This window comes from Dasypus novemcinctus, chromosome 9, assembly GCF_030445035.2.
Source record: "Dasypus novemcinctus isolate mDasNov1 chromosome 9, mDasNov1.1.hap2, whole genome shotgun sequence".
Classification (NCBI taxonomy): domain Eukaryota; kingdom Metazoa; phylum Chordata; class Mammalia; order Cingulata; family Dasypodidae; genus Dasypus; species Dasypus novemcinctus.
Window position 1 is genome coordinate 92,327,758 of NC_080681.1, and position 930,261 is coordinate 93,258,018.

Below are 930,261 nucleotides of genomic sequence, written 5' to 3' on the forward strand. Positions count from 1 at the left end.
GATTTAGCTCTAAGTTGATTCTAGAAATTAATGATCAATCAACTGTTTATGTTTTTCTTTTTAAAGATTTAGACTTTTTTTATTCGCACCCCCCCCCCCCGTTGTCTGCTCTCTGTGTCCATTTGCTGTGTGTTCTTCGGTGTCTGCTTGTATTCTTGTCAGCCACACCCAGAATCTGTGTCTTGTTTTGTTGCGTCGTCCTCCATTTGTGCAGTGCCACTCCTGGGCAGGCTGCACTTTTATTGCATGGGGCAGCTCTCCTTAAGGGGTGCACTCCTTGCACGTGGGGCTCCGCTGTGCAGGGGACACCCCTGCGTGGCAGGGCACTCCTTGCGCACATCAGTGCTGCACATGGGCCAGCTCATCACACGGGTCAAGAGGTCCGGGGTTTGAACCTAGGACCGCCCATGTGGTAGGCAGACGCCCTATCCGTTGGGCCAAATCTGCTTCCCAACTGTTTATGTTATGACGATGAAGATCTTGTTTCCTGAATGGCAAAGTGTCACACTTTGACTTTCATTTTCTCAATTGAGTTTATTTTTTTAAATTGTCATCTGTTCCTTTATTCTCTTTTTATGCTGTTTATATCATTTATTGATTCAAAGGAGAGAACTCTTTCCTGGGACCTGTCTTCCTGCTCTAATCTAGCTGGTTGTTCTCATGTAATCCTGGAACTTCTCTTCTCTGTATGTGTTTTACATCCTTGATTCCTGTTTTCTTTTTAAACTTCTTAATTTTAAATAATTTCAAACTTGCAGGAAAGTTGCAAAAATAATATAAAATCATTACAGAGAACTCCAATATACCCCTTACCCAGATGTCAAGACTTAGCAACTTTTAACATTCTGTCACATTTGTTACATCTTCTCTCTCCCTCCCTCCCTCCTTCTCTCCATCCATCCATCCATCCATCCATCCATCCATCCATCCATCCACCTATCTATCCATCTATCCATCTATCCATCCATCTATCTATCCATCTATCTAATTGCACTATCTACCTATCTTATAAACATTTCAGAGTAGGATGCATACATCATGCTCCTTTAACATTTAATTCTTCTATGCATAGTTCCTAAGAACAAGGATTTTCACCTATGTAACCACATTAAGTACAGTTATCAAGTCTGAGAAAGTAAACACTGATATAAAACATGCAGTCTATATTCTAGTTGTTTCACTTGTTCAAATTATGTCCTTTAGGGCATTTTCCTCTTCCATTATAAGATTCAGTCCAGATCATGTATTGCATTTCATTATAATTATCTCTAGTCTCTTTTTCTATCTTTTCTTGAATTGTGGCAACACAAATACAACATGAAATCTCCCATCTCAACCACTCTCAAGCAAGCCATGCACTGATATTATCTTGTGCTACCCTGACCTCCATCCATTACCAAACTTACCATTTCTACAACCAGAAACTCTGAACCCATTATGTTTTAACTCCCCACTCTGCCTCCTCACCCATCCCTGGTAACTGGCACTCTAATTTCTGTATACATGAATTTGCATGTTCTAGTTATTTCATATAGAAGGTATTAGACAATATCTGTCTTTTTTGTTTGTCTTATTTCACTCAATATGATGTCTTCAAGGTTCATCCAGGTTGTAGGATATATAAGAATTTCATTTCTTTTTATGGCTGAATAATATTACATTATATGCATGTACTACATTTTGTTTATCTGTTCATCTGTTGACGGACATTTGGGTTGTTTCCACCTCTTGCTGTTATAAATAATGCTGCTATGAACTTTGGTATACAAATATCTGTTTATGTCTCTGCTTTCAATTCTTTGGGGTATATACATAGAAGTAGGATTACTGGTGCATATTGCAGTTCCGTGTTTAACTTTTTGAGGAATGCACAAGCTGTTTTCCACAGTGGCTGCACCATTTTATGCTCCCACTGAATACATATGAGGTTCCTTTTTCTTGGCATTCTTGTCAGCACTTGCTATTTTCCTTTTTTTTTTTAATAATAGCAATTATAGTGGATATGAGGTATTATTTCATTGTGGTTTTGATTTGCATTTCCCTAGGAGCTAATGATGTTGAACATCTTTCCATGAGCTTACTGGTCATTTTGTATATCTTCTTTGGAGAAATGTCTATTCAAGTCTTTTGCCTACTATAAAATTTTTTAAATTAATTTTATGTATTTTAAATTGTGGTAGCTTCTCATGGCATACTCCTGAGTCCATTCACAAGATACTCTGTTGTACTTATCTCTGTCTGTTTTATAGATCTATGCAATCTCTGGCCCTAAGGGGTCATCTGGGTTTGGATCGCATAGCAGTGAACAAATGGATAAAAGAACTTTAGAAATAGTTAAAGCAGGAGACAACTGTGATCTTAGAATATTGAGACAAATGCTGCCATTACTGTTAATATTTAGATGATAAATTCTTGTTGTAAATGCAACCTTAGGTGGTTTGAAGGGGTAGTCTGTAGGAAAATGAATTGTCAAAAAGAATACACCACCTTGATAAGGGTTGTCATCAGATCCCATAATTGTAGCTTGTCACCGAAACATATCATCTTCAACTGGACCTGCAGAACTTTGTACTGGGGTCACGGGCCAAATCACTAAGTTCCTTATTAATCCATTTTGGTGCCACAGGCTGTGCTTTTTGTCTGGCTCTGCACTTTCTTGGTGCACACTCAAAATTCCAGCCTAAACATTTAATTATTAGAGCGGCAGGGAAAGTCTATCTTTGTCTCACACCGGTTCTGCCAGATACCAGCACAGTTTTACTAAACGGATTGAAGGTTGGATTGGGAAGGAGGGGACTGGAGGAGTGTCATGGGATGGGGCGAGGGTAGACAAGCAGCAGAGACAAGACTCCTATGTTTCACTTTTTGAGGAACCACCAAACAGTTTTCCACAGTGGCTGCACCATTTTGCATTCTCACCAACAATGTAGGAAGGTCCTATTTCTCTGCTTCCTTGTCAACATTTGTTATTTTCAGATTATTTAATATAGACATTTTAGTGGGTATGAAGTGTTATCTCATTGTAGTTTTAATTTACCTTTCTTTTAATAGCTAAGAATGTTGAGCATCTTTTCATAGACTTATTGGCCGTTTGAATATCTTCTTTGGAAAAATGTCTATTTAAATCCTTATCTTATTTTTAATTTTTTTTGGTCTTTTTTTGTTGTTGAGTTGTAGGAGTTCTTTATTTATTCTGGTTATTAAACCCTTATCAGATACATGATTTCCAAAATTTCTTCCATTCTTCAGGTTGTGTCTCACTTTCTTGATAATGTCCTTTGATGCACAAAAGTTTTTAATTTTGATAAAACCCATTTGGTCTATTTTTCATTCTTTGATTCTAGTGCTTTTGGTGTAAAATCCGAAAATCCATAGCCTACTACAGAGTCCTGAAGATGTTTCCCTATGTTTTCTTGTAAAAGATTCAGAGTATTAGCTCTTATATTTAGATCACTGGTATATTTTGAATTAATATGGTGTGAGGTAGGTGTCCAATTTCATTCTTTTGCCTATGGATATCCAGCTTTCCCAGGATTGAATGGATTTAACACCTTTATTAAAAATCAGTTGACCATAGATATATGGGTTATTTATGACTCTCAATTCTATTCCATTGGTATATATATCTGTCCTTATGCCAGTACCACATTGTTTGATCACTGTAGTTTTATACATTTTGAAATAGGATATGTGAGTCCTCCAACTTTGTTCCTCTTTTGCAAGATGATTATGGCCATTCAGAGCCCCTTGAGCTTCCTTATGAATGTGATGATTAGATTTTTTATTTCTGTAAAGAAGACTATTGGAATAGCATTGTATCTGTAAATCTACACTTGGGATAGAATGAAAATTGGAGCTATATTAAGTCTTCCAATCTATGACTATGAGCATGGGGTATATTTCCATTTTTTAGGTTTTACATAATTTCTTGCAATAATGATTTGTAGTTTTCAATGTACAAGTGCTTTATATCTTTGGTTAAATATATTCCCAGGTACTTAATTTTTTCAGTTGCTATTGTTAATGGATTTTTTTTCTCAATATTCTATTCAGATTGTTTATCACTGGTGTATAGAAATCCCACAGAATTTTGCATATTTTCTTGTACCTTGTCAATGTGCTTAATTCATTTATTAGCTCTAGTGGCTTTGTAGATTTTTCAGAATTTTCTTTATATAGAATCATGTTATACACAAATAGGGATAGTTTTAATTCTTCCTTATCCATGTGAATCCTTTTTTTTTTCTTCTTTTGAAAATATATTTTGTGTCATTAGAGAATTTGTGTGTTTACAGAACTTTTTATTTCTCTTTATTGCCTAATTGCTCTGGTTAGAACTTCCAGTAAAATATTGAATAGTAGTGGTGAAAGTAGGCATACTTGTCTTATTTATCTTAGCAGGAAAGTTTTCATTCTTTTACCATTAATTATGATGTTAACTGTGGGTTTGTCATATATGACTTCTTATGATGTTGAGGAAGTTCCCTTTTATTCCTAGTTTTCTGAGTGTTTTTATAAAAAAAAGGGGGGGTGCTGAATTTGGTTAAATGCCTTTTTGTATCAGTTGAGATGATCATGTGTTTTCCCCTTCATTCTATTAATGTGGTTTATTACTTTAATTGGTTTCCTTATGTTGACCCACCCTTGCACTCCTGGGATCAATATCACTTGGTCAAGGTTTAGAATTCTTTTAATGTGCTGTTGGATTCTGTTTGCTAGTATTTTGTTTAGATTTTTTGCATTTATTTGCATAAGGGATATTGGTCTTTACTTTTATTTACTTGTGATCTCTTTATCTGGCATTGATATTAGGATGACAGTGGTCTCATAAAACAAGTGTTCTATTCATTTTATTTTTTTGGAAGAGTTTGAGAAGTATTGGTGTTAATTCTTCTTTTAATAGTTGGTAAAATTAACAAGTAAAGCCATCTTATCCTAGACTCTTCTTTGTTGGGAGGTTTTCGATTAATGATTCAATCTCTTTTCCTGCTACTGGTCTGTTGAGATTTTATATATATTTTTTTTGCATCACTTCAGGTAATTTATGTATTTCTAGGAAATTGTCCATTTTGTCTTGATTATCTAATTTGTTGGCATAAAATTGTTCGTAATATTCTCTTATAATCTTTTTATTTATGTGGGATCAATAATATTTATTTCTCTCCCCTTCCCCCCCACCCCCCCAATTGTCTGTTCTCTGTGTCCATTTGCTGTGTGTTCTTCTGTGTCCACTTGTATTCTTGTCAGTGGCACCGGGAATCTGTCTCTCTTTGTTGTGTAATCTTGCTGCATCAGCTCTCCATGTGTGTGGTACCACTCCTGGGCAGCTTGCACTTTTTTTGTGTGGGGCAGCTCTCCTTACAGGGCATGCTCCTTGCACGTGAGGCTCCCCTACATGGCGGACACTCCTGCATGCCACGGCACTCCTTGTGCGCATCAGCACTGCACATGGGCCAGATCACACAGATCAGGAGGCCCTGGTTTGAAACCCTGAACCTCCTATGTGGTAGGCGGGTGCTCTATCAGTTGAGCCAAATCCGCTTCTTGACTCTGTTTTTATATGCTCTTTTTCATTTATTTCCACTCAAATCTTTAATGTTACTTTTCCTTCTGATTGCTTTGGGTTTAGTTCAATCTTCTTTGTCTAGTTACTATAGGTGTGAGATTATTTTACTGATTTTAGATTTTTCTTCTTTTTTAATGCGCACATCTAGAGGTATAAATTTCTCTCTGAGCCCTGACTTAAGTCAGGGCTTAAGTTTAGTATGTCATATTTTCCTCTTCATTTGTTTCTAGATGTTTCCTAATTCCCCTTATGATTTCTTTTTTTATTCTGTTTTTAAAGAGTGTATTTAATTTCCACATATTTGTAAGTTTTCCAGTTCTTCCTCTGTTACTAATTTCTAGCTTCATTCCACTGTGGTCAGAGAAGATTCTTTGTACAATTTCAATTTTAAAAAATTTATTGACTCGTTTTGTGGCCTAACATATGGTCTATCCTAGAGAATGATCTCTGTGCACTTGAGAAAAATGTGTATTCTTTTGTTGTTAAATGAAGTGTTCCAAATATGTCTATTAGGCTAGCTGGTTTATAGTATTGTTCAAGTCCTCTATTTCCTTATTGATCTTGTCTAGATGGTCTATCCATTATTGAAAGACTCATATTATTAATGTAGAACTGTCTATTTCTCCCTTCAAATCTGTCATTATTTGCTTCATATATTTTGAGGCTGTATTAGGTGCATTTATATTTATAATTGCTTTATTTTCTTGTTGAACTGACCCTTTTATCACTATGTGGTATCATTTATTTGTCTTTTGTAACAGTTTTTGACTTAAAGCCTATTTTGTATAATAGTAATTTTGCTACCCCCACCCCCTTTTGGTTACTATTTGCAGGGAATATGTTCTCCTTTCTTTCACTTTATTTTTTTAAAGTTCTTTAACTTTTTTTCTCGCCCCTCCCCCCCCCCACCCTGTTGTTTTTGCTGTCTGTGTCTATTTGCTGTGTGATCTTCTGTCTATTTCTCTTTTTGTCTTTTCTTCTCATTTTCTCCTCTAGGATTCACCAAGATTTGATCCTGGGGGCCTCCGATGTGGAGAGAGGTTTCCTGTCACTTGTGCCACTTCGGATCCTGGTTTCTGTTGTGTCTTACCTTGACTCTCCCTTTGTCTCTCTTTTTTTGTTGCATCATCATCTTGCTGTGTGGCTCACCGCATGGACTTGGCTCACTGCACAGGCACTTGGCTCACCACATGGGCATTAGCTTGCAGTGCAGTTTGCCATGTGGGCACTGGTTCACTGTGCAATTCACAGCATGGGCAGGGGCTCGCCACACAGGTCTGGCTTGCCACACAGGCACACCTTTACCAGGAAGCCCCAGGGATCAAACCTGGGTCCTCCTATATGGTAGATGGAAGCTCAAACAGTTGAGCTACATCTGCTTCTCCTATCTTTCACTTTAAACCTACTTCTGTCTGAATGTGTGGTGAGTCTCTTGTAAACAGCATGAAGTTGGGTCATATTTTTTTTATCCATTCTGTCATTCTCTGCCTTTTGACTGGAGAATTTAACCCATTTATATTTAAACTAACTATTAATAAGGCAGGGCTTTTGTCATTTTGTTATTTGGTTTTTTAAGTCTTAACTGTTGTAAATCCACTTTCTTTTGTCTTTCAGTTCCTCATTCCTACCCCTTTTTGTATTTAGTTTCTCTTTTATAGTGAATCCTTTAGAATCCCTTTTCATTTCCTTATGTGCTCATTTTTCTGATATTTTCTTTGAGGTTACTATGGAGTTTGAATTTAACAACTTAATCTATAACAATCTTGTTTGATTTATTACCAACTTAACAATAGCATACAAAACTATATTCCTATGCACCTGAATCCTCCACTTTTATGTTTTTCCAATAACAAATTATGTCCTTATATATTGTATATTCAAAACCATAGACTTATCACTACTTTTTAGTATTTTAGATATTTTAAGAAATAAAAAGTGGCATTAAAAACCAAAAATACAATGGTATTCACATTTATATTTACCTATGTAGTGACCTGTTTAAGTTTCATAGGCTCTTCCAGCAAATACCATGAAATCGATTGGCTTAAACAATGATAATTTATTAGCTTACAGTTTTGAGGATGAGAAAATGTCCAAATCAAGGCACCATCAAGATAATGCTTTCTTTCTGAATACTGGCTGTCAGTGATCCTTGGCTCCTCTGCCACGTGGGAAGACACATGGCAGTGTCTGCTGATCTCTCCCTTCCTTTCTAGAATTCATTAATTTCATCTTCTTTTTTTTTTTTTTTTAAGATTTATTTATTTCTCTCCCCTTCCTCCCCGCACCTCCACCCCCCACCCCGACCCCGATTGTCTGTTCTCTGTGTTTATTTGCTGCGTCTTCTTTGTCTGCTTCTGTTGTTGTCAGCAGCACGGGAATCAGTGTTTCTTTTGGTTGCATCATCTTGTTGTGTCAGCTCTCCGTGTGGGCGGTGCCATTCCTGGGCAAGCTGCACTTTCTTTTACGCTGGGCAGCTCTCCTTACGGGGCGCACTCCTTGCGCGTGGGGCTCCCCTACGCAGGGGACACCCCTGCGTGGCATCAGCACTGCACGTGGGCCAGCTCCACAAGGGTCAAGGAGGTCCAGGATTGAACCGTGGAACTCCCATGTGGTAGACAGATGCCCTAACCACTGGACCAAGTCCACTGCCAATTTCAGCTTCTTGCTTCTGTGGCTTTCTTTCTTTTTGTCTGAATTTCATTCTCTTATAAAGAACTTCATTAATAGGATTAAGAACTGTTCTGAATGAGGTGGGTCACACCTAAACTCAAGTAGCCTCATCAAAAGGCCCTACTTACCATAGGGCCACACCCACAGAAATAGATTAAATTTAAGAATATGCTTTTCCCGGGAACATACGGTTTTAAGCCATCACATTACCTTTCCTATAGATCTTTATTTCTTCATACAGATTTGAGCTATTGCCTAATATCCTTTTACTTTCAGTCTGAAAAACTCTGTTTACCATTTATTATAGGACTGGCCTAGTAATGATGAACTCTTTCAGCTTTTGTTCATCTGGGATGATCTTAATCTCTTCCATACTTTTGAAAGACAGTTTTGCTGAATATATAATTTTTTGGTGGAAAAATTTCCCTTTCAGCACTTTATACATACCATCTCACTTCCTTCTTGCCTCTATGGTTTCTGATGAGAAATCAACACCTAATCTTATGGGGGCTCCCTTGTGCATTATGTATTGCTTCTCTCCTAAGGCTTTCAGGTTTCTTTATCTTCACATTTGGCTGTTTGATTAAAATGTTTCTTTTTATTTTTACTGTTTGGAGTTCATTGAGAGTTTTGGATGTGTATATTCATGTCTTTTGTTAAATTTGGGAAATTTATAGCCATTATTTCTTTTAATATTCTTTCATGCACCTTCCCTCTGTCTTTTCTTTCTGGGACTATCATAATGCATACATTAGAATGCTTGATGCTGTCCTACATGTCTCTTAGGCTCTATTTACTTTCTTTCCTTCTTTTTTTTCTTTCTGCTTCTCAGGCTGAATAATTGTCTTATCTTCAAATTCACTGATTCTTTCTTCTGTCAGCTACAATCTGTTGTTGAACTCCTGTAGGTAAATTTTAACTTCAATTTTACTATGGTCTTCAGCCCCAATATTTCTGTTTGGATCCTTTTTATCATTTCTACCTCTTTGGATACTTTCTTTTTGTTCATTTATTATTTTCCTGATTTTGTTTAGTCCTTTGTTTGTGTTTTCTTTTGTCTCTTTGAGCATACTTAAGACAATTTAAAAAAGACTTTGTCAGGGAAACGGACTTTGGCCCAGTGGTTAGGGTGTCCGTCTACCATATGGGAGGTCTGCGGTTCAAACCCCAGGCCTCCTTGACCCGTGTGGAGCTGGCCATGCGCAGCGCTGATGCGAGCAAGGAGTGCCGTGCCACGCAAGGGTGTCCCCCGTGTGGGGGAGCCCCACGCGCAAGGAGTGCGCCCGTGAGGAGAGCCGCCCAGCGTGAAAAGAAAGAGCAGCCTGCCCAGGAATGGCGCCGCCCACACTTCCCGTGCCGCTGACGACAACAGAAGCGGACAAAGAAACAAGATGCAGCAAATAGACACCAAGAACAGACAACCAGGGGAGGGGGAGAACTTAAATAAATAAATAAATCTTTAAAAAAAAAAAAAAAAAAAGACTTTGTCTTATATGTTCAACATTTGGTCTTCCTTTTTAATGGTTTCCAATGCATTTTCTTTTCTTTTTTTTTTTTTTTCAGGTAATTTATTTTTATTATATTTCACAAAATTACCCATCCACAGCAGATTGGAAATTTAAAAACAGAAAAATTAATTCTTGACCACAGACAATTTGGAAAATGTTACTTATGGTCTCATATCTAATGATACCTTCTTGGATTACTTTATCAAAAGTAGATTCCATCACTTTCTAGATAGGAAATGAATAACTAATTTGTCTTTAGGTGTTTGTAACGGTTTTGTGGCTGTGTTTAGGGAAATACAGACCAAAACATGTATGGATGACATGACATAATGTCTTCCTGGATTTGCTTCGGAGTAATCAGGATAGGGGAGGGAGCAGGGACGTGAAGGATACAAGATCCACCACGTGCTGATGACCGCTGGCGCCATGTGAGTGTTTATTAGACGTCCATCAACTTCTGGTATGTCTGAAACATTCCGTAATAAAAAGGAAAACATAAAGCCAGTTCTCCTGCCACGCTGGTTGCCTGCACAGGCCTCTTCACAACGGCAGGTGGCCTTTTTCCTCCTCTACCTTCCGCCCCAGAATGCAAGCTCCAGCAGGCACGGGCTGCTTTTCTGCCGTTACCTCCGCTTCCTTATATTTTTTCATAATTTCCAGAAAATTCCGTCAGCTCTTTGTCACTTCAACTATTTACCAGTTCTGTCCATTCCTTTATTATTTTCCTAACCTGGTACTGTATCATTTTATTCTCCAGCTTCCTTTAGATAGTCCAGTGTCTCAGGAATACTATAAACTCTCCAAGCGCAGCAGGGAGGGGTCGGCAATTCAAACCATCGAGCCCTCACCTGCTCCGGCCGGGCTCCGGGCTCCGGCCTCACGGAGGCGTTCTGTCTCCTCTTCCATCAGCAAGAGAGGGCGGGCACCTTCGGAGCTGGAGGGCCCTCAGGGGGCCGCTGGCTGCCCCTTGGCCCGGGAGGGGCCCGGTCCCCCTGCTCCTCGGACGGGCCCTGGACTCTGGCCCGCAAACGCCGGCGCGCGCTCGCCTCCGACACGTGCGCGGAGCCGCCTCCCGTTGATGAGCATCTTCTAAAGAGGCCGTCCAGGGGCCAGCGCGATCAGCCTCTCCGCTCCCTGCAAGCAAGCCCGCCTGGGAAACCAAGTGAGGATCAGAGGATTGCTCCATGCGCAGAGAGACGAGATAAGGCGGCCGGCGTGACGACGGAGCCCCGCAGCTAGCAGCCCCAGGAATTCAGCCAGGCCGAGGGTCTGGACTCCGGAGAGGACACTGTCCACACTGATGTTCCTCCAGACGGCTCAGAAGCCACGTCGAGATTAAGCTGACGTTGCAGCCTCTCCTGCTTTTCTCAGCTCTGTGTCAGGAATCCTTCTCTTATATGGGAGACCTCCAAAATCCCGTGAAAAATCCATGTGTACAGTCATGTTGGTATTGGGGAAAGTGTCCATACAATCCATTGATTTTTTTCCCCAAAAACTGTGTATCTCTCTACACATACACACATATATGCAATTTTTAAATTTTATCTTTTATTTCAGGGGCTTGAAATCTCATGTTTCTACCATTCAAATGATCTGAAAGGACAAGGAGTGAGCCCAGGTGAGGAGATCAATTCCACATGTTGGAGCACCATGGCTGCCGACATCTTCCAGGGTTCAGGCTTCCTGGGTTCCTCTGGGCTCAGCTCCTGTTTTCTCCACAAGGTCAGCTGAAGACTATCAGGTGAACGGCTCTGTCTCTCTCCCTGGGGCTCCAGCTTCAGCATCAAACTCCAACATCAAAACTCCATTAAAAGCCCCCCAATGCATTTTCTTGCTCCTTTGCATGGACCATTATTTTCCCTTTCTTTGAATGTCTTGTAATCTCTTTCTGCACACTGGACATTTTAATTCTTTAATGTGTTATATGTGGAATTCAGTAACTGAATTGACTCTTCCTTAAGCTTGTATCCAGCTAGAGTTATTACACAGATTTCCCGAATGTCAGGAGCTAACAACAACAACAAAAAAAAAAAAAAAAAAAGGAAAAAGAAAAGAAGACTAAGAGACAGATAAAGTAGATACAACCCCAGGTATTGGTACTTTTGAGGGATAAAGAGACCCATGGGTTCTATGGTCATGGCAGATGGGGTTCACTGCCATGGCAGATGGCCCTTCTTTGGAGCTGGTGTTTCTGCATGATGGAATTGGACTCAGAGGGGATCTCTTCTCACAAGACTTGCATGCTACTTTATTGGAATTGTAGTTGGTGCTGGGGTTTAAGATATATTTAAGGGATTTGAATCTCTGGACTGATAATAAGACACCCAGGCCCAGATCCTCAACAGATTTCAGCTCCTACACTTTGATTTATTGGACTTACCCCACTCAGCTAACATCAAGTTGAAGAAGGTCAACCACCACACCATGGAGCCTAGAGTGTCTACAACTGAAAGCAGGAGGAGTGCATCCAGTATCCATGTGGAGTCTAAGCCCCCACTTGACATAGATGTGCAATGGACACAACCAATCCAATGTCCACAGAGAAAATGTGGAATGGGTGTGGGAAGGGTAGCCATGGTGGCTGCTGGGTTTGGGGAATGGGAGGAAGAGATGAGATGTGGAAGCGTTTTCGGGATGTGGAGTTGTCCTGGGTGGTGCTTCACGGACAATTACGGGACATTGTAGATCCCCCCAGGGCCCACTGGATGGAACGTGGGAGAGTGTGGGCTATGATGTGGACCATTGACTACGGGGTGCAGTGATGTTCAGAGATGTACTTACTGGGTGCAATGGATGTGTCACGATGATGGGAGAGAGTGTTGCTGTGGGGGGAGTGGGGGATGGGGGCGGTAGGGTTGATTGGGACCTCATATTTTTTGAATGTAATTTTTAAAAATAAATAAAAAATTTTAATAAAAAAATAAATAAATAAAATAAATAAATAAAAAAAAGAAAGAAGAAAAAAGAAAACCTCTCCTAATCTATCAGATTAGTTTGTGAGTGCTCTCCTTCAGAGGAATCTAAATGAGTCTAAAGAACGCCCCTATATGACAGCATAGGTCCTCTCTAGTCTTTTCTGAGTGTGAGTCTTGTTCTGGACCTAAGCTCATGACCATAGAAATCCCCCCATTTACAGGGACCTGAATGCCCTTTTTCCCTAAGAAATAATAGTTTCTCCTCTTGTAGGTTCCGCACTGTATGTTCCAGACCTCACATTCTTTGCCTTAGCCAGTTGCAATTTGACCATTCTCCTACTGCATTCAAGCTGCCCTGTGAGCTACTCCTATTCATAGGGCAAGTTTTGGGATGGTAAACCTACAACAATTATCCTAGTTGAGATTTTCAGGCTGCCACCAGACAAATTTACACTGATATACCTGCACCCTAGTGTGTGCACAAGGTTTATTCTGCTCCCTCCATAACTGGGACCAGGAACTTTGCACTGGGAGTGCAAGTTGCATTTGCAACAAGCTAGCAAGAGGGCAATGAGGTTTTCTTATGGTTTTTCAGTTTCTCTTTTCTTTATTTGGCACTTGCCCAGTTACTACTATCCTTTCATTGTTTTCCTGAGCTCTGGGAAAGATGGTTCTACTAATTTTTGCTTATTGTTTAAAACTTCCATTGAGGGACACAACTCTGAAGTGTCTCACTCCCCCATTTTGGTAACGTCACCCCTCTTATCTTTTTTTTTTTTTAAGATTTATTTATTTATCTCTCTCCCCTTACCCCCCCCCCAAGTTTTTTGTTCTCTGTGTCCATTCACTGTGTGTTCTCTTGTGACTACTTCTATCCTTATCAGTGGCACCGGGAATCTGTGTTTCTTTTCGTTGTGTCAGCTCTCCGTGTGTGCGGTGCCATTCTTGGGCAGGCTGCACTTTCTTTTGGGCTGGGTGGCTTTCCTTACAGGGTGCACTCCTTGTGTGTGGGGCTCCCCTATGCGGGGGACACCCCTGCGTGGCATAGCACTCCTTGCTGCTCATCAGTACTGAGCGTGGCTCCACACGGGTCAAGGAGGCCCAGAGTTTGAACCGTGGATCTCCCATGTGGTAGGCAGATGCCCTATCCATTGGGCCAAGTCTGCTTCCCCCTCTTATCTTTGATTTCTTAAAACTGTTGATTCTTCTTTATTGGTTTGTTCCTTGTGTTGCTGAAGCCTGACTTCAACAAAATTCCTTAGAAAAGTTCTGTGGAAGATGAATATTTTTGGTCCATTTATATCTGAATGTATTTTTATACTACCCATACATCTGATAAATAGCTTGTCTGGGCAAAGCAATCTATGTTGAAAATAATTTTCTTTAAGAATTCTGAAGGCATTGCTCTCTTATATTCTATTATTCAGAGTTTTTGGGGAAAGTCTGATAGAATTATTTTTCTCTCCTTAAATTTATTTATTACGAAATATATCACACATGCAGAACTCAATGATTTATCACAAAGTAAACATTTGTGTAACCAATACTGTGGTGAAAAAAAGTGAAACATTGCTAGCCTCTCCCAGAAGTCCCCCACTATACCTCATGCCCTCTTGCCAATTACTTCTCCTTTCCTTCTACCAAACGTTATAATTATCCTAAATTTTATGGTAATTTTGTCTTTGCTTTTTCTTTAGAACTTTACCAGCCATACTTACAGCCTTAAATCCTAAAGTTATTTTTGCCTATTTGTAAAGCTTAAATATGTGGAGAAAAGAATGTATTCTTTGGGGCATAACTTCTTTCCCTTAACATAATGTTTCTGAAATTATCTAGCTTGTTGTAGGTAGCTATAGTTTGTTCATGTTTCATTATTATGTAATGTTCCATTGTTTGAATATACCCGAAGGTATTTATCCTGATATTATGTAGAGCAAATTCTCGTACCTTGTTCTTCAGGAATGCCATTGCCATTTTTGTTCCTTAAATTTCCAAATAATTACTAGAATCAGTTTGTCACAAAATTAATCCGTTATTATTTTTATTGGGATTTCATTGAGTTTGTAGATGAGTGTATTAGTTTCTTAGCTGCTAAAACACCTACTAGTCAATGGGTTGATTTTGGAAGCTAAAAAGGCTTGCTTCCTCTTGGACTCAGTATTTTCTGGCTGCCTGGCTGTCTCGGGTTCCCTTGGCTCTTCTGTCACATGGCAATGTACAAGGCAGTGTCTTCTTTCTCCTCAGGGTTCTGTTAACTTCCAGCTTCTGGGTACTCCCCGTGGCTTCTTCTTTCTATGTCCAATTTCCTTTGCTTATAAGGACTTCAGCTATATTGGGTTAAGGCCCACCATCAATCCGTTTGGGCACATCTTAACTAATAACATCAGCAATGGTCCTATTTACAATTGGGTTGACACCCATGGCACCAGGGGAAGGGATCTGAGTATGCCTTTTGTGGGGGTCATGATTCAATCTGTCACAATTATTTTCGTTATAACAGATCTTTAAATATCTAGTTTTCAGTTCACGCACATAGTATAGTACTCATGTCAGTTATCTATTTCTGTTTAACAAACCATCCTAAAACTTAGTTGTTTAAAACAATAACGATTTATTATTTCAGTCTATTCTGTGGAGTTAGACAAGTCCTCTGCTGGGAACTGTCTGGGCTGGAAGATCCAGGGTGGCCTCATTCGCACCTTTCACAGGCAGTCAGCTGGGGCGCCCTGGTTCACCTCCCCATGGCCTCGTTCCCTTTAGTAGGCCAGCACAGTTTTTTAACGTGAACTCTCAGAGTAGTGTTCCAAGAGGCCAAAGCTGACTTATTGAGTCCTAGGATCTGAAACGCACACATATCATTTCTACCACATTCTATTTAATCAAAGAAAACCACAAAGCCTACCTAGATCAAGGAGCGATGGGAGTTGCTGTAAAGAATCTGTGGCCATATCTAATCTCTCCTATCATTTTAAATTCATCTTTCATTTGTCTCATTTGTAGTTTTCACTGTGGATACCTTGCACATATTTGTTCAATTTGTTATTGACATATGATGTTTTTGATGCTATTGTAAATGTTATTTCTTTTTCAAAAAGTTCATTGCTATATAACTTACATACAATAAAATGCACAATTTTAAGTGTACAGTTTGACGGGTTTTGAGAAATGTTTATACCAATGAAACCACCACCCAATTAAGATATAGAACATTTCCATCACTTCCAAATATCCTTCTTGTCCTTTGCAGTCAACCTCCTTCTACCTTGGCTTCAGGCAGCCACTGATATGCTTTCTATTCCTATCAGTTAATTTTGCCTTTTCTAGAACTTCACCTAAAAGTAATAGAACAGTATATACTTTTTTGTGTTTGTCTTCTTTTGCTCAGTGTAACATTTTAAAGGAACATTTGTGTTGCCACATGTATCAGTAATTTCTTGGTTTTTATTGCTGAGTTGTATCTCATTGTATGTATGTTCCACAGTTTGTTTATACATTCTCCAGAATATGGACATTTGGGTTGGGTTGGGTTGTTTTGGTTTCTGGCTATTCCTACTAAACTACTACAGCATTTAGTTACAAATATGTGTGGACATATGTTTGCAATTCTCTTGGGTAAAAAAATTAGGAGTGGAATCACTGGGTTCTATGGTAAGTATATATTTAACTTTATAATAAAGTGGAAAACTGCTTTCTAATGTAGCTGCATCATTTTACATTCCTACTAACAATGTATGAGAGTTCCATTTGCGCCACATTTTCTCTGATACTTGGAATGGTCAGTTTCATCACTCCTTGTGTCTCAGATTATTAAACTGGGATCATGTTTCTTCTTCTTGTAGTTCAACATATAAAATTTCCCTTAGTGTGAGTTCACTGGTGAAAAATTCATTTGGTTTTGGAATATTTCAAAATGTCTTTATTTTGTCCTAATTTTTAAAAGGAATTTTAGTTGGCTGTATAATTTTAGTTTGGTAATTATTTTTCAAGCCATTAATAACATCAGTTCATTGTCTTCTGGTTTTTATTGTTGCTGTTCAGAAATCAGCTATCAGTCTATTTGAGGATCTTTTATATGTAATACATTTTTTTCCTCTGGTTACTTTTAAGATTTTTTTTGTCCTTGGTGTTTGGCAGTTTCATTATGATGTGCCATGTTGTACATCTACTTTTATTTATCCTTCTTAAGATATGCTTGGCCTCTTGAATCTGTGGATTGATGTTTATTAATCAGTTCTGGAAAAGTATCAGTCATTGCCTCTTGAAATATTTCTCTTACCCATTTTCTCTCTTCCTTCTCTTTCTGGAACAGGAAACATTAAACAATGGACCTTTTCACTTTGCACTCTGTGTCTTTTAACCTATTTTATGTATATTCCACCTGTTTTTCTCCCAATGTTGCAGTCTGGATACTTTTTTCTTACTTATCTTCTAACTCACTAATTCCCATTTCAACAAATCTCAATGTGTCTAAACCCATTTTTTGAGGTGTTAATTTTTGTTATTTTATATTTTACTTTTCAAAAGTTTTATTTGATTTTTTTTCAAACCTTTTAAACCACTCTTTATAGTTTCCTTCCCCATCTATATCTTATAAACCCTGTCTTTTATTTGTTTTCAATAGTAAGCACAGTTATCAGTGCTTACTATTAAATTCCAGAGGTCTTTTTGGTCTTTTCTGTTGTCATGGGGTCTGCTGATTTTACTCATGGCACTTTGATTTTTTTCAACTTCTTATTTATCTATAAACATGTGCTGCTGAATGTTCTAAGGTAAAGGCCTGGACAGGGGTTGACAAACTTCCTGTAAAGGACCATACAATAAAAAGTTATGGGTTTCCAGGTCACATGCAGTATCTGTCACTTCTTCTCTTTCTCCTCCCTTTGTGGCTGCTGTGGCTGTTTCTCCTCCTTCCTCCTCCTCCTCTTCTCCCCACTCTCCTCTCCCACCCCTCCCCTACTCCTCCCCCTGCTCCTCCTTCTCTTCCGTCCTCTGACATCTCCTTAAAAATGTACAAACTATTTTTAGCTCATGGGTCTAACAAAAGCAGGCCATGGGTTAAATTTGTCTTGTGGGCTGCAGTTTGCTGACCCAAGATGAAGATATCTTTCTCCTAAAGATTTCTGTCTCTCTTTTTTTTTGGAAAGATTTATTTTATTTATTTCTCTTCCCCTCCCCCGCCAGTTGTCTGTTCTCTGTGTCCATTGGCTGCATGTTCTTTTTGTCCGCTTCTGTTGTTGTCAGCGGCATGGGAATCTGTGTTTCTTTTTGTTGTGTCATCTTGCTGCATTGGCTCTCCGTGTGTGCGGTGCCATTCCTGGGCAGGCTGCACACACTGCGTGGCTCTCCTTATGGGGCGCACTCCTTGCGCGTGGGGCTCCCCTACGCGGGGGACACCCCTGCGTGGCACAGCACTCCTTGCGTGCATCAGCACTGCGCATGGGCCAGCTCCACACAGGTCAAGGAGGCCCGGGGTTTGAACCGTAGACCTCCCATGTGGTAGATGGATGCCCTATCCATTGGGCCAAGTCCACTTCCCTGTGTCTCTTTTCAAGTATCTAGGGTCGCTATCAGTCTGGGACCAATTTAATAAAAATTATGGTTTATTTTTTATTGGATCACTTAGTTGATGTATTAGGGCAGCCAGTACATGAAAGCATTTTGATTTTAGTTCATCCTTACCTTGAAGTAGTAGCCCTTTGGGAGCCCTGCCAGGCAGGTAGTAGGTGCCTATTAGGCAATACAATCTGTAGGATTTCCTTTAGTGTGGGCATACTGGTGGGCTTTTATTCTGACCTCCTGTTCACAAAGCTTAAAACTAAAGTTCAAATTTGCCAGAATTTGAAAAAGTTATTGAGCAACAGTAGCTTCAGTGTTCACTTATTTTTTTGAATTTCTGCTTTTCTTTTAGTTTTGGCCCGGCACTTATTTACTTTTCTCATTAGGTCTTCAATGCATTTTTTTTAACTTAAGAAAAAGAGGGTTTATTCTTTTATTTTTATTTTTTACAAATCAGTTTTATTGATACATATTAATAAAGTATAATCCATCCAAAGCATACAAGCAATAGTAATTGGTATAATCACATAGTTGTGCATTTTTCACTTCAATCATTTTTAGGCCTTTCATTATTCCAATAATAATAACAAACAAAAAACCAAACAAAGAAAACTCATTGCCTCTCAGTCTCTCTATGCTTCTCCTGCCCCATACAGAGCTGCTACTCTGTTTCCTTCTCTCTAGTTTATTTGTTTTATGTTTTGTAAAAATGGTCTTATATATGCAATATCACCCATATTCATATTTGACATGAGGTTTCACTACGTTATATAGTCCCATGTTAACATTTTTTAGCTTTCCTTCTAGTTATACATGACCTTAGACTTTTCCTCTTAACCATTGTCATACCCATATAATAGTTCTGCTTGTTACAAACACTATGATGTGCTTTCACCATTTCTATTTCTTTCCAAGGATTTACAAACACTTTTTTTTTTTTTTTTTGAGGTACCAGGACCAGGGATTGAAACCAGGCCTCGTATGCGGGAAGCCAGTGCTCAACCACCGAGCCACATTGGCTCCCCTGAGTTGCTTGCTTTCTTTTGTTTGCTTGTTGTTGGCTTTTCTTTTTTTCCTAGGAGGCACGAGGAACTGAACCTGGGATCTCCCATGTGGGAAGCAGGGGCTTAACTGCTTGAGCCACATTTGCTCCCTACAAACAACTTTTTTTTTTTTTTTTTTAAAGATTTATTTTTTTATTTATTTAATTCCCCTCCCCTCCCCCGGTTGTCTGTTTTCTGTGTCTTTTTGCTGCGTCTTGTTTCTTGTTTCTTTGTCCGCTTCTGTTGTCGTCAGCGGCACGGGAAGTGTGGGCGGCGCCATTCCTGGGCAGGCTGCTCCCTCCTTCGCGCTGGGCGGCTCTCCTTATGGGTGCACTCCTTGCGCGTGGGGCTCCCCTACGCTGGGGACACCCTGCGTGGCGCGGCACTCCTTGCGCGCATCAGCACTGCGCATGGCCAGCTCCACACGGGTCAAGGAGGCCCGGGGCTTGAACCGCGGACCTCCCATGTGGTAGACGGACGCCCTAACCACTGGGCCAAAGTCCGTTTCCCAACAAACAACTTTTTAAAAAATCAGTTCTGCACAGACTAACCCTCAGCTTTCCATTCTCTATTCTCATTCTATTTTCTGGTGACTTATATTCTAACTATTAATTCCATGAATTTAAACAATATATTTAGTTCATAACAGTGCACTCAGATTGTATTTGACCTTTTGTATCTTCACTCAACATAATGTGCTCCAGGTTCATCCATGTTGTCATATGCTTTACAACTTCATTTCTTCTTATAGCTGCATAATATTCCATCACATGAATATACCGCAGTTTGTTTATCCATTCATTGGTTGATGGACACCTGGGTTGTTTCCATCTTTTGGTAATTGTGAATAACGCCATTATGAACATTGGTGTGATGTCTGTTTGTGTCTCTGCTCTCAGTTCTTCTGGGTATCTATCCAGCAGTGGTATTGCTGGGTCACATGGAGTCTATATTCAACTTCCTTAGTAACTGCCAAACAGTCCTCCACAGTGGCTGTGCCATTCTACATTTCCATGAACAGTGAATAACCATTCCTATCTCTCCATTTCCTCTCCAACACTTGTAGTCTTCTGACTTTTTAATAGTGGCCATTCTAATAGGTGTGAAATGATATCTCATTGTAGTTTTTTTTTAACCTTTTTTTTAAACCAATCAATTTTATTGGTACATATTATCCAAAGTGTACAATCAAGGGTATTTGGTATAATCATGTAGTTGTGTATTCATTACTTCAATCATTATTAAAGCAGTTTCATTATTTCAATAATAATGATAAACAAATAAAAAAGACAATCAAACAAGAAAATTTCTCCCCTCTCAATCTCTGTTTCCTCTGCTGCACATAGCTGCTATTTCTGGCTATTGCACAATTATTTTTTAAGCAATTTTATTGAGGTATATTCACATACCATATGCTCTATCCTAAATGTATAATCAATGCCTTTTTTTAGTTATTAAAAAGTCCTTTATTGTAAAATTATAAAATAAATAGAAAAATAGATTGAAAGAAATTAAAAATTTTAAAAGGGAATGCAAGGCCAGGTTATATTTAATATAATCAATTATAAAAAATAGATAGCATAGCAATAAACATTTATAAATGTAAATAACAATTCAAATATAATAGAAATAAATTATAACATAATTCTAATTTTTATATTACAGCTCTAACTATTGGACATAATAATCTCTAAGAAAGAAAGAAATTATTGGTTTAGTTATTTAATTTCCATTTAGGTCATAATGGTTTCTAGATAATCAAATTCCATTTGGGAATTCTTCACATCTTATTGGAATGAATTACAGTGGATAATAATTTGCCAACTCAATTTTATGAGGCAGAATATCTCAAAATCTTGTTCAACAGTAGTCATGCTAAATCATTATTGATCCAGATAGTTTATTTTAAGTAAAGAGTATGAATAAGAAAGGGTTAAAGAATAATAAAGTATCCAAAAATATATCTCTTCTCCAGTTCTTGTCAATTAAAAGCAAGTGTTTATTTTGTATTAAAAAATTACAGAATACTAATCACAGGAATAATTTTCCAGTTGCACTGAGTAATTATTGTTCATATACTACAATGCTTTTATTTTACATTTATTTGGTTTACTCCAGCTCTTTTTCGGTTACTATTTGCATGGAATACCTTTTTCCAATCTTTCACTTTTAACCTGGTTGTGTCCTTACATCAGAAGTGGGACTCTTGCAGACAACATAATAGATGGCTCATATATTTTTTTATCCATTCTATCAGTCTGTGTCTTTAGATTGGGGAGTTCAATCCATTAACATTCAGTAATATTACTATAAAGGCTTTATTTACTTCATCCATTTTGTCTTTTGGCTCTCTGTTGTCATATCATTCTACTGTCTGTCTTCTTGTCCTTTAGTTTACCCTTCCTAATAATCTTCATTTCTAAACTATTCTCCAAATGTCTTGCCCTTGCTTTTTCCTTTTAGGCTGCAGCACTTCCTTTAGTATCTCTTGCTAATCTGGTTTTTTGGTAACATATTCTATCAGTTTTGGTGGGTCTTTGAAGACTTTGAACTCATCCTTGTTTTTGAAGGACAGCTTTGCTGGATACAGAATTCTTCACTGGCAGTTTTTTTTCTTTCAGTAACTTAAATACATCATACCATTTCTTCTCTTCTCCATGGTTTCTGATGAGCAGTCAGCACTTAATCTTACCAATTTTCTCTTGTATGAGATGCTTTAATTTTCTGTTGCTGCTTTTAGAATCCTCTTCTTATCTCTGATATGTGTCATTCTGAATAGTATGTGTCTCAGTCTAGGTCTATTCTGATTTATTCTGTTTGGGGTGCATTGTCCTTCTTGGATATTGATATTTATGTCTTTCATAAGGGTTGGGATATTTTTGGCCATTATTTCCTCAAATATTATTTCTGCCCCTTTTGCATTCTCTTCTCCTTCTGGGACACCAATAATGTGAATGTTTGTGCGTTTCATATTGTCATTCAATTCCCTGAGACTATGTTCCATTTTTTCCATTCTTTTCTCTTTTTGTTCTTCTGTCCTTTCCAGTTCAGATGTTCTGCCTTTGAAATCACTAATTCTGTCTTCAAGCAATTCAAATCTTTTCTTACGTGCCTCTTGTATTTTTTAATCTCATCCATTGTGTCTTTCATTCCCATGAGGTCTGTTACTTTTCTTTGCAGTCTTTCAAATTGTTCTTTATACTCTCCCAGTGTCTTCTTAATACCCTTTATTTACTTAGTCATATTTTCTTTAAATTCTTTGAAAGGAGTTAGGAGAGTTGTGTGATTATCACTGATAAATTTTATTAAATCCTGTATCTCTTCAGATATTTGGTTTATTATTTTGGCTGGGCCATCTCTTCCTGTTTCCTAGTATGACTTGTAGTTTTTTTGACATCTAGGCATCTGATTATGTAAGTGAATTTACCCTGATGGCTAATTTTACTCTCTTGTCTATTGTTTTTTTCTTTGACAGTTCTTCTTTGATATTTGGATCACCTTATTCTGTCTTTAAAATTGCCCAGGTTAAGTTTTCAAAATTGGGCCTGGGACTCACTAGGGGGCATAGATTTTTCTCCCAGGGGTTGGATACAGAGAGTGTGAGCAGTTTTTGTCCAGCCAATTTTCATACCATCTAGCAGATGGTGCTAGTCAGCATACCTTCCCACAGAGGTGTTTCAGTCTCCTTTCTTGTGTTCCTGTTTTGAATCTCCAGATCAGAGATTCAAAGCAGACTCTGCTGGCCAAATTCACTGAAGAAAAGCACCCAACCTCCTTTCCCTTCTCCCTGAAACAGCTGACAGGGAGGAAGATGTCTGTTCCTCTTTCAGTTGCCTGCAATGAGCCAGGTGTTCTACCCCAGCTTAATATCTTGGGGGTAGGGGAGGGGTACCCTCCCTTGGGTAACTCATATTTGTCATTTGGGTTTCTTTGCCTCTCTGTCCCTCACCCTCCTGGGAATTGTATAGCACTGTCTTGGTCTGCCGACCCCCAAAGCAGGTCCCTTGAACAGTTTTTGACTCTTTATCTGCTATTTTTTGAAAGCATTCGGCTCTACCTGTTAGCCCATTGCCATTTCCCCATGATCCCCTCTCATTGTAGTTTTGATTTGCATTTCCCTAATTGCCAGTGATGCTGAACATTTTTTTCATGCTTTTTCACTATTTTTATTTCTTCTTTGGACAAATGTCCATTCAAGTCTTTTGCCCATTTTTTAATCGGATAGTCTTTTTATTGTTGAATTGTAGTATCTCTTTATGTATCATAGATACTAAACATTTACAGAAGGTCTTCGATGCTTTTAAGAAATTAAAACAATATTTTAGTTAGTATTTTCTGTTTCTAACAAGAGGGATAGTCCAAATTACCTTGCCTATTATAATGGAAACAGAAATGCTGGATAAAGTAAATCTCTTTCTTTCTAAAATGGCCTTGTGGTACTTTGAGGCTTTTATGGACCCCAGAAAAATCATGTCCTTTGAGTTGCTCCATTCCTGTGGGTGTGAACTTCTTGTAGATGGGACCTTTTGATTAGGTTACTTCAGTCAAGGGCCTTTTGATTAGATTACTTCAGTAAGGCAGGTCCCAGTGTGGGTCTTAACCCTCTTACTAGAGTTCTTTATAAATGGGATGGATATGGAAAGAGACAGAGAGAAAGCCAGATGAAGTCAGAAACTGAAACAAAATAACCTGGAAGAGAAGGAAGACCAGCAGATATTGCCATGTGCCTTACCATATACCAGAGGAGTCCAGGATCACTGGCAGCTGGTCTTTGGGGAGAAAAGCATCACCTGATGAAGACTTGATTTGGACATTTTCATGGCTTCAGAACTGTAAACTCATAAGTTAATAAATGCCCATTGTAAAAGCCAAACCATTTCTGGTATATTGCATTCTGGCAGCCTAGCTAACTAAAATTGATTTTGGTATCATGAAAATAGGGTGCTGCAATTGTAAATACCCAAAATGTTAAAAAGGCATTTTACCTGGGTAAAAGGCATTTACCTTTAAAAAGGCAGGAAGAATTGTGAGGTGCTTGATAGAAAAGACCTAGATTGCTTTGAAGAGACTGTTGGTAGAAATATGGATACTAAGGGTACTTCCAATGAGTCCTTAGACAGAAATGATGAATGTGTCGTTACAAAGTGGAAGGAAGGTGATTCTTGTTTTCGAGTGGCAGAGAATTTGGCAAAATTGTGTGCTTATGTTGAATGGAAAACAGAATCTGAAAATAACGAGCTTGGGCATTTAGCTGAAGATATTGCCAAACTAAAGTAGAAAGTGTGTCCTGGCTTCTCCTGCAGCTTATAGTAGAATATAAGAGGAAAGGGATAAGCTGAGAATTGAACCCTGGGGCTTAAAAAGACTGATGGTTTGGAAAATTCTGAGCTTCTGAAAAGTGAGTGCTCAATGTATATTGCCCCATGTGAAGATTTAACCAAATGTGGAAAGAACCATTTCATTGCAAGTTGGGATTGGAAATACACAATCCTGTATCCTGGATAACTCCAGAAAGGATTTGTGGAAAGTCCTATTTTCAATGGTTGGGACCCCTGTGTACTACATGCAAAACCAAACTGTTTTTTTGCAAGATCCATTTGAACAGAACCACAGTAGCCTGAACTAAAAGGAACAGAATAGGGAGAGACTGAAGGAATGACTGACTTCAAAGGTAGAACCATGGAAGCTGAGATAGACTGAAGACATCTATTTGCACCAAGAGAATAAGCCCATTTTTGTGTGGAAAGGGTGAGTATTCCCCAGTACTTGAAGGGAGTGGGCCTTCTTCTCTTCTCAGGAAGAGTGCCACTGCCCCAAGCTTCAGAGAGGTTACAGCATTTTCCCGAGAGATTGGGGAGGGTCTGGCCACCAACCTTGTTCTGAGGAGGTTGAACCTGTGCCCCAGAGGTTGGGGAGAGTCTGGCCATCATCTCAGTGTTCTCAGAGGGTGGAGCCTAGAGGTTGACACTCTGATGCTTGTTGAAGGTCGAGCCAAAACATGGCTCCTGAGGAAACACTTGCAAAGGGTGGGGCTGCCACTCTGTCATGCCTCAAGGACAAAGCATCATTCAATAGATGACTCTCAGATCTTGAAATCTAATGGCATAAGCCCTGCGGGTTTTTGGAACTGCTGGAACTTGTGAACCCTGTTTTACTTCCAATTTCTCCTATAGAAATGGGAATGTGTATCATATGACTGCATCTCCTTTGTATATTGGAAGCAGATAACTTGTTTTATAAGTGTTTTAATTTGCCAAAGGGCTGCCGATGCAAAGTACCAGAAATGAGTTGCTTATTATAAAGGGTATTTATTTGAGGTAAAAGCTTATAGTTCCTAGGCCATGAAAAATCCAAACAGAAGCACCATCAGAGATGCTTTCTTACCAAAGTCAGCATCTGTTGATCTGGGTGTGTTACCACTTGGTGAAGCAAGATGGCCTTCAATCTCTGCCCAGTTTTCTCCTTCCTCTCCAGGTTCATCCTTTTATCTTGAGCAGCATGGGCCCAGCCTCTTATGGCTTCATGCTTAAGTAATCCTGTAGTCCTTTTTCTCCTGGCATAGGGCTTGTTTCTTTCCAGGTCTCCAATATCAGTCTTGGCTGTGCTGCTCTCTTTTCAAGCTAAGCTGTAAACTCTCAGGCAAATGGTTCATCTTTCCCCATGGCCTCAGCTGTTTGAGCCTTCTGCTTTCTGTCACATGGCAGGATCAAAAAAGGGAGAACTCTCTCTTCCTGTGTCTGAGTGAGTCTCTGGGTTTCCATTTATATCAGACCCAGCAAGGGGTAGAGATTCAACCTGGGTCATACCTCACTGATGTAGTCCAATCAAAAACCCTAAAGTAATCTTATCAATTAATCTAATCAAAGTCCCCTCAGCTGAATTTAACACAATCAAAGGGTACCACACCCAGAGGGACAGATTAATTTACAAACATGATCTTTCCCTCTTTGGGATTCATAAAATAATCCCAAACTGCCACAATAAGTTTCACAGGTCCACAGCCTGGGGGGGATTTATGCCCCAGGACAGACCACAGCTATAACTAATTTTGATGACACTTTGTACTTAATATTGTTACTGAAATGATTTAACTTTCTTTTGAAATATTGTGAATGTATTTGCATATAGAAGGAACATGTATTTTTGGGGTTCAGAGGGTGCATGGAGTGTGGTACTTTGAGGCTTTTATGGACCCCAGAAAAATCATGTCCTTTGAGCTCCTCCATTCCTGTGGGTGTGAACCTGTTGTAGATGGGACCTTTGACTAGGTTACTTCAGTCAAGGGCCTTTTGATTAGATTACTTCAGTAAGGTAGGACCTGGGGAGGGTCTTAACCCTCTTACTGGAATTCTTTATAAATGGGACGAATATGGAGAGAGACAGAGAGAAAGCCAGAAGAAGCCAGAAGCTGAAGCAACAAAACCCACAAGAGAAGGGGGACAAGCAGAAGTTTCCATGTGCCTTGACATGACAGGAATTCAGGATCAACAGCAGCTGGTCTTTGGGAAGAAAAACATTGCCTGATAAAGCCTTGATTTGAACATTTTCATGGTCTCACAACTATAAGCTTGTAAGTTAATAAATCCCTGTTTTAAAAGCCAGATTATTTCTGGTATATTGCATTCCAGCAGCCTAGCAAATGAATACAGCTTGGGATGATGAAAAATGACCTTCTAAGACTTAACTTATGTTTGTTTTGTTCAATTGTGTTAGTACATCTTAGTGGTAAATGAAACATCACATTAATTGCAAAGTAGAGTGCAGCAAATGCACATTCACTTCAAAAAAAATCAGGGTGAACTTATGACCTTCGCTGATAAAAACAGTAAGAGCAACACTTTCATCCATCAAGAATCTCAATCTAGCACCCAGTATTTGTTTTTTAGCACCATTCTCTGCTAAAATAACCAGGAAAAATTAGAATGATTTTGGAAAATTTTATTATTTGCCATAATCAAGGACAATTTCAAATATATTTGGATTGAGAGAATTTAAAGAGGCTTCCATTCAACAAATGTGACAATTTAAACATAAAGAATACAAATAATTATTATGATTCTTATTACTTAGAATAAATTAAATATATGGAAAACCCATAAATTCATAATAATCTGAAAAGAGAAAAGCCAATATAAAATGCAAAAGAGTAGTTGTAATACAAAAGAAGGGATGGATCTAATAGGTTATTCCTAATTTTCATTGCTTTAAAAAAAGCAGAAGAATATTACTATTTAAAGTGCTGTTTTTTTAGGAGGTATGAGGTATTGAACCCAGGACCTTGTATACAAGCAGATACTCAACCACTGAGCTACACCTGTTCCCCAGTGAAAGCTGTTTTTTTTATTGTTGTTGTTTGTTTTCAGGAGGTACCAGGGATCGAACCACTTGAGCTACATCCTCTCCCTGACTATTTAAAGCAGGGGTTCTTAACCTTTTTGTTAGCCAGGTGAAATGAATACTACTGTAATTTATTTATTGCATACATTTGTAAGTGAAGGAAATGCTAGATTTCAGTTAGAAGTCAATAAAAATAAAGATAATAAGTTGATTTTTTTCAATTCAAGCTTATGGACCCCCTGAAATTTTAAGGGGGTCCTAAGTAAGGACCCCTAATTTAAAGTATTTATGTATTTTTAAAACTCATGTTGGGTTATAAAACAAATAAATCTATTTCATTTTTCAATCTGTGTAAACAAGGAAGAACAAACACAAAAATATGTGAACAAGCCAAGAATCCTGGAGAAAATAAGAAAGTTACCTAGAACAGGAAAGACTGTTGGGAACCATGGGTCAATCAAAATAGCCAGGCAGATAAGGGGTCAACAATTGTTCTTCATCAGTGGTTTCATGTAGTACAGTAGGACAAAGGTGAAATCTAAAGTATTAAATAAGTCAAGTCTCCTGTATTAGTCAGCCAAGGGGTGCTGACGCAAAATACCAAAATTGGTTGGTTTTTACAAGGGGTATTTATTTGGGGTGGAAGGCCCTAAAGAGTCTAACTCAAGGTACTATAAGAGGTATTTTCTAACCCAGAGTCTGTTGCCATGTGTTAGTGCAAGATGGTGGGTAACGTCTGTGAGGGTTCAGTCTTCCTCCTCCTCCCGAGGCTATGTGGTCCCAGCTTCTTCCAATCTCAGCCACAGGCTGCAACAAGTCTTGTCTCCCTCTCCGGGCTCACTTCTCTCCAGGCTCAGCTGCTCTGCTCTCTCCACAAGGCCAGCTATAAACTGCCAGGCGAACAGCTTGCCTCTCTTCTGCCGTGTCTAATGGAGTTTTCTCTTTTTCCTCATGTATCTGCTTCTTTGTGTGCTTCCTTCCCAGGCTCCAGGATCAAAACTCTCTGCCTTGTCGTTTTCTCTGTGAGTTCCTGCCCACCAATGGGGCGAGGACTCGACGTACTACTGATGTGGCCCAATCAAACCTCTCATTATAATCTAATCAAGTAAAAGTGAAATCTTTGAATTCAATACAATTTAAGGGTATCACTAGCCCAGAGGAACAGACTAGTTTACAAAAATAATCAGTATTTCTTTTTGGAATTCATCAATAATATCAAACTGCCACATCTCCCAAAGAGGAGAATTAACTGCACAGGCTATCTTTCATTTAGATGTTCTTGTGAACATAATGAGATTCTGACAAGGCACACTTAAATTTTCATTAATCCTAACAGACTAGGCCAACAGAACACAAGGACAGTCAATTAATTAGGTAATTCTGAACTTGTGAAACTTGGAGAGTGTATCATGTGAGCAGATGTAGCTCAGGGATTGAGCGCCTGATGAGGTCCTGGGTTCAATCCTTTGTTCACCCCCCTCCTCCCCCAAAAAAGAATGTATCATATCTGAGAAGGATACTGTATTAGCCAAAAGGGTGCTGATGCAAAATACCAGAAATCTGCTGGCTTTTATGTAGGATATTTATCTGGCATAGAAGCTTACAGTTAACAGGCCATAAAGCATAAGTTACTTCCCTCACCAAAGTCTATTGCCTCATGTTGCTGACATCTGCCAAGAGTTCAGGCTTCTTGGGCTCCTCTCCTCCTGGGGCTTGTTTCTCTCTGGGCCCAGGGTTCCTTTCTTCCTGGGGCTTGCTTCTCTTTCCTCACAACCAAGCTCATCTGCGTGCTTACTTCTTGGGGCTCCAGCTCAAGACTCTAGCATCAAACTTCAACTCTCTTCTTTTGCCATGTCTGGCAATAACACTACTGATGTGGCCCAGTCAAAACCCTAATCATAATTTAATTAAGTAAATGTGAAACTTCAGACAGACCATTTATAAAAATAATCCAATATCTATTTTTATAACTTTATCAAACTGCTACATTTCCTTGCCAAAGTCTTTTGCCACGTGTTGAAGCAAGATGGCTGCCAACATTTGCAAGAGTTCAAGATTCCTGGGTTCCTGTCTTCCTGGGGCTCATTTCTCTCCAGGCTCAGCTGCTCGGCTCTCTCCACAAGACCAGTTGTAGACCATCAGGCAAATGGCTTGCCCCTCTTCCTGGGGCCTCCACCATGTCTCATGTAGCAGCTTCTCTGTGTGTTTACTTTCCAGGGCTCCGGGATCAAAACCCCAATTTCCCTTCTCTGTGGTACAGTTTCTCTGTTAGCCCCCATGCACCAAGGGACTGGGACTCAACATCCTACTGGCATGGCCCAATCAAAGCCTTAATCATTATTTAATCAAGTAAAAGTGAAACCTCTGAATCCAATATAATCTAATATGCCCAGAGGGAAAGATGAGTTCACAAACATAATCCAATATCAATTTTTGGAATTCATAAATAATGCCAAACTGCTACACATATCAAATGTAAAAAATCTAAACTTTACATGAAATGAGAGGGATTATAAATCTCATTGATGTAATGAGTGAAATTCTATTATAAAAGAAGCTCAGGCCAATAATTGGGGCATCAGGTTTGAATTCTCTTTTGACTGTGTTACTGGGTCCTGTGTCTCAACCAAGAACTAATAGGTTGACACCTCAAAACCTGCAATTCTGGCTCCTCTGAGACAGGCTTTGTTTTTTATTAGTCCAATAAGATGGCTACAACCTAAGAAAGGTATAGAAGAGCTCTGTCCAAGAGAACTGTCTACACTGGAAGTGTTCTATATCTGCACTGTCCAATATTGTTGCCACAACCCACATGTAGCTATTGAGAACTTACAATTTAGCTAGTAGGAACTGAGTTTTTAATTCTATTAAGTTTTGATTAATTTAAATCTGTGTGGCTTATGGCTACTGTGTTGGATATAATATCTAGTGAAATTACTGCAACTCTAGGAAGGTAACTCCAGAAAAGGGGAAAAATGAGAATAAGAATGAGTAAAAAGATAAGAATAAAGATTGCACTGGCTTCCCACATACAAGGTCCTAGGTTCAATCCCTGGCCCTGGTACTTCAAAAAAAAAAAAAAAAAAAGAATAAAGATAATTAAGAAACCAATTTAAATCAGTGGCATTAGTACTTTTGTAAATGAGTCTAACATAACAGTAAATATCAGATTTTAAACACTGTGATTTTGGGGAGTGTTTTAAGTATTTAAAAGAATCTGATATGAAAGTTAGGAGCTTAAGCATTCGGAAGACTGATTAAATAATTTAGTAGTCAGTTTTGTTTTTGCAGAAACGTAACTTGATAAATCCATAAGTATTTTTTAAGTCATATATGACTGAGAGGAATGATTTTAATGTTTAAAAAGTTAAATACTTAGAATTATAAGGTCAATAAATAAGATATTAGACAAATATCCAGGGAGTAGTGAGTATTCCTCTCCATGTACAAAAGGTCCCTGGGAAACGGACTTAGGCCCAGTGGTTAGGGCGTCCGTCTACCACATGGAAGGTCCGTGGTTCAAGCCCCGGGCCTCCTTGACCCGTGTGGAGCTGGCCCATGCGCAGTGCTGATGCGCGCAAGGAGTGCCCTGCCACACAGGGGTGTCCCCCGCAAAGGGAAGCCCCACGCGCAAGGAGTGCACCCATAAGGAGAGCCACCCAGCGCGAAGGAGGGAGCAGCCTGCCCAGGAATGGCGCCGCCTACACTTCCCGTGCCGCTAACGACAACAGAAGCGGACAGAGAAACAAGACGCAGCAAAAAGACACAGAAAACAGACAACCGGGGGAGGGGAGGGGAATTAAATAAATAAATAAATCTTTTAAAAAACAAAAACAAAAAAACAAAAAAAAAACAAAAGGTCCCTGAGCAAGTTTCTTTCTTCAAGATTTTCAGAACAGATTCTTTACATTTTATGTTTCTAAATGTAAGTGCGCCCTGGTTTTGAAAATTCAGGATAAGTTTATGTGCAGTTATCACCCTGAACAGTTATATACATGGATTATGAATCTTTTTATGAAAGATATCTCAAATGATGAAAAGTATTTTTACCATAGCTTTTCTTTAAGGAGTATATTTAACAGATTTAAGACTTTTTTAATAAGATTTCTTATTTATTTATTTCTCTCCCCTTTCCCCCCACCCCCGCCCCGTTGTCTGCTCTCTGTGTCCATTTGCTGTGTGTTCTTCTTTGTCCACTTGCATTCTTGTCAGCAGCACTGGGAATATGTGTCTCTTTTTGTTGCATCATCTTGCTTTGTCAGCTTTCTGTGCATGCGGCGCCACTCCTGGGCAGGCTGCGCTTTTTTTGCATGGGGTAACTCTCCTTGAGGGGCACACTCCTTGCACGTGGGGCTCCCCTACACAGGTGGACACCCCTGCATGGCACAGCACTCCTTGTGCGCTTCAGCACTGCACATGGGCCAGCTCACCACATGGGTCAGGAGGCCCTGGGTGTGAACCCTGGACCTCCTATGTGGTAGGCCGATGCTCCATCAGTTGAGCCAAATCCACTCACCAGGTTTAAGACTTTTGATGCTTACGTATCCACAACAAGAAAGTGCCTTTTACAGAGTATCCCTCGTGAATGGCATCCCCTAGAAGTGTGCCTTGCCAATGGCTGTGCTCCATCATTCAAACACTGATTAAAGAAGGGATTCAGATTTCATGGATGTAGTTCTCCCATTTGTATATTTTTGCTAGAGCTGAAGTACAACTTCAAAGATGAGGTGGGAGTAGAATATAGTTCAGAGACCTCCTGTGGGGTTTCTGTGCCCAGATATGTTTGGGGGGATATTGCTTAATGCATACTACACTAAATGTTTAACTCCACTGAAAGATGGTTCTAGAATTACAACGTTCCTAAAAAAAACCAGCATCCTTTTATTCTCTCCACTTAGCCTTTGATAAGTAAGTGCAGAGTGCCCCTGGTGGATCACTGAGCTTTGTCCACGTGGAGCCCATCCTACCAGTAAGTTCTCTTGAATATTCAATTGCTGGTAAAAATTGCTAATATTATCTTAGCATGCAGATTCCAACTGGCAAGTTGGTGGAGAGTTTGAGTAGGGTCTCTGAAGTCAGACACACCAAGTTTTGAATCCTAGCTCTACCACTTACATCTATGGGACTTAAGGTATATTATTTATTATTGTGTAATTGGTGATGAAGATAAAAATTGATACTCTTTTTTTTTCTTTAAATAGGCTAAAATCCATCAGTGTTTATCCTTTTTCTTTTTTTTTACTTTCTTAAATTGTAGTTTTTTGAAGATTCATAGACCACAAAAAAATTGGTACTATTTAGTGGGTTTTATTAAGCTTCAGTGAGCTAGTTAATGTAAAGCACTTGGTATTATTACTGATTTCTCAATACATATCCAAATTTTATGTACTGAGAGAATCAGCTGAAATCTACCTTGGTCCACAAGGATCACCCTATGGACCTTAATCTCTGATTTACCCAAAATGATTGACTTGTTTTTACTCCAACCAAGAGAGTGTGAATACCCTCATCCTTTGCCCTTTCAATTCTGCCATTCTTTTTTCAAATTACTTTACTGGAATGTTGCTAAGGCTTCTGTCCCCTATTTTCAGTTAGTGAGTTTATTCCCTAGTCCATTCCTTCTCTACTCTCCTCTTTCATGGTCTTTCTCTCTCTCAAACCCCAGCACCTGCTCCCTGACTGAGCTCTCCTGAGAGAAAACAGAAGCCATTGGAAGAGAACTTTCATGAGCTCCCAGCACCCAGGCCCATGCACTCTGCTCTTGTTACAGTGGGTGAAGTGCTTCTGCTCCTATCCATGGGTGATTCTTGCCAGTGCACTGGAGCCCAGCCTCTCTCACCTTTTCAAACACTCCCTGCACCTTTGTTTATCTCCCCTTCTCCTGCATCCTTCACCAATTTTTCGTGCTCCATCTTTTTACCACCAACAAACATGCTGACATCTCTCTCTTTTTTTACTCCCCTTTATAGTAGACTCCTGAAAGTGTTGTGTGTACATATTGTCTCCACTTCCTCTTCTCCCTGCATCTCTTTTCTTATTTTTATTTTTTATTTATTTCTCTCCGCCCCACCCCACCCCACCCCACCCCAGTTGTCTGTTCTCTGTGTCTATTTGCTGCGTCTTCTTTGTCCACTTGTGTCAGCTCTCCGTGTGTGTGGCACCATTCCTGGGCAGGCTGCACTTTCTTTGGCGCTGGGCGGCTCTCCTTAGGGGCGCACTAGTTGCGCTTGGGGCTCCCCTACGCGAGGGACACACCTGCGTGGCACGGCATTCCTTGTGCGCATCAGCACTGCGCATGGACCAGCTCCACACGGGTCAAGGAGGCCCGGGGTTTGAACCACGGACCTCCCATGTGGTAGACGGATGCCCTAACCACTGGGCCAAGTTCGCCACCCTCCCTGCATCTCTTGATGCCTACTCCAATCAGGCTTTTGCCCTCATTCTTTCAAGGACATTGCTCTGGCCAAGGTTCTCAATAACTTCACATCACCAGATCCGAAGTTCAGTTCTCAGTTTTCATGTTACTTGACCTTTTAGCAGGATTTGACACAGCTGATCTCGCCTTCCTTCTCCTGAGACACTTTTGCCCTTGGCTTCCAGGATACCATAATCTTCTAACCTCACTAGCCCTGCTTTTTCAGTCTTTTTCACTGGTATGTCTACAGCTCCCAACAAAATTTGGGGTGTCCCAGAGCCCAGTCCTTGGGGATTCGCTCTTTCCTTTACTTGGGCATCTATTTAATGGAGTTTTCAGTGCCATCTGTGCATTAACAACCCCCAAGTCTTATCTCATGCCCAGACCTCTGCTTTGGACTGTCATTCACATCCAGCTTCCTCCTTGATGCTTCCACTTTGATGTCTATTAACATCTCAAATGTAAAATATCCCAAGGTGAACTCTTGATCCTCCTCCCTAAAATGTACCTTTTCTTATCTCTGTAGGGAGTAGTGCCATCCTTTGCATTGCTCAAGCCAAAAACCCTGCACTCCCCTCTTCTTTTCCTGTGCTAGGCAGAACATGTAACCCATCTCAAGAAGTTCAATGCACCGATCCCACAAGCATCTCTGAATGTCAGCCATGCACTGGGTACTACTTTAAGCACAGGGATTACAGGAGAACACTGGGATGGTAGATTTGTTTTTGTTGTTGCTGTTTGTTTGTTTGTTTTGTTTTGTTTGAGGTACCAGGGCTGGGGATTGAACCCCTAGACCTCATATGTGGTGCTCAGCCACTGAGGCATGCCAGCTCCCAAGTGAATGAGGAAACCAACTTCCTTAAGTAACCACCCTGCTCCAGGATGGAAAAAAGCCCCATTGGTCTTAATGACCACCTTTGAGGGGGCTAGGATGGGCCCCTTTCACTGATGCTCAAGGAAGGTAAGTCACTCACTCAATGTTGTTCATCGACAAATAGAAGAATCAGGATTTGAACACAGGACTGAGCTTTTCCTGGAAGATTTAATTAGAGTTGCTTCTAGCTTTTTAAAAAATAATAATTTCATTGACATTTAGTCCACAAACCTTATAACTGACACATTTTTTAAGTGTACAATTCAATGTTTTTTAGTATTTTTGCTCATTGCTCATTTTTTGTTTGTTTTCTTTTTGTTTTTGTTTTTTGCTTGTTGTCTGCTTATTTTCTTTAGGAGGCACTGGGAACTGAACCTGGGACCTCCCATGTGGGAGACAAGCGCTCAACTGCTTGAGCCTTATCTGCTCCCTGCCTCTAGCTTTTTACAGTAGGAAGCCAAGGTCCAGAGAGGAGGAAAGACTTGAGGGTCAGAGTAGTCTGGTCTTTGCAGTCACCTCCTCAGCAGCCCCTCAGGCATTTGCCAGAGCTTCCTTTTCATCCAAGACCCAAGATTGCCTTAAAACTTTGTATTGCTTTTTTATCTGAAAATATAATAAATTGTCATTTAGTACATTCAAATATTAGAGAAGTGCACTCTGTAAGAAGTGAAAATTCCCCGTAATTCCTCCTCTGAAGAAATCTGCCATTGTTAGCTTAAAATAACCTCCAGAATTTTTTGCTTTACCTATACACACACACACATACGGAGGGCTCATATGACATGTATTGGTTTGTGAACTGCTATTTGCACTTCATTCTCTCTTGGGAATTTTTCATGTCAATAAATGGTGTAACCTCATTCTAACCATTGCATACACATATGTACCTTTATTATACTTTATTTAACTAATTCTCAATTGATGGACATTTACATTGTTTCTTTGGGATACATTTCTATTAAATGCCCTACAAAATGTGGTACTAATTTTCCTTTTTCACTAACATGTAGACAGCACTCATTTCCTCACACTCGTACTAGCAATGTGTATTAAAAATTGTTTTCCAGTGGGAAGAGAATCTCAACACCAGGATCAGCCTGGGGTCAGGAGAGTGAAGGGGTTCAGAAGCTCCTGCAGGAATCTGGAACGTTGCAGGCAGAGCATTTGAGAGAAAGTGCGTGAAGAATGGGCATGCCACCCAGCCCTAACAGCCAGTATTTCCATTCTAAATTCTTTTGTCAAAGCAACTCCCGTTTCACCCCTACTTTCCTCACCCTCATCCCACTTAAAACACTCCAATGACCGGTTGCTTTTTAACTAAAAATATATTCTTTAGCAGGGTCTACAAAGTCTAATGGCTTTTATATGGCTCCTACCCCTCCGTCCTTAGCTTGCAACATGCTCCAGACATTCTGTCCATTTCTCTGTTTCTTGAACAGGTATATCAGGGTAGTTTTACCACTTCCCAGTCCCACCTCAGTGCAGCTAAGGGCTCTTCCTTCTATACCTCCCGCTGCCCCTTTAGGTATCAGGAACATCACCCTATATTTAGGAGTTAATGATTTGCTGGGTGGTTCACCAAGGGAAAATTCCAATGCTATCAGCACACTTCTGGGATCTAGGAGCTGTCACTTTTCTGGTTCATTATAGGTTACTCAGAGACAACTGCCAATGAAAGGCCTCTCCTGAGAGTGGTGACAGCACTGTTTATGTGGCCTCCCCTCCCGGAAGACACAGGGCCACCGGGGCTCCCTGGATCATGGCCAACAGTGCCCCTGGTGCTGGGGAGAGGCGATGCCTGTCACATCCTCCCTCCCATTCCACCGCTAATGCACAAACTCTACATCCTCTCCTTTCAGAGGCTCAAGAGACTTTTTTCTTCTCCCCCGCCCCCTAAACTCAACAATTGCAAATTGTAAGCTTTGGCTTTCAGAACCATAGTTTCTCATATGGGGTTCTACACATATGCCTATTTTAGAAGTTGAAAACCTGAGCATCGACTATTTCTCTCTTTGTGTTTTTGATATAAAAACCAGGATGCCTTGATCTATTTTGACACCATTATAAGGAAATACAGAAAAGAATCATGACTAGATATTGACTTGTGACAGACGACACCTGCCTCTCATCACAGGACATTTGCACATGCTCCGGCTGCGGCTCAGTAGCTTCTCTCTGCATAATGGTGCTCCCTGGCATCCCTCAGGTCTTACCCAGGGAAGCTCTCTCTGCCCATCATCCATTTCCATTACCACTTGGCAACAGAGCTCCCCTCAACAGTTATCACAGTTACAAGTTATTTGTTTTCATGCTTTTTTGATTAAGTGTCTCCCTCTGCACTAGGCTATGAACTTTAAGATGAGGACCAAGTCTCTGTTTCCTCAGCATCTAGCACAGTGCCTGGCTTATAGTAAGCATTCACTATTTGAAAGAAAGAATAAATGAATAATAAGGTAGCACAAATTGTGCCGGAGCTGGCTCATACTGACTTGTGAGAGATGACTGTGCACATTTTCCCCACCTTTTTCCATTCAAAGATGTCATGTTGATAGCTTCAAATTAGCCACGTGGGGGTATTTACACCACAGAAATTGGCAAAAGGTACAAACCAGACACCCCCTTCTCCCAGTCCACTGTTACACATTTACCAGCTCACCACTGAGTCCATCTGATTTCTAAGAGGTTTTCTCCTTAACTTATGTATATTCACTTCTACACTTTTGATGTGATGTTATATAATCTTAATGTATCCATGGTCAGTTCTTGCCAAATTTTCTTCTAATTGACATGCATTCTTTATTCTAAGTAGGCGTGTAATATAAAATCAACAGGAATTGAAATGTGTGATATTTAAATGACTGCCATAATAGAACCTAAGGACTTTGCTGCAAATCACTTCACCAGTATGTGTTAGGACTTGAAGAAACACAACGGCATACGGCAGTCTTCATAGCCGCCTTTACTAAGAAACTACAGATGCACCAGAGAAAATGCATTTATTTTGGTGGCCCAGCTTCTTCCTGCCAAGGGAGAGGCAGTGGACAGGGACGCAGGTGAACTCAGCTCCGGGCCTCACTTCACTACAAAAGGGCTGTGCGTTCTGGAAAATCACCTCACTTCTCTAGCTCTCAGTGGTCCCAAGTGAAACATGACAGGTTGGAATTTAATGATTCAGTCACAGACTTCACTCAAGAAGGTGTGGGTGAGGTTGACCATGCAGCCATCAGGTGGAGACTCTGGGTTATCACATCTTATATTGGCGAAGCTCTTTGTTCATTTCTGATTCCAGCAACTGACTGTCAGCCACTGGGAAGTGTGTCTTGTCCCTTCAGAGTACAGTCCATCTTAGGTGGGAGTGTTTACATTTTATGACAGACTGGTATTTTAGCGAATTCAAAGTCTAAGTTAAAGGATAATTATTATTGAGAAAAGAATTTTGGAGTGAGGAGGTGAGAGTGATTCCAAACCAAAAACTTACTCAGGTTAGCTCTTAAAGAGACAGACTAACTCAACAAAGGTCCTGATTATTTGCCGAGCGTGGTCTTTGCTGCCATCATGGATTTCTTTACAAGTCTACCTTGATGTTGGGTTGTCTATATGATACATGACCCTGTTAAAGCCATTAACGGCCTCAAAGCAACACAGAATATAACTCTGCCCTTTGGTGGTCATGGTAGATTCTGTAATGCTGGCAAAGTAATTGTCTTGATAAATATAGGGGAAAGATTCCAAGTTGCTCAGGAAAGAGAAATCAAAGAGGCATCATTGGCATTTTTAACTGTCCATTCTCCTAAATACACATGACCTTTAAAATACCCTATGTCAGGGGTTCTTAACCTTTTTTGTTCCACAGATCCTTTTGCCTGTCAGGTGAAAACCACAGATCCCTTACTAAGTCCACACTGTACTGTCTATTATTTAATAAATATATCACACCCACACCAATATGTCCCCACAAGAATAATGTTTTTCTGAATTTCGGTTCAAGCTCATGGACGGACCCCTGGTTAACAACCCCTGCCGTAGGTCTTAACAGCGAAACACATTTGGATGATGGGCATTAATTCAGAGAAGGTCCAGGAAGTTTCAAGTCATTTTGGAAAAAAATACGAATGACATACTCAGGCCTTTCTCATTAACCTTTATAATGCCTTGGTCAAAAATAAGGGTCACTGGGGTAATACATCAAGATGTGCAATTTTATCATTAAAAGGGGCCATGAAAGTCACATAGTCTGACCATTCATAAGTGAGGTGAGCCCCTTTATAGTATCTCTGAGAGATGATCATCCAGTTCCTCCTTAAATACTTCCAGCAAACTCATCACATGTCAAGGCTGCAAATTATCAGAAAATATCAGAGAGAATTGGGTCCCACCTTCCAATAATTTACAACTTTGTATGTGCTATTATTCATCCAGCCCTGATTTTTCTCTTAGGCTTTAGGAAAATACCTTTTTTTTTTTTTTTTTTTCAATTGACCTTGAACAATTATTCCAGCTCAAATCTTTTCTGGCATTTACCATCAAGAGCTGTAACTTAGAACTATCTGGACTTCAGAAGGTTCCAAGCTACTTTTCTCAGATTCTTTGGATCCCCTCTCTCATAGTTAATTAGTCTGGAAGCTGAGTGGACCTAAAATTTAAGAGAATTGCCTCACAAATATTAATTCATGTCAACATATGTGGTTGTTATTTTTGTCACTTCCTTTGTGGTCTCCCCATCCCCTACCACTTTATTTAGGAACTATATAAATGTCCAAAAAGTAGATGACAAGAGATTTGTTGTATTGCTGTTCATGGGAAATTTTTAGACTGCATACAATACAATGATTATTGTGCTTCAAGTTTTGGATATAGTTTCCACTTCCTCTTTGGTCTTGGTGCCATGCTGGACAGCGTTTGGAGAAACAGCTATCCGTAGGAGTACTTAGAGTATGTAAAGGTAGCTTTTCTAACTTCAACCCCCCAAGGCTTGTGAGTGGCCAGCCTACTGCCAGAAAGCTTGTAATCACTGTTAAAGATCTAGTGAGATCTAGTTGGGGGGAAAAAAAAGACTGGCAGGACTTTTGGAGGAAAACATCAGTGTAAATGCATGTTTAAAAAGTCTTTCCAAATTCTCACCTATATTTCTCAGTACACATGTTTGGGGTTTGTACTAAAGAGATCTCAAGATGCAATGGCTTAAACAAGTTAGACTTTTTTCTTTCTCATGCAAAAATGGTCCAGAGGCTGTATGGTGATACTGGGGTGTTGACGATCTGAGATACCTTGTTGCTCTGACATCCTTAACATTAGAATTCTATCTCATGGTCCAAGATAACAAGTCCAATTTCTACCATTACATCCCATAGTCTAGCACAAGGGGAAGGGCAGAGAATGCTTTTTACTTTTAAGAGCAGTACGTGGAAATCAAACACTTCTCTTACAATTACATCTAGTCACATACATGGCTTAGATCTTAGATATTTGGCTACACACCCAGCTGCAAGGAACTCTGGGGAATGTCCCTTTAATTAGGTGGCCACGCACCTGGCTAAAAATTGTATTGGTATGGAAGAATTGAATATTGGAGGAGAAATTACAGTCTCTGACCCACTAGTGAACTTAACAACAACAACAAAAATAGAACAAAACCACCAATTAGAGTGACTATAATTAAAGAGTGATTTCATCCAATATTGGCAAGGTTGTGGGGAAACTGGCTCCCTCTATAATGTTGACAGGAGTGAAAATTGGTTGCAGTTTCTTCAGGGTAATTTGGCAGCATGTATCATTCTTTAAAATGCGCATACTGTGTGACCCAACAATCACACTTCCAGAAATTTATTCTATAGAAGTACATGTACAACATGCTAAAGTATTTATCTGTGAGGATCTTCACTGAAACATTGTCAGTGACAGCAAAATAACTGGGAATTTCCCCAAATATCCATCAAGAGGGAGCAAATTTGAAAAATTATGGTGCACCCATATGATTGTATACTCTGTAAATAGAAGAGAATAAAGTAGATCAACAGGTACTGACATATAATTTGTCCAAACTATATTCCTAAGTAAAAAAACAAATTTGAAAGGTTTTGTAGAAACACAGATTCTGTCTTGTGAAAAATTATATACATATATATTTGCATAGATATCAATATTTGTTTGACTATGTGTGGAAAAATGTGATTAGAAAGCACTCCACACTGTTCACCAAGGTACTTCCAGGATATATGGAACTGGCAGAGATGGGAGGAGAAGTTTTTTTACTTTATCCATATATCAGCGATGTTTGAATTTTCAGAGTCACTTTTGTAATAAAATATGCAGATTTGGGGAAAACAGATTTTAAAAAGATTAGGCATAAAATCATTAAACATCTTTGCAAGAAATACAACAAAGTGCTAAAAACTTGGGATATCTCAAAATGTTACAGGAGTTTGGGGACAGGAGGAGAGATCAATCAACACTGAAGTGGTAGATGGAGGCCCTGTGAAGGAGCTAAGAGGCTAAGTGAAAAGAACAGAATACAAGATTCTATACACCATATGGTCCCAATGAAGTATGTGTATGCATATATTTATATCTATACTGTCAATATCTACATATAGAGATTGATATATAGATGATAGATAAGTGATAGTTAAATATATATACAGGAAAATCTTACCCTGAAATGTTAACAACAGTGTTTATCTCTTTATAAAAATGCAACTATTCCTTTATATTTATCAATAGTTTCCAAACGTTCTATAAGAACACTCTTGGTTTTATGAATTTTTTAACCAAAAAATAAAAAATAAAAAAGATTAGGTGATATTTATATAGGTGGAAAGAATGGAAGGAGCTTCCTTGGCAGGTGCTGGCAGATAGGTGGACTGATAAGACTCTGGGTGAGACCCAAACAGAGGTCACAAAGACCCTCATTCTTACAAGTTTCTACAGCTGAGGGAGGAGAGAGACTATTAGCATTTTCTGAGCACCTGCTGTGCCAACCCTAGAGCCAAATGCGTCCCTCTTAACTGTTTGAATCCTTTTCTGCTCTCAAGAAGTACTATTATCTTCAGCATGTGGTAGGAGTTACAGGAAGGCATATATCAGCTCGATGAGAAGTTTAAAGGATACATCAAGATAAATTTCACAGTGAGGGGCCAGTCCAAGAGGTTCATTTTCACAAAGTTGATTTAAAAACCTGGCTGGATGACGATCTTAATGCCCCATTCACATCAAGGGTATTAAAAGGGTGACACACTGTGTCACCATTGGTTGAGAGGATGTTAGGAGGGAGCTGTAGATGTGCTGGAAGTTCTCCCCAACACCAAGAGGAAAGGGCGTGGGCAGAGGTGTTTCAAGGGTGTGGGGTGGGAATGGTTTGCCTCAACAAGGAGATGGATTTTATAGCAGACAACCTGAGCATGTCCATAATAAAAATGAGGTCAGCTTTGGTCGGTTTTATTATGATTTTTAAATTCTCTACAGTCACTGCACCCCTTTATTGCCTGCACCTGGGGCAGATGGCTTCCACCACACCACTACCTGAATATACCGGTATTGGGGGGTGATTCTCCATTTCCTTAAATAAGAGAGAGGGGCTATTCAGAAACTTAATTTATGCCCCTGAAGTTTGCTTACGGGCAGTGGACTAGCGTCTGACTTGCATGTGAGAAATCCAAAGACAAAGAATTAGGCTGGCCAGGTGCCACTGGCTGAGTGGAGAGAGGTGGATGCACTGGAGAGTCCCCTGCTCTCAAAGGTCAGGGCAAAGAATGTTCAGGTGTTTTGTATGTTGAGGATTGAATCATGTCTCCCGTAAAGACATGCTCTTAATCTTTTTTTTGTTTTGTTTTGTTTGAGGTACTGGGGACCTGGGATTGAACCCAGGACCTTGTACATGGGAAGCTGGTGCTCAACCGCTGAGCCACATCGGCTCCCCTGAGTTAGTTTTCTCGTTTGTTTTTGCTTGTTGTTTGTTTTTGTTTAGGAGGCACTAGAAACTGAGCCCTGGGCCTCCCATGTGGGAAGCAGGCATTTAACTGCTTGAGCCACATTTGCTCCCCTGTTTTAAATCTTCAACTGCATTCCTTTGGGTATGTCCCCATTTGTAAGCAGGATCTTTTGAAGTTGTTATTATTAGGTAAGGAATGGCTAAATTGAATCAATTGAATCTGTGTGGCTTTTTGTTGCTGCTGTTGTTTCTTTGTTCTAAGGAGGTACCAGGAATTGAACCTGGGACCTCATGCATGGGAAGCACTGAGCTACACCCATTCCCCCAGGGCAAATCTTACTCTATATAATGAGAGGCCTTATAAGAGAGGAAATTTGGATGCAGTCAGTCTAAAAAGTCACAGGAAGAAGCCAAAAGTCAATGGAAATAGAACATGCAGCCACAAAGAGAGATTGCCGTGTGAAAGAAGGCAGAGATGCAAGCCAAGGAACTTTAAGGATTGTGGCAAGGCCACACCAGAAAAACTATAGACTTTGGGAAGAAAGCCTGACCTTGCAGACACCTTGGTTTTGGATTTCTAGCCTCTGAAACTGTGAGACAATAAATTGCTGTTGTTAAGCCAACCAGTGTGTAGTATTTCTTATAGCATTCCTGGCAAACTAAGACATGCACATGCACAAGGAGATACTAAGGGGACTGACTGTGGGCGCCAATACACACTAGGGATGCCTGGCCAAAAGAATGAAAGATGAGAGCACCCTCACTGATGGGAGAGGTACCATTCCTGAAGAAATCACAGAAATGTCCATGTAGCAGTTTGATATAGTTATGAATTCCAAAAATGGATATTGGATTATGTTTGTAAACTGGTCTGTACCTGGGCATGATTAGATTATGATTAGGGCTTTGATTGAGCCATGTCAGTAGGCATTGAGTCCTGCCCCTTGGTGGGTGGAGACTCACAGATAAAAGGCATGGCAAAGGACAGAGTTGGGGCTTTTTAGTGCTGGAGGTTTTTGATATTGGAGTTTTGATGTTGGAGTTTGATGCTGAAGTCTTAAGCTGGAGCCCCAGGAAGTAAGCACACAGAGGATAAAGAAGCAAGCCCAGGGAAGAGAAGAACACTGAGCCTGGCAAGAAGCAAGACTCTGGAAGAGAGGAACCCAGGAAGCCCAAAACCTCGCAGACTTCAGCAACCATCTTACTCCAACACATGAAAATAGACTTTGGTGAGGGAAGTAACTTACACTTTATGGCCTGGTAATTGTAAGCTTCTACCCCAAATAAATACCCTTTATAGAAAACCAACCTATTTCTGGTATTTTGCATCAGTACCTCTTTGGCTGACTAATACAACCTATAAAAGGAAGGGCCAGTTTTATGCACCTGATAGACCCAAAGCACCCAAAGCCACCATACACAGTATCCATATGTGACAGTGTGAGGCTTTCGTGGACCTCATAAAGTTATGTTCCTAAGTTGATCCACTCCTGTGGGTATGAACCTATTATAGGTGGGACCTATCGATTAGGTTCAGCTAAGGTCCATTTGATTAGATGACTTCAGTAAGGCATAGCCCAGGATGGGTCTTCATCTCCTTATTGGAGTCCTTTATTAATGGGTTGAATTCTGAGAGACACACAGGCCAAAGAGACCCAAGAGCACAGAAGCTGAGAGAGAAAGCCAGGAGAGCAAGAAGCTGAAATCAACAGAACCAGGGAGAGAGAAAGCGGCAGAAGGAGCAACCAGAAGCTGAAAGCCACGAAGCCTGGAGGAGAAGGCAGAGGCCTGCAGACATTGCCGTAGTGCCCTGCCATGTGACAGGGGTCCAGTGTCACTGGCAGCCAAGTCTTCAGGGAGAGAGCTTCATCTGATGCCTTCATTTGGACATTTTTTCTCAGCCTCAGAACTATAAGCTTATACATTAATAAATCCCCATTGTAAAAGCCAACCTGGTAAATGGCAGCCTTTGGCAACATGAAGACACCATCAAATGAGAACTTTCCTGTCACTTCTTACCCTGTTCTCTCCCCATTCACTTCAGACCTTGGGGGTAAGGGGGCTTCAGTATTAGCAGCAAGCAAGTGGTGATGGAGGTAAGGGAGAGAGAGAAAAGGGCCTGATTGGAGTTCTCTACCTGCAACAGGTCTGAGCTCAGCAGAGGAGGATAAGTAGCTGGAATTTAAACGAATTTGGAAGAGATGATAAGTACATAAGATTTGGTCACTCTAATTACTGAATAGAAGATCTTGTATTACCCAAAAGTGACCAGGAAAGTCAAAGAAGTACCTGAAGGAATAGTGGAATATAAAAATGCAGTTGCTTTATGGTGATATACCAAGAGTTACATAAAGAACTTCCTAACAATTAGAACTCTTAACTCCAGCAGACTCCAAGTGACAAGAGGTCAGGGCAGGCATCTGTCTTGTTCTTCACTGCATCATCAACACCTGGCACAGTGTCTGGCATATACCATGTGTCTTGGTTGACCAAAGGGGTGCCAATGCAAAGTACCAGAAATCTGTTGGCTATTATAAAGGGGATTTATTTGGGGCAAGAGCTTACAGTTCCAAGGCCATGAAAAATTCAAATAGAGGTACCCTCAGAGATACTCTCTCACCAAAGCTAGCTACTGTTGACCCTGGCATGTTGCCACATGGTGAAGTAAGTTGGCTGCTGATCTCTGCATAGGTTTCTCCTTCCCCTTGGGGCTCACTCCTTCCTTCTGAGTTGTGCCTTGGGTCTGGTCTCTTGGGACTTCATGGTTAAATGATCCTGCAGTCCTCCCTCTCCTGGCATAGGTCTTGTTTCTTTCCAGGCTTCCTGTATCAGTCTCAGCTGTTCTGCTCTCTTCCCAATTTCAGCTGTAAGCTATGAGGCTAATGACTCATCTCTCCCTGGGAGCTCAGCTGTTCGAGACTTCTCCTTTCTGTCACATGGCAGGATCAAAAATGACAGAGCTCTCTTTTCTTATGTCTGTCTCTAAGTGTGAGTCCATTTATATCAGACCCAGCAAGGGGACAGGGACTCAACCTGAGTCACTCCTTACTGATGTAGTTGAATCAAAAACCCTAAAATCAATCTTAACAGGTATTCTAATCAAAGTCCTTCAACTGAATTTAGTGCAATCAAAAGGTATCATACCCAGAGAAATAGATTAGTCTACAAACATAATCTTTCTCTTTTTTGGGGATTCATAAAATAGTCTCAACCTGCCACACTCTGCAATCAATCCATAGATACACATGGAATGGATTAATGAATATTTAAAAAGCTGAGCAGAGTTCATTGTGAAGGGGTGAGTTCTCTGTGATGGGAAGAATGGAAGCTGGTAGTCCCCTGAGGTGGACCTTGCAGAGGTATCCTGCTTTGTTCGAAAAATTGAACAGAAGGCACCCACATTCCCTCCTGCCCTCTATTTTCATGGCTTTAAGTTCTGGCATGGTTTTCCCACATTGACCATAAGGAGTTAACTTCTAAACCCAGGAAAGTCCAAGATTTAGAAAGAGTATATGTTTTTATTGTTTGTTTTTGTTGTTGCTTTTTAGCAAAAAAGGCAATTATTAAACAAGGTGCACATTTCTTTGCTTAGTGTTTATACATATTATCTCTTATCCTTGAAACAAACCTGAAAAGCAGGTACTACTTTTCAATCCTTAACCTTAGAGAAGTTAAGTGATTTAACCGAAGTCACTACCCAAGTAGTAAGTCACCAAGATGGGATTCAAATATAGGATGAGTTTTTTTTTTAGGGGATGGGGAGTGATATTAGTAACTTGAGAATTCTCTTTTTTTTTCTTGGTCAGACTAGCTATATATTTGTCAATTTTGTTTATATTTTCAAAGAACCAATTTTGTTTTCATTGTTTTCTCTGTTGTTTTTCTATTCTCTACTTTGTCTATGCTTGCTCCAACTTTATTTACTTTCTTCTGCTTGATTTTCTTTACTTTTTTCTATTCTCCATTTCATTTATTCCTGGTTTAAATTTATTATTTATTTCCTTTTGCTTGCTTTGGGTTTACTTTGACCTTCTTTTATTAATTTTTAAGATAAAAGGTTAAGCTAGATTTGAGATTTTTCTCCTTTTTAAATAAAGGTATTTACAGCTATAAATTTCCCTCTAAGCACTGTTTCAGCTGTACCCTGTAAGTTTTATTATTGTGTTTTTGTTTTCATTTATTGCAAAGAATTTTCTAATTTCTCTTGTAATTTCTTCTTTGATCCATTGGTTATTTAATTCCATGTATTTGTGCATTTCCCACATTTCCTGCTATTATTGATTTCTAATTTCATTCCATTGTGATCAGAGAACACACTTTGTAAGTATGATAGTTAGATTCAAGTATAGACTTAGCTAGGTTATTGTGTCCAGTTGTTTGGTCAAGCAAGCACTGGCCTGATTGTTACTGTGAGGATATTTTTAGATTTTAATCATTAGGGAGTTGATTGCATCTATGACTGAGTACATCTACAATCAACTAAGGAGACTGCCATTCATCATGGGAGAGTCTCATCCAATTAGTTGAAGGCCTTAAAAGTAGAACTAATGACTTCAACAGTCAGAAGGAAGGATTTCCATCTCTACTTCAGCCAGCCAGTTTCTCCTGGGGAATTCATTGAAAACCGTTATCAGAGTTCCCAGCTTGTGGTCTGCCCTACAGAATTTGGACTTGACAGCTCCACAATCACATGAGCCAATTCCTACAATAAATTTCCTAATATTCTCACACATACACATATTCTGTTGGTTCTGTTTCCCTGGAGAGCCCTGACTAAAACAGTTTTTGGTACCAAGAGAGTGGAGTGCTGCTACTGCAAACAAAAAACATGGGGAAAAAGTTTTGGAATTGTGTTAATGGCTAGAAGAATTGTGAAGCACTTGATAGAAAAAGCCTAGGTTGCTTTAGAAGGGACTGTTGGTACAAGTATGGATGTTAAAGTTACTTCCAATGAGGAAGGAAATGATGAATGTGCTCTTAGAAACTGGAGGAGAGGTGATCTTTGTTATCAAGTGGCAGAGTTCTGATGGGGGGGTGGAAGGCAGAACTTGAAATTGATGAACTTGGATATTAGGCTGAGGAGATTTCCAAGCTAAGTATGGAAGGTACAACTTGATTTCTCCTTGCAGCTTATAGTAAAATGGAAGAGGAAAGGGATAAGCTCAGAACCGAACTTTTCAGCACAAAGAAACCAGAAACTAATGGTTTGGAAAATCCTAAGCCTACACATATAGCCTCTTCTGAAACTAAGGCCAGAAGTGGCTCTATCAGAGACCTCTCTGAGCTTTAGGGAAGTGAATTCCCAGAGGACAGCACTCCATGTGAGGGTTTAACTGAACCTGGATCCAAGAAGCCATTTCAATGGAAGTCAGGATTGGAAATACAGTATTACAGGAAGGATCTGTGGAATTTTCTCTTGCCTGATTGTTTGGACCAATTTAATGGAGTTTGCCTTGCTGGGTTTTGGAATTGTTTGGAACCTGTGACCCCTGTTTCCTTCTAATTTCTCCTTTCTAGAATGGAAAAATCTATCCTACGCCTGACCTATCATTATGAATTGGAAGTGGATAACTTGTTTTCTGGTTTCGCACGCCCAGGACAGAGAAGAATTGTGCCCCAGGGTAGACCACACCCATTAACCAATTTTGATGAGCCTTTGTACTTAGCATTATTACTGTAATGACTTAAGGCTTTGGGGATGTTGTGATGTAATGAATATTTTCTGCATGTGGAAGGAATATACTTTTTTGGGGGTCCAAGGGATAAACTATGGTGGTTTGGAGTCATGTACTCCAGAAAAATGTGTTCTTAAACTTAATCCATTCCCATGGCTGTGGACCCTATGTAAATAAGATCACTTCAAGTTGTTACTTCAGTGAAGGTGGGGCCTGTATGAATCAGGTTGAGCTTTAATCCAGATTACTGGAGTCCTTTATAGGCAGAGTAAATGTCTAACACAGAGAAAACCATAGGGGGACCTTGTGACTTTATGAAGTAAATGGAACAGAGAAGCCAAGAGAGGCCACCATGTGAATTGCTGTATGACAGAAAATCCAAGGACCATTTAAGCATAAAGCCTCAAGAGGCTGGGCCCATGGAGCTTAAGAGGAAGGGGTGAGCCCAGAGAGGAAGGAGAAGTGCCAACAGCTAGCCACAGAATGCACAGTCTTCTGCGAGAAAGCATCGCTTTGATGATGCCTAGTTTTGGACTTCTAACCTCAAAACCTGAGGCAATAAATTCCCATTTTTAACCATGGTATTTACTTTGGGAGCTAGAAAACTGAAACTGTATCATTTCAATGCCTTAAATTTTTTTATTGAGTTATGTTTTAGACTTCATCTATATAGATTATCCTGGAGAATATTCCATGTGCACTTCAGAAGAATTTCTGCTGTTGTTGGATGGCGTGTTCTATAGATGTCTGTTAGGGTTATTTGCTTTACAGTGTTGCTCAGGTCATCTTTTTCCTTGTGGATTTTTTGTACAGTTGTTCTATCCATTATTAAAACTGAGACCTTGAAGTACAACCATTATTTTTGAATCATCTGTTCCTCCCTTCAATTAGTTTTTGCTTTATATACTTTTTTGACCTGCTGTTTAGGTCCATATATGTTTATAATTTTTATGTCTTCTTGATAGACTTATCTTTTATCATGACAAAATGTTCATCTTTGTTTCTAGTAGCAATATTTATCTAAAGTCTATTTTGTCTACTACTCGTATAGCCACTCCAGCTCTCCTTTGGTTATCATTTGCATGATATAAATTTTTTCTGTTTTGTTAGTTTCAACCTATTTGTGCCTTTTAATCTAAAGTGTGTCTCTTATAGACAGCATATAGTTGGATCATGTATTTTTAATTCATTCTACCAATCTTTGTCTTTTGATTAGAGTGTTTACATTTAGTGTACTTACTGATAAGATGGGATTTGTGTCTACTATATAGCCATTTGTTTCCTCCACATCTTACATCTTTTTATACTTCTATTCCTCTATTATTGCCTTCTTTTGCATTAAATATATGTTTTGTATTAGTTCCCTTGTCATTTCCTTTGTTATATTTTTTTAGTTGTTTTCTTAGCATTTTTTCCCCCTGGGGATTATAGTTAACATCTTAATTTAAGACACTCTAGTTTGGATTAATACTTTCTTAATTTTGACAGTACACAAATTACATTTTTATACATTTTAAGTCCATCAACACAGTTTTATAATTATTGTTTTATGCTGTTTACTTTAAAATCAGATAGGAGAGGGGACAACCAGCAAGACGGCCACAAACTAAGGAGCTCCTAGAGTCAACTCATTCTACAGGGCATTTAGTAGTTACCCAGAGCTATCTAAAGCACCTGTTTTGGGGCTCCAGGAGACCAGAACAGCATCCTGCAACATCCTTAAAAGAAAGGAAGGAAGAGACTGCCCATTGGCAGAGACAATTCAGAAGTAGAGCACTCCACACCATGGAGGCCAGTGCCCATCCTCCACTGGCAGCACAAGCTGTCTTGGGATCTGTTCTGTGGCTGGAATTGGAATTAATAAATTCAGCAGCTAATGTATAATCCTAAGAACAGCTAAAGTTTGAATCTGTCCAAGTCAGAAAGAGGCCCACAGCTGCCATATCAACTCCACCCCGTCACAAGGGGAAGTGTGTGTGTGTGGGGATGGGGACTGAAAATCACAGTGCTGGTCCGCACTGACCATCCAGGTCAGATTGCAGCTATAGCATAAGCCCCAGCCCCACCACTGGCATGGAGGAAGCTGGGGGGACCTGTGCCAGTCTCTCCAGGAAAATACAGGCCATGCTGTGGAGGCTGGTGATCATCCTACTCTGGTGGCACAAGCTGCCTCAGAAGGAATTCTGGGGCTTGAGTTGGAAGCTCCATTTCCCAAAAACAGGGAAGAAAGAGGTCGTTGGCCACCAACTTCAGATACTGTTTAGCAAATTCGGCTGGCTAAAATATAACACTAAGAACAGCTGAAGTTTGAACCTGTCCAAGTTAGGAAGATGCCAGTCGCTGCCATTTTGACTCTGCCTACAGAATGAGGGGAAGCTGGGCTGACTGAAAATCACAGTGAAGTTAGGAACCAGCTCCTTTCACCCAGATTGGCCTGCAGCCCTAGCCTAAGCTTAAGTCCCACCTCTAGCAGGAAGGAAGCCGGCAGGACCTGCACCAGCCTTTCCAGGTAACTGCAGGTACATTCGGCTGGCACTGATTGAATAGTCAGAAGTCTACCAGGGCAAATGTGGTCCTTTTGGACCTGCATGGCATAGATTGCTGCCCACACTGTACTCCATCCCTGCCCCAGACAGAGGAGAAAGGGGCATGAAGTTTAATCAGTCTTTCTGGGCAACTATAGTCTAGGCCTGCATGACTTGGATTATTAAACATGGTTGTGGCTCTGTTTCTACCCCTGGCAAAGGAGAAAGTGGGAGAAGCTTCACAGTCCCTGGGGCAATGAGGGCAGCTTAAGCCTCTACAATTTAAAGCACCAATTACATACTTGGTCCCTACTACACAACAAGCAAGGGAGAAAGGGCAAGAAAACTAAACTGAAAAGAGAAACTGCACCCAGAATAAATACATCTAGTAAGCTAGATGCCAAGACACCAACAAAAAAATTACAATCCACACCAAGAAACAGGAAGCTATGGCCCAGTTAAAGGGACAAGATAAGCCTCCAGATGACATAAAGGAGTTGAGACAAGTCATCATAGATGTTCATACAAATCTCCTTAATACATTCAATGAGATGGCTAAAGAGATTAAGAATATTAAGTAGATATTGGATGCATACAAAGAAGAATTTGAAAGCATACATAGAAAAACAGCAGATCTTACAGGAATGAAAGGCATAATAAATGAAATGAAAAAAATACACTAGAATCATATAATAGCAGATCTGAGGAGACAGAAGAAAGGATTGATGAGCTTGAAGAAATGGCCTCTGAAAGCAAACATATAAAAGAACAGATGGAGAAAAGAATGGAAAAAATTGAGCAAGGTCTCAGGGAACTAAACAACGGGAAGAGACATGCAAACATATGTGTCATTGGAGTCCAAGAAGAAGAAGAGAAGAAAAGGGGCAGAAGGAATATTCGAAGAACTAATGGTAGAAAATTTCCCAACCCTATCAAAGGACATGGATATCCATGTCCAAGAAGCACAACAAACTCCCGTCTAACTAAATCCAAATAGACCAACTCTGAGACACATATTAATCAGAATGTCAAATGCCAAAGACAAAGAGAGAGTTCTGAGAGCAGCAAGAAAAAAGCCATACATAACATATAAGGGATACCCAATAAGATTAAGTGCCAATTTCTCACCAGAAACCATGGAGGCAAGAAGACAGAGGTAGGATATATTTAAGATACTTCAGGAGAAAAACTTCCAATCAAGAATACTATATTAGGTAAGATTGTCTTTCAAAAATGAGGGTGAGTTTAGAATATTCACAGATAAACAGAAACTGAAAGAGTTTGTAAACAAGAGTCTGAATTGCAGGAAATACAATATGGTATGCTACTGTCTGAAAAGAAAAGACAGGATAGAGAGGCTTGAAAGAGAGTCTAGAAATGAAGATTATATTAGTAAAAGTAATTAAAAGTGTCAAAAGAGTGGGGAAAATAAAATATGACAGATAAAATCCAAATACTTAGGAATAAACTTAACTAACAATGTAAAACACTTGTATTTTAAAAACTACAACTCATTGTTAAAGGTAACCAAAAAACTAAATAATTGGAAGAACTTTCCATGCTCATGGATTGGAAGACTAAATATCATGAAGATGTTAATTCTCCTCCAATTGATATACTGATTCAGTGCAATCCTCATAAAAATTCCACCAGCATTTTAAAAATAAATGGAAAACACAATTATCAAATCTATTTGGAAGGGTGAGGGGTCCTGAATAGCCAGAAACACCTTAAAAAGGAAAAACAAAGTTGGAGGACTCCCACTTCTGGACTTTAAATCCTATTACCTAGCTACAGTGGTAAAAACAACATGGTACTGGCATAAAGATAGACACATAGACCAATGGAACAAAATTGATGGTTCAGAAGCAGACCTTCACATCTATGGCCAAGTGATTTTTGACAAGCCTGTCAAACCCATCCAGCTCAGACAGAACAGTCCACTCAAGAAATGGTGCTGAAAGAACTGCAAAGAGGTGCCAAAAGAAGGGAAGAGGACCCTTATCTCACACCTTATACAAAAGTTAACTCGAAATGGATAAAAAACCTAAATATAAAAGCAAGAACCATACAGCTTCTAGAAGGAGATTTAGGAAAATATCTTCAAGACCTGGTGGTAGGTGGTGGATTCTTAAAGGAGATAAAAGGAGTACTGAGATGGACTACTGATGTTTAATGTATGTAGAAGTTTTAATTAACTTTACTGTAAATGTGTGGAAATGTATAGAGTTGATGGTAACACATTATAGTGAGTAATAGCTGACTTTAAGTGGGAAGATGCCTGAAAAGAGCAGTCTAGGGATGTAAATACCAATTGAAAGAAAGCTAGAGAATAATGTAGAGACAGAATAACATTGTAAATCCAGAGGTGGATGACAATTGTGGTTGATGGTACAGATGCAACAGTGTCCTTTGTGAGCTAGAGCAGATATACATCATGTTACAGGGTGGTAGGAATGTGAAGAAGCATGGGAAAAATAAAACTAGAGTGACCTATGGACTGTGGTTAACAGTAATAATGTAATATCTATGGATCTATGCCAAAGGCACACTGTGTTGATAATGGGGGAGTATGGAAAAAGTCTGCAAAATGTACACTATGGACCTGGTAATAGTCCAATGATCTTATATCATAATCTGTAACAAATGTTTCACCATGGTGTGGTGTGTTGATAGAGGGATATTATATGGGAATTCTGTACATATGCACGATTGTTTTGTAAGTTTACAACTTCTGTCATAAAAATATATTTAAAAAATAATAATAGGGTGGGTTGGGGGGAAAATACACCAAATATAAGGTAAGGACTATAGTTAGTAATAAGATTTTGACAATATTCTTTCATAATTTGTAAAAAATATCTCACAATAATGCAAGGTGTTGTTGGGTGTTAATGTATGGGACCCCTATATGATGCTATCATGTTTGCTTTGTAGGTTCACAACTTTTACTATATACTTATTGTTTATGTATGTTCATGTATAAATGATATAATAATAATAATAGAGTGGATTGAGGGCCAAATACAACAAATGAAAGATACTTTGGTTAGTAGTAATATTTTGAGAATGCTCTTTAATCATTAGTTTAAAATGTTCCACAACAATGCAAGGTATTGGTGGTAGGGTGAGGTATGAGAGCCCTGCATGATGTTATGTAAGTTTGTTTTGTAAGCTCATAACTATTACATATACTTATTGTTTATGTATGTTTATGTATTAGTGATATACTTCAGTATATTAAAATAATAGAAAAAATCAGATCTGAGATAAAAGAATTATAGTAAAAAATACATTTAGAGTAGCTTTTGTTATTTCCCCATGCTTTCCTTTACTTGTGCTGTTTATTTTTCCATATGGATTCAAGTTACTTTATAGTGTTTTTTCATTTCAGTGTTTAGGATTTCTTGTAGGGCAGGTTTACTAGTGATGAATTCTCTTTGTTGTTTTTGTTTGTTTGTTTTTTAATCTGAGAATGTTTTAATTTCTCCTTAATTTGGAAGCATAGTTTTGCTGGATTATGGAATTCTTAGTTGACAGTCTTTTTCTTCCCCATTGCCTTCTGGCTTTCATGGTTTCTGATGAGAAACCTGCTTTTGATCCTATTGAGAATCCCTTGTATGTGATAAGTTGCTTCTCTCTTGCTGCTTTCAAGATTTTCCCTTTTTCTTTTTCTTTTGACAGTTTGATTTTGATATGTCTAGGATCTCTTTGAGTTTATCCTTCTTGGAGTTTGCTGAGCTTCTTGGATGTGCATATAAATGATTTTCATCAAATTTGGGGAGTTTTCCACTATTATTTCCTCAAATATTCTTTCTGCCACTTTCTCTCTCTCTTCTCATTCTTGGAGTCCCATTATGTATATGTTGGTACACAGGATGGTGTCCCACAGGTCTCTGAAGCTCTGTTAGTTTTTTATTATTATTATTATTCCTTTTTTCTTTTCTATTTCTCAGACTGGATAATCTCAGTTAGCCTAGTTTCAAGTTTGCTGATTCTTCTTCAGCCAGTTAAAACTTGATATTGAGACTCTCTAGTGAATTTTTCACTTGTTATTGTACTTTTCAACTCCAGAATTTCGACTTGGTTCTTTTATAAATTTCTATTTTTTTATTGATCTTCATATTTGGTGATATATTATTCTCATATTTTCCTTTCATTCTTAAGATGGTTTCCTTTAGTACTTTTAACATATTCAAAAGAGTTGATTTAAAATCTTTGTCTAATAAATCCAATTTCTGTCTTTCTCAGGGACAGCTTCTACTGACTGCTTTTTTCCTCTATATGGACCATTCTTTCTTATTTCTTTGCATGTCTCATAGTTTTCGTTTTTGTTTAAAAGTGGACATTTTAAATAAGATAACATGGCAACTCTGGAAACCAGCACCTCCTGCCTTGTTGTGGCTGCTGTTTGTTTTTTGTTTAGTGGTTTTCCTGAATTAATTCCGTAGTCTATATTCTTTGTAATTTGTGGCCACTGAAGTCTCTACTTGATTAACTTACTGATCAACAAATGGCTAGAGATTTTCTTAAATGCCTTGAACCAGTAAGCCTCTCAGCCTTTGCTGAGGTCTCTGTCTGTGAGTTGGGGCATGTTTTCAATATTTGAGCAGGCAGTTTACAACTCTGTGTTAGCCTTTTCTTCTTGTTTGTGCAGAACATATGCCCAGATCTCAGCATACATCTGTCTTTCTAGATTCCTAGGAATTTTCAAAATCCCTGTACGAACCTCTGATTTTCTAGTTTCTTTTTCTTTTAAAATTTTTGGTCAGCTTTTTGTTTGTTCCAGCTGTTAAACCCATCTCAGGCAACTGAGATGCTGATTGTTTTCAACAAACACCCTGGGAAATTTTTTATTTCATTAATTTTAATTCTTTATATTTCCTTTTACTTTTTTCTTTTTTCAGGTTTTATTTGTTTTTTTAATTGTCTTTTTAAAAAAAGATACATAGATTACAAAAAATATTACATTAAAAAATATGAGGTTACCATGTACCCCACACCCACCCCACACCCACTCCTCTCACATCAACAACCTCTTTCATCATGGTGGCACATTCATTTCGTTTGGTGAATACATTTTGGAGCACTGCTGCACCACATGGATTATAATTTATATTGTAGTTTACACTCTCCCCCAGTCCATTCAGTGGGTTATGGCAGGATATATAATGTCCTTTTTCTATTTTCTTTGGGTTTAGTTTGATCTTCTTTTCCTAACTTCTTTGATAACTGCTTTTCCATATTCCTTCTTTTCTACTACATGCATTTAAAGCTAGACTCTTACTCTAATATAATGCCTTAGCTGCTTTTACTAGTTTTGATAAGTTATTTTTTCATTATTATTCAGTTAAAATATTTTCTGTTTATTATGATTCCTTCCTTTCTATGTGGGCTATGTAGAAATACATTGATTTGTTTCCTAACATTTGGGGATTTGCTAATTATCTTTTCATAATTTATTTCTAGCTTAATTCCACTGTGGTTATAGGACATATTGTGCATTATTCCAATTCCTTGAAGTTTAATGAGACTATGTTTTGTTGGTTTTCAAAGTTTCTGTGGGGGCCCAGAGCCCTGAAGTTTCTCACTCTGCCATCTTCTACAGGGAGGGTATTTTTCAGGAGGTTTTACTATTATATATACTTACATGTTGTTGTTGTTTTAAATCCTGTTTGGAAATCATAGAAATTCTTTAATGTGTGACTATGTCTTTTTTTCATCTTTGCAAAATTATTATCAACTGTTTCTTCAAATGATGCCTCTGCCCCATACCATCTCCTCTCTCTTATGGACTCCTTTTGTTTAGACCTTTTCAACATATCTTTTATTTATCTTATAAACTTTCTTTTTTTCCCCCTTATTTATTTAAAGATTTATTTCTCTCCCCTTCCCCCTGCCCCCAGTTGTCTGCTCTCTGTGTCCATTCACTGTGTGATCTTCTGTGTCCACTTGTATTCTTGTCAGCTGCACTGGGAATCTGTGTCCTTTTTTTGTTGCATCATCTTGCTGCATCAGCTCTCTGTGTGTGCAGTGCCATTCCTGGGCAGGCTACACTTTTTTTTGCATGGGGCAGCTCTCCTTACAGGGTGCACTCCTTGCAAATGGGGTTTCCCTATGCAAGGGACACCCCTGAGTGGCACGGCACTCCTTGCACTCATCAGCACTACACATGGGCCAGCTCACTACTTGGGTCAGGAGGCCCTGGGTTTGAACCCTGGACCTCTTATGTGGTAGCTGGATGCTCTATCAGTTGAGCCAAATCCGCTTCCCTCTCTTATAAACTTTCTGCATATTTCTATCCTTTATCTCCAGACTGGATATTTTATTCTGCCCTTTATTTTATTTCACCAATTCTCTCTTTAGCTGTTTGTATGATTCTGTTAAAATCTTTAATATCATTCTTAATTTCAGCTATTTTATTTTTCAGTTTTAAATTTCCATTTATTTTTTTAAAGATGTGTTTCTGTTCTCTGCTAAAATTCTCTATCTTGTCATTTAATTTCTTGAACTTATCAACTACTGGTATCTTAAAGTCCATGCCTGATAACCCCAATATCTGGATATCCTATGGATCTGTTCTTATTGTTTACTGTCTGTTTTTTCCTTTGAATTTTTAGTTAATTCTTATCTTTTTGTATGACTGATACAAAAAGTATCAGTCTTTTTATATGACTGGATATGGCATATAAAAATTTTAAGACAATTGGATGCTCTGGATGCTATTACCTTCCTATTCAGATTGTTTTCTTTTTTTTTTTTAAAAAAAAAGAAGCTTTAGATTACATAAATCTTGCATTGAAAGTATAGGGGATTCCCATATACCCCATCCCTCCCCCTCCCACACTTTTCCCATTAACAACATCATTTATTAGTGTGCATATTTTACAATTGATGAACACATACTGAAGTATTGCTACTAGCCATGGTATATAGTCTACATTATGGTTTACACTTTGCACTGCACAATGTTATAGGTTTTGAAAAAATGCATAATGGCCTGTATCCATCATTGCAGTGTTATGCAGGACAATTCCAATGTCCCCAAAATGCCCCCATGTTACACCTATTCTTCCCTCTCCCTCCCCTCAGAATTTCTGGTGACTGCCGCTGCCTTTACATCAATGTTACAAGTTCTTCCCTTGCTAGAATAATAATAAGTCTACTTTAGTCTATAGTTACATTCCCCCTTATGTTTATTCCTCATCCCTGAGGATTTGGGGATGGTGATGCCCACTCTGCTTCCACCGAGAGGAGCCTTAGATCCTATTGGGCAGATGGGTGGAACTGTCTTGCTTGTAGTTGTAGATACTCTCTGTTTTCTAAAATGGGCATTGTTCATCATCCTCCTTTAGTTAGTTGTACTGGTGAGTACAATGAATTGGAGAGAGGTGTTGGCTGCAACTCTGCTGAGATTCAGGGCTCAACCAGCATATGAATAGCCAGAAGATTTAAGTCTCTGGGACACATATTTAGTGGGTATAGTGCTAAATATAGGTTCAAATAAAAGGGGCAAAATGCGTAGGAAACTTATAAATGAGTCTAACTCTGATACTTTGGGGGGATAGTTTACCATATACTCCAAGGTAAGGTCCACTGACAGGGTGCTGAATTCCTGAGCTTGTCTACCCTGCCTAAATTGTCTAGATGTCTCTAGAACCCGCAGGAGCCGCCTGTATGAGGTACTGTTTACAATGGCAGTCACTGAGAGCCACCTAAGATTTGCATAAGTTAACCTCTGGAATGAACTCCCAGCTCACTTTGAAATCTCTTAGCCATAAAAACTTACTTGTATATAATATTTCCCCCTTTTGATCAAGGTCTTTTCCAAATGCATTGCTAGTTGGTACTTGATAATAATCCTTTGGTGCCAGGGAGGTTCATCCCCAGGTGTCATGTCCCATGCTGGGAGGAAAGGTAGTGTGCTTATATGCTGAGTTTGGCTTAGAGAGAGGTCACATGTGAGCAACAAGGAGGCTTTCAGGAGGTAATTCTTACATAATACATAATACTGGGCAAATAGGCTAAGTTCAATTTCACAAGAACAAGGTTCAGATCATTTACCTTTGCTTCTGGAAAGCAGTATGTTAGGGCAGATTACTTAATCCAATCAAGGAATATACTGATTAAAAGGTGGGTGTTAGACCTTATGAAAGTTCATCTATTTCTACTTCAGGTTTATTTCAGGAAGTCTACAGGATCCCAACTGAAAGTTGGGTGTATTTACCAGGGACCCTCAATCTTAAAAACTTCTGAATCATTTTTGTTCTTCCACCCCAATGAGACTAACTAAAGCTCTACTCAGTTTCTAAGCCTCTCAGTTGCTGCTTCCTTCTCAGCTTCTTGGCTTCTCAACCACTTTCAAGTCACCACATTTCAAAATCAAATGCCTCAAGAAGAAAAGTGGAGCCAATTATTAGTCACACCTCTCTGGGCTTTCCTTTTATTTGATATCTTTGTCACACTAGTCACTGTTTTTCTGGTAGCACTCTTATTTAAAAATATATATATATCCCCCAGTCTTTCTAGTTGTTTCCAATCAGAGGGTTGATTCCAAATATGCTAGCCCTCAATTGACAAGTTTAATCTTTTGGTGTGGAATCCTGAAAATATCTGAGAAAATTCTGGGCTCATGCTGGGCTTCTTGCCACATGGATTCTCCAAAATCCATAGGGTTATATGTTTGGGAAAAGTTAGGTTTAAAGAAGCAAATGGGTTGACATCTTTGTGCTTCATGTCACTGTCACTATATATTTTCCTTAAAGAAGGAAAAATAAGGTTCAGCATTGGTAAGCACTAGTTTCAACTATACCCTAAGATGAAGTAAGTAATTGTCAAGAAGCCCTCTGAGTCAACAATATAAATTCCCATATGAAAATCTATCCATAGAGATCCAACCTTTAAAATACAATTTGGCCCAAATATGACCAGGTTGTCATGTTAAATATACTAGGTAAAATGGAAACAATTTAAATGTACCACAATAGAAGATTGGTTTAAAAAAATTAGGGTAAAAAAAACTATGGTATATCCATGTAATGCAGGGGTAATGAGGGCAAACAATGGACCATAAACCAATTATTAGCCTGCTTTATACCACCCATGAGTTAAGACTGGCTTTTATATTTTTCAATGGTTGAAAAAACCAAAGAGAATAATAGCCCATGACACATGGAAATTATATGAAATTCAAATTTTAGTGTCCATAAATAAGCCACATTCATTCAATTGTGTATTATCTGTGGCTGCTTTTGTACTATAATGGCAAAGTTGAATAGTTGCAACAGAGACATATAGCTTGCAAAGCTGAAAATAATTATTACCTGGACCTTTATAGAAAAATTTGCCAACCACTGTCGAAATAGAATGCTAAAAAATGATCCCAAGTATTTAATAATAGGGAAGATTTTTACAGTAAATTTTAAGTAAAAAAGTTAGACTTCAAAATACTATTACATTCTTATTCTATTTTTTAAAGAAAGGATATATTATATATATGTTTAAAAAAAATAATCCAGAAGGACATAAAATACATTAATAGTGATGAACAAGGGAAAATGAAATTACTGGTATATTTTTTCCTTACAGTGTCATTTTTATAATCTTCTTTGACCTTCTTTGTATTTTCTAAAATTGCTCGATTAAATAGGCTACTTTTGTAATATGAAATGATAAATATCTTTCAGTTGACTCTATATCTTAGGGAGTTCCGTATTTGCCCATTATCCCAACCCATTTTCAGGCCGTAACACCTCAGTAGTTTTCACCCATTTTCAGGCTATACCACCTTACTAGTTTTCACCTTGGAAAAAGGGGGCAATGTTGCCCTCAGACACCTGGACAGGACAGGTGAGTTTTGATAGGGAGAAGAGGAAAGAGCAAATCAGGGCTGTGGGCTATAACTGGAGAGTGGGCTGAGGTTGACCCTGGCAAGTCCTGGGTAGTTAGAATTTAGGATAAGGGGTTGGGAAAGAGTAAGATGGAAGGAGTTGAATAAGGACTTTGCAATTTTGTTGAGGGTAAGTCCTTATTAGTACATATCCAGAATTTGTGGGGCCTGAGTATTACACAATTTATGTTGCCCTCTTTAGGAAAAATGACTACAAATAGTAGGGAAAATGACTACAAATAGTTCCTGGATCAGGAACTCTATGGCTTGTTTTTTGGGAGAGCTCTTTAGGCAATTGACCAGAAATACCTGTGAATGGCCCCTGATTACCCCCAGGATAGCCCCTCTCTTCATAGAGCCCTCTTCCACTCCCAGCGCCATCCATCTCACACAGGTATTTACACAGGTGAGGGGGCCTTGCAGGTTAAGCCCTGTTAGCTTCATGGGGACCACTTCTGCTAAGGTTTCTCTTTTTAAGTCTTTCAAGCTTCCTCCTGTTAGACTCTAGTCTAGTTAGACTCTAGTAAGAGCTAGTTAGACTCTTAGGTAGTATAACTGTAGGACAGCAATTTTTCCATGAAGTATTGTAGGCTAATCTTGGTTGGGGGCTGTTGATACCCCATGCTTCTCTGATCTCAAAGCTGGGACTTTTGCATTTTTCTTATTTTCCTTGGAAGAAGAAAGGAAACTGAAGCTAGCATTTGCCAGAAAGAAGGTCCATGATTCTGCCTGAATCACATGGGCTCTAGAAAATATGTAAATTATGCAAATCCATTTTGTAAAATAATATTATTGTGGGTAATTCAGAATTTATTGTGAATGTCAAATATGGATTTTGCATGTGAGAAAATTGTAGGTCAAAGGGTCACACTACTAATGCCAGATTTTTAGTTTAAATCTAGGTAAACTACGTAGCTGAGCATTCCAAGTTCTCAGGGTGGGTATCAACGGAAAATTTATTTCAATTTCCAAGTAATCCTGAGTATCATTTGTCATTTTTTTAATCTGAGAAATTAAACATGCATGGCAAACATTTATTACTTAGGTCTCATATCACTTATGTAAAGAAGGTTCAGCAAACATCATTGTAGCATAAGTGGAAAAAACTGATGCATGATAAGGTTAAAGGGATCTATAAAAGGTTCGTGCAGTGAAGCTGATATCAGGGAAGGTCTAGCCAGCCATTTCCTCCTTTCCCTTCCCTGCTGGGTTGGCTGCTCCATAGAGAAAGCGTGAGATTTATTGTGTAAGCAGCTCCTTTCCTAGTTCAGTCAGGCGCTCTGGAGATCTTCTGCTGTTGGTCTGCATGGACTTGTAAGTTCAGTAGGACTCCTGTGGTTGTAAGCAATAGAAATCCAACTGGGTGAGCTCACCTGGAAAGGGGGACCCTATGAAAATATAGGTTTGTCTCATGGAACCCCAGAATGGGAACACAACCTCCTCAGGAAGAACTGGAACCAGGAGCTGGAAAGCAATCTAGGCCCCTGTTTCACTCCAGCCCTTTAACTCTGAAGACAAACTTTCTTTGTTTCTTCCATTCACAGGAGAAAACATGACTCCCAACTTTCAGCTACAGGCAGAGACTAATTTGCTAGTTTCTCGGTCCTACACAGAGGGATTGTCCCAGAGACAGGTGTTCACCCCTGGTCCAATCACATGGTAGAAACACAGCTGTCAGCAGCCTACCTGGGAGCCAGGGGCAGTTCCAAGAGAAAAGGGAGAAGGGTATTGGGAGCTAGGCCAATTCCCCCAAAAGTGGTTATCTTAGGTGGGAATTTTATGAGAGCATTCAAGGCCCTCCCTAAGAGTTGCCCTGAGGACATCAGTCCCCACTTAGTCAAAGTGGCAGAGCAGTCCTTCTCCCCTCCCCCAGGGAAGGCCACCCTGTCCTCACAGTGCTTTCTGAGCATCACAATGCGTAGGTAGTATCAGTGGTAACAGAGTCTTCTTTTTTTCATTTTTAAATTTCTCTCCCTTTCCCCCATAGTCTGCTCTGTGTCCATTTGCTGTGTGTTCTTCTGCAACTGCTTATATTATCAGGCGGCTTTGGGGCGTCATCTTGCTGCATCAGCTCTCTGTGTGTGCAGCATCACTCTGGGGCAGGCTGTGCTTTTTTCACACAGGGCAGCTCTCCTTGCGGGGCAAACACCTTGCGCATGGAGCACGGCACTCCTTGCGCATGGCAGCACTGCATGTGGGCCAGCTTACCACACAAGTCAGGAGGCCCTGGGGATTGAACCCTGGACCTCCGTACGGTAGACGGATGCTCTATCAGTTGAGCCACGTCCGTTTCCCGGCAGAGTCTTGAAGGGGCCAGGATGACGTGCAAAATAGGTGATCTTGTTCCCTGACAGTGCAAGGTGAAAGTGTCTTCAGCAACAGTGGCCTGGAGGGGCTAGGAAAATTCCTTTGAAAACTTTTTTAGTGAATACAGAATTTATATTACAAATTTTTCTAATAAATACTGCCGTTAGCACTGGGAATACAATAATGGATAAGCTATCATCCCTGCCACATAGGAGCTCACAGTCTACTGGGAGTAAAATGCAAGTGTGAACAGGAAGTTGAAATGCAGCGTGGCAGGTGCTAGAATGGAAGGGCATACACGGAGGATGGGAAGGAGGCTGTGGGGACACCAAAGAGGGGCCCCTGACCAGGCTGGATGGCAGCTTGAGGGGAGTTGAGGGGAGAGGGTGGTGATAATAGAGCAGTGTCCATGAAGCAAAGACATGTAAGCTGAGTCTTGAAGGCCACATAGAGATTTGCTGAAACAGCAAGGAAATGAAAGATGAAACAGCCAGAAGAGTAAGTCAGAGTAACAGGGCTAATCCCATGAAAAGGCAGAAACAGCTAGCTTTTACTGGAGGTTAATCCATGCAATATACTCAGGAAACACACGGTCAAGTCCTTACATAGAAGCATGCTAACACTAACTCAGCCAAGTCAGGGAAAGAAAGTAGTTAGGATCAAGGCCAGAGCTTGAAGAGCCTTTGAATGCTATGTTTGGGCTTTAACTATATTTTCTAATGTAACTTAAGAGAAAATGTGGTTGTCTCATCCAATACCTTTTGAAGTGGAAAGTAAAACAGGGCTTGATACTTTTGAAATGATATTGTTTGGTCAGTCTAACTTGATCCTGTAAGATTTTATTTTTATTGATTGATTTTAAATAAAAATGCTCTGCTGTTTACTATACTCATATGCAACTAAATATAAACTAAATATATCCGATATGCAAAATAATGATTTAAAGTGGGATCTGGTATCGGTCCCACTTAACCATACACCTAAGGGAGTTGGGGCAGCTCTGAACTGTTCTTTTCCCATCCTGTTTGAGTGTCATCACTCCTCACTTCATTTGCTGTCCGTTTGTAGGTTTTTCACTTAAATGCTTGCCCAAGTTTTCTGTAAAAATAGAGCCTTTTATTTCTTTTCCTGCCCATTCTCTCTTCTCTCCTCCAACTTCCACCTCTTTCCTCCTACTCATAGGTAACTCATGTTAATGGTATAACCATATACAATGATATATACACACATACTATTTTTACCTTTATTGATTTTATTATATAAGCTTCTCTACATCTTGCTTTCCCCACTTAGCAGCACTGCATGGAAATCCCCCCGACAAAGTAGGCAGAGATGTAGCTCATTTTTAAATGGCTGCATCATATTCTATAGCATGCAATAACAATTATTCAACCATTCTCCAATGACAGGCCTTCACTGCTTTGAGTTTTTTGCTTCTACAGTGCTGCGAAGAACATCCTGGTACACATGTCTTCACAGGTTTTTCACCACTTAATTCCTTCCAAAATGTGCCCCAATTAACCTATTTGGGGAGAAAAAAAACAAAATGTGTTCTGATTTTTTCTAAAATTTTATTTAATTACCCTGGGAACAGATTGAGCTTTCATTATCTTTTATTTGTATTCAATTTCTCATATTTTGGTATTTCTCAATATGTTCCTCTTATGCTTAAGGAAAGATACAGGAGCCCCCAGTCGGGTATTTTAAAAAACTAAACTTTCAGGAAGTCTATTTATAATTTAGATAGAAAAATAAAATGTTTCCCCTTGCCCCCAAAATTCTGAACATAGTTTTAATTTAAGATGTGCAAACTCAAGGCTATGACCATGAAGTAAGAGTTATTTCTAGTTTTTTATGCAGCATTTGAGATACCATTATCTCATACAATCTTTTAGAAATTTGTATAAATAGGTCAAAACAGCACTTCTCAGCTTGACTTCTTGCAATGGTCATAAGGATTGTAAGTAAGGTCAACATTTTAGGGAAAAAGTCTTGACCAGAATTTGGTGGCCATTACTAGAGTCCAGGGCTCAGCAAGCTGCTCCGTGCTGTTAAACACTGGGAACAGCAAGAGCATTTGGGAGAAGCAATTTGTCAAAAGGTTTGTGCTCTTTAACCTGGAATTCCCAGTTCTGAAGTAATTCAAAATAAGTAAAATGTATTTTCACAAAAACATTGTCATGGTTTTATTCATATTAGCAAGAAATTGAAGCAACATAAGCATCCAAAAATAGGAGAAAGGTTAAGTAAATAATTATAGAAAGATTGATGGACTATTATGTAGCTATTATAAAGAAAGATTAGGAATACTATGTAGTAATATTGACAACAGAATAATGCAGGTTACAAGGTTATGTGTGCAAATTGGTTATATCTTCATTAAAATACACGCAAGAATAAAAGGCTAGCAGGAAATATACTCAAATGGTTGAGTACAAAGTAGGGGGAGAAGAGGATTTTGAGTGATTCAAAATTATTTTTCTTGAATTTTCTATAATGATATTATGTCACTTCTATGCTTTTTAGAAAAACAAATTAGGAAAAGGTACTTCTGATGAGATTACAAAGAAAATCACATTTGTGAAAGTTTGGGAGGTATCTGGATCCAAGTGACATAAATGAAGTAGCAATGCAGGTTTTCATAGCAAAAGTATCTTTTGAAGACAAAGGCTATTTAAGAACAGAATTTAAGGAAGATTTTTGTTTTGTTTTATTTAGCTTTTTCAATTTATAAATTCAGAATGAATTTGGCCACAATGGCATAAACTGCAAATAAACAGAAAGAGGAAAACATGATGAAATTGTGATGAAATATGTATCAAACATACAAACATTTTGAGAACAAACACCTCGGTACCCAGCACTCTGTTCTGTCAAAACCTAATGCTTTCCCATTTTGCTTATGATTTTAGAAACTTAAAATTGAATCAAAGCCCTTTGTGAACCTCTTTTTTTTAAGATTTATTTTATTTATTTCACTCCTCACCTCACCCACCCAACATCGTCTGCTCTTTGTGTCCATTCGCTGTGTGTTCTTCTGTGTTTGCTTGAATTCTTGTCATGAGGGACCGGGAAACTGTGTCGCTTCTTTGTTGTGTCATCCCTCTGTGTGTGCGGCACCACTCCTGGGTGGGCTGTGCTTTTTTGCATGGGGCAGCTCTCCTTGTGGGGTGCACTCCTTGTGCATGGGGCTCCCCTACACAGGGTACACCCCTGCATGGCACGGCACTCCTTTCGCACAGCAGCACTGTGCGTGGTGGGCCAGCTCACACACAGGTATCGAACTCTGGACCCTCCATATGGTAGGTGGATGCTCTATCAGTTGAGCCACAACTGCTTCCCTGTGAACCTCTTCTTTATCCCATTTCCTCTTACCCTCTTCAGAGATAATCAATATCATGAATTTCGGTTTAACATTCCTTTGTATATTTTTATATTACTACTAAATTTGTATATATCCCACAAACAATAAATAGAATAATTTTTACGTTTTCTCACTTAATTCCAATGGTATCATCCTGAACACATCATTCTGCAGCTTGCTTTTGCACATGGACACATATAGCTTTAGTTTATCTATTTACCTGAATGAACATACCACAGTTTATCCTTTCTTCTGTTTATGGACATTTTCCATTTTTTTCCATGCTTTCACAAACAACAGTGCAATGAACATTTTTGTCTCCTGGCACACCTGTGAGAGTTTCTCTAGGGGTGGAATTGCTAGACCACAGGATGACTCATCTTCAACTTTACTGGAGAAGGCCAAATTATTGTCTGAACCAATTTATATTTCTATTAACCTGTACCAATTATACCAATTTATATTTCTATTAACTGTACCAATTTATATTTCTATTAACAGTGTGGGGGAGTTCTTCTAGTTGTAAGTATCCACAAACTGGGTGTTATCAAAAGTCAATTTTTGACAATCTGATGGTATGAAATGTTATATAATTTGCAACTCTGATTCCTAGTGTACTCAATTTTGGTGTTAATTTATGGTCCATCATGTTTGCTTTCCTTTGAATTGTCTTTTTAGTTCCTTTGCCTGTTTTCTTACCACATTGTCTTTTTCTTATTGAATTGTAGGAGTTCTAAATGAATTTTGGACATCAATCCTTTGTCAGTTATATGCATCACAATATCTCCTCTCAGTTTGCATTTTGTGTTTAAAACTTTCTTCATGACATAATTTCATTTTAATGATAATTAGATCAAACTTTTACATTATTGCTTCTCATTTAAGAAATCTTATTCTTTTTTTGTAAGAATCCTCTTTATCCATAGTCTTAAAGAACTCTTTTGGAATTTTCTTTTGAAAATTCGAAGTTTTAATTTTCTTATTAAATCTTTAAGCCACCTGGAATTTATTTTATATAATGTGAAGTAAAGATTGAATTTAAATTTTTCCCTTTTGGATACATCATAGCAAAATGCATTAAATAATCCATCATTTCCACACAAATTATAATGCTACCTCTGTCATATATTAAGTTTTCATATATATGATGGTGTATTTCTGTACTCTCTATCCTGCTCCATCCCTAAGCCACTTCCACATCATCTAAATTATTATGGCTGTAGATAAATCTAGCTATTAGGAAGGAAAGTCCCCCAACCTTCTTTTTCAAAATTATCTCAGCTATTCAGGTCTTTTTGCTCTTCCAAATGAATGTCAAGATCAGTTTTTCATCTTGGGATTTTAATAGGATATGCATTCAATTTTAAACTATTTTAGGGAAGTGGACTTGGCCCAGTGGATTCGGCATCTGTCTACCCCATGGGAGGTCCGCAGTTCAAACCCCGGGCCTCCTTGACCCGTGTGGAGCTGGCCCACGTGCAGTGCTGATGTGTGCAAGGAGTGCTGTGCCACGCAGGGGTGCCCCCCACGTAGGGGAGCCCCATGCGCAAGGAGTCTTCCCCATAAGGAGAGCCGCCTAGTGCCAAAGAAAGTGCAGCCTGCCCAGGAATGGCACCACACACACGGAGAGCTGACGCAGCAAGATGATGCAACAAAAAAAAACACAGATTCCCATGCCACTGACAACAACAGAAGTGGACAAAAACAAGAACACGCAGCAAATGGACACAGAGAGCAGACAACTGGGGGTGGGGGGGTGGGGCGGGAAGAGGAGAGAAATAAATAAAATAAATCTTTAAAAAATTTTTTTCAACTATTTTAGAGAGAATTTCTACCTTCACCATATGGAGTCTTCATCATCCTTGAACATATTATGTCTCTCAATTTGTTCTGGTTTTCCTTTATAATTTCTACAATGTTTCATAATATTCTACATAAAAGGTATACACACCCATTGCTAGATTTATTCCTAGGTGCTTTACATTTTTGTTGCTATTATGTGTGATAATGTTTTCCTATTATATTTTCTAATTGACTATTACTGATATTTAGGAAATCTATTAAATCTAAAAAAAAAAATTTGCTAGTACTAAAAATGTGTAGATTCTCTTTAAATTTTATATACAGATAATGAGTCATAGCCAGTTTATTTTATTCAAGTTTTCAAATTCGTAAATCTCTGATTCTTCTCCTCCCCACACCCCCTCCTACAGTCACTTTACCTCCAGTAAAATGTGGTATAGAAGTGGTAGTAAAAATCCTTGTTTGTTCCAACATGTATGCTATTTACTTTATGTTGAAAAGACTATATAACTTTTATTTGTCAGATGCATAGTGTATTTATAAAATAAGTGTTTTGTAAACTGTAGATCACAATCCATTACTAGGTTGTGAAACCAATTTAGTTGGTTGCAGCTCACATTAAAAAAAAAAGAAAGAAAATATAATGGAATAAAACAAATAGTATCAGAATGCATCATTTGTGTTAGAAGTGAATATTGTTTGTAAAATGTGTGTATGTGTGTACATTTTCAAAGTTTTGACATAAACTATATTTCTTGGGGAGCAGATGTAGCTCAGTGTCTGAGAGCCTGCCTCCCATGTACAAGGTCCTGGGTTCACTCCCTGGCACCTGCTAATATATATATTTAACAGGCCATATTTTTTTAAAGTGTGAAAAATGCCACATATTATAATGGTTTTAAATTTTGTTCTTCAAATTTACTATAGTTTTACCAATTTCTTGCTGGTTTGACCAATCAATTTCTGATAGAAATGTTTGAAAAATCTTGCACTCTGATTACAGAATTGTTTATTTTCCCTGTAATTCTGTCTATTTTGTTTTATATATTTTGAAGCTATGTTGTTAGATGCATATAAATTCATGATTTTTATATCCTCTTGGCAGATTGTTTCTATTATTGTTATGTAATGACCCTAATTCCCATAGTCTTTTTGCATTAATTTGACATAAATGTCTAGCTTTATTTGGATACACACATACATGATGTAACTTTTCCCATCTCTTTACTTTTACTCTTCCTGTTTTTTGGTTAGGTTTGCATCATATATCCAGCATGTAGCTGGGTTTTTAAATTCAATCCAATCTGGTAATCTCTGTTTTGGAAGAAAAGCATTTAGTCTAATTAATTTATTGTGATTACTGATATATTTTACCTTATTTTATTTGTTCTCTTTATTAACATTTTCTTTGTGTGTCTTCTTACCATCTTTTTTACTTTATGTTGGATTGGTTGAAAAAATTTTTTGAGGTACCTGGGGCTGGGGATTGAACCCAGGACCTCATATGTGGGAAGCAGACACTCAACCACTGAGCCACACTGGCTCCTCTGAGTTGGTTTTTTTGTTTGTTTTGCTTCTAATTGTTTTTTAAAGTATTTCTTTTAATTTTTCTTCTGTTAGTTATTAATTTATAGATTGTCTTTCTATTCTTTAATTTTAACATATCACATTTAATTTTAAAATCATCAACCCAGGGTCCACAGGATGGAGTAATAAAATATGGAGTAGAGTAAACTTACTGGCATTCTATTATAGAACTATTGTGACTAGTAACGGAAGAAACTGTAGCATTGGTCTGGAGAAAGTGGCCACAGTAGTTGCTGAGGGCAGGAAGAGGGAAGAAGAGATGAGATGTGGGGGCATTTTCAGGATTCGGAGTTGTCCTAAATGATATTGCAGGGGCAGATGCTGGACATTATATATCCTGCCATAACCCACTGAATGGACTGGGGGAGAGTGTAAACTACAAAGTAAACTATAATCCATGTAGTGCAGCAGTGCTCCAAAATGTATTCATCAAATGAAATGAATGTGCCATAATGATGAAAGAGGTTGTTGATATGGGAGGAGTGGGGGTGGGGTGGGGGGTGGGGTATGTGGGAACCTCTTATATTTTTTAATGTAACTTTTTGTGATCTATGTATCTTTTTTAAAAAAGGACAATTTAATTAAAAAATAAATTTTAAAAATATATTATTCTATCCTTCTAAACACAAAGATTTTAGCAGTCACAGTTCATAGTAAATCAAATTTACAAACATTTAAAATTATTTTTTCTTTTTTATTCATATAGCGTAACATTAACCATTTTAAAGTGAAAAAATACAGTGGCATTTAGTACATTCACAAAGCTATTAAACCATCCCATGCCTCTGTCTAGTTCCAAAACATTTTCATTACTGTCAAAGAAAAACCTGTAACCATTAAGCAGTTGAGCCCCATTCCTCCTTCCTCCCAGCCCCTGGCAAGCACTAATCTGAATTTTGTCTCTATAGACTTACCTATTTTGGATATTTCATATAAATGGAGTCATATAATATGTGGCCTTTTGTGTTTGGCTACTTTCACTTAGTATAATGATTTTGAGATTCATTCACATTGTAGCATGTGTTAGCACTTTATTCCTTTTTTATGGCTGAATAATATTCCATTTTGTGTATATACCACAGTTTATCCTTTCACCCACTGTTGGACAATTGAGCTGTTTCCAACCTTTGGCTATTGTGAATAGTGCTTCTATGAACATGTGTGTATTTATTTGAGTACCTTCTTTCAATTCTTTGGGGTATATACCTGAGAGTGGAATTGCTGGGACATATGGTGACTCTATATTTAATTTTTGAGAAGCTGTCTAACTGTTTTCTATAGTGACTGTACTACTTTACATTCCCACTAGCAAGGTATGGGGTTTCATTTTCTCTACATCCTTGCCAACACTTACTGTTTTTCATTTTTAAAAATTATAGCCATTGGCCTAATTTTTTGCTGCTATTTCATTGTATCTTTTATTCTTTACCTTTGCTGTAGCTTCAGTGTTCTTTTTACTAAGTGCATCCTATAGTAAATCTGTCACATATCTATATGGATATGGATGTGGGGAAACAATTCATTTTCATGTTTCTGAAAACGTCTTCTTCTTGTCTTCATTCATAACTAATAATTTAGCAGGATATAAAATTCTAGGGTGATGGTTATTTTCCTTTAGCACTTAAAGGATATTACTATATTATCTTCTGGTCACAATTATTGTTGCAAACAAGTCTGCTGTCAGTCTAATGGTTCCTCTGGGTACTTTGTTTATTCTCTCTCGTAGGTTTTAGGAGTTTCTTCTTAACACTGATGATCTGCACTCTTTCTGTGATGTGCCATGCTCTGTCCACAGAGTATTCTTTCCATCAGAGGACACTTGTCTTCTACAATTATGAAAATTCTCAGCTCTAATCTCTTTAAATATTGCTTCTCCATCATTCCTTCTATCTTCTTGTTTTGGAACATCTACCAGATACATATTGGAACCTCTCAAGGTATCTTCCATGTCTGTCAAGGACTACAGTAAAAAATTCTATTATTACCCTCCCTTAAGTTTTGTGTGTATGTCTCATAACTATGTCCCAATTGACTAGTACCAATATATGTTTGTTTTCAATAATACCCACCCACCCAAATTTGTTTCACTTATATATCTTTTGATATCTTTTGTGTTTCATGACATTTTATTCAATAACAATGGATGTGATGCCTTGGTTTATGTCTTTGAACATTCTAGATATACTCCCCTCCCCCACCCCAAGATGGCTCCCACATTTGTTGGCTCAGTTTTTGCTTGTTGTTTGCACTTGTTGTCTGCTCATTTTTTGTTTGTTTGGTTTTGTCTTTCCTCATTGTCTGCTTGTTGTCTGTCTGTTTTTTCTTTAGGAGTCACCGGAAACTGAACCTGAGACCTCCCATGCAGGAAGCTGGAGTTCAATTGCTTGAGTCACATCCAAGCCTCTAGACATACTTTTTAAAAAGTCTTTGTAAGACTGTTTCATAAAATTAATTTATTTCTAGCATTTGATGTTCCAATTGTAGGTTTTCTTAAGCATTACATTTCTTCATTTCTTATGGCAGTCACATTTTTGGGGGGGGGGCAGGACATACCAGGAATTGAATATGGGATCTCATACATGGGAAGCAGGAGCTCAATGACTGAGCTACACCCACTCCACTGGCAGCCACATTTTGAACGCGAGTGCATGTGCATGCACGCGCACAAAAGCATAAATGCTTTATTTCTCTCATCCTATTTGTCCAGTAGTTTCAGGGATTAGCAATTGCCTCCAGTTGACCATCCCCCAGATCACCAGTGAAGAACCAGGTGAAATTTGTTCTGCAATGATTTGGGGACTATCACAGATCCAGTCATAGGTTAGCAGGCCAGGAAGTTGTACCTGTGCTCTGATTTCTTAGGCCAAGTTTCTCCTATAAAGCTGTAATCCCAAGAAGTGAGTTGATAAATTGAATTTTTAAATAGACTCCTTTCTACAGAGGGAGGAACCCCATCACAGTCCCTGGCTTCATGCAATGAGCCTGGTGCTAGTCCACTATTGTACACAGAGCACTTATAGTTACCGTTACAGGGCAGGAGCAAAGATCCAAACTACCACTGAGTGCTTGCAGACCTGGAACACAACAAATTTGTGGCTTCAAACTCACTCACCACTTTGTAATTCATTTCCAGTTCTGGTCAATGGAGATGTTTGTCTTTTTCTTCCCTCTTCTTATATTTTATCAGTTGTTGTTGTTGCAATGTATTTGGATCAAAGCATCCATCATTGATCTTTCATCTTGACTGGGAGTCTAATCTTCCATTAGAAGTCTTTACATTAAAAAGTCTTACATTCTGTTTGAAAACCCACATAATTTTAGTTACTGAAAGCTATCTATTATAGCTATATAATTATACTTAAAAGTAATCCTTTTTTATTAAAATAATTTTACTTTTATTTATTATAGAAGAAAAAAATTTCAAAACTTATAGGCATTTTTATTGTTTTTGTGAAAATAAAGCAACTTAAACTTCTGTTGTTTTTGATAACAGTTTCTCTGCTCTTCAGAAAGCAAGGCACCTCTCCATGTCAAAACCATCTAAAAAACTCCCATATTTGGCTGCAGAAATTTGTAGAGAAAGTACAGAATCCAAGTGTTGATAGAAGGCTGTGTAATATCATGGCCAAGGGGCTTGGTTCTGACTTTAAGATTTAGCGCCTCTCATTAGTAGCTGTATAACTTTGGGAGAGTTACAGAACCTTTTCATTTACATTTTCTTCATCTTTAAAGTGGGGGTAGTAATGGAAAATAATAGGATTGTTTGAGGATTAAAGGACATGATACATCCAAAGTGCTTATACACAGCACCTGACACATGGTAAGTGTCCCAAAAATGTTAGCCATAGTTTTCGGGACTTGGAGTTGTCCTGGGTGGTGCTGCAGGGACAATTACCAGACATTGTAGGTCCTCCCATGGCCCACTGAATGGAGCGTGGGAGAGTGTGGGCTATGATGTGGACCATTGACCATGAGGTGCAGCGGTGCTCAGAGATGTATTCACCAAATGCAATGAATGTGTCACGACGATGGAGGAGAATGCTGCTATGGGGGGAGGAGTGGGGTGAGGGGGGTGGGGAGTACAAGGGGACTTCATATTTTTTTAATGTAATATTAAAAAATGAATTAAAAATAAATCTAAAAAAATGTTAGCTATTGTTATCATTATGATTAAATTATGAGTTTATGTGTCAATTATTTTTGATAAATAAAACAATCAAATCACAAGGTTATGACATAGCTGGAAAATTAATCTGAAAAAAAAATAACAGCAAAATAAATGTATTATTTTAGAGTGTATCACATGTAGTTTAAATAGTGAAAATCACATCAATCTCTACCACATGAACAAGTTATATCAAACCATAATAATGCATTTTATGAAGAAAATTTGATTAAATTGAATTTTCCAGACCAAAGCAAATTTGCCCCAGCCTCCAGTGGTCAAAATATCACCTTCAGATTTTCCATAACTATGAATCAAAATCCTAACAGGAGAGAATATTTAGTTCCTGTCTTTCATGCCAGTAAAAAGTTAACATCTCAATATTATTCTACTTCTCTGTTTATCTCAGTAGTTTCTATTAATGAAGAGACAGTTCATTTCTTCCTTCCTGAGTTAAAAAAAAATGCCAACAAACGAAAGGATGATCTCAGTCTGAGAAGAACAGTTCAACTATGCGATGACGCAATGCTTATAAATATTGTCCTATTAGACAAGGGCTCAGTGGTGTAAATGGCCCAGTTAAACAATTAAAGCTAACCTACTTGGTCCCTGGGTCTCATACTGAGAACCTAGGGACTCAGTTCAATCCCAGGGAACTCAACTTTAAAGGTTCCTTATTTAACTCCTTTTTAAAATAGTGAACTCTTTTTGGTATGTTTTATTTGGCAGATGCACCGACTGAGGGGTTTGGTCTGTCTGCCTGGTTTAGCATCAGCGCAGCACCTTTTATTGATGGATGCAGTAAGGACGTGTGCTAAAACGAGGCACTGATGCATATGTGAAAGCTTGTCACCGTGCACAGAGTAATGAGACAACTAGGGGAAAGGAGAGGTCAAGAGCGGGGTTTCTGCTGAAGAGAGAAAAAGGGCTGTGACCCCAGAGCTGAATTCACACCACATTTGGAACAAGCGTCAATGTTAGAACACATGACCCCTCTTTCTTTGGAAGCTGGATATGAGCCCAGTCACCCTGGGACTCTAGGGACACGTTTTGAGCCTCACAGGTTCACTTTTAATGCCAGTCAGCACGGTTACCAATTCACTGTTCCTTGTGCTTTCAAAGTGAACTCCATCAAGGAGTCAATGTACCCTCGTTAGAAAGCTGAATGGCAATCCCCTCTGTAACCTGACGTTTAGGGGGTCTGGGCCAAGCCTTGTGGTAAGGGGAACTGTGGCGCCATCAGCATTCTGGTCTGGTTATTGGCAAGGAAGAACATCAAGAGGAAATAGAGGGAAACGGACTTTGGCCCAGTGGTTAGGGCGGTCTACCATATGGGAGGTCCGCGGTTCAAACCCCGGGCCTCCTTGACCCGTGTGGAGCTGGCCCACGTGCAGTGCTGATGCGCGCAAGGAGTGCCTTGCCACGCAAGGGTGTCCCCGCGTGGGGGAGCCCCATGCGCAAGGAGTGCGCCCGTGAGGAAAGCCGCCCAGCGTGAAAAGATAGAGCAGCCTGCCCAGGAATGGCGCCGCCCACACTTCCCCTGCCGCTGACGACAACAGAAGCGGACAAAGAAACAAGATGCAGCAAATAGACACCAAGAACAGACAACCAGGGGAGGGGGGGAAATTAAATAAATAAATAAATCTTTTTAAAAAAAAGAAAAAAAAAAAGAAATAGAGATGGCAGCCAACAAGAGAACCTTGGAGAACTGCATTCATTTTTAAATTTGCAAACTGAATCTTGTTTATGGTTTGGGAGTTTTTTCATTGCCTCTTCTTTGGGTTTCCTCTGCCATCTCTAAAGATCCAAATTATTCCAGTCTCTCAAATGTGAGTAATGTTTTCCTACCTGATATATGCTCCTCTTTCATGGTACTTATCACACTGTACTCCATGTCATAGTTATCTGTGCCCTCAAATGAAATTCAGGTTTCAGGGTTGTGTTCTCTGGAGTCTAGAAAACCCAGCTACTTGTCCTGTGGTCCAGATCCTCAGTCAGCTTCCTGAAGATGATGGTGATGATAATAAAAAGAGGAGAAGGATGTCGATCATGATGATAGAAGCAGCATGTCCACATGAAGAGAGTTTAACTCTGCAAGCAGACTGCCCTTGGTTTGAACTTAACTCTGCCATTTGCTAATTGTGTGGCACTTGGCAAGTTCCTCAACTTAGCCGAGAAAAGTTATTTTGAGAATTAAATAAATTAACCTACATTTTTATGTACTCTATTCTAGAGCACACAATAGATGTTCCAGAAATTCAAATTCTATTTTTCTTTCTTCCTCCCCCTTACCCAGTCCATGATATTTCCTAGTTTAAAAAGCGCTTTCACAGTCAATGTACTAGTTAGGATTCTTTTAGCTGCAAGTGACAGAAACCAACTCAAGCAAAAAAAAAAAAAAGCCTTTTTTTTTTTTCTTATGTAAGTGCAAAGTCAAGGCAAGTCTTGATCCAGGGGTCAAATGATGTGACCAGTTTTCTCTCTTCATTTCTAGGCTCGGCTTACTTAGTGATTGTTCAGTTCTCAGGCAGGCTCTGCCCCTCATAGCAGATGCTGCCAAAGCTTCAGTTTGTATCTTCAGCAAGCTCCGAGGAAAGTACCTTTTCTCTAACTGTTCCAACAAAGTCTCAGGATTTCACCCAGTTGTTTTTCCTTGGGTGGCTAAGATCCCATGCCCATCCTTGAGCCAATCACTGTGTCCTGGGGGAAGCACATGCTGCCTGGAGCTGAGGGTGAGAATAGCCTCCCCAATCTACATGGACCAGGAAAATCAGGGGCTTGTGACCAGAAGAAAGTGACAGAATGACAGTCAGGAAAAACCAACAGACACTGGTTAGCTACATGATTGTAGTGAAGCCAAACATGCCTAGTGAAAACTCCACTTCTGTTTTATGGGAATGTCTGAAAACTCGGAGCTTACATATAGATCCTCCTGTACCCTGGTGGTTTGGTTCCTTATTACTTTCTCTCTGTGATGGAATTTGGTGGGAGGGGGTGGCTGTGAGGTGGAACCCACTAAGCTAAGCAGTCTTAGGAATATGGTGGTTCTTTTGGTATACTGGAAGGAAAGAGATGGCACATTCAAAAGAGTTTAATGGAAAGAATATTTACAGACATATGGGCAGGGCTAACCAACAAGGGGGTAGCTTGAAGCAACAAGGGGAAGGAAGGGGCTTACCAGAGTCCAGTGAGTGCTGGACCTGTGGAAGAAGGGCTTCTGGACAGGTGCCAGGAGGAGCACAGCCACTGCCCTGCCCATGGCAAGACAAGGAGCAGGGGAATATATACTTCACCCTCTCTCTACTCTCAGCCACCATTCTCATGCTTCTGCCTCCCATTGGCTGAACCCAACAGAAGACAGACAGCAAGGGAGCCCTGGTGATACAGTGCACAGGGCAGGGCAGAGAAGGGCAGGGAAGGGACCTGGAGGGAGGGCTAAATGGCAACCATGTTCTGCATGGTTTGTTCTCTGGGAGAAAAGAGTGGTATATTAGATGCTTGGCTCATGATCAGTGCAGTTGGGGGAAGGGGTGTTTAGTCAGCGTCTGGCTAAATTCTGATTTATTCTCTTTGCTTTTGGAAATGTAATAATCTCTCCATCAAAGCTCCATCTATCTGCCAAAATAATGCATGTCCTTTTGTACAAATGAAAGAATCACTGCTATTATGCAAACACTGAAAGGGTACCACATTTGCATGCAAAGGGGAATAAAGAAAAATCCTATTTGCAATAAAATTAATTATACCAATGTGCAAAGAGACACATGAGTATCCATTTAACACTTGGACAGGGGCAGAACTAACTTTCCTTGCCAAACCTGATTAAATAATGGAAGCCAAAGAGAAAATACCCTGAAAATTGAAGCCTGGATGGAATAAACAGGAATTGGGAATTTCTGACCATTTTAAGATTCTCCCCTCAAGAGAAACAAAGGATTGAAATAAAGGTTTTTACAAATACTAATCATGAATATTAATGTTCTATAGCTGATGCCTGAACCAAGATTCTCATTAAAATGGCCTTTTGGCAGAGAAGCGTTAGCATGCAGGGTTTGGACTGGCGGGAGGCTGCACAGAGGATGTACTTGGCATCTGAAACCAGAAGGGAAGTAGCTGCATTAGGTTTAGAACTTGTCAGGTATTTGTTATATGGTTGTGTTTGATTGTCAGGAAATAGGAGCTTTGAAAAGAAGACAAAGGAATCACTTATTCTAGGGTGGAGAAGTTTGAACTGCCACCTGAGGGACAGTCAGTTCATAAAACGCTCTCCTGTGCATCCCTGCCTCCCAGGTGCCACATGTTTTATTGATACTGTTGGTTTGTTTGCCTGTATGTCTCCAGTTGAGAGTCTTTTGGGGGCAGAGACGGAGTGTACCTAGGTCTTATTTAACTCTGTATTCTCCACGGTTTAGTACAGAGTAGGCACTCCATAAATATTGAATTCAGAACTCTATTAATGACTGACCACAGCTTTTCAGAGTCCAAAGTGGCCTTAGAGATCACCAACTTCAGTGGTTTCCAAAGAATACGTGGACTCAGGGTGGGAGTGGTGGTGTGGGGAGGCTAAGGAAGATGAGACGTTTCTGAAGATTTTTCTAAACACATCTCCTAATAGCCCCCCATCCCTAGACCCCAGGGCTCGCAAGTCATTCAGGGTCTAGTGGGAGTGAATGCAGTATTTTGAAATGCTTCATTTTGGAGACTCACTCCCTAATGGGCTGAGAACCACTTGCCCTCTAAGCCTCCCTGCTGTCAGGACTCGGGGCAGCATCAGCCACAAAGCAGGTGCCACCAAATGTTGTTGAGTGAATGAATGTCAAAGAGGAGACTGCTCAGAAGAAGAATTGATCGTATGCTCAAGACCACACACAGTCAGGTCGTGGCAGTCTGGGCACTTGACATGAAAGATCATCATAAATGTTGACCAACTTTCTGCAAATCCCTCCCTTCTACCAAGTCAGGGTAAAAGTTGAAGGCTTTCGTTTGTGAAAAGGGACATAGGTCAGAGACTTCCTCATCTCGGGATGGCCTTCAACAGTGGGGCAAGCCTAGGAGGAAGTGTGGGATTCCCTATCAGAACCTCCGTGGATGTATTAAAATGTTGACACTTATTTTTTCTGGGTCGATTAAGATTACATGCAGTCTTCATGGAGGCAAAGAGAGGATACCATCCAATACCATGAATTTCACCACTATTCTATAATGTTCTCTTGGAAATTACATTGAATTCAATGGCATGGATGAAAGAAATGGGTGCTCTTTTTCACCTACTTACCATTTCTTGGTCTGTAAAACTGATGGTAAATTTATTTTATTTATTTGGTGATAATATATAGCATTGTAGCATATGGCAATTATAGAGTATGGTTATAAGCATGGATTCTGGAGCCAGGTAATCTGAGTTTGAATACTGGTTCTGTCACCTGCCAGCTGTGGGACCTTGGGTCTATTTCCCAACCTGTTCCTCTGTTTCCTCATCTGTAAAGTGGGGATAATAATAGCACTTGCCTCATGGAACTGTTGTAAAGATTAAATGAGCTAATATGTAAAGCTTTTAGAACAGTGTCTGGCATACATTAAGTGCTATCTGAGTGAGAGTTGTTATTATTATTTTGCTGTTATTGTTGTTGTTTTACATAATGTATCCCACGGGAAGATGAGGCTGGTGCTTTCACTTCTTGTCTACAAGCTGTGTATTATTAATAGATCAAGTTAAGACTGACAAGTGAAGTTGTCTTGGTTGTATGACAGTGAAGCAGATGGAGGCTCTTTATGAGAGAAAATGGATTGTTTTCTAGGCACAGTGCTAATATAAATTATTCCTTTGCTTTCTTTGAATCACAGAACCTTAAGCACTGGAAAAGGGCTCACAGTTCATCCCAGCCTGAATAAAGAAGAAACTGACTTGTTCAAGGTTTCACAACTAGCCGTGGCCTGGTCTTCTAATTGCTAGAGCAGTGCTCTTTTTGCCCATCACCATAGTTACAATAATTCAGTGCACGGAAATGTATTCATATACAATGTTTAAAGTGAAATGCACACACTCAAAAGAATCAAGGTACAGACAGTACTTCAGTTTTGCAAGGAGCTGTGGACATTTAATTGAAATACACCCCCTTTTTGAGTTTGAAGGGAGGTGGTGAGGCTACATCAGTGTGCCAAACTTCCTGGTTGCAGGTAACAGAATGAGCTCTGGCTAACCTGAGCAGTCCAGGAGCCTACTAGAAAGATATTAGGGAGCTTGAGAACCGAAGGGAGACTGGAGAACCAGTTTCTGGAAATAACAACAGCAAGAGGTCAGAGAGCAGCTACCAGAGCCAAGGTCAGCCTCAGGTCAGCCTGGTGAGGATGCTGCCGGGTACAGCTGTCACTGGACATTTGATGCCAGGGCCTCTGGACTCTGACAAAGCTGCTGCCAGTGGACTCTCATCTTAGTGGCCGACCTGTTGTGAATGATCTCTGTATCAGTAATCAGTGTTCTCCAGAGAAACAGAGCCAACACGACATGTCTGTGTTTAAAGAGATTTATTATAAGGAGTTGGCTCACATGATGTGGAGGCTGGCTAGCCTGACTTCTGTAGGGCAGGCCACAGGCTGGAAATACTGGTAAAGGTGGTATTAAAGTTTCAAGTCTGAATTCTTTAGGGGAAGCTGGTAGGATGGAAATTCCAGTAAGAGTTATGCTGAAGTCTTGAGGCAGAAGTTTTTCTGACCTCTGGAACCCTCAGTTCTTGTGGTTAAGACTTTCAAGTAATGGAATGAGCCCACCCAATTTTGGAGGGTAATCCCCTTCACTTAAGGTCAACAGATCATGGATGCTAATTTAGTCTATGAAATACAGCCACAGAAACCACTAGACCAGTATTTGACAGAACAGAAGAACATCACAACTTAGCCAACTTGACAACATAAAATGAACCATCGCAATTTCTCACCTGCCTCTGTGTCTTTGCATCACTTTTCCTGATTCACAGACCCAGAAGGAGTAGCCCATTAGCTGAACCTAGATCAGATGTTGGAGATCCAGTGTGGCTGGTAGGTGGAGTTGCAGGCATGGAGAGAAAATCTCTGGCCTCCATTACTTTATGTGTTGGAAGGAAGGTCCCTATCTACAACCAAGATTTACAAAGGGGGATTCCCCCCATTTGGACTCCCTCCAAATGAGAAGGTATTAGGATGTATGGTAATGGAAAAAAGCAAACAAACAAAAAGAACAGATAACACTTGACAATCAGTAAAAACAAGAAAAGATGTATAACCTGGTTGCTTGCCCCTCTCCTCTTTGTAGAGTCAGCCTCCCCTACTCTGCCTGCTTGTTCTCTCTCACTCTTCTCCACCTCTACTGCTTCTCTGTGCTAGAGAGAACAGATGCTCTGAGAATGTCTGTGAGGCCAAATGATTTCTTTTTAATTTTTTTAATTTTTTAATTTTTTATTTATCCTCTCCCCCTTTGCTGCTTGCACTGGCTGTCTGCTCTCTGTGTCCATTCACTGTGCTTTCTTCTGTGTCTGGTTGTTTTCTCTTCTGTCTTCTCTTTAGGAGGCACTGGAAACTGATCCCAGGACCTTCTGACATGGAAGAGAGACACTCAATCACTTGAGCTGAGCCATCTCAGCTCCCTGGTTTGTTGTGTTTCTCATTGTCCTTCCTCTGTGTCTCTTTTGTTGCATCATCTTGTTGTACCAGCTCACTGCGTGGGCCAGCCTTCAGCAGAAGGCCCCAGAAACTAAATCCAGGATCTCCCATATGGTAGATGGGAGCCCAATTGCTTGAGCCACATCCACTTCCTCAAAAGATTCTTGTACAGCTCTTTTTATTTCAGTCATGGCTAGATTCACCCCTATCATCCTCAAGCATCTTCTCACTTGAGGAAGACTATTTATTCCTCTATTCCACTACTTATTCCCATTAGAATGAAACCAACTGCTTCAATGTTACTCCTCCTCCCCAGTCACCTGATCTTTCTCCTTCTGTAATATCATCTCAGCACTGATTATGCCACAGAAGGGAGAGGGAAATTGATGGATCTGAAAAACCATCAGAAAGATGATATGAATCCCCTGGGGTGACAGAAAGTATTCAGGTTTCACTGTATGATTAATAACACGGAGTAGAAGAGGTCTGGGTAGGAGCCAGGGGAGAGGCTAGGGGAAAGTTTTTAGTTGACTTTAATTTTTTTTCTCACTTTCATATTTGTTTGGGCAGATCATTCCCCACTGTATTCTCAAGGTCAAGAAACAGCAGTGCCATGCCAGTGCTGGATGGGGATGGTGAGTTTTATCAAGGCAGGCTTGGACCTGGATGGGCCAGGGAGCAATTTCAAAACAGGTGTAAGCAGTCTTACTGGCCTCTGAGTATTCCCTCTTCTCCACATCCTCCCTCCACAACAGAGGAAGAACATCTGAGCAAGGGCAGTGCCTGAAATTAAGGTACAGGGTGGTTTCCAAGGCACAGGGGTGCCTGGTGGGAAATGTGAAGCAAATAGGTGTGCTTGAGTCCAGAGGTGGTGCCAGGGACTCTCCTCTCTACACCTTCTACCTAAACCTAGACTTCCAGCACCTAATCAGAAGGATCACAAGTTAGGGCTGTGCTGGGAGCTAAGATTGTTATCTTAGTTAGGGCAATGTTAAGAAGAAATGTAACAAAGACACCCCCAAATAGAGTGGTTAAAGAATCATAGAAATGCCTTTCTCTCACACATGACAATTCCACACATGAGTGTTTCAGACTGGTGGACAGCTCTGTTCTATATTGTCGTTCATGGATAAAGATTGACAGCATTGCCGTCATTGCCAACACAAGGCTTCTAAGGTTTCTATAGTGAAGGTTCAGCAGGCCAGCTGGGATTCAATATCATGCAAGGTTTGAACTCATCTACAGGATGCAGTATATGCTCTAAGCCACCACCAGTATCTGGTGGTGTCTCTTTTACAACAAGAATACGTGGGCTAGGAACCAAAGGGTAGAGTTAGGAGTGGCCCTTCTAACTGTTGCATCTACCTAATAGCATCTTTACTTTCCATCTTCACGATCTTGTTAATTCCTAAGAAAGGACTGCTTCCACCAGCAGCACAGCCATGGATATGATGAACTGGATGCTGAACATGTTCTCAGCCACTGTGGGACTCATGCCATTGAACCAATAGGCAGAGAAGGGGATCCCTGCTCCTTGGGTTGTTGCCACACAATGGAGCCAGGGAGACTATGTTTGGATCCTAGAGGATTTGCAAAGACATCTCTTAGAACTTTCATGTCTAATAATAAAATTCAGGAGGACTGACAAACCCAATGTAGAGAAGACTAGTAAGGGCTCAGTTATTTGAGGATGAAGGTGTGGGTTTCCCTACTAACTGAGGTGCTGGTAGAAGGTTAGGGGAATATACAATGAGTAAAGAAAGAGGGAAGCCATGATTATCAGTTTTGTCCTTATGATCCACAAGGGAGACTGTAGCAGTCATGCTTATTTTCTGTTAGTTGATTCTTTTGTTCCCTCCCCTTTCTCTGTTACTTTATATATAAAGAATACTGGTAGCAGCTAACCTCAAAATTTAAGTTCCAGGTTGGAACACTCTGGAAATGACATTACCCAGTATTAACACAGGGGCCTGTGAGATGTGTGCCTTCCTGTGTTTGAGTGAGATGGTCCTCCTTTAAATGAAGGGCAAAAATGGAAGCTGGATAGCAAAGGAAGCCCTCCTCTGCCTTATTCTTTCTCCTGGGAGACTGATCCTTGTAACTGCATCATCTGTTCTCCCTTGCTGGTAGGTTTTCTGTTGGATTCAACACCTGCAGGGGACTGGAGAGCAGGAGGCAAAAAAGGGCAAGGTACTTTTTCCCCACTGTCCCTGCTTAGGAAGCCAATTCTCTGGGCAGGATCTGAATCCCTCTCTGACTACAGGCTCTCTTCCCTGGTTCCAGCTCTCCTGTTCCTCTGCTTGTCTTTTCATCTTTAGGGGTAGTAAGAGTTTCCTGCTATTGCTGGTTTTTGGGTGCCTCACCATTCTTACTCACACCTCTGTAGTGGGCTGTATTAAGCCAGCCAAAGGGGTGCTGATGCAAAGTACCAGAAATCTGGTATTTATTTGGGGTAGAAACTTACAATCACAAGTCCATAAAGAGTAAATTACTTCCCTCACCAAAGTCTGTTGCCGCATGTTGAAGCAAGATGACTGCTGCTCTTTGTGAGAGTTCAGCCTTCTTCTTCAGGTTCCATGGGCCCAGCATCTTCTGGTCTCAGTGATAGGCTGGTATAAGGCTTCTCTCTCTCCCAGGGGCTCATTTCTTACTGGGCTCAGCAGCTCCACTTGCTCCATGGGTCAGCTGTAGATAATCAGGCTCTCTCTCTTCCTGGGGCCTCTGCTGCATCTATGGAGCCATCCCTATTCCTCTCTGTTCCTCTCCTGTGTATTTAATTCCTGGGGCTCCAGCATCAAAAACTCAAACTCTCTCCTCTGACCTGTCATTTTCTCCTAGTGAGGTAGCCAAGGCAAAGCCCCGATCATAATTTAATCAAGTAAAAGTGAAACCTCTGAATCTAACACAATCTAATATGCCCAGAGGAACAGACCAGTTTACAAACATAATCCATTATCTTGTTTTGGAATTCATAAATAATATCAAATTGCTACATGGGTGCATTCATTTTTCATTGATGTCTCTCCATTTCAGCTGTAGGGGATGAGCTCTGTTTCCTGATGGGTCCTGACTGTTAGAGCATCCATTTCCTTCCCCCAATTCCTGAGTTCCTGAAGACTAGGAAATTGTCTGAATTATCTCTGTACACCCAGCACAGTTCCTGGCAAAGACTATCTGGTCATAAGATGTTAAATGAATCAATCAAAACTATGTTGAAGATCTGTCTTTTTCCCATGGATCTTGTAAAGACAGAACAAAGAGCAAACTTAACCAGAAGCATGCTCTTAGATTCCAACTAGTCCCAGAAAAGCAACCAACCAATAAGGCTAGGGATCAGAACATTTTTTGCCCAGACTCTTTCCATATCACCTCTTCCTGATATTCCCAGTGCCTCCAGATATGCTCCCTGTGTCCCAAAGCAATACCTGACAGGGAGGCAGGTGATGCTTTTTCAAATTAAGATGTTGATTATAACTGAATGTCCAAATGCATTATTTTAAAAGGGTTGCATATCCAGGAAGCCAGGTATGTGAAATCTTTCATACGTAATTGCTAGTGTAGTGTATCAAGCAATTTGCTCAACCCTTCAGGCTTCTGAGGTGCTTAATCTCTTTCATTAAGTGACTTTCCCACCTAAATAACCATCCATCCCTGGTCTCCTTCCTCTAGGCTCTGTCGCTGCAGATAAACGAATCTGTGCTCTGGAATTGCCTTGCTAATATATTACCACTTCCAATTGATTGAAGGTGATCAGTGCTGTGAATGCAGACATGAGGGATTACTGGCAAATTAAATATAAGACTCAGGGGTCAGATCTGGGGAGAGAGAGAAGGTAGAGGGGAGTGCTCAGGTCGGATTCAGGTCAAAGAGTCTGGGTGAAAGAGTCAGAATCTGAGCAAGGGGTCCAAAACCATGGGGCACCATAAGCAAAAAGGGACCTGCCATTGAATCCAGGCTTCTGAAGTAGGGCTGCATTACATGCTTCTTTCAGAGATTCTCCCCCTCCCTAATCTGTGTTCCCAATATAGGAACAAGTGGCTAAAGTAAGGAGAAAGTAGATCAGTGTAGTGCCTGGTACAAGCCAAAAATTAACGAATTCAGTTTGCATTTCTCATCTTAGCAGCTTCTTTTGTTGGGTTAAACTAGACAGTCTGACTTTCATTTGTGCTTATGGGCAAATGATGATGCACTTAATATTTTTAAAAAAGTATTTATTTTAAATCACATTTATGATGCACTTAATTTTTATTAGTATACTTACCCTTCAGAGACTCTCAGGACATGAGAATTGGCAGAACCCTTAGAGATTATCCATACTACCTTTATTTTATTTATGAGGAAATAGAGGCCCAGAGAGATTATGTTATCATTAGGACAATTTATACTATAGACAGAAAACTAAACTCTAACAACAAAGGGAACTTACTGGTTCCTAAAACTGAAGAGTGTAGAGGTATATCAGCTTCAAACGTGGCTTGCCCTGGCTGCTCAATAGTGTACCCAAGGCTCCCATTCCTTTTCATGTTCCCATTCTGCTTTGCTCAGTATTCCTCTTATATATGGCTGCCTATGGCTACATTACTTCCAGACCTTACATCGCTGATAAGAAATATATAGCTGGGAGAGGAAGCTTTCCTTTGTCAGAGGCCCTTCCAAGTGTCTTCTCAAATCTCACTGCCCTGACTAGGTTTCATGTCTGCCCTTTAATTACTGTGGCTAGGGACATGGGACAGAATAATTGCTTTAAGTCAATCAGGCTCAACAACTGGACAAGGCTACATAAGTTAGAATGGAGAAAAAGTGGTTTCCCAAAGAAATTTTGGCATTCCGGTAGTGGGAGAAGAGAGGAATGGGCACTGGGGAGGCAAATATCAAGTGTCCAAGGACAGTGACTTACCCAAGGTCAAGGAGCTGGCCATGGCGAACTGGGACTGGAATCTAGTGCTCCTCACTCAGAATTTGCATATGGATGGTTGCATAATTCTATTTAAGTGAGTACATGTTTTGCAACAGACATCCAAATGAAACTATGAATTTTCTTGTTATATTTTGTATATTCTTCAGTTATGATTAACAGTATGTACAAATAGACATCTTGCCATTTAGTCACAATAATGAAGACAATTGTCTGAGTTACTTAATTTTGCATCTCATTAAGCAGTGAAGGCTTTTAGGAGAAACAGGAGATTTTAGACAATGAGAAATATATCATTTAAATAAGTGTCCTTCAGTCTTACAGAGGGATTAGCAATCTTCTAGAATGTTTTGCAGAATTGAAATAAAGTTTTTGGGATCCTATGTCAAATGACTCAAGTGTGGGTCTTCACTTTTTATCTTTCTGGGAAAAATGCTTGTTAAAGTCCCTTATTGAGATCCCTCTCTTATCCTGGATTACAGAGGAAAAGAGATGAAAGGATGGGTTCTGAGCACGTGCCTTGTGCCAGATGCTGTGCTGAGCACTGGGGAGGCCCAGTCCAGTGGGAGATGCAGTTATTTAATCAGATAAATAAGAATAGCATGACAGTAAGTGCAATAATCAGAGAAAGAATAGACTGCCTTCAGAACACAGAGGAAGGCAGAATGTTGGGACCAGGGAGGAGTGAGGGAAAGCTTCCTGAAGAAAGGGGACTCTTAAAGGATGATTGAAGTTGGCTATGTGAAAGCAGGGAGCTGTATTCTATGTAAAGGGGACTCAAGAGCACTGAGGCATGAAACCTCACCACAAGTTTATATGAAACCCCAAGTCAGTCAGATTTGTAAGGGCAAGGAAGGGAATGAGGAGAGAAGATGCTGGAGAGGTAGGCAGGAGCCATGCCATGAAGGGTCTTGAGCCCTGTTACAGAGCTTGGAGTCCAAAGTGGATGCTGGGATGCCTTTAAAGGGTTTTCAGTAAGGGAAACACATGCCTTGTGCCTTAGACATGTCCCTGTATCAGTTAGATTCCATAGTTGCAGGTAACTCTGGTTAGCTTACAAAAAAGAAATGTGTTGAAGACATAAGGAGTCATTCAGAAAACTGAAGGAAAAGCTGAAGAACCCAGGCTCTGAAAGGAGCTCAGGACAGAAATAGCAGGAGTTGACAGATGGTATTCTCCACTGGGAAGACCCAGAGCCAGCCACCTCTAGTCTTTATGCTGCTCGGATTAAGAGTCAAATTCATGGAAAGGACAAATGAGTTTATATGGTTATGAGTCTCCAAAAAAGAGTCGGGAGGTCATCAGAGGGGTCACTCTTACACATGGCTCAGCAGGGTCCCAGAGACAGCCATAGTAGCTACAAGCCCAGGTATGGGTTCTCCTGAGGGCTACAGAGATCGACAGGTTCTATGGTCATGGCAGATGGAGTTCAGTGCCATGTCAGTTGACCCTACTTTGGAGTTTGTGTTCCTGAGTGTGACAAAATTGAATTCAGATGTGATCTTTGTTCACAAGCCTCTCCTGTTACTTTTACTGGAACTTTGGTTGGCGCTGGGGTTTGGTATATGCACAGGGGACCTGAATCTCTGGACTGTCCAGGTGATAGCCAGGTCTTGAGCCTCAACAGACCTGTAACTCCTACCCTCTGGTTTAATGAACTTACTCCAGCCAGCTAACAGGGAGGTGAAGAAGGTCAACCACCACACCAGGGAGCCAAGAGTGCCTACAACTGCAAGCAGGAGAATTGCATCCATCATCCATGTGGAATCTAAGCTCCCTCTTGATATAGAGGTGGAGAGGACATAACCATCCCAGGGTCCACAGGATGGAAGAATAGAGTATGGATTAGAGTGGACTTACTGATATTCTATTCTGGAACTATTATGATTAGTAATGGAAGAAAATGTAGCATTAATATGGAGAAAGTGGCCATGGCAGCTGCTGAGGGTAGGGAGAGGGAAGAAGAGATATGATGTGGGGGCATTTTCAGGACTTGGAGCTGTCCTGGGTGGTACTACAGGGACAGTTGCTGGACATTGCAGGTCCTGCCATGGCCCACTGGGTGTACTGGGGGAGAGTGTAAACTACAATGTAAAGCATAATCCATGTGGTGCAGCAGTGCTCCAAAATGTATTCACCAAATGCAATGAATGCGCCACGATGATGAAAGAGGTGGTTGATGTGGGAGGAGTGGGGTTAGAAGGAGGTGGGGGCTGTATGGGGACCTCATATTTTTTAAATGTAACATTAAAAAAAAGATTAAAAAAAGAATCAGATTCAGATGAAGGACATCTTATTGCCCATCTTGGCAGTATGCCCACCCTCTTGGCCAGGTAAAGTTATCATACCGATAGGCAGTCTCATCAAGACATAGCTTCCTAAAACAAAATCTGAGCCTCGCTACCATAAGAAACAGGAATGCCAGGTATTTCAGGTAAAGCAATGGGCATCCCTCCAAAAGGTATTTGGAAGCTATATTTGAATGGGGACAAAAGGTAAAAGATGATGGGGGTGTAGACTAGGACTATAATAGTATGGCTAGAAAAGAGACTATGGGATTGAAGAATATTTAGGAGATAAAAATAGGTGGTGGATTCTAGAAGAAGAAAGTGGGCAGAACTAAATATGACTCCCAGGTCCCAGCATGTAGTAATAGAGGAGGAGGGGAGTTAGACACCAAGTTTGAGAAACCTGTGGGACATTCAGGTGGATTTTAGGATTTAAAGCACAATAGCTGAACTCATGGGCATGGACCATATAATCTAGGAAGGATTCTGGAAGGAGCCACAGGAAACATCAACACTGAAAATAAGCTTGCCAAGGAAGAGAAGGTCACAAAGACAAAGGATGGAAAAGAGGAGGAGAACCAGGAATATTCAGGGTCATAGAAAGTGGCAAGATAGAGTTTCAGGAGAGAATAGATTTGAGCACTGGTGGGGCAGAAGCCACATTCGAGGAGCTAATGTGTAAAAGGGAGATGAAGAAGTGGGGATAAGTAGTGTGTGCCACCCTTGTAAGACTCTTGGGAGGAGGCAGGACAAGATGACATCAGAGTAAGTGCACCCTCATTATCTCTCCTACAAAAAAATGGCTGAGTGGGGACAAAATCCTGCCTGAGTGAGCTGTTTTGGGAACCCACAAAGTGGGAGGCTTCTGGACATTGATTTGGAGAGAGTGCAACTAAGAGTGATTGCTCAAGGTAAAACTGTGGGTTTCTGGTGCTTATGCCTGAAGCTGTGGGAAGGCTAAACCCTTCCCTTATGGCAGGTAGCCACAGCATTTCCCGGGCCCCGCCAGTCACATGGCAGTAGTCCCCGAACACCCTGTTCCCCAAGCCCTGCGTTTCCTGAGCCCCACTTTTCCCAAGCCCGCATTCCCCGAACCCATGTTCCCCCAACCCAGCACTCCCTGAACCCCGAGCCTGCTGGTCTCAGACAAACTCCAAGAGTGGGAGAGTTCTGGTGAGAGGTGCAGAGGGGTCTGAGGAATGTGGATTCATTTGTCTGGTTCCCCCTTTTTGAGCTTTGAGGAGTATACCAGCTGGCTTGAGGAGAAACTAGGAAGAGGTGAAAAGCAAATCTGCTGAGGCAGCTGGATTTACCCAAACACCCTGGCATAAGGAAAATTGGTCTGGGAGAAGGTAGACTCAGAAAATTGACTAGTCCTATGCAACACATCTAAGGGAGGAGCACAGTAGGAAGTGCTTGGTAGGCTTCCAATAGCATATTTAGGGTTATCAGCAAGGTGTGGGTACTCTCCCTCATAGAGAAAGAGAGACATTATTTTCTGTGGTGAGTTGGTTCACCAGGGTCCCATTTGAATCTCAGAGGGGAGCTCTCACAGGGGCTTCCTGCTGCCCTGGGAGAGAGGGAAGTGAGGAAGGGAGAAAGGGGGAAGGACAGATTCCTAATCAGTTTATTCAATTGCAAAGAGGACTCTGCTTGAGGGCTTGTCCAGGGTTTTCTTTGTTTGTTTGTTTTCTTGTCTTTCCTTGCTCTTTATCCCCCCACCACCCATTCTTTTTTCTTTTTTTTCCTATTAGGTGCTGCCGGTAGTGTTTCTTGTTTGCTGTGCTTCCTCATCCTCAATTTCCTCTTTTCTGTGTGTACTGATTTGGCTACCAACACTATTTCCTTTCCTTTACATCTTTCTATCTTCCATCTACTGTTGTAGTTCTTACATTTCACCTCTCTTTGTTTAGCCCCCAATTTCTCTGGATTTTTATTTCTAACACCTCTATTATGTTTTCTATCTTTTATTAACTCTTTATGTTATTGTCCTTTTTTTCCTCTTTCCCTCTCTCCTGATCACACTGGCCTTTTAATTCATACTATATTCTTCTCCAAAGTCAGTTTCCCATCTCCTTGTAGGAACTCCACTTTTTTACTCCTATAGCTCTACACAGCTTACATGAGTTTACTATTCATTCTCCTAGGTCTTATATGGTTCTTCTGCTAACATTTACTATCAATACTTTTATACTTTTTCTTTTCTTACCTCTTTTACTTTCCTTGGCCCTAATCTTTTTCTTTCAAGGGAAAACTTAGACAAAAACAAGGAAATAGAACAAGAAGAACAAAGTCTCAAAGAGAAGACTTAACATAGACACTAAGAGCACCTAAATAAAACCCAAGACTAGATGGAGAAGCTAATCAACTGAACAAACCCATCAAGATAAAATGATGACCAGGCAGTGGCAAAAAAATTACAAACCATATCAATAATCAGGAAGACATGGCCCAATCCAATGAACAAGCTAAAAACCAGGAAGAGGAACATAACATCAAACAACAAATCAAAGCTCTCCAAACAAATATCATGGACTAACTTAATGAAGTGAAGGAAGAAATTAAGGATATTAAGAAAACACTTGGAGAGCATACTGAAGAAATTGTAACATACACATAAAGATAATGGATATGATGGTAATGAATGGCACAATCAAAAAAAAAAAAAAAACCAAAACACTCTCAGCAAATAACAGCAGATTTAAAGAGGCAGAGGAAAGAATTAGTGATGTGGAAGACAGTACATCTGAAATCAAACAAATAGTAGAATTGATAGATAAAAAGATAGAAAAAAATCCAGCAGGGACTTAGGGATTTGAATAACAACAAACAATGCACAAACATACACATTATAGGCATCCCTGAAGGAGAAGAGAAGGGAAAGGGGACAGAAAGGGTGTTGGACATTCAATGCAATCCCAATAAAAATCAACGCAGCCTTCTTTAAGGAACTAGAAAAACTAACTATGAAATTTATTTGGAAAGGAAAGAGACCCCGAATAGCCAAAGACATACTGAAAAAGAAAAACGAAATTGGAGGAATCACACTACCTGACTTCAAAACATACTATAAAGCTACGGTGGTGAAAACAGCATGGTATTGGCATAAGGAAAGACACATAGACCAATGGAATCGAATTGAAAGCTCTGATATAGAACCTCACATATATAGCCACATAATATTTGATAAAGCCACCAAACCCTCTCAATTGGGAGACAGTGGCCTATTCAACAAATGGTGTCTGGAGAACTGGATAGCCATATGTAGAAAAATGAAAGAGGATTACCATCTCACACCTTATACAAAGATCAACTCAAGATGGATCAAAGACCTAAATATAAGAGCCAAGACCATAAAAACCTTAGAAAGCAGTGTAGGGAAACATCTACAGGACCTTGTAATAGGAAATGGATTTATGAATATTTCACCAAAAGCACAAGCAGCAAAAGAACTAATAGATAAATGGGACTTCCTCAAAATTAAAGCCTTCTGCACCTCAAAGGAGTTTGTCAAGAAAGTAAAAAGGGAGCCCACACAGTGGGAGAAAATATTTGGCAATCATATATCTGATAAGAAACTTATAACTTGCATATATAAAGAACTCCTATATCTTGAAAATAAAAAGATAAACAACCCATTTAAAAAATGGGAAAAAGACTTAAACAGACACTTCTCCGAAGAAGAAATACAAATGGCAAGAAAGCACATGAAAAAATGTTCAAAATCTCTAGCTATCAGGGAAATGCAAATCAAAACTACAATGAGATACCATCTTACACCCATAAGATTGGCAGCTATGAAAAAAACAGAAGAATACAAGTGCTGGAGAGGATGTGAAGGAAGGGGAACACTCATCCACTGCTGGTGGGAATGCAGAAGGATCCAACCATTCTGGAGGACAGTATGGCGGTTTCTCAAAAAACTAGCCATAGATTTGCCATATGACCCAGCAATACCACTGCTGGGTATATACCCAGCAGAACTGAAAACATGGACACAAACCGATATATGTACACCAATGTTCATAGCAGCATTGTTCACTATTGCCAAAAGTTGGAATCAACCCAAATGCCCATCAACAGATGAGTGGATCAATAAAATGTGGTATATACACACAATGGAATACTACTCGGCTGTAAGAACAAACACACTACAAACACATGTGATAACATGGATGAATCTTGAGAACCTTATGTTGAGTGAAGCAACCCAGACATTGAAGGACAAATACTACATGACCTCAATGATATGAAATAAACAAGCTGCCCTAGATAGCAAGAGACTGAACGATAGGCTTACAGGAAATCGGAGGGTGGAGGAAGGATATGAGCCGATGTCTGCAGGGGTGGAACTTAAGACGAGATGGTGGTAAGTATGAACACAAAGAAGAGATAAAATGGGGGCAAGGGGTTGCCTTTGGCTGGGGCTTTACGGGTTTGAGGGTGGCTGGGGAGGGACGGTTGGGTAATGTTGCCCAAAAGTGGGGGGAGGGAGGGGTAGCATACGAACACAGGAGAGGGTTAGGAGGTGGTGGAGAGTAAAATGCCGAGAAAATAATATCAAAATATAATAAAGAGGGTTACCTGTTTAGAATGCTCGGAGGGGAGGGTCTGATGCAGGACGGGCTCCTGGGGAATGTCTAAATGCTCATTCTGCCAGAGTGGGTGACACCATGGGGTAGAATCCCAAGTTGTGAGAGTGGGGGTGGACCCACATCCTGGGGAGGACTAATGCCACCAAATAGAGGGAACTCTATCCCTCGAGAGAAAGGGTGGCTCCCAGGGCATTGGGGCAGATGAGCAAGTTAGGCCCTAAACACTATTCCATCTATCTCTGGAAGTGGCTCCTCAGGAAACGGAGGTTGACTGTCACTGTGGGCACCAAGGTGGAAGGGAAAATGGACGTTAAATGTGTGGAACCAAAGTAAATGGGGGGCAAGGGAGGAGTTTCTGGAGAGTACACAAGGATGGATATAAAACATGTAATATTACACCATAACATATAGGAGACGACAGACTGATAATGTAAACCATAATGTAAAACATAGGAGAACTAAAAATGTAAAGAACTGTGTATCCTAAAGTATGCACCATAATGTAAGCACAGATACTACCATGTTAGAAAGCTAATATCTCAGACTCTGTACATCACCTTAAGTAAATATGATGTGAATAGGGTGTAAGAGTATCGCTGTGGAAGGAAAAAGGTGTTGTGGTGGATGTATGGGAGTGCTGTATATTATATATATGTATTGCTGTGGTCTAGGACTCCTACGAAGAAATGCTGAATAATTAGGGGGGGGGGGGGAAAAAAGGATAGGATGTGGAATTTTTTCAAGTCAACATTCTTTATCTAAGTTCTTTATCTAACTTTATCCAAGTTCTTTATCTATCCTTTAAACCCATCGCTATATGCCATTCCCTAGTAAGGGACCATGACATTATATTGGGCTTCAAATTTCAGGGAGTTCTGGATCACAGAGTGTTTCAACAATGGCAATGGAGGGATACTGGTATGGGATACCAATGACAGGTGATATATGGCTGACAGGGAGCTGTACAGAACATATGTCCAGGGTGCATGGTAATGACTGGATATACTCATAGTGGCAACAATTAAAAACCCAGCAGGGGGGGTACTGGGTTCCTGGCCAGTGGTGCTCTGTCGTGGTCCCTAGGGGAGCAGCGATAGTCTCCCAGGTACAGCGGCGGGGACCGGAAGGGAGTGAGGGTTCAACAGTGAGCCCCTGATGCTAATGACTATGCTTGTGAGCTTATAAACCTAAAATAAGAACAAGGCCTAGAGCAACATTGTGCCTGGGAATTTCCTCCTGTCAGCCTTCATGTTACTCAAATGTGGCCAGTCTCGAAGCCAAACTCAGCATGTAAATGCAATGCCTTCCCTCCAGCGTGGGACATGACACCCGGGGATGAGCCTCCCTGGCAACGAGGGACCACTATCAAATACCAACTGATGATGCAACTGGAAAAGGACCTTATATGGAAGGTTCAATGCGGATCAACAGAATATCCATGTCTACATAAAACAACATGACTTTAAAATGCTGTTTGACCTAAAGTAAGGGGGAAATGGAAAGGAGAAATGAGTTTATATGGCTACGAGTTTCTAAAAAAGAGTCTGGAGGCTGGCAGAAGGATTGCCCTCATGCACAACTGAGCAGAGTCAGAGAGACAGATAAAGCAGATACAACCCCCAGATATTGGTTCCTATGAAGGCTAAAGAGACCCATGAGAGTTATGGTCATGGCCGATGGGGTTTACTACCAGGGCAGATGGCCCCTCTCTGGAAATGCTGTTTATGTGTGATGAATCTGGACTCAGATAGGATCTCCCTTCATAAGACTTTCATACTAATCTGCTGGAGGTGCAGTTAACGTTGAGGTTTAAGATATAGTTAGGGGATTTGAATCTCTGGACTGATAATGTGATAGCCAGGTCCTGAGCCTCAACAGACTCCAGCACCTACAATCTGATTTATTGGACTTACCACACTCAGCTAAGATGGAGTTGAAGAAGGACAATCACCACACCATGGAGCCTAGAGTGATTACAACTGAAAATGGGAGGATGGCAGCCAGCATCCATGTGGAATCTGAGCCTCCTCTTGACATAGAGGTGCAATGGACACAACCAATCCAATGTCCACATAGAAGAGGTGGCATTGGATTGGGAAAAGTGGACATGGTGGACGATGGGTATGGGGAAGGGCAGGAAGAGATGAGAGGTGGGGGTGTATTTGGGACGTGGAGCTGCCCTGGATGGCGCCTCGGGGGTGATCACCGGACATGGTGGATCCTCACAGGGCCCACTGGATGGAATGGAGGAGAGTATGGGCCATGATGTGGACCATTGTCTATGAGGTGCAGAGGTGCCCAAAGATGTACTTACCAAATCCAATGGATGTGTCATGATGATGGGAACGAGTGTTGTTGGGGGGGAGAGGGGGGGTGGGGGGGTGGGGTTGAATGGGACCTCACATATATATTTTTAATGTAATATTATTACAAAGTCAATAAAAAAAAAAACTTAAAATTAAAAAAAAAAAAAAAAAAAAAAGAAGGGGTGTTGGAGGAAATAATAGCTGAAAAATGCCCAAACTTATGGAGAGAGATGGATGTACATGTCCAGGAAGCACAATGCACCCTGACCAGTATAAATCCCAACAGGCTTACCCCAAGACATACACTTGTTAAATTATCCAATGTTCAAGACAAAGAGAAAATACTGAAGGCAGCAAGATAAAAGAGAACCATTGCATACAAGGGAAGCTCCATAAGATTAAGTGCTGATTTCTCATCTGAAACCATGGAGGCAAGAAGGCAGTGGTATGACATAGTCAAGGTACTAAAAGAAAAAATTTCCAGCTAAGAATTCTCTACCCAGCAAAGCTGGCTTTCAAAAATGACAGAGTTCAAAATATTCACAGATAAACAGAAACTAAGAAAGTATGCCAATAAGAAACCTGCCCTTTAAGAATAGTAAAGAGAGTTCTACAGGAAGAAAACAACAACAACAACAGGAGAGACAGAGTTAGAGGAGGGTGTAAAAGCAACTAAAAACAAAAAAAGTGAAATAAAAACAATATATGACATACACAAACCCCCCAAAAATATGGCTAATGTAAGTAAATCCTTGAGAGTAATAACACTGAATGTTAATGGATTAAACTCACCTGTCAAGAGACACAGATTGGCAGAATGGATAAGGAAATATCACCCATCTATATATTGTCTACAAGAAACCCACCTTAGACCCAGGGGTTCAAGAGGTTGAAAGTGAATGGATGGAAAACAATCTTACGAGCAAATAATAACCAAAAAAAAAGGGCATGAGAAGCTATACTAACATTGGACAAAACAGACTATAAATGCAAAAGTATTGTGGGAAACAAAGATGGACACTACATACTAGTGAAAGAGGTAATCTTTCAAGAAGAAAGAACAATCAAACATTTATGCACCTAACCAGGGCATCTCAAAATATTTGAGGCAAACACTGGAAAAACGAAGTGGAGGAATAGATGCCTCTATAATTATAGTAGGGGACTTTAACACACCATTATTACCATTAGACAGAACATCTCAACAGAGAATCAATAAAGAAACCAAGACTATGAACAATATATTAGAGGATCTGGACCTAATAGACATATACAAAACATTGCACCCAATACATGTGCTCTTCTTAAGTGTACATGGATCACTCTCCAAAATAGACAGAGACAGTCTCAATGAATTCAGAAAGATTGAAAAAGTAATTTCTTTGACCACAGTGGAATGAGCCTGGAAATCTGCAAGGGCCAGAGAACCAGATTAGGCACAAAGATATGGAAGTTAATTAACATACTCTTAGATAAACAGTCAAGGAGGAAATCTCAAAAGAAATCAGTAACTACCTTGAAACCAATGAAAATGACAACACAACATATCAAAACTTATGGGATGCAGCAAAAACCGTACTGAGAGGGAAATTCATAGACATAAATTCATACATCAAAAAAGAAGAAAGAGCCAAAATTGAAGACACAACAGCACACTTGGAGGAATTAGTAAAAAACAACAAACTAAGACCAAAGGAAGAAGAAAGAAGGAAAGAAAGAAAGAAAGAAAGAAAGAAAGAAAGAAAGAAAGAAAGAAAGAAAGAAAGAAAGAAAGAAAGAAAACCAGAGCAAAAGTAAATGAAATAGAAAAGGAGAAAGCACTAGAAAAAATAAACAAAACAAAGAGCTGGTTCTTTGAGAAGATCAATAAAATTGACAAAACCTTTAGCTAGACTAACAAAGAAAAAAAGAGAGAAGATGCAAATACACAAAATAAGAAATGAGAAAGGGGTATCACCACTGACCCCACAGAAATAAGACTATCATAAGAGGATACTTTGAAAAACTATTTGCCAACAAGAAGGACAATTTAGAGGAAATGGACAAATTCCTAGAAACACATAAGCAACTACATTGACAAAAGAAGAAACTGATGATCCCAACAAACCATTCACAAGTAAAGAGATAGAAGCCTTTTGCACCTCAAAGGAGTTTGTCAAGAAAGTGATAAAACAGCCTACCCAATGGGAGAAAATATTTGGTACCCATATATCTGATAGGAGACTAATATCCTGCATATATAAAGAACTCCTATATCTCAAAACAAAAAGACAAACAACCCATTTAAAAAAGGGGCAAGAGATTTGAACAGACACTTCTCCAAAGAAGAAATACAAATGGCTAAACATCACATGAAAAAATGCTCAAAATCACTAGTTATTAGGGAAATGCAAATCAAAGCAACAATGAGATACCATCTTACCCCCATGAGACTGGCGGCTATCAAAAAAACAGAAGACTACAAGTTTTGGAGAGGATGTGGAAGAATGGGAACACTCATCCACTGCTTATGGGAATGCAGAAGGATACATCCATTCTGGAGGACAGTTTGGCAGTTTCTCAAAAAACTAGCTATAGATTTGCCATATGACCCAGCAATTCCACTGCTGGGTATATACCCAGAAGAACAGAAAACAAGGACACAAACAGATATATGGACACCAATGTTCATAGCAGCATGGTTCACTATTGCCAAAAGTTGGAATCAACCCAAATGCCCATCAACAGAAGAATGGATAAATAAAATGTGGTATATACATACAATGGAATACTACTCAGCTATAAGAAGGAATATAGTACAAATACATGGGATAACATGGATGAATCTTGAGGACCTTATGTTGAATGAAGCAAGCCAGGCATTGAAGGACAAATACTACATGACCTCTCTGATACGAAATAAGTAAACCAACCTGTCTCAGAGTGCTAGAGACTGGATGATAGGCTTAAAGGAAGATGGGGGGAGGGAAAGGAAGGTTGCAAGCTGATGCCTACATGGGCAAAATCTATGACAAAGTGGAGGTAAGTAGTTGTGCAATGAAGGGATGAGACGGGGACATAGGGATACTATCAGGTGGGGCTTTGCAAGCTTGAGAGGGCTAGGTTTGGGAGGATGGGTCACATGGTCATGGAATTAGGGGGAGTGTTTTAGGGGAGCAGGTGAACACAGGAGATTGTCAGGTATGTGGTTGAAACTATAATGTTGAGAAAACTCTTCAGAAAATATCATAAAAGAAGGGTTACTGGTTTAAGGTGTCTGACAGGGGGTATTGGGCACAGGGTGCACCTGGCACAGGGTGCACCTAGGGCAGGCTTCTAGGGAGTGTGTGAGTGCTCATCTTGTCGTAGTGTGTTATATCAGTGGGTGGAGACCCATACAATGGGTGGGAAGGAGTTGTACCCCTTTCCTGGGGAGGCCTGATGTTCTCAGAGGGGAGGTGTCTCTCGAGAGCATGGGTGGTTCCCAATGGGGGAGAACAGACTAGTGTGTCAAGCCCTCAGCATTGTTGCAAGTATCTATGAATCTTGTCCTTCAAACAGTGAAGCTTGGTTGTCACAGTGGGCCCCGAGGGGAGGGGGAGAGAGGAATAGAATGGATGGAAGAGGGGGTTACTGGGGGACAATGGAAGTGTTGCACGAGATAGTGCAAAATGATGGATACAGGCCATGTTAAATTTCACCAAAAATTTATAAAAGTGTAAAGTCTAAAATGTAAACCATAATGTAACCAAAATTTTATAAAAGTGTACAGTCTAAAATATAAACCATAATGTAAACCATAAAGGAGTCATTGTTAGTAGCTATGTTTCAATATCTGTACATCAGCTGTAGCAAATATAACATCCACATGTAAAAAGATCATTGCTGGGGAAGGAGAAAAGTGTTTTATGTTGAGTATATGAGAATCCCCTATATTGTATATGTGACTTTTCTCTGATCTAAAACTTTTTTGAATACACAATAAAAAAACTGAAAAAAAATTATGTAGACATTGAGGAAGGAATGGAAGAGATTGCTTTGCCACTGTACACATAGGGCAACACCTATTAGAGTGATGAAAGGGAAAACATCAAAAGAAAAGCTTTATGATATTTTTCATTTTTTAATATCCCAATTTATTTTTTACTTTATTTTAGTTTTTCTAAATTATTATGTATTCTATTTCTAATCTTTAAACCTATCATTACTATTTCATGTTCCTACCAATTGAATTTGGCAATATATTAGGCTTCATTTTTGAAGAAGCTTTGTATCACAGTGGGGTTCAACTATGGCAGGGGAGGAGCACTGGTGTGGGGTGTCATTGATGGAGGATACATGGATGGGAGGGAGTTCTCCAGGGCATGCATATAGGGTATATAGATATGTTTGGATATTCACTGGGTATTGTCACAGTGGGTAGAGTTACACATGACAACTGAGGGAATGCTGAGTTCCCATCCTGGGGAGCTCTGTAGCATTCCCCAATAGAAAAGGAACAATCACTGAAGTACAAGGGCAAAGACCAGTGAAGAAGGATGGTCCAAGGATGGGTCCTTGATACTGATGACTATGCTTATGCGCCTGTGTGCTTGAAATTTCAACTAGGCCCAGAGGTGCAGGGTGCCTAAGAGTTACCTTCTGAGAGCCTCCATGTTGCACAAATGTGGTCACTCTCTAAGCCAAACTCAGCATGTAAATTAGTGTGGAACATGATTCCTGGGGATGAGCCTCCCTGGTGCTGAAGGATTATTACCAGTCACCAGCTGGCGAAGCAGAAAACTAGAAAAAGACCTTGAATAAAAGGGAGAAACAGTAAAGACAAATGAGTTTATAAGGCTAAGAGACTTCAAAATGAGTCAGGAGTTGATCTGAGGGGTAGCACATCTCAGCAGGATCCCAGAGACAGCCAAAGTATATACAACCCGAGGTTTTGGTGCTCCTGAGGGTTATGGAGACACCCAGCTTCTATGGTCATGGCAGATGGCTCTGGAGTTCAGTGCCTTGCCAGTGGGCCCTACTCTGGAATTTGTGCTCCTGAGTGTGATGGAGTTGGAGTCAGACATACCTCTCTATGCATGCCTCTTCTGTCACTTTTACTGAACTTGTGGTTGGCGCTGGGATTGGTATATGCTCAGGAGACTCGAATCTCTGGATTATTCATGTGCCAGCTGGGCTCTGAGCCTCAGCAGATTTGCAACACCTACTCTCTGATTCATTGAACTTACCCAGGTCAGTTACCAGGAAGGTGAGGATGGGCAACCACCACACCAGGGAACGACGAGGGTCTACAGCTGCAAGCAGGAGAATCACATCCATCAGTCATGTGGGATCTAAGCCCCCTCTCGATTTAGAGGTGGAGTGGACATCACCATCCAAGGTCTGCAGGTTGGAGGAATAAAATATGAATTAGTGTGGGCTTACTGGTATTCTACTATAGATCTATTGTGACTCTAGCAATGAAAGAGATTATATCATTGTTATGGAGACAGTGAACACAGGAGTTGCTGACGGCAAGGAGAGGGAAGAAGAGGTGTGATATGGGGGTATTTTCGGGACTTGAAGTTGTCCTGAATGATATTGCAGGGACAGATGCAGGACATTATATATCCTGCCATAACCCACTGAATGGACTAGGAGAGAATGTATACTACAATGTAAACTATAATCCATGCTGTGTAGCAGTGCTCCAAAATGTAGTCATCAAATGCAATGAATGTGCCACACTGATGAAGAGGTTGTTGATGAGGAAGGAGTGGGGGAGGGGGGGTTGGGGAACCTCTTTTATTTTTCAATGTAACATTTTGTGTGATCTATAGATCTTTTTAAAAAGACAATAAAAATAAGTTAAAAAGAGAAAAAGCATCTTGGATGAGGGAAGCAGCTGTGGCTCAAGCAGTTGAGCTCCCGTTTACTATATGGAAGACCCGCGTTCCATCCCTGGGACTTCCTGGTTAAAAAAGAAAAAAGAAAAAAAAACCAGGCGTCCCAGACCTGGGTGGTGAGGCACAGGCCCCCACGCCCAGGTGCAGTGAAGCAACACACCAAAAAGAATCTTGGATGAAAAGTTGGAAGGAATACAGCATCAAGGGAGTTTGTATTTTTTTGGGTTATTTGTATTTTTTAAATTGAGATATAATTCACATATAAAATTTGCCTTTTTAAAAGGTACAATTCAATGTTTTTGGAATATTCACAAAGGCGTGTAATCATCACCATTACCTAATTCCAGAACATGTTCATCACCCCCAAAAGGAACCCCGGACCAATTAACACTCACTCCGCATTACCCTTTTCGCCCAGCTCCTCGCAACCTCTAATCTACTTTCTATCTCTATTTATTTAACTTTTCTGGGTATTTCATACCAATAGAATCACATAATATGCGACCTTTTGTATTGGACTTCTTTCACCTTAGCATAATTTTAGGGTTCACCCACGTTATAGCATATACCAGAAAAATTCATTCCTTTTTATGGCTGAATAATATTCCATTATGTGGATACACTCAATTTCTTCTTTTATCAACGGATAGATATTCGGGTTTCCATTGTTTGGCTATAAAGAGCACTGCTGCTATGAGCACTGGTCTACAAGTTCTCGGGTGGAGGTATGTTTTCAATTCTCTTCGGTATATATCTAAGAGTGGAATCGCTGCATTTGTTTTTCGACGGGAGAGACGTGATCCTATATGGACACAGTGCAGAGGGAGAAGTGGAAGATACAGAGAGGGCATGGGTGTTGGGGCGAGGAGGGGGTCGCTGGAGAAGTTCAATTTTCTTCAGCATCACTTTCCCTGATTGGCCTGACCCTAACGCCTCTAATCTATTTCACAACTACTAGCCTCTCCGCACAAACATCTAACTCGCTGATCAAGGAGAGAATCCAGCGCGTGAATAAGGACCCCCCCCCCATCCGTCGGAGCCGGGGCACGGGCGGAGCACCGTAGCAGGGATGGAGCTGGCTGGCTCGTTTTCTGTTGATATTCACAGTTTTGGGTTTGCTCTCGCTAGAGCCTGGCTCGTTTGGGTTTTGTTTTCTTCCATAGATCCTTTCATAGGCGAATAAGGACAATTCACCGGGACGTTCTGAGTTTGACGCCTTGTTCCTCAGGTCGGCCAGAGTCCTCGACCGTCCGGGACAGAAGGATGCCTGGGTACCGGCGGCCGGGACCCAGGGCGCCCGGCTCTGCGTAACCCGCTGCCCTCCGCAGCTACCGCGCACGCGCGCTTTCCGGCCAAAGGGGGGGCGGGGGCGGGGGGCGGGGGGTGGGCGGGGCGAGCGCTTCCCAGGCCAATCGGCGGGGAGCGCCCCCGCCCTTCGGGCCGGTGGACCGAGCTTGACCCCGGCGGTGGGCGGAGGAGGCGGGCGAGCCGCGCGGCCGGGAGGGGGCGGGGCCCGGGCTGGGGGCGGGGCCTGGGGCTGTCAGTCCCGCTCCCGCCGCCGCGCCGCGGCTGCTCACATGCTGTGGCCGCGGTGGCTGCCAGCCCTGCCGCCCGCCGCCCGCCGCCCGCCGCCCCGGCATCCCGAGCCGCCTCCCGCCGCGCCGGCCGGGCGCGCAGGTAAGGCCAGCCGCGGCTGCCGAGCGCGCGCTGCCCCCGCCGCGGGATGGGCTCGCGGCGCGGGCGCCCCCTCCGGGCTGTGTCAGCGCCGCGGCTCCCCTTCCCGCCCGGGGGCGGTCCCGGGGGGCGGGACGACAGCGCTCCCCACCCCCACCCCTGCCGCGCCGCGCCCGCCGCCGGGGTCTCGGGGCAGCGCCTCCGCATCCCCGCGTGGGGGCTGCGCCTGAGTGCCCCGCCTCCCGGGCCGGTTACACAATCACTGGGACTGGGGGCGGGGGTTCCGTCCGCAGCCCCGGCCCCTCCATCTGCCCCCGCGACACCCTCCTGGGCAGAGGGCAGCGACCCAGCGCCACAGCGGAGGCCAGGAAAGTTTCACTTTGTGGTGCGGGTTTGTTGACATCCGAGCGATGCGGGGAGATGGAGGTTGAGCCGCGAGGATGCGCCTCGCGAGCAGCGCTTCCCTTTGCCTAGTGGCCCTGGTCCAGGTTTCCCTTCCAGAAGTCCTACCGAGAGCTCTGCGCGGGCCGGAGGCTGCTGCAGGGCTCACGGGTTTCTCAGCTTCCACGGTAGCGAGCCCTGGATTGCAGCAATTTGGGGGACAGCTTAGGCTCTCGCTCTTCTACCCTTTCTTAGTTTAGCATCGACATTTAGACCCGGTAGGTGAATTTCCGTAGCATTCCCCTGGCACTTTATATTTGTAAGGTGCTTTGCCACCCCTGAGTAATTAACTAACAAGGTGGGAAAGCAAAATAGATCCTGAAACGCAAAGCTAATGCTTCTAGTATAGCACCTCTGGAACAACCGCTGAAAGCTTTAGGCTCTGTTTGTGGTGAGAGATGCTTGAATCAAGGAGCTGCGGCGTGAGCCGTTCGATGTCTTCTGGTTGCCTGAGAAGGTTTTGGGGATAAGGACAAGATTTTCTCTGCCTCTCCTTGCTTGTGCTGTTTATCGAGGCTTGCCAATCTATGGCAGGTTATTTGGTTTTTCTCCCTTAAACAAAGGAGGAAATGATGAAACATTTGAGGAAAAACAACAACAACAAAATTGCTTTGAATAAGTTTGGGTACTTGCCTGGTTTTTAGGTTACACCTCCTGTGCAGAAAACCGTGGCTGTCCCCACTCTCTCCCTTTCTTCCCAATAGGCCTCTATGCAACTTGGTTGACATTACTAGATCCTCAGTCCCTAGACCTCTTGCTACCTGTGGTTTACAAGACCTGCCTGGGGACATCCTCTAAGAGTGGGCTTAATTAGCACTTTTCTCGGCCCATTAAGAAATACAGCTTGAAATCTCTTGTAATCAGGCGCTGTTGTAGTGTTGAATCTTTAATAATATCTGATTCATTTTAATAGTGTTTCTATAATAATCTTTCTATTAGTATGCCGGTTCTGCAATGCCAGTTCTTTTAGTATAGAAGCAGTAATTATCTAGAAATATTATCATGGCAAAAACAATTCTCAAATAGATTTGTAGCCCACTTTCCTTAGATAATTACTGCTAGAGGCTCTTAAGGATATTTTTTCTTTTTAATATTGTTATTATTCCTTAGTGCAGTAGGTGTTATAATGCTTTTGATTTGTGAAGTCTTTATGAGGTCATTCCTCTTTGTAGTGATGGTTTCAGTTATTGTGTCACTTAAATACTTTTTGGGCCAAAAGTATTTGTTTCCTCCATACTAATTTCTTTTTTGACAAGGTTCAGAGCTAACAAGATTTAGTTTTGATTTGCAACCTTAAATACTTAAAAGGAAGATGTTTATGTATTTTGGGGTTATATTAGTGCTATGATGTTGGTAGTGATAGTATATTCTTATTAGCATATATGGACCTATTTTACAGGTATTAAGTTATCTAGTCCTAACAACAATCCTAGAAAGAAGGTACTATTATTATCCCCATATTTCAGACAATGAAATTGAGGCTGACTTACTTGACCCAGGTCACACGAGTAGGTAAAATGACAGCCAGATTGTAACCTAGGCCATCTGAGTTCAGAGTTCAAACCCTTAACCACTGTGTTATACTACCCCTGCAGATTATTCTTTCAACACGTATTTATCCCCACTTGCTGTGTGTACATTACATTACATTTTTCTCTTGGGGTGGAGGGGAGTGCTTTACAATATAATAACTTGCACTGGGTTAGGAGTTCATTTCTGGTCTTAACCATGCCCCCAGCTAATCTGTGATTTTGAATAAGATACCTGATCTCCCTGTATTCCACTTCCTTACTGGTGGAATAACAGCAGTTGAAGCAGAAGAACTAACTAACTTTAACATCCTAGAGAGCTGAAGATATATGTCAGTGTATATAGGAATTAAATATTTTCCTCCCTAAGGCACAGTATAAGCTCAAGTGTCAAAAATGAGTGTGTTGTGTTGTATCGTGTGTGTGTTTGAAAGACATACACTGTGCTGCTGCCAGTGGCTACCTGGAGAATGGATAGGTGAGAGACTTCACTCTAAGTGCTTCCGTATTGTTTTATTTTGTTACTTTTGACATGAAAAAAAGGGAAAAAAAAGAAAAAAGATGACCAGACAGGAGTCATCCTATAGAGGTGGGATAATCATATGCATAAAGACAGAATTTGTAAAGAGCATTTGGGGGTGGGGTGCAGTTCAGCATCACTGTGCAGGAGTCTTGGTGTCAGATGATGGAACCTGAATGACAGACCAAGAGGTTCCCAGAATCATGAAATTCAGGTTCCCAGAATCATGGAAATGTTTAAAGTCATTTAGCTTAACACCTTCTCCCCCCATTTATCCAGAGGGTAGGCCCCCACCTGTACCGGTGCTCCACTCAGTGCTCATCTAGCCCCTGCTTGTATACCTCCAGGATCAAATGTTTGGTATGCTTCACAAATTCATGCACCAAAGGAGCTGGACCTATATCCAGTGTTAGGGAAGGGGAAACTGCAGAAGGCCATACTGGCTTGTGCTTCTGAAAGATAAATCTATCATCAGTGTGAAACTTGGATTAGAGGAGAAAGGCTAAATCTGGGAGACCAGATAGGAGACTTTGGCCAGAATCTAGGATTGAGGTGAAAAAGGATTAAACATGCAGGGCATGGGATTGCAGCGGAAGGAATGGGCCCCTGTACCCAGTGACTGCCTGCCCACTAGCAGCAGGAAGGAAGAAAAAGTCAACATCTCCACTGGCAGATTGGGGCAACTACTGAGTGGAGCTGGGGTGTCTGGTGAGGTGAGGAGGAGACACAGTTTTGTATGTGTAATAATAGACTGTGAATAATGCAAGACCTTTGCACACCAGAAAACAGATTTGCTTTCTTCTCAAAAAGGGAGGGTACTATTTAAATATAGTGGGTAATTCTCTCCGTCTAATGAAGAAAAATAACAGTATTTCCCTGTGGGTGTTGCAGCCTCTTACACTGACTTATTTGACATCATGTTGTGCTTCTGAGTTAAGTGGGGAAACTGGTATTATTCCCACCTCAGAGACGAAGGGGGTGGGAGTGAGGTGTAGCCTAAGCTGGAGCCTCTTTCCAACTCTAAATCTTTCAGGCAGAATTGGGACTGTGGAGTTTTGGTACTGGAGTATTCTGTCTATGAAATGATGTCATTTTCACATGGTTACATAGAGACGGGGCTCCCTGGGGACTGTTTTATCAAGAGGACACTTTGGTGAGGATTTTTACTGATTTTGTTGGGGAATGTTCTTTTAGAGGATTCTGTTCTCCAGTGATACCTTTAGAGCTGTGTTGGAGAGTCAGCATACTTCATGGGGAGTGCATTACAATGGCTGAGAAAGTCATTGGAAGATTTTCTTTCCAATTTAGACATGGATTGTGTGCTACTCTGAAGAGAGTTTGGGGAGAAATGTTTTGATTACTACATTGACTGGAAAACAGGATAATTTTGAGGAAACAAATAAGATTTATACAGAAAACCACAAAGACAAAGAAATAATGATTGTCAGTTTTGTAAGTTCATTTTTCTCTTGTTATTTTATATGTGTCTTGTTTAGGATGCAACATCTCTTAAACATTCATACTTACAAATTTATAAGTTGAAATATGTTGTTTAATAATGTATGTGGAAAGAAATTGTATAATCCCACTTTTTTGCCAGAACAATATTAGTCTTGGTTTTTCACTATCTTTCAGACCAGTGGCTCTTAACTGGCGGCAATTTTTCCTTCCCAGGAAATGTTTGGCAATGTCTGGAGAAAGGTGCACATTTATTTGGTGGGTAAGTTCTACAATGCATAGGACACCCCCCCCAACAAAGAATTATCCAGCTCCAAATATTAATAGTATTGAGAACGAAAAACTCAGTTTTAGATTATAAAAAAAATTCCTAGTGGAATTAAGTGAGGTTAAAGAGATGAGTAAGAGAAAGAAAATATAAAGTGTTTTTTAACCTCTTCGAGGTGATGGCAGGACCTTCCCATCTGAACTCCAGGAGGCCACCAGAACACAGGCATTTGTCTGCTTCCCAGGAGCTATTTCTATAACTGGATTGCTCAATACAGTAGTTTAGAACAGGAAGTAAGGCCCTTGGAGTGGGATGAGGCTGTCGGGGTAATTTGTGGAGGCAGAAGGGTTTATAGGCCAAGAAAGGAAGCTGGGTCCTGCCAGAATAATTTTCAAAAGTTCTAGGGAATTTATAAGAGGTTATTTTGTTGAGGACAGTGAGTCTAGTGCTTAGAAGATACAATCTCCACTCCTGGAGCACATGAACCCTTTAGGCTGTTGATCGGAGAGTCCGAGCCCTTCCCAGATTTTCCTGTGCCCAGGCACAGAGTGGAGAGTGAAGAACACTTGGTTTTCTTGTCAGGTTTGTATCATGTTCTCCTGTTTTCCACCTTTTAAAGACTTTTTATTATTGAAAATTTTAAGCATATACAAAAATTGAGAAAATAGTCTAATGGACCTCTGTTTACCCAATGCCCAGCTTCAACAAATTTTCAACTCACGGCTGATCTTGACAGACCCTTCTTTTTTATTTCTAATTTTAGAAAATGGCATAAATAATTACCGGTTGCCTGCCCACCTGGAGAGTCTTGGCAGTGAAGGAGATGAGTGATTTTCCGGTGCTTGGGTCTCCCCAAAAGAAAACTGATAATGGACATGCATGATTATTAGAGCTGCCGGGGCCCAAGCAATAGGAGTAGGCCCAGACAAATCTGGAATGGATGAGCTCAGCTCTTCTTGGTGGGAAAGCATGGGGATCAGAGATAAAACTTCTCTCTTTTTAAACCTCCTGGGTAGAGAGTTCTTAGAGTTCTTTACTGGCCAAAGGTGTTTCTGGTTCCAGCTGAAGAGGGTTTTCTCAGCTCCTGGAGGAAACATACTTTATGTGTTTCCTTTTTTGGGTGACCCTTTCCTATTTCATGATTATCTACATATGCTTGTGTGGTGTCAAGCCAAGTGCTCTCTGTGTCCCCCTCTCTCAGACCTGATGGATTTTCACTGATTGACTCCTTCCTGTAGATCGTGGAGGTGGGTGGGGGTGGAGGAGTGGGGCATTATTACACGTGGTTCTGAAATGGTTTGCCAGTGGTTGTAGGACCCTCCTGTTCCAGCCACTAGCAGTCCACACCAGGGGACAGCACTGCAGTTTATACTTTGCAAACAGGGTTCTCTCTTCCCATTTATGTCACCCTGTGCCACACACAGGATTAACTTTTTTAGGCCATTGGAGAATTGGCATGCATTTTCTTGATTCAGTGTTGTGTTGTGATATGCGTACACAAAATAGCTTCAGAAGCTGAGAGAGTTCTGAAATACTTAGGTAATTGGAGTCTATGATTTTGATTAGTGCTGATTTCTATAAACTTAGACATTCACAGGCACCTGCATTAGTACGAAGACCTACACCCCCACAGGGCTGTATTTCCCATCCTTATGTTATTTATTAAATGCATTTTACTCTCTCCTTATTCTCAAAGAGGCCTCAGTGGCAGTAGCTTATGACCATTCTGTGCCACTATTGTACATTTTCAGGTATCAGGCCTTTCTATGAGGAGGGTGATTCCTGGTCTGTTAATGATTTTTATTATTTTCTCTGTGCCTCTATTATGTGTATGGCACTTTACTAATGTTAACTCCATTCCTTAAAAGCCTTCTAGGTAGAAATTAGTATTCCCATTTTGCAGGTAAGGAAACCGGGCTTTAGAGAGGTTAAGGAATGCCACGAGGTAGCATTGGATTCAAAATAGACCTTTTGATTCCAAAGCCCAGATTCTTGCCCCCTGCCTTCTGTCTCTCACTATTAAAAATTTGTGGGAGTTTGTACTAGGATTGGTAGAGAAGTAGGGAGGTGCTGTGAAGGGGGACTGAGAGTTCTGGTTACTCTAGCTAATGAAATCTTCACATTGACGGTGGGAAACATTGCTTTTGAGTGTGATAAAGTACCTGTGTCCTATTTTTGTGCTGACCGTATGAAACAGAAATTGCACACTGGTAACCCTGAGCCAAATTTGGTCAGCAGATATGTTTTATGTGGTCTAGAAAGAGTTTTAATTTTTAAAAATTGGATTAGTAGTCATCATTTAAAACGTGGGCAATTTCATGCTGAAATACAGATTTCTGTTTTTTCTCAAACCAGCAGAAGAGCATCTATATGATCTTCCAGGACTCTGTAGGCATTTGAGTTAGAGTAGTTGTGCACATTCTCTGCCCGTGTCAAGGATGTATTCGAGGAGGCTTGTTTTGTGTTTGCATTAAAGATCCAGAACATTTTTCTCTTTTTAGAGAGCTGGGAGTAGGGGGTAGGGTGTGTAAAGGGTGGTTAGCGCTACTTGACATGAATGAACACACGCACAATCCCTCCACTCCTCAGCAATAGCTGATTGGACTCTGGATGGGCTCTTGGATCATGGCAGATAAATCAGATTTGGAATTTGGATACTCAGTTAGCGAGGAGGCGCATCAGGCAGGAAGGACTTGTAAACTGAGGCTGCAAATAATGACCTTGGAAAAGTGGGTGAGTGAGCAAAGAAAGCCACTGCAGAAAGGTGAGGCGCCACATGGCACCAGAGAGGAAAAGCAGTTGCTTGGTGATTTTTATCTTCTACTGTACTTCTGCCATTGGGCTTGTCTGCATCCACAGCATTCATTCAGTGTTGTCCACTGAGTGCTCCTTAGAATGCCTGGCACTTAAAGTACATAAGAGAACAAAAACAGACAAAGGTCTGTTCACAGTGCTTATATGTTGTTGGGGGAAACAGACTGCTCCAACAAAAAAGGAAATGCATATGAAATATCTTAGATGGTGAAATGTGGCAAGAAGAAAAATAAAGCTGGGTAAGGAAACAGAGGCTAGATGTGTGGGTTAGTGTTGCTGTGTTAGAAAGGTTGGGCAAGGAAGGCCTGCTGATGAAGTGATATTTGAGCAGAGCCTGAATGAGGTGAAGAGAAGTGAGCCATGAAGAAACCTAGGGACAGGGCATTCCGGACAAGGCCCTGAGATGGGAGTATCCTTGAAATGTTTGACTGGAATGTAGGGAATTAGGTGGAGAGAGAAGCGGAGGAAATCTAGAGCTTCGCTGCTTTGTTAAGGACATTGGATTCTATTCTGAGTGAGATGGAAAGCCACTGGAAAACTCTGAACACAGATGACATGATCTTATGTCTTAAAAATGTAAATACTGTATGGTGAATGGACTATACAGGGGCTAAGATTAGGGAGACTAATTTAGGAGGTTATGCAGTTGTCCAGCTAAAATACAAAGGTGGGTTGGTCTAGTGTAGAGGTGGGGGTGGCAAGAAGTGCACAAGTTATGAACCTATTTTAGATGCAGAGTTAATTGTAGTTCAAAAAGAAGAGGAAAGAGAATGAGGTGGAAGCAAATATTTGAGCTGATAATGACTAAGATTTTTCTAGAGTTAATAAAAGATATTAAGCCAAAAATACATAAGCAGAGCACCAAAGCAAAGAGAAAATCCTGAAAGTAACTAAATAAAAAGAAAAATTATCCTGAAAACAATGACACATTTCTCAGTACAAACAGTAGAAACCAAAAGACATTGGAAAGATATCTTCAACTGAAATAGCTGACAATCTAGAATTCAATGCACAGAGTAAATATATTTCAAGATTGAGGGCAGATTATGGGAGTGAGTGGTTCAAGTGGTTGAGTGCCTGCTTCCTACACGGGAGGTCCCGCGTTTGGTTCCTGATGCCTCCTGAAAACAAAGACAAACAACAAGCAAACAAATGAAAAAACCAACTCAGGGGAGCTGATGTGGCTCTGGGGTTGAGTGGTAGCTTCCCACTTATGAGGTCAAGGGTTCCGTCCCTAGCCCAAGTATCTAAAAAAAAAGAAAGAAATGAGGGCAAAATAAATACATTTTCATATAAAGAAGTTAGAAAGTTTGCCACCACTTTAATGGGTTTGCCTCACTAAAGGAAATCTTAATAGATATTATACTTTAGGTAGAAGGAAAGATGTAAAAAGCTTAGATACAAAAGGAATGAAGGGTTTAATAAAGAAGGTAAATATGTGGGTAAATATAAATATAAGTGAACATTGAAATATAAAACAAAATTCTAAGATCTTATGTTAAAATGTATAGAATTTAAAATAAGGCAATAGCATATAAGTTAAGAAGGTAAAAGGAATCCAGAGGATTCTAAGGCCCTCGTATGTGGGAGGTGAGTAAACATAATGATTAGCCTTAGACTAAGTTAACAATGTTTGTTGTAATTTTTAGACTAACTTCCAAAGAATAGAAACATAGTATATAACATCCTAACTAACTGAGGGAGACACACTGGAACATAAGGCTACAGAAAGATTGACCCCGGGCCTCCTTGACCCGTGTGGAGCTGGCCCATGCGCAGTGCTGATGCGCGCAAGGAGTGCCGTGCCACGCAGGGGTGTCCCCCGCATGGGGGAGCCCCACGCGCAAGGAGTGCGCCCGTGAGGAAAGCCGCCCAGCGCGAAAGAAAGTGCAGAGCCTGTCCAGGAATGGCGCCGCCCACACTTCCCGTGCCGCTGACGACAACAGAAGCGGACAAAGAAACAAGACGCAGCAAATAGACACCAAGAACAGACAACCAGGGGAGCGGGGGAAATTAAATAAATAAATAAATCTTTAAAAAAAAATAAAAAAAAAAGGATGGAAAAATTTATACCATTAATTAAGAAAAATATCAGATAAAGTAGACTTTATGATTAAAAGTGTTAGTAAAGTTAAAAAGTTCTTTTCACCTGGAAATATCACAGTTTGAAATTTTTATTCACCTAATAACATATCATAATATATTTTATTTATTTATTTTTATTTTATTTCTCTCCCCTTCCCCCACCCCCTAGTTGTCTGCTCTCCACGTCCATTTGCTGTGTGTTTTTCTGTGTCTGCTTGTATTCTTGTTAATGGCACCCAGAATCTGTGTCTTGTTTTTTGTTGCATCATCTTGCTCTGTCCGCTCTCTGTGTATGTGGTGCCATTCCTGGGCAGGCTATGCTTTTTTTGCACTGGGTGGCTTTTCTTACGGGGCACACTCCTAGCACATGGGGCTCCCCTACACGAGGGGAACACCCCTGCGTGGCATGGCTCTCCTTGCACATCAGCACTGCTTGTGGGCCAGCTCATCACACAGGTCAGGAGGCCCTGGGTTTGAACCTTGGACCTCCCATGTGGTAGGCAGATGCCCTATCCGTTGGGCCAAATCCACTTACCTCATAACATATTTTAAAAGTGGCACAACTACAAGGAGGAATAGAAATATTCACAATCAGAGTGGGAGAATGGCGAAGACATTTTAAAGAAAAAGGTCTAGCTTAGAGGATTTGCTCTATGGATAACAAGTCTTATTCTAAACCGAAAGACATAATGACAGTGTAGTGTTGATTCAAACATAAACAAATAGTCCAACAGAACAAAACAGTGCAGAAACCTATCTCTGTATTACGCTTATTTGATGTATTCAAAAGAAACACTGTAGATAAAGGGTGAATTTTTCCATAAATGGAATTGGGACCAATGGATATGCATATGGAAAAATGTAATTTGACTACCACTTTACATAATGCATAAAAATAAATTTTAACCTGGAAATCTCCTAAGGGGAAGGCTGCCAGAAAGATCCTGCAAGACCCTAGCCACGAGATCCCATTTGGAACTCTTTTCAGGGTCAAGGGAAAGCCCCAGATACCTTCAAACAAAAGGCCTCACCATTGGCCTCCTGAGAGCTAACAGTCAGGACAATCAATTAGAACAGCAAGCAGCCCCATCATGATGGAGGGGAAGGGGGAGAGACTTTAAAAAGGCCTGACCCAGGGCCTCACGTGCACGACTCGCCCTGCAGCAAGTCTGCATCTGTGTCTAGGACTGTGTACTCTTTCCTTGTTTCTTAGTAAACTCTTTACTCCCTTGCCTAAAAAAAATAATAAATTGTAAGTGGATTTAAAAAACAAGCAGAAAGAAAAACTCATAAAACTTTTGAATGATAATACGAGAAAATTTCATCATCATCTCTGTATAGGGTAGGACTTTTAAAATAAGATACAAAGAGCTCTAACCCTAAGAAAGGGTTGATAAAGTGCCCTGCATTAAAATGAAGAATTTCTGTAATCAAAACACCATGAGAAGAGTAGAATAATAAGTTACAGCACCAGAAAAGAAATATGTAAATTTCGTGTAAAAAGAAATTTGTAAAAAGGACCATGTCCATTTTATTCACCTCTGTATCCCATTACTTTGTATAGTACCTGAAAACAAAGCTCCAGAACTTAGAGTATTATATACTCAGTACTTATAACCATTCCCAAATAATGGATACTCACCTCTAGAGCAGAAGCTACATCGTAACCCACAAACATTATTTATTGCTCTTTTTTCTGTTGCTTCTTTCTTAGAGAAGAAAGGAGAAATAGAGGTGGTACCTTATTCAGTCAATTGTTAAAAAATATTTATTCATTATATGAACTATGATTTTAGATTAGGCAGATTATTGAGAAGAATGTATAGAAGTATGAAACAAGATTCTATTCCTGAAGGAATTTATACTCTAGTTGGGAGATTGTGACAAATATAAAAAAAGATTTGACAAATCTGGAGCATATTTTAATTATTTCTTTTATTTAAAAAATTTTTTTAACTTTTGTTTTGTTTTTTTCTTTTATGTGTATTTTCTTTTTACTTTTTGTGCACCATATTTTAAAATGCTGTTTTTGCTACAGGAATACATAGGAGAATGGAGATAATACTTCCAAATGGAATTGAAGGAGAGTAAATTTATGGATTGGAAGAGAGAAGGGAAGAAAATATCTCAGGGGAGGGGTGCAGGTGAAGTATGCTTCACAGGAAAAAAAAAGTTGAAGTGCTTTGGGAAATAGGCCAATCTGACCAGACTGGAGAGAGACAAATTAGAAGTATATATTCTTTAAGAATAAATATCAAAGAGTAGCCAGAAAAATTCTGAAAAAAATAGTGATGCTGTAAGCATAAAGGCCATACTAGTTATAAAGATGTATCCATAGATAAAATACTGAAACCTGTTTGCTATTAGAGGCTTTTGCTGTCCAGCAGCAATCATTCTTCTGTTCCCAGAGTATCAGCCAACTTGTTATTACACGGAACCCAGAGTGAAGCTACCATGGAGTTGAGCAGAGAAATGGAGAGCTACTAAATTGAGGGGATAAAAAGCATTTAAACCACACCTGTTTTTTCTTTCATTGTTTAAGCCAGTTTGAGTTGGGCTGTCTCATCATTTGAAAATGAAAACATCAAAACTGATCCAAGAATAGACAGAAAGATCAGGAGACTAGAATAGATAATTCAAAAATAGGCCTGCCCCCGTGCATATGGGGATGTCGCCTCTTTGGCCACTCTTCACCTCAGTCTTCTTTGTTATGGATCCTCTCTTCCCAACTTCTAAAGTTGAAGTATTTTAGGGCTCAGGCTTTGGGCCTCTTCTCCATTCCTAGATGAACCTATCTGTCTTGTGGATTGAATATCTACTGGAACATGACTCCTAAATTTGTATCTCCAGTCTTCATCATTCTCCTGAGATTCAGGCTCATATATTCAGTTACCAACTCAGATTCACCACTTGGGTGTCTAAGAGGATCTGAAACTTAACAAGTCCTATTACCAAACTCCTGATTCCCAATCTCCCCTATTCCAACCTTCCTCCTTTCCCAGTACGGTCAGGCTCAGGAAATGGCTTCATCGTCCACCCAGTTGCTCAGGCCTTGGAGTTATCCTTGATTATTCTGTTTCCTGTAACTCTTACATTTAGGCCATCAGCAAGTCTTGTTGACTCTACCTTCAAAATGCTGCCTGAATTTTTATCATTTCTCCTTACCTCCACTGCTCCCACCATCACCTAAGCCAACATCATCTCTTACTTGGATTATTGCAATGGACTTCTAATTGATCTCTCTACTTCCTATTTTGTCCTCTTACAGTCTATTTTATGTACATTAATTAGAGAATTATTTTAAAGCACGAACAGATTATGTCACTTGCCTATTCAAAACCAAAATCTTCCCATCACATTTAGAATACAGTCCCAAATTGTTACTTTGTTTTATTCTTCAGAACACTTGTCTTGTCTCCAGCTTGGTTTGTGTGTGTGTGTGTGTGTGTGTGTGTGTGTGTGTACCTGTTTGCCTTATTTAATGAAGTAGGGATATTGTCTTATTTAAGCTATATTCCCAGCACTGGAATAATGCTAGGGTCATTATTTGAGCCCAGTAAATATTTGTTGAATGGCTGATTAAATGAAATTAATATATGGTAGAGGTAGGTCATATCATTTTGTAAGAGATTTATTATCTGAATGGTGTTGAGAAAACTGGTTAGCCGTTTGGTAGAAGATGGATCCTAATAAGAGGTTATAATGAACACTTTTATGCTAACATAGTTGACAATTTAGATGAAATAAATAAATTTGTTGGGAAAAAAACCCCACAGGCATACCAATATTAACACAAGAAGAAATAGGAAAATCTGAATAAAGAATTAAATGCATAATGAAAGAGCCCCCCCTCAAACAAACTCTCTTGGTCCAGATGGTCCCCCAGGTGAAGTCCTCCAAACATTTAAAGGAAGTAGCATCATCAATTTTATACATTCTTTCAGAGAATAATAAAAGAAGTAACGATTCTTAGCTCAGTTTCAAGAACATCTTAAAACCAAAATCTGACATAGACATTACAAGAAAAGAAAATTAAAGACCAAACTCTCTCATTCAAAGATGAAAAACAAAACAAAACAAAATATAATAAAATGAATTCAGTGATACATAAAAAAGGATAAAACATGATGATGATAAAGTGGGATATGTTTCATGAATGCAAGGGTAGCTTAACAATTGAAAATAAATCAAGGTAACTCCCCACAATAACAGAATAGAGGAGAGAAATCATATGATTATCTCAATAGATGAAGAAATAGGATTTGATAAAAATTCAATATTGATCCATGATTAAAAGAAAAAAAGTTTTAGCAAAGGAAATTCCTTGATCTGATAGAGCACCTGCAAATAACTTAGAGAAGATGATGTTTCACAATGGGAAATGTTGAAAACCTTCTCCTTGAGTTAGAGAAAGAGACAAAGATGCCTGCTATCACCAGTATTATTTAACATTGTACTAAAAATTTCAACCAATGTAGTAAGGTCAGAGAAAGAAATAAAGGTATATGGATTGGAATGTAAGAAATAAAACTGTCATTATTAGGAGGCAACATGATTGTATATATACAAAATCCAAAACAATCTATAGATAAACTATTGGAATTATAAGTAAGTTTAGCAAGATTGCTGGATACAAGGTCAATATATGCAAATCTGTTGTACTTTTGTATACTAGCAACAGAAAATAAAAAAATGAAGCTTAAAAGTGAAAGCATTTACATAGCATCAAAAATATCAAATTCATAGGATTAAATATAATAAAGATACACAAGATCTCTACACTGAGAACAAGAAACCATTATTGAAAGAAAAAAGAAAAGACTTTAGTAGATGGAGGGATATACAGTGTTCATATTCTGGATGATCTCAATATTGTAAAGATGTTAGTTTTCCCCAAATGGATCTGTCAGTTCAATGCAAAACTGTTCACAATTTCAGCAGGATTTTATTTTATTTATTTTTTAAAAGATTTATTTTTTATTTCTTTCTTTCTCCTTTCTTCCTCCCCCCCCCCCCCCACCCTGTTGTCTGCTCTCTGCGTCCATTCGCTGTGTGTTCTTCTGTGTCCACTTGTATTCTCGTCAGGTGGCATGGGAATCTGTCTCTTTTTGTTTCATCATCTTGCTGTGTCACCTCTCCGTGTGTGTGGTGCCACTCCTGAGTGGGCTGCACTTTTCATGCGGGATGACTCTCCTTGCACGTGGGGCACCCCTACATGGGGGACACCCCTGCGTGGCATGGCACTCCTTGCACATGGCAGCACTGCGCATGGGCCAGCTCACCACATGGGCCAGGAGGCCCTGGGTTTGAACCCTGGACCTCCCATGTGGTAGGCGGATGCTCTATCTGTTGAGCCACATCCGCTTCCCTCCAGCAGGATTTTAAATGGACGTCAACAAAACTTATATGGAAAGGGAAAAGGCCAAGAGTAGACAACACAATCATGAAAGAACAAAGCAGGGAGAATATACATTACAAGGTATTAACACTTATTATAAAGCTATAGTAATCAAAACAGTATAGTTTTGGTGCCAGAATGGATAAATGGCTCAATGGAACTGATTAGAGAGTCTAGAAGGAGATCCACATATTTGATCACCTGATTTACAACAAAGGCAACACTGAAATACAGAGAAGAAGAATGTCTTTTCAATACAAGGTGCTGGGAAATGGACTTGTCCCAATGGATAGGGTGTCCGCTTACCACATGGGAGGGAGGTCTGCGGTTCAAACCCCGGGCCTCCTTGACCTGTGTGGAGCTGGCCCATGTGCAGTGCTGATGCGCACAAGTAGTACCCTGCCATGCAGTGGTGTCCCCCATATAGGAGGCCCCCATGTGCAAGGAGTGCACCCCGAAAGGAAAGCTGCCCAGTGTGAAAGAAAGTGCAGCCTGCCCAGGAACGGTGCCGCACACACGGAGAGGTGACACAACGAGATGACGCAAAAAAAAGAAACACAGATTCCCGGTGTCACTGATAAGGATAGAAGCAGTCACAGAAGAACACACAGTGAATGGACACAGAGAGCAGACAATTGGGGGGGACAAGGGAGAAGGGGAGAGGAAAAAAAAAAATATATATATAAGGTGCTGGACCAATTTAATATCCATATGGAAAAAAATGAACCTTGACTTCTTCCTCAAACCATTCATAAAAATAAATTCCAACTGCTTTGTACATCTAAATAAAGATCTTAGAAGAAAATATGAGAATATCTGTATAACTTTAGAATAGGCGAACATTTCTCTTTTTTTCTTTATTTTTAAAGGAGCTTTAAGTTAGATAAACATTACATAGTAAATATAGGGGATTCCCATATACCTGTCTCCCCCACTTACACATTCCCCCTTTAGCAACATCTTTTCATTAGTGTGCTACATTTGTTAACATTGATGAACACATATTGAAGCATTGCTATTGAGCATGGTCTATAGTTTACATTATAGTTTATGCTTTGCATCACACAATTTTATAGGTTTTGACAAAATGTGTAATGGTTTTTACCCATCATTGCAATATCATGCAGAACAATTCCAATGTCCCTAAAATGCCCCATGTTACACTGATTCTTCCCTCCCTCTCCCTCAGGGGAAGGGAACCTCTGGTGACCACTGTCCTTATATCAGTATTACAAGTTCTTCCATTACTAGAATAATAAGTCTACTTTAGCAAACAATTTTTTTTAAGGATTTATTTTTCTATTTATTCCCCACCCCCCACCTCTGTTGTCTGTTCTCTGTGTCCATTTGTTGCATGTTCTTCTTTGTCCGCTTCTGTTGTTGTCAGCAGAACCAGGAATCTCTGTCTCTTTTTGTTGCGTCATCTTGCTGGGTCAACTCTCTGTGTGTGTGGTGCCATTCCTGGGCAGGCTGAACTTTCTTTCGCACTGGCCAGCTCTCTTTATGAGGTGTATTCCTTGCACGTGGGGCTCCCCTACGCGGGGGACACCCCTGCATGGCACAGCACTCCTTGCGTGCATCAGCAGTGCACGTGGGCCAGCTCCACACGGGTCAGGGAGGCCTGGGGTTTGAACTGCGGACCTTCCATGTGGTAGGTGGATGCCCTACCCACTGGGCCAAGTCCGCTACCCAAACATTTCTTAAATAAGACACAAAGGCACTACCTTGAAAGGATATAAATCAGGATAGTGATTACATTAGAGAGAGGTGATGGCTAGAAGAGGGCAGCAAGAGATTTCTGGGGTGTGGGTCATGTTCTAACTCAGTCTGGATGGTGTGATACACGGAGGGAATTTACTTTGTGAGAGGGCATGAAGCTGTACATTTGGGTTTGTGCACTTTTCTGCAAGTATGTTATACTTCATTAACATTTTTACTTAAAAAGAAACCTGGATCAAACCTGGATTCCTACTTCAATTCTTAAACAAAAGTAGTTAGAGCTAGATCCACTATTTAAATGTAAAATGAAAGTTCCACACTTAAATGTAGGTGAGCATTTTTATAACCTTGGAATCATCTTAAATCAGTTGCATACAATTAATAGCTTCCTTGAAAAAAAAGTTAAGTTGTAATAACATCAAAAGGTAAATGTCTACTGGAGGAAAATATTTGTAAAATTATCATATATCATGTTTTTACAATCAGATCATCAAATATTAAAAATGGTTAATACCCAGTGTTGCTAAGGTTTGGCAAAAAAGTACTCATACTTATTGTTGGAATTGTGTATTCTACAGCATTTTGGGGGAACAGTTTGGCAACACCCTTTAAAATTTAAAATGTGTATTCTCTTTGATCTATAATCCATTTCTAAGAATTTGGCTCAAGGAATACTTGCAGAAGTGTGTAAGTTTTATATATATATTAGGATTATTATTAAGCATTTTTTGGTAATAGTTAATACTGGAAATATCTTAAATGTTTTTTAAGAGGATATTGGTTAAATAAGGTACATCTATAAATTAAAATATACTGTGTTATATAGAAAGTATATAACTGATCTTTATTGACTACTATAATCAGATGACCAGTAGAGATTGGTTGCTAAATGAAAAGAACAGGTTGCTCAACATTTGTGTAGTATGATCTCTTTTAAAGAAATATATACTTCTGTGGAAAATTCTGGGAAAGTATGCACTAAGCTATTAACTATGATGATGAGAATATGAGAAACTTCATTTCCTAAATCATCTATTTGAACTTTTTTATAATGAGCTTATTACTTTTGTAAGGAGAAAAACAATGAAAATAATTATACAAAAGCAAAATGAATTTATTTAGATACAATGAAAATGTAATATGTTCATATACATGTGTGTATGCATATATTAAAATTGGTAGAAATATGCCAAATGTCAACAGTCATCAAATTGCTGATGGTTTTACTTTTATTTTTTATATTTTTTTATATTTTCCAAATTCCCTATGAGTGTGTATTGATTTATTTTTCCTTTTTTTTTTTTAAGGAGGTATTCGGGATCGAACCTGGGACCTTGTACATGGGAGGCAGGTGCTCAATCACTGAGCTACATCCACTTCCCGAGTGTGTATTGATTTAATAATCAAAAGATACTAATTAGTGTTTCACCAGCTTCATGATAAGGATCAAACCCCTAATGAAGTTCATTTCTGTCCATCCTTCCTGACTGTTTTTCCCTTGTTATCTGCCTGCCTTCTTCCACATGCACCCTGTATTTAATTTTTATACAAACCACAAATGCATTCTCATTGTAAATAATTTAAGTAATATAGAGCAAATAGAGAAAAAAGTAGAAGGCTCCTTTCCAAATCCATTGTTCTTCCCAAGATCTTTCTCTGTACATTTGCTAATGTATGTATGGCCATATACAAATACAATCTTTAAAAAAAAAAATGAGGTACTTGTCTCCTACTTCTTAACTGCATTCCTTGAACTATTGCTATTCCTTCAACTATTTATGCTGTCTCACCCCTACGTGACTTTGACCTTTCCTCCAGTTCCTATGCAACCAGCAATTTTAGCATCTAATTATTTGATGTTTTTACTAAGGACTTCAAAAGAGACATAGCATGAAAGGAAAACAGCCATAGTCATAGCCATAAAGGCTGCTGAAGGACTACAGGGCATGTGGCAGAATACTATTTCCAGTTATTTTTCTTCCTCTTGTTCCTTTTAGGAATGGCAGCTAGGACAGTCTATATCCATTGCCTAGGGAACAAATGATAGAGCAGAATTTAGAAATCAATGCTTGGCTACTTCCCTCCCTGGCCCCCACCCCCCAAGCAAGCTCTCCTTTCAGCTTGGCTTTTGATTTTCAACTGCCTGGTCCTCGGGAGCACTACTGAACTTGATGCATCAACAGATTTAGAGGAATGCCTGATGTCTGATGTGTAAGAGAAGGCTTCTCCAGCGCCCCTAAACTCTCTTCCCTATGTGTTAACGGTGCCCTTGGTGAGGAGTTAGAGAGGAAGGCAGAGAGTTAGATGTTTGTCTTCCCTGAGGAGGCATTCTCTGTCTCGACTACCTCCTGAAGGACAGTGATGCAAACCTCTCACAGGGCTGGGGGCACTATTCAGGCCAAGCCCAGATGGTGGTGGCCCCTGGGTCCCATCCCTATCACAGCGCTGGAGCCTTGAAGAAGGGATAGCTGTGTGCCCCGCTGAGGCCGATCAGGTATTAGATCACCTTCCCAGCATTTCCTGAGGCCCCTGCATGGTTTGGGGCACAGAACATGCTTCTGGAGAGGGCATGGGAGGCTCGGACGTTGGCTTAGAGATCATCTAAAGAGGCCTTGCGGTTGGGAGCACTCTGAGCAGACTAGCAGCCACTCAAGGCCACTCATATCAAAACCCAGCCAGCACCACCACCAAAGCAGAGAAAGAAGCCTCCTTTCCTAGGTGACAGAGGAGGTGTGGGTAGAGGGTTGAGGTGGGGGTAACTCAGATAAGGTGCCCCTCTGCCTCTGGGGCCTTGGCACTCACTGTGAGACACCCTGGGATTTAGACTTAACTGTGGGGACATGGGACTGGAGGAAACACCCTGAATTGTCTGGAATTGTCTCTGCAAATGGGGAATTTAAGTATAAATTAGACTGCCAGAGAAAAGTAAAGTTGTATTCCTTACCTGAGTTTGAGAACTGAGAATTGTTCTCATTTCAAGCAGAAGAGAAGAGGTTCAGGTTTATTCCTTTGCTTTGGTGGTGGTGCTGGCTGGGTTTGATGTGAAGAGCCTCAGGGATTTAAGTATGTTCTGTGGAAGCTGTCTCACTTCTCCAGATTTGCTGCTTTGCGGGGCTACTTATCACCAGCAGCATGGCCGGAGTCCAGGCCTGGCAGTCCCAATGGTGTGTGCAGTCATGTCTTTACATGAGCAGAGTAGTGGAGATGACAGAAGCACATGGGGACTTTGTAGACATGACTATGCAGGAAACTTGCCCAGAACCCTCTCAAAGCTAATGCTAAATAACCCAAGAAATGCAAATAGAAAGCCAACAAGGAATCATTTTTAACTTTTTTAGGGAACATGCTGATCACGGACTTGCCTTAATTCAAGAGTTGGTTAAGTAATTTTCAGACTTAAATTTATCATTGATTTAGAGATTTTGAGTTAATTTTGGAAACCACCTCACAATTTCAGCTCCCCCTGGGCCTAGAAACTTCACTTCAGTAGATGTCATGAGAAAACAAGTGAATGGAAATGAGAGGACAGAATGGCTTCACTTGCCCTGGTGTTTCTTTTGTAGTGGTTATAGGTACTTGTAGCTCAGGATCTGGATGTTTTTGGTAGACCCAGCTTCATTGTCTCCTTAGGCAATGGGACGCAAGTACCTACACAGGGCCTCGTGCTCTGCTGTCTCACCATTAGTACAGACTTTGCTGGCCTTTGCTAGAAAACCTCGTCAACTCATTCCCCGTCTCCCCTTTCTCTGCCTCTTCCTTTAGGCCTCTCTGCTCATGCTTTTCTAACTTCCTTGCTCTGTGCGGGGGCTGTTTGTTTTCCTCCTCTTCTCTGAACTCTCCCCTGTTTGCACTTGGTCCCCTTCTTTCCTTGTGATGTGAGCTTCCTTGCTTCAGTGCAGCTCTGTTGTTATTTTGTGGCGTGGCTTTTTCTTTCCACCTCTCAGAATCTCCGCCAGCTGGGAAGGGACACATATCTGCTCTTCAGGAAATGCTTTCCTCTGGTGGAAAAGGACAGGCTTCCTGGCAATGCCAAAATGAAGATCCCTTTCTGCAGGAAACAAACAAAACCCCTTTATCTGTGAAACTTTCTGTTTCCTTCACTGAAAGCTGTGCTTCTCAAACATGAGGCATTATGCCAGGGATGCATGAAATCAGGATAAACTGGCAAATCTTTCTGGATGTTAATTAAAATTTTTGGGGAAAAGTTGTTTCGAATTTTCTTTCTTCCTAAAATTATTGTCACAGATGGGTAGAGGACTGTTATGGAGGGCAACATAAAATTCACCTGGCATTTAAAGATTAAACCAGAAATGTAAAAATTTCATGCTTCTGGTTCAGTGTTTTGAGTTATATCTTCAGAATTCATGTGGTATCTTTCCACTCATCTGCTGTTAGGTGGTAATTCAGTGGAGAATTTTGAGCAGCACGTAAAGCATTCTCTGGAAGTGATAGTCTGCCACAGGTTTGACCTGGCAAATGTGGCACCCTGGGCTGATTTAATGAAATCAGACAAAATTTTGAAATATTAATAGAGGATTGGCTCCTCTGCACCCCTTAAAAATTTCCCTATGTCCCTCCCCTTATTTTGTTATTAATTCATTGCCTGGGGGCATTTGGATTGTTATGGCAGGAGTATAAAGATAAAGAAACAGCCATATCTCCTACTGAGATTTAAAATAATATATATTTTGAAAATTCGTAGCAGAGACAAGCAAGACTTTTTGATTCATAAGATTTGGAGTTTGAACATCAAAAGCAAATCTTTGAAGGAATCAAGGTATAGAGTTATGTCATAAACAAAAGATTGGAAATATCCTATTTCATGACATCTAAGACATCAATTGGGAGGCACATTCCAATTTAAAAGATGTCTACATATAAAGAAAGGTACATCTTAACATTAATAAAATATGGCAGAGTAGATGAAAAGCAAATGTACCTTGCTCTGTAAACTAGCTAAAGAAGAGCTATGCTAGGGACAGCTAGAACCCCAGATCTGCTAATGCTGTGTTCTAGTGTGTTAATGGAAAGAGATCCAGTGCCCCATCTCTTTGCAGTGGGAGGAACTTTGAAGGTGGAGTGAGGCAAATCCAGAGCAGGAATGTGCCTACCTCACATCCCATTTCCACTGTTGTCAGGTTGAAACCATGTGAAGATGTTCTTGTGTCAGCATGATATGATACCACCAAAAGTTCAAAAGGGCAGTGTGGCATGTCTAGGTTTGAGACTATAGAGAATAGCAAAGGAGAATGTCCAAAATGCCTGGCCCTTCAGATAGTTTTAGAGTTTTGGAGTAGTAGAGAAATGGGCAGTGACTGAGTGCAGGCATGCCATGAATCAAAAAGAGCCTGTGATTGAGACAAGAAGAATGCAGTATGACTCCTTTGGACCTGATGCTTGGAGGCCACATGAGGACGGTGGACATCAGTGGAGGATTTGGTGGGTATAGAGGCCAGTGACTAAAGAGCAGGAGAGAGGAAGGCAATATGATGGAGGCCAGGCCTGGATTACCATTATTCAGGCACCAAGTCCCCAAATAACTGAACCACATTTGATAGAACCCTCTCATGAAGGCTGATAGTGGTGTGATATTTTGACTTGACCAAGTTTGAGCTTGAAATGATTAATTTTACCCAGAAGTGACTGAGTTTACCTGGAAATAATCTAGGGACAGCCAAAGATATAGAATTGGGGCTAGGAAGCATCGCAGAGTCATACTGGAAGGTACACCCAGTGAATAAAAAGAAAACCTGAATTAGAGCCATAGAGTAAAAAAGGAGAGTCATCTTTTGCATTTCAGAATCCTAGTTTACTTTGGCATTTGTGGGGGTTCAAATCTACTTGCCTGTTCCCTACCCACATATTCCAAAGAGAAGGACCTCTCCCTACAAAGGCTATGATCTGCCCTCACATTCAGAGTCAATAGGCTTTCCTAGTTGCAAAGGACACCCACATGAGCTGCCTATATTACTTTACAAAGCCCTTCAACAGTAAATATTAATGATCAACTAAGGACCACTAGACATCTGAGGGAAATCAAGAGCATAAAAGAGAAAGCTCAAGACAAACAAACAAGAAGTCATTTTGGAGGTTAGGGATATAATAAAAGTAAGACAGAAAATTTTATAGAGTTAAAAAAAAATAACATGCCACTATGAAAATGGTATTATTAGAGGACAAGAAAGAATTCTCAGAAATTAAAATGTGATTGTTGAAATGTTTAAAAGCAATGGTCTCACAGCTTTGGGGGCTGGAAGGCTTCCTTCCTGCTGTTGGTAGCGTTCCGGTGCTGGCTTGCTGATGAGCCTTGGGCTCTCTGGACTTTCCCGGCACATCGTGGCGTTCTCTCCTTTCTCTTCTGGGTTCCTGCTTTCCCCGCCTGTGCCTTCCTCTTTATAAGGCTGCTGGTAATCTGGATTAAGACCCATCTTCATTCAGTTGGGTCATATTTTAACCAAAAACATCTCTTCAATAGGTCCTATTTACAACAGGTTCATACCCACAGGGACGTGGGTTAAGATTAAGAACATGTCTAAACTGGAGTATATAATACAACCTACCACAAATACTTTGAGTTCTAAGGGAAAGGAAACCCAGAATTCTATATCCAGCCTATGTAATTAGGATGCTTTTGGCTACAGGGACAGAAAACCAATGTCACAGTGGAAATGTATTATCTCACATTACATGAAATTCAGAGGTTGGGCATGACCAGGATTGATAAATTCATAACCTCAATAAGGCTGAATAATAATCAAGGTGCCTGCTGTGCCATCCTTAGCTTGTTGGCTTTATCCTCCCAAGCAAGTTCCCCTCTAGTGACAATATGCCCACAGTAGTTCCAGTCATCACATCTGAGGGATGATGGGAATGTCTCTTATTCAGAAGCCCCAGCAGACTTTCCTTCATGTTTTGTTAACCAAAATTGTATCACATGCTTATTCCTAAGGCAATCACAGGAAAGGAAATGAGGGAACAACCATGGCTGACTTAGATCAGTCAGGAACCACTCCTATGAGCACATGAATGAGGAGAAAAACTGTACAAAATCAGACGCTGTTAGGAATAATATGAGGGCGGGAAGAGATGGTCTTGAAGTCCAGTAGTATTTGCTTTCCCAGCCATATGATCAATTATATGTGAGAGTAAAAGAGACACATTTTCATACATGCAAGGACTCAGGAAGTTTCCTTCCCATTTAACTTTTCCAAAAAATAAAAATTGCTAGAGGATGTTTTTCAGACAAGCAATAAATGATCAAGAAATAAAAATATATTGGGCCCAAGAAACTATGCTAATAACACAGTAGGGCAAAGTAAATAAATCCCAATATAACAGCTGAGGAGCTCACTGGTAACAGAATAGGAAGTAAGAATATCTCCAAGAAGTGGATTCCAGTATATAAACTGTATATTTAAGAACTTTTCAGTGCTTAACAATATGATGCTGACATACGCCTTTTCTTTTTTTTCTTAATAGAAACTCTGGGGAAAACATAAAGCATACAAGAAAGTCGTAGTCCAAATAGGAAGTAAATAGTCTTGGTTCTCAGCAACTGAAGGAGAGAAAGAACAGAGAGTCCATTTGCTCTTTGCTCTTGGAACATTCTTCTTTAAATGGCACAGGTTTTCACATTTCCTTCTTTAGGGCCCAATCACAATTCATGGTTCTGCATTCTTAATCATAATATTTTCAATGAAATTTACTGGTTTTTAATTTTTTGGAATTGATTTAAATACAAAGCATGGGAAACATAATTATAATGATATGTTAGAGTGTAAGATTATCAACTTTGGCCATATTTGGAGTGAAGGAAGTGAAGTGGAGGAAAGCACAGGTGAGTCTTTCATAGTGAGAGTTAACAAATAGTGCTTATAATTAATAAATGAAGAAATAGAGATGTAAGTGTATTAGAGATGGAGGAACCTTTGCAGGAGCTAAAAAGCTGCCTTGCTGCTGCCTTCCTTCTGCTGCCTTCCCTCCTGCTGCCTGGTAGCCTCCTGGTCCTCTGCTCTGATTAGAAGCATCACTTAGATGTTGCTTCTTCCTCAGTAGAACTCTTGTCTCTAAGGAAACTTGCCCAGATTGTGAGGGTGAACTTTTAGAGGTGGTAAAAAGCCAGTATTATCCTTGAAAGTCCCTCAAATTTCTCATAAAAAAGAATAAGCACCATTTACCTGCGGTGCTGGTGACTTTACTATCTCTCAAAAAGCTCAGTAAAGCTGGTCTTTCCCCCACTCAGTTGCCGCTCTTTGGCTCAGCACTAGAAGAAATATTTGGCTTGTGTATGCAGACCATGTTCTACCAAATAAAGTGACTCAATCCCCAGAATCCTGCTTAAAGTGGTGAAATGCTTACGCTTGGAGAGGACTGCTGTACCTGAGCCTGGGGAAGAGCAGCAGATTCTCATCCTCTGCCTCACAATCATTGAAGGCACGTCCTTTTGAAATGAAGTGTCACATGCACATGCAATTAATTGATCACACTTACAACCCTCTCCCTCCATCTCCCTCTCCCTCTCTGTCTCTGTCATGGTGAGGACGATTTCAGGCCCTCTTATGGACAAAATAGACAGCTGTCAATGCAATTTACTTTCTAATGGGAGGCAGGGCACACAGAAACCCCTATAGATTATTATAAGTAAATTATACAGTGCTTCAGAAGGAAATAAAAACTTTGGAAAAAAATAGAGCAGGGTAAGGGGATGTGAGGATGGCCAGGGCGAAGGTCCTAAGGTGGGGGTATTAGAACAGCGAGGAGGCCAGTGGTAGGTTTTCAGTTCCTCTCTGAAAGAGATACTGACATTTCGAAGTAAAGATTCTAGAACTATGAGACAGATAGGTCTGCAGATAAATCTAGTATTTGAAACAAATACAAATGAGTCACTATGGCAGTGTATCAGGATCACCCGAAGGACTTATTAAGACACAAGTGTCTGGCCCCACCCCGGGGTTTCTGATTCAGTAGGTCTGGGAAGGGCCCTGAGAATTTGCATTTTTCACAAGCTCCCAGGTTATGCTGATGCTATTGCTTCAGAACCAGGCTTTGGGAACCAGTACTCTGTAGACAATGGGATTTCTCTAATAGTGAATTCTCAAGTGTTTTTTAAGTCTAATTTACTGACAACTTGTTCAGTACATATCTTTTACATAAATAATGCGTATTCCTCAACAGTTCATGTAATCAAACTTTGGGGAGCTTTGTAGTCCTCCCATCCAACCCTTTGCTTTTCAGGCACTTTAACCCCATTTTTACTAATGAGGCACATGCGTCCTGAAAATGTTGTGGCTTGCCCAAATTACATATTTATTAAGTTTTCTAAAGGATGTTGATGAGTGGAAGTCATGAAAGTAAAGCTTTTCCTTCTTTCTAGACCCACTGATTATGCAAAATCTACTTAAATCCTGTTTTTTATTTGGAGGAGGCAGATTTTGGTTTTAACTGAGAAAATTTGAACTCTTGAGCCCCCACTATTTCCTTGCCACATTTGTAGGGCTGGAGGACCCCAATGGACTCAGCCTGTTTTGAGCTTGTGTGCCTCTGATTTCTGAACTCTTTGGTTTGTTTCCTTGGTTCATTTTCCTCTCATTTTCCCTCTCGCCTTATGCCTAGGCCTGCTCGGTCACCTGGTTGTGGACCTCCTCTGAGAAGGAGGACTTGAAGGAAGAGGTGGCAAAGAGGCCTGTGTCCTCCTTGCCTTCCTTGGCAGTGGCAGTGGCAGTGAGGAGGGGTGACCCACAACGTGGATGCCTTGTCACTCTGCCTGGATTTAGTGCCTAACCTGAGACATTCACATTGACTTGTTCCTTTTTTGGTGGCAAGATTCAGTGAGACAAAAACTACACATTTAACAGTAATTTAATTCAAGTAAAATCTCACACTGATGTCTTGCCCAGAGGCGTATCTGTGGTTTTCCTCTTCATTATGCTCTCAAGATGATGAGAGTAACTTTTTTTTTCCTTTAAAAAGGCATTTGCCCATTGAATTGGTCCCTTTACCTCCCTGCACCTTGGTTTCTTTCTCAGCAAAATGGGAAATGGGATCCTTCTTTATAAAGGAGACTTTTGGAGGTTCTTGGTTTCAGTGGCCTGGTTCTCTGCCAATCTAGGCAGCCTCCTGGGAGGGGCAAAATTTTAGGGTCTGTGCCAGGAAAGGGTGCCTGAAGGACTTGTTTCCCCAAGTGGTTTATCTTTTTTCACCACTGCCCTCCTTTCTAGCTTGATTTGGCACTAGTGTGTGTGTGGATGAGGACCCCTTTGCTGTATCAAAGACAGTAAGTACTTCACAAAGAGGCCCAGGAAACAAGGACTCATTACAGTATGGGTTGTTGTTTTTTTTCCATTTTGTATGATATTATTTTTCAGACGCCAACTTTAAAATTTTAATTTTATAGGTCCCTAATATTTTTTAAGAATTAGTTTAGTAGTTAAAACAAAATGAAACAATCAGACATCTTTGGAAGGAAATACTGAATGATGCTATTAAAATTTGCAGTTTCATATTAGGATTTGAATAAGTGTCTTTCTCATTCCCACTGTCTGCCCTTTATCCTCTGGCCCCAGGTGAAAGGGGAACACCTCTCACTGCTCTGTCTTCTCCTCACATGGACAGGTGAGTGGGGGAACCTAGAGCTGGGATGGCATCTGGGCTGCAGACTTGTTGTAGGAGAGTGGCAGCTATCTTGCTCCTCTTAAAAGCCTTAGATTCTGTCTGAGTGTGCGTGGAGGCAGTTCATGGAGATGGAACCCCCTAACTCACAGAAAGCCGTACTGGTCAATGATGGTGGCGCATTGGAATCACTTGGTGTCCAGCAAACCACCCTCCCCCCCACCCCACTCCAAAATGCTGGTGTAATTGATTGGGGCCCAGACATCTATATGTAAAAGCAACCTGGGTGATTCTCAGATACAGCCAGGGTTGCGAACCACTGCCGTAGGAGCACAGTGCCTAACGGGGAAGCCTGCCTGTCTCTGCATCTGCTCACACGGTTTCTCTCTCTTGGCATCTGGGTAGGTAGAGCAAGTGAGGCTGTCACATGGGCAGATGAGTGAAACTTCCTGACCTGGTGCTATTTGTCACTCCTTCATGACTGACACAGCCGCAGGAGTCTGAGCTGTGAGAGGCCAGGGATGATGACAAGGCCCCTCCTGTTACGTTGGCTGTGGGGCCATCTGGGTACGTCTCACTGAGGCTCTGTTCTGAAGGTGTCTGTTGATAGGAGCTGCAGTGGGTGGCAGGGGAGGAGGAGGTAATTTTGGTCCTGTCTTGGCATGAGGTTCTCTGCATCAACAGGCCGTGCCAAGACAGTTGCTGATTGCCACATTATGTGTCTGATGCTTTTCTTTTTCTCCTTCCCTTCTTCCTTTCTTTCTTAACTCCCTTCTTCCCTCTCTCCTTCCTTTCTTTCTTCCTCCTTTCCTTCACTGACCTACTGTTTCTAAAGGGAACTGGCGGTCAACAAGTGTGAGTTTAAACTCGTTTTAACAGGAAGGACACCTTTTGCAATTTGGCTACTTTCAGTGCTTATGGGCAGGGCATGGGCACCCACCACTCAGAATGGACACAGGCCACAGTGCTGGAGCAGGGTATTGGAGGGCCGCTGCTGGCCAGGGTTACCCCTTCTGGTGATGGACTCTAGGGACGTTCTGGAGGTCTTGGAGAGGGTACAGGGAAGTTGGAGCAATGATAGGGTGCTCAGGAGACTTAGGCAATAGTTATTTACCAACCACTGCAAAAATATTTCAATATTTTACCAACTAGTATGCCTGCATGGGTGTATACTGTCCAGATATCATCTCTGCTTGTGAAAGATGCTAAGAATTCCGAGTTAACCTTGGCTATGCAGGACAAGCCAGGGATAGGTGGAAACAGTGTCAGGGAGTGGCTGTGTCTGTCTTGTCATGGCTGTGTCCTCAGTGTCACATAATAGGTGCTCAATAAATACTTGATCACTGAGCCCCTCTTTCAGCCCTTGTGAGTCTCCTAAGAACAGATGGCAACAGATGCTTCAAAATCGAACAAACACTTATCGAGCACGGAAGTGTGTCAGACACTGCACTGGGTATTGTGTAGAAAGGTTATCCCCAGACACCAGGCTGTGTTGTGGGCCCAGCATCTGTGGAAAGGGAGAGCATATTTTCATGCCAGTAGAATCTGGTGCGTCTTTAACTTGGGGAGTCAAACTTTTCAATGAGCCAGATCGCTCACATCCTTTCTAGACAGCGTGTTCGGGTTCCCTGGACAGTGCTGGGGTTACACCAACAGATCCGTGCTTCTGAGCTGGCAGTTCAGGGTCTAGATTGCTTTTTCACACCTGCTGTTTATTCTGTTTCTGTAGGGTGTTTGTCATTGTCACATTTTTTCTGATTCCTTGCTCACCATTTTTTACTTTATGATTTATCTTGAGTGGAGGCAGTTTCTGGGCTTGGGGTTGAGAGCATAGACTCTGGAGCTAGACTGCCCAAGTTCAAATCCAGCTTCGTCTGTGGGTGTGATCTCCCTGTGCTTTGGCCTCCTCTTCCGTAAAGTGGAAATAAGAATTGGTCCTACCTTGTGGGGTTGTTGAGAGAACTGATATGCGTAGAGCAATTAGAACAACAGTGCCCAGCACATCCTAAGCGTCACATGAAAGCTCGCTCCATTTATGCTCTAACTTAAAATGACCTGATTTCAAAAATGCTAACATAAGACACAAGAGCTGAACCAGGTGAGTCTTATATTATGCTTGGGGGTGGGGGTGGGGAGCAATTGGAGCCTTCTGTTCTCTATTTTAGAATTTAGTGACACATTTCCCTTTTGAACTTTGGGTGAAAATCTTTGGCTGTCTGGAGGGTCTTTTGGGTGCCAGCTGCAAAGCGTCTTTAGTGTACCACTGTCTTCGTTTTCCCCAGCGGCTGTAACAAGCACCACAGGCTAGCTGGCTTAATCAACAGGAATTAACTGTCTCACGATTTGGAGGCTAGAAGTCCACAGTCAAGGTGTCACCAGAAACATGCTTTCTCTGAAGTCTGTAGCATTCTGGTGGTGGCTTGCCAGCCACCCATTACTCAGTCTCTGCCTCCATCACACGACTGTCTCTCTTTCAGTGTCCTACTGTCTCCTACTACTGTGTGCAAATGTCCTTGGCTTATATGGACTCCAGTCAAAAAGGATTAGGGCCCACCCTGATTTTGTTTGGCTTCATCTTAACTGATAGGATCTCTGAAGGTCCTATTATAAATGAGTCCACATCTACAGGACTGGGGGTTAGGACTTGAACATGGCTTTGTGGGAGGTGCTATTCAAAGCGTAACAGCTGCTCGTCATTGTCTACTGTAGGTGAACCGTCATCCACCTGCAGTCCTTCCTGGGTGACTGCCTGTAGGGTTATGATGTACCTGTGATAGTTATTGCTGTCCCCTCCTCTTCCTGCTCCTCCTTTGGGAAGCTGCTCCCCTCCCTCCTGTGGTCCTGGGGAATGACTGGTGTAGGGATGGTCATTTGTCCAATCTGATATACAAAACTGCCTCCCTGGTGCTCTTCTCTGAGATCTAGTAGGGAAGACTGCCCTCTTAGTTTATATTATCAAATTTAAGGATGCTGGCCTGGGGCCTTCTTTCCTGTGGTAGAGAAAGAGTGTGTGTAATGGGAAAGAATGAGGCTAACACACAAAGAGAAGCAGATACAATCAGAGTAGAGTGAGACAGACAGTATAGACAAGAGAACACTATTTGAGTACCTAGATCCACCTTTACCTGAACCATCGACCCATTAAACTTCCCAACTGAATCAATAAATTCCCTTTTTTTTTGCATAAACTAGCTTGAGTTGGGTTTCTGTCATCTAACGTTAAAACAATCCTGATTTGTGTAGTCTGGAAATGTTCGTAATGCTAAATTTTCTGAATGCCCTGCTATGGCCGCATGAGAAAAAGCTGAAAAAGAATGCATCAATGTGTTGCCTGCTTGACTCTCTTCATGAGGGAAGAATGGGTTATTGGGGCACTTCTTCTGTGACAGTCACTGTTCCATCCTCATTGGCCTCCACCACTCTGTGCCTTCCCTTGTATTTCCTCTCTTTGGAATGCTGTTGCCTGTGGCTTTTAGCTTCTTGATAGCTTATTTATCTTTAAAGTTCCACTCAAATGTTTCTCTTTGAAGTCATCTTAGTGTCCTATTCAGATTCATGCTATTCTCTCTCTGGGTTCCCACAAAACTTTACTTTTTCTCTCTCTCAACCTGCACTATGTTATAATTAATTGTTCATGTACCCATTTAACCTCTGGAGCCACCCTAGCTTTGAGAGTCAAATGGCACTGGCTTGAATGCTCATCTGTGTGAGGTGCGAACCCAGCCTTCTCCAGGTTAGGATCCTGGGGGCAGGATGGTTGAGGAGGTGATTTTTAAAAAATTTACCTATATTTCCCTGTATCACTTTTATGATTTCATTTTTACATTTACATCTTTGCTCCAATGCTAATATCTTTTGGTTTAAGGAGTGAGAATGGGGATATACATCAGAAGATTTAAAATAAATTATTTTGGAGGACTTTTGTTCTTTTTCATTTAGTTTGTTTGTAGTTCCTAAATTTTCTACCTTAAGCACATGTTCTTTTTGCAATTAGGAAAAGTATTAAAAAGAATTAAAATGATTTCATATTATATAGAGGGATCAAAATAAGAGTGGCCAAGTTGCATGAGGGAAGTGCTAATGACAGCTTATTTTGTTTACTAAAAATCTTGTAGTATAGAAGAAGACAAAAGCAAACCATTCGTTAACTAATGTTTATTTCAAATTATTTCAAATGGTCAGTTTTAAGTAGTCAGACTTCAAATAAGATTTATTTTCATTTTCAACAATTAACTTTGGCATCCAACACTATCTAATATGGAGCTTAATTTTATATTTGACTCAACTAAGCCATACACAAACAACTTACTCCCAGGATATTAAATATCTTCTGGGTAGTGTACACATGTCCTTTTAAGATTTAAGGCAAAGAGCTCTGTCTGAAATGCTCAGTATTCTCCAAGAATATACAAAATTTAGGAAAAAAATCTTGAGGTCATGAGGGTATATATTTTGCTTAAATTTCCCCCTTCATTTAATAAAATTTGCCAAATATACAGGGCCAAAGTTGGAGGTAAACAAATAGTGATTGTCAGTTTAACTGGGAAAAATTCATTGTTCAGTCTCTTGATTGATAGTATTATACAACGGTGAGGCAAAATTATTTAAAACAATACTTAATTTAGAGAAAATTAAGATTTAATACAAACTTTTTTTTGTCATGAAATGTAGACTCAACATATTAAGTTCTTCATTTTTATAATATTTGATTTCCCTATTCAAAAGTAATCTTTTATTTACCCCCTTGCTAATCCTTTTAAATAGACAGGCTTTTAACACTCTAAGGGGTATTTTATGCATTGATGTTTTGCCAGGGTACCTCAGATGTTTTACAAACACATCTATTTAAATTGCTGACTTTTCCTGTTTTGAAAATTTACTAAACTGATATAACAGGTAGCTCAATTTAACCTCTATATAGAGAACAATCGTTAAGCACAGTTTGATATTTAACACTGCAGCTTAACCATAAAAAATACAATTTATGCTAATATGTTCTATTCAGGACTGTTTCCAGCAAAGCCTACAATTTAGCCACTTCGTGTTCTCACAACTGCTGTTTACTAATAATGCTTGATTTCAACAGAAAAAAAATTCCTTCAATTCAAACAGCATGGGAAATGCGTATTTTGAGGGAAATTAATCATTTGGTGATTCTTTAATCCTTATGCTTAAAGTTTGATGTAATTTTCACTTCTCTGCTTTCTTTCTTCTTGTTATATTATGCTTTGCATCATCACAGAATTAAAACAAGTACAGAGTGTTGGCAGTTTATGCAAGGAATGCAGTCCTAAAAAACTTACATAATCTACAACTTGCACAATTCAAGTCTAATTTTTATTTAGAAATAAATAGCAAATGGGATTTGCATGATTTCAACTGTGTATAAAGAGATTTACTTATCTTTAGCCTTCTCTCACATATCTGTGGTCTTATTAGACTGGCTGAGTCAGGTTTGGGAGTAGAACTTCCCCTGAATAGACCATATGGAAGTAGCCACAGCAGAGTGTTGTGGCAGTTTTAAAATGTGGCACAAATTCTTTTGGCACTCTTTCTGTAAGACCTTTTTTTGAGACCCTACAGTTGGGCTACTCCAGTCACAGCTGTGCCAGTTAGGATGCTCTAGCAGCAAGCAGTAGACACCATGGCTACCAAAGGCAGGAAGCATAAAGGTATTTAGCACTTAAAAGAAGCCAGGAGGGAGAGGCAGCTGAGAGAGAGTGCATTTGGTGGCCTCACAAGATCGCCATCCTTCTACTCTGCTGTCCTTAGCATCTTGACTATGTGCCAAGGCTTGTCCCCTCATGGCCATAAGCCCAAAAGGAACTGGTTGCAGGAAAACATGTAGCACGTTGAATTTGTAACCACAGACTTCAGGGTGACCCTTAGTGCTGCCACTTCTATGACGTTTACCAGTCCATTAACTACCCCATTCACTCATTCAATGGGCGAATGTCGATGGAGCACCAACTTATGCTGGGCAACTGTTTCTTTCTTCTCTCTCCACACTTTCCAACATGTCCTTTTGAGTCCTCACTCTCAGATGATGACCTTGTTTCCTATTTTTTAAGAACATAGAAATAATCCCAAGAGAACTTCCCCATGCCACCCCACCACCACCACCACCACACCCTCCAGGTATCTGAACCCATTCCTGCTGTCCTCCTGCCTGTGACTCTGGATGAACTGGCTGTATTGCTATCTGAGGCCAAGACCCCCAGTTGTATACTAAATCACAGCCCCTCTTGCCCTCAGGAACCTTGTTCCCACAGTTGTATCCTTTCCCCTTCTGCATCATCAGCTTTTCCTTTTCCACTGGACTATTCTTCTCAACATGCATTGCTATAATCTCTCCTATTTTACTCCCTCTTCATTCTTTATTTAGCCCACCTCCATCCTTCCTTTTGCCCAGGGCAGAGCCTGTGGTGCCTTAATAAAAATATTCTTTTAGTAAATATGTGCATTATGTATTTTTCTCCATCTTTTTACTTTCTGACTTTCTATATCCTTATATTTTAAATGAGTCTTTTGCAAATGGCATTCTGGTGGATTTTATTTAATATTCAGTCCTCTGACAATCTGACTTCTGATTGGAGCATTTAGTTTATTCATATTTAATGTTATCTCTTATCTGTTTGGGTTTAAATATCTTATTTTGGCTTGCTATTTATTCTGCCTAGTCTATGTTTTGTTTTCTTTACTTTCTTGCTTCCCTTTTGGTTATTACATATCATTCCATGTTTTCCTTTACTGATTTTGAGTTTATGCATTTTATCTGTAATCTTTTAGAGTTACCCCAGAGTTTTAACATGAATTTTTCACTCATCAAAGTCTAAAACCTATACCTTTACCCTCCTCCTGGATGATACAATGACACTTTGTATTTACCTCCCTCCTGACTATGTGTTTATCACACATTTAATTTCTATCTTCTAAAAAAACCTCATGAGGCATTTTTGTTGTAATTTTGTACAGTCTTAATTTAGATTTATCCATATATTTTATACATTCTCTGCCTTTTATTCCTTCTTGTATCACAGATCTTTCAACTGGGATCATCTTTCTTCTTCCTGAAGACCATCTTTTAGAATTTCTTTTAGTGAGTACCTGCTGGTAGCAAATTACCTCAGTTTTTGTTTGAAATAAACTTTGTTTTGCTCCATTCTTAAAAGATATTTTCACTGAGAATATAATTGTATATTGGAAATTTTAATATTTTGAAATTATTTCGTTGTCTTTGGTTTTCATTGGTGCTGTTGAGAAAATAGCTGTCAGTCATTCCTTAGAAGGTAATCTGTCTTTTTTCTCTGGTTGCTTTTAAAATGTAGTTTTTGTCTAATTTTATATAGATTTGCTGTGATAAGTCTATGGGTGAGTTTATTTTCATTTTATTGTGCTTGGGCTTTTTGAATCTGTGATTAGTGTCTTTTATTTGTTCTGGAAAATTCCCAGTCATTATCTCTCAAAATACTGCTTCTACCCCATTCTCTTCTCTTTCTGGTATTCTTTTTTTTTTTTTTTTAAATATTTATTTATTTATTTTTTAATTACATTAAAAAAAATATATGAGGTCCCATTCAACCCCACCGCCCCCGCCCCCCACTCCCCCCACAGCAATACTCTCTCCCATCATCGTGATACATCCATTGCACCTGGTAAGTTCATCTCTGAGCATCACTGCACCCCATAGTCAATGGTCCACATCATAGCCCAGACTCTCTCACGTTCCATCCAGTGGGCCCTGGGGGGATCTACAGTGTCCCGTAATTGTCCGTGAAGCACTATCCAGGACAACTCCACGTCCCGAAAATGCCTCCACATCTCATCTCTTCCTCCCGTTCCCCACACCCAGCAGCCCCCATGGCTACCGTTCCCACACCCATTCCACATTTTCTCTGTGGACATTGGATTGGTTGTGTCCATTGCACACCTATGTCAAGTGAGGGCTTAGATTGCACATGGGTACTGGATGCACTCTTCCCACTTCCAGTTGTAGACACTCTAGGCTCCATGTTGTGGTGGTTGACCTTCTTCAACTCCATGTTAGCTGAGTGGAGTAAGTCCAATAAATCAAAGTGTAGGAGCTGAAGTCTGTTGAGGCTCTGGGCCTGGGTGTCATATTATCAGTCCAGAGATTCAAATCCCCTACATATATCTTAAACCCAGCACCAACTACAATTCCAATAAAGTAGCGTGCAAGTCTTGTGAAAAGAGATCCCCTCTGAGTCCATTTCCATCACGCAGAAACAGTCTTTCTGGTATTCTATGTGAAGATATGTTGGAGTTTGTTCTCTTTGTTTCTTAATTTTTCTTATGTATTTTTTCTGTTATAGTCTCTCTTAGTAACATTTTGGAAAATTTGTTTGAACCTGTCCCCCAGTTCACTAATTCTCTCTTCAACGATACCTAGTCTTTTGTTTAATCTTTAAATAAAAAATTTTTTTTTTTAAATTTCTGGATGTTCTCTTTGGTAACTTTTCAAACCAGTGATATTACTTTTTAGATTCTTATTCCCTGCAGATATCTTCAGGGTGTACTTTATTTCTTTAAACATGGTAAGCATGGTTGTTTTATAATTTGTGTTTCATTTCTGATGCTGTTTATGTTTATGATACATTGTTTTCTAGAGTGCTTGGATAATTTTTCTCTATGAGTGGCTCATTGTTCTTGAAAAATAATTTGTGAGAAATTGTTTGAGGTGTGGGATGAAGGTTCCTTTCCTCAAGGAGATTTTTCTTTTTTTGCTTCTGGCAGGTGTTGAGGGTCATTCCTAGCATAGTATCATTTTAAAATAAAATTTATGGGTTGATTTTTTTCTGTTTCCTAAGCAGGTGGAGTAAATTTGGGCAACAAATTCTTGCAGCATCCATCGTTTTTCCCCCTAGTTATCCTAGGGGATAAATCCCACGGGAATTGCTTCTTAACTCTCTTCAGGTACTGCTCAAATGTCACCTTATCAGTGGGACCTTCCCTGGCCATCCTCTATAAAATATTATCCCTATAAAGTACTCCTGATATTTCTATTGCACATTATTTTGTTCATAGCACTTTTGCCATGTAAAATTCTCCATGTTTCCTTGTTCACTTGTTTATTGATTCTCTCCTCACACTCTCATGTAAGTTTCAGGAGGGCAGAAACTTGGTTTCATTCATTGCTGTACCCTCAGCGCCTAGAATGGTGTCTGGCACATTGGAGGTATTCAATAATATTTTGTAGAATATATGAATGAGTGAAATTTATCCAAAATCTTAGAATCTTTTAGACATGATTCAGTATAGTACAGCAGACAGATATTTATTGAGCAGAGGGTATGGGAAGTACAAAGCAGCATCTAGAATAGCCTCTTGCCCTAGAGAGGTCTACTTAATTAAAGAATACAATCTCTCTCCCTCCCCAGCACTAACTCATTTCATAAACCATCACATTTTAAATGTCTTTGATGGATAACATTCATTTAATACTTTGCCAGAAAGCTTGCACTCTATAAACAGTTAAGTTTATTGTTAAGTAGGCAGTGATAAATAAATACATTTGCATTAAAATTTTCTTATTCAATATAAAAAATTGTATCCATGTCAGCAAAGCTGTGCCAGTTGTACAACAAATAGAACTTCAATATCATGTTTAGAAACCTTGCTATAATGGAAATGCATATAATTATATTTCTGTTAAAATAGTTTTCTCGTCTTGGGCAAGGAAAAACCTGCACCCAAAAAAATTGGTGTAAAAATTGCCTTCTACTTCTGAACATTCAACAAATAGCTATTTTTTATAAGCAGGCTCTCCTCAGAGTTTTTCAACATTTTATATTCTGAAGGGGACTTAGAGAGGAAGTGCTTCTCTTCCCTTGTTGTTTTTTTTTAAGATTTTTATTTATTTATTTCTCCCCCTCCCTCCATTGTCTGCTCTCTGTATCCATTTACTGTGTGTTCTTCTGTGTCTGCTTGTATTTTCATTAGGAGGTGCCAGGAACTGATCCTGAGACCTTCTGGAGTGGGAGAGAGGCGATCATTCTCCCGTGCCACCTTAGCTCCCTGGTCTGCTGCATCTCTTTATTATCTCTCCTCTGTGTCTCTTTTTGTTGCATCATCTTGTTGCACCAGCCCTCCATGTGGCCCAACCCTCCTGTGCAGGACAGCACTCCTGCTCAGGGCAGCACTCCACTAGGCCAGCACTCGGTGTGAGCCAGCTTGCCACATGGGCCAGCTTTCCTTCACCAGGAGGCCCTGGTCTTTGAACCCTGGGCCTCCTGTATGATAGATTGGAGCCCAATTGCTTGAGCCACATCTACTTCCCTCTTCTCTTGGTTTTACAGATGAGGAAACTGAGGCACAGATAGCATGCCTCAAACAGGCTCACATAGTTAGATAAAGGATCTAGGTCTTGGCTCAGCAGGTTTCCCATCTACTCAGGTTGCCTCTGGTCTGTAAAGATCTTAACTTTGAACCAGAGAAACTAAATTGGTGACACGTTTTGCATGAAAGGATAACTCTTTTAAACAGACTTTTGTGTTCACAGAAGTGTCCTGGTCCTGCACAGAACGTTTTGCTAACATATTAGGAGGCATATCTCCTTCACACCTGATGGGACATGGGGCAAACATCTGACACATGCATCCTTCGAACCACTATCCTTTGTGGCTAAGTGAGACGGCTTTGGGCATTCCATCCTTCTGGTTATTGCCAATTTCCTGTCAGATCTGATCAACAGGAGGAACTCAGCATTTCTCAGACTTAGAAGAAATATCTATTAGACCATTCAGATTCTTTATTATGGTCTTCAAGATTCTGTGTGATTCTGCCTGCTTCTTGGATCCCATCTTGTGCTAGTCTCATCTTCCTATTATCCATTCTTCAAACACACCACACTTTTCACACTTTGTGTTCCCTTAACCTTAGCCTGGAACTGTCTTTCCACTCTTCCCATAGCTGGTTATTTCCCATCCTTCATATCTCATCTTGGAAGTCATCTCCTTGGAGAGACCTTCCCTGCCACACTGTCTAAAACAGATCCTCCTATCGTTCTGGGCCTTAGTACCTTATTATTTCTTACATAGCACCTATGATAATTGTCTATTTACAGTAGACAATTTTACAATTTTACGATTGCTCCTTTACTATAGGGTATGCCCCAAGAGGGCAGGAAACTCATCTGTTTTGTTCCGTGGGCCTAGCAGAGTGTGTTGCATATAGAAGGTACTCAACAACCATCTGTTGAATGAATGAATATATTATTAAATGACCTTTTAGTTAGAGTTCTCTCTATATTTCCTATCCTGTAGCTTGCAGTGGATGTTTTCCCCTAATATATGTCTATTAGCAAAATCAGAGCTTTCAATTAGGAAAATGTACTTTTCTACAATAAACATAACTTTTCTCTGTCTGTCCTCCATAATTTCTTTTTAAACTCTTTATCCCTTTCCTTTGCCTTCTGGGTAATTGTTTTATTCTCCTCTCAAGCCAGTGCTTCTTATCATAGATTTCATTTTCTGAAATGTTGAATCTGCTTCTGGGTATTTCTCATGCAACTTTAAGTTCTGCATTGGTATTGCTTTTTCCCTCATTTCCCCTCTAGCTCTAGCCTGTCAACTTTGATGAGACAGTTTTTGATCTCTTTTTTCCCCATAGAGGTCATGTTCCTTTTATATTTCTTTCAGAGAACAAAACAGTTGTTTAAATTCTTTCTAGCGTTTTTATTGTTGTTGTCGAAGGGTCTTATTTATTTTCTGCTTGCTTATTTTTTAACCAAGAAAAGTTCTATCTAGGTCAAAAAAATATTATTTGGTCAAAAAATGTTTGTAGCTGGGTACTGATTGAATCCCCTCCTTGGAATATGAGAGTTTGTAATTTTTGTTAAACTTTTCTTCTGTCAGATCCAGGTAGGCCTTTTGGTAAGGAAGCCCTCTTCAGGAAACCTTTTTTTTTCTTTCTCTTTCTCTCTCTCTGATTAACAACCAAACCAAACCAAATATCTAGGAGCCAGTCAGTTGAAGGGGAGAGGGATCTGGTATCTTTTTAGCTTGGATGTATTGTCCTGCTTTGTGGTGGTGAACCAGCCACTTTGGTTCCAGGGATTTGGTTTAGGTGTGGCTGGTTTTCTTTTCTCTCCACCCGGCTGCACCTTTGTTTGCTGTTACTATTCCCTGCTAAGAAGGTTAATCTTTGGTGTTATTCCTCCATCCCTTTCCTTCCTTCTTACTCACAATACAGAAAAAAAAAAAAGGATGTAAGTCTGCACTTAAGGAAAAGGTAAAGAAAAGTGTACACCATGTTTGTGTTCCCTACTTTATAATGTTTGCTCTGGTTAGTTAAATATGATTTGTACACCTTATTGACACCTAGATCTTTGTGCTTCTGCTGGGTCACGGTTGCATTGTTATAAGTGATTTTAGAATGGGTTTTTAATTCATCATAGGCATCAATGAAAACTGTTAATGGTTATTCTTTTCCTCCTTTAGGGAATCATTCATGCTGGTCTTTTGTTTTGTTGGCATTTATTGATTCAACCAACATCTATTGGGCACCTACTTTGTACCAGACAGACCCCTGAGTATCCAAATGGTTCCTCCCTCTCTTCCAACTTGTCAAGATCTGTTCGCATTTTAACTAGCTTTTTAAAAAATTGACAGATTTAATGACACACCTTCAATTCTTTCACCTATTTTGTCAGCAGGTAATTAATGAAAATGTTTAATAGTACTGGGTAGGAAGTGACCCTTGTGGAACAACATTTGTTAAATTCCCCCAAGCTGACTTTGCACCGACCTGTTAATCAATTTTGCATTCACTGGTTACATAAATTATAGTTTCCCCATTTCATGATGGGTAGTCATATCAGATAAAATCGATAGCACTAGATAAATTCTTCTTGATGGGCAAGATTCCTCAGATTTATTCTAAAAAATAATAATTTTTTTTACTCTGTTTGTAGCTATTTATCAAAATAAACTAAGGCTGGCTTTCATGTTTTTTTTTTTTCCAGGGGCTTTGAATGCTACAGTAGGCAAGGGAAAGATGAAAGAGGGACTTACTTGCATTAATGACATTAAAATGCTTTTATACATAAGAAAGAAGAAATATATAAAGAGAAGGATTTTATTTTTGAATTCAACTTTTGTATTTCCATTCCGAGAACTTTGGTAATGGTTGTTACTCAAGTATATTCTGACCCTTCCAGCTCCTTTGACATGAACGATGGATATGGCTCCAGTTTCAATGCTGCATGCTTGTTGTTAATTAAAAACAAGCAAACGAGGAACTCTTAAAAAGTACCACAATAAAGAAATGAGTTTTGAAAGTACATTCTTTGAAGTATATTTTACAAGTGGGATAAATATACTCCCATCCTTTCATCTTTCATTCCCTCATTTTTGGAAGTTAGCACTTCTTTTCTTATAATGACTCACCCTAGCAATCCCTACCCTTCCCTTTTCTAAAATTTTAGGTAGAAGAGCCAACTCCTTTGCAGCAGTTTTTCTGGGGCACCACCCCTTCCGTTTCGGCAGCCATGACCTTTGTTCCCTTCAGGGAATTTGTCAAGCGATTGAAATACCTGAGCATTCAGTGGAAGATGAATCTTTGTAATTCCAACAGGGGATGGGTTATATACTTAGGGGCTGTGCAAAGTCAATTGAAATTGGTACACTCTCTGAATAAGAAATACAAATGTTTTACATGTTCTAGCCACATAGAACAAACAGGCTTTACCCTAATTGGAGCATTGATATGAGAATGAAATCCTGGTAAAATGCCCATTTCTTTGCCCACTCCTTCCTGAGTAATTGACACAGTCTTTGCAAAAAAGCATCACGATAACTTGAATTGTGTCACCTAGCTTTCTGTGTAAATGCTTACTTCTCTAACCAGTTCCTGGATGCTGATTCTTCATTATAATGTTGTTATAATATGAAAAGGATATTATCCTTTCTCCTCTCTTACCTTTGAGAATATGTGGAAAGTAAACAATACCTTACATTCTAGGTGATGGTAACAGCTATGTTTATTGAAGGGCTATGTGCTTGATGTTTGGCACAATTCTCTTATTAATCCTCAGACAACTTTTTGTAGCAGATAAAATCTCCATTTTACTTCTGAGGAGATGGGGTGAGGAGTCAGCACCTTAGTGGTTGCATAATTTGTGGAAGGTCGCACAACTGGTAAAACTAGAGCAGAGTTAGCTGCCGGGTTTTCTGATGCCGGCAGCTTCTCCTTCCCCCTGTATGGAGCTCAGCAGAGGCTGGAAAGCTAGTTTGACACACAGCTGAGCCTCTTCCTGAAATGGTGCCTCCTCTTCACCACATCTCTCTCGTCTCCCATATTTCAGGTTTGTTCTTCTACAGATGGGCTCCTGTAACTTAAAAACACAGTTTGCGGTCCCCTTCTGCCTCCCAGATCTCTGAGGGGATGAAGACACAGTCCTCCTGGAATCTTCTGAATTTGTTTTCTGACAAAGCTTGTGTAAGGCTTTTTTGCCTCCTTTCTTTTTTCAGGTGCTGTTCTTTCAATGCTTCCCAAAGCTGACGTGAATTGCACCTTCTGCAAGATGCTGAGGTGGTGCCAAGTTACCTGTAAGAGCTTGCTCCATTCAGAACCTCGCACCTTCCTGTTTTCTGTTCTCTGCTTTCCTTTGTGTAAAAGCCTCATCACTACTCCTGTGAGGGAAGGGTTCCCTTCTCTTCCCTCTCGTAGGTCCTGCGCGCCAAAGCCTACCCAAGCCTTCTGCGTTACTCTGGTCTCTCCTTCTCTTGTGGAGAAGTGGATCCCAGAGTGTGTTTCTCACCGCCATGCTCAGCCATGCAACGATACTCACCTTAAATCTGCTGGGCACTGCTTGTCCTGGTTTTCTTTTCTACTGGCAGAGGACACCTGCATTCCTCAGGGAGTTTTTGCTCAACAGCAGAACCTCTGTTCCAGTGGAATTGCTCTCCTGGGGTTGTCTTTCAAGGCATTTATCAAGAAGAAAACAATGTGATCCCATATGACCTGGTAATTCCTCTCAGGTATACACCCAAAGAAATTGAAATCAGGGACTCAAACAGAGACTTGCGCACCAATGTCCATAGTAGCATTATTCACAGTAGCCAAAGGGTGGAAGTAACCTAAGTGTCCATCATCAGATGAATGGATAAACAAAATGTAGTCCACACACGCAATGAAATATTCTTTGACCATAAGAAGGAATGAACTTCTGAGACATACTGCAACATGGATGAACCTTGAAAACATTATGCTGCATGAACTAAGCAAGGCCCACAAGGACAAATACTGTGTGACTTCACTATTACGAAATATCTAGAAATAGCAAATTCGTAGAAACAAAGTAGGTTAGAGGTTACAGGGGATGAGAATGGGGGGAAGGGAATGTTTTGCTTGGGGATATAGACTGTGCAATTTGGAGATTTTAAAATAAGATAAATTTGAAAACAACAACAACAGTGTGAACTTCGCTTCTTCTTGTGGTTTACAAGTGTGTCAGGGTTAATAATAGGGTTAATAGTAAATAGGGTTGTATCCATTCAGACAGCTCAAGCCTGTGAACCTCCAGTAGTTCCAGACATCCACCCCACCCTCCCTCTTTAACAGCTCTATGGTGTAATTTGCATGCCATAAAGTTCTCCCATTATAGTTCCTATTTGGAATGATGGAAATGTTTTGGTAATGGATAGTGGTGATGTTAGCATAACATTGTGAATATTATTAACAGCATTGAAATAAATATCTGAATGTGATTAAAAGGGGACATGTTCGATTGTATATATAGTAACAGTATAAAAATTTTTTTAAAAATTCCATGGAGCTGTACTACACAGTGGGTGCTATGTTAAACCATGGACTATAGTTAATAGTATACTTATAAAAATGTGATTTAATCAATTGTAACAAATGTTCCACACTAATGCAAGGTATTAATAATAAGGTGGTGTGTGGGAATCCCATAACTTCTTTAATAAAGAAAAAAAGTTCACCCATTTAAAGTGTATAATTCAATGATTTCAAAGTCATACAACCATCACCACAATTCAGTTTCAGAACATTTTTATCACCACAAGAAGATCCCTTGTGCCCAATTGTAGTTAATCCCCATCTCACCTCCAGCCCCAGGCAACTACTAATTTGTCTCTCTAGATCTGTCTTTTCTGGACATTTCATATAAATAGAATCATACAATATGTAATATTTTGCATCTGGCTTCTTTCACTTAGCATGTTTTCAAAGCTCATCCATCTTGCAGCATGTATCAGTAGTTTGTTCCTTTTTATTGTTGAACAGTATTCTATTGTATGGATAGACCAAGTTTTGTTCAGCCTTTCACCAGTTGATAGATATTTGGGGTGTTTCCCCTTTTTGGCTATTATGAATAATGCTGCTGTGAACATTTACATGTAAGTCTTCCTGTGGACATGTTTTCATTTCTCTTGGGTAGATACGTAGGAGAGGAATTGCTGGCTCATATGGTTACTGGTCATATGATTATCTTACGTTTAACTTTTTAAGAAACTGCCAACTCTTGTTTCCCTGAGTGGCTACACCACTTTACATTACTACCAGCAATGTATGAGGGTTCCTGTTTCTCCATATCCTGACCAGTACTTTCCCTTGTTTTTTATTCTGAGAGCCTCACCTTCACTGAATTGCAGATTCTTGTCTGCAGTCGGGTTTGTTGGGCATCCTTTTCATCTATATTTCTACTTCCCAAATGCAAGTCTAAAATGGCTATAGAAAATATAATTTCATAGCATTCATATTCTTGCTCCCCTAACTATGAAAGATACCTTTTCTCCTATAAAGAAGGGAGTAATATCCCATTTCCCAAAAATGCACATAGTGAACGTAGCAATACACTCTGCAGCTAGGAAGGAAATATTCATGTTCAAATGTAAATGGACATTTCTGAATTGGGGAAATCAGTATGTTACTTTCAAAATGCACATATTGCTCAACCATGGGAAGAAGATCACAGAGAGCTCAAGTGAGCTGATTCCCAATAGGCCAGGTAGGAGCTGAGTGTTGTGTGGTGCAGGGGTCTAGGGAGAAAAAAAAATAGAGCAACTGACGGTAAAAGGAAGAGAGAACAGGACAGTGAAAGGTGTAGGAAAATTGTGCGGTTTGGCCTTCGGAATTAAGCAGACCTGAGTTTGAATTGTGATCCTGTCAATAGCTGTGTTAACTTTGGGCAAGTGATTGAGCTTCTTTGAACTTCAGTTTCCTCCTTGGTAAATGGAGGATGCTTTTATCAACCTTGTGGGTACTGAGAGTAGTTAGAAGCATTGTGTAGAGAGCTTAGCACAAGCCTGGTGCACAGAAGGCATGCAGTAATTTTGAGAAGGAGAGCAGTGAGAGCCAAGCTGTGGGTCAGGGAGAATGCCTGAGAGTGTAGGACAGAGGTTCTCAAACTTTAGACTGCCTTAAAGACCACCGGGAGGGCTCGGGCTGCACCCTCAGAATTTATGAGTCAGTAGGTCAAGGCTGGGGCCCGAGAATTTGCGTTTTTAATGAGCTCCCAGGTGCTGCTTGTCTGCTGGCCCAAATGCCATACTTTGAGAACCACATGTGTAGAAGGTAGGACTTGCTGGGAAACCATGCACATGTAAGAGAGGATGCCTACTGCATTTCAGATTCTGTATTTTTAAAGATGAGGAAGACATGGTGCCCATTCTTGACATTTCAGTCTGATGCAGTGTTTCGTGGGTGTAAGGGGACTGAGAAGAATGCATATGATGTCCGTATTAGACTCTGCACAGGGACTTTTCCAAACTCTACCTGTCTCCAGAAGATTCTAAAATTGCACTTTAACAGAATTCCCCATGCTGCCCCCAACAGCTTTGTCTCTTGTTTATTGCTGTATCCTTAGTAACCAGAAGAGTACCCAGCACCCAGTAGATGCTCACTACATGTTTGTTGAATGAATGAATGTAGATTGAGAATTCCCATTGTAGCAAACCACTGCTGCAGATTGGAGGCACTAAAAATATACTCAGGCTGGGGCTCCATAAATGTTGAGATTCCTATAGGGCCTTACTGAAAGGCTCAGGCACCTACCAAGTCAGGGAGGTGCTAATTACATCCTGTAGTTTTGACCAGAAATTAAAGACATAGACTTGAATCTTAATGGAAAAAGAAATAGCAAGAAAAGTACTGACAGACAGTTTCTAGAAATAACCATCCAGTTATTTTATTTGAGAGCCATTGCCTCCTGGTGGTATGATTATTATTATTATTTTTTTACTTGACCATACAGCATAAAACTGTGTGAGGTTATTCCTCAACCACATTTTGTTCTTAACCCCAAATCTCCCCAGGCTCCTAAAATTTAACTTCTGGGTGGAAGCATCCATGTGAGTTGTACTGCCCCAAATGGGGTCAGAGAAACAGAAGTGGTGGGAGAATCAGACAAGGGGACAGACACTGCAGGGGAGTCTCACTGTTTTGCACTTGGGTGGCAAGAGGAAACGTGGAATTTGTCACTCATGCTTTGTGTCTCACTGTATCTAGTACCCCCATGGCATAGTCCTTGCACATTGCAGGTTCTCAGTGAATATATTGTTATACTGGAAACCTCTACTTTATTTGCAAAGGTTATGATTAATGAATTTGATATCGCTGGTGTTGCTGCTTGACATTTCCTGAACTTGCTTTTCCTTTCATGCACACATGCAAGCATCAGTCAGCCTGCAAGCTGCATAGTGACAGTTCTGGGGTCACCTCCTTGTCTGCACCTGCTCCTTTCCCTGGAGGCTGGCAGTCTGGGACCTCCTGATGCTAAGAGAGGAAGGAAGGAAGGCATCCACAAGGAGGGGAATTTGCGAGTCACATCCCTCTCCTGGGAGGGGGGTGCTATGCTCTCCCAGTTGGTGGTAGCAGCAGGTGGTGGCTCACACAAGGGAAGAACCAGGTGTGACCTCTTGATTGGGGAGTTGGGGAGCCATAGAAGGTAATGATGTTCATCCTTTTCTTCATATGCTGTCCTTGCCAAGTCCTGCCCTGAACTCCCTGCCTGAGCTTTGTTTTTGCCTTGTCTCTCTCTCTTTCCACCTTAGTCCACTCACCTCGGCATACCATACTCCATATGCCCCAACTCCTTCCCATTACTCAGCTCACCTATGTTCCTTTCATCTTTGGTTGTAGACAGGTAGGTTGCAAGCACTACAAAAATTTTTAAAGTTGGAAACTTTGGAGATATGTTGAGTACTGCAGTTTTAAATTATTGTGAGAAATATCTTTAGATATAGACTGAATTGGGGTTTCTAAGAGTATACTTGCAAATAAATACTGTACCATAATTTTTATAACATGCTTACATTCAAGATAGTGTAAGATGGAAATTACATATTATATAAATTAGGAAGCAAAGAAAGGGGCAGTGAATTCCCAGGTGTGAATTCTAGGTGGCAGATTAGTAGAGATGGGAGATTTAATGAGCCTTTAGTTGCCTGTTTTGGGGTAGTGGTCTGGAGTGAGCTGGCCCAGCAAGTCAGGTTACAGATTGGGAGCTCTGAATTGGGTTGCTGGCACCGAATGCCTGCACCAGAGCCTACTGCTCATTCTCTCTGAGCCTTTGATGGCTCCTACTTGGTGGTGTGGGGGTGGGAGAATAATAGTGCCTTAGAGAAGAGTGATGGGAATTAATGAATTATGCTGTAAAAATGTTTGGGAGAGCTTCAGGTGGAAAGTGTGACAAGAGTAGTGGTAAACTTCCAATGACCACTTGGGGTAGGCAAAAATGATCTTCCCTTTTTTTTTCATTTATCTCAGTGGGTCATAGCTGCAATCACAGATGTGGAGGTGAGCGTGGTTGACATTAAAGACAGATCAAAGGAAATACCAATCAGGTATAGGAATTCACTGGTCTTGAAATATGTTTCTCTGCTTGGTACATGCTGTTCAAATTCTGACATGGGAACTCTTCACCCTGTGTTAGTGCTGACTGGGTGCACTTCCGCTCTGAATTACTCTCTGGGCACATTGCCCCTTTGCAAGCCCACAGGAGGGCATTTGATCTCTGAACATACCTTGCCAGCTCTCAGCTCCCTGGTGGATCTGCTCTTCGGAAGCGTGCCTCTCGATGGACATTTGTCATCACAGAATCTCTTTATGTGCTCCCTAGTAAGACAAGCAGCACTCCTGCTCCATCTGTCACTGATTAGAGAAACCTCTACCTTCAACCTTGGTTTACTTGGTCTAAAGAAATGCACTCTGAAAGCAAAATCAGCACTATGCTTTCTTTTCTAGGCACAACTAGCAACAGACTTCACCTATACAGTACTCCATAGATAGTGCATTGTAACTGAGGAGAGCCAAAGGAACTATAACATTTTTATAAATTGATATTTCTTACCTCCAAGGAAATATAATAATTTGAACCAGACTCACCAAGTGTGTGGTGAGAGTCACCACATGAATTTAAGGACATATTCTTCAAGCAAAATTCAAATTCATCTAAACAATTTTTACTTAAGGTTCCTATGTGTCACTGTCTTAGTTTGCTAGAGCTGCTATGACAAATACCAAACAATGGGTTGGCTTAAACAACAAATTCACGAATAGAAGTCCAACATCAAGGTCTCAATAGGCCATATTTTTTCCCACAAAGTCTGTAGTGTTCTGGTGCTGGCTTGCAGCATTCCTTGGGTTCCTTGGCTTGCATCTCTGCCTCCCTCACATTGTGATTTGCCTCTCCTTGTGTTTGTTTCTCACATTTCCTCTGAGTTCTGGCTTCTCTGTTTGTATCTGAATTTCCTTTGTTTATAAGGCCCCAGTAAAATGGATCAAGGACCACCCTGATTCAGTCTGACCATACTTAAATAGGATTTTCCAAGATCCTGTTCACAAATGCATCCATACCCTGACTCACCTTGACATATGCAAAGATAGTATTTACAAATGGGTTCACCTGTGGGCTTACATGATGGGGCAGTCAGGAAGGCTTCCTGGAGGAAGTTACATCTAAACAGATCTGAAGAATGAGAAGGAGCTGATCATATTAAGAGAATTATGAGAAGTATTCCAAGCAGAGAGCACAGCTTGCAGGACATCCCAAGGGTCAGATAAGGAGGCCATCACATGTTTAAAATATGAAAAAGTTCAGAATGGCCAATACAATATGTGTGTGGGTGTGTATGGGGGTGGTTATTTGATGTTTGTGAGGCTGGATGGGGATCTGTGGCCAGGCATAACAGCACCCCATAACCACAGGAGAGGATGATTTGGCTTAGACTGAGCATTGAATACAAAGGAAAGGGAAAGGTAGAGAAGGGAATGGAAAGAAAGAAGAGAAAGGGAAGGGAATGGAAGGGAAGGGGGGGCGGGGAGGAGAAGGGAAGGAAAAGGAAGGGAAAGGAAACCAGTGCTCATAAGAAATTGGTAGCAGAGACCAAGGAGTCAGGAAATAGGAGGAAACCCAGATGACTTCTACTTCCCCCTTTCAGTTCTAAACGCCTGTCATTATGTTTGCCGAACCCTTTGGGAATCTTATACAACAATTAGGTATTAAGCTTTTTTTCCTTGCAGCTTTGACTTCTTTCCAGTCTCCACTCCCATCCCAGTTTGCTGCAGACATGTTCAGGTCTCTTCCAGTCTGAGGAAGTTTTCTCTCCTTTTTTCCTAAGCTGCTGCTCTCCGTCATCTCCTGCCTTTACTGCCTCAATCCTTTGAAGGTACTCATTTTCTGTGTCTGTCCTGCCACCTTGCATGCACTTGTTCCTATACCCTCATGATCTAGTTTCCACTGAAATTCTCTCAAGTGGCATTGGTGACCTTTTTCAATGACCTTCTCTGTAGTGCTGTATTCTAAGCTTCTTCATAGCTTTTAATGCTGGCAGCCCCCTTACTTTCTTGGAGTATTCTTTTCAGGATTTCTTGAGGCCTAGGCCTCTTGATTCTTTTCTTGATTTTCCCACTTTATCCTCTTTGGTTCTTATGCTGCTGCTGTTTCCTGTTCTTACTTCTCTAGAAGTTGGAGGTCCCTATGGTTTTGTCCTCTACCTTCTCTTCTTTATCTTTCCTAGCAATTTTACTCGTTCCCATGGCTTAAGCTGCCATTTCCATGTGGACATCTCTCAACACCAGGCTGGCATTTCTAATGGGTGCCTATTGGTCTACTTGGTTGTCTCATCAGTTCCCCAAACCCCCAGTTGTGTTATCCGTCATCTTCTGTCTACACTGATGCTTATTCCTGCTTTTTAGTTTTTGCGAACCTTCCTATTCATCCTCGTTGGAAACCCTGAAGCTTTGTCAAGTGTTCAGGTATCATCAGATTCTTTCTTTGCATTCTGGCCTGTTAGGAATGCCTCCATCTTTTCAAAGTTGAATGGTGAGAGAAGTCACTTAACTTCTAGTTCTTAACTTCCTTTTCTTGAAATATAGTTTCAAGATAAGGAAATTATAAATATACTGTTTCTAATCCATCCTTCAGAGTATAATACTTTATCAAAATAGTCTTTCTGTAGAGCAGCTCTGATCATGTTACTCCTGTATCCCAAACCCTTCAGTGGTACTCCATTACCTATTGAAATACAAGTTCCTTTCACTGGCATTCAAGACTCTACACAGTAAAGTGCTGTTAGATAGACTTGGAAGATGGCCCCCAATGACCTCTGCCTCCTGTGATTCCTTGTGTGGGGCCTGGACCTTGTAACTTGTTCTAACGAATAGAACATGGCAAATGTAGTGGGGTATCTCTTCCATGATGAGGTTACAAAAGACTTTAACTTTTCTTTTGCTACCTTTTTTCTTGCTATCTTTGATGAAGTCAGCTGCCAGCTAGAGGCTTACATGGCAAGGAACTGAGGGTGGTCTCTGGTTGACAGCCCACAAGGAATTAAATTCTGCAATAACCTGTAAGTGCCAACCAATGCGTGACCTTGGAAGCAAATCCTGCTCCGGTTGAATCTTGAGATGATTGTGGTCTCAGCAGATACCTTGACTGCAGCCTGGTGAGAAGTTGGTAATAAGTATGAAATAATAAATGTGTGTTGTTGTAAACGGCTGAGTTTGGGGCTAATTTCTTATTTAGCAATGGATGACTAATACACCCCCCAATCTCTTTGTCTGTTTGTTACCAAGGTCACATACTTTTTTGGAACTAAATTCCATGCTATTTCCACACCATGCTGTGTGCTTCCTTGCCACCATGATTATTCTTGTGTGCTGTACTTTGCTTTAAATATTTTCTTTTGTCTTCTTCACCTGGAAAATTCTTGTTTGCCTTTTTGTCCCAAGTACTTGCATATAATAATGTTTCAATAAATATTTTTAAAATTGCATTATTAAAAAGGATTTCTAAAAGAATAATAATATTTGAAAGAACCCTCTTAGAGACAAAGTGCCTAAAGGTACTCAAAACTTTTTAAAAAATTAATTAAAGAAGTATTTATTGAGGATTTGTCTGGGCTAGGTCTTAGAGATACACAAATGCCAGGAACCAGAATGATTGGTTTGGAACACGGAATGCTCCCTTCAAACACATTTTCCTTCCACCTAGTTAATTCCTGTTTATTTTTTCAGAGCTTATTTCTTAGGTGCCACCCCTTCAAGGCACTCCTTCACTGACTCTTATAAAAGAAGAGAACTACTCATTATATGCATTTGTAGCAGTTTGATATAGTTATGAATTCCAAAAATGGATATTGGATTATGTTTTAAACTGGTCTGTACTTGGGAATGATTAAATTATGATTAGGGCTTTGACTGGGCCATGTCAGTAGGGTGTTGACTAAGGGGTGGGGACTCACAGATAAAAGGCATGGCAAAGGACAGAGTTGAAGGGTTTTTAATGTTGGAGTTTTGATGTTGGAGTTTGATGCTGAAGTCTTAACCTGGAGCCCTGGGAAGTAAACACACACAGAGAGAAGGCGGCCCCGGGAAGAGAGGAACCCTGAGTCCAGAGAGAAGCAAGACCCAGGAAGAGAGGAACCCAGGAAGCCAGAACCCTCATAGATGTAGGCAGCCATCTTGCTCCAACACGTGAAAATAGACTTTGGTGAGGGAAGTAACTTATACTTTATGGCCTGGTATCTGTAAGCTCCTACCCCAAATAAATACCCTTTATAAAAGCCAACAGACTTCTGGTATTTTGCATCAGCACCTCTTTGGCTGACTAATACAGAATTTGAAACCGAGAATACAGTAGTGCTTTTGTAATTACCAAAATGCTGGACTGGTTTTATAAATGGATAAGGGGTATTTTTTGGAGGAATTGTGAGATGCTTGGAAGAAAAGACCTGCAATGCTTTCAAGAGACTGTTGATAGCAATATAGATGCTAAAGAGACTTTTTATGATGCCTTAGAAGTAAATGATGAAACTATTATTGTAAACTGGAGGAAAGGTGATCTGTGTTTTAAAGTTGCAGAGAACTTAACAAGATTAACTCCTGGTATTTTATGGAAGGCAGAATTTGAAAATGGCAAGCCTGGGCATTTAGCTGAATAAATTTCCAAAATAAACCCAGAGAATGCAGCTTGGCTTCTGCTTGCAGCTTATAACGAATGCTAGACAAGAGAGAGATACTGAAGACTCAACTGTCGGGCACAAAGAAAATAGAAAGTGATTCTGGAAATTCCAAGCCTGTGGAAACCAAGCTCCCAGATGAAAGTGCCCTATTTGAGGACTTAGCTAAACTTTTAAAATCAGGATTAGAGAGGCAGTTATGTCAGAAAGACTTCTGTAAAGTTTTACTGTCTGATGGATTGGACCCCTGCTTCTTTTTTTTTTTTTTTTAATTTATCTCTCTCCCCTTCCCTGCACTCCCTCCCAGTTGTCTGCTCTCAGTGTCCATTTGCTGTGTGTTCTTTTGTGTCTGCTTGTGTTCTTGTCAGCAGCACTGGGAATCTGTGTCTCTTTTTGTGTGTCATCTTGCTGCGTCTGCTCTCCATGTGTGCGGCACCACTCCTGGGCAGACTGTACTTTTTTCACACTGGGTGGCTCTTCTTATGGGGTATACTCCTTGTGCATGGGGCTCCCCTGTGCAGGGGACACCCCTTTGTGGCATGGCACTTCTTGCACATATCAGCACTGTGTTTGGGTCAGCTCATCACATGGGTCAGGAGGCCCTGAGTTTGAACCCTGGACCTCTTGTGGTAGGCGGATGCTCTATCTGTTGAGTCAAATCTTCTTCCCCGGACCCGTGCTCCTTGCATGCTAAACCAACAGATTTTTTGAGAGAGCTGAATGAACAAAACCACTGTCAGCTTGGACTAAAAGGAACATGACATGGAAAGGAGAGATTGAAGGAGAAATGATTTCAAGAGGAAAACCATGGAAACTGAGATTGGAATTAAGACATCATCTTGGGCCAAGAGAGGAACACCACCCAGGTGTATAGAGACGGTGAATTTGCCCCAGAAGTTGAAGAGGGTAGATGTTCCTGCCCAATGTTCTGGGAGAATTTCTCTGCCTCAGGGTACAGATATGGTGGAGCACATTCCCCAAGGATTAGGGTGGTTGAGGTCAGCACCCCACAGGTCTGAGAGGGGTAGACCTGTCCTCCATGGTTTAGGGAAGGCCAGGTGGTCAGCTCTTTGCTCTGAGAGGGTTGAGCCTGTATGCCAAAGGTTAGGGGGGATGTTGTCTTCACATCACTGTACAAGGGGCTTAAGACTGTAACCCAAGGATTGGATAAGTTGTGTCAATCACCCCAATACTCTTGAAGGGTGAGATCTAGAGCTTGGTCGACACCCAGATGCTTGATGAGGGTGGAACCAAGAAAATGGCCATTGGGCAAACCTGTGGAAAGGGTGGGTTCCCATAAGGCACTGAGGAGAAGAAACCATCATCTAAGAATGACTCTCAAACTTTGAAATTGAATGGAGGATGCCCTGCAGGTTTACTGAACTGTAGAGGATCCCTGACTCATGTTTCCCTCCTAATTTCTCCCTACTGTAATGAAAATGTTTATGTTTCCTGTTCATTTGTGTATTGGAAGCAGATAAATGGTTTTATAATTTCAGAGTTCTACATCCAGGTGGGACTTTGCCCCAAGACAAACTCTTTCTTTAAATTGATTGTGATATGATTTAGTACTTGCATTATTACTGATTTAAGGTTTTTTTGAATATTATAATATCTTTTTGGAATTCAGAGGGTGGAACATAGCAGTTTGATATAGTTATAAGTCCCAAAAATAGATACTGGATTATGTTTGTAAACTGGTTTGTACTTGGGTGTGATTAAATTATGATTAGGGCTTTGATTGGGCATGTCAGTAGAGTGTTGAGTCCCCACCCCTTAGTGAGTGAGGACTCACAGATAAAAGGCATGGCAAAGGACAGAATTGAAGGGTTTTTAATGTTGGAGTTTTGATGTTGGAGTTTGATGCTGAAGTCTTAAACTGGAGCCCTGGGAAGTAAGCACACAGAGGATAGAGAAGCAAGCCCTGGGAAAAGAAGCACACTGAGCCTGGAAAGAAGCAAGCCCTGGGAAGAGAGGAACCCTGAGCCCAGAGAGAAGCAAGACCCAGGAAGAGAGGAACCCAGGAAGCTGTCAGCAGCCATCTTGCTCTAACATGTGAAAATAGACTTTGGTGAGGGAAGTAACTTAAGCTTTATGGCCTGGTACCTGTAAGCTCCTACCCCAAATAAATACCCTTTATAAAAGAACAGGGTTCTGGTATTTTGCATCAGCACCTCTGTGGCTGACTAATATATCATTCATTGAACCCTGTACTTCTCTTTTAAAACATGTGCTACCATTTAAATTAAATAACTAATTGTGTGAATGGCTGTTTAATGTTTATTTTCCCCTTCTGGACTGTGAGCTCCAGGTGGGCAGGGACTCTTCCTGTCCTTGCTTACCCTGGATCCTTATTCCTGGTCTGATGCCTTGCGGCTAATAGGAAGCCTATCAGTATCTGAATGAATGCAGACCCAGTTCATTCCTAGCAGTCCCTGGACTCCAGAAGGTCACAGTCTGGTTGGGCATCCCAGTGTGGTAAGGGTTTTATCATAGGTAACTGTACTGCGTGTAAGGGGATTATAGCAAGAGGGAGGTAGGAAAGACATCACAGATGCAGTGGTAACTGATCTTGGTTTGGAGGGATATTAATAGATCTTTACAAGGGGGAAGATAGGTGAATTTGGTATAAACAAAGATAAGAAGGATCAGAGTGAATTAGACCAGATGTTGTCCACCAAGTAGTGGTATCCTGGGTGTGCTTGAATAGGTACAGGTTTGCCAGTTGGTTAATCTGTGTAGCTTTTGGGCTGCTGGGAAAGGAGGGCCTGGGGCAATAGACCAATTATTTTCAGCCACAGCTTTGTCTGTATACCCCTGTGTACCCTCACATTATTTACTGGGTATGCCAATACATGGAAAAAGTTGGGAAGCACTGGGTTGTTCTGTATGGTATAGGGCGGATATGCTGGAATTTGGAAAGGGGGAGTTAGGAAAGATGGGCTAGATTGTAAAGGTCTTCTATGCTCTGCTAAGGAGTTTAGATTTAGTACTGTAGGGAATGGGGAGTCAGTAGTAGTTTGCCCATCTCTTCTCTTGCCCCTTCCTCAATCCTGTTAGGATCATCAATAGCCTTTGTGTAAATTTTTATGGATTCCCAGTTAATGAGGTCCAAATTCATAACTTCCGTAATTTCTCCTTAAAATTTCTCAGAGGCACAGCACAAACATCTAAGGCATGGCAGTGTTTACTGTTGTGTTTTGTACACTGGTGCATTGGATCAGTTGCAATTGCATCATAAGTAATTTACTACAACTAGTTAAGTGTTGCTGTTTTCAAATTATTTACTAATATGTTAAAAATTAAATCAGAATCATGTTTTTTCCCCTAGATCACATTACTTTCATTCACTTAAAGCCTAATATTTTCTCTTGTGTTAGAAAAAAGTGATAGAATTTTGTATATGGCCTATAGTAAGATTACCGCAATCTGAGTCAATATCCATGAGAGTGCCATGCTTGTGAACTTGAATCTGTCACTGAAAAAACTGTTTGAGAACTGCTGTCATACTATAATCTTGTCTCATAGTTATCCCCTTAAACCCCAAAGAATTTTTGCTTCTCTTTCCTCCTTGGAAACAGAATGAAAAAATGTCTAGGCCACACCAATGCAGTGGTTCTCAACTGAGAGAATTTTTGCCTCCCCCACTCCCCCAGAAGACATTTGGCAATGTTTGGAAACATTTTTGGTTTTCACAACTTGGGGAGGAGGGTGCTATTGGCATCTAGTTTGTAGATGCCAGTGATGCTGCTAAATAAACATCCTACAATGCACAGAACAGCCCCCTACAACGAAGAATTACCCGCCTCAACATATCAATAGTGCTGTTGTTGACAATCCCTGCACCCAATGAGTTTTGGGTCCTTCCTCAATGTCTAGGGCGATAGTAATAATATGCTTATTAGGTCAAACTACCCTTCTCTCTTAAAATTTTAATCATTTTCTTCTAAGAGGCTTGGATACATTCATGCCTTGGAGTTTGCAGATTTGGTTCTGGACCACTGCAATTCTGCTAATATTGCAACAAAGCAAGTCACATGAATTTTTGGCTTTCCCAGTGCATATAAAAGTTATGTTTACTCTATGCTGTAGATTCTTAAGTGTGCAATAGTATTATGTCTAAAAAAATGTTCCTACCTGTATTAGCCAAAGGGGTGCTGATGCAAAATACCAGAAATTGGTTGATTTTCATAAAGGGTGTTTATTTGGAGAAGGAGCTTACAGATACCAGGCCATAAAGCATAAGTTACTTCCCTCAACAAAGTCTATTTGGAGCAAGATGACTGCTGATGTCTGCAAGGGTTCAGTCTTCCTGGGTTCCTACGTTCCTGGGGGCTTGTTTTATTCTGGCTTCAAGTTTCCTTCCTTCCTGAGGCTGGCTTCTCTTTCCTCTGTGTGCTGACTTCCCAGGGCTCCAGTTTAAGTCTTCAGCATCAAACTCCAAAATCAAAACCCCAACATTAAAAGCCCTCAACTCTGTTCTTCGCCATGCCTTTTATCTGTGAGTCGCCCCCACCAAGGGGTGGGGACTCCACGCCGTAATGATAACTCAATCATGCCCAGGTACAGATATGATTACAAGCATAATCCAATATTTCTTTTTGGAATTCATCAATTATATCAAACTGCTATACTACCTTAATCAAGAGATACTTTATTGCTAAAAAATGCTGTCATCTGGGCCTTTAGCAAGTTGTAATCTTTTTGCTGGTGGAGAGTATTGCCTCAGTGTTTATGGCTGCTGACAGGTCAAAGAGGTGGTTGCTGAAGGTTGGGGGGCGGGAACTGTGGCAATTTCTTAAATAAGACAACAATGAAGCTTGTCGCTTTGATTGACTCTTGTGTTCATGAAAGATTTCTTTGTAGCATGAGATGATATTTGGTAGCATTTTATCCACAGTAGGACTTCTTTCAAAATTGCAATCAGTCCTCTCAAACTCTGCTGATGCTTTATTAAGTTGAGTTTATATAACATTCTAAATCCTTTGTTGTTGTTTCAACAATGTACACAGCATCTTTACCACGAGTAGATTCCATCTCAAGCAACCACTTTCTTTCTTATCCATAAAATGCAACTCCACATCCATTCATATTTTATCATGAGATCACAGCAATTCAGGCACATCTTCAGGCTCCACTTCTAATTCTGGTTTTCTTGCTATTTCTGCTACATCTGCAGTGGCTTTCTTCATTGGAGTATTCAACCCCTCAAAATGGGATCGACTTTTTCTAAACTCCTGTAATGCTTATATTTTGACCTTCTCCCACAAATCACAAATGTTCTTCATGGCATCTAGAATGATGAATCCTTTCCAGAAGGGTTTCAATTTGCTTTTCCCAGATCAATCAGAGGAACCACTATCTATGGAAGCTATACCCTTATGAAATGTATTTCTTAAATAATAAGACTTGAAAGTTGAAATTACTCCTTGATCAATGGGCTATAGAATGGATGCTGTGTTAGATTAATGAAAGCTACATTAATCTTGTCATGCATCTCCATCAGAACTCTCTGATGACTAAGTGCATTGTCAGTGAGCAGTCATTTTGAAAGGAATCTTTTTCTCTGAGAGTAGGTCTCAATAGTGAGCTTAAAATATTCAGGAAACCATGTTGTAAACAGATGTGCTGTTATCCTCGCTTTGTTGTTCCATTTATAGAGCACAAGCAGAGCAGATTTTGCATAATTCTTAAGGGCCATAGGATTTTCGTAATATGCCAATGGCTTCAACTTAACATCACCAGTTGCATTAGCCCCTAACAAGAGAGTAAGCTGGTCCTTTGAAGTTTTGACGCTAGACACTGACTTCTCTTATCTAGCTGTGAAAGTCTAGATGGCATCTTCTGCCAACAAATCTTTTATTTAGTGTAGCCACCTACATCAATTATTTTTAGCTATCTTCTGAATAATTTGCTGCAGCTTCTACAGCACTTGCTGCTTTACCTTCCATTTGTATGTTAGGGTGATAGCTTCTTTCCTGAAACCTCATGTACCAACCTATGCTAGTTGCAGACTTTTCTTCTACAGCTTCTTCACCTCTCTCAGCCTTCACAGAATTAAAGAGAGTTTGGACCTTGCTCTGGATTAGGCCTTGGCTTAAGGGAATGTTGTGGTTGATTTGATCTATCCAGATCACTAAAACTTTCTCCATTATCAGCACTAAGGCTGTTTATCTTTTTGTTCGTGTATTCACTGGAGTAGAACTTTTAATTTCCTTCAAGAACTTTTCCTTTGCATTTACAATTTGTCTAATTGGTACAAAAGGCCAGACTTTTCGCCTTTCTTGGCTTTCAACAAGCCTTCCTCACTAAGCTTAATCATTTCTACTTTTTGATTTAAAGTGTGATTCTTCCTTTCACTTGAATATTTAGAGACCATTGTAGGCTTATCAATTGGTTTAATTTCAATATTGTTATTATCAGCCTGAGGAGAGGGAGAGACAATGGGGAATGGTCGGTCGGTGGAGCAGCCAGAACACACACAATTTATTGATTACGACATTTATTGATTATGTTCTCTGGCTTATATGGGTATGGTTTGTGGTGCCCAAAAACAATTTCAATAGTAACATCAAGACCACAGATCACCATAACAGATATAATAATGAAGATGTTTGAAATACTGCATGAGTTAGCAAAATGTGACACAGAGATACAAAAGTGAGTATACGTGCTCTCGGAAAATGGTGCCGATAGACCACTTGACTCAGGACTGCCACAAGCCTTCAATTTGCAAAAAACGCAATATCTGTGAAGCACAATTAAAGTGAAGTATAATAAAATAAATTATGCTTGTATTCTCGATACCTTTGCCACTCTGGTTAGTGTGAGAAGGTGAGTTTGAATGCAGAATCAAGTTGGTATCCCCAAAGCTACTCAAAGTTGGTTAAGAGTTCTAGTCTCTTACCCTGTCCAATTTTTTTGTAGAGAGAGCTGCATAACTTCCAAATACTCAATATCTGTGATTTTTATGACCATGAAGCCCTGGGGATGGGAGGTGAGGGTATCTAGTAAATACAGTTTTCACAAATGCCAAATGTTTTGTGAGATTTATATTAAAATAAAAAGATGGATTATGGAATAATTAAGGATGAAATTTTCTTTTCCAATTTAACCCTTACTCCATTTTAGAAAATCATTGGGTTATAATTGTTCTTTATATGCTATGATTTTCACACATTCATTTAGATCATGAAACCCAGAAAAGCTAAGCCTTTTGGCCAAAACTGACCCTGGAGAAGCCCCATGTTTTGTTTTGTTTTTAATTTTTCTATTAAGCCCTAGGTTTGAGGTTTGGCTTGATCTGGAGAACTGGACTCTGGCTCCTTCTCTGTTTTGCATGGCTCTTCAGTTTGGTCCTCAGCTCCCATGGGTAAATATTTATTGTCCTTCCCACTTTTGGATTGAAGTTTATTTTCCTGTATTCCTGACTTAAACGAATCATTTGATGCTTTGTAATTTATAACCCTAATATATTGCTTGGATGGAGCACTATCCCTTTCCCCTTTTGATGGGATTCCCTCATCTCTTATCTCAAGGGACTAGTAAATTAATTCTGGGTTGATGGTGCCTCTAATCCTAGTTGAAGGCTGCTGGGAATATTTTTTATCTCTCTATTGTCTTGGTTTTGAGGCATTCAAGGCATTTGACAACGTCTTTGGAAGCTGATTAATGAAAACCCACGAGATCTTTTGTCATATATATTTCAGGGCCCCGGAAACGGGACCAGTGTTCCAAACTGGGCTTAACTGGAAAGAAAGGAGAGGGATTGAATTTTCCAGATAGAGATGTTTTTGGAAAATCCTTGTATTTTAATTATAATAATCATAAAGATCCCTTAATTATTAATTATGAAATACCCTTCAGAACAAAGAATGCTTTTTCTTGCATTCTTTTTTTTTATTTCCCCTTATGTCAGACAGTTATTGCCATAATGCTGCTTAACAAAACAAAAAACAAAAAAACTGAAAAAATCTCAGTGATATGAAATAGTAAGCATTTATTTTTCATCCATAGATCTGCAAGTACTTTGATTAAAGTTTGGTTGATTGTGATAGATTGAATTAAGTACCCCAATTTAGACATGCTCTTAATCCTACTCCACATTCCTCTGGGTGTGAACCTATTGTAAATAGGATCCCTTGAAGATGTTATTTTAGTTAAGGTGTGGCCAACTGAATGGGGTGGGCCTTAATCTACATTAATGGAGTCCTTCATAAATAGAAGTTCAGACATAGAGAGAGAAAGCCACAGGTAGGAGCCAGAAGAGACTATAAAGTAATTGTTACTGTTTTAAGCTACTAAGTTTTAGGGTACTTTGTTCCATAGAAATTGTAAACAGGACACCCAGTGATATTGAACTCAGTTAACTCACTTGTTTTGGTCAATGGAATTTGAATCTTGTACTTCTGTCATCACCATGAGAACATGTGTTGAGTACCTGCCATCAGTACAAGAAAAGTGAGATATGGAGCAGACCTGAACAAAACCTGATGCCTAGGGACAACTCAGCCTAGATCAATGTCTTAGTTTGCTAGGCTGCTATGACAAACACCATACAATGGGTTGGCTTAAATAACAGGAATTTATTGGCTCATTGTTTTGAGCCTAAGAGAAGTCCAGACTTGGAGCATCAGCAAGGCAATGCTTTCTTTCCAAAGTATGCAACATTCTGGTGCTGGTTGCTAATGATCCTTGGGATTCCCTGGCCTATGTCACAAATCAGTGCCCTCTCCTTTCTCATCTGAAACTCCCAAGATTTTATTTAAAACTGTACCTTTAAATGTTTAATAAAATACTGAGCCTTTAAGTATTGAGTATCAGAAGCACAAATTCTCCAGTTGACACTGGGAGTGATAGTGAGTGTGGCAATTGCTATCCCCTAACTCCCCACCCCCTTGATTCCCAGGTCCATATAATTCCTCTTGATTTAAAGTGAAGGACAGTGCCTCACCTGTGTGGGGTGTTATTCCAAGCTGGCCCTTCAGCTGTGATTTCTAAAGGTTATCCCAATTCTCTATCAAGCTAGCAGCTTTTCAATGGTATGATAAATAGTAGGGCCATTGGAACACATGGTCAGTGATCACCGCTGCACTTTATTTGCTGTAAAGTAGATTTCTTCATCTGAAGTAAGTTTACACACTTGTAGTCAATCAGACACTCTGTAAGTTCTTGGACAGTGATGGGGGCTGAAGCCTATAGGCAGGACAGATAAATCCACACCTGCAATATTTCTCAATCCTAATCAGGATGAAGGATTTCCCTTTTCAGTGTGGAAGGGAATCTTCTTGTCGCCAAGTAGCTGCTTGGTATCCTTTAAGAATGGTACCATATCAGGGGCTCAGCACTGACCTTTGTGACTGGCAGGTTGAACTCCTAGCAGCTGAGCTAGACCAGCCTTGGAGACTAGGAACACATGCTGTTGAGCCTATGTGCTTTCTCTGTCCCTGACACCACGGCTGCACTAACCATGAGTCCACTGCCTAAGTACTGGGATGACCAAAGACAGGCTGGCTGAATTCTCCTGTCCAGTGGTTGTTTAGTACTTGCTTTTGGGCATTAATGTGAAATATAGAGCTCTTCACACTTTGCACCCACTCTCCTAGGTCCATTTACATGTTCTTTTACAGACTTCCTTGTTCCCCATTTTCCATTATTATTCCACCCAAGCCCCTGAACTACCAGCCAAACCTTTCACTACTGCCCATGAGTCTTTATAGATCTTCTTACTTTGGGCCACTTTCTCTTGACACAAAGTGAATGAGCAGGTATGCTCCCTGAAACTTTGCCTGTTGGGAGGATTCCCCCTTACTGCTCTCTTTCAGGGGCTGTCGTGCAGCAGTAGTCCATTTCTGACTCACATCAACTAAGCAAGCTGACCTAATTGTGAACCAAGCCTGGAATTTTTTCTTCTCTATCTGCCAGTCATAGAAAGGTGACCACAAGGCCATTGTTGTGATCCAAGGGAGAGGGATTGGTGCAATAGTGGTAACTGACATTGAGGAGGGGCCTGGCCATCTGCTCATGCAGTTTACTTGTGCTCGCTGGCCCTGCTCATGTGAAATACAAGGTGCACTGCTTCCATCTTATGGTGGATTGTTGCTGGATCCTCCTGACCTTATGACTTACTGGGTCTGATAGGACCTAGCTCAAGATTTGCAATTCTGGAAAGTGGCTGTGAACTCCCATTTACCACATGGAGAACCTGGGTTTGATCCCTGGAATCTCCTGGTTAAAAAAAAAAAAAGGAAAAAGGCATTCCAGAAGCAACGCACCAAAAAGATGATGACGCGATCAGATAGAAAAAGAAAAAAGATTTGCAGTTCTGTCTATATGGTTATTTGATGTCCCATGATCAGATGTTCAGTTTCCACTAGGGACCATTAACATCCAGGAGTAGATAGTCCTCTACTGCTGGGCATGGCCTCTCTCCAGAATCCTAGGGGTCTGTGCAGCAACTCTCAGCATGTCCAAAGTGCCACAAAGCATCTTTATCTAGGAGCACAACCTTTAGTACCTTGAGATATACATGGTCATATGGCCCAGATGGCACAGCTGCTTGTATTGCAGCCTGGACCTGCAGCAGCATTTTCTTGCTCTGGGCACCATTCAAAACTGTCAGTCTTCTGTGTTACCCATTTTTCTTTTTCTGTTTGTTTTGTTTATTTTTTTATGTCACCCATTTTATAGATGAGGAATTTTATGTCCAGAGAGGTTAAACAAGTTTTCAAGATCTCAGAACTCATAAGCAGGGGTTCAGGAATTTATGTGTCCCATTTCCATTGTACTGTAATTCCTTCTTCTATGCTTCCAGACCCATTTTTAAGATATCTAGAAACAGAAAAAAAAACCCACCATAACCTCATCTGTGGTATATTGCATGTGGGTGAATTGGCTTGCCCTTGAAATGCCAGATGTAGATCAGTTTTAGCTTTTCAAAATGGGCCCTGACTCAGGTAACCGTATTGTTCAAGGACAGGAGTTGGTGCCATGCTGTGTCCTACCCTGATTCAGTGAGTGACTCAGATTGAGAGTTGTCTAAATCTAGGAGGATTTTTGGATTGCATTTTAACTATTCATCTTATCCTTTAGCTATGAATAGGCCTGGATCATGTACAAACCTTCCTGAAATCCTCCTCCACTAGAGTTCTGAATTTTCTTTCTGTGTCCAGTCTAGGCAATAGGGATCGTTGCATTTTGGACGTTCTTTTTCTTTCTTTTGCCCAGTTTCTTGGATAGTGAAGTTTCCCCAGGTGTTTTTCAATTGATTGGAGCATTGTTTCAGTTTCTCAACTGCTAAAACACATACCATATAATGGGTTTGCTTAACAATAGGGATTTATTGGCTCACAGTTTCAAAGGCTAGAAGGCTTGCTTCCTCCTGAGATTGGTATCTTCTGGCCAGCCAGAAATCTTTGGGGTTCCTTGGCTTTTCTGTCACATGGGAATGCACATGGCGATGTCTGTTCTTTTCTCTTTCTGGCTCTGTTGACTTCTAGCTTCTTGCTTCTCCCAGGGCTTCTCTTTCTGTGTCCAATTTCCTTTGCTCCTAAGGACATCAACCATAATGGATTAAGGTCCCCTCTCATTCAGTGTGGGCACACCTTGTAAAATAACACTCTCAAAGGTCCTGTTTATAAATGGATTCACACCCACAGGACCAGGGACTGGGACCTGAATGTATCTTTTGTAGGAGACATGATTCAATCTCCAACAAGCATAAGGACAGGATTGGCCCAGAGAGATTACTTCTCTTGCCATATCGAATTATGGAGGAGCCAGGACTGGCCCTACGTGTTTTGGTCCCACACTCTTTTCCACTGTGTCAGATTGGGGCCATGTTAAATATGTTTTGTGTTTATTGACAAATATTGAAGAGAAACTAACACCTTTTTCAGTAGTGACTTAGGGAATTAATAACTGTTTGGGACTTGAATCAGGATTAATATAGTAACAATTTTGGATTTTATTTTACTTTATTTGATAAAATGAACCTTTATTTGTATTAAGTTTTTTTTTTCTGGCAAAACTTTTCATGGGTTTTCATGGGATATAGGACAGTTCTCTTCACTTTTGTTTATCGTGGCTTACAGACTTGTGGAAGATAGGTTTTTAAAAAGTTTGGTTAGGGCGTCTGTCTACCACATGGGAGGTCCATGGTTCAAACACCGGGCCTCCTTGACCCGTGTGGAACTGGCCCATGAGCAGTGCTGATGTGCACAAGGAGTGCCCTGCCACGCAGGGGTGTCCCCCGTGTAGGGGAGCCCCACACGCAAGAAGTGCGCCCCATAAGAAGAGCCGCCCAGCGCGAAAGAAAGTGCAATTTGCCCAGGAATGGTGCCGCACACATGGAGAGCTGACACAACAAGATGATGCAACAAAAAGAAATACAGATTCCCATGCCACTGACAACAACAGAAGCGGACAAAGAAGACGCAGCAAATAGACACAGAGAACAGACAACCGGGGTGGGGGGTGGGGTAGGGGAGAGAAATAAATAAATAAATCTTAAAAAAAGTTTGATAAAAACATAAATAATTACCCTAATGTTACTGAGTACAGATGAAAAATAAATCATGGAATCCTTTCATGCTAATGTAATTTCATGTATTCGTTTTCCTTCCAAATGTGTGTGTATATATATATAAGCATACAATTTCGACTAAAAGAAAATGTTAGTTTCCTTCCCCACCTCTTGTAAGGCCTTTTACACCACCCAAGTGACTCACTCTGTCCACCCTAAGCATGGAGGGAGGCATTTGGAGAATTTATGTAGATGAATAAGATCTGAAAGCAGGAACACCTTCCAGTTTCCTTCCTTGCAGGGTTTTTGTTGTGGCTTCAATAATCTGTTTCTAGTGCTATTCAGACTGTACCAGCTTATATTCAGACGAAAATTACAAATGAGTTTCAAACCTATAAATAACTTTTGGGCTCCTACCTCTTTGTATTTCTGTTAGTGGAAATACTTTTGAGTTTTACGTGCCCCTCTCTACACTTGTATGGGAATAAGATCATAGGTCATAACATTTAGATCATCTGATATTTGGGATTAATTTGTACCCCCCTCCCTTAGCATGGCTACTCTGGAGTCCCTGTCATTACGTAGACTCCTGGAATAGATTCAATGTAGAATGTGGCTCCTTTGGCTGTTGTTTTACAGAGATCTTGACATAGGGATTAATCTGTTTCTTGCATAGGATCACTCTGCGTTTCTACTAAGAACCCAGCCCTCTGTACGGTTTCATTTCTAATTTTAACCATACAAAAAACATGTAATCGGCTGCAGGTTGGCATGTGGACTTTGTTGACTGCAGCAGCCCTCCCCTGAAAGGCAGTGTGTGCAGCCTTGTCTTCCTTAGTGTCTCTCTCCAGTCAGGCCTCAATAGAGAGAAAATACTTCTGGGTTTGGGCTAACGAGTAAAAATCCAGTATAGTGCTGCCTTTGCTTTTCACCTTATCCTAACTTGCATTTCCTGCAGAAAACTTATCCACACCAGGGAAGTAACTGACATTAGAGCCGTGTGGTGTTAGCACCAAGGAGGTAATGACTCCCTTGGTGAATTCAGCCTTTCCTGTTGTTTAAATTCTGCTGCAGGTGACTCGGGGCTACCAGTCTAGATTATTAGGGGAGGAAAAAGAGAGGTCCCAGGTGGCCTTTTGTCCCTTCTGACTATGGAAGGGCTCCAGAATTTTCCTTCCATTTCCAGATTTTCACAAGAAATACTTGAAGTCCCTGAGGCCCTTTTCTAACCAGCCTCAGCAGAGTCAATCCTGTGTGTTCCTCATCTCCCACAATGATTGTATTCCGCCGTTCATTTACTATTTTAATTATGAGTTTACTCAATCAGCTTCCTTTCTGGTTAACTTCTCCTGGTAACTCATTAAATCTCTCAAGTCACATGTTTGTTATTAAAGAGAAGAAAAAGTGAAGGAACATAAAGGAGCTGTGCCCTGGGAGAACTAAGTGTAGCTGAGTATCTGGACGCCGTAGTCGGCCCTTCTCCCTGGGTCAAGTCCCATGGGGCACCTGACTTCACGCAGCTTTGCCTGCTGCCGGAGACCAATTTACATTTCCAGTGGAAGTGCTTCCCTCCGACGTACCTGTGCCCTCTGAACTGGGGGGGAGGAGGGGCTCAAAACAGCTACGATGCTACTAATTAAACAGGAATTCCAATCTTGGGTCCCTGAAGGAACACTAAAGGGAACTGGTTCATAACCCACAGTGATCCTTAATATTCCCTTTCCTTTCCTCATCAATTTTTCCAACCTCCCCACCCTACCCCAGCCCACCAAGCTATATCTTTCATTCCCTCTCACTCCTCCCCAAGCTCTTATTATGTAAAGCAGCAGCTTAAAGATGGGGGGAGCAAGACATCTGTACAAGTTACTTCATTTCTTTGGGCCTCATATATCCCTTTGTAAAAGGGATTGATACCTGTTAGTACCTGGCTGTTACATTGTTGGAGGGGTCCCTGAGTTAAAATGTGTAAATGGCACATAGTAATGCTCCTAAAGGGTAGCTAATAGTATAATTTTCAATTCCGCCTCCTAGCCGCAATTTCTATTTTCTCTCTCAGTGGAAACATTAGAGAAAAAATCTGGAAGCTGAGAAAATGATTCCTAGATAACAGTAACAATAGATATCATTTATTGAATGCAACTGTGTACCAAACGCTATGGTAAGTCCTTTATTTGCTGGTTTAATCCTTACCTCGGCCCTGAGAGATAGATGCTATTATTATTCCCATTTCACAAATGAGGGAACTCAGACCTAGAGAGATGAAGCAAATTGCCCTAGGCTACATAGCTAGTCTGAGGTGGAGTCGGAATTCAAACTCAGGCCTGACTGACTTCCAAGTTCATGGTTTAATGGCTTTGCAAAAACCTGCAAGTCAGAGGAGCTGTCAGCCACCCGGCAGTTGTGTGTTCTCTGTGTGGGTTTTGATTACTAAGGGCCATGACCCCCTGCTCAGAAACCTGCCCTTGAAAACAGCTGTGGGAGTGGGGCTAGCCCGCATGGGCTCGGGTGAATCTTCCTAGCCAGTGCCTAGGTGAAGTCTCCAAAGTTCTCCTCAGTATTTATTCAGAGACAGATTTGGGAGAGAAATCTGTTTTTCTGCAAAGGCTGACATTTATTTCTTAATAATCAGTTAAAAATGTATGTAGCTTCCCTAATTAGCCAAAAGAAAGGGTTTCTGTCCATTTACATGTGCTCAAAACTGCTAATGAGTTCTTGGGGATTTAGCACGGACTCTAGAAGAGAAGCAGCAGCCTATGTAGCTGGAGCAGTACGAATAGGTCTTGCCAAGATACTTCGGCTGCAAGGGAACCTTTAACTATTCTGCACACCAGTGCTGTGTCTGTGCTGGGGCATTTGAGGATGAGACGGGCACAGGGCCATCCTTGTAGACTTGTCGTCTGGTGGTCCTCCATCTGCAGGGTCTTCTCTCTGGGTAGAGTCACCAGTTATACAACTCGGCTGTCTCAGAGGCCAGAATGGAATGTGAGCTCTGTGCCAAGCCCAAAGGTCAACGTGTTCCCGGGTTCCAAAAACTTAGCAGTCAGAAGTCTGCGACAGGCTGGGGTGCCGTGATTGATGCCTCTCCCCTGGGGACACGAGAGCCAGAACCATTACTGGTAGTGGCAGTTTATTGTGGTGCTTGTTCTCCCTCCTCCTCCTCATTCTCCTTCTACTCTTGCTTCTCCTCCTTCTCTTTTGTTCCTTTTCTTCTTTCCTCCTTCTCTTCCTCCTCCTCCCTCTCCTTTTTCTTTATTTTATTTGTTTTTTGCCATGAAAGAATGTGTAGTAAGTATGTCAAGAAGATTTGGCATATCATCAGTCATCCCTCAAACATCTATAAAGCACTTACTCTAATCTGGACATGGAGTTGGGGTACGAAGATACGTAAGAAAATCCCTCCTGTGGTATGTGCGCAGTTTAGGGGGAAGAGCTAGACAGTAACATTTATAATAAATTACATGTTCTGAGTGCTCAGTATGTATGTGGCTTTATGCTTTACTGGATCATCTCACTTAATCCTCATAGAAACACTCTGAGGGTAATCCTAGGGTTTCGTCCTTTTACATGTGAGACCGAGGCAGAGGCGGGTTAAAGAACTGGCCCAGGTCAGCTTGCAAGACACAGATCTGACTTGAACCCCGGCACTCTGACTCCAGTCAGCTTTATCAATAGTGCTGTTGCTTCCTACGTAATTACAGCACATCCTGGCAGTGTCCCCTAAGTAGGGTCTAGCAGAAGTGAAATTTGAACCTGGCCTTGAGAGGAAGTTCTTGAGGCTAGAGAAGTGAGGGAAGAGCTTTGTAGGTCTAGGGAACAGTGTGAGCGGAGATGGAGAGATGCAGAAGAGCTGGCAGCCATGGTCTGTGCCCAAGAGCAGGACTGTGGGTGGAAGGGTCAAGTGTGGGGTGGGCAGCATGCTGAGAGGGGAGTCCAAAAAGACAGAGAGGTCTTGGACTGAGTGCTCATGAGATGGAGTTTTTTCCTATAGGCAGTGGATTAAATTGATGCATTAGCAGGAGAGAAGGAAATGGTCAGGCTTGTACAATGGTCATCATAGGACATTGTTAAAAAAAAATGTATAAAGAAAATAACCATATTACTAAAAAATGTTTGAGTTTTAGAAATATAGTGATAGGGTCTTTTTCCTTTTTATTCTTAGATTTATTTTCCAGGTTTTCTTTAATATGTTTGTCAGGCTTACTTAAAATAATGTGTATGTACTTTATATGTGTGAGACATGTACACACACCCACATACCCTTTTGGAGAAGAAAATTGTGAGCTGAGGCAGTGTGAAGGGAGGGGTGAAGTGGATAGGGAGAGAAAGTTTTATTGGTGAGCAAAAGCAATGGGAGAGTCCTGGTGAAAGTTCAGGACTCTGGCTGGCTGGAACATCTGACTCATCTCCACTGATTCTGAGCCCCTCTCGAGGGTCCAGCAGGCACCAGGCACTTCACAAGTACACAGTAGGTCAATGAATGAATGGGCAAAGGAAAGGAAGAACAGATGGAAGCAGTGTGCCTGGAGAAGAAGGCAGGGATTAGAGGACAATTTCTGAGACAGAACCACTAGGAACATCAAATGGATGTGATGGGGCATGCGGCTTCTGAGAGAAGCAGCAGGGAAGTTGACTGGGTTGTTAGCTGTGACAGAGAATAAGGAAGAAATGCCTGAAGGGAGAAACAAGAGATGATGAAGAGTTTGGCTTTGAATATGTTGACTTCGGGGTTAAATCAATATAAAAAATTGAGACACGCATTGCAAAATCTAAATTGAGCATGGAAGACAGATGAACTAGAGAGGGTATAAGAAGACAAACCTGAAGGAGAGCTGCTGCTTTATGCAAGGGCAGGTGACTCATGATTGAAAGTTGTTCTCAGAATTTCCCAGTCCAGGTTCCCTCTGTCCCCATTGTCAAGTTTCCCAAATAGACTTATTTCTAACTACATGTTGGTGAATTTTTATTTAAGTATATCATATATACTTCAAAGTGCACAAATCTTAAGTGTTTAGCTTGTAGAATTTTCTCTACATGAACACATTTCTCTAATCCCCTCCCAGAACAAGAATAAAACACTGCCAACTTACCACCAGTCTCCCTCCTGCCCTTTTGTAGTCGTTACCTACCCACCCCATCAAATTACACCACCAAAGGCTAATTTTGTCTTTAGATAAATGGAATATACAGCATGTTCTCTTTTTATTTGGCTTCTTTTGCTCAGTGTTATGTTTGTGAGCTTCTTCCTCATACATTGCATGGGTGAAGTTTGTTTTCTTTGCCTAATATTATTGCATTGAATGAACATAGTAGAGTAGAAAGTACCCTTCTACTAGTGGTGGATGTTTGTGTTACTTGCAATTTAGGGCTATTTTAAATGACTATTGCCTTTTAGTAGGCACAAAAACTCATTTTGTTATGTATATAGCCAGGAAAGGAATTACTGGGTCATACAATATATGCATATTTGGCTTTTTTGTTATAGGTGCACAGCAGTTTTCCAGTGACTATACCAATTCACAGCTCAATTTGCTCCATGTCCTCACCAACACTGAACATTTTCATTTTAATTTTTTTAGCCATTCTGGAGGCTTTCTAGTGTTATTTCATTGTGGATTTAATTTGAATTTCCCTGATGATTAACGATATTGTGTTCCTTTTCACATGCTTATTAGCCATTAAGTAGTGAAGTATCTTAAGTATTTTGTCAGTTTGATGTCCATGTCTAGTAACTCCAATATTTGGATCAAATGTAGATCTGCTTCTTCTGTCTTTTTTTCCTCTTGGCTTTCAGTCATTTGCTTCTGTTTCCTGGCATGTTTGATATTTTTTATTGAATACTGAACATTATGTATGAAAGTTGTAGAGCCTCTGGATGACATTATCTTCCTTCAGAGAGGGTTTCATTTTCTTTTTGAATTCAGTTGAGGATGGTCTATTTTTGTTTGTTCTTCCTTCTAGGTCACTGCCCTTCTAGAGTTTCAATTGAAAGCCTGGTGTTCATCCAGTCCCTCCTCCTCAGTGGCCCGTAAACTTCATTTTTTTTGGTCTCTACGTTGCCATGAGAGAGCCGAAATCTTCATTCTTTATTTTTAGTCTCTTAGCATCTGCTTTCTGTTTGGTTTCTTGGAGGGTGCTTGCTCACGCACAGCTTAGGAGTTGCAAATGCCTTGAGCAAATTGTGTGCTGAATGTCAAGCCCACTTTTCTCTGATTCTCCTTTCTCTGGAATATTGGGCCCTCCAGTTCTAGCTGCCTTGGTAGTTCTAAAGTCCGATTTTTGTTTCTTTAGCACACTGAGACTACCACAATGTCTAAGTTTTTGACTTCTCTTAATATTTGCCTCTATGGCCTGCATTATAAATTAGCAAACACCTTGTGGGAAGAAGTCCTGGCCAGAGAGTTACCTTTATTTTTCTTTTTTGTTTGTTTGTTTTTGAGAGTTACCTTTAATAATCTTTTCTTGTCTTTGGGATCTTGGCTGCTCAAACGCTGACTGCCCTGGTTGTTCTCCAGTATGGGTGGCTTGTGTTTGTGAGTATGTGGGAGGGTAGTATTTTGTACAAATTTTATAGATGTTCTCAGCTGAAGAGTTAATCTGACACCAACTACTTGATAGTAGCTCAAAGTATAAACTTGCTATACTCTAGTTAAAGAATTCTTAAAAGAACATTTCAATAACCTTCTCTTTCTTCCAGCATTTAATTGTGTTTATAGTCAGGGATGTTAATGTGTTTCTTTATGCTCTGTAAGTGGAGCGAGAGAAGTAGAGCTATGTGTTAGAAAAGGGGTGGGGGGGGGGTTCCAAAGTAATTTGGAGCAGAAAATAGGGGATTATAATTTGAGGATTGAAGGCTAATGATTTTTCCTCTTTTGTTCCCTTAACTTTCAAATGGCTAATAAAATATGCCTTTAGTTTGTGGCCAGATTATTACATGTTTAAAAGTGAATCTATTTTTTTGTTAAGAAAGTGTCATTTTTACTTACATGGACTAATAAGGAAATTTGCTATACTAGCAACTAAGAGAGTTTAAGATTTGGAATTTTAAAACTGAGACATAGGTAAATTCTTCCCAAGTGGTTTCTCAATCTCAGCAGTAGGTCACTATTGCAGCAGTTTTTCCTCTGAGAAGGGAGAGTGGGGTGTGGATGGGTTAGAACACTTAAAAGCTTAAATGCATACATTATGGATCAATGCCAATGCAAAGCTTTGACCAGGAGCAACCATTAGAATCTTAGAAACACTTTTAAAACTCATCAACTATGTGTACCCCTGGTTAAACCAAGCCCAGGGGAAATACAGTCCCCAGGTTGAATGGTACTGTTGAAAGTAACATGATGGGGAGACATAATGTCATGTTCTAAGCAAAATGTCAAGTCTCCCTCTTCCCGAGGTGAACCTTAATGACTGTGGTTGATAGTTTGCTGCATTATTAAAAGGAGTCAGAATTAAGAGGAGTTCCCATGGCTCCTAGTCTTTGCTTTGTAACTAGAAAGTCACCCTTTTCCAGGTATTTTTTATATTATCAAGGAACTCTGGCTTCCTTGAATTCTGCAGAATAAATATAGATTCTCCAGTCAATAACTTCCAGATGCCAGAATTGTCACCAGTGTATGTTGTGGTAACTCTACAGATTTGAGCATTGTAGGTCTCCGAATTGGATCAGAGGTAGATTCTACTTTCAAGAAGTATTTGATGTAGTTGGAGAAATAAACTGGGTACTTAAATACTTTTGATGGTTTATATGTAAGTAGAGTAGATGACAGGGAGCACCAGGAAGCAAGAGGGGAATGTTTGGAACAAGACCAAAGACAGCATTGAATCCAGCCTAGGGAGTTTGGACTCACTAGGTAGGTAGAGGAAAGCCACTGCAGACTGGATTGTTTGATAGTTGTAGATTACTTTTTTTCATTTAAGTTTGATTTTTATTTATGTAAAACATTTACTTGCTTTCAAGTTAAAACCATGAAGTGTGATATATTCAGAGAGACCCAGCTTCCATCCATATCCTTTCCCCACTGTTCTTTTCTTTCTCCTATAGTTAATCTATTTTTATTAGTCTTTGGTTTATCTTTCCATTTTTTTTCTTTTTGAGAATATAAGCAATTATGTATATGTATTAATATTTCTTCTCTTATTAAAAAGTGGCATACTATATATACTCTTCTGTCATCTTGCAGTTTCACGGAAATTATTTCATATCAGTACATAGAGATTTTCCTCATTTCTTTCTGTGGCTGCATAATATTCCATTTTATGGATATATCACATTTTATTCAATCAGTCTCCTATGGATGGACATTTGCGGTTTGTTCTCAGTCATTTGCTATTATAAACCGTGCTTCAGTGAATAGTCTTGTGTGTGTATAATTTTATATTTTGCCAATGTATCTTTGAAATAGATTCTTAGTAATGGAATTCGTAGGTCAAAGGGAAAAGACATAGGCAATTTTGTTATCTATTATCAAAAACCACTCCACAGGGGTTATATACCATTTTACATTCTCTTTAGCAATGTATATGAGTGTCTGTTTCTTCAAAGTCTTACCAGCAGAGTGTGTTATCAAATTTTTGTATTCTTGCCTATCTAATAAGAGGGAAAGGATATCTTGGTGTTATTCTAATTTGCATTGAAAGAAGCCATTAATATTTTAGGGAAAATCTGTGGCTCTTAACAATTTATTAAATATGGAAGATAAAGACAGAATGAGAGGAGTCAAAGAATAAGAAGACCGAGGAAAAGCAAATATCGGGGCAATTCATTGTTTGGGTTTCTCATGGGAAAATATGGATGTATCTATTTGGTCTTTGGAGCTAAGAAAGAGGTCATGACATTCACATAAAGATGGTGGCTGAAGCTATGAGCTTGTATGAGGTTGTCAAGGCTGGAAATGTAGACAAGAGGAGGGGCAAAAAAATGTATTTTTTGATACAGCTGTAATTGATAAGACAAAAAGCAATAATTGGTAAACCAGATCATCTATCTTCTTCATGCCCATTCGCACAGCTGAACTTGCTGGAGAAAGTTACACAACAGAGTTAGCTGGTTGTACCTTAAATTTGTAATCACAGATCACAACTGGACATTTAACAGTTCCTACCATGTTTCCCTGGTGAAATTGTTTTCCTGTTCCCAAAGTAACTATTTCATATCTTTTCCCCTCTCTGCAAATATCTTACTTTCCCTTCCTACTTATTCTCAAATGATGTCATCCCCTATTTTATTTAGAAAATAGAAGCCTTCAGGTGGGAACTACATCATATGTCCAAACACCAATTTATCACCATTGAACCTGGGATCTTCCATGTAGGAAGCAGGTGCTCAACCATCTGAGCCACATCCACTCCCTGTTCTGAATTCTATTCCCCTTCTCCAAGATTTGGTTTCTTTGATCATCTCCCTCCATCAATGGCTCCCTCTCTTCTAGATCATTCCCATGAGTAGACAAACCTGATAAAATGTCAATTGACTTTCACAAAAATACTCTTTTCCTTGACTGCTTGTCTCGCTGTAACCACAACCAATTTTTTTACCCATCTTCACAGTAAAACTTCTAGAAAGAGTTGCCTTTATGCCATGTCTCTATTTTTTTTTTACTCCCGTCCACTTTTCAGTACACTTCAGCCTGGCCTCTGACCCCACAACTCTGTGGTAATGGTTCTTGTCAAATATACTTAGTAGTGACCTCAATGTTGTCAAATCCAATAGTTATTTTCAGCAAAATTTGACACAGTTTACCATCTTTTCCATCTCTAAACATTCACCCCTTGTGGCTTTTGGGACACCATGCTACCTTGGTTCTCCTCCTGCCACACTTTTTCTCTCTCTACCTGATCCCCTCTACCTGACCTCTCAGTTTTGGAGCTTCTAAACGCTCAGTCTTGGCTGGCTCTCTCTCTCTCTTTTTTCCCTCCCTCTCTAACTCCTCTTTTATCTTCACTCCTCCTTTCCCTCTCTTTCTTCTTCACTCCTGTTTCCTCTTCCTTTCTACTCTATCTTTACTCCCTTCTCTCTTTCTCTTGCCTCTCCATGTTCTCCTTCCCTTGTATTCTCATCTCTCTTTCTCTCTCTCTCTTTTCTCTCCTCTCTCTTTCTCTTCACATCCTCTCTTCTTTCTTTCTCCACTCTTGCTCTCAAAATAAAGAGTGAAATTATTTTAAAGGGAACATTCATACAGCTCTTCTTAGCTCTCCCATTCCCCATTGCCTTACGTTCAGCTTGTTTTATGCATTTACATTGTCTACTTGACCTCTTAGGCATTTGAGTTTGTGATCAATCTCTTAGGCTATATAATGTTATTATTAACACACATACTTTTCTTTCTTTTTTGATTGTATGCTCTAAAAGAGTTGGTTCTGCATTGCTTTACTCCCAATAGTGCCTAGCAAAATGCCTTGTGAATAATAGAAATAAAATGTTTTAATGAAATAAGGAAATTAATTCATGCCAGGATTATTGAAAAGGTAAAATTGAAAACAGGTTTACCTTGAAGAAGATGCATCAGTAAGAAGAATTTCTAGAACATTGTTGGACACAGACACTCAGCTTTTTTTTTTTGATTCACTAATTGAATAATAGCAATCTGAAGGTTCCAGATATGGAACCATCACTACCACTACTTAAAATATACTGAAATATCTATATTTTAAAAGATTATTTCAGTTATAGATTTATTAGAAGTAGAAATAAGACAAGCGTTAAAAGATGTCAGGATAACAAGAAAGTGTGATAGAATATGTAGTGACTTATTGATAACAGAAATACTGTTAAGAATAAAATAAAGTATATTGCATTGAGGTGAGTATAACTTCTTCTTTTATGTAAGGCTCAAAAACCATTTTTAAAATTAATACTGTTAAGTGAAAATACTGATGCTCTAGCTCAGGTCCGATGCCTCAGATTAAAGTAAAATTATCAGTAATGGGATCAATTTATCAATAATGAAAACTTAATAATGGGAATTGAACAATGGGAAATTTTAAAAATGACTCATAGTCTGAATATTACAATTTTCTGCCCCTTATCAACTGGGTGGACTTGGAAAAGTCCTATGCTTTGTTTAGTTTTCTCAGTTCTAAAACAAAGAAGATTGGATTTAATTATTTCTAAGGTCTTTTCCAGCTGTAATATAATCTCTATTTCTATAGTACAACAACTGGCTACCAGTTCTTTGATCCTGGTTTGCTTTTCCAGTGTTCACCTAATTGTCGTAAGAAAAATTCTCTGGTAAACCCTAATGGAAACCATTTGTTAGAATGAGGAGAAAAAGACAGAAGACAGGATCACAGGATTCTGTAAGTGCTTCATCCATAGATACATTTTTCCAGTCCTTCCAACAGAGGGAGGAGGTGTGATTACTTATTTTTTTAAAAAAAGGAGGAAGGAAAAAAGAGCAAAGAGAAAATGAAGCAAAAGGGCTAACAATTATATCTTTCCTCTAGTCTCCCACCTTTCTTGAGGCTCGTCAGCACCTGCCCTGTGGACAGCACCACAGCTTCTCCTCTCAAGTTATCACCCCTCTCTGTGCAGATTCCTGGAGTTCATTAATAAAGTTCCCTTCCCTTCCATTCCCTTCCCTTCCCTTTCCCCCTTTTTTTTTTAAATTAGAGAAGTTGTAGGTTTACAGAAAGATCATGAAGAAAAGACAGACTTTCCATATACCACTCTATTATTAATACTATGCTTTAGTGTGGGACATTTGTTACAATTGATGAAAGAACATATTTATAATTGTACTATTAACTCTAGTGTCTGGTTTACATTAGGGCTCACTATTTGTGTTGTGCAGTCTGTGGATTTAAAAGTTTTTTTTATTATAGTAACATACACAGAACCTAAACATTTCCCTTGAATCACATTCAAATATATAATTCAGTGCTGTTAATTACTTTCACAATGTTGTTCTGCCATCGCCCTGATCCATTACCAAAATTTTCCGTATCCCCAAATAGAAACTGTGTATAACTTAAGCTTTAACTTCCCATTCCCTAGCTCCATCCAAGCCTCTGGTAAACTAATTTCCAACTCTATGAATTTGCTTGTTCTAATTATTTCATGTCAGTGAGATCATGCCATGTTTACCCTTTTGTGTCTGGTTTATTTTACTTAACATTATGTCTTCAAGGTTCATCAATGTATCAGAGCTTCATTCCTTTTTATGGTTAAATAATATTCCATTTTGTGTATATATCACATTCTTTTTATCCATTCATTGGTTGATGAACACTTGGGCTGATTCCATCTTTTGGCAATTATGAATAATGCTGCCATGAATATCCATGTGCAAGTATCTGAATCCCTGCTTTCAATTATTTTGGGTATATACCTAGAAGTAGGATTATCAGAACATGTGGTAATTCCATACTTAACTTTATGCGGAAATACCAAACTGTCTTCCACAATGGATGAGTCATTTTACCAGCAATGAAAGAGTGTTCCTATTTCTCCATATCCTCTTGTAGGTTTTGATTTTAAATAATAGCCATTTAGTAGGTGAGAGATGGCATCTCATTGTGGTTTTGATGTATATTTCCCTAATGGTTAATGATGTTGAGCATCTTTACATGTGCATTTTGGCCATTTATATATCTTCTTTGGAGAAATGTCTATTCAAATCTTTTGCCCATTTTTAAATCAGGTTTTTTGTCTTTTTGTTGTTGAGTTGTAGGATTTATTTATATGCTCTTGATAGTAAATTCTCCTTAGATGTGTGGTTTCCAAATATTTCCTCCCATTGAATAAGCTTTTGTTTTACTTTCATTAAAAGTCCTTTGATGCACAGCTTTTAATTTTGCTGAAGTCCCTTTCTCTATTTTTTTTTTGTTGTTGTTGTTGCTTGTGATTTGGGTATAATGTCTAAGAAACTATTAACTAATGTAAGGTACTAAAGATGCTTCCATATGTTTTCTTCTAGGATTTTTATAGTTTTAATTCTGATATTTAGGTCTGTGATCCACTTTGAGTTGATTTTTTAATATGCTGTGAAGAAGGGGTCCACCTTCATTCTTTTGCATATAAACATCCAGTTTTCCCAGCACCATTTGTAAGGAAACTATTCTTTCCCAATTGAGTGGATTTGACACCCTTATCAAAAATCAGCTGGCCATAAATGTGAGGGTTGATTTTTCAACTCTCAGTTATATTCCATTGTTCTATGTGTTTGTCCTTGTGCTAGTACCACACTATTTTAGTTATGTGGCTTTGTAATAAGTTTAAGATTGGGAAGTATGAGTCCTCCAATTTAATTCTTCTTTTTTGAAATGGTTTTAGTTGTTCAGTGCCCCTAACTTTTCCATAAAAATTTACTGATTGGCTTTTCCACTTCTGCAAAGAAGGCTGTTGGAATTTTGGTTGGGATTGCATTGAATCTGTAGATTGCTTTGGGTAGAATCTGACATCTTACAATATTTAGGCTTCTAATCCATGACCACATAATGTTCTTCTGTTTATTTTTAAGTCTTCTTTGAACAATGTTTTGTGGTTTTTCATGTGTAAGTGGTTAGCTCCTTGGTTAGCTTTATTCTCATATATAGGCATACTTTGGAGATAGTGTGGGTTTGGTTTCTGACCATTGCAATAAAGTAAATATTGCAATAAAGTGAGTCACACAATTTTTTTTAGTTTCTTATGTGGTGGTTTGAAACTTTATGTACCCCAGAAAATCATGTTCTGAAATTTAATCCATTCCTGTGGGTGTAAACCTATTGTAAGTAGGTTTTTATGAGGTTACTTAAGTTATGGCATGGCCCAGGGTGGGTCTTAATCCTCTTACTGGAGTCCTTTATAAGAGAAAGAAATTCAGACAGAGAAAGCCATGGAAGCAAGAAGCTGAAGGCAACAAAACCCGAAGAGAAGGGAGATGCTAACGGATACCACTATATGCCGTACCATGTGACAGCAGAGTCAAGGATTGCCAGCAGGCAGTTTTTGGGAAGAAAGTGTTGCCTGGTGATACCTTGATTTGAACATTTTTTTCAGCCTTAAAACTAAGCTTATAAGCTAATAAATTCCCATTGTTAAGCCAGTGCATTTCATAGTACCTGCTTTGACCAGCTTAGCAAACTAAAAGACCCAGTGCATTTAAAGTTATGTTTACACTATACTGCTGTATATTAAGTGTGCAATAGCATTATATCTAAAAACACAATGTACATAAAAACACCATATTTGGTGAATTCACCTGTGAATTCCATCTGGTTCTGGGCTTTTGTTTGTTAGGAAATTTCTGATGCCTGATTCAATCTTTTTACTTGTGATTGGTTTGTTGAGTTCCTGTATTTCTTGAAGAGTCAATGCAGGTTGTCTGCATTTTTAGGATTTTTTTCCATTTCATCTAGGTTGTTTAATTTGTTGGCTTACAGTTTCTCATAATATCCTCTTATGATCCTGTTTATTTCTGTGGGGTCAGTCATAATGTCTCTGCTTTCATTCCTGATTTTATTTATTTGCACCTTCTCTCTTTCTGTTTGTCTAACTAAGGGTTTGTCAATTTTATTGATCTTCTCAAAGAACCAACTTCTGGGTTTATTTTCTCTGTTTTTTTTTTCCTTTCAATTTCATTTATTTCTGCTCTGATCTTAGTTATTTTTTTCTTTCTGTTTAGTTTGGGATTGGCTTGCTGTTCATTTTCTATTTCCTCCCCAAGTGTTCAATTGGATCTTTGGTTTTAACTCTTCCTTCATTTTTAATATAGGCATTTATGGCTATAAATCTCCCTCCCAGCACTGCCTTCATTGTATCTAAGTTTTGATAACTTGTGTTCTCATTTTCATTCATCTCAAGATACCTATTAATTTCTCTTTCAATTTCTTCTTTGACCAACTGATTGTTTAGGAGTGTGTGACTTAGCGTCCATATATTTGTGAATTTTACCCTTTTCCATCTACTATTGATTTCTACCCTCATTCCAATATGACCAGAGAAGGTGCTTTGTATAATTTCAATCTTTTAGAATTGATTGAGAACTGTTTTGTGACCTATCATGTGATCTATTCTGGAGAAAGATCCAAGATACTTGAGAAGAATATATAATCTGCTGATTGGGGGTGCAGTGTACTGTATATGTCTGTCAGGTCCAACTCTTTCAACACATTGCTCAAGTTCTCTGTTTCCTTGTTGATTTTCTATCTAGTTTTTCTATCTATTGATGTGAGTGGTATGTTGAAGTCTCCAATTATTATTGTAGAGACATCTATTGCTCCTTTCAGTTTTGCTAGAGTTTGCCTCATGTATTTTAGGGTACCCTGGTTAGGTGTGTAGATACTTATCACTGTTACTCATTCCTGGTGAATTGTCCCTTTTATTAATATATAATGGCCTTCTGCATTTCATCACTTTTTTTTTTTTTTCATTTAAAGTCTGTTTTGTCAAATGCCAGTATAGTTACTCCTGCTCTCTTTTGGTTACTGTTTACATGAAATATCTTTTTCCAACCTTTCTCTTTCAGTCTATTTGCAGCCTTGGGTCTAAGGTGAATCTCCTACAGACAGCATATGGATGGCTCATGTTTTTTTAATCCCTTCTGTCAGCTTATGTCTTTTGATTGGTGAGCTTAATCTATTAACAGTCAATGCTATTACTATAAATGAATACTTACTTCAACACTTTTAGCCTTTGCTTTCATATGTCATATCTTATTTTTGTCTTTTTTACCCTTTTGGTTACCCTTTCTTATAGTCTTCACTTCTACACTCTCCTCCAAACCTCTCTCTCCTGTCTTTTCTTTTCTGGCTGCAGAACTCCCTTTAGTGTTTCCTGCATAACTAGATTCTTGTTTATGAACTCCCTTAGTTTCTGTTTATCTGTGAGTATTATAAACTCACTGTGGCAGTTTGAGATTATTTTATGAATTCCAAAAAGATATTACAATATTCCAAAAAACCTTAAATCATTTCAGTAGCAATGTTAAGTACAAAATCACATCAAAATCAGTTATAGGAATGCAGTTTATCTTGGGTCAAACGTCCCCTCTGGCTGTAGGCCTGTGAAACTTAGAAAATATATTATCTGCTTCCAGTATATAAAGGAGGGGCATACATAGGATACACATGTGCATTATCATAAGGAGAATTTGGTAGGGAAACCTGCCTCATGGGTGCCAAATAGTTCTGAAAACCTGCAGGGCATACTCCATTAGATTTCAAAGTCTGACAGTCATCCTTAAAATGATGGTTTCCTCTTCTTCTCAGGGCCTCATGAAGGCCCACCATATTCATGAGCTTGCCTAATGACCATACTTTTGGTTCCACCCTCTTCAAGCATCTGGGTGATGACTGAGCTCCAGACCTTACCCTCCAAGAACATTTGGATGATTGCCACACTTTCCCCAATCTCTGGGTACAGTGCCAACCTCCTTAGTACAGTGAGGTGACAGCAACATTCTCCCTAATCAATAGGGACTAGGCTGAATCCCCTCAGAGCAGAGGGGTCATGACCTAACTCTCCCCAACCACCAGGGAATGTGCTTCACCCTCTGTAGCCTGAGGTGGTCGAAGTCTCCCTGAATGATGAGCTGGAACATCCACCCTCTTCAAATGCTGGGACAAACTCACCCTCTCCATACGCATGGGTGGGGTTCTTCTCTTCACTCAAGGAGATATCTTAGTTTCAGTACTCAGTTTCCACAGTTTTCCTCTTGAAATTATTTACCTTTCCATCTCTCCCTTCTCTGTTGATCCTGGTGTTTGGAAATCAGAGGGTGGAGTGCAGCTGTTTGACATCATTTTATGAATTCCAAAAAGAGGAAGATTACATTTGTCAACTAATCTTCTGGGTGTGATACCCTTTGTTTGGATTACATCAGTGGGGCATGATTCATGTAAGTCTCCACTCTATTGCTGTGTCTCCTATAAAGGAGACACAGAGACTCAAACAGACGGAAGAAAAGAGGCATATTTATTCTGCAGTGTGAGAGAGAGAGGATTGCTTAAGCACAAAGCCCCCAAGAGGATGGTCTCAGGGAGCTGCTCAAGAGGAGACCAGCCCTTCTATATACCTGATAGCCTACAGCTGAACTTGGGAAGAGAATGGAATAGGCAAGATTGATATAGGAGACCCTGAAAGAGTCAAGCCTGTGCTGATTGTTTAAATCTGAACTCCAAGAGATGGGAGATTCTGGAGGGGAATGCAGAGACCTCAGCAGAGGTTGGTGGCCATCTTGCTTCAGCATGTGGCAGCAATGCCAGGATCAACAGTAGCTAACTTTGGTGAGAAGGCACCTCTTATGGTGCCTTGAGTTAGACTTTTCAAGGTCTCAGAACTCCAAATAAATACAGTTTATAAAAGTCAACACATTTCTGGTACTTTGCATCAGCACCCCTTTTGGCAAACTAAAATACTCACCATCATATTTGAAGGACAGTGCTGCCACATAAAGAATTCTTGGCTGGCAGTTTTTCTCTTTCAGTACCTTAATTATATCATACCACTGCCTTCTTGCCTCCCTAGTTTCTGATGGGAAATTCACACTAAGTCTTTTTTGTTTTGTTGTTGGAGGTACCGGAGATGGAACCCAGGACATCATACGTGAGAAGCAGTGCTCAACCACTGAGGTACTTCTGCTCCCCAATGAGAGTTGTTTTTTCTGTTTTTGTTTTTGTTTTTAGGAGGTACCAGGGATCAGACCTGGGACCTCATACATGGGAAGCAGGTGCTCAACCACTTGAGCTACATCCAGTCACTGTACTAAGTCTTATTGGGCAACATGTATGTGATGTTTCTCCCCTGCTGCTTTCAGAATTTTTTCTGTCTTCGGCATTTGGCATTCTGAATATTATGAGTCTTGGAGTAGATCTATTTGGATTTATTCTAATTGGAGCACACTGTGCTTCCTGGACACAAATATTCATGTCTTTCATGAGGGTTGGGACATTTTCGGCCGTTATTTTTTCAAATACTCTTTCTGCCACCTTTCCCTTTTCTTCTCCTTTTGGAGCTCCCATTATATGTACTTTGCTGAGTTTCATGCTATCATTCAATTGAGCCCCTGCTCAATTTTTTCCATTCTTCCTCTCTGGTCTTCTGTCTTTTCATTTTCAGCTGTTTTTGTTCTCTATATTGCTGATTCTTTCTTCTGTGATTTCAAATTTGCTGTTGTATGCCTTTATTGTGTTTTTAATATCACTTATTGTATATTTCATTCCCATAAACTCAGTTATTTTTATATTCAAGCTTTCAAATTTTTCTTAATTTTTAAATAAATTTCCTTAGCCATGTTGACCTTCAACTCCATGATTTGATTTAGGAGATTTGTGTGAACTTCACTGATAAGTTGTTCCAAGTCCTGTGCCTTCTCTGGAACTTTGATTTGTTCCTTTGCTTGAGCCATATCTTACTTTTTCTTAGTATGGCTTGTAATTTTTTGCTAATGTTTAGACATCTGATTATGATGGTGAGTTTACTCTGATCGTCAGTTTTTATCTGTTGCTCAGGTATTTACTGTTAAGTAGCTGTGTTTTTACAACTGTTCTTTGGTTCTTGGTTCAACTTCTAGATCTTCAGGATTGCCCCTGTTTAACTGCTCAAAACAGGGTTGAAGACCCAGTAATGGGCTGCAATCAAGTTTCCAAGATCCTTGGAGAGGGGGGCAATAAAGCTGCCAGAATGCCTCTTTTATTTATTTATTATTATTTTTCCCTTCTTTGTGTGCACTTTCCTGGCCCATCAGCAGATGATGCTCTTCTGCAGACCTCTCAGCTCAGGCCTCGGACATTGGGGGAATGCATTTACTGTAACCCAGGTCAAGGCGGGTAGTGTAGAAGCAACATCCATGAGAACTAGCCAAGCCTCACAAACAAACTTTCTCAGAAGCTGCCCTCCTCCCTTAGCCAGCCCCACCCTCCTTCCCTCTGCGTCTTCAGCAACTAGTCCAAGGCAGTAAGGAGGGTCTTTAGCTCCCTGTCTGCTCTCAGGGCAAGCAATATCCAGGCCTTGAAGTGTGAGACCCCTGGGATACAACAGATCAAGTTCACTGGCCAAAATCTGAATTTGCCATAGACTGTGTACCTCCCTTTCCCCTTTGCTGAGGAAGAGGATGCCTGCAACCCCCTTAATCTGTAGCCACCAGGGGCCTCAGATGTTTGCTTCAAGGGTAGGCAGATGGGTGCCAGCAGCTGCTGGTACAGCTTTACTCACAGTATTTTCCCAGACGGCCAAAACTCCTTTCCTTGCCCCCGTTTTCCTCTGGGTGGTATCTAGCTTTTTCCTGGTATCATAAGCCCCACAACAACCCTTCAGATAGTCTCTACCTATCCTTTAGCTGTTTTTCTGGGAAAGAAGTGAGCCCTCTGCCTCTTTAATCTTTCATCTTCCCCAACTAATCACCAACTCCCCCTTTTCATTTCTGATTTTATTTATTTGTTTTCTTTCTTTCTTATTTGTCGGTCTAAGCAAAGTTTTGTCAATTTTATTGCTTTTTTTAAAACTGACTTTTGATTTTGTTGATTCCCTATATTATTTTTTAATTCTCTATTTCATTTATTTTTGTTGTAATCTTTGTTATTTCCTTCCCTCTGCTTACTTTAGGTTTTGTTTCCTTTTCTTTTTTAGATCCTCCAGTTTTAAGGTTAGGTGTCTGATTTGAGAGCTCTCTTCTTTTTTCATGTAAGCATTTAGAGCTACCAACTCCCCGCTAAGTATTGCAATGAGGCTTGGAAAGTGTGCCAGTTGGTGCATTGCATTCTTTAAAAAATAAAATGAAGCCAGTGAGGGCCACATGGAGGGCTTCAAAGATATTAATAATATTCCAGATCTTAAATTGGGTGCTTGGTTCCAGGATGTTATTTATCTGTTGTGCTTTATAATACACATTACATGATTTCTCTTATATCTATCAAATATATCATATTAAAATCCATGAATTGCAATATGTATTACATTAAAACAAACTGAAGAGCCATTCTCATTTAAAGAGATGCCTTGCCTCAAGAGCAATAATTAAGATACCACTATATAAAAAATCCTAAGAGGTTTCAATAGCAAATCTTCCTTCACCCCCTAAAGTATAAAACAAACTGAGTAAAACCAACAGGGTAGTGGCAGAGATCCCTTATGGCAACAAGATTGCTAATAGGAACACAGCACATATTCTCTTTTATAACTAGGTCAACATTTCAGCCAGACTTCTGAGAAGTTCCAGATTCTGAGATTCAGAATATAGTTTTGCCTTAGAGCAGAGTCAGATGAGGACTTCTAGAGGGGACCACAGGCCCTCCCATATTTTTACATTCATGTTATAAAAATAAGTCTAAGAACCAGATTGTCACTGACAGAAAACAAAATCTTAGGCAACATTTTTATGGTGTGAAGTTCACAAATGTGTTGAACTGTGGGCTTTACCATTTGCCTATCTGATCATTGAATTATATGCCTGGGGATGATTCAGGAGCTGCCTAACTGCCCAAATCCTTCCATCTCAAATATTGTTCATCCTTGCCTTCTTTGTGGCTGTGCTGGACAGTGCCAGTCATCCCCATCAACTTCCATGGCTTGGTTACACTGGATTAACTGTGTTCCTTACCCACATGACCTTGCCATTCCCTGGTTTATTAATCAGGGTTTTCTAGAGAAACAGAACCTATAGGAGATATCTGTAAATAGTATGATATTTTATAAAATTGTCTCATTTGACTGTGGGAATGCACAAGTCCAAATTCCATAGGGCAGGCTGCAAATCAGGGGCTCTGATGAAAGTTCTTGATGAGTGTCTTCCCCAGGAGACACTGACTATCTGAAGTAGAGATGGGAATTCTCTCTTTGAATGCTGAAATCATTTCCCCTTTTAAGGTCTTCAACTGATTGAATGAGACTTATTGCTGAAGGCAGTCTCCTCAGTTGATTGTAGATGTAACTAGCTGTCTATGCAACCAAATCACTGATGATAAATGTCTGTGAAATGTCCTTGTACTACAATTAGCTTGACCAAAGAACTGGGCACCATTACCTGGCCAGTTGACACATTAGCCTAAACATCACAGTCTATCACTTATCAACTTGGCATCCATACACATCACCTTAAACTATATACTTACTCTCCAAATAACAACAATAACAAAGATATACACAAATATATATTTCTGCCTAACAATATTCAGTTGTCCTGTGTACAATCAGAAACTCACTAATTCCCTCCAGAATAGGGTGGAAGTCCTTGGTAATATTCACTCTTAAGCTTGACATCCTTAAAACTACGACATGAAACTTATGTCATATGATAAGGAAAAAGGTTTCGGGAAGAAAACAAAGATTTGTTTTATGTTCATATACAAACATACTCCTAACAAAATAAGGAAGAAATATTCATGACCATTACAGTCCTCGTTTCTATAGCTGGACATGCAATCAAAGTTTGTATTTATCACTACCTTTTTCCACTACCTATTCCATGTTCCCCTTACTCTCAACAAGCAGCTCAGCTGGCCAAGGTTCTTTGCTTGGTGGGGTGACCAAAACTATCATTCCTGAAGATTCTGGGCCATTGTTAGTCCTGCTTGGATTAGGTCGTTGCAATTTTCCATTGACTTTAATCACAGGGCATGATAGTACTAAGAGATGCTCTAGGGGATCTACTGTATTCTAGGCAAAATCTTCTTTATCTCCATTATGTAGGTGCAGTCCTATTTCCCCTTGATAGTCAGGATCAATCACCCCAGCCAGTACAGTAATTCCCTTCTTTACATGTTGATTCAGAGACTTGAGGAGCTCAAAGTGGGCAGGTGTCAGTCTTAACTTCCAGGTCAATGGAATTGATGTTGTGTTCCCTGGTGGCAGCACTCTTCCTTTTGGAGCTAAGACCTATAGACCAGCAGAGCTTAAGGTTGTAGGGACAGGAAGCAAAAATTTTCCTAGTGGATCACTAGGGATAATTGTGAGTGGTACCACTGCCATTTCCATCCCTTGATTCCTGGACTCATGATCCTGGCTATGGGAGGAACAGTACCATAAAGTGGATTCTAATTTAGAGCATACACAGCCTTCTGGAGAACATTGCCTCAGCCTTGCAAGGTATTTCCACCTAGTTAGTGCTGTAATTGAGTTTTCAAAAGGCCATTCCACAATTCTGTCAATCCAGGTGCTTCAGGACAATGGGAAACATGCTAAGCCCAGTGAATTCTCTGAGCATGTAACCATTCCCACACATAATTTGCTGTGAAGTGGATTCCTTGATCAGAAACAATGCCGTATGGAATGCCATGCCAGTGAATAGGATATTCGGTAAGTCCACAGATGGTAGTTTTGGAAGAAACATTGCATGCAGGGAAGGCAAACCCATATTCAGAGTATATGTCTATTCCAGTTAGAACAAACTGCTGCCCCTTCCATGATGGAAGTGGTCGATTATAATCAACCTGCCACCAAGTAGCAGGCTGATGACCTCAGGAAATGGTGCCATATCAGGGGCTGAGTGTGGGTCTCAGCTGCTGGCAGACTGGGCACTCAACAGTGGCTGTAGCCAAGTCAGCTTTGGTGAGGGGAAGTCCATGTTGCTGAGCCCATGCATAACCTCCACCCCTACCATCAGGGCCACTTTGTTCATTAGTCCATTGGGCAGTGACAGGAGTGGCCAAGGAAGGAGGCTGAGTGCTAGCCATAGAGTGGGTCATCTTATCCACTTATTATTATTATTATTTTTAAAGATTTATTTTTATTTATTTAATTCCCCTCCCCTCCCCCGGTTGTCTGTTTTCTGTGTCTTTTTTCTGCGTCTTGTTTCTTTGTCCGCTTCTGTTGTCATCAGCGGCACAGGAAGTGTGGGCGGCACCATTCCTCGCAGGCTGCTCCCTCCTTCGTGCTGGGCGGCTCTCCTTATGGGTGCACTCCTTGCGCGTGGGGCTCCCCTACGCGGGGGACACCCCTGTGTGGCACGGCACTCCTTGCACGCATACGCACTGCACGTGGGCCAGCTCCACACGGGTCAAGGAGGCCCGGGGCTTGAACCGCGGACCTCCCATGTGGTAGACAGACGCCCTAACCACTGGGCCAAAGTCCGTTTCCCTTATCCACTTATTATTAAAATCTTCCTCTGCTGAGGTAACCTCTGGTGAGCATTCACATGGGACACAAATATTTTCATGTTTTTTTGTGTTTTGTTTTTTTTTTTGCCATTCACAAAGGTCTATCTACATCTCTTCCCCAGACCTCTTGTCACCAATTTTCTAATCACGTTCCTTCTAAGTCCTAACTATCCAGCCAAACCATTGTCAAGAGCCCATGAATCAAAATTCAAACGTACCTTTGCCATTTCTCTTTCCAAAAAAATGAACAGCCAGGTGCACTGCTTGAAGTTCTGCCCACTGGGAGGATTTGCCCTCACTCATGTCCTTTAGGATATCCCAGAGAGGGGCTGCAGTGCTGCAGCGTCCACTTACAGGATGGGTAGTACTGTATATCATGCAGAACCATTGTCAGCCAGGCCCAAATTTTCTCTTCCTCAGTCAACTGATTGTAAGGAACTCCCCAAGAGGCCATAGCTGTGAGCTGGGATAGAAAAGGTAATGTGGAAGAGTGGTGACCATGGGCATTTGGGCCACTATCTCATGCAACTTACACGTGCCTTTAGGACCTGCTTGAGCCCTATCTCCTATATACTACCTTCACTTTATGATGGAGTGCTGCTGTGCACACCCAACTTTATGGTTGGGTTGGTCAGACAATGCCTAGATCATGATAGGCAACTCAGGTCTCATGGTAACTTGGTGACCCAAAAGTGTTTAGTCTCTACTAAGGTGGAGTATCAGGCCAAAAGCTGTTTCTCAAAAGGAGAGTAGTTATCTGCAGAGGATGGCAGGGCTTTGCTCCAAAATCCTAAGGGTCTGCATTGTGATTCTCCTATAGGAGCCTGCCAAAGGCTCCAGATAGCATCTCTATTTACCACTGACACTTTTAGCACCATTGGATCTGCTAGATCATATTGCCTAAGTGGCAGTGCAGCTTGCCCGGTAGCCAGAACCTGTTGCAGAGCCTTCTCTTATTCTAGTTCCCACTCAAAACTAGCAGCTTTTCTGGTTACTCAGTAAATGGGCCAGAGTAGCACACCCAAATGAGGAATATGTTGTCTCCAATCCAAAAAAAAAAAAACACCAACTAAATGTTTCCCCTCTTTTTTGGTTGTAGAAGGGGCCACCAAATGCAATAGCTTATCCTTCACTTTAGAATGGACATGCCCCATACCACTGGACACCTGGAAATTTCACCAAGGTGGAAGGCCCCTGTAGTTTTGTTGGATTTGTCTCCCATCCTCTCTCACAAAAATGTCTTACAAATATGTCTAGAGTTATTGCTACTTCTTGCTTACTAGGTCCTATCAGCATGATATCATCAATATAATGGTCCAGTATGATGTTTTTGGAAGGGGGAGATGTACAATGTCCCTGCAGACAATATTATGACATAAGGCTGGAGAATTGATAAACCCCTGAGGCAGGACAGTGAAAGTATATTGCTTGCCTTGCCAGCTGAAAGCAAACCATTTCTGGTGGTTCTTACTAAGGGCAGTTTAGAAAAAAGTATTTGCCAGATCAATAGCTGCATACCAGGTAGTAGTGATACCACATCTGGAACAGCAGCTGCAGTTGGAGTCACCACCTGGTTCAGTGTATGATAATCTACTTCCATCCTCCAAGATCCATCTGTTTTCTTCACAGGCCAGATAAGAGAGTTGAATGGGGATGTGGTGAGAATCATCATTCTTGCATCCTTCAAATCCTTGATGGTGGCACTGATCTCTGCAATCCCTCCAGAAATCTGGTATTGGTTTTATTTTACTATTTTGTGGTAGGAGCAGTTCTAGTGGCTTCCACTTGGCCTTTTCTACCATAATAGCCCTCACTCCACAAGTCAGGGATTCAATTATTGAGTATGTCTATTCCAATGATGCCTTCTGGAACTATAGAAATAACCACAGAATGGGTCCAGGGACCCCTGGACCCACTGTGAGATAGACCTGAGCTAAAACTCCATCCATCACCTAATTTTCATAAACCCCTACTCTGACTGGTGAACCACAGTGACATTTCGTGTCTCCTGGAATTAATGTCACTTCTGAGCCAGTGTCTAATAATCACAAAAAGGTCTGATCATTTCCTTTTCCCCAAAGCACAGTTACCTGGGTAAAAGCCTATAGGTCTCTTTGGGGAAAGCTTGGAAGAAATATAAATTTTTGGCAGCATAACAGGATCCTACCCCAAAGGGACCTGGCTTTCCCTTTCATCAAGGAGCTCTGGTTATGTAAGCTGTCTCAAGTCTGGGAATTGACTAAAGGGGCTTCACTGTCTGTTTCTGTAATTCAGTTTAGGGTTTTGTTCTCTCAGCTTAGAACTCTTTTGATTATAGAGATCAAGTAGGAATTTAGTAGACTGCCCATCTATTTTACTTCTAATTACTCCATGATATAGTAGCCAATGCCATAGGTCTATTCAACTCAGACCCTTTTGATTGCTGCTTTGAGTCTGCTTTTCATTGTGGTAGCCACACCCATCTTGTCTTTGGCAATTAAGTGCTGCTACTTGGCTTCTGCCTGCCTGGGATCTAGTCATCCCTTTAGTTTTTAAGGAGACTAGTTCCATGACAGCAATTCCCACAGTAATATGTGACCGACAGAGAAAAGCAACCACAGAACTCTTCCAGGAAGATGGAGTTAGTCTCACAAATTTGTTCCTCACAGTCCTGGTAAAAGGTTTGTCTTCTGGACATTCCTGAAGTGGGTGGGCAGGTCTTAAATGGTGAATCCATTCTTGCATTCCAATATCACTAAGTCTTTAGAGCTCATCTACAGTATACCAGGGTAAATCTTTTGGTCCATGTATCAGTCAGCCACCTGAACAAATTGTTAGAACCCTTTCTAACCCCTCAAGCTACAACACTGAATCCAGAATCTCTGCTTAGCAGCCCCATATTAATTAATTCAGCCTGATACAACTTTATATTCCTTCCACCATTATCCCATACCCTTAATATCCATTCCCACACATATTCTCCTGATTTCTGAGTATATAAATTGGAATGCTCAGGCAGTTCTTTTAGAGTATAGCATACTTCCTCATAGGTCACACTTTGTACTTCACCTTTGGGGGCCTGTTGTGATTTTTGTCTAGTTATAGGCCTGGAATAGAAGAGAGGTATTGGGGTGGGTAAGGAGAAGAATTTAAAGTATCTTACAAGATAATTACCTCAGGGTTTCCTTTGCAGTTTCATCTGGTGAGACAGGATTAATGTCTTCAGGAAGCGGTTAGTCTCCTCAAAGCAGGGTTGAGGATTTGTGATGGTTTCTTCAGGGCAGGGAGGAGATCAAGATTCCTTATAGCAGGCTGGAGATCAGGCAGTGCAGGCTTGAGTTTGGGTGGTATCCACCTCAGGACAGGGAGAAGTTTTAGACTCCTTGGTGTAGGCTGGACATAGAGTGATGCAAGCTTGACATTGGGTGGACTCCTCAAGGCAGACCATTACAGGTTTATCTGACAAAGTCTCAGCAGAATGTAGGGTTTCAGTGGCCCCATTGATATCATCAATCCATTTGTCTCCATCCCAATCCTCAGGGTTCTCCTTCTTTCCAATCAATGCCCTCACTTTAAGTTGAGATTTTAGTTTCCCTCTTAACTCTGTTACTCGGACAATGAGACCCTGAGTCTGGTTTTCAGAGATCTCAAATCTACAACTGCATGAAACAAGATTCTCTTTCAGAGCACACATAGAAACTTTGACATCATTCATGCGGCACTTAAGTTGCAAATTTGAACCCTTCAGCTCATCCCTTTATTTTGTAACTGTATACAGCGTACGTAAGGAACAGCCAGCCAACATCTTTGTAACTTTTAGCTCTACAAAACTCTGTTAAGGTGTTAAAAACACTCTGACCCAGATTATTGCTTCTTATAAGAGTGGGAGTAGTCATATTCAGTGGTGGATATTTTGCATATCTCTGTGGCAAACTCACACAATGGACTGTCAGTGGCCTCTTGATTATTGTAAACAGAGTCATTAATGCCTTTGAATCTAATCAGAGTAAAGAGTAAATTGCAAAAATCCTAGAATCAATTCAGAAATTCCATTTTTAAGATTTTTTTTCTCAAGAACAATTCCCGGTACCAAGTTGTATTAGTCAGTGTTGTCTAGGGAACAAAACTGATTGCAGATATCTGTAAATAGTATGATATTTTATAAAATTGTCTCATTTGACTGTGGGAATGCACAAGTCCAAATTCCGTAGGGCAGGCTGCAAATCAGGGGCTCTGATGAAAGTTCTTGATGAGTTCCCCAGGAGACACTGGCTATCTGAAGTAGAGATGGGAATTCTCTCTTTGAATGCTGAAATCACTTCCCCTTTTAAGGCCTTCAATTGATTGGATGAGATGTCACTCATTGCTGATGGCAATCTCCTCAGTAGATATAACCAGCCATCTGTACAATCAACTCACTGATGACTAAAGTCCATGAAATACCTTGTATTACAGAAGTTCAGTGCTTCCTTGACCAAACAACTGGGCACCATTACCTGACCAAGCTGACACATGAGCCTAACCATCACACCTGGTCTTCCTCCTTTAATTGCCTCCTTTAATATTCATTCTAGGAATTTGGGAGATGATTAGTGAGTACCTTATATGTGTCAGGTACTGTTACAGGTGCTGGTGGTAACAGGGAAAACCATACACATATGCAGATATGTCTCCTGCACTAATGTAGATTAAAGTCTAGTGGGGAGGGGAAAGATAGACATTAAATATCCACATATTTTGATCCATGTCATGTAAAGAAGGTAATGGGACCAAGAAAGCCAACAATTGGAATGACCTACTCTAACTCAAGGGATCAGGGAACTAGGCTCTGAGGTGGTAGCATTTGAATTGCAACCTGAGTAAGGAATGGGAGCCAGGTAAGTGAAAAGAGAGGAAAAGAATTTTCCAGGCAGAGAGTAAAGTATATACAATGGCTTGGACAAGAAGGAGCTCTGGCATTGGATGAGCTGAAAGAAAGCTGATGTTGTACACCAGACATATGCAATGGCATTAAGAGAGGGAAAAAATGGTTATTTTTTCCACATATGGATTAAGCAGCTCTGGCTACAATACTATTTTTATACTGTCATGATGAATGACCATGATCTGTTGTTAAATGAAAAGAATAGTATGCTAAGTGGATAGTATGCTTCTACATATTCTATACATTTTATCAGTTAGTACTCTTTCTAGTTGCAAGTGCTAGAAAGTCCCGTCAAAACTTGCTTAAGCAAAATAGGTGTTTATTTAGTTCCTGTACCCAAAATGTCCATGGGTAGTGCTACCATCAGGCTGGCTTTATGAATAGTTCAAATATTCTATACCAATCAATAGAGATATAATGTGAGCTGCATGCATAATTTAAAAGTTTCTAGTAGCCAAATTAAAAAGTAAAATGAAATTAATTTAAATAAAATATTTTATTTAACTCAATATATCCAAATTATTATCTTTTCAACATGTAATTAATATAAAAATTATTGAGGGAAGTGGACGTGGCTCAATGATAGAGTATCCATCTACATATGGGAGGTCCAGGGTTTGAACCCAGGGCCTCCTGGCCCATGTGGTAAGCTGACCCACATGCAGCGCTGCTGTGTGCAAGGAATGCCATGCCACACAGGGGTGTCCCCTACGTAGGGGAGCCCCATGTGTAAGGAGTATGCCCTGTATTGAGCCACCCTGCATGAAAAAGTACAGACCACCCAGGAGTAGTGCTGCACACATAGAGAGCTGACTCAGCAAGATGACACAACAAAAAAGAGACACAGAGTCCCGGTGCTGCCGAGAATGCAAGAGGACACAGAAGAACACACAGCAAATGGACACAGAGAACAGGCAATGTGGGAGGGGGAGGAGGGGAAGGGGAGAGAAATAAATAAATCTTTTAAAAAATTATTGAGATAATTTTTGTATTTTATACTGTATATTTGAAATTCAGTGTGTCTTTTATACTTACATCATGTCTCAATTTGTACTTGTCACATTTGAAGTGCTCAATATCTACAGGTAGCTAGTGGCTAACATTGTGGACAATGCAGGTCAAGATCTTATATCTTCTCAATTTCAATACATGTGAGAATGAGTTAGATTGTCTTTCTTAGAAGACTGAGCAAAAGTTTCATTGCTTAGAGTCATTTAACCACCTTGAACCAACATTGTGACCAAGGAGAAAGTGGTGCACTCAGTCGTTTAAGCCTGGATCATATGCTGTACCCCAGGAGTGCAGGAGAAGGGTGGGCCTTGTATATGGTGTAGACATTTTTTATTTTTAGCCATCCATTTACACAGCCTGTATCCATTTACCCAGCCTGGGTAAGTATCCATTTACCCAGCCTGGGGTAAGAGTATTTAGGGATTCTCCCCTCTCTTGAGTGGAAAAGGACTGGAAGGCAGATGATTAATGAAGATCATACCTGAGATATGAGATTCCAAGGTTTGAAAGGGGTCCACTTTTATTTTCTGTTTTATATGTTTTAGTTTTCAGGTCCTTACTACCACAATGTAGTGTTATTTATTTAGTCTTATTTTTATTTCAGCATAGTTAGTATTTAGTACTATTTTTAGTATTGCCATTAATATTATATGGGATGATGTTTCTAGTGACTCATATCTACTATTTGCTAGTAGAAATCATGGGAAGACCTAGTTGCTTTATGAAAATTCACCTTTAAAAATGTAAATACATTAAAAAAATTCTTTTACAAACATGCACCTTCTCTTCCCTCTCCCCCGTCTCCCCCTTCCCCAGGACATGCAATCTGCTTTCTGTCTCCATGAATTTGCTATTTCCAATCATCTCTTTTAAGTGATAGCATACATTTTTTTGTTCTTATGTGCCTTGCTTGTTTCACCTAGCATAATGTTTTCAATGTTCTCCCATGTTGCAACATGTCTCATAACTTCATTTCTTCTTACAGCCAAACAATATTCCATTATGTGTATATACAGTATTATCTTTCTCCATTCACTTTTTTAAAAAGATTTATTTTATTTCCCCCACCTCATTGTTTTGCACTCATTGTCTGCCCGTCTTCTTTTTTTTTTAGGAGGCACTGGGAACCAAACTGGGATCTCCTATGTGGTAGGCAGTCAAGTGCCCAAGGGCTTGAGTCACATCCACTTCCCTAGCTGTTCATTTCTTGATAGACATTTAGGTTGTTTCCAACTTTTGGCTATTGTGAATAATGCAGCTATAAACATTGGTTTATCAGTATGTGTTTGTGACCCTGTTTTCACTCTCTTTGGGTACATACCTAGAAGTAGTATTGTTGTTTAAAATGGTAATTCTATTTTTAACTTCTTGAGAAACCACTATATTACTTTTCACAGTGAATGCACAATTTCACATTACCACCAACAATACTCAAGAGCTCCAATTTCTCCACATCCTCTCCAACAATTGTAATTTTGTTTTTTTGTTTTTTTGTTTTTTTAAATAGTACCATTCCATCAATGTTTGCTTCATATATTTTGATACCTTGTTAGGTGCATATATGTTTATAATTGTTAAATCTTCTTGTTGAACTTACTCTTTAATCAATTTATACTTTTCTTCTTTTTCTCTTGATTTAAAGTCTATTTCGTGTGATACAGCTATGCCAGCTCTCTTTTGGTTATTATTTGCAAGAAATATTTTTCTATCCTTTCTCTTTCAACCTGTTTGTTTCTATTGATCTAAGGTTGGTATCCTGCAGTAGTATATAATTGGGTCATATTTCTTTATCCAATCTGCCAGTCTCTGCTATTTGACAGTAGAGTTTAATCCATTTATATTTAAGGTAATTACTGATTTACTTCTGCCATTTTTTTTAAGTGTTACACTTTTTTTTTGTTTCCCTTCCTCTATTACTGCCTTGTGATAGTTTAGATGATCTTTCATAATGAGCCAGTTTGAATCACTTCTTTCCTTTTGTGTAGATTTTTAAGAAGATATTTTCTTTATGGTTATAATGGGAATCATATTTTCCATCCTAAATCTATTACAATTTAGCTCATGTTGATTCCAACTTGACTTCAGTAGCCTGCACATACTCTTTCCCTATATTCTGCCATTCCTCTCTTTTATTTTTTTCTTGTTACACATTACATCTTTAAGCATTGTGTGTCTGGCAACAGAGGTTTATGCTTGCTTTTATGCATTTGAATTTTAAGCCACACAATAAGTAAAAGAAAGCATTTCAAATGAAAAATGCAATAATACTAGCATTTATATTTACCTATATCATTACCAACACTGGAGGTCTTTATATTTCTTTACTCTTCTTTGATTTACTGGCTGGTGTCCTTTCCTTTCAGCATGAAGGACTCCCTTTAGCATTTCCTGTGAGGCAGGGTTAAGTAACAACAAATTCCCTCAGTTTTGTTTGTCTGGAAATGTCTTAATTTTGCCTCCTTTTTAAAGGACAGCTTTGTTGGATATATTATTCTGAGATATCAATTTCTTTCTTTTAGCATTTTAAATATATCCACTCATTGCCTTCTGGCCTCCATGATACAAACTTAACATACATAGCATACACAAGCTGTGATCCTATACCCCTCTATTCCTCCTACTTTTATGTTATTTTTGAAATAAATTATATCTTTATACATTGTGTATCCAAAACCATAGATTTATATAGCTTTTTATGAATTTGCATTTTTGTTCCTATAAATAAAAAGTAGAGTTAAACTTAAGATACAAGAGTACTTTCACTTCTATTTACCTATGCAGATACTTTACTAGAGATCTTTATTTCTTCATGTACTTTATTTATTTATGTATTTATTTATTTTTTATTTTTTATTTTTTTCCCTCCCCTTTCCCCCGGTTGTCTGTTCTCTGTGTCTATTTGCTGGATGTTCTTCTTTGTCTGCTTCTGTTGTTGTCAGTGGCATGGAAATCTGTGTTTCTTTTTGTTGTGTCATCTTGTTGTGTCAGCTCTCTGTGTGTCTGGCACCATTCCTGGGCAGGCTTCACTTTTTTCGTGCTGGGTGACTCTCCTTATGGGGCACACTCCTTGCGCGTGGGGCTCCTCTATGTGGGGACACCCCTGTGTGGCACGGCACTCCTTGTGCACATCAGCACTGTGCATGGGCCAGCTCCACACGAGTCAAGGAGGCCCAGGGTTTGAACCGTGGACCTCCCATGTGGTAGATGGATTCCCTAACCACTGTTCCAAGTCCGCTTCCCTCTTCATGTACTTTTGATTCTACTGTCTAGTTCCTTTCCTTTCATCCTGAAGAACTCTCTTTTGCGTTTCTTGTGGTGCTTGTCTGGTAGTTACATATTCCTTCAGCTTTTGTTTTTCTGAGAATGTTTTAATCACTTCCTCATTTAATAAAAACACTTTTGTCATATATAGAAATATTGACAGTTATTTTCTTTCAGCACTTTAAATATGTCATCCTATTGCCTCCTTTCCTCCATGGTTTCTGATGAGAAATCAACACTTAATTTTTTTGAGGCTCAGTTGTAACTGACTTGTTTCTTCTCTGTTGCTGCTTTCAGGATTCTTTCTTTGTCTTTGCCATTCAGTAGTTTGATTATAATATGTATGAGTGCGACTATCTTTGAGTTTATACTCTTTGGACTTTGTTGAGCATCTTGGGTGTGTATGTTCATATATTTCATTAAATTTTGGAAGATCAGTCATTATTTCTTTGAACACTTTTTCTTCCCCTTTCTGTTTTCTCCCTAAAGTTTGCTTATATTGGTATGCTTAATGGTATCCTGCAGGCCACTTAGGCTCTGTTTACTTTTCTTCATTCTTTTTTCTTCCTAACCCACAGACTTAATCATTTCAATTGCCTTATCCTAAAATTCAATGATTATTTCTTCTGCCAATTCCAATCTTCTGTTGAACCCATCTAGGGAATTTAAAAATTCAGTTACTTTCCACTTCCAGTGTTTCTGTTTGATTCCTTTTTCCATATCATCATTGAAATCTCATTTTGTTCTTTATAATTTTCCTGATATCCTTTAGTTCTTTATCTGTCTTTTCCTTTAGCTCTTTAAGCAAATTTAAGACCATTTTTTTATAAAGTTTTTGGTATGTCCGAAGTCTGGTCTTCTTTGTTGATGGTTTTTAATATTTTATATTGCCCCTGTTTCTTTGTATGCCTCATAATCTTTTGTTGCACACTGGAAATTTTGATATTTTATTGTGTAATTCTGGAAATTAGTACCTAAGGTGTCCATTCCTTAAGCTTATGTTTAGCTAGTTTTGTAACAGAGCTTTTCTTGAATGCTGGAAACTAAGAAAATGGAAATGCAAAGCAAAATAGAAAACAAGGACAAAATAAAACAAAACAAAAACAATACCTTTTCCAGTCTTTGCAGATTGACTTTGTGTTAGTTGGTGCTCTCCTTCAGAGTTTATCCATCTTAACAGTGATCCTGAAGGACAGCCTGAGGTGAAACCATATGATCCTCCCTGGTGTTTTTTGAGCATACATCTTGTCCTGGTTGTGTGCATCTGGCCTTAGGAATTCTTCTAGCTTCCCCCTGGAAAGAGTCTTTCTTCTTTCCCAGGTACTCTATTGTATGTCTTAAAGCCAGTAATCCTTTTCCCCAGGCCATTGAAATTTGATTATTTATTGCTTTGATTTTGCTGCCCCATGAGCTTCTTCTACATGTAATACAAAATCTGAGATGGTGAGTCAGAGAAAGTGTCCTGGTTCAGTCCTTCAGACTGCCACCAGACAGACTGGTACATACATACATGCACCCCAGTATTTGCATAGGAGCTACTCTGTTTCTTCCAGAACAAGGACCGAGACCCCACACTGAGAGCAAGAACTAGAGCTGCACTGATCTGGGGAGGGAGTAGGGTAAGGGACAGCATGGTATCATGAGATTTAAGTAGGCTTTTGTCTTGATTCAGCACTCATCCAATTACTGCAACCTTTAATTGTTTTCTGAGAAAGATAGTCCTGCCAGTTTTTGCTTGTTGTTTAAAGAATCTGTGGGGGGTAGAACTAGGTCAGCTTGGTGATGCTACTCCTATTTTTATTTTTGAAGAAAAGATAATCTTAGGTTTCTTTGCTCTAAAATGGTCAGATCCCTATGGGGGAATGTTCTACTACTGTAGTGTCCACATATCTTGGTTTCCCTAGGAGAGTTCTGGCTTAGGCCTGTTATTAAATGCTAATGCTTTAAATCCATGATTGGCATTGATAAGGTTAATTTAGAATTTAAGAAAATCTTGAAATAATAGGACTCTTTGATAGAAACACTTTTAAGTCCAATAAAAGGCAGAATAATGAAATAATAATGAACTAATGAAATCTCAATAATGAAATCTCTAGAAATTATGTGTTCCAAGAGTTAATTTTTCTAATAACTGAAGATTAATCTCAAAGCCTCAAATATATTAACATTTATATACTTTTGATGAAAATATTACTCTGGTGGAATATATATTTCCACACCTTCTTAAGTAGAAAAAACAACAAATATAGTTGAATTTCTTTTTGACACAAGATCATCATTGTGAATACCAGTTATTGCAGTTTTCACTCAGTGGACAGCAGCCCACTGGTATGTTATGAATGAGGTACAAGCATGCTGGTAAATAATCCCCACTCCCTCTAGTACCCAAGGAAACTGGGTGTGGCTTTGGGTAGCAAAAGCCCCTGAGTCAGTTGCTTCTTGCCACATTCCCCAATGTGTGATTTAAATAGATTCATTTTCTATGTGTATCTTGAGTTAAAAAGTAATGAAACATTAGTTATTATTTTGAGTTATAATTCAGAGATTTGGCAGTGTCTCTGGGGTTATATAGGGTGATTTTCATTTACCCTTGAACGGAATTTCCCCTGGTAACTATTTCTCTTTGTTCTTTGTAACATTCTTCCTCTTTATTTTGCTGGTGATTGTCATTGCTTGTAATTGTCTTTCCCATTTAATATGCTATCTTATTTTTCATATGCTTATTTAGGGTAGGTAAACTATGCCTTGTGGCTTGTCCCTTTTAGTTGAAGATTCGGTAGTGGCTGTTTGCATTACTATCTTTTAAATTAATTTCTGTGCTGTTTAGTATATTCCAGATGTCTAAGATAACCTTACAATGTCACATTATGTCACCTCATTAGATGTGGGAGATATTTTACAGACCTCTATATTCTTAAGAGTTAGTTGTGTTTATACACACACACACATACATAATGCAGTATTATAGGGGAAAAAAGAATATTTGGTATGTATGCATGTGCACACACACACATTCACACATAGTACGAGAGACAGAGATTTTAAAAGCATGGAAGACAATTATGCCCTCTTTACAAAACAACCTCATAAAGGTCAGTTGTCATGCTCTCTCAACAAATGGTTCCTTGTTGCCATTCTGAAACTGAATGTCCTTCTGGTTGGACAACTGGTCTCAGCCAATAAGGCATTTCTGATGCCTTTGTGTTCTTATATAAGGGTGGACCTTTTCCAGCATTGTAAATGGCAGAAAGGAAATGCTCAATGGGCTACATGAAATCTTAATTAATATTATTCTGGGGGCATTCTATTTCAGAAATTAAAGATAAGGACTTTGGCGTCTGACCTGGAATTGGATTCTGGTACTAGCACTAGATGAATTTCCTAGTTCCTCTTAGTATTAAGTCACATTTCTCTCATTGGTATGTTGTAAGAATGAAATAAGAAAATACCTGTAATGAACCAAACAGAGTCTCTGCTTGCACTAAGTGATCACTAAATAAAAGTTATCAGCATGGTTAATAATAATAATAATTAGTAATGTTAATGGTTAATGGCAAAATGGCAAGATTTATCTTTGAGGAAAAAGATAATAAATAATAAGACATAAGTATGCTGTTTTTGTATTGACCTGATCTTGAGTAATTAGTCATCTGTCATGTTTCTCACTAACTCATGGCCTGTGTAAAAGATTCTGATAGTGACTTAAATAAGCTAGAAATCTTATGGAATTATTTTCTTTTTGGCTATACGTGGTGTTTAGTGTGTAGCATCATATTCTTTATCAGGCAATTGTATAATAGTTTACATAGTTTACACAGGTTTTGCCTCCACTTTTAAAAATAGATACATTCTTTGTCTTTTATTTAACTTCTATGGGAATTTTTTCTATACCTTACATTTCTAAAAATGGACAAAGGATAGAGGCATTTCTGAGGCATTTGTCAATCCTAAAGTCCCTTAGGGAAGTTTCCAAGAGGACAATGATTACCTTGACCACCTGCCATACCTTCTGCTGGCTATTATGAAAGGTACAGCCACTTCATTAAAAGAAGTGGGGTTATGGTTTCCACACAGATATGGACAGCTGGGAAGAGCATTGCCCTCAAATCTACAATGAAAAAAACCTCGACAGACAACAGGTTCAAAACTTTTCCTGACCTCATGGTAGTACTGAGGTCACTGGGAAACCAACAGGTTCAGTATCTAGGAGGAGACAGGTGTTTTCAGAGAGAAACAAGACAGTGACTTATCTGGGTAAGAAGTAACTAGACAAACCATAAGAAGAGTTTAGCTAGGATGGTTGGTGAATAGTGGATGCTGACTGAGTACACAGTGGCAAAAGAGGGTTAATCTCATATAGGTTTCAAGTATAGGGGGCTACACACTCTCTTGCAGACTTTTTTCTTCTTGAACCCCACCATAAGCTCAGAGAAATAATTGGGCAAATCTAGAGAGTCTCCCTTGTGGTACACTGCTGTGGGAGGGGCAATAAACTCCACACGGACCCATTTCTCCTATTTCCCCTATGGAAAAAAAGCCTTAATTTGTGGTGTGCATGTGTGGATGGGTCAAATGCTTTCAACCTTAGGGTACTGGTGAAATCCCATTGCATCTGGTGCAACAGAATAGGAAACCATTCCTGACTTCTGGAAAAGGGGAGGAATGCATGCTGTGTTCAGAATTAACCCAAGGGTGGAGCAGAATCACATAGAAGACCACACCTCCAAGACTTAGTGGTACAGTTCATGCCCAAGATTAAGGCTAAGTCAGAAAAACAGATGGGTTCCATCACTACCCCAGTCTCAATAGACTAACAAGAGAAGTCAGGAAAAAAAAGAAAGAACAGGGAGAGGATGTGGCTCAAATCGATGAGTGCCTGCCTTCCATGTGGGAGGTGCCAGTTTCAGTTCCCAGTGCCTCTTGAAAAAAAACTAAAACAAACAACAAGCAAAACAAATGAAAACGCCAACTCTGGGAAGCCTACGTGGCTCAGTGGTTGAGCACTGGCTTGTGACATTTGAGGTCCCGGGTTCAATCCCTGGCCCTGGCCCCTGGTACTGCAAAATAAAACAAAAAAGCAAAAACAAAAACAGATGGAACAAATAAAAAACACCTAGCCAGCTAGCAAGATAATAGACTTTAATTCACTATATTAAAATCACATTAAATGTGACTGATCTAAATATACTACTTAAAAGAGGGATGGTCAGATTTGGATAAAAAAGCAAAATCCAACTATACACTGTCTATAAGAAATCCATTTTAACTATAAGGAAGGATAGGTTAAAAGTGAGAGAATAGAAAAAGTTATGCTGTGCAAACACTAACCAAAATAAGGCTGGAGTTCCTATGTTAATATCAGATAAAATAAGCTTCAGAACAAAGTGATAAAAACATACGTTATATAATTATGATCAATTCTCTAAGAAGAAATAACAATCCAAAATGTGTATGCACCTAATAACAGAGCTTCAAAATATGTGATGTACAAACTAATGTAATGGGAAAAAAGTAATAAACAACTTCACAGCTATAGTTGGGGACTTTAATACTATATTCTCAATAACCTATAGAACAAATAGGAAGAAAATCAATAAGAATATAGATGATCTGAAGAACACTATTAGTCAATTGGACATAATTGACATTTATAGAACACTGTACTCAACAACACATCCTCTCAAGTGCATGTGGAAAATTCACCAAAACAGAATATGCTCTGTGCCATAAAACAAATCACAACAAATTTAAAAGAAGAAATATGATATTTCTATTCTAGTTATCTTTCTTTTATCGATTTCTATAGAAATCGATAAAAGAAAGATATCTGGAAAATCCTCAAATATTGGGAAATTAAACAACACAATCTAAATAACCTACATGTCAAAATGAAAATATTAAGTGAATTAAAAAAATGTCTTGAGCTGAATGAAAAGGAAAATGCATTAAAGGTTGTTTAAGGGTGAAATTATAGTGAATGCTATTAGAAAAGAAGAAAGGGTGGCGGACTTGGCCCAGTGGTTAGGGCGTCCATCTACCACATGGGAGGTCCGCGGTTCAAACCCTGGGCCTCCTTGACCCGTGTGGAGCTGGCCCATGCACAGTGCTGATGCACGCAAGGAGTGACCTGCCACGCAGGGGTGTCCCCCGCGTAGGGGAGCCCCATGCGCAAGGAGTGTGCCCAGTAAGGAGAGCCACCCAGCACGAAAGAAAGTGCAGCCTGCCTAGAAATAGTGCTGCACACACAGAGAGCTGACACAACAAGATGACATAACAAAAAGAAACACAGATTCCTGTGCCGCTGACAACAACGGAAGCGGACAAAAGAAGACGCAGCAAATAGACACAGAGAACAGACAAGGGGCGGGGTGTGGAGAAGAGGAGAGAAATAAATCTTTAAAAAAAAAAAGAAAAGAAAAGAAGAAAGGTCTTCAGTAAGTAATATAAGCATCTACCCTAATTCTATAAAACATTTAAGGAAAAAATACCAATTCTATATAATCTCTTCATAAAAATAAAAGAGTGAACACTTTCTACTTTGTTTTATGAGGCCAGCATTTCTATAACAGCAGAAGTAGACAAAGCATTACAAGGGGGAAAAAACTAAAGACCAATATTCCTCATAATCAGATTTAAAAATCCTGAAGAAGATTGTGGGAAGATGGTAGAGTAGGAAGCTCCAAGAATCAGTCCCTTCACTGAACAACCATTAAACTGGCAATAACTGTCAGATTCAACTATTTTGAAGCTCCAGAGTCTAGTAGAACATTGAGCTGCATCCAGGAAGGAGGAGGAGGTAAAAACTAGTAAATTACAGTAAATACCAGTGAGTTTCAATCTCTGTGCAGTGGCTACCATCTTCCATCCCCAAGCCTTTGGCAGGCAGCACTGCAGTCCACAGCCCAGTTCCTGGTGTAACTTGCTGGGGCCAGGGTGGGACATAAAGACCTAGTTCCTCAAGATTTGGGAGTAAGTAATCAGATTGCTCATCCCTGCTTTTGATCAGCTACTTCAAATTGCTGGGAGCTTGACTCTGAGTGCTGCCATTGTTCCAAACCCACTAGGGCAAAAGTTTCAGGGAAGTCTTAAAGACAGTACCCTTCCTTTAAACTACGGGGAACAGTTAAAGGACTTCATTAACTGGGAACATGCCTAATCAAGAAAACACAGCTTCAAAAGCCATAGGAGGAGCCCCTGGTGTCCTTGATAGCCCCTCCTCCATTTCTTCCCAGATGGTGTGGAATCTACCTGCATTCCCATTGTGGGTTTCTGGCCTTTTCCAGTTGGGAAAGACCGAACTAGAAAACTCCTCTTTGGCTTGCTCCCCCTCATAATATGCCCACCAGGCAAAATCAGCTTGGGACAACTGAAGCAGTGTAAGAAACAATTAAGTCAAACATTCTGGGACAAAGGCTTACTTGCTTTAAGTCCTACAATAGAGCACATGGGAAAGGGAGAAAGTCTATTTCATAGGGAGTAGAGGGGACATTCAAATTCTTGTAAACAGGGAACCCCTAAGGCCACTAGTAAGTACAAGCCCAGGGCAAGGCATAGACTCAGAAAGGACAGGAGAAACCCTGCTCTTTGCATTTTCCTTGAGTTGATACTCTTGATAGGAGGGCTGAATTCTGGAGGAGAGCACTGACCAATGCAAAGCCAATTTGCAAAGTCTGTGAAGGTTGATTTTTGCTTGGGTTTGGTTGGTTATCTCCTGGCACTCAGGGAGATATCTGTCATAATACAATCTGGATACAAACTCAAGAAACAGACAGATCAAGGACTAATCCCAGAAGTAATATTTTAAAATATTAAAATGTACAGTGTGCAACAAAAAATGACAAGACAAATAAAGAAACAGTAAACGATGGCTCACCCAACGAAAGAGGCTAAAAATCCACACTGTGGGCAAACTGGACAAAGATTTAAAAAAGTATTAAATATGGTCAATAAGAAGAAGGCAAATACAGAGAAAGAAACTAAGGGATATCAGAAAAATAATGCATGAGAAATATTAGAATGTTAGTAAACATACAGAAATTTTAAAAAGGAACTAAACAGAACTACTGGAGTTGAAGACCACAATAACTGTAGTGAAAAATTCCCAGGAGGGTTTCAAAGGCAGGCAGATTGGAGCTGACAGAAGAAAGAATCAATGAACTTGATGACAAGACAATTGAAATTAATCAGGCTGAGGAGCAGAGGGTAAAAAGAATGAGGAAAAGGGAAAATAGCCTAAGAAGCCTGTGGGATAACACCCAGTATATCAACATACACATTATGGGAGTCCCAGAAGGAGAACAAAGAGAGACTGGGGCAGAAGGAATATTCAAAGAAATAATGGCAGAAAACTTCCAAAACTTAGCAAAAGACAATGAATATGCATATCCAAGAAGTTCGGTGAGCCCCAAACAGGATAAATGTGAAGAGAAATATACCCAGACATATAGCTGTCATAATGTCAAATGTCAAGGACAGGAGAGAGTTCTGAAAGCTGTAAAAGAAAAGCAATGTGTTATGTACAAGGATTCCCATAAGATTAAGTACTGATTTCTCACCAGAAACTTTGGAGACAAGAAGGCAGTGGGATGAAATACTTAATGTGCTGAAAGAAAATAATTTCCAAACAAGAATTTTATATCTCTGAGACTGTCCTTCAAAAATGAGAAGGGAATTAAGACATTCCCATATAAACAAAAGCTGGGGGAGTTTGTCACCACTATACTTGTCCTAAAGGCAATGCTAAAGGAAGACCTTTAGACTTAAGGGAAAGGACACTAGACAAAGGATCAAAGTGATAGAAAGACCTCCAGTAAAAGTAACCATATGGCTAACTATAAATATCAGTATTTTATACTGTACTTTTTGGTGTGTAACTCCACTTTTTACTTCTTACTGGTTAAAAAATGCAAATTTATAAATGGTAATGATAATCTATTGTTTGGGAAATACAATGTATAAAGATATAATTTGTAACAAGTGCAACAAAAAGGTGGGGGGAGTGAGGGGATTAGGAATAGGATAGGTGTATGTTATTTAAGTTAAATGGTATCAAAGAAAATTTGATTGTTATAAATTTAGGATGTTAAATCTATAACAATTTACCCATATTAACCACAAAGTAAATACATGAAAAAAATATATAAAAACACATGAGATGGGACTCAAAATTGTACAATACAAAAATTAAATAAATATGAAAGAAGGCATTAACAGAAGAATTGAGGGACAAAAAAAAGATATACGACTACAATGACCATGTAGTAAAATGGCAAAAGAAAGTCCTGCATAACCAGTCATTACTTTAAATGTAAATGGATTAAATTTTCCCTTCATAAGGTAGAGATTGGCAGAATGAATAAAAAAAGCATGACCCAACTATATGCTTCTTACATGAGACTCATCTTAAATTCAAAGACACAGGTAGGATGAAATTGAAAGGATGGAAGAAAAGGTACCATACAAATAGTAAGCAGAAGCTCCACTAATATTGTATAAGATAGACTTAAAGCCAAAACCAGTTACAAGGGACAATGATAAAAAGTTCAATTTAAAAAGATGACATAGCAATTATAAATATATATGTACCTAATGGTAGAGCCTCAAAATATATATGAAGAAAATATAAATTTATTTGAAGAGAGAAATAGATGATTCTACATTAATAGTTGGAAACTTCAGTATATGACTTTAATTAATGGATAGAATATCTAAAGAGAAAATCAGTCAGGAAACAGATAGTTTGAATGATATCCTAAAACAAGTAGACATAACAGACATATATAGAACACTTCACCCAATAGCAGTTGAGTATACACATTCTTTCTATTGCACATAGATTATCCGTCAGGATAGATCATATGTTAGGTAACAAAGCAAGTTTCTCAATAAATTAAAAAATGTAAAATCATGCATTTTATCTTCTCCAACAACAGTGAAATGAAGCCAGTAATCAATAACAGAGAGAGAAATGGAAAATTTACAAATATGTGGAAATTAAACAATACATTCTTAAACAACCAGTGGGTCAAAGAAGAAATCACAAGGGAAATTAGGAAATATCTTGAGGTGAATGAAAATGAAAACTCACCATATGAAAACTGATGAGATACTGCAAAGTCTGTGCTGATAGGGAAATTTATAGCTCTAAATCTTACATTAAAATAGAAAATCTCAAATCAGAGACCTAACCTCACAACTGGAGGATCCAGAAAAAGAAGAGCAAACTAAATCCAAAGTGAGCAGAAGGAAGAAAATAACATGCAGAGATAAATGAAATAGAGAATAATAAAATTTTTTTAAAAACCACAGTAAAACAAACAGTAGAGAAAATCAACAAAATCAAAAGTTGGTTCTTTGGAAAGCAACAATATCAACAAACCCTTAGCTAGCCTAACAAAGAAAAAAAAGGACACACAAACTCAAATCAGAAATGAAAATGGTGACATTACTACTGACCCTGTAGGGCCAAAAAGAATTGTAAGAGGACACTATGAACAACTGTATGCCAACAAATTAGATAATTAAGATGAAATGGATGAATTTCTAAAAGCACACTGACTCCTATAAGATCTCAACAGACCAATAGCAAGTAAAATAAGTGAATTAGTGATAATAATAATAATTTAAAAAGTTCCATAAAAGAAAAGCTCAGGGCCAGATGGCTTCAATGGTGAATTTTATCAAATATTCTGAGAAGAATTAACAACAATACTGCTCAAACTCTTTCAAAAATTGATGAGGAGGGAACCCTTTCCAACTCATTCTGTAAGGCCAGCATCACTTTAATACCAAAGCCACATGAAGATGCCACAAGAAAAGAAATTGCAGACCAATGTCCCTTATGAGCACAAATGCAAAAATCCTCAACATAATACTAGCAAACTGAATCCAACAGCACATTGAAGAATTGTTCACCATAATCAAGTACAATTTTCTTAGCCATGCAAGGATGATTCAATATAAGAAAATCAATTAATGTAATACATAACAGTATAGAACAAAGGGAAAAAAGCATATAAGCATCTTTAATAATGCAGAAAAAGCATTTAACACAATTTGGCACCCCTTCTTGATAAAACACTTAGAAAATGAGAATTGAAGGAAACTTCCTCAACATGATAAAGAGCATGTATGAAAAACCCAAAGATAATATCACATTCAATGGTGAAATACTGAAAGCTTTCCATTTAAGGTCAGGAACAAGACAAGGATGCTCACTGTCACCACTGTCACTCAATGTTTTTATGAACTTCTAGCTAGAGCAATTAGGCAAGCAAAAGAAATGAAAAAGGCACTCAAATCAGAATGGAAGAAGTAAAACTTTCCCTGTTTTCAGGTGACGTGATCCTATATACTGAAAATCCTGAAAAATCTACAACAAAGCTTCTAGAACTAATAAATGAATTCAACAAAGTGGCAAGATACAAGATTAACACCTCCATATCAGTAGTGTTTCTATACACTAGTAATTAACTATTTGAAGAGGAACTTTACAATGGCAATTAAAAGAATTGAATATCTAGGAATAAATTTAACCAAGGTTGTAAAGGACTTATACATGGAAAACATTGCTAAAAAGAAATCAAAGAAGCCCTAAATAAATGAAATGGCATTCCATACTCATGATTAGGAGACTAAATAATGTCAAGATGCCAAGTCTACCCACATTGATTTGATTTTATGTAATCCCAATCAAAATTCCAACAACCTACTATGCAGAAATGGAAAAGCCAGTCATCAAATATATATGGAAGAGTAAGGGACCACAAATAGCCAAAACCGTCTTAAAAAAGAAAAATGTAGTTAAGGACTCACACTTCCAGTACTAAAACTTTACAAAGCCACAGAAATCAAAACAGTATGGTACTGGCAGAAGAACAGACTTATAGACCAATGAAATTGAATTGAGAGTTCAGAATTAGACCCTCACATCTATGGCCAATTGATTTTTGACAAGTGTACAGAGTTCACCCAATTAGGGAAAACACAGTCTCTTCAACAGATAGTGTTGGGAAAATTGGATATCCATAGGGAAAAGAATGAAAGTGAACCCCTACCTTATACCATATACAAAAATTGACTGAAAATCAATCAAAGACCTAAATAAAAGAACCAGGACTATAAAATTCCAAGAAGAAAATGTAGGGAAGCATCTTCAGGACCTTGTGTTCGGCTATGGTTTCTTAGACTTTATACCCTAAGCATGAAAAACAAAATAAAAAATAGGTAAATGAGACCACAACAAAATTAAAAACTTTTGTGTATCCAAGGACTTCATCAAGAAAGTAAAAATAGGAGAAAATATTTGGAGGTCACACATCTGATAAGGATTTAATATCCAGAATTTATAAAGAAATCTCACAACTCAACAACAAAAAGACAACCCAATTAAAAATGGTAAAATGATTTTAATAGACATTTCTTCAAAGAAGATACATAAAAAGCACATGAAAATTATGTTCAGCATCATTAGCCATTAGGGAAATGAAAACCAAAACCACAGTGATATACCATCTCACACACAGTAGAATGGCTGCTATTCAGAAATGGAAGGTAAGTGTTGGAGAGGATGTAGGGAAATATTAATAGAAAGCTTGTTCATTTTTGGTGGGAATATAGAATGGTGCAGCTGCTGTGGAAAACAGTTTTGGTGGTTCCTCAGAAAGTTAAAATTAGAATCACCATATGATCCGGCAATCCCTCTACTAGATATATATCCCAAAGAATTGAAAGCAGGGACTTGAACAGATATTTGCACATGAATGTTCATAGTGGCAATAGTGACAATATTCACAGTTGCCAAATTATGGAATCAACCCTCGTTTCCATCCACAGATGAATGGATTAAAATTTTTGATACATATACATCCAATGGAATATGATTCAGCAGTAAAAAAGAGTGACGTTCTGATACATGTGACAACATGGATGTGGCTAAAAGGGGAAATTTTGGAATAAAAATTTTTAAAAAACCCAAAACAGCCTTAGGTCTATATAAACCGTGGACCCTAATGTAAACTGTGGAGTTAGTCAGTAGTACAATTTTAATAATTTCTCAATTGTAACAAATTTACCACAGTAATGGATTTTTTAAAATGGGATCAGATATATAAGAAGTGTGTATTTTCTGCATGGTATTTCTGTAAATCTATAACTTCTCAAAAAATCCTCATCTAAGTATTAGTAAATTGTATCCAGCAGTGTATGCATAATTGAGTGAGTGTGCGTGTACATCAAATACATCATGACCAAGTGGGGTTTATCCCTGGAATTCAAGGCTAATTCAACATTTAACAGTCAATCAAGGTAACTTATCATATAACAGACTAAGTAAGTAAAACCAAATTATCATCTCAATATATTTGGAGAAAGCACATGACAAAATTAAACATCCAGTCATGATTAAAACTAGGAATAGTAGGATACATCCTTAACCTCATAAAAGGCAAATACTAAAATCTTCTAGCCAACAATATATTTAGTGGTGAAAGATTAAATGCTTTCCTCCTAAGATCAGGGACATGGCAAGGATGTTCTCTCTCATCATTCCTATTCAACATCTTACTGGGAGTTCTAGATATTACAGTAAGTCAAGAAAAAGAAGTAAAATGCATATAGGTCACAAATGAAGAAGTAAAATTGTCTATTCACAGTTACATGGTTTTTCTATGTAAAAAAAACCTAATCTACAAAAAGGCTCTTCAGATTTTAGTAAGTTTGTAGGATTTAAAGCCAACTCTATTTCTATATACTATAACAATGAACTGATAGAATTTGAAATTTAGAGTATAATACCCTTTACAATAGTACCAAAATATGAAATGCTTAAGTATAAATCTAACAATATATGTAGAGGATATGTATGCGGAAAAGTAGAAAACTCAGGTGAAAGAAATCAAAGAAGACCAAAATAAGTGGAGAAATATACTGTAGTCATAGACTGGAAGGCTCAATATTTTAAATATATTAGTTTCCCCCAATTTGATTTACAGATTTATTGCACTTCCAATAAAAATTCCAGAAAGTTTATTTGTAGATATAGAGAAGCTGATTCTTAAATTTATGTGGAAGGAAAAGGAATTAGAATTGCCAAACAAAACTGAAAAAGAAGAACATTGGAGGACTCACACACTACTCAATTTCAAGTCTTACTATAAACCTACACTATCAAGACAGTGTGGTATTGGCAAAATGATAGATACATAAATCAGTGGAACAGAATCAAAACCCAGAAGTAGAGCTGCACAAATATAATGAACTGATTTTGACCATAGTTTAAAGGCAATTTAATTAAGACAGGATAGTCTTTTCAAGAAATAAGGTTGGTACAATTGGATATCCCAATGCAAAAAAGGAACCTTAACATATACGTCACATCTTAAAAATGAACTCCAAGTAGATCATAGACCTAACTGTAAAATGTAAAATTATAAAAACGTCTTGAAGAAAACTTAGGAGAAAATCTTGTGATCTTTGGTTTGGTAAAGAGTTTTGAGATACAACATTAAAAGCACATCCCATAAAATAAAAATTATAAATTGGACTTTATCAAAATTTATCAAGATTTGCTCTGTGAAATACAACATTAATAAATGAAAAGGCAAGCTACAGACTGAGAATCTATTTGCAAATTGCATGTGTGATAAAGAACTTGCATGCAGAATATATCAAGAACTCTCTAAACTCTATAAAAAAGTAACGATTCAATAAAACATGGGCAAAAGATTTGAACAGATATTTTACCAAAGAAGATGTAATTGGGCAAATAAGCAAATGAAAAACACATCAACATCACCAAAATTTAGAGAAAATGCAAATTAAAACCACCAAGTACTATCATTATATACTTATTAGAATAGCTAAAATTAAAAACAAAATAAAAACCTGACAGTACCAAGTGCTGACAAGGATGCAGAGAGACTGGAACTCTTGTACATTCCTGGTAGAAATGCAAAACGATACAGCTACTTTGAAAATAGTTTAGCAGTATCTTATGAAGTTAAGCATATGCTTATAAAGTCAGCCGTTCTACTCTTTGATATTTATCCAAATGAATTGAACACTTATGTTCACTCAAAAGTCTGTCATGAATATTTACAGCAGCTTTATACATAATCAACCAACCTAGAAAAAAACCCACATGTTCTTCAACAGGTGGATCAATAAACTGTGTTACATTTATACAACGGAATACTACCTAGCCAAAGAAGGAAAATATTGATTCATTCAACATCACAAATGACTCTTCAATCCATTTTGTTAAGCGAAGGAAGCCAGATTCCAACAGATTCATATTTTATGATTTCATTTATATGACATTCTGGAAAAGGCAAAGTGTAAGAATGGGAAATGCATCAGTGGTTTCCAGGGGTTGGGGTTGGATGTAGAGATCGACACAGCATAAGGGAACTTTGGAGGTGACGGAACTTTTCTGTGCGGTATGGTGCTGGTAGATAGAAGACTCTATGCATTTGTCAAAATTCATGAAGTGTTAATTTTGCTATGTGAAAAATTTAAAAAAATCAACCAGGAACTAAGGAACTAAGTTGTGAAGCAGACTGTATGTAATAGATGAGGGCAATGGTATTGCAAATGTCTGACAACCTCGCTGAAGAAGATGGAAAAGAAAGTTGCTGACCTAAGTAACTTTGGAAAACAGTGCTTGACTGGATACTGTAAGGCTAAAGGCAGAACTGTAAACAGACAATGTGCTCTATAAGATGAATTTGTTTCTCATAGGAGTATGTTTTAATTCTGAAACTACATGCATACTGAGAATAACTAAGTAAGTAAATATATTGTAGATAATGAGAACAACATTTCTAGGTAGCTTTCTCCAAGGAATATATTACTAATAAGCAAAGGAGAATGCTAGAATGAACTCTATGGTATTAGATTGGAGTCAGAGGTATCAGTATTAATTCATGTTTATTTTAATGTAGTTAGATGATAGATATAGAGATGTGTGTATACATGGTTTCGTATACATACACGTATTTCTTAGCTCTGTTTACTGAGATGACCTAGAAACAATGATACCCCAGTAGTAGTGAACACTCCCAGTTCCCAGATCTTGGTTTCTAATAAAAGGAAACAAGACTCCAATAAAAGGAACCAAGACTCCCTAGAAAAGTAGTTGATTCCAAGGTTGGGGCAGGGAAAATACAAGATGCACCTTCTGGTGTTAGAAAGGAAGGAAGTGATATAAAAACCAAGGAGTTAACCTGAAAGAGCTCTCAGTGGCCAAAGTTGAAATAATTTGAGCCAAAAAAAAAAAAAAGCTTATATTGAATTATGACTCAAAGAATAAGATAAATATAAGAGTCCATGTGGATAAAAAATAAAAATTGAATAGATAAATGGGGAGAAAGACAACTCTTCCTTATAGGAAAATTCCAATTGATAAACAGAGAAATTAGGGAAATAGAAAATCATCATTTGAACAAAATCATAACTGCTGCAGACAGATCATCTATGAATGCTAAAAGTAGTAAAAGGTTAAGGAGAAACAAGACATTTGCATAGTCTTAAAATATCACTCACTTCCTCATGCTCCCCACTATTTTTAAATTACAAAGAAAGAAATAATAACTATAGTGGAGAAACCTGGCAGACACCACTTTAACCAAGGGATCAAGGTTACCATCACTTGTAATCAGACATACAGACATCATGCTCTCCCCATCCCAATTTGATGCACTGAGATGAAGGGCTTATTGTTTCTGTGTTAATTCTGACCCCAAATCCATTACCTTCATGTGGAACATCAGACAAACTCAGACTGAGGGCTTGTTTAAAAAATACCTGACTAGTCCTTTTCAAAAATACCAAGATCATGAAAAACACAGAAAGACTGAGGAATTGCCACAGATCAGAGGTAAACAATGAGACATGACAACTAAAGGCAAGTGGGATCCTAGGTTAAATCCTGGGAGAGAAAAAGGACATTAATGGGAAAACTGGTAAAATTAGAGAAAAACCCCATAGCTTAGTTAATAATAGTATTGTTCCAATATTAATTTTCTGGTTAATTGTATTCGGGTTATGTCAGATGTTAACACTATGGGAAACTTGAGGAAGGGTATATGGGAACTCTTTGTATAATCTTTGTAATTCTTCTGTAAGTCTAAAATTATTCCAAAATAAAAAGAAAGAAAAACAAGTAGGAAGGAAGTAAAGGAATCCTTTGTGCTGCAAGAGGATGGTATGAACACCTTTAGACTACAAATGAGATTTGTAAAAGACTCTTTTGCAGTGACCTGGGCATGCTTGTGACCCATTGTGCTTCGTAGACTATAGTTCGAGAATTACTGTGATAGTGTCATCTGACCGGTTTCACAGGAAGACATCCTGGCTCTAGGGGTGTTCTTTAACGCTTTCTTTCTATATTTTACTTTGTTTTTTTTTATCCTTTCTTAATTGGGGTTTGGTAATGATAACCTTAAATCCTTTTTTTTTAAAAAATTACTTTTTGTTAAGCTTTTAAAAAACAATTTCTCTTTTCTTTTACTGACTGTAACCACCCGGGGGGGGGGGGGGGTGAGTCAAACTGGCATCTCAATTGCAGATTCTAACTGTTTGCAGCTAACACAGCCTTTTAAAAAGAAAAACAACAACAACAACTGAATTTTGGGAATGCATGAGTGCTCCTGTTCCCTTTTGCCTATACCAAGGTGCTTCAAACATTTATGCTATTTGGTTGGCCCCTGAAGCCATGTGAGTTTTTGACCCCCAGCGAATGTAACAAATTACCTATAATTTGTGGTGTTTGTTCATGATCTTTGCGAGTCATAGCTCATTTCCAGTCTGACTGAGATTTCAAATCCTCCTTCTATAGTTCTTTAAATTTCCTCTTTACAATTCACTTTTTAATTTTTCCCATGTTTTTCTTTTGAGCATATTCATGTTAGCTATGGGCTGTTGGAAGAGTCCCCTCCCCCTGCCCCAAGTTTATTTAGCCAGGATGCACAACCTGACCAGAAAGAAGCCAGGCGGCCACGCAGAACAGGAGCCATGGGGTCTGTCTCAGCATAGGATTGACTGGTGCCCAGAGTAGCCATTGGCGCCATGTGACGGTCATGTCGCTGGCTGCGCAGGTAGGGGCTTGCTGGATCTGAGAAGCCCGTTTCTTGCTATACCTATTCCTTGACTTGATGCCTCCTTAGAAGGGAATTCTTGCAAACATCACATTCTCCTGGTTCTTGGACCCAAACTCAGCATGGCAAAACCACATCCTGACCTGAGAGAAGAAGCACCAGGAAGTGAGCACAATCTCTGCTTCCAACTTTCTAGCATACTAGAGAGCCCCTATCTCTGGACCTTTCAACTCCTCTTCTTATTCTGAGTTTAGACAATTTTGTTCGTGCTATCCTTTTAATAGATTGGTAGAGCTGTTTCTGAATCTATGGATGTGATTTTAGACTCCTTATCTCTTATAATATCTCTATATCACACTTCTTGGTTGGTACTCAAACCTGGTAAAATTTTATAGTAAAATTGTCTAAAACTGCAATCAGCTGTAGTTCGTAATACAATTGTCAGAATTACCTGTGGAGCTTTACAAATCTCCATGTGCCTGAGACTCTCCTCTAGAAACTTGGTAGCACTTACATTTTTGCCAAAGCTCTGCAGCGTTTCTGATATGCAACTTCGATTAAGACCTACAGACTTCAAGGGATTTTAACATGTATTTTCTTAGTTCTCTTAACATACCTTTTTGCGTCTTAAGTTTAGGACTATTTCAATTAAGGTACTGGGTATAAACAGGATCAGGTATTTTTTTCCCAATCATAAAACAGTTCTACTGGGGAGTATATGCCTGCTGAGGTCCCTAAAGGATCTCCTTATATCTTAGGTAAACAGGAGGTAGAAAGAGGGTTTCCAATGCTTTAACTTTTTGTTTGGTGTGTGTGCATGTCTTTAGATGCCAAATTATTTACCTTTAGGTAACCAGAAGCAAAAATTGGTCTTGGTTGATTTTTTCTGTATTAGAAACCACCACACCAAGGTTCCCAAACAGGCTGAATGACTGTAAGGGAGTAGGACTTGAACCATCTCTTTGCTTTTTCAAACAGTGAACCAATGAAAGCTTCCCTAAAAAGTTAGAAGAAAACCACCACTGGCCTTATTTCACATTTATTTTGAGCTTTCCAGAAAAGGTCATCTAATCTTCCCTCTGGGGGCAGGCCACCCTTTGTGGCATGATTTGGTCACTTATTTTCTACTTTACTCATGATGTTTTTCTTCTCTATCTTTGGACGAGGTTGGGAGTCAGATGGACCTAGGGTTGAAACCTCATGCTGATATTTACTGGGTGGTTTGCCTTTAACATAAGTCTCATGTTCATCATCTGCAAAATAGGAGGAAAATCTGCCTTAGATGGTTGTGGTAAGGATAACATATCCCTATTTTACAGATAAAGAAACAGAGTCAGGGAAGGAATAAGTAATTGGTTCAAGGTCTCATAGGATTTGAACCCATATGATCTGACACTACTCAAAGCTTCTGCCATTCAGCTCTGCAGAAGGCAAACGTACTTCTCACTTCTGCCTCCTGATAGCCCAACTTAGAGGTTTCTGAAAACATTATCCAATGGCCTAGAAGTGGTTATTTCAATTCTAGAGTTAGAATTCTTGAAATATCTTCACCTTTGACTCAAAGCCTTTCAAAGAATGCTGGCAACATGTTCTTCAGGTGACCAAGAGAGAGGGCGAGTGCACATGGAGTTAGGCAAAGAGAGGTTTGCAAGGGCTATGTTTTCATCAGTGTTTATGGATACTGGTTTTCTGCCCCTAAAGGAAGTAATTGTAGTCACTATTTCAAATAATTGAAATTACTACTTTTAAAGCAAATGAATGAATGAACAAAATATTTAGTTAAAGAGATGACAATGGAGATGTTCCCAGCACAGTGCCTGGTTTATAATAAGTGCTTTATAGCTATTAGTCTCCATCTTTCCTCCTTCTCCTTCATTTGGACCTTAGTTTAATGTGTTATTTCCCTTCTCCACAAACTGTGGTCACAATACTCTCCATTACATTTTACTTAATATTGATCAGGTATTTTTATTTATTTATTTATTTCTCTCCCCACCCCAGTTGTCTGTTCTCTATGTCTATTTGCTGTGTCTTTCTTTGTCTGCTTCTGTTGTCAGCGGCACAGGAATCTGTGTTTCTTTTTGCTGCCTCATCTTGTGTCATTTCTCCATGTGGGCAGCACCATTCTTAGGCAGGCTGCACTTTCTTTGGCACTGGGAGGCTCTCCTTTCGAGGCGCACTCCTTGTGCGTGGGGCTCCCCTATGCGGGGGACACCCCTGTGTGGCACGGAACTCCTTGCGCGCATCAGCATTGTACATGGGCCAGCTCCGCACAGGTCAAGGAGGCCCGGGGTTTGAACCGCGAACCTCCCATGTGGTAGACGGGTGCCCTAACCACTGGGCCAAGTCCGCCGCTTGATCAGGTATTTTTATGAGCCTTGTATTTCATTTGAGTGCTGCAACTGAAGTGCTTATTCAAGAATTAAATGAAATTAGAAAGAATAGGAGCTACTTTGGATCATAGAATTGGGTCCCAGATATCAGGGTGAAAAGATGGATTAATTCTAACAATATTGAAACCTAGTAGGGCTAAATGTAAGGTCTTGTCAAACTAACTGCATGAGTGCAGGATGGGAGAGAAGTGTGGATTAGCTGCTGCAATCATAAAAAGTACTTGGGAGTTTAAATTGGCAGTTGTATTGGTGAGGGCACAAATTCAGTCACAAAGACCCAAAATAATGACTTAAATAAGCTCAATGTATTTCCTTCTCACAGACTGTACCCTGTACCTGTACAGGTACACTGTACAGAGTACAATGGTAGCTCCAGGAACCCAAGATCTTTCTTTCTTGTTGCTCTGCGACCCCTTATCCACTTGACTACCAGATCCACATTCCAGCCTATGGGAAAGGGCAAAAGGAAGGAGAATTACACGTTACATCCGCTTAGAGTGCATTGGCTAAAATTTGGCCTCCTGGTCACATTTTCTTACAAGGGAAGTTAGGAAATGTTGTCTTTAGCTGGATAGCCACATTCCTAGCTAAGAAATCTATTATAATCCTTTAAAAATGTAAAAACCATTGTAGCTTGTAGGTTGTACAAAAACAGGTAATGCTGCCCATCAGTTTGCCAATTTCTGTTTTAAAACAAAGGTGGTGGTGATGAGTCTATGGATCACATCTTAAGGTATCCAAAAATATGTTCAAGGGAAGTGACCAGGAAGTTCTTTGGATGAACGCCTGAGAGCAATGACTGAAGGCATTTGGTTACTATTAGCCTGGAGATGGTAAGAATCTTTTTTTTTTTTTTTATAAATATAACCTCTTGAGGTTACAATAGTTGTTTTTTTTTTTTTAAGATTTATTTATTTATTTATTTAATCCCCGCCCCTCCCCTGGTTGTCTGTTCTCTGTGTCTATTTGCTGCGTCTTGTTTCTTTGTCCGCTTCTGTTGTCGTCAGCGGCACGGGAAGCGTGTGCGGCGCCATTCCTAGGCTGGGCGGCTCTCCTTATGGGGCGCACTCCTTGCACGTGGGGCTCCCCTACGCGGGGGACACCCCTGCCTGGCAGGGCACTCCTTGCGCGCATCAGCACTGCGCATGGGCCAGCTCCACCCGGGTCAAGGAGGCCGGGGGTTTGAACCGAGGACCTCCCATGTGGTAGACGGACACCCTAACCACTGAGCCAAGTCCGTTTCCCCGTAAGAATCTTGATATGTAATCCTTGGCTTCAGGTGTTTGGACAGTCAGGTGGTTAGGGGAGATGTTTGTTCTGTCTGTATCCAAAGGGAAGAATAGAATCAGTGAGGAGAATCTCTGGGAGACAGACTGTAGCATACTATAAGGAAGGACTTTTTCATTATTAGGTATCATGTTATGGAGTCCTTATTGCCAGGCACTGTTGTAAGCACTTTACAAAAATGATTTCAGTTTATCCTTAAAAACCCCATTAGGTAAGAACATCCTTACCTCTATTTCACAGATGAGAAAAGAAGCATTAAAATGTTGTATAACTTGCCCAGGAACACATGCTAAGCTGTAGAGCTAGAATAACTACAACTCTCTGCTGTCTACTTGCATGCAAATTAGATGAGATTAGATATGTAAATAATTTAGCACTTACTATTAGACACATAGTAAGTATTGTTGTTGTTAATAATAATACTTACAATCCCTAAAAAGTGGTATATTTCACATCATAGTGGTTGAATTAGTTTCCTATGGCTGCTGTAACAAATTGCCACAACTTTGCTGGCTTAAAACACACATTTATTCTCTTTTAGTTCTGGAGGCCAGAAGTCAGAAACTAGTTTCACTGAGCCGAGATCAAGGTGTGGGAAGGGTTTACTCTCTCCAGAGACTTTAGGGGAGAATCTGTTCCTTATCTCTTGCAGCTTCTAGTGGCTGCCAGCTTTACTTGGTCGGTGGCCTTATCACTCCAGTCCCTGTCTCTGGGATCACATTGCCTTCTCCTCTTCTGGTATCTCCCTCTTCTTCCCCTTTATAAGGGTACTTGAGATCGGATAAACCAGGATAATCTACACATCTCAAATCCATAATGTAAACACATCTTTTGCCAAGTAAGGTAATATTCATCCTCTTCCCATATAAAGGTAGTAGTCACAGGTTCCATGGGTTAGGGAGGAAATGTGTCATTATTTAGCCTTCCAGTATGATATTTAAGCATAGACTAGATAACCACATTTTTTCCTTTCCACTATTAGGGAAAAAACTTTATAGTATTCTATCACTTATCAATCAATCATAACATCTAGTTATCCTGGTAGTACTTTTAAATGAAATATATTTTGTATAAGGTATGAGTTAGAAGTAATTTTTTTCAAATAGATAGCCATAGTCCAACACATTGAATAATACATACTTTCCCACACTGATTTTATTTTTATATTTAATTTTTTTTTATTTTTTAAAGATTTATTTTTTATTTATTCTCTCCCCTTCCCCCACCCCTTGTCTGCTCTCTGTGTCCATTTGCTGTGTGTTCTTCTGTGACCGCTTCTATCCTTATCAGCGGCACCTGGAATCTGTGTTTCCTTTTGCTGTGTCATTTTGTTGTGTCAGCTCTCCGTGTGTGTGGCGCCATTCCTGGGCAGGCTGCACTTTCTTTCATGCTGGGCGGCTGTCTTTATGGGGCGCACTCCTTGAGCGTGGGGCTCCTCTACGTGGCGAACACCCCTGCATGACAGGGCACTCTTTGAGCGCATCAGCACTGCGCATGGGCCAGCTCCACACGGGTCAAGGAGGCCCGGGGTTTGAACTGCGAAACTCCCATGTGGTAGGCAGATGCCCTACCCATTGGGCCAAGTCCGCTTCCCCTCACACTGATTTTAAATTCAGTTTTTATCACTTACCTGTCACATAACCAACAATATATCTGAATCTGCTTTTGACTCCATTCAGTTCTATCGATCCATTTTGTAGGTTTCTTTAATTTTGCTATATAGTCTTATTTACAGTAGCATTAAAGTATATTTTTCTAGTTGATAATCAGGGCCCCCCTTACATTCTTCTTTTCCAATTTTTTTGGCTAATCCTTCATCCCTTGTTTTCTTTGTCATTGGGTATTTCAACTTAAAAATTCTTTCATTATTATTTTAATGTGGATTTGGGAAGGAGAGGAGATAGATGGAGTTGTCTGCTTGCCAACACCCTATTTCTTTAAATTCAAGTGGTTTAGTTATCCCTCTCCATTATTAAAATCATAGTAAAGTTTAACTATTTATATATACACATACATACCTAATGGCTATCTTTCAAAACTTATTTTTAACAAATTAAATACTCTGGGTTATCTTTTTACTTTTCATAACCTTTTTTTTTTTAATAGGCTATTTGAGTGATTTAATTTTTGTGTCTTTTGCACATGCCTTTCTCTTGTCATCACATATGAGGGAAATTATAGTTCAGCTGCTGGTAGAATGCTTGGGTTACAATAATTTTCCCTTAGAATTCTATAAAAATTATACCACTGTCTTTTTTTTTTTTTTTTTAATTTTTTTATTTTTTATTGACTTTGTAATAATATTACATTAAAAATATATATGTGAGGTCCCATTCAACCCCACCCCCCCACCCCCCCTCTCCCCCCCCCCAACAACACTCGTTCCCATCATCATGACACATCCATTGGATTTGGTAAGTACATCTTTGGGCACCTCTGCACCTCATATACATTGGTTCACATCATGGCCCATACTCTCCTCTATTCCATCAAGTGGGCCCTGTGAGGATTTACAATGTCCGGTGATTACCTCTGAAGCACCATCCAGGGCAGCTCCATGTCCCGAAGACGCCTCCACCTCTCATCTCTTCCTGCCTTTCCCCATACCCTTTGTCCATTATGTCCACTTTTCCCAATCCAATGCCACCTCTTCTATGTGGACATTATACCACTGTCTTTTAGCATGGTGTTGCAGAGAACTATATCAGTCTAATTTTCTTTCCGTTTAAGCAGCCTGGTTTTCCTCCCCTATCAGGAAGCTTGTAGTTGTTTTTCTTTGCTCTTGGAGTATCAGGCTACATCTAGAATTGTGTATTCTTTTAGTAATTCTGCTGCCCAGCATTCAATAGACCTGTTTGATGTAAGGCCTTAAAGTGTTTCTTGAGCTTAAGGAAATGTTCTATTATTTCCTTGATTATTGCTTCTCCCCTTCATTAACTCTGTTGTCTCCTTTTGGAACTTCTATTAGACTAATATTAAATATTCTGGGCCTCTTATGCTTTATCTGATTATTTAAATCTCTTTTTCCCCATCTGTTTCTTTATAACATCCCAAAGTGAGCTGGGATCCTGTCCCTAATCAGCCTCTGGCTTCTACCCATATTAGGAACAAACCTCCCATTTTCCAAAGAAGCTGTAGAGCAATCTCTTTGTCCAGCCATTCTGTGTGGAAAAAACCTGGCCTAGTTCCTAATTTTCTTTTTTTTAATTTTTAATTTTTATTTTTAAAGAAGTTTTAGATTACATAAATATTACATAAAAAATATAGGGGACTCCCATATATTCCCATATGCCCCACCATCCCCATCTCCCACACTTTCCCATATCAACAACAACCTTCATTGGTGTGTATGTTTGCTAAAATTGATGAATGCATATTAAGCATTGCTACTAACTGTGGACTATAGTTTATATTATAGTTTATACTCTATCCCGCACAATTTTGTAGGTTATGACAAAATATATAATGGCCTGTATCCATCATTGCAATGCCATGCAGGACAATTTGCCTCTGACCAGATGCCCCACAACTCTTGTTCAGTCCTTGATGTTGTGAGCTTGGGATTTTGTAGGGCACTTTTCTGGAAATCTGTATACTTACTTCTGAGGGGGTTTGTATGGAATCACAAGCCTATCAGCACTAAACAGCTCCGCTGCCCCCCCACATCTACTTCTTATTTTCTCTATATTCTTCAGAATGCCTCCTGTCTGAATGGGCCCTTTCCCTTGTTCCCATTGCCACAGATGTTTGGGTCATGTAAATGGTTTTTGTTTGGGGGGGAGTGGGTAAAATGTACAAATCCATTTTACCATTCTTGAAACCCCAAACCACAGTATGGATGTAGAGAGTAGATTGAAACATCCTATGGAAGGTTGGAAGAAATGACTTCACCATCTCATCTACTCAGGAGTCTATGCATTTCTTTGAAGTCTAAAGAATAAAGCAGCGTAATTAAAGTTTTTAGAAAAAAAGTTCAGGGAGATGGGGTTTAATTTAGTTAGGAAAATGGAATGAGGTGAGACCTAGCATCTTAAACTTAAATGGTAAGTCATGGGAAGCGGACGTGCCTCAACTGATAGAGCATCTGTCCACCATATGGAAGGTCCAGGGGCCCATCCCAGGGCCTCCTGACCCGTGTGGTGAGCTGGCCCACGCGCAGTGCTGCTGCGCACAAGGAGGACCGTGCCACACAGGGGCACCCCTACATGGGGGCGCCCCATGCGCAAGGTCTGTGCCCCTCTAGGAGAGCGGCCCCACGTGAAAAAAGCTCAGCCCGCTGAGGAGTGGAGCCTCATACATGGAGAGCTAACGCAGCAAGATGACGCAACAAAAAGAGACACAGATCCCCGGTGCTGCCTGTTGAGAATACAAGTGGACGCAGAAGAATACACAGCGAATGGACACAGAGAGCAGACAGCTGTGGGGGTGGGGGGTGCGGGGGAAGGGGAGAGAAATCTTAAAAAAAAAAAGGTAAGTCACATTCAACCTGCTAAAGCTATGGCAAAATGAAATAAGCTTAAATCATAACCAAAGTATTTGGGTTGGCCACTACACAGATTGTATAGCTCTTATAAAGTTGTGCAGCAGCATAATGTATTGCAAAGCCAGGTTACGAAGCCTCCTTTTCTGGTGAGTAACTGGAATACTAAGAGCTGTTCTGTGTAAGCAGAAGGAGAGGGACCAAATCACCTTCTAGGTTCCCTGACAGCCTTGGGATATCACGGTCATACTTTAGTGCTCATAATGCTAGATGGGGAATAAACAGCAACAGCAGACAAACTCCCGCAGGTAAAAAAAATCTCGTTTTCACAACCATATATATATATATTTTTTATTTTTAGTGTGAGGAGAGAATGTTTTTGTCAGAAATTTACTTTCTTCATAGCTTTAAAATCTAATGGAGGCATCTTTAGTTTCTTCTCAAATATGCTAGGAAAAAATAGGACTTTTGGCAGCTCCTTCTCTTACTGCAATTGGAGGTATCTCTAGGTATGAGCATAGCTGGAGACTTCCTCCACATCCCCTCCTTGCATTCTCCTCCCCCAGTGCTTGGTAGAGAGAGGAAAGCAGGGAGAAGACCTTGGGCGGAGGCAGAGAGGAGTGACAGGTTCCCTGTGGTAGGTCTGATCCTTGTCACAGAGCCTCCCAGGCTCAGGGCTGTTTTGGCCACGGGAGAGCCAGCTCCCAAGCGGTGTGACTGGTGACATTTCCGACTGCCTGTGCCCAGCCAATCCGTGACAGGCCCAGCTAGCTAAAGCAATGACACATGAAATATGATAATTTTCTGGTAAAGAGCCCTGGAAGGCGGGAGGGAAGGGAGTGTGTATGTGTTTGTGTGTGTGTGTGCGCGCGCGTGAGAGAGAGAGCAGAGAGAGAGAAGGGGGGAGGAGGCAGCGCCTGCGATGAAGTGGGAGGGTGACAGTGCATCCCTTGGTTTCCGTGGTTTGCCTGACAGGCCTAGACGAGGGAAGGAAAGGGCCGTGATGCTAGGGTGAGAGGAGCCTGCCCCGGGGCAGTGGGGTAGGAAATGCTAGTGTTGCTCCTCAAGTAAGCTGCTGCTGCTCAGCAGGGACCCAGGAAACCCGCCCCACCTTTCTGAAGCTCTGGGGCTCCTGCGGGGAAAAAGAATCTGTAAAAGGCATTTCTTGCCTTCCTTCCAAACATAAATAAGGTTAGGAGTTTTTGTTTCTTCTCAGTCCCACCTCTTTAAAAACCAAGACAAAATTCGAATAAATATCATCTGGGTGGCTCAGCTAATTGGGGAATATATTTTTTCTTTTGCAGTTTGGGTCAGAGGTTATTTATCTCCCCCCCACCCCAGCTCTATTTTTCTACATGTTCTACCTAGCTAGCCTTAAAAAGGTTAACTGAAACAAAACATAACACCCTTCTTGTCAACAAAATCTTGAAGAAGGGCCTAGTGTGAATCCTAAAGACTCTAAAGGTTCGGGTGGTTGTTTTGATTTTGGTTGGGGAGAAAATGTGGGAAACAAGATCTGGTCCTAAATTACATTACAGTGTAGAAGTAGTGCCAGAACTATTCTTTGGTTTGAAGACAGGATAGCTGAGCCTGGAGGGCAGGACAGGGCAAGGAGCGCCCAGTGATAACTCTGCGGTGACAGGGATCCCCACTTCCTTCTGCCTTTCTGTAAGTTTCCTGGTCCTTTATCAGCAGGTAGGGGCTGGTGAGGGGTGGCAGAAGGCGCCTGCATTGTTTGACCCCATGAATATGAGTGTTTGGAAGTAAAGGAGCCGAGTGTTTACATAACATGCTTAGTCACTGAAAATCTCATCACTGCAATAAATGTATGCCTGGTTTTATGCTTTGCATTCTCTCTCCATTATATATGTTCATCATATTTTTACAGGCAAATAAAATCATTACCACTACGTGCAAGCCTGACCTGTGTTTTAGGCACTGGAGCGATAGCTGTTCAGAAGTGATAATTGGTGTACTGTATCTTTAAAAGGTTAAAACCCCTTTCAAGAAAGGCCTTGGACCCATAGTGGAACCGACAAGAGAGGCATGGATGGGTTGGCTCTGGATTCAGAAAACAGCTGCTGATTAGATTCTGTGTCTGCAGGCTGAATTTATTCCGTGCTTTACAGCAGCAGGAATTCAAGAGGGATGCTTCTGTTTGGGTTTCTGATCGTGATTTATATTTATTCAGGGGAATAACAGAGGGTGGATCTGTTCCCGGCGCGAGCATGCTCACAACCAGCCGACTCTCCCATTATCCAACTGCCTAGTTTGGTGCTTCAATCTACATGTATAGTCAGCGTGCATGTGTGTGTATACAAGCACGCATGCCCATCTGCACGGACACATGTATGCACAGGTTATTTTTTAAAGAAAATTCTTTCAATAAGGTCTCTACCCCTTACTTGAAACAGGTGTTAATGAAAAAATGCACAAAATCCTGACTGACCGGAATAATTCATGAAGAAGGGGCTGGATCCGTGGGTCAGAGAACACAGGACCAGTTTTCCATCCCAAGACAGAAGGTAGGGACTCTGGATTTTTATTCGGCGGATGGATTCCTTTCGCTTTATTTTATTTATTGCCTTTTTTTTTTTTTTTTTTTTTTGCCTACTGCCGCCACGGGAACCTGGAATAGCGCACAGCGATTCCATTTTGTTGTTGCCTTCCTTAGGCAAGGTGTCAGGTTGCAGAGGAGCGGACCTGCTCCGCGGGCCCGCCCGGGATGGGCGGTCGCGCAGGGGCCGGGTCCCCTCGGTGGACTGAGCTCGGCGCTCGGCCTGGGGCCGGGAAGCGGCGCGCGCCTCCAGTCACCTCCGCCGCGTCAACCCCGGCGGGGCTGTAACCCTGTGCGCGCCTCTGCCTCGGCGCGGCCGCCGCGCGCTGTCGACGCGGCTCGCTAATGAGCCTCAGCTGCTGGGCAAGTGATCGCGTCCTGGCAGCACCTGCATTTTCTTCTGCCGCCCTGGCTGCTGCTTGGGGCTGGTTCCGGCGAGCTCGAGTGGTAACCGTTGCCTGGTTGGTTGAGGATGAGATTCGTATGATGCTGGGTGCCGAGACAGAAGGGGAATATTTCCTTCTACAGCCGCTTAATCCCTGCCCCCTAATATGTGCCTACGGCAAAATCACCCTTCCTGCCCCGCCCCCCCCCCAGAACCAAACTCCTCTTGGGGATTCTTGCCTTACCCCTAGTAAAGCAAGTGACCCTTCCAAGTCAAGCCACACATTTTACCATCTTTTGAAATGAGAATGGCCCCTGATGAGATGGCAGGGTCTGTCTGGGGAATCCTAAATGTATGGACCACTTTAACACACGTAGACACGGACGGATGATTTGGTGGAGCGAACTCAGGGGCCAGTCGTTGTTTGAGTTTACTGCGGCTGGTTCGGGCGCTTGCAGACCAGGACTCCTGGGGCTGGGCCCTTCCTTGAACTTTGCTGGCAGTGGTGGCAGGCAAGAGGGGCTGCGGGGGCCTGGCCAGAGTGCCAGCAGCACCTTGATCCTCTTTCTGCTGCACACTCTGGTTTTTCTGGCAGTCCTTGGCATTTGTAAGGGCAGCAGCCAGGCGCCTCCCCCAGGCACGTGGAGTACTTCAGTTTTGGTAAAACTGGCTTGTGTTCTGGGCATCGATGGGGTGGGGGTGGGGACGGGGGTGGAGAATGAGGTGTGCTCTGAACTCTGGAAATATTCTCCAGACCTTGTTTGTGTGATTATGTAAACCTCAACTAATGACCAGCACACGGGCCCAAGCAGCTCCCCACCATTTCCCAGTTCTGGATAAGCCCCTGGAATGAAGAAGCTGGGTCCCCCAGTTGTTTGTCACGTCCTCATATCTTTGTATGTACGTGCTGGAGGCAGGGAGTTTGGGGAAGAGGGGGAGTCATTTGAACAGCTTGGATGTGAAGAACACAGGGGAAAGACCAGCTGTTTCACTGAGGAGAGGGTGGTGCTGGTTTTGAGTTGGTGTTGACCTGATGACCCTTCCAAATCCCTTTCAGCCACTTATTTCTAGTCTGAACTCTCTTTTGCTAACTTCACCCAACTTGGGCTCTTGAGAAGGTTGGAATCACCCTTGTAGGGCTCCCAGTTTCCTAATTCAGCCCAGAATGAGAATCCTGAATCCAGCGTGACCTCCCAGGCTCGCCTGCTCTAGGTCCTAGCTGTTCTTCAGGCTTCCTGCTGAGCAGTCCAAGTGTGGGGAAGTTTCTGTGCATTAGGGTTTCAGTGTTGCTCTGGGGTTGCGCTGTAGCGTAGGGCCCAAGAGCAGACTTTGGATGCTGGCTATCAGTTTGACATCTGCTCTTCAAAGTCCTGAGCACTTGGAGTGGCTGGAGACCCTTAATATTCTTGCATTAAAATATTGTGGGAGTTTTTGCAAGGTACAAACAGCTGTCCCGCCAAGTTATCTGCAGGGAGAAGGGGAAGGCGTGTGTGACAGCTCTTTCTTCTTCCTTCCCACTTATCAGTTTAGTTGAGGCACCCATAGGATGCAAATTAACATGGAGGTCCTCTTGTCACGCCCCTTAGTGCCACAGCCTAGGGCTGCTGGGCAGAACTTGTTAATTGGGTGGCAAGATCTGGCCTCTGAAGGCTAAGATTGATTTTTTTTGCCTTTGACATCCCAGGAGCTTTGCTTTAAGGACCAACTACTAATGTGTACTCAGTGGCAGCGGATCAAGATGTGTTCAAGTGGCATTATCGTTGAACTGTCTCTGTCCATTGTATTTTAGTGGCAGCCACCCTTCAAGGAGAAATGTAGAAGTATGTACGGCCACTGGCACCTTGCCAAGTGAACCACCAAGACATTTTAGTGGTTGAAAGTTACAGGGAAGAAGAAGACACATTTGGTCTTTAAGTCCTGGCAGATTTCAGGGCCGAGTTTGATGGAAGATAATAAGATAATGTTAAGAAAGTAGTGTGACAACTTGTGGCTTTTACCTTGTCTCTTCCTTCTTGCACTTTGAGTTCCTGATGTCCTTCAGGTTCTTTTCTGCCCTCCACACTGCCCATTGAGCAGCCCTGACATGTTGTTCTTAATCCCATTCTCTGAGCTGCTAAAGCATGTTTCCAAGTCTACAAACATACTGGGAAGAAGGCAGGGTAAGAAACACTGGCTAACTGAACAGGCACCTAGAACACTGGCATTGCACGCCAGCCTTGGTCAGAGCCTTTGGTGGATTTGTTCTTCACCTGTAAAGTAAGAATAACCGTTATAGCCTCTCCAAGCCTGCTGAATATCTTGAGAACAAAATGAGAGGCTGAAAAGTAACATATGGTCTGTAGCTGATGCATATTAAGGCACAACAGTCTGGAACTCACATTTATACAATTTCACTTATCCAGTTAGGACCTAAGAGGTAAGCCAACAGAGATATCGTAAATCCATGAGCTACAGTTCCTATGATTTGATCATCTGAGAAAATTTCAGTCCCTATTTCAGAACTCTTCATTTACATAAAGTTCTAAGAGTCTTGGTTATTAGTTTGTTAAATCCACCTAGCAAATGGAAGAAATTGATAAAAATACTGTGCAGGGGTTATTAAAGTTCTTTTATCAAGCATCAGTAAGAAGTAAAAGCAGTGCAAAAAATAGAAAAATTTTAAAAAATAGAAATACATAAACAGGCACAGGAATTCAAAGCACAGAATTCTAGGACTATCTAATGTAAGTATTTAGTGTGTATGTGTCCATTTAAGAAGGCATAAGAATTTGCGGTACACCTCGATGATTTTTTAGCACAATACTTAAAGGAAAAACTGCTATCTAGAATAACAGAACCCTAAAGTTTTCCTGGATAGCTAGGACTTACTGATCAAAATTATATTACAATGATAAAGTCCTCTAGTTGAACTTAATTGAGAACTTTATTATCTTTTGTTGAAATTTAGCAGGAAACTATTATGTTGTTACTAGTAGTGTTTATGTTCTAGCATTTGATGCTTTGGAAAATATTAAGGAAGAAAAATGGAAACCTTAGCCTGTCAGCGTGACAGGAAGACACACTTAGCGCCCTCCACCTTGGTGACGGTTAATGCTGGAGTTGGAAGAGACCCAATGATGGAAAATATCAGAGCAGGAGAGGTTGAATCTAATGGCATGTTTCTTACATCAGTGGAAGAAATGCAGACTCACCATTATGAGTGTGCTGTTCTGTCAGAAAAAAATGAGTTCAAGATGTCATGGCAACATCCTCATGCTAAGCAATAGCGCTTATTCAATTCAGACAATATGCTCAAAACTGCCAGGATGCCTGAGTTACAGGAACAGTGCTAAGCTCTGTTGTTTTGCTCGGTTACAATTTGCTCCCAAGGAAGGCAAGAGGAAAACAAGAGTAGAGGAAAATGAATGCTGACTATTTTTAAGGAGCATTTAAAAATTCAGTGCATATGTGGAAATTGTGAAGATCAAATTAAAAGTTATCGAAGAGTACTGCTCAGTTTCTAGATGTACATAACATCCGTGTTTAGGTAATCTATTTGAAGAAATTCTTGAAATTGCTAAAAGAACTGTCAACAACAGGTCATTGAATAGGATGAGCAATGCACAGAATGTCCAAAAATTCCATGGGTTTAAGCACAGGGATACTGAGGCCATTAGGGTACTTCCTTAAATCTCAGGAAGGAGAGTTGGTGGTAGTTGACTGACCACACACCTTCCTAAGGCTGTCCCTTCAGGAGGCTCACATTTAGGAATGTGTGCTTGGGGACAGGACAGGAGGGCTGGAAGTTATGGGGTAGACAAGAGTGATGTGAATCTTCTTTTCATTACTGAGCATTACAAAATGCCAGGTATGGCTGGAATTCTTGTGGAAAGAGAAGGGACTAGATGTGCTGTGGGAATAAACTGAGAATGCCCCTCAGATTTGGGGAGTGAAGCCATGGGGAAGCATAGGGAATTTAGCCTCAGGAATCTTGGAGAACTCTTTGAGCACCCATAGTCCCTTGAATTGGGGTTCAGGGTCACCACAATTTGAAAAATAAGTAGTGGTATACATGACTGGGATCCAGAGAAAAAGCTGACAGAGAGTAGAAAGAGATGGAAAAAAATAAAAGCAGTACTTTAAATACAGGATATGCTCAGCTGAGGCTCCGTCACAGAGTTAGTCTGTTCAGTCATTCCTCGGACTTCCAGGCACATCTGAAACTGAAGCTTAGATGCTGAAGCTATCTTAAGATCAGAGGAGCTCTGATAAAAAGGAATGGATTTAATTTCAATAGAAGGAGAATTTTGAAGCCTTGTTCTGAAGTCAAGGTTCAGAACAGTAGACCCTTGACATTTTCAAAGGATAGATCTTAACCCCTTGACTTATCCCCAAATTTGCAAATGCAGAAATATTTGCATAGGCTCTTAAATTCCTTCTGAATCTTGTTTCAGTCCAGAGAGGAGAGGGTCCTGTGCTTTCTCATAGGCCACCAATCATTTGTACCTTTTTAACTTGCATTCAAAAATTAAAGTTTCTCTCCCTTCAAGAGAGTTTCTGTTTACCCCATAGTGCGATGGGATTGGGATGCTGGGTGTTTGACAAGGTTTCCTTTCTAGCTAAATAACTTGATCTTATACTCTGCTTTGCAATACACAGTTCACATTTGTGCTTCAGAGAAAGGACAAATTGCCATGTGATGTGGCTGTTGGGGGTTGTTCACAAATGATTGAAGAAATGGATGTTGAAACTACAAATGCCAAGCAGTGCTGTGGTTCTAAGAAAAATTGTACATGTGTGCCAGCACCTCCACCCCTACTTCCCACTTACCCCTTCTTCCCTGGCCCTCAATACACATCTAATATAGTGTTAGAAATTTCCCCCAACTGTCAGCAGGAAATTGGGGTATCACACAACTGAAGTATATGATAAAGAACTTAAAAGGATAGTGTCACCATTGAAATCTAGGCAAGGGAAAAAGTGAAGCCATTTGCTCCATGCCCTCATTTTAAAGATTTCAAAATTTGAAAAAGCTCTAGGAGATTTTTAAAAAATCACTCTGATTATGATTAAATTAAATAAAGGAGGCTGAGCAGAATGCACTCTGGAGGTTGGGCCTTGATGCACCTCACTGGAGAGATACTTGTAAGAATGTTTCTGGAGTGATTTGCAGAGCAGTGCTTAGAATTTTAAGTGGGTTTAAGAGCTTGACCAATTACAGTTGAGATCATCTTGTCCAGCAGCTAGAAAAGATTTGGCAGGAACCTCAATTTGATGTGAGGATTTCTTATTAAATTTCCTTTATGACCTTCTTTTAAAAATAAATCTAATAAAATATCTACTAGATACAAAAGAATATTATGAACTATATGTAAAAGTACAAAGAGTAGTAATATGACCAACACTTATGTTCTCACCAGTCAATTTAAGAAAAAGAATGCTACTCTTACCTTTGAAGTTGCCTGTATACTTCTCTGTGACAGTTTAAAGTTATTTTATGAATCTCAAAAAGAAAAATTATGTTCTTGAACTAATCCTTGTCTGTGAGCATGGGGCACTTTTGATTGGACGATGTCAGTGAGGCTGGCTCAAGTAGAATTTCCACCTTCTTACTGAAGTTTTGTGTAAACTGAGATACAGAGAGAGACACAGAGAAAGCCAGTTGCCATTTTTTTATCCTGCCATGTGAGAGAGGGCTCAAGAATCACTAGCAGCCAAAGCTTAAGCACAAGCCGCCAGGAGCTAGGGCCCACAGAGCAGCTCTGGCCTAAAGAGATGGATGCATGATAGCCCACAGCTGAAACCAGTCGAGCCAGAGAGAGGAGGCCCGGAAAGAAACAAACCCTAAGCCTGATTGCCCACAGCTGAGCTTGGGAGATGGCAGATTCTAGAGGGGAAGGCAGAGACCTTGGCAGATATCAGCCACTGTCTCCACCATGTTGCAGGATGCAGGACACCAGATCACTTTTGTGAGAAAGCATCTCTGATGGTGCTTTAACTTGGACATTTCATGACTTGGAATTGTAAGCTTTCAGCTAAATAAAATCTCCATTATAAAAACCAACTCACTTCTGGTACTTTGCATCAGCAGCCCTTTGGCAAATTAAGATATCCCATCTCCTCCCTTCTCGGGGATAACCATTTTCTGGAAAATGCATTTTCCCCATGTTTTACAGACTACAATTCCCCATTATAGGTTATAAATTCCCAGGTTTACTTGCATGGCCACATGGGAGAGAAAAAATGGCAAGAGCAGAGAGGAGAGGGCAAGAAAGGGTCCAGAGGCAAGAGAGTGGCGTGTGTGCAGGGCTTGGGTCTCACGGTTTGCCTTGTGAGCTATTAATTATTCCACCCCTTTGCTAATAGCAGGGGAGGGGTTCCAGCTGTTTGCTGTTTTGATTGATCGCCCCACCCATCAATTCTCTGTGAGGGCCCAACGATAAAGTCCCTAGGGAATATCCAGGACTTTTCCTTGCTCCCAGAAGAAGTCTTTGTTCTGGATAGCAGAATCTTGGGGAGGGTCTTCCAGCAGCCATCTTGGGGGTTTCTGATGTCCACATGGACTCTGCCAGGTTCCACATCCATCTATTGATTCCCTATCTTACTAGCCTGCTTCATTTCCCTCCCCTATATTCATATCCCAAACAACATATTATTTAATTGTGCATTTGTGAACTTTGTATAATTTCTGTTATACTATTTGTACTCTTTTGTTTCTAGGCTCATATTTAGTCCATGCATACCAGTAAAGCAGCACTGGTTTAAACAACTGAAATATTCCCATGTCAGCTGGTAAATCATTACTTTCCTAAGCTCCCCCCACCGCCCATTGTCCCCATGACATCTATTCAAGTCATCCCTGCACAACCTTCCTGGCATAGCAGAGGATCTTGGGACCCAGTTCCAGCACTATGACTGGGGTCCCATCTGGCTGGTTAGAGTCTGTGTCAACTGATTGTTAAATGTTTTGCTACTGGATTCATTCATGTTGTTTTGTGTAGCTGAAATTTTTTCATTTTGCTGAATTGTAATATTTCATTGAGTGATTTTGTTGCAGTTTATATATCTACTCTATTATCAATGAACACTTACTTCAAGTTTTTTTTGCTATTCTAAATCTGTGAACCTTCTAGTTCAAGTTCCCTGGTGAGCACGCAGGGAATATGTATAGGAATAGTGTTACTGTTCCCAGTCTATGAGCATCTACAATACTGCTGGAATAATGCAAAATTAATTTCCAATGTGCTTAGCCAGTTTTTATACCCAGCTGTGGTATATAATTGTTCCCATTGCTTTATTTTAAAAATTGGGTAGTTTGCATTTTGTTTATTTACTTGAAGGAGTTCTTTATATATGCTGGAGACTAACCATTACTCAGTGTTGCAAATAATGCTCCCTATTTGCGGTGTTTTTCATTTTCTTTTTTAGTGTCTTTGGAGAGAGAGAAGTTCCTACTTTACTATAAGAAAATTTATTACTCTTTATGGGTTTGATATCCTTTATCAGGATAGGGAAGAATCCTTCTGTAGTTTGCAAAGAAGCTTTTTTAATAATTCATGGAACTTTATAAAATACTTTTTATACATTTATTGAGAGAACTTATGTATTTTTTTCCTTCCTTTAATTTGTTAATGTCTAGTAAACTGAGTTTTCAATGTTAATATTACTTATATAGTATAAATATGACTTGGTTGTGATGGTTCATTTTTGGACATTCCTAGTTTTATTTTACTAATATTTTGTTTAGAATATTTGCATCTATGTTCATGAATGTATTAGACTGTAATTTTCCATTCTCATATTATCCTTGCCTGGGATTGGTACCAGGGTTATGCTAGATTTCTGAAGTGGGTTGTAGAATGTTACATCTTTATCTGTTTTTGGAAAGAGTTATATAAGGCTGGAATTATTTCTTCTCTGAAGACTTTTAACCTCTGATTTATTGTGGGAAAATAGTAAGAACATGGTTTGAAGATGAAACATTTCCATAACTCAGACAAAAAGTGCGGGTTTAGGAACACTGGGCCTTGACTAGACGGAACACTGTCTGGTCAGCATGAAAAATGTTTGCGTGATGAGGCGTTTGAACTTTGTATGACCTGTTCCTTATTGTTGTACATGTTGCACCCAGTCCTTATTATTGTAAATAACAAACAGCTGGTTGTTAGTTCCTAAAGAAATATGATGTGGAAGCTAGGGTCAAGGCTCTCAGTTACAGAAGCTGTGAGTCCCCTGGTCCCATCTTTATTTCCTCTCTTGTGTGTCTCTCTCTGTCCTTTTATTTAGTAAGTTCTGTGTCGCCTTCCCTTCGAGCCAACCTATTGCTGAGCTGGTTCTCAGCACTGATTCAATTTCTTTGATAGTTAGTGGACTATTAATGTTTTATGTCTTTCATTAGTTGTGTGAAATTCTCACCTTGTCCCCTCATGCTGTGAGACATAAAATATGAGGTACAAGATCACCTTGTTTGGTAAATGTCTTCAAGCTGAAAACTGGCTTCAGAGTTTAGGCCTCATTCTGGCTTTCAGATTTTACTTCATTTCTGCCCTCGGAATAGTTTTTTATAACCTTCCAGCTCATCAGATATCTAAAAAGATGTTTTTCTATTTTATCTACTGTATCTTAGTTGTTTTCGGTAGAGTTATCCCTGTACCTAGTCCACCATACCACCAGAAATAAAACTTGGTAGGTTTTCTTTAATATCGCAGTAAGCCCTAATACTTGTTAACAATGAAAAACTATGCTGAGTCTTATGGCAGGATGTATATATCTGCACATAGGTATTTTTTTTTTTTTAAGATTTATTTATTTATTTAAATTCCCCCCCTCCCCTGGTTGTCTGTTCTTGGTGTCTATTTGCTGTGTCTTGTTTCTTTGTCCGCTTCTGTTGTCGTCAGCGGCACGGGAAGTGTGGGCGGCGCCATTCCTCGGCAGGCTGCTCTTTCTTTTCACTCTGGGCGGCTTTCCTCACGGGCGCACTCCTTGCGCGTGGGGCTCCCCCACGCAGGGGACACCCTTGCGTGGCACGGCACTCCTTGCGCGCATCAGCACTGCGCATGGCCAGCTGCACACGGGTCAAGGAGGCCCGGGGTTTGAACCCCGGACCTCCCATGTGGTAGACGGACGCCCTAACCACTGGGCCAAAGTCCGTTTCCCTGCACATAGGTATTATGATCATCTGTTTCATGATTTATTCAATAGATGTGGTGGTATGTTCTTAGGAATGGAACTTACACAGATTCTTTCTAGGCTAAGATAGAAGACCAATTGCTGGTAGGGTATAGATGTTTTATAACTGCCAACAAAAATCTTAACAGAGTAGAAGTGAGTAATATTGAGCAGAGGACTCATCGCTTAACCTTTAAATGTGTAAGTCCATCAGGTACGAGGGAGTTAATTCTTTCTTGGTAACTTGAAAGAACTGATGGATTTTTTTTTTCTTTTTTAAAAAAATTTATTGAAATATATCACTCATACATAAACATACATAAACAATACGTATATAATAGTTGTGAACTTAAAAACAAACGTATATAACATCAAACAAACATATATAACATCTCACCATACCACCAATAACTTGCATTGTTTTTAAACTTTTTTAACTAAAGATTAAAAAGCATTGTCAAAATATTGCTATTAAACAATGTAGTTTTCCCCTAGCCAATCCGATTGTTATTATCCTTATATCATTTATATATGAACATACATAAACAATTAAGTGTATAGTAAAAGTTGTGAACTTACAAAGCAAACATGCATAACATTATAAAGGAGTCCCATACATCAACCCTCCACCAACACCTTGCATTGTTATGAGACGTTTGTTACAAACTATGAAAGAACACTGTCAAAATCTTACTACTAATCATAGTCCTTATCTTACATTTGGTGTGTTTTTCCCCCAACCCACCCTATTATTACTTTTTAAATATATTTTTTTATGACAGAAGTTAGAAAGTTATAAAACAATCGCGCACATGTGCAGAATTCCCAAACAACACCCCTCCATCAACACACCACAATGTGGTTTGTTATTTGCTACAAATAATATCATCTGATCATTACCATGTCCATAGTGTACATTTGGCTCACTTTTTCCATACTACCTCAGTATTAACACAGTATATCTTTTGCATAGATGCAAGAATATTATATTATTACTACTAACCACAGTGCATAGGTCACTCCAGCTGTATTTTTCCCATGCTTCTCCACATTCCCATTACCCTGCAGTAGTGATATACATTTGTTCTAGCTAACAAAGGACACTCTTGCATCTGTACCGTCAACCACAATTCTCACCCACCTCTTGTTTTACTGTGCTATCCAGTTCTTAGATTATTCTCAAGCATTCCGTCAATTGGCATTTACATACTTAGACTACCATTTTCAGTCACATCCCCAGTTATAAGCTAGCTGTTACTCACTGTGTGTTACAATCCACTCTATACATTTCCACACTTTTACAGTACAGCTAATTAAAATGTCTACATACATTAAACATCAGTAGTCCACTCAGTCCTTCTCCTATCTCCTTCAAGAATCCACCACCTACCACCAGGTCTTGAAGATATTTTCCAATAACTTCTTCTAGAAGTTTTATGGTTCTTGCTTTTATTTTTAGTTTTTTGATCCATTTTGAGTTAATTTTTGGATAAGGTGTGAGATAGGGGTCCTCTTTCCTTCTTTCAGCTATGGATGTCCAATTTTTTCAGCACCATTTGTCGAATGGATTGTTCTGCCTGAGCTGTGTGAGTTTGACAGGCTAGTCAACAATCACTTGACCGTACTTCTGAGGGTCTGATTCTGAGCCACAAATTTGGTTCCATTGGTCTATTGTGTCTGTCTTTATGCCAGTACCATGTTGTTTTTACCACTATAGGTAGGTATTATGATTTAAAGTCTGGAGATGAGGGTTCACATTTCCTTTTTATGGTGTTTCTGGCTATTCAGGACTCCTTACCCTTCCAAATAAATTTAATGATCGTGATTTCAATTTTTTCTTTAATGCTGGTGTTATTTTTATTGGGATTGCATTGAATCTGTATATCAATTTGAGTAGAATTGGCATCTTAATGATATTTAGTCTTCCAATCCCTGAGCATGGAATGTTCTTCCAGTTATTTAGGGGGTTAGAGTTTTTTTATTTGTTTTAACATTGATTGCAGTTTTCTAAATACAAGTGCTTTACATCATTGGTTAAGTTTATTCCTGACTATTTGAGTTTTATCTGTCATATTTTATTTTCACCACTCTTTTGACACTTTTAGTTACTTTTATTGATATAATCTTCATTTCTACACTCTCTCCCTGGCCTCTCTTTCCTGTCTTGTCTTTTCAGGCTCTAGCACACACTTTAGTATTTCCTGAAATTCTGGTATCTTGCTTAGAAATTCTCTCAGTTTCTGTTTATCTGTGAATATTCTAATTTCACCCTCATTTTTGAAAGACAGTCTTGCTGGATATAAGATTCTTGGCTGGAAGTTTTTCTCTTGTAGTATCTTAAATATATCAGATCACTGTCTTCTTGCCCCATGGTTTCTGGTGAGAAATAAGCACTTAATCTTATTGGGTATCCCTTATATGTTATGCATTGCTTTTTTCTTGCTGCTCTCAGAATTCTCTCTTTGTCTTTGGCCTTTGACATTCTGATGAGTATGTGTCTTAGAGTTGGTCTATTTGGATTTTTTTGAGTGGGAGTACTTTGTGCTTCTTGGACAGGGATATCTGTGTCCTTCAATAGGGTTGGGAAATTTTCTACCATTATTTCTTTAAATATTCCTTCTGCCTCTTTTCCCTTCTCTTCTCCTTCTGGGACACCCATGACACGTATGTTTGCACATCTTTTGCTGTCATTTAGTTCCCTGAGACCTTGTTCAATTTTTTTCCATTCCTTTCTTCATCTCTTCTTTTGTATGTTCACTTTCAGAGGCCATTTCTTCAAGCTCGCCAATCCTTTCTTCTGCCTCCTCAAATCTGCTATTATATGATTCCAGTGTTTTTTAAATTTCATTGATTGCACCTTTCATTCCCATAAGATCTGCTATTTTTCTATATATGCTTTCAAATTCTTCTTTGTGCTCATCCAATGTCTTTTTAATATCCTTAATCTCTTTAGCCATCTCATTGAATTTATTAAGGAGATTTGCTTGAACATCTATAATTAGTTGTCTCAACTCCTTTATGTCATCTGGAGGCTTATCTTGTTCCTTTAACTGGGCCATATCTTCCTGTTTCTTGGTGTGGATTGTAATTTTTTGTTGGTGTCTTGGCATCTGGTTTACTGGAGTATTTTTTCTGGGTGCAGTTTTTCTCTTTAGTTTAGGGCTTCCTATCCTTTCTCTCTTGCTGGTTGTGCAGTAGGAGCAAAGCATGTAGTTGGTGCTGTAAGTTGTGGAGGCTCAAGCTGCTCTCATTGCACCAGGGACCAGTGAAGCTTCTTCCAACTTTCTCCTTTGCCAGGGGTAGGGACAGAGTCTCAATTGTGTGGAATAATCCATGTACAGGCCTAGACTGTAGTTGCCCAGAGAGACTGATGAAGCTTCACATCCTTTTCTCCCTTGCCTGGGGCAGGGATGGAGCTGCAGGTGTGGGCAGCAATCTCTGCAGTGTGGGTCTTAAGATGACCACAGTTGCCCTGGTAGACTTCTGATTTTCAGTCTATGGCAGCCAAAGTTACCTGCAGTTGCCAGTATAGGCTGGTGCAGGGCTCCTCAGCCTTCTACCCTCCATAGGCAGGGTTGAAGCCTAGGCAGGCTGCAGGCTGATCTGCGTGAAAGAAACTGGTTCCTGCCGACACTGAGCGTTTCAATCAGCCCCTCTTCCCCTCAGGCTGGGGGCAGAGTCAGAATGGTGGCTACTGGCCTCTTCTGACTTGGGCTGGTTCACACCCCACTGTTTCCAGGGTTATCTCTTAGCCAGCCAAGTCTACCAATCAGTAGCCGAAATTGGCAGCCAACCCTCTCCTCCTCCCCTGTTTCTGGGAAATGGAGCTTCCAATTCCTGTCACCGTACAGCTCCTGGGGCGGCTTGCGCCATCAGAGTAGGATAATCACCAGCCTCCATGGCTTGGCCGGTAATTTCCTGGAGAAGCTGGTGCAGGTCCCCACAGCTTCCTCCCTGCTGGAGGTGGCACTAGGGCCTAGGCTAGACCTGCAATCTCATCTGGATGGGAAGAAGCCAGTTCTTACCAGCGCTGGGATTTTTCAGTCTGCCCCGCTTCCCCTCATGCCAGGCGTGGAGTTAAGATGGCGACTCCTAGCCTCTTTCTGCCTTGGACAGTCTGAAGCTTTAGCTTTTCTCAGGATTATACTGTAGCCCACTGAATTTCCTCATCAGTAGCTGAAATTGGTGCCCAACTGTCTCTTCCTCCCCCGTTTTGGGGAAGTGGAGCTTTCAATTCCAGCCACGGAACAGATCCCGAGGTGGCTTGTGCCTCCAGTGGAGGATGGGCACCGGCCTCCGTGGCGTGGAGTGCTCTACTTATAAGTCTTCTCTGCAGATGGGCAGTCTCCTCTGCCCTTCAAAGACATTGCAGGATGCTCTTCTGGTTTCCTAGAGCCCCCAGACAGGTGCTTCAGCTAGCTCCAGAGAGCTCTGGGTGTTTGCTAACTGCCCTGTAGCAGGAGCTGACTCTAGGAGCTCCTTACTCCGCTGCCATCTTGCTGGTTGTTCTGAACTGATGGATTTTTAACTGATCCAATTCTAGATATTGGCTATCCTCCTCTGGAAGGACATTTCTCCTGTATGTGGCTTTTTCCAAACCTGGGACAGAATGAGTTAGGAATAGAGATTGTCTCTTTCCTTTCAGTTACTAAGAACTAGGTCAGAATTACTCACCTTTTGTTTTAAGGATACCCATATTTTCCTGTCTTGGGCTAGAATTCTACCTTCAAACTGCCCTCATCTCTTCATTCTTAATTTGTTATTGAATTACAGGCCTTAAATCCTACAGACCAATTACCTTTTGGGAAAAAATTTGAAGCATCCAATTCTTCAAGACCAGTTCTCTCAGCTGCTAGCAAATAGGACTTTGATGACAGCTGGCATCCCCAGGACCCCTCCCAGTGCCCATGTGGCTAGGTTGCATTTGGCTGAACTCAACTTCCATGCACCTTGGCTGAGGGCCTTTAAAATTCTCTATTGCTATGAAGGGTTTGTCCAAGATTGGCTTTTGATGACCCTGATATGGCTTTCTCCCAGGCAGGTAGGCCCTGCTGCTCACTTACTGGTGTGGCATCTGAGCAGGGGGCAGTTGGGTCACCATCATCCCCTCCTCTTCCTGTGAGTGGTGGAGAGTAGCAGATGGATGTTCCAGCTGCCATGGGTTTCCTGCAGGCCTGGAGGAGGAAGCTATGCCCATCTCATGTTCTGTACTCATTCCTGCTGCCCCCTGCCATGTTAGCCTCTTTGTTCACTTCTCTTCCAGTGAGAATGCCATGTGGGAACAGGTTGGGTAAAGGGTTCCTTCCTTGTCACCATCCTTTGTTATTATTTCATCTCTTGTTACCTTAGAATAGTAAAGTGTTTGCTCCCCCAGTCTCTCTCCCTCCCTCTACCCCCTGCTCTAGCATCTCCTGGCTACCCCCAGCCCCATATGTTTTGGAGAGAACAATTCAAGGATAATGAAGACACAACATTTTTCTTGAATAGAAACAAATGACCTCCCTCCCTCACAAGACCAAGTAATTCATGGAGAGGTGCTTCCTCTTTTTCATCTAATGTATACATACTTCCTACCTGGGAGGCCTAAGCCTCAGAGGGGCCCAGTGAAAGGGCCTTGCAGGCTTGCCAGTCTTCTCTGTGGTCGCTGGCCTGCTTTGCAGAAAATCTGCCTCTGAAGAGTCTGCGCAGATCTCTGATCATTTCCATTCATTTGTAATGGCAGCGCTGGAAATGCTTGGAGTTCAGGGGCCTGTTTCCTAGACTTGGCTTGGAAAGGGAGATAGCAGACTTTTAGGAGAGAAGGAGAAGAAAGGAAAGAAGGGAGGGAGGGAGGGAAGAAAGGGAAGCGAAAGGAAGGGAAGGGAAGGGGAAGAGAAGGGAGGGGAGGGAAGGGAAAGGCAGATATGAACAACTTTCATTTCTAGCTTCAGAGCCTGGCACATCTCAGATGGTACTGCATGACCTCAATCTCTCATTTAAATGTATTTTTAAATTTATATATGATAAAATTTACCTTATTTTAAGTGTACAACTAAGTGAGTTTTGGCATAAATCTACACTCATGTAGCAACAACCACAATCAAAATATAGAACATTTCAATCATCCCCTAAAAGTTCCTTTGTGCCTCTATTCAGTCTGTTCCCACACTTGCCCCTATCCCCTGGCAACAGCGAATCTGCTTTCTGACACTAGAGTTTTGTCTTTTCTAGAATGTCATGTAGATGGAATCATACAATATGTACTCTTTTTGTTACTGGCTTCTTTCATTTAGCACAATGCTTTTAAGTTTCTTATGTGTTGTGTGTATCAGGAATTTATTTATTTATTTTAAAGATTTTATTCCTTTCCTCCTCCCACCCATCCTTCCTCCCTCCCTCCCCCTCGTTGTTTGCACTTACTGTGTCTGTCTTCCTTGTTTCTTTAGGAGGCACCAGGAATGAACCCAGGACCTCCAATGTGGGAGGGAGGTGTTTAATCACTTGAGCCACCTCCATTCCAGTTTATTATTTTTATTGCTATGTAGTCTACTGTATGCATATACCATAATTTGTTTATTCATTCACCAGTTAACGGAGATTTGGGTTGTTTGCAATTTTTGGCTATTGCGTAGAGTTGCCATGAACATTCCAATATAGGTCTTTGTGTGGACATATGTTTCCATTTCTCTGGTGTAAATACCTAGTCAAGTCTCTCTTCTTTTTTCTCTCCAGTGATGGGAATACCCATTTTATGTCTTTGTTCTTATCTGTCTGTTACCAGGTGGCTACTTCTGTTTCCCTTCTTATGAGTGAGCACCGATGAGGATGGGAGTTTGGACATCTTGACCTGTGCTAGTCCCTAGTATGTGACTTAGACACCATATTCTAATGATTTGTTGACCAGTTTGACACCCTGTAGCAGTTTGATATGGTTATGACTTCCAAAAATAGATACTGGATTATGTTTGTAATCTCGTCTATACGAGATTAGGACTTTGATTTGGCCATATCCACCCCTTGGTCAGTTGGGACTGGCAGATAAAAAACCTGGCAAATGGCAGAGTTGGAGGGTTTTTGATGTTGGAATTTGATGCTGAAGCCTTAAGCTGGAGCCCCAGGAAGTAAGCTCACAGAGGAAACAGAAGCAAGCCCCAGGAAGAGAGGAACTCTGAGCCCAGGAAGAAGCAAGACCTGAGAAGAGAGAAACCCTGAACCCAGAGAGAAGCAAGACCCAGCAAGAGAGGAACCAGGAAGCCTGAACCGTCGCAGACATTGGCAGCCATCTTGCTCCAACATGTGGAAATAGACTTTGGTGAGGGAAGTAACTTATGCTTATGGCCTGGTATCTTTAAGCTCTTGCCCCAAATAAATACCTTTTATAAAAACCAACCAATTTCTGGTAGTTTGCATCAGTACCCCTTTGACTGACTAATACACACTCTTACTAACAATTTGGCACAGGGATTAAGAGCACAGGCTTTGGAGCAAGACTGTCAGTTTCAAATCTCAATTCTGTCACATACTAACTTGTGACCATGGACAAGTTACTTAACTTTTTGGAGTCTCAGTTTTATCATATGCAAAATTGGGAAAACAGGTTGTGTGTATATATATTCCTGACCCATAGCAAATACTATGTTGTCAAATGACTTGATAAGAAAGATTATCAGGATCTGAATGCACACACAGTCTGGTCTCCTTTTATAGCGTTTCATGATGGAATTAGATCAGTCTCCCTCCCTGCTCTGTTGTTGCCTGAGACCTTGGCTTCCAGGCACCCATTAGACAATAAACTCTACCTTACAGTGGGTGGTGGGACTTCCCCACCCCATCACCCTCTGGCTCTTCTTCTAGTTAGAATACTAACTGCCCCCTTTCTTGCAAGAATTGAAGTTCTGTGTGTGTTTCCCTGGGTGTTTATTACTCTTTGAAGAACATACAACCTGCAAAGGATCCAGCCTACTTGCTTTATCCCAGTTCCTTCTCTTGGTTCTTAGTCTAGACACATCAACCATGCAGTTAGTAAGGCCTAGAAAGGTTCCTCCTACCCAATTAAATCCTTCTACCCTGGACTGCATGACAAGATTCTAACCCCTATGTTGATTAGAGATGTGGTAAAGGGAGACACAGACTCAGAAATATTTTTACTACAACTCTATCAATATGTCACTATCGGTGCACCATCCCTTGTAGCCAGGGTTGTTGAGGTCCATCACTGAGCATGCCACCTTTCCAAGCCAAGGACTGAGGCTCCCTTTGGAAGGCAGCTCTCCTATTAGAGTGGGAAATGAGGCCTATTGAGTGAGTAATTGGAAACAAGGATTTAACCACACAGCCCCTCATCCAGAGAGAGAAACACTTTCAGGATCTGACTTTTTTCTCCCTCCAAGAATGAGGCTATTCAGGACCAGAGTGATCAAAGGAACTAGAGGAATCAAAATGCGGGATTTACCCTTGATATTTACCCATTAATGCATCTGAGCAGAAGTTTCCTATGAACAGAATGAAGCTTCTGAAATACAATCCTCCTTGGGTCTGTGGGGAACATTTCTAGGGTCTGGGACCTCTGAGTGGTACAACATGATAGCCACCTTTTATAGGGTACTCTGTGTAAAGCATGGTGCTAAACCTTTTCCGTGGATAATATCACTTAATTCTACTTCTATGAGTAGAAGGTGATCATAGCAGTATGTCCTATCTAGATTATGATTTTATTGGTCTGGGCATTTGGACTTTGAAAAGTCCCCCAGTAATTTCAATGTGCAGCCCAGGCCAGGAGCTGCTTTATAGGCAGGGAATGGAATCTGAAGAAGTTAAAGTCACTGGCCCAAGGCCACACATTATTGAGAGGAAGCACAGGATGGGAACACATGCCTGTATGACTGCATTGCTTGGGCTTAGGCACCCACTCTGTGTGCTGATTAGACATCTGTCAGCATTGGCTTTTGTGTGCTGTGTAGGACACATTCAACAGGGATAGAAAGATGCTGATGGCTTTCCCAGTGCTCCCTTGCTGACCCAGTACTCTCTAAGAGTCTGAGTATGTGTGTGCTCAGGTCTGCAAGGCTCCCAGAGCAGAAAGCTGCTAGTCTTGACTCCCGGCTAGCTCAGCAGAGGAGCACGCCATCTGCTCTTCAGTTCTTCATGCTTGCTTACCTTGGTCACATCTGGGTACAAGAAAGCAAGGCCGGATGCTTCTTGATTTCTCGTGTGACCTCTCCCCCCACCCCAACCCTGTAGCCAGGCGTAAATATTTTGGTCTTTCCTGAGGAGAACAGGATAGAAGTCAAGTCAGTTGATTGTCTTTGCCATGCCTCACCTCCAATAAGAACAGCAGCAGTGGGACTAGCAATGTCTGAGTGCTGACTGTAGGCAGCAGGCTCTGTTCTAAGGGTCTTACTCAAATGATCTCATTTAGTCCTTTCAGGAAGCCTGTGAAGTGAGTACTAATATTATCTCTATTTTTCAGGTGGGGAAACTGAGACATGGAGAGTCTGGGGGCAGTGATGAGGGGAAGCCCAAACAATCTGACCCAGGGGCTCAACTCAACCATCGTATTACACTGCACCCATGGACCTAGCTTGCCTTGTTCTTTGTTTTAGGAACACCATTTGATCCCCAGCCTGATGAGAAACTTCTAGGGTGGGGGGCATTTCTCCATTTTATCACTTGGGCACAGAACTGAATTTAGAGCGGATGTTAAGTAAATATTGGTTGGTTGGTTTATTTTATTTCACAGGCTTCCACAATATCACAATACTATGAAAATGATGAACTTGTCTCAGAAACATAATCCAGGTTTTCTATTTGTAATGTAATCCACTTTTCTATTTCTTGACTTTTCTAGATACTCTAAGTACTTTGGAAATAGTAGCATAACACATTCAGTTTTAGTAGCTATACTAAATTTACACCCCTATAATTTTCTAATAAGTACACTTGTCTTCACTTTAGGAGCCTTAATATCTTCCCTTGAAGTATTATTTTCTGGAAAAGATATTACTCTAAATGATAACTGTTTCTGTACCCCTCAGTACCCTGAAATACAGTTGTTGGCTTTGTGGGCTTTTCCAGGGCAATCCACATAAAACTGTCCTGTGTTAGTAGCAAACTTAGTTGGCACTCTGCCCAGACACCCTTGAATCACTTTGATTACTTCTGTGTGTCCATCCCCCAACTTCTGTGGCCTCTGCTTCTAAAGACTTGTCCCTGTCACATTCTTCAAAGGATTGCCCTCTCACAAAGAGAGAGGTCATGCTGGTGGTTTATGCCTCCTTGGTGAAATCAGTAGTCAGTATTAACTGTTAGAGGAATATGAAAGCTCACCTGCCTGGCCTTGAGGAGGATGAACTTGGGGCGGGGAAGGGGTGGTGGTGGTTCAGTTTACACTCCAGGGGTCTCCCTGGGATCAGGCTGAGGCTGGGAATTGACCTGAGATCATGCCCCTCTCTGTCCTCCTTCCCCCATTCCTTTACTGACTTCCCCAGCAGCATTTCCTCAATGACCCACTTGCATGAGAATCCTCACCTCAGGTCCACTTCTCAGTGAAATGAGCTAAGACAAGAACGTGCACCACATCCAACACGGGTTGGATGTCCTTTCTACCAGATAACACTTCTAATCTCTCTTTTAAGCTTTTACGTACAGTGTCGTGCACTAAGCCTAGACTTACCTTCTGGGGACCCCCTCACTTGCCCTTACCACTAGCTCATTCCCATGAGTAGCTCCTGCTTAGAGCCCACCCACTTTCCAGAACTCTCTTTCCCTACTTAACAGCCAAACTTGTCTGTACTCTCTGCTTCTATTTTATTCATTCAGCAATCATCAGGTATTTCTTCAGTCCTTCCTCTGCGTCAAGCATTATACTAGGTACTCAGGGTACAGCAGTGAATAAAACAGATAAGGTGCTTGCTCTAACAGGCCTTATATTTATAGGAAGGGAAGCAGACAATAAACAAGTAAATAAAAATAAACAAGATAATTATAAGTTAAGATAATGGCTGTGAAGGAATTAAGCTAACTAATGTGATAAAGGATAAAGTGTGTGGGTAGCTACCTGAAATATACGCATTTAGCTTACCTCCCACTCATTTTTAAACCCTTGCACTCTAGTTTCCAAGCACACAATGCTACTTACTCCTATTAAGAACACCATTGACCTGCATTTCCATAAATGCTAATGTATTTTTCAGTCTTCCTTTTCCTTTGTCTCTGAGCAGCATTTTATTAAGCCTAATTAAAACTCTAAATTTTCTTTTCTTCTCTTGACTTCTGAGGCACCACCCTCTCCTGGTTTTCTTCCTACTTCTCTGGCTATTCCTTCTCATTCTCCTTTGCTTCCCCTGCACCTCCTCTGCTTGCAGTTAAGTGTGGGAGTTCTCTAGACCTCAGGCTGAGGATTTCTCTTCTTACTATGTACCCTCTCTCCCTGTGAACGCATCACTTCCTGTGGTTTCCATTTCCATTCATCCCCTCTGGACCAGTCTTTGGGGCACCTGATTGAAAATACAACTATCTTCTCAACATCTCCACTTGGGTGCCTCCACATGTGCATGACTCGACTCAACATCTTCTCATACACATCCCCTACCAGCCCCTGCCTGGACCTTTGAATCTCTCCTCTGCAGACATCCCTGTCTCAGTAAGGGACAATGCTTTCCTCTCAATTGCTTAAACCATAAATTGGAACTTATATTCTCCCCGCCACCATCCATCACATCATCAAATCCTATTGATTCCTGTTTCTTAGTATTATGTTAGAATTTATCCTCTTGTCCATTCTAACTCGCATTTCCTTCTCTCTGCTGCAGAGGGATCCTAACTTGTCCCCTACATCCTGGCTTGTCCCTTCCATTCTGTTCTTTGTACCACCCGTGATCAGGTCTGTGGTTTCTTACTCAACTGAGAATAACTGACCCCTGCCCACGTCCCCAGTCTGGTCTCAAGGTATATCCCCTTTTCTCCCTCTTCTTCAGATGAAAAGGACTTCTTTCAGCTCTTCCTAAAATGCTGTTCTTTTCCAGCTCTAGGCTTGCCACATGTTTTTCCTTTTCTCTGGAAGGAGGCCTTCTGTGGCCATTTGTGAATGAGCTGCTTTCTTTTCCCAGAAGTACTGTGATCACCATGGCAATGAGGGATGGGTACTACTGCCGGCTGTATTTCCCTTTCTCTGGGAAATTTTTGAGACATGTAGGCTGTATCTGAGGGGGGTAGTGATGGATGGTGGTGGGATCAGCCCACCCCAGGTCCCGGTGAAAAGGGGGTATATTGTTTGCAGAGAATTTAAAAACAGTAATAAAGCCAACGAAAAGCCTGTGTTCTGTTTACTCTTACCATGCTCTGGTAATTCTAAAACTGTTGCTGATAAAATACTCTTCCCTGCAGAAGCAGACTACTCCTTTCTCCCCACATCCATCACCACCACCACCACAGGGTCTAGAATAACTCTTGGGAACACACCAAGTCATCATAGTAATTACCATCATTTCCTGGCCACCTGTGATCCAGACACTTGGTTAGATTTATTAGGATTCTTGTCACATTAAATCCTAACAGCAGCCCTATAGGACCGGACATTATTGTGCCTACTTTAAAGGTGAGAAAACTAAGGCCAAAGAGGCAGAGTTGGGAAGGATATCGTGACCTGCTGGAGGGAAGCCCTGACCACAGGTGGTCTGTCCTCAAGCAGGTGACACTGGCCTGGGGCAGAGCTGGATTTCTGATCTTGTTTTATTCTTTTTCTTCATGTCCCTTCCAAGCTTGTGCTTCCACTAAATCTGCTTACTAGAACCTTGTAATTCAAAATGAACCCAGAAATGTTCCTGACGAGGTTCGGCCTCTCCAGGATTCTGCTGACAGGGGTAATAGGGCATCCTTGAAGCGTTTTGGGTACAGGGAAAATAACACAGATATGTAGACAGGTTGGGCTGGATTTGAATCCTAGACCTACCACTTATGGGACCTGCGATAGATTATTCTGAAAGCCTCAGTTTCCTCATCTGTAAAATGGTGATACTAATAGTACTTCATAGAATAATTGGGAGAGCTAAATGATGAAATGAATATGAAACATTAAATATTAGACTCTGTAGTATATATTAAGGTCATGGCAGAGTAAATGTTGTGTAATAGATACGTAACAAATATATCAACATTAATTTTTAGGGAGACACCCCACCGTTCGCTGGCATGCTTGGAGACAGACATGGGGACACTAAAAATGGATAACCCTCCCTTAATGGAGAAACAGAATTTCTGGTTGAAGCAATTACCTGGTGGAAGGAAACATTTCTTCAGGAACAGGCACAATCAGTAAATGGAAATATTCCCTGAACATAACACCTCCTTAAAAAATAACATTGATATAATTCAAGGGTTCATGGACGAGAGGCAGAGGTTTCATTTTTAACGATTTTAACTTTTATTGTTTCATTGATACATCCAAAATGGAAGTAGCTCTGTGTTCACCTTAAACTGCTTCTGCCAGTCCAGGTGGTAAGGATGCCAGGCCCTGGGGTTGTACAGCTCTTCCCAGGAATCCTCTTTGCAAACAGGGAGTAGTTGGTTTATTAATTAAGCAGTGGGTTTTTAATGCTTGCGGAATGAATGGAGCTAGTCTTCTAGCCTGGGAACCATAGCTCTTAGATTTTGTTATTTCTCCAAAACAATCAATTCTTACAAAACTCCAGTGAGAAAAAAAGCCTCTGTTTGCCTCAGCAGGAAAGAAGCACCATCTTCTCTCTTCTACCTGTGTAGACGCTGTTACCTTCAGAAACTCAGACTTAGGTATGACTCGTGCCGCTCCAGTCAACGGCAATCAGGTAGATGCCTTTATAAATTCTTGGAGAGGAACACTCTATCTCCCTTGTCTGCAGTGCGTAGGGGTGTAAGCATGTGTGCATATGTGTGCATAAGTGTATGTGTGTCGCCTTCTTCCCTGGGGACAGGCTGACCTGAAGACACAGTTTAGCTCTGAGGACCCTTAACTGAGCCAGAACAACGAGGTAGAGAAAAATGTGAGAAATCCTTGTGGCCAGGGCAGTTGGCAAGCACTAGGTACAGACAAGTGCAAGATGCTGCTTTTTATGACAGTGGTGCCTGCAGTTGTTTTGTGTCAGCCTCCAGAACTCTTCCTTCCTTCCCGTCCCTCCTCCTGCCCCCTCCTCAGAGAAGGACTACTGAGGAAGAAAGTCCTTTCCTTCTGCCATGTTGACTTTGAGTCTATCAATGTTGTCCTAATGGAAATCAGTTTTTCTTATGTTGGTTAAAGAGAGTCTGAATTGGTTTTTCATCCATACAGTGAGAACTCTGATCAGAAGGTGCACCAGGAAGGAAACAAATAAACACAAACGGATGTAACCAGTGTTTCCTGTGGCCAGGTTGCTGGGAGGTTCAAAGACTGCCATTTCCTATAGAGCGCAGGGGCCATATGAGAGCAAAATGATGGGCACCGGTGGTGGCAGGCTTTTAGGCTCTGCCCTGTGCCCAGCCCCTCCCTCTTTCTGCCCTTTCTCACCCTCGGTGTCCTTTTCTCTCACTGCAGAAGAAGTAGCTCATTCAAAGAATCACATCTCCTTGAGAGTACAGTCCTCACCTGCACGCTAACATGCTGTTCCAGGAGGCTGGCCCCTCACGAATGCTGTCAGAATCCTGTCACAGTGGAGGCTGCCTCTTCCTGAAGATGCCGTAATGGGGGCAGTACTCCCCAGGGGCCGCCCTGTGCTTCAGAGGCTACCCTTGTCAGTACTTGGGCTTCTTTTCCACATAAACTGGCTGAGACTGACAGCGCTTTCACAAAAGGATCCAGTTTTCAAATGTTGGACTTGGCTAATTGCTTACTTGCTGGTGCTGACAGACCCAACCACACTAAAACGAGTTGTGGGTTTTCTTTTTTTCCTGACTTGCTGTTGCAAAGTTAGTTTCTGCTTCTGCAAAATAGCCAGCTCAGAAGCTCTCAGCACATGTATGGTTTTTTCAGATTGCTTAGTAAGGCCTGGTTATCTGTTATAGATATATAGACCATAAATTTGAATTTCTTTCCAGATTGATAATAATCAGGACCTTCCAAAGTCAGCCTGCAGAGTACCAAGGTGGCTTCTAGAATTGGGTTCAGGGCGTCATTCTCAGTAAGGCCTATGAAAGCAGGAGCAGAAATTCAGTCTTGTCCTAGAACAGCAGCCATTGTGGTTGAGCCTCGATGTATGAAAACACTGTGTTGGAGTGTGTTAGTATCAACCTCATTGGAGTTCACTTTGAATTTCTGAATAAACATTTTGGTGTTGCTGCATGTCTTGGGTGTGGAAACCTTTGAATGTTTGTTGTTCTCTGGGTGTCATAAGGGAAAGAGAAAAAGCTGGTGGCATGATCCATGGTCTCATTATTCAAGATTAATACAAACAATAGAGGGTTAATGCCGAATGAGGGATGAGAAGGCACATTTGCTGTGTACCTTAGATGAGGGCCTAACTTAGACAATCAATGTAAACTTTAACCTATTGGGCAGCCCTAAGAATGAGCTAATATGAGTATGGGCTGTGATGCAGGACTGCCAGGTGTCAGTCTAGTTTCCTCTTCTTACTACTAGCTGGGTGATCTGAGTCATTTAGTTAACTTTTTGGTAGCTCAGTTTCTTCATCTGTGAAATGGCAATTAGAGTGGCGTCTGCGGTGTAGGGTAGTTAGGAAGATTAAATGAGTTAAGTGCACAGTGCTTTGAATAGCGCCAGCCACTTAGACACTGCTACATAGTTTGTTAAATATATAAATTCTTGTTAACATAAGGAACCAGGGCCTCTGAGAGGTGAGGTAACTTGTATGAGGCCCTGAGCTGGTGAGTTGTGGAGCCGGGCCCTAGGGCTGGGCTTTCAACCTCGACATTATTGATGTTTGGACTGGATATTTCTTTGGTGTGGGCACCTGACCTGTGCAATGGAGGATGTTTAGCAGCATGCCCTGCCTCTACCCACTGCCCAGTCATGACCATCCAAAATGTCTCCTAATATTGTCAGATGTCTCCTGGGGGGCAAAATCTCTCCAGGTTGAGGACACTGGGCTAAGGCTTTAACACTGGGAAGGATTTAGCAGCAGTCTGATTTCTCAGTGCAGGGTTAAAAACCCACTTCCCAGTTATCACATTTTTTCTTTATAAGACCAGCGGCCAGAGCAGGCCAGAACTGTCGCGGCTGGTGTTCACATGCATTACAGCCAAGTGGCTTCCTCCTCCAGGCTCAGGACAGTGGCTTCTCAGCAGCATTTTTGAGCTGTTTTCTTTTCTTGCTTTTGACTGAGTGCATTATCACCAGACCATAAGGGAGGTCGAGCTGTGTGGTTGGTGTTTGAGTTTCTTTCCGAGGCTGTCAGAGGCAGTGTCTGTGCAACCAAACAGACCCCATGCAGGCTTTCTTTGGAAGAATAGCTGGTTGGTTTAATTGGAGTCAAAGTGTGAGTTGTCCTAGGCAGGATGGGCCAGCAGACAAGAGGAGAGCTCATCTTTGTCGTTGCTGTATCGTCATGCCACCTCACTAAGTACTTACTCTCATTTGCTTATTTCTAGGTCTTTTTCTCCACCTTTGACCCTTCCCTCATTCTCTTTCAGTTTCAGAAACTTTAATTTGTGGTAGTGATGGTCTGCGGTTCAGAGTGTCAGGGCAGATGTGTGACATGAGCAGGGTGGTTGCTTTCTTGGCATCCAGCTGCAGGTTCTGCTCTCTGTGCCCCACTTGTAAGAAATACGTTGGCCAACCACTTGGCGTCTCTGACCAGTTTCTTGGAAGACTCATGGTTAACAGCATGTGTTGCTCTTCGGGCTTGAAGGGTGGTGGTGGGGGAGGGGATCCAGTTTTTTAAAGATAAAATGCTAATGTTTAGATCCATTCAAGGAGAGCCATGTTGGTCTTAGTCGAATATTTGTTTTTGTAGGTTAACATTTTTACATCAGTATTCATGACTTGAGTGTCCAGAATTTTTTGTTCTGGTTCAGATCCTGTTTTTCCCTTGCTTTGGTGCAAGCTATTTCCCCAATATGTTCTATTCCTGTTCAACCGAAAGGTGATATTTGCCCTCATGTTAATTGCCAAGTGTTGATGAAAGCTTGGGAAACAGGCAGTTTGCTAGTGCTGACATTAAAATCTTCCACTAAGATGCTTCTTTTGTGAGTTTGACTCCTGCCCTTTTCCCACTGGAGGGCCATCTCCTTTTATAAGCAATAAAATTAGGCCAAGGGAAGACATGATTGTAGGGTGTGTTTTGGAAGAAGACAATTCACCAATAAACACAATTAACCCCAGATCTCTTGAGGGCTGCTTCTTGAGTGAGCTTACTTTCTCAACCAGCCCAAATGCATGCTCAGAACAGAGAGAAAGTAAGTTATCCAGGATGTCTGGGAAGGCTGCAAGCAGGGGTTTCCTCCCCTAACTGGAGGAATCTTCCTTCATTCAACTAATATTTGCTGAGTTCCATCCAGGCGCTGTGTGGGGAGCCAGTGACGACAGCCTGCAGGGAGCTCCTGGCACAGCAGACCCAAGGAGACTCCATATGCAGGGCAGGAGAGGGCAGGCCTGCGGCATTGCTTGGCTCTTGGCGTGGGAGCTCGCGCCATCATTCCTTCTGGCTCTGTGACACCACCATTTTATGGTTGGGAAGCACAGTTAAGAGGAAATGAGTTTTTGTTTTGACAACGTTTAATTAAAGCTCTAAATGCCTAACCTTGGATGCAAACTCTCTTCTGTGAGTGGAAATAGATATGAAACCCGGGTTGGGAGGTATTTTTTTGGGCTTTTAGCGTATGGCTTGCCCAGTGTTTCCTTGGTTGTTTTCTCTGTCATCCTGCACATTTACTGGAATTCTATTTCCTGTTAGCCCAGGGTCTGAGGGGAAGGCCAGCAAGTTTGGATACATAAATCATACACTAGACAAGTTTCCTGGAAAAGAACCAGGTTGTGCCGACAGCAGGGGCAGTCCTTGTTGCTCAGTGTTCTGTGAGATGAGCGTGGTGGCGGCCACCTGGGGCCAAGAGCACGTACTCGCCATCCACCTTCCCAGCTTCCTGCTCTGTCTGGGGCACTGGGAGGTGCTGGTAAGTATAAGAGTAGGACTGTGTGGAGGCTATGGGCCTCCCTGGCGGGCTGATGATGTCAACATCTCTAAATACTGTGTAGTAATCGTTGTGAGGAGAGGGGCACGTGTGGAGTGTTTATTTCCAGTAGAGGGTGTGGTCTTTCTTTGGGCCCATGCAGGACCAGCTCACATTTTGCAGGTTATATAGGGAAGCCTTCCCGGAGACCTGTGCTAGCTGGCCCCCTGTGTCTCGTTGCCTTGGTGGTGGTGTAGAGCCCCTTAGAGAACTGCCTGTCAAGCAGCTGCCCCTCTGGCCCATACCTTTACCAGACTTAGAATAAGGGTTAGGGAATCAGACATGAATGGGCTTAAATCCCTGTGCCACCACTTTCCTGCTGGGTCATAGTGGGGATGTTCCTTAACTTCTCTGAGCCTTAGGCTTCTCACTTGTACAATGGGCCACCTTCTCAGGGCCGAAGGTAAGGATGAAATGAGAAACTTTATACAAAGGCCCATAAAAGCGCCTGTCCTGTGGTGCTTCAATACCAGCCCGGTCCACACCTTGACCAGGAATCAGACCCTATTTGGCTTTGGGGTCCCTCTGTGCTTCAAGCATCTCTTCTCCTCTGGGCACTTGTTTACTTTCCTGGCTCTCTCTAAGTTTCTTGAGGGCAGGGACTGTGTTTAGTTGTCTTCGTGTCTCCAGTCCTGGAACACGGCTTCAGGAGTGCTTACCACCTGCCAGGCCCAGTTCTGAGTACTTTATATGTGTATATTTAATTAATATACCAACAGAACAGTCAAGGAAACTGAGGTACAGATTAATTAAATAACATGTCCAGTGTCAATTAGCTAATAATTGACAGAGGCAGGATTTGAACCCAGGAAGTCTGTTCCAGAATCTGTACTCTTACCCACTATGCAAGCTGCCTCATTGGATGGATTGGCGGATAGGACAGTGCAATTAGGGTTGAATTAATATTACCTGTTAACTCTGCACAAGTCACTTATCTTTTTTAGGCCCATTTCTTTGTTAGTAGAGTGTGGAGCAGGCTCGTGTGAGTAAATGGGGGTAGTGAATGTAAAGTGGACCCTAAGGCCCTGTCCAACGTGGGGTGAGCCGTAACTACAGCAGTGTCACCAGAGTAATGAGCCTTATTCTTGCTGGAGCTGCATCCCAGAGCTGTTCTGGAGAGGTCAGTTGTTTGCCCTCTCCCCAGGGCTTCCCACTTTCTCCAGCCATCCAAACCAAAATATTTGGAAAATGTGTGTCCCTCACTCTGCTAGGCCTTCTTCCTCTAGAATGTACAGAACTTGTACCCTTGGCAGCCCACAAAGTGGGCTGGAGGCCCTCAAGCTGCCCTTCAGCCTTCAAACATGGGAGGACTTGGTGCATGTTTAGGGCTGGGTGCAGGTTTTATTCTCTGGCGAGGTGTCCCTTCAGTCCCGGGAGGAAGGGGAGGCTGGCCTTCAGATCCCTGCGTTTGCCTGGAATTGGCCACAGCTCACTGTGGGGTGGGATGTGGCAGTAGAGGGGGAGGCCTGAGGAAGTGGGTGGTATTGCTGCTGCCAGTAACTCCACAGTGCAGGACTGTAGATAGTCGAGCTGTGCAAAGCTGCCAGGAAGATTCCCCAGCAAAGATCCAGAATGGAACGTACACTCTCAAGTATATGGGTGAGGAGCATGCGTGCGTGTGTGTGTGTGTGTGTGTGTGTGTGTGTGTGTAAAGAGATGACCTTGATCCTGGCCTGTTTTCAGAGCCAATTGTTTCCACTCTTTGCCCTTGCTTAGGTGTGATTTGAAGTCTTGCTTTAGCTCGTGTCTGGTGAAGCCCCTTTTCCTTGTGAGGGTGCAGCCCCCAGTTTGGACTGGTTCTCATTTCCTCGCTAGTCCCTCTGGCCCTTCTCTGGAGCCAGGTGGCTCCACTCTGCTTGCCTCTCTGGTTAAGCAGTCCTCCCTCCTATTGCTTCCCCTCTTCCCATGTGTCTGCCATACTCACCTGGAAAAGCACTCTGAGATTTCTTAGCCATGAATATTTAAAATAAGCAGTGCTGAATAGCAGAACTTCTTGTGATGATGGAAATGTTCTCCATCTGTGCTATCCAATACAGAAACCACTTGCCACATGTGACCATTGAGCCCTTGGCATATGAACAGTGCAAGTAAGGGACTGTGTTTTACATTTTATTTAGTTTTAATTAAATTCAAATAGCCACATGTGGCTGGTGACTACCATTTTCGACAGTGCACATCTAAAGTATGTGGCAACTGAAAGAATTAAATCAGGTTCAATTATGTTGTGTGAGGGGTTTGGGATTACTTATTCTTAATCTGGGCATTTGATTCCGGCAGAATCCAGTTTTGCCAGGTCATGTACTCATGTCTTCAAAAGCTTCTCAGCTTTTGAGGTAGAAGCCAAATATATTGACTGCAGTGACTGGGAGCCTCATTTGTTACTCCATCACCCTTCCACCTACTCCACTAGCACGCTGCCCCTGGTATCCCAGGGTGACCACGGACTGGACACAGGTGTGGTGAGCTGGAGGGAATCCCACGCCAGAGCTCCAAGTTCTGCAGTCCTGGGTGTGTCATTTCCTGACTGGGGTAGTTACTTCACCTCCAGGGATGGATTGAGATTTTGTAGGGCTTGGAGCTTTTGAAATTTGGGGAATCTCTTTAAGAGAAAGAATATAAAATCACAAATACAAGATTAGGCACATTAATGAACATTTATTTAGAATGAAAAAAGAAATCACAACCAATATAAGTTTTGAATAGGTGACATGTCTTATGAACTTCACAAAATCCCCCAAACTAACAAATATTTCTATTAACTAATTGTCTAGAAAATGTTGGTAATATGCTTTATCTTAACATTCTTTGGCTGCATACTCTTCGATCACCTCTTCATATGATGATTTTGTAATTTTTCTAAAGGGAGGTTGAAAAGGTAATTCAGTTTTTCATTTATCATAACTGGCAATTTTTATTGTTGATAGTTACAATGCATAAAACATAACCTCATACACAAACATCCACCTTTTGTTGTACTGCTACAGGTTTGAGGCCTACAATGCAGCAATTTTGATAAATTTGATTTTGCATACTTCCCACCAAAAAGGAAAACATAATGTCTGGTTTATTTATATCAATATTCATTGTATTGCAGAATATATTCCCAACAGGAGACAACTTCCCTTCTTGAGTAGGCTTCATTGAGAATTAAATTCTCCTCTTACCACCTCTCCTGCCTGATGACTGGAAGGATTTTCCAGACTCTCTTCTGGCTCCATAGATTTCAATCCTCTTTTTCCCTCTTTTTCAGTCTTCCACTACCCACATGCTGCAGGTGCCAGGTGTTGCACCCTTGTGTCTCAGTGCGGATGAGTCGCCCCAGTGGGCCGTAGGCGTCTTCCTGTAAACCATTTTCTACGGGGATAACTAGCAATACCTGGACCCTGCATTAAAGGGGTGGTGAACCACAGACATACATCCCAGTGAGCCCGAACTACATTTATCGCCAACTCAACTTCCCTCCAGCTGGCTCTCAAAATGCCTGTAGCCACTGCAGCGCCCCTCAATAGGAGGGGAAATATTAACTGGAGGAGATGCAGAGCGGAGACAGTGCTCTTAAACGCAGTTAGGGGGTCTTACTCTGGCAAATTCCACAAAATTATATAATTCTATGAGTACACTGCGGGGGCCTTGAAAGGGGTTCATGCAAACATAGCCTTGAAACTTTCTTCATTAGCTTCACGGTAAATCCACTTCTGTTCACTGCTCTGAGCCTTGGGATCTTCATCTTTAAAATGGGAAGAGTAAGGCCTCTTTCTTAGTTATTTTGGGTTTTAAGTGAACTGCATTTGAAAGCTCCTTAGCATTGTATTGTGTCTAGAGAAGAGATGCTCAGACCGAATGAGTAAATGACAGAATTCATGTGGTCAGCCCTTTGCTTCAAGCACAGTAGCCCGCTTTGAATTCACAGTGTCCCCTAGACAGCTGAGTGGTCCTAGGGGAGCCCTAACCCAAACCAGAAAGCAGGGTGGAGACTCAGAAACCGAAACCAAGCTCCTGTAAGTGAGACTGCCCCAGGGGATTTTTGAGTGGGTAGAATTGGTAATTTTTCATCAACCAAGTCTTGCTGCGGAGGACAGTAGACAGGAGGACCCTGGGCTTGCTGAGAAGTCCTGGCCCTCCTGTCACACCCCGTGAGACTCCAGCAGAAGGTAGACCTCTCTGGACTCGTCTCCTCATTTTCAGGTGAGGGATTTGGACGTGATAACCTTGAAAATTCCTTCCATTGCTAACCTTGTAGGAGCATGTTGGGCTTGATCCAGCTTCTAGAATGCAGAGATGGGTAGTGGCAGCAGAAACCTCAGTTTTCGCTGTTGTTTTCTTAAAGATTAATTTTTTTAAATTTATTTCTCTCCCCTTCCCCGCACCCCCCCCCCAGTTGTCTGCTCTCTGTGTCCATTCACTGCATGTTCTTCTGTGTCCGCCTGTATTCTTGTCAGCGGCACCCAGAATACGTATCTCTTTTTGTTGCATCATCTTGTTGTGTCAGCTCTCCGTGTGTGCAGCACCAATCCTGGGCAGGCTGCACTTTTTTCGCACTGGGTGGCTCTCCTTACGGGGTGCACTCCTTGCACGTGGGGCTCCCCTACGTGGGGGACACCCCTGCATGGCATGGCACTCCTTGCTCCCATCAGCACTGCGCATGGGCCAGCTCATCACATGGGTCAGAGGCCCGGGGTTTGAACTTTGGACCTCCCATGTGGTAGGCGGATGCTCTATCCATTGAGCCAAATCTGCTTCCTGAAACATGAGTTTTTAAACCTTTAGTGCCTCACTCCAATTGTCCATTCTTCTTCTGATCAGCAACACTTGCCTGTAATCCTAGGATGGCCAGTAGCAGCCACAGAGAACTGTATGTTGATGGCACTGTGGGAATGCTCAAGTACCCTTTCCTGTGGCAGGGTTGCATGTGTTAGAGCTCTGCTAAGCAAGAGACGTAGGCCTCTAAAAAGTCATACTATTTGTAAAACAAGAAAACCATGTCTGTGTCTATGTGCATAAAGAGAAATACGGAAAGGAATTAATCCAAAAGTGCTGCTTTCTACGTGGTAGATAATAGGTCACTTAATATTTTTCTTAACTCTTTTCATTTTTTAACAAAGGTTTCTACCTTAAGTATGTATTATGGTAATTTTGGGGTTAGGGGGTGGGTAGTGGGTGATATTTGCCAAGGAGGGATTTGAGAGCCCCTGTCTTCCCGGGAGCCCGTAGTTGGCAGGTGGTTTCCCATGTTAGCTGCCATAAGAATCATTCAGGACACTTAAAATTGCAGGTTCGTGGAGCCCTATTCCCAGAGATTCTGCTCAGTGGATCTGGGCTGGTACTAGGAATCTACCATTTCCACAAACATCCCATGTGACCTAGGGACCACCCTTTGAGAGATGTTTCTTTGGAGCTGGGTTAATAGAATTGTCAGGAGAGGCCTAACTTGGAGCAGGCAGATGAGCTGAACGTCCTGCACATCAAGCTGAGATGCAATTTTGTCCAGGTGCTGGAAGCCTCATTGAGGCCTAGAGAGCCAGTTGTGCCTGGGACAGAGGCCCCTTTATGAGGGCAGATGGACAGATGGAAGTGGCAGGGGAGAAGTGGCAGGGGAGAAGTGGCAGGTTACTTGTGGGAAATAACCTGCAAAGCTCTCTAAAGAGCAGGCTGAGCCAGCATTAACTTGCTGTCAGATTCTGTCCTCCAGGCTTGGGCCTGTGGGGCAGCGGTCCTCATTAAGCCCTGGAGCAGTAGCACAAGTGAAAAATTCTGGTCTGTTACTTACCAGTTGTATTACTGTAGGTGAGTTACAGTTCTTAGCCTCGGTTTTGCCATTTGTGTAATGTAAATAGTGTCACTAACCTCACAGGCATGAAGGGGAGGATGTAAGTCAAGGTCGATAGCAGGAGGTCAATAAGAATTAGTTGCCTACCCTTTCTTGCCTTTTGGCTGCCTGAGAGGGGGGCGGCACAAGAGATAATAGTAGCCAGTAGGGAAGGACACAGCACAGTTACAGTGCTGAGTCTGATTGTCTGCCTGGGTGGTTATCATCTCAGTTCCTTCACTGCGGGGCACGGTTTTCCTGGAGGCTATTTCCTGTCAGCCCTACTGAGAAGCTGGCACAGCCTGACCCAGCGGCTCCCTTCTGGTCCGTCCTTGCCAGTCAGTCTCTGTGAGTCCTCAGAGCTCCTTGGTTAGGCTGAACCAGCTCCCTGAAGGATGTTTCCCTGCCTGTCCCCAGATTGTATGAGTGGCTGGGGAACCGTTGGAATGGTGTCCCTCAGACTCTGTCCATTAGGACTTTGCTTTAGTCTCCGAGTGAGCCCCGTAAGCAGCCAACTCTAGCTCCCCTCGCCTCGAGTATCGACCCTTATTTTAATCAGGAACTTCCCATAAGTCAACTTAGCGCTGCCCCTTTTTGGTTTTTTTTTTGAAAATTTGTCTTTATTTAACCCTGCTTACAATGCGACAAACCAAGGCTTCAATATAATGACTCCTGTTCGAGCAACTAAACTACAACCCCAAGCATTTAGGAAGAGACTTTCCAAATGAAAGGTCACTTTCTGTTATCCCTTCCTCTGTACGATTCAGCAGATTCATTCAATAGATATTACTTGAGCACAAGCTGTAACAATAATAACCATCATTTATTGGATACTTATTATGTACCCAGGACAGATAGTCCCTGACTTCTAGGAGCTTGTAGGCTACCGGGGATATAGATAGGCAGGCAGGCAGGCGACTGTTTACAGCGTAAGTGGGAAGGAATGGGCTGCGTTGGGGGCAGGTAAAGAGAGGACATCCCGTCAGCATGGCTTTTAATTGCATAATGACCTCTTTTTGTAAAAAATATGATTTCTGCTTTCTCTGCAACTCCTAGTGTAGCCATCCTCTGTGTTTTTCCATGCCTACCTAGAGAACAGAAGATCTGCCGAGACCTGTGTCCAGAGCTGGGATTTTGAAGCTCCTACCCCATGGCAGGGGCTGGGTTGGGCCTGGCTGTAGAGCAGGGTCTGCACAGTCATCGGCTGCCATCTTCCTTTCCTTTTTAAACAGAACAACAGACGTGCCAGCCAAACACTGGGACAGTCCTCTGGCTCCGTTCTGCCCACTAATGTAGCAGGCAGCTGTTTTATCTGAGAGAAACAGGTTTGCCTTGTGGAACGTTTGTTTGGTTTCTTTGGCCGATCATGGGAACACACCTGCCACTTTGCCACTTCCTGCAAATCAAGCAGTTTCTTAGAAAAGGGACACATTCCTTAAAATACATTGTGTGGTTTGGGGGTGAGATATGGTTTCTTGGATTTTTATGATTTAATGTGTCTGCAAAAACATTAAGCCACAAGATAAAAATACACTGACTGCCCTTTATGAGAAACTAGACTTCCCTTAGGATTAAGGGATTGGTCATTTTAGATTTTATGCTGCCTTTTGTTAGGTTTTTACGTGTTGATTTGCTCCTCTTCCTGTTTCTCAGCAACTCTCTTATGTTCTGAACATAACATGATCATCCATTGGGCACACCTTACTACAAGTGAAACAATGCACTTATCAACCAATATAATTTTGACTGAAATTTCATGAGACAAAGGCAAATAATAAAACCCTTTTTCATAACTCTTATTTTTAAAGATTCAACTTTCAGAGCATAAACTGGGCTTAATATACGATCATCCTTAATTCCTATACCTATATCTTAAACACTCTACATTAAGAATCAGTCATTATGGCAAATAGCTAGGAGATAGTCCCAAATGTATCTTATTAATCAAGCAAAGCTAGATTTTTATTTAGTATACTGTACTTATTAAGGCAGGAAGGAGGCTCCTGGACATTTTGCAATTGATTACCTACGTATTTATTGTAAAATTGCATAATCATCACACTGTTTCCAGAAGTTTCTGTCAACTAAGGTTTTCTTGTTGGAAGAAACAGTAGAGCAGTGGATAAGAATAGAAAATTGTGGGGTTGGATAGGCCTAGGTTCAGATTGTGACCTTAGGACATGGCAGTTGGAGCTCCTTGCCCCAGGTACTTGACCTCTTTCATCTAATGCTGTATCTTTAAAATGTTTCTGTGATGGTACCTCCTTTGTTGTGAAGATTAAATACGGTAATGCATGAAAAGTGCTCAGCACAATCCCTGACCCATATTAGATATTCCACAAATACTTAACTCATGATCATCGTTGCGTCATCTTCCCCGACATCGTCATCACCATCATAATTAACATCTTCTCTGTATCAGGGCCTCTGCTCTCATCAACCCCTTTCTCTGAAAGGACCTTAAGTTCAAGGAATTTACGTTGTGGGATGGTGTGATTTAGTATTTCTAGGAAGTTGTACTAAGATAATGAGGCAAGTTCCAAAGTTTTATATTAGAATTTCTAGAGATAGTTAATTTGCCTCTTATAACCTGGTTTGGTTATCAGAAACTTTAGATTAATGCCTTGCCTATGTACTAGAGAGTGTGACACTTCCGCTTTCACAGCTCTCTAAAGCCTGTTAATAGGGATTGATACCTGATCGGAGACTGGGGTGACTTTGGCTCCTTGGATGGGTTGTCTCCGCTTTCCTGTTCCCTGTCACGTTTGAGAGCCGCCCTGCGAGAGCAGGAAGGCCACACAGAGGTCAGACTCCTCTGTCACGTCTCGCTTTTCAGACGACTGCTGCATGCCTACGAGACCTTGAAAACTGATCTTGAAATCCAGGGCTTTGTCTGTTCAGTGTTTTTTTAAAAATTAAAATAGAACCTCTCAAGGGCTGACACCTCTTCCCTCTCCTCCCCTGTGGTAGACTGAATTATGTGCTCCCTCAAAAGACATGTTCCTCTGAGTCCACGTTATTTGTGAACAGGACCTTTTGAAGATGCTGTTATTGGCTAAGGTGATCAAATGAAGAAGGGTGGGTCCTAATCCATATCACTGGAGGCTAGGAAAGAGAGGAGGCCACGGGAAGAAGCTGGAAGTCAGCAGAAGCTGGAAGAGCAGGTGCAAGGAGAGCCATCTCTGTGGAAAAGGAGGCAGAGATGAAAGACAGGCAACCTCAAGGATTGCAGCAAGCCAGCATAGGAGGCTACGGGTTTTGGAGAGAAAGCATGCTGGGATGATGTCTTGATTTTGGACTTCTAGTCTTCCAAATTCCTGTTGTTAAGTTAGTACATTGTGTGGTATTTGTCATGTCAGCCCTGGCAAGCTAAGACATCACCCAAACATGACCTTCTGTCCCAGCAGATGACATGGAGATGTCACCCAAGTGAATGTGGGTAAATGTAGTTGCTATGTAGAGCTCCTCACTATGTATTCACAGTTATTTCCTCCTTTAAGGGGGCAGGGGGCAGAAGTGCCTTTGTTGTCATGCTGATAGCATTCCCTTCTTGGAGAGCAGCAATCAAGAGTCTTATTTCTGGGGAGTGAATTGTAGTAGATCAGTGGTTGAGTGCCTGCTTCCCATGTACACGGTCCTGGGTTCAATCTCTGGTACCTCCCCAAAAAGTATTAAGTCCTAGGTTTAAGCCCTAGCCCTACCACTAATTTTTTGACCATAGGCAAGTTAATTAACCTCTCTGGGCCTTATTTCATTATCTATAAATGGGGGTACCAATAATACCTTCATTGTAGGCCTGTTGTGAAGTTTAATGACCAATATATGTAAAGTGCTTACAGCTGTGTGGGGCACATAAATCAGGGTTATATGAGAGTTGACTATTGTAAAAGCTTTAGTTTTTTCCCCTAGTAACTACTTGGGCCATGAACTTCCCTTATTCTTCTAAAATATGAATGGTAAGTGTGATGTTCTTCCCACACACACAAGATGCTAGAAGAGGAAGTAGAAGCAGAGATTTCACAGTGTGGTACCTCTTGATCTGACGCATGTAAAAGCAATAGGAGTACTATTCCAGGTGGGGAAACCAGAGTTGAAGCAGGGAGAGGTAGGCTGGGGTGAGAGAAGGAGGCTGTTCTCTGGAGTCTGGAGAATGAAGGAAGGTTTGCCTGAGAGGCAGCAATCTCCAGACCACGGTGTTCCTGCTTAATTGAAGGCATGCTGTGAAGTGCTCCAGAATATCTTAAAGTAGAGTTGTTTTTAATTTACTTCATTTAAGAGACTCATGATATTTTCAGGAAGGGCAGAGGAGAAGATAGCCCTATATTCGAAACCAAATAGCCCTAAGGTGTCATACGCAGTGGAAAACTGGGCTCAGTGCCCCAGGGGATCCACCCAGGGGAAACCAACCCTTGCAGGGCTTGGGTATCTTACTTAGCATCTGGGGAAGATGAGAAGGGAGTGCATGGAATTCCTGTGGTGAATCGCATTTCCTGTCCAGGTAGCAAAGGTCACCTTCCATGTAGGAGCCAACAGTGTTGATAGCTTTAGATAAATGGAACAGATCATGCAAGTAAACTGTGACCCCAAATTAATTCCAGAGGGCTCCCAAATCCTTGAGGAAAGGCAGGGGCTGCACCTTACTCATCTCCAGATTTCCAGGAAGGGATCAGGAAATACTTAGGTACCTAAATTATGTATGGATTACAAATCTGGGTTGACCTAAGAAGTAAAACTTAAAAATAGGGCAAGGGCTCATGGAGACATTCCCATATCTCTGAAGGGTCGAGTCTTTTTCACACCCCTTGCTTTCCGGGGCAAAGTAAGAATTAGGTTCCTGCTGTCACCTGGCCTCCACGATGGAACAGGAAGAAGAAAAGGGAGGGAGGAAGGGAGCAAGGGAGGGAAGACAGAAGAAGTTTTTTGTGGATACTTTTGGGTTATTCCAGTTCTGCTTTTTACTTCTGCTTGTTGAATTGGGATCTTGTGTGTGTGCTTGCTGGCAGTGTGGTGTGTTTCCTTTTCCCACCCCTCCACCCCACACCCCACCCACCCACCCCACATGCTATCAATCTATATTTTAGGTTGTAAACTAAAACAAAATTACTAAGTACCACACATTTAGATTATGCCAATGAAGCGATTGTTTGGAGATAATCTTCCTCTTTTTCTTTGTTGTGAAATTATTTCTTTCTAAGCCTTAGGGGTTTGGGTCCATTTTAGCACAGCAGGATCCTGATATACTTTTAGAGAGAATGAAGGTGAACCCCTGCAGAACAGAACCTCCTAAAAATTGGTACTAGTATTTTCGTGTGTCTTAGAGAAAAGTTTTGCAAATTGCTTCCTCTGTGGGGGCAGAGACCTAAATCTTCCACAGTGCCAAGTCATGGTGCTTAATTCATATTTGTGGATTGTTAGATATGCAGTTAATTAAAATACACTTTTAGTTGCATGGTTCCCTAGAAACTTGCTAGGATTCCATGGTGTGTTTTACAAATGAAATTAGGTTTCTTGGGAGTTGTAAAATTATCTATGTATATATATCTTTAAATCTCAAATGTAAGAACATTATTTCTGAATCCAGTTTTGCTTCTTATCTTTCATTTAGACTTTCACCTTTTTTCTCTAGCAGAATAGTCCAGGACTAACCTGTGGTTAGAAAAGACATTATCATGTACTACATGATAATAACATGAACAACATTAGACAGATAAAAAGATAAAAAGAATCCCATCCATTTCCCCACCTTTTATTCTTAGCCTTATTAATAGATGTTTAATAATATGATTTAATATGGATCCCCTTTAGCATAAGCCATTGATTATATAACACATGTAAATCTTACCTTAATCTTTTCCAGCCGATCAAGAATTCGCATTTTAGAGTTACAGGGATGTGTGTGGTATGTGGTATGGTTGGGTGGGGAGGGTGGTTCTGAGCTTCAGAAAGTCCAAATATACCTGGGATAGAGCCCAGAGTTCAAGGGACTTGACTGTGCAAATAGAATGCTAGAATTCATTCGCATATATGGATTTTGCATCTTCAAATAGCCTTCTGCTGGAGAGAGAAAGAGTTCAGTTACAATTACTTGAGTTGGGGTGTGAAAGGCTCTGAGGAAGAATGATGTCTTTGTCCAAGCCTGAGCTCAGAAAAATCACAGCTTCAGAAGCCTGTCCTGCCTCCTGGCTGAGCAGAGGCCCGTGAGGGCAGCCTGGGGCGCCTTGGCCCTTCGACCTGCGCACAAGTGCTTCCAGGTTTGGTATTCCTGCCTTGTTCAGCCGGCATTCCTCTGGGGAGGTTGCGGGTGCTTGGCAGACCACAGGGAAGGGGGATTCCTGCCGAAGGCATTTGGGGTAGATAACAATATTGTGCACCAAAATGAAATAGTCAGTGGCTCTAGGAGTGAGCAGTGAGTGCTCCCTTGAGTTGTTAGAGCCACAGTACCCTCTTCGTGTGTACTGCTTTCCCACTTTTCAGATATGGGAACTCAGGGGGGTGGTTACAGCCTGGGGAGAGGAACTGAGCAAAGTAGAGGTTTGAACCCAGGCCCCAGAGCCTCAAGTCTGAGGAGTTTCCACACTGCCACAGACCATACGTTTCCGTAATGATGCTCATCTCTTCAAAGCTGGTTAAGAAGTGAAGAACATAACCTATGTTGGAAACTTTTACATCTGAAATAGAAACATTGTAAGAGGGTTGATGCTTAGCTATCCTGAAAACTTGGCTGTCTCGGATGGGATAGTTTTCCAAGGGCTGAATTTTGGCCTGACGTTAGGGGAAACCAGATGCCGACTGGAAAATAATATTTTAAAGAGAAAAGAGTCTTGGTCAGAGATTTGGAAGACCTGGGTTTAATAATAATAATAATAATAATAATAATAATAATAATAAAATAATGGCATTGTTTGTTGAGCATTTTCTGTGTGCCAGGCACTGTTCTAAGAACTTTCCGAGTATTCACTTAATTCTCACAAGAATCCTGAGGTAGGTCCTATTACCCTTACTTTATAGAAAGATTTAGTAGTTTGCTCAGAGTTTTACAGGTAACAAGTAGCAGAGCTGGGATTTGAACCCAGACCCTGGAATCTGACTTGAGAATCTGCTTCTTCACTGACACATGGTTCACCTCTCATTGCTGAATCTGGTGATTCACAAACGTTAGGATACCATAGACTCATAAATCTCAAAAATATTTTGGAAAACAAAATCACATTGCCATTTAAATATCATGACAACTACCATTTATTCTTACTATCTTTTCATGTAAAAGAAAGGACTGTATTAAACCAACCACCAGCCCCTGCCCAGCTCTGCCCCCAAACAAAGCAAGAAGGATACATGCTTCAGATTAAAGAACAATCCTTCCTAAGAAAGAAAAGTTGTCAACCGCATTCCAACATTTAGCCAGCTGTTTATTTGGCAAATGGGTCTTGAGTACCTACTGTGTGTTAGGTACTGGGTTTATAGTGGAAGACTAAACAGACTTAGTTCCTCCCCTCATGAAGCTTGCTTTCCAGTGGAGGAGACAGTCATTTAAAAAGTCAGCTGTAAAATTATAAAGCAAATATGATAAGTACATGGAAGAAAATGAACATAGTGCAAGTGTAGTAACTAAAAATAGTCAGTAGTTGGGGCGGGGACATGCTGCTAAGGAAGACGTCTCTGTGGAGGTGATGTGTAAATCGAGATCTGCCAGGTGGGGGTGAAGAATGTGTGTGATGGCTCAAGGACAAGGATGTGCCTGGCGGGCAGTCAGGAAGGACCGGGAGGCAGGTGGGGCTGAGTGGAGTGGAGCTTGGCTGGGCGGAAGAGGTCCAAGAGAGGTTGCAGGGAGCGGGCTGGGTGAACAGGTCTCGGAGGCCCAGTGATTTCACTCAGGGTGCGGTGGGAAACCACTGAGAGGTTTTAAGCTGCGGAGCAGAGTAACGATTGGCATTTCTTTCCTGAGATAACTCAGTATGCTGCTGGGGGAAATGGATGAAGGCAAGCCGGGAGTGTCAAGAGGCTTTTGCAGCCATCCAGGCCAGAGATGAGGCTGGGGAGGAGAAGTCGATGCTTGTCCCAGTCAGCATCCTCAAGTTAGGACAATTCAGGAGGGGCTATTGACAAAGGCGTGGCAGGGGCACCCCAAGGGGCAGTGCAGTTACCTGGGCTGATAGCGGTGGAGTTGTTACCACCCCTAGGCCAGAAGGGCTGAGGAGTGCAGAGCTCTCGAGGCCTGCCTTGGGGGAAGCAGCGATCTTCAGTGCAGGGCCAGAGCCAGGCCAGAGGACCCTGCAGGGAGCAGGTGGGGAGTAGATTTGCTGGTCTCCCTCTCCTCCTCCTCCTCCCTCCCCTCCCTCCCTGTGATCTCCTGCTGCCTGCCCCACTGGCTGCAAACCAGAAGGCAGAGGTTGCCCATTGATGTGGTCCTTCCAGGTCAGCCCTCAGGGCAGAGAGCAGGGTGGGGAGAGTAGAAAGAGGATCTGGTGGGAAAGTGAACGTAGCCGGCACCTGGACGATACCCACATTTTTGTTTGAGCGACTAGGTGGATGGCGGTTCTGTTTACTGAGATGGGACGACTGGGAAAGGAAAACATTTGGCTGGAGAGGAGAATTGAGAGGTTTTCTTTCCTCACAGACTGGGAACTTCCGACTGAATCTCTCAGGGCCTGTTTTTTTTTTTTCATCTGGAAAATCAACAGATGGTCTAAAAGTCCTCCATAGTTCCTTCCAGGTGTTTTCTGATACGAGTCTGTTGAGGGCTTACTGAGTGTTTCTCACCATGGATTTGCTTGAGTCTTCTCTAAGCCAATTCTTCTCATCCCCACCTCTGCCCAGGCACTGAGTCAGAGAGGTGATGGCCAGGCAGGTGATAGAGAGATTGCTTTTGGATTTTTACACATTCAGGAAAGCATTTGACAGCTGCCTTCCTGGTAAAAGCACAACTCAAGTCCCTATCTCTGTGGATGTCAGTTGTTCTAGGATACCGTTGTCCCTGAGGCCTTAGGTGGTAGATACACCAAGTCAGGAAGAGAAAGACTTTTCTCTTTACAGGTTTATATTCCAGCCTGAAAAGTCTAACGCCAGCAGAATTCTCTAAATGAAAGGAAATCAGTGAGAAATCTTCATGCCTTTATTGTGCTTTCTAGACGAACATCTCAAGTGAAATCCGAGCAAGTAAAGCTTTCCCTCTTCCCTCTCTTGGAAGCTTTTAAAAAAACCCAGTGAATAAGAGAATAAAAAATGCAAATAGGCACTTCTGCTATCTGTTTATTTCAGTGATAAACTTGAAGGCACATTAACTATGATTTTTGACCATTTTCTAAGGCAAGAAATAATGATTTCAGTGAAGCAAAGGGGTGGAAGTTTCCTTAAAAGGAAATAGAAGTCTGTAGCATGCAAAAGTTAAATGTCCAAGAGGATGGCAGAGGGCTGTGCTGGTCAGGCTGGTGCTGGGCCACTGCCCTTTTCTGGAGCCATCTCCAAGGCAGTGTTCCCTGGAACAGAGTCGAGGGTGGGTAAGGAAGGAAAGGAGTTGGAAGGGAGTTGTGCAACTGGTTCCTGACTCTAGAATAAGGTGACTAAGGGGCTTCCTAGGTCAGTAGCTCTGAGGAACTTCTTCATGTTCTGAGGAAGTTCCTCATTTGCTTTGGACCCCACAGTTCGATCTTTTTTCATCCTTCTCTTCGAGTCGTGTTTCCTAAATTTCTTTTAAAGTTTCAAAGTCCTGCGATTCACTGCTTTTGTGTAATTATAATTACACATTATATTATTACACATATATTATTCTTTGTCTCCTCCCTTTTTCCTTTCTGAAGGTGATGAGCAGTTCTGGAAGAATTTTTAAGGGGAAGAGAAAGCCCATGTGGAAAACGTAAGTCAGTGAAAATATAGCAAATCTAAAGGTATCTAATTTCAATTAGTGTCTCAGGAAGGTATCTTGTATAAAAGAATGAACGCCTCTGAAATAATTTTGGTAGGTGGTTGTTTTGTAAACATACAGTAGATCCTTATTATTCAGGTTCTGTATTTGTGCATTTGCCTACTCACTGAAATTTATCTGTAGTCCCAGATCAGTCCTACTGGTATTTTCGCAGTTGCCTGACACACACGCTCCTGGCTGAGGTCAAACAAGGTGACGCTGTGCCTTCTTGTTTCAGCTTTCATGCTGTTAAAAAGTGCCCTTTCCATGGTATTTTTAGTGCTACAGTTTTTGCATTTTTATGCTTTTAAAAAAAATTTCCCGGTTTTTTTTTAAACCTGAATTTTTTTCTTTTTTCCTTTTATTTCTCTCCTCCCCTCCCCCCCCCCCCCACCGTTGCTCCGTGTTCTTCTTTGTCCACTGCTATTGTTGTCAGTGGCGTGGGAATCTGTGTTTCTTTTTGTTGCGTCATCTTGTTGATGGGGCAGGCTGTACTTTCTTTCACACTGGGCGACTCTCTGTACGGGGCGCATTCCTTGCGCTTGGGGCTCCCCTATGTGGCACTGGGATGTGTGAAAGCACATTCTTTTTTTTCAGGAGGTACTGGGGATTGAACCCAGGACTTCATACCTGGGAAGCAGGCACTCAACCATGGGAGCTACATTTGCTCCCCTGAAAGCACATTCTTGCCTCTGGACCTGGAAAAGCCTGAGGGCTCATTTGGCCCAACTTGTATTTCAAATGGGTAAAGCGTTGTCATTTTATTTTAAAAAATGTGAAGGAGACAATCTCATCCCCTTTCCTTTAAGTTATTTAACTTCAGTAATAGATTTTTCAAGTTTGGTTTGAGTAGTTTGTGGACTTGGAGAAAATATATTGACTCCTTGGTTTTAACCAATCTTTGTTCTCACTTTTCCAGAAAATAAAAAATAACTCATATTTAATGCGTACTTAGCATGGGCCAGGCACTATTCTAAGTGGTTTGCGTATATAACTATGCAATGTAATCATCTGAAATTGATAATGTTATTATTTGCAATTTACATATGAGGAAACTGGAGCACAGAGGTGCTAAGTAGCTTGCCCAGGATCACACAGCCTAACCCAAGCAGTCTGGCACCATCTACTCTCCTGTTAACTGCTACCCTACGCCAGGCACAGGATAACAACTATAGGTTCTCTCCTGTAGTCAATACCATGTTTTCCCTCAAGGAAAGTAACTTTCTGCCTATTGCTTTACAACTCATTATTTTTCTACATTAAATTTGAAAGTCCTGTGAAATGGCTGTGGCGTCAATTATAACTGTGTAAGACAAACAGTGGGGGTGCATTTGGAATTTTAGAATATGAATGGAACTTATGGGGGCTTTGGTTCATTCATCTGTACATTCATTCAACAAATATTTGTAGATTATTCCAGGTACTGGCAGCTGCTAGGGATGAAATGGTTAACATATCAGATACAGTCTCTATCCCGTGGAACTGGCTGTCTAGTGGGAGAGATGGATAGTAAATCAAAGTATTGTACATGTAATTATATAATTAGGAAATTGGAAAGAGAGAGTAATAAGGAGAACCTGACCCATAGTAGGAGCTCAATAATCATCTGATGAATGAATGAGTTGCTGAGTGAATGAATCACCCAGCCTAATGTTGGAAGTGTCTTTGAGGACGTGGTGTTTTGGCTAAGATCTAAGGCATGAGTAGGGGTCAGCCAGGTGAGAATGGTGCAGTGGGAGGAGGAGGGAAAGGAGCCGCAGATGGCAGACGCGATTGTCATCACTGCAGCACCCTCTCTTTTTGGAGGAGTAGGCATGCTGAGTTTGGAACGTCGGCAATTGCATGGTAATTACCGTCCTTGTCCTCACGACTCACATCCTGAGGACAGCTTTCTCCTTTTGCAGACACCACACTCATGTGCTGCTGCTTTTCAAATCTGTTTAGACATTGTTTAGGCTGTCTCCTCATTGTCCTCTAAATGTACTACCTAAAAGATTTGTTCCTTAATAATTCATATTTTTATACTGTCTGGTGTATTAGTCAGCCAAAGGGATGCTGATGCAAAATACCAGAAATTGGCTGGTTTTTATACAGGGTATTTATTTGGGGGTAGAAGCTTACAGCTACCAGGCCATAATGTGTAAGTTATGGCCCTCACCAAAGTCTATTGCCACATGTTGGAACAAGATGCCTACCAATGTCTGCCAAGAGTTCGGGCTTCCGGGGTTCCTCTCTTCCTGTGCTTGCTTCTCTTTGAGCTCAGCTTCTCTGCTTTCTCCACAAGGCCAGCTGTAGACTATCAGGTGAACAGCTCTCTCTCTCTCCCCGAGGCCTCTGCCTGTGTTTAATGGAAACTTCTTCTTCCTCATGTATCTGCTTCTCTGTGTGTTTACTTCCCGGAGTCCAGAATCAAAACTCCAAACTCCGTTCTCCGCAGTGCTCTTTCTCTGTGAGTCCCCACCCACCAAGGGGGCCGAGACTCAACTTCCTACTGACAGGGTGCAATCAAAGCCTTAATCATTATTTAATCAAGTAAAAGTGAAACCTCTAAATCCAATGCAATCTAATGTTCCCAGAGGGACAGTCCAGTTTACAAACATAATCCATTTTTGGAATTCTGGGTCAATTTTTATTCTCCAAGAGAAACACATTTCCAACTTAATGATGAAAACTAATGGAAGAAGAGCTTCCAGTGTTCAAAAATGTATTTTAAAGATAGGAGTTTTAATATATGTGCTCCATAAAGAAAAATACTTGTGTATGGAAAGAATATTCTGTAGAAGCACTTCTACATGAATGTGGGTTTTGTACTTTGGTGTCAGATCACACGTGGGACTTTGTCTCCGCTGTGTCCTCAGTGCTGGACTTGGGCTTGCCTTGAACCGGCAGCAGAGGCAAAGTAGGAAGAATCCAGGTTAAGTCATTTACCCACTGATGTGCTCTACTCACACGGAGTGCGGTTTCGCTTTCTCCTGGTGAAAAGAAAGCAGTCATCTTCAGTTTCCATATCTTAACTTAGGGACAGTTAGCATCCAGAGCAGATGATTTTTGTTTTGTAGGAGATACTGGGGACTGAACCCAGGACCTCATACATGGGAAGCAGGTGCTCAACCACTGAGCTACATCTGCTCCCCAAAGAGAGTTGGTTTTTTTGTTTGTTTGTTTGATTTTAGGAGATACTGGGGATCAAACCTGGACCTCGTACATGGGAAGCAGGTGCTAAACTACTTGAGCTACATCCACTCTTCTCTCTTAGCTTTATCATCCTTTGTAATGCTTGGATTTCTCAATGTCATAGGGTGACACCCCCCTTAAGTTATTTTTGGTAATGAGCATTAGTCTCAAAAGTCCTCACAAGCAGATCAATGGGAGGGCAAACTCTTGCTTTTATCCTCTTGCCATAAGCAGCATGTAATATGTAACATAAACTGGAGGGAGGCCGGGTGCTAGGGGAAGAACACACCAACAAAACCTTTGGTTTGTATCCCAGCTTTGCTGTGGGGCAGACCATTTAATGTCAGGCAAATTGTTTAACATTCTGTACTTTAGCTCCCTCATTTACAAAAGGGGAAAATCACTGTTAAACGAGCACTTACTGTGCATGGACATTGTGCTGATTATCCCCATTTAACAGATGAGAAAACTGAGGCTTAGAGTGCTTGGTTCCATGTCCAGAAGCAGACCACTGGTTACTGGTGGTGCTAGGATTTGACTCCAGACCTCTCTGTAGCCAAAGCCCATGTTTTCCCTTTCCTTGCTCTGCTCTTGCTTGCATAGCTGTGGTGAGCTTGGAAAAACCATGCCAAGGTGTGTTTTTGTTTTGTTTTGTTTTTCTCTTAGATGTAATTGGTTCACTCAGCTGAAACCTGAGTGTGTCGATACTGCTTTAAGATTGAATAGAAACAAAGAATTTAAGACTGCTCTTTCCATGTATGCCTGTTTTCATTGTTTTGTCAGTCTGTCTGGCTGTTGACAGGACGTTTATTTGCATAAAGGGATCCAGTGCAGATGGATACCAGTGTGATGGCAGTGCTGCCAGCTCTCGCCTGTCAGCTGGGCACTCTGTCCCCATGCATTCCACAAATATTTGTGGAGCAGCTACTCTGCACAGAGTGCTTTGCTCTGGGGATACAACATTGAAGAAATCAAAGCATTTATCCTGATGGAGATTATATTCCAGTGAGAGAAACAAGACAAAAAAGAATACAAAAAATATATATAAACTATTGGTGGCATTGAGAGCTAAGAAGGAAAAGAGAGCAGAGTAAGGAAGGCAGCCGGAGGGACTAGAGGGCATTAGCTAGGTGGAAGAGGTGGGAGATGAGGACAGACCAGTGGCCAGCACTGAAGGGCCCAGGGGGGAGGCATCCTTGATGAGTTTGTTTTTATTGTTGGGAAACATTGGCTTTTACTCTGAGTGAGATGGGAAGCCTCCAACTGGAAGCTTGGAGCAAGGGAGGGGGAAAGGCAAAGATGGAAGCAGGGAATCCAGCTTGGAGGCTGTCGCAGTGGTCCAGGTAAGAAGTGGTGTGGGCTGGAGGGCGCAGTGGAGGGGTGGGGAGTGATTGGATCCTGGCTATGCTGTGAGATAGAACCGGCAGGATTTTCCATACCCCTGGCTCACCTGGCCTGTCCCCATGTAGGAGCCATGGTATGAAGAACCCAGGTTAAGCTATTTACTAATTGGCACCCCCATAGATTGGAGATGAGTATGGTCAGATGAGACCTAAGGTGAGGGGTGGACTTACTGGGCCATGAGCATCTCAAGGTGAGCGGGAGGGAGACAGAAGAGCTCACGATGTGTGTGGCTTGTTTTCTGAATGAAATGCAGCAGAGTGGCCATCCTGGGGCCTGAGCACATGGACAAAGTGCAGCTGGAACGGAATCTGTGGCAATCTTTGGGTGTGGAGGAGTCAGGGAGGGGAGAGGAGGTGGAGAGGGGCTATTTGATGGAGACTAATAAGCAAATGTTGCAACGTCTCCTATAGGCCAGGGGTCTGCAGAATTGGCCCACCTGTGAGTCATATCTGGCCTGCTCCCTGTTTTTGTGCAGCCCCTTGAGCTAAGAATGGGTCTTATATTTTTAAAGGGTCTTTAAAAAAAATCAAGGAACAAAATGCCACAGAGCCATATGTGACCCACAAAGCCATTCACCACCTGGCCCTTTACAGAAGAAGCTTGCAACCCCTGATGTAGCAAGGTGATGGCTTGGGAGAATCTAGGGCCAGGACAAGGAAGACCCCCCCCTCCCTGCCCACCTCTGTGAGAATGCTGGATCGGCATGGGTGGCCCTGGACCCCAAATGGTCCCTGCATAACAACCCTCCCCCTGGGGACCCTCTCTATATTCAACTGCCGTTTAAAGATCGAGTGATTGGAAGTACCTGCCCTGGCTCTCTCTGTCATGGTGCCTGTGAGGATGCCAGGGTCAAATATTTTGCAGACTTTAAAGATGACAATTTTGTGTTGAAAATACTCAAAAGTTGCTCTTCCCTTTCACGGGTGTCCTGACATTAAGCATCCTGGAGAAACAGTCGAAGGCTAAAGCAGAACATGCATTGTGAGGCAGGACAGTGAGTCTTGTCCCAGCCTTTTGATGATCTGTAGATGATGTTTAGCATCTTGGGAAATCTCAGGGTTCTGGTACTGCTGACTATAAAGGGGTGATTTGGTGAGGGAAGAAGCCAGCTAGCATTCCCTTGGGTGCCTGATGGAGGAGGTGTGCTCCTTAGGGAGAAACACACAGCACACCTAGAACAAAGAGAAACTGACCCAGAGAAGGCCAGCTTGGAGAAGAGAAAAGAAAGGAAGAGGCTAAGAGAAGGAAAATTACTTTTTTGAACCCACTTGATCTACTCCAGGTATGTCAGGCTGGTCCTGGGCCCAGAACCAATCAATCCCATAGGGAGCAGCCAAGGCCCCTGTGAGCCCTGGTTATGCGTTGACCTGTCATCTGCTGTAGATAACGGGTTATACCACCCAGGCCTCGCCGTCAGTGCTGGCAGCAGCCAGGCTTGGGGTTGACCCTGAGCTGCAGGTCAGCCCCACCTCCTTGGCTCCCAGCTCTGGCTAAAGGATGGCAGGCTCTTGATGATGGATTTCTATCACCTCCAGGTACAGTGGCAGCAGTGGCTTCCATCATGGACCCCCTGCGTCCCACCTCCGGGGCAGGAGTGAAGCACTAGCCTCGGAGAAGCAGTGGCCTAGATACAGGGGCTGGGTCCTGGCCCACACCCTAAAGGCGTGTCCTTACCCCCAGCCTCTTATTCTCCAGCCCAGATACCAAGGGCTCCGCATCCTACCCTTGAAGAGCTGCTGGTGTGAGTGGGACAGAAGATTCCTGGAAAGTCAGGCCTGGATATGCCTCATGGGGCACAGTTCACCCTGCGGGTTAGTTATCTCTCTCTCTCTCTGCCTTGCTAAGGTGCCAGCTGCCATCACCGCAGGGCGTGGGGAGGAGGCACAGAAGGGCTCAGACTTTGATGCTCTTTTCTACCATAAAATCCTTGTTAGTTTACTTGTCAGCTCCTTTGGGCCTGTTCATGAGTGCAGATCTCTGTGTGATGTTTTTCTGCCAAATCCTGAAGCTATTGGTCTTGCCTTTTGCCTGAAACAGACAAATGGTGTTGACCTTGGGAGTAGCCCATAGTTAAAGCTGCCACTGCTCCTGTCCTTCTTACTATAGCTGTAAATTTTAATTTTTAAGACTATTGATTATAGCATAGCAAAGGTAATGTTCTACAAATGAATTAAACCTGATTCTACTCCTACCTAATAATTTACAGATTAAACTCATATCTAGAATTCCCTGGTTATTTCTTTGCTTTAAAATAATCCTTATCTCTCCAGATTATATACCATGTAATTTCCTCAAATCACTTCTAACAGTGGTCATGATACCCAGATTTGCCCTTCTTTAAAGACAATGGGAGAACCTCTTTATCTTTTTTAGTGTAAGATTTTTTTTGTGATGTATATATCTTCAAAAAAATACAATTTACAAAAATGATCTGGTGGGGGGTAAGGGGTGGGTTATATGGGAACCTCTTATGTTTTTTTTATGTTTTTTAATGTAACATTACTTGTCATCTATTAACTTTAATTAAAGAATTAAAAAAATTTAATACTGAAAAAAATAAAATAAGAAACTGAAAATAAAATTAAAAAGACAATGGGAATAGACATTGATAGCCCAAGACCAGAGGGCACTGTCCGTATCTCTTTTATCCCTGCAGTTCTGGATGTGGCAACTTCCCAGAGCATCTTCTTAGGGAGGGGGTTGGATGGCAGATGTGAGCTGTGTGCCTCTGAGGCCTCAGGATCTGGGATCTAGCCCCAGATGCCCTGCCACTACCTGCGGGGTGTCAGGCAGAGGGCATCTGACGGGAGCACTGCCAGGTGGGTCTAAACTATCGGTCGTGCCCTTTGGTAGTACCAGGTCTCCCTGTCCCTATAACCCTGACCCCATTTTGTCCCTCATCTTTACTTAGCCCAGATGCTGTTATGTCTGATTAAAAGATAGCATTGAGGAGCATGTAAACAAAGGTTTTTTATTTCATTGGATACTATGGAGGGAGTGGATTTAAAACAATGGATGCTATGTATCTAATTTGAAAAGACACTTGAGTTAACCTCAAATAGGGTCAAGTCCAAAGATGGGAAAGTTTGGACACCTTATGATAAGTCTCTTCCTTTTGGCTAACTGCCCAAGGTTCAAAAACTGGCAGGAAGCACACAGCTTTCATTAAACTCTGCAGGACTTCTCTAGGAACCCAGGTTAAGTAGCTCTGAGAAGGGAATCCGCTTATCACAATATGGATGAATGGGCTGGGGCAAGGGTGAGCGTCAGAGGCAGCCAGTGCTGAGCCATAAACCCCTTGATTAGAGTGAGCTGCTCTATCTTGATGCCTATTTTAGCAGCAAAAGCAATTTGCAATCTGGACCTGATGCTCCTTTGATAGTCTTTCTTATCAGAGTTTTTCTTTGAGTCAGCTTCCACTCAGCTGTGTCACTGGATAGCTGTTATCAAGACATCTTCTGTGAATTCCTCTCCATCCTGACACAAGCAATTGTTCCAGTCTCAAAGCCCCCTCCAGAAGAGAAGCAGGTGAGCCAGGAAGACATCTTGGCTGTAATTCAGGGCCTGTTTGTGATGCGTCCAGACCCCCTCGGCCCCAAAGTTATTTATGAGAAACCTGTCGAAGGAGCAAGCAGGCACATATGCCTCTATGTGAGGGGATCAGTTTGAAGACAGCCATAGGTGGCTTAGCTTTTCTGTTCTTTTGGGAGCTGTAGAAATGTTGGTGAAAAGCCACACAATTTTTTGGCTTTCCATTTTCTTATCCATCAGAAGGAGGGTGGGGAAGATGAACACCTGGCTCTGACATCCTCTTTGCAGCCACCCAGCTCTCTCTGGACACTGCCCACATTCAAATGAGAATCACTTCTCCCCTCCCCTTCTCTTACATCAGGTACCCTGCTCCTCTTACCTGACCAACATGTGACAAACACAAAGGAAATTTGGAAGGAAGGTCAGAAAAGTGCCTGCCATTATCTTGAGGTTACTGGGGGGTCTCAAATGGAAGAGTTTAGAGTACCTGTAGGGGAGAGCAGGACACAGACACCGGCAAAAGGCAAAATCCCATTCAGCGATTCTTCTTAGCTTCTATCCACGATCGTGGCCCCTCTTAACCTGCTAGATCAGTTTTGATAATGCATACGTCTATGAAACCCACATGCCCCTCGGAGAACCAGAATTCAAATAATCCCCTTGGCTACAAATGCAAACTTACAGAAAGCCCAGTGCCTAAATGGAATTTCATCTTACATTTGGGAAGACCCTCATTTTCCTGCTTGTCCCCTCTCCCTGAAATGGCTCATGGCATTAGTCCCCGGTGCCATCATGCTACCTTTTCTCTTTTATCCTATTCCCAGGACCTGTGTTATTCTTTGAGATGGAGTTCAGGTTTCTACTTAGTTTAGGCAGGGTTGTCTAGGCAACTAGAAATAACTAGCAGATTCTGGGCTGTGCAGATCCGATGATCCTTGGTTCCTCTCCAGAGCCATGCTAACTCTGGCCATCCATTTAGCGACCGTCTCTGCTCTTTCCATCATACTCACCTGCCCTCATGACACTGGGCTCATCCCTGCCTTTGCCCAGTTTATTTTCAGTTCCTCAGCAGAAGCAGATGGGATCCTGCAGCCTAAGCTACAAGGAAGCTATAGCTGGTAGCTTTAGATGCTGGGTGACATGTGGACAGATGATTCTCTGTCTGGGAATGTGTGTGACAAGCGGAGGAGGAACGCCTGTGAAATTAAGCTTCTGTTTGACTCATCCTTGTTTTCCAGGAACTGGAGGAGGTGTTGCATTTCAGACTGTTCACGTCCATTCCACCTTAAGTGTTGCTTTTTTTTTTTTCAGTCATTGTTCCCTTCCCTCCCACTGTCATTCAGAGTAACTGCAGCTGTGAGCACTGCACTTGGTTACCTTTCTGAAAGGGAACCTGCTTATCTCCCATCTGTAACTGTGGAGGGAAAAAACTTGTGTCTACATCAGCAAAGCTGGGGAACCATCAGATCCCCTGTCTCCAAGGATCTTTATCTGATTCCCTTGCTTGACTCCTAAAATCTGAGTCTCCTAATTTGCCCTTCTGTGCTTCTTTCACAACAACCTGCCTTTCTTGTGTTGAAATCTGTGCTCCACTATCCTGTCAAAACTGTATTCATCTCCCAGACTCCAAAGAGTCTCTAAAGAAATAGGGACAAGCTATGAGGGAGTGAGAAATGTGATAGAGAAAGACTCATAAGGATGCATATCAGGGTGACCAGTGGTTGGGGGACAGGAGGGTGAGAGAGGTGTGGTGGGAAAGAGGAGGGAGAGAGACAGGGCAGAGGGGAAGGGAAAAGAAATAAATAACTTAGTACTTAGAACTGTAAGCATGTGTGCCACTGTGCAAATAATGAAGTCCTATGGCATTTCAGTAGAAGAAAGGATCAGCATTCTGGATTTCTCAGTATTCCTATCTCTTCTCTAAGGCTGATCTCAGCCCATGGTTTGATTAAGTTTTAGGGGAAGGTCAGGAGAAGTCAAATCACAAGGAGTGTGCAACTCATAGGAATTGGTTATTTAGACAGATAGCTGTTTTCATTGCTGTTGGATACAACTTCAGCTATGTTGTTAATTTCCTTCCTGCAAAAATAAGGAAGCATCATCTGTGGCCTTCTGCTTCCAGGTAACATTTGCGTTTTTTAATGCTTTGGCCTTCTTAAGCCCTTTTAAAGCTGCTTTCATTATCCAAATCTAAACTTGTCACTTCATACCCCCTCAGCTCCAACTTACTTTCTTACCTGACAATGCCACCTTCATTCTCACCATCACCAAGTTTTGAAATTCAAAGTTTCCTCTGACTCATCCTTAATTCTTCTCATCAAATTGGTATCCAGGCACCTAAGATAATTTGCATTGCGGTATCTTCGAGATCTGTTTTTTTTCTCACTCGTGTTGCCAACACCTTGTTAAAACCCCTATCACTGCCAGCCTGGGCTATTTTAAAATCTTCTGGTATTCTCATCACCTCTAGTTTAGTCTGCATCCTCACAAAAAGCTAATGTCTTTAAGATTCTCCTTTAATTATGTTAATCTGCTGTTCAGGAGTCTCTGACTGCTCGCTACTGCTCATTGGATAAAGCCCAGACTTCTCTGGGTGGGATTCAGACTTCTCTGAAATCTGGCCTCCTTCCTCCCCATCAAGTGCTCTTGTCTCTGCCTCCCACACAAATCCTTCTCCTGGGCCAGGAATGGCAGCAGCATGTGCTGGGCTGCAAGCCTTTCTCATGCTGCTCTCACAGTCTCTCCTCTTCTCCAGATGCCCATCACTTCTTATTCACCTGCGTAAATCTTCTCCACCCTTCAAGGTTAAACTCAAGGTAAAACTCAAGACCCGCTTTCCCATGAAGGCTGATTGCTGCCTTCTCTGTAGATACCACCTGCCCTCTGGGGCCTCTTTGGCCACGGACCTTTGTGAATATCATCTCCACAATTCAATCGTCAGGTCTTAGAGTAGAGCAACTAGGTCTTGCAATTCTTTTTTACCAACCCTGGTGTTCAGCCCAGTGTAGCATGCTCACAGGCCTCTACGTATTCTTTTGGAGGGAGTAGAGGGCACTGCTCAGGCAAGCTGTAAAGCGGCTTTGCATATTCAGGTATAACATGGCCCCCGCATTGAGAATGGAATAAGAGTTTTCTTTGGGGTCATTAAATCCATCTGCCCACAACTGAAGGTCACTGCAGACCTACAGGTTCTGCACAGCTCAATCCCCCTTCCCCACACCCCTCCCCACCGAAGAGTGTGCTGAGGTGCTGGCAAGAAGGAATCTCTTCCCTCTCCTTCTCAGTTTGGGGTTTCATTCATGTTGGCGGGACCTTGTCCTGGCTTTGCCTCAGTCTGAGTCCACCTCCCTCCTAAAAGATGATCTTCTTTTTGCTTTATTTTGTCAGTCAGTTTTACTGCTCTGCCGCTTTTCAGGTTTGTGTGCTACAGCTGTGCCCTTGAGATTTGCCAGGAGTTTCACCCGACATATGACTTCTTCCTTACAGGAGTAATTTAAGAGATGTGAGTGTTCTGTTTCCAATTGCCATTATGCCTGCGGGGCCAAACCAGCATGAACTCCAACTGAGACAGCTCAAGTAGAGGAGATTTTAGGGGGAAAATCCCCTTAGTGAAAATGTAGAAGGTCCTTTGAAAACATTGCAAAATTCATGCTGAAGAAGTCAGATCTATTCAGACCCATTTCTAATCCAAGAACAGTTTATACTCTAAAAGCAGACAACTGGCAAATCTGGATCCAGGTGTCTGCTTACTACAAATACAGTGGAATTCTCCAAGTCCTAGCAGGGTTTTGACCAGCTCAGGAGAAAATTGCTGTGTAAGTACTTGTGGGGGAGTAGAGTAAAGGGCGTGTTATATGTGAAATTATTTTATTGTACTAAAGCTAAAGGCAAAGCGAGGAAGAAAGTAATGCAAATATGGCACAAAGACTTCCAAGGTGTGACCAGTGGCCTAATTATCTAAAGCCATATTTGCACTTTGACTGTGAAGGTGTTTGTTATCTGTGGCCCTAGAAGGTTTTCCATCTTGTCAAGGGGGTGATTTAAGGCATTGCCTGCTGGGCTGTGTTCTTTCTGTTAGAGGCAGAGTCATGCCACTTTGACTTTTTCTTTCTGGTATAACTTGGGTGTCCTTATGCAGAGTCTCATGCATGATGTTTAGGTACTGAATGACCTTGGGGCCACTGATTTAAAGGGTCATGAGAGTCCAGCTGTTGATTTGCAGAGCTTCTGTTCTAGCAGGTTTCCTCACAGCCTTTGCTGCTCTGAATCAAAGTGAAATAATCCTGGCTTTAGAAAGGACCTTGGAGCTCATCTAGTTCAACTTTCCACAAGGCACAGAGATGCCAGTGCCCTGATGCCAGGGCCGTCTGGCCCTGCTTGATCCTTCCAAGTGGTAGGAAGCACACTCTGGGGCAGCTTATTCTGTTGCCTCTAATGATTAAAATGGACTTGCTTTTAAACATGAACCGGTGCTTCACAAGAGAAGCAATACCAATGAAAAACTGTCGAACATCCCTGATAGTTAAAGGCAAATTAAAACAATGAGATGCCATCCTTTTCCCTAACAGATTGGCAAGGATTTTTAAAAAATATTAGCACTCAGTGTCAATGAAGTTTTGAGGAAATGGGTCCACGCCTGTTTTGGAGGAAACTTTTGGCAGTATGTATTAAAATCCTTAAAAATCCATATGCTGTTTGATTCAGCAATGCCATTTCTTGTGCTTTATTTTAAGGAAATAATCAGGTTTGTGTGACCAGGGTTTAGCTCTAAGGATATTCCTAGTGTTGATATTTATAATAAAAATGAGAGGTAACCTAACTCTCTAACATTAGGGGATTGGTTAAATTAGTGATGCCATATCTTAATAGCCATTAAAGCCATGTTTAGAAGAATATTAAAGACAGTTAAATATCATTTGTTGAGAAGTTAGTATGTGCCAAGCATTGTTCTTAGCATTCTACATGAATTAGTCATCACAGTACTCCTCTGAGTGAAGGCTATATTTTGGCAGTTTTACAGATAAAGATGTGGTCAGGGGCAGAGAGGATGTGACCCCAGGCAGTCTCTCCAGAGCCCATACACTAAACTCTCATGCTCTACTGCCTCTCCTAACAGACACATGAAATAGAAAAATGTACTAAGCAGTATGTAGAGTATGATCCTATTTATGTTTAAAATAGCTAAGACTCCCACTATATACATGAATGTTTATTACTTTAATAATTCAAAAAACTTTGGCTGAAAAATCTATCTTTTACATTCAGCCAAAATCTAATTCTCTATAATCTTTACTAGTTTTTTAAACCCACTCATTTACCAGATTTTCACTGAGCTCTTCCTGTAGGCCACTCCCAATTCAGCAGGTAAAAAACTGGCTAGGGCCCGCTTATCCAGAGCTTCTATGCATGGCAGAGACCAGTGTAAACAAGTAAACAGCTACCAAGGGCTACCATTTACTCATGATAAATGTGTTCCTTGCATTCTTCTAATTAGTGGTTCATTCTATTTACTCTTTAAATTATTTCTATAACTCCGGTAATAATCCTGGACAGCATGCGGCAGTAGTCCCTAGGTGTTTTAGTTTTCTGGGCTGCTTAAGCAAATATCATGAACTGGGTTGGCTTAAACAACTGAAAGTTATTCACTAATGATTTTGAGACTAAAAGGAAAAGTCCAGATCAAGGCACCATAAGGTGATACTTTCTTTCTGAAGACCATGGCATTCTGGGTCTGGCTGCTGGCAGTTCTTGGTGCCTCTGCCACATGGTAAGGTACATGGCAGCATCTTTGATCTCTCCTTTCTCTTCCAGGTTTTGTTTTGTTAATTTCAATCTTCTTACTTCCTGTGGCTTTTTCTCGCTCATGTATGAATTTATTCTGCTTATAAAGTACTCTAGTAATAGGACTAGGGCTCATCCTGGTTGCGCTGGACCATACCTTAACTGAAGTAACCTCATTGAAAGGTCCTGCCTACAATGGTTCACACCAACAAAAATGGGTTAAATTTAAGAACATGCTTTTCTGGGGTACATAGAGCTTCCAACAACCACAATGAGGTTACCTAGCCAGTAAGTGGTGGGGGCCAGGATTCCTCCCCAGCAGGGACTCCGCAGCCTGAGCTCCTAACCCCTGCCTCTCCAGCCTCTCCTCCTACCAGCTCATTATAGTTCAACCACACCAGCCTTCTTGTTTGCCTAGGGGCCTTTGCATTGTCTTTCTCCCTGCCCCAGAACCTACCTACTCTCCCATTAGAATTTTGCATGGCAGACTCCTCTTGTGGCTCACAGAGGCCTTGCCGGAGCTCCTAATCCAGTATGACCTCCCTCTCCCACAGTCATTCTCTGTCACTTTTATCACTTGTTGTCTTTGTGGTACTTATTCACCATCTCACATCATTTCATCTAGTGGATTGTAGGCCCCATGGAAAACATGAGCCTTGCTCATCTTGTTCAGACAGTATCCCTAGTGCCTAGTGTAGTCCCCAGCACATAGTAGGTGCTACAGGAGATGGGGGGGGCTAATGAACAAATGAAGGGTGATAGACACCATAGCCTAGAGTGTGGAGTGTCCATATTGGAGGCTGTGGGAGATAAGCTATTATGGGGAAGGAAGAAAATATGAGTAAGAAAGTCAGACAGACACAGACATACCTATATATCATTCTTCTATTTTGTGAATGGTAGGAAAGAAATATATGCAAGTTATAAGTAACCCACATATATATGGTGGGTATATTCATATGTTACTGCTAGGGTGCATGATCAGAAATAGAGAGACAAGGAAACAGCCATTCCAATGTGGTGTAATAAGTGCTGCCAACAGGAGGGACAGAGTGTGATGGAGACATATAGAGAGGGTTACCTGCCTTTCCTTGGAGCATTAAGTGATTGTTAAAACTTAAAGTTTTTATTGTTTTATAATATTTTGTTGTTGTTCTTTTTAAAACCATCCAAAATTAAGCTTTTATTTTTAGATTATTAAAGCCACTTAAACATCTATAGGCTTCATGACCATTGTCCTAATAAATGATAAAAGAGGGTGCTTAAGATTTCACAGTTAACAAGTTGGAGAAATTAACTTCCAAAGAGTTCAAATATGGCTGTGAATGAACTCTGGTTAACCATCCAACTCACCTGTACTTTCTTAGCTGAAAAATTAATATGAAAAAATAGAAAAACAAATCCGCCTTTAAACTGAGTCTTATAGCTAGAGAAGCAGTTGGGTGGAACAGTGGAAAGGACTTGGGCTTTGGATCTGACGAACCTGGGTGTAAATCACTCCTGCCTCTTTCTTTCTGAGTGACTTTGAGCTGGCCCCTTTCTCTTATCCTTCATCTGCAAGACAGGCATAGTTACGCCTGCTCCACAGGCCTGATGATGTGAAGATGAAACAATATAATGCATGTTAAGGGCTCAGCAGCCTGCTTGGTATATAGTGGGGGTTGCCAAATATCAATTCCCTTCTATTTAAAGTGAAAATTCAGTGTCATTTAGGAAGGATCTAAACATGCACCCTTCAGAACACGCCCAAGAACATGGTTTTTCTTTTTGTCCTGGATTAAGCCAAGTTGCACTTGAATATATTCTTAAAATAATTTAAATTGATTTCGTGTAACCACAGCCATCCTTCTGGGACCGTACTGACCCTTGATATTTTACCAGCGATACTATCAGGCTAATCCTCTTTTCCTTGCTGAGCTTAACTTCTAACGGTGCTGCAGCTGGCTTTCTGTAGTACAAATAACTCTTGTCTTCTGAGAGTGGAGTGTTCAGTTGTGTAGAAGCAGAGCAAACAGAGAGAAGCCAGGCCTTGGCCTGGGAACCACCTGTGTGCCAGGCCAGGCCTCTCCTGGAGGGGGGGAGGGAGGGCTGGGTGGCATGTTTGGGGGAGAGGAATTGGATCAGGAAGGGGAGGACTAAGCTGGGCAGAACTCAGCAGATTCCTTGGCGTGTACTGCAGAAGGATTCCCTGAAGGGCTGCACAGAAAAGAAATGTGCTGTGTGGTTGGCAGGCCAGAAACCACAGAGAACCTGGCAATACTTTTTGAGGATTTGGGAGCAAAAAAGCAGACTCCCTAGGTGGTTATTTATAGAGTCGGCAACAGTAATGATCAGTTAGAAAAAATAAATTATAATTCAGTTGAACCTGAAATAACTTTTCTTCTGCAACCCCAGGCATTCTACATGGGCCGCTAGCACGCCACTCCCTCCCGGGAGTGAACCGGAGGCTGAAGGTCGGCTCCACGCCAGCTTTGCTCCTGCCTTCCCCTAGGCTTCAGAGCAGTCAACAAGGCAACAGGGAAGGAGTTTCTTGCTAGAGACAGGGAGAAATTTGGCTGGATGACGTCTGTCTTTTTCTCTTCTCCACCCCCCAAATTGCCACATGGTCCCCCTCCCTCCCTCAACAAGTCTGTGATACATGGCCCAAGGTGGACCTTTGGGGGAGTGTGGAATCCATGGCATGCTGAGCCTCCAGCCTCCTTACACCGTTTTCAAGTGAGTGCACACACCAGCTTGCTTGCAGTGTCTGTGTTTTTGCTTCAACAGGAGCTTCTTACTGTAACGTCTTCTGAGAAGCTGGCTGCTGACTCTCATTTGACAGGCCCACGGTTTTTCAGCCACCCCCTTCCCCACACTTGGCCAACAAGCGAGGCCAAGATAATGTTCACACTGACAGCTTGGAGGGGTCACCTTGAGCTCGCCGGACCTGCTACTTGGCATCTTGACACTTGAGCATCCTTCCTGTTTCCCCTCTCCCACCCATCTGCTCCTTCTTTTCTGCCCATTCACTCGTTCATTTGCTATTTGCTCAATAAGCATTTATTGAGCACCTACAATATGCCAGGTACTGAGGATGCAGAAATAAATGGTATATATCATTGCTGCAAACTGGTGGCACCTGGGCCAGTGTGACCCACAGGCGCATTTTTTTAATTGGGCTCACAACACAATGTCCTAAGTTTGAATCTGCAGCTGATGTGTAAAGATGGGGAGATTTCACATAAGAACACAGACGCCTGGCTTCTCTTGGAAAATCTGAAGTTCTGGCCATCGTGGGCACATTCCCAAGTGGTCGATCACTCAGGCAGCCACCCCCTTTAGGTAAGGTGGACTGTCTGGGCTACCACACCTTCTGCTTATTCTCTATTGTCTCTAAATGAGAGCCTGCACTGGTTTATGTTACCGTTCTGGCCCTGTGAGCATTTGAATTTGTGACCTCTGATAAAGTCCCTAATCTTAGAGATTTTATTATCCCATGGGGGAGATATGTGGAACCATACATAATTTTAGTATGTGAAAAATGCTTTGAGGACACTGCACTCTGGGAGCATGAGGGAGGAAAAATTGATATTACCATAAAGAGTCAGGGACTTCACGGTAAAGGCAGGTTTGAACCAGGCTCTGCAATTGATTCCTTAGGTGTTCCTCCTCCAGCGCCTGCCTCAGCCAGCTGGGTAGGCCTAGAGTTGGCTCCGCCATCTGCCAGGGCTTGCTTGGAGTAGCAGCGTCCTGCTGTTCCTCCCCATCCCAGCCCAGAGCTGACAAGGCAGGTCTGGCTCCACCCTCAGAGGACAATAGGTGGGCCCCGGGCACAGGCCCAGCGAGGGGTCAGCTGAATAAGGGTCCGTGGCTTCCTGCTTTCCCTACCTCTCTGGCACTTTTCTCTACTCACCCCTTGAAAGTTGGCAGCCCTCCAGGCTTGAGTTGCTTTGGTTCTCTCCCTCTGCACACTCACACATTCATTCCCATTTCCAGGCTGGTATTGCTCCTGCCAGCATGGCCAGCCAGGGTTGTCTGCTGAGGGGTGGTGGGTGGAGACTCACCGCTTCCCGACAGTTCACCTGCAATAGCTCAGAGGCACCCCAAACTTACTCAGCTAAAGCTGCTGTACTCTGACTTTCCATACCCCACGTCCTGGCTTTTCCCTAGGCTTAGTGAATCAGGCTCCGTGGCTTCCTGGTTTTCACTTTTCCTTTTGGTCATTCACTTCCCTTAGCCTGGAATTCCCTTCCTCTCCCTTTCTAGATGTTGGAATCCTTCCATTCTCTAGGCCCCTTGATTCATGACTCCTTCCTGATGCTTTCCTCATTCAGTCAACCACCAGCACTGTTCACACCTTAACATTATTGCTGGAAGTCAAAGAACTTGCCCATGATCCATCCAGCCACCCCAATAAATTAGCATTTCCCATCCAGAAGAGAACTGAGCCACTGAAGATGACATAGTCTAACCTCCTCTCTTCATTGCTCATAAGCCTCACCTCCCCATGTTGCTTTCTTTTCTGGCAAGGAGCTCTAAAACACAACAGTTAATGGTAGTGTTGATGATTTTGAGTCCCTCGACTAGAATGTATGCTCCTCAGTGGCAGAAACCAGTTGCTGGGCTAGGCTTCCCAGAGGACCTAGCGCAGTTCTGTAGGAGCTCGGTTGCTTGTAGTTCAGTAACTAGTTGCTGGCATGAATTGAACCACATGGGTAGAGGGGTTGTGGAGGTACTCTTTGTATGGTACACGTGTCATTAAGGTTATCATGAAGGAAGAGTGGAAACAATTTGAGAGAGACTGGGCAGGGAAGGGTGACATCTGTTATGTGAAGGCACTTTATGGTCAAAAGCTTCTTTGCCCGGAACATTAAAATGTACTCAATGGGAACTTGGTACTACAGTCTCCTAGGTTTGGTAAGGGAGACGTGGGGGAAGGCAAGGATGCTAAACCCCATCTTTGGGGAGTGTCGACCTTATCTATCAAGAAGTCACGGCCGGTTTGCACAAATAATAAAAGGAGGGAACCTGGCTTCTTTAAAGTGCCCAGCTTTTAGTAGCTCTGGGTTATCCAGAGAAATCTGGCCAGAAGTAGAGGGATCTCAACCTGTTCTTTACCACATGCCCTAGTTCAGTTGCATTGACAGTTTCCTCATTCTCCTCTGTCCTGCAGCAGTCTTCTCCTGGTTTCCTGCTGGCCACACCTCCAGTAGCACCTCTGAGTGGCCGGTGCCAGCACTCCAGGGCGGCTGCCATTGGGCTAGGGACTTTCACACAGGAACCTGGTGTCAGGGTTTACTGGGAAGAAATTAGAGAGGCAGCAGACAGGACCGGGGTGAGATGCATGTCTTGAGAAATTTCACATATGTGGATCCCCCACAGACTAAATGGTCTTAATATTAATACTCTATTAATGGCAAGTTATAGTCTTTCGCTGTTTACAGAGAGGTTCTATATATGCTAACCTCCTTGGTCTTCACAAATACCTCATGCCATGAATATTTTCCCCATCCCCACTTATAAATATGGAAACCGAGGCTTAAAGAGATTTAAATGACTTATCTAGGGTTTGAACCCAAATCTTTTGACTTCTAAATTATCTCATTATAGGGTTTGAACCCAAATCTTTTGACTTCTAAATTATCTCATTATTCTACTAACGGTGTTGCCTCCCAAATTCTATATCCAGGTAAATGTGACTCACCAGTACCTTTCTAATGGAAAGGGCACCATAGCTGGGAAGTGATTCAATACCACCCCTAATCCTTGACCTTCCTGTTTTCTTTCTCCTGTCTTTGAGAATGATGGCCTGGGGGTATATCTTCTCCTTTCATTTCCTGTTGAAGCTCAAGGAGTCCGACTCCTACTATTGGTAAGGAGGGAAACTAGAAGGAAAATCTCGAATTCCAGCTTAGGAACCATATTGGGGGAATATCCTCCTGATGCCTTAGGTCCTTTAATTCCTCTGTATATTCATTAAAGATATGTACAGAGAACGTACTGTGTGCCAGGCACTGTTCTAGGTGCTGGAGTTATAGTGGTGACAAGACAGAGATCCCAGCCCTCTTGGAGCTCACATCCTAGTGCCAGGTGGAAATAAGCAAGCAAAGGAAATGCTTTCAGACATTGACAGGGGCTGTAAGAAAACAGAGATGGGTGATAGGAAAGAATGTAACTGGCAGGAGGTGGGAAGGAGAGATACTTGGATTGGATGGTTAAGGAGGAAAGTTACAAACTAAGACTTACTTGAGTTACAAACTGGGGCCAGTTGAGACTTGGAATGAATTTTTAAAGAAACCATATTCTTTGTAGTGGTTCAATTCCATGCGCTGTCATTACTGTGGTCCAGCCACTTTATACCTTGTGGGAGGAATTATCCTGGCACTAGGAGAATCAGGAACTGTTTCTACCATACCCTTAATAAGAAATTACCATAGTATGGAATGAATACTTCAGCATGGAGGACAAGAAAGGGAGGCCTAAATTCACCTATTGCAGAAACTTTTGACCCTTGTGATTCCAAAAATCACAAATGTCAGGAAGTTTCCCAAAACTTGGTATTTATGATTTTGAGGATAGTTTAGGTTCTGCTACTATCTGTGTTTTATTCTTTGAGTAAGTTGTTTAACATCTCTAAACTTAGTTTAATTAATATTACATCAAATAAAGGTGTTTGATTAAGGCAAAGACACTTATTATTCTTTAAAATGAATGCATTTATCAACAGTTTTCTTTGTGTTGCAGCATTCTCTGGCCTCTGCTTTGGGCTGAGTTAGAGGCTAAGTGAAAGTCAGTCATCACTAATGGTAGTAGTTTCTTAATATGAGACTGATGCTACTCTTGAACTCCCTTGGTTTAGATGAACTGTTCTAGAAACACAAATTCTCAGGCCCCATCCCAGATCTATTGAATCATAAATCTTGGCGGTATGACCCCCCCAAATTTTTTTTCAACAAGCCCTCCACGTGATTCTGATGCACACTACAGTTTGAAAACCACCCATGGAGAATATGTGCTTTGTGATTTGGGACTTCCAGTGATGGATTCTTACATGCCAGTCACTCTCATGGCCACAGCAAATAGTTACAATTGTAAGAGGTTTATCCATCTTGGCTTGGCAAAACAGTCCTGTGGCTGTAAAGCAGAAAAGGAGTCCCTGGCCCATGATGGGATTGGGCCTAAACTCTTCTGGTTGACATCATGTCCCAATCCATCACTCTAATCAATCACTGACTTGGAGGAGAGCTCATCCTGGAGGAACCTTGACTGAAGGTTCTGCAGGATTTGCTTCCCTGGAGGCAACTTAAGTAGAGCAATTTGTTGATTATGATTACCTTCGTACTATTTTTAAGTGATGTAAGTTTATAAGTCTTTGTAGAAAGATCTGATTGTACCAGTGTCATGAAGATCAATGTGGCTGAGATTTCTTGGGTCCCAAATAACAAGTAATCTGGTGATCTTGCTGAATGCTGAGTTTAGAATTTTGATCCTCTTTGGTTTACCAGGTCTAAATGTCCACTCATAAAATGAGAATGAGGTGACCAGATAGTCCAGATCACCCAGGACTGTCCCCTGTTTTCCCTTCCCACCCCTCTCAGTCTGGTGTGCTGGATTTGGCTCTGTGTTGCCCACTTCTGCTGGATCTTGTCCAGATGAGGGATGAAATGTCTTGACACTTTCCTGAAGAATGGGAGGAAAGGTGATTCTGAAAGTACAGATTCCAATGCCATGCCAGAGCTGAAGGAAACCAGCACTTAGAAGTCTTCTTACACAACAACAGGAACTCCAAGGAGAGAGCATGCAGGCCCAACAGGGGCAGAAGTAAGTTTATTTCTTTGGTAGGACTTAGAGGAGGGTAGGGTTAGAAGAAGGTAGGGTATGGGAGGGCATAGAAGCAAAAAAATGTGAGACAGATGGGCACAGCAGGAGGCGACAAGGCATGGCGAAGAATATGAGCACGTCAGCCCAAGTTGGCCGTGCCTTTCTGCTCACGCCTTTTGCCCCTCTTTCTGTATCCTTTCATCTCTGACAATGTTGTTCCGTCCTGGAGTCCTAGCTTTCTCCTGCCATTCTATCAATCGTCCCACTCTGGTTACCCCCTTGCACTGTTTCCCTTCCAGAGTTTCCTGTTGTAGCCCACCCACCACCCACTCCATCCTTCTTATCTTGTTTCTGCCCATTATTGACCTGATGCAAATAGGAGAATAGCAGAGTCCATTGTGATAAGCACTCTCCCTGTTCACAGATACCCGCACTGAAGAGTCATCCACATCAGTTCTCGACCAATCCATCCCAGGACCCACTAAACGGAGGACAACATGTCGGGGTCTTTCCTACCTCGCAACTGAAAAAGCTGGAACAAAGGCCAGAGCAACACATAGCCAAAGAAGCAAGATATGTGCAAAAACTTTCAAAGTAACACCAGGAACATTGTCTATTGAATTATTGCCAGCTTTGCCATTGGAATTTGTAAGAAGAGACCTTCCCTTCCCTATTGGATTCCATCATGCCTGAATGCCCTTCCTCATGGAACTTTGAACAACTTATATCCACCTTTGTACTTGGTAGTCCTGTTTCAGATGTGTTTAATCTTATCTGTGAGAAAATACTAAAATTTTCTCCCTCTGAGAGTTGGACTGAACTGTCTTATCAGAAAGTAGGTCACTTTAGCCTAGAAGTACTGCTTGACAGTTTTGTACCCAGAAGTTGCCAAGCTCATGTCACATCTGTTTAATTTGTGAAAGGGGGCCCACCTCTGATAGATGTTACCTTGCCTGGTCAGTGTATTCCCTGATCCACTCGTTGTGCCTTTCTTCCCCTCCCCTGCCCTGTCCCCTGCCCTGTTCCTCCTCCCTTGGGAAGGACCATGCTTATGGTGGATGTGCTTTAGTTGGATGTGTGAGACAGGTTTTGACTGGTGGAAATGACCTCTTTGTAAATTTGAAGGCAATAGAGCATGGCTTCACCACAGGAAGAAAGTAGCCTTAAAGGAGGCCAACCGTTATCTCAGTGTTCTACCTTGTTCTGACTCATAACTCTTAATCCAGCCTTGTTAGTGTCTGTCTTAATGCAGGATAGTTTTTCTCTTCTTTTTTCAATTAAAAGTAACTTTGTTATTTTTCCTTATTGCAAAGCAGTAGGTGCTTATTACAAAAACATCAGAAATAGACAAATAAAAAGGACAAAAACCACCCCCAAATCCTACTTACTACAAAGACAACCATTGAGCTGAACCTTCTACATCCCTTTCTAGGCATATGGTCTGTCTATCATATCTATCTATCTATCTATCTATCATCTATCTCAGTAATGTCACAACACATATATATTTTTGGTAAAATGCTTTATCATTTAAAGATTTATGAAGAGCTTTCTATATCAGCAAGCTCATTTCTATAGTAATTGTGAGGTAGGAGTACTCAATTATAAAGATAGACCATAATTTATTGTCTAGTCTCATATGGTTTGATGTTGTTTCTAACTTTTTTCTATTTTAAACAGCATTATGAACATGTTTCTAGTTGAATCATCATATAATTTCTTGCTAAGGTACAGCTCCAAAAGGGAAATCAAAGGGCAGTTAGCAAAGATTACCACAAAAGCTAAGTATGGAGCCGGCATTAACTTCTTGGTATTCAAATGTATTAGAAACTGGGCCATTGAGAAGTCCACACATGCCATTTCTTAAACATTTTTTTAATATCTGCACTTGGGTAGCTCTGGAGTCCTTTCCCAAGCCCAGACAGAGCATATCATGAATGAAGATGAGCTAAGCAGGTGAATGAGGAGGTGGGGTATCAACCCCGCCTGAATATCAATTCAGGCATATTTTGCAATTCCTTGTTAGATGCTAGGAATTAGTCATTAATTCATTCCTTGCACATTTAGGGAACAGCTTCTGTTGTAGGTTGCCAAGCTGGAGACTGAGAATACAAAGCTGAATTAAAGAAGAACTCTATCCTTAGGAAGATCATAGCTTAGAGAAGGCGAAAGACTATGTCTTAGTTTGCCAGGGCTGTTGTAACAAAGTGCAACAGACTGTTAGCTTAAACAATATGAAATTTATTGTCTCACAGTTTTGGAGGCTAGAAGTACAAAATCCAGGTGTTGGCCAGGCCATGCTTTCTCTGAAGTGTGTAGCATTCTGGTGGTGGCTTGCCAGCAAACCATAAACACAGTCTCTGCCCCCATCACATGGCCGAATGTCTCCCCATCTGTGTCCTGCTCACTATGTCTCAATTTCTTCTGTTTATTAGGTCTCAAGCCATAAAGGATTAAGGCCAACCCTGATTCAGTTTTGTCTCATCCTAACTAATAACATCTTCAGTCTTATTTACAAGTAGCTTCGCATAGACAGGACCAGCAGCTAGGACTTGAACATATCTTTATGGGGTGCATGATCCACTCCATAACAACTAATAACAAACCTTTACTCCTAGTATAATAAAGGGAAAAATAATATATTCTGAGAGAGAAAATTTGGACTCTTTTGAAAGTCCCAAAGAAAAATATAAAAATCCTACATTCTCCACTGACCCATTAATCACAGCTAACATTTTAGATTTTGCCCTGTATTAGTCAGCCAAAGGGGTGCTGATATAAAATACCAGAAATTGGTTGGTTTTTATAAAGGGTATTTATTTGGTGTAGGAGCCTACAGATACCAGGCCACAAAGCATAAGTTACTTCCCTCACCAAAGTCTTTATCTTCACTTGTTGGAGCAAGATGGCTGCCAACAGCTGTGAGGGTTCAGGCTTCCTGATTTCCTCCCTTCCAGGGTCTTGTTTCTCACTGGGTTCAAGGTTCCTTTCTTCCTGGGGCTGGCTTCTCTTTCCTCTGTGAGCTTACTTCCCCGGGCTCCAGTTTAAGTCTTCAGCATCAAACTCCAACATCAAAACTCCAACGTCAGAAACCCTCAACTCTGTTCTTTGCCTTGCCTTTATCTGTGAGTCCCCACCTTTGGTGGATGGGGACTCAAAGCCCTAATCATAACTCAATCATGCCCAGATACAGATAATCCAATATCTATTTTTGGAATTCATAACCATATCAAACTGATCCATGCCCTTTTGATTGTGAGAGCTGTTTTCTTGTGGCCACACTCACTGGCTACAAGCTCCTGAAAGGTATTGCCCATGCCTCATTTGCACCTCCAGAGATCCTGGCACCCTCTTCTACAACTTACTGTGAAATCTGTTAAGTGTAAAATCCAGATGGAAATAAAATTAAAGGTAAAGGGATTCATGAATTGAAGCAAAATCTCAATGTTTTATGTATGTAGGGAAATTTGCATTAATTCATATCCTTCTGTATCATGAAAAATCTTTTCAAATATTTAATTATAAAAGTAGCAATCACATTTCAGAAAACTTGGGAACTAGAGAAAAGAACCATTACCCTATCTCACCATTCCAACCTAGGGTTTGTGTTAAGATGGTGCTGAGGACAAGAGTTGAGGAGTATATGAGTTTTGAGTTTATTTTTCCAGTTTTTAGTTTTTAAATTAAGCATGTTTAGCAGTTAATTATATTCACATTATTTAAAATTCAAATAATGCAAAATGGTATAGAGTGAAAAGTCTATATACCCCAGCCATCCAGTTCCCTGGAGATATCCAGTGGTATCAGTTTCCTTTGCACCCTTCCAGAGCTTTACGTGTATACAAAATCATATATGTATATAAAAGATGAGTTTTAATGGAGGGTTGGGCAATATTATTATCTCTGAATGTTGCCAGTTCAGCCTAAACTATCCTTATTTGATCCTAGTGGCAGACCTGGGTTATGAATGGAGGAGAAAAGGACGGAAAGGGCTGTGTGTGTGTAGACGGTGGGTAGGTGGTTGTTACTTTCACTGAGGGAGAGAGTGAAGGAAAGAGAAGCAAAGGGAAAGGTCATCATTCATTCATCCAATTATAGCATTTCTCGAGCACTTACAATGTGCCGGATGCTATTCTAGGCCCAGGGCATACAGAAGTGAACCAAAAGACAAAATTCCTTGTTCTCCTGGAAATTGTTTAAAAATGGAAGACAGCAGCAATGGACACAACCAATCCAATGTCCACAGAGGAAATGTGAAATGGGTGTGGGAACGGTAGCCATGGGGGCTGCTGGGTGTGGGGAACGGGAGGAAGAGATGAGATGTGGAGGCATTTTCGGGACGTGGAGTTGTCCTGGATAATGCTTCATGGACAATTACGGGACACTGTAGATCCCCCCAGGGCCCACTGGATGGAACGTGAGAGAGTCTGAGCTATGATGTGGACCATTGACTATGGGGTGCAGTGATGCTCAGAGATGAACTTACTAGGTGCAATGGATGTATCACGATGATGGGAGAGAGTGTTGCTGTGGGGGGAGTGGGGGGCGGGGGCGGTGGGGTTGAATGGGACCTCATATATTTTTTTTAATGTAATTAAAAAATAATAATAATAAATAAATATTTAAAAAAAAATAAAAAAATAAAAAAGTAAAAATGGAAGACAGCAGACAACAAACATAAATTAGTATATTAGATTGTGATAAGTGCTATTGAAAAATTAAGTAATATGTGGGAGATGGGGAAGGTCAGGGGACAATTTTAAAGTAAGTGGTTAGGATCAGCTTCATTGAGAAGGCGAATACAAGCAAACACATGGAGGAGGTAAGAGAGCGAGCCCTTCGGACATCTGGGGAAGGAGCACTGTCAGGAGAAGCAGCCGTGAAAAGGCCCTGTGGCAGACGCGTGAGGCCCAGCGGCTGCCAGTGGCACCCCCAGCTGCTTTGGTGACCTCTGCACCACGACTGACAGCTCAGGTCCTAAAGAAGCCCAGGTCAGGAGGGTGTGTTCTACAGGGCTGAGTTTACTCTATCTGAGATATGAGATTTCCTCTCTCTAATGTTGTTTAACTTTACTCCTTCCAGGGTAATTCTGTGGCTTCGATATTAATTTAATTCGAACAGGGAAAGAAGGGAGACAGCACTGTTGCAGTAGAAAGAGCAAGACTGAGACTCTGGTCTGTTTCTGAGATTTTCATGTTGGGCACATTATTCAACCTCTCTGGCGCTCGGTTTCCTCATTTAGGAAATGAAGGGCTGCACTTAGACAGCTTTAGACTTGTCCCCAATACTGGTTCTTGGACTCTGTGACCACACAAGTAGTTAAGGTGGGAGGTGGCATCTGGTGGGCATATAGGCCAGTGTAACCGTGAGGGAGGGACTTCTGCTTGCAGAGGGTTCTGCGCGTGATAACACGAGAAGACGGAACACCTGAGTTTCAATTGGCCTGGAAGAGCTCCGCTTCACCCTTAAGCTAGAATATTCCACCTGAGTAAGTCCAGCTTCCCTGATGATGGCAGGAGATACAGCAAATGTCAGTTGCATTCCCTTTCTTTCTTCCTTTTTTTTTTTTAAAGAAACTTACTTCTTTTTTTTTAGATTTATTTATTTATTTCTCTCCCCTTCCTCCCACCCCCCAGCCCCAGTTTGTTCTCTGTGTCTATTTGCTGCGTGTTCTTTTGTCCGCTTTTGTTGTAAGCAGCACAGGAATCTGTGTTTCTTTTTGTTGTGTCATGTTGCTGTGTCGGCTCTCCGTGTGTGTGGCGCCATTCCTGGGCAGGCTGCACTTTCTTTCGCGCTGGGCGGCTCTCCTTACGGGGCGCACTCCTTGCGCGTGGGGCTCCCCTACCCGGGGGACACCCCTGCATGGCAGGGCACTCCTTGCACATATCAGCACTGCACATGGGCCAGCTCCACACGGGTCAAGGAGGCTTGGGGTTTGAACCGTGAACCTCCCATGTGGTAGGCGGACGCCCTATCCACTGGGCCAGGTCCGCTTCCCACATTCCCTTTCTTTTTGCCTTTCGTGTGTTGTTCCTTGTGAGGGTTGTTTTTCTCTAAGCCCCTTAGCTGAACTGAATCTTAGTCTGCAATGGGGGCCAAAGTGGGGTCTCCTTTTCTTTTTGCTTTTCTTTTTGGTATCAGAAGTTCCCTCCACTCTTCACTATCATCCGTTTGGAAGCCTGGACTCTTTCTTCTGCCTTACAGAGTTAGGCAGTGGGGAGGAGAGCCAGCGCGCCATTGTTCCATGAGGAGCAGAATCACTGGGAATTTAAAAATCAGAGTAAGTGCAAAAGGTTTTGGGAGCAGAGCTGGGGCCTTCAGCAATTTCATTTAGAGGGAAGAATGGTAAACATGAATAGAACCCTTTTTTCTTTTTCTTTTAAAGGGAGTGTCACCTTGGTTCTGGTTATTTTCTTGTTATTTCCTCAGCGTTTCCTCTGCTTTTTCTTAAACTACTCACCTTTAGCATTCTTAGTTGCTGTTAAACAGGGCAACAGAAAAGTGACTTCCAGGATTGAGTTTCTGTTCCCTAACTAGAATTTATGAGAACATCATGTTTCCTCAGCATTATAGAAGAAATGTACATGCCCATGCACCTTCTGTTGAAAATAGATTCTGAAATTTACAATTTGCTTAAATCAACTTCTGATTTATGCTCTTTTCCCAATGCCCTTTGAAAAAACACAAAATTCCCTCTATTTTTTACATTTCGTGTGATGCCCTTTGTCTCCATCAACTGTTGTGGAGAGAAGTTTTATTTGGAATATTCATAACAAGTCTATCGCTAATTATCACTTTAACAATGTGTTATGGCGTGTACCCATGCAGTCATCTGGAAATGCACATATGCCATGAAATTTGGGGATGTGCTGTGTACATTCGTAGCGTTTTATCAGCTCTTTGCTCTGGGAGGTAGAGGCGTGCTAAAAGGGAGAATGAAGGGACTGACTTTGTGTCTGATTGCCTGGGTCCTTCATAACTGACTGCATAGTGACAATTTCCAGGAGAAATTGCTTTTTAGTGTAAGAAAAGCCTTAAATCGAAATGAAAAGCCTTCTCCACATGGAAGCCCTTTCTGGAAAGCTGCAAAGATGGGATCTTGAGGTCACTGCAGGCCAGTGGCAGGTGGAGTCACAGGTTGCTGGCCTGGTGCTTCCCAACCGCTAGCCAGAGGCTGGGGCCAGGACTGCCCCAGTTGGCTGACCTCAGAAGCAAAGGGAACCGAGCTTCACCATCACCGCGAGATCAAAGAAGAATGCCTCTCCCCCTCTTCTCCCTTTTGCCCTCTTTCATCTTGGGAAGGAAAATGTGCTTATGCCGTTCCCTTCTTCAGGAGCCCTGGTGAGATTGAGCTTTAAGTTAAAAAGTCTATCATCACTTTTCCCACCAAGACCTCCTGATGAATGCAGATGAAGTCCAGAAGCTGCCTGCAAGTGAGACCGAGAGTAACGCAACCAAATGGAACAAAATCCCCTGGTCAGACTTCAGGCCTCGTGCAGTGATGAATCGAGTGGTCTTTACAAGGGACTGGTGTTGGGGCAGCAGGGGATGAATTGCCAACCCTGGCTCTGCATGTCTTTGGGGTCCTTTCTGGATCCTGCTTTTAACACTAATGGGGGTTCCAACTCAGTCTCTCCTGGGTATCCTTAGACCATTCTGAGGGATGTAATGTGGATGGTGTAGAGCTCAATCTGTTGTAAGGAGCTTTTTTGATAATGACTTTCACTGTACCAGAAGCCTGGTTTTTCTAGACATTATACTTCACTACTTATTAAGTATTGAGTGCTGACTATATGCTAGGCAACTGTTCATCATTACTATGACAAGGAACATTAATGGAGGACTTATTCGCACCAAACTCTTAAGCACCTCAGGAGAAGCTCCCATTGGATCCAACATTTAGAGGTGAGGAAACTGAGGCACCGATGGTAAGCTACCTACGAAAAGTCAGCAGTTTGGGGCTTGGCTTTCCACAGGCTGCAGAAAGAACAGTGCATGACCTGTGTCTTTTCTTCTTTTAAAGCAGCAGGAGATGCCTTGAGGAACAGTGAGAAGGTCCACAGGGCAGTCCTGACCCTGTGTGGCTGGGGGTGGTCGGCCGCCTCGGTGATGCTGGCCCCGCGTTCGCTTTGTCAGTACCGTGTAGCATTTGGCTCTGTGGGTTTTGCACCTGCTTACAAGGCATTGTAAAAACTGAGCGCGAACTGCTGCGTTCAAGAATCGATTCACTGACCCTCCTCTTGACATAGAGGTGCAATGGACACAACCAATCCAATGTCCACATAGAAGAGGTGGCATTGGAATGGGAAAAGTGGACATAGTGGACGAAGGGTATGGGGAAAGGCAGGAAGAGATGAGAGGTGGAGGCGTCTTTGGGACATGGAGCTGCCCTGGATGGTACTTCAGAGGCAATCACCGGACATTGTAAATCCTCACAGGGCCCACTGGATGGAATGGAGGAGAGTATGGGCCATGATGTGAACCAATGTATATGAGGTGCAGAGGTGCCCAAAGATGTACTTACCAAATCCAATGGATGTGTCATGATGATGGGAACGAGTGTTGTTGGGGGGGGGAGAGGGGAGGTGGGGGGATGGGGTTGAATGGGACCTCACATATATATTTTTAATGTAATATTATTACAAAGTCAATAAAAAATAAAAAAATTAAAAAAAAAAAAAAAAAGAATCGATTCAGTAAACCCTGGAGTTCCGGACATTTGATTTGTTTGATTCCATCTGGGGTGGGGTCCTGGGGAGTTGCATGGGGCTATACTTGAGAGGGAAAATTCCGGGTGTATTTGAAAACACAAGGCTCCACAAACAGACTTTGGTGAAGCCTTCAGGAGAAGGCAGGTCTGCGTGGGCAGGTGTGTCGCACAGGCATGGGGGATGGGCAGAAGAAGAGGGGGGGATTGTAGGTGTAAAGGACAGGCTGGCTTTGTTGTTCCACACGGGCCCAGTCAAGCCACATCCATTAACTGCGCAACACCGCTAAGAGGTGGGTGATTCAGCTCCTTCCTGCGTTTTATTACCGGACAGAGACTTTAACAGCCCTTTGATTTAGCAAGTTAATAAAGTGCTATCAGGCCTCACTGTTTATTAAACCACTGACTGGATCGCCTGGGGCTTGTTGCTTTCTGGGAACCCCTGTGATATTGTTTTAGAATTCAAAAGAGAGAAAGTTGTGGAATTTGCAGGCTCCAATTGGTCTCCTGGCTCTTTCCTGGGCAATCCCACCCCCCCACCCCGGTGTGCCCACTCCTCTCCTTCCAGGGACAAACTTCTGACCATTACCTTGTTCGTGACTGGCTGGCTTGAGTGGCCAGAGGTCTGACTGAGTCTGTGGGTGTCACTTGCTAGAGGTGAATGTCTGAAGGACCCAGTGGTCTCGGTGGCTGGGAGACACGGAGAGTGTTGTAGGAGCCTGGGGTGGGATGGGGTTGTCACCGGAGAGCCTGTGAGGAAAAAGGGAAGGGGAATCGGGCACTGGGGAAGCGATTACTAGGAAAAGGAGCGGAGAGGCCCGGGCTTGGGTTCCTCAAATAGTTTTAGGCAGTGCTGTCTGATAGAACTTTCTGGAATGATGGAAACCTTCTGCAGCTGTCCGATATGATAGTCATGAGCCACATGGGGCTCTAGAGCATTTGAAATGTGGCTCGTGTGCCTGAGGAGCTGGATTTCAGGTTTTATTTCATTTTCGTTCATTTAAATAGTCACACATGCCTAGTGGCTAGCATACGGGACAGCGCAGCCCTGGGCCTTCCCAAGACTGAAATGAGGACGGTGCGGATGCTCTGGAAGTTTGGGCGGGATCATTTGCATCCAGATGGTTGCCAGGTGTTCTCAAAGCTGAGCAAGGCAGACCGTGTTGTTTCCTTTCTTGATTAGGAAAAGGAAATCACACAAAACCCTCTGCTGTAATGGTTGTGTTGCTGTCAGCTGTCCCGTCACTCATGCAGGGCCCTCTCCCCGCAGATGAGACTGCGTCCACCCCGGGTGCCCCCTTCTCCCTGTCGTGGGTCTTCACCCGCACAGAGGGTTCCCACTGCTCCCCTGTCAGGGTGGTAGTGCTCCGGGCCCTGTGATTCCATCCCCTAGAATCCTCCTGTGGGCACGTGAGTAAGGAGGGTACGGTGGGAGTGCCTGCAGGAGGCCCCCCCGCCCCCAGTCAGAGAAGGCTTCGTGGAGGAGGCGGTGAAGAAGCTGCTCAGAGCCTGAGGGGGAGCTCTCCAGGTGCCAGGCCTTTAGAGCCCAAAGGAACCTCAGCCACCTTGGAGACTACTGGAGCGTCTCAGTAGTTCTTGAACCACCACAGACTCTCCTTCACAGTAAAAAATCATCTGAACTCTTCTGTTTTGTTCTACAGGCACTTTATTTAGAAAACTAAGGACAATTAGATGTGTAGAAGCAGCATACAATGAAAGAAAAATTAAACCAGTTACTTTATTGTGTATTACCTCTTTATGACTAAAGCAAAAATGCTTTTCTGCTTTAAGGAAAAAGTCGGAAAAATAGGCCATTATAGTTTTTCTTCATAATAACATAAAGAGCTACAAGAAATCTAATTGTAATGAGAAAGTGGGTGTTGGCTTGCTCATATTCATTCAGAAAGACAGTGGGCTCATTGAGCTCCAGGAACATTACCCACCTGCCTTCTTCTGAGCCTCTTGGGTTTGTGCTAAAGGGTAACACCAAAGTTATTTCCAACACTGGAGCTAATTCACATCCCCAATTTTACTTCCCATGTTTGCCTTAAGCAGAGAGTAACTCTGGAGGGCTGATGCTTTTCTCTGCTTGCTTGTTTTCATCCATAAGTTTATATTTTCTGTGGTGTAGGCCTAATGCTCAGGCCTTAACTTCAGGAGTGGAACTATAGATGGAATCTGAATCTCCGAAGCAGTTTCTTCTAGCTTTCTTCTGTTGTCTCTGGAAAACTGATCTTCAGCTTTGCCAGCTCACTACTATTTTCTTCCAGAAGCACACATTTCCAACAGCCATATATTTCTCCTACCACAGTTTGCCATCCTCTCAAATGTTCCATCTTCAGAACCACTGGCATAGAATTCTCCATTGGGACTAAATCTCACACAGTGAATAGAACCAAAGTGCCCTTTATAGGATTCCAATTCCTCTCCACTATTGTAAGTATACTTACAAAGTTTAAAATCTTCACCACCTGCAACAAGAAATTCTTTCTCAGGATGAAGAGATGCAGAATTGATGGTTGCAAGAGCGTCAAAGGATTTAATTGGCTCCAAATTTACTGCACTAGGAAAAGCAATAGCTCATCCATAAATTATTACCAAAATCTCTCCCTCAGGAATATATTCCACACTACTAACAGACATAAAAATTTAGAGATTTCACTTCTGTCACAGTAGCCTGATCCCAAAGGCAGACGGTTTTATTATCAGCAGATAGAATCTGTTTATCTCCACTACACCATAGAGTCTTTTTAAAATCAGAGGTGTGACCACTGATTGACTTAGGTTCTGCTTCAGGTTTGTTGCAGTCATATGTGTGTAACAGTTTATCCTGTCCTGAGTGAAATCCACAGATTTGACAAAGTGTTTACGAGCCAGGGTCATCAATTCTTCTCCTGAGAGAGCATCCTACCCTGCTGTAGCTGCCTTGGTGGTATCCCTATTCAATGTTTCACCCTAAATACCACCCGTTTGACCCCAGAATGTTCCAGTCTAGTCTCCTGTATCTCCATGGCATAGCATAGGTATGCCAAATGCTGACTGAGAAATAGCCATAAGGGGTGATGCTGCTGAAGACCATGTCAACCACAGTCCTCTTGTGCCCAAGCAGGAGAATGGTGCCTGCCTCATTGCTATGACAGTGGCACATCGAGAGATGGGGCTGGTGACCATTTGAACTCTTGACATGTAGGACCAGTAACAGAGGACTGCTTAGAGTTGGAAGTGGCAGGGAGGGGAAAGAGACCAGAGACCTTCCTAGGACCCTACTTTGTCCTCCTTTGTGGACCCTGAAACACAGCATGAAGAAACCACAGGTCAAGGCTTGCTCCCCACTCATGGCAGACTAAGACAGATAGGCCAAGCAAGTAGTTTGATGAATGTTGTTCATCAGCAGATTTCTGATGATCCATTCCTGGACCTCCCACAAATGCTTGATACTCCTTTTGAGAGAAGATACTTTAGTTGTCAGCTGCTGTGAGTAAACTGTGGGATTTCTGCTCTAGCACCAGATGCCGTTTCTGCCTTTAATCCCATCAGGAAATGGTGTTCTGCTCTGCTGCTGTTTCTCTTTTCCAGTCTGGCGGAGGTTAGCAGGACATCCTAAGGTATGTGTGGTTTCCCCTCCCAGCCACCAGGCATTGAGTGCCCACTACATACTAGGTACTGGTCAGAGTCCTCCACCACACGGTTATTTTATCTCCCTGGCTCAGGTGAGGAACCTGAGTGAGGCTCAGAGAAGTGAGGGCAGGATTTGAAGCCTGTGCTGTTTGCATAAGGAGATGCTCCCTCCCTAGCAAGATGGTGATAAATGCCAACTGTCTTGGACAAATTAGAAAGAGAGTCCTAAAAAGTCGGGGTACCCTTTAAGGGCAAAGCAAGACGGTGTGACTTGGGGAGGGAAGAAGAGGCCAGACCTGAGGCAGACACAAGTTGATGCGAGGCAGCCAAGCACCTGAACAGCAAGTTCGTGAAGTCTGAGAGTGTGATAAAGACAGCTAGCAGTTCATGTGCCACCTGCATCAGAGGGACAGAATTCCTATTCCTTTTATACTCTGAATGTGAAAAGCTCTCCAGCCTGCTTGCTGCCATGGAGGAAGGAATGCAAGAGAGAGACCTGATGCCAATAAGAATCCCCAGAAGTGGTAGGTGGTAGAATGAATTATTCAGGCAGACAACAAGTACCTATTGAGCACCTACTGTATACCAGGTACTCTTCTAGGGCTGGGAATTCAAGGGTAAGAAAGTATAAAAAAAAACGTTCCCTTTTTTTAAGAATTGGAGACAGGCAACACAAAACAAATAAATGAATAAGGCAATGTCACACGCTGACAAGTGCTATGAAGAAGATCAAAAAGCAAGGCGTGATTGAGTGACTAAGGGCTGCTTTTGCTAGAGTGGTCAGGGAAGTCTTCTCTGGTGAGGTGACATTTAAGAGAAGACCTTAATGATGAGGATAAAGCTGTGTGGATGTGTGGGAAGGCGTATTCCAAGCAGTCTTTGTGGAGATGGATTTTTGAGGTGCAAGAGTAGAAAAAGGGAAACCGTGCTATGCTGTTGCAATAGTCTGGGAGAGATGGATGGTGGCTTGACTAGGGCTTTGGCAATGAGAATGGAGAAAGTCATTGGGATATACTTAGGAAGTCGAGCCAACTAGGATTTACTGGTGGTTTAGACATGGGCGGGATGGAAAAAGCCAGGATGACTCCTAGGTTCGCCAGTTATAACCTACCACAGCTAACGCCAGCAGAATGTTCACACTCTTTTTGACTCTTGTGAAGGAAACTTCAGGGGACCACAACATAAATAAATGAGGACTGGGCTGGGTGGGGTGGGAATCAATCCATGTTATCAGTTTCACGGATCTGGGTTTCTTAGGCTTTAGGGGACAGAGAACTCGCTTCAGATTCTCTTGTTGATGGGCTAAATTGTAAGGATATTGGGGAGGCAAGGAAGTCCATGAAGCCATCCTGTCAGCTGCCCAGCCAGCCCCCTTGGAGAAGTGCACCTTGGTGCCCATCATTCCAGGAGCATCTGCAGCTCTCCTGGCCAGGGTACTTCCCCCTGGTCCTGACCAGCTGGGCTCTCTGCCTGTCCTCTACATCTTTCACAGCCACTCCTGCCTCCTTCTTCACTCTCTGTGTCTCATACTACAAACACCCCAGTGGGGAGTTTCACTTAGATTAGCTGGTGCCTCTCAGGGTAGGTCTGCAGTGCAGAGGGCTCAGGCAGCTGGCATCCTTGACATCTCTCCTGTAGGTCATTGTCTTTGGTTTGTGTACATAGTCTTGGTCTAGACATGGCCAGGGCATCATGAAACACAAAACCCGAGAGCTCAGGCTCGGAAAGCCAGCTCTGGCCCATGAGGACAGGGCAGGCACCAGGGTTTGTGAGCTTGCTGGTCCATCGACTGTCCTGTGCACAAATATTGTGTAATTTACAAACACAAGTGTCAGGTGAAGAAGAAGCAACTAACATGGCAGGCTAAGGTAACATCTTCTTTGATGAAAGAGTGAGGAACAGAGGAAATAATCCCTTATTTGTATAATATCTATCCCTAGTGTCTTAGAGTTAACTGGATCTTTAGTGCTGCTTCTTAAGTCTAGCCTGGGAGCAGTGTATTCATCCAGGGTTCTTGGAGGCTGTTTGTTAAAGTGCACTTTCCCCCACCCTACCCCAGAACTTCTGAATCAGAATCACCCCAGAGGAGAAAACCGCTGCCCTAAGGGATACCACTATGATCTTCTTTCTTTTCTCTCTCATCTGCGGACTCTGATTTTACCATTAATTTTCTATATCAGTCCCTTTATGGCTAATCATGGGAGAACAGAAATGAACTTTTTTTCTTCTAGTTCTATAGGAATAAGTTAGTATTTTCAAAATAAATTGCTCTTTATGTACTTCAATTTTCTTTAAGCTTTCTAGATTTCCTTGGAACATACATGCTAGGATCACTTATTCTGGTCCCTAAATCATGTAAACTATATGGCATCATTGCTGTTCTCAAAATCCCCCATAGCTTCACCCCATGGTGCTTAAAATAAGATCCATGGTCCTTGCCATGACCACTGTGATCCAACCTCTCTGCCTGCTGCTCCAGCTGCACTTCCCACCTTACCTCCCTGGTCATTACCCTCCAGCACCACTTAATGTTCTCAAAAACAGCAGTACATTGCCATCTCAGGACATTTGCACTTGCTGTTCCCTCTACCTGGAGTGACTTCCCTGGCCATCCCATTTCAAACAGCGTTCCCAAACACTCAGTATCCTCTTACCCTTCTTATTATTTTTTCATAGCATTTCTCTCTACCTGATACTATATTATGTCTTTGTTTGCCTATCTCTTCCAGTAGAATGTAAGCTCCATGAAGGCAGAGATTTATGTCTATGTTGTCCATTGCTGAATCCCCGTATAGTGCCTGTCACAAAGTAGGTGCTCAATAAATATTATGAAATGAGTGAATTAATGAACTTTTTCACCAGAATACTAATCATGCCTCTGTGAAGAAGCCCTCTGTCTCAGTTTTGTGCTATAAGAACTGGGGAGCTGCTTCTTCCTTAATGTTTTGCCTGAGTAACAGCATCATTGATAGTTGCAGACAACATTTAATGAACATTTATGCCAGACAATGCACAAGATGTTGATGAAAATACATTTGGGCCCCTTATTTTAAAGGGTGAGCAACAGCCACACAAGGCCCATAGAGTAGCAGCAATGACAAGGCCACTGAGGAAGGGCTGCTGTATATCCCCCCTGAAACAGACATCTACACAGACCTTAGGCCCAGCAAAGCAGGGCAATGGGGTATCAGTGAAGATGTCCCTTGTCTCTGCAGAGAACTGAGCAGGGAGAAATTGACTCTTGGTGGAGCAAGAAAGGTGCTGGCAGGATCTAAAAGGCTGATGGGGTTCCCAGATGGCCAGCACCCAGCCTGTCGTCAGTGGCTGGATGCTATCCACCCATTTTGAGGAGGATTAAATGAAGGCATGTTGTGCAAAGTGCCAGATACAGGCCCAGAGGGAACAGGGCCAGCTGGTCTCAGGAGTCCACTTCCAGCCTCATGACCTTACTCATTCTGGGACTGTGCCCAGGGCTTCCTCGCCACACCTCTTACAGATAAGAAAGCAAATCTGGGAAGCAAGGTCTTTACTGGGGTTGTACAAGGTCCTGGCAGTGGTCCAGTCTGACCCTCTGCTTCCCTCTCCTGCTGCTGTTTCCCCATCTGGAGCATGTGGCTCTGCTGATTCACAAACTGGGAGGCTGGTTTCCTTGGAGAGGTCATCAGATCTTTGATTTCCCACCATGGCTGTCCTGTATTCAGTCATTGTCCGGGTGAGCTGGGCACTACCGGCAGATGGGAGGGACTTGGTGAAGCCACTGTGTGTGCATCTTATCACTGTGACCTTGGGGGAGATACTGTGTTCTCTGTGATGCTTGAAGCCAGCAGTACTCAGGGTTGGCTCTGGAGCTGGCCCCAATGCTTTGCTTGGCCATAGGGTCCTGCTGCTCTTTTTGTTAATGGCAATTACAAATATGGCAGAGGCCTCAGAAAGAGCATGTACTTTGGAGTCCAGCATGTGGAGTCAAGACTCTGGGTCCAAGTATTTCCTAAACTGTTTATACCTTTGTGCTTTAGACTGAATTCCTTAACCGGAGCATCATTTCCTTGTCTCAAAGATGAAGATAATGCCATTCTCTTTTGTTTTCCTTTCTTTTTCCTTTCTCAAAGTCATTGGGTCTCAAATATAGTTGGTCAGTGGACTAAAGACCTCAAAAACCAGCCCTCCCTTGTGACCTTTGTATTGTATGGGAAGTTGGACTAGATAAGGTCTAAGTTTCTTGTCAAGGTGGAGCTATAAATCAGTGTCAATAGCAAAATAGTGTGGACATAAGAGTCATTTGGAGAGCCCAGTGAACCCTACTTTGAGAACTACTGTTTCAAGCATTTGCTCCTTTTAACTTATTGAACCACATTATGGAAATTAACTTTTTGGAGATATGATAGAAGGAAGCTCTTGACTTTCTTGTTGCAGAATATTTGAAGAGTTTTTTTCAGCTGAATTATTATTCTGTGCCTACTTCCACTCCCAAGTAAAGAGATTCTACTTCCATTTGTAAGGCTCTGTCCCCAGACAGGGACTTATAATTCAGGGCTCTCATTTGTCCTTAGGTGGGATAGACTCCCAGGATCCATATACTGGGTGCAGAAGCAAAATCTGTAGAGCTAAGCCAGGACTCTCAGTTGGAGGAATAACAGGAGTGGAGGGTGAAAATTGCATCAGTTAGGAGTCAGAGAAATCTCAGTTCAAATCCAGACCCTGGTGTGTACTGCCTGGGTGTTTGGGGTATGTTAGGTAATCCCTTAGTTTCCTTATCTCTAACATGGGAGCCAGAGATTGTTGTGAAGATTAAATAAGATAACATTTAAAGGGCTTGGCACATTGATGGAACATTTACTAATCACCTACTGTACACTAGGCGCTGTGCTGGAGGTTAGGGAGTTGGAGGTGAATTTCTTGCCCTTAAAGACTCAAATCCTAGAGGGAAACAGACTGGTGAATAAGCAAATTCCTGCCCCTGTACTTTTGAGTTTTGTTGTTTAAATTGTGCTTTCACATACACATTATGATTAGACCACCATGGCCATCCAGAGTGGTAGACATGCTCAGTAGGGTCATCTCCATATCATTGATGAGGACATCAAGTCCTGGACATGTAACAAGTAGCTTAGCTGTGGTCTCATCGCCAGTGCCTGCCAGGGACAGACTAAAAGCTGGTCTCTGGCTTTTAGCAGGAGTTCTTGCTTCTATACATTTGCCACTCAGAGCTCAATCCATAGACTGGCAGCATCGGCATCTCCTGGAAGCAGAAATGCAGATCACAGGTCCCACCCCAGGTCTTCTGAATGAGAATGTGCATCCTAATAAGACTGTCCAGGTGATTCACGTGTACATTAAAGTTTGAGAAGCTTTAGAGTGTTCATCAGATCACTACCTCCAGTTGTGGATTAATTCATGACTTGTCCCTAAACCAGGATTCCCACATTTGAAAGAGAGAGAATATCTCTCTTGGGTGGCAGTGTGTATAGTGGCTTAGTGGTAAGGCTCTGGGCCTTGACTGGGTTCAAACCCTGACTTATACTTCGACTTACCATGACTTACCAGGTGAGTGATGTAATCACTCCATGTTTCAGTCTCCTTAACACCAAAATGCGTCGTTGTAGCACCCACCTCAAAATGACTGTGGTTTGGATTAAATGAGGTAGACGGTGTTTTATTTGCTAGGCTTCTGAAAGCAGAGACCATGAAATGGGTTGGCTTAACAATGGGAATTTATTAGATTATAGTTTTGATGCTGAGAAAAATGTCCAAATCAGGCCATCATCAAGGTGATGTTTTCTTCCCAAAGACTGACAGCTCGTGGTCCTGGACTCCTTTGCCACGTGGCAGGGTACATGGTGGCATCTGCTGGTCTCTCCCTTCTCATTAGCTGTTGCTTTTAGCTTCTTGGTTCCGTGGCTGCCTCTGTCTGAATTTCATTCTTATAAAGGACTCCAGTAAGAGAATCAAGACCCATCCTGACTGAGGTGGGTCACACCTTAACTGATGTAGCCCTATAAACAGGTCCTACTTACAATGGGTTCACACCCACAGAACATAATTTTCTGGGGTACATCTCCAAACTCCCACACCCGGTAAGAGCCAGCATTCTTTGCGTGCTCACACCATGCCAGCCTCTGCTCTCAGTGGTCCACATGAGCGGAGACTCATACCTGGTACTCAGGCGCCTCAGTCAGTGCTAGTTTTTATCATTATCTCATGGAACTTAAGAAAGAGACTTTTCACCATCTGTGGCATTTGTGGGAAAGAGGGAACACTCTAAAGCTTCAGTGACCCCCCTGTTGAACAAATTCTTCAGATGAGTGGAGGGTCTCACATGAAAGTTATTCTAGCATTTATGTAATCCAGAAATTGGCATCTGAAAGCCCATGATCATTGGACATTGTGAAATTCTCTGGGTAGCACCTTTCTAGCTCAAAAATTCTGTGATTGTCATGTAGTTTGTTGATGGATCAATTTCGACCTGAGTAACCATGTGAAATTACAGCATGCTGGAATTTATCAGAACCCCTAGCAGTCATCACATTCAGCCACTCTGTTTTGCAGCTGAGAATACTGAGGCTCAGAGAGGTCAAGTGATTTGCTCATGGTCAACCAGGTGAACCAAAAGTGAGTGTATCTCACTTTCAGCACAGTGCTTTTCAAACCGTTAGTGTGTTTATATCTTCTCATTCATTCTTTCAACAAGTATTTGTAAAGACTTGCATTATGTTGGGTGCTATTTAGAAACTGGGGATGTACTGCGAGCAGCATAGCAAGGTTTCTATCCTCTGAAGTTTATGTCCTGGTGGGAGAGCAGGAAAAAAGACAGTGAACAAGAAAAAAAGCAAACTAGACATTTCAGATGTTAACTACAGAGAAGAAGATAAAATGGGGTAATGTGTTAGCAATTGATTTGAGTGGGGCCATCAGAGAAGTCCTCTTTGAAATGGTACCATTTGAGAGGTTCTGTGAATAAAGTGAGGGAATAAGTCCTGCAGGTATGGAGAAGAGAAGCTTCTAGGCAGAGCCAACCTGCTTCGGCCTCCGGGTTCTTAATCTTGATATCAAACACCACATGTCAGCTTCACCAGGAACAGACATGGAGCAGGAGGCTTACTGAGGATTGGGGAAGCAGGATTGCGCAGAGGGAAAAATTGAGGTGTGATGCATTTGCAATAACAGCCTCAGTCAAACCTTTAGGGAGTTCTATAGCTGGAGTGACTCTTCAAAGTTGTCCCACATTGAAGCAAGGGGGCCATGCCTTTGTCCCCATGTAATAGACTAATCATAGCATACAGGCTACCCCTGGGGAGTCTGAGTGGCATTGGATAATGCAGCCTCAATTCCTGGAGACATTTCCTGGAGAGAGACTCAGCTGTGAGCCATCAGCAAACAACCTTCCCTGCAGCTGGGAGAATGACTTGCCTCCATCCTGAAGAGAGGACAGGGACAGCACCACAGCTGGCCACCAGGGCAGCAAAGATTTCTTGCTGGTAGGACTATCCCACTGAATGAAATAACAACATCTTTGCCTTGACTTATTTTTGCTGGCATATTCATTTATTTACCCAGTGATTGTTGATACTTACTGACTTCCAAGTAATGGGCTGGGCACTGAAGGGGCCGAAATGAATTAGGCACGTTTCCCTTCTTTGAGTCCTCAGCCTTTTGGGGAGAAAGACAAGTTGGTGAAGAGATATTTAAGCAAATATCTCCATGTAGTTCTTCCAACCAGTGAACTGTACAAATATACTTTTTCTGTTATGGACACTGCAGTCACTTAGACATCCGTGTTATTAATGAGAGCATTATATAAAACAGGGGTCATGGAAATTTGATAAGCCCATTAGTTAGCCTCTTTGGGGGTAAGGAAGGAAAGGAGAAATAAATTACCTTGTACATTCAGATGGTAGTCAAAATAGCTGATGTTTCTTGAGCTCCTTGTTCTGTGCCAGGCACTGTGCTATGCACTTTATATAAATGAACTCATTTAGGCCTCCCGATATCTCTTTAAGAGAAGTACTACAGGTGAGGAAATTGTAGGAGAAATTGAAGGATTCTTATTTTTTAAATATATTTTGTATTGAAGTATATCATTCATACATGAGCATGCATAAGCAGTAAGTGTATAATAAATATTGTGTACTTACAAAATAGATATATATAACATCATACAGGAGTCTCATACATCACCCCTCCACCAACACTTTGCATTGTTGTGAAACATTTATTACTAACTATGCAAGAGCATCGTCAAAATATTACTAACTAGAGTCCCTATCTTACATTTGGTGTATTTTTCCCCTGATCCACCATATTTTTTAAAAATATATTTTTATTACACAGGTTGTGAACTTGCAAAATAATCATACACATGTGTAGAATTCCCATACTATACCCCTTCACCAACACACCACACCGTGGTGGTACATTTGTTGTAGATTATGAGATAATATCATTAGACTGTTACCACCAACCCTGGTCCATACCATACATTTGACACACTTTTTCCATACATCTCCATTGTCAACAGAGTACATCTTTGGCATTGATGCAGGAATATTATAGTATAGCTGTTAACCACAGTCTGTAGGTCATACCAGTTGTAGTTTTCCCATGGTTCTCCACATTCCCACCACCCTGCAGTGGTGGTGTACATCTGCTCTTGCTCACAGAGGGAAAACTCTTGCATTTGTACCATCATCCACAATTCTCATCCACCTCTGGGTTCACTGTGTTATTCAGTCCCTACATTATTCTTTAGCTTTCTTTCAATTGGCATTTACTTCCCCAGACTACCCTTTTAAGCCACAATCCCATTTATAAACCAGTTGCTACTCACTATAATGTGTTACCATCAACTCCATCCATTTTCATACTTTTACAGTCAAGTTCATTAAAACTTCTATGTACATTAAGCATCATTAGTTCTTCTCAACCCCCCTCTTATCTCCTAATAACCTATACTCTTGGTTTTAACTCCATGTGTTTATTCTTCACATTTAGTTCAGATTAATGAAACCATGCAATATTTGTCCTTTTGTGTCTGGCTTACTTCACTTAGTTTAATGTCTTCAGGATTAATCCATGTTACCAGATGTGTCCCAATTTCATTTCTTCTTACTGCAGCGTAGTATTCCATCATGCATATACCACATTTTTTTCATCCATTCATTGGTTGATGGACACTTGATTTGTTTCCATCTTTAGGCAATTGTGAATAACACCACTATGAACATCAGTGTGCAGGTGTCTGTTCGTGTTATAGTTTTTAGTTCTTCTGGATATATTCCTAGTAGAAGAATTACTGGATCATATGGCAGTTCTATATTTAGCTTCCTGAGGAACCACCAAACTGTCTTCCACAGAGGTTGCATCATTTTACAATCACTAACAGTGAAAGAGTATTCCTGTTTCTCCACATCCTCTCCAGTACTTATTGTTGTCTATTTTGTTTTAATAGTGGCCATTCCATGCGATGTTAGATGATCTCACTGTTGTTTTGATTTGCATTTCCCTAATAGCTAGTGATTTGGAACATTTTTTCATGTGCTTTTTGGCAATCTGTATTTCCTCTTTGGAGAAATGTCTATTTAAATCTTTTGCCAATTTTTAAATTGGATTGCTTGCTCTTTTATTGTTGAATTTTATGATTTCTTTATATAGAATGAAAATCCAACCCTTACCAGATATGTGGTTTCCAAGAATTTTCTCCCATTGAATGGGCTGCCTTTTCACCTTCTTGATGAGGTCTTTTGAATCACAGAAATGTTTAAGTTTGAGGAGGTCCCATTTATCCATGTTTTCTTTCATTTTTCTTGCTTTCAGTGTAAGGTTTAAGAACCCACCACTTACCACCAGGTCTTGAAGATGTTTCCCTACATTTTCTTCTAGGAGCATTATGGTACTTGCTTTTATATTTGGGTCTTTGATCCATTTTGAGTTAAATTTTGTATAAGGTGTGAGATAGGGGTCTTCTTTCTTTCTTTTGGCTATGGATATCCAGTTTTCCCAGCACCATTTGTTGAACAGACTGTTCTGTCACAACTGGATGGGTTTGACAGGCTTGTCAAAAATCACTTGGCCATAGATGTGAGGGTCTGTTTCTGAACCATCAGTTTGGTTCCATTGGTCTATGTGTCTATCTTTATGCCAATACCATACTATTTTTTTTACCACTGTAGCTAAGTAATACGATTTAAAGTCCGGAAGTGAGAGTCCTCTAACTTAAGTTTTCCTTTATAAGATGTTTCTGGCTATTCAGGGACTCTTACCCTTCCAGATAAATTTGATAACTATGTTTTCCATTTGCTTAAAAAATGCTGGTGGAATTTTTATTGGGATTGCATTGAATCTGTATATCAATTTGGGTACAGTTGACACCTTAATGATATTTAGTCTTTTAATCCATGAGCATTGAATGTTCTTCCAATTATTTAGGTCTTTTTAAAATTTCTTTTAGCAATGCATTATAGTTTTCTGAATACAAGTGCTTTACATCCATGGTTAAGTTTATTCCTAAATATTTGATTCTTATAGTTGCTATTGTAAATGGAATTTTTTCTCTGACTTCCTCCTCAGATTGTGCATTACTAATATATAGAAACAGGACTGATTTTTGCATATTGATCTTGTATCCTGACACTTTATTGAAATTGTTTATTATCTCTAGCAGCTTTGTTGTAGATTTTTCAGGACTTTCCAGATATAGAATCATATCATCAGTGACTAGTGTAAGTTTTACCTCTTCCTTTCTGATTTAGATGCCTTTTATTTCTTTTTCTTGCCTGATTGCTCTAGCTAGAACATCTAGCACTATTTTGAACAACAGTGGTGACAATGGGCATCCTTGTCTTGTCCCTGATCTCAACAGGAAAGTTTTCAGTCTTTCACCATTGAGTACAATGGTAGCTGTGGGTTTTTCATATATGGCCTTTATCATGTTGAGAAAGTTTCCTTCAATTCCTATCTTTTGTAGTATTTTTATCAAGAAAGGATGCTGTATTTTGTCAAATGCCTTTTCTGCATCAATTGGTAAGGTCATGTAATTATTATTCTTTGGTTTATTAATGTGTTGTATTATGCTGATAGATTTTCTTGTGTTGAACTGCCCTTGTATGCCTGGTATAAAACCCACTTGATCATGATGAATAATTCTTTTAATGTGTTGTTGGATTTGATTAGCAAGTATTTTATTGAGGATTTTTGTATCTGTATTTATTGGAGAAATAGGTCTGTAATTTTCTTTTTTGTAATATCTTTATCTGGCTTTTTTATTAGGGTGATATTGGCTTCATAGAATGAGTTTGGTAGTGTTCCTTCTTGTTCAGTTTTTTGGAAGAACTTGAGTAAGATTGGTATTAAATTTTCTTTGAATGCTTGGTAGAACTCACCTGTGAAACCATCTTGTCCTGATAGTTTACACTCTCCCTCAGTCCACCCATGGGCCATGGCAGGACATACAATGTATTCGCCTTCATTTTTGAAAGATGATCTTTTTGATGTAAGATTCTTGACTGGAAGTTTTTCTCTTGTAGTATCTTAAATATATCATACCATAGTCTTATTGCCTCCATGGTTTTTGATGAGAAATCAGCACTTAATCTTATTGAGCACCCCTTATATGTTATGCATTGCTTTTCTCTTGCTCTCAGAATTCTCTTTGTCTTTGGCATTTGATGTTCTGATTAATATGTGTCTCAGAGTTTGTCTATTCAGATGGGAGTATATTGTGTTTCTTGGACATGGATATCCATGTCCTTTGATATGGTTGGGAATTTTTCTACCATTATTACTTCAAATATTCCTTCTGTCCCTTTTCCCTTCTCTTGTCCTTCTGGTACACCCATGACACATGTGTTTAGATGTCTCTTGCTGTCATTTAGTTCCCTGATATCCTGTTCAATTTTTTCCATTCTTTTCTTCATCTGTTCTTTTGTGTGTTCACTTTCAGAAGCCATGTCTTTGAGCTCACCAAACCTTTCCTCTACTCCCTCAAATCTGCTGTTATATACATCCAGTGTACTTTTAATTTCATTATTGCACTTTTCATTCCCATAAGTTCTGCTATTTTTTAATATATGCTTTCAAAGTCTTCTTTGTGTTCCCCCCATGTCTTCTTAATATACTTAATCTCTTTAGCCATTTCATTGAATTTATTAAGGAGATTTGTTTGAACATCAATGATTAGTTGTCTCAACTCCTTTATGTCATCTGCAGGCTTATCTTGTTCCTTTAACTGGGATGTACCTTCATGTTTCTTGGTATAGATTGTAATTTTTTGTTGGTGTTTTTGCATCTGGCCTGCTAGATGTATTTATTCTGGATGCAGTTTCTCCCTTTAATTTAGGGCTTTCTTATCTTTTCTCCCTTGCTCATTGTATAGGAGTCGAGGATGTAGTTGGTACTGTAAGCTATGGAGACTGTGAAGCTGCCCATGTTTCCCCAGGAATTGATGAAACTTCACCCACCTTTCTCTTCTGTCAGGGGTAGGGACAGAGCTGCAGCCTTATATAATAATCCAAGTTGGGAAGGACAAGACTATCTGTAATTGCCTGGAGAGACTGATGAAACTTCATACTCCCTCCTCCCCTACCTTGTGTGAGGATGGAGCTATAGTTGTGGGCAGCAATCTATGCCATGTAGGTCCAAAATGACTACAGTCGCCCAGGTAAACTGACATAGCACCAGACCTCCTTCTTGCTGGGGGTGGAAATGAACCCTCTGGAGTGCCCAACAATCTAATCCATGTAGGCCAAATATGCCTGCAGTTGCCCTGAGAGGCTGAGGGAGTACTGTCCCTCCTGTCCTTTAGAGGGTGAGAATGGAACAACAATGCCCAACAGTTGAGTCCCTGTAGGCTGAAAATACCATATGGGTGCCCAACAGTTCAGTCCCTTTAGGCCATGAATACCCGTTGTTGCCCAGAGAGGCTGAGGAAACACCAGCCCCCTCCTATTCTATTAGGGCATGGGATTGTATCCACAGGCACCCAGCAGTCTAGTCCATGCATGCCAAAAGTGTCTGCCATTGCCTGGAAAGGCTATAGAAACACCAGTCCCCTCCTTTCCTATTGGGGGTGAGGATGGATCCACAAGTACCCACCAGTTTAGGCTGTGTGGGCCAAAAGCACCTGCAGTTACTCAGAGAGGCTGGGCAAACACAGTCCATCTCTTGTACTATTGGGGATGGGGGTGGAGCCACAGGTGCCCAATGGTCAGGTTTGTGCAGGCCAAAAGTGCCTGCAGTTTCCCTGAGAGGCTAAGGGAACACCAGCTCCCTCCTGTTCTATGCAGGGACAGAGCTGGAGACAGACTCGAAGGCATGCAACAAACCAGGTCATGTGGGCTGAAAACTCCTGCCGTTACCTGGAGAGACCAAGGATACCCAGCACCTCTCCTGTCCTATTGGGGTGAGAGCATGCAGCCCCAGGTGACCAACTGTTCAGTCTGTGCCAGCTGAGAGCACTTGCAGTTGCCTGGAGAACCTGGTGCATGTTCTGCCAGCTTCCTCTCTGCTGGAGGTGGGACTGAAGCCTTTGCTAGGGCTCTAGGCCAATCTCAGTGGAAAAAAGCCACTCCCTAACCTCACTGGATTTTCAGTCAGCCAGGCTTCCCCTCATACCAGGAGCTGAGTCAAAATGGCAGTTACTGGACTCTTTCCAACTTGGACAGACTCAAACCCTAGCTGTTTCTAGGATTATACTTTAACCAGCCAAGTCCACTAATCAATAGCTGAGGTTGGTAGACAACTGTCTTTTCCTCTACCATTTATGGGAAATGGAGCTTCTAACTCCAGCCTCGGAATAGCTCCTGAGGTAGCTTGTGCCACTAGAGTATGATGGGCACCAGCCTCTGTGACATGGCTTGTAGTTTCCTAGAGAGGTGGTGCAGGTTCCCCAGCTTCCTCCTTGCTGGTGGTGGGGCTGGGGTTTAGGCTAGACCTGCAATCTGATCTGGGTAGAAAGAAGTTAGGACCGGCAAGCACTATGATTTTCAATCAGCCCCACTTCCCCTCATGCCAGGGGCAGAGTCAAAATGGCAGTTACCGGCCTCCTCCTGACCTGGACAGGCTCACACTTTAGCTGTTCCTAGGATTGTACTTTAGCCCACTGAATTTACTAATCAGTAGCTGAAATTATGCCACACTGTGTCTTCCTCCCCCATTTTTTGGGAAATGGAGCTTCCAACTCCAGCCACGAAATAGCTCCCAAGGCGCATTGCGCCACAAATACCCACCTCTGCTGCGTGGAGGACTCTATTCACGAATCCTCTCTGTAGATGGGCAGTCTTCTCCTTCCATAGGTTCAAGAATGTTGCAGGATACTCTTCTGGCCTCCTGGGGCCCCCAAACAGGTGTTTTAGATAGCTCTGGGTGGCAAGAGATAACTTCAGGAGCTCCATACTCTGCCACCATCTTGGCTCTCCCCTTTCCCTGAGACTTAGTTTTTAATTAGGAAACCAACATTTTAAAAAGAGACTAATTAACAATTCTAAAATTATTTGAACCCTTCAAATTTCCTTCTGACTGTTGAGAAATGTCTATGAATATATTCAGTAGTTTGTTTTTTTTAAATCAGTCCATATGTGCTAAATTATATTCTGCCCTTGATAGTGTCATGATGTTTTGGGATAGTGTTTTGTCCCTTAATCCTTCATCTCTGAGAATAATTTTGAAAAGGCATGGAAACAATGGCTTCCTATGCACAGAGGTTTCTGTTTTGCCTGGATTTATCCAGGCTCTTTTCATGACCGGGGACAAGCAATAGGTCCTAGCGGGGAGGCAATGAGGGAAGGTGGAGATGAACTCCCTGGATTTTCTAACTCAAGTCGGTTAATGAGCATGAAAGCAGTTTGAAAGCTATCCAGCTTCCTTGCCTTCTCCTGGCTTCTGGTGGCTGCTGCAGTCCTCAGTGCTCCTTGGCTTGCGTGCACAGCACTTTGATCTCTGTATCCATTGTCACATGGTGTTCTCCCTGTATGTCTGTCTCTGTGCCCACATTTCCTTCTTTTTAAGACCCATCTTAATCCTGGATGACTTCATATTAACTTATTACATCTGCAAGGATCCTGCTTCCAAATAAGGTCACAGGCTCCAGGTGGCCTTGAATCTGGGTGAGACATTATTCAGTCCATCCACTTTATAGGTCATGGAAGTGAGGGGTGGGGAGGTTAAGTAATTTTCCTAAGTCCTACAGCTACTGAGAGTCTGAGTTCAGACTCCAATTCCAGGCTGCTGGACTCCATGAGAAAGACTTGTTGCCAGGTGTCTGCCCCAGAGCTGGGACTGGAGGTGCAGAGGGGACAGACCAGACAGGACTCAGCCTGGTGCAGAGAAGGACAAGCAGAGGGGATTCAGTTAACTCAGGACCATGAACGTGTTATCAGGGGTTTGGGCACCATCTCTGGAGTCCCTGTACTTCCTATGGCTCTGAGAGGGGTTCAGGAGGGTTCAAAGTGAGGTTTGGAAGTTTGCAGGTCAAGTAAGTGCAGGAAGAACTTTCCAGGCAGAGGAAATAGAAGTAACAAAGGCAGGGAGGTCGCAGATATCGTGACTTGTCAGGAAACTAGATAAAACAACAGATGCTTCTCAAAGATGTTCTTTGATGTCAGCATTTAAAGATGCCGAAGAGCTGGCCTAGGAGTCCCCAGTCCTTCCTAGCTAAAGTAACGACAGCTGCAACCATCTATCCTTCTTGCCTCTCCCTTTGTCTTAAACCTCTCTTCTCTCCCTCCCACCCTCCTTTCTCCCTTTCTATACTCTGTCCCTATTCTGTCCATCTCCATATCCATTTCCCAATAAGCCTGTAGAAAAGGCAGGCCCTACTGAAATCACCCAGTGAATTAGAATCAATTAGATGTGCAGAAGCATGAGGTGTAAGTGCAGACTTGAAAAGAACCTTCCTCATGTTCTGCACTGTGATTTGGTTCCATAGGTACAATTTAATTACTGGATTATTTGTCATATTAATGGTCTATTAATACTAAACAAGAGCCCAGTATTCACCCAAAGGTGGAAACAGAGCTGCAGTGGTGGGGGGAGGGGGGGAAGTGGGCCTGATACAGCCCTTTCCATCCCTCCCACTCCCCAGCAGTGTCTCAGGCATCCTTCTTGAAACCCCTAAAGTAGCTCAAAACAATGTGGAAACCAACTTATCTAGAGTTAGGCGTAAGAGGGGCATTAATTTGCAAGTAAATTAGTAAAGTTGGCAAACAGCAGCAGGGAAGAGGTGTCAGAGCCAACCAGTAAGAGCTGGATTGGAAACAATGACAGAATATGAATCAGCTTGTGAAAACAGTTTTGGCTGACACCAGGGAGGACATCCAGTAATGTGCTCTCAGAGTATTAGAAAAGGTGACTTGAATGTTGATGTGTGGTGGGACCAGGAAATATCTCTCCATCCACCTAGGCCCAGGTCTCTTAGCTGATTCAGGAAGAATTCCCTGAACTTCATTGGCAGGAGCCACCTGAGCTTTGGGGCAACCTGGCTACCACCTTCTCTCCATGACTGTTTCTCCTGCCCAGATACAAGAGAGGAAGGAAAGAGATTCAGGCAGAGGGAAAGAGCTGGGGCTTTAGAGTCAAACAGGTTAACGTAGACTCTGCATGGCCTGGGGAAGACACTGCACTTCTTTAAGTTTCACTTTCTTCATCTGTAAAATGGAAATAATAATTCCTCCACTGACGATTAAATGAGTAAAGGTGGCCAGCTTGGTGCCAAATGCATGGAGGTGCTTATTCTCCATTAACCCAGGCACTATCGCCTGAGCAGGTTTTGAAGTCAGTAACTTTTTTCCCTCATTATTAAAGTAAATTACATTAATTTTAGAATATTTGAAGAAAGATACACATACATGAAGAAGAAAATAAAATCCTCCCATTAAGCCACCACCTGGGGACAACCACTATTACTCTTTTGGTATATTTTCTTCCAGTCTCTTCTATATATATATATACATAAATAATGATAAGGGATTTTTATTATATTTGCTGGTTTGGAATCTTTTTTTTTTCCTCCTAATATATCATGACCATTTTCCTGTATCAGTTTTTTTAAAAACATGATTATTAGTGACTAAATATTCTATTATTTGAATCTGCTGTAATTTACTTAACTCTTTCCCCAGTAGCCATTTAAGATATTACTTATTTATTTATTTTCATTTTTTGTTATTATCAATAAAATTGCATTAAATATCCCTCTACTTGTTCTTTGGGCTCATCTCTGATTATTTCATTTGAATAAAGTCTTGGGAGTATATTACTAGGTTAAAGGGAATAAAAGGCTCCTGATACTTATTGCCAAACTAAAATGTTATATCACTTTACACCCCTGATCTGGGTTTTGAAGGATGAGCAATTTCTGAGGTTACATTTCCTCCTCTGTGAAATGTAGATAATAGTATGACCTTGACAGAGTTTTCTCAAGTACTGGATGGGTCTGTATACTCAAAGTGCCCAGCCCAATGCCTGGTGCTCTTCTCCCTTTATCTTCTCTAAAGCTCAGCCTAATTATTTTATGAAGTGAACCATACTGTAATTACACATTCCTTAAAAGTCTAGGGCATATGACACCCATGGAAGTACACTTGAGGTCCTAAATAAAAGCTGCTACCAAGCCAAGATCAAGCACTCTGCTTAGAACCTACTATTTCCTGGACTCCCTATGTTCCTTACTTAGCCTCTCTAGTGGCAGGACAGTTCTCAGCCCGTTAGTTCTGTGATAGTGACTTGGGGAAGCAAACTTTGCAAAAGCAAAGTAAGCCTTTTTTAGAATGTTGAATAATAAATGCCAGATGGCCTATAGATTCTGGAATAGAAAGGTGGCAGTTCCATTTGTGAGTGAGAGGGCCTCTACTAGGGCAAGGGGTAACAGTGGCGCAGCCCAGCAAGGCAGTCATGTCCAGTTGTGGAGGTTGTGTACTACACAACTTTGGGGTGTATCACTCCCATCATGGCCCATGGCCCACCGTTGTCTTGGGCAGCTGGGAGGTAGAGCTGTTCATGGGACCAGCAGAACTTGACGTCAGGTCAAAAGTAATGAGGATCAAATGAGTTAATACATGTAAAGCACTTAGAGCAGGACCTGGCATCTGTTGATCACCAATAAATGTTAAATTGATTCTCTTTCTCATGTTCATGGGAAGAACAGCCTGTTATGAACAGCATGGACCAGACCCCAAAATATCTTTTCTGGTTGGTCAAATAGCTTAGGTATTTGAGGGTTTTTAATGAGCATTGGAGGTGTTGAGGTTCTCAGTTGGCAGATGCGTTGCCTGAGTCACAAGGAAAAATGCCAGGGCTGGGGTCTAGATCACTTATGACATTAGCTGTGTGATCCTGTCCTCAACTGAAAAGAGGATATTACCCTTCCTACTTCACCAGTTATTATTAAGTTACAATACGGTAGATAGTAGTTTGTATAGAGCAAGAAAAGAGTTAGTGAAAAATTCATGATGGAAATTTTAAGTGAAGCAGTTGAGAGTTAGGAAGCATGTGATGATCATCCCCAGTGTTATGGAGTCTTTTGAGAAGGAAAGAGAGTGGAATTCAGAATAAGAAGTTGCGGGTTGGACTCTGGATGTTTCCTTAGGCTAATCTCTTATATTTTCTGCATCTTCATTTCCTTACCTATGATATGGGGGATAATAATACTAAAATACTCACCCTACTGACTTCTGACAAGAAGATAAAACTAGATAAGTTTTAAGGGACCTGAACACTGAAAAGTACTCTACAATGATAATTTTTACTACAGCTTAGATCTGTTGTTAGAGTCTACCACACACCCTCCTTGCTTCTGCTGCCTGCTTTGATGAAATAGCAAGGAACCAGACTTTTGTATGCCACAAGAGGAATGGATTTTTAAAAATATTTGGTTTCAGTGGCTTATGTTCTACTGAAATGAGTTTGCTGGTGTCTTAGCGCCCTCCTGGAATGACCCAGGATCTAGAAATGAAATCTTGTGTACTCCCAGCAATACCAGAAGGAAAGACAAGAGCCACTCTCTCCCCACCCACCTACATACTCACTGCTAATTGGATTTCTTTGTTGTCCTCCCCAAATGCTGGAATGTGCAGCTCAGGCAGAATTCCTCTGTCTTGCGAGGTCACTACTCTGCTTTGGCCTGTGCTCAAGAAAAGTATAGAATGAAATAAAAAGCAGAGCAAGGAATGACAAGCCTCCAGCCAGGAAGAAGCCTGGGACTCTGCCTCCCTTCCCAAACTGCAAGCTACATGGAGAAGTACAGAAGCATTGTGGAATGTAAGAGGGAGCATGGGCTTTGGAGCCAGATGGCCAGCATTCCAATGTGTCGTTCATTGTATGACCTCGGTCAAATTACTCTAACCAAGACTAAACCTCATTTTCTTCATCTGTGAAATGGGGATTGTGATACCCACATCTTTGAGCTGTTAGGAAGATATTAAAGTAGATTACGCAATCTTTGGGGAAAGATGCTCCCTCTTTCCCATTTAGCTTAGGCGGCTGAAGTACTAAACAAATCATGGATACCCAGCCTTCTAGCTGCTGTTCAGGAGCACAGGAAACAGGGAGTCAGGGGCCTAAGGATAATCCACCCATGTTATTTGGGAAATAGCAGACTATCCAGATAGAATTGATCTGAGCAGAAGATTAGAAACCAGGAAAGAAAGATGTGAGAATTGGGCAAAAATTCTCTTCTCCCCTCTGCCCCCACTCCCTCCTAAAAGAAGGACAATACAAGACAAGAAGAAAGGCAGAGGAAGAGCCAATTTTAGAAAACAATTATTCTAGGAAACAGAAAATAATTTTTCTAGCTAATTCCTTTTGTACTATCAAAGAACTGATGTGAAAATAGACTATGAAACAGAAGAACAAAGGTGAGATAAATAGTTATATGAAATGGGAACTGGCAGAATTAAAGGAAAAAATTGATGATGATAATACCACTGCAGAACTTAGAACCCATTGGAAATACCACGGAGTAGAACCCTCACTGTCAAAAATTAGTGACATGGAGGGAAGGCTTGGAAAAATTACATGGAATGCAAAGGAAAAGGGCAAAAGGCAAAACAGTGTGAACATTGTTTCTAGTTCTGGAGAAGAGACAATGGTGATGCAATGTTTTGTAGTTGGTGATCTTTAAGTAGACAATGGAACAAATGGAAAGGAAAAATTATTAAAACGTGTTAGAGGAAAACCTATCAGAAATTAAAGAGTCATCAATTTTCAGAAAGGGCTTACCATGTTTCAAGAAAAATAAAAGAAAATGAGAAGCTTGATTCAGTTCAAGTATTTATTAATCCCTTATTTTGTATTTGTATTTGTATTTGTGAGGGATTGGAGAGAAACAACAACAAAAACTCAATTTGAAATAAAGCCTATCCTCACAAAGCTCATAATTACTGATAGAAAGCACAAAATTAAAACAACTACTGAGTGTTATAATGGGGGATGGCCAGGTGACTCTGTCCATGGTGGGAAGGACTTGGGAGGCAGTAGGCCCAGGTCAGGGGATGCCTTTCTAAGGAAGTCACTTAAAACTGAAATCTCAAAAGTAAATAGGCTGGACTATAGGGAAAACAGAGAAGGGAAGGTTACTGAACATCAACAGCTAATTAAGAATCCATGCAGGGAAGCGGACTTGGCCCAGTGGATAGGGCATTCGTCTACCACATGGGAGGTCTGCGGTTCAAACCCCAGGCCTCTTTGACCCATGTGGAGCTGGCCAAGTGCAGTGCTGATGTGTGCAAGGAGCGCCGTGCCACGTAGGGGTGCCCCCCATGTAGGGGAGCCCCATGCACAAGGAGTGCACCCCAAAAGGAGAGCTGCCCTGCGCAAAAGAAAGTGCAGCCTGCCCAGGAATGGTGCCGCACACACAGAGAGCCGACACAGCAAGATGGTGCAACAAAAAGAAACACAGATTCCCATGCCGCTGACAACAGAAGCAGACAAAACAAGAACACGCAACAAATGGACACAGAGGACAGACAACTGGAGGGGGGGGAAGGGGAGAGAAATAAATAAAAAATAAATCTTTAAAAAAACAAAAAAAAGAATCCATGCAGAAGACTATAGCTCACCTGAGCAAGGAAACAACTAAAATACTTTTAGACCTTTGAACACAGTAGGAAAAGCCCCAAGAATTCTGCATCCAGACAAGTTATCGTTCTCTTCTAAAAGCAATGGAAAATCATTGTCAAAAATGCAGGTATTCCAGAGTCACCCACATGCCTTTTCTGGAAAATCTACTTGATTCTTGTCCTTACAATCCTGCTAACCAGATATAAATCAAAATAAAAATGTTTATTTTTTTATGAGGAGCCATGCTGTGAAAGGATTGATCAAGAGCCTCAAATCCATTTCAGTCCATTGCATAAGATTAGGTTTAGTGTTACTAGTATAGGATGATGGTTAAGAGGTCCGTCTCTGGAGCTAGATCACTTGGGTTTGAATTCCAGCCCCACCACTTATTAGCTATGTGACCCTGGGGCAAGTGACTTTACTGCTCTGTGCCTCAGTTTCCTCACTTGTAAAATGGGAATAATAATAGAACCTACCTCAAAGGATTTAGGACAATGCCTGGCCCATGGTGAATGTTGTTTAAGTATTGGCTCTTCTTATTAGGTGCTTAGCACATGTTTGCTGATTTAAGATAATCAAGTCCACCATTTAGCTGAAAGCTGGTTAGGAGATTTTGACAAGAACACTTTCTAATCTAACGAAGGGGATTTCTTCTAATGCAAGGGGAAATTTCATCATGAATAACACCAGCCAAGCAGATGGAAGGACAAGCTAAATGGGTCTGGGAGTTTCTGGGAGTGAGTGCAAATCAGAAGAGTGAAGCACATGCAAGGGAGTTCTGTGATCAGAATCAAATCTGTTGTCAGATAGGATGTGGGTCTCAATTTAAAATTGAAGTCAGTTAGGATTTATTTGAACAGAATTTATTTCACAACCAACTTTACAAAATGAATTTTCTCATAAACTATCGTAATTATTTCAAAAATGTTTCCAAATTGGATTATCCTTTAATGTGAGTGGAATGAAATTTTAATTATATATATACATATATTTATTTAATTATATGTGTGTATACTATACATAAGGAGAATGGTTGGGATGACCATACATCCAAACATTACATCCTGGTCAGCCTGAGACAATTTCAAGTTTATGCTTTTGCCCCTGTATAATTGTTCCTAGCACATTCTTTCATTACCAAAAGCATCCCTATTTGGTAGGGATGGGGACGGGTGGATGTGACTCTAAAGGGGTTGCACAGAGCGGATCTTTGTGATGATGGATAGGTCTGTATCTCGATTGTGATGGTACATGAATCTACACATGTGATAAAATGACCTAGAACTATACACACACAGTCTACCAAAATCGAACATCAATTTCCTGGTTTTGATGTTGTAATATAGTTACATGAGATATAATCATTGGGGAAAACTGGGTGAAGGGTAAATACGACCTCTTTTTACTATCTCTGCAACCTCCTATGATGCTATATAATTATTTCAAAATAAAAAGTTTAGAAGTATCCCCATTGGAAAATAAATTAAGTACATTGGACCATTACAGATAGTCCTGTTTTGGGCTTGATGAAGAGACTGATGGGTAATATTGGAAAGCTGAATGGGGCAAGAATGTCAAGGGTTTGGTGAACATCTGAAAGTTGTTGAGAGAGGAGGAAACAGTGTTGTGTAGTGATTAAGAGCCCAGGCTCAGGCTTCTCTTTCCAGCAATGCGAGGGACGAGAATGCCTGAAAACCCTCTCAAGTAAACTCTTAAAATGCTGTCTAAAATGTAACAAACTTTTCAGTGCTTAGCTGGGATCCCAAGAAGTCCTCAGGGCTACTGGCCAAGAAAGAACTGAAAACCAGAAGAATAAATGTGTTTACAGTATGGCTGCTCCAAGAATTCTTATTGCTCTTGGTAATCCAGGAGGCTGGATTTTGATGCTCACATGGAAGATAAGACAGAGGGATAGAACTAAGATCCCCACATGAAGAACTTCTAGATACAGAGTACAGTCACTGATTTTCGGTATCACTTCTTATTAACATACAAACTTTCAACTATATAACTCCATTTACCACCCCTCAATCCTTTATGCAACTGTTGTCATATGTATTATACTTACATGTGTTAAATACTCCAAAAGATAGTGACATGGTTTGTTGTTTTAAACAGTCACCTGCATTTTAAAGAAATTGAAGTAAAAAAGTAGTCTTTTATATTTATCATTTCTAGTGTTTTTCATTCCTCTGGAAAACCAAGTTTCTGTATTGTGTCATTTTCCTAAAGCCTGAAAATTTTCCTTTAATATATCTTGTAAGACAAGTCTAATGCTGATGAGTTATCAGTTTTCTTTTATCTGAGTATTTCTTTATTTCACTTTCATTTTTTTTGTAAAACAACTTTATTGAGGCAAGTTTAACATACCATGAAATTCATCCATTGCAAGTATACAATTCAATTATTTTTAGTAACTGTACTGAACGGTATAACCATTATCATAAATCAGTTTTAAAACATTTCATCCCCCCAAAACCTCCTTCTTTCCCATTTGCAGTAAATATCTGTTCCTACTCCCAGCTGCAGGCAACCACTAATCTACTTTCTGTCTCTATAAATTTGCCTTTTATGGACATTTCATATAAATTGAATCACATAGTATGTGATCTCTTGTGTCTGGCTTCTTTCACTTAGCATAATGTTTTGGGACCACCTTAATTCTTGAAGAATATTTTCACTGAATGTAGAGTTCCTTGTTTTTGTGTTTTTTTCTTTTGGCATTATAAAGATGATGTTTCATTGTCTTCTGACAATCATTGTTTCTCATGATATTGGTGGAATTTGATCCTTTGTATGTGATGTCATTTTTCTTTGGCTACTTCCAAGAATTTCTCTTTATCTTTGGCTTTCAGCAGTTTTTCTGTGATATACCTACATGTAGTTTTCTTCATATCTAACTTGCCAGGAGTTCATTAAGATTCCTAAATCTACAGTTTATGTCCTTTAAACCCTTTGGAAATTTTTTAGCCACTATTTTTCAAATATTTTTTCTTTGCCTATTCTATCTCTTCTCTCTTTCCTGGACCCCAAATACATATATGTTAAATCTTTCAATATTGTCTCACTAGTCCCTCAGGATCTGCTCCTTTTTTTAAAAATCTTTTTCTCTCTCTGTTCTTCAGATTGTGTAATTTCTATTGCTCTATCCTTGAGTTCATTGTTTCTTTCCTCTACCATCTCCATTGTGTTATTAAGCCTATCCAGTGAATTTTTATTTCAGATATTGTATTCTATATTTCTAGAATTTCCATTTAGTTCTCCCTTTATAGCTCATGTTTCTCTGCTGATGTTGCTTATGTTCCTGGCCACTGTGAGCATATTTTCCTGTACAACACTGAGCACAGTTATAATTGCCAGTTTAAAATTCTTGCCTGCAAATCCCAATACCTGGTTTATCTCAGTGTTGGTCTCTGATTGTCTTTTCTCTTGAGAATAGATCACATTTTCCTTTTTTCATATGTCAAATATTTTTGGACAAGTATGTTAAGAATCCTAGATATTGTGGATGTTATATGGTAGAGAAACTGGAGTCTTTTATATTCCTGAAAAAATGTGTTGATTTTGTTTTAGAAGGAAATTAATTTGGTTATTTAATTTCATTTATCCTGCTTGGCATCATATGATGAGCCCCAAGCAGGATAAATGAAATTAAAGCTGTACTATGCATATTGTGGTAAAACTACAAAATACCAAAGACAAAGAGAAATCTCAAAAGTAACTAGAGAGGGGATATTATCTGCAAAGGAAAAATAATTACATAGACACAGACAGCACAACAATAATGGATGCCTCCACTCCCATAGAAATATACTTCAAATTGATGAGAAAAAGTTAACTGTCAACATAGAATATTATACCTAGCGGTAACAGTTTGATATAATTAATGAATTCCAAAAAGAGATATTAGATTATGTTTGTAATCTGATCTGTACCTGGGCATGAGTGAGTTATCATTAGGGCGTGGAGTCCCCACCCAGTCCCCACCCCTTGGTGAGTGGAGACTCACAGATAAAAGGCATGGCAAATGACAGAGTTGGAGCTTTTGATGCAGGGATTTTCTGATGTTAGAGTTTGAGGCTGAAAACCCAGGAAGTCAGCACATGGAGGAAAGAGAAGCCAGCCCCAAGAAGGAAGGAACCTTGAAGCCAGAGTAAAGCAATTCCCAGGAATGTAGGAACCCAGGAAGCCTGAACCCTCGCAGATATCAGCAGCCATCTTGCTCCAAAGAGATTTTGGTGAGGGAAGTAACATATGCTAAAAAACAAACAATTTCTGGTATTTTGCACCAGCACCCCTTTGGCTGAATAACACATTAGCCTACCTGTTGTTCAAGAATAAGGATAAAATAAAGAAATACTGCAGAATAAACTTCAGGAAGAAAGAAGGAAGAAAGAATAACAATGAGCTAGGAAATTGGAAAATGCAAATAAATATTAATAAGCATGCACTACTAAAACAATAATGACAAATTTGAAGGTATGAAAATCAGGTAGAACTAAAATATTAAACAACAATCATTATAAAATGAAAGAGGGCTTTTGGGCATTAAACATTCTAAAGTTCTGATAATATTCAGAATAAAAATCGCGCTAACTTCAAACTTTACGTGTACATTTAAAAATTATAAGGCTAAGGAATATGAAGAAGCATTAGGATGTACAACTAAAACAGGATGCTAAATTGAACTTTTGACCGAGGTACCAAGATATAATTGTTACTTTCAAAATGAGGTCCTAGATCAAAATGCAGAGTTTACAAGAGTTTGAAAACCAATTCCATGTCTCTGAGACCCATCAGCCAGATTCAGTATGTGAAAAGGGATCCAGGTGAGAATTTTGAAGGAGGGGATGTTGTGAGGAAGATTTTCGGAATCACTGAAGTCCAATCCCCTAAGGATAGAGAGGCGAATGTGTCTCACCTTTATTGTGAGTGGTGCAGGGGTGGGAGGAGGGAACTCAGGCTGGACTACTCAGAGTACTCGGCTTTGCTTCCTGCAGTTGGGAGACAACATGCTCTGACATAGGCCTGAGAAGCTACAGTGGCTTCTGGCAGATCTCAACTGATAAAAAATCAATATTATACATACCTCTGACCACAAAGCAATTAAGTCAGAAATTAATAATTAATAGATAAGCAATCCCTCTATATGTTACAGATAAAAGAAAGATTCTACTAAATAATTAATGAATCAAAGAATAAATCCTAATGGAAATTATGTATTGGGCTTGAATGATAAGGATAGTCACCATTTCAAAACTAGTAGAAAATCACTAAAAGCAATTCTCAGAGGAAACTGTATAGCTGTAAATATTTACTTTGAAAAGAGAAAAGATTAAAAATTCAATTCAGGAAACAGAACAAATGAGTAAATAAAAAAGTAGAAAAAAGGAAATGCTAAGGATAAGAATGACAGGAAATAAAGAAACAATAGAGAAGTCCAAATAATCAGAAAACAAAAGATAAAGAATCCTTTAGCAAAACAGACTAAGGGGGGATAAATGACAGAAGGAACAAATAAACACTATTCAGAATGAAAATGTTTTTTGGTTTAATGGCAAAGGACTGGATAGAGCTGGGTGATGGGCACAGTGTGTTCTTTTTATTGGTCTCTGTCCATTTCTTTATATTTGAAAGATTTTATCACACACACGTGCGTGAGCACACATACACATAATCTGAAAACAAAACAAGAATGTGGACTTTGCATTCAAGCTACCTAAGTTTTAATACCAGTTTTAAAATTTATTTAGTGAGTGTCTTGGGGTAAGTTACTAAAATTCTCTCTGTGCTTTGTTCCGTCATCTATAAAAATGGAGATAATAGTAGTACTGACCCATCAGCTCCACACTCTTTCTTTCACAAGGCACTAGGATTTCAGGGTAAGATTTCATTGACTCTGAATTTTAAAACTCACCTTTCTAGACTGAAGCTTGCCCCAGAATCACAGCACATCTCTTTCACCTTTAGGCAAGAATATTTACCCTGGAGACATTGAGAAGCTCACCATGGTGCTCTAGTCTAGATCTGTAAGGAGGTAGAGGGACTGTGTGAAGGGGGTGGGGAATGGGATGCAAAAGGGGAAGAGCTGGGAATGTTCAAGGAAAAGAGAACTAATATTTATTAACCACTCACAGTGCATCAGCTACTGTGCTAGATGCCAGACTGTGTTCTGCTTTCATACCGTATTATGTGTTAAGATGTCTCCATGTTCTTGTCCACCTAGTTCACTGCTTCTGACTACTGCATGGTATTCTAATGGTATGCATCCACCATAACTTCCTTATCCTTTTCCTTAGCATTGGGCACTTAGATTGCCCCCAATTTCGAGCTATGAGAAACCCTTATGAATATCTTAATAAAAAATCCTTTACTGAACTAGCTGAACACTTCTCTGGAATTTATATCTTGGCATGAACTTGATGGGTCATAAGGAAGATAAATACTTATTTAAACTAAGTACTCCAAAATTGTTTTCCAGAATGGCTTCACTCATTTACATTCCCTCTAGCAGTGTACGAAGATTTCCATTTCCCTTCATACTCATCAATACATCCTATTATCAATAATTATGATGTGGGGGATTAAAAGTATCTCATTTTTTAAAAATTTTGACATTTTTGTAATTACTAGTGAATTTGGGTTGTCTTAATACATTGTTATCCATTTGGATTTCCCCTTCCATAAATTTTCTATTCATATGCTTTGCCATTTTTCTTTTGAGTTTCCTGTGCTTTTCTCACTAGTTCTCAGGATTTCCTTGTATATTCTAGATATTGAAAACTCCTGTTGTGCTTAGACATCACAGATACCTTCTCACATATGGACACAATCATGCTATGTTATAGATAACATACGTTATAGTCAGGTGTCTGCAGCTTTGCTGTGGTGTCCTTCTTTGGCCAGGGGAGTTGACCCATGGTCACTCAGCAGTAAAGGATAGAATGAGGACTAAAATGCCAGCACTCTCCAAAGCCCATCCTCTTTCTATACTCTACCCAGCTCACCACCCCCACTTCATCCAAAGGTGGAAGCCTCTACTTGAGCAAGGCAGCATTTGGATTTTCAGAAAGGAAGGTGATAGTGCATCCCCAGAAATTGTACTAGGAAGGATCCTGCCAGGGCCACAGAATCCATGTTGAAGTTTAAAGGATAAGGATGCACGATTTTTAAAGGCCTTTTTTGAGCCTCATTTCCCTTAGCATGGGTTAACTATCATCTTCCTTGTTTTAATTATCAGGCCTTAAGCATCTGCCTAAATGGAGCACTGAGCCACAGGTCCTTTTAGAGACCTGGGAATCCCACTGACAACCCAAGCTGAATATTACAAAGCTTCTCCTCTCTCCCCATGTTACCTGCTCAGCCTTGACATCTCAGCAGGCAGTGTCCTCATTTCCCCAGCATCCCACACAAGGAATCTCAGGTAATTCACCTCTGACTCACTTCTGCCCTGTTTTCTGCCAAATCCTGCCCGTCCCTATCCCATCCTTTTTTTCCTGCTGTGTTGGTCTTCATTACAGCTTTTCTGATCCAGTCTTCTCTCTCCAACACCACTTTCCTCCACCCAGAATTATTTTGCCTCTGATGTCTCCATCACCTTTGTCCTGACCCATCTACTACTGTCTGGTCATTCTTCATGGCTGAAAATGTGTTCTGAGGCCTGGACCTGATCACAGCTTTGCTTTTCATCACAGTGGCAATAAAACCTTTCTCTGTCAGCAGTGGATTCATCAGCAAGCATTCAATAAATACTTTCTCTATGTTAAGTGCTATGGTGGGCACCAACAATTCAACAGCAAATGACATAATCCCTGTTTTTCAATTTGCTCACAGTTTGGTAGGAGGCAGGCATATAAGCTCTCAGATGCAAACAGTTTAATGAGTGTGAGCAAAGAGATGTGCTTAGAAGAAATGATTAATTTGGTCTACATGGGGATGGAGATAGCCAGTGAAGACCTCTTATACGAGCTGACACTTGAGCCAAATCTCAAAGGACAGGGATGAATATTCCAGGTGGACAGTGCTATTAGAGGGCAAGGACATGGCAAGATGAACTAAGCTGGCATTGTTAGAATGCAGGTTTCAACCCTGTCTTTCTCATACAGCTGTCTAGAGAACTACACATGAAAATAGATCTTGTGATGTGTTATAGAGATGGATGATATTAGTTGTTATTATTAATAGATAGAAAATTTGCCTTCTGGGTTTGCTCTGAAATAACAAAAATGCTTCGGCTTGGATGGCCAACTCCTCTGGCTGCCTTCCTTGTACTCCACCCCAATTATGCCATGAGGAAAAAGTTGCATGAGACCATGCTTTCTGATAAATGTTGGGATTAAGTTTTCTTCCTTGTTATCTTTATATGTGTTTTGTGTCTAAGAATGAGAACTCCTGAGAGGCTGGAGTGGAAACAGATTAGGGATTTTGGAGTTAGGCTGAACTGTGTTCAAATTCCAGTTCTGCCACTTTCTAGTTGTGAGGCTGTGGTAGGCAAATTACTTAATGTCTTAGAGCCTTAATTTCCTTGACTGTGTAAGGGAGATGCAAATACCCACCATATAGGGTTGTTCTAAGAAGTAAATGACACTAGTATTAAACTGAATTATACCAGAACCTAGCCTATAGTAAATACCCAGTATAGATTACACCTCCCTAGGTAGAAAAGCTACATCTGCAAAATACTCTCACAAAGCACAGTGCTGTATGCTGAGATAAGAGATAGGCTAGTTGGGGGAAATGCTATAAACTGTGGAGTGGACTTAAAGATGGTCATCTCTATCCCTGTGTCTCAAATATGGGCAGCAGGAATTGCCCGCTTGGCTATTAAACTTGGCACCAGTGAATTAAGAAGCTAATGTGGAAATTCAAGTCCATGAATTTGACAGCTATGCAAAGAAATGAACTTTCATGTAAGTGTAGATCATTTTAGTCACTATAAAGTGATATCTGATGTATCACATAGGCTGTAGTGAAGAAGTATGTTCACTTACATAGCAATGTAAGAGCATGAATATTCATGCTTGAACGTTAGGACCACGTAAACTGCACAATAATACTGATTCTAAGGCTTAGGACATGAAAACCTTTATCCCGCAGGGCCCACTTGTCTTTTCTGATGGATCCATCCTTGTCCAAGAAAAGTTGTCAGCAGCCTTTCCACCAATTATCCCTTGATAAAGTACTGATCACCATTGGCCTCTGATTTGTCAGTTATACATCTTATCAGCCTAAATGTAATCAGCTTGAGGCCAGGGGTCTGTCATGTTAAGATTCCAGAATCTAGAATTAGAAAATGCTTATAGTTTCAGGAAGACATGCAATGAGACAAAGGCAGGTAGCTTTTTCCCCAGCTGGGGCCTCTCAGGTGAACTTCACCTTGATGATTCATGGGGATCCAGACTTTGTCTGGGTTTTATGAGGAGAATCTGACTCCAAGGTGGATTGGTGTTACCCAAATTCCTAATGACATCTTCATACGTTTAATCCAGAATGCCAATTTTTTCCCTTTACAAACAGGATCAGTTTGTTTTCTCCCTGTAGAAGAATCACATGGATGACAGATGCTTAGTGAATAAGGAATCAGCTCATGGGGAATTCAGTGGTTTTAAGATTGCTTCTCAGCTAGCAAAGCTTAAGGCAGTTCTTTCATTGGGGCAGGCCTGTTTACTCAAAAACCTTCCTTCTCTTGACAGCACTTGAATAGGCACTGCCAATGTTAGCCTCTGTGGCTGGCATTTTTAACATGTGCTTTCAGGCCATTAACCCTTCTGTTCCCAAGTCTTTCTCCAAGCAGGGTGTAAGACAACTGATTATGTGACCACTTACTAATTCTGTTCCTGCTTCCAAGACCACCTTTGATTAGTTTGGTGTTCCACAACTCTTTGGATATTCACTCTAAAAACCAACAGGTAGCTAATTTATATCAATGGTGTGGGGAGTTTAGTGGTTTACTTCTGAAGGCAATTTTGCTCCTAAGTTGGCGGGAGGGATGGAGGGGCACGTTCCATATGTACCTAGAATAAAATCTAAATGCCTTCCCTTGGCCTGCAAGTCCTTATGTGAATTGGCCTACCTCATCTTCCACTGCTTTCCCCTAAGCTCTCTCAGTCCCATGAACACTGGCCAAGGTCATTCCCACCCCAGGGACTTAGCATAGGCTGTTCCTTCTGCCTAGAAATTTCTTCCACCTGATCTTTATGTGGCTGCCTCCTTCTCAATGTTTAGCTATCAGCTCAACTGTCACCTCTTGTGATCCCCAAGGCAACCTGTTGTTTTTTTTCTTCATAGCACTAATTAACTAAAATTATTTACTTGTTCATTTCTGTCTCCTCCTCTAGGACATAAGTTCTAACTTAGCAAGGCTTTTATCTGACCTGGTCATGGCTGTGTACCTAGAACCAAGAGCAGTACATTATATCATTATATACTAAACAAAATGCTTCTGAGTCAATGCACAATTGAATAAATAGATCTACTGAAAGAAGAAGCAACTCTATGTTTAAAAATGGAAAAACCAACTTATTTGGTACCTATAAATACCTGTAGAATTGAAACATAAATATTTGTGGAACTGAAATACATTAATGCATAAGAAAGCTTTTGCTCGAAGGTGCCATAGGGAGTGGTAAGAAATTAATAATAATTATAAGATTAGCTTGCTGGGAGGCACTGGAGATTGAATGAGGCATATTTTTTAAAAAAAAAATCACCCAAGTTATATAAGCTCTGTGGCTATCATGAGGTGGAGCGGGACTGGCCTTGGAGAAGGAAGACCTGAGTTCAAATTCTCATTCTACATCTTCTTAGCTATATGATTTGGGTATTTCTCTTAACCTTTTGGGCCTACATTTTCCTCATCTGTGAAATGGGAGTGCACTAACTACTACGATGGTTGTGAGGATGGACTGAGATAATGAACACAGGATGCATGACATAGAAGTTGGTTTGATGCAGGATGGGGATAGGGCAGGGATTGTTGTCATGTCACCCCTCTCCCCTTGCAGCTCTGCACTCCAGCCCTGGCCGTGTGAGCAAGAAGTTGTGCCAGATAAATGTCAGCTGAGTGCTGACTGAGTAATGCTCACTCTTCTCCAACCTCTGTGGTCAGAAGCCAGCTTTCCACAGACCTCACAGACATGACGTACTGAGGCTTGAATTTCATCCCTGCCAAAAATATAAAAAAGTCTCCGTCTTCTTGGCTCTTGTTATTCAGCGTCTTCTTGGGATTTCCCTCCGACAGCAGAACTAACAGCACTCAAGGTCAAGAAGTTCAAGAAATAAAGCTCCTGCTGTTGGAGGATGGGCTGTGTGGGGGTGGGCAGGGGGCTGTGATTTTAGAAAGAATGGTCTGTGTGCTGCTGTGGCTAGCAGCAGGAAGGCCCCGGAGCCCCCAAAATCCCTTAGGTGGGAGGCCCACCATGCCGCCTCCTCCATGAGATAGTTTACTGGGCTCTGTGGGTCTGACGCTGTCAAGGGTACTTTGTAGATGGGCCTCATGTGGGAGGGGCTGGCTGCGAAAGACCCAGTGCTTAGTCTCTTCGACCTGGAATGAAGTGGAAGGTGTTTTGTAGCATGAGGTGGGTCCCTCAGCTTCCCTATGTTAATGCTTTCTTAGGTGTCAGAATTACTAAGTGGATGGCATACGCTGGCTCAGAGGGGACTTCTGTTGGCCCTACCTACTTGATGGCTTTGTGACTTCTTCTTTTGGCCTAAAAGGTATAGTCCCTATGGTCAGTGGCAAAGAGAAGATTTCTACAGCAATTTGTATTCACTGGAGGGAAAACTGGCACTTCTGTTAATGGCTAAAGAGTTACCTGGTAAAGAGCATGCAGGCTTATGGCCACTCAGCCTCCCTCCATGCCGCTGGATCCAGCCTGCCATGCTCGGGAGGAGGACCAGCAGGCGGTGTTTGCCTGGCAGATGTGTGAGAAACTCATTTCAGGCTGCCGTGCCAGTACTGCTTTGGGGTCACCAGAAAGACAGGATGTGTTTGATGAATAGTGGCAGGCCTTCCAGATGGAGGCTATGGGCCAAGTGTAGAGTGCTGCTAGATGGGGGAGGGGAGGGCTGGGTGACTAGCTTCAAGTCCCACTTCTACTTCTTACCAGCCTGAAGGATCTTGAACCTCAGAGTACATACTTCTAAAACAAAGGCATCAGACTAGGAGCTGGAGAGAGCTAAGGTTTCTTCTTGCTCTGAGAGCTGAGGCCCCACAGAGCACAGGCACATGCAGGCACAACTAGGTTTATCCAGGTACAAAAGTTTCTCTGCTCTGTATGCTCCAAGGGAGGACTGGGCCTCTGCCTGATTCTAACGAGCTGTCTTTGTAGGGAAGAGAACATGGACTGCTCTTTCCTTTCTGTCCTCAGAGTGTATGCCCCAAGGGAGGTGAGAGCACCTCCATTTTCACAGATGGAGAAGATGTTTGAGTGGTGGATTTTCAGTCCAGTGGCCTGTCTTTTCTGGCCGAGCAGCTGCACATTCTCCCAGCAGACTTGGTATTTGTAATTTCCCTTCCCTGGATGTACTTGAGACTATTTCTCTTACAATGAGGTGTCCGCATGGAAATAATACTGATGTGGTCACCATTTCAGATGGAATGCAAGAAAGCCACTGAGCATTGTCTATAATTTGCACATTTCCCCAGTCAGACTTAACCTCTATTTATTCTAAATCTGTGGCATCTGATTAAACATCTGCCCAATCCAAGCTGAGAAATAGTTTTACTTACGTGTTTCTTTTGTTGGTAACTTTTGTGTGGAAAAGACCCTTATTTAAAGATAACGGCTGACTCTGGCTCCCCCTTGAGGATAGATGGCTGTAACTTGGCAGCCTTACAAAAAACTCTGTAGTGTAGACTGTTGTTTGTGTTGTAAGACAGCAAATAGTTTAATGACGGATTAAAATATCATCTTGGGGGTTCTTTATACCATTGTAAAGATAGTTTGACTAAATACCTATCCCCTGGGCAACTCTTCTTTGTAACTTGGGCACTTGGGGTTTCTCTGAGCATGTCCTTGCTCATCTTTAAAATAAGGAGACTTTGCCAGTTCTAAATTACATGACATTTTTTGGAATTAGATAAGGGCCTGTTTTCACATCTATGATAGCTGCTATTTTGTGAACATTGCCCCTTTTAAGGAATTCACTATGTCCCTAAAGGATAACTCATTTTTCTCTTTACCTTATGCCTCCAATACCTTCTTCTCAATCTTCTTCTGATTTTTGCCACCATTACCCCTGCTGTGTCTCCCTAAGCTCAATGGGAACACCACAGTGGTTAAGAGCAAGGGCCCTGGAAGGACCCAGCCTGTGTTCTGGGTCCCTCACTGGCCAGTAGGTGACCTTGGGTGAATCACATATCCTCTTTGTTATCTGTTCCAATGTCTGTAAAGAGACCTACCTTATAGAGTAGTTGATTAACAAGGAAATGCAGTAAAGTTCTTAGAATAGTGCCTAGTAGAGTTCAAAAGAGCCATCCATTGCTGTTGCCATTGTTTTTTGGGGGGTAAGTTGCAAGTATAACCCAGAGTCACTTTTAGACTCTTCTTCTAAGGAAACCAATAAGTACACACATGGCTCCTGAAGTTTCCAGTGATGCCTGTTCTGGGTGGAAGACCAGTATAGGCCAGTGTCTCCCCCATCAGGGGGACACCATGGTTGGCTGGCAGAGTAGGCCAGGGAGAAGCAGGGCAAGCCAAGGGCTTCAGAGATGGGGTCACAGCCAGGAGGTTGCTCATTATCTCTAGGCAATAAACACTAATTGAGAACCCCAGGTCCCTGAGCAGAGGGACCTGACCCTGCAGCAGATACAAAAAAGGATCTGATCTTTGGAGGACTCAGACAGTAGGAAAGGTAAACAGGTCAGTGAGCAATTATAGTGCCCTGAAGTGCTGAAAAGGGGGCATTTAAGAGTCTGGAATTGATAGGGAAGGATAGGGAGATGTACAAGGACAAGACCCAAGGGAGTATGAACTTGATGAAACCAAAGTCTTTAGGGCTATTATAGGCAAACCTTTACCCATGGGCCACGAGGGCCTCCTGGCTTCCCCAAAGTTAGAAAGCTACTTCTCAAAGTGATAAGAATTTGTCTCTTTTTTTCCTTCTATGAAATACACATAGTATAACAATGTAGCTAATCTTTAAAGTCGTGTATGTGTGTGTATGAACTGAATAATCACCGCTCATCACTGTTTTAAAGGACCCGGCCAGGAATGAGGGTCAGTACCTTGGAGAGCTCCAAAGGTCTCCAAGTAGCTGAAGCTGGCAACTAGTTCAACATGAGGCTGAAGACTGCCAAAGGGATTAGCATGTCACCAGCCACAACCTGCTATGGGCATCGATTGCAAAGACTGGTGCTTCTCCTCCTGGGTGGAGTCCCAAGGAGCAGGCAATGGCAGATGGAGAGCAAATGGCCACAGGATAGGGATTTGGTATCCGTGCTCTCTCTGGACGGAGTCTTCCTGATATCCAGGAAAGACCATTGCACTGATCCTAGAGTCGGCTCGTAGGCTCTGTCACAAGGGTAGTTGTGGAGTTGACTTGCTTATTTGATATAAGAAATTGAAAGGGTTATTGCTGCTAGAAGTCAGAAACAAAGAACTGGGACAACCTGAGTAGCAAGTAGAGTTACTATCTTATAGATATGTAGATTTCTCAAATTACTTAATCAATCCACTTTTTGAGGGTGACCAGGGAGCTCTCTTTGAGATATAAGAGGAGGCCTGGCTTTGAAATGTTCGTGGTTGGCTTTTGACCTTGAAAACTGGAGCCTAACTAAGTTTGATAGAAAACCTGACTGGCTGCAATTTGGGACGATGCACCCAAGTGCCTCTGGTAAATGTGTGTATACTGCTCTTTCCCATTAGATGGCACATCACTTGGATATTTCTCTTCTGGAACATGGTATCTTTAAAAAATTAATTTATAGTTTCAGGAGGGTCCCCAGCCAGGTCTAGACTCTGGTAACATGGTAATGTCAACAATTTTTTCTTGGGGTCCCTCCATTTCCTCCTTAATTCCATCACAGTCCTCCTCATGTTCACTTGTTCCCCATGAATTTATTGAGTATCTTCTCTGTGCAGACCTGGTAGAGGCACCCATGGTCAACTATAACAAACATGGCATAGATTTTCTGTGACAATTCTGAGGATAGGCACTTTGATTCTGTTCATTAAAAGTGATTTCTTCAATGTATGATGATTTGATTTTATGCTCTTGTAAAACATAATATAAATTTATAAATCATGAAAACAGTCTTCGACCAAAACACATCAGAATTTTGCTTGTAAGAAATACAGTCATCATAAGTCTAAGGCAGAGAGAGGGAATGCTTTTCATCTCCTGGGCCAGATCATCCAGTGGAGGTCCACCTGTGTTGAAAAGGTGCCAGAGGCTGTGGTTGAGTTCAGTGGGAGGGAGGGGCATGATTGATTAGTGATGTCTGCCATGAGCATCAGGTAGTGAATGAGCCTGTGGACTGTGTCTTTGCCACTATCTGTTTCAGTTCCAGAGGCCTACTATTCCCAATCTGTTCCTAGTCTCTCTTGTCAATGTAAAAAGCTGTCTGAGTCATCCATGAGGAAGTGTTACTGTCATAACATGGGGACCATCCCAGAGGCAGGAAGGGAGCAGAAAGAGACCCAGGTCTCAACTGAGCCCTCAGGGATGGACCAGAACAAGAGGACATCTGGGCACTTCTCAGAACCCCTTGCACAGCACAGAGTCAGCCCTGTTCTAAACCTTAATTGGTGTTTCTTTGCTTGAGACCACCCCCTTCAGTACAAGCTGATGTTTGGAGGCAGGCATATGTGGCTGTAAATTCTGAATCCTCTAGGTATTCATAATTCTGATCCTCAGTTTATTCCTCAATGAAAATGGTAATAACAGTATGTTCTACCCAGTTTTGTTGGAGGAATCAAGTCATACAATACATGTGAAGCTCCTGTAGTAGTGCCTAGAACAGTAGACATTCCATAAATGGGAGGCCTTATAACAACAACTTATAGGGAATGTGGACTGCACAGTTTACTCCAGATTGGCTATTTGAATAAATGGATTTTAAATAATGGATGTCACTTGTAATTTGGTTAATCATTCCATCCCATTTCTGCTCCCAAATCCAAGAAATAAATAAAGGAAGTGACCTTTACTAAGTGATTTGGAATTTCAGTGGAAAGTTCTATAATTGCTAGTTAACAAGTCTGGGAAACCAGCTCTTGTGCAGTAATTGGAGGTATGCAGGTCAGGACATTTAATTATGGCCTGGCCTCCTGGAATAGAAACCTCACCACCATGACAGCACCTTTCTGCATTTGCCTGATTAAGCCAACAAATTGTTGGTTCCCAGCCCGAACTGGACAGCGACCAGAGCTTTCTCCCACTGGAATCTGCAGGTTAGAATGGGTCAGTCAAATTCCTTTACAAAGCAGCCTATGGGCCACTTTAGGGCAGGTGCAGTGGGACACCCAGAGGGAGGATAAGACATGGTTTCTGCTCGAGAGGCACCTGCAGTCTAGTCAAGAGGACAAGCCCAACAAAGCTGGGTGTGCTAGAGAGCAGGAAAGCCATTTTATTGTCTCAGAGGCAGCAAAGCACACAGTTTGAAGTCTGCCTGCCATGGTTCAAATTTCAGCCCTACTATTTCCTAGTGGTGTGTATGCCTTGGATAAGTTACTTAACTTCTTTGGGCCTTATTTCTTTGACTAAAATGGGGATAATAATAGTACTTACATCATAGGGTTGCTGAGAATTAAATAGGATAATATTTATAAAGTGCGTGCTTAGGACTGTACCTGGTCCCTAGTAAATGCCTATAATGTCTGATATTATTATTTGGTGATATGAATCTAATTATCTGGAAAGGTCAGAGTTATCAGGGAAGAGAAAAGGACCATTGGATACCTCCTCTACAACCTCGCACTCACTGTTGGCTGGAGCCTTGTGATTCCCTGGTCCTTCCCACCTCCCACCCCCAACCACCCACTGGATACTGCCATGCCTTTACTCCTGCTCTGTGACCCCGTGACTCCCTGACTTATTTCTACATAGGCTCCACTTTAGAGGGTCAGACGACACCATCACCACCGTCACAAGTCCTTCCTGTCTTCTTCCTCCCCCAGCCAGGGTTAATAGGCCCTTCCTTTGACCTCCCAAGGCATTTTTCACCTGATGATATTAACCCTTTTCACATTGTGCTGCAGTAGTTTGCTTTCCTGTCTTTTAGCAGTGGTGATAGAGACAGGCAGATCTGTATTTACTTTCTGGCTCACAACTTGCTAGAGGTGAGACACTGAGATAATCACCTCCCATTTCTGCCCTCTTGCCTCTCATTTCTTACAAATGAGCATAACCACCTCTGCCAGAGAATTGTAGAGATGGGGTGTCTGACCCATAAGTGAGTTTCCTGAAGGTGTCTTCCCTCCCTCTCTCCCCACCTCTGTTGCCTGTACCTAGCATGGGGCCAGCACCTGAGAGGTTACTGCTAATTCCTCATCTCCCTTCCTCTCCCCTCCTTTGAGTTCCTAGGATCTAACCCAGGGCCTACGGCACAATGGGGGTAAAGGATGTTTGCATTTCCCTCCCTCCTCCCTACCCTTTTCATATCTTTATATCCAGCCCAGCGCAGGCAGATAGTTGGGGGTCATTCAATACTGGGATGAGTCGAGGTGAGCTGTCCCTGAAGCAGCAAGGTAGGGGTTTCCAGGAGCCATGTGCTTTGCTTGACTCAGCCTTGCTCTACCACAGGAGAACTAAATGTGCTCAAGTTTTGATTCTGAAACAAGTCAATGGGCAATATCTCTCCCACATCTGAGCACAGGAAGGTGGGGGTAGCGAGTGGGAGGAGAACTGGAGGAGGGTGGGCTGGGTTAGGAGGAAGAGAGGAAATTAAGCCCTGGCAGCCCCCGCTGCTCCCTCATTGACCAAGTGACCTAATGATGACTCATCCTGTCCTCCTGGGAGGCGGTGGGGGAGGAGGTGGGGGGGTGAGCACATCACAACCCGGGCTGCTTGGCGACCTTTCTTGGGTAAAGAGGAAAATGTTGAGCTGGGAGACCCCGGCCCCCGGAGTCCTCCTGAGATGCCCCTTCCCACTGGAGACTGAATCAGGCCTGAGAGGTCCTGGTGGCTTCAGCTCTGCCCCCGCCCAGGCACTCCTCGCCCCTCACTGAAGTACCACAGAGGCCGAGCACAGAGGCGTCCTGCCCTGCTCAGCTTTTAATCTCGATGCTGTGACAACAGCTGCCCCTCACTGGCCCCTGGCTGTGAGCCAGGTGCTGGGACGGGCACTTTGCAGTCCCATTACAACTTCTGAGACAGGTGCTATCTCACCCAGTTTATGCATTAGGAAACTGAGGCTTATGGACGTTATTTACCCAATGTGCCAAAGAATGTAGGTGACACAGTAGAGATTCAGTCCCAGCTCTGTGGGCCTCTAAAGCCTCTTAACACCAGAGAGGGATGAAGGGATGGGCACAGGGGACAATGCTCAGGAGAGCTGTGGGTCATCTGTCCCTCCAGGCAGAGTCTGGTTGGTCACCCTGGGTGAGTGTGATGTCACTGAGAAGAGGGAGAGCCCTGAGGGCTGGCAGTTGGCCTAGATGGGGAGGAATCTTGGTGGGAGAGAAAGGGGGTTTGGTAGGAGAAGTAAGAAGAGCAGCCAGAGTCCCTGCAACCTTCAGGAAGGGAGGAAGTGGTGGGCTTGAGCCCTTATCTGGCAGGGAAGACAAATAGAACTAACATTTTGTAGATACCTGCTGTGAACCACTGGGGACTCAGCTTCTTGTCTTGAGGAAGCTTAGTGGCCCGGGGAGGCAGATGAATGAATCGGCAGTAGAAGGTGATACATGCTTACTGTAGTGCTCGATGCCCTGGGGAGTGGTGTGGCAGGTAGAAGTGGGTTCAAAACAATGTGGTGGACAGTTAGAGAGGGGTGCCCAGAAGGGGTAACATTTGAGCTGAATCTTGAAGGGTGAGTGGTTCCCAGGGAAGCCCAAGGGAGCCAGTGTGGAGAAGCATGCCAGAGAGAGGGAGCAGCAGAGGCAGAGCCAGGCAGGTGGGAGCGATTAGTGGCTCTCTGGAGATATTCAAAATAGAAGGAGCTGCTGCAGGGTGAGTCAGGGTCCAGTCAGGAAGCACCTTGGGCTTCATCCAATGGCTCCTGGTGGGTGAAGCAGAGAGTGACAGGCTTTGATTGGTATTTCAGAGAAGTAATTAGTAGCCAGAGCAGAAGATGAACAAGGTGGAGTGAGCTGGTAGAAAGGTTGGGAGACCCTGTCATATCAAGGCTTGGAGATGGAGAATCTTGTTAACAGCCATACCTGAAGCCCTCTGCCACATGGAATCTGGGAATCTTGCTGGGACAGGTGACACCAGCCTCTCGTGGTTACCCCTCCTGAGTAGTGACCAGAGCAAAGGTGAAGCAGCTTGGCCCAGTCCTACAGATGGGGGGGAAGGACAATGGGACTCAGGCCAAACCAAATTCATTAGGGGCCTGCTTTATGCTGCACATTAGGCTGGGTCCTTTGTCCTGCCAGGAAGAAGTTTTATACTCAAATTCATGAGAAATTGGAGGCCCAGAGAGAATAAACTAGTACCTCCAGGTCACATGGCTGAAGGATGGCTGAGCTAGAATTCAATACTGGGCCTTTCTGACCTCAGAGCCTCCCCCCACTATGAGGTTCAGAGTCTTTGGACTCTGCCAGACCATGCTGTCAGCACTTAGAAAGCTGCTGCTGCTACCCTCATTTATTCACTCAACAAATATTGGCCATGCCAGATGCTGGGGGCCTCTAAGGTAGATTAGGCATAGCGCCTGGGAGAGCTTATGGCTTATAGAGAGAGGCACAGATGGGGTGAGAGAGAGAGAGAGAGAGAGGCACACAACCAGAGCACAAGGTAAAAAGTGTCCTAAGAGAGAAATAAGCCAGACCCTCAAAACAGATGATGATATACAATATACATTGGGGCACAGGGAGAAGAGAGTTGGCTTGGAAGCCCTTTTATTCCTCTCCTACTCAAATTTATGTCCTGTTCTCTTATTTCTCAGATTTTGCTCTCAATTTAAAATGAGAGAGCACAAGTTCTAGAAAGATGGTCTTGCTTAAATCTTCTCTTGCCTGGGATGCAGTGATGTATTAATAGTAAGCATTCCCCCTTTGCCAGACCTGTCCTCACTGCAATGCTAGGAGTTGGTACTGTTATCACCCCTATGCTACGTGTGTGTAAACTGAGGGATAGAGAGACGCTACGGGACTTGACCATGGCCAGACAGCTGGAAAGTGGCAGAGGCAGGATTGGGACCAAGACTCTGTCATTCTGTCCTCTTAGTTGGATGGAAATGTGCTGGTATACACCCAGTGGGCACTTTAATTTGAAGGCATCTGACCAATTAGATTCCCAATTGGAACATTAAATATTTAAATTGCTTTTATGTATCTTATTTCTCTGGACACTTTGGACTGGGGCTTGAATGGCCTCATGGTTCACGTGTACAGACTACCAGGAAAGTTCACCTCACTTTCTTCCAGGAGCTTCTTGAAGAATTAGTGCTTGTCATCTAATTCCATTTTATGCTGTAACCACTCCCATATTCAACATGTGTGTGGGATGGGGGTTCTCTAAAACAGTCAAGGATGTGAATAATTAAATTCTCTAATCTAGTTTCTCTAACCATCCTATCAGAGGTTAACCATGAGGGCACTGCAATTAAATGCAGATAAATTTTTCTAGATAGTTGAAGAGAGTGGACTTTTAAAAGCCAGGCAATATTTTTAAATGCATCAGGTGGTGTGGATGAGTTTGATGTGCATAGTAAATTATTTGATCGTCTCAGGAGATCTAATTTCCTTCTCTCCTCTTCCTCTCTCTCTTTTTCTTTCATGTAAAAGCTCTTCTTCATATCTTGGGTTTCTTTAGGGAAATGAACCCAAAGTTAGGGTTAGGACACCAGGGTTTGTAGCCAATCCTGCCAGTCAGTAGAGTGTGGCCTTGAATAAGGCCCTGAGCATTGCTGAGCCTCAGTTCTTCAGCTGTAGGCTGGGAAGGTCATCCTTACCTGGCAGGGTTGTCTTGAGGATTAAACAAGCCGACATGTGTGAAGCACTGGGTACCAAGCTTGGCAGAGAGTGGGCACTCAGTAAACATTGTCTTTGCACCTAAGGACCTTCTAATCTGATGGTATAGAGACAGTCATGAAAACAGATGTACAGAATTGTGGGTGAAGGCCAATCCCAGAAGGCACACACAGGGGCTGTGGGACAACCAGGGACGGAATCACCACCTGCACAGAGGGGTCAAGGAGCATCAGAGATGGGAACATTTGAAGTGGGTTTTATAGAGTAAATAGGAATTGCTGGCTTGTTTATGTATACCCTACCTTATTTCAAATAAAATTTGAAATGGTACAGACATTGTACATGAGGATAAAAATAAAGTTAATGAGGAAACTAGGCACTAGGAAATTAAGTAAAATAAGCTAAAACAAAGCCATGGGCAGGTTAGGACATAAAACTGCTTGTGATGATGAACAAATTTGGCATTCAACTTCCTAGCAATGAAAGCAAAAGGGAACATGATCAGGTTGGCAGTTCCTAGTCATCATGGCAATAGAATAAAAACAAACCAAGAGCCCAGGATATGCACAGCTTTCCCTGGGGTGGAGGCCTGAGACATGTCGCCATGGCCTTTCAACAAGGGGCCTCTGACATGCTGGCTAGCCTCCTTGCCAGCATCACTGTGATGACAATTTCATTCTGGTGCAGTTGCTTCTGGGAGTGCCAGGCAGAGAAAAGTGCTCCTGGCAGAGGGACCAGCAAAGGCCTAGGGGCCCATCTCTACATCTTTGCCAGGGTTTCAGGGGAGCCTGCATCTGGAGGCTTATTCTTGGCATTGGTCTTGGGTGGGGTGACTGGTTGGGACCTATGGGCATCATGGAAGGGATCTGTGGGATCAATGGAAATTCCTGAGGGACTGGAGTACAGGCAGGGTAATTCTGGAGTGTGGGAGCCTTGTTTGATAGCTGGGACAAAGCCAGGGTCAGGGTTTGTGGCTGGGACCTCTGTAGCTGGGTTGGAAACAGAAGTTGGGGCCTCAGGAGTGCAGGAGGCCTGACTGGCTGAGTTTCCTCCTAGTGTTGGCCCCCAGAGGCTGGTCACTTTTATAAAGACATTATAAGACTTTTTTCTTGCATAAGGAGCACACACACATACACACGTAAACACACACACTCACTCAGCAGACTGTCAGGAAGCAATCTGAGAAACTTGAGCTGCCCCACTGGCAGAGCCTCATGTTTTGGGGTTTTTGTCTGTTCTATTTTTGAGGCTGGTAAACTGGTTTCCTGTTTGTGGCAAAATGGATGGGTGTCTCTGTCTGTGCCTGCCCTGGTTCTGGACTGGTCTGAGGGGAGGTGGCTTCACCAGCAGAGGCCCATCTTCTACCTTAGGCGAGTTCCTTTCTGTGCACAGGCCAAAGAGGACCTGGGATTGCAAGCAATAGGGGCACCTTGCCAACTGCTTCCCAGGACACCCAAGCATGTATGAAGTCACCACACTCATCTTTGCAGTGCACCTTTCTGGCAAGACTGGTTCCGTATCATAAAGAGAGGACTTTCACACTCAAGACAAAAAGTAGAGATGCAGAGCAATTAGAAACTTAACACAGAAGCCATCTATCCTTGGAAGGATTTAAAAGAGGAAGAGAGAAAAACTAACGTAATCAGTATTTACTGTGTGGCTGCCATTTTTATAACTCTTACCTCATTTAATGCTTACATATTATTCCTTTATACAGATGAGGAGACTGAGGCTCAAAAATTTTAAGTTTACTAAGGTTATTTGCTCAGGATGGTGGCTCTTTGATGATGCCTTGGAGAGCAAGGTCAACATTCCTATCCCTAATCCCCCCTCCTCTCACCTTTTTATTGATGCTCAAAGAGACAAAAAAGCTTGCAGAAACTTACACAGCTAATCAGAAAGTAGCAGAATCAGAGAGTTGGCTAATTAGTAGTTTCTAGTTCACTGGTCTTCCAAACTGCCTTAGATGCTTGCTAAACTTGCAAATCTGGCACTGGCCAGAGTTTGAACTTGGAGCTAGTAAAGCCCAGCCCAGCCAGCCATGTGAGTTTACATCCACAAATATTACCTCTTTCTCAGAGGAGATGGATGATGACATCCAGGTGAGACCCCTGGGGCTTAGGTTCTGTTTCCCTCCATTGCTCCTTCATATACCCATTCCAGAACCTACAATTCCCCCATTGTCTTTCTGGGTTAAAACAATGAAAGTTCTTCTCAAAATATAGATCTGTTTTATTGGATGAGTATTCTCAGCCAGTGAGTTTCACCTGCTCCTGGGCCCCGGGTGGCATTATCATGAGGAGAACTGAAATCTATTTTCACATGTGTATTTTGTCAGTCAACAGACACTAAAAGTATCACTAATTTCTTGCAAGAGTCCTTAAATTCCCAAGGCTGGAACTACTACCTGGGAGCATCTTAAAGGTCTTAATAAGCTCTTCTCAAATGGTGAATTTCCAGGTTTATCTAACCCAGGGCTGAGCACAGAGTGGGGTAGAAGGAGGTGAAAGCCCACTGGCCTAGGTGGCATCTCCTGGATGGAGATAGCATTAATTATAATTTGTAGTTTCTTCTTCCCACTGTTATGGTAGAAGAAAGGGCAGGAGGGAAGTTAATTAGGTTAGAAGGTAGGTCATTAATTCATTCTTTGTCTCAGGGTAGGCCCTGGCTGGGACATCATGGGAGCGATAGGAAACGGCATACTCTAAGCTCAAGCCCACCCTCTCACTCTGGGCTGCTGTCATCTCTTTGTTCAGAAGGCATCTCATGGCTTTGGTTCTGATACCCTAGGTATGTTGCCAATTTTATGAAAGGGGCACCAGCTTTGCTTTGCATTTTCTCCCCCAAGTCCTTATGGCTGGCCATACTTGAGCTCCTTGATGGCTTTTGGTTTTTCCTTTCTGTTTCAGTGCTCTTTGCTGGAACACCTCGATTCTCCTACATGTGGCTCGCACCCTCCAGTAGGTCAGACTCACATAGTGGTCTCCTGAGTCCAGGAATGTGAAAATGCAAGCTGCCAGGCCTCTTAGGGTCTAGGCCAGAACTAGCATAGCATCACTTCTACTGCATTCTTTGGGCTAAAGCAAAAATCAAGGCCAGCCAGATTCAAGATGGGGAGGTAGACTCTACCTTTAGATGAAGGGAGTGGCAAAGTCATATTGAAAGGGCCTGCAGGCTATTTAGAAATGATTGTACTCTGCTTTATTTGCTTTGAAAGGTAAACTCTTCCGTTCTGAAACCTTCGTGAAATGGTTTCAAAGGAACCATTCTGAATTTGGCATGTTGGAGAAGGCTAGGGGTTGGTGCTCTGGTCCCTGGCTGCCCCAAAGCCCAGGAAGAGGCTGCAGAGTGAAGTTGGTGATGGCAGGTTCTCAGGAATATGGGTACCGCCTTCTGGATCAACATGAGCAGGCATAGAGCCCCTGCATTTCCCAAAGAACTTTCTCAGGATCACAGTTAAGACTGTGTGCAATTCCTTAGGCTCAAGTCACGCTGAATTTTTTTTCTGAGGTCTTCTGAGCGTTGCTTTCCCCTATGCCAAAGACCTGATTGTTTTTTGTCATTTGCAATATGTGTTTCTTAGACTAAAAATATCTTCCCTCTTCTTCCTGGCTGGACGTGTTAGGGTTTTTTGATTATAAGCAACAGAAACAAATTCTTGCTAATTTTATAAGAAGAAGAAGAAATATATTAAAGGGAAATGGCTCTCTTGGAATTGATGAGAGGCTGAAGAATTAGGCCACAAATGAACAAGAACGAAAGGGCTCATGTGCTAGAAACACTTTTATAATCCAAGGACGGTTAACAGGGCACAGGCCAGGTGCTGCAGGAGTGTGGAGATGGGTACATCTATGTTAGCCTCACGGGGCTGTAGACATTTCACAGAGCTGGTTGATCCTGGAGGACAAGTAGGGAAAAGCATTCCAGAGGAGGGAATGGCAGATACAAAGGCACTAAAGCTTGAAATAAGACAGCCTATTTTGGGAACCACAGATAATTCGAGTGTGAATGCTGGGAAAATTATCGGAGGGAGGCAGAAAATGAATCTGGATAGGCAGGCAGAAACCAGACAGTGAAAGGCCTTGAGTGCCTATTGAGGAGCTGGGACTGTATCCTGTAGGCCAGGGTTTCACAGACTGGGTTTCTGGATCTCTAGTGGCCTGAGAGATGTTAATAGATGTCCCTTAAATAAAAGATTCCATGGCCAAATGAGTTTAGGAAGTGGTATCTATTATTATGTATTTTTCTCGTGATAGATCATTAGGATATTAAAGGCTCTGAGAAGTTCTGCATAAAAGAAAATAATGCCAGGAAACCAATAGCAAGGCTGACGTACTGCTCCAGGTGAGAGATGCTAAGTGCTAAGTGCTATCTGTCTGCGGGGATAGAGAGTAATTTCTTCATACCAACCCCAGAGCAGTTATAACCCAGCCCTACAGGATGTTACAAGAGTTAAGCACTTTAATTCTTTGAAGAGGGCATGGGCAGAAGAGGGGTGCTTAAGTGTAAATCACTAGAAAAGAAGATGTTCTTATGGGACGTGAGCTCTCCAACATGTTATTTTCAAACCAGCTTAAATATCTGACCCTTTCTACACTGTTTTCATGACAATACCTCAGTTCTCTTTGGTTTTTGCTGAAAATAATAAGTTTTCCCAGACTCGTGGCCTTTGCTGCCATGATTGAACATCTCCCCATTCTTGGTTCAAATTCCAAAATATCTCCCCTCCTCCTTATTAGACGTTTCCTTGAATTTTTATTAAATGAAAAGAAACATATGATTTAACAATCCTCTTTGCCCCCTCCTCTCAAAAGCAGGTAAGGGAAAAGTTTCCCAGAGGAATTCTTCTTGGGAAGGAAAACAGAATTTACATCAGGCGTGCTGTGGTGGAGATTTATAGCCTGGAGCTTGGGGCGCTTTGCTGTTTGCTGGCTGTGAGGCTCCGGACCCTGACACCTGAGGTTTCCAGAACAGATAATGAGGACTCGGGGGAGAATGCTGTAGCTGGGCCATGCTTAAAAATGGGAAGAGGAGGGGAGTAGGTGTAGCTCAGTGCCGAGTAACTTCTTCCCATGTACGAGGTCCTGGGTCTGATCCCTGATACCTTCTGGAAAAAAGAAAAAATGAGCAAGAGGAGCCTGTCCTAGCTCAGGTCTTGTGCCAGCCTGAGCTGTGCCACGCCTCGGCGTGGGGGCTTGTAGGGAGCAGGTGCTCCTTGCACCTCACGAATGTCCCTGCAAAGGGACCTCCGCAGCAGGAGGCCACTGAGTAGGAGGACTCCGGATTACAGAGAAAGGGACTCAGAGACTTACTTGGCTGTGGTCATCCCTGCTTTTTTCATCAATTTCACAACATAGCTTCTGGAATGACCAGGGGGAGAGAGAAATGAAACAGAAAGGAAACCAAGCCTGTTGAACGCCTGTGGTTTGCCAGGCATTCAGCACTTGTGTGTGTTTTCACTCATTTCAGCGTGTTCAGTCCTCAGGGCAAGCTGATGAAGCACTCATTAATACTACTGTTAGGGAACATGTTGGTGTATGCTGTTGTTTTTTAAAAACATAATCATTTCTTTTATTAAATACAAAATAACCTATCTATTGAAGAAAATTAAGAAAAAGTACCAAGAAGGAAGTAAAAATTGCTGAAGTCTGGAGAGGTTAAATCACCCGCCCAAGAGAGTCCACGATGGATCATGGCTTGGAACTAGAAAGAGGCCACAGCGCCTGCCAACTGCCCTCTTCACCCACTCTCACTCATCCACTCGAATAACATTGATCAAGTGCTTTCGGTGGCTCTTAAAATACCAAACTTTATATACCATATAATTTAATCCCTAATGTTAAAGGAAATGAATTTGTCAGAAGTCAAAGTGACTGGCAGAGCTGGACTTTGACCCCCCCGGGCAGGGCTGCCTTGGCCAGTTCTCTTCCCAGGCCACGGGCAACCCAGGCTCCTACAGATGGCAGTGGGATCATGGCAGACCAATGCTTTCCCTGATTTGATTTTTACTCATGGAGAGATATTAGGTGGGAAATAGAAATTCCAGGCAATGTTCATTCTCGTTCTCCAGGAAGACTAGAATGAACCCTTCAGGTACTAGATTAGGGCAGAGATATCAGTTTGAATTCAGAGATTTTTAATATATATGTGGATAGATACAGAAATACAGGTATGTGTGTATGCATGAGTTACTGTCCACACATACTTCCCAGCTCTGTCCAATGTAAGGTCCTAGAAGCAGTGACACCCCAGTAACAGTGAATACGCCAGTGCCCAGCTATCAGTTTCTAATGCCATTCTCCAATAAAAGCTCCTTGGAGAAGGCTGATTCTAAGGCTGGGGCAGGAAAAAGGCAAAATGAGCCTGAAACATGTTGTAGTTCCAGAAAGTAAGTCCTGAAAAAGAATATGGGGACATGTCTAAAGGACACAGGAGCCAACCTGAAAGAGCTCCTGATGTCAAACCTGGGACAATTTGAGTAACTAAATAAATAATGATAGTGTCAGATTATAACCCAAAGAATCCGTGAGTCCATACTGTTTTAATGAAATGATTGAATGAAGGAATAAATGGGGAAGAAGGGTTAAATCTTCCTTACAGAAGAATTCCAGATGATATATGTAGCTACTCCTCCAGCAAGTTGAGCTTAAATCCTTTCCCCTTGTGTGTAGGCTGGACTTAGTGACTCACTTCCAAAGAATAGAGTATGGAAAAGGAAAAACAGTCACTCCACAGTGGAGAAATCTGGCAGACACCCCCTAAACCAAGGGATCAAGGTTAATCTCACGAGTGATAAGTTATGTCAGTACCGTGTACCCCCTGATAAAATGCAATGAGAGACCTTACCTCTGGGCCATTCTCCTCCCCACACCCCCAATCCATAACCCCAGTCTAACCATGAGAAACCATTAGACAAGCCCAAATTATGGGACATTTCACAAAATAGCTGACAAGTACCTTTCAAAAGTATCATGGTCACGAAAGACAAGGAAAGGCTGAGAAACTGTCACAGATCAGAGGACACTAAGGAGACATGACAGCTAAATGCAGTGTGGTATCCTGGACTGACTCCTGGACCAGAAGAAGGACCGTGGAAAAACTGGTGAAATCTAAATAAGTCTGCAGTTTGGTTAATAGCATTGTATGAATGTCAATTTCTTAGTTTTGATTAATGCACTGTGTTTATGTAGGGAGCCTGGGTGGAAGGTCTATGGCAGGGGTTCTTAACAAGGGGTCCGGGAGTTTGAACTGAAATTCAAAAAAGACATTATTCTTATTGGGACATATTGGTGCAGTTACGTTATGTTTATTAACTAATACACAGTATAATGTGGCCTTAGTTAGGGGTCCATGGTTTTCACCTGACTGGCAAAGGGGTCTTTGGAACAAAAGAGGTTAGGAACCCCTGGTCTATGGAAACTCTCTGTGTCACCTTTTGCAATTTTTTTATAAATCTAAAGTTACCACAAATTTAAAAATTCTTTTCAACTTAAATAGGCAATGCTCCAAAGAAATACAAAAGCCCAATAAACATGAACATGTTCAGTTTCAACAATAGTAATAAATGCAAGTTACAATAATGAGATGCCATTTTCCCCTGCCAAATGGGCAAACATTTTTTCAGCATGAAAAATACTACCCATAGTGCTGTGCAGAGTGCAGGGACCTGGACACTGGGAACAACTGCTGGTAAGAGAACAAATTGATGTACATTTCCAGAGGACGATTTGACAGTGTCTACCAAATAGTGGTACATTTCATATTGGGAATTGATACTAATATAATAATCACAGGTGTGGAAAAGGATTACCAAGAAGGATGCTTTTCATAACATTGTTTACAATAGTGAAAAACTGAAAACAATCCAAATATGCCAGAATGAGGGAATTGGTTCTATAGGGTCTGGTACATCTATACAGTGACATACTATGTAGCAAATAAAAATGATATTGTAGACTATTATTTAATGACATCAAAATATATTTATGATGTAATGGTGAAAAAAGAAGGCCTATACAGAAAGATATATATTTTGGGGGAAAGTATGTAAATGAATGTAAAAGTATAAAAATGAATATAAAAAGATTGAAAGTTGTGGCCTCAAAAGTGATTTTTTTTTTCTTTCTTTGTGCACTCTATTTCCTAAATTTTTGACACTGTTGTTTCTTTCTCAAAGGCCCTATATGCTAAATCCCCTCTAGGGGAATCACTGACAGAAACCCATTCCACTTTGGTAAACTCAGTTTCCCCCCAATTTTTTTTTTCTTTCATTTTTTATGTCCAGAATTGTGCCTAGCATATAGTGGGTGCTCAATATATTTTTTTGAATGAATGAATGAATGCTTATGACCAGAAATGCAAATGGGTACCTGGACCTCCCTGTCCTGGCCCTCCTTCCACTGTGCAACTCCTGCCCTTGCTCTAAAAGCCCCTCCAGCAGGTCATCTTCTCTGCCTCTGTGCATGATCCACAGGAACTTTCTGGCATCCATCGTAGGACACTGAAATGCAAGAAATGGGCATAGGAGTGAGTGGGCCAGATTAAGGAAAGGACCTTTAAAGTAGTCAGAGCCTCAGGCTCGAGCCCCTAGGAGGGCCACTGTGCAGGCAGGTGCCTCCCTGGCAAGGCGGAGGAAGGCCAGCAAGCAAACCGTCTGTGCAGATGACATCAAAGGTAGGCCCCAAGTTGCCAGAACTTGAGGTCTCGGTGGGCATGTTTCTGGGCATGCCCAATGGGCAGAATGTCCCAGGACAGTCCCCTCCAGGTTGGGCCTTTTCTGATGTTTGGCAGTTCTTCCCTGGGTTGAGCTGGAATCCTCCTCCCTGTAATTCCCTCGACCGTTAGCCTGCTGGGGTGACGGCCCCATCATCCTGCCACACGGTGGCTGTCCACATCTGAAAAGTCAGGGCCAGGTTTCCCTGAACCTTCTCCTGTCCTCTCTGCTTGTCTCCCTGACCTTCAAGGACACAGCTTCTCTCCTCGCAGCACTCGGGGGGAGTCAAGAAATACATTCAAACGCAGCTGCCATAAGTTACTTTTCATTTCTCTGTTCAGTTCTGGTAGTTCTCCCCACTTTTCTATGTTTTCTGTCTAGACACTTGATCGTGTGCAGTGAAGCTGGAGGGAACTTCCACGGTGCACATTTGAGTCGCCGTATAGGACTGCCTTTCTCTTTAAACCAAAGCCGTGGTGGGAAGGCAGACCCCAGCCAGGACAGCTCCTGCAAGGCTGCCCCATCTCCTTCAGCAGCTGCTTCCAAGCGCCTCTGCGCCTCTGTGGTCTGTGGCTGCTGGGAGGGCAGCAGCTAGATGTTTTACACTTGGTTTCCAGGTCCTCCTGCCTCAGGGCGAGAGTGCCTCCTCAGCATGCCAGGGAAGGGAACTCAAGCGGAGCAGATGGCTATACGCAGGGCCGAGGCTGGCTGAAGGCAGAGCCCTTGAGGAGGGTTTCTGTGAGCACCAGGGAAGCTGCAAGGAGAATTGAGTGACACATTCATTCATCCACTCAACAGGCAGTTCCTGGGGCCTACTGGGGTGCAGTGTGCCTGGGAGCAGGCTCCATTGTCCTGCAGGATCCCCCATCCTCTCCCAAGGATGTACCCTTCCTCCTGGGCCAGACTCCCAGGCCCAAGAAGATGAAGCTGCTGTCTTGGTTTCAAATACTCTTTGAACAACTTCATTTATGCCCAGTGTTGCCAAGGCCTGGGCTAGATGCTGGAGACAGAGATGAATGACAGCTCCTACCTCAAGCAGCCCAGGTCCTGGGAGCTGTGGGCTGGCAAGTTATTGGTGAAAGCTTAGCAGGACCATACAATAGGTATGTAGGACACACAGAGCAGGAGCAGCGGTCACTTATGCTTGGGTTGGGTTGGGGTGCTACGTGTGTCTGGAAAAGCTTCGTGGACATGTCCCTTGAGCTGGCTCTGGAAAACTGAGCAGGTATTCCTAGGTGGTCAGAGGAGGAGCATGGAGGAGCAGGGAGAGGATGAAATGCCTGAGAAATGCATGATGCATTGAGGAACCATAAATAAATTAGTAGGTTTGGAGCATGAGGTTTGGGGGTGAGGAGAGGAAATGTGTGGCTGGAAAGGTGAGTATGAGCCAACTTAGGAAATGGCTTGTATGTCTGTTATATTGGACGGAATTAAATTCTCTGTGTATAGTAACAACACACGCACACAAACTAAAATATCAGTGGCTTAAACACATAAGGGTTTATTTTCCTTCCTTGCAAAAGAACCAAAGTTAGCTAGCCTAGGGCTGGTTTATGATGCTTCCACAATATCAGAAATATCCCAGACTCCTCTCTTGCTGCCCCTCCATTCACAGAGCATGGCTTCCACCATGAAGGCCACCTCATGTTCCAAGATAGCCACTGGAGTACCAGCCATCACATCTACTGTATATAAAGGAACTGGAGTAAAGGAAAATGTGGAAGGACCGGGCAGCCATCTGCACCTCTTTCTACGACATGAGCCTTCTTAGTCTTCTTAGTTGAGCACCATTTCAGCAAGGTGTTAAAAGACCAGAAAGAATTTTCCCAGCAAAGAAAGGGAATCGTGCATTGTTGGGAAAAGGGAGAACAGGTGCAAAGGCACAGAGGTGAGAGGCTCTTGATGGAACATGAGTGGATCTGAGTGGCTGTGTGTGTGTTTGAGTCTGTGTGATGGGGAGGGGTTCAGGCTGAGTACCGAGAGGTAGGATGGGCTCAGGCTACCAGGGCCCCTGAAGGCCGGGTAGGGAATTGTCTTTATTCTGCAGGAAAGGGAGCATCATGGGGAGACTGTCAGGGGAGCAGTTAATCAGATCTGCATTTTCCCAAGACTACCGTGCGGAGAGAATGGGGGTCAGGGGTCAGTATGGGGGGCCTTGCCCATGGGGCAGTGTGGGGGAATGAGACTCAGATGGAGGATGGTGTTGAGGAATCAGGGAAATTAAGTTGGCTTGGTGGGACGGGGCCACACTGTGAGCCTCAGGAAGCCAGTGAAGGCCTGGAGCCTCGCTGTGGGGAAACTGGGAGCCACTGAGGTTTTGAATGTGCTTTCAACTCCAGGCAAAAGGGTTTCCGAACTGTGGATTTCCCCAGGGCAAATCTTTGGTAGAGGGTGCTTGTTCTCGCCCTGGGAGGAAGGCAAAAGGAAACTCACTTTTACTGAGCATCTACTGTGAGCAGGCTTACCGCTTGTTATCTCATTTTGCAGACACGAAGACAGAAGCAGAGAGGTTAAATCACATGCCCAAGACCCCACAGTTAGGAAGTGGCAGAGCCAGAAAAAGCCGGTTCCACCAGTCAAGTTTGACCCTGGAGTCAGAAAATAGCACAAGACCCTGTTTCATAGTCTAGTTGCTTCTACTCCATGGAATTATTTTGTTTTATATGGCATAGGATTTGACCTGGCTGTCACGTGTGATTGTCTGGTGACAAACCACGTATTCATAAGCATCTTCCACATGTACTTATTCAAATGAGGCCCTAATGAGTCATTTACTGAGACAGCATGACTGGGTGTGTGGGCTGGGGCCTGAGAGGCCAAAGATCTGACTACACGGTGGCCGAGGTCCCAGCCCTTCACTTCCTGTTTGGTTTCTTCCTCAGCGAAAGAGAGGGTTCCGACTAGATCGGTATTTCCCAAATAGTCTGTTGGTTCTGCCTTTCCAAGACTTGCCACAATAGCCCATCTCCTGTGCTATGAATTATTTAAATTCTTTATAATTCAGTATTTTAAAATTGTTGAATTTTGTTCATTTGATTGCTTATTTTCACTCAGCTTTGACCTAAACAATAAGGTGTGTACAATCAGAGGCTTGGAGGAATGAAAAAGGGCAACTCACTTGATTTGATTATGTTTTTTTTCCGATTCACATTAAAATAAACTCATAACTGTCGATAAAATATAATATTTGTCCTCATAACAATAGTAATATGTTTAACTTTCTGTGTACTGAGCATTTTCCTAAGTGCTGTACAATCAAACTCATTTCACCTTTGCAGTAACTTTGAGGCAGGTACTTTATTTTCCCCATTTTACTGAAGCCCAGAGAGATTACATAACATACCCAAGATGACACAGCTAGATGCACTTAAAACAATCTTGTGGCCCACCTGGCACCTGCTCGCCACTTTGGGAAGCACAAGGAAATTCCCGGCAATTCCAAGATTAATCCTGCAGCTGCAGAAGTGGCAACCGGGAATTCTGCTGCTGCCGCTGTGAAGTGTGCCGGCATGACCCTTGCCCGGGGAAGGGGACTGGGCCTGAAGAGGGCCCTGCCGTGGTCATCGGGAGGGGGCGGCGGAGAGGGTTGTGGTGACTTGCTGGGAACCAGGAGCCTCCAGGGCTTTGCTTCCGTGTTCCCTGGAGCTGGGAGGGACCACTCACAGGAAAAGAAAAGGGGTTGGCGTGGATGTGGGACTCGGGTTCTGTGGGAAGAAGGCTGGGTTCAGTTGACAGGCGAGTCAAGACTGAGGAGAAGGTGCCGCTGGCTGACCTTGGGCAAGTTTATAACCACTTATTTAGAGTTTTCCTTATTCCATCAGGCGTCCATTACTAGCAGAATGATTCTCACCATTCCCAGCTGTCTTCAAATTTTACTCCCCTACATTACAAACAGCATGAAGAAAGCTGAGTGCCCAGGACACCCATTCCCTCAATTGCATCCCGGGACAGCGTTGCTAGCAGGGTCCCTTGTGACTAGCCTGTGCTGCCCTGTGACCTGTGCATTTGGCTGGAGATCCACAGTGCTTTGGTCCCAGCTGGGAGGGAGAGCGGCCTGGCCATTCCCTCCCGTGTGCAGCCCAGACCTCTTGCAACCTCCCCCCCCAGTGGGCCAGTGGACCTGACCAAGCAGCTTGGCCTAAGGGTTACTGGCTGCTGGCCTGGGGTGACCACTTTGTCTCTCTGAGTCTCTGCTCAACTAGGTGCACCCAAACCTTCTCGTAACTTTAAGGAGCCCTCAGAGGGGTCACACACCTGCTTATTTCTCTCACTACCTCCGCCCTGTTCCTCAACCAAAATTCTTCCCTCCCAGTTTGAAAACTACCTCACATATGAACGGAGCCTCATAAGAACCGGTCTGGGTATGTGCATGTGGGGGGTAATACACTGAGGTGGAGAGGGGGTTACTGACCAGATGAATATTGTCAGTATGGTTGCCGCTCGAAATGCAGCTTGTGTGACCAGGAACTGAATGTTTAAATTTTAATCTAAATTTTAAAACTAAAGCAGTGAAAAATAACTTTCCATTAAGCACAACTTTATTGTTTTGGAAGGACTACGTTTCACATAAGATGTTTGCATTATGGGGCATGGGTCAGATGTGGGTGTTGTTTTCTACTACCTCATTAAACACTTTTTATATTCATCACTTGATGAAATGAAAATGTTTTGGATACCTTGAGTTGAATGAACTATATTATTAAAATTAATTTCACCTGTTTCTTTTTCCTTTTTTAATGTGGCTACCAGAAAATTACACAAGTGGCTTCCATTTCTATCATATTATGTTGGTGTAGAGCAGGGGTTAGCAAACAGTTTCTGTGAAGGATGAGACAATAACTCTTTTAGCCTTTGTGGGCCCCAGGGTCTCTGTCACAGTCACTCAGCTCTGCCACTGTAGTGCTACAACAGCCGTGGACAATATGTAAATAAGCTCAGTCTTGTTCCAGCAAAACTTTATTTACAAAAACAGGCTTGGCTTTGACCTTGAACTGTAGTTTGCAAACTCCTGGTCTAGAGTAGAAGCAGCCAACCAGAAATGGGCTGTGAAATGTAAAACAGGGATTAAAGAGGACTTTAAATTAGGCTAGGCTGAGAAGGGAGGGCAGGCCTGAGCAGAGGATGGGGTAAGGAAGGACCTCCTGAGAGATAGTGGGGAGAGACTGGACTCTCATTTACAGAGTGTCTAGTGCGTGCCAGATATTTTTCACATATTTTATATGTATGACTCATTTAATCCACTCAATGAACCTGTAGGTACCATTATTGTTCCGTTTTCCAGATGAGGAAACCGAGGCACTGTGAAGCCAGGTAGCCTGCCCCAGACGACAGGTGTGAGGGCTGAGCCAGGATCCACACCACCAGCCCCACTCAGAGCCTGCCCCTTGGCTGCCCTTCACATGCTATGTGCTTTTCTCATTAAATCGCCCAACACTCTTAGGAGGTAGGTGCTGGCAACCAAATTTTACACATGAGCACTTGGGGCTTAGTGACAACCAGCGCTTGCCTGGGTCCTGTACCTCGTACCTCAGCCTGTCCTCAATCCTAGCTCAGCCTTCGAAGCAAGTTTCCTTCCAGTGTATGTCTCCTTCCAAGGAATGTTCCTATCTGCCAAGCTGGGTTTTGATGCCTCCCCATTCTGGACATAGAACCCCTGACATATCTGGCAAAGGTGAGGCCTTTTGACACAAGGCCAGATGCCCTCTCCCTGCTCCTCCTGCATCCCAGCGGGACCCCCTAGAAATTGGGGCCTGGAATGGGTTCCTGGATTTCATTTGGCCTCCATTTCCTAACACAGTGCAAAGAAAAGGAGGTGGCACCTTGATACCCCCTGGAAAAAGTCACTTGACTTTGTGTCTGGGTTCTTACTGTTCCATGGAGGCTGCAGAAAGCTGGGAGAAGCATTTTTCTATGTAAGTATACAAATTGGCTATCATGGTTTATATACCACTTTATATTCTGGGATTCCGCCCCCCCCCCCCCCCATTTAATGTTATTATGGACAATTTCCCATGCCTAAAAATATTTAAAAAACAAAAGTTTTAGCATCTTCCTAATATCCCATGTTATAGATGTTCACAATTTATTGACCTACTACTCCACTGTTGGCTGTTTCGTTTCCAGTCTTTCCTTATTGTAAATGATAAGCATCTTTGTATGCAAATTTTACATCTGTTGCTCTCCTGCTCTATTTTAGATTCCTAGATGTGGAATTACTCACTCAAAGTAAGTGAAATTCTGAATGTGACACACCGTCCCCCGTTCCTTACCTGCTCAGTCAGCTTTAGGCCTCTTGTCCTCTTTTGCAGGTGAGAGGAGAGCTGAGAGCAGCCAGGGGAAGCTGAGCTGACAATATCCAGAGGGCCCTGGAGGTCTGGAGAGAAAAGATTCCAGAGGAGAAGGGGCTAGAAGAGCTGTCCCAGAGAGGAGAGAGCTGAAAAAGGAAGTCAGGGCGGGTTGGAGGAGGGGAAGAGAGTGATCTGAGCAGCTGCCCTGTGGACTGGTACTTGTAGAAGAGAGAATGAGGCCTAGCAGTGTTTAGGAAGAGTGACTGTGACTTGTGCAAAGTACTTTCCCTTTGCTGCCTTCAGGAGACCTCAGTCAAGAATTCACAGTAGGGAAGCGGACTTGGCCCAGTGGTTAGGGCGTCCATCTACCACATGGGAGGTCTGCGGTTCAAACCCCGGGCCTCCTTGACCCATGTGGAGCTGGCCCAAGCACAGGGCTTATGTGCGCAAGGAGTGCTGTGCCACGCAGGGGTGTCACCCGCGTAGGGGAGCCCCACGAGCAAGGAGTGCGCCCCCTAAGGAGAGCTGCCCAGCGCTAAAGAAAGTGCAGCCTGCCCAGGAATGGTGCTGCACACACGGAGAACTGATGCAACAAGATGATGCAACAACAAAGAGAAACAGATTCCCATGCCACTGACAACAGAAGCGGACCAAAAAAAAAAAAAAAAGAACACGCAGCAAATGGACACAGAGAGCAGACAATTGGGGAGGAGAGAGAAATAAATAAAAAACAAATCTTAAAAAAAAAAAAGAATTCACAGTAGTTTTCAAAACTTTGAGGAACTAGATTGTGTTTCCTTTGGCTGTATCATCATGCTGAGACAGGCATTAAGGTTGAAATTTATTTAAGCTACAGGGTTTTCACAGAAGTTATTAAATTACCTGCTAGAAATATTTTTTAAAATAAAAATTTACACTTTAATGAAGAGCTTGTTTGGGGCTACCCTCACTAAAGTGACTAATACTTCTAAAAGAACATTTTCTATGTAAACTGTGATGTGTCAGTAAGAAGAGTAAACTAGAATTTAGGAGGCTTAATTCTAGCCAAGCTCTTGTCTATTAATTTGATTGAGCAAGTCTTTGAAGCTCTGAAAGCCTCTGTCCATTATTTGTGTAACCAGTTTGCCTGTCTCATCCCCCATAGTTTGGGGTGCATCTGCTGTACACTAGAACATCTCCAGAACGCGTACATCTAAGCTTCCTACCCACCTAGGGATAAGAGCAGTAAGTCGGAAGCAGTTTCCCTCCCTATTCTGAGTCCCAGGATTCCTCTAGAGTAGCACTGTCTGATGGAAACGTAGTGTGAACCACAGATGTCAAGTACATGTATTCTTCTAAATTTTGTGGAAGCCACATTTTAAAAATTACAAGAAACAGTTGAAATTAATTTTAATAATATATTTTATTTAACATGTTATATCCAGAATATTATTTCAACATGTAATCAATATAAAAAATTAATAAGATCTTGTACATTCTTTTTTTTTCACCTTTAGAGAAAAATCTCAATTTGGACCAGCCACAGTTCAGTGACCCCATGCGGCTAGTGGCTTCTGCATTGGCCAATGCAGCCCTAGAGCCAGGAGCCTGCCTTTCCCAGTAGCAGCCTACAGGAGGAGGCTCGAGGAAGGGCAGGGTCCTCGGCTTCCTCAGGGCAGCAATGCTCTCTGGAAGCCCAGCTGCCTTCCCAGGCTGCAGGTTGCCCAAGCAGTGTGACCTGGTTAGGCCATGGGATCCTCTGCAGACTCAGGATCCCCATCCTTCACCTCCGACCTGATCCCTGCAGGACTACACTGCCTTTTACTTTTAAGCTCTAGGAACCCACAGGACCTGAGTCTGTATCTGTCCCCAGATGATGAGATCCTTGTCCTGTCCTGCATTCCTTTTGGGAAGAGTGTGTTTCCTTGATGTTGGGCATGACCTTATACCTACCACTCCTGCAACAGCAACCTGCATTGATTCCGGGGGACCTTTCCCCCATTCTAAGAGGGACTCTGCCCTCAGTGGACCTGGAGGATTTTCTGACACTGTTCTTCTGAAGAAACACCCATGTCATCTCCAGCAAGGATGCCTGCCCTACTTATAGAACAGCGAAGTAGGTGACCTTGAAGGTCTCCTCTGTCTCCAGCTGTTGTCAGCTTTTTTCTCAAGACCCAGTGCTCTCAGGAAGTTGTGAGGGAAAGGTAATCCCTCCCTTTTTTCCATTAAGGAACGTGAAGTATCCCAATGACTGGAGAAAGTGTCCTGAAAGCACCCTGGTAGCTGCAAGACTGTCCCCAACCCCCTCACATGTCACTGCAAGCCCCTCCCAGCCTGTATTACCACTCTCCCTCCCACTCTCCTTTTGTTAAGTGGCACATGGAGATATTATTTATTGTAGCATTCTGACAAATAAAAGCCATTGCTCTGATTTACAACCCTACAACCTCCTCTCCTTGACTCAGTGCATGATTCATCTCTTTAATGTGATACTTACCAAGTGTGTGGCTCACTCGGGGAATGAATGTGGATGGATCTTTTCTGCCTCCCCGTCCCGTCTTCTCACTGCTCTTCTTGACCCCAACATACACTCCCAATAAAAATCTAGCCCATGGCAGCCTTAGCCAAAGGACTTAACTTCTTTCTCCCGTGATTCTGTCCTGCTAGTTATTCCATACAGGGCTCCCAGGAGAACTTGGCAGGGCCCCAAGGACAAATGTTGATCTAGATTCAACTGCACTGACAAAGATGCAATTTGGCTTGGGAGGTCCAGGTTTGAAAACCATGGCCCAGGTTACATGGTAAAGACCTCCTGTTGGTCCGAAGGGGGAATGACAGTGATAGAGAGGGAGGCCACCCTTGCCCCACCCCAACTTACAGGCTTTTCAGTTCTAACTGATTATTTAATCTCTTAAATTCCTCCCATAGGCTCCACAGAGTTCTCTTGCTTAACTCCTTATTCATTCATTCATTCTTTTATTCATTCATCCAGTAGTCATTGAGCTCTTCTCTGTCCTCTCTGTGTTTTTGATACTGGGGATATGCAGATGCATAGGAGATTCTTGGCCTCTGAGATTCCAGGTCTAGGGGAGGGAGACTGGCAGTAGTTACAGCACAGAAGGAGAGCTGCAGTTGAGGTCACCATGGGAGTGGGGTGTGGAGGTCCTCAGCTCTACCCAGAGATGTCAAAGCAGAAATGCTTCTTGGATAAGGTGACAACGGAGCTGAAGTTGTGAAGGATGACAAGTGACAGAAGGGCATTCCAGCTAAAGGAACAGCATGTGCAAATGCTCAGAGGCAAGGAAACTCTTGGTTGCTTCCAAACCTGCAGGTGTTCGGGCCTGGCTTCAGGCTAGGAGGCCCATTGGAGAGCAGCAGAAACTGGGCTGGAGTGTGGAAGCTGGACTCATCAGGAAGGGCTGGTGCACCCTTCCGTATGCCATCGACCCTGGGGAACACTGAGGGTTTTAAGGCGACATTATGAAGTTTTAAGAGGTGAAAGAGATCATTTTGTGGCTGTGTGAAAGATGGCCTTCGGGTGAGAGAGACAGCAGCAAGAAGGTGGGAGGGGAGATCACAGTCTTAGAAACAGAGTCTGAACAAAGGCAGCTGAATGGAAGAGATACAGCTCGTTAGGAGGAAGAATAGACAAAGCCCAGGAGGCACTTGGAGGCAGTGGGCTCATTTCATTCCTATAACCATTTACTGACCTGGGTATGCAGCTGATTAAGAAATGGCTTTTTGGTTTAGTGTGGAAAGAGCCAGAGGAAGGAGCTGAGAGTGACTGAAGTTTCTAACTTGGACAGCACCATACATCTTCATGAAAACTTCCTCCACCTGTTCACCTAGACTCACCAGGTATCAGAGCCCCTGATTTTACAGAAAAGGAAAGAGAAGCTCAGAGAGATCCTGTTTTACCCAGATGCATACCTTCCTTGGGCCAGATATAAAGCCAAATGCAATTTTTCAACCTGCTACACAAACCTTTTTTGTTATAAGGGATTTTACTGCCAGTCACCACAGGGAGATCCAGAGATGTTAACAAAATTACAAACAATGGGTGAACAAGAATAAGGAATTAAAATTCTCAGTTTTTGTTATTCCTGATCTTCATTCAGATGTCAGCGGCACTAAGTCAGCCAGCATTCTTTCGGGGGAAAGTGCTCCTGTTCTTGTCTCAGGAATCAGCCCCCTGCTACCTTCCTTGCCTGGCTTAACACAGCTCTCCTCCTTGCTTGTGAGAAGCCCCTAAGTGAACATTTGCAGAATTGACCTGGTTGCTGATCTGGGCTGCTCAGACTCCCGAGCCCCAGGTAGAATCAGGTCGACCTCCCTCAGGTCAGGTGGCGTTAATTTCCAGCCTCTATTTGCATCTGCTTCTACTCTCCACTCTGTGTGAGCTCTGCGCCATCCGGGAGGAAGGGCCCTCCCTGTCCTCCCCCCAGAGCTTCCGCAGAGCTGTCAGAGGGGCCTGCTGTGACCTGGAGGGTTCGGAGGTGGTTCCTGGCCACGGCTGCATTAAGGCAGACATGGACCAGGATAAGCTGGCAAGACCAATTCAGTCTCAGAACTGCCCCTGCCCCTGCCCCTACCCTGTTCCTGGCTTGGCCCTTGCCAGGCTCAGGTCTGGCTGAGCTAGATTCTGCTCTGGGTGCCCTGACTCGCCTTTTTGGCATTTCCTAGGCTGCCGCTCCCTCTTGGCACTGGCTTTCAGCACCTGCTTCTCCCTTGGGCATATGCTCTCCTCTTGGCAGCAGAGGATGGGCCTGTGGCACCGAGACCCGTGACCGTGATCTGACCCAGTACCGCCCCCCCCATGTGGCTACCCCAGCTCTCTCCTCAGTGTGTCCTCTGCACAGTGCATGGTGGTGGTCATCTCCCTTGCCCTGCCTTGAGACTCTGAGTCTCTGCCACCAAGTCTTTTTTGTGTTCCCACTTTGGTTCTCTCTGTTCATTCTACTTGTTGAGTAAATGGATTTGTTGCTCGTGTGACACAATAGGCTCAACTGAGCCCTGCGTGATGCACCCAGTAGCCAGGTACATGCTGCTGTCTGGGGATGATTCCCTGTCCATCATCTGGTGTTCTTCACAGAGGATGGGGAGCTGAGTGGGGTGGGCTGTCATGAGGATTGAATGTGTGGTCCACGTGTGTGTAGGACAGTGCCTGGCACAGAGAAGCCACAGCAGATGTTGGCTCTTAGAGCTACTGTTACTGTTCCCATTTGCCTGGTGACAATGTTGAGATTTGGTGAGGTCTAATACCAGAGCTGACTTGAACTTTAGCCCCATGCTCTTTCCTCTGCAATCATAGAAAGTGAACGCATTTGAACTTTTGTCCGTCATATTAGCTTACTTGATGGGACCAGGAAAGGATGTAAACTTCACCAGTGAAGTGTTAATTCAGTGGTATTTCAGTGAAATACCATGGACCAGCAACATGGCTTCACTGTGTGATGAGTTTGGGGATTTAAATGAGGGTCTGTAGTTCTGTTGGCCTTCCCCTATCAGCCTCCCAGGGGGCAGAGAGAGCCCTTGGCACGTGGCCATGATGCTGAAAGCTGACAAATGCCCAGTGTTCCTGCAGACAGGCCAGAGAGCTGGGACTGTGAAGCCAGAACAGCTGGGTGGAGGCTGGTGGCAGGAGGCAGCACTGAGGCCTTGCCTTGTTCCTGGATAGTCCTGGGGACAATCAGAAGCATAGAGAAGCCCCTTTCCTTTCCCCCTGGGCCACAGCCCAGCATTTGGAGCTTCCTGCTTGCCGGCTGAGATGAGCCGCTGGGAGAGCCCCAGATGGGCCTCTGCACCGAGGCTGGCAGGCTGCCCAGCCTGAGTCCAGGCCGCTTTGCTCCTGCAGCCCTCCTGCCACTCGGGAAAGAGAGCCTGAGCAGGGAGTGGGAGTCCCAGCACTACTGCTCAATATCTGTGTGGCCTGCACAGGCCCCTTAACCTCCTGGCCCCTCAGTGTCCTTGCAGAGGAAGAACATAGTTCTTTGTCTGCCACGGGTTGGTATAAGGAAGAAGGGCAGGGGAAAGGAGGGGTAGCAGGTGGTCCTTCAATATTTTAAGCAGCCGAAAGAGTTTGCAGAAGGAAGGCAGAGTGCTCACTTCTGAAACAAGCTTCTCTGCACTCTCCAAAATGAACAAAATATTCAAAAACAGAGGGAAACTCCCTCTTTCCTGAAATCAGACAATAGCCACAACCTCATACACCCAACCTTGAAGACGGGCATGAGACAGTAAAATCTGGGTGAAATGAAGGAGGGACCCCAACAGCTGGCACCAACCTCAACGTGTGTCTCTAACTCATCTGCATCCTCATTTTTTTCACCTGCTTACCGACGGGGCCACCTTTCATTAACAGACAGGCAGATGGAGCCAAAGACAGACCCAGTCCACCAGGGCCAGCAGTGGGAGGAGATGCCCCAAGGACAGTTGTTCTGACCCTGTCCCCCAGAGCGGGTGCACATACCCATGCACACACACCATTGCTTCCTAAAGAGTCTTTAGTGTGGACAAGGCCCAGGGGTGCTGGGCACAAAGGACCACCCAGGAAATGTCCCAGCCTGCCTCCAGCAAAGGTGCTCTGCTTTTCTCCATGGACTCCAGGCAGGGGTTCAAGTTCTGGGCCCCAGGCATCAATGATAACAGACTGCTTGCCTTTGCAAACCCCCAGGATGCAGCAGACATCCTGTTGTGGACCCCATGAATAAGGCCTGCTGGGGCATCCTCTTTAGTTTTGTCCACATCCTGACTGCAGGCTTTGTTTAAATGCCAAGACATTCATCCCTTGACCATTATTTTATTTCAAGTTTAGGAAGCCAAAACAATTGTAAATTTCCCCTTGCACTGGCTCTTCAGTGATCTATTCACCACTGACAGCAAAAGCATAGAAGCGGGCACAGGGGCAAACAATTGTATCACATGTTACTCCTGCGGCAATTCCAGAGAACTTTCCATCCCTGAGCAGGTAGGACCCTGGGACCCTGCATTGCCTGCAGAGTAAAGAGTAATTGGTAAGATGCTGACCTTTATGGTGGTTTGATAGCAGGAGCAAAGCAGTTTATTCTATGGCACAGTGAACCATGGAATCTCCATATCAGAAGCTCAACTATCAAGACCTTTCATCATCTTCTTAGCGTCTTGAGGTGATCTGGGGAAAAAAAGACATACCAGGCTGTTTTGGGTGACTTGAGAGTTTCATTTAGATTCTGAAGCCAATAACTCTGCAAAGATTAACACAATGTTGCAAGCTCCTCTTAAGGGAATCTGTTTTGCCTCAGATTTTTATGTACCATTGAAATTTCTTCTTCCACAATGACTAAGAAGATGCTTGTCTTATATCAAGAACACGATAGGAGGATGGATGGATAATAATGGAAAGGAAGAAAGAGAGGAAGAGGAAGGGAGAAAGAGAGAGAGAGAGATTGTTTCAAAGCATTCATGCTTCAACACCAGAAAAGAGATTATGATGTGGTACTAAAATAGTAGATAAAGATACTTCTGGAAACTTAAGTGAAAATTCACAATGATCTGAGGTGGGTACAGTGATCCTAAGGTCCCTTCTTGTTCTAGAATGTCTTATTTAACCACTTTCTGAACTGAGTAAATACTGACTTTGTTGGCAAAGATGTGATTTCTTTTCTATTTCTGAGTAATCTACAAAGAAACCCCATGGCTCATTGATTACAAGTCTTTTGGAAACATTTATGTGAAAGTATTTCTAGCAAATCAAAATAGCTACTGAGTGCTTGTTATGTGCCTGAATACTCTCTCACAAAATTATATTCAAGAAGTTATAGTCCTGTAAAATTTAAAACTCAATTTATTTTTATTCTTCGAATTTTCAAACCATTAGTTTCTCTCAATGTATTAATCAGCTTAGGCTGCAGTGACAACCCCAATGTATTAATGGCATAGAACAATAAACATTTATTTCTTGCTCAATTTACATGAGGACGGTGCCATCATTGGGCTTGAAAGGGCTCCACAGGTTTCTACTCTGGGACCCCATCCCAAGAAGCAACCCAACCTGAGGCATGCTCTCCTCTCATTGGAAAGGGCAGGCTCAAGAGTAGCCAAGCTGAACCTCATAATTGTATGAAAAGCTACTGTCATCTCTTCTCATAGTGAGTCATATCACAAAGCCCAAAGCCAAAGAGGCAGAAACATATGTTCCTAGGCTAGTTGGGCAGGTCTATAGAATAGGAGGCCGGGGAATGCAGCATCTAATTGTAAGGAGGGAATAAATAATTGAGACTATTAATTCAATATACCACAATCACCTTTCTTATTTAATGAGCTCTTTGCTTTTTGGTTAAATCCCAGGTAAACTGAATCTTTATGTGCAGTATTGATTTTGTCTTTAACTAACTCATCCCTGGTCTGTGATAGTTTGCTCATTTACTCTTGTTTTAAATTCTTACCTCTACACTATTTAAAATTTACACTGGAGGGAAGCAGATGTGGCTAAACTGATAGAGCATCCGCCTACCGTATGGAGGGTCAGGAGGGCCCAGGGCCTCCTGACCTGTGTGGTAAGCTGGGCCACATGCAGTGCTGCTGCATGCAAGGAGTCCCTATGTAGGGGAGGCCCACATGCAAGGAGTGTGCCCCACAAGGAGACCCCCCCCCGCCGTGAAAAAAAGCACAGCCCTACCAGGAGTGACATCGCACACACGGAGAGCTGATGCAGCAAGATGACACAACAAAAAGAGATGCAGTTTCCCGGTGCTGCTGACAGTGTAAACAGATGCAGACGAACACACAGTGAATGGGCAGAGAGAGCAGACAATGAGGGGAAAGGGAAAGAAATAAAAAAAATAAAAGAAATAATAAAATTTATACTTGGGTGACTAAAGGCCATATAATAGAGAAAACACTTGACTGAGAGGCCAAGGACTTAGGCTGGGCTCAACTGTTATCTAGCTGTGCATTCTTAGACAGCATTTTACCTTCTCTGAGCCTCAGCTTTCTGATCGGCACATCAGAGGATGTAATGACTATGGGAGTGTTTGGGAAAGAACAAAGTACCAAAGAACTGTATGACGGTCAGGGACAGCAAGTAGTGTTTAACAATTGGCCAAAACTGATGCAGGCCCCAGCCCTGGAGCAGCACCCTGGGGGCCTCAGCTACCCTTTTAGATTCTGGACTGTGTCTGGGCAGGCGATGCTGGGGCAGCATTTGAGAATGCTTGGAGCTGTGGCTGCTTACCAAGTGATATAGAGGAGTTTCAATATTTTCCAACCAGTGCAGTTCCTGTTCATTCGAACTGAATGTCAGCCACGTGTGATGTTTGTATTCATGTTCCTGCAGATGGGGAGAGGCAGAGTTGCTAAGTGGAAAGAGTATTAAAGAGTATTAAACTAGGAATTGCAAAGTATTTGCCCCTAGACTGACTGCCACCAGTGACGAAATCCTTATGTGTCCCAGTTTCTTTATCTGTAGAATGAGGGAAACAGTCCCCACCTAGGAGTAGGATGAGATGGAGGCAACGCGAGGAAAGTTCCCTGCACAGCACCTGGCCCAGCGGTAGATGTTTACTGAATCTGCTTCTGAACCTGATCATTGTGACCTGAGTTTGGGTACCAACTCTGCCAATTACTAATTGCATGAACCTCTGTTTCCTGTCAACTCCGTAGAATGTGTCAGTCTATGAGGCAAATAAATGAGGCCTATGAAGTGTTCACAGCAGTGCCTGGTATATAATAAACACTCAGATTACTGTGGTTTTTATTCTCTGTTGGCGCTGGTTGGTTGGTTGAAACCATTCCCATCGCTCTTCTCTTCACGTCTGACATACTTCACTTCTGCTGACTGTCATCTTTCCTCAACTTTATTCTTTTAATCTTTCTTGCTTTTTCCACCTCTCCTGAGTATATGGGACTGGCTTTGAGAGCTGTGATGCGTTTGGCTGCAGGTAACAGAAAATCCACCTAATTGGTTTAAACAATATAGAGATGTACACTGTCACACAGCAGGAAGGAGAGCAAGCTTTCGGGATGTTTGCTTGGTAGCCCAACAAGGCCCAAGGACCCAGATTCACCCCATCTCTCACCTTCTGGCAGCAGGAGTCCTCTCGTAATTAGAAGACAGAGGATGCTGAGGGCAATTGGAGCTAAACGTTTCCTTGTTTAAGCCCAGGTATGAATTTCCCCGGGGTCCAGATACTGGCAGAGAGGGACTGCACAAGCCTGCAGTCATTTTTTAGTAGCTTCCCCCAAGAGTGCTGCCTCGAGAAGTGGTGGGATCCAACAGAAAGCACAGGGTGGAACTGGACTGCTCAGAGCTGGGGGGTCGCAGGCGTTGCAGGTGGCCTGCTTGGGATAGCATCCCTCATGGCAGCAGGCTGAAGCAAGAGGCCCCTGGTGATGGGCGGGATCTCTGAAAAGGCCAAAACCAGGCCCCAAGAGAAGAGTCGGCTTTAAATACCGCCAAGTCCAGAAAGAGGAACTGCCAGCTCTGGAAAGGATCAGTCAAATACAGCCTGTCCGGGCTCTTCATCTCTTCTAACCATCTTCCACCAAAACCTTGAAGGAGCCAGAGGCAGCCCAGCAAAGAGGGATAGACACACTGGGCAGGGCAATGGGAAGATTGCAGCCCAAATTTCTTTCCCATCACCCATGGCCAGCTTGAAGCAGGCGTGAACTGGGAGGGGAGAAGTTTTAATTTTGTTGAAATTTTTTCTTCTATTATTATTATTCCAGGTTGGCCTTATTAATTACTTAAACTGTTTTGGGTACAAGTGACCAGAGGGTCTTTGTGCATATGTATGTGTGTGTGTGTGTGTGTGTGTAAGACTTTCACAGACCAACTATTAAGAACATTCTTTTAAAAAAATTTTAAATTTTGATATAATGTTATATCTATAGAAAAATTGCAAAGATAGTACATTTTAAAAAAATTATTGTCCCCTACCCCAAGGACTCTTTTAGAAATTTGTTTCTAATTGCTCACACAATGAAGTTTTTTTTTTAATTAATTAATTAATTTATTTCTCCCCCCCCCCCTCCGCCCCACCCCGGTTGTCTGTTCTCCGTGTCCATTTGCTGCATCTTCTTTGTCCACTTCTGTTGTTGTCAGCAGCATGAGACTCTGTGTTTCTTTTTGTTGTGTCATCTTGCTGTGTCAGCTCTCCCTGTGTGCAGCACCATTCCTGGGCAGGCTGCACTTTCTTTTGCACTGGGCGGCTCTCCTTACGGGGTGCACTCCTTGCGCATGGGGCTCCCCTATGCAGGGGACACCCCTGTGTGGCAGGGCACTCCTTGCGCGCATCAGCACTGCGCATGGGCCAACTCCACATGGGTCAAGGAGGCCCGGGGTTTGAACTGCGGACCTCCCATGTGGTAGACGGACGCCCTAACCACTGGGCCAAGTCCACTTCCCCACAATGAAGTTTTAAAACCACAGGTAATGCTGTATATCTGTTTACATACTGTAGCCCTTTAGGGGGCCACAAACCATGGTAATATCTAAGATATTTTCACCACCCCAGAATTCAATTTTTGCCCCCTTGGTAGTGATAGTGCCCCTTTGAGAATGCCTGCTGTAGAGAACTCCAAAATACCCTTCACCCAGCTTGCTGAATGCTAACATCTTACATAACCATGGTAGGTTTGTCAAAACTAAGAAATTAACATTGGTACAATACCGTTAATAAATTAGAAATGTTATTCTGATTTCTACTAATGTGCTTTTTCTGTTTCAGGATCCCATCCTGAACATTACATTGCATTTAATTGTCAGGTCTCCTGAGTCTCCTTCTTTCTCTGATAGTTACACAGTCTTTCCTTGACTTCGAGTCTGACACTTTTGAATAGTCATCTGGTATTTTACAGAATGTGCCTCCATTTTGGTTTGTCTAATGTTTTCTAATGATTAGACTCAAAAGACGGATTTGGGGAAATATCAAATCACATCATACCAGGGAACACTTAATAGCAGCATAACTTACTGCTTATATTAACCTTGATCACTTGTTTAAGGTAGTGTCTACCAGGTTTCTCCACTATAAAGTTATTGTTTTCCCCTTTGTATGATCTATTAATTAGAAGCAAGTCATTTCACCCAGCCCACACAAGGGGAGAGAAATTAAGCTTCATCTCTAGGAGGGGAGGAGTAGCAAATAATTTGTGGACATGTGTTGAACCCATCACAGTAAAGTGAAAGTATGCTAATTAAACCCATATAGCAGGAAGCAGATTTGGCTCAAATGATAGAGCATCTGCCTACCACATGGGAGGTCGAGGGTTCAAACCCAGGCCTCCTGGCCCATGTGGTGAGCTGGCCCACGCACAGTGCTGCTGCATGCAAGGAGTGCCCTGCCACGCAGGTGTGTCGCCCATGAAGGGGAGACCTATGCACAAGGAGTGCGCCCCATAAGGAGAGCCGCCCTGCACAAAAAAGTGCAGCCTGCCCAGGAGTGGCACCGCACACACGGAGAGCTGATGCAGCAAGATGACGCAACAAAAAGAGACACAGATTCAGGTGACACTGACAAGAATACAAGCGGACACAGAAGAACACATAGCAAATGGACACAGAGAGCAGACAACAGGGGTGGGGAAGGGGAGAGAAATAAATAAAAAATAAATCTTTAAAAAAAAAACCCACATAGCATAATTTGAGACTATGCAAATATCCTGTATCTCCTTTAAGTTTTACCCACTAATTTTAGCATTCTTCAATTGCTTGCAGCAATTATTACATTGGTGTTCTAATGATTTTCTAGTTTCCTCGTTCCTGTTACATTTATTATTTGGAATTCTTCTGTAAGGAAGAGTTATCCCTTCTCCATTTACTAGTTATTCATTCAATAAATTGTTTATATCAGTATGTACTCATGATATCTATTTTATTCTTTGAGTTATAATGCAATACTATCCTTATTTATGGTGTTATCAAAATTTTCCAGCTTTGGCAATAGGAACTTCTTTCAGATTGGCTCCTGTGTCCTTTTGACATGCTCCCATCCTCTCTCTCTTCCTTCCCTCCAACCCTCCCTTTCTACTTTCTTTTCCTTCCTTTTTTTTTTTTTTTTCTTTTTTCTATTTTGGCACTCTCTTACTTTCTAGCACTGCAAGATGCTCCAAGCTCATCTAGTATTTTCTGTGCACCAGCCCTGGAATCATCCATTTCTCCAATGAGCTCTGTTTCCTAGAAGACTTTTAATTACCCAAGAGTGACCAGGAAAGTCTAGGGATGTGCCCTAGATTTCTTTCAAGAGCCAGAGAATAAGTAGCTCTTCAGGACACATTTAATCGGACAGTGGGAAACAAAAATCACACTGCTTTTTTATTGTGTACTATAAGACCTCTTGTTCAGTTGAACAGTAACCTTGAGATACAGGCCACCTCATGGGGTTTACCAAATTAGCTGAGGATGTACGCATGCTTTGGGAAGTGGGAAAATACTTTCTGAAATTAAAGGCCCATTCTTGTGGCCCAGCATTTTATGTACTATTGTTTTAAGGACCTGAGTTCCCTGTAAGTCATGAGTGAGAAAGATGATTCTTGCTACTAAAGGGAACCTTCTGGTATCTGATTTTCAGCCACTTGGGGGCCATGGTACTGAGAGATACTGATCAGAAAGGGCTTGCCTTGCAATGCCCTCACCAGGTGCTTCTTCAGCCGAATGGACGAGATCAATGAGACTTTTTAACAGTACAAGGACATGAGATCAATGGGACTTTGTAACATCACAAGGACATCCTTTCCTGTAAGGGATGGAATGAGGAGGCTCTGAGGAGACCTCTGGACACCTGGCCATGCTGTTGGCCTGAGGCCCTGAGGAAAAGCCTCGAGCTCAGAGACCAGATTTCACTGGAACCTACCTGGTGAGGCCCAGCAAAGCCAACAGGACAGGTTTGAGACTTCCAGTGAAATATTTAAACTAAATTTGGAATAGCACAGGCAAAAAAAGGAACAAGCAAAAACTCCACTTGTTCTCTGCCAGCTCCCAGAAGCAACTCTTCTGCTTAGAGGAGAAGACAGTTCCTTCTTCTGGATGGGTGGGTTTCCTCCTGGCCTCTTAAGAGGAGATCCTCTTATCTCTAAGAAGGGAACTTTCACTGAACAAGAACAGAAGATATTAGCAAGGGTCTATAAATTGAAGGATTGGATGCCTGGACTGCCAAGATCAATTCCAGCATTTTATAATCCTGAAAAATATACAGATTGTTAGCCTGGCTAACTGGTCTCCAAAGGAGGTTTATGTCAAGCACGGTTTGCTTGAGGGGAAAGAGAGCAAACATGACTCAGAGCCAGGCCTGGGGGCAGTTTTTTAGTCTTCTGACCATAAGTGCTCCTTCTGTGAAGTGAGACTGAATGATGCTTGCTTTGGTCTACTTAGAATACCTTCCTGAGGATAAAAAGTTGTTATAAGAGACATAGACTGAGCTAAGAAGAATGAGGTAATAATGAATCCTGAGCAAGCTCAGCCTGAAGCTTCATGCTCATCTCCTGACAAACAATAGTGTGGAAAAAGCCCTGCATTAAGGGCAGACAAGTTTGGGCTAGATCTACAACATCCTGCTGGCTGGGAGAACCTGTGATTTGAGCTGCTCTTGGGCTCCTGACACACACTAAGAACTCCATGAATATTTGTTGACTGACTGAATGAAGTGAGAGAGGAATGGGGTCAGGCAGTGTGCTTGGTTCAAGGTGTTTGGAAGTGTGCTTCCTTCAGCTCTGGGAAGCACAGCAGGAAGGAAAGCTTGGAGTCATGGGTCCTGAGGCAGAGCCACCCACACTTCACTGCTCTCTGTGCATATCCTGTGAGGTGAGCAGTCCCTTTGATTGCAATTCTTTTGTTAAAAATTCCCTCCCCCCATGAAACCAGTGTTTCTTGGGGAACAGGAGGGACTTGTCTGCTTTATTTCTGTGTCCTCTTCAATACCCAGCATAGAGCTATGCTGGTAGTGAAGGCTCAGTGGAACTTCGTGTAACTGACTATAACATCTTGAAGGGGTTCTGGAAGGAGTTCTGGAAGGAGAAGTATAAGCAGGAGATGGGATGAGGGCACATGAGGATGCCCAGCCAAAGCACCTGATGAGATGTGGGTGTCAGGATGGAAAGCCCGGAGGTCCGGGGGCTTGAGTGAGAAGCATATAGACCTCAACCTCAGGACTGTTGACATTTCAGGCCAGACAATTATTTATTTGGGATGGGGAGGGTGTCCTGTGTATTTTAAGATGTTTAGTGCAGGGGAGATGGGGCTGAGTAGGCCAGAGGCTGAGAGCTCAGCCAGCTGCCAACACTGCAGCTAAGGCTAGTGGGCAAGTGGGTGCAGAGTGTCCCTGGAGCAAAGCAATGTTGGAGAAGCTTTCATATTGTGGGGTTGGTTGGGGACACAACCTGACAGCAAGAGGAAGGCCAAAGAGGGCCCAACCCCAAAGTCAGGCAGACATGGAGCTACCTAACAATTCCAAGAGATTGGCCATTCTTGACATGGCCCCAGTAAGGCTGAGGGCATATGGTGGGTTCTTGAGGCTCATTAGGCAAGACTCCAAACCTGGGAAGGAATGGAGTACTGGGTCAGAAAACCAAAGCAAATGTCCTGCCCTCTGGACTGACCAACACAACAGGTAAGAAGTGCTATGAGGCAAATGCTCAGGGTATGCCCGGGGAAGCACATAAGAGCACAACCTGGTTCAAATCCCAGCTACAGCAATTGCTAGTTGTATATTGCTGGGTAAGACACTTCACCTTTGGTGTCTCATATGTAAAACAGGGAAAGGACACCACCTATGTCCTAGGTGGTGGTGAAGATTAGGTGAGAAGATGCATGTAAAGTGCTAAGCTCAGCACCTGACACACAGCAAGTGCTCAGTATATGGCTGTTGTTCTCTTTGATACACTGCTCAACTGTTCTCAACCTCTGAACCATTGACATTCTTGGCAAGATAATTCTGTGTTGGGGTGGGGGTGGGGGCTGTCCTATTAGTTTTAAGATGTTTAGTGTATCCTTGGCCTCTACCCACCAGATGCTAGTGGCAGCCCCTAGTCATGAAAACAAAAACTGTCTCCAAGCATTGTCAAATGTCCAGGGCGGGGGGCAAAATAATCTGTGTTGAGAACCACTGAACTAACCCCAGGCATGCACTAACCCCTTCTTTAGACAGTGAGTAGTTTTCTAGGCCTCAGTGGCTGGTGGCACTAAAGCTGGTGATTGCAGACCAGGCCTGCCTTGGTCACGATGGCTAAGGCCCTAGGTCTGCCTGGACCTGGCCGAGGGACCCAGTAGAGGAGGTGGCCAGGGACAAGGGCAGGGCAGACTGTTGTCAGTCCAGGACATATGCCTCAGTTGATGGGGGGCAGGGTTGGCTGGTGACACAGTCAGAGAGAAGGAACAGGCACTCCCCAGACACAGGGCTGCCACCCCTTACCCAGAAGAGATGCCATAATACGAGGTCCTTACTGCCCACATGCCACATCCTGTGACAATTGGACACCGGGAAAGCCATCGAACTGCAAGAGGGAAAGAGGGAAGGGGTTGACATTATTGAGCACCCACGGTGTGCCAGACAGCCTACAGACATCATTTCATTGAATTTTCAAACAGTCCCATGACACCCATCCCTTCATTTGTTCACTAGTAAATGCTTATCTGGTGCCTACTATGCACAAGGAAATGTTCAGTGTGCCTAAGATACAGCAGTGAACAAAACAGACAAAACTCTGCCCTCAGAGAGCTTACATTCTAGTGAGAGAAGTTGGCAAGCCACAAAAGGAAATGGGTCAGATGTACAACCTGTCATATGGAGGGAAGTACTGTTGGGAAAGCAGGGAAGGAGGACTAGAGGCACTAGAATGGGTGGAGCTGTGATTTTATATAATGGTCAGAGAGCCTTACTGAGGTTTAGGGCTGAAAGTCCGATTTCAGTTTGCCGTGGTGGAGGTGGGGTGCTTTGGGACTGACTTGAAAACTTGTGCTGGTTCAGGGCATGCCAGAGTTAAGCAACATCAGACAAGCCTAGGGTTAGATCGCACCCCCCCCCTCACCAGGGAGGCCCTACAGCAGGTCAGGAACTTAAGGGTGAGAAAGGACCAAAGCCATAGACAGGGAAAAGGGTTTTATAAATGCCTGGGGAGACGAGGAAGGCTGTAAAAGGAATAAGACTGGTGAGGCAGGAAGAAAAAGAGGATAAATTAAAATAAGCTGAACTGTTCAGTCATGCTTTTCTGGTACTCAGAAACCTGGAATCCACCCGCCCCCCCCCCCCCAAATTTCTGGCAACTCTCAAAGCCCATAAATAAACAAATGTATGTCAAAGAAGCTTGAGGGGTAAAAATAGAGGGGGTTGCAAAATCCAAAAGCCATGGCACTGTACACTCTGAGTGTGGCTTGCTTGGCAGATGGTAAGAAACACACTAATGTTCTCGTTTATCCAAAAAAAGCAAGGCCATAGGCACCCATGCAGGTTCAGCCACTGTCACGTGCCAACTGCACCTATGATTGTGATGACCCCCAGTCCTGAAGAAAGGTTGAGGTTGCTGTTAGAAGATGGCTCCCTGCTGGGTAAAACGTCACCCCTGGGAAGCCTCTTCTAGCCTCCTGGGGCTTTGGTAATTACTGCCCTTAGCGTCCTTAGCAGAGAGATGGTCCCAAACCTCTCTGTGTGGCTGACTCTCTACTCGCCTGGGGACAGGGGCAGCATTTTTGGTTCCTCTCTAAAGCCTCAGGGCCTGCACAATGCCTTCTCCATAAGAGGGACGCACAAAAATGTTTGTAGGATGAAGATGAAGACCTCTTTCCATCAAAAAGGTTCAGATAAGAAGCTTTAGCCCTTGGGGCATTCACCTTTATACACCCAGTCCAGCCAGCCCCTCTGGTTAGCATTTGTAGACAGCCAAGGCGAGACTTCTGAATTTCTCTTTCAACAGCCCCATCTACTGTCATTTCCTCTGCTCACTTGGCAGTGAAGTCTGAGTCACCTTTCGCTCCTCCTGCCCTCAGTGTCCCCCCACCTTGTTCCGAATTTATAAAATTCTCTTGACTCTGCTTCTACAGTATTTCTTACACCTGCCTCCTTCCCTCCTTTCTTGCTGCTTCCAGTTAAGTTGGGGCCATCTTGCCTGGGCTATGGCTGTCCCTTCTGCCTTTCACTGGTCATCAGTCCAGGTCTCTCCCACTCCCACCAATCTTACACTCCCTTCCAGACCAGAATTCCCCAAACCCGGTCAGGTCGTGCCTTGTCCTTGTTCAGAGACTTCCATTGGCTCCTGTTGTTTTCCCTGTCTCATGCCCATTCCCCACCCAGTATTCAGAGCTCCCTCTATCACTTGTCCCTAGCCCACCCTACCCACCTCCTCGCCTACTGCTTTTCCCACATATAACTCCAACTGAAGCCCACTCCCAGCACCTGCTGTGTGTTTCCAGCTTCTGTGCCTTTGTTCATTCAGTGTCCTCTCCTGGAAGAGCCCTTCCCTGCCATGGCTAAATAGCCACATCCTGTCCTTTAAGACCCAGCCCCAAAGCCACCCCTTCCATGAAGCCTTCCCTGACGCTGCTCCTGCACGTCTGTTGGTATTGATCACACCCTTTCCTGAACACCCAGAGCACCATTTTGACATGTCTCCAGCATCAAGTAGTAAGTATCATTTTATGTATCTTCCCTCCCCTAAGATGGACTCTGAACTTTCTTGATTGTATACTTCTCTCAGTGACAGTGTTTTTGAGAACACACTCCAACATGTATATATTTTATTTATAAATTAAACTATTGTATTAATATATCTTGTACTTTCTAAAACACACACAAAAATAGAAATTTACAGAAGGATATGATAAAAAATAAATAGAAGTAGCAGCTCTGGTGTTTTCTTCCATACCTACCATACCTAAGAACTGTGGGTATGCTGCGTTTTGGAACCTGCTGGTCTGTCTGAGGGAAAAGGAATGCTTGGACTGCAGGGGTCAGTCAAGTTGGGGCTGTTCATCAGGATGGGTCAACCAGTTGGGAATGGAAGCAGAGAGGAGAGCCAAAGGCCCTGGAGATGAGAACGCATGGGATGGCTTCTGGCGCCCGCAAGCTCAGAAAGGGCCTAGCAAAACAGATCAAGCCTGACAGTCCATCAAAGCTTCTAGGGACCCCTCAGTGGGAAAGGGACAGCAGCTGAGCAGGGTGGCTGCCCTGGGGATCCCAGGCTTTCTTCAATTACCAGCCTGCATCCCTGCAATCAGAGACCTCAGGGGAATGGGGCGGCCTCCAGCAGTGCTGTCCTCTGGAGAGTGTGTCTCGTCCAACACAGGCGAATCTAAGCAAAGATGCTAACACGGTGTGAAAGAGAGGGTCCCTGACACCCTCATTATTTCACGACTAGGAAACTAAAGCCCAAGAGAAAGGGATTTACCCAAGGTGACCGTGTAAGTCCTCTAATGTGAGGACTTACGTTGCACTTGGCGTCTGGTTGGTGTGTTAGTGTTTACACTGTCAGGCAGCCACACCCCAACCCCCCCAGCCCCCCCACAGGCCCGCATACGCAGAAGCCCAGATGAGGCTGCGTCTTCCAGATTGAGCAGGGGTCTGAGAAGGGGAGGCAGCCTCCGTTATACTCTCCAGCCTGCCCTCCCACCTCCGCCCCCTAATACATGACCTATAGCCTGGTTCTCACTCAGCTCAGTGCAGCCCCTGTCCTGCCACTTCCACAGGCAAGAGTGGTGGCCCTCCATGCCTCTGTGCCTGGCCACATACATTTCCTCTTAGAACATCCTTTATTTCCAACAAAGAGAAGGAACTGAGCATGGCCTACATTTGAGAGGAAAGGTTAAGTGGGGAGACTGATGGGGCAGGGTTGGAGGCCAGGGGAAGAGGACCCATGCCTGCCCCTCACCATCTTTTGAGCTGCAAGCAAGCAGGGCAAGATTGGGGGACCCGGGTGGCTGGGCCCTGTCACTGCTCTGCTCTGCTCCTTCCTGTTTCCTGAAGCTTTGACCAGGCTGTTGGCCAGACTGCAGAACTGGAGAGAGGCACTGTGGGAGAATCTGGGCATGTTCCTGGTCTATATGTGGGAGAGGAGACCCCCAAGACCCAGGCACCCCATGCCATGATCAGCCCCAGGGGTCAATGTCCCACCTGAAAGGAAATTCATTCTTTCATTTATTCAGTCAAGTAGCATTTATTGACTACCTGCTATATAATAGGCTCTGTTGTATGCCCTAGAGAGGATGTACAAAAAGAAGAACAAGCCAGTCACATGTCAGTACTCCCAGGAGCTCACATTCTAGCAGGAGAGATGAATATGCAAAGAAATTATTACAAAAGGCTGCTCGTTCTGAGAAGGAGAACTCCAGGGGTCAGGCTGTGCCTAGGCCTGTCCATGTGAGAACGAGGCTCCCAGCAGAGAAGGCTGGAGAGGGGAGAAGAGAGGTGGGGAGGGGAAGGCTTGGCTGGGAGTGGTCCCCCTGCATCAGCCCCAGCTCGGCCGACTTCAGGCTGGAGCGGTCCATAGAACAGTCTCCATTTAGTAAAAAAACATATAGTCTAGAAACAATATATGATTATTAATAAAAGGTAGAAAATATAAATAAATGGAAGGGAACGTAAATAATCAACCAAAATTCCTTTTCTGTGGAAAAAACTTCATTGTTTGTTGTATTTTCTAGACCTTTTCGTATGCAAATATATATATGTGGGTGTATCTCCATGTATATTGTTTTTATTAAACAAATATTTATTGTGTGCCTACTCTGTACCAGGCACTGTTTGGGAATTAGGGATACCAGAGTAAGTAATACAAGAATTCTTGTCTTCAGGGAGCTTATAGTCCATACATTGTATAAATGTTAAAAAAATTGTATGTTACTTTGAAGTGATCTTTTCCCCTTAACAGTATATTGTGAATGTCTTCCATACCAATAACTATAGCTCTTCATCATCATTTTAATGATTATATAGGATTCTGCTGGGTATATTTATCATAATCTCTTTAACCAATTTTGGGCTTATAGAAGTTGGTTCTAAATTTTCACCATTATAAACAACTTTGGGAATGATCATCTTTATCTACTGATATTTGAGGCCTTTTTGATATTACCTTATTACCTTTTCTTTTTCAAAATCATTTTAGCTAATCTAGCTCCTTCGACATGTACTTTTTTCCCCCATTCTTTCTTTTATTATCTTTTTTTAAAGATACATAGATCACACAAAATGTTACATTAAAAAATATGAGCGGTTCCCACATAACCTACTCCCCCACCCCCACTCCTCCCACATCAACAACTTCTTTCATTTGTGTGGTACGTTCATTGCTTTTGATGAATACATTTTGGAGCACTGCTACACAGCATGCATTATAGTTTACGTTATAGTTTACACTCTCTCCCAGTCCATTCACAGGATTAGGGCAGGATATATAATGTCCTGTGTCTGTCCCTGTGATATAGTTTGGGACAACTCTAAGTCCTGAAAATGCCCCCATAAGACAAATGAGTTTATATGGTTAAGAGACTTCAAAAATGAGTCAGGAGGTCATCAGAGGGGTCATGCTTACACATGTCTCAGCGGGAGCTCAGAGACAGCCAAAGTAGATACAGCCCCAGGTAGTGGTGCTCCTGAGGACAACGGAGACACCCAGGTCCTACAGTCATGACAGATGGCTCTGGAGTTCAGTGCCTTGCCAGTGGGCCCTACTCTGGAATTGAGTGTAATTGAGTTGGACTCAGATGTGACCTCTCTATGCATGCCTCTTCTGTCACATTTACTGAACCTGTGCTTGGCGCTGGGGTTGGTGTATGCTCAGGAGATTTGAATCTCTGGCCTGTTCATGTGCCAGCCATGCCCTGAGTCTCAGCAGAGTTGTAACATCTACTCTCCAGTTCGTTGGACTTACCAGTTCAGCTGACAAGGAGGTGAGGATGGTCAACCACCACACCAAGGAACTGAGAGTCTACAACTGCAAACAAGAGAATCCCATCCATCAGCCATGTAGGATTTAAGCCCCCTGTCAGTTTAGAGGTGGAGTGGGCACCCTCAGGATGGAGGAATAAAATATGGATTAGAGTGGACTTACTGGTATTCTACTACAGAATTATTGCGACTCTAGCAATGGAAGAAATTATATCATTGATGTGGAGACAGTGGCCACGGGAGTTGCTGCAGGCAGGGAGAGGGAAAAAGAGGTGTGGCATGTACTTTTTAAAGGCCTTTGATAATATATTGCCAAACTCTCCCCAAAAGGTGGCACTAACTTAAACTTCCGCTAGCAGTGTATGGGAGTATTGTTTCCATACACCCACACCAACACTGGATGATATCATTCTTTTTAAATCTTTGCCTATCTGATAACTGAAAATTTATATCACATCCTTATTTTAATTTGCTTTTCTTTGCTTGCCTGTCATCAACCTTTGACTCTACACAGGCAGCCAGTGCCCCAGATCTGAAGAATAAAATTTGATACCCTGTAGAATTTCATAAATTTCAACAGAGAAAGAACACAAGTTTGTGTGGCATCTGTTACTGGGTCCTTTTCCTTCTGAAGGCTCTGCACATGCTCTTCCTTGCTTGTTCTTGTTCACCTCAGTATCTGGAGATGAAGTTATCTGTTCAGTCAGCCATACAAGCTCGCCTCCAAGCAAGCACCCCTCTCAGAAAAGCTGGTCATCTTCAAGTGGGCCAGGCCCAAATATTCTTTACAATTCAGGGATGATCTTCCTGTGGCTGTTTCTTATTTTTTATAAAAGCCAAAAGCAGAGCCCAGAGATGTAGCCAAAGACCCCTACTGCAAAGGGCTGAGTGGCTAGGTGTGGCCTTCACAGGAGTCAGAGGCATTGTAAGGAGAGCAAAATCAGGCTACCCAGTGGAAAGAAATGGAGTGGGAGGGAGGGAGGGAGGGAGGAAGGAAGGAAGGAAGGAAGGAAGGAAGGAAGGAAGGAAGGAAGGAAGGAAGGAAGGAAGGAAGGACTTTCCTGAATTATTACTTTTCCTAGCCAAGCTCAGAGGAGGTTCTACAAAGCCTATGGTTCAGGGTTTTTAGTTCTTCCACAGGCCTGCCCTAGAACAAGGAATCACCTGAAGGAATTGTTAAAACACAGACTGCTGATTTGGTAGGTCTGCGATAGGACCCTAGAACATGCATTTTTAACAAGTTCCTAGATGGTGCTGATGCTGTGGGCCCAGGGAACACACTTTGAGAACCACTGACCCAAGCATTGTTCCTTTTTTTGTGGGTTCGTTTTACAGATGAGGACATTGAGACCCTGAAAAGGGGTATGGCTAACTCAAGGTCACACCCCTGAATGATGGCATAGGTGGGAATTGAACCCATAGCCTCCCAGCAGCCTCCTGTAGAGGAGGTCAAGTTGAGAAGACAAGAGCTGTATGGACTGAGAACACAGACTTGGGAGACTGACTCTGGTTTCCCAAGCTGGTGGTTGCCCACCACCAGCTGTGGGCAACTCCCTTCATCTCTTTGGATCTCCACTCACTCATCCGTAGAATGAGGACGATACCAACCATGGCAGGTTCTTGTGTGGATTACATTTGATCCTGTGTAAATAGACCTAGCACCATGCCTGGCACGTGTGAGAACATCCTGCCCCCTGTAACTTCTGTGCAACAACCCTTGACCCACTTGCCCCCCAGCTCAGTGCTATTGTCCCAAAGTCATCAGCTATTGCTGGGCAGCATGGTCTCTGGCCACGTTTTGGCCCAATGAGTCTTAGACTCCGAGAGGAGGAAAGGGCGAGAATTAGAAATCTTTCCGGTTCCTTCCCTGAAGTACACACACCTGAAGGTACAGATGGTGCCTCACGTGGTGTCAGCCCCTGCTCACATTATTTGAACTTCCCTTCTGTCCTCACCACATCCTCCTGGGGTTTTTAGTGGCTGAGCTCAAGTGGAAGGTGCAGGCAGAATTTAAAAATAGAAAGGCACCTACTCATGGTGAAATGCGTGGGCTGAGCTTTGGGTGAGGGGGCGTAAGCACTTGCTAAATTTAGCAGACCCGATTTCCTCTCCTCTCCCCTTACATACGACTATGCAAAACACATGTTTGTTAGTTTCCCTCTGAGGAAGAATTCAAGAGGTGCAAAGGAGAACTTGGCAATGAAGCCTGCCGGGTAATCGCGGCCCTGCACCCCCAGGGGCCCTGCCTCTGATCATTCTTGTTCTGTGAGCTGGGCGTGGAGAACGTTACTGCTCTCACTTTACAAATGGGGGGACTGAGCCCCGGAGAGTCTAAGGGACTTGCCCAAGATCATCTGGGGTAGAGCCTGGATGTAAACTCGGGGTTTCACACTGACTCCCATGGCAGTTCTTGAGAACCCCACTCAAGAGTGCTCGGGCATGATTGCCCTGTGGCCAAAAAACAGCATCTGATGGATGGATGCTTTCCAGGGTTCCGAGTGGTTGGCAAACTGCACGTGGAAAGCCTGCGAGCTAGAGCATGACCAGTGGTGGACCAAAGCCTTGCTATTTGAAGCGCCTCACCTGGGAACTCGTTAAAATGTGGAGACTCAGCCCCACTCCAGGCCTGCGTTTTAAGGTTCCCAGGTGATTCGTGTACACATTTAAGCTGCAGAAGCACTGGCCTAATGCTTTGGGAGGTGTTCACGGAAAGATTCAATTAAAGGAATTCTGGGCTCTGGAAAGTCATTCCTTCACTCCCTCCATTTATTCAACTGCCATTTATTGATTAACTTCCACAGCTGAGGCCTCCAGCTAGAAGCTGGGGCAGAAATTAGCTGCTAACACCTGTTAAGTGCTTGCTGTGTATCTGGCGAGGTGCTTTAGATTTATGAATGTGTTTAGTCCTTACCACAGCCGTATAAGGTAGCTACATCTACTATGCACAGTGCAGAGATGAGGAAGCAGTCTGGAGGGCTGAGGTAACACCCTTCATAAACGGCAGAGCCAGAACCTCACCCGGGCATCTGGCTCTCAACCGTGAGTCTCTGCCACCTCTAGGAACTCAAGAACAGAGCAGCTCAGACCCTCATCAATGCTCAGACTTCACGAGCCAGAAGGGATCTGAGTAAATCATCTGTACCAGGGATTTGGTTTTCAACCGTTTATCCAAGCAGCACCTTATGCAGGTTCTACAAGAGCCAGAGCTGCTCTGTTTGGCTGGAAGTGGCTCCCCGCTCTCCAGGCCACCAGACTTCCCTGGGGCCTTTCGAAGCCCCGTGGAGCACAGGCTGGAAGCCAATCACAAGTGCCCCTTCTTCATTTGCAGATAGGGGTCAGAGTGGTGAGATGCCTTGTCCACATCAGATTGCTAATGCAGCTGTGTGGAACAGGGGTGGACCCTTCTGTCCCAGCAGAGCCAGGACTGGTTTTAATGACATCCCATGGAGAAAATCCCAACCTCCATACACCATCAGAGCTAAGGGCCCTGTCCCTAGAAATACTCTTTTTTATTCCTCTCTCTCTCTCCCTTTCACACACACACCTGATTTGTCATAAAGTTTCAAGGTTTCAGGGAATGCAGAGAGCCCCTGAAGCCCATAAAAGCCCCTCAAGCTGGAGTCCCTGCTTCTGCCTTTGCTGAAACATGCAGGGAGGATGTCGGCAGGCCCCGGGGGAGTGGTCTGCCCTGGGAGCACAGGGTCTGAAGTCACACCTTCTTTTCACACCCACACCTGCCTATTGGTGAACATCTTCTGTCAGGAATTGTTGGAGAGTCAGAAGAAGTCCCTGTTGCACTGAACATCAAGGCTCCTTGTTCTGTCCCTAATCTGAGTGGGGAAGAGAAGGGTGAGTCTGTGTTGACTGGAGGCAAATCCCTTTTGTGGGAACCTCAGGCTTCCTCTGAAGGCAGCAGGCCCTTCTTTAGTGAGCCAGCTCATAGGGACCCTGGTGAGTGCTCAGCAGTGAGCCGCATGCCCTGTGAACATTCGTCCCCTTAAAGTCCTCAATAGCCTGGCGAGATGGTATCATTAGCCCATAGTACAGAGAGGGAAACTAAGTCTGGCAGAGGCTCTGTAAGCTGCATGAAGGACACCACTGGTGGGTGGCAGGGGGTGAGGCATTCTCATGAAGGGGAGGCTGTGGGTTCAGATGCCAGCCATGTCATAGGCCAGCTACGAGGCCAGCAGTGTTACCTTCTGAGTTTGGTGTCTCCATCATTTAATAGTAATGGAACAGCATCAACACCATGGAGTTAGCCTGAAAGTTAGTATCTCTGAAGCACTTAGACCAGTACCTGGCTTGTAGCAAGTGATCGATACATGTTAGCTGCCCTTGTTATTGTTGCTGTGATGAGGGTGATGCTCATGGTATTACTCTAAAATCCACACTCACAATGCCGTCTCCCTGATTGTCTTCTGCAGGTGGGGTGACCCCAGTTCCCCACTGAGCAACTGAAAAGGCAGAGAGAGGAGGAATGGGCTCTCTATGGTCAGAGGTCAAGCAGAGCACATCTGGCTTTAGTGAACCAGGGCTTCTGGTCACCTGCCTTGTCCCCAGCCCTTTGTTTTCTCCTCAGAAGCTGAGGCCCCATCTCCTGCCCCCTCCTCTGTGTTCCTAAGACATGAGGATGGGTCCTGTCCTTTGCAGGAATCTAAGGCTTATAGTATTCCAGGGTCTTAGCATCAACCCAGCCTTTGAAAAAGACCCTGCTCTGACTTCTAACTGGGCTCCCATCTTGTGTTTGAGACCAGTCTCACCCTTTACTCAGCATTTGTTAAATACCTGTTCCATGCAGGTACTCAAGACAAAAAGACAAATAAAATTTGTGTTAAAACTTGCCCTGGCTCAAACTGGAGAAAGGGAGGGTCCTTCCATTACTGCCTTAGCTCCTGGGTTGATAATGTGTCCAGTTCTCTGGCTCCTCCAGGCCAGTGGTCTTGTTCTTTCTGGTTACTTCCTTAAGATCAGTATATGCTTCTGAGTAGAATCACTGGGTCAAAGCGTATGGTACCTGTGATGGTTTGTAGCTCTATAGGCCCCAGAAAATCATGTTCTTAACGCTACTCCATTCCTGTGGGTGTAATCCTATGTAAGTAGGGCCTTTTAATTAGGTTACTTCAGTGTGACCTGGGGGTGAGTCTTAATCCTCTTGCTATAGTCCTTTATAAGAGAATGAAATTCAGAGGAAGAGAGAGAAAGCCACCGAAGCCAGAAGCTGAAAGCAATGAAACCCAGAAGAGAAGGGAGACACCAGCAGATGCCAGCCTCCCTGTGCTTTGCCATGTGACAGGGGTTCCAGGATCACCAGCAGCTGATCTTTAGGGAGAAAACATTGCCTGATAATGCAATTACATTTACATTCTAGCACTAGTTACTGTAAATTCAGCAATAATCTGGGTATTGGTTTTCCTGGGGCTACCAAAACAAAGTATCACAAGCTTGGTGGCCCAAAACAGCAGAAATTTATTCTCTCACAGTTATTGAGGCTGCAAGACCAAAATCAAGTGCCCTCTGAAGGCTCTAGGGGAGGAAGCCCCTTTCCTCATCTGGCTTCCCGCAGTCCCTGGCCTTCCAGGGCTTGTAGCTGCATCGCTCCATCTCCTCACGAACTTCCCCCGTGGCTGCCTCTGCGTCTCTTCTCTTTGTTTAAGAACAGCCATCACATTGGATTAGGCCCACGTTGCTCCAGCTTGGCCTTCGCTTGATCACATCTGCAAAGACCCTACTTCCAATCAAGGTCACATTCAGAGGTACTGGGGTTAGGACTTGAAAATATCTCTTTGTGGCGGGGACACAATTCAACCCCTAACAATCTTGTTTGTCTGTCATTGAAATGTGATCAAGCCACACAGCACAATACTATGTAGCCATTAAAAGTGGTGACGTTTGTGCACATTCAGTGACTTGAGAAGGCACTGACAATGTATTGATGAATGAAAAAAACCATACATCTAGTAGCTGTGCAAAATAAAGCCAATCTGCATATGTGCATAGAAAAGGGTCTATCAGGAAGGACACCCAAATGTGAAGAGTGGCATTATCAGGGATGGGATTATAAGTAAATTTCATTTTCTCTATATACTTTTTGAAATTTTCACAGTATGTGCTATTTTTATAATCAGAAAAAAAAAAATTAACTCCTTCTCCTTTCATCTTGCCTCTGTCAGAAGTGTGAGTAGAAGTTGCCAGTAGCTTGGGGGGGAGGGTCAACCGCCAGCCTAGATCCTGGGTAACTGCCACCACGGTGGGTGCAGGGTCAGGGCTGGTGGGGCCAGGTCCAGGAGCCAGGGGTCCTAGTGGCCCACTGTGTGCTCGGCGCCTGCACTGGGCTGGGTCTCCTCCCCTTCTTTGGTCCTGGGTTCCTATGAAGCAGGGCTGGCAGCCCCAGGAGCCACAGAGGCGCTTCCTCCTTTCGTCTTCTCCTTTCTCCCCTCGGCTTGCCTCCCCTCTCCTTACCCTGAGGCCTGTGTATTACTGTTTTTTTCCTAGCAAATTTTTTTATTGTCTTTTTTTTTAAAAAAGACACATAGATCACACAAAATGTTACATTAAAAAATATAAGAGGTTCCCAATATACCCCATTCCCCACCTCACCCCCACTCCTCCCATATCAACCTTTTTCATCGCTGTGGCACATTCATTGCATTTGGTGAATACATTTTGGAGCACTGCTACACCACATGGATTATAGTTTACATTGTAGTTTACCCTTTCCCCCAGTCCATTCAGTGCCATGTGACCCAGCAATTCCATTGCTGGGTATATACCCAGAAGAACTGAAAACTAGGACCTAAACTGATATATGCACACCAACGTTCATTAGCAGCATTATTCACTATTGCTGAGAGTTGGAATCAACCCAAATGCCCATCAACAGATGAATGAATAAACAAAATGTGGTATATACATACAATGGAATGCTACTCAGCTATAAGAAGGAATACAGTACTAACACATGGGATGAATCTTGAGGACCTTATGTTGAGTGAAGCAAGCCAGGCATTGAAGGACAAATACTACATGACCTCTCTGATACGAATTGTATTACTGTTTGGCTTCTTATCTTTCCCCACTTCCCTTCCTTCCTTCTGTGGCTAGTTTATTGACCTTTAAATCAGACATGCCTGAGTCTACAGCCTTTTGCTTCTTCTCACAGGCTGGACTCCTCCATTTCCTCATCTGTGAAGCAGGAGTCAGGGTGCTCATCTTATAGGGTAGAGGAGCAACTTAGTGTCCTGTGCTGAACAGCCGTTCCAGCCCTGGCTCCCCCGGCCTTCAGTTATGCCTTCTCCGCCTGGTTATGTGCTGGCTCTACCTGGCGTTCTCATCTCTGGTGTGTACGCGTCTGTAGGTCAGTCCCAGCAAGGCATGCCATTTGGTGCTTTGGGTTGCGCAGGAGGTAAGGGTGGGAGTGGTTCAAGACCTGAATGGTGATGAAATAAGTGGGTCAGAACTTCGGCACCAAGGCAGCACCAGAACTATGTGTTATGGATTGAACTGTGTTCCCCCAATAGGTAAGTTTATGTCCCAACCCGCAGTCCCTGAATGTGTTCCTAACTGGAAATAGGACATCTGGCGATGCTGTTAGTTAAGATGATCCAAAATGACTGATATCCTTATAAGAACAGGAAACTGGACACAGAGAGACAGAAAGAGGAGAGAGCACCATGGATTGCTGGGAAACCACCAGACGCTAGGAGAGTCATGGGACAGACTCTTCCCTTCAGGCTTTAATTGAAGCGTGGCCCTGCTGACACCTTGATTTTGAACTTCTGTCCTCCAAAACTGAAACTGTGAGACAATAAATTTGTTGCTTTATACCATCCATTTGGTGGGACTATGTTATGGCAGCCCAGAAGCCAAAACACCAAGCTGCTCCTGGGCCACGTGGTCTCAGAAGGCCTCTCCTCTCCTCTCTGCATGCCTGCGCCATTCTCCTCTCTCCCTTTCCTCTCCAAGTTCTCCAGGCCACAGCCACAGGGATCTTGTCTTAGTTTGGTTCCCCCAGAAATGCACAGAATGCAGAGAGGGGAGGAGAGAACGAGAGCAAAAAGGGAAGTCATCCATTAGAGGGTGTGTTGTCAAGCTGCCTGCCACAAGGATATCTGAAGCCCAGTCCTCCTGGGGAGCTCTGGAAAATGGCACAAAACAGGCAACTCAGAGTTATCCTGGTGGGGAAGGGACCAGAGAGCAGGGCATTATAGCCCTCCCCCACCAGCCATCAGCGCGGAGCTGCCTGAGGGGGGGCATCTCTGCAGGCTGGCAGGGTGTGGTGCAGCCGTTGAGATTCAGGGCCGGCATGAGGCCAGGCTGGCATGTAAGGAAATGAGCAGGGGCCTGGGGAGGTGGGGCCAAGCACCCGCAGTACTCCCTACAGACCTGGCCGGGTTGGCTCATCTAGTGCCAGGCCCCCTTGGGCAGGGCTCCCTGCACCGGACCCCTCACAGATCCTGGAACCTAGGGACAGGCGACCTGAGTCAGGAGCCCACGGTGGCTCAGTGGGGACCCCGCGCCCCCATGCACTGCTTTCCCAGACAGAAGCTCTTGTGCCCAAGTGCATGGGAGTAAATAACACTCAGTCCCTTACCCTCTTCTCAGAGGGAGGAGCTTGAGCAGGAGTTTGGAGCTGGAAGGGGAGCAAGTCCCCATAGGTCTTTCCCCAGGGTGGCCAAGCTGAGAAGAAAGAGTGAGGAGTCAGAGCCACAGTCCTGTTTCCTCGGCACTTATGTGGCTCTGGGAAGTGCCTTTGGGAAGCCTTGGGTTTGTAATCTGAATATGGGCTGACAGAAAGTTGGCTTGAAAAGTGGGTGGGTAATGAATGTGAGGTAATTAATAGAGGCCCAGGCATTTGGTAGCCATTATCATTGTTGTTTGTATGGAAGATTTTTTTGTCTAAATACAGTGAGTGGTTTACTATCTATGGCTCTTTTTACTGCATTAGCCACAGGGAGAAAATGTGGAGCTGGCAGGAGTACATCCCCTTAGTTACTTAGAGTGGGAACAGAAGGGGTGGTGTAGCCACCTCAAATGTGCCATTTGGGGGCCAGAAAGGAGCTTTGAATCATCTAGGCCTGAGTCTTCCATTAGTTCTTTGTGATTTAGCTGTTCATTCAACATTCACTCATTCAGTAAATAGTTGTTGAGGATTATCATATGCCAAGCATCGTGCTGGGCACCAGATTTCTAGGAGCCACCAGCAGTTCTCGAAGCCCTGGCCAGGAGGCCTGTGAAACAAGTTCCCTTCCCCCTTCTCAGGCAGGCTGTTCTGTTTCCTTCAGTGGATAAGAGAGGCATCTGGCCAGAATATTCTCTCCAGATCCCTAGCCCCAGGCCTTCATGGTTGTCCATTGTCCTGCCCTCCACCAGAGTCCTCAGTAACTGGACGTGAGCTCCAGGAAAGGTGGAGCCAAAAGCCACAGTGGCCCCTCCCTTTGTTCAAGGTCAGACAAGCAGTATGTCCCAGTCCAGGGATCTCCTTTGACCTGCGCATGAATGCTGATGTCCATGTCCCCAGGGGTATGTGAAGAGTGCCAGAGGCCAGCAGTACCAAGAGCACAGACTTGGCCCATCTTTCAGTTGAATTGGATACATGTATATTTCATCCATGGATAGACATGAGCATATATCTAAACACGGAAAGATTGTGGAGTAGAATTGTATATGTGCATGGATTTTGAAACACAAGACTAAAAAGACGTTTTGTGCTTGCGGAGACTGCTTCGGTTGATGTCCCTGAACCTCCCAGAGGGAAAGTTTTCTGTGTTCTGCTCCGTTAGGGTTACTTTGATGGAAAAGTTTGAGAATTTCACCTTGGCGATGTCTAGGGGGTGGTGATGCACTGAGCCCTAGCTCCCAGTGGGGCAAGCAGGAAGAAAGGGGCTGAATTGGCACATGACAAAATTAAATTAGACTTAAGGAAGAATTTCTTGGCTGTGAGAGTTGTGAGAGGCTTGAAGGAAATCACTGCCTCTGGGTAATTGGGTTCAAAGTCAGCAGTGAGGAGAAACTGAGGAGTAACTGCTTCCCTCAGCAGTCTTGGGGCCCCCAGCTTTCAGCTAGAGCTCGGCACCTTCCAGAAATGTGATTCGTGAGACTGGCTCTTCTCCTGAGATCTGTACTGCTAGGTCCTCAGGCCTCTGTCCATATGACCCTCACTAGCCACAGTTCACCCTCCACCCCTCCTCCACTACCCCTTTTTCCTTGGACAAGGATAAGTTTGCTCCTTAGTATCTGGTAGCACCTGGTAGGTGAGGTATGTATGTGTTGGGAATTTAGCTCCACGAGAGCACAGTCTTCTTGTTCACTCCTTGATGGAGCTCACCCTTTAAAATCACACTTAACCAGAGTCTTGCTGACTGGTTTGTTTCCCAGCTGCTAAAACAAATACCATACAATGGGACGCTGAACGACAGGACTTTATTGGCTCATGATTTCAGAGGCTGGAAAGCTGGCTTCCTCCCAGGGTCGGTATCTTCTGGCTGGCTTTGGGGTTCCTTGGCTTTTCCCTCACATGGGAATGCACGTGGCGGCATCTTCTTCTTTCTTTTCCGGGTTCCATTGACTTCCAGTTTCTGGCTGCTGTCCTGCCGCTTCCCTCTTTGGTGTCCAATTTCCTTACTTGTAAGGACTTCAGCCCGTTGCATTAAAGCCCCCCTCATTCCGTTTGGGCACACCTTAACTCAAAACACCTTTGAAGAGCCCATTTACAAATGGGTTCAAGCCCACAGGACCAGGGGTTGAGGCCTGAATATGCATTTTGTGGGGGGCATGTCTCAATACTCAACACTGGCCAATACCATCTATTGAACAAAAATGGCACAAAAAAAAATCCAAAGCAAAACAAAAAAACTGAGCTAAATTCAAGAACCTGAGCTCCTATTAGACATTTAACCCCAAAACATAGCTTATAAGGAGTGTCCAGAACTCAGCCCCATCTGACTCTCTCCTAAAGCTTCTACATCTTGCATGACTACTCAAGACACCCTAATAATGGCCTTACTTGATACATGGATGTTTCTTCAAACACCCTGAGCCTCCAGCATCAGGGACCTGGATTGATTTAACTCTTCCTCTGTATACAATAGATGCTTAGTGAAAGTTTGTTAAAATACATTTCAAAAAGACCGGGTGGCCTCTGGTCTCCAAACAGTAGGAAAAGAGTCTTTGTGCTCTCAGGGAGGAAAAGTGATTAAGGATGGAAGGATGTTTGACAAGGGCTGAAATGGAGATTTTTAGTTAATCCTCCTTTGCTCGGAACATTCAGGGCCCACCCTCCTCTTGCCCCTTCCCCTTCTGTTCCTGAACCACACTGCTTGATCAGGTTTGCTCACACTTTTGTGAGGGTGCCTCTTTGCCTGTGTGCAGAAAAGAGGAGAAAAATACAACCACTCAGATATCCACTGTGCCCTACTAAGCACCAGGTCCTCTACCCAGGAACTGAGAAGGAAGTGCGGCAGAGCCTACCCACATTCTGGGGGGGGGGGGGGGGGGGGGGACAGAGCCTACCCACAGTCTGGAGAGGGGGCAGGGAAGCCTTTATGAGTCAGATAGGGTTCACCAGTGGAGGACAGGCAACCAGCTCCCAGGGGTCATCGCCAGCAGACTCAGGGGAGGTTTCTGGAAGACTGAGGCATGTGGGCCTTGAAGGATGGGTGGGGCTGGGTGTTCAGAGAGGGGCTGCTGTTCCTTAGCCATCTCCCCTTACCTTGTGGCTTGGAGCTGCTCAATACATACCCGTTGTGATTGGAACTAGTGTGTTTCACCGAATGTCCACGCACTAATCACTGATTGAGCACGTCCCATTGTTCCTTCCTTCCTTCCTTCATTCATTTGTGGGGCCCTGTCCTATGTTCTGGAGATTTAGCAGCACTGAACAAAAAGACAAGACCCTTTCCTGTTCCTATGGAGTTTATGTGGGGGAGGAGAGGGGTGGGCAGCAAACAAATCACAACTCGCATTTGGTGTGTATCTACCATGTGCCAGGCCCTTTTGAAGCACTTTTTATAGTTTCTTCAATGAGGGTACAGTTTGCATTTTGAGGCGGCACTTCTTTGTTGGACAGGATGTGTGTGGCATGTGGTAAGATTTAGCATCCTTGGCTCCTGCCCGTTACTGTCAGAGGCACTATACTCATACCCTACCCCAGTGACTGGGACACCCCAAATATTCACTTGCAGTTTAAAATGGCCTCTTAGGACATGGTACCATCCTCCATTAGAAACAATGTAATCTCATTTAATCCTCACAACAACCACATGAAATTGGTTCTGTTACCGATCCCCATTTTACAGATAGTGAAACTGAGATATAGAGATGTTCAGATGTCTTTACAAGATCACAAGGTCAGAGTCATGGATTTGAACCCTAGGAGCCTGACTTCAGAGACTGAATTCTTAACCACTCCATCTTACTGCCTCTCAGACAAATATCGAAGCTGGAAATTCCAGCAGTGAGAGGTGCTTTGATGAAATAAACCAAGGGGGTGTGACAGAGGGAGATGAGCCAAACAGGCAGCTTCCTTTGTGTAAAGATTCATGCTGACCCAAGGGGGAGAAGAGAGAGCGATGAGATGATCAGCGGCCAGCCCCTCCCAGTGCTTGCACACAGGCAGTCTGGACATGCCATTCAACTGTGAGTGTGAGTGAGTATGAGTGAGTGTGTATGTGTGTGTGCTTAAGTGCTAGGTACATTAGTGAAACCTCTGCCATTGAAGGGACTATCCTACTCATTGAGGAATAATTATTCATGTGAAGGTCACTCATCAGGAAACTTGCCTGTGAAACAGAGGAAAGGCAATGTTGAAGAAACCAGGCACTGGGAAGGGAGGCAGCCTTCTTTCTCTCTCCATATGCAACCAATGGAAAAGTGACTGATGACCACCGTTGGAGCTCCGAGCCAATGGCCATGGGAAATATGGGAACTTTTGAAGTTTCACGTTGTGTCTTTTTGGTTTGGAACCCCACTGTGGCTGGCATATGTAGGTATTCAATAAATGTTGGGTGGATGGATGCATGGATGGATGGATAAATGGATGGGTAGATGGACAGATGAATGGTCAGACAGACCCAGGTGGAAGAATGGATGGATACAGACATTGATGGATGGATGGATGGATGGATGGACAGATAAGATTGGTAACAGCCCCACATAGAACCTCTGTTTGTGGAAACTAGATATATTCAGGCACCAGTTCACAATGGTATAGAATTAAGGGCTAAATTACTAGTAGAGAGCAGTTCCAAAATGCATTTGCTTATCTTGCCGCAAGTCAAGAATAGGAGAGCATTTTCTATCATTTTTCTTGGCAGAACAACATAAACAAACGCCCTGACCCTCGGGCCTCTGAGTTCACCTTAGACGGTTGAAGGGAAGAGCTCAGATTTGCGGAGCCCCCACTCCAGGTCTGGCCTTCTGCAGACATCACGGCTTTTAGTTTTATGCGCTTTACAAATCAGCCTGCTCAGAGAGGTGTAGCAATGTGGCCTAGGTCACACAGTGAGTGGTTGAGCTGGAACTCAAAACCAGACTGATACCACAGTCCCATCTCCCCCCCGCCCCTCCAGCAGCTCACGGTGAAAGAGACAAATGGGGCCACATTCTTCAGGCAGCAGGTGCATATTGGAGCAGCGCCCCTGTGCAGTGCAGGGCCTGGTGAGAGGCCCCGGGGTGGAGGGTGAGCATTAAAGGGGAAGGACCGGGGTTGTTTCCACTGGGAGCCCAGCCGGGGTGGCTTGGTCAGCAGCAGGGCTGTTAGTCACTGTGGTTGGGTGGGAGGGCGCGGGGAGGGGTCAGGATTGTGGGAGAGAGCGAGCTCCCACCATGGAGAGACAGCTCAGGACCCCAGCTCTGCTGGGAGGAAACAGGGGCGGGGGCAGTAGGGTTTCCCTTCCCCTGACTCTTGTTCCATTGCTCCTCTCTATGCCTGTCTCACACGTTTCAGCTCAGGGCAGGAGGAGGGAGAGGAAGGGATGATGCTGGCGGGACAAGGAAGAAGGAAGGGGAAGAAGCAGCTTGCCTTCTTTCTTCGAAGGCAAACATCTGTTTCTAGGCAGCTCCTCTCTGCCTCGCTGTGTGGTATGGGGCAGGTCGCTTTCCCTCTCTGAGTTCAGTATTTGGCTCACTGAGTTGTCTTAGAAATTAGACCAGATAACATATGTGAAAACGTTGGCCCAGGGCAGACACATGGTGGGAGCCCAGTGAACAGCTCCCTTCTTCCTCCCTTACCCTCTTTGGCTGCTGCATCTGATGAGATGAGAGGCAGGTGCCAGCCTCTGGCAAGGCACAGGGTGACTGAGCCCCATGCCCAGTCCACTGCCCTGCTCCTTCCTGCCTTGCTGTGGGCCTGGCTGGCCTCACCATGTACACTCTTGACCGTCTAAAGGCAGGGACGAGGGGCCTCTGGGAGGGCAATGCTGCACACACGCAGGAGGTACCCGAGGGCTTCCTCCACCATGGAGACAAGGAGACTGAGACCCAGGTAGGGCACCCATTCACCTACCACCTCGGCATCTGCCATGGTGTCAGACAGAGAGGGGGGGCTCCCTGAGTGTTGGCCAGAGGCAGGACAGTCACCAGGGAAAAGAGACTCAGGGCGATGGGGCCTGAGAGCATGGGAGGAGGGGGGAGCCCCTGTCGCCAGTGCCCACTTCCTCATCCCGGCTACTAGCCCTCAGTGTAGTTCTGCATGCAGAGAATGGGGATTGGAATTGGAGAACCTAGATTTGAGTCCTGGATCAGCCATTTTCCAGCTGTGTGACTTTAGCAAGCTACTTTACCTCTCTGGTCCTATCTTCTCATCTCTAAAATTGGAATAGGTAATGTCCCACTGGCACCATGGTTGTGGGCAGTGCAGAGCTGTCTAGGACTGTATATTGGAGAGAACTCTTTGGAAGCGTTTGAGTTGCTGTCATGCAAAAGCACAGCATTGCTGCCATGGCACTGGTGCTGGTGCTCTCTCTCCTAAAACAAGCGGGGGTGGTCTCCTGGTCTGCTGGAGAGCCTGGGCTTGAGACTTGGCCCCGGCTCTTACCCTGGAGGGCCCTAAGCACATTACTTGGTCTCAGAGAGCCTCATCTTTTTCATCTATACAGTGGGTGTGATTCCCCTATTTGCCTCTCCAGGGTAATGTATAAGCACACTGGAGTCTGTGATTGCTAAGTGTGTTATAAATCTTAGGTGGATTTGAGTGGGGTTTTGTGCATGGGGGGTTCTCAAGAAGCTCAGGCTTCCTTCCAAGAGAGGCAGATGGTGGGAGCTGTTCTCTTCTGAAGCCAGAGTTACAGATGCCCAGAGCCAGTGGGCGGTCAGAGGACAGTGGAGTCACTTTCCCAGGTGCTGTCTGTCCATTGCCTCTGCTCCTAGCTAGGATAGCCCTCTGGGACTGGCCTCACTCCCTGGGCAAGTCAGGTTGGTGGCTGTCACCTGTCTGGGGACAGCGGTGCTTCGCTGACCTTATTTGGCTCCTGCCCAAGTCCCAGGTCCAAGGACTTCTCTGAAACAGCCTGGCTTCCTGGAGTTCCCCGTTTGCCACCGGCTGCTCTGCACATGTGATCTCCAGCTTGGCGTGTCGAAATCCTACTACAGTCTGCCCGGAAAGCCCCGGCCGGTGGAGCCTGTGCAGAGGCAGGGGAGGCGCGGGCTCCGTGAGCATTGCCACACTTTGCGGCCCCAAGGTGGGGGCATCGATTTGGGTTCTATTTGCAGACATCTCTGTTTCGTCTACAAGGAGCAGTGGGCAGCAGAGGGAATTCGGGCTTTGGGAGGCCATGAGATTACACCCAGCACAGTTTCATCATATGGATCATGTATTTGGGGAACTTCGTGAAATGTTGTGGTCTGACAGGGCCGTGGTTCATTACAAGTAGAAAGAAGACTCTGGAATCCACCCTTGCAGGGACTTCAGTGCTGATGTGGCATTTTCTGTTCACGACTTCTTTATCCTGTTCTGAGGGACAGGGGAGGGGGAGGCCAGCCATTTGTGGGGCCTGCAAATCCTTACAGCACCAGCTCACATTTCTGCAAAAACTGTTACCCTATTTTACTGATGAGGAAACTGAGGCTCAGATAAGAGACTTGACCAGCCCAAGGTAGTGCAGCCAGTGAGTGACAGAGCCCAAACTGGGATCCAGGACTGGCTGAAGGAAGAGCCACTGCTCTTGGCGAGGGCAGGTTGGCCCTTCTCCACAAGGCCCCAGTGTGAGCCAGCGGGCTGTGTGGCCTGGCGCAAGTAGCATGATACCTCAGGCTCCAGTTCATTTTTGGTTTTGGTGAGAGGGTTCTTCTAGCTCACTATTTCACAAACCTTCCCACGGGGAAGAGAAAATGAATTTCTTTGGAGTTCTGTGTTTCCTCTTAAACATTCTCATACATTTTGTATTCTTCCCTATAATGTATTAGGGTTTTTTAATAATTAAAAAAAAAAAAACAACAATGCCTTTTCTCCCCTAACTCTCGAGGTAGAATTGGTGCTCTGAGAAGATACACACATGCCCGTGGCACAGGACCCCCACCTGGCTTGAGAAACCTGAGACATCAGTGGTTCCCGAGGGCTGGTCCAGCAAAAGTGCCTGCGATTTCTGCCAAGTCCAGGCCTTGGCTGAGGTCTGGGAGGCCCGTGCAGTATGGTTGTGTGTCATGGGAGACCCTATAACAATGGCGGAAGGCCCTGCTCCAGCGCCCTCCTGCAGCACTTGCTCTTCCTGGCCCGTCCTTCTTGGGGATGAGGCCCAGGGCAGGCCCCTTCCATTGGCAGCACATAACATGGGTCTGAGCCAGAGCAAGGTGGGAGAGGGCCCTAACTCCCGAGAAGTGGCCAAAGCTGAGTTTGAGTTTTAGTCGTTACCATCTGTGGCCTTGGGCAAATCCCATGACTGCGCTCTGGTCCTCTGTAGGCCTGGGCATGGATCCCAAGGCTTCTTCCAAGGATCATGGGGACCTGTAAAGAGCTGGGGGGTGGGGCGGGGTAGGAAGGTCCCAGCACGGGGCCTGGCATGCAGGATGTGCCAGGACAGGTTAATGACTCTGCTGTTTTTGAGGACCATGAAGCCTCACAAACTCAGAAGCCATTTCCCATGAAAGGCACCCTTTGCCAAAAATCTCCCTCCACCCTTGTCAGTTTTGTTGAGAGCCTGGGGTCTTCATGGCAACCAAGGTCTTGGATTAAGGCATTGATGACCCTTAATTAAAATGCAGTTGTTACACAGACAAACTGGGGCTGAGTTCCACGCCCTACCTCCCATTCAACTAGCCATGTGACCTTGGCCAAGTCATTTAGTCTCTCTGTGCCTCCTTTTCTTCATCCTTAAACTGGGGATGCTAAGGAGCCAATGAGCTGCTGCAAACAAGACTCTTTTGAAGGTACTCAGAGGCTAGTGGGAGAACAGATGAGTCGAGGGGCCCTTGTAGCCCAGAATGAGAAGTCTATCAACAGGGTTATGCCCCTGGCCCTTTGGGGACACATAGGTGCATCTAACCCACCTTGAAGAGTCAGGAGCCCTTCATGGAGGAGGTGCAGTCACATCTGATGTAGGAAGGATGGCAGGAGTCAGCAAGGAAGAGTGGGGCTGCAGGAAGGTCTCGCAGGCTGCCAGCCTGGCCGGCATGTGCACTAAGGGACTGTCAGGCACCCCCTCCACATCCTCTAGACCACTCTGCCAGTAGTTATTCTTCACCCCAGGTTCCAGATGAGGAAACCGGGCAGCTGGCCTGAAGCTTGGAAGTGGCACGGCTGGGCTTGGAACCCAGGCTGCTCCAGTCCCCAGATCCATGCTCCTAAGTGGGCCCTCCCCACCAATAGCTGGAAAGGAGGGCCGTGGTTCCCAGCTGAGAAAGGAAAGGGTGTAGAAGGCCTCACCTTATTTGCAGCTGGTGCCTGGAGGCTGGGTGGGGGGGCACCAGGATGTGAGAAGGAGGGCAGCTGGAGCCTGGAGGAGCCAGCCCTGGAGAGGGCAGAGGGCCTTGCTGGCCAACCATGCCCACCCCTGTGTGTGGAGAAAGAGCTGAGCCCCCTGCTGGCCCCTCAGCGCGTCACCCAAAGCCTCGCGCCTCTGTACAGGCCAGGCCATTATCAGGCCCTCCTCCTCAGGGACAGGGCCTGCTTTCGGTCTGTTCCCTCCTTTTGATCCAGCTACTCAGGACACCTGTGTGATCATCTCCCTGTCCTCCCCCAGGCACCCAGTGCAGGGTCTGGGAATCACTGAATATTTGCTGAAGGAAGCCACAGTGTAAGACCTGGGCCCGAGGCTGCCTCGCCCATAGCAGATGCTCACAAGATGTTTGGGGCAGGGAAGGGCAGCATTTCACAGGCGAAAAGCCAAGGTCCAGAGAGGCTAATTTTCTCAAGGCCCTGGTTCAGAAAACACCTGGAGAGCCCTGATCCCTGGATGAGAAGGAGTCGGGGGGCAACAAGCCTACTTCCCTCTCTCTGAAGCCAGGAAGACTTGCCGTCCCCAAGACTCCTCCCTCTCTTGGCCAACGAAATCCTTGCAGAGGGCCCAAGCATTTGCAATTTGCCCGCTATCTCATCCACAGGAGAGGCACCTGCCAAGGCTCTGCAGCAGGGAGAGCCTCTCTGAACACCATGGGGCACCCAGCCGAAAGCTGGCATCGGGCTCCTCCGTGTCCCAGGAACCACTCCCGAGATGTGTGCTGAGGCACCGAGCCCGGGCACTCGTTGTTTCTAAGCAGGCGCAGTTAGAAGCTTGGAGCACTCAGATCGCTTCCTAAGTGGGAGCACAGAGGGCTGTTGTGATAACCATCGGCTCCCAGGCACCTGGGCGGGCCCTGGCTGCGGCCTCACTGAACAGAGAAAGGGCGTCAGAGGCGGGCGTCTGCCCCGCACAGCCTACAGATCAGTTTTTAATGAGTTGTCACTTTGACAATGGGGCTAAGCCTGGGACCTGATTCAGTCTTGTTGCCTTTTTTCCCCCCTCTCCTGCTTGCTTTCTTCTCTCTGCAGCCTCCACTTGCTGGAAATGAAAGCTCTGAGCGCATGAATGGCAGGGAGGGAGGGAGGCGCCAAGACAAAGAGATGGCTTTGTCTGGCGGTGAATTTAGATAGCATGTGGGTGGCTGGGTTGAGGCGCAGGCTTCCTTCACCCGCCTGTCATGGAGCTCGCCTTGTGTTGCCGGAGAAGGAAGGAGAGATGGGTTTAAGTCTCTGGCAATGGCTGGGTCCCAGATCAAGGGGCTGGAAAGAGCCCCAGCCTGCCAGCCCTGGGGGGAGAAAGGCAGAGTAATAGGAGGTTGGGAATTGGAGCAGGGGTGCAGGGAGGGCCTGGCCCGAAGCTCCTGGTGCAGAGCGTGAACAAGCGTGGGGACGACGCTGGCCTGCGTGACCTGGTCCCAGCCCCTCGCGCCGCCACCAGCTGCCACGAACTCCCACGTCACTGGGCTCAGTTTCCTCAGAGTCAGGGGAACACTAATACCTTCCTCCTAACACGGTCACGTGGATTAAGTCAAACTGGGGAAGTGAATCCTCCCCATCACCACCCTCCTCCGTCGTCCTCATCACCATCACCGTTGTCACTGTCATCTTCTCACCATCGTCACCATCGTCACCATCAGAGCAAACATTTATGCTTCACTTACTATGCACCAGACACTGCCCTGGGTGCTTGTAAATGTGAGGGAACCTCCCCTTCCGTAGATTCCTAATAGAAGGTATTCCGCGTCGTCAGAAACTTGTTGGACAAATGGCTTGACCTCTGGGCCTCAGAATTCTCGCCTGTAAAATGAGGATAGTAACAGTACCTACTGAAGGGGGGCGTTGGAGGCTTAGAAGTGTTAACGCACACAAAGCACTTGAAAGTGTGGTCCCAGCAAGCTATTCGCGGTGTTGTTCTTGCTGTTAAAGCAAGGGCCCAGACAACATCCCCAAAACCAGATGCGGCAGGTCATCACCTTTCCCGCTACAGCCCAGTGCCCTCGCTCTACAATTTTTCTCCTGCATTCCACACCCCACCCAGTGGCAGCAGCAGCATCCAGACGCCCTTGTCAGGGACCTGTGTTCAGCCCTCTCTAGTCTTCCCCTACCCTCAACCCCACCCCCAGTCCAGGGGAATGGGGGGTGCCACTGATTCTGCTCCTTAGGCTTCCTGTTGCCCACCCTGCCCGCTTGGCCTCCAACAGGCCTGCACCTCCTTTTCCTGCCTCCTCCCCGGTCCCTCGGCTTCTGCGTCTTCCTTCCCATGCTGCCCTCCACTGTGGCAGCCTGAAGGGTCTTTCACAATCACAGACATGGCCCATGACTCCCCTTTTTAACACCGTCCAGTGGCAATAAGTAATCAGTCATCCAATTAGTGGCATCTACTGCCCAGCACCAGCCCGGGCCCTGAGCACAGGAGGGGATGGCTGGAAACATTTGCCAAGACCCCACTCCTTGTGCGTACACTGAATGCACGTTTTATCGCTCACCTTCTCTGGGCCAAACACCGTGCCATGTGCCTGCCAGCCAGCTTGCTGATGCCACCTGTGAGAGAGGTAGCATCGCCTCCATTTTTTAAGGGAGAAAACTGACACTCATAGAGGTTAACTGGCTGGCCGAGGCCACACGGCTAGTATACAGCATGCAGTCTCCATCCCAGTGCATTGGTCTCTGAGGCCAAGGGCACTCTCCCCTCACCACTGCATGGGATACCGCCACACACGCCAGCCTTGGTTGGAACAGCCTCTGCTCGCTGTCTGGAAAGGGCCCTGCGAGTGGTGTGTAGCTGCTGTGGGATCCAGGGCCTGGATAACAGAGCTGGGAGGCAGCAGAGGCAAAACTGTACCTTGAGCAGCTGCAAGGCAGGAAGGAGCATGGGCCAGGGAGCGGGAACTTGAGCTCGGGTGTGGGTAGAGATGTGGCTTCTGTAGCCGCTGAGAGCCAGATGCCCTGGGCCAGGTAATGGAGAGGGAGCAAGGGTCAAGGGAAAGTGGGGAAACTGGAGGGATGTGGCCTCAGGGACAAAGGTGTGGCCTGGGAGGAGGACTAGCCGGGTAGCCAGGGCAGGGTGTCGAGTGGGTGCTGAGATGCGGTAAGGGCAGAGTAAGGAGCCCGGGTGAGCCGCCCCAGCCCTGTGCCATCACCGTGTGGTCTGTTGAGAATCTCGTAACTTCTTCCTCCTTCCTGGCAGTCTTCTACCAGTCCTTTCATTGGCCACTCAAGCTCCCCCGCTCGCGAAGCCTTCCCAACTCCTCTGCCCAGGCAGAGCCCACCCCTCCTAAGTTCCTTAGCCCACCATGTCCAAACTCCCTGGCAGGCTTGTCTCCCAGGTTTGGGGCTGAGGCCAAGTCATCATGGGCCCTTGGGGCCCAGCACAGTCTGCGTTTGTTGAGTGGCTGTCAAGGAGACTGGGGTACCCTAGTCCTGATTCCACAACCAACCCTCAGTGATCTGTGAGAGTCTGCCCCTACCCAGGCCTCAGTTTCCTCTTGTTTACGGGGAGCAGGTGATTGTCAGAAGTTGGGTTTCAGAACCCAAGGACATCCGCATCCCTTCACTCTCCATCTGCTTGTGTTCTCATACTCTCCCCCACCCCCATTCAGCCACTTGGTGGACACAGCCCCATGTGACCTGTTGTTCCATTGCAGGCATGAAGCTACCAGCAGTCCCTGAGGGTGATGATGGAGAAGAACTGGATTCTCAGGGACCAACGTGAAAATTCAATGCCATGACTTTTCCTCCGTGTGGTTTCCCAACATACTCTGGGCTGCTTTGTGTTTGTAGGATGGAGTTTTGCTTCTGCCACTTCATTTATTCCATGAACACATGGTGAACAGTAGCTCTGTACCAGGTCCAGGGCTGGGTCCTGGGGACATGGGTGAACCAGACCCTGGGGACTAGGCAGGCTAGGGGTGCTCTTGCCTTTTGTGGGTGCTGCAAGCCTGGGTGATCTTTGCCCTCCCACCCACCCCAGTCTCTACTGATCCCCAGTAGAGGCTTTCCAGGAGAGACAGGTCCCTGGACAGTGTAATTTGTGGTGCTTGAGAATTCTGTTGATGGGCAGACAGGCCTGAGCAGGAGGGACCTGGTCCTGGAGATCCACAGGAAGAACCCAAAGGAAGACTGAGCTTCATGGTCCAGATGCTGTGTGATGGGGAGTGGGTGGAGATCTGTAAGGGAATTGGTCAGCCCAGGAAAAACACCTGGCAGGAGCAAGTGGAGGGCACCCTGGCAGAGAAGTAGGGCTCAGGCCGGACACTGAGGGTGAGCTTGGGAAAAAACCTGTTGGTCCTCCACTCCTGGCATTCCTTCCCTCACCCACTCCTTCCAAGGCTGCTTTTTCCTTGCTTTTCTTGCACCTGCCTTTGCTGACCCCTTTGCTCCCTCAATCCCATTGTGAGGGCTTTGGGGCCTTTGTCTCCTTAAGCCTCTTTAACACTGCCCTCTGCTAATTTTCCACTCCCTCCTTTCCTCAGTTCAAACCCCAGATTTGCTTGTGACCTTGGGCAAGTTGCCTAAGCTCAGTTTCCATATCCACAAAAGAAGAATGACAATAGCATCTATCTCAGGGGAACTGCTGGGGAAATAACAGTCAATTGGGCAAATATCACTTTTCCCAGCCCCCTGCTCCCATCTTCCATGACCCAGTTCAAGCCCTGCCCTGGCCTCAACCAGTGCCCCCTCTCTGTAGCCCTTCCTCGTCTCCTCCACATAGTCTAGCCCTATCCACAATTCTCCCACTGTTCCTACTATTTATTACTGTCAGTCTCTGCCATGAGCTTGACCTCCAAGTGTACCAGGACCACATCTGATGTTTCTTCTGTTTCCCACATGCCCCCTCAGAGTGTCCAGTCTTCACCCGTAAACGGAGAAATGCTCTTGACCAGTGGAGCCATCTGCTGCTCTGACCAATATTTATTGAGCATGTTTTGGTTTGTTTTTAATCTATTGCTTGTAATAAATGACCCCCAAACTTAGCAACTAAAAGCACTAAACCTGTCTGAGGGTCAGGAATTCAAAAGCAGCTTAGCTGGGCAGTTCTGACTTGGGGTGACTCATGAGGTTGCATGTTGGCCAGGGCTGCAGTCATCCGCAGGCACGGCCAGGGCTGGAGGATATGCTTCCAAGGAGACCTGCCCCTGGGCCTGGTGTGGCAATGAGGGATGCTGGCAGGGGGCCTCGGTTCGTCCCCATGTGGGCATCTCTGCAGGCTGCTCAAGTGTCCTCATGATATAGTGGCTTCCTCCTTGCAGAGAGAGGGAGCAGTTAAAGAGAATGGAGGAAGCCATGAGGTCTTTTTTTCACTTGGCCTGAGAATTCAGACTCATCACACACTATGCTATGGGTGGCACAGGTCAGCTCCATTCAGTATGGGAGGGGTGCAAATGAATCTTTGGAGCTTGCCCGCCGCATGTTGATTTTTCTGTATTGGTTCCCCTGCATGCCACCTAAGAGGCCCATCATGGCCCTGAGATGGCCTCAGGGGGTTGGCCATTGTGAAGCTGGCTAGGTAAGTGGCCTGGAGTTGCTTGAGGGCAAGGAGAAATCTTCAATATTAGAACACAGGACCTCTGTCTCATACTTTGGTCCCTTCATCCAACTTACTCATGCAATCAGTACTCAAACCACACTTTCCTTCTTGACCACTGCAGACAATTGCATCTGTTTTTGAGCAGTCAAATCTGTTCAAAGGAGTGTGCTTTTCTAGGAGATGTGAACACCCTGTCTCTAGAGGTGTGCAAGTACTTGCTGCAGAGCTCCTGGGCAGAGCTGCTCCAGAGCGAAGAGTTAAACAGGCTTCCTTTCAGTCCTGAGTCCACAGAAATCCCCACTTCCTTTGTGACCTCTCTGTGGAGGCTGGGCCCTCACTTCTCACCCCAATTCCCCCCCCCATCCCCCCCCACTGCAGGAAGCCTCAGCTCACCCAATTTGATCCCCTGGTTGGTGCTTTGCTTTATAGAAGCTGTCCTTTACCCCCCACCAGCCCCCCACAACCTCCCACCTGTGGGGCCTGAGTGCCCGGAATCCCAGATTCCCACCCATGCCGCCCACATCCCACTTGGGAGCCTTCCCCGGATAATCAGGGCCATTAGAGGCCTCCAAATGCCACCTGACCTCAGGCCCATGATGGGCCCACACTGGCTGCCCATGCATTATTAACATGCAGAGAGCACGAGAGAGCCTCTTGAATGTATTAGACCCTGATGTCCCTGGTGCATTAGTTTGCAGCATTCATAGCATCTCCTGTTGGCCCAATACGGCCCCGGCCCCCACCATGTCTGCCCTAACATCAGCAGGCATGGCTCTGCCCCCGGGAGTGAGTGCTGATGGCGGGAGCGGGCTCTCTGGGCACAGGCTTCTAGAGCAGGGTGGAGCTGGCAGCCCTGATGCCAGGGACACTGTAGCAGTACAGTCCTGGCTCCTCCCAGTCGTGGAGCAGTGCAAGCTGAATGCTCAGCTCAGCTCTTCCACATAGGAGGACACTGAGGCCCCGGGAGGGAAGCAGCCTGCCAAGCTCACAGCAAGGTAGGGTAGAGCCCGGGCTCCTGATGCTCCCCCAAGGCTGAGCCCTCCTTGAACTAAACCTCGTCAGCTCCTGAGGCCTCAGACAAAGCCTCCCCAAGTGGACGGAGGGCAATTCGAGCAGGAGGGCACCTGCCTTTTCTCCTGAAGGGCCCCTCGAGAATGTATATGGATTCCACGGGGAAGACAAAATTACCTTACTCTGCCGTCACCCTTCTGCAGGTTCAAGGCGCCCGGCTCCGACTGGCCATAAGACCTTTGACAAGTCACTTCCCCCCTCTCAGCTATAGGGTCCTCATCTGGAAAATAGTCACCGCAATCCCTGCCCACTACCTGCCTCCCTCCTTCCACAGCTGTTATGAGCTCAGGATGGGTAGGGGGTGAAAGAGACACTGGAAGATCTTGTAACATGTGATTACACATGGAGAGCAAAAACATACCTTTTTCTCTCTTCTGGCCTCCCAGTGCCTTGCACCTTTCAGTGTGGAATAAGAGACTGGGTGAGTGACCTATAATTAAATTGGAATAACCCAGGAGGCAGAGACAGTGGCTCTGAGCTCCCAAGGCCCACAAGATTGGATTCAGGAGGCCCTGGTCCCAAGTCCAGCCCTTCTACTTATAAGCTCAGGGCCCTTCTTCTCCCTCTCTTCACCTCACTTTCTCCTGTAAAGTGGATAGGAGGTTGGGAGAAAGTAGGTTAGAATTCCTCTAAGAATATCTCAGCTCTGAAGTCCTTGGGGGCTCATTCAGACTAAAAGGTAAATGACTGATATCAGGTCCTTTTCTATGAGCAAGTTTAGGTAGGAGGGGTTCAGAGTCCTGGGAAGCACATGGTACATGGAGGTGGAATGAGGAGATGAGGAAGTGAAGATGAGCTTTGCAAAGTGCCTCCTTTTTCCTGAAAGCCAATGCATGCTCAGAGTCTTCCCCATTTTGCAAATGAGTAAGTAGATATGCAGAGAGTTGGAGTGAGTTGCCTCAAGTCACACCTGGCATGAGGGATAAAAGAGGGCCCAGGTCTGCCCATACCTTTCAAATGCAGTGCAGGAAGTGGATGGGCGAGGAAGGAAAAGGGGCTGCCAATTACTCATAACCTACTGTGTGCTGGGCTCTCCAGGAACTATGCTCCCTCTGGGATCTCAGGTCATTCCCCCCACCCTCCTGGGAGGTGGGCACGGTTATTGTCCCCACTTTACACTGAGGCTTGGGCAAGTGAGCAGCAGACCTGAGGTGCTAGAGCCAATGGGGTAATTTCTGGTTGTTCCTGGATGGGTGTGGGGGTCCACACGACCAGGGCAGCCTGGGTAACACCCAGTCAGCGTGGGGGCCATGACTGAGAACGAGACTGCCACGTGGAGGCCGTGGGCAGGTGATACAGGCCCTGAACAGCAGCTGCCTCTATGCAAATGAGGTGCTTGGTGCCGAGCAAAGGCATGAGAGAGAAACCCCCTTCGCCCCCCCTGTGCCTTGTGACACCTCCACTGCAGCAGACACCCTCACCCGAGGCCCTGAGTCCCCAGGCAGACCCGTTCACAAGAACCATGCCCACCCCTTGGGGAATTCTCCAAGCCCAGCTGGAGGCAGGCACAGCCCCAAAGGCGGTGCTGGTGAGGCCAGCCCTAGAGGCCAGCCCCGCAGCCAAGGGCTGGCAGCAGCACCCCCAGTGGCATTCCTGTATCGTTACCACGGCCAGTCCAAGAACTGCAGTGGGGTCCCAGAGAGCTCCCCACCTGCAAGGTCAAGCCTGGCCTCATCGCTCACCTGCTGTCCCCAGACACTTCACTTTCTGCCCTGCCTCCAGCCTTTGCTAGAGGGATATCCTTTGCCTCCTCCCCTTTTCCATTCGACAGACTCTTGTTCCTGATGCCCAGCAACACGTGTCCCCGGCCCTTTGTGTCATCTGTCATGCTCTTGTAGTTTGCACTTCCTAGCAAGGCTGGGTGCTTCCCAGTTGCTGAGGCTGGTGAATGTGTACCTGGCTCTGTACTGAGTCCTTTAAACACTGGCTCTCATTTAATCCTCACAGCCCTAGGGGGTAGGCATGCTCCATATTCCTGGTTTACAGATAAGGAAGGGGCTCAGAGAGATCAAGCCATTTGCCTGAGATCACACAGTTACCAAATGGGAGAGCTGGGTAAAGAGCTGGGAGTCCATCTGCTGAGCCTATAACTGGGAATAAAATTGGACCTTTGTCAGTCCTTTATTCCCAGGACCAAAACTGCACAGTAAGTGTTGGATAAATGTTTGTTCAAGGACCAAGACAGTGGATGCTCCCCCTCCTGCTACCCCCAGGAATCCCATATTTGCATCCTGCAGCTCTGGGCACATAAGCTTCCCACCCCCCAACACACACCTGTCAGGCGCCAGCCAGGGCCTGCCAGGTGCCACTTGCCCTGCATGGGGCTTTGGCTCAGGAACGCCTCCCAGCAGCGTTGTGGGCTCAGGGATGGTTATCCCCAATTTACAGGGAGGAAGACAAGGCTCGGCAAGGTCTAGTAAACGTCTCAGAACCACACGGCAGGAAGTGGCCAGCCAGACTCCAGCCTGGGGCTTCGGGCTCTGCGTCCCATGTTCCTCCCGGCTGCGGGAGGCGGCCTCCCTTGCCAGAGCTGCTCAGGCTGCCCCTGACCCGGGGTGACGGCGCAGTTGGTCAGCTGGTCCCCTGCCCGCTGCAGCCCTGTGAGAGGAGAGGAAACACCGGTCTGCGGGGGATTCCTCCGGCGTCGCCGCGCCCCTCGGCCACTTCCTCTGGACACTCTCGTTTTCTTTGTCACTCGTTTTAGTTTCTGCTTTTCTTCTCTCCTTCCTTTTTTATCAAAGTCACTTTCACTTCTGCCTGTCAGCGTCTCCCCCACTCCACCCCCACCCCCGACCTTTCTGTTCAGCCCCAGTTCCCCTCCCTCCATCTGGGATCCCCAGCAGCCCCCCCAGTAGGAAAGCGGAGGCTGGCTCAGGTGGCCCCAAGAGCCACACACCTCAGGCTCTCCATGTGACCTTAGGCCATCCAGGTGGCTCTCTGAGGCTCTTCACCTGTGAAATAGGAGTAAGAATCTCCGCCTCGGAGGGTGTGAGGAGAAAATGAGATGGCAAGCTAAGTAGTCCATCCTCCTCTCTATTCATGGCTTCCATTATTTGCAAATTCGCCTACTCGCTGATAACCCAAACGCCAGCCTTCTCACAGTCATTGGCAGAGGTGAGTAGAGTGGTGGAAAACTTTTGAGTCACCTGATGCTTATGTTCCTAGCTGAGGTCAAACGAGGTGACGCTCTGACTTCTTGTTTCAGCTCTCAGACTAAACAAGTGTCCTTCTCACGGTGTATTTAGTGCCAGGCTTTTTACATTTTTGGACTTCTTGTTAATTTTGCTGCTTAAAATGATCCCCAAGCATAATGCTGAAGTGCTGGCTATTGTTCTTAAGCACAAGAAGGCTGTGATGTGCCTTACAGAGAAAACAGGTGTGTGCGATAAACTTCAGGTATCGGTTATATATAAACCTCAGGTATGCTGTTGGCCGTGAGTTCAGGGTTAACGAATCAACAATGTATAATAAATAAGGTGTCTTTAAACAGAAGCATGTGAAACAAGATTCTGCACTGATGGGCTGGTGAAAATGTGACCAGAGGCTCTCAGGAATCTAACCCTGACTTTCCCCTAGGAGCTATGGTCCCAGTCTTATGAATTCAGTGTTCACGGTGACTTGATGGAATAAGACTTCTGCAAATAAGAAGAGTTGAACTATAACTGTGTCTCAGCACCTTCCTCTGAGTTCAGTCACCTTTTTCCAACGCCTGTAGTCATCTCCCTTCCAAGACAGTTTCCCTAGGTTCCTCATCTGGCCAGAGGTAGAAATTACCATCTGTACCCCTGTACAGAGTCACCAAGGCTGGCCTGAAGGTGGCTCAGAGAAAGGATTATCATTTATGTCCCCTTGAGAAGTAAGAGGCTCAACCAGTATAACCCTCTACCCAAAGCGGGGATTCTCTCTGCCGTCCCCAGCCCAGGGGCCTCCAGTTCTTCCTTATAGACTGTCAATGGCAAGGAGCTCCGTGCTGTCCAGGGCAGCCACTCCACTTCTAGACAGCTCTGATTGCTAGAAAGTTTTTCTTTCTAGTGACCTGAGAACTACCTGCCTTCACTGCCACCCTCTGTCTTTGGCCATCCCCAATGGGACCTGTGCTCCTCCCTGTTGTTCCAGATGTTTGAATATTGTACTCATTCCTCTTCAAAAACACCTCTGTCACAACCTGAAAGGCAGTATAGTAGAGTGGTTATGATCTTGGACTCTGCAGCCCAACTTCCCCAGTTCAAATCCTGGCTTGGCCCCTTGCATCCTATGTGAATTAGGAGTTTGCTAGCCACTTTGGGCTCTAGTTTCCTCATCCCCATTGCCTTTATAGTTATTCCACACCAAACTTCCCAGAAGTCTTTAACAGCTACTCAAAGGACATCATTCCCAGACCTTTTCTAAGGCTGGATTCTTTTTTTTTAATTTTTAAAAAATTTTTCAATTTTACATTAAAAAAACATGAGGTCCCCATATATCCCCCAACCCCCTCGCCCTACTCTTCCCATAACCACAACCTCCTCCATCATCATGAGACATTCATTGCACTTGCTGAATACATCTCTGAGCACTGCTGCACTACATGGTCAATGGTCCACATTACACTTTACACTCTCCCCCCGTCCACCCAGTGGGTCATGGGAGGACGTACAATGTCCTGTAACTGTTCCTGCAGTACCACCCAGGACACCTCCAAGTCCTGAAAATGCCCTCACATCACATCTCTTCTTCCCATTCCCACCCTCAGCAGCTACCATGGCCACTTTCTCCATCTCAGGGTTACATTTACCTCTACTAATCACATTAGTTCCAGAATAGAGTATCAGTAAGTCCACTCTAATCCATGCTCTATTCCTCCATTCTGTGGACCCTGGGATGGCTATGTCCACTCCACCCCTCTATCGAGAGGGTGTAAGGCTGGATTCTATTTGGTAATTTCCTTCTTACAACTTAGAGAAGATGGCCTTGTCTCTTAGAGGCAGCCCAACATGGAAAAGAGTCTTTTTTTGAAATCAGAACTATGTTCGAATCTCAGCTCCACTCCCACCAGCTTAGCAGGTCCAATTACCCAGGAGAAACCATGGTCTCATGAACTCCTCAAGGGCTTACAAAAATGTTTGAGACATGGAAAGAAAAATTGGATTCCAAAATATGAAAGCTGCTAATTTGAATATAATAGTTAATATATTCAAGCTTTATTAATTGTTTGATTTTATTTTTCTGAAAGAGGCACTCCCTTTGGAGGTTGGAGTGCTTTGCCTTGCAAAGCTTCCTGATTACAGATGGTGATTGCTGGAGAAATCAGTGCCAAGTGTTAATCCTATGAATTATGGCAACTAATTTCAAAAGTAAAATTAATTTAAAAATTCATATTTTTCAGCAGAAGAATACATTCATTGTGGGATATGAGTGTACTTTTATATGTTTAATATAATGTGAGCAAGACATCTAAAAATTACGGAGCCAGAGTCTTAAAAAAGCCCTGAGACAGCTCACCTAGTCTACTTAAGACACTCTCTCCTCCTCCCTAAGGTGGGGACAATACACTTGTCTTCCAGGGTTGCTGAGCCTAGCATGGAGCGCCAGTAGCGCATCTCACCTGTCTCTGGGGGCCATTGGGGGAAAAGGAAGAGAACTGTTGATCCCCACTTACTGTGCAATAAGTGGATGCTGGCTTATTCTCTATTTATTGGTCCAGAGTATCTGGGTTTTTCACCCAGGCTGCTGCCATCCTTGGGAGGGGGCAGGTACCATCAGTGGCAGATAATAACATGGACTTTGGGCAGCTCTGGGAGATTCTCAGTTTTCCCTTTACTGCTTCATCAGGCAGGTCCACACACACTCTTGAAGACTGGACAGCTCTCCCGGGCCTCAGCAGAAAGAGATGCCTCTGCTCTCTCCCCTCTCAACGGTTTTCCTTGTAAGGAACCATCATCTCCTTGTCTCTGTAACTGGAAGCAGCTCATAGTAGGGATAGGGAGGCACCAGTCCTGTAGGTGGCACCAGGCTGGAGGCTCAGCTGCATGTCGGCTCTCCTGCTGCATCCTTGGTCCAGGGACGCTCTGTCCATCCTGCTTAGCATCAGCTGTTTCACATAGAGATGGTGCCGTAGTCTGGTAGAAAGTATCAAATCTTGGGTTTCAGTTCTGTCTTTCTCATTCACTTGCCATGGGACTTTGAGAAATTTACCTAACTGCACTGAACCTCTGTTTCCTCCTCTGTAAACTGGGGAAATGGCCAGCCCATCCTTACCTTGGGTTGGTGTGGGATTTGAGATCAGAAAGGCTTGGGAGACTGTCATTGTGATGCTGCAGGTGGGACGTGGCCATGCACTTCCTCTTTTGTGTGAGGACCCACTTGGGGTCATTCATTGGCTTGTATCAGGTCCCATTCTGACTTCCATCCCATGACTCCCATCCCATGATTCCCATGCTGTGTTTTTGAGACTGGTCTGGACCTGGGGCTGCTCTTAGCAAAGGAGCAGAACTGTCCCACCTGGAATGTAGCTCATAGCTTCAACTGGTGATCTCAGTGCAGACCAAGTGTCAGCATCTCCACTTAAAACTCACAGAGACAACTGCCTCTCCCTTTCCTCACAGAGACTTTGTCTTTAAAAGTAGTAGAATAAAATAAAATTGAATAATCACCAGGAAAAAAAATGCAGATAAAAACAGTCATTTCTTGTTTCCTTATCACCAGATGGACATCCTCATAATCAAAGTCTGGAATTGGGTAAAACCAGAAAAGGCCCTGGAGATGGCCTAGTGTCCCCACCTTTGACACCAGTACAGAGGATGTACATTGTACAGTTTTGCCAACAAAACCAGGCAGGTTAAATGATTTGCACAGGTTTGGAGAGAGCACGTGTGTGGACTGGGACTGGAGCTCATGTGCACTAATTCTCCACGTGGCATCCAATGCCTTCATGCTTTATCACCACTGCTCTCTGCCTTTGCTCCGCCTCACCCATTCTTGCTCCCAGACCATGACATCAGCTGAGACCATGAAGCCTGCAGCCTCCATCTTCTATCTCAAAGGGTCAGAAAGAAGATGTAAAGGAGCCTCCTGAGTATGTGATCCAAGGCAAATCTCTCTTCTCTGGGCCTCAGTTTTTCCATCTACTGAATGGTGTTCTATAGAGCGTGTCTATTCACTTTTAGTTGGCAGCAGTAGTAGCTCATGAAAAAAGCACATCCAGTGATCCTAGGCTGTATATATGAAGGCCAGCCTCCTTCTCCCAGGAGGAGCCAGGCTTTCCAGTTATTCTCAGAGGAGGAACATTTTGGTAGGGGGAGGATCTAGCAGAGGTAGGGGGGAAAGATTATAGCAAGCTTATCTTGAAGCTGCACTTGCAGAGTAAGCAGACTTGTACTGAGATGTTATGTTTACTTTGGAGTAGCTTTGGCCAGTGACAGTGGATGGTGGTGGAGGGGGGTGCCAAAGCCCACCCGAAAACACTCCATGGTGCTACCCCTGCAAACATGGACTGGAAGATTCTTATCTCTCAGCTGCCCTGGAGGCTTTTGTGATCCTGGGAGAAACGAAATGTTATATTCTTTGGGTGGACAAGCAGATGATAACTGTTGAAGGTGGAAAAACCTACTTATTCTCCATCTCTAAAACCACAACCCAAGGAGGGGTTGAAGTACTCTGTTGGTGGTTTATCTAGTTAATCCAATTGCTTTCCAATCTCGACCAGGAGAAACCTACAGGAGTGCTTCGCCTTGTGCTTTGAAGGCTGTGCTCGAGGTGCTCCACTGCCAAACTAAATTGATATCTGTCTCTTCTCAATTTGCAGTAAGTAGCAAAATTATTACTTATAATTATCTCAATTTTTTGTTTTTTCTTCCATTGGATTTTCTTAGGCACCTGCTACTGCTTGGCTGCAAATGAGTGCTCATAAGCAATAAAATGGAATATATGAGTAGCAAACAAATATTAATGGGAAATATCAGAATCAGTCAATTCTGCTGAGTTTTGCAGCCTATTTTTTTGTGGTGGGAGGTGTGTATGGTTATGGTTTTGTGGTACAGGCATATTTTCTGCTAGCAAAATTGTTTCCAGCTCACATGATGGACACAGAAGTTCAGGATTTCATGGAGTTTGCTCAAGAATTCCTTGACTTCCAGTTGCAGCGATGGTATGAGGATGAAGATGGTGGCAGAGGAATAACAGGGTCCCAGAAAGGGATGGGCTGCCCCATACTCAGGCTCCATCTCTGACACACACCCCCATCCATGGCAATCAAGTCCTGTTGACGCAAGATCTGTCGGATGTGCTCCCTTCTGCACCCCGCCCCCCGGCTGTCATATCTTACCTGAGAACGGTACCTGAGTACTGAGTTAGAGCTGCCAGCACCTCACCATCCCCCTCTCCGGTCTATTCTCCATAGTTCTCCAGGGGGATTCTTCTAAAACACAAAGCTGGCCATATTATTCTCTTGCATAAAATCCTTTAATTGCTCCCTATGTTCCCTCAGCACGTTCTCTCCCTCTCCAGCCTCACACTACAGCCATCCTGGAGGTGGGGCAGTTCCCTTGCCTCCAGGCTTTTGCACATGTGTGTGGTTCCCTCTTCCTAGAAAGCTCTGGACTTAACCTCCCTCCTGTATGTGCACACACATATGCATGAGCCCACACATGCACACACACATACTTGGACTAATTCCTACTTAATATTCAGGTCTCAGGCTAGATGCCACTTCTGGGAAGGCTTCCCTGACTCTCCCCGCCCCACCGAAGGCAGACATGCTCTGGTGCCTGTGGGACTCATTCTATGCCAGGACTTGTCACATTGCAGTTGTTTTTGCTTGTCTGTCTCCCTACTAGACTGTGAGTTCCTGAAGAATAGAGACTGTTTTGTTTCCTGCTGTATCACAGCTACTACATATAGTGGAAATTCAGTAAATACCTGTTGCAGTGGAAGGAAGATGAGAAAGAAGGAAGGGAGGGAGGAAGGATAAGAAGGGTAGAGAGGGAGAGAGAGGGAAAGAGAGAGGGAGAGAGGGAGAGAGAGAGGGAGAGAGGGAGAGAGAGCGGGAGGAAGGGAGAGAGAGAGAGAGAAAGAGAGGGAGAGAGAGAGAGGGGGAGAGGGAGAAGGGGAGGAGGGGAGGAAGGGAGGAAGGGAGGAAGGGTAGGTCAAAGTCTCTTTGCCAATTTGGTGGTCCTGTCAGGGCCAGCCATGACAGCTGTAGGAAATTCCTGTCAACTCAACAAGTATTTCACAAGCACCAGCCACATACCAGGCCTGCAGGAGGAGCTGGGAAGCCAGAGTGGTGAAGGGGAGGGACACAAGAGTTCTGCCCCTGGAGGGAGGGCCCGAGAAGCCTATAGCCAGTGCCCAGCAGACTGGACACACGGCAAAGGGGAACAAATCGAGAGCCCCAGGAGCTGGCAGATGAGGGAGAATGGAATCCATGGGGGCAGGGTGGGGACAGTCGGGGTGGCTGGGGCCGGAGTGGTCCGTGGCGTGCTCACTGCTGGCTTCATTAGCCTTTATAAGTGATGCTGTTTCTTCATCACTGAGCCCAGTTCAGACATCGCCCCCTTTGGACAATTTCCACGCGTCCTTCAACTGATCAGGCTAAGCACACCCACTTCCATGTACCTGAAGCACACCTCTTGCTCTGAGAGGCCTCTGAGCTGGCTGATTGCCTGGATGCCATTCCCAGCACTGTTCCGATGAGCAGAGTGGCTGTGGCTACGTGACATAGCCCACCCTTGCCTCAGTTTCTTCATCTGCATAGGAGAGAATGTAATGGTACTTCCCTCATGGTATTGTTGCAAGTGCTGAATGAGTTCATCTAGGAAAAAACTTACAACTGTGTCTGGCACCAGATAAGGATTGTATAAATATTTGCTGTCAGCATTATTAATTGATCCGTGCGCCTGCCTGCATCTCTTGTTCTAGCTTCTGAGCTTCTTGGCCTCAGAGCCTGGCTTTGGTGCTGCATGCAGCTCCCTCTACATGTCTCATAGGAATTGCATATGACAGGGTTTGAAAAGGTGGAATAATAATGTGCAATATTCAGTGCTTGAATACGATGAGCCAGGGCTGGATGAACATGGTTTTTCCTAGCTTTTCTAAGTGGGTCCAAACAGGATAATCATGTGAATAAACCATCCCATTTGTGGGGCAGCCCAGTGGAAAGAGCTGCAGCATCTCCTTCTTTTTTGGTCCTTTCAAGAGTTGATGCCTGAGGTGTAGGGGGAGCAACCCTTGGGGTGTCAGGAGTTCATTGGGTTCAGTGTCCTGATTTTGGAGGATCCTGGTTGCTCTGAAGACTTTTCAGCATCTGGGACATCTGTGGAGGTCTGCGAGGGTGTTTAAGGGAGGGCAGGGGAGGCAGAGGAAGGTACGAGGTGGCTTGGAGGGGATACTTGGCTGAAACCAGAGCCAGAGCCTGCTGTCTCAGAGGCTGGGCCTCTGGGGAGGAGCACGCAGCTGGGCCCCCACCACCCTCCAAACTCCGAGTCCCTGTGTAAACCAAGCACTTCCCCTCTCGGCTTCTGTTCTTGGCCCATGCAACTCAGGGCAAGAGACAGCCTTGGATGGGAGTGAGGGGGCTGTCTGGAGTCAAATCCTGACTCTGCTACTTAGTTAGCCAGGTGTAGGACTCAGACAAGACACCAGCCCTCTTCAAGGCTTGGTTCCCCCAATGCTGGTGGGGCCACTGGTCGTGTGTGCCCCCTGGAGCTGCTTGAGGTTGACACAACGCTGAGGGAAAGCCTTTTTTTTTAAAAGGAGGTACCGGGAATTGAGCCCAGGACCTGGTCCGTGGGAAGCAGGCGTTCAACCACTGGAGCTGCATCCACTCCCCAGCTCTGTGTATCTTAGCTGCAGTTCTCTCTCCCAAGCCTAGTCACTGAGACATCCCTCTCTGTTACTGTGGCTTTCAGGTGAGACAAAGGCTTTCTGGTGGGGACAGGGAAGTTGGCCAACACCCACAGACTTTGCCGAGCAGTGTAGACTGCCCAGTGACTGCCCGAGGGTCAGGAGCATCAGTTCAAGGGCAGTCTTTCTCCCATGTCAGGGACATACCCATTAGGGCAACAGGGAAATTGAGGCACAAGAAGAAAAGATGATTCTTTTTGACTGTCTCAACTCTTCATAGGTGAATTATTCATAAATGAAATTACGTTTAAGGTAAAGGTGAAAATTGGAGGCAAAGGACTTCTTGCTCTGCCTCCCTACCCTCTATCATTTCCATTTTAGAAAGCCTGACCCTTAAATGGAACCTCTCTGTTGTCCTTCACCCTAAATGTTCCAACATCTGAGCCTTTGCTTTTACTGTTTTTTTGGTTTGGTTTTGTTTTTCACTAGGGAATGGGAGGAAGAGACGAGATGTGGAGGCGTTTTCGGGACTTGGAGTTGTCCTGGGTGATGCTGCAGGGACAGTTACCAGACATTGTATGTCCTCCCATGGCCCACTGGGTGGACTGTGGGAGAGTGTGGGCTATGGTGTGGACTGTTGACCATGAGTTGCAGTGGTGCTCAGAGATGTATTCACCAAGTGCAATGAATGTCTCATGATGATGGAGGAGGTTGTTGTTATGGGGGAAGGAGTGGGGTGAGGGGGGTGGGGGGTATATGGGGACCTCATATTTTTCAAATGTAATATTAAAAAAAAAATAAAGACAAAAAAAAAAAAAGAATGTTGTTGGCATACTCAGCAATGAAGTCTATTTGGCCAAGTCCTTTGTATCCTTTGGAGCATCAGTAAAACTCTCCTCCTTCTCCAGGAAGCCCTCTAGGCTGCCTGGTTGACTTTTGTGCAGCTTTTGTACTTGGCAGCCGCCTGGCCTTGGTTTCTCACCATAGGAGGAATGTCTTTCTTATCAGTCCCACTTGGCCAGAGCCTCTGGGAGGGCCTCCTGCCCTCTGGGTTGGTGCTCATCCCATTAGGGCTTGTTTCAGCCCAGCCAAAAGGGAGGGTTGTCACTCATACCTTGACCACCAGCTCCCACTGCCCTGGGCTGGGTCAAGGTCTTAGGGCAATAATTGCAGCTCAGCTCGTGCCTGTGTGTGTGTGGGGGGGGCACTGTGTGTGAGAAAGAGAGAGAGAGATGTGAGGGATAGAAGGACAGGGGAGAGGAGAAGGAGGGAGGGGAGGAGAGAGTGGAGAGCAGGGGAGGGGATTCCAGCCAGGCTGCTCAGGCCATGTTTCTGTTTCAAGGTGAGAATGAAATATCCCTTATTCCCCATCATCCAACACACCCGGCCAGACTCTCTTGCGGGATGCTAGGCATCCTGGCGGGGGTGGATCAGCCATTCAGAGCCCAGCAGGGTTCCATCTCTGTCACCTACGAGGAGAAATACAAGTTCCTTGAAATTTCAAAATAATAATTATAACAACAGCAAACATTTGGGATGACTTACCATGCTAAGTACTTTACATGTATTATTTTAAACTTCATAACCACCACTTGAGGTAGGTACCGTATCGGTACCATTTTACAGATAAGGAAACTGAGGCTCGGAAAGACGGCATGACATAGCAAACATGAGATGCAGATCCAGACCCAGTCTGCCTGGCCTGCAAGCCCATGCTTGTCTCCACTGCCTGCACACATGCCTAGGGACCTGGACCCTGCTCCCAGCAGCCATGTGTGAGCCCTTCGTCTCGAAATGGACCAGATGCTGCCGAAGGGCCCTGCCAGCTGTCCCGTCCTGAGAAGCTGTGCTTGTGTGATTCGAGTTCTCTGATGCTAAGATTCCATCGTTTTGATTCTGGGATTCCCAGGTCATGACCACAGAGTGGAGGGCTCTGGAATCCTCTGATTGCCGCAGTCTCAGGCTCCATGAGTACAGAGGACAGACACTTCTGTCCGTGTGTCCCCTGCTGTATCCAGGCCTAGCCCAGCCGAAGTGTGGCACTCAGTAGGTACTCACCCAGTCAGTATGTGTTGACCTTGGGACTGCCTCCCCCTCCACAGCCATGAGCCTTGGGGTGATGGAGAGCAGGGTGGCCTTGCATGTCTGACCCAGCCTGACCCCCTCAAACTGCTGGGCTCACATCTCCCTGGCCTGCCCCAACCCCTCTTGGCAACCTGCAGCTCTTCACAGTGCACAAGGGAACGCAGCCCCTCAGCCTGGAATTCATGGCCCTCTGTGTCCCAGCCTTGCCCATTCTCCAAGCCACTTCCTCCAAGCCCTGCTGTGGCAGGGCCACATGCTGTCTCCCCCGCATGCCACGGCCAGTCTACTCCCCAAACTTGTGCCATGCTCGCTACTCCTCTTCCAGAAAGCCTTGCATGACTATACTCATCCAGGAGGCAGCTTCCTCGTCTGGGCTCCTCTTGCTCTCCTGGACTTTCTCACTTCTAGGAGATGCTTGGGAATCAGTATTTAGCTATTTCTCTACATGGTGGGTGCCCCCAGCCTGCAGGAAGCCCTGTCTAGGCAGGAGTGGGGATAGCGCCCCTCTATCCTGATCCTGAATTCTTTTCTTTTTTTTAACAAATCAATTTTATTAATACATGTTAATAAAGCCTACAGTTCATCCAAAGTGTACAATCAATGGTATTTGGTATAATCACATAGTTGTGCATTCATCACTTCAATCATTACTGGGCATTTTCATTATCTCAATAATAATAAACAAAAAACAAACAGGAAAATTCTTCACCCCTCATTCTCTCTCTGTTTCCCCTGCTGTATATAGCTGCTATTTCCGGCTATTCTTGCACATTTATTTATTTATTAAGTTGTTTATTGCGATATATTCACATACCATATGATCTATCTAAAGGGCAGAGTCAATTTTAGAAGTATTTCATTACTCCAAAAAGAAAAACTCCAGACCCCCTAGCATGCCTTCCTAGCCCTACATAAGCACCAATCTTCATCAATTGACTTATATTTAATTTGTTTATAAATGGAATAATACAATATGTTACACTTTATATTTAGTTCATAGTGGTGCTGTCATACAGTATTTGTCCTTTCGTGCTTGACTTGCTTCACACAACATAATGTCCTCCAGGTTCATCCATGTTGTCATATGCTTTACCACTTCATTTCTTCATATAGCTGCTTAATATTCCCTCATGTGAATACACTACGGTTTGATTATCCATTCATTGGTTGATGGACTCCTGGGTTGTTTCCAACTCTGGCAATCGTGAATAATGCCCCTATGAGCATCAGTGTCCAGATGTCTATTCGTGTCACTATCCTCAGTTCTTCTGGGCATAGACCCAGTAGTCCTACCCTGGCCTCTAGCACTGACCTCCCCCCAGGCCTCTGCACCTCTGAGTTCACCCAGTCCATCCAGCTTCCCTACCAGGCCTCACGAGGATCTTTCTGAAACACAGGTCTGCTTGTATCCCTGCTCCAGGGACCCCTCCTTGCTGGCAGCTTCTGGCCCAGCGAACCTGTCACCTGCTCTCAGCACCTCCATGTGTTTTCCCACCTCCTTCCCTTGCCTGGACTGTCTCTCCCTCTCCCTCTCATTCTCATTCTCCAAGATCTGGCTCAAATGTCACCTCTTCCTCCAGGATTCCCTGACCCTTCCAGGTGCATTTGGCTGTTCCAGGGTCCTCACTGCCCATCTCTGGAGGATAGCACCCCCCTTGCTCCAGCTGTATCGATCCCTTGTTTGTTTGTACAAGTGCTTCCATGATCTTCAGGACTGGCCTGATGTAGACAAGTGCTGAAGTTAAGCTTTCTCCTGGTGGGTGGTACCATTTATCGAGTGCATTCAATGTGCCAGGCCTGGCACTTTAGTTTATTGAAGTCCTACCACAGTCCTGAGGTCCTGAGAGCCATTGCCATTTTCCCCATGGTGGGACTGAGGCCCAGAGACATTCAGGGCCTTGCTCAAGGTCACACAGCACGAGGTGAGCCATCTGGGATGGGGACCCACCTGGCCAGACTGTTTCCTCTGTATCACACAACAGTGACTGTACCACATCACAGGCCTGCCTCCAAAACACTACTGGTAATAAACTGCTTTGTGGTTTTGTTTGTCTTTTTGCTGCCCAGTTCTTCCCATATCTGCCATGGGTGCTGCCATCTCAGCCCGTAAATAACTGGCTGGCGTCCGAGGGGCCACAGTCCCCCATCGGCCTTCCTTGCCTTCCTCAGACCTACTGTGGGTGCCTTCCAGGTCACCAGGCCCAAGCACCAGGCCCCGGCCAGCCCTAGCGCTTCTCTGCAGGATGCCTCAGAGAGCTGGGACTCCCCATGGCCAGGTCTGGCCCAAGCTGCCCACCAGCCCTGACATCAGGACTGCAGATCAATAAATCCGTCTCCTGCTTTTCTCTTCTGACCTTCTGTTTTCCCTGGTGGTCCCGGGAGAGTCTGCCAGGCTGGCTGAAAGCTCCCGGTTCAAGAGAAGAAGCTATTTTGGGGCCATCTGTTTGAGGGGTGCCTTTGGCTGGGGTTCCGCAGCTGAGGGAAGCTGCCCGGGCAGTGGGGTGCTGTCAGGGGAGGACAGCAATTAGGGAACTGAGAGCCACCTTTATCTCTCGGCTCAGGGCCAGGACGCGCCATCTCTCCCCTGGACTTGGGCAGCAGGTGAGAAGCCAGGCCTGGCCGCGTCTTGGACACGTCTCGGGGGCAGATGGTGCCAGAGGGGGTGGGGAGGACGTTTTGAACCTCGCCACCTCTCCCCCCACTTTAAACACACACACACACACACCCTTAAGATGGGGTTGCCAGTGACAACCTGGCATATCATCTTCTTTTTATATTATTCTTAGCCCCTCTGTTGCCATGGCAACTGAACAATGCTTTTAAATATAGCAGTTAATTTTTTCGGCTCCAGCAACAAAGTTCTGGTACTGTCCAGAAGGCCAATGCCTGGCTTCCCCCCTGGGGGTAAAGGCCTTTAAAGTCATCTGCCAGGCTGTGTCAGCCCCCGAGGGTGAGAAATGGCTCCCATGGAGGTGGGGGCTGGGGGTGCCGAGGCTGGCAGGGATCCTCTCTCTTCCTTGAGCTGGCTGCACTCCCAGAGTGAGGCTGTGGGGAAAGAACCTGGGTTCTGGAGTCAGACGACCTGGACTCAAACCCCTTTGTGCCCTGGAAAGCTTTGCTCTTCCTTGCTAAGCCGCAGCTTCTTTCTCCAGTCAGTGGGGGGGGGGGGTGCCAGTATCTGCCCCACAGACTGCAATGAGGCCAAAGGTGGAGGCACCCGCATGGGGGCACGTGCAGAGCTCTCAGTAAATGCATTTTGCTCTTTTCCTCCCCACCTCCCTTCCTTCCCTTCCTTCTCCTTTCGCCTCCATTCTCTTGCACCTTTTTCTTACCCCTCCCCCCACCATGCTGAATTATTGATGTTAAATTCCCAGCCAGTAACATCAGAGGGTTAAAATCCGTAACCAGCCTTCCTCCAGCCTCCCCTCGCTCACGCCCCCTCCCTGAGCTGGTGAGCTCATCGGAGTCATAAATCCTACATCACTGCTGGAGAACCCCCGGGCGGGAGGCAGCCGTGCAGGGTCTCTTCTGGAAGGGTTGAGCTGGCTCTGAAGCGATGAGCAGCGCAGGCACCATTCGTGGGAAGTCATCTGGGAAGGAGAGCTCATGGCCTGTGGAGGGGGCGTGGTGGGGAGAGCGCCCTACACCGGTGACTGAGGTACCCTTTCCGGGTGCTCTTAGCTGCCCCCACCATCCTGCACCTGTGCCAGCCCCTCCCCCAGGCTTGCTCACCACCCAATCCTTTCTCTGCATTCCAGAGCTCCGACCACAGGTCTTAAAACAGCAGACAACAAAGTTCTAATGCTTGTAAGCAGTCAAAACACGGCCTGGGCTGCCTGCAGGTAGTGAGTTCCCTGTCACTGGAGAGTTCAACTAGCTGCAGGATGTCCAGGGGGCAGGATATTGTGGGAAGGATTGAAATACCAGGTTACAAATTGAATACACTCTTGTCTCGACCTATAATCCTTTAATGGAAACAATAATATTAAAACCACCATGTAATTTTGCAGAACCTTGAACACCGGTTATCATCCTCATTTACAAAAAAAAAAAGTTGACTTGCTCAGTGTCATCCAGCTGGTAAAGAAACTGACTCCAGGCCTCCACCTTCCCCATTATTCTTTGAGTTCAGCTTTCTTGGCTGGAAGCTGCATTGGGGAGCACTGATTGAGCAGCCATTGAGTGTGCCTCCGAGACGGATAGGAGCCAGAGGCTGCACTTGGGGAGCTGGTGGTCTTGTCCAGGGACAACAGCAGACACAGAAAAAGAAAAAGAGCACTCTCAGGGCCGGCTGCAAGAGCCTTGGGAGCGATGCCGCAGCTGGGAGCCCAGCGTGGGGGGCGGCAGGCAAGGAGGGAGGCCGCCCAGGGCTTGCCACGCCTGCCAGGGACCACGTGTGGCTCCTGTGGGCATGTCATGCCTTCCTTTATTTGATCCTCCCAGCAGCTCCGAGAGAATGACATGGACTTCCAGTTTTGACAGATGCTCTGCTGAGCTCGTCAAGGTCACACAGCTCAGAAGTGGAAGAAGCATGTGTGTCTGACATCCAAGGCTCCCATATCGGTGGAGGATGGAGATGGGAGGAGCAGGCCTGCCACACCCCGACAGCCAGGTTCCGTGGCCTGATGCCAGCACAGGTGACTGGCGAGCCAGGGGTCAGGAGAGCTGCCTGGTGCGTTTCTCCCCTGGGAGGATAGAGGTGGAGACAGTGCTGTGGGGAGAGGGGCTTGGGTGACATGCAGGGAATCAGCCCTAGCCTACGTGACGGGAGACCTGGGACAGGTCTGCATTGCTCGTTCTCTTTGACCCCCTGAGACAGGTCATCTTGGAGCCTTGGTTTCCCCTCTTTGCCCTGCCTTTCTTATGTGCTACCGTTAATTTGTCCTCATTAGCATCAACCCTGACCATCCACCTAAAATACAGGCCAGTTTCGGGAGCCCCCCGCCCCTTCCCTTGATTTATTTTTCTTTATTGCTCTCACACCCCTGGCATTAGAGTATATATCTCTTCATTTATCTGTTGTTGCCTTTCTCCCTATCAGACCTAAATCCCATGAAGGCAGGGAACAAGCTGTGTTCACGGCTGACCTTCCAGCTCCTGACCAATGCCCAGCACATGTAAGCATGGAGGACTTAGTTGCTGAATGAATGAGTCACATTAGGGGAGCTGCCCCTTTGTGCTCCCACAGCCCCTGCCTGTGCCTCCCCCTGCCTGTCACCAGGCACTGCATCTGCCTTTGTCCCATCCATCTCCTCCACACCCTGTGAGGTCCCCAGGGCCTAGCCCAGAGCCTGGCCTCGAGCAGGTGCTAGAGGCACATTGGTTGAAGGAGTGAATAAAAGCACTCCCCTCCCTGAGCCTCAGTTTCCCCATTTTCACTCTGAGTTGCTAGTCCCCCAAGGGGTTTTCTAAGTGCCCTCTTTCAGCTACATTCTGGGATTTGTGACCCATCGGCTGGCAGCTCTGTACCTGCACCTCAGTGTGTTGGCTCCACCGTGTGCTGCTCTGATGCTTGTCCAGCCCTCCAGGGTTGGTCACTGCCCAGAGTCTGCCTTCCACTTGATGAGCAATTACATCCCCAGAATAGCCCGTTGTTTAGAATCAGGTGCCTGGACCCTGTATTTATCTCCAATGTGCCAAGTGTGCTCAGGTCCCTGCCAGCCACGTGGTGGTCATTATTGGAACAGATCATGCCAGCCCTGGCTGCTCAGCTAAAAGAGGTGGTCTCTGGTATCAGGAGACAGCCAGTGCCCAGGTGCAGCTGGGGCTGTTGAGTAAAGGGGATGAAAAGGAAGTGCCCTTCCCTGAGAGCCAGGCACCTGACGAGGTATTTCATATAGTCCTTACGAAGGCCACTTATGGAGATGCTATTGGCCCTCTCCTATGGCTGGCAAGGCTGAGACTCAGAGCAGCCACCTTCCCATGGTGGCCTTAAGATCGTAGAGCTTCCAAGGAGCAGAGCTGGGATTTGAACACAGAGCTGTCTGGTTCCAAACCCCAAGCCTTTCCCACTGTGCTACTTAGTGGCCCCTGGACAGTGAATGCATGTTAGCTGGCATCAGTCCCTGGAGCTGTAACCCAGCCACCACCAAGGAGGCAGCGAGGAAAGGAGCCCCCCTGACAGACGCTGTCATGAGGGCCACATTTGCAGGTAACCAGGCTTGATTTCTGGGCGTCTGCCTTTCCTAGGCCTCCCCATGCCCTGCCTGTTCCTCCTGGTCCTGTAGGATGTGACATCACCATCAGGACAGAAGCACTGGGGGCTGAGAGAAGCCAGGAGCTTGAGGCCAGCCATGCTCATGGGCAGACCGGTCACCAGGAGGCCAGCCCAGGGGTTGGTGATGGGAGGAGGTCCAGTCCAGACCCACAGCAGCAGAGTCCAGGGGGAAAGGGACTGACAGAGGGAGGTCAGGGGGCCCCTGGGCACTGTCACTCACTAGCTTTGGCAAGCTGCTTAATCACTCTGGGCTTTAGATGGGAGACATTAAAGCACCTCCCCTATAGCACTGCTTTGGATTCAGTAAAGTAATCCTTGTAAAGAACTTCAAGGAGCTCCTGGCATTTAGCTCTTGGCTGCCATCATATACTTCTACTGCTGCAGTCCCAGGGACTGGGGAGTCAGGCTTTGGGTGTGAGGCCACAGTAGGACACCAGATCAGGGCCAAAGAACAAGTTGGGTGCTGGCCTAGAAACAGGCACACTACCAGGTCAGGAAAGGCTGAGCTGGAGGCTCTTGAGATGCTCCTTTCTTGTAAGAGGGAGGATTGGTCCAAGAGCAAAGGTGCAAGGGCCCCGCTGTCAGAAGATGGGAGGTGAGGGAGTGGGGGGTCCGACCCTGGCTTGGCCCATTCCATGCGGCTCTGGGGGATCTGTTTTTGTTTCACGTGTATTCAACCTTTTGAAGCACAACCATGGACTGTCAGAGCTGGCATGCCCTTAGAGATCATGTCGACTGCCCAAGGTCATTCAGCAGGTCAATGGCCGGTTCCTGCTTTTCCCCCTGCCTGTTTGCCTTTGGTCAATGAGGGTGGTAGACTAGATGGCCTCTTAGGATCTTTCCCACCTAAAAGTGACCCCTAAGGATTATTTCTGGAGTTTGTTCAATGTTAGAAGAGGGTGATGTGGGAGGTCTGAAGACACAGAGTGTGCAGATAAGAAAGGCAGCAGGAGAAAGCCCCCGATCTCCTGGCTAATGCTTGAAGAACAGGCTGGAGGGAGGAGCTGGTTCAGCTGCTGGCCTTTGGACTTGAGCAGGGCTGTGTCTCACAGGCACTAGGATCACTTGCACACTCCTAGAAGCTCACTGGGGCTCTCCCAGCTCCTGGTGACAATTGCTTCATGACCTAAAGTCTCTGCAAGTCCCTGCCTTCCCCTGCTTCATTCTAGGCAGTGTACCTCCAATATGCCTGTCCAACACCTGAGCCAAACTTGGCCAAGGCAGTCAGACTCTAATCAGTGCCCTTGAGCTGGCAGGGGCTATAGGTGGCCAAGTTGCCCTGGTTGCCCTGAACTTTATCTTGTTTTACTCCATTTTGTTTTATTCTTTGCCTTGGTTACTAGGATGCTCAGAGCTAAGATACTCAGCTAGGCATCTCTCTTTTTAAAACAGGTTTGTGTTTTCCATTATATAAAATACTTGTGTATTTCTTAAAAATTAGAAAATAAAGACACTTACAAAAAATAAAAACTAGAAGGTGGTGGACTTGGCCCAGTGGTTAGGGTGTCCGTCTACCACATGGGAGGTCTGCGGTTCAAACCCCAGGCCTCCTTGACCTATGTGGAGCTGGCCCACACACAGTGCTAATGCGTGCAAGGAGTGCCCTGCCACGCAGGGATGTCCCCCACATAGGGGAGCCCCACGCGCAAGGAGTGTGCCCCGTAAGGAGAGCCACCCAGCATGAAAGAAAGTGCAGCCTGTCCAGGAATGGCGCCACACTCACGGAGAGCTGACACAACTAGATGACACAACAAAAAGAAACGCAGATTCCCTTGCCGCTGACAACAACAGAGGTGGACAAAGAAGACACAGCAAATGGACACAGAGAACAGACAACCGGGGTTGGGGGGGAAAGGGGAGAGAAACAAATAAATAAATAAATCTTTTAAAAAAAAAAAAGGAAACACAGATTCCCAGTGCCACTGACAACAACAGAAGCGGACAAAGAAGACACAGCAAATAGACACAGAGAACAGACAACCGGGGTGAGGGGGGAAGGGGAGAGAAATAAATAAATAAATAAATCTTAAAAAACAAAACAAAACTAAAGCAACACATTTTCTTTTATCCTCAAAAAACTTAATATTTTCATCTGTTTCTCTCTGGGGTTTGTGTGTGTGTGTGTTTTTAATGTCTGGTTTTCATGTATTTGTATTTCTAGGTTGTTTTATTTTTTTAACAAAGGTGAACTCATCCTGTATATACAGCCTTGTGACTTTCTTTTCTCAACCTGGTAACTAAAATGTTTTCATGTTATCACATCATTCTTTTTTTTATTTTTATTTTTATTTTTTTAATGAAGCTTTAGATTACACGAATGTCACATTGAAAATATAAGGGATTCCCACATACCTCACACTCTCCCGACCCCTAATTTCCCCCAATAATAACATCTTTCATTAGCGTGGTGCATTTTTTACAATTGATGAACCCATATTGAAGTATTGCTACTAACCATGGTCTACAGTTTACATTATAGTTTATTCTTTGTTCCACAAAATTTTATAGGCTTTGACAAAATGTAAAATGTCTTGTTTCCATCATTGTAATGTCATGCAGAACAAGTCCAATGCCCTTAAAATGCCCCCTATTGTATCTATTCTTCCCTCTCCCTGCCCTCAGAACTTCTGGTGACCTCTGCCTTTATATCAGTGTTACAAGTTCTTCCATTACTAGACTAATTGTAAGTCTACTTTGTTCCATAGTTGCATTCTCCCTTATGTTTGTTCTTTCATCAATCTTGAGGATTTTGGCGAGTTGATATCCACTCTGCTTCTGATTGAGAGGGGGCTTAGATCCCATGGGATAGGCGGTAGAACTGTCTTGCTTGCAGTTGAAGATACACTCTCTTTTCTGGGAGGGGAATTGTTGTTCATGATCATTTTGTTACTTGTCCTGGGCAGGTCTGATGAACTGGAGAGTGGGTGTTGGCTGCAACTCTGTTGAGATTCAGGGCTCAACTGGCATATGAACAGACAGATTTAAGTCTCTGGGACACATTTTTAATAGGTACAGTGCTAATTATAGGTTCAAATAAAAGGTGCATAAGAACCACGTGTAGAAAAAACTATAAATGAGTCCAACTCCAATATATTGGGAGATAGGTTATTGCATATTCCAAGGTAAGGCCCACTGACAGGGTGCCAAGCTCCTGCGGTTGTCTGACCTGCCTATAGTGTCCAGATGTTTCTAGAGCCCTCAGAGGCCCCCTGATTGAGGCACTGTTTACTGTTAGTGAGAACCTCCGAAGACGTGCATAAGTGTAACTTCTGGAATGACCTCCTGACTCACTTTGAAATCTCTTAACCATAGAAATTCACTTGAATTTAATATTTTCCCCTTTTGGTCAAGGTATTTTTCCAAATGCATCACTAGTTATACCTGGTAATAATCCTTTGGTATCAAGGAGGCTCACCCCTGGAAGACAAGTTCCACACCAGAGGAAAGGTAGTGAGTTTATATGCTGAGTTTGGCTTAGAGCAGGGATTCTTAAGCAGGGCTCTACAGACTCCTTGGGGGTCTGTGGAAAGATTTAAGGGGGTCCATGAGCTTGAAATGAAAAAAAAACAACTTATTTTCTTTATTTTCTCTGACCTCTAACTAAAATCTAGCTTTTCCTTCATTTATGAATGTATGCAATAAATTACAGTCATATTCATTTTGTATCACATTACAGTTGTTGCATATCTCAAAAAATCACTTATGCTCATCCATACTTTGAAATTACAGTAGTCCTTAGACCTGATGCTAGTTGAATGCCAGAACTATCTGCTGCTACATTCTGAGAAGGGGTCCATGGTTTTCACCTGACTAGCAAAGGGGTCCATGGAAAAAAAGGTTAAGAACTCCTGGCTTAGAGAGAGGCCACATTTATCACACCCTTCTTAATGGCCACATAATATGCCATTGTGTAGATCAGAGGTTTGTAAGCTTTTTTTGTAAATGATCTGATAGTCAATATTTTAGGCTTCTGTTTCACTTCATCAGCTCTACCATTGTAGGGCCAAAGCAGTCCTAGATAAAATGTAAATAAGTGGGTGTGGCCATATTTCCATAAAACTTTATTTACAACAAATGGCTGTGAGCTGGAATTGCCCTGCCGCCATAGTTTGTCAAACCTCTGATATAGAGGTATCCTACTTTTCATAGGTGTGTTAGCCATTTCCAGGTGATAGCACTTAGACTTGCTTTCAATTTTCAGTGCTTTGATAATGTAAATAACAGTGCATTAAATTTACTCAGATGTTTTTTCCCCTTAGAATATATTCTTGGGAATTGGGATGACTGTGCCCAAAAGTATGGATACTTGTGAGGCAAAGTTCTTGACGCCTTCTGTGAAATTGCTTTCCAACAGCAGGGATGTGAGAACTCCCATTTCCCAAATGCTGTGAACATGGGCCATTGTCCTTCAAAACATTGACTTCCAGCTGCCTCTGCTCCTTTACATCTAGATTTTGTTTTTGTCCAATGTTTGGGCCTTGGCCTGGGCTTTATTCTTTAACCTTCCTCATGTCCTTTTTGGAAGTAGGCACAATGTAAACAAATAAGTTCTGATTTTCGTAGATCTGCCATCCAGGAGTAAAGTTCATGGGTAAAGCCAGAGAAGCAGTGTCCGGAGTCCAGGCGGCTCTGGCCAGTAGGCTGATAGCAGTCCTTCTCTGCTGGGCCAGGGCCTGCAAAAGGTGGGTCCTGATGGAAGCTTCCAGAGCCTGTGTCATTGTAGGCCAGGCCAGCGTGAGATGAGAGCACCATGGAGAGAAGGGAGCGACATGAAGGAAAGGGAGGAAATGGGTCTTGGGGTCAAGTACGTCCAGGTTTCCATCTGGGCTCTGTCATTTTTCCATCTGTATGAGCTTGTATAAATTGCTTTACCTCTTTAAATGGCCTATTTTGTCACCTGTGAAGGGAAGGAAAAAAGTCATCTGCACAAGATTGCCTTGAGGATTCAACCAGATCCTTTAAATCAGTTCCTTGCACAGTGCCTGACACATAGGAAAGACTTCATGTGTCTTTTTAAAGTTGAATTGACTTGAATGCTAGGGTTTGAGAAGTGATGGGAAAAAATAATGTGACTGTCAAAAGAGAGCTAGAGTATACACCCATTGCCAAGTGCATAAATAATTGATAGATGAATGAATGAATGAATGGGATTTTGAAGCCCAGCAACTCCAGCTTTGTTACTTGTTAGTTGCATGATCTTGGACAGTGCACTTCCTTCTCCATGGCTCAGTTCCCTTCTCTGCAAAATGCATCTAATAAAAAAGGGTGTTTAATGAGTGCTCACAGATGAGGAAACTGTGGCTGAGGGCAGCTAAATAATTTGTTCGATCTCACAGCTGGTAGATGGCATGATCATGAGGATTAAATGAGACCAGGAATGTAAAGTTTCTGGCTCAGTAAAAGTTCATTCCTTCCCATAAGCAGGATGGTCTGCCAGCCTCAGGGTCTTGGCCAGGAAAACCAAGTGAAGGGGGGTTCTGCAGGCACCACCGGAACTGGGGCTGACTCAGAGGCAGCTGCATGCCGGCTGTTAGTTCCTGGCACTGACATTTGGAAGGAACTTTCTCAGTGGATTCTCTGGAGAATGCCCTGCCCAGGGGGCCTTTTCCCAAGCAGCTGTCTCTCCTCCATGGAGACTCATCTGCACTGGGGCCAGGGAGAGAATTTGCCTTTTGACAGCAGCCTTTTGGCCTAGATGGTAGGGTTGCTAGGGTAGAGGGATGGTGTGGTGGAAGCAGCACTTAGCACGGTCCTGGCCCATGGGGTGAGCTCCTGCAGGGTTAGGCCGCTAGAGACCTTGTTAGGCTCCTTGTCACCAGCACCTGGGCCAGGCCAGGTACAGGAAGCTTTACTTCCTCCGTACGACATTTACTCCACCTAACGTACATTCCAAGCTAGGTACAACTATCCCCATTTTGTAGAAGAGACAAGTACAGGGAGGGTAAGTACCCAATCAGTGAGCGTCAGAGCAGCAGAGTGAGGACTTGAATTTCAGTATCTTAACCACGGACTGTATTTACTGCCCCTTAGTGGACATGAAACACCTTAGAGAAAGAGGAAGGGCTTTGAATCCTGGAATGACAACTCTCCTCTCACCTGGACTCGGCTATGTGAAAGGAACAGTGGACCCCGGGTTCATTGGGGCCAGAGCTCCAGCTACCTTTCACCTTGCTTGTCCATACTTGAAGTGCAGACATTTACCTCTTGCCATTTTGTCCATTCATCCACCCAACAAATGTTGGCTACAGATCTTTCACGTGCCAGGCCGTGTGCAATGTGCAGGGGAGGCATCACAACTAATAATAATTACAACTAGCCTTTCCATGTGCCAGGTACTATTTTTTATATATATTAACTCAGTCTTCACAACAACCCCAGAGCTGGCTGTTATTCTCATCCTTTCTTTCTGGATGAAGAAATTGAGGCACAGAAATGATAAGTAATTCTCCTAAGGCCCCACAGCTAACAAAAAAGAGCCAGGATTTGAATTCCAGCAGGCTGTGATCAGAACCCATACATTTAGCTGCCTCTACACTCTCCTGCCCTTTATAGTCCCTGCCTTTATGGAATTTACAGTCTTTCTTTTCTTTTCCAACAGGCTTGCTGAAACAACACCAACAGTAATTTAATTCAGTTTTATTTGCTGCGAAGCAAACCAGGCAGTGAGAACGAATGATCCTAGATTTGTAAAGGGCATAACATCGCCGGGCCAGTGGGAAGGACTCACGGTCATGAGTTGGACCTTGGTTCACATTCCACCATGGCCTTGACCACTGTGCCCCCTCTGGGCACCCTTTGGCAAAGCTTGTCACCTCTCTGTGCACCTCTTTATTTACAAAATGGATTGTCAGTACCTATTCTATCTGCCTCCAAGAATTTTTGTGGAGACTAAATGAGGTAGCAGATGGAAAAGAGATTCAAAATAGGAAGAAAAAAAAAAAAGAATTGGGCAAGGGTTTGCTATTGGACTGAAGTGAAAATTAGGTGTCAGTTTGATGAGTGAATGAATGAATGGTCCTAGCAGGCCCTTGGATTGACTCCCTGGGTGACAAGTGGCCTCCTGCAGGAGATCTGTTGGGGTTTTACAGGGCCCCAACAAGACTCTTTATCCTTGGCCGTGTCCCATGCTCCTGTCCCTTGAGTTATTTCACATCTGATTTTGTGTGTGCCTCCAAGACTGTCCTGGCAACCATTCATTAAGGCCTGTGCTGAGATAGGCCTTGTGCTATGCTTCGGGGGTGGCAGAGATGAATTTGGAATGGTTTCTGCCCTCAGGGGCTCACAGGCTAGGAGGAAAATCTAATAATAATGGTAACAGTAATAACTAGCAATTTTTGAGCACTTACCACATGCCAGGTGTTGTGCTCAGTTTTTATATACATTCTTTCATTTAGTTATTACAACAATTATGTGAATGACTGAAAGTTTTGCCCCCATTTTACATATGAGGAAGCAGATTCAGACAGGTTTATGTTCAAATTCACACAACTCTGAAGCTGTGGAGCTGGCCATGAACCTGAGAGGGAAGAAGTTGTGGATATAAATAACTCTAATGTAAGAGGGAAGCCTCTGCATTCTCCGAGAGGCAGGAGCAGGCCTCCCAGGGTCCAGGAAGAGAAGGGGAGCAGGTGATGGTGGTGGTGCAGCTGTCGATGTGGTGGCAGTGATGACGATGGCAATGATGCTGGTTTTGATGATGGTGATGCTACTTGTCATCCTCTGGTGCCCATTTATTGAGCATCTGCTTTGTTTCAGACCCTGACCTGGGTGCTTTCTACAATCTCATTGATCTTCCCAACAACCTGCTGATGGCAGCATTACCGCCCCCATTTTACCCTGAGGATCCAGTGTGCTCTGGCCTTGAGCTTAGGCACGCCTCGCTGCAGAGTTCTTCCCACTCGAGTGGGAACCCTAACCTGTGGGCCATGGGGCCGAGCATCTCAGAGATGCTCTAGGAGTATTTGTCAAATGAATATTGAATAATTGAATCTCCAAGGAACCAAAGCCAAAGCCTTAAGCATATTTCAAAATATGTGGTGGTATTGTGATTACTCAATACAAGTTAATGGGAAAGCTTTATGTTCATTGTAACTCTTGTAGTGTGGCTTGTTTGTTTTCCAAACAAGAGGATACTAAGTTACAGTTACCATCAGGAGGAGTTTTGAGAAATACTTGTACACCAAAAAGGGTCCTTGTGCTGACAATGGCTGGGAAGCACCATGCCATCCTGCCTAGCATCTTTAAAGTGCTAGGCAAGTGTCTGGCACAGTCGCTCAGAGGAGGAGGAAGCTACCACCTGGAGACAGGGAGCCTGTGGCATTTGTCCTGGGTCTGCAGGTGACTTTCTTAGCAGACCTGAGCTGTCATTCTCAATGACCTCATCTAATAGTCTTCCCCTGATGCTGTTGTATGCATGAATGAATGGCTAAGGGAAGAAATAATGGATGGATGATGGTGGACTGTGTTCAGGGAGCCCAGGAGGAGGTACATTTCCCCTGAAGAGTGCTGGACAGTGGGAGTTCCTCAGGCCAAGAGCAGGAATAGAAGGCCTGGGGCGCAGCAGGGACTGGTGCCTTCTCGACTTCTAGCTCTGTCAGTGAGTTGTGAGGCACTGGTTGTATTCCCGAGAACTTGGTCTTGACCTTGCGATGACCTTGTTGGGGAAAAGGGTTGTAGCTGGGACTTGGCTGGCAGTCTGTTCTCAGTGAGGCTGTCTCACCATTTTTGGATGCATTTTTCAAACTCACATGAAAGTTGACAGATGGCAATGGTGTAATATTCTCACGTTCTCTACTTCCCACAGGCCTCCTTCCAGCTACAGTCCTCCAAGCTCTTAGAAATCTCTGCCACATCTCGGCCATGAGACTACAGCTGGCTTTTAGCAGGTAAACTCCTCCCTTCTCTCTCCTACACCACTGGACAGAGAGCAATTTCAGCCCAGCCCAAAGGCCACTGGGCCATGTTGTGTGGCCAGGAAGTAGGTGGGGATCGCCTCAACCTTGGACAGAAGGACAGGGCCCCACATTGTCCCGACACTTCAGGAAAAAGCCACCCAAACATCCAGAGTCCCACAGCTGGCATTCCTGTAAGCAGCGGCATACAGGGAGGGAGAGCCCTGGGAGGGAAGCCAAGAAACTGCTTCTGACCCCACTTCTGCTGTTACTGCTCAGGAAAATCTCCAGCGTCTACCTTCCTTTCTGGGGCTCTGTTTCCTTGTCTGCAAAGTGAGCGAGTGGGACTCGGTGAACTGGGAAGGCCTCAAGCCAAGGTTCGAGGCTCTGTCCAAGGTCACAGGATGGAGTGGGGGCAGGGGACGGCGCTGCAGTTGTATGCCATTTCCCTCCGACTGGACTCAGTCTTCTGTTCAAATGCTCCCCGTGGAGTGCCTGGGCTGGCCTGTGGATGTGCCAAGGGTTCATGTGTGTACATCTGGTGCAAGGGCCAGTTTGAAGTCAAACTCGACACTGCCCATCACCAGGCCCATGCCTGCCCTCTCCTGGGCAGCACGCCAAGGTCACTAGAGGCTGCCATCTCATGCTGAGAGCAGGGCAGGACCCACCATGGAATGCAGAGTGCAAGGACCAGGTGAGGGGCAAAGCAGGGTCAGAGACCAGGCTAACCCAACAGTGAGGCCCCGTTAGACAGGAGGGCATACAGGGCAGGCTGGGAGGCTCGGTTTAGGAGAACTGGCCTAGAGGGCAGGCAGTAGGCCATCTGTCTAGCAATTGGAGCTGTGGGCAGTTGGAGGCTACCCCCACCGCCAGGCCACACTCAGACTTGCAGGCTCAATTGAGACCCGCCAAGGTGTACAGCAGCAGTGAGCTCGGGGGCGTCAACACCCTCTTCCAGACCTGCCTGCAAGCCCCTGCCTGAGCCTGGCCAGAATCAATGCCTCCTCAGGGGCCCAGGAGGCCTGAGCTCCAGGGGAGAAGGGCCATCCAGCCTCTAGGTGGTTGGAGGGTGGGCGTGAGAGTATCCGCCCACACCTGCCTCCTCAGCCTGGAGACCTGGCCCAGGAGGCTCCTGAGGCCCATGACATTGCTTGGTTGGCTCAGCTGCAAAGCATGCTGGGAGCTTGGGGGGTGTGGAGAGGCTGGGAAGTTGGAGGGAGCTAAAAGTGGGTGGGCTGGACCTGGAGGGATCCTCTGTGCTCTAGCCCTGCCCCTCACCAGACCCATCTCCCCCTCCTGCTTTCCCCTCCAACACACACACACATACACACACACACCCTGCCCCCTTCCCTGCCAAAGTCCCAGAATAGAGCAACATTTTGCACTTCTTTGCGTTCACCCCTGTTCTTCCTTTGGCCTCTCTCTCTCTGCCCTTTTTTCCAGACCAGTGAATAACTCTGGACCTTACATCTTAGCTCCCAGGTGTCCTTCTCTGGTGAGCCTCCCCTGACCACTCAGCCAGCCATAACTAGGCAAGGGTGCTTTCCCTGGGGCCCCTGCCTCACGATACGTCTTTCTCTCATCACTTATACCTCCCTGGGTTTTATCATTGGTTTCCAAGTTCTCTTCCCCACCACAATGAATCCTTTGAAAGCAGAGGCCGTGTCTTGATCATTTCCGGACTAAGCTGTAGAAGTCCTTGGGAGTAAAAATTCTATGTAGGGAAACTGAGGCAGGACCTGATCATCTGGACCTATTTTGTTGCCTTCAGTGCCCTATTCTCTATGCTGGGCATTGAGGCACAGATGAATAAAACATGCTGTTGCTCTCAATCAGTAGTTTCCAGTCTGATGGAGGAGATGGACAAATAGTGACAGTACAGCAAAATCTGTTCAGGCAGGAGGGATGTTCAGGCAGGGAAGACGTAACCTGAAATGCACCATGTGAAGTGGGCTTTGAGGGACAAGTAGAAGTTCACCAGGTATAGAAGAAAGGTTTTCGTAGACTGAGGGGGCAGCAAGTACAACGGCAGAGTGACTAGGGCACAAGGCACAAAAGGAGGAGTGGGTGGAAATGAGGTAGGACTCTGAATGCCAGGTCAAGGATCCGGGCTGAATCCATAAGGAAAGAGAAGGGAGAAGGTCAGCTCCATGGTGCTGATTGAGGCATCTGGGGACGGGGCAGAGGCCCTCTCTCTACCAGAAGAGCTTAGGGTAAAACCTGCTGGACTGAGCAGCAGGCCGGGGCAGAACTCCCTTGCTGAACTGTCTTGGCCTGGGAGGCTCACAGCTCAGGAACCCCACTGCAATCCTTCCAGTCTCCCAAGAGGCTGAGAATCCATTGGCGGTAGCAGGGCTATTTGGCCTCCTGCCTGCTCCAGCTCTCCTCTTCTCCTTCTGCCCCTGAAAAACAACAGGGAGTGACCCTTTAAGGCATCAACTCCATTAGTAAGTCCCCTTTCAACCTTTTCCTCCTCACCAAATAATAACAAGGTGGCTCCTGCCGTCCAGTCATTGTCTGTGTGGTAGGAAACACTTGGCAATTTTATAGCTTTACAGTTTCCTCTCTTGGCAGAGCTCAAAACACTTTTACATCTGTTGTCTCATGGGGTAGTAGAAAGAGCAGGCTCTGGCGCTGAGAGAGCTGGACTCCAGGCCTGTCCTGTCACTCTCTGGGGGAGAGTCTAACTGGTCTGAGCCTCAGGGTCCTCATCTAGAAACCCCTTCTCCTAAGTGGCAGGAAGCCCTGCTGCTCCCACCAACTCAGATCCCGACTGTGCAGCAAGTGGTGGCCTAGAAACACCTGCATGTTTGTGGTTCCAGGGGTGGCATGAGCAGTTAGCACATGTGCCCTAACAGGAAGACAGGGCAATTCACTTGGCTTTTCTTTGAAAATTTAATTTAACAGAACTTTCCTGACACCCTCTTTGTACTGCAAGTAGGTAGACACTAGACACTTGGCACATGGGCAGGAATAAGATGGTCCCTTCTCCAGAAGGGACATGTAAACAGAAGAATAATAATGTACTGTGATCAAGGGTAGTGGTGGAAGCACGTGCAAGAGACAGAAATGGGGAAGAAGATGTAGCCGAAGTGGTTGAGTGCCTCCTTCCCACATCAGAGGCCCTGGATTCAATACATGGTACCTCCTAAAAATGGTACATAGAGATCCTAAAGTAGAGAGAGAGAGAAAGAGAGACATGTCAGAGAAAGGGAGTAATAAATTCTGTAGGGGGCTGTGATTGGGGTAAGCATTATAGAGGAGAGTATATGTGAGCTGGCCCTGGAAAGATTAATAGGAATTTGTCAGATCAGGAAGTGCGCACAAAGGCAGAGGGGCACATTCCAAGCAGAGGAACCAGCAGGTGCGCAGGCATAGCCATGGGAACCTGTGGTGTGTTGGGTGCAGAGGTGGGAGGATGGTGGGGCCAGAATGTCAGTAGTTGGCATTTATGATTACTTGACTGGCAGTCCAGGAGAAGCATCCAGGGAAGCTTAATATCCAGCCCCCGTGTCAGCTCAGATGCCATCAGGAGGGTCATACATACCCTGCCTTGGGACCCACATTTTCAGAGGAACACTGATGAACCCCGTGGTGAGACCAGATGGCCAACTCTAATCCAAGGCCATGGGGAACTTCTTAGGCTTGGGGCTGAGAGCAAGTGGTGATAACTGCAAACTCTGAACTAGCCCTGAAGACATTACTGCGTTTGTGCTGGGGGCTGGGAAGAAATGAATAAAACTCAGTCCCTGCCCCACAGTACAGACAGGGAGGCTGACAGGTCCCCAAATGCCTGTGCTGCAGAACCACAGATGCTCCAATGGAAGGGTATTCAAAGTGCTATGGGACTGTAGAGGAGGGAGCAGCTAACTTAGCCGTAGGCAGGAACAGGGGTGCATCATAAGGAATCTCTGAACCAGACTAAATGAAAGGAATAATTCAAATAGCTAGTGATTACTGAGTGCTCACTATGTGCCAGACTATTCTAGGAGCTTTCTGCATATTTGTCACTCTAGCATCACAATCACTCTAGGAGGTAGAGGCTGTTAACCTCTTTTTCAGATGAGGAAAACTGAGGCCCAGAGAGGCTGAGTAACACACAACTTGGAGCCCAGGCAGCCTGGCCTCGGAGGCCATGCTCTGATGGCCCTGCCTAGCCTCTCTGAAGGCACTGTAGGCACCACCAGGGTCAGGATCACGTCTGTCTTACTCTAGCACAGAGTAGGCACTCAATAAAAATTTGTTTAAGAACAGGAACGCACAAATGCACAACTGATTTGGGCCCTGAAAGAGTTGGGGTGGAGAATGGGGACAGGTGTTCCAGGCAGAGGAGCCCCAGGCGCAAGGGCCTGGAGGCCAGGGCCCCTGGGATTGCCACGGAGCTGGCCAGGGATGGTGTGGGCACAGCACGGAGAGGTCAGGGGCTGGCCTGCCCCATCCCACAGACCTGGCACCTGCCCGCCTTCCCCTGCATACCCTCCCCGCCCGCCCTGGCCCACCCGGGGAAAGAAGGCCATAGTGCCCTGTGTGTCTCCACATCACGATTTGTCACCTGCTTTCCTCAGCCCTGTTCCCTCTCCCTCAAGGGCTTCCACGCACAGATCTGGCAACGAGATCACAAGCTCCCAGAGGCTGGGAGACTGTTGGCCACCCAAGAGGGCTCAGGAAAGACAATTCCAAACTTGCTCCTGCAAGCGATTGCTTTCTGAATGTTTGAGCTTCGGGGAACAGGTTTTCAAAGATCATCCTTTTTTTCAAGCTCCCTGGGCTGGGGCGGAAAAGCTGGGGTGGAGCTTTAGCTCGGTGGCTTCCTAGCTGGGTGCTCTTTGGGTGAGTTGGTTCACTTTTCTGCACCTCAGTTTCCATCTCCATAAAAGGGGAATAAAAATTACAGAATTAAATGGGGCAAAGTGTGGGAAACTCCAATACAGCCCCAGGCTTGGTGAAAAGCAGTTTCTCAGCTTCCTGCTTTGCTCCTGGGGCCTCAGTTTCCTCCATTAAATGAGGGATGGGAGCATGTTGTTCCTTAATGCTTAGCCAGCCTTAACACTCTAGGGTTCAAAGCTGCCAACAGCACTGGCCTAGGTATGTGTAAATACATGTGCATTATATACCTGTAAATGTGTGCAATCTAATCTTTGTGAATTTAATATGTACATTAGATTATACTTAATATAATCATACAATTTACACTATCATTTATTGCATGTACTTCTGATTACAAAAGTAGTATGAGTTTATTGAGAAAGTTTTGGAAAGTGCAGGAAAAGAAAAGTCACATTTGTGACTGAGATGGCGTCTGGGATATTTAGGAAATTCCTCTCCCACCATTTCTAGGCACATACACAGGTTTTTAAAATATATATATATGTATATTTGGGATTATGCCCTGCATTCTGTCTTGTAACTTGAGCTGGGCTATTTGGGCTATGGAACCAGGCCTCTGGGCGGTTCCTTGGAGGAACTGGAGGCAACAGCTGCCACAGCTGCTTGGTGCCCGTCTCCTCCATTCCTGCGTGGGCAGCTGGAGGCATCCGACCTTCGCATATTCTGTGCGTCTGGCGGGTGCACATTTCACACTAATTTTAGCTTAGCTTCTCCAGCCAGGCCCATTGGCCTCAGGGTCTGCACATAATGGACGCCTTATGTAGACAGCTGCCAACTGCGCAGGAAGAAGCGTCCCACCTTAAAATGTTCCTCGTCACCCGCCAGCACTCTGCTCTCGGAGAACAAGCCGGCTCCCTGTTCCTTCTCCCACCAGGAAAGGGCCGTTGTTGATGTTCATGGCCCAGCAGGCCGGACCTGGCGGGCAGGTGGCCCACCAGACACACGGGCGATTGCTTCTCTGGACTGGGCTGTGTTTTTACAGGACAGGCTTTGATTTGAGCTGGAACAGCTGAGAGAGACTTCCTGAGAAATTGCTGGGTGGTGGCGTTTGCAGGGCTTTGGGGTGTTTGAAATGTCCTCAGGTGTGTGTACAGAACCTTCTGGAGCCTCACTTTAAAGCTTCACATTTTGTCAAGTATGTACAATGTACAATGTCCTTTCTTTTTCACTTAAAAAAAATTAGAGTAGTTGTGGGTTTGCAGAACAATTATGCATAAAATGCAGGATTTTCCATATACCACCCTCTTATTAACACCTTGCATTGGTGTGGCACTTTTGTTGCAATTGATGAAAGCACAGTTTTGTAATCGTACTAGTAAATATAGTCCATGGTTTAACTTAGCATTCATTGTGTTGTGCAGTTCCATGGATTTTTAAAAAATATTTGTATTCTAGTAACATATATACATCCTACAATTTCCCCCTTTTAACCACATTCAATATATAATTCAGTGCCATTTATTATATTTATTATGTTCATAAGGTTGTACTACCATCACCACCGTCCATCACCAAAACTTTTCCATCATCCCAAATAGAAACTATACATTTTAAGCCTTAACTCCCTATTTCCTACCCTACCCCATTCCCTGGTAACCTATATGCTAGATTCTGTCTCCATGAGTTTGTTTATTCTAATTATTTCATATCAGTGAGATCATACAATATTTGTCCTTTTGTGTCTGGCTTATTTTACCCAACATGAGGTCTTCAAGGTTTATCCATTTGTTGCATGTATCAGAACTTCATTCCTTTTCACGGCTGAATAATATTCCATTGTGTGTATATACCACATTTTATCCATTCATTGGTTAATAGACACTTGGGTTGCTTCCATCTTTTGGCAATTGTGAATAATGACACTGTGACCATCTGTGTCCTTTTATGTCTCATTTTGACCTCATGAGAGCTGTGTATGTTAGGTGACAGTATTCCCATTTTACAGACAAGGAAACTGAGATTGAGATGGGGAAGTCATTTGCAAGTTGGTGGACGGGACTTCAACGTGAATGTGGGTCTCTCTCACTTCATTCATCGGCACCATATAGGTGGGGAGCTCCCCAGGGTCATACGCTCCTGCTCTGATTCCTTATGTTTGGTATTGTTTTTTCCAAAATGGAAATACTTTAATTTTCACCTTAAAAAATCATACATGTTTATTGGAAATAAACATAACAAGTTGACCTATTTCTAAAGCACAGATCTAGTCACGGGAGCCTCTTGCTTCAAAAAAGTCTCCCCCTTTTCCCCAGCATCAGGCTCACATGCCTTTGCCAGCCACCCAACCCCTACAGCCTGCATCCTGCTGACTCATCCCCGTCTGGGCCCTCTCAGTACCTGGTGTCTCTAGTGTGGCACTTACATAGGGCTGGAGAAATTTCCTTACGATTTGTCTTTTGACTAGAAGGGAGCTCCACTTCCATGTCCCTGAGGCCTGCACTGGGCCAGGCACTTTGTCAAGCATGTCCCCAGCCTGCAGTCCTTCATAAGAAACCTAAGCTTGAATCCAGGCTTACAAATAAGCTGAGGCCTGCCCAGCAGCTGCAGGCCTAGTGAGAAGGTAGCTGCTTGACTGGACTCCTGAAAGGTAATTGCAGGACAGGTCAAGAAGCTCTGCTCTTGTGCAGGCTGGGAGGAGGAAGACGGGGCACACCCACATGTGTGCCAAAGACCCCGGCTCCCTTCCCAATCCCCAGTCCCGTGGTGACAATACAGTCTGTGTCGTAGGTTTCCTTCCCTGACAGTTGCTCCTTGGATGCAAGTCCAGTGGTCTTCAGGAACAATTCATAGGCATCATGGGCCACTCTGGGCTAAGGTTTACGTTTTCTAGGAATGCTCTTGGCTTAGCTAGGCCCCAGAGTAAGACCCTTGGTCTTCACCTCCTTATAGGATTCCTCTCCCCATAATCCTCCAGGACCCCAGAACCTGATGTCATTATTGAAGAGAAGAGGCCTTGAGAGTCCCACAGCCTCATCCAGTCCTTCCCCCTTATAGCTAAAGCCTCCTTTTCTCTGAGCCTCAGTCCCTATCTCCTTATCTGTGACATAAGACTGGTGATTAGCGATACCAACCTTCCAGGGCTGTTGTATTTTATGGGACTTTTAAAAAAGTCTAGCCCAGGGGTAGGTGCTCAGTGAATGCCTAGGTTCCTTCACCTGCAGGGCTCTCAGACCTGAAAGCCTGCCTGAGAAATGCTCGACTGCTGGGTGGGGGTGGTGAGCTCTGGGGAAAGGCACTGGGGCATGTTGCACATGACATATCAGTATAGCAGTGAACCACTTCTCTGATTCTAACATATTCCTGGGGTTGTAGCCAAGGACAAATATCTTGTTTTGAAAGTCCATGGAAAAGTAGATTTTCTAGTAGGTGCATTTCACTTCACAGTCAGAGTCCCAGGAGGATGTCTTTCATTAGTTTGTTCATTCATTCATTCTACAATTATCTCCAGGGCCTTGACCATCTGCCAGGTGTGGCAGGAGATACACAAACAAGCCAAGCAGTGACTGTGCCGTCAAGGAGCTGACAGTCTAACCAATAATTGTAATTCAGAGTTGAAAAAACAAGAAGTCACATGGGAAAGACACAGTGTTGGGGGAGGGGTTTATCATTTACTCAAGGTTGGTTGGAAAATGTTCCCTGAAGAAGGTGGTGCCAAAATGAGCCCATTACAAAGCAAAAAGGAAAAACAACCTCATTCTCCAAAGAATTAAAGGTATAAATTATCCAAGAATAAACTTCAGATGGTATTATTAATTGATCTATAAATTAAGTGAAATCCCAATCAAAATCCCAACAAAAGTTTTATATAAAATGATTATAAAGTGCCCCTTAAAAAAAAAAGACATGGAGTAATAGCCTAGAAAAATGAAGTGTTGGTAAAGGAATAGACCTGTGGCTCAATGGACTAGAACAGAGAGCCTAGAAAAGATATAATTGTACATGAGAATTTATTATATGAAATCATGGCATTTAGAATTAGAAATGAAAAGACAGATGATTCCTAACCTGTTATAAAGACAACCACCTAACTATTTGTGGAAAACACACACACACATAATAAAACTAGATCCATACCTCAGTCCTTGTACCAAAATAAATCCCAGGGTAACAGAAACATGAAACCATAAACATACTAGAAGAAAAACAATGAGGGGATATTTTTATCGTCTTGGGATGGGGGAATGCCTTCTTAAGTATAAACCCAAATCCAAAAGCCATAAAAGAAAATAATTTTAAAATCTATGGGCAAAAAATAACCATACATGTACAAAAAAACACCCCACAGTAATCAAGGTTAGAGGATGATAAACTAGGAAAATTATTTCCAACATGTGAATGATGGACAAAGGTTTAATATCACGGTGATATACAAGGAGCTCTTATAAATGAAGTAAAGACAAATTCTCAGTAGAAAAATGGGCAGAAGATATGACCCAGCAATTCAAAAAGGATGAAATACAGGATAATAAGTATTTGAAGACTAGTCATCAGTAGTCAAAAGATGCACATTAAAGAATCAAGGTGTACTTTTGTGGCCTATTTCAAAGAACAAGGATGCTTTAGGAGATGAGGATTGGGAAACAGGTATGATCAAGCACATTGTGAATTGATACACATTTTTCAGGGAAGATTTAACACTATGTACCAACATTTTAAAATATTCATACCCTTCATCTCAGGAGTCTTCTTCAAAACAGATATCCTCAGGACACAATGAAATAGTGCCCACAGTTTTACGGGTAAGACAGCAGAGCACTTTGATTAAGGATGTGGAATCCGAGGTCAGAGAAACCTGGTTTTCCACTCTGTGACCCTGGAAAATTTAGTTCATATCTGTAAGCATCAGAATCCTCATCTGTGAAGCGGGCATAATAACAGTCCCACCTTCAAAAACGTGTTGTGAGGCTTAAGTGAATAATACGAAATTTTTAGCAGAGGTCTGGGCCCCTAGTAAAGGCCGAATGTGTGTTAGTGATTTTGTTATTTTATTTTTACCACTAAGAATGTTCATCATAACATTGTTGATAATAATAAACAATGGGAAAACCCAGATGTCCATCTATAGGGGATGACTAGTTAAATAATTGAATGGATTTACATAGGAATGCAGCCAACCTATAATAATGGACGTGGAAAGATGCCTTTGGCATATTACTGTATGTTAAAATATAATAACAAACATAGTGTATGTTAAAAACCAGTGTCATAAGCGTGTGGTAAGTATATTCCCAGCTGCATAAAGTTGTACATCTGTGTATCTAAAAGAGGATCTAGAAAGATGGTCATGTAATTGGTCATTATCTCAGAGTCAGGATTTAAAGTGATATTTTTCCTTTTTCCTAATCTTAAACTTTTTAGAGTGGACAGGTATGATTATAGTCAGTCAAAACAAAGTTCTTTATATTTTAGAAACAGTAAAGCTTGTCACTGATGGCATTCCATTGTAAAGATAAAATCCAGACTCTTTCGAATAATAAAAACAGCTAACATTTTCATATAGTGCTTACTAGGTGCCACGCAGAGTTCTAAGCCTTTTACATATATTAATCCTCATACTTCTCATCAAAAAGCTCTGTAATGGGAAGTGGACTTTGCCCAGTGGTTAGGGCGTCCATCTACCACATGGGAGGTCCGCGGTTCAAACCCCGGGCCTCCTTGACCCGTATGGAGCTGGCCCATGCGCAGCGCTAATGGGCGCAAGGAGTGACCTGCCATGCAGGGGTGCCCCCACGTAGGCGAGCACCACACGCAAGGAGTGCACCCATAAGGAGAGCCGCCCAGCACGAAAGAAAGTGCAGCCTGCCCAGGAATGGCGCTGCACACACAGAGAGCTGACACAACAAGATGACGCAACAAAAAGAAACACAGATTCCCATGCTGCTGACAACAACAGAAGCGGACAAAGAAGAAGACCCAGCAAATAGACACAGAGAGCAGACAACCGGGGCGGGGGGTAAGGGGTAAGAAATAAATAAATAAATAAATAAATATTTTAAAAAAAAGCTCTGAAAGATAGGTACCATTTATTGTCCCATTTTACAGATGAGAAAACTGAGACAAAGAGAGGTCAGATAACTTGCCCATGGTCACGTCTAGTAAGAGTTAGAGCCTAGATTTGAACCCCAGCAGTCTGGCTGCAGAGTCCATTTTTTCAACCAATGTTCTGTGAGTGCCTGCTTAGTACCTAGCCTGCCCTGAGCTCTGGGGATGCCCACGAGGATCTGACCAGGCCCCTGACCCCAAAGCGCTTCCAGTCTAGATTGAGGGCAGTAAGAAGGGTACATCAGGCCCTGTGGGCTCGGAGGGGGCGTCTCCAGCCCAGCACTTAGGCCCTGCGGGGCCTGACTCTCTTCTTTTCTAGCCTCCTCCCTCCAGGCCATCCCGGCCCTAGCCCCACCCAACCACTCTTCCCTCCTGAGCCTGCCATTCTTTCTTACACTTCATGGGCCCTCTGACTATCCCCCAGGCTCACCTTAAAAGCCATCTTCTTTCTCAGGCCATTAGGGAAAAGCAAGGGCTCCTTCCCCTGATCTGCCAGCACCCCATGCCCCGCTCTATTTTGGTGCCTCTGGCCATTCTCTTCACTCACTTGTCTCTAGCCCCTTTAATGAGCTTGTGTTCCCAGCACCCAACACAATCCTACAAATGCTGTCTCTCAATAAGAGTGTATTGAATGAATAAATGAACAACCCAATGGGACTACCTAACATTCTGAGCCCCTAAAGGCCAACACAGCCTGGGTTGTAGCACAGCTGAAGGCTGCAAAGCACCAGAGGACTCTGGAAGGTCGAGCTGTCCGGCCATGAGCGTCTGTGACCACAGGATCAGGAGGCCGAGTTGACAGGGCGGCAAGACCAACATACACTGGGGTGTCAGATCCCCACCCAGTGGAAAAAACGAAGAAAGGTCCCATTCAGCTGCTCTTGGCGCTTCCAAAAGAAAGGATGGAGTTTGGATTGGCTGGGCCAGGGACATCTTTTCTAAAATAGCTTCGTGCATATTCATCTGCTCCCTGAAATAGTTGGGTGGCTATTTTAAGCAGCTTCTACTCAGATGCCCACCCATAATGGCATCTACCTTGAGCATGTAAACCGGTAAGAGGCAAAGGAAGGGGTAAGGGAGGACAATGTCCTGAGCTTTTGACAGATTCCCACCACTCCTCCCCCACCTCTCGGTGTGTTTTCCTGTCAGGGACTCTCTTGCATGAAAGTGAAAGTCATGGTTACTATGACAACTTGCCAGAGGAGGTTTCCCATCCAGTGACCTCACTCACCCAGATCCCAGAAAGCACAAATGCATCAGAGCAGCCATAACTTGAGGTACAACGTCCTAAGACATAAGTTGGTTCCTTTACTCCTGAGAGAGTCCCTCAGTGCTCATTTCCTCATACTTTACACACAGTCTTGACAGGTTCCTAGCAGATTTGAAGCAAAGGACAGAGGCAGGACCCTAACAGCAGTGGGAGAGGTTGCCACAGAGAACCCAGCTGTATGGGTCAAGAGAAGAGAACCCTACAAAGGAAAGGTATTCACAAATATTCTGAAACCTCAGTCTGTGCCCAGTGCTGTTTACTGGGGAAACACAGTCCCTGAAATGAAACATCAATAAATAATTGTGGAGTGTATTTAAGCTTTCACTTTGTTCTCCCCTCCCCGCCCAAAAAAAGAGATTCAAAATGAGAAGTTGGAAGTACAATGTAGTAAGTGCTGTAGTTGAGGTGAGGACACAGGGTTCTCTCTGGGGAGGTTGGGAGGTGAGGTGCGAGCTGAGAGGTGAGCTCTCTTGTAAAACAAGCAGGTGGGCACCTCTGTTCCAGGCGGCAGGCAGGCGCAGCACGTGCAAAGCACTGAGGTGGGAAGCAGCAGGTCCGTTTGGGGAACGCCTGGCCCAGGGAGGCTGAGTGTGGGAGCTGAGGAGGAGGTAAAATGATCAGAGAAGAAGCAAGAGAGGCAGAGGAGCCACGTCTCTGGGGCTGTGAAGGCTGCACTCTATCCAAAGAACGTTTGGGCAAAGATCCTCCCTAACCAGCCACATCTGGAGGTTTCCCTATGCTGTAAATTAGAGCAGTGATTGGAAGGAAACAGGATTATGTTGTAAAAACTTAACAGTGAGAGGTGTGAGCTGAAGCTAAAATTTTAACTTGAGCTTATAATTCATTCAAGCTTCTCAGGAGACAGAACAAAAAATAAGATGAATAGGGAGGTGGGATACCTGGGTCCCTGCAGGAGCCCTGAGATGGGCGTGGACTGATGTAAGCAGCCCAGGGCCTCAACAGGCACAGCTAAATAATAGGAAAAATATTCCTGGCTTTTATAAGTCTGCATTCATATTCATATTGTTGCTACAGAGTCACCCAGAAAAGGTCCTTCTTGGTTCAGGACACCCTGAGAAGTCAGGAAAATGTGTGATGCCTTTTAGAAAGATGGTCACTCAAAGGAGTTAAATGAGAGCATGGATGGTTCTTGAGGAGATCCGCTTCAGCCATCTGGAGGACACCCAGCGAGCAAGGCCTGACCTCACGTGACATTCCAGCTGGCTTCTTTGGAGGCTTCAGGAGGCTCCAGGGAGAATCCTGGTGCCCCGAGGAAATGCATCCGTCTGTCTAGTTCATCCCTGTCATTCTTCCATCTGCATGCAGCCTCTTTATTCTCCATTTGTCCATTACTTTATTCATTCATTCATTCATTCATTCATTCATTCATCTGGAGGTAGAGACTGGGGAATCGTTGGCATAAATAATAGTTTCTTCACTGAGTTTCTGGGGATCTGTGAAGCCCGTGGAATTATGAAGAAATAAGTATGTGTCCCATGGATGTTTTCTGAGGCAAGAGCTGATAGCTTTCACCAGATACTCAAAGGGGCAGTTTACCCCAAAAAGGTCAAGAAGCATGGATGGAGATGGGAATTGTTTCACTTTAAAACAAATGACCCACCTTTCAGTAGACAAACACGGTGAAGGAGGGCCTAGTGAAATCCTAAATTCTGCACCAAGCTGTCTCAGAGGATAAAATGGCACTGGGGCCCCTGCCCGTTTCCCCAGCATGGACGGGCGCCCCGTGAGCTTAAACTGCAGCTGAGCCACTGCCTATGAGCATCACGGGATGGGTGGGAGCCCCTGCTTTGCTTCTCTCTCTTCCTTACCACAGCCTCTCGAGGAGGCCCCGTTCCAGTCCGTGCTTGGTGAAAGTGAGGATGCCCTCCTGGTGTGGGTAGATTAGAAGGCTGGAATAAATATGAAAAAAGGAAAGAGCTGGAGTTGCTGAGGTCTAGGTGTTGAATGCAGCTGGGAAGGGAAGGGGAAGCTAAAATTTATTGAGCAGCTACAAAAATCAAGTTGTATCAACCCTTGGTTGAAAAAGCTGCTAGTGGCTGCCTATGAATAAAAGCCGTTAAGTCATATAATTGCCTTCATAGCCCCAGTGATGTAGCTCACAATGACTTCTCAGAGCCTATATCCTCTGGCCTCTGTATTGTTTCCCAAACTCTGACCTCAGCGCCTTCGCAGAGCTGTTTCCTCTGCTGGGAAACATTGTACAATTGCTCAGTCCCTCTCTTCCTTCAGGTCCTTACTTATATACCCCCTTCTTAGTGATGCCTTCTTGGGACCCCGTTTAAAATTGCAATACCTCCCACTGTCACCGCCCCGTTCCCTTTCCCATTTCCCTGTCTTCCTATCCTTCCTTCCTGCCTTCCTCCCTCCCTCCCTTCCTTCACCATTATTTAATTTTATTATTTAAAGTACTATTTTAATTGTTTTTCTTGGCACTGGAGTTCACCAATCCTGTTGGTATTAAGAGTTCCTAGAGAGGTAGTGTTTTCCCTTCCGTCTTAGTTATGCTGAGGACAGAAGTTCTTCCAGGTCTAGTAGTTCTGCTTAGACAACTTGGTTTGTTTTTGTTTTAAGATTTTATGCCAGCAAACTAGTCCCAGATCGCTGACCCACAGAAACCATGAGATAATAAAGGTTTATTGTTTAAGTAAAAAAAAAAAAAAGTCCCTTTGAAATTTCCAAATGAGGAATGAGATTATTTAACTTGTGGATTTAAGTGCACCTATATGGGGTTCTTTTCCTCCCAAGACCCCCCCTTCCCCCACCCCCATTAACCTCTGATCTGCTTTCTGTCTCTGCGAATTTGCTATTTCTTATTTCTGGTCATCTCTTATAAATGACATCACATGCTCTGTGTCCTTATGTGCCTTGATTATTTCCCCGAGCATCATGTTCTCAAGGTTCATTCATGTTGCGGCATGTCTCCAAATGTCATTCTTTCTCATGGCTGAACAATATTCCATTTTGTGTATGTACCATGTTTTGTTTATCCATTCATTTGTTGATGGACATTTGGGTTGTTTCCACTTTTTGGCTATTGTAAATAACACTGGTATAAATATTGGTGTGCAAGTATCTAGCTGAGACCCTGTTTTCATTTTCTTTGGGTATATACCTAGAAGTGGAATTGCTATGTCATATGGTAGTTCCATATTTAACTTTTTGAGGAACTGCCATATTGTGTTCCACTTGATAACACCCACTACCATCTAACACACCTCTGTCTATATGTTATTCACTGACATGTCCCTAGTGCCCAGAAGAATAGATGCTAAATGACTATTTGTGCAGTGAATGAGTCAATTCTTACTATGCTCTGGACTAGTTGTTTTTATGTATTATAATCTCATGTGATCTTGTAATAACTCTGCAAGACAAATTTTATTCTCCCTTTTCACAGATAAGAATACGAGACTCAGAACAATTGGAATCACTTCCTGAGTTCTGAGGACTCAGAAACCTCTGTTCTCTGTCTCTTCTAACCCTGGAAAATTTCAATACAGCCTTCGCACAGGGTTTCTTGAGCCGGGTGAGAGGCTGGATTTGTGCATGGACTCAGTAAATAGTTAAAGGTTGACAGCAAACCCTCATGATCCAGCTGTCTCCTGGCCAGGGTTTAATATGTCCTGGAAGTGGCCAGGTATGTAAACATATGAGAAGCAAAGTAAAGGAGAAGACAACTTGAGGAGGCTTTTGATGGATTCCTACTCCTCCCCTCCACCCCGTTAGGTATCTTGCCAACACTCACTTTCTAGAGATTCCTTAAACGGTGATTTCACGCTTTGAAAAAAGTGGCCCAGAACTCAAGAGTAAGCCCAGAAGGCATCAGGACGGCCACAACTTGAGGCCACCTCCATATGCAGTGGTCTCTTGGTGTGCCCATAGCAAAGGCTGTTGGTGCCCTTCCTCTCCCTGTCATGCACCGTTCTAACACCGGCCCAGCCCGGGGGGTACGGGGAGTATGGGGAGACTGCGAGGCAGGCCCTGACTGCACAGATCGAAAAAGGCCCACACTGCAAACCCCCAGAGTGCCCTGTACTGGCTATTGAGAATTACAGAGATGAGTAAGACACAGCATGCCTTTAGGGAACTTAGAGCCCAGCAAAAGAAAGGGGCAAAAAGCCAAAATGTTCAAGTGTAGTTATTTAGTCTATCCCTCACCTTGCTCCACAAAAGAATTCCAGATGGAAACTGGAAATATGATAAATGAGGTGTGGACCTGAGGACGGTCCTTCTCCCTGGGGAGTCAGGGAGGCCTCAGAAGTGGTTGCTGGAGCTGGGCATGGGGCGAAGCAGCACAGTGCACTTGGTGAGCCATCGGGGGCCTGGTGTGCTGGACTGGGAGCAGACGGCTGTCCATGCAAGGTATGTGCTGTGAGCCTTAAGGAAGTTACAGTCCAGGGGAGGAAACAGGCAAGGAAGCAAAGGCTTGTATGTACCCCCTCACACACACTCACACTCACACACACACACACCTCCCCACCAACTCTTTGCTTTCAGAGACCTGCTCTCAGCATTTGGAAAGCCCCTGGACTAAGGGAGGTCCCGGCATTTCCTGTGGTGCTTAGACAGATGCTTCCACAGGCCTTGGTTCTCCTGGATCCCTGAGCTTCAGGCTGCACCAATCCCAATCCCAAGAGTAGTCCTGGGTTCAGGAGCAGCTCCTTGCATGTAAGCAGCACACGGCAGTTTGCTCAGCTGCTTCACACCTGCCCTCTCATTTTTGCCTCTGTGAAGGAGGGTGGTTCCAATTTTCCATTGTATAGATGGAACAGCTGAACCTCTGAGACTCTAAGTCTTGCTCCTGGGAAGAGGCAGAGCCAGAACTAGAACCCAGGGCGAGGGAACAGAGGCCCTACCCACGCAAGTATGCAGCACGCAGGGTGAAAGCGGGCATGTGATCACATGGTAGCAGGAGAAGGTTCTGTAGCTGATGGGAAATGCTTGGGCTCTGCAGTCAGACTTGACCAGGTTAAAACCACTGGCTGTGTGCCCTCCACAAATAGCATCACCTCCCTGACCTTCTGATTTCTCATCAGTTAAATGAGAATAATGATACTACTTTGTAGGGTTGTTGTGAGAATTAAATGAAATGATGCATGCAGACATAAAAGTAAGTGAAGAGCCAGTGCTAATTAAGCGCTTAAATTGTGGCAGGCTTCATGTGTGTTGTCTCATTTAATCCCCCAAGCACCCTACAAAGTAGATACTCCTACCTCGTTGTACAGATGAAGGAAGCTGAGTTGCAGAGAGGTTACTGAAGTACCCACAGCCAGCGATAATGAAAACTGGAAACTGGCTCCAGAGCCCTTGTGATTAAGCACGAGGTTATAACTAGGCCTCATCCCATTTCATTTACGAACCTTTGGCCTACCGAGACTTGGCTACTTGCCAGATTTAGGGAGGTGACCCGCTGGCCCCAGCAAGAGAGAAGCACCATGGGAGCGTAAGTAGGGAGTCCTGGGGGACCCTGGAGAGGCCACATGAGCCTGGCCCTGGAGGAAATGGTCAGCAGCTGTGGCCTTGGGAAGGCAGGGCTGGAAGGTCATGAGCACCAGGCAGAGCTGTGTGGCCAAGGTGGTTGGTGGCTTTGGACTGAAAATGTGGTGACCTGGGATCTAGCAGGCTGGGCTTCCCTTTCCCACTTCCTTCCTGCGTCGACTGTCTCGCTGAGTCACCTCCAGGAAGTCAGGGCGGTGAGGTGGAGCACGAGGAGCACACTCCCCCACCCCTCCACTTCATGACCCGTGGTCAGCCACTTCCCCTTGCCTGGGCTCAGTTTCCACGTTTGTGTTCGGTCTCTGAGGTCATTCTAAGGGCTTTTCAGAGGGCAGTGCTTCCTGGAAGACAATTTAAGACAAATGTCCACTCGGCTGGTAACCAGTTAGGATTTAATAGTTGCCTTGGCTCTAGAGAAACACCCTGGGCTGCCATGCAACTTGCTAAGTTCTTACAAGGGTCCTGATGGTCACCCACAGGTGGTAGGACCAGGAAGTCAGTGGAGGGGCAAACCCTCCAAGTGGCTGGAAAGGGGCTGGCCTCGAAGGGCAGCCTCCGTGAAGGGCTGCCTCCAATCCTAAGCCTCTTCTAATTTAGGCATATTCTTGGACATTCAGCACCATCCTCAATCCAGCCCCCTCTACTCTGTGTGCCTGAGTTTTCACTGAGTACTGGACTTTGGTGAGGGTCCTCTAACAGATGCTCCAGTCATTCTAGGTGCAGGTATAACCTTGTGAAAAATGCACAGCCAATTTGGACTTTCTCCCAGCTTCTAACAATGGCCACTTCTAGCCCTGAGCCATGCAATAATCCTTTCATTCATTCATACCCAAGAGAAGCTGTTTTTGCAATACAGAGTTCCAAACCGATTGACAAGACTTACCCCCAATGACAGCATCTTCTGAAGTTAACATGGATTCATTTCTGCAATGATCAATTCTTAGCATCCGACAACACCAGCTCTAAGATCTAAGGATGTCAGTGGTTTAGATCTGGGCGTTACCTGGGTAGCTAATAGAGTGGCTGTTAAGGCATCCGTCTGTGCTTTCTACCTCTCTGTGAGTGGGAGAGTACTACGGAGGAAGGCTATAGGACACAGGGACTCCAGAACATAAGGCTCCACCTACAAGTTGGAGTCCAGTTGGCTTGATGTGGCTTTCAAGACCCTTCCTGGTCTGGCTTTGCCTCCTGCACCAGCCTCAAAGTGCAGGTTGCTTCCTGTTCTCGGGGTTTCAGCCTCTCCTCTTGGCTTGTGTAGTTCCCTGTCTTGCTGTGTCATTTCATGTTTTTGTGTCTTTGCACATTTCTCTTTATCTGGACCACCACTTCCCCTCTTTTCTTATCTCCAATTTTGTCCTCCTTATAAATTCTCACTAAATATCCACTTTGGATGTCACTTCCTCCAAGATATTTTCCCTGACCTCTCCCATCTCCCTTGGAACCCCCCTGAACTCTGCGCATATGTCTGTGATTTCCTTTTCATCCCACTTTACAGCTCCTTGGGTACATGTCTGCTCAGCTCCTTGAGCACCAGGATTGTGTTTGGTGGCAGTTGTGTTCCCAGGCTGAGCCCAGAGCCTGGAAGATGGTGGCTGCTCCATCATCATCTGTTGGAAGGAATCCCCTATATATATATTTTTTCAAGTGTACCCCCTGAGATGGCTCCCTCTGTTTGCTCCCTTGTCACGGTCTGCTTATTGTTTGTTTTGTTTTGTTTTGTTTTCTTTAGGAGGCACCGGGAACTAAACCCGGGCCCTCCCATGTGGAAGGTGGGTGCTCAACTTCTTGAGCCACATCTGCTCCCTCCCCTGTATTTTTTTTGTCTTTATTTGTTTTTTTAATGTTACATATATGTCCCCATATACCCCCCACTCACCTCACCCCACTCCTCCCCCATAACAACAACCTCCTCCATCATCATGAGACATTGCATTTGGTGAATACATCTCTGAGCACTGCTGCGCCTCATGGTCAATGGTCCACACCATAGCCCACACTCTCCCACAGTCCACCCAGTGGGCCATGGGAGGACATACAATGTCTGGTAACTGTCCCTGCAGCATCAACCAGGACAACTCCAAGTTCCAAAAATGCCCTCACATCACATCTCTTCCTCCTACTCCCTACCCCCAGCAGCCACCATGGCCACTTTCTCCACACCAATGCCACATTTTCTTCGATTACTAATCACAATGTTCATGAATAGAATATCAGTAAGTCCACTTTAATCCATACTCTATTCCTCCATCCCATGGACCTTAGAATGGTTGTGTCCACTCCACATCTATATCAAGAGGGGGCTTAGAGTCCACATGGATGCTGGATGCAATTCTCCTGCTTTCAGTTGTAGGCACTCTTGGCTCCCTGGTGTGGTGGTTGACCTTCTTCACCTCCATGTTAGCTGAGTGGGGTAAGTCCAATAAACCAGAGTATAGGAGTTGCAAGTCTATTGAGGCTCAGGGCCTGGCTATCACATGGTCAGTCCAGAGATTCAGGTCCCCTGGGTATACACTAAACCCCAGCACCAACTACAGATCCGGTAAAAGTAACAGGAGAGGCTTATGGACAAAGATCACATCTGAGTCCAGCTCCATCACACAGAAACACAAACTCCAAAGTAGGGCCAACTGACATGGCACTGAACTCCATCTGCCATGACCATAGAACCTGTGGGTCTCTGTAGCCCTCAGAAGAACGAATACCTGGGGTTGTATCTACTTTATCTGTCTCTGGGACTCTGCTCAGGTGTGCATAAGGGCAACCCCTCTGATAACCTCCCGACTCTTTGGAGACTCATATCCATATAAACTCATTTGTCCTTTCCATTTCCCCCTTTTATTCAGGTCAAAAAGCATTTTTAACTCCTGGTATTATATGAAGACTGAGATATTCTGCTGGTCCGAGTTGACCATTTTATTCAAGGTCATTTTCTAGTTACATCATCAGCTGGTACTTGGTAGTAATCCCTTGGCGCCAGGGAGGCTCATCCCCAGGAGTCATGTCCCACGCTGGGGGGAAGGCAACACATTTACATGCTGAGTTTGGCTTTGAGACTGGCCACACTTGAGCAACACGGAGGCTCTCAGGAGGTAACTCTTAGGCACCCTGCAGCTCTAGGCCTTATTCTTATTTCAGGTGCACAGGCTTATAGGCATAGTCATTAGTATCAAGGGCTCATTGTTGGACCTTCCTTCTTTTTTGGTCTTTGCCACTGCACTTGTCTCCCCTGTATTTTTGATGTAGCATTTATGTAAACTAAAGCGTCATTAAAATAAATTTTAAAAATTAAAAAAAAAAACATCTGTTGGAAGGGATGGAACTGAACTTTCCAGAGCTAACCAGCGTGTGCTTCTGAAGCCTGTTCCTGAGGTTTGGAGGCAGCGTTATAGTGACATGTGCTCAGGTTGCTCTGAGTTCCTGGCTCTGCCACTAATGGGTTCTGCCTCCCTTTAGGCAGCCCCTCTCCTCTGCCAGGTTTCAGTTTCCTCTCTGAAGAATGTGTTCACTTCTCAGGTCTTTCCAAAGCTAACATTTTGTGAGGCTCCTGGGAAGTCTGGAAGGCTGCTTTTGCAGACCTCCCTGAGACCCCAGTCTTTGGGTGTTCACTAGCACATGTCTCTGGAGTCACTCACCCATTCCATCAGCACCTCCCAGTGCCCACTCAGGGCCAGGCTGGGTCAGGTGCTGGGATCAAGGGGAAAAGATTTGGTCCCTGGGACCAAATCAAGGTGCTCACAGTCTGGTAGAGGAATAGACACATCCACAGTGGTACAGTGAACACAGAGAGCTAGTGGAGGGTCCCTAACCCAGCCTGAGAGGTGGTCAGACCCCAGGGTGCTGGGGCCTGAATCAACCAGGGCAGTGTAGTTCCCATGGAGCACAAAGCATGTAGGCCACTGGGCAGGGCCAACAGCATGGAGTGAAGAGGTGAACTCAGCTGCTCCCCTATGCCAGGGTATGTAAGTATGTGTGCCTGCATGTGTCTGTGTGTGTGCAGGAGAGAGACCAAGAGGACGCTGCAAAGGAGGAGGGCCAGGCTGGCACAATTATATCCCTGAGGCCTCTGGGAAAGGGATTTTGCATTCAAAGCCTGGCTGGTGGAGGCTGAGCTCCCTTGATTAAGTAATAGCCAGGGCAGGGGAGAGCATCTGATGGGGAGGGATGTGTCTGAGCAGGGCTTCACCGTTCCCAGAAGTGAGCTCCGAGCAGATCTGTAAATGAACCAGGATTTGCAGGTAGTCAGAAGGAGCATCCAAGCAGGGGCAGGCAGTCCACTTTAGGGGAGGGGGCACATCTGTCACAAGGTGGGGGCAAGAGAACTTGCCTGCCTCTGGGCACATGGTCTCTCTCCCGGCTCAGACCACACTCCAGTCCCTGCAGCCAGTTGAAGCACCTGCTTATCCTGAGTGTGGTCTCTGGAGACTGGTGTGTTTGTGGGGAGTGGCACAGGCCAGCTGTGCACCTGCCAGCTCAGAAGATGTCTGTGCTCTGTCGCCATGGGAGAAGGCAGTGCCAGTAGCCTTGTCTTCCACAGCTCATAAACTGACCACTGCCTGCAGCATGCTGGGCACACTCAGGACAACTTGCTGGGGAAAGAGCATGGGGCCTTTAACACCAACTGTGAGACAACCCTGGGCCCCCGGGGAAAACTCTTGAAGCCCACTGAAAAAATAGGCTTCTGGGAAATGATGAGGGCTTTGGAGCAAAGCAGGCTTTGAGCCTCAGCATCCCCATCTGGAAAGTGGGAATAATATTAGCGCTGCTTCCTAGAATTATTATTGTGGAGTTTAAGTACTTGGGGAGTGCTTAGCCTAGAGCTTGGCACATAGTAAGTGAGCAATAATTGGCAACTGTGATTATTTCCATAAAAGGCACGCTTCCATGAGGTGTTTCTTCTTTTCGGTTTGTACTCCACGTACGGTCTTTAAGAGATTTGGGATGCCCTCCAGGGGGTTGGGAGCCACCATGAGAATCAGGTGGCACAGAGCCATTCTGGGCAGAAGGTGAATTGTATCATCAGCACCAGTTGAAAAGACGATCCTTCTCCACAGGCTGGGACTGAGACAGCCCGTCCGTCAGTCAGTCCAAGGCGAAACAGTTTGGAATATTGATTTGGGACTTTAGTCTGAGCCAGGCCGCTCTGTACTCTGTGATGAGGCTAAGACCCTGGAAATTGTGTTCCAGGGTAATGTCCCTGATCCTTCACATTCTTTCGGCACTCTAAGTGAAACCAGAGTTTCACTAACTCTGGAGTTAGACTTGGAAGGGACAGGGGACTTAGAGTGTGTGGCAAGGCCACAGTGACCCCTTTGCCACCTTGGACATGCTCAATCCTGATGCCAACTAGGGATCCCAGCAGCTTGGTCCCCAAAATGGCCCACAGAGAAATGACTGTGTGATAGCCTTGGCTGCCTGGGCCAGGGTGGACTGCCCAGGGGACCGGTGTATGCTTTGGGTATGAGAGTGTCTCTTAGAAGGGGCTCAGCAGTCCTGGCTGAGCTCCCCTTCATGGCAGGATCCAGATTTGGATGCTTGAGGGTATGGGGCACAGGGTCCAGCCCATGGAGGGAGCAGCTGTGGGGTCAGTCAGGTGCTGGACCCTGAGCAGAACAAGCTGGGCCTGGGTTTCCCACATCCTCCCACACATGGGAAGGATGAGCTCAGTGATTGGTTGGGCTGTGTAGCAGTTTGACATAGCTATGAATTCCAAAAATAGATATTGGATTATGTTTGTAATCTGGTCTGAACCTGGGCATGATTAAATTATGATTAGGGCTTTGATTGGACCATGTTATTAGGTTGTTGAGTATCCACCCTTGGTGGGTGGGGACTCACAGATAAAAAGCATGGCAAAAGACAGAGTTGAGGGTTCTTAATGTTGGAGTTTTGATGTTGGAGTTTGATGCTGAAGTCTTAAGCTGGAGCCCCAGGGAAAGAGACAGAGCCATTTGCCTGATAGTCTAAAGCGGACCTTGTGGAGAAAACAGAGGAGCTGAGCCCAGAGGAACCCAGGAAGCCCGAACCCTCGCAGACATTGACAGCCATCTTGCTCCAACATGTGAAAATAGACTTTGGTGAGGGAAGTAACCAGTTTATGGCCTGGTATCTGTAAGCTCCTACCCTAAATAAATACACTTTATAAAAACCAACCCATTTCTGATATTTTTCATCAGCACCCCTTTGGCTGACTAATACAGCTTGGGGGGAAGGACTGAGGTTCCTGGTCCACATGGTGCCAGTGGAGCCTTCAGCTTCCCTCCATTCCAAGCACAAGGACAGTCCTCTCACCTCTGCCACGAGCTCTCCACCACCACCCCAGTGCATGCATCTGGTCTCAAGACTGCTGGCAGAGGATTGGGGAAGAACCAGGAGCTTCCATTGCAGGTACAGGCAAAAGAGTCCCAGGCATCCAGATGAGAAAATAGGATCTGCCTTTGTTACTTCCAAAATCAGCTGTGACCTCCTGGACTTGGGTTTGGACCAATGAGTTCAACTCCCATTTCTGCCTCATCCTGTTCTGTGATTCTGACCATGGACCTTAGCCTCCTGGAACTTCAGCTCCTCACCCATCAAACTTGGGCCCAGATGGCCCGCATCATAGAAACTCTAAGATCCAACAGAAGTGAATGCAAGGTCAAAGAACTTGAGGAGTGACTTGGGGGAAAAACAATGGGGGAATGAACTAAGTTTGCCCAGCCTCTGCCCCTACAACAAGGGTCATTAACATTCCAAAATGCCCATTCATGATGTGAGCTTCCTTTACCCAGGATCCACGTGGTCCATCCATGGGGGAATATCTTCTTCTCATCCATGGTCCCATTCTACAAACACAGAATCCCATGCCTAGAAACATCACCAGATTTTTTGCTGTTTCTTTGTCTTGATTATCAGAACCTGCTCCCTCTTATCCACCATCTCTCCTGGGAAATCTGGGTGAGCCTGCTTGGCAGCATGCTTGAGGCCCCCACCTCAAACTACCTCCTCTTTGGGATTAGGTTTGGCCTCTTGGCTGGAGGGCTGTTGTGATCTGAGCCAGTTCAAAAGTGGGGCACAGGGAGTCCTGGCAGCATGGGGCACCTGGCCTGAAGGAGGTAGGGCAGTCATCTCAGGAACTGTAACCTGGAGGTCTGGGCCTTCAGGCACCAGGGCGATGGGTCTCTCTCAAGAGCTTACTCTGATGGGTAGGAAATAGTGGTCCTGCTCAGACTGAATAGTGCCTTTGTGTGGCTGTGCCTCCAGCAAAGAGGCTGGTGGATAGTGAGGAGTGGAAGCAGGAAGCCACCCGTGGGAAGAGGAAAAAGGCAAGGCAGCTTCTTCAGGCCTGCAGGAATTCTGATCCCTGGGCTGAGAGCAGCTCAACTAATTACAGCCTCCCCTAGTCGGTGGGAGCAGCCTTGTCCAGGACTAACTAAGGAGGCCAAGGTTGAGCTGGGGTGTGGGGAGGCCCCATGGGTCTGGTGGCCAGCTGCTTAATGGATTGTCGCAATCAGGCCTCGATGAAGGGGCTGTGCTGCCCAGGCTTTCTCTGGAGTGGAGCCTCCAGGTCCCAATGGCCCAGGAGTGCAGCAGACACAGAGGCCTGCCAGGAAGAGGCTGTGGAGATCGCAGAGAGTAAACAACGGATGCGAATTGCCTTGCACGCCATACTCCATGGAACTCTCCTCCACAGCCACATCACAAAATGAAACCAAAATATTTATTCAGAGCAGCAGTTTTCTCTTTGGAAGGCAACACAGACTGTCCAACTTCCTAGACAGCCCAGCACAGAGGGGCACGCCCTCGCCTCACCCCAGCAAAACCAACAATCCATTAGATGGCGACTCAGGGTCAGGTTCAACCTTGGCAGAATCCTGGCCCATCCTTTCAACACTGTCCAGGGGAGTCTGGAAGCAGCTGAGGCCCATCTGGAAACAGACCCATTCAGTCCACCTCACTCCACTGGAGATCCGCAGTTGCCTAGCCAGCGTTGGACATGAACTGGATATTGAATTTTAGTTGGGAGGTAGTCACACATTCCTCTCCTTTTACCCAAGGCCAGCGCTAATTCTTAGAAACACAACGTATAGAACTATCTTTCTAGAAAAGACTTTTAGATTTATTAAGACTCTCTTAGCCAGGAGCTCTGCTAGGTTCTTTCGCCTATTTTGTCTCATCACCCTCATGGCAGCATTTGAGGCAGCTGTCATTACCCCATTTTATAAAGGAGGAAAAGGGAGCCCAGAGTAGTTAAGAAACCAGCTGGACATCACAGAGGTAGTGAGTGGCCAAGCCAAGCTTTGAGCTCAGGTCCTTAATGTCCTGTTCTAGTGTTCCTTGTCTTCCCTCACACCATTATATTTATCTGTGACCTTGTAGGCTTGTCTTGAGGATTAGACATGATAATTCATGTGAGGTGTGTTAGACTAATGCAAGACTCAGTGCATGTTCATTTTCATTACCACTGTCCTTCCAGAGATTATTTAGTACTGTGGGATGACTTTGCAACTTGGGTGTATGAGGCAGTATTCTCTCAGATGCAAGGGACAACTAAATTGCACCTGGTTTAAGAAAAATCAGAGTGAGACAGAGCAAGCTTGTGTTTTGACTCACTTGTCTCATTTTACTGGGATGGACCAGTGGCTGGATCTCAGGCGTGGCTAGATGCAGGAGCCGGTGTGATATCAGCAGGTATCAGACTCTTATCAGACGCTGATTTTCCTTACACTTCTCACTTTTGCTCCTTTTTGTGTTGATATCAGTCTCATCTGCTGCCTTTGGCTTCTGCCTCCACACAGCATAGCCAAGTGGCTGCAGGGGGTAGAGCAGGGCCATGGGTCCCTGATGGCCCCTGGCCATCACCATCCTAGCTAGTGACCCCAGATGGAAAGAATTCTTTCCTCCCAGCTGTTACAGGGTGCAAAACCCCAGAGTTGTTCACTAGTGGCTTCAGCTTAGGTCAGCTGCCCACTACTGGACCAATGGGCTATTGTGATTGGCCAGACGGGGGGTAGGTAGCCTGCGCACTACTGTGGTCAGGGTGGTGGGGTTCTGTGATGGGCAGCCCTGGACGAATCGTGTTTGGAGCTGGAGAGTACAGTTTGCCAAGATACTATTACCTGAAAAAAGCAAAGAGGGAATACTGGTCAGACAAAAAGCAATGCTGTCCGTTACCCTGGGACTGGCGGAAAAGCTGAGTCGATGATAATGTGATATAAGTCATTTTCTAATGACTCATCCCTTCAGTATTACAGATGAGAAAACTGAGGTTCAGGAGCTTTAGGCCACCTTGTTAATGCTCTGACAATGAATTTCTGAGACCCTCCAGGCTGGAGTCTGAGTCCGTAGTCCTTTTCCCTCACCCTGCTCGGGGTGGAAATTAAGGTGACAGTGACCTTTCCAGGCATCTCTGGCCCCACCCCAGGTCTTTTGGGAAATGCTGGGAAAACCTGAATGACAGAGCTGCTGGGGGGGAAGGGGGTGTTGGGTGCTATTTGACTTTACCTGCCCATTGGCAGTTCCCCAGCTGTCCCCAGTCCCCAGGACTCTCGGTATCCCTTAGGCTCCGGGACATTACCTGGATCCAAGCTGGGCCACGTGGGCAGAACCTGGAGCAGCTCCTCACAGTCAGCAGCAGAACTTGAGACCTTGTGTCGCTCGTGTTGACTCACCCAAAATTCCTACCCACTTTAGCCTCCTCTAGGCTTTTATTGCATGCTGAGGGTGAGCCTCAGCCTAAGCCAGGTGCAGGGAATTCACAGATGAATGATACACTCTTCTTGCCTTCTCAGGGCTCCACGGGCTGCATGCAGACAGCGCATCAGTAATAACGTTGCAGTGTGATCAGGGTTCTGATGACAAAGCTCAGCACTGAGGCAGAGCCCGCTGGGGACCAGCCACTGCCGTGGGTTCCCCTAATCACGCAGCTTATATTTCAGTAAGGGAACCTAGTCATTGGACAAAAAAATGAGTCACAAAAAAATGATGTTACAAATTTTGATAATTGATGGACTCTAAAGAGAAGATGGGCGGTCCTGTAAGAGTATATAATGGCGGGAGGGGGACCGAGGAGGGCTTCCCTAAGGAAGAGACAATCAAGATGAAATCCACAGGTTAGAAAGGAGTTAGGGAGATAAGGAAGGAATATACAGGAAGATCATTCCAGGCCACGGGCACAGCCTGCGTGAAGGCCCTGAGGCAAAGCAGGATTGAAGAAGGGCCCTGTGACTCAAGTGGAAGGAGAGGAAGAGGAGGCAGGCGGGGTGGGCAGGAAGGGTTGGAGCCCACCGGAAGAAGTTTGGTCCTTATCTTAAGAGCAGTAGGAAGCGGCTGTAAGGATTTAAGCAGGACAAGCTTGGGGCCCATGGGGATGTAAAGTCTGGGTAGAGGTGGTCTGGGGTACTGGTGGGGGAGAAGGGACACCCATAGAAGGATGGGTTCTGTAAATCAGAAGCCAGAAGTATGCTTCAGAGTGATTTTCTTGGCCACTCGTGCCTGCTCCCCTAAGAATTCTGTGTGCCTGAAAATTGGGTACAGAGGATGAAGACTGTACTGGCAGCAGGGGAAAGTTCTTGTTCTGTTCCAGTAAGTGTTTTCCTTACCAGCCCCTCTGGGGGCTTTTCACCTGCAGAGGACAGTGGGAATCTCCAAGAGCTCTGCAGAGTAGGCAGTGTCTCCCCATCGGACTTGACCATGGACCCTTTTGTTGGGAAAGGCTGCAGGCAAAGGCACTGCTCAGAGGTACCTGAGTTGACAGATGACAATCTGACCCCTATATGAGGATTAGAATAGGCCATTATAAGAAACACATCGGTGGTCAGAGCGGCCAGTTCTCTGGAGTAGTCCTGGGTTCGGGGCGGGAGGGAATTTCGAGCTGGGAGCTTGGCAGCGGCATCTCTCACCCTCTCCTCCCCTTTCCTGTGGCCCCTTTTCTCCTCATCTCCCTGGTTTCTGCCCTGAGAATGTCTGTGTCCTCGAAATATCCCAAGCTCAGGACCCAGAGAGCCCTGGGCAAGCTAAAAGCTTGGGTCCCTTTGCACAGGATGAAATGCCATCAGGACAGATACTTCAGTGTGAAGGCCCCATTTTTGTCCACAAAGCAACAGCAAGAGTGAGGGAGAGAGAAAAGAGAAGGGAGAGAGTAACGGCTCCTGGATACCCCTTTCCTCTTTGAGCAGAGATTTATTTAATGATCATTTAACAAATGTCAGGCCCTGGCCTAGCCACTGTGGAGAGACTGACACCCATGGTGCCAGCCCCCTCTGGGGCCGCATTTAATTCCCCTTATAACCCTGCTTCTGGCTAAGCCGCAGCCAGCCCAGTTTAGGGAAAGTGCCCTGGCTTAAGAGCCAGAGGGACCTGTGTTAGAAACACAGCTGTGTGCTCTTGAGAACATCCCTCAGGTCTCTGGGCTGTGTTTCTGTCTCTGTAGAAGAAAGACTACTCCACCTTCCACAGAGGCTGGGGCGAGGGCTTACTGCGTCTGGCGTGCAACCTGCCTCCCGGCACGCAGTGACTCTGAGTTCTCATCCTTTCTCTTCCCCATCAGGACTTGGCCAGGCAATTTCTCATAGTCTGGATTTTCCCAAAGTGAGAATTACTCTCTCTCCCCTAGCTCAACACCACGTGCAACTTAAGAGTCACAGCAAAACCGATTTATTTGTATATCAGGAATCCTCAAACCACCCTGCCAGATAAACCGTCCACATTGAGGAGGTCACTCAATCATTTCTATTTATTTTTTTGTAAACTCTCAGAATGAAAGAAAGTGGACACCTGCGGCCTCTTAGTAAGAAACTGAGGCTGGGATGGGAGAAACTGAGGCCGTGTGATCAGAAATCTAGGCTCTGGTTCTGCTTGCTGTGCAGAGACCCTGCCCCTCTGAGCCTCAGCTTCCCCTCCTGTGAAGTGAGGGCAATACCCCTTTCTGCCCCAGGTTGCTGGGGAAATTGAGTGGGGTACAAAAGCAATTTATGAACTGAAAAGTGCTAGACCTGAAAAGTGTCTGCCTCCCTCAAGCTATTCAGTATCTACTCTTGAAAGAGCTTAAAAGGCCCTCTTGGGAAACTCAAATTCTCTCGCTATCCCCTTCCACCTGAGACCACCCATCTGAGAAACCCCAGCCGTTCCTGACCCAGCTCCAACTCTCCTGTGGTTAGAGCAGCAAGCGTGCAGTTCTGGGAAGTCTTTCTCTGGCTGGGTCCCTGGGGAGGGAGCCGATCCCCATTTGGTGGGGGAGAAAGACAAAGGCTGGGGAGGGGGAGGGGGGCCAGCCTGGGAGAAGCTGGATGAATGCTGGGTCGTATTTTTCAAATAACTCCATGTCCACAAAGCTAAAAATGTGGTTTGGCCTTACATATTTTATATGTGTGTGTGTTCCCAGTACATTTCCTTCTAATTTTTAAAACCATACATAACGTCAGGGACATTTAATCCATATGGTTCTGATTCCTTAACATTTAAATCATCCAAATGTTGTTTTGTAGGATCTATTTGCAAATCCCTTTACATAAGTTTTTAACTCCTTCTTTCTCAAGAGCATCAAGACAGGGTCCCTGGGCCAGGCCTTGTCCTCTTCCAGTTTCCCCACTTCCCACCAAAGCTGGCCAGAGGCCTTGATTCCTCTGCTCTGGGCACCAGCCACTGGGGTCCTGCCCTCAGGGCTGGGGGACGCCGGTGGGAGAGGAAGAGTGGACAGGCTGGGGTCTGTAGACCAACTCCACCGCTTCCGGGCATGTGGTCAAGGGCAAGTTAACCTCACCGAACCCACCTTTCCACACCTGTGAAATGGGAGCAATAATAAACATCTTGAAGGTTGTTGGGAGAAGTAAGCAAGATGATGTGTGAGAAGCCCTAACCCAGAGATCAAAGTCTGCCCTCCATAAATGGAGCCTTCACCATGACCCACGGGGCAGGGCCATTCTTGAGGAATCTGAGAAAGCAGTGTCAGGGCAGAGAAGCTGAGACCAGAGGGTGAAGGGGGATACTTCTCATGGGAATTGAGAGCCAAGGCAAGGACCAGGTGACCATGGGGCCCAGGAGCGTGGACGCAGTAATGGGCCTGCACTGAGGTGGAAGTCAGGGAGGGAAGGGGCAGCCCTTGAAGGACCAGGCCAGCCAGGAAGGACAGACAGGAAGGCTGCTCTGCAAGACTGGGGCACCTGAGTCCTTCCCACCTGGAAGGACTCAGTCTGAAGGCCTCTGCACAGACTCATCTCTCATCACCAGCAGACACCAGCCCATCTCCTTAGCCTGGAACTCAACAGCACCCAACCTCCCACCCACCCTACACAGTCTCCACACTCTCTGCACCCTCCCTCCCTTCAGGCCATTCCCAAGCAGTCTTTTTTTTTTTTTAGGAGATACAGAAATTGAACCCACGACATCATATGTGGGAGGCAGGCACTCACCCACTGAGCTACATCCATTTTTCTTAAGTTTTTGTTTCTTCATCTGTTTCCCCTGCCTTGGTGTCCTTTTCCTGTCTCTTCCACTAATAAACACCTACCCACTCTTCAACATCCAACTCAGAAGTCACCTCCTCTAGGAAGTCTTTCCAGGAAGATTTGCAAACAATGACCCTTCCTTTGTGCTCCTCTAGTTTTTATCTTAGGACCTGTGCTAGGAGCTGAGGGTGTGGAGATGGGTGCAAGAGTCAGCACTGTCCAAGGAGCCCTTCCATTCTGGTTGAGGCAAATCCACATTGGATGCACCAGTGTTCTGACAAGGCAGAGTGGAAATTGAAGATGGCACCATGAGGAATGTGTGGCCATTGGGTGTGAGGTGAGAGACCATTTAGGGGGCCCAGCTCCTAAAGGGGCCTTCCCACGGCAGGGACCCACTGGCCAGCTCAGATATGGACTTCACTGGCATCTGTGCCCACAGAACAGGATTTGTTTCTCTGGCAATTCCAGACGGAGCGAATCCCAGACAGAGCTGCGTCTTTGGGACCCGAGAGCAGATGCTCAATCTAAAATTAGGCTGCTGCCTGCGACTTCAGCTAGGCTGCGGGAGCTGATCTGCTTCTTACATCTGTCAGTGTCTCAGTGGAGGCAAAGCGGAGCCCTGCCTCCCTGCTGAGGCCGAGGAGCCGTTATGGTAGCCAGCTGGGGGCTGGGACGCTGCGGTCCACCTTTGGTGCCTCCAGGTCATACCTGGTTGACTCCTCACAAATACCCTGAGAGGGAGCCATAGGAGGTGCAGGCCAGGCAGGGGCCTGCCCCCTGCCCCTTGGAAGCTGGGTCTGTCTGACTCTGGCACTGGAACACTTCCTTCTCCTATGGATGACCCCTGGGAGGTGAAATAACCTGCCCTTCAGGGAGGGGCCGAGCAGGTCTGGATCTCAACTCCAAATTCAGGCAGCAAGAAAACAGCCTTGTGGGAGTGGCGCAAATAGGAGCTGGGGGTCTCAGGCTGCAGCAGAGGGGGATGGCAACCAAGGAAAATCTCTTGGCCTGGCCTGTAGCGGATATTCACTGAGCACGTGCTAGAGAATGCAAGAAGTCAGGACAGGTGGAGGCGCCTGGGCCCCGGGCAGCATCCTGCCTCTGCTAAACCCCATCGTGGCCCTTCTGTCCTCTCTGGGCCTGTTTGCTCACCAGGTAACTGGGGCTGATTGTCCCTGTGCAGCCTCTCATAGAGCCTGGAAGGTGTGATCAGGCCCCAAACTCTGAAGGGCTGCCCAGATAAGTGTGAGGTATGCAACTGTTCAGTCAGCATCACTGGGCGCCTACTGGATGCTGGGCTCCTACAAGGTGCTAGGGTTCCTCAAAGGAGTGACACTGGTGCCTGTCTGCAAAGAGGCACTGCCAGGAGAGTGGGCTTCTCCAAATTTGAGGGGGTGGCAGATGCCCCCCTATTTCAGAGACTTGTGGGAGAGGTGGGGCTCCACAAAAGGCATGTAGGGCCCTCCCGAGGCCCCGGGGAATTCATGGGTGCCTTCCTCCCATGTGCTGTGCTACTTCACTGCCCAGCCCAGACCCCAGCCTGTCTGGCTATCAAATCCACACGTCTGTCTTCCAGCCTGGCCTCCCCGCCCTTCCAGCCTGTCTGGGCTGAGCCGGCCCCCCCCCCCAGCCCGCCCCAGGCGGACACTGCCTCTGCTCCCAAGCTGCCCTGGTCCAGACCTTTCAGAGTGGCACCAGAGGGGACAGATGACCCAGGACGCTGGATGGAATACTCATCCTCCAGTCAAAGGTCTGGGCAGTGGGGAGCTGAGGTGGCAGAAAATTGACAGGAAGGTCTGGGGGAGGCCAGCCCTCAGAGGGGCTCTTCTCAGACCGAGGGCAGGTGGCTGCTGACAAGTTAGGTGCCTGAGGGGACTGGTGGAGGCTTCCTCTGTGCTCCCAGGCTGACACCCATGCCGCCATATTCCTGAGCTATAGGGAGCTTGGGGCGAAAGCTTTCCCAGGTGCCCTGTTTATGGAGCACCTACTAAGTGCCAGCCACAGACCCTCAGAGCTCTCCCAACCTAGTGGGGGTGTTAAACACCAGGACTTTATCATGTTTCGATGGTGTATGCAAAGCCAGTTTCAGAAACATTGAGAAGGGGGGCCGTTAGTTTTTCTGAGGGTAGGTGGGCCAGGAAAAAAGATAAGGGTAAAAGGATACTTGAAGGCGACCTTGTAGGATGAGTTTGCTAAATAGTTCAGGAGAGTTGTTACGGGAGATGAAGGGAAGGGTGGAGAAGTGGATAGGGGAGAAGGAAAGGCATTGTGGGCCGAAGGAACAGCACGAGCAAAAACATGGACTCTGAAGTTCATAGTGTGTTTAAGGACTAGTGAGTTGTCTGCTCAGGGCCAGACCCTTCCCTGGGCATGACTCCATGTGGGAAGTCCCCAAGGCTGAGGGATAGAAGCATCGAAGTTCTCACTTCCTGCCTGGAGAAGTCAGAAGGGCTGCGGTGGGAGGAGAGTCTGAGCAGAGGTGGGACAAGCCCATTTCTAGATTCCTTTGTTGCTATTGGATGAAAGCTCCTAAAAGTAGCGTTCTCTCCAACCCTGGTGGTTCCCATATCCATCTTCCCTTCCCTTCCCATGCCTTCTGCATTACTCAGCTCTTTCATTCACTTTCATCATAGTTATTTTCCAAAGCCTCTCTGAAACCAGACCGTCAACTGCCCAAATGCAGGAGTGTGCCTCATTTGTCTTGCTGTGGGACTCCTTCCTGTCCACTGCCCCCAGCCCCTACCCCAGCTCCTCGCCCTGGATTGGCCACATGGATGGTATCAATCATTGTTGGATGAATGGCTGCCCCAGACTTGCCTTTCCCTCTTATTGCTCCTGGAACTCTTTTTCCTGTCATGCCTGTTACTGTTTACCTTGTCTAAATGTTTATGGGGTATGATTTAATTCTTATTTCCCCCTTCCATTGCTTTATGAGCTATTGGCAAGGACTAAACCTTATTCATCATAGTATCTATCTCCCAAAGAACTGGAGTGGAGGGATGACATCCTTTATTTAGCATCTACTGCCAGCTTCTGTTCTCGATCCTTAAAATGTATTATCTCCTTGAATTTCATCAACTCTCATTTAATCTTTACAACCTTTCTCTGAGATATGTTAATCTTCCCCATTTTTCTAGCTCTGAAAACTAAGGCTCTGGGGAGCTGAACAGCTAGTCTGTGTCAGAGCCAGGACCTGAACCCAGGCCTGTCTTAATTCAAGCCTTAGAGGTTGATGCTCTGCTGCTCCATCTCCCCTGGGCAAGCACAGAGCTGGGTGCAGAAGAACTTGTTGTTATTGGTGATCTTGCAAGTTGGTCCCTTGGCTTGGGGAAAACCTGTTCTTGCAGCTGCCAAGGGAGTGTGGCTTGACTAATCTTCTGATTTCCTGGAACCTATAGCCCCGCCTTCCCCACCTGGGAGCCCCTGGGCCCTATGGGAGTCCCCAGAAATGCTGGTGAAAAGCCAGAAAGGCTCAGGTGGGACCAAAGTCTCAGAAGTTTCGTGTAGAAAAGGAGGTTGCTTTTGTCATTTTGGGAAAACGAGCCCAATGGGCTTGATTCCAACTTGCCTCTTGTTGTTTTTTACTGGACCTGGATGGCTGAAGAGGCAGCAGTTTGACCTTTAACATGCTTTGGATATCCTTGAAGTTCTTGGTGCTAACATGTGGTCACGCACAGAGATGCAGAAGCTGAAGGGATAACAGATGCATGAAACAACCACTGTGCATGGTGGGACATGAGCCTGGACCGTCTGTGCAAAGTGCTGTGGCCTCTCAATGCCAAAACCACCTGGGAGGCTGGGGAAGCCGTCACTAAAGGCAGTGGCCTTAAAGCTAGCAGATATGGGTGTGGGGAACAGTACAAGGAACTGCATGTGCAAAATGTACTTGGTAGGTTCAGGAAGAGTGAGAGATTCTGTATGGTGGGAGCATGGGGTGACTGGGATGGTGCAGAAGGAGGGAGGCTCAAAAGTAAACTGAGGCTTAGTTATTGAAGACACTAAGAGGCAGGATCAGTTTAGCTGGACAGGGATCCAGCTGAATTTGTTTTATAGCATTCCACCTTTGTAGAGAATGGACTGGGAGGGGGGAGGATGGGAAGGGAGACCAGGGAGAAAGCTGTTGTTGAGATGACGGCAGCCTAGTCTAGGGCAGAGGAATGGAAGAGGGCTTGTGCCTTTGGAATGGTGTGGCCCCCATTAGTGAAGATAAGCAGTATGGGAGGAAGAAGATTCTGGTGTCATATACTGAGGTCACAATATGGGAACAAAGTAACAATTGCTGCACACCTACTCTGTGCTGGGTACTCTATTAAGGGTCCCATTACATTTTCTTCTTAAATCTTTTTAATTGTTGAAAAAGTCGAGGTCAGCGACATCATGTAACATGCCCCAGGTCACACAGCTACTAAGCATAGAGCTACAAAGCTGGGGTCTGAACCCAGGCCTGTGTGACCCCAAGGCCCCTGCTGTCATCCACAGCATCAGGCAGAGGAGGCAGCAGCTGAGAAGCTGGAAATGGCCTTCAAGCTGGAGAAGAGGTTGGGGCTGAGCCCACTGGAGCCCCAGGAGGTGAGCGCCATATACTGTGAGAGTCTCTAGGTCTCAGTCACGCAAGGGAAATGGCTACCCATGTGACAAGTAAGGTCTGAAGCTGCATGTGTGCCACAGATCTATTGAGAGAGCTCACACCACACACACCCAAGTAAATAGTATCTGGGTCCAGGGACTCAAAATCATGAGTGGTGGGGTAGAGGGGACATAGAGTTTGGGGATGAGTACGGCGATGATCCATAACCAAGTACAAGACCTAAACGTAAATAAATAACCTGGAGAGCCCACAGCGCAGGTTCTTCAGCTCCACCTTGGAAGCTCTCCCAAGAACAGTATGGCAGACCCCAGCTCCTCGAGAATCCTAGTGTGTTCAAAAGTGTATCTCTAATTTGGTTTTAGGAGCAGGAAACAAAATTTCACAGAGGCAGTCCCGTAGATGGCAGGTTGGATGCCAACCCCACCCTCTGCTTCATCTCTTTTAGCCTATGAAGTCTCTACAGTTGGCTTTACAGCAGAGCCAAGCCCTGTGTTTGTGATTGTGTGTGTGTGAGCGCGTGTGTGGCGTTTCCATGGAAACAACCATTCAGCATTCCAGCCTTGGGGCACCTGGACCACACGGTTTTCCTGAATTATAGCCCCAGAAGTAGAATGAATCTTATCTTCCTCACCTCTCCCTCCATTTTGTGTGTCCCCTTTCCCCTCCCCACCCATACCCCAGACTTGGCAAACAGCAGTGTAGCCTTTAGCAGGCTGCATTGATTGATCTCTTTACCTGTCAGTCTCCATCCTGGGATGGAGCTTCTAGCCCAGGTCTGTGTGCTGTGTGTTCCCAGCTCAGGGAAGGCACCTGACTCAGGTTGGAGGAATGAAGGAATGTGGGAAGGCCCCCAGGGCCATGCTCTGGGAATCTCAAGAGCTGGCCCAGTTACATGCAGGGGATGGGGCTGGTAGGAAGGAACTGGCACCTGGCACCACCTGCCTGCCGAGCTGGGGTTCATTTAGCTACAGGGTAGGAAAGATGCACCAGGCTCCAGGGTGAGGGGGTGGTGGCTCCCAGAGCCCGGGTGGGACACAGCCTGCTCGCCTTGAAGCAGGGCTGCCTGCCCCCACCCTGTGGCCTGGAGCTCTGAAGCCAGAGTCCTAGAGAACCTTCTGGTCTGCAGTAGGAAATGGTGTCAGAATTGGGGTGATGGCTGAGTTTGGAGGTGGGGGCCGGGTGGCTTGGTAATGGGAGGAGCTAGGTGAGGCTTCCCAGGCTGACACTCCAGGCCTGGAGGATGGTCACACTGGCTGGGGCCTGTGCGCTTGACCAGCAGGGTCTGTGGAGGCCTCAGGGGAATCAAGTATGGCTGTGTCCGGCACAATGATGTTGCTGGATAAATGTACTCTCCTTCATCCCTTCCTTTCTCCCTTATGTGTGTTTGAGGATTGGGATGGGGGTGTCCTATGCTGCCTGGCGGATGTGAAGGAGTTTGCTGAAAGAAAGGAATGGGGGAGAGAGATCCCAGACCATGGAAAGTTGAAACAAAGGAGCAGTCCAAGGAGAGAGCCTCAGCAAAGCAGCATTCCAGGAAAGGTGCTTTGGCCTAACCTAACCCTGGCCTAACTTGTCCAGTCCAGTCTAGCTAAGAACCCACCTTCCATACCCGCCACCCAGCCATAGCTCGGAAAATTCCGCCATTCCTGTGGTTAGTTGGCTCTTGGATTTTGCGCCCCACCCCCAACATTCATTCATTCACTTAACAAACATTTGTAAAGTTGTCAGACCTGGGAGGAGAGAAGGCTCGAGATGGAAAGTCCCCTGCAGTTGCCAATCTGGAGGGAGGGGAGGTGATGCCACGCCCAACTGACTGCAATTTGGGGGTGTCTATAGACTTTGAGATGTTTCTGACAACACAGGAAAGTAATTCCTTTTGGAAGGTGTAGGAAGCCTTCCCCGGGCAGGACCACCCCTGGGGGGAGGGGCCACTCAGCCTGGGGCAGGGGCTGGGCCTTCATTTGAGTTTAAGTGTGAGTTGCAAAAAGTCACCCCCTTGGGGCAGATGAATTATAACAAAGCACTTCTCCACCAGCTGGGGCTGCTTCAGCCTGGGAATGATAAGTAGGGCAGGGGGCCGGGCAGTCAGGAGCGGGAACTGCCCCCCAGGCGCCCTGCTCCTGCTCGGTGTTGACTTCCTCCTGGGAAGGCCCTGTACCCAGGGCAGGCTTGAGTCAGGGTGTGAAGGACAGTGGATGGGGGTAGAAAGGACATTTCAGACAAAGGAGATAACCTGTGCAAAGACCCTAAGTAAAGCAGTGAAATGGGAGGGCGGGGGGGGGGGGGCAATAGAGGGGGCTGCAAAGGGTGAGTTGGGCTGAGCTACAGGAGAGGCAGCTGGTCAGAGGGGCCCTGCAGGCCAGATCAGGGAACCCCTTCCCTTTGGGGCCCTGTCAGAGGGAAGATGACCCAGGTATAGCTGGGATTGGGCTGATGGGAGATAGGGGAGTCCGGGGTGGTGGTCTACAGCGGGTGTGGGGTGGTGGGCCTGCCGTGTGCAGGCCCAGCCCAGCCGCTCTCATGCCTCCCTTCCTCCTTCAAGCCCTGGAGCCTGGGCTCCCTCACCCCAGCTCCTCCCAGTGGGGTGCCCTTAGGAAGTTAAGGTGTTCTCCATTTAAGCCAGCGGGCTTTTTGCTCTCACTTGGCTTTGGAGGGAGCTAGTGGCTCAGCCCTGGGCTGTTGTATGGAGAAGGCACAGTAATCTCCAGGGTCTTTAGCCTTGTGATTTGAGGCCATCGTGTGGAGCCCAGGGAAGCCAGTAGCCTCCGTGGAGCCCTGGCCAGCTTAGTGGTTAGTTAGCACCGCCGGAGAGTGAGTGCCTCCTTTAGTTTTCTACCCTGGGCATGTAGTTTCCCCCACTCCAGTCCCCCTTGGCGCCAGACTCCACAGTCTGCTCCTGAGCCGTGCCCTGCCAGCATGAAACCAGGGTCAGCCCTGGTTCTGCTGTGGCAGAGTGGCCGCAGGCAATCACCTGACCTGCCTAGGCCTCAGTGAGGGTGTCTGCATTTTACAGATAATGGTGAGGTCTCAAAGCCTGGCTCCTGCTCCCTTCCCTGGGAAAGCAGATCGTGGGGCCTGGGTGGGGACTGACCCCAGTGTCAGGGTTTGGCCAGAGCTTGGGCCAGCGTGACTCAAGCCCCGACTCCTGATCCAGAAGCTTCTGGGTAAAGTCAGGCCATTGGGAAGCCCCGGGTGCCCCCTTACCAACCCCCACCCTCGGCCGGAGCCCAGGGAGGCCCCGGGCAGGCCTGCCCCGCCCAGCGGCTTTTAGGCCGATTCCCGCCTTGGTAGGCTCCGGCTTCCCGGTGCAGGGCTGGCCCTGGGAAAGAAGGCGGGGTGCAAGCACTTTGGGGACCGCAGTGGACGCCCGCTGGGCCCGGGTGCGGCTGAGGCGGGGCGCCAGGCGGCGGCGCCCGGGGCTTCCCTGATGGCCCTCCCGGGAGGGCCGGGGAGGAAATGACAGCGCGGGAGCCGAGCGGGCGCGGAGGGAGGCGCGGCGCCCGGAGTGACACGGCCTGTCACCGAGGAGGCCGCCCCGCAGCCCCCTCCCGCGGCCTCCGGGAGCCAGGGATTCCCTCGACGAGGAGACCCTCCTCCGGCAGCCGCCCGCCCGCCGTGCCCTGGCCCCACCGTGACCCTGGCCGCGAGGGGATCCCAGCCCGGACGACGGAGGCCACCCCGCGCCCGGCAGCGAAGCCGGGCAAGTCGAGGCCGAGCGGGTCGGGGAGGCTCCCGGGCGAGCGGCGGGGTCCCCTGGGCTCGGCGACAGGAAACTCTGGGGAGTGAATGGAAAGAAGTGGGTGGTCCGGCCTCTGCGACTTCCCCTGACATCACTGCCCAAATAAGGAGCTTCCAAGCGGTCGCGGGGCGGCCCGGAGCCGCGCCCGCCGCCGGCGCCCGCCCGCCAGCCCGCCCCGCGCCGCGTGGGCCGCCAGCGAGCGCCCGGGGCACCGCCGGGCGGAGCCGAGCCGGGCGGAGCCGAGCGAGCGGGCGCTGCCGAGCCGCGCGGAGGCCGGGCGCGCAGCCCAGCGCAGCCCAGTCCAGCGCGGCGCAGGCCAGCCCGGCGCAGCCCAGCGCGGCGCAGCCCAGCCCGGAGGAGCGGAGCCGCCGCCGCCCGGCAGGTAAGAAGAGAGTGAGCGCCCCGTGCGCCGCGCCCCCGCCGCGGCCTGGCAGCTCCGGGAGCCCGGCATCGCCGAGAGGGCGGGCAGCCCCGGCTAGGGCTGGGAGGGGAGGCACTGGCGGGCGCCTGGCCGGTGGGAGAGGGCTCGGCACCGGTGCAGGAGCGCGTGGGTGCCACCTCCCGGGACCCTTGGTGCACGGGGGACCGATTTCACTGCAGCCTGGGGTTGCCTGGTGCACACGCTCTCCATCTGCCTTTCCCATACACTACTTCTTGTCACCTAGGGTGACACCAGCGTTCCCGCGTTCGCACACTCGCGCCTGGCACAGCCCCCTTCGCCGTTAGCGTGCCCAACCTCCTGTGCCTGGCGCAGACCCTTACCCGGCCACGCCACTCACCCCTCGCGTTCTCATTCAGGCTCAGGCACACGCGGTGGGAACTGCTCAGTGGGTTTGAGAGCCGCGCTTCCCTCGGAGGTGGTGGCAATTTCAGACTGTCAGAGCCCACCAGCCTTGGACTTCTCGGTTTCATTCTGGGTTAAGCTAGCGTTGCTCTGGCTCCTCTCGCCCCCCTCTGTTAGTTGCAGGGGGCACCTGGTGCTGGGGTATAGCCTGGGGGCTGAACCTGGCATGGTCGGGGATGGTGTGGCCGCAGCGCAGGGAGCTACTAGTGGCCTCACAGCCTGGGTGCTTCCAGAGCAGCCCTGTGGGCATTTCACCTGGCACCTTCCTCCATGCCTCCACAACCAGTGCTGGGCGCCTGGGCCCAGACACCAGTGCGGGTGACTGCAAACAGGTGCAGGTGGTGTCAGCCTCAGAGCATCTTGCAAGGGGCACAATTGTTTACCTGTAAAAAAATATGTAATGCGTTTATTGAGTATTTGATCAAGGACATAGGGGAAACGGATGCTGCCAAATTATGGGTCTATCAGTTAGTGGCCCTGGGCAGATGCTGTCATCTCTTTCAGGCTGGGTTTTATCATTTGAAAAATGGGGATGAGGGTCCTCAGGATTGTGGTCAGGGAGACTTGAGATCACGTAAGTAAAAATGTTTTATAAATGTAAAGCCCTGTGCATATACCAGTTACTGAGGTTTGGATGATTTCTGGACTTATATTCAACATGGCTGTGCTGTGGGACTTAGAGAGACTCAACACCATCTCTGTTCCATCATTTGAAGAAATAAAATATAGGCATTAATTAATGTTTGATGTACCTGCTAGCATATTTCCCACAGTATGTTCCATGGAATGTTAGTTTTCAAAACTGCTGTACAAAGAAAGGTTTCCCTGTTCATGTAAGTCTGGCAAAGTCTGTAAGCTCTGTTACCTTTCTGGCAAATCACAATCCACATTGGGAAATTAAAGACTCTGAGAAGTCCTGCAGTAAAAGGATCTGTTTAACTCTGTCAAACCCACCATTTTCCCCTAGTTTACTCTGGAGCCCTTTTCAAGCACTCATGCTTGTTCTCTGAGGAAACCGTGCTCCAGGGACTGCCTGTAGAGCTAAAGTGGTGGTGTGGCGTTGGAACCAAACTTTGAGAGCTAAGTTCTATCTGTCCTATTTAACGGAGAGTAAGTAGAAACCCAGAGAAGTTAAATGGCTCTTCTGAGACCACACAGCACAACAGTAGCAGAAGGTCACCCAGTAGTGAGGGGTAAAATAGGGACCAGCACTCAGTTTCCCTATCCAGTGCTCTCACTCAGTAACATCCGGAAGTTGAATATTCTCTTCTGGAACCAGTCTTGCTACTTTATGTGGCTACTCTGCAGACTGTACTGAAAAATATTAAAAGTATAGATGGCATATTATTGAATGAATAACCAATTAAAATGATGAGTGGATACCTACTATGTGCCATTTGCTTTTGCAACGGTAGCCTGTAAAGTTCATCCTGATGTGGAACCTATGAAGCACTACCACCCACAGCATACATCTGTACTCCTACACATTCACACGCATATACCCACTCCTACACACTCACAAACCAGCTCTTGCAGTACACACATTCAAATCTGCTCCGACACACACTTACACACCTGCTTCTACATACTCTAATAAACACATGCATTCCTATACACATGTATACATCCACATGCCCTCTCCTACACATATACTCTCACACACATCCATCCTATCAAGGCCTTGGCCAGGAGGCACTCATGGTAATGGGCATGCCCCCTTGTCCCCAGAGTTGGTGGGGTGCCTGGTGCCAACTCCCCAAAGTGAGTATCGAGCATGTGGGAAACCCTTCCCGAGCCAGGCCAATATTGCATTTCCTCAGTGTTTCCAAATTTCTCCCATTTTCTTGTCAGCTACTGTTTGGTTCCACGTGGTAGGAGAGACTGCCACAGCTCTAGCTTCGACTCTGGTGTTTGTTTTCATCAACTCTCAGAGCTCTGTGAGGACAAGGGCTTTGTCTCACTGATTTATTGGAATCCCCAGTGCCTAGCAGAACGCTGGGCTTAGAGGAGAGGCACAGTAAGCGTTTATTGAGTGAGTGAGTGACTGTCGTCTGCTGGGTGGCGGTGTCCCAGGTCAATAGCAAGGAGGATCCACCAAGCGTGTTTGCTGAGTGCCTACTCCGTCCTAGGCGTTGTTCTAGGGATTGCAGCAGTGAAAACTACTTAATCCTTTGTTTACGGAGCTGGCATTCCTGTGGAAAGAGATATAACAAAAATGAATGATCAGGATAATGATAAATAGTTATACACGCTCTGAAGGAACTCAACAAGACAGAGTGAAGGAGAACGTCCGGGAAGAATGGGGAAGCTAATGACGGTCATCAGGGAGACCTCTCTGATAAGGTGACCTTTATCTTGAGACGAGAATAATGACAAAGTGACAGCTGTGGAAAGATTCTGGGGAAAAAACATTTCTCACAGAAGACACAGAAGATAGAAAGGCCCTGTGGCAGGAATGAGCTGGGCTGAGGCACGGTGAAGTTCACTGCAGACTGCACCTTTGAAGGGGTAATTGCTGGCACCTGATCTGGGACCTAGTTATCTTCACTAAAGCCAGACTGGGTGTGTCCTGGGCCTTGGAGGGGAGGGGGAGGCTGGGAAGGCCTGCCTCTGCTATCTCAAGGGGCTGCCTTCCCCTTCTTGTCCATCCTGCACCCCAAAAATGAGAAAAAGGTTGATGCCTAAGGCCCCTCCCAGCTCAGCCATTATAGAATTTGATGCTGCGTTTGCAGGAGATTTGTGACAATTCAGGTGGTCCATCTGGAGGGATTGTGAATTAGTTGTGATGCTTCCATTATTAATAACCATGATGTCATACATCTGTGCAGTTCTTGATCGGCCGCAGAGCACTCTCTCCTATTATCCCATTGGCTCTGTGGAATAATCTGCAGGGGAAGAGGGGGAGGGAAGGGATGTTGGGGGGGAGGGGGTGATGGAGATCTCAGACGACTGCCGAACACTGCTATGGGCTGGTCCAAGCCACTTCACCTCCCTGAACCTCCTCTTCCTCAGCTGCAAAAGAGGATGACATGAGCACCTCCCTCCTGAGGCTCTTGGGGTGAAGTGAAAACACGCCTGTCGAGGACACGGGCCTGGCGGGTCATAGGCCCTTAGTAATTGTTGGCTTACGTTTTCCAGTGAAGAACCCAGAGCTCAGAAATGACTTTTTTTATCCACTGTCCCCCAGGCCCAGGCCTCAGGGGCACGTCGGAGGCTTCTTAACAATTTTGTTGGATTTGCCTAAGGTTGCAGAGCTGCTCAAGGGCAGAGCCAGACACTCAAAACCAGGACTTTGGGTTCCCCAGTCCTTCCGAAAACATCTCGCTATTGGAGAATAATTTTTCATTAAAGACAAACCTTCATACCCTATTTGTGGATGATCAGAATTATTGTTGCTTTGCTGGGAATCCTAGAGTTGTAAGGTCTCTGGGGCTCTGAAACATGATGTCCTTTGTAAACCAATGAATGAATGTCTTAAGAAACATTTTGGAATCTTCCAGAGAGAGCATTGAGAGCAGTGGTTCTTAACCAGTAATGCCCATGGGCTTTTCACAGAGGACTTCTGAGTTCCGTCCCTGACTGCCTGACTCACAGCCTCTGGAAATGGCCTCTGAGCATGCGGAGAAAGTGCCCGGCTGTGAGATGTGTGGCCTGTGATAAGAAGCCCAGCCAGCTGGGTGCCCAGGAAGTCCGACCGGCCTCCCATCTGCTTCTAGTTTCCATCCTTGGCTGTGTCCTAGCCCCATCTCCCCAGCCCTATGGTGGCCACATGGTAGGAGCACAAGGCAAGGGAGTCCTTGTCCAGGTTTCTTTACCTCTCCTAAGGCTCGGCTCCCTCACCTGTAGTAAGAATGAGCACACTTAGCTACGGGCGGCTGTATGGATTACGGGAGGCTGCCTATGTCAGATGTCTTATTGGGCTTCTGTACCACTTAGCAATAAAGAGCTTCATTTGTTATTATGAAAAATTAACAGTAATAATAAAAACAAGTATCTGTCAGTTGGTTGGTACTAGAGGGGCCACTAAAATTGCCCCAAACACCAGCGTTTTGTGAAGAGGGAACACTGCATGTTATAAACAGCAATCCTTGGGCCAAATAATTATCCGCTCCTGTCTCCCTGGCTCTGGGGACCGGGATCAACCTCACTTTCCACATTGCTGACAGGTCAGGGGGATCAGGGAGGGGGCTGTGAGGTCTGGAGGTCGTTGCTGTGTTCAGTCTGGTCCTCCCTACATCAGCCTGGCCTTCCGGAGACCAATGAACGTGGGGCACGGTTGGGGGCCGAGGACTAAACTTCCAGCTTGTGGGAGTCTTGCTTTGTCATTTAGTCATCAAGAGAGGACTGTGTCCTTCCTGTGGTCTCTGAGCTAAGCACTTGGAGGGAGCCTGGGTCCTCCAAAGCTCAGAGTCTAGCAAATCCAGCTGTCTACTAGAATGGGGCCACTGGTAAATCATGTTTCCTCTCCAACTCTCGGTTTCCCTATATCTAGAGTAGGATTGTTTTGGTGTTGCCACTGGAGTAGTATTTTGTTGTTCTCAGGACTGACCCTCCCTGGTGTGCCTTCTTAGGTTTTTTCCCCCCTTCCTACATGGAAAGCAGGCTGTCAATCACTGAGCTACATCTGCTCCCCAATGAGAGAGTTGGGTTTTTTTGTTTGTTTGTTTTGTTTTTAGGCGGGTACTGGGAATCAAACCCAAGACCTTGTACATGGGAAGCAGGCGCTCAACCAGTTGAGCTACATCCACTCCCCTTTCTTAGGTTTTTGAGTCACTGACTGAGTTGTCAGGCAGAGAGAACTAGGGCCTTGGGATCGGGAATTCTGAAGCTGGTTCTGCCACCTGTTTGCTTTGTGATTTGGGCCAGTCTTTAATTTCTTAGTGTTTCCCTTTTCTTACTTATGAAATGTGGTTCTAGCACCTTCATTGCAGGGCACTAAGAGTGTTAGGTGAGATGCTGGTATAAAGTACCTGACCCTCAAAAAATTCAATTTCCCACTTCTTTTCTGTCTGACTCTTGCCTCTACTCTCCTACACATTGCTGCTTTTTAGAGTCATCTTGACCCATCGCTGCCCAAGCTCACCAAGTCCCAGGAATGGTCAGTGTGGGCACACAGCCAGATTGAGCCAAAAGTGAGCTTGGGGCCATGGTTTCAGCTCACTGAGTAATTGGGGCTAGGTGAGGAGCCAGCAGTCTGGGTTTCTGTTCCTGGTCTGCCCCTGAGTTGCTGTGTGCCCTTTGCCCATCCCTTCCCTCTCTGGACCTTAGTGTCGTCACCTCCAAGCTGGCCTGCAGGGTCCCTTGGTTGCTTCCTGCTCTGAGAAGTCAGCGGTCCTTAGAGGCAATGACGGAGTGAAGCTGCTGGGTGTGGGGATTTCGTCAGCCTGTGCCCTGTTGGGTTGGGACTGATTGTGCAGAGGGGCCAGCAGACAGGCTCTGGACGAAGACGATCCTGTGGTTTCTAATTGTTAGAGCCACTCATGGGAGAGGAGGCAGGGAACGGAACATTAGCTGCATTAAATGAAGTTAAAAGAAGGGCATTGTCCTTTTTTTCTTAAAGAAGCCCCCGAAGGCTCCAAACCACCTGTTTCCCAGATAGCTTTCCTCTCATTTGAGTTCAGCAGTATGTTTGGATGTAAAGAGTTGCTTTCAGGTTACTCTGCAGAGTAGAACTGAGCATCCAGCCGCTCGTTCACCAAGTAGCGGATGAACACTTACTAAGTGCCAGGCTCTGTTGTGGGCACGGAGAGACATCCGCGATCGAAGCAGACACCAGCCGGCGCCCATGTGGAGCTTATATGCGAGCAGAACAGAGGAACATGTAAATGTGTAACATGTCTAACGGGCTAAGTACCACAGAGACAAATAAAGCATGGCGAGGCATTAGGGAACACCAAGGGGAAGGGGTACCTAAGAATGTAGGCTGCTCAGAGAAAGTTTCACTGTTAGGTGACCGTTGAGTAGAGCCTTGAAGGAAGTGTAGAACTGAAGAGAGTGGTTTAAGATTTTTTTCTCTCTTTGGGGAAGAGAGGGAGCTTTGGAAACATCTTTTTTTTTTTTTTTTTTTTTTGAGGCTGAAATGGCCACCTCAACTGGGCAGCCCAGTCTCTAGGCTGTTGACTTTAGGCACAGTATACCAAGTCTGTTTTGTGATCGTTGTTGTAGCAACACTGATAATAACCAGGGCCAATGACTGGGGTGGGCCTTAAGCTTCAAAATTCCTGTCCACATACACCATCTCCTTCATCCCTCTAACAAGGTAGCGTCTCCCTGGCGTGGATGAGGAATCTGAGCCCTAGAGAATAACATGACAAGCTCAGCACCACATCCCAGCGAGACTCACAAACCCAGATTCTGGTGCGACTCCATGCTGCTTCTCCCTGCAGGGCAGCAGGGATCCACCTTGTGTGCAGCGGAGAAAGGTATCTAGTTCTGGAAAACAAAAATAAATCCCTCCACTGAGGAGACCTGGTGATTAAATGCAGTGCAGTACCCTAGGTTGGATCAGAGAACAGAAATAGGGTATATTAGTGGAAAGCCTGAAGATGCAGGAATAACGTCTGCAATTAGTTCAAGTCATGGACCAATGTTCATTTCTTGGCGTTGACAAATGTTCCACGGTGATGTGAGATGCTAACCCCGGGGCAAGATGAGGGGCGGGGCTACGGGAGCTCTGTTCCATCTTTGCAACTTTTCTGTCAGTCAGATATTATTCCACCAGGAGAATGAAAACAAGTAACTAGCCCTACCTACACTCTGCCTAACTGGCCTCCTCAGGGTTACTTAGGAAAGCCATAAAAGATCATTAAGTAAATGAACCCCTGCTGCAAGCTGCATAGTGTTGCCTGTGCAAGAAGGAGCAAAATTATGTAGTCTGTAACTACGTTAGAGGAGGAATCTCTTTTGGGAACTCCCCCTTCCCCCCAAGTGAATTTCAAGGGTGCCATATAGCCTGTATTTTACATCAGACCATACCAGATATGCCCTTTACATTTGATGAAAGTTCATCAGCTCATTTTCGCTTGACGCTCTAGCAGACAGATGGAAAGCTAGTTTTATTTGTGGAGCTCTGTCATGTGACTTAATGAATTGTAGTGACTCACAGCCCCAAAGGAGTTGGTGTGAGGTGGTGAGAACAGAATCAGAGCTGGAAAGGCCTTGAAAGATTACCTCGTTTTCTTTTACAGTAGAAAACATTTAGGCCCAAGGAGGGGTGTCTCGATGGACTGAAGGAAGGAGACCTGGGGTCAAGGGATTCTAAGGTTTGGTCTCAGCCCTGCCATGATTTCCCCTTCACAAAACAAGTGAGCTGGCTTAGGTGGCTCTCTGGGGACCCTCTGGCTGAAAACCACTGAGCCTAGACGGAGTGATTGGCACAGCTTAGTCTACCTGGTGTCCTGGCCCCTGACCGTGTTCCTGAGGGCTGGTGGCCACCCCACATGTCACCTTGGCAAGCAGGCATTTGGTGTCACCCTGAACCATAGGAGAGGCAAAAGATGCTTCGGGGGCAGGGAGGGGGCAAGAATGCATCACCCTGACTCTATTAGAACGCATTTAATAGCTGAAAGAGGAGGCTAGCCATCCATGTGCTCTTCGTTTTAAGAAGGCTCTGATCTTGTGAAAGAAAGAGGTCTGGCATTTCCCATGGGTGTTCTGCAGAAGTTTGCCATGGGATGTATAAAAGTCCTATAAGCAGGTACATTTAGGAAAATTTAAAGGTTTGTGTACTGCAAGACTTCTCAGAGTCCTTAATATGCAAAAGTGCAATGGGTAGCTCTAAAAAGTATGTGTGTGTGTGCACGTGTGCATGTGTGTGTGAGAGGTGGGTATCATATGTAGCTTTCTAAGCTTGATTGACCAGAGAACACCCCCTTTTAAAAAAAAATTAGGGAATAATTGGACTACTGATCCATAGAAAAACACTTGGGAAGACACTAAAGTTTTCTGAGGTCAGAGCTGAGTAAAATAATGGAGGCTAATAATGACTAAAATTTATTTTTGCTATTCAGGATTGTTTTGTAAACTTACAACTTTTCTAATAAAAACAAACAAAAATCTTGCCTTTGCATGTTAGTTTTAACACGTCAGTTTCTGATATTTTTCTGATTTTATTAACTTTCTTTTCTCAGAAGAAAAATGGCAGACAAATAATCCTTCCCCTCCCCTACATACTGTATTTGTGGGAGGCAGAAGTATTGCGTGTGTTTTTTGAGACAAGCCGTGATAATGAGGGTGAACAGGCCCTTGTGACAAATCAGTGGTGTGTCTGTAACCCAGAAACCCACGTGGGACAGTCATGTTTTAGGAGCTAAAAAAAAGCTTCCCTAAATAGTGCCTTTGTCAAAAGTGGCTTTTGCAAGAGGGATCTCCCAGCATGTCCATATATATACAGGTGTGCCTGTGACACGAAGGGTGGGTGCCTCCTCCGGTCAGTGTGCCTGGTTAGGGGAAATGCCCAGGTCAGCAGAACACCCTTTGGTTTGATGATGACTTTTTGCTAGGCTGATCTCCCCACTCCCTGCTCAGAACCTTCCAGGCCTCCATGGAACTCTCAGGCCTGTAGACTGCCTGGCCTGCTGTTTACAGCCCCCTACCACCTGGCCCTCCTCACCCTTCCAGTTCCTTGACTCTTACCCCATGCGTAAGCCCTGCCCCCACCTAAATTCTGTGTGCTCTGTGGTGTCAGGTGGCCCAACCAAGGTGCAGGGGCCAACTCTATTTTGTGATTGCTTCTCACCAGAAACTGAACTTTGATTTCCTTAGCTGGTGTCTGAGAACAAGTACTCTCTTGAAGACTCCACAAATAAAGTAAAGCATAAATAATGGAAAGAGAGAAAAATTAAGGTGGCGTTTTCTTTCTCTCCATGTTAGAAGAGGGAGAGGGAGCTTCAGAAACATCTTTTGAGGGTAAAATAGTTGCCTCCACCATGTGCCTGCATCTGACTATGAGCCTCCTGAGGTCTTTCAGCCTCCTTTCTGAGCTGAAAACATGGGCTGATGTTACCACTTGGCTCTCAGGACTTTGATACAATTCCCTGAAGCTTGTGGGGAGCCTAGAACAATGCTTGATACATAGAGCACTACACATTAGCTATCATTATTATTTATGGAAAGAATTCTAAAGCAGCCAGGTTAAAAAAAAAACCAAATATGCAAAAGATATAAACAGGTAGCTCACAGAAGGAAAATGGCCTGTAAACATGTGACTGGTACTCTATAGTTACTAAAAGCCAAGGAATTGTAAATTATAATGAGATTTTGTGGGGGCGGGGGGTTTGCCTATCAGATTGACAAACATGTAAAAAATAGAAATGATCTAGTACTGACAAAGGTCAAGGGGATTGGGGAGCCTAATTGGTATCTATGAAAATTCAAAATGCCCATACCTAATTTGATCTGTAATTTCTCCAGCTATAGGAAAACCCATGTGTGGAAAGATCCATCCCTTGTAGCATTGTAGTTGAGAGAAATTGTAAATGGTCTCCATATCCAACAGGGGCAAAGCTTAAATCAGTTATGGTTCATTTGTGCTTTGGAAGACTTTGTGGCCTTTTAAAAAGGCGGTGATGCTACAGGTCCTGACATGGAAAAATAATCAAACATATTCTTAATTGAGAAAAGGTTTTGTGTTTATGTTCACTGTAGTTCCAATTAGAAATAAGCTAAACTAGGATTTGTTTCTGTGCTGGTGGAAACAGCCTGGGAACATATCTTGTGAACTCTTCGTAGTAGCTACCTCCGTGGAGTAGGATTCAGGATGATGAAGAAGGGTTTACCTTCTTTGTAAGGCTTTGTACTTTAAATAGTTCTATATTTTAAAAAATTTTTAAGTGAAGAAAACATAAAAGAGAGCTCAAGAAAATGAAGACAAAATAATTATAATCTCTGTACTACAGGGTTATTGTGTGGATTAAATGAGATAATGCTTGCAAAATATCTAACACTTAGGAAGTGCTCAGTCCATGCTTCTAACCTTTTCCTTTCTCATAGGATCTGCATCCTTCCTCCCTGCCCCTGTCAATATCATATCCATCCCAGTGTTTCTTTCCCTGACTATGAGCTCAGTCACACGCAATGGCAGTTCCAGTCATGCCAACATAATCAGAGCTGTGCCTGACCTCATGGAGCCCCAGGTCGCGAAAAGTCACCCTGGCTCATTTTCCAGCAGTCCAGTCCCCTGGGTCCTTTCTCCTTGGCATCTCTGGTCAGGGCTGCCATCCATTACCAATTGCTGCCCGCCTTGGAAGGAGCCTCTTACCCCCTCAGCATACGGGGCCATCTTTATCACCAGAGTCCACGGACGAATCTCATCATCTGGGTCAGTTCTGCTCCCTGGTTTGTTTCTTGGCCTGTTGCCCTTCACAGCCAAGCTTTCCTGTCCCGGGGATGGGGGCTTTCCTGCTTGTCTCCCCCCTAGCTTCCACCTGGCCCTGATGAATTCCATCATGTCTGCTCCAAATCATTTGACTTCCAATTTGCTAATTTAATTCCTGTCTTACAGAATTCTGGCAGCCCTGCCAAATTGGGTGCCAGATGCAGATTTAGTGAGCCTATTTTCAGTTCCTTCTTTCTTGTCTTGATAAAGACACTGAATAGAATGGGGTCTGGAACTGGTTCCCAAGGAGTCTGCGGGGCCCCCCTCCCTCCAACTGACCGTGAACCGGAGGCCTGACCACCCCCAGCTGGGTCTCTCCCTGTCTGATAGGAAGACAGGATACTCTGCTCCTTGGAGAAGGGAGCAATTATTGCATCATCCTCCCAGTTCTAGAAGTCCCAACCTGATTCCCATCATTTGGACTTGACAGGAAATGTATTTGGAGAAAATTACTTATTTCCTCTGGCCTCCTGTCTTCCAGCAGCCATGTGCAGCTCAACAGATGCTTGAGGATTCATCTCTTTAGCAAACACACATGGAACACTTACTGGAGTGATTTCTCAAATTGTGGTCTATCGACTACCTGCAGTGGAATTAGGGTGGGGGCAAGGAGAGGTATAAATACATGGATTCCTGGTGTCCACAGCTGTAGAACCAGAGTGGGAGAAGCGGAGCCTGGAATTCGGTATTTTTAACCAGCAACCCAAGGGATTCTGAGGTCTCCAGAATTACCACGTTATCTCATTTCAAACTCACACCAACCCTTTATGGGAGACATTTTTATCTCCAAGAATAAGACTCAAAGGAATCAAGTGGGTGGCGCAAGGCCACACAGCGGTGGGCAACAGCGCTGGAGCTTCGAGAAGGGGCTTTTCATTCTAAATATAGGGCTCTTCCACCGCCCCCCAGCAGCAGCACAGGGCCGGCACCACTGCCCGTGACCCTGAGGCTACTGCTTGTGGCTCTGCGACAGAGCAGTCTGGGTGCCTTCTCTAGGCAAGCCCCACAGGCCGTATTTACAGACAAGGAAACGGAGACTCCCAGTGTTCTAAGTGCCTGGCCTTCAAGTAGGCAGCCCTGCCAAAGCAGGAACCAGGGCCCACACCCATGTTTGACTCTGGATTCTGTGCTAAGCAACACCAAGGACTGAATGGGACTAAAATGGATTTTCCCTCAAGGAGTAAGAGAAATGAGTGGAGTGCGCTAGCTTCAAGTCAGAGACTGCTTTTGGGCAAGTCGCTGCCCATTTCTGGGCCTTGATCTTGACATCAGTGCAGTGATGGGGTTGCCTGTAGACAGTGACTTCTAAACATTTTAAAAACCAGATCCTCCCTCCACTTTTTAAAACCTAAGTAAGAACCTACATTGAATCCTAATATATACGGACAGACAACTCTGGAGACCCCTTGAGCTGCCCAGGGCTTTCTAGGAGGCAAATTGGAAACATTTCATTTGGCACAGAGCATTGATCATCTCCCTCTCCCCAGTGTGACACCGTGGCCGCAGCCTCAGACTTCAGAGTCTGGTCGACTAGGGTCCCATCTAAGCTTTGCCACTTTCTAGATGTGTGACCTTGGGCCAGTGGTTTCCCTTCTCTGAGTCTGTTTCTTATCTGTAAAAATGGAGATGACAGAACTTGAGTTGCTGTGAGAATTAAATGAGCGTATGTATTAATAAAATACTTGGCATGGTGTCTAACATGTGGAGAAGGTGCTTGAAAACTGTTCATTCTTGTTTTCCTGTGATAGAATAGGTTATAAAATGTGAAAAATACTCAACAGTCATGGAGGCAGTTTCCCAGGACCACAGAGGCACAGGGTCGTGTGAGTGAGTGGCATGGACGGTGAGGCCTGGGCATTTGTTGGTCTATGTATTTCAGCAAATTGTTCTGCTCCTACAGTGGGTAAGTTCTTGTTCTAAGAAGAAAAATCCATGGGAGATGAGGGGGGCTTTTGGAGCAGACGGAGTTTAAACTGGGGCCTTCCCAGAGGGGACTCCCAGGGCAAGAAGGCAGAGTGGGCCAAGAGGGGCTCCCCAGGAGAGACTGGGCTTCTGAGGCTGGACCTCTGGCTGTCTCCCTCCATAGGCCCTGGCCTAGGCAGGGGCCTGGTAGCACCCCAGGGACCTGAGGAGATGTCACGACCAGAGCATCATGAGTTTCTGGCCCAAGGCTTGAGTATCCAGTGGATTCCACTAGTTGGTGGCAAGAAGTCAGAGGCGTGCTGGGAAGCGCATGGGGACCTGCCGCTCAGGGGTGGCGGGGATGAGGATGAGCAGGAGACCCCAAGCTCCCTGCAGGGAGGGCGCAGGTGCAGTCCAGCAGTCTGCATCCCCGAGGGCAACTCCATGCCCACCCCCTCCCTGCACCCCAGCCCCACCCCCACATTCCAAGCCCTCCAAGCCCTCGCCAAGCCCTGGAATGGCCTCCAATTTAGAGCCCCCCGGAACCTCCCCTGCCCACAGTGTCACAGCGACAGGGAGAGTGGAGAATGTGAGAGCATGTGGAGCACCGAGACAGGGGGATGTTTTCCATCTCAGTGGGGTTATTTCTGGCTCTGCTCCTGCTTCTGCAGTCACTGTGGAAACTGCATGTGCTGGGTTCAGTGTGGAAACGAGTTTTCCAAGGGCGATGTATATTAGGCAGGCAGCCAGGAAGCTGCTGCTGCTGCTGCTGGGGGAGGGGGAAGTATGTCTGCCTGTCTGTCTCTCTCTCCCCCTACCCACCCTCTTCCTGTTTCTGGACTGCCACTCTCCAGAAACTCTTTTTGGAGATGTGTTTTGTGTGGTGTGGTGAGCAGAATAACTGGCCTCCCAAATATGCCCCCATTCTAATTCCTGGACCCTGGGAATATGTTAGCTGCATGGCAAAGAGGAATTCAGTTTGCTGATTAGCTGACCTTAAAGTAAGGGGATTATCCTGGATTATCCGGGTGGGCCTAATGTAATCTCCCTTAAGTGTGGAAGAGGGAGGCAGGGAAGGGAGTGTTGGAGAGATGCGAAGGGAGAAAGACTCAGCCGCGCCTTCTGGCTTTGAAGATGGAAGGGGGCTGTAAGCCAAGGAATGTGGGCAGCCTCTCAAAGCTGGAAAAGGCACGAAGGGATTCTCCTAGAGCCTCTAGGAAGGAACGCAGCCACACTGACTTCTTGATTTTAGCTCAACCCATTTTGGAGTTCTGAGCTCCAGAACTATAAGATAATAACCATGTGTTGTTTTCAGCTACACGTGTGTGGACCTTTGTTACAGTAGCAGTAGAAAGCTAATGCATCAGTGCAGCAGGGACGCTGAGACCACGACAGGGAGAGGGCTGCGGTGGGCTCCACGGGGTGGGGGGGAGTTGCGGGTGTGCTCTTTTGTTTTGACCTTATCTGATCCTTTGCCTGGTACCTCACTCTTGGGCACAGATCCCCACTGGCCAGGTGGCTCTACAGGTAGGGAAGTGACCTGCCTGCCTCTTAGTGACCACACGACTCTTTAGACTCTGCCCAGCATCTCCTGCAGGCACTGTCTCCTGAGCCTGGGCTGCCCCCGTCTCCCGCCATCACACCTCCTTCTTCACGGTCCCCTGCACAGTCCCCTCTGAATGGCTTCGCCTTCTGCTTATGCTTTGTTTATGCCACTCCTGGGGTATCTGTTACTTCTGTGACTTTGCGTTGGTGTTCGTGTTTTGGCCACCAGCTTGCTGCCCCACATGCACACACACACCCCTAAGTGAGAGCAACGTGAGAGGCAGAGGAAGGCCACACACCAGGGAGTTGCCAGAACCTGTGTGTAAAATGAGTGGATTCTGCTGGCCAAAGCCAGTTGTGCCCGCGAGCAGAGAAGCCATGCCCTGGGCAGCATGCCGGAAGGATCGAGACTTCAACACAGGGTGCCAGGGTTTCAATCCTGTCTCTGGCACTTGATACTCTGATCTTGGGCAAATCATTCTCTTTTATCCTCATCATAAGCTGGAGGTAAACAAGGCTGACGGTAAAAGCCCTTTGAAAACACACCTCTGCAGGGGTGAGCTCATCGACAGTGTTATTTTTCTCCCCCAGAGGTGCAGCCCAGGAGTAAGAACTCCTCTCTCCACCATGGCATGGGTTGTCCACCCTACCTGGATGCCCTTCTCCCCTTTTCTGAGCACTCTTCACATGCCTCACCCTGGGGAAAACAGGGAAACCGAGCTAGGACTAGGGTGAGGCAAGTGAGGCACCCAGGGTGCAAAATTTAAGGAGATACTTGCCCTTTGGTTGGGCAAGTACAGCTTGGGAAGCTGAAAGGAATCACAGAGGTTGCTAACTCCATGCTCCATTTTATAGAGGAGGACACTGAGACCTAGAGAGTAGAAATGCCTTACCCAAGGACACACCCAAGGGAGCTAGAAGTGGAGCTGGGGTCAGAAGACAGGTCTCTCACCTTCAACTCCAAGGCTGGGTCCACTCTTATTCAAGTTCATGAATGCAGGGGCTAAATGAGTTTATTAATCCAACCCATGCTAATTGAGTATCTGTTCTGTGTTAATACTGTTCTAGAGGTTGGGCTACAGCTTGAGGACATGATAAACAGGGCCTGGTCCTCCACCAAGGAATTTATATTCTTTGAGGAGAGAATAAGTAATTACACAATTAGATATTTAATTACAATGGTGAGAACTGCTCCACAGAGGTCAGAAGGCATGGCTTATGAATGGTTGTGCAGGTGTGTGTACGATATGAATGCACATGGAGTTCCTACTGTGACGCCTCCCGTAAAGGGGTTTACAGTATGGGAGGGGTTTACTGTATAATTTGGAAGACAGGACCAGTGTGACAGGAAGCCTTTAAGTAACAGTACAAGGCTGTGGGGGACAACTGGGCGAGCCAGGCTGGAAGAAGGGCCCAGAATTGCAACTCTGGTTCCTTTTCTTCTAAGGCCCCAGGCCTTCCCCCTCTCCCTTCCTGTTCAATGGTCAGATCACATGAGGTCAGCCCCCCTCATCTGAGAGACTCAGAGGAAGAGTCCTATAGCCAGAAGGGCCTAAGAGGTCAGGAGGAATGAGATGTTGCCATGTCTTGGAACAGAGCTTCTGTTGCCCTGGATTGGGTTCAATGGCTTAGAGGAGCCAGAATCTTCAGAAATAAAGTCTTCTTTGTCTGGACCAAATCCAACTCTCAGCATTGCCTCTTCTCTGAAATGTTGGGGTTAGAAGGAGCCTGGGCTCTAGGACTTAGGCATGCACCCTCCCACCAGCTTAGTAAGTGACCCATACCTTTCTGGGTGTTTCCATGTCTGTGAAGAAAGCTCCTGTTAACACAGAGAGATGAGTGCTGATATTTTACTAAAGTGTCCTGCTTAGATCTTGGGTGAGGCCAGCACCTGGGGCATCTCAGTATGAATATCCTGGGGGCCAGTTTTACTTCTCCCATGCACCAACTGGGCAACTTTGGGCAAGCCCATCACCTCTCTTTATCTGTAAAATGGGAGTGATAAAGACCTATTTTACCCAATTGTTACAATCAAAAGAAGACAGACATGCAGGTGTGGACAATAAGGAACAAGGACTTGCCACCAAATGGGGATACTCTTTCAGGGCTCAAAATCGGATCTAAGTTATATTCCCAGAGTTGGTGACCAATCCTAGTTTTCAGGAAGAACAGAGAAAGCCTCAGCCAACCTCCAGGTGCCTAGGCCAAGCTCTGCCACAAAGGTAAGACCCTCCCCTGCAGATTTTAAGCTGTTTGGAGTCCTGTAGCCAGTAGCACAGAAAGAGAGGTGGCACCTACCCTGAGAAGACCCTTTGGTGGACCACGTACCTCCCAGCTCAGCAAATTAACCTGTTGCTTGGTTCTTGTTTTAGTTTGCTAAAGGCTGCTGGGAGCAATATACCAGAAATGGGGGGGCGTTTATAGTAGGACTTTCTTAGGTTAAAAGCTTACAGTTCTGAGATGGTGAAAGTGTCCAAATCAAGGTGTCATTAGGAGATCGGCCACTGGCAAATCCTGGAGTCCTTTCTCAGATGGCAAGGCACACGGAGGCATCTGCCTCTCTTCCAGATCTTGTTGCTTCAGCTTCTGGCTGCTCTATATGTGGCGTCCTCTCTCCCAGGTCTGCTCCTTTTAGTTCTCCATTTATAAAGGACTCCAGTAAGAGGATTAAGACCCACCCTGGGCCACGAAATCTAATCAAAGGCCCTTAACAGAAATAATTAAACTACAAGTTCCCACCTACAATAGGTTTACATGCACAGGAATGATTAGCTCTAAGAACATGTTCTTTTCTGGGATCCACAAAAGCTTCAAGCTGTCACAGTCCTGGAAAGGGAATTCCTGAATGTGGTGGTGTTGGTAGGGGCGATGCCTGGTTAATTCTTTGCTCTTCTTTCATTCCTTCATTCATTCAGAGTGTTTTTGTTGAGGGCCAGCACTGTGACAAGCACCATGGCACTAAGCATGGGGGATACATGGATGATACGTGTTGTCCTTGCCTTTAAGGCATCACTGTCTGGCAGGGAAGACAGGTACGCAAGAGCATAAATATCACAGTATAGTGTCATCAGTGTTGTAGGAAAGCTGTGTGTGGAGGGTTAGAAGCATTAGAGAAGGGAGTTGCAGCTGGGCTCCTGGAGCAGACGTAGGGGTGGTAGAGAAGAGGGAGCTGCTAGAGCTCCCCCGGAGGAGGAAGTTAAGCTGGCTTTAAAAGGTGGGAGTTTGCCTGGCAGAGAAGCAGAAGATATACCTGAGAGTGGAAGCATGTGACAAAGGGTTCGTAACTCATGAAGAAGGTTGTGTGTCCAGGTATCACAAGGTGGTTGAGGGGCAAGGGGTGAAGGAGAGCATCAGGAGATAGACGGAGCCGGGAGGGCCCCTGCACCATGTGGGAGGAGCCCCCAGCACATCTGGATTTCTGACAGTGGTCAGCAAGTCCCAGCTGTGGTTAAGGAACCCAGTGGCCTAATCAGACCTGTGATGTAGGAATGCCACTCTGGGCAGGATGGAGGGTAGACTTGGGGGGTGAGGGGAGTCACACCAGACATGGGGGGAGGCAGTGAGCCATGCAAGAGGTGTGGAAGCCTCAGCCAAGACGGTGGCAGTGGGGTGGAAAGGAGCTAATAGGCCAGAGAGACCCTAAGGATCTGGTTGATGGAGGACCTGGTGACATGCAAGGTGGGGCATGCGGCGAGGGGCAGGAAGACGGCTCCTGACCCTCCCACAGATGTCTCAGGTGGCTCTCAGGGCCCCCATACTGAGATTCAGAGTCTGACCCTGGACAGGCTGCCCACTGCTCTGGCCGTGGGCTGCTCACCTGTGACTCAGGAGAGCAGGGTCAGCAGGGGGGTGAGGGGGTTTGAGCCCCTTGGGGTCCCAGTCCCTGGCTGACACCCCATCTGCTGAGTCCCTCAAAAAGAACCAGAAGAGAGTGTGGATGCTGTTGGGGCTGATTCACTGTCTCCAGCACAACCACAGATATTTTCCCCTATCACCCAGGGGTAGTAAACTTAAGAGAACTCCATGTTTATTAACTCAACCAAAATTTTATTGTCACCAGTTACATTCAAGGCTCTGTGACTGATACGGAGATGAATCACACACGCCCAGATCCTGCCCTCAAAGAACGTGTGGTTAGACTGTGATGCCGGCAAACATTTGTATTGTATAATGCTCCTAACACATGGGGTAGAGAGGATAAATGCCACAATAGGGAGACCAAATGCTATAAAGGGCCTGAATGAGAGATTGTTTCTGGCTGGAGAGGGTGGGTTCGTGGAAGGCTTCGTGGAGGAGGTGGCAGATGAGCTGGGCTGGTGTGGACTGGACTTGGCTACAGTGAACTGGGGAAGAATGTTCCAGGCAGAAAGAACTGCACGGAAGCGTGAAACTCCAAGGATGTTAGTTTGGCAAGAGCAAGGGACTTTTAGGGGAGCATTTTTGTCAGAGGTAATCTGGCATATTTGTGAAGGTGAAGGAGATCCTAAATTCAGACTCTGTCATAGGGAAATCATAGAGGATTTGGGACAGGGAGTGCATGGTGTGAGCTTGGCGTCAAGACTGTTTGTCTGGCCTTAAGGAGAGGAAGAGCTCATACGTTGATTGGTCCAGATGAGGGAATGGGCATGGGTCTGAGCAGGGACAGTGGCAAAAGAGGGTTCAATCCATGTTTTTTGATATTCATTAAGGATTTGGTTGAACACTGTTATAACCACTTTATGTGGATTAGCTGATTGAGCCCTCCCCAAAATCCAGCCGGGTAGTGCTGCTATTTACAGATTAATCCACTGAGGCGCAGAGATGTTAAATAACTTGCCCAGTGTCGCCTGGCTAGGAAGTAGAGGAGACAGGATTGAAACCCAGTAACTGGTCCCTTAAATCTCTCTCTAAAATGGGTTGCCCAAAGGGAGTGAGCAGATTAAGGAGACTAAGGGTGGCTCTGCCAGGGTTTGGACAGTTTCTTGCAGCAGTCAGACACGCAGCCCGTGGGCTGGCTGGCTCCGAGGGCTGACCCAGGGCTACAGGTCCCTGGCTGCGGAAGCAGCGTCGCCTCGCCCCTGGAAATCGTAAAGGGCCCCAGAGGGCCTGATTTGGTTCACCGACTCGAAACCAGAGCCCACATATAGGTGGTGACAATGTAAATAACTGATGCAATGGAAACTTTCTATGGAAAAAAGGGACCCACTCACGCAGCCACAGAGTCCAAAGGAAGGAAGAACGCCACAGCAGACCAAGCAGGCTCTGTAGCAAACAGCTTCTTTTGGCACAGCCTTTTCTGTCTGATTGAAACTTCACACTGGTGGGAGGGGGTGGGGTAGCGCTGGGCAGGAGGCAGGGCAGGTCGGAATCTCCGCCCGAAGCTTGGCTGGCCCCTGGAGGGCCCCGGGTCATCAGGCTTCCCCTCTGAGCCAAGGAGGCAGCCGTGTGTGGGCAGAAAGCAATTCCCCCTCCAAAAATACACATCCTGTGTTGCAATCTTCTCAGTGGGCCCTGCTGTGGGTCAGTGACTGAGGTTATGCAGTCCCAGGGCCTCCCAGGGGTCTCGGCCTGCCTTCCTTTTTTTTTTTTTTTACATCCCTCCTATGAATAGGCTACAGCAATCCTGCTTTGGATTCTAATATCTTCTTATTTTAGATGACAAAATAATTGTAACTAATAAGTAAAGCAAGAAGATCAGAAGTAACCAAATGAGGAAAAGGAAGAAGGTCATTTTTTGAAAAGTCAGAAAATGTATTATCTTATTTAATTCTCATAGGGAGACAGGGTATGTGCTGTTGCTTCCATTTTGGAGATGAGAAAACTGAGACTGGAAGATGCTAAATGACTTGCCCATGGTCAAGAGACAGAGACAAGTGTTGCCCCGTTTGTTCTAACTCCAAAGCCCTGGGCTCCCTTTCTCCTGTGCAGCACTGCCCACACCTCCCTCAGTTTTCTAGGCCTCGGTTTCCTTCACTGTCCGGTGGTGATGATGGTGCCTACCTACAGCCTCACTGTGAGAATAAGATACTCTAGAGGCAGCCTTGGCACATGGTTGGCACCCAACCAAATTCAGTGTCCTTGCCTGCCTCTGGCTTCTGTCTCTACTGGGGAGACTTACGGACTTTATTGGGGGAAGCAATGTGGGTTTGGGGCTCCTTGGGAAGATCACTGATTTTCTAGCCCATCTTCCCACTAGATCTGTGACACCCTGAGGGCAGGGACCCTCAGGGTCTTCACCCTTGCACCTTGGAGTCTGGCCCAGTGATAGGGAGCATGTTGTTGGTGGCCACTCAGCTAGGTGCAGCTGGACCTCAAATGTGGGTCAGTCCAGAGGGCTTTTTATTGCACCCAGAGAGGGGAGAAGATGTCCTCTCTGTGCCCTTGTGGCACCCTTCCGGTGAGAGAGGCCGGCCACAAGGTGTGGCCTGGTGCTGCAGGAAGCGACTCCTCTACCCTTGCTTGAGCGCTAGCAGTTCTCAGCACCTAGACCTCAAGGTGCAGCTTCTCAGGTCTCGTCGGCACCTCCTCCCCCTGCCGCTCCCTGGTTCTCAGAGACTCCCAGGCTGGGGGCCCTCTCTGTACCATATAGCCCCACCCTCCCCCTTGCCTGCAGTGCCTAAAAATCAGGAATATTTCTTCTGCCTAATTCCAATACTAGAATTTGTGGGCAGAGTATTTCTGCCTATCACTAAATGGAATCCATTACCCTATACTTTAAGTTCCTCTTTTTCTGTCCTCAATACAAATGGAAATGCATCACCATCTATTTTTAAAAACCCTGCCTAGACTGGAAAACATTTCCTAGGTGTTCTCAAAACATGCCTTGTCCACATCAAAGACCCTGAGCTCTGTTGCCTTTCTCAGCTAATTCTCCTTGTTTGGGACACCTTGCTAATCCGTAAGTCAGCTCCCCCATGAGTGAGCAATTTCTGTCTGCAGAACACAGCTTAGAACCTGGAAGGATTCAAAAGTGGCCTTTGGGCTGCCAGATGCACGGGACATTGTTCACAGATTAAAGTGCAGGCACTCCAAGGCAAAGGTGAGTACCCTTAGGCCTTGCTCATAGCCTAGTAACTTTTACTTTAGGTGCATTTCCAGTAAGTTTATCCATTTGGAGTTCCTGCTGCCGCAGTTGAGAGCTAGGCGGTCAGATGAAGAGGACAATGAGCGCCCAAAGCCTGACCATAGGGCAGGAGGCCGGGAAACTTGGCAGAGCCAACCCCGAACTGGAGCCAGGAGGAGGACAGCTTGACAAACAGAGGGAGAGGGACCACCAGGTGTCTGATCATAATTGAAGACGGGCACTGGCATTTGAGTGCCTACTGTGTACCAAGCCCATGCTAGATGTCCCATACACTTTGTCGCATCTGCTCTGCACCTGGGGGAGATGATGTTTTTCAGTTTTTACTTACAAGGAAATGAGGCTCAGAGAGGTTCAGTAATTTGGGTGAGGTCACAGAGCTATTAATAGGTAAAACCAGGGTGTGAACCCAGGTCCTTCTGAAGTCAGAGCTGAATCTCTCTTTGTTATGCCTTGCTGCTTTTCCTGGCACTGAGTAAATGAGGCATTGCGGTCATTCTGTTTCCCCTCCTACTTGCCAAGTATCCCAGGATGATCCACCAAGATTATTCCATGTAATTCTGTCACGTGTGTCCTAGTGTCTTGGATTTTCATGTTTTCTCGTTGATCAACAGCAAAAATAAAAATAGAATGATTTGCCCCACAGTTCCCTGCCCTAGACAGATCTAACTCAGCTTTCCCATATGCCATCCCTGCCTGTCTGCAGATGTCCCACTCACAGGTCCACAAAGGAGGGGCATGCTATATATGTCAGGAAAGGCCCGAGGCCTCAGGACGAGCATTAGGTGTGAAGGCCCCTAACATGAGTCCAAAGTCCTGCTGGCTGCCTTGGCAGCCCTTGGAAGGCAGCTGTGTTGTGACCCACTCCACCATGACCACTGGGTGGGGCTGACCCCTGGTAGGCATCTGGCGGAGGGAGGTTCTTCAGTCATTCATCACATGAACTTCCCCTGCAGTGACGCCAACCCCCATTACCCAGGCCAGATGTGGGGCACCCTCTACCTGCCAGCAGAGAACCCGTGCTATGATGCTTCCATGGGGGAGTGGAAGAGGAAAGGATGGGCCCTCCCTCCTCATGGCTTTGGGTGGGGCCTGCACCCCGACTGGCCAAATGCTTTGGAACTGGTCCTGGCCCTTCCTGCCCTGGGTGGGCACCACCTTGCAGATGGGCCCCTCTTCCCTCAGTGGACCCTTCCCTATTCAACCATTTCCTAAAAAGAACATTTTTACATCATTTTTAAATTACAATTTAAAAATTGTTACAGTGATACATGCTTATTGTTTTTTAAAAAACGGAAAGAGCATAGAAATGCATAAAGAAAAAAATGCATATTCCAAACCCCACCCCAGGGTGTGTTGACAGCTTGGTTTTTTTCCTCCAGGTCCTTTCTAGGATGCACAGTTACAAGATATGTATGTGTCTGGATTTTTCTTTCCCCTTTTTCACACAGTCCCATTGAGAGGAAATGTATGTAGACTGGAAGGTTTACAGTTCAATGTTAAGTGTGTGAACTCTGGAGTCAGAATGAGGTTGACCAGTTGATCGGGTATCTTAGCCTCTCCAAGTCTCGTGAAAAACAGGGGTAGTGCCAGTGCCTTCTGTACAGCAGGCTGTGAGGAATAAGGAAGACTACCTGTGTGAAGTGCTAAACATGGGGCCTGATGTATAAAGTCACAATGACTCTCTCCTTCTGTCAGGAGTATATATTTTTAATTAAGAACAGTTATTGGTCTTATCTATTCCATTGGGTAGATTTCTCATCATTTACTTATTAAACTAATTCCTTCCTGATGGACAGTGAGGTTGATTCCATCTTCACTGTTAAAAATGGTGCTGCAGTCATCTATCTGTGTGCATTTGTGTGTATGTTGGTCTCTCATGATATATATATATTTGTGCGTGTGTGTGTGCATGTATACCTGTCAAGCTGTTGGGTCAGCCTAAATGTTGGTAGACATTGTAAGAAGTTTCTCCTAATCTTCAACCCATCAGCAGGGTTTGAGAAGTCATTTTTTAACACTTCTCTTCAACACTGAATGATAGCCATCATTTTTGCCTTTGCTAATCCAACAGGATTAAAAAGTGTTATTGACTTTTAATATATGTGTCTTTAATTATTAATGAGGCCTAGCATCTTTTTATACTTTTATTAGATATTTTATTTCTTGAATAACGGTCTGTTCATTTCCTCTCTCCATTTATTGGCTATTTAGCTTTTCTTATTGTTTTGTGATTGCTTATTACATATTATGGCTATTAACTCTATTTACATTGCAAATAATTTTTTTTTTTAGAAAGTGTGAGTCAATAATTTTGTATATAGACAAACTAACTTTCAAGTTTAAAAACAACAAGCAAACAGTCATCAACATACAACATGTAACCCAAGGAATATTTTCCCCCACGAACCCATAATTAGGGATTTACTAAAGAATGAGATTTAGACAACCAAACTAACTGAAGAGATGTCAAAAGTAAGCCTGGTGGTGGTGAACATTAAATAGATATTTCCATATAGAACAAAAACTAAAAAGGGAAAAAGACTAAATGAGGAATATAATTGAGAGTATAATACGTAAAGGCTATATGTTCTGAAAATCAATTTTCAAATAATTTTAAGCATTCTGTCATTTGTTTCTTTTTCTTTCTTTTTTTTTTAGGAAGTACTGGGTATTGAACCTGGGACTTCATATATGCAAAGCAGGCACTCAGCCACTGAGCTACACCTGCTCCCCATGTCATTTGTTTCTTAACTATGTTGATGGGACCTTTTGTTATATGTACTGTCTAATATTTTATGTAATCAAATTTATTAATCTTCTTCTTTAAGATCACTAAGATTCAGTTTATGCTTTGAAAGCCATTTTCCAACACTAAAATGTACAAATACTCTAACAGTCCTGGTATTTTTCATGGATTTATTTATATTCTATGTTTATTTCTATATGCATTCCTCTGTATGTATGGTACATGTATTTTTAAAAAATTCAGCACCCTTCCCTACACTGTATCCCACTTTGTTGCTTTTCTTCATTGCACTTAATTACCATTTGTCATACTATTTATTTTCTGTCATACTATTTATTTTATCTACTTGTTTGTTTATTATCCATCTCCCCTGGCTAGACTTTCAGCTCTGTAAAAGACCTTTTCTGTTTTGTTCACTGCTGAATCCTCAATGCCCAGAACAGAGTCTGACACATAGTAGGCACTTAACTAAGTATCCATTGGGTGAATAGAGAGCCAGCCAATTGTTCCAAGTCTTTCATTTAAATAATCCATTCTTTCTCCACTAATTTGAAATTCCATCTTTGACAGCATTTTCTGTTTCTTCTGTAGTTACTGGTCTACTTGGGCATCCTCCCTGTTCTTTAGTCAGTTTTGTAATTTGCAATTTTCTAGAAAATCAGCAGTTTTCAAATTCGTAAACTTATATATAAAATTCCCTTAAATTAAAAAAAAATTTTCACATATATGGTCACATCCCCTTCTTACTGCTTATTTTAATTTTGCCCTTTACTGCTGGTCATATTTGCCAGTGGTTTGTCCATTTTGGTGGTCTACTCGAAGAACCAGTTTGTGGTTTTATATTTATTTTGGTGTGGTTTTTGTCTTTTTCTAATTCATTTATTTTTGTTTTCGTCTTCATTCGTTTCTTCTAGGGTATTTTGTTTTATTCTTTGTCAGTTTCTTGGGTTAGATGCTTAATTCATTTAGTTTTAATGTTTTTTTAAATCTTATAATGAAAGCATTTAGATTTTGTATATTTATCTAAATGCAGCTTTGATCATTTTCCACAGATTTGGAAAAGATGGGTTCTCAGTGTTGTACACTTTTAACTATTCTGTAATTTCAGTTTTGCTGTCCTCTTTGATCCAAGTTACTTTTTTAAAAAGTAGTTTTGTCATGTGCATAATTTACCTATTTATTTTTTGCTACTTGCTAATTTCCAATTCTGTTGCAGGGAGATCTGAGGCTGTTGTCTGTATAATTTGCACATTTTGAGATTTGAGATTTTCTTGTATTATAGTATAAGGACATTTGAAAAAAGTGTTTTCTCTGTTTCTTGACTAAATGTAAGAATTACATTAACTATATCTCTAACCTCTATGTTAATTATCCTTCATATTATTTGGGGAGCAATTACTTGTACCATCAAATTTTGAGTAATATGTTCAAGACTTTTACTCTTCCTTTTTAACCTTCTCCTTGTGCTTCTAAGAATGAATTATTTCATATGTATTTTGTGGTTCTCTTATTCAGATTGAGAGCAAAGGTTCATGAATTTTGTATCTTCTTGGAGAAATAAACCCTTTAGCAATATAAAATATATAAAATGCCCCATTTTATATTTTGCATTCTGTCTGATGTTAATATTGACTTTCCTTTTTTTTTTTTTAGGAGGTACCAGGGCTTGAGCCCGGGACCTTGTACATGGAAGCAGGCACTGAAACCACTGAGCTACACCAGCTCTCTTGTACTTTTTTTTTTTTTTGAGCATTTTACCTATGTCTTTTTTTTTCCCATTTGATTTCAACCTTTTTTGTTGGTTTGTTTTAACCATGTTACTTCCAAACAGGAGACTCAACCTGATCTCTTATCTAAAAATAAGGGTAAATTAAAATAATCATATTATTGCATCCACTAGTATGTTTGGTTTTACTTTTGCCATCTCATGTTTTCCTTTTATTATACTTTCTTCTTTGGCTTTTCCTTTCCTAACTTTCTTGGATTGAATCTCTTTGTTCCTTCCTGTTCACCCCATCACACACACTGTGTGTTTAGAAAGATCTGCATCTTATTTTTCTTCTAGAAATAGTTACCCTTATATATAAAACAAATTTGGAACCCATATTTCTCAATTAATGTCAAGAATTAAATGGGATCCAATAAAATGAGACTGTCATTCTCAACATTTCGTCATCTACATTTATTTAGATTTGACTGTACAATTTATTGGTTTTACTATTCATCTCTGATTTCTTGTCTTTCCTTGTCCTTTCTTGAATTACTTATTCTGATACAGTTTTTGTGTTACAGGAGTAATTTTTTTTTTTAAAGAAAAGATAGGTAAGTGGCATACTATTTTAATATTTGCTTTGAAACTTGACTGAGTAAAGGGTGTTGGGGTTTTAACCCTTTGCCCTCAAAGCTCTGTAGTTCTTGCTCCATTGCTTTCAAACAGTTGATGCAGATATCAAGGCCAATACCAACTTGATTCTCAAAATTTTTGTAGAGACTGTCAAATGTCAGTTCCCTAAATATCATCAACCCAACCTATTGATAAGACAAAGCTCATTTTATTGTTCATGGAGGTAAGGGAGAACACGACCTCCATAGAGCATTGACTGTGGCTCAGAGAAGGGAGGTAAGCTCAGCATTTGTTAATGATTAGAAGTTTCTTTTAAGACAGGTCTTTCAGTGCAGGGACTTGATTAAGACTGTACAAGAATCACAATGCAGTAGTCCAGGACTGGTGTAAACAGTGTGGTGAGGATTTTTGTGGTGAGGCAGGAGATTCAGAGAATCTGAGGGCACAAACTCCGTTGATTGAAGAATTGATGGGTCCTTCAGGAAGTTTCTGTAAATGAATAATCAAGCTACTTGCCCAGCAGTAGTCTCCTGGAATAGAAATGTTATGCTAAAGAAGACTATAAACTGCGGGGTGGGGGTGGGGGGTCGGCGGTCGCGTTCTGTTCTCAGCATCTTTTTTTGCGGAGGAGGGGGGAGGAGTTGGGAGGGTAGTTCCTGATTCCCTCTTCATCCGTGTGTTTCAGGAATTCCATCCAGCCTGCCCTTGCCCCAGCTCCCGCTGCCTCTTGCTAGTGGTTCTTTCCCTGCCCATTTGGGCGAGACGAGCTTAGCTCTGATTAGATTTTCTGTCATTACCACTCATCTGCTTTTCCTCAGAGTTTCTGGCCAGCTGTGCTACTATGGATCTGTTACTTGTACATTTCCCTTTTAATTGCAGTGGCTTTTCAGGGAGAAGAGGTAAACATATGGGCTCAGGTGCATCTAGAACAGGCTGTGTGTGCGCCGCGCACGCAGGTGTGCGTGCCCGGCTGGCGGACGTGCAGCTGAGGACGGCCGCGCTGGGGTGCGCGAGTCGCGGCTCTCGAGACGCCTCTCTGCTCCCAGTCAACAGATCCTCTCTTCTCCTCCAGCGCACTCTTGGTCCTGACCGCATTACCTCACTGATTAAAACGATTCCCTGACCTCACTCTGCTTGCAAGATCAAGTCCAGGCTACTTCATCTAGCAAACCCTCCATGACCTTGCTCCCGCCCAGCCCTTGCCCGCTTCCCACTCACTGTCCCCTCCAGCCCCACAGACGGTGTGCAATTTATGATCACCCTGGGACGTTTTGGGGTGTCCGGTTTAAAATGCCATCCCCCTCTCTCTCATGAACAGACAGCTTCTGTTTTTCTCTCTGCCTGCACCATATTGTAACTCAGAACCTGGAACTCTGTAAGGCATTTCTTTGATTCCTTGCCCATCTTCCCCCAATCACTGTGATCCCCTTGAAGGTAGAGGCTGAATCTTTACCTTCTTTGACACCCAGCTCCTGCCCCCTATCCCTGGAAATGACCCAAAACAGGCCCAGAATGCATCTCTGCTCAATGGCTGAACAACCTAACTCGGTTCTAAAAAGAACCGTTCTGCACTGGCTGTGTGAGACACTGGGGCAGCCGCTAGGGGTGGGCAATGAGTTGGACTGCCGAGCCCCAGGTGTGTGCAGTCTAGCAGGACTCTGTGCACGCTGGACACTGTTATTTATCCTCAGACAGGCCCAGCAGTTGTGCTCTGGGATTCTGGGGAGGCAGCACTTACATCCATGTTGGGGGGGGGGGGTGGCTAGCTGAGCCTTCTGAGGGAGGATGGGCAGAGTTTGGCCAGCTCCACTGGTTGTGGGGGAGGGAAGTCGCTTCCAAGCAGAAGGAAGGGCATACTCAAAGGCTGGGAGGTGGTTTGTAGAATAACAAGTTGAGAAACCAGTGTTTCTACCCTGGAAGGAATACAGCGCAGCAATTTTTATTAATAGATCTGTTGGGGACTAAAAGGCCTGTGGATCATGGAAAACTGCAGAGTAGTGAAAAGTGTGCATGGTTTGGATGACAAAATAAGAAAACGATAGACCAGAATCAGGCCCCAGTCTAGCCACTCCGTGACCTTGCTGCTGAGTGGCGGGGTTGAGCTGGCTGGATTTATACTAGCAGCAGGTATGGTGGGGACCTCGGTCGCCCTAAAATCCATAGAAATCATCAGTGTGGTGTGGTTGTCAAAACACTAACAATTCCAGGACTCGCTAATAAAGAGAATGATGCCCCAGATGAGGAAGGTGACAATGCCCCAGGCCCATGTTCAGGTTACTCCAGACCTAGATTATTGAGTTCCAGTCTAGGAAAATACTCATGGAGTTCTACAACTCATACCACGCGCTGGATATTGTTCTAAGCCCTTTACATGTCCTGACTCATCAAAACCCTTAGAGGTGGGAGCAGATGTGGCTCAAGTGATTGAATACCTGCTTGCCACATGGGAGGCCCCAGGTTCAGTTCCTGGTGCCTCCTTAAAAAAAAAAAAAAACCAACTCAGGAGAACCAGTGTGGCTCAGTGATAGAGGACTGGCTTTCCACATATAAGATCCTGTGATAAAACCCAAGCCCCCAGTACCTCAAAAACAAAAAAAACAAAAAAACCCTATAAGGCACTTGCCATTATTAGCCCAGTTTGTCAGGTACTGCATGGCTAAGCAACTCTCCAAAAGCACAGAGGTAATAAGTAGAAGAGCCAGGCCTTGAAGCCCTAGAAGCCTTGTTCTCAGCCACCCCATCACACTGCCACAGGCAGAATAACCAGAGCTTAGTCCAAAGAGCAGCAGGGTGATGACGTGCCATGGCATACTCAACTGAAAACAACCCAGACTTTCTGGTTTAGGAAGCAGTTTTTTTCCAGCTGTATTTCGTTTGTCCTTACAATGACCCAGTAAGTGAGTTATGTAAAAATGATGCTCACTCATTCATTCAGTAATCACTGCTGAGCTACTGCCCTGAACCAGGGTTCCCCTTGTCCTGAATGTTCTGTTCTGTTTAGCAAGTAGGGAAATACAATGTGCTCTTATGTCTGTTATCACATTTAGTTCTCACTCACACCCTTGGAGCTATCACTTTTATAGGCTGTATTGGTTTTCTGTTGCTGTGTAACAAATTACCATAAACTTAGTGGCTTAAACCAATGTCCATCTATTAGCTCACAGTTCTGTAGGTTGGAAGTCTGGTACGGTGTGTCTGGGTTCTGCAAAATCAAGGTGTCAGTCTGAGTTCTGGTCTGGAGGCTCTGAGGAAACATCTGCCTCTGAGCTCGTTCAGATTATTGACAAAATCCTGTTCCTTGTGGTGGAGGGACCAAGGTCCCACTTGCAGGTTGTCTTCCAGGGTTGTGCTCAACTACTTGAGGCAGCTCTCAGGTCCTTTCCTCATGACCCCATCCATCTCCAAGCCAGCAACCCAGTCTTCCTTTTGGCTCACATCTCTCTGACTTCCTCATCTGTAAGCAGCCAGAGAAAGCTCTGCTTTCCAGGGGCTCATGTAATTATGTCAGGTCCACTGGACAATCTCCCTATATGGTCAATTGTGCCAAGTAGCATAACCTAATCATGGGAGGAAACTGTCACATTCACTGTCCTGGGGATTTCGCAGGACATGTACGCCAGGGGGACAGGAAATTTAGGGCCATCTTAGAATTCTGCCTACCACACAGGGATCGGCAAAGTTAAATGCAAGGTGCAAAGGAGTGTGTGGTGGGTGCCAGGGCCACCTGCCACCCACCAACTCCCCTTGCAGGGCATGGGGATCTGGCCCTGCATCAAGAAAAGCAGCTTGGGCTCCTGGGACCAAGCAGAGATTTGTCTGTGGCTAAAGTAGTTGATGAGAACAGACTCCCCTTTGACCATGCTTTCCCAACATCCTCTGCAGGACTGGAGGCACCAACCCAGGAGCCTTGACTTCGTTCACAGAGAAACCTCAGGAGACACTGGCCAGGCAAGCTCTCCCCTCCAGAAGGAAGAGCAGCGTGTAAGGGGAGGGCAGCAGCAGGAGTGGACATGAATGCTGGTTTTCAAAGAGAACAGCGTTTCAGTTTTGGTCATCGGAAGTGGTGCCTTCAGCACAGGTAAGAAATGGGCTGTCACTGAAGATTCTTGCTGGGGGCTCAGTTTTGGTCTTTCTTGCATGAACTTGCCTGTGTTCTTCCTCTTAAAATTTTTTTTTTTTAATATTTATTTATTATTATTATTTTTAATTACATTAAAAAAAATATATGAGGTCCCATTCAACCCCACCGCCCCCGCCCCCCACTCCCCCCACAGCAACACTCTCTCCCATCATCGTGATACATCCATTGCACCTGGTAAGTTCATCTCTGAGCATCACTGCACCCCATAGTCAATGGTCCACATCATAGCCCAGACTCTCTCACGTTCCATCCAGTGGGCCCTGGGGGGATCTACAGTGTCCCGTAATTGTCCGTGAAGCACTATCCAGGACAACTCCACGTCCTGAAAACGCCTCCACATCTCATCTCTTCCTCCCGTTCCCCACACCCAGCAGCCCCCATGGCTACCGTTCCCACACCCATTCCACATTTTCTCTGTGGACATTGGATTGGTTGTGTCCATTGCACACCTATGTCAAGTGAGGGCTTAGATTGCACATGGGTACTGGATGCACTCTTCCCGCTTCTAGTTGTAGACACTCTAGGCTCCATGTTGTGGTGGTTGACCTTCTTCAACTCCATGTTAGCTGAGTGGAGTAAGTCCAATAAGTCAAAGTGTAGGAGCTGAAGTCTGTTGAGGCTCTGGGCCTGGGTGTCATATTATCAGTCCAGAGATTCAAATCCCCTACATATATCTTAAACCCAGCACCAACTACAATTCCAATAAAGTAGCATGCAAGTCTTGTGAAAAGAGATCCCCTCTGAGTCCATTTCCATCATGCAGAAACACCAGCTCCAAAGAAGGGCCATCTGTCATGGCAGTGAACCCCTTCTGCCATGACCATAGAACCCGTGGGTCTCTTTATCCCTCAAAAGAACCAATACCTGGGGTTGTATCTACCTTATCTGTCTCTTAGACTCTGTTCAGTTGTACATAGGGGTATTCCTTCTGACAACCTCCAGACTCTTTTTTAGAGACTCACAGCCTTATAATCTCATTTCTCCTTTCCATTTCCCCCTTACATTAGGTCAAACCGCTTCCCGAAGTCATGTTATTATATGTAGACAGGTATATTCTGCTGTTCCGCATTGAATCTTTAATTCAAGGTCATTTTCTAGTTGCTTCTTCAGCTGGTATGTGGTAGTGATCCCTCGGTGCCAGGGAGGCTCATCCCCGGGTGTCGTGTCCCACGCTGGGGGGAATGCATCACATCTACACGCTGAGTTTGGCTGTGAGAGTGGCCACATTTGAGTAACATGAAGGCTGTCAGGAGGAAACCCCCAGGCACAATGCTACTCTAGGCCTTGTTCTTATTGCAGGTGCATAGGCTCAAAAGTGTAGTCATTAGTATCAAGAGCCCACTGTTGGGCCCTCCTTCCTTCCTGGTTCTTGCCGTTGCACCTGGAGGATTATTATCCTTACCTTCTTTGAGCCTTTGTGAAAGCTGTGCTGGAAGTCTCCTCTAGACTCTCTGGAGTTCATGAGTAGAGGCTTGGAGTGTCAGCACTTTATCTGGTGCTGCTGCCCCCTGAAATGCAGTCTTTTTCCAAAGTCCTCAGATTCCATTCTACCCTGACCCCCCTGCCCACTTTCAGAGGCCTCTCAGCAATGTTGAGACAGAGCAGCAGTGCTTCAAGGCCTTGTTCGTGAGGAATTGAAGGGACTTGGGGTTCGGGGCAGTGGTTCTCGACCCTGGCTGCAGTTAGAATCGCCTGGAGAGTTGTTGAAAATTTAGATACCAGGGCACCATCTCCAGAGATACTGACTGAATTATTATTCTTATTTTAGTCCTTCAGAGATTCTTATGTACAGCCAAGCTTGAAATCGACTGGTTTGGAGATAATAGGCATGAGGTAGCTAGGAGCTCTTTGGATCAGGAATCAGTCTTTGGCTTAGTCAGACTGTGGATGGAGTATACTGATCTCACCCGGGATGGGGGGAAGGTGCCTGGTCATTGAAAAGCAGAGTAGTTTCCTGGCCTGCTCCACTCCCTCCAAATCAGACCCTCAGGGATGAGGACTCAGTGTCATTTGATTCTGATGAAGTCAAGGCTTAGGAGCTCTGGGGTCACTTTTAAGGGATCTGTTAAATGCTCAGTCTGCATAGGGGGTCTGTGGACTTGGCTGTGACGTCCCACGAGGCATTCCCCAGCATATGCTGTGAGCATGGGCATGGCCCCTTCCCCAAGGGCTCTGCAAGCAGGAGTTTTCTCCTATGAGGAGCAGCCTCAGCTGGAGCGGGCCCTCCAGGAAAGCCTGTGGCTGTCCCCAGAGCCCCGGGACCCAGGATCCCCTCATCAGACATCCCTGTCCTCCACACCCTCAAGCTTTGAGGAGCACTTTCACCTGGCCCTGGAGTTGTCTTTGCAGGAGCAGGAGGAATCAGCTCCTGAGTTCCAGGGTAGAAAAACTGTGCATTTGAACTTCATTTTGAGGGGGAAAGTTTGGTGTGGTACTTAATAGTATAGGCTTTGTGTTTTTCTGGATTCAAGCCCAAGCTCAGGCATTGACTGGTTTTGTAATGTTAGGAGATGAGTTGCCTAGGCTTTCTCTTCCTCATTTTTCTCACTTATAAAATGGGGCTAGCCATGGTACCTATGTCATAGGGTTGCTGTGAAGGGGAGAGAGAGAGAGAGAACTTGCACATAGCAAGGGTTCCCCAAAGATGAGCTTGCCCTTTTGACTCATGCAACCAGCTCTGCCACCACCCTGCCCTCCATGCTTTGTCACCTGGTCCTAGGGTGTGAGTTCTCGAGAGTCAGGGTGACATAAAGGGGACCAATACTTGCCTGACCCTTTACACACCAGACTGAATCCTTCAAAATCCCCCCAGTAAGGCTTTAGTACAGGTAAGGAACCTGAACAGAGAAAAGTTCATATTTTAAAGACAATCACACAACTAGTGAGGGGCAGAACCTACAAAGGACTCAGCACTTTCTCCTCCCCACAAGTGCTTCCTGAAGAAAGGCTGAAACAGCTTTGAGCATGACCCCTCCCTCCGGAACAGCTGCGTCTTAACAGGAATCAATAGCACCGTAATGAATGGCTCTCCCTTCCTTGGCATCCCGGGACACATCCTGGTGCCTGGATTTAGTTTTTCTTTCATTCTGCACATGTCTCAGTTAGATGCTTAGGGGTCTCCTCCAGAGCAGTCTTACAGCAGGCTCTGGATTTATTCAGCTGGGTGTGCAATAGATACATAAACTGGTCAGGAAGAGACACTTCTAAGGGATGCAGGCAGAGGTCTGGGGGAACTGTCTTGGGTGGTGCAGATAAGGGAATCCTCCCCAGACCTGGCCTTCACCCCTTTCCCACTTCACTCCCAACCTCTTTTTTGTCCATGTGGGATCTGCCAGCTGCAGGGCAGGAGCTGCAGAGGATGAGACTTGCCCAGAGGGAAATGAGCTGTCAGTTCCAGCAAGAAATCTGGCCCCCGCCCCATCCCCTGCTGTCCCTGGGGAATAAAAGCATCTGTGATTAATGGGGTGCTGACTCGGTGCTTCTGGAGTGTTCAGGAGATCACAGCCCATTGTTGGCATAGCCTCCCCTGGCCACCAGTATGGAATATATGATATCCAAATGAGGCTAGGGCGCAGGGCCCAGGCTGGCAGGTGTGCCAGGCAGGAGCCGGCAGCGAGCCACCCTTCAGGGCTTCTGCAGATTCCCCTGCGCTGAGGCGGAGAAAGGCCCTTTGACACCATCTGGGGCTTGGAGCAGCTGTTACTGGGATTATTGGAGGGCAGGAAGACTTAGAGTCACATCCCGCAGGGGCATGGGCCCAGAGTGCCCCAGGCCAGGCCCCCCACTGAAAGGGGCTATGATTTTCTCCTGTCCCGCTTGAGGCTCTGGTCTCCCTGGGGCCTGGTGTTTGTCGGGAAGTTGCTTAGGGTCACAGGAGGGATGAAGACTTGGCGGTCAGAGAGGTCTTTGTTCCAGGCCTGGCTCCAGAATGTTCCCTAACCCCCCTGAGCCTCAATTTTCTCATCTGCAGTAATAATGGCACATATGTCAGAGGGTTGTCATACTTCTTCAATGAGAGGATACACATAAATTTGCACCTGTGCACAGCCTGTCACATGAGAGGTCCTCAGTAAAAGCCACTTTTCTCTCCTCCCTCTCTATCTCCCCCTCTCCAAAGAGCCACTCTGTCTTCAGGGTGACAGATTCAGGGAGGTTCTGTTATTTCCCCTTTTCCTACCATCAAGAATTGAGCTCCATGGACCTTGGGCCCTAGAGAGACCTCATCAGTTACAGGTGAACAGACAAGCATTGAAGCATGTTTGGCAAAACAAAGTAATTCCTACAAATGCTTTGCCCTCTCAAATGGCAAATTTCCTGGCACCAAAATTTCCTTGAATTAATTGAGTTTGATGAGAGGGGAGAGTCTAGGGTAGCATCCTTCCCGAGTCTGGGAGGGGGTGACAGAGACTAGACTCATGACTTGTCTATACTGGACTGGACTTATGAGGTCATCTGAATTCAGTCCTCTTGATGTGTGAGGAAGGAAGCTGACCCTGAAAGAAGAATGACCTTTTCTCTTCTCACACTCCAAACTACTAACAGCTGGTTTGGGGAGCTAGCTCTCCCAATTCCCACCGATTCCCAGGCAGGTCTCTAATAGGGGCCAATTGTCAAGTATTTGTGGAGGGCCCCATTGGCATGAAAGGAGGACCCTTCAGGGGGGCTGGCCTCAGACTGGGGGAGTTTACAGTGGAATAGTAAGACCCTAGGCTAAGTGTCTATAATCCCTAGCATTTACTGAACCCCAGTTCTGCCCCAAGGGTGTTACAAGTGTGAATCTACTTAATCCTTACAATAAACCTGTAAAAAGGTCGGACAGTCTGTAAGTAGTAGAGCTGGGGTGTAAACCCAGGTGCCAGAATCCGTGCTTGTAACCACTATCCCATACAACCTCTAGAGGGAAAAGCAAAACCTAGGTTTGATGTGTGTTTTCTTCTCAGCATTTTACAGGTGAGAGAACTGAGCTCAGATGGTTTTAGTTAACTTGCACAGGGTTATCCAGCTGTCAGGAAGTGAAGCCAGAATGAATGGTTCCATTCATTAGTTCATCCACGTCTCACTGATTGATGCCTGTTGTATGCCAGGTTCTATGGGAGGTGTAGCTTCTGGGAGCTGACCGCCTAGTGAGGATACAAGGACATTGACAAACAGATGTAAATCCCATGTGGCAAGTGCAGCTCCAGGTACAGATTTAAGGAATGGAGATGTTTCTGAAGAGGCAGAGATTGACTCCATTTGTGGATAGGTGGAAGAGAGCAGTGGTTGTTAGTGAATGTTTAATAACCGACTCTCTAGGGGAAAAATATTCTGGTTGACAGTGCTTGGCAATTTCAAAATCATGGTGTAAATATTCCTACCATGGTCTATTTCAAGTTACCAATACGACATCTCTGAACCTCACTCTGATGAGCTAGCATGAATTGGCTCTAGCAGACCACTGAGGCAAGGGCTGACTTCTGAGCTGGATATTGTTGGGAAGGGCATTCCAAACTTTGGGAATAGGGTATGGAAAGCATAGAACTGTGAGCTTCATGGCACAATTAGGGAATTCCAACTCATCCATCTGACTGAAGTGTGAAGTTGGCGTGTGAGTCAGAGGGCCTGGCCGCAAACAAGGTTGGAGAAGGGTAGGAACAGATCATGAAGTCCCTGAGTACCTGCCTGGCGAGCCAGGACCAGATCCTGGGGGCAGTGGAGAGGCTGGTATGACATGAGTGTCACTTCTAAGCATTTGGTCCACATCCCTTTGGTGGCTGGAGTGGAAGCAGGGACAGCACAGCCACTGTCCTCAGAGCTCACCCCTGTGATGGGAGATAAGGTAGGGTTCTCTGGGGAAAGATGACACATGGAATAGCAAAAGTCAAGTTCAAAAGCTCTCCACAGGCCAGACTGGAAGGAGGGAATGAGATGCAAAGACCTATAGTTGGTTTTTAAAAAGCCACCTGATCAAATACAGGGTTTGAGGACTGATGTTTTGAGGATATAAGCTGGCAGTGGTCAGGACTATGCAAACAGCTATGGCAGTTTTAGGTGGTATTAGTTAGGGTGTGGCCCAACCTGCTGGAACAAAGAGATCCAAGATGACTTAGATAAGATGGAATTTCATTTTCTCTCCTGTCAGAGTCCAGGAGTGAGCAGCTGGTGCACAGTTCTGCTTCACAGGCTCATTCAGGAACCCAGTTCCTTCCATGGTGTGGTTCCACCATCCCCTGACATAGCTGGAGCTGGATTTACTCTAGGAAGCGGGGAGGAAAGGAGTAACAGGCAAATTATGCCGTCATATCATTCGGGACCTGACAGGAAACAAAGGGCATACTCGAAAGGGTTTTATGAAAAGGAATTTTAAAAGCAACTATTTTAAAAAGTGAGAGCATGGTTAAAGGAGCCAAGAAAGGGAAGTAAAAGTCTCAGGAAACAGTAGGAATCCATTACCACCCATAGGATGGGGGTGGGGGTGGGGTGGGGTAGTGGCATCATCAGAGCCTGATGAGAGGTGGAATCCTGGGAGAAGGGTAGCTCCACAGGAGCTGCCAGGGCCTCCCACTGTCCAAACCCAACCAGAAGCTAGAGAGTACGGGATTCCATACCCTAGCTGTCAACCTCTAGGACAGAGAGGAGAACAAAAGGGGTAGCAGGGGTGCAGGTAGAGGATGATCAGCCTAGCCAGTAACGTGGGAGATGCTTGCATCCCTTCTGATGGTGCTGGGAAATCCAGGCAGGGTGGAGCTAACCTAGCAATGCTACAGAAGGAAGGCAGTGACTGGTTGACTTCCAGGTCTCTTTCCACCTCTGAAATTTTGAGTCTCTCTTGAACGAGACATGGGTTGGGATCAATCCTATAAAAAATGTAGCTGCAACCAGAATAAATGTGATTTCTGAATAAGTGACCAGAGGACAAATCTAATTTGAAAATGAATGTGAAAGCATTTTCTCAACAGCACAGCTCTCTGCTAGTAGTTTTCAAACTTTTAAAGTCTGAGATGCTATTTTTGAAAGTGAAATCTTACACAGTACGCCCATACATAAAAAAAGTTAGAGCAGTAATTTATTAGTACACATTTAGTAATATACGTTGATTAGTACACATTTAATATTTAAGCTTAAATTGTTATCATTATCAAAGTCCAGCAATAACACAATGACATGCCTTGATGTGTATGGACATTGAAACCTGAGAGTTTAGAATAGGCTTTGGCGAATGACAGCCTGGTGCCACCTATTTTGTAAATAAAGTTTTATTGGAACACAGCCACATCATTTGTTTACTCATTATGGTTGCTTTCATGCTATAATGAATAGTTGTGACAGAGACTTTCTGTCCCTCAAAACCAAAAATCCTTACTATTTGGCCCTTTGCCAGAAAAGCTTGCTGACCTCAACATCTGTTCTAGACGGTTGTATTGCTATATTATCTTCAAAATCCATTATTCGTGTTTGGTTTTTATATTGTTTGTCTTGGTTGTGCAGTATTAAGAAAATTCTAAATGGCATCGAAAAGATGGTGTGAATGGTGACAGATTTTTAGCAGCTTGCCTTGCAACCTCAGGATGGCCTTCAGTTCAATATTATCTGGGTGTTTGGGAGGCAGTAGAAGGAAAGTCTGATTTGAAACACTGACCATATCGAACAACTGCTTGAATCCCTTCTTATCACTAACATGAGTCAGATAAGAAGCCCCACAGTCATTTATATATTTTCGTGATAGCCCATGTATGGCATTTTCTTATTGAGAGCTTCAGATTGTGCTTGCTTGTTTCGTTTTACATAATAGTGAATGTCAACAACAACAACAATGAAAGTAGACCAGTAATGAACTCCAGGATTTCTAATTGAGGACACATTTCAATACACAAGTTCAAGGTCTACCTACTCAGACTTAATTCTGAGGTCTGAACAAATGAAGTTAGCCTGGCAGCACTGTGGATTGTATGCAATGCATTACAGTGTACCATAGAACACATCTGAATCTGTGTCCATTTTTCATGACAGTTTTTTAAAAAATTTCTCCCTCCCACCTCGTTGTTTGCTGCACTTGCTGTCTGCTCTTTGTTTATCTTCTTTTTTTTTTTTGGAGGTACTGGGAACCGAACCCGGGACATCCCATGTGGGAAGGAGACCCTGCTTGTTGTGCCTCTCATTGTATTTCCTTGCTGTGTCTCTTCATTGTATCAGCTCACTGGGTCATCTCACTGCATCATCTGTTGCATCAGCTTGCTGTGCCAGCCCATTGTATCAGCTTCTTTAGGAGGCACTGGGAACTGAACTCAGGACCTCCCATGTGGTGGGTGGGCACCCAGCTGCTTGAGCCACATCCGCTTCCCTCATGACAGTTTTAATAATAAAATTCTCGCATAAAGTTTGAAGAATATCTGAAACACTTTCATGGAACACGGTTTGAAAACCAACCCTTCAGCAAATATTGGTGGTTCTCATTTTTGTGCTTAAGGATAGTTCGGCCAAGGATGCTGAGAGTTAGGGTTCGGGAGGCAGAGGAGGAAGTAGTGGAAGATGGTGGAGGAGAGAAGTGAGGTGATGCTGTTAGTGGCAGGTGTGGGTCATGGGCAGGTGGGTGGGGTCAGTGGTGAAAAAAGTTCTCAGGAAACCCAGGCTGTGTGAGCTGCCAAAGCTTGAAATTCTGCTTCACAATTGTTGATGACCTAAAACCAGCTCTCTGGGACTGCTTTAATGGCTTCCAACCATAAACTTGGAAGAAGAGGGCCAGAAGAACATGGGCAAAGATAAAAATGTATGCAGGGAAAGGGTAGGGGGGTGTGTGTGCAGATATTTCTAATGAGCATGCAAAGGGCCTTTGGGGACACCCTAGCACATAAAGATGGGAGTCAGGGGTGAGCAAGAGCAATGTGGGGTGGGGGGGCCAGGCCTACCTGCCATCCCTCACTGGGGGCAAGGAAGGGAGGGGCCGGCCTCCTGGCTCTAGGAGGCTGTGGGCTTAAGAAGGCCCCAAGGGGATAAAAAAGCACCAATCCTTTCTGAGGTTTTGCTCCTCACCCCATAGAAAAAGGACATTTTTAGATTTTAAAAGGATGACCTCATTTTTTTCTTATTTATATAGCCCTGTTTGTTTATATAGTCCTTTAAAAATAGCAAAAGTGTGCTAAGCTTAGTGTTCTCTCTCCCACCACCAGAGGCAGAGCTTCTGTGTGGGGAGAAACACCTTTTTATCTAAGAGAGGGGCAGCCTTGTTCCCAAGGACAGATGGGAGCAAAACAGGACAGGTAGGAAGTTTCGTGGTTTTTCATGTCGCTCTTCCAAAATAGCCACATTCCTTCCTCCCACTTCCTGCCTGCCTCGGCTCTGGGTGGATTTTCTCCTTTAGAGAACTCATGTGCTGTGAATTCGCAGGGAGGCTTGACGGGATCTGTCAACAGCAAGCATGCTCTACTCCAAAGATCTTGAGCTCGGCACTGAGGGCTGCAGTCTGGCTCAAGGAAAGACCTGCTTGGGTTTGCACCGTGGCTCTGCCATATACTAGCTCTGTGACCTTGAGCAAGCTACGTCACCTCTGTGTGCCTCATCTGTAAGGTGGGGATGTCAGCTCTGCTTACCTCTAGCAGTTGCTGTGCAGACTCACGGGGAAATGTGTGTAAAGGGCTTAACCCAGTGCAAGCACATAGCAGTCTCTTCATAAATTTAGTAGTAAACAACAACAATGTTGTTATTGATGTCCATCTCCCACCTGGGTGTTGTGCCAGCCTCGTTATCACTCTCCCTTCCTGAGGGCTTGTCTACTCCAGCCCGTCTCCTCCATTGTGCCAGAGTGATAGGAAGGTAAAACACAAATCTGGTGATGTTCTCCCTGTTTAGTATCTGTCTATAGCAGGGATCAGTAGAATTTTTCTTTAAAGGGCAAGACAGGAAATATTTTCAGCTTTGCAGGCTGAACAGTTTCTGTTGCACCTACTCAACTCTCCTGTTGAAGCACAAAAGCAGTCAGACAATATATAAATGAACAGATATGGCTGTGTTCCAGTAAAACTTTATGAACAAAAACAGGCAGTGGGCTTGCACTGGCCAACCCTGGCCCTTGAGGATGAGTCCAAGCCCTTGGCTCATCATTCACAATCTAGCCCTCGTCCCATGTTCTCCATCCTTCTTCCCCCTTCTCTGCTCCTGTGTTGTGCTCCTCTTTAATCCTGTGCACATGCCATTTCCTTTCTCTGGGTTTTCCTTCTCTACCCCCTGCTGCCCCTCTCCCCATGACATTAGGAACCCTTACTCTGGGATTCTGTGGCATCCCATCTATATTTCTGCTTTGATCCAGTGAGCCAGTATCATCTCTCCCCTTAGAAGGGGCACCCCTCCAGGCAGGGATTCTGCCTTCCTCCCCTGAACCCCAGTGCCCAGCAGGGGCCTATATAGGTTTTTGTAGGGGCCCAATAAACATTTGTTGAATCGAACACAAAGATCTGCAGGGAGCTTGCAATCTGGTTAGGAAGCCAGGACATGAGTTGTGGGAACTCAGCCAGCAACCCAGTCAGGAAATGATGGCCCATGTGCTGGGGGTGCCGAGAAGAGGTGGTGTGTCTGAGCTTCAGGGAGGAAGGAAAACATTTGAGATGGACCTCTCAGGGAGGGAAAGGAAGGCAAGAGAGGAGCAGCCTAGGTCCTGAGTTTGGGGTGGTGAGTGGTCAGAATGGCCTGGCTACAACTGAGGGTTCTTGCTGGGACAAACTGATGGCACTTACCTCTGGAAAGAGGGGCTAGGGTCTATCAGTGATTGGATGGACGGTGAGGGAGTTTGGACTTCATCCCATGAGACAGAATTTCTCCAAATGTGGTCCACAAACTCTCCTGCAACAGAATAACCTGGGATCATTCGTTAAAATGCAGATGCCAGGGCCCTGTCCCAGCTGGAAGCCTGAAGTCTTCAGGAGGTTAAAGCCAAGGTCTGTAAGAGGAAAAAGGAGGCAGCATGGTTGGGGGTGATGATTATGAGTCTTCATCAGACAGGCGTCACCTGAGAAAAGTGGTGTTACTGGGTCTTCATGGCAGGCTGGAGAGAAGTGAGGCAGGAATGAATTAACCTCTCAAACAGCAGATAAAAACAACCAGGCTCGGACCTAGCAAGTGTTGGGGTTGAATCGTGTCCCCCACAAAAGACATGGTCAGATCCTAATCCCTGGTCCTTTGGGTGTGAACACATTTGGAGATATTATTAGTTAAGATGTACCCAAACTGAATGAGTTTAAACCAATTTTTAAAAAAAAGCAAAGGAAATTGGGCACAGAAGAGAAGCCATGGGGAGCAAGCAGTCAGAAGCTGGAAATCAATGTAAGAGAAAGAGAAAATGCTACCATGTGCATTGCCATGTGATGAAAAAGTCAGTGACCAAGGATCATCGGCAGCCAGGCCCAAAATGCCATGGTCTTTGGGAAGAAAGCATCGCCTTGCTGATGCCACGATGTTGGACTTTTCCTAGCCTCAAAATGATGAGTCAATAAATTCCCATGGTTTAAGCCAACCCATTGTATGGTATTTGTTTACAGCTGGGACGCTGAAACAGTTTTCCATTCTGAAAAGTGGGGTACTGCTATGACAAATACCTGAAAATGTGGAAATGGCTTTGGAATTGGGCACATGATAGAAGCTGGAAGAATTGTGAGGTACTTGATAGAAAAAGCTTAGGTTGCTTTGTTAGAGATCATTAGTAGAAATTTGAATGCTAACGGTGCTTCTGATGAGGCTGTAGAAAGAAATGATGAATGTGTTATTGGAAACTTGAGGAAAGGGGGTCCTTGTTATAAAAGTAGCAGAGAGCCTGGCAAAATTGTTTTGATGTCAGATTGAAAGTGGAACTTCTAAGCAATGAAGTTGGATATTAGGCAGAGCTTTCCAAGCTAAGGATGAATGGTGCAACCTGGCTTCTCCTCGAAGCTTATGTAAAATGTGAGAGGAAAGGGATAAGCTGAGATTTAAAGTCATAAGCACAAAGGAACCAGTAATTAATGATTTTGAAAATTCAGAGCCGATCCAGATAATGTTCTCTGAGACTAGGGCCAGAAGCCTAGAGAACAGGGCTCCATGTGAGCGTTTAACTGACTAGCCCTCTGCTGAAGAAGGTGTGACCAAAACATGGATCCAGGCAGCCATTTCAGTGGAAGTCAGGATGGGAAATGCAGTTATCCAGGAAGGATGTATGGAAAGTTCTATTGTCTGGTGGTTTGGGCCTACCTGAAATACACACAAAACCAACAAAGTTTTTGTAAAATTTGTATGAGCAGAACCATTGCCTTATACTGAAAGGGACAAATTGAAGGCTGACTTCAAGGGTAGAACCAGGGAAGCAAAAGTCTGGATTAAAAGGATCTTCTTGGGCCAAGAGAGTGGGCCCACCCTGGAAAGGGGAAGTACACCACTGCACTTGGAAGGGGCAGGCCATCTGCTCTGGTTGGAGAGGGTAGACCTTGTGCCTCATTGTTCAGGGAATGTGTTGCCACCCCAATGCTTGGAGGTAGTGGGGCCTGCCTCTGGCATGCACAGAGAGGATGGGGGCCCTTCACCGCAGTGTTCAGGGAGAACATGGCTACTGCGTAAGTGGATGGACATGGTGGGACTGCTGCTCCATCAGGCCTGGAGGACAAAACATTGGTACTCAGATGACTCTTAAACCCAGAAATCTAATAGGCTTTGGAATTGTTTGGGACCCTGTGTTCCTTCCTATTTCTCCCTTCTGGAATCAGAATGTTTATCCTTTGCCTGACCCTCCATTATATCTTAGAAGCAGAAAACTTGTTTTCTCGGATTCACAAATCCATCAGACAGAAGAGTTTTGCCCCAGCATATACCACACCCAAAACTGATTTTGATGAGACTTTTTACTTAGCATTGTTCTTAAATAGCTTAAGACTTTTGGAAAAAGAAAAAGAAAAAAAAAAGACTCTTGGAAAGTTGGGATGGAATGAATGTATTTGCACGGGGGGGAAACATGTGTCTTTTACTGGTCCAGAGGGCAGACTGTTGGGGATTGAATGATGTCCACAACAAAAGACATGTCCCACCCCCCTGGTCCTCTAGGTGTGACTCCTTTGTAGACAGATCTTTGAAGATGTTTTTAGTTAAGGAGTGTCCAAGCTGAATGAGGATGGGCCTTAATCCAATATGGCTGAAGTCTTTATGAGCAAAGGGAATTGGACACAGAGAGAGAAACCACAGGGAGCAACCAGAAACTGAAACCAATGGAACCTGGAAGAGAATGGAGCAGATGATACTACATGCATTGCCATGTGACAGACAAGCCAAGGACCAAGGATTGCCAGCAGCCAGCCCCAGAACACCACAGTGTTTGGGGAGAAAGCATCACCTTGGTGACACCTTTATTTTGGACTTCTCCAAGCCACAAAACCTTGAGCCAATAAGTTCCTGTTGTTTAAGCCAACCTGTTGTATGGTATTTGTTTTAGCAGCCAGGAAACTAAAACAGCAAGTGACTTACCCAAGGTCACACTGCTCGTTCCTTGCAGATCTGGGATTGGCTAGTTCTGCAGCAGGCTTCCCCTCACAATCTCAGGGCATGGGATGGTCCCACAGGTATGATAGAGGCAGGAAGGCAGCCCTTGGTGAATGACCCTAGCCCAGCACAGTGTGATACATAGAGGGTCCTCAGTCAGTACATGCTGAACAAATGAGAGGTGAAGGATGGGTGCATGGTGGGGTTCAGAGGTGTCTCTAGACCAAAGCCTAAGGAATGAGTGCACTTATATAGGAGGAAGAAGGAAAAGCTTGGGCAAGATTGGAGAAGAGATGCAAGAGCAGAATTAGGATGGGGTAGGGATGTACCAAGAAGAAGAAAAAAATTGAGTAGTCATTCCCCTAGGTAACTTAGTTCAGGCCCCTTTTTACAATAGAGCCAGCCAACCGAAAAGAAATTGTGCCATGGGTAAGTAAGAGTGTGGATCAAAATAAAACGGAAGTCACGAGTTTCTGCTTGCTTGAGATTTGTGCTCCCAGCCAGTGTAGCTGCAGGTGTGGGGAAAGCAAGTGAAAACGAGAACCGCCTGTTCCCACCTGTCAGGACAAGCCCAGGCATTTGGCATCTTTCCTTGGGATCATTTGTTATCCCTGAGCCTTCGTCATCCTCTCCTCTATCTTAACTCCTTTTTTCCCTTTCCTTCCATCTCTCTCTCTTTTTCATTATTATTGAGAATAAAGCTCTGTGCAAAGGGTCTCAACCAAGGCCCCCAGGTCTGGCAGGGCCTCCGAGTCACCACTTGGGGAGCTTTAAAAAAAACACACAAATTCCTGAACTTGCACAGTCAGAGTGCCTGAAAGCAGAATGTGGCCCATCTGGGGAGTGACCTGGGCCCCATAGCAGCCCAGTCTGACCAGTCTCTGCCTCCAGGTATCTGACTATTTCCTTCCTAAGGCCCGAAAAATCTAGCATCTGCGGCAGCCTCCCAGCTGGCCTTCCTACCTTCAGAGTCTCTCCTTTCATTGACTCTACATGAGCCACCAAACTCGTCCCCTCCCCCATTCCTAACCCTCACTAGGCCACATTGACACCAGCATCACCATCACCATGTGTCCTCAAATAGCAGATAATCCTTAAAACCAGCTCATCTAAGAAAGCGCCAGGCACCAATAGGTGACACAGTACACGATTCGCACCCTTTTGGACTTTACACTCTAGTAAGGGATAATAGGCAAACATATAAACAGTTGCGTTATCCTATATGTGATAAAGTGACAATCAGGAAAGGAATAGAGAGTACTGGGGCATTGACAGGTTGTTGGGATTTTTAAATCAGGTGTTAGGGTATGCCTAATGGGAAAGATGACATTTGAGGAAGGAGGCCGGGGAGGTGATAGGACAGAGGGCAGGCAGGTTATTGAGAAGCCATTGGAGGTGAGAGCAGGAGTGGCCTGGTCTGGTGAATGTTCTAAAAGGCTTGTCCTGGCTGCCGGGTGGGGGCTGCAGTGCCGGAGCCAAGAGCAGCCGCTCAAGACCAGCTAATAGGCTGGCACAGTCACCCAAGCAGAAGGAGGGCGGCAGTGCAGAGCAGGGTGGTAGCTGTGGCGGCAGTGGGAAGGGGTTGGCGTCTGGATGCAGCTTGAAGGCCAAGCTAACGAACGCAATTTGCAGACAGCCGGGATGTGAGATCTAAGAGAAAGAGTTTAAAGAGAGGAGCTGTACTGACACTTCCAGCTACTCTCTCTGCTCTTTTAGGCAAGTCAACCTCTCTGAGCCTCCATTTTTCTCATCTGGAGATGAGGCATTGGATAAATACCCTCCAAGATCGTTTGCAACTTGAAAATTTGCCATTTCAGCTCAGGTCCCTGGGAACTAGGGTGGTCAGGGAAGACTTTGAGGAAATAGAGAGGAACTTGAATTTGAGAAGGATTTAGACCAGACAATTGACAGAGAAAAAGAATGGGGAGAAGGGCGTACCAAGCAGAGGGAATGGCTGAAGCAAAGATGTAGAGGCAGCATTGCAATGCCTGGGAGCAAGACCCAAGGAGCAGTGGGCAGACCCTGTGCTGCACGGAGCACAGGAGCTTGGGGGGCAGTGCCAGGGACTACCCCCAATAACCCAACACTACACCATTTGGAATAAACCAGCAGGTTCAAGGCCAGAACTTTTTTTTTCCCCCCAAGCTCTGAGGTCCTCAATTTTGAGCGCTTTCAGATGGACATGGTCAGGCAGGAAGGAACAAGGCTTGGCTCCTGTCCGGGGAGAGTTAACCTCCTGGCCCAGCATTGCATAACCACAGAGTCTGCTGAGCGCAAGGAGACTCTTCTGTGTGACAGCCAGAGCGGCAAGCCTGGTGGCTCCGGGCTCTGGCACCATCCTGCAGCGGAACAAACAGCCTGCCCTTCCCAGATAATGGCCTTCATTGAGCATTGTGTCCATGGCCAGCGCCCAGCACAGGGCAGCTCAGCCTGGGTAAGTTTCCTCTCTCGGCTGCTTAGCAAAATATTTACACTATGCCTTTCTAGTAAGATGGTTCCTAAGAACGAGAGGCAAAGAGAACTGGAGAAACGTACTCCCACTGACCCTGCTCCTGCTTGAGTGAATACTGCCACCCACCCAACATGTGAACTTGGATTGGTCATTTCCCTCCTTGGCTCCTTTGTAAAATAAGGCATTAGGTCAGGAGATGCTTGCTGGTCTGTCCAGCTCTGAAATTATTGGTACTTTCTCTGATTGAAGAATGAGTTCCATTTTCTTCTCGGGTGGGGTTAGAATTAGGCTGGTTTTGAATATCTTCCAAGGGGCCTCTTTCTCTAGACGGCATGTGTGTGATTTGGAAGAACTAGAGACAAAAACTCTGATCCCTACCTACTTGGATCTTCACTGTTAACAGGAGACAAGTCACTGTCCCTCTCTCTGGTTTCTTTCAGTGGGATTAAGGGGCCTAGGCCAGGTCACCCCAGAGGGTGCTGCACTTTAAGAGTATCTAGATAGCCCTCGGGGACAGGAAACCTTGTTAGAGGAACATTTGAAAAAACTGGGAAAGAGAATTCTTGAGAGGCAGAGCCTCTGTCCTCGATCATCACAAGGGTTTTCCTGAAGAAGAGGGTCAGAAGTGTTCTACGTGGTCTTTGGGACAGAATCAAAATGAGTGAGTGAAAATCACATGGCTTATCATTAAGAAGATGGCTTAAACAATAGGCCCCATAGCCATTCCAACCCAAAACACACATACCTTTTGACCCAGTGGTCTGACTTCTGGGAATCTGGCCTATGAAACAATAGCACCAGTCTGTAAGGATATGTGTACAAAGGGTGTTTATTGCAAAATTGTAGTGGCAAAAAAATTGGAAGCAATGTCAAAACTCAACAATAGGAAAAATTCAAAGGTGTTATATACAAACCATGGCCCATCATTCAGCTTTTTAAAAGAATGAGACAGATCCTTCTCTGTTTAGAAATGCAATAGAGTACAGTGATTCGGGACATAGGGTCTGGAGACAGACTGCCAGGATTCAGATTGGGATCCCACCATTTAGAGGCTATGTTACATGACCTCTCTGACCCTCAGTCTCCTCTTTGATAATGTAGGGATTAAAGTAGGCTTGTTAGAAGGAGTAACGAGTTGATGCATGTGAGATGCTTATAGCAGGACTTGGTACCTCCTAACTGCTCAAAAAAAAAGTTAGTTTTTGACCTAGAAAGATTGTCCATGAGAAAAACAAATTGCAGTGAAATGTGCATGACATGATTCCATTTATTCCATATTTTATATATATATATATATATAAGTCCATTTATTCTGTATATATATATAAAAGTCTTCCCATTGCTCACCCCACCCCCAAAGGGAAAAAAAAAAAGAGAGAGATTGCTGCCCCAGGTCGGGAGTGACCTCCTGAGAGCAGCCCCGTAGGGGAGGCTTCGGGTCTTGCGTGGCAACTTGGGTCAGTGCCCTTTAAATTTCCTTGCAACCCTGAGATTTTGCGGGTCCATTTTAACAGTTTTGAAGTACATCTTAGCCTCACATTTGACAATTAAATATTCTGTCATTTACAAAATATTTTGCTGAGACTTACCCCTTTTGCAGCAGGGGAACCAAGACATTGGTCAAAAGCTGGTTTTAGAAATGCGCAAAATCCTGATGTAGCACTCATCTGTGGTGCCCCCACAGTTCCACTTGGGGTTCCCTAAGTGTCCTCCCAGGCCCAGGATCCGTTTGTGTGAACCATGCCAATGATGCCAGCTCCCAGATTGAGCTGGACAGCGTCTCGGTCAACCAGTTATGCACAAGTTCACCCCCAAGTACCACAGGCTTTCGAAGTGGAGGGAGAAGTGACAGACCAAGAAGACTCCCAGCTGGGTCATGGAAATCAGAGCTATTTCTCCACTTTGGTTGGAATCATTTGAGATGGGGCCCAGAGGGAAAAAATACACTAAAGGAATCCTGGATTTATTCACAGCTCAAACAGGTATATTTAAAACTTTAAAAATATTTTAAACTAAAGGACTGTAGAAAGTAATATAACAAACAGTGGTGAGCCCACCACTAAGCTTAATGGGACTCCAGCAAATACAGTGGAAGCCCCTGCACCCCTGCCTAGCCCTCCCGATTGCAGCTCCCTCCCTGCCCCGCTGAGGTGACCCTCATCCTGAACTTGATGTTACTTAGTGCTCCGCAGTCGTTTCCTGAGCACCTGCTATGCCCCAGGTAGAGTGCCTGGGGCTGGGCTTACCCTGGTGAATAAGCAGACATGGTTCTCCTAGGGCTTGAATTGGAGCTGGGGAAGACCAGAGCCTTTTGGGTAGGGGCTTCTTTCCTGTTAGCCTCCTGCTCGCTGCTGCTCGTCGACGAGTTCAAGTCTTTGGTTATGTCTAAACGTTCACTTGTCCATGCTGGGCAGTCTTGACACCTGGCTCTGTCACTAGTTTTGTGATCACGGGCGGTTTCATTCCCTGCTCCTCCCTGGGCCTCAGTGTCCTTGTCTGTCAGATGTGGGCTTAACCGGGAGGCCGAGAGCCCTCCCAGGTGACTGTGTGGTTACAGGGAAGCATACACCAGGGCTTGCCCAGGGGACTTCTCTCATCACTCCATCAGATGGGATGATGGCTGGGAAAACCTCGTCTGAGGAAAGGGTTGCAGCTCGGCTGTCCATAATAGGTGATGCACCCCAGCACATCTTGGCGGGGGGGGGTGGCAGGGGACAGAAAGGCGCTTGTTTCACAAGTACATGACTGGGAAGAACACGGGTAGAACATGAGGTGATTTTAGGAGGAACCTAATGAAGTTCTTTTTTGGAGTAATTTGTTTAATCCAATAAAAACAGCATTAGCAATGACACCTGTGATTCCTATTGCTTAGGATGAAGCTGTGTTTAAACAAGTCAAATTCATGTCAGTTTAAATGAAAATACCTTGTAAATAACAGTACAGATGATATGTATTTCTGGCAGAATTTAAATAGCGGTCACCCAGTGGCGCAGCGTTTCCTGAACAAAAGCTAATGGCCTAAAGGATGGGGCCTCCCTGGCACTCTTGGGTGCTTGGGGAACCTAATGCCCAGCCCAGTGCTGGCACCTCGGAGGCCCCACAGTATTTGAATGACTGGCACCACGAGAGGCAGTCCTTTCAGAACTAAGTGCCAAGAAAAGCTTTGCTTTTTCAGAGGAGCTGGTCTGTTTGTCATCAGGACACAGAGTGTCCAACTAACTGTGTTGTACTTCTTCCTTTAACTGTCAGGAAGCCGTGAGCTGAATTTAAAGCCCAAAAAATCACCACCATGTGGGACCCTCCAAACTACTTATCCATATTCTTCTGTCCCTTCTGGTCTAGACCTTATGCTTTTCATTTTCATTGGTTGATTTGTCCATTTTAATTCAGGCTACTATTTTATTTTATGTATTTCATATAAACTTCAGATCTTCTGGAGAAGAAAGCAAATTAAAACTGCAAAATAAACATGGGGGATTAATTAATTAATCAATTGATTGTGTGTACAAGCTGCATATTACTGAGCGTTCTTGGTTCTTCTCAGCCTGTTGGGATTTCCTGCTGAAAGGGGACCTGGGTTAGACAAAGAAGATGAAGAAAGTAAGTGGGATGGCCCCTGCCTATTTCTGCACCTCTGGAACTGAACCATCTAAGCCTTGGGGGACCTGCACCCCTGCTGAAATTTGAGACCCCTATTTTCCAGAAAGGAGTTAAGGTGATTTCTCTATTAACATTTTTACAATTAGAACGTCATTCATTCATTCACGTTCATTCATTCATTCCACCCATGAGTGTCCAGCCACAGAGGACACGAAGATAATTAAAACCCAGTCCCTGACCTCTAAAACCTGTAGCTGGGGAGATGAACATGTGAAAAAAATTAATACAGTGGGGGAATCGCTGTGAAATGAGACGGGCCCAGCCTCCCTGGACCACATAGTAAGAACCAAGAACTGGAGGCTGCTGTTGCCAAAAGAGAGGGGAGCTGCCAGTGAATGACCTGGGGCAGGGAGGCAGGGGTGTCGTGCTATTTGGGAAAGAGAAACCACTTGCTTGGGCCAAAACCTATTGGGAAACTCATTTGGAGAGGAACATGGCACGTTAGGAGGGTTTGGAGTTTCGGGGAAGGGAGTGGGGAGTCCCTGCAGGCAACTGAACGCGGCTATGCCCTGCCTGGCATCAGGCAGTTGGAACCGGCATGTGCTTGCCCCAGAGGCTGACTCAGCCCAGCACTCCTGGCTGCCCTCCACTGTGACCCCCCCTCCCCCGGGGCACCCCCGTTATTCTCCTTTCCAAGTGCCTCAGAGCCTTCCTGGGCCACTTCCTGGGAGGAGGTGCTGCATTAACCCTGCCTGATCCGGCTGGGATAGCAACTAGCACAGCCACCCCATTTCTGCCTAACAAACAAGAGATGTGAAGTGCAATTCCCCTTACTGTGGCTTGTCTTCTGAGGGTCTTCTGAGGTTCTGGGTGAAGGGAAGAGGCACTGAGAGTTCAGCTCCTCAAGTGCCAGCTCTGCTCTTCTTGGCTACCAAGGGGAGGGTGGAGGCAGGGACTGGCATCACAGTGCACTGAAGAAAGACACTTAAGAGAGTGACTCGAGACCCTCATGGATGCATGTTCCACATCAGCAGAGTATTTTGTCAGGGCTGAGGCTAGGGTGGGATAGAGAAATGAGTCAGATCCTGGGCTCAGACCCAGGAAGCAAGGTATCCTCAGGAAGTAGCAGGCAGAGAACAAGAGGCCCGGGCTACGGATCCAGCCCGGCTGCTTTCCAGCTTGGTGCCTGGCAGAGTCACCCAGCCTTGCTGAACCTCTGCCTCCTCATACGCAGAATGAGGATATGGAGGTCTTTCTCAGAGGGCTGTTTCGAGGAACTTTGAAACTGTGATGTGCTGTCCAGACGTGTTTACAGTCTGGGGTGAGTGGGGGGAGCCATAAACAATAGACAATCTCTAGAAGGAAGAACATAGGGAAAATTAAATGAGATGGTGACTGTGAAAGCCTTTGGTGAGCCATGAATCACTGTACCAATATAAAGCATTATTACTATTACTGTTATCATTATTAAGGCCTCGCGTAGACGTTTGAGTCACCTTTCTTAAACCACCAGACCTTTGGCCAACCTTAACAGCTTATCCTTTCTTGTGTTTTTCTCCCCCTTTTTCCTGAATAACTTGCACTTTGCTTGAGCCTGTTCTATAAGAAGGAACATGGTGTACGTTATAATCCATCCAATTTAGCATTTGTCTACTCATTTATTAATTTATTCACTCATTCGTTTCTTCAGAATGCATTGGACAACCAACACAGAACAATGATTTTTAAAGGAGCCTACCTCCTGTCCCACACTTCATCCCAAGGCCTTCTGCCAGGGTTGATTTTTTTTTCAAAATCACCTGGTTTTGAGGAAGAAAAGGACATGTACATTGCAAGAACATATATTTTTTTTTTTATAGTGCAGGCTCAGAAAGTCATACCTGACACAGAGAGAGAGCTTTGTGTGGGGCATGAGTCTAAGGCTGAGAACTGTTTCAGTGCATTCCTCAAGTGTTTCTGAAGCCCAGGTGTTGTCAAGGAAGGAAGACCCAGATAAGGACCCAAAGGGAGACCTCCTGACAAGCAACTATGGTCAGAATTCAGTAAACATTTACCGAATTGAACTGTGCTCTCTGAGTGTGCTTCAAGAAGCTGGACTGAGAGTGGACTGATCCAAGCAGTCCTTGCCTGAGCTGAACTCATGGAAGTCAGTGGGCTGCTTGGGGCAAGTCCTGAGGTGGTTGCTCCATTGGTGATGGGTATTTAGGAAGGATGCTGTGAGCTACCCTCCCGAATCTTGGTTTATAGGAATTAGTTATTTTATCTTTCTTTGGCCTCTCTTGGGGTCCCTTTCAAGAGTTTGACATGAACTCTCCTCTCTCTACCCAGTAAGACTCCCCTAGGCCACCAGCCTTGCCCCCTTGTTCTCATCCACCCGTTGACAAACATTAATTATTAAGCACCCTCTGTGTGCCTGCCAACTGTGCAAAGTGCTGGGGGTATAATGATGAATGAGCTATGCTCCCTAGCCTAAAAGAACTCTGCTTCCTAGGGGGAGAAAAGCCTGGAAACAAATAAATTACAACATGGTGTGAGACATGTAATAAGAGCAACATGTCTAGGGTGCAGGGGTGTTTGAATGAATGAGAGGGGGTGATAAGAAGCCTTCTGGAGAATTTAAAGTCTGGGGTCCGTTTGAAGGACATTGAGAAGTTTGCCATATGTGTAGGAGGGAAAGGGCATTTTGGATGATGGAAACAGCTTGTCCTCTGAGAACTCTACAGCAGGCAGAGTTCTGGAACACACAGCAGGCAGGGAGAAGGGGAGAGGCGAGAATGGAGATGCAGGCAGGGACCCCATTGGAAAAGGCCCTCATTGCCATACCTTGGAGCCTAAACTGTGTGGGGATCCCTCAAGGGTTTTAAGAAGAGGAGTGATGGGGAACAGATCATGGCCTGGAAATAGTCTCTGCACCACCTCTTGAGGATGGGTCTGAGCCCCTTTCTCCCAGCACACAGAGTTTAGACAGCTCTCGGCTCTACCTCCAGTGGGTGACAGGGTACAGAGTGTTGGGTGATAAGCTACCTCCAAAAGCTCCCCCCAGAGGCAGAGAGAGGGCAAAGCAACCCACCAGGTGCTCAGTGGCTTGCAGACCTCTTAGGAAGTCGTATCATTGACTGCTGACTTAGGGGGCCTAGAGTTGGGAACATTGAGTGTGTGCTGCACAAGAGTGGAGACCACTAGATCTAGAATGATGCCCCTCTGTAGGAAGAGCCTATCTCCCCTTCTTATGTGTCAGTATCCTATAGAAGGCATTGTCCTCCCTGCCAGCTGGTTGTGAACTTATAGCTTTTCTAACCAGCAGACTGTAAGCATCCTCCTCTACTTCTTCCTTAGGTATTGTTACAATGACAGTAAAAGCCATTTTTTAATCAATGATACTATGACAACTTGCAAAACAAGATGTCATCTGTGGACCAGAAATGGTGATAAATTTTAGGAAGGTAGAAAGCCTCTGGGATTGCATGGGCAGAGAAATCAAAGCAGAAGACACTTTGACCCACAACCCCAGAGGCCTGAACAATTTTTATCCCATTAAAAACCGAGCATAATCCATCATCCATGTGGAATCTAAGCCCCCTCTTGATGTAGAGGGGGACTGGACATAACCATCCCAGGGTCCACAGGATGGAGGAATAGAGTATGGATTAGAGTTGACTTACCAGTGTTCTGCTGGGGAACTATTGTGATTAGTAAGGGAAGAAATTGTAGTAATGATGTGGAGAGGGTGGCCACGGTGGCTGCTGATGGTAGGGAGATGGAAGAAGAGATATGGTGTGGGAGCATTTTCAGGATTTGGAGTTGCCCTGGGTGGTGCTGCAGGGATGGATGCTGGACATCGTGTTTCCTGCTGTGGCCTACTGGGTGGACTGGGGGAGAGTGTGGACTACAATGTGGACCACTGTCCATGTGGTACAGCGGTACTCCAGATGTATTCACCAGGTGCAGGGGATGGGCTGCGATGATGGAAGAGGTTGTTGATGTGGGAGGGATGGGGTAGGGGGTATGTGGGGACCTCATATTTTTTTAATGTAACATTTAAAAGAAAGAAAAAAAACACACAAAAAACAAGCATAAAGAACCAGCAAGATGGTGGCAGAGTAAGGAGCTCCTAGAGTCAGATCCAGTTACAGGGCAGTTAGGAAACACCCAGAGCTATCTGGAGCTAACTGAAGCACCTGTTTGGGGGCTCCAGAAGGCTGGAAGAGCATCCTGCCACATCCTTGAAGGAATGGAAGGAGGAGACTGCCCATCTGCACAGAAGACTCGTAACTAGAGTGCTCCATGCCACAGAGGCCGGTGCGCTTCCTCCACTGGAGACACAAGCCACCTCAGAAGCTGTTCCACAGCTGGAATTGAAAGCTCCACTTCCCAAAAACAGGGGAGGAAGAAACAGTTGGGCACCAATTTCAGCTGCTAATGAGTAAATTCAGTGGGCTAAAGTATAATCCTGAGAACAGCTAAAGTTTGAGCCTGTCCAAGTCAGAAAGAGGCCAGTAGCCACCGTCTTAACTCCACACCTGGCATGAGGGGAAGCGGGGCAGACTGAAAACCACAGTGCTGGTGGGGATCGGCTTCTTTCCATCCAGATCACATTGCAGCTCTAGCCTAGGCCCCAGTGCCACCTCCAGCAGGGAGGAAGCTGCAAGGACCTGCACCAGCCTCTCTGGGAAATTACCAGCCAAGTCATGGAGGCTGGTGATTATCCTACTCTGGCAGCATGAGCTGCCCCAGGAACTATTCCATGGCTGGAGTAAGAAGCTCCATTTCCCAAAAACAAGGGAGGAGGAGACAGTTGGCTGCTGATTTCTGCTACTGATTGGTAGACTCGGCTGGGTAAGATATAACTCTGGAATAGCTGGGGTGTGAATCAGGCCAAGTTGGAAAGAGGCTGGTGGCCGCCATTTTGACTCCTCCCCCAGCCTGAGGGGAAGCCAGGCTGGGCTGACTGAAAATCACAGTGACAGTAAGAACTGGTTTCTTTCACCCAGATTGGCCAGCAACCCTAGCCTAGGTTTCAGCCCCGCCTCTGGCAGGGAGGAGGCTGGCGGGCCCTGTACCAGCCTATCCAGGTAACTGCAGGTAACTTTGGCTGGCACAGACTGAAAATCAGAACTCTACCTGGGCAACTGCAGTCATCTTGGACCCGCACTGCATAGATTGCTGCCCATAGCTGCAGCTCTATCCCTGCCCCAGGCAGGGGAGAAAGGGGCATGAAGCTTCATTAGTCTCTCTGGGCAACTACAGTCTAGGCCTGCATGACTTGAGTTATTCCACACAGCTGTGTCTCTGTCCCTACCCCTGGCAAAGGAGAAAGTTGGAAGAAGCTTCATTGTCTCTGGCACAATGAGGGCAGCTTTAGCCTCCACAGCTTACAGCACCAACTACATGCTTGGCTCCTACTGCACAACCAGCAAGGGAGAAAAGGCAGGAAGCCCTAAACTAAAGAGAAAGACTGCACCCAGATTAAATACTCTAGTAAGCCAGATGCCAAGACACAACAAAAAATTACAATCCACACCAAGAAAGAGGAAACTATGGCCCAGTTAAAGGAACAAGGTAAGCCTCCAGATGACATAAAGGAGTTGAGACAACTACTCACAGATACTCAAACAAATCTCCTTAATAAATTAAATATGGCTAAAGAGATTAAGGACATTAAGAAGACACTGCATGAGCACAAAGAAGAATTTGAAAGCATACATAGAAAAACAGCAGATCTTATGGGAATGAAAGGTGCAATAAATGAAATTAAAGAAACATTGGAATCATATAATAGAAGATTTGAGGAGGCAGAAGAAAGGATTGGTGAGCTTGAAGAAATGGCCTCTGAAAGTGAATGTACAAAAGAACAGATGAAGAATGGAAAAAATTGAACAAGGTCTTAGGGAACTAAATGACAGCAAAAGACAGGCAAACTGTGGGTCAAGCGAGTTCCAGAAGGGGAAGATAAGGGAGAAGGGGCAGAAGGAGTATTTGAATAAATAATGGTAGAATATTTCCCAACCCTATTGAAGGACATAGATATCCATGTCCAAGAAGCATAATGTACTCCATCCGAAAAAATCCAAATAGACCTACTCTGAGACATACTCATCAGAATGTCAAATGCCAAAGACAAAGAGAGAATTCTGAGAGCAGCAAGAGAAAAGCAATGCATAACATATAAGGGATACCCAATAAGATTAAGTGCTGATTTCTCACCAGAAACCATGGAGGCAAGAAGACAGTGGTCTGATATATTTAAGATACTACAAGAGAAAAACTTCCAATGAAGAATCTTATATCCAGCAAGATTGTCTTTTAAAAATGAGGGTGAGATTAGAATATTCACAGATGAACAGAAACTGAGAGAATTTTTAAGCAACAGACCAGATTTTCAGGAAATACTAAAGGGTGTTCAAGAGCCTGAAAAGAAAAGACAGGAGAGAGATGCCTGGAAGAGAGTATAGAAGTGAAGATTATATCAATAAAAGTAACTGAAAATGTCAAAAAAGTGGTGAAAATAAAATATGACAGATAAAACTCAAATAGTCAGGAATAAACTTAACCAACAATGTAAAGCATTTGTATTCAGAAAACTGCAACTCATTGTTAAAAGAAATTTAAAAAAAGTCCTAAATAACTGGAAGAACATTCCATGCTCATGGATTAAAAGACTAAATATCATTAAGATAACAATTCTACTTAAATTGATATACAGATTCAATGCAATCCTGATAAAAATTCCACCAGCATTAAAAAATAATTGAAAACATGATCATCAAATTTATTTGAAAGGGTAAGGGGTCCTGAATAGCCAGAAACATCATAAAAAGGAAAAGTGAGCCCTTATCTCCAGACTTTAAATCATATTACCTAGGTATAGTGGTAAAAACAGCATGGTACTGGCATAAAGACAGTCACATAGACCAATGGAACCAAACTGATGGTTCAGAAATGGACCCTCATATGTATGGTCAAGTAATTTTTGACTAGCCTGTCAGTCCCACACAGCTTGGGCAGAACAATCCATTCAACAAATGGTGCTGAAAGAATTGCATATCCATAGCTGAAAGAAGGAAAAAGGACCCCTATCTCACACCTTATCCAAAAATTAACTCAGAATGGATCAAAAACCAAAAAATACAAGCAAGAACCATAAAACTTCTAGAAGGAATTGTAGGAAAATATCTTCAAGACCTGATGGTAGGTGGTGGATTCTTAAAGTAGATAAGAGGAGGACTGAGATGGACTACTGATGTTTAATGTATGTAGAAGTTTTGGATTTTTTTTTTAAAGATTTATTTTTTTAATTTTATTTCCCTCCCCCCCCCACCCCCCACCCCTACCAGTTTTCTGTTCTCTGTATCCATTTTGCTGTGTGTTCTTTGTCTGCTTCTGTTGTTGTCAGCAGCGCGGGAATCTGTTTCTTTTTGTGCATTATCTTGCTGCAGCAGCTCTCCGTGTGTGCGGCACCATTCTTGGGCAGGCTGCACTTTCTTTCACATTGGGCAGCTCTCCTTACGGGGCACACTCTTTGCGCATGGGGCTCCCCTATGCGGGGGGCACCCCTGTGTGGCAGGGCACTCCTTGCACACATCAGCACTGTGTGTGGGCCAGCTCCACACGGGTTAAGGAGGCCCGGGGTTTGAACCGCAGACCTCCCATGTGGTAGGCAGACACCCTATCCATTGGGCCAAGTCTGCTTCCCATGTATGTAGAAGTTTTAATTACCTTTACTGTAAAAGTGTGGAAATGTATAGAGTGGATGGTAATACATAGTAAGTAACAGCTACTTTATAAATGGGGATGTGACTGAAAATGGTAGTCTAGGTATGTAAATGCCAGTTGATTGAATGCTAGAGAATAATCTAGAAACTGAATAGCACAGTAAACCAAGATGTGGATGAGAATTGTGGTTGGTGGTACAGATGCAAGAGTGTCCTTTGTGAGCTAGAGCAAATGTACATCACTATTACAGGGTGTTGGGAATGTGGAGAAGCATGGGAAAAATACAGTTGGAGTGACCTATGAACTGTGGTTAGTGGTAATAATATAATATTCTTGCATCTATGCCAAAGATGTACTGTGTTGATAATTAGGAAGTATGGAAGAGGTATGCCAAATGTACACTAAGGACATGGTAACTATCAGATGATATTATCTTATCTGTAGCAAATGTTCCACCACAGTGTGGTGTGTTGATGGAAGAGTGCTGTTTGTGAATTCTGCACATATGCCTGATTGTTTATAAGTTTACAACTTCTGTCATAAAAGATATATTTAAGAAATAATAATAGGGTGAGTTGGGGAAAAAACACACCAAATGTAATATGAGGACTATGATTAGTAGTATAAGATTTTGAATATTCTTTCATAATTTGTAAGATATGTCTCACAGCAATGCAAGGTGTTAGTGGAGGGTTGATATATGGGACCCCTGTATGATGTTTTGCATGTTTGCTTTAAGTTCACAACTTTTACTATACACTTAATTATTATTTTATGTTCATATATAAATGATACAAAGATAATAATAATAGGGTTGGTTGGGGGGAAAATACTTTGCTTAGTAGTAATATTTTGACAATGCCCTTTAATCATTAGTTAAAAAGGTTTAACAACAATGCAAGTTATTCATGGTAGGGTGAGTTAAGAGAGTCCTGTATGACGTTATATATGTTTGTTTTGTAAGTTCACAACTATTATTACAGACTTATTGTTTATGTATGTTTATGTATGATTGATATACTTCAATAAATTAATTTTTTAAAAAAACAGAAAACAACAAGCATAGTTCAAGCCAAGAAGAGCAAGTTAGTTGGACCCTTCCTCCCTTTATACATCTAGATAGATAGAGGCAGCCAGTGGCAGACCAATTCCCAGGAAATGCTCAGGAAATTAACATTCCGGGGTCTGAGAGAGAAGCTGAACTGAGGGAGTTCCAGACCTCCCTGGCAGACTTGGTGTGGGTCAGGCAGTGAGCAGGAAAGTATGCTCACCCATGGAGTAAAGCCCTTCTTTTGGCATTTGTTGGCATCCCCTGGCCACTTTCCTGTCCATAATCCTTACAGAGGGATTTAATGTCCTAATGCTTCACCCTTTTACAAAGAACCTTCCCAAAGCTTCTGCCATCACATTCAAAGAATAACTTGTCAGGGAGATGGATCAAAAATCTCACAGGAAACCCTATATAGTTAGCTGCTCCACCAATTTGATTTTCCTTTCTTCTACAGTTATGGAAGTTTTAACAGGGCATAGGACCGTCCAGCTGAAGATTGTATTTCCCAGCTAGCTAGGTGTGGCCCTGTGGCTAATGTGAACTGAAATGATATGTACAGCTCCCAGTCCTGCCCTCCAGTTTCCCTTTCTTGCTCACTAGGATGTAGACGTGATAGTGGGAGAGGGAGGCCACCATATCAGCCCAGGGCCACTGACACTCAGATGGTTACACAAGAGAGAAATTGACCTCTGTCTTGTCTAAGCCACTGTTACAGTTAGATTCTTGTTATAGCATCTGGAACCTGTATTCTAACACATATGCTTTACAATAATCTCTCATTTCATAAATATGTATGGACAAACACAATTACCAAAAACTAAAAGAAAAGCAATAGCATGGTTTTCTATGGAGGATGAGGAAGAGGAGGAGCTCACTCCAAAGGACACAGTTCATATATAAGACAACCCTAAAATAAATTGTCCTTAGCATCCTCAGCAATAATGGAGAGGTTATTTCATTTACTATAAAAGAATAGGTTGCTATGAAGACGGAGTAGTCAGAGAAAAAGAAAGAAAAATGAAAATAAAAATATGATCCCTGAAAAAAATTCAGTGGATGACCTGAATGATATAATGGGTATGGATGAAGACCCAGTTGGTAATCTGGAAGTTAAAACCAAGAAACTCTCCCAGAATGCAGAACAAAAAGTCCGAGAAAAATTTAAGATCCAGGAGGTCAGCACACATGAAATCAGGAGATCTAGATGCACAGACCATGGACAATGGAGGGAGAGAAATAAATGTAACAGAAGAAATTTTTCCTGAGTTGAAGAAACACACAGAGATTTTTAAATTGAATGAGTACTCAATTAATACAAGATTAGTGAAAAGGAATACTTAGACCCATTCTGATGAAATTTCAGAGCATCAATGATAAAATAGCAAAAAGCTTCCAGAGAGATGTAACAAGAATCAGAATTTACATCAGAAATACAAGATGCCAAAGGACAGATGAGCAGCAGTGCTTTCAAAGTTCTGGTGGACAGGAAAAGATTGTGGGAAGATGACAGAGTAGGAATTTCATGAAATCAGTCCATCCACCAGAACAATTATTATTCAGGCAGGAATTATCTGAATCAACCATTTTGAAACTCCAGAGTCCAGTAGAATGCTGTATAAGGAAGGGGTGGAAGAAAGAAGCTGCTAAATTATAGTCAATACCAGTAAATAGTTCTTTCCATGCCAGCAGTTACCATTTCCCATCTCCCACTCTTGTGGCAGGTGACAGTGAGGTCCAGGCCCTAGCATACCTTGTGGGGTCAGAAGGGGACATTATAATCCACTTCCCAAGATCCAGGATGGATACAGGTTGATTGCTGATTATAGCTTTTGTTTAGCTGCTTTGGATTGTTGGGGGTCAGTTGTTCTAACCTGTCCTGGACAAAGGCAGCAAAGGGGACTTAAAGATAGTATGCTTCCACCAAGCTGCAGAGGACAGCTGAAGGGTTGCATTTGATGGACAGTATAAGAGAGGAAAGCTTTGGGGAGCCATGGAAAACGCTCCTGAAACCCTTCCTAGATCCTAGACCCTATCTCTTCCCCTCTCCAGGATACGTTCTTTGGGTCCCTGGCCTAGTTCCAACTGGGAAAGACTGACTAGGGAGGCCCCTCTTCTGCTGCTCCCCTCTATCACCAAAATCCAGAATTTGGCCTCCAGGCAAGCACTTGATACAAGGAAAACGATATAAGAAACAATTGAGGTGGATGTCCTGAGCAAAGGGTTAAGTCAGGCAGTGGGACCCCAGAGAGGGAGAAGGTCTGTACCTCAGAAGTAGAGAGGGCATTCATTCAAACTCCTGTACACAGGAGCACTCCTAAGGCAACTAGCAAGCACAAGCCCAGGACAAGGCAGGGCCAAAAAAGAAAAGGTAGACCCTTCACTTTGCATTTGCCTTGGGTAGACCTTCCTGATAGGAGAGCTGATACTTAAGAAAATCTCTGTCATATCATTAGATTGTAACAAAATCAAGAAACAGACATCTCAGGGAAAAATCCCAGGGTTCACATTTAGAAATATTAAAATGTACAGTGTTCAAGAAAAGATTACGAGACAGTCAAAGAAGCAGGAAATGATGGCCCAGCCTAAAGAAGAAGATGAAAATCCAGAAAACATCAAGGAAGAAGATCAGACAGTGGACATATGGTACAAAGAGGGTTTTTGTTTTATTTTGTTTTTTGTTTTGTGTGTGTGTGTGTTTCGTTTTGTTTTGTTTTGGGTACCGGGGATGGGGATTGAACCTGGGACCTCATATGTGGGAAGCTGGCCCTCAACCACTGAGCTACACCAGCTCCCCTGAGTTGGTTTTTTCAGTTGTTTGATGGTTTGTTTTTAGGACGTAATGCGTATCAAACCTGGGACTTCATACATGAAAAGTAGGCACTTGACCACTCGAGCTACATTGCTCGCCTGGTACAAAGAATTTTAACTAATGATCTTCAGTATTCTCCAGGAGATGAAGGTTAATATAGAGAAGTAAAGAATATCAGGGAAACAATGAATGAACAACACGAGAATCTTAATAAAGAACTAGAAATTTTTAAAAAGGAGCCAAACAGAACTACTGGAGTTGAAGACCACAATACCTAAAATGAAAAATTCCCAGGAGGGCTTCACCAGCAGATTGGAGCTGACAGAAGAAAGAATCAGCAAACTCAAAGACAAGAGCATTGAAATAGGTCAGGCTGAGGAGAAGAAAGAAAAAAGAATTACAAAAAAGTGAAAATAGCTTGAGACCTCTGGGATACCATCAAGCATATCAATATATGTATTATGGGATACCCAGAAGGAGAAGAGAGAAAGAGAGAAACAGAAGGAATATTCAAGGAAATATTAACAGGAAACTCCCCAAACTTAGCATAAGATGTGAATATGTACATATAAGAAGTCCAGAGAACACCAAACAGGATAAAATTGAAGAAAATACACTCTGTCACATACTGATTAACCTGTCAAATGCAAAGGGCAAGGAGAGAGTTCTAAAGCTGCAAGAGAAAAGCAATGTACTATGTACAAGGGAATTCCAATTAGATTAAGAACTGATTTCTCATCAGAAACCATAGAGGCAAGATGGCAGTGGGATGAAATTGAGTGGTTAAAAAAAAAAGACGAGTACCAACCAAGAATTTTATATCCATTTAAAAAATGAGAGCAAGATTAAGACATTCCCAGATAAACAAAAGCTGAGGGAGTTCATCACTACTAGACCTGCCCTACAAGCAATGAAATGAAGTTCTTCAGAAATGGAAGGAAAGGACACTAAACAGTGATTCAAAGCGGAATAAAGAGATAAAGACCTCCAGTAAAGGAAACCAGTTGAGTAATTATAAATACCAATACTATTGTATATTTTTAGTATGTAACTCTACTTCTTGCTTCCTATAGGTGCTAAAATGCAAATGCATAAAAAAGTAATGATAAATCTATGATTTTGAATATATAAGACCATGAAGATGTAATTTGTAACAAGCATAAAAAATGGTGTGGTGAGAGAGGAGCATGGAAACATTGTATGTGTGTGCTATTAAAGTGAAGTTGGTATCAAATCAAATATTATATATTTAGGATGCTAAATTTTAACCCTATGATAACCACAAGGAAAATATATTTAAAAAATATATTCAGATAGAAATGATAAGGGACTCAATATGGTAAATACAAAAAAAAAAAAAATCAAATAAATATGACAGTAGGGACAAAAAGGTATAAGACTTCCAAAGACTAAATAGCAAAATGGCAGGATAAAGTCCTGCATTATCAGTAGTGACTTTAAATGCAAATGGATTAAATTCTCCCATCAAAAGGCAGAGATTGGTAGAATAGATGAAAAAGCATGACCGAACTATATGTTGTCTACAAGAAACTCCCCTTAAATTCGAAGACATAAGTAGGGAGGAAGTGAAAGGATGGGAAAATATATATACCATAAAAATAACCAAAAGAGAGCTGGTATAGCTATACTAATATCAGATAGAAATAGACTTTAAGTAAAAAACAGTTACAAAGGACAAAAGGGGTAAATTCAACTTAACAATTACAAATATATATGCACCTAACAGCAGAACCCCAAAATATATGAAGCAAAAACTGACAGATTTGAAAGGAGAAATTGACAGTTCTGCATTAATACTAGGAGACTTTAATATACTACTTTCAATAATGGATAGAACATATAGACAAGGTCAATAAGGAAATGCACAAGAATGATACTCAAAACCAACTAGACCTAACAGGCATATATAGAACACTTCACCCAACAAAACACACATACTTCTCAAGTGTACATGAATCATTCTCCAGGATAGACAATAAGTTAGATCACAAAACAAGACTCAATAAATTAAAAAATATTGAAAACATGCAGTGTATCTGCTCTGACCACAATAGAATGAAGCTAAAAATCAATAATAGAGGGAGAAATTGAAAATTTCACAAATATGGGGAAATTAAATAATGTACTCTTCTTGTTAAACAACCAATGGGTTATAGAAGAAGCCACAAGGGAAATTAGGAAATAGCTTGAGGTGAATCAAAATGAAAATACCACATACCAAAACTTATGGGATTCAGCAAAGGCAGTGCTGAGAGGGAAATTTATAGCACTAAATGCCTACATTAAGAAAGAATAAAGATTTCAAATAAAAGAACTGGCTGAAACTGGAAGAACTAGAAAAAGGACAAACTAAACCCAAGAAAATAACAAAGATTAGGGTGGAGATACATGAAATAACGAATTTTTAAAAATAGAATCAACAAAACCAAAAGTTGGTTCTTTGAAAAGATCAATAAAATTGACAAGCCTTTAACTAGACTGATAAGGATCAAAAGAAAGAGGACCCAAATGACTAAAATCAGAACTGAAAAGGGGGACAGTACTACTGACCCCAATGAAATACAAAGGCCTATAAGAGGATACTATAAACAACTGTATGCCAGAAAATTAGATAACATGGATGAAATGGACAAACTCCTAGAAATACACAAACTACCTATACTCACTCTAGAAGAAATAGAAGATCTCAGCAAACGAATACCTTGCTAGATAGCAAGAGATTCAATCAATAATCGAAAACTTCCCAACAAAGAAAAGCCTAGGACCAGATGGCTTCACTGGGAATTCTATCAAACATTAGAAGAATTTACACCAACCCTGCTCAAACTCTCCCAAAAAATTGAAGAGGAGGGAACATTCCCTAATTCATTCTACAAGGCCAACATTACCCTCATACCAAAGCCAGATAAAGATACCACAAGAAAAGAAATTTACAGATCAATATCTCTTATGAAAATAGATGCAAAAATCCTCAAAAAATGCTAGCAAACCAAATCCAACAGCACATTAAGAATTATACCCCACCACAAAATGACTATATCCCTTGAGTGGGTATATGGGAATCCAATATTTTGTGCATGATTGTTCTATAAACCTACAACTTCTCAAATAAAAAATAATAATTTTAAAAGTTCTGGAAGCCTGCACATTTGAATTAAGAATTCTATATCCATCAAACTTTAAGAGCAAAATAAAGGCATTTTTTAATATGCAGGAGTTCAGAAATGTTATCATTCAGACACATAAATATTCTGAAGAAAATAAAGAACAAAACACTTCCTGGAGTCATTTCTGTTAACCAAAAAAAGGAATCCAAAAAAAGATGATGACATGGAATTCAGGAGAACTGAAGGAAGCTATAAAAACATTGAAGGAAGGTTGATTGGTCCTTGACTCATGGAAGATTATCTTTAGGTAACAACATTTCATTAATGTGGTATTATATTTCCTTCTCTCCATCCAGTCACATTGATTGATTCCACAAGGAATGATATTTTCACAATTATATGTTTACTAATTGTCAATTTTTAGAATTAACCTATAGATTAGATGTAATTATAATGTAGAAGAGAATGTAAATGGTAGGTACCTTGAAATGTAAGAGTAATAATATATAACAAAAAATTTAGAGATGGGCAGGGAAGGGAAGTGATGAGAATGGGTATAAATTTCTTCATTCTTCATGGCAGGAAATGAATAGATACTGTCTACAGCAGACAGACCGGGAAATAGCATTTAAGTGTTTTATGTTATTTGACAATGTTAAAGGCAGCTGCCAGAACAACCAAAAATACATCTCTATCAAAAATTGTAGGATGGAATGGAAGAAAGTTGGGTGAGAGTATATGCAAAAAAAATCTCTGAGCTTATATTGCAGAGAGTTAGTTTTGTACCCAAGTAAGGATGGTTTTGAATTATGAAGCCTGGAAAACATCAGTTTTGGGGGAAATTTTCATTTTAGACATACTGCACCAGTACTCTATCTCATCAGTACTTGGTGCCATCCCAACACATCTGTCCACTCCCTTGGGGTCTCCCCTAATATCTTCCTGGTTTAGCCCACACTAAGCCCCTTTGCTGCTTGATGAAATCCCATTCATCCTTTATAGCCCAGTGTGCATGTCTCTAAAGTCTGCCTAGTGAACCCTCCCTCCTCACCCTCAGCAGTTTGTCCCTCCCAGTGGGAACTGGGACCTCTTTCTATCATGGCCTCCACATGTTTTTCAAGTATAAAGTTCATGTCTTTTTTTTTCTAAGTGAGGAAAATATACATACAATAATGTACACAAATTATAAGTGTACAACCTGATTAATTTATACATGTGCATAAAAATACATACCCATGTAATATATGTGTAACCAGATCAAGAGCTAGAACCTTTCTCTCACCCCAGAAACCTCCCTCAAACCCCTTCTCAGTCAATACCCACCTATCCCACCTGAAGTAACCATTATTTTGATTTCTAATGCCATAAAATTGATTTTACCTGTTATTTCAGTTAAATAGACTCAGACAGTACATAGTCTGTTGTGTCTGATTTCCTTCTTGCACTATTACATCTGTGAGAGTCATCCCTATTGTCTATAGCAACACTTTGTTGTTTTATTACTGTGTGATAATTTTTATGTGACTGTGCCACAGTTTATCCATTCCATTTGTTGTTGGCATTTGGGTTGTTTCCAGTTTTTTGCTATTATGAAAAAAGCTGCTATGACCATTCTTATGTTTGGGGGCAGAAATACATGTGTATTTCTGTAGGATATATTCCTAGGACTGGAATTTCTGGGTCACAGGGTAGACATGTGTTTGCCTTTAGTAGATTTTGCCAGTTAATTTCTCAAATGATTGTATTTCTTTACCTTTCTGCTAACAATGTGCAAGAATTCCTTCCAGTTGCCTCACACCCTTGTCAACACTTGGTGTTATCAGTTTGTTTTGTTTCAGTTATTCCTTTGTGTAAAATTTAATTTAAAATTATTTCTCTAAGGAATAAGGTTGTTGAGCACCTTTTCAATGATCTTATTGACCATTTGAATAGCCTCTCTTTTTTTTGTACCTATTCAACTCTCCTGCCATTTTTAATTGGGTTTTTGCCCTTTTCTTATTGATTTGTAGGGATTCTTTATATACTCTGGTATGAGTCCTTTCTCAAATATGTATTGCAGATATCCTCTCCTAATCTGTGCTTTGTCTCTTCCTTATCAGTGTCTTTTGATGAACAGAAGTTTTAAATTTTAATGAAGCCTAATTTGAGGAACGCTCTCTTTTATAATTAGTGCTTTTTGTGAACTGTGAAGAAATCTTTGTCAACCCCAAGTTATGAAGGTATTTTCTTCTGTTGTCCTCTAGAAATTTTTTTATCTTTCATACTTAGGCCAGTAGTGTGAGGTAGAAGTCAAGGTTCATTTTTTTCCTATCTGTTTTAGTTTGCAAAAAGCTGCCAGTATGATATACCAGAAATGGCTTGGCTTTTATAATAGGAATTTGTTAGGGTAAAAGCTTACAGTTCCAAGGCTGTGAAAATGTCTAAATCAAGGCATGATCAAAGATGCTGCCTTACTGAATTGCAGCTGAGGGCGATCAGGCACATGGCAGCTTCATCTAAAGATGCTTTCTCTGGAAACACAGCTGTGGGCAATCAAACACATGGCAGGGCATAATGGCGGCCCACTCCTCTCGCTCTCCCCTCTCCCCTTTCTCCTCTTCTCTGGATCTGTCTCTTTCAGCTTCACATTGCTCTGTGGGCCTAGCCTCTTGGGGACCTTGTTGCTTCATCTTCAGCTGCTCCACTGATTCCAGCCTCTGTCCTCTCTTTCAGCCTCTTTGGAGTTCTATCTTCCTGCATCTACAGGTGATCCTGGAGTCCTCTCTCACTTGGCAGGATAAAAATGGCCGCTCTCTTTCTCTGTGTTCAGTTTTTTAAGACTCCAATAAACGGATTAGGACTCACTCTGGGTCCCTCAGTCTAATCAAAGGACCTTAACAGAAGTGATCTAATCAAGAGTGATCTAACCACAGGGTCCCTTGACTGAATCCAACCAAAAGGCTCCATATACCTGGGTTCATATGCACAGGATTGGGCATATAGCTTAAGAACATAATTTTCTGGGATCCACAAAAGGACTCAAACAAACATAATATCTAATTGCTTCAGTATCATGTATTGAAAAGACCATTATTTCCCTACCATACAGTAGGAACATCTTGTCAGAAGTCAGATGACTAGATACATGGAGGTCTGCTTCTTTATTATGTATTCATTGATCCCTCTCTCCTGTGTCCATACCACACTGTTTTGATTCCTGTAGCTTTATAAAAGGTTTATAATTTATGTCTGCTTTCCTAACACTAGCCTAGCATAGAAAAGAGCCAGTTAATGCTTGCAGACTCAATGAAGAAATGAAGAAATGAGTCATAGAGTGATCATTATAACTGCTGTGTCACTACAGGACAGTTAGGTCCATCTTGATATATGGGCAAGAGTGGTGGAAACCACAGGCAGACTCCACTTTTGCCAACATCCACAACTGGAATACACTGTGTATTTTACCCAGTCTCTGGTCATTTGTCCATATTCTATAATTTGTTCCACTGTGTGTGTGTGTGAGAGAGAGAGAACGTTTTCTATATATTGCCCTTTGTAGTAGATAGAAAGAACTAAACTACTGAGGAAATTTATAGGTAGAGAGGTGGAGGTAGATGCAGGTATAGTTAGGTGTAGATACGAAGGTAGGTGCCTTTTGTTCAATGTTAGTTATGTGAATACCCAATGTGATCAGAGGAATAATAGCTGGAGATCTGCTGAAAATTGACAAGAGAGCAGGGTACTGCACAAAATGTGTAATGCAGGTCTTTTCTGGGCAGCACTGATGTGAGACTGTTAGGACACAGTGGCTAGAAGATGAGTCTGCCTGTCCCTGCCCAACTCTCATTTCAGGATTTATTCTTCCTTGGGCTCTTGTCCCCACAAGGACTTCCAGGACCATTTAAGGTAAAGAGGTCAAGTGGCGTTCATAGGCTCTCATCTAGTTCTTGCAGGTATCCGGAAGCCTTTCTTAATCCTTATCAGATCAAGGCAAGTATGAGTAAATGATGAGATGGGTAGTGAATAGATCCCAAGGAATTTAAGACAAATTAGTAGATTAATTAAGCACAAGCATCTGGGCATCACCAACCCTGTTAGGGAGAAGCTCCAGTTCATTTTTATTCTCAAAGGAACCAAGACTTAACCACTATAGATTCTTTTCTGTATGAAAAAAAAAAAAAGCTCTTAACAAGGGCAGCCCAAATCCCGGAAAGGATGGCTGCTAGGAACAGCGTTTGGTTTCCCAAGGTGTTAGGACTGTGATTCCAGTCTAAGCCGAGGCTTGTGAGGCTTGTGTGGCTGCCTTGAGGGTCTTGCAGGCTTCCCCAGATGACCCAGGTTCAGGTTCTGGCACTGCCATTTACCAGCAGTGTGATTTTGTGCCTTGGTTTCCTCATCTGTAAAATAGGGTTGGTGACAGCACCTTCCTGATAGGCTTTTGCCAGGAACAAAATGAGCCATTTTGTATAAAGGACTAAGAACAACCCTGACAGAGTAAGAGCTCAGTTATTTGTGTAGACAGGGCATCGGTCGAGACTGCCTCTGCCTGAGTTATCACAGCCACAGATAACCAGGGGTAAGTCTGAGATTCTGCAAGTCTGGCAGAGTGGGCTTCAGGCTGCGCCTTGGCATGGTCTTGACTATGAAACATGTTCCTGCCTCCCCCAGGGATGTCACCGGAGAGTTCATCCTCCCTTGTGATATCAGTTCTGGGACTGGTCCTTGGATTATAACAGGAAGACAAGCCCCAGCAAGGTATAACCCTCCCAGGAATGTCTAGGTTTCTCTTTGCAGTAAGTAGAATTCATTTTTTGACCAGCGTACAGAAATTCCAGGTGCTGTCTGGATTTGGGAGGGACAAGGAGAAAATGCAGGAACACGGGACCACACCCACCCCTGGGAAATGATTCGAGACCCTCTACTACCATGAAAAATCCATAGCTCACTGTTGGGGAAAAGCATTTGTCAAGAAACAGCCCTGGGATGCGCAGTGCTGATGCGCGCAAGGAGTGCCGTGCCACACAGGGGTGTCCCCCGCGTAGGGGAGCCCCACGCGCAAGGAGTGCACCCATAAGGAGAGCCGCCCAGCGCGAAGGAGGGAGCAGCCTGCCGAGGAATGGTGCCGCCCACACTTCCCGTGCCGCTGACGACAACAGAAGCGGACAAAGAAACAAGACGCAGCAAAAAGACACAGAAAACAGACAACTGGGGGAGGGGAGGGGAATTAAAATAAATAAAAATAAATCTTTAAAAAAAAAAAAAAAAAAAAGAAACAGCCCTGGGGTTAACGCAGCCACACAGAGTGATTTGCGCATGGGGAGGAGAATTTGGTGCCAGTGGAGGTGGGTGTAGTTTAGCCAGCGGGGGGCCTCCTGGAGGAACTGAAGCACAATGAAGGAAGCAGAATCCATCTGGGCAGTTCTAACCAAGGTCAGGGCCATTGGGGGTATCCCAGGCATTGACCTGTGTTTGGGGTTCAAATGCTGACTCAGCCCTTTCTTACACGATTTGAAGAAATTAGCTTGCCTCTTAGAGCATCAGTTTCCTCATCTGCAAAAAGGGGACATTTTGAGGATCAATATATTAATGTTCAGCATAGTTTCAACACAGAGTAGGTGTTTAAGTATTTTTCTATATGTTTTCAGTCCTCAGTCCTATGCAAGGCACTGGGAACACAAAGACAAAGAAGGCCCAGTTCCTGCCCAGTCCAGGAGAAGACAAGTTAGCTAGGAAGATGCTGATGAACCTGTTAAGCCCAGGCCTGATCCAAGGGCTGACGTGCTGTGCTTTCCAGGGAAGCAGCACTGTTTGACCTAGTGGAAAACTCCTTCTCCAGTGTAGACGTTCCATCAAATCCTGGGTCAGATCTGTTTTCCATGAATGAGTCCAGGTCAAAGGGGTGAGGGGCTGGTCTCCCCAAGGGCTGGGTCTAAGCCCAGCAGCATGCCCCTGCCCACTGCATGGGCACAGGGTTCTGCCTTCTGCCTGCTTTCTGAGGGTCAGTCACTGACCCCAGCTCTTTGAGCACAATGAACCTTCAGTTTGGGGCTTTTCCCAGTCATTCTAGGGCCTAGGAGGGCATGTGTGGAAACTCCTCCTGATTCCCAGAATGTACCCCAGTGTGGTGTGACCGCTGCCTGGGCTCTCTGGACCTGGCGGCCCAGAGCTCTGGTCCAGGGTGAGGTAGCAAACTCAACATTCCCTGTGACCCCGTTCCAGCATCCTTTTCCTTGGTTGTACTTCCCACCCAGAACAGAGTCCCTTCCTTCCAAATCTAACCCATCAGTTTTCTCATCTTTCTAGGCCCAAATATGCCTTCTTCCTGGAAGCCTTCCTGACTCCTCTTTGGAATTAGTCTCCAGACTTTTTTCTCAGCCTGTTCCCCAGTTTGGGGAACCCCTCATGCTGGAGCTGGCTCAGTCCCCCAGGAAAGGTCAGTCCTGAGCAGCGGGCCCACAGGAAACTCCCTATATTCCCACTGGAGACGACCTTCCAAGGCCTCAGAGGCTCCAGGACATCAGCCCCAGGCCTGCATGAGCAGGAGGAATGCAGACAACCAGAGAGGAAGGAGCCCCTCCACCCCCGCCATACACACGCACACACACACATGCACACACGCACACAGCTGGTTTCTCAAACAGAATTGCTTAGAAAGGCATTCCAGACATATCAGCTGGAGCAAAATTTACAAGACCCTTGCAGGGCCTTGTGTTAACCCTTTGGTGGCTGGACTATGCGTATGTCCAGGATGTTCCCAGAAGAGGGTAGGAGCACTAGACAGGAGCACTGGGGAAATGGCTGTATATGAACTGGGATGAAAGCATTTTCATAATTTAGCAATCCATAGGGCCAGACTAGTACATTATCAATGCTGTCACCAGCTCCGGGGTAAGACACAGAAGGTCAGGGAGTGGGGATAGAGGGTAGAAAGGGATGATGTGAACCAGGCTCTGAAGGGCGAGTGGGGAAAGCAGGTCAGGAGAGCAATCCTGCGGAAGGTAAGCAGGGTGTAAGGGAGAGTTCAGGAGCGCAGGGGGTCAGAGTTGATGCAAAGGGTAAGTGTAGGGTGGGGAGAGAAGAGACTGGAAGGGTTGGGTGAGGTCTGATTATGATGGGAGTGAAATGCCACCGGCTGAAACTCTCTGCCTTGGGGAGCTATTGGAGAGTTTTTGACAAGAGCAAAGGCCCTTTGAGGCTAGCAATTGGAAATTTCTCTTTCCACAGGAATGGTGGGTTTAGGTGGGGGAAGGTTGGGTACCTGAAGACAAGGAAATTATAGAAGGCAGTTAGAGGAGTTTCTTTAGTTTTCCCAAATGCCAGGCTATGGAAAAGAAAGTGTATGTCAGATTTACACAGGGAAGTTTGTAAAAACATAGATTCCAGGTCCCTATGCCTAGAGATTGTTTCAGTGGCTCTGGAGTGGAGCTAGAATTTCTGCTTTAGAATATTTTAGATGGGGAGTCTATTTCATAGTTGGTATTAGGACAACTGGCTAACTAAATTGGAAAAAATAAAGCTTTATCTTTCCCTCACTCCTTATACCAAAATAAATACCAGATGGAACCAAGATGGAATTGGAAGGGGAGGGAGGAAAAAAGTCACAAAAGAGCTAGAAGAAAATAGGGTGACTTTTTAAAAATAATCTTGGACATAAAATCTTAAAGTCATAAAGAGAAAGATTGATGATATATTTGACCACATATAAACAAAAATTTTCTGTTCAACAGGATTAAAGATAAAGGTGGAAAAAATATTTGAAAAATTATAAATAAAGTTTAATATTCCTAAAGAGTTTATATAAACCAATAAGAGAAGTACCATCCGATAGAAACATAGTCAAAGGATATGAAAATTCCCAGATGAATAAATATTATTGGATAATAAGCAATACAAAGATGCTAAACCTCACTAGACATCAAGAAACGCAGATTTTAAAAAAAGATACCATTGTGATAGTTCAAATAATGCTCCCCCCTACCCCGAGATGTCCATGTTCTAATTTCCCAAACCTGTGAAAATGTTACCTAATATGGCAAAAGAGATTTTGCAGATATGATTAAGTTAAGGATCTTGAGATGGGGCAATTATCCTGGATTATCTGTGTGACCAAGGTAATCACAAGAATCCTTATGAGTGAAAGAAGGAGGCAGGAGTATAAGTGTCAGAGTGATATTGTGTGAGAAAGACATGGTCAGTCATAGCTGGCTCGAAGGTAAAGAAAGGATGCGCAACACACCAAGGAATGCAGGTGGCCTCTAGAAGCTGGAAAAGGCAAGGAAACTGTTTCTCTCCTAGAACCTCCAGAAAGGAATGTCTCCCTGGTGACACCTTGGTATGTTAGCTCAATGACTGGCTCTCTGGCCTCCAGAACTATAAGATAATAAGTGTATATTGGTTTAAGCCATTAAATTTGTGGTAATTTGTTACAGCAATAATTGGAAACTAATACACTCATTTTGCCTTTCTTATCAGTAAATATTAAAGGGATGGGTTTTATTCCAAGTAGGCGGGTGTTTGGGGAAACAATCCTTTAAGCCTTTTGTAGTAGTGTAAATTGGTCCTTTGATGGAGAGCCTATCAAAAGCTTAAAGGAACATTCACTGTGACCAAGAATTTCTCCTATAAGAAATGTGTCTTGTAGGTATACTCATAGAAGCATGCAAAGGATTTTCTTTGTAGCATTTCTTGGAATAGAAAAAGCTGGAAACAACCATCATATCCATCAACAAGGGACTGGTTGGGTTAGAGAACACCCCAAAATTAATTCTTTGCTGCCCCCAGAAAGAGTACAGTGAACCTAGGTATCCATGAGGCATAGGTTAAAAAAAAACAAAAGCAAATCACGGACAGGATGTTTGATAGGTTTCTTCTTTTGTATAGAAAACTTAGTATATACATACTTACATAAAAGTATTAAGATGTCAGGAAAGACCTATAAAATTAACCCCAGCTCCTCTGAGGAGGAGAAAGGGGGAAACAGGAAGGCAGAGAGAGAGGATGGGGCAGTACAATTCTATAATGGTCTAAAATATTTCAAGTAACTTTTCATTAAAAACAATTTTAAGGGAGAAATCTCCCAACATTTCTGTTCTGTAGTCATTCTTTGGAAATACTGGTCTAGACCAAATTACTGGAGTGGAGCACAGAGAAGATGTAAGAAGCAGAAATAACCAGTCTTGGAGACTGATGAAATGGCTGGGAGTGGGTGGGGGGAGGAAAGTCAGGCCAGGGGTCCAGCGTCCGGGGTCCTGGGCTCTGCACAGTGGCTCTGGAGAGCAGGGATGCACACTGATCCCTAGGGAGAGGCAGATTGCTCTGCCCCAAACACCCTGGCTGCTGATAGGTCAGCAGCCGTGGGTGACCCCGTCCTGAGTTAAGTCAGAATCCTACAGGTGAGTCCATTGTCTGGCCGGGGGTGAGGCAGCACTTCAATAACCACAGCTGGGGCTGACACAGTGTCCTTCCCTAGCCCTCTCCCTGGGGTCACCAACAGAATTGGCCGAGGTGGACCTTGCCAGTCCACCTACCAGCCAGTCCCATTGGGAGGTTTGCATTCTATAAAGATCAGCTCTTATCCCGAGATATATACTCTCCATGACCAAAACCTAGTCAGGATTTGGGGCTCAGTTTCCCTGTGGAAATCTTCCCCAGCTTAAGATCAACAATCATCAGCCTGAGAGAAATGGAAAACTTGCAGAATGTTTTTCACAGCCTGCCACAATTCCATCTCATGTAAGAATCCTAAATCCAGAATTATTAAAACCGGAAGTGACCCTTGAGATTATTTAGCCCATTTTTTTCATCTTATGGAAGGAAAAACTAAGGCCCAGAGAGGGAAGTGACTTGCCAAAAAGGGTCAGGCAGCAGAGCTATGTTCCTGGGGCTTCTGCTCCAGGCTCTGGACCCCATGGCCGTCAAAGTGACTCCAGCCTCTTTGCTCTCCCCTGTCTGGAAGAGACCGCAGAGAAAGGAAGAGGGGGCCCTGGAGGCAACGTGACTGTGGTACCCTTCTCACCATCTCTTCTGCAGCCTGGACCATCTGTTCCTATGGAAGGTGAAGCTGGGCACCTGCTGTTTGGGGGAAATGTCCTCAAACAGAGAATAGGAGGACTCAGGAACTTTCCTCACTTTGGCCTGAAGACTCACTACCTTCCTATCCTTGGGTAGATCATGCCTCTTCTCTGGACCTCAGTTTCCTCGCAGAATCAATGAGACAATCAGTACAAAAGTACTGTGAGTTCAAGGTCAGGATTGTGCCTGTGTGACTCATCCATTCAGCAGTAGCTGAGGCCACAATTCAGGAACTGTCAGGAAAGAGCTGCTCTACCTTGGGCCTCACTGACTGGTCATTATTTCACAAGAATCCAGTCACCAAGACATAAACTGGAGACTCTAACATCTCCAACCTCAGAGGTAGAGCCATCGAGTGTGGCTACCATGGAGGCAGGGGCATGGACCAGCTGGCCTAGGAAAGCCTTGTATCAGGATGGCAATGCTATGACCTCACCCTGCCTTCGGCTGCAGCTTAAGTCTTGGGTTGGTACAAAGCATTCATTAGGAAAGTGTCCCCAAGGGTGGATCCAGCAGGCCTCCACCACCTGTATTCCTGTCTCCATGAGTGGGGCCTCTGGGCTCCCATGTGTAGCCAACCCCATGCCCAGCTTGGAAGCCAGTATTTCCCTTGTCTGGGGGACCTGAGAAAGCCTATGCCAACAGCAGGGTGTTACAGCATCAAGTCAACTTCTTCAGAGGCCCTGCTTTGACCTCCAGATCCAACTTCCACTCTCACTTATTAGTTCCAGCTGTGTGCCAGATATTTTACATACATGGTAACGTCATTTAAGCCTCATGACATTCCGTAAGCCTAAAGGCAACAGAGCCAAGATTGGAACCAGGCCAGGGCTCTCTCCACAAGGCACGGTAGCCCCTCAAACAGAAATATTTAACCTAAAAATAAGGATGGCTGTTATTTCTTGAATGCTTCCTACATGTCAGGTACCATGCTAAGCCCTTTACAGGAATGAATTAGTTTAATCCGCACTTGGTACTTTTTTTTTTTTTTTGATGTACCAGGGCTGGAGATTGAATCCGGTACCTTGTATGTGGGAAGCCAGCACCCAGTCACTGAACCACATCGGCTCCCCTGAGCCAGCTCTTTCTTCTGTTTGCTTGTTGTTTGTTTTTGTCTTTTTTTTAGAAGACACCAGGGTCCAAACCTGGGACCTCCCTGTGGGAGTCAGGTGCTCAACCACTTGAGCCACATCCACTCCCAAGAGTTGTTTTTTTCATTTGCTTTTGTTGTTGTTGTTGTTTTGAGGTATCGGGACTGGAGACTGAACCTTGTATGTGGGAAGCCAGCACTCCACACTCGTTACTTTTATTTTCCCTATTTTACAGATGGGGAGATTGTGACTCAGAGGGGTTTCGAGAATTTCCAGTTAGGAGGTGGGGAAGCCAGAGTTCACATGCAGCTGCATGAGTCCAGAGGCCACGTTCTGCACCACCATGTTCTGTTGCTTTGTCGTGAACTTAGTGACTGGACACTTGCCTCCCTAAAGGTGCCAATCTTGTCCTTCAGGCCGAACACCCCTGACTGTATTGATCCTTGGCCTTGTGTCCCAGCTTCCCCAGGCCTGGACTTCTGCCAAGCTCTCTTCAGCCTCCCACGGACCAACATTACTCTCTAATTCCCTTGTAGCAATTTGATATTATTGATGAATTCCAAAAAGAAATATTGGATTATGTTTGTAAACTGGTCTGTCTAAACTTTCTCATTTTCTTGATTACATTATGATTAGGGCTTTATTGGGCTACATCAGTAGGGTATTAAGTCCCTGTCCCTTGGGAGGTGGGGACTCACAGATAAAAGACATGGCAAAGGGCAGGGTTGGAGTTTTCCTGTTGGAATTTTGACGTTGGAGTCTTGAGCTGGAGCCCCGGGAGGTAAGCACACAGAGGAGCTTGGTTGTGAGGAACGAGAGAAGGCTCCGGGCAGAGAAACAAGCCATTTGCTTAATAGTCTACAGCTGGCCTTATGGTGATAACAGAGGACCTGAACCCAGAGAGAAATGAACCCCAGGAAGAGAGGAAACCAGGAAGCCTGAACCCTGGCAGATGTCGGTAGCCATCTTGCTCCAACACATGGCAAAAGACTTTGGTGAGGGAAGAAACTTAGGCCTTATGACCTGCCAACTGTAAGCTTCTACCCCAAATAAGTACCTTTTATAAAAACGAACCGATTTCTGATATTTTGCATCAGCACCCCTTTGGCTGACTAAAACATCCCTGTATGAATTAGCATATTTGTTTGACTGCTCCAAGGACCAAATAACCGTGGCTTTCAGGAGATAGGTTTATTTCTCTCTTGGATAAAATTCATACTGGTCGGCAGTCCAGGAGGTCAGTGACTTTGCTTCACATGGTTTTCTAGTCTTGTCCTGCCATCCGTTGGAGTGATGCCCTCGTCCATGTGGTCAGAGTTGTCTGACCATGACCACATCCATACATCCATGCTCCTTTCTGAGAAAATGGACAAGTGGAGGGCAAGCACTTTTTTTTCCTGGGCACAGCCTAGAAGTTAATTAGAACTAGCAGCAAAGTCGTCTGGGAAATATGAATGGGTGGTCACAGATGCAGCTAAAGCTCAGGGAGTACTGAAAGAAGCAAGGGGGATGGCAAGTGGGAGAGATTTTCCATCTCTGCCAGGTTCCCCATTCCCAGCCAGAGTCTCTGTCCCACCCTCAGCCTGGCCTCCTCTTTGTCCAGACTTCCTTCTGACTCCCTGACCACTTCTTCCTGGCTGTTCTCCAGGCCCACATCCTGGACCATCTCAATGTGGACTCTGTGGTCTGAGTCCACAGCAACTTTTACTTTGTAGGTTAAGAATTCTGCCCCTTCTCACATACAAACGGTAGCACATGCGGAGATTCTTCGAAGGGGCATTGGTTTTATTGGTGGGTCACTGAGTGAGAATTCTTACTGCTTGCCTCCCTTTGGGAGCTTTTGTCCCGAGTTCGCAGTTATTGAATTGAGGAAAGCTTGCTTTCCTGGCATTTTGAGATCATATGTTTTATTACTGTCAGTAGAATTTTGGGTGTTTTGTGTGTATGTGTGTGTGTGTGTGTGTGTGTGTGTGTGTGTGTGTAACTGGGTTACAAGCAGAGAAAAGCTATTAACCACCACAGGTCTGGGGAGATTGATCCACAGCCCCCTGGACATCATGCCCCCGGCTCTGTCTTGACTCGCCTTGTCTGACTTGGCTGGTGGTCCTGGTCCCTCAGTCTAGAACCCAAGGCAAATTCAAGCTGGTCTCCTGTCAGAACTTGTGGAATTATTCACCTGAAGGAACCACTTCCTGTCTTCCTTCTGGTAAAGCCCTTTGGGGTATCCACTCTGGGCCATAGCCGTGCCAACCCAGCCCCTTGGATACAGCAGGTATCTTCAGTTTGGCTTTAGAGCTTCAGGCTGCCTTGCCTTGGCTCCTCTGTCACTTCCCACTCCCTTGAAGCCTTCATGACTCCAGACCCACCTGTCTTCCCTCTTGGGCTGTTCTAACAGCTAGACCTGTGGAAGTTTCTGGGAAATGGGAGCTGAGTTGTCAGACATGTTAACCAGTTGGCTGCTAAAGCTCAGGTTTCCCATGATTCTAAGCCAGGGCTCTCTGGTGGTTGTGGCCTCAGTGGCAGCCAGTGTGGGCCTCACAGCCATTCTGTGACCATCAGCATCTGTCCTCCATGTGGCCAGAGGCAGGTCCCTATTGGCCCAGCTTCAACTCTGATCCCATTTCTCTGGTGACTTTTGTAGGTACCATCACCAGTTCCATGTAAAAGGTGCCTTTTCTGTCACTTCAAGTTTGTATCAAAATTTTACCCATATATTCATAACCACAGAAGGTAGAAAGGGGCCATTTTCTTAGTCACAGTGATTAGACTTGGCCACAGTGGTTAGAAACAGTCATTCTAAAGGAGTTTGAATTAAGTAATAAAGTGTCCCTGTCGAGTCTAAGTTGTAACACATGCGAAGGGCTGAGGCCTTCCTAGGTCTGGGCAGCTTGCCCCTGGCTGGGCACCCATGGTCCCAGCTGCCTCTCCCCCACTGCCTTAGTATTAAGACCCTCAGACCTGTAATGGCATGGTCGAGCAGGGTGGCAGAGAGCCCCAGCCCAAAAGTCCAAGGACTAGTGTGGCCTTGGCTGGTCATTCCCCACTGTCACCCAGATGCCCAGTATGTAGAACAAAGGGGTGGACCTTCTGGCTCCCCAGGCCTCTCTGTTCTAGGTAACCAACAACCAGATGTGTCCTGGTTGCTCTTCTCTCTGAGAGGGCAGGCAGGAGGCCTCCTTTTCCTGGAGCCCACATGTATAGGCTGGGTGCTGACTCTAGACAGGCAGTGCTGGCTCAGTGAGATACCTGATGACACAACAGTCACCTTATTGCCTCCCTCATCCACCCTCTCCCTCCCACCTACCCTGGGAATTACACCAAACCCCAGCCACTGGATGCTTCCCTTCTTGCCTGGGGAGAGCCTTGTGGCTCACTGAAGGGGGAATCATTGGAGTCAACAATGTAGGCTTCTCACTAGCCAACTGACTTCCACTAAGACTGGTAATTTCACCACCTAGTCATGCCCCAGAGGCCCATCCATGCATCAGAAGAAGCGAAGTTTATAACTAGCTAGTATTTGGGGTATGTTTTCAGATCTTTACATGAAAGGGTCAATAGAAATAGTAAGTATAGTCAACCCTTTATTAGCTATACACAGCACCCGAGGACTTCCCCCTAGCAAAGGTGAAGCTGGGCCTGGGAGTCCCAGACAAGCACAGAGAACAGACCCCATCTGCACTACAGGGGATGTCCAAGGTGTCTGAGCCTTAGATGATCCACCTGAGCTTGGATGAGCAAGACTTGGGTAATGCCACAGGAGGGGCTCCACCACCTTCACCTGGCTCCCAGTTTCTCCTTGCCACTGCAAGTTTAAAAGCTGAGCTGTTCAGACTCTAGATAGCCACTTTGCTCCTTGCTGTGGCTACAGCTTTGTCCTCTGGGGCCAAGGCAGTGCTTCCTTAGAATATGGAGCCATACATTACATTGCCAACTGGGACCCAGCAGCCATAGAGAATGTTCACTGAAGAAGGGGATGAGCCCTGGCTGGGGTGTCGGGAGGCACAAGCTGCTGTAGCTGTCGTCTTTCTAGGCTTCAGCCCTCTCATCAGTCAAGCAAGGGATTGGACTAGACAAATGATCTAAGAATCCTTTAATGAGTCCATGGTGTAATTTCAGTCCTGGTAGTAAAGATGAAAGATCAAACATTTATACAAGACACTGGCAAGCAATTAGCATATGGGCCTAGTTTGGGTCACAGGGTAAAGACTGATTGCAGGGGTGACTGTATGTCTCAGTTTGCTTGGGACAGTCCTGGTCTAGTTGTATTGTCCACCATAGTTATTTGTTGTACCCCTTTCACTTTCAAGAGTGTCCCAGTTTAGGTGGTATCCTCTGTGGTCACCCTGTTGACTGTCATCTGATGAAATGACACTTTCCTGCCTCCCCTATTCTCAGCCTTCTTTGGGAGGACACCTTCTCTGCCTGAGGGTTGCTCCTTGACCGTCCTCTCAAGCAGAAACCTTTGACCTCTCAAAGAATAGCCTTTGCTGAGTTGTGTTTCAGTACTAATTCCCTGACCTTCCTTCGATAAAACAAAAAACAATCACTTCATTAGCCAAAGGAATGTTGTAGAAGCCATACATGATTTCCTGCCACCATCTGAAATGCCACATGAGAGTTCTTTTTGAGCAACCCTTTGCTTCTCTCAGGGAACAAAGATGTTTCTTCTTCTCTGGCTATAAGGACTCTGTAATGGACCACATCCCCCTCTTCTCCTTAGCTGCCAGGAAGCTCAGATGTAAATATATAGCCAAACTGTAGAAACACTGTAGGTTCTTTGATTGGTATAACAGCGCTGCTTTTTGCCCCTCCAATTCTAACTTCCTGTCTTATTTACATTTTCCTTTGTTCTGATTTGTTATTCTTGCTTACAGTTATCTTATATTTATTAAAGTTTGTCATTATTTTATAAATATGATTTTAAGTTACCTTGAATCTTTTGTAGAACCAAGATGAAAAAGAAACACACAAAAGAAGTGAATGTAGAGTATGTAGTGTTTAGCTAATAGATGAAATCACCTACCCCTCCCAGGCATGTCACAGTGTCTGAGGGGTCCTGCCACTTGAGAGACAGTTGTTTAAGTCTTGTTAATCTTCTGAGCATCATCCATATCCATTATTTCAGTGGACTCCACTGAAGCCTTAAGGCACACTTGAGACCGAAATTATTGTTATCCATTTTTGAGATCAGGCAAACAAGGCTTCAAGAACCTCACAAACCTGCTTCGAGTGAGTCGCAGAGCAGAAACTAGAACCCAGACCTCCTGCCTCTGAATGCCTTGCAGCTGCTAGAGCCCTGCCTGGCCTTCTGCTCCTGACACCCCACACCACCACAATCCTCAGAGCTGCAGTTGACATTCACGTCATCTAAACATTAACTTGAAAGAAGATGAGCCAAGGATGGGGGGCGCACATGGGCAGGCAGAGCTGAGGACCATGGGTTTCGGACTGAGTTCACTGGTTAAACTTTTAGGGATCTCAACCAGGTTTGACAGTGAGTCAGAGTTGCACAGATGTGGACAAATGGCGGTAACTCTTCTCTTTTTCTCTCTTATTTTTGTGTATGTCCTTTGGTCCTGTCACTGTAGAAGAGCGTGACTTCTCCTCTGTGGCCGTTGATCTCCAGCACAGGACTGAAGGGGAGAAGAGGCTGGAACGGAGCCACCCTCAGCATCCAGTGTGGCTTCCCTTGTGCTGGGACCAGAGATGACTGGGCCATGGACACAGGCGGCTCCAGCCTTCAGTGGTTCACATAGCACACAGGGGACTCGTAGGGGCCACTTGCCACTGCCTAGTGAAATAATATAATGGCAATATTGACATCCTTCATGACGTTTTCAAGACAGACAGTCAGGCAGAAAACGTTGGTGCGTTTTCTGTCTGCAGAGTAGAGGGTAATGCCTCACCAATATGAATAGTTTGGACCCTGATGACCTGCTCTGAGTTCACTCACAGCCAGTGACACTTGCAAAAAAACAAAAACTCCCAAAGCCGTCTGTTTGGGCTTCTGCAGCGCTTGACCAATGTGGCCAGAGCCGGGCACCTCCTTGGGACATTTGGATTATTCATAAATGCAGCCTGCCCCAACCCTCCCTGACAGCATCTGAAGTTTCTGTGAAGGTCATGGATCCTGAACAAAGTGCCAAGGGCACCAAGAAGGCTGAGGGAAGTCCCCGGAAGCGGCTGACCAAAGGAGAGGCCATTCAATCCAGTGTTTCATCCAGTGTCCCGTACCCAAGCAGCGGCACTGCCGCCTCCCAAGAAAGCCCCCTCCAAGAGCTCCGAGCCCCGCAGCCCTTGCCAGGCCCCTCGTCAGTTCTTAGGGAAGGCTCTCAGGAGAAAACGGGCCAGCAGCAGAAGCCCCCAAAGAGGTCCTCCATCAAAGCCTCCGTCCACATCTCGCAGCTTCCACAGCACCCTCTGACACCAGCATTCATGTCACCCGGCAAACCTGAACATCTCCTGGAGGGGTCCACCTGGCAGCTGGTCGACCCCATGAGACCTGGCCCCTCGGGCTCCTTTGTGACCCCTGGGCTCCATCCTCAGAGCCAGCTCCTCCCTGCCCACACCTCCCTCATCCCCCCTGAGGACCTGCCTGGCATCCCCAAAGTCTTTGTGCCTCGTCCTTCCCAGGTCTCCGTGAAGCCTGTGGAGGAGGCGCACAAGAAGGAGAAGAAACCACAGAAGCCGGGCAAGTACATCTGCCAGTACTGCAGCCGGCCCTGCGCTAAGCCCAGCGTGCTCCAGAAGCACATCCGCTCACACACCGGCGAGAGGCCCTACCCCTGTGGCCCGTGCGGCTTCTCGTTCAAGACGAAGAGCAACCTCTACAAGCACAGGAAGTCCCATGCCCACCGCATCAAGGCAGGCCTGGCCTCGGGAATGGGCGGAGAGATGTATGCCCCAGGCCTGGAGATGGAGAGAATCCCTGGGGAGGAATTTGAGGAGCCCACTGAGGGAGAAAGCACAGATTCAGAGGAGGAGACAGGGGCCACATCCAGTCACCCTGCAGAGCTCTCTCCCAGGCCGAAGCACCCCTTCCTGTCAAGCAGTTTGTACAGCTCTGGGGGCCTCAGCTCCAGCCACGAACGCTGCTCCTTGTCCCAGTCCAGCACATCCCAGTCACTCGAGGAGTCCACTCCGTTTGCAGAACCCTCATCCGAGCACCCCCTGAGCCAGAAACCCGAAGACACCCACACGATAAAGCAGAAATTGGCCCTCCGCTTAAGTGAGAGGAAAAAGGTGATCGATGAGCAGGCATTTCTGAGCCCAGGCAGCAAGGGGAGCACTGAGTCTGGGTATTTCTCCCGCTCTGAGAGCTCCGAGCAGCAGGTCAGTCCCCCCAACACCAACGCCAAGTCCTATGCTGAGATCATCTTTGGCAAGTGTGGGCGGATCGGGCAACGGACCACCATGCTGACGGCCACCTCGACCCAGCCCCTGCTTCCCCTGTCCACCGAAGACAAGCCCAGCCTGGTGCCTTTGTCTGTGCCCCGGACCCAGGTCATTGAGCACATCACCAAGCTCATCACTATCAACGAGGCCGTGGTGGACACCAGCGAGATTGACAGCGTGAAGCCAAGGAGAAGCTCGCTGTCGAGGCACAGCAGCATGGAGTCTCCCAAGTCCAGCCTCTACAGGGAGCCACTGTCGTCCCACAGTGAAAAAATGAAGCCCGAACAATCACTGCTGAGCCTGCAGCACCCGCCCAACACCACCTCCCCTGTGCCTCTCCTGAGAAGCCACTCAATGCCTTCTGCCGCCTGCACTATCAGTACCCCTCACCACACCTTCCGAGGTAGCTACTCCTTCGACGACCATATCACCGACTCCGATGCCCTGAGCCGCAGTCAAGTGTTTACCTCCCACCCCCGGATGCTGAAACGCCAGCCGGCAATTGAACTGCCTTTGGGAGGAGAGTACAGTTCCGAGGAGGCTGGACCCAGTGGTAAAGACACAGCCCCCAAACCCGCAGAAGAACCCGAACCCAAGGAAAGCGAACTGACCAAAAAGACCAAGAAGGGTTTGAAAACGAAAGGGACGATCTATGAATGTAGCATATGTGGTGCTCGGTACAAGAAAAGGGATAACTACGAAGCCCATAAGAAGTACTACTGCTCAGAGCTTCAAATCACAAAGCCCATCTCTGCAGGTGCTCACACGCCTTCGGAAGCCAAAAAGAGCCAGGCTGAGCATGAGCCGTGGTCCCAAATGATGCATTACAAACTGGGGACCACCTTGGAACTTACACCACTGAGAAAGAGGAGGAAAGAGAAAAGCCTGGGGGATGAGGAAGAGCCACCTGCCTTTGAGTCGACAAAAAGTCAGTTTGGCAGCCCCAGACCATCTGATACTTCTCGGAACCTTCCCCTGGAGTCCACCAAGTCACCAGCAGAACCAAGCAAATCAGTGCCCTCCTTGGAGGGACCCACGAGCTTCCAGCCAAGGACTCCCAAGCCAGGGTCTGGTTCAGAATCAGGAAAGGAGAGGAGAGCAATGTCCAAAGAAATTTCTGTCATCCAGCACACCAGCTCCTTTGAGAAATCCGACTCTCTAGAGCAGCCCAGTGGCTTGGAAGGGGAAGACAAGCCTCTGGCCCAGTTCTCATCACCCCCACCTGCCCCACACGGGCGCTCAGCTCATTCTCTGCAGCCCAAGTTGGTCCGCCAGCCCAACATTCAAGTTCCGGAGATCCTGGTGACTGAGGAGCCAGACCGACTGGACACGGAGCCTGAGCCACCCCCTAAGGAACCCGAGAAGACAGAGGAGTTCCAGTGGCCCCAGCGCAGCCAGACTCTTGCCCAGCTCCCAGCTGAGAAGCTGCCACCCAAGAAGAAGAGGCTGCGACTGGCAGAGATGGCCCAGTCGTCGGGGGAATCCAGCTTTGAGTCCTCCGTGTCTCTGACTCGCAGCCCCAGCCAGGAAAGCAGTGTCTCCCTGAGCGGGTCTAGCCGCTCGGCTTCATTCGAGAGGGAGGACCATGGAAAAGCCGAGATCCCTGGGCCCTCGACCGACACACGCTCCAAACCCTTGGGCACCCACATGCTGACTGTCCCCAGCCACCATGCCCACGCCCGGGAGATGCGGAGGTCGGCCTCAGAGCAGAGCCCCAACGTTTCCCATTCCACCCAAAAGACTGAGACACGCAGCAAATCATTTGACTATGGCAGCTTGTCCCTGACAGGCCCTTCTACGCCAGCCCCAGTGGCTCCGCCAGCCCCAGCAGCCCCACCAGAGAGAAGAAAGTGCTTTTTGGTGAGACAGGCCTCTCTGAGCAGGCCTCCAGAAACTGAGCTGGAAGTCACCCCCAAGGGAAGACTGGAGAGTGAGGAGCCACAGCCCTCATCCAGTAAACCTTCTACCAAAAGCTTGTTGCCTCAGATCTCCTCAGCAGCCACCTCACACAGCGGGCACCCAGGAGGCAAGAGCCAGGTGCAGGACAGACCCCCGCTGGGATCCACTCCACCCTACACAGAAGCACTGCAAGTGTTCCACCACCCTGTTGCCCAACTTCCCCTGCACGAGAAACCATACCTGCCCCCACCCGTCTCCCTTTTTTCCTTCCAGCACCTCTTGCAGCATGAGCCAGGGCAGTCTTCAGAATTCTTCTCTACCCAGGCCATGTCCAGCCTCCTCTACTCACCGTACTCCATGCCTCCACTTCCTCCCTCCTTATTTCAAGCTCCGCCACTTCCTCTCCAACCTACTGTTCTGCACCCAGGTCAGCTCCACCTCCCCCAGCTCATGCCTCACCCAGCCAATATTCCCTTCCGGCAGCCCCCTTCATTTCTCCCCATGCCATACCCTGCCTCTTCAGCACTCTCTTCTGGTTTTTTCCTGCCTCTGCAATCCCAGTTTGCTCTTCAGCTCCCTGGTGATGTGGATAGTCATCTGTCCCAGATCAAAACCAGCTTGGCCCCGCTGGCACCAGGAACTGCTGGCCTCTCCCCCAGCACAGAGTACAGCAGTGACATCCGGCTGCTCCCTGTGGCCCCCCCAGCAAGCTCCGTGGCACCCACGTCAGCCCCTCCACTGGCCCTGCCTGCCTGTCCAGATGCCACAGTGTCCCTGGTTGTGCCCGTCCGCATTCAAACCAACATGCCATCCTATGGAAGTGCGATGTACACTACCCTTTCCCAGATCTTAGTCACCCAGTCCCAAAGCAGCCCAGCAACTGTGGCTCTTCCCAAGTTTGAGGAACCCACATCCAAGGGGATGTCCATATGTAGGGCAGATATGTATGAGGTTGGGACTGGACTGGCTGGGATAAGTGAAGAGCAAAGCAGAGGTTTCCCAACTCCATACTTGAGAGTGCCTGTGACATTACCTGAAAGAAAAGGCACTTCCCTGTCATCAGAGAGTGTCTTGAGCCTGGAGGGGAGTTCATCGACAGCAGGGGGAAGCAAACGTGTCCTTTCACCAGCTGGCAGTCTTGAACTTACCATGGAAACCCAACAGCAAAAAAGGGTGAAGGAAGAGGAGGCTTCCAAAGCAGATGAAAAACTTGAGCTGGTAAAACCATGCAGTGTGGTGCTTACAAGCACCGAAGATGGGAAGCGGCCAGAGAAATCCCACTTAAGCAGCCAAGGCCAGGGCAGGAGGGAGCTAGAAACACTGTCCACCCTGTCCTCAGATCCTTCTGACCCAAAGGAAATCCCTCCCCTTCCTCATCCCGTGTTGCCCCATGTGACAACGCCAAGCTCAGAAGCTTTGAAAGAATATGTCCAGCCATCTGGCAAACCTCACCGAAGAGGGTTGCCCCCAATGAGTGTGAAGACAGAAGATTCCAAGGAACAACCTGACCTCCCTCTACAGACGCCTCCCAGCTTGCTGCCTCTATCAGAAACGTCCCCCAGACCAGCCAAGTCGCAAGAAGGTACGGACTCAAAGAAGGTACTGCAGTTCCCCAGCCTCCACACGACCACTAATGTCAGTTGGTGCTATTTAAACTACATTAAGCCAAATCACATCCAGCATGCAGATAGGAGGTCCTCTGTTTACGCTGGTTGGTGCATAAGTTTGTACAACCCCAACCTTCCGGGGGTTTCCACTAAAGCTGCTTTGTCCCTCCTGAGGTCTAAGCAGAAGGTGAGCAAAGAGACATACACCATGGCCACAGCTCCGCATCCTGAGGCAGGAAGGCTTGTGCCATCCAGCTCTCGCAAGCCCCGCATGACAGAGGTAAGTTAAGTCCAGCCTCGTGTTTGATTTTTTCCCCCACTCACCACTAATTTTAAAAGCCCTTGCTGAGCTTTTAAAGCCACATTCCTTAGGTCCCGTTTGTAAAACTAGAGCCAAATGAATAGGCAGATTTCCTCTGTGGCAGCCTTAACTGGTCACCTTACAAGGAAACATGTTTATTGGGCTTCTTTGTCACTGTGTCCTTCATAACACTGGAATAGATATATTTCAATAAAGTTAGCAATAAAATGATTCTGCTTTTCCATTATATTGCTTCTATCATAAGATCAAAGATACCGGTCTCAACAAGGAAAAAGGCAATTATCCATTAGACTGAGTTGGGAGAACTTGGCTGAGTTTTTGAACATTATACCATTCTTCCATTATATGGTTCTCCTGTCCTGTTAGTCCTTTCCTGCCTTTCTCATTCCCTGCATCTGCTGTTTCTGTTCTCTAGTACAATTTGAAATCTTCCCATTTCCAGAGATTCAAGAATTTGACATAAACAACTCCTAAAATATTCCTTCCTTCTTTTCTGTGAGTATTTAGAATAGCAAATAGAGCTGGGTTTCAGTATCCCTCTTTAGCAGTAGGTGGCATTATCACTAACAGCTTAACCTATCTGTGGTAGAACCAGGACCTCACCGAAGGCTGGTATTTACTCCTTCATTTCCTCTGATCTGAGCCTGCATCAGAAACTATAAAATGAACTGGGTCCCTGCTTTTTAAGCTCAACAGGTTTGAAATTTGTTAATTCCAAGTTTGTTTCAGGCAAAAGACAGTTCCATACCCTGACAAGGCCAGCTTGAGAATTCAGACCCAGATGTGTTCTGTTGGCAAATTGGCATTTGGGGATTAACAGTTGGTGTTGGTTATTGAACAGACACACTGTGACAGGCAGAGTTGGGACCTTCTATCCAGTCAATGCTCACCTCTGCCTGTGAGGTAGCTATTACCATCTCCATTCTGTAGATGAGGGTACTGAGGGCTAGAGGCTGAGTGAGACCAAGTTCACATGACAGATGATTATCAAATCCATAATTTGAACTCAGACCCAGACCCATCTGACCCATCCAGAGTCTTTCTATTTTTCTCCTTTAAAACATTTGAAGAAAGAAAATCTTATAATTTCAAATTTAAAGATGTGTATTGAGTGTGTCTTCAGACCAGATGTTTTGATCAAATCAGGCATAAATCCGCTAACATAAATGCATATTGTACATAAATTAGCAAAACTGTGTTCTATAATTTCCCACACATTAATACCCTCCTCTTTTATCCTCAAGTGAATTTTTAAAATATATTTTTTATTTATTTTTAAAAGATACATAGATCACACAAAATATTACATTAAAAAATATAGGAGGTTCCCATATGCCCCACTCCCCACACCCCCCACTTTTCCTATATCAACAACTTCGTTCATTAATGTGGTACATTCATTGCAATTGATAAATACATTTTGAAGCACTGCTACCCAGCATGGATTATAATTTACATTGTAGTTTACACTCTCTCCCAGTCTATTCAGCAGGTTATGGCAGGATATATAATGTCCTGAATCTGTCCCTGCAATATCATTCAGGACAACTCCAAGTCCCGAAAATGCCCCCATATCACACAGCCTTTTCCCTCTCCCTGCCTTCAGTGATTCCTGTGGCCACTGTCTCGACATCAGTGGTATAATTTCCATTGCTAGAGTCACAATAACTCTGTAGTAAAATACCAGTAAGTCCACTTTAATCCATATTCAAGTGAATTCTGTACATTAAATTTGTCCTTAGCTTGGCTGGATATTTTGCACAGAACTGTTTTCCACATTTTTTCTCTATATGTCCTGGTCAATCTGCAGACATTCCTAGACAGTATTTCCACTTTTGCCATAAACATGATATCTGGCAAGATGCTATTGTAATTATATTCATACTTCTATAACTTCTTGGACACCTACTGTGTACAATTTTAATCCCCAGCACCACCTTGAAAGTTAGGGTACAATATCACCATTGGATGAAGAAGCCAAAGTACAGATTGCTTAAGTAACTTGCTCACAGTCATACAGTGAATGGCAGAACCTGGACTCAAAACCAGTTCTCACCCCAAAGTCTTTTTGGATGATCTGGGCTGCCTTTCTCTCCTAATGACTGCAACTGAATAGTCCATTTACGAAAAAGGAAGAGTTCATTTTGTTTGGAAGTGCTGCTTTCCTAAAATGAGCTGAAACCGGCAAACTTTTTCTTGGAATGATTTGTTTGAGTCACAGGCCTGTTTTCCTTCAGAGGTGCACCAAGTTGATATATTAATGTAACTGCATGGTTCATGGCTTGGTGCCTTTCTTTAATCACATCTCTCTCTCTCTCTCTCTTTTTCTCTGGCCTCTGCTCAAATATCTCCAATAATGGGGCACTCACCACCCCCACTTCCATTCTCCCCCCCACCCCCCGCCCAATGCAAACCAGTCTGTCTTTGGATTAGTGCTTTGAGAAACTTCTTTGTTGTGTGAGCTGATATTTGTCATCCTGTAGCTTTCATTCTCTTTTGAAGCTCTCCCTAACCATCTCCACACAGTTCTGGGATACCCTATCATGTCTCAGTTTCATCACAGATATTTTTCCATTTCTAGGCCCTGGAGAAACTCAAGTTCGAGTAGGAGGCCACTCTGCAGCCTCTTCTATTTCCCGGGCCTCTTCCTTTTTTTCCATTGGGGAACATTTTGACAACCACACAGCATGCTATTGCAAAGAGATTAAGAACAAAGACTAAGGTGCCAAATTGCCCAGGTTTCAGTCCCACTCTCCTACTTACTAGCTACATGACCTTAGGTCAGTTATGTAACCTCTCTATGCCTTGGTTTCTTCATCTATAGAAATGGGATAATAACAATACTTATCTCATAGGACTGTGGCAATAATTAAATGAGTTAAAATATGCAACGTGAGCTTAGCACATTGGCACGCAGTACTTTTTTAGCTAGCCTTATATTATTATTTTTTATTATTATTAAAAGCCAAAGTGGATCAGTGATCCCCCTGCTTAATTCCAGCACTGTGTTTCCTGGCAGAGTGGCTGGTTTACATCAAAACCAGCTTGGCCCAGACCTCACAGCAGGTTGTAAGGGAAAAATCATCCAGCCAGCCTATGAGAGGCCTCTAGGCCATTCCATAGACAGCCTAGATCCCAGGTTGGGATGGGAGTGGAAACAGTTGTCTCCTAGAAATCTGAGCCTTCTGGAAAAAAGTAGTCCAGACCCATCCTCACTTTATTTCCCCTCCTCGCCCCCAGTTCTGAAGAGATCATTTGGGGGTCATTGAGTCATGGAAATACTGACCCTGGACTGGACTTTCAAGACAATCTAATCACCCCCTCACAAACCCCAAGACCCAGAGAGGCGACGGACCCATGCAGGGCAGCTCGGTATGCAGTGGTCTCTCTGGTGCTAGAACCCAGATCCCCTGAGAGCCAACCAGGTGCCTTTCTGCTCTACTCCACCCCATCGTTGAAGGGGCAGGTGTGGCAGCTGGGGAAGGGGCTTGGTTCCTAGATGAGGCCAGCACCAGGAGACCTGGCTGCTCCTGCAGGCTGGAAGCAGTGCAGTTCCTCATGACCTTTGTGACAGTGACATGAAGCAGGAGATGAACCTCACCCCTTGTCCTGCTAGTCCCCCACCCCCAGCTGCCTCCTCCACAAGGGTGTGGCCCCTTACCTCCTTTGGGAGGGTCTGGAGGGCATTGTTTGGGGATGGCAGAAGATGTCCAGGAGGCACATGGTCAAGGCCAGGCCTCCCCTCCCCACTGAGGCCCCGTAGCTCTGTGCGGACAAAGGGCTCCTGTAGATAGACAGTCCCGGCCGCATACCCCGGGTGCACATGCGTCAGCATGCTGCCCAGAAGCAGCCCCTCTGCTCACAGCCTCTCCGTGCTTGGCTCTGGGGGGTTCCACTGGCCAGGACCCTCAGCCTGGCTCCTGGCCTTTGGTACCAGCCTGGTTCCAGGACCAGGGCCAGAGCCCTGGAAGCAGAAGACCGTGGGTGCCACTGGGCCTCAATTTTCTGATTCATGAAAGAAAATTGGACCCGTTCATCTCCAAAGGCAGAGTGTTCTGAGGCAGGCCCTGTTTTGGGTGCTGGGGTGACTGAAGAGAAGGCCCTGTCCCCAGGAGCTCCCAAATAAAGAGGGCTCAGGGTGATTAGGGCAACTTGAAAGTCTGGGCGTCTTAGGATAAGGAACTTTCATGCTCTGGGAATCAGTTTCCTTGTGTCTGTGAAGTGGGGCTAATCACACCTCGTCATGGGGTGGTGTGAAGATTCAGTGAGCTACCCTTTGTATGAGTGGAGCCGTGACCGAAAATGACCCTTTAACCAGCAGTGATTTTGTCATTCCTGCGGTGGGCCAGGTTCACCTTCCTTCACTGGTTTCCCCGGAAGGCCAGAAAGATATAGCTAGAGTGGAGAAGGAAGAAGAGAAACGCGGGAAGCCGGAGGAGGACACGGCTGCCTCCAAGAGAGGGGAGCCAGCGAGGATCAAAATCTTCGAAGGAGGGTAAGAATCATGTTTGATTTTCAGTTTCTGTTTCCTTTGAAATAAAAGCTGGCACCCGGCCGGCGGCCTGGGGGTAGCACTGTCTGTTCAGAGGCGGCCAGCGCCTGTGTTTTGGGTGATGCCTTTGAGCAGATGCCACCTTTGTGGGACTCACAGGCTGCCTCTGGGTTTAAGAATGCCAAACTCCATGTGGGGTCAGGGGATGTCGGGGTCCCGACCTGGTTCCTCGTCACTGCATTGGGGTCGACGGTGAGTCTCCCAGGTCCTGTGCGGGCTGCTGTTCCCCTTGCTGTGTGTTCCCCGGAAAGCCGCCGCCGGGATGCCCAAGCGGCCACCTTGGCTGGCATGCCCTGGTTTCCCCTGGCGGAGCCGGGCTCTGCCTCCCTGCAAGCAGCAGGGCCTACCGCATGCTGCCCCCACCACCTGTTCCTGCTGGCCTCTGTTCTGATAGCGGGGGCACTGCGCCCACGGGCTGTCAAACAGTCGGAAAGTCGTTCCTGGTATTCACCTTCCGTGCTTGTCTCTGGGAACCTCATGCTCTCAGCATCTCAGGACTCACAAATTGGGGCTCTCGGGGCTCCACAGGGGTGCCTTGTTTCAGACTTGCTTTGTGGAAGTTTTGTGCAAGCTGTGTTCTATGTGGCCATGTGTTTGCTCCTGCGATGCGGGGTGTCTGTCTTGGGGTCCTGTGTCTGTGTCCCTGGTGTGATGCGGCCGTTGTCCCACACAGCCCCTAGAGCCAGTGACTGGAGGAAAGCCCCTCCAGAGGAGACCGTCCCACGTGCACTGGCCAGTCGGCGCTACCGCCGGGGCCTTCGATTCTCCAGCACTACATGTCCCTGACCCACGGGGTGAAAGTGGGGGAGCACGTGGGGAGCAAAGGCTGCTGTGCTCCCCAAGGCCATCTGCCTGCAGCTTCTGGTGGCATTGAACGTCCCAGTGACCAGGTGGGGACACTTCCCCCGATGGAAGACGCATACCGCCCCCAATACCAATAGCGCCTCGGTTGGAGAAACACTGGACCAAAGGCTTTTAAAATGCTCACCCCTTTTCCGTTCTGGATGGACCATTTCCTCTCCTGTGACTTGGTTAGAGCGCCCTCGTGTGTCCCTGCGTGTGCATGTCATTAGGCCCTTTTCCAGGCCACACAGACTGCATCGCAGCGTTGGTGCTTCTGGTCACGGCAACTTTTCTTCCCTCTTGCTTCAGGGACCCTAGAGGCTCCAGAGGGCTGCTGAGCCTTAGCTGGTGTGCCAGGAGCCTGCCCCTTTGTAGCATTTTGTGTGTGCGTGAAGACGGGTCTGCTTCTGCCCTAGGAGGCAGAAGCCTCCAGACTGGAGATCCTGCTGGCTAGCGAATGCTCAGGCAGCTATTCCTCACACCAGTTACAGCAAAAGCAGGGTGACATTCCAGGGGCATAGGTGGTGAGGGCCTCTCCTTCCTCTCACCTCTCCCTCCTCAACCTTGGTCCCAATGAACCTTTCAAACCGTTTCCCTCTCTCCTCTGTCTCTTTACTGGTTCCCCAAGGCCGCCTTCTGCAGCCCTCATTCCCCTGGGAGCCTGAGCCTCGAGAAGGGCAGCTGCAGGCGCCTGCCCCTGTCCTGGTTCATAGCTCCGGCCCTCCGCACCTCCACGCAGGTCCTCTGCTCTTCCTGCACCATCCTGGAGCCTAGACCTCCGGCCTGGGCATCACCGCCACGCCTCCCGGCCCCACCGCCCTGGCCCATCCAGACGCTCACTTATTTCCACCCACTTTGTTTCAGGATCTTCTCTTTTGAGGTCTGTCGACCCTACCCTAGAGTAGCTGTCCCACTCACCTCTGTTCAGCCTTAGACAGTCCCTCTGCCTCTTTGACCCTAACTTCCTCACCTGTAAAATGGGGATAATATCAGAGGATCCTGCGAAACCCTGTGTAAAGGTGATGGCTTATATGCACTGAACAAACAGAAATTGGCGCGTTTTATCACTATTATGTCCATCTCTTTCATCTCCCTTAAGAGTCTTCTCACTCTGTTCTATTTGCCGCAAGAACAGACAAACACAAAAATCATCTTGCTCTTTTCAATTAGTCGCATCCAATTTGATCGCTCAAGGTAGGTTCCGTAGCAGTGGCCAGTCAGTTCTTTTCTCCCCAGTGCTCCCACTCTGCCCCCACCCTCCTTTCTAGTGCTCCTTCTACCTTCCTGGTTCTCTGGGGGCTGGTGTTACCCCCAGGGGTCTTTGGAAATTCGGAAATGTTTGAGGCGAGGTTGTCACATGACTAGGGACACCTCTGGCATTTTACAGATGGGACCAAGGAGGCTGACTTTCCATACAACCACGGCTCGTCCCACTCAAAATGCCAAGGTGCCCCCCACTTGGGGAACCTTGTATCCTCAGGCACACCCATCTGCCGTCACCACTGTTTTGCCTTAGACTCATTTCTTCTTCAGGTTCTTCCTGTTTTAAACACAGTGGATGTTTATAATTGATTCCGGCACATATTTAACAAGGGTCTGCTGGGGGTCCCTGTTCATTGGCATCACTGATGGACTCAGGTCGATGGAGGCCAGGAGAGGAAAAAGGAAATATGAGGACCTGTGCACTGACTCTTACAGCTGCCACCCAAAAGCTTCTGCTCACATTTCATGGGCCAGAGCAAGGCACATAGCTTCACCTATCTTCAAGGACTGGAGAAGTGCAATAATCCTACCTTGTACCTGGGAGAATCAGAAATATTTGGGAGACAACACTAACGACTACTTGTAGGTTTGCCATAACATCTGCAACTTGTTTTTATTCAACAGTGTTTTTGAGACGTGCCTGTGTTGATACGTATAGATCTAGTTCATAATGAGTCAGTATGCCAGACACGAAAGAGTAGATGCTGTGTAATTCCAACATCCTTGAGTCGTTCTATCCCTGAAGTTCTCCTTACTATGCTTCTTGACTCAAATCCAGCAATCAATCAACCTATCAGGAATGATTTATTTACCCAGTGCTTCATGGGTATAGAAGGTATCAGTGACCCAAGGGCTTGGAAACTGGTTCAGGCAACAGCACAGGGCCCAGGGCTGAGGTGTGGACTGCCAGGATGAGAAGCACTGCAGGGAGGGCTTCCTGAGGGAGGTGGTGCTAGGCCTAGAAGAATAGGTGAGATGCTGACAGGCAGAAAAGAAAGGCAGCCGTGTATGGTGGCAACTCAGGTACCATGTCAGTCGGACTCATTTCTTCTTGCCTTGAGCTTTCTCCTTTGCTGATGTCATCCATCCCCTTGTTCTCAAATGTCATCACTGTGCCAAGTACATTTTATCTGGGTCTACAACTCACTTCTGATTCCTGCTGGGCATCTTTGCCTGGGAAACCTTTGGCACCTCAAACTTGGCCTGTGCCGACCAAGCCCTCCACCCCCACTGGCGCCCCCTCCTTCCACATCCAGACCTCAGGGAAACTGCCACCATCCCTCTGTCCTTCACACCCAGAGCCTTAGCATTATCTCGGATGCTTCCTCTCCCCTGATCCTCTCCCTTTCGATTAGTCCCCGAATTCTGCTGTCCACACTGGTCAGTGACTTAGATGTTGATTCTCTTCACTCTCTTTGCCTCTTCCCTAGTCATCCTCTCTCCAGGTCTGCCATGTTAGTTCCACTGAGTATCTTAAAACATGGTTCTGCCTATGTCCTGCCTCTGCTCGGGAGCCTTCTGTGACTGTCTTACCTGTAGGATCCACTTTAAACTCAGCCTGACAGTCCTGGCCCCACAGCCCAACCAGCTCCTATTGCACTTCACCTTCTGCTACCTGCTAGGCCCAGCCCACTGCCAAATCCTATCCAGCCTCCAAAGGCCCATCCTCAGCTGCCCTCTCCTAATGCACCTCCCAAGTCCCTCCATACCATGTAGTTCTTTGTGTTACTTCTGACATAACACTGGTGCTATATTCATTCCAACCCACCCCTTCCCACCAAGTCCCCTTTTGACTTAGGTCCTAGGGTGATGCATTGTGTGCACTATGCCTCCATCCATCTTGATTGCATTGATTTCCTGACACATGGTCCCCTCTGCATTCTCCATCACGTCTACATCTGAATAGAGCCTGCATTTTCCAGGCAATCTTCTGAGGGCCCATCAGGAACGTGTTGGCACTCTCACCCAGCACCCATGCATCCGCCTTGGTTGTTTTAGAAGGGCTCTTTTGTTAAAGAATGTTTTCATGCATATAAACTTATATTCTTCCTTGAGGATTGTATTGTACTAACTCAAGTTCACTTGTTGCAGGGAAACCTGGGAGCTCAGCCCAGTGGGCTGGTATAGAAGAGAAAATGACTGGAATTGATAGGACCTCACCCAAGCCCAGTGGTGGAGGTGGTGAGGATATCAGTGCTTTGGCTCTGAAAGGAATGATGAGCTCGAGTGGTGAGATACAAGGAGACCAGGCCCAGTTTGTATGGGGGACTGCTTAGAGAGGTGGCCAAAGGGTGGCTGGATTTAGAGGGGCAGCCCAGCCTCAGCTGGAAACTAGAGTACAAGGCAGTAAACTAGAAATTCAGCAGTTGGCTGGGCGAATGAGGATGATGTAGGATGACTCGTGAGCCTGGGGTTGCCCAGGGCAGCCCTCCTAGCCTGGTAGACCTATAGTAGGAGTCCTTGCCAGACCCTGCCAACTGCAGGATTCAGCTGCTGAGCAGATGGAACAATCATCTTTATCATCTTTGCTACTCTTGGAGGGCATTGGATCCCCTCCCTTCTCACCTTCCCTAGTACATCACTCCAGCAATTGCCTCTCTCCTGGACCACCCACATTCTCATGTCCAAATTTAAGGTTCCCAACCCTTAAAAATATTCCCTTGACCAAAGGGGCTGTATCACCAGGTATTTGTGCTTTTCTTTAGAGAAAAACTCCATAAGGAGCTGTCTGTATTTGCTTACCTCCATGTCTTTCCTCCAATCCTCTCTCAGGCTCATTCTAGGCAGGTCTTTAATCTCACCACATGCAGAAGCTGCTGTTATCATGTTCAACAGGGACCTCCATCTTGCAGAATTCAGTGGTTCCCTTTTCTTTCCTGACCTGTCTATAGCATTTGACAGAGTCATTCTCTCCCTCCTCCTTGGGATATTTTGTCCGCCTGGTCCAGGATACCATCTTTCTTGACTCCTTCTTCTTTGCTGGCTCTACTGTCTCATCATCTTTGGTGATTCCCTATCATCTTCCCATCTCCAAACATTAGGGCCCCCAGGCACAGTCCCTGGTCCTTTCTTTTTCTTGATCTAAACCAAGGTGATCCAATGTGATCCAATGCCATCATTTGGCTCTATAGACCATCTATAGGCTGGTGATTCCTGGACTCATGTCTCCAAGACCATCTATAGGCTGATGATTCCTGGACTCATGTCTCCAAGACCATCTATAGGCTGATGATTCCTGGACTCATGTCTCCAGCTGGACTTCTCCCCTGACATCTACATCAGGGATCCAGCTATCGTCATGACAGTCCCCCTGGATGCCCAGCGAATTCATCCTTAGTACAAACACAACAGATACTGTAGAACTACCATGACTCAATGGACTTTGTTTTTTATACATTTGTTTAAAAAATTTTAAGTTTATTGAATTCAATATTGTTCCACTTGGATATATTTTTAACATTTGAGCTTTTCTATTAATATGTTTTCATTTCTAATAGTTTTTATTTGTATTCAAGTCTAATAGTTCATTCAGTATATTCAGCCCATGTTGTTTTATGGTGTCTCGATTTTGAAAACTTTGTGTATAGGTGGGGGATATATTTTCATGAAATAATAGTTTGGAAAGAATAGTTTTGTTTTTGAAAATGTAAAGGTTATTTCACTTTCTAATAAATTTTCACACATCCATTTCTTCTTGGACTTTGAAACCCAGATGTGGAGCTTATTTTTGACCTCTGTTTCTACTCTGCCTCATCCCATCTCACTGTAACCCCCAGTGAAAAATTAAAGATTATGTTTAATTATGTTTTTGGTGCATTTATTGGGGAACAAACTAGTCAAACTGCACATCTCCACACACTTGTTAAGTGTTTCTTTGAAAATCTCTTAAGTGGCCAAAGGTTTTTTTTTTTAAAAAAAAGAGTCTCTATTGAAGGAGGGAAGCAAAGTCACTCCAGTGACACAAGATGAGCACTCTGCATAGGCACCTTCATTTTCTGCAGATACTCAGCTCCAAACTTCTCTGTCTTGCAGCCATTAGCAAATTCTATCAACTTGACCTTGAGACCATACCCAGAATCTGCCCATTTCTTCCCACCTCCCAGGCCAAGCTACCACCATCTCTCATCTAGAATACCACAGTGCCCTCCTTCCCTATCTCCTGCTTCCACCTTTTCCCACTACCGTGTGTTCTCAGCCCAGCCACCAGAGTGATCCTGCTGAATGTCAGCAGACCATGTCACTCCTCTGCTCAGCTCCCTTCACAGCTTGTGGCCTGAAAAGTCCTGCCTGTGCTGGTCCAGCTCTTCCCTGACCTTGTATCCATCCCTCTCCTCTTAAACAATGGCCTTTTCACTGTTTCTTAAACATGTTACTGTCTCAGGGCCTGGAACACTCTTCCAGAGAATACCATGGTCCACTCACTGGGAAGGCTTCAGTTATGACTGTTGGGGATTGACTTATGTGCCCCAGGAAAACATGTTCTTATTCATAATCCATTCCCGTGGGTGTGAACCCATTTGTAAATAGGACCTTTGAAGATGTTATTAGGAAGGTGTGCCCAAACTGAGTGAGAGTGGGCTTAATCCAATATGGCTGAGGTTCCTATAAGCAAAGAAAATCAGACATGGAGGGAGAAGCTATGGAGAGTGGCCAGAAGGTAGAAGTCAATGGCCACCAGAAGAGAAAGGAGAAGACACTGCCACTTGCATTGCCATCTGATGTGATCCCCAAGGATCCTAAAGATTGCCTGCCAGCCAGAAGATACCAACCTCTGGCAGAAAACAAGCCTTCTAGCCTCTGAAAGCATGAGTCAATAAACTCCTGTTATTAAGCCAACCCATTGTATGGTATTTGTTTTATTGGCTAAGAAACTAAGACAATGACGACATTGCACCCTCCTCTTGCATTTCCTATCCCCCTTTTCTCTGCTTTGTTTTTCTCCACACGCTTGCCAGTTTATTTGTTTCTGTCTCTTTCACTAGAATGTAAGCTCTGTGAGAGGACAGGAATTGTGTTTTGTTCGTTACTGTATTCCCGGCATCTAGAATTGTGCCTTGCACATAGACAATGCTCAAAAATGTTTGTTAAATGAAAGAGTTGTTCTTCACCTTGGTCAAGATTAACTGAGACCTCAGATGAAGAGGCAGGTTCCTGGGCTCAGTGGCTCTTAGAACATGGGAGCAGAATTGAGGCCCTGGGTCTCAGGAAGGAGCCTGGACACAGACGTGGGGCCATGCCAGGCTGGGCAGGACCCATAGACCTGCAGTCAGGCTGGGTCTAGGGGGGTGAAGTCAGGCGGCCTCAGTTAAGGGTGCACTTCTGGGGTTGGGAGCCAAGGTAGCTTGCTTGCTGACCATTCTTCCCTGCAAGTATTAAATGTAAAAATGAAACCATGATGTCAAAAATGGCCGGTTCACAGGCTCTCAGCTCCCAGCCAGTGCCTGCTATGAACAAAGTCCTTGTGTTTTGGAGGCCAGAGAGGATTGGTCCTGAGCCCCCAGCTCTAGATGGGCAGCCTGTTCTTCTCCCTGAGTAAGTCCAAGCTGGTAGGGCCTTGCCTTCTTCCTGAGGCCCAGTGCCTTGATCTCTCTTTCATTCCTAAACTTCTGGAAATGCAGACATGCAGCTCTAAACATGGCCCCAGTAGAGCAGGGAGTGAATTGTCCAGCCACTATCACATAAGCCCATACTCCAAAATCCTATTACTCCATCTCTCTTGGGGAACGTGACCTGGACTTTGGGAAGGAAGTGGTGGTTGTTGGGGAAGGGGAAAGGACAGAATCTTGTAGAGTCCAGATGATATATCCAGTGGCTTAGACAAGGGAGATGGGAGTGAGGATGAGGAATGGGGCTATTGGATTTCTGATGAATTGAATGGGAAGGGTGAGAAGGAGAAAGTTGGACTCAAGAATAACTATCAAATTTTTGGATCAAGTAATGAATGACTAGATGGTGATGTCATTTGCTAAGATGGGGAGGGATGGTAGATGGGACTAAGAAACAGGTTTGGAGAGATGAAATCAAAACCCTGAGACATGTTAGTTTTGATATGCTAGTCATTCATCCATGTGGAACTGTTCAGGAGGGAAGTGGATATGTGAGCTTGGCACTCAGGGGACTGGCCTAAGATGGAAATACACATTTGGGAGTTGTCAGTTTATAGATGCTGTTTAGGGCAATGGAGAGATGGTGAAGAGAAAAGAAAAGGATTTCCAGGACTGAGCTGGGATGCACCAACATTTAGAGGTCAGGGTGAGACAAAACTGCAAAAGTTTGAGAAGGAATAGCCAGAGAAGGAAACCCAGAAAAGTATGAAGTCTTAGAAGCCAAGAGCAGAGCATATTCAAGAAGGGGGAAGTCAGCTGTGCCGAGCACGGCTCAGAGACCCAGGAAGGTGAGGCAGGCAGAAGTCCATTGGATGTGGCCATGTGGAAGTCACTGGTGACCTTGATGGGAGCTGTTGCAAGGGGAGAGTAAGAGATGGCATCCAGGTGGCATGGGTTGAAATGAAGAGTGGAGGCAGCACGTGTAAACCTCTGTCCTGAGAGACTTGATATGGAGCAAAGCAGAGAAGCTGGAGGTAGTAGGAGCTGGTAGGGGTGTGGGGTAGAGCAGGTAGGTTTTGAGACTGATAGGAGCCCAGACAACTGTGTGTGCTGATAGGAATGATTTGCTAGCAAGGATTTTGGAGGATGCCAGAAAGAGAAGGAGCAGCAAGTAAGAACAAAGTCCTAGAGAAGGTGCAAGGGGTGGGCCCAAGGCACCATTGAGAAGACGACACTTCTTGTAGTACAGGAGGAAAGAAAGATGCTGGTTGCAAGCAGAATCAATAATGTGAGGGTGGGAAGGGGATGGTTCTCTCATCTGGTCGCCCCAGTCAAGACCTCTTTTCATCATTCTAGGCCACCTAGGGGGCTCAAGTTCTTCACCAACAATGGATTACCAAACGACTATTTTGAAAACAGGAAGAGGGAATTTCTATTCCCAGGAAATCACTTAGATTCTTGGAAGCAGTATTCCTTCATTAAAATTATCCCCCAAATAAAATATAGAAATGAAATAGTCTAGTTAGGGTAAATCTCTGCTGGCCTAGCATTTTCCTTCCTAGTACTCAAAGAAATTCCCAGGGAACACTCACTCCAGGCATTTGACAAAGCTGATTATATCACTACAAAACCCAGGTCATGGGCAGTAAAAAAAAAAAAAGAAAAAGAAAATGTGAAAAGCAAAGTGGAAAAGAAAGAAGACATATTGATTGCCAGGCAGACAGAGTGTCTGGAGTATGCTGGGCCCAGAGCCCTCTGGAGCCCCAAGGACCAGCAGGGGAGACCTGATTGCATCCTATTAAAATTTAAAGGAGAATCTAATTTTCATTGCAGTCACGGCCTTTGGTTTCTTGTTCAGGGTCTAGGGTAACAAGTGGGGCTCTCAGAGGGAGAATGTGGGGAGAGCGGCATCCTTGTCCCCAGCACACAGTGGGCCCCTGAGAGCTGCAGCTTTGCTAGGAAGCAGTGACCTCTGGACGTGGACAGTGTCTTCCTGTGTCTTAACTTCTGTTCTGTCCTGGGGAATCAGGCAGGGCACCCAGGAGGAAACCAGCTCTACCTGTCTCTCTTGGGTGGGAGGAGCAGCCTCTTAGAGCACTCCTATGTGTGTTTTCATTCTGTCTTTCAGCTTTTATTTTTATGAAAGTTCAACAGGCACAATGCTTAAAGTGTCAAATATTTCCACGAGTTTTGTTATGGACAACCGCAGTACCCTTCCTCTTTCCCCCACATTTTCTCCTCCCCAGAAGCAATAACTCAACTCTTGTAACTGCTTATCTTGATATTTACCTGCATATCTCTAAATAACATATTTGCATTGCTCCTCCTTGGAGTTTCAGCTTTAAGCATTACCTCTGTTGAGTCATGGGCCTTTTGCCTTACACATCATCCTCCATTCCCCCATCCTCTCATTAGAGTTATATCACATAAGTCACAGCCGGGTCACATGATAACTGTGGTGTTATCCTAGGCCACTCAAATAAATACTATGAAATGGATCAGGTTAAACAATGGGAATTTATTAGCTCAGTTTGAGGCTGGGAAAAAGTCCAAATCAAGGTGTCATTAAAGCAATGATTTCTTCCCAAAGACTGGTGTTCTGGGCTGGCTGCTGGCGATCCTTGGTCCTTAGCTTGTCACATGACACATGGTGGCATTCTCCTGGCCTCTCCATTCTCTACTGGGTTCTGCTGATGTTCAGCTTCTCACTACCTGTGGCTCTCTCTCTGTATCTGAATTTCTTTCTGCTTATAAAGGACTCCAGTAATAGGATTAAGACCCATCCTGATTGGGCTGGTCCACACCTTAACTGAAGTATACTTACCTCATCAAAAGGTCCTACTTACAATGGGTTCACACCCACAGGAATGGATTAGATTTAAGAACATGACTTTTTGGGGGTACATACACCTTTGGACCACTACTTATAGTTACTTTTTCTTTCCTGTACAGTCTGTTTTCACTGTGGAGTGTGTGTGTGTGTATGTCTGTTTACTTTCTTAGTTTTCTAAGTGTTTATTAATAATTCAGCTCCCAGATTCTCACCTAACTAAAATATCCCCTCAAGACATTCAAATACAGCAGGTTTCCATCTTGCTGAGGCAGTCAGTCCTGAGCTGCCTGGTATTCAGCTGCCACCCTGGGCTCTCCCTTCACACCCACCCTAGGACTTCTCTTTGCCTTCTATGTTAGATCTCTTTCTGGAACCTCATGTCTTCCTTTTGCTTCGTTTACTTTCTCATTTTCATAGAGCACATCCTTCAATAGCTTGGTGAGAAAGGGTGCATAAGAGGCCAATTTTTTGTTACTTTGCATGTCTGAAAATGTTCAAAATATCTTTATTCTGCCTCACAATTGACTGAAGTGTATCCTGGGTCAAAAATTATTTTCTTTCAGAGTTTTGAAGGCATTGCTCCATTGTCTTCTGGCTTCCTGGGTTGCAGTTAAAATTCCAGATCCAATCTCATTCCTCATCCATTCTCTATGACTTTCTTAGGATCTTCTCTTTGTCCCTAACTTGTGAAATTCCACAGTAATGGATCTCATGTCAGTTTTCATCATTCATTGACCATTTCAATCTGGCAACTCAGGGAGTTCTGCTTCAAGAAATTTTCTTGAATTGTTACTTTGATGATTTTCTCTGTTTTTTTTTTTTTTCCTCTCCTTTCTTTCTGAAACTCCTGTCATTCAGGGGTCAGCCCTCCTGGCTTCTTCCTCTAACTTTCATACCTTTCTGTCATATTTTCCATCACTGTGCCTTTTGTTCTACTTTCTGGGTACATCCCCCATTTTGTCTTCCAGCCATTCTCTTGAGATTTTCTTTTCAGCTATAATGTTTTTAATTTTCAAGAGCTCTTTTCTTTCTGAATGTTCCTTTTAATTGTAGCCTCTTCTTATTTGGTAGATTCCAATATCTTTTCTTATCTCTGTGAGGTCATTAATGTTAGTTGAGTTTTTGTTTGTTTTATTTGTGTAGTTATTTATCATTTTCCTTTCTACATGGTTTCTGTTCCCTTTTATCCATGTGTTTGTTCTGATCTCTTCTCAGGTATTGGTAACCTTTGGTGCCTTCTGTTATGAGTGGGAGACTCAAACATGATTGCAAGCTCTGGGTATAAGCTTGAGGCTCATTGGCAGTGAGCATCTCTCTACCTGTATAGCTGACCATCTGGACTCTTTCACTGGGGAGTCTTCAATGACAGTGTCTTTAGTTCTTCCTTCTTGAGCAGAATTTGCATGATGACTCTTCTATCTTCCACGTGGAAGGTAAAGGGTTCACTTCCCATGTTCCTGTATTCCCATATTCCCATTGAGCCAAGTGGAAGGAAAAAGTGGAAGAGGGAGAGTTCTCAGCATCCAGTCTGCATGCATTCATTCACTTCACTCCCCTCATTTCCTTATGGAACTATTGCCTGGCAGACTCCCTCAAAAACTCTCCGTTTCACCATTTGAGGAGAGTAAATCCCCAGGCTTTTACTGGGATGGAGAAAGGGGTCTCCTAGACTGCACAAGTTGAGGAGAGGATGGGGGTCTGACTGCTTCTAACAAGACTTTCCACCAAATATACTCATTCTAGTTCCTCACCATTCCCAACTCCAGAGACTTTGAGGGATCCTGTGGTGTAAATCAGCTTTTCCCACTGCTGACTTAAGATTCCACTGTCTTGGGTCTGCAGATTCTTTTCCACCCATCCCTCTCTTTGTGGCTTGCGAAATTTTATTGTCAGTTTTCTCTCCCGTTCTCTTCTTCATGCGTTTATTATGCCAAAAAAAGAAAGAAAGAAAATGAAATAAAGATGTCTTCCCCACCATCTTTAGTAAAAAACTATTAGTAAAGTGAATTTGTTTGCCATGAAACTCATTCTTCCAAAGAACTCTTCAAGGAAGGCTACCCTCTCAGCCTGGCCTCTAGGCTCCCATAGACCTCCTTAGACACCCCCCCATTCAGCCTCCCTCATATGCCGTAGGGGTCCCTGTGGCACCACCCTGAACCCTTAGAACTCAGGGGAGCACATGGGAAGGTGCCAGTGCTCTAGAAAGTCTAGAAATGAAAGCCTTTGACTTTAGACTAAGAGTCATATTCTAACCCAGCCTCTAGCAATTACTGGCAAGTCCCTTCACTCTAAACTTCAATTTCTTCATCTAAAAATAAGGATAATGGTATCTACTTTATAGGAGCCTCATGAAAACTAAATAGTAAAACAATAGGGGTTTGCTTATCCCAGGTGCAACGTATAAGAAGTGCTCAGTAAAAGTAACGTTTCCTTCCCAGCTTCCTTCCTCCTTCATTGTTCTTTCCTTCCTTTCATCTTCCTTTCTTCCTTCTCCCCTTCCCTCCATCAGTATGATTCTGATTTTCTTCAGGCTGAAGTGGTCTTTCTGCCAGGCAGTAGAGAGCTGCTGAAGGCTGTAAGTTAATGTGTGACTTTGATGGCAGTGTATGGACAGCACATCACAGGGAAACAAGTTGGAGATAAGCTTCAGTTCTGTAGCTGAGTTGATCCATGAGCAGTAAAAAAAAAAAAGAAGAAAGAAAGAAAAGAAAAATGACATATGAATTGTTGGGCAGATTGAGTAGCTGACAGCAGATTTGAATGTAAGTCCACCTAAAACTTTGACCTCTCCTGTCTTTGGGCATGGCTTGAAATGAAGGCTCTTATAAGGAGGGAGTTAATGTGGTATAAGCCCAGGAGCTGGAGACTTTGGGCAAGTCATGTTCCCTCTCTGGGCTTCAGTTTCCTCATTTGTAATTAGAAGATGTAGGCAAAGGGCTTGGACTTTGGAGTCAGGGGCCTGGGATTTGAGTCCTGACCTTGCCATCACCAGCACCGTGACCTTGGGCCATTACTTCACTCTTTGTGAGCCTCAGTTTCTCATCCCTAAAATAAGCAATTGCCACGAGGTTTGGCTGGAACCTTTTCTGACTATCACGATGAGATGGGTAGTGTTTTTCCAGCCCTTACCAGCCTGTGACTATTTCGGCGCTGGAACAGCTGAGCTCTGCCCCAAATATTGCAAGAAGGTGTTGCTCAGACAGTGTCTGCAGAAAAAGGCCCAGGCAGGGGCAGGTGTGCAGGTTGTTTCAAGGCCTTGTCTCTCCCCTGGGAGAAGCTGGCCTTTCCTAGAGTTTGGATATGCTGATACGAGCTCATCTGCAGGATGCCACTGTTTGGCCAGGAGCCTTTGGCAGTTCTTCCTAGCCTGAGGGAGGCATCTTTTGGGAAGTGTTGCCTTTTGAAGCCCAAACTTGGGTACTGACTTGCCCGAACACACAGGTGAGAGTAGGAGGGCAAAAGGGATGTGTTTCCATTTCCTGAGTTGCTCAAGCAAATATCATGCAGTTGTTCATCTTAAACAATTACAATTTATTTGCTCACAGTTTTGAGGCTAAGAGACAGTCCAAATCAGACATCACCAAGGTGATGCTTTCTCCCTGAAATCTGTGGCATTCTGGACCCAGCTGCCAGCGATCCTTGGTCCTTAGCTTGTCACGTGGCAAGGCACATGGCAGCATCTCCTGGTCTCCCCCTTCTCTTCCGGGTTCTGTTGATGTTCAGCCTCTGGCTGTTCCCTCTGTGGTTTTCTGAATTTTATTCTGCTTATAAAGGACTAAGGCCCATCCCGATGAGGGTGGGCCACACCTTAACTGAAGTAGCCTCTCAAAAGGTCCTCCTTACAATGTGTTCACTCCCACAGGAATGCATTAGGTCCAAGAACATGTTTTTCTGGGGTACACACAGCTCCAAACCATCACAGGTTGCCAAAGCCCCAGAGGGTCTTCTGGCCCCTGAAGCCTAGAAAAGTGAGGAGAAAGTTACTCTCTCCCCATGATCTGGATTCTCTTGTAGGAGCGCCCCCTCCTAGCTGAGGTTGGTGGTGAATGGGGAACCCCACAATGTCAGTGGCTCTCTGCTGTGCACAGGGTGAAGGCCCAGCCTTGGGAGGCACTGACCCTCACCTCCTGAACCCTGCCACCTCCACCTGCCCGTCTGCATGCCTTCGGTCATGCCAACTGGTCCTTCTGGGGTGCCTCTCTCCACTCAGGAGGTGGAACACTCCCCCCGCCCCCCCAGGATTGTGTACATTAGATAGAATCATACATGAGAAACCCTTGCTCAGAGCTGGGACCCTCCACCCCGAACTCCAGAGCCAGTCAGTGGGTTAGTGGCATCCCTTGCCCCCTGCCCTCTGAACGTAGCATGTATCTCAGTTTAGCAGCAGAGCCTGGTGATGAACGTGGCTTTGGCATGAGCCCAGGCCTGGGATCAAATCCCCACTCTGCCACCAATTAGAAAGTCATTTAAATTCCCTGTGACTCAGTCTTCTCATCTGGAAAATGAGAATAATATTAGCATCTGATTCTTAATGTTATTGAAACCATGTGTTTGGCATGTAGTAAGTTGACATCATATTCTGCCATGAGTTATCAGTATTTATTTTTATGATTTCCTCTTCAAGTAAAGGGTAAATCCCTTGCTCCCCCCACCCCGCCCCCAACACTTCTACAAGCACTTTATAGTAGAGTATAAGGGTTTAAACGCTGAAGTCATGTTGCCTGTGTCTGAATCCATTTTCTGAATTGATGTCTGATCTTGAGTAAGTCATGTAATTTCCTTGTCCCTCAGCTTCCTCATCTGTAAGATGGTTATAACAGTAGTTACATTTCAGAGGATTACTTAAGATACTGCATGTAAGTACATAGAGTGCTTGGCACATAAGTACTCAATAAAATTCTACCTTTGTTATTATGAGCGGATCCCTGGAAGTCATCTGCTCCAAACTAATCACTTTGCCAATGAGGAAATGGCTCGGGGAGGCATTCCAGAGCATGTTAATAATGGATTGCAAGCCTTTTGCCCCCCAGTCCAACATGTCAACAGGAAGAAGGAAGGAAAGAAGGAGCACATGATGAATGTGTGTGAGAACTCAGGCCATCTCGAAGTGCCGTGTTGATGGAAGGGAGAGGGTGTGTGTTGGTATCAGATGCCTTCACCTCCCTTGCATAGATATGATTCATCCCAAAGGATCCTTTGGTTTAAGAGATAACATGGGGCAACCTGGATGGGGGATGACAACCCAAGCGCATTGGGGAGAGCACCCACACAGGAGGGTGGACGGTCCATGGCAAGTTGAGCCCAGGCAGGGAGGGGAGGGTGTGTAAGCAGAGAGAGGCCTGGGGGAGGTGTCCCAGGTGTGGAGAGGGGTGTCAGTGCAGGGAGAGGCCCGGCATGGCCTTGGCTGTAGGAAATACACACTGAAGAATTCCGGGGTAATGGTGCACGGGTTGGCAACTTGGTCCCAAATGATTCAGGAAAGAAGTTCTTTACCATATTCATTCATCTTTTCTGTGAGTTTGTGATTATTTGAAAATAAAGAACTTAGAAATAAAAGAGAGCTAACACAGTATGGCTCAGAAGAAAAGGGACCAGGGAAGCCAGTGGCTGAGGGAAGAGTTGAGGAGACAGAAGCCAGCCAGGCAGATTTCTGGATGACTTGAGTTGGCTGAGACCAAAAGCAGAGTTAAAGGCACTGCTTCAGCAAGAGGAGGAAGAGGTGCCTGAACTCCAAAGCAAGATTCTGGGTCTGGGCTGGGGACAGGTGTCATTTGTCACCACGGGTGACATGCAGACCAAAGAAGAGCAGGCCCAGCTGGCTGGAGAGTTGGGGAAGATGGGGCCAGCAGAAGGCAGGTTGGGTTGGGAGCATGGGTGGGGGGTGCGGGCAGGCCAGGCAGGCAGGCTTCCAGGAGCACGGGGGCAGTCAACAAGGACGGACACAGAGGCAGAACGAGCGGGGGGAGAAGCCAGGCTCTGAGTGAGGCCTTTTGACCTGCTGGTCAAGGACCCGAGCCAGGGCAGACAAAGCTGCTTCCCGGGGAAGCTGGTGAGGAGCGACAGCAGCTGGCAAGGACCCGGAGGGTGAGGGAGGCTTGGCTGCAAGGCCGGGACAGCTCAGCCTGCAGCCGGGGGCAGAATCTTCTGGGTTCAGGGAGGAAAGTGCCTTTCCCCCAGCAGGGGCCAGGACAGACACAGACTAAAGGGAAGGAAGGGAGCCATCCCCTAGCAAAGAGGAAGAGCTGGATTCTTGCAGACTTTCAGCACACCAGCGGATCTAGCAGCTGCGCTGCCCCCAGGCCTCATCACCCTGAGCCTCCCCTCAGAAATTTCTGGGACTGCTTGTGAGTTGAGGACCAGACTCTAGAACTCTGTGACTTCCTGTGGTTTATTCCTTCCTGGTGTTGGCAACTCCCTTGCCCCTGTTTTTCACCCATTGCAGTGAGTGCTAAAACCCTTCCAAGGAGGGGCCGCCCCAGAGAGGCTGGCCGGGGTCTCATGTCTTCCTCTGGGGTCAGCATTGGCCAGGAAAGAGCAGTTTGAGTGAGCTGAGGGAGGGGGAGGGAGGGACAGAGCGCTCCTGGGAGTCAGCCTTAGGCTGACGAGTGACCAGGGTCCCCAGGGGTCTAGGAGAGGGCAGCAGCAGCTTGACCTTGGGCCAGCGGCTTCCCCCACCCAGCAGAAGGGGCATCCCCCCGGATGTCAGCGGGGTCTCTGTGGGCCAGCCAGCTGCAGGCAAGGGCAGAGCAGTGACCCCTGGATGCCCCGCGCTGATCCAGGCTCGCTTCCCTCCCCCTTCTAGGGGCAAACTGCCCTCAGTCTGCCATGCCTCCCTGGATGGACCCCTGAAGCCCAGGCCCTTACCTGAGGGGGGGGAGAGGCTGCTGCTAAGGTGGAGGGGCTTTGTCTGGGTCTGATGGGGACGGGGCATCGCTGCTTGCTCAAGGCCTCCCCGAAGGGAGTGGCCTTTCTTCCTCCTCTGCCCAGTGGGCCCTCTCCACCGTGGACAGCCCACTGCAGGCAGCAAGCTGGGCTCCCCCGTTAGGCCGGGGCTGGTGGGAGGTGCTCGGCACAGCCCCCAACTCTTCTGTCACGGTGAGACCCCTGGGCCTCTGCAGGGAGGCCCAGAGGCGAGGAGGTGGTTGGGGCCCTCGGCCCCGGTGGACAGGGCCTCCTCATTCTCACCACCCTGCCGGCCCCCTCTCCTCCTGAGCAGTCACGGGGTGGAGGACCTAGGGACCCTCTAGCCCCCCTCCTTTCTTTACACTTAGGAAGAAACAGAGGCCAGGGAAGAAACAGGCAGCCAGAGCCTGTGTTGTCCAACTGCCTGGGTTCAAGCCCAGTCTGTCGCCTACTGTGCCCCAGGAAGTTCCTACACCGCGTTGCCACTTCACCTCAGCATCCTCTGAAAACTGGGAATGGCAGCAGTAGCCCCTGGTGGTTCCTGAGGACACTGAGGGGTTTATCCTCTCGACGGAGAGTGGCGCCCTTCTAGGGGTTAGCTCCTGCCGGGTCTGACCTCCCTGTGCTCCTGCTCTCTTCTCATCCCCTGAGGCCAAATCAGGCTGGGGTCACCTCTTCAGACCAGCTCCAGAGCCTTCGCTCTTCACTCTTCCTCCCTCAGAGGGCGGAGTCAGCAGCATGCCAGGGTGCCCAGCTCAGTTCGCCCTCTGAGAGGCTAAGACCCTTCAGAGCTGCCCCAGGAGAGAGGCGAGGCACCTGGGCCCACAGGGCCTGTGCTCTGTCCCCCCTGACCCCTGAACCCCAGCAGCTCACAGCCAGGCCAAAGTGCTTCGGGCTCCCGCTGTGCCCTTGGCAGTGCCACATGTGCCATCTGTCTGCTCCAGGGTCCGAGCCCCAGGGAGCGTTCTCCTGCCTTGGGAAGCTGCCCTGGCCTCTCTGCACATCACACCCACCCCTCCACCCCAGGCGGCCCTCCAACTGCACCCCCGCATCTTGTGTCCTCGTCATCAGAACGTGCTGGCATCAGAACAGTTGCCTCCCAAGCTGTCATTCCCTGGAGCAGCAACCTGAGCCAGTTAGTCCCACTGCCTGACCCTGCATGCGACACGGGCGCCATACATGGGTCATTTTGTCATTCATATTACTGAGTGTCACTGTGCTAGGTCTGGGGCTATACCAGTGAACAAAACCAATGAAAAGTGTGCCTTTATGGAGTTTAAATTACAGTGGGAGTAGTTAGTAAATAAACAAATGAGTAAGTATATATAGTATGCTTGGTGATAGGTGCTAAGGGGAAAAATGAGATGGGGGGGTGTTTAGGGGAGAGGTATTGCAGTCTACGGTGAGGAAACAGCAGGTAACATTTGTGAAAAGCTGCGAGCTGAGGAGGGATGGTAGTAAGCCCCTGGACATCTGGGGGACCGTGTCGCTGGCAGAGGGAGCTGCAAGTGGGAAGGGCCTAAGGCAGGGGCTGCCCGGTGGCTTGAAAGTCCTGTCTACATATAATAACATGACTTCAAAATGCTGTTTGACCTAATGTAAGGGGGAAATGGAAAGCAGAAATGAGAATATGAGGCTATGAGTCTCTAAAAAAGAGTCTGGAGGTTGTCAGAAGGAATCCCCTTATGCACAACTGAGCAGAATCTGAGAGACAGATAAAGTAGATACAACCCCAGGTATTGGTTCTTTTGAGGGCTAAAGAGACCCACGGGTTCTATGGTCATGGCAGATGGGGTTCACTGCCATGGCAGATGGCCCTTCTTTGGAGCTGGTGTTTCTGCGTGATGGAACGACTCAGATGGGATCTCTTTTCACAAGACTTTCATGCTACTTTACTGGAATTGTAGTTGGTGCTGGGGTTTTAGATATATTTAGGGGATTTGAATCTCTGGACTGATAATATGACACCCAGGCCCAGAGCCTCAACAGACTTCAGCTCCTACACTTTGATTTATTGGACTTACCCCACTCAGCTAACATCGAGTTGAAGAAGGTCAACCACCACACCATGGAGCCTAGAGTGTCTACAACTGAAAGCAGGAGGAGTGCATCCAGTATCCATGTGGAATCTAAGCCCCCACTTGGCATAGATGAGCAATAGACACAACCAATCCAATGTCCACAGAGAAAATGTGGAATGGGTGTGGGAACGGTAGCCATGGTGGCTGCTGGGTTTGGGGAATGGGAGGAAGAGATGAGATGTGGAGGCGTTTTCGGGACAAGGAGATGTCCTGGGTGGTGCTTCACGGACAATTACGGGACATTGTAGATCCCCCCAGGGCCCATTGGATGGAATGTGGGAGAGTGTGGGCTATGATGTGGACCATTGACTATGGGGTGCAGCGATGCCCAGAGATGTACTTACCAGGTGCAATGGATGTGTCATGATGATGGGAGAGAGTGTTGCTGTGGGGGGAGTGGGGGGTGGGGGCGGTGGGGTTGAATGGGACCTCATATTTTTTTAATGTAATTTTAAAAAATAAATAAATAATTTAAAAAAAAAAAAAAAAAGAAAGACAGTAGGGAGCCTGTATGGCCGAGCAGGGTGGGGGGAGGAGCAAGGCGAGCTGGCAGGGCCACGGCAGCCCTTGTGAGGACATGGCCCTCACTTGGAGTGATGCAGGAAGGTTTTGAGCAGGCGTGAAGGGCCCGCCCTGCATTTTAAAAGGGTCCCCTGGCTGCTGGGTAGAGAACACCCTGAAGGGAACAAAGTTGTGACCACAACCAAGAGAGGTGCCTAGTCGTGGCAGAGGGGGTGAAAGGAGTCAGATTCTGAATATGTTTTGAAAGGAGAGCCAATGGGATTTACTGATGTCTCAGGGGCGGGAGAAGCATGTTTTTGCGTCAGGAATTGCCTGACATCCCCCTCCTGTCCTCCTGGTCCAGCTGGAGGGCCCGCGGGCAACTACCCATGGGCCGAGCCGCGGCCACCCCATCGCAGAGCCCATCCCGGCCTCGGGAGCAGTTGGAGAGGCATCTCGCGCCCCTGCCCGGGCCCCGGCTCTGAGGCCTGTGGCTCTCAAGGGGTCAGGGCCCCAGGCCCAGGGCTTCCCAAGCTCTTCCAGTGCTGTCCTTCCCCTTCCTACTCCCAGTGGGAAGATCCCTGAAAGAGCACCCCTAAACTCCCCACAGACCTGCCTACGCCCCTGCTGAGCTGGCCTCTGCCCGGAACCTGCCAGTCCCCACACTGCCTGCAGCTGACCTCCCCTGTCCCTGCGGGCAGAGCAACAAGTGGCACCACCCAGGCGGCTTCGAGGTTTGCTGGATGTTCTGTCCTCCCTCTGTCACTTCCTTCCTGTGAGCTTTGGTCTCATAGCTTAAATTCTCTGGACCTCAGTCTTCTCATCTGCAGAATGGGAGCAATAATACCTACCTCTCGGGGTTGTTGTGGGAATAGAGCCTAAGCGCCAGGCCACCACCCAGTCGACACCCTGCCCACACCCCCTCCCAGCACCACCCGAGCCTCGCTGTCACCTGTGCTCGCACGACATGCTTAGGAAGTGAGTTCCATCCCTTCAGGAATCCATCCCATGTCTTGTTCCCTCCCTGGACTCCTGGGCACCTTGACTTGATTAGTAGGTTTGTGATGGGGCCTTTTGGCAGGTGTCTGGAGAGAGCCTTCCAGAGGGTGTGAAGCAGACCTCTGGGGTGAAGTTAGGTGGCACTTCAACAAGTATTTCTTACTTCAGTGGTCACATTTTATTTAAGTGTGTTTAAGAAAAATATAACTGAAGTGTGAAACCTACGATTTTGGGGCTGTGAGCACTTAGGACGAGGCTCAAGAGGGGGTGTCACCCCGGGAGCTGCAGGCCTGTGAACGTCTCTGATGGCCTGTTCCACCCTTAGGCCCTCGGAGAGCACACGAGGTGCGGGTCCCTGGAGTGGACTCTCAAACACCCACCCCCAAGGAGCATTTCCTCCGGTGCATCCTGCAGGCTCTTATGCGGCTCTTGGGAAGAGCGCCTCCAGAATGTGGGGACGTGGCAATGGGGGGGGGCAGACTTCTGGAGTTCGGGCGCTCTGGTCTGCGTCATCTTCCGTGATATCATGGGAAAACCACTGGGTCTGGAGTCTGAGAGACCTGGACTTGGCCTCGGCTCTTTCCTGATGTGCGATTTGGAGCAGGGTGCGCAGCCTATCTGTATTGGCTCCTCAGCCGGAGGGTGACAGTGTCAGTGCTATTCTCATGGGCGTGCAGTGGGGATTACATAAGACCACAGACTTACATGAGCAGCATGGAACCAGTACAGATGCATGGAAAGGGGATCGTGGAGTGCCTGGAAAGCAGCTGGTGATCCCCCAGCCTGGATAAAGGCAGGATAGATTTGGGGTCGGGAACAGGGCTCTAAGTCCTCACTCCACCGCCTGCTGGCCGGGTGACCTGTGGGCCTCTGCTGGCTCATCTGCGAAGTGGAGAGAGAAATAGTCATCAAGCAGAGGGCTGTCCTGAGGACTAAATGAGTGGCTGCATGTCCAGGGCCCAGCACAGCGCCTGGTATACAGTAAGTGCTCAGTAAGTGTTAGCTTGCATGGTGAGTCCTGCAGCTCCCATGTTGGCCCTTCCTGGATGGCTTTGCACAGGAGGCCATTGACCAGGAGAGCCAGGGAGGGCTCAGAAAGGACGTGACATCTGAGCTAGGTCTGAGGATGAGTGGCTTTAACCCAGGCCAGGGGAGGTGGGGCTGGGCAGGATTATTCCAGATGAAGGACTAGCAAGGGCAAAGGCTGGAGGCTGCCCAGAGTGTTAGCTCCTTGGAGGAACAAGGTGTTGGTGAAGCTGGAATGGGGAAGGAAGGAAGCAGGCAAGTGTGGGGCAGCCAGAGAGGAGAGGTGGGTCAACCAGGCAGGGGCTGTGATCCTGTGATCAGGTGACAGGTTATCAGTGAGGTGTGCAGGAAGGACCTCTGTCCCGTTTCCATCAAGTAGAAGAGACTGTATCACTCATCTCATTTTTGGGAACTGGAGGGTGGGAATGAATTAATGAAAATGATTGAAAAATGTACGTGCTCCCATGCAATTTGGACTGTTTTATACATCCTCAAAGCCTGGTACCCTCACAACTCTACCATATGGCTGGCCCCAAGCCTGACTCAGAAAGAACCTTCTCTGGCTCCCACTTCCACCCACTGCACCCCATGGATTATCAGGCCCCACACCACCTCCTCAGGCTCCTCCCTCTGCTCCTACCAAACTTTTCCCTCTGTGCCCCCCCAGTTTCCTGCCTCCATGCCTCTGCCCATGCTGTTCCCTCTCCCTGGAGAGCCCTCTCCTCCCCTTCATCTCCAAACAGCCACAACCAGCCTGTCCCTGCAAGCCTGGGTCCAGCGCCCCCAGGCCACGGGGCCTCCCCATCCTGCCACCCTGCCACTGCCTCTCGGACCCGTTATTTTCCCTCATCTTGGCATTTATGATTTTCTGTTTTTGTCCAGTAGCTGCTTCCCTGGTGACCAGCTTCAGAGCGCACAGGCAGGGAAAACATGTCATAAAATCCATATACGGTTTAAAATATGTAACTTTGTAAGTTTAAAAAATGTAGACAGTGGGCCCGGTCAGGATGCTCTGTGGCGTGATAGAGCGGCACTTACTCATTCACCAGCTCTGTGGCTGAGGGCAAGCCGCTGTGCCTCTCTGACCTCAGTTTCTTCATCTGTGGAATAGTAGTAAGTGTCTACCTCACCAGGCTGTTGTGAACAGTCAGGAAACTAACGGGCCCTTCAGTTTCCACCATCGCTCTCGGCCAGCACGGAGTAGATGTGCAGTAAATGGTACTGGATCTGTGCTCTGCCAGCCTTTCCAAGTGTCTTCCTCTCATCTGGACTTGGCGCTGTCCACAGGGTTGTCTTCTTGTCCGTGGTGGCTCTGAACAGCGTGTGTAAGTGACACTATGTCCAGTCAGGGCCAGTGCTGTTGTTACCTGCCTGCCGGCTTTCTGGAGACACTGTGTGTTGACTCGGGCCCTTGCTGGGCCCCGGGCCTGGTGCAGGATGTGTGTGGGGAGCGGGCGTCTGCAGCAAGGTCACTGGCGACCTCCTGCTTCGGGAGGCGGGAGGCTTGGCTTCCAGTCCCTCGCCCTCTCGGGCCTCACCTCCTGTTGACCAAGAGGCCTGCTGGCCTCAGAGGGTGTGCGTCGGCCCTCCAGCGCCTGGGGCCTCCTTACTTCAAAACCGCTTTGGTGAGGAGCCGAGGAGCTGGGGTAGCGCAGTGCTGAATGCACTCCTCAACTGTAAAATGTTTGGGTATGTCTGTTCTGAGACTATAGCCCGGCCCTCTTGAGAGCTGCTTTTGTTCTGTCCCTAAAATCCTTCTCCATGAGCTCTCAGCCTGCTGAGAAGAGCACTTCCTGCATCTCTGTGCCCAGAATTTACTGTTTTCCATCTCTCAGGGGAGCCCGGTCACAGCAGGGCAGCTGGAGGAGGGAGACAGCCTCCTGGGAAGGGACACTTCAGCCCCACCCGCCTTCTCCCCAGCAGCGCGAGAGGGCCTTCGGGGAACTGAGTCAGCCTCTGGTGACTACATGGCCAAGGTGCAGCACGGCGCCCTGCCTGAGCCCTGCCCTTTCCAACCCTACTGCCCGGCCCCTACCCCCTTCTGGTGATGCCGGTGCTTCCCAGGGGCTCATGGTGACAGGCGGGGTTTGCAGTGGGAAACATCCCTTCTCCATGCACTGAAGAACGTTCTTCCCACCAGCAGCATCTTCTCCAGGCATGAGAATCAGAAGGATATTTAATCCCAAGAGGAGCAGTGGGAGATTGATGTCCTTCTCTGCTGTTTTCTAGCTATATAACCTTGGGCAAGTTACTTAACCTCTCTGAGCCTCTATTTCCTCATCTGAAAAACAGAAATGACTTTACCCAACTCACTGATTTGTAGTAAGGAATAAATGAGTTTACAGGATTAGCAGGATGCTTTGTAAGTACTAAAGGATCGCAGATGTTTAGTTTGTAGGATTTTGTGCCACTGCTGTTACCTAGTAGGGTACAAGTTCAGTGCTTTCTGAGCCCACCCAGGTCTGGCCAGAGATGGGTATCAGGATACAGAAGCATGGTGGCAAGGACTCCCCAGAGACCACCTTGGAACAGGGGTCTTTGGGATCTTGGAACAAGAAGCATCATTTCAGACTGATGGGGGATGGGGTCAGAGGTACTTCTTAGAGGAAGCAACATCTTTCTTGGTGTAGAGTCTTGAAAAGTTGAATGGGGAAATGGTGTTCCCTGTAGAGGCAGTACTTTGTACCCAGAGCTGATACCAAGAGATAACACAGCATAGGAGATAAAGCAATGAATGAGAATTTAGGAGGCCTTAACCTCCAGTTCTGGCTCAACTCTGTCACCTGCTGTGAGACCCTGGACACATCACTTGACCCACTTCTGCTGAGTTTTCTTGTATGCAAAATAGGGAACTGAACCTGATTCAACTCCATAATGGCTGGAAGAGACCCATTTGACAGAGGAGAAAATGGAGGTCTGCGTGAGGGAAGGGACTTGCCCAAGGCCCTACTGCTATTCAATGACAGAGGAGAGCCTGGGCTCCTTGGCCAAGGTCTTTGTGCCTGTGTGCCGATCTCCGAGGGCTCCCTGGCCCCCAGCTGGCCTTCCTGTGTACCAGAGCCAGTGCTTATCCTCAGTCTTGCTTCTTGTCCATCTGAAGCATTAAATAATCTCACCTTAGCTCCAGAGGGTTGCCTTGAGAGAGAGGGTGTTAACCAGCCATGTTCTGGGCTCAGGAAGCACACTCTGATGTTATTCCAGAGGGGGCACAAGAGAGGAGCCCCCAGCATTGCTCTGCCGGCTGGCCATGGGCACACTCTCCCCTCAGGACTGCCCAGGGCTCCCCAGTTACACAGAATTGTGGAGCATTTTAGATATTTTAGATATCATTGGGTTCAGTGGTTCCTAAATTCTTTAGGGGCAAGAAAACTTTCACAAAGTCTCATTGGACACTCAAGTATGGAAAAGAATAAATACATGTCTGATGGCTTCAGAGGAAGCCTGGTGAGAATGGGGACCTCCTTCTTGACCATTCCTCCCACCCATCAATTGATAGGGTTACAAGTAACCTAGTAGAGATCTTGAGGGATTCCCAAGAGGTCTGCATGGTCAGTTTCTTCATTGTCCAGTGCAGAAGATGGCTGGACAGTTGTATTTTGTCCAGTAGCCTCAAGGCAAAGTCAGCAGCAGCAGCACCATCAGACCGGCCACCTTCCTCTTCCTCTTGATCACCCAAGTGACTTAGAGCTCTCATCAGCAAAGGTGTTGTTTCATATTCCAACAGAAAACAAAGACCCATCTGTGGCTGTCAGAAGCTTTAAAGCATCTTTTGTAGCACTTGTTACTGGAATGAACAAAGTGTCTTAGTTGCCAGAGGTGCTATGACAAATACTACACACAATGGTTGGCTTAACAACAAGAATTTATCGGCTCACAGTTTGCGAGGCTGGAAGTCCAAAATCAGGGCATAGGCAAGGCCATGCATCTCCCCAAAGTCTGTAACATTCTGGTGCTGGCTTGCCACCTTTCTTGGGGTTCCTTGGCTTGCGTCTCTGCCTCCTGTCATGTGGCTGTCTCTCTCCTTACGTCTGCTCTTCTGGTTTTCACTGACTTCGGGCTTTCTCTGCTGTATCCAAATCTCCTCTTTATAAGGCCTCCGGCCTTTCAGATTAAGGCCCACCGTGACTCAATTTGACCACACCTTAACTAATAATAACATCTTCAAAGGTCCTAAGGAATGTGGGTTAAGAGTTCAACATGTCTTTTGTGGGGTACATGATTTACTCCCCAACTCAAGGTAACCAGCTCCAAGAAGTGAGAACAGAGTATGACAAAGACTGGACAGGAGACTGGACATTGTATGAGGTGCAGTTCCCAGTCAGTGAGGTTCACAGAAGTGAATAAGCTTCGCCACTTCCCCTTTACTTACATTTGGGGATTCCGAAAAACGCATGTCTATAGCAACTTCCCGCTCACACTCATATCCAGGTTCATTGTGACTGGGAACAGGTAAAGGGTTCTGGCTAACCGGTCCCCACGTCTTCCCATCTGAACAAGAGTCCATAGAAATGGCATTTCTGAAGGAGAGCTGAGCCAGCAGAATCTGGTCTTAATGGTTGATCTCAATGGCCATAAGCTTCTCCCCTTGCCAGCCTCTGTGAAAAGTGTTCTAGCATCCTGAGAACTGTCCAAAGCTTTAAAAGCACTTAAATGAAGGGAAGCTGAGACATGGTCAGCAAGCAGGAGCTCAAGTCATCCATCAGTTCCTCCTGTGGGGAGCTGTGCAGTAGTTTGGGCTATGCAGTAATTCTGGACAGTAATTTGTTCCTGGATTGAAGCAGTCCGACATTTCAGGCGCTGGGTTGGTGAGGGTCAACTTGTCCATGTAAGGTGTGTGTGGTCCGGTCTACCAACTTGCCAGGGGAATATTGTTTTGTGCTTTTCAACTGCGAATCATCAAATTCCCTTTATTCTTAAACCCAGAATTTCTTCTAAAATGGTTACTCATCATATACCTCTGTCTTCTCAATATAAATCTATTTGGTTTAACTTCACAGAGAATTTTATCGTCCCCTTTCATTTTCTTTATCTGGACCCTGATCCTTTATCCTGCTGATTTCCATTTGAAAAGTAGTCTTGTGTGAACGCTAATGAGAAGAAGGGGGCAAGCTCCCTGTCACATGGATCATAGGTCACAGGAGCTGCTGACGCTAAATCTTCAGCAGTGTGTTCAATGTCAAAGTTCGGATGCTGAGACGTTTCACGTTGCAAGTCAGCCATTCCATCTTCACCATTGGAAATTTGTTCCTCACCACTGTCACCTTCGTCTGCCCCCTCAGGATGGTGCTGCCGTCTGCTGACCTTCCTCTGCCCCGACCTCTTCATCATCAGAATACTGAACCTCCCTGGGGGCAGGATTCTGATCAGGAGAAATGGGCACAAAGGATTCTTCTCTGTGAGGTGCTTCCTCTTCCTTGTGAAGACCCTGACGTGGGCCTGGTCATCATCATCATTCATTGGGGGATCCTGAGTGGTTCTTGGTCCCCTTGGCTGTGGTCTTGGAGGGCTCCATGTGGCTTCTGTAGCCCCATCAGCATGTTGTGGATTCTGTTGCACACTTGGCCATGGCAGGGGAGGAGGGAGGTGGTGGAGAGTCTCTGTCGTGACTTCTTGTTCTACCAGCTGGTCTGTACCTTCCCAGGACCAGCCAGCTGTACCAGCTTCTATGCGCTAAACCACTGCCGTCACTTTTGAGTTGGGTGATGGGGACATCTCCAAGCTTCTTAACCAATCAAAATGGGGGCACTTGGTTTTCCTTACACTGTTGACAACTAAATCCAACCGATCAGTGCCCTCAAGGAAGAGTGCCAGATATAGTGATGTAGATATACTACTCTTCTTAGCATGTAACTTATATATATTATTAAGTTAGCCTCACAACAACCCAGTGAGTACATACTATTATTTTTAATAACCTTTTAATTGAAGCCTATCATAATGTAAAAAAAAAAAATCCAAATCATATTGTACAGGTCCATGAGTTATTTTAGAGTGAACATTCCCATGTAACTATGCCAGGTACCCCCAGGCCAAGAAATAGGACATTTATGCCCCTTCAGTAGATGAAGAAACTAAGGCACAAATTGATTAAGTAACTGCCCAGTCACACAGCTAATAAGGGACAGAGCCTGATGTCAGCCTCAGAGCTTCTGGCTTCTGAGCCGGGCCCCTAGGGAAGGAAGGGTGCTGGAGCCTGGAGGGGGAGCAGGAGGGGAGGGGGAGACCCTGGGGCAGGGCTCAGGTCAGGGCTTCCTGGACCCAGTTACCCAAGAGGCCCTTGATTCGCGGGCAGTGGAGAGATCCCAGGGCTTTAGGCAGGCGAACGACATGGTCATCCCAACGTTGTAACAGCAGCTCTGGCCACTATGCTGAGGTTGGTGTGGAGAGGGCAAAGGAGGCTGGGGAGAGACCAGTTAGGAGGCCACCTCAGAGACCCAAGTCTGATGGGCTCCGGCCGGGGCAGTGGCTGGCTGTAGAGAACAGAATTCACAGGTATGTGGGAATGCACGAGAATGGAGTGAATGAAGCGGGACCCTAGGTTTTCAGACTGGTGTGTCCCTTGAGTCCAGAGATCTCTGAGCAAGCCAGGGTTTGTGTGGAAGTCCAGGAGTGCCCACGTAGAGGTGTTGGGAGGTGATTAAGCACTTCAAGTGGATGGTCCTTGGAGAGTGTCATTAGAGCATCGATTCATTTCTTCTAGAAGGACTGAGCGTCTCCTGCAGGTAGGGCCTGTGGGATCCCTGTGCTTGGCCCCAAGGGGACGAGAATAAACAGAACTGCCCTGGAGGCCTCCCAGTCCTGCAGGAACCCCTCATAAACCGGCATTTACTGCAGTTTGACCCTTGCTGTCAGGGAGAAGCACCAAGTGCTTTAGGAAAGAGGGTGTGTGCTCTAGCCCTGACTCAGCAGGAAATAAAAGCCTGCGTCAGGAGGAAGGGCAGTGTATGGTCTTGGACCCCCTGAGTGTTTCCCAGAGAGTTTTCTAGAACAATAGCCTTTAAAGATCCACCATCAAAAGGAAGGGGCGGTCCTTGGTCAGATGAGTTTGGAAAACACTTTCTCTTATGTTGCCTTCTTGGAGAGTCAGAGTGCACAGCAGCGTAATAAAGGCCCCGAGAAGCCCCACGTTAAGGAACTCATTTGATCTTGTCTGACATCAATTCCCAAGCTTTCTTTAAAATTCATTTTTATTCTTTTAGTTTATTTTAAATTGTGGTAAAATATACACAACCCAAAAATCATTTTAACCATTTAAGTGGACAATTCTTTGCCATTAAGTACATTGATGGTAATTTAATATAACTTTCACCACTTTATATTTGCAGACTATTTTCAGCATCCTAAACCGAAACTCATATTCATTTAGCAATAATTCCCCATTCCCCCCTCCCCCCACCCCTTGGTAACCACAATGATTCTGCTTTCTTTCTCTATGAATTTTTTAAAGCCATCCTTCTGTGGATTAGCATCTATTAGCATCTCTTAAATTAGAAGCACTGATCTAGCAGGCACGTGCTTGCACACACACACACACACACACACACACACACACACACCGCCCCCATTCTACAGGCAAGGAGATGAAAGGACATCGGTGCCCTGTGGCTCCTCTGAGGCTCTGGGCAAGGTCAAGGCTATCTGCTGAGAAGGCCTGACTTGGAGCAGCTCTGGGGGACAGTCAGGGGAGAGGAGACACTGTCAGACTCCCTCGTCACTCAAAGGGCAGCCATTGGGCTCACAGAAGGATTATTCCCCCCACAAAAGCCCTCACAGCAGGCATCCTTAAATAGCTAGAAAGCCTGCTCTGGGGTGGGAAAACCCCATTTCCATGGAGAGGTTTGGAGGACTAAGGCCTGTTGTTGGAAGGCGCAGGCAGCTCAGCCTTGGAATAATAGCTGGGAGGTGCAGTCATAAAACTACACCACAACAGCCACAGCCATACCAGCAGCTCTGGGAGTCGTCCCCACCCCACCCTGCCACCACCCCACGCGGCCACAAGCCGGGTGCTTGATGGGGGCCGCACAGCCAGTAGGAAGCAGGAGTCGAGCTCCACCCCCCACACCCTCCCCATGCCTGCACCCCGCTGCTCAGAGTCAGGCCAGGCAGCTCCCGACTCCACCACGCCGTAGCTGTGTGACCACGGACAAGCCCCCTCACTCCGGAGCTCTGGCCACAGTCTTCCTTCCTGTTTTCTCACCTGCTCACTCCAGGCTATCTGTGCCTGGGTACCGTGTTCCATTGAGCCCCACAGGTAGTTCGGAGCCCAGCTCCCCCATTCCCCCAGACACCTTCCGCAGCCCCCAGTTTCTGCAAGATACTGACCAACCTTTCGAGCCTGGCACCCGAGGCTCCTCAGGCCAGCCTCAAGATCTTCCCACCTCAATTCCCACGGCTGGCACCCAGGCCTCCACGGCAGAATCCCGACAGAGCGCCTGCTACAGAGTAAGCACTCAACAAACGAGAGTTGTTTCTTTTTCCGTGATAGAAGATCGCACCTCTGGCCCTGGCTGGCTCTCTTGAGAGGGTGCTATTTAGTAAGGAATGTTAACAAAGATTAGAAGAGCCATTATATAGAAAGGACTTGGCCTTGAGCCTGGCACAGAGCAAGTGCCAGTAGGTATGAGCTCAGGGGGGTGAGCAGAGGCCCGTGGCCCTCCCAGCTCTGGCCTTCGGCATGGCATGGGTGGTGCACTGGCCACCGAGTCCCAGCCAGGCAGGAGGCCTCTCTAGGACCCAGTCCCTTCCCACTCTAGGCCTTTCCTGTCTGGGAAATGAGGAAGTGGGGCTAGGAGAGCAGGGCAGAGCGGAAACTGGGGGCCTCCTCCAGGCTGGGCTGCTGCAGCTCCCCTGCCAGCGCCTGGCTGCTGTGCTCTTTCCACCTTAAGGACAAGCCAGAGGGGTCCAGGGCAGGCGGGCAGGCGGGGAGGGCACAGGAATCCATGCCATGCAGAATTGTTTGGAGGAGACGGAAATGTTAGGCTGGGAGGAAAGAGCTTCCCAGGCGAGCAGCGTCTTTGGGGCCCCATCATGGGAAGTGGACCAGCCGGAACTCAGACTGGGGGGAAGCACAGGGGACAGTCCTTCCTGACAGTTCCAGCTTGACAGCAGGGGCGCTGCCCAGAGGTGACAGGGGCCGCCTGGGAAACCGTGGGTCCCCAGGTGCCCGAAGAGTGGCTCAGGTGGGAAGGTGTGGCCGCTGGAAAGGACGACCTCCCCGGATGCGGGAGGCCCCACCCACCCTGGCGGTTGGCGGCTTCAAGGACCTTCCAGCACAGATGCTCTCTACAGTAATCTCCAAGCAGTTTTAAAATTCTTAAAACGGGCTGCCGTGGTTGGGGGAGGAGGGTCACGGACCCCACAGCCCAGCCTCCCCCTCTCCACAAATCCCCAGCATGGATTCTAGAGCCAGGGGCTGCTGGAGACTGGAGCACCTCTGCCAGGGGCCACTTTTAAAGGGGCCCGCTTCTTCTGGGCAGTTTCACTTCTCGGAACACAAGGGGCCCGGCTTCTGGCGTCCTGCCTCCCTCCCCTCTCAATCTCGCCGTCTGGTCGGAAGTGGGGCCCCGACCTCAGCCCAGGCTTGGTGCCTGCTTGGGGGTGGTTCTGTGGGTCTGCTCTGGGTCATTCCGAAGTCACTCCAGAGCATCTCCGCTTATCTGCCCAAATTCTTCAGCATGAAGGCACTTCCTGTTCTTAGAGTCACACTGGGCGTCAGTGCCCGGAGCTGCTGCTCTCTTCCCAGCAGCTGATGCCGAGAGCTGATGTACCGTCAAGGAAATAGTGCAAATGCTGTTTCTCGTAGCAGGCCTGCAGAATGGGCCAGGAGGTGCCTGACCGCTCCCCTGCCGTCTCTCAGTCCAGCCGCCCTGAACACTCTCGAATCTGTCTGCTCTTTCCTCCTGCTTGGGCTCTGTGAGGTCACAACAGCCCCTCCCTGGCCTCCAGGCCCCCCAGACCCACGGCATCCTCAGCTCCTGGCCCAGAAGGAGCTCCCAAGCCGGAGTGGAGCGGCTCAGATCCTGCTCATCCCCAGTGGCCCAGATGGAAAGGAGTCCTGCCGAAGCCACCTATGGCCCAACCTGTTGGTTCCTCCCTGCTCGTCCACAGCACTCTGTACCGTCTGCCTCCCAGTTTCTCTCTGGTTTATGATCTTTTAAGTGCCTGATCACACTGGAGATCAAGGTCGCACTCCTGTTCAGCTTCGTAGTTTTGGCTCAGACCAGGCCTTAGTGCACACAGGCATTACATGTGGGCTGTGGAATTCCTGGCACAGCGGGCTGTCCCTGCGCGGCGCCTTAAATGCCCCCCCCCACATGTCGTGATATGATTTAATTTCTGCAGAACTCTGACAAAAGGAGAATCGGGGATGTTTCCAGAACCCCATGTGAACTTCCCCAGTGACCCACAGCTCAGCTCCCCCAGTTCATTCCCCCCAAAGGGTGTGTTTCCTACCCGTTGGGAACTGAGTCTTCTAGTAGCTCCACAGCTCAGTGGGTCATGCCACCTGGCCCTATCTCCTCTGCACAGAGGTCCCTTCCTCTTTGAGCTTCATCGGGAGCAGTGTGTCAGTGCGGAGGCCAGGCCTCCAGGGCACAGTGACTGCTGGACGGACCCCGAGCTCCCTTCGCAGGCTGCCCGCGGAAGGGGGCCTCCGAGCCACAGTGCACGCTTGCGCATCACATCTGCCTCGTACTTTGAATGATTGAATCCAAGTTGCACTCTCCCTGTGGTGAGGGCGGGGGGTGGAGACAGGATGATGTACTTGGAAACAAGATCATAATAAAATCAAAAGTCTGGCAATCTTTAAAATATACGCACTTGGAGCGGAGTTGAGGGTTTTGTGATAAAATACTAGTAACATAGGGAAAAGCCAATGATGTAAATGCAGAGCGGCCTCATAGAAGCTCAGATCAGGAAGGTAACTCGGAGGCCACTGGGTTCATCCCCCCATTTAAGAGAAAAGTGCAGCTTGATGGAGAGTAAGGCACGTGCCTGCAGGTCAGGCAGCCGCTGATACCTGCGTGACCGACTGGCTGCACAGCCCCAACTTTAGCTCTGGGCTCGATCCATCTCTCCTCATATTCTTACTTTATACCATGTTTCTGTGGGGGTTTTTTGTTTTTGTTTTTAAGGTGCTTTTACATGTTAGTCAGAATTGAATAGCAGTTGAGCACATGAATTTTGTAGCCAGACAGACCTGGCTTCAAACGCTGGCTCAGTAAACTTTCTGGCTGTGTGACCTCGGGCAGGTGACTTAACCTTTCTGTGATGCCTATTTCTAATATGTAAATAGGAAAGATTAGAGTCCTTATCTCATAGGGCTGTTGTGTAAAGTATTTAAAATAGTGCTTGGCACCCAGTAAGAGCTATAGGAAGATTTACTAATAGTATTTGTTTTTAAATCTCAATATATGGTTTCCTTGAAAAACTGGAAGATCGGACAACCCCATGCAGCACCTGGCTGGAAGGAGCAACCACAGCCCCCTTCAGAGAGGGACTGCACCTGCCTCCCCATCTCGCCCCTCTTGTAGCTCCTCTGCTTTGCTGATCATGGTGCCAGCCCACCCCTCCTACCGCCCCGAGCCTCCATTTTTGCCTCTGCCCTTAGGAATAAATATCTCCATCCACAGTGTTGTTACAGGAATGAACGAGTCAATCCCCCTGGGCTGGCCCTGTCACAGGCGCCCCGCAGGGTCATCACTAACCCTCTGCCTGCTGCAGGGTCTCCCAGGCTGTTCCTCTAGCCTCTGGGGCAGCAGGACCAGTGACGGGGAGCTCACTGCCTTACGGAGCAGCTTCTTTGCTGAGTCTTTCCCGTATTCGGAGTCCAGGAGCTACAATCTCATCCATCACCATGGCAGAAATGCCATTTAATTTCTAGCAAACCCCCTCTCTGGCATCTTGAGCAGAGGGACCTACCACCCCTTTGGGGGCTCTGCGCCCAGTGCCTGCAGGCTTGGTGGAAGCCGTGGGGCATTAGAACTGCCTCAGCAGAGCCTCGACCCACAACCCGAGGGGCCTTGTGCTTCTTGTGCAGTCAGCGTCTCAGGCCACACCAGCAGTGGGACTGGAGAAGCGGCAGAGGCAGGAGAGGACCTCAAGCCAGGACCATCCATGCCGTGCTAAGACCCCCTTCACCGCCACCTTCTAGCTGCCTGGTGACTTTGGGCAAATCGCATAACCTCTCTGAGTATCAGTTTCCTTCTCTGTTAAACGAAGAGCATAAGACCCTTCTGATCAAGGGGTAATTTGAGGATCTGCTTTTCCTCTGAGCCCGCGAGTCCTAGGGCTGCCGCGTAAGAATGGAAACCCCGCACAGCAGCTCCACCCCCCTCGCAGCCGGCTGGCTCAGCTCCTGACCCGAGGCAGCAGGACGAGAGCGGCTTCCAGGGCTCGAACCAGGCATTCGTACCCAAGTAAATGCACAGAATCCTCTATTTATTTGTGCACACAGGGGTCTGAGAGCCCTGGTGCCAGCACCACCAATCCGGAAACCTGAGTTGGGGCCCTGCTGCCAGAGCTCCCTGGCTGCGTGGCCTCGGGCGGGTCACAGCCCTGTGCCTAGGGCTGTCTGATCTCCAGGTCCCTCCAGCTAAGGATTCCACAGAAACAGCTCTTTTTCTTTAAGAACAAAACTAAACTTTTTTTTTGTTTAATTTTCCACACTGCTTGATACCCCTGGCTTGTCAAAGTAGCAGAAAACAGGCTCAGAGAAATCTCTCCCTGTCCTGGGAGCTGTAAGTTAGCCGTAGCCCAGGCCTGTCCCCTTCCTCCCCGGGCCCCACCAAGGCTTTCTGCTTTCCTGCTCCGGCTCTTTACTGGGCATTTCTCTGCAGCTGTCAACACTTGTGAGGTTCCACCCCACAGCTGGCAGCCTTTCAGGAAGGGCTAGGTGGGAAAAGATGCCATTCTTGTCTATCTACAGTGTTACAGGCCCCTGGGAATCCTGGAGAGGGAAGGTGCTAATGAGACCTTGGTCAGCACCTTTAAAAGTACTTGTGCAGCGAGTGCATGCAGGGGCAGGTGCTGAGTGGAAAGGTCCCTGGCTGGATGATCTTGGCCATGACACTTAAACTCTTTTGGCCTTTTCTCTAAAATGGGGACAAGGTAAAAGGATTGAATGGTGTCAGGCATGTGACAGTGCTTTGGGAGGTCTAAGGGGACAGTAAAGATTGCTGTTTCCCAGGGAAGAGTGACTTGCCCAAGGTCACCCAGATAGAGCAGGACAAGGACACAAACCCAGGTCTCCTGCTGGCCAGGACCCTCTGAGTAGAGTAGTTCTTATCAGAGGGTGAGGAGTGTTTGGTCAGTCCATCGCTGGTCACGAGGGACAGGCTGTCTGCCCCACCTTTCATTGCTCACAGCCAGAGGTTAAACTTGTGCTGAGAGCTTCATGGAGTGGCAAAAGCAAGGATGAGAGTCTGACCTTGACCCCTGCCCTGGGCTCCGGCTGGGGGTTCCACACTGCAGGAAGAATGCAGAACCAGGGAAAGAGAGCCTGGACTTGTGTGTGTGCAGCCACAAACATTTACATCACTGGGTACGAGGCACTATGCTCGGCCCTGGGGATGCACCAGAGAATGAGGGTGACGCGGTGCTAGCTCATGGGGATAATGGGGACTACGTTTATGGAAAGGCCTCACAATGCACACAGCTGGGCAGGTGCTGTGAAGGGGATACCCGCAGGCCAGGGGAGGGGTGCATTAGAGGCCTCCCAAAGGAGGGCACACTTCAGCAAAGCCTTGAAGGACTGCGGGAACTGGTCAGATGGAGGAGGAGGTGGTGCTGGGGCAGGGGGAGGCCAGATGTATGGGACTTTGAAGCCCTGGATGCTATTTGGTACGGTTGAAGGGGAAGAGTAGTGGGCGGGGGTGGTGAGAACTGGTGAGAAAGGAGCTGGGGAGGTGAGTGGGCCAGGTGGCCTTTGGCTGCGTGAAGGGGTGGGCTTTATCCTGAGCGCAGTGGGAGGAGCACCGAACAGGGCTCCAGGGCTGCGGGAGGGGAGCAAGACTAGACCTACCTTGGGAGCACTCCCTCTGGCTGCTTTGTGGAGAAAGGAGGCAGCGTTGTGGGAGAGAGATCTGCAAAAAGCAGCTCTGCTTGGATCTCTCCCCTCCCCTCTCTGTTTCTCCTTCCATTGGGAAGACCATTTGTTGTTTAAGCTTGATACGGAGGAAGAAGTGAAGCACTCTGAGAGCTGCCAAGGTAGATGGACTCCAGCACTTGCTTCTGTGTTGACTTGAGCATAATGAAACCAAAGTGTGGTAAAAGTCAGAGTGGCCGTGCAGCCTGTGTGGGCGTGCCCTCATCTCACCCCCGCAGCAGAGGGGGTGTGGGCAAGCAGACGCTGGAGGACTCCGTCGTTGTGGTGGTCGGGGGTAGTCATGGACCTGTGAGCAGGACTGAGCTGAAGTTGGTGTCCAGGAGTGGCAGAGCCTCCAGTGCAAAGAGGAGACCAAACCATTCTCACTTGCGTCTTCTAGCTGGGAAAAGGGCACCCCTTCTCCGCCTGTCTTCGCCAGAAGCCTGGGTTTCCAGTGGGACAGACAGACATGGCAGTGAAAGCCCTCCATGGCAGTTAAAGCAGTCCAGGAAGCCTGCTGCCTGAGGGTGAACCACTGTCCCATGGGCGCAGACACCCCGTGTTTAGCCATAGACTTAAGAGCAAAGCCGAGTTGTTTCTCCTCAGCCCCTGCCCTGGCCTGCAGTTTCTCCACTTGAACACAAGATGGCGCTTTGCCCCAGATGGGGTGAAAAGTCTGCCGGCTTGAGAACTTGAAACTGGCCGGTCAGGGAGTGTGAAAGTGAAGAAAAGCCTGTCTTAGGTGCCGAGAGGTGTAAGTCGGCCAAATCTGAGGTGGCAAAAAATAGGGTCTGCCTGTATTACTTGTGGACTGTGGGCCAAGAGGTCTGTGCGTGGGTGGGGACAGTTGCTGGCTCCTTGGAGTCCTCTCTTTCAAACCCATCCTGCGACCCCCCTCAGCTGAGCAGGACCGAGTGCCCCTTGTCACTTCCTTACCCCCCTTCCCCCGCACCACCCCTGGGGTTTGGCTGGACCCGTCTGGCAGGGATGTGCTGGCACCTGCCTCCCTCGTGTGCAGGTTCCGAGGTCTGCTCAGCTTCCCCCTCCAAGGCTCCCGTGCCAGCCCACCCCGAGACCTCCTGAGGGAGAGCGTGTCCTCCCGGAGTGTGCCAGGATCCCCTCCCACAGCCCTGTTACCACCCCCGCCTGGGGAGTGCACACTTATAGCATTAGATGAACAGGAGGTTTGGACGCTGACCTCCCAGAGCCCCGGGAGACTCGGGAGGTTTCTTCTAAGTGTGGAAATAAGAGCATCCTGATTTGGCAGCTCTGAGGCCCAGCAGGTGGGCTGACTGCCCCAGGGGGCTCCTGAAAGCTCGTGGCACTTTGTGCTGTGATCTCTGCTGATCCCCAGAAGCCTATGAGAATTGACGCAGCTGTAAAAAACTGGGTCCTGAAGAGCTTCCGGCTTGTCTAGAGCTGGGGGTAGGGGAGAGCACGCAGGGCTCCTGGTTTCCCTTTGCCCAGGACAGGACACACGGCAGTCCTGTCCTCTCCCCTCACTGGGTGTCTGGGCGGCTTCCTGGCAGACCATTTTAGCATTTCTTGCTCCTCGTGGGAGGCAGGCAGGCTTTGGGACAGCAGGTTCTGGTCCCAGTTCTGTAGGCTCTGGCCACGGGATCTTGGGCAAGTCTCTGGCCCTCTCTGAGCCTCTGGTTCTTAAGGGTACTTGTCACCCGAGGCGATCACGATTGAAATTTGGATAAGTGCCCCGGCACAAAGCAAAGAAGCACTTGGTAAATGGTCGGTGCTAGAGCTGTTGTTGTTATTATTTTTCCTCTCGTAGTTGTTACTGTCATTCTAGAGCAGCCAGCTCTGGAAAGGAGCAACTGGGGCTTCTCCCTCCCGGGCAGAGGGAAGGTGCAGCCCCTCCTGTTCAGGGGGCAGGGCAGGCGCAGGGGTCCGTGGTTGAACCCCAGGGCGTCTGTCCCCGGCACCCCCCAGCTCTCGGCTTCCGCATCCTCCACTCCCGCTGTCCACAAGGGCTGGATGAAGCTAGCAAGCGTGCGTGTCCTCGGCGGTGGGAACCTGCCTCTTCTCCTCCTTTTGTTTCCTTTACCATGACGCCTGTTGCTCATAGGTACAAATCAAACGAAGAGTATGTATATGTGCGAGGCCGCGGCCGAGGGAAATATGTTTGTGAGGAGTGTGGAATTCGCTGCAAGAAGCCCAGCATGCTGAAGAAACACATCCGCACCCACACTGACGTCCGGCCCTATGTGTGCAAGCACTGTCACTTTGCTTTTAAAACCAAAGGTAAGAGACAGTCAGCTGGGGCGCCTGCCCCTGCCCGCTGCTGGGAGCTCCCCTCTGGGAGCCCCGGCACAGAGCTCTTTGCCTGTTGCCTGGAGCAACCCACTGCCTGGGTTCCTGTCCCACTCAGTGCCCAGTGGCAGAACAACTGACTCCAGGCAGGGCTGTGGCGTCCCCTGGCTGCCCCCACCTGCCCTTTGGACTCCACACACGCCCCCTGTGCCTGTGAGCTTCTGCCCCACCTGGCGGCACTCTTGAGAGCCCAGGTCCTGGTTTTGCATTTTCTCTCATCACCCCTTCCTTTTGCATGTCTCCTTAGCCATTTGTACACTGATCTGATGGACTCCAGCATCCACACTTCTCACTGCCACTCTTGCATTTGGAAATCCATTCCACTCCAAGCCACTTAACACACTTGCATCGTCACTTCTCATGCCAGCGTGCGCCCCTGCCTCCACCCGCCTCGCCAGTCCACCAGGCCCCTGCTCCGCCCGGCTTCCCTGCAGCTCTCAGCACAGGCCCTCTCGCCCCTCCGGACCGGCAGCCAGGCTCTTCCTGCCCCTGCCAGGCTCCACATCAGTGGCAGGACAGGCTTTGGCAGTTGCCTGTGAGAGGAGGAAGGTCCAGACATTGAGGGCAGGTGTCCCGGGAGTTGTGATGGGAAGTGGTGGTGGCCTGGCCCACCTGCAGCCACGCAGGACTCTCGGGTGGAGATGGGATTCTTGGATCGAGCTTTTCACCTCTGCTAATTCCATTGGCTGCTCCTACAGGACAGGCAGAGAAGGCATTTGCCACTTGCTCACTGCTTCTTGGCCACTGAGCAGCTGAGGTGCTTGGGAAAGGAGGTCCAGGGCTCATGGCACCCTGATGGCTTCAGCCTTGCACTTGGCAGATTCCTGGATCATGGATTGGGGGTGAGGGTCCTGCTTCTCTTTTGAGCACATTGGGGGCCTCCATGCTGGCCCCACAGAAGCCATGAAGTTCCTCAGTGGTTGGAAGGCAAGGGCAGACTTGAGCTTTGCCCCTCGTTGCCTTCCATTCTCTTGGTGCGTTGAGCAGCCACTTTGGAGAAGACTCCAGCGAAGTCCCCCAGCCTTCCTCACTACCCCCATCCTCGTGCTCTCTGGTCCCTTCCATTCTCTCTCTGTTAGGTCAGGGGGTGAGTTTGTCACCTCCACGACCGTCTCCCCATTGCTGACCTCCTGGCCCTCTTAGCTGACCCCTTGCGCTCTTCTGTCTTCTCACCCACCTCCTCGTGTTGAGCTCAATTTCCTTCTGAGGTTTTGGTTTGGGTGGAGGCACCTGCACTCCTTCCTTTCCCTTGATCCTCTTCTCTCTTGGTGTCACATAAGCAGTGTCCCAAAGGGTGCCCAGAGAGGTAGGCAGGCTGGGAGACCCCCACCTGTCCCACTGATGCACCAATGGCACCCCGGTCCCTAGAGCCCTGCCTCAGCCGCAGCAGCTTGGCTCAGCGTGCGTCAGCCCAGGTCAGGGCTCTGTCCCCTCCACCCTTGCTTCCTCTGGCCTTTGGGGGCCAGTTAGGGCTTTGTGGAAGGGAGAAGTAGGAAAAATGGACAGATGGGCTAAGTAGCAGAATCCTCACCTCTGAAGGCCAAAACCCTCTTGTGCAAGCCCCCTTGAAGGAAAAGAACATGACTCCTGAGAACAGATGGAGTTGTAGCTATGCCCAGGTCTCCTGCCTCCTGGCCAGGACCCCCATCATTGTCTTCTCTACAAGCAGCAAACTGTCTCCTCTGGAGAGGCTGACAAAGGCTGTGGTCCCATGGTCTCCTGTGCCCAGGCTGTGCCCCTGGGACCACGCTGTTCCTTTCTCAGCATCAATTGCCCGGGCCCAGAGCAAGCCTCCCAGCCCAGACAGGCAGCCCAGACAGGGCCACGTGGGCACACCTGTGCCCAGCACACAGCCCAAGGCCACCCACTGCTGCAAGAGCCATCACCCTGCCATGGGAGACTAGACACATCCATCCTGGCTGTGGTCTCAGCTCACTCATTCCCTCCCGAGGGTCCCTCCTCAATTCCACCTGCCTTGGCTATCTTCCCAGGTCTGGTCGAGGCCTGGGTCTCTGGTAGGAACATTTTCCCTGGAAAATGCCTTTACCAAAGCCCCACCGAGGCTTTCTTCAGTCCCTTCCCTGGCTCTCTTTGTGCCAGGACAGCCCTGGAGGGCCCACAGTATCTAGCAGAGCAGGGGGCTGTAGACCCTCCGCCTTTCCTGGGGTGTGGCCTGTCCCCAGAGCCCAGTCCTGAAGGCCAGTGCCTTGAGACGCTGCTCTCAACCGGGACCAAGGAGTGTGCCAAGCTCTTTCTTGAATGTTCGTAGGGCCTTCCGGAAGACAAGCACCGTCAAGAGCCCAAGCACTGAGCAAACCTGAAGTGGTGAAATCTCAAACTCTCTGGCTGGCAAGGAGAGGGGCTGGGTGGGGGCGGGTGGCAGGTTGAGTCTGAGAACGCCTCCCTGCATGCCAGCGAGCAGACACTGCAGCTCGTTCTCCCTGGGCACCTGTGTCCTCTCAGCACGGTGGCCCTTCCAGCCATCAGCTCAGGTGACGCAGGCTGCCCTCCTCACCCAGGCCCTCTCCTCTCAGAGCCTGTCGACGTTTCTCCACTCCCCATTACTCCTGAGCTCTGGCGTGCGCCGGGTGGGCTGCGCAAGAGCCAAGCCTGCCTGGGCGTGCCATAGGTGGCCTCTGGCGCCCTCCCTTCACCAGCTCCTGGCTGCACCCTTCCCTGGGGAGTCCTTTCTGTCCGTCTCTGTCTGCCTGTCTGTGTCTCCGTCTCTGTGTCAGACGTCAGGGCGGCAGCTCGGGCCTCTGGGAGCTGGCTGAGGAGCGGCTCAGGGGTGAAACCGGGCAGGGCTGTGGGGAGGTCCTGGGCTTTTCTCCTCTCAGGTGGTTCCCAGAGGCCAGTGGGGTGTCTATGCCGTGTACAGACCCTTGCGCCGATCGCCCAGGGGACAGAGATGGCAGCTGTGGACAGGCCGCGTGGCCTTAAGGCTGGCAGAGTTGGGGGTGAGGGCGGTTGGTCAAAACCAACAGGCAGACAGGGTCGTTGGCCGGTGCTCTTAGCAGGGGTTCCGTCTCTTCCAGACCCCCACCACTTGCCATCTCTTGCCTTTCCTCCTCCATTCCAGGATTGTCAGGTTTTGGTGGGTCTCTGGGATGAATGAGAGAAGCCGTGACCTCTGCTGGACGAGGCGAGGCGCTGCCCCTTGCCAGGAGAGGACGTCCAGGCTGAGAGGCTGCCCGCAACCACTAGGCACACCTCCTTCCTTCCCAGAGGCGCCCGGAGGGGAAGGTCATGGGGGCCAGGATTGAAACTCAGGGCTGCTCACTCGGCGCCCGCACCCGAGCCTCACACCAGCCCCGACCAGGCAACGTCAGAGTCACATCAGGTTCCCAGCTCCTCTGCAGCCTCCAGGGCTGGGGTGAGGAGGCACAGGCCTTTGGGGCGCTCCCTGGTGCTTTCTCCCGAGAGCCCCTAAAGCCCACCCTGAAAGGTCAAGCCATTTTCATCACGATCATCTTCTTAGCATCTCTCTTCTCCACATCTGGCATGTTTTGTGCACGGAGTCCACAGGGGCTGGGGACGGAGTGAGGTGGTGGGCAGGCCCCGTGGTGTGGGCGGGCAGGGAGGCTTGCGGGGGCCGTCTGCGCTCTGCCTGCCCACTCTGCCACCTCTCTACATGCATCATCTCATCAGATCCTTCCAGAGTCCCCGCCAGGTGGGTATTACTACACAGTTTGCAGAAACTGGGGCTCAGAAGGTTACGAAACTTGCCCGAGGACACACAGCCAGCAAGTGGCAGAGCCCAAACTCACACCCAAGGTTGTCTAGCTCCTGATCCATGCTCGTTCTGTTTTGCCAGAGTACAGAGTGAGCACAGCCCTGGAGTCCTGATTCTAGTTAGGACTTTGTGCTAACTAACAGTGTGGCTTTGGGCTGATTGGGTCACCAAGTTGGTTAACTGGACCACTCCATGGCATCCCAGCACCTGAGACAGCCAACAGTCCATCTGATGACACCGCCAGCCCCAGGGCCCAGAGTTTATCAGAAGCAAGAAAAACCTGGGCCTGATGGGGTGGATTAGGTGGTCTCTGAGGCTCCTTCTACACTGTTTCTGTAATGAGAAGAGCATTTTCACACATGGACGTTGTGCACCTCTTATGTGCTTGCATCAAACATGGTTAAAAAAGAGACTTAAACATTCCAGGCAGCATATGTGTGTTGTGTGATGTAGCCAGAATGGGCAGTTTTCAAAGTCCTCTGTGGCCTGGGTAGACAGTGGAGGGCGGGCCTGGTCCCAGAACTTCAGGGGACGGTTGGTATCTCTGGTCCATGGAAGATACCCACTGCCTTCGCACCTCCTGCCTTTTTGCACCTCCTGACTTCCTATTCAGGCTTTGCCTGCTCAGAACTATGAGGACAGAAGTCTACAATATTGGATAGGGACTTCTGGGGACCGTCTGGCTGCAAGATGACTTTGGAAGCTCTGGCTCTGCTCACCTTTGGCCAGGAGGAGAGGATCCAGGTTTCTCTCCACTTACAGGAGGAAAATCCAAGTTGAGAAGGATAGAGTCATGGACTAGGAGCAAGGGTAGGAAAGAGGAAAGAATCCATCTCGACTTCCATCCCTGCATCACTTGGCCTGCACACTTCAGAGAATTCCAGAATTTAGCCTCCTGATAAAGCCCTAAGACGTCTTTAAAATTCTCAGAATGATTAAGATGCACCCTTTGGTTCATCCATGCACTCTCTACCTATTCACCTGTCCATTCTCCTGTTTATCCATTTCTCCCATCCTCTCATCTAACAGTTTAACTTTCTATCCATTTATCTTTTCATTTATTTTCTCATTCTTCCCATATACTCCTCCCATTCTCCCATTTGTCCTCCCATTCATCCATCCTTCCATCCATCTTCCCATTCATTTATCCTCCTGTCTGTCTGTACTCTCATATGTTTATACATTCATGTATCCCTTCAGCCATCCAACCAGCCATACTCCCATTCATCCATTTCTCCACCCTCCCATCTAACTCTCCATCTTCCAATCTTTACTGACCCATTGTCCATCCATCCTTCCATTTATTTTTTCATCTACACATTTATCCCCCATCTCTCTGTCCATCCGCTTATCCACTCATCTATGCCCTATCCATCTGTCCATCCTCTTCCTGTTCTTACTTCACTCCACATTTCCTTTCATCTACTTATCCATCCATCCATCCATCTCTCTATGCATCTAACCAAGCAGCCTCACATTTGTCCATTCTTCCCTCTTCCATCCATCCATTCAAACTTGCTAATTAATAAGATTAATGAGGCAATATCTAACACTTTGGAATTTATGATTTATTTTGTGAATGGCCTTATGGAAATACAGCAATTCCCAGAATAACAGTTAGCACATCATAGTTTGGGGTTGGCTGCTGGTTCCAAAGGGACATCCTGAGGCATCTGGCCCGTGTTATCCTGGGAGCGGCCTGAGAGTGCTCTGCCTCTGCTTCCCAGGACACTCCTGACCTTAGAGCTTGTGACCTGTAAAGGGCTGTGCCCCCACAGGGAGAAGTGCAGCTGCTGATACCATTCCCTGAGTCCACAGCTGTCTGTCGGGCTGGACTGAGGACGTGGAGTAGGGGCAAGAATCAGGCAGAACCTTGGTCCCAGCCTTCCCTGCACCATCCCTGTCCCGTGTCTGGACTGCATTAGGCCAGCAAGGGGACACAACTTCTCTAAGGAAGCTTTCTGGCTCCCAGGTACCTGTCCACCATACTTCCCTTCCCCCACCTTCTGCCCTCTCTCCAGTCCTAATAATTACTTCCTGGTTCCTCTTCCCAAACCCTAATTATCTGCCCTGTGGGCTGCCCTAGAATTGTCCTCAGCAGAAGAGGATCCTCAATACCCACACACCATGCTGGTTACCAGGCACCCCCCACGGCATCCCGTGGGAAAGCCAACACTCCTGTCTAGTGAGTGTCACAGGCACTGGGGTCCAGAGTTAAATCAGAAGCAGGGAAAAACCAGTTGTACATGAATTGTCTTAATTTCTTTTTTGTTTGTTTATTAATCAGCATCTCACGTCCTCATACCCTCTGCCCCTCCCAGCCCCGGGCACACCTCACCCCAGCTCCAGGGTCCAGCCTTGAACCGGAGTTGTGGCTGTGCATCCCGGCCTGGGCCCCGGGGCCGAGGGAGGCCCCAGCCCCTGCCCAGCCCCTGCACAGGCAGGGTCTCAACGGCTCTGAGAAACAACCGCTGCCAGCCAGATGCTGCCTCCATGAGCCCCCAGGTCTGCCCTGGTCCCCAGCCCCCAGCAGAGCCTGAGTCTCTTCTCATTTCTTTCCAGGGAATCTGACTAAGCACATGAAGTCAAAGGCCCACAGCAAAAAGTGCCAAGAGACAGGGGTGCTGGAGGAGCTGGAAGCCGAGGAAGGTGAGTTGCCGGCCCTCTCCCTGCCCCTCCTCTTCCCTTCCTCCCCCTCTTCCCTCCCCTCCTCACCTTTCTTTTTCTCCTCCTGCCCCCTGCTCCACCTCCTTCTCTTTCTCCCATTCCTCCTGCCCTTCCACATCCTTCCCTCTACTTTTCCCAGTGACTGGGAGATGAGGAGAAAGGTTAAATTCACACAGCCCATAACGCTTGTCGAGTGTGCTTTGCAGCTGGAGCTCCATGTGCTCTGCTGTGCCATGCACCTGGAGCACCCAGTGGTGCACGCTTCTGTGTGTGGGTGTTCAGTGAATGTCTGTGACTAAATTAATACATGAGTGTCAGAGCCAACAGTGATTGAGCCCCACCTTGTGTCCAGCATGTTCTAAGTGTGTCCTTGAAATATCTCAGCATCTTCTTACATCAACCCTGGAGGCACATAAGCTCCATTTTACAGGTTAGGCCAGAGAGGTTCAGTGACTTGCCCAGGGGTCCCACAGCTCAGAGAGCGGCAGAGCTGAAATGTGACGCCGAGCCACCCCCAGAGCCCGTGCTCTTCCCTGACTGGGAGCAGCACCTCTGTGGCGCAGGCCCTCTTACTGTCCTCGGGGTGCACGTGTGGAAGCTGAGGCTCAGGCAGCAGCCGGCTCAACCTGACACGGCTTGTCAGAGGCAGAGCCGGGACTGGGGCCCACGTTCCTTGTCTGCCAGCATGTGGTTTCCAGGGAGCTGGGTGTCGAAGAGGTGGCGAGAGAGCCCAGAGTGAAAATCACTCAGGAGCCAGCTGTTTTCTGAGTGTCTGTTTCCTTGCACCTGTGAGACAAGCTTTCAGGGTATTTTTTTTTTTTTAAGATTTATTTTTTATTTATTTCTCTTCTCTCCCCCCCTCCCCCCCAGTGGTCTGCTCTCTGTGTCCCTTTGCTGTGTGTTCTTTGTATCCTTGTCAGCAGCACCAGGAATCTGTGTCTCTCTTTGTTGCGTCATCTTGCTGTGTCAGCTCTCCGTGTGTACAGCACCATTCCTGGGAAGGCTGCACTTTCTTTCATGCTGGGCAACTCTCCTTACGGGGTGCAGTCCTTGCGCATGGGACTCCCCTATGCAGGGGACACCCCTTTGTGGCAGGGCACTCCTTGCATGCATCAGCGCTGCACGTGGGCCAGCTCCACACGGGTCAAGTAGGTCCTGGGTTTGAACTACGGACCTCCCATGTGGTAGGTGGACGCTTTATCTGTTGAGCCAAGTCCGCTTCCCTCAGGGTCTTGAATTCTGCAAAAATCATTCACCGAGGTCTCAGGGTCAGGCTCGACATGGGCCAGTCTAGCAAGAGCAGGGCTGGGCTTGTGAGAGCCCTCAGGTGAGCCCCTATGCATGCACAGGTGTGCAGAGCCCCCAGGGGGTGTGCAGAGCCTTCAGGGTGAGCCACTTCTGTGTGCACACATCTGCAGAGCCTCACATGTGTGTTTAGGATCCTTGGGATGAGCTACCTGTTTGTGCACAGGTGTGCAGAGCACCTGTGTGCTTAGAGTCCTCAGGGAGTGCTACCATGTGTGCACACGTATGCTTAGAATTCCTTTGTGTTTAGAGTCCTCAGGGTGAGCCACCATGTGTGCACAGGTGTGCAGAGTCCCCTGTGTACTTAGAGTCCTCAGAGTGAGCCACTATGTGTGCACAGGTGTGCAGAGTGTGTGGGTGTGCAGAGCATCGCCATGGTGTCCAGGGTGTCAGAGGCTGCTGCCACTGCCTACATCCTGGTTTCCCTCTCCTGTCCACTACCCTCTGTCCCCTGTCCCTCCTCCTAAATCTGGGTCTTTCTTCAGCTGGCCCGGAGACCCTCCCTCTCCCAGGGAGCTGCTGGCTGGCCCCTCTCCCAGGGCACGGCTTGGGCTTTCCCAGCCGCAGGGCTGCTTCTCCACCCCTCGGGGCCCTCTCCCTGGCTCAGTGAGGCAGTCAGGGACACTGCCCCTGCTTAGTGCTGAGATCCCACAGCCAGGCGGTGACAGAGGGGACCTAGTACCCGTGTGCTCTAACTCCTAAGCCCTGTCCTCTCCTGCCCGCTGGCCAGTTCTTTACTTCTGAGCCAGATTAACGTAGGGAAGCACCCAAAGGGCAGAGGGCAAGGGCAGCAAGCCCCTCCCCCACTTGCAGAGTGGGAATGAGAAGCGGGGGAGCCCAGCCCCTGGCCAGCGCCAGCCCCGGACCCCTGAACCAGAAACCTGACCCTCTGAACTCGAAAGTGGGGAGGAGCATCCTAGTGAGTAGGGGGCGCAGGAGGAGGAGCGTGGGAGATGGTGGGTCAGGTCCCACGGGGTCCCCAGGCCTGGGTACCTGTATTTATATATTCCAGAAAGCACTCGGAATGGCCCTGTGCTCCACTGATGAGGTTTTCTAATGCTCACCCTGAGTGGACAGTTGGCTCAGGAAATCCAGCTGCAGCCTGTCATCGCAGGTCACACCATTCTTGGCCCTGCCCTCACCCACACCCACAGCAGCGGGGGGCTGGCGAGAGAGCCAGAGCCAGACCTGATGGCCCTTGTCACCCCCACCCCTTCCCTCACCACACTCCAGCCATGGCCCTCCATCCCTGAGGAGCACAAGAGAGTCAGGCTTTGAGAAGAGAGGTGACAGGAGTAAGATGAGTCAAAGTCAAGGAGAAGCCAGAGGGGTCTGGAAGGTGGGTGGACAGGCAGGCTGGGGGAGGCAGGAGGCCTTCCTCCTGCACCTGGCAGACCATCAGCCAGATTGCCTGGACTCAGAATAGGGCTTACAGTGTGACAAAGGCAAGTCCGTGTGTGTGTTTCTGTTCTTGTTTTTCCAATTTGGGAATGCATTTGTAACCGTAGGAAAGAGTAGAAGTCAGAACACAATTCCTCTTAGGTGAAATAAGTCACCTTTATTGAACAGAACACCGTGAACTCGGGGCTGTGCCCCCAAAGCTAGGATGTGGGGCTACATGCTGCTCAGGATGCACATCAGGCCACTTGGAGGCATTGTCTCATTGAGTCTTCATGCTTGAAGCGTGTGTTGCCCTACTGTAAGTGGAGGGAAGTAAAGCTCAGGCACGTAACAGGATGTGTGCCCAAGCTCACTCAAAACCCACTGGCTCCATGCCACCCTAAGGCTTGGACTGGGGGAGCCTGAGCCTGAGCCTGGGATGCTACCCAGGTAGGAACAGGAGGTCCCAGATGGCACCACACCAGGACCCACTGAGGGACAGTGGGCAGGTCCCTGCCCACCCACCCCCATTTTCCCCGGGACTAATAAGGATGGTCATTATTTGTGAGGATGAAACTCATGCATTTAATCCAGAAATAATTCCTGAGCACCGGCCCTGTTTCCAGGTCTGTTCTAGATGCTGGAGATATGGCAGGGAACAACACAGAGCTCCTGCTCTCAGGAAGCTTGCTTTTAAGAGGGGGAAATGGGTAATGAACAAATGTGAAATATGGAGCAACATATGCAAGGTCAGAAATCCCAGTGAGGGCCTGGACAGTGTGGGGAAGGGGTATTAGATAGGGCTGGGTGAGCAGAGAACCTGAATGAAGTGAGGAGTTGGATGCCAGGGCATGCCTGGGGCAAGAGAGAAGAGCAGGTGCGGGATTCCCAGGAAGGAGGCCAGAGCGTGGCCATTGGGGCTGGAGCCGCTGACTGGGAGCGGGATGGGGGGAGATGAGGAGAGCTGGGCCAGGTCCTATGGAGCCATGAAGGTCAAGGTAAGGGCTTGGCTTTACTGAGAGAGGTGGGTAGTGAAGGAACTTCCTCTGGCTTACAGTTTTAAAAAGATGACTCTGGCTCTGTGTGGAGAACGGCCAGTAGGGGGCAGAGGTGGGAGCGAAGCGGTGATCCAGGCAAATCTGTGCACTGCTGCAGGTGGTGATAAGTGGTCAAGTTTCTGGATACGTTTTGGATGCAGGCTAGATGAGGTTTTGCTGACGTGTCCTAAGGTGGGGATAGGCATGAGAGAAAAAGGAGCCAAGGATGACTCCGAAGTTTATGGCCTAGGGAACTGGAAAGCTTTCCATTTCACTCGATGAGCAAGATTCAGGGAGGAGCTTCAGGACTCCATGCCTGTTAGCCCCGAAGTGGAAGTGTGGGAGGACAGCTAGGAAGGAAAGAACGCCATCCGCCCGCATGATGGGGAGGTTGAGCACCAGCGCCACCGTGTGGTAGAATCGAGCAGCACACGCGGCGGTCTCGCGCGGTCGAGGTCCGTGGTCCCAGGGCAGTAAGCCGCCTCTTAGTTGAGCTTGACTGTGATCCCAGCAGTGGCCAGGCGGTGCCTTGAGGGTGCCAGGAACGGGGCCCCCAGGCATAGGCATCCCACAGAACCGTGCAGGAGCCCAGATGTGCGGAGGCCTCGTGAGCCTGCTCTGGGCAGAGGATCCTTGGCTTCCTCATCAGTCCATCATTTGTGCACTGGGCGCCCAGGGAAAGCCACCCGCCCTCTCTGGGCCTCAACCTCCTCTCAGTAAAGAGAGTCTTTAGGAGCTTTCCCTGTTGGCTTCCAGGAAACAATGGTCCTGACCCTCCCTTACTAATGGCGCTCCCCTTCTGAGGCCCACTGGCAAAACGTTTGCAGGCATGAGGTCATAGCAGGCAGCTGGAGATGGTAACTAAGGTTTATTGAGCACTTCCTGTCAGTCAGACCCGTGCTAAATGCTTCATGAGGGGTTCCTAGAACTAATAACCCCGTGTTACAGATGAGGAAATGTACACAGAGAGGGCTGAGGAAATTATCCAACATCACACAGCAAGGAAGTAGTGGAGTCAAGATTTGAACCCAGACCATCGCCTGCTTCTCAATGCATCAAAACCGTTTTTAAACTGGCAGTGGAATCATGCAAAGGTTGTTAACTTTAGTCTGTCTCAGCCACTAGCTTGCTAGGTGATCTGGGGCAAGCATTTGCCTCCTCTGTGCCTGGATGTCACCTTATGTAAATTAGGGGGAGGTACTCCCTCGTGCCACCCCCGCAGCCCTAGGCAAGGGACGTGACTGCCTGGGGGAAACTGCCCAGTGGGTTTTGTCCCCACTCCGCACCCCAATCCCTCATTCCCTTCCCATCTCTTATCCTGCTCCTGGCTGCCAGGAGCTGCCCTTCTCCCCGGAGATGGACCCTGCTCTGCCACCTGATGCCAGTGTAGCAAGTGACCCACAAAGGCCCAGGTCCTTCCAGGTGCCAAATGCCCCTGGACCCGCTCGCCGCAGCCCGGCCACAGCAGCAGATGCCAGTTCAGCCTGAGCGGGGCCCGGTGCCACTGGCCCGGCCAGCGTGACTGCCGTGTTCCAGAATAGGAGAGCTCTTCACGAATGTGTTAAAAGAGATGAGAAGTAGCTCATTCTAGCAGACCCTGGGAGGGGAGACGATCACATTTCATTTGACAAAGGAGGAGTCTGAAGCCCAGCAGGTGACATCACTTGCTCTTGGTAGAGCCCCAGAATACCCTGAACTCACTGCAATACTAATGGGAAAGAAAAGGCCTGTCTTATCAGCCCTGCTTCTTCCCTTCCTGGGTCAGTTGACTTCATCTCTCTGCACCTCAGTTTCCTCATCTGTACCATGGGGGTAAGAACAGTGCCAGCCTCCAAGGGATTGCTCGAAGAACGAGTGACGCGACACACAGCAGCCCTTAGAACTGAACCTGGCACACGGTAGATGGAGTAGAACACTGTTCACTGTTGTTATTTACAAAGTGCTCCTGAATCTGCATGTTCTGGATCTTCCCAACAGTCTTGGGCCATGGCCATGGCCGTGAGGCCCAGTGTGCAGATGAGGAAACGGGCTGAGAGAGCAGCGGGGAGGGCCAGCGTGGCAGTGCCTGGCCGTGACGCGTGTCTCCCGTGTGTGCCCCACAGGAACCAGCGACGACCCATTCCAGGACTCGGAGGGCCGCGAGGGCTCGGAGGCCGTGGAGGAGCACCAGTTTTCCGACCTGGAGGACTCAGACTCGGACTCGGATCTCGACGAAGACGAGGAGGAGGACGAGGAGGAGAGCCAGGACGAGCCGTCTGGACCGCCCTCGGCGGCACCCCCGGACCCGCCCGGCCAGGCTGCTCAGCCCCCCGGTGCCGGCCCTGGAGCCAAGGCCATGCGGGGCGGCTCGGGCTTGGAGGCCGAGCACTTGGCAGCCGGCGGGTGCTCCGCATCCGGCCAGAGCACCCCGTGCCTCCCCCAGCTGGGACCGGCCCCTTCGGGCGCCACAGAGAGGGACCCAGGTCCAGCCCTGAGCCCCAAGACCGCGTCCCTGAGAAGGCCGTGGTCTCCCAGCAAAGAAGCGGGCAGCCGCCCGCCGCTCGCTCGCAAACACTCGCTAACCAAAAACGACTGGTCCCCCCAGCGATATTCACCGGCCCGAGAACCCCAGGCCTCAGCCCCAAGCCCACCCGGCACCCAGATGGGCCCAGGAAGGGACCTGGGCCCTCTGCCTTGTGGGTCTCCGAGACTCGAGCTGTCTCCGCTCAGCCCCCACCCCCTGGGAAGAGAACCACCACCTCGGGCGCATCTGCCCCTCGAATGCGAGGGCCCCGTGGACCCAGGCCCGCCCAGACACTCGCCCACCAGGAGACGGTCGTCAGGTCAGGCCGAGTCACCGCCACGGTCAGCGCTGCCAGGGAAGTGGGCCTTGGCTGGGCCGGGCAGCCCCTCGGCGGGCGAGCAGGGCCTGGGCTCGAGGCTGGCCCCACGGCTTCTCCTCCCGCCCACACCTCTACCTCACAAGCTTCTCGGCAGAAGCCCCGAGACCTGCGCCTCCCCGTGGGTGAGTGGCCCGTTCTCTCTGCACTTGGGGTGATGGCACCTGGTGCTCAGAGCTCTTACCGCTCGTACTTGGTGGTAATTGAGCAAACGTTTACCCAGCTCCATGCTGGGAGCCTCAAACCATGTGTTTTATTTTAGCCACAGAAGCAGCAGGGCATGGGTTCTGCAGCCAGACTGCCTGGGTTCTGCCACTTCCGAGCAGTGGCCTCAGATGTGGGTGCAAATACTTGTGCAAATGCCCTCCCCACCCCAGCCGCGGCTCTTCTCTGAGCAGAGGTGGTCAGATGGCAGAGCTTAACCAAAGCCTCCACCCCCCTGCCCTGGGGTCACCAGCACCCTTGGACACACCACTGCCTCTGCCAGCACCACCCTGACCGTCATCACACCCCAACACCACTGCGGCCATCCCCAGCAGCTGTCACATCACCGGCGCAGTCCCCCTCCCTGCGGCCAGCACTCCACGCCCAGCCCACCTGTTCCTCCCAGCACCCCACACCACCCTTCACCGTCAGCACATCACCACCTTCACTCAGCTTGCAGCCCTCGAGGCGCTTTTAGTTTAGGGTAACATTAAAATTCCTGTGGGGGGAAGTCAAGAACCTCAAGTGGGAACCCATGTCCAGAAAGTGGGGGGCAGAGAGGCAGAGAACCGAGATGGAGGACCAGGCTCAGGGGTGACATCGGGGCACCACCTCGCCAGAGCACCCCGAAGACAGCCGTGTGGCCTGCGTGTGCGCATGGTGGCCCATTCCAGTCAGGGCAGCCAGGGGCAGGCGGGACCCCGGGCAGGGAGCCGGGCAGCGGGCGGGGCCCCCACACTTGCAGGCCCTGCTCTGGGATCTCGGGCAAGCGCCCACCCCCCAGCAGGCCTTGGCCTCTAGGCCTCTCAGCACGCCCAGCGCCTAACTCTCGCCTTCCTTGTCCTGTTTTCTGACCCCAGCAGAAGGCCGAGTCCCGAAGCCCCTCCTGCTCGCCTGGGCCTGCGCATCCTCTCTCCTCCCGGCCCTTCTCCGCCCCCCACGACTTCCACGGCCCGGCCCGGACAGAAGAGAACATCTTCAGCCACCTCCCTCTGCACTCCCAGCACTTGACCCGTGCCCCCTGCCCCCTGATTCCCATCGGTGGGATCCAGATGGTGCAGGCCCGGCCGGGGGCCCACCCCACCCTACTGCCAGGGCCCACCGGAGCCTGGGTCAGTGGCTTCTCAGGCGGCGGCAGCGACCTGACAGGGGCCCGGGAGGCGCAGGAGAGAGGCCGCTGGAGTCCCACCAAGAGCTCATCAGCCTCCGTGTCCCCGGTGGCCAAGGTCTCCAAGTTCACACTCTCCTCGGAGCTGGCAGGCAGGGACTCCCCCCAGGAGAGGGAGCGGACGCGCGGGGGCCCGGGCCACCCGCCCGACTGGGAGGCCCGTGGGGCCGAGGCGCCCCCAGAGCCCGGGCCCACGGACAGCCCCTGCACCCCTCCCGAGGCCCCGCCCCGGCGGCCCTGGAGCCCCCACCTGGAGTCACCGTGCACTTTGGCCAGCCCCAAGGCTCCCCCTGCTCCACCACTGGACCGCAGCAGCTCCGCCGGCTGCCTGGCTGAGGCCTCCACTCACTTCCCAGCCCGGAGGAGGAGCCTTTCTGGGGAACCCAGAACCAGCCAGGGCTCCCCCAAGCCCTCAGGAAGTACGGAGTCCGGGGTACCCCCAAACCAGCCCGAGGACAGGGGCGCCTCAAGCACTTAGCCTTTCTCCGACTGCTTCAGCTTCTGGCTCCCGGTGTTCGCAACAGACGTTTCCAGCCAACTTCCTCGAATCATCTTGCTCTCGCGGGCTCCCTTTCCCGTCTGTCCATCTGTCCAAGCAGCTTCCGCTCAGACCCCGTCTGTTATTATCTTTCCATGTATGCAGTTACCTGTGCCTTTTCTATACCTTTTGTTGCTTGAAAAGAAACAAAACACACACACACACATAAAAAATAACCCATGAGGAGTTTGAGGCTGTGAATATTTTGTGCTTTATGGGGAAGGGATTTAGGGGGAGCCTCGCCCTCCGCGGCCGCAGTCAGCAGCCGTCCTCCACCCCGAGGCCCGGCTAGGGAGAGGGGTGCACTGAGGAAAAACTTTTAAAATTACATAATTAAGTGTAACACAGACACTCCTATGTACAGACGTTTATGGTTCCTATTTATTGCCACTTTATCCCACCCCAACTAGTGGCCCATGGCAGAGGGACACAAACACAGGTCAAGAAGCCCACAAACTCACCTTTTCATCATTGCCCCCCCCAGGATTGAATAGCAAAAAAAAAAATAAGGGCAGGGAGAAGGTAGGAAGTGGTCCCCCCAGGGCCACCAGAGGGATCTGAGTCCTGGGCCCATCCTGACCATCGACCCATGGGCACCCCTCAGCACCTACCCCTGCGCCCCCACCCCTGCCCCCTAGGCTGGGAAAGGAGCCCCGATGTCCACTGCCTGGCTCCCGAGCGCTGGCCCAGGCCTTGCCCGTCCTCTCTGTCTCCAGTCTGCACCTGACCCAGGCCTTGCCCTTCTTGCCTGTCCCCAGCCTGCCTGCTCTGGTCTCCTGTCTCCCCAGCGTGGTGTGGCAGGGCCTGGCCCCAGGCTCAGGGTGGAAGGTAGCACCCAGCTCCTGAGGCTGGGGCTTGGGGTGGGTTTCATGTTCGGCCCCTGGGGTACAGGGGCCCCGTTTTCCTCATGGTTGGGCGTTTCCAGTGCTTGGACCCTGGAGTTCTGCAGGGACACATCACTGGACCCCGTTGCAGCAGGACTGCCCCCCAACCTCACCCCACCCCATGCTGTCAAGTCTCCACCAGCCTGGAGGAAATACCCAAAACTGATGGTGGGAATTGTCCAGGCCTGTTTGTCGGCATAACCTTTTAAGAAAAAGCTATAAAGAATCTATAAAGAAAGGATGGTGCTTGGTAATTGCCCCACTCTCCTCAGGTTCTCTTGGCCTAGAGGATTTTTGAACTCTCCTAAGTCATTTAAATTCTTCTCCAAAGCGATCGATACAAGCCAGTGCCTACTTCCTCCTCCCCATCTCCAGCTTCAAGAAGCTGCACTGCATTTCCTGGGGCAAAAGAAAGCTGCTTTATAAGAGAAATAATATAACCAAAAAGTTGAGTCCCAAGTTGAAATATGGAACTTGAACTTCATGTTTGCTCCACCCTGGAAGAGGACGATTTTTTTTCCCCCAGCCTTCCAGAAATGACTTTCATTTCTACAAGGGGAGGACGCCACAGTCCCTCCTGGCTGGGGGCTGATGCTGCCTTGCAGAGCGGAGCCCCCTCCCCGAGCCTGGGCGGGCAGGCCAGGCACTGTGTGTAAGTCGTTGAGCTGGGACACCATAAGGGGAGGGTTGAGGCCCAGCTGTGAGTCCTCCGGGCTTGGCCATAATTTCCTCCTCCTCCCTCAGGCCCTTTCCCTGCTTGGCCGCTTTGGACAGACAGACCAGCCACAGGTCCACCTTCCAGCCAAACGCCTTGTCCATTCTCCTCGGGCCTGGCTCAGAGCTAAGGCGAGGAAGGGCCTGTGGGGAAGGGCCTCCCTGGGGCCAGAAAACTGGGGAACCACTGTGCTCCAAGGCTACCTGACTCAGAGCCTGGGGCTCTGGCCCACCCTGGGAGAAGGCCAGCCCTAACCTGTGAGGCTGCTCAAGAATTGGGGACTTCGAGGGCTGAGGACTGGGGGCTAGGAAGGGGCCTTGCATTAGGCCAGGTGTGAAACCTTCCTGGGAGGATCCATCTGGTCCCAGACCAGCAGACAAGGGGCTCCGCAGGGCTAGTCCCTGACCCTGTGGGTGGCCAGGCCCCTTCCTCCTGCCAGGCGCCCCAGCTCTCCTGGCCATCCATCCCTTGTACTCAAGCAGCCCACCCACCAAAGCCTGGGGAGCCCGGTCATGGGCAGTGTGGCCAGCAGGGGAGATACACCACGTGTCACTCAGGCATGGCAGGCACAGAGGAAAGGTAACAGGGCCAGGAGTCACTGTAGACCCAGTTCTGAATGAGGAGGATAGCCCAAGGGCTGCTGCCCCACGCAGGTGCCCAGAGGGACAGAATCCATGTCACCAGCCTGGGACGTGTGTTGCTGGGCACAGTCCTAACCCTCTCCGCCAGACTCTACTCTCACACCCCGAGCACAGAGCCCCCAGCCAAGTTCACATCTTATAATTTGGAAAAAGGCTCCTGCCCCACACCCTCCCCTGGACCCCGGCCCTGCTGCCAACCACTGTCATGTTTCCAATTTGCCTGTGACCCCACTGTTCCTGCAGTGGGGCAGGGAAGACAGCAGTGCTCACTTGGCACAGACGCCTGTTGCATGCTCTGTTGAAAACATGCAGGGACGCAGAATGGCCTTTCCTTGGCAGAGACCAGCTCTGGTCCTCGGGTGTCAGCAGTGGGGGAGGAACCAACTTGCTGAGGTTACCAAACCTTGCCTTCTGTCAAGGATTCCAAGCTCCTCCCCAGCCCCCGACCCCCAGGCCTGCCCTCCAGGACACCCTTCACCTCTTGGGGTCATCCAGGTTCTTAGCCTGTTCCTCTTCGCCAAGGGCACCCTTCCCCAGGCCGCCCCCTCCTGCCCACCCACCCCACAGCTGACCCTCTGGGCCCAGCCACTGGGTCCCTCCAGGAACCTGATGGTAGCGAGCTGCCCTGTCTCCATAATCTCCAAACTCCAGATGTCCCTCTGCCGGAAACTCTGAAAGAATGAGCTTCCAGTTTCCTCTAGCCCCTACTCCACTTGCACCCAGTTCTTGAAGAGGAACAAGCAATATATCTGAGCTGATTTCTCTCTAGTCCTTTCTCCAGGCAAATCCTCCTGAAAGCAAAAGTCCTGGCTGAGCAGCCATTCTTGGGGACCGCTCTGCAGTATTGAGCAGCGGGGCAGAAGTTTCCGAAGACCTGTTCCACAAATTCTGCTTCTGTGTTGTGAATCCAGTCTGCTTTCCATTAGAAAACCGCTTCGGCACTTACGATCACTTTACTAAATCTAGTGTAAAAAAAAAAAAGAAAAGAAAAAAAAGGAACGTGTAGGCAAATGTAAGATACGCACTCTCTGTAAGATAAATATTTGCCTTTTTCTCCCTAAAAGATGTATGTATTCTGTTGTGAAATTGTCTGTAGAAAGTTTCTATGTTCTTAAATGGCAATACATTCCAAAAATTGTACTGTAGATATGTACAGCAACCACACTGGGATGGGGTAGTTTTGCCTGTAATTTTATTTAAACTCCAGTTTCTACATTTGCATCTTGCAATGTCGGTATGGTATATATATCAGTGCAAAAAAAAAAAAAAAAGGAAAAAAATCAACAAAAAACCATGCAGGTCTAAAGCACAGAGTATGACGTACAAAAGGAAAAAATGCTCAGTATTGATGTGTGTGACCTTTGTTGTAAATTACATCTGTACTGTGAATGAGATGTTTTTACAAGTATAATAATTGCCTTTATTACAGCTCTGGCTGAGTGTTCAGCCTGAGGATATTTTTTAAAAAAAACCAGCACGTTGGAATAAATTTTAAAATCCCAACATAGCCCTGCTTGCCTGGCTGATAGTTTTTCTTGAGGGTTGCAGACTGTCAGAGTTGGAGGGACTCCTGGCATCCCAAGTCTTCATTTTACTAGGGAGCAACCAGGCCCAGAGAAGGGATGTGACTAGGCCACAGTCACACAGCCTGGGACTCGCTGTGTCCTCTCCCTTTCAGGCCTGGCGAGGAAACACCAGCGCGGTCACTATGAGTTAAGATCCTGGGTTCAGATTCTAGCATAGCCACTTGCTGGCAGTGTGACCTCAGGCAAGTTACCCAGCTTCTCTGTGCCTCCATTTCCTAATCCAGATCTCCTATGGATCTGTAAGGGTCGTTGTGAGGATTAAATAAAGTGGTATGGACAGGGTGGCTAATGGAGGCTGGAACATCTGAGCTTTAGTGATGAGCAAGCCTGGCACAGGGTGCTGGGGCTACCAGGGTGAAAAAGACAGACCTTTTGTATTCAACAATGATTTACTAAGCACCCATGATGGGCCAGTTGTCGAGATACAGCAGTGAGGAGACATAGTCTAGCCTTTGAAGAGCGTACATTCTAACAGAAGAGGCCGTCATTAAACAAATTATGATGTAATTAATTACTCAATCACAGTGGCCATAATTGCTTCTGGGGCGGAAGAGAACAAAAGCTCTAGTCCAGAGTGAGTCTGAGTCATCCAGGAGCTCATTCCTGGAAAACTCCCAAGGGCTGGGAGGAGGACTGGGGAAGCTGTGAGAAGGAGCAGATGAAGAGGGCAGTGGCCACTCACGAGGGGCCTTCAGGGTAAAACGCTGCCCAGAAGTTGAGAGGTAAGCACCTGCGAGGGTCTGCTGGGTTTCACACCCAGGTGAGCATCGCTGGCTTTGGGAGAATGAAGTTGCCTGCAGGAGGAGGAAGCTGCAGGGTGAGGAGACTGACAGGACTTGAGCAGGCTGGAATGACCTTTGGGGGCAGCGGGAGAGACAGCTGACCAAGGGAGCAAGGCACGCAGCCTGCACAGCACACTGCTGTGCACCTGCACACCTGCCTGGCTTTCTGCAGCAGCACTCGGCAGCCGTGCTGAGGGCGTGGGGAAGGCGGCCAGGTAGATTCACCCAGGAAGGGGATTTTGCCAGGCTATGGGACAGAAGGACTGAAGAGTGCAGTAGCTGAGGGAATTGGCAGGTGAATGGGGTGTGGTGATGGGCTGCTGAATCCATCGGTGGGGAAGGAAGCAAACAGGTAGCTGATGCAGAGAAATTCCAGGGGCCCAGTGCTTGGGGGTTTGGATGAGAGCAGAGAAGAAAACGTGAGTTCTTAATTCCTTATTACAGAGTCCAGATGGAGGCGGTGTCAACCACAGGTGTGGGTGGCCGAGGTGCAGTGAAGGAGAATGCTGCCAGAGATGAAGAGGCCAGGAACGGAGAGACCAGGGTACTGAGTGGGTGGGAAGTGGTCAGGGAGGCCATCCCTGATAACTGCAGGGCATAGGTGGAAACCTGGGCTGTGAGCCAAGGCATATCAGTCAGGATAGGTTCTGTTATGCTACAGAAACAACTAACCCCAGAAACTCAGGGGCTAAATGCAGCAAAGGTCTCTCTTTTGCCCTTGCTATGTGTCCAATGTGGGTCATCGGGAATTTCATCCATTCTCATAGCTTAGGGACCCAGGCTGATAAAGGCCCCATCCTGTGCTCCTGTGACCTCAGAGGCAGAGAAAAGGAAAGTACTGTAGCGCCTTGCACTGGCATTTAAATGCTTCTACCCAGAAACAAAAAACATCTCTTTCACTCAGATTTCATTGCCCAAAGCAAGTCACATGACATTGCCTCAGGGAAGAGAACAGGAATATTTAGAAACAGCCCTAAAGACAACCACACAAGACCAGGACTTCTCAGAATTGGAAGCGCCAGGAGAGGCACAGCTGTCTGCAATGGGGAAGGGGAGAGGTATGGGCCTGATCGCATGGGCCTCAAAGGAGCTGGATTTCTACTGGAGGTGGAAAAGAGAATGATCTGGAAGAAGCCCTAGAGAGCAAAGTGGCATCTGGCATTAGAATCTTGGGGTGTGGGACAATGAGGAGCCACTGTGGAGCTGCCTAGGAGCAAGTCCTCAGGGGGAGCACAGTTTCAGTCCAGCCCAGGGTTAAAGGGCACTTCCCAGAGCCCCGAGCAGCCCCAGAAGAAGAAGCGCTTGGTTTGTGCCAGGCCCTGGGCCGAGCATCTCACAAACCCTATCTGAAGTCCTTGCAATAGCTCCACGAAAGGAAAGCCACTACCCATTTTCAGAGGAGAAAACAGGCGCCAAAGGGGTCCTCGCCAGCACAAGGTACACCGCTGGCTCAAGGGGTCTAGAACCCTCTCCAGACTCCAAAGCAGCCCTCCAGGAAACCCCCAAATTCCTCCCTTCCCCTGGCCCTGCAGCTGCTCAGCTTCTTCCCCAGGGCCGGGGGGGGGGGGGGGGGGGGGGAGCCGAGCAGGCCCACAGCAGGGGGCGGTGCAGGCAGGGCAGGACTGGGGGGTGGGGGTGGGCCAGGCAGGCCGGGGATGGGGGGTGGGGGGGCGGGGCGGTGGGCAGGCCCAGGGAGCAGGACAGGCCCACATGGGGGGGGGGGGCGGACAGGCCCAGGGGGAAGGGCCCAGGGGGGCTGCTCTCCAGCAGCTGCCTGGCTTCTCAACAGCACCATCTGGAAGCCACCTTGGGTGCCTGAGCCAGGGGCTACAGGCGCCAGGACCAACCAGCTCGCACCAAAGCAGGGATGCCAGTACTTGAGAGCATGCAAAGTGCTTGTGAATTCTTGGAAGGGGCAGCCACCCCTACCTCCAGCCACAGGGCGTGTGGTGGTCAGGCTTATGTGTCAACTTAGCCAGGTTATGGTGCCCAGTTGTTTGGTCAAGCAAGCACTGGCCTAATTGTACTGCGCAGACATTTTGTAGACTTAAATCATCAGTGAATTGATTGTATCTATGGCTGATTACATCTACAAGCAACTGAGGAGATTGCCTTCAGCAAAGAGAGACATCTCATCCGATCAGCGGAAGGCCTTAAAAGGAGAAGCGATGATTTCAGCGGTCAGAAGAGCGAACTTCCCTCTCGACTTCAGCCAGCCAGCTTCTCCCGGGAAGTCATCGAAAACCTTCATCGGAGTCCCTGGCTTGCAGACTGCCCTGTGGAATTGGACTTGTGCACTCCCAGGGTTGCATGAGATAATTATGTAAAATCACATAATCTACAGTTATCTCCTGTCGGTTCTGTTTCCCTAGGGAACCCTGGCAAACACTGGGCCCAAGGGCCATCACCCGCCCAAGGCCCCCAGGCCGCTATCTGGAGTTCATGAAGCACTTTCCCTTTGGGAGTGGGAAGGGACGGGGTGCCTATCCCCATTTTACAGATGAAGAGGACAGTCCAAGATCACACCCTGAGCAAGTGGCAGAGTCACGGAGCCCAGTGACACCTGACCCAGAGCCGCAGGAGGGCTTTGGCTCATGCCTGTCACCACTGAGGCTTCAGCCTTTGCCTGGGTCCCAGTCCAGGGGCCTCTGGGGCCCCATCCAGGTTGATCCGTATCTGCAGAAGGCAGGGTCCCACCCTCACCCCTCAGCCTGGGCCTACTCTGGGCTCAGAACCTGGAGACCACGCTCTGTCCTACAGATTCCCAAAGACAGGCCACTGCAGGCAGGATGGCCTCAGAAGGCCACGCAAGCCTGGAATGGGCGTGAGCAGAGAGGAGCATGGGAAGGAGGAAAAAAGTGGGAAGAAGGGAGAGTCGGGGAGAGGACAGAGGGCAGCTGAGGGGTGTAGACCGAATGCACTGCGGGGGACTTGCCATGGGCATTTGTTCATGAACTCTGGGAGAAGGGGACTTGCCACCTTCTCCTTTTACAGAGGAAGAAAACTGGGGCTCAGAGAGGTGATGATACTTCCCCAAGGTCCCAAAGTGCTAAGCAGCCCAGCCGAGACGTGAAACCGGGTCCCCACATTTGGGAAACATTTACTTTCTATGGAAGGAGAATCTGGGCTTCTTTGCTACGAAGCAGCCCTGGAACCTGAGCCAGGGCTGGGGTCTCCAGCAGAGACATCCCCCAGTCCCACCCAGACCCCAGGCACCTTAGGAAGACCAGCTGCCAACCACCCCCTCTGACAGGTGAGAAAACCAATGTCCAGAGCCGGGAAGAGCTTGGCATGAGGCCAGAGCTTCCCGAACATGCAGCAGCGCCACCTACACGCCGCCCCCACCTCCCCTCTACCCAAGGCCTGAGTGCAACTGTCCGTCTCTCCTCCCCCACCACCTGGCTCTGCCTTTTTAGGAAAGGAAAAGAGCAGCTCTGGTGGTGGGCAGGCAGGCGGGCAGGCGGGCATGCTAATCCACCAGCTCCTGGCAGCTCTGGTTACCGTGGCTTGGGGCCCCGGGCAGCCCCGGCTGGGAGTGCCAGCCCAGCCAATGGGTGCCGCTGGCCGAGCTACTCTGGCAGAGCCATACAAGGCTTTGCCGTGGCCCAGTCCCAAGCCAGCATAAGGCAGCCCCAGCGCCAGCACCCAACCCGTCCCTGAGCCTGCCCGCCCAGCACGTCCTCGGACTCTGCCTAATCCAGCCTGAGAGCAGGCAGGGCTGCAGCGCACGTGCACCAGGCCCAGGGCTCTCCAAGGTCAGGGAGGTGGCACAGCCAGGGCAGAGGCCAGAGTCGGGGCAGGCATCCGGCCAGCAGCGGGGATCTAGGCTGGGGTCAGCATCCACGGAGCCCAGGTCTGCTCTGGGCTAAGCCATCTCTTAACAAGGCCGTTCTGTGCCCAGCATCTGCTCTGTGTCCAGGCCACCTTCCCTGTCCACTCCACCTCTGGGAAGGGTCTCAGCAAAGTTAGTGTCTGGGATCTCCCCTGGGTCTGAATTGTGACCCATCTAATACAGCCTGAATCTGGGGCTGCATGCACCCCTCAGAATTAGGGGTGTGCGTAAATGGATGCACGTGGGAGCCCGGGACATATGTATCTCCTTGTGGACTTTGTGTGTGCCCAGTGTCATTGCTGGGGTCTGGGCCTGGGGCGGCAGAAGCAGGTGTCCGCGCTAAGAGGACCCTTTGTTCCTGAGCAGAATAGGTCTTTCCCAGACCTCCCAGTGCCCCGCCGCTCCCCAGGCTATTGCCATAGGGACCAAGTGTGCAGCTACCAGGTTTGGCGATTCCCCGGCCACCACCGACAATTAGATTAGTCACAGAAGCACTGGGTTAGAGCATCCTTGTCTGTCCTACGTGGGCCAAGTGAAATTGGGGCCAAGACTGCGGTACTCTCTAGGGCCACCTGGCAGGTGAGAGAAACGTGCCGACATGGGGGGTGGCTGGCATGGGACTCTGTTTGCTCACCCAAGAAAGGAGATAAATATAGACACAGGATTACTCAGACACAGCCTGGGAAAACCGGCTCCCGGGCCTTGGCTTCAGCCTTGGCCCAGCCTCACCTTCACCCGCCTGCCCACGCAGCGCCCGCTGCCAGGCTGCCCCGCCTCCTCCCAGGACTCCGCGCCTGGAAACCTCAGGACAGCCCTTCCTAGCTGCTGGCTCTGGGGGCGGGACAGAAACTGCCGCCCAGCGAGAGCAGGGTGTTTGCCTGAAGCCACATAGCAAGCTGGCAGCCGGCAAATCCAGAGCTGGGCTGGATGTTAGGAGCCAACTTTTTCAGGCCCAGGCACTCTGCCAGTCCATAGGTGAGGCAGGGGGCTGGTGAGTCCTCGATTTCCTTGTGCCTGCATGTAGGATGGAGCTGGGGATCACCCAGCAGAAAGGGGGTGAGACTGGGTCTCATGCCCAAGGAGATGCTGGCTGGAGCAGCTTGTGGAAGGTTAGACCTGTGGGCTCTGAAGACAGACTGCATGGCTCACGTCCTGGTTTGGGTACTGGTCAGCTGGGGAACTTTGGGCGAGTTACTTAACCTATCTGTGCACCTGTAATAGCCTCTGCCTCCTATGAGGCTATTGAGGATTAGGTGAGGTCCTACATGCATGCAAAGCTCTTGTAGCAGGGCCTGGCACAGAGAAAACACTACCTGCGACCTTATTGCTATCCCGCTGAAGCAGGTGGTGTCCAGGATGCAAGAGGCCTTGCAGGGGAACACCGGGCCCTGAGATGCCACCTTGCAGCAGCGACCCCACCTCCTTGCCCTGCCCACCAGAGTCAGGCAGACAATGGTTTGAACCCAGCTCGGCCACTCACAGGCTGTGCAACCTCAGGCAAGTGAAAGGCCTGCTCTGTGCCTCAAATGAAGAACACATTCCTCTCTGCCTGCTCCCTCCTGGGACTGGAAGGAGGGCTAAATAGGGGAATATGTGGGCAGTGGCCAGCACAGCCCAGCAAATGGGCTCGCCATGCTTGAGCGCATCCTGACCCCCTTCTTCTGCTTCCTACAGCTTCACAGTGGCCCTGAGCTTGGTCTGAGAGAGCTCCCAGGGTGAGGACCATGAGCCACCTGGGAACACGGCCTCACACAGACATGCACGGCCCCACCAGTGCACGGGCACAGGTCCTTGTCCACGGGGCCTCATAGGCTCCCTCCCCCACCCCCCAGCACTCATGCCTGTCCACCCGGGCGTCCAGACCTCCCGAGCACATCCCTGTCCCTGCAGACATACACACATGCCATTACCCTGCCTGACTCTCAGGGGCACAGCCACGCACACCCTGCCTGGGCACAGAGGGCAGGTGCGCGCAGGTGTGTCCCTGCACATCCTCGCCAGCATGCACGCTCCCACACTCAGGGGTGTCCCAGCCAGGCCTGGCTCCAAGGACTTCGTGGTGGAGGAATGCAGACAGCTGGGGATGCGCTGCCAGCGGACGTGAGGGAGAGGCCGAGGGGAAACCACACGCGTAGGAATCCGGGCAGGCGTGCCAGGCCGAGGTGGGGCCTTCGGGTGCCAGGAATTGTGCAGAGAGGAGGGGCACGTGCAGACACTTGTTCGCTCCAGTCTCCCCTGTCACCCCGTGGCCTCGGAGCCTCCAGGAGTGTTCAGAGACCGCTGGCCCCCACCTGACGCGAGCAGGTTCTTTGCACCCAGCTCTGCTGCAAGGGCCGCGACAGGGCTCTGTCTCGTTCTAGGCTGTGGAGGCCTGGTCTGAGCTATGAGGGGCCAGGCAGTGTGGTCATTCTCCCCGGGGAACTAGAGGGATCTGTGACCATGGAGATGGACAGGACAAATGCTGTCACTTACTCAAGTCAAGGGGAGGGAGATGACCGAGATGACATGGAAGTCACGCGAACTCTTCCGGCAGCGGTTAGGCTCCTTGCCGGCCTGACAGCCTCTGGGTGCTAAGGCGTTTGCATCCACTAACTCCCTGATGCTTATGAAATGCAGCCTGCAGCCCAGGTGCAGGTGAGGACTCTGAGGCGCAGAGAGGCTGCATGGCCTACCCAAGGTCCCGGTGCCATCTGACTCTGTCACATGGGCTCCCACCTCCGTGTGCATTTCATACGCTGATGGAGAGGCGTGCAGTTGAGGCCTAAGTGCTGATGGTGGAGCAAAAGGCACTGCCCCAAATGCAGGGGCCTCTGGCCACAGGTAGGAGAGAGGCCTTTGGGGAGGTGAGGGTGGGGTCTGCAGCATCAACCTTCCCCAGGCTTCAGCTGTGCTCCCTATCAGTAAAACCACCCCACAGGGAGGGGGCCTGCCTCAGAGCCAGCAGGAAAGTCAGGCCTCATATGCCAGCTGAGGCTGGGTGGGGACCACGGCAGGGTACCAAGAGAGGGTGGGCCCTACAGTGGGAACAAGGCCTCTGCAATGTCAGGCACCCTTGGCATGGGTAGGAGATCATCACCTATCTCCCCCCATAGAGCATATAGCCTAACAAGGACAGAAACCAGAGAGTTCCAAAACAGACTGAGCAAGGGGCCAGGCTGCAAGGACCCTGATGGGGACCTGCCAATTGCAGAATCCCCGCAGCCAGGGCTGACACAGGTGGCCTCCTGTCAAAAGCCTCCAGGCCCACTGGAGCCCCCAGGCTCCAGTCCTGTCTGCTTGCTGATTGGGACCCTGGGGCCCTCTGCCCGGGTGTCAGAGAGCTTGCAGATGAAGGCAGAGGGAGGGAGGGAGTGCACGGAAATGCTCCATCCGGAGGCCTCTCCCAGCAGACCCACTGGCTACCCTGCCTGTACCCTCCAGCTCCTCCCGACAGTCTTGGCTGCTTGGTTTCTGCCCCCAAGGGATGGGGAAACAAAAATGGGATCCGCCATGTGAAGAAAGTACAGTCACAGGAAGCCCCAAGTGGCAAATGACATGCCCAAGGCTACACAGTGCAGGAGAGATTCTGACCCCAGCTACCCTCAGAAGAGCCTGAAGTAGAGTCTCAGGACTTCACACTCCACTCACCAGGGCTGGCCACGTCAGCAACACCCAGCTACCCGGGTGCCTGAGCCTGTACTCGAGCCAGGAGGGAGGGTCTGCCACCTTCTAGAAGGAGGAGGGCGCAGTCAGCCTGCCCAGGTCCCCGCCCTCTCTGCCAGGCGCGAGCTGTGGGCCTGGGGCAGATGACTTCACCTCTCAGAGCGAATTTATGGAAATGCCCACCACAACGGGTTGTTCTGAGCATTCGATGGCATCATATTTAGAAAGATCCAGACATAGTCTGGCTCATAAAACGTCACAGTGTTGCCCTCTGTAGTTTCCAAAGACTTCTCAAGGCCATGGCCCTCCTTTCCCAAGGCACTTCTAATCTTAGATCTTGTTACCCACAAAACTCTGGGGAAGAGCAAGATGGAGTGTCACCCCACTTGTAGCCCGGCAGACCCAGGCCAAGGAGGGAGTGACTTGGGCAAGCTGAAGACAGGGCTTGGAAGAGGACACGGGCCCTCCCTCTCCCATACCAGCCTGGGTGTGGAGAAGCTGGTTACCAGCCCCAAAGAGGCTGCCCTGGCCAGGCCAGGGGAGGTCTCCGTTGGGTCCCTGGCCCTTCCAGGGAGCTGCCTTCCTGCCCCCTTGGTGGCCCTTCTTCCAGCTGTTACTCCCCTCTGGCCCCCACAGGGGGCTTGGGATGCCAGCCACTGCTGAGGCTTGGGGAGGGGTCCGCGTCCTTAAGGGCTCCTGGAGTTTGGGCTGGGCCAGCAGGCCCCTCCAGGAGGCTCCATTCTCCCCCAAGCGGGAGCCAAGGCCCCCAGTCCAGGCTGCTGCTGAGGCCGCTGCGGGGGGCGGGGACCCGCACGTGGCCGCTCTGCCCGCGCGGTGATGTCAGGCCCCGCCGCGCCCCGGCCCCGGCACGTTCCTTCGCCAAGCGAGGAACAAAGCGTCCTGCGCATTCCTGCGCCCTGACTCACAGCCGTCACGTAGCGCGCTGCCGCCGCTGCTGCGGCTTTGCCCAAAATTGGTCGCGAGGTGAGGGCGGGCCGAGCGCGGGCCGCCGCCTGCTCACCCGCTCCACGGCGCCGCGGCCGCTGGGGCTCGGCCCCGGCCCGAAGACTTCCCCAAACAGGCGTGAGGGAAGGAGCGAGAGCGCCCCGCCGCCGGCCCCCTCGATGGGTGGGGAGGGTCGGGTGGCGGGCCCGTGGTGGGGGGGTGCGGGGGGAGGGGGAGATGAGCAGGGTGCAAGGGGGCGGGCGGAGTGAATCACTGCCGGAGGGCACTGCTGTCTCTGCGCTGTTTCCCCGAAAGCCAAATGGGGGTGGCCCCGCTGTCAGGCATGGAGATAGCTGAGATTCGGAGCTCCCCACGTGCCAGGCACCACTCAGCGTGGATTATCTCATCTAATCTTGGCTCCAACCCTGTGAGGAAGGTACTATTATTATTCCCATTTTACAGGTATGGAAACTGAGGCACGGAGAGGTTACAGAGAGGGAAGCTGAGGCACACACAGTGGCTTTCTTATAAACTAGGATTTATAAACTTTCTTATAAACTAGGATTTGAGCCTGAGCTCTGAGGTTGCAGAATCCACGGGTATCCCCTACGCGGTACAGTGCACTGTGCAGCGTCTGATGTGCGGGGTGCTCTCTGCACCCCCCTTCCCCTTGGTGGTTGAGACGGGATTGGTGGTGCCCCCAGATGTGCCATTTGTCCCTCCATTCACCTCTTTTAAGCCTATCCTTTATGTGGGTGCCCGCAGAATAGCGCCTTCCAGGGCTGTTGGGGAAATTACAGGTGAAGGTGCAAGTAAGACGAGCGGAAGGAAGAGAAAAAAAGGCATGTTCAGTTCAACAGACCTGGGTCCTCAACTGCCTGGAGCCATCCGAGGACAGCAGGGAAGTCCAGAGGGGCCAGGCTAAGTCCAGGAACCCCGACCAGGCCGGCCTATGCTGGGATGTGCCTCCTTAGGGCCGCAGGGGCTCGGGGAGCACTGAGCTGCCTGCGCCCCAAAGGGCCCATGGAGGCAGGGGGCGGGCCCGTGCCCGGATCCCGCACCAGGCCTGGCCTCTTTCCCCATTGCAGCCTGGTTTGGGAGAGCGTGGAGCTCTTTGGAGTTGTGAGGTGTGGGGTCAGGCACCTGCCCTGGGTTTGCAGGAACGAGGGGGCCTGCCGGGACAGACCGGGCAGCCCTTCCCCAGGCTGTGACGTCTCCTGCCTGGGCCTCTCCCGAGAGCTTCCTTCCATCCCCAGCCAGGACTGGTTTGAGTCCCACCCCAGTCTGGGCTGTCCACAGCATTCCAGGCCCCTACCCCACCCCACCTTTTCCTGCTGACTCTCCTCAGACTTCAGGAAAAGGTTAGCTCCTCGGCATGCCGTTCAAGGCCCCTGTGGTCTGTTATCCAACTTCCTCTCGGACCACTCAATCCCACCAGCCTTCCCCTTTAGCTTCCAGGCTACTCCATGCCCCTTCAAGCCTAGTGGCCTTTACCTGGGCCTTTCCCTCTGCCTGGAATGCTTTTTGGCCTTCAGTGCTCAAATGTCTCCTCTGCTGGAAGTCCTCCTGACCCTCCAGGCAGAGAGGCAGGCACGTGCTCTTCTGGACCTGCAGCTCCTTCTCTATCCCTTGCTTTAGGCCAGCATAGAGCCAGGCACAGAGTACACTGTCCCTAGGCTTAGAGCCTCCACTCCCAGGCCCTCCACATTCCCAGCTCCCCATCCCAAGTAAATACTGATGCCTTTGGGGCCCCTCTGCCAAACCCCAGCTGGGCCAGAGACCCACAGATGCAGACCCAGGCCTGACACAGAGAGGGTTCAACACATGGTCTCTTCTTGTCCCTCGCTGTGTGACCTTGGGCACCTGATACAGCCTCTCTGAACCTCCCTCCCAGGCCCTACCCTGCCTGCTTCCCAGGGCTGTTCAGAGGATCAGATGAATGAAGGCAGGGAGAGTGCTTGGCACGTGAGCCCAGCTCCCCACACAGCTGTCATGATCACCCTGTCATTATTATAGACCTCCCTTGTGCCCGAGGCCTGGGTTCCAAGGTTGGACAGCAGGCGGGTGGGCAGCTGATGAACTCAGAGGCAGCCTCAGCCCCTGGCTGACTTGGGCCGAGGAGGGAGCAGGAGAAGTGGGTTGCTATCTGGTCGGCCTGAGCCAGCCCAGCTCTGCCTCTCCCCTCCCCACCCCCTGGGGTTCACCCAAATCTGAGGCCACGAAGCCATCCAGGCCCACTCAGGGCCTCTTATCTGGGGAGATAAAGGCCCCCTCCTCTTGATTGGTAGATTGATTCAGCTGACTGCTGTGTGGCCTTGGGTAACCCTAACCCTCTCTGCACCAACCTTGGAGAGTGCTGGGTGGGGGCAGGCGGTGGTGTCACAGGTCTGTCAAGGGATCTCCCAGGCAAACATGGTGGCGGCTCACCCACCACATCTGGTCCCAGAGGAATGGGTCCTGCCCTCCTCCTCCCCAATATCTGGCCAAAGAAGGTGTGGTAGCTTCTAGAGACACCGCAGTATCATCCTCCACCTCCTTTTGAGGGGCTATTATTTCCATTTGACATGAGGGAAAACCCAGGCCCAGAAATTAAGAACCTCACCCAAGGCCGCGCAGCCCGTAGCCAGGACCCTGGTGTGTGGAGGTGGAGCTGCAGCCAGGGGAGTCGGGCCGACCCCCTATAGCCTCTCCGTTCTCCGGGGGGCTCTGGGCTGGTGATGGCTACCCCCTGCTCCCCCTGCTGTCCTGGCTCAGGGGATCCTCACGTGCGCCCACAGTGCCCAGGAGAAGCTGAAGCTCAGAGAGCTGAAAGCGCTCGCCCCGGTTCCCACAGCATAGATGGTGGAGCGAGCTGCCTCCCTGATCGGGCAATGTTTTGGGGTTGCAGCAGCACTAGGCCTCGGGGAGCTTGAAGGGAGACCCTCTGCTCTCACAGACACCCCCTGGCTATGGGCAGCCTGGGAGGGGCGTGTCTGTCCTCCCGGCCGGGCCCACCAGGCCCGCCTGGGCCAGCAGCTCCTTGCCAGGCCCGAAGGAAAGTGTGAGGTCATCGGGCCATCCCAGTTCCCGGTCCCATCTCGCTGTCGTGACTCAGCCCTTGCCTTACCCAAACCTCCTCCTCCCAGGGAACCCCATCAGTGGCCTAGCCTGGCCTGAGCCGCCCCCACTGCTTGCCCGCCGGCTCAGGGCCTCCCACCCTGAGTCACTGCTCACCTCACCACCCCAGCACCCTGCTCTCTGCGTAAACAGCCTAGTCCTCTCCCCCAGGCTCCCAGAGTTCCTGTTGCTCCCAGCCCAGGGGCCAGGCTGAGGGAGAGGGGCACTTTTCTTGCTACCCTCAAACTCAAGCCCTGAGATCCATCCCCAGAACCTGCTTTTGAGACCCTCTAATCCTCACAGGAAAATCCAGCTTTGAGGTTGAGAACTCAGGCCAAGGGCTCAGACTAATCCTGGGTTTAACGCCCAGCTCCTTCCTTGCTAAATGGGTGACCTTGGATGTCTTACCCTCATTGCCCCATCTGAAAAACCCAGATAATAACCATAAGCTGCATCCCATGAGTATTCCTGATGGGATCATATATGCCAGCATAGTGGTTTAGACACAGCCGTAAGGAGGCAGACCTAGGTTCAAATGGCTGTGTGACCTCAAGCAAGCCACTTCACCTCTCTGAGCCCCAGGTTCTTCATCTTAAAATGAGAATAATAATGAGTGCCCTCCTGCGTGATGATCCTGTGATATACCTCAAGTGTTTTGCACAGTGCCTGGTGCTTGGTAAGTGCTCAGTAAACAGTAGCTGTGATTAACTCTTAAAGAGCTGGATGCATGGTAGGCCAAGGTTTGGGGAGTGATGAGATGGAGAGTAGAAGGCCAATTTCTTCCACTGATACAGGAATCCTAGCAGAGAAGGGCTCCTGGGAAACTGAAGCCCCGGAGCACCCTCTGCAGGCCGAGCACCAAACTTCCTCGGGGGAGAAGGCTCTCAGAAAAGGTCTGTCTGGGCCCCAGCTGCCCTCACACTTTGCCGTCCCCTTTCATTCCATGGCGGGTGGCACTGGTGCTTGGGGGAAGCTGCCTGACTATGGCCACCCAGCGGGCAGCTGGACCCAGGCCTGCAACTCCACGTTCGCCTTTTCCCAGCCTGGGAGCCGCCTCCCTGGACTGAAGTCATCTTCACTTTCTGGTCCCAGAGAGGGTCCTCTGGGAGACCCCCAGGGCTCATCTGCCCCCCAAAGTCCCTCAGAAGCCCTCCTGGAAACCCAGCTTCCCAAACTCATTTGACAACAGACTTCCACCTTCCTCCAGTGCTTTCCTTGGAACATTCGGCGGGAAACACTGAGCTGAGCCGCTACCAGCCTGTGAGGCCTTTGTCTGTGTCTCATCCAGTTAGGCTCCAGGAGCAGCTCCTGTGGCCAAAGAGCTGGGGGCACTGGAGGAAAAATGGACACCAGGAGGCCAGCCTCGCTGTCTTCCCATGGACTGTCCAACATGTGATTGCTGAGCCTGCCGTCTGGCCATGGGCTAGGTGGTTGGGGAGGTCGCAGCGGGGAAGACAGGCAGGGGCAGTGGAAATGGCACCAACCTGGGGTCCCACAGAACCCCAACTCTACCACTTAATACCTGGTCTAGTCACCAATCTTTCCTAGTGTAAACTCCCATCTACAAAACGGTGCTGTTGACATGCCTCAAAGGTTCCTTGCAGTAAAGATTAAATGTGTTCCTATGGTCTGTAATTAGATATGATCAATACTCATGATGACCACCACCAACTGAGCTCTTGCTCATTTAATCCTCACACAGCCCTGTTGCCATGGTTATACCCATATTACAGAAGAAGAAACTGGGATGTGAAGCTCAAAGAAGGAAAAGCACATGTAGTGAGAAATGGATCTTGGGTACAAAGCTAGCTCAACCTGAAACCAAAATCTGAGCCCTAGCAGTGGCTGGTCTTAGAAGCAAGATAAGACCTGGCCAGAGGTATCTCTAAATGAAAGAGATATGGGCATTCAGATGAGGGTTAAGTCCCACATCTTGGATGCAGTTGGGAAGGCTTCCTGGGAGAGGTAGCATTTACGAAGGGCCTTGAAGAATGGGCAGAATAAATGAAGTAGAGAATGGAAGAGGGTTGCACAGAGGCATAGGCGTAAATTCTGCAGTGTATTCTGGGGGTGGCAAGCACCGTGTCCTGGTGAGTTAAAGCCTGGGGCACGCAGAACGGCACTGATGGGATGAAGCTGGAAAGAGAGCTCAGGGTCAGACGCCAAGCAGTCCAGATGCCAGGGTGGGCACTTGGGCTTGGCAAGATGCTTACCCCTGCTGCTAGGCCAGGCCCCGGCCAGAGTTCCAGCTGAAGCCTGGTTTTATAGGAAGGCAGCTTTAGCCCAGAAGCCTCCCAGATCTCAACACACTTCCCGTACAGTGTGGCATTAGCCAAAGAAGATGTGAGTGAGAGGAGCGAGCCAGGGAAGCTGCTAGCTCTTGGAGAGACTGTGCAGTCCAAGTTGGTGGGCAACTGTCCTGTGGCATGAGGATGGCAATCCTGTTGTCAGTCTCTCTCTCACACACGCCCACCCTTTCCAGGACAGTGTCCACACCACGAGGCCCATGTGCACGCTGCAGCCAGGGTCAGGAAGGGAGAATGGAAGGCTGACCAACAGGGCCCTCTCTGTGCCAGGGAGTGGGCCAGGCCTTTCCCTGACTCCATCACGAAGCCTCCCAGCGGCTGGGAGGTGGAATTTTTCTTCCTAGATGCCTTTGACAGATGTGGCTTCTGACACTCAAGAAGGTTAAACCATGATGGACCTGTGGTCATGTGGTAGTGAGCAGCAGAACCAGACCCCAGGCTGGCCGACCCCTGACCTTCACTCTGTCTGGCTTGGCACAGTGCTGGGCACTTGTCCCTAGGGGATGGGTAAGGGATTTGGGCCTGAGTCACAGGCTTTGAAGCTGGCAGCTGGATCCGTCAAGCCTCAGGGGCTCCAGGGGGAGGCTAGCCCCTGACTCACCCCCACACCCTTAGCCAGCCCCAGGCAGCTACCTCAGCTCTTGACCGCCCTCCTGCCTGCCAGAGCCTAGTTACACTGCTTCTGGGTCGTTCATGGCTCAGGATTCCCAGGAGTTGGGCAGGAAGGTCAACGCCTTTAGGCAAGGAGGTATCCCAGACACACCTCTGCTCAGGAATGTCAACTGAAATCACTGCGGGAACCCTGGCCTCCACCTGCCTGCTGGGCACCAAGCGAGATGATCCCGTCACCAGGCACTTATTTTTAGCTGACATTTAATTCTAGAATGAAGTGCTGTACTTCAGCCAGGCCCAGCCTCCTGGTAGCTCACCCCTTCCCAGAGGGGAAAGGCGGCCTGCTGGTGGGGTGCCGGGCACGCCTTTGAAAACATGGGTTCTAGGCAACTGTGTGGGTGTGACTGAAAAAATACCAGTGACATGTCTTGGCTGGTGGTGGCAGTGGGATGGAGGAGAACGTTGGGGTTCCAGCCCCTCCAAGTGCAGAGGCCCAGGCCTCAGAAGGAAGAGTCCAAGGATCCCAGTTTCTCAGATAAATCCAGGCCTGGCAGGGCCCCTTCTGGCATTTTTCCTCGGTTTCCTCCTCTGGGTAGAGGCCAAGGGCCCTTCCATCTCTGACTGCCTGATTTTTTTTCTTAAAGATTATCTCAAATCTTCATCATCAGAGCATTTGAAGACAGCATCAGGAAGGAAAAGGGACATGCCCTCCCTCATTAGAAGGGGTTTCCAGGTAAAGACATTGGGCTTTGTCTGGGGAGATGATGCCAACTTGCTGTGGCATTTGACATAGACCATGTGCCCAGGTCTGAGCTAAGCCCTGGGATGGGGATTCCAGAGGAGACCATGTCTCAATGAGTTCATTGTCTCAGTGGGGAGACATGCCTCTCACCAAGATAACCAAAACAGTGCTTCCAGGACAAGCATAATGTGCCATCCAAAGTTCTTTAAGATTTGACCCTTCTGACCTCTCCAACCTCCTCTCATGAAGGATAGTGAGAGTAATGCCTGGGAGGTTGGTTGAATGATGGATGGATAGAAGGATGGAAGAGTGAGTGGAAGGATGGATGGATGGGTGGGTGGATAGATGGGTAATTGGACTGGGGGGTGATAGGTAGATGGGAGGATCATTGGATAGACTTGGGTACAGACTGTTGGCCCCATAGCAGATGAGTATATGGAGAAAAGTTCTAGCCCTGGCTCTTGCTTATTGGAAGAGTCACTTTCTTTGGGTCCTCATCTGTAAAGTGAGAATAATGAGCCTAGCCTGGCCCCAGGTCTATTGTGGAATCTAATGAGATGAGAATGGACAGTTATGCCTACCTACAGGCTGCGACCACACCTCAGTCACTGGCCTCTTAGCATGAGCTATGTGCTGTTCACCTTAGGAGGGAGGTTCCCCATGGGCACAGCTGGGAACCTCCCTCTGTTCCTGTGCTCCCCACTTGTGTAGTCTGCATAGGGCTCTCTGTCTACTAAGAAAAAGGAAATGTCCCTGGAAAACAGTGGCTGCAGGAGGAGTCTGCAACAGGGTGGAGAGTTGGGAATGGGCAGCACACTGGAGGCATGTGGGGTTCAACGTGGAGGCACATTGGGCAAGTCACTTATTCCCTCTGAGCCTCAGTTTCCTCATTTGTAAAATAGGGACAAATGACAGTACCTATCTCATAGGTGTGTTTTGATTTTAATCAAGATAATAACACAGTGCTTGGAATATCTTAAGTGCTCAATAAACGGCTGTGTACCCCATCCCCCAAAAAACTAAGTCGGGAATTAGGTCCTTACCATTTTGGCAGTAACTAAAAAACTTGGAGTCCAGAGACTTCCATCCTGGGACACTGATTCCCTTCCTTGTTTCAAACAGCCCAGAACAGGACTCACATGGCCTCCTGACAAGCATACCTTGACTGAACAATATCTGCTCCCAGCTGAAATTCCAGCAGTTCCTTGGCCTCACCGACACTGTTCTGATTTTCCTTAGATTAATAACAAACAGGGCACATGCATTCTTCCTTTTAAAGTACAGTTTATTTTGGGAGATATAAATCCTAACAAACGGGCTGAGGTGGAGGGAGGAGGAGAAGTAACGAGGAGGTGTCCTCCGAGGAAAGCCTTGCAGACCAGGACCTGGTTCTGCCCAACTGAGGCTGCCCTTGGGGACACCCAGCGTGGGGACCGTGTCGTGGGCAGTGACGGGCCCTGCTGGCTCAGAGCGAGCCGTGGCCAATGGCAAGAGGCCCAGACCACCCACCAGGAAGAGGCCCTGAGGCTGAGTGGCCCAGGCCAGAGTGAGGACCTCCCCAACCCCCGGCTTAGGGGGTGAATGGGACAGGAATGTCTGAGCCCCTCAGTCCCTAAAGCCCCAGCCCAGGCCAGCCCCAGGGCCAAACCCTCCACAGTCCCCCATTTCCTACAGAGTCCTGATATCTCTGCCAGGCCAGCCCCTCTTCCCAGCTGCTCACTCTGCAAAGCCAGTATGGAATGTGCCTGCAACCAAGACACCGTGTCCCTTCTTCCATCAGGACTGCAGACAGAACTTTCAGAAACCTGGTGGGGCCAGGTGGTGACTGGGAGATGAGGGGCGTTCCAGAGAAGCACAGGAGCCATGCAGCCACCAAGTCTGCAGGGCTTACATCTGGGGGTTCTTAGCTTGGGTCAGGTTGGTTCTGAACATCATAGGCTGTCAAAGCTGAGAGGGGCTGTAGCCATCAAAGGGAAGGTGGGAAACTAAGGCCAGAGAAGGGACAGGGCTTGCCCAAAGCTGCATAGCTTAAAAGGCAGCGCTGAGACAGTCCCCTGGCCCAGGGCCTTGACTGGGACCCCAGGCACCTGCTGCAGCCTAGCCCTCCCCTTCCAGACAACATTCCCAGGACCTTGATCCTCATGCCTATTCATCTTTCCTCTCCAGGCATTGGCCACGGCTGCTGGACAGCGGCTCGGGGGAATCCTCTTTACTCTTAGTGTCAGGATTATAGAGGGAGTTGTGGGGTACAGAGGGAGATGGCCTAGCCCTGTCCCAGTGCCCCAGCCTTCTGGACAAGGGCATCCTTTCTGAAAGCCCTTCCCAAATGGACCCAGGATCTCAGGCTCAGCTTGGCCCCTGGGAGTGCTTCCCTGGTGTGCAGGAAAGGGCAGGGCTTGCTCAGGGGCCGATAGAACATACACAGTCCCACCACTGCTTTGAACAAGTTCTCCTCCACTTGGAACATCTTGGGAGTGAAGATTGGAAAGGATTTCCAGAAGAGCAGTTTCTCCCATGGCATCTCACCCAGAAATACACCAAAACTGCCCTCTTCTGCCAGTCTTTCTTCCCCCAGATCTCTCCTTCTTCGATTGGACTAGTACCAAGCAATAGGGGAGCAACTTATTTTGTGTGCAAAACAACTCCCTCTGAATTTTGACAGGTGAACCTTGGGTGAATCCCTGCACCTCTCACCACAGTATTTATACATCCAGGCAGGTAGCAGGGTCATGTCAGGGTTGGGGAGAGCAGCTGTAGGGTAATTGGTGAAAGCCAGAGCAGTGGGGACAGAGGGCCCTGCACCTGGGTCACCTAGGAGAAAAGAGAGTGTGTGGCCAGGCCAGCCAGGAGGGGCAGAGGCAGCTGTCGGGGCGCAGAGGATGGCACGGGTTGGGAGAGCTGGGGAGTGGGGAGTGGGGTGGCCCTGGCTATTTTTAACTAAGCTTAATTTTCTCTACCTGGAAACCAACGCTTGCCGGTGGGGTAGCACTGTTCCCGGAATGATTTCATCCCATAAGACCTGGGCTCACTCAGGTTCCTGGGGCAGGCCTCTCCATTTCACGGGAGCCCTGCTGCCCCAGCTCGAGCTGAGGGCAGGGAAGGAGGGAAACCAGAGCCCAGCAAGCTGCGGCTCCCTGCACTGACCCTGCAAGGCCGGGCCGGCTGCCCCTGCCCTGTCGTCATCCTCCTTTCACACCAGGGAGGGATCCTGTCTCCAGGTCCATTTAATTCTTCTATTATGTTTCCCAGACTTGGAGCCTCTGGTTCCCTATTGTCCTGCACAGGCATTTTGCATTTGTGTAAAGATTAGACACGTTAGAACCTTCGCTCTCACTCCCTCTGGTCTTTCTCTTTTACTTTCTCAAATCCGAGTTATTTCTTTCTCGCTAGGGGCAGCTTCCTTGTTTTCCCTCTCTCTCTCTACCTGCCTTTCTCTCCCCCCTGCTGGTTGTCCTCCCTACCCCAACCCCCTCCTCCTGCTCCCTGCTGACCTGCTTTTGCTTCTTTCTTCTCTTCATGGTTCAGTAGTTTGAATTCTCCATCCACCCCCAACCCTGCTTAATTCTGTATTTATATTCTCTCGGAGGCTAATAGAAATGACTGAAAGCATTGCACACCTCATTCCAGAAATACCCTTCTAAATTCTTAGAGAGGTGCAGTGCGGGGGGACAGCAATGAGCACTGCCTGGGAGTCACTTGAGGTTTGCTTGAGACCAAGATTCGGGTTCTAATGCTGGCCCTGCTGCTCCCTGTCACGTGACCTTGACCGGGCCGCTCCACTCAGAGCATCCACTTCCTCTTGGGCAATCACAGAGCTGATACGCAGAAGATAAAACAGCTGTCTCATGGCGTGGGGGTGAGGAGGCGTTGGAAGTGCCCTCAGCACACAGTGGGCATTCAGGAAAGGTTCGTTCCTGTTTCCACCGAGCCTGGCCCAGCCTCACGGAAGGAAGACAAAGCTGACCAGGTATCTCCCTCTGTTCACTTTGGCCAGACTTTGCCAGGATCTTACAATACCTGCACACACAGGTGCTCATACGTGCACGCACACACACATGCACTGCACATGCCCTAGGAAGAAGTAAAATTTCCCCTTTGGGGCTATCTCTTCACTCTTCATAAATATCTAATGACAAAAGAGCTGCTGAATATTGGAACTAAAACCGGGCAGCCTGGTATGTGAGGACCTGATGTCCACAGTGCCCAGCCAGGCATTTGTTCATTCGCTCCAGGCCTCCTACTTGAGCAGGAGGCCCTCTGGGCCCTGCCCACCCTGGTGATCTGTCCTCGCCATCGTTGGGGAGATGAGGCAGAGATCACCGTGACTCAGGCACGCACCGGGGCCGTAGGCTCCTGGAATTCCAAAGAATGTGTGGGCATCTCCTGTTGTGGCTGGAGAAGGGGGGCCAGAAGTTGCCAGGCAGGGAGGGAGGGCAGCCGCCAAGAGCTGCTCAGCTCAGCACCCAGTGCACCCCTCCTGTCCCCGGTGAGGCCTGGCTTCTGGGCCAGCAGAGGGGCTGGGAACAGAATGCCAGCCCCCAGGAGGCCTACCCTCTTCACCTTTTTTGCAGAAAGTAGCCACTGAGGTGAACCAAGACAGCTGTCATCTCCAGGGCCGCTTTGCGCCAGTGCCCACAGGGGCATCTTTGTGGTCTCTTTTTACAAAGAAGGGATGTCCCCAGGACACCCCAGGAGGGATGTCCTTGGCCATGGCTGCAAGCTGAGCAGCTTCCGAAAGGGACTAGGAGGGTTCCTGTCCCCAGGCTCTGGGCCAGGGAAGGAGAGGACCGTTCCTGGGTGAGGAGAGGATGGGGCAGCTCCGGGCTGGTCAGAGGAGTGAGCTGTGTCCTCTACTGAGGAAAGCAGGCCCAGAGAGGGCTCTGACCCGCCTGAAGCCACACAGCCCTGAGCTCCAGAAGGGGCATTCTAGCCTGGTGGCAGGGGGCAGGCGAGCCAGGAATTCTCCTCCAAGGAGTGGAAAAGGTTTTGCTCATGGGATCTCCCCCACTCCAAACTCAAGCTCTGGCCAAAACTTGTAGAACAACCACAGGGATGGTGGGGAGGAGACTTGGGGGCTCTTCGGGAGGGTGACTTGAGAAGCCCAGTGGGGCTGTGTGGGGCCCCTGGGAGCTGCAGGCAAGCCAGGATTCCCAGGGGTGCTCCTGGCTCCGTGGGAGGAGCCGGGCCTTCCCCCCTCGTCCCCCACCCCCACCGCACCCCGCGGAGGGCAGGGCGGGCCGGGAGCCTGCAAGGAGGCGGTGTCCCTGGCGCGCAGCCCGCCGGTGCATGGGGCAGGGCTGGATGGGCCGGGGCGGGGCGCCTGGTGCTATAAGAGGCGGCGCGCAGGGCACCGAGTCACTGCGCTCCCGGCCGGGCTGGGCGGCAGGACCTTGGCAACAGGCGCTGCCTGCTCCGCTCCAGCCTCGCGCTCCGCCGCCGCCATGGTCGCCGTGCCCACCGCCTGGTGCTCCATCGCTCTAGCCCTGCTCGTGGCTCTGCAGGAAGGTGAGCAACCTGGCCTCGCCCGCCGCTGCAACCTCTGGGTGGGTTCGCCGGTGCCTTCCACTGGGGCTGCTGAGCGCACTAAGCCGGCTAGGGTAGTATGGGGGCGGGGTCCCGGCGCCTGTCGCGCTCCCCAAGTGCAGCGGCGCAGCAGGTACTGGGCAGGGGCTGGCGCTTCCCACTTGGCTGCCCCGGCCTTCCCCCCACCCCCGGAGCAGAGCGGAGCTTCTAAGCAGGAAGAACGGCAACTTCCTCAGTTCTGCAAGAGGAGGGGCCCGGCTGATCGCCCCCAGCCCAGGCTGTCCCAGGCACCTTGACCCACCTGTTTGCCTCTCTCTCCCTCCTGCGCCTGCAGGGAAGGGCCAGGCCACTGCGGCCCCAGAACAGCCGGTGCCCCTGCCCCGTGTCCGAGGTGCCCACCTGCGGTCTCGACGTTGCTCCTGCAGCTCCTGGCTCGACAAGGAGTGCGTCTACTTCTGCCACTTGGACATCATCTGGGTGAACACTCCAGGGTGAGCTGCCGTGGGGAGCCAGGTGGGGTCTGCTAAGTGGGGGTTGCTGACATGCTGGGGAGTCTCTGATGTAGCCCGGCTCTCCTTGGGACTCCAGATGGGGGTATTGGGCTGATATCGATAGTTGCCCATTATTGTTTCCACTCTCACATGGGGGCTGACAAGCCTTGTAGAGACTTGTCTCCTGTGGCATCTCACTATATAGCCTGGTTAGGAAGCGTTGATCCCTTTTTCCAGATCAGGGCACGGAGACTCAGAGAGGTTAGGTGCCTTCCTCATGATCACACAGGAAGGTAGGGCAGAGACCCTATGCCAGACCATGCATGGCAGAACCCAGGCCCAGGTTTCCATGCTGCATTGCAGACGATTGCCATGCAGGCGTTGTTCTCCAAGAATGATACAATGAATGGCAGCACCTTGCCTTGACAGAGCCAGGCCCTGTGCCAAGCACTGCACGTGCATTACCATCTCATGAGCTCCCCAGTCACCCCAGGAGGCAGCTTCTGTCCCCAAATGGCAGATGAGGAGCTTGCCCTGTGTCACCTGGGGGAGTCGGGGTGGGAGCCCAGCGCTGTCTGCTCCACCGGCACCCCTGCTGCCTCAAGGCTATTGCATACCTCAAGTTGAAGTTTCTGTGTGTGTTTGTGTTTTTTTTTTCTTGCCCAAATTGCAAAAGGCAAGAGAAGCCCTGCACGTAAGCGTGTGTGGAGCTAATCCTCATCCAAACACTCACTCAGGGCGGGAACCCTGCCAGTCCCTGCGTGCTGGATCGACCTCCCAGTCATTACAACTTCAACCACATTGTCTAAAATTAGCTCGGTGACCCACAGGTGCTGCTCCGCGGGCCATGGGTCCCCTGCCCTGCCCTCTGGCTGCCTTGGCCAAACTCTGATTCGGAAATCAATTCCACCTGACGATTCTGCACAGCCCCATCCCCACCCCCACACAATATTTTAAAACCCAAGCCCTAAGGCACATTTGTTGCCCCTCCAACCAAGTCCGGTGAGGGCAGCCCAGTTCTGAGCCTGTGTGCTTGCTCACTGCTGTGAAATGGGGGGTACCTTCCTGCCCTCCAGGGCTAGCAGAGGGGTTCTTTGAGATCAGGGGGACCAGCCTGGCTCTGTCAGCCTGAGTTCCTGTCTGGGAGGGGAGCAGAATTGGATGGTCTCCCCAGTTTCTGACCAAGAGTGGGACCACCATTTCCACAGCCTTCCCCCCTCAGGCTGGGAGCTCTGGCTGAGCTGAACCTGGGGGTGGGGGGGACAGAGGCTCGAGAGGGAGGGGTTTTGTCCGGGGCCACCCAGCTCCCGTGGAGGCCTCTGCAACAGTCAGTGGCAGGGCTTCTGGAGGTCAGGGGCAGCACCCTTTCCCTGCCACCCTGGTGGCATGGGGGGCTGTCGCAGAGGGCAGTGTGGACAGTCCCGCCTCGCCCGTGGTCGGGGTTTATCTAATCTCCTTTCTCTCTTTCTCTCTCCCTCCCTCCACCCTCCTGCCACTACCTTGCTGGCTTCGGGCCCACAGACAGACAGCGCCTTACGGCCTGGGAAACCCGCCAAGACGCCGGCGCCGCTCCCTGCCAAGGCGCTGCGAGTGCTCCAGGGCCGGGGACCCCGCCTGTGCCACCTTCTGCCATCGAAGGCCATGGTAGGTGGGCTCCCAGCCTGCAGGGCCAGGGGCTGCTGCTCACCTGGACCCCCCCCCCCTCAGGGAGCAGGGTGCCCAGGAGCCTCAGCAGAGGGGCAGAGGGGCTGGTAGGGGGTGAGCATGCTCCGCAGGGCCCCAGGCCAGCGGAGGGGCGGGCAGCACGGCTTCCTGTGAGCACCCAGTCACCCCTGACTCCCTCCCACTGCTCGGCACTGGGGGCTTCTGAGCATTCTCGTCCCCACTCCTGAGCGGGAGGGACTCTCCCCTGTGACAGTAGGGGCTGCTCAGGCCCACAGACGGAGCAAGACTTGTCCTGTCTGGCCACACTAGTTAGAAGGCGAGCTGGGTTCTCAGCCTTGGTCTGTCTGACCGAGCCCGCCTGACTTTGGATTCCAATCTGAGGCCTCGGGGGACTTTGGAGCTTGCTCTGCGGAGAAACAACATCTGGAATTGGGAGGCCTTGGCACCTTCCCAGAGTTGTCACAGAGTTGCTGGGGGCCTTTGCCGAATCCCCTAACTGCCCCTGGGCCTCAGTCTTCCCATCTGTTAAATGGGGGGGCACTTTGTTCCTTCCCTCCTCCACTTGGAGCATTTGGGAAAAGCAGGAACTGGCTTCCCAGGCCAGAGCTCCAGTTCAAATGATGGTTTACAAAAAACTCCTCCTCCAGGGCTCAAGCTGTTGCCCCTGCCTCAGTTTCCCCTGCAAAAAGCCCTACTCAGGTGCAGGTGGCCAGATTCTGGGAAGGCCAGCCACCCAGCTGCCTCTTTCTGAGGCTAAAAATACATTCCTGGTAGCTCAGTTTTCCTAAGTCCCCACCCTGCCTGGGAAGGGGAGGCTACCAGGTGCACAGGTTTGGAAATAGATCTGGGGGGCGGGGTGGGGCCTGGGCTGGGCCTACGGCCAAGAGGCCACGGGGCCCTGGACAGCCCCTCACGTGGGACTTCATGTCATTCATTCAGGGATGAGGCCGTGGCAGTCCCCAGCAGTCAGTACCCTATGGACAAGTTCCAGGCAGCCAAGACATGGGCCACCGCAGGGGAGCTCCTCCAGCAGCTGAGGTAAGGGACGCTCTCTCTGACCGAGCACCTCCTGGATGCCTTGCTCCACTTGTTCTCCATGTGAGGCAGGATTGGGTCCCCACCGGGCAGCTAAGAGAACTGAGGCTCAAAGAGGCGAACCCTCTTGCCCAAGGGCACATAGCTGCCAGCGGCATCTGCCACATGCTGGGGTCTGGAAGGGTGGACTGCCCAGTCTGCTACCTTACTCTTGCCCCAGACTGGATCTCCTCCCTGGTGGCCTGGGCATGGCTCAATTTGTGACCTGGCATGCAGCTGGTGTCCATGAATAATTCATGCTCAAGCAAACTGACTTGAAAATAGAAACCTGGCATCTGGCCATGTCATGTATTGGCCTCTGGAACCAGGACTGCCTGCTTTGAACCCCAGCCCTGCCATACACAAGCTTTGTGACCTTGGACCTGTCACTTGACTTCTCTGTGCTTCAGTTCCCTACTTTTTGAAAATAGGGACGGTAGTGCTCTCCAGCTCCCAGGTGATTGTGAGGATTAAATGGGTTGGCACATATGAAGCATGTGGGCAGTGCCGGGGACCCAGGGGCAGCTCTGAGCTGCTGACCATTCTTCTATCTGTTGCTAATATTTGAGTCAATGCAGAAAAATTGAAGAAATGGCAGAAAGGGGGGATGGACAGGAACCGGCATAGACTTAGAAGCTCTCCTATGATGAAAGAAACCAGGATAAGACTTCACAAGCGCACAGCACTTCATAGTGCACAAAGAGCTTGCTTTGCTGACCTCATACTCCCCCGGCTAAAGCAGGTTGCCTGTTTTTATTTTACACACTGAGAAAGGAGCTTGGAGAGATTGAGACAATTGCCCAAGTCCCCATAGCTGGGAATGGAAACCAGCCATCAGGCTCCCGGGCTAGAACGCTATGAGCCAGGACCTGGCCCCCAGATGATACCAGCGTCCTGGTCAGAGTCCCCGCCAGGGTGCCAGCCACGTTCGCAGGGCCGCCCGGGACCCGTGTTTGTCTGGGCCAGCCAGAAAGCACAGCCTTGAGACGGCCCTTGAAGAAGGGGTGGTACTTGAGTGAGTGGCGCCTGGGGGAGGGGAAAGGTAGATCGACAGGTAGGAAGGCCATGAGCAAAAGGAGAGCAGTGGGAAGGCAGATCCCAGGCACCCGCTGGACTGTTCTTAGCTGCCCAGTCATTCCGATGGCAGTGGGCACTGTGGAGGGTTGGCTGGGTCCAAGCCCCTATGGCGGGGAAGCTTCTGGGCCGGTTCCGGCCTGCCAATCCTGTGCAGGCTTTTTCTGGGTCAGGAGACCACCATCTGACGCCAGGGCAGCCGTGGTCCCAGGGTTCTGGTCCCTAGGACCCCTACCCTACACAGGGCGCTCAGTCCATACCCCTGAGATGCTAAGTTGACCTTTCTTGATTCCCAGGGACATTTCTGCAGCCAAGATGCACCGTGTCAGGCAACAGCAAGAGGCAATAAGGGAGCCCAGACCCACACCCCCCACGCGGAGGAAGAGATAGCGCTGGGCGCCGCAGGAACGTTGGGAAGGAAGCCTGTGTGGAGATGAGAGGAGAGGGGCAAGCCGGGGCCTGTGGAAGAGCGGCTACCTGTTTCCTGGGGATGGAGCCATGGTCCCAGCAAGCTGGACCCTCTCGCTGGGATTGGTGCACGCTCCACGCCCTGGTGAGGGAGTGCCCCCCAAGGCAGCTCCGTGCCCTCACACTGCCCAGGAAAGCCCTCAGCCCCCGGACTTCTGAGAGGCCTCCTGGCTCGAGGCCCACAGCCCTGCTGACAGGACCTGCGTGGAGGAGTGTGTGAACTTGTGGCCGTGCCCTGAGGGGGCGTCCTGTCCCTCGGCAGCAAACCAGGAGCCACTGTGCAGCAGGTGGATGCTCATGCCTCAGCCAGCCCTGGAGGCTGGACGGGGTGCCCCCGAGGTCTGGTTCCCAGCGGCCTCCATCTGTCCTCTCCAGCTCTTCCCGCCCAAAGTCCTCAGGACACTCTTGGTGAGAAGGGCCTCTCAGCTTCATCTGTCTGTACATAACTTATTTGCTATAAGAACTTTGAGAACTCCAATTATTTATTTTAATGTATTTTTTTAGACTTTCAGTTATTTACCTGCAAACTGTATTTGTAATAAACAAGGAAATGGTGCTCTGGTGTTTTGTGGTGGCTGAGGGAGGTGCGAGGAGTCCCCTCTCTGGAAGGGGCTGCTTGGAAGTTAGGGGGACACAAGAAGGGGAAGAAGGGGCTGGAATCGGGTGGCTGGAACCTTGGAGCCCCCTCCCCACCCTCGCGGGACATCCTGGGCTGCTAACTTGCTCTCGGAGCTTCGCCTAGCACGTGCCCGAACAGCCATTTGCAGATTTGACGTTCAGAATTCTGGAAACTTTGTTCCCACCCAACTAGAGCCGGATGTCCAGGCCTTTCCCAAGACATGCCTGGTAGGAGCCAAGAGTGCGAGGGTACTGGGACCCACTTCTCTTCCTGCTGCCCTGTCCCACCAGGGGCCGTTGTGGAGCCCAGTGCAAATCTGTCCAGTAAGGGGTGGGACTGAGGGATTCCGAGGCTGTGTGCTGCCCAGGTGGTCAGCAATTGGGGCTGTGGTAGGGAGGGGGCCACAGCCTGGTCTTGGCCTTGCCCCTCACCTGGGGCCTTGGGTGGAACCCTGCTAGAGGTTTGATGCTCCTCTGACAGCAGAGGTCCAGGGCCCCTGGACAGGGGCTGCCAGTCCTGCCAAGGCCCAAGCAGCAGCCCATCTGAGCCCCAGGAGCCACCCACAGCGAGGGCCACCCCTCCAGGCAGCACCCTGAGCCCACAGCCTCCCTCTCCAACCCCCCTGAGGGCAAGCTGGGAGCGACAGGTTGTGGCCCGGGCCAGCACTCAGGGAAATACTTGTGGGCTGAGAAATAATTGCAGCACCCAGTTCTAATTCTGCCCTGTCCGTGAAACAGCCCCGGCATCCTCATGAAAGACTAACAACAGCATTGGCCTGTCCTGCGTTTCTACCACATGCTAGCACTTTACGCAGATTAACTCATTTCAGCCTCACTTCAATCCTGTGACACGGGTGCTTATATTACCCCCATTTTACAGATGAGGAAACATGCACGAAGCAGGCAAGCGGCTTGTCACACAGTAAGTGGTGGCACCCCAGGCATTCTGGCTCCAGAGCTTGTAGTATATATGTAAATAATAAATATTTACTGATTGAAATCATAGATCAACACTGCCAGCATTGTGCCTTAGACAAATCTTTTTCTCCCTCTGAACCTTAGTTTTGTTGTTGTTGTTGTTGTTGTTTTATCTTTAAATGGGAAGTAATAGTCCTTACCTCATAGGGCTGGTGTGAGCACTAAACAGATAGGTTATGGTGCCTAGTTCAGCCCAGGGCCCAATAAAAGGCAGAGGCTGCTTGTGAGGAGTGAGGTAAAAGGGACGGAGCTGAAGGAGGGGGGGTGGAGGGATTGGGGTCAGCCAGCAGGGCAGGGGTGGGGGTAGTAGTCAGGGAAGGTGTCCTAGACAAGGGTGGAATTCCTCTGGCCTCAAAGGATGAGTAAGTCTCAACTGAAGAGAAAATAGGGAGGGAATTCCAGGCCAAGGGGCCATGAAGGGTGAAAATTTGGAAGTGGGAGTGACAAAGGAGATTCCCTGGGGCTGCAGCCTGGTGAGGGGAGAAGCTTGGGAGATGAAGCCAGAGAGTTCTCGAAGGCCAAGTGAAGGATCCTGGCCTTTCCAGGGCAGGCCATGGAGAACCAGGAAAGGTCTGTGAGCAGGGAAGGGACCTGGTCAGAGCCAGGCTTTGGAAAGACATCACTGGAGGCTGCTCAGTGCTGAGAATGAACTAGGAGACAGGAGGCAGGGAAGCTAAGACACGGCCAGCTCTTAGGCGTCCACAGTACGCCTGAAGGATGAGGGGGCATGTAATGGGGCCTGCCCCGTCATTTGCTTCCTACCCTAAGTCCAAAAGCAGAGTACACCTCAAACTGCAGCTGAGCCTGGTGCCCAGCATCCCATTCGCTGCCTTTGGGACAGGTCCCAGTAACCCTGGTCAGCATCCAAAGACAGATGAATAAGCAATAGAGCTGATGAAGGAGAGGAGAGGAGGCCCAGGGGGCAGGTAAAGGCAGGGGTGATGACCCTGAGGACAGTGGGGGCCTCTGGCTCAGGCCCTGTGCACTGGTTCTCCTCCCACCACAGGATGAGGTGTCTGCAGGATCAAGGAGTGACAGTTTTTTGTCATTCTATTTTTTTGTGAATTCTGGAAAAGATCATGTTCTTAAACTAATCTATTCCTGTGGGTGTGGAGCCCTTTGATTGTATTAAGGGACATTTTGATTAGCCTTTGAGTGGACTAGTCAATGAGGCATGACCCAGGGTGTGTCTCTACCCTCTTGCTGGGGTCTTACATAAACTGAGAACTGGAAGCAGAAACACTCAGAGAGAAAGACAGCTGCCTTTTTATCCTGCGATGTGAGAGGAACTAGAGAAGGCCTAAGAGGCTGAGGGAGAGGCCAGAGGCCAGAGGCTGGAATCAACAGAGAGGCTGAAATAGCAGGCCTGAAGCAAGGAGAAGGCAGAGACCCAGATGGAGAGCCGCCATTTTGTTTTGCCACGTGGCAGAGCTCCAGGATCACCAGCAGCCAAACTTTGGTGAAAAAACATCTCTAGTGGTGCCTTGATTTGGACATTTTCACAGCTTTGGAGCTGTAAGACTTTACCGCAATTAAATTCCTTTTATAAAGGCCAGCCCATTTCTGGTCATTTTTGCATTAGCAGGCTTTGGCAAACTAAAACAAGGAGTCATGTGTACCTGAGGTCTGTGCCTGCTTCTAGACCATGCTCTGGAGGGCTGGGACCCCAGAAGAGTAGAGAAAGTGGCTAGAAGTTGGGGAGAAGCAGAAAAGAGTTTGTGGGAAACTGCTGCCAAGTCAAATGGAAACTTGGGAAGAAAGATGTCTAAGTTTTAGAAAGTTTGTCTGGGTTTTGTGGGACAAAATCTCACCTTTTTCTAGCTTGTCTGTAAATAGTTCAGAGATTTTTCAAGTTTTTGCTTTTTGTTGTTTTTTTAATTTATTTTTTATATCAATGTTACATGCTTCTCAGGTAACATAAGACAACAACTACAATAACAATAAATCTGCTTTAGTCAGCAGTTACACTCCCACCTTATTTTTACTCATTTCTCAATCTTGTGAGATTTGGGATGATGTCCACTCTGACTATTTCAGACAGAGATGGGATGGAGATATTATGAGGTAGAGGATTGGAATTGTTTTGCTCATAGTTGAAGATACTCCTTCCTTTTGGGATGAGACTGGACTATCCTCATCGTTTTGTTAATTGTCCAGGGCAGGCCTGAAGAACTGGAGACTAGGTGTTGGCCACATAACTGCTGGGTTCCAGGGCTCCACCAGCATAGGAACAATCTGAAGGCTTCAACTCTTTGAGAAATATACATAACAAGTAAATGGAAAATTTGGGGTATAAATAAAAGGAGATGAATCATGATTAGAGTATTTATAACTAAGTATAACTATATTACATTTGGGATATAGCTTTTCATAAATTCCCAGATAAAGCCTGCTGAGGGGGTATTGATTTTGTGGGGCTGTGTGTCTTGCCTATGGTGTCTGAATGTCCCTAGGGCCTTTAGAAGTACTTTTGTTTTGTTTACTGTGGCAGTTTGTGGGGTCTGGCTGAGACCTGCATAAGCATAAAATCTGTTTTATTTAATATTTCCCCTATTTCATCAAGGTCTTTCTCCAAATGCACCGCTGATTAATGCTAGGTAATATTCCCTCAGTGCCGGGGAGGATCATCCCTAAGAGTCATGTCCCATGTCAGGGGGAAAGTACTGAGTTGATTTGCAATGTTTAGCTTTGAGAAAGGCCACATGTAAATAACAAGGAAGTTTTCAAGAGGCAACTCTTAGGCATAAAATTATAATTAGGCTTAGTTTCATTATTACAGGAATAAGGTTCATAAATGCAAGCATAGAGATCAAGATCTTGAATTATTAACCTATTTTCCTCTAGTAGACAAGACTTATGTATTCCAGAGCTTCTCGCCATCTTATTTGAGAAAGTAGTAGGACTTAACTCAGGAAGGAAGTTTAATATTATGTTAACTACCATGCAGGCCTCTATCTATCCAGAAAACATATCTATGGCAACAAGGTCATGTTTATATCACATAGAAGTATGTAGATACATAGCCTTCAAGCTGTTTAAAAGGTCCTGTCTGTCTAGACACCTGACTGTGTAAAACAGTATATTGACAGTGACATAAAATATTTTTCTAATAATAAAATGTGCAACATTCCCAAACTCACCCCCGCCCTCGCTGTTGTTGATGCTTAACATTGATGTGAAACCTCTGTTACATTTGATGTAATAATGTTAAAATATTACTGTTAACTATGGTCCATACTTTGCTTTAGGTATGTTTTTCCCCATATAACACTCTATTATTAACTCCCTGTACCAGTGACATACTTTTGTTTTAGATCCTGAAAGAATATTCTTATATTAATTTTTTTAAAAGATTTATTTTTATTTCTCTCCCCTTCCCCCTCCCCCCGCCCCAGTTGTCTGCTCTCTGTGTCCATTCACTGTGTGTTCTGTGACCACTTCTATGCTTATCAGTGGCACCAGGAATCTGTGTTTCTCTTTGTTGCGTCACCTTTGTTGTCAGCTCTCTGTGTGTGTGGCGCCATTCTTGGTCAGGCTGCACTTTCTTTCGTGCTGGACGGCTCTCCTTACAGGGCACACTCATTGCACATGGGGCTCCTTGCGCGCATTAGCACTGCGCATGGGCCAGCTCCACACGGGTCAGGGAGGCCTGGGGTTTGAACTGCGGACCTCCCATGTGGTAGGCGGACGCCCTATCCACTGGGCCAAGTCTGCTTCCCTTATATTAAGAACCCCAATCCTTGCCCACCCCAGGGTTCACTGTGTTATACAGTCCCATGTTGTATCCTCTAGCTTTCCTTCTAGTAGCATATATGAGCCAAACCCTCCCCCTTCAACCATGCTCACACACCTACCTCAACACTGCCATCACCTCTGTCCACCCCCAAACCACTACAATCAACCTAATTATAAATTCTGCACAGATAAAGCATTAGTTCCTCATACCAGGAGATAGAACCCCTGCTAACCTATCTTCTAGATTCTACTTCTATGAGTATACTTATTAAAATGACTTCATATTCATGAGATCATACACTATTTGACCTTCTGTGCTTGGCTCATCTCATTCAACATAAGGTCCTTGAGGCCGATCCACATTGTCACATGCATCAGTATTTCATTCCTTCTTACAGCTGAATAATATTCCATTGTATATACATATCACCTTTTGTTTACCCATTCATCTGTTGATGGGCATTTGGGTTGCTGCCAGCTTTTAGCAGCTGTGAATAAGGCTGCTGTGAACACTCGTGTGCATGTATCTGTTTGTGCCCCTGCTTTCAGTTCTTCTGGGTATGTACCTAACAGGGGGATCGCCAGCTCACATGGCAATTCTGTATTTTGGTTCCTGAGGAACAGCCGCACTGCCTTCCACTGTGACTGCACCATTCTACATTCCTACCAGCAGTGAAAAAGTGCACCTATTTCTCCACATCCTCTCCAACACTTGTAGTTTTCTGTTTTATTAAGGTGGCCAGAACAGTAGGTACGAAATAATATCTCACTGTGGTTTCGATTTGTATTTGCCTAATAGCTCGTGATGTTGAGCATCTTTTCATGTGTTTTAAAGCTATTTTTCAAGGCTTTTTGAGTCAAATCTGTATTCCTTTTTACTGGAGAGAGGCCAGAAAGGGACACATGCTGACCCCAATGTATTTGGGCCCCACGCGTGGGAGGGGGCTGAGGTCCAGCAGTCAGCTCCTGTGTCCAGGCCCACAGCCCGGACAAGCATCTGGGCTTGGGGGTGGGGGGTTAGAGGCCATGCCCTCTCCCTCTCTGGCTTGCCCCACCCTCCATCCCTTGCTCAGCCGCCCCCAGGAAAGAACCCCCAGGAATGAGCTCTTCTCTGCTGTCCCACTCTCTTCTGATTAAAAATAGAAAGCAGGATGCTAGGTTTTCAGTTCAGAAAACTCATTTACCTGTCGGGGCAGTTGATCATTGGCATGTGGCCATGCATTCCTTCAACAATTATGAATAAGCATCTCTGGGGCAATTCCCATGCACAGGCCAGCCCCAGCCCCTGCCCTCACAGGCCAGTGGGAGAGTCAGTCAAGAACACAGGCTGTTAAAGACTGCGATAAAAGTAATAGCTAACTTTGACTGAGTGCTGACTAAGTACTTTACACATATTAACGTCTAGATTCCATTGAGCAACCTTACGTAGCAGTTTTTAGCATTGTTATTCCTGTTTTATGGACGACGTAACTAAGACACAGAGAGGTTATGTAACTTGCTCAAGGTCGCACAGCCAGTAAGGGGCTGAGCTGGGATTTAGACCCTGGACCCTTAACATCTATGCTATCCTATCTTTCTGATAGGGTACATGTACACTGGGATGGAGGCCCCAGGGATGGGAAGCCCAGGGTGGCTTTTTAGAGGAGGTGACATCTGGGACAAGCTCTGAAAAGTCATTCCAGTGAAGGAGGAGGAAGAAGAAGACTGTTCTAGGCAGAAGGAACAGCATAAGTGAAGGCTCTTTGGGGAAAGGGAGCCTAAGAAGGAGGGGGCAGGGAAAAGCAGGAGTGGGGACAGGCAGGGATGGGCAGTGTGCTCCTGTGCCCCAGAGCAAGCCCTGAGCACCTGCACAGAGGGAAGACTACGGGTTGGGGAGACCCACCCTCACTCCCCACTACAGCCTTGGAAAATGTGTCTCAGTAGAATGGGGGCACTCCCGATAATGCCCTCCATCTGTGCTGCACGCTCTGGACTGGACCACACTTGTTGCCCTCAAGAGTCTGGGGAAGCGGATGTGGCTCAAGCAGTTAGGTACCCACCTACCACATGGGAGGTCCCAGGTTTGGGTCCTGGTGCCTCCATAAAAAAAAAAAAAGAAGATGAGCAGACAGAGAGCAGACAGCAAGCACAAGCAACAATGGGTGTGGGGGGAATAGATAAATAAAATAAATCTTGAGGGAAAAAAAGAGTCTGATAGGCTGGAAGGAAGACAGACCAGGGCAAAATGAATTGACGGGTGAGGAATATGTCATGAGCTGCCTTTCCAGCTGGTGGGGCTGGGAGGAGAGGGGAGGTGGAGGTTGCACCAGCTGGCCTCACAGGTGGGGGAAAGGGAGAGGTGACTGGCCAGGGCAGGAAGCGTCCAGGGAAAGGCAGCTGGCCTAATGGGCAGGGGCCAGGCTGGGAATGGCCTCCAAGGCCAGAACTGGGAATTGAAACTTGAGTGACAGGGGAAGGTTGCTAAGCAGGGGAGAGCCAGGACGGGAGCTGGCCTTGGGCAGCTGGCTTATCAATGGTCCCTCCCTGGCCAGTGCTTCCAGCCCTCCCAGGCCCTCTCAGGGGAGAGCAGAATCAGGCTTCACCTCGGCCTGCCAGGGAGCCGAGCCAAGAGCCCTCGGCAGCTTGGAAGGGGGCTGTGCGCAGGCCCGCCGGGAGCCCTGAAAGAGGAATGCTGCCTAATTAATTCTCCACTGCCGCTTGGCGGGCCTCGCCTCGTGGGAACAGCTGCCAGGACAGGCGTGCCAGGAGGCCACTGGCCCAGCCTGCAGATAATTTGGTGCTGAAGAGTGTGAGGGGACTGCAGGCCAGGAGCCAGGGGACAGGGTTCATGCGTCAGGCCCCTGCCTCCAGTCACACACGTGTTCTCCAGTCCCCTTCACAGCTAATAAAGCAATAAAAATAATAATATTAGCCAACGAGGGATTCCGGTGTGGTAGGTCCAGTGCTAAGGCCACTGTTCTCGCCTCTCCTCTAATCTCCACGAGGCCCAGGGAGGTGGCTACTGTCATTATCTCTATTTTCCTGGCCCTGGGTCACGCCATCAGAAAGCAACAGAAGGGAAGCTGCATGGGCCCCAGGAGTGTGTTCATCACAACTGCCATGCTGCGCTGGCTCTGAGGGGGAAACTGAGGCCCCGGGACTGTGGGCTGCAGTTCCCAAGGCCAGGGGACCTTAAAAGGAGTCCCGGGAACACTGGAGAAAGGACCTGCAGGGGGAGAGGCCTCGCCCTGGTCTCTCTTGACTTGTGCCTTGCAGGCTCCCCAGGGATGCTGGCTCACCACCTCCAGGGTGTCTTCCTCCCAATTCTGCCTTCCTGGGGTCCCCACACACTTGGTCCAGTTCCAACATCTGGACCCCACAGAAGCATGGGAACAGCACCACGCACTGGCTCTCCCCCTGGGCTGCATACTCTCAGAGGATGCTCTCAAATGCCCTATGAGCCCACCCCACAGGCTGGACAGCAGAGGCTCAGAGTGCGGGGGCAGGCTGGGCCAGGCCTCTCAGCTAGAAGGGGGCAGAGCCAGGAGGGACACCAGACTGGCCAACTCCAAGATCAGCCCTTCCCTTACCCAGAGATGGGTTTTGGTTATTTTCGCTTTTTTTTTTATTACTTTGTTTTTAATCTGTAGTATAAACATGTACACGGTGCTTTGATGCATAAAATACAATACAGTGAAAAAATACTAATACCAAAAATCTCCAGTATAAACACTAGGGGGAAGCGGACTTGGCCCAGTGGTTAGGGCATCCACCTACCACATGGGAGGTCCGCGGTTCAAACCCCAGGCCTCCCTGACCAATGTGGTCTACCCACCCATGTGGTCCAAGCACAGTGTTGATACACGCAAGGAGTGCCCTGCCCCGCAAGGGTGCCCCCATGTAGGGGGGTCCCACGCACAAGGATTGTGCCCCATAAGGAGAGCCACGCAGCGCGAAAGAACGTGCAGCCTGCCCAAGAATGGCACCGCACACATGGAGAGCTGACACAACAAGATGATGCAACAAAAAAGAAACACAGATTCCTGTGCCACTGACAATAACAGAAGCGGACAAAGAACATGCAGCAAACAGACACAGAGAACAGACAACAGTGGCGGGGGGGGGGGGAAGGGGAGAGAAATAAAAATAAATAAATCTTTTAAATATATATAAACACTAGGTATGAGAATATTCCTCTTTTACTCTTACTTCTCTTTTTGTTTATAATTTGTTTCCTGAGAATTGCCTTGTTGAGTCACTCTGGAATATGTGCTCTTTCCAACTTTCAAAATTACAAGAATTGTGGTATTAATGTTTTTTTTGTTTTTTTACTTTTTAAAAATTGAAGTATATCATTCATACATGAACATGCATAAACAATAAGTGTAAAGATTGTGAGTTTACAAAAGAGACATACATAACATCACACAGGGGTCTCATACATCACCCTTCCACCAACATTTTGCATTGTTCTGAAACATTTGTTACAAATGATGCAAGAGCATCATCAAAATATTACTACCAACTCTAGTCCTTATCTTACATTTGTGTATTTTCCCCCCAACCCACCCTATTTTTAAAAAAGATATTTTTGTTATAGATATTGTGAACGTGCAAAACAATCATACACATGTGTAGATATCCCATACAATACCACACCCTGGTGGAACATTTGTTACAGATTATGAGATAATGCCATCAGACATTATCACCAATCATGGTCCATAGCATACATTTGGCACACTTTTTCCATAACTTCCATTATCAACACAGTACAGCTTTGGCATTGATGCAAGAATATTATAATAGTATTACTGTTAGCCACAGTCTATAGGTCACACAAATTATAGTTTTCCCATGCTTCTCCATATTCCCATCACCCAGCAATAGTGATATACATCTGCTCTAGCTCACAGAAGGGCTCTCTTGCATTTTTACACTTAACCACTATGATCATCCACCTCTGGGTTCACTGTGTTATTCAGTCCCTAGATTATACTTTAGCTTTCTTTCTATGGACATTTAGTTCCCCAGACTACTGTTTTCAGCCACAATCCCATTTATAAACCAGTTGCTACTCACTATAATGTGTTACCAGCAACTTTAACCATTTCCACACTTTTACAGTCAAGTTAATTAAAACTTCTACATACATTAAGCATCAGTAGTTCTTCTCAACCCTCCTCTTACCTCCAAATAACTTATACTCTAGGTTTTAATTCCATGTGTTTATTATTAGTATTTAGTTCATATTAATGAGACCATGCAATATTTGTCCTTCTGTGTCTGGCTTACTTGACTTAGTATAATGTCTTTGAGACTCATCCATGTTACCACATGTGTCCCAATTTCATTTCTTCTTACTGCAGCATAGTATTCCATCATATGTATATAACACATTTAGTTTATCCACTTATTGATGGATGGACACTTGCGTTGTTTCCATCTTTTAGCAATTGTGAATAACGCCACTATGAACATTGGTGTGAAGATGTCTGTTTGTGTCATAGTTTTTAGTTCTTCTGGATATATTCCTAGTAGAGGAATTGCTAAATCATATGGCAGTTCTATATTTAGCTTCCTGAGGAAACTCCAAACTGTCTTCCACAGGGGCTGCACCTTTTTACAATCCCACCAACAGTGCAGGAGTGTTCCTATTTCTCCACATCCTCTCCAGCACTCACTGTTGTCTGTTTTTTTAATGGCCATTCTATGTGAAATTAGATGATATCTCATTGTTGTTTTAATTTGCATTTCCCTAATAGCTAATGATAAAGAACATTTTTTTCTTGTGCTTTTTGGCCATTTGTGTTTCCTCTTTGGAGAAATGTTTATTTAAATCTTTTGCCCATTTTTTAATTGGAGTCCTTGCTCTTTTATTGTTGAGTTGTATGATCTCTTTATATAGAATGGAAATCAAACCCTTATCAGATAAGTGGTTTCCAAATATTTTCTCCCATTGACGAGGCTACCTTTTTACCTTTTTGATGAAGTTCTTTGAATCGCAGAAGTGTTTAAGTTTGAAGAGATCCCATTTATCCACGTTTTCTTGTGTTGCTTATGCTTTTGGTGTAAGGTTTAAGAATCCACCACCTACCACCAGGTCTTGAAGATGTTTCCCTACATTTTCTTCTAGGAGTTTTATTGTACTTCCTTTTATATTTAGGTCTTTGATCAATTTTGAGTTAATTTTTGTATAAGGTGTGATATAGGGGTCTTCTTTCTTTCTTTGGACTATGGATATTCAGTTCTCCCAACACCATTTGTTGAATAAACTGTTCTGCCCCAACTGGGTGGTCTTGACAAGTTTGTCAAAACTTACTTGGCCATAGATGTGAGGGTCTGTTTCTGAACCATCAATTCGATTCCATCGGTCTATGTGTCTATCTTTATGCCAATACCATGCTGTTTTTACCACTGTAGCTAGGTAATATGATTTAAAGTCTGGAAGTGAGAGTCCTCCAACTTCACTTACCCTTTTTAAGATGTTTCTGACTTTTTGGAGCCTCTTACCCTTCCAAATAAATTTGATAATTGTGTTTTCCATTTGCTTAAAAAATTCTGGTGGAATTTTTATTGGGATTACATTGAATCTGTATATCAATTTGACATCTTAATTATATTTAGTCTTCCAATCCATGAGCATGGAATGTTCTTCCAATTATTTAGGTCTTTTAAAATTTCTTTTAGCAAGGCATTATAGTTTTCTGAATACAAGTGCTTTCCATCCTTAGTTAAATTTATTCCTAAATATTTGATTCTTTTTGTTGCTATTGTAAATGGAATTTTTTCCTGACTTCCTCCTCAGACTGCACATTATTAATGTATAGAAACATCACTGATTTTTGCTTATTGATCTTGTATCCTAACACTACTAAAATCATTTATTAGCTCTAGTAACTTTGTTATAAATTTTTTGGGACTTTCTAGATATACAATCATATCATCTGCGAATAGTGAAAGTTTTTATTCTTCCTTTCCAACTTGGATGCCTTTTATTTCTTTTTCTTGCCTGATTGCTCTAGCTAGAACCTCTAGCACTATATTGAACACAGTGGTGACAGTGGGCATTCTTGTCTTCTCCCTGATCTCAAGGGGAAAACTTTCAGTTGTTCACCATTGAATACAATGTTAGCTGTGAGTTTTTCATATATGGTCTTTATCATGCTGAGAAAGTTTCCTTCAATTCCTAGTTTTTGTATTTTTATCAAGAAAGGATGCTGCATTTTGTCAAATGCCTTTTCTGCATCAATTGATAAGATCATGTGATTTTTCTTCACTGATTTATTAATGTGGTGTAATATGTGGATTGATTTTCTTGTGTTGAACCACTCTTGCATGCCTGGTATAAAACCCACTTGATCAGGATGGATAATTCTTTTACTGCGTTGTTGGATTCAATTAGCAAGCATTTTATTGATGATTTTTGCATCTGTATTCATTAGATAAATCAGTCTGTAATGTCTTTATCTGTTTTTGGTTTTAGGGTGATATTGGCTTCATAGAATGAGTTTGGTATCATTCCTTCTTGTTCAATTTTTTGGAAGAGCTTGAGTAAGATTGGTACTAAATCTTCTTTGAATGCTTGGTAGAGCTCACCTGTGAAACTGTCTGGTCCTGAGCTGTTTGATGACTGTTTCAATCTCTTTACTTGTGATTGATTTGTTGAGGTCTTCTATTTCTTCTAGCATCAGTGTATGTTGTTTGTACATTCCAAGGAATTTTTCTATTTTATCTACATTGTCTAGTGTTTTAGCATAAAGTTGTTTATAGTATCCTCTTAAAATCTCTCTTATCTCTGTGGGGTCAGTAATAATGTTCCCCTTTTCATTTTTTTATTTCATTTATTTGCATCTTCTCCCTTTTTTTCTTAGTCTAACTAAGGATTTGCTGATTATGTTAATCTTCTTGAAGAACCAACTTTTGGTTTTGTTAATTCTCTTTATGTTTTTTTTTGTTCTCAACTTCATTTATTTCTGCTCTGATCTTTGTTATTTCATTCCTTCTACTTTTTTTTCTGTTCTTTTTCTAGTTCATCCAGCTATGTAGTTAGGTCATTGATTTTATTTTTTTTTTAATTTTTATTTTTTTTTAAAGATTTATTTATTTATTTAATTCCCCCCCCCCCCCCCTCCCCTGGTTGTCTGTTCTTGGTGTCTGTTTGCTGCGTCTTGTTTCTTTGTCCGCTTCTGTTGTCATCAGCAGCACGGGAAGTGTGAGCGGCGCCATTCCTGGGCAGGCTGCTCTTTCTTTTCATGCTGGGCGGCTCTCCTTACGGGGCGCACTCCTTGCGCGTGGGGCTCCCCCACGCGGGGGACACCCTTGCGTGGCACGGCACTCCTTGCGCACATCAGCGCTGCGCATGGCCAGCTCCACATGGGTCAAGGAGGCCCGGGGTTTGAACCGCGGACCTCCCATGTGGTAGACGGACGCCTTAACCACTGGGCCAAAGTCCGTTTCCCGAGGTCATTGATTTTAGCTCTTTCTTCTTTTTTAATGTAAGCAATGAGGGCTATAAATTTGCCTCTCAACACTGCCTTCACATCATCCCATAGATTCTGAAATGTTGTATTCTCATTGTCATTTGTCTCAAGATATTTACTTATTTCTCTTGAAATTTCTTCTTTGACCCACTGATTATTTAAGAGTGTGTTGTTTAATCTCCATATATATATGAATTTTCCATTTTTATCACCACTTGTTGATTTCCAACTTTATTCCATTATGATCAGAGAAAGTGCTTAGTATAATTTTGATTTTGTTGAATTTATTGAGATCTGCTTTGTGACACAACATATGGTCTATCCTGGAGAAAGATCCATGTGCATTTGAAAAGAATGTGTATTCTGTTGTTTGGGGGTGCAATGTTCTGTATATGTATTAGGTTTAGCCCATTTATAATATTACTCAAGCTCTCTGTTTCTTTATTAATCTTCTTCCCAGATGTTCTGTCCAATGCTGAGAGTGGTGTATTGAAGTCTCCAACTATTTTTGTAGAGATATCTACTTCTCCCTTCAGTTTATCCCAGTGTTTGCCTCATGTACGTTGGGGCAGCCTGATTAGGTTCATATACATTTATGATTGTTATTTCTTCCTGGTGAATCATCCTTTTATTAATATGTGATGTCCTTCCTTGTCTCTAATAACAGTTTTGCTTTTAAAGTCTATATCATCTGATATAAGTATAGCTACCCCAGCTTTTTTTTTTTTGGTTACTGCATGCATGGAATATCTTTTTCCAAACTTTCACTTTCAATTTATTGGTATCCTTGGGTCTAAGGTGAGTCTCTTGCAGAGAACATGTAGATGGCTTATATTTTCTTATCCATTCTGCCAGTCTGTGTCTTTGATTGGGGAGTTTACTCCATTAACATTCAATGTTATTACTGTACAGGCAGTTCTTATTTCATCCATCTTGATCTTTGCATTTTATCTGTCATTTTATTTTTGACACTTATAGTTACTGTTACTGATATTGTTGTCATCTTAGAGTCTCTTCCAAACCTGTCTCTCCTGTCTTTTCTCTTCAGGCTGTAACACTCCCTTTAGAATTTCCTGCAAAGCTGGTATTTTTGTTATAAACTCTCTCAGTTTCAGTCTATCTGAATATTCTAATCTCACCCTCACTTTTAAAAGATAATCTTGCTGGGCATAAAATTCTTGGCTGGCAGTTTTTCTCCCATAGTACCTTAAATATATCATACCACTGCCTTCTTGCCTGATGAGAAATTAGCACTTTATCTTATTGGGTAGCCCTTATATGTTATGCATTGCTTTGCTCTTGCTGCTCTCAGAATTCTCTCTTTGTCTTTGGCATTTGACATTCTGATTAGTATGTGTCTCAGAATTGGTCTATTGCGATTTATTCAGATGAGAGTATGTTGTGCTTCTTGGACATGAATATCTATGTCTTTCAATAGGGATGGGACATTTTCCACCATTATTTCTTCAAATATTCTTTCTGTCCCTTCTGTCTCTTTTCCCTCTCTTCTCCCTCTGGGACACCCACGACATGTATGTTTGCACATCTCTTGCTGTCATTTAGTTCCCTGAGACCCTGTTCAGTTTTTTCCATTCTTTTCTTCATGTGTTCTTTCATATGCTCGTTTTCAGAGGCCATGTCTTCAAGCTCACTGATCCTTTCTTCTGCTTCCTCAAATCTGCTGTTATATGCCTCCAGTGTATTTTTTATTTCATTTATTGCACTTTTCATTCCCATGAGGTCTGCTATTTTTCTATGTATGCTTTCAAACTCTTCTTTGTGCTTATCCAATGTCTTCTTAATCCTTAATCTCTTTATCCATCTCACTGAATTTATTAAAGAGATTTGTTTGAACATCTAAGATTAGTTGTCTCAACTCCTTTATGTCATCTGCAGGCTTATCTTGTTCCTTTAACCATCTCTTCCTGTTTCTTGGTATGGATTGTAATTTTTTGTTGGTGTTTCCACATGTGGCTTGCTAGATGTATTTATTCTGGGTGCAGTTTCTCCCTTTAGTTTAGGGATTTCTTGTCTTTTCTCCCTTGCTGGTTGTGTAGTATTAGCCAAGGATGTAGTTGGTGCTGTAAGCTATGGAGGCTGAAGCTGCCCCCATTGCCCCAGGAATTGATGAAGCTTCTCCCACCTTTCTCCTCTGTCAGGGGCAGGGACAGAGCTGCAGCCATGTATAATAATCCAAGTTGGGCACAACAAGACTGTCTCTAGTCTCCCGGAGACACTGATGAAGCTTCACACTCCTTCCTCCCCTACCTTATTCAGGGATGGAGCTATAGTTGTGGTCAGCAATCTGTGCTCTGTGGGTCCAAAATGAGCACAGTTGCTCAGGTAAACTGATGTAGCACCAGACCCTCTCTCTGCCTGGGATGGGAATTGACTTTCTGGAGTGCCCAACAATCTAATCTCTGTGCGCCAAATACACCTGCAGTTGCCCTGAGAAGCTGAGGGAGTACTGTCCCTTCTGCACTTTAGGGGGTTGGAACAGAACCACCAATGCTCAACAGTTCAGTCCTGTAGGCCAAAATTACCCACTGTTACACCCAGAGAGGCTGAGAAGCACCAGCCCCTCCTATCCTATTGGGTGGTGGGGGTGGTTCTATGGGTGCTCAATAGTTCAGTACCTTTAGGGCAAGAATACCTGCAGTTGTCTGGAGAGGCTCAGGGAACACCAGCCTGCTTCTATCCTCTTAAGGCATGGGGTTGGATCCACGGTCACCCAACAGTTCAGTCCCTGTTGGCCAAAAGTATTCCCTGTTGTCCAGAGAGGCTGTGGAGACATCAGATCCCTCCTATCCTATTGGGGGTGGGGGTGGATTCATAGGCATCCAATAGTCTAGTCCATGCGGACCAAAAGTCTGCTGTTGCCCAAAAAGGCTGTGGAAATACCAGTCCCCTTCTTTCCTATTAGGGGGTGAAGGTCAGTCCACTGGTCCCCTCCAGTCCAGTCTATGTGGGTCAAAATCACCTGCAATTACCCAGAGAGGCTGAGCAAACAATTCTGTTTTTTGTCCTATTGAGGATGGAGGTAGAGCCACAGGTGACCAATGGTCAGGCTTGCAGGCCAAAACTGCTGGAAGTTGCCCTGAGAGGTTGAGGGAACACCAGTCCCCCTCCTATCCTGTGGGGGTACAGAGGTGGAGATAGGCTCAAAGGCACTCAACAAACTTGTTTTTGTGGTCTGAAAATTCCTGCGATTACCCAGCTCCTCTCCTATTTTCTTGGGGTGCAGGGATGCAGCCCCAGGTATTTGACTATTCAGCCTATGCCAGCGGAGAGCACTTGCAGTTGCTTGGAGAGCCTGGTACAGGCCTGCCAGCTACCTCTCTGCTGGAGGTGGGGCTGGAGCCTAAGATAGAGCTGCAGTCAGATCTTGGTGAAAAGAAGCCAGGCCCTAACTTTACTGGATTTTGGTTAGCCAGGCTTCCTTTCATGCTGCGGGGTGGAGTCAAAATGGTGACTACTGGACTCTTCCCCATTTGGACAGGCTCAGACCCCAGCCAAGTCCACTAATCAGTAGCTGAAGTCAGTGGACAACTGTCTCTTCCTCCACAATTTATGGGAAATGGAACTTCTAACTCCATCCACGGAATAGTTCCTGAGGCAGCTTGCGCCGCTAGAGTAGGATGGGCACCAGCCTCTGTAGTCTGACTTGCGGCTTCCTGGAGAGGTGGTGCAGGTCCCCCCAGCTTCCTCCCAGCCGAAGGTGGGGCTGAGGTTTAGGCTAGACCTGCAAAGCAACCTGGGTGGAAAGAAGCTGGTCCTTTTTTTTTTTTTTAATATTTATTTATTATTATTATTTTAATTACATTAAAAAAAATATATGAGGTCCCATTCAACCCCACCGCCCCTGCCCCTCACTCCCCCCACAGCAACACTCTCTCCCATCATCGTGATACATCCATTGCACCTGGTAAGTTCATCTCTGAGCATCACTGCACCCCATAGTCAATGGTCCACATCATAGCCCAGACTCTCTCACGTTCCATCCAGTGGGCCCTGGGGGGATCTACAGTGTCCCGTAATTGTCCGTGAAGCACTATCCAGGACAACTCCACGTCCCGAAAACGCCTCCACATCTCATCTCTTCCTCCCGTTCCCCACACCCAGCAGCCCCCATGGCTACCGTTCCCACACCCATTCCACATTTTCTCTGTGGACATTGGATTGGTTGTGTCCATTGCACACCTATGTCAAGTGAGGGCTTAGATTCCACATGGGTACTGGATGCACTCTTCCCGCTTCTAGTTGTAGACACTCTAGGCTCCATGTTGTGGTGGTTGACCTTCTTCAACTCCATGTTAGCTGAGTGGAGTAAGTCCAATAAGTCAAAGTGTAGGAGCTGAAGTCTGTTGAGGCTCTGGGCCTGGGTGTCATATTATCAGTCCAGAGATTCAAATCCCCTACATATATCTTAAACCCAGCACCAACTATAATTCCAATAAAGTAGCATGCAAGTCTTGTGAAAAGAGATCCCCTCTGAGTCCATTTCCATCACGCAGAAACACCAGCTCCAAAGAAGGGCCATCTGTCATGGCAGTGAACCCCTTCTGCCATGACCATAGAACCCGTGGGTCTCTTTATCCCTCAAAAGAACCAATACCTGGGGTTGTATCTACCTTATCTGTCTCTTAGACTCTGTTCAGTTGTACATAGGGGTATTCCTTCTGACAACCTCCAGACTCTTTTTTAGAGACTCACAGCCTTATAATCTCATTTCTCCTTTCCATTTCCCCCTTACATTAGGTCAAACCGCTTCCCGAAGTCATGTTATTATATGTAGATAGGTATATTCTGCTGTTCTGCATTGAATCTTTAATTCAAGGTCATTTTCTAGTTGCTTCTTCAGCTGGTATGTGGTAGTGATCCCTCGGTGCCAGGGAGGCTCATCCCCAGGTGTCGTGTCCCACGCTGGGGGGAATGCATCACATCTACACGCTGAGTTTGGCTGTGAGAGTGGCCACATTTGAGTAACATGAAGGCTGTCAGGAGGAAACCCCCAGGCACAATGCTACTCTAGGCCTTGTTCTTATTGCAGGTGCATAGGCTCAAAAGTGTAGCCATTAGTATCAAGAGCCCACTGTTGGGCCCTCCTTCCTTCCTGGTTCTTGCCGTTGCACCTGGAGGATTGCCGCTGCTCTCCCAGGGCCCACAACAGTGACCCCCCGGCCAGGAGCCCAGTACCCCCCCAGCTGTTGTTTTTAATTGTTTCCACTATGAGTATATATAGACATTACCATATACCCTGGGCATATGCCCTGTATAACTCCCTGTCAACCATATATATCCTGTCAATAACATCCCATATCAGTATTCCTCCGCTGCCATTGTTGAACCACTCTGTGATCCAAAACTTCCCGTAAAGTGAATCCCAACATAATGTCAGCTTCAGAAGAGTCTTAGATCACCAAAATTCATATATACAATATACAGTATTTCCCCAGATCCACCATAAAACCTTTTCCCTTCCACAGCAATAATCTTTTAACTTATTCATATCATATTTCCTGAAACTGATGTACAGATTCCAAAACTATAGTTTTCAAACAAGGTAACATTTGTGCTTACTATGTGGTCCATACTTTAGGTTGTACAGTTTTCTAAATTTTTTAGTTATCCTATGTTTTGTCTTATGGTTTTCATTATTAGTCTGTCGTCCCCTATATGTTTTTGGTGTAATATTAGCTGTTTTATATTCATCCTCGTGTACTCTCACATAACTCCTCTTTTGCCCCCTTATTTACCTTTGTTCCATCCATTGCATGTCCATTTTCCCCTCCCCTTAGGGCCCACAACGCCTGCCAATCTAATGCCCTGGGAGCCATCCTTTCTCACGAGAGATACAGTTCTCTGTATTCGACGGCATTAGTCTTCCCCAGGATATGGGTCCACCCCACCCAATGGTAGAACCCACCTTGGCAAAATGAGCCTTCAGCTATTCCCTCCGGAGTCCGTCCCGCATCAGACCATACCCCCTGAGCGTCCTAACCAGGTAACCCTCCTACTTATACTTTGATACGTTTTACTCAACATTTAGTTCTCAACGAACTTCTGGCACTCTCCCATGTTTGTATGTTGCTCCTCCCTCCCACCTATTTCTTGGACCATATTACCCCTCTTCCCATCCCCAGCCCCCCTCAAACCCAGAAAACCCCACCCGAAGGTAACCCCTTGCCCCCATTTTGTCCCTTCTTTGTGCTCATACTTACCCCCAGCTCATCACAGATTCCACCCCTACAGACATTAACTCACATCCTTCCTCCACCCCCTGATTTCCAGTAAGCCACTTTTCCAGACTCTAGCTCTCTGAGGCAATTAACTTATTTCATATCATTGAGGTCATATAGTATTTGTCCTTCAATGCCTGGGTTGCTTCACTCAACATAAGATTCTCAAGGTTCATCCATGTTATCACGTGCGATTGTAGTGTATTGGTTCTTACAGCTGAGTAGTATTCCATTGTGTGTATATACCACATTTTGTTGATCCACTCATCTGTTGATGGACTTTTGGATTGATTCCAACTTTTGGCGATGGTGAACAATGCTGCTATGAACATTGGTGTACATATATCGGTTTGTGTCCTTGTTTTCAGATCTGATGGGTATATACCCAGCAGTGGTATTGCTGGGTCATATGGCAAATCTATGGATAATTTTTTGAGAAACTGCCAAACTGTCCTCCAGAATGGTTGGATCCTTCTGCATTCCCACCAGCAATGGATGAGTGTTCCCCTTTCTTCACATCCTCTCCAGCATTTGTATTCTACTGTTTTTTTCATGGCTGCCAATCTTATGGGAGTAAGATGGTATCTCATTGTAGTTTTGATTTGCATTTCCCTGATAGCTAGGGATTTGGAGCATTTTTTCATGTGCTTTTTAGCCATTTGTATTTCTTCTTTGGAGAAGTGTCTGTTTAAATCTTTTTCCCATTTTTTAAATGGGTTGTTTATCTTTTTGTTTTCGAGATATATGAGTTCTTTATATATGCAAGTTATAAGTCTCTTATCAGATATATGGTTGCCAAATATTTTCTCCCATTGTGTGGGTTCCCTTTTTACTTTCTTGACAAACTCCTTTGAGGTGCAGAAGGCTTTAATTTTGAGGAAGTCCCATTTGTCTATTTGTTCTTTTGCTGCTCGTGCTATTGGTGTGATATTCATGAAGCCATTTCCTATTACAAGGTCCCGTAGATGTTTCCCTACACTGCTTTCCAAGGTCTTTATGGTCTTGGCTCTTATATTTAGGTCTTTGATCCATCTTGAGTTGATCTTTGTATAAGGTGTGAGATGGTAATCCTCTTTCATTCTTCTACATATGGCTATCCAGTTCTCCAGGCACCATTTGTTGAATAGGCCATTCTCTCCCAGTTGAGAGGGTTTGGTGGCTTTATCGAATATTATATGGCTATATACATGAGGTTCTATATCTGAACTTTCAATTCGATTCCATTGGTCTGTGTGTCTCTCCTTATGCCAGTACCATGCTGTTTTCACTACTGTAGCTTTGTAGTATGTTTTGAAGTCAGGAAGTGTGATTCCTCCTATTTCGTTTTTCTTTTTCAATATGTCTTTGGCTATTCGGGGCCTCTTTTTATTCCAAATAAATTTCATAGTTAGTTTTTCTAGTTCCTTAAAGAAGGCTGTGTTGATTTTTATTGGGATTGCATTGAATGTGTAGATCAATTTTGGTAGGATAGACATCTTAATAATATTCAGTCTTCCTATCCATGAACAGGGAATATTCTTCCATTTATTTAGGTCTTCTTTGATTTCCTTGAACAATCTTGTATAGTTCTTGATGTATAAGTTTTTTACCTCTTTAGTTAAATTTATTCCTAAGTATTTGATTTTTTTATTTACTATTGTGAATGGTATTTGTTTCTTGATTTCCTCCTGATCTTGCTCATTATTGGTGTATAGAAATGCTACTGATTTTGCGCATTGATCTTATAACCTGCGACTTTGCTAAACTCATTTATGAGTTCTAGGAGCTTTGTTGTAGATCTCTCAGGGTTTTCTATATATAGGATCATGTCATCTGCAAATAATGAAATTTTGACTTCTTCCCTTCCAATTTGAATGCCTTTTATATCTGGTTCTTGTCTCAGTGCTCGAGCCAGTACTTCCAAGACAATGTTAAATAGGAGCGGAGACAATGGGCATCCTTGTCTTGTTCCTGATTTTAGAGGGAAGGATTTCAGGATTTCGCCATTGTAAACAATGTTGGCTTTTGGTTTTTCATATATACTCTTTATCATGTTCAAAAAGTTTCCTTGTATTCCGATCTTTTGGAGTGTTTTTATCAGTAAGGGGTGCTGTATTTTGTCAAATGCCTTTTCTGCATCTATAGATATAATCATGTGGCTTTTTTCTCTCAATCTGTTTATATGGTGTATTACATTGATTGATTTTCTTATGTTGAACCATCCTTGCATACCTGGAATAAATCCCACTTGGTCATGGTGTATAATTCGTTTAATGTGTTGTTGAATACGATTAGCAAGTATTTTGTTAAGTATTTTTGCGTCTAGGTTCATTAGAGAAATTGGTCTGTAATTTTCCTTTCTTGTGGTGTCTTTGTTTGGCTTTGGTACTAGGGTAATGTTGGCATCATAGAAGGAATTAGGCAGTGTTCCTTCTGTTTCGATTTTTTGGAATAGTTTCAACAGGATTGGTGTTAGTTCTTTCCGGAATGTTTTGTAGAATTCACCTGTGAAGCCGTCTGGCCCTGGGCTCTTCTTAGTTGGGAGATTTTTAATGACTGATTCTATCTCTTTGCTTGTGATTGGTTTGTTAAGATCATCAATTTCTTCTTTTGTCAGTATGGGCTGCTTATGTATTTCTAGGAATTTGTCCATTTCCTCTAAATTGTCATTTTTGTTGGAATATAGTTTTTCAAAGTATCCTCTTATGATAGTCTTTATTTCTGTGGGGTCAGTGGTGATATCACCTTTCTCATTTCTTATTTTGTGTATTTGCATCTTTTCTCTTTTTTTCTTTGTTAGTCTCACTAAAGGTTTGTCAATTTTGTTGATCTTCTCAAAAAACCAGCTCTTGGTCTTGTTTATTTTTTCAAGTGCTTTCTTATTTTCTATTTCATTTAGTTCTGCTCTTATCTTTGTTATTTCCTTCCTTCTTCTTCCTGTTGGGTTACTTTGTTGTTGTTTTTCTAATTCCTTCAAATGTGCAGTTAATTCTTCAATTTCTGCTCTTTCTTCTTTTTTGATATATGAATTTATGGCTATAAATTTCCCTCTCAGTACCGCTTTTGCTGCATCCCATAAATTTTGGTATGTTGTGTTATCATTATCATTTGTTTCAAGGTAGTCATTGATTTCTTTTGAGATTTCCTCTTTGACCCACTGTTTTTCTAAGAGTGTGCTGTTTAATTTCCAAATTGTCGTGTGAAGTCTGGGTCTCTGTCCCTTGCAAATTTCCAGCTTGACTCCACTGTGGTCAGAGATATTGTTTTGTATGATTTCGATCTTTCTGAATTCATTAAGCCTTTCTTTGTGGCCTAGCATATGGTCAATCTTGGAGAATGTTCCATGTGCGCTTGAGAAAAATGTATATCCTGCTGTGTTTGGGTGTAATGATCTATATATGTCTATTAGATCCAGCTCTTCTAATATACTGTTCAAATGTTTTGTTTCTTTAGTGATTCTCTTTTGAGATGTTCTGTCCAGAGTTGATAGTGGTGTATTAAAATCCCCCACTATAATTGTAGATGCATCTATTCTTTCACTTAGTTTTTCCAGCGTTTGCCTCACATATTTAGAGGCGCCCTTGTTAGGAGCATAAATATTTATGATTGTTCGATCTTCTTGACAAATTGTCCCTTTCACTAAAATATAGTATCCTTCTTTGTCTCTCACAATTGTTTCGCATTTAAAGTCTATTTTGTCTGATATTAATATAGCTACTCCTGCCTTTTTTTGGTTGTTGTTTGCTTGTATGATTGTTTTCCAGCCATTCACTTTCAACCTCCATGAGTCTCTGGGTCTAAGATGTGTCTCTTGTAGGCAGCATATAGATGGGTCGTATTTCCTTATCCAGTGTCCCAGTCTGAATCTTTTGATAGGTGAGTTTAATCCATTGACATTCAGTGTTATTACGTTTAGAGAGTTATTTATGGTAGCCATATTTTGGTTGGATTTGTGTTTGTTATATTTTGTTTGTATTATTTTATTTTCCCCTTCTATTTTTGTCTTTCTTGTTGCTTTTACACTCTCTTCCATCTCTGACTGTCCTGTTTTTTCCTTTCTTCCTGCAGAATTCCCTTAAGAATTTCTTGAAGGGGAGGTTTCTTGTTGATATACTCTTTCAGTTTCTGTTTATCTGTGAATATTTTGAACTCTCCATCATTTTTGAATGCTAGTTTAGCTGGATAGAGTATTCTTGGTTGGAAATTTTTTTCCTTTAGTACCTTGACTATATCATACCACTGCCTTCTTGCCTCCATCGTTTCAGATGAGAAATCAGCACTTAATCTTATGGAGTTTCCCTTGTATGTGATGGTTTTCTTTTCTCTTGCTGCTTTTAGAATTTTTTCTTTGTCTTGAGCATTGGATAATTTGACAAGTATATGTCTTGGAGTGGGCCTGTTGGGGTTTATGACCAGTGGAGTGTGCTATGCTTCTTGGATATGTACATCTGTCTCTTTCAGTAGATTTGAGAAGTTTTCATTCATTATTTCCTGCAACACTCCTTCTGACCCCTTTCCCTTCTCTTCTCCTTCTGGAATGCCTATAATACGTATGTTTGAGCGTTTTGCGTTATCATTCAGGTCCCTAAGTCCTATCTGGATTTTTTCTATCTTTTTATTGACCACTTCTACTATCTGTTTGATTTCCAATGCACTGTCTTCCACATCACTAATTCTCTGCTCTGCCTCTTCTAGTCTGCTGATATTTGCTGCAAGTGTATTTTTGATTTCTTGAATTGTGGTGTTCATTTCCATCATATCTGTTATTTTTTTGCGCATGTCTGCAATTTCCCCTCCAAGTGTTGTCTTCACGCTGTTAACCTCTTTCATTACTTCATCAAATTTGTTGGTGATAAATGTTCTGAGATCTTTCATTGCTTGTGCGAAGTCCTGCCCCCCTTCCTGATTTTCAGTTTGTTGATTGGATTCAGCCATGTTTTCCTAATTACTGGTTTGGTTTGTAGATTTTTGTTGCTGTCTTGTCAACATTTTTTCTTGACGGGTTTAATCAGTTCCTTAGCTTCTTTGTCTAGTCTTGGAGATTAATTAGCTGTTGTTTTTGCGTAAGTGTTATATCTTCTCTTTGTCACTTTGTTCTTCTTATTCCAATTTCTTATTGCTAGTTAAGCTCACTTTAAAGGAAAGTATTAGTGCTGGGGAAAGTCAATTGTGTAAGGAAGGAAAAAGTGTGAAGTAGTATTGGTGATATATGTTTACAAAGCAACAATATGAGTTCTGGGAGGATGGAGGTTAGATCATGTAAATTGTGTAGAGTTATAGTAGTAGGAAAGTACCTATAATGAGGTAGACGACTGAATATGGGAGGAATGTGGTACGTACTAAGAGGCTATTGTTTTCGTGAGAGAGGGAAAGAGAAAAGAAAGGTAATAGTTTCAGGGACGAATACCAGATGGAAAACTAAACAAAGGTATTAGAAATTAAGAGTTAGACACTTTATGGATCAAAGAAAGGGAGATGGAATATAGGAGAGATAGCAGGTGGTGGAGGATATCAAGTTGTAGGGGAAAGGGGATAGTGTGGATAGGCTAAATCTATTCACAGAGAAATGAGGCAGTGGAGGGTGAGGAAACCCAGCAAATGTGAGGTATTTCCTGTAGGACCTATTGTATTGTTAAGGTAAAATAGTATAAGAAGAATATTGGGGACAAGAAAGAGAGGATTGAAAAAAAAAAAAAAGAACAACAACAACAACAAAAAATAAAAAAAAATAGAAAAAAAAATTAAAAAAAAAACCCCAAAGAACAGAAACCCCGCCGCCAGGCTCGGCTGGGCTCAGCTGGGCTCCGGTCCCCCGCCCGCCACCCGGCGCTGCGCGGCTGGGCTCCGCCGAGCTCAGCTGGGCTCGGCCCCCCCGCCCGCCGCGGCTCAGCCAGGCTCGGCCGGACTCGGCTTCCCCGCCCACCGCCCGCCGCCCCAGCGTGGCTAGGCTCGGCTGGGCTTGGCTCCTTCGCCCACCGCCCGCCGCGGAACAGCGTGGCTCGGCTCTCCCGCCCGCCACCCGCCGCGGCGCGGCTAGGCTCGGCTGGGCTCGGCTCCCTCGCCCGCTGCCCGGGCGGCTCAGCGCGGCTCGGCTCTCCCACCCGCCGCCCACCACGGCACAGCGCGGCTCGGCTCTCCCACCCGCCCCCCGCCGCGGCACGGCTGGGCTCGGCTGGGCTCGGCTGGGCTCGGCTTCCCGGCCCGCCGCGGCTCAGCTGGGTTCGACTGGGCTTGGCTGGGCTCGGTTCCCCCGCCCGCCGCCCGCCGCGGCGCAACGCTGTTCGGCTCGGCTCTCCCGCCTGCTGCCCGCCGCGGCGTGGCTCGTATCCCCCGCCCGCTGCCCACCTCGGCCCAGCTAGGCTATCCTGGCCGCAGCCCGCCGGGGCTCCACGCGGTGCTAGCTGCCTCGGCTCCGCCTACCCAAGGAGGGAGTCCTCCACACGTAGCTGGGATCTCCGTGTATATTTCACAGATGGATCCTCTCTGTTACCTTCCCTCCAAATCGATGTCCAGACACCTCCGGACCAGGAAAAATCCCGAAACAGCCGGTCCCAAAGAGTCTCCGACGCCTCCCAGCCGATTCCCCCCAGGAGCTAGTAACCGGGAAGTTCACTCAGACGCCATCTTGCCTCCCCCTCCTGAAAAGTCCCAAATTATATCTTATAGACCAGTCCTTTCCATTACCTTCCCACCAAATCGATGTCCAGACACTTCCTGCCCTGAAAAAATCCTGAAAAAGCCTGGTCCCGGAGAACCTCCAGCGGTGCCCAGCTGCCTCTTCCCAGGAGAGCAAGAAGCTGGTCCTTACAAGCTCTATGATTTTCAGTCCGCCCCACTTCCCCTCATGCCAGGGATGGAGTCAAAATGGCGGCCACCAGCTTCCCCCCAGAGGTATATTTTTTTTAATGTTTATTAAAGTTAGTAGATCACATAGAATGTTACATTAAGGAATTGGGGGGAGGGTTGGGGGAACCATTGAATATGGGAGAATGTCAGGTATATGGTTGAAATTATACTGTTAAGAAAAACCTTTAGAAAATATAATAGGGAAGGATCATGCGTTTAAGTTGCTTGGAGGGGGGGACCCTCTGGTACAGGTGCAAGCTTCTAGGGAGTATGTGAGTGCTCATTTTGTCATAGTGTGTTATATCATTGGGTGGAGACCAATACAATGAGTATAAATGTGTACCCACATCCTGGGGAGACTTGATGTTCCCAAAGAGAGGAAGTTGTTTCTCTCTAGAGGATCGCTGACTCCCAATTAGTTAGGGCAGTCTAGTATGTCAAGCCCTCAGGATTGTTGCAGTTTCTGGAAATCTGTTTCCTCAAATAGTGACGATTGAGTGTCACGGTGTGCCCTGAGAGGAGGGGAAAGAGGTATATCATAGATGGAAGCAGGGCAACTGGGGGGCAATGGAATTGCTCCACAAGATCATGCAATGATGGACATGTCAACTTACATCTAAAGTGTATAAAAGTCCATAAACTAAAATGCAAACTGCAATGTAAAACATAAGGAAACTAAAATTTTGAAATTTGTACAGTCTAAAATATAAACAATAATGTAAACCAAAATGGAACAATGTTTGATAACTATGTTTCAAAATTTGTACATCAGCTGTAGCAACTATAACATGAACATGTAAAGAGATCATTGCTGGGGAAAGGGGGAAAGGTTTAATGTTGGATGTCTGGGAGTCCCTTATATTGTGTATGTGAATTACTGTGATCTAAAACTTTTTTGAAGACAAAGTGAAAAATTAGAAGAAAAAAAAAAGAAAGGATGTAGACACTGAGGAAGAAATGAAAGTGCCTTGACACTGTACATACAGGGCAACACCTATTACAGTGATGAAAGGCAAAATGCTAGAAACAAAGCTTTATAATATTTTTCATTTTATTAATACACCAATTTATTTTTACTTTATTTTAGTATTTCTAAATAACTATGTATTCTATTTCTAAGCTATAAACCCATCACTGTATTTCAATTTCCTATTAATTGAATTTGGCAATATATTAAGATTCATTGCTGAAGAAGTTTTGGACCACAGAGAGGTTCAACTATGGCAGGGGAGGAATACTGGTGTGGGATGTTATTGATGGGGGAGGCACATGGTTGGGAGGGAGTTCACCAGGGCATGTATAGAGGAGACACAAAAATGTTAGGATACATGTTGGGTATTTTTATAGTAGTTACAGTTACAAATGTCAACTGAGGGAGTGATGAGTTCCCACCCAGGGGAGCTCTGTCACATTCCCCAATGGAACAACAATAATCCCCCAAGTGCAACTGCAAAGATCAACAAGGAAGTATGGACTAATAATGAGCCCTTGATACTGATGACTATGCTTAGGAGCCTGTGTGCCTGAAATATGAACTAGGCCTAGAGCTGTAGGGTGCCTGAGTGTTACCTCCTGAGAGCCTCCATGTTCCTCAAATGTGGCCACTCTGTAAGCCAAACTCAGTATGTAAATGCATTACCTTCCCCCCAAATGTGGGTCATGACTCCTGGGGATGAGCTTCCCTGGTGCCGAGGGATTACTACCAATCACTAACTGGAGAAGCAACTAGAAAGAGACCTCGAATGAAAGGGTCAACTCAGACTAGCCGAATATCTCAGCCTACATGTTGGATCAAGTGTTAAAAACTGCTCTTTGACCTTGAATAAAAGGGGCAAATGGCAAAGACAAAGGAGTTGATATGGCTAAGAGTCTTCCAAAAAGAGTCAGGAGGTCATCAAGTGATTGCGCTTATGCACACCTCAGCAGGACCCCAGAAAAAAGCCAAAGTAGATACAATCCTAGGTACTGGTTCTCCTGAAGGTTACAGAGATACACAGGGTATATAGTCATGGCAGATGGATTTGGAGCTCTGTGCCATGTCAGAGGGCCCTACTTTGGAATTTGTGCTCCTGAGTGTGATGGAGCTGGACTCAGAAGTGACTTTTCTACACATGCCTCTTCTGTCACTTTTACTGAGCCTGTGGTTGGTGCTAAGGATGGTCCATACTCAGGAGACTTGAATCTCTGGACTGCCCATGTACCAGCTGTGCCCTGAGCCTCAGCAGAGTGGTGACTCCTATGCTCTGGTTCATTGGTCTTACCCAGGTCAGCTAACAGGGAGGTGAAGATGGTCAACCACCACACCAGGTAACCAAGAGTGCCTACAACTGTAAGCAGAGGAATTGCATCCATCATCCATGTGGAATCTAAGCCCCCTCTTGATCTAGAGGTGGAGAGGACAGCACCATCCCAAGGTCCACAGAATGGAGGAATAAAATATGGACTAGAGTGGACTTACTGATATTCTACTATAAAACTATTGTGATGAGTAATAGAAGAAATTTTAGCATCGAGGGGGAGAAAGTGTCCGCAGTAGTTGCTGAGGGCAGGGAGAGGGTAGAAGAGATGTGATGTGGGGCATGTTAGGGATTTTGAGTTGTCCTTAATGATATTGCAGGGTCAGATGCTGGATTTTATATATCCTGCCATAACCCACTGAATGTACTGGGGGACAGTGCAAACTACAGGGTAAACTAGTATCTGTGTAGTGCAGCAGTGCTCCAAAGTGTGTTCACCGAGTGCGATGAGTGTGCCACGGTGATGAGGGAGGTTGTTGGTGTGGGAAGAATGGGGTGGGAGGGTGGGGGTTATATGGAAACCTCTTGTATTTTTTTTTTATTTCTCTCCCATTCCCCCCCACCCCCAGTTGTTTGCTCTCTGTGTCCATTCACTGTGTGTTCTTCTGTGACTGCTTCTATCCTTATCAGCGGCACCGGAAATCTGTGTTTCTTTTTCTTGCATCATCTTGTTGTGTCAGCTCTCCATGTCTGTGGTGCCATTCTTGGGCAGGCTGCACTTTCTTTCACGCTGGGCGGCTCTCCTTATGGGGCGCACTCCTTGCGCGAGGGGCTCCCCAATGTGGGGGATACCCCTGTGTGGCAGGGCACTCCTTGCGCACATCAGCACTGTGCATGGGCCAGTTCCACACGGGTCAAGGAGGCCCAGGGTTTGAACCATAGACCTCCCATGTGGTAGGTGGATGCCCTATCGATTGGGCCAAATTCACTTCCCTGTACTTTTTAATGTAACATTTTTTTTGTAATGTATATATCTTCAAAAAAATACAGTTTACAAAAATGAGGTGATGGAGAGTGGGGAGTGGGTTATATGGGAACATCTTATGTTTTTTACTTTTTTATGTTTTTTAATGTAACATTCCTTGTGATCTATTAACTTTAATTTTTAAAAAATTTAAAAATGAGAAAATAAATAAATAAAAATAAATAAAAAAGAGGTTCCCATGTAAAGCACACCCCACCCGCCCACCCCCATCATTTTTGTAAATTGTATTTTTTGAAGATACATACATCACAAAAAAGGTTACATTATAAAAAATATAAGAGGTTCCCATAAACCCCCCAACCCCCTACCCCACTCCTTCCACACTAACAAATTCCCCCATCATTATGGCACACTCTTTGCACTCGGTGAACATATTTTGGAAGATTGCTGCACCACGTGGATAATAGTTTACTCTGTAGTTCACACTCCCCCTATTACATTCAGTGGGTTATGGCGGATATATAATGTCCAGCATCTGACCCTGCAATATCATTTAGGACAACTCCCAGGTCCCAAAAATGCCCCCTCATCACATCTCTTCTTCCCTCTCCCTGCCGTCAGCAACTACTGTGGTCGCTTTGTCCCCGTCAATGATACAATTTCTTCTATTAGTAGTCACAAAAGGTTTATAGTGGAATATCAGTAAGTCCACACTAATCCATATTTTATTCCTCTAGTCTGTGGGCCCTGGGATGGTGATGGCTACTTCACCTCTATATCAAGAGGGGTCTTAGATTCCACATGGATGATGGATGCAATTCTCCTGTTTGCAGTTGTAGGCACTCTCAGTTCCCTGGTATGGTGATTGACCATCTTCACCTCCCTGTTAGTTGACCTGCATAAGTCCAACGAACCAGAGAATAGGAGTCGCAACTCTGCTGAGGCTCAGGGCCCAGCTGGCACATGGACAGTCCAGACATTCAAGTCTTCTGAGTATACACCAATGCTAGCATCAACCAAAGGCTCATTAAAAGTGACAGAAGAGGCATGAGTAGAAAGGTCACATCTGAGTCCAACTCCATCACACTCAGGGACACAAATTCCAAAGTAGGGCCCACTGATATTGTACTGAGCTCCAGAGCTATCTGCCATGACCATATCCCTGTGGGCCTCAGTAACCCTCAGAAGAACCAGTACCTGGGGTTGTATCCACTTTGGCTGTTTCTGGGGTCCTCCTGAGGTGTGTATAAGTGTAACCCCTCTGATGACCTCCTGACTCTTTTTTGAAGACTCTTAGCCATATAAATTCATTTGTCTTTGCCATTTGCCCCTTTTATTCAAGGTCAAAAAGCAATTTTTAACACATGATCCTACATGTGGGCTGAGATATTCTGCTGGTCTGTGTTGACCCTTTTATTCAAGGTCTTTTTCTATTTACATCACCAGCTGGTGCTTGGTAGTAATCCCTTGGCACCAGGGAGGCTCACCCCCAGGAGTCATGTCCCATGCTGGGGGAAATATAATGCATTTACATGCTGAGTTTGGCTTACAGAGTGGCCACATTTAAGGAACATGGAGGCTCTCAGGAGGTAACTCTTAGGCACCCTACAGCTCTAGGCCTAGTTCATATTTTAAGCACACAGATTCATAAGCATGTCCATCAGTATCAATGGCTCATTGTTGGAAAATCCTTCTTTTGTCTGTCTTTGCTGTTGCACTTGGGGGATTGTTGCTTTTCCATTGGGGGATGTGATAGAGCTCCCCTGGCTAGGAACTCAGCACTCCCTCAGTTGACATTTGTAGCTGTTATCCAAACATTTTTATGTCCCCTATATACATGCCCTGGAGAACTCCCTCCCAACCATGTGCCCCCCCCCATCAATAACACCCCACACTAGTGTTCCTTCCCTGCCATAGTTGAACCTCTCTGTGGTCCAAAACTTCTTCAACAATGAATCCTAATATATTGCCAAATTCAATTAATAGGAAAATGAAATATAGTGATGGGTTTAAAGATTAGAAGCATACATACTAATTTAGAAATACTAAGATAAAATAAAAATAAATTGATATATTAATAAAAATGAGCAATATTATAAAGATTTGTGTTTAATGTTTTGCCTTTCATCAGTGTAATAGGGGTTGACCTGTAAGTACATGTCAAGGCACTTTCTTTCATTTCATCCTCAGTGTCTACATCCATTCCTTTAAAAATTTTTTTCTAATTTTTCACTTTGTCTTCAAAAAAGTTTTAGATCACAGTAATTCACATATACGGTATAGGGGACTCCCATATATTCAATATCAAACCCTTTCCCCCTTCCCCAGCAATGATCTTTTTACATGTTCATGTAACATTTGCTGCAGCTAATGTACAGATTTTGAAACATAGCTTTCAAACATTCCATTTTGGTTTACATCATGGTTTATATTTTAGACTGCACAATTTTCTAAATTTTTAGTTTCTTGATATTTTACATTATGGTTTACATTTTAGCTTATAGACTTGTATACATTTTTGGTGTATGTTAACATGTCCTATATCCATTGTTACATGATCTTGTGGAGCACTTCCATTGCCCCCCAGTTGCCCTGCTTCCATCTATTCTTTACCTCTCTCCTCCTCCCCTCGGGACCCCCAGTGACAATCAATCTTCACTAATTGCAGAGGTGTATTTTTAAGTTTATTCAATATCCCACCAATAAAAGAACACTGCATGGTCCACAAACATTTTTATATTATATTTTTATATTCACTCTTCATTCTCTCTTTTTTTGCTACTTTTTTAAAGTGTACAATTCGGTGGTTTTTAGTATATTCACAAATTTTAGTGTATCCACTACCTAATTCCAGAACACTTTCATCACCCCAAAAACAGACCTTGTACATATTAAGCAATCACTCCCCAGCCCCCAGCCCCAGTCTTTCTTTCTCATGACATTTTCTTTTCTGGACATTTCACATACATGGAATTACATACAACATGTGGGCTTTTTTGTCTGGTTTCTTTCACACAGCATGATGTCATCAGGGTTCATCCATGTTGTAGCATGTCAGTACTTCATTCCTTTTCATATTATTCATAACTGAATAATACAATGGAATATTGTATGAGTATACCACATTTTGTTTACTCTTTCATCAGTTGGCGAACAGTTGGGTTGTTTCCACTTCTGGGCTGAGTACCTTAGCTGAACTCTCAATGACCCTCTGAAGAGATGCTATTAGCCTCATCATATAGATAAAGAGACTGAGGTCCAGAGAGGTTAAGCCACCATCCAAGGTCACTCAGCTAGTGAGCAGCAGTGCTGGGCTCTGCCCCAGAAGCTCCAGAGAGGATGGCCATAACCATGGCGCCACAGAGCCCCCCCAAAGGAAAACAGCACCAGTCAGCACACCAAGCAAAATGCACCAGCAGTGGCACTCTGTCGGCTCTTAGCCAAGGATATTACTTCTCAGCAGCATTTCTGAAGGTGGCACAGCCAGAGGGCTTGAGCTTGAGCTAGGGCAGGAGTGCCAGGACACCCAGAGCTGCAGAATCGCCATCTCAGCGCAAACAAGAGATGCTCCCAGAAGCAAGGGCACGGCCCCGCCCCATCTGCTGAGCCTCCATGGTCCGCAGCCCACCTAGGAAGCCAGGGCTCCTTTCTGGGGTCCCAAAGCCCTGCCCCTGGACAACAGGGGAAGACCCTTAGGTGGGCTCAAAGCCAAGTTCCAGTCTGGGCCGGCACTGCTTGGCGTGCGTTTTGAGGTAGGTCTGCCTCTTCTGGGCTTCCAACTATTAGACAATGGGAGTCAAAATCTTAGCACTTTATTTTTTAAATTACAAAGGCAATACAATATATGAATAAAAGCTTGACGCTTAGAAACATGGAAAGAATAGAGAAGTATCTATAATAATAATAAAAAAAAGCTCCTTCCTGCTCCTCCCCAATCCAAGGGAGCCATTCCAAAAGGAGTGGTATGTAGCCTTTTTCTATGGATTCGGGTACATGTTTTACATCTACCTTTTTAGAGGTGATTTATATCCCTAAATGGAAGCAGAGTCGCACTATTCTGTGACCTGTTTTCCTCACACCATCGGCACTTTTCCAGACCAGTAATCTGGATCCACCTCAGTTGTATTTTTAGCAGCTCCCTCCTGGTCCACGGCATGGATGGGCCTTTGTTTAATCACTCATCTACTGATGCCATTTGGCTGGTCTGCATTTAGTGTCTTTAAAAGCAATTCTGCGGCCATACCTTGCTTATCCACCTCTGTCCACAGGTCTACATATCTCTACAGGGCAGATTGTTAGAAGTGGAATCACTACCAAAAGGTGGTTCCCGTTTGCACTTCTGCCTCCATCAGGCGAGCATGCCCTTTTCCTCACTAGCCTTCCAGTACTGGGTTTTAATGGTCTCTAGTTGTTTGCTGCTGATGAGAAAATGATTTCTTTGAATGGAATCAGACATGTAAAAGAGAGAAACTTGCTGCCTCGTTGAAGAGGCGGAGGACTGGAGAGCTCCATGGGGTGGGGGGACACCCAGCCAAGTCCCCACTGATCTAGAGTGTCCCTCCAGGGCCTTCCAGTCCTGGTATCTAGGATTCTGTCCACCTATGCCTGGCATTAGTCCTTGGTCTCTTGGTCCTACCCCTGTGATTTGGCCCCCCAGCGAGCTTGGGGACAGAAAAGGGGTTGGCCAGCCTTCTTCCTCAGCTGAACCCACTGTCCTATAATAAGTGTGCCTTTGGGAGGGACTTCTGGAGACAGCGTCTTCACTGAAAGGCATGTGAAAGGGGTCCCTTTAGATACCTGGCTCTGGAGGCGTTATAATCAGAGGGGAGCCTGGGGGAGCCTGGTTCCCTCTCATCCTACGGCCCTACCTGGCCTTTGGCAGAAGATTGGGTTCTGATCCTGCCTCTGCCTTGGCCTTGCCATGTAGACCCAGGCTGGCACATCACTGCTAGGCTGGGGGACACCCTTCTCAGGGAGTTGATGCAGAATCGGAGCCCTCCAGAGCTTCCGCACAGGACACGATGATGCTTCATTCCCAGGGTGGGAGCATAAGGGAGGGGCAGGGAAGGCAGAGGAAGGTAGCACCCCCTCAGGGCCAGCAGTCTGGAGGTGGTTCCTCTGAGGCTCCCTCCGCACTGCTCCGATGCAGCCTGCTGAGCTTGGCACACTGGAATCCCAACTGGCTAGCAGGAGTTTGCGCGTGTGTACGCATGAGTCATTTAAGCATGAGCACACGTGCACAGAAATGCAGGCCTATGAGCAAAATGTGTTCCTAGATGTGCAACTGGGGGCACTGTGGCATGACCACTCACTTGCGGGTCTGTGCCTCAGGGGGTGGGGATTCACGCTGTGTTCCTGTGTATGTCAGCCCATGTGCATGTGTGTGACATGGGTGTCCCTGAAGTGTGTATCTTGTGAGTTATGGCCATGTAAGTGTGTGCACGTGTCCACGTATGTGTGCATGCAGGGGAACGCATGTGCACCTGTGGGATATGTGTTGCAGGTGTACAAATACAAATACAAATGAGTGACATGAGCATACACACAGGGGGGTGAGTGTCTGAGTAGGTTTAAGAGCACATGTATGAAGTGTGTGAAAGGGTAGATGGTGTGTGTGCACAGGGGGCTATGCGCTCACACACGTGGGTCTAGAGATGCTTGAGTTTGCATGTGGGCATAGCAGCATATGGAAATACTGTGACTGCAGATGTGAACACGCAGACGGGCATTTGCACAGGGAGCCGCTTCGGGGCCTGGGAGCCATGACATCTCCAGGGCCCCACCCCCACCTGGCCTGGCCCTTTCTCCCCTATGTACAGTGAAAACAGAGGGATAATGTCAGGGTATAAACCCCAGGTGTCTTGTTTTATTGGCATGTAGAGTTGCAGAGAAGTATTTTAACAAGTAAGTCATTAGAAGCCTTAAGAATTTTTTTTAGGAGGCACCGGGAATTGAACCCAGGACCTCATACATGGAAAGTAGACATCTGCTCCCCAATGAGAGTTGGTTTTTCTGTTTGTTTTTAGGAGGTGCTGGGGATCCAACCCAGGACATTGTATATGGGAAGCAGGTGCTCAATCACTTGAGCTGCATCTGACCCCCTTATGTATTTTTAAAACAAATATGATAAATTATAGATGCACGATTTCTACGGAATTTGAAGAAAAGCTTGAGAAGCAGAAGATTCCCCACCCTCAAGCTCTGGGAACTTTTCCAGATCTGGGAGAGTGGCACTGGATGAAGAGTGTATGAGGTCAGGAAGGAAAAGGAGAGAGGAGCTGGAGCAGGGGACCCCTGCCTCCGTTTCCGTGTCTGCTCACCCTTGAGCCCTTCTGCTCCCGGGAGAGCAGGGCCCAGGAGCCGCAGTGGCTGGGTGGGGCAGAGCAGCGAGGGTATCCGGCCGAGCCCTGGCGACAGCGGCTGGACCAGCTTCGGCCTCCGTGTCCTCCTCTGTAACCTGGGGTCAGCCTACCTACCTGGAGCTGCTGCTGCGAGGAAGTTCAAAGTGCAAGTCTTACCATCTGCCCACCTCTCTCTGCTCACTTCCCTCCTGCCTCCAGAACAATTTCTCTCCATCCCCCAGGCTCTCTGCCCCACTCTGAGAGTAAGCTCACTGCAGTGCCTTCTGGCCCTGCGCCTGACCCAGAAACTTCTACCCCCCCCCTCCCGTCGCTGTCTGGCCACATAGTCATCTTCCCAACTAGACCATAAGGTCCAGGGGCCAAGGGCAGGGCCAAGGCATTCCTGGGGCCCCAGAGCCTGACCTGGGCCTGGTGCAACTTAGATATGTCATTATTTGATTTTTTAAAATTGAAGATGAAAAGGAAGGGGGAGGGCTCCGTGCGCAGCAATGTTTGCTACAAACAGCAGGTTGTTGGGCGCCCCTGGAGCGGGTGAGTCAGCCTGATCCTTGCCCAGGAAGGAGGGGAAGCACCGTTTATCAGCGCCACCCAGGTACCAGGCACCGGCCCAGGCCATTCCAGCTCTTATCGCCTTTGATCCTGGCCACACACCTCGGAGGTAAGCATTATTGTTATTCCCATTTTATCAATACAGAAACTGGGCCTTGGAAGGATGTGACCAGCTCCTTAGCAAGGAGGCCTGCAGGCAGCTGTGGAAAGTGGAGGTGCCTCTGCGGAGGCAGAGCGGGCAGGTGGATGAGTGCCGCCGCTTCCTCCAGCCCTGGGTGGGGTTGCACACCATCTCCTGGAGGTCCTCAGCGGGGCTGACCTTCCCTGTCCACCATGCCCCCGGCTGCTCATTAACTCGCCTGCGTTGGCTCCCTTCCCAGGCTCACACTCCAGAGAGGTACCTCGCAGCGCTTCCAGGGATCACTTGGCAAAAAAAACTCTTGGTCCTCGAATCCCAGTTCAGGTCTGTTTCTGGGAGCCCCAACCCAAGACAGAGGGGCAGCAGGTGGTGCCTGAGGAGCCGAGGGAACCTGTCTCCGAGAGGCCATGAGAATGTCAGGGTCCGATGCAGCTCAGGAGAGGGCCAGGCGATCCCGAGGAGCAGGGCTGCACCCGGCATTGGGCCGGGCCGGAAGCTGCAGGTGCACGCAGGGCAGGGGCAGTGTTGGTATGAGCACAGCCAGCTCGAGGGGGGTGGCTTATCTCAGGGGTCACAACCACACCTTGCCTCCCTCCCTTCTGCAGAAGAGATTGTCAAACCCTCTCTGTCTGGACCCCACCCAGAGCACCTGGACCCCCCCAGTCCCGCCCACCACCTGGCTGGGTGGTACCCTGTTCATTCCAGCCTTTCCCCTCCTTGGCCCAGCCCTGACCCAAGGTTCACCGGCTGCTCCCCTACTGCCCTGATTCCTGCGCCTGCCCACAGGCAACTGGGGCTGGGCCTGCTGCTGGGCTGGGCCCGGGTATCAGCCTGGCTCTCGGAGACCTTTGGTCTCTGCCAAGAATGCAGACAGGGAGCTGAGCCAGGAGTTTAAAGGGACCTGACCTGATCATTTTCCCTTGAAAAGCTCTTGGAGCCTCATGGCACCTGGGGCAACCAGGTGTGCACCAGTGATCGGGGAAACTGAGGCTCAGGAGGGAAAGCCAGGTCTGCAGACTTCACTCCAGGGCTTTCTGTGCCCCAGGCCTCTTCTCTCCCTCCCTCCCTCCTTCCTTCTCTCCTTCCCTCCCTCTTTCACTTTTCCCTTCCTTCCAACTCCTCCCAGACCTCCATTCACTCAGCACATATCTATTAGGCTTGAGCTAGGCACTGGGGGGATCCTGGTGAGGCTGGCTCTCAGGGAATTCACATTCTAGAGGGGAGAGACAGATAATAAGCAAGTAGCAAATAAATGAGCAAGTGAACAAGAGAATCAAAATAGGATTCATGACAGGACCTGGGGGCAGTGAAATTTAGAGTGGGTGGTCAGAAAGGCCTCCCTGAGGAGGTATGCACTCTGAAGGATTAGAAGGCCCCAGCCATGCAAAAGTGGTGGGGTGGGGTGGGAAGAGTAGGAGGGAGCAGCTAGTGCAAAGGGCCTGAGGCAGAAGTGCCCTGATCATGTAAGGTAAGCATGTGGTACATGAGCGAGAACACTGTGAGGGTGGGAGAAAAGTTAGCACTGTCCATGGCCTCATAAGCCAGGGGAAGAAGTGTGATGGAAAGATATTGGAAAATTTAAAATATTCTTGTACTCTTTTCTTATAAAATAATACATGCTCTCCATAGAAATTTAAGAAAAAAAAATTTTAAAACATGAAGAAATTGTACATGTTCCCAATCCCCAGATACAACCACTACTAATAGGATGGTATATTTCCTTTCGTTTTGTTTTTATTATGTATAGATATACATATGGTTGCTTTTTTGGTAATTATTGGATCATACTGTTTTACATTGTTTTACACCTTATTTTTTTCATTCAACATGTCACAAAGGACTTTTCAATCACATCATTTTAAATGGCTGCTTAGTATTCCAGGATATGACTATACCATCTCTTCTTTAACTTATCCCCTATTTTTGGACACTTAGGTTGTTTCTGATCTTTCTCTGTAATCAATACAGTCTTTATAATCACTTTTGGAGCATCTTTGTAAGAAATCTTTGCACATTTTCATATGTATTCTCCCTGGATATGGAGGGAATGCAATTCTGTTTGGTTTTGTGCTCCATGTGTCCAGAGACTTTCCTGATAAGGGAACCAGGCAGGGGTGGGAATCAGAGGCCTTCTTGGTTGCCCTAAAAGGGGATCAGGACAGCAGAAGGGGCAAGTAGTAGAAGACATATAGAAGGTAGAAAATCAAATCAAAACACACAATGGACCAGCAATTCCGCTTCCATCTAAATATCCCAAAGAAATACCTAGCTATGTTCACCAAAAGACATATACTAGAACTTTTACAGCAGCACTATTTATAATTACTCCAAACTGGAAAGTCCAGGGAATAGTAGAAGAAATATATAAATTGAATTACAACTGCACAAAAAATACGAATCATCTCACAAAATATACAAAGTAAAGAGTACATACCATAATATTCCATTTAATAGAGGCAAAATTAATCTGTGTTTTATAAGTGAGGATGGTACTTTCCCTTGGGGGAGCAGAGATTTATATTCTGGGGTAGTAGTTGTGTTTTGTTTCTTGATCTGGATGCAGTCTACATGGGTATTTGCAGTTTGTAAAAATTCAACAAGCTGTGCATTAATGATTTTGTAGACTTTTCTGCATGAATAATATGCATTTGAACTTTATGGAAATTGAATCTTATAGTACTCAATTTTTGTGTCTGGCTGCTTTTGTGCAACATTATATTTTTGAGATTCATCCATATTGTTGCATATAACAGAAGTTTGTCGTTTTTCGTGACTGTATGATAGACTGTTGCATGAATACACCATAATTTGTTTATCTGTTCTATGGTGGATGGAGCTTGACTGTCTCCAGTTTTGGGAAATTGTGACCAGCACTGCTTTGACCATTCTCCCATGTGGCTTTTGGTGAACATACCTATGTATTTCTGTTGAGTGTATGCTTCAGAGTAAAGCTGCTACACGATAGGGTATACATGCCTTCAGCTTTATTAGATACTGAAACAGTTTGCCAAAGTGGTTTAATTGATTTATACTTCCATCACGGTATATGAAGTTCCAAATGCTTCACATCCTCAGCAGCACTTGGGATAGTCAACCTTTTCCATTTTAGCTATTATAGTGGTTGCAAAATGATATCACCTTGTGCTTTTAATTTGCGTTTCCCTGGTGACTAATGTAATTAAGCAACTGTCTTAGTTTTGGTTTCCCCTAGATAAGCCCTGAGACAAGGATTCTAGAGCAAGCAGTTTAGTATATGGCAGGTGATCCTAGGAAATGCCCACAACGGAGTGAGGAAGTGAGACAAAGAGGGTGCGCAGGGCAGAGAGAATGAGTTATCCAGCAAGTTAGCACCTTGGGAGCTTCATCCCACAGAGAGACTCTGGGAAACCATGTAAACCACACACCTCAGAGCTATCCCACCCAAGGAGCCAGGGATGTGGGACATTTATACTGCAACAACCTTCATCGCTGTTAAGAGCTACTCAGGGGTACCCAGGCTCCAGAGATAGCCGCCAGGCTCAGCTGTGGACGCTGGCTGTGGAAGGAGCACACTGTCCCAGCACTTCACACGCGGCTGACCGTTCCATCTTCACTTTAGTGAAATGGCTACTCAAATGGAGCTTGAATTTGAAGAGGAGTCTGGGCTGACCAGGCAGCAGCGGTCATTCTCACAGGGGGAACAGCACGGACAAAGGCTGGGAGGTTGGCACCACATGATCCAGCCTGGTGAGCTACCAGGGAGCCAGAAGGGCACGACCTTGAGGTGGACACAAGCCGAGACCCTGCCATGAGGGTCAGATGGGCAAGTAGAGGTATTCCTTGGCCCTCGAATAGCCCAGTGCCCTCCTTTCATTGCTCGAAGGCTGCCTATCTTCTCAGAAGCCCAAGCTGGGCTATGTCCTTAGAACCATGCCCTTTTAGGGCATCCAGGTCCCCCACCCTGTCCTCTGCCTCTCTCCAACTCAGCTCCCCTGACTGTCCTCAATCCCCCAGCGTAGGCAGCACCCCCAAATCCAAGAGTGTTTTCTGCAGCAGGAGGCCCAGATAGCACTCCTAGCAGAGAGGCGCCAAGCCAGGCTGGGCCAGAGAGCAAGGACCAAGGGGCTGCCGTTGCCAGGGCAGCAGCTGCTGCTCTCCCCCACAAGGCCCAGCCGAGCGCGGGAGTCAGGGATTGGTCCCCGGGGAGCAGCCTGGACAACGGGCTTTGACCTCAGGTAGAGGGAGTCCTCAGATGCTGAGAAGGCACAAGTATTTAACCTCCTGCCCCTGACTTCAGCCTGTGTTTCTCCCCTGGGGTCTTCTCACAGGTTATAGTTACATTTGCACAGTCTAGGGAAGGCCGGGCCCAGGGGCTTGACCGGGCAAAGGCCCACCACCATTGTTTGGGCCTGGGGGATGGCAACGAGGCTGGGACCCAAGACGGCTGAGCAGGACCAGCTGCTCTGCCTCATTACCGGTTTGGGGTTCAGCCACATGCAACTCTGCATCCAAATAGCAAGCATCTTCTCCACAGACAGAGGTGAAACCCTGACTGGGGCCGGGCAAAGTAGACACTCTCTGTCGGTCCAGAATACCTGCCTTTGGCAAGCCGTGTCTCCCCCACTAATCCCGCTGTGTCCAGGTGGCTCACGTGGAGCAGCCTCCCCTGTGCCAGGGCAGGGGCTCTCTTGAACCAGCCCTGGCCAGTCAGGGGGTCCATTTCCCAGAAACGGCAACTGGCTGAAGGGTAAACACAGGCCCCAAGCGGGGCCTAGAGAACTCTTTCCTGGGAGCGTTGTTAGAGTTCTCTGGAAACTCTTGCTCTTTCTCTGGGATTGTGAGCTGCCGGTCATCTTAAATGACACAGAGAAAATCTGCCCAGAAAAAAAAAAACACAGACAGGCAGGCATCTCTGAGACAGAGAGCGTGCCTTAGTAGCATCAGCTGAACACTCGCACACATCCACGAATGAACCTCTCTGGACTTCCTGTTTACACAAGCCAGCACATTTCCTGCTCTGCTTGTGTCTGATCAAGGTTTCCATCACTTGCTGAGGGTTCTGATTAAGACACAAGGTGAAGACACAGCCAGCCCTTTCTGCACTTTCACATCTCAGGGATGCACAGAAATATGCAGGAAGTTTCTTTACAAAGGCGCATTGCAACTGGAAGCTTATCAGGATCCAGGCAAAGATCCCTCTCCTGCCGCCCTTCTTTGACAAGTGACAATTGGCTGTTGCAAAACAGAGAGAATGCTGCCAGCATTTCTTGTTCGAAAGTTCAGAGTGTTACTCACACTGGAAGGGCCATGTCTTGGCAAGCTGCCCTCCACCTCACTTTCCAGAGTGTTCTGGAAGCTGGGGAGGGATGCAGTTCATTTTATCGTCCAACAATTCCAGAATCTTTTAATTACTTTTTCACTTGCCGAAATTTGGAACCAGAGCCATATAGATTTAAAAAGAAAGGAAAGAAAAGATTGCACTTTTGCTGCCCCAGCATGAATGGGCATTATTGTACAATGTTTAATTGATTCACTTGTTAATTCAATTAAATTCAACAAGCAACCCAAATATCCCTCAGTAGATACCTGGTAGAATAAATTTTAGTGAGTGAATTTTTTAAAAAGTAAGGGAGCGCTAAAATGAACTATCATAGAAATATGTCTATAATATGTGAAGCAATAAAAGCAATTTTCAGGTTAACAAAGCACATCAAAAAAAACCCAAAAGCTAACAGTCCTATAGTTTGCAGCAGGTTTATTATTTATACACTCAGATGTGAGGGAGAAGGGAGAAAAGCAAACTTATCGATTAAAGGTAAATTCATCCCTTTTAGCGGTGAAAAATCTCTTTTGAGTAAGAGTCAGCCAATGTAAATTTCAGCTCACTGTCAGAGCTATTTCCCCCTTTCAAGGGGTCTCCCAAGACAGGGTGTCTAGGAGCTGGAGGCTGGGTGTCCTCACAGCATCGGGAAGGGTTCCCCAGGCCGCATGTTATCCTCTTACTGGGGTGTCTCATCCTGTTGGTCTCTGAGCCTCAGCCTCTGTCCCAGCTGCTGCCACTTCTGCATCTAGTGGAACCCAAGCTCTTTTCCAATTTGAGCAAGAATTGATAGCAGGGACCTGGGCTGACCAGGACGCTCAAGAGTGAATTCCCTGGGGAGTGGACGTGGCTCAAGCAGTTGAGTGCCTCCTTCCCACATAGGAGATCCCAGGTTCGGTTACCGGTGCCCCCTAGAAAAAAACAAAGAAGCAAAACAAACAAACAAAAAAACAACTCAGGGGAGCTGATGTGGCTCGGTGGTTGAACAACAGCTTCTCACATTCAAAGTCCCTGGAACTTTAAAAAAAAAAAAAAAGAGTGAATTCCCTAAGGTCTGACTGGGACTTCAGCGACCTTTGGATTTACAGTTACTTGCAGCCCAAAATATCCTAGCCTGTATATCACTCAACAAAGCCAACTTCAAGATTATTGTCTTGCTATGGGTATTGGGATCCTATTCTGGAGGTCAAAATCTAATGAAGCAGTGTTCTTTATTACTACTTATATTAATGATCTCTCCATTTTAATCTTCCCTGGGACAAAAGGATGCCTCTGGGTGAACTGGAAGAAAATCTCATATAAGGATGTGCCCATTACTAGATTTCAAATAAATTATTCCTGTTACATTATCATTCATACAAAAATCTGGGAGAAGAACTTTTAAATTATTAACAGCAATCACCTCGGAATAAGAATTTGAGAGGGGAGAATTAAGTTGTGTATTTCTGTAATATTTGAATTTCTAGTAAGTGCATGTACAGTTGTAATTTTTAAATCCTGGGGATTAAGAAGTAATCCAAGACATCTAGAGTTTCCTAGGTGTCTGTTTGGCTCAGCCGCCCATTATGCAAGATTTTTATCTATTGGGCAAAGCAATGACTCAAGAAGAGTATTTCTTTAAAATTTAAATTCATAGTTTCAACAACTTACATTGGTCTGATTCTAGCTGACCCAAAGAGTGAATTTTTCTGCCATAACCTCAGCCAGAGTTTTGCCAGATGGTGGTTTGCAGGACTTTGGTGTCTTCTGGGGTCAGGAGAGGGGCTGCTGCTCTGTGGTCTAAGGCTGGGCCTGCCCCTCCCATCCCAGATCTCGGGGCAGAAGGTGCCCATGCCTGCCTGAAGACTGAATGTCCCCCACAGAGATGCCTGCTTCTGCTCACATTCCTCCAGCTGGAGGTGGTGCTGCCCCATGAGGTGCTCGACACCCTCCTTGGACAGAGTTGAGGGTCCTTGGCATCTCTGAAGGGGTCTCCAGACTCTGGGCCATATGCCCTGACGTGCTGACGAAAGGACTAGGGAAGCTAAGGGGAGCCCAGTCTTGGTAGAGACCACAGCCAAGACCCCAGAGTCCTTGTCATTTCCTAAGAGGCTGGCTTCAGGCTCCACCTCCTCTCAGCCCAGCCCTGATGCAGCGTTCAAGTTGAGCAAACCTGTCTTTGACATTCTCCCAGGGTGGGCAGACCCAGGAACCCCAGGGTGGATAGACCCAGGAGCCCCAGGATGGGTGGACCCAGGAGCCACAGGGTGGGTGGACCCAGGAGCCCCAGGATGGGTGGACCCAGGAGCCACAGGGTGGGTGGAATCAGGAGTTCCAGGATGGGTGGACCCAGGAGCCACAGGGTGGGTGGAGTCAGAAGCCCCAGGGTGGATAGAATCAGGATTTCCAGGATGGGTGGACCCAGGAGCCGCAGGGTGGGTGGACCCAGGAGTCCTAAGGTGGGTGGACTCAGGAGCCCCAGGGTGGGTGGGCTCAGGAGCCCCAGGCTGGACGGTCTCAGGAGCCCTAAGGTGGGTGGTGGACTCAGGGGTCCTAAGGTGGGTGGACCCAGGAGAGCCAGGGTGGGTGGAAGGGGCCTCTTCCCCTCCCCAGGAGAAATCCCAGGGCTGAACTCTTCCAGACCTCTCTCCCCTCCCTGGACACAGTTCCTGGGCCTGTTTCCTAGTCTCTGTCCCTCCCCAAAGACTCTGGCTCGAGGATCAAGGAAAACTTCAGCATGGACCCCAGGGGGCCTCGCATGGGGCTCCTTCAGTAACTTCAACTCTCAGAAGAGCTGGTCCAGCAGACCTCAGCACTCCCCCTGCTGACACGCTTGGGAGTGGGGAGAGGTCTGAAGGCGAGGCCTGGGGCTGCCTCTTTCGCTCTTTTTCTCCCTTGCTCCCCCCACACTGCAGGGCTGGGACCCCACCAGAAGACCCCAACCCTCCATGAATGCCTGGACCCTGCAGACCCCTGAACCTCATCATCCAACCCTGGAATCTGCCTGGATGGAGCCACTTCCCCAACGTCCACAGGTCCCCTTCTGACCCCTGTGCTGCTTCCTGGCCCCCAGGGGCGTCAAAGGTCCTGGGGACCAAGTTCAGAGATGAGGACGCCACCCGGCCCCACCCTCGACAAGCAGGTGGCCTTCCCCCTGGATGGAGGGAGGCTGAGTTGGAGCTGCAGGGAGCCGCTCGCCTCAGACACCAGCGCCACTCATGAGTGCTGCCTCCCCAGGGGGCCTAAGAAGGCCCCTGCTCAGTGGCTCTTGAAAGCACATCTCACCGTCCGTCCAGCATTACGTATTTTATTTGCTTTTGGTGTCTGTGCCCCCACACCTGAACATCAGCTCTGTGAGGGCAGGGCTTTGTCTGGTTCCCATAGTCCCAGCCCCTAAGACACTTCCTGGCACATAACAGGCCTGGGTAGATATCTGCAGAATCAGTACTTTTGGATGAATGATTGGAGTGAGCAGAACTCTTGCCCTACCCTCTCCCTCCCCACTCACCCAGCCGAGCAGTCCCCCAGGCCCTGTGGGACCTGTCCCTTCCCAAGATTTCTCATCTTTCCTCCTCCCTCTTCCCAGCCGGAGCGCCAAGCCTCTCCAGCCCTTGCCTGCAATTTCTTAATCTCCAAGGCCCTGCTGAAACACCACGCCCTCTGTGCAGCCTGCCCAGATCGCTCTGCAGTCGTGCTGCATATTCCTCACACTCTGTACTTCAGTCATTTGTTTATATTTCTGTGCCTCGCCCCCCACTCCTGAATAGAAGCGCTTCAGAGCTGGGTGGGGACCCAGGGTATCCCTGGGTGTTCAGGGCTCCTGCAGAAGCCAGGACTAGATCTACTACCACAGCTTAGGAAATACTTGTTGGATGAAGAAAGCAGTGAATGAAGAAATGAATGAATGAATAAAGGAGTGAATGAATGAGTAAGCTCCCCCCATCCCACTAGTGAACGGGTGCATGGAGGAGCAGCCAGATGCACGAAGTAGTGAGAGAAGTTGCCGAGTGAAAGAGTCAGTGACTGAGGGGACAGAAGGAGGCAGGGCCGAGCGAGCTCGGGACGGAGGGAGAGTGAGAAGCGTTCTCCAGCAGCTGGCGCTGGCAAAGGCCTGCCTCCCCGAACCCCTGGGCCCCGGTGCCAACCAGACCTCACGATGCCTCCTTCCAGAGCCAGCTCACGTCAGTGCTGCTGAGCGCAGGCTTCCTGATGCTGGCCAGACCCCACGCTGGGCCATGAATCAGACAGGCCCTGCCACGGCCTCCTGGGACAGGGGCCGGCAGACAGCCTCATAAATAAACTCGCGGCCGTGCTGGGCAGACATGAGTTCCAGCAGGGCGCTGAGCTCAGGGTTGGCTCTGGACCTGGGGCAGGGCAGAGCCGTTCTGATGGGAGCCACCGGGGAGAACCTCGGAAGGAGGTCGTCCGTGAGCTGGGCCTGGAAGGAGGCAGACGATGAGCCATTGCACTAGGGACAGAGGGCCAGCATGAGCAAAGGCACAGGGGCTGGCGGCTGCAGGAGGCTCAGCGTGCTTCGGGAGCAGGGAGTGGTGGGATGTGATGATTAGGGAGGTGGGCACAGCCAGTGGCGCTGAGCAGAGCAGGTGCAAGAATAGTGGGCTGCCGGCCCTGTGTGTGCACAGGAACACGGAGACTTCAGGGAAATGCCGTCGGGAACGTCGCAAGGAGTTCCCAGCATGCTCAGGGCTGATGCAGCTTCTGCAGCTCTCCACGAGGAGGTCACCACGGTCATCCCGCCCTCATACCCTCCACCCGCAGCTGCAGGCATTTGGGGCCTTCAGGCTGGATGGGGGGAGGGCACTCATAGGTGGGTGTTTCTCAGACTCAGACGATGGGGGTGGGTGTGGGGTTCCTGAAGCAAATCAGGGAGTTTCAGAATATGACAGGAAACTTTGAAATTGGGGAGATGGAGGCCAGGGGCGCTGCTAAACATCCTGCAATGCACAGGGCAGCCCCCACAGCCGAGAGCTATCCAGCCCCAAATGTCAGCGGGGCTAAGGTCGAGAAGGCCTGTTTTCACAGATGAACAGACTGAGGACCCTGGATCAAAAGGGGATCCCCAATAAGTTATAGCAGATCTTCATGTGTGCCAGGAGCTGTGCCAAATACGCTGCACCCATTTCACGTAACCTACGCCTGCATCACAAATGAGGAAATTGAGTATTAACATGTATGTGACTTGTCCAAGGTCACACAGCTAGTGGGTGGTAGAGGCAGGATTCGAACCCAGGCAGGCTGGTTCCAGGGGCCGCACTCTTGGTCATGACATTCCATGGCCTCCTACATCACCTAGTTTTGGGGGCAGAGCTGGGCCTTGGACCCAGAACTCTACCCACCAGGGCAAATATGTTTTCCTCTTCACTCTGTGCCCCGGCTCCTTCCTGGCAGGAGCGGAGTTTGGCAGCAGGGACCTGGGCGTGTCAGGGTAAGCGGCAGGTGGGCAGGAGGCAGATCCCAGCGACAGAGGGCCTTTGTCTGCCTGCAGGGCCCAGCTGGGTGCAAACTCATCAGACGGCTGCAGAGGCTGCCAAGGAGACGGGAGCAATTAGAGGGCCCAGCTCAAGCCAGGAAGTGGACGCCGCCACCGTGAGAGCTGCTGAGCTCTCCTGCCCACAGCCTCTTCCCAGCTTCCCAGGAGGCAGCTGCAAAGTCTGTCTTCAGGATGGGAACAGCAGCTCACTCCTCCCTGACCGAACTGTGGACTGGGCTGGGCACATTACAAGTCTTGTCTCCTTTCATCTCCAAATGCCCTTGGGAAGTTGGAATTGCTGACTCCGTTGCTTTCATTTATTGATCAGTCCATTCATTCAACAAATATTTCTTGAATACCCACTGTGTGCTAGTACTACGTTAGAGCCCATGGAGACAGCAGGAAACATAACAGACAAAAAGTCCCTCATGGAGCTTACATTCTGAGGGGGAAGACGATGATTGTAAAAGGTTAAAACAAACAGGATCACTGCTACTTGGGACCAGGGCTATGGAAGAAATGGATGGGGGGATGCGATGTAGACCGGGGAAGGCCACGCTGGATACAGGGCGCAGGGAGGTCCTCTCTAGGGATGTGACAGTAGATAGAGGGGAAACTGGGGCTCAGAGGGGAGGTGATGTCCAAGGTCGCACAGTGGTGGTAGGGGAGATGGGACTGGGTCCCAGGCCTCCTGACTCCAGACCTGACTCAGCTGCCTTTTCCCGAGAAGCCCCCTCCCTGCTGGGGCTCATGGCCACCTATACGTTTGTCAAGAACATTGGCCCAGCATCTTCACTTCCTCCTCACACCAGCCTCCGGTGGTAAGCAGGACATGTCTGTTTCACAGGTGGAAGAACGGAGGCCCAGAGAGGAGCCACAGTAGGTCCAAGGTCCCAGCAAAAGAGTGGCGATGAGTGGACCTAAACCACCATCTTTCGACCCCTGGTCCCGTGTTCCTTCAGTCACGCCTCAGTGCTTCCTGGCCAAGGACCTAGCCCACGCTGAGCACTGAGCAGGCCCACAAGAAACGAATGGAGGGACAGACTGTGGCTAAGGGACAGGCCCTGTCCTTGAGCAAATGTCATCCCCTTTGGCACTTCCATTTTCCTATTGGAAAATAAGAAATTTGGTCCTGACCAGTTCTGAAATTCCTCAAGTTCATTCCATTCATCCACCAATCCTTACAATGTACTGTGCTCTGGGCATGCAGAGATGCGGGAGGCTCTGCCCCTCCCTGCCCTTGAGGACTTCACAGCCCAGTGGGTGAGAAGGTCGCGTACCAAAGTCATTGTGATTCAAGCCCAGTGTTTGGGGAGAGCGTTCTAGGTGGAGGAAACAGCAGGAGCCAAGGCACAGGGGTGGAAAAAGGAATGGGGGGGCCAGCCAGGCCTCATTTAGATGAGGAGGGTCATCTGGAACTTTTATCTGACAGCCCCTCCCCCCCTTCCTTTATCCCCCTCCATATCTCCAAGCTCGGCTACCTGGATGTGGACTGGTCTTTCACCCCATCTCAATTCCAGCCCTGGCCTGGGTCGGGAAGGCCTCCCAGAGGAAAGACTGACACAGGCTGCTAAAAGATCTGGGCCACTAACTGCAAACTGAGTGTGGGATCCCAGCCAGGCAGCTCCTGACCTCACACCCTCTCACTTTTCCTTCCCATTAACTAGGGAAGGATCAGAGCAAGTGGGGCCCACAATAAAAAGAAGGGCTTACCTATTATGAATTAAATATATTAAGTGAAATACAAATATATTATGTGAAAGATGAATATGGGTAGAACTGCATATATAAAACAATTTTTTTCTTGAAGCTGAACAAATGTAAGTTAATACTACGCAATGTTAATATCAGACAAAAAAAATTATACTAAGTGAAGAAGACCAGATACACAGTACTACATATTGTATGATTCCATTTATATAAAATGTAAATATAAATCAGTTCATAAAGATGAAAGATTATTTGTTATGTAGGTCTGAGGAAGGAATGCTAAGGGGTTTGGAGGCTTTCTTTTTGGAGTAATGAAATTGTTCTAGAATTTTTAAAATGATGAATGCACTACATTGTGATTATATTAAAAGCCACTGATTATACACTTTGGATAGAATAGCGGGAAACAGCAGCTATGTATATTGGGGCAAGCATAGGCAGATTGAGAAGTAAGGAATTTTCTTGTTTGTTTCTTTGCCTTTATTATTATTATTATTATTGAAATAATGAAAATGCTCTAATAATGATTAAAGTGATAAGTGCACAACTATGTGATTATAGCAAATACCATTGACTGTACACCTTGGGGGAATTGTACGCTTTATAAATAAGTATCAATAACTTTTTTTTTTTAAATGAAAGAGCTCTTAAGAGCCAAAAATAAGTACCAATATTAGCAAAAAACAAAAAGTAGGGCTTAGGAATGTTCACTGGCCTGGAGCAAATACCTCTAGAGCAGAGGAGCAACCTGACAGACAAATCTCCTGTCCAAGACCATGCGCTAGGAAATGGCCCTGTGGAGATGCACACGCAGGTCTATGTGACCTCAGGACCCTGTTCCTAAAGGAAAGCTGATAACTTGCAAAAGTGCCCTGCGACCCTTTGACCCAGGCAGCAATCAATCCCCTGGGGACTTAAAGCCAAAAAGATGTCCACTTTAGCCACATTTACAATGTGGCAGATCATCAGACGCAACCCACGTGCCCAGTCACAGGAGGTGGCTATGGAAGCATCTATTCACCTAGAAATTAGGCGGCTTCAGATAAACTGTGGTTTATTGAGCACCGGCTCTTTGCCAGAACACTCTCCTGTCATCACCACACTCACCCTATGAAGTGGGTGTTGCTTTCCCCATGCCTAGCCAAGGCCTCAAAGTACAGAGTAGGTAAGAGGCTTGTCAGGGACACACAGCTTGCAGAGGCAGGGGTACTAGCAGTGCTGTTAGACCTGTTCACAGCCACCCCTGAGGCAGGAATGGGGAGCTCCATTCAGTAGGGAAGGAATCTAAAGCTCAGAAAGGGTAAGTGACCCCGAGGCCACACAGGCGATGAGCAGGAGAACTGGGGTTTGCGTGGAAACCCTCCCCACACTGCCACCAGGTGATTGGGAACCCTTGGACAGTTCACTTGGCCTCTCTAAGCCTCGATTCCCCATCTGTAAAACGGGGATAATGGTGGCTATTTCATATGGCGGTTGAGGGAGGATCAAATGAGTGTCTGGCCAATAGGAGTGTCACCACATAGGCAGAGGTGACACTGTCTACCACGAAGACTGCGATACTCGTCACAGTAACTGTGGCTATCAGCGAGGCGGCATCATGCTCTGGAAGGAAGCTCTGCCTGGGACTTGGGAGGACTGGCTCCAAATCTCACTCAGACACGTCCCTCTCCTGTCTGGGCCTCAGTTTCTCACCTGTAAATGGGGAAAGGGCAGAAGAGTCCCCTTGAAGACCGTTCCTTCTTGGATGTTCTGAGTCAGGGAACCCTGATGGCTGAGTTTTCTCCTTTTCAGGATGCAACCCTCGTCTCTGGCTGGTCTGTGGGGAGGGTGGGTCTGGGCCTGAGAGCAGCTCAGGGGCAGTCACTGCAGGGAGGGCAGGAGGCCCCTTGGCAAGGAAACAAGGTTCACGCCGGGAGGGCCCCACAAAGTCCCCACCCCAGCACAGCACCTATCACCTTGGTACTGCCTCGGTGATAATGCCACGTCCTGAGTCCCTCATGCCCCCAGCTGGTGGGGAGTGGGGGTGTCTCTGCCCTTGGCCCTCAGTCTTGCCCACTTCCCGCCTGCCCTGAGGGGATGCCTGGACCAGGGTCATGAAGAAGCAGAATAGCGCAGATAAGGCAAGGCGGAAGGGCAAGGCCGCCCTTTATTAACCGCCAGGCCTCTAAGGCGCCACGGTCTACCGCAGCGGCCCCAGCCCCCAGCCCAGGTCGGGCACACAGGAAGGGCCAAGGCAGGTGCTGAATAAAGAATCTGGTTCAGTCTTCCAAAGGCTCTCAGAATTGAAGAGCATTTAAAGAACAACTAGTGAATGCTTTCCTCGGCCCACCCCGCTCCACAGTGAACGACGTCAGAGCCAGGGTTGGAACCCCGGAGTCCTGACTCTCAGACCCCTCCAGCCCTGAGGCAGAACCTGGAGCAGCCCCTGCCTCTGGCTCTGCCTTCACAACCAGCTGCTGGCCGGAGCCAGGGGCTCCATCTCACAAATGAGCATTAAACGGGTAATGCATGTGAAAGTGCTTAGGGAAAAATCAATGTCAATGTTGGGTGAGAGTGCCATCCTGGCTCCTGAGTTCGGTGGCTGCAGGGAACACACAGATGAGGCCTCCTGGCCTCCAGGGATGCTGGGGCCAGGACAAGCCCAGAGGGCAGGAGGCCAAGGAGGCTGGCAGAGTCGTAGGCTGAGGCCCGGAGCAGGGAGGGGAGGCAGCTGACCCCCCACCCCCCAGCTGCCCAGAAGGCAACAAGACAGGAGACAGGAGATGGGGCAGGTTAGGGCTTTCACAAGCTCCCAGCTGCTGCCAAAGGCAGAGATAAGTTTATAAACAGACAGCAAAATCCAACAGAGACAAATACTTATAGGCACGTCCCAACCCATCTCAGACTCACCGGAGCTGGAGCTGGCCTGCTCAGGTTCCCCGCCTCTTCCCCAGGAGGCGGGAAGCCTAGCTCTGGACCTGGAGAGGCCATCAGGCCAGGCCTTCTGTTCCTTCCCCATCCAAACTCATCACCCAGTTCCCTCTGGGTTTACTGGTTGCCTTCCTTCCTTGCTGGACCCCAGGCTCATCTCCACCTGTTTGGTATGGATCCTGCCACCAGCTCACTGCCCTTCCTCCCAAAGCTTCCAAGGCTCCCAAGTCTACAAGGTCCGGTTCAGACCCCTGGACTTGGCATTCTCACTGATGTGGCCTTTGACCTCAGAACCCACCAGCTCTCTGCCCCAGCTCTGACCCTCAGCCCTGGGACTCTTTTCCACCTGCCCTGTTCATCCCAATCCTGGTTTGACCTGCCAGGCCTGGCTTGGCCCTTGCCCCTGCACTGCCCTGTGGTCAGATGAGGAGGCCTGGCCAGCGGCATTCCTTCCTCTGAAGGACAGGTGACTTGTGTGTCTGCCCCACGTGGTCAGAGGCACCATGACATGCGGAAAATCCCAACCCTGCCACTTCCTGGCTGTGTGACCCTGGGCAAGGGGGTCCCCTTTCTGAGACTCAATTTTCTCATCCATGGAAAGAGGGTAATGCTCCCTCCTCAGGGTTCTTGTGAGGATTAAGGAATAACACATTCAAAGCTCTTGGCACCGTGGGGATCGCAGCAGAGGCGTTCAATACACTTGAGCTATCACTATCATCTTCAGTGCTATCATTACCTCTTGCAGTCCCACGCAGCAAACACACTTCCTGAGCGCCAAGCCACCAGCACGCAGCAAGGTTGCCAAACCACAGCTTCACATGAACATCTTAGAAACGCTCATCCCTGCCCCAGTTTAAATCTGGGGAAACTGAAGCCCAAGTTCCTGAAGCCAGAGCTGGAACCAGATCCTCATCTCCTGCCTCCCAAGCCAGAGCTCTTCCTCGACACGCTGCCATTCCCAAGAGTCAAATTCAAGTTCAAACACCAAACTTTAAATACAGTAGTTTCAAAGAATGCAGAGAGAAATCATTAGCCATACATAAGACCTTGGATGTGTGCTCTCACTTTTGACATCTCCCCTTACTACTCCTTTGTACCTTTAGATGTTCCTCTCCCTGTCTGGTGGCCCTCAGCTCTCCTTTCTTCCCCTCCCTTCCTTCTCTTCTCCAATTCCCAAGAGGCCTTTCTTTGACCTTCTTCAGTGGAGCCAAAGGGCAATAGCTGGCTTGCCTTTTCTCTGCTCAGCTAAAAAAGCCAAATTATTTTCTTCCCAGGGTTCTACTGGAATGTTTTATTCTCAGTCTCCAGGGTCTACTCTCTGAAATAAAACTGGAGCCTTTCAGGCCTGGCTGGCTCCCTCTCCTCAGCCCTTAAACTGACCCAATTCCTCCCATCCTAAAACTGAGCAGCCAGCAAACAAATCAGATCTTCCCTGACTCTCTTCCCTTCTAATAAGGCCCTGCTCCTCTTCCTCTTCCAGTTATTCCAGGTCCCATTGCCCTAACTTCACCACCCAGTCCTCAACCCAGGAGGCCATGTCTGCCCCCCTCCACCCTCTACCAAATCACTCTTGCTCAGGTCACCAGGGACCTCCACTTCACTAAATCCAATGGTCTCTTCTGGCATTCGACCTTACAGACCTTCTATGTCCTTTCACTGGCTGATGTTCTATCCTATGGGTTTTCTGACACTCTCTTGGTTTGTCCCCACAGCCCTGCCAGCGACTTCTCAGTCTCCCTGGTCAGCTCCTCCTGCACCCAAGCATTAGCGTTTGGACCTGGGTCCTCTTCCCTTCCCATGCTCTTTTCTTAGGCATTCGCCTGGATGGAATTTCCATCTCCAGCCAGTGACTCCTAGATCCACATTTCCAACCCAGAACTGCCTTCTGAGCTCCACTTGGCTGTTTCTCGGGCATCTCAAACCTATCATTCTATCTCCTAAAATCTGCTTCCCACCTCCCCAAAGGGCCCTACCGTCCATCGTGCCATTTAAGCTGGGAGCCGGAAGTCATTGCTGCCCCCTTCCTAACCCCTCCATACACAATCAGTCACCAAGTCCTGCTGAGTCCACCTTCCAAATACCTGTACCATCCATCGTGTCTTCTGGCTTCCGTGATCATGGCCTGAATCCAGGACCCCTCGGCTCTCCCAGGGTGTCTTCAGCAGCCTCCTAACTGGACCTCATAGCCACACTTACCCGCTGCAATCCAGTCTCCTTCCAGTAGCCAGAGGAATCTGTGCAGAACACAGATATTCCTATGTCATTTTTCCCTCTTCAAACTCTTCACCATCTTGCACTTGTTCTTCAATAAGACCCCAAAATGTCTGCCATCTTGTGCCATCCTCCCCCTGGTGCTCTGTGCTCCAGCCACCCAGACCTTCTTGCCTTTCCTCCAATTTACTGCATTTCTTCCTGCCTCGGAGGCTTTGCTCTTGCTGTATCCTCTGCCTGGGATACTCTTCCCTACCTCCTCCCCACCTGTGCCTAGGAGATCAGGCCGAGGGCTGCTGCCTACATTCCCCCAGGCTCCCTGGGCTTCCGGTCAGCTGCTAAGTCCTTCGCAGTTATCCCTGATGCCTGTGGCTATTTGATTCATGTCTGCCTCGACTCCTGCACTGCAAGTTCCAAGAAGGCCAGGGACGATGTCTTTCCTGTTCACCCTCCAGCCACACTGCCTGGCCCGTTGCATCTCAAAGCCCCATCAGCCTGGGGCCATGTCCCCGTCCACACAGCCACCACCGGCTGCTCCAGGGGCAAACTCAAGTTCAGGGTTCAAGGACCTGCCCACCTTTCCCATCCTCCCCCTCCTTATGCACCCTGGGCCAGCTAGCCTGGGGGCCTCCCTCCTCCTCCCCTCTGCTCTCACCATGACCTCCTCCTCCCTCTTTCATGCCCTCAACTCCACAATCACCAGCTCAAGCCCCCCATCCACAATGTTGGTTCTGTTCCCTGCTACACAGCCCATCCTCCTCTGGATGGAGGGAGCACCGACTGACCGTTCCTTCAAGCACCCCCCACTTTCTCCAGGAAGAAATCGACGGGCACTCAGAGTCCTTCACAGCCCAGCTCCAGCACCACCCACCTGTCCAGCATCCCTGTCCCCCAACACTACCCCACCCCCAAACATGCCACGCCCCTTGTGCCCTAGACTTTCTCTGCCAGGGATGCCCTCAGCCCACCTCCTGCCTTGCCAAACTCCTGCTCCTCCTTCAAGACCAGCCCACGTGTCCTTTCTTCTGAAAAGCCTTCCTTGGCCCCCTCAGGCTGAAGTCCGCCCTCTCCACAGTCCCACCCAAAAGGCCTTGGGCTTTATTTTTTTATTTTTCAGGAGGAACTAGGGATTGAACCCAGGACCCCGCACATGGGAAGCAGGTGCTCAGCCACAGAGCTACTTTCTCTCCCCAGTGAGAGTTGGTTTTTCGCTTGTTTGTTTGTTTTTAGGAGGTACCAGGGATGAACTCTCAACTTTGTACACGGAAAGCAGACGCTCCACCACTTGAGATACATCCACTCCCTGGCCTTGGGCTCTAAAGTCATGTTTCTCAGATTCATGTGCTGCCCCCATTACTTAGAAGCTACAGGATCGTGGGCAAGTTTTACAAACCTTTGTTAAGCCTCAGTTTCCCCCCATTTAATGGGAGAGCAGTAATAATACCCACCTCACAAAATTTTGTAAGAATTAAATAGGGAACTCCAAGAAAAGTATTTAGCCCAGTGCTTGGTACCTCCTAAGGGCTACCATGAAGCCTGGGAGCCCACTTTGCTCTAGCGTGGCCCTGATTGGTTGACACCTAAGCAGGAAAGCTCACTCTCTTTGGTCTATCCCCTTGCCTAGCCCAGCGCCTGGGCCTGAGCAGACTCAATAAATGCTTGTTAATGAGTAGATTATGAGTAGACAGACCACACACTTGGCACAAATCATCTTATTGTTCCTTCACTTTCTGTGTACAAATTAATCTCTCCTAACAGCGTTTGAGCTCCAGGGTATGGGTGGAGGGGTGAGGGGGAAGGGAGAGCAGAAACGGTGTGCTCACGTCTTGTCAGACCTGGGCTGGCTCTCTGCTCGCCACATCCCTCTACCCCCATGGTGGCCGTCCAGAACAGCATCAAGAACTTGTTGACAGATGGGCCTGCCATCTTCCCCCAAGAAGGAGGCACCGCCTGCCTACGAGAGAGTGCCCTAATTACTCTTTGGTCCCTCCCCTCCACACATCTGCTTTCTTAGACAAGAGCCTGCTTGACATCCTCACACGGAGTTCTTTCGGCTGGTAGTGCCAGCCAGGTTGGCCAGGTTCTTCAGAAACTACAGCGGGAAGAGAGGAAAAGTTTTCTTAAAGCCACAGAGCACAAAGCCAGAACAAACGGTCGCTGATCCAAGCTCTTCAGCGGAAGTCCAGCTTGGACCAGTCCTGGCTTGATAGCCCATACACTGTAAGGCGGGCAGGGAGGACATAGCAAAGGCGTTACGTGTGGGGGACTCTGCACTCAGGGAGTCAAGGGTTTGAATCCAGGCTTTGCCACAAACCTGCTGGGCACCTTGGGAAACTATCCTTTCTAAACGGTAGTTTCCTTGACTTTAAAGTGGGGATCCTATTAGTGCTAGCTCGGTAGGACTGAATTAGATGAGCGCTCAGAAGATTAGCTGTTATTATTATTATTATACCATTGAATGCTAGAGCCAGAAGGAACCTCAAAGGTCATTTTGGGGGGAGAATGCCATGGCCCGGAAAGGTGGCTGCCTTGGCTGAACCAGCCAGCAAATGAGTGTTTTCCTTTCGACCCCTTCTGACTTATGGCATTTTTCAGAGCACTGAGAGGAGTCTGCTCACTTACCCCCTGGACTCAGAGAAGGTCACCCACTTTGTTTTGAAGAGCTCAAATGTGGGGATCTGGAAGTGGGAGGAGCAAGAGTGTCTGGGCCAGCACGGCAACATTGGGCCTGTTATCTGGAGGCCAGTTGTTCATGGGAGGCCCCTCTCCAGCTGAGGGTGGCCTAGCTGATGCCGATACCTTGGCCTCAGGGTGGGCCACAGCCTCTGCCCGCAGTCAGTCCAAGGAGGCAGGGAGTGTGGCTAGGTTAACTGTCTGACATGGCCTTCACCTTGCAGGATGAGGACCTTGGTGCCTGGCAGGCAAGGCACTGACGCCCCCTCTTCTGCTAGCCCAGGCTCTCTGGCTTCCCCTTAGCGTGGCCTGGGGGCTTCACCTCCCACCTGGCCTGTTCCTGCCTCTCCCCACCACAGATTCAACTTCCTGCTTCCCCTTCCCTGCTGCCCTTCCTCTCCCTGCTGCTGGCTCACCTGGTTGGTCCACCTGGAGGGGTCAGGGTGAGCACTGCGGGTGGGGGAGCAGGGCCTCTTAACCGCTGGCTCAGGGAGGCAGTAAAGGGCATGCTCTTTCCTCACCTTTGGGAGGAGATTTCACTGAATCAGGAAAGCCGGTCCCAAGCCATCTTTAAGCCTAAGACAGTTTGGGGTGCTGAGGGGGAACACAGACTGCATTCAGAAAATAACAGCAGTAATGTCTGTCATTTATGAAGCAGCTCTCTTCTAGGCACAAATCATACAGCATTCTTTCTAATTCTTGCAACAGCTCCTTCTTCATGGGGTGGTTGGTGAGGATGAAATGGGAAATGTACTGTCCCTGAACGCCTGGAAAGAAGACATTTAGCTTAGGGTCAGGGGTGGTAAGAGAAACTGCCAGCTATTTCCCTGTTGAAGTACACACAGAAGTGTCCCTTGGAGCAACCCTTCCTTGTTCAGGGAGGTGTCACTTGGCAGAGTGGCCTAGGAGGATGTCCCTCTAAGCTCTCCAAATGCAAAGCAAGAAGGTTCCTGTGGTTCCAGAGAAGATTGTGACAGGGCTTATTATAAGGTGGCAAGACTTCTCCCACCCCATCCATGGCAGTTTGATATTATTTATGAATTCCAAAAAGAGATATAGATTATGTTTATAAACTGGTCTGTTCCTCCGGGCATGATAACCCTTTGATTGTATTAGATTCAACTGAGATGTTTTTCATTAAATTATGTTAAGATTAGGGCTTTGATTCCACCACATCATGAGGGTGACTTAGTTTGAGTCCCTGTCCCCCACCCCCTTTGTGGGTTTATATACAGACACTTGATTATGGAGAAGATGGAAGTAGATAAATAGAAAAAGACATAGCAGAGGTGAGAACTTGGTTTTGATGCTGGAGCCCCAGAGGGAGTAGAGCCATTCACCTGATAGTTTACAGCTGACCTTGTAAAGAGAACAGAGCAGCTGAACCTGGAAAGAAATGAGCCCATGAAGAGAGAAGAGCCTTATGCCAACCTACGGCTGAGATCAGAAGGAGCTGGACCCATGGAGCCATAAGAAAAAGAAGGAAGGCTGAACCTTCCCAGTCCTTGCCCGCCAGCTTGCTTCAACATGTGGTAAATCACTTTGGGTAAGAAAGTACCTCTTATGGTACCTTGAGTTGGACTCTTTAGGGCCTTTGACTGTAAGCTTCTACCCCAAATAAATACCCTTTAAAAAAGCAAACAGATTTCTGGCACTTTGCATCAGCGCCCCTTTTGACTAACTAATACACTACCACACCACCCTCTTCATTTGCAGAGCTGGTCTCTGAGACATTGGTCTCTACATAAGGCCCAAGAATCCTCCATGTTCAGTGTTATCTCTTGTAGGTTGGGATAGTCCGTTGTCCAGAAAAGAAACCAAGTACCTCCCCCACTCTCCACATGTGAAGGGAGCACCTGAAATGATGGCCTGGCTCAGGTCTGGTTTCCCATGTGGATGACACCAGAAGCCCTTCTTGGCCTAATATGGTAATTGTGCTTTGGAATCAATGGCCAAGTGTGTCTAAGAAAGCTATCATCTTGAAGCCAACATGTTGAGGTCACAGAGAATTCTCCACCACCCAGTAGACAAGGGTCCACAAGGCTGTGTAGATCATGTCTCCAACAGAGACACCATGTGCCTGCAACAGAAGCAGTTGTACTGATGCATAAATGAAGACTATAGTTTCTTCCTACCATGGAAAGCAGGGCTCTCTCTTTTGAACAGAGAAACCTCCTGGGTTCATTTGGGCAGGGAAGAAAGTGAAGTCAACCAAGTGGGTACTGAGCAATTAACTGGAATATTAAGAGACTTGTGGCTAATACTGTCAAATGAGGTAGGTGATTCTGGTTACACCTGCACAGAATTTGACTATCTTTTTGGCTCCTCCCAACAGCCCTTCAAAGAAGGCATAACAAATTTTACCCATTAAATATTTGAGGAAACTGAGCCTCCAAGAAGTTAGAAATCATGTGAGAGTTCACAAAGCTGATGTGCTAAGCTGCTGGACTAATGACTGCTCTGTGGAGCTCTGGGTCCTTGGCAATACACCCCAGAGTAGGGCAGGGAAACTCCTTCTAATTGGGCAGGGGAGGGAGAAAGGGAAGAGACCACACCAGGGAAAGTGATGCTGCCAAATGAGAAAGGAGGGGAAATGATAACCAAGTTGCTTCCCACCCTAGAGCCGTGTGTGTGTGTGTGTGTGTGTTTAAAATATCATTCCCTTTATTTAATTATTTTTATTATCAATTTTATTAAAACATGATTCATACCCCAGGACTTTGGCAGATCTTTTTCCCTCTACCTGGATGATCTCCTCCTGCCCTTTTCTTAGAGGCTCTTTCTTTTTTTTTCTTTTAATTTTTAAAAAATTTGTTGAAGTTTATCACTCACACATAAACATACATAAACAATAAGTGTACACTAATAGTTGTGAACTTACGAAACAAACATACATAGCATCATACAGGACTCTCATAACTCACCCTACCACCAATACCTTGCATTGTTGTGAAACACTCTTAACTAATGATTAAACAGCATTGTCAAAATATTACTACTAACCAAAGTATTTTCCCCCAACCCACCCTATTATTATTATCTTTGTATCATTTATATATGAACATACATAAAAAATAAGTGTATAGTAAAAGTTGTGGACTTACAAAGCAAACATGCATAGCATTATACAGGGGTCCCATACATCAACCCTCCACCAACACCTTGCATTGCTGCGAGACATTTGTTACTATTATGAAAGAAAATTGTCAAAATCTTACTACTAATCATAGTCTTTACCTTACATTTGGTGTATTTTTCCCCCAACCCACTCTATTGTTATTTTTTAAATATATTTTTTATGACAGAAGGTGTAAACTTATAAACAATCATGCACATGTGTAAAATTCCCAAACAACATCCATGCATCAACACACCACACTGTGGTGGAACATTTTTTACAGACAAAATAATATTACCTGATTGTTCCCATGTTCATGGTGGACATTTGGCACACATTCGCCATACTGCCCCATTATCAGCACAGTACATCTTCGGCATAGATGCAAGTATATTATATTATTACTGCTAATCACACTCCATAGGTCACTCCAGTTGTATTTTTCCCATGCTTCTCCACATTCTCACCAACCTGCAGTAGTGATATATATTTGTTCTAGCTCACAAAAGACACTCTTGCATCTGTACCACCAACCACAATTCTCATCCACCTCTTGGTTTACTGTGCTATTCAGTTTCTAGATTATTCTCTAGCGTTCTGTCAACTGGCATTTACATACCTAGACTATCATTTTCAGTCACATCCCCATTTATAAACTAGCTGTTACTCACTGTGTGTTACCATCCACTCCATACATTTCCACACTTCTACAATAAAGCTAATTAAAACTTCTACATACATTAAACATCAGTAGTCCATCTCAGTCCTCCTCTTTTCTACTTTAAGAATCCACCACATACCACCAGGTCTTGAAGATATTTTCCTACAATTCCTTCTAGAAGTTTTATGGTTCTTGCTTGTATTTTCTGGTTTTTGATCCATTTTGAGTTAATTTTTGGATAAGGTGTGAGATAGGGGTCCTCTTTCCTTCTTTCAGCTATGGATATCCAATTCTTTCAGCACCATTTGTTAAATGGATTGTTCTGCCCAAGCTGTGTGGGATTGACAGGCTAGTCAAAAATTACTTGACCATACATAGTAGGGTCCATTTCTGAACCATCAGGTTGGTTCCATTGGTCTATGTGTCTGTCTTTATGCCAGTACCATGCTGTTTTAATCACTATACCTAGGTAATATGATTTAAAGTCTGGAGATAAGGGCTCACTTTTCCTTTTTATGATATTTCTGGCTATTCAAGACCCCTTACCCTTCCAAATAAATTTGATGATCATGTTTTCAATTATTTTTTAATGCTGGTGGAATTTTTATCAGGATTGCATGGAATCTGTGTATCAATTTGAGTAGAATTAATGTCTTTATGATAGTCTTCCCATTCATGAGCATGGAATGCTCTTCCAGTTATTTGGGTATTTTTTTCTTTCTTTTAACATCAAATTGCAGTTTTCTGAATACAAGTGCTTTATATCATTAGTCAAGTTCATTCCTATTTGAATCTTATCTGTCATATTTTATTTTCCCCACTCTTTTAACAATTTTGGCTACTTTTATTGATATAATCTTCATTTCTAGACTCTCTTCCTGGCCTTTTTCTTCTGTCTTTTCTTTTTAGGTTCTAACACACTCTTTAGCATTTCCTGAAAATCTGGTCTCTTGGTTAGAAATTCTCTCAGTTTCTGTTTATCTGTGAATATTCTAATCTCGCCTTCATTTTTGAAAGACAATCTTGCCAGATATAAGATTCTTGGCTGAAGGTTTTTCTCTTATAGTATCTTAAATATATCAGACCACTGTCTTCTTGCCTCCATGATTTCTACTGAGAAATCAGCACTTAATCTTATTGGGTATCCCTTATTTTTATGTGTTGCTCTTCTTCTGCTATTCTCAGAATTCTTTGTCTTTGGCATTTGACATTCTGATGAATGTGTCTCGGAGTTGGCCTATTCGGATTTTTTCTGATGGGAGTACAATGTGCTTCTTGGAAATGGATATCTATGTCCTTCAGTAAGGTTGGAAATTTTTCTACCATTATTTCTTCAAATATTCCTTCTGCCCCTTTTCACTTCTCCTTTTGGGACACCCATGACATGTATGTTTGCATGTCTTTTGCTGCCATTTATTTCCCTGAGACATTGTTCAATTTTTTCCATTCTCTTCATCTGTTCTTTTGTACATTCACTTGCAGAGGTCATTTCTTCAAGCTCACGAATCCTTTCTTCTGTCTCCTCATATCTGCTATTACATGATTCCAATTTTTTAAAAAACGATTTTATTTTTTTAATTTCTCTCCCCATCCCCCTGTTGTCTGCTCTCTGTGTCCATTTGCTGGTAGCACTTGGAAATTTCATCTCTTTTATGTTGTATCATCTTGCTAATGTCTGCTCTCCATGTGTGGGGCCTCACTCCTGGACAGGCTGTGCTTTTTTTACACAGGGCAGCTCTCCTTGTGGGGAGTGCTCCTTTCATGTGGGGCACTCCTACTTGGGGGCACCCCTGTGTGGCAGGGCACTCCTTGTGCGTGACAGCACTGTGTGTGGGCCAGTTTATCATATGGGTCAGGAGGCCTGGGGATCAAACCCTAGAACCTCCATATGGTAGACGGATGCTCTATCAGTTGAGCCATGCCCACTTCCCCCAATTTTTTTAAAAATTTCATTTATTGTGCCTTTCATTCCCATAAGATCAGGTATTTTTCTATGTAAGCTTTCAAATTCTTCTTTGTGCTCAGCCAGTGTCTTCTTAACATCCTTAATCTCTTTAGCCATCTCATTGAATTTATTAAGGAGATTTGTTTGAATATCTATGATTGGTTGTCTCAATTCCTTTATGTCAATTGGAGGCTTATCTTGTTCCTTTAACTGGGCTGTATCTTCCTCTTTCTTGGTGTGGATTGTAATTTTTGTTGATGTCTTGGCATCTGGCTTACTAGAATATTTATTATGGATGCAGTTTTTCTCTTTTGTTTAGGGCTTCCTGCCTTTTCTTCCTTGCTGATTGTGTAGTAGGAGCCAAGGATGTAGTTGGTGCTATAAGCTGTAGAGGCTCAAGCTGCCCTCATTGTGCCAGGGACCAGTGAAGCTTGTCCCAACTTTCTCCTTTGCCAGGGGAAGGGAGAGAGTCACACCTGTGTGGAATAATCCAAGTCATGCAGGCCTAGACTATAGTTGCCCAGAGAGACCGATGAAGCTTCATGTCCCTTTTCCCTCTGCCTAGGGTAGGTATGGAGCTGCAGGTGTGGGCAGCAATCTATGCAGTGCAGGTCCAAGGTGACCACAGTTGCCCTGGTAGACTTCCAATTATTCAGTCTGTGCCAGCCAAATGTACCTGCAGTTACCTGGATAGCCTGGTGCAGGGCCTGCCAGCCTCCTCCCTGCCAGAGGTAGGGCTGAAGCCTAGGCTAGGGCTGCAGGCCAGTGTGGGTGAAAGAAACCAGTTCCTACCGTCACTGTGATTTTCAGGAGCTTTCCCTCAGGCTGCAGGCAGAGTCAAAATGGCAGCTACCAGCCTCTTTCTGACTTAGACAGATTCACACCCTAGCTATTCCTAGGGTTATACCTTAGCCAGTCGAGTCTACTAATCAGTAGCCAAAATCATTGGCCAACTGTCTCCTCCTCCCCTGTTTAGGGGAAATGGAGCTTCCAATTCCAGCCACAGAATAGCTCCTGGGGCAGCTTGTGCTGCCAAAGTAGAACAAACACCCTGTCTGTGGCTTGGCCCGTAATTTCCCAGAAAGGCTGGTGCAGGGCCCGCCAGCCTCCTCCTTACCAGAAGTGGGGCTGGGGCTTAGGCTACAGCTGCAATCTGATCTGGATGGAAAGAAGCCGGTCCCTACCAGCACTGTGATTTTCAGTCCACCCAGCTTTCCCTCGTGCCAGACACAGAGTTAAGATGGTGGCTACCAATCTCTTTCTGCTTGGACAGGCTCAAACTTTAGCTGTTCTCAGGATTATACTTTAGCCTGCTGAATTTACTCACCAGTAGCTGAAGTTGGCACCTAACCATCTCTTCCTCTCCCATTTTTGGGAAGTGGTGCTTTCAGTTCCAGCCACAGAACAGCTCTTGAGGCGGCTTGTGCCTCCAGTGCAGGATGGACACTGGCCTCCATGGTGTGGAGCACTCTACTTATGAATCTTCTCTGCAGTCTTCTCCTTCCACTCCTTCAAGGATGTTGCAGGATGCTCTTCTGGTCTCCTGGAGCCCCCAAACAGGTGCTTCAGCTAGCACCAGAGAGCTGTGGGTGTTTCCTAACTGCCCGATAGCAGGAGCTGACTCTAGGAGCTCCTTTCTCCACTGCCATCTTACTGGTTGTCTTAGTGGCTCTTTCTTATCCTTCAGATCCAACTTAAAGGACCCTTCCTCATGAGATTTCTGAGCCACAGAATCAACAGTGGGTTTTATCCCATTATATATTTTTGGAGGTACCAGGGATTGAACCTGGGACCTCATACATGTGAAGCAAGTGCTCAACCACCAAACTTCACTTGCTCCCCCACCCCATTATTTTACATACATCAGGGCAATGTTTCTTTCTGTCTTGGACTCTATCATAACTTGCAATTGTTCTTATTCATATGTTTAAAATTGTCTTTGGTCTGTCTCCCTTGGGAAATGTAAGAATCCATGGGGGCAAGTTAACAACCTGTCATGCTCTCCACTGTTGCCCAAGCCTGAGCACATAGCAGGAGCTCAATGAATATTTTTTGAATGAATATTGAGTAGTGAGAACTTGAAAGCATGTCCTCCTTGGATGGAATAAAGTATCTTGAGATGGTCACTAGGAAGTTGAAAAGATTCTAGGAAGACCACACCCCATTTCATGAACTTTGAATGGCTATTCTGGAGTAAAAGGAACAGGTAGAGTGGGGAAGCCCAAAAAAGGAGTCACTAAACCAAAGAAGATTGTCCATGGTTAGAAGGAGCTGGGTTCCTTGGGGGGTGATGAGTTCCCACCCCTGTAGGTACAAGGAAAACCTGAACACCCTTTGGGCAGAGAGGATTCTAGTAGCAGGGAGAGGAGGCTTGTCAGGCCTGAGTTGAGGTGGTTCAGAGACTCAGAGCAGAGGAGGTGAAGGGGTCCCAAGAAGGAGGGGTGGGGCTGCAGGATTTCCTGGGAGACTTTCAGGAACAGCATCTTAAGGCAGAGACCCGGATCTGTCTGACAAGTCTTGTTCATAGCAGCTTCTGGGCTTCCTGGCTTGGGCAGCAGCTCCAACCCCTTTCTCTAGTGAGGGATCGGGCTGAGGCAGGCAGGATCAGACACCAAGGCCCTGAGCCATCCAGGTAACAGTCACACGCAGCCTGGCTGACACTAGCACTCAGCACCTTTCTGAGCCCTCGTGGACCAAATGCTGCCCCTCTCTGGCCTCAGGCTTCCCATCTGCAGACTGAAAAGTGACCTGGCCAGCACCAGGAAATGGATGTGTTCTGCATCCAGGGGCACTAACACAGCCCAGAGTGGGGGACGCTCAGCAGGGCTGCTTCTGGGGAGGAGAGGGGCGGGGGTGTCCACACTCTGAGCTCTTTCTCCACCCTAGCTGGGAAAACTCTGACCACCTGGAGGGGATTGAAAGGAGGCGAAGAAGGACCTCGCCAGTCCCTGCATGGATGGGCAAAGGCTCCTGAGTTTCCTGGAGGAAGCATGTGGTTATGTGAGTTTGTGTATGTGTCTATGTATGTGTGCATTACATATCTGTGTGTCTGTGTGTATGTTTCTAATTATGTCTTGAGTGTGTCTATGTATGTGTATGTGTGTGTGTACCCATATGTGTGTGTTTGTGTATTTCTAGGTATACACAGGAGTGCAAGTGATTGCATGGTATATACATCCTTTCATTCATCTCACAAGTATTTATAGATTGCCTGCCATGTGACACATGCTGTCCTAGGTGCTAGGAATATAAAAATGAAGAAGAAATTCAAGATCTCTTTTGTCATGTAACTTACTTGTAGTGCAGAAGACAGGTGAGAAATGAGTGACTAAAAAACCAAATGAATCAGCTCAGATAATGATCACTGCCATGAAGGAAGAAAGGCAGGGTAATCAGGAAAAGAATGTCTTGGAGAAGATGACTTTTTGTAAAGAGGTCAGAGAAGACTGCTTAGAAATGATTCAGAATCTCTAAGTATATGCATAGGATATGATGATAGCAGATAAAGCATTCAGTGGGTCTACAAATAGTGCAGCTGGCAGAATTATGGCAGGTAGGGAAAGCAAATCCAAATCCAGAATCCAGTGAGGACAAATCACTGTCCCCTTCTATGAAAGGGACATGAAGAGTCAGATGTCGTCTATTTACTACAGGATGTCCCTCAAAGCCACTTTGTTTACTGAACAAGCACTGGGGTAGCCAGGCAAAGAGACTAATTGGCCACCTTAGGGCCAGTCCTCTTGCCTACCTGTTTATCAAGACCCTTCCAGGGTCTTCAGGAGTTTTTGGTGAATGCTCACATAGGACAAAAATAAGCTTATGATTCTGGGTCCATTCTAAGAGTCCAATCACGTGCCTCTCTCCCTCTTTTTTGCCAATCTTTTGATCTTGTTTTGTCCAAGTCCCTGACCATCTGGTCAAATCATTAGCTATTTACCATGAATCATTGTAGAATTTAGGCCTTCTATTCTTCCAGACAAAGACAGTGTGAAGTACCACTCAAGTATTGCCTACTAGGAGGATTTCCTTTTTCTGTCCCTCAGGGAGATCTCTAAGTCAGGCAGTAACATTATAACATCCCACTCCAACTGTGCCAGCATATCATGCAGAGCCATTTGTAAATCTGGATCAGGGAACTTTTTCACCTCAATAAGTTGGCTGAGAAAATGGAGCACACTGGAAGTGTGAGCCACCTACTCATGCTTCCAGGACCTGCTCAGGTCTAGGCCCATTTGTACCATTTCCACTTGATGAAGGAGTGTTCTTAGGCAAGCTCAATTTAATGGCTGCGTAGATCAGATAATATTTTGGGTATCTTGGATTAAATAATTACCCTGTATTCCCTGGTCAGGTGTTTACTCTCTTGTTTCCAAGGGGCAAGCCAGGAACTGTTTCTCAAAAGCCAAATAGTTATCTGCCAAAGAAGGCATGGCTTTGCTCCAAACCCTGAGAGGCCTCTACTGTGATTCTCCTTCTGGTCTTGTCAAAAGCTCCATTCAGCACTGCAGATACTTCAAGCACCACTGAAACTAATGCATCATAAGGTAAGAACTTGGCTTGAAGTCTTCAGTAGCTCTGACCCTTTTCAAAGCCAGAAGCATTTTTGATCACACAGGAAATAGGTTGGGGCGGTATACAAAAATGTGGTATATGCTGCCCCCCAAATCTAAAATAGTCCAACAAGTGATGTGCCTCCTTCTTAGGGGTGGGGGATACAAAGTTTAATAACTTGTTCTTCATTTTGAACAGACTACTAGTTTCTTAGAAAATTAACTGTGTCCCCTGTATTTTCACAGACTATTCTGCCCTCCCTGTAAATCATATCTGCATTTCAAGGTCCCTGCCATTCTATGATCTCTAGGTCTTAACAGCATAATAACATGGACCAGGGTGATGTTCTATGGAATGATGAAATGACCAAGGTCCCCACGTGTGGCATAGAATTGAAAAGTAGGTATAGCTCTGAGGCCAGATGGAAGGTATATTGCTGTCCCTGTCATGAGAAACCAAAGTACTTTTGATGTTCTCTGATCACTAGGATAGAGAAGAGAAAACTATTCCCTGCACTGTGTTAGGTCTGCATTAATTTGTTTTAGTCATGAGATCACATCTGGACCATGGCAGAACTGTAATTGGAATCATCACATGATTAATTACACTAATCCATTTTCATTTCTCAAGACTCACCCATCTTATGCACTGACCAGACTAGACAGTTAAATGGAGTGGGGCTCACTACCTCTGCATCTTTCTTTGATGGAAACCCTGTGATTCTTTCCAAGATACGCTTCTGCTCTTGACTTACTATTTTGATTGTGAGTAGAAACCTGCAGTGGCTTTCATTTGGTCTGTCTTTGTCACATGGGTCAGGGAGCCAATGCAGGAAATCTGCCAAGCCTGAGGGCATCTATTTTAAATATATGCTTAGAACCTGGGGAAGTAACATGGAGCAGACTCAGATCAGCATTCCATTTGTCATCTGTAACCCCCTCTAAACCCCCACTCTAGTTAGAAAATCTCAGGGGGACTCTGGTTTTCAGAAATTAGCATTATTAACTCAGAGCTAGTATCTAATAAGACTCAAAAAATCTTGGATCTTTGCCAATACACAGTTACTCTGGAATATGGCCATGGGTTCCTTTGCAGGAAACTCAAAGAAGCTTCAAGGAATTAACTAGTGATATTGTTGCATAGTATTTCCTCAACAGTACCCAGTCCTCCTTTATTCAAAGAACTCTGGTTCTGCAAACTGACTAAGGGTCTGAAAACTTTCTATTATAATGGCTTAGGTCATCTTCTATTCATGAGAAGCACCGTTTTTTAAATTATATGAATCAAATAGGACCTCATGGGATACCCATCTCTTCTGAGTTTAAACCCATGCTCATTAACCTCTTCAAAAAAAAAAAAATCCTCAAGTTTGGACCATTCAGATTACAAGGGTTACCATACTCACCTAACCTCTGACCTTTATGTGATGTCACCTGGCTCTGTCACACCAGGTTCCTCCCCTTCCCATTGAAATCAGGGGATCCATTCCACCATGGCACCTTCTATCAGCATGCCTGGACCATGGAGCATAGCCTTTCGAGGACTTTTTCAAAGAGGCTGGCACTCCCCTCATCAATGATTTTTTTCTTAAGGGTCAGAATTCGGGATGGGAGGATATTTTTTTCCCCTGAATTTTTTATATTAAGAAATTTTTATCAAGTCCTCAAACCAGAGCATTGAATCCATTCAGGCTCATCAACATCAGAAAATTCTTCCAGATCTAAAACGATATTCCTTATGAGAATTCATCTCCCCGGTGTATTCCCCAGAATTTTGTCAGTATAAATTAGCAAGGTTTTGTAATCCTTTCAGTGCATAAGTCTTCTTCTCCAGGGTTTGACTTTATAATTGGTCCCCAGGAACATACTGGAATTTGATCTAGTCTTAAGCCTGGAGGCATGATGAGGAGTGCTGATTTCCCCTCCTACGATAAAGGAGTTGTAAGTTCTTCAACTAAGGCAGGAACAGCCACATCCAGTAAGAGAGAAGAGCCAGCTTTGGCCAGGATGGGAGATTTTATGGATTTTGGATTCTGAATCTGTGACTACCATCCTGAAAGTTCTCAGACTCTCAATTTTCACTCTTTCTGAATTAATCCCTTAAATTTATGTAAGAACCCTGCAAAGGGAATGAATTCTGCTGATGTTGTAATTCAACAGCCCTCAAGAACAAGCTATGTGTCTGGTTTTGGGTTGTTTCAACCTTGTCTCTATAAGAGATGAGATTCTCATTCCTGTCCTAGAAAGTGTTCTGAGTTTTAGTCCTTGCCTTGAGCTCAGAATCTAGGGAATTAAGTTTGTTGTTTTCTTTCTTTAAGCGATCCAAGGGAAGCAGACTTGGCCCAGTGGTTAGGGCGTCCATCTACCACATGGGAGGTCCGTGGTTCAAGCCCTGGGCCTCCTTGACCCGTGTGGAGCTGGCCCATGCGCGGTGCTGATGCGCGCAAGGAGTGCTGTGCCACGCAGAGTGTTCCCTGTGTAGGGGAGCCCCACGCGCAAGGAGTGCACCCCATAAGGAGAGCTGCCCAGCGTGAAAGAAAGTGCAGCCTGCCCAGGAATGGTGCCGCACACACGGAGAGCTGACACAACAAGACGATGCAACAAAGAGAAATGCAGATTCCCGTGCCACTGACAACAACAGAAGCGGACAAAGAAGTACACACAGCAAATAGACACAGAGAACAGACAACTGGGACGGGGTGGGGGGGGAGAGAAATAAATAAAGAGATCTTAAAAAAAAAAAAAGCAATCCAATAACATTAAAGAAATTCATTCCGGCCCATAGTACCTGATTTCTCCCTGCCCTTTTTTCTGTTCTGTGGCACCAGCTGTTCAGGCTTCTAAAGTCTTACCTTCAATGGGTGCTTCATTTTAGAGAGCACAAGGGATACTTCATTAGCTCTTTTGGCACTAATTACCGTAAGTTGCTGGGTCCCATGCCTTAACACTAGCTGGCTATTTCCCTGCTTTCAACCGTAACTAGGCCAATTACCAAATACCAGATTTCCATGATGCCCTGAAGGCACCAATGTCTGTACTAATCAGGGTTCTTGCTAACCAAAAACAGAAAGAAACTCTGGTTTACTTATGCTGCAAGGGAAGCGGATGTGGCTCAATCGATTGGGCTCTTGTCTATCACATGGGAAGTGAACCCTGGGCCTCCTTGTGAAAGCAAGCTGGCCACGGCCTGCGCCCGGGGAGAGCCGACGGCTCACGCCGGCGGAGAGCCGGCACAGCAAGATGATGCAACAAAGGGAGACAAGCAGACACAGAAAAACGCACAGCAAATACACAGACAGTAGACGGCAAGCAAGCGGGGGGGTGGGGGGATAAATACATTAAATTTTTTAAAAAAAGTAAATAGGAATTAACATGATTGTATTAAAAAGATAAAAAATAAACTTATGCTGCAAGTAAGTTTCCTGGACAGGCCTCAGGGAGTTCACAGAGTCTGTGCAGCAGGAGGCAGGATCCAGGTGCAGCGTGACAAGACCTTGCTACCGGAATGATGGACTTGGAACTGCCTCTGGTGCCATCACTGCTGGCCTCTCCTTTCCACCACAGATAGTCCCTTGCTGATGCTGAGACTTGGGTCACTCTTTCGTCGTGGAGTCTCTGTCTGCCTGTGTGCGTGCGCCCAGGCGGAAAGCAGGGGAAGTCTGCCGTGGTTGCTCTCCGTTATGTCTTGTTGGACAATGGAACCAGCACTAAATTAGAAGTGGCCAACCCCAGACTGGAGTCCCACCTCTACCACAGGATTTGCCCCAGCTGTGTGACCTTGGGCAAAGCCTTGGACTTCCATAGGCCTCAGTTTCATCATCTGGAAAATGGGGACACTACCCATGCTGCCATCCTCACTGCGGTGCTGTGCTCCATAGCATCCTTTCTTTCATGCATAGCACTTAGCTCAACGGGCAATGAGACATTTACTTGTGCATTATGCCAATAATACCTGTTCTTCCAATAGACTGTAAACTCCATGAGGTCAAAGACTTCACCCTGCTTCCTTAAGGCCTAGAAAAATGTATGAAAATGAAGAAAAGTAATAAAAATAGGATTCCACAGGTATTTGTTGAAGGAAAGAATGAATAGCTAAGGAGTTAAATAGTGCTTTATAAACTGTCAAGGGATGTGCACATATAAGCTGAGTGCTCTGCGGTCACAGAGACCTGGGTTCAGTTCCCAACCGTCTTAGTGGGATTCTAAGCATGCTGAGTAGCCTCAGTCTGGGCCTCGGTTCTGCATCTGTAAAATAGGGTAATACTGTCCCCTTCAAAGCCTGTGGTGGAGCCTCAGTGAGAAAACGTGTGAAGGGCCCAGGCAGGAGCCGGCCACAGAGCAGGCTTGGTGAACAGTGAGGTCCCATCCCACTCAGACATTCACGGCCTCTCACAGGCGACTGCGAAGCACCCAATGAAAACCAGGCTCTTGTGTCTGCTAGTGTGCGAGGGCCAAGGTGGCAGGGGCCGGGGTGGGCCTGCTGGCAAAGGAAGGGCTGGTCCATGGAGGAGCTGGGCCAGAGGGGGCCCTCACAAGCTATGACCTTGGCAGGCCTCTCCCCTCTCTGGCCTCAGTTTCCCCATCTGTAATATTAGGACTGTTGGGGGATTAAATGAGACAAGACCCACCCAGCCTTGAGCATATAGTGCATACTCAATAAACATGAATGATTATTGTGTTGTCGTTCTATCCCAGATAGACTCAACTATTTTTAGTGCAATAAATAGTGCCATTCTCCTCTCCCTCCCTCCTTCCCTCTCTCTCTTTCTCCCTCCCTCTGCCTGAGACACACTTTCCCTTTCTTGCCCCCTTTTTCTGTGTGTTCCATGTCCTCTCATCCTTCTGAACTCAGCTCAGAGAAAGCTGCCCAGTGTCCCCAAAGAGCCCCCCTGCCACCTGCACACCAGTGTCAGCACTGAGCAACTGTGCCCCAATTGTCTGGGAGTCATCTACCCTGTCCCTTCCCTCCAGCTACCCTGGGGCATACTCTAGGGACAGAAAGATGCACTGACATTAGACCCAAAGAGAAACTTGCCCACGGTGTTGGCTACTGAACCCTGCAAGGGGGGGTTTGGGGAGGAGACATATTCTCTTCCTTCCTGAGAGAAGCTGAGAGGTAGGCAGGGGGCCGATTGGGAGAGCACACCTCCACGGGCAGGGAGCGCGTTACCTGCTGGGTCAGCCGCCTAATACTGGGCAACCACAGCTACCAACTTCCTGCTGCATCAGTGTCTGCCGGGTCCTCCTGCCTCTGACCCCCACCCCTTCACTTCCTTCGCTTCCCTCTCCCCAGAGCCTGTGATTTTGCAGCGCTCCTGGGACACACCAGGAGGCAGAACGGAAGAGCTTTCTGACAGCATGCGTCTAACAACGAGTAGACTAACTCAGTGGGCAAGGACCCCCCAGCCGCAGACACATACACACTCTTGACAAGAGGCTTGTCTTTTTATTACAGCTCATGTATGGGAGCACTCTTGGGCCAACCTTGCCTCCCTGTCCTCCTGAGTGGGTGTTGAAGCCATTCTCCCCAGTGAAACCCGGGGTAGGCCAGCCCAGGCAGAGAGCACACATAGGCAAAGGCAGAGGCATGTCTGGAAAAAGACCTATTATCTTGCCTTCTAGGCCAGAACAGGGGCTCCAATATTTACTGCGCTAGACTCAGGCACTGGGCTAGCACCTGGAGGGACACTGCAAACAAGCTGCACACAGTCCCTGCTCTTCTGGAATTTATCATCTAGTGGGGGAGACAGGAAAACAAATAAGTGAACTCAACTGTTTCACACAGCTACAGTGTTAGAAAGAAAAGAAACCTGCATGTGACCGGAGAGAGCTGGTCAGGGAGGCCTGCAGAGGGTTCCAGGCAGAGGGGACAGCAGGGGCAAGAGGCCCCACGGTGGGCGAACTTGGAAATATAGAGAAACAGAAAGGGTGCCAGTGTGGCTGGAGGGGAGGGAAGAAGGGGGAGACAGGTAAAGGCAGGGCTGAAGGGGTGGACCAGCCGCACCCCCTCCCCAGACCCCACATACATGCTTGGCTGGTCTCGTCCGCCCAAGTCTCTCCCCTCTGCTTGGATGCCGGTTCTCCTGGGCAGATGGGTGAGACCCCTGCTCCCCAGATCCTGCTGTTTCGGGGTCCCTGTTTGACTTCGGCCAGTTCCTGCCCTTTCCAAGCTCAGCTCCCCCAGGAGCTCCCGCCTTGGCACAGAGGCAGGGCCCAAGCCTGCCAGTGCCACAGCCCCCAACCCCACCAAGGAGCCAGCTGGGGGGGGGAGGGGGGAACTGCAGGCGGCAGGGGGCTGCTGGCGGAGGGATGGCAGAGCCGGGTGCAAGATTCTAGACTAGATAGAGCCTCTGAGCGCAGCGTTCGTGGGTGGTGATGCCATCCCCCCGGCGGTGGAGGGCGCCGGGCAGGAGCCTCGAATTCCCCAGAGGATGCGTCCTCGCTGCTATCTGATGAGGGAGCAGATTATCGGCAGACAACAGGGGCTGTTAGCAGGACGGCTCCAGGGAGCTGGAAATTAGCCCGAGTCAGAAACTGGAGGCGCTAGCTGGGGCGGGCCTTGGGGCTAGGCCGGCCCCTCTCAGGGAAGGGTCGGGGTCTACTCATCTGAGGGGCTTCCGGTCCCTGCTCCCCATCCTGCCCTCCCTTTAAGGCCCCTCCTCCCCTGCAGCCCCGGGCGCGCTCCGCAGGCCATGTCCCTTCCGACTCTGCACACACTGCTCCTGCCCACTCTGCTCCACCCAGCTCCACCCTGCCCTTCTCTCAAGACACTACTTGGGCCCTGTCGCCTCCACAACGTTTTCTGGAACCAGCCCCTTGGGAAGGGCCCACTCTGAGCTCCTATAACACAGCCCCTTTATGTTATGGAGAGGAAACAGACTCAGAGAGGGGAGGTGATTTTCCCAGGATCACACAGAAGAACCGGGACTAGATCTCACGCCTCGGGGATCTCAGGCCAGGGTGCTCTTCACCGCGTCATGGGCTCGCCTCCCAGCCTGGGCATCTTCATGGGCAAAACCCAGGACACGACTGAGGGCCACAGAGGGCCAGGGAGGGCACGGGCTGTATTCCTCGAGCATCTGCCTCCTTCCGGATTCCGTGTGGGGACCAGAGCCAGCCTGCCCTGGGCGCTGCAGTCCACCTGGTCACAGGACTCCACCATGGCATCACCAGGAAGTTTATTCAGTGAGAAACCAAGAAAAAGGCCCAGAGGGGACGCCCCAGGCTAGTGGGAGCTTAACACAAAGGCCCTTAACCCAGCCCGGAGCCCAGGAAGGGTCCCTGTGGCTGAGCTGGGCTGAGGTTTGGAGAGTGGGTGGGCAGCAGCTAGATGACAAGGCAGGGTGGGAAAGAGCATTCTGGACACGGAATGGCATGTGCGGAGGCCAGGAAAAGAAGTCCAGGATGGCTGGAGCTCAGAGTAAAAGGGAAGGTGGCCTGCGATGGGTGGGGGAGGCCACGGGCCCAGACGATGCGAGGCTTTTAGCCAAGGCGTGGGTCCTTGTTCCAACAGCACCGGGAAGCCACTGCAGGCCTTTTCAGCAAAGGCGCGGCACGTTGTGTCTGGTAAGGCTCGCTGGCCGCTGTGTGGAGAGCAGGTTGGAAGGGAGCGAGTGAATGTGGGACCTGCCGGGCAGCTAAGGCACGAGGCCAGGTGATGGAGGTGTGGTCCAGCCTAGCGCCCGGCGGGAAAGGCGGGGAGCCAAGGAAGGAGACGCAGCGCTGTGAGAGGGTGGACCCTCCCAGGTGGGGGGAAGGCTGGAGAGGGAGGAGGAGGAGGCAAGAACCGGCCCCCCAGATTGTACCCTGAGAGGAGGGCGGGGCAGCCACTGAGGTGCGGGAGGGGTCCGCTGCGTGTGAGATGCTGGAGGCCCCCCTGCCACCTCATCTGCTCGGCGAGCTCCTTTATCGGGCAGATTTCATCACTCCCGCTTTCCAGAAGAGGAAACTGAGGTTCAGACAAGGCAAAACCATTTGCCTGGAGTTCCGCGGTAAAGACAGGTGGAACCAGAATTGGAACCTTATCCGTGGACTTCCAGGCCCCGCTGCCCTTTTCCCACTCTGAGTGCCCCAGCACGCCCCCGAGACCTGGGCTGGGCCCAGAGGAGAAAACAGGACTAGGAGCGATTTATGCAGAAGGGCTGCAGGAAGCTCCTCAGCCTGGCGCCTGCGGGATCCTCGGCAGGGTTCTCCCCGCAGAGGAGCTGTGACCTGGACAGGAAAGGGCCAGGAAGGCGGCCTGGAGGTGAGCCGGGGCCCTGCCCCGCGTGGCAAGGCCACCGGTACCCTGGCCCCTCTGTCCATTGCACAAACACGTACCGATGCCAACTGTGTGCCAAGCCCTCTGCTGAGCCCTTCGGACCCAAGAGGGATCACCGCATTTTACAGTTGAGGAAACTGAGGGAAGGAGAGAAGACCATCCCAGGTGAGTTAGTGGCAGTGTAAAGAAAGGAACCCGGGAGTGCCTGCCTCCAAAACCTGAGCTTCTCTTCTTTAGTGTAGTAGGGTTGAGTGGGCAGCTGGCGGAGGGCGCCAACGAGGACGCCTCCTGCGGGGCCAGGCCCACCTCCAGGCCCTCCCTCGTCTCCCCATCCCTGCAGGCCTGCGGGCAGCGGCGAAAAGGAGCAGGGGGAAAGGCAGGGGGGCCAGGGTGCTTCTGAGAGCGTTCGCGGCCCCCTGACAAGAAGAGTCCTGCTCAAGGGGGTCTGGGACCTTGCAGGTGACGGTCACACGGGGTTAGGGAGGGAACGGGAACCACAGCAGGATGGCTGCTGCGTGCAGGGCCGAGCTGTGACACCTTGGACCTCGGGGATGGGATGGGAAGGCCTGGCTGTGCAGAAGTGGCTGGTACCCTGCAGAGCCCAGAGGCCCGCAGGGGGGAGGCAGGGCTTGGAAGGCCAAATCCGGGGGGACGGAGGCTCCAGGGGTCAGGGCCAAGGCTGAGGAGGAGGTAGTCCCGGCCAGCAGGGGGCATGGCAAAACAGAAATTTGGCCCAGTGTCCAGCAGGAGCCTGCCCAGCCCTGCCACAGGTCCGGAGATGACTGAGGCAGGAAGAGACCCTGGAGCAGGCAGGAAAACAGGCATCCACTGGTCAGGTCAGGTCGTCGGAGCAGGGCCCTGGCACAAGGGACCCAGGATGACATGATTGAGAGCACAGGTTCAGAGTCCAGGAGGACGGTCTTGAGTTTGAATCCTAACTGCTACTTTCTACGTGAACTTGGGCAAGTTCTTTCTCCTCTGAGCTTCAGTTTCCACTTCCGTAACATGGAGCTGCCCATAGTACTTTCCCCGTGGGTTGCTGTGAAGTGTAAATGAGATAATGCAGGTGAGGCATGACACTGGCACGTAATAAGGGCTCAATAAAGGGAGGAAGTCCTTCATAAGAAACAGAGCAGGAGTCAGGCATCAGGGCCACCTTGGCTGGATGTCCACGTCCCCCTGAGCCATGGACCCATGGTCCCTTACCTTCCCACACAGGTAGGGCTGGTAACCGGCTTATGCCAGCACCAAGCCTCAGAGCAGGAAGAGGACTTCCAGCCATGGGAGGAGGAGGCCTGCAGGGACAGGGAGCCAGGCAAGTACAGCAATGAGGGCTGGAGCCCCGGGCACTTGCCAGATTGGCTTCATTTGCTGAATGAACATTTATTAGGCCCCTGTCTCATGCTAGGCTCCGGATCAGGCATGGAAGTTTCAGGATCTGAAAAGACTCACCGGCCCTGTGTGGGGTGCACCTCCTGCTGACCAACCAAGTAGTGAGTCCAGGCACAGCCTGGCACTGACTCCCCACCCCTGGGCCTGTCCATCCCAATCCCTCCAACCCCACCCCCCACCCCCCCCACCCCCCCCACCCCCCCCCACCCCCCCCCCACCCCCCGCTAACTTGGGTTGAGCACCCCCTGGTGCCAGGTATGGTGCTTGACCTCCCAAGGTCCTGCCATTGCCACAGGTATGGAGAACTGTGGCTCTGTAGGTAAAGGCTCAACTCACAGAGTGGGTGAGGACGGACCCAGGATGGCTGCCTGGCAAAAGCCACTGCTCTTGGTGACTCTGGAGCCAGCGAGACTTGTGTTCACATCCAGACTTTGCTACCTAGTACCTAGAGATCTTGGATAAGTCATTGCCACCCTCTTGGCGTCAGGCTCTTCACTTGATACAAGGGACAGTTTTAGTTTCTTATATAATTTCTCTTTCCTGTGTTTAGGGAAAGTCCCTTTGCTTCAAAATAAGCCTGTGAGGTTGATATTTTTTCTCCAGCTACAAAGAAGGAAAGGCTCAGGGAAGTTAAGTGACTTGCCCAAGGTCAGACAGTAAAAGTCATGTTAATCTGACTCCAGAGCCTGTGCTCTTTCCAGCAGTGCCTTGGAACAGATTAATTATTCGTTTTCTGGAATGGGTCCATCTGGGGCCAAAAGAGACCGCTGGAAAAATACTCCCCAGGGGTGAGGGGGTCCTTTCTGGGCATCCTGCCCCCTCCCTGGGAAGCCTAAGGCCCTGGGTAACAATAACAGCTCTGCTGCAGATGGGATGACCTTGGGCAAGGCCCATACTAAGCCTCGGTTTACCCTCTCCTTAGAATGTGGGTGGGAATGGACTAAGCATGGGACACAGGACACTCCCTGCCTTCATCCCACACCTCCACCTGCTCCATTCCAGGTCCCCACCCCCCACCCCCAGGCTCCCCTCCCCAGGGAGTCTCCAGGCTTACTTCCCACAACCAGGGCAGGGGAGACTCTGCTGAAGGATCCCCTTGCCTCTCAGAAGGGTGCTCTCCAGCCAGGACAGGGGCCCACCCGGGAGGCCTTCTCAACACCCTGGGTCCTTCTCTGCAGGCCTTGGGAAGAAGGAACAGGGTCTGAGGGCACAAGAGGCCCAGGAACAGGGCCTGGGGAGGCCGGAGCAGAGGGCCGGGGGCTGCCCTGGCCTGCTCTGCGCTCCTTCCTTGGTCTCCGGGACTTATGGTTTTCCCTGGCCACAGGGAATATCAGAGCTGGCAGGACTTGGAAGGGGCTCCTGGGCCCGGGAGGCATCAAGTGTAATGAAATTCCCTGGTCAAGCCCGTCGGATGAGCTAGATTGCCTCCACGTGAACATGGACATCAACCCAGTAAAATGTCACATCCATGGCACACTTTGCCCCGGCCGGCACCGAAGTTTCCATAAGTGGGGATGTGCTTGCATGCAGAAGAGGATTCTGCAGCTTGGAGAGATGGCAGAAGAGCCACATGTGGAGGGAACTGTCCAGACGCCCACGGCCAGGCCTGAGGCAAGGCTGCAAGTACTTCGGCAAGAATTTCTGGCAACACTGGCACGTCATTTTCCACCAAGACATCCGGTGTTCCTCTGAGAAGGGCGGCATTAGGAAATTGAACGGCTCTCTGCCTGGCAGGATCTGGCAGGCAGAAAACCTGTACCCCACCAGGGCGACTCGCTTGGTGCTCGTTTTCATCCTGGTAAGCAGTTTTACTTGCATAAAATGAAGCACTCCGTGTGTGTCTCCCCACCTCACCCCCACTATAAAATTAATACTCGTTAAATAAAGTTCAGGAAGTATACACACAAAAGCATAAAAGAAAAACCGCACAGCGCTGTCTCACCACAAGCACTTTTCACATTCTGGTGAGTTCCTTTCACGCCTTTGTTTCCCCAGGTGCTTTAGCACACACTCCCATGTCCCCTGCTTGGCACATTTACGATTTCGTGAGCATTTCCCTTTCATTCTAAGTTCCTTCTCTGCTGAGAGGCTGCTCTGTGCTTTACAACCTCCGTTGTTCCCGTTTTCTGCTATTCTAAACAAGCAGGCGATGAATACCTTTGTGCCAAAAGCTTTTCCCAAATTCTGAAACATTCCCTTAGGATTGTCCTTCAGAGGTGGGATGGCGGGCAGGACTGGGAGGACAGTGTTGAAGGCGCTAGACTCAGTGTTCCTCTTGAAGGGGGGATCTTTGCGCCTATGAGAGCAGGAGGCAGCTGCAGGCTGGGTCCCCAACCAGCGTTCTTTTGGCCTCCACCAGGGAGTGCTCCCCAGTCTTTGTCCTTGAAATGGCCAGAGGACATCACTGGGGAGAACTTAGCCCCTGCTCACGGCCCCCGAGGATGTGGGTGTCACCCCCTTGCCCTGGAAAGAGGACTGGGAGCTCCTGAGGAGACGGGTTCAGTTGAAAAGCAGCAGCCCCATCAGTCAGAGCCTGGAGGTTCACCTGCGGGACTCACGGCTGTCGTGTGGATGCCTCGCCATCCTCTGCCACTGACTCGCTCTGTGGCCTGGAGCAAGTGTCTCCACCTCTCTGCACCGATTTGCTCATCTGTGGAATGGAGATGATAACAGCGTCGACTCTCCCAGCCTTGTTGTAAACGTTAAATGGAACGATGCCCGGAACACCCTGTAGCCCTGGCCGCATCACCGTAGGCAGTCCACGTTGTGCTAACGACTACTTGAGCTTCATATCCCTCTCCACCCCAAAGGATTCCTCTGATTTCTCTGTCTTCGTTTCTTCGTGGGTTACTGGGGCTGAGAAGAATTCCTGCCTCCCAAACTTGTTGGGAAGCAAATGGGTCTATCGAGGCTGGCAAACAGTACTGCATAGACTGCAGAGGGCTGTGCGGTGGTTTGCTTTGCAAGCCGTTAGCTTCGTGAAAGGAAAGCACTGCCTTTGAATTAGGCCTCTGGGGCAGCTGTGGGTGATACGAAGTCTCTTCCTCCAGGAAGCCAAAGCCTGTTTCTGGCTCCACAGAATGAGCTGGCCCCAAATGCCACGGAACACCAATTCCCACCCCTAGGATCCTGGGTTTGCCCTCGCTGAGGTCCAGTCCTTGATTTCATCATTCCTGGTCGTGTGTCCTTGGACAAGTGTGTCTGCCTCTCTGAACTTCAGGCTCCTCATCTGTGAAGTGTGGGCTCTGATGGCTGCCTCAGAGGGCTGTTAGGAAGAGCAAAGAAATCACCAGGCACCCAGTAAGACTGATTGTATGTGATTTTCCATTCCCCTGCGGATCCTCAAGGGGGAGTCGGGGGGGGGGGTTGAGAGTCTATTTATGGGGGATTGAGAAAGATTTGGGAGAAGGAGCCTAAATTCTGGGGAAAATCAAGAATTAGACCTGAACTATAGCGGATCATCTTTCTCAGCCTTGTCTACTTCATCTCAGAGGTCAAAAGGGCATTCTTCAGAAAAGAAGTGAAGTCTAGGATTCGACCTAGACCCCAGAGCAGCTCGAGAGCCAGGCTTCGGGCCGCTGCTCTGCTTTCCTGCCTCTCCACGAAGGCAGCGGTGGTGGGAAGGAGGAGGAGGATGGGACGAGCTCATCGAGCACCAGGTATTGATCCCTTGTGCACCAGGCCCTGGTTAAGAAGAGGCTGTCCCGGTAGAAGCTCCCTAAAAGCTGCTCAAAGCAGGGGTGAGCACCTACTGTGTGCCTGGGGTGCCTTTTCCTGTGGGTGGGTAGCAGTCCTTCCCCTCTCTGAGCTGCACTTTCCTCTCTTGGGAGGGGCAGGGGCACAGGTTCATTCAGGGAGCACAACCTCCTTTCTTTTCCCAAAGTGGGTGCTAATCTTGCTCACATTTCACAAATGAGAAACAGAGGCTCGGAGCGGTTGTCACTTGTCCCTGATGGTAAGTTTGCTGGCTCCAGAGGCGAAGGCCGTGGGACGCCCCTCCCAAGATACCTCGGGAAGAGTCGAGGAGACCATGTGTTCTAGAATCACCTGGCCACAACCTTCCAGAGTGGACATTATCACCCCCATTTTACGGAAAAGGAAGCAGAGGCCTGGAATGGGGACACAAACCATTCCTCCAAGGCTGCCCTGGCCCTCTGTCCCATCTGCTCCACGTGGGGGTGACACCAGGCGGCCTAACTATGGCCTTCACCGATGGCCCAGCTCGCAGAGGAGGCGGGAGACAGACTCCCAGACCCCCTCCCCCTCCCCACCTCACCGGGTGACTCGCTGCGTGACTCCGGCTGCTCTGGCCCCTCTCTGGGCCTCCTTCTCATCCGTTAAATGGGAGCAAGGACCCCAGCCACTCACCCCTCGGGAGCAGAGCTGGCTGTGGTCAGCAAGGGCTCAGCACTTTCACTGCTGCTAAAGATGCACAAGAATGCTGGAAAAGGGACGCAGCCTGCCCCTCAGAGCAGAGAGCTGGGGTGGCCTGGGAGCAGCCGGAGGTCCCTTAGGGGCTGGGAGGTCTGGGATTCAGGCTTGCCCTCTACCAGCCTCAGCTCTGACCCAGTAAGTAGGGCCACCCCTGCCCCCTTCCCGCCCAGGAGGGTGAGACAGGACAGCAGGCCGCGGCCTGGCGCAAAGCAGGTGCCCAGTCCAGGGCAGCTCCCCAGCCTGGCACTGGGCGCTCAGCCCTAGGAGGGAGGCCAGGCTCACTGGCGTTTCCAGAGCTGCCAAGCGCCAGTGTGGGGGCCGGGGGCTGGCACTGATCATAGCTCCGCAGCCAATTGCTCGTTAATCCACCATCCACAGCTGCTTCAAAAAACTTAATTAGCCTGGAAGAGCTGCTGGCAGCCTACCAGGGAGGGCCCCCTCCCCACCCAGGGAGGGACCCACAGAGCCTTGACAGGCGGGCCTCCACCCCCCACACTGCAGGGGGAGACCCTGATAGGACAACAAGAACCCTCCACAATGAGAAATGTGCCACTCCCTTGTCATAGGGACCTGTCCCACTGTGGCTGTGCCAGGAAGGGTACTCTAATCCCATTGGACAGATAAAGAAACCGAGGCTCAGAGGGGGCTGGGAATACCCAGCAATTTAGATAGGGTCCACTGCACAGTGCTCATGAAGGAGGGAACACTTAGAGAGGCTTGAAAGAGGCGTGTTGCCAGCTGGGAATAGAAAGAGCAGAGTTTCCAAAAAGCTGGCAGGGCACCCAGCTTCCCATGGGGAAGAAATTGAGGTACCAGCAACTTATAATCTAGCCAGACTCGGGGTAGACATCAGGTGGGACTTCCAGGCTGCAGGAAGGGGGCTGCACAGAATGCTGGGAGAGTAGATGGTGTGAGGTATCCTCTCTGAGGGAGGGGGGCCTCTGTCCACTCTGGGAGGCCTGAAGCAGCACACGCAGCGCTGCGGAACTTGGCCTCCAGGGAGCTTGGCTAGAGCTGGGTCTCTGGTAAAATGGCCCCCAGGGCTGCCCTCACTGCAGGGGCACTTGAGCCCAGGTCTGGAGACAACTCGGCCCAGGGCTCAGGCCGAGGCAGGAAGCAGACACGGCCCTCCAGACCTGACTCTTCCCCATCAGCTGCCGAGCTGGGCACTGGCCCAGGCACCCTGGAGGAGCATGGGGGGGGTGTGCATTATCAGCTCAAAGCGAGCACAGAACAGCCCCTGAGCAGAGCTCTGCCCCGGTGTCAAGTCCAAGGCTGGACGCCCCGCCTTCCCCAGCCGGCTCTTCTCTCCCATCTCAACCCCCCCACTCCAATTACACAAGCGCCCAAGCCAGACACTTGCTGCCTCCCTCGTCCCCACCCCGCACATCCAGTCTACCACCCAGTCTTGCCAACGCCCCCTCCGAAATCCTCAGCACCCGTCATTTCTCAATCCTACTCTGCCCCACCAGAATCCAGCCACCATCGTTGCCCCTCTGGATTCCTGCCAAGTCCTTGTCACCACTTTTCCTGCTCTGTGTGCTCCCACCACCAGCACACACACTCATCACATTAGCTGTCGAGCGGGGTCCTTCCCAAACCCAAGTCTGACCGGGTTGCTCCCCTCGCCCCCTCTACTGCCCCCATAAGCTGGCCTTCTAGGCGCCCTGCCTTGGCCTGCCTACCCCACTGGGACCCCAAGAAGCCAAGCAATGTAAAATACAGGGTTAGGAATCAGCCAGATTGGGGTCTGAAGCCTCGGTGGGCCACCTGGGGACTGTGTGACCTTGGATGAGTCACATCACCTGAGTTCTTTCCTCGTGTGGGAAACCGGCTGCTCATGACCGGTAGTCAATAAGGACCTAATGAGTTGCTCACGGAAGGCGTCAGCAGGTGCCCGGCCCACAGGAGGCCTGGCTAATCCCCACTTGCCTCTCAGCACTCTCCTTGGGTGTCACAGCCTTTGCTGACCCTCCAGCTGGCCCTTCCTCTGGACTCCTACAGCCCCCTTAGCACCCCCTTCTACATTTGCCTGTTTTCTGATCTGTCTCCCCCTGTGAAAATTTCATGGTCAGGACCTGGCTCAGGTGCCTAATCAGCTTGTTTGATGAATGAATGAATGAATGAATGAATGAATGAATGAATGAAGCATGAATCCCTGTAAATGGGCATGTGGAGACATGGTCACGTGAAAAAGTATACACACATACAGAGTACCACCCTCTGCCATCTGTGCCCCAGACAGTCTAAGGGTCAGCAGGGAGCCCCAAGCTTGGTCCATTCTCACTCTGGAGTTTTGTGCACACACACACACACACCCCACCCGGCACAGTCTGACAGCCTGAACGGAAGAAGAGTGAGACCTGTTTTCTCCAGAGCCTGGGAAGGAGCCTGAATCTCCGAGGGAGCAGGCACCTGCCCAAATCCAACAGCATCCCAAGCGAGAGGCTGCACCTGAGGCGGAGCAGACAGCAGGGAGCAGTCGAGGAGGCACTGCACCCCCTGGGCAGGGCGGCCTGGGGTGGGGGGTGGAGGCTGCCAGCTGGCGAGTGTCCGGGCCTGGCAGTGCCGCCAAACGCCCACTCACACCAGCCGTCAGTTTCCAGGGCCTGCCCACAAGCAAGCAGGCATGCTGGGCCCAGGCTGCCCCGGGTGTCCTGCCAGGAAGAGGCAGCTTCTGGGAGAATGGGCAACAGGCGAGGGGATAGGCAGGGCCCACCCCCATGCGTCCCCTCATCCTCCACGGAGGTGACACCAGGCTGAGGACGGGAGGCCAGGGCTGCCCCAATCCGCAGAGTGGCCTGGGACAAGTCGCAGCCCTTTCAGGGCCTCGGGTGCCTCTTTTGCAGCCCCGGGAGCAGGCAGTGGGTCCCAGGGCTCCGTCCATGTTGACCACCCAGCGTTGGGGAGTCTTGTGACAGCGAGGGCCCGTGTGTGGAAGGCTGCAGCCACGAGAGGGCGCCCGAGCTTCACCCCGCAGGGAGCCCAGGGGAGGTGGCCTCGGTGGGACTCAGCACAGGAGGGGCGGGGCTGAGCCGGAGTAGACGCTAGACCCTTCCGACAGGGGTGCAGGGGCCGCAGCCCACCTGCGTCCACCCCCTGGCAAGGCCCTTATCCATAATTTATCTCCTTTTATCCGTCAGCAGCACTATCTGACTTCAGCAAATGTTTGCTGAATGAACACATGAATAAGTTGAATATAGTATTATTATTAAGCATTTTACCTGCAAAGATAGTAGCTCCGAGTGGTTCGGCGATTTGCCCTGGTGACACAGTGGGTAACTGAGGGGCGGGTTATTCCTCCCCTCACCCCACCTGCCGTCCCTGGACCAGCTGCCAAAAAGCCCAAGCCCTAGTCTGCCCACCACCCTCCAGGACCCCTGGCTGCAGAGGCCAGGCCCTGCCCTGGGAAGCACCAAGTAATCACGCCAGTAAGTGACCAAAAACCTCCACCAAGTAATCACCCCAGTAAGTGACCAAAAACCTCCACCAAGTAATCACGCCAGTAAGTGACCAAAACCTCCAAGTAATCACCCCAGTAAGTGACCAAAAACCTCCACCAAGTAATCACACCAGCAAGTGACCAAAAACCTCCAAGTAATCACCCCAGTAAGTGACCAAAAACCTCCAAGTAATCACACCAGCAAGTGACCAAAAACCTCCAAGTAATCACACCAGCAAGTGACCAAAAACCTCCACCAAGTAATCACACCAGCAAGTGACCAAAAACCTCCAAGTAATCACCCCAGTAAGTGACCAAAAACCTCCAAGTAATCACCCCAGTAAGTGACCAAAAACCTCCAAGTAATCACACCAGCAAGTGACCAAAAACCTCCACCAAGTAATCACCCCAGTAAGTGACCAAAAACCTCCAAGTAATCACACCAGTAAGTGACCAAAAACCTCCACCAAGTAATCACACCAGTAAGTGACCAAAACCTCCAAGTAATCACACCAGTAAGTGACCAAAAACCTCCAAGTAATCACACCAGCAAGTGACCAAAAACCTCCACCAAGTAATCACCCCAGTAAGTGACCAAAAACCTCCACCAAGTAATCACACCAGTAAGTGACCAAAACCTCCAAGTAATCACACCAGCAAGTGACCAAAAACCTCCACCAAGTAATCACACCAGCAAGTGACCAAAAACCTCCAAGTAATCACACCAGCAAGTGACCAAAAACCTCCACCAAGTAATCACCCCAGTAAGTGACCAAAAACCTCCAAGTAATCACACCAGCAAGTGACCAAAAACCTCCACCAAGTAATCACCCCAGTAAGTGACCAAAAACCTCCAAGTAATCACACCAGCAAGTGACCAAAAACCTCCACCAAGTAATCACCCCAGCAAGTGACCAAAAACCTCCACCAAGTAATCACCCCAGTAAGTGACCAAAAACCTCCAAGTAATCACACCAGCAAGTGACCAAAAATCTCCACCAAGTAATCACGCCAGTAAGTGACCAAAAACCTCCAAGTAATCACACCAGCAAGTGACCAAAAACCTCCACCAAGTAATCACACCAGTAAGTGACCAAAAACCTCCACCAAGTAATCACACCAGTAAGTGACCAAAAACCTCCACCAAGTAATCACGCCAGTAAGTGACCAAAAACCTCCACCAAGTAATCACGCCAGTAAGCGACCAAAAACCTCCAAGTAATCACACCAGTAAGCGACCAAAAACCTCCAAGTAATCACCCCAGTAAGTGACCAAAGCTTCTCGCGTGCACCAAGCATTGCTGTCAGGGCTTTATTGGCCTTAACCTCAGGGCCTCACACACCGTGTGGTGTTCTTGGCCTCTGAAACAGTAAGGCAAAAGAGAGGTGAGGGAAGCGGATTGGCTCAAGTGATAGAGCTTCCGCCTTCCATATGGGAGGACCTGGGTTCAATCCCTGGGGCCTCCTGGTGCAAGAGAAGAAGAGAAAGCATGCCCACGCAGCAAGCCAGTGCCCGCATGAGTGCCCGCATGGTGTGCCAGTGCCCCACACAAATGAGTCATGCATCAAAATGACAACACATCAAAAGAGAGACAAGAGGAGAGTCAAGGTGAAGCACAGCAGAAACCAGGAACTGAGGTGGTGCAATTGACAGGGAACCTCTCTCCCATCAGAGGTCTCCAGGATCGAATCCCAGTGAATCCTAGAGGAGAAAAAAATGAGATGAGAAGAGAAGACAACACAGAATAAACAGCAGGGCAGGAGGAGGGGAAGAGGGGGTAGTAAATAAATAAATAAATCTTTTTAAAAGGTGAGGTAACTTGCCAGAGGCCACACAGCTCACAATTGGGGCTCTTTGGCCCCAGAATCCACGCTCTGCTCCCCTGTGCTGTGTCTCTGGGGAGACCAGTTTTCCTGGAGGAGGAGCAGCCCCAGGACCTCAGACAGTGGAGCTGGCCCTGCGCGGGCGCGGCTTCTCTCCCGCTGGGTGGGGGGCCCGGCAAGTGAGCCCCAGGCCTCGTTCCAAGGGGAGACAGACAAAGGTGCAGCTGATCTGGGGCTGGGGCGCCTGACCAGCCCGGGGTGCCAAGGCAGGTCTGAGGGTAGGTAATCCCTGCGCTGAGCCTTCAAGGGAAAACAGGGAAGAAGGAAGGACAGGTACCGCCTGAGTGAAGGCTCCGAGGTGGGGTGGGAGAGCAAGGGGCCCTGCAGCATGTGGGGTGGGGCTGTGTCTGAGCAATGCGCACCGTGAAGGGGGCTCTGCTCAGGGAGGTATCCCAGGCTCTGGGAGGAGGGTTCCGTGTGTGCGCTGGACACTCCCTGTCCGCTCCCCTCCCTTGGGCCTGCACACCATTCCGGGCCCGGGGTGGGGTCCCTGAGTTGGAGGAAGCTGGCCGGGTGTGGTGGGGAGAGGAGGGGAGTGGGCCCTCTGGGGGCCAGCCTGGGCACAGGGTCATCATCATGACACCATGGCGGGTCATCCAGGGCTCATCTGGGGTCATGGTGAGGTCTCAGGGGCTCCTGGGCCAAGCCGCCCCCAGCTTTCCAGGCCCTTCTCTGGATGGGTGGCCCTGGCCCTCTCTGGAGGGCCTGTGGCGGCAAGGGGAGGGCACCACCCACGTCAGGAGCCCAGAGCCTTGAGCCACTAACCCAGCCGCGGAGGCCGAGGTGGGGCACGGGGCACCAGCCAGAGTCTGGGCTTGCCGCCCTCTGCGCTGCCAGCTGGAGCCTCGGGGCACCTGGGGGACGTGACGGCCACCCAAGAGCCTCTGCCAAGGAGGGCAGGGGAGGCCAGCCCAGGTGCGCTCCTCCACCCGCCCAGCCTCCCTAGGGCCCCCCAGGGGCTCCGAGACACGCGCCAAGGAGTGCCCTGTCCCCAGCAGGGCTGCCAGGGGTGGGGCGTGGCGGGGCCGGTAGGGCAGTAGAGGCACGGCCCGGCTCCTGTGCCGGCGGGAGCAGAAATGTGGCGGGATGGCGCTCGCGGGCCCCAGGGGTGGCCCGAGGTCCTTAGATGGAATTCGCCTCCGATGAGTCTCGTGGTGCAAGTGATCTGCACTGGGGTCCCTCCCCCGTGAGGTCAAGGGCGTCATCCCAGAGACCATGAGGTGAAGCAGGAGGTGCAGCGACTGCCGTAAGGCCACCCAAGGTGACAGGTGGTCTCCCCATCGGGGGCTTCCCCCTCCAGAGGCCTGGGCCCGGGTCCTATGAATGTAGAATTTAATAAATAACACAGCCATCATCAGCCCAAGATTCTGATTCTAGAATTCAAAAATGTGAAGACCCGTCATCCAACAGGCAGGCATCCCTCGTCCACTTTGGGGCAAGAGCTCCCCGCGCTCACTGAGCACCCCCTCCGCCAGCTGCCTCCGCACCACCCCTCCCCTCCCTTCACAGCTCCTCGTTCCCCAGAGACCTGGACACCTGGCTCCTGCCTCCATCCTGGGGCCTCCAGGGTCCCCCGGTGACGCGGCCGTCCCGGGGCCCCTGGTCCCAAGCCGTCTCCTCCCTCCTCCTCCACTGTGCCTGCCCCACACCCAGGCCACACCCTGCACGGGGATCTCGGCCCTTGGATATGTCCTCCTAGGCAGTGCTGGCCTCTCTGCCCACCGCCCCCATTCTTCCCGCCGGGGCCTGGCCTCCACTCCCCAACTCTGCTCTTTGACCCCCTTGCCCCACCCCTTCATCCCCTCTTCTGGGTGCACTTCTCTTCCTGCCCAGCCTGGACCCCAAGGGCTCCCACCCCATGCTCCAAGGCCCCCGCTGTGGGACAGCCAGCTGGCCCTCCTCTGCAGAGCCCATCTGTCCCCAGGGCCTGGACCTGTCCTTCCCGCCCCCGCTGGCCTCCCTTCCCTGCTCTCGCCCACCCCACCTAGAAGCACGCTCGCCTTTGTCAGCAGGTTTGAAAAAGCCCTCCCCGGCTCCCACACCCAGCTCCAGCAGGCCCCACCCTTCTCCCCTTTCCTGCGGTACTTCCAAACGTGCTGCCTTTATCCCTCGTCACCACCTCCTCCCCCGCCACCGCTTGCCCTGTCCCCTGTGGTCCACCCCATGTTCCGCCAAAGCCCTTCTTCCTGGGTCACTGCGGAGCCCAGTGCCACATCCAGCCAGCGCCTTCGTCCTACCCGAGCGAGAGGCAGGAGCCCCACAGCGCTACTGGCCACCCTCCATCCTGCAGCCTCGGCTCTGGGCTCCGGGGCCCCACACCCTGCTGGGTTCACCCCTCTTCTCTGGCCACTCCTTATTCCCCCAAAAGGACCCTCTGCCCATCCCTGACCGCGGAGCAATGGGGTTCTCCCTGTTTCTTCTGCACCTTCCGACATGCTGACGTCTCCCAGAGCCGCCATCTCCAGGCCCCAAACCCATGGGTGCCCTCACCGCCCCCCCATATGACTCTTTTAATTCTGACAATTCCATGAGGTCGGTCCTACTGTTATACCCAGGGATGGTCCTCACTTCCCCCATTTTACAGCTAAGGAGACTGAGGCCCGACTCCAAAGCCGGGATTGGAACTCCTACACCTGGGTGTGCCCCTTCCTGGTGAGATCACACCCAACCTATGGCCCTGCCCTGCTTCCCCGCTCCCCTACTGCCTGGCAAAGAGCTCAGATCCAGAAAGCCTAGAGCCTGGTTCTGTACTTAACAACTAGGCAACCAGGCGCAGGCCTGTACCTCTCTCTGGGCCTCAGTTGCCTCATCTGTAAAATGGGGTTGGTGATGGTAGCTGCTCTTGGAGATGAAATGAAATAATTGTAAAACACACACACAGTGTCTGGCAGAGAAAATGCTCAGCCCACAATAGATGTTTTAAAAATCCTCACAGCCCACCCACGATAATAACTGCAGGTGATAAACTGACACTCAGATGGGTTAAGAGGCTCGTCCAAGGTCACAGAGCTATGGCATGGGGGAGCAGGAGCTGGCGTTCAAACCAAGCCTGCTCAGCATCTAAGGAGGCAGAAGGGGAAAAGGAGTAGGCCAGCAGGGGTCCCAAGGGCAGGGAAAGGAAGAGGGAGGAGGTGAGAAGGGAAAGAGGAGAGGAAAGGGAAGGGAGAGTTAGTGGTGAACGTGCTGGGCAGGGGGAGGCTGAGCGCAGGGAGCTGCCTTGGGAGCAGGCCAGAGCCGGTGGGGGCGGGGAGGGTGCCTGGCTGGCAGTGGGCTCCCTCCCTCCGCTCTGTTCTCCGGTGGCCTTGTCGGCTCTGCCTGCACCACCGGCATCTTAATGAGGTGCCGCGGGCAGGGGTTTCAGGGTGGGCATTCCCACGTGGCAGCAGCTCAGCAGAGCTCCACGGCTACGGCCACAGCCAGCGTTCTGATCAGCCTGCCCCAGGCGCCCAGCGGCCGATGGCCAGAAGTGCACGGCAGGGGCTCAATCTGGGGCGCTGGGGTGGAAATGTGCTGCAGCAGCCAATGGCCCCAGATGGCCTCCAGCCAGCCCTGGAGACCTGGGGAACCCACAGCTGCAAGCTCAGGATACCCTTGGTGGGGGGCCCTGCCCATCTCTCCAGCAACCCCTGACAGTTGGAAATTCCTGGTACGTGACAAAGTCGGCCACTCGGGGGCCAGGACCCTGGCCTGGCAGCCCAGGCTCAGCTCCAGTTCCATCTCTGGCTGCAAGCTACCTGCAAGGCCATGGGCAAGTCATTTGTCCTTTCTGGGACTCAGTTTCTCTGCTGTCCAAGGGTGGGCAGCAAGCTGAAAGGACTTTTCCTACCCGGAGAATCTCAGGATTTTGGAATCATAGACACCAAGGGTTGGAAAGAACCTCAAGCTATGATTTCCAACTACTGGTCAGCATCCTGACAATGTCAGGATCACCTGGGAACCTCTGAAAATGTATATCATTTAGGGCTCCCCTGTCCCCCAGCAGATCTTTCACAGCTAGGCCCTGGGCACCTATAGACTTGACAGGTGCCCTACCTCCAAGCCCTCAGGTGGTATACTGGCCACTTTGGGAGTAGGGGGGTTTCTTCGAGAGACAGGATGCCCAGAGATCGCCTCCTCCTGGAATTCTAGTCTGCCACCTTCTCTGTCGATCCTGCCTCAGGGCTCCCAGCCTCCACCCACTGTGGCCTCTTGCGCCCCAGAAGGCTGAACTGGTTTTCTGGGTCCCATGTCCCTGTCTCAAAAGGTCTCACAGGTGCTGGGCTCCTAGACAGCCAGCTTGTGACATAGAGTCCCACACTGCGTACACACCCGCATACCCACATACTCGCACGTGTGACCTTGGATGGTCACACCCCATCTCTGGGCCTCAGCTTCCATTCAGGTGGATTCTATGGGCTCCTTTGACTCTGATGTTGCCTGCGCAAAGTTAAGTGTAAACACATATTTGTAAGACCAAAAAAGTCCACCCGAGGAATGAGTCATCAATGATGGGGGAACTGTAGGCTTCTGGTGGGAGGTGTTTTAGAAGCAGAATTCCAAGTGTGCTGGCTCTGCAATCAGGCTGCCTGGGTTTAAAACCCTGGGTCTCAGTTTTCTCATTGTGAGATGGTGACGATCAGATGAGACAAGGCCTGAAAGCAGTTAGAAGAGCGCTTGGCACATAGCAAGCACTCACTGGAGCTTAGCTCCTATTGGAGTTCCAGAACCCCTGGCTCAGCAGGGCCCAGGGGACCCGCCTACTGGGTAGGGGGATGGAGTGTGGCAGCAGTGCCTACCTAGTGCCACCAGGGGGCGTCATGATGCAGCCAGAGCTACCCAGGGGCGCCAAGATCTGATCCAGCCTGCCCAGACAAGGCGGGTCACAAGAGGGAGGCAGCACCAGGCAAAGAGCCACCTGCGGGAGGGCGGAGATCTGGCTGCCCATGCAGCCCTTTCTCCAGAAGATACCCCACGCCACCTCGGCCTAACATTCAGTCCAGTTCTATTGCAGCCTGTGACCAACAGCAAGCTAGAGCTTCCCACCTGGACCATTAGCCCCATTTAACAGATGGAGAAACTGAGGTCTGGGAGAGTAAGATGCCAGCTCCAGGTCACAGGCTGAACTCTAGTCTCCCCATTCAGCGCATGACCCAATGTGCATCCCATGGTGTGAGCCCCAAACAGGGCTGGAGATCCAGTGCCCATGCCACCCTCAAAACCCCTGGACTGGTCGGGAGATGGACTGGGAAGGAAGCTAGTCTGGTGGTGAGGAGAATAAGGATGGAGGGATGGAGAGGCAGATGGGGTGCACAAGAGAGAGATAAGAAATGGGGGAGACAGGGAGGCACGCAAGAGAGAGACATGAGAAAGACATATGAAAGAGAGACATAAAACATGCAGGGGGTAGAAAGAGAGACACAGAGAGAGGCCTCCAGGGGAGAGAGAGAAGCACAGAAGCTAAGGTGTAAACTGAGAGAGTGAGGGCAAGAGCAGAGAGGAGAGAGAGAGCAGAGGGGAGAGAGGAGGCAGCCTCAAGAGGCAGAGGCAGAAGAATAGAAAGAGACAAAGAAAGGCGAATCAAGGAGAGAGGCTGACGTAGGAAAAGAGAAAGGGGGACACGAAGGATCAGAGAGAGAGATGAGACAGACCCAGAAAGAAAGGGAGCTGGCAGGCCGGGAAGAAGAGGGGCAGGGTCTTCCCGTTGGGTGGGGGCCCCTACACCCCCCTGCTGGGGGCTTGGCTAGGACTTTTGCCCTCGCCCTTCTGTCCCACCCCCTCACCCCTGGCAGGGCTTCCCAGCCAGACACTCCTCCTGGGGGTGGCGGTTGAGCAGGGCTCCCCGGGGCACCCGAGGCAGACAGGCAGGGTCCCCGGGGCCCTGTTGCTAGGAGAGGCAGCCACAGAGCCCCCAGCCTGTCTCCCGAGCCTCCTCCAGGGTGGGGCTGGGGGCTCACCTGGGGCCCTGGCCCTCCCACTGCTCCCACCCTACCCCGCCCTGGCAGTCCTCTGCCTGGCATCCTGCGGGGCCCTGGGCAGCCTGGGCAGTGAGGAGGAGGTAAAGGCAGAAAAGCAGAGGGAATTCACCCTGGGTGAGCACCTGCTGTTTGCTAGGAGCTCCTGGCACCCTGCCTGTCCCAGGCCACAGGCCTGGTGTCCTCCTGAGGAACACAGCACTCCTGGGCTTGGCTCCAGGTTGCAGAAAGGCCTGGTTCAGTGTTGCCTGCCCTTTGCAGGTGGTGTGACCTGGGAAGTGTCTGAGTGTCAGGGTCTCATCTTTAGACAAGGAGAATGACAGCACCTGTGTCACAGTGTCCTGGTGAGGATGAAGAGGCAAGCGTGGGTGGGAGGCTGGTTTCAAGCTCCATCCCTGAGCCCGCCCCTGCATCCCCCCATTTGGCCCTGGCCTGCCCCCTTTGTGCCCACTGAGCAGGGCAAGTCTGATTCAGAGCAGCCTGATCCTCCCTTCCCCCTTCAGCTGGACACAAAGGGGCAGAAGCATGGAGCCCAGGCACAGCCCACTACCTCTGCTCATCTGTGGGGCCTCAGGCCAAAGCAACCCACCCCCCAAGCACTGGCCTAAGTACCTTAGCCAACTCCCCGAACCCTCACAAGGGTCCCTGGTACAGGAAAACCATTAACCCCACCGGGCAGATGAAGAAACCAAGGCACAGAGTTGGGCATTTGCCCAAGTTCCCTCAACTAGAAAAGTTGGACCCGGCACTTGGACCCAGGCAGGACTTCCAGAACTCAGGCTTTTAGTCTCCAGACCCCAGCGCCTTGTCAAACCCAGAGACTTCCCACAGGGAGGGAGAGCGGTCCTGGGCTTCTCCTGGGTGACCCACCCACCCCAGCTCCTGGGCCTGGCTGAGCAGGGCACTGCAAGAGCCAGAAGCCAGGCCAGAGCTTCCATTTATTGTCTGTGCCACCCTCGGGCCAGATCCTGGCCTCAGCTGTAAATCTCTGGCCACTAAGTTGGCCAGGGCCCTGGCAGACCACAGGGTGGGCAGCTCCAGGGAGTTTCAGGGCTTGCCTCCCAAGCAGAGGGCCTTCTCCTACCCTGTCCTGAACCTACCTCTTAGGGAAGATCAAAGAACACTGCCTGCCCCATCTCCCTTCCAAGCTCAGGCTTGGTATCATCGGGATATCCTGGGGCTCTGACATCTGTGGCCATGATCTGCTCTGAGCCTGTGCCCACCTCCCATCCGTGGGCATCAGTGGGTTCAGCCTGAAGCAGTGCATATGGGATGGTGGGTTGCTGCTCACAGCCGTGCCTGGGCCATTCAGCCTCTGTGCCTTTCTTTTTTTTTTTTAATTCATTTTTTTAAAAAATATTACATTCAAAAAATATGAGGTCCCATTCAACCCAACCACCCCCACCCCCCACTCCCCCCACAGCAACACTCTCTCCCATCATCATGACACATCCATTGCACCTGGTAAGTACATCTCTGGGCATCGCTGCACCCCATAGTCAATGGTCCACATCATAGCCCACACTCTCCCACGTTCCGTCCAATGGGCCCTGGGGGGATCTACAGTGTCCCGTAATTGACCGTGAAGCACCACCCAGGACAACTCCACGTCCCGAAAACGCCTCCCCATCTCATCTCTTCCTCCCATTCCCCGCACCCAGCAGCCACCATGGCCACCCTTCCCACATCAATGCCACATTTTCTCTGTGGACATTGGATTGGTTGTGTGCATTGCACATCTATGTCAAGTGGGGGCTTAGATTCCACATGGATACTGGATGCACTCCTCCTGCTTTCAGTTGTAGGCACTCTAGGCTCCATGGTGTGGTGGTTGACCTTCTTCACCTCCATGTTAGCTGAGTGGGGTAAGTCCAATAAATCAAAGTGTAGGAGCTGAAGTCTGTTGAGGCTCAGGGCCTGGCTATCATATTGTCAGTCCAGAGATTCAAATCCCCTAAATATATAGCCTCTGTGCCTTTCAAGCCAAGTCCACAAATATGTTGGAGACAGACCTGCGGCCAAAGTCAACTATCTCCCGCCCTAGCCCCCTAAACCCCGCTAGCCCCCAGCAAGTCCTCCACGGCCAGGTCCCTTCAATCCTGAGAGCCTGTGGGAGGGCGCGGCAGGGTGCAGAGGAGGAGGGCCGGCCAGTCGTTTGTGCGTGCGTGCTCTGCCGGGTGCGTGTGCACACACGTGTATGTGTGCTTGGGTGTGCATGCATGTGCGTGTGTCTGAGTATGGGCATGTGTGCACGGCCTGCAGGTGGGCCTTCCTGGCTTCTCTTCCCTCCTGCCCCCTCTCTGGGACTCCTTCTCTCCCTCTCTCTGCTGCAGCCTCTGCTACTCTTGGCCACCTTCCTGCTCGGGGGCCCAGCAGGTGGGGCCAGGCAGCCCAGGTGGAGGCGGCAGCAGCAGGAGGGGAGCTGGTCACCCAGTACCCTCTCATCTTCTTAGCTCCCCCTTAGCCCCAGGCCTCCTGGCAGAGCAGCCCCTCTCCCTTCTCAGCTGGCCTGGGGCCACCCAGAAGAGGGAGGGGTCCTTAACCTGGGGCAGTGTTCCTTGGTAACTATGGACTCCAAAGCCAATCAAGAAAGACCTTTCCTGTCCATCATGCCATTTAATCCCCACCATTTCCTGTGAGGTACCTTTGTCAGGCAAGGGCTCTGAGGCTCAGAGAGGGAAAGGAACTCCCTTGAGTTCCCACAGCCTGTCAGCAGCGGAGCTAGCACACCTCAGTCCTCTCCAATACCTAGGGGAGGCCCTGAATCCTGGGGCTCTGGCAAGTTGGGGTCTCCTCCCCACCAGAGCTCTGCCCGGCTCCTGGGGCCCCAAACTCCCAGGGCTCTCTCCTTTCTTGCCTCCCGCTCCCACCAGCAGCCTTGTGGATAACTCCCTTATCTTTGTCCTTCATAAACGCTGCCAGCCGACCCCCTGGGGCCCAGGGTCCTGCTCAGGGCCACCTTGGTAACAGTCCAGTCTGCACGCCAGGCCCCCACGCGTTGCCTTTCCAGGGCCACACTGGCTCATTTACCGTGTGGCCCTCGGCCTGGTGCTAACCTGGTGGTGTGGCCGTGGCCTGCCAGGCCTTGCTGGTGCCTCCACCTTGGTGCCCTGCCCGCCCCCCCCCCCCCCCCGCCCATGCTCACATGGTGCTGGCTTTCCTCCTGGGTGGGCTTCACCCCCAGGGCCCCCTTGAACTGCTGGTGCGTTCTGATCCCTGTGCCTGCAAGGCCCTCTCCCCACCCCCTCACCCTAAACTCTGCCTGCCTGACCTCATCGTTTTTAGATCTAACTATCACAGCCTCAGAGAACTTTCCCTGACTACCTAATCTGAGTGTCCCTGTTACTCTCCTCCAGGGCGTATTGCACAATTTGTGTTTATGTATCTCTTTTCTACCTTTATTTGCTTCCTCTTGGTCTCCCCCACAAGACCGTGAGCTTCAGGCGTGAGCTCCGGGGACCACTTTTGTCCATGTACGTTCAACGTGGGTCCTGGAGATTCCAGGCACACAGTAGGTTTCTGGTCAACCTTCATTGCGTAAATGAAGGGTGGAGAAATGAGTAGGTATTTCGTTCGCCCCTCCTATGCCCCTGCCTGAATGAACGGAGCAGAGAGGGTGGGGAGACCCTGCCCACGCCTGGCTTGTCCGTTGCTCTACAGGGCAGGTCAAGGTCCCACCGCTCAGCCAGCTCTCGGAGGGGCTGGCCGGGCCCCTGCTGCCCTGCTGGTGCCAGGTGCCCGCTTCTGCCTTCAGGGGCCTCTCCTCCTCCAGGCCCTCCAGGAAAGCAGGCCCTTCCCTCCAGCTAGGCCTGTGGGGTTCAGCTTCCAGCCCCGGCCCTGGCCCTGGCCCAGCCTGGCTTCGTGGCCCTGGCCAAGTCCCTGCAGCTTTCTGAGCCTCAGCTTCCTCATCTACGAGACACAGCAGTTGAAAAGGGCGACCTCTTTCTTTCCATAGCAGAAGGCTCCCAATGCTTGTCACGTCCTGGAATTCCCATTCCCTCCCGTGTCAACTGACCTGGGTAAAGATAGCACATCATAAAAATGCCAATGTGTGGCTGCCAAGGCTATGGGGGGCCTCTGCCATCCTCTTTCTCGGGTCACTCTCTCTGGGGACACTTAAGCAGCCCTCAGGGGAGGAAGTAGGGCCTCCTGCCAACAACCAGCCCTGACTGGCCGGGCAGGCATGCCACCTGCGTGGGCCACCTTAGCAGCAAATCTTTCAGCTCCAGGCAAGCCTTCAGACCGCTGCAGCCCTGGCCAGTGTCTTGACACACAAGAGCCCCTGAACCAGAACCACCCTGCTACGTCAATCCCAGATCCCCGCCCCATAGAGTGCTTATTGTTGGAAGCAGCTGGGTTGGGGGTAACTTGTTGCATGGAAATAGAAAGCAATTCTACCTCCCCTCTTCACCCCTCCTGCCTACCCCAAGGATCTGACCCACTGGCCTTTCAGAAGAGCCCCTGCATGGATGCCCTCGATGCTGAACTCAGCTCAGTGGGGAGCGCATCATCCCCACCCCACCCCCACCACAGAGCACCCCTCTCCTGGGTCTCCAAATCCACTACTACCCACTTCCTCCAGAACCAAAGGCAGAATGCTGGGTGCACCTTAATTCCTTCCTTATCCCCAACATTGTCATTGACAAAAACGGGTCAATTTTATTTCCTGCATACCCCTGCAATCCTCCCCCTCCTGGTGCCCTCATACCCTGCCCAAATCAGGCCACAGCCTCTTTTACCTGTTGCAGCAGCTCCTCCTGGGTTTCCTTGCCACCTCCCACTTCCAATCCAGCCTCCCCATTGGCTGAGGGAGAGAGGAACTTTCTAAAACCTAGATCTGACCATGTCGCTCACCTGCTCAATAACCCTCAATGGCTCCCCTGTTGCCTACAAGATAAGGTCCACATCCCTTAGGCTGGCACTTAAGCCTTTTATCATCTGGCCTTGCTACCTCTCCATCCTCATCTCCAGTTTTTCTGTGCCTCAGATCGAATGTCCCTCTGATACTGCGTGATCTGAAATTTCTGAACACGGGGGTTTCATGTCTCCATGCCTTTGTTCATGCTAGTCTCTCTACCTGAGTTTCTCTCCACTTACTTGCCTGGAAAATTCCTACTAATCTTCAAGACCCACCCATTCTGATCCATCACAAAGAGGTGGTCTCTCTTTCTCTCCCTGGCCCCACTGCTTCTTGTAGGATTGCAAGGATCAGTTTATACTCTCTGTCTACCCACTAGATGGGAAACCTCAAAAGCAGGATGAGTCTTTTTCATCTTGCTCAGATACCAGCATACGGAGTCCATCACCATTCTTAAAAAGGAAGAACTGATGTTTACTCCTTTAAGGTCAAGGCATTTAAAGCCCCACTTTGGATAGAAATATGTCTAAAGAATATGACAGAAATATGCCTTTGAAAAGCGCAGTGTATAGAGCATGCTGTAGCTGTGCTTGTCTGGACAGTTAGTGTCAATGCAGATGCAGAGCTTTCCAGAAGGCTCCTTGGAGCTCAACCAATAGATGAGGGACCTCAGGCCTAGAGAGATCAAGTAACTCGCCCATGTTGAACAGCTTGTGTGCTGAACTTTAATTTGCGCTCGGGCTGCAGTGCAGTGATGCCCCCTCCATTACTGAAGGATTTGGAACCCCTGTCTTACCCGTGCTCTAAATGGCCCCAGTGTCTGTGTCCTTTGAGGTTTTGCACGTTTTTGTAATCTTCCCGTCGTCTCCTGGTGCTGCTGTGTCAGCGTGCCTCTTCCCAGCCTTACCCTTCTAATGTGGTGCTTCTGATCCCCCGGGGGAAGGAGAGCCAAGCTTGATGGAGCCGCATGGAAAGGAGGAGTTAGGATTCCGGATTGAGATCTGGGAGTGCCTCTCTCGTGGGAAGTGAGCCTGAGCTTTTCGGCACGGGTTTTGCAATGGCCTTCTATCCTCCGCTGTGCCCCAGAAATGGGAGTTGAGAGAGGAGGGACTGAAGGGGTCGGGGCAGTCCCAGCTGGCTGCGGGGCTGCCCCATCCATAGACAGTGGATGCCGCAGAGTTAGGGAAAAGGGTAGACCTGGAACCAGGGACTCCACCCAGAGGAAACTCCCCGCCCACCCACTGCCCTCACCAGAAGCAAAACGCCGACCTGGGATCAGAAGGGAAGAGCTCCACTGGGGAGGGGGAGGGGGAGCTGGGGGCTGCTTTATTCTGGGAGCAAAAGGATGGGGGCAGGATGGGGAGTACTGAAGGAGGAGACACGGGTTCTAGCTCCCACTCCACCATCAGCCGGCTGGATATCAAGAGCAAGTCCACTAATCCCTCTGGGTGTCAGTTCCGGAATCTGTAAAAATAGGGATATTCTCTACAACAGGGGGCCACAGTGAGAAAAAAGAAAATAATAGATGGGTTAGAACTTAGTAAATGCTAAAATACTGCCCAAGGGAGCATGATCTTCATTCATTCCTTCAGCAGTGGCTGCTGATCACCCACTATGCCAGGCAACGTTCTGGGCACTGGGGATATCAGCAGTGAGCACAGCAGCTCCTGTTTTCATGGAGCTTATGGTCTAGCAAGGGAGAAACATGAAGGAATAACCACGAATCCAGTGATACAGCTCTCAGAACAGCCTCTGTTGGGCTGCTGGAGCTTACATGAAGAATTATTTCTCACCCACACTACATGTGAGCCCAGAAAGGCACCCCGCTTTACGTTGTCCTCATTTAGGGACCCAGGCTGAGGGAGGCTCCATTTCCAATTTCCACAAAAAAGGAGCACGGCAAATTGCACACTAGCTCCCAAGGCCCCCATCCCCAGCGCAGGGAGTGATGCATAACACATCTATCCTATTTCATTTCCCACAGGCAAGTCACATGGCCACACAGCTTCTCCCAGAGGTGGGCGGGAAGGGCAGCCCTACCTCGTGCCCAGAAGACAGGCAGCCGGGACTCCTCAGGGGAAAGCACTAATGTCCACCTCTGGTTGGGGTGAGGGCTACGAAGGAGAAGGAATGTAAGGAGATGGGGGAGGGGCACACTGTTTTAGGTAAGAGAGTCAGGGGGAAGCAGATGTGGCTCAAGAGATAGGGTTTCCACCTACCGTATGGGAGGCCCTGGGATCTCCTGGTGAAAAAGAAGAAGAGAAAGCATGCCTGAGCAGTGAGCCAGTCCCCATGCAAATGAATCATGCAGCAAGATGAGAGACAGGGGGAGAGTCAAGGTGAAGCGCAGCAGAAACCAGGAACTGAGGTGGTGCAGCGGGCAGGGAACCTCTCTCCACATCAGAGGTCCGCAGGATCAAATCCCAGTGACTCCTAGAGGAGAAAAAATGAGAGGAGAAGACAATAGAGAAATAGATACAGAAGACCACACAGCTAAAGGACACAGACAGCAAAAACAGTAGGGCAGGGGGAGGGGAGGAAACAAATAAAATCTTTAAAAAAAGAGAGAGAGAGTCAGGGAAAGTCCCTCTAAAAGGGCCATTTGAGCAGAGATGTCCCCAAAGTCAGGGAGCAGTCAGCAGAAAGAGCACACAGCAGGAACAGCAGGAGCAAAGGCCCTGAGGCAGGGGGGAGCCAGGAGCCTGGGCTGGAGCAGGGAGCCAGAGGCACGCAATAAGAGGGAGAGAGGGGGACCTTTGGAGAGGAAGCAGATCATATTGCCGTATTCCTGCAGGACTTGGAGATTTTTGAGTGAGATGGGACGATGTCTCAGGGTGGCTAGTATCAGTAATGGGTAAACACACAGTTTCTAGAGCCAGACTGTCTGAACCCGAGGCCTACCTCCACTCCTGACTCTCTGTGTGACCTTGGGCAAGTCACTTAACCTCTCTGAGCCTCAGATTCCTCATCTGTAAAGTGGGGGTAGTAAAAGTGCCAACCTCCCATGGTTACTACAATAATAAAATGCTTTGACCAGGGCCCAGCGTCTTGTGAGTACTACCAAAACATCTATTATCACCATCGCTTTCTGCCTCTGCTCGGATGGCGCAGTCTCTCCCTCCTCCCTCTTCCACAGCCCCCAACTCTAAGATGTCATGTCGGGGTCTCATCTTCTCTCTCGAGTCCCAAAGCTGGTGAGACCTGGTTCAAGGTCCCTTCTCCACCTCTGTCCCGTGACCCTCTCTGAGCCTTCGTTTCCTCATCTGCCAAGCAGGACTGATCCGCCCTACCTGACGGGCTGTGAGCACCTGCCTGGCCTGCCCCATGGTGGGTGCTCCTGGCACGGCTGCCGGAGGGATTCCTAGCCACCATGCTCCCATCCCCCAGGGAGCTGGGGGGCTGTGGGCCCCCCATTCTGCTGTTGCCACCTCCCCATCCCCCAGCTCTGGCAGCCAAGCTCTCTCACTGGCATGAGCTGGCACCTCACCCAGGAGGGGAAAGCAGCTGCAGAGATGGTGGGAGAATTCCTCCCGCTGCTGGATTTGTAAAACAATTGATTAAAGACAATGCAATTAATTATTCCTTGATGAAATAGTGGAAATTACCCAAGAAAATGAAGATTTCAGCGGCAGAACATTAAATCCCCCTAATTATGTCATTTCTAAAAAGGGAGGAGGGGGATTAAAAAGGATGGAAATGGTGGGTGGAGGGAGAAAAAGGAGTTTAAGAATAGATGGGGTGACCCTGGGGCTCTGAGCCGGGTGAGCAGGGGAAGCCACCACCCACGGCCTCGCCCCTATTGCTCCAAAGGAAAGTCTGACTCAAGTGATGGGGCTCTCTTCGCCCGGGAAGGGAAGCAGACTGGTGGGCCAGCCCGGGGATACGAGCCATCCAAGCATTGCTCATTATTCTCACACCATATCCCAGGGTACCATTTGCCTTTTACATGTGAGAAAACTGAGGCGCGGGAAGGTAATGCCACTTGCCCAAGGACACGCGGCTACTCATTAATAGAGACAGCACTTGAACTCAGGCCTAGCTCCAGAAGCGAAACTTTTTCAATACCGCCTCCCTGGAGCCCACAGCAGTAGGAACTGGAGACGCCCTTGGCAGCAGTTGTTCTGACAGTCGGTTCGCGAGGGTGGCAGGGGTCCCGCGAATCTCAGGGCTGGGTGTGGGGGACAGCAGTCAGGGGAGATGGGTAGCTGCCCTCTCTGTCAATCAGAATTGGGCCTGGGGTCCTCTGGGAAGGGATCTTTCTAGTCCTCTGTCCTCTCTGATGTCTCTGGATTGATTTTGCAGGCCAGGGAGCAGTGGCAAATGGATCATGCCACGAGCCTGGCTCAGCTGTGTCTCCCTGGGAGCAACAAGTGCTCTACTGAGCCAGGACTTGGGAGTGGAAGGCCTAGATTCTATAGTTGTCTTTGCCTGGAGTTGCTGTATGACCTTGGGCAAGTCTTATTTTCCTGGGCTTCAATTTCCTTATCTGGAGCAAGATTTTTGACCAGTAGACTTACTGGTGCCATTGAGGATACTGGACCCAGCCCTGCCCCAGTTGCAGTGAGGAACTCAGTTCCAAGAAGACAAAAGTGGCTCTAGAGTGAATAGGGGTAAAAGAGGACTGAGGGAAGTCCGAGAGCACAGCAAGCTTTGAGGGGCAGCTGAGGCAGGCATTCTGGGCTCCTGCTTTGGAGGGTGGGCTGTCAGGAGAAAGAAGGGGCGTCTGGGAGGGGGTGAGGTTGGGGGGGGTGGAAAGGAGCCTGCAGTGGGATTAAATCGCCACCCCCTACCCCACGTGGCTAGACCTGGTAGGGCCCAAAGCGAGAAACCTTGGTTCTTAACTCCCTTTCAGACCACATCAGAGGCAGATGTCAGGCTTTTTGAACACTCCCAGGCATTAGCACTCTCAGTTTTATGAATTCAAAACTCAGAGCTAGTCTAGCACCAAAACTTCATTCTCCAATCAATCTAAAAATTCTTCCTTTCCTTTTCTAATTCAGACTGGACCCAGGCTAAGAAACCAGAGATGGGGCGGAGGGGAGGTTGTCCTCCAGAAATATTGAGGGCTGGAGTTTGTCTAATGGTCTCTAACGGGACATTTCTTGGGACATCTTTGGAGCCCCCTTCCCCCACTAGGATCCTTCAACCAGCATTTCTCTGCCACAGGCAACGGTGCCTGCAGCTCCTGCTTCTGGGGGTTCACCCCACTCGCACGCCAAGAGGTGCACCTTGCTATAGCTACTCCAACCCTGACCTGCCATGCTCCCTTGCAGCCCTCTCTGCTCCGCCACCATGGATGGTTCCAGGTCCCCTCCCCTTCTAGACCCTTTTCAAGTGTGCGTCAGGGCCACGCTGCAGTCCCGCCCACATCCTAGGAGACATGACTGTCCTTCCAAGTGTTTCTCCTGAAGCATGACTCCCTCATCCAACTTCAGGTGGGAGTAAGGACACACCCCCACCGCTCCCCATGTCCAGCCAAAGGAATCCTCACTGCCCTTGCCCACGCCCCGCCTTTATCACCCCTTCCTCCCCTCATGCAGTGTGGAAGTGGGTGGCTTGGGATCACCCACCAGAGCTACATCTCGAGATAGAATATGGAGGTTGTTGACACCCACTGCTCTCAGAAGCAGTCCCCAAAGGGGCCACGTCCCACATGGTCATCTGGCTATGTAAGTGAGCCTCTGCTCCTCCTGCTAGCTCAGACCCCTTCTTTGGCCTCACACCATTCCTGTCACCCATCCCAGGCTCTGCCCCAACCCTCTCCCAGTGACAGGCCACAGCAGCCCCCTATCTGCTATTGAGCATCACCTCCACACCACCTTCCAGGACCCAAATCCCAGTGTCCCAACACCCAGGCCAGCGCTCCTTCCACAGGCTCAGGCCCCTCACTGTCATCTCTCTGGTAGAGATGCGCTGATTTGGTAGCAGGTCTGGTCACTGTCATCGCTCTGGTAGAGATGCACTGATTTGGTAGCAGGGCTGGTCACTGTCATCGCTCTGGTAGAGATGCGCTGATTTGGTAGCAGGGCTGGTCACTGTCATCGCTCTGGTAGAGATGTGCTGATTTGGTAGCAGGTCTGGTCACTGTCATCGCTCTGGTAGAGATGCGCTGATTTGGTAGCAGGGCTGGTCACTGTCATCGCTCTGGTAGAGATGCACTGATTTGGTAGCAGGTCTGGTCACTGTCATCGCTCTGGTAGAGATGCACTGATTTGGTAGCAGGGCTGGTCACTGTCATCGCTCTGGTAGAGATGCACTGATTTGGTAGCAGGGCTGGTCACTGTCATCGCTCTGGTAGAGATGTGCTGATTTGGTAGCAGGTCTGGTCACTGTCATCTCTCTGGTAGAGATGCGCTGATTTGGTAGCAGGGCTGGTCACTGTCATCGCTCTGGTAGAGATGCGCTGATTTGGTAGCAGGGCTGGTCACTGTCATCTCTCTGGTAGAGATGTGCTGATTTGGTAGCAGAGCTGGGGCAGGGAGGAATCCCTTCCTCTCAGAGGCAGCAGCGAGGTTTCTGGCAAGAGCAAGGCTGGGAGCCAGATGGACCTGGGTTTGCACCCTGGCTCTACCACTTTCCAGCTGGCTGACCTGGGGCAAGGCCACTCGCTTTGCTCAGCCTCAGTTATCCCCTCTGTAAAGTGGATGTGATAGTACTGAACCCACAGGCTTGCTGAGAAGAGCAGCTGAGATAGAGAAGCAAAGGTCCCCGCCAGGCACCAGAACGTGGCGGGCTCTTCCCTCAGGACCCCTCCCTGGAAATTAGGACCCTGGGTTCTGCCACCAGTCCAGACACCAATTTTCTGGCTGAACTGGGGTTTAAACTTCTCCGTCTGTGCCCAGGAGAGAAAGGCTGTGGTGAAGAGGCAAACAGGGGTGGCCTGAGGGACAGGGGAGGGGGTGCTGGACGAGAGTCTTCAGAACGTGGGGGTGGGGGCCTAGCCTGGTTGGGAAGGGCCGTTCCTCCCACCCATCTGCTCCCGGACCCTCCCCACCAGGGATGGAACTCCAGCCCCTCCCCCAGCTCCCAGCACAGATGGCAGGAAGGAAATGCCAAGGCACAGCGACAGGGAGGGGCCGCCCAGCCCCCGGCAGCTCCAGCCCTTGCCAAGCTTCCCACAGGAGGAAGATGCAAGCCCCCTCCCTCGCCTGTGGCACTGCCCCTCCGAGAGCCACAGCCCACTGATGCCCTGGTGCCTCGCATCCCGTTGTCATGGTAACCAGGGCTAGCTGACGTGCCGACAGGCAGACCACGAGCTGCTGCCACATGAATCACTTGAACCTGATGTGACAGACACAGGCGAGAGGCTTGCATGGGGGGCGCGAGAAGGTGGTGCCCCATGGGCAGGGGGCCTGCCTGGGCAGGGGGAACGCAGGCTGAATCCGCCCTGCCAGGACAGGGTTAGGGGCCCGAGGAACTCAGGAGACCCCAGCAGCCCCTACTAAAGGCAGGGCTCCTTGGACCAGCCCTGGGTCCTCTCCAAACCCCCACTTCCTCATTTATAAAATTGTGAGAATGGACCGGGTGGTAAAGATAGAATAAAATAGTGGGCATGGACTTGCTTTGTAAATTCAAACACGACACACACGGTGGCTATTTTGGAAAGCGCAAAGGCTCTGGCCTCATCCAGGCTTGAACTTTAGTCCCAATTCTGCCACTTACTGGCTCTGTGCCAGCCCCAACTTTCTGTTGCATAGATTGCGGATAATATTTCCTCCCTTACTGGTTTAAGCTTCCCAGCCAGTCATTTAATCAATATATATTGAGCCCATCTATGTACCAAGTAGCATGCTAGCCCCAAGCACCCAGCGTGAATGAGGCAGACCCGTTCCCTGTCCTCACAGAGCTTACGTTCTAGCGGAAGGGGCAGGACCAAAACAAGTACACAGACGAAAATAACTCGGTTATGATGATACTGTATGCTTCGGATTGAATTGCCTCCCCAAAAGACATGTTCAAGCCCTAACCCCAAGTCTCGTGAATGTGAGCTTATTTGGAAATAGGGTCTTTGAAGATGTGATTAAAGATGAGGCCAAACTGGATGAGGGTGGGCCCTAACCCGACACAGCTGGCACCCTTATGAGAAACGGAATTTTGGACACTGACACATACATAGGAGAGAAAGCCACATAAAGACGAGAGATTGGAGTGGTGCAGCTACTAGTAGAGGAACCCCAAGGCTTGTGGGAAAACACTAGATGCTCGAAGAGGCAAGGAAGGATTCTCCTTACGAGTTTCAGATGGGCATGGCCCTGATGACATGTTGACTTGGGAGTTCTGGCCTCCAGAATTATGAGAGCATAAATTTCTGTTGTTTTAAGCCTCCCGGTTTGTGGTACTGAGTCACGGCAGCCTGGAAACTAACACACTGTGAATAATGCAAACAAGGGACTGGGATGCAGAGTAACTGGGGCCAGCCCGTTTCAGGTAGGGATGAACCCTCTGAGGGGGTGGCATCTTAACTCAGACCTACGTGATGAGAAAGCGCTGGACTCTCCGTGCTCCAGGCCCAGGAGCGGAGGGGCACGAGTCCTGAGGAGGTAAGGAAGCAGGGAGTTTGAGGTACGGGAGGAAGGCCACCGCGCTGCAGCAGGGCAAATGGGCGTGCGGGAGCCTGACGATTTTTGTTCCAAATGCAATGAGAAGTGGCATGCCCGGGGGCTTTAAGTGAAGAAGCGAGGTGCTTTGATTTCCATTTCCATGCTAAGAGCACTTCTTCTGTCGTGTGAAGAATGGACTGTCTGGGGCCAGTCCAGGTAGGAGGCAGATGCAGAATTCCAGAGCTGAGAGGAAGATGGCATGGACTGGGGCAGTAGCAGGAGACACGGAGAGAAGGGGTCAGATTGGAGACCACTTGGGAAACCAGAATTGCCAGAACTCGCTCATGATCTAGATATGGAAGGTAAGGGTCTCTGGATTGAGCATGTGAGCCTTTGGGGATGCCATTTTCTTCGATGATTTGTGAATCATCTGGAAAGACGAGACTTGAGTCCATGGACCACCGAGAGAAATAGCCACCATTTGACACGTGCCACTTCCCTCCCTCTACCCCCGCGTGGCTTGCCCTGCCTCTCTGGCAGGAGGGTATCAGGGGCTCCATGGCGAGGAGTCTCAGTCAGAACTCAGGTTTGTAAGTAACAGAAACACAACTCAGGTTCTCATAGGCACAGAGAGAATTAATTGGCTCACAGAATCCAAGGAACTGACCCGAGGAATGGCGCAGAGTGGTTGGGCCAGAGGTGCCCCTGGGTCCGCTCTGCTCTCTGCACTGTCCACGTGCCAGCTGCCCATTCCAACTGCAGGCCGTGCTTCTTCCCCGAGGCAGGAAATGGCCACTGAGGGCTCCAGGGTTTTTTAAAAGAAGAATCCAATTTTATTTATTCCTCTCTTCAGTACAGCTTGCTTGGTCACCTTCAGCCAAAAATATGAAGAAATATGAAAAGGTACAGTTGTGAAGAGAGGAAAGCCTCCCCAGAAGCACTTGTATTTAAGAGAAAATGGCATCGTTCTAAAAAGTATTCACACACAAAAGCAATGAAATTAGTGTGAAACGGGAAAAAAAAGCAAAAATTCATGATAGTGTCCTCTCATAACAGCAAGTTTTTATCCCTTTAACTGTCAAGAAAGATTGACTCTCCCTCATTTCCAGTTCAAAAACTTGGAGAACTTGGACCACGTGCCTCCCACAAATCAATCATCCATGCCAGAGCACAATCTAGGAACATGGCGGCTCAGACGATGGCCACGGGCTGGAGGGGGCTGGGGAAGGATCCTAAGAGAAGGGAAGGGTGCTGAGCAGATATTGCCCCTAACAGCCCTTACACAGCACAAGCGTCAGCCGAATTCCTGACCAGAGACGTGGAAGGGAACCACGAGGAAAAGGAAACGTTCACAAAAGATTGGAAAACTGAGTAGTTGTCATTTGAGGCCCAGGAGGGACCATCAGAGAAAAGCTCTTGTCCCCACAAGGCATCCAGTGAGAGCTGAGGCTAAGAACCATTATACAGGCTGAGGAAGAGCTGAGGCTCTGGATAGCTGGTCTATGTGAGGGAGGCCAGAAGAGCCATGTCTGCGTGTTAGGCGGGGAACCAACTGAGCCTAACGGCAAGGTCTGGAAAAAGTTTGAGAAAGACCCTTGAGTCCCAGGGGACTGGGAGTGCCATGAAAGGGCCTGCAGATGGGAGCTGACCTGGGAAAGCAGACAAACAAAGGTAGAAAACGGCCAATTGCTTACTACTGAGGTGGAGGGTCTCTGCCACTCATTAGCTGTGTGACTGTGGGCAAGTTCAATTTCACATCTCCAAGCCTCAGCTTACTCTGGTTTTAAACGTGTAAAGTGAAATAATGTATGAATGAGAGCACCTCTCTCCTGTCAGGTGAAGATCATATGATCACGCATGTAAACCACCTGCTGGTGCATAGTAAGTGCTCAGTAATGTTGGTTATTATTTTCATTACTACTACAGAGAAGGTGTGTGGAAGAGATGGGTCAAGGAGAGTTTCCTTAACTTTCTGAGTGCTGATAACAGAACAGTTTCTAATGCAGAAGGCTTTAGTTTGTGGTCACTGACTCCACCCTGGGCAACAGGAATAGAAGCTCTACTTGCTGATCACATGCTATGTGCACTCTGCTTACCGGGGTTGTACTTAACATTACCTCATTTAATCCACACAACAATATTAGAGATAATGGAGCAGTTAGCTTTTGCCATGTAACAAATCATCCCACCATTCATGGCTGAAAACCCCAACCACTTATTAAGTTTATGATTCTATAGTTTGGAACCTCAGCTGGGCAGTTGTTCTGGTCTTGGCTGGACTCACTCACGCAAGTGCAGGCAGCTGCTAGGCATTTCAGTGGCTCTATTTCTGGGGGTTGGCTGGCTGTCATCTGGGCATGGGGGTGAGTGGGCCACGTGTCTCTCCACCCAGCGAGATAGCCCAGGCTTGTCCACACAGCAGCTGGGTAGCGTTCCAGGAGAACAAGTGAAAGTAGGCAAGGTCTCTTGAGGCTTAGGCTCAGAACTGGCGCGATGTTGATTCTGCCACATTCTGTTAGCCAAAGTAAGCCAGGCGGCCATCCCAGATTCCAGGGGGAGGGGAGACTAGACTCCACCTTTGACGGGAGAAGTTGCAAAATCATTTTGCCACAGGAAGGAGAATTGTGGCCCCTTTTACAACCTACCCCAGAGAGATCATTTAATACCTGAGAAATCGAGACTTCAAGAGGTTAAAAATGCCGTGCTCTAATCACGCAGCTAGCAAATAAGATCCAGGATTTGAATTCAGGGCTCTCTATGCTTGACCTCATTGTGACATTCAAACTCCACTCGCTGAGGGCAATCTGGCAGAGCCCTTGCCTGGCACAATCCAGAGCAGCCCTTGGCTGAGAAGAAAACAAGGCAGGGACAGATAGAAAGTTGCATCTCAAGCCAGTCAGGACCAGGGGATTCAGACAGAGCCGGTGCCAGGGCAGTGACGCCCGTTCTGTGCCATGGACTTCAGCCTGCCTCATAAAGACGCAGACTGAACTGGACGGGCCAGAGCTGACCCTCCTCCAGACAGAGACCTTGCCTGGGCCTCGTGCCGAGCGGGCCTCTCTGCGAGTTCATGGTGTCAGCTCCCAGACCAAAAGGGGGGTGACAGTGCTGGCCAAAAGATCAAAGAGGTATCAAGGGCGCGAGGAAAGATCTGTCCGCTTACGAGCGCCATGGGGTCTCCTCTGCCTGGACCGAGGGTGAGCAGAGCAGCGGGGTGGGGGATGGGCCTGCGCCCCCTCCTCACCTCCACTGCGACCGGCCCCTCCCCCCGCAGAGCCACCAGCGCCTCGAGCACAGCTGTGCCCAGCCGAGCCGCCGGGTGCCAAGACGGGCCTGGCGGGCTCCCTCTCATCTGTCTCTCTTTAGCAGGAACAAATGGGAATGAGGGAATCAATTAACAAGGCTCCTTAGCCAAACGACTGCCGCTCCCTCCTTCCCCAGCCTGTTAACCCTTTGCTTCCAGGGCCGGGAAGGGCCGCCTTGGCTTGCAGGCTACGCTCGCCCCTGGAGCCCCCAAGCTGGCTGCTGCGCTCCTGCCTCGTCTGTGCCAAGTGCCGGTGGTAGCTGCCAAGTGGAGGAATCAGAGCCAGAAGCCCTGGTACCTCTGTTCTGCCTCGGCGAACTCAGGGCGGTCTGGAAGGATACTCAGGGGCTCTGGCCCACAGGGCGCACCTGGCCCTTTCTTCTCTCTCCAGGGACCTGGGGCCCTCTCCTGGCTCAAAGAAATCTGAACAGGAGAGACAGGCCTGGGCGCAAGGGCCACAGTGAAGCCCCACCTGGGGCCACACTGGGTCTGGAAATGTAGCGGCCCAGGGACAGGGCAGGAGGCATCAGGCCACCTCCCGTAAGCCCTGGCAACTCCTCAGAGGAAAATGGTCAATGCCAAGAATTACAGAAAGGAAAGCGTGGGGGCCTAGAAGTCTTGGGTTGTTTGTCAGGAGCCCTGGGTTCAAGTCCCAGCTCACCAGCTGGCGTGTTATTTGGCAAGGGTAAATGTGGCCTGACGACATTTTGAAAGAATCAATAGGTCCCTCTTTCTCCAGCTTACTCTCATCAAAGGTCTTCACTTGTTCCCAAGGACCAGGCTTGGGCTACTGCACTGCACAACTCGCGCATAGCCTGCTTGGCCACAGGTGGTGACACCAGGGGTCACCCTGCATCAGGGGGAAGGGGTCACTGCAGAACAAGAGAAACAAAGGAGGTGTACTCTTGGCCTTTTATGTACAAATGATACTCTTTTAAGTTAAGACAGAAAAAAAAAAAAAAAGGATGCAGCTGGCATTGAGAGACCCACTCAACCCACATGCTAGACTGGATAAAAGACTCCACAGGCCGGGAAAGGGGTGTAAAAGGGGTGAGAGAGGACAGAGAGGCAGGGAGGACCACCCACCAAGCTTGGCTCACAAGCACCAGAGGTTACCAGAGCCACATGGGAACCAAGTGTGGCCATGTCCCACACTGGTGAGCGAGCTCTGTGCCCAGCAAGGGCCAGAGACAGATGTCAGCTGGCCCATTCCTTCATTCAGTCCTTCATTCCTTCCTCATATGCCAGGCACTGTTCTGGGCACAGTGAACAAGCAGGCAGGGCCCGGCCTCGAGCAGCATAAGGGTAGGCTACAGGCAGCCATTCACCCAGGGCCCCTCCAGCAGGAAGGGGGCTGTCTGTGCCTGGAATGGGCACAGCGCCCTCCTGCCCCTTGTCAATGCCCAGAACACTTGTGAGACCCCTGGATGAGACAAGCGGAGGGGTGACAGAGGGATGGGAGAGAGGCCTGAGCAAGGCAGAGCTAGATGAAACCAGCTGGGGAAACTGTCCAAGAAAGAAGGGGTGCAGCAGCCAAAGAAGCTGCCGTAGCACAGGCAGTTATTGCCAGACCTTCCTCCCTTCCCCTCAGTGTGTCTGCAGGCTTCCCGTCCCTCATCGCTGAAAACTCCAGAATCTCACCTTGACCCCAAGTTCAAAAGTCCCAAGCCAGGGCTCTGATGGGACCAGTTTGAACCACATGTCCATCACTGAGCCAAAAGCATTGCCCAGGAGGGTGGGCTGCATGAGAGCTGGTGCTCCCATTCAAACAGCAGGGTTAGCACAGAAGCGGGGCCCTGAAGACGAACCACAGCTGTCCACCCACAGACCTGGGCATGAGCCCCACTCTGCTCCCCTGTCCTATGGAGTTAACACTGTCAAGGACTAAAGGCGATGACTCAAATGAGCATGCTCGGCACATGGCAGGTACTAAGGGAGGAAAGCCAAGTTTGACTTGGGACCCTTCTGGCCTCAGTGCCCTGGTTGATCTCCCCAGCCCTGATCCAGGACCCACAGCCCAGAGAGTCCCTGACAAGTGGTGAGTGAGCCATGCCCCTCCTCGCAGACGTCTAGCACTCCCCTTCCATGCCACAGAAGTGCGGCTCTCCTCCTGCTGCTCCGCCCCTCCCCCACCCAGGTTTCCTACACCCTCTTCTCCATCCTGTGACTGCCTTAGATCCTCTGACCCCCGGCGGGTGTCCTGGGGAAGAGCACATGCAGGACTGGACTCAGTAGACAGCTGGACAGGCCCCAGAGCTGGACAGCCAGGTCCAGACCCCAGCTCTGTCTGATACTTAGAGGCTGGGTGACCTTGGTCAGGCTCCTTAACCTCTCTGTGCCTTGGTTTCCTCATCTGTAACAAAGTTGCTGATAATAACAGAAACTCCTTCCTATAGGATTGTTGTGCATCTGGCCTGGCACAGAGCAAACATCACTTAAGTATCAGCTATCGGCATTATCTTCGGTACCTGCTCCTGCTCCACCTTGTTGTGGACAGATAAGGGAGTGAGCCAGCTGAGCACTGGGGACAGTAAACAAGCCTGACGCCGTCCCGGTCCTCCTGGAGCTCGCATCCTGGCGGAGGCAGACACATCGACAGGCAGTTGCCATCTAGCCTGATGGGGGCCACTATCAAGGGAGGCCCAGCCAGGGAGGGCCAGGGAGGGCTTCCAGGGGGAGGTGATGACCGGAAGACAAGCCCAGGGCAGCTGGATGGAGGAGGTGGAGGGTGGGCTCCCGGCAGAGGGGCCAGACAATGAAAGGACCAGCCTCGAGGGCTGGGCGAGGCGTGGGAGCCTGGTTTCCTGGGCCTGGGCGTCTTGGGGCGGAGGGAAGAAAGGAAAGTCTGGGGTGGGGTGGGCGGTGGGGGCCTGGGGTAAGGAGGTAGAGTGTGGTGCCTCCGCTCTTCCCTCTTGCTGGAAAGAAGGCTTTCGAGCTGGGCTGTGTGACGAGCACGATTTGGTGTGGCTGACTGGTTGTGTGTGTGCTTGTGGCTGTGTGGGGGACGGAGAGATTGTGAGTTTGTCCCTATGTGGAACCGTGTGAAATACCGCCAGGTGGCAAGGCAGGGACGGGGCTCTGTCAAGTCAGGTCTGTACGTCCATGATGCTGTTGGTGCGATGTGGGTCCGTGGATGAGGCATGTTCACCTACGACTCTGTGATTATTGGCTGGCTGGCTGTGCCCAGGAGCGTCTGCATGTCTGGCAGGCACACATGTATGTGTGTGCGCATACATGTACCACGTGTGTGTTGTGTGTGTTTGGGCATGTGTGCATGGGTATGACTTTATACGTGTGTGTGAGACTCACAGGCGCTGCCGCCGATGGAGCCCAGGGCAGTGAGAGCCACTCCCCGCTTCCAACCCTGCTGCAGATGACACACAGGAACGAACACGCGCGCGTGCGCACATACACACACACACACACACTCATGGGGCTGGGGAGGGGTGGCTGCCCGCCACTGCCACAGCCAGTCAGAACTTGCTAATTTGCATGTTAATGAAGCTCAGGGAGCTCTCCAGCTCAAGACTGACAGGAGCCCCTGGCACCCCCCATCCTCCCCTGACAGGCCTGGGAGGGGGTAGAGGCAAGGGCTGAGAACCAGCAGAGGGGAGAGGAGGCGGAGGAGGCTCCCCGTTCTCTTTCTCTGCCTCTCCCCCCCTTTGCAGGCCCCAGGCCCCACCACATCACTGCCTGCCCCCCACTGGCCCCCTCCGCTCCCCCGCTGGACCCTCGGCTAAGGAGGAACGCGCTGGCGCTGAGCCTTGGGCAGGCAATGGCAGCCCTGGGATGAGGACAGAGGAGGCTGTTCAGGGTCCCCGTGAGGTGAGGCTGGGCCTCCCGCAGTGAGTTCCTGGGAAAGCCACCCCACGGGCACCCATCCTCAGGGAGAAGCCTGGGATGGGCCCTGAGAGCAGCAGGCCAGAGTGCCAGCCCAGCCAGGGGGTCTCCCTCCTGCCCCTGTGCCAGGCCTCAGCCATGGCAAAGGGGATCCTGTGAGCTTCAGCCGGGCCCAAGTGGGAGGGCTCCACCAGGGGGACTGGGTCCCCACAGCCACCCACTGCCAGGTGCCTGCCCCAGGACGGGAGGGGTGGGGGCATGAGCCAGGATGGGGGGGTCTGGAGGGAGGCCAAGGTGAAGAGAGAAGATGATGGCTGGGGAGACTGGGGGAGAAAAGGGGTGCCTGGCTACTGGGAGGGGCTGAGCTCCTGGGGAGGCAAGAGCAGCCGTGGAAAAGGGGAGCACTCCCAGTCTTGCTCAACAGGTCATTCCCTGATGGTGTGGCTCCTGCCGTCTCATTCCTCAGTCCTTTCCCCCTCCCCATTCTTGTCCCTGGACTAGACCCCCTTCCCATTCCCCACAGCCTCTCAGACCCCCTCCCCCTGCTCCTGTCTTCATCAACCGCATCCCACCCGAGACGGGGCTCTCTGGGGAGCCCTCCGAAGCCAGCGCCTAAACACGCTGTCTGGTTTTGTCTCCGAGCAGGGGTGTCCCCTGCCGTAGCAGAGGGCCAGGCTGGGCTGCAGGCCCTGGTTCCTGCCTCCCCGGCCTGGCCCCATAAAGCGCTTTCTTCCTTTGTCTCCCCTTCTCCCTCCGTCTTTCTCTGCCCTGGGTCTGGCCCCTGCCCCCTCTCTCTCCTTGGGTCAGGATCCTGGATCTCCATCCCTCCCTCCTTTCCCCAAATGCTCAAATATTCATAGTCAGTCATTCATATTCTCTCTCTCTCTGCCTCTCTCTCTCTCCCTCTCTCTGCCAGCCTTGCGGTATATTGGGCCGGGGACACCCACCCCCGCCCTGCCCCATCTCCCCCTGGCCAGGCCCTCATCCCCCAATGCGCCCTTGCCAGAGCTGGGTGGCAAAGAGGCGAGGGCAGCTCAGGGGCCTGGGTCTCTGCAGGTGAGAGGAGAGGGAGGCAGTTGCTGGTGTTAATTGCAGGGAGGATGTCTGGCAGAAATAAGGTGGTTTTTCTGCTTCAGTGACGACTGTTACAATCAAATTGTCCACAGACAATTAGCGGAGTGGGAGAAATAAGAATTAGATTTCTAATTATTTTCCCAGTAAAAGCCGCCCTGGACCCTGTGGGTGAGGGGAAGGGCTTTTAGTGGAGCTAACAGGCACTGCCCTGGGCCCAGCTCCCCCGCGGGTGGGGGTTAGCCCCAAGCCAGCTGGAATTGGTGGAGACTGAGAAAAGCACCCACCTGGCCCTGGCCACTGCGGAGGGGGAAAGGAAAGGGCTTAGGGGTCCTGGAAAGGGCCGAGAATCCGAACCTTGGTCCCGGTACCAACTTGCTCTCACTCCCATTTTTGAGCCTCGGTTTGCTCATTCCAGAAATGGAGGAATGCTAACCCCCAGGTAGCAGAGTGGAATGAGTCCATGACTGAGGCGGGGAGGCATCTACAGAGACTGCATGGGGCGGGCTGTCCTGCCTCCCCCGTCCTGGGTTCTCGTGCCCAGCTCATGCCCACGGCGCCCCTGCTCTCCTTCCCCGCACCTCTTTCTCTCCCTGGACATCGAGACCTGTTACCGTGTCACAGGGAGGGGAGTCTCGGGAAAAGCGAGTCCGGCCCCAAACTGCCTGAGCACAGACTCTGATCCATGTGGGCCTCAGTTTCCACATCTCTCTAATGTGATGACAGCACATGCTGCACAGGGTTGTGGCCGGGGTTCAGTGAGGCACGTGCCAAGGGCGTAGCTCCATGCCCAGCACACGGCTGGGGCTCAGCGAAGGCTGGCGGTAATGGAAACACGCCCCCGCCAAGGTGCCCAGCCCAGGCCCGCGAGCCTGAAGGGGGTGGGGCCGTGTTCCTGGAAGGTGGAGGGAGCCCGAGAAAGGGGCGAATGTCTATTTCTCAGATAGGAGCACTAGGGCTCTGGGCCCCAAAGACCCAGGGATGGACAGAAGACAGAGTGCAGAGGGACCGACTGGGTTTGATAACCGTCCTGGGTCTGTGTCTGTGTCTTCTAGGTGGTCGGGCCACTTCCATTTCTTTCAGAATCTCGGTTTTCTCCTCTGCAGAGTGCGACGGTAACAGTGGCTGCCTCGCGGGGGTGTTTTGAGGCGGTGACAATGCCTGGCACCTGGTAACGTGCTATTCAGGGCGGGTCGGACCCAGAGCCCAGGTGCCCACTCCACAGGTCGGCCCCAAATCAGGGGGAGGGGGACCCAGGTCTAGTGACAGCCAACACACCTGCAGAAAGTCCCCCACGGGCCCCGTGATCACACGCCCATGGTCATATTTGCACACACACACTCACACACACACACCCTGGGTCAGCACTCTCTCTCTCTCCCCACCAGGAGGGGCAGCCAGGATGTCCCCAAGTGAACCAGGGGAAGCTCTCGGCCACACCCCCAGGGCGTGCGGAGGGAGGCAGCTGCAGCCCAGCTGTGGGGTCTGGGGTGGGGCGAGGGGAGCGGCTCGGAGACCCAGCTGGGAGTCTGCTAAGGGAGGGGTGCTCAGCTGCGTCTTGGGCTCCAGGGCCATTGCACAGGGCCAGCTGGCTGGGCTAGGCAGGGAGGGGGTCACCTGCCTGGTGGTGGCAGGAGCCTCTGCCCGTGATGCCCGGCCCCCCTTGCCCACCCTCCCCTTCATCCAGCAGCAGTGACGGGGTGCTGGTGGGTGACGCCCCTGCCCACCCTCCCCCTCCCCTAGGGTCTCTTTCTCTTGCACCCCTCCCCCTCAACCTCCCTCCCTGTCTCTCTGCCTCCCTCTGTCTCTCCCTGTGTCCCCAGGTCTCTGCCTCTCTGGGTCTGGGTCTCCCAGCGCCCCCAACCCCGCGATGGGCTATGTAAATGTGGTATTTCCCGGCTCATCACAGGCTGCCTGCTTGGCTCACATTTAATTTGATCCGTGGCGGCGCCTCTGCGGAGCCACTCATCAAAGCGGGAAGACAATTAGGTGAATGTCAGGGTGGCCCAGGCCCCAGGGGGGCAACCAGGGCCTGGGGCTGGGGCCCCGGAGGGGTGAGGGGCGGAGGCCTGGCCGCAACCTGGCTCCCTCGGGGCCAGTCCATGCTCGGTGCCCAATGCCCAGTGGGTGGCCAGCTGCCCCAGTGTCTGCCCAGGTCTCGGCTCTGCGGGGTGTGGCAGGTGGCCCTGGAATGGGAGAAGGGCTCAGCAGAGGTCTCTTGCTCAGCCCCCACCGCTGGGCCACAGGAAGCCGGGGTCCTGGGCATCTCCGCAGTGACAGGCAGGGTCATTCCTGGGCTGGGCGCTGGTCGAGTTCGGGGGAGGATCCGAGCCCTGGGCTGGGTCAGGGTCCCCTGAGGAAACCACGCATTCTTTCCACAGTCCCTCCCAGACCCTGCCCCATGCCCACTCCTGAGGGTCCTTTGGGCCCCGCCCAGCCTTTCAGTCCTTCTTTCTCTCTTTCCCACTCGCTTTCTGTCTCTCTTTCTCTGATTACTTCTTTGCGTGTCTCTCCAGCTCTCTACCTCTTTCTTCAATCCCATTCCTCCACTCCCCCAGTCCCTCTCTTTCCCCATGTTTTTTACACCCACTTCTACCTGCCCCCTCCCAATGCATACCTGCTCTGTCTCCCTCGGGTCCCCTAGCCTCAGCTCCTAGTCTAGAGCCCCCCCGGTCTCCTCCAAGGCTGCCCCTGCCCCCACAGGCCCAGCTAGGATGATTTCCCTCTGCTTTTTAGGTGGACCCAGCCTACCCCCAGTCCTGGATTACTCTCACTGCCCCCCACTCCTCAGGGATCCCCCAAATCAAGCACCCTTTCGCTCTTCCTAAATCTCTAACACCTCCTCCCTACTGGCTCCTTCCCATCAGCTGCCGACACATTCAAGTCTTTCCCCTCTTAAAAACAACAACTATAATAATACTTACAAAAATGCTTTTCCTTGACAGCCTAACCCTTTTCCACCCCCAGCCATCTCTCTCCTTGCTCTCTAGAGGAAGCTTCTGGGAGAGCAATCTACAATTGCTCTCTCTACTTCACTGCCTCCCACTTGCTCCTTGGCTCTCTCCAATTTGGCTTCGTTGTTCATCATGCCCTAGGAACAACCCAACAGTCTTCACCCAGGTTATCAGCAACCTTCTTGCCACTTAATCCTCGTGGTCACGTCTCACGTGGATGCTGCTAGAGTCAGGCAAAATTGACTTCTTTCTTCTTGGCTCTCTCTTGCTTCCCTGACACGTTGTGGCTGTGCCCCTGCCCCTCTGCCTGGTATTTTCATGGACTTCCTCTGCCCTTGTCTCATAGGACTGCTCTCTGAGCAGAAGGGGGCTGTTCTGAGCCCTCTTCTCCACTCACCTTTCCATGACCCCTGAGCAACTTCATCCATACCCAGGGATTCAGAAATCACCTGTGTGTCTACAACTCTCTCATCTTCAGCTCCATTCAGCTTTCTTCTGAGCTCAGGACCTGACTAAACACTGCTTCCCTGACCCTTCCCTAGATGATCCATGGGTATCTCAAACACAATGTGATGCAAATCAAACATCCCTTCTGACCCAACACCTTGCTCCTCCTCTTGGGTTCTCCAACTTGATGGCTGGCAACTTTTTCACCCAGTTTCCCCAGCCAGAAACCTAAAAGTCAAACCAGAGCCCCCCTTTCCCCACCACATCCATACAGGGGATGATGATGTACTAGAGTCCAGTTCTGCCTCGAAAATATTTCTCTTTCTCATCCTCCCTAGAAAGTCTCTCTCAAGCCAGGATGTCCTCATTGTTCCTTGGAGCCCCCAAGGAACAATGCTTTTCTACTTCCAAGCGTTAACTCATCCTCTGGGTCCCCATGGGATGCCCTTTCCCTCCTCTCTGCTTATCCATATCCATCTCACCCCCTCTTCTTCAAAGCCTAGCTCCAGTCTCCTCTCTAGCAAGCCTCTCCTCTCTACCCCTGGTGGCAGGACTTCCTCTCACCCCTGGTGGCAGTACTTCCTCTCACCCCTGGAGCCCATCTTATCTGGTCCTTGCCTAGGCACTCAGCAGAGTTGCCTCCCCACTTCTTCCTGCATATCCAGAACCCTACATTTTCCAGCTCCCTGACTGGTGAGTGAGCCACCTGGTTGCTCCTGGCCAGTGAGTTTTGGGAAGAGAGGAAACAGGCATTTCCTTGTCAAAGCATAGAAGAGCTAGTACATGACCTTTCAGCTGCTGCAGCAACCAAGAGTGTCTCTTTCAAGATGGTGGATCCACTCTCAAGACCAAAGCCACGTGGAAAACTGAATCACCTATGACAGACAGCAGCCCTGGGGAAGTGCCTGACCTCCAGCAGACTTGGCATGAGCAAGCAATGAATTTTAGCTGGGCTCATCCACTGACAATTGGGATTGTTACCACAGCATAGCCTCTCCTATCCTGGCTAATATAGCCCTCTCTGAGCATTGTTTTCCTCAACTGGAGACTAATTGTCCACTCCTTGTGAGCACCAGTTATCAAGAAGTCCAGCCCGGGCCTGGCAAAGTCAGTCTCACCAACAGCTTACTGCATGCCAGGCTCATCGTGAAGTGCCTGACTGTGGGATGTTCTGACTGGGTAGGGCTCTCTGCTATCAGAGAGGAAAGGAGATAGCTATGTGCCGCTCCTCAGGCTGGGTGCTGCACAATTCCAGGGGAGGCACTTACAAAGATTATAATGTGGAAATCTCCCCTTACAGTTGTAAGTTGTGGTAGCCTTGTCCTATCCCCCCACTCCCAGTTCTGTTTTGACAAAAATGGAGTCTTTGGTTTTGTGTCTATAAGAAAAAGAATTGGAGATTTGTGAAAGGGCAGAGGGGAAGCAGGATCAATGGTTATAATAAAATCATAATTGCAGGAAACATTCACATCATGCTGCTATGTGGTGGGCACTACTTTAGGCACTTTACATACATTTATTCACTTATTTCTCATAACAAGAGCCCTGTGAGGTAGACATCATCATCCCCATTCTATAGATGATAAAACTGAGGCAGAGGTTAAGATAAATAAATTACACAACATCATGTCACTTCAGAATTGCCCTTAACCCTTCCTCTGCACGGGCTCTGGCCTGGATTTGAGCTCCCATGGTTAGGGAGAGGCAGGAGCTGAAGGGACTGGTTTTGTGAGAGTCTCTGAGAGACAATATGCACAAGCAGAGTCCCTTGGAGCCCTGCTGGCAAAGGAACTGAGCTGAGCAGAGTGTAGCGCTCCCCCCGCACCCACCACGGCCTTGCTGCAGAGTCCAGAACTGCCAGGGCATCCAGAGGGCAGGGGCTTTGGGGACCAGCCAGAGGCCACCTCTTTGGCCTGGCTTTGGGGTTCATGATGGGAGGGATGGTGAGCAGCCTTCTCCAGACACGTTCAAGGGCAGCAGATGCTCGTAAACAGTAACTTGGGCAGGAAGAGGATGGAGGAAAGGATGGGCTCCTGGTGTGAAAGAATTGTGGGTCCCTGTGAGCTCCCCCTCTACCACCTTTCTGAAACAGATGAAACTTTGTGAGCAAGGGTCCAAGGTCCTGCAGTTACTATGCAGGGACTTAGGGCCTAGATAACCTGAGCTCTGTGACACATCATGCCACAGACATAAACTTATTTAATTCTTACGTCAACCCATTTGACAGATGAAAAAACCAAGGCTCAGAGATGCTGATTGCCCAAAGTCATTCAACCGGTAAGTAGCAGTCTGGCTGCCTTCAGGGCTCATGTACTTTCTACATCTCCAGCTATCACCAGAAGTGCCAGCCCACTTGAGAGACTTCCCCATGTCCCCAAGGATACCCCCCACTGGGGGCCAGGTTACCCCAGTCTCTGAAGCCTGGTGGAGGTCTGTCTGCCAGGGTGAGCCTCTGCCTCACCCGCCCACCCGTGTGCTAGGGACAGAAGGGGGACTTTATGTGCAATCTGCCCGACTCTCCAGAAAGCACTTAGGTTTACGATGTGCATGAAATTGATCGCCAGTTGGCGCAGCCCCCGCTCACTCCATGCCAGCCCAGCACTGGCAGGAGGCTGCCCCCCCGGCCCCCACTTTCAAGGAGCATCGAAACCGCCTGCCAAGGCCCCTTGTGAGGGTCCTTCTCTGCTAACAAGTGCAGAGTGGAGGGGGGAGAGCTGCCCAAAGGCCTGTCCACAGCACACACACACACACACACACACACACCCATGATAGTTAAATAGATCCATGTTTTATGCCAATCCCGGCCTCTTCTGCTTCCCCTCTAACAAGCCGATGCTTTCAAAGGCCCCACTAATTGGTGTTTGCGCCTCACACACCATGACACTTTGATAGTCACTTAGGACGCAGGTCCATCCATCACACCCACAGTACAGGAAGGCTGCTCACCTTGCTGCACCAGAGTGCCCTGGCCTGGGTACCCCTGCGCAAGTGTACAGTGTGTGTCTGCCCGTGTGTGCATGAGAGAATCCATGTGCCTGGTTTCCTATGTCAATATATGTGCCCACAGAGACATATGCATGTGCTCATGTGTGTATAAATGCCCCCTTGTGAGTATTTCTTATGTACCCATGTGTTTGTCTGTCAGTGCATATGCACGGATGAACACTAAACATCTGTGCACATGAGGTGTACACTTGTGTGAGTGCACCCTTTCCTGAGAGGACTGTTATGTGCGTGTGATAGTGCATACGTGTGTTTATTCAGGCAAGATGTGTATGCTTTGCATGGATATCTGCTTATGGGCATGAACCCGTACATTATGGCAAGTCTACAAACAAGAACACACTCATATCTGACTACATCTATGGATTCTCGACTTGTATGTCTACACAGCGGGGAGAGGAGACATGTTCATTTTTGTGCATGCATGCAGGACGTGGAGATGAGTGGCTCTTCGGTAGGGGTGCATATATGTACGTGGGCATGCATGTATGTGGGCATTTGTGTATGTCATGTGCAGGGAAGGTGTAACAGTAGCCAGGGGCCACAGGCTTTGTGCCTGAGGCCTGGCTCTGCCATTTTCTAGCTGTGTGACTTCAGGCTCAACATTTGACCTCTCTGATCTTCAGTTTTCTCATCTTAAAATGGAGAGAATGAAAGCATCAACCTGGTATTTGTGCAGAGAAAATGGAATAATGCACATAAAGGAGAGCAGGAAGGTACAAGCTGCAGGGGTATGACTCTGTGGGCTGGTGGAGCAGATCCTCCCCACCTCCCACTCTCACCATCCTTCCTGGGCACGACCATGGCGCAGACACTTTTCTCTGGCCCCAACATGGAGCTGGCAGCCTGTAAGAGAGCTGTGCAGCCTTGGGGAAAGAACTGGAATCATATGTAGGAATGGCCTGGGTCAGCCCTGAGTTACCTATTCATGGCTACAACCTCTGAGATCTTTGATGACAAAATGAATTCACACTTTTATTACCTACCTTTGGCAGGTGGGAAACTGAGGTGCAGAAGTAGCATGAGTTGGTGGCAGAGCGAGAACTCACTGTCAAAGGACGCTGGCTGGTGGGAAGCCAGGACACCACTCTTCTTGGGAACGTGAGGCTTCAAGAAGCTGGAGTAAGGGGCAATGTCGGGCACCCCAATCATAAACACACAAACCTTTGAGCAAAGGAGATTCTTCACCTGCCCCTGGTCTGGGGTGCCTACCTCCTGGGGAGGGTCCTGACGGAGAATGCCAGGAGAGTGTGGGCAACCCCCTAGGGAGACCAGCCTGGTCCCTTCTCTAAAGACGGATTGAAAACCGCAGCTCTAGTCTATCAGTGATGCACCAAGAAGCTGAGGCCCAGACAGGGCAGGTGGCTTGCTTAAGGCCCTGGGGCAGAAAAGTGCTAGAGCAGAGGCCCTGCGCACCCCAACCCATGATTCTCACACCCTCGCACCCCTCATGCTCCACACGCCCACTCAATTGGCATTGACCGGGCTGGTGAAGGGTGGGCCGGGAGCTGAGTGTTTTCCTTTGAGCCTACCTGGTGGTCAGCCTGGAGGTGCCCTCATTTGGGAGATGACTTCTAGACCTGGACTCCTGCATGGCACCCACCTGACACTGCCACCAGAACAAGTTATTATTTTTCCTCCTCCACATTTTTGGAGGGCAATTTTTTGAATACTTTTTAATTTTTAAAAAATTTAAAACTAAAAATCACAACCAGCAGCAGCCTCAGCCTCACCAATTGACATTCCAACCATCACGCAAAGTCATCACCAACTCCAGCACCAGGGCACGCCTGAGCCCACCACCACCAGTTCCCACCCCTTAAGCTGTCACTCCCCACTCCCTTGCCCTTAATAAGCATCTCTGATATGATCATATGATCCCAGATCAAGCAGACCGGAGCCCCCTCCACCTCTTGAGCTTCCACGGTTCACATTTCATCCCTGCCCCCACGCTCACAGCAAGGGCAAGATCTTCTGACCCAAAGCCCTCCCCAGATCTGGACCCCTCCCCTTGCTCCCAGGAGCCCCTGGCCTAGCCTGGGCCTGCAGAAACTGCGGGCTGGGCTTTGGCCCTGAAGTCTTCGCCGGGGCTGGCAGCCAGCAAGGGGAGCCAGTTGGGGCAGGAGAGCGGCCCCCTCCTCGGCCTGGCGCCCCACCCACCCAGCCGGCGGCCTGTCTGCCTTCCTGAGCTCATTAACTGCAGGTCACCGTGCAGCAGGAAAGACAAGGCGTGGGTTCTGCGGGCGTTCATTAGCCGTGAGAGGAACAGTGTGTGTGAAATTAGCAGTCACCTGAGGACCTCGATAATTTCATAATTAGGAGGCCTAATGGCTCCAGCTCAGGATGCCAAATGACTTAACCCCTTGCCTGCTGGGCCCCCAACTCCCAGCCCAAGGCTGGAGGGGGGCTTGCAAAGCTCCCCTCTGCTCCAGTCCCCCTCCCTCTGGCCTAATCATGTTCATCTCTGCCACCCCAGTGCCCACAGAGGTGGTACAAAAGCAAAGTTGACAGAGTGAACGAGTGAATGAGTGAGCAGACAAACAGGTGTGTGGCTTATGCGTGGACAAAATGGGGAGAGAGTTTCAGCCCCCGCTGCAGGTGCTCAGGGTAGGAACGCTTTAGAAAGGGGTAAGGCGGGGCCCTCCATCTGCCTGAGTAGGTGCGTGGCTGTGTGTGTGTCCCTCTGGGTATCTGTGTGTGCACATGCATGTGTGAACAGGAGGGCACACACACATGTGGAGAGGTCCTGGCCAAGCCCCTGTGTGCCCATAGGATCTGTGATGTCTGGGTACATCCACGTCTACATTTACAGTTGTAAACACACTCATCAGGGGCTGCCACCTGCCTCGGCGATGGGGCCCTGAGCGCCTGCCTTGCTGCCAGCACCTACTGAACACTGGCGGGCATTTCTAACATTTCTATATGTGGGATGGGGCCACTGTCAGCGGAGAAAGGGCCCCAGAGGGCTGGCCCTGAACCTGCATCTTCATAGCAAGTCCACTGTTTTTCCTTAAAGGTTTATTTGGGACTCTAGGAGACAGATGCTTACAATGGGGTGCTGAGGTCACACCCTTCAGCACAGGGGCTGCTGGTTGGGACAGACTCCAAAGACTCCCCAGCCTTCCTTTCCCGGCCTGCTCTGCTCCTCCCAGCCCATGCCTGGTTCTGAAGAGGTGAGGGCTGAGGTGGAGGGGTGGGGTCCTGGGTTGCAGGCGTGGGGCCAGCCTCCCCCACCTGGGGCCATTGGTTCTAGGCCTCCCCTGATCCTGCCTCACTCCCCCAAGTGCAGGCTATAGAGAGGAAGCAGGGGGAGGTGGGCGAGAGTGAAGAAATAGGGAGAAAAGGCGGTGTAAGGAGAAAAATCAAGACTAGAGAGCAAGATGAGAGGGGAAGGGGGGAGAAAAGGGAGCAGGAGAGAGGATGGGAAGTCCAAGGGAGGTGAGAGAGGAGGAGAGAAGACAGGAGGGAAGAAGAGAGGAGAGGCGAGGAGGCTGAGAGCATTATCAGCACTTAAAAAGCGAGCAGCTCAGTTCTTCTTTGGCACAAATAATGGCTTTTTATGAATAAATCATGTGTCAGACGCCTCCCAGGGAGTGGGCATGGAGGGGGGCGCGTCTGCTGGGCTCCAGGGCTGGCCGGGAAGGGCTGCTTGCAGACCCCCAGCTGTAGGGGTGCTGCCCCTTTCTCTCCTGATCAGGCCCAGCAGGCAGAAGCTGTCTCTGGAATTACCGCTGGCCTGAGCCGGACAGAACTCAGGCATTACTCTGAGGTGGTCTCAACTGCGCCCTGCCACGAGCTGGGCCAGATCCCAGGGCCGGGAGTGTCCCCTCTGTTCCCCTCCCCTCTGACAGGAGAGCAGCCCAGAAGACGCTTCTGGCAAGAGACCACCAGCTCCGGTGCACCCAGAGAGTGGGGTATGAGCCAAGATAGGCAGACACACACCCAAAGAGGAAGGCGTGGAGCACACATGTGCAGACAGGGCGAGCAACACGCACAGGCAGGGGCTCTGCAGATGCACATGTGGACACACTTGCAGGCGGGGCACTGTCATTCCTCGCCCCCACACACAGATAATGTGCATACTTGGACAGGGAGACCCCCAACACACTCACGATGTGCACGCCCACTACAGCCAGAGGCATGCAGGGGCCACGGGGACACACACAGACCCGCACACGCACACCGCAGGCCCACCCTCCATCAGCACCGGGTGGAGGCAGCTTTGCAGTCCATGTGGAGCCCAGGACCCAGCTGGGCTGTCCCCGAGTCTGGCTGTGGGGTGGGGCCCGCAGCATCTGTTCCTGGGGAGGGGTGGTCAGTCTCTATGCACTCCCCACCCAGCACCGCAACTCTAAGCCTAGAACCTGGGCGGGGTCCTGGAGCTCCGCGGGGCTCCTTCACTCCTATGAGCACAGCCATGGCCGTGGGGGCCTGGAGGAGCCTGGCCTCTGAAGCGCCAGTCAGGGGGCAGGCACCCCAGCTCTGCCCCTTGCTTGTAGTATGACCTCAGAGAATAATTCCAAACCTATTTGCTCCTCAAAACAAATGTGAGTTAAGTGCTGCTAACACCATCTTTCAGACCAAGAAAGTGAGTCTCCAGGAGGTAAGGGCACACGTGGGCACTGGAAAACCTTGGCTATTCCTTTCTAGGAACACACTCTTTTCCTCCCTCCAGCTGTTCCTTCTCCAGTCAGCAGGTTCCTCTTCCTGGGTCAGACTTCCAAGGTGTTCATCAGAGCAGACCTGGGTCCCCTGGGCTTCTGCCCCCACTATCCAGCAGGACATCTCCAGGCTGGCATGCCGCCTAACCAGGGAATACCATTCAGGAAGTATATGCACAGTAACCCCCTCAGGACCCCCCATTCCTGAGGGGGTTCCCATAGGTTTTAACTCAAATCCAACCCCACTGCCCCACCCCCCACCCCCACCGCCGCCCTCACTTCCAGCAGTGGTCCCAGCCATTGCTGGCCCTGGCTACTATACTCTGTACTCACTAACTCAACAGGTCTTACTCTCACACTCTTCTTCCTCTGGTCCATTTGCCTCCCTGCCATTGGTCATCTTTCCACCTCTGAGCTTTAGCCACACTAAACTGCTGCTTTTGGTTCTGGAACCCACATGCTTGCCTCCAAGCCTTTGAATATGCCATTTAACTCTGTCTGAACCACTTCCCTTTCCAACACTCGGCCTCGTCCTTCAAGGCTTAGCTGAGACAGCGCCCCCTCCAGGCACCTTCCCTAATGCCTTTTCATGTCCCGGGTAGGGGGCTGCTCCATCATTCATTCCCACAACAGCCCCCAGGATCTTCCATTCATCACAACCTCTGACCTATAATCCCCTTTTTACTCACCCATGCCCCCACCTCCCATCCTCTAATTTCCTTGAGGGCAGAGGTTGTGTCTATGGCATCTCCAGTGACTGCTAGAAAAGCTGGCACATAGCAGGTGCTCACTAAATCTCCCTAGAATGAAAGAATCAATGGATGAATGTATATGTGTAGGACCTGTGCTGCACACTTTACATACCTTCTCTCATTCACTCCTCACATGGAATCTTTGAGATGGGTCAACTATTTCATCATCCAGAGGAGGACAGCAAAGCTCCACAGGTTCACTAACTTGTCCAAAGGGCACACAGCTGGTTTCAAATCCAAGTCTGTAAGGCTTCAAAGGCCTGCCTCTCTCTTTCCGCCAGCCTTCCCAAGCCATTTTCCCTCTGACCGGTTTTCTTTGTTGGGACTCCCCTTCATCTGTGCAATGGGAACAAAAAATCGTACCTAACATGGGGCCTGGCACTAATAAGTTCTCAGTAGCTATCTGCCTCCCTCTCAATCTCTTGGGAGAACAGAATTTCCCCAGACTGGAAACTTTCTGTATGCACGTGTTCACAGACCCAGGTGCAGAGTGCCACACAGGCACCTCTCCAGTTTCCAGAATGCACTAGGTGCTTAACCAATGCGAGCGTAGCAGACAGGCGTCAGCGAAGGCCGATACTCACCCAGACACAGAGCCACCTTGGAGGCTCAGGCACAGGGACCTCCCCTCCCGCCCACAATCCCTGCCAACCCTCCTCCTGCTGCTAGCCAAGCCAGCACGGGAAATATTTAAAAACAATTTTATTCATGAAAATATGCTGTACAATGCACTCTACACGGCCTCGACACGGCACACACGCACACGCACACGCTGACGGCACGGCCACGGTACACTGCCTACAATACGCGCCGGGGACGCCGCGCCCACGCCCGCCCCGGACCGGACATTTATAAATATGGGAGAGAGGGGGCCAGGACCGACGCGAGGAGAGAGGGTGTCGGCTTGAGGGCTGGATGGGGGCTGAAGCCCGCTGGAGACGCGGAGACAGTAACTGGGAAGGTGGGAGGAGGGAAGAGGGATTGACCTTGACCGGGGGAGGGGGAGGAGCTGGGGCCCGGCCAGGGTAGGAGGGGACTGCTGAACCGTGGGGGGTGGGGGTGGGTGGATTCGGGGTAAAGAGGGCTGCCCGGGGTGGGTGGCCGGTAGGTGGACGTCAGTGTATTTTCGGGAACGTGTCGCTGGCTGGGCGAGGCGAAGACCAGTGGGAAGGCGTGTCAGTTGGGAATCAGCTCGGAGTCTGGAGTCTGCAGTCCCTCACGGCGAGGGCCCCAGCAAGCGAAACTCAAGATTCCGAGAAGCCCCCCACCTCATCTCCCGGTTGGCCTCCCCAACCAGCCAGCAGCCACGTTAGGCCCACTTGGCTCCTCTCCACCTCCACCCCACCCAGAATGCAGCTCCTCTCCCAGGCTTTCTGTCCCAGGAGGTGGAGGAGGAGGAGCGGGTCTGAGGAGTTGGGGCGGGAATGGTGGGTGCCCCAGTCCCTCCCTACCACTTCCCTCAGCGGTCAACTTCTGAGGGGGTGCCTCTAGCAGGGCTGCTCCGCTCCTAGATCCTGCTGTGGGGCCCGGAATCAGGGATGGGGGCCCAGGAATCAGGACGGGAAGACAGAGGCCCCGTGGGGACGGGGCGGGGGGCACCAGGGGTGCGGGGCGGAGGCCCTCAGCCGGGCACCCCAGCTCTGATTGGGGGGCGGAGCCCCGGCCAGGCCGGGCGGGGGCGGCGGCAGGGCCGAGTCGAAGTTGAAGTCCATTTCGTCGCTGTCCATGAAGTCATTGAGGATGATGGACTCAACGTCGCACTCGAGGCTCCCACTGAACATGTCGAGGTCCAGATCGGGCCGGGAAGCGATCGGGAGCAGCGCCCAGCGGCCCGGCGGCGGCGGCCGCGTACGGCCCGGGCAGCGCGTCCAGCAGGAGGCCGCCGGGTGGGCCCCCGAAGGCGGCCGCGTGGCCGGGAGGTGCCAGGCCCTGCCACGCCCGCCTCGCCGGGCAGTGTCATAAGGCTGATGGGGTGGGCCTAAGGCACTGCGCGAGGGCGCCGGCGGCGCGTACGGAGCCGCCCCCTTGCCGGGGATAGGTAGCGGCCGCGCCCGCCAGCGCCAGCTCCCCCCCGGCGCGCCCAGCACCGGGCCGGGCCTCGGAGCGGGCGGCGGCGCGGCGCAGCAGCGCGGGCAACGCTCCCGGGCGGGAAGGGCGCGGCGGCCGGCGCGAAGCTGGCCTGCTTGTTCTCCTGGATGGTCTGCATGGGCAAGCGACGCAGCGCGCTCAGCGCGGGCGGCCCAAAGCCCCCCGCCCCCGCCGTAGGCGCCGCCCTTGCAGCCGCCCGAAGTAGGCGGGAGCCCCCGGCGCGAGCCCCGAGGCCCGTATGCGTCCTGCGCGCCGTCCCAGCAGGGGCCTCGGGGAAGCCCCGCGCGCACACCGCCCGCCGTGCAGGCCCAGCGGGCCTCCCAACTCCGCCAGGGCGGGGCAGCTCCCCGGGGCAGCGCGCACCCAGCGCCGGCGACAGCGCGCGCTCGCTGGGCTCGGGTACATGAGCGGCGACGACGGCGCCAGGGCCTCTAGGGCCTCGTCATCCTCCAGCTCGGCCGCCTCCCCGAGCAGGGGTCGCCCGCCCGCCGCCGCGGAAGTCAGCCCACGCCCTCGTAGTCGTCGCTGGCGTGCGAGGCGGGGCTGGCGGCCCACTTGGCCGCAGCGGGCGCGCAGGCCCAGGGGCTGGCACGCCCGGGGGGACTGTCGTCGGGGCTCCGCTCGGGCGCCTGCAGCTGCTTCTTCTTGCTCGCCTTGCCCTTGATGCGCAGGAACTTAGCCCCGTTGTCCATGGACACGGCCCCTGCGCCGCGGGGTCTTGCCTGTCTTGCCACCCTCGGGGTTCAGCATCCACCAGGAGCTCTTTCCTGTGCCCTCGTTCTGCACGCGGATGAAACGGGTGTGCAGCGACAAGTTGTGCCGGATGGGAGTTCTGTGGCCCGGAAACAAGGTGTGGTGGTGGGGGGGCGGGTATTGGGAAAGGCGGGGGAAGGGGAGAAAAAGGGATAAAGAAAAAGAGGGGGGCACCGATAGGGAAGAGGAAAGGGCGAGGAAGGGGGATCGGGCGGAGAGAAGGAATACGTGTAAGTACCAGGCTGGACAAACCCAGAACACCCACCCTCTACCCCAGAGCCTAGCACCCGGACCCCAGCACGCACACACAGACACTTCCCAGACGGTAGGGCTGCAGCTTTGGGCCCTGCCCTGAGGCAGGGGAGCGGGGACCCCTCTCTTCTCCTCAGCCAGACCCCTCCGCGGGATGGCCAGGCTGCCAAAGCCCCCGGCAGATTATGTAAGGGCTCATGCCTCCGCGGCTCATCTGTCCGCGGCCCCTCCCTCCCCAGCCTGGCATGGCGCCAGGAGCCCGAAAACCCAGGGCTCCAGAAATCAATCTCCGCGGTGACTGATTAAGCCCTGTTTAGAACTAATTGCTCTTTCGTATGTGGGGAGAATAAATTACCTGCTTTAATTTCGTGTCTTTAAAATGCAACTGCAGGTAGAGAGGACTGTTAACACCTTTGCTGGAGGGTCTACCCAGAAAAAGCAAGATAGACTGGGGTTCCCAGGGTGGGTAAAGGCCTCAGGACTCTTCAGAGATCCACCCCCAGCCCCTCGGAGCTCCTCTGAACCCCACATAAGCCTTGGATCCCACTGAGCCACTCCAAGGATATCCACTCTGCTCAGTGCTGCCTTGGGCCAGCCTAGCTCTCCAGCCTGCCCTTAGGCCTGCAGTCCACCCTCCCCTCCTGCCTCAGAGTAGCTCTACCTCAGAGCCCTTGCCTTTTGCTGTGGAGAACCAACCACAAGATCCCCCACAAAGTAGGTGGCATAAGCCCCACTGGCAGATAAGAAAACCAAGGACCAGAGAGGCAAAGGCCTTGCTAAGACTGCACAGCCCTTTCTGCTGCCCCTCAGTACCTCCCTGGGCATCCCCTTTGCCACGCCTGCCGAGATCCTCTTATCTGTTTCAGCTGGGCCAGTCTCCTGGCTCCCCAGGGCGCTGCCTGCTTCCCCTAGGCCTGCCCTGGGGACAAAGGAAAGCAGAGGAGTCCAGAGCTCCATAGACCTGCCTGGCCACTGGACCCTGGAATCGAACGTCTATTGGGCCTGCCACCTCATGGCCTTGACCTCCTGGCCCAGGCACTGCTGTGGAAATACCATGGGCTTCTGTATCAGAAGGGCCCTGGTACAGGAGCCTGGCTCTTCACGCCCCTAGCTGTATATACACGCGCTGGTGTTTACTCAGTCTCTGTGGGAGCCTCAGGGAACTACCCTGAAACAATGGGGATATATTTCAATAACCACCTCCAAGGCTGTTAGATCATTAAATGAGATAACGTACATGGAGGTTTTGGTGAACACACTAGGGGCTCACGAATGCTGGTTAAATCCCTTACTCTGCAAGAAGACCTCACTCTTCGAGCACTCAGCAGACATGCTAGTCTACATCTTGTTAATATCATGCCCCGGATGTAACTTATTAGGCACCAGCAAGTCTGTGAAGCTGGCATCACTCTGTTTCGTACCAGGGAACAGAGGCCCAGAGGGTGATGTAACTTGCCCACAGTCCCACAGCTGGTGGCAGCGGTGCCAGGCGCCACTCCAGGTCTGCCCAGCTCATGGACCTGCTGCCAACTGGTTAGTCACCTAGGCACACTGGTAGCCCTCTGCTGTGCAGAGTCTTCCTCCTGCCCTCTTCCCACTAGTCCTCCAGTGGACAGGAGTCCCCTCTGCTGCTCAGGGCACACCGCACTGCTAACCCCCAGCTCCAGGTACTGACCTGACTCTTCAGGCCCCAAGGCTCCCTGTTTCTAGCACTTTCTGGCCTTGGGAGGCAACACCTGAGGCCCAAAGTCCCCTCCCAAGTCGCCCGGCCTGCCTTCTCCTGAGGACCTGAGAGGAGGGGAGCTGGACCCCATGGGAATGGGGCTCCCTCAAGTAGATACCCCATCCCCACCCTGCACCTGGCTCCCCAGCCCCACCCCCACCGACCTGTGCTCAGAGGCCTCGAGGGTGTTCCTCCCCCGTGGAACTGTCCTAGCTTAAGGGAGGATCCATCTCCCACTTTCCTGCTTCCCAGGCTGGAGGTCAGTCAGACAACACCTTTTTATCAACGTCACCACCAACCAGCCTGGCTGTCAGTGCTGAGAGGGGAAGGAGGAGTGACATCACCAGGTACTAGCACCTACTCAGTACCTGCCTATTCAGTTCAGGTCACCATAAGTGATTTTCCTCCTGTAATCATAAACAAAACCCATATAAGGCAGGGATTGTGATCCCTACATCAAGACAGGGAGAGTGGGGCTCAGAGAGGTTAAGTTGCCAAGGTCACACTGCTTACCAAGTGGCAACGCCAGGTATTAATTTCAGTAGGTTTTACTCTAAAGGACATCACATTCCCACCACGGGAGAGGGCAATGAGTCAGAGAATTCCCAAAGAATCTTTAAGATGCCGGTCCTCCGGTCCTTCTCAAACTTTCCACGGAAACTATCCCCAGAAGCTGCCTGCATGGCAAGTCTGGGGGGCATGGACACGGGCAATTATTGCCAGGCTGAAATTTCTTATAAGTCTTGTGCTTCCTTTCTGAAATTCAAAGGAATTTTGCATTGCACTTTATAATAGATCCAGAATTTTCTGATTATAAAAGTAATGTTTTAAGATTACCTCCAAGAACACACGCTCCAGGTCTTTGCAGCTTTGCGGCCTCCTCTCTAACCTCTGCCCAGCCTGGGGAGCTTGAGCCACAGCCTGCCTGACCCAGGGAGAAAAAAGGACTTGCCTGAGGTCAGCCAGGACCTGGTGACAGAGAAGGGGCGTGAGCTCAGGCCTCCTAGCTCTCAGCCTGTTGCTCTTTGTTCTCCACCAAGCCTGACCCGGGGCAAGCCTCTCCCCCACTCTGGGTCTCCGTTTTCCTACCTGTAAACCGATAGGGATGGACCAGTTTACTCTGGGGCCCTTTGCAGTTTGATGTTGAAAATACTGAAAATAAACCAGTCTAGAAATTTTCAAACTTTTTTTTTTAAGTAGTAGAACTGTCTTTGTAAATGGAATCTCATGTAAAACTTGACTGTAAACCTGGTCAGAGAGGAGCCACGATGATGGGGTGGCGTGGGGCCAGGAGTCCTGCCTACTTGGGCCAGGTGGATGGGACAGTTGAGGGCCTAGAGGGATGCCAGGGCTGTGGGCAGAGCTGGGCAGGCAAGGACCTAGGCCACTGTCTCCTGCATTAGGTTCTGTACCAGCTGTGCACCTGGACCCACTGCGTGTAACCCAGGCTACGCAGGCCCAATCTGGGTCCTCAGGCCCGGCCACCTGGCACCAATCAGAGCTCTCAGCCAAGATTCAGTGGCAAACGCCCATCACAACTCTGTCTTGCCTGCAAGGCCTTCCTGGGAGTCCAGAGGCACGGAGGAGGTGAGGGAGGCAGAGGAGGGAGACGCCTCTGCCAGGCAGCAGTATCCAGGGCTCCCTTTCAAGGTCGCCTAGCAACCTGCCACCCACGGCCACAGCCCTGGCATGCCCAGGCTCCCCCTGGCACCCAGAGCTGGGCCTGGCCTTCTGGGGCCGCACACCTCCCCACACCTACATCCAGGCTTGGTACAGGGTTCCCAGGGGAGGGTAGCACCTCCTTGACTCAGGCATTGTGGAGACCATCTGTGGGCAGTGAGGAGAGGCGGAGGGTTATAGCTGTCTCAGCACCCGGCCCAGGGCGGGCCACACCCCTGGGGTCTCACCTGCCAGAGAGAGACCGGCACAGGGTGAAGTGCATGGGCTCTGGGGTTGCATCTGGACTCCAGTTCTAACACCAATGAACTGCACAGCCTTGGGGCAAGAGGCTTGGGACCTGCCTCCACCCTCAACTTCCCTGCAGGCCTCCACACCACAGCCAGAGGGATCCTTTCAAAGAACTTGGACCTTGTCCGATCCTGCCCCACCCCCCCATCTCTAAGAGTAACGGACAAAGGCCTGGCCACAGTGCCCAAGCCCTCCGTGGACCCCGCCGATTCCCCTCCTAAACCTGCCCCCTTGCTCACTCCTCGCAGTTCAAGCGCCTGCCTGGCACAGTCCCACCTGGGGCCTTTGGCTCAGGGGAAACACTGTTCCCCAGTGACCCACGTGGACCTCCCATCTCCTTCCCGTCTTTGTTTGGATGTCACCTTTTGCGACAAGGCGCATCCTGACCACTTAAAAATTGCTCTTCTTCCCTGGCATTTCTTGGCTCCCTTATCTGACTAAATTTTTCTAAAGCAATTATCACGTTCTAAATTAATATAAAATTTACTTATTTTCCGTGTTTATTGTTTGCTATCTGGCTTCCTTCATATTAGAATATAAGTTTCATGAGTAAGGGGTTTTGTTTACTTTACCGTACCCCCATGTGTTTGGTACATACTAGGCACTTAAATGTTTGATGAATGAATGAATGAATGAGTGGGTGAGAGAGAATAAGGGAGGGGGAGGGGAGGAGGGGATCCTGTACTTGTAGGGGAGAGATGAGACTGGGTGGGGCGGCTGGCTTCACAGCAGGGGCTGCTCCACACTGGGTAGGGGCACAGGGCAGAACAGAGGCAGGCGGGAGGCGCCGTAAGTCAGCAACAGTGGGCGCCACAGAGGGACCTGCAGAGAAGAGTCAGGGCTGCAGGAAGAGGCGCAAAAGGGCTTCCAGGGTGAATGATGCAGCCGCCAACCTCAGCCCCCACCCCTGCTCCCTAGATAGGTTAGGGCAACCCGGGGCTGCCCTCCCCGCCCCCACCAAACCTGGCTTTGCTGGAGCCAAGGCCTCTCATAGCTGGTACTACCTGGGCCAGAAGATACCCCGGCATTCCCTGTGGGGACAGAATAACCTCACCCTTGCTGACGGGGCCTCCCTCGTGGACAGGGCCTGATCCATCTGGCGGCGGCGGCTCATCCATCCAGCGGGACACCCTCATCTATTCCCAGGACACCCCTTGCCCCAGGAGCAGTAATGCATTCATCTGACAGCATCACCCCATTCATCCAGCACACCAGGCCCATTTATCCAGCAAGTACAACCTCTATTTGCTAACAGCACTCCATTCACCTGACGGGGCCCCCTCATTTATCCAGCAGGACACCCTCATTTATCCTCTAAGTCAGAGCCTTTCCTTCCTCGCGCAGTGTGGCTGTGTTCTCTGACGGTGCAACCTGACCGATCCAGCAGGATGGCTGCTCTCCTACAAGCACACTTCATCCCCCTGACAGTACAACCTCATTTATCTCATAATGCAGCCTCACCTTTTCTCCAAGTACCACCTCATTCCCTGACAGTACAACCTCGTTTATCTTCCAGTACAACCTCATTTCTCCTCCCAGCACAGCTTCATTCTCTGACTAGCTCAACCTCATCCAATCTTACTTCTCCAGCCAGGGGTCTCCCAGATCTCTTGGTGGGGTGGGGGGAAGGGGAGGGAGAGGTGAGCAGGGAAGGAGGGAAGGGCAGAGTGAAGGCAGGAGAGGCCCCATCCCACCATTCCTGTCCCACTCTCGTGGTCCCCTGCCTACAGAGAGCTGCCTGGCTATGACCAATCTCCCCCAGATGCACAAGGGGCCCTGGGACTTTGAGTTCTAGGTTGTGTGGCCCAGCCAGCACTCCATATATATCCTGTTTTGACACCACTGGAGCTAAAGAGGGCTCATAGGGTGGGTCAGGGATATGGGCTCCTGTGCTCTGTCCATCTTCTCCTTCCATGACTCTGGGGATGGGGCACATTCAGTGGTATGCCGGTAAATGTTTATCAACAAGCTCTCCAAGGGGTAAATAAAATAGCCCCCAATTTGGAGCGCTTGCTGATTTCCACGGCATAGATACTCCCATCGCAGCCAATTTTGAACTGCCTGTGTGACGTCGTTTGACTGCAGAATTGGGAAGCAATGTGCACAATGGGCTCCCATAAGCCAGCAGTTCTTTAGATACATATCTTCTTTTAACCCTGATAACCATCCTGCAAGGAAGTATTGCTATTTTACAAAGGGGGGAAACTGAGGGTCAGGTGGGTTAAATGTCTTCTCTGACGACATGCAGCTGGAAAGTGGTAGAGCAGGTATCGATCCCAGGGCTGCTGAATTCCAAAGCTGGGGTTCTTCCCACCAATGTGGCTGGGGCCACTCTGCTCTGCTGCCACCCCAGTGACAATCCCTGCCTTGGTTTTCAAGTCTGAGTTTTTCTGGTTTTCATCAGAAACAGAAGGCCACAATTTTAGGCTGTACCTGCTTCCCCACCAGACCTGTGCTACCTCCTGGCCTCCCTGGTCTCTGGGTGGCCTCCAGGACCCTCCCAAGTTCAGTGCTGGATCTTGGATCCACCTATCCTAGCCCAAGGCCAAATGGGGATGCCTCCCCAGGTTCTCTCCCTGACCAAGGCTCAGCCAGTCCCTCCCTCCTTCAGGACGCTGCCCCTGCCTCCCAAGGGGGATGATCAGAGACAGCTCCAGGGGACTATGCTGAGAGTGCTGATCCCCTCCATGGCTCTCATTTCCTCTCTCCTTTCTTTTCTCCATCCCGGCATGAAGAAAGGGCACGGGCAGGCATTGGAATCCCAGCTTCGCCATGTGACCTTGGGCCTGCCCTATAAAATAGGACAACAAGCCCCACATCTGCAGGGAGGGATGGGACCTGGATGAGATCCCACATGTCAAGACTCTCAGTTCCTCTGTTTCTGAACCTCAGGAGCTGCCCCCTTCCCTTCCTGTAATCCCCACTCCACCCTGGGGGCCCCAGCCTGGCCCATGAACATGCCTGTCTCAGACAGAGCCGCTGACTCCCCAGGGGGTCACTTGCTCTGCCACATGGGGTGAAGCTTCCTGGCAGTGGGGTCAGGTGAGAGTATGAGAGCCACAAATGGCAAGAGTGAGAGAGCTACAAGGCAGCAGTGGGATAGAAGTGGGCAGCCAGGAGCCCAGAGGAACCAAATCTCTAGAGCAAGGTGTAAGGTCAAGGGTCGGGTCCTGGCTCTACCCCACCCAAGTCCCACCCAAGAGAGGGCAGAGCCCACACATCTAGCCCTGGCAGCAGAAAAGCCAGTAATAGAAGTCCAAGCTCACTCCTGTTCGAAAGCCCGTGGTGCCTCATCACCCCTGGGCTCGGGTTCATCTCTCAACTAACATTCAGGAGCCCGCAGTTGCCCTCCAGCCGCATCATCCCTCCACCCCCCTCTACCCTCACACCCACCTGGGGCTCCAGCCCCCCAGAAGTCTCACACCTGTTCCTCTGCACACTCTGTTCCCTTCGCCTCTCTTTGCATGACAAGTTCCTGCTCCTTCATCAAAGCCAGTTCTGTGGTGCCTTCCTAGCCCCTCTGCATCCCCAGAGATACAGAGCTGCCCCTACATCAGTGCTACCGGAGACCAAACTGCAAGTCACAGCATAACTGCATATGCATCTGTCTCCTTACTTGACTGTGAACTTTGCCGGGGGCAATTCTTGGCTCACTGTAAGTTAGCACATAGGATGGCGCCTTCAGTCGCTGGGCACTCCTCAGGCCTGCAATTTTTATGCAGTGTCCCTGAAATCTCAGGGCAGAGCACTGACCCCTGCCCACTCCCTGCTAAGGCCCTACCGGGACCTCCTCTCTCCTATTTCCCCCTGCAGCTCCTGCTGCTTCTGTCCACGTCTCTGCTTTTTCTTCAGCACTTTCTAGCTCCTCAGGAGAATTCTGCAAAGTGAAGAGGGGAAGAATTACCACTCACTGGACATCTACCGTGTGCCAGGCACAGTGCTGGCCATTCAAGAATGATCATCTTATTATATCTTTCTAGCAATTCTCAACTTAGAGGAGAAACTGAGTTTCTGAAAGACAAGCGGACTTGCCCAAGGTCACACAATTCAAAGTGGTAGCACAGGAATTCGAACCCAGGGCCCTTTCCCTTCCTCCTGCCCAGGGACGCCGGGGTGGGCTAGGGTGGGGGGTGAGGGCTGGCCACACTGGCTCAGCCACCCCTCGGCAGGCCCCTCCCTTGTCCAGGATTAAAGGGGTTCCCTAAGTGCAGAGGCTTTTGGATCCCTCCCTGCCACTCCCTCAGGTTGAGCCCCTCCCTCCCTCGGCCTGCAGCACCGCCCCACACCTCTGCCCCAGGCCCTAGGAGCAGCTGCAGTGACCTCACTCAGCCCTGCCCTGGGCCAGGCTCTGGGGAGGGCCTAGCAGCTGTGCCCCAGCCCTGCAGGCTGGCTCCTGGAGGGAGAAGAGGAGGAGTGGGCACAGTGCCAGGAGAACCATCTGCTCTCCCAGGGGCATGGCCACCCGCACAGACACTGGCCTCGCCCCGAGGGGCCGCCCTTGGCCCTCTGTCCCCATGCCAAGGGGCTCCAGCAGCCCACCGCGGCCCACCCAGACCGGGACACCAGCCCTCATCTGCCATGTCTTCTCCTGCGGGTCCTTGCAGGTCACTCTTGGCGTGCCATGAATGTCCACTGAAAACTGAACACTGAAAAATGAAAGTGCGCAGGATAAGCCCCTGGGGCAGAGGCCAGAGGCCAGGGCTGGGTGTGCTGAGCCCGGCCTGCCGGGGCCCCGGCCTCCCGGGGCGAAGAGTCTGTGATCCCCTCCTGGGGGCCTCCATCCCTGCACATCTGCTCCACTGGCAGGTGCCTCTGGCGGAGGGCAAGCCCCCTCCCCCACAGCCCCAGCTCAAGTTACAAGAGGAGGCGAGGCCAGCTGAGGACAGGAGGAGGGGGAGAGCGGGAGGAGGAGGCCACACAGCTTCCCAGAATGTTGGGAGGAGGGAACCGGGATCGCAAGATAGGACGCAGAGCCAGAGCGGGCAGGGCCTTGCCCAAGGTCACACAGCCTGCCAGTGGGGCAAGGAGGAGCCAGCGCCAAGGGGCAGGCAGCCCCGGGTTCGAGTTAGTCTTTGAGCAAGCCATCTCCTTCACGTGGAAAAGTGGGGAGCCTACCACCTGCCCTGCTGGCCTCCCAAGGCCAGGGGCAAGGTTTAACAAGTGGTTGGAAGGGAAGGTTCTGATAGGCTGGAATAGGCTAGGTCAAAGGAAGGGCTGGAGGGCCAGAGGGAGCTAGGACGTGCTGAATATCTGACACACCATGGACTGCGGAGGGAGGCATTAGAAGGGCTCTCGTCATCCCCCAAAAAACACCCACACACAGAAGCGAACTCGGCATCTCTCAGGGGTCAGGGCCCCAGGACCCCCACACAGTGTGTGGGGTGTTCCTTTCCCAGAGGAATGAATAACGGAAACGATACCTGCCAAGATTTCCTATGGACTTCACATGCATCTCTCCTGTAATCCCCACAACCAGTCTCGCGCGTAAGTCCCATTACTATCCCATTTTGTAGAGGAGAAAACTGAGGTTCAGTTGCCCAAGGCCACATAGGGGTGAATGGTGGAGCCCGGGTCTGCCCCTCCCATTGGCCTCCAGGATCCGAGTCCCTAACCACTTTGTCCTGCCTCACCTCAGAGAGTCTCAAAGCAGCAAGGAGTGCTGCATGGCCCCTCTGGGGGAAGGGTGGGAGCCAGGCCTGGCATCTTGGACTCTTTGGGCCTCCCCCAGACCCACACTGGGTACCTGAGCCAGTCTCTCCCTCCTGTCCCCCCTCCACACCATCCTTGAGTGATCTTTCTGCCCATGTCACTCCCCACCACCTCCCTGGCTTGGCATTCAAGCCTCTCACCATCAGGCTCCTGCCTGCTTTTCCAGAAGCAACTCCCCCCAGGCTCTGGCCAGTACAGACCCCACAGGGCTTCCCAAAGAGTCCTAGGGATCCGACCTCCTGTCTTTGTGTATTTTCCCCATCTGAAATACCAGGGCTTTTTTATTTGGCCTTCCTTGATGACCCTGGGCAGTTTTTATCCTGAATCAGAATCAGGTGTCCTCATCTTACTTCTCAAACTTGACCTGTGCCCCGGCCCCTCAAGGTTAAGCCAGTCCAGTTCCTCTCTGAGCAGCCCTCATGCCATACACAGTAGGTGTCCAATCAGTGTAGCCCAGGATGAAAGCACATGGAGGCAATCCTTAGGGACTGCAGATCAGGGGGCTATCAAGCTGCTCGGCCCTGCCCTCAGGGAGCTCTCCAGGGAAGGTGAGCCAGCACCTAGGACCTATTCTCCAGCTGGAAGCTGTGGGCTAGCACTCCAGGAATGACCTGGCCAAAGCACTGGGCTACACTGGAGGCAGCCCTGGGAGGTTTCATTTCTGTCACTGTGGGACACTGTGAAAGTCATTTACTTCTCTCAGCCTTAGTTTCCTCATCTGCAAAATGGGACCAACAGCGCCAGTTCACCGGGTTGCTGTGAGAATTAAACAAAGGCAGGTATGCAGTGGAACGTGGCAGTCTGCATCCAGAGCTGGAACATTCAGTGTGGCTAAAAGAAGGCAGAAGAAGGCAGAAGGTGCGGGATGGGGCTGGGAGGTCCCAGGACAGGACGCTGTAGGCACAGCGCTGGGCTGTGCACAGGCTCCTCAGGTCCTTTCCACCAGATGGGAAGCTATCAGTGTTAGTTTTCTCATCATTCCTGTTCTAGAGAGGCCTGCTGAGCATTTACACCAACGTTTTCCCTCCCTCTACAGGCAAAGGCTCTCAGTGGCAAAGCACCTCAGCCCAGCTGCTGGCTCCGTTCTCTCCATCGCCTCCTCTGCAGCATGGGGGTGGGGTGGGGGCAGAGTCCCTTGGAGTGGATCACATGGGGGTCGAATCTCTGCAAAGATCCAGAAGGATGAGCAGGAAAGGAGTGGGCTTGATCTGGGCAGCCAGCTTGGAGAAGGAGCTGCTCCACCCTGGGTGGAGGTGGAGAGCAAGGATGGCGAGCAGGAGGCCGGGTAGCCCTGATCTGAGGCATCGGTCCAGAACTGACCAGACACACCTGCTCAGGTATAGATTCCTGCACCCACCCGCTGAGAGGCTGGTGGAGAGAGTCTGAGGTGGGCGCTGGAAAGCTGTATTATTTAAAAGCTTCTAGGTGACTGATCGTCAGCTCGGCTTGCAAACAACTAAGGATTTAAGGCAGGAATTCTTGAGAGGACACACTGAACTCTAGAATCACCTGGGCAGTGGATCTTTGCTCAAACCAGCCAAGCACCACCTAGGTTCTGAGGGAGGTCCAGAGGGATCAGGACATGACAATCGATAACCTGCTTTTGACAGGTGAACGTGTGCCAGCGGGAGTGGGTGTGGGTGGCAGGTGCGAAGGTGGGAATGTGAAGTCAGCCTGAGATCAGAGGCGGCAGGGCAAGTGGGAGGAGGGCAAGGCCTGGACAGGCCAGCAAGGACTCAGGGGCCCAGACAGAGCTGTTTGGGCTTGGCTGACTCCCAGAGGAATGAAAGCGCCCCGGAAAGTTCTGGAGCCAGGAGTGCCTTGGGGTTGCAGGGCTGGCTGTTGTGTGGAGCTGAGACAGCACAGGCATTGGGAGATGGTGGAACAGGGTAGAAACAGGTCTGGGTCTAAATCTAGGATCTGTCTGGTCCCAGCCATGCCACCCTGGAGCAGTGACTTCATTTTTCTGGGCCTCCATTTCCTCAACAGCAAAATGGGGCTATTACCACATTCCTGACAGGACTCAGGGAGGATTAAATGGGAGAATTTATGTGACGTGCCCAACCGAATGCCTAGGCCCAGACATTAATTCTTGCTTCCTTTCCGGCAAGAGGCACCCCTCTTAGAGACCAGAAAGGTTTCTCTGCAAAGAGGGAGGCCCTGGGGGGAGGGTGTGGGAAGCCCCTCCCCCACACACCACCTGGCCCCCTCCCACCTCCACATATGGGTTGGGGGGTAGGGAGAGGCAGCAAACAGCCAAACCCTCCCAAACAGGAGTTGGTTTCCATGGTAACCAGGGTGCCAGGAGGAGGGGGGTGCTCCAGATCCAGCTGTCCCCCTGAGCACCCTACCCGGGCCCCAGAGCCTCAGCTAATGCCCACCTAACACCCTGTACCCCCCGTCTGCCTAATCTGCAGACCAGCTGGGGCTGCTATGAACACTTCCTTCGTAGCAGAGTGTGTTGCCACCTGGACACTGCCAGGGGCAGGAGAGGCACTTCTAGGCAGGAGTCCCTGTAAGTACAAGTCCATCCACACTTCCACGTATAAGACGTCCTCTCAGTACTATGTGCCCTCTGTCCCAGTGAAACCCTGTGGCTCCTGGGAGCAGAGGTCTTATAAGGCACAGCACCAAAGGAACAGAAACTGAGTTATGGCCCTTTGGACGCTGAGTGGGAGAGTGCTTTGCTCCAGCTCACACACTGGTCAGGTTTCCAGACAAGTGCTCTGTCCACCCCCTTACTCACTCTCCACCCCACCCCTCTAGCTGACTCCAAAAGACGGAGGTAGGATATGCTCAGAAAAGAAAGCAAGGAAGCAAGTTCTGTAAGCTTTAAGACCTGATTAGCAATAGAACGGGCTCTCCCAGAGGTCGTGAGCTCTCAATCACTGGGAGAACGTGGGAAGGGGTTTGAGCTGTGGGCGGAGGCGTGGAAGGGGGTGTTGGGTTCCATGACTCCCCAGCTCCCCTAGAGACCAGAATTCTGCTTTGGAGGTGGAGGGGATTGGTACCCATGTGTAGGCAGGCCAGCCCCACCTTCTCCTGTTTCCCACGTACCCACCCCCAAGTTGGGAGGCAGGCACACAAGCTGGAAGTAGGGATGGGGTGCTGGCGAGTCAGCTGTGGGGTGGGGGAGACAGTGAGGTGAGAAGGGGGCTCCCCTTGCTATAGCTGATGCACCCACATCCCAGGGGCTCAGGTCCACATACCCAGTCCATGATCACCCCTCACCCCCCATAAGGCTCAGAGGGGCTTCCACAGCCCAACCTGCCCCGCCTGGTATCATCATCAGCTGCCACTCAAAGACAGGAGAAGGTGGCTCCAAGGAACAAGCGCCTACCTTTTCCCGGTCACAGAAGAGGGTTTCATTTCCAGACCTGCCACTTCCTAGGTACCTGACCCCAGGACAAGTCACTTCCTCTCTCCAGTTGGGTTCCCCACTTGCAAAAGAGGGTGCTAAGACCCGCCTGGAAGGGCAGTGGACGGAGGTCAGGGACGTGCACCTGGCTAGCTGCTGGGTCTGGATGAGTGGGTGCCTCCTTGGCCCTCTCAGCCCTCCCGCCCCTTTGGCAGGACCCCTCCTGTCCAACATCCCCTCCCCCTCTAGTTAGTCCTGAGACTGGAGCTCAGAAATGGGGCCCCCAACCCCAGAAAGTGGGGGCTGAGGGGGCACTGAACTTTCGAACCCGCAAAACCCCCGCGCCGTTCATTACCTTAACGCGAGTTAAAAATAACCGTCTCATCTCTTTAAATTAGTCTGTCTGCAATTACCGCCTGGCACGACGCTGCCCGCCATCGTCCCGCTGGAGCGGCGCCAGGTGGCAGGCGGGGCCCTCGCCCTGTCTGTCGGTCTGTCTGTCTGTCTGCCTCCTGGTCTACCCCCCTTCCCTCGCAACGCATCGACCCCAAGGGGCCCCCCGCGGCCCCGCCTCCCGAGCTCCCCAAGTTGCGAGGTGGGAGTGGGGGGAGGGGCCGGGTGCGAAGCCGGCGGGGAGCCAGGGGTCCACCGGGATCTGAGAACTGGGGTGGGGGCGCCGGAGCACGCGGCGGGGGAGGGGCGCCGGGAGGCCCGGGAAGCCGGAAGGGCCCGCAGCGCGCCAGCGCTCGTGGGTGGGTGTGAGCAGGTGGCCGTGGGAGTCTGCCGGGCGTGCCAGCAACTGTGCCAGGAGCGGCTGGCACGGGCTCGTGCCCAGGAGGCGGGCAGCTGCCAGCCCCCGGCTCGTGCAGCGAGGGGGGTGAGGACACCCCTCAGCCCCGGGCTCACACCGCCTCCTCCTGCACCCCCACCAGCCCCGGGGGCTGGGGATCCCCAAGGACAAAGGAGGAGGGGAGGGAGCCCTGCTGGAGCAGGCTGGGGAAAGGAAGGGGGGGAGCCCCCTACTCTCACACCCAACACTCAGGCGCGGGGTAGCAGAACTCTCCTCCTGGCCTCTCAGCCCAGCCCCTCTCCTCCAACCCCCACCCCACCTGGGACCTCCTGGGCCAGGCCTGGGCCAGATGGGGGTAGCTCCACCCCTCCTGATTCCGCCCCTCAACAGCCAGGCTGCTCCAGCTCCCCAGGGAGAAGGGAAGTCCCCATCCACTGCACTCCTCCCTGAGATCAGGCTTGGGGACAGGAATGGGAGGTGCTCAGGCCTGGCCTGGGAGCTCCCAGTGGAGCTGGCAGCCAGGAAACACAAAAGCAGGCAGGACAACTGCAGGGGCACTAAGTGGAAGAGGCTCCAGGACCCGAGCAGCCAGGAAGGCTTCTCGGAGGAGTGTGGGGCCAGGGAAGGTGGGGCTGGAGCATTTGAGGGGCAGTGGGAGGCCCCACCCAGACAGCCACACTCCAGGGGGACACTGCAGAGAGAGGGGATCTCCTGCCCAAGCCCTCTTCCCAGGCCTGGAGATGCTCCACCCCCTGAGGGGTACACCACCAGCCTGGGGAGCGGGGGTTCCCTGGCACTGAATCTGCTTGTCCCTGGGCCTCAGCCCTGGTTTAGGTGTCCTGAGCCGGCCACAGTTTTACCTTGTCAAATTCTTCTCCACAGCATCACCCAAATGCCTCCCCACATCACAGATGGTACCACAGTGAAAGGCCAAGCACTTCTGCTCTTCCTGATCTGGCCCACTGTGCCCTTCCTATGCCACCTCCCACCGCACATCTAAACTGCCCCTCAAAACCAACACGCACATTTCCACCTCCCCATCTTTGCCTGTGCAGTACACACCCCTGGAGGACTTTCTCCCAAATTCAATGCTTCCCAGTGAAGGCCCAGATCACATGCCACCTCCTCTGGGAGTAGTTCCCTGGCCCCATGGGGGGTGGGGTCTAAGCCCCCACCACTAGCCCACCACCCTCCATCCTCCTGCAGCCCTTCCTGCCTGTAAAACACAAGGCCCAGGCATGGAGCTGCTGATCAATGACACATCCTCAAGGCAAGTCCAGTGCCTTTCCTCTAGCCCCCCCACCCTACCTACATAGGGCTTGGCACACCCCAGAGATTCAAGTTCAACACTCATGTAGGGGAAAGGAGGGAGGGAGGAAGGAACAATGGGCCCTGGTACCTGCATGCCACAGTCCGTGGACTGGAGGTTGGGGCTGGGGGGAGCTGGGTGGGGAGTGGGGCAGGATGAGCATGGTCAATGAGGGGACAGGATGGGGTGGGCCAGGGGCCCTCTGAACAGCCTTCCTCCAGTGCCTGGGTGGTGTCTGACCGGAGCCTAGGTCAGGAGTCCAAGCCTGAGGCTCCCTCTCCAAAGTCCCTGGCCAGGACTAAGCCTCCCAGGGCTCTCTCCTGCCTGAGCCTGGACCCAGGGAGAACCAATGTGTCCCGAGCAGCTTGGTGCAGTGGAAACTGCATCCAATGGGCAGGCAGGAGAGCTGGGCCCTCATCCAGGGCATGCCACTCTCCGATGGCCTAAGAACTGTCCTATCCCCTTGATGGACCTCAGGCTCACCATCTGAGAAATGAACTCACAGAATGAATGATCACCAAGCACACTCCCAATCACATGCTAAGATTTATAGGTGCCCCTGTTCAAAAGCAGCCAGTGCTCCGCTCTCAGCCCCCAGTTGCCAGCACTTCCGAGAGGCATTTGAAAGCTGGAGAGAGCCTGGGCCCTGGAGGGAGACACATCTGGGTGGGAGTCCGGCTTTCCCATCCCGATATGTGACCTTGGGCAGTTTCCTCCTCCTCTCTGGGGCCTAGTGCCCTCCTCTGTAAATGGGAACCCACCTCTGGAGCAGTAGAGAGCATTAAAAATGCATGAAGCACCTGGCATCAAGCTTGGCCCCTCAATGAACTGCAGCTCTCTCCCCACTTCCAGCCTCATGTCCCCTCCTTCCATCTTCCTCTGCTCCCCACGCCACCGCCCCCCAACATCACACCCCAACTGGAGGTCCACCTCCTGCAGGAAGCCCTCCTGGCCTACTCTGGCCCAAAGGACTGTCCCCTATCTCAGCACCCTTTGCCCCTCCACAAAACACAAACCTCCATTTCTGGCTTCCACAGCCAAGGCACAAGTCCCTCCCAGTCACCTTTCACCAGACATGCACCGGTGGCTCCTTGGTGCCAGGCTCTATGCAGGGTGCTGTGGGCACAGAGATGGCTATGGCACTGCCACTGTCTTCTAGAAGTGGGGGCAGGACACAAACGACTAAGACCCAGTGCAGGCAGGGAGAGGATTAGAGAAAGGGGACTCGGAAGCTAGCCACAGCGGGTTAGGAAGGGCTTTCTAGAGGAAGGAACGCGGTGCCTGGGAAGGCAGGGAATATTCCACAGGGAGAGATGGAAGGTGGCACAGGGCACAGGGAGCAGGCAGGGAGGTGGGAGCAAGGCCCAAGGGCAGGGCACACTTGGGAGGAATGTGTTCTGGTAGGGTGAAGTCCAAGGGGCGGCCTCCTCTAGCTGTGCCCCCCAGAAAGACAGAGAAAGACAGGCCAGCCCAAGGCCTGAGCACCACGGACAGCCAGGTCGGGCACTGTGGCCCCTCCCCGGCAGTCCTGGGCAGTTAGAGCTGCCCGTGCCCACAAGCCTCCTCCCTCCCGCTGGCACACCTCCTTCCTCTGGCCCTGTCTGTCTGCTCCCACCACAGGGCACAGGTCTTCCTTCCGAAGGGCCTGCCTCCCTCGCAGAGGGTCCCTCCCCCAGAGGGAGCCTGCCAGCACACCCCCAGGTCAGCTCTTCCCTGACAGCTTGCCCCCTGGGCAGACATCCCCAGCCTCTTCTCCCTACAAGGTACAAACTATCCCACCTCCCGATAAGATGGCCAGAGGAGGAGCTGGATCTGGAAGCCACAATCCAGTCAAGCGCCTGCCCTTTCCCAAGATAAAGCCCCCCTGCCCACTGGCTGACACTGACGCTGAGGCCCCTCAGGGGTCTCCCCACCCCTCCCCCAGCCCCAGAGCCAGGGAAATGGAAGGCAGGCAGCCTGGGGGCGGGCCAGGTCAGATCCCCAGCCCTCAGCATCCAGCCTTCGGACCAGCACCGCCACCCATGCAGATCCAGGTAGAAGCGGGGCAGCAGCTGCCCCTTGGAGAACTCAGGGCTTCCCAGGTCACCTGACAGAGTTCCCCCACCCCAGGGTGGCTGGCGCCCTACAGCGAACTCCTGGCACCATAGTAAGAACTGTGGGCTCAGGGTCGCTGGCCCCATCTGGGGTCAGCTCCAGGAAGGGCAGTGGGACAGATCTGGGACATAAAGCAGCCTTTGGCCCCAAGTCCTTACTCCAGTTCTCTAAGGAACAAGAGTAACACAAAGCGAACTCGGGGCTAAGGGCCTGGGAATGAATTCTTCTGCCAGGCCCCAAGGGTGGGGTGCGGGTGTTACCTGACCAGAGTGCCTGGGAGGCGCCTCAAAGTGGCAATCCCTGGTCGCCCCATCTGACCTCCCACCCGCATCCAGGGCACGGCACACAGCTGCTCCCAGCACGCCCCCGCCCGTCCGCCGGCCGCCCGGTGCCCCGAGGCGCACACTCGGTGACCCCTGGGGGCGCCCCAGAGCCCTCCACCCCCGACGGTCAGCCTTGCGCCCAGGAGCACAGAGCGGCCGCCTAGAAGCCCCAGCCGTAGTTCCCAGCCCCCCGCCCCAGACGGACGCCCCCACCTTCCAGCCGGCCGAGCTGTTGCTGTCGCCTTTATCCTTGAAGTAGGGCACGTAACGGACCATCCAGTCGTAGATCTGCGAGAGCGTGAGCCGCTTGTCCGGGGCGCTCTCGATGGCTTTGGTGATGAGGTCGGCGTAGGACAGGTTCCCCCACGCGTTCCGCCTGGAGCTCTTCGCTTTCCGCAGCGGTCCGACCTCGGCGCCCAGCGGCGGTGCTGGGGCCATCGCGGGGGCCGTCGCCCGGCGCTCCGGCCCGCAGTCCTCGGCGCCCTCGGCCACCCCTGCGCCCAGCGCTCCGTCCTCGTCGCCGGCCAAGTCCGGCTGCGGCAGGGGCCAGGTACACGAGCGCGGCCGGCTTTGCGGCGCGAAGTCCGGGTCCACGTCCACCTGATGCGCTCGCAGCTTCGCAGCCATAGTCCCGCCCGGCTCCGACGAGGAGGGGAGGGAGGTTCCGCGGAGGGTGGGCGGGCGGCTCCGGGTTCTGCGCGCCCCGGGGAGGCCCGCGGGAGGGGTCCCTGGCGGCGCCGGCTCAACCGCGGGGCGCCATGGGCCGGAGCGCGGAGGCAGGGGGCTGGACGCGCTAGAGAGCAAGGAGGGAGGGAAAGACAGAGGGAGTGAGGGGGCGGCGGCCCCGGAGCCCAGCGGGCACGCACCTCGCCCAGCCCCGCTCCTAGCACCTGCCGCCTGCCTGCAGCCACCACCGCCACCGCCGCTGCCGCCGCTCCCCGGGCGCTGGCCCCGCGCGCGGGCCTCGCTCTCCCGGGACAAGGCCTGATTGCACCATGCCGGAGCCCGAGCCCGTGCCGGAGCCCGCGCCGCCGCCGCCGGGTGAAAGCCGCCGCCGCCGCCGCCGCTCCGGCTCCAGCGCCAGCTCCCGCGCCCGCCGCGCTCAGCGCCGGCTGCACCTCGGGATGGGCGGGGGACGGGGAGGGGGCGGGCCCCGCGCAGGAGGGGGCGGGGCGTGCACGCCCGCGGCCGCGGAATCCTCGGCCAGCCGGGGTGTCCCGCCCGCGGGCTGGGGAGGGGCGGGTGCGCAGCTCCCAGCTCCGGGCGACCCAGCCACCGCCCCCGGGCGCAACAGCGCCGCCTACGGAGCAGGGGAGGAGCGGCGCACGCCGACCCCGCCCCCTGCTCGACGCTTGGGGAGGGGACCGCGGGGGCGGGACCCGCGGGCTTCCATTGGTCCGCGGCAGGGCTGCACCGCCCATGGACTCGACAGGATCCCACCCAGAAGCGCGTCAGCGGGTTATTGTTACAACCCGGGGTTTCCCGGGGCAACGGAGTGGGGCGGGGCTCAGAGTACTGGCCCCGCCTTCAACCCCCGGGAGGCAGGCCCGCGCCCAGCTTCTAAACCCTTGCTGTTTCCAGGTCTTCGTTCCGGAAAGACGAAGGCGCAGATGATCGACTCCCCACTTCTTTGTGCCCTGGACTGGGCTGGGGAGAGGGAGAGGGTCAAGAATAGCTGGACTCTGCCACAATTGTAGCTTCCCCATGCTAATGGGTTCCCTGTGGGCTCTCATGGGGCCTCTGAACATAGTTTTAGAGGAGCGGTCTCAAAAGTCAGTTCTCAAAGTTTACCTCGTGGAGGGCTTGTTGAAGCAGTCGCAGGGCCCCAGCCCCAGAGTTTCTGATTCAGTAGGTCTTGGCTGGAGCCTGAGACTTGAAGTTTCTAAAGTGTACCCAGGTGATGCACCTGAGACCCCACTTTAAGAACCACTGTTTTAGAGTCCCTGGGAGGCCTTCGCAGGGCTATTGGAACAAGCGCTTGCCCCATAGTTCGTGGAGATTGGGGAGGGTGCTTCTCGATCACTTAGCAGGTATTTATTGAGCACTTCTGATGCACCGGGCACTCTGGGGATGCTGGAGAGAGGGCAGCCACTCAGACCGCTGAGGTCCCTGCTGCCTAGGCTGGTGGTGGAGTTAGTTATTAATCAGATCATCCCATGGCCCCAGAGCAAGGAGACTGGCAGCCTATGACCTCATCCCACCCTGAGCTAGTCGCGGCTTCCCACTACCACCACACCTCCCAGCCTTTGATCAGGGCATCCCCTCTGCCTAGAAAACCCTTTCCCTTCCCCAAGGCCCTCATCTGAGATTCTCCCTTTCCTCAATGCTCAGCTCAAGTGTCACCTTTTCCCTGACACCTTCTCTAACCCCCAACTCCCAACATTTGTCTCTGCTCCCTGCTTCCCCACATCACTTGCTGCTCTGCCAGCATCACCTTGTGTGGCATCATCTGGCCAATGAGGAGACTGAGGCCCAGAGTGGGGAGGTGATCTGCCCAGCTGGCATAGCCAGGACTCGAATCTCAAACTCCTGACCCTCTCACCCAGCCAGTATCTGGAGCCTCCTGGAGAGGCTGGAGACAGACTTGCTGGGCAGGAGATGCAGAGTTTCCTGGGCTGTGGGGAGGGCTGGGCCCAGCCCACAGGAGATCACCCTTCTTTCCTAGGAAAAATTCCTTCCTTCCAGCTTAGGTCTGGAAGAGCAAAGGGTGAGGAAGGCAGTGGGGTTGGAGGGGTCCCACCTCCCCCTCCCTTGCCCTCGCCCCCCCCCCCCCCCAGGGTGGGAGCAGGCCCGTCTTGCAGAATCCTGGCTCAGCATCTGCCTGAATCACATCCCGAAGGAGAGGGTGGGCATGAGAGCCGTTGGCTGTCCTCCATCCCCACATAAACACACAGGCGCGCGCACACACACGCCCTCCAGGTGGTTCCGTTTAGAGTCACACGGGGCCTGAAATCACTGACTGGCCCACCCCCACAGTTCCCCTATGCCTTCCCTGCTGGGGAGCCCACCCTGGGGGCTGTCCCCTCAGGTTCCCTGGAGACCAGACAAGCCTCCTGCCAGTCTTGGGTCCTGGCCCAGGCTGAGCTGTGAGACCGGAGCCTGCTGGGGGCCATATCAGAGCTGGGAGTCGTCCTTAGCTGGGGGCCCTGGCACAGGCTGCTCGAAAGAGCACTTGGGCTGCCACTGCAGGGCTGGGGAGCCAGGCTGGCAGAGATGCCCTAGAGGCTGACTCAGGCTCTGCGCCCGTCCCTGCCCCACCCAGTGTCCACAGCTGCTGCCTGAACTCTCCTGTGGGACCCAAGTCTGGCACACTCAGCCCTTCCACCCCCTCCCCCCCAAACACAAACACCAAAACTCATACCTACAAGCGCACACTGACGTTCATTCTTTTTCACTAATTGCCTGAGCCCTGCTCACCCCTGTCACACATTAGTTATGAGGCAGTATGACCTAGAGTATGGTCAAATGACTTAACTGCTCAAAGCCACTGCTTCCTTGTCTACAAATGGCTATCATAATAGCACTCCCTTCATAGGGCTGTGGAAGAATTAAATAAGATTACGCATGTCAGCACCTAACCCAGAGTCAGGGCTCAGTAAGTGTTCCCCATTATGATTACTGCTGTTGCTGCTACTCAGACACAGCTCCCTGCTTCCTTGTCTGAATACACACAGTCCCACGTGCTCACACTCCTGTCTCCTCACACCCACCTGCATACTTGCACGTGGCCCCTATACTTGCGTCCCCCTTACACAATCCCCTCGCCTCTGTCCCCCTCACTCTCAAGCTCTCCTGTCCTTTCCCTGCCCGTCCCTGCTCACAAACCAGCCCCCACTTGTGGACCCTTTCATCCCTCTCCCTGCTTCCCGCACACCTTCACGTGCCCTTGAGCCAGCCCCCATGCCAATGCTTGCACACTCATTTGCTCACACCCTTATCACACAATGTGCAGATGTACACCCAAAACGATCCCAGTGAACGCCTCAACACCTCCGTCTGCCCACTCCCCTCCCAGTGACACAGTGCCCCCACCCTGCGGCCCCTCTCAAGGCTGCCTCCTCCTGGGCTGTTTTCCCTCCTCCAGTCTCAGCTCCCCAGCCCCTCCCAGCTCTCAGAATAGCCCCTGCTGTGGCCACCACTGCCACCACCGCTATTGCCACTGCTGAGCTGTCAGGGCCCGCCAAATCCCGCTTCCCCAGTGCTCTTGCCAGCTCTCCCAGCTCACACAGGGCAAGTGAGGACAGGAGGACAGGGTTCCCTGAGGCCTGATGGGCACAGCTGCTCTGCTCCCCCACGAACCCCCTTTCAGAGCCCACCTATGCCCTTCAGGGAAGGCCACTGCCCTTGCCCAGAGGGCTCTCCCTGTGTCCCCTGATCTTCATACTGCCTCCCCGCGATGGCTCAGAGACACCCAGGTGTGGGGAGGAAGAGGTTTGCTTGAGGCGGACACGGGGAGGTGGGAGCAGAGCCAGACCACGTGCAAACATTCCTAGCCCCACATGGGGGGTGGGACTCAAGAGGCCCCTCCCATAAACCACAGATATGAAGACCCCCTGCTCCACCCCTGCCCTGCTGGGCTGAGCAGTGCCTGGTTGACATTTGATGCCACAGTTGTCAGGGAAAAAAGTACAGGGGTGATGTCTGGGGACGCCTCTGGAGGGGGAGGGGCTGGTGCCCAGACAAGCCTCCAGGGGTGGAAAAGGGGAGCGTCTGCAGAAACCAGAGGGGACATCAGGACAGCTGGGAGAGCCTCCAGGGCCGGCTCAGGCCTGGCCCTGGGGACAGTGTCAGTGAGTGGGTGGGGCCGCACTGAGGTGGCGTGGCTGAGGCGGACAGAGCAGTAGCAGAAGGTCTTGTGAGAGGACCTGAGGCCCTTCGCCTGCCTCCTCCGTCTGTGCCTAGGCTGAGTTCTGCTGACTTGGACCAGTGACTGTTGGGTGGCCGAGGACATGGGCCCTGAGCCAAAAGGACCTTGTGTCCTCCTTGGCCAAGGAGAGGTGGGAGAGGTGGGAGATGGTGGGAGAGGAGTAGCTCCTGAGGGAGCTCCTCTTGCAGGCCAGGCTATTCTGCACTCCATCCCACTTAATCCCATAGTCTTAGCCCCGTGTGTTTTATTGAGCACTTACTAAGTGCCAGCTCCTGCGGAGCACCTGACAGGCGTTAGTTATTGAGAAGTGCCTGGCACCTCAGGAGTGAGAGACTTTCCCATTTTGTCCCCAGGGCCTAGAGGGGGTGCTGGCATCGGCAAGCGACAGGACATTCAGTAAATATTGGTTTGAATGAATGAATGAACACACTTCATTCCCACAACCAGAGGCAGACACTCCTATTCCCATTTTCTGGATGAGGAAAGTGAAGCTCAGAGAAGGAACTCAGTCACAGGGACTCAATCTAACGTTTGAGTTTGCTCCTGAATAGTGCCTAGGGGAGGGCAGAAGATGAGCTTCTTCAGGGCAAATCTTGTCCCTTCTCTGAGCCTGTTCCTCATCTGTAAAATGGAAACGGCTGTACTCACTTCACGGTGTGATTGTGGGGTGGGGTCGGGGGTGAGGTAAAGCTCACACATGTGAGGTGCCCGGCACAGGGTAAAAGCCAAACCAACGTATCTTCCCTTCATCCTTGTCTTCTGACTCAGGTTTTCCCTGAAATTCTAAATGATCAGCGTTTTACCACACCTGAGATCCATAGTTCCTGCAAAGCACCCCTTTTACTGTACCACAGGAAAGGGATGTAAAGGAAAAGGTGCAGGATATGGAGACAGGCAGGGCCAGGTTCTAATTCTGCCTCTAATTTAGAAGTCGTGCTTGACCTGGGACTTACCTGAACCTTATTTCATCCCTTGTAAAGTGACCTCCCGGCATTGTTACAGGGAATCGGTGAAGTGAGAACTTGACAGCAGTGCCTGGCAGAAGGAAAACTAGCATCTCACTGTGACCTCACTGCCCAGCCCTGCCCTGTCCTTGTGACCTCTCCTCTGGATTGTCCTGACCCCAGGGCCTGTCATCTCCCTGAACCAAGGATGCTACCAGAATATTGAGGTGGAAGTCAAGAGCTCTCTGCTCTGCTCTTGGAGAAGCCACTTTTCCTCTCTGGGGCTCCATTTCCTGATCAGCCAAATGGGTTGGGATCTGGAGCAGATGGTCTGTAAGGTTTCACCGGAAGCTGACTTTCACTGAGCCCTGAGACTTCCTTGCAAAATGCTAAAATAGTTTGGAACTTAAAAGAGCCAACTATGACTGGACATGTGAGGAAAAGGAGTCAAAGGAAAGCGAGTGGGGTTTCTAGGGGAAACATCCCTCTTCCAAGTGCCCCCTCTCACCAGGTCCACCCAGACCCCCAGGAGGCCTCTGCAGAGCTCTAGACCCCACCTGTAGGGCACCCTGGGCTTGCTGCTTTGCCCGTGGGACAGCCCCAGCCCTAGTGCTGGCTGGCAGGTGGCTGTGGAGGGAGGCAGCAAGGGCCAGCTCCATCAAGGACTTGCTGTGTCACTCTAGACCTATGCTCAGTTCCCCCACCTGCAAAAGGGAGATCGCAACACCTGCTCCCCAGGAGAGAATGTGGTGGGGAAGGAGCTATGGCACCTCCGAGGACTTGTGAGTATTCCTCTCTGGCCAAAAGCCCAGCCCCACCCCATGTCCCCCATGAGTTGGGTGTATATGGCCTTCTCTGCCTGACTCAGTCCCAGGACCCTTAACAGGCGGAATCCTGGTGGAGAGGCCATGGACCCCTGGGGAATCAAGATCATCGGGGCAACCAGCCCAGTGAGGGTAGAGGAGGAGGAGGCTAGCAGCCAGAGAAGCCTGCTAGAGCTATCTCTCATAGTCCTGAAAGCCACACTCTCAAGTAGTCTGCCGTCTTCCCATTTTGCAGATGGGGAGAAACCAAGGCTAAAACAAGACTCAGAGGAGAGAAACAACTTTCCTGAGTGAGGCCACAGAGCCAAGACCTGAGCAAGGGTTTTCCTACCCTAAAGCCAAGACTTTCAACCACTGCACCTGGTTGCTGCCCCACTAGATGGGCAGTGCCAGATAAGGGTGGCACAGGCCACTCGGGGCAGCAGGGATGAGACCAGGCATCTTCTCCCATCCGTGTTCTATGAAACATACTCAGCCCACACCCTAAACTCCTTTTTACTCAATTGCAATTTAATGCCTGGGTTAGGCCTCACAAAGAAACACCAAAAATGAGGTCCATGCAAACCCTTCCTAAGCTCTGGTTACCCAACTGGCAAGCCATGGTCCTGTCAGCTGGCCTGACCCAGCCCAGTGACTCGGGACCAGGGCTAGACCCCAGCTTGCTTTGCATCCATTTCTCTACTGCTCCACTGGGTGCTAAGCACAGCCTGAGCTTGTCTCCATCACAATGGCCACAACTCCATTGCAGGCCCAGGCCTGCAAATGGTCTCTCTGCAGTTGCCATTCAGAGGCCCCCTAAACCAACAAAGGGATCTAACACAACACCATATGCCCCCAGTGCCCCAAGCCTGCCTGCCTTCTGCGTGTTTGCCACAATCCTTCATTTTGTCTCCTGGTCTCTGTCCCTTAACCTGGAGAGAATTGCACCCCACAGGCCTGGTTTAGAATTCTGACTCTGACTCCATGGCCTTGGGCAGGTCTCTTCATCTCTCTGAGCCCCAAATTTCTTAGCAGTGAGATGACACTGATAATATTGCTTTGCAGGGTTATTGTGAGGATGATGATGATAATGACAAACTTCCAACAATAATATTTATCTAGGGCTTACTAAGGGCAGCCTGCATGCTAGGTGATTCCATGGTGCTCACTTGATCCTTCCAGAACCCTGGCAGGTTGGTGTTATTTAGTTGTCAACCCATTTCACAGAGGAAGATGTGGTAACTAAGTGCCTGGCCACAGTTGGCTCTTGGTAAGGGCTGGTTCTTTCTCATGGCTTTTGCTTCCTTTGAAAGTCTGAATTCATGAATTCTATCGCCTTTGCTGGAACTGAGCCAAAGCACACAGCAGGTGCTCTTCCCGGAGACATCTGCAGGTGTCCAGCTTGCTCTGTGGACACCCAGGCTAGTTCCTTGTTCTGAGAGCTTTCATCCTCGAGTCTCTCCTGGACAAAGTCCAGACCCTGCCCCAGGAGACAGCTGCTGCCTGCGTAGAGACCTGCTGTGCTGGGATCAGGAGACAGGAGCCCCAGGATCAGCCCTGATGGCCTTTCACCTAATGCCTCTGAGCCCCAGTTTCTCCTCTGTCACAGAGTGGGGTTGTCACAAAGGAGTGACCCATAGCAGCTTTTCCAACACTGTTGGCTCCACAACCTCTCCATCCAATTTAGTCAGATGAATAAGCCAGAATGAAGGGTCAAGTCAAAACACTGACTGGCCAAATACACAACTGACCCATAAACACAGGAAACAAAGCAAAGGTCAAGTGCAGAGGGGAGGGGGCACGGGCTCTGCTGATATCTGCCCTTTCTGCCTACTGGGTTGCGTGGAGCTGAATCTTGTATTTGGTGGCATAACTATCCTCAGTTGAGGTGTGTGGCTCATTCTCTTTTCCTTTTCATTACAAAACTCTTGCTCCGTTTACTTACTTCATGGTCCTATTGCATGTGTCATTTTTATAAAAGTTAGGATCTACCCCAAGTCACTTTCTGGAAGTGGGCATAAGGGAGAAGCACAGGTGTAGTGCAAGGATAGAATCAGGTCATCTCCCTCACATGCCTGACAAACTCCTGTAGCCTTTGAAACTCAGCTGAGCTGCCATTTCCTCTGAGAAGCCTCCTGGGATCCCTTTGGGTATACCAGTCATCCCTCCTCTGTTCCTTGGGCATGTTTCTTTGTTCTCTTCCCCCTCTGCTGTGATGATCTGCCCCCACATCGGTCTAGCCCACTACTTTGTACGTTCCTCTGTCATGGGGCCTTTGTCTTACTCTTCTCTCTCTCAGGCCCAGCACAGGACCTGAGCGGGGGGCAGAAGGGAGTGGAGAAAGAGAATAAATTTCCCTTTCACAAAGGTGAAGCATTTGTGAGCTGCGTCTTCTGATGATTTCCTGAGCACCTATTATATGCCAAGCATGAGGAATCCAAGAATGAAAGTGACATATCCATAACAATATGTACTTAAAGGGCCTTCCACAGTGATAGCACATGACAGTCATTCAAGAAGTGACAGTCATAATTGTAATAGGGAAACACTGAAAGCCATCAGGAGGAGATTGTTTATGCAATGGCACAACCACACAGAGAAAAACTATGCAGCTTTTAAAAGGAACAAGTTAGACTTCTACATGTTAACCCAAAAAGATGACCATATTACAATATTAAGTGAAAAGGGAAGTTACAGAAGTTTCATTCATTCATTCATTCACTCATTCATTCATTCAACAACTCTGTAATGTGGAACAGCAACAATCCCCCGAGTGCAATGGCTAAGACCAATGAGGAAGGATGGTCCAACAGTGAGCCCTTGATGCTAATGACTATGCTTGTGGGCCTGTGGGCCTGAAATAAGAACTAGGCCTAGAGCAGCAGGGTGCCTAAGAGTTACCTCCTGAGAGCCTCCATGTTGCTCAAATGTGGCCAGTCTTGAAGCCAAACTTAGCATGTAAATGCATTGCCTTCCCCGCAGCATGGGACATGACTCCCGGGGATGAGCCTCCCTGGCACCGAGGGATTACTACCAAGTACCAGCTGATGATGTGGCTGGAGAAGGACCTTGATTAAAAGGATCAACTCAGACCAGCAGAATATCTCAGCCTACAGGTAATATCAGGAGTTAAAAATGCTTTTTGACCTTGAATAAAGGGGGGAAATGGAAAGGACAAATGAGTTTATATGGCTATGAGTCTCCAAAAAACAGCCGGGAGATCTTCAGAGGGGTTGCCCTTACATACACCTCAACAGAGTCCCAGAGACAGGTAAAGTAGATACAACCCTAGGTATTGGTTCTTGTGAGGGCTACAGAGACCCACAGGTTCTGTGTCATGGCAGATGGCGCTGAAGTTCAGTACCATGTCATTTGGCCCTCTTTGGAATTTGTGTTCCTGAGTGTGATGGAGTTAGACTCAGCTGTGATATTTGTTCACAAGCCTCTCCTGTCACTTTTACTGGACCTTTGGTTGGCACTGGGTTTGGTGTACACTCAGGAGACCTGAATCTCTGGACTATTCATGTGACAGCCAGGCCCTGAGCCTCAGCAGACTTGTGTCTCCTACCCTCTGGTTTATTGGACTTACCCTGGATAGTGAACAGGGAGGTGAAGAAGGCCAACCACCACACCAGGGAGCCAAGAGTGCCTACAACTGCAAGTAGAAGAATTGCATCCACCATCCATGTGGAATCTAAGTCCTCTCTCAATATAGAGGTGGAGTGAACATAACCATCCCATGGTCCACAGGATGGAAGAATAGAGTATAGCTTAGAGTGGACTTACTGATATCCTATTCTGGAACTAATGTGATTAGTAATGGAAGTAAATGTAGTATTGAGATGAAAAAAAAAACAACAACTATATATTGAGTGCCTACCAAGTACCAGGTGCTGTGTGTAATATAATTCCATTTCTATAACCACTATACATGTGTACTATATACACATGTGCATATGTGTATATGTGTACATATGCTCATATATTAAAAGGTCTGGAAGAATTCCCCCATACTCTTAGGAGTAATTAGTTATGATCACAAGTGATGCTGGAGGTTGGAGAATATCTCCCCTTTTACTTTACATGTATTAGTTTATTTAATTGTCACAACAAGCCTGAGGTATAGGAACTACCATTGTCACCATTTTTAAGAAGAAGAATCTGCAGCCTCAAGAGGTCACAGTACTACATGTGAGGGAACTGTAATTTGCATCAAGAGCTGACTCCTGACCTCAGTTCTTAACTGCTACACTCTTCTGCTTTGCTCCTGGACTGCAGTAGATTTCATGCTCTGAGGCCTAGCGTGCCATGATCCCTAAAGACCAGGGTCCAAATGTCCAGCCACCCTTGCCCACTCATAAATTCCCTCCCTGCTTAAAGCCACCAGTCACACCTATCTAAGTCATCATGGATGAAGTTCTGGTATGATCTTGGGACTTGATTTGCTACCAATTCTCACAGGTACCCTCATGGTAGGCAATTCCTGATGAGGCAGCTAAAGATCTAGGGTCCCACAGAGTGGTCATCAAGGTCCACAGCCTCATCTGTCTGTTCCCAAGACCCATGTTCTTTCTACTCACCCTTCCCCTCACACCCAGCAGGCCATGAGGGAGCCTGGAAACTTCCCCACACCTAGAATCATGATACCTGATACCAGCTCCATCTTATACTGTCCACCTCTGGGACCCAGTTCACAGTTTCTTCTCTCATGAAATGAGAGGAGAGAAGTGAACTTGGCCCAGTGGATACGGCGTCTGCCTACCACATGGGAGGTCTGTGGTTCAAACACCCAGCCTCCCGAGTGGAGCTGGCCCATGCACAGTGCTGATGCGCACAAGGAGTGCCACGCCATGCAGGGGTGTCCCACGCATAGGGGAGCCCCATGCACAAGGAGTGCGCCCCATAAGGAGAGCTGCCCAGCGTGAAAGAAAGTGCAGCCTGCCCAAGAATGGCACCGCACACACAGAGAGCTGACACAACAAGAAGACACAACAAAAAGAAACAGATTCCTGTGCTGCTGACAACAACAGAAGCGGACAAAGAAGAACACACAGCAAATGGACAGAGAGCAGACAACTGGGGGGGTGGGGAGGAGAGGAGAGAAATAAATAAAAAAGAAATCTTTAAAAAAAAAAAAAAGAAATGAGAGGAGAGGCAATGGGCTTGGTGATTTCTAAGGCTCCTTCCTGGTCTGAGAGCATCGGTTCCTGAACTCCCTTTGTCTCAAGGCCACAGAGAGAATGGTGACCAGTTCCAGTAGATGGCCCTCCTCCAGAGCTCAGGGCTGAGGCTCAGGTAGCTCCGGCCACTCCTAGGGTCACTCGAGAGGGGAGAACAATCATGTCTCCCCTCACTGGAGGCCAGCTCACCAAACCCTGGCTTCCCTGGATTCCTGGAGCTTTGCCCACTGCCCGCCCATGAGACTCAGTATCTTCCTACCTCTTGGCATTCGACAGGCTTGTTCTAGGGTCATGGAGGTAAAGACATCAGGCTACTGCACTGCTTTTCACCAAGTGCCTGGGCTTTTCAGCTAGAACCTTTTGGGATGCTCATTCATCCACTGAAATATTTACTTGACGATGATCATTCAGACAACCCTTGTCTTTTTCTTCCATTACTTTCAATTTGTTGTAAAAATACTCAACAATAGAAGCCTGACACTATTAAATGTTATGAGATAGACTGGCCTAAGTCTTTTCAGCCTAGGAAGAAAGGATCCAGGGCTCCCAGTGGACTTCAGGTTATGGCTGGGAGAAGAGACTGTCGGGGGGGTTAGGTGGGCATTTGGCAACCATGGTATAGAGTGATGCAGAGGGCGAAGGCCTAAGAGTCAGACACATTGAAGATGAACACCAATTTCCCCACTTTTCAACTGTGTAACATCAAAGTTACTGCACTTCTCTGGGCCTTGGTTTCCTTATCCAAAAAAAAAAAAACATTGTTGCTGTACCTGATCCTGCTCTACCAGATCACATTAGAACAAATCTGCCTTCCGGCCCCCATGGACACCAACGGGACTCAGTTTCAGGCAAGCCATCCCCAAGCCTAAGCCCCAGTCTTGCGCTGACTCCTCCGTCCTGCAACAGGCTCAGCACAGGTGGCAGCAGTGTTGTAAGGTATATTTGCAGGTGGCACAGGTGACTGCTAGATGGAAGGCCTCTGTCCACCCAGTATCTGGCCCGTCACTCCAGAGCTGCCCCACCACAGTGGGTGGTTGGGAGGCCAAGCCCCAGTCCCTCTCCTGTGCCTGTTCCTGCTCTGCCAGGACATTTGAGAGTAGAATCCTGGAGGGCACTGCCCCAGGCTCCCTCCCTTCCCCTGCTTCCTCCCCTGCTCCTCTCCCTGACCACAGTCACAGGGCAAGGAAGAGCACTGGACTGGAGCCCTGAAGCCTTGCCTTCCAATCCCAGAGTCATCACCCATTACTCTGAGCAAATCACTGCACTTCAACTGCAATTCCACCTTCCTCCCACTGTTGGAGGGAGGAAGAAGTGAGACATGCATGTGAACATGCCTCGCCTGGAGTTAGAAATATGTTAGCCTTTGAGTAAATGTTCTGGAGAGAACACAGGCATTGGCCAACAGGCCAGGGTTAGAGTCTGGCTTTGGGGCCTTGGACAAGTCACTTCATACCCCTGAGCCCCAGATTTCTTAGCGGTAAGTGGCTTTGATAATACCTACTTCTCTGAGCTGCTGTGAGGATGATGGCAACAGCAATAACAGGCCTAAGGCAGGCGCGGGGATCTGGCCTTGCAACCGCGTACCCTGATGGGGCAGCTCCCGAGTGAGACCGGGTAGCTGGGCAGGTGGCGACGTTTCTACCAGGTTGACTGATTCCTGCAAACACACCCAAAATATTGCTGCCACCTGTCCTTTGCCTGTTGCTGGGGTGGGGGTGGGATGGCCGCGCACAGTGAGGAGGGGGCCAGCTGGGGGTCTGTGTGCCTGAAACTGTGCTCCTGTGTAACTCTGTGCAGGCAGCAGCTGGGCAGCAGCCGGGGCAGGGTCTGGACTTTGGCTGGGAGAGACCCAAGGATGAGAGTTTTCAGAACAAGGAACCGGCCTGGGCGTCCCCACAGCAAGCCGGACACCTGCAGATGCTCCAGGAAGAGCACCAGCTATGCACTCTGGCTCAGCTCCAACACAGTCGACTGAGTTCATGAATTTAAACTACTAGGTGTCAGATGCTTCTTTACCACATCTTGCTCCGTGAAATGGGTTGGCAATTAAATAATACCAACTTGTCAGGGTTCTGGAAGGATCACGTGAGAACCATGGAATCACCTAGAGTGCAGGCTGCCCTTAGGAAGCCCTTGATCAATATTAGCCGAATTATTATCAGACCTGGGGTGGGGGTGGGGGTGCTCACTGAGAGATCAGAAGAAGGGGCAGAAGCTTTGGTGGATGACGAGGGCTAACATGGGATGCCGAAGGACTCCAGCACGTTGGGGGGTGGGGGAAAGCAAGCAAGGACAGGCTGCAAAGGATTCTAGGAAGGAGCAGCCAGCAAACTAGGAAAACCACCAGAAGAAAATTATTAAAGAAAGAACTGGTAATTAGTGCAAATGTTACACACAGGTCAAGAAAACAAAGGTTTAAAAGCATGTGTTACTGTGGGCAGCTGCTGTCCCTGGCGTGTGTGCTGCCAGTCCCCAGCAAGGGCGGGGCTGACCTCAAAAGCGCACAGAAGCGTCTAGTGAGTAGGGGTCCCTCAAAATGGAGGCCAAGGTCCTGGAGGGGGCGGGGCAGGTGGGGAGGCACTGCGCCACTCGCACACGCCCCTGGCAAGTCTCTGAACAGCTCTGAGCCTCAGTTTCCTCATCCGTGAAAAGGGAATAATACTCAAACTCAATTACTTAGTTGCGTGAGAACCAGGTGGCATCTTTCTATAAGATACCTGATACAAAGTGGACACTCAACCACATAGTCCTTGCTGCATTTTATTGTAGTATAAAAATGTTTATCGCTAATGATGATCAGGAATCATCAAGAAAAAAATTAAATTCGGGTCAGTACCCTCTTTGGGGAACACAGGGAGGGGTGTAGTGTACTTTCAGAAAGACTCAGAATAGAAATTGGGTTTGTATGGGCTTTCCCAGGCCTTACGGCCACGCTTCTCCCCCAGCCTCAGAGAGCGCTTCCCAGGGAGAGCCGGGCATCTGGAAACAATCGCACCATTCAGAGGACAGCGGGAGCCTGCCTGGCCAGGCTGGGAAGGCCCAGATGGCCAGGGGAACAGGGAGAAAGCCATGCAAGAAGTTACAGAGGAGCACAGCGCCAGCGCTCAGTTTAGGAGCGTGAGGTTAAATTGTCCTTAAAATGGCTGTAAAGATCCAGTCACAATTAGCATTTCCTCACAGGACTGGGCTAGACACACTCTGTCTCACTCCTCTCTCCTTGCTCCAACCTCGTGAGGAAGGTGGAATTCTCCCCTTTTCCAGGCACAGAGCCTGAGATCCAGTCGACCTGGGACTTGCTCAGAATCACACAGGTGATGGCTCCGGGAATGGAGAGCCATCGTGCCCTCCTCCCCTGTGGTCAGGAAGAGGAGCAGGGGAGGGAGCAGGGGAAGGCAGGGAGCCTGGGCAGTGCCCTCCGGGGTTCTACTCTCAAATGTCCCGGCAGAGCGGGAACAGGCACAGGAGAGGGGCTGGGCTTGGCCTCCCGACACCCCCCGTGGTGGGGCAGCTCTGGAGTGACGGGTCAGATACTGGGTGGACAGAGGCCTTTCCATTTAGCTGTCACCTGTGCCACCTGCAAATACACCTTACAACACTGCTGCCACCTGTGCTGAGCCTGTTGCAGGACGGAGGAGTCAGCGCAAGACTGGGGCTTAGGCTTGGGGATGGCTTGCCTGAAACTGAGTCCCGTTGGTGTCCATGGGGGCCGGAAGGCAGGAGCCACCAGCCAACCAACTGTATGACTCCACAGGCCTCTGGAGAGCGTGCTGGGGTCAGATCCCTCTGAGCTCCAGCTTCCTCACCTGGGAAACCGAGATAAGAAAACTCACATCACTGGGCTTTCCCAAAGCTTAGGAAAGCCCATGGCATTCCTGGCCTAGAGCAGGCACCTTCCCTCTTTCTCTCATTTATGTCTGCCAGATGAGGAAACAGGCCTGGAGAGGGACAGGGAGTTTCTCAGGTCACATATAGTGAACTGGTGATGGATTCACAGCTAGAACCCACATCCCTAACAGCCAGATGCCGTGACCTTCAGGAGCTAGGCGGTTCTTTCTTCCTGCATTAGGGTGATGTATCAGCACATGCCAAAGCCAGTTCAAACCACATTAATAGAAGCAGAGAGTCTAGCTTCACTGTCCAACACAGTAAGTACTACTGGCCACCCAATGTGGTTACTGACTACTTGAAATGTGGCTAGGCCAAAGCTGGGTATGCTGCAGATGTAAAATATGCACTGGATTTGGAAGATTTTTGTTTTTTATAAAAAGGAGTTTAAAATCATCTTTAATATACTGATTTTTAAAATTTTGATTACATGCTGAAGTGACCATATCTTGGATATATTGGGTTAAATAAAATATATATTTAAGTTAGCATTACCTATTTCCGTTCACTTTTATTAAGGTGGCTACTAGAAAATTTGAAATTATATATGTGACTCATGTTATGTTGCTATTAGATAGCACAGGTCTTAGATATGGGAGGAGATAGGGCTGCCCTACCTTGTGCAGAGCAGTACTGAGTTGAATTCCAGACCCCACATTTCAAGAAGAAACTTGGCAAAGAGGAGTATATCCAGACTTAGATGAGGGCTATAGCAACCCACAACTCCAGGGGGCACCACTGCCTTCACGGCCCAGCGTGCCCCTGGACCATGTCAGGTAAGGGCCAGAAACTGGGCGTGTGCTGCCCGGAGAGAAGGCTTGGAGAGGGGATGTGCTGCCTGCCCAAACACCCAAGGGGCAATCCTGGGACAGACGGAGCAGGTGTGTTCTATGTGGCCTCAAAGAGGAGAGCTGGGATCCAGGGAAGCAGAGGCATCCAAAACTTGCTGGCTGCCTTTTTCAGGGGCATGGTGAGTGACTAGAACTGGGAGAATCCTCAGCAAATGTGCCTTAGGAAGGCTTAGGCACGCAAGGAAGAAATGCCATTAGATTACGTAAGTGGAAAATATATACCTGCCGTGACTGTTCCAGATAGGTCAGGACATGACAATAACTGCTTATTGAGCAGCTACTATGTCCCAGGCATTGCTGGGAACTTTACACACCTTGTCACTATTCCTCTCACCAACCCTCATGAGGTAGGTACTCCTGTCCCCATTAGGTAGATAAGGAAACTGAGGCTCAGAGAGAAGGAGTGCCTTGCACAAGGTTACACAGCTCAGATGAGCTGGGATTGGAACCCCGTCTGGCTGACACCAGTGCCCACAGGTGTCCTCCTGAGGGAGCCAGGAGGGGCAGGGGCCAGCCGGAGCCCCGGGGCAGCGGGGCTGCTCTTCATGGGAAGCCGGGCCCCACTGGGCTCTCCAATTAGCGAGAGCAGAGAAATCAGAGGCAGCAACAAGCTCTGCTAATGAGCTGCCACATTAAACAATGAGTCACACTTCCATACGGTGCCGCTCCAGCCCTAACCCGGAACAAACAAGCTGTGAGAAACAGTTTACAAAACAGCGAGGTGTGACTGTCTCCCTGCTGCCGCCGTCGCTGCCACCACCACCACCGGCGCTGCAGCCACCACCGCGCCCGCCGCCCACGGGCAGACACAGGCGCAGGGGCCAGCCTGGGAGGGGGCTCCAGAGCCAGCTCTGGCTTCCGAGCTCAGGCGAGTCCCCACCTCCGCGAGCTGACCCCAGGACAGATCCCAGACCGCAGCTTCTACTGCCGTTCCAAGTCGTCTCCTGGGGCTCGGGGGCTCTGCCTTCCGGCTCATTCTGTGACCTTGGGCAAGTTGTTCAGCCTCTCTGGGTCTCAGACCCCTCATGTGCGCTATGGGGGTAATAATATCTAGCTCATTCTTTGATCGTGAGGGCTAGATGCGGTCATGCAGGTGGACTGCAGGCACAGCACCTAGGCACGCAGCAGTGTCAGCGGACGGCGGGTCCCTTCCTCTCCATTCCTGCAGGGAATCCAGCTCAGAGCCAATTCGTGATGGCAACTGCCTTCCTGAGCTCATGTCTATTTGTGGCCCTGGCTACCCTCCTGCTGAACCGCGGGGTCCTCGTGGGCAGGGACGGTCTTACTCATGGCCTCCCTGCCAGCCCAGCATGAGCAGGCAGTGAGGTGCAGGGGGAAGAGCAACAGGCTTTGGAGACATCAGCCATGGGCTCAGGTTGCTCCTCTGCCAATTACCAGCCGCGGAATCCTGGTCAGCCACAGTAGGAACCATTTGTCGAACTCTACCCTGTGCCTGACAATGTGTCAAGTGCATTGTCTTATTTAATCCAATGAGAGACATTATTATCCCATCTCATAGATGCAGTGAAGTAGCATGGTATGGAACTCAGCATGGTGAGGGCGCCGCTGAACTACATTTCCCATAATTCCCTTTCCTTTTTGTTTCTGGTTAGAATCACCTACTGGTTCTGCTTCTTCGATTGCTCTCTGGTTCTCGTGGCAAAGTATGTTACTGGTGGAGCTAGACTTCAGAGTGGGTCTGCCTGTCACCCAGCTCTGGATTTTTAACTACTCTACCCCAGTAATAATAGCTAAAACTTATATAGTAATTATGTTCCAGTTATATAGTAACTCATTTAATCCTCACAACAACCCTATAAGGTAGTTTATATTATTTTTATCCCCATTCTTACACATGAGGAAACTGAAGAACAGAGAAGTTAAATAAATTTACCCAAGGCTGCACAGCTGATTAGTAGGGGATATGAGCATCAAATTCAGAAGTACAGCTATAAAATCCATCTTTTTTTCCTGTTACATCATGCTATCTCTCAATTCTGTACTACTACAACTTAATCTCTGAGCCTCAATTTTCTTCATCTATAAAATGGGGATAATTATATCTACTGCCTAATATACAAGATTATTGTGATAATTAAATGTGAAAATGTAGTTACAGTGCTTCTAGGAAGATGAAATAACAGAAACTGGAATTACCCTCTAGCATGAAGCAACAAAAAACCTAGATAAAATATATGAAGAAACCATTTTCAGACATTGGACTTCAGGCAGCACAAAAGAGCAATCCCTAAGAGAAGAAGAAACTAATGAGGTGAGTCCCACAGTTGCCAGCTTTTGCCTTCAGAGAGTTTCCAACCTGCAGCACAAGAAAGGGGATCCCAGGCAGAGCCCAGCTGTCTCCCTGAGTCGAGGAAACAGAGCCGGAGTCTTGAGAGGCAAAAGTGATTAGAATTCACAGGACATAAAAATGGAGAGGAGAAAGCTTCACAGAAAGTTTCAAATATCTGCAGAGGATTCCTCTGAAGTCTTCAGCTGAGAATTGCATTGTGCTTGTATGTGAAGAGACTATCCAAAGACTGGGGAAAGTGTTAACCCAAAGGAGCAGAGAACACTATCTAGAAGCCCAGGGGATGTGGAATGGCTTGTATTCCCACCAACCAGAGGGGGAAACCTCATAAATTACAGGGTATTAGAAAGGGATTGACTCAGTAGTGGGAAAAAATCAACCTTAAACTACAGGCTGCCCTGGCCCTGCCTAACAAAGCTATAAAACAAGTCTTGAAAGAATCAGACTACATTCCAGAACAAAACTCAAGAATATTTATAGGAATACTAAAATTGCCAGCACACACAAGGCAAAATTCACTATATGTGGTATTCGACCAAAAACTACCAAGCATGAAAAGAAACAGGAAAATACAAACCATAATGAGGAAGAAATCAATCAATAGAAACAGATCCTAAAAGGACAAAGATGGTAGAATTAGTAGATAAGAACATTAGAACACTTATTACAACTATGTTCTCAAGAAGCTAGTGGGAAGATTGATCATGGTATGTAGAGACGGGGGTAAAAAAGACCCAGATTGAAATTCTTAAGATGAAAACTACAATGTCTGAGATAAAAATGCAATGGATGGTATTAAGAGCAGATTTGACAACACAGAAAAAACAAGTGGTGAATTTGAAGACATAGCAATAGAAACTATCTAAAATGAAACACAAAGAGAAAAACGATTCAAAATAAGAGAACAGAGCATCAGTGAGCTGTGGGACGACTTCTGTCAGTCTAATATGCATGTAATTGGAGTCTCTGAAAGGAGAGGAAGGGGGTACAGAAAAATATTTGAAGAAATAATGACCACATTTTTCCTCCAAATTTGATAAAAACTTTAAATATAAACCACAGATGCAAAAAGCTCAATGAACACCCAGTATAAGAAAAATGAATCTGAATTCACCAAGACACATCATAATAAAATTGCTTAAAACCAGTGATAAAAAGAAAATCTGAAAAGTAGCCAGAGAAAAAAAGGACATTACATACAAAGGAACAAAGATAAGAAAAATAGCAGAATTCTCTTTGGAAACAATTCAAGCCAGAAGACAGTGGAGCAACATCCTTAAAATATAGAATAGATATTACTAAAAATTAACAAAACTGTAAATCTAGAATTATATATCCAGTGATAATAGCTTTCATAAACAAAGGTGAAATAAAGACTTTCCAAAATAAAATGCTGAAAGAATTCATCACTAGCAGACCTGCACTACAAGGAATGTTAAAGAAAGTTCTTAAAACAGAAGAAAAATGATGCCAGATGAAAATCAGGATCTACACTAAGGAATAAAGACCACTGGAAAAGATAACTAGGTGGGTAGATACCAAATATTTCCCCCCATATTTAAAAATATCTATTAAAGGTAGTTGACTGGGTAAAGCAAAAATAATAACAGTGTATTCTGATATTTATAGTATATATGGAAGAACTATGTCTGACAATAAGAGCATAAAGGCCAGGAGGGGGAAATGAAAGCATATTATCAAGCAGGCCTTATTCTGTATGTGAAGTGGTAAATATTACTTGAAGACAGCCTGGGGTAAATTAAAGATGTGTACTATAAAGACTAAGATTAAAGTTATAGCTAATTATGCCAATGGAGATAAAATGAAATAATAAAAAAACACTTAAAAAGCATAAAAATATGGATAGGGGAATGAAGAACAGATAAAATAAATAGAAAATAAAAAGCAAGAAGGTAGATTTAAACATAATCATATTATTAATCATACTACATATAAATGGTCTAACCACCACAATAAAAAGGCTGAGACTGTCAGATTGTTTATCCAAAGTACAACTCAGCTATATGTTACCTACAAGAAATCTTAAATATAAAGACACAATTAATATAAAAATAAAGTGATGGATGCAGATACACCATATTAACACTAATCAAAAGAATTTTGGAATGGCTATATTAATATAAGCAAGGTTGACTTCAAGCAAAGGATATTAAGAGAGATAGAGTAATTTCATAATGATAAGGTCAAGAAGACATAACAATCCCAAATGTTTATACAGTTAATAATAGAGCTTCAAAATACATTTAACAAAAATTGACAGACCTGCTATGAGAGAGAGACAAATTCACAAGTGTAGTTGGAGATATTTCCATTTTCCTCTCTCAATAATAGATAGACAAAGTAGACAGAAAGTCATCAAGGATATAGTATATGAACAATACTATCAACAAATTTAACCTAATTGACATTTATAATACATTTCACCAAACAACAGTAGAATATACGCTTTTTAAGTGCACATCAAAAATTTTACCAAGAAAGAGTACATTTTGAATCATAAAACAAGTTTCAATAAATTTAAAATTAGACTGTGTTCTCTGACCACAGTGCAATTATATTAGAATTTGATAACAAAAAGATATCTATGATGGAGTAGATTGTTGTTATGGGGGTAGGAGTGGGGCGAGGGGGGTGGGGACTATATGGGGAACTCATATTTTTTTAATGTAATATTAAAAAAAAGAAAGAAAGAAAGAAAAAAGATATCTAGAAAATCCCTCAAATATTTGGAGACTAAATAAGACACTTCTAAATAACCCATGAAACAGGGCCATTAGAAAATATTTTGAACTGAATTAAAAATACAGCATAACAGAATTAGTGGGGTGCCACTAAAGCAGTATTTGGGGGAATTTATAGCATTAAACACCTATATTAGAAAATAAGAAAGATCTCATATCATCATCATCAGCTTCCACCTTAAAAACTAGAAAAAGGGAGCAGATGTGGCTCAAGCAGTTGAGTGCCTGCCTCCCATATGGGAGATGATGGGTTTGGTTTCTGGTGCCTCCTAAAGAAAAAACAGACAACTAGCAGACAATGAGCCGACAATGAGCAAAAGCAACAAGCAGACAACGAGTGCAAACAACAAGCAAACAGACAAGGGAACAATCTCAGGTGGGGAAAAAGAAAAAAACTAGAAAAAGAAGAGTAATTACACGCAAATCAACAGAGGACAGGAAATTATAAAGATCAAAGCAGAAGTAGAAAACAAAAACAACAGACAAAATCAATGCAGCCAAAAGCTATTTTTTATTTGTTTGCTTGCTTGAAGAGATCAAATGATTGTTGGAAAAATATCACATGAGTAGGATGCAGCAGGGTATAAGTTTTAGAGTCCAACAGTTCTGAGTTCAGTTATAGCTTGGATATTAATAACTAAGCAATCGTGGATTGTCCATGCCTCAGTTTCCTCATGAAAGAATGGAAATAAGAGCACCTGCCTTGCCCTTGATGGGAATGAAAAATGTTATAACCCCCATAGAGCCAAATTTGTCAATATTTATCAAAATTTAAAATCCTTTTACCTCTGGGAATTAATCCTACAGATTCTCTTTTTCAGAAAACAGCTTTTTATAGATATAATTCACACACCACTCAATTCACCCATTAAGGCATATAATTTAATGATTTTTAGTTAGTTCACAGAGTTTTGCAATTTTGCAACCGTCACTATAATAAACTTTAGAACACTTCCATCACCCCACAAAGAAATTCCATACCCTTTAGAAGTCACTCACCATTTTTTTTCCCTCCAGTCAGCCCTAGGCAACTACTTAACTTACTTTCTGTCTCCACAGTTTTGCTATTCTGAACTTTTCATATATAGTCATAAAATACGTGGTATTTTGTTACTGGCTTCTTTCATTTAGCATAATAGAACAAGGTTCATTCATGTCGTAGCATGTGTAAGTACTTCATTCATTTTCCTTGCTGAAAAATATTCCATTGTATGGATGTATCACATGTTTATCCATTCATCAGCTGATGCACAATTAGGTTGTTTCCACTTTTGAGTTATAAAAAATAATGCTGCTATAAACATTCATGTACCAGTTTTTGTGTGGGCCTATGATTTCATTTCTTTTGGATATATACCTAGGAGTAGAATTGCTGGGTCACATGGAACTTCATGTAACATTTTCAAAATCTTCTAAATTGTTTTCCAATGTGGCTGCACCAGTTCACATTCCCATCAGCAATGTACCAGGGTTCCAGTTTCTCCCTTTCTTCACCAACACTTATTATTGTCTATCTTTTTAATTCTAGACATCCTAGCAGAAATGAAGTGATATCCACTGTGGTTTTATGTGGGCAAGCATATTTCTCTATGGCTAAAATGGTGGGCATCTTTTCATGTGCTTGTTGGCCATTTGTGTATATTCTTTGGAGAAATGTCTGTTCAAATCCTTTGCTCATTTTTAAAAATTGGGTTATTTGTCTTTTTATTGTTAAGCCTACAGATATCCTGATACTCACATGAAATGATATATGCAAAGCCTTTTCATTGTAACATTGCTTATAACAGCAAAAAGATTAGAAATAACTCTGGTGCTTATCATTAGGAACTGTGTAGTTTATCCACACATTGGAATATCATGCAGCTGCAAAAAAGAAAAAGAGGGAGCTCACAGAGTAATTTTTGCAAAGCACTCCAGGATATATTGTTAAATGGAAAAAAGGTAGAGAGCAGTGGAGATAGTATTCTTCCTTATTTTTCTTTAAAAAAGAAGGAGAAATAAGAAGATATATTGTTATTTTCTTAGATTTCTGTAGGAAACCATTGGGAGGAATGTCAAGAATGTTTTTTTCTTTCTTAGTGATTATCTGTGTGATGAGATGTGGGTACAGGGCTTGACAGGAACAGGAACAAGATGGAGGCTTCTTAATGCACAGCTTTGTATATTATTTTGATCTTTGAGTCATTTAAATGTGTTAGTTATACAAAACAAAAAAGAGTAAATATTAAAATAAAAATATGTAGTAATATTTTAAAAAATAAATGACCTTAGTAGGTGCTCCCTCTGGGTATAGGTTCTGTCCCCTGTAGATGAACTTCCTTTATGGTGGTAGGAAAATGGGGCACAGACAGATTTAGGTTTATAGCATCCTGGATCCCCGAGGAAAGAGAAGCATCTTCTTGTCCAGCATCCATAGATAAAAATCTCAGGGAGGGACTCTGATTAGCTCGCTTGAGTCACATGCTCATCCTTATGCCAAGAAGCAGATACTATCATCTGAAGCCCCACCAGAATTATAAGGCACAGAGGCTGGGAGTGGTACTGGGGGTGACATTTCTCCAAAGTGAGGAAGATGCTGTTATCAGAAGAGGGAAGGACTGCGGATTAGATGAAAACAGGCATCCACCCCAGCCCGGGGGGCAGACAGGCATATTCAGACATAGTTCTGAGAGCACTGAATATGCCGTGATGGAAACCAGCACCGTGGGCTGTGGGAGCCCAGAGGAGGCTGAGGTCTACCCAGGAAGCCTGCTTGGAAGCGGTGATGCCATGGGTGAGTTTCAGGTGATGAATGGGAAGTCTTCAAGGGGAGGAGAGGGGAGAATGTGGACAGCGTTGCAGGCATCGAGAAAGGAAACACGAGCAAAGACCCAAAGAAGAAAGGTGCTCCACCTTCCTGGCAGGGAGTGACAGGTCCTCGTGCAGGGCAGTGTTAAAAGCACAGCTTTGATCTGGAGAGGCATGGAGTTTAGAGGAAATAAAAACTGCTCACATTTCCTAAGTGCTGGCTCTGCCAGACATTGTGCTGAGTGCATTACATGCATTTACTTGTTGAATTCTCTCAACAACCCTGTAAGTATTGTTCATTTCTCTTCTGTACAGGATAGAAAACTGAAGCACAGAAAGGTTAAATGACTTGTCCAAGGTCATACAGCTGTCTGATTCCAGCCCTAAGACAGAAGGATCCTCAGGATCTGGGGCCTGCCTGGAAGCTGTGGTTGGTGGAGGGAGACGTGAAGGATGATTGAGCTTTCCAGCCTGAGTGCCACCATACTGTGCCACGGACTTCAGGGACTCAGGAGGGGGCGAGTTTGGGGCTTGGCAGGCAATGTAATGAAAGGGGGCCAATGCAGGAGACTCGAAGGTGGAGGCCTGGGTTCAAATCCCAGTGCTGCTTCTGCGTGGGCAAGTGCCTTTGTCTTTCTAAGCCTTGGTTTTCTCTTGTGTGATAATAATGGTATTTTTCTCAAAATGCTCAATAAGTGATAATAACAGTATTTTTCTGAAAACACCCAATAATGATAGCTGCTGTTACCCTTACAATTATGGGAAGGAGTGGAGCCGATGTGCTCTTTTGGACCTTCCCTGGATCCCCGAGCACGCTCAGCCACTTCCTGGAGCGCGGCCTCCCGCGCCCTCTCCCTGGCAGTCCTCCCTGCGCCGGGGCCCAGGCCCGCTTTCTCCTGGATGCCCTCCCACTGTTGCTGCTGAGGGGCCTCTGAGAGTTCTAGAATGTGTCTCAGGGGAACCGCGTCGCAGTGGGTGCCTAGGAGGGACTCTACTCAGGTCCGCCGTGCCCTCCCTCCGCCCCCTTCCCTCTCCCTCCCTTCCTCCACGCTCTGCCTCTGACAATCCAGAGCAGCGCCTTACAGCTGAGCCACCGGGGCGTCTAAGCACCCTCGGCCAGACAGCCACTCCCTGAGACTCGGTGACGGATTTGAGCGAGGGGAAGCAGTGGTGGCAGAGTCCAGAGGTGGGTGTCTGGGGCCTGGGGTGAGGCCCAGGAGCCCTGAGCCCCCTCCGTCCGTAGCCTCGGGTGACCCGGCTGGGCTGGCGGTCTCAGCCTTTGCGCTGAGCGCCCGCCCTTGCTTCCTCCCTTTCGGGGAGCTGAGCCTCGGCTTCTGAAATTGAGCGTGGGGGTTCCCATTTCATCCGTGTGGGACTTGCAGAGTGAGGGCCAGGCTGATCCAGTGTCCAGAATCACCTAAGAGGGACAGCCCGTCCCTAGAGACTGGGGCGGGGCAGGGAGGGGGGCTAGGGTCCGGGGGAATGGCCTGCTCCTGCCTCCGCGGGGCTCCGGGTGGTGAGGGCAGGCCTGGGATGGCAGCTGTTAGGATGGGGGCCAGGGCACGATCTGCAGGGGTCTTCCGGGCAGCAGCCGCTTGCCCACCACCCCGCCGCTCCCCCCACACACGTCGCACACTTATTTACTCAGATCACCGTGCAAAGTCCTGAGCATCCTGGAGACCCTCGTGCGCTCGGTGACTGTGAGCTGGTAGCCACGCCCCCTCGCCCACACTTTCCCCGAGTCTGTCCTTCTCCCGCCTCCTGCATGCCCACGTCCCCCATTTCTCTGGCACCGCACACCCAATTTGTTCAGTCACCAACACACACTCAGAGGCACCCAGCCATTCACACCCGCACTCACCCTCCCACCCATACCCCATTTTTTCTCTCTGCTGAGCTCCCCCAGGCGGGCTGGGGGGTCAAGAAGCCGAGTGGTGAGGGCCGGGCGGTGGGGCCAGCCTTGCTCCTCAGGGCCCCAGCCCGCGCCTGGAACCCTGAATCCAGAGAAGGCCTGGAGGAGGGACCTGGAATCCTGTGTTTTATGCATGGTTGTTCCGGAAACACACACCTTCTCTAATAAAGAAAATTTATATATATATATATAAAAATTTTAAAATGCAAAGACAAGAAAAAGAAAAGACTCAGAAGGGGCTGGGAAGGTGATAGGGGAGGGGCTTGAGGACTTCTTCCCCACCCCCACCCCCATCTCCATCCCCAAGTGTCCTGTACAAAAGCCCCGATCCTTGGTCAGAGACAGAGACAGACCGGCTTGGGACAGACAGGCAACAAATAAAAACGAAGGGGAATTGCTTCCTGGGTGATTTAGCTCAGGGGAGGTGAGGGGCTGAGCTCTGGGCCCGACACTCGCTCAGCACCACCAACGCCCCCGGAGCGTGGGCTGCCTCGGGGACGCGCACGGGCCCAGTGCAGACCCAGACCCAGGCAGGCTCAGCAGACGCGCAGGGCTGCCCGGCGTAGGCACCGCCCACGGCTCACCTACCCCCACACAGCGCACGAAGCCCCCAAGGTCCAACGGACATACACCCAAGCCAAAGCCCAGCTCCAGCAGTGCAGATATTTCCCCCAAACTGATGACCTAGAAACAGGAACCCACTATTTAGGATGCAAATGTGCATGCACACAGGCCAGCAAGGACACACACACACACATATATGTGTGTGCCGGACATGCAGACCCTGCTCCCCACACACAGACAGCCCTGGGGCCGTCTTTCCTTTCTCCCCACTGTCTGTCCCAGTCTCTATTTCCACCTTGTGTGTCTCCCTCCACCTTTCAAGTTTCTCAAATGAGAACCCTTCAGTCCTCAATGCGTTCCCACCCCTGGCCTCCTTCTCTGGCCTCCAAGGATGCACAGCACACAACACACACACACAGAGTCAGGGGGTGCCCTGGGGAGCAGCAGGAGCTAGGAGGAACTTCCCTGCCAGGTTGGGCCCCTGGAAGGTGGAGGGGAGGACTTCGGCAGGGCCACCCACCAGCACCCCAATACTTCCTCCCCAGGCGCTCTAGAAACCTCACCCCACATCTGTTCTCGCTGCCCTTCCTACTTGCAGTTCCAGAATACACAGTGCTTTTCCCCGCATCTTTGTCTCTGCCCTTGTCCTGCTCTGTGCCAAGAGTGCCCCTCCTGCTATCGCTGTCAGTGCTTCTCATGTTTTTGAGTTTTGAATCAGTTAAAAACTTGGAAAGGAAGTTTTGGGGATGACAGAAGGTTGTCAAGGTTTCATTTCATCATTTAGGATATTTAAAATATAACTGCCATCCTCTCTCCACCCTCATTTTATAAAAGGATGCTTTCATAGCAATAAAGTAGAAGGGCATAATCTCAGGATAAAAGATAAGCCTTTACATTGAACACATTTAGCTTTACGTAAAGCCCATCGCTTTGTCCTTCGTTTTCTCGTTTTGCCCCACGAGCCAATGGAAACTTCCTCACAGATGAGTGTTTAGAACTGCGGAGCCCCCAGCTCCCGTGTACCTCCTGGCAGCCTACCCCACACCCCACACGTTCCCCTGCACTGGTCTCGCTGCTCCCGGAACTCCACTGTATTCTTCACACATAGCAACAATCGTTATTGTTTATGGAAGGCCCACCTCGTTAAGCACCGGATTACGCAGATTATCTCGTTTTATCCTCATAATCCTGAAAGGTGAATATTTTGTAGATGAGAAAACCATTAAATCGCTTCCCCCAATCCTGCACCCCCTGCTGGAGGCACTGGCAGAAGGTAACAGCCTGGGGGTGGGGCTGGAAAGAATTGCAGACAGGCTCTCTGCTTCTTAGTCACATGGCTGTGTCACTCCGCAGTCTGAGTCTCAGTATTACTATCCATGCAATGGGACCAGCAATGCCTGCTCCACAGTGTTGTTCAGAGGAAGTGCCTGTGACGCCCCTAAAATACTGCCTGGCACAGAGAAGACACTGGGCCATGCAGGTTAGTCCCTGGAGCCTGTATCCCCAGTCTCCCCTGCCCCACACCCCAAGACTTTTGGGGCACCTCACTCTCTTGGTTGCCTTCCTACCTCTCTTTCTGTGCTGATCCCACTGCTTTTCTCCGCTCTAAAAGTGAGAGTACCCCAGGAAACAATTCTTGGCTCTCGTCTCTCTTCCGTCTATTCTCCCTCGCTAGGTGAACTCATGCAGTCCCACGGCTTTAAACATCATCTGTTTGCTGACTCCAAAATTTCCATTTCGAGTCTTGATGTCTCCCCAGAACTCCAAACCCTTACATTCAACCGGACACCTCCCGGCCTGGCCTCATGGGTCTCTCATACTTAATAAGCCTACAGCGGAGACTTGATGCCCCCCCGTCTCAAGCCATTCCTTCACCAATTTTCCCATTTCAGTAGCACCATTACCCAGCTGCTCAAGCCAAAATCACATTTGCCTCTTCTCTTTCCCTCACCCCTCATCTACATCCACCAGCAAGTCTCATTGCCTCTATCTCCAAAATATACTCCAAGTCCTTCATTTCTCTCCATCGTAAGTTCTCTCACCCTAACCTAAGCACTTGTCATCTCTCAGCTGGATTGTACAATAACATGACAACAGTCTCTCTGCTTCCACTTTTACTGCTCTCCCCATCCATCCTCATACAGCAGTCAGAAATGTATTTTTAATTAATGTAAAATTGTACTCAAAGTGAAATGAGCAACTCTTAAGGGTGCAGGAGTAGAAGGTGTACACACCCCTGTTAGCAGCACCCTGATGGAGGAGCTGATGACCATCCAACTACCAAGTGTTTGTCAGATATCTGTATTGTAAATGCTATTGCTAGTGCTTCTTGTGTCCCATCTAAGAAATCTTTGCCTCCCCCAAAGTCATGAAGATTTTATCTTATGTTACTTTTCTAGAAACTTCATAGTCTTGATTTTTATGTTTAGGTCTATGATCCCTCTTGAATTAATTTCTGTGAATGATGTGAGGTAGGGGTTGAGGTTTATTTTTTTTCCAGCCACTTTTATTAAAAAGACTTCTTCTCCCTCCATTGAATTGTTGTAATACATTTGTCAAAAATTCATGAACCTTACTTGTGTGTCTCCTTCTGAACTGCTATCCCATTCCATTCATCTTTTCATCTATCCTTCTGCCAATACTACACGATTTTGATTGTGATTACCGTAGTTTTATGAATCTTGAAATCAGGAACTATGAGTCTTCCAACTTCATTCCTTGTCAAGATTGTATTGACTATTCAAATTCCTATATATTTTCATATAAATTTTAGAATTAGTTTGTCAGTTTCAACAAAAAAAGATTATTGCTGGACTTTTGATTGAAATTGCTTTGAATCTATAGATCAATTTAGGCATAATGGACATCTTAACAATATTGAGTCTTCCAACCCATGAATGTGACCTACCTGTCCATTTATTTAGGTCTTATTTAATTTATCTCAAGAATGTTTTGTACTGTTTAGTGTAGAGGTCTTGCATGTCTTTTGCTAATTTTATTTATAAGTATTTTGCATTTTTTCATGCTATGATGGGTAAATTCTTAAAATTTCATTTTCAATTGTTTCCACTAATATATGGAAATACTACTGATTTTTTTATACTGACCTTGCATCCTGCAAAGTTGTTAAATTGCCTTTTAGTTCTGATAGTTGTTTTGAGGACCTCAGGATTTTCCACATAAACAATTACATTGTGCACAAATAAAGGCAGTTTTATTATTTTTCCTTTCCAGTCTTTAAACTTTCTATTTCCTTGTCTTGCCTTATTGGTCTGACTAGACCCTCCAGAATAATGTTGGATAAAAGTGATGAAAATAAGCATCCTTCCCTTATTCCTGAACTTAGGAGGTAAGCATTCATTCTTTCACCATTAAGTAAAGGGGTTTTCAATAAATGCCCCTTTATCAGGCTGAGGAAATTCACTTCTATTCCTAATGTGCTGAGAGTTTCGGGGTGGGGGCAGGTGGGTGGTGGTCAGTGTTTGTTTATTGTGAACAAGTGTTGAATTTTGCCAAATATTTTTCTGCATCAATTAAGATGATCAAATGGTTTCTCTTTTATTCTGTTAATGTAATGAATTAAATGGGCTAATTTTTTAAAATGTTAAACTTTGCACCCCTAGAATAAATGCCACTTAGTAATAATGTATTGTCCTTTTTATTTATTGCTGGACTTGCTTCGATAATGTTTTGTGAAGGATTTTACATCTTTGTTCATGAGAGATACAGAGCTATAATTTTCTTCTTGTATTGTCTTTGACAGGTTTTGGTGTCAGAGGTATGCTAGGTTAGAGATGGCTACAAATTCTTTGTCACTCTCCCACTGAGAGGTGGAGTCTAATTCCCTTCTCTTTCATCAGGGTTGGTCTTAATAACTTGCCTGACCGGTGGAAGCTTTGCAGCTTCTTGAAACACTCACACTTCTAGCCCTGAACTGCCACGTGGGGAATTCAAGTGCCCGGTGGCCACGGTGCTGTGAGGAGTCCCAGGCTAGCCAAGGGCCAGAGAGGAAGAGAGCAATGCCAGTCAGCCTCCAACGGTTACGCACCCCAGACATCTGAGTCACTGCTGAGGCCCCAGACGTTGTGGAGCAGAGATGAGCCATCTTCACTGTGACCTATTCAAATTCCTGAGCCACAGAATCATGAGCTATAATAATAAAATTGTTGTTTTAAGCCAAGTTTTGGGATAGTTAGTTGCGCAGAAATTAAAAACCAGCAAAAGGGTTATGCTGGGTTCATGAAATGAATTGGGGTATGTGCCCTTCTCTCTTATGTTCTGAAAGAGTAAGATTGATATTAAATATTCCTTAAATATTTGGTAGAATTCACCAGTGAAATCATCCGGGTGGGAAAAGTCTTCGATATAAAATTAATTTCTTTAAAATATATAAAGCTACTCAGATGTTCTATTTCGTCTTATAGAATGATCTTTTAAAATGCCAATAAGTCATATTACTCCCCTTATTACAATCCCCGATGGCATCCCCTTGTCATTTATCCCCTTGGAATAAACAGCCTAGAAGGCCCTTTATGACCTGGCTCCTGCCTGCCTCTCTGCCCCCGCCTGCAGCCGCCTTCCTGATATTTATGGGGCTGACTCCTTAGTGTCGTTTAGATTTTGGTCCAGGTGTCACCTCCTTAGGGAGGTTTTCTTGACCAGCCAGTCAAGATAGCCCTCTCAATCACTCGTAACATCATATCATTAGAAAATGTTTATAGCATTTTTCACTCTTGGACATTAGCTTTACTACGTGGCAGCTCATCCACGAGCTCCATGTGGTCTCCATACTTGGCTGGGTCCATGTTGCCAGGGCCCTTGCTGGCCTTACTCACAGCTGTGTCCCTAGAACAGCCCTTGGTCCCAGATGGTGATCAGTCAATATTTATTAAATTGTAAAGCTTGTTGCCTTGGAGCCCCCAGTCCTTACCTGAGTTTAGTGTTGAGTCTGCTCTGATTGGTGCCCAGAAATGGCCAGCATCTGGAAAAGAATGGGCAGTTTCCAGTGGCCATGCCTACCCACACCTTATAGACTTTTCCTCCTACCAGAGTCTGACTCCACCTGGCTCCCTCTTCCATCACCAGAAGCTGGAAGGTAACTGAGAGGCCGTGTAGGAGAAGGGGTCCAGGGGCAGCACCTAGGAGCGAGGATGTGGCTGCTGGTTCCAGTCCCGCAGCTCCTCAGTCCCTGTGTGTCTTTGAACAATCACTTCTCCTCTTTGGACCTCACCTGACACGATGTAGACACTCATTCATTCTTGAATAAAAATCGGTTCCATCCCTACCTTTCTGTGCTATCCCAATGCCCTGTTTATAGATGAGGAAACTGAGACACAGAGAGTCCTAGTGGCTCCACCAGAGCACAGAATGAATAACCGCATCTCATAGATTTTCCCCTCGATTTACGATACCACCACCAAGGGCATCAATTTCCGAGATTAACAGCTGCAAATGATGGCATCAAGGCGGCTGCTCCAGCAACCCTCCGAAGTGCATCTCCAATTCAGGTTTATCTTCATTAAGCAAGTAATTCATTACCGGGCGGTAAGCATCACATCAGAGCGAGAATATTAAAAAAGTAATTATATTTTTCACAGTGCAGCTTTCTGGGTAAATTGTATGCAAATTGCTGTCTAAATCAGGCTGGCAGATCCTGCGCAGGTCTTGGCACTACTTGGGGGAACATTTTGGAGGCTGGACTGGTCACCTCTGCTCACCTCAGTGAGTGTCCAGCTCAGGGTCTTATAATCGGCCACGGAAGGCTCAAAAATTAGTCGGCATAATTATTTCTCAATGACATCATCGAGCCTCGGTTTCCTCACCTGTAAAGTGGTGCCCCTGGTGGGACTAAATAAGGGAACAGAGAGGCCAGTGCCCAGCACAGCTCCTGTCTGGCACGGACGTGAGGGGCGAGTGGCTTCGGGATATGGCAAGACAATTCGGGGAAGACCAAGGTTTGGTTGCAGAGAGACACTGAGCCTTACAGACCCAGAGAGAGGATGGCGGCAGCTGCTGGTGTGGGGCGAGGGGACATGGGCGAGAGGCCAGAAGGCTGCTTCCACCAATGCATTGTGGGAAAAGTGAGCCCAGGTCCACTGCCTCTCCCCTCTGAGCCGCACTTACCCCATATTGCACTGACCTCCATCCTCTGGGAGTTAGAAGTCCACGCTGGAAGAAGGGGGCTTGAAGAAAGCAGGTCGATTCTCTCAGTTCATCGATGGGAAAATGAGGTCCAGAGGAGAGCAATGCGTGACTCAGGACCACGCCTCCGATAGGGGATGGAGCCAGGACCAGAACCTCGAACTCAACACCCAGGCCAGGGCGGGGGCAGCATGCGATGCCCGCTGTCGGGTAGGCCTCTTTGAGGCCTGCGTTGGAAACTGTAAAGTGAGGTTGGCGCTTTGGTATTGTCAGCTCTGTCTCAGCACATTTGGTATCTTTAGCTTTATTTCAGGGATGGGATACACTCTTGGTCTTGCATCTGAGCCACGTCACTTCCCAGGAGAGCCTCAATTTCCCCATTTTTAAATGGGGCAGTAGGAAGAGATATCTCCGGACTCCTCCCATGAGACTTACTAGGGAGGATTTTGACCAACATCTTTTCCCTTCCCCCGGGGGCACAAATTGAGAAGAGCCCTGGGTCTGCCTGGGATGCAGAGGCAAAGGTGGCTGGGCCTGCCCGAGGTGGCCTCTGTCCCAGTTCCAGCCAGCAGACCCCTACCCTGCCCAGACATTGGAAACTGACTGGTGATGATGGATTAGGAAGTTGCACAGTGTCCCCTTGTGCTGTGGGGACACCTGCTACAGAACCCAGAGCCCAGGCCACAGAGCCACCTGGACACAGCTACCCCAGAGTCAGTCTCCAGCCAGGCTACCCAATTCCACACAGATGTGCTTACACCGGAGCACAGAGCTATGCAGGGAATACTGCTGCGCCTGGAGCTACCCTCACTGGAAAACACAGCTGTGTCCAGACACACACTCAGGCTGGCACACCTGCTACACCCAGGGACACTTAGACAGGAACAGGCATCCATACCAGCTACCCCAGTAACACTTTCACACAGAGACACCCAACAGTACCTGCCAAAATTAAGCCCTGGGTAATGGTCACCCACCAGGGACACACGATTACACCCAGGAATGTCATGGCCCCCTGACCACCCTGGAAGACGCAGTTACACCCAGACACGGACTCCAATGGGAGAACACATGCTTCTGAGCGTGTTTGTGTGTAACACACGTTGCGGCAGTGCCCTATGCCTGTCTCATCCTTCCTGTTCTCTAGTCTTCCACCAGCAGCATTTCTGAGCACACAGACATGCAAGGTATTTTAGAAAAGAGTCAGGGCATAGTCCCCGCCTTCTCCCTACCTTGACCGCTAGGTCACAGCCCGAGCAGCCACCAACCTCAGACCTCACAGGGGTGCAGGCCTTCTGCATCCTTTTTGGAGGCTGGGATGGGGAGGCTTTAGGGCTGGGCGTTCACTTGCGAGCTTTTTTCAAGCTGTGAGAACCTCCCCGGGCTTTGGGAGTTCCCTGGCTGGCAGGCCTTTCCTTAACTCATCTTCCCGACAGAAGCTCCAGGCTCCCCTGGAAGCCTTTCACAGCCAGGCCTGGCAGCACTGGCCCCTGGGGCAGCCACAGTCATGACTTGACCCACGAGCCAGGAGTTCTGGTCACAATTCTGGCACCTGGGTTAATTCACTGGGTAATCCTGCGCCCATCCCTCCTCTTCTGTGGACCCCAGTTTCTCCTTCTGCACCATGGGATTGGGGTAGAGTGGAATAAGGAAGAAGATAGTATTGAACAGAGCTTGAAAGAGTCCTCCAGGGAGGTGGATGTGGCTCAAGCAATTGGGCTCCTGCCTACCACAGGGAGGTCCCTGGTTCAGTTCCCAGTGCCTCGTAAAGAAGACAGTGAGCTGGTGCGATGGGCAGGCATGGTGAACTGAATCAACAAGGTGAAGCAACAAGAGACACAAGAAAAACATGAGTGGCACAGCAAAGCAGGGAGCACAGGTGGCTCAAGCAATTAGGCACCTCCCTCCTGCATCAGAGGTCCTGGGTTTGATTTCTGGTACCTCCTAAAGAAACAAGGAAGACAAACAGACACGGCAAGTGCGAACAATGATGGGGTAGGGAGAAATAAATGGATGGAAGGAAGGATTGGAGGGAGGAAGGGAGGGAGGAAGGAAAGAAGGAAGGAAGGGAAAAGACTTCTCTGGTACCGTTTTTCTCTGGCTCTGCTTTTTCCCAGAACCCAGAACTGGAGGCAAAGACAGGCAAAACCAGACCCCGCCCCCAGACACCTGCTATGGCACTTTTCCCTCTCCCTGGGTTGCTGACCTTGATGCCGCTGGCAGAGCGCAGCGAAGCAGGGAAAAGCGCAGGACAGGAGAGCTGGAGACACTGCACGAGAAGGAAGCAGCGCCATGCTGGCCCCGCGGCTTTCATGCCAGCAGCCTCCAAGCCTCTTCTCTCACTTTGGCTGTACCAGGAGTGCAACTCCCTGGACTTTGATGGGCTCGGGGAGAGTGAGCAAAGGTGGGGCTGCTGACGCCAGCCTCCTGGCAAAGAGCTTGGGCTGGTGGGAAGCAGCTCTGTTTCCACTCTTTCCAGAGCTCTGAGCACTGCAAAGCTGCCTCCTAGGCTGAGATAAACACTCTCACACGCGCACTCACAGATACATGGAGTTGCAGCTCTGGAGGTCATTAGTCATAAAGTCCCAGCATGCCCTGAGGGAAGGAATCCCTCTGTATCAGCCCCAGCAGCCCTCGCCAGTGTCAGGTGGCTCCCTGCCTGCCAGGGCTGCCCGATCCATCTTAGGGCAGCCCTCACTGTGCTCCCTGGAGGGCACTTCTCTTGGTCCCAGCTCTAACCTCCCAGGCTGCCTGAGCACATCTGCTCCTGCTTCCTCATGACACCCTCATGATATGACAACCAACTGGGTGCCCTCTGCTGCCCCCAGACCTTCTCTGCAGGCCAGACGCAATCCTGCTGTTGCTTTTATAGCGTGGATCTGAATCCGTTCACCTGCTCGGACATGCTCCTCCCTGGGCACATGCACGCATATACTCACATACACATGTACATATATTTATACTGAACCCCTCCCAGGAACCAGTCCGTTCCAGAAGGCCCCATCAACCCTCTCCGGCACAGAAGTTGGTCCCCATCCTCTCTTGAGTCCCCACTTCCTCTAGAACTGCCCTGGAGGAGGGGGAGCAGGAGAAGGTGGAGGGGGGCCCGGGAGGACATGTCTCCCACTGGGAGCCCTTTCTCTTTCCCCACCCCCTCCTTCTGCCACTTTCCTATGTCAGGGCCATGCTGATGACACCAGAGAATCCATCAAATGCCACCCCCATGTCAGGTCATGTCACAACATAATTAAAGCATTAGATCTTCGTGATGAAGCCGTTGCCATCAATTCTGAGAGTGACTGATCCAATCTCCAGAAAGGGGAAATTTCTCTCCGCCCGCCACAACTGCCACAGCTGTCTTCCCCTCCCCAAGAAGAGAGACAGCGTTTCTCATTCTATTTAGGGCTCCAGACCTCAGTTTGGGCATCAGGAGCTGAGCCATGTTGGGAGAGGGTCTGGTCTTGGGGTGTGCACCCCTCCTGACTCTGGGCCCATTGGGGGACAGTGGAGCCTAAGAGACCTGGGGTACCCTCTGCTCAGTCACTGAGTCACTCTGTGACCTTGGGAAAGTGACTCCCCATCTTTGGGTTCCAGTTCCTCCTTCTGTAAATGGGCAATGAGAGGTGGGATGGGGGAGGAGAAAGGTGGCTTGATTTCTGAGGATACTTCCAGCCCTGAAAATGCCCCCATGGGATCATGGGGGAGAAAGAAACAAAAGCACTGGGGCCAGAGGACTTGCTATGTAGCTGTAGTCAAGTGGGTTCTCCTTTCTCCATCCCTTCACCTACAGGAAAGGGAAATTATTCTTGCTGAGTCCAGCACACGGTGAGTGTTCCAACCTTTTTGTACCCTTATTCCTATGCCCTTGGGCTCCTGGCTGGCCCTTGGTCCCAAGGTATTGGTCAAAGAGACTGGACTGTTAAGTGTGGGCACAAAACTCTGGTGGAGCTGCAGTGACAGACAGCAGACAGAAGACACAGAGTAGTCCTGGATAGATGAGTTGTCTGTGTAGCTTCTCAGTTGACATCACCATCAGGAGGTCCAATAGAGTAGAAACAGGAGTCAGGCTCATGGGGACAAGGGGCTAAGGGTGGCACAGAGGAAAGGGGGAGGCACTGATATGTCAAGGCCATCAGTCTATGGCTGGCATGACAGAAGAACTAGACAAGTGACCAGAGCCTCAAATCTGAGGCCAGTAGGAGGTAGGGGCAAAGACAAAAGCAGGATGCCCAGTTAGGAGGCCTTTTCAATGAGCCGGGCAGAAAATGATGGAGGCTTGGACTGGGTTTGAGGAGGAATTGAGTGAGGACTTCATGGTTCTTTGTCTGAGCAGTGGAAGTGTTACCATCTATGGGGTTACCATTTATCAAGATGCGGTTGACTGTGGAGGGAGAAGATCGAGTGGAAGTAAAATCAGGAGTTTTGCCTTTTAGACATACAGCATCTAGGTGGAGACATTGAGCAAGCAGGTGGATATGAAAGTCTGGAGTTCAGGAGAAGAGGTATAAGAGCTGAACCCAGGAGCACTATGACATTAAGAAACTGGGAAGATGAGAAGGAACCAAAAATGGAGATGGAGATGGAGTCAGGAAGGGAAGAAAAAGACCAGGTCAGTGGAGTGCCCTAGAAGCTGAACAAAGAAATTGTTTCAAGAAGGAGGAAGTGATCAGTTGCATTAAGGCTAATGACAGCTCATGTAAGATAAAGATTGAAGACTGGTCAATGACAATGTGGAATAAATATTTATTGAATGAATACACAGAAAATAAAACAAATTCTATCAATAGAACCAGGTAAGGATTGGGTCTGTCCTCCTGGGTAGAGAACAAGGCAGTGCCAGCTCAGCAGCAGCCAGGGAGACTTGGAGTTAAGCATCCAGAGGCCAGATTGGAGCCTCTAAACCCCTCCAGCCTCAGATCAGGCAGTAATGGTCCTGGGAACTGGGGAGGAGACCTCTGCTCTTGAATCAGGTGATTAAAGCTGTGACAGGACCTGAAGGTTGAGTCCAGACCACAGTTTCAGAGGCAGGATTCAAAGGACACAAAAGCCTACTGAGAATGCATTGTATGCCAGGCACTGTGCAAAGCACAGAGGGAAGAACCCCAAGGTCTCTCCTGGAGAAATTCCCTGTCTAAAGGGGAGATAAACAAGTGAATGGAAAACCCCAGGGCAAGATAGAGAGTGGTGCCCACTTTGTGTGACTCCTTGAAGTGCCCAGACAAGCCCCTGGAGTTCAGATCCTACAAGATCCCATGAAGAGAACGTTAGCTTACTTCTGAAGGGCTCTTCTAGGTGATTTTGGTTTTGGAGCTCTGGCTTCTGATTTCACATCTCAATTCTCCTGTTTTGTGCCTCATCCCTTGGATAGGATGCTTGGAATCACTTAAGTACTGACCCTTTAAGGCAACCTACAAGCCGCTGAAGATGGGCCGCAGCTCCGACAGAGCTCCTGGCCAGCATCCCAGACACTTTTGGTTTGTTCTGACCCTGCTCCAACGCCAGTCCTATCCCATTCCTGCTTCCTTTGTATGGGGTGTCTTGGGATCCTGACTTTTGAGGCCACATAACAAGTTCCTCCACGCCAACAAACTCAGGCAAAGGATTCAATACTCCGTCCCCAAACTTGCACCATAGTTGAATCTAAGGCTCATTTTCCCCACTATGCCCTGACACTGCTCTACAAGGAGCCAGTTCTCCTTCCCAGCTGCTTGGCCTCTCCGCTTAGCTCTGGACCCTCCTGCCCCCATCTCCTTGAGCAACACACCCACTCTGCTTGACCCAGTCCCTCGGGTAGAAGACAGATGGTCCATGTTCTAGCAGGAAAAACAATGGGCTGTGGGAGCACAGAAGGAGGAAGGACTGATTCCAGTCCAGGGGTTCTTTGACTGCTTCCTGGATATGATGCAGTCAGGCTGGGTTTGGGATAAGTGCAGAGATGAGCAAGGCATGGAGAAGGGAGCATGAGCAAAGGCTGGCGGTGTGAGGCAATGGGCTGCTTGGGAGAAAAGGAGTAGCGAGATGATCCTCAGGGTAGAAATGGGTGCCCTGGGAGAGGAGGCTGGGGAGAAGGTTACAGCCAAGTGCAGCTTTGGAGCAGGAAGGCCCCGGTTTCCTCCCACGCCCACGGCCAGCCCTGGGATTGACCAGCTGCCTAGGAGAGAGCTTCTGGCTGCCCAGGGCTGGTGGTCCTGGCTCAGCGGCCCAGGCTTCTTCCACGCAGGAGACACCTAAGTCAGTCCCTGCAGGCCCTGCGAGGTCCCCTAGTCTAAGATGGATGCTTTATTCTCTGAATAATTCCCCAGGTTACTCAGGCCTGCATCTCTCCCTGAGCCTGGAGCCAGGGTCTCAGTGGTTTAGAGAAAAGACATTGATTTAAGGTCAGCTTAAAAGTGCTCTTGGAAGAGACCTTATGTAAAGGGAGAGGACAGGAAGATCAGGAGTCGTGGCTTCTCCTAACTGGAGAACTGGAGTGGAAGAAGGAAGTCCCCAATGGAGATGGGGGCTGGCGGAGGACACACAGAATCTCAGGGTCGGGATGGACCTTCAGAGGGATGGGGTGCTCACTACCTACCAAAGTTTTGTTCTCGGACGGCTCTGGTTTCTCCCAAGTTCACATCCGCAGTTCTGCTCAAGTTCGGATGACTCCATTTCCCCTTTCACACTACTGCCGTTCAGAGGTTTTTTTGGAGGCTGGAGACCTTGATGCCTGCGGCCTGATGATTTTCTTTCTCATGGGGCTGCTCAGCTGACTCAGAGGCCACCGTGGGGCCTGTGGTCAAGTTTTGCACCTCGTGTCACTATCTGGAGGGGTGCTCCGGAGAGTCTCTGCTGTGCGACGACCGTGAGCGCTTGTGCCTGAGACAGCGTGTCCAGTCGTGTTTGTGATTTGACCTATGTGCACACTCGTGGCTGGAGGTTGGCAGGTGTGTGCCTGTGGAAAAGCCTGCCTGGGGCTGTGCATGTGGAAGAGCATCGCTGCCTGTGTGCCTGGACCACACATGACCGTGTGTGAATATTTGTGGCTGGGGCCGTGTGCGTGGAGGGGTGTTGGTGACACGCTGTGTGTACACGGCTACCTGGGATCATAAACGCGAACGTGCCAGTCCAACTCTGAACAGGAAAGCCTTGGCAGGGCCGCGTGGACGTGACCAGACAGGTGTGTGTGGGTTTGTGACTCTGGTTAGATTGTCTCTGTGTCTGGTTGTGACTGTGAGTGAGAGTGTGTTTGTGACAGATTGCGATTTAACGCACATGTGAGACAGTTTGTGACAGATTGTAACTGAATGCGTGTGTGAGACTAGCTGAGGCTGTGAGTGTGTGGGACTGGTTCCGGGCGTGACTGCACGTGAGGACGCGAGCGCGTGTGCGCTGATGTGCGAGTGGCCGCATGTCAGCACTACGTGCGCGTGACTGTGCGAGGAGAGGGCTGCGCATTTGGGACCAGCACGCATGGCTGAGGGAAGATGGCTGAGAGTGTGACTGTGTGTGTGTGTGATGAAGCTGTGTGTGTGTGTCAGTCTTTCTGTGTTTGTGTAAGTGTGTGTGTGTATGAATGGCTGTGGCTAAGTGCAATTGTGTGTGGAAGTGGAGGTGGGAAGGGTGAGGACAGTACAGGATAAAAAGGGGACTTGCTGGAAAAGGTCTCCCCAACCCCATTTTAATCAGAAACCGAGCAGCTGTTAGTCTGAATAGACACTGCACAACAGCAGACGTCTTAATCTCTTCTGCATTGTGATTCACTCCGCGAAGCCCTATTACTCAGCTTTTGATAGGAGCTTACTTGTCTCAAGTGTTTTCATTATTGCCCTAATACTATCTATTAACATACTGGAGGGAGCTCACTGCTGTCTGGAGCCAGCATCACTGGGCTTTTAAAGATTATGGGCCTTGCAAATACATAACATTTTACTGCCTTGCAGACGTAATTCATTGGGAAAAAAAAAAAAAAGAGCTCACGTAAATAGAGAGGTAAATAGATAACTGAGTAGGAGAGAGAGGGCGCTGGAGGGAAAAGGAGAATCTACCATCCGAACACGGCTGTCATCTCCAGCTCAAATAATCCCTTTTGGGAGGAGGGACCAGACAGACATCTGTCTCATTCAGGGCAATTCCCGCCGCAAATCCTTCTTCTCTGGGTAGCCCGGGGTGGGGGTACAGCCTGGGGCCACTGGGCAGTCAGGGCCAGGGCTTCTCCCAGGGATTCTGGGAAGTGGAAATTGGGTCAAGACACAGAGAAATGAGTAGGAGGGAGATCCTCAGGGTTAGGAGACAGGAGGCCCAGGCTCTAAACCGGGTTCCGCTGCCGCTTTGCTGGTGACCTTTGTTCTCATCTCTAAGTCTCATTCCCTTTACTGCAAAGTGAGGGCTCTGGAGTAGATGATCTAAAAAGCCAGCTCCAGCGGACTCTGTTCTGGTCCCAGTAGGCGCATGGATCACACCCATCAGTATAATCCCATCAGCCTCAGTTCCTGGGGGAGAAGGGGCTGAAGCTACAGCATCTCCAACAGCTCAAAACTGGCAAAAAGTAAAAATGTCTTCTCTAACTTCCACCTTGCTTCAGCATTTCTGTCGTGCGAATACACCCTGCAGTGAGAGGAATCTCACTACTTTCTTTCCCTCTTTTCAAAATAAATACACATTTAATTTATTTTTTGCTTATTCTTGTGATTTAAGGTGATATATGAAGCACATACAATTTCTTCCCCTCCTTCATCAAATTTCATTGAAATGATAGAAAGATATGTGAAAAGAATACATCCATATCAGCCCAAGAAAACTAGAAATCATGATATCAGTAGACAAGAAAACTTTGAAGACTTTCTAGAAGGTAAAAAGTAGATAGAGTCAGATTTATAGAGAAAACAGAATGTTTAATTCAGCACAGAAGATATTGGCTGAAGAGATATAAACTGTTCTTTCCAATAGAACTTTGGGGAAACTCCAAGTACAGGGAGCAGGGAGCAGGCCATGGTGCAACTATCAGGTAAAGAACTACTGAAAGGGAAGCAGATATGCCTCAAGCTGTTGGGCGCATGCCTACCACATGGGAGGTCCCAAGTTTGGTTCCCAGTGCCTCCAAAAGAAGATGAGCTGACGAGATGGGTTGGCAAGATGACACAGCAAGATGATGCAACGAAGAGACACAGCCAGGAAATACAATAAGAGACACAACAAGCATGGAGCAGAGGTGGCTCAAGTGATTGGGTGCCTCCCTCCCACATGGGAGCTCCCAGGTTCAGTTCCCAAGATGAGCAGACAGCAGATACAAACAATGAGGTGGGGGAGGGTAGAAAGAAATAAAATAAATCTTAGAAGAAAAAAAAGAACTACTGAAAAAACAATTGGGCTAGACAACCCCATCCTCTCCCAACATATACAGAATGGCTGGCTGTAACTTTTCCCCTGAAATTGAAGGCTGGTGGGCTTCTCTCTAAGCACAATGACAGCTCTGCCTTAAGAGGTGTGGCAACCACCTCATTCATTGGCCCCCAGTGAACCACACCTCTCAGTATTCACTTCCTGTGGAGGCCCCTGCACATCGACTCTGGGCTCGGCAATGTAAATTGCTTAACTAATGGCCATTAGCAAGCATGATGCTAGCAGTGACTGGATAAGTACTTGCATGTTGGGGCTTGCCCTCTTGAAATACTCCCTCTTGGAACCCAGTCACCATGCTGTAAGGAAGCTCACCCCTAGAGAAAGAACCTCTGGAGGATAAGAAACTATGTGGGGAAAGAGGCCACCTGGTGGAGAAACTGGTGTCCCATCTAAGAGTCAACACCAAGGTTCCAGGCACGGGAGTGAAGCGTTCTTGAGCCTTCCAAGCCAGCCCGCTGCCAGGTAAATAAAGGCACGTAAGCGAGCCCAGCCCATGTCACGTGGAGCAGAATAACGAGCCAGGCAACGCGTGGAATCATGAGAAATAATAAATCATTGTTACTTCAAGACAGTAAGTTTGGGGGTGTTTTATGTAGCAATAAATAGCTGGTACAGCAGGGAGGACCACGTAGGTGTTAGAATCCCTGAAATGTATGCAAGAAGTAGGGAGGGGAAAGCGAAGACAGTAAGATAGTTCTGCTCAGGAGTGAACGCTATTAAAGTCCTCCACACAGAGCGAAGTCCTCTTCACTTGGGCAATCATGAGGGTCCCCAGCCTAACTCTGTGCTGTTCCGTCACTCTTCCTAAGGGGAAACCTGCAGGCAGGAAGCTCCAGGCCCCCTCCCACTTGCACAGAACTGTAATAGCCTCCCTTCAAGGAAAAGCACGTCCACACCACTGTGAAAGAACGGCACACCAGCATCCTAAATACGTTCATCAATCTCTCTTTAAATTTATAAATCTTAAATGACCATCAGATTTGGAGGGCCACTTGATATCTGAAGCAAACCAAAAGCGTGAAAAACCAGAATAATTCATCCCAGAGGAAATACAGATGAAGTAGGAAACAGAGGAAAACCTTAAAAGACTTCTAGGTTGTATACACAGAAGGATCCAAAAGAAATTTCCTTTTATAAAGGAAGAGTAGACTTCTGTGGAAAGGAAGCCATCAAAAAAAGAAGAAATAAGTCTTAAAAATTAAAATCATGGTTAATGAAAAAACGAACAGGTGAATATTAGAATGGTTGTGGCTCAAGACTCACCAATGATCTGGGAGATAAAGTATAGGACAAACCCTAGGAGGTAGGGCAAGCATACAAAGAAATATAAAATATGAGAAAACAGAAGACCTAGTATTTATCTTATTGTTTTCCTAGACTGAGATAACAGAAAGACTAAAGGTAGTGAAATAATTTTTTAAAAACTAATTTAAAATATTTCCATGAGTATAACTAACTCTGCTGATGTATAAATGTGATTGTGGCTGAAAGGGGTAGTCCAGGGAGGTCAATGTTAATTGAAAGACAGAAGATATTCTAGGGACCGTATAATATAGTGATTTTGGTGGTAGGTGAGGATTGTGGTTAATAATACAGATATGAAAGTGTTCCTATATTACAAGGCATTAAGAATATGGTGATGTATGGGGAAATATAACTAATGAAGCTTAAAGACTATAGTTAACAGTAATATTGTAATATTTTTGTAGCAAAGGCAAAGAAGGTACTATATCAACTCTAAAGGTAAAAAAGAAAAAGATACAGGATTTAGTTTTATGAGATGTGAATAAGATCAAGCTTTTTTTTTCATTTTCTTCATTGAGAAGGAGACCTTGGTCATGTCATTTGACCAAACTGTGTTCATTTGCTCATCTTTCAGAACACTGGAGAAACAATTGAGTTTGTTTTGGGGATTAAATAAATAAATGTACCCGGACAAGATATTTTAAAGTAAAGATCCCATGATTTGTTGAGCGATATTTTGTCTGTTATTTTATTTTTTGAAGTTGAAATAAAGTTTTTAAAAGATATTTATTTTCCAGAGCTAGGGGAAGATCTGAATCCTCAGACTGTAAAAAAACCTACCAAATGCTAAGCAAAAAGCATGAAAAAGACACACATCCTGGTGAGATTTCTAAATTTCAAAATAAAGACAAACTCCTCAATGCTTCCAGTCAGTTTGAACCAACAATTCTATGCCAACCAAAGATATTTTAAAATAAGCAATAACAAAGAAAATTTACCACCCACTCACCCCTTCTGAAAAGAAATGATATACTCATATAAAAACAAACAAAAAAAGAAATAAAGGAATTCAAGAAAAAGCATCAATGGATTAAGAAATTTTAAAAAGTAAAAAGAAACCAGTAAATATCTAAGAGTCTGAATAACAAATGGCAATGTCTACATAAATAGCCATGTAATTATAAAGAATTATCTACTTTATAAGTATAGGAATAAAAGTAAAATAATAAATTGAAACTAAAATTTCAATAAAATACAGGAGGTAGGAAGAAATTTAAGATACTCTTGCAAGAAAACAGTATTTAAATAAGTTTATTAAAATTTAAGGCACTAGAAAAATATAAATAATACATATAACTTGCGAACAATTGGAGGAAAAGATAGAAATAAAGAAAACATGATCAATAAACAAAAAACAGAAGGGAAGTCCAAACACATCAGTAATCACAATAAATGTGAATGATTTAAACTTTATTATTGAAATATAGAGACTCTCAGAATGGGTTTAAAAAAAACTCAACAACATACATATGACATACTTATTATACACATGTCCATATACAATTCAGCTACTTTAAAGCACCACATCTCAGCCAATATAATACAATACAAAGAGATTACAAATAAAAGAATGGAAAAGGAATATATGGTAACAAAACAAAACAAAAAAAAATGAGTTCCTAGAAATATTAGTATCAGATTAAATAGAATTCAAAATAAAAAGTACTACATGGAACAAAGAGAAATACTTTATATTTATAAAAGGTATAATATACCAAGTAAATTTATGTACTAAACAATGGCATATCAAATATAGAAATAAATATTTTTAGAATTACAAGGAGAAATTTTCAAAATTTCAATGATAGTTTAAAATAGTCCTTAATCTCCAGAAATTGATCAAAAATAAGTAAAGTTATAGGAGAACTTGAAAAATGAACTTAAAAGCTTGATTTAAGAGATTTATTTGGGAAACGGACTTTGGCCCAGTGGTTAGGGCGTCCGTCTACCATATGGGAGGTCCGCGGTTCAAACCCCGGGCCTCCTCGACCCGTGTGGAGCTGGCCAGGCGCAGTGCTGATGCGCGCAAGGAGTGCCGTGCCTCGCAAGGGTGTCCCCCGTGTGGGGGAGCCCCACGCGCAAGGAGTGCGCCTCGTGTGGAGAGCCGCCCAGCGCGAAAATAAAGTGCAGCCTGTCCAGGAACGGCGCCGCCCACACTTCCTGTGCCGCTGACGACAACAGAAGCGGACAAAAGAAACAAAAGCAGACAAAGAAACAAGACGCAACAAATAGACACCAAGAACAGACAACCAGGGGAGGGGGGAAAATTAAATAAATAAATAAATCTTTAAAAAAAAAAAAGAGATTTATTTATGAAAATTTAATGAACTAAAAGTACATATTTACACCTGTTAAAAATATCTATGGTATATTTACAATATTTGATCATTCATTAAAATTTTCTATAAGTAAAATCTTAATTCCAAAAAGTAGAAACCACACAACTATATTCTCTGACCACAATGTAAAAAAAACTAGAATAATAAAAGGATAGCAGGGAATTGTGTATGGCTCAAGGGATTAGACTCCCACCTACCACATGGGAGGTCTGTAGTTTGGTTCCCAGTGCCTCCTAAAGAAGACAGTGAACTGGTACGATAGGCAGGTGTGGCAGGTTGACACAACAAGATGACATAACAAGAGACACAAGAAGAAAAACATAATGAGAGACACAACAAATCAGGGAGCAGAGGTTCCCAGTGCCTCTTAAAGAGGATGCGGTGGACAGTACAGTGAGCTGATACAACAAGATGACGCAACAAGAGACACGAGGAAAACATAATGAGAGACATAGCAAACCAGGGAACCGAGATGGATTAAGTGATTAGGCGCTTCACTCCCACATTGGAGGCCTGGGGTTTGGTTCCCTGTGTCTCTTAGAGAAACAAAAAAAGATGAACAGATGCAGCAAGTCCAAACAACGAGGGGGTAGAGAGATAAATAAAATAAATCTTAAAAAAGAAAAGGATAGCAAAACAATACAACAACAACAAAAGCCCAGCCACTTGGAAATTTCAAAACACTATTACACTACTCTATGTAACTTCCAGATTGAAGAGAAATTCAAAATTGAAACAACAAATTATTTATGAATGAATGGCACTAAGAATACCTTATAATGAAACCAACTGTTAAGGCCGATGAAGTATTTATAGAAAAATATATATTCTTGAACACCTTTATTAGAAAACAGGAAAGAGAATTGAATCCAAGCAGCTGGGAAAAGGAAAACCAGAAAAGAAAACCTGTAGAAAGAAGGAATTAATAGAGATAAAAGCAGAAATTAATAAAATGGGAAACAAATGTAGACTTGATAACTAAAACCAAATGCTAATTCATTCATTTGTGCCTTCAGTGGCTCAAGAAGAGGTAAAAATGCAAATATTCATAAAAGAAATCAGGTCATCAAAGACTGGCTTTTAAAAATGGCATCAGGCCCAGAATGGATTTAAGAGTGAGTTCTATCAAACCTTCAAGGAACAAATAACTTCTGTTATTTAAACGGTTTTAGAGCATAAAGGAAAAATGGAAAACTTCCCAATCCATTCTGTTGGGCTAGCATAACTATAGTGAGCATCTGTTGTTGTTTTTTGCTCCGCAGTGTTCATTCATCCTTCCAGTAACCACACCCTGATTTTCCCTGGGGACAGGGCGGGTGGCCATCATCCCTCCTTCTAGGACTGAGCTCACAGGTCTCATCAAGCTTTGCTTTTCCCCAACCACTGCAAATGATTCAGGATGGGCATGTGACCCAGTCTAGGACAATGAGGCACAAGTGAGTTTTGTAAGGACTTCTGGTAAGAAGTTGCCCTTGAAGCTAACTATAGATACCAGAACAGTCATTTGTCCGCCATGTGGATCTTGAGCCTAAAGCTGCCACAAGGGGAAAGCAGAACCAATGAATATTGACTACAGCATTTGAGCCCTGAAGAAGCCATGCCGGACATCTGCACCTACAGCTTTCAGCTCTCTGAACCAGTGTTTGAGTCAGCTAAGTCTGAGTTTTCCATCATTTTCAACTGAAGCCATTACCCTTGATAAACTAAAGTTGAACCAAGATAACACAAACAAGAAAGTATAGTCCAATCACAATTACATATATGAAAAAAGCATACACAAAATGGTAGAAAATTTAATCCAGCTATATGTTATAAGATTAATACATAATGCCCATAATCCCAACAATCAAACATAGACTTCAACATTATGAAATACACCCTAATTAATTAAATTACTAGAGTGATACATCAATGAAAGAAAGCTAAGTGGTCATCTTATAGATGATAAAAATCTGCAATAAGTTTCCTTAACTAGATAAAGAATCCTTGTTCAGTTTTATATGTCAACTTGGCTAGGCTACAATGTCTAGGTAGTCAATAAAACACTCATCCAGGTGTTGCTGAGAAGGTATTTTATAGATGTGACTAAAGTCCATAATCAGATGACATTAAGTACGGAGATTATGCTAGATAATGTGGGTGGGTCTGATTCAATCATTTGGAAGTCTTTAGGAGCAGAACTTCCCAGAAGAAGCCCTACCTGTGGAGAGGAGTTTCAGCTCCCGAATGAGGTCCAACCTGCCCTTCCCAACAGCTGGCCCTATGGATTTTGGACTTGCCTAGCCAGCCTTCACAATCACATCAGGGGAGCAGATACAGAGCTGAGCTCTGCTTCCCATGTACGAAGTCCTGGTATCTCCTTAAAAAAAAAAAAAGACCACATCAAGTCCTTGCAATAAATCCCTTAACATACCTCTCCTAGTTGTTCAGTTTCTTTGTACTTGACTTTACCAATAACAAGTTGTGATGGTAAAAGAAACTATTCTACACTATTTTTTAAAAAAGATTATTTGTTTTCCCCCTTCTCCTCTTCCCACCCTGCTGTTTTCGCTATCTGTGTTGTCTTCTCATTTTCTCTACTCTAGGATTCACCGGGATTCAATCCTGGAGACCTCTGATGGGGAGAGAGGTTCCCTGTCAATTGTGCTACCTCAGTTTCTAGTTTCTACTGAGCTTCACCTTGACCCTCCCCTTGTCTCTCTTTTGATGCATCATCATCTTGCTGCATGACTCACTTGCTTGGGACACTGGCTCACCACGCAGGCACTCACGTGGGCACTTGTGTGGACACAGGCTCACCAGACGGGGACTCGTGAGGGCACTGGCTTGCCACGAGGGCATGCTTTCTGTTCTTCTTTTTCACCAGGAGGCTCCAGGGATCAAACCCAGGCTCTCCCATATGGTAGGTGGAAGCCCTATCACTTGAGCCCACTCACTTCCCTATACTATTGATAGTAAAAAAAAAATTTAATCAGTCATGATAGTGAAGATCTTTGGACTCTTTCTGTTTAAAAGTTTGTTATATAATCTTGTCATATGAAGAGGTGATTAAAGAATAAATAACCAAAAAATACATAGGGGAAAAGTAATTTTGAGGTATGCTAGGCAATTAATTTTTGAAATTATGTTGTTTTTCTAGATTATACCAGTTGTTTATGGTATTTATCAACTTTTTACATTTTTGTAATTTGCAGTGATTTCTTTTGCCATTCTAAATAAATATTCACTTTCAGACCTAATTTTGTTCTTTTTATCCTTTACTTTTTTCTTAATTAGGGTCCCCAAATTGTGTGTGCTCTTGGCCCCACAATACTTGAATCTGACCTGCAGCAGAATTGACTCTGAGGGTGGAAGCATGTGGCCCTTGGCTCGTCTCTGATTCTCTTCTTGCTTTCCCCTGCTCTGCTCTCTGCAGGCTGTTTCCAGGGAGCCTGTGTCAGCTGCCTTCTGGTAGGGTCTGTAAGTGAAAGGCCCTGGTAGGAGACCAGAGGGCCCTCTTCTCTATAGCATGGGTGGCACCCCTGGCAGAGGTTGCCTCTCCTCAGTGACTCCAGTTCCTGCCCAACAGGTCTGATGCTTCTTCCAGAGTAGCTCTGGCCCCTGGGCATAGGCAACACCACCTTTCCTGTCACCTGTGTAACAAAGGGGTGGCCCCAGCTTCCTGTTGTTGGTCATCTCTGCTGCCTCACCATCCCCTGTCTGGCTTCTCAGTTCTTCACCTGTGTAACCAATTCCCAGTATTAAATTCCTTCCTGGGGTGGTTTCTCTTTCCTGGTTGGACCTGACTGAAAGAAGGCGGTGAGGGCAAAAACAAGGAGAGATGTTAGGGTGCTAATGCAATGATCCAGCTGAGAAATGATGGTAGCTTGCTCCAAAGTAATAGTTTCAGAGGTAATGAGAAGTGATAGAGCCAAACAGTGTGCTTATAGATTGGATGTAGGAGTAAGAGGAAGAGAGGGGTAGAAGATTACTGCAAGATATTTAACCTGAGCTACTAGAAGATTAGAGTTGTGGCTCACTGAGGATGTACAGATTTGAAGTCATGGGAGGAAAATGAGTTTGTCTGAGGGCATGTGAATTTTGAGGTGCCTATTAAACATCCAAGTGTTGGCATTTGGATGTATGAGGCCTCTCAGGAGAGAGATCCAAGATGCAGATATTAATTTGGGAGACATCAATGTGTAGGAAGTAAAAAGCTAAGGAATTCTATGGGCATCAATGGACAATGGAGTGAGTATACACAAAGAATGAAGAGGTCCACAAACTGAAGCCTGGTGTTTCCTAGTGTTTAGAGGTCAGGAAGATGAAGAGGAACTGGCAAAGGAGCCTGAGAAGAGTGGTCAGACAATAGGAGGAGAACCCAAAGAGCCGTGCTCTGGAATTCAGTGCAGAAGGTATGTCAGAGAAAAGAGGCAAAGGTATGGAACCCGCTGGCAGTCAAGTTCATTGAGAATGAGTGTTGGATTTTCAAAATTGCTAACTCTGATAATGGCAATTTCAGGAGAACATATGGGAGCAAAAACTTCGAGATGGTAAGCCTGAAGAATTTTGTATTGTTTTGTTTTGTTTTTGCTATAAAGTGAAGGAGAAATAGTATAGTAAGTGGTAATGAAAGTGGGGTCAACAGAAGCATACACACACACTCACCACATATACATATATTACAAATTTTTATTGAGGTATAACGTACTTGGAAAAGAGTGCACAAATAATGAAAGTGCAACTCAACAAGTTTTCACAAGTTCATACTTCCATGTACTCACTACATAGATCAGGAAAGAGAATGTTTCCAGCACCTCAGAAGCCCCTTGATTCCCTCTCCTCATCATTATCCATTCCTTTCTCCAACTATCCTAATCTTAAATTAGCTTCACCTGCTTTTGAGACGAAACTAGTAGAGTCATACAGTATGCCTTCTTTTGCCCAATGTTGTTTGTGAGAGGTCATATGTTGGTACATATTATTCCCATGGGTAGTATGTTGAATTGTGTCCCCCCAAAAGATATGTTAGAGTCCTTGCCCTTGGTACCTACAAATGAGACATTATTTGGAAATAGAGTCTTTGCAGATATAATCAAGTCAAGATGAGGTCTGGTGTCTTTATAAGAGAAAGGAGAGGGAGAGTTGGACACACAGACTCAAACACCCTCAGGGGAATGAAGACCATGTAAAGATAGGGGCAGAAATTGAAGTGATGCTGTGACAAGCCAAGGAATATCAAGGCCTGCTGGCAACTACCAGAAGCCAGGAAGAGGCAAGGAAGGACTTTTCCCTAGATCATTCAGAGGGAACATGGCCCTGCCAACATCTTGATTTTGGACTTTTAGCCTCCTGAACTGGGGGAGAATAAATTTCACTTGTTTTGAGCCACCCAGGTTTTGGTAATTTTTTAAATAGTAGCCTAGGAAAACTTGTAAGACTCTTATATAACTTATACATCCTTTCTACTCTTGATGGGCAGGAATTTGGGTTGTTTACTTCTTGGGTTATTCTATTTACGGTTTCTAAGAGCAGGCCTGAGCATGTCTTATGATGCACAGCTAAATACATTTCTGTTTGGTATGTACCTAGGCATGGAATTGCTGGGTCACAGGGCGAGTGTATGTTCAGCATTAGTAGATATTGCCAGGTGGTTTTTCAAAGTTGAACTAATTTACATTCCTTGTTCCACCTGCTGTCAATGTCTGGTACTGTCATAGGTCCTTCTAACTTGAGCCATTCTGATGGGTGTGTCATGGTGCCTCACTGGAGTTTTAATTTACATTCCCCTGATGACTAATAAATAATAAAGTTGAGCACCTTTTCATACATTTAATGGCCACTGAGATATTTTCTTTTATGAAGTACCTGTTCAAGTCTTCGGGGAGGTTGTTGAGTAGGAAAGTAGGAGAATGAATTAGGGACATTTTTAAACTTGAGCTTAGTGGCCATGGATTTAAAGTGAGACCAGTCAGTGTTTCTTGTGTTTTTCTCTAGACACATTCAGCTGCACAGAAGAAGCAGGAAGCATATGGAGAGCTGGAATTAATCGGGGTCGAGCACATTGAAGTGAGTGAGTGGCAAGGGAGTTATGATGCTGAACCATGGGATGTAGGCTGGATAGAGTGAAAAGTAAGGACAGTGAAAAATAGGGGGGCTGAAGAGTTGTTAGAGTAGAAGAACAAGAAGAATTGGAAAGACTAGAGGTAGTGATCAGAGAGGTGAACCACTTACACTGAAGGTCTGAAGAGGTCAGCACTGATGTTCACCATCAGGTCTATGGCAATACCACAGGCATGAGTGATGAGAAAGGTGGAGGACCAGATGGTAGCAGAGGAGGAGGTGGAGGAACTGTGAGACGAAGGTATTGAAAAAATTACCTATCTAAATGTTTAAATCACCCAGAATTATGATAAGATTAGAGTGGAAGAGAAGCTATTATAATTTAGTAGTAGAGAGTATTAGCACAGGAATTAATACATAAAGCAAAGGACCCAATTAAAGTTCAGAAACAGACCCCTTGGTATATGGGAATTGCTGTTTAAGTCAGATGTTATTTCAAACTCCTGCAGAAGGGATGGGTTATGTAATAAATCACATTGGAACAACAGTCTATGCCCTGGGAAAACAATAACATTTTTGTACATATGTATTTGTAAATAACATCATCTATAAGAGTAACTTTTAAATGGATTAAAAGATCTAAACATTAAAAACTAGATATGCATTAGAAAAAAATAAAGACCATTCTAATAATATTGAGATGGAGTAGGCTTTCCTAAGTAAGATGTGAGATCCCAAACAATGGTAGAAGTTAATATTTATTGTACAATATTCTGCTCTGAGTACTATTCTAAAAACTTTTATCCAGTAAGTACTCCTATCCTCATTTTACCTAAGAAAACTGATGTGCAGAGAGGTTAGGTAAGTTGCCTAAGTCACACAGCTAAGATAAATCCAAAATATAGCAGACATATAAATATAAAACTTCTATATGACAAAAATCTAAATAAAGTTTAAAGAAATAAAGGAGAATGGGGAGAAAATATTTATATAATAAATTATATAACTTTTAAAAAAAACAACTTTATCGAGGTATGATTGACATACAATAAACTGCACGTATTTAAAGTGTACAATTTGATGAGTTTTGACATAAGTATACACCTGTGAAATCATCACCACAATCAAGAATGAACTTATCCATCACCCCCAAAAGTTATTTATAACTTTCAAACTGATTATTTCCATATCATACATACATAAGGAGTTCCTACAAATCAATAAGACAAAAAAAACAAGCCCCTTAAAAATGGGCAAAGGGTATAACCAGGAATTCATGGTACAAGACATACAAATAGCTAATAATTATATGAGGGAAGCGGACTTGGCCCAGTTAGGGCGTCCATCTACCACGTGGGAGGTCTGCAGTTCAAACCCTCGACCTCCTTGACCCGTGTGGAGTTGGCCCATGCGCAGTGCTGATGCGCCCAAGGAGTGCCACGCCATGCAGGGGTATCCCCCGCGTAGGGGAGCCCCACGCACAAGGAGTATGCCCCATAAGGAGAGCGGCCCAGTGTGAAAGAAAGTTCAGCCTGCCCAGGAATGGTGCCGCACACACGGAGAGCTGACACAGCAAGATGACGCAACAAAAAGAAACACAGATTCCCGTGCCGCTGACAACAACAGAAGTGGACAAAGAAGAACACACAGCAAATAGACACAGAGAACAGACAACTGGAGCAGTGGGGGGGAAGTGGAGAGAAATAAAATAAATAAATAAATCTTAAAAAATAAAATAAAGTAATAATTACATGAAAATATGCACCCTCTCAGTAATAATGCAGGGAATGAAAATTAAAATAGTGAAATAGCATTTTCACCTAAATGGTAACAATGACAACATGGATATTATCCAGCATTAGTGAAGGTGTGGACACAGGTACTCTCACACCTTGTGACAACCATGTGTATTTGCATAAATATTTTTGGAAAGCAATAGGATAGATGTTATCTACATCTCTAATACACAGACCCTCTTTCTTAACAGTTCCATTTCTAGGAATCCATCCTTAAGAAATCCTCACACAGTTGCCATTGTATAATTGAGCATTTAAAATGGGGAAATCTTAGGGAGGCGGGATCCCTGAATGCCATGAATAATTACATAATGCCTTAATATTATATAGTCCCTGGGGTGAGGGTGGAGGCGGCTTAGTGGGTGCAGAGTTCTGTTTGGGATGATGCAAAAGTCTTGGCAATGCACGGTATGGTAGCATAACATTGTGAGTGCGATTAATGCCTCCGCATTGTGTATTTGAAAGTTGTTAGGGTGGGAAATTTAATGTTGTATATATGTAAGCACAATTAAAAAAAGTTTTTAAATGGTATTGCCATTGTCTGGAATATTTCAAAGCTATTAAGAAGAATGAATGAGATTTCAATCTACCAATAGAGAAAGGCAGACCTTTATCATTATTTTAAAATCTGTGTGTATGATTTACCCTTTTTCCTCTATGTACTTTTGAATCATTTCAATTTTTAACAAGTAGTTTACAAATAAATGAAAATGCAAAAAGTAGTGCATGTTTGTGCAAAACATATTCATGCCATACAAAACTGTATAAAGGAAGACATGGACATCCTCCCCATGTTTTTTCCCCACTCATCCCCCATCCTCCCCCCTCCCCCTCCCCCACCCTGCTGTTTTTGCTGTCTGTGTCCATTTGCTGCGTGATCTTCTGCATCTATTTCTTTTTCTGTCTTCTCATCTTTCTCCTCTAGGATTCACTGGGCTTCGATTCTAGGGACCTCTGATGTGGAGAGAAGTTCCCTGTCACTTGTGCCACCTCAGTTCCTGGTTTCTGTTGTGCCTCGGCTCTCCCCTTCATGTCTCTTTTGTTACGTCATCATCTTGCTGTGTGACTCACTTGCACCAGCACTCGGTTTGCCGCACAGGCACAGGCTCTCTGCGCAGGCACATTTTTTTTCTTTTTTTTTCTTTTTTTACCAGGAGGCCCCGGGGATTGAACCTGGGTCCTCCCATATGGTAGACAAAAGCCCAATCACTTGAGCCATATCTGCTTCCCTCCCCATGTTTATTGATTTATTCAACAAACTAAGTGCTAATTCCGTGCAAAAGGTGAACAAAACAGACATTGTCCCTATTCTTTATCTTTTTGGAGCTTAAAAGCACAATGTGTTATCTACCAGTAAAGAAAGTAATTAGATTGGTGGCGGGTAGGGAGCACTCTTTCTTTAGGAAAATGAGATTTAGCCAGAAACCTGAAGCAAATATGAGTTATTCAGGCAATGAGTAGGGAAAGAGGGAGCAGTGAGTGTGAAGGTGCGGGGCAGAGTGGGACGGCTGGTGTCTAGTGCGCAGGTGTGATGGAAGCTGGAAACAGAGAGAAGGGCTTGGTGACTGATTAGACACGAAGGGAGCAGAAGGAGAAAGAGGGGTTTCTCGTAGTAATTTTCAAATTTATTTGTCTCAGAACTGTATGATTTGTTTGCTAAGGCTGCCAATGCAAAATACCAGAAATGGGTTGGCTTTTATAAGGGGAATTTATTTGGATAAAATCTTACAGTTCCTAGACTGTGCAAATGTCCAAGTCAAGGCATCATCAGAGATGCTGTCTCACCAAAGGCTGGCTGCTGTTGATCCTGGGCTCTTGCCACGTGGCAAGATGAAATGGCAGCTGTTCTCTGCCTTCTCCTCCAGGCTCACTTTCTCCCGGAGCCCAGATGTGAGTGATCAGGCATATGGCTCGTCTCTCCCATCTCTGTTTCAGGCCTCATTGCTTCAGCTCTGGGCTGCTCTGCTGATTTCAGCCCTGGTCCATCCCTCGGCCTCCTGGGTGTCTCTGTGTTTCTGCAGCTGTAGGCAATCCTAGAGTCCATTCTTACATGGCAGCTCTCTTTCTCTATGACTCTGATTTCAGTCCTCAGTTTATATGAGACCCCATCAAAAGGATTAGGACCCACCCTGGGTCCCACAACCTAATCAAAGGCCCTTCACTGAATCCAACCAAAAGTCCCCATGTACTACAGGCTCCCATGCACAGGAATGGGTTAACTGAAGAACACGATTTTCTAGGGTCCACAAAAGACTCAAACCAGGACATGATTTGTATTCAATAAAATTCAACCCATTTTAGGTATACAGTTTGATGAGTTTTGACAAATGTATACAGTCATTTAACCACCACTATAATCAAGTTATAAAACATTTCCATCACCCTACCACTTTCCCTGTGCCCCTTTGTGGTCAATCTTTTCCCCCTCTGCCAGTGTCTCTTAACCACTGAGCTGCTTTCTGACACTATAGTTTTGCCTTTTCCAGATTGTCATGATGGAATATAGTATGTAGCCCTTTTTGTCTGGCCCCTTTTACTCAGCATTATGCTTTTGAGATCCATCCATGTCATTATGTGTATCAACAGTCCCACTGAATGAATGTGCCAGAATAAATTTATTCATTCACCAGTTGATGGATATTTATATTTTTTCAGCTTGGAGTTATTATGAATAAACCGTGAGTGACATTTGTGTACAGGTCTTTGTGTAGATATATCTTTCCATTCTTCTTGGGTAAATACCTGAGAGAGGACTTGCTGGACTGTATGGCAAGTGTTTAAATTTAATTTTGTAAGAAACTGACAAACTGTTTTCCAAAGTGGCCATGCCATTTTGCATTCCCCCCAGCAATATTTGTAAATTTCAGATGGTCTCATTCCCATCAGCACTTGGTATTATCAGGTTCTTTTAAACTATTACTTTAATAATTTACGAGGTAATATCTCATTGTGACTTTATTTTATATTTCCCTAATGATTAATCATGATGAATTAAATTCTTCACGAAAGTCTGAAATATTCAATAAAGGTGGAAGGTGGGCTGAAGTGAGGGTTGGAGAGCCAGGAGTCCTAGCTGCTCAGTTTTCCTTCACTGCCACTTCCCTCCCTCCCTTTCCCAAGCTTAGATATTTGAGGGCCGCACAGAGCAGTGTCCCAATCATTCGACTGTGATAGTTCTAGCTAGTCTCCAAAGATGGCTCCCAACGAGCACCTTCCTGAATCCATGTCTTTGTTAGTTTCCTTCCTGCACCACATCTGGGCTAGCTCCTTATAACCAATAAAACACAACAGAAGTGGCACATAATGATTTTCTAGGCTAAGTCAGAAGCCATCCACCTTCCACCTTGGTCCCGTGGAACTCTCACTCTGGGAGAAGCTAGCTACCATGAAGAAGTCCAGCTATGCTGAGATCACCATGCTTTGGGAAAACCCAAGGTAGCCACGGAGAGGGAGAGATGCCTGGACAGTCTCCATCTTTTCCAACCATTCCAACTCAGGTACCAGGTATGCGAGTAAAAGAAGCTATTATCTTGACTGTCCAGTCCCATCAAGCCTTCAGATAATCCCAGGCCCACCTGTCCTCTGACTTCAACACTATGAAAGTCCACAAGTTAAAGCCACCATCAGTGTGCTACTGAATCCTCAGAACCACGCGAGAGGATAACAAATTGTCGTTTAATGTCACTAACTTTGAGAGTGGTTTGTTACACAGCAGTAGAGAACTGGGGCCCAGATGCTGCCTGGGTTTTGAGTCTTGCTGACTTGGAAAGGTGGTGGGTCTTCCCTGAGTCATGAAACAAAGGAGAGGGCTACCGGTTATTCTCACGTTCCTCTCCTTCTACAGTCAAATGCGCTGGAAGTCGTCTTATAGCCACACATTGTCAGTGCCAGAAAAGTGGGTGGCTACAAGAAACAGGAACTGGGAAAGTTGAAGCAGATGCCAGGTCCAGGAATGAGCCCAACTCCAGTAAAATAATACGAACAGTAATTCCCTACATGTTCACACCCTTTACTGTTTCTAAAGCACCTGAAAATGTGTTGTTTTATTTAATCCTCACGTCGGCTAAACGGGGTAGGCATTGTTGCTCCCGTACACCAGAAGAAACAGTACTAGCTCAGGAAGGTTAAGTATCAAGGAGAACATAACCCTGGTGTATGGCATGCTGGGAGTTCTTGCTGGGATGAGAAAGAATAAAACTAAATCAGAATTGCCTGGGACGGGGTTGGGGAGCAATAAGTCATTTGGCATAAGAAGCTAATAAAGGCAAAGTCAAGGCCTAATTATTTACTGAGATCTACTGACACTAGACTAAGTTATTGACACATCTCATTGCATTTAATCTTCCTAACAACCCTGTAAGGTAGATGCTATTGCCATCCTCATCTTTTAAAAAAAAAAAAAATCTTTTTATTTTGAAATACTTTCAACCTAACAGGACAGTTACAAAAATAATACGAACCCTATACAGAGAATTTCAACATATTCTTCCCTACCCAGATTCACCAATTTTAACATTTTGCCAAATTTCCCTTCCTCCATCCCTCCCTCCCTCCCTCCCTACCTTTCCTTGATCTATCTGACTATCAACCCATTTTCTGAACATTTGAGTATAGGTGGTATACATTATTTTCCTTGAACAGTTATTCCACATACATTTCCTAAGAACAAGGATATTCACTTATATAACCATCTTAAATGAAGTTATGAAATTCAAGAAGTTTAATATTGATATAAAACTGAGAGTCTATATTCTAATTTTTTATATGTCCCAATAATGCTCCTTTGAGTCTTTTCTTCTCCCTTGCTAGATCCCATCCAGGATCATGTATTGCATTTAATGTCATTGTCTCATCTCTATAGTTGCTCTTTCTTTTTAAATTTAGGAAGATATATACAACATAAACTTTATCTCAACTACTCACAAGCATACCACTCAATGGAATTAATCACATTCACAATATTGCAGTACCCTCACCACCTTCCATTACTAAAACTTTCCCATCTCCCCAAACAGAAACCTTACACCTATTATTACATTAACTCCCCGTTACCCCTGTCCCCACCCCTGGCAAACTGTACTCTAATTTATGACTCTATGAACTTGCATATTCTCCAATGTTTTATTTGTGTTGCCATCTATAACAATCTGGTTTGCTTTGATAACAACTTAACTTCAATAGTATACACAAGTTATGTTCTACATTCCTCTGTTCCCCCACCTTTATGGAGTTCTTTGTCACAAATTACATATTTATGCATTGAGTCCAAAACCACTGATTTATCATTACATTTTATGCATTTGCCTTTTAGATCCTGTAGGAAGTAAATAAATGGAGTTACAAATCAAAAACACAATAGTACTGCCATTATATTTACCCATGTCATTATCCTCACTATTTCTTCATGTGGATTCAATCTATTGTCTATTGCTCTTTCCTTTCAACCTACAAAACTCTCTTTAGCATCTCCTGTAAGGCCAGTCCAATGGTAACAAACTCCCTCAGCTTTTGTTTATTTGGGAATGTCTTCATCTCTCCCCCTGTCCTGAAAGACAGGTTTGCCAAATATAGAATTCTCAGTTGGCAATTTTTTGCTCTCTGCACTTTAAATATGTCATTCCATTGCCTTCCTTCCTCCATGGTTTCTGATGAGAAATCGACACTTAATCTTATTGAGGCTCCCTTGTACATGACATGCTACTTCTCTCTTGCAGGTTTTCAGAATTCTCTATTTTTGGCATTGGACAGTTTGATTATAATATGCTGCAGCATGGGTCCATTTGGGTTTATACTGTTTGGAGTTCATTTGGCATCTTGGATGTATATATTCGTGTCTTTCATTAAATTTTGGAAGTTTACAGTCATTAATTCTTTGAATATTCTCTCTGCCCCTTTCTTCTCCTTCTGAGACTCCCACTATGCATATATTGGTAAGCCTGATGATATCCCGCAGGCTCCTCAGGTTCTTTCCACTTTTTAAGTTCTTTCTTCTTTCTGCTCCTCAGACTAAATTATTTTAATTGTCTTACCTTCAAGTTCTCTGATTCTTTCTTCTGCCAGCTCCAATCTGCTGTTGAACCCCTCTAGGGAATTTGTTATTTCTGTTACTGCAGTCTTCAGCTCTGTTTGTTCCTTTTCATGATTTCTATCTCTATCTTGATCTTCTCGTTGTGTTCATCTAATTTTCCCTGATTTCCTTTAGTTCTTATCCTTGTTTTCCCTCAGCATTTTGAACATATTTAGGACCATTTTTTAAAAGCCTCTGTCTGGTATGTCCCAGGTCTGATCATCCTCACTGGTGGTTTCTAATGCTTTAAACGTCACCTTTCCTGGACCATTACTTCCTGTTTCCTGGTATCTCTGAAATTTGAACATTTTACTCTTTTAATGTGTTATCACTGGAATTTAGTCTTTGAGGCATCTGTTCCTTAAGCTTGTATCCAACTAGTGTTATGACAGAGTTTTCCTTGATTGCCAGGAACTAGCAAAGAGAAAGAAGAAGAAGAAAAACACCTTTCCCAATCTAGGCAGATTGACCTGTGCAAGTTCTCTCCTTCAGGGCTTTTCCATACAATTAGTTTAGAGAAAGCTCCAGGCCAAATCATAAGGGCCTCCTTGATCCTTTCCCCTTATGTGTCTTATCTTGGGTGCATATGTGTGGTCATAGGAGATTCCCCATTCACACTGTTCCAAATGTTCCCTCTTCCCTAGGAAACAGCTTCCTCATGGTCTTGGGCATTGCACAATGTGTCCTACAGCCAGCAGTAATCCCTTGCCCCAGGCAGCACAACTTGACTGCTGTCCCACAGTGTTCTGTAGAAGAGTTCCATGAGCTGCCTTCTACATGCACGACAAGTTCTGGAAACCTCAGGCCATCACCAGATAAATTTGGCCAGATATACATGCTCCTAGTATATACGTTAAGGTCACTTTGCTCCTCCAGAACCTGGACCAGGGATTTGCACTGGAAGTATGGGCGGGCTCAATGCTGAGCCATTGAGGGGTGTGGAAAAGGCCAACCAGGGCACCAGGAGATCCTACTGCTTTTAAATTGCCCTTTTCTTGATTTGGCATTTGCCGCTACTGCCGTCCTTTAACTGTTTTCTGGCACTTTGCGAAAGATGTTTCTTCAGTTCTTGCACAGCTTCTGTCGGCATCCCTGAAGCATCTCACCTGGCCAACTTGAATGCAACCTCACCATCCTCGCCCTCATTTTGCACCAGGTCTCTGACATCACCACTCAGAGCTGTTGTCCCCAATCCTCACCAGCCCAGTCCAACCTGTTTCTGTAAAGCTGACTGGTTCTCCAGGCCCTGGTTCCCGCAGCTGGACCCTGGTGCCTCAGTGATGATCACAAGGTCCTGGCTGGTCTCCTTAGCCTTCCTGTGCACGGGTGTCTTCACTGTCCCCAGGCCTTAGTGATCGTTTTCTTCCAATGCTACGAAACTACCAGGAACTTCCAGGACACTCCGCTCCTCATCAATCTCCTGCCCCTCAGTCTTGCCTGAGGCTTGGCAGCCAAGCCTGCCCCTGGCTATAGGGATTCATTCATTCATCCAACTAATATTTATAATTGTCTACTGTGTAAAAGATGGAAGCAGCCCAAGTGTCCCTCAACCAATGACTGGATAAACAAAATGCGGTGTATACCTGCAATACTGTATTATTCAGCAGTAAAAAGAAATGACGTTCTGATACACACAACAACATGGTGAACCTTGAAGACTTCGTGTTGATTGAAGTAAGTCAGACATAAAAGGACAAATACTGTATCATTTCGTTGATATGAAATAATTAGAATAAGCATATTCTTAGAGTCAGAAACTAAAATATAGGTTACCAGGGGCCAGGGAGGGGACAGGGAATAGAGAATTGATGCATAATTGGTACAGTTTTTATTTGGGTGGTGGAAGAGTTTTTTTTGGTAATGGATATGGTGATGGTAGCACAACATGTGAATGTAATTAACACCACTGAATTATATATGTGAATATGGCTAAAGGAGGAGATTTTAGGTGATATGTATATTACTAGAATAAAATTTTTTAAAACCCCATAGTACCATACAGCACAAACAGTGCACCTTAATGTAAATAGTACTGTTAATAGTACAATTATAATAATATTGTTTCATAAATTCTAACAAAGTTCTCATCAATGCAGTGTTAATAATAGGAAAAACCATATGTGTGAGAAGAGGGGTATATGGGAACTCTGTATTTTCTACAAGATTTTTCTGTAAGCCTACAACTTCTCTTATTTAAAAAAAAGTCTACTGTTTTCAAGCAGCGTGTTAGCCAGGAAAGCATAGTGTACAATAAGACAGACATCTTCCTTGCCGTTGGGGATTGAATCAAGTCTCCAGAAAAAGCAAGTTCAGGTCCCAACTCCTGGTCTTTTGAGTATGAACCCATTTGCAAACAAGATCTTTGAAGATGTTAAGATGTGCCCTGCTGAATGAAGGTGGGCTTAATCCAATATGGCTGAAGTTCTTACAAGCAAAGGAAATTGGACACAGAAAGAGAGAAGCCACGGGGAGCAGCCAGAAGCTATAAATCAACAAAACCTGGCTAAAGAAAGGAGAGGATGCCGCTATGTACACTGGCATGTGACAGAAAAGCCAAGGAACCCCAAAGATTGCTGGCCATCCAGAAGATATCAATCCCAGGAGGAAGCAAGCCTGCTAGTCTCTGAAACTATGAGCCAGTAAGTTCCTGTTTCTAAGCCAACCCATTGTATGGTATTTGTCTTAGCAGCTGGGAAATAAACACTTCACCTCAAGGTGCCCACAGTCTCACAAGGGATATAGACAAGTAACTTTAAGTTCACTATCAGCATCAAAGAGACTATAGGGAACGAGGGGAATGTACAGCAAGGGGAGGGATCTAACCTATGGGTGAGGTGAAGGAAATGTGGGAATGAAAGGAGAAAAAGCACTCCAAGGAGTGGGGGATCAGCAAGTTGTAAAGGCCCTGAGGCAGGAAAGAGCACTGCATGTGCAAGGAGAGAGCTCAGAACCCCAGAGGAGGCTTAAAAAGCAGTGACCAGATGACGCAGGCCCTGCAGGCCTCTAGAGTGATTTTGGTCCATAGGACATGATGAATGATGAATGCATTTTAAGTGACCATGGGAAGGACTGAGGGAGAGAAAGTGATGTTTGACTCAACCTGTCTCCTCGTGTCTCTGGGACACAAGGCCTCGTGTAAATTACTGGCTCCTAGATTTGGCCTCCCAAAGTGGGGTTTGTCTTGCACCCACCGCCCTCTGGCCCTGGTGGAAGCCTGGTAGGACAGAGACAGTTCATTGCCTACCCAACATCCAAACCCTCGCTCCTAACAGAAGTCGAGTTGTAGTCAAGAATTTTCCTTCCTATCTGGATCCTGTGCTTCAGAGCAGCGACCCCCGCTCTGGTCACCAGAGAGGATCCTAACTGGCATGAGTCAGCGCTGGTAATCCTGCTCCCCTTGCCCGTGACTGGGTGAGGCACAAGTCTGAGAAGTCTGATTAGGGAGGTCGGGGTCATGGAAATGTTTCCTATCTCTTAAAGAGATACCCAGGAAAATTAAAAACCTTGGTACATCAAAGGACACTACTAAGAAATTGAAAAGAGAACCTACTGAATGGAAAAATATATTTGCAGATCACATAGAAGGATACAGTATCCAGATGTTTTCATTGGCTAAAAGCTGCTGGGAACAATGTACCAGAAATGCATTTGCTTTCATAATGGGATTTTTTTTTTTTACTTTTTAAAATCTTTATTCCTTTTGAGTGGAATAGTAAAGTTTTATGTGAGTTAGCTGTTATTGTTCACACAGATTTATTAAGATTTACTCAGGAGAAGGTTATGGGATGGAATGCCGCTGTAACTCTATAGGCTCTGGTCTTAAATATCATTTCTTATCTGTTTTTTGTTTGTTCATTTGTTTTGTTTTGTTTTTAGAGGTACCAGGGATTGAACCTAGGATCTTGTACATGGGAAACAGGCACTCAACCATGTAAGCTACATCTACTCTCCCAGAATGGGAATTTGTTAGGTTAAAAGCTTATAGTTCTGAAGTTGTGAAAGTGTCCAAATCAAGGCATTGTCAGAAATGCTGCCTCACCAAGCTGCAGTTGTGGGCGACCAGGCATATGGCAGTGTCTGCTCATCTCTCTGCCGAGACTTGTTGCTTCAGCTTTGGGCTGCTCTGTCTGTGGCTTTCCTCTCTTTTGGGATCATTGATTTTTAACTTCTGGAGGCTTCGCTTTGATCTGCCACTTTTTTGTGTGTCTGTGGCATTTTATTCCTCCATTTATAAAGGTCTCCAGTAAGAGGATTAAGGCTCATCCTGGGCTAAGCCTTATCGGAGCAAGCTAATCAAATGACCCTTCACTGATTTATTATAATCAAAGGTTGACAATAGGTTCAAATTAAGAACACAGTTTTCTGGAGTCCACATAAAAGACTCAAGCAAACACACCAGAATATATAAAGAACTCTTACACTCAACAACAAAAAGACAAATAACCCAATTGAAAAATGGGAAAAGGACTTGAATAGACATTTCTTCAAAGAAGATATATAAATGGCCAACAAGCACATGAAAAGATGCTCAACTTCATTAGGCATTAGGGAAATGCAAATCAAAACCACAATCGGATATCCTTCACACCCTCTAGGATGGCTATAATTTTTTTTTAAAGGAAAATAACAAGTGCTGGCAAGGAGATGGAGAAATTGAAATCTCCATATATTGCTGATGAGAATATATTATAAAATGGTTCAGCTCCTGTGGAAAATAGTTTGGTGGTTCCTCAAAGAATTAAAACATAGAATTATCATATGACTTGGTAATTCCACCTATAGGTATATACCCCCAAAGAACTGAAAACAGGCATTCAAAAAAAATGTTTGTAGCAGCACTATTCACAATAGCCAAAAGGTGGAAATGACCCAAAAGTCCATCAACTGATGAGTGGATAAACAAAATGTGGTCTGTCTATACAATAGAATATTATTTAGTTATAAAAGGAATGAAGTACTGATATATGCTACAATATGAATGAATCTCAAAAATATTATGCTAAGTGAAAGAAGCCATACACAAAAGGGCACATATTATATGATTCCATTTTTATGAGATATTCAAAATAGGTAAATTGATAAGACACAAAAAACAAATTAGTGATAGATGGCAGTGAGGAGATAGGGATAATGGGAGAGACTGCTGAATGGGTATAGATTTCCTTTGGTGTTATTAAAATATTTTGAAACAAGATACAGATGATTTTTGTACAATACTGTGAATGTACTAAATGCCACTAAATTATACACTTAAAATGGTTACTTTTATGTTACGTGAATTTCATCTAAATAAAGAGAGTGGCAGAGAGAGACATCCAGGGGGAGAATGTTCTCTTCTTTCACTGGATGTTGTGGTGCCTGGATGGGATGTATGGATTAAAGGCAGCCCTTTTGTGATCATGAGGGGAACATCCTGAGGATGTTCAGGGTAACATAGCAGAAAGACAGTGAGAACATGGATCCCTGATGATATCATCAAGCTGCTGTATTAATCAAACAGGAGTTCCTTCTCCCTGTCTGGAGGGACTCCCTGTTACATGAGACAATGCATTTTATTATCATTTAAGGGCACTGAATTGAATAACTTGTGTTACTAGCACCTAAAAGTATACTGTACATCTGGTTGAGGACCCCCTGCCCACTGCCTAAGCCTCTGAGACTGACTCCTGTCCATATGAACTTCTAGAGATCACATACTCCGAGTCACAGTGCTCACTTCAACTGCCAGGAAACTCACTTTGTTGGTGCTCTGGCCTCCAGCCTCTAACAATCCAGTTTTAGACCTTTTACCATGTCTCAGACCCTGTATCTCTCAGCTATAAATTGTAGCTTTTGTGCATTGCATCCATGTCTTTATAAATTGGCATAAACAGGCTCTACCCAAGTCCTGTGTCTTCTCCAGCCTGGCCCATCCTTTGTCCGCCCCCTAGCTTATTCAGTAAAAGAACAGGCAGGTGCAGATCCACATGTTGAGTTTGATTAGGCTGTAATCAGGAAACTGAGATAAGGTCAGGACTTGGCAAGATCAGGAAGCAATGAGGAAGGGGTTTAGGACCAAGAGTTTGGGAGGTAGGTGTGATGGTTAGGCTATTGTGTCAGCTTGGCCAGGTAATTGTGCCCAGTTGTTTGGTCCAGCAAGCACTGGGCTAACTGAAATACAAGGGCATTTATGGACTTTAGTCACCATTGACTTTACTGCAGTGGTAAATTATAGATAGCTGATTACAATTACATCAATCAAGGAACTTGCCATCAGCAATGGGTGATGCTTTATCGAATCAGTTGAAAGTCTTAAAAGGGGAAGTGATTCCAGCATTAAGGGAGAATTTCCCAGCTAATTTGGACAGCCAATGTCTCCCAGAACTCATCAAGAATGTTCACTGTACTTTTATTGGAGCCCCTGGTTGCAGCCTGCCTGCAGAAACTGGACTTGTGCATCCCCAAGGTCTCGTGAGAGACTCATAAAATTGCATACTATTGACAGATACCTCTTGTTGATTCTCTTTCTCTAGAGAACCCTGACCGATACGGTATGTCATGGAGTGAGTGTGCAGAGGTCTGTTTGGATAAGAAATGTGCATGGTATGGGGCAGGCCTGCCTGGTTGGAGGAGCTGGGTGGGGCTGGGCACCCCCTTCAGATACCTAACGCCCCTTGCCCCCTCCCATCAATCCTTACCCAGCCTCTTGTGCAGATTTTAAAGCTCTCCTTCGGTAAACCACCTGGACTCTCCTCAGTTATAATGGTTCAGACTTTGATTCCAAGTCCACGCAATTCAAGCAAGTTCAACATACAGATTGCCAGCTTCTGCAGGAGGAGCTAGAAATGCCAAGATGAATGAACAGCAGGCCCTGCTTTCTTTCTAGGAGCTCATTGTCAAACAAAATGGTTTGTTGTCCCTGCCTGAGTCTTGAGTCTCACAGAATCTGTAGCTCTCCCCAACACCTAAAGCAGGAGTTCTTAACCTTTTTTCTTCCACAGAACTCTTTGCCAGTCAGGTGAAAACCATGAGCCCCTTCTCAGATTGGTAATGAGTTTGTTTTTTGTGTTTTTTAAGATTTATCCTTTTTATTTATTTCTGTCCCCCCTCCCCCCCGTTGTCTGCTCTCTGTGTCCATGACAAGAATGCAAGCGGACACAGAAGAACACACAGCGAATGGACACAGAGAGCAAATAGTTTTTTGATACTCAGTGATGGGTCTAACAACTACCATAATTTCAAAGTATGGATGAGTATAAGTGATTTTCGAGATACGCAATAACTGTAATGTGATATGAAATGAATACTACTGTGATTTATTGCATACATTCATAAGTGAAGGAAATGCTAGATTTCAGTTAGAGTTCAGAGAAAATAAAGACAGTAAGGTGATATTTTTCGATTCAAGCTCACAGACCCCCTGAAATCTTTCCATGGACCCCTTGTTAAGAATCCCTCCCCTACCACCAGAACAGTCTCCTCTTCCATCTGCACTCTTTCCTTAACTATTCCACTGAAGACCACCTCTGCCAGGAAGTATCCCCAGACTCTCACCACTGGGCACGTTTTATTCCATCCCAGCCACCCTCGGAAATTTCCTACTGAACTCTGTCCAGCTGGGATTCACACAGTATGTATCTTTTTGGCCTTCAGAGATGTATACGTGCATGTTTGCCTCATTCCAGCCAAATGCCACATCCCCTTAATAAAGCTGCTGAGTGTGTCATCTGAAAGCACTTGGGAAGTGGCCTGAGACAAGGCCCTTCCCTGCCCTTCGCGTTCCTCTGAGTCCCAGTCCTGCTTTTCTAACAAACGTCTCCACTTGATGTTCTGCCAGCACCTCAAAGGCATCACACCCAGCACCTTCCTTTCAGCCTGCTTTCCCTCCTATTTCCCCAGTCTTGGTTTGAGTCATGCATACACCAACTCAAGACCCTGGGCTCATTCTCCAGCAGCCATACGCACACTGTTGCGCAGCCACACACGAGGCTCAGCAGGCTCCAAGGCCACAAGAGCTGCACCCTTGGGAACAGCCACATCCAACCACAGGATGCGAAACTCACATTCCTACAGAGCTCAGCCACAATTCAGAGGCCTAATGGTCACACCCAAATATCAGAAATAGACAGGGAGTGATGCAGAAGCTCAACCCTCCTGCATAGTCCCAGCAAGTCATGTATATTAATAAATGTATCCACAAACCCTCTCACACGGAGGGTCCCGGTGACCAGGTTTTCTCAGGAGCCTTCTGGGGACATGAAGCATGGTAAAATTTGATCATCTTGAACCCAGACCCAGGACCTGAGCCCATCAGTCCTGCCTTTCCCCCATTCCTGACAGCCTCGCGATTTGTGCCTGCTGCGTGGGGCTCGGGGCCATCACCACCCTCAGTGCCCACAGGGTGACTGCCTGGCCTGGTTCATTGCTGGCTCAAAGCCTGCCAGCCCCAGAGCCAAGCTGTATCCATGAGCCAGGGATGGGAGTGGGGATTGGAGGCCAGGTAAGAGCTGGCGCCCAGGGACGAGGAGGGTGGTAGAGCAGACCACAGAGACATTTCCATCACCTCGCCATCGTCCAGGATCCCCTGTGCCTGGCCCTTGGCCAAGGGACTCCAAGACAAAGCCCTCTCTGTGCCTAGAGCACAGTCAAATCCATGCTGCCTTAGACACACTGGCAAAACAGATCCCAGCACAGGGGCACTGATGGTGAAAATCCAGGCTACTTTATACACAAGCAAGCTTTAAATTACTGCTCCCGGCCCTTGCCTGGCCCCTCCCAGCTCCCAAACATACACACAGACTGTGGAGGCTCTGGGGCTGTCTTCCCCAGAAGGGGTGGTTCCCGGGCCAGCCTTGGGGTCGATGCTCAGTACCAGGACAGTGGTAGTGCAGATGAAGAAAATGGAATGGATGAAATAAAAATCACTGTGACTGGGGGACTGGATGACCAGGGTGAGGGAACAGGAGGGGAAGCTGACATGGATCCAAAGTTACAAGGCGACTTACTCTTGGCTCCAAAACAAGGGAGAGTTTTCTTAGCTGCCGAGAGCTAGGGACAAGGCCTTCCTGTGCACATCGAGCCTTCTGGGAGGGGGTCTGCTAGGGAGGGGTCTGGCTAAGTCCCTCTAACATCCCGCCTCGGCTCCTGAGAGGCAGGCAAGTGCACAGTGAAGAGGGATGTCCCAGCAAGTGGCTGCCGGCAGACTCGGGAATCCTGCTCAGAACTGCTCTTTTGGCTTACTGGCACCAATTTCTGCCTCAGAATACTACTGACATACCCTTGTTTCTTCTCTGGTCCTCAATGGGGGAAAAAATTAACTAAACCTTAACAAGGGGTCCATGAGTTTGAATTGAAATTCAAAATAACATTATTCTTGTGGGGACATGTCCATGCAGATGTGATATATTTATTAAATAACACACAGTACAATGTGGACTTAGTAAGGGGTCTGTGGTTTTCACCTGACTGGCAAAGGGGTCCACAGAACAAAAACCCCTGGACTAAACACATGTTGCTGGGACAACTGACCAACCATTTAGAAAACAATAAAGCTGGATTCATGCTTCACTCTTTTTTTTTTTTTTTTTTTTTAATTCTCCCCCTCTCCCAGTTGTCTGTTCTCTGTGTCTATTTGCTGCGTCTTATTTCTTTGTCCACTTCTGTTGTCGTCAGCGGCACGGGAAGTGTGGGCAGCACCATTCCTGGGCAGGCTGCACTTTCTTTCGTGCTGGGTGGCTCTCCTTACGGGGTGCACTCCTTGTGCATGGGGCTCCCCTACGCAGGGGACACCCCTGTGTGGCACGGCACTCCTTGCGCGCATCAGCACTGCACATGGGCCAGCTCCACATGGGTCAAGGAGGCCCAGGGTTTGAACATCGGACCTCCCATGTGGTAGACGGACGCCCTAACCACTGGGCCAAGTCCGTTTCCCTCATGCTTCACTCTTTACACAAAAATAAATGCAAAAGGATAAAAGAAAGTGTAAAAAGGGAAACCATTCAAGTACTAAAGCAAAGTGTGACAATTTGCATTATTTAAAAGAAAAGAGGCTTCTCTAAGGACGTTATGAAATACAAAAGTTGTAAAATAAAAGCCTGATTTTAGCTATGTAAAATCCAAATATGTATGAAGGAAAAAGTAAATAAATAAGGTTAAAAGGCAGGATGAAGTAGAAAAATATCTCTGATATACAAGAGGTCCCACAAATAAGAAGAAAGACAAATACTCCAATAGAAAAATGGGTGAAGAGCATGATCAGATGGCTCACAAAGGAAATATGAATGCTCAATTAGACCTTGGTATATGTTTCAGTTCAATGCTAATCAAAGAGATGCAAGTTTTTAAAAAAAGAGGTGTCAATTTTCATCTGCCAGGTGGGCAAAAGTTTTTTTAAAACCTGACAAAGGGTATCTATCATCGGCAATGGTGCAGCAAACGGGCTCTCTCCCACACTGCTGGTGGGGAAGCTGTGAGCAGGCTCAGCGTTTCTCTACCCATAAGGGTTTAGCTAATGCACACAGCCCTTCTATGCGGCAGGCTTGTTCTAAGTACTTCCCACGTAATCATTTCATCCAAACAGAAATCCCATGAGGTACCTCCTATTATTAGCCCCATTTTACAGATCTGGAAACTGAAGCCCAGGGATGTTAAATAATTTGCCCAAAGACACTTGGCTAGGAAATGGCAAAAATGATCTTGAATCCCAGGCTTCTGGTCCAGAGTTCACTATTTTAACCAATAAGCTGTATGGTACCGAACTGTTAATTGTGCAAGTCCTTTGCTCTAGAAATTCCACCCCTGGGAATTAATTAGGCAAGTGCACAAAGGTGTATATACAAAGATGTTGCTCTCTAAGTTGAATATATCAGTGGAACAATGGGAACAACATAAATGTCTGCCAGTAGGAGATCCATTGGCTCAGTTATGTTACTTCCATAAAACAGAATGCTATGCAACCATTAAAAAGTATGATGTATATTTATATTCACTGATATGGAAAGATTTTGACAACATATTGTTGAGTAGAAAAGCAGGTTGCAAAACAGCATGCATAGCATGATCCCATTTAGGTAAAATTATATATATATCACTCAAGATCTGAAAGGATGCTCGCCAAAACGTTAAAGGTTATTATCTTGAGATGGTGGGGATTTCAGGGAATTTTTATTTTCTCCTTTCTTCCTTTCTTGTGTTGTTTGGATTCTCTACAGTGAGCATATATTATCATTGTAAACAGAAAAAGCAATTTTAAAAAATGAGCCTTCTGGAACTGGCATCTCCTTAGTTGTATCTCTCAGCACTTCGTTCAGCCAATGTTCCATGAGAACCTACTATGTGTTAGGCCCTGGATCAGAAGGGGAAAGAAATAGACCCTTAGAAGGTGTGGGAGACAGAGACAAGTTCACAGTGGGAAACATGGGGACAGAGAAGCATACACTCTGCGGGACTGAGACAGAACCAGGGCCAGGAGCAGAAAGGCACTGAGGAGATGAGCCAGGGGCAAAGAAAGATGAGAAGGTGCAGACAGAGGTACTTGGTATGGGTGCCATGTCTCCGCTCCCAGGTTGGCTAATGCTGTCCTGTTAATGAAGTGAGTGATTAATAGCCAAGGGGATAGAGAGCTGGTATATGAGATTAATCCCAGTTAATGAATCCATTGTTAACGGCATTAAACAGCATCAGGGCGAGGGAGGGGGAGAGGAAGATGCAGCCTCCTCTCAGCACATCTAGGACCTCAGCTGGTTCTGCAGCCAGCGGAGATGGAGGCCCTTGGTGTGAGGTGGGGGAAAGATTGACGAGAAGGAGGAAACGAAACGAGCATGTCTCGCATCCCTGCTGTAAACCTGGTGCTTTCTCCCATGTTCTTTTGTGCTAGTCCCCATTTAGCCTTCGGCAGGCAGCACAATCCACGTTTCACTGCTCCTGTCCCTGGCCACCATGCCCTAGATGGCCTGACTCCAGGCCAGACTTTTGCTGACAGGCCAAGCCCCCTTTCCCGGGGGAATGAGAGACGAGTGGATGGGAGAGGGGAGGGAGCAGCCACTGGGGACAGGTGCAGATGAAGAAACAAGAGTTCTCTCTAAGAACCTGGGCCAGGAAGGGCCCTTTGGTGCACTGTGCAAGGGCAGAAGGGCTTTGAGGACAGCAGGAGCCCAGGGGCAAGGTGCACTGCCTCTCTTCAGAGAGAAAGGTCGGGGGAGTGGTTGCAGCTCTGTGGTTGAGGGCCTGCTTCCTACCTACAAGGTCCCGGGTTCAATCTGTGGTACCTGGCCCCCTCAAAAAAAGGAAGTCTATCTCCCCAAGTGCTAACAACCTGGAGCTATCTGCGTAGGCGGGTCCCAGGCTCACTCCTGTCCGCCCCAGTGCCCATCCCAGGTTAGATACCACATCTCCTGAACCCCAGCCTGTCTAGACTCAGTGCAGATGCTGACCGCGTTAACTGGTTTGGCTCTCACAATAACCCTGAGTCACAGGTATTGTTGGCCCCATTTTTCAGATAAGGATACTGAAGCTCAGGAAGAGGCACAGTCTTGCCCAAGATCGCACAGCAAGTTAGTGGTAGAGCCTGGACTGAAAATAGGTCTACCTGATTCCAAAATCTGTGCTCTTGCTGCAATATTTGCTCCCCCTGGTCTTTGTTCCACGGACCCCTTTGCCGGTCAGGTGTAAAGCACGGACCCCTTACCAAGTCCCCCTTAAATATACCATACCTGCTCCAGCACATCCCCATAAGAATAATGATTTTGTGAATTTTCAATTCAAGCTCATGGACCCTCTGAGATCTTTCCATGGGCCCCCAACCCTGGATAAAAACCCCTGCCCTAGACAGTGGTCCTCAAAGTGTATGGGCCCAGCAACCTGTGTTTTCACAAGCCTTCCGGGTGATTCTGAGAACCACGGCTTCATACAATGCCCCTTGGAGCCTGACAGAAGGAGAATCTCTTCCAGGGTGATACCAGGCAAAGCTTCTGGGTCTTTCTCCTCTCCAGACCTGCATATGCTGAAGCACCCAGGGACCTCATCTCTCCTCTGTCTATACTCTTTCTCAGTGATCTCATCCTATCCCCATCCTTTGAATAACACTTATATGCTGACAACTTCCTAATTTATATTTTCAGTCCTGAACTCTCATCTCATATATCCAGCTACCTACTTGATGTCTCCATTTAGATGTCTAAAGGCACCTCAAAATTAAAATGAGTCCTGTTTCCAAACATGCTCCTCCCGTGTCTTCCCCATCTCAGTAAATGGCACCAACATTAACTGAGTTGCTCAGGCCCAAAGTCTCGGAGTCATCTTTTATTCCTCTCTCTCTCTCATACCCCATATCCAATCCAACAGCAGACCCTGTTGGTACTACTTTTTAAATATATCTCAAGTTTAACTGCAGCTTACCACTTCCACAGCTGCCACTGTGGTCCAAGACTCTTTTCACCTACATCTATACACTATCTTCCTAATTAACCTCTCTACTCCAACTGACGTCCCTATAGTCTCTTCTACAGTCAGTGGCTAGAGTGATCCTTTTAAAGCTTAAATCTTAGATCACATCACTTTCTTGGTTAGACTTCTCCAGTGGCTTTCCAACACATACAGAATAAAATAGTTCTTGCTTTGACCTCTGAAGTTCCATACAATCTACAGCTCCCCCATCCCTCACTTTTCTCCATCCTCACCCACCCTCTTTTGCTCACAGTACCACAACCACACCTGCCTTCTTGCTGTCCCTTGATTACAAGAAGAATGCTCCACCTCAGGGCCTTAGCACAGGCTACTGTCTTTGCTCAGAATGTATACACAATTGCTTCATTCTGTTCTCTGCTCAAAGGTTAGAGGGGGAAAAAAAGAAGTCAATCCCAAAAGTTTATATATGGTATGATTTCTATTGAAGGGAAAAAATTATAGAAATAGAGGATAGAATCATGGTCGCCAGGGGTTAAGGAGGGGGTAGGGAGTAGGAGAGATGTGGGTATGGCTATAAAGGGGTAATAAGAGGGAGCCTTGGGGTGACGGAAATGTTGACTGTGGTATATGTGAACCTACACAGGTGATAAAAATGTAGAGAGAGGAATAGATGTGGCTTAAGCAGTTGAGTACCTACTTTCCACATGGGAGGTCCTGGGCTTGGTCCCTAGTGCCTCCTAAAAAAAAAAAAAAAAAACCCAAACAACAAACAAACAAACAAACAAACAAAAACAACTCAGGGGCGCCAATGTAACTCAATGGTTGAGTGCCAGCTTTCTGCATATGAGGCCCCAGGTTCAATCCCCGGCCCTGGTACCACATACACACATAAAAACCATATAGAAGGGAAAAGAACTTGGCCCAGTGATTAGGTGTCCATCTACCTCATGGGAGATCCACTGTTCAAACCCCGGGCCTCCTTGACCCTTGTGGAGCTGGCCCACATGCAACGCTGATGTGTGCAAGGAGCGCCATGCCACGCAGGAGTGTCCCCCGCGTAGGGGAGCCCCACGCGCAAGGAGTGCACCCTGTAAGGAGAGCCACCCAGTGCGAAAGAAAGTGCAGCCTGCCCAGGAATGGTGCCGCCCACACGGAGAGTTGACACAACAAGATGAAGCAACAAAAAGAAACACAGATTCCCGTGCCGCTGACAACAACAGAAGCAGACAAAGAAGAAGATGTAGCAAATAGACACAGAGAACAGACAATTAGGGTGGGGGGGAAGGGGTGAGAAATAAATAAATAAACTAAAAACTAAAACAAACAAAAACAAACATATAGAACTTGAATGAGTGTAAGTAAAACTGGGGAAATCTGAATAAAGTTTGGAGCTTATATCAATGTCAATATCCTAATTCTCATATTACACTATGGTTTTGGAAGATGTTACCATTGGAGGAAACTAGGCAAAGTGTACAAGGGATCTCTCTGTATTATTTCTTATAATAGCATATGAATCTGCAGTTATACCCATAAAAATTACAGTTAATAATAATTGTTCAAAAGTGAGAGTGACCTGTCCTACCATCTCCTGGCACTCAATTTCCTTGCTCAGCTTTATTTTCTTCGTAGCACACATCACCACTAGACATTAGTGTATTTGTTTTATCACCTGTCTCTCCTACAGGGCTGTAAGCTCCATGAAGGCAGGGATTTTTCACTCACTCAGCAGCTAGAACCACATCTGCCATGGGAGCAATTCAATCAGTGTTTGTCACATGAATGAATGAACTGAATTTCTCTGAGCTTGTTTCCCCACATGTAAAATTAGATATCATACCGCTTATGTCACACAGTACCTGTGAAGACCGAATAACGTATTAAAACATCTAACCTATGATTGGCACAATGTCGCTCCTAATTCCTTGCATGTGAGCCCCAACCTCAAGGGTGGACCAGGGTTGACCAAGAGTTGGCAAACACCCAGACGACAGCCAGCTCTGTCTCCTCGCTGTCCCCTAAGAAACTGACACTCATAACTCATACCTATACAATGCTTTACAGTGTCCCCTCTACTAATGCCAGATGAGCTTCGCACTGGTCCAGGGAGGTGTGCATCTACATGAAGGCGATCAGCCCAGGATCATTGCTTCAGAGCTGGCCAGGATGGGAGCCAAAACCTGCGACCAAGGCCCGCCTGCTTTCTACTGCTGCAGGAGTGTGCTCCTCACTTCCCAGCTTCCGCTCACACTCAGGCTGCCTTCCCCTCGGCTCCAAGTCCTTTAAGACCCAGCTCTCCTCCTCCCTCCCTCTCTCCCTGTGAACCAATCTGGTATTGGATTCTGGACTCTTGTCCTGATCTTGGGTTGTCTCCTGCATGTTTTTTCTCTTCAATAATAACAATAGTGACGCACAACTTTTAAAGTGTTATACACACACACCATTTGCTACATGATTGTATGTAATCAGGACTGCCTTTGCTATAAGATAGCAAACAGTTCAGAGATATAGAGGAGAGTGTCAGAGTTCATTTCACTCTTCCCCTCCCCAATTCCACTCCCCCTCAAGTAACCGCCGCCAACAATCTGTCCTGACCGCGGAGGTCCCCTTCACGATGTGCGTCCTTACCTATGCTCGCATTCTGAAAACAACGTATAATAGATGGGATCTAAGCCCCCACTTGACATAGATGTGCAATGGACACAACCAATCCAATGTCCACAGAGAAAATGTGGCATGGGTGTGGGAAGGGTGGCCATGGTGGCTGCTGGGTGCGGGGAATGGGAGGAAGAGATGAGATGGGGAGGCGTTTTCAGGACGTGGAGTTGTCCTGGATGGTGCTTCACAGTCAATTACGGGACATTGTAGATCCCCCCAGGGCCCACTGGACCATGGAACGTGGGACAGTGTGGGCTATGATGTGGACCATTGACTATGGGGTGCAGCGATGCTCAGAGATGTACTTACAAGGTGCAATAGATGTGTCATGATGATGGGAGAGAGTGTTGCTGTGGGGGGAGTGGGGGGTGGGGGCGGTGGGGTTGAATGGGACCTCATATTTTTTGAATGTAATATTTTTAAAAATAATAAAACATAAATTAAAAAAAGTAAAGAAAAAAAAAATACATGGGATCACTCTACCATTCGTCGGCTTGGTTTGTTCACTTAGCAATAGGTTTCAACGATGGCGCCATGTCAGCGCACCGGGGCTCCCCCTTTGTGACAGCTCTAAGACAATGGAGGTACCATGATTCCTTGAACCACTTCTCTATTGATGGACATTGGGGCTGATTCCAATTTTTCCCCATGAGCGGGCACCCTGCAGTGCACATGCTCACGTGCATGTCTCTGAGCACGTGTTTCTGTGGGAGAGAGAAGTAGAAGTGGAGTCGTAGGGGGAAGTTTGCCTCTTCAAAGATCTGGGCTGGTTTGCATTCCACCAAGGGCACACGAGAGTGCCCCGCCCACGCCCACTCCTCCCGCACTCTGAATTTACACAGGCCTCTCACAAGCACTATTTTATTTGCTGCTCACGTGAACCCTGAGCGGTAGTAATATTAGGATGGTTTGACAGGCAAAGACTGGAATTCAAGCCCATCCTGCCAGGGCCCAGAGCTCGTGCTCAGATCGGGTCCTTCCCTGGCAGGCCACACCTCCCCAGTCCCCAGGAGCGGCAGTGGGGGTGGCTGTGCTTCAGGGGTCCCTACAGGCCCAGGAGCACCGAAGGAGCAAGGCGGGTTCTCGGGGTTGGGGGTGTGTGCAGAGGTGAGGGCACCTGGTGGGGGACTCGGAAGCCTGAGGAGGGGCTTTCTTCCCACTCCTTCCATGGCTCAGAGAAGCCTGGGCTCAGGCTGAGAAGCAGGGCTGCTATGTTGCCATGGAAACGGAGGGCTCCTCTCTCCCTCACAGCAGGAATCTCGGTGATTGGGGGTGGGGGGGTGGGAGGAGGACGTTTCCCTGGCAGCACCAAGGGTAGGGGCTAGGACTCCGGTCACTCCTCCTCCTCCTCCCCGTCCTTCCTTTCTCCTGCCCCCACCCCCAGCTCATGAGGCCCCCCGCCGCTGCTCAGGAGTGGGTGGTGCTGCCACAGCTGATATGGACCAGGAGGGAGACACAGTCAGGTGGTGGGGGTGGGGTGGGGAGTCAGGGGCTCCCCACGGAGGCTGCAGAGCGTCCCTCCTTTGGTGCATCCCACGTGTCAGGGGTACACTGTTAGCCGGAATCCTGCCCAGATACTCTTACAGGGCAGAGGTGCCTCCTCTCCCACTCACTCAGAGGGTGTTACACAGTCGACCTCACACTCTAGCCCAGCACACCCAAGCTGACTCGCGGCACATGTGCTTGTGAACTTCTTTCACACACACACACTGCCAGCCGCTCGCATGTGGCCACTCACTGACATGCTCATCCGTCGACTGGTTCACACGCTCATTCATAGTCACAGCCCACACATGCACACACTACCTGAGGCACACACGTGCCTGTAAACTTGATTACACAGTCATGTGTGAGTGCAAACGCACACGTGCACATTCTCGCAGCCTCTGCTGCTGACTGTGATCCCGGAAAGCACCCTTCCTTCATCTTCCTATCTCCTCCTACTCACGCCCCCTCCTCCTCTCTGGGCTCTCCCTCTCCTCTCCCAGCCCTCAGTCTGTCCTTGGCAGAATCCCTGCCCTCGGGGCTCAGCCCTGGAAGGAGACACTGTCCTTTCCAAGGCAGCAGAACCTCAGCGGTAGGCAGCACTCAGCCTTGAAGGCAGGAAGGGCTGGGGTGGGGGGAGAGGTGTCAAGTCTCGTGCCCCACCCACTCCCTCTCCTTCCAGAAGACTCTTGCTTGAAACCCTACTGGATTTAGCAGTAGCAAAAGCTTTGCCCCAAACAGAACAAGCATCTCCTACAAGCTTGTCACAGTAAGGAAAATTGTAAATATCTGAAAAACATGGTCAATAGGCTCAGTCACTATTTATTAAGAGCTTGTGTCCAGGGTCAATGTTAAATCCATGGTCTTACTTTTTCTTTACATCAACCTCTCAGGTAAGGAATATTGTATATGTTTGGTAGATAAGAAAACTGAAGTTTAGCAAGCTCATGTAACTTCCCTCTACGTGGCGGAGCTGGGCGTCAAACTCAGGCCCACCCAGCCCTGCCACGTCAGACTAAGAAGCACCAGTGCCAAGGTCCCTTTCCCTGAGCGCCTGCAACATGAAAGGGCAGTTTGGAGAGCTGAGTCTCAGGGGGATGGCTAACACCAGTAAAGCAGGTACCTGCCAGGCTAAGTGGAGAGTAGACATCCCCTTCGCAAGGCCCTTGGTCATTCTCGGCCTCCCGCTCCGGGAACGCTCACGGGTTGTCTCTGGGACTCCGACCTCCTGCTCTGTCTCTTGCAGCCTCTCCTCTTCACATCACCAGCTTGCTCACCCTTCTGAGCCCTCCATTCCAAATCATCTCCTTTGCAGAGAGTTACTCTAGCTCCATTTCCCTTCTGGCCCACTCCAGCCAGGCCCAGACTGCTATTAGGTACAACCACAACAGCTCACCAAGGGGTTCTACTAAGCGCACTTAGTAATTCCTAAGAGGAACTCTGTTCTCAGTTACTTCTTTTTTTTTTTCTCCCTGCTACACTGAAATTATATCCTCTTAATGTTTTGAAGGGGAATGTTTGTTGTTGTTGTTGTTTTAACTGTTCTTACTTGGAAAAAATTTAAGTTGCCAAACTTTATGGGTTCCACAATTTCTTTGGAAATAAAAAGGTCTAAGAACTACTGATTGCCTACTAATCTAATCCAACCCTTATTTTCATAGACTGGGAAAATGACTGCAAGAGAAGAGGCTTGTCTTTGTTGAGGAATCAGCTGTATTTGTGAGCCACACAGATTCTGGGGTCAAAAAACCTGGCCCAGTCACTGTGTGATCCCAATCGGGCAAGTCACTAGACTTATGAGAGCCTCGGTGTCTTCATCTGTACAATGGGCTAAACTGAGCATCAAGTAAGATACCATAGAGTTATCACTTTGAAACTAAAAAGCCCTCTTAAGGGTTAGCCATCACAATCCTTCAGTTACAAAGCAGGAGCCAGAAGTCTGGCTCTCTGACCCACCTCGATGTGGCTGCGGCGGACGAGAGCAGCGCTGGAGTCAGAGCCCTGGCTCAAACCCCAGCACCACCATTCCCTAGCTGTGCAACTGCGGAGAGAAATAACTCAGATCCTTGACAGTTCCTCTTCTGAAAACAGGGGTTTATACTACCTCACTGATGGTGATGGGATTAAATGAGTTAATATGCGGAAGGGGCCGGCACTGCACAGTGCGGGCCCAGCACATGGCGGGCTGACAAGAAGTGGGTGTTTTCCTCCCTTCCCCAAAGACCCTTTCCTCCAGCTGTCATTTTCCGAATTTCTTCAGTGGTGACCAATCTCCTGCTTCCTTTGAAGGAGGATTTGATGTTGGAAAGAACCCAAGGTCACCGAGAGGCTCGTCTGGCCAAGGAGGCAGACGGTTAGTAATCAAGCGCAGGAAGGAACACCCTCTGGATGTGCAGATGGGCTTCAGCTCTGCAAGGGGGAGGAAAAGCTTCTCCTCCGGTGCCTCAGAAGCCAGCTCGGAAGGAGGCCAGTCTCCCTGGGGGGCTTGGCAGTTCCACTTCATGCGGCCTCTCTGGAGGCCACAGAGGGGAGCAGGTCTGTGCCCCCCGGGACAGGGGGCAGTCATCCTGTGTTGGCAGTTCAGAGGTGAGGGCTCTGGCCCTCTGGCCATGGTGGCTGCCTCTCATCCTTGCCAAGCTGGAATGGCAGAGCCAAAATGACACATCATCCGTCCAACCCGCGCCCCCACCCCCCATGTTTTTTACATGAGAGACTGAAGCCCTTCCCTCCCCCACCTGTTCCCTGATGGACCAAAAGTGGAGCTTCAAGTGCAACTCAGAATGTCCAAGCTAGAAACTGTCCAGCCCAGCCCACTCCTTCGGTCCCACCACTGGCCCCCTCCACTTTGCAGATAAGGAAACAGAAGGCCAGCGAGAGAAAAGTCACGTGCCCAAGGTAGTGACAGTCTCCTGACCCTTGGCCAGTGTTTGCCTATAGCACAGAGATGTGACTCTCTATATCAGGAGCAAATGGTTGCTCTCCCAGCCTGTCCTGAGAGCACCTGCAGAGGCAGAGGAAGGAGGGCAAGCCCAGGAAGAAACGCTGGGAGGGGGGGAAGGCCACCCTTTAGGAGAAATGAGCCAAACGTAAGGGGGTGGCACCACCCGCCTCCCACCAGGGAGCATTTAATCAGTAGAGAGACCAGCTGGCAGCAGCTCTGTCCCTGACTCCCAGGTGACCGGGCAAGCCCCCTCCTCTCTGGCCTTCAGCTTCCTCGTCTGTAAAATAAATGGACATTGCACTGGATACACTCCTGGCCTACATCCCACAATCCCAAGGGCCAAGAGCCCCAGGATCTGACCACCAGGATGGTGGGTATCCCTGCACCACTAGCTTCCACGTTGCCCACTGGAGGAACAGCAGGGGTCACCGGCTACAGACTTTCACCTTGAACTCCCATTTCACTCATTTCCACTCTGATTTTTGCCCCTCAGTCTCCCCCAAATCACCCTACCCCTCGGCCTCAGCTGCTGGGAACTCAGCCTAGAAACACTGCGCCACCTAGGGGCACTTAGCCTCCTCTGCAGCCTGGTAGGCTCTTGAGGCACCACCTCCTCTGCCGGATTCTTCTGTCTTCTCTGTCCTCACTGCCACCTTGAGGAGGGCAGGTCAGGGATATTAAGGATGGGAAAACCTAGAAGGTCAAGCACAAATAATATAGGAGAATGCACACTGAAACTCAGGATTCCTGGTTCTAGCAATTTTTTTCTGCTCCCCTCCCCCCCCCCTTTTTTTTTCCTAGTCCAAGGGCATTTATTGGAATGACAGTTAATACAGAAGAGATGAGTAAGTCTTGAGCAATCACTCTGTAGTGTGGCAGAAATAATCTTAACTCACTTTGAAACTTACCTTGCTTGTTTCAGTAAGGATTTAGGGTGGGATGGGGTATAGCCTCGTGGAAATATCAAGTGCTTAGATGCCCAAGAGCCTGGGATTCCAGTTCTGGCTTGTCGAGGATTTAACCATGAGATCCCAGCCCCAGTCCCCAAGGAAGTCCCTCCACCACCTGCACGGCAGAATTGGCTTTCTTACCGGGTTCTGGGGAGGGTTAACAACAAAGCACATGAAACACCTGGCACACTGCTGGGCTGGGTACATCTGTCCTCCATGTAGCTGCCTCTGTTGGACCTAAGTCAGACCCTCTCCCTCCTCCACTCAGAACCCACTGCCAGCATCCCAGCTCAGAGACACAGCTGAAGTTCCCACAGCCAAAGTCCTCGCGGCCACACGCCACCTGCCGCCCCCCCACCTGCCCTTCCCAGCCCCTTTTCCATGCCCTCCACACTGACTTCCTCCCTGAGGTCTGTGCTGCTCTCTCTGCCTGGAATGACGCTTGTGAGCTACTCCTTCAGCTGCCACTTTTTGGAGGGGACCTCTCTACCTAAAGTTCAATCCCAGTTCCCCACACAATTATGTTTTGTCCTATAGCATTTATCACCATCTTATCTCCTCTACTTCATTTATTTCTCTTATTATCTATTCCCCACTTGATGTGTCCACTGCTGAGAACTTTTTATATAGTAGGGGCTCAATACTTATTTGTTAAGTGCGTAGATGACTACTCACAATCATAATTTTTTAAAGGAAGATAAAGCAAGAACACTGACCCCCAATGCCTCCTGGAAACTGAAAATAATGAACACATAAACTTTTTTGTTTACAAAATATTTTCCTACAAAATATTCATTGGGCTCCCTGGACACTGAGGAGACTGGGAAGGGCTGGTCGTGCTCACTACATGGATAAGGAAGTAGAGGGTCTGCGGAACAGAGGGCTCATGTCTGGGTTACACGGTTGGTAAGGGGCAGAGCCAGGAGAACCCAGTCTGAAAGCTCAGAAGCAACCGAGCTTTTTCCTTCCCACACTGTGGCTTCCGTGGAGTGGGGGACCTGGAAATGCACTGAAGCACTTGGCTGAAGTATTGTTCTTAGCACAAGTGCTGTATTTAAGTGGCCACCCAGTCAGCTGTCAGAGGGCTAGCGCAGGGGACGAGCAGAGCCTGCTGAACATGGATGAAAGCTTACTGGGCACCTCCTCTGCGGCAAGGCTGTGAGACCCAGCCAGGCCCGAAAAGGCCAGACTGCGCCAACCAAGGCAACCAGCTTCCCAGAGCAGAAGGCGCCTCCATCAGCAGCTCTTAGGAGGGTGGAGGGGCTTGGGGAGAAGCAGGGAGGTGCCCGTAAGGGAAGCATTGAAGCAAGGCACAGGGACCATGGGGTGGAGTCCCAGCCCTATTGGCAACCTTCTATACAGAGTTGACCTTCCTGCTGCTGGGTCCGGTTCCCCAAAAGCCTCCTCTCTCTTGCCCATTCCCCTCTTATGTGCCCACATGGCTCCCAGGCTCACTCCTGACGCCATGGCCTCCAGCACGCTGTAGTCATCAAAATGACTGGTTTATACATCTGCTTCCCCCAGACCAGGGGCGATTTTGCTCCCTCCCCCCAGGGGACATCTGGCAATATCTGGAAACATTTTTGGTTGTCACAGTTGGGGGGGTGTTACTGGCATCTAGTAGGTGGAGGCCAGGGATGTTGCTACATACACTCTAGTGCAGAGCACTATAGAATATAATATAGAATTATCTACTGTGTCCATGGTGCCCGGTGGAGAAACTGCCCTAGACTGAGCTTCCAGATGGTGGAGGGGCACTACTCACTCAGTGCCCAATGTGGTGCCTATAAAGACAGCCGTAAACCTTTGCCCATTCAGTGGATGAGGGCCAGGCCTGGAAATCTCTGGGCTCCACCCTGGCCCTGGGCGTCCGTGATTTAAAATCCCGGACTCTACCTGGCACGCCTCAGAGTGCGTCTCTTTGGCAGGACTGGCTGGACCTGTCAAAGGTTGGAGGGTCAGAGGATGTCTTCAGGAGAAGAGGACGTGCATCACCTTTGTTTGTGATGCCACATCTCCCTTAGGTTCACAGGTCCCCAGCTCTGCCCCAACTCACCCCCATTCTCAGAGGTCGTGCCATGCAGTCCAGAAGGCACTGGGCTTTGAAGTCAGACCAAGGAGAGCTCAGGTCTTAGCTCTCCAGTGAGTCTATCACCTCCCTTCCCCATCTGTAAACCGGGGGCATAATCCCTGACCCGCCCCCAGGGGACTTTGGTGGGGATGTGAAAAGGACTGTACAGCATGAGGAAGTCTTGCTACCGAAGTCGTAAGGTACAGGTTGGCAGGTTCCTGTCCTGGAATCCTGGGTTTCGAGGCTCTGGCTAGAGATGACGACGTCCCAGAGAATCTCTGCTTACCATGGCCTTGCTTGGACTATGACCAACCAGGAAGTCGCCGGGGCAGGATCCAGTCCTGGTTAGCAGTAGGCCAGCACGGACACAATGATTCAGGAAAAGGTACCAGGCAAAGCAGCAGCTCCTGGAGGGCAGGGCTCCTGCGATGCTTGCCAGCACACCACGGTGCTCACAGAAGGTCCAGGCCTGGGAGAGTTTCAGTGAGCCCTGGTGGAACAAATGCATTTAACTGTTACCCCCTTGGGAGGCCCCGCTGTGTCTGGGGCCATGTCCTAGCATTGTATGCGGCGGCTTGCTCGGTCGGTAGAGGTGGGATCTGGCTGCGGACAAGGGGTCGGTCCCGCTTGGGACGAGGGGTCGGTCCGGCAGCAGACGAGGGATTGGTCTCACAAGGGGTTGCGCGGTTCGGCTGACGGGGTCGCCCGGCGAAGCCAGCGACGAAGGGGTCGCCCGGAGAAGCTGGCGACGAAGGGGTCGCCCAGAGAAGCAGGCGACGAACTGGGGACAAGGGAGGCCAGGCCCTTGTCGGGGGCTCTCAGGACTGGAGGGCGCACGGCAGAAAAACTACCACGGAGACAAGGTAAACACGCAAGTCCACTTTACTGAGGGAGAGGCAACAGTTTTATAGGGGCTGGGGAAGGCTGATTGGTCGAAGCCACGCCCTGTTCTGATTGGTTGCCGGCGAAAGGTCAGTGGGCGGTACTGGATGGGGGAGGGGTGGTGGTTAGGGATTGGCTGTTGCTGTTACTGGGGGAAGGGGCAGGGTTTAGGGATTGGTGGCTGCTGTTGCTGGGGTGGAGGGCAGACTTGAGTTTCCCGCCCACGCCTGGCTGTTGCTGCTGTCGGGGGAAGGGAAAAGGGCAGACTGGAATTTTCCGCCCTGCGCCTGCGCAGGGAGAAAGAAGAAGAAGGGTACTGCCCCACAGGCATCGTGTGGCGCCACCCGGGAGGAGGGGCGGCCGCGGAAGCATGGCTGCCGAGAAGGGGAGACCCGAGGGCACTCTGCGCCCATGCCGAGCTCCCTTCAGGGGTGGCGGTGAGCCCGACCAGCCACCCTATTGTGGGGGCAGCGGCTTGGCCTGCCGCGGCTGCTCCCCCGCCAGGCCAGCAAACCACACTTCAGCCCGAGGGGTGACTGCAATTGTACATTATCCCCTTTAATCCTCATAACAGCCCTCCAGAGAGGGGCTCCATCTTCTAGGAGTCAAGAAGCTGAGGTTCACAAAGGCCCAGGGTCCTATAGCTCACAGGTAGCATCTCGGAAACTTGAACCCAAGCTTTTCCACCGAACTGTCCCACATCCCATCTATTCAAGGATCAGAAGCCCTTCTGAGAAGCGGTTCAAGGAAAAGGCCCCTCCAGCCAAAGGAGCTCCACATTGCACTATAGAGAGGAAATTCCTCCCACATCTCCACCCCAGCCTCGGCGGAGCCAGTGCAGGGGAGTCCCTAGAGCTGGGAGAGACTTTAGCAGGTACCGATCACCATTCCTGGCAGAGCCTCTGGAACTGAGGTCCACCAGTCCACCATTCTCACCAGTTCCCAGGGACTCCATGCCAGACTGTGGGTGTCCTGGCCTCCAAACAACTTTCTTTCTCCATCTCCTGCCACCTGCTGTCCCACCTCATGGGACATTTTGCTCTTCCTAGGGTTTGCCCGCACCCTCACACCTCCACGTGTTAATAATATATTTGTCTTAAATATGTGTGTCTTTCTACCAATGCAGTTATAAATCAGAGTCCCTAAAATCAAGGGCCCACGAAGGCTTAGACAAATATGCCCATTATGCGCACTGCCCTAGGCTCCCAGTGTCAGCCAGTGGTAAAGAAAACCAGTAGGGTCCCTGCCCTCCTCCGACCAGGCCCAAGCCCTCTGGATGCTCCCTTTTCCCACCCGGCCCCGCCGAGGCTCGAGGCTCCCCCAGCGCCGCGGGCAGAGGAGGGAGCGCTGTTAGCGCAGCCCTCCCCTCCCCCACCCCGCTCTTCCCGGCCCCCACCCCTCCCCAGGGGCTTTGCGTGCCTCCTTTCCCGCCCTCCTGGAAGGTGACTCTTTCACGCTCTGTCTCCCGCATGACTAACCTACTTTTTGCTCTTTCCCACGTGGCTGCCCGGTGCGCGCCGGGCCTCTCGCACACCTGGGGCTGGGTTTCCCTCAGCCTCTCCCTCTGGTCCAGAGCCAGGTGTCCCCTCTGAGGCGTTAGCCCTGCGCCTAGGGCTCTGGGGAAGGTGGGAGGAAGCCCTGGATTCGGGTCGCAGCTCCACCCACCCGAGAGCCACGACATGAGCTCCTCTCCCAAGCCCAGTCTTCGTCCCTCATTTGTCTGTCTTTCAGGGTGTGACAAGAACAGACCATCGTAAAAGGGGCGGCACCCCAGGTATGGACCCAAAAATATCCCCTGTCCCAACCCCACCCCTGGCCCGCCTGACCCAGCTAGGATTGCACGTTTTCTGAGCAAGCCTGTGCCATCTGCCCTCTGGGACTCCACGGCTCTTGTCCTTCCAGGCCAAGCGCAGGCCGTGGCCTTCGGGCCAGCCCTCCCCCCACCATTCCTGCTAAGGGCCGGACCCTGTAATTTTTTGTACCCACTCACTCACGAATGGATTTGGGGCAGGGCTTTTTATTGGTAATCCTCATCTGGCATTCATCACACAGACTTACATCCGGGCTTTTCTAGGAGAGCCCCAAGGTCAAATATCCTGCCTTCCGTTGCCCGAGACCACATTGCACAATAATAGGACGAATAGCTAATATTCCCTGCGGGCTCCTTTGAGACAGGCACTGTGCTCAGGGCTTTACATGTACCAGCTTCCTATGAGGTATTATTATTACCCCTCATTTTTAAGATGAGGAAACTGAGGCACAGAGAGGGAAAGAAACTTGATCAAGGTGGTGGAGTTGGGGTTCACACCAGGGCAGACGGGCTGCAGATCCCAGGACTCAGCCATTCTGAGGCAGCCGAACCACAGGCTATTGCTTGTACTCGGAACTAGCTAAAAAATCCCTTTGTCAAAAAAAAAAAAAAAAAAAAAATGTGCTCCAGACCCTGCGTGTAACTTTCCTCGTGGCAAATGGGATTGCTGGGTCCCTTTTCTTGGGCAGGAGCTAATGGCAGAGCTGAGGCTTCCAGTGCTCTTTCCAGCACACTGGCCCGGAACCAGGGCGCTCTAGGTGCCGCGCATACGCATTCCATCGGGAAGGCAGGTGTCCACAGGAGCTCTCAGCAGGGGGCAGGCTGCACATCTGTTCTGAGCGAAGGGTGGGTGCTGGGTGTGCAGGGCCAGGAGTGGAGGTGGGGGGATCACCTAATTTACTTTTCTAACACTGCATCTGAGGAGCGGAGCGGGAACTGGCTTCAGAAGCAGAGTGCAGAGATGCAGAGGCTTCAGGCAGGACCCACCTACTCTGCAAACTCCATCTAAAAGCACGGCCGAGGAGCAGGGGCAGGGCAGCCGTGCAGAGGCGATGCAGAGCATGGCTTTCCACCCACCCACCACAATGGCAGGAGCCAGGGCTCAACGAAAGGTGCCTGGGTGGTGGTCTGCCCTCCCCATGGAGTTTGGAGATAGGGAGGGGCTGCACCCCCATAACACTACTTGGCTGAAGAGCTGTCGAAATGACTTTCTTTTCAGAAGAGCTCAAGGAGTTTTAATTACGCTTATTTTTTTTCTGATTATAGAGATAAAATATGTTTATTGTGAACATTGAGAAAAATGTTAAAAGTTGTCTTTACTCCCACAATCCAGAAATAAGAACTGTTAACACTTTAATGTCTTTTAGGCCATTTTTCCTTGCGTATGTATTTTTACAGAATTAGGATCCTAACAGCAAATCATTAGTATTTTCCATTCTGAAACTCTCCAAATAATGATTTTAATGACTTTGTTATATTTGACCCTATAGGACATCTTACGAATACTTAACAATTCTCTTATTGCTGGATATTTAGGTTATTTTCTATCAACCCAATTTCAAAACTGTACTGGCTATGAGAGCAAGAATCTCTCTTGCTTAGTTGTATAGGACTGAAAGAATAAATGAATGAATAGGGTTGGTGGAGATGAGTTTGGAGTAGATGCTGGGGCAGCCAGTGGGGATGAGGGTCTAGAGCCAGCCATGAGAATGGTCTTTGAACTCTTCCACGGCAAGGGGTAAAACCGTACCTCTAGCTTTCTCATGAGCTGGTAAAAGGCTGCTCCTCCCTTAGGACTGCTCTAAGGGATGAAGCGCTGCAGGAACCCCAAGGAACTTGCTAAGCAAGCTTCCCTGGTGGTGCAGAGCTGAAAGAGGCACTCGCTCTACTTTTCACAGCATTCAAAGACAGAACCGTCAAAAGCTGGCCCCCAAATGCTCATATTATGTGGGAGAAAGTCTTGGGGAGAAAATAAAGAAGGAAGGGAATTATGCAATTGAAAACATGTACAACTCCAGACAGAATAATGAAACACAGACACAAGATTTTGCACTCAATGGAAATTGCATCTAGTCATGTTTTGTGGTTTGAGAAAAAGAGAGACTGACTCAGAGAGGCAGATGGAGACAAACAGGGCGAGAAGAAAGAGACAAAGAAAAAGACACAGAGCTGCAAAGAGAGAGTCAGCAGCAGCCAGATGGAGCCGCACAGAGGGTGCACAGAGGGAGCAGTGGAGCCTGGGGCCAAGGGCCTTGTCTTCTCCCTGTCTTATCACTCCCATATTTGCAACTGGGTCTGCAGAGGGTCAGCCCCAGCCAGAACCAGGGCTAAGCCACTCCTGATCTGGGCAAGAAGGAAACCAAGGACCCTGTCCCCCAAATCTGGGGGCTTGGGATTTTCTGTTTCTATTTTTCTGTATATTTTCTGTATTTCCTAATTTTTTTAAAAAACTGATCATCCATGGAATGCTATTTAATAAATAGGAACAAACTCTTGATACATGGAACAACTTGGATGGATCTCAAGGACATTATGCCAAGTGAAAAAAAATCCAATCTCAAAAGGTCACATACTATATGGCTCCATTTACAGAACATTCTCAAAATGACAAAATTGTAGAGATGGAGAACAACTTACTGTCTGCCAGGGGTTAGGGATGATGGGAGGGAAGGGGATGGGCGTGAATGTGGAGGGGTAGCCAAGAGAGATGCAGAATCTTGATTGCAGCAGTGGTTACATGAATCTACGTGTGTGATAACATGACACAGAACTATACACACACACAGTACCTATGTCAGTTTTCTGGTTTTGAAATGGAACCATTTGGGGAAATTGGAGGAAGGGTCATGGGACCTCTCTGTATTATTTTTGCAACTTCCTGTGTATATTTCAAAATGAAACGTTAAAATCAACAAAAAATAGATCACATATTATTCTTTCTTATAATTTACTTTTTATTTAATTTTATTAGAGAAGTTATAGGTTTACAGAAAAATCATGCAGAAAATGCAGAATTTCCATATACCCCCCTCACATACACAGTTTGTCCAATTAGTAACAGTGATTTGCATTAGTATGGTACATTTGTTACAACTGATGAAATAATATTATTATAATTATAGTATTAACTATAGTCCATGGTTTATATTAGGGTTCACTGTGTTGTACAGTCCTATGTGGTATTTTGTTTTGTTTTGTTTTTTATTGTTGTAGTTTTTGTTTTTGCTATGGTCTTTCTTTCTTTTTTCCTTTATTAGAGAAGTTGTACGTTTACAGAACAATAATGTATAAAATACTGGATTCCCATAGACAGACCACCGTATTATTAACACCTTGCATTGGTATAGAACAGTTGTTACAATTGATGGTAGAACATTTTTACAATTGTACTATTAACTATAGTCCATGGTTAAGCTTAGGATTCACAGTTTGTATAGTGCAGTTCTGTGGATTTTTTTAAAAAAAATTTTCAATTTAATTGTCTTTTGTTTTTTAAAGATACATAGAGCACAAAAAATGTTACATTAAAATATATAAGAGGTTCCCATATACCCCACACCCCAACCCACCCCACTCCTCCGACATCAACAACCTCTTTCATTATTGTGAACATTCATTGCATTTGGTGAAAACATTTCTGAGCACTGCTACACCACATGGATTATAGTTTACATTGTAGTTTACACTCTCCTCCAGTACATTTAGTGGGTTATGGCAGGATATATAGTGTCCTGCATCTGTCCCTGCAATATAGTTCAGGACAACTCCAAGTCCCAAAAATGCCCCCACATCACACCTCTTTTCCCCTCTCCCTGCCCTCAGCTACTCCCGTGGCCACTGTCTCCACATCAATGATACAGTTTCTTCCATTGCTAGAGTCATGGTAGTTCTATAGTAGAGTACCTGTAAGTCCACTCTAATTCATATTTTATTCCTTCATCCTGTGGACCCTGGGATGGTGATGTCCACTCCACCTCTAAATTTATTGTTATCATATATACAATGTGACATTTTACCTTTTAATCACATTCAGATATATATTTCAGTGCTGTTAATTATGTTCACAAAATTGTGTTACCATCACCACCATCAATTATCAAAACATTTCCATCACTCCAAATAAGAACTCTGTATATTTTGAAACTTCCCATTCCCTATCCCCACCCTGTCCCCTGGTAATCTATATTCTAGATTTTGACTCTATGTGTCTGCTTATTCGAATTACTTCATATCAATGAGATCACACAATATTTGTCCTTTTGTGTCTGACATTTCGCTCAAAATGATTTCTTCAGGATTCATCCACGTTGTCGCATGTATTGGAACTTCATTCCTTTTTGTGGCTGAATAATATTCCACTCGTGTGTATATACATTTTATTTATCCATTCATCAGTTGATGGACACTTTGGGTTGTTTCCATCTTTTGGCAACCATGAGTAATGCTGCTGTGTACATTGGTATGCAAATACCTATTTGAGTCCTTGCTTTCAAGCCAGTCTCTCATTTTAGCACTTGCCATGTTCTACGTTCAGGGGTCCTGCTGCTAACCATCATGGAGAAACAATCCATGTATCAGGAGCATCCATCACTCAACAACTGGTTGGACATCACTGACCCACATCTTCCCATTGACCATTCTGGGAGGGTGGAGCACAGTATTCCACCTGCAGCATTTAGGCCCCGCATGGCACAAGGATGTTTTTTTCTTTTCTGTTTTTTTAAACAAATCAATTTTATTGATACATATTAATAAAGCATACAATTTATCCAAAGTGTAAAAGCAATGGTATTTGGTATAATCACACAGTTGTTCATTCATTACTTCAATCATTATTAAAGCATTTTCATTATTTCAATAATAGTAATAATAAATAAAAAACAGACAAACAAGCAAACAAGAAAATTCCTCACCTCTTAATCTCTCTGTTTCCCCTGCTGTACATAGCTGCTAATTCTAGCTATTCTTGCACAATTATTTGTTTATTAAGCTGTTTTATTGGGGTATATTTATATACCATATGGTCTATCCAAAATGTAATCAATGGATTTTTTTTTTAGCTTTTAAAAGTGCTTTCATATAAAATTGTAAAATAAATAGAAACATAGTTTGAAAGAAATTACAAATTTTAAACAAGAGTGCAAGGCCAGGTTATATTTAATATAATCAATTATAAAAAACAGCACAACCACAAACATTTATAAATGTAAATAATAATTCAAATATAATAGAAATTAATTATAACAATTCTAATTTTTACATTACAGCTTTAACTATTGGACATAACTTCTATGAATGAAATAAGTTATTGGTTTAGTTGCTTAATTTCCATTTAGGCCATAATTCTTTCTAGATAATCAATTTCCTATTTGGGAATTCTTCACATCCTATTGGAATAAACTACAGCAGGTAACAATTTGCCAACTCATACTTTTATGAGGCAGAAAAACTCAAAATGTTCTTCAACAAAAGTCATGCTAAATCATTAATGATCCAGATAGATTATTTTAATGAAAGAATATGAATAAGAAGGGTTAAAGAAGAATGAAGTACCCAAAAAATACATCTTCTCCAGTCCTCCTCTATAAAAAGCAAGTGTTTATCTTGTATGAAAAAAATTAGAGAACACTGATCACAGGAAAAATTTGCCAGTTGCACTAATTATTGTTCATCTACTATAATGTTATTTTACATTTATCTTTTTTGGTTACTATTTGCATGGAGTATCTTTTTCCAATCTTTCACTTTCAGCCTGGTTGTCTCCTTACATCTGAGGTGGGTCTCTTGAAAACAACATATAGATGGCTCATATTTTTTTATCCATTCTACCAGTCTATGTCTTTTGATTGGGGAGTTCATTACATTAACATTCAGTATTATTACTGTTAAGGCATTATTTACTTCATCCATTTTGTCCTTTGACTCTCTGTTGTCATATCATTCTTTTGACTTTCCTTTGGTTTACCCTTCCTAATAATCTTCATTTCTAAACTCTTCTCCGAATCTCTCACCTTTGTTTTTTCCTTTCAGACTGCAGCACCCCCTTTAATATCTCTTGCAAATCTGGTCTTTTGGTAACATATTCTATCAGTTTTTGTTTGTCTGTGAAGACTTTGAACTCACCTTCATTTTTGAAGGATAGCCTTGCCAGATACAGAATTCTTGGCTGACAGTTTTTCTCTTTCAGTACCTTAAACACATCATATCACTTTCTTTTCTCCTCCCTGGTTTCTGATGAGAGGTCGGCACTTAATCTTATTGAGTTTCCTTGTATGTGATGCTTTGCTTTTCTCTTGCTGCTTTCAGAGAATTCTCTCTTATCTCTCATATTTGTCATTCTGAATAGTAGGTGTCTTGGGGTAGGTCTATTCAGATTTGTTTGGGGTGCATTGTCCTTCTGGTATTTTTTTTGTTTTGTTTTGTTTTGTTTTATTCCTTTTTGGATATTGATATTTATGTCCTTCATAAAGTTTGGGAAGTTTTTGGTCATTATTTTCTCAAATATTCTTTTTATTTCTGCCCCTTTTCCATTCTCTTCTTCTGGGACACCAATAATGTGAATGTGTTGTGTGTCTGGCATTGTTATCCAATTCCCTGAGACTCTGTTCCATTTTTTTCCCCGTTCTCTTCTCTTTCTGTTCTCCTGTCATATCCAATTCAGATGTTCTGTCTTCAAGCATTCAAATCTGCTTTTATATGCCTCTAGTGTATTTTTAATCTCATCCATTGCATCTTTCATTCCCATGAGATCTGTTACTTTTCTTTTCTGGCTTTCAAATTGTTCTTTATGCTCTTCCAGTGTCTTCTTAATTTCCTTTATTTCTTTAGTCATAATTTCTTTAAATTCTTTGAAGTGATTTAGCAGAGTTGTGTGATTATCACTGATAAATGCTGTATCTTCAGGATATTTGGTCTGTTCTTTTGGCTGGGCCATCTCTTCTGGTTCCTAGTATGGCTTGTAATTTTTTGCTGATGTCTAGGCATCTGAATATGTTGATGAATTTACTCTGATGGCTAATTTCTCTCAATTGTCTTTTGTTTTTTTCTCACAGCTCTTCTTTGATATTCAGTTCAAGTTATTCTCAGTCTTTAAAATTGCCCAACTAAAGTTTTCAAAATTGTGCCAAGGACTCACTAGTGAAGCACAGATTTTCTCCCAGGGGTTGAATACAGAGAGTGTGAACAGTTTTTGTCCATACAATCTACAGACAGGCCAGCAGATGGCGCTAGTCAACGCACCTTTCCACGGAGATGTTTCAGGTTTGACTTTCCTGTGTTCCTGGTTGAAATCTCCAGATCAGAAATTCAAAGTGGGCTCTGCCTGCCAAATCCATTGAAGAAAAGCACCCCCACCTCCTCTCCCTTTACCCTTGAAACAGGTCACAGGGAAAAAGATTGCTCCCCCTCTCAGTCTGCTGCAGTGAGCCAGTTGTTTTACCCTGCTTAATATCTTTGGGTGGGGGAAGGGAGCCCTTCCTGGCCACCAGGAGAGCTTGGTAACTAACATTTGTGATTTCGGCTTCTTCCTCTCTCTGTCCTTCACCCTCTTAGGAGTCATGTAGCACTGTCCTTGTCTGATGACCTCCAAGGCAGGTCCCTCAGACAGCTTTTGACTCTTTTGCCATTGTTTTTGTGAGAGCATTCCGCTCTGCCTTTTAGTCTATTCCCATCTTCCCACAATACTTCCTATGTTTTTTTTTCAAATATTCTAGTAACATATATAACCTGAAATTTCCCCCTTTAACCATATTCAAATATATAATTCTGTGGCATTAATTACATTTTAATGTTGTGCTACCATCACCACCAACCATTCCCAAAACTTTTCCATCAACCCAACTAGAAACTCTGTACCAGTTAAGCAATAACTACCCCCCAATAGCCTGTTTTCTAGTTTCTGACTCTAAGAATTTGCTTATTCTAATCATTTCATATCAGTGAGTTTATACAGTATTTGACCATTGTGTCTGGCTTATTTCACTCAACATGATGTTTCAAGGCTCATGAATGTTGTCCAATGTATCATAACTTCATTCGTTTTTATGGTTGAATAATATTTGGTGGTTTGTATATATCACTTTTGTTTATCCATTCACCTGTCGATGGACTCTTGAGTTGCTTCATGTTTGGCATTTGTGGTATGGTAATTGTATACTTGAGGAACCACCAAACTTTTCCATAGCAGTTGTACCATTTCACATTCCTACCTACGATGAACAAGTGTTCCTACTACTACACATCCTCTCCAACATTTGTTATTTTTTGTTTTTTATATAGCAGCTATTCTAGAGGGTATGAAATGTTATCTCATTGTGACTTTGATTTGCATTTCCCTAATAGCTAATGATATTGAGCATCTTTTCATGACCATTTGTTTATCTTCTTTGGAGAAACATCTATTCAAGTCTTTTTCCCACTTTTAAATTTTTTAATTTTCAATTTTTGAGTTGTTTGTAGGATTTCATTATATATTCTAGATATTAAACCCTTATCAGATGGTTTCCAAATATTTTTCCCATTCAGTAGGTGTCTTTTTACTTCCATGATGAAGTCCTTTAATGTACAATTTTTTTTCATTTTGATGAAGTCACACACACATATTTGTTTGTTTTGTTTCTCATGCTTTTGGTGTAGAGTATAGGAAACCTTTGCCTAACACAAAGTCCTAAAGATGCTTTCCTGTGTTTCCTTCTAGGAGTTTTATAGCCCTGGTTTTTATATTTGGATCTTCCATCCATTTTGAGTTAATTTTTGTATATGGTGTGATATAGAAATCCAACTTTCCATGTGGATATCCAGTTGTTGAAAAGACTTTTCTTTCCCAATTGAGTGGTCTTTGCCCCATGTCAAAAATCATTTAGCCATAATATGAGGGTTTATCTCTGAATTCTCAATTCAATGCCATTGGTCTATATGTCTCTCCTTGTGCCAGTTTTCATGCTGTTTTCACTACTGTAGTTTTGTAATAAGTTTTAATATTGGGAAGTGGAGTCCTCCAACTTCATTCTTCTTTTTCAGAATGTTTTTGGCTATTTGGAGTCCCCTACCTTTACATATACATTTGATGATTGGATTTTCCATTTCTGCAAAAAGGGCTGTTGGAATTTTGATTGGGATTGTAATGAATCTGTAAATCACTTTGGGTAAAATTGACATCTCAATGATATTTAGTCTTCAAATCCATGAAAACAGAATGTCTTTCCATTTATATAGGTCTTCTTTGATTTCTTTAGGCACTATTTTGTAGTTTTCCATATATGTCTTTTACATCTTCGGTTAAATTTATTCCTAAACATATGAATTGTTTTAGTTGCTATTGTAAATGGGGTTTTCCCCCTTGATTTCCTCCTCAGATTGTTCACTATTAGTATATAGAATTACTACTAATTTTTACATCTGGCTCTTGTACTCTGCTATGTTGCTGAATTTGTTTATTAGCTCTGGTAGCTGTTGTGGATTTTTCAGAATTGTCTATATATACAATCTTGTCATCTGCAAATAGGGAAATTTTACTTCCTCTTTTCCCATTTGGATTTTTATTTTCTTGTGTAATTGCTCTGGCTAGAACTTCTAGTACAGGGTTGAAAAACAGTGGTTATTCTACTGTAGATTTATTGTGATTCTAGAAATGTAAGAACTTACATCATTGATGTGGAGGAAGTGGCCACTGGACCTTCTGAGAGCAGGGAGAGAGAAAAATAGGTGTAATTTGGGGGCATTTTCGGGACTTAGGAATTGTCCTGAATGACATGGCAATGACAGATACAAGTCATTATATATCTTGCCATAACTTACAAAGTTGTGCAGGAGAGAATATAAAATGCAATGTACACTATAATCCATGCTTAGTGGCACGACTCCAGAATGGGCTCATCAATTGTAACGAATGTACCACACTAATGAAGGAGGTTTTTAAAGTGATAAAATGGGGGGGGGGGGGGGGAGGTGGGCCGAGTGTACAAAGCAGGGCATGTGGGAATCCACTCTATTTTTTATGTTACATTTATGTAATCTAAGTATCTTTAACACACAAAAAAAGTGGTGACAGTGGACATCCATGTCTTGTTCCTGACCTTAGAGGGAAAGTTTTCTGTCTTTCACTATTAAATATGATGATAGCTGTAGGTTTTTCATGTATGCTTTTATCATGTTAAGGAAGTTTCCTTGTATCCCCAGTTTTCTAAGTGTTTTTTTCTGGCTGGATTTTGTTAAATGCCTTTTCTGCATCAATTGAGATGATTATGTCTTTTTTCTCCCTTCATTATGTTAATGTAGTGTATTACATTAATTTTTTTTCTTGTGCTGATCCACACTTTCATAACTGGGATTGATACCACTTGATCATGGTGTCTAATTCTTTTCATGTGCCGTTGGACTCAGTTTTCTAGTATTTTGTTGAGGTTTTTACACTTATATGCATAAAGGATATTGGTCTGTATTTTCTTTTCTTGTGGTATCTTTATCTGGCTTTGGTATGAGGGTGATGCTGGCCTAGTAGAATGACTTAGAGAGTGTTCCTTCCTCTTCAATATTGTTTTAAAGAGTTTGAAAAGAGTGGGTGTTAACTCTTCTTGGAATGTTTGGTAAAATTTACCAGTGAAGTCATCTGGGGCTAGGCTTTTCTTTGTTGGGAGGTTTTTTTTTTTTATTATTAACTACTCAATCTCTTTACTTGTTATTGATCTGTTGAGATCTTGTATTTCATCTTGAGTCAGCATAGGTAATTTGTTCATTTCTGGGAATTTATCCATTTCACCTAGGTTATCTAATTTGTTGGCACATGGTTGTTCATAGTATCCTCTTATAATGCTGTGTATTTTCATGGGGTCAGTAGAAACATTCTCCTCTTTCATTTCTTATTTTTGTTATGTGCGTCCCTACTCCTTTTTTCTCTGTCTATCCAAAGCTTTGTCAATTTTCTCAATCTTTTCAAAGAACCAACTTTTTATTTTGTTCATTCTCTCCATTGTTTTTTTTTTTTTTTAAGGAGGTAACTGGGATTAAACCCAGGCCCTTGTACGTGGGAAGCAGGTGCTCAACCACTGAGCTACATCCACTCCCCAGTGAGAGTTGGTTTTTCATTTGTTTTGTTTCTAGATGGTACCAGGGATCAAACCCAGGACCTCATACATGAGAAGCAAGGACTCAACCACTTGAGCTGTATTTGCTCCCCTCTGTTGTTTATTTTTTTTAATATTTAAAATTTATTTTTATTTTTTAAATTTATTGAAGTATATCAGTCATAAATAAACATACATAAATAATAAGCGTATAGTAATAGTTGTGAACTTACAAAACAAAAATGTATAACATCATATAGAACTTTCATAACTCACCCTACAACCAATACCTTGCATTGTTGTTAAACACTCTTAACTAATGATTAAAGAGCATTGCCAAAATAGTACTACTAACCAAAGTATTTTTCCCCCAACCCACCCTATTATTATTATATTTATATCATTTATATATGAACATATATAAACAATAAGTGTATAGTAAAAGTTGTGAACTTACAAAGCAAACATGCATAACATCATTCAGGGGTCCCATACATCAACCCTCCACCAACACCTTGCATTGTCCTATGACATTTGTTACAATTATGAAAGAATATTGTCACAATCTTACTACTAATAATAGTCCTTATCTTACATTTGGTGTATTTTCTCCTTAACCCACTTTATTTTTTTTTAATATATTTTTTATGATAAAAGGTGTAAACTTATAAAACAATCATGCACATGTGCAGGATTCCCAAACAATACCCCTTTATCAACACACCACACTGTGATGGAACATTTGCTACAGATAAGATAATATCATCTGATTGTTACCATGTCCACAGTGTACATTTGGCAGACATTTTTCATACTGCCCCATTATCAACACAGTACATCTTTGGCATAGATGCAAGAATATTAGATTATTACTGCTAATCACAGTCCATAGCTCACTCCAGTTATATTTTTCCCATGCTTCTCCATATTCCCATCACCCTGCAGTAGTGACATACATTTGCTCTAGCTCACAAAGGACACTCTTTCACCTGTACCATTAACCACAATTCTCATTCACTTCTCGGTTTACTGTGCTATTCAGTTTCTAGATTATTCTCTAGCATTCTGTCAATTGGCACTGACATGCCTAGACTACTATTTTCAGCCACATTCACATTTATAAACTAGCTGTTACTCACTATTTGTTATCATCCACTCTATGCATTTCCACACATTTACAGTAAAGCTAATTAAAACTTCTACATACATTAAACATTAGTAGTCCATCTAAGTCCTCCTCTTATCTCCTTTAAGAATCTACCACCTACCACCAGGTCTTGAAGATACTTTCCTACAATTTCTTCCAGAAACTTTATGGTTCTTGCTTTTATTTCTAGTTTTTTTTTTTTAATCTATTTTGACTTAATTTTTGTATAAGGTGTGAGATAGAGGTCCTTGTTCCTTCTTTTGGCTATGGATATTCAGTTCTTTCAGCACCATTTGTTGAATGAACTGTTCTCCCCAAGCTTTGTGGAATTGACAGGCTAGTCAACAATCACTTCATGTGAGGGTCTGTTTCTGAACCATCAGTTAGGTTCCCTTGGTCCATGTGTCTGCCTTTATGCCAGTAGCATGTTTGTTTTTATCACTATAGCTAGGTACTATGATTTAAAGTCTGGAGATGAGGGTTCACTTTTCCTTTTTATGATGTTTCTGCCTATTCAGGGCCCCTTACCCTTCCAAATAAATTTGATAATCATGTTTTCAATTTTTTTTTTAATGCTGGAATTTTTATCAGGATTGCATTGAATCTGTATATCAATTTGAGTAGAATGGACATCTTAATGATGTTTAGTCTTCCAATCCCTAAGCATGGAATGTTCTTCCAGTTATTTAGACCTTTTTTAATTTCTTTTAAAAATAATTTGCAGTTTTCGGACTACAAGTGCTTTACATCTTTAGTTAAGTTTATTCCTGACTATTTGAGTTTTATCTGTCATATTTTACTTTCAAATCTTTTTTGACACTTTTAGTTACTTTTATTGATATAATTTTCATTTCTAGACTCTCTTCCTGGCCTCTGTCTCCTGTCTTTTCTTTTCAGGCTCTAGCACACCCTTTAGTATTTCCTGAAAATCTGGTCTCTTGGTTAGAAAATCTCTCAGTATCTGTTTATCTGTGAATATTCTAATTTCACCCTCATTTTTGAGAGACAATCTTGCCGGATTTAAGATACTTGGCTGGAAGTTTTTCTCTTGTAGTGTCTTAAATATATCATACCATTGTCTTCTTGCCTCCATGGTTTCTGGTGAGAAATCAGCACTTAATCTTATTGGGTATCCCTTATATGTTATGCATTGCTTTTCTCTTGCTGTTCTCAGAATTCTCTTGGTCTTTGGCATTTGACATTCTGATTAGTATGTGTCTTGGGGTTGGTCTATTTGGATTTTTTTGGATGGGAGTATGTTGTGCTTCTTGGACATGGATATCTATGTCCTTCAATAGGGTTGGAAAATTTTCTACCATTATTTCTTCAAATATTCCTTCTGCCTCTTTTCCCATCTCTTCTCCTTCTGGGACACCCATGACACATATGTTTATACAGTCTTTTTCTGCCGTTTAATTCACTGAGACCCTGTTCAATTTTTTCCATTCTTTTCTTCATCTGTTCTTTTGTAAGTTCACTTTCAGAGGCCATTTCTTCAAGCTCACCAATCCTTTCTTCTGCCTCCTCAAATTTGCTATTATATGGTTCCAATGTTTTTTAAATTTCATTTATTGCACCTTTCATTCCCATAAGATCTGCTATTTTTCTATGTATGCTTTCAAATTCTTCTTTGTGTTCATCCAATGTCTTCTTAATATCCTTAATCTCTTTAGTCATCTCATTTAATTTATTAAGGAGATTTGTTTGAGCATCTATGATTAGTCGTCTCAACTCCTTTTTGTCAACTGGAGGCTTATCTTGTTCCTTTAACTGGGCCACAGCTTCCTGTTTCTTGGTGTGGATTGTAATTTTTGTTGGTGTCTTGGCATCTGGCTTACTAGATGTATTTATTCTGGGTGCAGTTTTTCTCTTTAGTTTAGGGCTTCCTGCCCTTTCTCCCTTGCTGGTTGTAGTAGGAGCCAAGGATGTAGTTGGTGCTATAAACTGTGGAGGCTCAAGCTGCCTTCAGTGTCTCAGGGACTGATGAAGCTTTTCCCAACTTTCTCCTTTGCCAGGGGAAGGGGCAGAGTCACAGCTGTGTGGAATAATCCAAATCATGCAGGCCTAGACTGTAGTTGCCCAGAGAGACTGGTGAAGCTTCATGCCCCTTTTTCCCCTGCCTGGGGTAGAGATGGAGCTGCAGGTGTGGGCAACAATCTATGCAGTGCAGGTCCAAGATGACCACTGTTGCCCCGGTAGACTTCTGACTATTCAGTGTGTGCCAGCCAAAGGTACCTGCAGTTACCTGGAGAGGCTGGGGCAAGGCCCGCCAGCCTCCTCCCAACCAGAGGTGGGGCTGAAGGCTAGCCTAGGGCTGCAGACCAATCTGGGTGAAAGAAACTGGTTCTTACTGTCACTGTGATTTTCGGTCAGCCCTGCTTCCCCTCATGCTAGGGACAGAGTCAAAATGGCAACCACTGGACTCTTTCTGACTTGGGCAGATTCACACCCTAGCTGTTCCTAGGGTTATACCTTAGTCAGCTGAGTCTACTAATCACTAGCTGAAATCGGTGGCCAACTATCTCCTCCTCCCCTGTTTTTTGGGAAATGGAATTTCCAATTCCAGCCCCAGAATAGTTCCTGGGGTGGCTTGTACTGCCAAAGTAGGATAATCACTGGCCTCCATGGCTTGGCCAGTAATTTCCCAGAGAGGCTGGCATAGGTCCTCCCATCTTCCTCCCTGCTGGAGATGGGGCTGGAGCTTATGCTAGAACTGCAATCTGACCTGGATGGAAAGAAGCTAGTTCCTACCAGCACCATGATTTTCAGGCTGCTCCACTTCCCCTCATGCCAGGTGTAGAGTTAAGATAGTGACTACTGGCCTCTTTCTGATTTGGACAGGCTCAAAGTTTACCTGTTCTCAGGATTATACTTTAGCCTGCTGAATTTACTCATCAGTAGCTGAAGTTAGTGCCCAACTGTCTCTTCCTCCCCCCATTTTTGGGAAGAGGAGCTTTCAATTCCAGGCATGGAACAGCTCCCAAGGTGGCTTGTGCCTCCAGTGGAAGATGGGCACCAGCCTCTTTGTTGTGGAGTGCTCTACTTACAAATCTTCTCACAGATGGACAGTCTCTTCCTTCCATTCCTTCAAGGATGTGGCAGGATGCTCTTCTTGTCTCCTGGAGCCCCCAAACAGGTGTTTCAGCTAGGTCCAGCTAGGTCTGGGTGTTTACTAACTGCCCTGTAGTAGGAGCTGATTCTAGGAGCTCCTTATTCCACTGCCATCTTGCTGGTTATCTCCCCTCCATTGCTTTTTAATTATCTATTTCATTTATTGCTGCTAATCTTTTTATTTCCTCCTTTCTGCTTGCTTTGGGTTTAGTTGGCTCTTCCTTTTCTAGATCTTCCAGTTGTGAGGTTAGATGTCTGATATGAGATCTTTTCTTCTTTTTTAATGTATGCATCTAGAGCAATAAATTTTCCTCTCAGATACTGCCTTTATTGCATCCCACAAAATTTTTTTTAAAGATTTATTTATTTCTCTTTCCTTCTCCCCACCCCCCCACCCCGGTTGTCTCCTTTCTGTGTCCATTTGCTGCATCTTCTTTGTCTGCTTCTGTTGCCATCAGTGGCACAGGAATCTGTGCTTCCTCTGGCTGCGTCATCTTGTCACGTCAGCTCTCCATGTGCGCGGCACCATTCCTGGGTGGGCTGCACCTTGTTTCGCGCTGGGCGGCTCCCCCACGTGGGGGACACTCCTGCGTGGCACGGCACTCCCTGAGTGCATCAGCACCATGCATGGGCCAGCCCCACATGGGTCAAGGAGGCCCGGGGTTTGAACCGCAGACCCTCCATGTGGGAGACGGACACCATAACCACTGGGCCAAGTCCTCCGCCCCCACAAATTTTTGGTATGTTGTGTTTTCATTTTCATTTGTTTCAAAACATGCTAATTTCACTTGTGATTTCTTTTTTGACCCATTGATTGTTTAAAGAGTGTGTTGTTTAATTTCCACATTTTGTGAATTTCCAGTTTTCCCTCTGTTATTGATTTCTAACTTCAATCCATTTGGTTGGACAGGGTACATTGTATGATTTCAATATTTTTAAATATATTGAAATCAATTTTGTGATCTAAAATATTGTCTATCCTAGAATAATAACCCATGTGTACCAGAGAAAAATGTATATTCTGTTGCTATTGGGTGAAGTGTTCTATATTTGTCTGTTAAGTCTAGTTGGTTTAGAGTAGCATTCAAGTCTTCTATTCTTTGCTGATCTTCTTTCTAGATGTTCTATCTTTTATTGAAAGTGCTGTATTGAAGTCTCCTATTATTACTGTGGAACTTTCTATTTATCACTTCAAATCTGTCAGTATTTGCTTCATGTAATTAAGGGCTCTACCATTGGTTGCATATATGTTCATAATTGTTATGTCTTCTTGTTGAATTGCTCCTATCAGTATATAGTGATGTTCCTGACCCTCATAACAGTTTTTTACTTAAAGTCTGTTCTATCTGATCTTAGTATAGCTACTCCAGCTCTCTTTCAGTTACTATTTACATAGAATATTTTTTTCATCCTTTCATTCTCAACTAACATTTGTCTTTAACCTTAAGGGCAATCCCTTGTTGAATAGAATATAGTTGGGTCATGCTATTTTTTATCCATTCTGCCAATCTCTGCATTTTGAGTGGAAATTTTTTTTATCCGTTCATATTTAAAGTAACTAATAATAATGCAGGACCTTCTGCCTTTTCGCTATTTGGTCTTTGTAAACCTTATGCCTTTTTTATCCCTCAATTCTTCTGTTAATGCTGCTTTCATATTTATTTCATTTTTTTTTGTAGTGTATCTTTTTGAGTCCTTTCTCATTTTCTTCTGTATATATTTTTCAGATATTTTATTTATGGTTACCATGGGGCTTAAATGTAACATCCTAAATCTATAGTATTCACTTCTAATTTGATACCAACTTAACTTCAATAGCATACCCAAACACTGTTCCCATTCCTCCTGTCCCCCACAGGTCCCCCCTTTTTGTTACACTTGTTAAAAATTATACCTTTATACATTATATCTCCAAAACCATAGATTTATCAGTACTTTTTATGCATTTGCAATTTAGAACCTTTAAGAAGTGAAAAGTAGAGTTGCATACCAGTAAACACAATATCATAGTACTAGCTTTTATAAACGCCAATATGGTTACCTTTACCAGAGGTCTTTATTCCTTTATGTCACTTAGATCCACTGTCTGGTCTGCTTTCCTTTCAATTTGAAGAGCTACCCCTAGTATTGCTTGTAAGCCAGGTCTAGTGGTGACAAATTCCCTTAGCTTTTGTTTATATAGAAATGTCTTGATCTCACCCTCATTTCTGAAAGTCAGGATATAAAATTCTTGGTTGAAAATTGTTGTCTTTCTATACTTTTCATATTTCATCCCACTGTCTTCTTGCCCCTATTGTTTCTAATGAAAAATAGGCAAATTAATCTTATTAGGGTTCCCTTGTACATAACACATTGCCTTTCTCTTATACCTTTCAGAACTCTCTTTGTTCATGGCATTTGACAGTTTGACTACTATGTGTCTAGACCTGGTTCTTTTTGAGTTTATATTGTTTGGGGTTTTTGGGCTTCTTGAGTATGCATATTTATGTCTTTCATTAAATTTGGGGAGTTATCTGCCATTATTTCTTTAATTATACCTTTGGCCCTTTCTTTCTTATCCTTCTTGGAAATCTATAATGTATATATTGATAAGCTTGTTGGTGTTCCACAGGTCTTTTAGGTGCTGTTCACTTCTCTTAATTCTTTTTTCCTTCCGCTCCTCAGCCTGAATAATTTCAATTGTCTTGTCTTTGCATTCACTAATTCTTTCTTTTGCTAGCTCCAATCTACTCTTTAAACACTCTAGGAAAAATTTTCATTTCAGTTATTGTAGTCTTCAACTCCAATATTTGTTTAGTTCCTACTTAAAATTTTTTATCTCTTTATTGATATTCTCATATTGTTCATCATCATTTTCCTGATATTCTTTAGTTATTTCTCCATGTTTCCTTTGATCTCCTTGAACAAATTAAGGATCATTTTTTTAAGTTTTTGTCTAGTATGTTCAAAGTCTTGTCTCCTTCCTTGATGGTTTCTGAATTTCTATTTTATTCCTTTTTAGGGTTTATTACTTCATGTTTGTCTTCTCTTTTTTTGTTGTTGCACATTGTACATTTTAATATTTTAATGTGTTAATTCTGAGATTTAGTTCCTGAGCTATCTATGCCTTAAGTTTGTATCTAAGTGACACAACAGGTCTTTCCTTGAGTGCCAGCAGGAGCTAACAAAAAGAAATAAACCAAAGTGGGGGGGAACCTTTCACAGTCTTTGCAAATTGAATTCTGCATTGGTTGGTGCTATACTTTAGAGTCTAGTCCTTCTATCTATAAGATCAGCCCAAAGCAAAAGTGAAGTGCAGTGTCCCCTCTGTCTTTTCTGAGCCTGCATCTTGTCCCAGGCTTGCGTTTGCTCATTGCCTTAGGAATTCTCCTGTCAACAGGAATCCATGTGTCCCTTCTATTCTCTCTGAAATAGGCTCCTCCCCCCCACCCCGCCCTGTGCTCTATTGTATATCTTAAGCCAGCAGCCCTTTGCTCCAAGCCATTTTGAATTAATTACTAAGCTGCTTTAGCTGTCACAAGCTGCTTCTGCCTGCAGGGCAAGTTCTGGGATGGGAAGCCAGAGACAAGTTTTCTGGTTCAGTCTCTCAAACTGCCACCTGAGTTGACTGGCTCAATCTTTTAGGCTACCACTTGAAAGACTGGCACTGACATAGAGTCATCCAAGTATGTGCATAGGGGTTACTGGGCTCCTCCAGATTTGGGCCTAGAGACCCTTAATGGGGCTGAAGCCTGGCCCTACACCATGCTGGAGAGGGGGTGGGTAAGGGGCCAGCAAGGGAGCCAAGAGCTTCCCTTACCAATTTTTTTGGGGGGGTAGGTTACCAGGGGCCAGGTACTGAACACAGGACCTCATATGTGGGGAGCTGGTGGGGAAGCTAAGTCACATCAGCTTTCCTGAATTGTTTTTTCATTTGTTTTGCTTGTTGGTTTGTTTTTTCAGGAGGCACCGGGAACTGAACCTTAACCTCGCATGTGAGAAGTGGGCGTTCAACTGCTTGAGCCACATCCACTCCTATCCAACCATTTTTTGAGCTGCATTTTCTTGATTTGGCACTCTTCCAATTATGGCAATCCTTTAACTATTCTCCAGGGTTTTGAGGAAGATGGTTCTACCAGTTTGGGTTAGTTGGTCAAAGAGTCTGTGGGGAAACGGCACACTGGTACATCTTCCACCACTGTCTTGGTCCCCAGCATGCCCAATCACATATTATTCTTATAATCAGAAAATTTATCCTAAAAATGTTAAGTGCCACATAGATGAGAGCTAAAATAGTAATGACAAAATGTCATTAACTAAGGGTTACAATCCACAAAGAAATGCTAACGTGGGCACTTCTTAACTTGTGAATAAAAGGCTGAATGAAAGTCAGCTGGTGGATTTGGAGAGAGCATGGCTGAGAGGAAAATTCATGCTGCGCGTTCCTCATTGTGTGACCTTGGACAAGTAACTTCACCTCTCTGGGCCCATTTAATCTGCCATACAGATGAAATGAAACAGCACTAATAAAGCATATGCACAATAGATATAAAGTTCCTTTCTTCTTCACAGCACCTCCTTCACAGCTGTGACAGGTGCACTGGTCTACAAGGAGCCTTCTTCACCTGTCAGGACCAGGAAGGTAGGTTATCACTGAAAGGGCCCTTATATTCTAATCATCATGCTATAAAAGATTTTGAGCCCCACCAAAGTAGGGCTCAAAATATCCATTTTTCTCCTGAGAAGGGCTTCCTGAGATTATACTTATATTTTAGAGTAAATTTTTAAAACATTTCAAATGTGGTAGGTGGCACTGGGAGGAAAACACTATGACTTTAAAACACAGACAAAAAGTAGTAATTTCATTAGTATTTTTAAATTGTAAAATGAGAAGATAAATCTTACAGCTACAGTAACTGTAAAACATTAAAGATCACACCAGTCTTGAGATGAAGTAATACTGGGAGGTGGGGTCACCTCTTCAAATGGGTCACACATGTTGCTGTACATGCAGGCAACCGAGGAGGCTGGACCCTTGGGAAAAGTGGAAAAACCCTGTTTCACCACACCTTTGAGTTCTGCTGTTATAGACCTGAAAACCACTAGGTTTGGGTCTAACCCGTTAATTCGCAGGCAAGACCTGTGGAAGTGGAACCATGAGCTCTCAGGTTGGAAACACATCAGTGTGTGGAGTCAGGCTGGTTTTCAGAGCAGCGGTGTAGATGCTTAGAGCAATAACAACATTTTTGTGACACTTTGCAGTGCGCGGAGTGCTTTTGTGGAGCTGGTTCCTTTGCTTCTCCCAGAGTCCTCCCTCCTGCTCTAAGAATCCCTCCGTCCTGGGCCTGCCTGGCACCTGGTGGAAGGTCAGCCATCCCTCGCTTCAGTTCCCCCAGTGACAGCAGCCCATCCCTCCCTGGACAGCTCCTGTCGTCACAAAGCTCTCTTGGCCAGCCAGGTGTGATGTCTCTGACCCAGCCAATCAACCCCCACACACAGCCTGTCATTCTGCCATTTGAATTCCATTCCTGTACAATTTAAAGATGAAAACATCTTTATGAGTCCCTGTTGAAATGCAAATATGGCCATGAACACCTAAAGCCCCACTTAAGTGGAGACCTTTGAGGTGGAGTGTTGGCAGGAAGCCCAGTGATGGAATGACGGGAGAGTCGGCGCGCAATGAACCGGAAAGCTGGGTGGACACGAGGCCCCAATATGCTTTATTCAGGGGCGCTTTGGGTCCTCCAGTGCATGTTTCTTCTTGGGGAAGAAAACAGGAGCATCCAGGAGGGCAGATTCTTTTCCCATATCTGCATGCCTGGCTGCAGGAAACAGACCTATCCACAGACAGAGAGTGCCTCCCCTAGAGAGATTAAAAGGGTCTGCAAACTTCTGATCAAGATGGTGTTGTAGCTCATGTATTGTGTCCCACCCCCATGCATCAAACTCATAGCAATGATATAAAAAGACAGATTAAAACCAGGAAGAGCTATGCTCAAAACCAGGATATACATCTTTGTGGACCAGAAAGGCAACAGAAACACAAAGGACTGTTCAGGGTTGAAGCTTCTTCAGGGCTCTGGGCCCAGGAGCCGAGAGGTCGGGTGGGAGGTGAACTCACTCAGGGTGTAAGGACTAAAGGATCCCCATGTGAGGCCAGGGTCAGGCATGCAAAATTCCCACCAGCAGCACAGGAAGAGAGCCTTGAGGCATCAGCATAGAACTTGGTTCTGAATGGGGTCTCAGGAGTCTGAGAAGAAACCATCAAACCACTAGGCAGTGGTTTGATAAAGAGACTGTGTACTCAAATACTCACTATGGGTGAGTATGTACAGAAAAATTAATCCCACTTAAGCAAAACCTACAAACTAAAATTCCAAAACATACTAGGAAAATTAATGCTGACAAAGACAGCCAACAAAATCAATAATTGGGGGAATAAATCCATTTAAGACAAAAGTAAAAGAACAGAAATATTTGAAAACAACTTCAAAATACTTATTTAGGATCTTCAAGTAAATTTGGGAATACTATCCGTAAAAACAGAAAAATAGATTGCAAATTAAAAACAGGCAGAAATGAAACAATAACCATCTAGAAAAGCTGGAGAGGAGAAACATAGCTATTAAAATAAACTGAGGAGACAGAATAAATCTAAATTGGACATGGTAGAAGATAGAATTAATTATTTGGAAGAGAGAGTTGGGGAAGTCACCCAGGAGCAGCAAAGAGATAAAGAGATAAATTACGGGAAAGAGCAGTGTAGGAATTAGAGGAGGTTCTAATGCAATAGACAGATTGCAGATGCTGTCCGTGCTCCACCCACCCAGCAGTTACCTGAGACAGCTCTTTATGGGAGGACAGTGCCTTGAGACTCTGCTCAAGGGCATTCTTTGGCCTCAGGAGCATGTCTGGCTTGCACAAGGGGTGGGCAGGTACTTCTCCCCAAGAAAGACCCTCAACCAGCAATTCATCAAAAATTTCCCAGCTTTCCTGCTCCTCAGTGGGACAAATATGTAGCCTGTTTCACATAGTCGCCCACAGGTCCCACAGTGGGATAGAGACTCAGTTGCTCGCTGCAAAAACCTGCTCATGATCAAATCCTTTGTTGGTTTTCTGTCCTTTCCTGTCTCACTTCCGAAGTCCTTCACCATGCTTCCTGGGATCACTTCCCAAATAAGCTACCTGCATCTAAATCCTTGATTTGGGGTCTGCTTTTAGGAAACCCCAAAGACAGAAAAATAGCCATTGCTTAAACAAGATACAAGTTCATTTAACTCTCATGGAGTGTTCTGACATTAGGAAGTTTAATACTAATAGGACAAACTCAGAAAGTCATCAGGACACAGGCTCCTTCTAATTGGCTGTCTGCCATCCTCTGCATACGTCTTCTACCTTATGGTCTAAGATAGTTGCACCAGCTCCAGCCATCTTACGCATTTTCCAGATAGTAGGAAGAAAGGTCAAAGAATAGCATTCTCCCTTCCTTTAAAGACACCTCCAGGAAGTGACAGAAGACTCTTATGCTTATATACCTTTGTCCAGACCTAGTTATAATCCTCATCTAGGTAAAAGGAAGACTGAAAAGTATAGTCTTGATCCCAAGCAGCTGTGTGCCCAACTAAAGTTTGGAGATTCCATTACTAAAGCAAAAGGGAGAATGGACACACGAGGACAATTGGCAGTCTCTGCCTAAAGCAGTTAAGAGAGATGAAATATAGATGGACAGGCTATTACAAAAGAGTTCCAGGAGAACAGAAAGCATGCAAGAGAAGCAAGATTAAGGGAATAATAAGCATAGAATTTTCCAGAATTAAAGCATGAGAGCACAGATTCAAAGTGCATACTCAATGCTGAGCAGAATAAAGAAAATTCACATCTAGACATGTTCTAGTGAAACTACAGTATATCAATGATAAAGAGACTACCTAAAAGCACTGTAAAGTCATTATATGTAAAGGAAATATATTTATTCATTTATTAACTCAACAAATATTTTTTGAGACCTCCTTTAAGCCAGGCCTGTTCTAGGGGTGAGAATACAGTGCTGACCAAGACATATAAATAAGTCTATGAATTATTATCAGGTGATGATCAGTACCATTAAAGAAAAATAAAGCAGAGTAAAGGGATAAAAGTGATGATGGTGTGTGGGATGGTATATCTCAATTGTTTGGGGAAGTCCTCTTGTGAGCAGATCTGAATGAAGTAATGCATCAAATCATGACTTCCATCTGGGGCAGGAACATTCCAAAGGAAAGTGCAAAAACCCTGAGGCAAATGTGCACTGGTTATGTTCAAGAAGTGAGAATGCCAGTGATCAGGCAGAGTGAGCAAGGGAAGGAGGATAAGAAATTTGGTTGGATAGGAATTTTCTTGTTTGCTTGTCTATTTTTTTATTTATTATGATTATTATTGAAATAATGAAAATGCTCTAATAATGCTTGAAGTAATGAATGCACTATATGATTATACCAAATACCATTGTTTGTACACTTTGGATGAATTGTATGCTTTATTACTATGTATCAATAAAATTGATTTGTTAAAAAAAAAAAAAGAAGTCTGGGGTCCGATCCTAGTGTGGGGCCTTAGTGCAGCAGTTTGCTACAGCCCCATGTGTGCGAACTGTACGCATCTCTTCCTGACTCCCAGTTCAGCGATGTTATGTTGGAAGCAGAAATCAGCCATGGAGGGGAGGGTACACCATAATTAGCAAATGCCACAAATCTGTATTCCCAATCCCCAAGAGCTGGTTGCTAAACATTTACCACTACATGGCTGCTTGTAGGTCATGGCGAGAAGTTCAGAATTTTTTCTAAGTGGGATAGGAAGCCATCGAAAGGTATTGAGCTGGGCAATAACGTGAGGAGTTTTCATTTTTAAAAGATCACTGTGAACAGATTCTAGAGGTGCCAAGAATGGACTCAGGGAAATGGGTTAGGAGGCTATTTCAGTGGACCAGGTGACAAAAAGATGGAGTTTAGAGAGGTAGCAGGGAAGGAAGCCATTTTAACTCTGTGTTTCATTTTCTGGTATTCCCTCATGTATATCCTGTTGAGCCTCCATTATTAGTGATTCCACTAGCTGAATGAAGCGTCTTTTCCTGGGAAGAACGTGGACTTTGGAGTCAGTGGCCTGAATTCAAATTCTGGGTCCACTTAATAGTCATATCCCTTAGGGAGATTGTTTAAACTCGGTGAGTCAAAGTGCCTTGTGGGTAAAACCGAGTAATACTTGACAGGGTGGCTGTGAAGACTTAATGCAGCTAGGAGTGTGAAAGTCCCGTTTATCCTTCCATCCTTTCCTGGGTACAGCACCGTGGCTCTCAGTCTCCTAGGTCCCTCCCTCTGGAGGCCCATGTCCTAGAGGCAACAACAGCCAACCCACCAGTTCCCTGTTCTCCAGTCTCCCGCTTTTGAAAACCTAGTTGGTCAGACTTGCAGCTCCTACACTCTGGTTTATTGGACTTACCCCACTCAGCTAACAGGGAGGTGAAGAAAGTCAACCATCACACCAGGGAGCCAAGAGTGCCTACACTGAAAGCAGGAGGATTGCATCCAGCATCCATGTGGAATCTAAGCCCCCTCTTGATATAGATGTGGAGTGGACACGGCCATTCTAGGGTCCACAGGATGGAGGAATAAAGAATGGATTAGAGTGGACTTACTGATATTCTATACATGAACTATTGTGATTAGTAATCGAAGAAAATGTGTCATTGGTGTGGAGAAAGTGGCCATGGCGGCTGCTTGGGGTAGGGAGTGGGAGGAAGGGATGTGATGTGAGGGCATTTTCAGGGGTTGGAATTGTCCTGGGTGGTGCTGCAGGGACAGTTACCAGACATTGTACGTCCTCCCATGGCCCACTGGGTGGACTGTGGGAGAGTGTGGGCTACGGTGTGGACCATTGACCATGAGGTGCAGCGGTGCTCAGAGATGTATTCACCAAATGCAATAAATGTCTCATGATGATGGAGGAGGTTGTTGTTATGGGTGGAGGAGTGGGGTGAGGGGGATGGGGGGCATATGGGGACCTCATATTTTTTTAATGTAACATTAAAAAAATAAATAAAGGGGGGGGGAACCTAGTTGGTCACTCCCAGTTCGCAGGTGGGGCACCAGCGCCACCTAGTGACCAACCTGGGTTCCTGCAGGCCAGCCTTACCCTGGTTGTTCTTAGTCATGAATCACATCAAGGTTAACAGTTCCATTGCCAGGTGGGGAAATAATACATTAACTGTCCTAACAGTCATGTTCTGACCCACCAACACAGCAGGTTGTTTCTCTGATGTCCACCAATCCTTGTCTGTCAGTCTGGCCTCTACATCCAGACGAGGCCAGGACCTGTGTCTTCACAGAATTTTTTCCTATTTCTTGATAATTATTTTGTGCCAGACTCTTCCCAGGCCACTTCATATGATTTCATCCTTAAGACAATTTATATCCTTAGGCTTCATCTGTAGATATTGAGGCTGGGACCTAAGAAGTGACCCACTTAAGGTCACTGGGTGAGCAACCAAGATAAATTTTATTCCAGGTTTTTGCTCTGAAAGGTCAAGGTTTTTCTCACAAAAGCATCCAGCAAAGGTTGGGGGCACCAAATAGAAGACTCTCATGGATCATTTTATTTATTAGTTAAGGCCCTTTTAAAATAGTGAAGCAAAGAGAACATTGAGCAGGAGTCAAGAAACCCAAACACAGGTTTAAACCCTGCCATAAATGTGCTGAGTGACCCTCTCTGGTCTCCCAGACTCCCTCAAGCCCTGATACTCAACAACTGCAAAGTTATGAGGGTACAGTTGGGAGTTGAAGCATGGGCTATGAGACCACTGCTTGAGTTTGAGCTCCAGCTTCACCACTCAACTGCTAGGAGACCTTGGACAAGTTGCTTATCCTGGCCTCCATTTCCCTGTCTATAAAATATGTATAGGAAGAATACTCACTGCCCTACATAATAGGGTTATCAAGTTATTGATGAAACACTCTTAAATCAGTGCTTTAGTACAGAGTAGGTGATAAATTTGTTAGTTTTTTTAAACATTGATTCTACCTGGTACCTAATTTGTCTTGTTAGTCCACTGAGCAAAGTCACATGAAAGCCTTGTGCATTACAAATAGGATTGCTTATTGGTTAATTCCTGCAAGCTCCAGGATACAATTGTACAGGTAACTGGTAAGGTGAGACTAAAGGTCATTATGTATGCCACACAAGATTCCTTGTAGGATCACCTGGACTATAACTTAAATAAAACCTGAAATGCTTAAGGCAAAATGAGGCCCAAACACCACTATAGTAACCTAAATTCCATCATTCAAGGTAGCTTAGAAATCTTGAGACCTAGGTCCTAAACTGGGCTACTCTGAACTTGTTTTCTCATTTGTAAAACTGGGAATTGGACTAGCTGAACATTTATCAATTATGGGTCAGGCACTGTGACATTTTTTCACATAGTTAAATTATAGAATAGTGTGCACTAGCAAAGGGACAAGGAACCAGCTCCCTTTCAGTTAGGTTATTGTGTAGCTAGGGACCAGACCTGGGCAAAAGAATGGTGCATCCTCTCTATCTGGCTCTATTCTTTGGGATATCCTACTAAGCAGGTACATGGGGAGGATGGAGACTGTTTTAGTTTGCTAAAAGCTGCTGAAAGCAATATACCAGAAATGTGTTGGCTTGTACAATGGGGGTTTATTGGCTTGCAAGCTTGCAGTTCTGAGGCTAAGTGTCTAAATCAAGGCGTTATCAGACGACGCTTTCTCCCTGAAGGCCAGCTGCCGGCAATCCTGGCCTCTTCGGTCACATGGGTCACATGGGAAGACACGTGGTGGTATCTGCCAGTCTCTGCCTTCTCTGGGCTCTGTTGCTTTTCAGCTTCTGGCTGCTCTATCTGTGGCTTTCCCTCTCAGCTTCTGTGGGTTTCTCTCTGAGCTTCTGTGTCTTTCTCTCTCCATACTCATCCCATTTATAAAAGACTCCAGTAAGAGATTTAGGATCCACCCTGGGCCATGTCTTATTGAAATAATCTAATCAAAAGACCCTTAACCGAAGTAATCAAAGCAAAAGTTCTCACCTATAATAGGTTCATACTCACAGGGATGGATTAGCTCTAAGGACATGATTTTCAGGGTCCATCCAGTATCAAACTGTCACAGAGAACTTCCTATGTGATAGGACAAATCCATTCTTCTCTCAGAATCACAGGCCTCTAGAGCAGCATTGTCCAATAGAACCTCCTGAGCTGATGGAAGTATTCAATATTTGCACTATCCAATTTGTTCACCACTAAGTACACGTAGCTTTTTAGGATTTAAAATATCGCTAGTTTAAATTTTATTAAACTTTAATTAATTTAAATGTAAATAGTGCTGTGGCTAGTGGCAACATATTGGACAGTGCTGCTACAGGGCTGTAAGAACTCCTGGACATCCTAATGGAGAAAAAAAGAGACACAAAAGACTAAATGATTTGCTTAAAGGGACCCAGTGGTTTCTTGGCAGAGATGAAATCAGAAACCAGAAACTAAGTCCTTCTCATTCCAAGACAGTTTGCTTTCCCTGCATCACTGCTGCATGCTTGGAGACTTCTGCTACACTCTTCAATGGCTCTGTGCCTTCCTACAAATTAAAGAGTTAACCTTGCCTGCAATGTTCTTTTACCCCACATTCAAACTCTCTGCTTGGTGAACTTCTACCCACACTTCAAGATTCAATTCAAACATTATGACCTTCTCCTCCTCCCTGAGAATTACCTGCTAGCACCTCCTTCCACAAATCATCCTGCAGCATTTTGTCTGCTTAGCTACCAAGCACTATGATGAAATTATCTCTTCCTTTGTCTCCTACACGTGACTGGAATTTCCTAAATGAAGGCAGAAACAGTGTTTTATTGTGTCTCCAAAACCCAGCACAGGAGACCTAGCATAACAAGTAGTGTCCAAAAATTATGTGGAATCAATGTACTGAATGTTTGAATTCAAAAATTTTTTAAAAGGCCTTTTCCAGAAGATAAAGGAGGTATGGCCAGGAACCAGGATTGTATTAAGTTGCTGTGTGACTCTGGGTAAATTGTGCCTCCTCTCTGGGCCTGAGGGGATTGGACTGGATCATTTCCAAGGGGACTGATTCTGAGGGACTCCTGGCTCAGCAACTTGGGCATGGTTGAGATGGAGCCTCTGGAGGCAGTTGCTGGGGGTGATGGTTAGAGGCGGCCATCAGATTGGGGCAGGAGCACCTAGAAGCGTAGACTAGGGTTGCTGGACTCAGGGCTCCTGGGAGATGCAACAATGTCCACACTGCTGCTAGGCCTCTGGGCCAAGAGGCACAAGGGAGCCCTAGAAATTGTGTAGGGAAAGCTGGGAGACAAGCCAAGAGGAGGGTAGGAAAAACATGGAACCAACCAAAGCAGAAAGAGGAGAAAGACAGAAGAAACAAAAGACAGACTATAAAACCTGCTATGGCAAAAAATTAATTTCTAGTTAGACCCATTCATTCACTCTTTCCACAAATATTTACTTGTAGATTTCCTGAGCTCAGGGGTTCTTAGATCATTAGGCAAAGAAACTGAGGCCCAAGGAGGGGAACTGATTTATTCAAGTCATATGAGGAGTTACTGGCAATTCTAGGACTAAGAACGCAGACTCCTGTTTCTCAAGTGTACAAGCCACTGTACTGAATGAAGGCTGACCATGTGCCTAGCCCAGTGTGCCAAGGACTCACTTTTGGTCATCAAGGCCTCAGGCAGTGTGGGCCTTACCTGTCAGAAATAATCTCTTCCTAGCAAAGAAGACTTTTGGCCTCTGTTGGGGACTGAATCATGTCCCACACAAAAGACATGTTCAAGTCCCAACCCTGAGTCCTGTGGGTGTGAACCCATTTGTAAACAGGACCTTTGAAGATGTTAGTATTAGTTAAGGTGTGGACTCATTCATGAATAAGCTCTTCAAACATCCTGTTTAGATGTGGCCAAAATGAATCAAGGTGGGCCTTAATCCATATGATTGGAATCCACATAAGCAATGGAAATTCAGACTAAGTCAGTAGAAGCCAGAGTCCGCAGAAATCAGAGGAGCAGACTCAAGGAGAAAGTGCCATGTGACAGAGGATTTCCAGGATGCTCCAGCCTCCGGGAGAAAGCAAGCCCTGCCAGTACCTTGATGTTGGGCTCCTAGCCTCCAAACCTGAGATGGTAAATTCCTGCTTAAGCCAGCCCATTGTGTGGCATTTGTCGAAGCAGCCTGGCCAACTAAGGCAGCCTCCTTAGGGACTTGCTCCTTATTGAGAGACATAATAGAAAGAGTCCTGGAATGGGAGCCAGACAGTTCTGGATTCACATGTACATTCTACCCTTTTTTTTTTTTAAACTGGGTGAACTTGAGAAAGTCACTCATCTCTCAGAGTCTGTTTCCTCCTCTACTAAGTGGAGATATTTATCCTTCACAGAGTTGCTATGAGGATTAATGAGACAAAATGGGGGAAACGGACTTGGCCCAGTGGTTAGGGCGTCTGTCTACCACATGGGAGGTCCGCGGTTCAAACCCCGGGCCTCCTTGACCCGTGTGGAGCTGGCCCATGTGCAGTGCTGATGCGTGCAAGGAGTGCCGTGCCACACAGGGGTGTCCCCCGCCTAGGGGAGCCCCACGCGCAAGGAGTGCGCCCGTGAGGAGAGCCGCCCAGCGCGAAAGAAAGTGCAGCCTGCTCAGGAATGGCACCGCCCACCCTTCCCGTGCTGCTGACGACAACAGAAGCGGACAAAGAAACAAGACGCAGCAAATAGACACAGAGAACAGACACCTGGGGGAGGGGGGGGGATTAAATAAATAAATAAATCTTTAAAAAAAAAAGAGACAAAATGTGTGATTGTGCCTAGAAGACATCAATAAATGTTTTTGTGAATGAATAAGATGAGAAAGGAAGCAGCAGCCCTGTTGCTGTGTGCTGGCCTGGAGCTCACAGCTGGATCGTGGGTTTCCCATGCTGAATGTAAACAATTCCATACAGCACCAGACAAGGTCACTAAAATTGTAATGCAGGGAGAAAAAAAAATGCCACTCCATAATCACATCTGAATATAGACAGAAAAAGAACACTGTGCAAAATCACAAAAATGACCAAGCACCCCCCTTTCCCAGTTAACATGTGTGATGGGGCCTCTTTACCATTTACTGCCTTAGCCCAGCTCTGTTCTTCCTCTCCTTGGGTAAAAATTGCCAGGAAAGCTAACCACTGAATTGCCCTTGCTTTATCACAGAACCTAACCCAGTGTAAAACCCCATTTCCTTGAACTCTCCCCACAAATCACCTAATAAACCCAAAGGAACACATCTCTTCCCAACTTAGTGTTCAATGGCATACTGTTGGTAGCTTGATATCAGCCCATGGTGTTAATATTTATAACATAGATATTAGCAAATACTACAAATCAGGGATCTGTCTGTTTTCTCCCAGACAGCCAGTTAAACACCTGCCAGCACACCATTGATTTCCTCCCTTCCTAAAGGAAAAGAACTGTAAAGTGGGGAAATGTTTAGGAAGGGTTCCTTTCTGAGAAAAGCGATCCACAAGCTGGCTTGGCTCTGATTTTACCATTGATATCTGTGTAGTCTGTCATCTACTTATGTCAGAATAATTTCATGGGTATGTTAGAAATGCTTCCTGGGCCACATCCCAGACCTATGAATCAGAATCTCTGGAGGTGGGACCCTAGATTTTGCATTTTAATAGGTCTCCTTGGATGAATCTTTTGGTTCCTGAATTTAAGTATCACTGCTCTATATCTTCACTGTCATATCAAATGACATCTTAGATAAAGAGCAAAGTTTAGGCCAAACAAGATGCAGTTCAGCCACAATTTCTTGAGTGTCTATGGTGTGCTAGGCGAGGGTTGTTGAAGACAGGCCAAGCTCTGCTTGCATCTTCTTTCCTCTGTCCCTGAGTAGATAGAGAGCTCATTGGTGTATAGATATTGGAATCAGCATCCCACCATGTGACTTTCTAGAGAGTTCTAGGTGAGTCTACCTACTAAAAGGTCCCTTAGAGCCTATTAATACATGGGAAAAGTATAGTCAATTTTTAATAGCTTAAAACTTAAAAGAAGGTTACAAAGCTAATACAAAAACAATATAGAGAACTCCAATATAGCCCCTTGCCCAGAGACCCAGATTTATCAACTTTGAGCATTTTGCAACATTTATTATATCATTCTATCTCTCTATTATCTAAACATTTGAGAGTAGGTTGCACATATCATGCTCCTCTAACACTTAAAAATTCCAGGTACATTTTTTGAGAATAAGGATATTCACTATGTAACCTTAAGTACAGCTATAAAGTTATAGAAATTTAACATTGATATAAAGCATATAGTCCATATTCTAATTTTTTCATTTGTCCCAATAATGTCCTTTTTTTTTTTTTGGTCTAGTCAATTCCTGATTATCCAAACCACTTGAAATCAGAAGAACCAGAATCCTGGAACTAATCCATACTAGATAAGGGCTCTAAAGCAAGTTCCTTAACCTCCCTGGGGCTCAGTTAACTCCTTACAGAACTAGCATCCACCTTGAAAGTTTGTAAGAATCAAATGAGAAATTGCTGAGAAATCACACTCATTTACATAGTGCTAAATACACATTTATTTCCTTAGCTATCTCAGCCTTGCAAATGGGCCCACCTCCACTCTAGTATCATGGGATTGTCACCCTCACTGTGCTGTGAGCACCTCAGAGCAGGTTGTGGGCTTACCCATCTCTGTAAGTTCCCAGCACATAATAAGTATTTCCTAAAGGTCTGTTATTGAATATGAATGTACACTCTATATGTAGATAAAGACAGATAAAGCCAACTTCACAGAGATACATGTAGATACCATTCTGAGATTTAATCACAGAGAGATGGCATGGGGTTGTAAAAATAGCATAGCACTTGGGGTCAGGAGTATCACGTGTTAGGGTAGGAATTGTATTAGTTATCTATTGCTGCTTAAAAGAATTCCACTAACCTAGAGGCTTAAACTAAAATGCATTTACTATCTCACAGGTTCTAAGAGTCAGAAGGCCAGGCCCAGGTGAGTTGTGTCCTCAGTCTAGGGTCTTACAATGAAGCAATCAAGAAGTTCACCAGGGCTGCAGTCTCATCTGAGGCTTGAATGAGGAAGGATCCACTTCCATACTCACTCAAGTTGTTCGCAGAAATTTGTACTATTAATATTTCTCCCAACCTTCCCCAAAGAGACCTACAACCTTTTACCAGTATAACTGTGCACTAGAGAAAAGGAAATGATCAGATATTTTAGGGATTATTAGACTCCAGTTCAGAAGTGACATTAATTCCAAGAAACCCAAAATGTCATTCTGGTCCACCAGTCAGAGTAGGAGTGTATGGAGGTCAGGTGATTGATGGAGTTTGAGCTCGTCTGTCTCACAGTTTGTCCAGGGAGTCTGTGGATCCATTCTGTGGTTATTTCCCCAGTTCTGGAATTCATAATTGGAATAGATATACTCAGCAACTGGCAAAATCACCACATTGGTTCCCTGACTTGTGGAGTGAGGGCTATTATGGTAGGAAAGGCCAAGTGGAAGCCATAAAAACTGCCTCTACCTAGCAAAATAATTAGTTAAGAGCAACACTGGATTCCTAGAGGCATTGCAGAGATTAGTGCCACCATCAAGGACTTGAAAGATGAAGGAGTGGTGATTCCCACTACATCCCCATTCAACTCTCCTATTTGGTCTGTGCAGAATACAGATGGATTTTGGAGGATGACAGTGGATTATCATAAACCTAACCAGGTGCTGATTCTAATAGCAGCTGCTGTTACAGATGTGGTATTGTTGCTTGAGCAAATCAGCACATCCCCTGGTCCCTGCTATGCAGCTATTGATCTAGCAAAGGCTATTTCTTCAATACCTGTTTGTAAAGAACACCAGAAGCAGTTTGATTTCAGCTGGCAAGGCCAGTGACACAAATTTACTTCCCTACCTCAAGGTATGTCAATTCTCCAGCCCTGGACCACATAATCTAGACCACAGGGAACTTGATCCTCTCTCCCTCACACAAGATATTACACTGGTCCATTGTATTGATGACATTATGCCAATTGGACCTAGTGAGCAAGAAGTAGCAACTACTCTAGATTTATCGGTAAAGCATTTGCATGTCAGAGGGTGGGAGATAAATCCAACAAAAATTCAAGGTCCTTCAACTCAGTGAAAATTTTTTGGGTCCAGTGGGGTGGGGCATGTGGAGATAGCCCTTCTAAGGTGAAGGATAAGTTATTGCATCTGACTCCTACTACAGCCAAAAAAGAGGCACAATATGTAGTTGGCCTTGTATTTTGGAGATAGCACATTCCTCATTTGGGTGTGCTACTCTGGCTAATTTAATGAATGACCTGAAAAACGTCTAGTTTTGAGTAGGAACCAGAACAAGAGGAGGCTCTGTGACAGGTCCAGGCTGCTGTGCAAACTGCTCTGTCACTTGCATCATATGATCCAGGCGATCTGATGGTGCTGGAAGTGTCAATGACAAATAGAAATGCTGTCTGGAGTCTTTGGCAGGCCCCAGTAGGAGAGTCACAGACCAGACCCTTAGGATTTGGAAAAAAGTCCTGCCATCCTGTGCAGATAACTACTCTTCCTTTTGAGAAAGAGCTTTGGCCTGCTACTTGGCCTTACTAGAAACTAAATGCTTAATTATTGGTTACCAAGTTTCCATGAGACCTGAGTTGCCTGTCATGAACTGGGTGTTGTCTGACATACCAAGCCATAAAGTTAGGCTTGCTCATCAGCACTCCATTATCAAATGTTAGAAGTACATACAAGATGGGGCTTGTGCAGGTCCTGAAGGCAAAATTAAGTTAACATGAGGAAGTTACTGAAATGCCCATAGTCCCCACTCCTGCCGTATTACTTTCTCTTTCCCAGCCCACAGTTATGGCATCTTGGGGGAGTTCCTTACAGTGTTGACTGAGGAAGAGAAAACTTGGGCCTGGTTTACAGATGGATCTGCATGATATACAAGTACCACCCAAAAGTGGACAGCAGCAAGACTACAGCCCCTTTCTGGGACATCCTTGAAGGACAGTGGTAAAGGGAAATCCTTCCAGGGGGCAGAACTTTGAGCAGTGTACTTGGCTGTTCATTTTTCTTGGAAGGAGAAATGGCTGGAAGTGCATTAATACACTGGTTAAATGGGCTATCTCCAATGGTTTGGCTGGATGGTCAAGGACTTGGAAGGAACATGATTGTTAAATTGGTGACAAAGAAGTCTGGGAAAGAGGTATGTGGATAGACCTTTCTGAGTGGGAAAAATTATGAGGATATTTGAGTCCCAGGTGAAAGCTCACCAGAGGGTGACTTCAGCAGAGGAAGATTTTATAATCAAGTGGACAGGATGATCCATCTGTGGATACCAGTTGGCCTCTTTCTCCAGTCACTCCTATCATTGCCCAATAGGCTCATAAACAAAGTGGCCATAGGGATGGAGGTTATGCATGGACTTCCTCTCACCAAAGCCAACCTGGCTACAGTCACTGTTGAGTGCCCGAGCTGCCAGTAGCAGAGACCAACACTCAGTCCCTGATATAACACCATTCCGCAAGGTGATTCCCTTGCTACCTAATGGCAGGTTGATTACACTGGACCACTTTCATCATGAAAGGAACAGCGTTTTGTTCATACTGGAAGAGAAACATACTCCAGATACAGATTTGCCTTCCTGCCACATAGTGCTTCTGCCAAAACTACCATCCATGGACTTACAGAATACCTTGTCTACTGTCAAGTTATTCCATGTAGCATTTCTTCTGGTCAAAGAACCCACTTCATAGCAAATGAAGTGTGACACTAGGCACATGCTCATAGAATTCACTGATCTTACCGTGCCCCCCATCATCCTGCAGCAGCTGGATGATAGAATGGTAGAGGCCTTTTAAAATCTCAGTTACAGTGCCAACTAGGTGGCAATACCTTGCAGAGCTGGGGCAATTTTCTCCAAGAGGCTATGTATGCTCTAAATCAGCATTCATTCTATGGTGCTGTTTTTCCCATAGCCACAATTCCTGGGCCCAAGAATCAGGGGGTGGAAATTACCCCTAATGATCTGTCAGAAAAATGTTTGCTTCCTGTCCCTGCAGACTTAAGCTCTGCTGATCCACAGGCCCTAGTTCCAAAAGGTGGAGGCTTCCACCAGGAGACACAATAATGGTTCCTTTGAACTGGGAGTTAAGACTGCCCCCTGCCACCTTGGTCTCATTCCTCTGAATCAACAAGCAAAGGATGGAATTAAGGTACTGGCTGGAGTAATTGATCCTGATTATGAAGAAGAAAAAGGACTGCTACTACACAAAGGGGTTAAAGAAGAGATTTTCTGGAATGCAGGAGATCCCCTACGGCATCTCTTAGTAATGCCACTCCCTGGATTGAAGTCAATGGAAAACTGTTACAGCCCATTCCTGGTAGGACTACTAATGGCCCAGAAACTTTAGGAATGAAGGTTAGATCACCCTACTGATGTACTATAAGAAAATTATTATTAAGAATTGTGAATTCATATGCTTTCTAATCAATAGTCTCTGCTGTTTTAGCCTAGAATTGTGAATGATTAACTTGTCCTTTGTCCTTTGGAATGTTATAGCGCTGCTATGCAGGCAACCCCGTCATCCATTACCAAAAACAAATGTTTATTTTTATTTTTTCATAATGGAATTTTTTTTGTCTTTATTTTTTTAATATTACATTCAAAAAATATTAGGTCCCCATATACTCCCCACCCCCTTTACCCCCTCCTCCCCCCATAGCAACAATCTCCTCCATCCTCATGAGACATTCATTGGATTTGGTGAATACATCTCAGAGCACCGCTGCACCTCATGGTCAATGGTCCACATCATAGCCCACACTCTCCCACGTTCCATCCAGTGGGCCATGGGAGTACATACAATGTCCGGTAACTGTCCCTGCAGCATCACCAAGGACAACTCCAAGTCCCAAAAACGTCTCCACATCTCATCTCTTCCTCCCATTCCCACACCCAGCAGCCACCATGGCCACTTTCTCCACACCAAAGCCACATTTTCTTTGATTACTAATCACAATAATTCATGAATAGAATATCAGTAAGTCCACTCTCATCCATATTCTATTTCTCCATCCTGTGGACCTTGGAATGATTGTGTCCACTCCACATCTATATCAAGAGTGGGCTTAGATTCCACATGGATGCTGGATGCAATCCTCCTGCTTTCAGTTGTAGGCACTCTTGGCTCCATGGTGTGGTGGTTGACCTTCTTCACCTCCATGTTAGCTGAGTGGGGTAAGTCCAACAAACCAGAGTGTAGGAACTGAAGTCAAAAACAAATGTTTAAAAGGAGCGTCACCAGACGTGATATTTACACATCCTGTTTGTATCCCCTGTAAAACTAAAAGCTGAAAACCTTAATGTCCCTGTTTAATGTACCATGAATAGAACAGAAGTCATCTCGAGCGTCTCTCCTGTGGAGGGCTGGCCACCACCCCCCACCCCCAGCGCGGATAGATTTGGTTACTTTTGATGACGTCATTACTCACGAGTTGCAAGACTCATTGGAGTTCTGAGGTTTGGAACCCCTTAAAAGGGATGGTCCCCAAATTGCCAATTGAAGTCTCACCCAGGAGGGAACCCTCTGCCTGGGACCGTTTTTGCAGTGGAGACTGATAGGCTGCACAAGGACTTCCCGGCCTTGTGAGAGATGAGATTTGGTGAGTGGTTGCATATACTTTCATTTTATTATTCTTCTTTTCTGTGATTGCTCAATTATTATAATCATTTGATATAACCTGAAACTCATTTGATTGAATAAAGCTACCTTTGCATAGCATTTAGAGTTTCTGCCTCTTCCTTAGCAAAACACCCACCATGCAAAGAACCATGACTGGCTAAGGGGCTTGCTGAGGGTAAAGCAAATATGGAAGGGGTAATGGAAGAAGGTAGCTATAAATATGAGCTATGACCGTGTGACCAGTTACAGAAATGAGGACTGTAATGGTTATAAATATTTCTTCCTTGTTTGTTATGAGTATGTTTGTATAGATACATAAAGCAAATATCTTTGTTTTCCTCTCTATCTGATCCCCTTATAATATTACATAAGTTGTATTAAATTCATGTTGTAATATTTAAGTTATAGGACATCAAGTTTAAGAGTGAGTATTACCCAAGGACTTGTACTCTATTCCAGGGACAGTTAGTGCATTTCCAGTTGTACACAGAATAGCTGACTATTGTTAGATAAAAATAAGACTATTAACAGTTTTTATTTAGAGATTTAAGTATGGTTTAAGGAAATTTATGTGGATGCCAAATTGACAAGGGGTGGACTGTGATGGTTAAGTTCAGGTTGTTATAGACCAGCGATATCAACCAGACTCAGACTCTGAATTAAGTTCCAATTGAGAGCTTTATTAGCCACACGGCCACTGCCTCATCCTACGCAGAGGAGAGAGCAGCCCCGAGTCACGGGGGGGGGGGGGGGGGCGGCAGGGGGGGGAGTTTGCTTATATAGGCCTTTAGGTTCAGGGCAGGGGGCAATAGCTTAGCAAACAAGCATGTACGGAAGCAGGTGTTTGTGGTTCATCAAGCGCTGGGAATTCTATCAGGGGAGATAAGCGGTTGGGGAGTTTTTGTTATTTACAAGGGTCTGAGTCAGGTTGATCTTTTGGCAGGGGCTGACTAGACTTTCTACAGGAGAAGGCCTTGAGATAAGGTTTTACAGTCGAGCAAGCTTGTTACAGAAGTGAGATACAGGCGGTTAGGGGGCTGTGGAATTTTCCTCTCGGGTGAGGGTGGTCACAGGCTCCTACTTCTCCACAAGGTGTCAACTTGGCTAAGTTATGGTGTCTAGTTGTTTGGTCAAGCAAGCACTGGCCTAATGGTTAACTGTGAGGATATTTTATGGATTTACATCATCAGTAAGTTGATTGTATCTATGCCTGATTACATCTTCAATCAACTGAGGAGATCGCCTTCTACAATGAGAGAAGTCTCATGCAATCAATTCAAGGCCTTGAAAGAAGTGGTGATGTCAGCAGTCAGAAGGCAGAACGTCCATCTCTTCTTCAGCCAGCCAGCTTCTCTTGGGGAATTCAAAGAAAACCTTCATGGAAGTTCCCAGCTTGCAGCTTGCCCTTTGGAATTTGGACTTTCCCACCCCACAGTTGTGTGAGTCAATTCCTATTTTTAAAAATCTCATATTTACTATAATATTTACACACACAATATATTTACACACACAAACACACTTTACACATATGTATATGTCTTGCCACTTCTGTTTCCTAGGGAAGCAGAGAACCCTGGATAGTGCAGTCACCAATAAGTATATAGCAGAGATAAGAATCCAGACCATCTGACTTCCAATTTCCACTATACACTCTTCTTTCTCTCTCTGCTTACTGTCAGGACTTTGGGACCAAAATATAGACGTTTAGGCAACATTTTGAACCTGGAGCTCAGTGGGCATTGGAAAGTCTTGGAATGACTACAGAACAAATCCAAGTCATTAGATACGGTATTCAAGGCCCTTTGACTATGTGACACAATCAAGTTTTTTTGGCCTCGCCTCTTGCTATTCCCCCTAGTAGCCCATGTTTCTTCACAGAGAACTATTTGCTGCTTCCTCCTTTGCATATGGTCTTCTCTTTTTATGCCTAGGAAAAAAAAAAAAAACAAGCAGACAGACAAGCAAAACCACTTATCTTTTGATTCCCAGCTCAAATGCTACCTTCTTTAATTCCTATAGGCAGATTTAATCACTCCCTCCCTTGTGCTCTCTTAGCATCTTATATACCCTAACACAGCCCTTTTCATATATCTGATATCTGTTTTTGAGTTGTTTCTCCTATGACACTGGATTCTTAAAACAGAGCTGTTAGAAACACATGAAACTAGTTTGGTTTAAAGAAGGCTGTCCTGCCAGATGGCCCTGTCATTAGAAGACCACAGCTTTTCCTGCTGAGCTGAAATACCAATAGGGCCAATGACAAAGCAGATGTCTCCAGAAGTTCATGGCAAGCCAAGGAAAGGCTAGCTCAATCCCCACCAAGTTATAGTCTTCTTTGTAACTCCTCCAGCACTTTGTGCCATTTAATAATTCTTTACTGATTGATTGAACAGAATTGGACTGTCATTCAACAATTGTAACTGATGTGTCCCAGAATCTGGGACTATCCTAGGAGCTCAGGTTACTGAGAACAATAGTAATAGAAAGGGTTATGAGCAATAGAAATCACACGGGTTTTGGAACCATAAAAGCCTGACTCAAATCCAGTTACTTACTAGCTATATGATCTTAAACAAGTTATTTAACTTCCCTAACCCTGTTATCCCAACTTGGATAACAATACCTACTCCATAAGCATTGCTGTGAGGATGAAAAAGAGATATTTGAGTTGGCACATTGCAGGTGCTCAACAAATGTTAGTGCAATGCCCCTTGCCCATTGATAGAGAATCAGTAGTCATGCAGGCAATGATTATCATGCACTATGATCGACATTATAAGAGATGTTTATACATAGTGAGTGGAGGGACTTGTTATATCAGATAAGGGGGAAGGCTTAAAACATAGGAGCAGGAGTTGGCCAGGAGAACATTCAAGGCAGAGGGAATAACGTACAAAAACAGCGTTGTCCTAGTATCTAGTTTACATTTTTAAAAATATATTTTTATTAGAGAAGTTTGTGAACTTACAAAACAGTCATGCACATGCATGGAATTCCCATACACATTACATTGTTATGGGACATTTTTTACAAATTATGAGATGATATCATCAGATTACTACCGTGAACCATGGTCTATGGCATGCATTTGGTATATTTTTTTCCATATCCCCATATTATTAACACAGTACCTCTTTGGCATTGATGCAAGAATATTACAGTATTACTGTTAACTATAGTCCATAGGTTCCATTAATTGGATTTTCTCCATGCTTCTCCTCATTCTTACCGTCTTGCAATAGTGATGTACATTTGTTCTAGTTCATAGAAGGACATCCTTGTATTAGTACTATTAACCACAATTCTCATCTACCTCTGGGTTCACTATGTTTTTCAGTCCCTAAATTATTCTCTAGCTTTCTTTGAACAGACATTTACATCCCTAGACTACCCTTTTCAGCCACAATCCCATTTATAAACCAACTGCTTTGTTCTACTCATTTGTGTTACCATCAACTCTACCCATTTCCACACTTTCACAGTCAAATTCATTATAACTTCTACATACACTAAACACCAGTATACCTTCTCAGCCCTCCTCTTATCACCTAACAACCTATACTCTGGGTTTTAACTCCGTACATTTTTCTTCATATTTAGTTCTAATATATTAGTGAGATCATGCAATATTTGTCCTTTTGTGTCTGGCTTATTTCTTTCAGCATAATATCCTCAAGATTCATCCATGTGTCATACCGTTTCCCAATTTCATTTCTTCTTAGAGCAGCATAATATTCCATTACATTTATATGCCATATTTTGTTTATCCATTCATCGGTTGATGGACACTCCTAGTCTAAATTCTTATCTGCTCCCAGAAGAAGCAGCATCAAGGCCCTGGAGTTAACATGGAGATAAAACAATCTCTTCCTCCTGTGACAGATGACTGACATTTTTATTTCTTTGCCATTCTGGATAAAGTGTCTTCTTTCTCAAACAGAAATATGAAATAATCCAATTTGCAGCTAAGTTAATACTGAGAATTAAAATGCAAAGAATTTCAAAATTCTGATTCTAAGAAGAATGTCAAGACTCACTCTTGGTGCATGTGACACATTAAAAAGGTATTTTAGATGGAGTTTGATACTGTTAAATTGAGACATTAAATTGTGTGTAATATTGTTGCTGTGGGAACCCTTGGAATCTGCTAATATTTTTTATATCTGTAATTTCAGGATCTTAATAACTTAGACACCCAGAATTCTAGAATGTTAGTAATAGAAGACTTCTCAGAAATCTAACCCCACATATTCCAGATGGAGAAACTGAGGTCAAGACCATTGTCAAAGTTTGGCAGGGCTGCTATAACAAAGTACCAGAGGCTAATTGGCTTTAACAACAGAAATGTACTGTCCCACAGTTCTGGAAACTAGAAGTACAAATCAGGGTTATCAGCAGAGCCATGCTTCCTCTGAAGTCTGAAGGGTTCTGGCAGTGGCCAGCAATCCTTCATGTCCCTTGGTTTGTGGCATAACTCAACCTCTACCACCATCACACAGCTGTTTCTCTCTGTCTCTTTATCTCTTTGTCCAAATTTTCTCTGCTCACCCTAATCCAGTTTGGCCTTGTCTTAACTAACAGCATGTACAAAGTTCCTATTTACAACTAAGTTTACATCCATAGGACCTTGGGTTAGGACTTGAATAGATCTCTTTGGGGGACACAAGCCAGTTCATAACAACCATGTAGCAAAATCTTTCATTTCTGACACTGAAATCTAGACCTCTAAGCTTCAAATCCAGCGTTCTTTCTCCTCTACTATAGTTACTCCCTTTAGGACTGTTATATGAGTAGAGAAGGTTCTTTTCAATTGCATGCTTCTGTAACATGCTCATTGAATATTTGGTTCCTTTAGGTCCAACTGGCTGCTTTCAACAAGGCCAGTACTAAAGAATTATATCAAACCTCAGGTTCTTGACCATCTCCATGGTACTTGAGCTGTGGAGGTGATAGAACCATAGAATCTTAGACTAAGAACGAGATTTTAGAGGTTTATCTTGTTCAACTCTCCTTCCATCCTTCTTGAACATATCCAGGGATATGTTCATTCCTCCAGGAGAATTTATTCCATTCCCTGACTTACTCTAAGTTTCAGTGAGCAGAACTCTGGCTTTCTTTCTAATCTGTCCCTGAAGAGAAAGGGAAGGAAGGAAACGGTGCTCAGCTAATGAGCACCATTTGTGCACCAGGCACATATGAGGAACTTTGATATACTGCCTCATTTGATTCTTAAAATATTCCTATAAAGTAGATGCCATTATCCCCCAATTTACAGATGAAAAAAAAGTTCAGAGAGTTTAAACAATGAGCTCAAGTTCATCCACATTAAGTGGAAGCTTCAATCGAATGTGTTACTCTTTCCATATACAGAGATGCTTTTTCCCCCTGACTTCTGTCTCTCTTCAGTATAGCCCTTTCAGCACACTATGGTAGAGCTTTCCTTTTAAAATAAAAATTGCCTGTTTAAATGCCTTTGATTGCTCTTCAATCCCTACTCGAGGTAAATAGTTCAAACTCTATAGCTTAATATCCGAGGCCCTTGACAATCTGGTCCACGCGAACTTCGCTGGTTTACTCCCTCCACTCTCCCAGCACTCCTAGATTCCCCAGGAGCACACCGTCTTAGACTGCGTGCATAACGTACTTGCTGCCAACGGGCCCTTACCCTCCTGCTTCTGCCTTTATCTTGCTTTTCCCGTAAGGTCCACTCAAGTGTCACCTCTTTGGTGAAGCTTACCCCTGTCTCTCCAGGCAGAGTTAACTCTTTTCTGCTTTCTCCCTTCACATAGTATACACTTCTTTAATAGCCTTTTTTGTATTGTGATGGTCCTCTATAGTCTGAGATTCTCAAGGACAGGGATTGCATTTTACTTATCTTTGCATGCCTGGTTCCTGGCACATAATAGATATTTCCATCAATACTTTTGGAATAGAACTGAGTCTAATCCTTTTCCAAATGTTAGCCCTTCAGTTATCTGAAGATCTTTCAAAGGCCTTGCCTTACCCCACCCTGCTCCTAGTGACCTCTTCTCTAGGCTAAGTATTCCTCGCTCCTTCAGCTGTTGTTCATAAAATCTCATTTCCAGATTCATTATCATCTCAGTTATTTGCATCTCTCTTTTAAAATATGATGCCTAGCCAAAGTCTGAACAATGTGAGGGATTATGATCTGTAAATTAGATGTAATCTTTCCTTAGTTATTACTATATGCCAGGAACCTCTGTCTACTTTATTTACTTTCATTTTTCCAATAACCTGGTGAGGTAAGTGTTACTTCTCCCATTTTATGAGTGAGGACACTAAACATCTGGTAAGGCACTTTGAGAGTAAGTTAACTCAAAGTCACAAGCCCAGGAACAAACTGAGCTTGTGGTCAGCTAATACCTTTAGATTATTTTTATATCAACTTGCTGTCAAGTTTTTTTTTTTTTCCAGTTACCACTTAGTGACAGACTCAGGGCCAAATGAGGACAAAAAAGAATCAGTACCTTTCAAAAGGTACAAAACCAAAGCACAGAACAGTCAGGTTAGAATAGTAAGAACAACCTCCTAACAAAAACAGTCTTTATCTAGGAGCTCAGACAGATCCTGGAATTTCTCAGCCACATAGCTTCCTGGAACTATTTTTATTTGGTATTTTAGAAAAGGAACAAGAGCAGAAGAAACTTCTTAGATAAACAATAAGGTTTGGGGCACAGCACTTCTTTGCAAAGCACTCACCCTCAGAATCTGAGCAGCCAGGCTGGGTCCTGTGAGTTACAAGGTAGACAAAGGAGGCTGCCTCTCTTGGTCTGTGGTTTGGGGCTGAGAGGCCCCCTGTGCATTCATTCCACAAACATCTGCTGAGCACCAACTATGTTTCAGGCATAGTGTGAGGAGCTGGGGATGTAACAAAGAATGCAAAGAGAGTTACAACCTCCTGGAAACTCCTGGAACTCAGGTGGGAGACAGGCTCATAAGCAAATGACATGAGCATGACCTAATCGGTGCCATGATGAAAGACCACGTCCAGGCTACTAGGAGAGCAAGAGAAGGGCCATTTAACCCGTCCTGGGGTGAGGAGGGAAAAGGAGGTATCTAAGGAAGTTTCTTGGGGGAGGTAATCTTAATGAATGAGTAGGAATTAACTGAGTCATGTGGGAAAGAAAAAGGAGAGAGGAAAAAATGTTTCAGGTATGAGAAGAGCCTCAAAAGCAAGAAACAACAAAATGTAGGAAGAAGTAAAGTAGCTTGGTATTTGATTATAAAGTTCAAGAGAAGGAGTGATGGAATATCAGACTGGGGAGACAAGATGGGGTCATTAAGTACGTGATTTGTGTTAGGGCCTATTAAAAAACCCTATACATAAATGATTTCTGTCCATTAGTTCACTGTGTGACCTTGAACAAGTTACTGCACCTCTCTGGGCCTCACTAGTCAAATGAGGACTAGATGAACTCTAAGATCCTGTCTCATCTCAGCCCCTAGCTTAACTGGGTGATCTGTCTACCATGTTTACAGGAGTGCTAGTCAGGTTGAGCAAGTATCCTGGCCCTATTACTCCAAGTTATCAGCAGAGTAGTCAAGACAATGCAAATTCTATTAAACTTAGAAACATTAACCAAGCATATAATGTGTGCAGGATTCAGAAAAGATATAGGTTAAAATGACTATCTGTGATAAATGCCATTGGAAGGTATCAGATTGTGAGCTGTGGCAAGCTCAGAGTTGGGAGAGATCATAGTCGGTTTAGAGGGTGGAGAATATCTTCCTAGAGGAGGTGGTGTTTGTGTTGGGCCGCAAGGAGCCACAGAATGTTGAGGAACAGGCTTAGGAGAGAGGTCAAGGCAAAGGAAAATGCAGGAGCCAGACAGAGCCAATCAAAGACTGTCCTCCTGCTCCATACACCTACCCCTCCACCCCTCCACCCAGCCCCATCCTCTGTTCACTCCACTCATCCCCAGGATTCTTAGCTGACAGTGATGACTCTCCACACGCAAGCCCCTCTGAGAAGTATCAGAGAAGTTTTGAGCTGGCTCTGAAAAAGTAGGAGAGAACCAAAAGAAAATTTGTATGCTTTTGATTTTTTCAGCAAAAGCAGGAATAAATCTACATTAGTCAGAGTTTAGCAGAGAAACAGAATATAGGTTATATATATATTAAATATTAAGATATTTATTATAGGAATTGGCTCATGCAACCATGGGGATGGGCAAGTCCAAATTCCATAGGGGAAGTCACAAGTTAGGAATTCTGATGAAGGCTTCAAAGATTT

At 46.3% G+C, this 930,261-nt stretch overlaps 3 protein-coding genes, 1 long non-coding RNA gene and 1 pseudogene across 5 annotated transcripts; 3 read left to right on the plus strand and 2 right to left on the minus strand.

Moving 5' to 3' along the window:
- The first annotated feature begins 103,716 nt into the window (after positions 1-103,716).
- HIVEP3 (HIVEP zinc finger 3) lies at positions 103,717-625,667 on the plus strand. Of its 2 annotated transcripts, XM_058303790.1 has the most exons (10): positions 103,717-104,065; positions 228,067-228,177; positions 436,968-437,049; positions 507,221-507,416; positions 558,429-564,021; positions 568,413-568,558; positions 606,774-606,949; positions 613,314-613,400; positions 619,243-620,144; positions 621,084-625,667. In XM_058303790.1, the coding sequence occupies exons 5-10, from the start codon at positions 558,964-558,966 to the stop codon at positions 621,867-621,869; spliced, it is 7,155 nt and encodes a 2,384-aa protein (XP_058159773.1). In that variant the 5' UTR covers positions 103,717-104,065; positions 228,067-228,177; positions 436,968-437,049; positions 507,221-507,416; positions 558,429-558,963; the 3' UTR covers positions 621,870-625,667. The 2 variants fall into 2 exon arrangements, with proteins under 2 accessions (XP_058159773.1, XP_058159774.1); XM_058303791.2 differs by lacking the exons at positions 103,717-104,065; positions 228,067-228,177; positions 436,968-437,049; positions 507,221-507,416 and adding an exon at positions 523,250-523,380.
- Positions 304,094-305,139, minus strand: LOC101429498 (serine-threonine kinase receptor-associated protein pseudogene; annotated as a pseudogene).
- A 21,471-nt stretch (positions 625,668-647,138) lies between the features above and the next one.
- Positions 647,139-652,563, plus strand: EDN2 (endothelin 2). Its single transcript, XM_004462234.5, has 5 exons — positions 647,139-647,217; positions 647,570-647,726; positions 649,248-649,370; positions 650,331-650,429; positions 651,836-652,563. Exons 1-5 carry the CDS (start codon positions 647,154-647,156, stop codon positions 651,927-651,929), a joined length of 537 nt encoding a protein of 178 aa, XP_004462291.1. The 5' UTR covers positions 647,139-647,153; the 3' UTR covers positions 651,930-652,563.
- Positions 652,564-779,338: 126,775 nt separating this feature from the next.
- FOXO6 (forkhead box O6) lies at positions 779,339-799,835 on the minus strand. Its single transcript, XM_058303793.2, is given in 15 exon segments — positions 779,339-780,272; positions 780,274-780,405; positions 780,407-780,454; positions 780,456-780,509; positions 780,511-780,546; positions 780,549-780,608; positions 780,611-780,727; positions 780,729-780,860; positions 780,862-780,897; positions 780,899-780,946; positions 780,949-781,050; positions 781,052-781,075; positions 781,077-781,265; positions 781,267-781,396; positions 799,049-799,835. Coding segments are annotated over 15 exon segments (1,773 nt in total). The 5' UTR covers positions 799,471-799,835; the 3' UTR covers positions 779,339-780,029.
- A 24,393-nt stretch (positions 799,836-824,228) lies between these two features.
- Positions 824,229-829,881, plus strand: LOC131279912 (uncharacterized). Its single transcript, XR_009187412.2, has 2 exons — positions 824,229-824,416; positions 829,567-829,881. It is a non-coding gene; the product is annotated as an uncharacterized lncRNA (long non-coding RNA).
- The last annotated feature ends 100,380 nt before the right edge of the window (positions 829,882-930,261 follow it).

Excerpts from the sequence above, each read along its gene's own strand:
- EDN2 (XM_004462234.5), top strand. The coding sequence starts at position 647,154 with ATGGTCGCCGTGCCCACCGCCTGGTGCTCCATCGCTCTAGCCCTGCTC. Across the intron at positions 647,218-647,569 it reads GCTCGTGGCTCTGCAGGAAG|GGAAGGGCCAGGCCACTGCG; the intron begins GTGAGCAACCTG and ends CTGCGCCTGCAG. Across the intron at positions 649,371-650,330 it reads TTCTGCCATCGAAGGCCATG|GGATGAGGCCGTGGCAGTCC; the intron begins GTAGGTGGGCTC and ends TCATTCATTCAG.
- HIVEP3 (XM_058303790.1), top strand. The coding sequence starts at position 558,964 with ATGGATCCTGAACAAAGTGCCAAGGGCACCAAGAAGGCTGAGGGAAGT. Across the intron at positions 564,022-568,412 it reads GCAAGCCCCGCATGACAGAG|GTTCACCTTCCTTCACTGGT; the intron begins GTAAGTTAAGTC and ends GCGGTGGGCCAG. Across the intron at positions 606,950-613,313 it reads CTTTGCTTTTAAAACCAAAG|GGAATCTGACTAAGCACATG; the intron begins GTAAGAGACAGT and ends ATTTCTTTCCAG.